This window comes from Geotrypetes seraphini, chromosome 12 (genome assembly GCF_902459505.1).
Source record: "Geotrypetes seraphini chromosome 12, aGeoSer1.1, whole genome shotgun sequence".
NCBI lineage: Eukaryota > Metazoa > Chordata > Amphibia > Gymnophiona > Dermophiidae > Geotrypetes > Geotrypetes seraphini.
The window spans coordinates 93062850-94213766 of NC_047095.1; the positions used below are offsets into that span (position 1 = coordinate 93062850).

The 1150917-nt window shown below is 43.8% G+C and overlaps 4 protein-coding genes across 15 annotated transcripts; 2 read left to right on the forward strand and 2 right to left on the reverse strand.

Moving 5' to 3' along the window:
* Positions 1-16528: 16528 nt before the first annotated feature.
* On the reverse strand, positions 16529-177666 carry COLGALT2 (collagen beta(1-O)galactosyltransferase 2). The gene is made up of 12 exons (XM_033917269.1): positions 177337-177666; positions 77338-77448; positions 68794-68911; positions 63182-63316; positions 60632-60836; positions 53882-54001; positions 52782-52858; positions 46304-46410; positions 39826-39958; positions 36663-36790; positions 19704-19910; positions 16529-17699 (listed from the first exon to the last, which is right to left on the reverse strand). The coding sequence occupies exons 1-12, from the start codon at positions 177558-177560 to the stop codon at positions 17423-17425; spliced, it is 1842 nt and encodes a 613-aa protein (XP_033773160.1). The 5' UTR covers positions 177561-177666; the 3' UTR covers positions 16529-17422.
* Positions 177667-190548: 12882 nt separating this feature from the next.
* TSEN15 (tRNA splicing endonuclease subunit 15) lies at positions 190549-214133 on the forward strand. Of its 3 annotated transcripts, none has more exons than XM_033915266.1 (4): positions 190549-190697; positions 195928-196009; positions 206040-206175; positions 213024-214133. In XM_033915266.1, exons 1-4 carry the CDS (start codon positions 190686-190688, stop codon positions 213226-213228), a joined length of 435 nt encoding a protein of 144 aa, XP_033771157.1. In that variant the 5' UTR covers positions 190549-190685; the 3' UTR covers positions 213229-214133. The 3 variants fall into 3 exon arrangements, with proteins under 3 accessions (XP_033771157.1, XP_033771158.1, XP_033771156.1); XM_033915267.1 differs by lacking the exon at positions 190549-190697 and adding an exon at positions 190760-190897; XM_033915265.1 differs by lacking the exon at positions 190549-190697 and adding an exon at positions 190884-191002.
* A 14514-nt stretch (positions 214134-228647) lies between these two features.
* C12H1orf21 (chromosome 12 C1orf21 homolog) lies at positions 228648-838819 on the forward strand. Of its 9 annotated transcripts, XM_033916057.1 has the most exons (8): positions 315976-316028; positions 376732-376852; positions 517472-517629; positions 575180-575215; positions 621926-622050; positions 753986-754062; positions 804468-804528; positions 835609-838819. In XM_033916057.1, the coding sequence occupies exons 3-8, from the start codon at positions 517536-517538 to the stop codon at positions 835642-835644; spliced, it is 429 nt and encodes a 142-aa protein (XP_033771948.1). In that variant the 5' UTR covers positions 315976-316028; positions 376732-376852; positions 517472-517535; the 3' UTR covers positions 835645-838819. The 9 variants fall into 9 exon arrangements, with proteins under 9 accessions (XP_033771950.1, XP_033771947.1, XP_033771948.1 ...); XM_033916059.1 differs by lacking the exons at positions 315976-316028; positions 376732-376852 and adding an exon at positions 228648-229242; XM_033916056.1 differs by lacking the exon at positions 376732-376852 and having other exon boundaries at positions 315948-316028.
* Positions 838820-889512: 50693 nt separating this feature from the next.
* EDEM3 (ER degradation enhancing alpha-mannosidase like protein 3) lies at positions 889513-1144041 on the reverse strand. 2 transcript variants are annotated; one of them, XM_033916145.1, is made up of 20 exons: positions 1143598-1144041; positions 1142014-1142059; positions 1107062-1107162; positions 1099675-1099714; positions 1091857-1091969; positions 1086090-1086243; positions 1070655-1070789; positions 1053330-1053435; positions 1048387-1048484; positions 1007569-1007694; positions 993024-993107; positions 988678-988761; positions 972146-972270; positions 952746-952908; positions 949965-950119; positions 940892-941039; positions 932506-932700; positions 932185-932350; positions 921612-921797; positions 889513-900307 (listed from the first exon to the last, which is right to left on the reverse strand). In XM_033916145.1, the coding sequence occupies exons 1-20, from the start codon at positions 1143750-1143752 to the stop codon at positions 899895-899897; spliced, it is 2793 nt and encodes a 930-aa protein (XP_033772036.1). In that variant the 5' UTR covers positions 1143753-1144041; the 3' UTR covers positions 889513-899894. The 2 variants fall into 2 exon arrangements, with proteins under 2 accessions (XP_033772036.1, XP_033772037.1); XM_033916146.1 differs by lacking the exon at positions 1142014-1142059.
* Positions 1144042-1150917: the final 6876 nt, after the last annotated feature.

Here is a 1150917-nt window from a genome sequence, read left to right on the forward strand (position 1 = left end):
AACTGGCTGAGCATCTTAATAACGCACTCTTCCTCCTATCTAAGTTTTAGAAAACTAGTAAAAACAAACTTGTTCAAACAATTTGTATCCTAATTGCTCCCTTTGCCCTATCGCTTTACTCCATCTGATTTTTACCACAATCTCTCATTTCCGCTCTGCTCTCGGTCTACTGGAATTGATGTCTGTCCAGTGCCCCACTCTCGCTGATTGTTTGCAGCAGGCTCCTGCTCTCTTATTTCTGTATCCGCTTCATGTACTTTAAAACCGTCTTTGTACCTATCTTCGCTGATTGTCCAGATCCTCTTATTGTGAACCGCCTCGAACTACTATGGCTTTGGCGGTATATAAGAATAAAATTATTATTATTATTAAAAGGCTGGCTTAGCGGCAGACTTCAAAGAGTAATGGTAAACGGTATACCCTCAAAAACGTCAAGAGTGACCAGTGGAGTGCCCAATGCTGTTTAATATCTTTGTAAGGGATCTGACTCAGGGACTTCGTGGCAAAATTACATTATTTGCCAATGACGCTAAACTGTGCAACATTGTGGGCAGGGCAAAGGAACCTGACAACGCAACCAAGTCCAACACTATGGAGCAGGACCTACTTCTGCTGGAAAAATGGTCCAGTACTTGGCAGCTAAACTTTAATGCCAAAAAATGTAAAGTAATGCATCTTGGAAACAGTAATCCATGCAGGACATACACCTTGAACGGTGAAAACTTAACAAGAACTACTGCAGAAAGGAGTACTCATCCGGGACGATATGAAAGCTGCAAATCAAGTGGAGAAAGCCTCAGCAAAAGCTAGACAAATGCTGGGTTGCATCAGAAAGAGCTTCATCAGCTGAAAGCCTGAAGTCTTACTACCATTGTACAGATCTATGGTGAGACCTCACCTGGAGTACTGTGTCTAGTTCTGGAGGCCACATTATCAAAAGGATATGAAGAGAATGGAGTCGATCCAGAGAATGGCCACTAAGATGGTCTCAAGACTTAAAGATCTCCTTTATGAGGAACATCTGGCCAGACTGCGCTTATATTCTCTCGAAGAGCGCAGAGAAAGGGGGGACATGATAGAAACATTCAAATACATCACGGGCCGCATTGAAGTGGAGGAAGAAATCTTTTTTCTCAAGGGTCCCACGGCGACAAGAGGGCATCCGCTAAAACTTAAAGGGGGGAGATTTCATGGTGACACAAGGAAATACTTCTTCACTGAAAGGGTGATTGATCGATGGAATGGTCTTCCACGCCAAGTGGTCAAGGCCAGCAACGTGCTCGACTTAAAGAGACAATGGGATAAACATATGGGGTTGCTACAGAGTTATGCTTAAAAGATGGATTCTCGTGGGAGAGGGGATTCTAGACTGGGCAGATTTGTTGAGGGAGAGTTCTTGAGTGGGCAGACTTGTTGGGCCACTGGCCCTTATCTGCTGTCATACTCTATGTTTCTATGTATAAGTGTAGGCACTTTTTATACAATCAAAATCTCAAGTGATGCTATTCTATTTTGAATCTGTTCCTTACTAAAATGGCTTTTCTCTCACTGGACTTATTGTAAAATACCTGAACATTGTGTACTTTCAATCCAATCTAGATGCCCTATGCAAAACTGGCCTTAACTCATCTAAACCGATAAGCCAAAGCCCTAAACATTTTGAAATATTTCAGTAACAGTTGTGTGGCTCAGTGGCAATGCCACATGCTGACATGCAGTAGGTCTCCAGTCCTATACCCAAGTCAGGGTCTTTATTTTATTTTAACTATTTATTACCCACAAGTTCTAAAACATAAAACATACACAATAAAAACACAAACGGCCTCTTTTACAAAGCCACATTAGCGGCTGTGCTGCGCTAACGGCTCCGAAGCCTATAGAGATTTAAAGGGCTTCGGGGCTGTTGCCGCACAGCAGCCACTAGTGTGGCTTTGTAAAAGAGGCCAAAAGTCAGCTAGGGCTGGGAATTCTGAAGAGACAGCATTCACAGATAGGGGGCGCAAGGGAAGGGAATAAGGGCTGCGGTCATCATTAAAGAGACCTAGTGGCTGGATTTAGAGCTCATAATGCCTGATTCTGGAAGCTGGGTGTATGGTTGTCATCCTCAAGAATGGGCGGAATAGGAACTGTATGTCAGATATTTTATTAAAAGAGAAAGCTCTTAGTGCCAGAATCCCAGTACTGGTTCTGGGAGAATAAGGGAACTTCCTGGGTCTTCCAAATGAGAAAAACTATTAAACTATTAAAACACAGCTACGTTTGAGGCTTCCATAGCATCTATTGCTTACAGTAGAAAAGTACATCTTTCAAAATAGCAAGAACAGTTTTAGATATGGGATTCATTTTCAAAAAAGAAAGACATCTAAAAGATGGCATAAGCCAGCACTTGGATGTTTTAATTGCCAAAACGTCCAAGTGTCGATTTTCAAAACTTCCTAGATATCTTGCTAGGCTTTTTGTCTGCAGTGTATCCAGAGTTCAAGGGGGCATGTTGAAGTTGTGTTATGGGTGGGCGGGCTTAGAGCTTGGATGTCTTGCAGCGATAATTGAACATTTACCAAGGCGTCCAGGATGCCATTTAGACGGCTACAGCTAGAGCTGTTTTAAAAGTGTTGGCCAAAAAGTACCAAAACTGACCAGATTTACCACTGGAGGGATTGCATCCTGACCCTCACACTCCCCCAGTGGTCAGTGACCCCCCTTCTACTCCCCAAAGATCTGAATGAAACAGTACATACCTATTTCTATAACAGCAGTACCTGGTATGGGAATTCCTAGTAGAGCTGCAAATAGGTGTCTGGAGTAACCTGGTGGGTGGTGTGAAACATAAGAAGGGGGGGACCCACTCTAGCCACTACATTTATGGTGGAACGTGTGAGTCCACCAAAACCCACTGAAATCCTACTGTACTGCCATATAGGTGATACCTGCAGCCATAAGTGCTATTGGGATGGTAAACAGGTCCGTATAGTAGGTTTGGGGGGCTCACCATACATTTTAAGAGTTGTATACTTGGCACCCTTTATGTGAAGTTCCCTCTAAGGTGCCCCACTGCTCTGCTGGCATGTCTTTGTGGCCAGTGTAGTATAAATGGTGGCCCCACCTATGCCCTGTGATCATGTGATCAGGCTAAGCGGTCAACACGCATCACACATCTGTCCCCAGACATTTTCTGGTCTTCCTTCTCAATCCTTAGACTCTGTTAAAACACATTTTGCTAAAACACCTGACCAAGTCCCTCCAGCTCTTCCTGGTCTCTCACTCATCACCGGATCTTCCATCACAGTAATATTTTTTATCTTTTAAGTTTCAATATGCGGCTTTCATTATAGTCCTTCAGGACCGACACTTTACTTTTATCAAACATCAGCGCTTCATTTTTCCAAAGATGCACACTTATGACACATCACGGTCTGCAATACGCATCATTGCCTGGAGACCCGAAGGCATATTTTTTATAGCTTCCTTCACCTGCAACCGCCATTTTTTCAAACACTCTAGCACAGGGTTTGAATCGCTGCGAGATTCCCCAAGGGGTGAATTTTCATACAATACCTTGACTTCTTTTAGTACATAACTTTTATTTGTATTGTATGATCGTTGCATTTTTATCTTTCAAGATATATGTTTTGCGATTGAGATTGGAAAACTGTGACAAGGTATTTTTTTTTCTTTTCAGTTCATTTCATTTTCATTCTGGTGCAGCGTTTCTAATATTGGACAGGGTTTTGTGTTTTTAGACAAATGTTCATAATCATAGTACTTTTGTTCTTTTTGATTTGATATTTTTTTTAAAGATCAATCTTATGACATTTATACGATTAATAGAAATATTTTTCACATATGTCATATAGCAAAGAACTATCATAGTACAATCTTTGTTTAAAAAAGACATGGAGGGGCATAATAAAAAAAAAAATGTCTAAGTCCCCTTTTGGCCTAAGGCCCTAAATGTTGAAATTAGAAGCAGGGAAAATGTCCATTATCAAGAAATACGTCCAAAAGGAGGTTTTTTTTAAATATAATGGCCTGCCTCTACGTTCAGCTGTTTAAATGCCCAGACCACCACTACATCGAAACTTACACCATATAATCAACCTAAAAAAAGCCTAAGTCCCAAAGGCCCAAAACAAGGGCTTTTAGGCGAAGGTGTCAAAAAGAACACCGGTTACAGAATCTCCCCCTACCCCAGCAACGATTGGGCCAGGAGGAAGCCCAAGCCCTCCTGTCCCAGCAAAAGCCAACACTTCCACCCCGACAGCGATCGGGCCAGGAGGGAGCCCAAGCCCTCCTGTCCAGGTGACCCCCACCCCACCGACTACAATCCGGGCAAGAGGGAGCCCAAGCCCTCCTGCCCGGCGACCCCCACCCCGCCGACTACGGTCTGGGCAGAAGGGAGCTCAAGCCCTCCTACCCAGGTGACCCCCCTTACCCCCCACCCCCACTAAGATATGGGCAGGAGGGATCCCAGGCCCTCCTGCCCTTGATGCACCCCCTCCCACGATTGACTCTTTTAAACCCCTGATTGTCCCCTCACCTGCTGACCCCGTGACCCCCTACTGACCCCTCAACCTCCCCCATCCCCAACTCCTCTCCCCATGCCTGTAAAAAAGTTGGACGGATGGTCGGGTCCCAAGCCCGTCCATCTGGCAGGCCTGCCATCCATTCACAGGAGAGGCCTAAGGCTACTGGGCCAATTCCGGTTGGCCCAAGTGCCTCAGTCCCACCTGTGGGTGGGGTTTGAGGCGCTTGGGCCAATCAGGCCCTAAGACCCGCCATTTGACAGATGGTGAGCCTGCTGGACAGATGGGCTTGGGACCCGTCTGTCCAGTCAACTTTTGTACAGGTACAGGGAGGGGGGTTGGGGGCGGGGGAGGTCAAGGAGTCAGCGGGTGGGGGCTGATCAGGGGTTTGGGGAGGCGATCCCAGGAGAGGGGGGTGCAATGAGCGCAGGAGGGCTTGGGCTCCTTCCTGCCCATTCTTGTTAGGGGGGTGATAGATCGCGGCAGGAGAGATTGGCTATCTCTCCTGCCATGATGGCGATCACCCCTCTACCCGAACTGTCACAAATCGCAGCAGGAGAGATTGGGCATCTCTCCTGCCGCGGGTCGCAGCAGTTCGGGTAGAGGGTTGATCGCCATTGCGGCAGGGAGATGAGACATTTCTTCTGCGTGATGGTTATGGTGGGGGGTGGGTAGGTTGCCGGGCTGCTGAGCTGAGTGCGCCAGCCGCCATCAGCTCAGCAGGCCCTTTTTCGGCACTTATACATGTTTTGTCTTGGTCTGTCAAAACGTATAAGTGCCGACTAGGCAACCTGTCAAAATCTTTGGTTATACCTGCTGTATGCCTAGGTCTAGCTCAGCTGACCTCCCTCCCTTTCCCCTCCACTAAAAACGCCTCTTTTTGTTCTATGCATTTAGAGGCAGGGGAAAGGCCTAAGCTGGTTTTAGATACGTCTAACACCAGCTTTGATTATGGGTACTTGGACGATCAGGCTTTTTGATCGTCAAAGTACCCATTTAGGCCACTTTTTAGACTTTTTTTGTTTTGATTATGAGCCCCATTGTGTTTCAAGACATTTTCCAGCACTGTGTCATATTGGATAACTTTTATGGTGTTCATTTGGGTGTAGTTCTTAAAAGCTTTGAACTGATGGTCTCTATTTTATCAGATACTTTTAATATTTCATCGAGCTATTATTTGGTTGTGGTTTTTTTTACCATATGTTGAATGAGTAATTTAATTTTGACATTGGCCATTTCAGGTAACTGTGTCTCCTCCATAGCTCATAAATCATCGACATTATAAGACTGCCATCTACTGGGTATGTTTTGTATTGCACACCTTTCTTTCAATCACCATATTTGTTAAATCACTTTATGATCTGTATCGCTTTATTTCCACATTATTTTATATATTTATATTAACTATTTAAAAAGATTCCTTTTATAGATCACATGTATATACTGTGATAGGGAAGCCCCTGTCACTGGTTTTAACCAGACCAGAAAAGAAAGCACCTGTGCCCAAGGAGAGGAATCTGCACCGTCCTAAAGAAAGGCTGGCAGGTTACACAAAGGGGGGGCACTGTAGAGCAGGGGTGTCAAAGTCCCTCCTCGAGGGCTGCAATCCAGTCGGGTTTTCAGGATTTCCCTAATGAATATGCATGAGATCTATTAGCAGACAACGAAAGCAGTGCATGCAAATAGATCTCATGCATATTCATTGGGAAAATCCTGAAAACACAATTGGATAGCGGCCCTCGAGGAGGGACTTTGACACCCCTGCTGTATAGAGAAGGCAGGAGGGTCTCTCCATTTCCCTATAATTTCTTTCAAAAAGCTAACACTAACACTCAAGCAAAAGCCCTTTGCAGGCAGAAAGACACAGCGATAGTTAAAAAAAGCTGCAGAGTGTCCCGGTAGACAGAGTAAGCCTGAAGCCTCAGCAGGATAAATTGATCTCAGCAAGAGGCAATCAGGAACCTATAGCATAGCCTCAAGGAAAGCAGGACAGGAGGGAGGAAATATGCTCCAGTCCCTGCACCTTGCAAGTACATTCAAGGCTATACCAGAGCTCTTAGGAAGTGGAACCCTGCACTGGGACAAAGGTTAGAAGGGGTTGGGATTGGAAACAGCCTTTGCCGAATTATTTTGAAACTGCTTCATGCAGAGGGGAATCCATTTGCTCAGAAGAGGAAGAATTACCCATGGAAATAGGGCAAGATTATTCTGATATGTGCAGCAACCCTGAGATGGAGTGAGATCCTGAAGCAGTGAGTGTGAATGAGGACTAGATGGGTGAATGAAAGTCTGTGGGGAAACTACTGGGAAGTTTCTAACAAACTCATGATGGTCAAAAGGGTGTGAGAAATGATAGTGCTTAAGAATGTTTCTTAAATAACTGTGGGACTGAGAGACTAGTTATAAGCCAGCCAGAAACCTTTCTACCTGGACAGTATGTTGTTTGGGGTATGGGCAAAGGCAGGTCTCTGTACCATAAAAGAAACCTCACAGGTGTCTCAGAGCCCTGAAAATTTATGCGACCTGTAGTTAGGAACCGGGGAGGAATTAAAGACCATCATCAATGGAGGGTGGATGTAGGTTCCTCATTCCCCTGCCCAGAACCCAAAGCTTGTCAAGTGGGGGAATGAATACCTTATTCAGAGAGTCAGGTACTATAATTTCATGAAGTGCCTTTAAACATGCACGCCCATGGCTGTATTGAAACCCTAAAGAAAGAGGGAGCTTGAAGCCAGTGCAGGGAGGCCACTAGGGCCTACCCTGGTGTCCAGGAATTCCTGGACTTGTGAGATTTTGGACCCCTAAGGCTGCAAGGACTGAGATACAAGGGGGGCGGCTGGAATTTGAGTGGCTGGAAGCCAGTTGTGGACCATTTGGGGGTTTTCCTTTTGTTTGTGCTTGACTTCTGAGAAGTATTTATCAGAGGACTGAATTGAGACAGGCCTAGGCAGTCACCTAGGTGGCTTATACAAATGGAACTATGCAATGTCTGCTAGTAAAAGACTGTTTTGGCCATCAACTATTTTCCTTTTATTTTTCCAATGCCAGTATTAAATGGTCTCCATAGGAATGCTCGGCTTTGTGCCTGAGACGGGAGCTGGGATGTTGGAGCGCTAGTCAGATTCCTCAGCCCCGTCACAATACACACACAGCTCTTTAATCGATTTATATTTTATTTTATTGTATTTGAAAGGATTAGTTTTTACCTAATTTTATGCACATGTTTATGTATCAACACGAGATAACGAGTATGATTTATGTTAGTTTGGATGTCAATTTTATGCATATGCTCATGTATTAACACAAGATAATGTTTATGTTAGTTTGAATGCTTATTTACACACACACACACAACCGTTTACAAAACCACGGAAGCAGATTTTAGTACTGGCTACTGCGCTGAATGCTTTGCGCTTCTCCCGACACTCATAGAGTTCCTGTGAGCAGCGGGAGCACTGCAGAGCATTCAGCACATCAGCCTGTGCTAAAAACTGCTTCTGCGGTTTTGTAAAGGGGGGGGGGGTATTGATTTATGTTGCTCTATTTATTTCAGTCAATTATGTTTGAAATATTTTTAATATTTGTGATTATATCAATATTTGTTATATGTGTTTTTTGGATACCATTTGTACCCCCTGAGGCAGGCTTCAGTGCCGAAACACGGACCATGTCAGATCTACAATACAGAATGAATTCATACATAACAGAGACTATTTTATCGGTTTTAATAAACACACATCAATTTATCTCTGGTTGACGTGTTCAGTTCCATACCCACTTTTTATTTGTTAGTTTCCCGTGGGGTTTTATTTCCTTGTTCTTGCTTTATATTTTATCTTATTTAGAAAGTTTCCAGTGTCCAGAGATAATATTAGTGGCGTGCAGTGAGTGCTTTCAGGGGATTCAGTGAATTCCCAGCTCTACAGCCCTGATTTGTTATTTTTTTGTTTACTTTTTAATTGATGCATTTTAATTTGTTGAGTAGACAGCCTGCTCAACCACTAATACTGCATCAAACAAAAAGTAAACAAACATAAAATAAAAGCAGGGCTCTTGGGCTGCGAATTCTCCGAAACCCCTGAAGGCCCTGACACTGATGATCTGAATTTGATTGGCTGAGCAGCATCTGCCTATTGCCTGCTCAACCAATCAAATTCAGAACAGTGCACTCAGGGCCTTTAGGGAGTGGGGCAAATCCCCTGAAGGCCCTGACCACACACCACTGAGAGATATCCTACTTACGAGGGGAGGTTTGTTGATAGCTCTCTATTATTATGTATAAAAAATGTTTTGACAAATGGGAGACTGCGGGAACTGCTGGTTGCATTCAGGTAGGTGGCTGTTGGGTTCTACCTTATTTTTATGTTCCTATTAGCATTGGGGTTTTTTTTTAATACTTAAAGAGCAGAATAAATGGTCCCCATGCTCCTCCTTCTTTTTCCTGTTATAGTGGCTATCAACTGCTTTAGTATGAACTGAAGAGCAGAGAAAGGGGAGGCAGAGTCAATAAATGTAGATGATGTGCTCTACACAAAACTCATGAGTGGAGATGAATAACCCACTAGTTAAAGACTCATATGCCTTTCTACTAGACAGAAGATTATCATGAAAGAACCTAATCTTCCCAAATGCAGTTTCTTCCTACTTTTTGTTCTGTGTGAAATGTATACAGTTGATCACTTTACTGGGGGGAGGAGCTGTCTTTCTTTAGCACTTCTCAGAGTAACTTTGAGGACTGGACTAGGACTGTGTCTAGAGGAGCCTTTTGTGTTACAAAGCCGTCTGAAAAGATACCTTTCTCTTCTGGTTGAAGTTCTATATTAGTCAACTTTGTTTTCTAGAATCCCTGGGAATCAAGGCTTAAAAAAGAAACCAACTGATTTTCCCAGCAAAATTCAAATATGTGTCCAATTGACTTTCCCACCAAAATTCAGATTGGTGACCAGCAGACTGCCCTGTTCCCTATTAAGTGAGTGGACCCACTACAAAGACAAACTGCAGACCTCACAGCATACCCCGAAGAAAGCCACAGCATGATGGCTGAAATGTCGGTTTCTACCTGATAAGATGCAGCGAGAGTTGGAAAACTATAACAAGCACAATGCCAGCTGCAAAAACCCGAGAGAACATGTAACCCAGCTTCAAGGAAAGAACATCTTTAAGCTCACCAGAGACTTTTCCATTCTATGGAAAAAGAGACCAACTGATTTTCCCACCAAAATTCAAATTGGTGACCAAGCCCCTAGCTCAGGGGTAGGCAATTCCGGTCCTTGAGAGCCGGAGCCAGGTCAGGTTTTCAGGATATCCACAATGGATATGTATGAGATGGATTTGCATGCACTGCCTCCTTGAGATGCAAATCTATCTCATGCATATTTATTGTGGACTAGTATTTAAGCCCGTTACATTAACGGGTGCTAGAATATATGTCTATCTGTCTGTCTTTCTTTATTTCTGTCTCTCGCCCTCCCACTGTCTGTCTTTCTGTGTCTCTCCCTGCCCCTGTGTCTTTCTTCTTTTCTTTCTGTCTCCCTCCCTCCCACTGTCTGTCTTTTCTTCTATCCCTCCCCCTCCATTTTTCTGTGCAGCAGCAGCAGCATTTCCCTCCCCCCACCCCACTTCCCTTTACAGCAGCCACAACAGCATTCCCTCCACCTCCATTTTCCTTCCCCCACACCATTTCCCTGTCCAGCAGCAGCGTTTTCCCTTAACCCCCTTTCCTTTCCTGCGGTCTGGCCAGTTCCCTTAGTTCCTTGCCGCCACCCCTTCCCTTCCCGTGGTCCTGACAAACCTGCTGACTCAAGCAGCATCCGCAGCACTCTACACACGCTGCTTCGGGGCCTTCTACTGCCCTGATTTACTCTGGCATATCCCTGATGACATCATCAGAGACGCAGCAGAGCAAATCAGGACAATAGAAGGCCCCGAAGAAGTGTGTGTAGAGTGCTGCAGACGTTGCTGGAGTTGGCAAGTTTGTCGGGACTGCGGGAAGTGAAGGGGGGCAGCAAGGGACTAAGTGAGCCGGTCAGACGACAGGAAGGGATGGGAGGGTCAACAGGGGTTCAGGTGCTTCGAGGAGAGGTGCGACGGAGGGGGGGGGGCCGATGAAGAAATTACTTACTGTGAGTGAGGTGGGAGCCGGCAAGACCGCAGGGACCGTTTTATGCGCGCATGCGCACTCCTGCCGGCCACGGATATACGGATCATGGAACATGCAGGCAGGAGTGCGCATGCGCGCTTAGCGTTTTATTATAGTAGATATACTGAAAACCTGACCTGGCTCCAGCTCTCGAGGACTGGAGTTGCCTAGCTCTGCCGTAGCTTGTTTGTTTTTTGCTGTTTTCTTAGCTACTGCTTGGAATTTAAACATGACATTTTACAGCTTTAATAGTCATTACTATTCATGTTTATGTGCCAAATTGAATGAGATTATAAGAACATAAGAAGTGCCTCTGCTGGATCAGACCAGAGGTCCATCATGCCCAGCAGTCCGATCGCGCGGCGGCCCAATAGGTCCAGGACCTGTGTAGTAGTCCTCTATCTATACCCCTCTATCCCCTTTTCCTTCAGAAAATTGTCCAATCCCTTCTTGAACCCTATTACCGTACTCTGTCCTATCACGCCCATCATTCCAAGTGTCCACCATCCGTTGGGAGAAGAAAAACTTCCTAGCATTGGTTTTGAATCTTTCCCCTTTCAGCTTTTCCGAATGCCCTCTTGTTCTTGTAGTTTTCAAAAGTTTGAAGAATCTGTCCCTCTCCACTTTCTCTATGCCCTTCATGATCTTGTAAGTCTCTATCATATCCCCTCTAATCCTCCTTTTCTCCAGGGAAAAGAGCCCCAGTTTCTCCAGTCTCTCAGTGTATGAAAGGTTTTCCATACCTTTTATCAAACGCGTCGCTCTCCTCTGAACCCTCTCGAGTATCACCATATCCTTCTTAAGGTATGGTGACCAATATTGGACGCAGTACTCCAGATGCGGACGCACCATCGCCCGATACAACGGTAGGATAACTTCTTTTGTTCTGGTTGTAATACCCTTTTTGATTATACCTAGCATTCTATTCGCTCTCTTAGCGGCCGCCGCACACTCTGCCGACAGCTTCATTGTCTTGTCCACTATTACCCCCAAGTCTCTTTCTTGGGTACTCTCAGTCAATAACATCCCTCCCATCGTATAGCTGTACCTCGGGTTTCAGCTTCTCACATGCAATACTTTACATTTCTCTACATTGAACTTCATCTGCCATCTCGTCGCCCATTCCCCTAGTTTGTTCAAGTCTCTTTGCAATTCTTCGCAGTCCTCTTTAGTCCAAGCTCCACTAAATAGTTTGGTGTTGTTCTCAAATTTTATTATCTCACACTTCATCTCTGTTTCTAGAACATTTATGAATATATTAAATAGCAGCGGCCCAAGCACTGAGCCCTGCGGGAACCCACTTGTGACCCTCCTCCAGTCCCAAGTAGTGGCCTTTTACTCCTAACCTCTGCTTCCTCCCTGCCAACCAATTTCTGATCCATCTGTGTACATCTCCTTCCACCCCATGGTTCTTCAGTTTCCGAAGTAGGCATTCATGGGGTACCTTGTCAAAGGCTTTTTGGAAATCTAAATATACGATGTCTATGGGGTCCCATTTGTCCATCCGTTTGTTAATTCCTTCGAACTACCTTTATTTGAAAATAAAAATGGGGTACCAGATGATTTTTATTGACATCACGGTGATGTAGACTTTTGTCTGGGGAACAATGTTGGAGGCCTATCGCAACCCAAAGCCACAAACAATCACTGAACTCAAGGAAGCACTGCAGATGATTTGAGATAGCCTGCCACAGGCTCCAATTGACAGAAGACCTGTGCTTTCCCCATTTGTGTTGCCCTGCTTTTACTCAAAATTTAGGCATGGCCATTAAATTTAAAACCTAGAAAGGATGGACACTTTGAGCACGCAAAGTGACTTTATAATTCTGACACATTAATTGTATTATTTGAATGACGTTATTTTAGTGTATTTTAGCTTGAGTATTTTTAATGTGCAAAAATTACTAGATGGTAATGCTAAAATGTCAGTTACATCAACATAGCTTGAGATAATTAATTCCCTCCCCACCTTTTACTAAGCTGCGAACGAGGTTTTTACCTCAGCCCGGAACGCTAAATGCTCTGATGCTCATAGGGATTCGATGTACGTATGATAACTAAATAAGTATGTAAAATTTATTGTTGAAATTCAAAGCGGTTTTCAGCGTTCTTTAAAAAAAAACTACTTGGAATTTCAACAATAAATTTTACATACTTATTTAGTTACACACCTTATACTCCTACAGACTGGAAGCCCTGAATATGTATACCCTAGAGGAAAGGAGAGTCAGGGGAGATATGATTCAGATGTTCAAATACTTGAAGGGTATTAACGTAGAACATAATCTTTTCCAGAGAAAGGAAAATGGTAAAACCAGAGGACATAATTTGAGGTTGAGGGGTGGTAGATTCAGGGGCAATGTTAGGAAATTCTACTTTACGGAGAGGGTGGTGGATGCCTGGAATGCGCTCCCGAGAGAGGTGGTGGAGAGTAAAACTGTGACTGAGTTCAAAGAAGTGTGGGATGAACACAGAAGATTTAGAATCAGAAAATAATATTAAAGATTGAACTAAGGCCAGTACTGGGCAGACTTGCACGGTCTGTGTCTGTGTCTGGCCGTGTGGTGGGGGATGGGCTGGGGAGGGCTTCAGTGGCTGGGAGGGTGTAGATGGGCTGGAGTAGGTTTTAACAGAGATTTCGGCAGTTGGAACCCAAGCACAGTACTGGGTAGAGCTTTGGATTCTTGCCCAGAAATAGCTAAGAAAAAAATTAAAAAATTTAAATTGAATCAGGTTGAGCAGACTGGATGGACCATTCGGGTCTTTATCTGCCGTCATCTACTTTGTTACTATGTTAATACTTCTCTCCTTTTTGTCTTTGGCCTCGGGGGGACCTCTCTTTCTTTTTCTTCTGGGTTTTCCTTTCCTCTCCTTTTCTAAGGTAGTCCTTCCCTTTTATTTTCTCCTTTCCCTCCCATTATTCACCTGTCCTTTTTGTCCCTATTGTACTATATAGAACGGAGAAATAATTTTATTTTGTTTATCTTTGAACTGTTGTTGAGCTTGCTCTGTTCTTATCATTGATATAATGTTTACTTTCGTATTTGTTCTTTCCTTTTTGTATATTGCCCAAAATTTTCATTAAAATTTATTAAACAAAAAAAAATCAAAAAGAAATTCAAAGCTGTTGCTGAGAAAACTGCAAAAAACTGTAAAAGGTTTCTTTTTTTGCCTCTGCCTGTATATAGAAACAGTTAGGACTTGTGGAATAAAAATACCAGTTAAATGGAGATTTCTTGTACCTTTGATGAGTCCCTAATCAGGTGTTATATAGTAACTAAGGGTAGGGTTACCAAACGTCCAGGTTTCCCCAGACCTGTCCTTCTTTTGAGGGCATGTCCGAGGGTCCAGGTTTTGAAAATTTTCCCGACATAATTGCATCAGGAAAAGACATCCGCGCATGCGTGCGTGCATGTGACATCATTGCATCGTGTCCACACATGCGTGGATGCTGTCTGGGGCGAAAAAGGATGGGAAAGAGGTAGAACTGGGCAGTCCTGGGGGTGTGGCCAAGGATCTGGATTTTCCCAAAGGTAAATCTGGTAATCCTAACTAAGGCCCTCTTTTACAAAGTGATACTGCTGTGGTAAATGCACCGAAGTCCATTCAGTTCCTATGGGCTTCGGTGCATTTACTAGGGCAGCATTGCTATCGCAGCTCTGTAAAAGAGGCCCTAAATAAATGTAACTAGCGTACTTAAGTAAAATTTTGTTACTTTACTTTAGTAATGATTTCACCAATTTTCACTACTTTTACCTAATTACATCTGATGTTTGCAGTTAAAAGTCAAAGCAAAAGCAAGATGTAAATGACGATTCCTCAGTAAACCAAATCAAACAGCAAAACCTGGAACAGGATTTTGCTATTGCAAACCTCATCATGCCAACAATGAATCATTTCCCCTTAAATTTTGCTGTTCAGCGACTCTAACCTATAAGAACAGTGGCGTTTCCTGTGTATGCTGAACTGGTTACTGGTCTCTAGCCAAACAGAATAGCGATGAGTTGGGTCACTTTGAAATGGAGATGAAACTGAAGCTAGTAGCGATTCTTGATGAATCAAATGTCTCTTCCACAACAGACTACTGGTCATCCCAAGGTAAATTTTACATTGGGGTGACTGTCTGCTGGATTAATAGTCTTTAGAGAGGAAGTCTGCTTGTCTGGCCCCACTATCAAATGCAAAATGGTTAGAACAATAGACAATGATTCCAACTTTGTGAAAGCCTCCTCTGTAATTGGCCAGCACAATGATGACAGTGCAGATGAAGATGCAAGTGACAGATAGCACTACTTCTAGTGGATCGATTTTTCACTATGTCAAAAATTACAAAGACTAGGGGACACTCGATGAAGTTACACAGAAATACTTTTTAAACCAATAGGAGGAAAAAATTTTTCACTCAGAGAATAGTTAAGCTCTGGAATGCATTGCCAGAGGATGTGGTAAGAGCGGATAGCGTAGCAGGTTTCAAGAAAGGTTTGGACAAGTTCCTGGAGGAAAAGTCCATAGTCTGTTATTGAGAAAGACACGGGAGAAGCCACCGCTTGCTCTGGATCGGTACCATAGAATATTGCTACACCTTGGGTTTTGGCCAGGTACTAGTGACCTGGATTGGCCACTGTGAGAACGGGCTACTGGGCTTGATGGTCTGACCCAGTAAGGCTATTCTTATGTTCTTATGATAATGACAATAATGATGGTAAAGTATTCTTTGCTATATGGAAGTCAACTTTTTCAGAGATTCCCTTGATCATAACCTGTAGACCCAGTCAGAAGACATCAGTAATCTGGAATGAGGTGAAGGAACTTTTCATCAAACTGAACAATCCACTTTCAAAGAAGCTTATCAAAACTCCAACTGAATCCCCAAACAAACATGGGAAAACAAAAACGCTTCTAGGAAGCGATACCCTGTCCTTTTCTTCTGTTTTACCCTCCCCTTCTTCCATTATTTTATTTATACAATGTAATTTACAAATCTTCCCCTCCCCTCTTCTTCCTTTGTAATCAAGTCTTTGTCTTGACCCTCTTCCCCCTACTTCCATAGAGATTTTATTTTCTCCTATACTTAGAGTTAACTTTTATTACAAAAAAAATTTTTTCTTTTCTATTTTTATCTTTTTACTATTGTAAACTGACCAGATACATGTGATGGTCGGTATATCCAAAATACTAATAAACTTGAACCTTTTTAGCTGTGCTGGATTAATGGCTCTCTAGCACATGTGCATGAGTGACAGTCATTTTCAAAAATTTAGTTTTACTGGAAGTACAGTGGATTGAATTCTGGAGCAATAGCGTTGCTGGGATAAAAACATTAATAATTGCATTAATTGTATTTGCAGTGCTTTTACTTTTTACTCAAGAAGTATTATATAAGGCAATAACTTTTTTACTTTTACTTAAGTACATTTTTTAATGTGCTCTTCACTGTACTTTTACTTAAGTATTAAAAAAATACATGTATTTTTCCTTTAATTAAGTACTTTGAACAACACTGGAGATAAACACTTATGAGGGGCCGCTGAAAAGTTCTCAGCCCAACCAACAAAGTTGGGGCAGTCTCCATCGAGGGCTATTCACAGAATCCAGTGATTTTTCACTTTTTTTTGTTCTGATGTTTTTTTTGTTCCGATGGGATGAAAAAAGTGGAAAATCGCTGGGCTAAGTGTATACAGCCCTCGATGGAGACTGCCCCAACTTTGTTGGTTGGGCTGAGAGCTTTTCAGTGGCCCCTTGTAAATGTACAGTTTATAAGCCTGAATAAAAGCCTTTCACATAACATTACTGGGCTGACAGAACAGTCCTTGAGGAAGTTTCGTTGTTTAAATTAGCATGAAATGAATTAAAAACATTACAGCAGCTTTCTGTCTCCAGTTCTGTTTATTATCAGACCTGCTGATAAAAGGATTTGTATTCTGGAAAGAAAAGCAAAAGAATAAAGAAACTACCAGGGCATCCCTTACTGTCCAGCAAATTATTTATCCAGTTAACTTATTATACAACTTTCGAAGAAATGAAATATTGGTAGTTCCACACGGCTTTAGCCATGTAGGGGCTGATATTCTACCTATCAGTGCTCAGTGAACTAAACACATAAAGGGTTCCTTTAACAAAGCCACCAGCTGAAATCTTTTCAGTAGGTCCGTACAGGAAAGCACTGAGCATGTCATAACAAGACAGTTTTCATAGGCTTGAACTAGACCTCCTCGGACAGGTCTCCACAATCTGTTGATTTCTAATAGATGTTGTGATCTTACATCAGTGTTTTTCAGTTATGAGCTAAGTTCTGATCTCCAGGGCAAGCAGATAGTGGCAGCATCTTTGGCATCAAGAAAGATGTTGATCTTTTCTCAAAAGCTGTAGAGAAAGCACCCTTGATGTTACACAGCAGTATGAAGTGTGAAATGAGCATGGTAGAATGTTGCACATCATAACCCAATACATTAGATTTATCATTATAAATACAGGGTCAGATTGTATACAGCAGCCAGTGCAGTTAGAATTTCAGCTAATAAATCACATTATGAGGCATATCAAAATGGATGATACTGTACATTATTCTCTTAAGAGTCACTCTCGGATGATTGGGTTTATCCCTTCTCAGGTTCAACCTACAGTCTACTTAACCTGATTTGCCACAAGATATTGTAACAGAAAAGGAAATGTTTTAAACTCCTAGAAGCTTCTGTTTTGAGCTACACTAGGGAGACCAGTTAGGCTGTAAAATGCACCTCATAGTCCTTTGGCCAGCTAATTATAGCTCATCCCTGGAAGTTGTTGGGTCAAGGGACGTCTGTGGTGGTAATGCGTCCTTATTCTGGGCATCACTGTGGATCTCATCTTGTGGACGGGATTTCCAAGACTGAGTTCTGTCCCAGTCTGTTATTACATTTTCATTGTCCCAAATTGTGGATGTTTCTGTATCGCTGATGTAACCTGGCTGTCCCGTATAATGTGTTGGATAGATAAGCAACGGCTCAGCTGAGAAAGCTTTCAAGTCTCTCGGTTCAAAATGTTCCATATAACTTGCTCTAAAACAGAGAAATTGAATTTAAGATGTTCTGGGTTGAAAATATAATGAGTCAGTAAAGTAAAGTTTCATTCAAGAAAATTACAACAGTTTGGGTCAAACCTATATTGAATCCTGCAATTTCTCAACCTTTATCTAACAATAACTACACAGTTCAACAGGAAACCCAGGCAGTCATTTTTGCAAAAGATTTACAAGTTACATGCCTGCTTAAATCACAGAGAGCTGGCTGCCGATTAACCAGCACTTAATTGGACAGTGCCACTAAACAATGGTACTAAATGGCCATCTAAAAACCACATAGGAGAGGGGCGGAGTTGGGAGAAATCAGGGAGTATGCAGATGTCATTAATATTCAGTGCCAGTGCCCATTTACGTAACTGGATAGATAGGACTGCATAAATAACAGTCCTAACTGTGCCCAGATAGTTATACAGGTGCTGGCATTGAATATTAACTACTGGGTAGCTGCCTGAAGGCAATCCCCCGCCATTCCCCCAACAACAGTCCAATTGCCCTCACAGTCCCTACCAAAAATCCAATCCACCCTCTTAGCCCCAACAACAATCTGATCCCCCCCCTCCCAGCCTTCCCACGTAATTCTCAGAGAGTTTCCCAAGCCTACCTTAGCAGGCCTTATGGTCTAGTGGTCATCAGTGCAGAAGCCAGAGGAGCAGCCATAGGGGAGCTTCAGGGGCCTGAGATCCCACTTTAGGCTCAACCTCCCTCCAAAATTACAGCACCAGATACATGGCTGCGGGGAGGTCCAAGCCCTGCTAGAGTTTCACCACCCAAATCCCCTTCCATGTTGCTTGAGCAGCAGTCAGCAGGGTGATCCAGTCCACCAATGCTGGCACTTCCGTACATATGCAGTCCATGCATTGAACTGAGCGTGTGCAGAAGTGCCGGTGTTAATGGCTGGAGCACCCTGTAGACTTTCCTTGCTGCTCAGGCAGCATGGGTGGGAGCTCCAGCAGAGAAGCTTTGGCTGGTGGGGCTTGGGCATCCCCACCAGCAAAGGTATGATGCAGTGATTTTAGGGCAGGTAGGAGAGGGGAAGAACTGAGAGGAAATGCATGGACCCTCAGATCCCTATGAGTACCCTCCCTCCCTCCCACCCAAAAAAATAAAAAATGGAGTTCTGACTAAGCCCCTGGCAGAAGCAAACCCTACTTGCTCCAGCTCCTCGCAGCTCCTGACTTAAAATGGTCACAGTGATCTCTAGTGGTAGTCTTGGAATACTGCCTCTTGGGGTTTGCCTCTACCAGTAGACTACAACTGAACTGGGAATCCCAAAATGTTAAACTCTGCATATACTGCAACACTGGATAAATAAACCCAGAAATACATTCTTTCCTTTTGTACTGAATATAGTGCCTTGATAAGGTAGGTCCAAGGTAGGGTCTGCTAGGACTTGGATTGGGCTGTTGTTGGGACCCAGGAAGGCAGAACAGAATGTTTCTTGGTGGGAGGATAAAAGGGGGAAATGTGCACTCCTCTTATGTGGGTCCTGGTTGATATTCAGCTGAGACCTGCAGTTAGTATATATCTGGCAAAAGCCAGATATTCAATGCCAGTGCTTGAACATGGCCCAGCATTAAATATCGGGGCGAAGTTAGTCGCTGGCTGAATACTGACTGGGGAAAAATATCCACAGGAAAAAAACAACTGTGCCAGCAAAAACTGACACCAAACGGGGAAGTGGGGCAGGGATGCTTTAGAAGAGAGACATTTGCATTTCATTTTCTCTAGAACCGTTGGAAAAAATCTGCGGGGAAATTGAAAAGTCCATCAATCAAGACACAGGCTGAAATTTGCCCTGTATGAATCCCATCTCTAATTATTTCTCATGTCTATCAATGCAATTTAAAAAAAAAGAAAAAAAAAGAAAAAGCTGTTCATCTCTGTACTAATAAGCTTCTCTGCCATATACTATGCACAGAACCAGCAACAAATTTCTGTTTTTAGAGGCATCAAGCAAATAGCAGAGAACAAGTCTACTCACACCGGGTGCTTGTTGTACATGACGGGAAGAAATTCGTCCACAGGCAGCATCTTACTGAACGCATCAGCCGCAATCAGTTTGTGAGCCCCTTGCAAGGAGATGGCATAGCCCAGAGTCCAATACGAGTAATCAGATTCTACAAGGTTCATGACATTTGGAACAGCCTTCTCTGGCCTTTCTACTTGCATTCTCTTCCGACCAATATAGCTATGAAAAAGTGAAAAAAGTAGCAATGAACTTAAATATATAACTTCAGTCACACATACAGAATAGAGAGCTTAAGAGAGTCCCAGCCAGAGCCACAGATAATCCCTTTGTATAATAATATAAAATAGACCACATCTAGTCAGACAAGTGATCCATCAAGTCCAGCTGCCCGTGTCCAGCAGTGGCTAATCCAGATCGCATATTCTTAGCAGGATTCCAAGAAGTAGATCCAGTGGTTTCTCCAAGACTACAAGCTCAATATTCAAAAGGCTCCTGCCTAGTAAAACCCTGCTGAGCTGGCCAGAACACTGATATTCAGTAGCATCAGGTTAGGGGTGGTCTGGGGACGGAGCCGGGATGGAGCCCTAATTTAGCCAGTTTGTGACAATATTCGATTTTAAACCGTAGGTGCTCACTTAGCCAGTCAGTGAGCAGCAAAAAGGCTCTCCTAACTTTCCCTGGCTTTTACAAAGCTTGGGTAGAGATTTCTACCATGGGCCTGAGGGGTAAATGCTCTGATGCTCATAGAATTCCTATGAGGGGGTGGAGCATTTACTTTGCCGGCCTACAGTAGAAACCTCTATTGCAGCTTTGTAAAAGGACCCCTTTATGCAGTGGCGTACCTAGGGTATGTAGCACCCGGGGCCCATCATTTTTTGACACTCCCCCCCCCCCACCCACCCTCCATGTAAAAAATATTTTTTGTAATAACCATGAAACGGTATAAATGGTCAGAATAGAAACAGGGAGTGAAAATATTCTTTTATTGAACCTCATATATGTAACCATTATTCCAAACATAACATAACATAAATTATGTCTGAATTGTCATGACATCAGAAGTACGTATGCAGTAGTTGCAGGTAATGTAATGTAATGTAATGTAATGTAATGTAATGTAATTTATTTCTTATATACCGCTACATCCGTTAGGTTCTAAGCGGTTTACAGAAAATATACATTAAGATTAGAAATAAGAAAGGTACTTGAAAAATTCCCTTACTGTCCCGAAGGTGATGCTTGGGACACTTCTGATTGTGTTAGTTCGGTTTTATGTGTTTTTTGAATAGAAGGGTTTTTATTTCTTTTTTGAAGGTTTTGTAGTCTGTGGTCGAGGTCAATAGGTTGTAGAGTTGGGGGTCGAGTGTTAGGAGGTTGTCGAACAGTTTTTTTTCTTTTGACGTTTTTGGTTGGAGGGTGTGTGAATGGTGTGCGAGTTCTCCTATGTCTGGTTGAGGTGGATTTAATTATTTAGCTGAAGAAATTAGTTAACCCCCGCCCCCCCCATTCCTCACACATTAATTCTCTTCCATTTTTGTTCCCATTATAAAAAACACTGATAAGTTCCCAGAAAAAAAATACATTAAAATAAGAAGTGAAAACAAAGGCCCCTACAGATGTTAACATAACATAAGAATAGCCTAACTGGGTCAGACCAATGGTCCATCATGCCCATGGTAGCCAATCCAGGTCACTAGTACCTGGTCAAAACCCAAAGAGTAGCAACATTCCATGCTACCAATCCAGGGCAAGCAGACACTTCCCCATGTCTTAATAACAGACTATGGACTTTTCCTCCAGGAATTTGTCCAAATCTTTCTTAAAACCAGCTAAGCTATCTGCTATTACCATAATTTCTGGCCACTTCATTTTTAAGCTTAGATCTTTCCTTCCAAACAGAGACCTTGCTAGATGTCAAATACAACACAAGGGAACTTGTGCAGGAAATGTGAATCTCCTCATACACCCACCTATAGTGCAAAAATGTGCAAAAGTCTGTTTTTTTTCTTTCGATCACTAGATAGCCTAATGCCACACAAGCAGCACTGTTACAAAAGGTCAATGCTAAGGTTAACAAAGTTTCCTTCCTTGGACCACAGGGAGATACTGACAAACCACTGGAAGAGATCCCTAAACCAGTGTTTTTCAACCTTTTTTGGGCAAAGGCACACTTGTTTCATGAAAAAAATCACGAGGCACACCACCATTAGAAAATGTTTAAAAATTTAACTCTGTGCCTATATTGACTATATATAAAGTAATTCTCTTGAATAGGAATCAAATAAACACAAAGAAAGTATTTTATAATGCTGCCACCGCCAACAACACCGTTGGTGGCGGTGGCACTCAAGTGGCTAAAGAGCCGCAGTTTGCCGGCCTAGGGACAACACTGGAGGGTGGCCAGCTGTGCACCCCCTTGGGACGTAAACCCGGGGTGGGGCAGACCGCCCCCCCCACCCCACCCTGGTATGCCACTATCTGTACCTCACTCCCTCCCTATGACCAAAAATTCTCCTTTCTTCTATTCCCCGTGTACACAACCATCTCTTTCCCTCCCTTCCTCTCTCCAAAGTCCATGCCTTCTGTGTCCAAAAACGCATTCCCTCCCCCACCTCAGCATCTCTTTCCCTCCCTTCCTCTCTCCCAAGTCCATTTCTTCTGTGTCCAAAAACGCATTCCCTCACCCACCTCAGCATCTCTTTCCCTCCCTTCCTCTCTCCCAAGTCCATTTCTTCTGTGTCCAAAAACGCATTCCCTCCCCCACCTCAGCATCTCTTTCCCTCCCTTCCTCTCTCCCAAGTCCATTTCTTCTGTGTCCAAAAACGCATTCCCTCCCCCACCTCAGCATCTCTTTCCCTCTCTTCCTCTCTCCCAAGTCCATTTCTTCTGTGTCCAAACACTCATTCCCTCCCCCACCTCAGCATCTCTTTCCCTCCCTTCCTCTCTCCCAAGTCCATTTCTTCTGTGTCCAAAAACGCATTCCCTCCCCCACCTCAGCATCTCTTTCCCTCCCTTCCTCTCTCCCAAGTCCATTTCTTCTGTGTCCAAAAACGCATTCCCTCCCCCACCTCAGCATCTCTTTCCCTCCCTTCCTCTCTCCCAAGTCCATTTCTTCTGTGTCCAAAAACGCATTCCCTCCCCCACCTCAGCATCTCTTTCCCTCCCTTCCTCTCTCCCAAGTCCATTTCTTCTGTGTCCAAAAACGCATTCCCTCCCCCACCTCAGCATCTCTTTCCCTCCCTTCCTCTCTCCAAGTTCATGCCTTGTGTCCAAAACGCACTCCCTCCCCCCTTTTGTGTTCCGTGTTTGCCTCCCAGCCCATCTTTGCAACTTTCTCAGCAAAACGAAGCTCAAGCCGCGAGGCTTGTCTTCTGCTTCCTGCCTGCCCTGCCGCGCACTAATAGCCGAACGGAAGTATTCTCCGACATCAGCGCTGACGTCGGAGGGCAGGCTTTGCTTAAGCCCTCCCTCCGACGTCAGCGCTAACATCGGGGAACGCTTGCGATCGGCTATATGTTAGCTGCAGGGCAGGCAGGAACAGAAGACGAGCCTCGCGGCTCAAGATGTATTGAACTCTGCGGGTCCCCCGTCCAGCTCTCTCCTGTCCACGTGACCGCCCCTCTCCTTAGACTGGTGGTACTGCCCTGATGGCGGCCCTGACCGTACGGCACACCAGGCAACATCTCGCGGCACACTAGTGTGCCGCGGAACAGCGGTTGAAAAACACTGCCCTAAACAACTATCTAGGCACAATACCCAAAGACCCACTCAGTGTGTGAACCAGTTGAGTGGAGTGGACTAACTGGGGGGTGGAAATGGGCCCGGAGTTTGCTCAGGAGAATTTCCCAGACCACCTCTTCCTCTCAACACATTGACACACTGCCACCACCACCACCACCACTAGGAACACCTCACTGGGTAGGCCAGCAATGCTTATAAACTTTATAAAACACATTATTATATTTTTTTATAAAGCACATATTTTAACTGAACTCTCTGACATCCTCAGACTTTCCATTCACAAAAATAGAAGGAAGAAAAGTTCCCATTTCCTGCTGTCTCATGTCCCCGGCCTATACAATATTTTTCTTCTGCAGACCCTTCAAAAGTCTGACCAAATCCTCATTTCACTTGCATTATAAAGTACTGAGGATGCCATCTCTTCCCAATCCCAGGTCCTAAAGTCTAAGACAGTAGCGCAAACTGCCCGATTCAGGAAGAAAAATTTCGATTCAGCCTATTTAATTGGTTTTTCGATTCGATTTTCCTGCCCAGTTGGGTGATTTTTTTCAAAAATCCTGGTGGGTTTTATAGCTTTTTCACCCCCTTTTGCTTCTCCTAACCACACTGGCGCTGTGGTGTAAATAAAATAAAGAAACAAAAAGGATTTTTCCTCTCTCTGTTAAATCCTAGCTCACGTTTGCGGTCTAACACCAGCTCTGGCAGGATACACATTTCAAATCTGACATATTGTAATCACAAAAAAGAAAATAAAATTAATTTTTCTACCTTTTGTTGTCTGGTTATTTTTCAAATCTTGTTGGTCCCAGGCTCTGGTTGTCTTCTGATAACTTGCTTGCCAGGGTCTCCTTCTTTCTTCATGTTAACCATCCATCTGCCATCTCTGTCCTCCCTTTCCATTTCCCTTCCCTCCCCAGGAAGTCTGGTATCTTTCCTTTTTTTCATCTCCCTCCACAGATCCACCTTTTCTTAACTACCCTTTCATCCGGCATCTCTCCCTCCTTCCCCACCACCCCAGGGCCCACCGTCTCTCCCTTTCTTTTCCCAATTACCCTCCTATCCAGTATCTCTATCCCTCTTCCAAACCATCCCTTGTGTCCAATTTCTCTCCCTTTCTGTTCCTTCCCTCCCTAAATCCCATGGTCCATCATCTCTCTCCCTCTCCTCTATTTTCACACCCATTATTTCTTCCCCCCAAAGTCTGGCATATGCACATCTCTTTAAACACCCCCTTCCCTCTGTGTACTTCTACACCAGGGTCCCCCCCCCAAAGGCCTGTCCCCCCCCCTTGAAGGCCTGTACCACCCTTGAAGGCCTGCACCCCCCCGAAGGCCTGTACCCCCCGAAGACCTGCACCCCCTTGAAAGCCTGTCCCCCCCTTGAAGGCCTGTCCCACCCCCTTGTAGGCCTGTCCCCCCCTTAAAGGCCTGCCTGCCTGGCCCCCCCTTGAAGGCCTGCCTGCCTGGCCCCCCCGAAAGCCTGTCTCCCCCCCATGAAGGCATGTCTCCCCCCCCTTTAAGGCCTGCACCCCCCTTGAAGGCTTGCACCCCCCCGAAGGCTGCACCCCCCCAGAAGGCCTGCACCCCACAAAGGCTGCACCACCCCGAAGGCCTGCACCCCCTTGAAGGCCTGTCCCACCCCCCTGTCCCCCCCTTAAAGGCCTGCCTGCCTGCTCCCCCCCTGAAAGTCTGTCTCCCCCCCATGAAGGCTTGCCCCCCTTTAAGGCCTGCATCTCCCCCTGAAGGCTTGTCCCTCCCCTTGAAGGCCTGCACCCCCCCCGAAGGCTGAACCCCCCAGAAGGTCTGCACCCCCCCTTCGAAGGCCTGCACCTCCTTGAAGGCCTGTCCCTCCCCTTGAAGGCCTGCCTGCCTGTCCCCCCCCAAAAGCCTGTCTCCCCCCATGAAGGCTTGTCCCTCACCTTTAAGGCCTGCATCTCCCCCTGAAGGCCTGCCTGCCCTCCCGAACCCGAAGGACCCGCTCGCCCCACCCTCCCACCCCCCATCCAGACGTCCGGTTCTTCCCCTCTGGCCTCCCCGCACCATTTAGAGTAGAAGCAGCCTGCAGCAAGATCGCGATGTCAGCGATCTTGAGCTGCTTGTGCTGTCCTCCGCCGCGGACCCGCCCCCCTCCTCTGACGTCAGTGGAGGGGGCGGGACCGCGTCGGAGGACAGCATGATGCAGCGCAAGATCGCTGACATCGCGATCTTGCTGCAGGCTGCTTCGGTACTCTTAATGGTGCGGGGAGGCCAGAGAGGAAGAACCAGACGTCGGGGGGGGGGTGGGGGAATGGACGCCGGAGCACCCCATCAGGGCTCGCACCCGGGGTGGACTGCCCCTCCCGCCCCCCACTTGGTACGCCACTGCCTTTATGCATTGAGTTCACCGCGCACCTATGGGCAGAATATCAGCCCCTGCATGGCTAATAACAGTTTATGGACTTTTAAAGGCAAAAAAAGGAAAAAGAGCCAGATTCTGAAGAAACACAACCAACCAGTAGCAGAATGGCTAAGGAGTGGAAAGAATCATACAAGATCAATACAGTAAATGATTGGGATATTTATTGAAAACCAATGACCTGACAGGGCCATGCAGTGGCATAGTAATGGGGGTAAGGGGTGGACCACTCTCCTCTCCACACAAACACACACACACACACACCTCTTGAAATATTTACTGGCTCGAGCAACATCATCCACCTGCTGCTCGCAACGGCCTCAGCTCCCTTCTGACATCACGTCCTGATCCTGCGACCAGAAAGTGATGTCAGAAGGGGGCCAAGGCTGGCACAAACAGCAGGTGGAAGATGCTGCTCGCACCAGTGAACATTTCAAGAGGTATGCAGGGGGCGGGGGGATAACTGAGCAGCAGGGAAGAGTTGGGGGGGGGAGTGTGCACAATGCAGCGATGCCGGGTGCCACCGCTCCAGGCGGCAACCTCCCTCGCTACGCCACTGGGTCCATGTTTCGTCTTCTTCCTTAGTCAGGGGTCCTTACATTCTGTAAAGACAAGATTCATAGGGAAGTGTTATATATATATATATAAGTATAAATATAAATATAACACAAACCCAATAAAAGTATGGATACCAAGCAAGGACTGCCGTATTCTCTTATCAGTTTCATCCTACTCAGGATATTATAAACCTCTGTTATATGTTCTCTTCTCCAAGCTGAACAGCTCTAACCTCTTTAGCTTTGCTAAATTACGAGATACTATCCACATTAATTGTGGGCTGGGATGGGGTGCGACAGTCAGAGACAACTTAAAAATATCGATGCGGCCCGTGAGATACTTGAACGTCTCGATCATGTCTATTTTGTAAATATACCCCTGTCTTGCATATCGTGTATTTGCAAGACAGGGGTATATTTACCCCTGTCTTGCCGCCGGTCTTACCCTTGTCTTGTGGCCGCCGGGATGAGCAATGAAGGAAAAGTACCGGTTGGAAAAAGATCATAGAGTTCCAGGCCCTGATGCAGCAGAGGTGAAATGCGGGGCTTGCCTACATCGGCAGTGGATGGTGGACATTATACAGCACCTTCTGAGAGCTCTACTTAAAAATTTCTTTGAAAAAAACTAAGTCATTTTGCATCCAATATATTTATAGGTTATGAAGTATATTTATTAAATATGTTTAAAGGACATTAGGAGGAAGGAGGTTTTTCAGCCGATGAGGTATTTTCCCTGTCCAGTCTGCAGGCAAAAGACTAGTTCTATTACTACTACTACTATTAATTATTTCTATAGCGCTCCCAGACGATTGCAGCGCTGTACAGAGTCACAAAGAGTAAGAAAACAGTCCCTGCTCGAAAGAGCTTACAATCTAAACAGGCAAGAAAGACAAACAGGATGTCATGGATACAGTTAAGGGGAACGCTTAATCAGTGGGCTGGGTTGGAGGGCAGAGGATAATACAGGACAATCAAGCCATTGTGACATCACTGATTAGATTGGCTCTTATTGGTGGAATGAGGCATTATGACATCACAATCTCAGCTGTGCTTCCCAAAGACAAACAGGATGCCATGGATACAGTTAAGGGGAACAGTCAATCAGCTGGCTGGGTTGGAGGGCAGAGGAGTAGAGTTAAGGATTGAAGGCTATATCAAAAAGGTGGGTTTTCAGTCTGGCTGCAAATGTGGATCTGAGGCTTTTCCTCCTATTATAGAGAAGTATTTGGATTTTTGTCAATATAAAAATGTGCTCTTAGGAGTTAAGCGTAACAGTTCCATTGAGAGTGTGAACACTTACAAGGTTCAAAGAGTACCTAAGAGAGCATTTTTTTGATTTACAGTCAAAGAGCAAAACATTTTATTAAATGTTAACTCGATAAACAAGCGTTGTCTTGAAGTACGAGCACATATCGTGCATCATGTCATGAGAACCCACAGCTGAAGTGCACACATCTTACGCCGAACGTGGCTGAACACCCAATTTACCCATAGATCAAGTGCTCACAGCATACAGTATTTTGTATTAAAGTTTTTGGGTTGTGGAACAAATCGTCTGAGTTTCCATTATTTCCTATGGGGAAATTCGCTTTGATATATGCTTTGGATTACAAGCATGCTTCTGGAACAGAAGCACAAGATCTCTACATTCCGAGGATTTCCAAAGATCGGAGAACAAAGAGTAAAAGAGAACCGGCATGGCTTACCATACAGGTGAAGGAAGCCATAAAAGAAAAGAAGGACTCTTTCAAAAAATGGAAATGCATAAAGACAACCGAAGCCTGGAACAAACATAAAGATGATCAGAAGAAATGTCACAAGGCGGTGAGGGATGCAAAACAGGAATATGAGGAAAAAATAGCCCAGGAGGCCAAAAACTTCAAGCCCTTCTTTAGATACGTGAAAGGGAAAAAACCTGCAAAAGAGGCAGTAGGACCCCTGGACGACCAGGGAAGAAAAGGGTACATCAAGGAAGATAAACAAATCGCAGACAAACTAAATTCCTTCTTTGCGACCGTCTTTACGAAGGAGGACACCTCAACAATACCTGAAGCGGAGAAAGTGTTTGCAGGAGAAATAGAAGACAGCCTCACCACAGTTGAAGTGGACTTAGACCAGATATACTATCAGATCGACAAACTTAAAAGTGACAAATCCCCTGGACCGGATGGAATTCACCCGAGAGTCTTAAAGGAATTGAAGGTTGAAATCGGAGAGTTATTGCAAAAACTTGCAAACCTGACAATCAGAACTGGACAGATACCGGACGACTGGAGGATAGCGAACGTCACCCCAATTTTCAAAAAAGGATCGAGAGGGGAACCGGGCAACTATAGACCTGTGAGTCTTACGTCTGTCCCCGGCAAGATGGTTGAAGCACTGATCAAGGATAGCATAGTCCGGCACTTGGACGCACACGACTTGATGAAACCCAGTCAACATGGATTCAGGAAAGGGAAATCGTGTTTGACGAATTTACTCCAATTTTTTGAGACCGTGAACGAGCAAATTGATAGTGGGAAGCCGGTGGACATAATATACTTGGACTTCCAGAAAGCGTTCGACAAAGTTTCACACGAAAGACTTCTCAGGAAACTACAAAGCCATGGCATAGAGGGGGATATACAAAGATGGATAGGCAAATGGCTGGAAAACCGAAAGCAGAGAGTGGGCATAAATGGGAAGTTCTCCGACTGGGAGAAAGTGACTAGTGGTGTACCCCAGGGCTCGGTACTTGGGCCGATCCTTTTTAATATTTATATCAATGACCTGGAGGAAGGAACATCCAGTGAGATCATCAAGTTTGCAGACGATACAAAACTATGCCGGGCGATCAGATCGCAGGAGGATAGAGAGAAACTCCAGAGCGACTTGTGTCGGTTAGAAACATGGGCGGAGAAATGGCAGATGAAGTTCAATGTGGAGAAATGCAAGGTAATGCATTTAGGCAATAAGAATAAGGAATACGAGTATACAATGTCAGGTGCAACTCTGGGGAAGAGTGAACAAGAAAAGGACCTAGGTGTACTGATAGATAGGACCCTGAAGCCGTCGGCACAATGCGCGGCAGCGGCAAAGAAGGCAAATAGAATGTTGGGCATGATAAAGAAAGGAATCTCGAGTAGATCGGAGAAAGTTATAATGCCGCTTTATAGGGCAATGGTCAGACCACACTTGGAATACTGCGTCCAACATTGGTCTCCCTACCTAAAGAAGGATATAAAACTGCTGGAGAGGGTGCAGAGACGAGCAACAAAACTGGTGAAGGGTATGGAGAAACTGGAATACGAGGACAGACTTATAACACTAGGATTGTTCTCCCTTGAGAAAAGGAGACTGCGTGGGGAAAGCCGACAGCTGATCTGATGTTGACGCTTCGGACAACAGTATCCAGAACAGATGCTGAACGGGCTGACTGCACGGAGGAAGTAGAGAGACCAGTGGATCTCAGGATCAGACAGCGAAGGAAACAACAGGTAAAGGGAGCTTGCTGGGTGGAGACTAAGGGGCATGGAGACACAGGGGGACTGGGTGGCAATAGGGCGAAAGCTGAGGGCATTATAGGGGCTACACAAGGCGAGGGGGATCGAACAGAGGCCGGGGCCCAGGAGGGGACAAGAAAACCCAGAGGAAAAGCGGGGAAGTGGGGTGGCGGAAATGTGGGGAAGCTGAAAGCTACGAGGGTAAAGGCTATGGGCAAAACAGAAGTACAGGGAACAGGAGAGGCGGCCCAGGTGAATGCAGAGGTGAATGCAGAGGTGGAGGAAAAACGACGGGACCTGCGGTGCTTATACGCAAATGCAAGAAGCCTCATGGCTAAGATGAGTGAACTTGAGGTCGTGGCCAAGGGGGAAGACCTGGATATAATTGGAATTACAGAAACATGGTGGACAGAGGAGAATCAATGGGATGTGGCGCTGCCGGGGTACAAGCTCTACAGGAGAGACAGGACCCACAAGAAGGGGGGAGGCATAGCACTATACATAAAGGACTCTATCTACTCGGTCGGGATGGATATAGCAACGAAGGCAGAGGGGCTGGAATCGCTATGGGTCAAATTGCCGGGAAACAATGGTGCAGGCATAAAACTGGGACTGTACTATCGCCCACCTGGCACGCCGGAAGGACTCGGACACGATCTGGAAGCTGAACTGAGACAGGAGTGCAGGACTGGAAGTGTAACAGTGATGGGAGACTTCAACTACCCAGGGATAGACTGGAGTACGGGTCACTCCAACTGCACTAGGGAAACAGGATTTGTAGAAGCTGTGAGGGACTGCTTCATGGAGCAACTGGTCAGGGAACCGACGCAGGGGTGTGCTACCCTTGACCTCATCCTGAACGGATTAGGGGGGCCTGCAAGAGGGGTAGAAGTAGGAGGACCACTAGGCAACAGTGACCACAATGCAATCAGATTCACATTAGAAAGGGGGACACCCATAGTAAGGAGAACCGCAACAACTGCGCTCAACTTCAAGAAAGGGAACTATGTTGCTATGAGGGAAACGGTGGGGAGGAAGCTCAGAAACATCTTTAGGATGGAGACTGTGGAAAGCGCCTGGACCCTATTCAGGGACACCCTGCAGGAAGCACAAAAAACGTACGTCCCCGGTTTCAGGAAAGGATGCAAGAACAAGCGGACAAAGGACCCGATTTGGATCTCAGCAGAAGTAAAGAAGGCAATAAATGACAAAAAAGTGTCCTTCCGGAGATGGAAAAAGGATCCAACTGAGGAAAATCACCAGGCGCACAGGAAATGCCAAAAAGAATGCCACCGAGAGGTTAGAAAAGCAAAAGGGAAATACGAAGAGGGGCTGGCCAGGGAAGCAAAAAACTTCAAGGCATTCTTCAGTTACGTAAAGGGGAAACGACCAGCGAGAGAGGAGGTGGGGCCGCTGGACGATGGGGAAAGGAAGGGAGTGATTAAGGAGGATAAAGAGGTAGCTGAGAGGTTGAACACGTTCTTCTCGTCAGTTTTCACGAGAGAAGACACATCTAATATACCAGACTCAGAGGAGCTCATGAGTGGGGAACAGGTTGAAAAATTGGAGCATATAGAGGTCAGTAAGGAGGATGTCCTCAAACAGATAGACAGATTAAAATGCGGCAAATCACCGGGTCCGGACGGGATCCACCCAAGGGTTCTGAAGGAACTAAGACAAGAAATAGCGGGCACAATCCAGCATGTTTGTAACCTATCCTTGAAAACTGGAGAGGTACCAGAGGACTGGAAATTGGCGAATGTCACACCTATATTCAAGAAGGGATCGAGGGGTGACCCCGGGAACTACAGGCCGGTGAGCCTGACTTCAATTATAGGGAAGATGGTGGAAGCTATGATAAAAGACGGCATTTGTGAGCACATTGAGAGAAATGGCCTACTGAGAACAAGCCAGCACGGATTCTGTAAGGGAAGGTCGTGCCTAACGAACCTTCTGTACTTCTTTGAGGGAATAAGCAGTCGGGTGGACAATGGGGAACCCATCGACATCATTTACCTCGATTTTCAAAAGGCTTTCGACAAGGTACCACATGAAAGGCTGCTTAGGAAACTGTGGAATCACGGGGTGGGAGGGGATGTGCACAGATGGATCGAGCACTGGCTGTCGGGTAGACTGCAGAGGGTCGGAGTAAAGGGCCAATATTCTGACTGGCGGGGAGTCACGAGCGGTGTGCCACAGGGATCGGTGCTGGGGCCGTTACTCTTCAACATATTTATCAATGACCTGGAAAAAGAGGCAAAGTGCGAGGTTATAAAATTTGCAGACGATACGAAACTGTGCGGCAGAGTTAACTCCAGGGAGGAGTGTGAGGACCTGCAAAGGGACCTAGACAAGCTGGAAGACTGGGCAAACAAATGGCAAATGCGCTTTAACGTGGAAAAATGCAAAGTCATGCATATAGGGAAAAAGAACCCGTTGTTCAACTACAAATTGGGGGGGGCTTTGTTGGGAGAAAGCAATCTTGAGAGAGACTTGGGTGTGCTGGTGGATGCATCACTGAAGCCATCTGCACAGTGTGCAGCGGCCTCAAAAAAAGCCAACAGGATGCTGGGCATCATAAAGAGGGGCATAACTACCAGGACGCGGGAAGTCATCATGCCACTGTATCGAGCGATGGTGCGTCCGCATCTGGAATACTGCGTTCAATATTGGTCGCCGTACCTCAAGAAAGACATGGAGGTACTTGAGAGAGTCCAAAGGAGAGCAACGAAACTGGTAAGAGGGCTGGAACACTACTCATATGCTGAGAGGTTAGATAGGCTGGGGCTCTTCTCTCTGGAAAAAAGGAGGCTCAGGGGTGATATGATAGAGACCTTCAAGATCATGAGGGGCATAGAGAGGGTGGATAGGGACAGATTCTTCAGGCTGAAGGGGACAACAGGTACGAGGGGGCACTCGGAGAAACTGAAGGGAGATAGGTTCAGAACGAATGCAAGGAAGTTTTTTTTCACCCAGAGGGTCGTGGACACTTGGAATGCGCTACCAGAGGAAGTGATCAGGCAGAGTACGGTACAGGGATTCAAACAGAGACTGGATGGATTCCTGAGGGATAAAGGGATCATGGGATACTGAGAAAGCTAACCAGAAAATAAATGTAGAAACCCAACCAGGTCGTGCAGGTGCAAGACCGGAGGGCTAGGACTTTGATGGGAAGATAGGACTCAATTAGGAAACCGAGGTGGCATGGGGGCCCCTTCTGGTGATTTAGACAGGTCGTGACCTGTTTGGGCCGCCGCGGGAGCGGACTGCTGGGCAGGATGGACCTATGGTCTGACCCGGCGGAGGCACTGCTTATGTTCTTATGTTCTTATGTTCTTATATGATCGAGACCTTCAAAATATTGAAAGGAATCGACAAAATAGAGCAGAGAAGATTATTTACATTGTCCAATTTGACACGGACTAGAGGACATGTAATGAAGCTAAGGGGGGACAGGTTCAGGACTAATGTCAGGAAGTTCTGCTTCACTCAGAGAGTGGTTGACACCTGGAATGCCCTCCCAGAGGAGATTATTGCGGAATCAACCGTCCTAGGCTTCAAGAGCAAACTAGATGCATATCTCCTTAAGAGAGGCATATAAGGATATGGTGGACTATAAATTACGCCAGGTGTACACCTGGCAGGGCCTCCGCGTGTGCGGATCGCCGGACTTGATGGACCGAAGGTCTGATCCGGAGATGGCAGTTCTTATGTTCTTATGTTCTTATGAATTATACTCACAAACCAAGATTTTGCTCTACTTAATTGATCTCTCAAGAGTCTGCACATTGTGGTTCGAAAAGCCAAAAGAGAGTATGAAGAGAGGCTAGCCAGGGAAGCAAAAAATTTCAAACCGTTCTTTAGATATGTTAAAGGGAAGCAACCGGCTAGGGAGGATGTGGGACCGCTGGACGATGGTGACAAGAAGGGAGTGGTGAAGGAGGAGAAAGAAGTGGCAGAAAGACTTAACGCGTTCTTTTCATCTGTATTTACAAACGAAGACACATCCAACATTCCGGAACCTGAACAATTCTTCAATGGAAATCAGGCAGAAAAATTAACAACCATGGAAGTGAGCCTTGAAGATGTACACAGGCAGATAGATAAATTAAAAACAGACAAATCCCCGGGTCCGGACGGAATCCATCCAAGGGTTCTGAAGGAATTAAAAGAGGAGATAGCAGAACTACTGCAGCAAATTTGCAATCTATCCCTGAAAACAGGCGTGATCCCGGAGGACTGGAAGATAGCCAATGTTACGCCCATCTTTAAAAAGGGATCAAAAGGTGACCCAGGAAATTACAGACCGGTGAGTCTGACCTCGGTACCGGGGAAAATGGCAGAAACACTGATAAAAGAAAAAATTGATGAACATTTTGAAAAAAACGAATTGCTGATGACCAGCCAACACGGGTTCTGCAAGGGAAGATCATGCCTAACTAACTTATTGCACTTCTTCGAAGGAATTAACAAACGGATGGACAACGGAGACCCCATAGACATCATATATCTTGATTTCCAAAAAGCCTTTGACAAGGTGCCCCATGAACGCCTACTCCGGAAACTGAAGAACCATGGGGTGGAAGGAGATGTACATAAATGGATCAGAAGCTGGTTGGCGGGTAGGAGACAGAGGGTGGGAGTGAAGGGCCACTACTCGGACTGGAAAAAGGTCACGAGTGGGGTCCCACAGGGCTCAGTACTAGGGCCGCTGCTATTTAATGTATTCATAAATGATCTAGAAACAGGGACGAAGTGTGAGATAATAAAATTTGCAGATGACACTAAACTATTTAGTAGAGCTCGGACTAAAGAAGACTGTGAAAAACTGCAAAGGGACTTGAACAAACTAGAGGAATGGGCAACGAGATGGCAGATGAAGTTCAATGTTGAGAAATGTAAAGTATTACATGTGGGAAACAGAAACCCGAGGTACAACTATACGATGGGAGGGATGTTTTTAAATGAGAGTACTCAAGAAAGGGACCTGGGGGTGATAGTGGACTTGACAATGAAGCCGTCGGCACAGTGCGCAGCGGCTGCTAAGAAGGCAAATAGAATGCTAGGCATCATCAAAAAGGGTATTACAACCAGAACGAAAGAAGTTATCTTGCCATTGTATCGAGCGATGGTGCGTCCGCATCTGGAGTACTGCGTCCAATATTGGTCGCCGTACCTTAGGAAGGATATGGCGATACTCGAAAGGGTTCAGAGGAGAGCGACACGTCTGATAAAAGGGATGGAAAACCTTTCATACGCTGAGAGATTGGAAAAACTGGGACTTTTTACCCTGGAGAAGAGAAGACTTAGAGGGGATATGATAGAGACTTACAAGATCATGAAGGGCATAGAGAGAGTAGAGAGGGACAGATTCTTCACACTTTCAAAAAATAAAAGAACAAGAGGGCATTCAGAAAAGTTGAAAGGGGACAGATTCAGAATGAATGCTAGGAAGTTCTTCTTTACCCAGCGTGTGGTGGACACCTGGAATGCGCTTCCAGAGGGCGTGATAGGGCAGAGTACGGTACTGGGGTTCAAGAGGGAATTGGACAACTTTCTCCTGGAAAAGGGAATAGAGGGGTATAGATAGAGGATTACTGCACAGGTCCTATACCTGTTGGGCCACCGCGTGAGCGGACTGCTGGGCACGATGGACTTCAGGTCTGACCCAGTAGAGGCATTTCTTATGTTCTTATGTTCTTATGTTCTTATGTCCATTTAGCCCCCGGCCTTCTATGGTATCCTAAACGCTAAGATGCCCATTATATTCCTATGGATGTCTTAGTGTTTAGTGCATGCAAATCATTAGTGTGCACTAACATGGTTAGCACACATTAAATTGCTTATTGTCCATAGATGAATTCCCCCCTAAATTTCAGCTGCCTGATCTTCACTCTCACAGTGGTGCTTCTGCAACTGCTCACAAGCCACTCATAGTTTAACAACTTTGAATAATTTTGTGCCATCTGTAAATGCTTTTACATTACATTACATTAGTGATTTCTATTCCGCCATTATCTTGCGGTTCAAGGCGGATTACACAAGAGTGGTCAGGTTACAAGAATTGTAACATTACATAAGAATTGTCGAGAAGTTAAGGAGATACATGTTGGGTAATTAGAAACATTTTAGATTAGATATGGGTGGAGTGTGTGGTAAGTGGAGTTTGAGAAGGAACTGTTCATGTTAGATAGGTTTTATGTATTTTTTTAGGTAGGTTTTATGATATTCCTATATGTAGGGTCAATATTCAGCTTTCGGCAGTGAGCGTTTTGCTCAGCAATGACAATGTTATTCCCGGATATTCAAAGTCGGGACCTATTATTTTTAAGCCAGCAAACACATAACTGCTTAACTCGATAATCATCACTTAAGCAGCCATGAATTATCACATTATGATAGGACAGATGATGATGCAGTCCATTTATGCACTAATCCAGGCCACTTAAGTGCTGAATATCAGCACTTAAATGGCCAAGTGCTGACTCTACCCCTGGAATGCCCCCAAGATAGCCACTTCTGTGTTTGGTGCTGTCAGGGATATTCAGTGGCACTTAGCCACTTAGTAACATAGTAACATATAGTAACATAGTAGATGACGGCAGATAAAGACCCGAATGGTCCATCCAGTCTGCCCAACCTGATTCAATTTAAATTATTATTATTTTTTTTTTTTTCTTCTTAGCTATTTCTGGGCGAGAATCCTATTAGTGACTAGCCCAACTGAGTGATTTAACTGGTCAGCAACTGTCTAAAATCATTTTGAATATCAGGTACTTTATTTTTAATTTACTCACATCAAGTCCCAGTCTAGCTGTTCCTCCTCAACATCATCCATCAGTTTCATGAGTCTTCTTTTGAACTGAGGCTCAAAGCGTGCATCATCTTCAATAAGAAGTGACTTCTCTAGCCTTCTATCAACCACCTAGAAAAAAATATTAGAAAGGAAATCTAAGAAGAATACTTGCTGAGAAATGTGGAATACAAAATCAAAATTCTTATAACCACACGTGTTAGCATCACTCATGTCTGCAGATCCAGTGTTACTTTTTTTCTCCTTCGACACCCAAGTCTTCTGTAACCATCATTGTGGGCCAAATCCCACAGGTCCACCTCAGTAGGCCAAGCTTCCTCCTTCCACAGGCCTACCTCTATGGGTTAAGCTTCCTCTTTTCATACTATCACCTCTTTCTCCTCCCACAGCCAAGTTTTTTCCTCCTACAGGTCTACCATTATGTACCATCCTTCTAAAAGCCTATCTCTGTGAGCCAAGCTTTCTCCTTCCAGAAGCCTATCACCTAGGGCCAAGCTTCCTCCTTCCACAGGTCTACTAATATGGGTAGAAATCTATGTTCTCTTTGCTCATACATTTTAGTAGTGTTGCTCACAGATTTTACATGGTCACTCACAAAAATACTTGCAAATCTGGTAAATTGTTGGTTTTTAGAACTTGTCACTCATGTGAGAAAAAATGTGCACGCATCTGACCAATCATTAGCGGGAGTATTTGTAGAAACTACTTTCTGCAGTCCTACTTCTTTCCTCCAGAGGTCTGCCTCCAAGGGCTGAGCCTCTTTCTTCTTAGCTATTGCCTCTTCAGGACAAGCTCACTCTTCCACAAGCTTACTTCTGAGGTCACTACTTATATATTAGGCTGCTGCATATTCAGAGCACACAGACACTGCACCTTTGCTCTACTCAACTCAACAGCCACAAGACTACTATTTAGAATGGGTCCAAGTACAATATAACCTCAATGTTCCTATACAAGTTAGGCACCCATTATAGAACCATGCTTAGATAGCACTAAGTATTCTAATATTTAGGTACACTATATTTATGCCATGGTTTTCTTGGCCTAAATGCTTGTGCCTAAGTTAGACATTCAATGGCTCCTAACTTAAAAACAGATGTCTAACTCAAAAGCATAAATATCCTCCAAAAAATCGTGAAACACACAAAAAAACCTAAAAAAGGCTAAATCACAAGTAGAAAGGGATTCTAATCAGAGCTCAAGGAGAGTTTTTTTGAAAGGGTCTCAAGCGCTCACGGCTAAAAGCTCGATATGTCTTACAAGCTAATAACCTTCGGGTGAGCTATCATCGATCTTTTATTCACTACTCCAATATATGCTCTGTAATATCAGAAACCCTCTATAGATAGTTTTAGTGTTCAGAAAAATTTTTTAATATAATTTATATTTGTTAAATTTAATACTTCTATGAAATTCTAAAATAGAACTGTCGGAATTTAACTTCACTTAGCTGTGATAGCAAGGTATCATAGTGACCTGTCGGAGTTTATAACTTCCATATATAGGTCTTAAATTACTTAGCTTCAATAGCAAGATGTCATAGTGGCTACGGAGATCTTCCGTAGCCACTATGACATCTTGCTATTGAAGCTAAGTAATTTAAGACCTATATATGGAAGTTATAAACTCCGACAGGTCACTATGATACCTTGCTATCACAGCTAAGTGAAGTTAAATTCCGACAGTTCTATTTTAGAATTTCATAGAAGTATTAAATTTAACAAATATAAATTATATTAAAAAATTTTTCTGAACACTAAAACTATCTATAGAGGGTTTCTGATATTACAGAGCATATATTGGAGTAGTGAATAAAAGATCGATGATAGCTCACCCGAAGGTTATTAGCTTGTAAGACATATCGAGCTTTTAGCCGTGAGCGCTTGAGACCCTTTCAAAAAAACTCTCCTTGAGCTCTGATTAGAATCCCTTTCTACTTGTGATTTAGCCTTTTTTAGGTTTTTTTGTGTGTAACTCAAAAGCATGCCAATGATCCATCCCTAATCATGCCCACTTTTAACTATGCTCTTTGCACTAGGCCAATGGTTCTTAAACCTGTCCTGGGGGACCCTCCAGCCAGTCAGGTTTTCAAGATATTTCTAATGAATATGCTTGAGGCAGATTTGCATATAATAGAGGTGACAAGCATGCAAATCTGCATCAAGCATATTCATTAGGGATATCTTGAAAACCCGACTGGCTGGGGGTCCCTCAGGATAGGTTTAAGAGCCAATGCACTGGGTGACTAACTGTTGTAGAATCACATTTACCAAATTTGGTGCCTAACTTTCAATTAACTTCATTTAGGGCCAGATTCTCATCGTGCCACTCAAAGTTAGGAGGCAGTAGGCATTCTACCGCCACCTAATTTAATTGTTTTAATGGGTGATTAATGACATGGTAAATGACCGTGTCGTTTAGAACCAATTAAAAGGTGCTGAAACATGTGAAACCCTGGCCTACATTTCTGGTGCCTAGGGTCCTGTCAAGCTGCGATTCTGAAAACGACACCTATCGGTGATTGACATGCGACAAGTGCCCATTTTCTACACGCCTGTCGTGGCTGGCGCCACTTCCAGAATCATCCCCTTAGTGCCAATTGAGTACCGATTATTAGCTCCAATTTACCCCATCATGCCATTAAGTTAGATGCCTACATTGGCTGGTTATGCCAATGTAGGCACCTAAATTTAGGTTCACTTTATAGAATTTGAGGTTTAGCGCCTAAGTGAAAACTCGCTATTTTGGGGGAATTCCGTGACCGAGTCAGCACTTAGCTGGTTAAGTTCCAATATTCAGCTAGGGTAACTGCCTTATTTAGGCACATAAAATACAGTCCAGTCTTTATGTGGTAACTTAATCAGCTATGCGTTAGCCAGTGCGATACTAACCTGATATTCAGTGCCAAAGCCCAGATATGGCCTGTCACTGAACATCCAGAAATAATGCCAACGGCAGTCAGCAAAATGTTCACTGCTGCTGGCTGAATATTTACCCCTCTCTATTCCCAGCCTTATCATAATATGTAAAAAAAACCCCAAAAACCCCACTTCATTCTGGGCAAAAACAAAGGTAATATCACATCTTAGAAAAGCATTTTTTAATTTTTTTGCTTCAAAATTTGGACAAAAGGAATTTAACATTGCCTGTTTCCAGACATGGTGATGACTCAGAAAGCATCCAATTTCTCCCCTTGTTAATTCTCTCCCAGAATAAGGATCTCTGTAACCTGGTAACATCTCAATATTCAGGGCCTTCAGCTGACTGGAGTTCAGTGCCCTGAAAAAAGAAGGTATGGTCTTAAAGCAGCAGTGCCAGGAAAGGCAGTTTTGCAGTTAATTTCATTGTCAATTACAAGAAACAAACAAAAATGAAGACTCGTTTTTTTCAATCTTGTATTGAAAGAGCTGATGCCATTAGTCTTCTTTTCTAACTAGTCAGGGATTTCTTTTCACTTATGCTATACCTCCATTTCCCAGCATACCTAATCCGATCATCCCAGTGACAGTCCTATACAAGGGCAGCTCAAGGCAATCTGCTGCTTGAGCTAAGACATGAGATGGTGCCCCTGTCCCACCATCACCAAGGTACCCAAAATAAGAGCTTCTTCAGAGCTCCAGTGAGGAAGTGAGATGGAGAAACCCCCTGTCAGAATACTGATCAGGAACTTGCCCCAAGAAAACAAGAACATACTGTAGTTTTCATGTTTCAAGTTTTATTATGGCTTGATATACCGCTTTGATTTCCAAAGCAATTTACATCTTTACAACTTAGTATTTTCTCAGGTGATGTAATTAAAAAAAAGAAAAATGCTGCAATCACTAGTTATGAGCAGCGGTACATTTAAATTATGTTGCTTAGGACTCTAATATATTAAGCGAGATATAGGGGGGCATACCCTTTTGCTTGTGATATATAGATAATAAAAAGATGAAGCTGAATAATACAGAAATGCTTTAGCATGACAATAAAAAAAGAATATTGCTTGGTTAGCATTACTGGCAAACTGTTACTCAAGTTTTTAAATAGATATTTGTGGAAACTTTTCTTTGGGTATTCACCTTCTGCTAATCATGTCTTCTATGTTCTTATCCACCCTATCATTATCGTAATTATTGTACAACCTTTGTTATGCATTATGATTTTCCTATGCTGTGAAATGTAACACATGCACATCTCTTTACAGTGCATATCCCCCAAAATACCATCAACATTTTAAGAAAGTTAAATATGATTATCCAGGATCTATCTTCGTCATCTAACTAATTTGGCTAATTTGGCATTGTCTACTGGGTTGCACACCAAGATCACCTAAAATATATGGTTTCTTTCCACACCTTCATACCCCCTCTCATGGCATCCTGGTACCTTTAAGCCTTAACCTTCTCAGAAAACTTCCTGCATTCTTTATGTACTGTTCATTCTCTCTGTGACAGGCACTGAGGTGGCATATTGGGTAACCCCACCCAGTAGTTGCTGCCCTCCCTAAGACACGAGGTTTGGACTCATAATGGGAATTATTTGGAGACAGACTATGCAGGACAGGGGACCTACTGATATAGCAGGATATGGACATTGGAGGTAAGAGAGAGGCATCATAGAATGGCAAACTGGCCATTGTTGTGTACAAAGTAGGGGCAGGAGTGAATGTTATATGGATGGGTACACAGGCTTGCTTCTATTCATTTACAACCCTCCAGAAAATAAAAATAATAAAAGAAAGTGTGTGAAATATCAGCATTAATGTGCTGGCATTTTCAGAGTGCATGCAAAGGATTCTGGGATATTATATTAAAACAATCTGACTCTTGCTGATTCTGGGAATGTTAGCGAAGATAGACTGAAGGTGACAGGAAGAACAAAACATTAAGGCAGGGAGGGGTTGAGAAAGAAGCGGGATGGTCTGAGAGAATAGAAAGTATATGGTGTGTACAGATTAGGTAGTGAAGAGGGACTACTAAGGCTGGGAGTAAGAGAATGTGGGTTGTATATATGGGCTAGGATAGATTGGAAGGCATAGCATGAGTGTCGTGAAGATGGACTTGGCAGTAGGATCGTAAACTGACATGATGAGTGAGGCTGGGGAAAGAGAGGCTGATGGGACTTGTGCTATCCTTGGCATTTCTTTTACCCACAAGTCCTCCCTGCTGGGTTCTACATTTAAGACAGTTTGGCTGGTTGTGTTCAAAACACAAAAGCAAAAATTCCACGACCAAAATATCAAATATATAACAAAACTGGAATAAAAAAGATTAATTATTAATTTATTAATTTGTCAATTCAATTGTACTGATAGATAGTTAATGAAAGAAGGTAAACCTCAGACCATACTGCTGTGTCTCATAACAGCCTATGGCTATTTGACAAATGCAATATAATGGTTTCAATCATTGGTCTGCCTCCTTCCTTTTGATATAAATACAATAAGAGCACAGGAAGCATCAAAAAGAATGTCACCTCATAGTGAGAAGAGCAAAAAGAGAATATGAAGAGAAGCTAGCCAGGGAAGCGCGAGATTTCAAATCGTTCTTCAGATATGTTAAAGGGAAGCAGCCGGCAAGGGAGGAGGTAGGACCGCTGGATGATGGAGATAGGAAAGGAGTGGTGAAGGAAGAAAAAGAAGTGGCAGATAGGCTAAACATGTTCTTTTTGTCAGTATTTACAAAAGAGGATACATCCAACGTGCCGGAACCTGAAAAAATATTCACAGGAGATCAAGCAGAAAAATTAACATCAATGGAGGTAAGCCTCGAGGAAGTATATAAGCAGATAGATAGATTAAAAAGTGACAAATCTCCGGGCCCGGACGGAATCCACCATAGGGTTTTGAAGGAACTAAAGGAGGAAATAGCAGAACTACTACAGCGGGTTTGTAACCTCTCTCTGAAAACAGGCGTGATCCCGGAGGATTGGAGGATAGCTAATGTTACGCCCATCTTTAAAAAAGGATCAAGAGGTGACCCGGGGAACTACAGATCGGTAAGTCTGACCTCGGTTCCGGGGAAAATGTCAGAAGCACTTATAAAAGAAAGCATTGATGAACATCTAGATAGAAACAAACTGATGAAAACAAGCCAGCATGGCTTCTGCAAGGGAAGATCGTGCCTAACAAACTTATTGCACTTCTTCGAAGGAATTAACAAACAAATGGACAAAGGGAACCCCATAGACATCGTATACTTGGATTTCTAAAAGGCCTTTGACAAGGTACCCAATGAACGCCTACTATGGAAACTGAAGAACCATGGGCTGGAAGGAGATGTTCATAGATGGATCAAAAATTGGTTGGCAGGTAGAAAGCAAAGGGTAGGAGTGAAGGGCCACTACTCTGATTGGAGGAGGGTCACGAGTGGTGTTCCGCTGGGGTCAGTACTCGGACCGCTGCTGTTCAATATATTTATAAACGATGTAGAAACAGGGACGAAGTGCAAAGTAACAAAATTTGCAGATGACACCAAACTATTTAGTGGAGTTGGAACTAAAAGGGACTGTGAGGATTTACAAAGGGACCTGAACAAACTAGAAGAGTGGGCGACGAGATGGCAGATGAAGTTTAATGTAGAGAAATGTAAAGTCTTGCACGTAGGGAAAAGAAACCCGAAGTACAGCTATACGATGGGAGGACTGGTAATGGGTGAAAGTACTCAAGAAAAGGACTTGGGGGTAATAGTGGACAAGACAATGAAGCCGCCAGCACAGTGCGCAGCGGCCTCTAAGAAGGCGAATAGAATGCTAGGTATTATTAAGAAAGGTATTACAACCAGAACGAAAGAGGTCATCCTGCTGTTGTATCGGATTGTGGTGCGCCCGCATCTGGAGTACTGCGTCCAAATTGGACGCCGTACCTTAAGAAGGATATGGCGATACTCGAGAGGGTTCAGAAAAGAGCAACGCGATTGATATGGAAAACCTTTCATATGATGAAAGATTAGAGAAACTGGGGCTCTTTTCCCTGGAAAAGCGGAGACTCAGAGAGGACATGATAGAGACTTACAAGATCATGAAGGGCATAGAGAAAGTGGAGAGGAACAGATTCTTCAAACTTTCAGAAACTACAAGAATGAGAGGGCATTCGAAAAAATTAAGAGGGGACAGATTCAGAACCAATGCTAGGAAGTTCTTCTTCACCCAAAGGGTGGTGGATGCCTGGAATGCGCTTCCAGAGGATGTGATAGGACAGGGTACGGTATCGGGGTTCAAGAAGGGATTGGATGAATTCCTGAAGAAAAGAGGGATAGAAGGGGATAGATAGAGATCATTATACAAGTTCTGGACCTGATGGGCCGCCGCGTGAGCGGACTGCTGGGCAGGATGGACCTCTTGTCTGACCCAGCAGAGGCACTGCTTATGTTCTTAATTTGTTAAGTGTGACAATTAATATAATACTATGAAAAAAAATTTTAAGTAGTAGTTTTTATAAATTAGTTAATATGATTGTCAAAAAATGAAATTAATGGTTAAAGCATCTGTGCAAATAGCAATTCTGTGCAAAATAACTTAGTCACATATGAGACACAGCAGTACGATCTGAGGTTTGCCTTCTTTCATTAACTATCTATCAGTACAATTGAATTGACAAATTAATAAATTAATCTTTTTATTCCACTTTTGTGTTCAAAACCCACCATGCTTTACTGTTCTTTTTATGGACTTGGCAATTTGTGCCAAGATGAGCACCCCCAATCTAGGGTTACCAGACATCCGGATTTCCCCAGACATGTCCTTCTTTTCAAGGACATGTCTGTGGGTCTGGATGGCTTTTCAAAACCCGGCACTTTGTCCAGGTTTTGAAAAGCTTCCTGGTCAAAACCTTGTTGGGAAGGGGCATCCGCGCATGCACGGCTGCAACACGGTGATATCATGTGCACGTGCGTGTGATATCACTGTGTCATGTCCGCGCATGCATGGATGCCATCTGGGGGCGGGTCTATGGGTGGAATGGGCATGATACAGGCGGAATGGGGCGGATCCCTAAACTATCATATCACAAGGCAGTCAGAGACACCTGCCTGGAAGCTGCTATAGCTCAATAAGTAAACGCCCTGTGGTCCTCTTCAGGAGATCATGGGTTCAAATCCCAGCACATATTTTAATTGTGGCATTCTACCTTGCAGGTGCACCTTGATGATCTCACAATGAGGTCACCATTGTGCAGCTACAAACCTCCATTTACAATGAAGTAGAAGCAATGCTAAGGTCTATATCTGGGGTTTTTTTCTGTTTTTAACCTTTTCCAAATGAAATAATGTATACAATCTATATATTTTTGCCATGTGCTTTCTTTGCTTTCAAGAATGAGCTGATTGGAGCACTGTTTAGTCAGAACAAAAAGGGTAGTTTTTTGCAAGAAAACTAAAGCTAAGTTTTTCATGTGCTGTGGATGGATCTTTTCCTCTAATTAGCATATAGTATTGCTGTTTGGCCACAAAAATAGAAGGTTTTGCATGCAATATATCTCTTTTGATATGCCCCGTTTATGTGGTGCCTTATTATGTATTATGACCTTAATAAAGCAAAAATAAATCCCAGAGAGCTATTCAGCAGATCACATTAAGAACGTCTAAAAACATAGTAACATAGTAACATAGTAGATGACGGCAGATAAAGACCCGAATGGTCCATCCAGTCTGCCCAACCTGATTCAATTTAAATTTTTTTTTTTTTTCTTCTTAGCTATTTCTGGGCAAGAATCCAAAGCTTTACCCAGTACTGTGCTTGGGTTCCAACTGCCGAAATCTCTGTTAAGACTTACTCCAGCCCATCTACACCCTCCCAGCCATTGAAGCCCTCCCCTGCCCATCCTCCTCCAAACCAAAGAGTGCCTAAGTTCCATCCATAGAACTCAGATCTATCTGAAGCCCAAACTAAGCTCAAAAGTAGACCTGGTTTTCATTCGTCTACAATATAGGCATCATATGGACGCCCTAGGTCATTCAGTGTTAAGTAAATGAATCAAAGGATGCCCAAATTGAATCATTGCCCAAACCATGCCCATTCTATGCCCATGCCTATTGAGTTAGGCATGAGTTTTAAACATGGGCATCCATGAAGTTGTGGTGGCGTCTACAAAGTGGTGTCTACGTCCTTTGGACACCTAAGTACCAATTATCACTTGTTAAGGGATTGGCTCATTAACCACTTAGATTGGGCGCCTAAAGCACGCCTAACTTTACGCATGATGTAGGTGCCATTTATAGAATCGGGGCCTCAGTGCTCATTATGCAATAGGATTCTACCGCCCCACCCCTTGGAGTACATAAATGGAGGCACCCAGTTATAAAATTACCCCATTATGCCTTCTCCCCTTTCTTCTTTGAAAGCTTTCATGCACTTGACATGAAAAATGTGCTGCCAGAGGCGATTACATTTGCGCTTCTGAAATATTAAAAATTGTAAAGAATGCAGAAAATCTGCTTGGATTGGCAAATAATTATTAGTAATAGCAATATTGTACAGCAAGTACTTACCATCCTGTACGTATATAGCAGCATTTCTTCTAAGGCCTCAGAACATGACTTTTTAAATAAAAGCAGTCTTCTAGCTGATAAATTATGCTCTAGTAATTATAATGCGACTTTAAAAATTTCTGATTTAAATTGTAGTCTTAAGATGATTACAACTTACTTTCCATCCACTGCATTTACTATTGTAATGGCAATTTCCATTTCATACAGACTTTGCAGCATTCGATCTCGTCTGTCCTTGCGGCGTTTCAAGTTTATCATGAAAATCTGAGCAAAAAATAAAAAATATTTGGTATATTTTCCTATCATTACTGAGGCTTTGGGGGAGTTAAATTTATAAAACTCTTTCCATGAAAAAGGACGTTTCATAAAATTGCATAAGCACACGCATGTTTTTATACAATCTGCACATGGGTATTTCCAGGGATGTCATATGGGCAGAGTCATGATATACATTTGTATTGAATATATATTAAAAAATGATTGTACATGTGTGAAATGTATACACAAATTTATACTTGTCTCAGAGCAGGTATACATTTGTACATCAGCATTTGTGCACCATTGGGGATGGTTTTGGAACTCCTTTTTTGTAAAGGTCCATAAGAACATAAGAATAGCCTTACTGGGTCAGACCAATGGTCCATCAAGCCCTGCAGCCCGTTATCACGATGGCCAATCCAGGTCACTGGTACCTGGCAGTGGTCTCCAACCTTGGACAATTTTTTTTTTAGTTCAAAAAGTTTTATTGATTTTATAAAAGATGAAATACAAAGCCAACAATTTTAACATTCATATGGACTATGTCTCAGCCCAGGTCCTCTTCCTTCTTAACTTTTTTAACAGATCTGGGCCTACAACAGTTGGTTCCCTTTCCAGCTCACCAAACAGGACATACATTGGATCAAGTAATTTCACACAGTCTCCACCAGCTCTATTTCTAGGTTTAAATCATTACCCATACCCTGGTAAGACTACTTTCTTATTTCTTTATTTTCTCCTGCCTTAAAATTCATTTTTTCAAGTGTTTTGTTTATTTTTATGAAATTTTATTTTTTGATGTAATACTTTATTTGGTGTTTATGTTTTGTTTTGTTTAATTTGTATGTTGATTTGTGATCCACCTAGAATTGCAAAGATAGTACAAAATATAAATTTTGTAAATAAATAAATACTGTTTGGACAGTTATCACAAATTGATCCTATTACATTAGGGTCTCTTGAGAGATATGAGGTCTGTTCAAAAAGTTCCAGGACAGTTTGAATTACATACCAATAGGAAGTTCTTTTGAGATGCGCTAGGCAGCACTGAGTAGCTTGAAATCTCATGAGTAACCTCCTTTTTTCCATTTATTGATATCTGTTTTCATCTCCAAGCCATAGCAGGTTTTGTGAAAGTGTGTTTTCGTGATCGGCTATTTTTCATCATGTGCGACCTCAATGAGCAGTGCTACTGTGTTCTGTTTTAAATTGGGTAAGACTACTACAGAAATTTTTGAAATGTTGAAAGTGGCTTATGGGGAACACTTGTCACGAGTCATGGAAGGTGTTTTGAAAGCGTCAAAATTTGTGAATTTTGTACAAAAATGCGAAGACAGTTCTTCTCCAGCCATTTACTCTCTTGACTTGGTCCCCGCTGACTTTTTGTTTCCTAAACTTAAATCCATGCTGAAAGGAAAGCGATTTGACACCATTGAAGACATAAAGCAAACTTCAACGCAGCAACTTTAGGTGATTCCAGAAGATGCGTTTAAGGACTATTTCCAGAAGTGGAAATGATGTTGATAAAGTGTATACATAGAGAAGGGGAGTACTTTGAAGGGGAAGCTGTAAGATTGTTTAATACATTTTTTATCAAATCAGTCCTGGAACATTTTTAAACATACCTCTTATTTCCCAGATGATTTTTTTATTTATCCTTAAATGATCAATCAATTACTTGGAATACCTCCTTTGAGATTTGTCTCACCCTCCTCTCATCAGTATAACCCATGACATCAGTATAACCCATGACATCCTTCGCTTACTAAAACAGGTTCATAGGTCCAAAAGGACTTAGCATAAACACAGAACCCTAGAATCACTAATATCTATTAAGAGTCAATGCACATTTAATCTATCTCAGTTGTGTAAAGAAAAAAGGATTATTTTTCCAGAGTTCTCCTAAAATCCTTCCAAATAGCTTTTTTCTTTCCACTCTAAACTTACCAAGAAATGTACACTCCCCCCACCCCCCATGAAGGACATGCCAACAGCAGAAGAGATGGGAAAATATTTTTAGAAAAAGGCATTATATCACAGGCTTCTTTTTTTTTTTTTACTGTATTTATTATGTGCATCAAAAATGAAAAACATTAGAGATACATATAAGCAGAGAGAAAAACACTAATGCATAGCCATAAAGTGATAAAATAGCAAACAAGTGACAAGAAAGACAGCAGAGGTAATTTGCACAAATAAAAATGGCAAGGCAAATTCAAAGTTGTTACAACACATGCGGACTATGAAAAATTGCAGGTAGACCATAGGAAATTGGAAACTGGGCATCCAAATGGCAGATGAAATTTAATGTGGACAAAGCAAAGTGCTGTACATTGGAAAGAATCCAAATCATAGTTACTTGATGCTAGTAGCCACCTTAGGAATCAGCACCCAAGAAAAAATTCTAGGTGCCATTATAGACAATACGCTGAAAACATGGCTCTTCCAAGAATCCTGGCTAGGAGCCCAGTTCAACATATATTTTGTAGTGGATGACCCTCAATATTCGCGGGGACTAGAGGCAGAGCCGACCCGTGAATACTGAAATAGCGCGGATAACTTTCAAGGCCGGCTATGACCCTCCCCTGCCTCCCTTCTGCGTCCCGAACCTTCCCCAGACCTTACCTGGTGGTCTAGCAGCGACGAGGGGCAGGATCGATCGTCCTACGTTCCTGCCCCGTGCAGAGCTGTCATCAAAATGGCTGCCGTGAGTTCACGTTGTAGTCGAACTCGCGGCAGCCATTTTGATAATGGCTTTGCACGGGGCAGGAGCGTAGGACGATCGACCACCAGGGTAGGACGGTCACCGCTAGACCACCAGGTAAGGTCTGGGGAAGGTCCAGGATGCAGCGTTTCTAAAAAAAAAAAAAAAATTGCGAATAACTGAATCTGCGGGTACTGAAACCACGAATTCGGAGGGGGTATTGTACACTAATCCACAAACTTCATTATACCAGAAACCTAAATTAGGAGCACAACTGGACTTTTGCTGCATCTGATATAATGTTTTGCAATATATTAATTGATGTGTAATCTACCTGAACCCCACCATAAAGGAGGCTGTGTTTCTGCTGTTATAATTACTGTTGTAATGTCTGTGATGCATTAATTTATGTTTGTAACCCGCCTCTAACTCCACCTCGGAGAATTTGGTGGGATATACTGTAACAAATCTTCTACCCAGTGTAAGGCAGCGACCTAAAAAGCAAATAGGATGCTAGGAATTATTAGGAAAGAGATGGTAAAAAAGACCAAGGATATTTTAATGCCTCTGTATCGCCTTTGCGAAGGGCCTTAAGAGCAAAGAAGAAACACTAAGGAAGGACACCTACACAGGCATGTACCACAAGGGCAACAGGACAGACAAGCAGTAGATAAACACAGTAGTAGCAGAGGGCAATCACAGCAGACACAGAGGACACACACAAGCAACAGGGGTAGCAGGTTAAAAATCAAGACACAGAATTCACAGTAATACCGAGGATGCTACACAGATTCCTACACAAGGAGAAGCCACTTCAGACGACAGACCGGCAAGTGGACAGCAATGGATGCAGCAGACAGAAGTAGGATGTTAAGCTACCCAGTTTTATGCACCGTTTGCCATATGTATGACTACCTCCCCTCTGGGAGGCGGTCTTATGGATGCACTCGATACGAGGAAGTGAAGGGCCTGAAGAAGCAAGTCAGACTCCTGGAGGGCAGAATACTGGAACTAGAAGTACTTTGAACAGTTGAAGAGGAGGACAGAGAGGCAGAAAACTTCATGACAAAGGAAACCGTTGAGGAAGAAGTCAGGGAGTTAGAGAAGTTCATCGAACAGACATACAGGGAGTCTGTGGAAAATCACCAACAACAGTGGAACTGCTAAGTGAGCAAGGACCAAGATACACCTACAGTGAGTGAGGACCACCTGAAGGACAACCACAAGGAAGACGAGTCCGGTGCAAGCCAACGCCAGGATGAGGGGAAAATGGAAGTGCACAGAGGACACGGACCTACGGCTGGAGAGATGGTCATACACCAGAGACACAGACCGGCGGCTCCATCATCAGACAAGTCAACAGCCACATAGTGGGAGGAAAACAGTATCAGCTGGTGACCTGCCTATCGAGAGCCAAGGTAGAAGATATAGTGAGCCGCATCGACAGGATCATTGACCGCGTTGAAGAGGAAGATACGGCGGTGGTGAGCCACATGGGGACAAACAATGTGAGCAACAGGAACTACAGCAGGGAAGGACTGAAGGACCAGTTCCAAATGCTAGGAGGGAAGCTGAAGACCAGAACGCTGAGGGTAGCATTCTCGGAGATCCTGCCAGTTCCCAGGGCCGAGAAGAATAGGCAGATGGAGCTGCAAGCAGTCAATGCATGGATGAGGCGCTGGTGTGAGGAAGAAAGATTCCACTTCGTGCGCAACTGGACGACGTTCTGGGGGAAGAGCAAGCTATTCAGGAAGGATGGACTCCACCTCAGCGGAGACGGAACGAGGCTACTTGCAAGCAACATCAAGAGAGAAATTGAGAAGTTTTTAAACTAGGAAGAAGGGGAAAGCTGACAGTCGACCAAGAGTCAATGATTCGGGAACCGGTATACCTAGAGGATACCATGCAGGAAGATAGCGGGGAAGACTCACTGGACCATAGGCAAGATAGAAATCCTGACGGATCGAAAGGGACACAAGAGGGAAGGAAATGCAAGAAAGTAACAGGCCGCAAACTCAAGTGTATGTACACGAACACAAGAAACCTAAGGAATAAGATGGGGGAATTGGAAGCTATGGCACAAAAAGATAACCTAGACATCATCGGCATCACAGAAACATGGTGGAACGAGGAAAATGGCTGGGACATCTGCTTGCTGCTCTACTAGGACTGGCCATAACATCTGAAGCAATTATATAGGCAGGTATCTACTTTTTCATTCACATCTTTGAGGGGGGTAGGGATCAGTGACCATGGGGGAATGTGCTTTCAACCCTTCAGTGGTCATCTGGTTAGTCTGGACACATTTTTGGCACTTATTCATTGTTAAAATAGTTTTAGCCTCAAACATTCAAACCGTGCCCTAGATGTTTTATAAAATGTATGATTATTGCAGAATAATATCTAAATCGTATGTCCGCCCTAGTCCCGTTCAAACTATGCCTCCAAAATGGCCCCTTCAGATTTAGACACACTGCAGACAATCACCATAGAAATCTAGCTACATAATGAGTTTCAAAAATAGCAAATTGGAAGGGTTTGGTGAGAAAAACATTCATTTGCCCCTTTATGCCACTTTTTGGACATTTTTCTTTTAGGAAAATGAGCCCCAAAGTGGAATTAGAAAAGGGAATGGAACTCCTCTCATATGAGGAAAGGCTAAAGAGGTTAGGGCTCTTCAGCTTGCAAAAGAGATAGCTGAGGGGGGGGGGGGTAGTATGATTGAGGTCTACAAAATCCTAAGTGGTGTAGAATGGGTATAGGTGAATTGATTTTTTACTCTTTCAAAAATTATAAAGACTAGGGGACATTCAATGAAGTTACATGGAAATATAGGAGTAAATATTTTTTTTCACTCAATTAATAGTTAAATTCAGGACTTGTTGCCAGAGGATATGGTAACAGCAGTTAGCATAGCTGGGTTTAAAAAAGTTTTTACAAGCTCTTGGAGGAAATGTTTTCCCCATCTTTATATTACAATGTAACTTCTAGCCCTTCTCTTTCCAAAGTGTTTCCAGTATTGTCAAATTTGTCATTAGTTTAGTCATCATTCTTTAATGTATTACTTTTTAAATTATAATTTTATTATGTACATCGCTTTGAATTAAGATAAAGCGATTAATCAAATCTGAATAAACTTGAAACTTGAAAAGTCCATAGTTTGCTATTGAGATAGAGATGGGGAAAGGCACTGCTTGCCCTGGGATCAGTAACATGGAATGTTGCTACTATTTGGGTTTTTATCAGATACTTGTGACCTGGATTGGCTACTGCAGGAAACAGGGCTACATGAACCATTGGTGTGACCCAGTATGGCTATTCTTATCTTCGCAATCCCAGCACAGCCTGTTTGAACAGCTTATGAAATTCCATGAAATGTTATCTCCATGCATAGGTCACTGCTTTACATCCAAATATGGCTTTTAAAATTGCTCTCTAAGGACCTCTTTTACGAAGTCGTACTAGCGAATGCCACGCAACAAAAGCCCCAAAGCCCTTTAAATCCCTATGGGCTTCGGGACAGTTACTGCAGCCGCCAGTTTTGTAAAAGAAGCCCTACAGATGTTTGCAGTAGACATGAAAGAGGAAATATTTTATAAATAAAGCTTTAATAAATTTGGACTTTCTCATTGTAAATAAACATTACAGTAACAGAATGCAGACAGCTTCTTACCTCATCAAATCCCATTTTGTTTGGCTGTTTTGGGGGTACGTGGACATAGCGAGAAGGTTCCAGGGCAGGACGATCAACTGAAACATGCAAGACATGGGCATAGATGTGGAAATAGCTCCATAAAGAAATAAGAAACTCTACATTCGGTAGGAATCCTAACAAAATAAAATATTCAAATAGGTTCAACTCCGGGGGCCATCGGGATCTCCTCTCTTCTTCCTGCTGTGACCTGATCCTCAAAGTGGCAGCCAAGTGGTGAACAGAGGCAGAAATGAAGAGACCAATTGCTTTCAAATAATTTTGCTGTCTCCAACTAATACATTTAAATCACCAATTTTATTTGTAACAGTCATCCTTATAAAAAGTGACCTTAGTAACTTGTTAAAGAACATTTTCTTAGCTCAGGTAAAATGTGTCTGTGCTACGAGCCAGAGACACTGCTACTTTAGAAGTAATAAATATTGAAAGTAAAATGAGGTCTCCTGAATAAAATTGTCAGATCACTCAACTATGGAGACTCTACATGCCTGAGAAGTTTTAATAGTTCAAATTAGCTCATCCCTTGTCCAAATAGCTTAAAACACTGCTCCAGCCCAGCACTGAAATGGCAGAAGTGTACAGTTCCCCAATCCCTCGGCTATTTTTCAAAGCTAAGGTTACCAGCTTTTTGTCTTCCACATCTGGGATGCCCAAGCAGAGTCAGATGGAGTTGCTCAGGGTAAATGGCCAGGGCTTTCCCACTGCCGTTTTTCACCATAAAACTATAATCTTCACCTCTCTCTCTTCCACTTTTTCAGACTAACCATTTCCACCATTCTCTCCCCTCTCTTCCACTCCAGTTATCTCCACTCCCCTCTGTCTTCTGCCCTTCCAGTAAACTATCTCCACTTCTTTCTTTCCCCCTTTCCAGTCTATCCCCACTTAGGGTTACCATATGGCTCCAGAAAAAGGAGGACGGACTGAGACATCCAGGTTTTACACTATGACACCTCTGTCCCCATTACAAAATCAGGGATAGATGGTTGCCAAACAAGAAAGAATCGGGGACAGCGGTCTGAAATTGGGAACATCTGGCAAACCCTACACAATATGCTACTTACTCATAGCCTCAGTCTGTACATGGATGAAGTTCTCCAAATCTTCCTGCAGGGTTTGGTGCGGTTTCAGGGGCACAGATAGATAACCATAGTTCTCTTTATTGCAGATATACATCTGAATGCCTGAGAAAGGAAGAAACTACTGGTAAGGAAGATTAATACACAATAGTTATTAGAAAGCTTTTGCTGAATGCTGGCTGTCCAATAACCTGTTCTTAATCCACAATTGAACATTGCCTCCTATCCCATGACTCTTTAATTTTCTCAGGAGCCTCTCAAGAGGAACTTTGACAAAAGCCTTCGGGAAATCTAGATACACTACATCAACTGTCTCGCCTTTATCCACATTTTTATTCACACCTTCAAAGAAGTCAATCAAATTGGTGAGACAAGACCTCCCTCAATTGAATCCATGCTGACTCTGTCTCATTAAATCATGTTTGTCTACATGTTCCACAAATTTATTTTATTGTTTCCACTATTTTGTTCAAAATGTTTATTTTGTTTGATTCAATTCCCTCTTTAACATATAGCGCACCCCCACCCCCCTAGTTGATCTATTCTATCATTGCGATATACTGACAGACTGAAAAAGCTGGGGCTTTTCTCCCTGGAAAAGCGACGACTCAGGGGAGACATGATAGAAACCTTCAAAATCATGAAGGGCATAGAAAAAGTGGACAGGGACAAAGTTTTCAAACTAAAGGGAACCACAAGTACAAGGGGGCACTCGGAGAAATTGAAAGGGGAAAGGTTTAGAACAAACGCCAGGAAGTTCTTTTTCACCCAGAGGGTGGTGGATATATGGAACGCGCTGCCGGAGGATGTGATAGGCAGAAGTGCGCTACAGGGCTTCAAAGAAGGTCTGGACAGGTACCTAGAGGACAAAGGGATTGAGGGGTACAGATAGGAGTAGAGGTAAGGTTATAGGGACAGGATTAGAGGTAAATTATAAAATTAGTCAGAGACTACTGTTCAGGCAGTGGGCCTGATGGGCCGCCACGGGAGCGGACCGCTGGGCAGGATGGACCTCTGGTCTGCCCCAGCGGAGGCAACTTCTTATGTTCTTAATTTGTACCCAGTTAACACAGTGTCCATTGATTGTCCTCCTTCCACCAGGTTTCTGAGATGCCTATTATATCTACCTCATTATTCAGTGCTATATACTCTTAACTCCCCTACTTTATTTTTTAGACTTCTAGCATTTGTATACAGACACTTCAAATGGTTTATTTTCTTGTATCTACAGGCTGCTGAGAAGATGACAGGGATAATTTCACATCTTTACTCTGCTTCCCTCTTAAGCACTCTTGGCTTTCTTTCACTATTTTTGAAATCTCTCTATTCGGATTCCCTAAATATTCTGATTCAATAGTATCCTTCAAGGATACTCCACACTGAACCATCTGCTCTTGGGCGACTGTCGGCTATCCCCCCTATCTTAGTTTAAAAGCTGCTCTATCTCCTTTTTAAACGTTGGCACCAGCAGCCTGGTTCCATCCCAGTTAAGGTGGAGTCCATCCTTTTGGAATAGGCTTCCCCCTTTCCCAGAAGGTAGCCCAGTTCCTAACAAATCTAAATCCCTCAACTCTGCCCCATCGTCTCAACCACACATTGAGACTTCGGAGCTCTGCCTGCCACTTGGGTCCTGCGCATTATCTTTCAAATTTTCTGTTTTATAGCTCATTATTTAATCAATCAATATTTATGTTTTAATTATTGTCTATATGGTTTTATCTACTTTTATTATTTATTGGTTGAGATTAAAGTTTTTAATTTTTATCTTAAGTTATTATCTGCCTTTGATGCAGTGCATAGGAGAAAACATGGCCAGGTTGGGCATGCATGTGTAAATGCCCAGGAGCATATGTGGTGACTAAAATCTGCAATTATAAAGAACACGGTCTGCTCTTCTTTATATTCCATGTTGGATATTGCAAACCGTCTGCCTTGTTGTTTTATCAGACAAACACTTCTTATATACAGGAATGGAAAGATCTGAGCTAGGGCCACTTCTTTTCCCTGAAATCTCCTCAGGAACTGCAGCCAACTCAGAACACCTTGGGAGGATCCTTGCCCTGGGCTGCTCCTGAAGACCTCTTTCCTTGGGATTTCCCTGATCTATTCTGCTCCAGGGCATTTAACCGTCTTCTAGCTTGAGCTCCGCCCCTCTAACATAACAGGTTAGTACCATCACTATAAGGTGGCTAAGCTGCAACCTCAGTGAGGGACTGTTCTTAGGGACACTTACCACTTATACCACTCACTTCCTGACAGTAGTGCTGAACATCTGTATTTTTTTTAAATCTCTGCAGCCAGGATTTTAAGGAAACATCGACCATGGTGACTAAATATTGACTCGAAAGAGATTTAGGGCTCCTTTTACAAAGGTGCGCTAGCGTTTTTAGTGCGCACTAGCTGAAAAACTACCATCTGCTCAAGAGGATGCGGTAGCGGCTAGTGCACGCGGCATTTTAGCGCATACTATTCCGCGCGTTAAGTCCCTAACGCACCTTTGTAAAAGGTGCCCTTAATGTCAATTAAGTGCCTCATGAGCCTTTTTCTCTTACTTTTCTCTCCTCTCCCTCCATCTCCCCCAATTTGTACCTCTACATCAGGCCCTTGCTATGCTATTAATATGACTAGGGTCATCCGTAACTAAGGTACAAAATGCAAACAGCTTTCTGTAAAACTTGTTTTGTGCATCTCTGACAGTAGACCATACTTGGGACTTTGCAAAAACATCAGGCTGAACAGATGGTAAAGAATTTCGGATATGCACTTGGAAAGGAGGACTGGACAGATGTGCTGATGTTTCTCACAATTTTGCATCTATATGAAAAAAAAAGTATGACACATCTGGACTATTAAAAAAAAATAAAACAGTATTCTTTGGAAAACTAATTCATTCCTGGACTGTTTTATTATTTTCAAGAAATAAGGAACACATGTCGGATTATGTTTTATATAGAATCAGAGATGAATTGTAAAGAATCTGCTTCTTCTTTTAAAGACACTCATAATAAAAGATTTCAAAATAAATCCTTGGCCAAAGCTGTCAGTACTCTAATCCTTACATATTGCTAATTTTCTGAACTCTGCATCTGTCCTTAACAAAGACTATAATCTAATTAATCCTTAAAATAATAACACGTTACTAGCACTTGCTTAATGAAAGTGATACAATACAACTACAGTCTCAGTACTTTTGGAATAAAATGCTTGTTCAAGAAGACTCAAAATGTTGGATCTGAACACATCATCATAATTAGAAGATCTATAATTATAAATTTTATTTGCAGTAAAAATTCAAAAGGGTTTAATGGCGTAAACGTGAGGAAAATGGTGACTGAGTTCAAAGAAACGTGGGATGAACACAGAGGATCTAGAATCAGAAAATAATATTAAATATTGAACTAAGGCCAGTACTGGGCAGACTTGCACGGTCTGTGTCTATATATGGCATTTTGGTGGAGGATGGGCTGGGGAGGGCTTCAGTGGCTGGGAGGGTTTAGATGGGATGGAGTAGGTTTTAATGGAGATTTCGGCAGCTGGAACCCAAGCACAGTACCGGGTAGAGCTTTGGATTCTTGCCCAGAAATAGCTAAAAAGAAAAAATTTTAATTGAATCAGGTTGGGCAGACTGGATGGACCATTCGAGTCTTTATCTGCCGTCATCTACTATGTTACTATGTTACAGATAGTATAAAATAGGCAGCTAGAACCAATCCCAATCCATACAGTGGAATGTCAATTCAAATTCATGTAAAAATAGATTCTCTCTTTCAAAAGCAGATTTTCTCTTGTAGTGCACCTACCTTTTATACATATATACAGTACTTTTGTGCAATTTTGTGAGAACCTTTTTCTGTGTATAAACATGCTTTACATGTGGAAAATGCTTTATTAAATTACCTGTATTAATTACATGGGTTTAATGCAATTGTTATTTGGTTAATAAACACATGGCATGACAAAGCTGATATACAAGGCAATCCTTCAAAATACATTAAATACTATATTAAACAACTAATACAAAATTTTATATTACAGGAGAGAGTTAGGTCACGTGTTCGAGTCCTAGCGACTTGATGAATTACAGTTATAAAAAGAAATTGGTTTTGTGCTAATCCAGTAAGGTCCTCCAGTGTCATCCCCATGGTTGTTTTCAATGTGTCCAGCCATCTGGCTGCAGATCGCCCTCTTCGCCTGGTTCCTTTGATCTTCCCAAACATGACTTCTCTCTTCTGATGGTGTGACCAAAATAAGACAATCATAACGTCCTCATTTCGGCTTCGAGTGACATAGCCCATTTGAGTTCTTCAAGAATCGATTTGTTAGTTCTTCTGGCAGTCCACGGCATTTCTAAATTCCTTCTCCAGCACCAAAGCTCAAACGAGTCAATCTTCTTTCTGTCTTGATTCCGTAGTGTCCAGCTTTCACATCGTAATTGACCGCTGAGAAAATGAGTGTGTGGACAATTCTGATCATCATTTGAAGTGCTATTTCCTTGCCTTTGAATACTTCATTGAGAGTCTTCATTGAAGAGCGACCAGGTGCTATTCTGCAGAGCATTTCATCCCTATTAGTTGCTTCTTTGTTTACGAAAGAGCCCAGGAGACTGACATTCTTTACAACTTCTATTCTATTACCTTCAAGCTGAAAATCTTCATCATTTTCCGTGTTTATGATCTTCGTTTTGTTTATGTTCAGTTCTAACCCCATGTTATGACTTTTGGCGTCGACTTTTCTCAGTAAATTTTGCTGCTGGTGATAAGCTTTGTATCATCTTCAGGTTTTTTTTTTTATATTTCAACCACCAACTTTGAAACCAATGCTCTGAAACCAAGGAGAGAAGGGGCTAGAAATGGGTGGGGAGAGATCACTGCAGCTAACACACTTTACCATAAAGCTGGGACACAAATATATCTTGGAAGATATATTTATCTGTATCCTGGTTATTAATATGGCTGATTTCCCTTGAATGTGGACCATTTACTCCAAACAGTACCATAGAGCGCTTTTTCAGGCAAGGCATGTTCAAAATCGCCATTAATATGCTGTAAGTGCAAAACCTCACCACTGTTTAATAAACTGAGCCCATCGTGATTTATATGGCCAAATGTGAGCTCTTCTGCAGGAAGGAGTGGGGGAATTTTTTTTGTTCTTTTTATTTTGCAACTTTCAATACTGTATCTACCAAGCACAAACCACTTATACCGAAATCTTGAGGAAACAAATTATATAATACATCAAGTTAAGGAAAGAACAATCCCAGAGTAAAATCCTAGAGTAAAGTCCATGACAATGTGGGGCAGTGTACAAGAGAAACTTTCAAAAAGGGAAATTAAAATAGCATACCACTGGCTGGGAAACCACATAAATAAAGCCAGGCAAACCTACAACACATTCCGAAAATCAATTAAAACCGTTCTACTTGACAAATTCCTTGCTTAATAAGATCACCTCGCTCATTTTTTTTTTTTTTCTCCTTATAACCCCATTGTATTATGTAACATCTTTCTTCTCTCATGTATTCTTTCACCATGTTTCTCCAATTCATGATGTAACTTCCATCTTCTTGCATTTTGTAATTTGCTGATTGTCCAGCCTTCTTTCTATGTGAACCACCTAGAAGTCAGTTTGACTATGGCGGTATAGAAAAATAAAGTTATTATTATTATTAGGAATTTGTTAAAGTATTCATGCGGTTACAACCCACAGCAAGTCATGCAAGTCCTTTTGAATAGTGACACCCTGGTAGCCATGGATTTTTTACAAGTGAAAGATTTGGATTCATTTGCTCCCTCCCTTTTATGAAGCCACGTTAGCGTTGATTTTTTTATCACCGGCCATGGTGGTAAAAGCTCCAACGCTCATAGAATTCCTAAGAACGTCAGAACTTTTACCACCGCAGCCGGCGATAAAAAACACTAACGCACTTCATAAAAGGGGAGTTGGACTGTTTGTCTTTCTTCATTTGCTGAATGCATGATCTTTCACTTACACCAACCTATAGAATGACACGGTGACAAAATTCATCATCGTTCCCGTCCCCGCGGATAACCGCGGGAAACCATCTTCCATGTCATTCTTTAAGGAGAGAGGGAAGAATCAGAGTATGAATGGCCACAACCACTGATCCACAAGCTTTGCTTTGAAGAATGCTGGTATAGAAGGTGAGTTTGAAATAGACACTAGAAAATGACATGGGATTATTTCCCGTGGTTATCCGCGGGGACGGGAACGGTGATGAATTTTGTCACCGTGTCATTCTCTACAACAAACACCACAGCAAAAGGATTTCTTAGCATCAGCACCCTACTGCATGCGTTTAAGAGGGCGTGCCACACGCCAAAGTCCTCAATTCAGAAAGCATGGGGCACCATTTGAGGCAAGCTGCATGAAACTTGAACCAAGCTAATTTTGTTTTGTTGGACATACATTTTCATCAAAACTAATAAGATACAATACTAATAAGATACATTTGTAGCTAATGAACCTGGAGATCTTTATCTGCCATTAACACCTTTGCTTCCATATTTCTAGCGATTTTGTCTTGCGATATATGTGACGATGCAATGTAGACATGGTAGCTTGGGGACAATTTAGGGGAGCAGCCCTCAAGATTGCAAAATTGACTTTGCAACAAAATGGCTGATGGGCCAGGGGCAAGTGAAACGGCTCACTATGTCTAATCTTGAAATATAAGCCAGCACACAGGACAAAGACAAGTGCAACAATATGTGATACCTGCTTGTCTGCTGGAGAATGCAAAGACGATGATGTCGTCAAAGGTCCAGGAATAGTCCGGGTGTGGAGGGTAGAAGGCAAGTTTGGCAGAGGCCTCTTTTCTCAGGTCAATGAGGAATGTGGAGTGAACCATTGGAACAGGAAAGCAACCTGTTGTTTTCCATTCCCTTATCAGAACATAATCTGATGTTCTTTTGTAATATCCCTGCAGAATTAAAGCAATACATACATACATAAGCAGTGGTTTATTACAGTCTGTACATTCCACTTGGTTGATATAGTCCTTAATGAAGCACTCTCAGACTTTCTTCATTACAGTCTTCTTACGCACTTGGACAAAACTAACTGAAGCCTTAAAATATAGCTGTCGTTCTTATGTTACTGTACTGGGCTCTATAGTGAATGCTAACAGCCTGAAAGGGAATGGGACTGTATACTGCCTTTTTGTAGTTACACATTCAAAACAGTTTATGTATATACACTAATGGCCTAAAATTAGTAAAATTTGTGAGTTTTAGAGATTAAAACATATTCATTTGTTAATTCCTACACAGGCATGCTCTGAAGAGCCTCGGACCAGCAACATTAGCAGGAGGGAGACAATATGCAGAAGGGAAGCTCACAGCTCACACAAATGTAACTGAAGCATAGTGTGAGTTTGCCAATTGCTGAAGGAGCCAAACACCTTGGAAAACTTGTTAGGACAACCCATGAGGCCACACGTGCTCAGTACATGAAACTCCTACCACAATGATGGCAAGAACTGAGAACTCAACACATGCCAGTGTCGCTACATCCAGCCGATATCCAAAAGCTAATAAAAATACTATTACTTATCATTTCTATAGAGTTACTAGCGCTATACATCAAAACATAGAAGAGGCAGTCCCTGCTCAAAAGAGCTTACAATCTAGTCAAGACAAACAACTGAACAAGAAGGTGCATCTATACATGGTGCTCAAGTGGGGGAATTACAGAGGGAATGATAAGACAGATATTGGTGTTTAGCAGGTGGGTTGGAGTTTGGAATTGAAAGCATAACAAATATAACAAAGATCTTCTAAAATGCAATTTTAAAGAGTTGAATTGATTTATACATGAATCATTACTTAAGGGGGTCAGCAGAGAACACCAGACTGAGGAGCAGATTCTCTAACACTTGCGCTAAAATCCGATGGGCCGTAAATATTTCCTTCCCAACAGTCTGCAAAATAAACACGAACCGCTTTTAAGAAACAATCCCTATTCCTGGTGTTTTATCCTCCCCCCTCTTCCCTTTAATTAATTTGTTTTTAATGATGTAATTATTAACTTTCCCCTCAAGCTCAAGTTCGTATTTGAAATTTGTCTATTTAATGTTCACATTCCCCCCCTACAAAAATTTATTTTAACCTTTCATTTTTAGCATTGTAAACCGGCCAGGTGCACGTCGATGGTTGGTATATTAAAATTAATTAAACTTGAAATTTGAAACTTGAAAAAGACGAGTCGTTCTCTACAAAACACACATGCAAATGAGGTTTGCGGAGAGTCGCAGACGGTCGCTAAGTTTGCATGGGATGAGTCAGTGGTGATAGCAATCGGCACATGTACAGAATAAACCCACAAATTTAAAGCAAAAAACAAAAAAGACCCCCCAAATTGAAGTTTGGCAGGAGGGATGCCCACTCCCTCCTGCTATCGCCCAACCCCCCAACAACTCCCTGCCCCCCCTACCTTCTTCACGAAGGCCGGCCAGGGTAGACATCCCTCCTGCCAATCTTTGATTTGGAGGTCTCTAGCGGTATATAAGAAATAAATTACATTACATTACATATATATATTTTTTTATTTGCATGGGAGGTTCTGAGCTGTCAAACCTTTCTTTCCTGTCAGTGCCTGAGCCAATCAGTACTCAGGCACTAATCAGAAACTAAGACTATGACAGCTCAGATCCTGCCAGAAAAATTTGCCCATGAATGTACTACAATGAGGTTAGGGAATCACCCAGGCGATGATAGAGAATCACTTGGAGTGCTCATTTTAATATTAATGACCTCGTTGTACTACATTTGCATGGCAGAGTCGGAGACAGCTAGGAAGCTTGGAAAAGACCACGGTGAACCGTTCTGATAATTGGCCAGTAAAATACTGCCCCGCTAATCCGGCTGGAGCAGGTTTAGCGACCGCGTTAAAGGCACATTGGGTTTTGAGAATCTTCAACAGAAGCAATGAACAATGGAGCACTGTCAGCTGCTATGAATCAAATGAAGACGAATCCCAGAGGCCTTCCACAAGTATCTTTAACAATAGGAAAGCCATGCTTTGTCTCACCAAATGAGCAGAAGCAGATCTTCAGATGATACAGTTGTAGCAGTACATAAGAAAGGTAAGATTGACATCTGGTGCGCTGGATTTTCTATACAGTACCCAGATTGGAATGGACATATTCCAAGATCTGAAGAGAGATGTTTACTATGCTCTCAAGCACAAAAACGTATGAAATGTAAAGTACTTATTATACTAGTATTTTACATACTATGAAATGACACGGACTATGACATGTCTTACCAGAGGTGTAATTCCACCCCAAAAATTGGAGTAGAGCCCTTGAGACTCCAGCATTGGTGCCACTAATGTCTTGTTTTCTGCTATCATTAGATTCAACATCTGGTGGTTGGTCAGGAAATTGTCTGCATCAACGAACTGTGAAATAAACACAGGTTAAAATGTTTTATCAGCATCAAATGCAGTAATGTGGTGGTCACGAAAGGCCATTTAAGCACAGGAATGGAGGTCATTTGAATATGGTGAGAAGCAGTGGGATGTGCTTTGATTCAGCTCCGAGGCTGCCCATTTCTAAGTTTCCCAATCAGCTGGTATCAGACCCTTTGAAAACAGAAAGATCTGGCTGCGTAGTTTCCCCGAGACTTCCCCAGTTTGTGCAGCTGAGCAAAAATCTGTGGTTTGACCTCTAAAGCAATAAAACAAAAGACAAGAAGATGAAGACCACTTAAAGGAAGTGGCGGATATGCTGAAAGCTGAAGTGAAGGAGCTAGAAGAAAGCAGATAGGTGATCACAGAAGTTGCCCAGGCAGGAATTGAAACCTTTGACATGAAATTGAAGAACCCAATGTATCAATTACACTGTTTAGAAAATGGATAGCAGAGGTTGAGCAGTAAATTTCTGATGTGGAAGATAAGCATACTGCTAAGATGGAGCTAATCCAACTCAAAGACACACTTGCTCCTAATTTATAGGTCTGTTGAAACAATACTGGATGGTGAACTTCAAAGCATTTTAGAATATGGCTCCTAGGAGAACTTAAGCTGGAAGATAGCATTGGGACATCCTAAACTGCTTGCTTGTTTATATTAAGTTCCTGTGGACCACTATAAAGCAAAGAGTTATGTAATCTTTATTTACTCTTATAAGTTGAATGATGCATTTATTCTTTCTGAACTTCATTTATATCGCACTAAATCATTATATTTCAAAGTGAGGTAAAACAAACATTGTGTGAATGACTCGGGCCACTCGACACTCATGTCACTCTGGCTCCTCCAGTCACTTCTGCTACTGGGGGTTAGGTAAAAGCCAGCATTCCTGTTCCCCTGAGGGTCACCTGAGAGATAGACCTGTTCTGCCTTCCAGGGATTTTTAACCCTGGAGTCCTAACATCAGCCTCCTAGGCTAGTTAAGGTGAGGGCCCCTCTCGGGCCAATTGTCAGTTCTCTTTTTAGTCAGAGGGAACCTCTAATGTCTAAAATGAGGTTCCCTCTCCTTCTTACCAATTCCCCTCTCCCCAAGGTCCATTTTCTTTTCAGAATACAGGCAGTCCCCATTTTATGAACGGGGGTCCTGTTCTATGTTTGGTGTTCCATTGCACCCCTCTCCCTCTCTCCCGAGTGCCAATGCGCCCCTCTCCCTCCCTTACTCCCTCCATTCTGTGCCCCAGGTATATGCCTCCCTCCGGCGGGTGTTTACCTTCTGGCTGGCTCCTTCCTCCTGCCAGGAACAGTTGTTTCTCTGCACAAAGCTGCGGGCAGCGGCTCCTATGCATGTCCCATGACTGAGCCGGAAGCCTTCCCTCTGATGTGGGAGGAGCTTCCTCTGATGTCAGAGGGAAGGCTTCCGGCTCAGCCACTGGATGCGTGTAAGAGCCGCTGTCCACGGCTTTGTGCAGAGAAACGACTGTGGCTGTAAGGAGGAGGGAGCCAGCCAGAAAGTAAACATCCACCAGAGGCAGGGACATACTTGGGGCACAGAATGGAGGGAAGGAGAGAGAGAGAGGGGCGCTTTGGGACAGGGGAGGGAGGTAGGGGGCACAAACATCAGACAAAGGATGGAAGGAAGGAGGGATGGGGCATGAACTTGAGACACAGAATGGAGGGAGGGGAGCATGAGCCATAGGATGGAAGAATGGCAGGAGTAAGGAAAAGAGATGCTGAGGTGGTGTTGGAAATAGAAAGGGAGAACTGGGTGTCTGAGTGAGAGGGAAAGAGAGATGGTGCACATGGGGAGATGAAGAAAGAGGAGAATTGTTGGGCATAGGGAGGGAGAGAAAATTATTGGACATGGTGGTAGGAGAGGAGAGGAGTAAGGTAGAGATGCATGGGGAAGAGAGATGAGAGGGAGTAATGTTGGATGTGGTGGTGGAGCGGGAACAGTGGGATGGATGGAAAGGGATGCAAGAGGGGCCTCAAGGAGGTGGAGAAGGTTGGAAGAATACTAGACTCTGAGTTACATACAAATTCAACTTAAAGACGGTTTAAAAAATGAAACCCGTATTAACCCGTGGACTGCCATTAGTCACTTTTACTGTAGGCAAATCAATTTTTATTTATTTAAAAATTTATATACCGCATAATAACTATGCAGTTTACAAAATTACATGCATACATATTTAACAAATGCTAAACAGGTTTCACCAAAAAAAAAAACACAGGAAGTCTCAATTAGTCCCACCCTGGAGTCCTAAACCCAGGCTGTTTTTTAATACTGGTTCTCCCAAAGAGACTTTCTCTCTGGTTCATTTATAACTGGTGACAGAACATATAACCCACCACACATTGATAGCATTTATAAAACAAAACCAAAAACAAAGACATACAAGTAATGCATACTGTTGAAAGCCTAATAAAACTAAAATAATTTATACTGCCACATCAGGATAGGCTAACATGAAAAATAAGCCTTCAAACATTTCCAAAACTTTAAACGTTCCAGGTCTTGGTAAAGTTCAACTGGGAGCATATTCCAAAATTGAGCACCTACTATCAAAAGAATTTTTTTTGGGCTCACTGCTAACTGTACCAGATGCATGGCTGAGGAGTCAAACCTAGTTGAATGATATGAACGCCTACTTCGGAAACTGAAGAACCATGGGGTGGAAGGAGACGTACATATATGGATCAGGAATTGGTTGGCGGGTAGGAAGCAGAGGGTAGGAGTGAAGGGCCACTACTCGGACTGGAGGAAGGTAACGAGTGGTGTCCCGCAGGAGTCGGTGCTCAGACTGCTGCTATTCAATATATTTATAAATGACATAGAAACAGGGACAAAGTGCGAAATAATAAAATTTGCAGACACCAAACTTTTTAGTGGTGCTCGGACTACAGAGGACTGCGAAGAATTACAATGGGACCTGAACAAGCTAGGGGTGTGGGCGCCGAGATGGCAGATGAAGTTCAATGTAGAGAAATGTAAAGTATTGCATGTAGGAAGCAAAAACCCGAGATACAGCTATACGATGGGAGAGATATTATTGAGTGAGAGTACCCAGGAAAGGGACTTGGGGGTAATAGTGGATAAGACAATGAAGCCGTCGGCACAGTGCGCAGCGGCCGCTATGAAAGCGAATAGAATGCTAGGTATAATCAAGAAGGGTATTACAACCAGAACGAAAGAAGTTATCCTGCCGTTGTATCGGGCGATGGTGCGTCCACATCTGGAGTACTGTGTCCAGTATTGGTCGCCGTACCTTAAGAAGGATATGGCGATACTCGAGAGGGTTCAGAGGAGAGTGACACATTTGATAAAGGGTATGGAAAACCTTTCATACACTGAGAGACTGGAGAAACTGGGGCTCTTTTCCCTGCAGAAGAGGAGAATTAGAGGGGATATGATAGAGACTTACAAGATCAGGAAGGACATAGAGAAAGTAGAGAGGGACAGGTTCTTCAAACTTTCAAAAAATACAAGAACGAGAGAGCATTCAGAAAAGTTGAAAGGGGACAGATTCAAAACCAATGCTAGGAAGTTTTTCTTCACCCAACGGGTGGTGGACACCTGGAATGCGCTTCCAGAGGGCGTGATAGGACAGGGTACGGTACTGGAGTTCAAGAAGGGATTGGACGATTTTCTGAAGGAAAAGGGGATAAAGGGGTACAGATAGAGGACTACTACACAGGTCCTGGACCTGTTGGACCGCCACACGAGCGGACTGCTGGGCACGATGGACCTCTGGTCTGACCCAGCAGAGGCACTTCTTATGTTCTTATGATATGCTTTCAACACATTTGTGAGTGTATGTCTGGATAATAATGATTGCAATTCAGTAACTACAGATGTGTGATGCTTTCCTTTCTATCTATGCTCCTTTCCCAAGTAGACAGCTCTGCTTGCCAGCCGGTGATGGCCAGCTACCCATGATCAATCAAGGCTCTACAGTGCTGGGGTATCATTCCAATTAGGGGGAATTCTGACAGAATAGTTCAATTATAATCCCACAGATAGTAGCTTCTCCCCTTGGCTCCTCAGCTAAGCACTGGATGGACCATTCAGGTCTTTATCTGCCGTCATTTACTATGCTATTATATATGTTACATACATCAAATGTCTGAACCTGCAGTTCCTCTCATACTGAACAGGCCTTTTTCTAGATGATGTGGTATAGTGCAAGACAGGGTGGAAGTATGGGATAGGAGTTAAGGGATATAAGGAGATAAGGAATGCCTTTTCTAAAGCTGCCGTCGGCAATGCTGGTAAGAGATGTTATTTATAAAGAATAAAACTTGTTTAAGTGGCTTATCATTTAAATTTCTCCAGAATTCTTTTGTTCAATGGTTCCTCCTTCTGCATCTATTCCTTTTTCTCCTCTCTTCTACCTTCCAAAGTACTTAGTTCAATACAGTCTTGTTAGAATGTTTATTTGTTTATTTTTCCTCTATCTCTACTTTTCACTTCTTTATTACTCTCTAGGTACTTTAGTTAGATTGTGAGCCTTCGGGACAGTAAGGGAATTTCTAAGTACCTTTCTTTCTTATAATTTTAATGTATATTTTCTGTAAACCGCTTAGAACTTAACGGATGTAGCGGTATATAAGAAATAAATTACATTACATTACATTACATTAAAGGCAAGGATATTAATATATTATCTCTTTGTAGGGAAGCGTCCTTGATAAAGCATTTAGCGAAACATGTTGGCTATGATTTCCCAGCATACAAAATTGCTAAGTAAGTATATTTTTGAAAAGTTATTGAAATGTTGAACATATAAAAGAAATATTGAAAGAAAAATGTAACGAGTAAAGAATCAATGATGATCAGACACATAAAGCTTAGGACAATGAAAGTCTGAGCCTCGAGTGGTGTCACTGAGGTTCTGTAGTTAGAAACAAATACACTTGGGGCTCCTTTTACTAAGGTGCGCTAGCGTTTTTAGCGCACGCAGGACATTATCACGTGCTATGCAGAAAAACGAACACCAGCTCAATGCTGGCATTAAGGTCTAACGCGTACGGCATTGTAGCGCGCGCTATTCCGCATATTAAAGCCCTAACGCAGCCTAGTAAAAGGAGCCCGTGGTATTATTTAAAGGTATTGTAACACTGAACTTATGGCACTTCAGTGCATGACTGGCGCTATTCCATAACACTGCATGCAACTTTGCCCTTAAGCCCCCCATTCCCGTCCTCTGGCCATACCCCCTTTTGAGCTGTGCTATGGGATTTAGGCACCCAGTTTTATATCACCCTGGCAGATGCGTGAGCAAAATCAAATTAGTTCCAGTTAGCTTCAATAATTGATTATTAAGGTCAATTAATTGATAATTAATGGCTAGTTAATCAGTTTGTTTGCACGCGCATCTTGGATTAGTGCTGGAAATTGGGCACCATATATGGAATCCCAGGTAAATGCCGCCCTTAAGCTGTACATGTAAAGAAAGTTATGTTACCAAGACGTAGTCTGCCCACTTCTCTCTTGCTGTTCGTAGTGCAGCTTGCCTGAGTTTCATCACATGAGTAAACCTTGAATTTGGCCAGTGCTTTGGTCCAATTTCATCGGGGTAAGACCTAGAAAAGAATTCCGTTGATATTACAGCATCCGAAAATGCCATTGCTGAAACATCCCAGCAACTTTTGCGGCCATTAAAACGGTAACAAGAGCAAAAGTTTATGTGGCCAGTCTACAGCTTAGAGCAGGGGTGTCCAATGTCGGTCCTCGAGGGCCGCAATCCAGTCGGGTTTTCAGGATTACCCCAATAACTATGCATGAGATCTATGTGCATGCACTGCTTTCAATGCATATTCATTGGGGAAATCCTGAAAACCCGATTGGACTGCGGCCCTCGAGGACCGACATTGGACACCCCTGGCTTAGAGGTTCACTGTCAGGCATATATAGGTGGTGTCTACCTAAAATTTACGTAAATAAAGAAATATATTCACTAACTATCGAGACCATTAAAGAGATACATCTTTAAGAGCCTGTAGAATCAAGACATGACACCTAGGGGCTGCTTTACTAAACCGAGTTAAGCACTTAACTCATGATTTGCCACCTGGTAACTGCTAGTGCAGAGCTGCATTAATGAGCTTTGTGGTAATTTTAAACCATGTGTTAAGTGCTTTTTGTGTCAGGGATATGGCATAGGCTTGAAAGGCATTAGATAGTTAACATGCTATAGAGGGCTAATTGCTATAGCTATAGCGTGCTAATTGACTAACAGAATTAATTTGGGACCATTTACTGCACTAGGGGCTCCTTTTACGTAGGCGCGTTAAGGCCTTAACGCACGGAATAGCGTGCGCTAGCCGCTACCGCCTCCTCTTGAGCAGGCGGTAGTTTTATGGCTATCGTGCGCTAATCCAGTGCGTGCACTAAAAATACTAGCGCACCTTCGTAAAAGGAGCCCTAAGTGTTTCTGCGTTAACTAGGAGCAGGTGCCACATGTTAATGTGAATCTTAATGCATGACCTACAATAGAAAATGTTGGAGAATCCTCCAATAGGTGCCGCATTAATTTTGCGGCTGTCATGCAGTAAAGTCCAACGTTAAATTGAAGTAAGTACAAATTTTACTGCAATTTAGTAAAAGGGCTCCCAATATAGCAGCTGAGTGATCTGGAAGTATGTTTGAGTATAGCCCCCCTTGCACGCGCTAAACACGTGCTAAATGCTAACGCATGTATGTTATCCTATGGACGCGTTAGTGGTTAGTTCACGCGCTGATTTAGCGCGCCTTTGTAAAAGAGGGCCTAGGTTTCTTTTCAACGTTATTTTTAATACTGCTCCAAAATTACAGATGTATAGTATGGAATTCCTTTGTTTTCAGACAGACTTCCTGGGTCACCAGGCCTCCCAGTGGTATAAATTATTAAATGGATTTACTAAGAAGAAATTAAAAACTGGTTTAAGAGATATTTGGAGCATTGAGATTAAGCATGAAATTACTGCATCTCAATGGCCACGAATTTGGTCTTGGAGGATGAAATGTACGGTTTCAGCATCTATGAAACAAACTTGGTTTTTTCTGTTGCATAGAACGTTATGGACCCCTGTTAGATTACAAAAACTAGATAGTTCTTTGTCTAATAGATGCTGGCATTGTCATTTAGAAGTAGGAACTTTAGATCATTTATTGTTTCACTGCCCATACATTATGAATTTTTGGAAATCAATTTGGGACCAAATTAATAATTTATTAGAAAACCCAGTGGCATTGACTTATGATACTGTAATATTTGGTATGGAAATGAGAACCAAAAGTCAGATTTCGGCAAATAACAACAAATTATTACTAATAATGACTGGAGTTGCCATTCAACAAATCACATTTAACTGGAAAGATTGGAAGAGATTAAACTACAATTTCTGGTGGAACTCTTTATGCCATATTTATAAAATGGAAAGGTTTATGGCAGTACAACGGGGCTATCTTAAAAGGTTTCAGGATATATGGAAACCATTAACGAAATATTGTAAGGATTAAAGTAAAACTGATTCCCTTATATTAATTATTATTTTAAGATGCAGGGGGGGGTATTTTAATATCACATGTTTTATATGATAATAAAATATATGGGTGGGTGGAATGGGATAGGGATGGGGTTAAGAATTTATGAGATGTATCAATGAATAATTCTAAGTTATGTATTTATTATTTATGTGAGTGAATATATTATAACACTTTATGTAATCTTGAAAATGAATAAAGAATACAAAAAAAAAACAAAAACAAAAACAGATGTATTGCCAAATAGAAATTGAACAATTCCAAATATACTTTGAGGGGCCAAGATTCAAGCCACAGGAGTTAGCCAGGCTGACTACCCTGGTCAGCAACAAACCTGGAAATTCAATGCCAGGTCATATCTGTCAACCAGCATTACATTTCTGGTCTATTTTTAGCTGCTAAAAAAAGAGCCGACTTAAGCCGATATTCATCGACTGGTGAAAGACAGATCTGCTATTTATGCAAATTAACCGGTCAGCCAATGAATTCAGGTTTCAGGTTTGTTAAGGTTTTGATATGCTGCTCATTATAAGACTAAGGGCTCCTTTTACGAAAACACGCACACTACATTGCCATGCATGCTAACCCCGCGCTACATGGAAAATACTAATGCCAGCTCTATGGAGGCATTAGCGTCTAGTGTGCGCAGCATTGTAGCCACGCTAAAAACGCTAGCGCACCTTCGTAAAAAGTGCCCTAAGTGGTTTACAATTGTTTAAAAAAGGGAGAAAAAGTAAAAAAAAATTACATAAAATTTAAGGGTTAACATAATAACAAAAAACAAAGATACAGTAGGGTAAAAAGGTAGAAGGGCCAGGGAAGAACCACAATATCTTGATAAGAAAGAAAGTAAGGGAGAGTTACAAGAGGAAGGAGGGTAAAGGAATTTTATAAATACATCTTTGATTTTACAAAGCGCGTGCTAGCCAGAAATCTACCGCATGCTCAAAAGGAGGCGGTAGCGGCTAGTGCGTGCGGCAATTTAACGCATGCTATTCCGCGCGTCAAGGCCCTAGCGCAGCTTTGTAAAAGGAGCCCTATGATACACCTTAATATGTTATTTCATAGGCATCATTAAATGAAACAGTTTTAAGATTAGACTTAAATTTAATTGAGGGTTCATGGTGGAGGTATGATGGAAGAGCATTCTAAAGAGCAGGAGCGGTGACGGAAAAAATGGTCTTACGTGTAATGTCATAAGTTATTTGCCTTGGAGATGGAATGGTTAATAGATTTTGTTGACTGGAACGAAAGTGTCCTTGTCGGAATGTATGGGATCTTGGGGAATTATTTTGTCTAACTTTAACCCCTTCTTCAACGAAACCGCGCTAGTGGTTTTTAGCGCAGAGAGCCATGCTGAATGGCTCGTGCAGCTCCCGATGCTCATTGAGTTCCTATGAGCGTTGGGAGCAGTGTGGGCCATTCAGCGCGGTTTCGTAGAAGAGGGGGTAAAATGTAAGAAGTACGATTTTAAAAGTCACTCTGTGTTCGATGGGCAACCAATGCACCTTGTATAGTAATGGAGTGGCGTGATCATATTTTTGGGCCTTAGAGAGACGTTTGACTGCAGTGTTTTGTATAATTTGTAGTCTTCACAATTCCTTTTGAGTGATTCCCTGATATAATGCATTACAATAGTCTAAATGAGAGGTAATAAATGAATGAATGAATCAAAATATTGAGCTCTAACCGGCTATATTACGCAATGTAGCCAGTGACCAGGCTAGCAGCTAAGGCCCGAATTCTTTATTGGTGGCCACCTAAAAACGACCGCCGATCACATTTCAATCATGCATCAGTGCCGTTTATAGGATCGAAGCTGTTTTTAAAACAGGCACCTTAAACATAGGCCAGATTTTTACAGGCCTACATTTAGGTTCATAGACAACAATGCGGAAGACAATTGAGCGCAAGATGGAGGTGCGCGCCGAAGAAAATTACTGTTTTTAGGGGCTCCGATGAAGGGTTTTGTTGGGGAGCACCCCCAGTTTACTTAATACAAATCGCGCCGGCGTTGTGGGGGGTTTGGGGGTTGTAACCCCCCACATTTTACTGTAAACTTAACTTTTTCCCTAAAAACAGGGAAAAAGTAAAGTTTTCATTAAAATGTGGGGGGTTACAACCCCACAAACCCCCCAAAATGCCCCCACAACGCGGCACGATCTGTATTAAGTAAAGTGGGGAGGGGTTCCCCCCCTAGCCCCCCTGTCGGAGCCCTAAAAACAGTAATTTTCTTCAGCGCGCACCTCTGCGCTGCGCACAATTGTCTGCTTGCGCCTTTGTCCCGGCGCGCTTTTGAACTGACACCCTACATTTAAGGTGCCTGTCTTGCACCTAAGGAAGTGCCTAGGGTCACCTAAGGCCACTTCTAGCATAAACCACACCTATGCTGGCCTCAGGCAACCTTAGACGTGCCTAGGCATTTCCATACGCGTGTGAATGGTGCCTTCAATGTAGGTGCCGTTCGCTGCATCAATTTTAAAAAAAACAAAAAAAAACATGCATCCCGATTGGTTAGTTAGACAACGGGACACCATTACTAGAATCCAGGCCTAAAAGTTAATATTCAGCAACCATCTTGCACTGAATATTAGCGCTTAGCCAACAAAGTGCTATTTTAACTGGGCAGGAACTGTTCCTTGCTGCTTAAATAGCGCTGAATATCGGGTAGCCACATGGCCTGTTTTATTAGTACTATTAATATCATTCATTCTATCTCTGCATTGAACTTTCTTGCTTATTAGAGCTCCACATGCACTGCCAGCACTGTATGAAAATATGGGGCAATTTCATAACAGGACACCTATGTGCAATGTCCAAAAAAGCATCAGCATCAGCACCTATATTCCTTTACAAAATAGACTTACAATGTACCCCAGTATAGCATAAAACTTACGGCTGCTCCAAAGGTGTTATATGTTTCAAGTTTATTCATGGCTTGATATATCAACCATCACATGTATCTGGACGGTTTACAAAAATTAAAAATGTGTTCAGTACGCATGCAACTCTGCCCCTGCTCTACTCAAATGATGCTTCTGGGAATGCCAACGCACAATGGGGGGAATTTTATAAGTGGCGCTCAGAAAATTCAGTGCTGGAAAAACATCAGCGTTAAGTGGGATTCTATAAAGGTTAAGCAGCCTTTATAGATTGCGCATAGCCCTAATTTCTGCACCTAACTTTTGGCGTCATACATACGCCTGCTGAAATCTGGAATGCCAGTGACCAAGTTAGGCGTTGAGAATGCCCCCGATATGCCCATGACCACACTACCTTTTCAGTTATACACTATTAGGTGCCTTGCTTTACAGAATCATGTGCAGGCAGATGCATGCACAAATGTTATGGGTCCCAATTTTATTTATTTAAAAATTTATATACCGCATACAACTATGCGGTTTCCATATCACATACATAAAATCTTGTTTCCCTCCAATTATCACATATAACATAGACATGTCAAGACAAAATCGTTAATCATCCCTGTTATAATAGGGATAGAGCACAAATTCAATCAATTCAGAAGTACAAACAAGCTTTAAATCATACATTGATGTCAGAAAAATTCTAGAAGGCGATTATCAACTGAAATATATCTTAGCATAAGGAGGCATTGGCAAATAATTGAGTTTTCAGCATTTTCTTAAAATTCATCCTCCTATACAAAACCGCAGGATACCAGGAAAGGCAGCCACAGATATCATTGATGCTCCGATCCTAGCATGCATAGTCAATTAATTAGCTGTCAGGGACCTAATTGCTGAAGTTAATTGGCTCATTAGCCAATTAATTTACACATGCATCTTGGGAGTATGCCTAAATTTTGTCACACAAATCTAGGCGGGGGGGGGGTGGAGGGAGGGATATGGCAGCGCGGTTATGGCAAAGGGAACAAGAGTGGATATATCGCTGGGCCACAGTGGCTCCATCGAAGCTGAACCGAGAAATGGAATGGCGTGCATTTCTACAGTGAGTGACATCTTGCGGTTTGAGATTAAGCTGCTGTCCGCTGGGTTACACTATATGATGGATCCTTATAAACAGTGATGTTTTTGCCAACCATTATCAGCAGACTGATACAGCGTGCTCAGACGATACGTCACCATGTGTGATGTTTAAGAAGGGAGGAGCCTATCAGGTTAGCGGCTTTTTTTTGAACTGTTGAACAAATTAAAGCTTATATGGTTTCTTTAACTGGTGCCGTGAATGAAGTTTTAAATTATGTGAAGGAAAGCATGTTTTCACCACTTATTTTCAAAGTAACTTTAAATTTTTGCACAGACAGCAAGAGCAGAGTCCTTTTGAAGACCGACAGGGTTCTCCGAAGCAGCTGTTGACGAAACGCGTCAGGACCCATTAGAGGAAGATTTAATCATCTTCTTTAAAAGCTAAGTTTATGATGGTTTACACAATTTGAGAAATTTAAAGCACTTAGTGTTGAATAACAATCCAGTAAATAAGTAACACTATGTGATTATTGGGAGAAGAGCCGTTTAACAGTGGGCTGTTTGCTCTCTTAGTGGTCTTGATATTTACACAGCTCTGAGCACAGAAGAAAATGCCTTTAATTATTTCTATGCTTCAGTAGGTCTGGTGCATGTTTTGTGGTTTCGCATAAATTAGGCGCCATATATAGAGGGAATGTGCATAAAAGTGTGCACCATCTTGACAGTGTGCACACTTGCACTCAGCTATGCAAGAGTCCTTTTCAGTGTGTGAAAATTGCTTTCCACACGGAATATGTTTTATGAAATGGCCCTGAAGAGGTTAATTTTTAAAACCATTTGGGCCTATGGTCATAGCACCAAAAGCCATTCCTGTATGAAAAACAACACAAACTACTACACACCTGTTAAACGCAAATGTAATTTACTCTAACTAAGCTGAGGCATTCCTGGCGAATGAGTTCGGGATGAGTTAGCTCCAATGCATATGTTTGTAAAAATACACGCAGATAGATATAAATGAACCCAGAAAACACGTGTGTGCTAAAGCAGTGATTCCCAACCCTGTCCTGGAGGAACACCAGGCCAATCGGGTTTTCAGGCTAGCCCTAATGAATATGCATGAGAGAGATTTGCATATGATGGAAGTGATAGGCATGCAAATTTGCTTCATGCATATTCATTAGGGCTAGCCTGAAAACCCAATTGGCCTGGTGTTCCTCCAGGACAGGGTTGGGAACCACTGTGCTAAAGAAATAAGTATAAATATATGTATATAAATTCCAAGGCATAAATTTCTTTAAGGAAATATGTACATACTTTGGATTTGAAAATCAGTCGATATCCACACAGAAGTACTATTCATATATGTGCTTGATTAAAAAATTACCATCTAAATAGCAACATTAATAACTTCCATCATGACATGGCTTAACATAATTTAGACTTGTACAGATAGTATTTATAAAACTAGATACAGTCAAACCTTGGTTTGCGAGCATAATTTGTTCCAGAAGCACGCTTGTAATCCAAAGCACTCATATATCAAAGCAAATTTCCCCATAGGAAATAATAGAAACTCAAGACGATTCATTCTACAACCCAAAAACTTTAATACAAAATACTATACGTACTTGTATTGCAAGACCTCGCTCATTTAGAACAATCACTATAGCCCTGCAGCATCAGAGAGAGAAGAACCATCGGCTCAGTTGTGATAATGTGATGCGTATATACTGTATGTACAGTGCTCCCCCGCAAATTCTCGTCGGTGGTTCGCGGCCCCGATCATTCGCTGTATTTTCCGACCGCGAATGACCAGGCAGGAGAGGGCAGCCAGAGCGCTGGTGAGTGAAGGAAATCACTCGCTGTATGCTCCGATCGCCTCTTCCTGTACTAAAGTCGGGCCTTACCAATCAGGAGCTGCGTGTCCAAGCAGCTCCTGATTGGTGAGGCCCGACTTTAGTACATGAAGAGGCGGTCGGAGCATACAGCAAGTGATTTCCTTCACTCGCCGGCACTCCGGCTGCCCTCTCCTGCCTCTCCAGCTGCCCTCTCTTGTCTCCCCTGCCTAAAAACTGTATTCGCGGTTTTTCAAAATTTGCGGGGCTTCCTGAAACGTAACCTCTGTGAATTTTGGGGGAGTACTGTACTCGTATTGCAAGACATTGCTTGTATATCAAGTTAAAATTTAATAAAATGTTTTGCTTGTCTTGCAAAACACTTGCAAACCAAGTTACTTGCAATCCAAGGTTTTACTGTACATTGAATTGTGCTGTTCAGAATGCACAGTACATTGGATCCTACTTTACTGTGGATATGGACTAGGTCTTCTAGCCTGAAAATTTCCAAAGTATGTGAACAATTATGCTCAGCAGAAATAAGCTCAATATCTTGCAAGCCAATCTAAATTACTTTTATGAAACATAAGATAAACAAACTCCAAGTCATGGAAGCTGCAGGAAAAAAAAACGGTTGTTTAGCTAATTTTTTTCTGGCCAAATAAAGAAATATATAAAAGAACTTTTTATCCTCACCGGGGCTCCTCCATAGGCCTCCACTCAACAAAGTGATACAGGTTTTTCACGTTCTTCAGCCATTCTCTCAGTAATGCTGTGGTGTTGTCGATATTATGATCTGTCGCCACCCTAGTGGATGAAGTACACGAGGCATTCATTACAGCAGTGGACCTCCATCCATCCACCTGCCCTTTCTTGACTCATTTTCTTCCTCAATCCCTCATATTTCTTGATACAATTTTATCATTACCCAAATAAATTATTTTTCTAATAGTTTTACTTTTGTTGAGATTAAGGGACTGATTCTATAAATGGCGCCTAAATCGGCCAGTGCCTAAAAGAAAAAGGCATCGGCCACATGTCAATCACACTTAGGCGCCATTTACAGAATTGTAGCTATCAGCAACTATGTAAAAACTTAGGTGCCTGAAATGTAGGTGAGGTTTTAAAGGCCTACATTTCAGCCACCTAAGTTTTTGAAGAATCGTGCTTAGCGGTGCCTAACTCATGCTCCACCCATAGAAATGCTCCCTTAGGTATTAGGCACTGCTAAGCACATTGCGATAGGTGCCTATCACATTTTTCTTTTTACTAATTATCGACGGTGTTAAAGGTATTTTGCCAATTAAGTTAGGCACCCTTTAGAGAATCAGCCCCTCAAAGTGCACACCTCTTATTTTTTACCATATGTCTCAGTTTCAAAAAAATCTCTTTCTTGGGATATGGTAATTCTGGAGTTACTTACATTACATGAATGATGAAACACCAACACAGCTCCCAATCCACATGTATGTGAAAGGTGATGCCCTGACTGTGGTATTGTGCTTTTACCAAACCATCCAGCACACGGTACATTCCCCTTCCAACATATTATCTTTCCCCATCAATACTGCTTTGCTGCTATTACTAACACTTTAACTTTTGCTCTGGAAAAAGGTAAGGACTACATTTTACTTTAATTTAGCCTTTCCTTCACTTCAAAAATTAAAAACTAGATGAGAAGCAAAACAAAAAATCCCTTAGATTTTCATTTAATTTATATTGTATAAATCTTTTTAGTCAACTTTTGCCCTGGTTACTGGGGTAGAGTGAACGAGAGTCATTTCTATTTATGTTGCCAAATCAAAGCAGCCTAAAATTAAAATCAAATCAAATGACAGAGACCAAAATAATTAATAACAAACACCACAAAACAAAAAAAAACAAAACAAAATGTACAATACAAACCAGCAATAATAAAAAGCAAAATATAAAATAAAACCACTATAATAAGAACATAAGAATTGCCGCTGCTGGGTCAGACCAGTGGTCCATCATGCCCAGAAGTCTGCTCACACGGCAGCCCTCTGGTCAAAGACCAGCGCCCTAACTGAGACTAGCCCTACCTGCATACGTTCCGGTTCAGCAGGAACTTGTCTAACTTTGTCTTGAATCCCTGGAGGGTGTTTTCCCCTATGACAGACTCCGGAAGAGCGTTCCAGTTTTCTACCACTCTCTGGGTGAAGAACTTCCTTATGTTCGTACGGAATCTATCCCCTTTCAATTTTAGAGGAAAATCACAGCACATAGCAGGAATCATGAAGGTGTTGAACAGAACCAATGATGGTTGAGAACTACAAAGAAGCACTTCATGCAAGGGACAAGTGTTCTCAATGACTTGCACTTTTTGAAAGAGATTTAGGAGGCCTTGTGCATGCTAATCCATGCATTAGGTGCATTTTCATAGGGTGCAGGAACTAGGCAAGGGTGAAGAATAGGTGTGGATAGCATACTGCAGTTAGTATAAGGCACATATCACACGCTGTCACTTATGCAGTTGGCATGGGTTCACTTAGAATTTCCACAAAGACAATTCACCCCACTTTCAGAGTGTCCAAAGATGAGAAAGAGGGCTAAAGGGTCTCAGAAACCCACTCAACACTTCATATGTAGTCTCAAAGCTTCATGGGTTAAAACGTTGATCTTTGGCCCTTGTTACCACCTCCTCCTTAATGTTATGCTTAACACTTTCTGTTGTTAATCAGTTGTATACATCACTTTTAATAAAACATCACAACAGTAAGTATTTTCACGTATCTTTAATGTGCAGAATCACTAGCCTGCCCCGACGGGACCCGTTTCGCCATATAGAGGCTTTGCCAAGGGTTCTAAAGGAGCTACTTCAAAGCTTCTTTCCTCATTTAGGGGCTAGGATATATCAACGTTTTAACCCATGAAGCTTTGAGACTACACATGAAGTGTTAAGTGGGTTTCTGAGAACCTTTAGCCTTCTTTCTTATTTTTGGACACTCTGAAGTGGGGCGAATTGTCTTTGTGGAGGTTTCCAGTTAACCTCACTTCACCATCTTCCATATCTTGTTAGCGATTCACTTAGCATTTCCTCAACAGGAAGCATTAACCCCCAAATTCTATCAATGTCACCTAAAGTTCTGCGTGCACATTGGTGCGTATAGCCAATGCACGTGCACAACTTAATTGATTAATTGGCCTAATAATTGGCAATTAACATCTCATAAGTGACGTTAATTGGTACTAATTCAAAGTTATGGGGACAACTCGGAAGGCACGATTCGGTACAAAGCACGTGCCAGTTGCGTGAATTCAAAAAGGGGCATGGCCAGGGACATTCCTGCATTGTTACAGAGTACACCCAATGTGGACATAACTTAGGCACATGCATGTAGGCCTCGTTTTAGCTGGCCAAATGCCTGCACCTAACTTTTGCGTTGCACCGTGGCGCTAAGCACGATTCTATAAAAAGTACGTGCACCTTGTAGAATTGTGCTAAGCACCATTCTAGTCAGCACTGGCTTTTTAGATTCAATATTCAGAATATGTCCTAAGTAAGTCCGTGCTAGTTGTCCCATAGTTATCAAATTCTACTGAACATTTCTGCACAGGAACTGCAGAGGACATGCTGGGCACCTGGGAAATTCATTGCAGTTTAGAAAAAGACCTCCTTTGGAGATATTTAAAACAGAAGGAAAATCAGATGGCAATTTTTCTATAAGAGGGCATCTACTTTTAGGCACCATGGATGTGCCCATTTAGAGCCTATTCTGTGGAGGAGTGTGTGGCGTGGTGGTTGAAGCTACAGCCTCAGCACCCTGGGGTTGTGGGTTCAAACCCCGCGCTGCTCCTTGTGACCCTGGGCAAGTCACTCAGTCCTCCATAGCCTCAGGTACATTTGATAGATTGTGAGTCTACCGGGACAGATAGGGAAAATGCTTGAGTACCTGATTGTAAAACCGCTTAGAAATCCTTGATAGGCGGTATATAAAAAAAATCCTAATAATAATGAAACATGGGAACCTACTTTTCTTTAACGAATACTAGCATAACTGGTAAATATGTGCCATGTTATTACACACAAACACTTACACCGGCCCTAGGACTGGTGTAAATGTTTGCACTTAGATTGGGGAGCTGCCCGCATAAATTACAGTATTCTATAATTTACGCACATAATTACAGAATAGTGCATAGCCAGTTTAGTTACTCAGTCATTCGCGGTATTTTCTGACTGCCTCTTCCAGTCAGAAAATACAGGGAATAACTGAGTCCGCAAATCAGCCTTCTGCATAGCCGATTCCTCCTCCTCTCCCCCTGTCAACCTTCTGTACAGCCAAACCTCCTGCCAGCCTAAATATTGTTTTTTTTGCACCCGTCGCCACCCCTGCAGCCCTCTCCCACCTCCAATCTGCTCCTAAACCGCATTCAAGGTTTTTCAAAATTTGTGGGTACTCTTGGAACAGAACCCCTGCGAATTTCAGGGGAGTACTGTATATAGGTTCACAAACGTGCATCAATGACTGGAATGAAGGCGAAGCCTAATAGTTAGTGCAGCAGTCTGAAAACGTGGGGAACTGAGTTGGATTCTCACTGCAGCTCCTTATGACTCTGGGCAAGTCGCTTAACCCTCCATAGCCCCAGGCAGGGCCAGCTTAACTTAACGCCCAGGGCACCAGTGTTAAAGGATGCCAAAACGCCCTGGGTCGTGATATCTCTGGCCCATAAGTTAAGCTGACCAAAGGCACAAAAAGTGGAACCAGATCTTGGACCCAGGAATAGGATATAAAAATGTTTATTGTATAAAGACACAAAATCAGATAAACAATGCAATAATCCAAGTATACAAACTGGAGCCTAGACCCTACACGGGCTGTGTTTCGGCAAGAAAGTTGCCTTCATCAGGGGTCCTTAACCTTTTCCTATCGTAATAAATTTTACGTTACGCTGGTTTCAATCGTAATTATTTTAGCAAAGTTTTGTATTATTCACCGTTATCATTTACGGCTATTGTAAACATAATGTAAATAAGTCATAAGTCTGTAAATTCAAATATTTTGTGTTCCTGGCTCTTTATTAGTCCATACAGACTGTTTATCCACGATGGCAACAACATTTTTGGAATGTCCCGTCATCCAGGACACACGACAGGAAAAGGTTAAGGAAAACAGAGTTAAAAATAAACCCAATAAAGATAAAAACTTTAAAATAAACACAAATAAAAACTAGAAACAAGGTTAAAAGAAATGATACAATAAGAATGAGACTGAAATGAAAGCCCAGGAAAAAACATAAAGAGCAAGTAGGAACATATGCTAATGATATATCGACCCTAAGTTAAGCTACCCTGCGACTACACCTCCCTTCTCCTCCTCCTCTTCTGATGCTGCTGCCCTCTCCTGGCAGGGTGTGGCTTCATATGCCAACTGCCACAAGGAGGGAGAGCCGGCTTCAGCGTCAGAGGAAGGAAGTGCAGCACTTCCCTCCTCTGATGCTACTGCTTGACACGGACGCTGGCCTATGAAGCTGTATCCTGCTGGGACCAGTCAGTAGCATCAGAGGAGGAAACTGGCTGGGGGATGGGAGATGGATTGGAACGGGGCAAGGCAAGGCATGGGCCAGGGTGACAATCTCTTGAGCTGACCCTGACTCCAGGTACAAAATAAGTACCCCTATATAATATGGAAACTGCTTTGATTGTAATCAACGAAAGGTACTTTGGTCTAGATGCACTAAACGCTCTGATCATGAACTGACGGTTGCTAAACCCGTTTGACCGGTTTAGCGACTGACTGAATTTGCCGGCCCGATGTTCAAAAAGGCTCACCGCATGGTTTTCCGTGCATTCGTACATTCTCCGACTCTGAAACACAAACGACTTCATTACTATTACAATGAGATCATTAATATTAAAACAAGCCATCGGATCGATGTCCTAACATTGTAATGAACTGTTTTACTGATAGATCTGATGTTTTTTTCTATGGGCACAGATGTGTGTTTGTAACACACACACACACACAATATCTGTGCCATTAAAAAAAAAATAAAAAAAGCCCCCAACAGCTGAGTGGCAGGAGGTTGCTTTGAGGCTTCCCCAAACCAGCTCTGCAAATAAATGCGTACCAGTTTCTAAACGAGCGATCGGAGGGATTACGATTACCCTCCACAAAACTCATTTGCATGGGAAGCCATTTGAACATTGATCGCCATTTAGAAATCGGCTGACAGCGACCCCCCCCAGTCTTAACAACCGTCGTTAGTGCATCTAGCTCTTTTCTACCTACATCTAGGGAATTCCTTATTTGGTGCTAAATATGATTATTCTTTTCTGTCCCTGCTCCTGAATGTGAAAGGTTAAATAGCACTATATCAATTCTAAAATGACAAAAGAAAGCAGATTAAACCTAAAAGCACACACAGATGCATAATGTATCTATCTGTTCAGTTGTGAGCTTTAAAAACTTTTATTCACCTCACAGCGGCAGTACCTAATTATTCTGTGTTGTTTATATCTGAGCTACCTCAGTGGTTGAGTCAAAAGAGCACAGAAAGGTATTCTGCAGGTTTTCATTCAAGTACAGGAAAGTACTGTCCACAAAGGAAGCCTGTGGGCAGTCTGTCTCCAGTTTTCTCACATCATTGTAAGAGACAGTGGAAAAGTCATACTCGGGCAGTACTTTTCCAGCTCCTTGTAATCCATCTCCCCTGCTCTGCCTTCCTCGGAGTCAGACATGACCAGGAGATCACAGTAACATGGATGACACCAGATAAAGACCTGCACAATCCATCCATTCTACCCAACAGTCACATTCATTATCAATTTGTGATTTGAACCAACAATATTATTAACATCATTTTACTTGTTAAATTCAACTTTAAGATGGCCCCCCATCAAGACACAGCACCTGCATTGTTAGTATACGATATGAACAATGGAATAGTAAAGGGGGGGGTGGCCCGCCCTGGGCACCATCTTGGTGGGGGCGCAGGCACCTCTCCACCCCCCCATGTCAAGCTCATGCCCTCCTAGTTCAACCCCGGTACCTCTTTAAATATTTGCCAGCGCCAGCAACATTTTTCAGCCTGCTGCTCGTGCTGGCCTGACTCCCCTCTGAAATCACTTCCAGGCTGCTGGGTCAGGAAGTGACATCAAAGGGAAAGCCAACGCCAGCATGAGCAGCAGGTCAGATAAGTTGGTCATGCTGGCAAAGATTTAAAGAGGTACGGGGAGGAGGGGGGAAGAGAGGGTGTGAAGAGCAGGAGGCATGGAAGGAGCAGAGGAGGGTGCTGGGGGGAGGGGGGCTACCACCATCCCAGGCACCTCCTACCCTCGCTACGTCACTGGATATGAATATGGTATGAAACACGCATACCTAATCCTGATCTGTCATTTGCCAAGACCTTAAAAATCTGTCAGGCACTGCTCTTACCTCCCAATTAATGGAGTTGATGTCTAAGCCCACTATGATCTGTCTTGCTAAATACAGGACTCAGACTGTAGAAATCTGCCTAGTATTAGCAAATACATTAATGCTACAGCTCCGCTCCCAGTGCCAAGGTGCATTTCTCTCTCAGGTCACTTAAGCATTCACTATTTGCCCTACACCAATCAGAAACTTCAAACAGATTTTGGGATCAGTTTCTAAATCAGGGCCTATATGTGTACATTTGCATTGAAAGTTACTGAAAGGTCCTGAAGCAAACGGTATATGCAGACTTTGCCCCGGAGCAGTTTCTAAATCATCTGCTCCAGGACAAAATCTGCATATACCGTTTGCTTCAGGACCCTTCAGTAACTTTCAAAGCAAATGTACACAAATAGGCCCTGATTTTGTAAAAGACGCCTAAAGGTAGGTGCCTAGATCAGCGCACATAGCTGATAAGAACATAAGAATAGCCTAACTGGGTCAGACCAATGGTCCATCAAGCCCAGTAGCCAATCCAGGTCACTAGCAGTAGCAGTATTTCATGCTACCGATACAGGGCAAGCAGTGGCTTCCCCCCAGGTCTTTCTCAATAACAGACTATGAACTTTTCCTCCAGGAACTTGTCAAAACCTTTCTTAAAACCAACTACGCTATCCGCTTTTACAATGCGTTCCAGAGTTTAACTATTCTTTGAGTTAAAAAAAAAAAAGAAGCTTAATCAGCGCCGATATCAAGCAATGATCACTTCATAATTGTCTTAAATTAAAATTAATTGGGTGGTAAGTGCCTAACTTGCTAGGCGCCTGGTCCAAGGTGACTACCAAAAAGGAGGCTCGGTTAGGGGAGGAATGTGGGCAGATCTGGGTATGTTGTGCTTATAGGCACCTAAAGCACACTTAGGTGCCAGTATTTAGGTCAAGAAAACCCTGGCATAAGTATTGTAGGCCTTCGGTTCAGGCTCCTAATGGTTCCCACTTTAGGCACAATTCTATAAACGACGCCTAACTTAAGATAAACATGCGCTATGTGCCATGTTCTGCAGCACCTATTCTTTAGGCTTCATTTGCAGAATTGGTGCCATACTGTAGCTCAGGGCTGCCCAAGTCCGGTCCTCGAGATCTACTGGCAGGCCAGGTTTTCAGGATATCCACAATGAACATGCATGAGAGAGATTTGCATACCAAGAAGGCAGTGCCGGCAAATCTCTCTCATTGTGGATTTCCTGAAAACCTGGCCTGCCAGTAGATCTCGAGGACCGGACTTGGGCAGCAGTGTAGCTCTTAGGCATCAACATTTTAAAGTGATTGGGAGTGCCAAGCAGAATAGAGATTACCCCTCCCTAGACACAAGTGAAAAAGTTTGATAGATACTGGGTGTGCCCTGCACCCAAAGAGCTATCTCCTAGGCGGTGGCTTTAAAATTTACCATAGGTACAAAGCGCCCAGAGACGATTTTCATCTGCCTAATTTACAGCTACTTTTAATGGATGTTGATTTGAAAATACAGTCAAAGCAAAGAATGTTAGCTTCCTGTAGAAACGGAAAATTTATATCAAATGAGTGCACTCAATGCTCACAAAATACTCTGCGAAAAAATATTAGAAAATATGGGACAGTTTAGCCGTCGTACAGTCATGCGAACTGTTTTTGAATTTTGCATTTTTTCTTTGCCTCGGGGAAAGGGGAAAATAAGAACTCCCCTCCCCGCTTCAACACTTCCTTCCTCAGCTATTTAGCTTTCAAAATTGGAATGTGCCAGCGCTTAAGCGCATTCAGGCGTTTCTGCTGGGAATAACCAGAGAGGGAGCAGTTCTCCCTGGGGCATCCGTCTCTGGGATGACTCCGCAATATGTGGGTAAACTGGATTCACGCACACAAAATGCAATGTTCCAAAAGCCTATTTAAGGAGCCAGAAATGTCTTTGTAAATTACCCTCCCCTGTGTAAACATCTGTCCTGTCAGCCTGAGAAATCTAAGACCCTTAATGTGTTTAGCAGATGCTGTTAATGATAAAAGTACTTTGCTGGAAACATAGGTTACTAGTGCTGCACTAGCTGTGTGGATGGACAAGTGGAACTCATAAAAATATATCAAGGTCCTCAAAGGGCTGGATCAATTTTTTTACTGTATGTCCTTCAAGTACTGAAGAAACTCAATTTTCCCATGTGGATAAATACCCTGACCCATGTTATAATTTCACATGGCGCAGAGAAAACCATGAAACTACTTTTCTGCCTCAGGGAAAATTTGATGGGCTAAACTTTTCACAAACTCCTTAACAATCTGCAAAAGCATACTAATTAAAACAGAGAGGTGTGGAATCTGCGGCTGAACGTTTAACAGCTCTGGCTGAAAAATGGAGCTTGGTGAAGGCAAGGCCTGAGGCCTGCTGCAGGGATGGCAAAGGCCAAACAATGCATCCTTTAATGGAGGCAACGCTGGAGGAGGTTTCAAGAGTATTAATAGCACTTGTGGTATTTCTTTTTAAATAAATTGCATTTTTTATTGTCAGGGCAAGAAGAATATTTGACCTCAGGTAAGTGTTTAATGCAGCTTAAGAGAGAGAATGAGGAGGAATGAAATGTGTATTTGACATCATTTAGCTTTTTTACTGACAAGCACTGAAATCTTGACATCAGTGGTTTGGGGACTTTTAAAGGGCATTCAATGCATTTGCAAACCGCCTAAAGAAACAGATGTGTGTGTAAAAAGCAGGTACGCTCAGGCAAATGACATCAGCATGTCATTTCTTCCCTACCCTCTTCCAAGAAACAGTATTAGGTAATGGTATGGAAATGTTAACAGGCGACTTTTGGTTTTGCTACACAGCAGATTCAAAGCAGTGTAAGAGGGGTACTGTCAAAGTCCAGGTAGCATGTTATGCAGCTGGACTGAGGTTTGGCAAGAGATTTCTGGGGTACTGAAAGAGGCCTTCTGTATAAGTTATATTTAAGGAGAAAGGCTTCTGGCTTTGTTTGCATCACATAAAAACATAAGAATTGCCGCTGCTGGGTCAGACCAGTGGTCCATCATGCCCAGAAGTCTGCTCACGCGGCGGCCCTCTGGTCAAAGACCAGCACCCTAACCGAGATTAGCCCTACCAGCGCACGTTCTTGTTCAACAGGAACTTGTCTAACTTTGTCTTGAATCCCTGGAGGGTGTTTTCCCCTATGACAGACTCTGGAAGAGCGTTCCAGTTTTCTACCACTCTCTGGGTGAAGAAGAACTTCCTTACATTTGTACGGAATCTATCCCCTTTCAATTTTAGAGAGTGCCCTCTTGTTCTCCCTACCTTGGAGAGAGTGAACAACCTGTCCTTATCTACTAAGTCTATCCCCTTCAGTACCTTGAATGTTTTGATCATGTCCCATCTCAATCTCCTCTGTTGGAGGGAGAAGAGGCCCAGTTTCTCTAATCTTTCGCTGTACGGCAGTTCCTCCAACCCCTTAACCTTCTTTGTCATTCTTCTCACATGTAAACATCTACAATTATTTTCTATACACTATTTTCCCTTTGCTTGTTTTCCAGTTTTCTCTCACAGGTCCTTAAAAAGAATTGGCAGATGTACTCTAATATGTTGCCCATACATTCAGTAAATAGCACCCAAATTTGGGTGCTAATAAAAATGAATGCTGATTGCTATTGTACAAATGGTGCTCCGAGTTTGGCACTGTTTACTGAATAGCACTTAGCGCCAGGATCTGTGCCCAATCTGAGAGTGAGGATTTGCATTAACTGAAACCTGGCATGGGAGAAGCCACTGCTTGCCCTGGAATGTTGCTACTCCTTGGGTTTTGGCCAGGTACTAGGGACCTGGATTGGCCACTGTGAGAACGGGCTACTGGGCTTGACGAACCATTGGTCTGACCCAGTAAGGATATTCTTATGTTCTTACCTTCCTGCCTAAATTAGGTGACGATCCTGTAGATTACATAACAATGCGTGCATTTTAAGCGAACACCCCTGACCTGCCCATGTCACTCCCATGCCATGCTGCACGCTGAAAAGTTTACACGCACATCTTTATAAAATACTGTCTAGCAAGATGAATGTTTACATTCAAATGTGTGCCGATTAGAATTAATAACTGCTTATTAGCACCCCACAATTGGCACTAATTGGCTTATTCAATTAAATTGACAAATTGGGAAGCTTTCTTTGGCTAGGGTTACCATATTTTTATGGAAAACAAGAGGACACATGGCCCCACCCTTTTCTGCCCCCAGCCCCACACATCATTTCCTCTTTTTTCTGGAGCTCAGGGTTGCATCTGGAAGGTCTCTGAGCATGTATAGGATGCACTGGGAAGGGGAAGGCCCGCCATTTTAGAGAGGCAGACCTGCAGGCAGGAAGGACTGGGCATCCCTCCTGCTATTCTCTTCTAAAAAAGGTACAGGGGAGGAGAGTCGGGTGGTCGAAGTATGAGGGAGTGGGCATCCCTCCTGCTGACAACCATTGCAGGGGGGATCGGGAATGTGTGGGTCTGGGTGGGGGGTGGGTGTCAGGAGTAGGGGGGGAGGTGGGTAGGAGTGGGCATCCCTCCTGCCTCTTTTTTGGGGGGGCAGCCATCACTAGGGGGGCCAGCCATCGTTGGGGGATGGCACAACTTTTTTTTAATGGGGTCAGGTATTATATGTGTGAAACACACACACAACACTTTTGCCCATTAGAATAAAAAAGGCTTCCTGCCCTGAACAGCTGAGCGATGGAAGGCTGCTTCATGACTTCCCCTGCTGGCTCTCTGCATGTGTCAGTCACTTTTCCAGCGACAGATGGGGTGGGATTATGGCAGACCTCCGCAAAACTCATTTGCATGGGAAGCTATTGATCGCTGTTTTGAAATCGGACAACTTGTCGTCTCCACAGCGACCCACCTGATTTTAAGGATGCTTTTAGTGCATCTGGGCCTGTGTTATTTGGGCCCTGAATATCTGAGAACTAGAATGAAGGTCTACACTCCTTTGTGACTGTTAAGATCACTACAGGATTTGCTTTTGTCTCTGCCTGCCTCAATGCTTGCTTTTTTGCTGACTGGCCTTGCTTTATAGAATTCCGCTACAAAAGAGATCAGACTTATGAAGGATCTAGTGGAGTTCTGTTAGCTATGGAAAATGTGGATTTTTTTATTCTGTATATGGACAATTGAAATGAATTACGTTTGGTACAATTTTTGGAATGCCTGTAATTGTATTTTTGGTTTTATTGATTGGTGTCTAATCAATTGAACTTACTAGTAGCAGTAATAGTAAGTATTTTCTGTTTGATTGTTTCTGTTTGTGTATTATAATATTTATTGTTCATTGTTTTAAGCTACAAGGGGGTGCTGAAAAGTTTTCAGCCCAACCAAGAAGCGAATGACATGGATATGGTTCAATCAATGATCTGAAACAATGGCAAACTGGCAAAATAATGCGCAGAATTTAGGAAGTTAGTTGGTTGGGCTGAGAACTTTTCAACACCCCTCGTATGTTATTTTGTTGCCCTGGATTTTATGGAGATCAACTGATAAAACACAATAAATCACATTTTTTTCTTATTCAATAAGGACTCCTTTTACAAAGCTGTGGTAGCAAGTCCCGCACGGCAAATTCAGTTTCTGTGGTCTTTGCTGCATTTGCAGTGTGGGACTCGCTACCACGACTTTGTAAAAGGGGCCCTAAATGTTTTGACAGGAATTGTTCTGAATTTGAGTGATTTGAGCCCAGGGTGAGATGCTGTATTTTGAGACATTCTGTTGTTCAATATTCACGTTAATTAGTATACTGCTAATAAAATTAGTATGTTATATCGCAGTGTCTCGCAAACCTTTTGACGCTGTAGCACACTATTTATTTATTTTAAAAATTTATGTACCATTTAAGCCTAAACGGTTTACATGTCTTTACATACATCTAATATAATAAAACGCTAGGTGCGCATGCGCATTCTTAGCCCGTGCTTCCCTGATCTGTCACGCTGTGTCAGCAAGAGTGCACATGCGCGCGTACTACATCACCAGGACTCGCGGAGCGTCGGCTGCCAGGAGGAGGGCTTCGAGGCAAGGCGGCTCGGGCCGTGAGAAGACGCGGATGGTGGCGGAGGGAGCGATCGCAGAGTTCTGCCATCGACAAGTTGAGGAGCGCTAAGTCGAGGGGGGCAGGTAGGGGAAACGTGAGATCCACCTCTAATACGTCGCCGGGTGTGCTGTGACCCCTTCGCGTCCGGCCTGCCGCGGCTCCTCTCTCGAACCGCACCAGCGTCGGAGAAGACTTCTGACTCAGGCGGGGATCGAGAGAGGAGTCGCGGCGTAAACATGAACTTTGACGGAAGAGCTCTCCCCAATCGGGAAAACTACAGCTTTCAAACCCCCATCTTCTGATCTGTAGAGGGAGAGTACCTTTAGCTCAACTTCTCCGTTTCTTTTCTAATCCCCACGCTCCAGATCGAGAGGGGTGCAGCTCTCCCCAGGGAAACCTTCCAGGAATTAAAGATAAACCAGCTCCGGAACACTTGCAATTCAAAGTCGCCGCTACAGCTCCTCTCTCGAACCGCACCAGCATCGGAGAAGACTTCCGACTCAGGCGGGGATCGAGAGAGGAGTCGCGGCGTCGGCTTTGCACTAAAACATGAACTTTAACGGAAGAGCTCTCCCCAATCAGGAAAGCTACAGCTTTCCAGCCCCCATCTTCTGATCTGTAGAGGGAGAGTACCTTTAGGTCAGCTCCCCCGTTTCTTTTCTACTCCCCACGCTCCAGATCGGGGAAATGTAGCTATATTAATGAAGAGCATAACTCAGTGTCTGTCTACTGCTCGCTGAATAAATCCTTTAAATTGATTAATGGTCAAATTGAAATATATAAAATATAGGGAGTAGGGAAGAGGTGCTGCTGCACAGGGAAGTGGGGTGGGGGACGGAAATGCTGCTGCACAGGGAAATGGAGGGGGAGGGTATGCTTTTGCTGCTACTGCAGAGGGATAGTGGAGTAGGGAGGGAAATGCTGCTGGTGAGGAAAGGGGGCTGGGATTGAAAGGGAAAAGAAGGGGGCTGGGTGGGTAAAAATGAGTTTGGAGCTGGGGCTGAAAATAGGGGACATGTGAGGAAAGGAGGCTTTACTAGCACCCGTTAATGTAACGGGCTAAAAAAACTAGTAATACAATAAAACAATAAAAATCAAACAAACATGATGAATAATCCTCACAAAATCCTGAGATACCCAGCAAAAGGACAATTATGAAAACCAATTTCTAAAAAAAAAAAAACCGCATTAACAAATAACTACGTTTTAAGCAGTTTTCTGACGTTACCCTTGTCGTAACATTTTCGTAACTGACTGACAAGAGAATCAGCGTATTTTGGATTAGCATTTGGTTTTAATAGAGCTGAATTCTCAGAGCGTAGAGACCTAGATGGTAGACACTAAACTCGGGGCCGCGTCTGGAGGGTGCAGACATCAACGCGATGACATCACATGCTCAGAGGCCCTCTAAATGGGGCCCTGAGCTTGCTATTACTATGCTAGGGGGGAGGGGTATAAGAGGAGGAGAGGCACAGAGAGGAGAAGTACCAGTGCAGGCTGACTTTCTACAGGACATGCCTTTCGCCGCGAGAAGCACGTCCTGTAGGCAGTAGCCAGTGCTAGTGCCTCTCCTCCTTGCCGGAATCTCACCACGGCACGCAGTTTGCCATACACTGTTATAAATCTATGTAACACGAGTGCACAAATATACATTTTATTGTGTCTCTTCACACCTTCAGTATTTAGTTGCCAATAGGCATGCCTAATTCAACAGGCAGTCAAGGGCCAAACAGGTTCTCTTTTGTTTTAGAGAAAATCTTTAGCCCATAGTAAACTGGTAGGATGCGAGAAAGGGATGTTGAAGAGTCTAGTTTACAATTCAGAAATCCACCAGCAAAATGTTTCGTTTTTACAAGGCTGCATGAGAGAGAGAGGTACTGTCTGAGCCTCTTAGTATTCTGAGCCAATGCACAAATAAACAGGCAGATTGCACGGGCCGCTTCTGACAAACAGAGCTTCTGTGTCTGAAGAGAAGAGGATGGAAGAAACACAATGAATGCTAAACAGCCCAGGGAAAATGCCAAGGATTCAAGAAGGCACCGAGAAGTATTCCCTTGGGAAGCAGCCTCAAACATTTAGCATATCTACCTTTATTTAAAATCAAATAAAGTAGAAATGATCTGGACTTTCAAGCATCAAAAAAATCATTTTTATCTGTTAAGTACCCTGCTACCCCTAGGCTTCCTGCTTTCAATTAGGTCGGCTCCTAAAATTTTCCTACAGGCATTAGCTCTCCGTTTAATGACTTCACCAGCATCTGGATTCTGAGAAGGAGAAGCAGAGGGTGTGGAAGGGATACTCTGTGAACTTCTTCAAGCCCACTTTTGTGGCCTAAACCACACTGCAGACTTTCTGCCGCTGACAACCAGCAGAGTGTGATGTGCCTGACACTCCTTGTCAAATTTTTATTTCACTACCAGTCATCCCTGACACCTACATAGTGTGTTTTTTCAAATTCTTGTAAATGAACTGTTCTGCACAGTGCACACGTGTTCTATTTTTGTTTACCATTGCTTCCCACTGGAGTTCGGCCACCTTGAAGCTTATGAGCATATTTGAAAGAGGCAGAGTGGTTGCCAAACCTTTCTCTGCCTAATTTCAAATGTTAGTTTGACAGGAGAGTACAAGGGGCCACTGAAAAGTTATTAGCCCAACCAAGAACAGAATGATGTGGAGCCATAAAACTTACAAGTTATTCCATACTTTTCTTGACACTTTATTTCAATGAGGCAAATGTATCTAGCAAATGGGCACAAGTACACTCCTCCCTCCGAATTCGTGGGGGATAGTAGCAGAGCTGGCCCGCGAATATGGAAAATTCACGAATAACTTTTGGGCTGACTCTGACCCACCCTCGCCTCCCTCCTGCCTCCTGGACCTTACCTGGTGGTCTACCGGTGACGTTGGGCAGGAGCGATCTTCCTACATTCCTGCCTCGTGCAGAGCCATCATCGAAAATGGCTGCCATGAGTTCCCGTTGTAGTCTCATGAGACCACGGGAACTCACAACAGCCATTTTTGATGATGGCTCTGCACGGGGCAGGAGTGTAGGATGATCGCTTCTGCCCCGCGTCACCGCTAGACCACCAGGTAAGGTCGATTCACTAGGGGGAAGGTCCCGGCACCAAAAATCACAAAAAGTCAAACCGTGGGAAGCCGAAAACGGAAATAAGGAGAGAGGAGTGTATAAAGAAACCAAGCCATTGTGACATCACTGATGAGGTTGGCCCTTAGGCAATGGTGGAATGAGGCATTATGACATCACAATACAAAGGGCCACTGAAAAGTTCTCAGCTCATCCAAGAAGGGAATGACGTGGAGCCATGAAACTTACAAGTTATTCCACATATTTAACCTTAAGTTCAACATGCTCCGAATGTTGGCACCCTCCTTTTAGAATTATCTTCTCCGTTACTACCTGTGACTTGTGAAAAATAAAAGTTACAGAAAAGTATTTCAGAGAGGTTTCCCTAAATATACGTGAATGTTTACAAGGTTAAAAGTAGCTGTGGTTTTGGTTCTGCAGTTATTCAGACACAGCAAATGTCAACAGCAATGCAATGAGGCAACAGAATGGACATGCTGCCGATTAGGTTGGATGCTGGGATCCATAATGCTCAGGGAATATGAAACAGCACCGCTCCTCCCTACACCACCTGGAATTCCTGGGTTACTCACTATCCCAATTAATTTATTGATGGGGAAGTTATCAATAAATAGGTTATTTCATTGTTAATCTTGATTATTAGTTATTAGATCTTAGTGCATAAAATGGAGCTTGTGCTAGAATAACCCACCTTAATAGTAGTCCATGTTGATAACTCCACCACCACCACCAATGTTGACACTGGTGTTTAAATTAATACATACTGTATATTCAAAAGCACAAAAAAAGTCACAAAGTCAGTACTGCTGCCACTAGCAGGCCTAAACTAAAGTATAAACTAGATTTAATAAATGGCGCCTAAAAAATGGTGCTGAGAAAAATCAGTTATGCACCATGTGTAGAATAACATTTAGGATCAATTTCCATGTCAAACTTTTGGCGCAAGGATTTAAACCAACTAAAACCTTTCGCTTACTATCAAGTTCGACATTATGTTCACTCTTTACCAGCATGCCATGTGGTGGAGGATTGCCGAGAGGCACTCTCTGAACTTTTTAGTCTTTTGCACAACAATTGATCCCATCGCGCTTTCATCATGTGGGATTACAGGAAGCTCAACCAGGCCCTAATTTGGAAGTTGGAGCATCTTTGTGGGCAGAGGATTTGCAGTGTTCTATGACAGCACTGCAAGTACAAACAGTGCTTAAAAACATGAGACGGATATCTGCTAATGTATAACATTGGGAACTTCAACTAAAGTTTGTTTTACGTCTTTTTATATCTCCAATGCGAGCCTATCGGATGGGTATCACTCCAGTTCACACTTGGCCCAAATGTAGTGGTGCCACTGCCTCTTTGGGGCACATGTTCTGGTCTTGTCCACATATTTTTCAGTTTTGGCTACACTTGGGTCAATATACTACATCCTTGTGGGGCAGGTGATGGACACTATATTATCACAACACCGAAACCTAAATGAATGTCAGCTTTTATAGCTAGGGTGATGCTGCTTGGTAAAAAAAAGTTATTTTGACTAACTGGTTGTCAGATGAACCTCCGACTTATGCCCAATGGAGATTGCTGATGATTGTACATGCTTCCCTGGAGCGTAGGCAATTTGGTGACTTGGATTCAAACCTAGGACGTTGTTTTTGCTCCATTTGGGAACATTTTTGGATGGACCTTATTCCTCATGCCCGTGGTAGACTTCTGAACCTATAATTTCCTCATCTCGCTATTTGTTGCTCATGACATGCAGATGATGTGTGGGTTTGTGGGATTGGAGGGTGGTGGGGGGGAGAGGCTGGGGTACAGGTGTATTTTGTGCACAATCAAGAGACCTCTGTTAATAGTTTCTGTTTTGTTTGCTGGCACATTTTTGAAAACTTTAATAAATATATTTAAACATAAACCAACTAAAACCTGGTATAATTCTTGTGTGTAATTTAGGTGCAGATCCCTGTGCACATCTTTAGTGAATCCCCCTGATCTGCCACACCCCCTTCCAGAGCCACACCCCTTTTGAATTGCACACTAAGTTTTGTGTATGGATCTTTATAGAATAGCGCTTAGCAAGATGCATGCTCAAATCCAAATTGTTGCTAATTAAGGTGCGCTAGTGTTTTTAGCACACGCACAGGATTGGCGCACACTAGCCGAAAAATTACCACCTGCTTAAAAGGAGGCGGTAGCGGCTAGCGCACGCTAAAACCACTAGCGCACCTTTGTAAAAGGAGCCCTAAGTTTCAAATTTAATAAAAAATTTGATAAAAAAGCATTATCCAAATTTCTAAGCGATGTACAACTTTTAAAGGGAAGAATGAAGAACATTTTTAGTAACCAGAGATGTAAACAAAGACATACCCAAACAAAAGGGAAGTAGGGGGAACTACAACGAATTATAGAAAAAAAAGAACATAAAAGGAAATGATATGAGGTTGGTGCGTTATTTATTTATTTTTTTTTAAGAGAGAGGCCTCATATGAAGTTTTAGGATTCAAATGTGTCTTTAAACAAAAACCTTTTAATTTTCCTTTGAATCTATCAAGGATTTTTCTTCCTCCCTTAACTGCGCTGGTAATGAGTTCCATATTTGGGGGACCGTGACTGAGAAAATGGTGTCCCGCCATGTGTAAATAAATCTTAGAGATTGAACAGAAAGCAAATTTTAGTCCTCCGATCTTAAGGCTCTTGCAGGATTGTAAGGGATAAGTAATCTTTCTAAAAATAATGGGGATTTAACCATTTTTACTTTGAAAGTTAGTAAAGAAAGAAAACGGTGTTAAAGCAATATAGTTTGTGCGTAAAAGTTTTGAATTCGTAAGCTTGAGCTATAGTAAAACCTCTTGACAAGTAAACTTAACTAACTTACAAAACGTATAAAATCTTAGCGTAGGTAATTCTTTATTTTCTACTTTACCTCCCTATTGTTCTGTCCATTTATGTCTTCTCCTATATGCTAATATAAACAATTGTAGTTCTGCCCTTCTTACCTTATGTATCTCTTAGTCTGTCAGTTAAACCCATTATATTTAAAGATTAAATTGGTATATGCTTATACCTTTTAAATTTGTAAATCGCTTAGTAATGTAAATAAGCGATTCATCAAGTCAAAATAAAATCTTGAAATCTTGAAAATCTTGAAATCTATATGTTATGGACTTTCTGTAAGAGAGGTAATTAACACCAATAATTAATTGCTAGCACCATTGGCTCTAATTGGCTAGCTTGTGTGTCTGAGGGATAATGGATGAAAATTATGGCTATATGGATAATGTTTTGGGCACCACCTTCCCTTCATCCCTCCACTGTCCCTCCAGCACACTGCCAAGCACTATTATGCTTAAATTACACAGCATGAATTTTTAAGGGTTACACACAGGGATGGAACGTAAGCAGGTCATAGGCAGGGCTCCCACTTACACATATAACTTTTAGAATACTGTAAATTATGCCACACTTTGGCTCTTTGGCTTGGGCATGTTCAGGTGGCTAAATGTTAGGCATGTTGATACCAAGAGAGAGTTAATATCAAAAGAGAGTTACACCAGTATTCTATAAGGGATAATATGTGTCTCGGGTCCTGATTCTATAAAGGGCATTGTGTATGAAACCCTGCTTGACACTGCTGCTCGGACTCAGAATAAACTTCAGGAAAACCCGGCACTCCCCCCTCCTGACTAAATTGTCTCACAACCAAATCAGCATTGAGAAAGAGTTTCTCCCAGGGATGGGGGAGTGGAGAAAAGTAGGAAACCAGGAAGTGACTCAGGGGAACTTAAAAGGCCAAGCCAGATCCAGGAGGAGGGGTGTGTACTAGAGGGAACCTAGGAGCTGGAGAAGCTGGTTGAAGGGCCTGGCACTGACTGAGTTTGCAGGAGGTAAGACTCTACTGCATTTACCAACTCTGCCTTTGTTCTAGTGCCTGCTAAGACCTGGGACATAAAGCTGCCTAACTGTTCCCTGCACATAGAATAAAGACTGTTTGGGGGGTGGCATGCCCTATGGAGAAGGGGACTTTGTTTGAGAAAGATTGGGGAAAAGCCTAACTGTTTTATTTGAAGAACACAACTTATAGGAGCCTGTGAAGAAACAGGCTCTGCACTACTGTTGAATAAAAGAGGTTTTTTTATTTAATGCCAGAGTATGGTCTGTCTGTCCGGCTATGCAACCCTTCTCCTGAGCAAGCTGCCCAACTCTATCACAGGCACCTATTGGAAGGCGCCTAGATTGGGGTGCCTAACAATTTTTTGTAACTGGTGATTTGGCACTGATAATTGCCATTAGAAAGCAATTAAAAAACAATTTTAAAAAATTAACTAGCCAGTAGTAAGCCTACCACCTTACTACGATTGCTATTACTTATCATTTCTAGCGCTACTAGAGGACATGTCTGGGCATTCGGATGGCTTTTCAAAACCTGGAACCTTGTCTGGGTTTTGAAAAGCTTTCAGCTGGGAGCGGCGTCAGTAGGGCATCTGCGCATGCGCGGATGCAGTGCGGTCATGATATGTGCATGCATGTGATGTCATCGTGTCACACCTGTACATGCGCAGATGCCCTCCCGACGCCACTCTGAACAAGTGAACAGGTTGAGGGGGCGGGGTCGGAACTGGGCAGGCCTGGGGCATGGCCATAGATCTGGATTTTACTTCCGTAAAATCTGGTAACCCTATACTAGACATATGCAGCACTATACATCAAAACATAGAAGAGAATGTCCCTGCTCAATAGAGCTTACAATTTAGTCAAGACAAACAACTGGACAAGAAGGTGCATCTATACACGGTGCTCAGATGGGGGAATTACAAAGGGAATGATAAGACAGATATTGGTGCTTAGCAGGTGGGTTGGAGTTTGGCATTGAAGGCAGCTTCAAAGAAGTGGGCTTTGAGTCTGGATTTGAATACTGCCAGAAATGGAGCTTGACGTACTGAATCAGGCAGTTTGCTACTTGCGATAGGCAGATTGAGTTAGGCACTGCTAGGGTCTATGTCAGGTGCCAATATATTAGGCCAAGAAAACCCTAGCCTAATATATTAGCATCTAACATTATGGCACCTAACTTGATTTTAGGTGCGATTCTACAAATGGCGCCTAACTTTGATTACTCTAAATAGATCTTCAGGCACCAATGAGTGAAGTATACTTAGAATAAGCTCAACTCAATATAGTCATTAGAAATGTCGTCCATTCATAGGAAAATTCAACATTAACTTGTTACAAGACTTTATTTCACTTTTAGGACAGTCAGAGGTAACACTCGCAAATGGAGTCTGTTAGAGTAAAAAAAAACCACTGTGTCTTCATTAGTCTAAGTGATTTAGGCCTCTTTTTACGAAACTGTGATAGCAGTTTCTAGCATGGGGAGCTGCGCTGAATGGCCCGAGCTGCTCCCAACGCTCATTGAGTTCCTATGAGCGTCGGGAGCAGCACGGATCATTCAGTTTCGTAAAAGAGGGGGGTTACTCGTCAAGAGAATACTTATAGCTTAATCTTTTATAATTTATGCAGTTTCCAAAGCATATTCAATTAATCAAAAGACATATCTGTATTCATGGTGGAAAAAAATTAATACAAAGCACTAATCTATCATGCAAACAAATTTGAACACGTTACTCCTCTCCTCCATAAAGCACATTGGCTGCCCATCACACATTGTCATACCTATAAAATATTACTACTTACTTTCAAAAGTAAACATTCCCACCAACCAGCTTTCATTGATAAACTTCTATTTCCGTATGCATCTTGTAGGACTCTTCCATCTAGTAATCAAAATCTACTGTCGGGGTACACACTCTATCGCCAGGACAGAAAGGAGGTGGAGTAGCCCTATACATAAAAGAAAGCATACGATCGACAAAAATGGACACAGCAGAGACGGCCAACAAGCTAGAATCGCTATGGGTTAAAATACCAGGAAAGAAAGGGCCTGAAATAAAGATAGGCCTATACTATCGTCCACCTGGACAAACCAGAGATATCGATGAAGAAATGGAAGCCGAGATGAAGCGAGAAAGCAAAAGCGGGAACACAGTTATTATGGGAGACTTCAACTACCCTGGGATAGACTGGAGTCTTGGAAGCTCAAAATGCGCTAGAGAGACAGAATTCCTGGAAGCTACACAGGATTGCTTCATGGAGCAGCTTGTTAGAGAACCAACGAGAGGAAATGCCACTCTGGATCTAATCCTAAATGGGTTAAGGGGACCTGCAAAGGAAGTAGAAATAGTGGGACCGTTGGGAAGCAGTGATCATAATATGATCAAGTTCAAGGTTGAAGTAGGAATACCGAAACTTTAAACTTCAGGAAAGGAAACTACGAGGCAATGAGGGAAATGGTAAGAAAGAAACTTAGGAACACGTCCAAAAAATGGCAAACGGTACAACAAGCCTGGTCTTTTTTCAAGGGCATGGTGAGCGAGGCGCAAAATACATATATCCCCAGGTTCAGAAAGGGGTGCACAAAGAGTCGAACAAAAGACCCGGCATGGATAACCAAAATAGTGAAGGAAGCAATAGGCAATAAGAAAAATTCATTCAGGAAGTGGAAAAAGTACAAAACTGAGGAGAATTGGAAAGAGCACAGGAAAAATCAAAAAGAATGTCACCGTGTGGTTCGAAAAGCCAAAAGAGAGTACGAAGAGAGGCTAGCTAAGGAAGCACGAAACTTCAAACCATTCTTTAAATATGTTAAAGGGAAGGAGCCGGCTAGGGAGGAGGTAGGACCGCTGGATGACGAAGACAGGAAGGGAGCTGTGAAAGAGGAGAAAGAAGTGGCGGAAAGGCTAAACATGTTTTTTTCGTCTGTATTTACAAATGAGGACACTTCAAACATACCGGAACCTGAGCAATTCTTTCATGGAAGTCAAACAGAAAAATTAACATCCGTAGAAGTGAGCCTTGAAGACGTACGCAGGCAGATAGGAAAACTAAAACCTGACAAATCCCCGGGTCCGGACGGAATACATCCAAGGGTTCTGAAAGAATTAAAGGAGGAGATAGCGGAACTACTACAGCAAATTTGCAACCTGTCCCTAAAAACAGGCGTGATCCCGGAGGATTGGAAAATAGCCAACGTTACGCCCATCTTTAAAAAGGGATCAAGAGGAGACCCTGGAAATTACAGACCAGTGAGTCTGACCTCGGTTCCGGGAAAAATGGCAGAAGCTCTGATAAAAGAAAACATCGATGAACATTTCGAAAGGAACGAACTACTGATAACCAGTCAACATGGTTTCTGCAAGGGTAGATCGTGCCTAACGAACTTACTGCACTTCTTCGAGGGAGTTAACAAACAAATGGACAGAGGAGACCCCATAGACATCATATATCTAGATTTCCAAAAAGCCTTTGACAAGGTGCCCCATGAACGTCTACTCCAGAAGCTGAAGAACCATGGGGTGGAAGGAGATGTACATAGATGGATCAGAAACTGGTTGGAAGGTAGAAAGCAAAGGGTAGGAGTGAAAGGCCACTACTCTGACTGGAGGAGGGTCACGAGTGGTGTACCGCAGGGCTCGGTGCTCGGGCCACTGCTATTTAATATATTCATAAATGATCTAGAAACAGGGACAAAGTGTGAGATAATAAAATTTGCAGACGACACCAAACTTTTTAGTGGTGCTCGGGACTATAGAAGACTGCGAAGAATTGCAAAGGGACTTGAACAAGCTAGGGGAATGGGCGACGAGGTGGCAGATGAAGTTCAACGTTGAGAAATGTAAAGTATTACATATGGGAAGCAGAAACTTGAGGTACAACTATACGATGGGAGGGATATTATTGAAGGAGAGTATACAGGAAAGGGACTTGGGGGTAATGGTGGACACAACAATGAAGCCGATGGCACAGTGTGCAGCGGCCGCTAAGAAAGCGAATAGAATGCTTGGTATAATCAAGAAGGGTATTGCGACCAGAACGAAAGAAGTTATTCTGCCGTTGTATCGGGCGATGATGCGCCCGCATCTGGAGTACTGCGTCCAATTTTGGTCACCATACCTTAAGAAGGATATGGCGTTACTCGAGAGGGTCCAGAGGAGAGCGACACGTCTGATAAAAGGTATGGAAAACCTTTCATACGCTGAGAGATTGGAGAAATTGGGTCTCTTTTCTCTGGAGAAGAGGAGACTTAGAGGGGATTTGATAGAAACTTACAAGATCATAAAGGGCATAGAGAAAGTAGAGAGAGAGACAGATTCTTCAAACTTTCAAAAAATAAAAGAACAAGAGGGCACTCGGAAAAGATAGAAGGGGACAGATTCAAAACGAATGCTAGGAAGTTCTTCTTTACCCAACGTGTGGTGGACACCTGGAATGCGCTTCCAGAGGACGTGATAGGGCAGAGTACAGTAATGGGGTTTAAGAAAGGATTAGACAATTACCTACTGGAAAAGGGGATAGAGGGGTATAGATAGAGGATTACTGCACAGGTACTGGACCTGTTGGGCCGCCGCGAGAGCGGACTGCTGGGCACGATGGACCTCTGGTCTGACCCAGCAGAGGCACTACTTATGTTCTTATGTACTCATCATCCCCTCGATAAGAGAACTCGCAAATCCATCTTCTCTGTTACAGCTCCTACCTTCCCACTGACCTTCATTTAGAAAACTCTTTAGATAAATTTAAAACCAAACTCAAAACTTTCCTTTTTAAAGACGCCTATATCTTGTAAACCCCGATTCCCACAACTATTGTTCTTCTTTTGTAGAACCTTTTTGACAATCAAAATGCTTCTTTTGAAGCAACCCCCCCACACCCAAATGTACTTCCCTTTCCATTTCGAAGTATTTAATAATTCTCCTCTCCCCATTATTTCCCTTTCGTATCATGTACGTCAAAGCGTGTTTCCTTACTTTTAGTTTAGCTATGTCCACCGTTTAGATACCTGAATGATAAACAGTATATTAAAAATAAAGAAACTTGAAACTTGAAGAAAAATTACTGCCAACACAAATCCATGTTTCGCCGTTTGGCTGTTTCAAGGCAAACTCCCCCAATTCAAGTGTATTTCATTCATTAAAAACTGTCTCTATCACCTGCAGCAGTCTGACCACAGTGGTCCATGCCATGGTGACATCACAACTGGACTACTGCAATGCTCTGTACACTGGTGAAAACAAAAATAGTTTGCACCAGTTCCAACTAGTTCAGAAAGCTGCAAGCAGCATGACCACATCCCTCTCTTCCCGCAAATATTACACTAGCTTCCAATACCATACAGGAACAGATTTAAAATTCTGTGTTTGATTTTCAAGGTCCTAAAAAAAAAAAAATGGTAACAGAAAAATATTAAACAGCATTGCAGAAGACAGTAACTTTAGGCAGTGGTGCAGTGAGGGTAGGAGGCACCCCATTCCTCTCTCCCCTTCCCTGCTCCTTTCACGCCAACCTCCTCTCTGTCCCCCCACCCCACTCCTTCCGTATCCCCATGCCACACTGGTGCCCTCTCTTCCCACCAAGTACCTCTTTAAAATCTTCATCAGTGTAAGCAGCTTCTCCAGCCTGCTGCTCATGCTGGCTTTTCCTCGCAACTCGGAAGTGATTTTATAGGGAGCTAGGCTGGCACAAGCAGCAGGCTAGAGTAGTTGCTCCACTGGCAGCCACCCCCTTGTCTACCTTACTACGCCACTGACCTTAGGGTACTTCAGTCTGACATACCATTTTTAATGCGAAATCTGAATTTTTTGAAACACAAAACTTCCTCTCTGTCAAAAATGAAGTAAACCAACCCAAAGCTAAGCTGTTAATCCCTAAAGAACTTAATTAAAAAGAATAGCATGGTCGATCATATCAAAGGCTGCACTTATATCTAGGCTTTCTAAAAAGTGACCTTTTTATCAAAGCCTTCCCTCACAGTATCAAGTAAAGAGATAAGTAAATTCTCTGTGTCATGCTGTGACCTAAAGCCAAACTGATTGGCATTCAATATATGACAACAATCTCTAGAAAGTCTACCAATTGATCGTAAATGAATTTTTCCAAGAACTTTTGCTAGGAAGGGCAAAGATGAAATCGGCCTATGGCTTGAAACTTTATTAGGATCTTTATAGGATTCCTACCCAGATTTCTCTGGAAAACAGTCTCAGTTCCCTCACCTGGAGTACTGTGTCCAGCACTCGATCGCCGTACATGAAGAAGGACACGGTACTACTTGAAAGGGTCCAGAGAAGAGCGACTAAAATGGTTAAGGGGCTGGAGGACAGTGGTACAGTGAGAGAAACTGGGCCTCTTCTCCCTTGAAAAGAGGAGACTGAGAGGGGACATGATAGAAACATTCAAGATACTGAAGGGAATAGACTTAGTAGATAAAGACAGGCTGTTCACCTTCTCCAAGGTAGGGAGAATGAGAGGGCACTCTAAAGTTAAAAGGGGTTAGATTCCGTACAAACGTAAGGAAGTTCTTCTTCACCCAGAATGGTGGAAAACTAGAACGCTCTTCTGGAGTCTGTTGTAGGGGAAAACACCCTCCAGGGATTCAAGGCAAAGTTAGACAAGTTCCTGCTGAACTGGAACGTACGCAGGTAAGGCTGGACTCATTTAGAGCACTGGTCTTTGACTCATTTAGAGCACTGGTCGCTGCGTGAACGGACTGCTGGGCACGATGGACCACTGGTCTGACCCACCAGCGGCAATTCTTATGTTCTTATGTACCTCGCCAGTCTTAATATATAGATACCAGAACATTTTAAATGGCACACAACATAATAACTACAGCCACATTTCTCAGGTTAGAATATGACTTTCTGAATTTCGACTTTGGTCAGGCGGTTTATGGAATGGTCAAGATTCAGTAAGCCTGTGTTTAAGAATCCTCAGTCTCCTCTGAATTAGGTAGTTCTGCACTGAAAGGGGGAATAGGGTATGTAGTCAGTCAGCCTTCCACATATCACAGCCAGAACCACAGAGCAAATTGCTCAGAAATGTGATAACACCGTTATATTTTACCATGAAAGCCAAACTAAAACCACCTGTTGGCCAATATCCAAAGAGTGGCATCAATGTACATCTGAACTCCACTGGAAGCTTTCATCTCTAATCCATGATTTAAAGTCCTCTAGGAGTCAATAATGAGACTCATAGATACTAAGGTCACTGCATCAACAGCATAACAAGAAAGGCTTGCACATATCTGAGAATAAAGAGCTGAATTTATTAAAAGCATACCAACATGCTTACTGATACGTGTGTTTTCATATTCCACTGTGAGATGAACACTGTGTATGGAGATATAGGAGCATCATGTCTGTGGCACATTTCAAAAACAGTAAGGAGTGAGTCTGTGCACATTTCAGAGAAAAAGATCTCTGGATTAGAGAATAACACAGGGAAAAATGTGTCCCCGTCCCAGCAGGAACTCAATTTCCCCGTCCAGTCCCTGTGAGTTTTCTTGCTGTCTCTGCCCCATTCCTGTAAGCTCTGCCTTAACCACACAAGCCTCGAACACATGATTTTGAAGTATTTGAGACTTGTGCAGATGAGGACAGAACTTGCAGGAATGGAGCAGGGGCAGGGACAGGAAAAGAACTTGCCAGGATGGGACAGGAAAATGAGTTCCCATGGGGACGGGGAAAAATTTGGCCCCTTGTCATTCTCTACTTTGAATGGCCTTAAACCGGTAGAGTGTTGGGAAAAAGAATGGAATGCTGACTTTGAGCTACTGGGTGGTTCTAGCCAGGGGAAACTGAGCAAGCAGAAAGAACATGTACAAATCCAGCCCTGAGGAACAGGGCCAACAAATAGGATTGCAGAGAATATGTTGTTCCTAGTGTTTAGAGGACCAAGCTGAGTGAACCCAGTAGTCCTGAAATAGAAAAGCAAGCATCTTTGTGCCTGTTACATTGAATAACTGGATAACATGACACGGACCTTGTAAGTGTTTGAACCTGAAATCCCTGTTTAACTCTGAAGGAAGAGCACTTATGTATGGAATCCTATACGATGGAAGCTAGGCCATATTTATATTTCTCTTAACTGCCTATCTAAATACAATCCTGTCTGAAATGGCGAGAATATTTAGTTAGTTAGTTGGAATTATAGGCCACCTTTCTAAAAACAAAGTTACACAATGCCATACAATAGTGCATTCCATACAGCAACAAACCAGTTCCTAGGCTCAATTGATGATGGAATTCAAAAAAGCTTAGGATAAACAAAAAGGATCGCTATTTAGAAACAAATCGTATAAAGAACTAAGGCCGGATAGTGTAACTGGTTTCAAGAAAAGTTTGGACAAGTTCCTGGAGGAAAACTCCATAGTCTGTTATTGAGAAAGACAAGGGGGAAGCCACTGCTTGCCCTGTATTGGTAGCATGGAATATTGCTACATCTTGTGTTTTGGCCAGGAACTAGTGACCTGGATTGGCCACCGTGAGACTTGGCTACTGGGCTTGGTGGACCATTGGTCTGACCCAGCAAGGCTATTCTTATATTCATATATGGCGATTCGGTGTAGGATGGGCTGGGGAGGGCATCAATGAGAACTCCACTAACTTGGAACATGAGGATGTTACTGGCCAGACTTTACAGTAGGTATCCTGTAAATAATGGGATGGTTGAATAGGCTGGCATGAGCTTAGATGGCAACTTCAGCAGTTGGAACCTAGGACAATACCAGGTGGACTTTAGTCTATGCTAGAGGGTGGCCAACTTGATGCCGGTTTTTTTAAAGGGTTCCAGCGGTGATCCAGAAATTATATACCGGTGAGTCTGACCTAGGTGCTGGGAAAAATGATAGAGACTATTATAAAGAACAAAATGACAGAAAATATATGTAAACATGAATTAATGAGAGAAAGTCAACATGGATTTAGTCAAAGGAAATCTTGCCTCACCAATCTACTACATTTCTTTGAAGGGGTGAATGAACATGTGGATAAAGGTAAGCCAGCTGATATTGTGTATTTGGATTTTCAAAAGGCATTTGACAAAGTCTCCATGGTCCACAAGCAAGCGCTTCTAATTCTTACTGACATTTGTGTCTTTGATTCTCAACTGTTCATTACCCATGCTCTTTTTTTCTCTTTTTCACTTGCACTTTCATGCTCTCTGTTGACCCCTTGCCTTTCTTCTAACTTCCCTATTGTATTAGTTTTTTGTAACCTCCATTTCTAATGTAGTAGTATTGTAAACCAATCCAATCCAAAGTACCTCATGAAAGACTTCTGAGAAAATTAGAAAGTCATGGGATAGGAGCAAATGTCCTATTATGGATTAAGAACTGATTGAAAGACAGAAAACAGAGAATAGGTTTAAATGGTCAATATTCTTAATGGAGAAGGGTAATTAATGGAATGCAGGGACCACTGGGTTTTTTAAAAACATATTTATCAATGATCTAGAGATGGGAATAACTTGTGAGATAATTAAATTTGCTGATAACACAAAGTTGTTAAATTGCAAGAGGATTGTAAAATTGCAAGAGTACCTTATGACACTGGGAGACTGGGCATCAAAATGATGTTTAATCAAGATGATGTTTAATGTAAGTGCAAAGTGATTTATGTGGGAAAGAGGAACCCGAACTATAGCTACATGATGCTGGATTTTGTTGCTAGGAGTCACTGCCCAGGAAAAACTAAACTAAACTTTAAGCTTATATACCACATCTTCTCTATAAGAATAAAGCTCGACACGGTTTACAGAAAAAGATTTAGGTGTCATTGTTGAGGATGCGTTGAAACCCTCAGCTCTAAGTGCAACAGTTGCTAAGAAAGCAAATAGAATGTTAGGAATTATCAGGAAAGAAATGGAAAACAAAGATGAAAATGTTATAATGCCCTTGTATCGTTCTATGGAATGACCACCTTCAAATACTGCATGCAATTCTTGTCACCATATCTCAAAAAAGATATATGAGTAGCAGAATTAGAAAAGGTATAGAGAAGGGCAATGAAAATGAGAAAAGGAATGGGATGACTTCTCTATAAGGAAAGGCTAGAGCTCTTCAGCTTTGAGAAGAGACAGCTCAGGAATGATATGATAGAGGTCTATGGACTTAAGAACATAAGCAGTGCCTCCGCCGGGTCAGACCATAGGTCCATCCTGCCCAGCAGTCCGCTCCCGCGGCGGCTCAAACAGGTCACGACCTGTCTGAATCACCAGAAGGGGCCCCTTGCCACCTTGGTTTCTCATTAAAGTCCTATCTTCCCATCAAAGTCCTAACCCTCCAGTCTTGCACATGCACGACCTGGTTGGCTTTCTATACTTATTACCTGGTTAGCTTTCTATACTTGTGTTACATCCCAGCACCTCTCTCAGTATCCCACGATCCCTTTATCCCTCAGGAATCCGTCCAATCCCTGTTTGAATCCCTGTACCGTACTCTGCCTGATCACTTCCTGATCACTTCCCTTTTAGGAATTTATCCAAGCCTTTTTTTAAACCTCGCTAAGCAAACTGATTTAACCCACCTTCTCCAGCAACGAATTCCTGAGTTTAATTACACATTGTGTGAAGAAATATTTTCTGTGGTTTGTTTTAAATCTACTACTTAGTAGCTTCATCGCATACTCCCTAGTCCTAGTATTTTTAAAAGAGTAAACAAGCAATTCGCATCTACCCTTTCCACTCTACTCTCTATTTTATAGGGTAGATGTGAATTGCTTGTTTACTCTTTTTAAAAATACTAGGACTAGGGAGTATGCGATGAAGCTACTAAGTAGTAGATTTAAAACAAACCGGAGAAAATATTTCTTCACACAACGTGTAATTAAACTCAGGAATTCGTTGCTGGAGAAGGTGGGTGAAATCAGTTAGCTTAGTGAGGTTTAAAAAAAGGCTTGGATAAATTCCTAAAAGGGAAGTCCATAGGCCACTATTGAGATGGCTTGGGGAAAATCCACTGCTTATTCTTAGGATAAGCAGCATAAAATCTGTTTTATTACTTGGAATCTAGCTAGGTACTTGGGATCTGGGTTGGGAATACTGGAATTGATGGACCTTTGGTCTATCCCAGTATGGCAATTCTTATATTCTTATCTGTCTATTTTTCAGTGCTGTAAGTTTCATCATAAGACAAATAAAGTCAAATTTCCTCAAAAGTTGAGTCATAGTGAGTGAATATGTTTTCTTCCAGTGAGATGCTAATAATAATTTTCCGGCTGTAAACAAATAACATGCTAAAAACATGTCTCTCTTTTGAAATATGAAGAGGTTTCATTTGCAATAAACAATACTTTAAGTCCTATTGATATATTTCTCCTGTCTTAGATGTGTATATTTGTATTAAATGTCTCCAGAATACAGCAACAATGGAAAAACAATATCAGGGAAATGGAGTCAACCATGCTGGTTGATTACTGTTGGTCTTTAATCAGAGAAGCTTCTGACCAAGGTGGCTAAAAATCAATGATTTTTTTTAAGTTAGATTATTTATTTATTTATTTAAATTAGATTTTTTTTTTTTTTTTTTTAATAAAATGCTTTTTTTAATGAATAACCCTTCCAAAGATAGATTTCTGCTTAAGATACATTATAGTCTAAAAGTTATTCATCATGAAATAAGGATTAATGTTTAATTATGTAGTATGTTACTGTGGATGGGCCATTTGGCCTTTATCTGCCATCATGTTTCTATGAGGTTGTATATTCATGCAATGTTTACATTTTTGGTAAATGAATTCTATTAATCCATTCATAATGTCATGGGCAATTTTTCTATCTAGTTGCATTTCTCAACACTGTGAATTTGTATAAGAACATAAGAAGTTGCCTCCGCTGAGACAGACCAGAGGTCCATCCTGCTCAGCGGTCCGCTCCCGCGGTTGCCCATCAAGCCCATTGCCTGAGCAGTGGTATATATCTATCTATACCCTTCAATCCCTTTTTCTTCTAGGAATCTATCCAAACCTTCTTTGAAACCATTTAATGTGTTCCTGTCTACCACAGCCTCTGGAAGCGCGTTCCATGTATCCACCACCCTCTGAGTGAAGAAGAACTTCCTAGCGTTTGTTCTAAACCTGTCCCCTTTCAGTTTCTCCGAGTGCCCCCTTGTACTTGTGGTGCCCCTTAATTTGAAAAATCTGTCCCTGTCTACTTTTTCTATGCCTTTCAGGATCTTGAAGGTTTCTATCATGTCTCCTCTAAGTCTCCGCTTTTCCAGGGAGAAAAGTCCTAGCTGCTTTAATCTGTCGGTATATGGGAGATTTTCCATTCCCTTTATCAGTTTAGTCGCTCTTCTCTGTACTCCCTCTAGTACCGCCATGTCCTTCTTGAGGTGCGGCGACCAGTACTGGACACAGTACTCCAGATGCGGCCGCACCATTGCACGATACAGCGGCATGATGACTTCCCTCGTCCTGGTCGTGATACCCTTCTTAATGATACCCAACATTCTGTTAGCTTTCCTTGAGGCCGTGGCGCACTGCGCTGATGCCTTCAGTGTTGCGTCTACCATCACTCCCAGGTCTCTCTCCAGGTTACTGACCTCTAGTGGTGTTCCCCCCATTTTGTAAGTGAACATCGGGTTCTTTTTCCCCACATGCATGACCTTGCATTTCCCTACGTTGAAGCTCATTTGCCATTTTTCGGCCCACTTTTCCAGCTGCGTTAGATCCTTTTGGAGATCTTCGCAGTCTTCCCTCGTTTGAGCCCTGCTGTATAGTTTGGTGTCATCTGCAAATTTTATGACCTCACACTTGGTTCCCGCTTCTAGGTCGTTTATGTAGATATTGAACAGGAGTGGTCCCAGCACCGACCCCTGTGGAACTCCGCTCGTGACCCCTTTCCAGTCCGAGTAGTGGCCCTTTACGCCAACCCTCTGTTTCCTGTTTGCCAGCCAGTTTTTGATCCATCGGTGGACCTCCCCTTGCACCCCGTGGTTCCATATCTTTTTGAGCAGTCTCTCGTGTGGTACCTTGTCGAAGGCTTTTTGGAAGTCGAGGTAAATGATATCTATAGATTCCCCTTTATCCACCTGGCTGTTCACCCCCTCAAAGAAGTACAATAAATTTGTGAGGCAAGACCTACCCTTGCAGAAGCCATGCTGACTCGGTTTTAGCTGCACATTGTTTTCGATATATTCGCAGATGCTGTCCTTAATCAGTGCCTCCATCATCTTTCCCGGGACTGAGGTCAGGCTCACCGGCCTGTAGTTTCCTGGGTCGCCCCTTGAGCCCTTCTTGAAGATGGGCGAGACATTTGCTATTTTCCAGTCCTCCGGGATCTCTCCGGTTTTTAGGGATAGGTTGCATATTTGTCGGAGTGGCTCCGCTATTTCGTTTTTTAGTTCCTTGAGTACCCTTGGGTGAATGCCGTCCGGACCTGGCGATTTGTCGCTTTTTAGTTTGTCTATCTGCTTGAGTACATCCTCTTGGCTTACCTTTAAATTGACCAGCTTATCATTTTGGTCTCCTATTACGATTTCCTCGGGTTCCGGAATGTTGGTTGTATTCTCCCTCGTGAAGACTGACGTGAAGAACTCATTTAACTTGTCAGCTATCTCTTTCTCTTCTTTTACTACTCCCTTTCTATCTCCATCATCCAATGGTCCCACTTCTTCTCTTGCCGGTTGCTTCCCCTTGACGTATCTGAAGAAAGACTTGAAGTTTGTTGCTTCCTCTGCCAGTCTCTCTTCGTATTCCCTTTTTGCTTTTCTAACCAGTCGGTGACACTCCTTCTGGTGTTCTTTGTGCACTTTTTGGTTCTCCTCTGATTGGTCTTTTTTCCATTTTCTGAATGATGCTTTTTTGTCGCTTATCGCCTTCTTCACTGCATTTTGAGAGAAAATAAAGCATGGATACATCCCTGTAAGTCCTGACATAGCAAGCCAAGTGAAGTGGGATACATCCCAGTAAGTCCTGACGTCAGCCAGGTGAAGGGGGATGGGATAAGGACAAAGATCACTTTTCTCTTTACAGAAAAAACTGCCCTCACCCTCTGCAACTGACATCTACCTTATCTATCTCTGATGATAGAAACAGTAGATTAACTATGGAAAGATATTTCACCATTAACTGAAGAGCATGCAAAGATGGAGAAATACACTGTTTTATGAGTTCAATTAACTACTGTAGAAGTAAAACTAGAGAAAAAGCAACAGGTCCTGAGGCTGTGGGCTAGCTGTGGTTTTACACCAAGGCCCACCCAGCCAGATATCATAAAGAGATAAACAGACCATGGTCAGAAGACAGAATTCTCAGAAGAAAGAATTCATAAGAAAAATCATCTAATAGAAAGTATCAGAGATGTTTAAAGTTGGGAGGGGGGCTTGTGCTCGGAAATACTAATATGGTGGGGAAACAGGCATTTCGGGGAAAAGGTAGGTTTTACGGAAAACAGAGTGGACATATAACATGACGTAGATGAGAATAGCCAATAAATGAATGTAGTTAGGCAGTAATGCATAAGTAAATAGCCAATAAGGATGTATCATGTGATATAGACCAACGTGGTGTTGGCCACTAAGAAATGTATAAAAACCAGGCCTATAGAAGGGAGAGGTCAGAACAGACATCAGAGGACCTCTAGGCCTAGAGGTCACCTTCTGTTACGCTATATACTAAATGATTTATTCCTGTAAGCTGTTATTGATTGGATAAATAAATATATACTTATTGAAACCAGTATATAGCGCTCGAGGTCTCATTACCAAGGTAGGCCTGGACAGCTGACTACATCAATTTGTTATCCACAGTGGGTTTTTTGTTCTATTTTTTTTGCACCCTTTCCTGAACTTGGGGATGTACAGGTTTTGTGCTTCGTGCACATACCCCTTGAGTAAGGTCCAGGCTTTTTCTACGGATTCCATCTTTCCTATGTTGCCTTTGAGTTTCTTTCTCACCATTTCCCTCATGGCATCATAATTTCCTTTTTTGAAGTTGAGTGCCGTCGTTGTGGTTCTTTTCCCCTTTGATGATCCAATTTCTAGCCTGCACTGGATCGTGTTGTGATCGCTGTTTCCTAGCGGGGCTAATACCGCCACCTCCTTTGCTTGCCCCCCTAGTCCGTTGAAGATTAGGTCAAGAGTGGCATCGCCCCGTGTTGGTTCCGTGGCCAGTTCCTCCATGAAACAGTCCCTCGTGACCTCTAGGAATTTGGTCTCCCTTGCGCAGTTTGAGTGTCCACTACTCCAGTCTATCCCAGGATAGTTGAAGTCCCCCATCACCACCACATTTCCGCTTCTGCATACCTGCCTCAGTTCAGCCTCCATGTACGGGTCGATTTCTTCCGGTTGTCCAGGTGGGCGGTAGTACAGACCCAATTTAATGTCTGCCCCAATTCCTCCCTGTAGCTTAACCCATAGTGATTCCAAGCCATCTGCCCGTACTGTTGTTTCCATCCTGGCTGAGGGTATGGAGTCTTTTATGTACAGCGCTATTCCTCCACCCTTTTTATGTGTCCTGTCTCTCCTGTATAGTTTGTACCCTGGTATGGCCACATCCCACTGATTGTCCTCAGTCCACCACGTTTCTGTAATTCCAATTATGTCCAGGTCCTTTTTGCTGGCAATGATTTCTAGTTCACCCATTTGTATCTGCAGAGATAACATTCCTCTTCTTCACGGCAAAAAATTTTATAACATATACAAAGTTGAGAAAAAGTTTCAAGTTTTTATTAAAATTTGATACTATCATTTATCCAACTTCTAAGCGAGATACAGTTTAAAATATAATGGGGAAAACATATTAAAAAAAAGCCAATAACGATACAATTAAAAAGGAGCAAAAAACAACATTAATCAAATGGCGCAACAAGTAAGGAGCATCAGGTACAAGACTTACATGAGACAAAAGGAAAGTGGGGAAGAAATACAATTGATATAGGATAGGAAACAGTTAAGGAAGGAACAAGAGGAAGGGGAGCCCTGATACTTGCTTCTTTTGAATGAATGACTGGGGGAAATTTGTGGAGGGCTTAAATGTTAAAAGCATCCTTAAATAAATGGCTCTTAAGTAGACCTTTGAAGCGGTTTAGATTAATCTCCTCTCTTACTGGGGCTGGAAGAGTATTCCAAAGTTGAGGGGCGGCCACTGAAAAAATGTCATGTCTTTTAGTGCCCATTATTCGCAGACCTTAGCCCCATTGTTCCTTTGCAAATTGGATGTACACAGAATCAACCCCTTAAGTGCTAAGTTTATATATCTACAAAAGGAAGCCATGCCTATTCTGGTCTTAGGCATCCGTAGGCGTGCCTAGGCGCTATTGCAGGCGCGAGTCAGACACCTGCATTTAAGGCATCGTTCGCCGCATTGATTTTTTAAAACATGTATCCTGATTAGTCTCTTAGACAGCTGCGGGACGCCTACTACCACCTACAATTGTAATGCTGTTTTGAGAATCAGGCCCTTTGTGGGTATAGCCTGAGGTTTATCACCCAGGCCCTTGGAGGAGAAACCCTATAATGGCAGCAAGCTGTAAAAGAGACCCAGTTTGGGAATATTTTAATGGTGTTCCTCTTTCATATATGTTATTGCAATAGCAGACTTTATAATAAAATACTTTAGGGCTGATTTACTAAACTTTTATATATTTTGGCCTAAATTCTCTATTACTGCGTTTAACTTAGGCGTGCTTTGGACGTCCGGTAACCGCAATTACCAATTAACGATATTTAGGCGTGAGATAGACGTCCCTACAACCTTGTCACGGTAGACGTCCCTACAACCTCGTCGCGCAAAATAGACGTGCGCAAAATAGACGCAGGTTTCTGAAACGTCTCCAATGGACCCGTGATAGACGTGAGTACGGGTTTTTTTTTTTTTTTTTAATTATACTTTATATATACTCTTTATTATCACACATTGTTAAGTATAGGATGATGAAAAACATAACTAAAACACAGTATCAGAATTGTACAGTTTACCATTAATACAAGGAAAAAAAATATGTTATGTTTCAAAGGAGAACTAGAAAATGAAACGTACCGAGTGGGTGTTGAACTTACATTATCAGTATGGAAGGTGGGAACCGGTAGATGTGTGCTACACAGAAAGCTGTACAGGAATGTCATACTCACCTCCTATTAGAAGTGGAAAGGATAGGACTTTGAACACCATATAGACTTTTTATAAACTTCGTTTAACTTCCACAAAGACTGGCAGGAAAGGTCATCCAATAAGCTTTCTCTCGATTTCACAGAGACATTATTTCAGAGAGGATAGTTTAGAAGTGATATCTTGCTCGAAAGAACACTCTCCTGGTTTTAAAACATTGCAACAATCAGCTCATTCTTCACAACAAGAAACAGAATCAAAACACAGATTAAACCTGAATGTGGCTTCCAGTTCACAGGAAGAGGAAGTAGCAAGCAGCACAATGCTGATCTCATTGTGACATCATCAAGGTGCACCTGGAATGTAGATATGCCACAAGTAAAAGACAAGCCGGGATTTGAACTCACAACCTATGGATGATTGGTACAGCGCGTTTTATTCACTGAGCTACTGAGCTACTTAACTCTAGCCCTAACCCTAACCATAAAGTAGCGTCTGACGTCATAGCTTGTACGTAAAGCCATTTCTGGAGACTCCCATTCCCAAGTCCCCAAGATAGCTCAGTGCTTAAAAGCACTGCATGTATCTTCCAAAGGTCAGGGGTTCAAGTCCTGACTAAGGTTACCAAAGACATAATATTCTTTTTTTTTCCACCCACCCAAACATGCATAGCTAAGCATGTGAACCTCACTTCCCAATCTTCACTTATTTAATTTGTCATTGTGTTTGGGGGAGGTGAAGTTCATTCTGCTGTACTTTTTTGTATAACAGCGATATCGGCGTGGTTTAGGATGTAATCAACAGTGTAGATGTAGCGCAGAGTGGCAAGCACGCCCAAGCGGCACAAAAACGTCATCGCGTTTTTTTGCGTTGTGACATCATAGAATCGCCCGTTCTTCATACGCAGTTATTTCCTCTAAAATGGCAGCCAGGAGACAGTCAAATTTCTCCACAAAGGACTCCAGGCTGCTGGCCAGGCTCTTTTTAGGGCATGAGCACCACTATTTTAGAGTGGCAGGCCATCGCAGGTCATACCTGCAGTTCAGGGACTCCTGGACCCGCCTGACCCGGCGGTTCAATCGTAGAGCCTCCTGTCCCAGGGAAGTAAGTATTCCAAGTCAGGCCCTCACAAATAATCATGTAAAATGTAATGATGGAAACCTGTCTCAATCAAATTGTTCATGTTTTTGTGGGTAAATTTTGATTCCTTTTAAAAACTACAATTGTGCATAATAAATCTTTTACATTGAATACTGAAATTAAAGCACATCCCAAAGAAGCAGTAGTAGGATTTCAAATGACAAATTCAGCTCCTAGAAGGCATCTATTCCATTCACAACATGCACACAACTAATTTTTGGGTCACAAGCTTCGCATTTGTAATAGAAACATCTTGAAATCAACTTTGCCAAAGTGCTGCTATGTCATTTCAAATACCTTCACCTTTCCTGTATCAATCTGCTGGTCTAGGGAGATAGTGGCATGATGTTTAAAGTGACAGCATCAGTACCCTGACGTCAGGGGTTTCAAGCCACGCTGCTCCTTCTGACCAAACTATTTTATTGCCCCTGCTGCATGATTGTAAGCTCACCAGGACATGCTGTAATGTGGGGCAGTGCTGATAGGCTACAGCCTCAGCACCCTGGGGTTGTGAGTTCAATCCCACACTCCTCCTTGTGATGCTGTCCATGTCACCTCACCCCCCCCCCCCCCCCCACTGTCCCAGGTACAGTAGAGAGATAGCGATGCCTCCAGCACAGAAAGGTGAAAATGCTGGAGTACGTGAATACATTCATGTAAAACATGTGGCAGAAGGGGGTGGAGGCAGACAGCAAAGCGGATAGGGGCTCTTGGAGGGCAGTGTACTCCATTTTTATGTGCTTATAGAGGTCAATACTTAAGTAAACATTTTATGCCACAGTGCTAGATGGCACTCATCATATCCCTCCCTCTCTGTTCTTTCTCTCTCTCTCTATTATCCAGGTTGAGGATCTCAGGAAAAGGGGGCGGCTGCTGAGGCGCCAGGAGCTGGCCTTCCTTGAGGGGGTGAGGGAGGAATTGCGCGCTGAAGCCGGTGAGTAATGAGTCCAGCGTGTGTTTCTTTGTGATCAGCCTACCAGAATAAATAGATGAAAATGCTTGAGTAGCTGTCAACCATTCTTAATCATAAAATCTGCAGTAAAGCTGCTATTGTGATAACATGTCACAATGGCTTTATGGTGTTCTACTTGCCTCACTTACTTACGCTACATTTTGATGTTTACAGTGGAGTAGGTGCTTTGCATCCTGTTATTAGCATTTGAAGAAAATAACGTAGTAAATAATGTCATGTTCAAAAGTGTTGTGGACATATCTGACTGGATCCTATTTCTCTCTTGTCAAGCAGCAGCGCAGGCACCCCCTCAGGAGGCCCCGCAGGTGATGGAGGGAGCCCCACCCTGGTCCTCAGCAGAGGAGGAGGAGGAAGAGGAGATGGAGGAGGAGGAGGCCTGGCAGCCCTCAGGACCGCCCACACCACCACTGCCCCCTGGACCTCCACCACTGCCACCTGGACCTCCACCACTGCCCCCTGGACTGCCTGCCCCACCACTGCCCCCTGGACCCCCACCGCCTGCCCCACCACTACCTCCTGGACCACCACCACCATCCCCTGTTGGACCTTCCCCTTCCCCCACCCATAGCCCTTCCCCTCACTCCTGCCCTTCCTGTTCCCATCCCACCCCCTTTCCTTGCTGTTCCCCCCAGGAGCAGCCCGACCAGCCTCAGGAGGGGGCGGCCAGGGAGATGGCGGCCTACTCTGCCATCTTGGAGGAGGTGCAGGTAATGAGAGGGTGTGTGGAGAGGATGGAACATGCCCTCTTGCGGCTGGTAGCCGAAAGAGGGCATGGTGCCAGCAGCCATACACCCTCTCAATGACTGCACCTCTTCCGCCACCCTCGCCTGAGGTAGCTCAAGCTGCTCTTGGGGGGCACCTACCCTCTTTCCCTGTGTTATGTGTATGTAAATAGTTATTTTAAAAAAAGTTTTAAGTTTTAAAAAGTTTTAAGTTTTAAAAAGTTTATATTTTAATAAAAAAGTTGGTTATAGTTTAAACTTTCCTGTGTGGTTTTAACCTTGTAGCATCAGCAGTTTAGTGGACAGAGTCCAAGGTAGATAGGGGTTCAGGAGGGACTGCTGAATGGGCCCTTTTCAATATACAAGAAGGTGACATATAGAAAGTTTGACAATCTTTATTGGGGTCTGTCATTCATTCTATTACCTGCTAGCCACTCTGATGTCAAATCATTGCAGAATCTAGGAAAAAAGTAAGTGAATGCAAGGGTATATGCAACTATAGGTAGATAACGACATCTCAGCTATGATGTGCAAAATAAGGCAGTCCCTGTTCCAAAGTAAATGGCTACATAAGGAAGAGAATGTAAGTCACTGTGGTAGATTTGTTGTTAAGGAATAGGGTTACTGCTACTAAGAGTTGGCTCCACACCAGGAGAATCCAAATGAGACATGTGGGTTTTTCTTCCTTTCACGGAAGGTGATGGAAGTAAAGGCCACATACCTCAATCTATCCTCCTGGTTCTTGAGCTGCACTATTTTGGTTAAGCAGGTGTGGAAACCACAAAGATGCTCACAGCTGCACTGCTCTCAGTAATACAAAACTCCATCTGACAATACTGCAGTTGCCTGTCTAAGACACCTGAAAACAGAAAAGAGGAGAAGCTGGTTTACACAAGGTTCACAAACAGGGGGTTCAACCCCCAAGGTCCATATCTATCCTCCCTTCCCTGAAGCAATGTGTTAACCTCATTTATGTTGAGCTGCTGTTTGTGTGCATATAACAGCAGGAATGCGTGCCATGGTGTTCTATGAGGCCAACATTATCAATTTACTATTGTTCCTGAAAGTCATCAAGGATACCTGTGTGAAGAGAACAATAGAAGTGTGAAACATTTATTTCACTCATCAGAAGAGTGACTCAAGTGAAGAATAGTAGAGTATCATTCTCACCTACAACTGTTTGGCTAGGTGCAAGCTGGTGTGCTGAGCTGATGAGCATAGTTAACCTGAAATGAAGAATAGAGAAACTGTTAACAAAGACCTATGTCTCCAAAATGAAACACTGAAGTTGTGGCAGAACACACACCTAGAAGTAACAGAGGTGCTAACATACCTTTAGACTCCTTATTAAAAATGGCAGCCATTAGCCACTCATTAGGAATTTTCCACCTGAACCATGTACACTGATTGGATGTCCACTGAATGGCAGTGTTTCCCCCCCCCCAACACACCCAACCTATTCTTATCAATGAGTTAGTACACAGAACCATTCCTCACCTGATTTTAACTTGCCTGTAATTTGATTCTACAAAGAATTAACTTTAGCTCTATGAGTAAACCCTCTCAGATGTATGAACACATCCATTTTACTTACATATCCATATTTCTACCAGTAAAATATCTACCAGCATGGTCTTTATCAGTCTTCTCAGTCATTTTTGTCAGCCCTGTGGAATGGAGAGTAAGAGATATCAGAAATAAAATAACTATTATAAACAATTGCACACAATGAAAGCCCATAAAGAGAAGTCAGTTTTTGCTGGTTGGTTTCTTTAGTTCTATCATAAGGACACCTAAGTAGCTTACAAAATATCATTCTCACCTGGACTTACTATCTGAGCTGCTTCTAGAAAAGATAAAACAACATATTAGAATGACATGTAGCTTGTTAATGGCTCTGTGGAATAGAGAGAAATGGGAGGCAGAGATAGGAGAAAAAAAGTAAAAGACTAAGACAGAGTAAAGTCTCAAACATCTGCATAAGGAATAGGACAGAATAGAAAAGAAACACTGCTCACCTGGACCTTCTTATACCCATGCACGCCTAATTAGCGTCTGACGTCAGTAGGACGGGAAGTTTCTCAATGCCTATTGGGCACCGTTCGGGTGCGGTTCCTTGGCCCGCTTCCTAACCACGCCCATCACACCTCATTGGCTATCCTATGGGGGTGTGTTTGAACGTGTTCTACAAGTAGCCTGAAAAGATATCTTCACCTTACAACATGGCTCCAAAACGGAAATCGAATTTCTTGCATGGAGAGTTGCAGATATGGAAAATGGAAGTGGGGCAGACCATGACATTATGAAAGCAGGGAGAGTGGTGGGTGTAGGCATCTGTGTGTAACCTGACCTGGCCCCTTCTTTTCCCTAACAATTGATTCCCCTCCACACTTAACACAAAACCTAAGTCCTCAACAATCCCTCACACCAACACCCAGAAAAATCCATAAACTAAAGAAATACAGATAATGGGGGTGGGGAGGAGTGTCAAAGGCAGAAGGGAGTATAAAGGAGAACAGGCAAGTCATAGCACAAAGTTTCATCATTGAGGAAACGGAACACCACAAACACCAACTCACATGAGGGGGTCTTACATAGGAAAAATGGCTGTGCCAAAGCTTTCTATATACTAAGCACGCCTACTTAGCGGCTGACGTCATAGGAACCGTTAGGATTCAAATCTAATTGGATGTGCATTGGATGTGGTTTTGCAATATACAGCTGTAGTGACGTTGTAGTAATTTCCTTCACATCTCTAAGCTCTATGTTCTAAACAAAGTTACCTCTATAGCTCTATGCCTTAAGGCATTGCTTTTTCATCTTCCATACATCAGGGGGTTCAAGTCTTGAGTAAGGTTAGCAAATAGGTTATATTCATTTCTCAGCCAGGACACCTGGTAACTCTTTAGCCTTGCCTTTACATATCAATATTTTGCTTCATCTTTTATTATGTGCAGCCCATTGTCTAATATTTAATGCAACCTGTTCTCTCTCATGCTGAACACCCTCCCCCCACCAAAAACAACCCCCCCTAACTGGATCATTTTTCAACACCTGTCCAAGCCCTCTGAAGTTTGATTTAACTCATAGCTGTTGCCCAATGCCTATATTGCAACAAAAGAAACACATTCCTACTAGAATGGCTTGTAGTTAGGAGTAAATGAAAGTATCTCATGCACCTGTGGCTGCAGAATGCTGAGGAGAAACAGCAAATTCCACCACTTCTGAGAACTGTTAGGATGCAAGGAAAAAAAAATGAACAACAAACAGCACTGCAATCGGCTCTCTTTTGAAAGCAAAGAAAAAACAGCACACATTATCAGCACTTAAAAAGAGAATAAACAGATACATACCTTAACATTCCAGCTTCCCTCATTGCAAAATGGAGGTCTTCAGTTGCACAAAACTGACCTCATTGTGACCTCATCAATCTGCATCTTCCAAAGTAATATGCCACAATTAAAAGATGTGCCGGGTGTAGAACCCACAACCTCTGGATGTTAGGAGCAAAGACTGGCTCCTAACCCATAGTGCTACAGCTGCTTGACTGAGCTGTCTGTGCTTCATTAGGTATCATATCAGGATGAGCTGAAATAAGTTTAAGCAAAGGAATGCCTAAAGATTTGGAACGTTTTCAAGTATAAAACAAATATCAAATATTTATTAAAGAATTGCAGCACAAATAACGCCTAAACGGAACAGATTATTTACAGTCCTATATGCATTAGTACAGTGCTTAGAATGAAGATTAGCGTGTGAGAAAAACGGAGCTCCACCTCACATGCATTCAAGCACACTTGGGAATATGGGTTTGGGGCTCAGTGAAAGCAGCGCTTTTAACCATTGAGCTACCACTTTTTTTGTTTCAGCCTACTATGACATTATAGCTAAACGCCTTTTCCCTTAGCACTTCACTAAGATATGATATGACAAGGGAGCCAGAGGCATTGGAGCTGTGGGTCAGTGAGGAAAGGCACTCTCTACCAATCTTCCGGGCTTTGAGGGTTCAAATCCCAGCCTGTATTTTACTTGTGGCATATCTGCCTTCCAGGTGCACTTTGATGATGCTTTCCACTTCTTATAGGAGTTGAATATAACATTTCTCCATTTAAACATGGCATACGTTGTTAGTTTTTATCGTGGTAAAGTATACATTTCTGAAATGGTGAAGAAACAATAATATACAACTGCAGTAAGCGGTATAAGCAAATCCAAACTGCTATAAGCACAAGAAAGCATTTGTAGCTCAACACGTTAATGCTCCTGTTCTGAGCTCTGACCTCTGAAACTCCCCAGTTTGACTCCCACCTTTGCTCATTTTAATAAGGTCCTAGTTTTTTCCTATTAGCTCTTATAACATTTCCCTTTGCAGGCAAACCTATTTTCAACTTACCATGGCTCGGACATCCTAAGCAGTGATGAGAGCACCAGGCGATCCACAAATGTCATCTTGCTGTCAGAGGAAAGGTTTCCTCTCATCACTGCTTAGGATGTCCGAGCCATGGTAAGTTGAAAATAGGTTTGCCTGCAAAGGGAAATGTTATAAGAGCTAATAGGAAAAAACTAGGACCTTATTAAAATGAGCAAAGGTGGGAGTCAAACTGGGGAGTTTCAGAGGTCAGAGCTCAGAACAGGAGCATTAACGTGTTGAGCTACAAATGCTTTCTTGTGCTTATAGCAGTTTGGATTTGCTTATACCGCTTACTGCAGTTGTATATTATTGTTTCTTCACCATTTCAGAAATGTATACTTTACCACGATAAAAACTAACAACGTATGCCATGTTTAAATGGAGAAATGTTATATTCAACTCCTATAAGAAGTGGAAAGCATCATCAAAGTGCACCTGGAAGGCAGATATGCCACAAGTAAAATACAGGCTGGGATTTGAACCCTCAAAGCCCGGAAGATTGGTAGAGAGTGCCTTTCCTCACTGACCCACAGCTCCAATGCCTCTGGCTCCCTTGTCATATCATATCTTAGTGAAGTGCTAAGGGAAAAGGCGTTTAGCTATAATGTCATAGTAGGCTGAAACAAAAAAAGTGGTAGCTCAATGGTTAAAAGCGCTGCTTTCACTGAGCCCCAAACCCATATTCCCAAGTGTGCTTGAATGCATGTGAGGTGGAGCTCCGTTTTTCTCACACGCTAATCTTCATTCTAAGCACTGTACTAATGCATATAGGACTGTAAATAATCTGTTCCGTTTAGGCGTTATTTGTGCTGCAATTCTTTAATACATATTTGATATTTGTTTTATACTTGAAAACGTTCCAAATCTTTAGGCATTCCTTTGCTTAAACTTATTTCAGCTCATCCTGATATGATACCTAATGAAGCACGGACAGCTCAGTCAAGCAGCTGTAGCACTATGGGTTAGGAACCAGCCTTTGCTCCTAACATCCAGAGGTTGTGGGTTCTACACCCGGCACATCTTTTAATTGTGGCATATTACTTTGGAAGATACAGATTGATGAGGTCAGTTTTGTGCAACTGAAAACCTCCATTTTGCAATGAGGGAAGCTGGAATGTTAAGGTGTGTATCTGTTTATTCTCTTTTTAAGTGCTGATAATGTGTGCTGGTTTTTCTTTGCTTTTAAAAGAGAGCCGATTGCAGTGCTGTTTGTTGAGACAAAAAAGGGGGTTGTAAAAGCCATGTGTAAATTATATTATGGTTTGGGCTGAAATGTGGTTTGTTATCCATGCAATATAATGTGTTCCATTGTTATGGTGTCATTATATTTATTAGGACAGAGAAAAGATGAAAATTACCTATTGAAATTCACTATTGGAATTATTGATGAAAAAACACAGCGGACGTCTGCCTCGTGTCTAACAAAGAGCCGCAATTACGATAGTTGAAACGGCATTGAAATCTAAGTTAGACCAGGGTTTCTTACGTCTACATAATTCACAATATTTAGATGCACGCGGTCGCCCAGGTAGCGCCTATCTAGCGTCCCCATTTGGCACGCCCACGGAACGCCCACGTCCAGAGCTGGAGATGGGACTATGCTTTCGATAGACGTCAGTTCGTCAAGTACTTCATACGGACGTCTATGTGTCGTTAATTACCCAATTAACATTAATTAAGACCCTTAACTCCGTAATTATTCACTTACATCGGACGTCCAAAGCACGCCTAAGTTAAACGCAGTAATAGAGAATTTAGGCCACTGTGTACAGACAGTGGTATTTCATAGATTATTAATTCCAGAAAGCAATCCTTAAGGCTATTGTCCTCCTGCTAGTAATAAATCTAACATTAAAATATAATCCAATACTTATGGTTCCTGCCAGAACTCTGAATCGTTGTTTTCCCCTTTTCTCCCTCCATACTCAAATCCCTACTCTTAACCAATTCCTTAATGTACTAAAGGCATTTTGCCTGTCATTATAACGATCAAATGTGTTCAATTCAATGCAAGTCTTTTCGTCCCTCGGTATATGTGCACTATTCTGTTCTGCGTGGCTTCTTTTGCTGTTTGTCTCTAATATTATTTCATTGGAAATTTTATCAGCTACTACCACTGTTTATCACTTTTATAGCACTGAAAGGCGCATGCAGCGCTCTACATGTTGACATTTAGGGCCTCTTTTATGAAGCCGTTTAACGCGGGCCGCTGCGGTAACGGCCTCGAAGCCCATAGAGATTTAAAGGGTTTCGGGGCTGTTGCTGTGCGGCTTTGTAAAAGAGGGGGTTAGTAGTTTCAAGTTTATTATGGCTTGATATACCGCTTTAATTTCTAAAGCGGTTTACATCATATGACATCCATGCTAAAAAATTCTATTGCCAAAACAGAAGGGAAATGGGAAAGGTTACAATACTTGAAATAAAAAGGGTAGAGGAAAAACCATCAGGGAAGTAGGGTTGTCCCTGCTCAGAAGAGTTTACAATCTTGGACAAACAGACATGACATATAGGGTTGGGGATGCAGAACCCAAGGTCACTATATTGACCTGAAATGTTTAATTACACAAAAAATTAACTGTCTTTCTCTACAGAAAGATCTGTTAAAGTACTTACAATTAAGGAATGCACAGTATGTTATCGTTCAAGATATATTTTCACTTATCAGTATGATCAATGAACATAAATTATCTTCCACATTATTATTTTATTTATTTTTTAAGACAGAAATGTAGACCACCTTCAGATGTCTGTTCCTGTCTTATATGTCCTACAGATATCCCCTCATGCCATGGAGATGTTTCATCAGTACAATATTCTGAATTATAGGCCCAAGGTCACTGAGTGGTGGCATTTACTTTGGTCCTCAAGGTCATGTTTTCAAATCTCTCTAATGAATATGTATGAAATAGTATGCATAGAAATCTCTCTCTACATCATGCAAATTTCTCATTCACATTCATTAGGGATATCTAGAAAACTCATACCATGTGCGGCACTCAAGATCCGGATATGAATACCATTCTCACTAAGAGTCTGAAAGAAGTCCTGAACTTGTTTTCTAGGACATTACCTGATGACAGCTCCATGTCTTAACAGCTCCTATTATTCTTAATTTACATTATTCTTGCTTTGGATTTAGCTTGTGCCCTTTCAATAGTTGAAGATGCGTTATATTCAGGTATCTCTCTGCCCCAGTGGGCCTAGAGTCTAAGCTTGTGCAGAGGCAATGGAGGGTTAAGTGTCTTGCCCCTGGTCATATTAGCTATTAGTGGGATCTGAACCCTGGCTTGCAACTCGCTACTCTCAGGCCTTCTGCTTAGCCATCTCACTCCCCTCCAATGAGAGGGAATAGGATGAAGTTACATAGAAACATAGAAACTGATGGAAGAAAAGGGCCACGGCCCATCCAGTCTGCCCACACTAATGACCCACCCCTACCTTCCCCTACGTACCAATCCCATTTTGTCTTAAAATCTGGTACGCTGCTGGCCTCAATTACCTGTAGTGGAAGATTATTCCAGCGATCAACCACCCTTTCAGTGAATAAATATTTTCTGGTGTCACCATAAAATTTCCCACCCCTGAGTTTCAACGGATGCCCTCTTGTTGATGTGGGACCTTTGAGAAAGAAGATGTCCTCTTCCACCTCAATACGGCCCGTGAGATATTTGAATGTCTCGATCATGTCACCCCTCTCTCTGCGTTCCTCGAGTGAGTATAGCTGCAATTTCGAGACCATCCGGGTGGCCATTAGCTGAACCGATTCAACTCTCAGCACATCTTTGCAGTAATGTGGCCTCCAGAATTGTACACAGTATTCCAGATGGGGTCTCACCATGGATCTGTACAATGGCATTATGACCTCGGGCTTACGGCTGACGAAACCTCTACGGATACAACCTATGATTTGTCTAGCCTTGGATGACGCTTTCTCCACTTGATTGGCAGTCTTCGTGTCTTCACTAATGATCACCCCCAAGTCATGTTCTGCTACAATCCGTGCTAGGGTCTCACCATTTAAGGTGTAAGTCTTGCATGGATTTTTGCTGCCAAGGTGCATGAGCTTGCATTTTTTGGCATTGAAACTTAGTTGCCAGGTCCTTGACCAATGCTCCAGCAGGAGTAGGTCATGCGTCATACTGTCGGCATTGAGCATTTGTCAGGCACTGTGCTTTTGTCTGTTAAGAGGTGATAGGCTCCGGAGTAATCTAAGGAAATACTTTTTTACAGAAAGGTTAGTAGATGCATAGAACAGTCTCCTGGAAGAGAGGGTAGAGACAGAGACTGTGTCTGAATTCAAGAGGGCCTGGGATAGGCACGTGGGATCTCTCAGAGAGAGAAAATGATAATGGTTACTGTGGATGGGCAGACTAGATGGGCCATTTGGCCATCATGTTTCTATGTTTCCATGACCCATATTCCGGGAGAGCCGCTTTACTCACGTTCCTTTGTATGTATGGGGGTCTTTTTTCAAATTGTTTTCACAAATATTTTCAAAAATAAAAATATCAAATTAAAAAGTATTCCATCAGAAATTACAGACAGTAATTAAATGGCTATAATATCATATACTCAGAAATTTGTTTGCATTGGAAAAATCTAACCACATACCATCTGGTACTGGCTTTATATATGTCTGTATCAACTCACAGCTGCATCGTAAAAGTTATGTAAGCCAGGGTAAATCAAAAGCAGAGTTCTTCAAGCTATATTGGGATCACATATTAAATCTCTTCACAACCTAGAACATGCTCATTATAAAATCTTTTTCTAATAATCCCCCTTTATACAAACACTTGCTCCAACATGCATAGGAATTCTATGAGCTTCGAAGTAGTTACCGCCACTGCCGGCACTAAAACCCGTGCTATGCGTTTGTATAAGAAGGGACATATTTTTATTTTATATTTTATTTTATGGTATTAGTGCTCAGAAAAGGCTGCCTTCTCAGTAGCAAGTGCTCATTTGTCACACAAATGTGACAAACACCCCTTCTCAATCATCGCACTAATTGCATTAACAAGCTATTTAAAAATAGTCTATTCAAAAAATGTTAAGCATTAATTCCTTCCATTTGTACTTTTTTATGCGTATTATGTTTATGTTTATTAAAATCTTTATATACTGCATATACAGCCAAAAAAGGATCAAAAACAGTTTACAATATAATTCAATCAAAGTTATGAAAAGAAACTCCATGTAAATAGAAAAGAAAAGGAAAAAGGGAAAAAATAACATTTCTAATGCAAAATATTGTATAATAATCTAAATAAATAAAATAAAATTAAAAATTAATTAATAAAAATATAAGAATATATAAATGCAGATCCGAATTTACATCCCATCGGTTTTAAAAGGCCAGTTGAAAGAAATGTGCCTTTAAATGTCTTTTAAAATTTTGTAAAGTTTTTTTCCTTTCTCAATTCTACAGGTGAACTATTCCATAAAATTGGAACTAAATTTAAAAATGCACAATTTCTAGTTGAGGCAAGATGAGCCTTTAGAATATGGGGGTACCACTACTCTGTTATTGTTCAAGGTTCTTCATAATAATCGCCTAGGTACATCGAATAAAACTAAATACCCCTTTTTTACTAAAACATGATAGCGATTTTTCACACAGGGATCCACGCTGAATGCTCCACGCTGCTCCCAACGCTCATAGAGTTCCTATGAGTGTCGGGAGCAGCGTGTAGCATTCAGCGCAGCTCCCTGTGCTAAAATTCGCTATTGTGGTTTCATAAAAAGGGGAGAGGGTAAGTTAGAAAGATATAACAGTTGTAACTCAAATAATGCTCTATGTGGCAACATCAAAATCTTAAATTTAATCCTAAATTCCATTGATAACCAGTGGAATTTCAAATACAAAAGTATCACATGATCACAAGTCTGTGCACGGCCTAACAACCGAATCACAGCATTTTGTATTGTTTGTAAGCGCTTTAATTGCCCTGTTGTTATTCCTGCATATTGTCACACACACTCCTCAGAGCGGAGTTGGGAAGTGACAAAACTAGGCTCTGGTGTGTCCCCTACTACCAGGGGTATCCTCAGGTCTTCTACTGAGCCTTAGGTAACTGCCTAGGCCTGGGAGAAAAGAGTAAGTACTGGCTTCAACCATTCAAGCAGAATTTCTCCAAGTCAATAATAGTCTTTATTCTGACCTCACGATCAAAAGGGTATGGCAAAAGCAAAACTCAATCAGCTTTTCACAAGAAAAAAAAAGTTTTCAAAATAAAGTCCAAAAGAAAACATATGTCTCTGGCAAACAATACAGAGAATGCTATGAGCTTCAAATCCAGCTCTAGTCCAGCACTACAATAGTGATTCAACAGCCTTCAACTCTTTGCATGAAGGCATAGACCTCAGTCCTGATTGCAGGGAGTTATAACCAAATGTAGTTTGAAAGAAAAAACACCACATAACATTTGTCTTGCCTGAGACCATCCACTCTGGCTCAGATATTTATAATACAGTCTGTAGTTGGCTAACTGTTTTAATCCTCGGGGAGAGTGTTTGGCCTTGAGAGAATGGAAACCTATACCAAATACTGTAAATAAACGGACATCAGTATGAGCTTTCGAAATGTAAATGAGGGATTTTGAGCTCAGGCAGAAGCTCATAGTTGACCAGCACCAGACATACGTCTAAATATGCACTGCCTCATACATCATTTAGTTCTGAATGTGCAAACCATGCAGATCAAGTGCTAAATAAATCAAGGTTAAACAGTCATACCGGGGAGAATTTAAAAAAAACAACCCAAAAACTAATCTATATAGACTCCCAAGAATCTGCCCTATTTGTTCTCAATAGCAATTGTAATATAATAAAATTGATCAAAAATTACACACTAATGTGAAGAAACTCCTCGAGATGCCCTAATAATTGTGTTATATCACATAAATTGGATATAAAGTGCATAAAAATATTTCAAAAAATTCATGAGGACCATAGAAACCCCCCAGATACTCAAATTGAAAAAAAATTCATGAAAACACATATAAATGAATATCCAAAGAACACACATTTGTTTACGCTGAAAATAGTGCTAAGAATGATATATAAAAAATAGAAAAGTAAAAAAGTCCTATAAAAAGTTCATATTTCCTCATATCTTCCGTTTCTGACGAAAACGACGAAACGGAGCTCTGTCGAGTGGCAGTACTTTTTTGGTAACAGGATTGGCTAAGTACTCCTCTGTGCATTACGGTTTCTAATGAAAGACCATAACCTACTTCACCCCTCACAATCAGGATTTCGAACCAACCACAGCACAGAAACACTACTTGTAACACTACTAGACACAGCTCAACAGCAAATTAGCAAAGGCAAAAAGATGATGCTAATCCAACTTGACCTCTCCGCAGCATTTGACTTGGTTGACCACTCCATACTGTTACAGATACTTGACGCCATTGGGATCTCAGGCAAGGTCTACAATTGGTTCCAAGGATTCCTCAAATCAAGAACCTACAGGGTAAAGTCCAATGATATCAAATCAGAACCATGGTCCAACCCATGCGGAGTTCCACAAGGATCACCTCTATCACCTACGCTCTTCAACCTCTTTATTTCCTCCCTAGGAGCCACTTTAGATAACTTAAATGTTACATCCTTCAGCTACGCAGACGACATCACCATACTCCTCCCCTTCGACCCATCAGAGCCCACCACAACAGCAAAGCTGGAAACAACCCTAGATGCAGTGGAAAAATGGATGGTAGACCACAAACTGAAACTAAACTCAGATAAAACAAAATTCTTTCTGCTCGAAAAGGCCAAAACTCCCATCATTACAGAACTGAAAATTAAAAACACCAAATACCCAATACAGCCCAAACTCAAACTCCTAGGAGTAACGATAGACAGATGCTGCACAATGCAGTCCCAAATCAATAAAACATCCCAAAAAGCTTTTTTAATTATGAGAAATCTAAGTAAAATAAGAAAATTCTTCGACCCAGCACAATTCAGGCTAATTGTCCAATCCCTAGTCTTAGGTCTACTGGACTATTGCAATTCTCTCTATCTACCTTGTCCTGCCAACATGATAAAACAACTTCAGACTATACAAAACACTGCCCTCAGACTAATCTACTCCCTGAGAAAATATGATCATATTACAACTGCCTTCCTAGACTCTCACTGGCTACCTATGCAAGCACGAATTCAATTCAAATTCTACTGTCTATTATTCAAAGCATTAAACGGCTCCATCCCCCCCCCCCTATCTAAACAACCGCCTAAGCCAGATCCTCACCTCAAGACAAAGAAGAACTCCAAACCCTTTTGCCTTCCCTGCACTCAAGGGCACTCAGCGCAAAAAGATGTTTGATAACCTTCTGGCGACGCAAGCAGCAAAACTTAACCACTCCATCTCCAACCTGTTGACAGCAACGGGCGACTTCAAAACTTTTCGAAAAGAAATCAAAACCCTACTTTTCATAAAATTTATCCAGATATCTTAACCCAACCCTTCCCCCTCCTCATAGTTAAATTATCCACCAAAACTCCCACTTAAATAATCTCTTCCTCTCCAAAACACCAACCAAGTATTAAGATCCCTGAAATGTAACGTAATCTTATTTGTACTCTAACTGTAATCTATTTGTTATATCACACAGTAACGTACAGTCAATTTAATATCCAAGTTGCAAGTTCTTCCGGAATCAATCCAGCTATCTCTCCTCTCTTGTAACAAAAAACAAACAAACAAAAAAAATCTGTTGTAACTTCACTGGAAATGTCCAGTTGGCTCTTTTGTAATCCGCCTTGAACTGCAAGGTATAGGCGGAATAGAAGTCCCTAATGTAATGTAATGTAATGTAAAATGTTCCACGAATGAAGTGACATTATATACTGTTTTGTAGAAAGATGAACTGCTAATCTCTCCATTAAATGGTTTCCACGTTTAAGCACTGAATCGGCAGCCAAGGACAGGCCTCAACGAGACGAGAGCACACAACGAGGGAGTCGTGAGGACAAGATGTCAAGAAATCAGCCAAGGGTGTATAGTTCAAAAAGTCACATTATTGATGAATATGCCACAATGGTTCAAAGACTTGACACTGGCAGTGTTTCAGCGTCTGTGTCTTTGTCAAGAGTCTAAGGGACCATGTTGGGACAAAATAAAACATAATTACAAATTGAACATATGTCTAGCGTCTCTTTTTTGGTTTCTTTACCATTTTGTATTACGCTCTCATTGTTTAGCTTTACTGATATGTTTTCGCTTTTATACATATGTGAGATATTAGAGAAACTGGGCCTCTTCTCCCTTGAAAAGAGGAGACTGAGAGGGGACATGATCGAAACATTCAAGATAATGAAGGGAATAGACTTAGTAGATAAAGACAGGTTGTTCACCCTCTCCAAGGTAGAGAACAAGAGGGCACTCGCTAAAGTTAAAAGGGGATATATTCCATACAAACGTAAGGAAGTTCTTCTTCACCCAGAAAGTGGTAGAAAACTGGAACGCTCTTCCAGAGGCTGTTATAGGGGAAAACACCCTCCAGGGATTCAAGACAAAGTTGGACAAGTTCCTGCTACACCGGAACATACACAGGTAGGGCTAGTCTTAGTTAGGGCACTGGTCTTTGACCTAGGGGCCACCACGTGAGCGGACTGCAGGGTATGATGGTCCACTGATCTGACCCAGCTGCGGCAATTCTTATGTCCTTATGTTTTAATTATGTCATATGTTTATTCACGTTATGTATTTTTATTATGCTGTTTTACATATCTTTTGATTATGCTTTTGATTATGTTCAATTTGTAATTATGTTTTATTATGTCCCAACATAGTCCCTTAGATTCTTGACAAAGGCACAGACGCCAAAACACTGCCAGTGTCGAGTCTTTGAGCCATTGTGGCATACTCATCATACTTTTTGAACTATACACCCTTGGCTGATTTCTTGACATCTTGTCCTCACGACTCACTCGTTGTGTTTCCACGTTTAATCCAGAAAGTTTTTTTTTTTTTTTTTAATATATAAACTGCCTAATTGAATTTTATACCCTACACTGAAGGCAATCCACTCCCTAGCATTAAAACTGGGCTTTGATGTCAGTGAGCCACATTACTAAGCTTCAACATGTACTGAGCAGTGAAATCCTGGCAGGAATCTTCATTTTGACGAAGAAACCAGCTGTAAACATTGCCAAGCAGACAGCAGTGAGCTCAGCGGACTGAAATGACTTGTCTGGGTGACATTTTTGTACATTAATGGACCTGTTTGTCTCATAAACATAACATAAACTCTCTCTGTCATTTTAAAACTAGTTCCACTCCTCGATTTGGTTATAATCAAATGTTATTTAGCTGGATTTTACGTCAATCAAGAGATTAGGTGGAAGAAAACTTGCAGCGTTCGTCTGTTTAAATGCATCCATGCAATTATAAACAGCAACAGAATTTTCAAAGGAAACCGCTTGATAGACCAGAAATATTATGATGTAGGGATGCGATATCACAGTTCAAGAAAGACAGGAGGACAAATTTTTCCCCGCCCTGTGGGAACTCTTTTTCCCATCCCATCCCAGCAAGTTCTTTTCCTGTCCCTGCCCCATTCCTGCAAGCTCTGTCTTCATCTGCACAATCCTCAAACACTTTAAAATCATGTGTTCGAGGCTTGTGCAGTTAAGACTGAGCTTACAGGAATGGGGCAGGGACGGGAAAATGAGTTCCCACGGGGACAAATTTGTCCCCATGTCATTCTCTAATCACAGTATCTAACAGCAGGCTGGAGCATTTAACATGTTAACAAGATCCTCATAACATTGTCTATTGTGCCAAGGGACAGAAAAATTGATGGCAAAGATGTTGAAAGAATTGAAGCTGGGTTGTAGTGACCTCAGAGGCAAAATGAACGAGCCACTGTCCTTGTGTGCTTGAGTATGTTACCACATACTCCGTGATGTCCCTCTTCACCCTCCCTACTGCTAGTAAGGAACCTCTGTTTTTCTGAATTTCAGTACTATTTGTACCCACTGTGTCCACAAGGAAACTGCTCCACAATGAAAACATGCAAAATGAAAACATTTTTACCCTGCATTTTGTTTTCTGTTTCTTTCGCAAAATAAAAACCACGGTTCGCTCAGCTGTCTAGCCCAACAGCTATGCAACAGTGAAAGGAATGCGGGTTGGCTTGCAAAAGGCGAATCAATGTAACCATGCAGCTATGTTGAACTGCGACAAATAAAAAAAACTAATCCAATAGAACTGTCACACAGTGACAGGTCTTGAAATAAATTCCCTCTATCTACTGCTCAATATTTCAAAAGTACACACAATAAGAAGCAATGTCCATACTCTAAAAACATTGAAGTCAATATAGAAAGTGATTTATTGGCTGGGAGAGGCTCCTATCTGGTTAAATTACTTGTACAAGGCTATCCACTGCTATTCAGTGGATCTTAATAGGCTGAATATTAGCACTAATGGCTAAAGCCATAGCCAGCGATGTTATGGGCAGCCCGGGGATGGAATCAGTACTTATGTGGATAAGTGCTGCTTAACCTGACAAATCAGATCACATAAAACTCAGTTCTATCATTGGCAAGTTATGTGTTGAATATCAAACTTAACTGGATATAAGATAGCCAGATACATGTCTGAATATTCAATGTGGATGCCCAGGCATGGCCTGGAATTGAATATCTAGGCATAACACCAGTAAGGGGGGGAACCCTCACTGATTACCGTCAATTAAATATTTACCCCATTACTTCCATACCATTTAGGAAATTATAGAACCATGGCGTCAGAAAAAGTCCAAATGGCTCACCAATCAGCCCATCCACAGCATCCACTTTGCTTCCACCAACTCCACCGGGAGACTATTTCATGCCCTTAGATTATTCTTGAGCCTATAACCTCTTAACTTCATCCAATCTCCTCTCATTCTGGAGTTTTCCTTCATTTGAAAAAGGCTCACCTCCTGTACATTAATGCCAGAGAGATATTTAAAAGTATCAATCTTATCTTCTCTCTCCCTTTCTTCCAGAGATTACATATTGAGGTCTCTAAGACTGTCCCCATACTCTTTATGACAGATGCCACTGATCAATTTTGTAGCATTTTGTGCAAAAAAACTCTGAGTAAGATGGTGGACATAATGGCTCTGGGGGATCCTTGATAAAGCAAATTGTTGCGAAACATGTCGGATCATGTAACCCAGTAGCATACTAAGCTACGTATATAATTTATTTGAATATGTTTAAATAGAATAATCTCAAGGAAACTTCTAAAACTTCTAAAAAGATTATGGTGGATAAAAAAGTAAAAAAGCTTAAAAAAAAAGTTTATCTAAATAACTGCAATAAAAGAATGTGGGCCAATGAGGAATAAAAACACCGGTATCCTTACCTCTATTGAAAATTACTAAGGGTGGAGGAGGTGTACCTGAGGCCACATTTTGCCAGATTTGAAATATATGAGAGCATGTGGAACAACTTGTAATTTTGTGGAGAGGAATGTTAGATATTGTTGGGTGAAATATTGGAGACTTGTGTTGTATAACTCCCAACCATTAATGAAACGGAGTTAAATAGTGCCATCTTTAGTGTGAATGCATAGTGTTTACTTCAAGCCAACAATATAAATGAATCAATCTAATGTGTGATTTCATAACACCAGCTATACTGTTCTCATAACCTGTATTCCATGTGTTACTAAACAGTTAGCCAACCTGCCCACCATCCAAAAGGAAGACTTGCTTTTCTTGACTTCCAGCTGCTTACTGCATGCAGGTAGTTGAAACAAGAGTTCTGCCCAGGTAGGATATGTCTTTATAACTGAATGTTGATCAATTGGTTGAGAGGTTGGTAGACTAAAAGGGTAGATATTGAGTATCTGGAGAAACAGATTCTAAATTATTGCAGATGAATGTTAAGCCTAAATGAGAAAAGGAAGTCTGTTTGACTGGAAGGGTGTAGGTTTCAACAAAATAAAAAAAAAAATTAAAAAAGATGTTAGGCATCAGGAAAAAGAAAGATGAGTTTCCAGAGGTTGAGAAGGAGAGAGAGAAGTTTAGATTGTAAGCTAACTCGAGCAGGGACTGAGGGAATAGCGTAACTGGTTTTAAGAAAGGTTTGGACAAGTTCCTGGAGGAAAAGTCCATAGTCTATTATTGAGAAAGACATGGGGGGAAGCCACTGTTTGCCCTGTATATGACTCTGTATAGTGCTGTCTATGTCTGGTAGTGATCTTGAAACTTGAAACTTGAAACTTGATCTATAAAGAATTAGTAGTAGTAATAGTAAGTTGATGATTACTTCCTCTAGAGCCTAAGAAGGAGAATTCTGACTTGCAGGGAGGGGAGTAAAGGATACCCAACCGGTTAGGAGGCTGAAGTCAGGACGCACAAAAGTCTGTCTTGCACATAAGTCTGTTTATAGCCAGTCTTACGTGCACAGCAGCTCAGCCTCCAATGTTCAAAAGGGTTCTCGGGGGCTTTTACCAATTGCCGAAGCAGCCACCAAGAATCCTATGTAAATGCATTACAAGGAGCTCATTAGTATTTAAATGAGCTCTCCTTGTGATGCACAAAAGAGAACATCCACTTTTGAGCAAGAAAAATTTACTGGCAGGTCTGGAGTTGCCGGTAGCTGGTTGTGTGTATGTTGTATGAGTGTATGTCCGGCACCTATGTGCGGGTCACACGTGCACAACAGCTGTGCCCCTAGCCAGCATTTTTAAAAATAAAAAGCAAGCGCAATCAGCTGAGCCGACACCAGAACCACAATCAGCTGGGCTGGCACGGGGGAGAGCAGAGCTGCGATCGACTGAACCCGTGGCTCTGCTCTCCCCCCTGCCAGCTCAGCTATCATGGCTCCAGTGCCAGCTCAGCGTAATCACAGGCAGGGGAGAGCGGTAGCAATGCCAGCAAGAAGCCAGAAGAGGTTTGGGCAGCTGGCAAGAGACAGAGGAGCCAGGGAACTACTGGGCCTGCTCAGAAGAGCTGTGCCTACCAATTTACTCTTCTGAGCAGGCACCAGGCATAGTTCCTTCCTCCTTTTTCCTGGGCTACTCCACACAAATAGCATGCATGTGATTTCCATGTGATTTGTGCTGAGCATCACTCGCTAAAGAAAAATTGCTACCAACCCAATATTTTTTTTTACCAGGTTGCTGGAACTTTGAGCATCAGGGCATGAGAAAATTAGTAATAGTGACTGGAGGAAATGGGTCCTATGCAGTAGCACAGCTTGGACTGAATGGGCCCAGGATCAGAAAAACTGAGATGAACTCCCTGTAACATCACATCTGCAGATGTGCTGAACAGAGGGGGAGGGGAGGGGAAGAGGACGATACCCTTTCCGCCTCCAGTTAACAAACCCTGCACAAAGCAATTCTGTCACAGTAATAGAAATTGGAAAACCATCCAGAGCTAAAATAGATATAGAAGAAACCTCCAAAGTACTGGGTGTTATGCTGGACTCCAAGCTCGAACAGCAAATCTCTAACCTCTGGGAAAAAAAAACAACCCTTCTTCTCCATGAGACAGCTGAAACTTATAAGACCCTACTTTCATGAACAACATTTCGCCATACTAGTAGAAATGCTAATTTTGGCACAGCTTGAATACTGCAACTTCCTCTATGAAGGCATCAACACAACATTGACCTGTAAACTACAACTAATCCAAAACACAGCGATTAGACTTATTTTCAAGCTAAAAAAAAATATGACCCAGTCTCCAAATAGTGACATTGGCTACCCTTCACTATTCAAATAAACTTCAAAATCTCCTGCAAAATCTTCCACGTTCTACATGGAAACTCAGCTTTGCCCTCATAAATCAATCCACCTTAGGGTTATTATATGGCCGGAAAAAAGAGGCCGGATTGAGATATCTGAGTTTTACTTCCATTAAAAGCAATGGAAGTAAGGAGGATGGATAGAGACATCTGGACTTTACTTCCACAATGAAAGTAAAACCCAGATGTCTCAATCCGGCCTTTTTCTGGGTCTACTGTATATACAAGAGCTTATTCATAGACCACTGAAACCAAGAGGTTTTGTGTTATAACAGCCTACAAGGTCCTGGTGTCATAACACCTTCATTTTCCACATCACAGGAACAGGAGAGCTCTACTTATTCCACTGACACTGTGGCCCACGTACAATATTTCACCACTCTGGAGGCCTTTGGGCAACCTTAATACAATCCAAGCAGCAGCCAGACTGCCCTGAAAGGTGGTAGATGAGGTGTGCTGACTGGTCTGCACACAGATACTGTGTGGATGGAAGGCACAACATCCAAAAAGGTGTTTAAGTAAACCACACCACTGTATTGAGGGGAAAGAGAAGAGAGAGTGTGGAGATGCTGGATGGAAAGAGGGAGAGAAGGCATATACTGTATAAAAGGGGGTAGATGCTGGATGGAAGAGGGGAGAAAAAAGTGTAGTTACTTACCTGTAACGTAGGTTCTCCGTGGACAGCAGGATAGTCAGCCACATTTGGGTGTTGTCCCAACATAGAAATAGACGGCAGATAAGGGCCCACGGCCCATCTAGTCTGCTCACCTTAATGTCCCTCCCCTACCTTTGCCCTGTGAATAGATCCCATGTGCCGATCCCATTTGGCCTTAAAATCAGGCACGCTGCTGGCCTCAATCACCTGTAGTGGAAGACTATTCCAGCGATCAACCACTCTTTCAGTGAAAAAGAATTTCCTGGTGTCACCTCGTAGTTTCCCGCCCCTGATTTTCAACGGATGCCCTCTTGTTGTCGTGGGACCCTTGAAAAAGAAGATATCTTCCTCCGCCTCGATGCGGCCCGTAAGATACTTGAACGTCTCGATCATGTCCCCCCTCTCTCTGCGCTCCTCGAGCGAGTATAGCTGTAATTTGTCAAGCCGTTTTTCGTATGGTAGATCCTTGAGTCCCGAGACCATCCGGGTGGCCATTCTTTGCACCGACTCCAGTCTCAGCACATCCTTGCGATAATGCGGCCTCCAGAATTGCACACAGTATTCCAGGTGGGGCCTCACCATGGATCTATACAATGGCATAATGACTTCCGCCTTACGGCTGACGAAACCCCTTCATATGCAACCCATGATTTGTCTTGCCTTGGACGAAGCCTGCTCCACTTGATTGGCAGACTTCATGTCCTCACTGACGATTACCCCCAAGTCTCGTTCTGCTACCGTTTTTGCTAGGATCTCGCCATTAAGGGTATAAGACTTGCACGGATTCCCAATTTACGGATAAGCTCTCCAATAGCTCAGAGAGATTTTTTTTTTTTTTTTTGAGCACGTGCAGTGCCCGGGCACCACTGGGCATGCCCGAGCCCTACCCATTTCCCCCCTGCTTCCCCCTAATCCCCAGGATGTTCCTAGCTGTGGCCGGGTCGGCCATATGGGGAGGCTGCTTTAACACACAGCTCCTGATTGGTGAGGCCCGACTTTAATACAGGAAGAGGCAGTCAGAGCATACCACAATTGATTTCCTTCACTTGCCGGCGCTCCAGCTGCCCTCTTCTGCCTCTCTGGCTGCCCTCTCCTGCCCAGTCATTCATGGTTGGAAAATACCGCAAATGACCGGGACTGCGAATCGCAGACCGTGAATTTGCGGGGAGCACTGTATTTAGGTTTGCCTAAATATGTTCTACGAGCATTGCAGCTAGCATAAAATGCTGCAGCATGCCTTATTGTTCACGCTTCAAAATTCGATCATATTACTCCGGATACTTCATGAGCTTCACTGGTTGCCAATTGGCATGCAGGTCGAATTTAAAGTTCTTTGTGTGATGTTTAAGGTTCTTCAACATAATTTCCCTTTAAGTGTCCACTCTCTTTTGCGGTGGTCTTGTCCTTCATGTGAATTACGGTCCTTAGACAGCACGAGTTTAGGGGTTCAAAAGTCTATGTTTTTTCATTGCCAATCTAAAATGCTCTGGTCTTTTAGAAAAGGGGTGAAAATTCTATTATTTGAGCGCTTTTTTGAAGTGAATAATGTGGCAGTGTAAGTTGTGGCTGTTCTTTTCTACTCCAAATAACAAGTAATAAGTAACTGTAAATTTCATGTTCCATGTTTTGCATTGTTGTTTTGAATTTGTTTGTTTTAGTTAATTTGAGTTTGATTTTGTTTGTATTATTTAATATGATTTTGTTCCTCGCTTAGATTTGTGGATAGGCGGGTTATAAATCATTTTAAATAAATTTTTGACCAATTGTCAGAGACCAAAATCTCCTTTCTCAGGTCAGGGCAGCTTACTGTCTTGACGTGGAGAAGGAGGGATGACTTCTGAGAACTAAATGAAAAATGTTTTAAGCCCTTTCAATAGAAAATCATCTTATTTTCTATTTTTTAAATTTCTATTTGCAATTCTTAGGCCCCCTTTTATCAAGCTGCGTTAGGGTTTTTTTATCATCAGCCATTGCAGTGAAAGCTCTGACGTTCATAGAATTCCTATGAGCATCAGAGCTTTTACCGCAGGAACCAGCAATAAAAAACCCTAACACAGCTTGATAAAAGGGGGCTTTAATTTGTAATGCACAGTGTATATAATACCATCAGGGTAACGTAACGGAAAATTTTTGCTCACTTGAACTCGGTCCTTAGCGGGAACATTGTTTGAAATTATATTTTCCTACAAAGCAGGCTCTGATTTATTGACAAACAATTAATATGTTTCCAGATGTTGCCAGAAATATCAAAAAATCCAAAATAGGGAGAAAACACGAACAATGAAAAAGAACAAATCTACCCTGACCCTGAAACAGGAGTGAGGGGAAGAGACAGCTCGAACCAAAATGCTCTCTTAAAGCTAAACTGTTTCAGGGTCAGGGGAGATTTGTTCTTTTTCATTTTCCAGATGTTGCCAGACACACTCAACTTCGTAGGAAGCAGTTCTTACAGCTTAAGGCTAAGGTCTTGGCTATGGGGCAACATTTTTCCTTAAATTTCCCTGTAAGTGCCTGGTCAATTATGGGAATAATAGATATATTTTCAGGACCCTTCTCATTTGGAATCTTTTTTGTTGAATATACCTGTTCTTCAAGGTACTAATTCTTAATTTTTCTTTCTGTTGGTTAAGTTGTATGAGTAAATTCTACTAGCCACGGCCTGTCAATAGTATATGCATTTGAGTTGGTGAATTCTACAATGTGGACTATATTTTGAAATTTTCCTTTCAATTATATATGGATTAACTGTGTATGAATATTACCTTCATTTTCCTAATTTGCTTTGTTTGCATGTAATAATAAATGAGATTAAATAATAAAAGAGCCTTATATATGTCAGTCTGATGTCTGTATGGGCTTCTGATACAGACTGGCAAGTGACTTGGCAGGAATAACTAAGCATCTCCTCCCCTACAGGATTGCCTATTTCTCTGGAACATTAAGGCCTCCCCTCTCCCCTCCCCAAGATCATGGAGGGCTTATCTGCTCAAATCCCAGTGGTCTAGTGGGGAAACGGTCAGGAGCAATGCTCACTCGCTCCTGCCCATTGTAGATGCCTCCTTAAAATGGATATTGTGACTTTTAGCAGCAACCTTGCAGTATTTTGGACAATCAATACAGAAAGTGACCTTCCATTAGTGCACATCGCAGGTTTATATTATTTCAAAAGTTTAATGAGAAGTGCATACAATAATGAGGCTTCCATTCTTTTTATTCATGTTTTTATCATAGTATACATTAGATTTTGGTACAATGTCAATAGCAAAGTGCACATCTGGTTGTCTGCCAGTCTAATAAGGTGCAGTATGCATTTCACCCAGCTGTTATTGATCTGATATAGATCTATGTTGAAAACTCTTTCCCTCCCAAACAAAAAGGCTCCTTTACTAAACTGCACTAGAGGTTTTTAGCACGGGCCGGTGAGATCAATGCTCCAATGTGCATAGAATTCCTATGAAGCGCTGGAGCATTTACCTCGCTGGACAGCACCAAAACGTCTAGCGCTGTTTAGTAAAACCCAGCACAAATTAGTGATTGCAGGGTGAAGAAACTTAGGGCCGGATTCTGCAAATCATTCTGTTATCGGTGGCTGCCTACAGAAACGATGCCATTGGCGTGTCAATCGCACTAAGGTGCAATCTGCAGACTTGCGGCCACATTATAAGTAGGCGCCCAAAATGTAGGCCCAGGCTTTACAGGCCTACATTTATGGCACCTATGTCCACTTCCAGCACAAACTACGCCTACTTTTGACATAGGCCCCAGTAGGCCCCTCTAAATATAAGACTTGGATGGCGTTCTTTTGTAGGCACCTGCAGGCACTTAACGTTTTTTAAAATTACTTTTAATTGGTTTTAAATAACATGGTCAATTACCACATTGTTTATCACCAATTAAGTTAGGTGTCAGTAGGGCGCAATTTTGAGAATCGGGCCCTTACTGCAGACATCACAGCTGACGATATTCTCAAAAGTGACACTTTTTTTTTTTTTTTTTACAGCATTGGGAGAAGGCAATAAAATGCTTCTGAGTACTAGAGACAGCCACTAGAAAATGGCTTGTTTTTCAATTTCATTTCCTTGATTAGCAACCCAGTGGAAGAGTTGCTGTCATATCCCCTGGGAGCACACATCTGTAAATGATGGTCGAGGCTAGAGTTTCCATAACCACCCTTATTTTTAAGGATATTATAAGTGGAGAAAGTCCCTCTAGGCTGAGATGTAACGCATGTATTTTCATAGGCTAGAAAACTCAAAAATATTTTTGTTTGTTCAAAGTTACAAAATGGCAAATAACCCAACTGTCTCCTCCCTGTAAAAATGTGCATTCTTTTTTAATTAGGTACAATAGGCTGTAAATCTAGATTCTGTGTACAGATTTTTTTGCTTTAGTTAAACTAAATTACACTTCACCATACCCAGACTTGCCCCCTCCCCCGAGATGTGAAACTGTCACTTACAGGAAATTTTTTTGGTCTATGTAATAATAGAAGACAAGTTCTGCAACAGTTAGAGAATAACAGGCAGAACACTTTTCACAGAGACAACAAGTTACCCAGTTCCTCGAAAGAAACTTTTTGACTGATCCAGGTTTTGCACTTGTCCCAATACAGTAACATTTGTAGCTCTTTTATGCTATCCATTGGAATCAAAACTACAGTTCCCATAACTGGACTAACAACTCTATTGAATGTCCGTGTCAAACTGTCCGTTGTAACTTCCTGGGTAACTAACCCAATCTCTTGTAATGTAATCTGACCTTGAACTGAATAGGTAAAGGCAGAATAGAAAACCTGATTAACATAGCATAATGGTTAAAATGGCTAAAGTGTTACATGAGATTTCAGAGCTCTGTTGGTCATGCCAACAGCAACCTGGGACTCTAATACAATGTTCCTCCGGTTTGCGGTCCCGGTCATTCGCGGTATTTTCCAACTGCGAACCACCGACAAGGAGAGGGCAGCGGGAGAGGCAGGAGAGAACAGCCAGAGCGCCATGAGTGCAGGAAATCACTCGCGGTACGCTCCAACCGCCTCTTCCTGCACTAAGTCGGACCTTATCCAATCAGGAGCTGCTTTGACATGCATCTTCCCAAGATTCCTAACCTGTGATTTTAGGAGGAGTTCATACTTCCCAAAAGCTATTTTGAAGTTAGGTATTTGTCCACTTGTGTAAGGTGCCCAAAGAATCTCTCTTCTGCTTGGGTTCAGGCAATGTTTGTTGGTTTTTGCACAGGATAACTGCGGTAGTTGCACCTGAGGATCTGGTTTCAGTTAGGTTTCTACTGGACAAAGGACCACTGTCCTCCATGGGGCCCAAGGATAGACAGAGTCACAGAAATTCACACCTAGGGAGCCGATTACATGCAGGCGATTATTGGACAAAGGACCTCTGTCCTCCATAGGATCCTTCCACAGTATGCAGTGACTGAGCTAGGGTCTGCTACTGGACAAAGGACCTCTGTCCTGGATGGGACCCTCCCCCTCTTAACCTTTGGCAGTTGTACATGCAGTAACTCAAAAACCACTAATTTTTATCTTTCCAACAAGTAAAAAATAATAGAGCAAGACCTCCAGCTGCTGTGTGAGCTAGTCCATTCTTTAAGTGGGGCAAATATTTTTGGTGGTATGATAGCACGTTACTACAAGTTGCCACTTGGCCTGAAAGCACTCTAGATATCCATGCAGTCAATCTAATCTTTCTACCTCCAACACACTTCCATCTCCTAATGCAATCATAAACCTCAATTTCCTCAACATACTTATTTTACCAACACCTTCATTCTCCCGTAGCAGTCATCTTATACTCAGTCTGACACACGTTTTGAATATCTCCTTTAGACACTCACTGGTCTACCTAGGGCTATCATATGGCTCCAGAAAAAGGAGGACGGATTGAGCTATCCATATTTTACTTCCATTGAAGCAATAGAAGTAGAATCCAGATGTCTCAGTTGGTCCTTCCTATTTCTATCGCTTTTAATGGAAGTAAAACCTGGATGTCTCGGTCCTTTTTTCTGGAGCCATATGGTAACCCTAGGTTCCCACCCTCCACTGCATTTAATGGCCCCGATCAATATACTCAGTAAGAGAATCCACCACCCCATCTCCCGCCTCCACTCCTTTTTCCTCATCATTCAATATATTCAACAACCTCATCAGTATGAGGACATCCCCCAATCTCCAGGTACCCACTTATCCTTATCCGTCAATGCATTCAATGGCCCCTCATCTCCCAGATACTCACTTTGTTGATAAACTCAGTAACTCTCCAATTGCTGGCGAACTCAAGGCACCATTTTTCTAACAAACTTCGATAACCTCATCCACTAACTGTACTCACAGTCTGCCCCATTAGTTTACACATATTGACTAAACTGCACACTCAAAAGCTCTTTTATAATTATTATTTTTAAATACTGCCTGAAGCCTTTTAAATCTGCTCTGTAGATCAGACACATTGGATGTTCATTCATTTGTCTTGCTAATCTCTGTGAACCACATAGAACTTAATGGTATTTGCGGTACACAAGTGAGTTTTTATGTTATGTTATAAGGATAAAGCCCAACAAAGACAGAATTAGCACTCAGAAATATGCGAGCTAATGCTAAGATCAAAACAAGGTAGTTGGAAGATATTCCAAAAGAACATTTAGACTACACACCTGCCAGGATTAGACAACTACATACACACACAAAAAAAGATCTGCAATGTACCCTGCCAAAGAGACATCTGCAGAAAAAAAAATAACTTGTGGAGCAGCCTGAACATTGCAGTCCGTATTCGTTCCATCTGTAATTTTCTGCCAGGTTGCTTTCAAGGAGGAATCTACAGAGTGTAAGGAGGAGAGAAGAATAAAGACAGGAGGGAAGTGAAGCTAAAAAGGCGGGAAAAGTGCAGAGGTCTGAGGCTTTGGGAAAACTATACAGCTGTATAGAACTAATGGCTGGGCCTCCCAAACTGAAGGATTATTTTTTAAAATAAGACATTTAGGGGAGGAATTGATTTAGGGCTAGATTGATTCACTATCAAGTTTGCATGCAAACCTACTGACTCAATCGCTCAGTGAGCGATTAAGACATGCGCAGAGCCCTGACAGTAGTGACAGGAGAAGCCCCATTGGTCCCATTAAAAAATCCGACAGTGGCGTAGCATGCTGGCCAGAGGAGCAGGAGCAGGAGGTGTTTGCGGTTCCTCCATCTCCCAACAGAAGATGTATGGACACCGGGGCAAGGAGGGGGCACTGCTGTGGCAGGAGGGAGTGGGCATCTTCTGCCATTTTTTTCAGGGAAGCGAAGTGGGCATCCCTCCTGTCAGTTTTTTGGGAAAACCAGCTGGCCAGCGAGAGTCTTCATGGCAGGAGGGACTGGGCATCCTTCCTGCCAGTTTTTTTGGGGAAGCGGGCAGGCCAGCATGAGTCTTCATAGCAGGAAGGAGTGGGCTTCCCTCCTGACATCTTTTTGGGGTTTGGAGGGGGGGAACTGTGGCTCAGTGGGGCGTATCATTGTCGGGGGTCATTGGGGGAGGGCCACTGCAAGCAGTGGGGGATTTTTTTCATTTTTTTTAAAGGGGCAGATATTTAGCGTGTGTAATACACACAAAATATCTGTGCCATGGAAAAAAAAAGACAGACCTGCCAAAAAACAGGCAGACATAGGTATACAGTAGTTGGGTTTTAGGATCGTAAAACCTGATGCAAAATAGACAAACAATGTAAGTGAATCAATCACTTGGCTATTTTGCATGGGGTTTTACTAATTTGCATGACCGTATCGGAAAATGGGCAATCGAGGGGAAAAACATGCAGTGGGCCGTTTTGTGAATCGAGTCGGTTAGCAGCAATCGTTGCTGACTTTAGTGAATCGGGGCCTTAGTGTGCATTAATCATTCGCACATGCTAAATCAGTTAAAGCCTCTCCATGAATTCCCCCCCCCCCTTAATACCACAGTCATGCACAGCCTAGCATAGTAGAAATTCCAATCATTAAAAACAGAAACATCTAGACATTAAAATGCATAAATATTAAAAACAAGGAAGACAACAGGCTTATAGTCAAAGGCAGCACTACAATGTGTCCGTATGCTTAAAAACAGCCATGTGTTTTGTCTTAATTATAACATTCATTTCATGGAATTCACTTAGAGCTATTAGAAACAGGCAGAATAGAAATTTCTAAAATAAATAATTAAAATGAATTTCAATCTTCCATGCTTTTTAAGTTAAATAGAGGTCAGTATTCATAACAATTCTTTTATCAGGCCACGCTAGAGGTTTCTAGTGTGAGCCAGTGCGGTACATGCTCTGACGCTCATAGAATTCTTATGAGCATCGGAGCATTTACCTTGCCGGTCTGCAGAACTCCAGCGCTGCATCAGAAAACACCGGTTGTTTCAGTGATTCTAAATTAACAACAGATAATCAACATTAACAGCGTGCAAATTATTTGTAAGCTGTTAAAGCTGGGCATTGGAGGTAAAAGGGGGAGAAATGTGCTTGATGCACAAGAGCTGAGTGGTAGGCTGAATCCTCTTGATATGGTAGAAAGTTTGGAAGATCTTTTTTTTTTTTTGTTCCACAATTTTTTATTTTTTTTATTCTTTATTGATTTTCTAAACTTCAAATGTGCACAAATATATATCATATAATACACAAATACATATCATATAAGTTAATAAAAGCACATTCAACTTACAAATATGCATAACCAACCATTTTCTCCCACCCAATGATTATTCAATAAAACACAGAAACATAGACTATCCCAATAACCTTACCCTATTCAGATTAAAAATATCCTCCCACCATCCTCCCACCCCAGGTGGACATACTCAAAAGTCAAATTAGGACAGAAATAGTCCCCCCCCCCCCTTTCCTGGATGTACATAAGAACATAAGCAATGCCTCCACTGGCTCACGCGGCAGCCCAACAGGTCCAGGACCTGTGCAGGAATCCTCTATCTATACCCCTCTATCCCCTTTTCCAGCAGGAAATTGTCCAATCCTTTCTTAAACCCCAGTACCATACTCTGCCCTATTACGTCCTCTGGAAGCGCATTCCAGGTGTCCACCACACGTTGGGTAAAGAAAAACTTCCTAGCATTCGTTTTGAATCTGTCCCCTTTCAACTTTTCCGAATGCTCTCTTGTTCTTTTATTTTTTGAAAGTTTGAAGAATCTGTCTCTCTATGCCCTTCATGATCTTGTAAGTCTCTATCATATCCCCTCTAAAACTATGGACTTTTCCTCCAGGAACTTGTCCAGCTACATTAATTGCTCTTACCACATCCTCTGGCAATGTATTCCAGAGCTTAACTATTCTCTGAGTGAAAAAATATTTCTTCCTATTGGTTTTAAAAGTATTACCCTGTAATTTCATCGTGTCTCCTACTCTATTTAAATCCTAATCAAAGACCTACTATAGTGAGGTAATATATGATGTCAACGGCCCCCAAACCAGCTTAAATAAATTACTGTGCCCCAAACTATCGGCATTCATTTTTTCATATCTATAGCTGGAGCACAAATTTGCCCAACAGAAAGGAAACTTTAGGCGGTCATAGTTCTTCCAATTTTGGGCTACCACCTGCATGGCTCTCCTGGTCATGACAAGAAAAAGGCGGCAACTGTTACACGCAGTTTATAGAATGAAACTGAGCTGGTGGTGGATCTTTCTGAATGGGGATGCTCCTCGAGACAGCTAGTCGCAAAACGTGAATTCCTGTCAGAGCCCCAAAGAGCATGAAAATTAAGATAAGCGTTTTGGCTATAAAATAAAGTATTAAGAATTTTGGATAGGCTGATGATGAGGCTTGCTACAGTAAACTTGAACTAAAATGAAATAATATGTTTGAGTGTAGCCGCTGAGGTCTTATTTAGATATTTATATTGAACTTTTGTAAAACGCATATGAAAGAAAACTGATACTAACAGAAGACGGAGGTGAACAACTGTTAGACGTATGACTGAATTTGGATTTATGTAATTGTTTCACTGACTTTTTAATAATAGCCATTAGAAGAGTGACTGTTACACAAAGGACACATACATGGCACATACATGGCACATATCCCACACACATGCAGATTTAAAAAATGCAAGCAGACTGCTCCACTGAGGTCGCCCTCATGCAACAACAGCTCCACATCTGTCAGAAAATTCCAAATAATAAAGGTAGGTGTTCCTCTCTGTGCATTACATAGGGCTCCTTTTACAAAGCCGCGTTAGCGGCTTTAGCGCGCATGACTTTTAATCACGCGCCAACCCCACACACTAGCCGAAAAACTACCGTCTGCTCAAAAGGAGGCGGTAGCGGCTAGCGTGGTCGGCTGTTTAGCACACGCTATTATGCGTGTTAAACCGCTAGCGTGCCTTCATAAAAGGAGCCCATAGAATGCTCATTTTAATACTAATGAGTTTGTTGAAATGCATTTACATAGGATTATTGGTAACTACTACCATAAATGATGAAAGCCACCCAGAACCCCTTTGTGCATTAACCTCCCCTTTTACAAAACTGCAAAAGCGGTTTCTAGCATAGCCTGGCGCGCTGAATACGCTCCGCTGCTCATGACGCTCATAGGGGTCCCCCTTTAATTAGAAGGGAGCCAGGGCACGAGGCAAGCCTCGGCAGCGCTTTTCTTTTCTTTTTTCCTTGCAGGAGCGAAGGGAAGGCAGGAGGAAGCAGCCGGAGCAGGCTGTTGGACCGGGGTCGAGGCGAGAGTTAGCTCCGCCCACCCCCACCTGCGTCACAGGTTGCATCGGGCCCGGGCTCCCCCTTTAATTAGAAGGGAGCCAGGGCACGAGGCAAGCCTCGGCAGCGTTTTTCTTTTCTTTTTTCCTTGCAGGAGCGAAGGGAAGGCAGGAGGAAGCAGCCGGAGCAGGCTGTTGGACCGGGGTCGAGGCGAGAGTTAGCTCCGCCCACCCCCACCTGCGTCACAGGTTGCATCGGGCCCGGGCTCCCCCTTTAATTAGAAGGGAGCCAGGGCACGAGGCAAGCCTCGGCAGCGTTTTTCTTTTCTTTTTTCCTTGCAGGAGCGAAGGGAAGGCAGGAGGAAGCAGCCGGAGCAGGCTGTTGGACCGGGGTCGAGGCGAGAGTTAGCTCCGCCCACTCCCACCCGCGTCACAGGTTGCATCGGGCCCGGGCACCCCCTTTAATTAGAAGGGAGCCAGGGCACGAGGCAAGCCTCGGCAGCGTTTTTCTTTTCTTTTTTCCTTGCAGGAGCGAAGGGAACGCAGGAGGAAGCAGCCGGAGCAGGCTGTTGGACCGGGGTCGAGGCGAGAGTTAGCTCCGCCCACCCCCACCCGCGTCACAGGTTGCATCGGGCCCGGGCACCCCCTTTAATTAGAAGGGAGCCAGGGCACGAGGCAAGCCTCGGCAGCGTTTTTCTTTTCTTTTTTCCTTGCAGGAGCGAAGGGAAGGCAGGAGGAAGCAGCCGGAGCAGGCTGTTGGACCGGGGTCGAGGCGAGAGTTAGCTCCGCCCACCCCCACCCGCGTCACAGGTTGCATCGGGCCCGGGCACCCCCTTTAATTAGAAGGGAGCCAGGGCACGAGGCAAGCCTCGGCAGCGTTTTTCTTTTCTTTTTTCCTTGCAGGAGCGAAGGGAAGGCAGGAGGAAGCAGCCGGAGCAGGCTGTTGGACCGGGGTCGAGGCGAGAGTTAGCTCCGCCCACCCCCACCTGCGTCACAGGTTGCATCGGGCCCGGGCTCCCCCTTTAATTAGAAGGGAGCCAGGGCACGAGGCAAGCCTCGGCAGCGTTTTTCTTTTCTTTTTTCCTTGCAGGAGCGAAGGGAACGCAGGAGGAAGCAGCCGGAGCAGGCTGTTGGACCGGGGTCGAGGCGAGAGTTAGCTCCGCCCACCCCCACCCGCGTCACAGGTTGCATCGGGCCCGGGCACCCCCTTTAATTAGAAGGGAGCCAGGGCACGAGGCAAGCCTCGGCAGCGTTTTTCTTTTCTTTTTTCCTTGCAGGAGCGAAGGGAAGGCAGGAGGAAGCAGCCGGAGCAGGCTGTTGGACCGGGGTCGAGGCGAGAGTTAGCTCCGCCCACCCCCACCCGCGTCACAGGTTGCATCAGGCCCGGGCTCCCCCTTTAATTAGAAGGGAGCCAATGGCGCTCAGCCGTTCGGCGCACGGCGAAGGCGAGCGGCAAAGGCGCTCGCCTTAGCGAGATCGCCTTTGCGTAGGAGCCTTGAGAGGGAGCCAGGAACGCCAAGTAACTCACTTTCTCTTCTCTCCTCTCTCTCCCTCTTACCCACAGCAGGAACATACCAGCACTTCATGAGAGCAATGGAGGACCCAGGATCCCAGAGGTACTTTCCGGTATACTGCACAGAGTGTAATATGTACGACTACCTCCCCTTGGGAAGGCGGGAGTACATATGCAGTCGGTGTCAGGAACTGGAAAGCCTGAGGATGGAGGTCGGAAGATTGAGGGTCAGGGTCCAGGAACTGGAGGGACTAGAGGGACTGCGCAACACAGAGGAGACGAGCTGGTCAACCGAAGACACAGACGGAGCAGGCCCCATTGTGGATCAGGTGAGGGACCTCGAGAGATTCATCGAGGAGGCCTATAGGAGGAAGGTGGAGGAACAGGACCAGCAGCTGCACAGACGGATGTCGGCAGACGAGACCCAGGATCTACAAGGGGACACCGGGGAAGGACCTAGTGGAGGAACCACGCAAGAGGAGGAGACCGCGACTCACCAGGACCCCGAGGAAGAGACACCACACTACACCGAGGACACGGACCTGAGACAGAGGAGGTGGCTGAGGAAAGGGAAGTCTGCTATTGTGGTGGGAGACTCGATCTTGAGAGAGGTAGACAGTCACGTAGCTGGAGGAAGGGAGGACCGGCTAGTGACTTGTCTCCCAGGGGCCAAGACACGAGACATCACTGATAGGATTGAGAGGATCCTAGACGGAGCAGAGACAGAGGAGACTGCGGTAATAATCCACGTCGGAACAAACGATGTGAGCCGGAGGAACTTCAGCATGGGCGCACTGACTGACCAGTTCAGGGTCCTGGGACGAAAGCTGAAGCGGAGCACACGGAGGATAGCATTCTCGGAGATCCTGCCTGTACCGAGAGCAGATGCAAAGAGGCAGTCAGACATCCAAGCTGTGAATGCATGGTTGAGGAGATGGTGCCAGGAGGAGGGCTTCCGCTTTGTGAGGAACTGGACGTCCTTCTGGAGAAAGAACAAGCTCTACCGGCGGGACGGCCTGCACCTGAGCACAGCGGGAACCAGACTACTGGCAGCCAATGTGAGGAAGGAGATCGAGAGGGCTTTAAACTGAGGAGAGGGGGAAAGCCGACAGCTGATCTGATGTTGACGCTTCGGAAAACAGTATCCAGAACAGATGCTGAACGAGCTGACTGCAGGGAGGAAACAGAGGGACCGGAAGATCTCAAAATCAGACAGCGAGGGAAACAACAGGTAAAGGGAGCTTGCTGGGAGAAGACTAAGGGGCACAGGGACACGGGGCTGGGTGGCATGAGGGCGAAAGCCGAGGGTAATATAGAGGTACCACAGGGCGAAGGGGATCAAACAGAGGCTCAAGGGATGATAGCCCAGGAGGGGGACGGTAGGGCTAGGAATCCCAGAGGAAAAGCGGAGACGTGGGGTGGCAGGAATGTGGGGAAGCAGGAAGCCAAGAGGGTAAAGGCTGAGGGCAAAGCAGAAACACAGAGAGCGGGAAAATTGCCAGAAATCCAAGGGCAAGTGGCCCAGGTAAATGCAAAGGTGGAAGAAAAACGACGGGACCTGCGGGGCTTATACGCAAATGCAAGAAGCCTCACGGCCAAGATGGGTGAACTAGAAGTCGTGGCCAAAGAGGAGGACCTGGATATAATTGGGATTGTAGAAACCTGGTGGACAGAGGAAAATCAATGGGATGTAGCGCTGCCGGGGTACAAGCTCTACAGGAGGGACAGGACCCACAAAAAGGGGGGAGGCATAGCACTATATATAAAGGACTCTATCCACTCGATCAGGATGGATATGGCAACAAAGGCAGAGGAGCTGGAATCGCTATGGGTCAAATTACCAGGAAACAAGGGTGCGGGCATAAAACTGGGGCTTTACTATCGACCACCTGGTACACCAGAGGGAGTCGGACACGACTTGGAAGCGGAACTGAAACAGGAGTGCAGGACTGGAAGTGTAACAGTGATGGGGGACTTCAACTACCCAGGGATAGACTGGAGTACGGGTCACTCCAACTGCACGAGGGAGACAGGATTTGTAGAAGCTGTGAAAGACTGCTTCATGGAGCAACTAGTCAAAGAACCGACGCGAGGGGGTACTACTCTTGACCTCATCCTAAACGGTTTAGGGGGGCCTGCAAGAAGGGTAGAAGTGGGAGGACCGCTAGGAAACAGTGATCACAACACGATCAGATTCACATTAGAAAGAGGGACACCCATAGTTAGGAGGACCGCAACAACTGCGCTGAACTTCAAGAAAGGGAACTATGTTGCTATGAGGGAAATGGTGGGGAGGAAGCTCAGAAACATCTTTAGGATGGAGACTGTGGGAAGCGCCTGGACCCTATTCAGGGACACCCTGCAGGAAGCGCAAAGAATGTACGTCCCCAGTTTCAGGAAAGGCTGCAAGAACAAGCGATCAAAGGACCCGGTTTGGATGTCAATAGAAGTAAAGAGGGCGATAAAAGACAAAAAAGTATCTTTCCAGAGTTGGAAAAAGGACCCAACAGAGGAAAACCGTCAGGCGCACAGGAAATGCCAAAAGGAATGCCACCGGGAGGTTAAAAAAGCAAAAGGGAAATACGAAGAGGGGCTGGCCAGGGAGGCGAAAAACTTCAAGGCATTCTTCAGTTACGTTAAGGGGAAGCGACCAGCGAGAGAGGAGGTGGGGCCGTTGGACGATGGGGACAGGAAGGGAGTGATTAAGGAGGATAAAGAGGTAGCTGAGAGGTTGAACACGTTCTTCTCGTCGGTTTTCACGAGCGAAGACACTTCTAATATACCGGACTCAGAGGACCTCATGAGTGGGGAACAGGCTGAGAAATTAGAACACATAGAGGTAAGTAAGGAGGATGTCCTCAAACAGATAGACAGGTTAAAATGCGGCAAATCACCGGGCCCGGACGGGATCCACCCAAGGGTTCTGAAGGAACTAAGACAGGAAATAGCGGGCACAATCCAACATGTTTGCAACCTATCCTTGAAAACGGGTGAGGTACCAGAGGACTGGAAATTGGCAAATGTCACACCCATCTTCAAGAAGGGATCGAGGGGTGACCCCGGGAACTACAGGCCGGTGAGCCTGACTTCAATTATAGGGAAGATGGTGGAAGCTATGATCAAGGACGGCATTTGCGAGCACATTGAGAGGAATGGCCTACTGAGAACAAGCCAGAACGGATTCTGTAAGGGGAGGTCGTGCCTAACGAACCTGCTGTACTTCTTTGAGGGAATAAGCAGTCGCATGGACAAAGGGGAGCCCATAGACATCATTTACCTCGATTTTCAGAAGGCTTTCGACAAGGTGCCACATGAAAGGCTACTTAAGAAGCTTTGGAACCACGGGGTGGGAGGGGATGTGCACAGATGGATCAAGCACTGGTTGTCGGGTAGACTGCAGAGGGTTGGAGTAAAGGGTCAATACTCTGACTGGCGGGGAGTCACGAGCGGTGTGCCACAGGGATCGGTGCTGGGGCCGTTACTCTTTAACATATTCATCAATGACCTGGAAAAGGAGGCAAAGTGTGAGGTTATAAAATTCGCAGACGATACCAAACTGTGCGGCAGAGTTAGGACCAGGGAGGAGTGTGAGGACCTACAAAGAGACCTGGACAAGCTGGAAGACTGGGCAAACAAATGGCAAATGCGCTTCAACGTGGACAAATGCAAGGTCATGCATATAGGGAAAAAGAACCCGTTGTTCAGCTACAAATTGGGGGGGGTATTGATGGGAGACAGCAGACTCGAGAGAGACTTGGGTGTGCTGGTGGATGCATCACTGAAGCCATCTGCACAGTGCGCAGCAGCCTCGAAAAAAGCCAACAGGATGCTGGGCATCATAAAAAAGGGCATAACAACCAGAACACGGGAAGTCATCATGCCATTGTATCGAGCGATGGTGCGTCCGCATCTGGAATACTGCGTTCAGTACTGGTCGCCGCACCTCAAGAAGGACATGGCGGTACTTGAGAGAGTCCAAAGGAGAGCAACGAGAATGGTAAAAGGGCTGGAACACTGCTCATACGCCGAGAGGCTGGATAGGCTGGGGCTCTTCTCTCTGGAAAAAAGGAGGCTCAGGGGAGATATGATAGAGACCTTCAAGATCATGAGGGGCATAGAGAGGGTGGATAGGGACAGATTCTTCAGACTGAAGGGGACAGCAAATACAAGGGGGCATTCTGAGAAACTGAAGGGAGATAGGTTCAGAACAAATGCAAGGAAGTTCTTTTTCACCCAGAGGGTCGTGGACACTTGGAATGCGCTACCGGAGGAAGTGATCAGGCAGGGTACGGTCCAAGGATTCAAACAGGGATTGGACGGATTCCTGAGGGATAAAGGGATCATGGGATACTGAGGGAGGAGCTGGGATGTAACAAAAGTATAGAAAGTTTGTCAGGTAATGAGTATAAACCAACCAGGTCATGCATGTGCAGGACCGGAGGGCTGGGACTTCGATGGGAAGGCAGGACCAAATTGGGAGGCCAAGGTGGCAGGGGAGCCCCTTCAGATGATTCAGACAGGTCGTGATCTGTTTGGGCCGCCGCGGGAGCGGACTGCTGGGCAGGATGGACCTATGGTCTGACCCGGCAGAGGCACTGCTAAAAAAAAAAAAAAAAAAAAAAAAAACTCTTTGAGCATCAGGAGCAGCGCAGAGTATTCAGCGTGCCAGCCTGTGCTAAAAACCGCTTTTGCAGTTTTGTAAAGGGGGGGGATAAATGATGAATAACTTACACTAGACTGGCTACAACCAGTCTAAATCAAATGTTGGTTGCACGGTAAACTTGAAGTTTTAGGGCCTGTATAACGATTTGTCCAACTTGGGGAGAGAGGCTGGGATACACCACATGTACTTAATCTAAGAGGGTTACATTCTAGGATACCTGGAAATCTCTCTCAAGCATATACAGTATATTTCACACATATTTATTTGATATGCTGCAGATAATTAATAAAAGAGTTAAGCAGTTTACAGTAGGTTAAAATACAGATATGGGCTGTGAATGGAAATGACATAGAGGAGCCTAGGTTACATCAAATAGTATAAAAGGAAAGAATAGGAGAAAGGAATTAATTATTTCTAAGATTCAAATTGGGAGATAGGGAATGACCAGCAGACAACAAGCTGCTCGGGGTCAGGGCAGGGGTATAAGTATCAAGAGCAAACCAGATTCATAAAGTAGTCGGAGTAGCAGACAGGACTGTCTTGGAGAAGTAATGAGTTTTAAGTAAATTTTTACACTTCTGAAGGGAAGGTTCCGATTATAAATCAAGTGGAAGAGAGTTCCAAAAAGTAGGGGTTATGACACTGAAATAGGAGTGTGAGAACGAATCTGAAGAGGAGAAGGGATGACAAGTAAGTGTTGCTGAGCAGAATGAAAGTATGACATGGAACATACAGAGGTTCATAATCAAAACATCCAGACGTCAAAAAAACCTACCTAAATTGACACTTGGATGTCCTAATAGCTGGGATGTCTAAGTGTCGATCATCGAAACCAACATTTTGGATGTACAGCAGGACTTCCAAGCCACTGTTCAGCCAGAGTTTAAAGGGGCGTGTTAGGAGGAATGTTCCGGGAGGCGTTTGGGTGAACTCTGGGCAGGCTTAGACTAGATGTCCTGCAGGGATAATCGACACTTTTGGCAGATGTCCTGGGCGGAACGTATACATTTTCAGTTAGATCTGTTTTAAAAGGGTAGAAGTGTTAAAAAGGTACCTAAAGTCACCAGATAACCACTGAGTCACCAGATAACCGCAGAGATAAAGGCCCCCACACACTTCCCCAGTGCTCACTGACCCCCCACCCCCACCCACAAAGATCAGAATACAAACATAGATACCTGACTCCAGAACATCAGCACCTGGTATAGGAAAGCCTAGTACAGCTGTATACAGGTGTCTTAAGTAGCCTGGTGGGGTGGGTTAGTGAGCCTTAAAGCAAGTTCCATAAGCTACTCTAACCATTACATTTATGGTGAAAAATGTGAATACACCAAAAAAAAACCAAAATCGTACTCTACTGTCATATAGGTGCCACCTGCAGCCATAAGGGCTATTGGGGTTGTAGACAGGTGGTATACAGTAGTCCCCCAAAATTTGTGGGGGTTCCATTCCAGGAATACCTGTGAATTTCAAAAAACCGCGAATGCAGTTTAGGAGTGGATCGGAGGCAGGAGAGGGCAGCTGGGGCACAGGTGGGTGCTGAAAATCGGGTGCGGGATCATTCTTAGTATTTTCCGACTGCCTTTTCTGGAAGCTAAAGTTAGGCTATACCAATCAGGAGCTGCTTTGACATGCGATCTGGATGCTAGCCTGACTTTAGTACCAGGAACAGGCGGTTGGAAAATACCGCGAAAGACTGAGTCCATGATTTGCGAACCGGGAATTCGCGGGGGTATACTGTAGTGGGTTCTGGGGGTTCACCATAACCTAAAAGGGAATTCTGGTGAGATGTTTATCTAGCACCCTTTATGTGAAGTTCACAACAGTGCTTTCTAAGGTGCTCTACTGCTCTGTTGCCATGTCTGGATGGCCAGTCCATTACAGGACTGGCCCATCCCATGTCCAAATGGTTCTTGTTTTGGGCATTTGGGACTTGGATAAAATTTTGGTCAAAAATGTGGTATAAAGATAGACATCCTGATAGTCTGGATGTCCCAAAGGCCTGGACATCCAGATAGAGGATTTTTTTCTTTTTAAAAAATTATTTCTAGACATAGAGTGGTTTGCCTTTTGAAAATAGGCATTTTCTTACTGCCGACTTTGAACGTCTAGCGTCATATGTCCAAATCGGACTTAGATGTGTGTTTTGAAAATGCCCCTCACAGTGTCAGAAAACTCTATAAAAATTATGGCAGAAACCAACGCAAAATGATCTGGGGAGCCATAGACACAATTCTGAAAGGTATACGAAAAAAATGTTCATTTATGAGAAGAGGTGAGACACTATCATATTTTGCATCACAGAAAAGCTCCACAGCAGTATTTTGTATGATTGAGGTCACCTTAAGAACATAAGAATTGCCGCCACTAGGTCAGACCAGTGGTCCATTATGCCCAGCAGTCCGCTCACGCAGCGGCCCTCCAGTCAAAGACCAACGACCTAACTGAGACTAGCTCTATCAGCGTACGTCCTTGTTCAGCAGGAACTTGTCTAACTTTGTCTTGAATCCAGTTTTCTACCACTCTCTGGGTGAAGGCGTAGTGGTCAGAGCTACAGCCTCAGCACCCTGAGGTTATGGGTTCAAACCCCGTGCTGCTCCTTGTGACCCTGGGCAAGTTACTTAATCCTCCAAGGCATAGTGGTCAGAGCTACAGCCCTAACCGAGACTAGTCCTATCAGCAAGAACTTGTCTAACTTTGTCTTGAATCCCTGGAGGGTGTTTTCCCCTATGACAGACTCCGGAAGAGCGTTCCAGTTTTCTACCACTCTCTGGGTGTGGCATAGTGGTCAGAATTACAGCCTCAGCACCCTGAGGTTATGGGTTCAAACCCCGTGCTGCTCCTTGTGAACCTGGGCAAGTCACTTAATCCTCCACAGCCTTGGGTATATTACACAGATTGTGAGTCTACCAGGATATATAGGGAAAATGAGTACTTGATTTGTAACTCATTCTGAGCTTCTTGGGAATATAGGCTAAAAAAATAAATAAATAAAACGAGTTCGTTTTTCAGTGCTGGTACAGTCTATTGGACTCGCCCAGTTGGATTATTGTAATTCTGTATATCAAGGTAAGAATTTTTTTTAAAAAAAGATTAGATTAGAGATAGCACCAAGGAGTGGATCAATAGCTAGAGACTTGGAGTATTGAAAAGTGTATGTACTGTACCAAGTTTCATAATGTGTTCAGAGAAGGTAAGATGATTGTCAAAGATAACTCCAAGAATATAAACAGAATTTGTTAGAGTAATGTGGGTGCCATGAATGTCAGGCAAGTGTGGCCATATAGAAGTATTGCGCTAGGAAAAAAGTATAGCCAGGGTAGTTTACAAAGACTTCAGTTAATACAGAATACGTCAGCTAAACTCATCTTTGGGAAGAGAAAGTATGATCATGTCTCCTCTGTTAAGAAAGCTTCATTGGTTCCCAATCCATTTGAGGATCCAGTTTAAATGCGCCTGCATCATTTTTAAGCTTCTCTATGAAACAAGCTGGAAGACTGGGCAAACAAATGGCAAATGCGCTTTAACGTGGAAAAATGCAAGGTCATGCATATAGGGAAAAAGAACCCGTTGTTCAACTACAAATTGGGGGGGGCATTGTTGGGAGACAGCAGACTTGAGAGAGACTTGGGTGTGCTGGTGGATGCATCACTGAAGCCATCTGCACAGTGCGCAGCAGCCTCGAAAAAAGCCAACAGGATGCTGGGCATCATAAAGAGGGGCATAACAACCAGAACGCGGGAAGTCATCATGCCATTGTATCGAGCGATGGTGCGTCCACATCTGGAATACTGCGTTCAGTATTGGTCGCCATACCTCAAGAAGGACATGGCGGTACTTGAGAGAGTCCAAAAGAGAGCAACGAAACTGGTAAAAGGGCTGGAACACTGCCCATACGCCGAGAGGTTGGATAGGCTGGGGCTCTTCTCTCTGGAAAAAAGGAGGCTCAGGGGAGATATGATAGAGACCTTCAAGATCATGAGGGGCATAGAGAGGGTGGATAGGGACAGATTCTTCAGACTGAAGGGGACAACAAGTACGAGGGGGCATTCGGAGAAACTGAAGGGAGATAGGTTCAAAACAAATGCAAGGAAGTTTTTTTTCACCCAAAGGGTCGTGGACACTTGGAATGCGCTACCGGAGGAAGTGATCAGGCAGAGTACGGTACAGGGATTCAAACAGGGATTGGACGGATTCCTGAGGGATAAAGGGATCGTGGGATACTGAGAGAGGTGCTGGGATGTAACACAGGTATAGAAAGCTAACCAGGTAATAAGTATAGAAACCCAACAGGTCGTGCATGTGCAAGACCGGAGGGATAGGACTACGATGGGAAGATAGGACTTCAATGAGAAACCAAGGTGGCAAGGGAGCCCCTTCTGGTGATTCAGACAGGTTGTGACCTGTTTGGGCCGCCGCGGGAGCGGACTGCCGGGCAGGATGGACCTATGGTCTGACCCGGCGGAGGCACTGCTTATGTTTATGTTCAAATATTTGGCCCTTTGGTCCCTTACTACTGGAATACCCTTAGATCTTGCCATTCAAGGAATACACAGAGATATAAATTACTATTTCCTTCCTTCAAAGGTATTAAATTGGCCGGGAAACTCAGTCAATCTTTCACTTATAAACTGGTAGAAATGTGGAATGGGCTTCATGACTCTGTCAGATTGATAGGTCAGTTACAACAATTTCGTAAAGTCCTAAAAACTTTATTATTTACACAATACTTGAACAGTTTACCTAAAGATTCAACAAATTGATTGCTCTACAACACTTATTTTCTCTTATGCTCTTGTTCATTTTTTTTTTTGCTGGTCTTTAATTACTTGTAAACCAAGTTGAGCTCCATTGGGAGATGACCCGGTATATAAATTGAAGACTAGATTAGATTAGATTAGAGATAAACTTTTCCATTTTAAAGACATAACATAGGGATTCCCACCAGAATGAATAATTTAATCTATCCCAATTTTTCCAATTCTTTACAATAAGCTGCATGGCAACCCCTGCCATTATAAACAAAAGTTTGTTATTTTTTTGCCAAAATTTGACTTTTTGCCCTCATAGATGTTCCAAATAAAATGGTATCATATGATAATGCCACTGGATTTTCTAATAAATTATTAACTTGATCCCAAATCGATCTCCAGAATTTTAGTATCAAGGGTCAATAGTATAGTATATGATTTAACATCCCAACTTCCAGATGACAATGCCAGCATCTATTAGACTTGGGACTATCTACTCTGTGCAAACGAACTGGGGTCCAAAATGCTCTATGTAATAAGAAAACCCATGTTTGTCTCATAGATGCAGACATTGCACATCTCATCTTCCAAGACCAAATTTGTGGCCATTGAGATGCAGTAATTTGATGCTTTATCTCAATGCTCCAAATGTCACGCAGACCATTTTTTGGTTTCTTATTCAAAAATACAGATATTAATTTATACCACTGAGCGGCCTGGTGACCCAGGAAGTCCACCTGAAAACATAAGGCTGGCAAGCTATTTTGAACCTCCAAATTTTTTCCATTCAGGGAACCCTTCTTGAATGGCCTGCTTCAACGGCAACCATCTATAACTTTGTGATTTATTAAGACCAAATTTGTGTTGCAATTCAGAAGGGATATTATAAAAAATTTATGGAAGTTTGGGAACCATTAACTAAATATTGTAAGGATTGATTTATTTATATAACTGAGGAAAACATGCACATCCGGGGAGGGAGTATGTTTTGGCATTGGTTAAGAAATATAGATAGGTTGTTTACAGGTATTTTTATGAGGTGTTGGTTAATTGGAAAATGGGTGGGGGAAAATAAGTCTTGTCTTTATTCTATTAAGTATATTGTGCTGTAATGATAATATTTTATGTAAATGCATCATCTTTTGTGTACAATTGAAGTTTTGAAAATGATTAAGAATTTTTTTTAAAAAAAGATTAGATTAGAGATAGCACCAAGGAGTGGATCAATAGCTAGAGACATGGAGTATTGAAAAGTGTATGTACTGTACCAAGTTTCATAATGTGTTCAGAGAAGGTAAAATGACTGTCAAAGATAACTCCAAGAATATAAACAGAATTTGTTAGAGTAATGTGGGTGCCATGAATGTCAGGCAAGAGTGGCCATATAGAAATATTGCGCTAGGAAAAAAGTATAGCCAGAGTATTCAATTTCAATCCGTTGATGCTGAGCCAATTTGGAAAGATATTTAACGTAGCGGAGATTTCAGTAACAGCCTGAACAGTGTAACAGCTGAATATGATTTTGTCAGAAGAGCTAGTGGAACTAGAAATGTTTTGGATTGAAAGGGGCCTAATATACTGAGCCCTGGGGTAATCCACAGGAAAGCCTATAGTCCTTTGAGAGTGAGCCAGACCACTGAACTTGGAATGTCCTGTCATACAGATAGGAAAGAAACCAGGATTGTTTTGAGCTGAAAATAACTAATAAGATGGCATGCTGAACTAGAACAAATGCTGCTTTCAAATCTAGTAATAAAAGAAGATCCTCGTTTCCTTTGTCCAGAGAAATGTGAATGTGATCATGCAAGGCCAGGAACATATGCTAAGTAGAAAAGTGCTCCCTAAAACCTGTCTGACATGAGTGAAGAGCATTTACCTTAACAAGAAAAGAGGCTAATTGAATGGCAAAATCTGGATAAATTCAAAGGTGCATTAAAATGCTGTAATTTTTTTTTTTAATCTTTATTGATTTTCATATATCAACAGTGCAATACAGAAGTATATAAACATATAATAAATCAAGAAAATCACATTCATCTTACAGACATACATGAGCATTTAAACCCACCCATCCAATAACAAGTCAACAAAAACAAAAACATAGATTCTTTCAATAACCTTTCCCTATTTAAAGTAGTAACGTAATCCCACCCACCTGGATGTATGTTTTCAAAGAGCTAAAATTAAGATAAAAGTATCCCTCCCCCCACCCTCCCCCTTCCCTGGATGTGTATGGAAATAAACAAAAATTAAAGACAATGCTGTATTTTAAAGACACCTTTGAACACTGGCTTTCCTTTCTCTGCTTCTAAGACAGTGGTCTCAAACTCAAACCCTTTGTAGGGCCACATTTTGGATTTGTAGGTACTTGAAGGGCCTCAGAAAAAACAGTTAATGTCAATTTTGCATGATAATTTTGCATGAGGTAAAACTCAATAGTTTATAAATCTTTCCTTTTGGCTAAGTTTTAATAATAATATTGTAATTTATAGCTAAATGTAATGTAATGTAATGTAATTTATTTCTTATATACCGCTACATCCGTTAGGTTCTAAAGAGACATATGATCAAGAAATTGTTTTATTTTACTTTTGTGATTATGATAAACATACCGAGGGCCTCAAAATAGTACCTGGTGGGCCGCATGTGGCCCCCGGGCCGCGTGTTTGAGACCACTGTTCTAAGATATCCCGTGATAAAGAAACTGTTCCCCTTTATTCCTATTGTTTTTCCAGTCATCGTTCTCTTTTCTATACCTTATTCTAGTTCACCCCTCTTACCTCTTGATTAATTGTATGTCGATTCTATGTGTCTTGAATGTATGGGCTCATTTTATCAAGGTGCGCTAACCCCCGCGGCAAGCCAAAATACTAACGCCTCGTCAATGGAGGCGTTAGTGGTTAGCGCAGCAGGCAGTTTAACACGCGGTAAACCCCTACCGCACCTTGATAAAAGGAGCCCTATATGTCCATTGTTTTAGATTTTGTCCTCCCCTTTTTAATCTTTGTAAAAAGCCTAGAATTTCGAATAGGCGTTTAATCAAATTTTAAATAATACTTGAAACTTGAACTTGAATTTCTCAGTGACTTTAGAAAGAAAAATAATATTAACAATTTATATACCGCAGAACCGTGAAGTTCTATACGGTTTACAATGATTAGAAATGTTACAGATTGAATGGAATAAACAAAGTACAGACTTAGTGATTGATAGTTCTAGCGATCGTTTGTTGAGGACTAAGATTGTATAGCTTGGTTTCCTAAGTATTTCAGGAACAGATGTGTTTTTAGGCGTTTCCTGAATTCCCCATAGGTAGTAGGCACGAGCAATTGTTCAAGGTCTTTACCCCATAATGCTGCTTGGGGAAAAGGGAGCTGAGAGATGGGGTGATAATTAAGCAACACTCCATTACAGATATCTACCCAGCCATGAATATCATTGACCTAAAGAGACAGCAGGAGCCTAACATTACCCCATACACCCAACAACTCTGTACTCTTAAATATACAACTCTGACTCTTAAATATACAGCACCATCAGAGGACAGATGGAGTGCTTGCATCTTCCTGCTTGGAAGCAGTAAGGATCATTATGGAATTTACCTCAAAACAATGGAAGCCTAAGCTCCATCCACGCAGCCAACAACAGCACATCCAATTGAGTCCTTTTCCAATGGAGTACATCAAAGGAGTACGCTCCTTTCCGCAATCCTTAATGTACAATATCCTCCTCTTTTACTAAGGTGCGCTAGCCAATTAGTGCATGCTAATCGAATTAGCACGTGCTAAATGCTAACATTACATTACATTAGGGACTTCTATGCCGCCTATACCTTGCAGTTCAAGGCGGATTACAAAAGAGCTAACTGGACGTTTACAGACTAATATGCACACGTTAGCTTTTAGTGCACACTAATCGGTTAAAGCACCTTAGTAAAAGAGGGCCTATGTTAAATGTCTGTATGCTATCCAATTTCTTTTACTTGGGTTAAAATGTACATCTAAGGAGGAACACAAGAGTTGTATCAATTCTTCAGTGCTAGCTGGGGGGGGGGGGGAATAGTGTGGGTGTTTATTTATCCCAAGCATCAAAAAAGAAAAATAATCAGACCTTACAGCAGTGAACCGGTCAAAAGAAATAGTGTTAGATAAATGGTCTCCCCAAAAAAAGGGGTCGGAAGAAGTTCAAACACCAATTTTACTGAATAAGCAATATAAAAATCTTTCAAAGTCCACTATATAGAGATATGGCTTAACACAAAGCTGCGTTTCCACACTCGTAAGCCTGCAGCGGCAGTTATGATCTTGTGATAAAAGTGAAACCGTATAATATAAAGTGAGAATGCAAACAAGTGCAGACCTTTATCACTGCAGTGTCAGTAACTGAAATCTGGGCAAGGGCCAAGGGTTCTCCCTGAGTGTTAAAAGAGGATGTATAATCATAATGAACATCTGCTCAGCAAGCCCAGGTTGGAGTACCAAGCCAGTCCATAATAAGATGGCTTTGCTTTGTAATCTATTTATTACTGAATAGTGGCATACAAAGGTGACCATCTCTTGGAAAAAGTGACTAAAGAAGCAAATCCAAAATGTTGAAAATAGCTGGTTTTCATGCCATGGGTGTATAAGCAGTCTGCAAAACTTACACGCTTGAACTTCTGTAATGCTTTTACTTTTATTTATTTCTCCACATAAAAAGATGGGGTTTGGACTATCATATTAAAAATTGTTTGCACTAACAAAATTCATTAAAAACCTCTTTTTTGTTTCTGGTGACTTTAATTTATAACATTTTATTGAAGGAATCCAATAAATATACAATAATATAATACAATAAAATAATCATTACATTTAAATTCACCTTATAAATTTTATCATATGTCTATCATTCCTTCAAAATATATTTCCATATTACCCATTACATCTCTTAATACACTCCCCCTGTTTCCTTCCCCCTTCCCATAACCCCCATACTCCTCTCCCCCTTCCCCCATTGTTTTAATAATAATTATAACATTGTAATAAATGAATTAAACAAAAATACAATTCAAGTAATTCCACACATAAAGGATCATCCCTTTAATCACTTTTTTCTAGAGGTGGTCACAAATTATTGATCAAGTAATGCTGTCTGTCTGAGCTTCACCACAAGGGGTAGGTATCAGTTCACTGCCTGAGGGTTGGAAAAAAAGAATGCTATTGTATGTATATTTAGACATAGGACAGAAACAACACAACACGATCAGATTCACATTAGAAAGAGGGACACCCATAGTTAGGAGGACCGCAACAACTGCGCTGAACTTCAAGAAAGGGAACTACGTTGCTATGAGGGAAATGGTGGGGAGGAAGCTCAGAAACATCTTTAGGATGGAGACTGTGGGAAGCGCCTGGACCCTATTCAGGGACACCCTGCAGGAAGCACAGAGAATGTACATCCCCAATTTCAGGAAAGGCTGCAAGAACAAGCGATCAAAGGACCCGGTTTGGATGTCAATAGAAGTAAAGAGGGCGATAAAGGACAAAAAAGTATCTTTCCGGAGATGGAAAAAGGACCCAACAGAGGAAAATCACCAGGAGCACAGGAAATGCCAAAAGGAATGCCACCGGGAGGTTAGAAAAGCAAAAGAGAAATACGAAGAGGGGCTGGCCAAGGAGGCGAAAAACTTCAAGGCATTCTTCAGTTACGTTAAGGGGAAGCGACCAGCGAGAGAGGAGGTAGGGCCGTTGGACGATGGGGACAAGAAGGGAGTGATTAAGGAGGATAAAGAGATATTCTGTTAATTGGGAGAAATCAGAGATCTTTCCGCTAAATGATCACATTTCCTCCTCAGATCTAGCTCAATTTCCTTTTTCATGGTCACAGGGAGCCGTAAAATATTTGGGGATTTTAATACATAAAGATCCATTACTTGCTCAGGATCTCAAGATATCTAAAATCAAAAACTTGGTTTCAAGTACTACATCTCGTTGGTCCCCGCTTTATTTGTCCTGGTGGGGTAGAATAGCCTCCATTAAAATGACCTTAGCTCCACAAATTAATTATACTTTATCTATGCTTCCCCTTCTCTGCCATAAACCGTTATTTCATTGGCTTAATATGAAAATTTCTGAATTTATCTGGAACAAGAAAAAACCTCGTATTGCTCTCGCCAAGCTGAAGGCCTCTAAGATTAAAGGTGGCTTAAATTTACCTGATTTTTATTATTACTACATCGCATACTTAGCCAAATACGGAGCTCACTGGATTGTTGACTCTTATCCACAGGATCAACCAGCATGGTTTGAAATGGAATGCTTTTTATGTGCACCATTACACATCTCCTGCTTCCTTACAGTGTCGATACCTAGACACTTGAGAAAGTATTCTTTGCTGAGCGCAACACAACATGCTTTTCAATTATTAGATGCAGTGGCTGAGATCTCTGTTGCTGAAGGCCCACTCATGTCCCTTTGGAATAATTCTAAAATTCAAAATAAGGGTAGATCCCTTTCATGGAAGAGGTGGCAGCGGGCGGGTGTGTGGTTTGTTCATCAATTGATCTCCTCCTCTTCATTTGTCCCATTTGATACTTTTTGTTCTGTAAACTCACTCCCATCCTCTGTATATCCTCAATGGCTTACGCTTACTAGAATACTATCTAATGTGCAAATGCGCCCTGACTTTATGACCTCTCATCAAACTATTCGTCACTGGTCTACCTTGGCTTTACTGAAAGGTAGGGCGATATCTCTTTTTTATAGTATCTTAAGAGATCACACCTTCACTTTTACGCCTCAATCCATGAACCACTGGGGCACTATCTTAAAGACCAAGCTTTCTGAAATAGATTGGGAACTCTTCTGGTCATCTACAAATCGTCCTCTATTATCCTCAAGAGTCTCGCAATCAATGTTCTTTGTTATGTGGAATGCAGTATGGACTCCGTTTCGAATGTGGAAAGCGAAACTGAAACAAGATCCTACCTGTTGGAACTGTTTGAAAGAGCCTGGAACTCTTGATCACATGCTTCTTCACTGTACTATGGTTCATTCCTTTTGGATTCGTATCTGGGACACCATAAAATCTATTACCAAATGTTCAGAACCTATTTCCATGGACATTATAATCCTTCGTTCTCAACACCCTTGCTTCGCACTATCAAACTGTCCTCCCAAACTCATTGACACCATGTTTGTGACAGCTCTTATGCACATTTTAAAAAATTGGAAATCATCTACATTACTAGACTACACCTTTTGATGGAACTCTTTGAGCATGTACCATAAATTCGAATCATATGCATATGAAAAAAACATGATATCTCGTTTCTCTACAAAATTGATGCGAAATAAATCACCTTGGTCGTTCTTGGATTCATATGTTCATTCTGCCTCGTAGACACTTCTACCTCTCTCTTTTTCTCCCTCTTTCTCTTTCTCCTTCTTTACCTTTCTTTTTTCTTTTACTTCATCCTCACTTTCTTTTTTCTTTTACTTCATCCTCTCTGCTTATCTACCCTTTCTATTTCTTTTCTTAGCAGTTTCAAATACTCTGAATTCTTCTTAATAATTTGTTATATGCAAATGAATGCAATTACGGTTTCTTTTGTTTCTACATCAATATTTCTTATTCAATTTTCATGTACTTGAACTGCTTTCTGTATATTATTTATAATATTCAATAAAATTATTGAACTCAAAAAAAAAAAAAAAAAAGGAGGATAAAGAGGTAGCTGAGAGGTTGAACACGTTCTTCTCGTCGGTTTTCACGAGCGAAGACACATCTAATATACCAGACTCAGAGGAGCTCATGAGTGGGGAACAGGCTGAAAAATTAGAGCACATAGAGGTAAGTAGGGAGGATGTCCTCAAACAGATAGACAGGTTAAAATGCGGCAAATCACCGGGCCCGGACAGGATCCACCCAAGGGTTCTGAAAGAACTAAGACAGGAAATAGCGGGCACAATCCAACATGTTTGCAACCTATCCTTGAAAACTGGTGAGGTGCCAGAGGACTGGAAATTGGCAAATGTCACACCGATCTTCAAGAAGGGATCGAGGGGTGACCCCGGGAACTACAGGCCGGTAAGCCTGACTTCAATAATAGGGAAGATGGTGGAAGCTATGATCAAGGACGGCATTTGCGAGCACATCGAGAGGAATGGCCTACTGAGAACAAGCCAGCACGGATTCTGTAAGGGAAGGTCATGCCTAACGAACCTTCTGTACTTCTTTGAGGGAATAAGCAGTCGGATGGACAATGGGGAGCCCATAGACATCATTTACCTCGACTTTCAAAAGGCTTTCGACAAGGTGCCACATGAAAGGCTACTTAAGAAACTGTGGAGCCACGGGGTGGGAGGGGATGTGCACAGATGGATCAAGCACTGGCTGTCGGGTAGACTGCAGAGGGTTGGAGTAAAGGGTCAATATTCTGACTGGCGGGGAGTCACGAGCGGTGTGCCACAGGGATCGGTGCTGGGGCCTTTACTCTTTAACATATTCATCAATGACCTGGAAAAGGAGGCAAAGTGTGAGGTTATAAAATTCGCAGACGATACCAAAATGTGCGGCAGAGTTAGGACCAGGGAGGAGTGTGAGGACCTACAAAGGGACCTGGACAAGCTGGAAGACTGGGCAAACAAATGGCAAATGCGCTTCAACGTGGACAAATGCAAGGTCATGCATATAGGGAAAAAGAACCCGTTCTTCAGCTACAAATTAGGGGGGGGTATTATTGGGAGACAGCAGACTCGAGAGAGACTTGGGTGTGCTGGTGGATGCATCACTGAAGCTATCTGCACAGTGCGCAGCAGCCTCGAAAAAAGCCAACAGGATGCTGGGCATCATAAAGAAGGGCATAACAACCAGAACACGGGAAGTCATCATGCCATTGTATCGAGCGATGGTGCGTCCACATCTGGAATACTGCGTTCAGTATTGGTCGCCGCACCTCAAGAAGGACATGGCGGTACTTGAGAGAGTCCAAAGGAGAGCAACAAAAATGGTAAAAGGGCTGGAACACTGCTCATACGCCGAGAGGCTGGATAGGCTGGGGCTCTTCTCTCTGGAGAAAAGGAGACTCAGGGGAGATATGATAGAGACCTTCAAGATCATGAGGGGCATAGAGAGGGTGGATAGGGACAGATTCTTCAGACTGAAGGGGACAGCAAATACGAGGGGGCATTCTGAGAAACTGAAGGGAGACAGGTTCAAAACAAATGCAAGGAAGTTTTTTTTCACCCAAAGGGTCGTGGACACTTGGAATGCGCTACCGGAGGAAGTGATCAGGCAGAGTACGGTACAGGGATTCAAGCAGGGATTGGATGGATTCCTGAGGGATAGAGGGATCGTGGGGTACTGAGTAAACCAACCTGGTCGTGCATGTGCAAGACCGGAGGGCTAGGACTTCGATAGGAGGGCAGAACTTAAATGGGAAACCAAGGTGGCAGGGGAGCCCCTTCTGATGACTCAGACAGGCCTTGACCTGTTTTTGGCCACCGCGGGAGCGGACTGCTGGGCAGGATGGACCTGTGGTCTGACCCGGCAGAGGCACTGCTTATGTTCTTATGTTCTTAAACTTCCTTGGGAATGGAGATGCTGCATTTGAGGAACGATGCTAAGCTTGTGATCAATTTGCTGATTGTCTAATGTGAATCTTAACCTTTTTTTGAGTCAATGGACCCCTTTAAGAATCTGATGAAAGCTATGGACCCCCTTCCCCAGAAATAGTGACATAAACACAACTTTGCATGCAATGAATAATAATGTACTTTATATACTGAGATTTGATTATATACAGTATCCCCCTCTTTTACTAAGGTGTGCTAGCCGATCTAGCGCGAGCTAACTGATTTAGCATGCACTAATCGATTTAGCGCGCACTAACTATTACTGTGCGCTAAATACTAACGCGCCCATTATATTCTATGGATGCGTTTGCATTTAGCGCGTACTAAATCGGCTAGCGCGCCTTAGTAAACTTTAAAGTTAAACAATCTAAAAAAAACACTCCTTTTCATGAAAAAAATAATGGCCACTCATTATAATTATGAAATACAATCCTCTTGTGCAATTTAAAACAGATCTACATTTTCTACTACCATTACTACTACAGTACTACATCTAGTCTCTCATTATCTGTGAGAAAAATCAACAGTACCGGACTGTATAGTGAAAATAAATGTTAATTTTGATCTACCATCACGGATGCCCTGAAATTCACCCATGGATCCCCTAGGAGTCAATTGACCCCCAGATCTAATGGCTTCCCCAGCTGGGTACTGCTTCTAATATTAATTTATTAGAGCTTATTACTATATTAGTTTTATCAACTCCTAATTTAGAAGTATTGGGCATCATCAAATCAAGTTTCAAGTTTATTATAAAATTTGATTAATCGCCTATTCCAAATTCTAAGCGATGAACAAATCAATAAAATTACAAAGTTAGGGGAAACAAACATAACTAACAAAAAGACTAAATCTACGAAACATAATCAAAGCCAGCTTTACAAACATAATAAAACACAAGGAAAGAATAGGAAAGAAATACAATCTGATTAATAAAAAGAAAAACATTTAAGGTCAAAAACAATAGGTAGGGGAAGGAGAAAAGCTCTCAAAAAAATAAAGATACAATGAAACTCTTAAGCAATTCATTTAGTCATTGAATGCATCTTTAAAAAGGTAGCCCTTGAGTCTGCTCTTAAATTTTTTCAAAATTTTTTTCTTCTCTTAAATAAATTGGAAGGGAATTCCATGTTTAAGGAGCCGTAACGGAAAAGATGGATTGCCGTCATGTGCTAATAATTTTAAGGGAGGGAATGACTAATAAGTGTTGGTCATTTGACCTCAGTAATCTAGATGCTGTATAAGGAATCAATACTTTATAGATAAAAGCTGGGGTTTAAAATATCTGAGATTTAAAGGTGAGCAAACTTAATTTGTACATTATACGATGTGCGACTGGAAGCCAGTGTGCTTTTTTAAGTAAAGGAGTCACATGTTACATCCCATGGGTATAAAGCAGAATTTGAGGATCATACTGTATGTTAACCTTGGGATTTCTCAGCAGGTTGGAAGATATAACCTTGATTTTATTCAAAAGGTGTAAAATTAAAGATCAATAATCTAGATGGGATTTATACTTTCAATGAATCAACCATTACCTGGTTAATTGCTTTCTCTCCAGGTTGTGTTTCGAAGCTGGGGGAATGTGCAGGATGAAAAAGAACACATCAAAAGTTAAACAGGGAAGTTTTACTTGCAAATTTGGCCTCACTGCCCGATGATTTTGCAGATTTATTTAACAAATCTCTTTCCCACATTATCTATAAAAGTCTAAGCAGGTTACAACTAACACTCAAACTTTTGGGAGTAGAAAAGTTAATTAAGCAGTGGTAGGATGACTGGATCTCTGCTATGGATGCTATTGATCCAGTAAAAGAAAAAACACTTCCCAGAAAAAAAATAGTAGATTAGTATTAGGGCAATCTGTGCCTTCCAAAACAGGCTCGGAGACACTAGAAAGGTAAAGGGAAAACTCAAAATGACTATAGTATAGAGAGCATTATGATCACTGGATGGCTTAAAGAAGAAAATAGTATGTAAGAAAAACTATGCTGAGGGCCTTATTGTAGAAATATATCATGTGTGAAAAGAAGCGTTCATGAGTGTAGATTGGTGTACATGTATAAAACTACAAACAATAAGGATTTCAATAGAATAACAATACTAACTCTACTTTACTGTCAAGAAAAGTGTAACTTGTAAGTTTCATGGCTCCACATTATTCTCTTCTTGGTTGGGCTGAGAACTTTTCAGCAGCCCCTCACCCATCTGTGTAGATTCCCCTTGTAAGATGGGGAATCCACATTGGTGTGTTTGACTGGCCCAAATCACGTGCTTTCTCCACCCCTACCACACCTCTTGGTAAGGTAAACATGGCTTTTAGACACGTACTAACTCTACTTTACTGTTGAAAAGGATTAAAACCACAGAGAGTGAATAACAATCTATCTGTAACGATAGCAGGTGGAGAAAAAAAGCCTTAGAATAAAGTGACAGTCATAAACATAGGTAGTAGAGTGCTGTCATGAAATCAGCCACTGGCATAAAAAAAACTCCAACCTGTATAAACTATACCTTGCAGCATAGTTGAAACACTCACAGATGGGTTCTGAGGCTTTTTTCTATACCTGCTGCCATTGCAGATAGATTGTTATTCTGTGGTTTTAATCCTTTTCAACAGTAAAGTAGAGTTAGTACATGTCTAAAATCCATGTTTACCTTACCAGGAGGTGTGGTAGGGGTGGAGAAAGCACGTGATTTGGGCCAGTCAAACACACCGATGTGGATTCCCCATCTTACAAGGGGAATCTACACAGATGGGTGAGGGGCCACTGAAAAGTTCTCAGCCCAACCAAGAAGAGAATAATGTGGAGCCATGAAACTTACAAGTTACACTTTTCTTGACACTTTTCATTTCAGCGATATGAAGCGAAACAAAAAGTGTCAAGAAAAATATAGAATAACTCATAATTTTCATGGCTCTACATCATTCTCTTCATGACTGGCTGAGAACATTTCAGCGGCCCCTTATAAAAATATCTAAACAGCAGCATTTTCATTTACTCTAAAACAGTGTCTCTCAAACTTTCTCGAGCTGGGACATAATAAAGGTAGTGGCCACAGCTTGAGGCACCCAGAAGTGTGCGGATGTCACCGTGATGACATCACGCATATGCATGACATCACCACGTTGACATCCACACATGTGCAGGGCCCTCAAGATGGGCCCTGAGATGCCAGTAGGGGGTGCCAGCAGGGAAGAGGGCCGGAGAGAAGGAGAGACACTGGCACCAGCTGATTGCCTACAGCAGTGTTTTTCAATCACTTGAAGCTAAGTACCCCCTAAATCTAATAAATATCAACTGAGTACCCCAACCGCAGACCTTCCTAGGCCCACCCAAGCTCTGCCCCAGATCCCATCCCCTTTACTAATTGTAATGCAATTTTTTCATTCATTTTCCATATACACTCAATATACACAGCAGATATAAATTCTCAAAACATACACATTTCAATCACTATGTAGAAAATAAAATCATTTTACCAGGTTGCTATAATTAGCTTTAAAGGTGAGACCAGGAGGCCAAGGGGGAAGTTGGAGGATGCTAAAGAGAAGGGGGAAACATGCAGGCCTTCGGCGAATCGGGCAGCACTGGCGCTTTACCGCATAGGGAAGTAAGCTGGCAGGCGCCTCTCGTCCTCCTCAATGTGCCGTGGCAGTGTGCCTCGGCAAACAGTTTGAGATACACTGCTCTAAGACATACATAAGTATCTTTGTTCAGGAGTGTGTGCCATTGCCAATGTCCGCATCCACCACCCCCACCAGACTCTGATAACTACCTCCCCCTCACTGCAAGGCATATGATTCCCCTGCATCTTCCCCCAAACACATCCAATCCTCTCCCCAGAAAGAAGACTATTCATCACTCTTCACCAGCTATGACAAATCCCTCCCGAGTACCGCCTCTCAGCAGATCCCTCCACTCCCAGATCCCCATCTCAAACCTTAAAGGATCTCTGGTGTCTAGCGGAGCAGGGGCAATCCCCATTCACTCCTGTTCTTATGGTCAAAGTTCAAAAATGACAGGTATGACCCTAGTGGTAATTTCAATATATTACCACTAGGTGTCAGTCTCTGAAGTAAGGGAAAATGCTCTTATTTAAGGGTAAAAAGGTATGGTTTGTTATACTGCCTGTCTCTGTCCCTAATGGGCTCACAATCTAAATTTTTGTACCCGAAGCGATGGAGGGTTAAGTGACTTGTCCAGAGTCACAGGGAGCTGAAATGGGAATCCCCAGAGTCTCAGCCCACGTAATAATGCAAAATTACCACTAGGTGTCATGATGGTAATTTTTTCTTTTTATGAACTCAAGGAGCAGGAGCAACTGAAGATCACTGTTGCTCACACTAGACAACAGGGATATCAGTAAGGCTGGGGGTGGAGTCAAGGGATGGGGATGCATCTTCAGGAGAGCCACTGGGTAGAGAGTTGTTGCAAGAGGTCACTAGCTGTCATGGAAGAGTAAGGGAAGTGTTCTAATGGCTTGGGAGGGATATGGGCATCAGATGTTTGGGGGGGGATTGAGGGACTGATTTCTGGTGGGGGAGGGTATCAATGGAATGATTGCTGCTAAGAGGGAATGGAGAGTACTGCTGGTTCAGGGTGTACATTTGACTTGGGAGCAGAGATTTTAAAAAGCTGCTCCTGTACACACATGAGGAATACTTGCACCGGTTTTTTCCTCATGTACACTGTATGGGTTTTTTGTTTTGTTTATAATTATTTTTTACCTAATATCATATTCTACAGGCCAAAATTCTCTCAAAACTATTTTGGCCTCTGATGGGCGATTAGTAAGAAGAATTTGGCAACTGGCATTACTGAGGGGGGAAAAAAAGCCAAATAAACAGACATTTATTATGATCTTAAAGTATTTGGAGCACCCAGGCCACTAGAAACACTTCATCTGCCACCCACAGACATACTCATGAATACATATGAACCCCAAAACATCTGTGCATTTTAGTTGCCTCATACTTACACATATTTATTTCTACTCTGGGCCAACACAAAATGGAACAGGAGTGCTGTTCTGTTATTTACAGCATAATCTCCTATTGCTTTCTGAGGGAACAATTTTGACACATTCATAAACTGGAATGAACCCTCTTCTAATACTCTATCAAATACCACAAAGAAAGACATTTTAACAACCTCTCTAGTGATATGAAAAAGTTTTTCACCTCTCCGGATTTCCCCTCTTTTGCATATATGTCACACAGAAGGGGTCCTTTTACTAAGCGACGATAGCACTAATGTGTGCTTATATCAGATTAAAATCCATTACCATGAGACGTGCTCAGGCGTCCTGAAGTAGTTTTTGGGCCTGATCGATTGAGTCGGGGAGTTTGCATGCATGTATGGTGACCAGTGCTGGACGCAGTACTCAAGGGGATGGCGCACCATGGCCCGGTACAGCGTGATCCCCTTCTTTATCATTCCTAACATTCTGTTTGCCCTTTTCGCTCCCAGAGTTTTCCACAAAAGTGCATCAATGTTCTCCCACAAATTTATATCCACTCCAAGGCAGACACAACTATAAGTGTCGACCTTTTGCATACACACGTATGTCACAGCTCTGCTCCAGTCCCACGCAAATACCAGCTCCCCAAAGAAATTTCCATGTAGGCTACTTTTTTTTTTTCTGAAGTTTCCTTAAGCACGTTTAAAGTTCCATTTAATAGACTGCAGTGAACATTAGGGTGTGCTTACCATGGGGTGAACTGAGATGTCCTGCGTTAAGTTGCGAATGGGCATGTACAAACCACTTACTAAACATTTTTTATTTTTCTCTGAGGGAGCATGTCTGGGGCCAGAAAGTGGGCGTGACAGCACAAAGCAGTTAACTCAACCACATTACTACACGCTAACTGAATGAGAGTAACCAAGAAAGGGACTTGGGGGTAATGGTGGACATGACAATGAAGCCGACGGCACAGTGCGCAGCGGCCGCCAAGAGAGCGAATAGAATGCTAGGAATACTAGGAATACAACCAGAATGAAAGAAGTTATCCTGCCGTTGTATCGGGCGATGGTGCGTCCGCAGCTGGAGTACTACATCCAATATTGGTCGCCGTACCTTAAGAAGGATATGGCGTTACTCGAGAGGGTTCAGAGGAGAGCGACACGTCTGATAAAAGGGATGGAAAACATTTCATACGCTGAGAGATTGGAGAAACTGGGTCTCTTTTCCCTGGAGAAGAGGAGACTTAGAGGGGATATGATAGAGACTTACAAGATCATGAAGAGCATAGAGAGAGTAGAGAAGGACAGATTTTTCAAACTTTCAAAAAATAAAAGAACAAGAGGGCATTCAGAAAAATTGAAAGGGGACAGATTCAAAACAAATGCTAGGAAGTTCTTCTTTACCCAACGTGTGGTGGACACCTGGAATGCGCTTCCAGAGGACATAATAGGGCAGAGTACGGTACTGGGGTTTAAGAAAGGATTGGACAATTTCCTGCTGGAAAAGGGGATAAAAGGGTATAGATAGAGGATTACTGCACAGGTCCTGGACCTGTTGGGCAGCCGTGTGAGCGGGCTGCTGGGCACGATGGACCTCAGGTCTGACCTAGCAGAGGCATTGCTTATGTTATGTTATGTTAACTGATTCGCCTGAGATTAGCACATGAGCCTTACCACCTGCAAAATGTCAACAATAGTTTGAATGTACGAGGGTGAAATAAAAAATTAAAGACGATTGTTAAATTACGCGATAACCAGAACAGAGCTAGCGAAATGCAACATAGGTACTCATACATTGCCTGTTGGATAGTTCGTCCATGCACAATGTAGCGCTCGACCATTAGTCATGTGGCAGCCTCAAGGTCAGAAACAAGATTGCACCATCGAAGAACATGCGATAGTGTGCTTTCTTTGGGCAGAGGAAGTGAAACTTGTGGAAATTTACCAGGTTTGTGAGTGGGTAAAAAGATTTAAAGTGTGAAGAACAGGTGTAAACTGACGATTGTCATTCTGGTCACCCATCAACATCGCACACACAAGAGCCCATTGACAGAGCGGATGCCTTGATTAAGAAGACCGACAGATAACGGTATCTCAGTTGGCTGCAAATGTGAATAACTCATAAGAAATTGCATTTACAGACTATGAAATCTAGTACTTTCCTATGTGCGGGACCTGAGTGGAACAGGCTGCCAGAATACATCAAGCAACAAAAAAGATATGTGAAAGCTTCATCTGTTTTGTAAGATGAAGTATGTTGGTTGATGCCTTTTATATGAATTAGCAATTTTAAAAATATTATTTTTTTTTTTTTTAAACATCTGTCCTCAATTAATGTGGACTAGAAAATGGCATTGCAATGTATTTCATGGCTGCTTTTTGATTGCTATTTATCCTTATTACAAGTTTAAACATTCTGTATAAAAAGAATGCTCCTCCTCCCTCTTCAGGAGCACAGACTGCATAAAAGAATGCATGCTCCAGTCAGGATGTGTATTTGTACCAGTTTTATAAGTGGAAAATACTTGATAAAATTACCCTTTGTAAAAGTTACTTTTGTTTTACCTTCTTGTTAAAAATGGAGAAAATGCAGCAGACCTTTGCAGTACACAAGTAGTTAAATACCTGCTGTGAGGCTCACTGCCACCTCTTCCATTTCCTTGGCTCTCAGCTGAGTTCTACTGTATCATTTAGCTCTCTGTGATCTGATACTTCAGTGGACTTGAAAGAGAACTTGAAAGCCCCGCAGCAAGGCAGAACAAATCATAAGGACCATTAAAAAAAAAAACTACAGTACTTCTTGCCATCTACATGTCGTACTGTTTTCTTGTTGTTGTTGTTTTACATCTTTATTGGTTTTTAAATTTTGATAGTGCAATACAAATGATAAGTCATACAAACTACATGAAATCACACTATTAACTATACAATTGATAGACTAAACAATCATTTCTTCCCCTTAATTAATAAAGCAATAATACATATGATATGATTTCACTATTGTAATGAAATAATTTATCTCCTTAAAATACATTTATTTCCCCCACCCTGGATGTGCAAGGACTCTAATGAAAAAAGAAAGAAGCATAACCCTAATTATAATGCAATAAAATTAGTCAATGGACTCCATACATCATTAAAGGACTTATTATTCCCCCAACGTTCCGCCATCATCCTTTCATACTAATATGTAGTACACACAGTTACCCACCAAAAAGTAAAATTAATCCTATCATGTTTTTTCCAATTATGAGTAATCAGTTGAACCCCTATTCCTGTCAATATCATGAAAAGGCGACTTTTATATTTATCTAAAGTAGGTTTACCACAACAACAAAAAATCCAACAGAGTCTGCAGTATAATGAGCACAAACAGAAAACAAAAGAAAAACTGCAGATCAAAATGTACAAGATGCAGGCTATCTTTATTGTACCAAATATTAATGCGGTTGGTAATATCATCTTATTACAAACCAAGGGACCCAACACGGTCTGTGTTTCGGAGAACACCTTCTTCAGGGGTCCATGGTTGATAAGGTATAAGTGCACTGCTGGCTTGCGATCTGATTCATTCAGGCACTTGCTTTATACCTTTATTATTGCAGTTTATCTTATACCTTATCAACCATGGACCCCTGAAGAAGGTGTTCTCTGAAACACAGACCGTGTTGGGTCCCTTGGTTTGTAATAAGATGATATTAGCAACTGCATTAATATTTGGTACAATAAACATAGCCTGCATCTTGTACAGTTTTTCTTTTGCTTTCTAAAGTAGGTTTAACATGAAGTAGTGTATCACATATTGTTCCGCCGTTTTAAAGTATAAATTTACATTTCTTCTGGCATTTTTCTTAAGCACCTAACATAAGACAGGCAGATACTGAGCTTCCTCTTCACCTATTCACTTTTAGTACCCTGTTTACAGTGACTTTGCATTGCTGGAGTGATGGCACACTCCAGCTTTCAGCCAAGGGATAGTTGCCAATTTCCATAACACATTTCAGTACCTGTACACGCTTTGTAGCTTAACTTTTGCAAGATTTAAGAAGCTGGTTTCAGAGTCCTTCCCCTGGCTGCACAGCAGTGGGATTTTGTGCAGAACATTTATGAGAGCCCCGAGCCAGGCTGCAGGAGAAAGCGTTATCCCCGAGCAGCGGTGCAATGTACGTTTATAAAGCTTTCAATCGATACGACCCCTGTGTCATCTAGAGTTATATGATTCATCTTTGCAAGTTGCATGTGCCTGATGAATGTACTAGGACTACAAGGCAGAGATCAGGGGAAACCGACCCCCTTCCTCCGGCCACCTGCACTCCCCCCCCCCCCTCTCGGGCTTACCAGATCGCCAACCGGCTCTTGGGGTAGTGCAGCTGATCGAGGCAGTGCAGAAAGTAGGGCAGCGTGTGGGCAGCGTTGCGGGCGAGGAGGGCGAGGAGGACGGTGGGTTTCTGAAAGGGAGGCTCCGGCGCCGCCGTCTGCCCGGCCGGGTCGCTGGTGGCGGCGGCGGCGGCAGCAGCGAGAAGAGTCCCGGTGTAGACGCAGAGCGCGGGCAGCACAGCCATGGCTCGGCCGGGCAGAGAATGTGGAGAGGGGCTGGGATGGCGGCGAAGGGCGGGGCGAGGGCGCAGACCCGCCCCCCAAGGCGAAGAGAGGCGGAGTCCGGCTCCCACCTGCTACCCGGAGCCCACCGAGGAAGGGGGAGGAGCTGGATTGTGAAGGAAAGGGAAGAACTGGTGCAAGGGTGAAGGGTTTTGAGCACCCCCAATGGTGTCCCGTGGGGTCATTTCCATAGGTTAGAACAGTGGTTCCCAACCAGCCAGTCAGGTTTTCAGGATAACCTTAATGAATATGCATGGAGCAGATATGCATGCCTGTCACCTCCATGTCAATCTCTCTCATGCATATTCATAAGAACATAAGAAATGTCTCCACAGAGGTCCATCGTGCCCAGCAGTCCGCCCACACGGTGGCCCAACAGGTCTAGGACCTGTGCAGTAGCCCTCTATCTATACCCCTCTATCCCTTTTTCAAGTAGGAAATTGTCCAATCCTTTCTTGAACCCCTGCACCGTACTCTGCCCTATTACGCCCTCTGGAAGCGCATTCCAGATGTCCACAACACGCTGGGTAAAGAAAAACTTCCTAGCATTCATTTTGAATCTGTCCCCTTTCAGCTTTTCCGAATGCCCTCTTGTTCTTTTATGTTCTGAAAGTTTGAAGAATCTGTCCCTCTCTACTCTCTCTATGCCCTTCATGATCTTGTAGGTTTCTATCATGTCCCCTCTAAGTCTCCGCTTTTCCAGGGAGAAGAGCCCCAGTCTCTCCAATCTTTCAGTGTATGAAAGGTTTTCCATGCCTTTAATCATTCATGTCGCTCTCCTCTGAACCCTCTCAAGTATTGCCATATCCTTCTTAAGATACGGTGACCAGTACTGGACACAGTACTCCAAGTGCGGGCGCACCATTGCCCGATACAACAGAAGGATGACTTCTTTCGTTCTGGTTGTAATACCCTTCTTGATAATACCCAACATTCTGTTTGCCTTCTTTGAGGCTGCTGCGCATTGTGCCGTTGACTTCATTGTTGTGTCCACCAGTACACCCAAGTCCCTTTCAAGGCTACTTCCCTCTAATACTAATCCCCCCATTTGGTAGCTGAACATCCGGACCAGGACAGGGTTGGGAACCACTGGGTTAGAATCCCCAATAATTTTGAAAAGTTGGCTCCTATGGTGCCGACGACCCTGCTGACCTCCTGTCCCACCAAAGGGCTGGCATTAAGGAAGGGCAAAGTACAAACACCCCAGAAATAAAGCCTACAGGTGGCTCTGGACGTCAGCATATTTAAGTCCAGCTCTGCCCCCTGACCTGACTTACTTCATTCTTTCTTTAGGGCAGGGATGTCAAAGTCCCTCCTCAAGGGCCGCAATCCAGTCAGATTTTCAGGATTTCCCTAATGAATATGCATGAGATCTATTAGCATACAATGAAAGCAGTGCATGCAAATAGATCTCATGCATATTTATTGGAGAAACCCTGGGCCCTCAAGGGACTTTGACACCCCTACTTTAGGGGTGAAGAACTTATGTGCACGACAGAAGAGCGGGTGTGATTGCATGTGGTGATCTTAAGGTGGCCAAACAGGTTGAAAAGATGTCGGCGAAAGCTGGAAGGATGCTAGGGTGCATAGGGAGGGGTATGGCCAGTAGGAAAAAGGAGGTATTGATGTTCCTGTATAAGACTGTGGTGAGACCTCATTTAGAATACTGTGTACAATTCTGGAGGCCACACCTTCAAAAACATAAAAAGGATGGAGTCAAAGGAAGGCTACTAAAATGGTGTATGGTCTTCGTCATAAGGCGTACAGGGACAAACTTAAAGATCTCACCTGTGTACTTTGGAGGAAAGGTGGGAAGGGAGATATAATAAGGACGTTTAAATACCTACATGGTGTAAATGTGCATGAGTCTAGTCTCTTTCATTTGAAAGGAAACTCTGGAATGAGAGGGCATAGGATGAAGTTAAGAGGTGATAGGCTCTGGAGTAATCTAAGGAAATACTTTTTACAGAAAGGGTGGTAGATGCCTGGAACAGTGTCCCGGTAGAGGTGGTGGAGACAGAGACTGTGTCTGATTTCAAGAAAGCCTGGATAGGCACATGGGATATTTTAGAGAGAGGAAGAGATGGTTACTGCAGATGGGCAGACTGGATGGCCATTTGGCCTTTATCTGTCATTGTGTTTCTATGTTTAAGACCAGCAGTTTAGGACACACAATGCATGATCGCAGGCTTTAGCATTTCCTGAAACAGATTTTGCAATGCACTGTCTCAGCAGCAGGAAGTGCTGGCCCTGCTATCCCATCCTTTGAACATGCTCTGGGTGCCTGACTTTAGGGAAGAGAAAGAATGGTAAAGAGCCACAACACCAATTCTCTCCTATGTTCCCTCTAAGCAGACCACGTGAGCAATCACTCATACATTTTCCATGGTGGTTATGACAGTAGCTCACAAAAATACTGACTGAGCAAAATTAAAGTATAAAAAAATGATTATTCTACTCTAAATTAATTACCATATATACAATTTTTTGTGCTATATATATATATAAAATCGGAGGTTTGTATGTGTGTATGTATGTGTGTGTGTGTGTATGTGCCGCGATCACGCAAAAACGGCTTGACCGATTTGAATGAAACTTGGTATGCAGATCCCTCACTACCTGGGGTGATATGTTCTGGGGGTCTCGCGGCCCACCTGCACACGTGGGCGGAGCTACAAACATAAAATCAGATTTCACCCATTCATGTCAATGGAAAAAATGTAAAAAGCTGCCATTCTCACAGTAATTCAAAAACGGCTTGACCGATTTGAACGAAACTTGGTATGCACTACCTGGGGTGATATGTTCTGGGGGTCTCGCGGCCCACAACTCTATGTTGCTTGCTCAGGGCTGGGTTCACCCAAGAATTTATATGTTCTTGCTCCAGGAGGTGAAATTAAAAATGTTGTTTATAATCACGTTTTGCGTTAGTTGTATTGTATTCATTTTGTCAAATATTTCACATTATAATTTGAATATTGTACTTTTTATTAAGCTGTAAAAAAATATTTTCATTCACCACTATAAAGTATCTTTATTTGAATCCATTTACAGTTTTATTGCTATAATTAAATACCCGTGCAACGCCGGGGCATCAGCTAGTACTGTATATAGAAATGCATTGATAATACTGGGATCAGAAATTGTTGGCATTTAGAACTTGTGGCTCACAGAATTTGTGTACCCCGACACTCCTTAGAGCAGGGGTGTCAAAGTCGGTCCTCGAGGGCCGCAATCCAGTTGGGTTTTCAGGATTTCCACAATAAATATGCATGAGATCTATTTACGTGCACTGCTTTCATTGTATGCTAATAGATCTCATGCATATTCATTGGGGAAATCCTGAAAACCCAACTGGATTGCGGCCCTCGAGGACCGACTTTGACACCTCTGCCTTAGAGGGAGCATTGCCCACCACCCCATTCAAACCTTCATGCAGGCTGTTTTGCTGCCCCTCAAATTCTGACATCCTAGGTGATTGCCAGGGTTCACCTAATGATAGGGGCCAGCACTACCTCATTTATATCTAAGGGACAGACTTGTGTGCCCTGTGCTACTATTCTAGAGGAATCTATGGGTATATAAACTTTATCCCTTGGAAGGTGCTACCTGGACTAGTTTTATTTCTTCCAAAAGAAAACCAACATTTAGTAGATTTTCTAGGATCAATTAAAAGTATTTTCTAATCCATAACAATTGCAGATAGAAAGGTCAATAAAATTATTACAAAAACTAATCAAGATAAGTTAGTTCAGTACAAAGATACTGTATTACCTTATATTGATTTTATTTATGACCCTTTATTGCTGCACCTCAAGGAGTGAAAAGCATGGAGGGGCATAATCGAAAAGGACGTCTAAGTCCGTTTACGTCCATCTCGCAAGTCGTCCAAAGTTAAAAAGAGCCTAAGACACATTTTCAAAAGAGACGTCCAACTTTTTTTTACTTTCGAAAATCATCTAATTATACGTCCTGCCGATCTGATCGTCCAAGCCGCTAAATCTTCCATCTTAATACCACATTTCTGTCCAAGTCCAAAACACCTAGAACAAGTCCTGTTGGACGTCGGAGGGGTCTGCAAAGTGATGGACTGAACACCCAGACATGGCACCTAAATAGTGGGGTACTTTACAGGGCACTGCTGTGAACTTCACAAAAAGGGTGCCATGGATTCTCCTCACTACAGCTCCCTTATAGGTGACGGTGAGCCCCCCCCCCCCCAAACCACCTCCAAAATCCCCTAGACCCACTTATCTACCACCCCAATAGCCCTTATGGCTGCAGGAGCCACTTATATGCCAGTCAAAAAGGGTTTTGGGGGTGTATAGGGCAGTGCACGTGTTTAAGTATCAATGCAGTGATTACAGGGGCTTATGGGCACGGGGCCTCTTCTCTATGGGTCCCTAACCCACCCCAAGATGACTTAAGATGCCTCTGGGCTGGACGACTAGGTTTTCCTATGCCAGGCGGCCAGGTGATGATGGTCTGGAGGCTGAAATTTAAAGTTGTGAATATAATTTTTATGGGGGTGGGGGGGGGTTGGTGATCACTGGGGTAGTGTGTGGGAGTCTGTGTTATGTGTTTGAGTGCTTATCTGGTGAGGTTAGATGGGTTTTTGTGACTTAGACCATGTTTTACATGGTCTAAGTCACAACGTCCAAGTTCCGTCTAGGCAGGGGGTCGGCAACCTGCGGCTCCAGAGCCGCATGCGGCTCTTTTCCACCTTTGCTGCGGCTCCGGTAGTGTGTCACGCAGGCATGCACCTTACAAGTCCAGCGTCGCGGCGGGAAATAGCCATGCTGAGCAGTGAGCTCAGCACATACACAGATGAAAGCCTTGCTTGCTGATTGGTCCGGCGGCCCCGCCCCGCCGTACCAATCAGCAAGCAAGGCTTTCATCTGTGTAGTGCTGAGCTCACTGCTCAGCATGGCTATTTCCCGCCGCGACGCTGGACTTGTAAGGTGCCTGAAAAAGAAATCATCCTGGCCGGGGTCGGTGTCATGCTCCGGAGATCTACAGCCTTCCTATCTCCCTCTCCCTTCTACCTGCTTCCGGCCACATCCCCTGCTTCGTGGCTCTCTTCGGCAACTCAGCAGCAGCGATCGACACAAGCTTCTGACGTCGGGGCCTACCCTCTGCGAGTCCCGCTTGTTTCAACTTCCTTTTTCCACAAAGGCGGGACTCGTAGAGGGAAGGCCTCGATGTCGGCAGCTTGTCTTGATCACTGCTGCTGACGAGTTGCTGAAGAGAGCCGCGGAGCAGGGGGGTGTTGCCAGGTGCAGGTAGAAGGGAGAGAGCCAGATGCAGGACTCGTGGGTGAGGGAGGAGAAGAGAGAGAGAAAGAGAGAGGGGAGGGAAACAAAAGGAAATATTTCATACTGGGCTGGGCCGGAGTGGAGGGAGGGTGGAAAGATTCTAGCTACAGGGTGCAGTAACAAAGGAAAAGGGGGGGAAAGCTGAAAATGGAGATAGTGACACAAAGAAGAGAAAGGGTAAGCAGGACCTACTGAATAAGGATAGAGATACAGAGGGGACATGAAGAGGAGGTGAAATAGAGACATAGAAGTAATGCTGAAAAAGTGGGGGGGGGGGTAGATAAAGACATTGAAAGGGCAAATGGTGAACATGGCGTAAAGATAAGGACAGAGACAAATGAAGATTCTGAAAAGTGGTGAGATAGGGATATAGGTGAGATGGACACAAAGAAGGGTGATGCTGGAAAATAGGTGGAATGGTAATTCTGACAGACACAGAAGGGAAATGCTGGATCAAGGAGAGATGGGGCTCAGGCTGGATGGAATGAGGAGAAATGCCTTGTTGGCACGGAACTTCCTCTCCTACGTCAGAATTGACGTCAGGGAGCGGAATGCTGGTCAGCGCAACACTTCTGCAGGGAAAGCTTGGGACGGCGGTGGCTTGGGGGCTGTTCCCCGATTGCGGTGGCAGCAAACCGAGTGGCTTGGGGGAGGGCACGGAGACAGAAAGAAGGGGGAACAGGGAGACAGAAAGAAAAAGTTGGGGGAGAGAATGAGGTCTGGAGGAGAGGAAACATACAGGAGGCTGAAAGAAAGGAAGAAAGATTGGATGCACAGTCAGAAGAAGAAAGTGCAACCAGAGACTCATGAAATCACCAAATAGCAAAGGTAGGAAAAATGATTTTATTTTCAATTTAGTGATCCTGTATATAGCATTAAGATAAAAAACAATATATGCAGTGTTAGATTTGTTTTATAATGGTTTTGCGGCTCCAAGTTTTTTTTTCTTTTCGAAAACGGGTCCAAGTGGCTCTTTATGTCTTAAAGGTTGCAGACCCCTGGTCTAGGCTCTGTTGTTAAACCTTTGGTTATACATGCTGTACGACTAAGTCTAAGCTGGCCCACGTCCCGCCCAACTCCCGCCCTCGACACGCCTTCTGAAATGCCCCGTTTAGCTTTGGACGTTGAGCGGCACTATGAAGGCCTAGGTCGTTTAGAAATATGTCCAAAACCCGGTTTTATTATCAGTACTTGGATGTTTTTGAGAAATGTTCGTCCATGTGCCGACTTAGGCCGTTTTTTGGACATTTTTCTCTTTCGATTATGAGCCCCATACTTCTTAAATCTAAGTCATGTCTGTGCTGTTTTGATTCAGTCTTTTTTTTTTTTTCAAGGAACAGAGGCTGTCTATTAGGTGTCTCTGTCCAGAGCCGACTACCTTTTGGGTATGTACTATACAAATCACCTTGAATACTGTGTGCAGTTCTGGTTTCCGTATCTCAAATAAGATATAGCAGAATTACAAAAGGTACAGAGAAGGACAACAAAAATGATAAAAGGGATGGAACAACTTCCCTATAAGGAAAGGCTAAAGCGGCTAGGACTCTTCAGCTTGAAGAAAATACAGCTCAGGGGTGATATGATAGAGGTCTATTAAAAACTGAGTAAAGTGGAAAGGGTAAATGTGAATCGCTCGTTCACTCTTTCCAAAAATACTAGGGGGCATGCGATGAAGCTACTAAGTAGTAGATTTAAAACAAACCAGAGAAAATATTTCTTCACACAGCATGTAATTAAATGCTGGATATTGTTGCCAGAGAATGTGGTGAAATTAGTTAGCTTAGCAGGATTTAAAAAAAGGTTTGGATAATTTCCTTGGGGAAATCCACTGCTTATTCCTAGGATAAGCAGCATACAATCTGTTTTACTACTTGGGATCTTGCTAGATACTTGGGACCTGGATTAGCCACTGTTGGCAACAGGATACTGGTGCTTGAAGGACCTTCGGTCTGTCCCAGAATGGCAATTCTTATGTTCTTAATAACATTTAATTCTTAGCCATCAATTCCTAGGAAACTGTTTTCAGTCATATATTATTTTTTTTTTGGGGGGGGAAGGGGTTCCAAATTTGGGGACATATTTAATAACTAAGGAAAGCAATTTTCTTTGTTAGCAGAGTTCTGAAACAGCACATCTTTTGCCCTTAGGCTTTCATTTCCTTTGACTTCTGGAAGAATAAAGATGTCTATGGGAAATAAATTATGCAAGCAAACTCCTCTCAGAATTCATGGTAGCACTTTTGCCCCTAAGGGTTAGGAAGATTTAAGGATCAGGAAAAAAATATCTTTTTACAGAAGAATTTGCTTCTGCATTCTTCTGTGGGAAATGTTCAAGAAATTGAAGACAATTAGAAATCTGAGCAGAAGAAATGCTATTTCAAAACTGTGCACGCAAACTGACTTACAGACCTCAGGCAACTTTTTCATTTGGTTATAATAAAATCTTACTCCTGGCTCTCTAGTAGGCACACAGAGTGAAAAGCAGGGGTACATAGGTAGTGCCACAGTGATGTCCTTTCAGTGATGAAGAAATAGTAAAAAGGGTAGAACAGTTAACAATGTAAGGGTCCTGTTTTACCTAAGATCTCTCCCACAGATGAGAGGGTGAGAGGATTTTATAACAGGTGCCTAGAAGGTGACCTCACATAAGCACCCATGTTGCACCTGTTCAATAAAAGCAACAAATGCATATATTTTTGTCAAGTTCACAACAGTGTCCTGTAAGATGCCCCACTGCTCTGTTGCTATGTCTGGGTGGCCAGTCCATCACAATGCTGGCCCCTCCCACATCCAAATAGTCATGTTCTGGACATTTGGGACTTAGATGCGTTTTTGGTCAAAAATGTGGTATAAAGATAGACAATTCTTGGGGGAAAATATATTTTGGACGTATAAAGCGGCATAATAAAAAACAAGTCTATGTCTGTTTTGGGCTTAAGGCGCTAGTCATCTAAAGTCAGCAGCGTCCAAAGTCCATTCTTGAAAGATACGTCCAAAATATTTTTTTTTGAAAATCATCTACTTCTACGTCCAGCCATTTAAATCATCTATCTTAATACCCCATTCTCATCCAAGAAATCGTCCAAGTCCAAAACAGCTAGAAAAAGACCTTTTGGACGTGAGAGGGGTCAGCAAAGTGATGGACTAGACACCCCAGGTATGGCAACAGAGTAGTGGGGCACCTGACAGGGCACTGCTGTGAACTTCACAAAAAGGGTGCACAAACATCTCACTACAACTCCCTTATAGGTCATGGTGAGACCACCAAAACACCCCCAAAACCTACTGTACCCACCTGTCTACCACCCCAATAGCCCTTATGGCTGCATGTGGCACCTATATGGCAGTACAGTAGGGTTGGTTTTTACCATGAATGAAGTGGTTAGAGTGGCTTTTGGGTCTAGGTCCTCCTCTCTATGGTTCACTACCCCAACCCCCGACTACTTAAGCCACCTCTGTGCAGCTCTACTAGGCTTTCATATGCCAGGTGCTGATGTACTTTTTTATTCCAATATTTACCAGCGGGTGGAGGGGGGTCAGTGATCACTAGAGGTGTATGTGGGGATCTGTACTTTGTCCCTGCAGTGGTTATCTGATCACTTTGGCCTTGTGGGCACTTATACATGTTTTTAGATTGCCTAAGTCACAACGCAGAAGTTCCGTCTAGGCAGTCTCGTTAAACTTTCGATTTTGCTGCAGGACAACTAAGTCTAGGTCATCCCACATCCTGCCTACCTCCCACCCTAACTACTCCTTCAAAAACATCCCTTTTCACTCTGGCCGCACAGCGGTGTGAAAAGGCCTAAAACCTAAAGCCAGTCAAAACTAGGAAGAAACATCACATTACAATATAAATAATTAAAACATTAATAACTAGCATCACTCCAAAACTATGCATATTATTACATCCAGGGCTGTGAAGTTGGTAGATAAATCAGCACTTGCACGACCTGTTTTCTTGATCGTCTAAGTACCAATTTAGGCAGATTTTTAGCCTATTTCTGTTTTGATTATGAACCTCATAGTGATTTGCATTTCAAGAATGGGCATTTTCCCACTGCCGCCTTTGGGCATTTAGCGCCATACACCCGAATTGGACTTAGACATATGTTTTGATTATGCCCCTCCACAGTTCTAGAACAGTGTTCTTCAACCTTTTTACACCTATGGACTGGCAGAAATAAAATAATTATTTTGAGTACCTGCAAACTACTAAGACTGAAATTTAAAAAAACCCATCTCTGCCCCATCCCCGCAACTCGGTCCCCGTGAACTTGGTCCCCCTTTCTATCCTGTGTACAGGGAGTGAGGAAAGAGAGAGATCCATGGTGCATCTCTCCCACTCCCTCTACTGCCATATCCAACATTTTTCCCTCTCTCATCCCCCAGATCATTGGCAACATTTTTCACTATTGCCCAACAGCCCCTTGCCCAACATTCTCCTTCTATCATCTCTCTCCAGCACCATGCCACACCTCTCCCTCCATCACTATGTCCAACATTTATTCCCCTTGCATTTCTTTCAATCTATCCCTCTGTTCCCTCTCCCCTACCATATCCAACATTTCTCCCTCTCTTCCCCATGTATCTCTACCTCACTACTCTCTCTCTCTATGCCCAACAATTTTCCTGTTTCTTCCTTTCCCCATTTGCATCATCTTTCCATCTTACTTACACACTCATCCCCAACAATTTGCTTGGCTATTTTGCATGGGGTTTTACTAAGTTGCATGAGTAGATCAGATAGGATCATAAATTAGGCAGTGGGCCGTTTAGTGAATCGGGTTGGGGAACGATCACAAAACCAGTAAAACTGGTTTTGCAATCGTCATTACAGGATCAGAAGGTTTAGTGAATCTAGTGATTCAATCACCGTTGGCCGATTCCTGGCCAATTTTAAAACAGCGATTGATTCACAGTCTTTTTTGCATGCAAATGATTTGCATGGAGGTGCAAATCATTTGCATGCAAACTCCCAACTCGTCGGGGCAGAGCCCTGATAGTATTGGCAGGAGAAGCAGCCTCCTGTCACTGCTGTAAGGACTTCTGGTGGCTTTTTTTTCTTAAAAATCGGGCAGATATTTTGCATGTATTACACTGGTGAATTCAGTCTGCCACATTACTGATGACATCATCAGTAACACAGCAGACTGAATTCACGAGCGGACAAGGCCGAAGCAGCCTGTTTAGCGTGCTGTCAGCCCGACGCTGCTTAGGGAGGAAGGCTCGCGGCGGGTTTCCGATGGGAGGGGGGAAGGATGGGGATTCGGCTGCGTGGCAGATGGGGTGCTGGGGGGGGGCGGTGCTCGCTCAAGGGTTCTGCTGCACAAGGGATGGGAGGGAGGGAAGTTAGGGAAGCTGGGTAAGGGTCCTGCTGCACAAGGGATGGGAGGGAGGGTAGGTTAGAAGCTGGGCAAGGGTCCTGCTGCACAAGGGATGGGAGGGAGGGTAGGATAGAAGCTGGGCAAGAGATGGGAGGGAGGGAGGGAGGGAATCTGGGCAAGGGTCCTGCTGCACAAGGGATGGGAAGGAGATTAGGATAGAAGCTGCACATTTGGGGGAGAGAAAGGAAAGAGGAAGAATTGGGTTGAAGGAGAGGAAGGGAGAGATGATCATATACATACCCCGAAAATAAGACCTAGTGCCTTTTTGGGCCTAAAATTAATATATGACACTATCTTATTTGAGGGAAACACAGTAAGTGTTCACCACTTTGGAATATTTTAATAAATGAAATGTGCATAAACTCTATTACAACTGAATTTATATTTTACTACAAACCAACTGGCCCAGTGCAGATTACAATAGAAAAAGCCAGTCAAAACTAGGAAGAAACATCACAATACAATATAAATAATTAAAACATTAATAACTAGCATCACTCCAAAACTATGCATATTATTACATCCAGGGCTGTGAAGTTGGTAGATAAATCCTTCGACTCCAACTCCGACTCCTCAGTTTCTGGTACCCATGACTCCGACTCCAGGTACCCAAAATTCTCTCCGACTCCTCGACTCAGACTACACAGCCCTGATTACATCAATTCTGACGTCAGAGAGGACATTCTGGGTCAGCCAATCGCTGCCTGGCTGGCCCAGAACGTCCTCTCCGACGTCAAAATTGATGTCGGAAAGAAGACTTCGTGTCGACTTTAGCAGTAGTAGCAGCAGGGCGGTAAGATAGCAGCGGACCGGGGAAAGGAAGGAGGGAGGCTTTTTTTTTTTTGCGTGGCAGGGAGGGAAGGAGGTAGGCAGCCAAGCAGGCTGGCTTTGGCCAGGGAGGTAGACAGGCAGGCAGGCTGGCTTCGGGGGTGGGACAAAATCTGGAAGGCAGTGAGAGAGCCATAGGAAGGAGGCACTGGGGGCACTAAAGACATGGGAAGGATGCACTGGAGGCACTAAAGACAGGAAGGGGCACTAAGGACATAGGAAGGAGGCACTGGGGGCATTAAAGACATGGGAAGGAGGCACTGGGGGCACTAAAGACAGGAAGGGGCACTAAGGACATGGGAAGGAGGCACTGGGGGCACTAAAGACATAGGAAGGGGTACCAAGGATTTGGGAAGGAGGCACTGGGGGCACTAAAGACAGGAAGGGGCACTAAGGACATGGGAAGGAGGCACTGGGGGCACTAAAGACAGGAAGGGGCACTAAGGACATGGGAAGGAGGCACTGGGGGCATTAAAGACATGGGAAAGAGGCACTGGGGGCACTAAAGACATGGGAAGGAGACACCGGGGGCACTAAGGACATAGGAAGTGAAGAGGGAGGGAATAGAAAGGAACAATTGTTGGGCCCGAGTGCAGAAAGAAAGAAAGGACAGAAGGAAACGCAACCAGAGACTCATGAAATCACCAGACAGCAAAGGTAGGAAAAATGATTTTATTTTCAATTTAGTGATCAAAACGTGTCAGTTTTGAGAATTTATATCTGCTGTCAATATTTTGCACTATATTTGTCTATTTTTCTATAGTTACTGAGGTGACCTAGCTCGCGGAGATGGGACGGAAGCGGGTTTTTTAAATTTTAGTCCTAGTAATTTCCCAGTCTACAAAATAGTTCTTTTATTTCTGCCGGTCCACGGGTGTAAAAAGGTTGAAAAACACTGGTCTAGAAAATAACACTCATAGAAAATGCTTTAAGAATGTAATATTAAAAGTTGTTAAAAAGGAAAATAACTCAAAATTGCAGTAACATAAAGCTACAAGGCACAGCAAGGTCTTGCAGTTACATATTCCAAGGCACTGTACGAACGTACGAACGCACAGTGCCCGCGTGCATAATCGCAGGAGCGTAGGGAACTCTTCGCAGGCTCGTGCTGGCTCCTTGAGCACGAGCCAGCACGAGCAAACTGCGGCTCCGGATGGAATGGCTCTCCATAGAGATCTCCAAGGGTTGGTCTGGCGCCTCTCCTCCAAACACCTCCCAGATAACTTCAACAAGGGGGAAGTCGAGTTAGCCCAAGGTATCAACGTCTCCTGCTGTGAGAGGTAAACGCAAACCAGGGGAAAATAAACCCCCAGATACTCAACAATCCACACAGGATCCCTCTCCCTCGCTCTGACCCCCTCCCCATCCCCGAGTCAAGCATTACTCTCCGTCTCTTGGCTCTTTCTCGAACTCCCCGCGTTTGATCTTCCAATCGCGGACGCCTCCGAGGCAGCTTTTTCCCGCCTTCGGCCCCGCCCCCTCCGACGTAACCCCACTGTTTCCGGCAGGACGTCATTCGGCGGAGGAAACCGGCGGCGCTGCTTAGGGAGCGACCTTTAAGCATGAGTTTGAAGGTAGGATTGGGGGCTTGAGGTTGAGGGAGAGGTGCAGGATTGCGGGCGGGGAGGGGATGGAGAGGAGCTCTCGTAGGTTTTGTAGTTGCTTGAGCACCGTCAATAATGAGCAAAACGCTTGAGTCCAGGGAGAGGTACTTTCCGATCATTTTGGAAAAGTCGGCTGCTATGGTGCATGATGTGAGGGCAGTCGAATGGATGTGAGTATGATCCCTCTTCATTCTCCTGAGAACCCAGCAGCTATTTTCCCCAGCCTCAAACTCCAGGGACCTGTTCGACTGCTCACTCTGCTTTTGTCTCTGGATGTGAGTTTGCCTAGGGTCTGGGAAGAAGCGGACTAGGCTAGGATATGGCAGTGGTTAAAGATGCTGACACTTTTCTGGTGACTCAGAGGCTTAGCATTTGATGCTTTTAAAAATATCCCCAACGAGTATTCACATTAAGATAAATTTGGTTTTGAACATTTTACACGTGTTGCCAAATTAACACACTTCTGGTGGATCATGCAAATCTCTCTGATGCATACAGTACCTTGTAAGGAATACAGGCAGTTCCTTTTTTTTTTTTTCTAGTTCAATAATTAAAAAAAAAAAAAAAAAAAAGGAACTGCCTGTATTCCTTACAAGGTACTGTATGCATCAGAGAGTTACAAATGCCCAACTTAAGTATGACTCGTACTTAAGAACGTAGTTGTGGCTTCATTTGATTGCATTGATTAGTATTCCCAGTGACATAGACTCCTACAGTTCTCCTGTAACAGATTTAAGAATGGAATGAAGTACGTGTATGTAAAACCGCTTTGAGTGTGGTTGTAAAACTACAGAAATGCGGTATTCAAGTCCTAATTCCTTGCCCTTACATTAAGAACAGTGTGTGGTTGTGCTTGCTGTACCTTCGAGGGAACACTGAGGGACAGCAGGGAGCAGAGATAAGCAGCAAGAATTTTAAAATCTACAAGTTCTGAATTACATACAAATCTGACTTAAAAACAGCTTTAAAAACATAACTTGTTCTTAACCTAGGGACTGCCTGTATGCAGAAACTCTGCTAACATGTCAAATCAAGGGGCTAGGCAATGAGCAGCAATTGAAATAATGCCATCTCTTCAGATGTTGATCTAATGATTCTAGGGAGGGAAAATCTATGCATGGCACCAACTTTTACCATATGTGGAGCAAAGCAACAGCTGCAAATGATGACATCAGTTTTCTGCATGGGACTTACCAGTAGACAGGGCCAGATTAAGGCATGCTGATAGAGTCCCCACAAACCCTCAAGCCTGCTAATAATACAGTGTACTAAATTTGAGGGTAATAAAGACCAGCTTGTGGTCATATACCTATTTTAAAAGGGAAAGCATGTGCATGGTTTCATTTAAAATTACCTGCAGACATTTATACCTGTTGAGGTATGTGCAGATTTGTGGTTTTATTTTACATGGTTATATGTAAAATACATACATAGATACCCAAATCCTGCCCCTAGGGATACCTTTGCTGAGAATGGCACAATGAGGTGATTGCTTCAGGTTGCAAATCGTTGGGAGCTGAAGCACATACTAGAGAATGACACTGAGACAAATTTATCCCCGTCCCTGCAGGAACTCAATTTCCCTGTTGCGTCGACTTTTCTTGCTGTCCCTGCCCCATTCTTGTAAACTCTATTTTAACTGCACAAGCCTCAAACACTTATGATTTTAAAGAGTTTGAGGCTTGTGCAGTTGAGGACGGAGCTTGCAGGAATGGGGCAGGGGACAGGAAGAGAACTCGCGGGGATGGGACGGAAAAATGAGTTCCCGCGGGGATGGGAAAATATTTGTCTCTGTGTCATTCTCTAGCACATACCCCTCCCTCACCCCAAAACACTTCTGCTCTCGTTTTGCTTTCTGGCTGGAGGAGGTTACTCTCTATTGCACTTCCTTTACCTGGGCCGATGAGCAAGATACTATTGGAAAAACCCCTCTAAAAACAACTGAGAAGCAAAAAGAGTTACATTGGAGCCTGTACATGCATCCAGCATTTACCAGTCTTGCCCTCTCTGACATAAATATGGCTGTCTAATTTTGACAGGGAGGCAGATACTGTAAGTGCATAGTCCTGGCAGCCCTTGTCTGTGTCCTGCCCATGCTTCATCTACATTGGGGATTTTTAACCAGTAGTGCCTGCACCCCAAAGGGTGAAGAAGTCAGACAGGGTGCAGAGAAGGGTCTTGAAATCCGAGGCAGTTATTGAAACTTACTGGTCAAAATGAAGGCAGTTATTAGGACAGTTTTCAGAGGAATTTGCTCAAGTAATTTAATAGCTGGGTAAGTTCTTTGGGCTGAAAATGTTGGATTTAGCATTGTTAGCAGCTAACAACCCCATGTGTAGCAGTCAATAGTTACTAGTGGTTAGGAAGAGGGTTGAAGGGTTTCATTGATCAGTTTAAAGTAGGGGTGTCAAACCTTTTGGCTTCCCTGGGCCGCATTGGCCGAAAACAATTTTTCTGGGGCCACGCAAATGCTGCAGCAAGACAGAGGAGAGAGCTGACAAGACAGTAAATACCCTGGGGCAGCAGAGGAAAACACTGCATCGCCCTTGACCAGGGCCGCACAAAATACTTCATGGGGCCGCAGGTTAGACACCCCTGGTTTAGATGGGGGACCAAGAAAGGTTTAGATCCCCTGGGCTATGTGTATGTCTCCCCATGTGTTGTAAGTTAAGCACATATTTGCAGAATAGCTCATAAGGTGCTTTGCTGGCACTTTTGTGGGTATGTGTATAAGTGCTGGTATTCTAAACATCATAAAATTGCCCTTAAAAGGCCTGATTAAGGTGTTATCCTATTCTGTATCGATGTGAAAAGACCTAAGACTTTGGCAAGTCAGACCCAGAATTGGAAACATCCTTAATACATAGAATCTTATATTAACCGTTGTATGTTAACTAGTAATTAATGTCAAATGAAAACGGTACTTAGTTCAATAAAGTTATGATACATTTCTTTAATATTTGATAACTAGGCATTATACTTTCAGTGCACTATGTAGCCCCTCCATTGTGCCTGAACTACACAATGTAATAAGCTATGTCATCCTGTTTACACCCTATAATTTTGCTTGCACTGTATAGTTTGTTTCTGTTTAAGTGCTCTTGAGGTTCACAGTAATTTACACATAAACACAATACTGTATTCATGTCAGCACTCACCCCTTCCTTTACAAAGCCGCCTATGAGCGTTCGAGCTGCCACTGCCGCAGCCAGCGCTAAAAACGCTAGCGCAGCTTTCTAAAGGAGGGGGGTAAAACAACAAAATGCATAATGCAAGTGCTATGACTATGATGAGCCTGATATAGGAATGAGGTTCATATCTGCTATAGTATGTGCAAAATTAAGACCAGAAATGCAGCAAAGAAAACGTAAAAAAAAAATTGTAGGCCCAGGATGGCTTAAGGACCTTTAAGAATATATTATAAAAAATATATACAAATTAATAATACATATGTAATATGATATCTTGATTGTTCAAAGATTTTATACATCAGCCAACTTCCTGATGTGTTTTAGCAACTACATGCATTAGAGCTACAGGCTCTAATAATGTAAACGTAGTGAGCAGCCAGGTTTTCTATGGATGGGTAAAATGAATATGACAAATGGCACATGATGTAAAAGGTTCCAAAATATTATTTTTATTAATTATTCATATTAATTCTCAAAAGGTTATTATGTCACCGGGAGATCTTTACAGATGCCAAAACGCTGGCCTTCTTGACAAAGATCTTGACTTGATAATTTGTTGCTCCTCAATATGTACCTTTTGTCCTGCATGACATCATTACTTGTCAGCCAATCCATTAACAGAGGCTGTCTAATCTAAACCTTAGAAATTTGGACAAAGAACTTCCATTTAACATGGAATAAAAGTTTCAGAAATCATATTTTTTGTTTACATTCATTTCTGAATATACATTATTACATATCCAAAGAAACTTTGAATCCAAACTGCTGAAAAGTTCTTTTCCCTATCGGCACATGAAAAAAGGAGGAGGGGCTGTTCCCCCTCCTGCTCTGTTCTTTACAAGAACTGACAGTTTCAAATTTCACACAAATTTAGAAAACCCAGATGTTGTCTCCCAGGCTTCCTTTAAGTTTCTTTAGGTTGCAAATATATAAAATATGTTTTTCAAAACCCACTCTCATATTTAGTATACCTTCACAATTCATAGACCAGCAGTTCTGTTTAGATGTAGTGGAAGATTAACAGGCAGTAAGCCACTCAGGAGTGGGTTATCACTGTTGTACCAAGGTCTGAGCTAAAGAGAACAAATCTGCCTATCCACTAAGACTGAGGGCTCCTTTACTAAGGTGCGCTAGCGTTTTTAGCGCACACAGGATATTGCCGCGCACTACGTGGCTAGAACTAAAGCCAGCTCGATGTTGGCGTTAAGGTCTAGTGCATGCGGCAATTCAGCACGCGCTATTCCGCGTGTTAATGCCCTAACGCACCTTAGTAAAAGGAGCCCTGAGTGTAAGATGGCGCCACAAAACTAATATTGGTCAAATTTAAAGCGGGGAGAGCTGTTTTTGTGTAGCATCGCCATCTCTCTCTCTCTGAGGCCAGATTCTCGGGCAGTCTGGTTTGCAATTTGAAAGTGGTGGCCTACATTTCTGGCAACTGGATTTTTGGGCTTGTACTGTAGTATACTTGAAGAAAAGACAACGTGCAGGAAGAAACATCTTTCCCTTTATCAGAAAGGAAGACTGCAGAATGTTAACACCTGCTGTTTTAAAGACTAGCAAAAACTAGTTTATAAATGGTTAAGAGAGTTGCTTCATCATGTTGCTTCTCTTTATTGTATAATGAGTTGAATATTAAATATAAGTGGAATATTTTGCAAAAGAAACACTAATACAAGCTGAATATATAATTATATAGGACCATAATTAATCTCTTTCTGTAGCTACATGTGGAGAAGCCCCCCAAAAGAAAAAGATGTCAATGGTGTGAGTAATTAGTGCAAAGTATATAGTTGAAAAAGTCTCTAAAGATGGGAAAGTAGAAATCAATGGTGTGAGTAAAGCATAAATAAACTTTCACCTTAATTTTTACTGTGGCAATCCAGAGAACATGATTGGATTGGGGTACTTCCAGGGAGGATAGGGACAGTGCTCTAATGCACACGCTTTGTATGGAAAGTGAATTTTGTTAAGCAAAGTCTCTCATAATTACTTGATAATTTGAATTTCAGTTATTGGAGATGATGGCCTTGGATGTAGCTGACGCTACTCAAGTGTATGCAGCATTCTTGGTATACCTGGATCTTTTGGAAGGTGAGTTAGAGAGCAGTAGTTGACATAAAAGGATAAGAGAAATTTTTGTGAACATGGATACCATAACTGTAAGACGTCAAGATTTTCTGATTCTGCTACATATACAGTACACAGGAGTCCATACTTTAATATTTGATTCCTACGTCCTGCAAAACTGCAGAAGGGTATCACTTTGAGATCTTGAACTCCTCCCCTTCTCAGTGGAGAATGGCTCCCTCTTCAGTTTTTCCTTCTGCAGACAAACTCAGAAAATATGTTCTGATATGCTCTGCTTCTTTTTGTTATTTTCAGTTATTTTTCTGTCTGAGTTTTGAATTTCCTTGTAGTTTCAGTGCTCAGAGGTCCCCTTCTTGGGCTTACTCTACCGGGGAAAAGACCCAGCCTTGTGTTGGTGGACTGTTGCTCCCAGGCCAATCTCATCGAGTATCTGCTTTATGTCCCTTCTGGAGTTCAGAGTCTGTCCCTGTGGGAGTGGCTCACCTGCTGATTTCATCAGAGGCTTGAGCACAGGCTGTGGGACCCCTCTGTAACAACCTGCTGGATATCAGGGAGACAGCTATGATATTTCTCCCCCCATTGCTGTGTGAGGAATCTCAAGGGTGGGAGTCCCTGGTTGTGATCTATTCAACTGGCAGCCAAAAGAATGCCTTCGACAGTTGAGGTCTGAATCTGAGGCAGAAATCCTTTCCCTGCAGACAGGCTGATTCAGGCAAACAGGTACCGGAAGTCACAGTAAGTACTCTCATTATTCCCTATATGGAGCATCAGGGGTGTCTGTAAATTTCTTTTATCCCAGGACAAGCAGGCATGATATTCTCACATGTGGGTGACGTCATCTACGGAGCCCCAGCGCGGACAGCTTTTCAAGCAAACTTGATTGAAGTTTCAAGTTTGCACACTGCACCACGCATGTGCTAGCCTTCTTGCCCACTAGAGGGCGCATCCCCACCTCGTGGTCCTCAGTTCAATTTCATCCGCGGAGCCAGAAGCCCTGTGGAAAATTGTGCTCGTGTTTGCCTTCTGTCGCCGCGGCTGTGTACTGATTTTCGACGCGGTCGCTGCGTTTTCTACTGTTTCTTTCCTTGTTTTAAAAAAAAAAATAAATAAATAAAGTGTTTCGTTTTCGATCGCTCCGGGGGCTCCCGGTAGCCGTGGCCGAGGAACCTCGTCTGTTCCCGGCCTCGTTTTGGGCCCATGTCCCGGCCCGTAACGGGATTTAAGAAGTGTGGTCGGTGTGACCGACTTTTGTCGATCACAGACCCTCACAGGTGCTGTTTAAGGTGCTTGGGGCCCCAACACCCGACAGCATCGTGTGCTAAGTGTGCCACCTTCCAGAAAAGGGCTCTTACACGCCGCAAGGCCCGCATGGCGGAACTTTTCGCCGTCGAGACCCCGACGGGGAAGGCCTCGAGTTCGGCCCCGGCCTCGACCTCGGCCTCGACCTCGGCATCGGGTCCCTCTGCTACACCTTCGCTGCCCTCGAAGCCGGTTGCCTCGCAAAAACAGGCCTCGGGTAAGTCTCCACTTCCCTCCTCAGCTCCAGGATCAACCAGGAAGCCATCCTCGGGCTCTTCGTCGGCGGGGGCGTCGGCCTCTGCCCAGCCCAAGGTATCTAAGTCGATAGCCCCGAGGGAATACTCGAGACCGAGGTCGCCCTCTGAGGAGCATCGACAGGTGTTGCCGCCGGGGCTGTCGATCCCGGCATTCCAGGACTTGCTCCGGGCGTTAATCTCCTCGGAGCTGTCCGGGGCCATTGAGCACCTGCAGCAGGCTTCGGCCTCGACTGCTTCGGTCTCGGCGGCCCCGCAGGGGGCGACCTCGGCCTCGGGTACCGGGGCTTCGGCGCCCGAGGCACCCTCGGTCTCGACCTCGGCGCTCCCCTCGGACCCGACCTCGATGGGACAGCCTGAGTGTAGAGTGCAGTCCCGGGACAAGCTGTGCCGGGTGCGGAGGATCTCGTCTACCTCGTCCTCGAGGTCCTCGCGGGGCTCCTCGCCTTCGGGCAAGCCTCGGGCGAGGCGCCGGCCGAAGAAGGCCAAGCGGTCTCGGGCCTCGCCTCGGAGGCGCGGTCGCTCGACGCCGCCCGAGGGCGAGTCCTTACGGGTTGAGGAACTCCGCCTCGATAACCCCAATCTGTTGCGGTCCCCGATCAGGGAGAGTTCCCGTGCCTCCTCGCCGGGACGGAAGGGACGGGCCTCCATACCCCGCACCCCGGGGGGTTCCCCCAGGGGTTCCTTCAGGCGGGCTCGGTCCCCGACCCCTTCGAGGTCACGGGACCGTGCCTCGTGGGGATCGGGATCCGGTAAGGAGCTGAGGTACTCTCTCCAGGCCTCTCCCTTCGGCTCGACGGGGAGATCTCGGACACCTTCTCCGCCTGCAAGAACTTCATCTTTTTCAAAGTTCGTGCATGATATGGCGAAGGCTTTGGGGGTGGACCTGTTGGCGGGTTCCCATTATACTAAAGAATTTTTGGAGGAGCAGGATCTTCCTGCTCCCCCACGGGAATCCCCTCGCCTCCCGCTGAACAAGGTCCTCCATCAGACCTTGCTTCGGAATTTGGAGGCCCCTCTTACAGTCGCGGTAGTGCCCACCAAGATGGAATCAAAATACCGGACGATTCCTCCTAAGGGGTTTGACAAGGGGCAACTCTCGCACCAATCGCTCCTGGTGGAGTAGGCGCTTAAGAGGTCACAACCTTCCAGGGTCTCTGCTGCGGTCCCCCCTGGGAGGGAAGGTCGGACCCTCGATAAATTTGGCCGTCGCCTTTATGCGAATTCTCAGATGGCGACGAGGGTCCTAAATTATGCTTTTTCCTATTCTTCATACTTAAGAACAATGGTGAAGGACCTTCCCGAATTCCAGGTGGTGATCCCGGATTCTCATAGGGACAGGTTCGCCACCTTTATGTCGAACCTTTCCCAACTGCGCCTGTATCTGTTCCATGCGGTATACGACGCATTTGAACTTGCCTCGAGGGTATCGGCCTGTGCGGTAGCTATGCGCCGGCTGGCGTGGCTGCGTACCCTCGAGATGGACCCCAACCTGCAGGAGCGATTGGCGAATCTACCCTGCGTGGGGTCGGAGTTGTTCGACGACTCCTTGGAGGCGGCGACCAAGAGGCTTTCGGACCAAGAGCGCTCTCTAGCCTCCCTGGTGCGCCCCAAGCCTAAGACCACGCCGCAAAGGGCTTTTCGGCAGCCTCCTAGGCGGTACCCCCAGAAAACGACGCCAGCTTTTTCGAGACCTCCACCCCGACGTCCACCCCAACAGGGTAGGGGAGGTCCCTCCAAGCCCGCTGCGCAGGGGGCTTCCAAGCCTGCGCCGTCCTTTTGACGGGATAGGCGGCTGGGGGCTGGCCCCCGCCGCGATGTCGCTAAACCCCCTTCCCATCGGGGGTCGGCTCACGGCCTTTGCCGGGGCTTGGTCAGAGATTACGTCAGACGCATGGGTGCTCCGGACCGTCTCAGAGGGCTATTCGCTCAATTTCTCTGTGCAGCCTCCAGACATGCCACCCGGAGTTTGCCCGCCCAATCGGAGCCAGTTGACCCTTCTCCTGGACGCAGCCAGGGCATTGTTGCGCCTCCGGGCAGTCGAATTGGTGCCTCGCGACCAGAGGGGCAGGGGGTTTTACTCCCGTTACTTTTTGGTCCCAAAGAAGACCGGGGACTTGTGCCCTATTTTGGACCTCCGGAAGCTCAACAAGTTCCTGGTCCGGGAGAAGTTCCGTATGTTATCGCTTCCGATTCTGTATCCTCTGCTGGAGGAGGGGGATTGGATGTGCTCCCTGGACTTGAAGGAAGCGTATACCCATGTTCCGGTGCATCCCGACTTTCGCAAGTTTTTAAGATTTCAAGTGGGAGAGTTACACCTCCAGTACCGGGTCCTCCCTTTCGGCCTGGCTTCGTCCCCTCGGGTGTTCACGAAGTGTATGGTGGTGGTCGCGGCTGCCCTGCGCTCCCGGGGGATGCAGGTCTTTCCCTATCTGGACGATTGGCTGATCAAGGCCCCGACCAGGGAGGGAGTTATTTCAGCGACCCAACAGACTATCTCACTTCTTCAGGGTCTAGGGTTCGAAGTGAACTTTCCCAAGTCTCACTTGTGCCCGGCTCAATCCCTCCAGTTTATAGGAGCCGTGCTGGACACGGTTCTCCTCCGAGCGTTCCTCCCCTCTCCTCGGTTGGAGGCACTGCTTCGATTGGGTCGTCAGGTCTCGCTGATGCCTGTAGTATCGGCTCAGCGCATGATGGTGCTTCTGGGTCACATGGCATCGACGGTCCAGGTGACGCCGTTCGCCCGATTGCATCTGAGGCTTCCTCAGTGGACGTTGGCCTCGCAGTGGCGTCAGGATCGCGACCCAGTATCTCGTCCAATAACGGTGACTCCTTCTTTGAGACGCTCGCTCCGTTGGTGGACCAACTCTTCCAATCTTTCCGGGGGTTTGCTCTTTCGCGTTCCTCCGCATCGCAAAGTCCTGACAACGGACTCTTCGGAGTATGCGTGGGGGGCACATCTCGACGGTCTTCGAACGCAGGGTCTATGGTCGGCCGAGGACCGTCGTTGTCACATCAATGTGTTGGAGCTTCGTGCCATTTTTCTGGCTGCTCGAGCTTTCTGTCATCTCCTGCGCGATCAAGTAGTGCTCGTCAGGACAGACAACCAGGTGGCCATGTATTATGTAAACAAGCAAGGGGGGACGGGCTCTTGGCCTCTGTGCCAGGAAGCCCTGCGCCTTTGGACATGGGCAGTCTCTCAGAACATATTCTTGCGTGCGGTTTACATTCAGGGAGAGATGAATTGTCTGGCAGACAAACTCAGTCGTCTTCTCCAGCCGCACGAGTGGTCGCTGAACTCCCGGGTTCTACGCGAGGTCTTCGACCGCTGGGGGACTCCTCAGGTGGATCTGTTTGCCTCACCCGAGACTCACAAACTACCCCTCTACTGTTCTCGGATGTACTCCCGGGACCGTCTCAAGGCCGATGCATTTCTTCTCGACTGGGAAGGGAGGTTCCTTTATGCGTTCCCTCCTTTTCCTCTGATCTTGAGAACGCTGGTGCATCTCAAATCGACTGGAGCCATTATGATTCTCATTGCGCCTCGTTGGCCCAGACAGCACTGGTTTTCCCTGCTGCTTCAACTCAGTGTCAGGGAACCTCTACTTCTGCCTGTCTTTCCCTCTCTGCTGTCTCAGAGTCGGGGTTCGCTGTTACATCCCAATCTTCAGTCTTTGCATCTGACGGCTTGGTTCCTTTCCCCTTGACTTCGGTTCCTGTTTCTCAGTCAGTACGGGAAATTTTGGAAGCCTCTCGGAAGGTCTCGACTAGGCTTTGTTATTCCCAGAAGTGGACCAGATTTTCATCCTGGTGCTTCTCGAACCACCTGGACCCGAGTTCGGTTCCCGTGTCTTCGGTGCTGGAATATCTGTTGCATCTGTCGAATTCTGGTCTGAAGACGACTTCCATTCGAGTGCATCTCAGTGCCATTGTAGCATTCCATCGACATCTCGAGGGTCGTTCCCTTTCTCTGCATCCTCTGGTTTCTCGTTTCATGAGGGGTCTTGTGAATGTCCATCCTCCTCTGAAACCTCCTCCTGTAGTGTGGGATCTTAATGTGGTCTTAGCTCAACTGATGAAGCCGCCTTTTGAGCCTATCGACAAATCTCTTCTTAAGTTTCTCACTTGGAAAGTGGTCTTTTTGATTGCGCTCACGTCCGCTCGTCGGATTAGCGAGCTGCAGGCTTTGGTTGCGGATCCTCCTTTCACTGTGTTTCATCATGACAAGGTGGTTCTTCGCACCCATCCTAAATTTTTGCCTAAGGTTGTGTCTGATTTCCACCTCAATCAGTCTATTGTTCTTCCGGTATTTTTCCCGAAGCCCCACTCTCATCCTGGTGAGGCGGCGCTTCACACGCTTGACTGTAAGAGGGCGTTGGCTTTTTATCTCCAACGTACTAAGTCTCATCGGAAGGTTCCTCAATTGTTTTTGTCCTTTGATCCTAATCGGGTGGGACATCCGGTTTCCAAGCGCACCTTGTCCAACTGGTTAGCTGCTTGTATTTCTTTTTGCTACGCTCAGGCTGGTCTCCCGCTCTCGGGTCGAGTCACGGGGCATAAGGTTGCTTCGGTTGCTTTCCTCCGATCAACTCCTATGGAAGACATATGTAAAGCTGCCACTTGGTCTTCGGTTCATACGTTCACCTCCCACTACTGTCTGGACACTTTGTCCAGAAGCGACGGCCGGTTTGGCCAGTCGGTGTTACGTAACCTGTTTTCATAAATTGCCATCCTCCCACCTACCCTTTTTGGTTGGCTTGGAGGTCACCCACATGTGAGAATATCATGCCTGCTTGTCCTGGGATAAAGCACAGTTACTTACCGTAACAGGTGTTATCCAGGGACAGCAGGCATATATTCTCACAACCCGCCCACCTCCCCGGGGATGGCTTCTTTGCTGGTTATGGAACTGAGGACCACGAGGTGGGGATGCGCCCTCTAGTGGGCAAGAAGGCTAGCACATGCGTGGTGCAGTGTGCAAACTTGAAACTTCAATCAAGTTTGCTTGAAAAGCTGTCCGCGCTGGGGCTCCGTAGATGACGTCACCCACATGTGAGAATATATGCCTGCTGTCCCTGGATAACACCTGTTACGGTAAGTAACTGTGCTTTTTAGAGGGATAAGGATTCAGTTCCCCCTCCTCCGAAAACCCTAAAATTGCTATTTTTTATTTTTTGATCTAGCTCCAAAGGCCCGTTTGTGGTGCGTTTTTCTTGATGGCGGCAATTTTGGATTTTTAGTGATCTTTTTTAAACATTATTTTTTCTGCCTCAAAATGACTTGATTTTACAAGAACTATCTCTCATGGATGCCCCAGGCTATTCTAATACCAAATCCTGTGTTTTTTGCACAGAGTTACCGGTTGAGGAGCAGCAGTGTAATACCGCTGCCCCTTACTTTCTGCTGCTTTCTCTTCTCTTCTCTTTTCCCTGCCTGACTCTCTCCTGCTTAGTCTGTCTCCTCTTCCTGCCCAACTCTCTCCTGCCTGTCTGCCCCGCCCTCAGGGCACACTGGATGACTCACCGTTGGCCCCTCACCTTTTAAGGGGGAGCTCCGGATCAGTTGTAGATGATGTCGGAGGGGTGGGCGGAGCTACTTTTCGCCACTGCCCCTCACTTTCTGCTGCTTTTTCTTCTCTCTTCTCTGCCTGACTCTCTCCTGCTTAGTCTGCTTCCTCTTTCTGCCCAACTCTCTCCTGCCTGTCTGCCCCGCCATTCATTGCTCTACGGGGTGGTGAATGGCCTTGTCCCCGTACCCACGGCAACCAGTATTTTTCCTTCCCCTTTCAGCAGGTTACCCGTGGCTACTCGTGGGTAACATTCACCATGTCATTCTGTAGTTCTTACCTCAATAATCTGGGTTCTGTTAAGATACATAGGAGTCCATACTGCCCTCCCTATATGCATACTTTTGATTGGTCTGATTTCTGCCTCAGACATTGCCAGCATCCATCTTGGGACCTCTTCTACAGTTCTTCAGAGATGTTGTTACAGGAATTCCTATTCTCTTTCCATTTGGAGGGTTCTCTAGCCCCTACTAGTTGAACTTAACAGGTTGGCTTTTAACTACTCATGCGTGATTTATTGTTCACTGTTTGCTCATTAAATGTTTATTGATCATTATTCTCTTTCCTAAGTTTCAGAGCAGAGCAGAATGTTTGTTGCCGGGGATGTTCCCCATGCCCCTCCTTCTCTTTTCTTCTGTTTCAGTGGAGTTTGATTGTTGTGGTACTAACTGAAGAGGAAGCTGTTCTCCACTGCAGAAGGGGAAGAGTTCAAGAGCTTAAAGTGGTACCCTTCTGCAGTTTCACGGGAAGTAGGAATCAACAGCTAAAGTGCGCTATGTAAGCTATGTATCATAACAGAACCCAGACAAGATAAGAACCTAATCTTTTGTTCTATTGGAATTCTTTGTATCTGTAGGTAGTACATATTAATCTTTATTTACTTAGGCTCCGATTCTGTAAACTCAATCATTTTTTATTTGTTAAAATTAGTTTTTAGTGGCATTTTCAATTACCTTGCCACTTTTAAGCCAATTAATTAATTTTTGAGTTCCATGCAGAACTATGCTAATTGAGCCTCCTAGTGGCACCTAGCACAGGTGCTATTTATAGAATTGGGTCCTTGATTTCATTTTGATCATTTCTTTTCTGAAATAGTTCATTTGGGAAGTGATTATTGCTTTGCAGAGTTTCTCTTTATAAATATTTTGTATCCTGAGTTTTCAAACTTGGTAGGAATAATAGTTTAGTTTATTGATTTATATTCTGCCTGTTACCTGAGTAGATCCCAACAAACATATATATTCATAAAAATGCAAATTAATATACAATAAAAACAAATAAAACAGAAATATTCCACAGACAGTTTCATGTAATGACCCATACTTCTTCATTTAAGACCCACTTTAATAAGCCTCAATAATTAACCCCCCCTTTTCCAAAACCATAGTGCAGTTTTTAGCGTTGGTTGTGGCAGCTTAAATGCTCATAGGAATTCTATGAGCATCGGGTGCTAAAAACTGCGCTACGGTTTTGTAAAAGTAGGGGTAAGTGTAATTCTAATGATTTTAAAAAATTTTCCAGTATCGCTCAGTATTCTAATTTATGTGGGAAACTGTTTCCACAGTAGTGAACCTGCAATTGAAAATGCTCTTTGCCTGGTTTCCTCAAAATGGATTTCCCTCAGTGCTGGGATAGTCAGATGTAATTTTCTTTATGGGGAAGCCCAATACAGAGATGTTTCAATTCCTGCTGTTCAGAAATTGCCCCCATACAGCCCACTGGTGGGAACTGTAATTATAGGATGACTAAGAAACTAGCAGAACCTGGCCTTATATTGGATCAATATACGCCATCGTCAGCTTATATTGATCCAATGAGGAAGCTGTAGCCATGTTAAGGCAAAGATAAGTATTGCTTGTTTTTGAACTATCACATATAGCATAACTAAAGGGGTTGTTTCGCCAATGATAGAATACTGGAGGGGAGTTAAAGAGCAATTTAAGCTCCCCTTCATAGCTCCAGAGCAATGTTTGCCCTGCAGCTTCTGAGGCGTTTTTCCCCTGTTCAGCTTTATTTCCTTGTAATTAAATCCAGTGTTGATAAGGGGTTAAGCCACTGAGCATTTCTGCTACCAGCGCATGATTTAACTGGCGATATATTGTTTGATTTATTTGCATAGTTTAATAAAGTACATATAGGGCTCCTTTTACTAAGCTGTGGTCGAGGCTCTGGCGCTCATAGGAATCCCATGAGCATTGGAGCATTTAATGTTCCGGGCCACAGTAGAATTCTCTACCGCGGCTTAGCAAAACCCAGTGATAGTTATGCGTCATGTATTGTTACTAGCACTGACACACACGCAATTATACCTTTCCCTTTGGGGCGAATAAGGTTACCTCAGTTTATATTCGAGTATATACAGTATATATCAACTCTGTCCTATCGAGCTTTATATATATATATATATATATATATATATATATATATATATATATGATGTACTGGATGGTAAATGGTTTAAATTAATTTTACGATTGGATCTGTTTGCCTATTTGTTTTATATATATGTTGAATGTTGGATTTTTATGGTCTGTTTCCATTTATTCTGACAAGAATTTCAAGATTGTGTGGATTATAAGTAAGTAAGGGGGTCTTTTACTTAGGCGCGCTAGCCAATTTAGCACGCACTAAATGCTAACGCATTCATAGAATATAATGGGCGCATTAGCATCTAGCACACCTTAGTAGAAGACCCCCTAAATTAATAAATTGACTGAAAAGTTGAGTAGGCCAGAAGGGAAGGCAGCTAGCGGACTAAGAGTTTGCACGCATGTTTAGAATTGTAAAGATACATGGCATCATGACTCTTGTGAGCTATATCTACATGTAAACAAGCAGGAAGAAGCGGATTCCATAATCCCCTGTCTCAAGTCGTAAAGCTTTCACTGATGCTTTGAACTGTTCTGCTCTGCAGCTAGGAATTGGTGGGAAGTGACATATCGAGGTATATCAGAACTGCAGATGATCTGCCTGTATGGTTGTGAGAGAGAAGCACAGAGCTCCCAGGTGGTAGTGCCGACCCCTGTCACAGTGTCATACAGTCAGGAGAGGTAAGTGAGCAGCAGCAGTATGCTATAAGAGAAATCAAAGTACTGCCAATTGAAACAGCGGATATGCTCAAACTAGTTTTGGGGAAAAAAAAGAAATCTAGATGCTACCTTGGCAAGTACCTATAGGCCAGTTCAGGGCAGGATTAATCCTTCAATGGGCCCTACCTAGGCACACTAGTACACTGGGTTCCCTGGCCCTGCCTTGCCCAGGTCCCTACCCCTGTCTGACTATGCTAGTGAACAATACAAAGCTGACATAGGCCCAGATTCACTAAAGATAGTGGAGTCGATCACTGTTGGCCGATTCCTGGCCAATTTTAAAACAGTGATTGATTCACTATCTTCATTGCATGCAAATCATTTGCATGCAAACGCCCGACTCAAACCGATTGTATTACACATGCAAAATAACAGCCCGATTTAAAAAAAAAATTAATTAAGCCCCCATACCCCCTCCCGACAAGTGCCCTTTCCCCCTCCCTCTCCGAACTCCAAAAGAAAAATGTGTCCCCATCCCCTCTGATCCCCAATGCCACTGCTTCTAAATTATGACAGGAGGGATTCCCACTCCCTCCTGCAATCAGTCCCACTCCCAACTTCCCCCCAAAAAAAACAAACGGAGGAGGGATGCTGACTCTTTCCTGCCACCCACCGGACGCCCCCACCCCGTTTCCAGTCCCCTCCCCACCGCCCCTCCCCATACCTGTAATGGAGCAGGAGGGGTGCTCAGTCCCTCCTGCTCCAGTGACTCCAGCAACGCGTCTGAGGCCTTAGGCCCCGCTCCGGTGCATCATGTGATCTCTTCTGCGATCTGCCCCTCCATCCCCCACAAATGCAACTTCTGACAAAGCAGAGATAAATTTTCAAGGCAGCCGATAGGAGTTGCTGCTGTGGGAGATGGATTTCATTGATTGGAGGATGAATGGGAAGGGGGGCAATGTCGGGCCACGCTGGGAAATAGGTGGGAGATGCCAGGCCAAGGGACCCCCTGGAGCAAAGCATCAGGCCTCCTCGGGCCTGAGGCACATGCCTTCTGGGCCTACCCTTTAATCCAGCCCTGGGCCTGTTTCTAAATTGCCATTTGTGATCAAATTGCTAGATTCATGAGTTACTTGTTAGGTATGTAAATTTTCTCTTAAAGAGTGTGGTTTAGTTTTCGATCAGGATTCAGCACTTGAACTTTGTTATGATCTTTATTGGATGATGCAGATATAGCAGGGAGGATCAACTTTGCTTTTTTGTTCTTGACCTGTCAGCTACTTTTGATACCATTAGTAACACAACATTAATGAGTCATTTGTTGGGTCTAAGCAGCAGATTAGATACATTATTTCCAGTTAGTTGATATCAAGTGGTTATTAGAGGGTTGGTGAAGGGGATTTGTTCATGTCTCTCTCCATTCTGCCCACCCCTAGCGATCCTCCCTGTCTTCAATTCTCTTTAATCTTTGGCAGCTATAGTTTGTACATAATCCACATAAATATAAACAGTTATGTCTCCCGTGTATGCAGGTTGTAGGATCTTTTATCTTTTTTAATGTAATCATCAAATAGGGGAACTTTGGGAATGGCAAAAAAAAAACCAGATAAAAATTTCATGGGAACAAAATGGAAATCCTTTTGGAGGGAAAATCGTCACTTCCCTCCAGATTCCCTGCAATATTATGATCAGGAAATTGTTTGAAAATTGTGGAGAAAGTGAATATTTTGTGTCTCTTCACTCTTAATCTGTCTCTTGAGACTTATCCTCCAATTTTTAGATGGTGGCGGTCAACTTTTTTTTTTTTAAATGCTTATTGTTGCCAGCTGATTTAGCCCCTGATATTCAGTGCTGGGCCATGTCCAAGCACTGGCACTGAATATTGGGGACTAAATCTGGTCGGAACAGGCAGCTGGAACTTATGCGGACCCAGCTAAATATCTGGCCACACACAAGTAAACAATCCCCAGAGACCCCTTGGGCCTATCTAAATTCCTGGTGGCCCAGTGGAGGGGTCATTGGAAATAGGAGCACAGCCCCTTTGCTCCTGCCCTTTAGCCTGGTGCCTCCAAAATGACTGCCGCAACCTTTTGCATTGGTTTACAGTACTACACAAGCTTAAACTAGTATTGTTCTGTGTATGTTTTTGACCTGACTTGCCATCGTCACTACCAGCACACTAGCACAACTTTGCTACAGGCTAGCTTTTGCGGTCTGTGACCTGTCACCATGAATAAGGGAATACTGCTATAGTGGGCCACCCCCATATCTTTCCATATAATGTGGGCCAGAGAAAGAGGGGAGTTGGGGGGGAGGGGGTAATGGTGCTGGGCAGAGAATGGAGGAAAAAGAAGGGGCCGTTTGGTAAAAGCAGAGAGCAGATAGATGTTGTGCTTGAGTCACTGCTAATAAAGGAGGGTATTGTGTCAAAGCTGGAGGAGACTATGGTGTAGTGGTTAGAGCTACAGCCTCAACCCCCAGAGGCTGTGGGTTGAAACCCTGCACTGCTCCTTGTGACTCTGGGCAAGTCACCTAATCCTCCACTGCCCCAGGTATATTAGATAGATTGTGAGCCCACCAGGACAGATAGTGAAAATGCTTGAGGTACCTATATGTAAACCACTTTGAGTGTGGTTGTAAAACTACAAGTCCCAATCCCTTTTCCCTTCTCCTTTACAAATCCCTTGTTGCCAGTGAATAAATCTTTTCTGATCCATCTGTATGAGCTCTGGCAGATACTCTCCAAATCTACCCTCAAGATTTGTGTCCATATTAAGGAGGAAGATTATTTCTTAATAGCACCTCTATCAGAACCTGTGTCATCTCTTTGAAGAAGCTCCCCTCATCTAAAATACTATTATTTAAATTGGAGAATGGCCCCAGAACTGTAAACTTCAGGATTTTATAAAACTCCAGTTTGAAACCACCTTATCCAGGTGCAGCCTCTGAATTACCACATAGATCTCCCCTACTCAAAAAAGGGCATTGAGGGCCTACTGCTGCTCCCCTATTTAGGACAAACATAGCCCCTTGCAAAAGGAAGTATGAAATCTTAATACTCATCTACCCAGGGGAATGGGAGGTCATGTGATGCAGTGAGCCAGGAGGCAGCATTTTTCCATCGAACAAAATCTGGCTTGTATTAACAGTGAATCTCTACTTCCTGTATGACTTTAAGGTGTATTGTCAAATTTGTTTATAAGATCAGATCTGATATAGCTACAAAACCTGCAGAAAAGGATAAAGAAAAATCCAAATCCAACACGACTTGTGAGGGCAAGATGGCGGAGTACCAGGAAAAAGGCCATGCATTAGATGACACATTGTTGCAATACTCATCCACCTAACATAAGAACATAAGCAATGCCTCCGCTGGGTCTGAGATGCGCTTTTCACAGTACCAGCATCTCTGAACCAACTGGTAATTTTTGGCCGTGAAAAGCTGGCAACGATAGCGAATTGCCTGGAGTGCTTGTTTAAATATTAATGAGCCCATTTTAATAGTCATGACCTCGTTGTACTACATTTGCATGGCAGAGTCAGACCCTGCTAGGAAGCTCGGAAAAGGCCACGGTGAGCCATTCAGATAATCGGCCATTAAAATACTGGCACACTAAACTGGTTGGAACCCGTTTAGTGACTATCGTTAAAGGCACGGTAAGTTTTGAGAATCCAGCCTTTGAATTGGCAAAAATTTACTTTTAGTTTTTTTTTCTCTCTCTCCTTTATGTATTATGGTAGTAGGTGTCCAAATCCAGCAAACACAATCTTAATAACAAATGGCAATTCAGTGATAATGTGCCGATTCTTTTTTTTTTTTTTTTCCTACCATACAATGATTCACTTCAGTTTTAGAACAGCTACCTGTTCGCTAGTTAATCCCTTCAGTTCCTTTGTCGAAGAGTGTTTGGATCAGCTGCTAATGAAACCTGAATTCAATGACTTTCTGACTATTTTAGCCTTCCCACTGTTCACAGTAGCAGCACAAGCGCTTAATTGTTCTCTGGACTCCTCTGGGATATGCTGCCTCAGGTTTCATACACACATTCCCTAGCATGAGTGACTGAAAGTGACCTGGGTAAGGCATTGTAGCCATTGTTCCAAATGTTTTCTTGCAGGGCTCTGTCTGGATGAAAATGACCATGGACGGGAGCTAGAGTTGCCTTTTCAGAGCCAGAACCTGGGCCACTTATATCACAGGATATTTTGTACTCTTACTCGCTAATGTCATAACTGTAACATTACTGTACAGAAATTCTACATTCATTATTCAAACTAAGCACCAATAAAAGGGAGGGTGGACTTCCTGCAATAATAAAAGAGTTGTTATGTTTAGTGATTTGCAGCATGAAGAATTTCATATGCTTTTCTCATCTAAGACTTTATGAGGATTTGTACTGTAGTTCCAGTGTTTATTTGAAAAAACCTTCAGCAGATGATCTGTAGAGAGCAGACTTTTTTTTTTTTTTTTCTTCTCAAACCTGTGTCTTTATTTCTTAGGTAGAAATTTGCTAAGGCATATAATCAAACTAGGACCTTAAGATCTACAGCTCATAACCTTCTTACCATTCCCTCATTGAAACATATCAGTACAATGAGGACCACATTTTCTCTGTTAGTGCCCCCTCTCTTTGGAACAGTATCCCGAATTACTTACGCGAAAAAAACAACTCTTGCCAATTTTAAGGTGCAGATAAAGACATTTCTTTTCCTACTTAAACTGTCCTTTTAAGGATGACTTCGATTCAAGAAAGGTTTCCACCGTCAGTTCCCCCTCCCTTTTTTATTCTTTCCCTTGAGTGTTTTCTTTCTATCAATTGTAGTTCTAACCCTTCTTCCCATTCGTCAATGTCTTTTTTTTTTTTTTTTAAGTCACATCCCCTGGTTTATTTTGGTTTAAATTGTATGTTAATTGGCGCATTGTTTTGGCGTTTTTGTACACCGCCTAGAAAGTGGCAATTTAGCACGCACTAAAACCGCTATTGCAGCTTAGTAAAAGGAGCCCTTAGTCTGAGGTCATGTATGCCTACGGCTGCTTCTTTCACATGTGATCATGTCATGTCTCTCTCTCTCATTTTTTCTATGTTACAAAAAAGTTATAGATAAAACTGAGCCTTTGATTCCATCTGTGTGTTACTAGAAAAAACAAACAAACTGGGAGTCCTAAATATAACCACACTTACATCATACAATTTTCCATATTTATTCAGTAGCCTTCTTGGAAAGCTTGGGAGAAAAATACTTCATCATATTCTTATTTATCTTTTCATTTTTTAGGTGTTTTTTTCTTTTCTTTTTTAGCAAGCTTGGTCACTTGAAGGGTTGCAGAAAACAACCAGGTCTATGTATATAGGTACTTTTGTTTCAGGTCTTTTTTTACACATCTTCATCTATGAAGACAAGCTTGTAAATATCTTTTCTATATTGCTCATTAGGTCATTTTATTGTACACAGTATCATTTTTTACACATGCATGATGAAACATTTTATTGTATAGGCTCCAATTTAGTAAGGGTTTATTATTTTAGTGTTAAATATAATATATCTGGGAGCTAACAAAAAAATCCTGAAAAGGCTAACAATAATTCAAAAATACAGCAGTTCGTCTGATTTATGGGCTGAAAAAATATGATCATATTAGCCCATATTATCAGCAGTTATACTAGTTGCCTTTCAGAGCTAGGGTGCTATTTAAATTTGCTTATATTTGCTTCAAAACATTGTTTGGCTTGGCTCCAGCTTACCTGTCTTCATAATTTGAACTATATGGGATTAAAAAGTCTGCTCGAAGAATCAATTTCTTTGCCTATCCTACACTAAAACATTGCCGTTATAAAAGATTTCTTGATAAAACGTTGCATTTTGGGTAGGCAAATTGAACAATTGGTTAAGTACAATAATTTCCCAGATTCAGTCTTATTACACCGTTCGAAAATCTATGAAAACGTATCTTTTTGAAAAATTTGTAAATTAAATGTCAATTATACTCTGTATTCTCTAAGAATGTATTGTCAGTGAACTGTTCAGTCTCTCTTGAATGTGAACTAAATGGTATGGCAGTATACAAGAATAAAGTTTTATTATTATTATTATCAAAACGTGCCAATAGATGCTTGTCTCTTTTACATGATCGAACATACTGAAGAGAATAGACTTAGTAGACAAAGACAGGTTGTTCACCCTCTCCAAGGTAGGGAGAACGAAAAGGCACTCTCTCAAGTTAAAAGGGGATAGATTCCGTACAAACGTAAAGAAGTTCTTCTTCACCCAGAGAGTGGTAGAAAACTGGAACACTCTTCCGGAGTCTGTTATAGGGGAAAACACCCTCCAGGGTTTCAAGACGAAGGTGGACAAGTTCTTGCTAAACTGGTGAGACTGAACTCATTTGGAGCACTGGTCTTGACCTAGGGGCCGCCGCGTGAGCGGACTGCTGGGCAGGATGGACCACTGGTCTGACCCAGCAGTGGCAATTCTAATGTTCTTATCCATTTTCTGCCACTTTTATTTTCGTGCAGCAAATCTGTAAGCTTTGTCTTGGTCGTTAGGCTTGCTCTATAGTTTGGAAGACACGTTGACAGTAGTCAGGTTAACCTCCTTATCTCTATAGGCAAGGTACACCACTTCTATAATGTTAGGATGAAACACTTGAACTGGTCCTGTACTACTGTTGCTTTGTCAGGACATTAGTCAATAGTGGTACTTCTAGGAGACGGAAATTCACTGGAAGGTAGCAGTAATTATTCTTAAATCTTTAAGACCATCTACATTTATTTGGCTGTCAGCCAGAAAAATCAAAAGGAGGAAGTGATGTGATATGTGTGACGGTGTCTAAGACAAGTATTAAAATGCAGATTTTTTTTCTTTTTCAGGATAAGAAAGATTATGGAAATAGCTTGCAAAACTGAGAATAAACAGAACACCCCCATGGCCGTCATTCTAGCTATTGTGGAATCGGACTCGACCATAGTTTATTATAAATTGACTGATGGCTTTGTGGTTCCGGAACCTCCTGAATGTTTGCAAGACATGGACAATAAACAATGGCGGAAAAAGAGAAGAAAATTTCTAAAATGATAACGCTACTGCAGTTGTTTGTCAGAAACAAAAGCCACAGTTTTCAGTCTGACTTGAGGAACAGCCTGGAAGCTTCAATTCCATTCTTCTACCACTACTTCAAGAGACATTTAAATGCAATATTTTGAAAGTGAAATGTTATATTTTTGTATGTTAGCTGCTATGTAACAGTTCTACTAGGGTTCCTGCTAGGTTTGTTCGGTTTTTGTCTTTGTGTTAAATTTGTCTAGTAACTTTCAGTGTGATTTGAAATGATCTATGATCATCAGTTGCTTGTGGCAAAGAAAAATACAAGCGCATTTGCTAAACATAATTAAATGTGTATTAGATGTAAATTATAATCCCATTTATTTCAAACAAGTCAGTATCCAGAATTGTGTATTCTGCTTTTCATATGTGACACATTCTTGTATGACGGAGAGCTGTAAACAGAGGACACTGTAATTCTAGAGGCGCGGGACCTTCTTCCTCATTTCCTGGCTACAGCTGTCAGATTCTGGAAGTATTCATGTACATATGTGTTTTAGGATTTATTTTTTTTTAACACTTCAATCCAAGCAGCTTTTCAGAGACTGTTCCAAAAATATTGCAAGAGTTAGGTGAAGGATTACCTCCAGACAGATATTTTCAGTGACACAGACTCAGGAAACCAGCATGGAGAGACATCGTTTCTAGGCTAGAAGCCTTAATTAGTCTTCTGTTGATGCCAAATAAAATGGCAGAAAATTAGATTGGTAACTTTGAAGGGCACAAGCCCACTTTGTTAGTAGCAGTGTACGGAAACATTGAATGACATAATAATACTCTTCATTCAGAAACATATCATATAGAATATGTACATATTCTTTATCCCAGACCATATGAACCTGTAGATTTTTTAAAATAAAGACTGGTTTGAAAAGGTACCCATAGCTCTTTGGGATTATGTCTTTATACATACATTATATAAGAAAGAACAGCAATAAATGAATTAGAGCTTCACAGAAAGATGGCAAATTTGTGGAACAGCTGCTCACTGGAAGTTATAGAGATAAAAACTATATCTGAATTCAAGAAAACTTCAGACAGGTACATAGGATCTCAGAGGGGAAGGGAGTGTAGATGGCATGGTTGTGAGACTGGATAGGTCATATGCTTTCTATCTGCCTTTATGTTGCTATGTTTCTGTGTGTTATTATTTAACAATATATACTAAGGGAGAAATTAATATTAAACTGTGATAATATCCAAATAAATACGCTTGTATCACAGTATCAAACTTATATAAATAATTTTTTGTAAAATTTTTTTTATATATACATAGTGCTCAGACCCATAACCTATTAGTGTTCAAGTGAAATGAACCAAAAATAGGCTGTCAACAGACCATCATGGCACCAGTAAAGTCTGTACCACCACAATCAAACTAATATTTATATCCAGGCTAATAACAAACAAAGCCACTTATCTTTGGAGGTGGTAGAAATCAGATGGTCGCAGTGCTAGTGCTACACCATTAAAACTGAAGCTGAGAAACACAAGTCTTCCCCCCCGACTCGAGTTTCGTGACAAGCGTGCTTCCTCAGGAGGGGAATTCTAAAACATAAAGACAATAATAATAATAATCAAAATCACCTATGTGTGTCATCACACAAACTCTCCATAATCAATCTACTATACTAACATCATTAACCTAATCTCATCTTATATAATAAAAACTTACCGGCGCATGCGCTGTTAAAACAGCGTGATCCCTGCCGCTGTGGTGTGTTCCATTTTAGAACTGGCGGTAGGGAACATTCTGGCCATTCCCCTCCTCCCGCATTCACTCACCAACCGGAAGCGCAGGCAAGCTCTCTCCCTGCCCGCGTCTTCGGCAGGGAACACACCTCCTATCCTCGCTCACCGTTGCCACCGCCACCACTGATCCTCCTCTTCAGAGCAGCCTGTGATCATGGCCGGCTTTAAAGAACCTCGCAGGCCGCTCTCCAACCTCAGTAGCACATTCCCTCTGACGCACGGGTTGGAGAGCGGCCTGCGAGGTTCGCTAAAGCCAGCCATCACGATCGCAGGCTGGGATGGAGGGAGGGTAAGAAGGGGATCAATACAGAGGGAAAGGGAAAGGGGGCTGCTTTGGGGGGAGGGGTGTGCTTGAGGGAGACAAGAGGCCATGGAGAGATAGGGAGAGGGAAAGGGGCTGCTTTGGGGGGGAGGTGTGCTGGGGACAGACAGCTTTGCTCTGGGGGGGAAGACAGAAGAGGGCCATGGAGAGACAGGGAGAGGGAAAGGGGGCTGTTTTGGGGGGAGGTGTGTGCTGGGGCAGACAGCTTTGCTCGGGAGGGGAGGGGGGGGAAGACAGAAGGACACAGAAAGCGGCCAAGGAGAGAGAGATAAAGAAACACAGACAGACAGACACATCTATTCTAGCACCTGTTAATGTAACGGGCTTAAAGACTAGTCCTTTTATAAATACCTTCTGACTACTCCATTTGTACAGATAATCCAAACTGACCAAGCTCATCAGGCAATAACTGAAAAAGCCACACCAACTCCCTCCAAAGAATTTAAACAGAAGTAAGCCAATGTCATTTCCTTGGAGCTCATAACTACACCTCTTGTTTGAAAGAGAAGAAAATATATGACATAATGCATTTTTAGGTAGCTTGTGTATGGATTGTTAACCCTTTTTCCCTGGCCACAGTGCTTGTAGTTTATAGTCTTACTGAATTGCAGCACACACCGAGTGTGTCTTGAGTTCCAGGAATTTAAAGCCACAGGTTGGATGCTACTGTGAGGAAATGACTCAGTCAGTACTAGAGCCAGCCAAGTTCAGAGAGGCAACAGCTCTACTGCAGAGTCTAATAGAGGCTCTTGGTCACTTTTCTATACCATAAATTTCACACTATATTTGGCTGAATTCCACCACATATAAATTAACTTTCTGTAAATAGTTGTGAAAAGTATACACTTTATGTGGATAAGGATAGTGTTTCTTAGAGTATGGAAATAGATTGGAATGACATTGTTAGAAATGAACCTCAGAGGTACCACCAAAGATACTCAAAACAATTTCATTGTATCTGGCTTGACATACCCATTCCTCACCGGGTCTTCTTTGATAAATTTTAAATTATATCATAACCACATTTTAAATGTATACCATAAACTTATTAAAGTACTTAGCTTGATACATTTTAGTGGTCTAGTTCTCAGGGATTATCGTGCCGACATGTTTCATCCAACGAGTTTTTTCAAGGCTAATATCCCTTAATTTAGCTATGACTAACCACTAAAAGCTAAACTAAGGGATATTAGCCTTGTAAAAACCCGTTGGGTGAAACATGTCGGCACGATAATCCTTGAGAACTAGACCACTAAAATTTATCATGTTTATGATACACATTTAAAATGTGGTTATGATAAAATTTAAGATTTATCAAAGAAGATCCAGTGAGGAATGGGTACATCAAGCCAGAAACAAATCGTTTTGAGTATCTTTGGTGGTACCTCTGAGGGTCTGATACACCGAAATTATGAATAACACAGTTGGAAGTGTGAGAACATTGGAGGAGACTGATAGTGAATATCCTACTAACTATATATATATGTATATATATATATATATATATATACAATCCATTCTCTCACACATAAGGAAATTTTCACATTTAGTAATATAGTGCTGTTTAGTAATTGTTAGAACTGAGTCAGTTAGCCTTTGCCTGTATTACTAGAAACAGATTATTATGGCTGATAAGGCCAATTTCATTCTTTTTGCAGTGCCATAGACTCCATTTGGTCTATTGACTTTCATTCATGTTTTTTTTCCTACTACCTGCTCTCTTAGCACTCATAAAATGTTCACCTAAGTTGAATAATGTACATATTTATAGCTGGATGAGCACCTATGCAGAGGTGATGAGCAGAAACGACCCACATAGACTTTGGTTCATCTATGTCCAGACTAATAAAACACCAAACTGATTGCAGCATGACATGACTAAAAGTATTGGTGCCACCTCTTTCGTTAAAAAGACTCTCAAATATTGTAAAACTTATCATATATAGACTTTAAAATGATACATACCATAAAAATATGTTTAAATACAATGGTGCTCATTGTCTCAAAAGACAAATGGATGTGTATGTATTTTGAAATATCCAAATCCTGATTTTGCAAAGGCAGAATAAGAATAGCCAACACTACAGTATATCCAAATAGCAAGGGGGTATGTTCTGGGCAGGACTAAGGAGGGCCTGAAACATCCATGTCTAAAAAGGACATCCTTGTTTCAGGCTCTGGAGGGATTAAAGTATGACACCTCCAAAATCCCACTGTAGTTGCTGTCCCTCTCTGTCTTCCTTGAAAGTGAAACGGGAAGAGGATGCCAGGCTCAGGGCTCGATGCACTAACGTCTCTTATCATCGCTAAACCAGTTTGAATGGCTTAGTGACCGATCGTATTTGCTGACCCGATGCACAAATCGGCTCACCGCATGGCTTTCTGTACGATCGCTCATTCTCCAATTCTGGCATGCAAATGAGGGTATTAAAACCAGCCATCTGACTGATGCCCTAACTTTGCATGCCAGAATCGGATTGGAAAAACTGTTACCAATAGGTCTGCCTGGGGGGGGGGGTCTTTTTTTTCTATGGGCACAGATGGGGCATCCCCAAACTGGCTCTGCACTGGTCAGCTGAGATTATGATGAACCTCTGTGCAAATCATTTGCATGAAAACTTGTTGGAACATCAATCGCTGTTCCACAGTCAGCCAAAAAATTGACTAACTTGCACGATCTTAGCGACCGTGTTTAGTGCATATACTCCTCAGTGACAGCTTCAGGTATTAAGGGCATTTTTAACAGAGCAGTAAGCAGGTCTGAGAGATTGCCTAGTGGTTAGCATAGTAGACTGTGAATACCTACTGTACCTAAATATATGACACCTGCAAGTTTGAAAGCTATTGAAATGATTAGAGTGACACGGGGATAAATTTTCCCCATCCCCGTGGGTTCTCTCTTTCCTTGGCCTGTCCCCATGAGCTCTGTCTCTGTCCCTTTCCTGCAGCCTCTGTCCTCATCTGCACATTTTAAAATCATAAGTGTTTGAGGCTTGTGCAGTTAAGGCAGAGCTTGGAGAAATGGGACAGAACTCGTGGGGATGGGACAAGGACAGGGATACTGAGATCCCGCAGAGACAGGGACAAATTTGTCCCCGTGTCGTTCTTGATGATGTACCATCCAATACATTAGGTGTTTTTCTGTTCCATTTACAAAACCAAAGTGGCATTTGAACCTGGGTCCCTTGGTTTATACCCCATTGTACTAACCACTAGGCTGCATGGAGATCTGTGTGGCCATTTTCTATGAATGCTGATATACAGATATCCATGTTCCTTGATTTTCCCTGTTAAAAATTTGGCTGTTCCAGTTGGTAAAATGGATGTTCATGCTAGACATTTCCAGCACATAAATGTTCATCTCATGTATTTTTGAACAGGCTCTAACCTTTTTGAAAACACATGGGAGACGGACTTCTGTTTAGGATTCTCTGATTTGGGACATTCTTTCAAAAAAGCCTCTCCACATCTTATATATTACTAAAAGTTATTAATACTCGAAGAAACAAAATATTTACAATTTATGCTCCGCAGCTATGGAATACTTTACCCTCTTATCTTAGAGAAGAACAAAAGCAGCTTAAAGTCTTTTTTATTTAAAGATGCTTTTCACACTTAAGTATCAAATGTATAATACAGTGGTGCCTCGCATAAAGAACGCCTCGCACAGCGAACGCTGCACACAACGAACTTCATGTCATGATTCATACAACGAACTTCGTTTCACACAACGAAGTCGCCCGAGCTTCCACGATCGCTGCCGATGTATTGCATCCTTCCGCGCAGGCACTGCAGGCAGTCGTTAGTCACTGCGCTTAACGCGTTTCACATAACGAACTTTTCGCATAACAAACTTGCTCCTGGAACGAATTAAGTTCGTTGTGTGAGGCACCACTGTACTTCTTTTTAAAGAAGTATACAGCTCAGGAGACATCAGAGATTCCCCCTGTCAACCCTTTATGTGCTTCCCTAGACTCCTATAACTATTGCAGTTCAACCTTTTCTCTGTTGTATCATGTAGGTCCTAGCATGATTTGAGATGTATTCTTATTTTATACAGTAATAATGTCCCCCTTTTTAAAGTGAACATCGCTTAGAAGCGATATAATCAAATTTTAAGTAAACCTAAACCTGAAACCTAGGGCTCCTTTTACGAAGCTGTGTTAGGGCATTAACGTGCGGAATAGCGCGCGCTACTTTGCCACGCACGCTAGACACTAACGCCAGCATTGAGTTGGTGTTAGTTCTAGCCACATAACGCGCGGTAATATCTTGTGTGCGCTAAAAACGTTAGCGCACCTTAGTAAAAGCAGCCCTTAGTAGTGACAAAAGACTGATAAACAGAGCAATAGAACTTGTGCAGTTAAGGACACTTCAATACAAGCAAGGAAAAACTGCACAAACCATGCTAATCAAGAGGTGTCGTTAAAGAGCAAGAACAATATAACAGAAGGAAAAAAATGACTCTGGGAGGCTTTCCTTTCTTATGGAAACCGTCAGGCTATCTTTGAACCTATGTGTTTGCAGTTCATGTATTCACGGTAACAGTGACTGCCAATAATTCAAAAAGAGGGATGGGTGGATTTGGGAACATAAACTTCTCACTAACCTAATAAGAATTGTGATACCATCTGCAGGGCCCTACTAGTAACCCCATTTTTAAAGGGAAGGATATGAGACCTACACAGAAAATGTGAGGGAGCCATACAGACTCATGTTCACATCTAAATCATCTTGCAATTGAAAGAGAAATTCCAGAATCTTAATTTCAGGCCATGCTAAATATGCCCCTGCCCCTACAAACGACCATTCGGTGTGTCTTCAAATCCATTACCACCACCCCAGGATCACATTAAATTGTATGATGTAAAATTTAGGTGTAGCACATGAATTTGGGACTGATACCAACTGGAAAAATCCTAAAGCTGGCATGGCCTGTACGAACTCCCTAGTGGTATTGTGCATAAAACAGTCAATATGCATATTAAAATCCCCCCCCCCCAAATTATAGGAATTACCCCCATAAAGATCTTCACAATAACAGTATAGAATGATTCCATCTTGGGGTCCTATAAACCAGATGTTGGAATGATTATACTGTACTACCTCCAACAAGATAGCTTCACAGTCCCCTCGTATAACCAATTTGAACTACTTAACACTATAGTGGGGTATCAAACACTGACAACCAAATAGCAGTCAGCAACAAAATCATATGGTTTAGAGTCATTAACAAGCTGACCCTTATTTCTAACACATCTAATTCTGGCAGGGCCAGATTAAGGCAAACAGATGCCCTAAGCACAACCCAACAAAGGTGCCTCTCAACCCTTCCATTGCTTAACTAACAAGAGATTAACAATAAATACTGTATGAAACAAAATATAAATATTTACAATAATTAGAAAAACACTGAAATTCATGTTGGATAATGGGTGTGGCAGATAGCAGTGAAAGAGTTAAGGACATGATAGTTAGGGGGAAAAACTCTGTGGTGCCCCGAGCCCATGCTTAGTTTGCTTAATGGTTAAAGCAGGGCTGAATCTTGGTCAGACATACCATATATTGGTTTTTTTAAAAATTATTATTATTGAATTATTATTTCAAAAAATGAACATACATTCTAAAGCAAAATTGAAATTCACATCATGGAAGAGAGAAGGAAAGAAATATATACATTTTCAAATAATCACAAGAAATATATACCTGATTTTCATTAAAATCATTTTTTTCACTCTTTGATTTTCACTAGTAACCTCTTTTTCTAACAGGAATCTCTCTGATCAGGTAAACATACACTTGCTGGAAATTTCAGAAAAAAAAAGTAGCTCCTAGTCAAAGGGGCTCATAATCGAAACGGAAATACAGTATGTCTAAAACCGGCCTAAATAGGCACTTGGACGATCAGTAAGACAAGTCGGGTTTTAGAGGTATTAAAAATGACTTAGGCCTTTTCAGTGCTGCTGTACTCCCAGAGCTAAAAGGGGCATTTTAGGAGGAGTCGTGAGGGCAGGACATGGGCTGACCTAGACTTAGTCGTGCTACAGGTATAACCAAAAGTTTAACGAGGCTGCCCAGACGGAACTTATACATTGCAACTTAGGCGACTGAAAACCAGGTCTAAGTGGCAAAAAGGTATCCAAAGTGACCAGATAATCACTGCAAAACGCAAAGTACAGTGCCCCACACACTCTCCCAGTGATTACTGCCTCCCAATTGCCATAACAATCGTAATAAAAACTTTACATATCTGCCTCCAGAACATCAGCACCTGGCATAGGAAAGCTTAGTAAAGCAGTACAGAGGTGGCTTAAATAGGCTGGGGCTACTGGGATTGTAGACAGGTAGTTCTAGTAGGTTTTTGGGGATGTTTTGGGGGGGCTCACCATGACCTATAAGGGAGTTGTGGTGAGATGTGTATATAGCACCCTTTATGTGAAGTTCACAGCTGTGCCCTGTAAAGGGTCCCACTATTGTGTTGCCATGTCTGAGTATCCAGTCCATCACTTTGCTGGCCCCTACCACGTCCAAAAGGTCTTGTTCTAGGTGTTTTTGACTTGGACAAATTTTTGGACAAGAATGGGATATAAAGATAGACGACTTAGCGGTATGGCCGACCAAATGGCTGGATGTATACTTAGACGATTTTCGGAAAAAAAAAAATATATATATATTTTGGACGTATTTTTCGGGAATGGATTTTAGACACTGCCGACTCTGGGTGACTAGCGACTTAGCCCCAAAACGGACTAAGATGTTTCTTTTGATTAAGCCCCTCCACGTCTATAATGAAGAAACTGTTTTCTCCTAGCCTGGATCGCCCTGGAAACATTTGTAATTTCTGGCCAAAATCTTTTTTCAGGAAATAAATTTTCAAAACCAAACTTTTTTCATCCTCAGAGGAGAAGGTGACCAGGAGGGTAGCACGTTCTGATATCTCATCTTGAGAAGTTTCTTAAAAAGTAGTCAAATTATCCAAAAGATTTCTTTGTTCCTCAAGACCATCTGACGCCATACCCTACCAATCTAACTCTTATCCTTTTTGGAAGACAGAAACATCTAGTCAATACAATAGCTTCAGCATTACTCAAAGTTAGAACCTCTTTAAAATTCTTTCTCAACAATATCTCTGCTGATAATAATGGATACACTAGAAAATTTAAAATTAGAAGATTAGAAGCTCTTACATGATTTTTCCATTAACTTGAGCTGCCTATGTAATCAAAGACTATCTTTAATCACAGAAGAGCTAGTTTGTTGTAACACCAATCTGAGATTCCGTTCTTTTTATAGTTACTTCTAAATAATTAAATTTTGCATTCATATCATCTATTTTAGACACACTCAGAAAAATTATACAATTTTTGCACTGGACCCTGTAACATTGCTTCAGTCCTCTTAACCACCTTTCATACATCTAAAAGTGAAATTTGTTGAGGTACTACCTCCAAAGAGGGTATCTCAGTAGGATATTCTACTGGTTGAGTCTTAGATTCTATTGTAGGTGGTATAAATAGAGGTTGATGCAAAGTCTTATTCTCTCCTACTGGGGAAATACCAACTTGGGAAAATCCCCTAGGAGAGAAGTGAGAGGTTAACGGTGGAACTTGGGGGACCCTCTCCCCGGAACTTATGGACACACCTGATTCATTCTCCATTTGAAGGGAGGGAGGACAAGGTTTTGTCACTGGCACTAGATGTTTCTCAATAGACCCTGAGGTAGCAGGAGCACTGGTCGGCAAAAACTTAGATTTCACTTTGCGCTTTCCCGTCATAGAGCTAACAATTCAACTAAATTTTATCCCCAAACCTCAATCAAGACTCCATCGGGGTTCCAAAGAGGCTCACAAGGGGCCTGCAATTGCCCCTTGGGGCATGCCCCTTTAGCCACACCCTGGGGCCACACCCTGCAGCCATGCCACAGGAAGCAGTTTGTTTTTATCTCCGGCTTAGGCCCGTTTCAAATGACGTCACCGGGCACTCAAAAGTTCAGGATGACACAACGCCAGAAGCCTCCAAGTGCCTCCTCTCCTTCAGGTAACTTGAACCCCTCTCTTTCCACTAGCTGTAGGAAGTGGATTGGTTTTATCTCTAGCGTTGGTCCATTTCAAATGATGTTACCGGGCACTCAAAAGTTCAAGATGACACTCACAACACCAGGAGCCACCAAATGCCTCCTCTCCTTCAGATAACCCGAACCCCTATCTCTCCCCATACCATCTTTGTATGACATGTTAGTAGCATCTGATGTGATTCATCCTTGATATTCATTATGTTTTGAAATAGAAGCAAAAAAGTAGCTGTGAACCTCAAGCTTTTTGTTGGTTCTTAAGTTAGTCCCATTCCACCTCTGCCCCCAGATTACTTCAATATCTATTTAATCTTTTAGGAAAAAAATTAAGGCTTTTTGTTTTTTATTTCCATGAACTAATATTTTAAGTAGTATTGTATATATAAATGTGTTCTGGCATTTTTTTTTCCAATCATGTTTATTAAATTTTCCAAGAAAATACAATCCAATAATACAGCACAGAAACCTAGCTGTCATATAAAATGAAATAAATCACAAAGAGAATATCACAAAAGTCAACAATTGGAAAAACTTTCCATTCCCCCCTCCCCCCTCCAACCAATGGAATGTGAGAGAAAAGATTACAGAATACAGAAGTCAGGGGCAACCAATGTTGTAGCATTTTTTAAGCCTTTTTTTTTTTTTTGTTCAAAGTGTTTTATTGATTTTATAAGTAGAGTAAAAATACAAAGCCAACAATGTGAGTGCTCCAACAAGGAGCACATTATAACAATATCATTAACAAGTGTGAAGTGCATCCACAAAGGAATAATGATCACAGATTATTAAATGCATAACAAAATAAAGATGTGATGACATTAGTTCAAGAAAGGGGTATTAAAGAAAACAAAAACAAAAACAGTAGGTGAAATGCTCAAATAATGTACCAGAAAAATCAGAAGGACATGTCCAATCTAAAATAAAAGAATATGATATATATATATATAAAATGTATTAGAACATGGTTAATTCTGATAAGTGCCTGAATTCAGAAGACTAAGGGTGAGGCAAAAACATATAATAGAGAAATGAATATTAAAGTCAAGAATCTGAGTAACAATATTCAGTATTCATGAGACTGATTTGCAATATTCAAGCAGAGGGGACCAAGTTTTTGTATAAGAGATCATGGAGTTATTGCGTTCAGCAAAATGACATTCATATTTCACAAGGAGACATATCGAGTTCCACCATATATTGACATGTAGTTTAGTGGTATCCTTCCAATTGTGCAGGATGGTGGAAAGAGCAGTGAATAAAAGTATAATTAACAGGCGTTCATGAGTGATGGATAAAGGGGAGGATAGGATCGAAGAGCCATTAAACAATAAGTCAAAGGAAAAAGTATCGGTGATATGAAAGATGCGGGCAATTGTAGACCACACATTAGACCAAAAAGATGAGACATGTGTACATGTGTAAAGCATATGGAGTAAAGAGCCATCAGGGGATTTACAGGTCCAGCAACAACCATCATAAGACCGATTTATTTTGGCTGACTTATCCGGGGTCCAAAAGGCCCTGTGGTATAAGAATATCGCTGTTTGTATGTGTGAGGCTGAACGAAGTGACTTCAGAAGTTTGGGCCACATGAGTAGCCACGAATGTTCAGTGAATGGAGTGTGTAATGAAACATTCCATTTCGCTATGGTATCATGGGGAGGTGTGGTGGTGTGAGATTGGATATATTTATACCATTTAGATGTCTGACCTTTCATGGTAGGATAGGAAAGAAATAAGTTAGGTAAGTCAGGAGGAACAGCAAGGGAGATAGGAGATGGAAAGGCAGATTTGAGACTATGATGAAGTTGTATCCAGAGAAAGTATTGAGATTGAGGAATGTGGAATTTGACCATAAGATCGGAAAAGGAAAGCCAGTGGTCATTCTGGAGGAGATGATGAACATACCAAATCCCCTGTTGTTGCCACCTCTTCCACGCCACCATCTCCTTATTGATTGTGATACGAGGATTATTCCAGACGGGAGCTAACGAAGATTCTGCCCATTTATGAGAAGAGATGGAGTCCACATAACAAATCGCTGACCATGTACTCTTGATAATGGGGTTAGCTTTAATAGAAGCAGTGAGAGACATACAAGGGGCATGCTTAAGAGAAGATGGATCCGTCAAAGTCATTTCGAGTTGCAACCAATTAGGATTGACTGAGATCGGATTAGAATCTTGCCAAAGAGAGCCCTGAGTCATCAAGAAGGCCATGTGATAACCTCTAAAGCAGGGAAAATTAACACCTCCCCATTCACGGGGAGATTTCAATTTTTTAAGCGCAATTCTAGGTTGTTTTCCCTGCCAGAGAAAGTCCACAAGGAGTTTCTCAATGCGGGCGTAAACAGCATGAGGAAGGAGTATGGGGAGCATGCTGAGAACATAATTGATTTTAGGAACGATCATCATCTTAATAGTAGAAAGACGACCAAACCATGTCAGATTGAGCGGAGACCACTTGCGAGTACAGGTGAGGGTGGTTGAAATAAGATGTTCGGTATTAAATTGTATAGTGGAGTCTAGGGAAGGACCAAAGAAGATTCCGAGATATTTTATTTTTTGGGGAGACCAAAGAAATCCCTGTCCTGTGACCACTGTCTGCACGTCAATACAGTTTAGTGGCATAATTTCAGACTTAGAAATATTTAGCTTGTAACCGGAGATAGCGGAGTAGCGGTGGATTTGGGATAGGACCGAGGGCAAAGATTCCGGCGTGACATAGAGTAGGATATCATCTGCATAAGCAGAAAGTTTAACAGAGAAAGAGTCATGATGGAATCCCTTAATAGAAGAATCATTCCGGATGGCAATAAGAAGAGGTTCAAGTACGAGATTAAAAAGGAGAGGTGAAAGTGGGCATCCCTGTCTGGTACCCCTCGAAGGCGAAAAGGAAGAAGTTAAATGTCCATTAATCAAAATTTTGGTTTGAGGGTGGGAGTATAGGGTTTTGATCATGCGAATGAATGTTTCGGGAAAGCCGAACCATGAAAGCGTGTGAAAAAGGAAGGGCCATTCAACACGGTCGAAGGCTTTTTCAGCATCTAATGCCATAATCAGAAGTCTATCTGGATTGGAGTCTGTATGGTGAAGAATATGAGAAAATAAACGAGTGTTATTAGATGAGTAGCGATTGTGTAAGAATCCGGATTGGTCCGGACTAATTAAATAGGAAAGAACAGATTGCATACGAGAGGCCAGGATTTTGGCAAAAATCTTGGCATCGACATTGATGAGGGAGATAGGACGGTAGTTCTTAATGTCCTGTGGGTCCTTTCCCGGTTTCGGGAAAACAATCAGCGTGGCTTCAGTGAAGGAGCCCGTAGCAGTCCCTTGAGCACAGAGATGGTGAAAGAAAGCAAGCATGTGGGGTAATAATGTCTGATGAAAAGCTTTATAGAATTCGGCAGTCAGTCCATCCGGTCCTGGGGATTTCTTGGGAGCTAGAGAAGTAATTGCTTCCAAGAGTTCCTGTGCTGTGAATGTTTTATCAAGAAGAGGTAAGTCAGATAAGGAGACCGTCGGATGTTGCAATGCTAGAAAAGAGTCCGTAGAGGTAGCCGAATAAGAGGAGTCAGAAGAATATAGTGTTTGGTAAAATGAGAGAAACTGAGACGATACAGCAGATGTCCCAGTAAGAAGAGCACCGGAGGGGTCTTTGATCGAAGGGATAGAAGTTTGGTTAGAAGATTTATTTAGAAGATTCGCAAGCAAATGGCCGGTCTTGTTATTTTCCGCGTGATATGTAGATGCTTGAACAAATACTGATCTAGCTGCTGCAGTACTGAGTAAGGAATTATATTCGAAACGAAGTTTTCGGAGATCCGTTAGGGCAGTGATATTAGATAAATCAGATGTATATGTAGATTCTGCAACGTGAATACGTTGTTCCAGATCTTTGATTCGTTTTTTCCTGACAGAGTGGAGATGAGAGGAATATTGGATGATGACTCCCCGTATGTAAGCCTTAAAGGTGTCCCATGTATTAGGCCAAGAGGTTTGGTCAGGTGAATTGAAGACAAAGAATTCATTTATGGCATCATTGACAGTGGTGACAAAGTCAGGTTCCATAAGTAGAGAGGAATTGAATCTCCATTGTCTGGATTTGGGCGAGAGAGAAAAATGATTGCAAGTCAAGGAGATGGCAGCGTGGTCCGAAATGGCAATATCTCCAATGGTAGAGGAGGAGAGATGGTCAACCAGGGAGGAACTAGCAAGAAAGTAGTCAATGCGAGAATAGGTGGAGTGGGGAGCAGAGAAAAAGGTATAACGGTCAGCATCAGGATGGTGGAGTCTCCACGGATCAATGAGTTGTAACTGTGAAATGATATCATGTAGAGTGAACCAGGATCGGGTCTTTTTATATGTTGCATGGGACTTCCTATCCTTATCTACATCTAGGATGAGATTAAAGTCCCCCCCTAAAATAATAGGAGTATTAGGGCTTTGAAGGATGTGGGTAGCCAAATTGGTAAAGAAATCTGGTTGGTCCGTGTTAGGAGCATATATATTAATGATGCGAACTGGTTGTTGCGAGATGGTAAGCAGAGTACTAACCCAACGACCATTCATGTCATGAGAGCTAAAATCAATGGAAATGGCTGGGTTTTGACGTATGAAAGTTATGACTCCATTTTTCCCATTGAGTGCAGGTGAGCATAATGGTGGTGAATAACCTTTCAGGGTAAGTTTGTGGGAATCAGATTCTGAAAGATGCGTTTCCTGTAAAAAAACAATGTCCGAATTAACGTCCTGTAAATAAGAAATAATTTTGCGTTTTTTAATGCAATTGTTTAGACCCTTGACATTGAGAGAAGTAAAGGTTAAAGGCATGGATAAATATGAGCTGGATTCATGACATATTCAGTCAGGCAACAATAATCAGATAGTGAGGGATGTAAGGCATTATACACTGAGAAGGTACACCTTGATAAAAGAAAAAAGGACAAAAACCAATCAGGTGAATAGTGCATTCACAGCAAACAGGTAAAATGGAGGCACTTAAAACAAATGTCAATGAGATAGGCTACAAACGCAGCCAACAAGTTGGGGTAACTAGAAAGTCAAGCCAGGCGGCCGAGGTCAGATAGCAAACACAGCAGCCTAATTCAGAACTGTTAGCAACCATCATCTGAGAACAGGAAAAAGAGTAATGAATCAAATTAGCATTATAAGAGTATGAATAAGCATATGTAAAAAAAAAAAAAAAATAAAAATTCTCAGCAGAAAAAGAGAAGGGAGAGATATTATATGGGTAGTCATAATAAAATTCCATTAGCCAAGAAAAGGACTAGAAAGAGGCAATTGGAAATAAGAATTTAAAAGAGAGAGGGCTATGAGTCATGGAGGTTAATTGATACTGAAGAGGCAATCAGTAAAGGAAACATGAGAGCCTAATTGAAGCTCGGTGGACCGTGAAGGGAGAGATAAGCTGAGTAAACACAGCAGTTAAAGGCCAGTAGCAAGGAAAGATCAGTTATATAAAGCAGTGAGTCATCTAGCAAGGAGAGGAAAGCAGCGGTAATGCGTCTGAAAGAAAAGTCAGAGGAACCGGGTAGGAAACAAGTTGTGCAGCTGGTTCCACGTGTGCAGAAAGAAAGAGGAGCACAGAAGGCAAAATGGTGGCGAGGAAGAAAGATAAAGGGGGTGGGAGAAGAGAGAGAAAGGCATTAAAGTAGAAAGACAGATCGGGTGTATCGGAGAGAACAGAAAACAGAATTATATGAGTCACAGCAAACATTTCATGCAGGCAAGCAAGTAAGCAGGAAGTACAGGCTGAAATGTCCAACGGAAGGAAAATGGAGTCCTGGGAGCCCACGAGGGACGAGCAGGCAAGGCTGGTAAGTCAGTGCATGAATGATTTAGAGCAGTCACAGTCACACTGCATCTATTGAGGTTGGAGATTTTTCTTCAATGAAAGACGCCAGTAGTTCCGGATCGGTGAAGTCGCGTGTTTGATTAAGGTATGTGACTCTCATTCTGGCAGGGTAGTAAATTCCAAAACGAGCACCCATCTTCTTTAGTTGAGGACGAAGAGCCAGAAGTTGTTGTCTTGATTTCACTGTGTTCTTGTGAAGGTCTGGCAGGAAAAGTATCTTGTGTCCCTCGAAGGTAATAGGAGCGAGTGTGCGGGCTTTTTGCATGATTTCCAGCACCTGCTGGTACCGGAGAATTTTGAGTATAATCGGTCGAGGGCGCTGATCACGCTGCTGCCGAGTTGAAGGTGTGCGGTGGGCTCTCTCGATCTCAAAGTCTTTGGTAAAATTAATGTTTAGGAGAGAAGGGATGAATGTTTCAAGGAAAGCCAGTATATTAGTGCCCTCCCGATTTTCCGGCACTCCAAGCAGCCGCACATTGTTCCGGCGCGAGCGGTTGCTCGCGTCTTCAAGTTCCCGCTCGATGAGGAGAGAGCGCTTTACATGTGTCTGCAGGGCCTTGATATTGGCATCGGCAGTGGCAGACTTGATTTCCAAATCAGCAAGCTTAGTTTTGAAGCCTGAAATATCAGAGTGTATAGTGCTGAGTTCGTCTTTCATCTCAGTTAAGGCATCTTTCGTGTCAGTCATAATATCTTGTAGTGAGCGAATTGCCTCCCATAAGTCAAGCATGGAGGGAGCCTCTGGCTTGTCAGATTTGTCCTGGGTAGATTTGGCAGGTGACAAGGGCTCAGGCTTGTGACGTTTTCCAACCTTTGCTGAAGCCATCATATAAAGAATAAATTCTGCTGAAAATAATAATTGAAAAAGCAGTAATATAGCTCAGAAGAGGAAAATAGTAGGTAGGGCTGCTGGAGCTGATCTAACCCACGACCATCCTAGTCGGGCTCCACAGCGCCCCCCTCTTTAAGCCTTAATGTAGGCTATACCAAGCCCTATTTTATAAGGATAATGTAGTATATAAGACGAAGGATTAGAATTCCCCATCCATATTTCCCAACCTCCAAATTACAGTAGCATTCAACACATGCAACATATATACCACATAAATAAAACCTTAGACAATTAGCCAAATGCACAAAGACTTGCATGAACAATCGCAGAAAGAGGCGCACCTACAGCATAGAAACATAGAAACATAGAAGATGACGGCAGAAAAGGGCCATAGCCCATCAAGTCTGCCCACCTAACAGACCCACCCACCTAGGCTTATTTTCCTAGAGATCCCACGCCTAACGACCCTACTCCTTAACTCGACCCTCTTAGGGATCCAACATGGCATCCCATTTACTCTTAAAATCCGGCACACTGTTGGCCTTTATCACCTGCAACGGAAGCCCGTTCCAATGGTCAACCACTCTTTCGGTGAAGAAACACTTCCTGGTGTTACCATGACATATACCGCCTCTGATTTTGAGCGGATGCCCTCTAGTGGTCGTGGGTCCTTCAAGACAGACAATATCTTCTTCCACTTCTATACGTCCAGTGATATATTTAAACGTCTCACCTACATCTTTAGTAGCAAGAAACTGATGATGATGATGATAGCTGAGGTCATGGAGCTCACTGCCAAATAGCTCAAAGTGCGTTATTGCAGTAAAGTGTGAATCAAGTCTGTCCACAGTAGCAATAGGCAGGTTTTAAATGAAACTACCAATCTCAAACATGCAATGTATGTAAAAGTACTAAAATATTTCTGAGAGAGAATTCTACAAGGAAAAGTGGGGGGAAATACCTTAAGCCAGAAGAGAAAGTCTCTGTTGGCTAAAGGAAATACTTGGAAGCTATTACTTCTGGCAAAGGAAGTGCTACTGACTGAAGGGTGTCCAAATGTTTGCATGTATTGTATTCACTGTTTTTCATATCTTGAATCTATAGATAAAACAGCAAATAAATAGTAACATACATAATTATAATATTATACAAACTGCAGAAAATGACTTAACTTTGAATCATGTGAAGGTTGTATCAGCTTTTGATCATATAGGGATTTACTGAAACGTATAATTTATTTACATACTGCTGTAAATTTAATTGATCAGTGCTGATGGATTAAAGTATGACTGCGGTCAGGGAACAGCCAATCCCATCTTTTCCACAGGACATTACAATGTCTAGCTTTGGCTGGCTAATTTCAAAAGTTAACCAGACAACCCCTTTGAATAGTGTGTGCTTGTGTGGCTAAAGAACTGGGCTGACAACCAGGAAAGCCCAGTTCAAATCTTGCTGTTGCTTCTTGTGATCTTGAGCAAGTCCAGTAACCTTCCATTGCCTCATGTATAAACTTGGGAGACAATTCTATAAATCTGTTTAGGCACCCCAATGTGTGCATAATATTAATTCTACTGCATAACAGTGTCTCGGCACCAAGTTGCCATTATACAATACTATCGTAAGCATGCCTTCTTATGCAATGTTAATGGCAGGTGTAAGGTGACATGCCTAGAATTTCTAGTTTTCAAAAACTATCCCCCAAATTCTATATATGGCACCTAAAAAACTGGTGCCAATCAGAACAGTGCTTGGTGCGATTCTATAAAAGGTTCCCACTATCACTAAAACTGCCTATGGCTTGGCTGCCCTGAGTAGGCCTGCTCTTACTATCAAAAGCTAAGCAGAGTCAGGCCTGGCTAGTACTTGGATGAGAAACCACCTAGGTGTGGTAGGCTAAGGGACCCTACATTGGGCAGCAGCAACATAATACAAGACGGCAATTCATCTTTTCAGTAACTGCTCCACAGATCTGGAACATCCTCCCAATCTTTCTACGAAAATTTAAAAGTACCGTAATCTAAAAACATTTCTTTTTAAAGATGCCTTTGGCATTTGATCTATTAATTTTTAAACTGTTGTTTTAAATATTAAATCCTACTGTTACATGCCTTCCCAATGTTTTTTTTCCTTTTTTTGTTCTACTTTTCTATCATGAACTGTATTTCACATCCCCTTTTTTACCTTATGTTATGAATATGTTGAACCATTTTTAACATTGTGTCATTATTTAAAGTTTGATTTGTATTGTTTCCCACTGAATGTATTTTAAATTGTACATCGCTTTGAATTATGATTAAGCGATTAATCCAAAAATCATTAAACTTGAAACTTGATAGTGGAGTCACACACTGCACAGAAGAAGGCAATGGCAAACCATTCTTGTACTGTACCATGAAGTGTCACAGGGTGGATTCCTCACTGTGCATGTTGCCATGAGTCAGTGCACGTCTCAGATTATTCTACAGATAAACTTTTTAATATTCAGATGCAACAAATTGATTCCCCCAAAAAGGATGCATGGGGAAAATGCAAATAAGTTATAGCCAAATAGTCCAATAATAACTAGGTCTAAGTCTTCCAAGGCACGCTACTGAAAAAGCTTTTCATTTTACTAAAGCACCATCAATGATTTTTAGAATATAAGAGTTGCCATACTGGGACAGACCGAAGGTCCATCAAGCCCAGTATCCTGTTTCCAACAGTGGCCAATCCAGGTCACATGTACCTGGCAAGATCCCAAAGAGTAAAACAGATTTTATGTTGCTTATCCTAGAAATAAGCAATGGATTTCCCCCCAGACTTTCATGAGGTACTTTATCCAATGCCTTTTGAAAATCCAGATACACAATATCGACCAGCTCACCTTTATCCACAGGTTTATTTGCCCCTTCAAAGAAATGTAGTAGATTGGTGTGGCAAGATTTCCCTTGACTAAATCCATATTGGCTTTGTCTCATTAATCTATGCTTATGTATATGCTCTGTAATTTTGTTCTTTATAATAATCTCTACTATTTTGCTTGGCATCAACATCAGACTCACTGGCCTATAATTTCCTAGATCACCCCTGGAACTCTTTTTAAAAATTGGCATTATGTTGGACATCCTCCAGTCTTCTGGTACCATGTTAGATTTTAAATATAAATTACTTATTACTAACAATAGCTCTGCAAGTTAATTTCTCAATTTTATCAGTACTGTGGGATGTATACCATCCAGTTCAGGCGATTTGCTATTCAATTTGTCAAATTACCCCATTACATCATCCAGTGTTACAGAGATTTGTTTCAGTTTCTCTGACTGTTCAGCATTGAATACTATTTCTGATACTGGTATTTCTCCCACATCTTCCTCAGTGAAGACTGAAGCAATCAATTCATTTAACCTCTCTGCTATGGCCTTGTCTTCCCTGAGTGCCCCTTTTACTCCTCTCTCATCTAGCAGTCCAATTGATTATTTTCCTGTCTTCTTGCATCTAATATACCTAAATTTGTTTTGCTATGTGTTTCTGCCTGCAACACAATCTTCTTTTCAGTCTTTTTCCCTTTCTTATCTGCGCCTTGCATTTGACTTGCCATTCCATATGCTGTTTCCTATTATGCTACTGGTAATTCAAATCCCAAAGTGCACAAGAATTAATATGAAAAAGTATAGGACTTTCATTAGTCACCAAAACAAATGAGTTCAAATCAAATTAAACTCTAAAATCACATCGCGTTCCTCAGTATGCCACCCGTGATTAACGAATGGTAGCTGTCCTCATAGGAACCTTATCGTGTGTGATTTTATCTTTAAATATATTTTTTACTTTTTTACTTTTTACTTTTTATATTTGTCAGTAAGTTATAAAGTTTTATAAAATGCTTGTGCCTAATAATTTTAGCAACAATAGCATATAGTAGCAATTACTTAGCTTATATTTTAAAGACTGGGTCTGGTTCATTCCCCACCGACGCGTTTCATTACTTCATCAGGGTCGGGGAAGGAGAACGCTATAAAAAAACAGATAATAAAGTCATTTATATTTAACAAACCCAGTGTCGTTAGTAAATAGAACATAGTATAAAAAATTGCTACAAAGCTTACCAGAGCCATGTTATGTATTAGCTGAAGGCTAAATCCATAGTTAATGAACCAGAAAGGAAAAAACCCCGGTTCACAGAGAGCTAATAAGTCCAAAACCCCTGATCACCTGACCCAAACCTAGCCAATAGCCACCCTGACTATAGACCTTTCACACATTTACTGCACTGCTCTTAATTACATTCATATACTCACAGTTAGCCAATCACTAGTTAAATTCAGGCCATGGGGATGCATGGTATTAAGTTTATACATCCACCGAAGTTCTTTAATGTTCAGGTTATTTTCATGATTGCCTCCCTCCCACCCGATAGGTACTGTGTCAATAATTCGCCATTTAAGATCAGAGATTTTATGATTCATTAAAGACCAATGGCGAACTAAAGGAGCAGTTTCAGTTCCAGTTTTAACTCGGGACTTGTGCTCATTGAGCCTGATATTCATGGGTCTCATCGTGCGCCCTATGTAGATTTTTGGACACGGACATATAATCATGTAAATAACATGATCAGTTTTACAGGTGGTTCTGAATTTAGCTGTAAAAATTTGACCTGTATGTGGATGACTCCATGTTTCCCCTTCTAGGGTATATTCGCACCATTGACAATGGCCACAACTGTAGTGGCCCATCACATCAGAGGTACTGTCTTGTTTGTGTTTATAATGTCCAATAAGTTCCCCCAAATTTTTTGCTCTTTTAAAGGCGAATAGTGGAGGCTCGCAGTCAGGTCCCAAGGTTAAACGAATGATGTGCCAATGAGAAAGAATAATATTCTTAATATCATAAGCCAGATGGGAGAATTGTTGTACACATACCAACAGTTTCTCTTCTTCAAGGTTCTGTTTATATTGAAGAAGTTGATGTCTATGAGCATACTTAGCTCGAGTATATGCTTGTTTTATTATGTGTCTTGGATATCCACGTTGTTTGAAACGATTTTTCAATATCCTGGCTTGAATTTTATACTCAGCTAAGGAGTAACATAGTCGCCTCAATCGTAAAAATTGGCTATGAGGTAGACTGTTTTTTAGTTGTAACGGATGGAAACTGTGGTAGCGAAGTAGGCTATTTCTGTCGGTGGCTTTGCGAAAAATAGTTGTTAACAAAGAGCCCTGAGATTTAAAGATGGTCATATCCAAAAATGATATTTCATAATGATTGACAATAGCTGAAAACTGGATATTTGGGTCTACTTGATTTAACCAAGCAAGAAAGGCATTGAATGTCTGAATGTCAGATTTCCAAATGCAGAAGATGTCGTCCAGATAACGTCTCCAAACTGTAATATTCTGAAACCAATGGGATGTGTAGATGTGTTGTTCCTCCAATTGAGCCATGTACAAGGTGGCCACGGAGGGAGCCAGGGAGGCCCCCATCGCAATACCATGAGTCTGTAAATAAAATTCCCCATTACACCAGAAATAACTCCTGGTGAGAACCAAGGTTGCCAACTCCATCAAAAAGGAGGAAGAAATCCGTTGACAGTAAGTTTGATTTTCAAAAATCTTCTGTAATAAGGTTAAAGCACCTTGTGAGGGAATCATGGTATATAACGCCTTGACATCTAACGTTATCAATAACCCATCGGTATATGATTGTGGGATCGTTGACAATATATTTATCATGTGAGTGCTATCTTTAACATGAGATTTAATTTTCAACACTTCTTTCTGTAAAAATAGGTCTAGAAATTTTGAAAGAGGTTCTAGCACTGAGTGAGCACAAGTCCCGAGTTAAAACTGGAACTGAAACTGCTCCTTTAGTTCGCCATTGGTCTTTAATGAATCATAAAATCTCTGATCTTAAATGGCGAATTATTGACACAGTACCTATCGGGTGGGAGGGAGGCAATCATGAAAATAACCTGAACATTAAAGAACTTCGGTGGATGTATAAACTTAATACCATGCATCCCCATGGCCTGAATTTAACTAGTGATTGGCTAACTGTGAGTATATGAATGTAATTAAGAGCAGTGCAGTAAATGTGTGAAAGGTCTATAGTCAGGGTGGCTATTGGCTAGGTTTGGGTCAGGTGATCAGGGGTTTTGGACTTATTAGCTCTCTGTGAACCGGGGTTTTTTCCTTTCTGGTTCATTAACTATGGATTTAGCCTTCAGCTAATACATAACATGGCTCTGGTAAGCTTTGTAGCAATTTTTTATACTATGTTCTATTTACTAACGACACTGGGTTTGTTAAATATAAATGACTTTATTATCTGTTTTTTTATAGCGTTCTCCTTCCCCGACCCTGATGAAGTAATGAAACGCGTCGGTGGGGAATGAACCAGACCCAGTCTTTAAAATATAAGCTAAGTAATTGCTACTATATGCTATTGTTGCTAAAATTATTAGGCACAAGCATTTTATAAAACTTTATAACTTATTGACAAATATAAAAAGTAAAAAGTAAAAAAGTAAAAAATATATTTAAAGATAAAATCACACACGATAAGGTTCCTATGAGGACAGCTACCATTCGTTAATCACGGGTGGCATACTGAGGAACGCGATGTGATTTTAGAGTTTAATTTGATTTGAACTCATTTGTTTTGGTGACTAATGAAAGTCCTATACTTTTTCGTTTCCTATTATGGTCAGTCAGATTCTACTTCCACTTTCTGAAGGATTTTCTTTTACCTCAATAGCTTCCGTCACCTCAGTGTTAACCACACCCACTGTCATTTAGTCTTCCTTCCTCCTTTTTATAATACATGGAATATGTTGTTCATGTATTGGGCTTCCAGGATGGCATTTTTGAATAACATTCACACCTGATGTAATTTTTTAAAAAACTTTTGCAGCTGCTCCTCTAAGTTTCTTTTTTACCATTCTCCATATGTTCTCATTATCTCCTTTTTTTAAAGTGAAATGCCATTTTTTGCATTTGCTCAGTGTTCTTACTTCAGAGATTACCGGTATATCAAATCTAATCATGTTATAGTCACTGTTATCAAGAGGCCCCAGCACCATTACTTCCTGTGCCAAATTATGTGCCCCACTATGGACTAGGTCTAGAATTGTTTTGCCTTTTGTCGGTTCCTGAACCAGCTGTTCCATAAAGCAGTCCTTGATTTCATCAAAGAATTTTATCTTCTTAGCATGCCCTGATATTGGGGTATTTGAAATTGCCCATTATTATTATTATTATTATTAAGAAAATGCTGAAAACTCAATTGTTTGCTAATACCTTCTTATGCTAAGATGTATTTCAGTTGATAATCGCCTTCTAGAATTTTCTTTTTTTTTCTGACATCGAAGTATGATTTAAAGCTTGTTTGTATTTCTGAATTGATTAAATTTGTGCTCTATCTCTATTATATTAAGGATGATTAACGATGTTGTCTCGATATGTCTATGTTATACGTGATAATTGGAGAGAAACAAGATTCTATGTATGTCATATGGAAACCATAGTTGTATGCGGTATATAAATGTTTTAATAAATAAATAATAAAAATAAATTATTGTGTTACAAAGTTTGTTAGCCCCCTAATTTCTAATAACATTTCAGCATCTATCTGTTCATCCTGGCCAGGCAGATGGTAGTACACTCTTACCACTACCCTTTTCCCCATTACACATGGAATTTCTACCCATAGGTATTCCAAAGTTTGTTTTGGTTTCTGTAGAATTTCTAGTCTATTTGATTCCATGCCCTCCTTAACACATAATGCTAAAGTCTAAACCAGTGGTCTCAAACTCAAACCCTTTGCAGGGTCACATTTTGGATTTGTAGGTACTTGGAGGGCCTCAGAAAAAAAGAGTTAATGTCTTATAAAAGAAATGACAATTTTGCATGAAGTAAAACTCTTTATAGTTTATAAATCTTTCCTTTTGGCTAAGTCTTAATAATAATACTGTAATTTATAGTTAAAGAGACAGGTGATCAAAAAACTGTTTTATTTTACTTTTGTGATTATGATAAACGTACCGAGGGCCTCAAAATAGTACCTGGCGGGCCGCATGTGGCCCCCGGGCCACGAGTTTGAGACCACTTGTCTAAACTGATGCTTCCTGTGCTTATTAGCTGTGCTCTGTGCTTATACTATAGCACCTTTAAAATAGCCCCCTTAAATGCTAGCCTATGAACTTGAACATAAGAACATAAGCGTTGCCTCTGCCGGGTCAGACCAGGGGTCCATCGTGCCCGGCAGTCCGCTCCCGCGGCGGCCCCCCAGGTCCATGACCTGAAAATGTTCCCTACCTAACCTAAAATATCCATACCCTATTCGCTCAATGTCCTGTACGGTAAACCTCTATCTGTACCCTGTTATCCCCTTCGCTTCCAGGAAGTCATCCAGTCCCTTTTTGAACCCCAGAATTGTACTCTGTCTTATTACCTCTCCGGGAAGCGCGTTCCAGGTGTCCACCATCCTCTGAGTGAAGAAGAACCTCCTTGCATTCGTTATGAATCTGTCTCCTCTCAGGTGTTAAATCAATCCCTTGCTAAGTGAGCTTAGCACTTAAAATAAATTCCTGGGCTTTCCTATTACACTTCAAGTCTACCTTTCTCCAAGTACAAGCAAGTTCCCTGGAAATTCATACCAGTGAAAATCTCTCTGTCCCTGATAGTCCTTTCACAGTACCACTTCTGGACTGAGGGGGAAAATCAGCACTGCCCTACTTATGTGCTTGTGGTTCCCTGATGATTCACGCTGCAAATAATAGATCAGTATGGCCCTTTTCAATCTTCCCCTTGAATTGAAATAGCCTTTGAAATTGTATTCACTTGTTAGAGTCATCTGGGCTCAGAACTATGTTTTATTGGAGGTTTTAAACAAGGTGGTGTAATCATAAAATCAAGAAGCTTTAATTTTTGAATCAAATGTATCAGCTACAACTGTGTTTTAACAAAACCAAGTGCATGCATCAGGAGTTTAATAACGATGAACTGAAAAATATAAGTCAAAGCAGCAAAACACAGAGCCAAAGCAGGTGTCACATGATGCAAAAGAAATCCCACATCTTATTTTGACTTTTCTTCTTTTAGATTGATTGTGCAGTCCTTGGTTCTGAGCACTTTAGACTATTGTGGCATCATTTAGCTAGGTTCTTACCAACAAATCATTAGGAGGATGTGAATCATCCAAAATATGGCTGTGCATCTAATTTTCAATCTAAAAAAAAAATCAGAACATGTAACACTATCGAAAGTTGCATTGGCTTCCAGTAGAGGCAAGAATAATTTTTAAATTGGCCTGTATGTTTTTTTTTATAGAACATTATATGGTCTTATACCAAGTTACCTTTTAGATCATTTTGAACTAGTAGAAAACAGACATTCTCCATGAAACAGAACCTTATTTTTTTCCCCACAATAAAAGGTTATGTATACACAATATTTCAGGCAGGACTTAGGAACAAATGTTTTAGTGGTTTGATCTTAAACTCTTCTTCTTACCAGGCCTTTAGATCATTAAAAACATATCTGTTTGATAAATATGTACTGTATAATCTAGAAGATTAGGTTACTAATTTCTTAATGTTATATTTTATACTAGTTTTTAAGCCCGTTACATTAACGGGTGCTAGAATAGATGTCTGTCTGTATGTCTTTCTTTCTGTCTGTCTCTCTCCTTGGCCGCTGTCTGGGGTTTTTTTTTTCTTTCTTTCTCTCTTTCCTTGGACGCTGTCTGTTTTCTTTATCTCTTTCTCCTTGGCAGCTGTCTTTCTATCTGGGGTTTGTTTTTTTCTCTCTCTCCCTGTCCTTGGATGCTGGCTGGCTGTCATTCTTTCTTTTTCTCTCTCTCCTTGGCCACTGGATGCTTTTGCCTCTCTCTCCTTGGCTGCTGGCTGTGTGTCTTTTTTCTGTCTGTCTCTCTCCCTTGCCCCTTTCTATCTTCCTTGCCCCCTGTCTTTCTTTCTGTAGGTCTCTTTGTGTTTATGAAAACCCCCACTCAAAACTCACATAGATATACAGTATATTAAAGAAATTAGGTTATGGGAAAGTCTCATTCGGTTTCCCCGGGTCCAGAGACGATGGGTACCTGCTGGCAACTCCTTTCCCTTCCCATGCCTGAGGGCGGCCGCATGGACCGAGCAGCACGGATCCCAATCATCCGCTTTCTCCCCCTCTGGAAATCACCTTCATAGGGGCGGATTTGAAGCCTCCGTTCGGGCTTACCGTCCAAAAAGGCTGATCACTAATCCTGGAACGTGCTCGCTGGGAAGGAGTTGAGGTGTTAAAAAAAAAAAAAAAACGCCGCCAAGATGGCAATCCAGGGCATACCCGCTGGCAGCTCCTTTCCCTTCCCATGCCTGACGGAGGCCGCACAGACCGAACAGCCGAGAATCTCGGCGAGAGGGAGAATTAGAAGGCCTTGAGCTCAAGGCCCGGCAGAGACAGGAAGTTCTTCAAGCGGCACCAGCACGTCCTGTGGGCTGCGTGCTGGTGCCAGACGGAGGTAAGTTTCAAGTTGTTTGGATTGGGGGTGCCAGTTCGCGTGGGGGGGGGAGCGATGCCGGTTCTCAGGGGGGGTGCTTGCAAATCGAGTCAACACTCGGTTTGCAAGACAAGTTTTGCAAGAATGTTTTGCTTGTCTTGCAAAACACTCGCAAACCGAGGTTTGACTGTATATAAATAAATTTATTAGTATTTATTATCAGTGATTCCTGAGGCAGGCATTTGTTTTTTGCCAAAACACGGCCGTGTTGAGTCGTTTCTTTGCAGCTGATATACTGTGGGCTCCTTATACTAAGCTGCAGTAGTTTTTTTAGCATGTGCTGCAGATTTTCGTGTGCTGCCCTCCGCACTACATGGAAAAACTAACGCCAGTTCACTGAAGGCGTTAGCATCTAGCACGTGCAGCATTGCAGTGCGCGCTATAACCACTAACGCAGCTTAGTAAAAGGAGCCCTGTATTTGCACCATTGACATAGCTGATGCATTTGATTCAACAATTAATGCGTCTGTATTTTAGGATTGCACCCCTTTGTTTGGAATTTTTGACTTCATTGTTTGGCTTCTATTGATCTTTGTGGAGTTTCCATTCCTGCTCCTCCTTTTTTTCTTACTGGAAGATCTGCCATTAAAAGCAAATACACTGTGAATCCATGGATTTGTTACAAAATAGGTTTATTTTAGTAGGTTGAGCTCCTTACAAGTAATATTTGAGAATTACTTTTAGATAAGTCTTCAGCTGGTTATTACTAGTTTCTTAAGGAAAAAAAAAGCCCCTTGTATGCTGTAATTGTTTCATCTCTATTGTTCTTTTCCTCTGTTTGAGATTATGGCATCTCTTTATAATGTTTCTTAAATCACTTTTGAAGAAATGCATTTCATTTTGTTAAAAATTTTCATATGCCCAGCAGAGGACACTATTATACAAAATGTTTGTCAGTAGTTGAAAAGAGTCTTGTACATCCATCTGTTCAATCTGTTGGAAAAATTATTAATACCTATAAGATCATGCCAAACAAACCTACTTCATTTCTTTGAGGGGATAAGCGAACAATTGGACAAGGGTGACCCCATAGTCATCGTATATCTGGATTTCCAAAAAGCCTTTGACAAGGTACCTCATGAGTGCCTATTAAGAAAACTGTGGAGACATGTGCCAAATTTGTGCACAGATGGATCAGAAATTGGCTGACGGACAGGAAACAGAGGGTAGGAGTAAAGGGACACTACTCGGACTGGAAAGGGGTCACAAGTGGTGTCCCACAGGGGTCAGTATTGGGACCGCTGCTGTTCAATATATTCATAAATGACCTGGAAACAGGGACGAAGTGCGAAGTTATAAAATTCGCGGACAACACAAAACTATCCAGTAGGGTCAGAACTGTTGAGGAATGCAAAGATCTGCAAAGAGACCTGAACAAACTGAGCGAGTGGGCAGAAAGATGGCAGATGAGAAATATTGAAAAATGCAAAGTCTTGTATATAGGGAAAGGAAACCTGATATACAGCTATACGATGGGAGGGAGAGTACTGGGGGAAGGCAACCTCGAAAAAGACTTGGGGGTATTGGTGGACAAAACAATGAGGCCGGCGGCGCAATGTGCAGCGGCCTCAAAGAAGGCGAACAGAATGTTGGGCATTATCAAAAAGGGTATCACTACCAGAACAAAGGAAGTTATTCTACCACTGTATCGAGCGATGGTGCGCCCGCATCTGGAGTACTGCATCCAATACTGGTCACCGTACCTTAAGAAGGATATGGCGATACTCGAGAGGGTCCAGAGAAGAGTGACTAGGATGATAAGGGGCATGGAAAACCTTTTGTATGCTGAAAGGCTGGAGAATCTGGGGCTCTTTACCCTGGAAAAGCGGAGACTTAGAGGGGACATGACAGAGACTTATAAAATCATGAAAGGCATAGGGAAGGTGGAGAGGGACAGATTCTTCAGACTAGCAAGGACAACAAAAACAAGAGGGCATTCAGAAAAGTTGAAAGGTGACAGTTTCAAAATGAATGTTAGGAAGTTCTTCACTTAGAGGGTGGTGGACACCTGGAATGCGCTCCCAGAAGAGGTGATAGGACAGAGTACAATATTGGGTTTCAAAAAGGGATTGAATGATTTCCTGAAGGTGAAGGGGATTGAAGGATACAGATAGAGGGTAACTATACAGGTCACTAAACGAATAGGGAATACATGATTTAGGTAAAGGATCACTTACAGGTCATGGACCTGGGGGGCCGCCGCGGGAGCAGAGTGCTGGGCATGATGGACCCCTGGTCTGACCCGGTTTCTCCCCTTATATAGATGCTGGGGGAGGACGGTGTTGTCGATCTCCTGGGGGGGGCAGCACTGCCGATCTTTCCCGGGGGGGGAGGGCCCAGCACTGCCGATCTTTCCCGAGGGGCCCGCATTGCCAAGGAAAAAAAAAACACCCAGTCCTCTGTTTCTTCAGCAGGACTCCTCTGACTTAGAAGGGTGGTGGAGGGAGAGAAAGGGAGCAGCGTGGTGGAAGGAGAGAAAGGGGCGGATGCTGATGGAATTGATGTGCAGGGATAGGAGAGAGATATAAGGGGAAGGATACTGGATGGAATTGGGTTGGAGGGAAAGAAAGGGGGCTGATGCTGATGGAAGTGGGGGGAAGGGGGAGGAGAGAGTGAAATTCCAGACCATGGGGGTGTGGGGGTGTGAGAGGGAAGGAAAAAAGAGGAGAGGAGAGAGATGCCAGACCATTGGAGAGGGAATGGAAGAAGATGGATTCCAGACCAATGGGAGTGAAGGGAAAGATGGAAGGGGGAGGCATACAATTTCTGGAAGTGGCACAGAAGGACAGAAGATGAAAGGAAGAGAGTGACAAGAAGATGAGGAGAGCTGAAACCAGACAAGACAAAGGTAGAAAAAAATTTTCTATTTATTTTTTTTTTTTTTGCTTTAGGGAACATACATTGCTGTTTCTGTGGTGTTGCAGAGTCCAGCATCTTGGTGGTTTTATTTAACCTTTGTCTACTTATTTATATTTTATCCCCCCTTTTACAAACTGTAGAGTATTTTTTTAGCACAGGCTGTGGCTAAAAACCATACTACAGTTTTGTAAAAGGGGGGAGAAGTTAGTTTGTGATTACTTATTTCATACTAGGCAAAGGTGTTTTCTGTGTTCTGTTTGTATGAAAGACATGGTTTTTTGTTAGCATTGACTAGCCTTGTTTGGTGAAATGTATCAGGCATGGTTCTTGGGAGCACCTTGAATTAACCTGATTTGAATCTCCTTATTTTCTGCTGATCTTCTTTTATTTCATGTTGGATTCTTTGGTGGACTGCTTGCCTTGTTGTTTTGTTAGAAGTGGAACGTACTAGTGGAGTTTCAGATTTGGTTGTTTATTCATACATATGGGTTACAGTTGGTTGACGTAGAGTGCAGTTGAGAGGTGTTGTAAACTTGGTTATTAATATAGACTTATATTTCGGATAGTATTACTGCTTTACAATATATTTGAACACTTTTATATATGTATGGAAAGGTTAAAGTCCTGGTAAGTAGTGGGAAGGGAAGGAAGAGGGATTTATTCAGAGATGTTTGGGGGTTGCATAGAAGAAAAACTGTACTGGTATACTAATCTTTGTTTGTTTTGAATTTTTTAAAAAAGAAATACAAGTGGAAATAAAGAAGTAAAGAAGAAAACAGATAAATGGGGGTGGGACATGGGCAGGGTAGGGGTGGGGTGGGGACAGGGCAGGGCAGGGCCAGGGGGGCCCAGTGTACTTGTGTGCCTAGGGGCCCTCGAAGAATTAATCCTGTCTGCCTCCTTCTCTCTCTGGATGTATGTGGCAAAAATCAATTTAGGAATTAAAGGTTGCATCAACTAATCAGTCATTTATTTATCAAAAGCCTCTACAGGACCCCATATTTCTTTAAACTTTTTATAGTTTCCCACCTGTTCCAGATTCATTCTCTCATACCTATAAAATAAACACAATGTTTCCCACCAAAAGGAAAAGTTTAACCAATCATAATTTTTCAGTTTCTCGTTATCATTTGCATAGCAACCCCCGTCATAATCAAAAGAAGTCTGCTTTTATGTGTGTCCAAATATAACCACATCGTATGTCAATGGCATAGAGACACCAAGTATCATATTAATTCTTCCCCTTATTGATTTCCAAAAATTGAGTATCAAAGGACAATAAAACAACAAATGATCTAGTGTCCCTACATCAAGATGACAGTGCCAGCATCTATTAGGGTTTGAACTAGCCAACTTTTGTAAATGAACTGGGGTCCAAAAAATTCTATATAACAAAAAAAATCAAGTTTGTCTCATAGATGCTGATGCCGTACATCTCATTTTCCAAGTCCAAATCTGTGGCCATTGAGTAGCAGAAATAGGCTGCTTTATTTCAATACTCCAAATGTCTTTTAAGCTTGTTTTAGGATTTTTAGCTACATATTCAGATATTAATTTATACCATTTGGCGGCCTGATGCCCTTGAAAATCTGTCTGGAAGCTTAGGCCCAGCAAGCTTTACTGATTTTTAAAATTGCGCCAATCAGGGAACCCTTTCGGAATGGCCTGTTTCAACTGCAACTGTTTATATCCTTGAGACTTTGATACGCCAAATGATTGTTGCAATTGTAATAAATTTACCTGCCTGCCTGCAACCAATGTTTCCAGAGGATTTTAGACTCACCAATTTGTGTCTTGGAGTTTAACCATAGGGATTGTCAAATAGATTGTTGTATTGGAGTAGGAGTTAAGGTATCAATAAATTGTAATGTATTCCAAGTGGAAAGAAGACTAATATTGTCCTTATATATTCTAGGGAGCTTGATACTCAAAAATATGGCTAAGACGTAATGGGCTACTCAACTAAAAGAAAAAATGCCACAGATACTTCAAAAGACCCAATAATGAGGCAAAATCAGTCTAAGGGTTCTGAGAGTGAAGACTGCAAGTATAAAACACCTGGGCTGGAAATACTATCAAAGGCATAACATTGGGACTCAGATATCAGCCATCCATTCACATACTACTTCACATCAAATAACTCCAGTATACCTAAAATTGTTGACATAATATTGGCCGCAGCTTTATTTATATTAACCCATTAAATTCCATAACCAATTTCAATAGCTGATAACAATTTCAGCATATATCAAATACAAACTAGTAAATTATTGGATACTCACTGTAGCCATTCTGCAACAAAACCAGCTCCAGTATACAATAAATTACTTTATAACATTTTGTGACTTACGGTGCCGTCAAGCCACCTTAACTTGCAGCGGTGTCACCCACGAGTCCATATATCAATTACTCCCATATCAAGTCTTCACTTTACCCCTTCCGCAATAACTGTTCATATCTGGGCCCCAGCCTCTAAAAAAACTGCGACCGACTTCATACCCCCCAGCCCACCCAAAACCTAATAGCAACAGCACCAGGGAGGGTGGGAGGGAAACTCCGCTCCCTGCTCCCAACCTTCCTCTTCCCCTACTCTCTCAAAAACTCCCTTCTTCCCACCCACCAAATTCTCCTAACAAACCCCCTCCCATCTTGACCTTTTTGAACCCGCCCTAAACTTTTCCTCCATCCAATCATCTAACCTTATTCCTTCCTTCTCTTCCTTCTTCTTATCCCTCCACCAATCCTAATCCGTCCTACCTCAGCTCCTTTTTTCCTACCTACCCTCTGGCTGTCCTTCACTCAATGTTATCTGCCACCCAGCCAAACCTGGGTGGCTCTCTAAATAACCAATTTTAAATTTCTATTTTTCTCTTTTTTCGTGATGTGGGCAACCTCGGTGTGGAGGGTCAGCGAAGGGAGAAATTCTCCGGTGCTTCACACAATAAGGCAAAGGCAAACAAGCCCCTGCCTGCACATCATCATCGGTTGCCTCATGTGTGCATAAATCAAAAAAAGTGATAAACCACAGTGAATAACTAATAACACACAGGTATAAATAAATCACAGAAATCACTCTAAGAACCCCCCAGCCAACTCCCCCCAAAAATAGATGAATAAAACAGCCGACTTATCTTCAAAGCATCTTCATAATTCTTACTATGACAACGCAGGGATCTAAAAAATCAAATACCCCGATGTCAGGATTTTTCATCTCCAGTCTGTGCATCCAAATGTACTTAATGACTGTATTGAGTGGAACACGATTGTGTAATTTCTGGCTTTTTCCTTCCCTTGTTATGATTGGTCTATTTTTTCCATGACGTCACTTTTGTTTGTCTTTTAAGCGGGCCTGCGCTTCTTTCTGTTAGTTCCATTCTCCTCCCAGCTGACTCGCATCTATGTCATAAGAGATATGACGCAAGGACTTAGAGGAAGGGTATCACTGTTCGCCGATGACGCCAAACTTTGCAACATAGTAGGCAAAAGCTTATTACCTGATAATATGACACACGACCTACTGTTGCTGGAACAATGGTCAACTACTTGGCAGCTAGGCTTCAATGCTAAAAAATGCAAGATAATGCACCTGGGTAAGAGAAACCCACGTAGAACTTATGTACTAAATGGTGAGACCTTGGTTAGGACCATGGCGTAACGCGATCTAGGGGTAATCATTAGTGAGGACATGAAGGTTGCCAATCAAGTGGAGAAGGCTTCCTCCAGGGCAAGACAAGTGATGGGGTGTATCCGCAGAGGTTTCATCAGCAGGAGACCTGAAGTTATGATGCCGTTGTACAGAGCCATGGTGAGGCCTCACTTGGAGTACTGTGTTCAGTTTTGGAGACCACACTACCGAAAGGACGTGCTGAGGATCGAGTCGGTTCAGCGAACGGCCACCAGGATGGTCTTGGGGCTCAAGGATCTCACGTATGAAGAAAGATTTAAAAAATTGCGGCTGTACTCACTTGAGGAAAGAAGAGAATGGGGAGATATGATTGAAACATATAAGTACATCACGGGACGCATCGAGTCAGAAGATGATATCTTCTGGCTCATGGGACCCTCGACCACCAGAGGGCATCCGCTGAAAATCAGGGGAGGGAAGTTTCATGGCGACTCCAGGAAGTACTTCTTCACCGAAAGAGTAGTGGATCATTGGAACAGACTCCCACTCCAGGTGATAAAGGCCAGCAGCGTGACGGATTTTAAGAGAAAATGGGATACTCACATGGGATCTTTAAGGGAGTAAATTCAGGGGAGGGGATACTTGGAATGGGCAGACTTGGTGGGCTATAGCCCTTTTCTGCTGCTTTTTTCTATGTTTCTATGTTTGTCATCTCATCTATGGGTTCCTGATGAAGGGACACTAGTCTCCCGAAACCGGGCTTAGTTAAGAACCTGACATCGGGGTATTGGATTTTTATCGATCCCTGCGTTGTCATAGTAAGAATTAAGAAGACGCTTTTAAGATAAGTCGGCTGTTTTATTCATCTATTTTGGGGGGGAGTTGGCTGGGGGGGTTCTCAGAGTGATTTCTGTGATTTATTTACACCAGTGTGTTATTAGTTATTCACTGTGGTTTATCACTTTTTTTGATTTATGCACACGTGAGGCAACCGATGATGGTGTGCAGGCAGGGGCTTGTTTGCCTTTGCCTTGTATGAAGCGCCGGAGAATTTCTCCCTTCACTGACCCTCCACACTGAGGTTGCCCACATCACAAAAAAAGAGAAAAAAAGAAATTTAAAATTAGTTATTTTGCCTTTGATAGTATTTCCAGCCCAGGTGTTTTTTACTTGCAGTCTTCACTCTCAGAACCCTTAGACTGATTTTGCTTCATTATTGGGTCTTAAGACGTAATGAAGCCAAAAGGTGACTTTCAATTATCAACCAATCTGGCAGATTCTCCATGAGTTCAGGAAGGATCTAATACATACCCTGACACAAAATAAAAGCTTGGTGATACCTGTCAAAATTTGGAAAATTTACCCCTCCTGCTGATTGTGTGTTTTGCAAAGATACTAAGGCTATTCTAGCAGTTTTCCCCAGCCAAAGAAATTTTGTTAGAATCCCATGGAAATACTTTTACAACAAGTAGGATGAAATATTTTTCACCTAAAAATACTTAAGCCTTGGAATTCATTGTCAGAGACTGTGAAAACAGCAGTTAGCATAGCTGGGTTTACTAAAAGTTTGGACATGTTCCAGGAGGAAAATTCCACAGTCTGGTATTGAGACAGACATGGGGGAAGCCACTGCTTTCCCTGGATCAGTAGAATGGAATGTTCCTACTTTTGGGTATCTGCCAGGTACTTGTGACCTGGAATGGCCACTATTGGAAACAGGAAACTGGACTAGATGGACCATTGGTATGTTCCAGTATGGCTTTTCTTATGTTCTTAAACACTTAATGAGCAGAAATTAGAACATTCTGGTAGCATAGATATAATGCTAATGTTTTTTCTACAATACCGTTTACTGTGTGCAAATATATAGAGTTGATTGGAATAAATAGTTTTTTGTACAGTTAAACAAGAGGAAGTTTTTTGTACAGTTAAACAAGAGGAACTGATCGAAGTTACACAGTGTGCAGCAAGCTAGTCCAGGTGTGAAGTGAGTGTAAAGTCAGTCACAACATGTATTATAGGCTTGGGAGAAGAACCAGGGTTTCACTTGCTTTCTGAAGTAGGTAGTCTTGAAATGTAGCCCCTCTGGGAGTAAGTTTCAAAGTATGGGGCTACTCCTGGGAAGGCTCACTGGTGAATATCATATTGTGCAATTTCTTTTAATGAGGGTGTAGTAATACTCCTTGAGAGGACCTTAGAGGTCTCAAAGATGTGTAAAGGGCTAACTTATTCTTTAAGTAGTATGGTCCATTTTGTCTGAAGACCTTGAAAATCAAGCACAGTTTTAAAATTAGCCCTGTAAGGTACTGGTAACCAGTGTAGTTTCTGCAGGAAGGATGTGATCACACTACGTGCAGCCTTCTATCAGTCATGCTGCAGCTTTCTGAATTAGTTGGAGCTGATACAAACTCTTTTTGGTCTGACCAGGATATGGGACATTACAGTTGTCTAGTTGTGATGTTATCATGACATGGATCACTGTTGTCAGAATTGTCTTTTCCATATATGGAGAGAGATTTTGTAGCTGCCGAAGATGTTAGATACAATTTTTTTAAGGTTGTTTGAATTTGCAGGATCAAAGTGAATGCTGAGTCTAGCAGTAACCCAAGATTCCTGACCTGCAATTTCAAAGGATGTTCATACCTCCCAAAAGGTATCCTGAAATCAGGTATTTGTTAATTTGTGTTGCTTGTTTTTCGTTTTGTCAGTTATGGTTATATGTGTTGAGCTGAGCCTCTCCAATCAGTTTGAAAAGTTGGCGCCTAGGCTAGCAGGTATAAAAGTTTTTGAAACTTTGCAACTGCTTTACAGCAACATGGAATTTCTGCCCTATCCCCATCTCTTTTCCTCAGGGTGAAAAGGATTTGTATTATGAATCAGCTTGCATATTTTTATCCCCTAAGGAGGAAAGGGATGTTAACCAGGTAACAGTCTATCTGCCCAGTCAGATTATGCAATTTGGAACTTGCACTGCTAGAGGAAAGGGAGCACTTTTTCATTCCTTTTTAAGCTGTTGCAGAAGTGAGAGCTTTTGTTCAGCTCTTTTGGAGGGACTAGAAAAAAAAAATCACATAGGTCAAAGTTCCTGCTTTAAATTCACTACTGCTATTGAGTGTGAAAAAAGGATTTGAATATAGCCTTTGTAAATGCCAGGAGAGCTATATTTGTGGTTTTGTTAATAGCACATAAATGAATTTTAATTAAATGAGTTAATGAAAATGTGCTGGACCAATGTATATGGCAGTCTCTTTTGCTGGAAGAAATGCAAATGACTAAGCTAACAGCTATAACAGAAGGTAGAAAAGCCTTGGGGAAATTCCTGGGTATCTATGGGGGGACCACAGAGAGAAATAATCTTAATAGTATGTTGCAAAACAGATGGCAGATAGTTGAATGAACATTTAGACCAAGATAGTGAGTTGTATTGAGATCAGGTGACGAGGCTGCATATCTCTATAACAGCTGTCCCATCTCAGATCTGTCGGATTTCTCTCAGATGTCAATAGGATGGATCTGCTGGGGTTGATAGAGTTTCCATCTAGGACTCTAGGTGATCCTTCTTTCCAGACTCTTCATGCTGGTGGCCACTTAATGGGATGGGTTAGTCGCCTGCGGTATGCATAGCATGCTTTCCAGGATGCCATCAATCATGTGCATGCTCCTGTCCTTGTCCCTTGTTTGTCCAACAGTTGAGGACTGCTCTCTGCAAAACTATTGGACCTGATAAAGATATAGAAATGAATAAGGTCTATTGCAGCAGTATATGCATACTTTTCATTTTCATCTGAAAATCTTTCGTGCCCATAAAATTTCTGGAATTAGAATGCAGTCAGCTTTAGGATGTGACAGGAAACAATCACAGTACTAGGCAACACAAATATCTAGGGCTAACACCCTTTGCAGGGCCACATTTTGGATTTGCAGGTACTTGGAGGGCTTCAGAAAAAATAGTTTTTTTGTTTGTTTTATTTATCGTCTGCCCTTATCCAGGGCGAGTTACATGTTAATATACAAAATAAAACGTAACATTTATCCCACTGGTCCCCAACCCTGTCCTGGAGGACCACCAAGCCAATCGGGTTTTCAGGATAGCCCTAATGAATATGCATAGAGCAGATTTGCATGCCTATCACTTCCATTATATGCAAATCTCTCTCATGCATATTCATTAGGGCTAGCCTGAAAACCCGATTGGCCTGGTGGTCCTCCAGAACAGGGTTGGGGGCCACTGATTTATCATACAAAACACATCTAGACCAACACTATAACAACTACATACATACATATAAAATCAGATTGCATAAAACATACTAACCAATCCTATCCTACATCAAAATGTAAAATACATAAGGCACACAAGATGCCTCAATGAAAAACATCTTTATGCCAAATAAGACAAACTAGACCAGTCAGGTTTTCAGGATATCCACAATAAATATGCATGAGATAGATTTGCATCTCAAGGAGGCAGTACATGCAAATCCATCTCATACATATTCATTGTGGAGATCCTGAAAACCTGACCTGGCTCTGTTTCTCAAGGACCGGAATTGCCTACCCCTGAACTAGATCATCGAAAACCTCCATGACCAGAACTCAGGCCTCAACAGTCATCACTCCTACCCCCTCAGCCAAACTCAGTGAATGGCTTATTAAAGAAATGATAATTTTGCATGAGGTAAAACTCTTTATAGTTTATAAATCTTTTCTTTTGATTAAGTCGTAATAATAATATTGTAATTTATAGCTAAAGAGACTTATGATCAAGAAACTGTTTATTTTACTTTTGTGATTATGATAAACGTACCGAGGGCCTCAAAATAGTACCTGGCGGGCCGCATGTGGCCCCCAGGCCGCAAGTTTGAGACCACTGCTCTAGGGTGTTAAAGGAGACTCCTGATCTATCTTCCAATAATCCTACCAATAAAAAGGTACCAAATTTTTAAATTGCAATTCTGGGACAGCCAGATGGAGCAAAGCAGGGCAGTACCTCCCTCAAGGCAGCTTTTCACCTTAACATTGTAATTTACTAATCCTTCAATAAACAAATAATTTATGTTTAACTTTCCTGCAGAATGTTAAGCAGAAATGTCCAGCTTGCCTTATTTTCCAATCTGCACATCCCAACAGGAGAAGCATTGGTATATTAGCACCTGTTTCAATATTTACTGTGTTGCCTTTTTAGAGGTAGATCATAGTTATAAGTACAGGTTTACTACAAATGTATTGAGGGCTTTTTGGTATTACGGTATTTCATAGAGTATCTAGTCATGGAGGGGAGTCTAAAGAAAGTAGTACATGATTCTTTGAGTATGAAACAGATAAGTCATTACTGAAAATTTAGCAGGGGTAATGTCCCAGTAATGTCAAAAGGAAATCTGTTGTGTCTAATTTGTGGGAAAGTGGAAAACCCACATTTTGCTTGGTTTCTCAGCAATAAACTTACATTTGTCTCTAAAATATAGGGGCTTTACAGAAGTCCAATATACATTATGATGGGATGTGCTTCCTAGAGTACAGATAGTCCACTTATGCTCAAAAATAGTGTTAAGTGTCTAATTTCTTTCTGCTTTTGAGGGTAATATAGAAGAGAAGGAATTTTGGATGTTGCTCACAGTTTTTCTACGGTAGTTCAAGGTGAGTTACATTCAGGTCCTGTAGGTATTTTCCTGTCCCTGGAGAGTTTACAATCCAAGAGGTCAATATTCAAAAGGGCTTAACCAGACAGTAGAGGCTCATGCCCAATTAAGCTCTGCTGAGCTAGCCAGTCTCAGATATTCAGCCACACTTAACTGAGTAGCACCACTAAGTATCCCCCTTCTAGCCAGACAATCTCTAACCAGTTAGGTTAGGGATGGTCTGGAGTCAGAGTAGCAATTTAGCTGTGATATTATTCATTAATCCAGTTAACTTCCAGGTCAGTGCATATAGCCAGATATCCAATGCCAGGAGCCACGATGCTCTAGCATTGAATATCTGGGCATATGCTCTATCCTGGAAGTTAACTAGCTACCAGCTGATATTCACAAGCTGATTATTACCCCCTAAGTTTGTACCCTGAGGCAATGAAGGGTTAAGTAACTTGCTCAAGATCACTAGGAGCAGCAGTGGAATTTGAACGTGGCAATCCTTGGTTCTCAGCGTGTGGCTCTAACCATTAGGCCAGATCTTGTTAGGGCCCAGGGTGGCCCTCAGGGCCACATAGGGGTCCCGAGACCAACCTGTCCCTCACACCTACCTCAGCCTTCTCACAATGTCCCAGGAGTGTTCTCATGCATACCAACATCTGTGCACAGACAAAAAGCCCAATACATTTTTTCACCAAAATATCTTTATTTTCAGACGCACAAAGATCTCACATACATACAAAGAAAGAAATGTTATATGGTAGCATATAAAAAATAAGAAAGAACAAACCAGGGGAAAACAAAACCACAAACACCAATACAAAGAAATAAAAATGGAATTGTCCAGATCAGAATGATGTGCACTAAAAAAGTGTCCTCCAACTCATCTGGTATTGTGAAGATCTTTATTCCTCCAATATCACAATAGGACATCCAACAACTCAATGACTCAATGACTCGACATCTACATGTTTCGGCCAACAGGCCTGCCTCAGGAGTCTTAAGAATCACGAATGATGATATTCAAAAGAAACTGCCACTCACATCGTTTTAACCAAAGTTCAAACAAAGGAAGGAATATCATCTGAATCTCGTGAATTTCAGCTGTTGCCAACTGGTGCCGTACAGCTCGACACTTTTTTTTAGCATATAAAAAATATACATAGACAAAGAAAATCCTATAACCTAATTTGTGAGTCACAGGTTGCAGAATCATCACAGATCATAGAAAGGAGACAATTGCACAAGTGAGGCACAAACATGCACAAGTGAGGGATAAAACTGGGCACAAAGAAAAAAAATATACCGTATTTTTCGCTCTATAAGACGCACCTGACCATAAGATGCACCCTCCTGTAGAGGAGAAAAAACCAAGAAAAAAATTCTGAACCAAATTGTGTACCCTGTCTCCCCTCTGGTGGTCTAGTTGTAGACCCGGACATGGTACCCCCAGTACCTTTTTTAATTCCGGCATGTAGGCAGAGCACCACCAAACACACCCCTCCCCTGATACCTTTTTTTAATTCCGGTGGTCCAGTGCTCCTGCCCTTCCCTCGCTAAATGGCTGCCTCCGAGTCCTGCTCACCTCTTGTGGCAGAGTAGCACAGAAGGCAGGCGTGATCTTTTCGCACACCTGCCTGGCCCCGCGCCACTCCCTGAATGGCTGCCGTCAGTTCTCGCAGGGATGGGCAGAACTGGGCAGGCCTGGGGCTGGGCTAGGGGGTCCAAATTTTCTGATTGGAAAATCTGGCAACCCTACCTATTGGTTACTATGGAGGATTGCAGTTTTCCCTTCCCAAACTTCTAGTGTGGCCATAAACTGGTTCCAGTTTCCTTTGAAGTGGCATTTTCCCAAGCTAAGATACATACAATGTTTGTTTCCCAGGACTACAAATACCTCTGATTAAAGGGGTCATGCACAAGATAAAACCAGGCTTTCCTGCAGGAGTGGAATATCAGGATGTCCATAATTCTGAGACCTATGGCTCATAACTTAATTTACTTCCCTCCATGGGAAAGGTTGCATCCACTAGTACTGGGTTGTGGGAGAAAGCATCTGAGGTGGTGTTTATTTGTTTACAACTAGGGAAAAGCAGCAGGTGGAGAGGAAGGCAGGGGCCTGATCAGAGGGCAACTAGCCTATACTAAGAAAGCCTTAGATGAGAAAAGACACACAGCAACTAAATAGAAGGTAGTTACAGGAAAGATCAAAGCACAAGAAAATTCAGGCTTGCTGTAAAAGATGTGAAACCAGGCAGAATGTAATGTGTAGAAGTCCAGAGAATGTTCTCCTTTCAATTTCTTTATGCTCTGATTGCAATCACTGGTTCTTCAGCTTGCCAGGTCTAGTGCATGTATCAAAAAATGTCAAAAAAGTAAAGAACATAAGAACAAGAACATAAGAACATAAGTAGTGCCTCCGCCGGGTCAGACCATAGGTCCATCCTGCCCGGCAGTCCGCTCCCGCGGCGGCCCAAACAGGTCACGACCTGTCTGAATCACCAGAAGGGGCTCCCTTGCCACCTTGGTTTCTCATTGAAGTCCTATCTTCCCATCGAAGTCCTAACCCTCCGGTCTTGCACATGCACGACCTGGTTGGGTTTCTATACTTATTACCTGGTTAGCTTTCTATACTTGTGTTACATCCCAGCTCCTCCCTCAGTATCCCATGATCCCTTTATCCCTCAGGAATCCGTCCAATCCCTGTTTGAATCCCTGTACCGTACTCTGCCTGATCACTTCCTCCGGTAGCGCATTCCTAGTGTCTACGACCCTTTGGGTGAAAAAAAACTTCCTTGCATTTGTTTTGAACCTATCTCCCTTCAGTTTCTCCGAATGCCCCCTCGTACTTGTTGTCCCCTTCAGTCTGAAGAATCTGCCCCTATCCACCCTCTCTATGCCCCTCATGATCTTGAAGGTCTCTATCATATCTCCCCTGAGCCTCCTTTTTTCCAGAGAGAAGAGCCCCAGCCTATCCAACCTCTCGGCATATGGGCAGTGTTCCAGCCCTTTTACCAGTTTCGTTGCTCTCCTTTGGACTCTCTCAAGTACTGCCATGTCCTTCTTGAGGTGCGGCGACCAATACTGAACGCAGTATTCCAGATGTGGACGCACCATCGCTCGATACAATGGCATGATGACTTCCCGCGTCCTGGTTGTTATGCCCCTCTTTATGAGGCTTTTTTTGAGGCTGCTGCGCACTGTGCAGATGGCTTCAGTGATGCATCCACCAGCACACCCAAGTCTCTCTCAAGTCTGCTGTCTCCCAACAATGCCCCCCCCCCAATTTGTAGTTGAACAACGGGTTATTTTTCCCTATATGCATGACCTTGCATTTTTCCACGTTAAAGCGCATTTGCCATTTGTTTGCCAGTCTTCCAGCTTGTCCAGGTCCCTTTGCAGGTCCTCACACTTCTCCCTGGACCTAACTCTGCCGCACAGTTTGGTATCGTCTGCAAATTTTATAACCTCGCACTTTGCCTCCTTTTCCAGGTCATTGATAAATATGTTGAAGAGTAACGGCCCCAGCACCGATCCCTGTGGCACACCGCTTGTGACTCCCCGCCAGTCAGAATATTGGCCCTTCACTCCGACCCTCTGCAGTCTACCCGACAACCAGTGCTTGATCCATCTGTGCACATCCCCTCCCACCCCGTGGTTCCACAGCTTCCTAAGCAGCCTTTCATGTGGCACCTTGTCGAAAGCCTTTTGAAAATCGAGGTAAATGCTGTCTATGGGTTCCCCATTGTCCACCCGACTGCTTATTCCCTCAAAGAAGTACAGAAGGTTCGTTAGGCACGACCTTCCCTTACAGAATCCGTGCTGGCTTGTTCTCAGTAGGCCATTCCTCTCGATGTGCTCGCAAATGCCGTCTTTGATTATAGCTTCCACCATCTTCCCTAAAATTGAAGTCAGGCTCACCGGCCTGTAGTTCCCGGGGTCACCCCTCGATCCCTTCTTGAAGATAGGTGTGACATTTGCCAATTTCCAGTCCTCTGGTACCTCACCAGTTTTCAAGGATAGGTTGCAAACATGCTGGATTGTGCCCGCTATTTCTTATCTTAGTTCCTTCAGAACCCTTGGGTGGATCCCGTCCGGTCTCGGTGATTTACTGCATTTTAACCTGGGTTGTGGCTATATTGTTATTAAGTTCCATGCACTAACAAGCTCCATGTACAGCAGGGGTGTCCAACCTGCTGCATTGGCCGAAAAAGTTTTTTTCCTGGGCCATTAACACTAGCTGATGAGCCAAAAAAGTTGAGCAGGTCCCAAATTTGCAATTACTAATATAGAAGATGTACGTATCTAATAATAAACCTTCATTAAAGGGACACTGTGGAGAGGAACCCAAAAAAACAGTACTACTTACCCTGACTGAGTGATCCTCCACGTACACCGCTGACAGTGGGAGCAGCCAAAGGCTTCTGCATCTAATGAGCAGGGATTCGCGCTCCTGGTTCACCCATTCACTTCATCAGAGCAGGGATGCTGAATCAGCTGTCAGCAGCGCACGTGGATGATCATTTAATCAGGGTAAATATTACTGCTTTTTTGGGCCTCCTCCTTTGAGCTTAGGCTCCCTCAAAAGGAATATCTCCCCTGCTGTAGCTAGTAGGGATCCCCAAGCCTCACCAACTGACGGCCACCTCCTCCCCCTCCAACTTCCCAAGTTCTGCAACTGGCAGCAATATTGCAGAGCTGCTGCCTTCCCTCCTCTTTGCCCTCCCCCCCCAACTTGGCTTTCATGCATGCATGAAAGCAGGGGCAGCTTGAGGATATTGCCATTGGCTGCAAAGCTGATCAGGAAGTGATGTAATCACGGGTGACAAGGAAGGAAGAAGTTTTCACTCAATTCCAGCTTGTTTGGCGGCTCTGTGAAGAAGCCTTGCGGCGAAACGCGTTAGAGCCCGCTGGAGTGAGACAGCTTCCTAAAGCACCCATGCAAGCTAAGTTCACATTTTTGAAAAAACGCTGAAGTTATTATTTTGTTCACATGATTGTTTTGGGACATTAACTCAATTTTTGGAAAAGTTGGTTCACTATATTCTTTCTAACACGGGAGAGGATGCAATGATAGAACACTGAAATGTCTATAGGGGCTTGACCCCATTAGCATTTATTCCACCTTGTTTTTCAAGGTTCTGAGCACCTCTCAGGTTGAAAGTTTATATATTTAAGTGAAGTTGACTATTAGTTCTTCCTTATTCCAAAGCTAACATATTCCAGTTAATAAATTCAAAATAAAACCATTTTTTCTACCTTGTTGACTGGATGTTTTGTTATTCCATCATCTTGGTCCCAGTTTCTCTTTCTGCTTTTTCTCTAACTTCAACTAATTCTCTTTCCAGTGTCTGCTGTCCATTTTTTTCTCCTCTTCTCTCATTCCATTTCCTTCTTATGCCTGTCTCCAACGTATTGATTTTTCCCTTTCAGCTTTCTTAATTTTTTCTTTTCTGCCTCTGTCCACTCAAATCTTGCCTTCTTTCTCACCCTTCTTCTTTTTAAATATTCAGCTACCTCTTAATTCTCCCTCTTCTCTCAGTCCATAGCTCTCCCATTTCCCATCTCACTCCTTTCCCACTCAAATCTTGCCTTCCTTTCTCACCCTTCTTCTTTTATAATGTTCAGCTACCTCTCAATTCTCCATCTCCTCTCAGTCTCTAGCTCTCCCATTTCCCATCTCACTTCTTTCCCAACCTCCTATTCCCTTCTATCTACTCCCCATTACCACATTTCTACCACTGTACTCACTGCTCTCTCACTCATCTTATCATCTCCCTTTTGACCTCATCCACATGGCTCACCACTTTCAGAATCCCTCTCCCCTCTGGTCAGGCTATAACTCCCTGTCCCTTTCTTTCCATCCCCTAGCATCATCTTATCCCAGCTCTCTTCCCTCCTGCCCTTCCATGGTTCCATCTCTCCTCCTCGTTCTCCATGGTCCAACATTTTGCTCCTTCTCTTTTCTGTTGCTCTTCTTTCCTCCCCCTTGATGCTGAACAATGAAATGGAAAAAAAAGAGAGATGCTGCATCTCTCTGCCTTCCATCCACAGGCCTAACATTTCTCCCTCCCTCCCATCCCCAGATCCAACTTCTCTCCCTTTCTCTTCCCAACTGTCCCCATCCCATCTCTCCCCCTGCCTACCTGCCTCCTTCCCCAGTTCCACATTTATTTCTTTCTCTTCCCAACAGTTCTCCCTTCAAGTATCTCTTTCCCTCTTCCACACTACCCCAGGTCCAACTTCTCTCCCTTCAGACCATTGCCCACCATCTCTCTCTCTGTCCTCTGTTTCTAGTCCCATAAGCTCTCCCCCCACGCCCAATCTGGCACTTCTTTTAATACCCTCCCCCCCAAAAAAAAGTCCAGGAGGCTTCCTCGGCCCAGCATGTTCTCCCCCTTCTCTCTGCACCCATGCATCTCTACCTAACTCCTCTCCCACCACCATGCCCAATAATTCTCTCTCTGTCTTCGTCCCTTCTCTCTGCCCAACAGTTCTCCTCTTTCTTTATCTCCACAATTGCACCATCTCTTTCCCTCTCTCAGACACCCAGTTCTCCCTTTCTATTATCTCCCTCGCCTCTGCATCTTTCACTCATTCCCTCCATTCTTCCATCTTATGGCTCATGCTCCCCTCTATCTTTCCCTTCATTCTGTGTCCTAAGTTCATGCCCCTCCCTCCTTTCTTCCATCATTTTTCCTAAGTTTGTGCTCCCTCCCTCTCAAGTCCTCTCAAGTCTCACGCCCTTCTCCCTCCCTCCCTTCTGTGCCCCGGGTGTTTACCTTCAGGCCGGCTCCCTCCTCACTGGTAGTCATTTTTTGCTGAAAGCCAACACGCCCTTCTCCCTCCCTTCCTTCTGTGCCAAGGGTGTTTACCGTCTTGCCTGCTCCCTCCTCCATCTTCCTGCAGTGTTCGCTCAAAGCTGCGGGCAGCGGCTTCAACGTGCTTCCTGCGGCTCATCTGGAAGCGTTTCCTTTGACGTCGCGACATCAGAAGGAACACTTCTGTGTCAGCCGCATAAGACACATAGGATCCGCTCCTGCGGCTTTCAGCAAACACTGCAGCAAGATGGAGGAGGGAGCTGGCAAGATGGTAAACACCTGGGGGCGCCCTCAAGCGCGAGCGGGGCCACACAAAATACTTCACGGGGCCGCATGTGTTGGACATCCCTGATGTACAGCGTCAGCACCTATAAGACAAACCTGGTTCTTTTTTGGACCCCAGTTCGTTTGCAAAAGTTGGACAGTTCAAATCCTAATAGATGCTGGCATTGTCATCTTGAAGTAGGGGCACTGGATCATTTGTTGTTTTATTGTCCCTTGATACTCAATTTTTGGAAATCAATATGGGGACAAATTAATAAAATATTGGAAACATCGATTCCGTTGCCCTATGATGTGATCTTTTGTGGGATGTTGTTGAACATTAAAAATCCATTAGACAGGTATAAAAGCAGACTCCTTATAATTATGACAGGGATTGCCATAAAAATTGGAAAAAACTGGGACAGGCTAAATTTTTCCATTTGGTGGGAAACTTTATGCCTATGTTATAGATATGAAAAAATGAATTGAGAAATATTGGGTCATAATAAACTATTTAAAACATGGGGTCCATTAACGAATTTTGTTAACTCTGATTAGTTGTATAATGCCTTTATTTCTTATTTGATTTGCACACACACATCCAGGTAGGGTGGGAGGGAGGGGGGGGAAATACATTTTGTATTATTTTTTTATTGAATGTAGTGCTGTTCATGATATTAATTGTATGTAAAATTTATTGCACTGTGTACTTGAATTGAAAATCAATAAATAATTTTTATTTTAAATGTTTCTTCATAGGAAAACAAACTATATTTCTTATACTCTATGTACTATTAAAGTCTGTGACAGCTTACTCACTGCTTTTCTCCTTTTACCAGTTCAGATACAATAGTCTTTGATCTAGTAGATCATGAAATATTGTTGAGTTGTGTAGACACAATAGGACTTTCAGGAAGGGTCTGGAACTGGTTTCAAGGTTTTTTGAAGAAAAGATCTTATCAAGTGATTTGTGACGGTAACTATTCTTATTCATGGAGCAACCCATTTGGTGTTCCCCCAAGGTTCTCCACTATCGCCTACCTTATTCTACATTTCCCCTTTAGGACATTTATTGCAGAGTTTAAGGGCTCCTTTTACTAAGATGCGCTAGCATTTTTAGCGCACGCAGGAAATTACCACGGACTACACCGCGCGCTACACGACTAGAACTAACACCAGCTCAATGCTGGCGTTAAGATCTAGTTCGTGCGCGACAATGTAATGCGCGCCATTCCACGCTTTAAAGCCCTAACGCAGCTTAGTAAAAGGAGCCCTAAATGTAAAATTTTATATATACGCAGATGTCATTTCTATTTTAATCCCTCTAAATAATTATACCACTGAAATTTTAAACCAAATATCTTCTATTATGACTCAGATAGAACAGTGGACAATTAATTTCAAACTGAAACTCAATACGGAAAGACCAGACTTTTCTTGGCTAGTCCCAATGACAAAATAACAAACTCATTGCTTCATCTTAATGGTCATGACTACCAGATTATTAAATCTATCAAAATTCTGGGAGTCACACTAGACCAACATTTAATACTAGCAGAACACACAAACTTAGGGCTCCTTTTACAATAGTGCGCTAGCATTTTTAGTGCATGCACCGGATTAGCGCGTGCTAGCTGAAAAACTACCGCCTGCTCAAGAGAAGGCGGTAGCGGCTAGCGTACGTGGCATTTTAGCGCGCGTTAAGGCCCTAATGCACCTTTGTAAAAGGAGCCCTTAGTGGTACAAAAATGCTTTTTTACATTGTGGAAATTAAGAACCATAAAAAAATATTTTGATCCTTTATTGTTCAGACTATTGGTGCAGGTATTAGCTTTATCTATTTTAGACTATTGTAACATCATCTATTTGGGAGCATCCCCAAAATTCTGAGGAAATTAAGGATAATTCAGAATACAGCTGTTCGATTGATTTAAAAAACAACGACCATATTAGTCTATATTATCGTTTACTTCATTGGCTGCCTTTGGAGGCAAGAGTATTATTCAAATTTTCCTGTATCTGCTTTAAGCTGATATGGGAATGTCTCCAGCTTATCGTTTTCCTCATTTAGGGCTCCTTTTATCAAGGCGCGCTACGGGGGTTAGCGCGTTGGATATTTCATCACGCGCTAACCTCCGCGGCAAGCCTAAAAACTAATGCCTCGTCAATGGAGGCGGTTAGCGACTAGCGCGGCAGGTGGTTGAACGCGCGGTATTCCGCACGTTAACCGCCTACCGCACCTTGATAAAAGGAGTCCTTTGTGTTGCATAGACCATCAAGAGAAACTAGAAACTTCTACTTATTTACTTATCCAGAAATTAATGGATGTAGATATAAGACCTTCTTAGATAGGACCCTAGCATTTCAAGCTGGTAGGCAACAATCTTGGTTAGGTAAATGTATTCAGCAAGCTATGTTATCCTATTGCTATTTTTGGAACTTAATTAAGACCACTTTGTTCGATAAATTAATTACTTAGTGAGTTTTATTATTGAAATTCTATTTTACAAATATTTGTATTTTTACTGTATTATTGTATTTCGCTGATTGTCCAGCTCTTTTTAGTGTAAACTGCCTAGAACTTTTGGTTATGGTGGAATAAAAGAATAAGTTATTATTATTATTTTAGGGAAATCACATCATTCTTGTCCGTTAAGTGAATAGGAAAAGTAATTTTTCACTGTTAACAGTGGGACTGTCTATTCATTTTTCATCACACTTGCTTAAAACTTGCTGGCAGGCATTTGTCATAGAACCAACAACACTTCAGGACTTCAAGAGAGGCATAGAAACCCCTTGGAAACAAATTGGTACCAAAAGATGGGTGCAGAAGACTAGCAATGGCATGAAGACACCAATTCGCCTCTGTTCCCTTTATGCTGTGTAGCTGCATGCCTATTTTTTTTTTTTGGACTGCAAAACATAAAGACATCATTGGGCCACAGTCTGCTAGTCTCTATGTGTGTGGCTGCCAGTCCTATCCCCTCCTATTCAGAGGAAGATTCAGCATCCGCACATACGGAGAGTGCAGCTGTGCAACTGATTTATACTGTTTTTGCCGCTAGTGCTGCCAGTGTGGAAAAGCAGCAGTAATGGCTGAGATGTCAGGGGTAATGGAGCAGAAAAAGCAGAGGGTGAACATAGAAGGGAAAAGAAAAGACACAAGATGGAGAAGGGAAGACAGAGATCAAGAGGAAGATGCTGGATGGAAGGGGTAGAGAGAGAGAGAGGAGGGACCAAAGAAAGGAGAAGATGCTGGATAGAAGGGGGAGAAAGCAAGAGGGAAGATGATAGATGGACGGATGAGAGGGGGCAGACTTTGGATGAAAAGGTGAAAGACAGGGCAGAAATTGGATTGAAGAAGGAGAAAAAAAAGAGGACAGATACTTGATGGAAGGAAGGGGAATGGGGAGATGCTGGATTGAAAGGTGAGAAATAGGAAAGATGCTGGATGGAAGAGGGAGAAAGAAAGAGAGACACTGGATGGAAGAAGGAGGAGAGAAAGACACAGTTAATGAAAGAATAGAGAAAAAGAAGGGGAATAAGAAAACTAGGGTGAGAGAAAGAGATGAAAAACCTGTAGGTAGACATATTTCACATATCAATTTTATTTCCTATACCTCAAATAAAACATGATGAATAAAAGGAAGATGAAGAAAATGAAGAAGAAAAATTAAAACTCAAACTGAGGCCTAGTTAACTTCAAATAGTAAATATAGGAGAAAAGTTCATTTAAAGGATTTTTTAGGTCTTCCAAATTATCTAGCTACTCTTTTGATTCTGTATATACTCAGGAGGACACTAGGATCACAGAGACAATCTCAACTTGTAATTCCTTCTTGAATAAGGCAATATTAAATGTGACATGATCCTGCACAGAAGTTGGCCTCGGAGGAAACAAATTTAACAGCACACTCTGGACCTTCAATTGAAGAATCTGTTTGCTTTCTTGTTCTCTACTGTTGCCATAAGGTCGAACCCTGGCCAACCTCAGCAATGAACATTGGCTTGGAAGGCTGACACAACAGCATCTGCTTGTCCAGATCTAGGGTCTGTCTGCTGAGAAAATCTGCCTGGACATTGTCCACTCCCGCTAAGTGTGCTGCTGAGAGCGTCTGAAGATGACATTCCACCCAGTTTGAATAACAAGTGGGCTTTCAGACACAGCTGAGCACTCTTGGTGCCTCCCTAGTGCTTGCACCAAGAGTGCTTTAGCATTGTCCAAGAAGACTTGCCTAGCCTTCCAAAGTCTTCTGCAGTTTCTGTACAGCTAGCCGTATGTCTCAGAGTTCCAGCCTGTTGTTGGCCAACCAGCGTCCCTGAATCAGTTGATGACTGCAATGTGTTCCCCAGCCAAAGACACTGGCATCTGTCATTACAACTACCCAGGAAGCTATGCAGACAAGCATGCCCTTGGTAAAAGACTGAGGACGAAGCCATCAGTTCATGCTGACCCGGATCTTAAGTGTCCAAGGTAGGGACTTGTACAGAGAGTCCATATGGGGAGACCAACGGGCTAGCAAAGTGTGTTGGGACTACATCTATTGTGATCCAAGCTCTTGGGAGATAGTGCCACACTGATAGAGACAGGCTGGCTAGCAAGATGGTTATTTGAGAGAACAGTTTCCATCTTCATGCCTCTGGAAGATAAACATGATCATCTGCCATGTTGAACAAGATGCCCAGGTATTTCAGGGACTGTGTCGGGGACAAATGGCTCTTTCGATAGTTCACAATCCACCCCAGGCTCTCCAGGACTTGGAGCACCTGAGCTACCGTGTGTTGCTCTTTGGTTAACAAGAGGGCCCTGATCAGCCAGTCGTCCAGGTAGGGATGCACCTGCAAGCCCATCTGTCACAGGTGGGCCGCCACCACTACTATCTCCTTGGTAAATGTGCGAGGAGCAGTCTCTAGTCCAAAGGGAAGGCCTGAGGACTGGTAATGATTTTACAGAACATGAAACCTCAGGAACCTTCTGTGGTTTGGGAAAACGGGAATGTGTAAGTAGGCCTCTGTCAGATCTAGAGAGGCTAGGAACTCTCCTGAAGCCACCGCCACTATGACAAAATGAACTGTCTCCATGCAGAAATGCGAAACCCTGAGTGCTGCATTGAAGTGAGTAAGGTCTAGAATGGGTCTCCAGTCATCTAAGCCTTTCTTTAGCATGATGAAGTATATGGAGTATCTGCCCGTGCCCAAGTCTTCGGGTGGTATGGGCTCTATGGCCTGAATGTCCAGCAATCTTTGCACAGTGTCCTCCACTCTATTTGCTTTGTCCGGGCGCCCTGCAGGGGAGTCCACAAACCAATCCATTAGAGGTCAGGTGAATTCCAGTTTGTAACTGCGCTTAAAGATTTCCAGAACCCAGGAATCTGAAGAAATCTGAGCCCCAACCCCACACAAGCCTCATCTCCTCTCCTTCTCTCCCTCCTTCTCTGGTGGCAATGGGGGGGGGGGTCACCCGCAGGTGGGAAGCTGCATCAGTCACGGTCCCACCACAGGTACTGGTGGTTCAGGGTAGGAGCTCTTGTTGCAAGCTACTGGCTGGAGGTGGCAGGAAAGGACCCAGCTCTGCCTGAGCTCAGAGCCATGTCTGGAGGGCGTCCACACATGTGCATGATGTCATCACATCCACAAATGCTCAGAAGCCCTCCAGACATGGCTCTGAGCTCAGGCAGAGCTTTGTCCTTTCCTGCTACTTCCAACCAGGAGCTCTTGTCCTGGACCACAGGTACCCATGGCAGGACCACAATTCATGCAGCTCCCACCCATGGGTGACCCCCCCACTGACCACCTGAAGATTTTAAAAATTAGACAAACTGCAGGGTTTTAGAAAACTGTCCAGACACCTGGACAGTCCTCTAAAAGAGGACATGTCCGGGTAAATCCAGACAATATCCCAAATAAGCCAAACCTACTAAGCACTTTCCCACCAAACATAAAATGGGAACAGCCTCCAACCCACCTCCCATAGCTCTGGGCTCAAAATGAGAATGTGTACTCTGCTGTCCTAAGAAGTTCTTCTAGGTCACTATTTGGGGATTTTCCATTTCTTTTTGTTTAGTATGTTTTGGTCCAGTAAAAGCTTCCAGTGCAGTTAAAGCCAGCCCTTATTGGGCATCTGGTAGATGAGGCCTCATTAACAGCTACCTGGGGTTTTCCCTGTCCTCTCCCCCTTGGCAGCAAATACTCCTAGGTAAACACCAGTACCAAAAAAAGCACCTTTTAATATTTCCTTCAACAACTGCACATTTTCCTGGCTGATGAGGCAAAGAATTTCCACTGTAATATGCAAATGTCACCCAAGAAACAGATACTTCTACTTTCTTCAAGAGGATACAAGGACGATCCATGTGTTCAGAGGGGCTGTAGATGATCCTGACTGTCAAATGTTGCGCATGACCTTATTCAGCAGCTAATTCCCAGAAATCCAGACAGCCCATGTCAAGGGGTCAAGTAAAATAATTAATCACATGCCGCCTGATGTTGTAATGAAAGAAAACGTTGCTGGATGGTGTTTCCATAACTCATGAAATGGTACATTTCAATATGCTGCTGATACACAATCACTTGAAGTGACAAAGGGAGGGAGGCAGTGAGAGAACTCTCCTGTTGTTATCAGCTCAGAAGGCTGTTTTCTTCACTTAGTGCTAGAGAAGTGAGTTTAAAAAAAATTAGATCTAGCTCACACTTTTAGGTGAGTTACAGTCAGCTATAGCAGGTATTTCCTTGTCCCTGGAGAGTTTATGATATAAGGGGTCCATTTTACTAGGATGCACTAATGGATTAAGCGCACGCAGTGGCGTACCAAGGGGGGGGGCGGGGGTAGGTCCGCCCAGGTCCAAGGCCCGAGGGGGTGTTCAGCTGGCCAACTTACCGGACAATAGGCTGCTGCTGGGGAAAGGCTGCCATTGCCGTCAACAGAGAAAGCCGGCGCCAAATTCTCCCTCCCTGCTGCTTCTCTTCCCCGAACCGAGCAACTCTAGCCGTCTCGACGTCAATTCTGACATCGGAGAGGATGTTCTGGGCCAGCCAATCGCTGTCTGGCTGGCCCGGAACATCCTCTGGAGGTCGGGGATCGTGCACTGGGCACGGAGCTTAGTGGCGGTGGCGCTGCTTCCCGTGGCCTCATAGAGCTCCTCATAGAGCTGGTAGTCCGTCGGTGAAGCGGTGTGCATGTTGTGGTAGTGCCAATGTTAGGACTGCAAGATCCGCTCGAGCATGGAGCAGGGGTAGAAGGAGGAGACGGCAGGGCAGGGCAGCTGCTGCTGCTAATGGTGCTGCTCTTGTGCGGCTCTTCCCTCCCTCTCTCGGCTCTCTCTGTGCACAGTCCACCGTGGGGTGGGGAGGGAGGGAGGGAGGAGGGTGGCCCAGCACGTCGGGAAGCCAGAGTTGGTCGGCCCGCGGGAAAAGAAGGAGGGCGAATTCGGCGCCGGGCCTGTTTCCGATGGCCAGTGTAGCCTTTCCCCGGCGGTGGTGGCAGCATGGTGGTGGTAGCGGCGGTGGCATGGGGGAGGGAAGGGAGAAAGAAAGAAAAGGGGGGGGGGATGCCAAGAAGCCAGAAAGAAAGCAAGAGGGGGACAGGGATCCAGAAAGAAAGAAAGGGGGCAGGGTGAAAGAAAGAAAAAAAATGGGGCATGGGGAAAGAGAGAGAAAGAAAGGGGGGCATGGAGAGAGAAAGAAAGAAGGGGGCAGGGTGGAAAGAAAGAAATGGGGCACGGAGAGAGAGAGAGAGAGAGAAAGACAGACATACAGAAAGAAAGGGGGCATGGAGAGAGAAAGAAAGAAGGGGACAGGATGAAACAAAGAAAAAGTTGGGGGAGGGAATGCAGTCTGGAGGAGAGGAAGCATACAGGAGGCTGAAAGAAGGGAAGAAATATTGGATGCACAGTCAGAAGAATAAAGTGCAACCAGAGACTGATGAAATTACCAACAAAGGTAGGAAAAATGATTTTATTTTCAATTTAGTGATCAAAATGTGTCCGTTTTTAGAATTTATATATGCTGTCTATATTTTGCACTAAACCGCAATAGCAGTTTTTAGCGCAGGGAGCCTATGTGCGTTGAGAGCAGCGTGGGGCATTCAGCGCAGCTTCCTGCACTAAAAAACGCTATTGCGGTTTAGTAAAAAGGGAGGGGGTATATTTGTCTATTTTTGTATAGTTGTTACTGAGGTGACATTGCATAAAGTCATCTGCCTTGACCTCTTTGAAAACCCACGGAATATAAATGATAATTAACATTTTCTCTGCATACAGTGTGCTTTGTGTTTTTAAAATTTTATTGTTGGTAGATCATTTTGACTTGGCCACGAAGGTAAGGGGGAGGGAGAGAGGGGAGCTGCTGAAAGACATCTAATAATCTTTGCTGGCTTGACTGTACAGGGAATTATTTTTATAAAATCATGTTTTGTTATGTGACTGGCATTATTTATACTTTAATTTCTATGAATGAATAGAATGAAAATGATATAAAATTACTTGCTTTTTTTTATGTGCGTGCGCTGAAGGAAAATGGAGAGAGAGTGGGCTGAGGACGCTGAAGGGAAATGGGGAAGAGAGAGTGGGGAGAAGACGCTGATTTATAAATTGACAATTGTACAGAATATTGTTTCTTTTTATACTTTAATATAATAAGTTCAATATAAAACAATTCAAGGCTTGTGTGGATGGAATCAGGTGTTTTGCGGGGATGGGGACCAAGCTTACGGGGTTTAGTCCAATAAAATGGTATTTTCTTATTTCTCATTATTTGTTTTATTTTTATTTGTTAATTTGTAAAGTGGTGATTGTTATGTATCAGTTTTTCAAATTTACATCTACTGTCTTTATATTTTGCACAGTATTAGAGGACATGTATTACTGTTTTTGTGGTGTTGCATTGTCTGGTTTCTTGGCAGTTCAGTTTAACTTTTGTCTACATATTTCTATTTTTAGTTTGTGATTATTCCATATTGGGCGAGGAGTGTATCTGTCTGTGTGTATAAAAGGGGCATGGCTTTCTGATAGCATCGACTGTACAGGATCAACTGACTGTGCAGGATCTGGTTTGTTTAGTTTTAAAATGTATGTGTTGGTGTTCTAGTGCTCACTGCAGTGTTTAAGATGCTGCCTTTTCCTAGGTACACGCTTGTTGTGCGATTATGTAGATTGTTACTAAAAATCATATTTTTCATATAGATGGGGGGGGGGTCAAAAAATGATGGGTCCCGGGTGTCACATATGCTAGGTACGCCACTGAGCGCACGCTAACATTTAGTGTGTACTAAATGCCATGCAGCCTATCAGTAGCATAGTGAGGGTGAGAGGTACTCAGGGAGGTGGCACCCCTCCCCTGCCCTCTTATGCACCTCACCCCCATCCGCTCCTTCCCTGCCCCCTCCTGCAGTGCATGCGTTCCTTCTCTTCCCCGTACCTCTTTAATGTTCCCGTCGCGAGCAACAACCCCAAGCTGCTGTTCGCACCAGCAATCGGCTCTTCCTCTGATGTCACTTCCTAGGCTCGGGTACAGGAAGTGACATCAGAGAAAGAGCTGAGCTGGCACAAGCTGCAGGTTGGGCTGTAAGGCACTTAATGCACACTAATCTGTTAGAGCACAGTTCTTCAACCGCCGGTCCGCGGACCGGTATCGGTCCGCAGGAAATTTTTGCCGGTCCGCGCAGGACCGGCAAGATTGACTCATTTGAACTTCCTGCCGGTCCGCGCAGGACCGGCAAGATCAGCATCGGAAGCGTGCGCTGGGCCGGAGAGATCTTGGGGAGCCTCCGACAGTGGCTTTCTCCCTCTCTGCAGCTCTCCTTTACTTCCCAGCGCAGCGATTCACGAAGGCAGCCTCGGGGCTTTTGCTGAGTCGCGGCTGCCTCTGATGATGCAACTTCCTCTTTCCTCAGAGGCGGCGCGACCCAACAAAGGACCCGAGGCTGCCTTCGTGAATCGCTGCGCTGGGAAGTAAGAAGAGCTGCTGGGAGGGGAGAAAGCCACTATTGGAGTCTGGGAAGCTGCTGGGCAAGGGGAAAAGGGGACAGCTACTACTATAGAGGGAGAAGGAGAGATGCTGCTGGGAGGGGAGGAGGGAAAGGAATCTGGGAAGCTGCTGGGCCAGGAAAAAAAAAGGGACAGCTGCTACTGGAGAGGGAGAAGGAGAAGGAGAGATGCATCTGGGAGGGGAGGAGGGAAAGGAATCTGGGAAGCTGCTGGGCCAGGAAAAAAAAGGACAGCTGCTACTGGAGAGGGAGAAGAAGGAGAGATGCTTCTGGGAGGGGAGGAGGGAAAGGAATCTGGGAAGCTGCTGGGCAAGATAAAAAAGGGAAAGCTGCTACTGGACAGGGAGAAGAAGAAGGAGAGATGCTTCTGGGAGGGGAGGAGGGAAAGGGATCTGGGAAGCTGCTGGGCAAGGGAAAAAAAGGACAGCTGCTACTGCAGAGGGAGAAGGAGAAGGAGAGATGCTTCTGGGAGGGGAGGAGGGAAAGGAATCTGGGAAGCTGCTGGGGCAAGGAAAAAAAAGGGACAGCTGCTACTGGAGAGGGAGAAGGAGAAGGAGAGATGCTTCTGGGAGGGGAGGAGGGAAAGGGATCTGGGAAGCTGCTGGGCAAGGGAAAAAAACGGACAGTTGCTACTGCAGAGGGAGAAGGAGAAGGAGAGATGCTTCTGGGAGGGGAGGAGGGAAGGAATCTGGGAAGCTGCTGGGCAAGGGAAAAAAAGGTACAGCTGCTACTGGAGAGGGAGAAGAAGAGATGCTTCTGGGAGGGGAGGAGGGAAAGGAATCTGGGAAGCTGCTGGGCAAGGAAAAAAAAGGGACAGCTGCTACTGGAGAGGGAGACGGAGAGATGCTGCTGGGAGGGGAGGAAGGGAAGAGAGTTACTGCTGGACAGGAGGAGGAGGGAAGGGAGAATGAAAAAAGGAAGGAAACAGCTGGCAGAGAGATTAGAGGAGGGGAAGGGGAGACACAGGCATGAGAAAGTAGAGAGATTGATGATAGGAAGGGGTCAGCAGAAAAATTGGCAGAGGGACAACGATGATAGATCTGGTGTAGGAGAGATAAAAATGAAGAGAGCAGTGAAGCTGGAATGAATCATGTAAATAGGAGAGAGGGGCACAAGCTGGATGGAAAGGGGAGAGGGACATAGAAAGAAGACAGATACCATATGGAAGGGGGAGAGGACAGATAGTGGATGGAAGGGGCAGATGCTGGATTGAAGAGACAGAGAGGGCATACGCTGGAAGGAAGAGAGTGAAAAAAAGATTGAAAGCAGAAACCAGAGACGACAAAAGGTAGAAAAAAATAATTTTATTTCTATTTTGTGATTAGAATATATCAGATTTGAAATATATATCCTGCTAGAGCTGGTGTTAGACATAACTGGGGACTGCAAAACCCAGGCAGTGCTTCTTTAGCTTCCAGCTGGCTTAGGGCGCTCTCTGACCAGGGGGCAGTTGCCCTAGTTGCACTCCCCTAAAACTATTCCTGTCATGTGTTACTTCAGTATTCTGTTAGCATGATATTTCTGTGTAGCATTCTGTAATAATTTGGCTTGTTCAGTTTTCTTGATAGTAGAGGGGATATATGTGAAGGGGAGGGGAGACAGGGGTTTTGTTGATCCTTGCTCTGAATTATTTGTATTTATAAAATGACAATTGTACAGAATATTGTTTCTTTTTATACTTAATAAAATACATTCAATATAAAATCATAACTGAGGCTTGTGTGGATGGGATCAGATGATTTGTGGGGACCGAGCTCGCGGAGATGGGGTGGAAACGGGATTTTTAAATTTTAGTCCTAGTAGTTTGCCGGTCCACAAAATAATTATTTTTTTTCTGCCGGTCCACGGGTGTAAAAAGGTTGAAGAACACTGTGTTAGAGCACCTTGGTAAAGAATCCCTAAGTTTCCCCAGCACAAAGGAGAGTTAAGAGGCTCTTTTGTTAAGCTGTGTTAGGGACATGCTCAGATATCCTGCAGTAATTGCCAAATATACATGCACTGACTATACACTGAGGGTCTGATTCTCAAAACAGCATCACAGTTGTAGCTGGCACTAGGCATGCTACAGCCATCTAACGGACCAATCAGGATGTGCATTTAAAAAAAAAATCTGATGCAACGAACGATGCCTACAATGTAGGTGTCATACTCGTGACAGAAGTGCCTAGGCACGCTTACGGACGCCTAAGGCTCACATAGTGTGGCTTATGCCAGAAGTGGCATTAGGCATCCCTAGGTGTGCCTAGGCGCTTCTGTAGGTGCAAATCAGATGCCTTAAATGTAGGCCTGTAAAACACTGACCTACATTTCAGGCATCTGTACAAAAAATAAACACAATTCTGGATGCAGCGTCTACCAGTGATTGACACAAGGTAGACGCCTACTGTGGCAAACAGAAACAGGCCCTAGCAATTTTATTTTTATATATATATTGTGAACCTGCCGGTGCCGGGTTTTGCAAATGGCCACCGACCAGGGCTCAGCAAAGACCGAACTTGTCGTGCCTTCAAAGAAAGTTGAAGGTCCTGCTGGTTCTTATGAATATAAAAAAAACAAATGTCAGGAACAATAAAGCTTTGCAAAAGAACTTAGTGTCCAACTTTATTTCTTAGGTAGCAAACGGCTACGGTTTAGGCTTTGCACACAAAACATGAACATAAAATTTGGGCTTACAAAAATACTAGCCCACACCTTTCTGACAGGTAAGAGTCCAAATGGTTCTAGTGTAGCCTTGCCCTGTCAGTTCCACAGTCAAAAGGGCAAACTATGGCTACAAGAATTACCCAGCCTTTATACTGGTCATTCACTATGGTTTGCAAACACTCTCAGAACGTGCTGCCTAGGCCTGGTCTTTAGCAGGCCTACCCAGCCAACTTCCCAGGCAGTTGGTGGGGGAGGGGAGTAGCTGAATCCACTTTTTTTTTTTTGTGTTCAATCATCTTTATTAATTTTTTTAACAAGTACAACAATTGGACAGGAATGACCACAATTTAAGTCATTGAGAACAACAATGATACAATCCGCCAGACACTGTCACCAAGTAGAACAGAACAGTAGGAACATCCTACAAAAACCAGAACAGAGAACAAGTGAATAGGTCAGATGTGGTGTAGCGGATATAATAAAATCAATACCAGAATGGGTACTCTTAACCGGTTGAACATAATATAAGCAATTATACATTAGGAGCAAAACAGCAAGGAAGGGACAGCAAATATATAAGCATGATTGCAGAAAAACAAATAAATGTTTTGTAAATTATTTGCCTTTAAGAAAAAAGAAGCCTCTAATTGGTATAAACTATTTCAATCCTCCAAAACGTCACCAGTACACCCCACACAAAATAAATGGCAGATAGATCTCCAGATTTCTCTTATGGAAGAGGATTGGAGTCGCATGTGGTCTATAATATATAAAATTACTAGCTCAGCGGCGCTGTATCAGACCTTTTTCTTCTTGATCTATCGTGCCTATTGGACACCTAATAAATTGTCAAAAATACAGAAGGATAGGGTGGGGGACCTGTGTTGGTCTTGTAACCTGGCTACAGGCTCATTGAAGCATATGATATATGATTGCTCTATACTACAACCTTACTGGCACAAGGTTTGGACCCAAATTTGCTCCATGCTAGATATCACAGAACAGCTGTCATACCCGTTTTTATTTATTAGTTTAGCTGAATCCACTTTATTTAAAGCTTGCCAAAAATTGGCCCCACAATCCCACCCTGAGGATCTTGTGTGGATTCTCCCCACTACTACCCCTTTCACACGGTCAGCACCACAAAGTCCCATCCAAACATAAAACAAAGCCAAAAGTAAAATGCACAAAACACCCTTTCTTCAATGTCCCCAAAAATTAAGGCTCCAACTCCAGCCGTGAGCGTAGCACTGCTCACACTTGTGCTTTCAGACAGCCCAAAAGAAAAACCAAAAATTTAAAGCACAAACAGTCAAGAAATTCCACTTAACTCTCATCCATGTGGATTTCTTCAGGTTCCATGGAGGTATCCATCAGCTCTATGGCATCCTGGCTGGCTGGCTGGCTGGTTTGCCTCAGGGACAGTAGTAACATCTGCCATTTCAATGTCCTGATTTGGTGGGGTTTCAGGAGCCCAGTCCTCGAGCCTCCTTCCTGGGCTGACCCAGGGTAGACTGATTTGTTTCTCCTTAGTGCAGCCTCTAAAGTCCTGAGCTGGCTACGCCCTAACCTGAAAGGGGGAGGGGCAATCTGGGGCCTCTGCTGGGCTTTTTGATTAGCCCTAATTGGGTCCAGCAGTTGTGCTTTAGCAGTGCTGTGAGCCTGCCTCTTAGACTGTTCCTTCTTTAAAGGCACCTCCTGCTGCACCGGGCTATTCCCACACTCAACTTCCCCTCCCCAGGACTTCTGCTCTTGGGCGCCCTTACCCATGACTGAGCTTTGGGATCTGCTTGTAGGAGAGCTGCTACACTGATCTGCTCTCCTAACAGACAGGGGTTTTTGTCCCTTCTCTGGCACAAACCTCACTCTGGTGTCAGGTTTGTGACAATATATATATAATTTTTATGGAGCATGGCAGTGGGTGGAGAGTGGGCATTCTTGCGTTAATCAGATATTGCAGATAACTGGTTAGCTAAGAATAGCGCATAAGCATTTAGCACTTATAAAATGGGTAGAAGCACTCATGCAGCAAATTTTTTTTTAATGGCCATGCACTAATGGCAATATTAGCACATGGCCATTAATACAAAATATACTAAAAAGTCAGTTTTATGGCTGTATAAGGTCAACCTAAGGCTTTACTGCAGCTTAGTAAATATGCCAGCTGTGTCTTGCCCAAGATTACAAGAGGTAGGAGTAGGATTTGATCCCTGGTTGTCAACCAGGCGCTCTGCTAGGCTACTGATGCACAGGATGGTGAGCTGGCTATATGGGTCAGGTGGTAAGTGCTAAGCAATGCGACATGGAAAAAAAATTTTTTGCTTTGTTTTTTTAATTTATAACCTGCAGTATTCAGTGCTCTAGGCCAGTGTTTCCCAAGTTGGTCCTGGAGTACCCCCTTGCCAGTCAGGTTTTCAAGATATCCCCAATGAATATGCATGACATTGATTTGCATACCCTGCCTCCAGTGGCATAGTGAGGGTGGGAGGCGCCCCCTCGCTCCCTCCTCTCCACCTCCCGCTCCTTTTTTGCCACACTTGTGCCCTCCCTTCCTACCCCGTACCTCTAAATCTTCACCAGCGCAAGCAGCTTCTCTGCCTGCTGCTTATGCTGGCTTTTCTTCTGATGTCACCTTCTGGTCCTGTGACCCAGAAGTGATTTCAGAGGGAGCCAGGCCTGTGCGAACAACAGGTTAGAGTAGTTGCTCGCACTGGTGAAGATTTTAAGCGGTACGGGGGCAGGGAATGAGGGCACAAGCATTGGCATGGGGGGGGAACAGAAAAGTGCTGGTGCCCCCACCAATACGGTGCCTGGGGCAGCCTGTCCCCCCTTATTACGCCACTGCCTGCCTCCATTGTATGCACTCTCTTTCATGCATATTCACTGTGGATATCCTGAAAACCTAACTGGCAAGGGGTTAGTAGGCGATCCACATTAAAAATATACATAACACTGACATATATTCACATCACAGACAAAACCAAAACATCTTAATAAACAGCAAACATTGGACCACCTGAAAAATAGCTCTCACCAGTTATAAACTGAAAAGTGTTCTTAAACAGATAGACTTTCAAATGTTTTCAAAACTAAAGGAGATTGATCATATTACAAAGTTTGTATGGAAGCGAGTTCTACAATAGGAAGCCAGCAATGTACAAAATCATTGAATGGTATTCTTTCAACCTATTGTTACAAAATAATGGAATATTCAGCAGTAGTTTATTCACTGATCGCAATGTCTGAAAGCAGTGGCATGCCAAGGGTGGGGTGGTGGGTCAACAAGCTCCAGGTGCAGCCAGCAAAGGGAAAAGTTGTGGAGCTTCGGTCTGGTGTGCTCAGCCATCAATTCCGCTAACCCCCGCTCCCACCCCCTCTGGTATCAACTTCCTGCTCTGAGGCAGAGGACTGGCAGAGCCAATAGCCATGCCCATCGTACCAAGGCCCAACAACTGCTCCATGCATACCCCCCCCCCCCCACACACACACACACATACTCTAGGGGGTGCTCCAGGATGCACAAGGATGGGAGTGCTCTCTCCTAGATGGCAACCAATGTATGTACGCCACTGCATTAAAGTGTCAATAAATTTGAAGGACAGTAGCCATTGATAAAGGAGGATTATTACTCAATGCCTGGTTCCTGATATTATGGAGGCTTTTTCCACTGTCCTGTTCCAGCTGGATCTGCTTGAGGCTCATTTTCTGGTTTTTAATTAACTGGTCATATTTTTTTGCTCCAGGAAGACCGTGACTAGATCCCTGTGTCAAGCCTTCCACTCCCCCAGACTGACTGAGGACTTGAAAGTGACAGGAGTGGCAGGAATAGGAAAAAGAAGCAACTACCCTCACTAATGGGTGATACCAGCTACCTGCAGAGCCTATGACTGTAGTATTCCAGAAAGACCCTAGCTGAGGACTGTCACTGCAATGACCAAAGTAGGTAGGTATACTGGGGGAACACAAACTAGGGGGAAAATTCATAAACCATTGCAACTCATACAGCCTGAGAAATCTAAATGAGGGGTGTTCAATAATTTATCGACCTGAGTAGGAAAGAAAAGAGTTTTCAAAAACTTTAGGTTTTATTTTTCAGTATAGTCCTCTGATAGCTCCATACACTTCATCCACTTTTCCTGCAATGACTTTAAAACCCCTTTGAAAAGAATTCTTCTGTTTGACCTTCAAACCAGATCGTCACAGCTTCCTTGATGTCTTCATCACTTGAAAAACACTGTTCATGGAGAGATTTCTTCAAAACTCGAAACAGGAAATAATCTAAGGGTGCTTTCTTTTTTATTTAACTACCAGGATGTAGGGGTGGATGGTTCAAATGCTGAAACCCACATTCTTGGATGGCAGCCTGTGATTGTCATGACGTGTGCACTGGCACATTGTTGTGAAGAAGCAGCACACCTGCTGTGAGTTTTCTTTGTCTTTTCGCCTTGATTGATTTCCACAAAGCAATCATTGTGTTGGCGTAACTCTCTCCGGTTAGTGTTGTCTTGTATGGTATGAACTCCAGAAGCAAAAGTCCTTTATTATCCCAGAAGACAGTTGCCATGACTTTGCCTGCAGATTTTTCTGTCTTGACCATTTTTAGGATGGTGGATGGGATGACGTGCTTCTACTGCATTGACTCCATTTTTGGACTCAGGATCTCTGTGATAGACCCAAGTCTTCTCTCCAGTCACCAATGAAAAAAAAATTCATTTGATCTTCATGGAGCATCTCCAAGTTTTCCTGACAGCACTGGGGCCTCATGGCCTTCTGACAAGGCATCAGCATTCTTGGAATCCATCTTACACTAACCTTGGACATGCTCAACTTTTCATGAAAGTGTTAATAAATTTTCCAAATTGTACCTGCCAAGATGCCCATTTCTTCAGCTAATTTCTGAGGAAGGAGGTTTGACACACCATGTTTTCATTCCTTTTAGTTCTATTGAGTCCCCAAGTCTGCACCTATATCAGCTCAGATAAAACACTACAGTAGCATTTTAGATGAAATTCTACTCAACATCCTGGCAAAGCAGTCAATAAACCAGAGAAGACCAAAAGCTTAAGATGCAAGAAGGAGGTAGTTGATGCTTAAATAAATTCCTGTTACCTCTGTATGAAAGCTGCAAAATGCCCCTCCAAACTGAGAGGTCCATCATCTTTCTCACCTCTGCATGGAAGAGAGTATAACCCCCCCCAAAAAAAATAAAAATAAAAAATGTGAGTTTTCAGCAAATGTGAAAGTGGAGGGAGGAGACAAGTTAAGCAGCCATACTTTTGTAGGGTTTCTCTGTGTAACACATATTTTAAAAAAAGGAAAGGAAAATGTCTATTGAATCATTCTCCTGGAATGTTTTTGTTTATTTTTAATTTGATTGAATTTCCTTTAAGTGTTCTGCAAAATGAACTTGCATTATGAGGGCTGCCAGACTCTGCCACTGTGTAAAATGCAGGGGAGGGATGTTAATTAAATGGTTCTTTTTATAACTATCCAAAAACCCTGACTGGTTTGGCACTCCTGTTTTATGAGCTGATAGAGAATAATCTTAGAAGTTTGTTGGTTTTTAAGCAGCTGAGAGTTTGGAGTATTTATGTGAGGATAGCTCTGCCCCCTCCCCCCCTTCTCTGTCTTTACTGTCTAGATAGGAGAGATTTTAGTTACCTCTGAGCATCTGGGATGGGTCAGGTGAAGGCTCTGTTATTCTAATTATAAAAAATGAATAAGAAATGGAGATTGCATGCATTTAGCTTTGGCTGGGGACTCAGGTCCCTATGCTCTAAACTTACCATGCCTTTAATGTTCGTTGCTAAACCAGTTCTAATCAGTTTAGCGTACAAACATTTTAGCTTCCAATGCACAAAATGGATCTGTAAAGTCTTTTCTGTGCCCTGTAGCAACCTTTGAGAATAGTTTGGATGTCTAGACAGTGCCGGATGATGCACAAAATGAAGCGCTGATCTTTAACACTCAAAAATTACCAGCAGGTAGCATTAAATCACGTGTATTAAAGGTGCATCTCAGCAACGTATGTTAAAGGCACATTCATTGAAACTGTATACTGGCAGGACTGGGGCTGCCGATTGCATGGTCTAAGTTTAAAAAAAAATACATTTGCTTGGTTTGCTGATAGTTCTCTTGCGCCCCCCCCTCCCCCAATGATGCTTATGATGTGTGTCTATGATGCGTTACAACAGGGGTAGGGAACTCCGGTCCTCGAGAGCCGTATTCCAGTCGGGTTTTCAGTATTTCCCCAATGAATATGCATTGAAAGCAGTTCATGCAAATAGATCTCATGCACATTCATTGGGGAAATCCTGAAAACCTGACTGGAATATGGCTCTCGAGGACTGTTGTTCCCTACCCTTGCGCTACAATAAGGCATGCCTATGATTTGCTTTTCCTGGCGCATGTGCACATTTATGTCTCTTTCTGTGAACTATTCTGTGCATGTGTCAGTCACTTTGTTCAACAACTGATTGGACCTTATTTGCATGCAAAATTTTTGGAGCATCACTCGTCTTTTAGAAATTGGAAAATTTACTGCAACTACAATGGCTCACAGGATTTTAATGGCAACTTTAGAGAATCAGGGAGCTCAGAGGGGAACAGATTGCAAGTTTCAAGTTTATTAAAAGTTTGTTGTACACACAATGTACTTCAAAGCGTATGACAATTTAAAATTAGGAGACAAAATATAAAACAATTTTATACAATGTAACGTACAAATAATTACCGATATAAAAGGATAGAGGGATAAACTACAATCGTTAAAGAAGATAAAGGTACATTTAGGGAAAAAACTTCTGGAGGGTAACCAAGAATAATTGTAAAAACATGGCTAAGCTTAAAGGAGAGGGTAAGGGAAATTGCGACCTATACAATACCTGATTAAATTAGGAATTAGAGCATAAGCATTAATGATAGATGAATTATCCTATCTATGTCTCAAATGTGTCCTTATATAAGTAACTTTTTTTATGAGCTTTTAAATTTTTCTAGTGAGGATTCACCACGTAAGTAAATTGGTAAATTGTATCAGAGCTGGGGTGCTATGACCGAAAAAGTAGTAGATCTCCTAGTACCTATTACTTTTAAAGAAAGGATAGTCAGCAAATGCTGTTCTGTTGATCTAAGGGGTCCTTTTATCAAGCCGCGCTAGCAGGGTTAGCGCGTCGGACATTTCATCATGTGTTAACCCCCGCGGCAAGCAAAAAAACTAATGCCTGGTCAATGGAGGCGTTACTGACTAGTGCGGCAGGCAGTTTAACGCGCAGTATTCCACGCGTTAAACCCCTACCGCACCTTGATGAAAGGACCCCTAAGTGTCCTAACTGGAGAATATGTATTAAAAAATGATCCAGAAATATTGGTGCTTTAGTTTGTTGGATTTTAAAGGTTAACAGTACGATTTTATATATTATTCTATGCAAAATTGGTAACCAGTGTGCTTTTTGTAGCAGAGGTGTAACATGATCATATTTTTTTGAGTTAGTAATAATTTTTATTGCTGTATTTTGTATAATTTGTAGTCTTATTTCTTTCTGGGTTATACCATGATACAATGTGTTGCAATACTCAAGCCTAGAAATGAATGAGAATGTTAAGAGCTTCTGGTTTTAAGACTTTTGATAAAGATCTGATAAGACGTAACTTATAGAAACAGTTTTTAACTACTGAGCTAATCTGACCAGAATGAAATCCCTGACGGACAAGGTCAAGCAGCCTGTTTAGAGTGCTGCCGGCCCGACACTGCTTCGCGATCAGTAGGGAGGGAAGGATGGAGGGTCAAGGAGGGGGTTCGGCTGCGCGGCGGGGGCGGTGTTGAAGAGTTGCTGGTGAATCCAGGGACTAGGGCTTATTTTGGGGACCTACCCCGAAAATGATGCTAATGCTTATTTTTGGGGTAGGTCTTATTTTCGGGGAAACATGGTAGTAACTCTGTCAGTAACATCAAGAAAGCTTAAGTAAATGTTGTTTAATAGTAATATGTAAGTTTGATGACTAAATATGTATATAAAAATCCTCATTGAATTTCAAAGTGGGGGAAGAAAGATGCTGCACATGTGGGAGAGAGAAAGGAAATAGGAAGAATTGGGGTGGAGGAGAGGAAAGGGAGAGATGATCATTGTACATGAAAAAAATAAAATCTACCTGAAAATAAGACCTAGTGCCTTTTTTGGGCCCAAAATTAATATACGACAGTGTCTTATTTTCAGGGAAACACAGTAGGCCTTCTTTAAGGCAGTATTAATCTATAATAATAAAATGCTAAGCGCGCATGCGCACTCTCGCTGCATGTTCCCTGAGATCTGATCTGTCAGGATGTGTCTGATAGGAGTGCGCATGCGGGCCAGAAAAGCCTCCCTGTTCTCCACCTTGCCCCGCTGCAAGGATTCCGAGGAAGGCGGCGATGGTGAGGGGAGCCACCGTGGCAAATTCAAAATTAAAAATAAACTTCGGCACCACACTCGCACCAGGCGGGGATCGACAGAGGAGCCGCAGCGTCTGCCGCCGCTGCACCTTTTCAAACCATCGTTGGTAAGTTTTTTAAGTCCTGAAAAGCAGGCGGCCGTGAAAATATGCAGGCGGCATACTTCACAGCCGATGGCTTTTCAAACTCCCCCAGCACCGCCGCTGCTGTACCTTTTCAAACCCTCCACCCCCCCCAGCACTGCCACCATCATTGGTAAGTTTTAAAAAAAAAACACCTGGTGGTCCAGCGGTATCCCTACCTCGTTAGAAGGCTCTCGCTGCTGCCAATGCTGGAGGGAGCTTTGTTGTTAAGGCCTGGCTTCTTCAGGCAGCAGCAGTGTTTAAAATTTGCTACTGTTGCCGGCTTCAGGCCTTCCTCTCTGGTGGGTCCTGCCTACTTCCTGTTTTCATGAAGACAGGACCCGCCAGAGAGGAAGACCTGAAGCCGGCAACAGCAATTAATTGTGAATGCTGCTGCTGATGCTGCCCGATGAAGTTCAAGGAGGAAAGGGAGCAGAGGGGGAGAGAATGGTAGGGCATGGAGGTAAGGAGGAAGGTATGCCAGACCAAGGGAAAAGGAAGGGGGAAAGGAAGGAGTACATGCCATATGCAACAGCGAGAGAGAGAGAGCGAACACTGGATAGAAAGGGAAGAGAGGGCAGTGAATGGAAGGGGCAAGATAGAGGGTGAACAGCAGATAAAAGGGGTAGAGAGAGGGAGACAGACACTGAATGTAAGTGTGGGAGAGAGGAGGGACAGCTGCTGAATGGAAGTCTGAGGGACAGGGGGAGCAGACGTTGGAAAGAAGTGGGGAGGAGAAAGAAAAAGGGGCACGTGAGGGAAGAGGATAGAGTTAGAAATAAAGATAGACAGGGGGCCAGGGAGAAACACAGACAGAAAGAATGACAGACAGCATCCAAGGAGAGAGAGACAAATAAAAAAAAACCCAGACAGACATCTACTCTAGCACCCGTTAATGTAACGGGCTAACACACACAGAAAAAAAAACAAACACACATACAGCAGGCAAAAAGATAAACACCAAAACAAACACAGACAGAGAGACCACAGGGAAGTGTGGGGGGGTGAGAAAAATGCTGCACAGGGAAGTGGGTTGGGAGGGAAATGCTGCAGCACAGGGAAATGGAGGGGGAGGGAATGCTAATGTAGCTACTGCACAGGGAAGTGGAGGGGGGAGAGAAATGCTGCTGCATAGGGGGCAGGGAGAGAGACAGATAGTGGGACGGAGGGAGACAGAAATAAAATAAGAGACAGGAGCAAGGAGAGAGACAGAAAGAAAGAAAGACAGCGGCAGAGAGAGACAGAAATAAAGAAAGACAGACAAACATATATTCTAGCACCCGTTAATGTTGTAACGGGCTTAAAGACTATTATAATTTAATTTCCTTTGTTGAAAGACCTGAAATGGAATAATAAGGATATTGGTAAAAAGACTTCTAGCACACCTCTTATTCATCCTTGTAACCCCAGTTACCTTATCCTCTCATCTCTGCTGAAAGTCTGTTCTTAAAATGAAGCATTTTCAACAATCTGGGAAAATGCATTTCCACAAAATAAAACCTCACACTGATGTCAAAACGAAATGCAAGAACAATTCTTTCATTTTCTGAAAAAAAAAAATTTTGAACAAGATTTGATAGAAAACCAAAACAACTTTTTGAATGCTCCAGTGTCAAATGAATATTACAGGTCTATTGCTGTGTAAGTACATACAGTATGGCCTTAGGGGCCATAGGCACCAACATTTCAAAATGTTTAGGAGTGCCAAACAATACGAGGGGGTACTGAAAAGTTCTCAGCCCAACCAAGAAGAGAATGATGTGGATATGGTTCAATCAATGATCTGAAACAATGTCAAAACATAGAATTTTGTTTCTGCAAATTGGCACTTAACGAAATAAGATAACAATCTTATGCTACAGTGGCAAAATAACGCTCAGAATTTAGGAAGTTGGTTGGTTGAGCTGAGACTTTTCAGCACCCCTTTGTACAAATTATCCCTCCCTGGACACAAATGCAGTAGCTTTCTCAATACTAGGGGTGCTCAAAACCCACAGAGTAGGCTCAGCTGTATTCATGGTGAACAGAAGTACTTGGAGCCACATTGTACCCCTCTAACTTCAGGATTATCCAGGTTGCCTAATTGTCTTTCTGATATTTGTTCATGAATTATCATCAGCAAGTATTGTCATTGTGACAAAATGCCAACTTGAATGTTAGGGTGGTCAAAAATAAATAAATAAATAAAGTTCATGGGACATGACCTCTACAAATCTATTTTTGTTCTCTGTCTGGCCATTTTTAATTATGCCAAATTATAGGCCTTTTGGTGAACATTTAAATGACGCTCAATGATTTTTAATTTAATACATAAAATGCAAGTACAGATGTATATTAATTTTCCATCTAAACCTGACTTGTGTGTAAATGCACATAGAAAGAAGTTAAAATGCATACTGTGTTACTTACAGCTGAAAATAGGCTTGTTGGTCTAATGATTTATTATGCATTGTACCCTTTCATCCCTTTGTATATCCCTACATGAGCAGCTTATATTGATTCACCATTTTGTTCACTGTGTCTGTCATAATTAGATTATAAGCTCTTTCAAGTAGGGACCGCCTCTTGCATGTTTAATGTACATCGCTGCATGAGTCTGGTAGCTCTGTAGAAATAATAAATAGTAATATCCAAGGGAAGCCTCAGAACTAGAAATAGAATAGACAAATAATATTCTGCTCTACTTTCCTCTGAAGTGTTGAAAATGTTCTCTTTTCAGTAAAATAAGAGAAAGAGTTTGTCCCTTTCTCTGCAAACATGGTAATTACAGCTTTAGCCTCAGGCTTCTTTTAGTTTATTTGGTACTAACGGGCAGTTTTTAATTTTTTATGTATTCTTTAAATAATTCCTACATTGTAGAGTGTTTTCCATAAAGGGACATAATTTAACCTCTTTATTGATGTCTTGTCTATTTATAGATAATAAATGTTTAATTGCATCTCCAGTGCCTAGGCCAGTGTATCTCAAAGTGTGTGCCTCCTGAGATTTCATGTGTGCCACGGCACAGTGAGGAGGAAGAGAGGCGCCTGCCAGCTGATATCCCTACGCGGTACAGCTGCCCGATTCGCCAAAAGCCTGCATGTTTCCCCTTCTCGTTAGTGTCCTCCGGCTTCCCCTTCTGGCCTCCCGGTCTTACCTTTAGAGCTAATTACAGCTAATTACAATCAGGGTAACACCCAACAGGTAGTATATGGCATTAAATGCCCTTGTGGCAAGTAGTATGTGGGCCAAACTAGAAGGAAAATTAAACTCAGAATTGCTCAGCACTTGAGTAATCTAAGGCTTGGTAAGGTTGATATGCCATTGAGTGAGTGATGTCAGGTTGGTAGTACTGATTCATGTGAATTTGAATAGGGGAGGGAATGTGACTGAGGTGTTATTACATAAAGAACATCAATGGAAAACTGTTGAACCAGCAGGATTAAACAAGGAGGTGGAGTGGCATGTGTTATGAGGACAGGTGGAGATAATTTAGGTAAATGGTTGTGAGTCTATATAAGGCAATGCTGGTAAAGGTGTAATCTGTCTTTAGTTTGGAGGAGGAGTGAGTTGCTACAGAGGTTCCTCCCTCGGTACCCTGTTAGACAAACTCAAAGTAACCTCATTCAGCTATGCAGAAGATATAACCATACTCCTCCCCTTTGACACACAAGACCCCACCACAACAGACATCCTGGAAAAAACTCTAGAAGCAGTGGAAAAATGGATGACAGAACACAAACTGAAGCTCAACCCAGATAAAACTAAATTTCTACTGCTTGAAAAGGACAAAACCCCTTTTATAACTGAACTAGAAATAAAAACCACCAAATATCCCCTACAGCCCACTCTCAAACTCCTTGGAGTAACAGTAGACAGAGGTTGCACTCTTCAGGTGCAAATCAACAAAATCACACAAAAAGCATTCTTCACCATGCGCAACCTTCGCAAAATTAGAAAATTCTTCGACAAAGAACAATTCAGACTCATAGTCCAATACCTAGTCCTAAGTCTAATGGATTATTGCAATACCTCTACCTTCCTTGTCCCACATACTTAATAAAACAACTACAGACTGTGCAGAACATTGCCCTCAGAATGATCTATTCCCTTGGAAAATTTGACCACATCACCAACGCCTTCCTAGACTCACACTGGCTTCCAATACAAGCCTGCATCCAATTCAAACTATACTGCATGTTATTTAAAACATTAAACGGAACGGCACCCACCCACCTAAACAGGAACCTCTCAACCAGACAGAGGGGAACCCAGTCCCCTTTCTCCTACCCCCCTTTTAAAGGAACTAAACGCAAAAAAGATGTATGACAACTTACTAGCAACACATGCAGCTATATTGGACCCCACCATCACCAACCTACTGACAGCTTCAACTGACCTCAAGGCTTTCCGCAAAGAAATCAAGACCCTACTATTCAAGAAATTCACCCAAATGTCCTAACCCCTTCCTTTTCCCCTCTCGCCCCCTCTTAGCATCCTCACTTCAAAATTGTTTTAGACCTTACGCCTTTAATTGTATTCCTCTTCCTGGAAAAGTCCAGCTATCTTTTTGATGTACTAGGTCCAACGTCTTTAATTGTATTCCTCTTCATGGAAATGTCCAGTTATCTCTTTGATGTAATCCGCTTAGAACTGCAAGGTACAGGCGGAATATAAGCCATTAATGTAATGTAAAGTAATGAACTGCATGCTGCTGTTATATGATAAAATGAACTATGATAAGGTAAATTTAATTAATATATTTTGAAATAGTTATGTATAAGTCAAACTGTAGAGTATTAGGATAATAAGCAAATGGAACCACACTAGTAAATTGAAATTTATTGCAGAGGTGAAATAACTCAGTGATAACCTGAAGCAGTCATGGCTCCTGAAGATGCTGATCCAGCGAAACACAACCCTGTGTTGGGCCGACTGAACAACATGATTGTAGAGTCCAGTGGCGATATCAGAAAGTCTAAACTGTAATCATTGTGGTTGAGCAACATAAGACTGTGGTAACAATTTGCAATATAGCAAGAGAGCGTGTGATAATTTATAAAATGGGAGAATGTGGTGTTGAAAGTCCAGGTTTTCTGGCCCAATGGGATATTCCTGTTGAGCTAGTTTATAAAGAAAACAGTTGTGTAGTGTGGTTTGTTCACAGAGTGTGGTTTGGTAATATGTTATTTAAATCATGACCCTACAACAGTTAACCATTTCATGACCCTACAACATCTCCTCTTTTTTGTGTGCCACAAAATAATTTGCTCCATTAGTGTGCTGGAGCTAAAAAAAAGTTTGCGAGACACTGCTTTAGAAATATGAAAAGCATTTACTGCCTAGGAAAGCAGCACTTTGTCTTTTTGGGAGACCCATGTTCACATGTTGTTCACATGTATTGGGGATGGGGTTGGGAGCACCATATACTTGGAATAGACTGCCTGTGTCATTAAGTCTGGTTCCATCTCTAGCAGTATTCAAATCCAAGCTAAAAGCCCACTTTTTCAAGACTCAAAGTTTACACTGAGCTCAATTAAGGGAGCTGACTGTTCCTACTCTTAAGCAAGCAAGGTTACTGGAGTGAGAGCATTTTCTTGTGCTGGTCCGGATGCTTGGAATCACATTCCCTTGTACATTAGAAAGCAAAAGGATGTTTTTAAAAAGCTTTTGAAGCAGCAGACGGAGCGCATGTTGGATTTTTGGAGGGCCTTACCTCTTTCTCTGATGGGGCACATTTGTATGGTTAAGATGTTTATTTTTCCCAAATGGCTGTATGTGGTACAGACGCTGCCGTTGTATTTGCCAAAGAAAGATTTGCACATCTTCTACAAAGGGGTTACTCGTTTCTGTTGGGCGACCAAAATTGCAGCTATCTCAGTTATTGGGGAATTGGCGGAGGGGGGGTTGGGTTTAGCAGATGTTCGGGTTTAGAATTATGCGTGTTTACTTTGTCATTTAGGGGATTTGGTGAATCTAACAGTTACACCCTCTACAGATGGAACGTGCGTATTTTGCTCCCTTTGATGTGATCGCATTACTTCATAGTCCCCGGAAGGACCTGCCCCTTTGTATCAAAACCAGTGTGATATTTCGTACACTGCAGGCGACATGGCGTTGGCTTGTACAGGCCCTGGGGTGGGGAGGGGGGATCCAATGGTCACAGACCTCTTGCCCATGAGGGGTAATCCAGCCTTTCCTCCGGGAAGGGAATCACTGGAGTATTTGATTTGGGCAGAGAGAGGAGTTAGCCGGCTGGAGCACCTCTTGGGGGGGGGCCGATGGGGAGCTGTTGGCCCATGCAGATTTGCAGGCAAAGGTGGGAGATACCTGGGGAGCACAGTTTGCGTGTCATCAAGTGGAGCATTAGTGGGATCCCTCGACAGAGCACAATTGAGCAAGCATATGTGGACCCGACTGTGGGAGTTTTTCACCCAGGAGGAGGGGGTATCCGTTTCTGTATCCAGCATCCATGCAAGATTTACAACCAGCTAAAGACTATCATATGGTTAGGAGTAAATGAGAGTTGGAATTGCAGATTAATTGGAGACAATGGGATGTTGGGATGGTACTTTGAGGGCGACGCCTAGGGTGACCCCCTGTGCTTGGTTGCGGGAAACGTATTACAGGGTGATCTTACGTGTTTTTTACACTCATACACAGTTGTTTTATAGTGGTAATCTACCAACACCACTGTGTAATAAATGTGAGACAGGGAGACACAGTTTGGGGCATGCCTTTTGGTTTTGCCCCATTATCCAGCGCTTCTGGCAATGTATCATCTCCTAAATGTCCAGGTTGCTTGGTAGAGCTTTGCGCTGTACCCCAGCCCATTTTGTATTGGATTTGCCTGAGGCTTATGGTCATTTGCATAGGGGGAACAGGGCTCTCTGTAGAAAGATGAGCTTGCTGGCCCGGAAATGTATTTTACAATACTGAACGGTCCCGGACCCTCCGGCATTTTGGCATTAGAGAAACCAGTTGCATCAGTTGGCTACCTGGGAGGCGAGGGATGCGGGAGGGTCTAGGAAGCGGAAGACAGTATTCTTGAATGTATGGGACTGTGTCGGGTCCCTCGGTTGGTAATAAGGTTGTATATACCATTAGAGTTTGAAATAAACAGTGCCTGCATCTTGTATATAGTCTGCAGTTGTTTTTGGTTTTTGCTTTTCGCTTGGTTTTGCTGCAGTTCCTGTTGGATTTTTCTCTTGTTTGTGGTCCCTTGAATGTATGGGAGCCATATCTGCAATCTTTACATCCAAAGAGATGCAGTGAGATTTTGCGATGTGTATCTTGAATAGGGCGCTCAGCTTGTTGGGATGCGAGAGCAATAGTGAGTAATGGTGGGGAGGGGTGGAAATTACCGATGGGGGGAGGGGGTTGGGAAGGATTCCTATGGTTCAGGCACTGGTCACAGGTCTCGGTATTGGGGATGAGTGGGAGGTAGAGTGGCACCTTCAGGGCTCATAAGAGTCCAGGGTCCCAGAGGGCCTTTCTGCCGACTCTGGCCTCGATGACCATGAATCGTTTTATGGGGGGGGGGGGGGAGAAGGGTTATTCCTGTACCCATTCCCGATATTTCCTTGAATTGTGTTGGATATGATGCATCACTGTTTGTATTCTGAATCTTTGTGTTTCGTTGTTCTGTTTGCACTATTTGCATCAATAAAAATTGTTTGAACCTAAGAAGATTTTGAAGAGACATCTCTTTTGCGAAATGAAATATGAATGCTGAGCACTTATCTTATCTGCTTATTTTATATGATACACATGGATGAAATTTATATGTGTGTGTTATAGTTGTTTTGTAATACTAACTATGGATGTATTACTGTAACCCACCTTGTAAAAGAGGGGATATAACTAAATAAACTATAAACTCCCACTCACCGTAAAATTACTTATGTCCATCCTATCAATCTCTCTGCAAGAATCTCCCCAACCACTATATGTCCTGTTTGTCCAAATAGATTATAAGCTCTTTTGAGCAGGGATCGTCTATCTATTGCATGTTAAATGTACAGCGCTGCATACGCCTTTTAGCGCTATAGAAATAAATAGTAGTAATAGGGGCAGCAGAGAGTGTTTAAAAAAAGTGTTCAAGCATGTCTACTGTAGATTTGTACTGTACAAACTTTTTCCAAGTTTGTTTTCACAGATATGCATATGACCACACTGTCCTCAGCTCTCACCTGTGTCTTTGCAATTTGCTGATTACTGTCTGCCAGAACACCCTGGAATTGTTCAACTGGACAGTAAATGACATCAACTCCAATTCATCTTGAAGGAGAATTTATTTCATATAATTATGGAACAAGAACAAAGGGCAGATATCTATCTCCCGTGCCTTTCATTATTTGAGATTAGAAGGCTAATTATTGCAATGGGGAAGGGGAGAGAGAAGGATGTCCCACAGATTGAATTAAGGGAATTATCAGACAAACCCATTTGCGGATATTCTGGATCTCTGTTAGGTGTGTTCAAATCTTGATTTTGTGAGACTAAGCTAGAACAGAAGTTCTGAACCTAGTCCTTGGGACAAACGCAGCCAATCAGGTTTTCAGAATATCCACAAATAATATTGTGGCAGGGAGAAGGCTAAGGTAGGCGACCCGCCTTGACCTCTATATAGCACCAGGCCGAGCAATCCCTGGAGTGGCTGTATTGGGATGAGAGACAACAATAAACAAACAGTCTGATCCAAAATCAAGTTTACTCTGTTTCACTTATTTATTTTAACCCTTTAGGGCATCAAAGGCAAAACAAGAGTTCACTCTGGCGCATTTGCACTGTTCCAACTCAGTTCAGAATACTTCAGCCTTATGTCCAAATTTAGTAAGTCCAAAAATCAAAACACACAAAATAAACAGCCATTCAAATACAGTTCCAAAACACTGCTGCTTATTGCAGTTCTTTAGACTATACAAATTCCTCCTTGGTTGCTTTCTCCAAGGCTGTCACAGATCAGCCCCTTGGGCTATAGGGCTTGGCTTTCCTCTGGAGTAATATGAGACTTTTGGCTCAAGTCTCTGGAGTCACATGGCCTCTTTTCAACATTAGTGAGAATTCTATACTCTATCAATATCAAAGTGTAACAGTATAATAAGTAACTCTGGTTCAACCACTTCATTTGCATAATGATGTGGTAAAGCAATTTTAAGGTTGTTTTATTTTAAAATTAAGCGAGGTCTTACAAACCAGTTAAATCCCCTCATCTGAGGTTTAAGTTACTTTCTCTGAGCACTGCTCTCTAGCATAGCAGTGTGGAAAGGAAAGGGTTACTGGCTCTCCCTCTCCCGTATTGCAGCTTCTCATGGCAGGTAACAGAAAACACTTCTTTCAGCTTGTTAGATTTTACTTCCTTCCTTTAAACTTTCATTGCACTTAGCATAGCTTTAACAAGATGCTCCTTATTCAGTATAAAACAAGAAAATCTTACAGCCACACTCAATTCAGTTCTAAAGGAAAATGTATTCCTCATAGTGTTATTTAAACAGCTCTTATGTGTCTTCCCCTGGTTCTCATAACATTTCTGTCTCATCACTATCCATACATTCTTCTACTGCTGGCACTGCCTCACTTTCTCTTGATTCAGAAATCATTTCTACATCTTGGAACTTTTGCATATGATTCCTAACCTGTGTAGGTTCCTTAGCCTCAGAGGTTTTATGGCAGTAATATCTCTTCTAGCCTTTCTCCCATGACTGGATTTTGCTAAGAGTTTTGGCCAGCTGCCCTCCTTCAGTTTCCAGCATCTAGTATAGCTACCCCTCTCTGTTTCCCCACCTGTTTAATCAGGCCCACAGGTGAAACAGGAGCTCTCAATGGTTGAGGCTCAGAGTGCTTCTCTGCTTGCCTCAGAAAATTCTGCTGTAGCTTTGTTTGAGCCGTTTTCTCCACCCCACCCTCTCTCTTCTGCCTACCTAGTGCAGGAGGTGTGCAATATGTGATCTCTCTCACCCTTGCAGGCTCCTCTCGCAAGGATTAATAAGCCTGTGGTGCAGAAATACTTTTCTGCAGCCTTTGACTTCAACTGATTAGCACTGACTTTGGGTCCCTCTCCAGTGACAGGGCAGGTCTCTTTAGTCCCTTGCTGAAACTTAGGGATTTCTCTGCTTTCAGGCTTTTCCCTTTCACAATATGCATGAGATACATTTGTATGCACTAATCCCTTAAACTGTTAGCCACTAATCTTCAACTATGTAAGTTCCACTCAATTTGTAGCATCTTTCTAATCATTGTAAACCGCATAGAACTTCATGGTCCTGCGGTATATAAACTGTTATTATTATTATTACCTCCATTATAAATAAATCTCCTACATATTCGTTGTGGGTATCCTAAAAACCTGACCTACTGGGTGGGTCCCAAGGACTGGGTTGAGAACCACTTAACTATAGGATTGCTATTCCCTCCTGAGTCATGGAATTAAGCCTAAGAAAACGCACTGAGGCCAATATTCAAAAATGCTGAGCTACTAACTTAGACCCTGTTTTAAGAACTTAGCAGCCAAAATAAAATCGTTCTGGAGATCAGTTCTATCTTATGTGGAAAGCCTCCTGGCTTGCTCTATCCTGTTTTCGGCTACAGGATTTTTGCTTGACAAATATGAGGCTTTTCATCTGCCTCGCAGTGGTCAATGTAAATTCATGAGATGGGTGGGGGCCCTGGGGAAGTAGGTGATTCTCTTCGTCTGGATTAGTGATGCCTTACCTTCTTATTGATCCTGGAGAAATCCAATATATATATATATATATGTATATATATCTAATATAATAAAATGCTAGCCGCGCATGCGCACTAAAAAAAACGTGTTCCCTGATCCGTCCTGAAAACACGAGTGCGCATGCGCACGTTTTACATCATCACCTACTCTCCACCTCGCGCCACCTATTCATCACCTGCTCTCCACCGATCACTGTTCCTCCTGCACCATGCCACGCCAGGCATGTCCGCAGCCGGCCTCGAGCTCCTGGGGGCCGGCGGCGCTGTGCTGAGGTCCCGCCTCCCGCTTCCGCACTATACGGCGCCGCCAGACCCGGCCCTACACTGAGGGGGCCATGGAAACCCCGCCGCAACCTCGCAACTAGGTAGGGGGACAACAATCGCGCTTATGTTCAAGCCGCCGCCACGACTCCCCTCTCGAACCGCACCAGGATCGAGAGAGGAGCTGCGGCGGGGGCTTGAGCATAAGCGCCATTGTTGTTCCCCTACCTAGCCGCGAGGCTGCGGCGGCCTTCCTCACCCGGCTCACATTGAATCCAAGTAAATAACTGGGGCTGCCTAAAGAAACAAAGTTTCACGGTGCTTGGCCCGTAAAACAATTCCTGCCGTTGCCAAAATTTGACCCACTGTTCCTTCCCTTCCTCCATCAGGTACAGTTTACCTCCGCCTATGTTAAAAGGAGTTGCTTTGAAATTGGAGCCCTGCCCCCACCGTAACACATTCCCTCTGCCGCGGTCCCATATGTCAGAGAAGGGGCGGGACCAAGGCAGAGTGGAACGTGCTACAGCAGTGGCAGGCCTCCGATTTCGACGCGGCTCCTTTTAACATTGGTGGATTCACTGCACCTGATGGAGGGAGGGAAGGAAAGGTGGTTGGACGCTGTTGAGCCCCTCTTTAGCCTTAGACCCTCTCCTAACTGCTCCCTCCTGTCTTAGACCACTGGAGCACCTGATGGAGGGAGGGAAGGAAAGGTGGTTGGACGCTGTTGAGCCCCTCTTTAGCCTTAGACCCTCTCCTAACTGCTCCCTCCTGTCTCAGACCACTGGAGCACCTGATGGAGGGAGGGAAGGAAAGGTGGTTGGACGCTGTTGAGCCCCTCTTTAGCCTTAGACCCTCTCCTAACTGCTCCCTCCTGTCTCAGACCACTGGAGCACCTGATGGAGGGAGGGAAGGAAAGGTGGTTGGACGCTGTTGAGCCCCTCTTTAGCCTTAGACCCTCTCCTAACTGCTCCCTCCTGTCTCAGACCACTGGAGCACCTGATGGAGGGAGGGAAGGAAAGGTGGTTGGACGCTGTTGAGCCCCTCTTTAGCCTTAGACCCTCTCCTAACTGCTCCCTCCTGTCTCAGACCACTGGAGCACCTGATGGAGGGAGGGAAGGAAAGGTGGTTGTGTGCTGTTGAGCCCCTCTTTAGCCTTATACCCTCTCCTAACTGCTCCCTCCTGTCTCAGACCACTGGAGCACCTGATGGAGGGAGGGAAGGAAAGGTGGTTGTGTGCTGTTGAGCCCCTCTTTGCCCTGAGACCCTCTCCTAACTGCTCCCTCCTGTCTCAGACCACTGGGGGGAGGTGCCTGTCTTCAGCTGCAGGGATGGAGGGAGGGAAGAAGAAAGAAGGGGCCCTGGCAAGCGAGTTATCAAAAGCCAACCATAGCCTGGGACCCCTACATGATATGAATAATGACCAGACAACAAAAGGTAAGAAAAATAATTTTATTTTCTGTTTTGTGATTACAATATGTCAGATTTGAAATGTGTCTTGAGGGAGGCTTCCGCCGCGGCTTTGGACAGAGGGGTACCATTTTCGTGGGAGCCGGCCTTCGGAGAGGCTGAAGCTTTGAAATTGCTCTCCCACCGTCACTCCCTCCCGCCCCGGCTCTGCCTCTGCCCCTGCCCAGGTTCAAAAGCAGGAGACATCTAGCACCCGTTAATCTAACGGGCTTAAACACTAGTATATATATATATATAGAAACATAGAAACATAGAAATAGACGGCAGATAAGGGCCCACGGCCCATCTAGTCTGCCCACCTTAATGTCCCTCCCCTACCTTTGCCCTGTGAAGAGATCCCATGTGCCGATCCCATTTGGCCTTAAAATCAGGCACGCTGCTGGCCTCAATCACCTGTAGTGGAAGACTATTCCAGCGATCAACCACTCTTTCAGTGAAAAAGAATTTCCTGGTGTCACCTTGTAGTTTCCCGCCCCTGATTTTCAACGGATGCCCTCTTGTTGTCGTGGGACCCTTGAAAAAGAAGATATCTTCCTCCGCCTCGATGCGGCCCGTAAGATACTTGAACGTCTCGATCATGTCCCCCCTCTCTTTGCGCTCCTCGAGCGAGTATAGCTGTAATTTGTCAAGCCGTTTTTCGTATGGTAGATCCTTGAGTCCCGAGACCATCCGGGTGGCCATTCTTTGCACCGACTCCAGTCTCAGCACATCCTTGCGATAATGCGGCCTCCAGAATTGCACACAGTATTCCAGGTTGGGCCTCACCATGGATCTATACAATGGCATAATGACTTCCGCCTTACGACTGACGAAACCCCTTCGTATGCAGCCCATGATTTGTCTTGCCTTGGACGAAGCCTGCTCCACTTGATTGGCAGACTTCATGTCCTCACTGACGATTACCCCCAAGTCTCGTTCTGCTACCGTTTTTGCTAGGATCTCGCCATTAAGGGTATAAGACTTGCATGGATTCTGGCTGCCCAGGTGCATAACTTTGCATTTTTTGGCATTGAAGTTGAGTTGCCATGTCCTAGACCATCGCTCCAGTAGGAGTAGGTCGTGCATCATGTTGTCGGGCACTGAATCTTCGTCTGTTGTGCATTTGCCCACTACATTACTCAGTTTGGCGTCATCGGCGAATAATGTTATTTTACCTCGAAGCCCTTCTGCCAAGTCTCTTATAAAGATGTTGAATAGGATTGGGCCCAAGACTGAGCCCTGTGGTACTCCACTAATCACCTCCGTCATTTCGGAGGGGGTGCCATTCACCACCACCCTTTGGAGCCTACCTCCAAGCCAGCTCCCAACCCATTTCGCCAATGTGTTACCTAATCCTATAGAACTCATCTTGCTCAGTAACCTGCGGTGTGGTACGCTATCGAATGCTTTGCTAAAGTCCAGGTACACGATGTCCAGGGACTCCCCAATATCCAGCTTCCCCGTTACCCAGTCAAAGAAGCTGATCAGGTTGGATTGGCAGGATCTCCCCTTAGTAAATCCATGTTGTCGGGGATCCCGTAGATTCTCTTCATCCAGGATCTTATCTAATTGGTGTTTGATTAGAGTTTCCATTAGTTTGCTCACTATCGATGTTAGACTCACTGGTCTGTAGTTTGCTGTCTCCATCTTTGAGCCTTTCTTGTGGAGTGTTTGAAAATTGTCTACTTAGACATCTAGACCATTAAAACGCCCAACTTTATACCCCATTTTCAACACAGAAACATCTGACTTAGAAATGTCCAAAGGCAGACCATTTAGACCTGGGAGTGGCCATCATTCTAAAGGACTGGCCGCATAGACATACCAACAAAGCACGGACACTGCTCTGACTTCACCTAAAGGATGCCAGATGTACATCTCACCAGAACCCCCTTATAATTTATGCTGAACCCTCAAGAACTCCCCTAAAACTTACTATACCCACCTGTCTACCACCCCTATAGCCCTTATGGTTACAGGTGGCACCTATATGGCACTATAGTAGGGTTTGGGCAGGCTCATACTTTCTACCATAAATGTGGTTAGAGTGGCTTATGGGCCTGGCTCCTCTCTATGTTTCAATAGCCCACATTACTAGTTACTTAAGACACCTATAACATAACATAAAAATGTATTTCTATACTGCAATACCATTAAGTTCTATGCAGTTTAGAAAATAGAATAAAAAACTGTTGAATATACAGTTAAATATAATACATTAATTTCCTAAAAATCTTGTAAACAAATATGTTTTCAATTGTCGCCTAAAATGCTATTATGAGCAAGAGGTCACTATTAGAGAATTCAAATCTTAAAATGACAGAAGATGTTGATGATATTTTTTATCTTGACAACCTTTGCCTGAAAGAAAGGTAAATATAGCATGTGTGTGTCGAGAGTGCTTTGAATTTGCAAATGTGAACAAATCCACAAGATAATTAGGTGCAAGGCTGAACAATACCTTATAGCAAATGCAACCAAATTTAAATTTCACATGAGCTTCAACCCTGGTGTGAGCAGCAGGTTTGGGTTGCTGCTCACACCTGAAATATTAAAGAAGTATTGGGGAAGGGAAGGGGTTCATGCACATGGAGCAGGAGGGGACAGGGAAGGAGAAAATGGGGTGGGTTGGATAAGAGGGCAGGGGGAGGGTTGCCTCCTGCCCACTTGCTACTCCACTAACTGTAAGGCATAGACTAACCAATTAGCACAGAGTATACCCACTCTTCATCCCCAGACCCATCTCAACACTAAAAAATACTTACATGAAACAGGAAGTTGCATCTAAGAAGGCAATTTCCTGTCCTACTTAGGTAGGATTTATCACGGAGAAGATTGAGGCCCTGAGGCAGCTCCTTTCAATTGTCACAGTGTCTCTGTCAGCAATGATTAAGGTAGGTTAGCAAGCACCATTGAACTGATGGGAGTGGGAGGAAGAGAGAGAGAGGAAAGCTGCAAGCCGCCTATGTTGGACCCTGCTGGGGAAAGGTACCGGGCCATGGGGCCCCTGGAAATGTGGAGCCCAGGGCAACTGCCCTGTTTGCTTTCCCTAACACTGGCCCTATACTTAAGTATAAGTAAACATAAATGTATATTTCCTTTGCTAGCAATTCTGATCGACTGCCTCCTACATTCTTAAGTGTCCCCTCTGTGTCTCTGTCCCTTTCCTTGCTCCAATTTCAGCATCTGCCCTCAAAGTGTCCTGATTCAGTCATTACATTCATCAGTTTTCTGTCTGTATGCTTGTCTTGACCTGTCCTGCTAGCTCACCCAAAGCTAGGTGTGCAATTTGTGGCACAGATCCGCACATAAATAAGCGCACAGTGAAAAACACATTAAAAATTTACTTATGTAAAAGTAAAAAGGTTCTTGCATAATATACCACAACTACACTTCTCACTCCGTATTCGCTGTGATAGGGGATTAACAGACCTGCGAATACAGAAAACCGCAAATAACTTTTTCATATGTTATTCGCTGTTTTCTAGTAAAAACCATCGTAAATATGGTGAAACTGCAAATAACATGGTTGGAGACCTGGCCTGTTCCTGAAGGAGAGGCAAAACGCGGTGAAGAAAGTGCTGGGAATCAGCAATTTCTCTATGCAAGCTGGTATAATTTGGGGGGAGGAGCCAGCAAGCTAAAAACCGTGAATAATCGAAACCGCGATTGCTGAAACCGCAAATACGGAGGGAGAAGTGTACAATGTCTGTTCACTAAGCATTGCTACTAGCTTCAGTTTCAGCTTCATCTCTGCTTTAAAGTGACCAAATGTATCACTGTTCTATTTGGCTGGAGACCAGGAACCAATTCAAACATAGGCAACTTAATCGTTCTTTTATGCTATATTCACTGAGCAGCAAAATTTAAGATGAGATGAGGTTTAAACAGCAAAATCCTGTCTCACTTCCGGTTCACCACACAATTGTTTCCCACGTACTCACCTTTATAGAACCCCCAGGGACCCCTGAAGAAGACTTTTTGTCAAAACGCGGACCGTGTTGGGTCCTGTATCCCTAGCGGACTAGGTCCTTTAAGGCTCTTATGTGGATGATTTACTTTTATGTGGATGGAATTATTTTATGTGTACCTTTGGAACTTTGATACTTTCAAATAAAGTCCATTTGGGAACATCGTCACTGCACAGAGTTTTTTTGGTTTTCCCTAGTTATGTTGTTTCATTTACACCCCCCCCCCCTCCCTTTTACAAAACTGTAGCATGGTTTTTAGCACCAGCCGTGGCGGTAACAGTTCCGATGCTCATAGGAATTCTATGAGCGTCGAAGCTTATACCGCTGCGGCCGGCACTAAAAATCATGCCACGGTTTTGTAAAAAGGGGGGGGGGGGTAGTTTACTCAAGAAATGACATTTACATCTCCCTTCCTTTTTTACTTTTTTTTTTTTTTCAAGCATCACATGTAACTAGGTAAAAGTAGTAAAAATTGGTGAAATTATTACTTCAGTAAAAGTAAAAAAATGTTATCCCGTACTTCTTTAAAAGTAAAATTAACAAGACTTCAACTTAAGTACAGTAACTAGTTACATTTACTTTATTACTATATAACACTGCATATTTTTATTAGCTACGAATAGAGACTATGTTAAGAGCCTTTTTTAGAAAAAGGGATCATTCATTTTTGGGACATAAAGTTTGTATTTTCTCTGTTATTTCATGTTTAGGACCAGATAAGACAAAAGTCTTTTCTCGCTTTAAAAACACAAGCGATTCAGGTTAGGGCACAGTTTTTTCTTTGTTTTCTGTGTAAATGTTTGCTTAAATATCGTGGTAATAGAAGCTCATATTGGGGGGAGGGGGGCAGGCTCTAAAACAGTGAAAATATTTTCTTGCTGAAAACGTTTTGTTGAGCCTGAAATGGCCTTCTGTTTCTATAAGCTGCATTTAAATTAGTTTGTGACTGTCACCGCAGTTGTTTATTTCTTTGAAATTAGATTCTGTGCACTTTTCTGAATCTTGTAACTCTCACTTGTGGGCTGAGACCTTTTCATTGATATGCATTTCCCTTTTTTTGTAATGTTTTATTTGTTTATTACAGAGGTGAGGAGCTACTTCTGATTGTTTTGTGGCCATGTCATTTGAAATTCATTTTAAATAATAACTTGCTATATGGCCTTATTTTCAAACCTTTTCTCTGTTTCTATTTATGGTAGTAGAGTGAAGTCTAAATCAGTTTTTAAGTGAAGAATGTACCTTCTGCAGGGACTTGTTGTCTTAGGAAAAATGATTTAGTTATATTAAGTTATTTATTTTAGTTTGTGTAAATCGGTTTAGCCTCAAGGAGCACCAAAACCTATTATTCTAATCAATTTCAGCTAAGTTACCACTTGCCCTTTCTTACAGGAAACAATTTTATCCTAAATATAGAAATTGTTTCATCTTTTATGGGTTTTTCTTCCTTCTAATTTCACATGGATGAATCACCTGAGTCTGCAGGCGGACTTGAGCATGAGCAGCCCTCTGCCACTAGACTTTTCATTACCGATACACGGTGGACAATGTGTTTTATGCTGGTTAGAGCACCTCAGTCTTAAACTGCTGGATTCTGTAAAGGTCACCCAAAGCTGGATGTGCAATTTTGGGCGCAGATCACAGATCCACACATAAATTAATTAGGCAATTACATGAAAACCTAAGAAGGGAACTTGCCTCTAATAATAGAGATTTAGATCTGAAAAGCAGGAACTCATTCCTGCACCTCTGAGTAAGTTTTTATAATAAACCTGGAAAAATCCATATCTTACAACAAAGAAATAACACCCTGTAATGTCTGCAGCATAACTTCAGAACCCACTACCAATCATACTCTAATGCATTGCTTTATTCTGCCTGCCATGCATACTGAGGAACTTACATAAGAAGCACAACTGTTGTTTCTGTTTCCGTATTTAAGGGGGGGAGGGGGTTGGGCCTGCCTGCCTGACCCTCTATGCATCCTTACAGACACTAGGGAGCTAGCTGGCAAAATCTTAAACAGGAAACTACAATTTAGATAACTGAAAATCTTAAAAGTGCACAAGCTAGACTGGAGAACCTTGGGTAGCAGATAACTAACTTGCAAAAATTCAGTCTCTTAGAAACATAGAAACATGATGGCAGATAAAGGCCAAATGGCCCATCTAGTCTGCCCATCCACAGTAACCATTATCTTTCTCTCTCTTGTAGTTAAGCATAAAACAATAACAGCTAATTCTGGAAAATTTATACAGATATCTTAATCTGTGCTTTCTAAACTTTCCAAAGCATTTTGTCACCTGCATATTCCCAGAGAAGCATTACTCCCTTTCTCTAAAGCGTACTATATTGCAGCAAAAAAAAAAAAAAAAATAGCCTAATGAAAAAGGGAATGCTTCTAGGGTAGGAGATGATTTAATGCAAGATGGTTTGGATTTTCCTCATTCATAGTACATGGGCTTGTTGTGCCACTGGGGCTTGCACACATCTGAGAAGCTGAAAGCTATGCCATCGGTAGTTTCACTACCAGCAGGGCCTCCCAAGGTGAACAGGTTTCAGTGGAGATATAAAACTAATGATGTACCACCCATCTGGGCAGCAGCAGATGGGCAGTGTTGGAAGTAGAGGATCACATTTGATGCAACAATGGTGACAAATATTAGGAGGCACTTTTCAGCTTCGAAATGGTTGCCATTTCTTTTAAAAATTAAAAATTGTCAAAAATTGTAATTACTCATACAGTATACAGTCACTTGACAAAAAAATGACACTGGGTTGTGATGGACACAGCTGACCTTTCAAATCATTTAATCAAAACGAGCTTCAGACCCACAGGCCGGACATTCCAATCCAGACTAGATACTTCAAGCCAGCAAGGCTAGAGTCTAATAATCACCAGCTCCTCTTACAGCCAAGGGGGGGGAGGGGGAGCCCAGGAAAAAACTCAGGAAAAACTGGAGAACAACCTAAGTTCCCACCTGGCTGTAGAACATACAAAAACACAGTGTCCAAACATAAAGCAGTGTGCAACACGTAGTTAAACAAAAAATTCTCAATCAAAAACCAAAAAAGCCAAGTATTTAGCTGTGAAAAAGTTGAATTGGAGTTGAATCAGGCTATCATTTGACAATGCATGTCCCAGCATTAACAGTCCAGGCACTTCCGTTTCTGCTCCCCTTCAGCTACACAAGCTGTATCCTCCGGAGCTCATAAAGAAAGTCCTGTGAATAGATCACCAGTCACACCGCAGTGTTCTCCCCAGAAATTTTATCCAGCCGGGTGGCATGAAAAAGTTGCCGGGTGAGATGGGATGGGGAAATTTGGTGGTGGGGAAAATTAAATGTGCACTATTTTTATTCATTATTTTCCAGTGCTCAATATGACTTCCTTTTTTCAGGGTTGACACTTAGGCAGTGTTCCAGTAGCATTTAAGCCAACCTTGTAAAAAAAAGTAATGCTGATCCTCTTATTCCGATTAACTACTGGCCAGTATTAAACCTTCTATTTCTTTCAAAACTGCCGTACTTGAGAGAGAGTGGTATTCATTCAGCTTCAAACTCATGTTGAATCAGTTAATGCTTTGCATCCTGTGATAGCAATTCTGTCACAGCAAATGCACTGAAGCCCATAGGAATTGAATGGACTTTGGTGCATTTACCATGGAAGAATTGCTACTGTGGCTTTGTAAAAGGGGCCCTTACTGAGTGAACTCCATAGTAACCTAGATCAGTGTTTCTCAACTTTTTCAAACCAAGTACCCCCTAAGTCTAACAAATACCAACCGAGTACCCCAGCCCAAGCTTCACCCCTTACCCTATGTACCTCCATTATAATAGTACTAATTGAAATGCAATTTCTTCCATTCATTTTTCATGTACACACAATATAATCTTATTCACAATGGCAACCACAAAAATAAAAAAAACCACAAAGCACACTGTATGCAGAGAAAATGGTAATTATTTATAGTTGTTTTATTTTTCAAAGAGGTCAAGGCAGATGACTAAAATATGCAATGTCACCTCTGTAACAACTATAGAAAAATAGACAAATATAGTGCAAAATATAGATAGCAGATTATAAATTCTCAAAACTGACACATTTTGATCACTAAATTGAAAATAAAATAATTTTTCCTACCATTGTTGTCTAGTGATTTCATGAGTCTCTGGTTGCACTTCCTTCTGACTGTGCATCCAATATTTCTTTTTCTGCTGCATGCATGCTTCCTCTCCTCTGGACCTCATTCTCTTACCCAACCAACATCTGTGTCCCTCCATGAATCCAACTTTCCTTCCTCTCTCCTCCACCCCTATTGGCAACATGTCTCCCTTTCTCTCCCTCCTCTGTTATGATCTTGCATCTCTCTGTTCTCCCCACCCCCCTCTGTCTCTTCTATCTGCACCTCCCATAGCCCAGCATCTGCCTCTTGTCATAGAAAGATGATGGCAAATAAAAACCAAATGGCCAATCCAGTCTGCCACTTTGGTCCAGGCTTCTGTCTCTCTGTTACTTACAACCCTTCACCCCCACCCCCCAAAAAAAAGTAGCCAAAAAATCAGAGAGATTTGTGAGCTTCTGTAATGAGAACTGCTGTAGTCCCATCGACTAGATTTTGAAAGGTAATTGTTGTTTCACTATTTACAAGTGCCGCTCCAGACTGTCCATTTAAAATTCACAGCCGGGCGCTCAATTAAATTAGCCGGGCAAAGCGCCCGGCTAAAAGTAGCTAGGGAGAACACTGCACCGATTACAGTGCCTCAGCTAACAACGGCACACGGACTCTCCAGCATTGTCCTCACTCCACTCGCCCAAACACATCCACTTTCCCTAACACAGGTCATTCAGGAGGCCAATGGTAAGCACAAAGCCCCTTCCTCTACAAGAGCCTTGTTTCACAGGAAAATGCATCAGGAGAAAAGGGCATAACAAACCCGCAAAGCATTCTTTTTTCAACCAGTATTTTTTGTTTATCTACGTGCACATTAGCACCTAAAGCAGCTTAGTAAAAGGGCCCCTAAATAAAAAGGATTCCTGCACACACTCTGTCACATAAGTTGGGCTTTTCCTTGAACATGAGCTACTGCAATACTGACAGAATCAAGTTAACAAGACCCGAGTACTCTTTCTGGTGGGGCTGACTTCATACTGGCTTTTCTCAAGTTGTACTCCTTCTGTGTTTAACTTCTGCAAGTTGCCTCTCTCTCTGCAGCTCTCTGTTCTAGTCTTCAATCCTCTACTACTGACTGTCAGCAGTGGCATTCCTCACAGTTCCTCCAACTACTTACACTTCCCCTCTGGTTTCTTCAGGATCAGCACGCCCTAGGGTATTGCTCACAACCAGCTGTTCTGCTCTGGGAGCATTCTCAACTCTTGACTGTGAAGCTCTACAGACAGCCATAAGATCCAGCTCTGTGGGTACCAATATTGAGCAAATTCTTGATTGCTTCCAAAGAGGGCTAATTTACCCCCATCATTTTGAAAAGCTGACTTCTGTGCAAACAGCCTACCTTTCTGCAGCTATCTTGGCTGGACTCTGTCCCACTAGAGGCCAGGATTCTTTTCTCCCTGGCTCTTTCTTTCTCACTACTGGACTCTAGTCCCTCCACGGTAACTCTCAGGGTTCCACATCCTCTCCTGCAGCCCCTGTGGTCCTCAGCTCCTTGGTGACTGCCAGTCCCAGTCTTTAGGGAGCCCCCCCTCTTATACCTTTCCCCTCTATGGGCTTTTACCTTCAACACATGGATCCTCAGTGGCAGGGGTGCTTCATATACTTGGGGGGGGGGGCTTCTTTCTGCATTTTTCTATCAAAATGTTGCTGTTAGCTCCTGTCCTGGCTGCTCTACAAATTCCCTGAGGAAAGAGTATGCAATGTTAATATTTTAGCCCCAGGGTACATTAACAAGTACATCTGTTCTGTGTCCACTGATGAAAATCTAGGCATAGGACCACAAAGAATACGCCCATCCCTTTTATCAAGCTGTGCTGCCAAGCAGCACAAGCTAAATGCAGAGCCGACCTTAGGAATAGAATGGGCAGCCTGCCATTTAGCTTGCGCTGCTTGGCAGCACAGCTTGATAAAAAGGGGAGAGAGATGGCAATGGAAGTGTGATAGACCTTGAATGATTTTCAGAAGACTGTGCTCATGAGGAGCTAGCTAAATATCAATAGACAAAAGCCAGATGGGATACTTTGAAGGATATTAAAGCAACTTAGGGAAGTTATGGCCAGCTCCATTGTCTGATCATTTCAATGCTTTATTAGGGTCAGGAGTGGCCCTGGAAGTTGGATGTGGTCCCTTTGCTCAAGAAAGGAAGTAAGGAGGAGGTTGGTTAGTCCAACCTCTGTGGTAAATTAATGGAAACATTGGTAAAACAGAGAATGATGCAGTTTCTGGAATCTAGTGGATTGTAGAATCTAAAGGCCTCTTCTATTAAACTGCACTAGCAGTTTTCTAGCGCGGGGATCTGCGCTGAATGGCCCACGCTGCTCCTGACGCTCATAGAGTTCCTATATATATATATATATATATATATAGAAGAGGAGGCAAAGCAGGACAGTTTTAATAGAGATCAAGAATTAGGAGTGCACGTGCAGTTTGTGTGGTTAGTCTTTTTTAACTAACCACAGAACTTTGGGCTTTCATATTGTTGTCATCGTTTTTTATTTTGTTGAGGTGTTTAATTTTTCTGTGGATTCAGTCTCGTTTTATTGTGGAGCAGCCAGTCAAAAATATTTCCCAGACATTCGTTCAGGTTGACAAGAGTTTTGTCAGGATCAGGGTCAAAAGGCACCAAGAACTGTATAGCATTGGCACATGAGTAATAAGCAATTTGATAGTTTCTGACAAGTTTACCCAGGGGGGCCATGTAAATATTTAGTAGGTTAGTGATAAAAGATAGATGACTGCAGCACTTCTGGATAACAAACTGCCATGAAATGTGCAAGATACACCCTGCATTGATTGAGTGTATCAGGCTCATAATGAAAATGTGGTAAACCACACTCCAGCTGAAGTATAAGGATGGACAGTTTGTCATTTCTAACATCAAGATCCAGTAAGAAACATTTCAGGGAGACTTTCTATCAACACTTAGGGCTCCTTTTACAAAGCCGCACTAGCAGTTTTAACGCACGCACTGGATTAGCCGGAAATCTACCGCCTGCTCAAAGGGAGGCAGTAGCAGCTAGCACGTGCGTCAATTTAGTGTGCGCTATTCCACGCGTTAAGGCCCTAACGCAGCTTTGTAAAAGGAGCCCTTAGTTCACTAATTACTCTTGTTGACTCCTTGGGCTATGGATTTAGCATTAATCCTAAAGATAACAATGATCCAAAGGTAACATTACTTTGACTGTTTAAGATGGCGTAAAGCTTTAAAGTTTCAAGTTTCATTTATTTCTGATATACCGCATTACACGTAATATCAACACAGTTTACATCATGTTAGCTATAATAGATGGAAAATTTGAAAAGTGGGGAGAGGGATGAAAAAAAGAGGAGGATCCATCTTAACTACATCCAACAATGAAATCAGTAAAGTCTCAGTATCATGATGTTCCTGAAAACCAAACTGGTTCTTATCCAATATGTTATGTCTCTCCATATACGAGGGGCTGCTGAAAAGTTCTCAGTAATGTACAGCGCTGTGTACGCCTTTCAGTACTATAATAATGATAAGCATTAATAGCCCAACCAAGAAGAGAATGATGAGGAGCCATGAAACTTAGAAATTATTCCACACTTTTCTTGACTCTTCATTTCATATCATTGAAACGAAAAGTGTAAAGAAAAGTGTGAAATAACTTGTAAGTTTCATGGCTCCTCATCATTCTCGTCTTGGTTGGGCTGAGAACTTTTCAGCGGCCCCTCATATGTTCCCATTTGAGTGAACACCACTCTTTCATTAACCTCAATCTTAGGAACAGAAGCGATTACAATTCTAATTCACTCCCTCGTCATTTCTCATTTAGACTACTGTAATTCTCTCTACATTGGTCTTCCACAAAAAGAAACCCGTCGTTTACAATTAATACAGAATACGGCAATAAAAATCATATATAAAATAGGCAAATATGATCACGTCACCCCATTACTGAAAGAGGCACACTGGTTACCTATTACACACCGCATAACCTATAAAATCATTCTGCTTACGTTTAAAATAAATCTTGCACATCAGCCTTTATATCTTTATAAGAAACTAATCCCCCATTACTCTCCACGTGCTCTGAGATCAGCAGACCAAAAACTTCTACAAATTCCTTCAATCAAAGAATTCTATTATACCCGAAAAACAAACTTTACAGTTGTCGCTCCAACACTATGGAATGCTTTACCACAAGAACTTAGAGAAGAACAACATCTAGATAATTTCAAGACCAATCTGAAGACATTCTTATTCCGCGATGCTTTTGTTAGTTCTTAGTTCCTCCTTTTCTTTTCATTTTTTTTTTTTTTCTTTTTCTCTTTTCTCTATCCCCTAAATTCTCTTTTTTACTTACCCCACTTTTTCAATCTTTGCCTACCTTTATCTCCTCTATTCCACTCTTTTTTCCTATCATTTTTTCCTTTTCAACTGATTCGTTTTAACTTATCTAGCCAACCGCTTTAATTAAAGCGATCCTACCCAATATGTGTTTCCATACCCCCACTATTTCCCTCTCTTCTCCAGAATATGTAACTTTCCCTCCCCTTCCCCTCATATCCTCACTTTCATGTTAGTCAATTATGTCTTTAATGTTTACTCACCACATTTTATATTTTAAATATTATCTTTGCTTTTCTTTTTATAAATTGTACTGTGAACCGGCCAGATACTTGGTGATGGTCGGTATATTAAAAAGTTAATAAACTTGAAACTTGAAACTTTCAATAATCTATGCAAAATTTGGTAAAGACAACACAGGTCCGTAATTCTCTACTTTATTATTATCACAATCTTTACAGAAAGGACTCCAGGGTAAAAATGAAAGAAGCCAAGAGAGAGATACGTCTGGCGAAAGCGCAGGCGGAAGAAATTGAAGGATGTGGCCTTTCCCCGAACAGATGAGTTAAAGAAAACTCTTTTAAAGAAGTATGGAATGGAATACCAGGAACAAACTGTAGACCAAATACCTACAGAAATTTGAGCAGCTGCAAATAAATTGTACGGAGGCAAGATTTAGCCCGAGATCAGATGAACATTAAAGGGCATTTGAAGGTATCTGAGCAGATTGAGGAGAACATGTCCTGTTTTTCCATGCCTAAAAATACCACCTTGTCTAATGTAATCTCTGATCAGATCCTTAAGAGTGATGCAACTATGTATGCTGGACAGTCTCCTCCAGTAAACAGAGCTTTAAAGCCTGCAGCCATACAGAACCAGATGGTCAAAGGGCTCCGAAGTGTAGTATTGCCAAGGGATCTGTCTCACAAGTTTCTGCTGCTGGCAGATGTAAACACAGCATAAGAAATAGAGACTTGTGGCATTCTGTGTGGAAAGCTGATGCATAATGAATTTACTATTACCCATGTAATAGTGCCAAAGCAGTCTGCTGAACCAGACTACAGTACAGTGATATGGAGAATGTGGAAGAATTATTCAGTGTTCAAGATCAACATGATCTCCTCACAGAAGAAAGACGGAGAGAAAGAGAGAGGCCTGGACCAAAGGGGAAAGACAGGAGGCAGATACTGGAGAGGGGGGAGAGAAGGGAAGGAAATAGAGATGTCAGACCATGGGGTGGAGTGGGAAGAAAGGAAGGAAGGAAAGGAGAAGAGAGAGATGCCAGAGCATAGGGGAGGGGTGGAGACAAAAAATGGAGAGGGGGTGAAGCTGAAATAAATCATGTACAAAGGAGAGAAAGGGCACAGGATATAGAGTTTATTGGAGAGACATAGAAAGAGGGAAGATACCATATGGAACAGAGAGAGGGTGGACACTGGATGGAAAAGGTAGAAAGGGTGGACATTGGATGCAAGGGGCAGAGAAAGGGTGGACAGTAGATGGAAGGGGTAGAGAGACAGAGAGAGGGCAGAGGCTGGGTGGAAGGGGCAAAGAGAGAGGACAGATTTTGCATGGAAGGGAGCAAGGCCAAATGCAGAATAGAAAGAAGAGAGCAAAGAGAAGATGACTAAAGCAGAAACGACAAAAGGTAGAAAAAAATATTTATGTTGCTTTACGTAGAATCAAGTAGTATTGTAACTGTATTGATTAAAATTTATCAATAGGAAATGGAAATAAGGCAATTTTGGGGGGACTAAACCCCTTTCCTCAGGTCAGGACCAATATTCCCTCTAAGCTGTGCGCTTGTGCACGCGCACACAACTTGCCGAACCCGCGCACGCAAATTAAAATAGCGCGCACAAAAAAATAAATTTTTGCCTAAAATGATTTTCACTGCTAAAATGAAATGTTGCAGAAAATCAGCTGTTCCGATTTCCCATTTATCACATTTATTGAAGCGCTATATTATAAATTTTAAGTCATTCACGTGATTCTGTTATCTTTGGCAGTTGAACTTGACATGTCACGTGTCCCATAGGGCCATAGTCTATGGCCCATAGGATATGAAACACTTCCGATTCTTTGACTTCCTGAAGTTCCGCCATATTGTTTATTTCATGGAATCGTAGTGTGCAGCGTGGTACTGCGGTTGTATAACTGTATTCGTTTATTAAATTGCAACCAGATATAACTCTTAAAATGTCTAAACCAAATACCGAATGGTGAAAAGTGTAAAACGCAAGACAGCTGCAACAGCTTTTAGGTCTGAATGGCTTGAAGAAATTGTTGAAACGGAGACACCGGAATCTTTGAAATACAATGCGTGTTCGACTGTGTGAAATATTTACCTATGACGAAGACGATGGAGTTGTGTGTTGTTATTGTCAAGATGCCAAAGCAACTGGAAAATTCTCTACTGGAAAAATATGGGATGATGTTTGGAAACTAGACTTTCTGAAACGCCATCTATCAAGTAAATCTCATACCGACAGTACAGTGGTACCTTGGTTTACGAGCATAATTTGTTCCAGAAGCATGCTCGTAAACCAAAATACTCGTATATCAAAGCGAGTTTCCCCATAGGAAATAATGGAAACTCGCTTTGATACAGTGGTACCTCAGTTTGGTGGGATGCTACAGTTGGAAGCATGTGATGCTACATCAATAGTAACAGCAATTAGGGAATTCTATAGGAAACATGAACTTGACCTGAATAAAATGGTTATGTTCACCTCTGATGGTGCCTCTGTTATGTTGGGAAAAATAGATGGTGTTGCAGCACAGCTGAGAAAAGACATTCCACATTTAGTGCAGCAACATTGTGTTGCACATCGGGAAGATTTGGGACTTTCTGATTTATGGAAAGAAGTAAAATTGATGAAAGAAGTAGAAACTGTAATGAGAACTGTGTACACGGTGTTCTGTCGGTCTTCTACTAAATGATGCAAATTTCAAGAAATAGCAGATGCATTTGAATGTGAATCAATTGCTTTCAGACCTCTGAATGAAGTGCGCTGGTTATCTAGACACTTTGCACTTAAAACAATTATTCAAAATTATGATCCCCTGTTAAAATATTTTGAAGAAGAAAAAGATAATGATCCTATTGCAAAGTACTGCTATAAGAAGCTGAACAGTGAATAATTTCATATTACACTTGAAGTTTTGAATGATGTCTTATCAGAACTGGCTTCCTTAACCATGGCATTTCAAAAATGTGGTTTGACACCATTGGAAGCTTATCATCTTGCACCGGGTAAATTGAACAAACTTCGAATGCAATACTTAGGCGACAAGGTTAAGTGGAATGATAAAGTCAACAGTCTTCTTGACAACAGGATGAGGTCTGGAGAAAAAGTTTCAGTGGATACTAATTCCATATTAACCTTCATTAACATCCTATGTTTGCATCTGGGTGAAAGATTTCCTGAAAATGAAGTTGAGGAATGGTCTGCTTTTGACTGTACAGCAATATCACAATGCGACTTTGACTTCGGAAATGGATATATCAGATCTCTTTGTTTAAAGTATTAACAATTTCTTCCGGAGGAAAGTGTTATTATTCAGCAATACAATGACTTTAAATTCCTTGTTGCAGAAAAAATCAAAAGCAATCTGATAAACAGCTTTCCAGATATGATGAAATTTGCATTTCAGAATGATCAATTTGCAGATTTAGCAAAATTGATGGACATTGGTGCCACATTCTTAGCATCTAGTTCAGATTGTGAGCGTGGTTTTAGTCTAATGAACAATTTGAAAACTAAACAAAGGAATCGTTTACATTTAGAGCATTTGGAAATGCTGATGCGTGTTAAGTCACCTTCAAGATGGAGGCTCAACAGATCTTGACAGAATTTATTCAGACTGGATAAATATGAAAGATCGCAGAGAAAAAATTTGAAAACTAAATTGCTGTTATTTTCTAAATTTTAAGTATAAAGTATAATGATACCTTATTTATAGGTAGCGCTCAATGAAACATTTCAATGAAACATAATTTATGTTTATTGAAATGAGACTTTATGTTACATAAAGTGTAACTAAAATTACATTGTGTTTTCGTTAATTCAGACTAAACTCAAAGACCTGCCCATAAATGCCCATAACTGAACTCCAGGCCCTCTGGCAATCATTTTTATAGCGCACACAAATTTAGTTTTTATTTAAAATGCACATGAAAAATTAGAGGGAACATTGGTCAGGACAGGATTCCATAGCAGCTGTATACTGAACTGTCTTGAAGAAAGATTTGGCCTCTGAAAGCTAATTGAAAAATGGATTAGTCCAATAAAATAGTATTTTCATATTTCTCATTATTTGTTTTATTTCTATTTGTTAATTTGTAAAGTGGTGATTGTTATGTAGTAGTTTTTTCAAATTTACATCTACTGTCTTTATATTTTGCACAGTATTAGGGGACGTGTCACTGTTTCTATGGTGTTGCATTGTATGCAGAGTCTGATTTCTTGGTTCAGTTTAACTTTTGTCTACATATTTCTATTTTTAGTTTGTGATTATTCAATATTGGGCAAGGGTGTATCTGTGTTCTGTGTGTATGAAAAGGACATGGCTTTCTGTTAGCATCGACTACAGGATCAATTGACTGTGTAGGATCTGGTTTGTTTAGTTTTACAATGCATATGTTGGTGTTCTAGTGCTCACTGCAGTGTTTAAGATGCTGCCTTTTCCTAGATGCACTCTTATTGTGTGACTCATGGATTATTACTAAAAATATCTTTTTTTATATAGAGGAGGGGGTTGTTAAAAAATGATCAGCACTGGCTGTCATATATACTAGGTACACCACTGGATTTAATGACCCTATTCTAACTTTACTGTTGACGTAGGTGTTGTCCCCCCAATACACACACACAAACACACATATTATAAAGAATTAAATTAAAGTTGTATTATCATCAAGCAGCTTTCAAATGACATTATAAGAAAATAAAAATAAAATATTTTTAATACATTGCTAATTATTACCTGCATCTTTACCTATACTGTTTTGCCCTAGCTTTTACTTTGCACTATAGCAAAATAAAAAAGATACATAAAACCCATCTAGCACGACCAGTCCCTACCCAAACACCTCGTACCCTCTATACCCTTAATACACTCTAATGTGCTTCTAACTACCCAACAAAGTCTAAAATGCTTCTAATTTACCCAACACTTCTCACCTTAAGATTTTGACTACTCTTTGGTAATTCTTATTACCCAACTTTTATCACCTTAAGATCTCGACTACTCTTTGGTACTTCTTAAGCAAATAATATGACATCGCTTATGCTATTCCTATTTGGTACTTCTTAAGTAAATATTATGACATCGCTTATGCTATTCCTGCAAACTTTTAATGTAATTCTTGATAACTTTGATGTAATCCGCCTTGAAACGCAAGGCATTGGCGGAATAGAAATCTTTAATGTAATGTAATGTAATAAAGATCAATCACACAGGTGTCCTTCAAGGCTCAGTAACACCTCTCCATAAATTATGTGGAAGAGGTCTGGAAGTGGGGACAGCATCTATTTCATATCATCAGTGAGACCTCAGGAAGAAACCTAGTGATCAAAACATTATTAGAGGTGTTGTACAGCCATTTCTTGTATGACTGGATGAGCTATATTTATCTTTTTTTTTTAGTTGCTTAAATTCATACAGAAATAAATGGCTAGATTGAACCTAATGACTTCATTAACGCATTTCCCTTTTTTAAACCTCCATACTAGTGTTTTTCAACCTTTTTACACCCGTGGACCAGCAGAAATAAAAGAATTATTTGTGGACCGGCAAACTACTAGGACTAAAATTTAAAAACCCCGTTTCCGCCCCATCTCCGCGAGCTCGGTCACCTCAGTAATTATAGAAAAATAGACAAATATAGTGCAAAATATAGACAGCAGATATAAATTCTCAAAACTGACACGTTTTGATCACTAAATTGAAAATAAAATAATTTTTCCTACCTTTGCTGTCTGGTGATTTCATGAGTCTCTGGTTGCGTTTCTTTCTGTCTGTGTATCCTTTCTTTCATTTCTTTCTTTCTGCACTCAGGACAAGAATTGTCCCTTTCTATTCCCTCCCTCTTTCCTTCCTATGTCCTTAGTGCCCCCGGTGCCTCCTTCTCATGTCTTTAGTGCCCCCAGTGCCTCCTTCCCATGTCATTAGTGCCCCTTCCTGTCTTTAGTGCCCCCAGTGCCTCCTTCCCATGTCTTTAGTGCCCCCAGTGCATCCTTCCCATGTCTTTAGTGCCCCCAGTGCCTCCTTCCTATATCTCTCTCACTGCCTTCACACTTTGTCCCACCCCCACCCCCGAAGCTAGCCTGCCTGCCTGTCTACCTCTCTCCCTCCCTCCCTGGCCAAAGCCAGCCTGCTTGCCTGCCTACCTCCTTCCCTCCCTGTTACAAAAAAAAAAGCCTCCCTCCTTCCTTTCCCCGGGTCGGATGCTATCTTACCGTGCTGCTGCTGCTACTGCTAAAGCCGACAGGAAGTCTTCTTTCCAGAAGACATTCTGGGCCAGCCAGGCAGCAATTGGCTGGCCCAGAACGTCCTCTCCAATGTCAGAATTGACGTTGAAAGGAAGACTTCCTGTCGGCTTTAGCAGCAGCAGTAGGGTGGTTAGATAGCAGCCGACCCGAGGAAAGGAAGGAAGAAGGCTTTTTTTTTTGCGCGACGGGTAGGGACAGGAAATGATCACCTGTCCCTGGACCTTAATCTTGTCGGCCCTGTGCAGACCGGCAGAAATTTCATGTGGACCGGCACCAGTCCTCAGAACGGCGGTTGAAGAACAGTGCTCTATACTAGTGCTGCCTGATTCAGGAAAAAAAAATTCAATTCAATTCAGCCTATTGAATTGGTTTTTCGATTCTATTCGATTTTCCTGCCCAATTGGGTGTTTGTTTTTTTTTTCAAACATCCTGGTGGGTTTTTTTTACAGCCTCTTCACCCCTTTTGTCTTCTGGCGCTGGCGCTGTGGTGTAAACAAAATAAACAAACAAAAAAGACTTTTCGTCTCTCTGTTAAATCCTAGCTCACGTTTGCGGTCTATCACCAGCTCTGGCAGGATACACATTTCAAATCTGACATATTGTAATCACAAAACAAAATAAAATTAGTTTTTCTACCTTTTGTTGTCTGGTCATTATTCAAATTTTGTTGGTCTTGGGCTCTGGTTGTCTTCTGATAACTTGCTTGCCAGGGTCTCCTTCTTTCTTCTTTCTCCCTGCTAACCATCCATCTTCCATCTCTGTCCTCCCCTTCCATTTCTCTTCCCTCCCCAGGAGGTCTGGCATCTTTCCTTTTTTTTGTCTCCCTCCACAGATCCATCTTTTCTTAACTACCCTTTCATCCAGCATCTCTCCTTCCTTCCCCACCACCCCAGGGTCCACCATCTCTCCCTTTCTTTTCCCAGCTACCCTCCTATCCAGTATATCTATGCCCCCCTCCACACCATCCCTTGCGCCCAACTTCTCTCCCTTTCTGTTCCTTCTCTCTCTAAATCCCATTGTCTCTCCCTCTCCTCTATTTTCTGACCCATTTCTTCCTCCCCAAAGTCCAGCATATGCACATCTATTTGAAACCCTCCCTTCCCTCCCTCCGTGTACACCAGGGCCCCCCTCCCCTGAAGGTCTGTACCCCCTTGAAGGCCTGCACCCCACCCCTAAAGGCCTGTGCCACCATCCCTGAAGGCCTGTTTCCCCCTTGAAGGCTTGTCTCCCCCCCCTTAAAGGTCTGCATCCCACTCCTGAAGGCCTGACATCAGAGGAGGGGCGGGACCGCGATGGAGGAAACAGCTCCGAAGCGGTACTAAGATCGCTAGCACCGCGATCTTGTTTGCAGGCTGTTCCTGGAAGGTAAACAATGCGGGGAGGCCAGGGGGTGGAAGCCGGAAGCCGGACGCTGGGGGGGGGGGGAAGCCGACAGCAGCACTTCCCGACTGACCCTCCCCCCTAGCCCTCTAAAGCAGGTGCGGCAGCTGCCGCTCCTGCTTTAGGGGGCGAGGGGGGAGGGTCAGGCGAAACAGGAAGCCATTTTTTTTTTCACCCGAAGTGAATTGGTGAACCGATTCAAATCGGGAATTGGGAAGCACTACTCTATACCATTTGAAAGATGGTGAATATCTAATTATTCACTTCTAGAATTTGATATTTCTTAAATTTAGTAAAAATATTCTGGCACAAGTGTCAAACCTTAAAAAAGGAAGTCATATTGAGCATTGGAAAATAATAATAATTAACTAATAAAAATAGTATACATTTAATTTTCCCCACCACCAAACTTCCCCGTCCCGTCCCGCCCCACCCGGCTACTTTTTCATGCCACCCGGCTGGAAAATATTTCTGCAGAGAACACTGATATTAGTATTAAATCTCTGGTATGTGTTGAATTAGGTAAAAACTAGTACTAAAAAAAACCTTTGTACTGTAACTATGGCAAATTGTAATCCGTTAACTGTATGTTAACCTGTAACCCTTTCTGAGCTCTTTGGGGAGAACAGGATATAAAACAAAATAAATAAGTAAATACATTTTTGTTAGGCACCTGTTTTTGATTTAGGGGCCATTGTGCGCCAACAGTAGGGTTACCAGATTTTACATGAGAAAAATCTGGACACATGTCCCTGCCCCTCAACCCCGCCCAGTTCTGCCCAAGTCATTCCCCTTTCTGCCCCAGCCCTGCCCCAAACCTCCTCTTCTTGAGCTTGGAGCTGTGTTTAGAAGGCCTCTGAGCATGCGCAGGTAACACGATGATGTCACTCGCAAGCATGTGTGCATGTGACATCACCGCGATGCATCTGCGTATGCGCAGATGATCTCCAGTCGCAACCCCGAGCTCAACGCATTTCAAAACCCAAGGTGCCGGATTTTGAAAAGCCGCCCAGCCAGTCCTCTAAAAAGAGGACCTGTCCAGGTAAATCCAGACGTCTGGTGACTCCAGCCTACAGGCATTTCAACCAAGAAAACCCTGCATTAAATATGATGCGCCTAACACCGGATAGTTGGCACTAAGCGTGATTCTATACAGTGTGCCTGAAAGGTCACTTGGACACACAAAGTCAGAGGCTTGAAGAAAGTACAAGAGGTTTATTTACAGCATGCCGGACTCTAGTGCAGTGAACAGCCTGCTTACCAGAGTGTTAAAACCAGGAAATGCATGGACTTTTATGCCCTTTTCACTAAACATATGCAAACTAATACATACAAAAACTACAATTTTCATTTGTTACTTCTATAACTTTTCTACAATTATTATTGGTCCTAAGCCAGCACTTATGATAGGTTCAGGGATACAACTTATAGTCTTATAGGGTACTAGCTCATTTCTCTGCTTATCTAAGCCTTGCAGTTCTAAATGTTACATGTTCAGGAGGGCAGGGTACATCATGGCTCAAACTCTTATCTATTTAGCTTACAATGTGGTACATTTCAAGCAGATGAGGTCAATAGATTAAACACTGTTTTCAGCTATGTAGGCCAGATCAATATTTCAAACAACAGTTAACCATTTCATGACCCTACATGCCTATCTTTTATAGAATTGTGCTTAGTGCCACGCTATTTGGTGCTAACTTTTTAGGCCCTAAATATATGCATAAGTCATAGAATACTAATACTTATCCACAAGACCTACAATTATACAAGTAAGCAGTTAACTAACTTCAGAGTGCAACTCGATTAGTGCCTCAATGTAAGGAGCATGGGCTTGGCACTGGTGCGTCTCACATTTACAGTATAACTTACAGACTACTGTAATATACACACTAATGTGCTGCATTTAGGGGTGCATATTTATGCCCAGATGCCAGTCTTTATAGAATTGCCCACACAGTGCTACAACGTTACCCCTCATACATAGAAATTTCACAGAGCAAAACGTCTTCCTAGTGACCGCATATGCACTGCTCTAAGGTCACTCCTCACAGGCTCTAATATAAAACACAAATAAAAACACACACGCCTCCTCACGCTCTTTATATACTGTAGCGGGGGCACACAAGCAGCTCCAACGAATCCCCTCCCACCCGCTCGCTCCAGGAAGCGACGCTCCTCCTTTCTTGTCTCGCTCTCCCCCTCGGCTCGCGCCCATTGCGGGAGGTGTGTAGACTGAGAATCCGAGGCGACGGAGGTCGGGAGAGGTGAGTGCAGGGACGGGTGAGTCTGGGAGCGGCGCCTGCAGACACCTTAGGGCCGGCCTGATTGTATGAATCTGCATTGCGTTCAACGCCGACGCTCCCCCCCCCCCCCCCCCCAATCGACCACCGTGATTTAATTTAAATATCGATGGCCTCCGCGCTTGCGGTCACCACTGCTTTTTGGTTTCTGAACTTATAACTGCAGCTGTTTTACGGATCATTCCCTCCCAGCACACCCCTGAACCGCCTTGGGATGTATTACTCTGGACTGATTCAGGGCTTGATCATCATCTTTTGTAAGAATTAGTTGTGGGAAAGCATGAAAAGTGCTTCAAGACTGATAATGCATCAAAGAAAAGGATAATACAGTTTAAATACATGAGTGTGCTAGAGGAAACAACTTGCATAGTAAATAATGTCAGGTGAAAGACCAGTTTGTTTTACTGAAATTTTCCAGTTCACTTTGGCTAGAAGAACATATAAATCCCAATCCTGAAACCATCCGTAGGGACATATGCCTGGTGTGGTAATAGGGGACGTGGTGCCATCCATATCCGCCTGTGTGCTCCAGATCCTTCTGCAGCTGCTAGTGAATAGTCGCATCATCTGAGGAATCCCAGCTTCCCATGCATTTAATTCTGTAACAGTCCCAGTTTTCTCCAGCTTTGGTAGATTATTCCAGGCATCTGCCAGGCTCTTAGCAAAGAGATAATTTCTCATGTTTCCTCCCTGCAACTTCAGATTCTTTGCCCTTGAACTTCCTTTCCTATGAATGGTTTTACCTTTCTGTATTTCATTGAAGGCAGCCTCTTAGACATTTGATTGTTTTTGTTATGTCTTCTCTTGGGCTTATTTTGGGGGTAGGGCTTATATTAAGACGTACCCGGAAAATCATGCTAGGTCTTATTTTCAGGGAAACACAGTGTACTAATATTTTCTATAGCGCTACTAGACATACACAGTGGTGTTCATTAAACATTCAAGAGACAATCTCTGTTCAGTGGAGCTTACAATCTAATCAAGCAGACAAACAGGACAAGTAGGGGGTTAGGGAGTCTCTCAGAGAGGGAATGATGAAAACAGGCATGGGAGCTTTACATGTGAGTGGGAGTTATGAGTTAAAAGAATCTAAAAAAATTGGGCTTTTAACCTGGATTTGAGTACTACCAGAGATGGAGTTTGACATGCAGACCAGGGCAGTCTGTTCAGGCATAAGGTGCAGCAAGAAAGAAGGGACATAGCCTGAAATTGGCAATAGAGAAGGGTACAGATAGGAGAGACTTACCTGATGAGCAGAGTTCCTGAGGAGGAGTATAGGGAGAGATATTGCAGAGCTGCAGAGTGAATGCACTTGTAAGCCAATAAGAGGAATTTGAACTGTATGCGTAAATGGATGGGGAGCCAATGAAGTGACTTGAGAATAGCGATTCGTGCAGAAATATAAGTTGTGCAGCAGAATTTGAACAGATTAGAAGGGAGAGAGATGGTTAAGTGGAAGGCCTGTGAGAAGCAAGCTGCAGTAATCTAGGTGAGAGGTAATTTATTGTCAGATAAACACTTATCAGTTGTCTTTCTTGGTGAAGTCTTTGATTTTTGCTACTGTGAAGATCTGCCCTCTTTGCTTTATTATATGGAAATAAAGGCCAACAAACAAGTGATATAATTTTTTTAATTGAACTAAATCAAATATTTTTCTGACTACCATATCTCTCCCATCACCAGACAAAATGCTATCGTCAGTCTTCTTGCCCCCCCCCCCCGCTCTCTCACACCTTTTTCTACATTACCATTATTAATTTTGGATTTAGCTCACATATTTTCAGTAGTATCTCAAGTTACATTCACTTCTATTAAGCTGAGCTAAGAACATAACACTTACCGCTGCTGGGTCAGACCAGTGGTCCATCGTGCCCTGCAGTCCACTCCCACAGCGGCCTTAGGTCAAAGACCAGTGCCCTAACTGAGTCTAGCCTTACCTACGTATGTTCTGGTTCAGCAGGAACTTGTCTAACTTTGTCTTGAATCTCTGGAGGGTGTTTTCCCTTATAACAGCCTCTGGAAGAGCGTTCCAGATTTCTACCACTCTCTGGATGAAGAACTTCCTTATGTTTGTACGGAATCTATCCCCTTTAACTTTAGAGAGTGCCCTAGAGCTAGAGGTTTTTTAGTATGGGTCGGCAAAGTAAGTGGTCTGATGCTCATAGGAATTCTATGAGCAATAGAGCACTTGCCACGCCAGCTCACGCTAAAAACCTTCTAGTTCAGCTTGATAAATGGGCCCTATGTTTGTACCTGATTCCATGAAGAGTTAAGAGACTTGGCCAATATCACAAGGAGCAGTAGCAGGATTTGAACTGAGCTTCCTTGATGGACAAGCAGGTGCTCTAATCACAGGCTGCCTCCTCCCCACCCCACTCCTATTGTAAGTAGACCTGGAACTTGCAAGTATATTCGGGCAGCACCATCCACTCATTTATTACGCTCTTCTCAATAGCATGATCTACTTCTCGCAGAACCCTCAACCGGACGCTGCTAAATCTTCCATCCACAAAAGATCGCTATAAAAGAGTTTTCCACTCCATGCTTACCTTTCTAGGACTAAAAACGTGGAATGGCCTTACAGAAAGGACCAGAACTGAATTTTGCCACATCATCTTCCGAAGAAAACTGAAAACCTATCAGTTAGATACTTAGGGCTCGTTTTACTAAGCTGCGTTAGGGCTTAACACATGGAATAGTGCGCGCTACAATGCCATGTGCGCTAGACGCTAACGCCAGCATTGGCTGGCGTTTGTTCTAGCCGCGTAGCGCGGGGTTAGCGTGCGCTAAAAATGCTAGCACACCTTAGTAAAAGGAGCCATTAATCTCCTTCACCCTCTCCTCTCTTTCCCCTTCCCTCCCACCTCCACTCTCCCCTCTTTTCTCTCCCTTCCCTCTCCTTCCTACCTATTCCACCTGCTCTCTCTCCCTCCTCTTCCTCTCCTTACAGTCGCCTTGAGCCTGTATAGGTATGAGCGACGCAGAAATAGAAGATTAGATTAGAGGTTTCAGAAGCTGCTCATAAATGGACTTAATGAGCGAGTAAAAAGCCCTCACCTATCAGTTGTTTGCTGAGCTTTCCATTCTGCCTAGGCTTGTAGAGTGCCGAGGTATAGTAAAATAGACAGAGGCATGTCTGAAATGCACCACGATTGAGGCTAACATTAGTGTTAGTGATTGCCTTCCCTGTTCATCCTTGTGTGTACTTTCCAAAATATACAAATTGCTTGTTGCATTAGAAAAGCTTGATATTAATAGATCTGAGCCATTTCAGGGGCCATTTAAAAGGGGGGAAAGTGAAGAGATGTGATAGTTATCAATAACTCATGCAGCCTCTGACATAAAGTACTTCACCTTTTGCTCCATTAGTTTATTTGATGTCACTAGTCCTGTGAAGTAGCAAGTTTATTGTTGATGGCACTAGTTTCAGACCATTATGTTTTGGGACAAAAGACATGGATTTTTTTCCAGATCTTTGTTACTCCTTTCAGGAATAGAAGGAGAGGTTTTTTTTTGTGTGTGTGTTATGCCGAGAGGCTTTGGCTGTCGATACAAGTTTTCTTTTACATTTTTCTTGTATATATGTATGAAAATGCTCAGTAAATCTTGTTTGACCCAGCTCATTTGTTTAGATTTCTTGATATCTGACCTGGTTAAGACTTGGTGGGGAGGATCTTAAGTTGTATATCCTGCATAGGTAAGGGTGATGACATACTCCTTTGATATTTCCTTTGGTTTATTAACAGTGTCTCGCAAATATTTTTCAAGCCCCCGGCAACTAAACTCAGTGCTGTGTCTTCAGGGCATCCGGGCATGCGCAGACGTTATGACATCACATGCATGTGTGATGTCATCATGTTGTTGTCTACATATGCGCTAAGGCCCTCCAGACGGAACCCTGAGCTTGCTTACCCTGAAATTACTATGCTGATGGGGGAGGGGGGTGTGGAGAGGAGGAGAAGCACCAGCTGACTGCCTATAGGATGTGCCTCTCATGGCAGACCCGAAATCTCACCGCAGCACACAGTTTGCGATACACTGGTTTATTAGTTATGTATTTGACTATTCCCAAGTCTGTATTCATGGCATCTCCACTCTAGTGGGCATGGATTGTAGTTTCAATTTGGATTGTATCCTTTCTTTTCTTCTTTACCTGCTTGTTTTCATGTCGAGGTATCATCTTGATGGTAGATGTAGTGATATTTGAGAATATTTCTTTCTTTACTGTTGTTATAGATGATATTAATGATGATATCTGATGATATTGTTCTTTTATTGATGCTAACCGTATTCTTAAAAAATAACATTTTTATATAGACATCGAAGGGAAGCCTTCCGGGTCGGCTTTGGTGGAGGGCAGGAAGGAGGCCTGTTTATAAATGGGATCCCTGGTAGTGGCGGCGAATGACAGTGGCTCCATGTTGGGGGCAAAGGTTGGGACTGTTGGACCCACGATAGGGAGGGAGGGAGGGAGGCTGCTGGGCACGTGATCTTGAGGGGTGCTGCTGACCAGGAGGGGTGGGAAGGGAGGCAACTCACGGAAGAAACTTTACTGCGGGACAAGGCAATTCACCGCTCTGTGAGGCGGTGAATAGCCTTGTCCACATACTCACGGTAACCAGTTGTTTTTTTCCCCTGTTCCTGTGGGTTACCTGCGGCTAGCCACGGGTAACAATCACTGTGTCATTCTCTACTAGCAGCCCCTGTTCTCCTTGCCAGCCCTATACCTTTTTTTTTTTTTTTTTTGTAATGGGCGCTGCTATTGTGCATGTGTTGTGTTCCTCGCACAATACAGGCACCACAACTACTGAAAATTGTGATCTTAAAAGGGGAAGGGGCGTTCCCTTTTGTGCATAGCAAGGAGAGCTCATTTTAAATACTAAGAGCTCCTTGTGATGCATTTGCATAGGGTTCTCGGTGGCTGCTATGAGGATCGGTAACAGCCCCACAGACCCTTTTAAATATCGGCAGGAAAGCTTTCTGCGGCAGTAAGACTGCTTTAACAAGTCTTACTGCCAGGGAAAGGGTTTTTTTTTTGATCGTCGGAGCCTAAATGACTTAGAGCAGGCAACATTAACAAGCCATATACTACCGAAAATACCAACTGACCTGGCTTAATCACTTTTTTGAAAATTCTTGACTGGGTAAAAGTGTGCTCAGGACTAAACGTTGCTCTTTCTGAGAGTGTGTTTAGGCTGGGAGAGGTGCGGACTACTCGCCAAACAAGCAGTGAAAGTAGACAGCCACATCTCCACATCCAATCTACCGATTTCAATACCAAACTACAGAACCTTCAGAAGGGAAATAAAAACCAGGCTGTTCAAGAAATATGTCGAGACAAACTCCTGATACAACCAATATCCTCACTCCATCACCAGACTCCAAATGTTACAGCCAATAGCTTCCCTGTAATCTTCCTTTTGTATTCCGTCTAGAACCGCAAGGCATTGGCGGAATAAAAGAAACTAATGTAATGCTATCCTGGTGAAATGGAGGCCACGTAGAGCTTGAAGGGCAGTGCTGGAGTTTCATCGTGGCGTTTATTGCATCCCCAGGAAGTAGTCACGATGTTAAAGAAGAGTCATTTTTGCACCCATCTCCCATTAGTTGCAAGTCAGTATTTGCACCAGATTTCAGCAGGCATAAGTGCGGCACCCAAAGTTAGATCTATCAGCATGGAACTTCCTATTGACTAATTATGGGTACGATTTACTGATTTCCCTCTTTAATGCATAATAAATGTCTGGACACACTCCCAAGAGTTAACTCAGAAGCTCTGCAATTATTCATTTAATTTTTTACAACTAATCTGCAGTATGAGCAGAATTTTCACACAGTTTTAGTACAAAGTAGAGAATGATAGGGGGACAAATTTGTCCCCGTAGGAACTCAATTTCCCTGCCCCCATCCCCTCGAGTTTTGTCGCTATCCCTGTCCCGTTCCTGTAAGCTCTGCCTTAACCGCACAAGTCTCGAACACTTATGATTTTAAAGTATTTGAGGCTTGTGCAGATGAGGACAGAGTTTGCAGGAATGGGGCAGGGACAGGAAAAGAACTCGTGAGAACGGGATGGGAAAATGAGTTCCTGCGGGGACAGGGAAAAATTTGTTCCCGTGTCATTCTCTAGTACAAAGGCACTTAAGTTTTATTACTTAAAATAGCAGAAAGACAAAGGTAGAAGAAACATCTGAAATGTTGGAAAATGCCTGTGACATAACATTTGTATGCAAAAGTGTAGGCAACTCTGGTGAAACTATATCTTTCAAGGAATCCCTAAGTGAATAGAAGTCAATATAACATCTACATTATGCATAGTTAAATAGACATCTTTCAGCTTTGTTAGATAGAGTTTTCAGAGTAACTTCAGAAGTATATTTTGACTTTGCATTTCTATAAAACAGAAATGTATTGCTGAGTAAGGCATATATGATCACTAAAAAAGCAATATTGGATGCCAGACACTGGACCGGCATTAACACAGCAGAGAAATAATTTCTATCATGTAATGGAAATGTAATTGCAAGCTGTTAAGTTTTATTTATCTAAAACTATTTATATTCTGTTGATCCAAAATACTTGTTCTTGGCAGATTTTAATTAAAACAAATAGTACAACATGTAAAACACAGTGCAGTCATAAACTAAAAAGACACATAATCAAAAAACATACTCATAGATTGTTAAGTAAAACAGATGTCAGAATGAGTGAAAATTGGGCAGGGTTGAAGGCCTGTAAAGAAGAAGACTAAATGGGAAATCTTTATTGATGAATGCTTTGGAAAAGGTTTAGGGGATCTTTTACTAAACAGTGTTAAGCTGCTAGAGTGGCTTTGCCTCTAAGGGCAGAGCAGAGGCATGGCCACATGGTTTGGTATAGCGTGCTAGCTGTTTAACTACTGATTGCTGGGCTACACAGCACCACCTCAAAGGGAGGTGCTAAGTATAGCTGTGCTACTGACAGTCCTCACTGAACATCACAACTCGACACTCCCCATCCATAAGCTTTTGAACCCTTATCCACAGATGATCATTGATGGTATCAAGAGTCAGAGTGTGAGAGCTGTCCTCCTCTGCTTCCATTTATTCAGCTCTGACCCAACAAAATGGCTGTTATTACCCTTAGTGGTAGTCTCATATTGCTACTACTAGGGATCAGCTTTCCATATAAAGAAGATGCCATCTTATATGGAAGGCTGACTCCTAGTGTTAGCAATGCAAGATTATCACTAAGGATCATAGAAGCCATTTTGTTGACCAAGATCCAAAAATGCGGGAGCAGAGAGGAGCCCCTCCTGCCCTTACCAACTATACTTCCAACAAATCACCTTTGGGTAACACTTTTGGGCAGGGGATGATAGGGGGCCTGAGAAGGGAGAGACAGGGAGGGCAGAGGAAGGTTTGGAAGCTATATATAGATGGGGCTTTGGGCAGAGGAGGGATGTGTTGCTTTATGATGTTCAATGGGAGGGTTTAGGCAGATCTGAAGGAACATGCAGTTGGGAGGGGGGAGAATTTGCATGGTCGGAACCTTGAGTTGGGAAAGTAAGTAAGCAATAGGATGTGAAGCGGGATTGGAAGGGTGGATGTATGTGTGATGCAATGCCGTGCCTATTCATTTAATTTGGGATCACACTGCATGGAGTGGAGTGGCTTAGAGGTTAGAGCTGCTGATTTGGTACCCTGAGATTGCAGTTTTCAATTCCAGCGCCACTTCTTGTGACTCTGGGCAAGACCCCAGGTACCATAGTTAGATTGTGAGCCTATCGGGATAGAGAGGGAAAATGTTTGACTACCTGATACTATTCAATGTGTTGTATCTGCAGTGCTAAATAGCGTGAGCTCTCTGGAACTCTATGTAACTGTCCCCTATGTGTTAAATAAAGAGAAGATGCTGGGTATGCCCCCTCATTTACCACATGTTAATTTTAGCCTTTAGCTTGCAGTAAGTGCAAATTCTTACTGCATCTTAGTAAAAGATTCCTTCAGTGATAAATCTCTAAGAACATGTCTTATTGGGTCAGACCAATGGTCCATCAGGTCCAGTAGCCCATCCTCACAGTGGCCAATCCAGGTCCCTTAGTACCTGGCCCAAACCCAAGGAGTAGCAATATTCCATGTTACCAAACCAGGGCAAGCAGTGGCTTCCCCCATGTCTTTCTCAATAACAAGACTATGGATTTTTCCACCAGGAAATTGTCCAAACCTTTCTTAAAACCAGTTACATTATCTGCTCTTACCACAACCTCGGGCAACGCGTTCCAGAGCTTAACTTCTCTCTGAGTGAAAAAATATTTCCTCCTATTGGTTTTAAAAGTATTTCCCTGTAACTTTACTGAGGGCATAGAAAAAATAGACAGGGACAGATTTTTCAAATTAAGGGGATCAATAAGTACAAGGGGGCACTCAGAGAAATTGAAAGGGGAGAGGTTTAGAACAAACGCCAGAAGTTCTTTTTCACACAGAGGGTGGTGGATACATGGAATGTAGTACAAGAGGATGTGATAAACAGGAGCACGCTACAGGGGTTCAAAGAAGCTTTGGATAGGTACTTGGAAGACAAAGGGATTGAGGGGTACAGATAAGAGTAAAGATAGATTATAGGGATGGGATTAGAGGTAAGTTACAAAATTAATCAGGGACCACTGTTCAGGCACTAGGCCTGATGGGCCGCCGCGGGAGCGGACCGCTGAGCAAGATGGACCTCTGGTCTGACTCAGTGGGGGCAACTTCTTATGTTCTAGTCTGTGTGATTTTTGACAGACTGAAAAATAGATCCACTTGTACCCGTTCTACTCCACTCAAGATTATGTAGACTTCAATCGTGTCTCCCGGGAGCACATCTAATAAGAGCCACTCTTAAATATTTAGAGGCAGTATTTTTTAATATTCTGTTTACCAGGAACACAGGGAAGCATGGCGAGGACTGACCGACAAAAGTATCCAAGGGTTGGACATGATTGAATGGATAGTAATAGTAGTAGTATACCAAGGCACAATTTTCAATCAAATTTGTCAAAGGATAAGACGCTAATTTGGCTGGGACAACATAGGAATGATGTGCTCATAGTAGAAGGGCATCCTACTCAAAGACACATGGGCTATACTTTGTAGCTGATGTACAACATGTATTAGAATTAATGGATGAATAAGAAACCAAAGACTGGTCTTCTTGACATTTGGAGCATTGAGATAAAGCAGCAGATTTCTGCGTCTCAATGGCCATGAATTTGGCTTCGAGGATGAGATGTATGGCTTCTGCATCTATGAAACAAACATGGTTTTTTTTTCGTTACATAGATCTTTTTGGACCCCTGTTCATTTACAGAAATTAGATAGTTCCAAGTCTAATAGATGCTGGCACTGTCATCGTGATGTAGGGACTTTGGATCATTTACTGTACTATTGTCCCTTGATACTTGGGTTTTGGAGATCCATTTGGGGTCAAGTGAATAAAATGTTGGAAGATCCAGTGACATTGTCATACGATACCATGCTATTTGGCACGTTAATGAGGGCTAAAAGCCAAATATCTTCCCAGAATAATAAACTTCTCTTTATTATGACAGGAGTTGTTGCCATACAACTTATTATGAGAAACTGGAAAAGTTGGGATCGGTTAAATTATACTTTCTGGTGGGAATCTATGCCACATGTTTAAAATGGAACGTGTGATTGCTTTACAGCAGGGACATTATAGAAAGTTTATGGATATTTGGGAGCCATTGACAAAATTCTGTAAGGAGTGACTGTTGATTTTGCTCTTTGATCATACATGTCCAGGGTGGGTGGGTGGGAAGATACTTTTAATTTGAGTGCAATTGCTGGATATGTAGAAAGGGGGGGATGATATTGTTTTATCTTTTTAAATTACTTACTTAAAGAGCCTTTTGAATTTTATAGTGTTCACTTCCTTTAAAGATAGATTAGCTTGTGTTATGATATAGTTAAACCTATCCTCTTGTTTTTTTCCTTTTTCTCCGAACCCACAGTGTAACTTTATGCTATTCCTTACCCCTCATGTAGGTTTTATATTAAGTGTAATGTGTAATTTGTCATTATTTGTTATATTTTAGCCTCTTGAATACTTTTATTTTGTTAATGTACATCGCCTAGAAATTTTGTAATAGGCGATTAATCAAATATCCAATAAAACTTGAAACTTGATATGTATTTGTAATAGAATATAATTTTGATTGAATTTAAGTGCCTGTTAAAGTGTAAAATGTCTGTATAATATGTTGCACTTATTTTTGGCTTTAAAATGAATAAAGATTAAAAAAAAAAGAATTAATGGATCCTCACTAGAAAAATTTAAAAGCTCTTTAAAAAGGGACGCATTTGAGACATAGATAGCATAATTCTATCATTAAAGCATATGCTCTAATACTTAATTTTAATCATACTGTACGTACAGGTCGTAATCTCCTTTACCTCTTTTCCATGTTTTCCATGTTTAGTCATGCTTTCAAGATTAATTTCTATTACCCTCCAGTTGTTTTTATCCCTAAATGTATCTCTATTTTCTTTAAAGATTGTAGTTCATCCTCCTTTCCTTTTGTACTGGTAATTATTTGTACGTATACACTGTGGGGCTCATAATCGAAAGAGAAAAATGTCCAAAACCCGGCCTAAGTTGGCACTTAGACGAACATTTCCCAAATACGTCCAAGTGCTGATACTAAAAACGGGTTTTGGACGTATTTCTAAACGACCTAGGCCTATATGGTGCCGCTGAACAACCAACGCTAAATGGGGCGTTTCTGGAGGAGTATCGAGGGCGGGAGTTGGGTGGGACATGGGCCGGCTTAGACTTAGTCGTACAGCATGTATAACCGAAAGTTATACAGCCCATGATCGACGGAACTTGGACGTTGTGACTTAGACCATGTAAAACATGGTCTAAGTCACAAAAACCCACCTAAACTCACCAGATAAGGACTGAAAACACATAAAATAGACCCACACACACTACCCCAGTTATTCCCGACCCCCCCCCACACCCCCATAAAAATATTAATCACACCTTTAAAATTCAGCCTCCAGACCATCATCACCTGGCCGCCTGGCATAGGAAAGCCTAGTCGTCCAGCACAGAGGCGGCTTAATCCATCTTGAGGGTGGTTTAGGGACTCATGCAGCGGAGGAGCCATGCCCATAAGCCCCTGTAATCACTGCATTGATACTTAAACATGTGCACTCCCCTATACACCCTCAAAACCCTTTTGTACTGGCATATAAGTGGCTCCTGCAGCCATAAGGGCTATTGGGATGGTAGATAAGTGGGTCTAGGGGATTCTGGAGGTGGTTTGGGGGCTCACCATAACCTATAAGGGAGCTATAGTGAGAAGACATGGCACCCTTTTTGTACCCCACTATTTAGGTGGCATGTCTGGGTGTTCAGTCCATCACTTTGCAGACCCCTCCCACGTCCAACAGGGCTTATTCTAGGCGTTTTGGACTTGGACGAAAAGTTAGACGAAAATGTGGTATTAAGATGGATGATTTAGTGACTTGGATGATCAGATCGGCAGGACGTATAATTAGACGATTTTCGAAATTAAAAAAATTTTGGACGTATTTTTCGAAAATGAGTCCTAAGCTATTTTTTACTTTGGACGATTTGCGCATTGAATGTAAACAGACTTAGACGTCCCTTTCGATTATGCCCATCTATATGTTTATTTGTATAAAGTTGTTTTATTGTTTGTTTCCTAATTTTAAATTGTCATACGCATTGAAGTATTTGACATTGTGTGTACAACAAATTTTTAATAAACTTGAAACTTGTAGATGTTTAAATATCTGCATGGCATAAATGCCCATGAGGCAAGTCTCATTTGAAAGGAAACTCTTGAAGGGGGGGCACAGGATGAAGGTGACAGGGGGCAGACTCAGAAGTAACCTCAGAAAATACTTTTTCATGGAAAGGGTGGTGAATGCATGGCACGGCCTCCTGATGGAGATGGTGGAGATGAAAACTGTATTTGAATTCAGGAAAGTGTGAGATAAATACGTTGGATCTCTAAGGGAGAGGAAGGGATAGTAGATGGCATGGATAGGCAGATAGATAGATCATATGGTTTTTATTTTAAAACATATACATAGTAGATGACGGCAGATAAAGACCCGAATGGTCCATCCAGTCTGCCCAACCTGATTCAATTTAAATTTTTTTTTTTTTCTTCTTCTTAGCTATTTCTGGGCGAGAATCCAAAGCTTTACCCAGTACTGTGCTTGGGTTCCAACTGCCGAAATCTCTGTTAAGACTTACTCCAGCCCATCTACACCCTCCCAGCCATTGAAGCCCTCCCCTGCCCATCCTCCTCTTTTTCTATATAGATTGCCCTAATTTGGGAGCAGATCCCAGATGCGCACGCAAGTCACTCAATCCTCCATTGCCCCAGGTACATTAGATAGTGAGCCCACCGGGACAGATAAGGAAAATGTTTGAGTACCTGATTATAAACCACATAGATAACCTTGATAAACACCTAATAAAATAAATAAAAATAAATTAGGTGCTAACAATTACTGGGGTTAATTGAAGTTAATTGGTAGTTATTAGGAGTTACATGCATATCTGCCCTATTCTATAATAAACACACTATGAAATTTAAGTGCACAATTCAGAAGAGGGTGTGGCTGTGGGAGGAACACGGGCAGGTCAGGGTGTTTCCAGAAATTAGTTGCAATGTGATAGAATACTTGGATGTGCACGCTGAACTGCAGTCGACTGGGCACGAGGATTTACACTGGGTTTCAGCAGTGTGTGTGTCGGGGGAATCTAAGCACTATTCGGTTCATAGACAAAACCGCGGAAGACAAAGGCGCGCGCCGACAACTGAGCGCAGCGCAGAGGCGCGCGCCGAAGAAAATAACTGTTTTTAGGGCTCCGACGGGGGTTTTTGTTGGGGAGCCCCCCCCACTTTACTTAATACAGATCGCGGCGGCGTTGTGGGTGGTTTGGGGGGTTATAACCCCCCTCATTATACTGTAAACTTAACTTTTCCCTGTTTTTAGGGAAAAAGTGAAGTTTTCAGTAAAATGTGGGGGGTTACAATCCCCCAAACCCCCACAACGCAGCGTGATCTGTATAAAGTAAAGTGGGGGGGTTCCCCCCCACACACCCCCGTCGGAGCCCCTAAAAACAGTTATTTTCTTCGGCGCGCGCCTCTGCGCTGCGCTCAGTTGTCGGCGCGCGCCTTTGTCTTCCGCGGTTTTGTCTATGAACCGAATAGTGCTTAGATTCCCCCGACACACACACTGCTGAAACCCAGTGTAAATCCTCGTGCCCAGTCGACTGCAGTTCAGCGCGCACATCCAAGTATTCTATCACATTGCAACTAATTTCTGGAAACACCCTGACCTGCCCGTGTTCCTCCCACAGCCACACCCTCTTCTGAATTGTGCACTTAAATTTCATAGTGTGTTTATTATAGAATAGGGCAGATATGCATGTAACTCCTAATAACTACCAATTAACTTCAATTAACCCCAGTAATTGTTAGCACCTAATTTATTTTTATTTATTTTATTAGGTGTTTATCAAGGTTATCTATGTGACACCCACTATTCTGTAAAAGTTGCTTAGCGCTAAGTGACCTTTATATAATTGTTACTTAGTCTCCCTTTTACGAAGCCGCGTTAAGCTTCTTTATCACCGGCCGCAACAGTATTGGCTCTGACACAGAATTCCTATGAGCATTGGAGTTAATACTGTTGCGGCTGGCGATTTAAAAAAAAAAAAAAAGCGCACCTAACGCAACTTCGTAAAAAGGTTGGTGGGGGGGGAGGGTTGTGTCTAACTTTGGCTGCCATTTATTATTTCTTAAACTTGATATACCACCTTTGTTGCAATGCTATTCCCTTTACAATAGAACACCATTAGTAAATAGGATAGTAACACACACACACATACCAGAAACATAAACATTCATATCCTGATGCTACAAGGCTGTGCTCTCCGATACTTCTGCTTTTTAAAGCTAATAATAAGAAAATGCTTGTCCGAAAAGGTGGGTTTTAAAAACCTGCGGAACTTAGTGAAGGATGGTTCTAAACCCAGATATGAGGGTAACGAGTTCCATGATGCTGGTGCGATGGAAAAACATGAATGGCTCGTTGTTTCCTGTTTCATTTTTGAGGGGTGAGGAATAACAAGCCTGTTATCTAATAAAGAATGAAGGGTATGTGTTGGTGAATAAGGGATAATTAGTGCAGCCAAATAATTGTGAATACCTTATAAGTGAAGGTGAGAATTTTAAAATTGTGTACGATATTGTACTGAATCTAGCCCTATATGTTAAGTTTTTTTTAAACTGTAAACCACTTAGATATCTTTTTTTATGGGCAGTATAAAAAAAGTGACCTTTGAACATAGAAACTTTTTTCTAATTCTGTAAGTAATGAGTATTCAGCAAATGAGAGGAAATTCCAATGTAGAACAATGAGATATAATCAGAATCTTAGCCTTGTTGAAATTCAGGGCCAGCTTGCATGATGATAATCCTCTGCTTGCCTTGATGCAGTTACACAGTGGGAAGAACTGAATCGAGCAAAAGCAAGGTAGGGAAAAAAGCAACTGGATGTCTTCAGAATAAATACAGTATTGTACCCCATGTGTCACAATAATTTAGCAATTGGGTTGCAAATAAATATTAAGCAACATGGAAGGAACTAACTTTACAAAGCTGCTCGGCAACAGCCCTGAAGCCCTTTAAATCTCTATTGGGCTTCGGGGCCGTTAGCGCAGTGCAGCCGCTAGCGCGGCTTTGTAAAAGAGGCCGTAAGTAGTGTCCAAGCTTGAATGTTCTACACACTCTGCAGCCTTTGATAAATTTCTGGAGACATGGAGTCCATTTACAGTTGTATTCGCACACGGAACCTGAAGTACAATATTCAATATGTAGCATTTTGAGAAACTACAGGAGGCTTAGAATGGTTGTGAGATTGTTATAGATTTGGATAATGACCTAGAATATCTTTTGGGTATAATTTTATATTTTGATTGGCACATAGTGGGGGAGGTGGAATTGAGGAAGACTGGGAGTTCTGTTTAATGTGAAGTTCTGTTATCGCTGTGCCAGAGTTGTGTTTGAATGGATTATTTTTGTACAAACTGATGATTCTTGGGAACCAGCTGGCAAATGTGTGATGAAATTAGTAAAGAACTTGAACAGTAACAACAGTACCTATAAAAATAGAAGGTGCTGATCTTAGTGGGGTTTCTCCTCCCTGGGCCTGTTTTCAAAGGGAAAGTGTGCTGGAACTTTTCATCTGAAAAGTGGTATAAAGCCCAGAGTTAAAAGTATGGATTTATTTGAAAGGTACACAAGTAGATGAATATTTGTAAAAAGATAAGTATTTTTTATTAAAAGTCAATAAAACAGTCTTTAAATCAAATATTGATTGCAGACCCGGACATGGTCCGTTGTTTCAACTTTTGAAAGCCTGCCACAGGGGATACAAAGACACCTAAGTCGTGTGCTGTTGGTGATTAGATTTAAAACAACTGGTCCAGCCGTCTATGGGGGATTGACATCGGAACTACATCTTTTAAGTTATCAGCCTTTGTGGATGATATTCTAGTACACCTATCGGATCCTCTGCCCTCCTTGACGGCTTTGTTGGCTTGATAAAAGAATATGGTGACTATGCCGGGTTCCGCTTAAATTTGGATAAATCGGAGGCGGTTCAGGCCCAATGGGGGGGAATGGGTTTCCGCTGACTTGGGCGCCGGGGCAGTTTGTGTACTTGGGGACTTTAATGACCATGCCGGTTCACCGTTTGTATCGTCTTAATGTGGATAAGCTTCAGCAACAGACGGAGCACTTGCTGGACACCTGGAGGGCATTGCCCCTTTCTCTAATGGGGCGTATTTGCTTGGTTAAGATGTTCATATTTCCCAAATGACTGTATGTATTGCAGACTCTGCCATTATGCTTGCTGAAGAAAGATTTAAGCATTCTTTATAAAGGAATTACTTGCTTCTGTTGGGTGGCCAAGAAACCGAAATTGCAGGTGTCTCAGTTGCTGGAGAATTGGCAGAGGAGGGAGGGGTTAGGATTGCCAGATGTGAGGGTCTATAATTATGCGTGTTTGCTTTGCATTTGGGGGATTGGGTGACTACGACCAGCAGTTACACCCCTCTTTTGATGGAATGTGAGTTTTTTGCTCCTTTTGATGTGTTTGCGCTACTACATAGTCCTCGGAGGGCATTGCCCCCTTCTGTCCGATCCAGTATAATATTCAGCGCATTGCAAGCGGCTTGGTGCTGGATTGTGCAAGCCCTGGGTGGGGACCCGACGGTTACTGATCTCTTGCCCTTGCGGGGTAACCTGGCCTTCCCTTCGGGATGGGAATCCAGAGGGTACCTGTCCTGGGGAGCCAAAGGAGTTTATTGTTTAGAACATATTTTGGGGGATTATGGGGAGCTGTTGACCCGTGCAGATTTGCTAGCTAAGGTGGGGGAGACCTGGGGCACGCAATTTGCGTGTCATCAAGTGGAGCACTATGTGGGATCCCTCGACAGAGCACAATTGCGCTTGCATGTGGGGGCCAGGCTGCGGGAACTGTTTGCTTGGGAGGGGGGTGTCCCTCTTGGTGTCTAGCATTCATGCTGGTTTGCAAGAGTTACAACCAGCCAAGGACTACCAAAGCATCCGGGGTAAATGTGAGGGGGAATTGCAAATTAATTTGGGACATTGGGATGTAGCCCGTACCTTAAGGGCGATGCCTGGGGTGACCCCATGTGCTTGGTTGAGGGTGACATTACGTGCCTATTACACTCATACACAGTTGTATTATAGTGGGGGGTCTCCCTACACCACTCTGTCATAAATGTGGGTTGGGGGGAACACACTGGGACATGCCTTCTGGACCTGCCCCATTATCCAGCGCTTCTGGAGGCGTATAATCTCTTACATGTTCAGGTTACTTGGGAGAGCCCTGCGCTGTACCCCTGTCCACTTTCTCTTGGATTTGCCGGAGGCTTTTGGCCATTTGCCTAGGGAACATCGGGCTCTGTGCAGGAAGATGAGTTTACTGGCCAGAAAATGTATTCTTCAATGCTGGATGGTTCCTGACCCTTCGGCGTTTTGGCATTGGCGGAACCAGTTGCATCAGTTGGCCATCTGGGAGGCGCGAGATGCTAGAGGGGCTAGGAAGCGAAAGCTGTTGTTCCTAAATATTTGGGAGCCATATCTGCAAGCCTTGCATCCAAAGGGCCGCAGTGCAGTCTTACGATGGGTATCCTAATCCAGGTGCCCAGATAGTCGGACTGGGAGCGTACTGGCGAATATTGGAGGGGTGGGGTGGAGAGTACCATTGGGGGAAGGAGGAGAGGGGTTTGGGAAGGTTCTGGAATTTTGATACGGATAGGGTAAGGGGGATTCAGTGGGGGGGGAGGGGTGGTGCGGCATTTTCGGGGCTCATAAGAGTCCAGGACCTCAGAGTGCCTTTCCGCTCTCCTTACCCTCGCTCACCCTCAGTAGAGTGGGCTGGGGGGGAGTTTGGTTGATGTATCTATTCTTTTGTCCATGCTTGTTATAATACTATATATGATGCATATTTGTTTGTACTCTGCACCTTGGGGTGCCTTGGCATTGTATTTGTTGTTTGCATGAATAAAAATTGTTTGAACCTAAAACAACTGGTCCAATGCTCGGATGCAATAGTGCAATGGTAAAAGCCCTCCTGGGACCAAACGTAAGTGCAGTAACTCCGTTTAGATAATTACACAAAAAACCCACACAAAAAGGAAAAGAACTAGATGTAGGAAAGACAGAAAAATTGTTGGTTGAGGGTAGTCTTCTGAAATCCTGCTTTTTGCCAACAGTATCATTTGTTCTTTGCTCGTAACAGTCTGTGTCAACTGACTTCTGTCCACGGCTTCTCTAGTTTTTAACACCTTTTGGGTCAGAAATTAAGTTTCTCACCTATATCCTTTTTTTTTTTTTGCAAGGTGCAAAGTATAGCACCCTCTACTGTTTCCTGGTTAGCCCCAGCCCCTATATCCTTAAAAAGCTTCTCTACAGCAAGTTTCAAGCCATGTACTGAAGTAGATGATGTGATGTAGCCTTTCTTCTCTCTTACTGTGAGCAAGTATGATGCAGGGGGTGGCCGAAATGTGGCATCAGATGGTTTGCCTTCCATAAAATTGTTTATATGCCATCCTACGACTGCTGCATGCATTTGTCATCCAGCTCTACTACCTGCATGTGTTTTTTATTTGTTGGAGATAGAGGTGTGTATTGGAACATTAATCTTGTCCTCATCTCCACTCCATCTCCTGCTTAAATGAATCTTTTGCTACCAACACCACAGATTCCTGCAGATTCCCCTTGAACACCTCTCGCTGGAGATTGTCTTTTGTTCTTCTTACTTGTAGTATGCCATGGCCTTTTCCAGGTGACTAAGCCTCTCCTCGCTCTATCCCTAATTTTGAACTTCTTCTGCACTACACTGACTTCATTTTTTGCCAGCTCATCGGTCTTCAAGACAAGTATGACATCAAATTAAAATCCTTTTTTATCATATATACTATTTCAACTTCCTTAACTTCACTGTAAGTACTACACACATATAATTTTCTCTGTCAATGATGGGGTTGGGTGGCTCTTCTCCACTGTGGTCAGAGGAGTTGGCGACTCCCTAGTCCTTTGAAGGTGGATAGACACAAGCAGGTGATTCCAACTGTACTCCAGCTCTTTTCTGCTTGATGATGTGTAGGGTTACCAGACGTCCAGGAAACTAAACTAAACAGGGCAGCAGATACGAGACTAGACAAACTGCATGCCAAGAGGAAAAATATTTCAAAGGCTAAGCCCAAGTGGTCATAGTTTAGGCCATAAATTATTTATGGAGGTTTTGGTTTTTTTTTTACACATTCTAGCCTACCTAAAAACTAGGTGATCTACAATTAACAAACATAAAATACAATAAAGCTTCACCAAAATGTAAATATATATCCCAATCAACAAATCGTCCCCAACCCAATATCACTGTTCATTCATGACAGCTTATTATGGGCCAGATTAAGAAAATGGCGCCCAAATTTGGATGGCGGGAAAAATTGACACTCAGTGCTATTCGATAAAGGGCACTCTGGGATGAGTACCCTTTTACAGAATAGCACCAATTCCTGCGACTACAATTAGGTGCCAGGATGTAGTCCTACTGAAACCAGGTGTAAATCATGGCATGCAATCTAGGCACCTCCCCTCCCCCCAACTCTGTGACACTGCAAATAACTATTATGATTGCTCGTGACCCTCCCATGACCACATGCCTTTTGGCATGCAAGAGAATTTAGACGTGGTTCTTTATAGAATCACGCATAGGCAGTTGTGCACACAACTCAAAATTAAGTGCCAATTAATGCTAATAATTATTAATTGGCTCAATTTATTTGCTTGTGAATTGCAGGATTCTATGCAATTTTCGGTGCCCAAATTTGGGTGCCATTTATAGAATCAGGTGGTACATTCCTCCTACAGTACTAGTACATGCTCTTTTTCCGTTCCCAAGACCTGCCATCCTTGACAGCTAGAGATTAGAGAGCTGAGCGGGGACAATGGGAATTTTGTGGAACCCACAGGGTTCCCTCCCAGGGTTGCGGGGATCCCGCGAGAATGGAGGCACCTCGAGGGGCTCGAATGTTACCTCAGTAGTGCACCTCCTTTTCCTGCCCTCCAGCCACACTCGATCCCTCCACAAAGCAGCATGCAGCACTCCAAGCACACCACTTACAGCTGACCCAGAAGCCTTTATTCTGACATCAGAGAGAAGGCTTCCAGGTCAGCCATGTCCAGCATGCAGGAACCATGGCCCTGTCAAGAAGTGAGTGCGGCTGGAAGGCAGGAAGGAGGCAGCTGACCTAGATGGCTCCAGTACAGTCTCTTTTGGGGGGGGGGGCACAGAAGGAGTTGGGCCATGGAAAGGATGGAGCAAGCGTGTGCATGTTAGGCCAAGGAAGGGAGAGAGAGGGTGATTGAACTTGGGATGAAGGAGGGAGCTCATTGGGGACACGAGAGGGGCATGAACTTGGGACAAAGACTGGAAGTAGGGAGGGGGCACAAACATGGGACACAAAAGGGAGGGAGGGAGCATATTTGGACACAGGAAGGGAGGGGGCTTGAACTTGGGACATAGGATGGAGGAAGAGAGAGAAAGAGATGCTGAGGTGGGGAAGGAAATAGAAGGAAGAATTGTTGGGCATGGGTGTTTGAGTGAGAGGGAAAGAAAGATGATGCACACGGGGAATGGAAGAAAGAGGAGAAGTTGGGCATAGGGAGGGAGAGGACTGAAGTACCGATGCATGTGGAAGAGAAAAATTACATTACATTAGAGATTTCTATTCCGCCATTGCCTTGCGGTTCAAGGCAGATTACAAAAAGAATTACAAAAAAACGTATTACAAGAAGAAGATATCTGGTAATTTCTACAGGAGATAAAGAGTGGATGAGGTTGCTTTGGGGAATTGGGTAGGTATTGGGAAGTGGTATTAAGTCGTTTGCAGGAATTTCTTGAAAAGTAGGGAGAGGGAGAAATGTTGGATATGGTGGTGGAGAAGGAACAGTGGGACAGATTGGGAGGGATGCAAAAGGGGGGAATGTTGGGACATGGTGGTGGAGGGAATGGGGGGTAATGGAAAAATAAATATTGGGCATGGGGCTGGTGGGCAGGGGCGAAAGATGCACATGGTCCAGGGGATGAGAGAGGGAGAAATGTTGGATGTAGCAGTAGAGGGGATGGGAGAGATGCATCCTGGATCCCCTTCTCTCTTTCCCCACTCCCTTTGCAGCAAGGGAGGGAATGAGAGATGATGGACAGTGAGGGAGGGAGAGAGAGAAGGAGACATATTGAACATGGGGGTGGAGGAGAGAGGAAGAAATGCTGTGCAGGAGTGGGGAGGGGAAAAAGAGGGAGAATGATCCAGGATAAAAGGGAGTGAGGATGTTTTACAATGGGAGGGAGGGAAGAGAGAAATGCTGGACCATGGTAGGAGGAACCAATAGACAACAGCTGTCTGAAGAAGAATTTGCAGAAGACAGTAAAGCAGAAAAAAGAGAACTGGAACAAACTTGATGTAAAAATAAATTTCCAGACAACAAAGGTAAAAAAAAAGAAATTTATTGGCTGAAATATGTTAGCTTTGGGAAATGTATATAGCAGATGTCTTTGTATTGTATTAAAAAAAAAGGAAATGCATTTCTAGTTTTATTTCTCCAGCACTGAAGTACTTGCTGACCCTTGCTGTGGCTGGTGGAGATCCCCAAGCACCGCTAGCTGAGGATCTCCTCCAAAGATGACCCAAACTTCCTTCCACCAAAAGTAACGTCATTGGCAGCATCCCTGAGCCACTGAGGTGCCAGCATCTGTGACTCTGGGATGCTACTGTTGCCTGCCAAGCTTGGCAAAAGGGACCCCCGGCCACCTTCAGAGGAAGTCCTCAGCTGACATAGCGTGAGGGTCTTCATCAGCTGGAGTATTTATATTTACATTAGAGGCTCTTCCCAATTAATATTTCCAAATTAATAAAGTGTCTTTGCTTATTTGTAAATGGGTCTTTAGCAGAGCCTTTAATTCAGTAGCATAATTAAATGAAATAACTATTTCTGAAGTTTATGGGAATGGGTGAGGACAGATTAGATTCCAGCGGGGTTTGATTTCTGTCCCCGCACAACTCTATTAGAGATCCACACCTGGATCCCTGAACTGCAGTGCTGTGGTCTGAGCCATAGCCGTTATAGCTTTACTGCAGGGCTTTTCAAAGAGAAATAGCCTTAATGCTTCTTGCTGGCTGAAATAATTTCCTCCATTAAAACTGGCACAAAGTGCTGGAGCCCATATATAGCAATTTTACAATAGTATACTTGCATAGAATGCATTAAGTAAGATAAATAATTTTTACTGCAGGAGGATAATACATTTGTCCATGTAAATTTGGTTATAAAATATACAGTTGATTTTAAATTGTATTTCAGCCAGAGGTGCATGGATCAGGTTGACATCGATGCCAGCCAGGAGCTGACTAACTCTTTGGGACAAACCACTAATTGGTCTTGATTCAGTACAGGGCTCTGTGCTTCATTTGGCACACGCTTGTTACACAAGCTACATCCTGGCCGCCTTCTAGGTTTCTTTATCTGCATATGGCAGTGCTGCGTCGGGCCACCCCTAGAGTAAAAACACAGCGGCCCTGCCAAAGACTGGCTTGTAAGTGAAACCAGTGATCTCAAAACCCATCTCTTAGCCTGCAAACACTTGCACTGCCAAAGCTTGCCAAGGAGATTGTGCTGCTTTGTTTATATCCTGAATGTAAATAGTGCTACAACGCAGGCTTGCTTGTCTATAAATAATCTCAGGCTGTAGAAAAGGGGAAAGCTGTTTCTTTAGGGACAAGAGCTACAGTTTCTGATGCTGCTGTACTGACAGGCCCAGACATATTTTCTTTAGATGTAGGAGCCAGTGCAAAAAAATCTAGCAGCCAAACAAGGACAGGTGGGATCAAAGGAGGTCAAAAACTAAGAGCCCTCCCAATCCCTCTTTTTGGCCCAGAGCAATCTCCTTCCCCTATCATTTCTTATCTCCAGAAGTTGCCTTCTTTGACCCGACCTCTCCTCATCTCCCAATCATTTTTATTCTTTTTGTTAAATGGTATTAATTTTATTGTACCTTTTTAATTTAAATTTATTTGTAAGCCGCTTAGGTACTCTATGATTTGCGGGATAGCAAGAAATAATAGAAACCTGGAAAAAACCCCAAACTTGGATAGCACTCTTTTCCCTTTCTCACTCCCTCACACTCACAGTGACTTGCATTTCGCCTTTCATTTCATCAACAGCAAGCAGCTCTTCTCCTCCATCTCGGTGATGAAGATGCATTCCTTCAGCGGGGTGGTGCTCCTGCTTGCTTCTCTTCTGTGTTTCTACAGCCTGTGTGGATTATTATGAAAAGTATGAGGGGCCTTCATTAAATGTGCAGTTAGTTGCCTTGGTGATGTGGTTAATGTGGTTTGTTGAGCCCCGTATTAAGACTTGGAACAAATGGGGGAGGGGTGGAAGGTGTAATAGTGTTCTTGGTCTTATAGTCAATCACACATTTTTGGAAACAAGTTGGATTGGATCCTGTGACCCAGGAGTAGAAGCCACATTTCCAGGTTAGCTGAAAGGAAAATTCTCATAAGCACACACATGTAGGGTTGATCACAGATCGGTAGTGCTTCTGCTAATTGGTTCCCCAGTGTGCAGAGTGATAGTGATGGGGGGTGAGAGCAGGAAGTATGGGAGGGTGTGCATCTATCCTGCAGTTCCATGCATACTGTATTTAAAAGTTAATTAGATTGGTTTTATGGCAATTATATTTGAAGCGTGACATTTTTTTCAAAATTAAAATAATTTTCCAACCCTTCTGTGCTGCTGCTTCTCATTCCACTGTCTCTCATCATTTCATTTCCCTGTCTGATTTTGGTTTTATCCTTTTTTTTTTATTATCATATATTCCAGCTCACTTCCATTTTGTTGGGGGGGCTCCTCTCTGTTGCTTTTTAAAGCGCCCAGCCTGCAATCTCTTCTCTTTTCTCTGAACTGCTAGTCTGGTGGTATTCTGGGCACATGCCCGTGTGGGTGCCTGGCTTAACTGAAATTCGGCTAAGTCTCTCTTATCTCCTCGTGGTTTATTTATTAGGAAAAGGGCTCAATAACTCAGTGCTACCATTTAGGATCCTTCCGCTCACCTTTGGCCTTCAGTGACAATAGCCAGACTGAGAATCACGTAGATATTTCAATGGAAAGTTTTGTCCAAGCAAACTCTGAACATACCATTAACGGTCTCTTTCACAAAGCCGCGCGGCAACAGCCCCGAAGCCCTTTAAATCTCTATGGGCTTCGGGGCCGTTAGCGCGGCTTTGTAAAAGAGGCCGTAAGTGTGTAATGCTTGAGAATCTACATGTCCACAGTTTTAAGGTGGAAGACAAGGTAGCATGAAAGCTTCCATAGAGAGAAAAAAAAAACCTGGTGAGTTTACCAGTGTTTGATTAATTACCCAAAGTTTGCTAGAGAAGATTTAGGAGCAATTTTCAAATCGACCAGAAGCTTCACTTGGATAACCAGAACAGAAAAAATCTGTAGATTTGTCAGTCTGGTCCTATATTAAGTTATATAAGGTTCTTCTCAGAGTTTTATTGAATATGTTATCTTTACTGCCAGATGTGGACTCCCTGCAGTTATAAATAGCCGTGAATAAAACAACAAATATTGAAAACATTTTTGTCAGTTGTCAAAACTGGAGTTAGTTTACAGGAGGACTCTGGTGGATAGCCACAGACCTGAGTGGCTCTTTGTACAAGCCTTGGCAAACCTCTGAAGGTGAAGACCACATGAAGCACATGCTTTTTAGTGGGGGTGGGATGCCCTTAAGAAATGTAAAACTTAGATATTCTGATATGCCACCTATTAAGGTGCCATTGTGATTATCATATTGCCAGATTCCCTGAGCGCATGTTCAGCCCTTGTGTTCTGTATTTTGTTAGCCATTTTACTCTCCTGCTCCAGTTTTGTGGCTTGATTATATGTGGTGGTGGTGGTGATTGGGGGGGGGGTTCCCTCTGTGAATAGGGGGAAGGATAAAGTGGAGCCTGTCAGTAGTTTGGTGTTTTATCCTACTTATTGAGTTGTTTATTCTTTATACTTTTTCGGTTAACAGTTGCCTGGGAATCTCCATTCTTTCTTCACTATTTATTTTGGGTTCGCTTTGCCTTCCTGTTTCTTGCTTCTGTTCTCATGAGGGCCCCCAGCTCCTAAATGGTAATGTGTCCTGACTTTGGTTTCTGTACCAAGAGGTTGTCATTCACCTCAAAGAGCCTGAGACTTTCAAGGTAGTGCAGAGTGGAGTTTCCTTAGCAGTATTGGTCCTGAACAGAGAGGTAGACTTTGGTACTTATGAATGACAAGAACAATGGTGGAGATGTTCAGCAATACTGGTGTGCAAACTTTATTAATATAAGACCTCTGTTTAATAAGTGCGATGGCTCGACATGCACGTGTTTCGACCTAAATGGCCTTCCTCGGGAGATTCGGTGTTAATCTCTTTTCGTTTTGTAGAGTCTCATTTTGACGATCCGCAGTTGGCTGCACCACAGTACTAGCACGGATAAAAATGAAAGTAAAAGCACCAAAGCTCCTGAGGAAGGCTATTTAGGCCGAAAAAACGTGCGTGTCGAGCCATCACACTTATTAAACAGAGGCCTAATATTAATAAAGTTTGCACACCAGTATTGCTGAACATCTCCACTGTTGTTCTTGTCGTGTTTGAAGTGTGGAGACGTTTCTCCTGTCTTGCTTGTACTTATGAATGAACCAGCATAAATATTACCCAGATGATAATGAAGTATGTATATGAACTGCAGAGACCACAAAAGTACCTCCTTTGGATGTGACTGTAAAACTCAAGAAAGGCGTGCAACCTTTCTTCTGGATGCTTAGTATGGCGAGAGGGTTCACAGGTTTCTGGGTTCCTACTTTCCATGTACACTTCTCCCTCTGTATTCGCTGTGATAAGGGATTAACAGAACTGCAAATAACTTTTTCATATGTTATTCGCTGTTTTCTATTAAAAACCATCGTGAATATGGTGAAACAGCGAATAACATGGTGGGAGACCTGGCCTGTTCCTGAAGGAGAGGCAAAACACGGTGAAGAAAGTGCTGGGAATTGGCGATTTTCTCTGTAAATGCTTGGAATCAGAGATTTCTCTTTGCAAGCTGACATAATTGGGGGGGGGGGGGAGGGGGAGGAGCCAGCAAGCTAAAAACCGTGAATGCTGAAGCCACGAATATGGAGGGAGAAGTGTACTGCTCTATGGGGAGAGCACAGGTCTTCCTTCTTTATTCTACCCAGTGGAAAGTGCAGGCATGAAGAAAGGAATAGCTCCCCTCCCCTTTACAAGAAACTAGTCTATCCCAAAAGGATGGTATAGGGCAGAAATTAACTGTAGGAGTTTTGGTTAACTCTTGAATGATTCCCTGTGTTTGAGTGCATTCAGTATTTGAACAGAAGGGCAAGTTGTCGCAAGTGGAATGCTGAATAGAGTTGGCAGATGTGTTTTGTGTACCTGTTCTTTGTGCACATCACTGCTTGTTCTTATTTTTGGCATTTGAACTCTAGGTGGTAGGGATTCAGGGAGGGGGCTGGCTAGGGTGGATTATATTAGAAAAGTATCCAGCACTCTTCTGATGCATGGGTGATGTTGTTGCTGTTCTGTAGTTTTAACTTTTGATGGATTATATGAATTATATGATTTGTCAATTATCCTTGCTTTTGGATCTAATAAAATTATTAAAAAAAAAAAAAAGAAAGAACATAAGAATATCCTTACTGGGTCAGACCAACGGTCCATCAAGCCTAGGAGCCCATTTTCACAGTGGCCAATCCTAGTCACTAGTATATGGCCAAAATCCAAAGAGTAGCAACATTCCATGCTACCGATCCAGGGCAAGCAGTGGCTTCTCCCATGTCTTTCTCAATAACAGACTATGCACTTTTCCTCCAGGAACTTGTCCAAACCTTTCTTTAAACCAGCTATGCTACCCGCTCTTACCACAACCTCTGGCAATGCGTTCCAGAATAGAGAATGACAAGGGGGAAAAATCTGTCCCCGTCACTGCACCGTCCCTGGCCCACTGTCCCCTTCACCGCCTCGTCACTGTCACTGCCGTCCCATTCACCACCCTGTCCCCGTCCCCGTCCCCGCAGCATCCATACAAGCCTCAGTACTGCAATATTTAGCTTATTCCTTCTTTGTAAATCAAAGTTCTGGCTGCTGAACTGGAAAAAGAGATGTTCAGCTGGCAGGGCTTTGTTTATACATTTTTATCAACACAACTAATATACTACTTTATCCTAAAGCAAAAAGAAAATAAATAGAATTTTCTACCTTTGTTGTCTGGTTTCTTCTTCCCTCATCTTCTCATTCAATTCCTTCCATTCACTGTCTGTCTTCTCTCTGCACCTTCCATTTGCTCTGTTACTGTGCCTCTCCCTTCCCCCCCCCCCTAATTGGTCTGGCACCCATCTTCTTCCCTCTGCTTCCCCATAGTCTGGCATCTCTGTCTTCTTCCCTTCCAGCGACTTCTCCCCACTCTCTCTTCCCCATTCCCTTCAGCATCTTCTCCCCACTCTCTCTTCCCCATTTCCCTTCAGCGTCTTCTCCCCACTCTCTCTTCCCCATTTCCCTTCAGCTTCTTCTCCCCACTCTCTCTTCCCTATTTCCCTTCAGCGTCTTCTCCCCACTCTCTCTTCCCTATTTCCCTTCAGCGTCTTCTCCCCCACTCTCTGTTCTCCATTTCCCTTCAGCGTCTTCTCCCCACTCTCTCTTCCCCATTTCCCAGCGGCTTCTCCCCACTCTCTCTTCCCCATTTCCCAGCATCTTCTCCTCTCTTTTTCTTCCCCAATTCCCTTCAGGCTGCTTCAGCATATTCTCCTCTCCTCTCCATTCCCCCACCCCCAGTACCCTTCGCGTGGTCCAGCAGCTCCCTCCCGCCAGCCAGCCTTGCATCTCCCTCCCTCCCTTTCCCTTACCTTCTTTTGTGGCGAAACTAGTGATTTCTAAAAGGCTTTGCGATGTATTACAGCCGGAGCCTTAAAGTCGCGTCGCGTTGCCTGCTGGAAAAGTCTCCTCTGATGCAACCGGAAACAGGAAGTTGCATCAGAGGAGACTTTTCCAGTAGGCAATGCGATGCGACTTCAAGGTTCTGGCTGTAATACAGCGCATAGCCTTATAGAAATCACCAGTTTCGCCACAAGAGAAGGTAAGGGAAGGGGAGGGAGGGAGATGCATGGCTGGCCGGCGGGAGGGAGCTGCTGGACCGCGAAGAGTGCGGGGGGTGGGGGGATGGAGAGGAGAAGGTACAGTTTCAGCACAAGAGAAGGTAAGGGAAAGGGAGGGAAGGATGGAGATGTACGGCTGGTGAGAGAGAGGGGGCTGCCGGACTGCAAGCTTGTTCATCGTGCATGCTCACCATTCACCGCTCCATGGGGCGGTGAATGGCCTTATCCCCGATCTTGTGGTGACTTTTTTTTTTGGTCACCATTTAGGCAGGTTACCCATGGCTAGCCACGGGTAACAACCACCGTGTCATTCTCTATTCCAGAGCTTAACTATTCTCTGAGTGAAAAAATATTGGTTTTAAAAGTACTGTATTTCCCTGTATCTCAATCAAGTGTCTCCTAGTCTTTGTACTTTTTGACAAAGTGAAAAATTGATCCTCTTATACCCGGTTCTACTCCACTCAGGTTTTTGTAGACTTCAATCAAATCTCCCCTTAGGTGTCTCTTTTCTAAGCTGAAGAGCCCTAACCTTTTTAGTCTTTCCTCACACGAGAAGAGTTCCATCCTCTTTATCATCTTGGGCACTCTTCTTTGAACCTTTTCTAGTACCACTATATCATTCTTGAGATAAGGAGACCAGAATTGAACACAATACTCTAGGTAAGGTCGCACCATGCAGCGAAACAGAGGCATTATAATATCTTTAGTCTTGTTAACCATCCCTTTTAAAATAATTCCTAGCATCTTGTTTGCTTTTTTGGCTGCCGCTGAGAAAGGCTTCATCATATCGTCTACAATGACACCCAGATCTTTTCTTGGATGCTAACCCCCAAGGTGGACCCTAGCATCCAGTAACTGTGATTTGGATTATTCTTCCCAGTATGCATCACTTTGCAAATTCCAGATTTGATTCTGTGTAATTTTGACATTTACAAAGACTTTGAATCTGCTGTCCATAAATTAATGTATTATTGTGGAGTGTAACTTATTAATTTTTTTCATTGTTTATGTCATTTGACTTATTTCAACTTCTCTTTAACTTCAGTGTCTGTAGGCAGCATTTACAGTATATAGGGTCAGTTGATATTGAGATGTACTGTATGTACTTGGTTATCTGCAGGTTTTCTGGAGTGTTTTTAAGACCTGCACTACTGTATTAGATTTTTACTCTCTTTTCACCTTTTTTATTCCCCGTTTCATCCCTTGTGGGCTATTTAATTATATAGCTGAGCCTCCACATTGATTGTTCTTGGCCCAGGGCTACAAACCACTGCTCCCTTTTGGCACCTGGAAAGTTGCAGACACCACAGTAAAAAGTACTAAGGTAGGAGTGATGTTTTGGTTTACTGATGATGCTCAGCACAATAGCTTGCTAATCATGCAGAGCAGCACCAGTAAAAGGGGTGAAACTGTGACTAGCGCTTGCTCAGAAGAGCAATCGCTAGTACAGCCCCTCCTCCTGCCTGCCCAAACTGTCAATAAAGTAGCCCCTGTTCTCCCATTAGGAAGGGGAAGGCCTGACATTTTGAAGAAACAGCAAGACGGAGCAGGCTTCCCTCCTGTCGATTTTTATCTGAAAGGAAAGGGGGGTGTCAGGAAGGGGGTGTGGGAATCCTTTCTGCTGATTTGTCAAGTATGGGGAGGGTCTCGGCCACTGGAGTTCTGGCCTGGGGGGTTCAGCTGCAAAGGAGTTTTTACGGTTTTATTTTATATGGGCTTAGCTGTTGTGTATTTGTGTGTGTGTGTGTTGTCCATGTGTTGTGCATTCACACAACAGCTATCAGCAGCTCCAGAGCTGCAGATAAATTATGGTCCCAATTCTTTGTTAAAGGGAGGGTGTTCGCTTTAGTGCATCACAAGGAGAGCTTATTAGAATACCAATGAGCTCCTTGTAATGCATTTGCTATGACCATCAGTAGCAGCCACAAAGAACCCGTTCGTGCATCTGGAGGGGAGCTTTCTGTGATAGTAAGACTGCTTTAATGAGTCGTACTGCCATGGAAAGCTTTTGTGCATCTGGCCCCTGGAGCCTAGGCTGAGGATCCTCTTCCCCCCCCCCTTTCCTCCCTGTTCCTTTGGGAAGGGTGGGGGCTGGACATGGGCAAAGCATTCAGATCTTCCACATAGCACACTGTACTGCTGCCAAGCCAGCTGAGCTGTGCTAGAATTTGCCATCATTTCTCAAGGACTCAGACTCAAAATCAAACTGGTAATATTAGAAAACAGGTTTTACCAAACTTGATGCTTCCTGTATCAATGAAGACTAAACCTCATCCTTAAATGTGAGAAAACTGACGGTCTGACGAAAACATCTGAAAACTTGGCTATTCTCAAAAATGTAATACTTCCTCCCTCTTCGATATACTAAGTCCCTCTAAACATTCTCTATACTAAGTCCTATAACCCTTCATTGGAGTTCCTTTTCTATACCAATTCCTGTAAACCGTGCCGAGCTCTACAATTGTGGAGAGGATGCGGTATACAAACTTAAGGTTTAGTTTAGTTTAGCTGACAGGATATGATCATTAACTATATTCCATCCAGAGCAGTAGGTTATGCCCTCCTGCCAGCACCAAACCAGATGTCGCCCCTGCTAGAGAGAGAGCAATACTGATTGTCTGGAGGCACACCAAATTTTGGGTTCAGTGTGGAATTTGCCCCAAATCATTTTGACTGAAATGTTTTATTTTCGGCCATGTTTTCGATTTTGACTGAAAATAATCTTGTCTTATTGGAGGAAGCCAAAACTTTGTGCTTTGTCCTATATGTTTCACCCCATGCCCCCCCCATCCCCACCCCCACCCCCACCCCCACATAGAGGAGCTGCTCTGCCTCCTGTACTCCCCGGCCGTAGGGTACTCCCTTGGGCCTATATTACAGTCCTTGGCAGTCTAGGGGTGGAGTTGGGGCAAGAGTGGTCTCTAGTCTGGCTGTGCTTTCAAAATGACTGCCACAACAAGAGCATCACTCCTGCCCTGACTATACCACTAAATCACCAGGGAGGGGGGAGACACTGACTACTCTTGTAATCTTCATTTTTTTGTGTGTGCTGCAATTACAGTACATGTAATGCTGTTATGACCTTGAACAATAGTTTATATGGTATTGCTAAATAAATGCTTTTAGCAGGAATTTCAGCCTATAAATCTGAGATGATAAGCTCCTTAGGAATTAGCCTCTTTGTGGAGTTATGATGTCAGCTGTTACTCTGTGTGTGACACAAGGTCAGCCACAATAGCTTTTAGGTTGTTTCATTAGTTGTAGTCCATATATGAGGAATCTATTTTGCTTGGAGGTAAAATATGATCTTTCATTATTTAAATTATTAGATCAGTGTCTTGCAAACTTTGCAAAGCTGCGGCACACTAAATGGGGGACCGCAACTCAAGAGCATCCGGAAATGCATGGACGTCAACTCGACATATGTGATGTCGTCATATTGACGTCTGTGCGTGCACAAAGGCCCATGCGTGGACGTCAACTCGATGTCGCGCACATGCGTGATGTCATCACGTTTATGTCTGCGCATGCGCAAAGGCCCTCCAGATGGGACCCTGAACTGCAAGTAGGGGGAGGTGAACATAAGAATTGCCGCTGTTGGGTCAGATCAGTAGTCCATCGTGCCCAGCAGTCCACTCATGCGGCAGCCCTTGGCCAAAGCCAGCGCCCTAATTGAGACTAGCCCTACCTGCGTACGTCCTTGTTCATCAGGAACTTGTCTAACTTTGTCTTGAATCCCTGGAGGGTGTTTTCCCCTATAACAGACTCCGGAAGAGTGTTCCAGTTTTCTACCATTCTCTGGGTGAAGAAGAACTTCCTTATGTTTGTACGGAATCGATTCCCTTTCAACTTTAGAGAGTGCCCTCTCATTCTCCCTACTTTGGAGATGGTGAACAACCTGCCCTTATCTACCAAGTTATTCCCTTCAGTATCTTGAATGTTTCGATCATGTCCCTCTGTTCGAGGGAGAAGAGGCCCAGCTTCTCTAATCTTTCACTGTATGGCAACTCCTCCAGCCCCTTAACTATCTTAGGCGCTCTTCTCTGGACCCTTTTGAGTAGTACTGTGTCCTTCTTCATGTAGGGCGACCAGTGCTGGAAGATAAGAGGCATGAAGATGAGGCGAGGCGCTGGGGAGGAAGAGAGGTGCTGGTATCGGCTGAATGCCTACAGGATGTGCCTTTCGCTGCAAGAAGCATGTCCTGCTGATGCCAGAGTCTCTCCTCCTCCCCAGCATCTCACAGCACATCCAAAATCTCGCCACACAGTTTGCTGTACACTCTATTAGATTCTGGCTTGGATACTCTGGGTTTAGCAGAGGGATGCAGACTGTGAGCTCCAACAACCTCTGGTGGCTCTCACTAGTTCATATCCACAGAGCCAAACTTGAGTTTTCAGTTTGGTTTTGGCGGTAGTTTGTTTTGACTGAAACTGAAAAAATTAGTTTGTCAGCCTCTAGACTGGTACCCACTGCGCCAGCAAATATAGTGAAAGTCAAGCAGTTCCCCTCTGTTTCTGCCTGCTGGAAGGCTGACATAATCCACTGGTCTGGAAGGATTCAGGGAAAACCAGTTACCAGCTATGTTTAACAGAACTTTATATGTCATTGAAAGCTTGGGACTGTGCCATAATGGTGAAGCAAATATGAATTTGATTTCCAGGAAATAAAAATGTTCTCCTTATGCAGAAGCAACATGTAGATGAACAGACAAATGTAAAGATGTTCCAGTTAGAAGATGACCAAATTTTGGGTTTGGTTATATTGCTGAAACTGGCCCCAAATCTATTTTCTGTCTGGTTTCTATTTTGTCCGAAAGACTTTATACTCAAAAAATAAAGATGTCTAGAAAATGACATAAGCCGGCACTTGGACGGCCAGGACATCCAGGTGCTGATTTTTGAAACCATCTTTCTAGACACCTTGGTGAGGTGACCTAGCTGTTGTGCATCTGAAACCCAGGGGAGCATGTTGGAAGCATGTACCAAGGGAGCTTTGGGTGTGCTTAGATTTTGATGTTTTGCAGCGATAATAGAATATATCCCAAGATGTCCGGGGCTAGACCTGTTTTAAAAGTGTGTAAGTGCCAAAAAGGTGCCCAAACTGACCAGATGTAATTTCTCCCTTCAACCATTCATACCTTATTTTGTTCTTATTTTGCTGGGTTTCTCTTACTTTTTCTATTTCTTTTCTCCTGCCTGATATAATAATTTATATTGTTCTTCTTAGATTTACTATTTTATCTTTTTTTTTTTCACTGTGCTTCACTTTCCCTGGTTCTTTACATCTCTCTGGGGCTCCTTCTTCTCATTGTCTTAGAATTTATGAATGATGTTCTTTTTCTTAGTTTAGATTGTGAGCCCTTTCAGGACTGAGTGTGAAGTCCAAAGTGCCTAATATATGTAGTTTTGTAAACCACTTAGGGCTCCTTTTACTAAGGTGCGCTAGCGGTTTTAACGCACGCTACAATGCCGTGCGCGCTAAACGCTAACGCCTCCATAGAGCTTGCGTTAGTTTTTTTCATTTAGCGCATGGTTTGCACACGCTAATCTCTTGCGTGCGCTAAAAATGCTAGCGCACCTTAGTTAAAGGAGCCCTTAATACTCACGTTCAAGCAGTATTTCAAATATTATAAATACAATACAATAATTTCACAGAGACTGTAGCTTACTACTGGGATTCCATAAACAAGATTCAGACTCTCACCTGGTTTTAAGGTTACAGTGCCATGGTTTCTGGTCAATTTTCCCATAAGTTTATACTGTGTTGTGTGGTGGTTTTTTTTTTTTTTTTGGGGGGGAGGGGGGGTTTAGAAGGGTTTTACTCCAGATGACTCTATTAGAAAAATTCAAAATGTACCGGATTTTTTTCTCTGTAAGATACACTTTTTTCACCCAAAAAATTAGTTGGAAATAAGGGTGCGTCTTATAGAGTGAATGCCCCCCCCCCCCCCCCCCCCGACTTTAATTCCTTTGGCAGTCCAGCACTGTAGGGCAGGAGCTTTCAGCTTCCTGCCCTTTTCTCCAGCTGACTCCTTCTATGTAGACACCGCTGTCTACAAGCTTATCCTCAGTGCCGCTCCATGTCTCTTCAGCTCCCTGATTTCAGCACCTCTGACGGTGCACTGCCACTGCCCTGCTTGAAACACGAGGACTCCTGAGTCCTGCCAACATCGGGACTGGGAAAGAGTCAGCGAAGTAGCAACATGCCTCTTCAGGGCCCTTCCTCCGGCTGACTCCTTCCTGTCCTTTCCTCCAGCTGACAAGGCAGGACGCAAAATGCTCGCACCTGCCTTCTGCACCACTTTGACTCTGATGACGCAGCGTCAGAGTCAAAGTGGTGCAGAAGGCAGGTGCAAGCGTTTTGCTTCCTGCCTTGTCCTTCGCCGCGGGAGTCAGCTGGAGGAAAGGGCAGGAGGGAGTCATCCCGAGGACTGAAGCTGAAGGGGGACAGGTCCAGGACAAATGTCAGGAGATTCTGTTTCACACAGCGAGTGGTGGACACCTGGAATGCTCTCCCAGAAGAGGTAATTGCGGAATCCACCGTTCTAGGATTTAAGGGTAAGCTAGATGTACATCTCCTTAAGAGTGGCATAGAGTGATATGGGTAAGGGAAACTAGATGCACATCTCCTTATGAGAAGTATAGAGTGATATAGTAACATAGTAGATGACGGCAGATAAAGACCCGAATGGTCCATCCTGTCTGCTCAATCCGACTCATTCCAAATTTTTTTTTTATTATTTTTTTCTTCTTCTTAGCCATTTCTGGGCAAGAATCCAAAGCCCTACCCGGCACTGTGGCCAGGTTCCAACCTCCGAAATCTCCGTCAAGACTTACTCCAGCCCATCTACACCCTCCCAGACATTGAAGCCCTCCCCAGCCCATCCTCTACCAAACAGCCATACACAGACACAGACCGTGCAAGTCTGCCCAGTACTGGCCTAGTTCAATATTTAATATTATTTTCTGATTCTAAATCTTCTGTGTTCATCCCATGCTTCTTTGAACTTAGTCACAGTTTTACTCTCCACCACCTCTCGGGAGCGCATTCCAGGCATCCACTACCCTCTCCGTAAAGTAGAATTTCCTAACATTGCCCCTGAATCTACCACCCTTCAACCTCAAATTATGTCCTCTGGTTTTACCATTTTCCTTTCTCTGGAAAAGATTTTGTTCTACGTTAATATGGGGACTAAAACTATGCCAGGGTACACCTGGCGGGGCCTCCGCGTGTGCGGATCGCCGGACTTGATGGACCTAAGGTCTGATTTGGAGATGGCAATTCTTATGTTCTTATGTAAAGGCCCTGCCGCTCGGGAGACAGCTTTGCTTCCTGCCTTGTCCTGCACCGTGGGAGTCAGCTGGAAGAAAGGGCAGCAGGGAGTAGCCAGAGGAAGGGCCCTGCCGCTCGGGAGTAAGCTGGAGGAAAGGGCAAGAGGCTGAAAGCTCCTGCCCTACAGCCCTGGACCGCGGGAGGAATTGAGGTAAAGAGGTTGGCCCTGCCTGCCTGTCTCGGTGTGGGGGCCCTGCCTGCCACTAGGCCTGTCTGCCTATCACCAGGCCACTAGGCCTGCCTGTCTGCTACTAAGCCTGCCTGTCCTGTCCCTGCCTTACCTGTGCCCTGCCCCTGCCCTGTGCCCTATCTTGGCTTACTCTGTGCCCTTTCTCAGTCTGCCCTGTCCTGGCCTTCCACTAGACCACCAGAGCGGGGACAGGGTACAGAGTCTGGCAGGGAGTGTGGGGGTTGGGTGCAGAGCCTGGCACGGAGAATTTGGTTCAGAATGGGTTTTTTTTCTTGTTTTCCTTCTCTAAATCTAGGGTGCATCTTATGGTCAGGTGTGTCTTATGGAGCGAAAAATATGGTAACTTCTACAAAGCTCTGTACCAAGAACAATAGAGCACATTTTTCCCCTAGGAATAAATGTCATATCAAAGAATCAGCTAGCAGCATCTTGCTTATCCTATCTCCAGGCCTTCACATCTCTGGATTTGAACATGCTACTTAGAAGAGTTTGGCTTTATGAATCCCAACATTTATCATTATTATGAAGATATTCTGATAGTATTCTTTGTTATTGAAAATTTGTAGTCTACAGTTTTCAGCGCAGATACATTGGCAGAAGCAGACCTTGATGTCAAATCCCTTGCCTCTCATTGTAGTATGTAATGCCAAGCAGCATGAAAAGACTTCTTCATACAAGTTGCTATTGAAGCTGTTACAAGGTTTATAGTTAGATTAAATTGGGTTGCTACTGTGAAAATGCTACATTTTATTGAAAGACTGAAGTTAGTGAGCGTGTACAGGAAATGGGCCTTTCTGCAAGTCTGAGTGATGTAATGTGATGTGTCTGCTTTCTGCCAGAGCATTGTGGGAATTGTAGAAGTGTGCTCGGATATTCTCATTACCTTATAATTAGAGCTTCTGTTTTTATTATTATTATATTAATTATGATACATAATTAACCAAGCATACACTTATACAGAAAAGTGACATAAGAATATAAGATTTGCCGCTGCTGGGTCAGACCAGTGGTCCATCGTGCCCAGCAGTCCACTTACATGGCGGCCCTTAGGTCAAAGACCAGTGCCCTATTTGAGTCTAGCCTTACTTGCATATGTTCTGTTCCAGTAGGAACTTATCCAACCTTTTCTTGAATCCCTGAAGGGTGCTTTCCCCTATGACAGCCTTCGGAAGAGCGTTACAGATTTCTATCACTCTTTGAGTGAAGAAGAACTTCCTTACGTTTGTACAGAATCTTTTCCCTTCTAACTTTAGCGAGTGCCCTCTCTTTCTCTTCACCTTGGAGAGAGTGAACAATCTCTTTTTCTCTATTAAGTCAATTCCCTTCATTATTTTGAATGTTTTGATCATGTCCCCTCTCAGTCTCCTCTTTTCAAGGGAGAAGAGGCCCAGTTTCTCTAGCCTCTCATTATATCGCAACTCTCCCAGTCCCTTAACCATTTTTGTCGCTCTTCTCTGGACCCTTTTGAGTAGTACTATGTCCTTTTTCATGTTGGACACAGTACTCCAGGTGGGGGCGTACCATGGCCTGGTATAACGGCATGATAAGCATGAGAAATTGTCTCTCCAAAATTATCATTAAGGCCCACTATATTGTGGGAGTAGAGACATCATTACATCAAGGAAAGATTTCTAAGGAAAGGAAAAGCAAAGCAGTTTATGTACAGATAATCCCAGGAATAATACAACACATGAACATTATATTGTAGATGGAACAACATGTTCAGATCTAATTCTATTAACAGCCCAAAAGGAAGTTAACTGTTAAGAAGAAAAAAATATATGTTTAACAGACCTGTATTAAACAATGCATTTGCAAGGGAACTTAAGAAAAACAATTCACCTAACTGAAGAACACCAGCCTTAATAATAAAAAAAATCCTTTCTGTGCTTCTGTGTATCTTTCAAAACATCCAGATGTACCCCAACTTTATTATCCATAAACAATACATATTTTTATTTTTCTTAAATTTTTATATTCAATTTTATTGTTAATCGTTTAGATATCTGTATGATAAACGGTATATCAAAAATAAAGAAACTTATGTTTAAAGAAAAGTTGAAGGACTAACCCCCTCTTTTTCTAAGGTATGCTATGCTTTTTAGCGCTTGGTAAATATTAGTTTATCAAGTTTCAAGTTTATTGGAGTTTTAATATACCGACTATCAAGCTAATATCTAGCCGGTTTACATAACATTTTAAAAAGAAAGAAAAAAAAGAGAAAAAAAAAAGAAATTTAAAGAGGTACAAGTAATATAAAATATTAAATAAATTAGAGTGTGTAGTGAACATTCAAGACTTTAACATAACAGACTAGATAGTGGGGGCAAAAGGGGAAAGGGTGGGTAAAGTTACATTGTAGAGAGAAAAAGGAGATAGAGGGGTTGGGGTTATAACATATAGGGTGGGGAAAAATGAATGTGATGTAGAGTAGTATATGAAGTATGAAATTAAAGAGAAATTTAGACTGAAGAAAATGCGTCATGAAATAGGAATGTTTTTAAGCTTTTCTTGAATTTATCGAGATTTTGTTCTTCTCGAAGTGGTTGTGGGAGAGAGTTCCACAGTGTCGGGGCAGATACCGCAAAATTTATTTTTCGTGTGTAGTAAAATTCTTTTATAGAAGGAATTAGTAGGAAATTTTGATTAAACGTTAACACCTACATATTATTCTATGGATGCATTAGTGGTTAGCGCACGTGTTGAGGGAGAATTCTGACACTGGGGTTTACATCTGCTCCAAGGCACATGTAGGTTTTAAAAGTGCTTGTTTTAGCTGGGGCTTTATAGAGGGATTAAGGGAATCATTCTTAATCCTATGCAGTTTATTTTCTTCTCTAATATGAAACCAAACTAAAATTGCTGCCTTATTGTTTAAAAGGTGGAACATACACTAGTAGGCTTGTAAAATGGAAAGCAGTGGCATAATCACGAGAGGGGTTGTGGCCTCACCTGGCAATTGAAGAGCTCCATAGCCCAAACCTCCCCCAATGTGAGGAAGCTATTGATGTGCTTTCTAGCCACCGATGCCGGCATTCTTCACGTGTGTTGCCGACTTCTTTGCACTGGGGTAGGCCGGGCCACAGAGCTCTAATGCTGGTGGAACTTCAGCATCTCTGCCAGCAAAGGTAAAATTTTGAATGGGGGGTGGAAGCAGAGAGGAGTGGGTGGTCCTCCAATCCACCCTGCCCCCTTCTCTTTCAGAATGGGCTGCTGGCTTTGCCTCTCTGTGGAAGTGGGGATTTTGCACGTGCCAGCTCCTCCATGTTTTACTACCAGGTTCACTGCGTTTGCTGGCAAAAATACACATTTCTGCAGGTATTTTGGAAAAGGCTCCATTGGAATTAATCACTTCCCAACCTGGACTTTTCAATTTGTTTTATGTAGTTTATAAAAATCAATGTTTTCATGATTTTCCCTCCCATTGGTCACTATCACACAGTTTTCCTTTCTTGGGGCTAGATCCACTAAAGCCTCCAATCGTCTAACGATTGTAAAAATGCCTTGCTGCTGACCCCCTCCGGAACCACAAACCCCCCTGTGCCAGTCAAAATTGGCAGGATGGATTCTGTCCACTCCCTCCTGCTACCACAGAACTTCCCTCCCCCTGCACCAAACGACATTGGCAGGAGGGATGCCCACTCCCTCCTGCCCACTGTAAACCCTCTTCACCCCAAACTGATCCCTATCCTCCTTCGCTCCCCTTCCTACAAAAAAAAAAAAAATCGGCAGGAAGGATGCCCAATTCCCCTGACCAGTGGCGTACCAAGGGGGGGGCGGGGGGCGGTCCGCCCCGGGTACCAAGCCCTGAGGGGGTGCTCCCGGTCCGGTCCAGTTACCCCCCCCTGCGCCGGGTGTCGCGTTTGGAAACAGCCTGCAGCAAGATCGCGATGCCAGAGATCTTTGCCTGCTTCGACTGTTTCCTCCGCCACGGTCCTGCCCCTCCTCTGATGTCAGAGGAGGGGCGGGACCGCGGCGGAGGAAACAGCCGAAGCAGGCAAAGATCTCTGGCATCGCGCGATCTTGTTGCAGGCTGTTTCCCCAGGGCAGTAGCGTACCAAGGGGGGCGAGGGGGAGGTCCATCCCGGGTGCCGCCTTAGGGGGGGTGCACAGCTGGCCCGGTCCCTATCGCGCTCCTACCCTCCCAGCGAAAGCAGCATCGGCGCCATTATCGAAAAAGGTAATGGCGCCAGGCCTTGGAGCACCAAGGCAGACCGCTTCTCCCCCCTCCCAGCCGAAACCCCGCTGACCATCCTATCTCTCTCCCCCCCCAAGTGAACCTTTCTGACCCTCCCAGCGAAAGCAGCAAACCTCCCTCCAGTAGCGTCGGCTTTATCCTCCCTCTGCCGCATCACTGATGACGTCATCAGTAACGCGGCAGAGGGAGGAGAAAGCCGCGAAGGAGGTTTGCTGCTCTCGCTGGGAAGGTCGGAAAGGTTCACGGGGGGGGGGGGAGATAGGAGGGTCAGCGGGGGTTCGGCTGGGAGGGGGGAGAAGCGGACTGCCTCGGTGCTCCATTACCTTCTTCGGGCAGCAGCAGCGTTTACAATTCGCTGCTGTTGCCGGCTTCAGGCCTTGTTCTCTGCCGGGTCCTGCCTACTTCCAGTTTTCATGAAGACAGGACCCGACAAAGAGGAAGGCCTGAAGCCGGCAACAGCAGCGAATTGTGAATGCTGCTGCCCGATGAAGTTCAGGACATCAGGACATCGGGGAAGGAGCAGGGAGAAATCGGCTGCTGGCTTGGGGGTGAGGGTAGGGAAAGAATCGTGGAAGTGGAGAAATCGGCACGATGGCTTTGTGCAGGCTAGGGGGAGAGAGAAAGAAAGGAAAAAATAAAGAGGGGGGGGGCGAGGGGGAGAGAGAAAGAAAGGCAGAAAGAAAGAGGGGGACCAAGGGGAGAGAAAGAAAGGCAGAAATAAAGAGGGGGACCAAGGGGAGAGAAAGAAAGGCAGAAATAAAGAGGGGGTCAAGGGGGAGAGAAAGAAAGGCAGAAAGAAAGAGGAGGGCCAGGGGGAGAGAGAAAGAAAGGCAGAAAGAAAGAGGGGGACCAAGGGGAGAGAAAGAAAGGCAGAAATAAAGAGGGGGGTCAAGGGGGAGAGAAAGAAAGGCAGAAAGAAAGAGGGGGGCCAGGAGGAGAGAGAAAGAAAGGCAGAAATAAAGAGGGGAGCCAGGGGGAGAGAGAAAGAAGAAGGATCAGAAGAAGGACCAGAGACTCATGAAATCACCAGACAAAAAAGTAGGAAAAATGATTTTATTTTCAACTTAGTGATCAAAATGTGTCCGTTTTGAAAATTTATATCTGCTGTCTATATTTTGCACTATGGCCCCCTTTTACTAAACCGCAATAGAGTTTTTTAGCGCAGGGAGCCTAAGAGAGTCGAGAGCAGCGTGGGGCATTCAGCGCAGCTCCCTACGCTAAAAACCGCTATCGCAGTTTAGTAAAAAGGGAGGGGGAATATTTGTCTATTTTTGTATAGTTGTTACTGAGGTGACATTGCATAAAGTCATCTGCCTTGACCTCTTTGAAAACCCGCGGAATATAAATGATAATTAACATTTTCTCTGCGTACAGCGTGCTTTGTGTTTTTAAAATTTTATTGTTGGTAGATCATTTTGACTTGGCCACAAAGGTAAGGGGGAGGGAGGGAGGGGAACTGCTGAAAGACATCTAATAATCCTTGCAGGCTTGACTGCAGGGAATTATTTTTGTAAAATCATGTTTTGTTATGTGACTGGCATTATCTAGACTTTAATTTCTATGAATGAATAGAATGAAAATGATATAAAATTACTTGCTTGTTTTTATGTGCGTGCGCTGAAGGAAAGTGGAGAGAGAGTGGGCTGAGGATGCTGAAGGGAAATGGGGAAGAGAGTGGGGAGAAGACGCTGATTTATAAATTGACAATTGTACAGAATATTGTTTCTTTTTATACTTTAATATAAACAATTCGAGGCTTGTGTGGATGGAATCAGGTGGTTTGCGGGGATGGGGACCGAGCTTACGGGGATTAGTCCAATAAAATTGTATTTTTTTATATCTCATTATTTGTTTTATTTTTATTTGTTAATTTATAAAGTGGTGATTGTTATGTATCAGTTTTTTCAAATTTACATCTACTGTCTTTATATTTTGCACTGTATTAGAGGACATGTGTTACTGTTTTTTGTGGTGTTGCATTGTATCCAGGGTCTGGTTTCTTGGCGGATCAGTTTAACTTTTGTCTACATATTTCTATTTTTAGTTTGTGATTATTCCATTTTGGGCGAGGGTGTATCTCTGTTCTGTGTGTATAAAAAAGACATAGTTTTCAGTTGGCATTGACTACAGGACCAATTGACTGTGCGGGATCTGGCTTGTTTAGTTTTACAATGTATGTGTTGGTGTTCTAGTGCTCACTGCAGTGTTTAAGATGCAGCCTTTTCCTAGGTACACTCTTGTGGTGCGATATGTAGATTGGTACTAAAAATCATATTTTTCATATAGATGGGGGGGGGTGTCAAAAAATGATGGGCCCTGGGTGCCACATACCCTAAGTACGCCACTGCCTGCAACTACTCCATATGTACTTCTAATGTCATGACAATTTAGACATAATTTATGTTTTGTTATGTTTGGAATAATGGTTACATATATGAGGTTCAATAAAAGAAAATTTTCACTGCCTGTTTCTATTCTGACCATTTATTCCATTTCATGGTTATTGCAAAAAAAAAAAAAAAAAAAAATTTTTTACATGGGGGGGGGGGGTGTCAAAAAATGATGGGCCCCGGGTGCCACATACCCTAGGTACGCCACTGCCCCTGACCCCCCCCCACACCAGCCCAAATGCCCTTCCCCCAGTACCTGTGAAATAGTTGACAGCAAGAAGGATGCACAGTGCCTCCTGTGCCTCAGACCCGCCACTGCAAAATGGTTGGCTTTCCCCTTCCTGGTGCATCCTGGGATGCACGGGGAGTGGCCTAAGGCCCTTATTGGCTCAGACGTCTAAGGCACAAGGCAGGAGGGAGTGGGCATCCCTCCTACATCCATTCTGGTTTCGGGGAGGAGAAGTCATCATGGAGGGAGGGGCGGCATGGGCATTTTTAAAAATGGGCAGATAATGCGCATGTGTAACACACAGAGGAGTCATCATTGGGGCTGCGGCATGGGCATTTTTTTTAAAAAATGGAGCAGTTAATGTGCATGTATAACACACGCACATTATCTGCCATTATCTGTGCCATTAAAAAAGAAAAAAGCCCAAACAGCTTTGTGGCAGGAGCCCAGCTCAGCTGTTCAGGCTTCCCCAAACTGTCTCTGCATATACGCAGAGACAGTTTGGGGAAGCCCGAACAGCTGAGCAACTGCCTGACGGGGGATTACGGCGAACCTCCACGCAAATCATTTGCATAGAAACTTGTTATAACATCGATCGCTGTTCCACAATTGGCCAACAGCAACTCGCACGGTCTTAGCGACCGAGTTTAGTGCATCTAGTTCTTGGTCCCCTTTCCCCAGTCTGATCTCTTCCCCACTGCCTCCCCTTCCCCTCCCCCAGCTCAAATGCTTGCCAGTGGGAATAGCTCTGAAGTGGGATGAGGAAAGCTAAGATGGTTTGTGCAGCTGAGAAAGTTCTGGTGGCAGTTGTGCTCTTTTTTTTTTAATTGGTTAAATAAATTCCAATTCATTTTATTTTCTGCATCTGAGATATTAAGCAGAGACCCTCCTTACAATAATAGTTCCAGAGCTGATTGATAGGCAGCCTGTGACCCGCTGTGATGCTGATGTGAATTACAGCAGTTCAAAGTAAGGGTTTAAAGATGTTTATGGACATGGGGTAAGTTGAAGGTGGCTAGTGTTTAGCTTAAGGTAAAGAAAAATGCTACTTTAATAGTGAATTATTATTATTATTTATTTGATATACCACTTTAGACAGGAGTAATGGTAGTTTACAGTAAAATATGCATTTCCTGGTCATAGAGATGACTAAGGGCAGCTGTACTTTATAATCTTTTATAACTGGGTTTCCTATTTACAGTAAAAGTACTTGTAATGTTTTTTTCAGCATAGATTTTATTGCTGAGCATCTTCAGTTGAATGAAGTACTTATATTTGTGTCTGGGTAGGAAAGACACAGAAACGGATTGGACCATCCAAGGTAGACAAGGAGAATGGTGAGATGTGGGGGTTTCCCAGTGTTTATCTGGTGAACTATTTGATTTTTTTTTCTTTTTTTTTTTTTGCACAGGAGGTCTTTATTGGTTAAGACTTAAAATCAAAAGCCCTACTTATAAACTCCCTGAGGATTTTTTTCTGAATTAAGAACATAATGGCCACGTATTTGGTCTTGGAGGATGAGATGTACAATATCTGCATCTATGAGACAAACATGGTTCTTCCTGTTGCATAGAGCATTCTGGACCCCTGTTCGTTTAAAAAAATTAGATAGCTCTAAGTCTGATAGATGCTGGCATTGTCATCTTGAAGCAGGGACTTTAGACCATTTATTAATCTATTGTCCATTTATTATGGAATTTTGGAAATCAATTTGGAGTCAAATAAATTGTTTATTAGAAAATCATGTGGCATTATCCTATGATACAATATTATTTGGCATGGCGATGAGGGCTAAGAGCCAAATATCCTCTAAAAATAATAAATTATTACTCATTTTGACAGGAGTTGCCATACAACAAATAACACTTAATTGGAAAAGTTGGAAGATTGAACTTTAGTTTTTGGTGGAATTCAGTATGCCATATTTATAAAATGGAAAGAACATTAGCCATTCAAAAAGGGAACTTTAATACATTTCAGGATGTGTGGAGGTCATTATCAGATTATTGTAAAGAATGAGTATATATTTTTCTTCCCTGATTAGTACAAATGGAAATTGGGCGGGGGAAGGGGGTATTTATTGGAAAATGTTTTTATGAAATATAAAAGGATGGGAAGGAAGGGGATAAATTTAATTTGATAAGATTAATTGTAGAATTTCAAGTGATATATCTATGTTAAAATGTTAATACCAATGTTGATGTAAGTTATAAGATGAATAAAGAATTATAAAAAAAAAAAAAAGAACATAAGAATTGCCACTACTGGGTCAGAGACCAGTGGTCCATTGTGCCCAGCAGTCTGCTCCTGCGGTGGCTCTTAGGTTAAAGACCAGTACCCTAACTGAGTCTAGCCTTACCTGCGTACATTCTGGATCAGCAGGAACTTATTCAACTTTGTCTTGAATCCCTGGAGGGTGTTTTCCCCTATAGTTTCTTTGCTTCATACATGTATACATGCATTCATGCACTTCCTGTCTGCTTGACTTGTAAGGAAAATGTGTCTGAGTTTAATCTTTGGAAACCACGTTGCCCTGGGAATGGAAGGATGTCTATGGTGCTATTTCTGCGCAATTGTAATGAGGGCTGAAAGTAAGATTAAGTGATGCAGGCAGCTGATTAACCCATGACATGCCTGCTGTTTTGTCTTGGCAGAACAGCAGGGTTGTGTGATGGCTGAGGGAACATTTGGGATTTTACTAGTTCCCAGCAAGGAAAGGGGCTTAAATTTAAAAATGTTGTAGAGTTGGACTTCAAGTAGGGTATGTTTGGGTTTTTTTAAACAAGAACTTTATTCTTTAGTGTGTCTAGGTAGATAGTCTTTGTACTCAGTCAGCAAATGATTTAAGGGCTGCCGAGGATTGAAGGCTTGCTTAGGTCGTTGGTTCTCAACCTCTCCTGGAGGCTCCCTAGCAAGTCTGATTTTCAGGATTACCACAATGAATATGCACAAGATAGATTTACTTGTACTAGAGTCCCGTTGTGTGCAAATTTATTTCATATATATTCATTGTGGTAATCCTGAAAACTTGACTGGCTAGGTGTTCCTCCAGGGAACATAAGAATTGGTGGGGTAGTAAGGGGAGGTGGGGGTGGTCTGCCCCGGGCGCCTTCTTGGTGAGGGTGCAGGCACTCATCCTCCTCTCCACCAACCCCTGCTCCTTCACTGCCACACATGCTCGCCGTTTCCCTTCCCCCATACCTCTGTAATGTTTCTTGTGCAAGCAGCAATCCCCAACATGCTGTCCCACCAGCGTTGGCTCTTCCTCTGATGCCACTTCCTGGACCCGCATCTAGGAAGTGATGTCAGAGGAAGAGCCGACGCTGGTGCGCCAGCAGCTTTGGAGGCTGCTGCTTGCACCAGAAATGTTACAGAGGTATAAGGGAAGCGGTGTGTGGGGAAGGAGTGTATGGGGGTGGGGTAGGGATGCCACTGCCCTGGGCCCTTCTCACCCTCATTATGATAAGAATTTCCATACTGAGACAGACCAAAGGTCCATCAAAGCCCAGTATCCTGTTTCCAACAGTGGCCAATCCAGGTCTTAGAGATATCTGGAGCATTGAGATAAAACAGTATATTTCTGTGTCTCGTTGGCCACGTATTTGGGCTTGGAGATTGAAATGCACAGCATCAGCATCTATGAAACAAACATGGTCATTTCTGTTACATAGGATTTTCTGGATCCGCAGTTCGGTTAAATAAAATAGATAGTTCTAAGTCTAATAGATGCTGGCATTGTTATATTGATATTGGGACTTTGGATCATCTGTTGTATTTTTGTCCATTTACATTTTGGAAGTTAATTTGGGGACAAATAAATCTGATTTTGGATTCAAATGTTCCACTAACATATGAGGCTATAATTTGTGGAACGATATTACATGTGAAACCCACTTTAAATAAATATAAGAGCCGTCTTTTTATGATCATGACAGGCATAGCCATGCAATTGATCACGAGTAACTAGAAAAACCATGACACTTTTTGGTGGATGAATGTATGTAATACATACAAATATGAAAGGATTAATGCAGAATGTAGGGGATTTAGTGGTGTATTTAATAAAGTTTGGAGCCCATTGACTAAATTTGTGGAATTACAATAATGTCTATTTATTTTATCTTTCCTTCTGTTCATTTACTTTTACACATCCATGGAGGGAAATAAATATTGATGGTGACAATTAGGTAACGTTATTCTTCATTTAAATTATATATTATGTTATATTATGATATTATTAAATGTAGGAAATATGAAAATCTTGAATGATATATAGGTTGCCTGTATAGACAATAGTTCACTGTATGTAATAACTACTGTCCTTTTATTTGATTGGCGCTGTTTTTAGTTTAAAAATCAATAAAGATTTACAAAAAACAACAACAAAACAACCAAGTACCTGGCAAGATCTCAAGGAGTAAAATAGATTTTATGCTGCTTATCCTAAGAATAAGCAGTGGATTTCCCCAAGTCCATCTTAATAAATGGCCTATTGACTTCTCTTTCAGGAAATTATCCAAACTTTTTTTTTTTTAAACCCTGCTAACTGATTTCACCACATTCTCCGGCAATGAATTCCAGAGTTTAATTACACGTTGAGTGAAGCAATATTTTCTCTGGTTTATTTCTACTACTTAGTAGCTTCATCACATGCCCCCCTAGTCCCACGTATTTTTTGGAAAGAAAAACCAAGCAATTCACATCTACCCTTTCCACTCCACTCAGTATTTTATAGACCTCTATCTTCCCTGAGCTGTCTCTTCTCCAGGATGAAAAGCCCTAGCCGCTTTAGCCTTTCCTCATAGGAAAGTCATCCCATCCCTTTTATCATTTTCTTTGCCCTTCTCTGTACCTTTTCTAATTCTGCAAAATCTTTTTTTTTTTTTTTTTTTTAGATAAACGGCGACCAGAACTGCACTGGCTTAGGGCCTGAATCACCCAAGATCAGGCACTGTCCAGATGGTCCCTGTTGGTTCTTAGGGTGCTTCCAGTTCCATGGCACTTATCTCGGCATTCAAAATGCCAAGCCTCCAAGAGAAACTTAGGGTTCCTTTTACAAAGGCGCGCTAGCGGGGTTAACGCGTGCGACTTTTCATCACACGCTAAGCCCTGCACTGGCAAAAACTACCGCCTACTCAAGAGGAGGTGGTAGCGGCTAGCGCGTCCGGTGGTTTAGCGCGCGCTATTACTCGCGTTAATCCTCTAGCGTGCCTTTGTAAAAGGAGCCCTTAATTGTCATCCCAGTGAAGGGAACGGGAAGAAGAGAAATGCAATAAGATACAGCACTAAAAACCCAGTGCTATTCATAGTAAATGTCGGCAGATAAAGGACCTGTACGGTCCATTCAGTCTGCCCAGCAAGGTGGCCAGATTTGTTTGTATCTGGCACTTCCACTTCTTTGTGATTAAACACTGACATCACAAACAGGGCAGCTGGCAACTTGCCTTGCCAACCTCATATTGGCAGTTCTACTATGCAGTCTTGGAACATAACACTATGCGATCTTGTTGAAAACTAGCATAATTTATTCACTAACCTCTACTTAATGATTCTACCTCTCCCCCATAGAGGTATGTAGCACCTGCTATCATTGCATATACTTTCAATATAAATGATCTAGAAACAAGGACGAAGGGTGAAGTAATAAAATTCGCAGACGACACCAAACTATTTAGTGGAGTTGGGATTAAAGAGGACTGTGAGGATTTACAAAGGGACCTGAACAAACTAGGAGAGTGGGCGACGAGATGGCAGATGAAGTTTAATGTAGAGAAATGTAAAGTTATGCATGTAGGAAACAAACCCGAAGTACAGCTATACGATGGGAGGGCTGGCAATGGGTGAAAGTACCCTAGAAAAGGACTTGGGGGTAATAGTGGACAAGACAATGAAGCCATCGGCACAGTGCGCAGCGGCCTCTAAGAAGGCGAACAGAATGCTAGGTATTATCAAGAAAGGTATTACAACCAGAACGAAAGAAGTTATCCTGCTGTTGTATCAGGCGATGGTGCGTCCGCATCTGGAGTACTGCGTCCAATATTGGTCGCCATACCTTAAGAAAGATATGGCGATTCTCGAGAGGGTTCAGAAAAGAGCAACGCAATTGATAAGAGGTATGGAAAACCTTTCATATGCTGAAAGATTAGAGAAACGGGTTCTTTTCCCTGGAAAAGAGGAGGCTTAGAGGGGACATGATAGAGACTTATAAGATCATGAAGGGCATAGAGAAAGTAGAGAGTGACAGGTTCTTCAAACTTTTGAAAAATACAAGAACGAGAGGGCATTCTGAAAAATTAAAAGGGGACAGATTCAGAACCAATGCTAGGAAGTTCTTCTTCACCTAAAGGGTAGTGGACACCTGGAATGCGCTTCCAGAGGGTGTGATAGGACAGAGTACGGTATTGGGGTTCAAGAAGGGATTAGATGATTTCCTGAAGAAAAAGGGGATAGAAGGGTATAAATAAAGGATTACTATACAGGTCCTGGACCTGATGGGCCGCCGCTTGAGCAGACTGCTGGGCATGATGAACCTCCCAGCAGAGGCACTGCTTATGTTCGTAAGTTCTTATACGATACACACGTACTTAATCTCTAACTGTCCTTGCCAACTGTACAAGTTATTGGCAGTTAGTACTATGGATAAATGAATTAAGGTGCCTAGCTTGTTATTGGCTGCTATGATCTAGGCCAGGGGTGCCCAACGCGTCGATCGCGATTGACCAGTAGCTCAGGAAGGCAATGCGAGTCGATCGCGGAGCCCATCACGGGCTCTGTGATAGACTCGTGTTGCCGTCCTGATCTACGGGCCGATCAGCCTTTCTCTCCAGTGTTCTCCCTAGGGCCTTTTAGCTGGGCAGTCCGCCCAGGTGTCATCTGCTGCTGCTGAACATTAAACCCCCCCCAAAAAAACCGGCTTGGAGATTTCAGCCCATAGCAACTTATGCTCCAGGCTCTAACGTGTGCGTGCCGGCTTCTCTTCTCTTCCCTCCGAAACCGGAAGTTATGTCCGGGGGGGGGGGAGAAGGGAAGCCGGCACGCACATGTTGAGAGCCCTGAAGCAAGCGTTCGCTACGGGCTAATGCGGGAGACAGGTTAGAGAAGCATTTGTTCTTCTTCCTGCCGGGTCCTGCCTACTTTCTGTTTCCGTGAAGGCAGGACCTGGCAGCATTTCCCCCAATAGGTTGATCACGATCTTGGGCTGATCAGCCTTCCTCTTCCCAACGGCAGAATTGACGTCGGGGAGAGGAATGCTGGTTGGCCGAAGCAGGGAGAGCTTGGGGCCTGTTATTTGTGGCGTTTGGGTCCTGGTCCCTAATGGTAATGGCAGTGGCAGTGGCAGTGGCTTGGGGGAGGGCAGGGAGAAAGAAAGAAAAAGGGCAGGCAGGGAGACAGAAGGAAAGAAGAGAAACAGAAAAAAATGAAAGGGAGGCAGAGAGAAAGAAAGGGCAGGGAAGAGGAAGGAAAAGTTGGGGGAAGGAATGAGGTCTGGAGGAGAGGAAGCATACAGGCTAAAAGAAGGGAAGAAAGATTGTATGCACAGTCAGAAGAAGAAAGTGCAACCAGAGACTCATGAAATCACCAGACAAGGTAGGAAAAATGATTTTATTTTAAATTTAGTGATCAAAATGTGTCTGAATTTATATATGCTGTCTATATTTTACACTAAGGTCCCCTTTTACTAAACCGCAATAGAGGTATTTAGCGCAGGGAGCCTATGAGTGTCGAGAGCAGTGTTGGGCATTCAGCGCAGCTCCCTGCGCTAAAAACTGCTATCGTGGTTTAGTAAAAAGGGAGGGGGGTATATTTGTCTATTTTTGTATGGTTGTTACTGAGGTGATAGTGCATAAAGTCATCTGCTTTGACCTCTTTGAAAAACCTCTTTGAATAGGAATGATGATTAACATTTTCTATGCGTACAGTGTGCTTTGTGTTTTTTTTTATTTTATTGTTGGTAGATCATTTTGACTTGGTCATTTTAAAAGTAGCTCGCAAGCCCAAAAAGTGTGGGCACCCCTGATCTAGGCTGTCACTTGTTGACTGAGAATTAAATTTCCTGTTTTGTTGTTTTTAATCTGGTACTGACTTGGAAATTTGGAAAGGGGTTTTAGTGGTTCTTCAGATGCCCTGCAATTATTATTTTTTTTATTTGGTGTTTCTATGTTCACTCGGGGCCTATAAATGCAGCCTTTCCACCATCATCAGCTCAAGCCAAAACCAGATCTTCCACACAAGTGTTCCAGTGAGTTGTCTGACAGGTTCCTTAGATTGTTTGTTTATATTCTGAGCATCCCAAGATGAATTACAGGCAAGATAAGACATAATACAAAAATTTAAATAATCAACACAAATAAAGCACAAGAAAAACATATATTAAATTTAATCCTTATTGTGGCAGCACCTGTTTTCCTGATCCAGAATACATGTGTATTGGGTTCTGGCCAGGAGAACATAAGAATAGCCTTACTGGATCAAGACCAATGGTCCATCTAGCCCAGTAGCCTGTCCTCACAATGGCCAATCCAGATCATTAATACTTGGCCAAAACCCAAAGAGTAGCAACATTCAATGCTACCGATCCAGGGCAAGCAGTGGATTCCCCCATGTCTTTCTCAATAACAGACTATGGACTTTTCCTCCAGGAAAACTTCAAGCCCTTTTATAGATATATTAAAGGAAAGAAACCAGCAAGGGAGGCAGTGGGTCCTCTAGACGACCAAGGAAAAAAAGGGTCAATTAAAGAAGACAAACAGGTTGCTGATAGGTTAAATTCATTCTTTGCCTCTGTCTTTACAAATGAGGACACTACAACAATGCCAGAAACAAAGAAGATATTCGCCGGAAGCATAGAGGAGAGGCTCGCAACAGTGGGGTTGGACATGATATACTTTCATATTGATAGACTTAAAAGTGACAAGGCCCCTGGACCGGACGGTATTCACCCAAGAGTATTAAAGGAACTTAAGATAGAAATAGGAGAACTATTACAATCCTTAGCTAACATGTCAATCAGAACCGGGCAAATACCAGATGACTGGAGGATAGCAAATGTCATCCCAATTTTCAAGAAAAGATCAAGAGGTGAACCGGGAAACTATAGACCTGCAAGTCTCACATCGGTTCCTGGGAAGATAATTGAAGCACTAATTAAAGATACCATAGTACAACACCTGGAAGAGCACAACCTAATAAGTGCTAGTCAACACGGCTTCAGGAAAGGGAAGTCATGTTTGACAAATTTAATTCAATTTTTTGACAAGGTGAACAAGCAAATCGACAGTGGAGACCCGGTGGACATAATTTACTTGGACTTCCAGAAGGCGTTTGACAAGGTCCCGCACGCAAGGCTTATGAGTAAATTACTAAGTCATGGAATAGGAGGAGAAGTGCACAGATGGATCGGCAAATGGCTAGAGAACAGAAAACAGAGGGTGATCATAAATGGGAAATTCTCGGATTGGGAGAAGGTGACTAGTGGCGTGCCCCAGGGCTCGGTTCTTGGGCCCATCTTGTTCAATATTTTTATAAATGACCTTGAGGAGGGAACGACGTGCAATATAATCAAGTTTGCAGATGATACAAAGCTATGTCGGGGGGTTGGCTCTCCAAGGGACTGCGAGGATCTTCAGAAAGATCTGAATCAGCTGGAAAAATGGGCGATAAAGTGGCAAATGAATTTCAATATAGACAAATGCAAGGTGATGCATCTGGGAAAGAAGAACAAAGAACATGAATATAGATTATTGGGAGTGACATTAACCGAATGCGAACAAGAAAGGGACTTGGGGGTCCTGATAGACAGAACCCTAAAACCATCGGCTCAATGTGCGGCGGCAGCAAAGAAAGCTAACAGGATGTTGGGCATGATTAAAAAGGGGATCACGAGTAGGTCGGAGGATGTCATAATGCCACTTTACAGAGCAATGGTCAGACCACATTTAGAATACTGTGTCCAGTACTGGTCTCCATACCTCAAGAAAGATATAACTCTGCTGGAGAGAGTGCAGAGGCGAGCCACGAAACTAGTCAAAGGTATGGAGAATTTGAGCTACCAGGAACGCCTCAGAAAACTGGGACTGTTCACCCTCGAAAAGAGAAGATTGAGAGGGGATTTGATAGAGACTTTTAAAATATTAAAAGAATTTGACATAATAGACCAGGAAGAAGCATTACTGACATTTTCAGACGTGACACGGACAAGAGGTCATAGCCTGAAACTGTGTGGCAGCAGGTTCAAGGCAAATGCCAGGAAGTTCTTTTTCACACAGCGAGTGGTGAGCGCTTGGAATGCTCTCCCAGAGGAGCTTGTGGAGGAGACTAGTGTTCAGGGTTTCAAGCGCAAGTTGGATGCACACCTTCTTGCAAATCATATCCGGGGATAGGGAAACCCGAGTCTCCAACAAGGAGCACCTAACTGGGCCTCCGCGTGTGCGGATCGCCGGACAAGATGGACCTAGGTCTGATCCAGTGAAGGCGTTTCTTATGTTCTTATGAATTTGTCCAAACCTTTCTTAAAACCAGCTACGCTATCCACTCTTATCACAACCTGTGACAATGCATTCCAGAGCTTAACTATTATCTGAGTGAAAAAAATATTTCCTCCTATTGGTTTTAAATGTATTTCCCTGCAACTTCATCGAGTATCCCCTAGTCTTTGTAATTTTTGACAGAGTGAATAATCGATCCACTTGTACCCGTTCCACACCATTCAGTGTTTTGTAGATTTCAATGTTATCTCCCCTCAACTGTCTCTTTTCCAAGCTGAAGAGTCTTAATTTCTTTAGTCTTTCCTCATAAAAAGGAGTTCTATCCCCTTTATCATGTTGGTTGCTCTTCTTTCAACCTTTTCTAGTGCCGTTATATCTTTCTTGAGATAAGGAGACCAGAACATAAGAACATAAGAAGTTGCCTCCGCTGAGTCAGACCAGAGGTCCATCTCGCCCAGCGGTCCGCTCCCGCGGCGGCCCATCAGGCCTATTGCCTGAGCAGTGGTCCCTGACTATTTCTTTAACCTACCTCTACTTCTATCTGTACCCCTCAGAACTTAATGCAATACTCCAGGTGAGGTCACATCATGGAGTGATACAAAGGCATAACATTCATTCTTAGTCTTGTTAACCATCCCTTTTTAAATAATTCCTAGCATCTTGTTTGCTTTTTTGGCTACCGCTGCACATTGGGTGGAAGGTTTCATCGTAGTGTCTACAATGACACCCAGATCTTTTTCCTGGGTGTTAACCCCCAAGGTGTACCCTAGCATCTAGTAACTGATTTGGGTTATTCTTCCCAATGTGCATCACTTTGCATTTGTTCACATTAAATTTCATCTGCCACTTGGACACCCAGTCTTCCAATTTCCTAAAGTCTGCCTGCATTTTCTGAGCTGCATTTTCCAAACTTAGGGTAGGGGTTCATAGTGTTAGGACAGGGTTCACAGGAGGTGATGAAAGTGAAGTGACCCCTAGTTATCTGTTACTGAAAGCTCTTGATGTTGTTGCCCCAGTTCCTGTTCAGCTGGTAAGCTTTAACGAGTCAACAGCAATTCCTACCTGCCAATGACTTGGAAGCCCCTCCTCTGTCACATCTTGCCCTCTGTCAGAACTTCCTGTTTCTACCTGGGTGGGATGCAACAGAGGAGAGGCTTCCGGGTTAGCGGCAGGCAGCTGTAGAAGTTGCCGTTGACCCATTAAAGCAAGAAAGAACATATTTGTGAGTGGGGTTGGGGGAGAAAGAAATATGTTGAAGGAGAGATGGTACATGGAGAGAGAGGGATAAATGGACATAAGGGTGGAGGGGAAGGAAATATGATGCATGGGGGAGAGGAAGATATGGACATAGGAGTGGAGGGGAGGGAGAGATGGTGCATGGGAGAGAGGGGGAAATGGACATAAGGGTGGAGGGGAAGGAAATATGATGCATGGGGGAGAGGAAGATATGGACATAGGAGTGGAGGGGAGGGAGAGATGGTGCATGGGAGAGAGGGGGAAATGGACATAGGGGTGGAGGGGAGGGAAAGATGGTGCATGGGGAGAGAGGAAGATATAGACATGGGGTAGAGGGGAGGGAGAGATGGTACATGGGGGAAGGAAGAGAGATCTTGGAGCTAGAGAGTAAGGGAGGGAGAGAGAGACATGTTGGACATAGGAGTGTATGAGAGAGAGAAAGAGAGCTTTAGCAGATGGAGAGGAGAGAAAGAAGTATACTTGTTGGATCCCGGATCAGAAGGGAATGATGGATAGATGCTGGATAATGGGAATGAGGAATGGGAGAGAGCAGGCGAGAAGAGAGAAGAGACAGAACAATGTTAAGTTAGGGAGGAAGAGGGAGCAGATGCTGGGCTAGAAGGGTGGAGGAAGAGAACTTTTTTACCCTCCCCTTATCAGTCACTGGCACTGTTTGTTTGTTTAAAGCTGATGCTTCACACTGCTGACGTTGATCAGCTGATCCTTATTTGCTCTGGTGCAGTGGTGGTATTGCCATGAAATGCTGGCTGTGTTGGATTAGATTCATTTGCACTGTCTGCCGTTAAGCTAAAGTTAAGCTACAAAGAAGACATCTAAAGATAAGTGCTTTCTGCTATACCAGATGGTTTTGTTTAAAGCTTTTAGAATATGAGTTTCACAATTTTTTTCTGAAAGTGGATATCAAAGAGTATGTTAAGTGTTTGCTGCCATTAAACACTGGTGTTTGACTGGAAAGTAAAATATAAAAGCAGAGAGGCTTTTCGGCCAAAGATTGATAAAGGGAGAGCTGAAACTTTTTTCTGATTCCCCCCCCAGGCTTTTCCTACCCTGCTAAAGAGATTTCAGAATATGTATATATACCCATATCACATTAAAAATCATATCTCATACCCCCTTATCTACCTATTGCGACGCTTTGTAAATCTTGGGTCAAACAGTTTAGGAGAAAATGGCTCATTGCTTTAAAAAGGTTGCTGACTCCAACCCTAGCCTTTTCCAGATGTGCTTGCCTGTCTGGTCGTAGTCTGTGGTTCCCTTGGAGACCCAGGTGCATGAGCTTTTACTCCAACTGCCAAACACTCTGTGTAGTTCTGAATGCTAGGTTGCCCTTCCTACACCAGTACACAACATCCAGCACTGATCATTTTAAAACTCTCAGCTTGCAGTTCTGAGAAATACATAGATGCACCTCCTTAATTTAATTTAATTTAATTTATGTCTTGTATACCGCTATACCGTGAGGTTTTAAGCGGTTTACAAAACAGATACAATAAATAAAATGAATAAAGATGGGTACTTGGAAGTTCCCTAACTGTCCCGAAGGCTCACAATCTAGCTAAAGTACCTGAGGAACAATTAATGAAAAGTAAAAATATAATATAAAAGACAGAAATAGAGATAGAGACGAGAATATGAACATTCTAACAAGAATTCAATAAGTATATTAAATTAGGATTAAATAGTAAAGGTAAAAATAAAAATAATACAAATAAAAATAAAGAATATAAGATAAATACAATCAGCCAATATGATCTGATGAAAATGATCAGAAAGATTACATGCCAGTCTAGACAAATGGATCAGAGTCAGAGCAATACCAAATTGCAGGCTAGTCAAATTGGGTCTGATTCAGAACACTGTCAAAAACAGGCTTGACCTTTGGATCGGAGGTACGGCAATGCCAAATGCAGATGAGTTGTAAGGATCAGGTGACCATTGAAACAGCCGGATAGCCGCCTCTATCAACTCGATGTATCCACTGCCTTAAACGACCAACGGCTGTCACCTAGGATCCCAGGGTCCCTCCAACGAATAAAGCGACTTTCCGGGCAGAACAGCTGTTTCCTTGGCTGCGCACGCTGGAGATCCCTCTGCGGCCACCCTCTCCTTGATAGCACCGCCTCCTAGCCCACTCCGATATGCCGTCCTCCTCCCCAACAGCTCTTCCACAAATGCAGTGAAACGGAAGTACGCTGCTGTCGGCACGCAGATACAAGGAGCCGAAACCAGACGTCTCTCATCCTCCATGAAAGAAGCAGGACCCAATCCAACATCACTCGACCGCCACCAAGGAACCAGTCGAGCCGCAGGTAAGATGCCCCCTCAGCTGTTGAACCGGAGCAACTGTCAAACTGTAGAATCAGTGAAATGAGCTTAAAAACAAATATAAACAAGAATAGAAGTCCCAAATGAAAGTAACAAAAACAAAAATAATACCAGTGAAAAAGAAATTCAAAAGAAAAAGAAATAAGGCAAAATAGAAACAAAAACAAAAATAGGATGAGAGAGACAGCACAGTTGATGACCTAACTGGCCGCCATCTTGTTAGATGCATACTATTCACTTCAGTGCATACTATTTGCCAAGGGCTACACATGTTTTTTGCGGTTTCACCATATTCATGATGGTTTTTAATAGAAAACAGCGAATAACATATGAAAAAGTTAATCACAGTTTTTCTGTATTCGTGGGTCTGTTAATTTCCTATCACGGCTAATAAGGAGGGAGAAGTGTATATTTACCCCTGATGCAATCTGATGGCAAAACGTGCCTGGTAACATGGTGTAACTACTAGATGTTCTTAAATTATTTTTTCAACCACCGAACCCCATTTTGTCTTTTTTGGGGCTTTTGTGCACACATTTCCCTTCAAGCACAGACTTATTTGGTTCTAAATTATGATTTGCAAAGTAATTTGTATCCATGCTGTAAGATGAAGTTGGGCGTGTAACCACAGCTCTGACACCCTTATTAGCTGTTTTGAAAGATTATAAAATGACGTTTTAAGCTCTGTATGGGAAGTGAATTTAAATTTTTGGCTTTCCTCCCCAGCCCTTACAGGTCTACTGGGACGATCTGATAATTGGTTTCTTCCATTCAGTTTGTTTGGGGAAAAGAAAATCCAAAATAAGTGGATGGAAGAAGTTGCTGTATTTTAGATGTGTGTGACTCCACTGATTGTTTTCTTAGAGGTTACATAATGCTGAAGGGTAAGGTGCCCTGTTTGCAGCTTGTGTTAATTATGTTTGTGTATCTATGCTTGATAAAATTAGTTAAATTCTAACTAGAAATCAGTCTTCAGATGATTCCAGGAGCTTCAGCCAGAAAGCTTCAGGAGAAGGATGCAGGAGTTCAGGCTTCGAATGCTGCAAACAGGCCAGATTTTTTAGAATATCCCTAATGAATAGGCATGAGAGAGATTTGCATGGATACCACCTCTATTGTATGCAGATTTCATGCCTATTCATTCGAAATATCTTGAAAACCTGGCTCGTTTGCGGCACTTGAGGCCTGCTACATAGGATGAGGCTTTCAGTTGTTTCTTTTTTTTTTTATATATTCTTTATTCATTTTGAAAACTTACAGCAAGCGTACAGGAATATATCATTAGTAACAACAATAACACTTGTAATTCTCATATAATTCTACAAACATAAAAATTATATCCTGTCCCACCCACCTTCTTTCAAATATTATAATCAATTATATCATAAATATAATATAAACACATAATATAGTGAAATTTCCAGAAAAACTCCCTCCCATCCCCCAATATGTATATATATTCATCCAAGGAAAATGATGTTTACTCCTTACAATATCGTTCCAATGGCCCCAGATCTTTATAAAATGATTATAGTTCCCTTTCTGTATTGCAATTGCTCTTTCCATCTTAAAAATATGGCATACCAAATTCCACCAAAATGTATAATTAAGATTAGTATAATTTTTCCAGTTATTTTTCCAGTTATTGCTTTCAGTTGTTTCAATGTTGAGAGCACAGAGTCGCTTTGAATTCCTTCATTTCATGTGCATCATGGTCCAATGTGGGCTGGGGTTCATTGTGGATGCAGGTTGATGGTTTCCTCATAGGGTGCGCTATTATGTTCTGTGATTGATTGCGTGCATTCATCTGGTAAATGAATTGATCCGCCTGACTGTGACACTCAGCAGCGGTCAGGAATACACAAAGCTTTTGTTGGTAGCAAGAATGTGTGATAATTTTGATATGATAGTATTAACCAGCCCTTTTTTTTCCTGTCTGGTTGTGTTTAGCTTTGGTAGTATTGAACCTATTTAGGCATAGAGTAGTGGTCTCAAACTCAAACCCTTTGCAGCGCCACATTGTGGATTTGTAGGTACTTGGAAGGCCTCAGAAATAGTTAATGTCTTATTAAAGAAATTACAGTTTTGCATGAGGTAGAACTCTTTATAGTTTATAAATCTTTCCTTTTGGCTAAGTCTTAATAATAATATTGTAATTTATAGCTAAAGAGATCAAGAAACTGTTTTATTTTACTTTTGTGATTATGATAAACATACTGAGGGCCTCAAAATAGTACCTGGCAGGCCGCGAGTTTGAGACCACTACCCTAACCCCACTCCCAAGAATAACACCTCTGCTGAATGCAGGTAGAAGTTTATGTGGTGTTACATAACATTTGTGTATTTGTCCATATACAATACAGTATCACTCAGTCAATTATTAGGAATTGCAAATGATATAATTATAGTAAGGTTTTACAATGAATATTTTATTCACATATTTAAAAACTTCTGGAAGATTTTCAGCTTCCTGTGAAACAACATATACAGATGGATGTTGAAAGCCTAGATGCTAAAATCCACAACGCAAACCCCATAGCACAACAGCAGAAAGCTATCTAACTAATGCTCAAAGCAAATGACCTTCAAGTTTGGCTATGATTACCTTATTTTTCTCAGGGAAACCCTGGACACATGACCCCGCCCAATTCCACCTCCAGCCCCGCCCCCCATAAAGCCTCCTCTCTTTTTCTGGACAAGTTCCATCCGCGTCTGGAGGGCTTGGGAGCATGCATGGGTGTGACATCTGCTGGGTTTTGGAAAGTCCATCTGGGAGCCCAGACAGACAGTCCTCTAAAAAAGAGGACATGTCTGGGTTTTCCCGGATGTCTGGTAAGCCTACATTTGGATAATTTGCACTATTAAACTGAAAGCAAAGGAAGGAACATGCCTGGCGCGTGTGCACAAATGTTTTATGGTAAGTACAGCTCTTGTGTGCATATCTAGACAAAACTGGAAGTGCAAGCACCCACTGGTACTGTTCTTCCGCTCCTTTAAATATGAGCTTTCTAAATATTTGTTTCCACTTAAATTATTGAAAGGATCATGTTTAAAAACAGGCCCCTAAGTGTGCTTTCACTTTCACTTTTGATTGGACTCTCACATGTGTTTGTTGTTCATTATCAGTTGCATGACTTTCCTTCAGTTTCCAAAATAAGACAAAACTGGCAGCTTAATGTGAGAAATTGTCAGGAATTATTCTCCCTGAACCCAACACTGCCCCTGAGCTATCGGGACGTTTTCAGTGTTGTAGACCAGTGTTCTTCAACTGTTGGTCCGTAGACTGGTGCTGGTCCACAGAAATTTTCTGCCGGTCCACAGGGCCAGCACCTCCATCGAGCCCAAGAGATTGTTCTGTAGCCACCGGTCCTCGGTACGATCAATGCGGTGTCTTCGGGCCGGCTCCTGAGTGCTGCAGTGCACAAAGCCATGGGAAGTGGCTCCTACCAGCGGTCTGCGCCTGATCCGGAAGCCTTCTCTCTCTGACGTCGCAATGTCAGAGGGAAGGCTTCCAGATGAGGCGCATGAGGAGCCGCTTCCCACAGCTTTGTGCAATGCAGCACTCAAGGAGCCGGCCCGAGGACATTGCGTTGATCGCACCGTGGAACGGCCTGAAGCTAACACCGGGGGCCAGGCCAGAAGGCAAGGCACATGGAGGGAGGGAAACAACAACGGTAGGGGAAATGCTTTTTTTTTTTTTTTAGTGATTTTACATCTGCTGTCTGTTCAGGAAGAAATGCATTTGTTTCTTTTCGTCTGGGATTGTACTGCTTGCAGAGTCTTACATCTTAGGGTTTGTTTGTGAATATTAGTACTTTTAGTTTTTGGTCCTGCATTTGCATGGGGTTATCTGTTTTCTGGTAGAAATGAATGTTGAAAAGCATAAAGTGTGCTTTGTGTATTTTAATTTTGTGGTTAGCCATTATGTGTTGTTAATACGATTATATCAGTGGTCTCAATTTTAAACTCAAACCCTTTGCAGGGCCACATTTTTGATTTGTAGGTACTTGGAGGGCCTCAGAAAAAAATAGTTAATGTCTTATTAAAGAATGAGGTAAAACTCTTTATATTTTATAAATCTTTCCTTTTGCTAAGTCTTAATAATAATATTGTAATTTATAGCTAGAGAGACATATGATAAAGAAACTGTTTTATTTTACTTTTGTGATTATGATAAACATACCGAGGGCCTCAAAATAGTACCTGGAGGGCCGCATGTGGCCCCTGGGCCACGAGTTTGAGACCACTGGGTTATATTGTATGTGTGTGTATATGAAAAATTAATGTAAAAAAAAGGTGTTACAATTAGTACTATTGTGGGGGCGGGGTCTGGGGTGGAGATTGGGTGGAGATGGGCACGATTTAGCCCAGTGTTCTTCAATTGTCAGTCTGCGGACTGGTGCCGTTCCACAAAATAATTATTTTATTTCCGCCAGTCCATAGGTGTCAAAAGGTTGAAGAACATTGTTGTAGACCATAATTTGCTCTGGGCAGTGCAGTGCTGCTGTCCAAACATTGAGAAGGAATTGAGTTACCAGACGTACAAGGAAAACCCAGGCAAGTCCTCCTCTTTTTTTTTTTTTTTTTAATTCCTCCTCAGACAGATTTTCCAAAACCCAGCATTTTGTCCAGGTTTTGGAAAGCCCAAATGAGCTCCGCCCGCATCTAGATGCCGTCACACATATCCGCGCATGCTTGAGGTCCTTCAGACATGGCCGCAGCTCGTCAGGGAGGAAGACGAGGCTTTGAAGGTGCGGAACTGGGCAGGGATGGGGGCGGGGTCATGCATCTGGGTTCTTGAGGTTCCAAATATGGTAACCCTATGAAGAAATAGTTAGCTGACCTAATTTGCATCCATTTAAATGCATTTGATACAATTTGCGGCAATGTTTAGCGCACAAGTTAATATCTGCGCTCCAGTTCTTTGAGCATTCTGTGCAATAACGTACACAAATCAAGTGCTAACTGCTTCTTAACGCCAGCATTGGTTTTGAACATCTCCCCATAGTTTGCAATTATTCTAATCCTAAAGCCCAAATGAGCTCCGCCCGCATCTAGATGCCGCCACACATATCCGCGCATGCTTGAGGTCCTTCAGACATGGCCGCAGCTCGTCAGGGAGGAAGACGAGGCTTTGAAGGTGCGGAACTGGGCAGGGATGGGGGCGGGGTCATGCATCTGGGTTCTTGAGGTTCCAAATATGGTAACCCTATGAAGGAATAGTTAGCTGACCTAATTTGCATCCATTTAAATGCATTTGATACAATTTGCGGCAATGTTTAGCGCACAAGTTAATATCTGCGCTCCAGTTCTTTGAGCATTCTGTGTGCAATAACGTACACAAATCAAGTGCTAACTGCTTCTTAACGCCAGCATTGGTTTTGAACATCTCCCCATAGTTTGCAATTATTCTAATCTTGTTTGGGACAGTTTCCAAGATGATTACAGATCATTCAAAATGCTTCAATTAAACTCATAAGGAAAGCCAAGAAATTCGACCATGTAACACCTCTCGTTAAGAAAGCGCATTGGCTCCCAGTTGCTCACCGCATAACATATAAATTAAGTCTGCTGACTTTCAAATCTCTTCTTTATTCAACTCCCGCCTTTATTCATAGATTATTGACTCCACATACTTCTCCAAGATTACTCAGGTCTACCGAGCAACATCAATTTATAGTTCCCTCACTCATAAACATTAATACATGGCGGCAATTCATCTTTTCTGTCACAGCCCCCCCAAATATGAAATTCCCTCCCTATTTACATACGGGAAGAATGCAATTTAGACAGATTCAACAGCAAGTTAAAATGCTTTCTTTTTTATGTGTAAATCTTTTTATTGAGCAATGACAACAGCAGGTATAACCATAGCAGAAAACAAGGTTTACAATAACAACCAACTACCACGGAGGACTGGACTCTGATGTCCTCCACGATCCAGATCAATATCCCAACCCCCCCCCCCCCCCCAGACAGAACCCCACCCACCCACCCCCACCAAGAAAAATATACCCCAACACCCAAACAGGGGGAGGAGAAACGTCAAATAGAGATATGCCATTACATTTGGAGTCTATTCAGGATATGGCTACGACTCGCAGGGGACAAAATGTTCAAGTATGGAGTCCAAATTTGATAACTAGAAATCTAGATTAGGAGCCTTAATTGAATCTTAGTTCCCAATTTTTTTAAAAACCCACTGCTCTCCCCCCTCCTATTGTTTTTTCCCTTACTTGTCTTATTTACTATCAATAACTTGTATTTCTTTCCCCATTTTTTTCCTTTTGTATTATATGTTTTGTCAGGTTAGTCGTATTTATTTGGTTTGTTTCTGATTCCCTCAGAAACTTTGTAATTTTACTGTTTTTGTACATCACTTAGAATTTTGAATAAGCGATTAATCAAATCCATAATAAACTTGAAACTTTGATATGAAAGGGATTGTTCAAAAGTTCTTTTGTATCTTACTTCCTTGGGTCTTAGAAAATGAAATGCAAGTTGAATTCATAAGGATCTATTATTCTGGCTCAACAGAGGTAGCAACAAGTGCACTGTATAACCTGTACTCTAGGGGGAATTCTGCTCCCCCAAAATTGTAATTGCTTTTTTTGTGTGTGCAGAAATCCTGCAACCTAAAGGCTGGTATCTTCAGGCAGGAAATAATCCACACCCCGCCCCCATTTCAGTTTCCTGTGCATTTTCCTGCAGACTTCTACCCTATTCCCATGACACACAACCCCCTCATACACTTTTTCCACATACACATTCCATACACCTTTTCCAGCCCCCAACAGCCCATCCCTCTATCTTCCAGCCCACAGGCTTGAGTCAGATTACCCTGCTTAGCACACACACAATCTTTTTCTCAGCCACCCTTCCTGCACACAGCATCCACACACTATCCATCTTTTTCTGGGTCCCTCACTCCCTGTTCACACATACAGTGGTTACCGATGGAATTTAGGATCAAAAATTTAAGATCTTGATGTTTACACGTCGAGCACTATTTCAGTTACAACCATCATATCTTTCAAAGTTATTTTATGCACCAAGGCGTTTATTATGATCTCTGAATAATAATAGGGAAGTCATTCCTCATATCTCGAAGGCTCATCTTGCCTCAACTAGAGATTGTGCATTTTTTTATTTAGTTCCACGGTTATGGAATAATCTGCCTATTGAATTGAGAAAAGAAGAGTCATACATAAATTTTAAAAGACATCTAAAATCACATTTTTTTTCAAGTGGCTTTTTTAAATTGAAGAAACGAGTATGGGACTGCAATCTGTATTTATGTAGTTATTGATTTTTTAAGAAAATTTTCAGTTTGTATTAATTTAATTAATTTGTGATATTTTTTTAATTGTCATAGGATTGTATGCATTTAAAAAAAAAAAACCTTTTCATTTTTCTTTCCTATTTTGGAATGGAGTTCTTTTTCTAATTATTTTGAAATATATATTGTAAACCGCTTGGATCCTTTTTTGGCTATTATGCAGTATATAAAGTTTTTAATAAACATACACACATTTTTTCTGGACATCCCCCACCCCCACCCTTTTGCACACTCACTGGTCCAGTGTGGTAGGAAGAGGAGGAGCTGTATATTGGCCTGCTTTCTGCTTCTCTGCTATTCTGGACCTGACTTCTCCTTGGACCCACAGGGGCCGCTTAAAGAAACATGGCTTAAAGAAACTGCCGGGGACCACGGTGGCAGAGAAGTGGAAGCAGCTCCTCTTTCTACCGCACTGGACCAGTGATTGTGTAGGAAGGGCTGGAGTCAATTTCCGGCTGTCTGTCTGTGCTGCTCTGCATGAGAAAAACTGAATCCTGTGCAAATAATGCTTTGCGCAGTAGCGCAAAATTCCCCCAGGGGTACAGCCTGGCGACTGACCTTTTTAACAATTTGAAAATCAAAATGCATAATTTAAAAGCAATCCACACATTTGTAGGGAGCCAGTATGAAATTTGAAGCAACAGAGTGTCTGTTATGTCTTCAAATTGAACATAGCACTCGCATAGCTGTATTTTGCAACATCTGTAACTTTTTCCGCCCAAAAGTGCTGAACAGTCGGAATAAATGACATTACAGGTAATCCTGTTTTAATACTGACTGACACCTGTAATAAGATTCTAAATTGATCACATTCAGAAAGGATGTTTAATTTGTCAAAATTTTCATAAAATCAAAAAAGATTCTTTACTAAGGTTATTCGCCTGTAGAATAAGAGAACATAAGAACCTCATATGACCTCATTAAAAAAAAATTTGTCTTTCGTCTATAGAGACCATATTTACCTATGCGGATGACATTTTTATCTTATTGGAAGTTAAACATGATCTCAGTGACCTGGTTACATGTATAGATAGCTGGATTTCCATTCTCCAGAGTTGGGCGAATTCCATCCAAATGAAATTGAATGCCTCAAAAACCAAATTGCTTTGGATTGGACCTAGACTAGAAATTCTCTCTGTTAATGTTGTACTGAAGTCAAGTATCACATTACAACTTGACTTTACCTCTAGAGCCTTGGGTATTATTCTGGATTCTTCTCTTACTTTTAGTGACCAGATAAATTATTTGGCAAAGAAATGTTTTTTCAGTCTGCATATGCTGAGAAAAGTTAGGTCACTATTCTATCAGGAACATTACACACTATTGGTACAGTCCACTGTGCTTTTTCAATTAGACTATTGTAACTCTGTTTATTTGGGTATTAAACAGGGTAGTTTAGATCGACTCCAGTTGATACAGAATACAGCGGCTAAACTTATTTTTGGAAAGAGAAAGTATGATCACGTATCCCCATTGTTGAGAAAACTTCATTGGCTTCCGGTTCATCACAGGATACAGTTCAAGTATGTATGTGTTGATTTTAAATTCCTATATGGAATATTTGATCCTTCAATCCCTCTTAGTTGGAATGCTATTAGATCTTGCCATTCAAAGATTACAATAATCTATAAATTATCATTTCCATCTTTAAAAGGACTTAAATGTGCTGGGTAGCTCAGAAAATCTATAGCATTTAAATTGGTAGAAATTTGGAATAGACTTCTAGATTCTTTAAGACTATTAGCTCAATTACATCAATTTTGAAAAAATTTAAAAACTTAGTTGTTCACACAATAGTTATCCAAGATTATTAGCTGACGAACAGTAATTAAGTATATTTTATTTTTAACCTTTAACGTCTATCTAATCTTAACTAATAGTATCCTTTCTATACGGTTCATAGACAACAACGCGGAAGACAAAGGCATGCGCCGACAACTGAGCGCAAGACGGAGGCGCGCGCTGAAGAAAATTACTGTTTTTAGGGGCTCCAACGGGGGTTTTTGTTGGAGAGCACCCCCAGTTTACTTAATACAAATCGTGCCAGCGTTGTGGGGGTTTGGAGGGTTGTAACATAAGAACATAAGAACATAAGTAGTCGCCTCCGCCGGGGCAGACCAGAGGTCCATCCCGCCCAGCGGTCCGCTCACGCGGCGGCCCATCAGGCATATTGCCTGAGCAGCGGTCCCTGACTAATTTTATACCTACCTCTACACTTATCTCTAAACCTTCCGCTACTCTTATCTGTACCCCTCAATCCCTTTGTCCTCCAGGAACCTATCCAGGTCTTCCTTGAAACCCTGTACTGTGCTATTTCCTATCACGGCCTCCGGAAGGGTGTTCCATGTGTCCACCACCCTCTGTGTGAAAAAGAATTTCCTTGCGTTTGTTCTAAACCTGTCCCCCTTCAATTTCATCGAGTGACCCCTTGTTCTTGTGGTTTCTTTCAAATTGAAAAATCTGTCCTTGTCAACCTTTTCGATGCCCCTCAGGATCTTGAAGGTCTCTATCATATCTCCTCTGAGTCTCCGCTTTTCCAGGGAGAACAGCCCCAGCTTCTTCAGTCTGTCAGTGTATATAAGGTTTTCCATACCCTTAATCAGTTTAGTTGCTCTTCTCTGGACTCTCTCAAGCATTGCCATGTCCTTTTTGAGGTACGGTGACCAGTACTGTACACAGTATTCCAGATACGGGCGCACCATAGCCCGGTACAGTGGCAGGATGACTTCCTTCGTTCTGGTCGAGATACCCTTCTTAATGATACCTAACATTTGGTTTGCTTTCCTCGAGGCTGTGGCGCACTGTGCCGACGCCTTCAATGTCGTGTCTACCATCACTCCCAGGTCTCTTTCCAGCTTACTGACCCCTAGCATTGATCCCCCCATTTTGTAAGTGAACATCGGGTTCCTTCTCCCTATATGCATGACCTTGCATTTCCCCACGTTGAAGCTCATTTGCCACTTTTTCGCCCATTCTTCCAGTGTCGTAAGATCCCTTTGGAGATCCTCGCAATCTGCCGTGGTTTCAACCTTGCTGAATAGTTTGGTGTCATCTGCGAATTTGATGACCTCACATTTTGTTCCTGCCTCCAGGTCGTCAATAAATATGTTAAACAGGAGCGGTCCCAGCACTGACCCTTGAGGGACCCCACTCGTGACCCTTTGCCAGTCCGAGTTGTGGCCCTTTACACCAACCCTCTGCTTCCTGTCTGCCAGCCAGTTTTTGATCCATCGGTGGACCTCCCCTCGCACCCCGTGATTCCATAGTTTCCTGAGCAACCGCTCATGTGGTACCTTATCGAAGGCTTTCTGGAAGTCTAGGTAAATTATGTCTATGGGTTCACCTTTGTCCACCTGGCTATTTACCCCCTCAAAGAAGTACAACAAGTTTGTGAGGCACGATCTACCCTTGCAGAACCCATGCTGGCTCGACCTTAGCTGTCCATTTTTTTCGATATGATCACAGATGCCGTCCTTAATCAGCGCCTCCATCATCTTTCCCGGGACCGATGTGAGGCTCACCGGCCTATAGTTTCCCGGGTCGCCCCTTGAACCCTTCTTGAATATGGGCGTGACATTAGCTATTTTCCAGTCCTCCGGGATCTCTCCAGTTTTTAGGGATAGGTTGCATATTTGCTGAAGTGTCTCTGCTATTTCATTCCTTAATTCCTTGAGCAACCTTGGGTGAATGCTGTCTGGACCTGGCGACTTGTCGCTCTTTAGCTTGTCTATCTGCCTGAGGACATCCTCCTGGCTCACCTCTAGTTGGACCAGCTTGCTATCTTGATCTCCATTTTCTGTTTCCTCTGGTTCCGGAATGTTGGATGTGTCCTCCCTCGTGAAGACCGACGTAAAGAAGTCGTTTAACTTGTCAGCTATTTCTTTTTCCTCCCTCACTACTCCCTTTCTATCCCCATCATCCAAGGGCCCCACTTCCTCCCTCGCTGGTTGTTTTCCCTTTACGTACCTGAAGAATGATTTGAAATTTTTTGCCTCTCCCGCTAGTCTCTCTTCATATTCCCTCTTTGCTCTCCTAACCACTCGGTGGCACTCCTTCTGTCTTTCCTTGTGATCCTTTTGGTTGGCCTGCGTTTGATCCTGTTTCCATTTTTTGAACGATGCTTTCTTGTCACTGATCGCCTTTTTTACAGCAGCCGTTATCCATGCTGGGTTCTTTATTCGATTTTTCTTGCACTCTTTTCTGAACCTGGGGACGTACAGGTTCTGTGCTTCGTGCACCGTACGCTTGAGCAGGGTCCAGGCGCTTTCTACGGACTCTATCTTCCTTGTGCTGCCGTTGAGTTTCTTCCCCACCATTTTCCTCATTGCATCATAATTCCCTTTTCTGAAGTTGAGCGCTGTTGTTGTGGTTCTTTTCACCCTGGATGATCCCAGTTCTAGTCTGCACTGGATCATGTTATGATCGCTGTTCCCCAGTGGGTCTAATACTGCTACTTCCTTTGCAGGTCCCCCCAGTCCACTGAAGATTAGATCAAGAGTAGCTTCTCCTCGTGTAGGTTTTGTGACCAGCTGCTCCAGGAAACAGTCCCTCGTGGCTTCCAGGAATTTGGTCTCTCTCACGCAACTTGAGTGCCCGATACTCCAGTCAATCCCAGGGTAGTTGAAGTCCCCCATCACCACCACACTTCCATTCTTGCATACCTGCCGCAGTTCAGTCTCCAGGTCCCGGTCGATTTCTTCCGATTGGCCAGGCGGACGATAGTATAGACCTAATTTGATGTCTGCTCCAGATCCTCCTGATAGCTTAACCCATATTGATTCCAAGCCGTCCGCCCTTACTGCTGTTTCCATTTTGGTTGAGGGTATGGAGTCCTTTATGTATAGCGCTATTCCTCCACCCTTTTTGTGTGTCCTCTCTCTCCTGTAAAGTTTGTACCCTGGTATGACTACATCCCATTTATTGTCATCAGCCCACCACGTTTCTGTGATTCCAATTATGTCTAGGGCTTTTTGACTGGCTATAATTTCCAACTCTCCCATTTTGGCCCTGAGGCTCCTCGCATTTGTGTAGAGGCAATATAGGTCCTGATTTGTCGCCCGCCCTGCTTTTTTTTTCCATGGCTCGGCGCTCCCACCTGGCTTGCCTTTACTCGGTCATCCACCTCCCATGGCGTGTCCGTTTTGCCCCCAGCCAGTATCCCCTTTTTTGGATGGTCCCCTGGCTCCCATTGTACTCTCTCGACCCTGCCTGTTAGATTCATTTGGTCACTGGGCCCCTGCATTGTATCTGTGGGCCCTTTTTCTGAAGATTTCCACTCAGTCCCTTTGTCCAAAGGTTCCCTCTCAGTCCCTTTGTCCAAAAGTTTCCTCTCAGTGCCTTTGTCCAAGATTTTCCTCTCAGTCCCATCTGTGGGTCCCTTTTCTGAAGGTTCCCACTCCGCCCCTTTGTCCAAAAGTTTCCTCCCAGTCCCTTTGTTCAAAAAGTCCCTCTCAGCCCCTTTGTCCAAGAGTTCCCACTCAATCCCTTTGCCCAAAAGTGTCCACTCAGTCCCTTTGTCCAAGAAGCCCCTCATAGTCCCTTTGCCCAAGAATTTCCTCTCAGTCCCTTTGTCCAAAAGATCCCACTCGGTCCCAAGCTCTCTTTTGCGATGTCCTTGTTCAGTATCATTTTTTGATACCAATGTCCGGTGTGTCGAGGCCAGATCGACTTCCGGCTTTCCCCTACTCCTCAGTTTAAAGCTAGGTCTATGGCGTTTTGGATGTTTCTTGCCAGCAGCCTCGTCCCAGCCGTGCTCAGGTGCAGTCCGTCTCTCCTGTAGAGCTTGTTCTTCCCCTAGAAGGTCGTCCAGTTTCGAACAAAGTGGAAACCCTCCTCCTCGCACCATCTCCTCAGCCATCCGTTCATTTCTTGTAGTTCGCTCTGTCTCCTTGTGTCTGCTCTCGGTACTGGCAGGATCTCTGAGAAGGCTATCCTCCTTGATCTCAGCTTTAGTTTCCACCCCAGGATCCTGAACTGCTCAGTCAGTGTAGTCCGGTTGAAATTTTTCCTGCTGACGTCGTTGGTTCCAATGTGGATTACAACTGCCGTCTCCTCCGTCTCGGCTCCCTCCAGGATTCTCTCAATTCTGCTGATGACGTCCGTTGTTCTTGCCCCCGGGAGACATGTCACTAGTCGGTCCTCCCTCCCTCCGGCAATGTGACTGTCCACTTCTCGCAGGATTGAGTCTCCCACTACAACAGCAGATTTCCCCTTCCTCAGGTGTCTCTCTGGTCTCAGGTCCGTGTCCTCCGGGCTCTGCTGGATCTCCGCTGATCCTTCCGCCAGGTCCTGTTGGGTACCATCATCTGCTTTTTCAGACCCTACGCAAGGTCCCACTCCCATGGTGTCTGGTGGATCCTGACCTCCAGCTGCCGGTTCCCGTCTGATACACTGGTGGTCCTGTGCCTCTGCCATCTGCCAGGCCTCCTCTATGAACTTCTCGAGCTCTCTGACTTGTTCTGTGATGTGGCTCTCTCTGGTAGTATCCTCCGTTTCCCCACACTGTTCCTCTATGGTGCAGAGTCCCTCCAGCTCCTGGACTCTAACCTGTAGCCTTCCGACCTCCCTCTTCAGGCTATCCAGTTCCTGGCATCGATTGCATATGTATGCCCGCCTTCCAGAGGGGAGGTAGTCATACATATGACATGCGATGCAGTATACTGGGTAGCCCTGCTGGATTCCTGCAGCCTCCATTTCTCTGTTTTCTTTCCTATGTTCTGTAAGAGAAGAGAGAGAAAGAGAATGAGAATGAATAGAGAATAAATTAGAGAAAATGTACCTCAGGAATTTCTCTACTGGGCTGCCTGTGCTCCTGGCTCCTCCCTAAGGCACCTCCGCAAAGCCGCGCGCCGAACGGCTGTGCGCCGTTTGCTCCCTGCCTTTTAAGGGGGAGCCCGGCTGAAGCCGCTGACGCGGTGTGGGTGGGCGGAGCTAACTCTCGCCCGCCCCTGGCTCACCGCGTCCCCCTCGCCTTCCTCTTCTCCTGCTCGCCGCCGCTGGAATCTGCAGCGAGCCTTGTAGATTCCTCCCTCGCCTGGTGCTGGTCTCCTGGCCGCGGCTCCCTGCCTTTTAAGGGGGAGCCCGGCTGAAGCCGCTGACGCGGTGTGGGTGGGCGGAGCTAACTCTCGCCCACCCGTGGCTCACCGCGTCCCCCTCGCCTTCCTCTTCTCCTGCTCGCCGCCGCTGGAATCGGCAGCGAGCCTTGTAGATTCCTCCCTCGCCTGGTGGGGTAACCCCCACATTTTACTGTAAACTTAACTTTTTCCCTAAAAAAAGGGAAAAAGTGAAGTTTTCAGTAAAATGTGGGGGTTACAAACCCCAAAATCCCCCACAACGCCCCCACAACGCGGCACGATCTGTATTAAGTAAAGTGGGGGGGTTCTCCCCACCACGCCCCCCCCTGTCGGAGCCCTAAAAACAGTAATTTTCTTCAGCGTGCGCCTCCTCGCTGCGCTCAATTGTCTGCTCGTGCCTTTGTCCCGGCGCGCTTTTGACCTGACACCTTTCTATATAGCCTATTAATATGTTGTTCTCCTTTTTAATGAATTGTAAACCGAATCGAGCTCTTTAGGGAAATGATCCGGTATATAAATTGAAAATTAGATTAGATAAGAATTGCCGCTACTGGGTCAGACCAGTGGTCCATCGTGCCCAGCAGTCCACTCCTGTGGCAGCCCTTAGGTCAAAGACCAGTGCCCTAACTGACTCCAGCCTTACCTGCATACATTCTGGTTCAGCAGGAACTTGAGATAATGAAGAGGGGCAGTTTTCAGATAGCTTATTTCTGTTGGACATTCCCGGTCTTTCAACTCTAGCAGCTCTGTAAAGGCTAGTGGAGGTGTGATGTGAATTGGGGAATGGCTGTCTCTGGATGCATAGGTCGGGGCTTTCCAAAACCTGGATATACTACCGGGTTTTGGAAAGTCCATCCAGGCACCCAGAAAGTCCTCTAAATAGAGAACATGTCCGGGTTTTCCCGGATGTCTGGTAATCCTAGCCATATAGTAACCCTAGTTATTATAGGACTAGACAATACAAAAACACAAAGATTACAATTATGAATCTTAATTACGGTATACTTTTTTCTCCAGGTTGTTATTTTTATGTAATGATTATATGTGAATCAGATTTGTAATTAATAATCGGAACAATTATAAGCCACTCTTAAACCATGTGTACAGAATAAAATAGAATATAATATTTTGTCCTTGTATCGTAGGCAGTGCGGTGCAAGATAAGCCATTGACAGTGTTGACAACATATGGCAGGATAGTAAGCAAAGCAGCTCCTTGTCACAGTGAGTTTAGTACCTGTGTGACATGTTGAACTAACATAATCACAACTGTGACATTTTAGACATTTTTTTTTTAGTTGCGGCTGCCCTGAAGTTGAAAACCAGCTGTTCACTGTATACACTCTGCTTCCTGTCATGGTTCTTGTCACTTTAATTTGAGAACACTTAAAAGAGAATCTTAATAGTGGTATTTAAATTTGAGTGCATGACAGATTAGTAGAATAACCCTACACCATAAAGGTTATTCAAGCAGTGCATAATTTGCACAGAATTCTACAGCAGGAATCAGGAAGCAACAGTGAACACTGTCACCCCCATCCGAGCATGCATGGTTTTTCCCTTCCTTAGCACCAATCAGCACAAGTGGAGGAGGAGGTTGCAGTATCCACACTGCGCGTTAGCCCGGAAGAAGTCTTGCCTTCTATTCACACATTTTAATTATTTTATACTACCACGTTCTCCATTTAACTCTCTATCTGTGATGCATAGGATATTTTGGACCTCTGAGGAAGGAGTGTTTCTCTGAAACACAGACCGTATTGGGTCCGTACTCCTTGTATATGAGAGGCATTTTTTTGGATTACAATTTTGTATAGACTTTTAATAAATATTCCTGTACCTTGTACATTCCACTCTGCAGTCTCTTTTTTTGCTTTTGAAGGAGGGCAGGAGAGCAGCAGTGTGCAATTCTGGTCACCGCATCTCAAAAAAAGAGATAGCGGAATTAGAAAAGGTAAACTAAACCTTAAGTTTGTATACCGCATCCTCTCCATAAAGATAGAGCTTGGCATGGTTTACAGGTAATTCAATAAATGAGGGAAAGACATAATAAGAAATTAGAGGTTATAAAGAGGATAGATAGCTTTATATTTCAAATAGATAGCTTTACATTTTGGGGAAAAGCCAGGTTTTCATATGCTTTTGGAATAATTGGAATGAGCCTAGATTCCGCAGTGGGGCAGGAAGGTTATTCCAAACTCAGTGAATTTGAAGAAAAGGGATTTCCCTAATTTACCTGTATACATGACACCTTTTAACGAGTGGAAAGATAGTTTAAGTTTGTAAGCGGATCTGGAAGTGTCAGGTCTCAAAGAATTCCAGGATAGTAGAATTAGGGGAGGAAGAATGCCATGTAGGATCTTGAATGTTAGGCAGGTACATTTTAAAGTGAATCCTAGAAATCACCGGAAGCCAGTGAAGTTTTGACAGAAATGGGAAAACATGATCAAATTTGCTTTTTGCGAAGATCAACCTAGCCGCAGTGTTCTGGATCCGCTTAAGTCTTTGAAGACTTTTCTTGGTTAGACTTAGATAGACGGAGTTACAATAGTGCAGTCTGGAAAGAATGATTGATTGTACAAGGACAGCAAAATGTTGTTGGCGGAAGTAGGATCTCAAGGTACAAAGAATGATAAAGAGGATGGGACAGCTCCCTTATGAGGAAAGGCTAAAGAGGAGAGGGCTTTTTAGCTTGGAGAATAATAATAATAACAGCTTATATACCGCAATACCGTGAAGTTCTATGCGGTTTACAAAGATTAAGCAAAGGTACAAATTGATTGACTTTAAGAGGGGAGGAAGAAAGAGGGTTAATAGGACAGGAAATCCATTTTTGAGGAGAGAGTGATCAATAGAACAAGTTAGAAGAGAGGCTTATGGGAGATATCATGAAGGTCTATAAAATACTGAGTGGAGTGAAACAGGTAGATGAGAATTGCTTGTTTACTCTTTCCAAAGGTACAAGGACTATGGGAACATTCAATGAAGTGAACTACTGTACTGTACTGTAATTCACCTTGGCTCAGATTGGGAAAGGTGGGAAATTAAATGTAAATTCCAGATCGCAAACTAGTTACCGTATTTTTTGCTCCATAAGACGCACTTTACCATAAGATGCACCCTAGATGTAGAGGAGGAAAACAAGGAAAAAAATATTCTGAACCAAATTCTCCCTGCCAGGCTCTGCACCCTGTCGTCGTCCCCCCCCCCCCCACCCACCCACCGGTGATCTAGTGGTAGGCTGGGACAGGACACAGATGTCAAGGCAGATAACTTTTAAAAATATGCAATGTCACCTCAGTAACAACTATAGAAAAATTGACAAATATAGTGCAAAATATAGACAGCAGATATAAATTCTCAAAACTGCCATTTTGATCACTAAATAGAAAATAAAATCATTTTTCCTACCTTTGTTTTCTGGTTCTTTCTTTCTTTCCTTCCTCAGGCCCAACAATTGTCCCTTCCTCCCTCCTTCCTTCCTATGTCCCCCTCAATTCCTTCCAGCCTTTGTCCTCTTCCCCCCCTTCCTCAGGCCCAACAATTATCCCTCCTATGCTCCACTCACTGCCTTCCAGCCTTTGTCCTCTTCCCACCCTTCCTCAGGCCCAACAATTGTCCCTCCCTCCCTCCTTCCTATGTTCCCCTCAATGCTTTCCAGCCTTTGTCCCCTTCTTCCCCCCGTTGTCTGATAGTTTCTTTCTTTCCTTCCTCAGGTCCAATTGTTCCCCTAACTGCCTTTCAGCCTTTGTCCTCTCTTTCCCCCCCCCCCCAACTCAGGCCCAACAATTGTCCCTTCCTCCCTCCCTCCCTCCTATGTTCCCCTCACTGTCTTCCAGCCTTTGTCCTCTTCTGCCCCCCCCCCCAGCCTGCCTGCCTGCCCGCCTGCTGGATTTAATTAACTCCCGCTGCTGCCGCTGTGAGGACATGTCGACAAAGCAGCGGGGGGGAGGGGGGACAACACTCCTGGCTCAGCAGCGGGTCGAACTCGTCAGCATGGCACTGCAAGCTGTGGCTTCGCTGCAGCCCGAGAGCGAGGGACAAATGGAATGAATTGCTGGGAAGGGCCTAGACCTTCTCTCCAACGTCAGAATTGACGTCAGGGGAAGGCTTCTGGGCCTGCGACGTGCAATCGCTGCACCCACCTGGCCTTTCTCTTCCTCTACATGCAGTGGCAGCAAGTGACCAGTAGCAGCGGCAGCGGCGGCAGGCGAGGGGAGTGAGGCGGTTTAAATAAGGTAATAGGGGGGTTGGGTATTGCTCCATAGGACGCACTCTTTTTTCCACCCAAGTTTTTTGGGGAAAAAGTGTATCATATGGAGCGAAAAAATACGGTATTGTCAGATGCCTGTGTGTGTCAAAATCTAAGAAAAGGGACCAAGTCTTAGAAATTGAGTTTTTCAGTTGGCTAAATGATCAAGAAAATGCTAATTTAAATGCAACAAACCTACATCTTTCTATCATTTCATTTGCCAGAGATATACCTTTCAATTAACAATACAATCATCAAATAAATAGAACCCAACTGGCATTGTTGCCTTGTTTCTCAAGTAAGCGTGCTCTAAGACTTGGTCCCTTTTCTTAGATTGCGACACATATAGATGGATAATACAGTCAGGCAACTTTTCTAAAACTTGTCATGGAGATCCTAATTGGTAGCTTTTTCCTGTAGGCCCTGAAGAGAAGAAAAACTGATACACTGAGGAGCTCTTGCGTCTTATTTTTATTTATAAAATTTGATAAACCATCCCACAAATACAATTTATTGTACACTGTTCCAATATATTTTATGCTGTGGTTGTGGATAATTCTTCAAGGCACAATGCTTGGCTTTAGTGAGAGGCTTCTTTCTAATCTTGCAAAGCAGAGGACTGCAAATTCCAATCCTTCAATTGTGCTGGTATTTGCAGGGCTTATTTAACCCAATTCCAGTACAGTTAGAGAGATCCAATTACTGCTTTGGGTAGCAGGGACTTGAGCAGGTTGCTTGTCATGGTAAATGTGATTTCATTCTGCTCTAGACTGGTGGCCTACCCGCACTGCACGCTTTTTAAGGCAAGGGCTTGTTCAGCCCTTTGCTTTAAGGCTGTGGTCTCCAAAGTATGGCGCCAAAGTTCTCCATGGCTGAAATCCTTTTTCAGATCCTGTAAATGTGTTCATTTCAATCTTGCCACCTTGATAAAGTAACTGCAAAATAATCTCTTAAGTGTGTTACTCAGGTGCCTATTTATTGCTACTGTTTTGAAGTGAGTTTATTGTAATATATCCTTGAAGTGCTGTAGAATCAATATTTGTATTAATTTTGATGTTTAATACCCGTTCTGAACAAGCACGTCGAGGCAGTTTATAAAATTAGTAGCGTTTTCTCATACTCACACTGCGGCCCTTTACGTGAAAGACCACTGATTGAACGCATTTGGTTGCAGATAACCAGATTCCAGTCAGAGTTGACCAATTAATGATTTTAAGCTCTTAGGAAGTTTCTTCTTATTTAATTTCTTAATTCAGTTTTTTTGTTTCATTTAAAGAATAACTTCTGTTTACCTAGGGTAATGATCCATGACAGAGAATGGATTAATAGACGAGTCATGCTCGGCATTCAGGCATTGCCAAACAATAAATCCTTAGCACATCAGAAGTGTTATTCCTTTATAAAATGTTTCAAGAATGAAGGAATTGCAAAGTATTTCCTGATAGGAAGAAAGCAAAAACAATTGTTTTGAAATAGGAAAGGACTAGGAATTAATTGACTTTTCACTGGTCATATGCAAGAGTGTTTATAGAAGCTGAGTAATATTTTCCATATGTTAATTTAGAAGAGAGATGGTTTTAATAAGTTCTGGTTAAGGCACATGACTTGTAAAGAAGCTGAAATTTGTTCCAGCTCCTGGAGCTGTTGATCTATCTAGTAGTCAGTGGCTCAATGAGGGACAATAGGACTTTCCTTTGACTCCCAGCACTTTAAAACTATTACATTTTTATGGCTGTGTTTGAGCCTTAAACCACAATGAAAGGTTTGGAATATTTTTTAAAGGAAGACTTATCTGCCTTTTCCTCCTTGATCCTTCAGTGGCCTATGCCCATCCCTTAACAGACAGTGCTGGTGATCCATTGGTCTTCCTCATTAAGAAGGTTTAAATATTTTACTGAGAACCTCTGCCAATGGCCAGTTCCAGCTTAGACAGTAGAACAGGGTAGCGGAAATTGACTTATTTGTAGTTCCCCTCTACCCCAGTGTTCTGCTATCCTCTGAGTCACAGTAACTTAGAAAATGGTAAGAGATCTCTGTGAGAAATCATATGGCGGTCGATACTGTGTTGTAACTTGGAGGGTGTGTCAAAGATGTTGAGGCATGGTCATGTGATACTGTAAAGCCAATGGCAAACCACCTTTCTTGGATTTACAGTCATCTTCTCACAATGCTATACAGACCAATCTGATGTATATGAATTGCTCTGAAGTTCAAGGTATTTGAATCAATGCTTTCAGTAATATAAAATTTAACAGTTGGGAAGGAGGCATGAACAAGTAGATGCATTCAATCATTTGACACCTGGACATGAGACTTCTTTTGAGCTTAAATGTATTTGATCTGCAAGATGCTACATTAAGTTGGGACTTCACCATAGGCCCTGCATAGAGACTCTGGACTTCTGACACTTCAGTCTTGAAATGGCACTTGCAGGGGTATAATTCTTTGAACATAGCATAGTACAGATTAAAAAAAGAGAAAATAGCTCTGGAATATTTGACTCCCCTCCCTGCACTGCTTCAACGTCGGCACTTGCATTATTGGCCATCCTAAATTGCCAGTGGCTTTTGCCGCAGGTTGCAGCTCTTTTGATGTGAACAGAGCTAATCGTGGCTTAACCTGCAGATTCAACTTATTGTCAACACTGAAGTTGGAGCTACATCATCTAATAAAACACTGTCATTTTTAAGACATTTTCTTAATTTAAAAGGTTTCAAAAACTGCTGATGCATAGTTTAACGGTGCATGTCAGACTGACTGATTTTGCTTTAGGTAGGATGATAAAGGCAGTAACAGTCTATAGGTTCTGAGAGTGGTTTTCTGGAGATAAAGACAGATGATGAAGACAAACAAAATGTTATATATATATTTAAGTTAGTTCTCAGAGTGGTTTTCTGGCTTGAGTTCACAGGTGTGAAGATTATATTTGTAATTATTTATTACACTATTTATCACTATTTGTGTTGGGCACACGTGAGATATCCGATGATGGTGTGCTGGCAGAGGTTTGTCTAGCCCATGGGTCTCCAAAGTCCATCCTCGAGGGCCGAATCCAGTCAGGTTTTTGGGATTTCCCCAATGAATATGCATGAGATCTATGTGCATGTACTGCTTTCAATGCATATTCATTGGGGAAATCCTGAAAACCTGACTGGATTCGGCCCTCGAGGAGGGACTTTGGAGACCCCTGGTCTAGCCCCTGCCTTGCTGTTCTAAGCACAGGAGGTTTCCTCCCTTCGCTGATTGTCCACACTGAGGATATCCCGTTTCTCAAAGAAATGTTCTAGCTTAAATAAATAAATATATATATAATATTTTGTTTGTCTTCATCACCTGTCTTTATCTCCAGAAAATCCTTTAACTGCGGGAGGGAGAATTAGAAGTCCTTGAGCATGTGCCGATGTATGCTCAAGGCAGGCAGGCAGAAGCCGGAGGTGTCCGGTCAAAAGCGCGCCGGGACAAAGGTGCGCTTTGTCTATAAACGAAGCCGGAAGATCTTCTAGGCACACGAGCTGTGCCTGCATGCCGGTGCCAGTGCTGGTGCTAGACGGGGAGGTGGGTAAATTTAAGTTGTACTGGCGGGGGGGCCGGTTCGCGCGGTGGGGGGGTGCCGGTTGGAGCGAGGGGGCCTTTGCGAGCGGGGGGGAAGCAATGCCGGTTATCGGGGGGGGGGGGGGGTGCTTGCAAATCGAGTCAACACTCGGTTTGCGAGTCAAAAGTTTGCTGAGTGTTTTGCTCGTCTTGCAAAACACTCGCAAACAGGGTTACTCGCAAACCGAGGTTTGACTGTACATAGTACAGTGTCTTTCAAATGTGGTGTGCCTCGGAGATTCCAGAATTTTGCTTTATTTTCAAAAATTCCCTTCATAAGTATACACTAGAATAGATGACATGTACATCACGTATGCAAGAGTCTGTCAATGTTATGAACGTCTGTGTGCGTAAGGATACAGCTGCCCACACAAGCATCATTTTTGATGAGATTGGTCCTTGAAAACTAACGGCAAGTAATTTTAGTTTAATTTTTATTTTTTATGCATTGGTTATCCTAACTTGAGTAACAAAGCAATCAAGGCTTCGTTACCATTTGAATCTTCTTATCTTTGCAAACTCAAAAAAAAGAGAATGACTACAGATGGTGGACAATGAAATGCGTATTTGTTTGTAATTTATCAGGCTGCATTTAAGTTCATTTGCACTCAGAAACAAGCACATCCATTGCATCGATTAGCAATTCTATTCTATCTAGTTTCACAGTTGTTACAATTACCCATACATACATGTAGCTTAAAGAACTTTAAATAACTCTCTAATTTAATTTTTTGTTGGTTTTGCAATTTTAGAATTTCAATTATAATGTGCCACAAAAAACATTTGCTCCATTTAGTATTCCGGAGCTAAAAAAGTTTTGAGAGACAATGAAGTAGTAGATGACACGCATAATAGACAACACCTAACGTTTGCATGTGTCTTTGCTTTCTCATTGACCCACATGATTTGCAGAGTTGGGGGTGGGTCTTAGTTAAATTCCCAGTTGGAAGTACACTTTGCCCTCCGTATTCGCGGTTTCAGCAATTGCAGTTTTGATTATTCACGGTTTTCAGCTTGCTGGCTCCTCCCCCCAAATTACATCAGCTTGCAAAGAGGAATTCGCAGATTCCCAGCACTTTCTTCACCGTGTTTTGCCTCTCCTTCAGGAACAGGCCAGGTCTCCCACCATGTTTTTCGCGGTTTTACCATATTCACTATGGTTTTTACTTGAAATCAATTTTTATTGATCAGAGAAATGAAAAAACATATCAAAGAAGGTACATGTCTTGCAAAGAATACACAACAAATCCCCCAACTCCCTCCTCCCCATCCCCCCCCCCCCCCCGCCCAAAGCCAGCAATCAAAAGTAAGGAACAACAGTATAAAAGACCAGCAAAAGGCAAAAGCTCAACCCTGCGCCATCGGGGAGGCCCAGACAGCATGGTCTAAAATATCCTGCAAATAGAGCCCTGTGAAATAAGAGGCAAGGCTTCTCCCACCCCACCCAGCACCCCCCCCCAAAAAAAAAAAAAAAGCCCCCCCCAAAAAAAGTCAACTGAAACACACTTCACGATGGTTTTTAATAGAAAACAGCAAATAACATATGAAAAAGTTATTCATGGTTTTCGCGGGTCTGTTAATCCCCTATCACAGCGAATACGGAGGGAGAAGTGTATCATTAAAAATGTGTGCTGTCCTAATTTGTCTCTAATTGACAGAATAGCCTGTATTTACACAAGTACGAAGACTGACCCTCCTCTTACATGTAGAGCTGGTGTGTCCAGAGCAAGATAAAGGGCCTGGATGGGGGTGGGAAAGGAGAGGAGGCTTGCATTGCTGCTACCTGTGCTGTACGTGTTCTATATATGAACAGAGGACTTGGGTTCCAGTGTTAACGCCATCGCTGCTCTCCCATTCTCTTTCCTTCACAGGTTTATGTGCATGTTCCAGGACCAAGGTCTTGCTCTATTTAAATAAATAAAATGTTATCATTTGTGAGCAAATGAGGCCTTATTGCAGCTCTTTCAAGAGCTGTCAGTGGCCTCCACTTTTTTTATTTTCATGATAAGCTAATCCTGTCCTGCACGCACTAACAGTTCTGCTTTTCCCTAAGAAAAAAAACAGACCCTGTCAATCAGCAGGTAAAAGTAGGCCTGGATCGGACTGGCCTGAAAAGCTAATTGAGAGCTCTGGCAGAAATACAGAGTCTCTGGTGCTGTTTCCTCCTCTCCCTCCACCACCAAGAAGTAGCAAAGGCATAGGGTTACCATGTTTGTTAAAAAAAAAAAAGAGAGAACACATGGTCCCACCCCAGGCCTGCCCCCCAAACAAACCTTGTCTTCCCTTCCTCTTCTCCCCCCGGGATGAGTACCTCTCTGGTGGCAGCAGGAGGAAGTCACCTGTGGGTAGGAGCCATATTGATTGCGGTCCTGCCAGGGGTTGGAGCTCCTGTTGTGAGCCGTTGGAGGCTTGTTTGATGCTGGCTGGAGGTGGCAGGAAAGGTTCTGGCTCTTCCTGAGCGAGGGGCCTGTGTTTGGAGGGCCTCTGAGCATGTGTGGCCTTGATATCACGCACATGTGCGGACACTCTCCAGATGCGGCCCCAGAGCTCAGACAAATCAGGGGCCTTTCCTAACACCTCCAGCCTTCAGTAGCTCACAACAGGAGCTCTTGCCTCCGGTACCTGCAGATGGGACTCCCACACCACCGCTGCCCACCCAAAGATAAAAATTTGGGTTGGACTCGGAGAGAGTCCAAAACCTGGATAAGCTGCCAGGTTATTAAAAAAACTGTCCGGACACCCGGACAGTCTCTAAAAAGAGGATATGTCTGGGTAAATCCTGACAAAGGCATGCTAGAGCAAGCTTCCTGCTTGTGACCCTGGGGTACAAGAAATACCCTATGGCACCTAAAAGCTGATTATCGCTCCCTTTTATCATCTTTCCTAGCCCTCGGGAGCTGAACACAGTTTATTTTTTGCTTTTGGCTGGTCCCCTTGCCCAGGATCCCTGACTCTTCCTCTGCAATCTGCTCTGTCATTTCAGTCATGACGCAGACTACTGCATTAAAAGGATTGGCAGCAGTTCAGCAGATTTTGTTTCCTCCTCCTCTTTGCAAATATTTTATTACATACTGATCCTGCTGAGAATTCTTCTATATATTGCCAGAAGCTCAAGCAGTTTTTTACATGGAAATTGGTATCTAATTTTTTTTTCTGTTTAGAATGAAATTATTATATATAGCATAAGCATCTGATCATATCAAATGCCTGACATTGAGTTCAGATGCTGATTTCAGGCTTTTGTCATATTTTCTCCTGTTTAGATAGAGGAGGACAGTTCTTAGAGATCCTATCTTACGCACACACATACTAAGGACTACTGTCCACACAAGGCTTTTACCATTCAGTTGCGATGAGATGAAAATATTTGGATGGAAATTCTCAGTGTGTCTTATTCCATTGACGTCTTGGGGAAAGGAGAGAGTCTGCTTTGGTAGCAGAAAGGGCATATCTGTAATGATGAGGTGGGGGAGCCCCTGGAAGACATCTGAAGCCAGCTGGTGGAGAAGCTCGAGCTTCCTGGGGAGAGACTCTACCTCTCTTTTGAGATCATTAGCAGCACCAGGCAGACTAAACAACTCTTTCATCACGCAACCGAAGGGGAATACCCCTTTGGTGACAATTGATGACCCAAGATTGCTGCCTGTATTAAGATGGGGATAAAGAAGATTAAAGCTAAATAACATGTTCCTGCTATTTTGGCTGTATAGAGAGAACCTATGGACAGACCTGTGCAGAATAAATCGGTGTCAAATAATTTACCTTCTCCTTTCCTTAGTGGATATTCTATGGTGTCTGGTCCTCTGTAGGCCTGATTGAAAGAACTTGGCTACCTCCACCTTTGGGGGTGATAGCAAACACTCAGCTTGAGCGGTCTTTTTATAGTCTGCAAACTGGTTCTCTAGAGTTAAGGTCTTGGGCTCCAAATGGGCAGGGACTGTAGGTCTCCCAAAAGATATGTTTGTTGCCTTGCTCATTGGATGAGACCTTGCACCACCTTTGAGGTGTATCATTACTAGATATTTGGAAGGTTGTCTCTCATACTGATGCCTTGCTGCAAAATTTTGTTGAGAACATTCCGGTATTTTGCTCCAGAGAAACAATAGGGAAATGAAATGAGCAGCAGTGGCATACCAAGGGGGGGGGGGGGGGGGCGGTCCACCCCGGGTGCAGCCTTAGGGGGGTGTGCACAGCCGGCCAGGTCCGTAAAATTCCTGGGCTGCAACGGCGATGACACTCAGCGGCTGAGTGCCGTCGCGGAGGTGGGGGGCGCTGATGCTGCTGAGTGCCGTCGCCGGGGGGGGGGGGAGGGCGCCGATGCCGCTGAGTGCTGTCGCCATTGCAGCCCAGGAATTTTCCGGACCTGGCCGGCTGTACACCCCCCCCCTAAGGCTGCACCCGAGCGGACCACCCCCCCGTCCCCTCCTTGGTACGCCACTGATGAGCAGGACGGTATTACTACTTTAAGGCTGCTAGTGCACTAGTGCAGTGTCTGTCAAGGGCAGCTTAGTGCTCCATCAACAGAACAAAGGGCTAGATGCACTAAATCCTCCGATTGTCACTAAACCAATTTGACTGATTTAACGACTGATCAAATTTGCTGACCCAATGCACAAAATGGCTCATCGTGTGCTTTTCCGTGTGGTCGTACATTTTTCGATTCTGACAGTCAAATTAGGTCATTAATATTAGAACCAGCAATCCAATTGATGGCCTAATATTGCATGCCAAAATTGGATTGGTACTACTGATCCAAAAAAACTTACAGACCTCTGTGTTACCGGCAGATCTGCCTGGGTTTTTTTTTTCTTTATTTTCTATGAACATACAATATCTGGCCCATAAATAATGCTGTACCGTGCCAACCCCCCGACAGAACCAAAATAGAGGCAGGAGGGATTCCCACTCCTTCCTGGCACCATGAACCCCCCCCCCCCCCCAGCATGTCAAAAAAAATTGGCAGGATGGAAGCCCACTCCCTCCTGCCACTATGACCCCACCTGCTGAATTGACACCCACCCCCTACCAGGACTCTCCTGAACCGACTCCACCCTTCCCTTTCCTAAAAAAATTTGACAAGAGGGATGCTCACTTCCTCCTACCACTGGATGCCCCTATGCCTCCCCCCCCCCCCCCACACACACCTCCTCCATACCTGGTCACAAAGTAGACAGCAGGAGGGTTGCCTGTCCCTCCTACTCGCAGGCCCGCCCCCCACTGAACTTTGTTTCTAAGGGGAGGGGAGCTTGACTGACTTAGAGCATGCTTAGATGCTGAAGGCCTTGTACTGGGCTGGCTCTGTGGTGCCTCTGGTGCAGCTGCTAGAGTCGCTATCCCATGGGAGTGAGGTAGCTAATAAAGACCTTGCATGAGAGGAAGGGTAGGAAAATTTTGGGGGTGCAATGGCACATGTGGCTCCCCCCCCCCATTCCAAGGCCTATGCTCCATGCATTCCTACCACTGCTGCTGCTTCTACTTTTCCTCTCATGCTGTTAGATGTTCCGTAGAACAGACTTTTTGGCATAGTCCCATCAACGGGCTAATTGTCGGAGCTCCTGCAGTCGAGTTAACTGTGCACATCCCATTTTGCTGAAACCGCACAGAAGAATAGTTCTCCATTGCTCAGAAGAAATGATATTCAAAATATATGTGCGCTGTAAAAATGAAAGCCAAGGGGAAGGAACATGCTTGGTGCAGAAGAGTCTCAAAGTAAGAATAACTCTTGTGCCCATGGCACAAAGCAAACCCAACTGTGCGCACACTCTTCTGCGCCCTTAAATATAAGTTTTTCAGGGGTTTTTATTTTCACTTGGAAGGCTTATAATTGAACACAGAAAACAGGTGCCAATGTGTGCTTTCACTTTTGGATTTGCCTTTGAGTCATGCACATTTATTTCTTAGTACCGGTACGGATTTTCTTCCACTTCCAAATGAAATCAAAACCAACAGATTTTAAGCTGGAAATCAAAAGAAATCCTCTCTTCAAACCTTTCACTGCCAGCTCTGAGCGGGCAATATTTTTCCAGCGGTACAAGCAGGAAATGACATAATTAGCATATGTTTGACTACATTTAAATACAATTTGCAGCTATCTCTGCTGGGCATCTTGTTTTCTGCATTATAACCCTCAAACATTCTATCCAAACTTGTATGTGTGCCATTCCCACGCTGACTGCCTTTCTATTGGCGGTAGTTACAGCCTCAGCATCCTGAGGTTGTGTGTTCAAAATCCCACCCTGTTCCTTGTGACCCTGGGCAAGTCACTTAATCCCCCATTGCCCCAGGTGCATTATTAGATAGAGTGTGAACCCACCGGGGCAGATAGGGAAAAGTGCTTGAGTACCTGAATGTAAACCACTTAGGCTAAAGGTGGTATATGAATACTAAAAATAAAATAGGTTTTGAGAATCGGCTTGCAAGTGCAGAACTGTGAGCCAGTGTGTATACTTCAGGAGTTCCTAAACCTAGGGGAACCATAACCAGTCAGATTTTCAGGATATTCACATTGAATATGAGATAGACAGATTTGTATACCAAGAAGGCAATGTATGCATATTCATTGAGGATATCCTGAAACCCCGATTGACTGGGACTCTCCCAGGACAGGTTTGGGAATCACTGATGTACTCTATGTGGGTGCTGTAAGGAGGAGAAGAAGGGGTAGGACTGTGGTAAAGGTAGTGAGTAAGTGTTGGCTTCTAGCCCTGGACTCAGTACCCACCCTGCAGGCATATTCAATGTCCCACGCTTTTTGCCAGGATGTAGGGTGACCAGGTTGCCCATTCCAGAAGGGAGACTTTTTGGCCAGTCCCGGTTTTAAAATTACATCCCAAAGCAGTGTAGTATTTGTAGTCCATGATTCTATCCACTGAAATCGGTGCTGCGGGTCCCATAATGCACCAGGATGCAGTTGACAGAAATCCAGGACTGGCCAAAAAGTCTCCCTTCTGGAATGGTTAACCTGGTCACCCTATGTAGGTGGGGTGAGTTGTGTTTCATGAGCTTGCAAGGGTTATTCTTGAGGGTCATAGTGGTCTGTATATAGGAGGCTGGTATAGAAAAAAAAAAAAGTCTAGCAGAGGCAGTTCAATATCATATTGATTTGTCTCAGGGTTTATATTCTGTTGAGTCATTTGATCTTACACAAGGCCATTGAAGTATTTTTGTACATATGTTATCTGAGAAGATCTAAGATGATCTGATTAGAAATGGAACTCGTATCTTCTGAGATTTTTTAATATACTTAGATCCATTGGTAGCCTGGTTGTTTAAAAAGGGAGTCTGCTGTTTCTTTTACTACTGTTACTCTTTTTTTTTTTGATTTAGCATTTCAGGAGAGACTATCGTATCTGGCATGGTACCAGTTTACTCTGGAAAAACCATATGCTTTTATTTTCAAGTAAATGGGTAGGGAGGGGAACCAGGGTGGAGGATGGACCCCTCCCCATGTTGGCTTTCCTTTTGTTTTTCTGCTCAGATTCCAGCCAGCACAGTCGGTCTAGTTCTTGGTGGTTTTATTGTGTTCTGCAGCCGGTTTTCCTGGGAGCCTGCCATGTCTGCTGCTGCTGCTCCCTAAGCACCTGCCTGTGACCTATGCATGCATGCAATTGGAGCCTGGGATAATGGGGTGCGGATACTGAGCAGCCTGCAAAATGAAACTGAGGGATCACAGCCTGGCTCAGCCATTACCAGGCTTCATGTTTACATCTGCCTGACATGGCATTGATCCAGGCTGGTAATTCCGGTGTCGGAGTAGAGAAATGTAAGGTTGAGAGGAGAATAATGCTGAGGGGAAGAAAGGAAGATGAGTGGAACCAAGGGGGTTTTCTTCCTGGTTCATGCTCAATTTCTAGCAAATCTCAAAAAAGAAAAGAAAAAAAAATATCAAAGGGGTAGAAGCAGCTCCCCAGAGCTGTACATTCCTAAACTTAGAAGGAAGGACTTCTGATGTGACCCTGCAGCACTACGGGGATGCATGTCTTCAGAAAAGGTTTAGTACATGAAGGGACATTGAATACGGATGTTAAGGAGGGCACAAATCCTCAAAGTTTCTCTTAAAAGCATATTTCTCCTCTTTCGGAACGCTTCCGGCTTGTAGGCTTCTTGTGTAGCTTGGAACATAAGAACATAAGAAGAACATAAGAAGTTGCCTCCACTGGGTCAGACCAGAGGTCCATCGTGCCCAGCGGTCCGCTCCCGCGGTGGCCCATCAGGTCCATGACCTATCTGTAACCCTCAATCCTCTTTTCTTTTAGGAACCTATCTAGACCCTCCTTGAACCCCTGTAGCGTGCTCTGGCCTATCACTGCCTCCGGGAGCGCGTTCCATGTTCTTTTAATTAAAACAGTAGATAGCATGGGATTGACCTTATGAATTGGGCTTGCTCAATTCGTTAACTTGGTTCTCAAAAGTCCTGATGACATCACCGGAAGTCCAACTTGGTTCTCAAAAGTCAAACCACAATCCAGTAAAATATCCAAAACCCTAGATTCCTCCTCAACTTATAAGTATCTTACCAGTACACAATGCCATTTTTTAAAATCCATAAAACCTGCCAAAACAAACCAATTTGGTCTTCTATTTATTCAATCTTAAAAAAAATTAATAGATGTTCAATTATCAGCTAATGTTCTGTATTCTGAATAAATCTAAAAGCCTTCTCCAAATTTTCTAAGGCTAAAGTGATTCCCAGTACTTTGAAAGTTTTCTCAATGTTGAAGCTGGTGCTAGTTGTCAGAATAATGGTAGATGGGGTTGGGTATGTATGTCACCAAACCATAATAGTTTGGTATTTTCAGTGTTTAGTCTGAGATGGTATCTCTCTGCCCATTCTTGCAGTTTAGTTAGCCTTCTGGACAATATGGTAGTCGTGTTTGCTTGGTTCAGACTTGCAAGGATTAGTAGAAAGGTATCATCTGCATATAAAAAGAGCCATTCTCCTGGTCTGAGGATTATCAAATTCAGTATGGTCTTAAAGGTGTTATATAGTAGTGGTGAGAGTAGTGGAGACCAATAGTCCATGAAAGCTCCATCTTATAACACTCTAGCGTGTTTTTGACAGGAAGCCTTGGAATGTATTTTTGTATGTAATTTTATAATTTATTGTGGATTTTGTATGTAAGTTTGTAACCCAGCCTGGGTAAGGGGGGGGGGGATATAAATAAATAAACCAAATCAAACTATTGGAATACCATTCCTGAAATTCCTTTTTCAGTTAGTCTATTTAACAGCAGAATGTGATTGACTTGTATTAAATGCTGCCGAGATATTGAATTGTAGTAACATTTGTTTCCCTGTGCTTAATATTGCTCTGACTCTCAATGTAAGGTCAGGTAATCATGTTTCTGTACTGTCTGTTCCTGAACCCATGTTGGGAGGGCAATAGTAGATTCCAATTTGAAATATTGAGGCCCATTTTCAAAGCACTTAGGCCAGGCCTCTTCTATCAAACTGCACTAGCAGTTTTTAGCGCAGAGAGCCGCGCTGCTCCCGACGCTCATAGGAACCCTATGAGCATCGGGAGCAGCATGGGCCATTCAGCGCAGCTCGCTACGCTACAAACTACTAGCGCAGTAACATAGTAACATAGTAGATGACGGCAGATAAAGACCCGAATGGTCCATCCAGTCTGCCCAACCTGATTCAATTTTAATTTTTTAATTTTTTCTTCTTAGCTATTTCTGGGCAAGAATCCAAAGCTTTACCCAGTACTGTGCTTGGGTTCCAACTGCCAAAATCTCCGTTAAAACCTACTTCAGCCCATCTCCACCCTCCCAGCCATTGAAGCCCTCCCCAGCCCATCCTCCACTAAACGGCCATATTCAGACACAGACCGTGCAAGTCTGCCCAGTTCAATTTTTAATATTATTTTCTGATTCTAGATCCTCTGTGTTCATCCCACGCTTCTTTGAACTCAGTCACAGTTTTACTCTCCACCACCTCTCTCGGGAGCGCATTCCAGGCATCCACTACCCTCTCCGTAAAGTAGAATTTCCTAACATTGCTCTTGAATCTACCACCCCTCAACCTCAAATTATGTCCTCTGGTTTTACCATTTTCCTTCCTCTGGAAAATATGTTCTACGTTAATACCCTTCAGGTATTTGAACGTCTGAATCATGTCTCTCCTTTCCTCTAGGGTATACATATTCAGGGCTTTCAGTTTGATAGAAGAGGCCCTTAGATACACAAAGTACCATAGAAACCTATGTGTCCAAGTGGGACTCGTGACAACTGATGGCAGCTATTCAGGGAGAGGTGCGGGGCCAGGCTGGAGCGCAAAAAGCTCGCTCCTGCCTTGTGCACCACAAGATATGATGAGACAGCCATCCAGCGAGAGAGGGATAAGAGCGTGGAAAGCTCACTCCTGCCAATACACTGCTGGACCACCAGAATTTAAAAAAGTACTGGGGGTGGTGGGTAAAAAATTGTTATAGTCGCTTCATAAGATGCACAGACATTTCCACCCACTTTTGGGGGGGGAGGGAAAGTGCGTCTTATGGAGCAAAAAATACAGTAAGTGCCATATATCAGCACCAATTAAGCCTATTAATTGATTATGGTAGGCACTGTATAGATTATGGGGGTAATTGTTTTCCTTTCCCTTTCCTTGGAGGGTGTGCAATCTAAGTTTGTACCTGAGGCAGTGACGGGTTATGTGGTTTGCCCATGATTACAAGGAGCAGAGTGGGATTTGAACCAGACTTCCCTGGTTATTAGCCCATAGCTTCTCCTCCACTCCACTAGGTAGTTCACCGAACAACATGTGACCATCTCTGGGGAAAAAAGTGACTAAAGTCACCAGAAACAAAAAATTAGTTTTTAATGAATTCTGTTAGGGCAAACAATCCAAAACCATCCTTTTATGTGGAAAATTTTTTTTAAAAATTACAGAAGTTCAAAAATGTAACTTTTTCAGACTGCTCACCATTATCAACATTTTGAATCTGCTAGTTTAGTCACATTTTCCCAGAGATGGTCACAAATTTTGGAAATAAAAGCTTAAAAACAAATTGAGATTAACACAAAATATAACAAAAAATACACATAAATTTATATCAACAGACAATAAATGTGAATTGCACAGCAACAAACAGTGAAGCAAGTCAGTTTTGCCAGGACAGATTCAGATAAAGGATTTGTATCCTGCTCTCTCCAGAGGTCAGCAACTTGGTTGAATAAGTTTGATAATTATTCTGCTTTAATCCAGCATCAAAACAGTTAAAATAATGGAAAGTTTCCACCCTGTTAGTTGGTGCCGTGCCTAGTTTAATTAAGGCAGTGTTAGTGTTAGCTTGCCATAACAGAAACTTTAAGCGATAATGCGCAGCCTCCTCTCCTCTGGAATTTTTTTTAGGGGAAAGCAGATTGTTTATAAATGTGAACTGGGATGGCTTTCAAGGAAACAGCTGCTCTTTTTCACATGTGAAAGCTTTGGGATCAAGGAGAGGGGAGAGCCTGGTTTGACACTTCACGGCTGGTGGTTGCCTACGACTTCCTAGCTGCTCTTTCGAAAACCGTGGAAGCTGCTCCAGAATGTCAGGCCCTTCGAATCTCTCCATTTTCCCTACCTGCAGGAATGTTCTATAGACTCTGCTTGAAGTTTGACTTCACTCCCCGTTCCCACCTCGTTCTATAATCTAAACTTGAACATGCTTCTGCTACATCAGCTGACTTTTAGATGGAGTCTGCCGATGCTCACAGAGAAATACAGAAGAAACTTGAAAAAGTTTGGGGTTTTTTTTTTTAACAAAAATATTTATGCCGCTTTTCTGTTTTGGTGGGTTGGGGGAATGGTGTTCTGTAGGGATGTGTGATGCCTGCTGCTGCTTCATGCCCACTGTGGGCTGACAGGGGTGTGTCGGATGTACTTGCGCTTGACAGGAAAGAGGAGGTGAGAAGTTTCCCCAGTCCTCCAGGGGATGTGCTAGGAGATTGTCCCTGAAATGCAGAGGCATGGCAGAGCTGGAGCGGATTTTTCTAGATTTGTAGTTTTCTTGCAGAGGGAATGTGTGAGAGTAGTCTCTGAGAATCGATGATTCGCAGTCCTGTGCTTCTACTTAATTGTGCGAGTGTTTGGTGACTTCAGAGAGATTTCTTATCAGTTGAAATAGATGCAAATATTTGGGGGGCAAAATGCTGAATAGCACATGTAGGATTGAGCAGCTAAGTATTTTGGTCACTTATGATGTAGTGTATGGCCCTCACCCCCCAGGAAGGGCTTTTCAGAGAATCACAGAGGCCCAGACAAAATTAGTCCTTTAATATGCTGAAAGCACATTCACCCAAAGCAACTTGACCCAGGCAAACAGAGGCTTCTTTTCTGTGTGAAGCCCAGGCTAAGTGGCCCTGCTGACCTCCCTTCTGAAGGGGCCTGCCCCCCAGGCATTATATTTTGTTCTCTTATGTCCTTGTGTGCGCTTGTGAACAATATGTGTACATCTAACTCTTTTTTTGGGTGGGGGATATTGAAATAAAGGTAGTTTTATTTTGGTTTCTAGTTTCTTCCTCACGTGAAAAGTTGGCTTGTTGTTTGCATGATTGTACTTGCTCTTCATTCATGTCTGGGTCAGTCCTCCTTCCAGTGTTACATCTACTGCCCTGCTTAGAGGAGTCAAAGACCTGAGACCTACTGTGCTGGTTTAGTTGAGTTCTAAGTTTTTTCAGCCCTCTGTAGTCTATCATCTCTGGACAGAAAAGGAACTCATTCATTTCCCAGTGATAGAGCTGCCTAATGGTAGCTCCACACTCTGTGGTACACTTCTCACTGCTTCTTTTAATATTTCTTGCAAATGTCTGCTTCAGACTGTGATAGAATTTGCTGTCGAAGGCAGATAAAGCATTGCCAATCTGTCAGGTGTCCTTATGGGCAAGTGGAGTCTTGGTGATCCTACACATGCTAAAAGTTTTTGCCTTCTGTAATCCAGGGTTCAGTGAATAAACTAGCATTCACTTGAGCCTCAGCAAGGACCTTTGGGAGCCATGAGGGACTCTTGAGTATTAGACTGAGCAGGATAAGTGGACTGCCAACTTAGGCATAGTTTTAGCACAGTGAGCTGTGGAAAAAGTACATTTTGTTGTCTACACTGTATTTTAAGGCTCAGAAATGAAAAGCTGCGTTGGCCAAGGCCTGTTTTCTGTCACTGGAATGAATGAGGAGGAGTGGGTGTTTTGACACATTAATAATGAGAGCACTGGAACAGAAGATAAGAAATTGCAACCAGCTGCTATTTTTGTTAGGTGGCATTTTGGTCGCTTTTAAAGCTTTTAGTGCACTGCTTGAATTTAGATTTTGGACTCTTTTCTCTAAGCATGGGGAAAAAAAGATTTAATTTGGACCTCGCTTCATATGAGACAACAGAGCCTCTAGCTCTAGTTCCTAACTGGGGTTTGAAACAGCAACCTATCCTGGCCCTTTTGGTTCAGATTTTGTCTGAATTACAATGGAATTTTGCTCTAAACCTAAGACTGTCAACTGGATCCAGATTCTCAAGACAGGGTTGATCTAGTCCTGGCTTTTCCTAGGGAATGCAGTGGGGAAATCAGAACTAGAAATCCCTGCATGCAATAGGGTAAACCCTGGATTGGATTAATTTTGTGAATTTGAATCCAATTGGCAGGCAGCTACAGAGATTGTGGCCATGGGTTGCTGCTTAGAGGGGCCATTATGAATCCAATGGCAAGTTGTGGTGCTTTTTTTTTTTTTTTTTTCAATGAACATTAACCGCCCCCCCCCCTTTTTTTTTTTTTACAAAGACATGTTGCCTTTTTTCATCGCTAGCCATGGCAATATTGGCTTCGACACTCATAGGAATTTTATGAGCATCGGAGGTAATACCACCATGGCCGGCATTAAAAAAGCTTAACACGGCTTTGTAAAAGGAGCCCTAAGTTTGGGATTTTGCCAGGTACTTGGACCTGGATTGGCCACAGTTGGAAACATAATACTGTACTGAGCTTGAAAAATCTGGATCTGTCCTACTATGGGAGTGCTTATATTCTTATGTTAACATTTCCCAGGCAATGTTCCCTCTTAGAATTGGCCGGGTACGTGCACATTTTTTCTCATGCGAGGGGCAAGTTCTAAAAAACCTTTTTTCATATGAGCAGCAAGTTCTAAAAACCCCAAATTTTCCAGATTTGCAGGTATTTTTGTGAGTGACCATATAAATCTGTGAACGGCGCTCCTAGAATGTATGAGCGATTGCTCATGTGCTCAGGTTACTGTAGAGGGGAACATAGCTCCCTGGATTTGAGCAAAAAATGGTCTCGAATGTTTGCAGAAGGTGAACTGACCTATGTTCATTTGGATTTTTAGTTCCCCCTTTCTTTTTTTTTGACTTGACAATTCTCTCTCGCTTCTTGGACTTCCAGCTCTGTTGGAGCTAGAACTGGGATCCTATGCTTTGAGCTACCTTCTTCTCCCACCTATGTGAGATGTCTTTAAAAAAAAAAAAAAAAAATCCCATATATCCACTGTTCCTGAATATAATTTACATTGTTCTTAGGTTATCTCCTGTCCCAGTTTCCTCCAGGAGTTAGATTCACTAACAATAGCGACTCAATCGCAGTTGGCTGATTCTCTGGCCAATTTTGCATGCAAATGATTTGCATGGAGGTGCAACATGCAAACCCACCGACTCAATCGCTCAGAGAGCAATTGACACAATGCAGAGCCCTAACAGTAGCGACAAGGAAAGCAGTCTCCAGTCACTGATGTCAGAGCGTCTGCTTTTTTTTATATTGGGACAGATGTTCTGCGCGCCATCTGTTCCATTAGAAAAGACCCCCTCCCACTAGCACTCCCGAGCCACCATCCCCCCCCCCGAACACCAAAAAGATGGCAGGAGGGATGCCCACCCCCTCTTTCCATGAAGGACCTCTTCCTCCATCCCGAAGAAAAAGGCAGGAGGGATGCCCACTCCCTCCTGCCCCAAAGGTGCTACCGCTCACTGAAAAAAATGGCATGAGGAGTGCCCACTCCCTCCTGCCCGCAAATACCTCCCCCTCTCCCCAGAGAAAACGGCAGGAGGGATGTCCCTCTCCCCGTCCCCATCCCATCCCTATACCTGGAAGTTGGGAGCAGGAGGTACTAAAAACACCTTCTGTTCAAGCTCATTCTGTGACGACACAGGCCTTAGGCCCCTCCCCGGTGCATTTTGTGATACACAGGGAGGGGCCTAAGGACCTGATGGGCTCCTTCCTAAGGAAGTCCCTGATTGGCTCCTTCCTGCCTGCAAATACCTCCCCCTCCCCCCCAAAGAAAAAGGCAGGAGGGATGCCCCCCTCCCCATCCCATCCCCATACCTGGAATTTGGGGCAGGAGGTACTAAAAACACCTGTTCCTCCCGCGATGACACTCAGGGAGGGGCCTAAGGACCTGATAGGCTCCTTTGTAAGGAAGTCCATGATTGGCTCCTTCCTTGATGACACTGGGCCTTAGGCCCCTCTCCGTGGGTGGAGCCTGAGGCGTCTGAGCCAATCAGGGTCTTCCTTAGGAAGGAACCTAAAGAAGTCCCTGATTGGCCAAGGGAGGAGCCTGAAGCGTCTGAGCCAATCAGGGCCTTAGGCATCACATGATGCACCGGGGAGGGGCCTAAGGCCCAGTGTCATCACGGGAGGAGTAGGAGGTGTTTTTAGTACTTCCTGCTCCCAACTTTCAGATATGGGGGCAAGGGGTGGGGGCATCCGATGGCAGGAGGGAGTGGGCATACCTCCTACCTTTGTCTTCAGGAGGGGGAGGTCTTTCCGGGCAGTTGGGAGTGGGTATTCCTCATGCTGGGGGTTTTTTTTGGTGGGGGGAGTCAATGGGCACCTTCATGGCAGATGGGAGTGAACATCCCTCCTGCTTTTTTTGGGGGGGAGGTTCGGGTGGGTTGCTGCAATTGTCGGGGGGGGGGCACGCAATAGTCGGGGGTCGTTGGGGAGGGCCGTTGCTGGTGGTGGGGATTTTTTTTTTCTTTTTTTTATGGGACAGACCATTGAAAAAAAAAAAGAAAAAAAAACAGACAGACTTGTTGGTAACGTCTACAGTAGTTGGGTTTTAGGATCAGTAAAACCCAATGCTAAATAGCCAAGCAATGTAAGTGAATCAATCGCTTGGCTATTTTGCATGGGACTTTACTAATTTGCATGGCTGGATCGGAAAATGGGTGATCGAGGGGAAAAACACACGGTGGGCCATTTTGTAAATTGGGTCATTTAGTAGCAATCGCTGCTAAACCTGTGAAAACAGGTTTAGCGACAATCGCTGACTTTAGTGAATCGCGGCCTAAATTTGACTACTAGGTGTTGTCATGGCAGAATGATTGTGAATCTTTCCCCATCCCTTCTTCTAGAGATAGTGAATGCTGCCAGCACAGCATCCCTGGGAAGCAAAGAGGATCTGAGCAGGAAATTGAACCCAGGTTTCTTTGCATGAACAGTGCAGCATACTGATAGACTCCTTTTGCCCTTTTTTTACATTTTTTTTTTATTGTTTTTATAGAAAAACCAATATACAAATGGTAACTGAGACATGGTACAGTCCAACTAAACTAATCATCAATAAAACACACATAAAGAGCAATAATCTAGTACCAGTACAGCCGACTTTTCCATGTCAAACACGCGTGACAAAAACCAGTACAAAAATTTTCAGCAGAGAAGACAACCCAATGAGCATCACAAATTAGATGTATCTAATCTAAGGAGATATAAATCACTGTGTATCAAAGACCATAACAGAGAGTTTACATGTCAACGATCTAAAGAACAGTAAAACTGAAAAGGACTCCATAGTTTAAGAAATGTATATTTTTTTTGGAAAGTTACATTGGTTTCTAATGTAGCCTATGGTTAAATGTTTTTTTGGGGGGAGGTTTATTTTGTTTTGTTGCTTTTCATGGAGGGGTCCAAGGTGCCTGCTGGTGGGAACTGCGGTGTTCGCAGTTTTACCGCAAGTGCCAACATCTGAAGAGGGAACATCTTTCCTAAGCCACTGGAGGCTCGTTTTAAGTCCAGGGAGCTGCAGCAGGAAAGGCCCCAGTTCTGTTGAAGTTTGGGGCTGAGTCTGGGAGTCATCCGTGCATCATGCATGGCAGATCAGAAACAGCCCAGAAAGAAGGTTTTGGGGACTCAAACATTTTATAAATAAAGGAGCTTGGGGGCAGGAGAGGTCCAGAGAATGAGGGCTTTTGGGGACCGTAGAGATGACAAAAACGGTGACGATCATACATAAAAGCCTTCAAGAGCAGGAAGCTTGTTATAAAAGAATACTTACCTGATATTGTTGGTGGTTTCCTTATCAAGAGGAGAAATGATAAGTTTTGAATTGAAACCAAGTTAATAATTCTGTCGAGATTTGGGTATTAAAGAAGTTGAAAAGAGTATTGTAAAAATTCAGTTGAATTTCCATATTGCTAAAGACTTTGGGCTCCTTTTACGAAGGTGCGCTAGCGTTTTTAGCGCATGCACCGGATTAGCATGCTGGCCGAAAAACTACTGCCTGCTCAAGAGGAGGCAGTAGTGGCTAGCGTGCGCGGTATTTTAGCACGCACTATTCCGCGCGTTAAGGCCCTAACGCACCTTCGTAAAAGGAGCGTTAGGGCCTTAACTGTTACTGTTAAAAGGATTTAATTCGTTTATTTAAATGTGTACAGTTTTAAATTAATCTTTTAAAACTTTTAACCCAATTTTAAATTTAAATTAGAATAATATTTAAATCATTCACAATATAGGCTGTATTCATTTAACATCTGTATGGACAACATTAATCAGATACCATATATGTAACATCTTTTCGTTTTGAGAGATCTCACTTTATGTTTAAATGATTTTTATTATTCCTGCAGTAAGAAGCAAATACAAACAGTAGTACCATTCAGGAAATAACATTTTCAACAATATAATCAGTTCACCTCCCATTCCCCCCCCCCAAGAATCCATGGCCAGTCCAACAGCTGAGAGTGGGAATAACATCTTAAAGATTCAAAAGTCTACTGCGAGCACGCGGTGTGAGGTCCTGCCAGAAGTGCTCCCACACCTGACAAAATTTGCGACCCGGGCCAAGAGTCAAGTCTCCCACCATGCGTCTCTCCAGTGTTGCGTGCACTATCATTAGGGATCTCCATTGTGCATATGATGGGGGATCACGGGAGAGCCAGTTGGTGAGGATGGCTTTTTTTCCCATCAAAAGGGCTCTGGGGATAAATGCTGACATTCCCCTGGGTTTGGGCGAGGCTATATTATAAAATCCAAATAACGCCCTTGGTTGCAGAAGCCATCGCCGTCCCCAAAGCGATGTGGTATATAGGCCCAGATGTCTCCAAAACTGTTGGACCGCGGGGCAAAACATGCGACCCAAAGACGCGTGAGCCCGACTGCACCCCGGGCAAGAATGTGACGCAGCAATCCCCATCCGGGCCGCACGCCCCGGCGGAATGCAAAGTCCAAGAACAATCCTCAGCTGCATCTCCCAGCGAGCAACACTGGGTGACACCTTCCAAATGCTCCCCAGGACCCGCCGCAACCGCAGAGCAGCCAACCGGCAATGCAAGTCCCCAGCCCACGCCGTCGCCAACACATCCAGGTTCGTACCTGGTTGGCAACCCCGGATCCCCCACAACACGAAACCGCAGAGGAATCCTCTGCTGTGCCGAAAGGCTGAAGAGCCCCGAAAGCGCCTCCCCGCAGACCCCAGCAAGGGCAGCCACCGGGAGGGACCGAACACAGCAACGGATCCAGCAATAGGCGAAGAGACCACCAGCCTGCAGGTCAAAAGTCCGCTGCAGCTCGGCAAACGTGACCAGGCTCCCCTCCCCCGAAAACAGGCGAAAAAGACACTGCAGACCGAGATCTCACTTTATAGTTAGTGTATATTCTTCTAATTTTCTATGAGAATATGAGAAGGCAGTAGTATAGTAAAGGGGGGTGTGAGAGGGGCGGTCCGCCCCGGGTACAGTCTTCCTTGGGGCGCTGGCACCTCTCCCACTCCTCCCCCTTCCACACGCACATGCCCCTTCCCTGTACCTTTTAAACTCTGGAGCAAGCAACGAAGAACTTGCTGCTTGCGCTGGCACTCCTCTTCCCAGCGTACCTCTTCAAATGATCATCGGCCGCGAGCAGCCCCTCTAACCTGCTGCTCACGCTGGCCTCAGTTCTCTGACATCATTTCCCTGGTCCCATGACCCTGAATGTGGCACAGCTATAATAGTATGTGAGTAAGCATTGTTAGAGCGGTGGGCCGACAGCCAGGGAAGCTGGGCCAATCATTTTCTTCCTCCATTGTATTTGCTACAGACCAGAGATGTGAAGGGTGAACCACCCCAAAGAGTGGGATTAAAGGCCAAAGAGAGAGATTTACATGCAATATATCCAAGATTTAAATTAGAGAATGACACGGGGAAAAAATCTGTCCCCGTCACCGCCCCGTCACCGGCCCACCATCCTCTGCACCGCCCCGTCACCGCCGTTCCCTTCACCGCCCCGTCACCGTCACCGCCATCCCTTTCACCGCCCCGTCACCGCCACTGCCATCCCATTCACCGCCCCGTCACCGTCCCCGCTGCATCCATATAAGCCTTAGTACTGTAATATTTAGCTTATTCCTTTCTTATAAATCAAAGTTCCTGCTGCTGAACTAGAGAAAGAGATGTTCAGCTGGCAGGGCTTTGTTTATAAATTTTTATCAACACAACTAATATACTATTTTATCCTAAAGCAAAAAATAAATAAATAAATATAATTTTTTTTTCTACCTTTGTTGTCTGGTTTCTGCTTTCCACATCTTCTCATTGAATTCCTTTCATCCACTGTGTGTCTTCTCTCTGCGTCTTCCATTTGCTGTTACTGTGCCTCTCCCTTAAACCCCCCCCCCAATTGGTCTAGCACCCATCTTCTTCCCTCCGCTCCCGCATAGTCTGGCATCTGTCTTCTTCCCACTCTGTCTTCCACATTTCCCTTCGGGGTCTGTTCCTCTCCACCCTCCTTCAATGTCTGTCCTATTCCTTTCCACCACCACCTTTCCCTCCCTCCTTTACCATCTGTTCCTTTCTACTACCCTTCAGCTCCTCTCACGTGGCTTATCTATCTATCTTCCTCCCTCTTATTTTCATGGCACGTTACAATGTAATTTGTGCAAGCCACTGGAGCCTGCGAGCTCGGTCCCTGTCCCATCCCCACAAACCATCTCGCTTCTGTGCTCCTATTTTCTCCATTTCTAATATCTCCCCTATGTATCTGTCATTGCCCCCCCTGTGTCCATATACCATCCCCATGGCATGTCCCCTTTATGTCTCTGCCCTATGCCCCATGCACATAATTTCCCCTCTTTCTGTTACCTTCCTGTGTCCAGATTTCCCCTATCTTCCTCTTCCATACCAGTGTGTCTCTTCTTTTCAACCCCATCTAGCTTTTTTCCCTCTTTCTTCCCCCCCCCCCCCTGCTTCTAGCATCTGGCTCACCTGCCAGTCCTTCCCTTTCTTTCCTGCTGTGGGTTTTTCTTTCCATCTTCATCCCCTTGGCCCAGAATCCTTTTCCCTTTCACTCCCTCCTTCCAATTTGAGCCGGGAACACTAGCGATCGCACGGTCCCCGCAGCTCACACCCGCCTGCCCAATCGATTCTAGTGTTTAGCCAGCTCTCTCCCTTCTCCTCACCTTAGTTTGTAGATTTTCTTTTTCGGCGACCCGCACGCTATCAGAGAGCCGCGCACGCGCGGCTGCTCAGTGTTCAATCTTCTGCTCTGCTGCAACTTCCTGTTTCCGGTTGCGTCAGAGCAGAAGATTGAACACTGAGCAGTCGCGCGTGCGCGGCTCTCTGATAGCGTGCGGGTCGCCGAAAAAGAAAATCTACAAACTAAGGTGAGGAGAAGGGAGAGAGCTGGCTAAACACTAGAATCGATTGGGCAGGCGGGTGTGAGCTGCGGGGACCGCGCGATCCTTCATGCCTCACTGCGGGGACAAGACCATTCACCGCCCCACGGGCGGTGAATGGCCTTGTCCCCGTCGCCGCAGCGACTGCTAGTTTTCTTCCCCGTTTTCGGCGGGTGACCCGCGGCTAAAATGCGGTGGCCGCGGGTAAACCGCCACCGTGTCATTCTCTAATTTTAAATGTCAGAAAGTCTTCACAAATGACAGAAGCTGAAAATACGTATTTAACTTTTTTTGGTGCCCCTGAAAAGAAATAGAGTGGAGGCAGCAGAATTAGCCTAGTTATCAAAGGAATGTGTCCAGCTAATTAAATGAAATTCTCTATTCTGAAAGTTTTCTTACCATTTGATATACCACCCTATCTTTAAGATGTTCAGGCCAGTGTACAGTGGCATAGTAAGGGGGCAGAGGGCGGTCCACCCCAGGTGCCGTCTTGGTGGGGGTGCTGACACCCATCATCCTCTCCGCTGCCTTCCCTTCCCCTCTACCCCCCCCCCCCCCCCCCCGCATGCATCCTTTCCCTTCCCTCTTTCCTTTTTAATTTTTTCCGGCACGAGCAGCATCACAAACTTCTTACTGCTTACATTGGTGTCAGCTCTCTCTGATGTCATTTCCAGGTCCCACACCTAGGAAATGACATCATAGGGAGAGCAGACACGAAGCGAGCAGCAAGTTCGTGGTGCTACTCGCACCAGGAAAATTAAACAGGTTCAAGGGAAGGGGGTATGTACATGGCAGGGGGGTCGGGAAGGAGCGTGGGGATACCCCCGCCCTGGACACTACTCACCCTCGCTATACCCCTGGCAGTGTACTTTTTTTTTTTATTAGGTACTCTAAAGTATTTTCACTAAGTATGCACACAGGTACATTTGTGGCAGTATACTTCTCCAGCCCAAATTGCCTAAGGGAAATTGAATATGACATTGACCTTGCCATAGAAAGACACAGAAATTGAAATGCACACTGAGGGACACACATTCACACTGTCACTCACTCCAACAGTCCCCTTCTCTCATTTCTAGCCTTCTCAGCAACCCCCCAGGTGCTAATTCCTCTGGAATGTCTAGTGACATCTAATTTGGACTTATCTTTTTTTATATTTAGAGATTCCAGCGACCATCCCTCCCCCATTCAAGATTTTGTCCTGTTCTGTTAAATTTTCAGTATAATATTTTGCCCTCACATAGACAGATATATGTTCTCAGTGTATTATGTATGTTCTCAATGTATAATTCTTTCTACATTCTGTTGGGTTGGAAAGAACTGAAAGCAGCTAATTGAGGATTGGAGAAGATATATAAATGTGAACGAGTCGAGTCTCTTTCATTTGAAAGGAAACTCTGCAATGAGAGGGCATAGGATGAAGTTAAGAAGTGATAAGCTCCAGAGTAATTGGAGGAAATACTTTTTTACGGAAAGGGTAGTAGATGCATGGAAAAATCTCCCAGAAGAGGTGGTGGAAACAGAGACTGTGTCTGAATTCAAGAGGACCTGGGATAGGCACATGGGATCTCTCAGGGAGAGAAAGAGATAATGGGCCATTTGGCCTTTATCTGCCTTTATGTTTCTATATATTTTCCCTGACTGTGGCTAAGCAGAGTTAATGAACACCCTAAAGACTGGCCATATTAGCTAACCTGGTTTATATTTCCTTTTAGATGATTTTTAAATTTCGGTTTGGCCCTCTTATTATTGAGATTGATCAATGTATTTTAACATAAGAATAGCCTTAATGGGTCAGATCAATGGTTTATCAAGCCCAGTAGCCTGTTCTCACGGTGGCCAATCTAGATCCCTAGTACCTGGTTAAAACCAAAGGAGTAGCAATATTTCATGCTACTAATCCAGGACAAGCAGTGGCTTGAGCAATGGGCATCGACAAGGCAGATGAGGTTCAACTTGGATAAGTGTAAAGTGATGCATGTAGGTAACAAAAATCTCATGCACGAATACAAGATGTCCGGGATGGTACTTGGCGAGACTTCCCAGGAACGAGACTTGGGAGTTCTGATCGACAAGTCGATGAAGCCGTCTGCGCAATGTGCGTCGGCGGCGAAAAGGGCGAACAGAATGCTAGGAATGATAAAGAAGGGGATCACGAACAGATCAGAGAAGGTTATCATGCCATTGTACCGGGCTATGGTGCGCCCTCACCTGGAGTACTGCGTCCAGCACTGGTCGCCGTACATGAAGAAGGACACGGTACTACTTGAAAGGGTCCAGAGAAGAGCGACTAAGATGGTTAAGGGACTGGAGGAGAAATTGGGCCTCTTCTCCCTCGAACAGAGGAGATTGAGAAGGGACATGATCGAAACATTCAAGGTACTGAAGGGACTAGACTTGGTAGATAAGGAAAGGTTGTTCACCCACTCCAAGGTAGGGATAACGAGAGGGCACTCTTTAAAGTTAAAAGGGGATAGATTCCGTACGAGCGTAAGGAAGTTCTTCTTCACCCAGAGAGTGGTAGAAAACTGGAACGCTCTTCCGGAGTCTGTCATAGGGGAGAACACCCTCCAGGGATTCAAGACAAAGTTGGACAGGTTCATGCTGAATCAGAACATACGCAGGTAGGGCTGGTCTCAGTTGGGGCGCTGGTCTTTGACCAGGGGGCCACCGCGTGAACAGACTTCTGGGCACGATGGACCACTGGTCTGACCCAGCAGCGGCAGTTCTTATGTTCCCCCATGTCTTTTCCTTACTATAGTAGATGTCTTTTATTTCTGTAAATTTTTTCTTCTCACTCTTTATGGAAGTGAAAATAATTTGTAAATTAATAGAAATAAAATTAAAAACAGTTACTTAATCACTCACGGAAATGCATAGTCCGAGATCATGCACTGAATAACTCATTGGAGTATTTTCCACTGTAATCCTTATTCTTAACTGAATTTTTAGAACATCACTTTGTCTCTTTATATGCATTTCGTTGGGTTCACATCTGCCCTTTTTTAGGCTTGTTTTATGAGGTTTTTGCTTTTGCCCCTATTATGCCATCGAGCCACAGGATATTCTTTGTTCTGCTTTTGCTTCTGAATGTGAAAGCCTCTCCTGGTTAATAAATCTGAGAAAAAAGAGAGGTTATCATTTATTCATGCATACTAGAATCTAATGGATCCCCCGTGTGTAAAAACAATGTGCATAATTGATACTACCTCCTAACTAATCATTTAGTTAATTGAGCCTCCAAAACTGTTTTCTGCCTTAAACCTTTTAGTTGTTGTTAATGGAGGGTCTTGCACAAGGTTTGGGAGAGTCCTGGAACTAGAAACTCCCCAGATGCTACTAAGGTTTATCTATGAAAGAAAGTCATTGATGAGCATAGCTAAAGTTCTTTTAAGTTATTTGAGTAAATTTATTACCTCCTCAACTAAAAATAAAATCAAACCACTTTTTGCTTCAGAGGAAAAGTCAATATCATTTTCTGGTCTGTCATGGAGACCACCACCATTTGGGTTCATCCTGTTTTCCTCTACTATAAATGCCCTCAATTTCTCTTCCATTGTTAGTATACTTATCTCTCAAAATCAACCCAGGAGTATACATAACATGACCATTTATTTTTTTCATCAAAACGGGACAAATATTTTCAGTCCCACCCCAATCCCTCCCTAACCTCGCCCCAGGCCCGCCCCAATTTCTTCCATTCATTTTTCATGTATATACAATATCTTATTAATTCATAATGGTAACCATAAAATTAAAATAAAAAACACAAAGCACACTGTACACAGAGAAAATGTTAATTATTTACGAGTTTCGGGTTTTTTTCAAAGATGTCAAGGCAGATGACTTTAAAATATGCAATGTCACCTCAGTAACTATAGAAAAATAGACAAATATAGTGCAAAATATAGACAGAAAATATAAATTCTCAAAACTGACACATTTTGATCACTAAATTGAAAATAAAACAATTTTTCCTACCTTTGTTGTCTGGTGATTTCATGAGTCTGGTTGAACTTCCTTCTGACTGTGCATCCAATAGTTCTTTCTTTCTTTTTTTTTCTTCTTTCTTTCTTTTTTTCCCCAGATCCTGTGTCAGTTCTCATTTGTACCTTTGTTCCAGGTCTCCCTCCCTCTCTCTGTCCTCTGTTATGATCTTGCATCTCTCTGTTCTTCCTCAAGGTCTGATGTCAGCAGCAGTTAACTTCTGATTTTGTAAAACTATTCTTGGTATCCTTCTATCAGTGTGAGGTGTTGTAACCTTTTTCCAGCCCCTTCCAGCCTTGATTTTGATGCGTCTAAAAGCACTTGCAGAGTTTCAGTATCCCAGCTGGACACTCCTTGACCAATTTTCGCTGTAATCTCTCAATAACTAACTTTCTTTTCTTAAGTTTATGGCTGTTGCTTTCTTTTTAGGCAACTAGACAAGTCTCTTCTGCAAAATTTAACATACAGTTCTGATTTTAGTGTATTTTGACAATTGATATTCATTTAATTCATTTCAAGCACAATTAATGAAAAATAGCAATTCAAATTTTGTCACATTGCACAATGGACCTCTAGACAACACCCACAAGCTGTGACAACAACATCAGAGCATCAACATGAAACACATAACCACAAAATATTACCAGTAATGTTTATAAACAATCAAAGAATGTTTATGAATATCATGATTAATTAAGTACAAGGGACATCTACCTTGGTGGGAAATGTTGTTTTATTTTTCAGTATAGTCCCCTGATAGCTCCATAAATTTCATTGGTCTTTGTTGTCCTCAGAAGCTACCATCTTAAGCAACAGCTTAATCTGCTGGATGGTTAAGCAAACCCCGAAGAAACTCTAAATGTGATGAATAGGTTACTTGCATTATAATCATAGCACTTCAGTGTCGCATGTATCCAGCTGAGTCCTGAGTTTGAGAGGTCTCAATAATATCTGATGTATTGTTTACATGCAGCAAATATGCCACAGCCTTCTTTTGAGGTATTACAAATTCCTTTAAAAAACTTTAGTGAGGATTTTAAAATGAGAATAGAAGAGCTTTCATTAGACAATGCTATATCAGTATACTGAAAGTATGAATTTTGAAGTAACTGGCCAATGAACCTCGGCAAATAATACTGTCATCGTTCCAGTTTCCTCTGCTCGCAACCTTGGAGTTATTTTCGATTCCGACCTCTCATTTTCTATACGCAACCAACAAACTGCTAAGACCTGTTGCTTCTATCTCTACAACATCATCAAAATTTGCCCCTTCCTCTCTGAGCACACTACCCATACCTTTGTCCACACTCTCGTAACCTCATGCTTAGATTACTGCAATCTACTTCTAACTAGTCGCCCACAGCACCACTTCTCCCCCTGCAATCTGTGCAAAATTCTGCTGCACGACTCATCTTCTGCCAACCTCGCTACACTCATGTCACTCCTCTCCTTAAATCACTTCACTGGCTCCCTTTCTGCCTTCGCATACAATTCAAGCTCCTATTGCTGATCTACAAGTGTGTTCATTCTGCTGCCCCTCACTATCTCTCCTCTCTTCTTTCTCATTGATTTCTCAGAGAACTCCGTTCCTCAGATAAGCTTCTCTTAGCTTTTCCCTTTTCCTGCCAATTCCAGAATTCGTTCCTTTCATCTAGTTGCCCCTGTGCCTGGAATAACTTGCCTGAGCTTGTCCGCCAAGCCCCTTCCCCTTGTTTAAAAGCAGACTGAAAACCCACCTTTTTGATATAGCCTTCAATCCATAACGCTACTCCCCACTGTCCACCAACCCAGCCAGCAGATTAACCGTTCCCCTTAACTGTATCCATGACATCCTGTTTGTCTTGTCTGTTTAGATTGTAAGCTCTTTCGAGCAGGAACTGTCTTCTCTGTGACTCTGTACAACACTGCGTACGCCTGGTAGCACTATTGAAATAATTAATAGAAGTAGTAATAGTGCTTCTAAAGAGTTCCATTTGCAATTTCATCTGTAAGGACATTAATAGAGAAGAGAAATAGTTTGAGTGGCAAAGAGGAGAAGGAAGTATATAAGTCATAAACATTGCCATGCTATGGAGGCGTAGATCCTGAAGTGCATTATAATCCTGACAGATCATGTAAAAGATTTCAAAAGGATTCAAATGCCACAGTTGAACCTGATTGATATGCTCATTGGAGGGCTGCTCAGTCAAACAGAGGAATAGAAATCACTTGTTTTGCTCTTTGAAGTTAGTGTAAGATGTTAGTGCTGCTGAGAGTGACTGGTTAGCACCTAAAGCTAAATTAGCTATTTGGGGGGCTTTCCAGGGGCAGAGATAGCCCTTGGTCATTTAAATGCCAATATTCAGCACTTAATTGGTCAAGGTCATTGCTAAATGGAATTCCATAAAAGTCAGTTCTATCTTTATGCAGTATCCCATACATAGCTGGTTAAGTGCTGAATATCACAGGTAGCCAGCTCCAGAAACCCAGAAATTCAATGCTGAAGCTCCAACAAGGCTAAGCATCACCCTATAATAGTGTAGTATATGATGGCAGATAAAGACCTAAACTGTTCCTTTAGTCTGCCCAGCAGTCTCATTTTATTTTTATTCAGGTGTTTTTTGCCCATCTGCCTAGAAGGTTTATCAGAGAGTCACTAACAAAGCAGTGGAGTTTCCTGACAACTCGGCAGGTAGCTAGAGTGCTTTGGGGAAGAGAGCTTTCTGGATTCTGTTGACAGAAGCCCAAAATTCAGGGAGCTGATGTGCAAAAACTATGTCTCAGATTTGTAATGGCTTTGCATTGGAAAACCATAGGCATTGTGCATGTCCAGCTGCTGTAACAGAATATGGCAAATCTAAGCAGAATGAGGATGGCCAAGTGCAAGAAGAGATACAACACTTTCCTGTACTTTAGTATATGCAGAGAAACTTTCTTATTTCGAATATACATGTATGCACCACTGTTCCCTTTAAGCTGAGTGAAAGTCCTCCAACTGCATTGCTGCCAGTGGGGTGAGGGGGGGGTTGCAGTGTTTTGATTTTGTGTTTTCAATACTAAGGACATACAGGTACTACTTACTGTCTTTCTCTGTTCCTCTTTTGGCTCTCTAAGTTTTGGGATCTCTGATACCTTGCCTCCCAATCCCCATACTCTGGGATTGGGTGTATGCTGTTCTTTTTCCTATTATTTGTTTCATATGATATGGCTTTCAAAGAAATCTATATTGGTCAATACAAAATCTTTTTGCGATAAGAATTAAGGGAGGTTTTGGCCAATGATTGAGGTCTGGTACACATATTTAGATGGTATTTTAATCAATTATGTCCTACTAGTGAGATCAATGAGATCTTTTCTCCCTTTATTTTATATACTAGTTTTTTAGCCCATTACATTAACGGATGCTAGAATAGATGTGTAGACTTAGGCATTTCTTTCTTTCTTTCTGTATGTCTGTCTTTCTTTCTCCCTGCCCCCTTTCTTTCTTTCTTTCTTTCTGTATGTCTGTCTTTCTTTCTCTCTCCCTGCCCCCTTTCTTTCTTTCTGTCTCTCTCCCTGGCCCCTGCCTGTCTGTCTTTTTTTCTGTCTCTCTCTCCCTGCCCCCTGCCTGTCTGTCTTTCTTTCTGTCTCTTCCCCCTGTCCAGCAGTACCGCTTCCCTGCTCCCCCCTGTCCAGCAGTAGCCCTTCTCCATTTCTCTTACCTCCCCCCTGTCCAGCAGCACCCCTTCCCTGCTCCCTCTGTTCAGCAGTAGCCCTTCTCCCTACTTTTACCCCCCCCCTGTCCGGCAGCACCCCTTCTCCCTTCCCTGCTCCCCCTCTCCAGCCTCAGTGCTTTTGCTAGGCCGGCCCGCCTCGCATTATCGAAGTGGGCCAGCCTAGCAAATACCCCGCAGCTGCTTGATGAAATCGTGGCTGCTGCCGCTGCTGGCCAAGGAGTGAGAAAAAGAGGTGTCCAGGCAGCGGCAGCGTAGTCAGAAGGCAGAAAGTCAGCCGGCGTCGGAGATTAGGGCAGGAAATCAGCTGAGGCAGGCACTGCACATGCGCGGCACGGAAGCACAGAAACACGCAGATTGAAGTGCACATGCGTGCTAAGGGTTTTATTATAGTGGATAAACATTCTACTGCTAAGCACATGTAAGAGCTACAGACAAATCAGTGTGAATTCTTGATCGGAAACACACTCTGAGCTACAAATGTGCACACTAGGCATGTCAAATGATCTCATATTAAATATATATTTATATAATATATAAATATATATTTATATAATATATATTTAATTTGAAATCATTTGACATGCCTGGTGTGCACATTTGTAGCTCAGAGTGTGTTTCCGATCAAGAATTCACACTGATTTGTCTGTAGCTCTTACATGTGCTTAGCAGTAGAATGTTTATTAATATTTATAGCTCACCTAACAAAATATGACCAAACTGAATTCCAACCAGGTACTGATAAAAATAAATCACTAAAAACTTAATATAAATGACCTTGCCAAATTAGCAGACATTCCCTCCCCCAGTATGTGTCAGAAACTTAAGAGGTGAAAATATTGAACCAGCAGGTTGGGCTCTAGCTTTACAGCTGTTTCAAATGCTCCGCAGACAGAAAGCAGTGAGCTGTTTCTGATTCACAACCTTTTAGCCTCCTGTAAAGCAATCATCCATCAGAACTTTCCATCCTGGAACCTCTTAACTCACACCTTACTGCTCACTCTGGATCTGACTCACCTTTTACTGGTACTGATCTGCCAGTGATGGCATTGTAGATAGTCAGAATAGGCAGGTCTGACTCTAGACAAGTAAAGTGGCATCCTGTGAGGGGATCTTATCAGTTGTTAGAGAAAAATCTCTCCCATCTTCTCTCTTGACTCCCTCTCTCCATCCCCAACTTGGTTTCGGAGAAAATGCCTACTGTGTCAGATAGATGGCCACTTCAGGCTCCGTTTGACCCATTCATTCTTCAGACCAGTTCTGCCTTTAGCACTATTACCCCCTAAGATGATGTAAATCTACAATCATGTCTCTTCCTATCAGTTATTCCTTACCCTTAGGCTGCAACCGGCTTACCTAGTTACCTTTAACCCCTCCCCCCTCACCTCAGTCATTACTTTCATAAGCATTCTCCTGTTCCCTCTCTCCAGTCAGCCTTACATTCCCTTCTCTAATCTTACTGACAACAAAGCTTGAATCTGAGTTCCACAAAATCTGAACCCTCATACCATTCTCAAAGCCTCGCAATAGAATGTCAGTTGAGGAGCTGTGCGATATTGAAAAGCGTCGGCTGTTTCAGGGGCTGCACTTTCAAAGTCCTCAGGCAAAATGGACCAGAGTATTTGAAGAATAAGTTAGCCCTTTACACACCTTTGAGATCTTTAAGGTCCTCTCAAGGAGCAACGCTTATCTGTACCCTCATCAAAAGAAATTACACAATGTCATACCTGGCAGTGAGCCTTCTCAGGAGTTGCCCCCACACTCCGGAACTTACTCCCAGAGGGGATATGTGTAACTCAAAACTACTTCTACTTCAGAAAGCAAGTGAAAACCTGACTGACTGTCCGCCGATGCTCTCGTATACGTGGTGACTGACAGTACACTCGCTCTGCACCTGGACTAGCTTGCTGCACGCACACTGTAACTTATTTCTTCATATCTTGTTTAACTGTACATAGATCTTGCCCTGAGTTTAGCCATCCATCTATTTGGCCCAATCGACTTAGTACTACCCATCTTGTTCTCATCTATATATCTGCATTTGGCCCGATTACTACAAAGTAAGCTGTACTATAGAAAAAGCCATTACATAGCATCATATCTCTGTTGTTTGAATTTTCTAATTCATTGGTATTGGGAATGTTCTTCCATGCTGTCTATTATAGTACTGATATTTATTATATTTCTGTTAATATAATTGTTCCATAGTGCCGCTAAATGTTTCAAGGTAGTGCTATTATTATGTTTCAATTTGTCATTTACAAATTTACCTAATTTACCCACCTTTTACTAAGCCTTGATAGAGGTTTCTACTGTGGCCCAGAGAGCTAAATGCTCCGACGTTCATAGGAATTCTATGAGTGTAGGAGCATGTAACGCTCCGGCCGCAGTAGAAACCTCTATCATATCTTAGTAAAAAGGGAGGGGGGGTTAATATATTTGTGTTTATACTTGGTCGTTTTACTATTGTTATGCTGTTGACAAAATTATAAGTTTTATATTGAACTGTATGTGATGTACATCGTCTTGGGTAGATCTCTTGATAAAGGTGGTTAATAAATCCAAATAAAAAAAAATAAACAGGAAAGAAAAAATGATAGTTAAGGCAGTGGAATAGAAGCTGACTGAATTTTGGTTTCCATTTTGGTGTTTAAACTGGCCTAAAAATCCAGATCTGAACATGATTTAATTTCAGCCAAAAATGTGCCAACCATCCCCCCTTCCCATCAAAAACGTGATTATTTTCTGCTTCTTTCCACTACCCATAGGTCCTTCCTGGTTCTACCTTAGAAGCCCTGGTGGTCCAGTGGTCATGTTGGGGCAAGAGATCTCTAGTTGCTCTTGACCATGCTGGCTCTAGTCAAAATGGCTGACTTGACTTTCTGCAGCAGCTTTGCAAGACTGCTGTGGGAGGTTGTGGCAGCCATTTTGAGACTGGAGCTGGCATGGACAGGAGTGACTGTGGATTGCTCCTGCCCATGAAAGATCCATTCTCAAAATGGCTGCCACATTCTCCCCTGCAGCCATTTTGAATGTGGAGACAGCATGGGCAGGAGCAACTGGGGATCGCTCCTGCCCTAACAAGTCCACAAAATCACCAGGGTTTCTAACATAGGTACAGGTGCTGGGAGGGCAGCCTCTTTTGCTCAGGAGAGTGGTGGTGGCAGCTTTCAGTATGTGTGTGTCTGGGGGGGGGATGTTAGGGAGGCCATGCAGCCTGCTTTTGTTCTGGGAAGGGAGCTGTGCCACCTAGTTTCAGTTTTGACTTTGTGAGGTGAATTTTGGACACTAATTTGATTTTGGCTGAAATTGAAAACTCCAGTTTTGGTTGTCCTGTATGGTGGAACATTGACTTAAGGCACAGGCTCTATGAACTTATGTCTAGCAGTGTCCCTAATTCCACGGCAGTATTACCATCCCTTAATTTTATTAAACTGTTGAAAAGTTAGAAAAAAATATCTCTTGCCTTTTCTTGTCCCTTTAGCAAACTAATATTACAGTGATTGTAAATACCCTGCAGTGAGGCCTTAATATGTTGATAGATGAAAGTCACTTCCTAAATTTGACAGTAAAAGATTCTGTTCTTACAGGCATAAAACACCATAGGGAATGCTTCAGTTAGTCAATAAAGCACTTATAGTTGAGGCATTTGGCTTCTGACCTTTTAACTTATGAATCTCTTGGGAATTAACAATGGTCACATAAAGCACTTGCACTAGTGCTAATGCTTAATTAATTAATGTGCATTATATGAGGTATTCACTGCTTACATGGACTGGTTGCTAGAACCCTGGGGAGTAGTACCATTTGTCAGTGGATGAACAAAAGTAATTCCTCCTTTAGAAGGAAGCCTCTAATTGATTTCTATACTGTGAAGAGCATCATCAAAATTCAAATATATTCTAATGAAAATTGTTCAGATCTTACCTTGTTTCTTTGACTTAACCTAGAAAAGCTCCCCCCTCCCCTCAATTTTGAACTGGTCCAGTTATGATGTATGATGTGATTATTTCAAATTAATGGTGACTTGCTAGTGTCATTCACTTGGGAGATGAATACTGATCAGCTGCTGTATGTTATCTTAGAACAAAACTTCCAAATCTTAGTAGTCATTTGATTTCCCCCCCATTCTTTGGTACATAAGCATCGGTTGGAAAGACTGATAAATTTGGTAACTTTAAATAGTCTTATCTTGTAGATATATCAACAAGATATTGAAATCTTTTCTTCTTACATACTGCTAAGATGCCATATTTTTCAAAGTTAGTAGCTTATTACAAAGATATTGTGAAATATTCAGGGCCAACACATTGGGTACAGGGGCTCACTTCCAAGAGCAAAAGCCTGAGATGGGCAAGAGAGAAGTAATTTCCATGTGTGTCTGTTCCTGTAGAGGACTGGTTAGTTGCCAGAGAAGCACTAGTATTACTACTGGTTAGTAAGCTATTATTCTTTACTTAGGAAATAAGACAAATTTGTCTTTGTTGTATGCTTACAGAGATCAATAAAGATATATGAAAAAAGAGGAGTATCCCTTCCTGGATCAGCTGCATTATTGAAGGGTGATCCCTCTCTCAACTGCCTAGAATGCCATCTAGCCCCATGACATTTTGCACTGGGAGAGTACCGCAGCCTCTAATCCAGTGCAATGGACTAGCCTTTTCTAAAGAGGCAAGGGCTTGAGGGCCAGAACAAGGACAGCCCGAGATAAAGCTTTTCTTAGTTTTGCCATAAAATCTAACTGGGTCATGGACCCCCTAATGCCTGTGCCTAGTGAAGCTCCTACAAAATGGTCAAAATTTAAACATGCCTTATAGTAAAGTAGTTAATTATGCCAAAAGAGAAAAATTTCCAGTATGACAATACTAATACACTCCAAATTCATAAGGAGGAATGAGATACGCGATCCTCAGAGGGTCAAAATACCCAAAGGTTCAAATGGGTGATAACCCATAGAACCCGATCTTCATGGGATCCAAATGTATCTTGTTTGGTATGTTTTTTTCTTTTTATCTTTTATCCAATGATGAATCATAAATAATTTTTACTTAGCTTATATTTAGTTTTTTGCAGTTATTTAGTTATTTAGTTTTGTAGTTATTTAGTAAAGTAGAACAGCCACTAGAACAAACATATCCTACATGCAAACCAGCACTCTGCAGTATCAACATTCAAAGCCTTATGTGGAGTTGCACAACATTCCAAATATTTAATAAATTAATGAAAATAATAGTAAGAAGAAAGTATAACAAAATAAGAGTCAAATAAAACTCCAAACCCAGTATAATGTTGTTATCCAGATTACCTCACTAGTCTCTCTCTCTCTCTAGCTAAATATAGAATACTCCCCCATCTAAATAATTCACCCCCCCTTTTACTAAGCCAAGGTACAAGTTTGCTCCAGAGTGCTAAAAGCATCGGAGCATTTAGCACCCTGGGCTGTGGTAGAAACCTTTAATGCAGTTTAGTAAAAGAAGGCCTCAGTACCTAATAGAACTGAGATATAACCCCTAGAAAATCATCAGCATGTTGTACTATAAAGGCATAAAAAAGACTATAAATTTTATAACAAGGCCCATACCCATCTTCTCCTGCTCTCTGACCCGTACCCACCCCCTCCTTCTTCCTTTCCCATAATGAATGTATACTTTGAGGGTTAAATATAAATAGTAATTAAAGTTGTGGTAAATTAGAAAAATTGAGATGGAGTTATCAGGCAACTTCTAATCAGATTAAACTCCCTGTAATCACCAAAGACCCTACACCTCCAAACCATACACAACCATTTTTCTCTGTGTGCCGATTCTGTACCACTTAATTCAAAATGTATCTTATCATAAAGTGGCTTCACAATTGATTCACGGTAGGGGGATGCAGGCATTTCTAGTGTCAGGCAATAGTGATTTTGGCAGCTAAGCACAGAGTATACATATTCTAAACTCCCCCTCCCCTTTTTTTTTTTTTTTACAAAGCCGTGCAGCAAAAGTCCTGAAGACTTTTAAATTTCTTTTTTTTTTAAACATATTTTTATTGAAAGCGGAAAGGGCACATCTCCTTACAAGAGGCATAGAAGTATATGGATGAGTAAAAATTACGCCAGGTGTACACCTGGCAGGGCCTCCGTGTGTGCGGTTCGCCGGAGATGGCGCTTCTTATGTTCTTATGTAAAAGTGTGAACAACACAAAGACAACCATGTACATCAAGTAGCTTCCTTATGCAGCACATCCTCCAGAGGAGACCACACAGAGGAAATCACAAAACTATTAAGAAAGAAAGGTTAAATGTATCTAATAGTTCACAGCAGATTGTTGAAAGGTCAGATGAAGATTGCAGAGAGTAAAAGTCAAGTGCCCCACCACCAGTTTCATATACCCCCAAGACCAACAGACAGCCACCGCACCACCCAACCTACACTCACATGCATACCATCCCGCACAACTAACACACCAACACACATCCATATAACCTCTCCCACCGCACCCCGAGATACCAAGAGAGTATATAAGCCCACTGCCAAAACCCAGTGTACATGTACCTGCCCTCTCAAGGAGTCACAAGATCACTCAGGCGTTCCCACAAAGCAGCATAATGCCGCTTGGCCAGTTGCTGGGACTATGTATATGATATAATCTCAAACTGGGCCAACTCCCATAATCTACTCTGCCATTGAGCCACCGGTAGAGCATCCTCTGAAATCCAATATGTCAAAATCAGTTTTTTAACAGAGCAGGGCACTATAAATAAAGCGGCATTGTGAAACATTTAGGCCCTGAGCCTGGAGAGTCTCCTGGAAACCTAACAAAAGGGTCCCATAGTCCCAGTCAATGGTACGGTTCATGGCCTGCTCCAGAAAGGGAAGCACCCCCCCTCCCCCTCCCCAAATAGACAGCTTGGAACACTCAAGAAAGGAGTGAATATAAGTACCACCCAAACATTTACACTTAACACAAAGATCACTATCCCAGAACCCCAATCACACATCCCCTCTCTGTCGGGTAATATAAGCTCTATGAAGGATCTTGAAATGGAGTTCTTGAAAGTCTGACTTAGTAAAAGCTAACTTAGTATAGGGTAGTAAAACAAACAAGAAACTGCAGCTCCGGGAGGCTCTGCCCAAGATCCCGTTCCTGCTGGGACCGGAGGGGGCCAAGCACAGACAAAGGGACAGAAGATTTCAATATTTTATACCAGTGAGACAAAGGGCTCCTTTTACTAAGCTGCGATAGCGGTTTTAGCACGCGCTTAATGCGCGGAGAATTGCCACACATGCTAGACGCTAACACCAGCATTGATCTGGCGTTAGTTCTAGCTGCGTAGCGCAGGTTTAGCGTATGCTAAAATTCTGCGCATGCTAAAAACACTTGTAGCATAGTAAAAGGAGCACAAAGTGTTAGACTGAAATGGCGTAGCCGAAAAAAGTCTATCCAGCTGCCCCTTATCCCACGCGACCTCAGACCTCCGACGCTCAACATCCCAATAATGCAGAAGTTGGAAGTAAGAAAACAAATAGTGGTTGGATACACCCCAGGTGGCATGGACCGGACTTTTAAATTTCTATGGGCTTCAGGGTAGTTACCGTAGCAGCAGCCGCTAGCGTAGCTATGTAAAAGGGGGAGTAAATTTTTACTTGCCTCTCATAAATTTTCCCTTACTCTAATGCAGGGGTGCCCACACTTTTTGAGCTTGCGAGCTACTTTTAAAATGACCAAGTCAAAATGATCTACCAACAATAAAATTTTTAAAACCACAAATCACACTGTACACAGAGAAAATGTTAATTATCATTTATATTCGGGGGGTTTTCAAAGAGGTCAAGGCAGATGACTTTATGCAATATCACCTCAGTAATAACGGTACAAAGATAGACAAATATACCCCCTCCCTTTTTACTAAACCGCGATAGCGTTTTTTAGCGCAGGGAGCTGCGCTGAATGCCCTGTGCTACTCTCGATGCTCATAGGCTCCCTGTGCTAAAAACCGCTATTGCGGTTTAATAAAAGGGGGCCATAGTGCAAAATATAGACAGCAGATATAAATTCTCAAAACGGACACATTTTGATCACTAAATTGAAAATAAAATAATTTTTCATACCTTTGTTGTCTGGTGATTTCATGAATCTCTGGTTGTACTTTCTTCTTCTGACTGTGTATCCAATATTTCTTCCCTTCTTTCAGCCTCCTGTATGCTTCCTCTCCTCCAGACCACATTTCCTCCCCCAACTTTTTTTTCCTCTCTCCCTGCCCCTCCCCTTTTTTTCTTTCTCCCTGCCCCCTTCTTTCTTTATGTCCGTCTTTTTTTCTGTCTCCCTGCCCCCTTTCTGTCTATATGTCTGTCTATCTTTCTATCTCCATACCCCCTTTCTTTCTTTATGTCTTTCTCTCTCCATGCCCCCTTTCTGTCTGTCTCCCTGTCTTTCTGTCTCCATGCCCACTTTCTGTCTGTCTCCCTGTCTTTCTCTCTCCGTACCCCCTTTCTTTCTTTGTCCCCCATTTCTTTCTGTTTCCCTTCTTTCTCTTTCTTTCTCCCTGCCCTCCCCCAAACCACCGCCGCTGCCATCGGGGAATAGGCCACCACCGCTGCTGCCATCGGAGATCAGGCCACGGCAGCGTTCTGAGCTCTCCCTGATTCCACGCCGTAAAGAGGACGTTGAAGCGCCGGGACCAGCCTTCTCCACCTGACGTCAATTCTGACGTCGGAGAGGAAGTTCCGGGCCAACCAGGCAGTGATTGGCTGGTCTGGAACTTCCTCTCCGATGTCAGAATTGACATCGGGTAAGGAAGGTTGGTCAGCCTGATGCTTCAGCGTCCTCTTTATGACCTCAGGAAGCAGGTAGAACGCGAAGGCAATGCGAATCTATCATGGAGCCCGGGATGGTTTCCGCGTTCAACTCGCATTGCCTTCGCGATCTACTGGTCGATTGCGATCGACCTTTTGGGCACCCCTGCTCTAAAGCCTAACAAGCACAATTTCAGATCTTCCATATAGTTTAACTCTATTCAATGAGCAAAATGATCCCACATCCCCAAATTCCAAGGACCCATGACCCTCACATCCTCTCCAGCATAGCCCCCTTCCCCTCCCCTGTTTTTTTGCACTCATTTCTGAAGTTCAGTATAAAAATTATCAACATTTTTACAGTATTTTATTTTCTAGAGGTGTTTTTTTTTTTTTTTTTGCCTTCATGTTCTCTTCATGCTTTGACTCCTGAAATATTGGCTCATTAACTTCTAAAATGTCTCTTAGCTGTCATTTCGTTCATTGCGCTGACATGTTTTATAGCATATCCTAGCTTTTCATTCTTTGCAACCCAGCTGAATGTTGGGGGAAAATTATACATTATTTATTTATTTTCTATCTCGTGAGCTTAGAATGGGTTACATAAGCACATCCACAGTAGATTACAATATACACATACAGTCAGTTATATTAGATATTCATGGTACATTACATAGGACAATCATGGTAGCTTAGGACATGACAGGTTGCAGAGAGATGTTCATAGCAATCACAGGAGATGTTTCTTGTTAATTAAGAAATGTTAATGATAAGGTCTTGTTAATTAAGGATATGACTGATTGTATAACAGCATTCGTCGGAAGAAGAGGTGAACTGTGTGCTGGAGGTAGTTCAGTTGAAAAGGAAGGGGTTACAAGAATGTATGTCTATCTGATGGCAAAATACCTCTCTGAAAACACTCATATGTAACAAAAATTGATTTATTTATTTTGTTCATGGCTAATAAGTGTTCTTTCTTAATTGCCTATGCCCCAAAAGTATAGAAAATGACTATCATTCCCCTCAAACTTTGCTTTTGTGACCAGGAGATTGATATTTTGAAATTTACCTATTTTACAGAACATTCCAGATTGATTCCAAGCTGAATAAACTTAGGGGCCCTTTTACTAAGGTGCAAACATCCAGCAGGTGCATTTTGCTACATATACAGCCAATTTATCAAGACCAGAGGGGAAAAGTACTCCATAGAAGCATCTGCTAATGCAATGCCTATAAGATCATATTTTGAATTGCCTGTTGGGGATCAAGTCAAACCTTGAGCACCTCACTTCACATGTGAGCACTGCCCAAAAAAAACTCTGGAAGGTAAGACAATTTTGTTTCTCATTAGGATAGCGTAATTTTCTGCTCTAAAATTTCTTAGAATGTTTAATGGGGAGGGAGGGGAAGGGAGGGAGGGGGAGTGTTTTACAATATTATTTCCTGACTATGCTATTTGTTTTATTTGTTATTTGTTGAAATAATAAAAACATTTGAACATAATTTTAAAAAATATTAAAATTTTCTCTGTTATTTGAAAATATGTCGTATATGAAATAAGTTGTGAGAGTCTCATACACATTAGTCATAGGTGAAATAAATTTGTTTTCATTACCACAGTTTCATTTTGTTCTTCTACAGGATGGTACAGAGGGGGGAAAAGAGCCAAGAAGTTTGCTATCCCAAGAATTTGGCGGGAACCCACTGACCACTCAAGCAATTGCTACTTTTGCATGATGGACCCTTTGAAACATCAAACTGGCAAGCACGCATCTGCAGTCACATATCCGGACTTTCCTTCATCCTTTACCCTGGTTCCACATTGCCCTGAGCTCCCCATACCCACTCTCACAGAGAAAGCAGTTATCTTCAGAAGAGAGCAGCGAGGGAGCAGCAAGTCAGAGAGTGAGCGAGATGATGTAGGTGGGGCAGCTGAGAGAAACCCATATTATCCTAACCAAAAAGACCTCAATGACTTGATCAGAGAATTTGGTCTCGCCAAATCCAGTGCTGAGCATTTGACATCTAGGCTCAAGCAGTGGATGAAAGTGTGCAAGTCATAAATCAGAGGAAGCATTGCCAAGCTTTATCTTCCTTCTTCACACATCTAGATGGGCTCTGCTTCTGCCACAATGTGACCAGTCTGTTTGAGGCAATTGGAATCGCCTGTATCTCAAAAGAGTGGTGTTTCTTCATTGACAGCTCATCCAGCGCTTCAAAGCTGTGCTGCTCTATAACGGGAACAAGTAACCATCTCTTCCATTGGCTCACTCAGTTCATCTCAAAGAGGATTACAACGGCATCAAGACCTCATTAGGCACTTTGAAGTATGATGAGTACAGCTGGGAGGTCATTGGAGACTTCAAAATAGTAGCATTTTTAATGAGTCCTAAAACAAAAACTGTGGATACATATGTTCTGGAGATAATTTATTAAATTCTGACATATAAAACCATGAAAATTCAATTAAAAAAGTACAATGATAAAAAATACTATGATAAAAATCTAACCGGACCCTACACAGTCTGTGTTTTGGCGAACACGCCTTCCTCAGGGGTCCAATGATTTGCAACCTCCCATATAAAGAATTGGACTGAAAACAGTCTATTGTCTTTAAACATGTAAGCAAAGAACACCGCAGACAAGCTGAAGTATTTTTTTGCTTCTTCAGCTTGTCTGCGGTGTTCTTTGCTTACATGTTTAAAGACAATAGACTGTTTTCAGTCCAATTCTTTATATGTGAGTTTGCAAACCATTGGACCCCTGAGGAAGGCGTGCTCACTGAAACACAGACCGTGTAGGGTCCGGTTGGATTTTTATCACAGTATTTTTTATCATTGTACTTTTTAAATTGAATTTTCATGGTTTTATATGTCAGTGTTTAATAAATTATCTCCAGAACATCTTTATCCACAGTTTTTGTTTTAGTTTTCATCGGTGGATTGTTTTCTTTGTTGTTCTGCATTTTTAATGAGTCTCCAAGGCGGTTTTAGCAAGTTTAGAAACATAGAAACATGATGGCAGATAAAGGCCAAATGGCCCATCTAGTCTGCCTATCTCTGCCTTTGGGACTGCAGGGACATAAAGGCACACTACCAAAGGCGGGATTAGCCACAGCAGACCGAGTTATCCCAGGACAAGCAGGCATGATATTCTCACATGTGGGTGACGTCATCTACGGAGCCCCGGCGCGGACAGCTTTTCAAGCAAACTTGATTAAAGTTTCAAGTTTGCACACTGCACCACGCATGTGCGTGCCTTCTCGCCCACTAGAGGGCGCATCCCACCTCGTGGTCCTCAGTTCAAATTTTTCCGCGGAGCAAGAAAGCCCTGTGGATCTGAGCTCCAGTGTTTTTGCCTTCTAGCTGCCGCGTTTAGTTTGTTTTCCTTCGAATTAGTTCGCGGTGCTGTTTCTTTCTTTTCGTTTCTCCTCAAAAAAAAAAAAAAAAAAAAAAAGTCTTTCGTTTTCATCGGACTCCGGGGGCTCCCGGAATCCGTGGCCGCGGGACGTCGGTACGTTCCCGGCCTTCTCCTTTTTCTTCGTGGATGTCCCGTCCTGTTACGGGATTCAAAAAGTGCAACCGGTGCGAGAGGTTGCTTTCCATCACTGACCCTCACCGGTGGTGCATCGTCTGCCTTGGGCCCGAACATCCGACAGACTCGTGTGATCGCTGTGCTACCTTCCAAAACAGGGCCCTCCGTCGCCGTAAGGCAAGAATGGCCGAATTGTTCGCCGTCGACGCGCCGCCTAAGGCCTCGACGTCGGCCTCGGCTTCGGCCCCGGCCTTGACCTCGGCCTCGGCGTCCTCGGGGGCCTCGGCCTCGCCTCGGCCCTCCTCCTCGAAGGCGTCGTCAGTGAAGCAAGCTTCGGGTAAGTCCTCTGTTCCATCCCCTTCAGCAAAGAAGCCATCCTCGAGTCAGGCCAAGGCGGGTGGGTCGACCCCGGCCCCGCATCGGACCTCGACTCCGCACACCCCGAGGGAATACTCGAGACCGAGGTCGCCCTCCAGGGAGTGTGCCCCGGACTCGGAACTCCCCACCTTCGTGGGGATTCCGGCCTTCCAGGATCTCCTCCGAGCTCTGATCTCATCGGAGCTGTCGGGAGCCCTGGAAGTGTTGCAGCGTGCTGCGGTTCCGGCGGCCTCGACCTCGGCCTGGACGCCTTCGGTCTCGGAGGCCCCGGCCTCGGCTCCCTCGGGAGCCCCGGCCTCGGCGACCTCGGTCCCGGGTACTGGGACCCCGTTCACCTCGGTCTCGGCCCCGCCCCGGACCTCGACCTCGGGGGAACCCCCTGAGCGGAGTGTAAGGCCCAAAGAAAAGTTGCGCAGAGTGCGCCGTCTTTCCTCCTCTTCCTCCGGGTCTTCCAGACACGCCTCGCCCTCGACGCGACCTCGGACGGGGCGTCGATCGAGGAAGTCTAAGCGGCCCCGAGGCTCGCCTCGGCGCGACCGTTCCTTGTCCTTCGGGGGCGAGGCGTTACAGGTGTCGGAGTTGCGCCTCAACAACCCGAGGCTCCTCCGCTCACCCCATGGGAAGTCTTCCCGGGCTGCCTCGCCGAGGAAACGGGAGAGTGTCCCACGAACCCCGGGGTCCTCACCCAAGGGTTCTGCGAGGAGGACAACTTCCCCTTCCCCCTCGAGGGCCCTCGAGAGGGGATCCTGGGATTCGGGATCGGTTAGGGATCCTCATTACTCCCATGAGGCCTCCCCCCTCTCCTCGGTGGGGCGGTCGAGAACCCCCTCTCCCCAGGCTAGGCCGTCCTCATTTTCATCTTTCGTTCAGGACATGGCCCAAGCCCTGGGGATTGACCTGATGGTAGGCTCTCGGTATTCCAAAGAATTTTTGGAGGAACAGGACCTCCCCATTCTTCCTAGGGAGGTGCCTAGACTCCCTCTCAACAGTGTCCTTCTGCAAACCTGGCTGAAGAACTTGTCAAACCCTCTTACAGTCACGTCTGTGCCTTCAAAAATGGAATCGAAGTATAGGACGATTCCCCCTAAAGGGTTCGATAAGGCGCAGCTCTCACACCAGTCTCTTCTGGTGGAGTCCGCTCTTAAGAAATCACAGCCCTCACGGGTTTCGGCGGCGGTTCCACCAGGCAGGGAGGGGCGGACCCTGGACAAGTTTGGCCGCCGCCTCTATTCAAATTCCCTGATGGCCACCAGGGTTCTAAACTACGCCTTCACCTTTTCCTCCTTTTTGCGTGGTATGGTGAAGGACCTCCCTCAATATCGGAACTCGTTACCGGACTCCCAAAGAGCAGGATTCGACAAGTTTATGTCCAACCTGTCTCAATTGCGGTTGTACCTATTCCATGCAGTGTACGACGCCTTTGAGCTGGTTTCGAGGGTGTCGGCCCTCGCGGTGGCCATGCGCCGCTTGGCCTGGCTTCGCACCCTCGACATGGACCCAAACCTGCAGGAACGCCTGGCAGACTTGCCTTGTGTGGGGTCCGAGTTATTCGACGAGTCATTGGATGCGGCGACCAAGCGCTTGTCGGAACAGGAGCGCTCTCTAGCATCCCTGGTCCGCCCCAAACCTAGGCCCCCGCCGCAGAAACCCTTTCGGCCTCCGCCGCGCCGATACCCTCAGAAGTCGACCCCGGCTTTCTCGAGACCGCCTCCGAGACGTCCGTCTCAGCGAGGCAGAGGGGGACAACCCCAAGCCCCGGCGCAGGGCCCTTCTAAGCCAGCGCCTTCCTTTTGACGGGATGAGCGGACGGGGCGGGTTCCCCTCCGCGCTTTCTCAGGAACCCCTTCCTATCGGGGGCCGTCTTCGGTTCTTCCGGGAGGCATGGACCGGGATCACCTCAGACGCTTGGGTGCTCCGGATCGTCTCCGAGGGCTACTCGCTCAACTTTGTGGCCTCGCCGCCGGACAGTCCCCCAAGTTTAGTCCCCTGCAACCGTTCGCAGCTACCGACCCTTATAACCGAAGCCAAAGCCCTCTTGAAGCTTCGGGCGGTCGAGCCGGTCCCCAAGGACCAGTGGGGTACGGGGTTTTACTCCCGCTACTTTTTGGTCCCAAAAAAGACCGGGGACCTGCGCCCCATACTGGACCTCAGGAAGCTCAACAAATTCCTGGCCCGGGAGAAGTTTCGAATGCTATCTCTCCCGGTTCTGTACCCCCTCTTGGGGGAAGGGGACTGGATGTGCTCCCTCGACCTGAAGGAAGCATACACCCATGTTCCGGTGCACCCCGCCTGTCGAAGATTCCTACGATTCCAGGTGGGGGACCTCCACCTCCAGTACAGGGTACTGCCCTTCGGCCTGGCCGCGTCCCCACGAGTATTCACGAAGTGCATGGTGGTGGTTGCGGCAGCCCTCAGGTCACGTGGACTCCATGTGTTCCCTTACCTGGACGATTGGCTCATCAAAGCCCCGACCAGGGAGGGGGTTATCTCAGCGACCCGACAATCTATTGCCTTCCTGCAAACTCTCGGGTTCGAGATAAACTTTCCAAAGTCTCAGTTGAGACCGTCGCAGTCTCTTCAATTCATAGGTGCTGTGCTGGACACGGTGAGCCTACGCTCCTACCTGCCGACCCAGCGGTTGGAAGCCTTGATACGGATGAGCCGCCAGGTCTCCCAACTATCGAGGGTGTCGGCCAAGCGCATGATGATGCTGCTGGGCCATATGGCCTCGACGGTACATGTCACGCCGTTTGCGAGGCTACACCTGAGGATCCCTCAGTGGACCCTCGCGTCCCAGTGGCGCCAGGAGTGCGACCCGGCGTCTCGCCTCATTTCGGTAACTCCGCCCTTGCGGAAATCGCTGCGTTGGTGGACAGACTCTTCAAATCTGTCCATGGGACTATTGTTTCGCACTCCGCCTTTTCGCAAGGTCCTGACCACGGACTCCTCGGAGTACGCGTGGGGAGCCCATCTCGACGGTCTTCGCACGCAGGGCCTGTGGTCGTCAGAAGACCGTCAGTGTCATATCAACGTGCTAGAGCTGCGAGCCATCTTCCTAGCACTTCGAGCCTTCGTTCACATATTGCAGGACCAGGTGGTCCTCGTCCGCACGGACAATCAGGTGGCAATGTATTACGTGAACAAGCAGGGAGGAACAGGGTCATGGCCCCTCTGCTCCGAAGCTCTTCGCCTCTGGGAGTGGGCGGCCTCCCGGAACATCTTCCTCCGGGCGGTCTACATCCAAGGAGAACGGAATTGCCTGGCGGACAAACTGAGTCGACTTCTGGCCCATCTAGTCTGCCTATCTCTGCCTTTGGGACTGCAGGGACATAAAGGCACACTACCAAAGGCGGGATTAGCCACAGCAGACCGAGTTCTCTGCTGGGAGAAACAATGCCAAATGGGAACCACTGGTGGATCCCCAGATGTTGCTGATGCCATCGCTGCACATCAAATTGGACCTAATGAAACAATTTTTCAGAGCTCTAGATAAAGAATAGGCAGCCTTCAAGTACCTTCAAGACATCTTCCCTAATCTGTTTAAGGCAAAGGTCAAAGCTGGTGGCTTTGTTGGACCACAGATAAAGAAGATCCTGGGGTGTAAGGAATTTCCCAGGAAGCTAACTAGGAAGGAGAAAGTGGCTTGGAGCAGCTTTGTTGGAGTGGTTCAGGGCTTCCTAGATAATCACAAGGCCGAAAACTATGTGGAGTTGGTTGAGAATTTGGTGAATTACAGTAAAATGGGCTGATGGATGTTTCTTAAAGTTCGCATCTTTGATGCTTATCTTGAGACATTCAAGGAGAACATGGGAGCACACTCAGAGGAGTAAGGTGAGCGCTTTCACCAGGATATACTGGACTTTGAACGCTGCTACCAAGAATAATACAGTATAATGAAAATAAGATGGGAGATTACCTCTGAGGGCTGATTTGTGAAAATGACTTAAAATATAATTGCAAATCTTAAAAAACTACTTGCTTTTAAATCTGTGGTCATCTTTGTATAACTTAAATATAAATACATGTTAATTGTGATTCATATGTTGCTTTTTATGACATTATAAAAATGAAAAGATGAAAATTTGGCGTTTTCACATTTTAAATAGGTAAATTGCAAAATTTGACTATCCTGGTCAGAAAAGCAACGTTTTATGGAAATAACAGACATTTTCTGTACTTTTTAGGCATGAGCAACTAGTGAATTAACACTTACTGCCCAGGAACAAAACTCGTGTTACATAGTGAAATTAATAGAACAGAAATAAATAAAATTTGACATGGAGGAATAGCTAGTTAAAAGTCACATCGCATTTGAAAATGGATTAGAACTCTCTAAGAACGACCCAGTGCATTCTGTGGGAGAACAAATTCCAGCAGCCGCAGCACACTAATATTGATTTACTGTAACATTGGAAACTGGATGTTTAAAACTGCTCTTCCCTTCCTTAATCTCTTTTCTCCTTTCCCAGTTACAAACACAGAGAGAACCAGCACACATTCACAGACACAAACACTCCAAAGACACATAAAGTTATGACTTTTGCTCTGCATGAATTTCTTACCCTTCCCCAGTCCTTGCTTGGCAAGCTCTATGGGGCTCTTTTAGTTAGCTATGTTATGTTCTAGCACAGGGGTTCCCAACCCTGTCCTGGAGGACCACCAGGCCAGTCGGGTTTTCAGGATAACCCTAATGGATATGCATGAGAGAGATCTGCATATAATGGAGGAGCCAGGCATGCAAATCTGCTCCATGCATATTCATTAAGGCTATCCTGAAAACCCGACTGGCCTAGTGGTCCTCCAGGACAGGGTTGGGAACCACTGTTCTAGCACACACTTGTCACATCTTAAAATGACTTATTGCAGGACACGCTCAGGTGTTCTGCAGTAAGTTTAAAATTAGCATGTGCTACCACATAACAAAAAACAGATGTTTTTATTTTTTGTTGGAGGGGGCATGTAGGTATTTCTGCACTAAACAGTTAGAGAGCATTTGCATTACTACACACTAACTGGTTAGAGTAGGATTACCATAAGAACCCTTACTGCCTACAAAATAGTTGTTGGTAAGTGTTCACATACTAAAGGGCAACACAACAAAGAAAAATGGGGAGACCCAATGATCCACAGTGAAAACAATTCACCGATGAAAACAAAAAACTGTGGATACAGATGTTCTGGAGATAATTTATTATACACTGACATATAAAAACATGAAAATTCAATTTAAAAAGTACAATGATAAAAAATATAGTGATAAAAATCCAACCGGACCCTACACGGTCCGTGTTTCAGTGAACACGCCTTCCTCAGGAGTCCAATGGTTTGCAAACTCACATATAAAGAATTGAACTGAAAACAGTCCATAGCGTTTTTTTGCTACTTCAGCTTGTCTGCGATGTTCTTTGCTCACATGTTTAATGACAATAGACTGTTTTCAGTCCAATTCTTTATATGTGAGTTTACAAACCATTGGACCCCTGAGGAAGGCGTGTTCGCCGAAACATGGACTGTGTAGGTTCCAGTTGGATCTTTATCACTGTATTTTTTATCATTGTACTTTTTTAATTGAATTTTCATGTTTTTATATGTCAGTGTATAATAAATTATCTCCAGAACATCTATATCCACAGTTTTTTGTTTTCATACACTAAAGGGCAAAAAACATAGATATCCAAAAAGCATCCTAAATCAGCACTTGGATGTCCTAATCGCTTGGACGTCCAAGTGTTGATAATCAAAACCATCATTCTGTACATTTAGCCTCTGTACGTTCAGAGCACGAGATGGGCGTGATGGAGGCGTGTTATGGGCGGGCTTTGGGCATTCTTAAGGACAGGTTAGACATGGACGTCTTTGCAGCAATAATCAAACATTTGCAAGACATCCTGGACAGAACTTATACATTTGGAACTAGACCTGTTTTAGAAGGGACTAAGGGCTAGATGCACTAAAGTCAGTGATCGTCGCTAAACTTGTTTTCACAGCTTTAGCGAAGATCGCTTTTACCGACCCAATGCATAAAACAGCCCACCGAGTGTTTTTCCCCTCGATCGCCCATTTTCCGTTCTGGCCATGCAAGTTAGCTAAAACCCCATGCAAAGCAGTCATCGATTGATGCACTAACATTGCTTGGCTATTCCAAAAAAGGGGTTTTAGCGATTGGAAAAACCGAGTGGTCTAGACCTGGCTGCTTCCCCTGTCACTGCTGTTAGGGCTTTGTGCATGTGTCAATTGGTCACTGAGCAATTGATCAGTTGCATTTGCATGTAAACTTGGTAGCGCATCGATCGCTGCTGGAGTATTGGCCAAAGAATTGGTCAACAGTGATCCAGTCAGAATCTGTAGTGCATCTAGCCCTAAGTGCCACAAAGGTGCCCAAATTGACCAGATGACCACTGCATGCATCAAGGTTGGAAACCCCCACACTCCCCCAATGCTCACTCTGACCCTCTCACATAAACAAAGATCAGAATACAAATGTACATATCTGTTTCCAGAACATCAGCACCTGGTATAGGAAAGCCTGTATAAAGCTGCACAAAGGTGTCTTAAGTAGCCTGGTCGGTGGGCTAGTGAACCATAAAGAAGTGTAGCAAGTCCCATAAGCCACTCTAACCACTATATTTATAGTGGGAAATGAGAGCCCACCAAATACTGTACTCTACTGCCATATAGGTGCCACCTGCAGCCATTAAGAACATAAGAAGTTGCATCTGCTGGGTCCATTGCGCCCAGCAGTCCGCTCCCGCGGCGGCCCATCAAGTCTATGACCTGTAAGATGATCCTTTGTCTAAAACCCTTCAATCCCCTTTATCCTTCTATCTATATCCTTTCATAATCCTATCTCTACCTCTATCTGTATCCCTCAATCCCCATATCCTTCAGGAATTTATCCAATCCTTCTTTGAAACCCCGTAATGTACTCTGTCCTATCACAACCTCCGGAAGCGCATTCCAGGTGAACCACCACCCTCTGAGTGAAAAAGAATTTCCTAGCATTAGTTCTAAACCTGTCCCCTTTCAATTTCTCCAAGTGCCCCCTTGTTCTTGTGGTCCCCAATAGGCTGAAAAATCTGTCCCTCTCCACCTTCTCTATGACCTTCATGATCTTGTAAGTCTCTATCATGTCTTCTCTGAGTCTCCGCTTATCAAGGGAGACGAGCCCCAGCCTTTCTAACCTGTCTGCGTATGAAAGGTTTTCCATACCTTTTATCATTCTTGTTGCTCTTCTCTGAACCCTCTCAAGTATTGTCATGTTCTTCTTAAGGTACGGTGACCAATATTAGACACAGTACTCTAGATGCGGGAGCAACATCGCACGATACAGCGGCATAATGATTTCCTTTGTTCTGGTTGTAATACCCTTCTTAATAATACCCAATATTCTGTTTGCTTTCTTTGAGGCTGCTGCGCATTGTGCCGTTGACTTCATTGTTGTATCCACTAGCACACCCAAGTCTTTTTCAAGGTTACTTTCCCCTAGTACTAATCCCCCCATTTTCTAGCTGAACATCGGGTTCTTTTTCCCTATATGCATGACCTTGCATTTCTCTACATTGAAGTTCATCTGCCAATTATTCGCCCACTCCTCCAGTTTGTTCAGGTCCCTTTGTAGGTCTTCACATTCCTCCGCAGTTCTAACCCTGCTACAGAGTTTAGTGTCATCTGCAAATTTTATAATTTCACACTTCGTCCCTGTTTCTAGGTCATTAATAAATACATTGAACAGCAGCGGTCCGAGTACCGACCCCTGCGGGGCTATTGGGGTTGTAGACAGGTGGGTATAGTAGGTTTGGGGGGGCTCACCATCTATAATAATAATCCTCTAAGCATGCATGCACACTTAGGAGGATGTGGGGACCTCATGTGTGCTGTGTCCGTCCGAGGCTGCAGCTTGAGGCGCATGCGCCAGTTAGGCGCATCGGGCAACACGGAGCAGCGCTGGCATCGGATGGTGGAAGGAGGGCTCATGGTCCTGCCGCTCCTGTTCACAGCACGTTGCCGACTCCCCCCTCCCGCAACAACCGCTGCCGCTCCTGTTCAAAGCGGCCTGCTGAGATTCGCGGCCGGCTGTAGCGAACCTCGCAGGCCGCTCTTCACATGGTAGCACGTTCCCTCTGACGAGATTGCGTCAGCGGGAACATGCTACTGAGGTGGACAGCAGCCTGCGAGGTTCGCTACAGCCAGCTGTGAACCTCCGCAGGCCGCTTTAAACAGGAGCGGCAGCGATGGCAGGAACCATGGATGGAGGGAGGAGAAGAATGGGAGGGGAAGAGGAAAAAGAAGGGCCATGGAGTAGGCAGGAAAGGGGGCTATTTTGGTGGGAGGGTTGTGCTGAGTGCAGACAGCAATCATGGGGGGAAAAGAAGGGGGCCACGAGCAGGTAGGCATTGCAGAACAGGGGGAGAGGGAAATGGGGCTGCTTTGGGGGGAGGGGTGTGCTGGGGGCAGACAGCAATCAAGTGGGGGAGGAACAGAAGGGGGCCACAGAGCAGGTAGGCATTGCAGAATAGGGGGAGAGGGAAAGGGGGCTTCTTTGGCAAGCAGGGGGGCCAGGGAGACAGACAGACAGAAAGAAAGACGGACAGACAGGGGACCAGGGAGAGACACAGACACAAAGAATGACAGACAGACAGCGTCCAAGGAGAGAGAAACAAATTTAAAAAACCCAGACATACAGACATCTACTCTGGGCGGCGGGAGAAAGGCAGTGCGGAGCGCTGCTGGAAGTGGCTGCCGGGAAGAGGGCTTCGAGCCGCAGAAGACTGTCCCCAAAGCCCCTGCGGAGAGTAGGGCCAACCTCTCCTTCCTCACCGACGCCGAAGAAGCTGCAGCTGGGGCAGTCAGGGCCTCCCCCACTGCGCCCAATACACCCAGGCCCCGCTCCCTCTCGTGCTCTGAGCACTCACGATTGGCTGAAGGGTGTCGTGCCGCTGCTGCAGGTACAGGGAGCTGCTTTTTTTGGAGAGGTGTGCTGGGGGGGCAGACAGCTTTGCTCGGGGGGGGAAGACAGAAGGGGGCCATGGAGAGACAGTCAGGGAGAGGGAAAGGGGGCTGCTTTGGGGAAGGGGTATGCTGGGGGCAGACAGCTTTGCTCTGGGGGGGCAGGGGAATGACACAAGGACACAGACACGAAGAATGACACACAGGGGGCCAGAGAGACAGACAGAAAGGAAGACTGACAGCCAGCGTCCAAGGAGAGACAGCCAGTGTCCAAGGAGAGAGAAACAAATAAACATAGACAGACAGACAGCGGCCAAGGGGAGAGAGAGAAAGAAAAAAAGACAGACACACACATCTATTCTAGCATCCGTTAATGTAACGGGCTTAAAGACTAGTAACCTATAAGGGAGTTCTGGTGAGATGTTTATCTGGCATCCTTTATGTGAAGTTCACAGCACTGTTCTCTAAGGTGCTCCACTGTTCTATTGCCATGACTGGTTGGCCAGTCCATTATAGGACTGGCTCCTCCCATGTCCAAATGATCGTTTTTTAGGTGTTTGGGACTTGGACAAAATTTTGTTCGAAAATTTGGTATAAAGATAGACGTCCTGGTGGTCTGGGTATCCCAATGGCCTGGATGTCCATATTTAGTTTAAATTAATTTAGTTTAAATGGTCTTTTTTCTCAGATATTTCTGGGCCAGAAACCCAGAACCCCGCCCAGTAGTGTGCTTAGGTTTCATCTACTGGAATCTCCATCAAAGCTCACTCCAGCCCATCCATCCAACTATCAAAACTCTCCCCAGCCTGTCTTCAACTGAATATCTATATACGGAACACAGGCCGTGCCAACCTGCCCAGTACTGGCCTTAGTATACCCATTATTTTCTGATTAGACATCCTCTATGTTCATCCCACGCTTGTTTGAACTCTGTCACCATTTTTTTCTCCACCTCTCTCTCTCTGTAAAGTAGAATTTCCTAATATTACTCTTGAATCTACCACCCCTCAACCTCATATTATGTCCTCTGGTTTTACCATTTTCCTTTCTCTGGACTAGATTATGTTTTATGTTAATACCTTTTAAGTATTTGAACATCTGAATCATATCTCCCCTGTCCCTTCTTTCCTCTAGGGTAGTGTTCTTCAACCACCGGTCCATAGAAATTTGCTGCTGGTCCACAGGGCCAGCATGTGCATCAGGCCCAAAACTGTGTTCTTCAACCGCCAGTTCGTGGTGCGATCGATGCTGTGTTATCTTCGGGCCGGTGTCCTCTTCCTCACTGACTCAGTGCACAAAGCCACAGGCAGTGGCTCCTACATACATCTTGCGCCTGAACTGGAAGCCTTCTCTCTGATGTCGCAAAGTCAGAGGGAAGGCTTCCAGATGAGGTGCGGGACGCGCAAAGAGCCGCTGCCTGCAGCTTTGTGCACTGCGTCAGTGAGGAAGAGGGAGCCGGCCTGAAGATAACACCAGGGGCATAATAAAACGGCCAGGCAGGAGCAGGCCAGAAGGTAAGGCATAGCATAGAGTGAGGGAGACAATAAAGATAGGGAGGGAATGATTTTATTTTTGAATTTAGTGATTGAATTGTGTCAATTTTGAGAATTTACATCTGCTGTCAGTATTTTGCACTGTTCAGGAAGAAATGCATTTGTTTCTTTTTCTCTGGGGTTGTACTGCATGCAGAGTTTTGCATCTTAGGGTTTGTTTGTACTTTTAGTTTTTGGTCCTGTATTTGCATAGGGGTTATCTGTGTTCTGGTAGAAATGAATGCTGAGAAGCATACAGTGTGCTTTGTGTAGTTTAATTTTGTGGTTAACCATTATGTGTTGTTAATAAGATTATATTGTGTGCATATATGAAAAATGAATGGAAAAAATAGTGTTACAATTAGTACTATGGGGTGGGGTTTAGGGCGGAGATTGGGTAGAGATGGGCGGGGTCTGGCCCATGACTTAGCCTAGTGTTCTTCAACCGCCGGTCTGCGGACCGATGCCAGTCCACAAACTAATTTTTTTTATTTCTGCCAGTCCATAGGTGTAAAAAGGTTGAAGAACACTGCTGTAGGGTATACACATTCAGGGCTTCCAGTCTCTCTCCTCATACGTCTTCTGGCTCAAACCTCCTAATATTTTCATCGCCTTCCTCTGGATCACTTCAAGTCTTTTTATGTCCTTCGCCAGATACGGTCTCCAAAATTGAACACAATACTCCATATAAAGGATTAAAATAAAATAATAATAATAATTTCTAGACGTATGCTTTGCCTATTGAAAATAGGCATTTTCTTATTGCCGACTTTGGAAGTCTAGCACCGAACGTCCAAATTGGACTTAGACGTATGTTTTGAAAATGCCCCTCCACTTCTTTTTAATGGTCATCTCTAATGGCATCATTAACACAGCAATTAATAGAAAAAAATAGAAAATGGTCTTAAAACTTAAGGCCACACTAAAGCCACTTTTTGCCATAGCTTAATATAAGGACCCCTTAGTGATCCAGATGTGTTTTTCATATTATTCGTTGTAAATTCTAGTGTGATATCTCGTGACTGAACTGAATAGCTCTGTTTATTATAAATATACAATGACATCTAATAAGAATGAGGCATATGAGTGAGGTGTATGAAGCCAAATACGTATATAATAAAACAATACAAATTAAAAGCAATACATAGAAATATAGAAACATAGAAAATGACGGCAGAAAAGGGCCATAGCCCATCAAGTCTGCCCACTCTAATGACCCACCTTTACACCTTTAGAGATCCCATGTGAATATCCCATTTTCTCTTAAAATCTGACACGCTGTTGGCCTCGATCACCTGCAGAGGGAATTCGTTCCAGTGATCGACCACTCTTTCGGTGAAGAAATACTTTCTGGAATCACCATGAAATTTACCTCCCCTGATTTTCAGCGGATGCCCTCTGGTGGACAAGGGGCCTATAATACGGAAAATATCATCTTCCACCTCGATACGACCCGTGATATATTTAAACGTCTCAATCATGTCTCCTATCTCTCTTCGTTCCTCAAGTGAGTACAGCTGCAATTTATTTAGCCTTTCTTCATAAGGGAGATCCTTGAGATCCGAGACCATCCTGGTGGCCATTCGCTGAACCGACTCAATTCTCAGCACATCTTTCCGATAATGTGGTCTCCAGAATTGAACACAATACTCCAAACGAGGTCTCACCATGGATCTGTACAACGGCATTATGACTTCTGGCCTCCTGCTGACAAAACCTCTACGTATACAAGCCATCATTTGTCTTGCCCTGGAGGAAGCCTTTTCCACTTGATTGGCAGTTTTCATGTCATCACTAATGATTACTCCTAAAACGTGTTCTGCCGTGGTCCTAGCTAAGGTCTCACCATTTAGTGAGTAAGTTCTGCATGGATTTTTTTTACCCAGGTGCATTGCTTTACATTTTTTAGCATTGAAGTTTAGCTGCCAAGTCGATGACCATTGTTCCAATAGTAGTAAGTCCTGCTTCATACTGTTAGGCAAAGTGCTTTTACCTACTATGTTACACAGTTTGGCGTCGTCGGTGAACAATGATATTTTTCCTCTAAGCCCTTGGGTCATTTCTCCTATGAATAAGTTGAATAGAATCGGGCCCAAGACCGAGCCTTGTGGCACTCCACTGGTCACATCCGATGTTTTGGAGGGGGTACCGTTTCCACCACCCTCTGAAGTCTACCGCTTAGCCAATCCTTGACCCATGCAGTTAGTGTTTCCCCTAGTCCCAGCGATTTCAGCTTGTTCAGTAACCTGCGGTGTGGGTCCTATCAAAAGCCTTGCTGAAGTCCAAGTACACTACGTCCAGGGACTCCCCGGCATCCAGTTGACTTGTTACCCAGTCAAAGAAGCTAATCAGATTTTATTGGCAGGACCTGCCCTTGGTAAATCCGTGTTGGTGCGGATCACGTAGATTTTCCTCGTCCAGGATTGTGTCAAGTTTATGTTTGATCAGTATGTCTATGAGTTTGCTCACTATGGATGTGAGACTCACTGGTCTGTAATTTGCCGCCTCTGTCCTGCAGCCCTTTTTGTGGAGTTAGCTGCTTTCCAGTCCGAGGGGACTCTTCCCGTGCATAGGGAAAGATTGAAGAGCTCGGATAATGGTTTCGCCAGGACTTCACTCAACTCTCTGAGCACCCTGGGGTCTAATAGTTCTAATATACAAAAAATAACTAAAGAAATTGTTTTGCTAATTAATGAAACCCAGAATGGCCTTTTTTATGGCATCAGGATTATAAAAGCCAATGTAGGAGGTTCTAACGTATATAATATGCAACATCATCAGCTTTTGTGCTTTCAGCCTTATTTCCAGCAATTGTGTTGAAAATCAAAAAGGATCACCTTTCAGGGGCAGTGTTACATCTATAGCCCACACCTTTTTTTATTTCAGGAGAGCAGCCAGAGATTTCACAGAGAATAAGGTTTAGCAAATCCTCTGGCTGCTGTCATGAAATAAATGCTTCCTTTTGATTTTCCAGATAAGGAGGTTGAGAATAGCTGAAAATTTAACAGAAGAGGACAAAATCTACCCCCTCCCCCCCTTTTAATGAAGTTGCGTTAGCGTTTTTTATCGCTGGCCGCGGCAGTAAAAGCTCCAACGCTCAAAGGAATTCTGTGAGCATCGGAGCTTTTACTCCTGAGGCCAGCAATAAAACACCCCCTAACAAGGCTTCATAAAAGGGGGAGTTAAAAAATTAGCTAGATTAAAAAATTAGCTAGATTGGACGAAGTGGTTTACAGAAGTCAAAGTATCCCCAGAAATGGTCCAATGCATTTCTATGAGAGAAACAGTTCAGCTTCTGCAGCACAGAAACATTGATATACCGAAATATAGCAGCCAGGGAATTGCTCCTTTCAAATTGACTCTGTCCTCTTCCCTACTTTCTGTTACAGACATGCAGTACATAGGATGAGAAATAATTCCATGAGGCATCTCTGAGATCCTTATTTTCTCTCAGCCAACTATACGTTTGGGTATAGCTCCATTCAGACTGGCCTTCCCCCTCTCCCCCTTTGATCTGTGAGGAGTGTGTGGCGCAGTGGTTAGATCTACAGCCTCAGCACCCTGGGGTTGTGGGTTCAAACCCCGCGCTGCTCCTTGTGACCCTGGGCAAGTCACTCAATCCTCGATAGCCCCAGGTACGTTAGATAGATTGTGAGCCCACCGGGACAGATAGGGAAAATGCTTGAGTACCTGATTGTAAAAACCGCTTAGATACCCTTGATAGGCGGTATATAAAATCCTAATAAACTATAACTATAAACTATATAATAATAAACTATCTGCAACAACACGTTACATTCATACATAGTCAACGCATATACATGCAGAGAGGTTGGAAAGAATTCCATGAGCCATGCCTTGCATGCTTTTCCCACTTGTTTCACTTTATAGCGCTTGATTCTGTCTTTTTCTTTCTTCTGTGGTTTTTCGTACCATGTGTGCGCTGATGATACACAGCTTTATCTATCTCTTCCCTCACCTCTTCTATTTTTACTTGGATTTCCAATGATAGCTGCAGTTTCAAATTGGATGTCTGCCCATCTCTAACTGCTAGAGAGCTCAAAGATCAAAATCCTTATTATCACATTCTCAGAGTGTCTCTCTCTCTCTCTCTCCTTTTCCATTATTTACCTTTTCCATTCTACCCATCACTGCTGAGAGTGTTGAAGTATTTACTGCTGCTATACTTAAGCCTCGTTGATACCATCCTTATGGTGTTTGGCATATGTGCCCTTGTTTTATGATATCCACTAAGCAGACTCTCCTTGCTCTTGCTGTCTCTAGGCTGGATTTCTGTAAGGCTTTCTCTTTCGCTCTGCCTCAGATTTCTGCTCTTCTTGTTACTAAAACTTGTTTCTCTGTTATACTGGTTCTGTTCTCTGGTTTCAATAACTTCACTGGCTTCCTGACCCTTTTTTATTTTTTTTTAAAAAAATTGTTTTTATAAATCTGCATCATCCTATCGATCTTTCTTTGATTCACTTTTCTGTTTCTTGTTTGTGCATGCTCCCTGAACGACGTGTATTTTTGGAATTTTCTTTGGTATGTAGACTGCAGAACACCTTATGTGCCCAAGCAAGTCTGTTCTTGTTTTTCAACTGCATATGTGTTAGGCACATAACATTCTTCAATAATACATACTGTAAAGCAGAGGTTCTAACCTTTTTTTGTTTCCTCACCCCATTTAACACCTCCTTCCTAAATATGTCCACTAGTGCCTACTAAGAGCTACATACATATGTTGCTTTTAGATGCTAACAGTACAAATTGCTAACATTAGTGTAAAAATTGCAGTAGTTTGCAGTTATGCTAGGAACAGCAGTCCACTGAACTAGTTAAAAACCCTTAGCACAGGTCCTTAGTGCACCTCCCACAATAGAAGAATGAAACTCAATATTTTTCACTTGGCCACAATTAGTTTGATCTGCTTGCTCTTTTAATGTACTTGTAGGAACTGGGGTTTCCTTCTCTGTAGCAATCTGGGGACCTTGTTACTTTTGTTTTAATTAATTTTAAGTTGTGTAATGCTTTTTTAAAATTCTTTGTAGAAATTTACATTATCCGAGGACAAGCAGGCAGTATATTCTCACACATGTGGATGAAGTCATCTATAGAACCTGGGCACAGTCAGAGTATACTCTCACTTTAAATCTTTAAGACTGCCTACCATAGCTCCACAAAAACTAAGAACTGATGGTGTTGCAAGCCGACGTTTGGTGGGAAGGCACCAGCTTGACATAGGCCTTCCCACCCAACATCGGCTCATGCATCAGTTCTTAGTTTTCTGTGGAGCTAAGAAGTTACTTTACAGCGTTCTCCTCAGCATGTGCCTCTATTTCCACATTTTTGTGCCTTTCCAGTATATTTTTCCTCATTTTCTCATTTTTCTCATTCCTGATAAAAAAAATTTTATTTTTCAGGCCTTTTGCCCTTCTAGGGCCTCTCACTGTGCCTGAGATTATTGACAATTTGTGGCTTCCCTTCTACTTGAGCTCCTTCACCATTGAGTCTTTTGACCCGGTATCAGCTATTTTTCCATCGATGTCAAAGACGCCTTGCAGGTTCAAAAAAGTGCACTCCATGTAATTGGACAATTTTGGCTACTGACCCACACTCTTGGTGTATTCAGTGCCTTTTTCCCTATCTGTCCTGATGGGCTCACACTCTACCTGGTGTACCTGGGGTAATGAGAGATTAAGTGGCTTGCCCAGAGTCACAACTTGGGATTTGAACCCACAACCTCAGGGTGCCAAGCTATAGCTCTAACCAACAGCATCTTCCATCTGATCAGGTTAAACACTATAATCAACTGGTTGCATCTCTTCATACCACCAGTAAATACCTTGCCAGATCAATATATGATGCTTTTGATGTGTCTACTCAAGCATCTGCCATATCTGTAGTTGTGTGTCACTTGGCTTGGCCCGGCCCAACCTAGAGCATCTGATCTCCCTACTTCAATACAAGACCGGATCACCAACTTGTCTTGTAAAGGAGATAACCTTTTTGATGCTCACATAGAGGAAGCTGTGGACAAAATAGAAAAGCACAAACATACTTGTTCTATTTCAACATCCAGGTTGCCTACCAATCATTTCATATAACAACTTTTTCAATAGTTGACATCTTCTCAATAATCTAAGCATCAGTTTTTATAATTCCTTCCTAGAGAAACCATGTTATTGGAATTAGTCCTTTCTTTTCATCAGAATGGAACCCTCATATCAATCATCCATTCAGTCTCACTCTCAATTTCAAAGATATACTCTTCTTTTCTTCCAGATTCTCATTCCATCATCTAGAAAACCCTCCTTCGACAAGCGCTCCTGAGCTTTCTCCAGCTCAGTTTCTAGAGCAGAATACTGAAAGGTTCTGTTTCATAAATACTTACTGAAGAAGAAAGTTTTCATAATTGAGGAAGGGTCCATGGACCCCCAAAGAACTAGCTGCAACCATTTTGAACTAAAAGATTAAAAAACATTTCTACTGTGTTTGCACTGAAGGTGAACTTGTGGTCAGGTGCATGCCTGAGTTGCATTGCTCAAGAAGAGGACATAGTTTTACAGAGAAATTATGTGCATATCAGTAACTGTCGGGTTAGCACCAGCAACCGTTGGATCAGCAACTGTCAGCAACTGCCAGTACATATATGGACAAAGACCTGGCCATAGGAAGGCCCTGAAGAATGATAAACAACCTATCATATAAGGAAATCCAGGAAGACCATAAAAGGATATACTATGGCAAAAAGACGAGGAAATGTATAGTATAATGATATAAGACCCTTTCGGGGCACAGGGAAGGGATGAGGATAGGCTAGTGTAGTAGCATATTTGTACCAATTGGAATAGTTTTCAGGTGACATAGGATGCATGGGCATAGACCAAATAAAACCTACATAAAAAGCTGTCCTTCCTGGTTTTCAGCATAGAGCCTCTGTACAGCCAGACTCTGCCGGCTTCTGTCTGTATAATCTCTTCAATGTATCTTCAGACTGATATTACAATCATATTACTGGTATGCTTCTGCTGCTACAATTTATATACTCGCAAATAATGTATTATCTGATTTGGAAATACACTGCACGTCTGGAGTGGCCTTTCTCTTAGAGGAAGTCAGTGAGGAGGTTAGCAGCGCCTCTTCATAATCTCTCTAGGATCCTGTTTCTTTTTACTGGACAAGAGCTACTACCTCTGCTCTCAAGCTTTTAAGAATGGTCCTCAAGATATTCTTCATATTATGAAGAGCCATCCTTTAATCTGACTGTCAACACATCAAGGTCCAAAAACTGTCATTTCAATGTTGGTATTAACTATAAGGTGTCCTTGGGCATTAAGGTTTCTAACACCTCACTGCCCAACTCGACCTCCACCTAATGTACCTTTGCCTAAATTGGTACCGGTGGTACCAACACCTCAAAGACTTATGCCCCCATTGAATAATGTTCCTTTGCCAATATTGGTAACAGCGATGCCATCCAGGAGAGAAGTTCCTACTCTGACACTAGGTAAAGCTGACTACAATAAATAGAAGCCGTAGGAATTCTCTTTTCTGGAGAGAGGGAGGGTTAACACTAAGCGGTTTGTTTTTCGCATATTTACACTTTGTGATAATTAGCATGACATTCAAAGACAAGGCAGACTTAATTCAGGTTCCTGTTATCATGCTATTTTGTTTTATCCTACCCACAATTGACTATTTTCCAGGATGCACCCATCTGCAATCTGAGAGCAGGGTGAAATTCTAAATCTTTTTGCTGATGCCCAAACCTGTTCACCTCTCAGAACCGCAATACACTCCTACGCCCTTTGCGCTTGAGCCAAAAGTCCTTATAAATACCCTCCTTCAAAGACATCAAATACCAGGGCAAGAATATTCTCGGCAATGGCCCCAATGTGGTGGAATGCCCTACCGAAGGAATTAAAGCGAGAAAAGCACACTGGAAAATTCAAGAAAGGGATAAAGACTATCCTTTCCTCAGACTATTTCAACTAAAATTATGAAATTGACAAGAGAGGGGAAACTAGAACTTTCAGGGATGCGTGTAAATAGATTATATTTAGTTAAAATAGACAACCGTCGAAGGAGATGTGTAAATATAGTGTGTTTAGCTGCAATAGTAAACTACTACAATTACATTACACTTCTCCCTCTGTATTTGCGGTGGATGTGGGCAGAACATAGCCGTGAATACGGAAAAACCACAAATAACTTTTTATTCACGGTTTTTATTCACTTTTTTTATTCACTTTTTATTCACGGTTTTTTGAAAAAAGCCACTATTATTACTATTTGTGGTGGTGGGAAGGGTAGAAAAGCTTGCAAGGCCGAGGATAATGATGATGCACCCATTCGCAAGCCCTATTTTCATATAACCTTTCCCCTTAAATGTACAAGGCAACTTGAAAATTAAACCAGAACTATATGGGAAGTTATCGGATCGAAAAAGAAAGGGGGAGCAAGAGTTTAAATCCAAATTTATGTACCCCATTAAACCAAACAATGGGAAAAAAGAAAACATAAACAAAGACAACAATTCTCAAACCTAAAGGTAGTGAATGCTGAAAGCTAGAGAGAATGGCTCTCGCTGAGTTTCTAGCTCGCTCTCTCCTAACCACCCCCCTGTGTGGTGTAGGTGGTGCATGCCAAAGCAGTTTGGCGGCTGCACGAGAAGACGAGAAACGTATGTTTTTTTCCTTTTCATGTTGGATGACAGGAAATGAGGAGGAGGGGATGGCAGGGTCCCACCGCTTGCACAAGCTATCCACAATGACTGCAGCGATTTTGAGGGTGAAAGATTTTAAGCAGCGATTTTGTGGGAGAAAGCTTGGAAGCAGCAATTTTCAGAGTGAATGTTGGTAAGCGCTAAACTTTTTTTATCTGTACAGTAAAAGAAAAAGAACTTTACTCATGATGTAATTTGGGGGGGCGGAGTCAGCATCTGAAAAATTGCAAATAAGTGAAACCGTGAGTGCAGAAACCGTAAATACGGAGGGAGAAGTGTACTTATATAGCACTGAAAGGTGTATGCAGCATTGTACATTTTAGTGAACAATACAAAGAGGGGAGTACTGCAAAATGCAAAGACAACAAGTCTCCCTGAAGAGGCCTGGTTTGGCGCATACTACGCAGAAGCGTTAGTAGGGCGTGACAGAGACCTCCCTAGTTCTGATCAGAGGGTCTTATATACATGCAAACACATTAAAAACTTTGAAAAAGTCAGGATAATTAACAAAAGACCAGGAAATCAATGTGTAGCGTAGGAAAATGGGAATTTCATATTTATGTGAATTGTTCGGTGAAGCAAGACCATAAAGGAAATCAGGATATACGTGATACATAGAAAGAGATTAAAAACTCCATCTTGATTCCCTGCTGTTCTTTGTCCTCTCTGGTTCGTTATTCAGCTTCCTGCCTTAAGCCTCGTGGGTCTAATTGATACCAGATGTGCTTGGGCTGGATAGCTTGATTTTACATTCCAATACTGGACATTTAAGAAAAGCTTTCTTGCATTAAATATGAATGAAATATATGGTATGGATATGTGGATGAAAGGGGTCCCAAATGAATGAACGAATGAATGATATATGAATGATGTGTGAAGGTATACTAAACATGAGAGTGGGTTTTGAAAAACATATTTTATATATTTGCAACCTAAAGAAACTTAAAGGGAACCTGGGAGGCAACATCTGGGGTTTCTAAATTTGTGTGAAATTTGAAACTGTCAGTTCTTGTAAAGAACAGAGCAGGAGGGGGAACAGCCCCTCCTCCTTTTTTCATGTGCTGTTAGGGACAAGAACTTTTCAGCAGTTTGGATGCAAAGTTTCTTTGGATATGTAATAATGCATATGGATATGTAATAATGTATATTCAGAAATGAATGTAAACAAAAAATATGATTTCTGAAACTTTTATTCCATGTTAAAAGGAAGTTCTTTGTCCAAATTTAAGGACAGCCTCTGTTAATGGATTGGTTGACAAGTAATGATGTCATGCAGGACAAAAGGTACATATTGAGGAGCAACGAATTCTCAGATTGAGATCTTTGTCAGAAAGGCCAGCATTTTGGCGTCTGTAAAGATTTCCCAGATGACACAAAACTAACCTTTTGAGGTCCATTATGACAATTAATAAAATTTGCGTCATGTGTTATTTTCCATGTACTTTTTGCACACCTAGAGCAAAAGCTAGCAGCTTAATTAGCAACTGCTGCTTAAAGCGTGCGCTTGTGTACCAATGCTCATCCCCTGACCCGAAAAACAATGTGGGGAGCAGAGGCAGCCGAACTAAGCCAACCTACCACAAATTATTATTGGTGAATGGGAAGTCCTCAGTCTCACAGCTTGCAGAGGGAACACGTCCCTAATGCATCAGCTTTCGCAGTCATACACCCAATGGGTATTATCTGTGAAACAACCCTGGGCTGCCCATATAATTGAACTAGTGCACAAAAGTGCTAAAAGTGAAAAAGTGAAATAAATAGTCACAAAAGTATATATACTGTGGATGGTTCAACTGTCTCTGCCCCTCATCCGAGGGTCAAGTAGCGTCCAAAATCAGCCAGGCTGGCTCAATCACGAGTAGTTCAAAGGTAATAAACAGTACTTAGCTCCTCCATAATAGTCCAGAGTGAAGAGTAACCAGCTTGAAGTGAACCCGTCCAACGGGGCTCCGTTTCGAGGGAAAACCCCCCTTCCTCAGGAACCAGCTGTGAATCGAAGTAGCTCTTAAATAACCAGGCAAGGAGTAGAAAGTCCGGAATGAAAATGGCGTTAACCAGAGAGGAACGCCTCTATGCATATAACTGCAGAGCATCTGACGTAAAAAACGTGCCTAGAACATGTGATGAAAACCCTGGGAAAATTCAAAAACAACCTAGGGTAAAAAGCATTCAAAGATGAAAACCTGGAAAAAACCTAGATGGAAAACCTTCAAATGGCACAGTGCCACTCAATGAACTCATTAAACTCAAATGGATGTAGAGATTGAAGTTCAAAGATCCAATATTGTTCCCTTCGCTGCAAGTAGATCAATTTGTCATCTTCAACATTCTCGGAGACCTGCTCTATAATGCCCCAATGTAAAGCTGCAAAAGAATGGTGATATTGGATGCAGTGGGGGACCATAGGAGAGCTCATAGATTGAGTGTTAATTCTACTCCTGTGTTCAATGAAGCGAGTTCTCATAGTCCTTTGTGTACGCCCCACATATAGAAGGTGACACAGGCAGGTTATAACATATATGACCCATGACGATTTGCAGTGGGTAATGGTCTTGAAGGTCCCACTCAGTGTATTCAATAGTATTTTTACAAATGTCACAAGTGTTGTTTCATGCTTTGTGATACCCACTATGGGTGAAACTCATGATGTCAGATGAAAATTTTGAATGGACTACATAATCTGCCACATTCTTAGTCCGAGAATAAGCTATACAGGGTTGATCCTGAAATATAGTATGGAATTGTAGTACATGCCAATGGCGTTTGACGCTCCGGGTTATGTTGGCTGCTTGGTCCGAAAACGTCAGCACACAGATGGTCCTGGTCTTGTCCACAGGAGCTGTGTTCCCACTGCAAGCTGTGAGACTGAGGGCTTCCCATTCACCAATAATAATTTGTGGTAGGTTGGTTTGGTTTGGCTGCCTTTGCTCCCCACCCTGTTTTTCAGGTCAGGGGAGACTTGTTGTCTTTGTGTTGTACATTTTGACATTTATAGACAGTCTCTGCTCAGAAGAGCTTACAATCTAACTTGGGCAGACAGACATGACCTATAGGATTGGGGTTGCAGAACCCAAAAGATGAGAAGAGTTAGGAGTCAAAAGCACTCTCAAAGAGGTGGGCTTTTAACTGAGTCTTGAATACTGCCTGAGCTTGCCAAAGGGTTTCGGGCAGCTTATCCCAAGCATATGGTGCAGCAAGGCAAAAGGGATGGAGTCGGCAGTTGAAGACAAGGGCACAGATAGGAGGGACTGAGTGGTGTTCACGAGGGGAGGGTGGGGAGGGAACATAGGGGAGGATAAGTGAAGAGAGATAGTGAGGGGCAGCTGAGTGCATTTGTAGGTCAGTAAGAGGAGTTCGAATTGAATTGTATTTAGAAACGGGTGGGAAGCCAATGAAGTGACTTTAGGAGGGGGATAATGGGAGTATAGTGGCTATCTCGGAGTATAAGTCATGCAACCGAATTCTGGACAGATTGGAGGAGAGTGAGATGGCTAAGCGGAAGGCTTGAGAGTAGTGAGTGGCAGTAGTCTAAATGCGAGGTGTTGAAGGCATGGATAAGTGTTTTGATAGTGTGCTTGGAGAGGAAGGGCAGATTTTGCTAATATTATAGAGGAAGAAGTGGCAGATTTTAGCGATATGTTGTATCTGGGAGGTGAAGGAGAGAAACGAGTTGAAGATGACACCAAGATTACGAACTGAGAGGAAGGTTAAGAGTGTTGTCCACAAAGATGAAGAACAAGGGCAGCAGAGAAGTCGGTTTAGACGGGAAGATGAGCAGCTCTGTTTTAGCCATATTTAGTTTTAAATGGTGGTGAGTCATGCAGTAGCAATGTCGGACAGGCAGGCTGAGATTCTGGTCTGGGTTTCAGTAGAGATATTTGGCGCAGAGAGGTAGATCTGGGAGTCGTCAGCATAGAGGTGATACTAGAAGCCATGGGAGGAGATCCGCGCTCCAAGTGAGCAAGTGTAGATTGAGAAAAGGAGTAGTCCCAGGACAGAGCCTTGAGGTATACCAATCAATATTGGGAAGGCTGTGAAAGAGGAAACACCATTGCATACACTGAAGGTGCGATAGGAGAGATAGGTAGAAAACCAGTAGAGGGCAGAACCCTGGAATCTCAACAAGGACAGCGCATCAAGGAGTAAACGATGATCAACAGTATCAAAGGTGGCAGACATATTGAGAAGAATGAGGATAGAGCCAAGAATAGGTAATTGGAAACTTTAGTAAGGGCAGTTTCTGTGGAATGCAGTTGGTGAAAGCCTGACTGAAGTGGATCCAGAATAGCATGGGATGAGAGGATGTCCAGGCAATGGCGGTGAACAGCACATTCAAGTAACTTGAATAAGAAGGGGAGGATTTAAGGATGTTTGGAGCCCCTTAGAGGGTTTCGTTAAGCAGCATGAGTAATGGAATGATTGCCTGCCAGACAAATAGGAGGTAGGGTGAGGGGTAGAGTGGGGATTTGGGTTAGGGAGGGTGGGAAGGGTAGATAATGATATGTTTCTGTTAAGAATTTTCTTGTGTATGTTTACATATGTTTATAATATATTTGTACATTGCATTTCTCTGTAGAATGTAAACATTTAATATAGACTAAACTAAAAAAAAAAAAAAAAAGAGGGAGATGGGCAGTAGTTGGAGGGACACATGGGGTCCAGTGAGGGTTTCTTGAGGAGGGGTGTGATTATGGTATGTTTGAAGGCATCAGGGACAGTTGCAGTAGAGAGCGATCGGTTGAGGATGACATATAGGAGGGATGACAGAGGGCGAGATAGCACCGAGTAGGTGAGTGGGAATCGGACTGGAGGAGCAGATGGTGGGTTTGGAGGATGAAAGACGATTTATGGTAAATCTATTATATGTGTATATACGTAGGACGATTGATTTGGTATAAACATGTGCATATAAGAGGGATGATTGTTTATGCCATAATCATGCCGGTATTAATAACTCTGTATTGTAACACCATTATAGAGCTCCATGTATTTCAGTACAGAGCCCATGTATTGTAACACTTCGCAGAAGCTGTTTGTAACTCTGTATGGTAACATCTCAACAGAAGCTCATGTAAACCACTCTGAATTGACTCCACAGTCATTAGTAGCAGTATAGAAGCTTTCAATAAACATAAACACATGCATAAAAAATAGGAATCCCACCCATGTCATACTCCATGTGCACCCCTCATTGACTGGATGTGATAAACACAAATTATGTTTGAAGGTTTGGCTTACATTGTGAGTGGGGAAGGGATATAAAGTTCAGAAATAATGCTACTTGATAATAATGCACTATGATGTTTGTGGGCAAAGGTAGATGTAATATTGACTTTATGGCTTTATGAAAATATTCAACATAGAGTGTTGTGAAAGAATATCCAAAAATCAGCTCCAGATGTTTGCAGTGCAAGCCTGAGCTCGCCAGCCAGTTTCTTTTGAATTTCTTCTGCCTTGCTACTTTTTGATCTTTTCAATGAGACTCTTTGGGACACCACTTCTGCATATATTGTTTCCATCTGATATGTGGAGCACATTTCATAGAGCACATTATCTAGCAATAAATGTTATTATCCAGAACCTCCTTTACTTGAAAAATGGTAAAACCAGAGGGCATAATTTGAGGTTGAGGGGTGGTAGACTCAAGAGCAATGTAAGGAAATTCTTCTTTACGGAGAGGGTGGTGGATGCCCGGAATGCGCTCCCGAGAGAGGTGGTGGAGATGAAGACTGTGTCGGAGTTCAAAAAAGCATGGGATGAACACAGAGGATCTAGAATCGGAAAATGATAGTAAATATTGAAGCACTAAGACCAGTACTGGGCAGACTTGCACAGTCTGTGTCTGTATATGGCCGTTTGGTGGAGGATGGGCTGGGGATGGCGTCAATGGCTGGGAGGGTGTAGATGGGCTGCAGTGAGCTTTGACGAAGACTGGAACCTAAGAAAAGTACATGCAGAGCTTTGTATTCTTGCCCAGAAATAGCTAAGATTTTTAAAAAAAACAACAAATTTTTAGATTAAATCAGGTTGGGCAGACTGGATGGACCATTCAGGTCTTTATCTGCCATCATCTACTATGTTACTTTGCCCACCAATGGTAATTAGATAATGAACAGGAGGGTTCAGTAGTTTTTACTGAACTATTGCCTAATCTTTACGCAGTGAATACATTTTAATCATCCAGTTAGATATGTCAATTTTGGCTTTTCATAGTCCACAAATCTTGTATGCCCCCCCCTCACCCCCCTTTCTCAAAAGACAGAATGGAAGGAGGGTTTATGGACTGCAGAGAGCCAAAATCCCTATGCAGGAACCAGTGTTGGTGCTCCAATTTTTCATTAGGCTCGTTTGTAAATAGGCATTGAAATTTATTGTGGGCATATTCTTCAACTGGCCAAGTTATCAGAGCAGTGTTACACTGGCACCTAAACCTCTGCTTAAAGGCGTCCTAAGAAATCTCAACAGTGAGAGTTTTGTGAGGTTGCCTCACAAGCACAATTTGCCTGCCAGAAATCCCAACCTAATACCAGACCCTTCATAATGTGCCAATACAGACTTTCTCTGTTTATTTTGGACCATTTGTCTTGAATATTGTTGTTTCCTTTTCCTGTACCAAGCTGTGGGATACAAGGTATCATGTGTTTTAGCTTATGAAGCAAAGGGTGGGTTCTGACAGGCTTGGAGAATACTTCCCAGTGACGATGAATACACCTTTTGATAGGAATTTTTTTTTTTTTTCTAAATGAATTTTATTGTAACTCTGCACTGCAAGACACCATTGGTGTCAAAAGTTGAAGTGTTGCATGGCATCACTGTGCCTGGCAAGGGTGCCGATGAGAACTGTCTTACACATACCTGATAGAATCAGATGGTGATGTTACGGAGTATGGCAGGGTAAAAAAACGGCTCTCTCTCACTATCAGATGTGTAGCAGAATTCATAGTCATAGGATCCATGGTGTGAATGATTCTGCCATGGCCTAGTTTGCACTGTTTCATAGATATAATTGCTCGTAAGTGCAGTACCACCACAGCATTTTTAGGGCAGCTAGCATTGTTATCTAAAAAATGGTTCATAGTCTGTCGTGCATGAGACACCAGCGCGCCGACAATCCAGCGCTGACAATTCGGCGTAAGAAAGAAGCGCGCCACGGAAAAACTTAATTTTAAAGAGCTCTGAAGCAAGGTGTAAGTGGGGAACCCCTCCCTCCCCCCCCCCCCCCACTTTACTGCATAGTGTTCGCACTGCTGTTGGGGAGTTGGAACCCTGTATTATAGAGAAAACAGAACTTTTCTGATTTTGGGGGGGAAAAGTTCCGTTTTCTCTATAATGTGGGGGGTTGCACCCCCCCCACACTCCCTTCCAATGGCAGCACAAACACGATGCAGTAAATTGGGCCCCCCCCCCCCGTCGAAGATCTTTAAAATGAAGTTTTTATGCGGCGCGCTTCCTTCTTGCACTAAATTGTCAGCGCTGGCTTATCGGCGCACTGGTGTCACCCTAAAAAATACAATAAAAATACATTGACATAGGTGTTTGTTTCACTGACTGCACAACTTATTCTTTCAACATGAAAGGAAAATAAATAAATTAAATTAAATTAATTACAGAAACATTCAAATCAAAAGCCCCCTTTTATCAAGCCACGTTAGGGTTTTTTTTTATCGCCGACTGCTGCGGTAAAAGCTCTGAATCCTATGAACATCAGAACTTTTACCGCAGCGGCCGGTGATGAAAATCCCTAATGTGGCTTAATAAAAGGGAGCCATAATTAAGAATGCACATTATAGCCTTTATGGGGGGGGTTTAAGTCTTCATAACCTTTATTATTGCAAAATCAAATTAGGTAGCATAGTTATGTATATCACTAAGATGTGTTATTTTACCACTAGTTGGTGCTATATTAGCATAGGTCCTATGTTTTGCAATGAGACCTAGGGCCTCTTTTACGAAGCCGTTTAGCATGGGATGCTGCGGTAACTACCCCGAAGCCCTTAGGGCAGTAAGATAACATGTCTTAACAATAAAGCACGTTGATAACTTCTGTACCTGCCCGCCCGCCCGCCCCCCCCCAACTTGGTTCCAAAATTTGCTTCCACAAGACTGTTTCTCTTGTTTGAAGAGAATTTGAAGCAAAGATTTAAACATACTGACCGCAGGGCAACTGAATGAACATAAGAATTTCTGCTGCTGGGTCAGACCATCGTGCCCAGCAGTCCGCTCCAGCAGCGGCCCTTAGGTCGAAGACCAGTGCCCTAACTAAGTCTAGCCTTACCTGCGTTTGTTCTGGTTCAGCAGGAAATTGTCTAACTTTGTCTTGAATCCCTGGAGGGTGTTTTCCCCTATAACAGACTCTGGAAGAGCATTCCAGTTTTCTACCACTCTCTGGGTGAAGAAGAACTTCCTTACGTTTGTACGGAATCTGTCCCCTTTTAACTTTAGAGAGTTCTCTCTACCTTGGAGAGAGGGTGAAACAACCTGTCTTTATCTACTAAGTCTATTCCCTTCATTATCATGAACTCCAGGATAAAATATTTCAAAGGTAGAGATTGGGAGGAAGGCTAAGATAAAATGTTAGTGTTTGAATAGCCCTTGGAATGCTGGCTGGTCCACCATTATAGTGCTGATAATGTCTTGACCAACTGCTGTACTATACTTTAAAAACATAAAAATCGCCACACGGTGTCTCACCAAAGGTCCATCTTAGCCCAGCATTCTGCTTCTAAGAGCAGCCAAGTCAAGTCACAAGTTCCTGGGAGAGTTCACAAAAGAGAGACAGAGAGAGCTGATTTTGATAGGATGTTAAGTCCAACTCTGGACCTTTTTCACAAGATGTCCAAAGTCGGAGGTGAAGAAACAGCCATTTTTGAAACTGACAACACCACAAGACATCCAAATTTTTTTAAAAAAAGAATCTACTTAGACATCTTGGTTATCAGGACATCTAGCCCTTAGAACGTCCAGCTTCCATTCACCATTTTCAACCACAAAACCGTCCAAGTTCAAAACATCCTAATCCAGACCACTGGCCATTGTAAGTGCATGCACCACGTAGACATACCAATAAAACAGTTGGACACCTTAGAGCAGTGGTCCCCAATCCTGTCCTGGAGAACCACTAGCCAGTCTGTTTTTTGGGATAGCCCTAATGAATATGCATGGGGCAGATCTGCACTCCTGTCTTCATTACATGCAAATCTCTTTCATGCATATTCATTAGGGCTATCCTGAAAACCTGACTGGCTGGTGGTCCTCCAGGACAGGGTTAGGAACCACTGCCTTAGAGGACACTGCTGTGAACTTCACATAAAGGGTGCCAGAAGTACATATCACTATTACCCCTTGTAATGTATGGTGAGCCCCCAAAACCTACTATACCTACGTGACTACCACCCTAATAGCTCTTAAGGCTGCAGGTGGCACCTATATAACAGTATAGTAGGGTTTTGGTGGCCTCAAACTTTCCACCATAAATGTAGTGGTTAGAGTGGCTTATAAGTCTGGGGCCTCCTCTCTATGGTTCACTAGTCCACTCTGCAATGCAAAGTATAGGGTGGAATTGTCTAAATCAGAATGATGTCCACACAACAGAATGTCCATTAACTCATCTGATGGTCCAAATAACTTTATTCATCCAATAACTCAATGACTCGACATGCATATGTTTTGGCCAAACAGGCCTGCTTCAGGAGTCTTAAAGAGTCTTTGAAATGATGTCAAATGGTGTTATGAATAAATGTGCAGTCTCATTTAAATGCTATGCAATGAGAGCTTCTGTGACAGTTGCTCAGGGCGTTCTGGAACTGTTGTGTGGACATCATTCTGAAATCTGTTGTGTGGACATCATTCAGATTTAGACAATTCCACCCTATACTTTGCGTATTTGAGTTTGTGGTTTTGTTTCCCCTGTTTTATTCTTCACTAGTCCACTCACCAGGCTACTTAAGACATCTCTGTGATGCTCTTCTAAGCTTTCCTATAACAGGTGATGCTGTTCTAGAAACAGGTATGTACTGTTTCATTCAGATCTTTGTGGGGTGGCAGGGAGTCAGTGACCACTGGGGTAGTGTGGGGAGGAGGTCCTAACTTAATCCCTCCAGTGGTCATCTGGCCAATTAGGGTACCTGTTTGGCATTTAGATGCTTTTAGAACAGGTCTTGCTCACAACATCTAAGTTCCATCCAGGATGTCTTAGAAAAGGCTCAATTATTACCGCAAGACGTCTAAGTCTAAGCCCACCCATAACAAGCCTCTAACATATAGTTCTGGATGCATAGCGGGTAGGATAACTCATAAGACGTCCAGAAAGATGGTTTCAAAAATCAGCACTTGGCTGTCCTGGCAATTAGGATGTCCACATGCCGATTTATGCTGTTTTTTTGGATATCTTACTTTTTGAAAATGCCCCTAAAAGCTTCTCAAATTCCCAGAGCTGAAAAAAATCCCTGGCAGGTAGTGAAAACCATTCCTGCTAATCTTCAAATGAACATATGTTCCATAGGCAGCGGAATGCTTTTTTGTTTGGGGGAGCCCCACAAACTCTGCCCCAGACTCTGCCCAATCTCCCCCCCAGACCCCACCCCATAATAGTACTAATTGTAATACCATTTTTTCCATTCATTTTTCATATATACACACAATATAATCTTATTAACAATACATAATGGTTAACCACAAAATTAAACTACACAAAGCACACTGTATGTATGCTTCTCAACATTCATTCCTACCAGAACACAGATAACCTCTATGCAAATACGGGACCACAAACTAAAAGTACTAAGATATATATAAACGAAACCCTAAGATTCAAGACTCTGCATGCAGTACAACACCAGAGAAATAGAAACAAATGCATGTAAATTCCCAAAATTGGCACAATAAAATTACTAAATTGAAAATAAAATAATTTCCCCTACCTTTGTTGTCTGGTGATTTTGGTTTTCAAACTATCTTTCCCAGTCTCTGGCTGCTCTTCCTTCTGTCTGTGCTCTTAACTGTGTATCCAGGGCCACTTTATTCATTTGCTATTTTTCTTTCCTTCACTTTCTGCTATACATCTATCTTTAAGGTAACCAGCGTTTTGAAATGCCTTTTTAATTGAAGTGTTTACCATATATATTTTACTAAGTAAGACTTTTGCTTATGTTGATTTAGAAGTAACATATTGTTGTTTCACATTTAGATTTAAAAGTAATAATAATAATAGCTTTATTTATATCCTGCTATACCTTATAGTTCACCTATTGCCGCCCAGTAGATTCTGATGAGTGCAGCTGGATTCTAAGCTGTTTGGTTTCCTGAAGCAGGAGCACGAAATGTGTGCACGTTGAAACCAAGAAACCCAGCTTTAAGTTAAGCAATTTTGATTTTTTTTATTTGTTTATACTGATTCAATATTAATTTGGCGCAAATTGGCACTATTTATGCTTCAAAGTATGGAAGATACTGCAATGACCGCTTTATAGAGCAATGGTCAGACCACACTTGGAATACTGTGTCCAACATTGGTCTCCCAACCTAAAGAAGGATATAAAACTGTTAGAGAGGGTGCAGAGACGAGCAACGAAGTTAATAAGAGGTATGGAGAACTTGGAATATGAGGAACGACTCAAGAAACTAGGACTGTTCTCCCTTGAGAAGAGAAGGCTGCGAGGGGACATGATCGAGACGTTCAAAATGCTGAAAGGCATCGATAAAATAGAGCAGGAAAATAAATTATTTACATTGTCCAACACGACACGGACAAGAGGACATGGTTTGAAGCTAAGGGGGGACAAGTCCAGGACAAATGTCAGGAAGTTCTGTTTTACGCAGCGAGTGGTAGACGCCTGGAATGCTCTCCCAAAGGAGGTTATCAAGGAATCCACTGTGCTGGGATTCAAAGGCAAATTAGATGCACATCTCCTTATGAGAGGCATAGAGGGATATGGGTGACTAAAACTACATCAGGTGTATACCTGACTGGGCCTCCGCGTGTGCGGATCGCCGGACTTGATGGACCATGGGTCTGATCCGGAGATGGCAGTTCTTATGTTCTTATGTTCTTATGATTGGGTGGTGAAGTGGTATAAGGGGGGTTTGCCTTCTGTAAAAGCCCCTCCATATCTCTGATCTGATTTTTACATATGTATAGCATTGTCAAATCATTATTATTGCATATCCAGGACAGTGTTTCTTTGATCACACAAGACTTTTTTCACTCCCAATTTTTTCATTTTCATAATTGAGGCATTTTTTATACCTTTTTCCCTGAATATTGTTGACTTAGTATACATCCATCTTTAGCATTAACTTTTAACATTCAACTTTCTTCCATTTTTCTGCTTTCTTCTTTTCCATGCCTTTCCATCTATCCATGGGTACCATCTCCTCCCTCTTTCTTCTCCCCTACTCCCATCTATCCATAAGAAGCATTTCTTCTTATCTCTTCCCTTACAAACCCATTGCTGTGCACTATCTCCTCCCTCGGTCTCCCCTTCCCCTCTATCCCTATGCACCATCTCATCCCTCTACCATGGTCAGATATCTCTGTCTTCCCCCCTCATATGGTCTGGCATCTTTCTCCTCTCCTTCCCATAACCTGGCATCTCTCTCTCCTTCCCTCCCTCTTCCTGAGGTCTAACATCTCTCTTCTCTCCTTTCTGCTGTCTGACATCTCTCTCTCTATCTCCTTCCCATTCCAGTAGTCTGACATCTCTCCCTTCTTTGAGTCATCTCTCCTTCCTCCCAGTGTAAAATTTATCCCTCCCTCCTCTCCACCACTATCATGTCCAACAATTCTCCCTCTTTCTTCCTTTCTCCATATACATCATCTCTCTTTCCCTCTCATGCCACACACCTATGTCCAACAATTCTCAATTCCTTTTCCCTCCCCCACTGGCAACATTTATTTCTCTCCCACCACCCCACCTGTGCAGCATCTCTCTTTTCCTCCTTTCCTACCCCCCCTCCCGACCATTAATTTGTCATTCCCAACCCTCTCCTAGTACGTGCAGTATTTGTAATTCCCAACTTTCTGAGCATCTGTTCTCTCTGCCTTCCCAACTCCCTACCCCCTGCACCCAGCCCCTCCCCTGTCAGGCTCTGCACCCAGTTCCCTCCCTGCCAGGCTCTGCATCCAGCCCTTTCCCTCCCCCCTCCCCTGCCTAGCCCTGCACCCAGCCCCCCCCCCTGTCAGGCTCTACACCCAGCCCTCCTGCCCTGTCTATGTACCTCCTCTGATCCCTGGTGGTCCAGAGGTGCAGCGGGCATGAGCTGCTGAGCAGCCCTGAATAGCAGCGTGGCTTCCTTATTGGCTCCCTCAAATTCTTGCGAATCAGGAAGCTGCTCAGCGCTGAGCAGCAGCGCTAAAGTGCGCTGCTGCTCGGGGCCGCTCAGTGGCTGAAGAGAAATCCGGCAGCCTCTGATGATCAGGTTAGCAGCAGGGCAGGAGCACTGAAAGCTTGCTCCTGCCCGCTGCACCTCTGGACCACCAGGGATCACAGAACATGGCAGGAGTACCATTTTGGGGGGAGGCCACGGCGCCTGTGGTCATCTCCCCCATTCCGACGCCTATGATATGTTCCTTCCTTAAAGAAATGTCCCCATGTTGGCAGTCTATTCCTCTTTGAAAGGGTCTACCCATCAATCCTGATGTTAACTGTGGAAATCCTGCAATGGGAGACAGACAAGGGATAATTTTACTAATGTCAAGCAGAAGAAAGTAGGGGGAAGACCAGTTTGATTCTAACTTGAAAATTTAATGCAGTATAAAATCATTGACAAAAATAAACTAGTAGATTAATAGGTCCAGACTCATGCAGAATACTACAGAAACGACTGTGTAACATAAACCTCAGTCTGTAGATCCAGACTCAACACAAATCTGTGTTTTGGCTATTAAATCCTTCAGGAGTCTGAAAATCTAGGCTAGTTGGTGCCATAATCAAGATTAAAAGCAGCTATGTATTTGTGTGTGTGTATATATATATACATATATGTGAGGGAGGAGAGAAATAATACCACAAAAAAATCATTAGACTGGATAAATCAATTGAACATGAATAACAAACCATGGATGGGTACAAAATGCTGAAAGGGGAAAGAGAAGCCCACTGTCTACCCATACTATGCCCTGGCCCCCCAAATTATCTAATAAGCGGTTTAGCACGCAGAAACATGACATATACTGCAAAACATTTTAATGTGTTTGTGCAGTAACCTTAACTGTGCATTTTGACCTGGATTCTCTAACAGTGCCAGCGTTTTAGGTTCTGGTAGGTGCCCAAGCTCAGTAAAAACTAACGCTGTTTAAATGAGTTTCAAGGCACCTACTGATGCCCAAAAAATTGGCACCAGAATAACGCCTCCGTAGGTGATTTAGGCTGCCTAACACCACTGTGGCGTTAGGTGGCTTAAAGTGCCTATGGAGGCACGATTCGCATCAAAGGTAGGTGTTGGAAATGTAGGCCTGGAAAACCCTGGCCTACATTTCTAGTGCTTACCTTTGCCAGAGGAACGATTCTTTTTTTTATTTTGTTCAATGTTTTTTATTATAATTTGAATAATACATTATCCACGATAACAGGAAAAAAAGAGAAATCTACAATCAAAGTACATAATTTCATCATACATAAATCCTTTTTAAGCCCACAAAAAAGGGGGGGGGGGCAAGATACTAATACAACAAGAAAAAATAAAAGAAAAGATAAAGGAAAGATTCTCAGCTCACCTAGAACAAGAAAAAGTAAAAGAAAAGATAAAGAAAAAAGAAAAAATTTCTCAGCTCGACCTATGCGAACCTTATAGCAATCCTTACTATTATAGGGAAACTTGTCTCCACATAATCTTAGGGATAAAAACATGAAAACATTACAGAAAAAAGAAATAATATTATTTCTGCTCACGTGCAACTAAAAATTGTTGTAGTTGAATGGGATCCCAAAAAACGTATTCCACATCATGTAACTTAACTAAACATTTACAAGGAAATTTTAAATAAAAAGATGACTCTAGAGCCAAAACTCTAAACTTTAACTTCAAAAACTCTTTCCTTCTAAATTGAGTAGCTCTAGATACATCAGGAAAAATCCTAAGTCACCACAGAATTTAGCTAACCTATTTTTAAAGCAAAGTTTCATGATTAATATTTTATCTATCTCGCTCATGCATGTTATCACCAGAGTGGATCGACTCTGGATCACATCTTGAGTATCTTCCAAAAATTCAGTTAAATTAATTTCAGTGGCGACCAGATGATCCACCTCTTGGGCAGATTCTTTTTTTTTTTGAGGCACATAGTAATAATTATTTATTGGAAAATTCTCCGCGTTGGGCAACCCCAGTATTTCTTTAAAAAATTTTTTTAACAAAATTTCAGGTGATAATAAATGAGTTACAGGGAAATTGACCAAGCGGAGGTTTCTCGCTCTATTCATATTTTCCATAGATTCTATCTTAGCATGTAAAACAGTGGAATCCTTAACAGCAGAGATTGAGACAGCTTGTAATGTATTACATTGAGCTTCCGTAACATTTAAACGTTTATCCAAGCAACTTAAATTGGAATCCACATTTTCTAATTTACAAGATACAGACTGTGAAAAATCCCCCACTTGTTTCATCGTTGACCTAAGAAACCCTTCAACTCTAGTAATACCTAACCACAAATCTTTAATATCTTGTGCTTCCGCCATAGGCGTTTGTTCCTCTACAAGACCAGAAAAATCCAAAACTTTAGGTATTTCTGAAAAAACCAAGTTATTAGTCTGAGTGGAGGTTACCACCTGTGCGGAAGATATAGCAGGGCATAAATTCCTGCTATCACCGGATACTGGATGAAGGGGAGGAGAGGGAACGATTCTATAACCAGCGTTGTAGAGTGATTGTCGGGGTGGGGGCGTTTTTAGGGGGTGTTCCAGCAGGAGAGACTGGGCATCCCTCCTGCTGTTGATCTTCGGTGGGGGGGGGGAAGTTCCAGCAGGAGGGACTGGACATTCCTCCTGCAAGTGATCTTAGGGCGATAGCAGCAGAAAGAATTAGGCACTCCTGCCGCAGACATTCAGAAGGGGGGGCTTCAGGGGTTCCGGCAGGAGGGACTAGGCATCCCTCCTGCCGGCCAACTTCACAGGGGGGACAGGTTCCCTGCTGCAGCTGCTAAACCACAATCAGTTAAGCAACTTCGCCTATCGCAGTCCTAGGGAGATGCCTAGCACCATCTAAGCTCCCCTAAAGCCACTTCCGGGCAAAACCACACCCATGCCTAGCCTTGGGTGAGCTTAGGCGGCCCTACACATCTCTCTAGGCTTGCGAAAATGCCTACAATGTAGATTGCCTGCCTTGTGGGGGCGGGGTGTTTTTTTTTTTAAACATGCATCCTGATTGGCTGGTTAGATAGTGGTAGGATGCCTACTGCCACCTTCAATCGGGATGCCGTTTATAGAATTTGCCCCTTAATACCCTTTAGTAAAAGGGCCCCTAAATGAGCAGATACATACAAATAAAAATCATATAAACTCAACAAAGGCCTGCTCTTTCAAATTTAACTAAATAAAACATATCTTATTTTAAAATTCCATGAGGAACCCAAAACCCAAACTGACAATAATGATTAAGACAAATGTTCCCCCATCCTCATTTCAAGCAGAGATCCCCAGTTATTTCTCAAGCCTGAGGTGCGTAATCCTAGAGGATCTTATTTTTGAGTTTGCATTTGTAAAGTATTTATTTTCGACACTACTTGCTGAGAAAGCTGATACATCTGGGGGGTTTTAACCACTCCAAAATAGCGATGAAATTGTCTGTCTTTTTTTTTCTGGTAATGCAAAATGTTGCCAAGCAGCCAGCTTCTTGTGTGACGGCGGAGTTGAGCTCTCTACGCAGGCTGAATTTTTAATCTATCTGAGTCAGCAGCATGTCCTCACTGCTAGCTGCTGGCTCTTCCCTGCTTGCTGTACTCATGCAGGAAGGTTCTATCAGGTTACAAGCATGGAAGGAATTTGAAGAGTTTGATGGCTAAAGAAACTCTCTATGGTCTTAAAAACTAAGGGGTCCTTTTATCAAGCTGCGCTAGCGGGATTAGCGCGTCGGACATTTCATCACGCGCTAACCCCCGCAGCCGGCTAAAAAACTAACGCCTGCTCAATGCAGGCGTTAGTGGCTAGCGCGGCAGGCGGTTTAATGCGCGGTATTACGCTCGTTAAACCCTTACCGCAGCTTGATAAAAGGACCCCTAAGATATTGGCTTGTTGCTTCGTATCTTACATGACTCATATTTGGGTTGTTTAAAGAGGGTTGGGGAGTTTAAAAATTTTAAGTTTTTAGTCACGCTTAGCCATCATATGGACACCTTCAAATCATTATGAACACTTGAAAGAAAATAGTTTGAAATGTAGGTATTTAGTCGGGTACAAGTCTGCGCTCTGCATTTTTTCCAGAATTGAGCACCTTCTAGTAGATCTGCGGGAAAGAAACACATTTTGATTAAATTTTACTTAGTTTACATGTGCTCGACCATATCACCAGTATCACCACAAAAGCCTCAACATTTTTAACAACTGCTATGGAAAAAGTCCAAAGAACCATAACCAAGCAGTAAAATTGCAAAATATTGTGATTTTTATATATTTTTTTGTATATTTTTTAGCAGTTTCTTCAGATATGCCTCCTCCAGCCTGTTATTATTTAAACACGGCTGAACAATTTCTTTCCGGCATATATAACATCATTGAATCTGCTTTTCTTTAATTATTTTTTTAGATAAAGTGCTTCTTGTGCTTCATGTGCAATATTTTTAAAAACTTCTCAATAATTGTAACTATAATTTAAATGCTAAGAAAACCATTCAATAGTTGTTGTTTTTTTTTGTTTTACTTAGCTTTATCGCCACTGCACTGTTGGCTTATAACTTCCGTTGTATTTAGGTGCAGACAAATTTTATTGATGCAAACAACAACAAATACAATGCCAAGGCACCCCAAGGTGCTCAGTACAAACATATATGCATCATATATAAGAGTAGAACAAACATAGACAAAAGAAAAGGAACCTCAACCAATCCCACTCTACTAAGGACGTGCAAGGGTAAGGAGAGTGGAAAGACACTCCGAAGTCCTGGACTCTTATGAGCCCCGAAAATGTCGCACCATCCCCTCCCCTCACTGAATTCCCCTACCCTGTCCATATCTAAGTTCCAGTACCTTACCAAACCCCTCCCCCCTCCCCAATCCTCCATACCCCCCAAACTGGAAAGAGCTTAGAAGGGCATATACTGTACTTCAATGAGGTGGAAGATTTTATTCCTACCAGGGCACCCAATGCTGAGACATTTGAAAATAAAGATTGATCTCCACAAAATGTATTTTGCTAGAATGAATAGCCAGTTCTTCACAGAGAGAAGAGCTTTTGACTATAAAGTTTTCCTTAAGGTTTGAAAAAGTAGACCTGAGAAGAGATGAACTTTACATGGATTCTGCTACCCGAGTGAAGTTGTTAACGGTGTACATAAGAACATACGAACATAATAAGAACATAAGCCGGGTCAGACCAGGGGTCCATCGTGCCCAGCAGTCCGCTCCCGCGGCGGCCCCCCAGGTCCATGACCTGTAAGTGATGTATTCCCTAGTCATAACACTCCCACCTACTGGGCACTTTCATAAGTGTAGAATAGATAGTGACAGAAACACCAGAAAGAACTTAATGCGCGGCCAAGAAACAGCAAAGGGAACTTTAAGAAGACTTAGGGCTCCTTTTACAAAGCCGCGCTAGGGCCTTAACGTGCGGAATAGCACGCGCTAGCCGCTACCGCCTCCTTTTGAGCAGGCAGTAGATTTTCGGCTAGCGTGCACTATAGCGCTCTAATCCAGTGCGTGCACTAAAATGCTTAGCGCACCTTCATAAAAGGAGCCCTTAAATTTATCCAAACATTGGATTTAAGAAGACTTCAATTTATCCAAACAGTGGTGATTTTCAGCCACTGTGAGGATAATTATAAGACATTTCCAGTGTTTTATGCTAGAACAGCCTAATTTAGAGTTGCTGGGACTATATGCGCCAAACCAGCCTGTGTGGCATAGTGGTTCGAGCTATAATCTCAGCACCCTGAGATTGTGGATTCTTTTTTTTTTATTATTATTATTTCTTTATTCAATTTTCAAAAATACAATTCAAGATTTACTTGTACAGAAAGCTGTTAAGTCAAGAAAAAAAAAATCACAATAATATTATAAATTCAAAGATACTTAATTAAACTTAATTCAGCTCAAGTCCACATAGGATCCAAAATGTTATTATGAATGGAGAGAAACAAGAAATTATTATTAAGGAAAATAATGCTAGTCAGCTAGTGAGGACATCTATTTTTCTATACTCCTTCTTTCTTTTCCTTCTCGAGCCGAGAAAGAGATAGGAAGGATGTCAGCTGGTAAGGCTCAAAGAAAACATATTTTTGAGAATTATATTGTATAACACATTTACAAGGATATCGTAGGAAAAATGTTGCTCCAAGAGCTATAATTCCCGGTTTTAACATAAGAAACTCTTTTATTCGCCTTTGTGTGTCTCTAGCTAAGTCTGGAAACATTTGTATTTTAAGTCCCATAAATTCTTTCGCTCTATTTTTAAAGAAAAGTCTCAAAATCCAATTCTTGTCCATTGTTAGAGCTAAAGTTGCCACTAATGTTGCGGGAGTAGCCATTTCTCTATCTGATAATTCCAATAATGCCGATACATCCATTGGTCCTTGGCTTTCTTCCTGTTGCTGAATTTGATTTTTCTTGGGAAGATAGTACACCTGTGTAAATGGAGGTAATGAACCCTCAGGAACATCTAATATTTCCGTCAGGTATCGTTTTAACATCTCATGCGGAGTGATGGTTGTAATTCGTGGAAAATTAATCAATCTGATATTGTTGGCTCTTGAAAAATTTTCAAATGACTCAATCTTCCTTCTCAAATTTACATTGTCCTTAATTAAAGTCTCTTGAAGCTGTTTGGAAGATTTTAATTCACTTTTGATACTATCCAAAGATATATTAGAGTCAGCAATGTCTTGTTTTATTGAGGAAATTTCTTTTTCTTGGTCTTTCATTTTCCCCTCCACTTGCACTTGTTGAATATTAGTTGTTTTTACCATATTAGCCACCAAGTCCCACAAGGCATCTAGAGTAACTTCTTGGGGCTTGACTATAATAGGAAATTGTAAATGAGTAATCAAAAGTTTTTGCTCACCAGTCGACCGCTCTCCTCCACTTCCCTCCGCCAGAGTAGGTCCAGATTCAGTTGTTACTGCAACCCCATCCGTATTCAGGCTCTCCTGCAGAGCTTGTGAGCCTGAAACGGCTTCCTCAACACTGCTCCGCGCAGCCTCCGGGGGAGAGCCCATCCCAACTTCCGGTAGGCTCTCGAACCCTGGGGAGCTGGTTGCACGGGGGTGCATAGGAGGAGGTCTTACCTCGGGACTCAACGTGGTCTCAAAACTTCGGTGAGACACCTCTGTTCCGTTCACATGAGGTGTCTCTAACCGCAAATCTCCCGACGTCGTCATGGTGCCCTGGAATCGCCGAAACAGCGCTTCAATATTTCCGGAGGTAGGTGTTCCGGAGCGCAGGGAGGCCCCACCAGTGCTCTTTCCCCTTCTTTTCGGCATGTTAAAGAACAGATTAAAGCTCAAAGAAGAGCTCAGAAATCGTCAACTTGGCGTCTGTTCGGCGACCTGCTTTAGCGACTTGCATCCGCAGCCATCTTGGATCAGCTCCCGAGATTGTGGATTCAAACCCTACGCACTCCTTGTGACCCTGGGCAAGTCACTTAATCCTCCACTGCCTCAGGTGCATTAGATAGATTGTGAGCCCACTGGGTCAGATAGGGAAAATGAGTACCTGATTTGTAACCCGTTCTGAGCAACTTTGGGAGAATAGGTTAAAAAAATTGAATAAATTATCTGATCTGGTGGAGACATTCTTGAGATGGGTTGGGATTTATGCACATAATTTACAAATCATGGGAAGAGTTAGAAGTTTAATTTAAACGTTGGCACTAGTGTTTGAATATACAGTCATGTGAAAAAATTAAGATACCCCATGAAATATTCAGTTCTTTCTTAAAAAATTATCAACTATCGATGTCAAATCTTTTTTTTTTTTTTATCTCTGGAAAAGAAAATGGTGTAATTGCAGGAAAACAACAAACACATCCTGAGTGGTGTAGAACAGGTACAAGTGGATCGTTTTTTCACTCTGTCAAAAATTACAGACTAGGGGACACTCGAAGTTACAGGGAAATACTTTTAAAACCAATAGGAGGAAATTTTTTTCACTCGGAGAATAGTTAAGCTCTGGAATGCATTGCCAGAGGATGTGGTAAGAGTGGATAGCATAGCTGGTTTTAAGAAAGGTTTGGACAAGTTCCTGGAAGAAAAGTCCATAGTCTGTTATTCAGAAAGTTTTGGGGAAGTCAGTGCTTGCCATGGATCGCTTGGGTTTTGGCCAGCTACTAGTGAGGTGGATTGGCCACCATGAGAAAGGGCTACTGGGTTTGATGGACCATTGGTCTGACCCAGTAAGGCTATTCTTATGTTTTTATGATTTACTCATGAAACAAAAGATATCCACAAAAATGTGTATTCTAACTGAGTAATAAGTTAGGACACCCTACACCCTAATATCTAGTGTTACCCCCTTTGGCTGAAATAACTGCAGTGAGATGCTTCTTGTAGCCATCTACCAGTCCCTGACGTTGGTCTGAGGAAAGTTTGACCCACTCCTCAATGCAGAATTCTTCAGCTGTGAAATGTTTGAGGGGTTTCTTACATTTACAGCCCGTTTCAAATCACCCCACAGCATCTCAATGGGATTAAGATCAGGGCTTTGACTTGGCCACTCCAGGACTCTCCATTTCTTAGTTTTCAGCTAGTCCTTGGTGGATTTACTGGTATTTATGGGTCATTCTCATGTTGCAGGGTCCAGTTCCACTTCAGCTTTAATTTTCTTAGATGGTCTCACATGTTCCTCAAGCACCCTCTGATACACGGTTGAATTCATAGTGGATTCTATGATGGTGAGCTGATCAGGTCCTGTGCAGCAAAACATCTCCAAATCATGACACTTCCACCTCCATGCTTCGCAGTTGGTATGAGGTTCTTTTCCTGGAATGCTGTATTTGGTGTATGCCAAACATGTCCTCTTTTCTGGTGTCCAGATAATTTAATTTTAGACTCATCTGTCCATAGAACACTATTCCAGAAGCCTTGGTATTTGTCTGCATTCTCTCTGGCAAACTTCTGTCTGGTCTTGATGTTTTTCAGAGAGCAAAGGTTTCCTCCTTGCACACCTCCCATGCAAGTTAAATTTGTGCAGTCTCTTTCTGATTATAGAGGCATGCACTTTCACATCAAAAGTAGCAAGAGCCTGCTGTAGGTCCCGTGATGATATTTTAGGTGTTTTGGAGACTTCTTTTAGTATCTTGCAGTCTGCTCTGAGGGTCAACCTGCTTGGATGGCCAGACCTTGGCATGTTGGCAGTTGTTTGGAAAGACCTCCACTTGTACACTATTTTCTGGACCATGGAATGGCTAATGTCAAATTTTTTTTAGATCTTTTTAAATCCCTTACCAGACTTATAAGTTGCTACAATCTTCTTTCTGAAGGCCTCAGGCAGCTCTTTTGATCTCACCATGGTGTTCACTCTCATTGCAGCAGTCATGAGTACACTAAACTAAATGTCTGAGGTTTAAGTAGGGCAAACCTTCTTCAAAATGCTGAGTAACAATGTTCTAATTATGTGCACCTGACGTGATATACCTGTGTGTGATTTGAGCCACTTTAAGTGGGAGGATATGTGGGGGTGTCCTAATTTATTCTTCGGTTAGAATATACATTTTTGGCACCTGGGCCAATCAGGCCTTAAGGCCCGCCATTCTGAGGATGGTGAGCCTGCCGGACAGACGGGCTTGGGACCTGTCCATCCATCCAACTTTTTTCAGGTACAGGGGGGTGTCGGGGGTGGGTGTGTCGCGGGGTCGGTGGGGGAGTTGGCGGGTGGATGGAGGTTTTTGACAGGCTGATAGGGGGGACGGGGAGGGGGCGGTCATGGGGGGCTGCATCGAGACAGGAGGGCCTGGGATCCCTTCTGCCTGGTTCATAGTGGGGGTGGGGGGTAGGGGGTTCGCCTGGGCATGAGGGCTTGGGCTCCCTCCTGCCCGGATCATTATTTGGTGGGGGGTGTCACCGGACAGGAAGGGTTGAGCTCCCTCCTGCCTGATCATTTAAGGGGAGGGGTTGCCTGGGCAGGAGGGCTTGGGCTCCCTCCTTCCTCATCTCTCCTGCCGCTTTAGTGATCCCAAGTGTCGCGTTTGGCGGCACTTGGTGGTATCGCTATTGCGGTAGGGGAGATGAGGCATCTCTCCTGCCACGATGGTTGTGGTGAGGGGTGGATAGGTTGCTGGGCTGATTGCGCCAGCCGCCATCAGCTCAGTGGGCCCTTTTAAGCACTTATACCTTTTCCGGTACTTATCTATTTGGTCTAAGTCAAAACATATAAGTGCTGACTAGGCAACCTGCCTAAACTTTTGATTATACCTGCTGTACACCTCTGTCGAGGTCAACCCACCTCCTGCCCTTTCCCCTCTAAAACCGTCTCTTTTCGCTCTATGCGTTTAGAGGCAGGGGAAAGGCCTAAGCTGGTTTTAGATATGTTTAAAACCAGCTTTGGTTATGGGTACTTGGACGATCATGCTTTTTGATCGTCCAAGTACCCATTTAGGCCACTTTTTAGACGTCTTTTTTTTTTTTATTATGAGCTCCTTAGGGTCTAAATTCAGTGTCTTATTTTATACCTATGAGCCACGTGTTGTCATTATTGTCGGCCTATATGGCACCATTTATAGAATCACGGCTTCATGAAAAGTAGGCGCCGGAAATGTAGGCCAGGGTTTTGAAGGTCTACATTTCTGGCACCTACCTTTCTCGTAAATCGCAGCTACGGAGGCACTGTACGATGCCTAATGTCACTTCCGGTATTAGCCATGCTTATAGTGGCATTAGGCGTTGTAAAGCACCTCCGTAGCCATGATGAAGGTGCCATATTTCTAGGCGCCTACATTGTTTTTTTAAAAAGCGATTTTAATTGTCTTTGAACGGCTTTTTCCACTTTAGATACTGGTAGGGAAGCTACCGGCACCTAACTTCAGGTGCCATTTATAAAATAAGGACCTTAGCGCCCACTAATGTCTGTTAGCATGTGCTAAGCTTTAGTGATTTTAATAAAATACAAATGTAATACAAATATAAATGTTAACAAGGCAAGATACAGACAAGTTGTACAAAGCAAAGAATCATAAAATATTATCTATACAATACATTACATTACGTTAGGGACTTCTATTCCGCCTATACCTTGCAGTTCAAGGCGGATTACAAAAGAGCTAACTGGACATTTCCAGTGAAGTTACAACAGTTTTGGTTTTGTGTTTTGTTTTGTTTTGGTTACAAGGGAGGAGAGGTAGCTGGGTTAATTCCGGAAGAACTTGCAAATTGGATATTAAATTGACTGTACGTTACTGTGTGATGTAACAAATAGATTAGGCTGAGCCCTGCCTATCTTTTAAAAATAAAAAAGTGTTGTATATCATTGGCACTATTTAGTTTGGTCCTTCATGTGTGCTAATATTTCAAAATGTAAAAGACATTGACAAAAAAATATTGACAAAAACGATAGGAGGCTTGCGCCAGAAGACGTATGAGGATAGACTGGAAGCCCTGAATATGTATACCCTAGAGCAGGAGTCTCAAAGTCCCTCCTCAAGGGCCGCAATCCAGTCGGGTTTTCAGGATTTCCTCAATGAATATGCATGAGATCTATTAGCATACAATGAAAGCAGTACATGTAAATAGATCTCATTGGGGAAATCCTGAAAACCCGACTGGATTGCGGCCCTCGAGGAGGGACTTTGACACCCTGCCCTAGAGGAAAGGAGGGACAGGGGAGATATGATTCAGACGTTCAAATACTTGAAGGGCATTAACATAGAACAAAATCTTTTCCAGAGAAAGGAAAATGGTAAAACCAGAGGACATAATTTGAGGTTGAGGGGTGGTAGATTCAAGAGCAATGTAAGGAAATTCTTCTTTACGGAGAGGGTGGTGGATGCCTGGAATGCGCTCCCGAGAGAGGTGGTGGAGAGGAAAATGGTGATGGAGTTCAAAGAAGCGTGGGATGAACACAGAAGATCTAGAATCAGAAAATAATATTAAATATTGAACTAAGGCCAGTACTGGGCAGACTTGCACGGTCTGTCTGTATATGGCCGTTTGGGGGAGGATGGGCTGGAGAGGGCTTCAATGGCTGGGAGGGTTTAGATGAGCTGGAGTAGGTTTTAACGGAGATTTCGGCAGTTGGAACCCAAGCACAGTACCGGGTAGAACTTTGGATTCTTGCCCAGAAATAGCTAAGAAGAAAAAATTTAAAAAATTTAAATTGAATCAGGTTGGGCAGACTAGATGGACCATTCGGGTCTTTATCTGCCATCATCTACTATATTACTATGTTACATGAAAATTCTCCAAGGTTTGAAGTGTACTGACTGCTTATGCAGTAATCATAAGAAAAAAAATATTGAAGAATGTTTTGAATTTGCTTGAATACAGAGGATTATCCAGTGTACAGAGGCAGGATGAAGTGTGACATTCAAGGTCAGCGTGCAGCTATTGAAAACTGAGCGATTAATTTTTTGGTGGCTTAGAGGCAATTTGTTGACCTTTGGCTGCTTTCATGATGAATGTTCTCGAGGCTTCTCTCTACTCCTGGTAGGCTCCAGAACACTCTCTGCACTCTGTATATCCCCAGCCCAAAGCTGCATTCTAAACCTAGGTACAATTGTTTAATAGATTGTATAGAAATTAAGGTTGATAGGTACAAACAACCTCTCCCCCCCTTTTATGTAGTTGTGTTAGGCTTTTTTATTGCTGGCTGCAGCGGTTTAACTCTGACGCTCATAGAATTCCTATGAGCGTCGGCGATAAATAAAAAGCCTAATGTAGCTTTATAAAAGGGAAGAAAAATATATATAAAATAGGGCTGTGCTGAATATTTGTATTCGATTCGGCCCCATATAGTCCCCTGAATACATTATTAATATTTGGTTGAATAGCAATTTAAATTCAAATACAAATAATCCGGGGCTCTATTATGCTAAATCCTACTAAAATAAACACTTGATCTCTGATTTCATGTTGCTTTTATTATTTGTGTTAAAGCACAATAACCATTATTTGTATTTGTATTCAACCGAATAGCATTTTTCATTATTTGTATTTGCCTGAATAGTAAAACATAATATTCAGTACAGCTCTAACGTGATATATTTATTGGACTACTTTAATATTAACTATCAAAAATCCATTCTCATCTGGAGAACAGGAGGTATCAGAAACTCTCAGCACAAACTAGTATACAAAACAGGTGGAGAAAAAGGCCTCAGTTAAAGCCTGAAAGGACTGGGGAATTCTACTATTCAAGTACTCTTCAGAACAAGCCAAATAGACAGTCCTATAATGGTCATAGGCCATTAATAAACTTCACCCGTTATTTTTATGTTATTGAATGGAGTACCTCCTCACCAACTCCAAGAATTGCAGAGTCTATTCAAAATAAATATAAACAGGTCTCATATACAATATAACAGCACAAAAAAGCTTCAAAAAAGTGCCACTTATCTTGTGCTGTTCCTCTTCTAGCTGCATGCAGTGTCGACCTCGCTGTGTGTATGGGACCTGTTTATATTTTGAATAGACTCTGCAATTCCTGGGTTTGGTGAGGAGGTACTCCATGTGGCGTGGAAGCCCAAACTTAGAGGGTATTTTTGAGTCTTCCCCTTCTCTTTCCCATTGTAGTTGGTGCCAATAGAGAGAGCAGCCATCCTCCTGCTCTCCTCTTCAAGTCACCATATCTTGACTCTTGCAAGTGTGGGATACTCTGTCTGGTTTTTCCTCAGAGGCCCCCTCCAAGTCATTGAAACACACAAGCCTCTCCACCACTAATTGGTAGAATCCCTTCAGAGGGAGCTGTCTAGCATTGTAAGGTGGTCAGTTGAATGGTGACAGTTGTGGTTATTGGTGGCATGTTCTGTGAATCAGTGATTTTGTCACTCATCCCATCTGCACCAAAGGGAGTTGACTCTTCCTGAATACAGGACATTATAAGGTGCTGAGTTGAATGGCGATTTCCCATCGCTCCCTCCTTCCCTAACCAGAAACCCAAAATAATTTATTTTTGACACTGAGAGCTGTCAGGTTCTCTGGTTCAGGAATGCTCTCTATTGTAGATGGAGGAACTGCTTTCCTCTCTTAATAAGTTTTCAATTTCCAGCATGCTCCCTATTGTAGAGGGAGGCACTGCTCACCAATGACCTATGTTTCGGAATGTTCTCTATTGTAGATAGAGACACGGCTCTTCCCTGTGCCAGGTTTTCAGGTTCAAGAATGTTCTCTATGGGAGCAGTTCGATCCATGTTCATGGATCACAGCATATCTAGGTCTTACACATCATGCACAAAGTTTAGCTAACTAGAAAATGGGGATGTCCATTTGTTTGAAATTACATGGGAAATAGAAATACAGAAAGTGATGACAGATAAAGACCATATGCCCTATCCAGTCTGCTTATCCATACCTTCTACTGAGATCTTGTGTGTTTGTCCCGCACAATTCCGAGACCATCTCCATCACCTCCATTATGAGATTGTTCTACACATCCACCACCCTTTCCATAAAGAAGAATTTTCTTAGATTACTCCTGAGTCCTTTTTCACCTTATCCTCATTCCAAAGCTCCCTTTCAATTGAGACTTGCCTCCCATGCATTTATGCCATGGAGGTATTTAAAAGGACATTAAGCTCTTCCTGTGTGGTTGGCACTTGCAAACAGGTTACTGCAGAAACATGTTGAAGTGTTTTGTAGTATTTTGCCTGTTTGCGTGGATCCCCTTGCCCAATCTTATCCATTTTTTAACTCAATGGATCTTTTCTCTGGTTTTTCCTCCATGCTCTGTTGGGCGCTCAATTTTGCATGTGGGCATGCACAATGTAACTGAGTTAATTGGTATTATCAAGCATTTAATTGGCAACCATTAGGAGCTAAACACAGATCTGCCCTCTGCCTTATCCTATAAGATGAGTGTAATTTTCATAGTACACAACCCCAAAGGGTGTGGGACAATGGAAGCGGCATGGGCGGGTCAGGAGCCTTCCCAGAATTTAGGTGCGGTGTTATAGAATACTGTCATTTATGCATCTAATTGCCATTAGTTGGGCACGGACATTTTCACTGGCCTTTGGCAGGCGTAGATGTTCTCGCCCCAAGTTAGGCCTGAAATGCATCCTCAGCTAAAATTCTATAAAGGTCATTCCATGTGGTATAGTCTTTATAGAACATTAGGTTAACGCAGATCATTTTGTAAGCGATCTATACAAAATTCCCTCATAGGGTATACTGTTCACAGAAGAAAAAAACCCTAACTTAAATAGAGCTAAAAAATCCTACAAAAAAAAAAACAAAAACTTTTGGCCTGCACACCCCTATTAGAAAATGCTTTGCTGTCAGATTTTTATAGCAATTTTTATTTTTTATAACGGGTCTCTTGGGGTTTGTTTTTTTTTATAAAATAGTTTTGTGTGTTTGTTGATTTGGCCAATTTTCACCTGATTTTCTAAGACAGCAGCAAGGTTTATCATTAGCAGCTTCAAGAAACACAGCGAACAGCTTGCTAATATGTCAGTTTCATATCCTTAGAGCTGTTACCTTCTGAAGAAATCCCCCTCCCTCCTTTTTTTTCCCCCTCTTGCACATGTTTTGTGTCACTTCATCACCAGGTCGAAGAAAAAATATGCCTGTTAGTTTTTCAATGAATGAACTGTTAATTGGCCGTGGAATAGTTTAATCACCTGTATATAAACAAGGGTGACTAGACACTTCATAGTGAAAGCACTGAAAGGCTGATAGAACTGTGCACTGAGATTCAGTGCAGTTTCGTAATGCACATGCTGAAAAAAGGTTTTATGAATGGTATGCAAATTACTGCCCCGTTAAAAAAAACATACTAATATACACAACAGCCTGCAGTTTTCTGCCTTTTTGTAGTTTTTTATATAACACACAAAGCAGTTTACATACAGCTACTTCAAGCATATTCCCTATCAGTCCCAATGGGCTCACAATCTATCTAATGTACCTGGAGGCAGTAGAGGATTAAGTGACTTGGCCAAGGTCACAAGGAGCAGCGCAGGGTTTGAACCAACAACCTCAAGGTGCTGAGGCTGAAGCTCTAACCACTATGTTACACTCTCCTCCTTTGGAAATTCCTTTTTTTTTTCCTTTCAATAAACTTAGGAGCCAATGCAGCTAAATGTTACTGGCTGAGCACTGCACAGAGGAGTTGAGCACAGGTATTAACTTTCTTGGAAAACACAGCTCTAAAGTGCACTGAAATGAATGTTAATAAGACCATTAAATATTCCATTCCAATCCACAAAATAAGGGGACTTAGAATGCATAGGAAAATTTTCACTAGGTCTGGGCAGCGTTGCCTGAACCGAGCCCCCTGCCCCCATTAACTTTCGAACAGTGGTTTGACTCAGGCCCTGACAGGAGAGATGACATTAAATAAAAGTCATGGCAGTCTCCATCGGTCACCTCTAACCAGTGGCGTACCTAGCATATGTAACACTCGGGGCCCATCATTTTTTGACACACCCCCATCTATATGAAAAATATGATTTTTAGTAACAATCTACATATCGCACAACAAGAGTGTACCTAGGAAAAGGCAGCATCTTAAACACTGCAGTGAGCACTAGAACACCAACACATACATTGTAAAACTAAACAAACCAGATCCTGCACAGTCAATTGATCCTGTACAGTCGATGCTATCAGAAAGCCATACACACAGACAGATACACCCTTGCCCAATATGGAATAATTACAAACTAAAAATAAAAATATGTAGACAAAAGTTAAACTGAACCGCCAAGAAACCAGACTCTGCAAACAATGCAACACCACAAAAACAGTAATACATGTCCTCTAATACTGTGCAAAATATAAAGACAGTAGATGTAAATTTGAAAAAACTGATACATAACAATCACCACTTTACAAATTAACAAATAAAAATAAAACAAATAATGAGAAATAAGAAAATACCATTTTATTGGACTAATCCCCGTAAGCTCGGTCCCCGCAAACCACCTGATTCCATCCACACAAGCCTTGAATTGTTTTATATTGAACTTATTATATTAAAGTATAAAAAGAAACAATATTCTGTACAATTGTCAATTTATAAATCAACGTCTTCTCCCCACTCTCTGTTCTCCATTTCCCTTCAGCATCCTCAGCCCACTCTCTCTCCACTTTCCTTCAGCCCACGCACATAAAAACAAGCAAGTAATTTTATATCATTTTCATTCTATTCATTCATAGAAATTAAAGTATAAATAATGCTAGTCACATAACAAAACATGATTTTACAAAAATAATTCCCTGCACAGTCAAGCCTGCAAGGATTACTAGATGTCTTTCAACAGCTCCCCTCCCTCCCTCCCCCTTACCTTCGTGGCCAAGTCAAAATGATCTACCAACAATAAAATTTTAAAAATACAAAGCACACTGTACGCAGAGAAAATGTTAATTATCATTTATATTCCATGGGTTTTCAAAGAGATCAAGGCAGATGACTTTATGCAATGTCACTTCAGTAACAACTATACAAAAATAGACAAATATACTCCCTCCCTTTTTACTAAACCGCGATAGCGTTTTTTAGCACAGGGAGCTGCGCTGAATGCCCCATGCTGCTCTCGACGCTCATAGGCTCCCTGCGCTAAAAACTGCTATTGCAGTTTAGTAAAAGGGGCCCGTAGTGCAAAATATAGACAGCATATATAAATTCTCAAAACGGACACATTTTGATCACTAAATTGAAAATAAAATCATTTTTCCTACCTTTGTTTGGTAATTTCATCAGTCTCTGGTTGCACTTTATTCTTCTGACTGTGCATCCAATATTTCTTCCCTTCTTTCAGCCTCCTGTATGCTTCCTCTCCTCCAGACCTCATTTCCTCCCCCATCTTTTTCTTTCTTTCATCCTGCCCCTTCTTTCTTTCTCTCTCCATGCCCCCTTTCTTTCTGTATGTCTGACTTTCTCTCTCTCTCTTCGTGCCCCATTTCTTTCTTTGTTTCACCCTGCCCCCTTATTTCTCTCTTCATGCCCCCTTTCTTTCTCTATGTCTGTCTTTCTCTCTCTCTCCCCATGCCCCATTTTTTTTCTTTCTTTCATCCTGCCCCCTTTCTTTCTTTCTGGATCCCTGTCCCCCCACCCCTTTCTTTCTTTCTGGCTCTCTGTCTCCCCCCCTTTCTTTCTTTCTCCCTGCCCTCCCCCATGCCACCGCCGCCACCACCACCATGCTGCCACCACCGCCGGGGAAAGGCTGCCACTGGCCATCGGAAACAGGCCGGTGCCGAAATCGCCCTGCTCGACCAACTCTGCCTGTCCGATGTCAATTCTAATGTCGGAGAGGACGTTCCGGGCCAGCCAAGCAGCAATTGGCTGGCCCAGAACGTCCTCTCCGATGTCAGAATTGACGTCGGACGGCTATAGTTGGTCGACCCACGGGAAAAGAAGCAGGGCGAATTTGGAGGGAGGGAGAACTGGCGCCGGCTTCTTTCAGATGATTGCAATGGCAGCCTTTCCCCGATGGCAGGCCAGCTGTGCACCCCCTTGGGCCCATGCACCTGGGGTGGACCGTCCCCCCCCCCCCCCAGGTATGCCACTGCCTCTAACCCATGACTTAAACACATGCCTGATGTCTAGTGCACCCACTAACCTTGACTGTAAAATCTTCCCACTTTTCACTGGTTCCTTGCACTTCTTTTCCCTGGTGCTTCAACTCCAACTTCATCTGCATTAAAAAGAAAAACCCTCTGGTGACTATTGCATGTACCCTCCCAATCACCCCAGTTCATACCCACTTGCTCCTGCATCTCGTGTTGCCATCTTGAAAAATTGTGGCATCAAAAAGGGTCAGTTTGCCATAGAAGGGAATTTTCCTCTTATTTGCTGTTATATAATAACCCTTTCCTGCATAGAATTGGGGCACCTTGTTATAGAACTGCCCCTAACTTTGGTCCTGAAGCAGAAGATATTTAAGGATGACTTAGATTTAAGAAAGATTTCTACTTACAGTTCCCCATCCTTTTGTTCTTCTCCTTAAATGTCCTCTTTCTTTCTATCAATTGTAGTTCCAACCCCCTTCTTCCCTTTCATTCCCGTTTGTCTTTGTTCTTAAAATTGTCTTTCCCCTTAGTTTGTTTTTATTATATTGCATTTTAATTGGCATATTATGACATTTTTGTACACCGCCTAGAAGGCTTGAGTGGGCGATATAATAAATTCTAAATAAACTTGAAAATAAACGGAAGTGACATACAGGATCTCAAGGCTTTCATGGTTCTCTGCCCAGTGCGCCAACCAGTAGGCCACTCCTCTCTGCAGGTGGCAGAGCACTTATGTGAGCTGCTCTGCCACAAGATCTGGACAGGAAAGGAACGGAAATCTGCTACTTCAGCCATCTCTACTTCTCCTTCAAGGATAAAGCTGAAACTGCTAGGAAAACCAGGCTAGAAAATGAAAAATCTTGATAAAACGTAGGGCCCAAGCGCACTATAGAACTGCACAGTTCATGTTTTCAGAAGGAATGATGATGCGTCCCTTCAGGTACTGGTGACCCAAATCACACCAGCCTTTAACAGCAACCCATCTATATGCCACATCAACATGTTATAATGTCATCCACTTTATAGTACAGCTGGAAAACAGACAGGGTGAACGGTAAGTTTCAAGTTTATTATAAAATTTGATTAATCGCCTATTCCAAATTCTAAGCGATGTACAAATCGATAAAAATTACAGAATTAGGGGAAACAAACACAACTAACAAAGGGACTAAATCTACTAAACATAATAAAAACCAACTTATACAAACATAATAAAACACAAGGAAAGGCAAGGAAAGAAATACAATCTGATTAATATGAGGAAAAACAATTAAGGCTAAAAACAATAGGAAAGGGAAGGTACTCGGGCTGGTGAATGAAAATACTGGTTATGCAGCAGTTTGATCATAGATTTTGCAAGAGTCAAATCAGTTAAATGTGAGAATTTAATGAGACAGTGCAGGTCAACCCATCTCCAATTCATGGTATATATTAGCAGTCTCATTATCCCTTATCAGATGTGCTAAGGATAACTATGGCAACTTGTAACCAGTAAACTCTATATTATGTATATTAATATTAGACCCTAGGTTGTATCAAGTTAGGATACAAACTAGGGTCGTAAACTTGTACTGAAATTATGTCTGTTAAACCTGTTTTGAGCTTTTTGGGGACAGTGGGATAGAAAATGAATTAAATAAGTCACTGATGACATCAGTCGCTTATTTAAGAAGACAAAGAAACTGTCTGGTCTAAGCTGACATTTGCCTTCTATGGATAATTAGCAACTCATTCATCTCTCTTGTAGAAATTATCACTGGCCAAAAACCGTAGTTGCTACCTCATGTTATGTGAAAGACTTATTTGTAGTATTTTATGCTTATTTATAAATCACCATGGGGTCCTTTTGCTAAGGTGCGCTAGCCATTTTAACGTGCGTTAAATATTAGCATACGCTAATGCGTCCAGAACTATAATGGACATGTTAGCATTCAGCACATCTTAGTACACGCTAGCATGCCTTAGTAAAAGGACCCCCTAGAGCAGGGGTGTCAAAATCCCTCCTCGAGGGCCGCAATCCAGTCGGGTTTTCAGGATTCCCCCAGTGAATATGCATGAGATCTATTTGCACGCACTGCTTTCATTGAATGCTAATAGATCTCATGCATATTCATTGGGGAAATCTTGAAAACCCGACTGGATTTCAGCCCTCAAGGAGGGACTTTGACACCCCTGCCCTAGAGTCTGAGATGGTAGGTAAATAAATCCTAATAAATATATGCTGAACCCGTGATGCCAGTTAATTCCAAGTGTGAAGGATCAAAACTGCCTGCCAATGCATCTGTTTTCACATTGCTTTATTTGTACAGTCTCTGAAACACATATTTCCTTAGCATAATGGGAATCACAAACAGATCTGAGAAGGATATCATGCTGCTGTAACAGGCCATGGTACACCCCCACCTGGAATACAGTGTCCAACAATGGTTGCCGTACACAAAAAAGGACATAGTACTACTCGAAAGGGTCCAGAGAAGAGTGACAAAAAAGGTCAAGGAACTAGAGGAGTTGCCGTACAATGAGAGGCTAAAGAAACTGAGCCTCTTCTCCCTTGAAAAGAGGGGACATGATTGAAACATTCAAGATATTGAAGGGAATTGACTTAGTAGAGAAAGAGAGATTGTTCACCCTCTCTAAGGTGAAGTGAACTAGAGGGCACTCGCTAAAGTTAAAAGTGGATAGTTTCCGTACAAACGTAAGGAAGTTCTCCTTCACCCAGAGAGTAGTAGAAATTTGGAACGCTCTTCCAGAGGCTGTTATAGGGGAAAATACCCTCCAGGGATTCAAGAAAGGGTTAGATAAGTTCCTGCTGGACCAGAACATACGCAGGTAAGGCAAGACTCAAATAGGGCACTGGTCTTTGACCTAAGGGTTGCCGCATGAGCAGACTGCTGGGCACAGTGGACCACTGGTCTGACCCAGCAGCGGCCATTCTTATGTTCTTATGAAGAAAATCCCAGCATTCTCACTTACAGGGAAAAAAAGTGCTTATTACTATCACAAAGCAAATTGCATGGAACTGCAAGGATGAACAGCCAACATGGCCTAAATTTACAAACAACACACATGTTTCCATCTACTTATTCTTTACCCTTCATTCATAGCTGTTCTCTCCATGGAGGATACTAGTCCCTTAACATGAAATGCCCAATCCCCTTAATGCTGTAATGGCCTTCATTCTTGTAGCCCTCTTCTACACAGGTCAGCAAGGTTAGTGGATTAGTGCACTAGAGTATCCCATTAGCTGATGGTAGGGTTACCAGAAGTACGGATTTACCTGAGACATGTCCTCTTTTTAGAGGACATGTCCGGATGGCTTTTCAAAACCCAGCACTTTGGGCATATTTGCCTTCTTAGAGGCCACTGCAAAAATGTTACAAAACATATAACCAATTGCTTATACTTGACTGCTGATTCGTTACTTACTGCTACAAATTGAGAAAGTGTGCAGAAATAGACAAACTCTTTTCTAAACTGTGATACCGATGATGCTGGTCTAAGATCCATAGACAGCCTGTTCCAACAAATAGGACCCTGAACAGAAAACATCAGTTTCAGGTAACTCGGAAGTTTAACTACAAACAGGGAAGGCACATCAAGAACGTAAACTCCGTGACGGCATATAAAAGTGCACCAACGACTGCAGCAACTCAGGACTACCAACGTTCAAAAGTTTAAAAATGAAGCACAGTGTCTTAAATTTTGATATGAGCACGGATTGGCAACCAATACATATTTTTCAAAACAGGCGTAATGTGCTCAAACCGTGAGACATGCGCCACCATGCGAGCAGTGGCATTTTGAGCAAGCTGCATGGCCTTAAGAACACGTTGTAGTAATCCCAGATACAAAACATTGCAATAATCCAAAACAGGATTGATCATCAGCACAACAGTAGTTTTAAAATTATCCGCAGACAGATAATCTCCTAATCTACATAAAATGCGTAGCCGATAGAATACACCTGAGACTACTGCTTTTGTGTTGTATTATCTGATCCTTCCTGTTGTCTTCTCTGATTTTGGAGTGCACACATTGTCCCCTAGATTCTGGATAGGCTGCCCAAATTTGAGTTTGTAATGCATATGCATGCATAAACTAATTAGTCAATTAGCTGCTAACAATCAATGGAATTAATTGGCACCAATTAGGAGTTATGTGCGCATCTGCCCTATACCCTATTCCAGAGCTTCCCAAACTGTAGGTCAAGCCCAAAATGGGATCACAAAACCTGCTTTTAGAATCATGACCTAGGTGTGCTCTCCATAGGTGCATCGTGATTCTGAACCTCCAGGGGCTCAAATAATTTTATTTTCCTGCAGTCATGTGGTCACAGGCAGGGCCAGTCATAGGCAGGTGCAAGAGGGGTGGCTGCAAAGAGTCTTGTGCTCCTCACTGCCCTAGTATGTCCCATTTTCTCTACCTCCCTCCCACGCACCACCAGCGCCACTGCTGCTGCTGTTTCTCCAAACCAGGAGAAGCAGTGTCTAATCAAGTTAAAACCTGTCATGGGACCAACTCTGTATTGATATGGTTGGCAGTTCTACTCCCCCCTCTGATGCCACTTCTGTGCCAAGGCAGAGCCAACAGCTGCGCCTTTGCAGAGTTGTCCCCGTGATAGCTTTCAACTTGTTTAGAGAAATGACAAGAGCAGCAGTGACAGGGTTTTTGGGGGGTGGGGTGGAGGGAGAGAAGGAGTAGATGCTAGATGACAGAAGAGAGAGAGCAGATGGTGGATGGAAGAAGGGGAAGAGAAAAGGGGCAAGTGCTGATTGGAGGAAGGGGCTGAATGGAGGAAAGGGAAGAAAGAAGGGCAGATGCTGGATGAAAATTATAGAGGGGGCAGATTCTGAATGAAAGGAGGGCTGTGAGAAAAAGGGAAGATAATAGATGAAAGAAGGGGAATAGGGGTAAACGCTGGATGGAAGAAGAGGAAGATGGAGCAAACACTTGACAAGAAGGGGAAGAGAGTGAGCAAATGGATGGAAGGGGAATAGAGAAGGGGCAGACATGGAAAAAGAGGGCAGTGAGGGGATAGATGCTAGAAGGAAGAAGGGAGAGAGAGGGGGCAAATGCTGGATGAAGGAAGGGGAAGACAGAAGAGGCAGACACTAGATGGAAGGAGGGCAGTGAGAGGGGAGATGGTGGAAGGAAGAGTGGGGAGAGAGGGGATAGATGGTGGAAAGAAGGGGCTTCATTAATGGTTGGACATGTCCAAGGTTAGTGCAAAATGAATTCCAAGAATACTGATGCCATGTCAGAAGGCCATGGGACTTCAGTGCTGTCAAGAGGACTTGGAGATGCTCCGTGAAGACCAAGTGAATTTTTTTTTTTCATCGTTTGGTGACTGGAGATGAGACTTGGGTCTATCACAGAGATCCTGAGTCTAAAATGGAGTAAATGCAGTGGAAGCACAAGTCATCCCTCATCCCAAAAAAGTTCAAGACAGAAAAATCTGCAGGCAAAGTCATGACAATTGTCTTCTGGGATGATGAAGGACTTTTGCTTCTGGAGTTCATGCCACACAAGACAACCATAACTGGGGAGAGTTACATCAACGCAATGATCGCTTTGTGGAAGTCAAGGAGAAAAGACGAGGAAAACCTACAGCAGGCGTGCTGCTTCTTCACGATAATGCGCCGGTGCACATATCATAACAATCACAATCTGCCATCCAAGAATCTGGGTTTCAGTAGCTGAACCATCTACCCTACTTTCCTGACCTGGCTCCCTCAAAGTATCTTCTGTTCCGAGTGTTGAAGAAATCTCTCTATGGACAGCAGTTTTCAATTGATAAAGACATCAAGGAAGCTGTGATGTCCTGGTTTGAAGGTCAAACAGAAGAATTCTTTTTGAAGGGCTTAAAATCATTGCAGGAAAACTGGATGAAGTGTATGGAGCTATCAGGAGACTATATTGAAAAATAAAACAAATCTTTTTTGAAAACTCTTTTCTTTCCTATTGCAGTAGATAAATTATTGAATGCACCTTGTAAATGCTCATATCCAACTGACAGGCATGCAAATCGAGTGGACTCCGGGCCGCGAGTTTGAAACCACTACTCTATATCCTATGCCACTCTTCCTCCTGCTCTTCCTACCCTTTTCTGCCACCCAACTCTCTCCCTATCGCCCTCCTTTAATTTCTTGTACTTTCTCCTGTAACTGAGGTAGGTACAGGAGGTACCACAAGGCGAGAGGGATCAAACAGAGGCTCAAGGGATGATAGCCAAGGAGGGGGCCGGTAGGGCTAGAAAACCCAGAGGAAAAGCGGGGAAGTGGGGTGGCGGGAATGTGGGGAAGCTGAAAGCTAAGAGGGTAAAGGCTGAGGGCAAAGCAGAAGCACAGGTAATGGGAGAACTGCCCGAAATCCAAGGGCAGGCGGCCCATGTAAATGCAGAGGTGGAGGAAAAACGACGGGACCAACGGGACCTGCGGTGCTTATACGCAAATGCAAGAAGCCTCATGGCCAAGATGGGTGAACTAGAAGTCGTGGCCAAGGGGGAGGACCTAGATATAATTGGAATTGCAGAAACCTGGTGGACAGAGGAAAATCAGTGGGATGTGGCGCTGCCGGGGTACAAGCTCTACAGGAGGGACAGGACCCACAAGAAGGGGGGAGGCATAGCACTTTATATAAAGGACTCTATCCACTCGGTCGGGATGGATATGGCAACGAAGGCAGAGGGGCTGGAATCGCTATGGGTCAAATTGCCGAGAAACAAGGGTGCAGGCATAAAACTGGGGCTGTACTATCGCCCACCTGGTACGCCAGAAGGAGTCGGACACGACTTGGAAGCGGAACTGAGACAGGAATGCAGGACTGGAAGTGTAACAGTGATGGGGGACTTCAACTACCCGGGAATAGACTGGAGTACGGGTCACTCCAACTGCACTAGGGAAACAAGATTTGTAGAAGCTGTGAGGGACTGCTTCATGGAGCAACTAGTCAAAGAACCGACGCGAGGGGGTGCTACTCTTGACCTCATCCTAAACGGATTAGGGGGGCCTGCAAGAGGGGTAGAAGTGGGAGGACCACTAGGCAACAGTGATCACAATGCGATCAGATTCACATTAGAAAGGGGGACACCCATAGTAAGGAGGACCGCAACAACTGCGCTCAACTTCAAGAAAGGGAACTATGTTGCTATGAGGGGAATGGTGGGGAGGAAGCTCAGAAACATCTTTAGGATGGAGACTGTGGGAAGCGCCTGGACCCTATTCAGGGACACCCTGCAGGAAGCACAAAGAATGTACGTCCCCAGTTTCAGGAAAGGCTGCAAGAACAAGCGATCAAAGGACCCGGTTTGGATGTCAACTGAAGTAAAGAGGGCAATAAATGACAAAAAAGTATCCTTCCGGAGATGGAAAAAGGACCCAACGGAGGAAAATCACCAGGCACACAGGAAATGCCAAAAGGAATGCCACCGAGAGGTTAGAAAAGCGAAAGGGGAATACGAAGAGGGGCTGGCCAGGGAGGCGAAAAACTTCAAGGCATTCTTCAGTTACGTAAAGGGGAAGCGACCAGCGAGAGAGGAGGTGGGGCCGTTGGACGATGGGGATAGGAAGGGAGTGATTAAGGAGGATAAAGAGGTAGCTGAGAGGTTGAACACGTTCTTCTCGTCGGTTTTCACGAGCGAAGACACATCTAATATACCGGACTCAGAGGAGCTCATGAGTGGGGAACAGGCCGAAAAATTGGAGCACATAGAGGTAAGTAAGGAGGATGTCCTCAAACAGATAGACAGGTTAAAATGTGGTAAATCACCGGGCCCGGACGGGATTCACCCAAGGGTTCTGAAGGAACTAAGACAAGAAATAGCGGGCACAATCCAGCATGTTTGCAACCTATCCTTGAAAACTGGTGAGGTACCAGAGGACTGGAAATTGGCGAATGTCACACCTATCTTCAAGAAGGGATCGAGGGGTGACCCCGGGAACTACAGGCCGGTGAGCCTGACTTCAATTATAGCGAAGATGGTGGAAGCTATGATCAAGGACGGCATTTGCGAGCACATCGAGAGGAATGGCCTACTGAGAACAAGCCAGCACGGATTCTTTAAGGGAAGGTCGTGCCTAACGAACCTTCTGTACTTCTTTGAGGGAATAAGCAGTCGGGTGGACAATGGGGAACCGATAGACATCATTTACCTTGATTTTCAAAAGGCTTTCGACAAGGTGCCACATGAAAGGCTGTTTAGGAAGCTGTGGAACCACGGGGTGGGAGGGGATGTGCACAGATGGATCAAGCACTGGTTGTCGGGTAGACTGCAGAGGGTCGGAGTGAAGGGCCAATATTCTGACTGGCGGGGAGTCACAAGCGGTGTGCCACAGGGATCGGTGCTGGGGCCGTTACTCTTCAACATATTTATCAATGACCTGGAAAAGGAGGCAAAGTGCGAGGTTATAAAATTTGCAGACGATACCAAACTGTGCGGCAGAGTTAGGTCCAGGGAGGAGTGTGAGGACCTGCAAAGGGACCTGGACAAGCTGGAAGACTGGGCAAACAAATGGCAAATGCGCTTTAACGTGGAAAAATGCAAGGTCATGCATATAGGGAAAAAGAACCCGTTGTTCAACTACAAATTGGGGGGGGGCATTGTTGGGAGACAGCAGACTTGAGAGAGACTTGGGTGTGCTGGTGGATGCATCACTGAAGCCATCTGCACAGTGCGCAGCAGCCTCGAAAAAAGCCAACAGGATGCTGGGCATCATAAAGAGGGGCATAACAACCAGGACGCGGGAAGTCATCATGCCATTGTATCGAGCGATGGTGCGTCCACATCTGGAATACTGCGTTCAGTATTGGTCGCCGCACCTCAAGAAGGACATGGCGGTACTTGAGAGAGTCCAAAGGAGAGCAACGAAACTGGTAAAAGGACTGGAACACTGCCCATACACCGAGAGGTTGGATAGGCTGGGGCTCTTCTCTCTGGAAAAAAGGAGGCTCAGGGGAGATATGATAGAGACCTTCAAGATCATGAGGGGCATAGAGAGGGTGGATAGGGACAGATTCTTCAGACTGAAGGGGACAACAAGTACAAGGGGGCATTCGGAGAAACTGAAGGGAGATAGGTTCAAAACAAATGCAAGGAAGTTTTTTTTCACCCAAAGGGTCGTGGACACTTGGAATGCGCTACCGGAGGAAGTGATCAGGCAGAGTACGGTACAGGGATTCAAACAGGGATTGGATGGATTCCTGAGGGATAAAGGGATCGTGGGATACTGAGGGAGGAGCTGGGATGTAACACAAGTATAGAAAGCTAACCAGGTAATAAGTATAGAAATCCAACCAGGTTGTGCATGTGCAAGACCGGAGGGTTAGGACTTCGATGGGAAGATAGGACTTCAATGAGAAACCAAGGTGGCAAGAGAGCCCCTTCTGGTGATTCAGACAGGTCGTGACCTGTTTGGTCCACCGCGGGAGCGGACTGCCGGGCAGGATGGACCTATGGTCTGACCCGGCGGAGGCACTGCTTATGTTCTTATGTACATGTTGGCATTCTGTGTGACTGTGGGCATTGAAGTTTCTCTTTCCCTCTCCCTTCACTCCTTGTCACTCTCTATTTTTTTTGCCAGTCCCTCCCCTCTCCCCAGTTTGCCATTTTACTCATCCTCCTTGCCCTGTCACTTGTACCCGTCCTCTCTTCCTTCTTGCACTCTCTCTGTACATTCCCTGTCCCCAAGAGCACTCCCCATCTAAGGTTCTCTCTCACTGAACTTCTCCTTTCCCCTCTCTGTGAATAATACATAAAAGATTTAAGTGACTTATTTATTGGTACAAATAAAATCTAAAAATAACATCAATTTAATCAACCTAACAAACCAAATATGGCCACGTTTTAGCGTTCAGCTTTCATTGAGGGTGCATACATTTTATTTCTCGGATCTCATTGTCTCTTCTTTCATCATGTTGGCATTTTTCCCTCAACTCAGTCCCTCTGCCCATGCTCCCCCTACTCACCCAATAGATCTTGCTTTCTCCATACCACCAAGGGACACTGTAATGCCTCCTACTCAGGCTCCAATGCACATAAGCTTTCCATGGCAGTAAAACTCATTAAAGCAGTCTTACTACCATGGAAAGCTCTCCTGACGCACAAAAGGGTTCTCCATGTCTGCTACTGATCCTCATAGCAGCCACTGCAAATGCATCACAAGGAGCTCATTAGTATTTAAATTAGCTCTCCATGCAATGCACAAAAAGGAACGCCCCCCCCCCCCTTCTTCTTGATTCGCATGAGGAAAGGGAAAAGGATTGGGATTTGTAATTTTACCACCATGGTCAAAGTGGTTTTACATACAGGTACTTCAAGCATTTTTCCCCATCTGTCACAATCTATCTAATGTACCTGGAGCAGTGCAGAATTAAGGTCTAGATTCTCAAAAACTCATGTTAAAAACCAACGGGCCGCTGTCGCAGCCATTATAGTAGGAATTTAAACAAAGCAAGCTATTCTCCCAAAAACGCTCATGCAAATGAGGTTGGTGGAGAGTAGCAAAGATTCCCTAAATTTGCATGTGCCCAACACTGGTGATAGCGATAGGCACATACACAGAATAAATGCAACACCCCCCCAAAAAAACAACAACAACAAAACAAATTGAGCCACCAAAGTCAAGCAACCCTCCAACCAACAGCTGGAGAGATGCCCACTCTCTTCCACTGCCAAGCAGCACACTCCCCCAGCAGCTGGAGAGATGCCCACTCCCTCCCGCCGCCAAGCAACTGCACCCCCAGGTAGCAGTAGAGATACTCTCTCCTGCTGTCACGCAACCCCCCGCCCTCTCCCCCTTACCTTACTTAGATGGCTAGCTGGAGGGATTCCTACTCCCTTTGGCCAGCAGGCCTGCCTCTTCAAAAGGATGGGCCTTCCCCTCCCATATGCATCCTGGGATGCACCAGGGAAGGGCCTGAGGTTCTGATTTGCCTGGGTTATTTAAGGCCCCTCCTATGGGTGGGGCCTCAGGCGCCTGGGCCAATCAAAGCCTTAGGTTCCTTCCTAGTGCAACCAGGGAGGGACCTAATGCTCTTGTTGACCCAGACTCTTAAGGGCTCTCCTATAGAGGGGGTGTCTGTTGTGTGGTGGCAGGAGAGAGTGGGCATGGAATCTAAGCTGTCAAATCTTACTTTCCTGTCAGGTAATCAGTGCTCAGGCACTGATCAGAAAGTAAGACAACGACAGCTCAGACCTGTTGGTAAATTTTGGCTGCAAGTGTGGCACAACGAGGTTAGAGAATCACTTGTTGATTATAGAGAATTGCTTGGAGTGATCATTTTAATATTAATGACTTCATTGTACTACATTTGCATGGCAGTATCGGAGACTGCTAGTAAACTCAGAAAAGACCGTATTGATAATCTGTTGCTAAATATTTGCATGCTAAATAGGCTGAAACCGGTTTAGCGAGCACGTTAAAGGCAGATTTTAGTTTTGAGAATCTGCCCCTAAGTGACTTGACTCTCCTGACATTCTGTCTCTTGGAATGTTAGACTCTCACTGAGCCGCAACTGTGCATGGATACCCTTGAGACATGTCACAACATACACAAACTCGTTTCAAGATGCTAGCTACTTTTTTTCATAGGTAGATAAATTATTGAACCAGCTTTTGGCATGCATAGGTGCTAATGCCCAAAGTTAGGCACAGGAAGTGTGCCAAACTGTGTGTTCTGTAAAGGGTGTTCTGCACAGAGTGCACTTTACAGAATATTGTCTTAACATGGATCATAACAGAGCCTAATTCTGGGCACCATTTACTGAATCTGGCCCTATGGTGCTGTGTTCAGTTGCATGCACAGTTGAGGTACATTCAGTTGTATATTTCTTGGAGACAATGGTTCCTGCAGGGATAGTTTTGCACATGCGCAGGGCAATTCTATAACCCAAGTGCCCCCAGATGAGAATGGTCATTATTGAGACTGGACTGAGTTAGGAGAGACAATAAAAGTGGGAACGCTTGGGTAATGTCAAACAAAGGCTTATGGCACCATAGCCCAAAAGAGGCTGGTTCTGATTGATCCAGAAGCACAAAATGAGCAGGAAATTGTTAAACAAAAATACCCCTAAACTTAACAACAAAGAATTACTATTTAAAGAATTAAAAATAAAAAAAATGATTATTAAAAAAGGTAGAGATATCTTTTCTGGCTCAGTATTCAAAGGAAGGATTCACTAGAATCACCCATCCAGCATGGTTCACCATCCAATGGATGACTCAGCCTATCATGGGCTACAGGGGAAACACGTACAGCAGACCTTACGTTGGCCAATGTTAGACCAGAATGTCTAAACCTTCACTTCCTGGTTTGGCTCTTCTGCTGAAAATTTGAGGCATTTTCTTTTTGTTTGCTGATGTTATGAGGTCGTTCATTAGGTGGCCCCCCAGCGTTGCACTATGCAATCGAATGCCCTCTGGGACAGTGACCACTCCCCCTCTGGGACAGTGACCACTCCCCCTTATTCAAGGACACGGTAAACGAGGCGCAAAACCTGTATATACCCAGATTTAGAAAAGGGTGCATAAATAATCAAGCAAAAGGCCCGGCATGGATAACCAATGAAGTTAAGAAGGTGATAGGAGACAAGAAAAATTCATTCATGAAGTGGAAAAAGGATAAAACCGAGGAAAATTGGAAAGAGCACAGGAAATATCAAAAAGAATGTCACCGTGTGGTCAGAACAGTGAGAAAAGAGTATGAAGAGAGACTTGCCAAGGAGGCACAGAATTTTAAACCATTCTTTCGATATGTGAAAGGAAAACAACCGTCAACGGAGGAGGTGGGACCCCTGGGTGAGGGAGACAGGAAAGGAGTGGTAAAGGAGGAAAAGGAGGTGGCAGACAGATTAAACACGTTCTTCTCGTCGGTCTTCACAAAAGAGGACACATCCAACGTGCCGAAACCGGAAAAAATCTTCAAGGGGGATCAAGAGGAAAAATTATTGTCAATGGAGGTGAGCCTCGAAGACGTACTCAAACAGATAGATAGATTAAAAACTGACAAATCTCCAGGACCAGACAGAATCCACCCGAGAATACTGAAAGAGCTCAGAGATGAAATAGCGGAGTTACTACAGCAGATTTGCAACCTATCCTTGAAAACAGGGGTAATCCCGGAGCTCTGGAGGATAGCGAATGTTACACCTATCTTTAAAAGGGGATCAAGAGGCGAACAAGACCCAGGGAACTACAGACCGGTGAGCTTAACCTCAGTTCCGGGGAAGATGGCCGAATCATTAATCAAAGACAGCATCAATGAGCATATAGAAAGAAATAATCTGTTGAGAACCAGCCAGCACGGTTTCTGTAAAGGAAGATCTTGCCAAATGAACCTACTGCACTTCTTTGAGGGGATAAACAAACAATTAGACAAAGGTGACCCCATAGACATCATATATCTGGACTTCCAAAAAGCCTTCGACAAGGTACCCCACGAGTGCCTACTAAGGAAACTGTGGAACCACGGGGTGGAAGGGGACGTACACAGATGGATCAGAAATTGGCTGGCGGACAGGAAATAGAGGATAGGAGTAAAGGGACACTACTCTGACTGTAAAGGAGTCACGAGTGATGTCCCACAGGGGTCAGTGCTGGGACCACTGCAGTTCAATATATTCATAAATGACCTGGAAGTAGGGACGAAGTGCGAAGTTATAAAATTCGCGGACGACACAAAACTGAGTGAATGGGCAAGTAAATGGCAAATGAGCTTCAATGTAGAGAAATGCAAAGTCTTGCACATAGGGAAAGGAAACCCGATGTACAACTACACGATGAGAGGGATGGTATTGGGGATAAGCAACCTAGAAAAGGACTTGTGGGTTTTGATGGGCAAAACAATGAAGCCGGAGGCACAATGTGCAGCGGCCTCAAAGAAGGCGAACAGAATGTTGGGCATTATCAAAAAGGGAATCACTACCAGAACCAAAGAAGTTATCCTGCCGCTATATCGGGTGATGGTGCGCCCGCATCTGGAATACTGCGTTCAGTATTGGTCGCCGTACCTTAAGAAGGATATGGCGATACTCAAGAGGGTCCAGAGAAGAGCAACAAGAATGATAAAGGGCAAGGAAAATCTTTCACATGCTGAAAGGCTTGAGAAGCTGTGGCTCTTTTCTCTGGAAAAGCGGAGACTTAGAGGGGACATGATAGAAACTTACAAGATCATGAAGGGTATAGAGAAAGTAGAGAGGGACAGATTCTTCAGACTGGTGGGGGGCAACAAGAACAAGAGGGCACTCAAAAAAAATTGAAGGGAGACAGATTCAGAACAAATGCTAGGAAGTTCTTCTTCACTCAGAGGGTGGTGGATACCTGGAATGCGCTTCCAGAGGAGGTGGTAGAGCAGAGTACGATTTTCAATTTCAAAAAGGGATTGGACGAGTTCCTGAAGGAAAAGGGAATTGGAGGGTATAATTAGAGGGGTACTATACAGGATAAAATGTCTCAATAAAAGATCACTTACAGCTCATTGACCTGGGGGGCCGCTGCGGGAGCAGACTGCTGGGCACAATGGACCTATGGTCTGACTCAGCAGAGGCAATGCTTATGTTGTTATGTCAAAGATCTTCCTGATGAGATAATCAGCTTGCACATTGTCTGCCCCTGCTGCATGCGCCACTTATATGGCTTGCAGATGGATCTCTGCCCAGCTGAACAGCAGATTGACCTCCAGGCTCAGCGGAGTACTTCTGGTGTCTCCCTGTCAATTGACATAAGCCACCACTGTGGCATTATCTGAGAACACCCTGACCACTTTACCTTCCAGGTGTTTCTCCAGAGACAGTTTATGGACCACTTCAACAATATCATCCTCGGCCTTAAAGACTGCATTGGTCATCAAAATCACGCAAGAGGAGATTTGGAGTGGCATGCCTCTTGCCAGATACTCCGGTCTCAGGCACCAATGTAAGCTCCACCGAGCCTCTACCATCTATTCCAGTGGCTTCTGAAGCGAATCCATCTGTTTGGACCAGCGGGACAACTGAGCGTGCTGGAGGGGCTGCATATGAGCTCTGCCTAAGGGACTGCTTCTATGGTCACTGTCATGGAACCTTATGATCTGGAGATGGTGCCATGCCATAGGTGCTGGCATCATCAAGAAGTCTGATCTGTTTCACAAGCTTCTGTCTGCGTGGCTTGGAAAGAAAGACTCAGCCCTCCACTGTGTTGAAGCATATTCCCAATACTCCAATTATTGGACCAGCTCTAAGTGACTCTTGTGGAAGTTGATGATCCAACCCAGGTCCTGCAACAGCTTCTCTCCTTCCAATTTGGATGGGGCCCTGATCAGCCAAGTAGGAATGCACTTGAATTTCCTTCTTTAAGAGATGGGTTGCCACCACCACTATTACCTTGGTGAAAATGCACTGCACCATAGCAAGCCCAAATGGAAGGGTGGAGAACTGGAACTGTGTCCCCAGCACATGGAATCTCAAGAATTTCCTGTGAGTTGGATAAATCTGAATATGGAAGTAGGCTTCCATCAAACCAAGGATGCCAGAAACTCCCTTGGAGCAACCGCTGCAATGACTGACCGAACAGTCTCCAAGTGGAAGTGTGGCACTTTCAAGGCTGCATTGGCTAATTTCAGGTCCAGGATCAGTCTTCATTCTTCTGAGTCTTTTTTGGGTACTATGAAGTATATAGAGTATCTGCCCAAGCCCAATTCTGCAGGCAGAATGAGTTCTATGGCACAAATGGCTAGCAGCCTGTCCACTGTTGCTCAGATTCTGACCGCTTTTTCTAATCGTCCAATTGATGAATCCACGAAATGATCTGCCAAGGGGTAGCTGAATTGAAGTTGTTATTTTGTCTTGGATTATATCCAGCACCCAGTGGTCCAAGCTGATACATGGCCATTCCTCCAAGAACTCCATTAGCTTTCTTCCTATCTGTGGGAGTTTGGCTATAGTCCTGGGATCATTGAGACTTCTTGGAGGCTGTGATAGAGTGTGGCCCAGAGGACTGAGTACTTCTAGAGTTACCCCACCTTTGGAACTATGCACTACTCTCTGGGCAGATAATTCTTCAAAGTACTGACGAAAGTGCCTGGAGCCACAAAAATTATTCTGAGTAGACCCTCGAGAATTCCGAGGTCGATTGTCTGGAATTGCCAATCAACTGTACTCAGCCTGTGCGTCTGCTCAGAAGGAGAATTTCTTGCTTCCGATACAAAAATTTTGATGATTTCAACACAACGTTCTTTTCCATATTCACTCTCTACATAAGATACATTGGTCATCCTGGACCCCTGAAGAAGGAGTGTTTCTCTGAAACACAGACTGTGTTGAGTCCGTATTCCATGTATATGAGAGCCATTTTTTTAAGGATCACAATTTCGTACCCTTTTTAAATAAAGATTTCTGCACCTTGTACATTCCATTCTGCAGTTTCTTTCATGTTTTTGGTGTTCACCTTTTACTGCAGATTTGTTGGATTTTTTTTGTTTTTAGTTCAATAAAATTTATTAGGATTATATGGAAGAAAATACAAACTGTCTGTACAGACGATGGTTAACTTGTATATTGTTTTCTGCTGTTGGATTTTTTTTGTTTTTGATCAGCATCCAAACCTTTTTCAAAAAGCATCTGCACCCTAAAGGAGGTTTTCTTAAGGTGGCTTTAGAAGCCAAATCTCCCCTTGTCTGATCCAAAGCATTTTATGGATGGAGATGAAATAAGCTAAGACTTTGCTCAAGACTCAGATAATGTCATACTGGACTAGTTGTGGGGACACCTCAACATCCATGCTTGCAGTATGACAGACTCTGGTATGACAAGCACGCGCCACAAAAGAGGCTGATGAGGCCACCTTAAATTCCAAGGCTAAGGCTTTAAACTGATGTTTGAGGACTACATCTATTCTGTGGTCCTGTGCATCCTTTAAGACTACACCCCCCTCATGAAGGAGGGTAGTCCACTTAGTAACCTGAACTGAAATTCAAGAGTCATGGGATGCAGCCTTGCATTGTCTTAGCTCCCCTTAGGGAGTAAAGAGTTGCATGGGAATGGGGCTGTTACGAATCCTATGAAGCCTACGTAGATCCTGCAGGGATCCCCTCCAGACTCCTATGGATCCCCTCGAGGAGATGGAAGGAGTTTCCTGGGGCTCCCACGGAAGCCTACCTGCCTGTGCCTTCTGAGTCCTTCTGAGCTCTCCTATCTCCTCTCCAGCACTTCAAGAGGTCACTGGCAGCGGTTCTTCCTATACGCTGCTGGCAACTGACCCGGAAGGCTTCCCTCTAACATAAAATGCATCAGAGGGAGGGCTACTCTTTTATATTTTACTTCAAAGGGAAGCCTTCCGGGTCAGTACCAGTAGCATAAGAACATAAGAAATGCCTTCACCGGATCAGACCTTAGGTCCATCTAGACCGGCGACCCGCACACGCGGAGGCTAAGCTAGGTGTTCCCTGATGAAGACCTTGTTAACCCGTATCCCTCAATGTGATTTGCAAGAAGGTGTGCATCCAATTTACCTTTGAATCCCAGAATGGTGGTCTCCGTCACAACCTCCTCCAGGAGAGCATTCCAAGCATCCACCACGCGCTGTGTGAAACAGAACTTCCTGACATTTGTCCTGGGCCTGATGCCCCTCAGTTTCAGTCCATGACCTCATGTCCGTGTCACATTTGATAATGTGAATAACGATGTTTCTTGCTCTATTATGTCGAATCCTTTTAGTATTTTAAAAGTCTCTATCATATCCCCTCGCAGTCTTCTCCTTTCGAGAGTGAACAAACCCAGTTTTCCGAGTCGTTCCTTGTAGCTCAGATTCTCCATACCTTTTACTAGTTTCGTGGCCCTCCTCTGTACCCTCTCCAGTAGGGTTATATCCTTCTTTAGATAGGGAGACCAGTGTTGGATACAGTATTCCAAGTGTGGTCTGACCATTGCTCTGTAAAGCGGCATTATGACGTCTGCTGATCTGCTCGTGATCCCCTTCTTTATCATGCCCAACATCCTGTTTGCTTTCTTTGCCGCCGCTGCGCATTGAGCCGATGGCTTCAGGGTCCTGTCTATCAGTACCCCCAGGTCTCTTTCTTGTTCGCTCTTGCCCAAAGTTACCCCTAACATTTTATATTCATGCTCCTTGTTTTTCCTGCCCAGGTGCATTACTTTGCATTTTTCTATATTAAACTTCATCTGCCACATTTCCGCCCATTTCTCCAGCTGGTTCAAATCCTTCTGCAGTTCTTCGCTGTCCTTTTATGTCCCAACTGCCCAACCTAGTTTTGTGTCATCTGCAAACTTGATAATATTGCTTGTTGTTCCCTCTTCCAGGTCATTTATGAAGATATTGAATAAGATGGGCCCGAGAACCGAGCCCTGGGGCACACCGCTTGTCACCTTCTCCCAGTCCAAGAACTTCCCATTTACACTGACCCTCTGCAATCTGTTCTCCAGCCATTTGCCTATCCATCTTAGTATGTCCCCTTCTATTCCATGGCTTTGTAGTTTCCTCAGAAGCCTTGCGTGCGGAACCTTGTCAAATGCTTTCTGGAAGTCCAAGTATATTATATCCACCGGGTCTCCGCTATCGATTTGTTTGTTCACCTTCTCTAAAAATTGAAGTAAATTCATCAAACATGACTTCCCCTTCCTGAAGCCGTGTTGACTGGCTCTCATCAGGTCGTTATTTTCCAGGTGTTGTACTATGCAGTCCTTGATTAGTGCTTCAACCATCTTCCCAGGAACTGACGTAAGACTCACAGGTCTATAGTTGTCCGGTTCTCCCCTCGATCCTTTTTTGAAGAGCAACAAATAGAGATGCTGCATGGGCTGGGGGGGGAGAACAGATGCTGCACGGGCTGGAAAGAAAGGAAAGGAAGGAAACAGATGCTGCATGGACTGGGGCTAGGGCGGGGGGGGAGGGGAAATTGATGCTGCATGGGCTGGGGAGGACAGATACTGCAAGGGCTGGAAAGGTGTAAAGGGAGGGAAACAGATGCTGCACTGGCTGGGGGGACAGACGTGGTGGTAGAGAGGAGGGAGGGAGAAATATTAGATGTGGTGGAGAGGAAAGGGTGGGACAGATGGAAAGAAATGCAAGAGGGAGGAATATTGGACATTGTGGTGAAGGGAATGAAGGGAAAGATGTAGCATGGTACTGGAGAGGGGTGATAGAAGGAGAAATGTTGGTCATGGAGCTGGTGGGCAGGGACAAAAGATGCTGCACAGGGTCCAGGGGGAAGGGGGGAGAGAGGAAGATATATTGGATGTAGCAGTAAAGGGAGTGGTAGAGATGCACCCTGGATCACTCTCTTAACTTTCCCCACTCCCTTTGCAGCAAGGGGAATCATTGAGAGAGAGATGGTAATCACAAAATAGAAAATAAAATTATTTTCCTACCTTTTGTTATCTGGTCATTTTATTATTCAAATCATGTTGGTCCTAGGCTCTGGTTTCTGTTTGTCTTCTATTAACTTGCTTGCCAGAGTCTTGTCCATTTGACGTTTTCTTCTTTCTCCATGCTCACCATCCAACGTCCATCTCTGTACCTTCCCTTCCACTGCCACATCCAACATTTCTGTCTACCATCTCTCTCTCTCTCAGCCTGCCTTGTGCCCTGGATCAAACTTCTCTATTCCCCTCCATGCAGCATCTCTCCCTTCCTCCCCTCCATTTTCATGTGCAACATTTCTTTCTCTCTCCCCATGCATCATCTCTCCCTGCCCTCCACCCTATGTCCAACATTTCTTCCTCTCTCTTCTCTATGTATGTCTCCCTCCCCTCCGCCATATGCAGGATTTCTACCCCCTCACCCTGTTCTACCTCTGTTGTATCTCTCCCTCAACTCCACCCCATGTCAAACAATTCTTCCTCTCTCTCCCCACATGTGCAGCATCTTTCCTCCTTACTATTCCCCTTTGCAGCATCTCCCGAATGAGTCCCCCCCCCCTTTTTTGGGTCTTCTAAAGTAGCAGTAGCAGTGGCGATGGCCAGCTGGCAGAGAAAGCGGCAGCGTGGTGAATAGGCTGCTCGCAGCCTGTCCTGCCAGGGCTTCTCTCTACCGCGTCATCAGTGATGTGGCAGAAGGTAGGCCCTGGCAGAGCGGGGCAGGCCAGGAGCAGCCTGTTCAAAGCGTTGCCTCTGCTGGCTGGACACCACCTTTGCTGCTGCTGCTGCTGCTGCTGCTTTAAGAGACCTGGAGGTATGTCAGGACTCCCTGAATCAGTGAGTCTGATTTTTTTTTTTTTTAATAGAAAATGAATTGATTAAATGAAGCAAATTGATTCGAATTGGCAAATTGGCATTGGCCCCCACAGTGAGATAAGGGCACCCATAATATATTACCGGTACTACCTGTTGCAGATCCAACCAGTCAGGACCTAGGATACAAATATGTTACAGTTTTTAGATACTACCAGAAGGTGGCATCATAGCGTGTGGACACTGGGGCAAAATCTACAGTCTGCCTAAAGTTAGGCACCTACATCTCTGCGCCTAGCTGATGTTGATGCCAAACTTAATTGATTAATAGGTTTATCTGCACTAATAATTGGCACTTAAAACCTCATAATTAATGTTAATTGGAACTGGCAGGTGCTTAACTTGGTTGGCACAATTCTATAAAAGGTGCCTTCTCTACATTTTTTTTAGGTACAATATATGGAATCAGTCCTTCTATGAACAGAACAGCAGTTTGTGAATGCAGAAGAATCCCTGTTTTAGAGCACAAATATCTTGAAATCCTTTTATTATCTACTTGTCTTACCTGCTATTGGGAAGTTAAAAAAGGACATGCTGTATAACAGGGATCTCAAAGTCCCTCCTTGAGGGCTGCAATCCAGTTGGGTTTTCAGGATTTCCCCAATGAATATGCATTGAAAGCAGTGCTTGCACATAGATCCCATGCATGTTCATTGGGGAAATCCTGAAAACCCGACTGGATTGCAGCCCTCAAGGAGGGACTTTGAGGACCCCTGCTGTATAATTACAGCACTTGTAAATAATTTCCTTTTGGAGAGACTTGAATATACTGTAATACAGTGAAGTATCTGCCATCATTATTGCAGATCATTAATAACCCCCATAATGCAAAAGCCTTAATTTTCCTAAAGTAATTTGGCAATACAAAGAGTGGGCACAGGCTGAACACTGGATGGGATTCCTAAGTTAGGTTAACATTAGTATGTTCATTCTCCAGGTCCTCTGAATATCCGAAAACAAAAGAAATGACCCAAGTTTCCACAGAGAAAATGGCAAACCAAACGAAAACAAAAAGTGTGAAAACCAACAATGTTCAAAAAACATTTCTTCAGAAAAAAAGTTTTTAAAAAACCCCTCTATCCACATTTGTGTTTCACGGACCCAAAACGGACCGTGTTTCAGTGAAACACATTCCTCAGGGGTCCAATAAGAGAAGATGTAATAGGGTAGCGTTGCTAGCTAAATGTGGAGAAGGATAGGTGCTGCTCCATGAATCTATCATTCAGCAGGATTCTTGCAGCATGCAGGAACATTATTGGTTTCCACACTTTTTGGTTTTCCTCTGAATATCCGCCCAGCAGCACAGGCTGTTTCGAAGAGGTTTCTATCTCCTCCTGTCTAGCAACGAGTGGCAACAATGCCCATCCTTCGAGCTTTTTCCTGCATCCCTTCATTTGATATAGTCATATATATATCCTTTCCTTTTAGCCATAAAGGACCACTTGGAGCTGCTGACAATAAATGAACATTCAGTCTCATAAATACAACCTGCAAATTGATACAGAACATAAATGCATATCCAATTCAAAGAAAAATTGTTTGGAAGCAAATTCATAATTAGTAAAATGATAACCCTAATATCCAGCTGACACTTACACTGTGCTCTCACTAGTAAAGTGAAGGAATCCAGATCCCCAGAAGCACATTAGCTCTAAGAATTTTGCACAGACTTCATCCTACTGGGGTCAGGAGAGACAATGCTCTAACCAGCAACTCATTTAGGTATGAAAACAAAATACTGCATGGGCTTTGAGATGTGGCAGTTGGAGAATTTTGTTATCTGGCCCAAAGATAGAGAGAGATCTGCATGGGTTATGCTTCTCAAAAACGATGACGTGTAGGATCTTTTGGTGAGATTCCTTTAACAGGCTGTGTAAAAATAAGTCCAGTAAATCCAGTGCACATAGATCCCCTGTCTTTCCTTGTCTTGGGATGGTAGAGAGGGACTCCACTGTTAAATAGTATAGTGTTAAGACCATAAGAATAGCCTTACTGGGTCAGACCAATGGTTCATCAATCCCAGAAGCCCGTTCTCACAGTAGCCAATTCAGGTCCCTGGTACCTGGGAAGAGGACATGAATCTATAAGGTGCTCAGCTGGCCATTGGTCTCTAGGAGGAGTGCTTCACTCTCGCCCTCTTAAGTTTATTTGAAATTTGTGCCTGGAGGTGGCCTGGCCTGTAGACAGGAGGAGGGCTAAAAAGTTCTTAGCTCACCTAACCAACTTCCTAAATGCTGAGCGTTATTTTGCCGCTGTAGCTGAAAAGAGTGTTATCTTATTTCATTAAGTGCCAATTTGCAGAAACAAATTTCTGTGCTTTGATATTGTTTCGGATCATTGATTGAACCATATCCACGTCATTCTCGTCTTGGTTGGACTGAGAACTTTTTAGCACCCTCGTTTATCTTCTGTTTGGTTTAAAGGTGACCTTTTGAGAGCAATCTCTGATTGTACAGTGCCTCTCTTCACCAGAAAAAAGGATGCACAGTATAAAATCTATTTTATAATTAGCTATGAACATAACATGCACGTGGGTTATGGTTTATTAATTTATATTCTGCCTAGAGTCTAAGCAGATCACATACTGAACATACATACTCATAAAACACAATCACATAACAAGATTAAAAACATCAGTACATAACAAACAGAACATATCATAAACTCCTTTATACACCTTACACACAGCAATTGATCCCTCAGGCCCTGATTACATGCTTTCACAAATAAGTATCCTTCACATTTTCCTAGACTTACCGGTAGATGTCTCTTTCAGAGGGAGTTGGTTCCACATTAGAAGACCCACAATCAAAATGACTTTTTTTTAGTTTCTTCCAAATGTATTTTCCTCAAAGCTGAAATAGAAAGATGCTGTGCATCTTGTCTCAAATCATGACTCAGGAGGTGCATTCACTCAGAACTGTAACTAGACATTTTAGCACCTATGAATGTGTGCCCTACTGCCTTCATCCTGACCCCGCCTCCTTCTTCCCTCTACTCTCCTCCTCTATGATCTCTCCTTTTGCAAAGCCATGGTAGAGGTTTCTACCATGGGCCAGTGAGGTAAATGCTCCAGTGTTCCTAGGAATTCTAAGAGCATCGGAGCGTTTACCTCGCCAGCCCACAGTAGAAACCTCCACCACAGCTTTGTAAAAGCCAACATAAGTTTTATTCTGTTTCTCTGCTATCCCTTCTTATACAGGAAGGCAGAAAGAGAGTTGCAGTCTTCTTGGTCTTTTTTATCCATCACTGACTCACACTTGTATTTTATTTTTCTGCCCTCCTTCTCCCCTTTCAGGGGCTTTGAGCCTTGGCCAATTGCAAATAGAGCTGGAATGAGAGCCAGATATCTGGCAGCCAGGACTCTCTCCTGCCAAGAAGAAGCCACTCAAGATGTCAGCTTTGGAGGAAATCTTCCTCATGTCCTTGAACTAGCTAAGCTGCCTATGATGAAATTGTTGGGCAGATTGGAAGAGGAAAATAGGGTCAAAATCTGAACATTTGAATATAAATAAAATGCATTCTGCATCCCAAGAATTTGTGCACATAGAATTATATCTGTTTTTTGCATGAAAATATGAGTGGGTTGAAGGAACTGAGAACCTATGGGAGAACACACACAATTTGTGTAGCACTAGAACATTTGCTCAGTGTAAGTACGTAATTTGGGGATGGAAACTATAACTTGGTTGCATTTTTGGCCTGGTCGTTCCTCTTCCTCCTTTTATTTATTTAATATTTATTTATTGATTAATATTTATTAACAGTCTTTATGAAGCTTCACCCAAGGTGGTGTAGAGCAGAGGACTTCCAGTTCAATTGGAACTGGGTTCTGTTGAGTTATAGTGCTCTGAATCTTTGCTCATAAGAACTGGGTCAGACCTGTGGTCCATCTAGCTAAGTTTCCTATTTCCAAGTGGCCAATTCAGGTCACAAGTACTTGGCAGAAACCTAAATAGTAGCAATATGCCATGCTACTAATTCCAGGGAGGTAGTGGCTTCTCCAATGTCTGTCTCAATAGCAGACTATGGACTTTTCCTCCAGGAACTTGTCCAAACTCAAACTTTTCTTAAACCTAGCTACGCTAACTGCTTTCACATCCTCTAGCAATGAGTTCCAGAGCTTAACTAGTCTTTGAGTGAAAAGAATATTTCTTCCTATATATTCTAAAAGTATTTTCATGTAATTTCATTGAGTGTCTTCTGGTTTTTGTGCTTTTTTTTGAAAGCATGAATAATCAATAAACTCTTACCCATTCTACACCACCACTCACGACTTTGTAGACTTCAATCATATCCCCCCTCAACCATCTCTTTTCCAAGCAGAAGAGCCCCCAACTTCTTTAGTCTTTTCTCATATAAGAAGACTTCCATCCCCTTTATCATTTTGGTTGCTCTTTGAACTTTTTCTAATTCTGCTATATCTTTTTTGAGATACAGCAACCAGAACTTGTGCGCGGTACTGAAGGTGAGGTTGCACCATGGAGTGATAGAGCCATTATAATATTCTTAGTCTTATTTACCCTCCTTTTCCTAGTAATTCCTTGCATTGTTTGCTTTTTTGCCACAGCCCCACCCTGGGCAGAAGATCTCAGTGTAGTATCTACAATGACAGCATAATCTTTTTTTGGGATGATGACTCCTAAGGTAGACCCTAGCATAAGATAACTATGATTTGGATTATTCTTCCCGATGTGCATCACTTTATTCAATTTCATCTGCCAGTCTTCTAAATTCGTAAGGTCTTCCTCCAAGTTTTTACAGTCCTCGTGTTTTGACAACTTTGAATAGTTTTGTGTCATCTGCAAATTTAATTACCTCACTTGTCACTCCAATATCCAGATAATTTAAAATATGTTAAATATCACTGGTCCCAGTACAGATCCCTGCAGCACTCCATTATTTGCCCTCCTCCATTGAGATAAATGATTATGTAACCCTACCCTCTGTTTTCTGTCTAGTAACCAATTCCTAATCCACACCTAAACATTGCCTCCTCTCCCATGATTTTTTATTTTCTCAGGAGTCTCTCATGAGAACCTTTGTCAAAAGCTTTATCCACATGTTTATTCACACCTTCAAAGGAATGAAGCAAATTGGTGAGGCAAGACCTCCCTTGGCTGACCCCATGCTGACTCTGCCCCATTAAATCATGTTTGTCTATGAGTTCCATGATTTTATTTTTATAATAGTTTCCACTATTTTGCCTGACACTGCTTACCGCTCTGTCATTTCCTGGATCACCCCTGGAACCCTTTTTAAAAATCAATGTAACATTGACTACCCTCGAATCTTCAGGTACTATAGACAATTTTAGCAGTATCACTAACAGCAGATCAGCAATTTCATGTTTGAGTTCTTTCAGTATCCTGGGATGTATACTAGAGAATGACACGGGGGAAAAATCTGTCCCCTGTCACTGCCCCATCACCGGACCACCATCCCCTTCACCGCCCTGTCCCCGTCGTCCCCTTCACTGCCCTGCCCCGCTGTCCCCTTCACCGTCCCGTCCCCGCAGTATCCACCCTTCCCTCTCACCAGCTCACCGCCCTTCAGCGGCCCGAGAATCTTCCTCCCTCCCCCTTACCTTCACTGTGCGTTAGTAAAGAATTGAAATTTAAGGGAAGGAAGGCACATGGTCACGCGGCCCCCTCCCTACCTACCTATGGCCAAATCTATCTTCCTCCTTTCCCCTTACCTTCATGGCACTTTCGTAAAATACTTACTGAAGCTGGCGAAGCCTGCCTGCCTGCCTGCAGTCGCGTGTGTGTGGGCGGAAGCTTCTCCTCTGATGCAACCGCACACATACATGTGACTGCAGACAGGCTTCGCCGGCTTCAGTAAGTTTTTTTACGAAAGCACCATGAAGGTAAGGGGAGGGAGGGAGGGAGGTAGATAGATTTGGCCATAGGGAGGGAGGGAGGGGGCCGCGCTTGATCGATTACCGCATGCCTTCCCTCCCTTAACTGCAGGGACAAGGCCATTCACCGCTCTATGGGGCAGTGGATGGCCTTGACCCTGTGCCCGCAATGAGCACATTCCCTCCCCCCCCCCACCGTTTCGGCGGGTTACCCACGGCTACCCGCTACCGTGTCATTCTCTAATGTATACCATCTGGTCCAAGTGACTCATCATTCTTTAACTTGCCGATTTGGCTCAGTATGTCTTCCAGGTTCACTGAGATTTCTTTCAGTTCTTCCACATTGTCACTGTTGAAAACCATTTCTGGTCAATGATCACCTGATACATCTTCCCCTCCTCTCATTTTATCTCTTGGCCACCTAATCCAATTATTGCACTAACATTCTTACATGACAGCCCCAAGCAGTGGCTCCCTTAAGAGCCCACTACATACACTCTGAAGTTAGAACATAAGAGCTGCCATACTGGGACAGACTGCAGGTCCATCAAGCCCAGTATCATGTTTCCAAAAGCAGCCAACCCAAGTCACAAGTAACTGGCAGAATCCAAAAATAAAATATATTTTATGACTGGGATGGTCTTCTAACCCTAGCAAGTCAGGGAACCATATTTCAGCTTTCAGGAGAATGTAGGGCTGGTTTGAGGGATTGTGGTGCCCTGAGCCAACTTTTTCATTGGCACCCCCCTCTCCCCCACTCCAGTTTGTGATCCAGTATCTCCCCTGCTCTTGTTTCCCCTCCTGCTGGAACAAATGAGCAACTGGTGATAAAGGGCACCAAAATCACAGTCCAGCATCTATTTCCCTTGGCATTTAAAGGTACACTGAACTTGGATTTTGGCGCCTTCTATCTCCTGCACCCTGGGCCAATGCCTCACCTGGTCCATAGGTTGAGTCAGCCCTGGAAAAATGACAGATTTTTAAAAAGCTGGAAATACTCCAGTTCAGCAGATGCCTGTTTCTTTTCTTATCAACCTGCTGCTGCTGAAATACTTGAACTAGAAGTCGGCTGAATTTTGGTTTTGGATCTTGTACCAAAACCAATCTGAATTTCGGGTTTGGGTTCCAGCCCCCACTGTCACCATCACAGCTGCAAGACTGCTTGCCATAAATCAACCTTTTCCCCCAAGAGAAAGCCCAGCTGGCCCTCCCCCTCACTGGTCCTATCTTTTAAAGGCTCTGGTGGCACCTGTTTTTGGAGGAGGGAAGCCTGGTCACATTTGCTGAGCTGCAACGGACTTTTGACCTACAGGCTAATGATCTCTTCGCCTATTACCAGATCCGTCACTATGTTCAGTCCCTCCCAGTGGCTGCCCTTACTGAAGTCTGCAGGGAGGCGCTTTCAGAACTCTTCAGCCGTTCAGCACAACAGAGGATTCCTCTACGATTTCATATTGTGGGGATTCGGGATTGACAACCAAGTACGAATCTAGATATATTAGCGACAGCGTGGGCTGAGGACTTGCATTGCCAGTTGACGGCTCAACAGTTACAACGGGTCCTGAAGAACATTCAAAAGGTGTCACCCAATAATACTCACTGGGAAATGCAATTGCAAATTGTTCTTAGACTTTACATTCCACCGGAACGTGCAGCCCGGATGGGGATTACTGTGTCACATTCTTGCCCGAAATGCAATCAGGCTCACGCATCTTTGAGTCACATGTTTTGAGCCTGCCCCACAATCCAACAGTTTTGGAGACATCTGGGCCTATATACCACATCGCTTTGGGGATGGCGATGGCTTCCGCAACTGAGGGCGCTATTTGGATTTTATAATATAGCCTCGCCCAAACCCAGGGGAATGTCAGTATTTATCTCCAGAGCCCTTTTGATGGGAAAAAAAGCCATCCTCACCAACTGGCTCTCCCGTGATCCCTCGTCATATGCACAATGGAGATCCCTAATGATAGTGCACGCAACACTGGAGAGATGCATGGTGGGAGACTTGACTCTTGGCCCAAGTCACAAATTTTGTCAGGTGTGGGAGCACTTCTGGCAGGACCTCACACCGCTTGCTCGCAGTAGACGTTTGAATCTTTAAGATTTTATTTCCACTCTCAGCTGTTGGACTGGCCATGGATTCTTGGGGAGGGGAGGGGAGGGGGGGGATGGGAGGGGAACTGATCATATTGTTGAAAATTTTATTTCCTGAATGGTACTACTGTTTGTATTTGCTTCTTACTGCTGGAATAATAAAAATCATTTAAACATAAAGGCTCTGGCGGATTAGTAGCGGCTTCTGGGCAAGAGCATCCTGTCTTGCTCCTGCCCCCAAAGGCAGCTTCGCAGCCACCATTTTGGGATGGAGAATGTCATGAGTAGGAGACTTAATCCAGATTATGGTTATTCCCATTTCCAAAATGGCAGCTGTAGGAAATTGTGGTCAACTTTTTGAATATGGAGCTACTGGGGGAAGAGTAACACAGATGATCTTGCTCTGAAGAAGCTAGTAGACCATTAGAGCCTTTGAAAGGTATGGGAAGGAAAGGTGCAACTGGTAGTCAAGCTGGGTTTTCTCTCAGGGGTGGAGAGGGGAGCAGTCTTACAATGGTGGTGGGGTGGAGCCATGTTTTCAGTTCTGGTTCTGGCCAAAACTGAGATGGGGATTCTGCCCATGGATTCAGTTTTGGTTGAACCAAAAATACTGGTTTTGCTTGGTTTCTAATCTGAACTCAGAAGTAAGGCTGGGGATAGCTGGTGCCATAGGTACTGTAGTTTTATGGATGCTGTAAGAGACCACATGTCTTTATTGTGCTTGGTAAGCATTCACTTGAGTTGAACACCCAGGGCCTGCTCATCTTATGGATCAGGTCAGACTCTGGCCTGGCCTGTAAGTGATCTTTTGTCTAACCCTTGGATTCCTACTTCCTTATATCCTGAAAACCCTCTTCTTCCCTCTTATCTTTGCCCTTTTTGCTCCTGTGTCCTCCTTTATCTGTAGCCCTCATCCCCTTATCTTTCAGGAATTTATATAGTCCCTCTTTAAAACCCCTTAATGTAGTCTGTCCTATTAAGAACATAAGCATAAGCAATGCCTCCGCTGGGTCAGACCTGTGGTCCACCGTACCCAGCAGCCCGCTCACACGGCGGCCCAACAGGTCCAGGACCTGTGCAGTAATCCTCTGTCTATACCCTTCTATCCCCTTCTCCAGCAGGAAATTGTCCAATCCTTTCTTAAACCCCAGTACTGTACTCTGCCCTATTACGTCCTCTGGAAGCGCATTCCAGGTGTCCACCACACGTTGAGTAAAGAAAAACTTCCTGGCATTTGTTTTGAATCTGTCCCCTTTCAACTTTTCCGAATGCCCTCTTGTTCTTATATTTTTTGAAAGTTTGAAGAATCTGTCCCTCTTTACTCTCTCTATGCCCTTCATGATCTTGTAGGTCTCTATCATATCCCCTCTGATTCTCCTCTTCTACTGGGTCTCTTTTCCCTGGAGAAGAGGAGACTCAGAGGGGATATGATAGAGACCTACAAGATCATGAAGGGCATAGAGAGAGTAAAGAGGGACAGATTCTTCAAACTTTCAAAAAATATAAGAACAAGAGGGCATTCGGAAAAGTTGAAAAGGGACAGATTCAAAACAAATGCCAGGAAGTTCTTCTTTACCCAACGTGTGATGGACACCTGGAATGCGCTTCCAGAGGACGTAATAGGGCAGAGTAAAGTACTGGGGTTTAAGAAAGGATTAGACAATTTCCTGCTGGAGAAGGGGATAGAAGGGTATAGACAAAGGATTACCGCACAGGGTGAGCGGGCTGCTGGGCACGATGGACCACAGGTCTGACCCAGCAGAGGCATTGCTTATGCTTATGTTCTTAATAGGACAGACTACATTAAGGGGTTTCAAAGAGGGACTAGATAAATTCCTGAAAGATAAGAGTATTGAGGGCTACAGATAAAGGAGGACACAGGAGCAAAAAGGGCAAAGATAAGAGGGAAGAAGAGGGTTTTCAGGATATAAGGAAGTAGGAATCCAAGGGTTAGACAAAAGATCACTTACAGGTCATGGACCTAATGGGCCGCCGCGGGAGCGGACCGCTGGGTTCGATGGACCTTTGGTCTGACCCAGCGGAGGCAAATTCTTATGTTCTTAACAGTAATAAAGGGTGCCAAAATTCCAGTTCGGCCTACCTTCAACTTCCTAGAGCCATAGATGCTGAACTGGGAGTTTGGTGCCCTGAGCCAATGTCTCACCTGCTCCAGTACGAGGAGGGAAGTTGAGAGAGAGGAGGGAGAGATCCCAGATCGTAAGGGAGGGAGGGGGGCACCGAAAAAGTTTAGCTCAGTGGACTACTGTCCCCTGGCTGCGCCTCGGGCCTTAGCAAGTCTCTCTGTAAATACAGGCACATCCCTCCCTCCCCTCCCCGTGTGCGCGCGCCCTTTGAGTGAAAGCTGAGCCGATTTCCCGTGTGTGCGTGTGTCTGTGGTGCATGCCCGGGCGCTCCCTCCCCCCGGTGCCGCCTCCCGCTCCCGGGCGCTCCGCAGCCTCCCTCCTCCGGTATGGGCTTCAGCAGCGGGCACATTGCTACGTGTGCGTCTCTCTCTCCCTGCAGGCGGACGGCGAAGCAGCGGTGGCGGCGGCGATGTGTTGCAGTCGGGAGCTGAGCGCCTGACGCGATGGGCTGCGCTTCGGCCAAGCAAGTGTCCACGGTACCGAGCGACGAGGAGGCGCAGCGGAGCAAGAGCTACCAGAACGGGGACGCCTTCGGCGGTGAGTCCTTGAGGGGGGGGGGAGGGGCGGGGGGGACAGAGGCGCCGATCGGGGCTCACTGGCGCCCTAAGGCAAAAGTCAGGATCCAGGGACGTGTGCGGAATACAGATCAGAAGCCAGCTGTCTATATTTCTCTGCCCTAGGCGATTTTCATTTTATACTCTGTGTATCAGATGCACTCCATGCAAAATAGCCCATTCAGCTCTCAGTACTCTTTGCAAAAAATCTCCATCCAGCTCTTTAGAATTCGTCTAATCTCAATAATCTATGCAGAATACTCCATTCAGCTGTCAGTACTTCATAGAAAATATATCATCAAGCTTTTTATGCTCCTTGCAAAATACCCCATCCAGCTCCTGTATACTCCATGTAAAGAACCCTATTCAGATCTCAATATTCCATGCCAAATACTACATCAAGCTTTTATACTCCATCAGTCTCTTTATCCTGCATACAAAATACCCCATCTAGTTATTAACCTGACATGTAAAATTCCATCCTGTAAAATACTCCATCAGGCTCTTCATACTCATTGCAGAATACCCTATCCAGTTCTCAGTACTCCATGCAAATTACCCCATCCAGCTTTCAATACTCCATGCAAAGTGCCCTGTTCAGCTCTATTCTTTGTGCAGAATGCCTCATTCAAGTCTTAATGATCAATGAAAAATATCCTGTTTAGCAAAGCACCTCATCTAGCTCTCAGTACTCCACAGTATACCATCAAAATCTCAATACTCCATGCAAAGTATTCCATCCAGATCTCTATGATCCCTGCTTTACATAGACACCATCTATTGCTACTCCATCCAGCTTTTATACTCCATGCAAAATATCCTATCTAGCTCAAAATACTCCATGCACCAAACACCATCAAGTTCTTTAAAAAAAAAAAAAAAAGTCTTTATTCATTTTTAAAAGCCAGCATAAAGTGCAACAAGTTAACAAACAATTAATACAATAAACAGCACTTTTAATAGTCTATACTATTGTACTCTGTACAGAGTGACTGAAGCTGAAATAAACTTTGGGCAGTGGGATAGGTACCAGATAAGGCCTGGCAGCAGCCTCTGTCTTCCCTTCCTCCTCCTGTAGAGCATGGAAATGAATGCAGGTTCCAAAAGATTCCTGGTTAGTGACCTGAAAGAAAAATCAGTCTTGGCTGTGGATATAATGTGGGTAGTTCCCCCACTCTCCTTCCCTTCCTAGCTAGCCCTTGAGTTGTGGATGCTGTGTCCTGCCCTATTTGGGGCAGGTTTTATCTGCAGTCTGGATTCTTTTGACAGAAGAAGAAACAAAACGTGATCCTTCTGCTAGGGGCAGATTGTGATATCATGGTAAAAGCCCTGGGAAAGATCCTTCTCTAATAGCACCCTTTTGTCACTCCTGGTCTGGAAAACCATTATCTGTTAGTAATTGGAAAGAAGAAAATGATAATTACCATACTGGGACAGACTGAAGGTCCATCAAGCCCAGTATCCTGTTTCCAACAGTGGCCAGCTAGATCCCAAGTAGTAAAACAGATTTTATGCTGCTTATCGCCAAACCATCTCAATAATGGCCTATGAACCATACACTGTTAATTGCATTACTATTTGTATCATAGAAATGCATATTTTATACTATGTTTTATTTTGGATTAAATTATATTGCATTTTTCTTGTTCACATTGTCAGCCTTATTTGCAATAAAACTCTTGGTTGTATAAAGAAATAAAACAAAAAAACAAACAAAGGAAGTAAGGTGATACCTTTTTTTATTGAGCTAACTCAATGAATTTTATGATGAGATTTCTAAGGTAACTCAAGTTTCCAAGTTTATTAAAATCTTATTATCTCGCTCCATTGACAGTCCTTCTGGGCGGCTTACAATCTAAAACTCTTCTTCAGATCAGAAGAAGAAAGATTACCTTCAAAAGTTCATTATAAAATGCATTGAGTTAGTCCAATAAAAAAAGTATCACCTTATTTCCTTTGTTTTTTGTTTTATACTACCTTAGAAAGTGGACTAACATGGACACCATACCATTTCACTCAATAAAACTTGGAAATCAGAATTGAGACATCCAAGCAGAGATATTCCAACATAGACCCTTAAACGGTCTGTGTCTGTATATGGCCGTTTGGGGGAGGATGGGCTGGGGAGGCTTCAATGCCTGGGAGGGTGTAGATCAGTGGTCTCAAACTCAAACCCTTTGCAGGGCCACATTTTGGACTTGTAGGTAATTGGAGGGCCTCAGAAAAAAATAGTTAATGTCTTATTAAAGAAATGACAATTTTGCATGAGGTAAAACTCTTTATAATTTATAAATCTTTCCTTAATAATAATAATGTAATTTATAGCTAAAGAGACATATGATCAAGAAACTGTTTTATTTCACTTTTGTGATTAGGATAAACATACCGAGGGCCTCAAAATAGTACATGGCGGGCCTCATGTGGCCCCTTGGCTGCAAGTTTGAGACCACTGGTGTAGATGGACTAGAGTGAGATTTGACGGAGACTTCAGTAGTTGGAACCTAAGAACAGTACCGGGCAGAGCTTTAGATTCTTGCCCAGAAATAGCTAAGGAGAAGAAGGGAAACCCCCCCCCCCAACAAATTTTTAGATTGAATCAGGTTGGGCAGACTAGATGGACCATGTGGGTCTATATCTGCCGTCATCTACTATGTTACTATGTAAAATAAACACAGGAATCCCCATGTATGTACCGTATGTTGCAATGGGAGCAACCATTTTACATTTGTCAATGTCCAAAACATCGGCAGCTTATAAGTGTTAGCACTGAACCCATGCAGCTTGGTGTTTCAGAACATAGATGTGTAAGTGCTTCACTGACATCTATGTCCGCTGTTTTGGAAACCTACAGGTCAGAACTAAGGCTCCTAATTAAGTATAGAGACCATAATCTTTGGGCACTTTTATTTTTGAGGGGAAAAATACAGGGAGGACAGTGCCCAAAATGACCACTTTTACAAAAACCTGTACGTAGTTTCAAGTTTCATTACATTTCATTGCAACACAGAATACATACATTTCATATACTGCCCACTGACAGAGCCATCGATCTGCAGGTTGGCAGTGCCATCGCTCCATGTCTAGTGCGAGACTTTCATGTTTGGGTCCTACTGCTCTCAGGGGTTCTTTGGTGTCTCTCTGGACGTTGTCCGCTTCATGCAGGAGGCGGGGAGGCTGCAGCCTCCTTTCAGGAAGCCTTGTCCCTTGTGGGATTTGTCTTCGGTTCAGCTTTCACTGGCTAGTCCTCCCTACGAACCCCGGATCAGATCTCTCTGAAAGATCTTTCCATCAGGACGTGTTTCTTGTAGCGGTCCCGATACAAAGCATTTCAGGTTTTTTAGGGCCGAGTTCCTTTCTCTGCATCTCAGATTCTGCGGTTTTCTGCTGGTCAGATGTCCTTTCTCCCGAAGGTGGTTTCCCTGTTCCTTGTCAGTCAAAAAGTTTGGTTGCCTGCCTTCGATCCGTTGACACAATTGGTTCACAATCTAATCAGGTACTAAATATTTTTCCCAATCTCTCCCAGCGGGCTCACAATCTTAACTACCTGGGAACAGCTGTAAATCCCAATGTTTATCTCTGCAATCACGGAAGTGCATTCTCCTGAAATGGAAAGTACATGTGTAGTTTTTAGCTCCTCCCTAGTCCCACCCAAACCCTGCACATCTGTATAAAATTGGGTTTTCAATGTTTATTCAAGATTAGGGCTACACATCAATTAATCATAATTAAAATTTTTAATTGCATAGAGCTTCCCCCCTCCCTCACATTTCCTTCTATACTGGTACAGTGGCAAATATAAACAGAAGTAAATTCTCAGAACCGACATGTTTTAATTACTAAAATGAAAATTAATCATATATTTTTCTAATCGTTTTGTTCCATCTTTAAAATCACCAGGCAACAAAGGCAAGAAATATGATTTATTTTCATTTTAGTAATTAAAACATATCGGTTCTGAGAATTTACTTCTGCTGTCTATATTTACCACTGTACGAGTATAGAAGGAAATGTGAGGGGGAGGACGCTTTATGCGATTAAAAATTTTAATTGCAATTAATCACAATTAATCGATGTGCAGCCCTATTCAAAATACACATTTAAATGCTGGTATTTACATGTGTAAATCAGGATTAGGGCTTCTAAAATAAGGGCTTGTGAGTGTGTTTTCAACTGGATATATGCAATATGGTCTTAAATTAAGTTAAATTAAGGGTAATGAAGAAGCAAGAGAGTTTGTGCTAGTACCAGAGAGTACATTTTGAAGGTGAGGAAGTTCCCCCAGGATCCCACAGGCTTGTGCTGTTTCCCGGTTGACGGCAGCATTGTATAGGGCTTAGGACTAGGTGATCTTGGGGGGGCTTCTTTAGCTAGATGTCATTTCATAAGAACATAAGCAGTGCCTCTGCTGGATCAGATCAGGGGTCCATCCTGCCCAGCAGTCCGCTCACGTGGCAGCCCATCAGGTCCAGGACCTGTATAATGATCTCTATCTATACCCTTCTATCCCTTTCTTCTTCAGGAATTCATCCAATCCCTTCTTGAACCCCGATACCGTACCCTGTCCTATCACATCCTCTGGAAGCGCATTCCAGGCATCCACTACCCTTTGGGTGAAGAAGAACTTCCTAGCATTGGTTCTGAATCTGTCCCCTCTTAATTTTTCCGAATGCCCTCTCGTTCTTGTAGTTTCTGAAAGTTTGAAGAATCTGTCCCTCTCCACTTTCTCTATGCCCTTCATGATCTTGTAAGTCTCTATCATGTCCCCTCTGAGTCTCCGCTTTTCAAGGGAAAAGAGCCCCTGTTTCTCTAATCTTTCAGCATATGAAAGGTTTTCCATCCCTCTTATCAATCGCGTCGCTCTTTTCTGAACCCTCTTGAGTATCCCCTTACTACCACCCTGCCCTCCCCCACCCAGCCACTCCGTGAATAAAAAGCAAATGACTTAGGGGCCCTTTTACTAAGCTGCGCAAAAACCGTGTCTGGCAGTATCCCCAACCATGGGTTTTTCCTGGGCGCTGAGGCCACTTTTTGTGTGGTAGTAAAATTGCCCCATTTTCCATTATTCCCATTAACGGCCACACACTCATTTTCCCATTAGCACGTGAGCGCTTACCAACACCCATTTTCTAGTCATTAAGGGCTCATTGCATGTGGCAATTTAGCTGATTAATGCAGAACACACCTACTCTCCACCCACAGACACAGCATGTGGGGAAAGCGCACGCTGGTCCCCAAACTACGGCAGAATGCGTGAGTGTGCCCCGCAGTATTGATATTTCCGTAACTTGCAGTAAGCATACAGTACTGCTTACCACTGCTTAGTAAAATGGTCCCTTTGACTGAAAGAAGTCTTTATCCCAGGACAAGCAGGCAGCATATTCTTAACGTATGGGTGACGTCACCGACGGAGCCCCGGTACGGACCTTTTTAACTAGAAAGTTCTAGTTGGCCGCACCGCGCATGCGCGGGTGCCTTCCCGCCCGACGGAGGAGTGCGTGGTCTCCAGTTTCTTCGTTTCCGCGGAGCGAAGAAGACGCATGTGCTTTTCAACGGCCGTTGAAAACTCTCAATTTGCCTTCCCGCTCGCGATTTTTGATCCAATTTTGGTTCTATTTTTGTCTTTCGACTTCATTCTTCTAAAAAAAAAAAATTCTTTTCGTGTCTTTTTCCTTATTTTTGCAGCCGGCCCCGGCGGGGCCTGTTGTAATCATCCAAGCCTCCGGGTTTGATTTCGCGGAGGCCGTGTTTCCCTTCATGCCCCCTCAACCGGGCTTCAAGAAGTGCCAGCGGTGTGCACGCCCGATCTCTTTAACTGACCCACACAACTGGTGCCTTCAGTGTTTGGGTCCAGAGCATCGGGCTGACACCTGCACCCGCTGTGCTACTCTCAAGAAACGCACTCTTAAGAACCGGCAAATACAGCAAAATATTCTTTTCGGTACCGGTTCTACCATGGATCAGGCCCCGACGTCGACGGCACCGCCTAAATCGGCACCGACCACATCGACACCGCCTGATCCTCCTTCGGGGTCGATAGCGCCAGGTAAGCCGGCTAAGAAGCCTTCCACTTCCCTTGAGCGACCTCCAGCTACAGCGGTGACCCCGGTTCTTCCGACGTCCCGCCGCTCCCGTAAACGCTCCGCTCCGATCACGGTGAGTGCCTCATCATCGGCCTCCTCATCGCCGGAGCGTCGAGCAGCACCTATGGTACCGAAGAAATCTAAAGCGGTACCGGTGCCCCCATTGGAGGACCGAATCTCGGCCATCCTCCAGGACAAGCTTCAGGAGCAGCTACAGAAGCAACTCCAACAGCTCCTTCCAACCTTACTGGCACCGCTCCTTCCGGTACCGGTCCAGCCCGAGCTTCGCACCGCTCCACCGGTATCCACCCCCTCGGTACCGTTGAACACATCCATGCCGGTCTTATCTGCTCAGCCTGCACTTCAGACTTGCTCGGCAGAGGACCCTTCCCAGGCCCCAGATCGACGCCGGTCGTCTCGGGATCGGGATCGGCACCATTCCTCCAGGGACAGAGATCGACGCCGGTCTTCATCCCCCGGCACCGTATCCATGCGATCTGGCAAGTCCCTTTCTAAAACCCGCCATACTGAACCGGCTATCAGGGACCCAGACCTATGGGAACAATCCCCACTCGGTACCGAGGAGGATGCCTCTTCTACAGATGAGGAACCCTCCATGGCTGAAACCACTTCTAAGCCCGAGCAATCCTCCTTCACGAAGTTCCTTCGGGAGATGTCAGCGGCTCTCTCCATCCCCCTTGAGTCCGACTCTAAGAAGTCCCAGGCCTTTTTAGAAGCTTTGGACTTCGACCAACCTCCCAAGGAGTTTCTTAAACTTCCTGTACATGATATCCTCCGGGAAACATTTTATAAAAATTTGGAGACTCCATTGACTGTTCCAGGTGCCCCTAAAAAACTGGACAGCTTATACCGGGTCATCCCTATTCTGGGATTTGACAAACCCCAATTGCCCCATGAGAGCCTCCTTGTAGAGTCCACTCTCAAAAAATCTCAAGGCTCCAGCGTTTATGCCTCCACCCCTCCTGGCAGAGAGGGAAAGACAATGGACACATTTGGAAAGCGCCTGTACCAGAATGCCATGCTGGCTAACAGAGCCAACAATTACACCTTTCATTTTTCATTTTATATGAAACACCTGGTCCAACAACTTTCTGCTCTAGAAAAATATATACCTGAGCGTAAGGTCCCACTCTTCCAACAGCAGATTTCCAACCTCCTTCAGCTCAGAAAGTTTATGGTGCGCTCGATTTACGACTCCTTCGAGCTTACTTCACGAGCCTCCGCACTGGCTGTGGCCATGCGACGCCTAGCCTGGCTGAGGGTGTCTGACCTTGATGTAAACCACCAGGACCGTCTCGCCAACGCGCCCTGTCTTGGTGATGAACTTTTTGGGGAGTCTCTTGATACCACAACACAAAAACTTTCGGCTCATGAGACCAGATGGGACACCCTCATTAAACCCAAAAAGAAAACTCCACCGGCACGACCATACAGGCCTCAGTCCTCTTATCAACGTCGATTCTCTGCCAGGCCGCTGAATCCTCCTCAGCAGCAATCTCGCCGTCCTCGCCAACAACAGCACACTCAGGCTCGCTCTCAGTCTCACCAGGCGACCAAGCCTCTCCCTCAGACTAAACCTCCTCAGCCCTTTTGACTCCTTTCTCCAGGGCATAGCCAGTCTCCACCCTTCGATGCCTCTTCCTCAACCTATCGGAGGCCGCCTCACCATCTTTCTCCAACGCTGGGAGGCCATCACATCAGACCTGTGGGTTCTCAACATCATCCGCCACGGATACTCACTAAGGTTCCAGACTCTTCCCATAGATCATCCTCCCGTAGAGTCTGCTTCTCACTCCTCCCAAACTCCTCTCCTCCTCAGGGAGGTTCAATCCCTCCTCCTCCTCAATGCCATCGAAGAAGTTCCTCCAGACCAAAGGGGTCAGGGATTTTACTCCCGCTACTTCCTGGTACCCAAGAAAACGGGAGATCTTCGTCCCATCTTAGACCTCAGGAACCTCAACAAGTGTTTGGTCAAAGAAAAGTTCAGAATGCTCTCCCTGGCCACGCATTATCCTCTTCTATCTCAACACGACTGGCTATGTTCCCTGGACCTCAAGGAGGCCTACACTCACATCCCAATCCATCAGGCTTCGCGTCGCTACCTCCGATTCCAGATACAAAATCACCACTATCAGTACAAGGTGCTGCCCTTTGGTCTCGCATCATCACCCAGGGTGTTCACCAAGTGCCTGATTGTGGTAGCGGCTTTTCTCAGGTCCCACAACCTACAAGTGTTCCCATACTTGGACGATTGGTTGGTGAAAGCACCTACATCTCCGCTTGTGCTGCAAGCCACTCATCAAACCATCTCTTTCCTCCATCTCTTGGGGTTCGAGATCAATTATCCCAAGTCACATCTGCTTCCTACGCAGCGCCTGCAGTTCATCGGAGCAGTTCTCGATACCAATCAGATGAGGGCGTTCCTTCCTGCCGACCGGCACCGGACGCTACTTCACCTTTGCCGGCAGGTGCTCCTTCATCCATCCATCCCTGCTCGCCAGATGATGGTCCTTCTAGGCCACATGGCCTCAACAGTCCATGTGACTCCTCTGGCACGACTCCACCTCAGGATACCTCAATGGACCCTTGCCAACCAATGGTCACAGACCACGAATCTTCTTTCTCATCCCATCTCTGTGACATCGTCTCTTCAGCAATCTCTTCAATGGTGGTTGAACTCCTCAAATCTCTCCAGGGGACTTCTCTTCCATCCGCCTCCTCATTCCATGGTCATAACCACGGATGCTTCCCCCTATGCATGGGGGGCCCACTTGGGCGATCTCCGCACCCAGGGACTTTGGACCCCTCAGGAGCGTCAACATCACATCAACTTCCTGGAGCTCAGAGCCATGTTTTATGCTCTCAAGGCTTTCCAGCATCTCCTCTACCCTCAGGTTCTTCTCCTGTGCACGGACAACCAAGTCGCCATGTACTACATCAACAAGCAAGGCGGCACCGGATCTCGTCCCCTTTGTCAGGAGGCCCTCCGAATCTGGACCTGGGCCATAGCCCACAATCTGTCCCTCAGGGCTGTCTATATCCAGGGCGAACAGAACTCCCTGGCCGACCAGCTCAGCCGCATCCTGCAACCTCACGAGTGGACCCTGGACCCTCCTACTCTCCACTCCATCTTTGCTCGCTGGGGCACCCCGCAAGTGGACCTATTTGCAGCTCCTCACAACCATCAGCTGCCCCAGTTCTGTTCCAGACTCTTCTCTCCGCATCGTCTGACCCCAGATGCATTCCTACTCGACTGGACGGATCGGTTCCTCTATGCCTTTCCTCCACTCCCTCTGATGTCGCGGACCTTGTTCAAGCTCCGCAAGGACAGGGCCACCATGATTCTCATCGCCCCCCGGTGGCCCCGACAGCACTGGTTCTCCCTCCTGCTCCAGCTCAGCTCCAGGGAGCCCATTCCTCTTCCTGTGTTTCCTACTCTGCTTACACAGCAGCATCAGTCTCTACTGCACCCCAATCTGTCTTCCCTCCACCTGACTGCTTGGTTTCTCTCGGGCTGACCTCTCCAGATACCCTGTCTCAGCCTGTCCGTCGCATTCTAGATGCCTCCAGGAAACCCTCCACGCTCCAATGTTACCATCAGAAGTGGACCCGGTTTTCCTCTTGGTGCCTCCTGCATCATCACAATCCCACCTCATTGGCGGTAGAGACCATTCTGGACTATCTGCTCTCTCTGTCCGAGGCTGGTCTCAAGTCTACCTCAATCAGAGTCCACCTCAGTGCCATCACTGCGTTTCATGAGCCTATCCTCGGAAAACCTCTCACGGCTCACCCTCTGGTTTCCCGCTTCATGAGAGGCCTCTTCAACATCAAACCACCTCTACAGCCTCCTCCTGTCGTCTGGGACCTAAATGTGGTTTTGTCAGCCCTCATGAAACCTCCTTTTGAGCCTCTTGCTACTACTTCGCTCAAACTTCTCACATGGAAGGTGCTTTTCCTCATTGCCATCACCTCTGCCAGGAGGGTCAGTGAGCTGCATGCACTGGTCGCCGATCCACCGTTCACTGTTTTTCACCATGACAAGGTGGTTCTGCGTACCCATCCTAAATTCCTTCCCAAGGTGGTTTCGGCTTTTCACCTCAACCAATCTATTGTATTGCCTGTCTTCTTCCCGAAACCCCATTCTCATCCTGGAGAACAGGCGTTACACACACTGGATTGTAAACGTGCCCTTGCATACTACCTTGACCGTACCAGGGCTCACCGATCCTCTCCTCAACTTTTTCTGACCTTCGATCCCAACCGTCTGGGTCGTCCTGTCTCTAAACGAACGCTGTCCAATTGGCTTGCTGCCTGTATTGCGTTCTGTTATGCTCGGGCCGGCCTGTCACTGGAAGGAGCTGTCACGGCCCACAGGGTCAGAGCTATGGCTGCTTCTGTGGCTTTCCTCCGTTCCACGCCTATTGAGGAAATCTGCAAGGCGGCCACTTGGTCTTCAGTTCACACGTTCACTACTCACTACTGTCTGGATACCTTCTCCAGACGGGATGGACACTTCGGCCAATCTGTGTTACAAAATTTATTTTCCTAATGGCCAACCATCCCCCCTCCCTCTCTGTTAGCTTGGAGGTCACCCATACGTTAAGAATATGCTGCCTGCTTGTCCTGGGATAAAGCACAGTTACTTACCGTAACAGGTGTTATCCAGGGACAGCAGGCAGATATTCTTACGACCCACCCACCTCCCCGGGTTGGCTTCTTAGCTGGCTTATCTTAACTGGAGACCACGCACTCCTCCGTCGGGCGGGAAGGCACCCGCGCATGCGCGGTGCGGCCAACTAGAACTTTCTAGTTAAAAAGGTCCGTACCGGGGCTCCGTCGGTGACGTCACCCATACGTTAAGAATATCTGCCTGCTGTCCCTGGATAACACCTGTTACGGTAAGTAACTGTGCTTTATTTGTATCACAAGTTCAGGGCCATCAAATCCGTCGATCCGCACACGCGGAGGTCCTGCCAGGCATACACCTGGCGTAATTTTTAGTCACCCATATCCTTCTATGCCTCTCATAAGGAGATGTGCATCTAGTTTGCTTTTGAATCCTAGGACGGTCGATTCCGCAATAACCTCCTCTGGGAGAGCTTTCCAGGTGTCAACCACTCTCTGCGTGAAGCAGAACTTCCTGATATTTGTCTTGAACTTGTCCCCCCTTAGCTTCATTCTGTGTCCTCTTGTCCATGTCAAATTGGACAATGTAAATAATTTTTTCTGCTCTATTTTGTCTGGTCACCTCTTCCCTTCCACTAGACTCACTAGTCTCCCTCGTATTTTGATAATTAAAAGCAGTCATGATAATTTCAGCACCATTCATCTTAGAACAATCCTGTAAACACAGTGGCAGCCCTCATCATAATTCTGGCTTTTTTCTGCTGTTCTCTGCCTCTTTACCCAAGCCCACAGTGGAAAGGAGGAAGTGGATGGGGAGGAAGACCTGCATGCATAAAGGACAAGGCATTTCTCGATGGACAAATAGAATGTTTTTGGAAATGCCCACCTCCTTAAGGATACTCCCAATGAAAAGTTTGAAGGCAGGCTGGCGGGGTGGATATCGTTGACACATACTAATCAGAAGTGTTGAGGCTTTCATGGGAAGATATTTGGTGGCTCCCCTTCAGTTCTAATTCAGTGAAGACCACAGCTGTAAACCATATACTTCAATATAAACTGATATTTTGGGGACCAAAAAAATGGCCCAAAATGAGGATCTTGGTTTATATTCGAATCTCTTTTCACCCACCCTTCACCAGCAGAATTTCTCCCTCCACGGATACCAGCATTGCAGTTGCTACCTCCAGCTGACACTGATAAAGAAAGTGCTGGGCTGGTGCAAGATCTTGAGCATCTGTGCATGCTCGAGGCCTTTTGGCTCCTGCCATCTCTGAGGCTCTCCCACGAGGAGGGGGGGAGGGTTGGGGAGGAAGAAATGCTCATCATCGGGAGTGAAGGGAGAAGTTACTGTACTCTTGAATATAAACCAGGGAGTGGGCAGGGGTTATATTCGAGTTAACAGTTTTCCCTCCAAAAAAAGGGGAAAACTTATCTCTGTTTATATTAGAATAGGTTTAGATTTGTACAGTAATTGAACACTATGGGGCTTATAATCAAAACTTAAACATGTCTAAAAACCCACCCAAGTCAGCACTTGGGCGTATCTGGAGGAGTGGTTAGGGCAGTATGGAGGCGGGATGGGGGGGGGGGCAGACCGACTTAGTCGCCCTGCAGCGATAATCAAATGTTTTACTAGACATCCTAGATGAAACTTAAATGTTGTGAGTTAGACGACGTAAAAACAGGTATAAGTGCCAAAAAGGTATCTAAAGTGACCAGATAACCAATGCAAAAACAAGGTAAAAACCCGCACACACTCCCCCAGGGTTCACTGACCCCTCACAAAGATCAGAATAAAAAAGTACATACCTGTCTCTAGAACATGGTATAGGAAAGCCTAGTAGAGCTGCACACAGAGGTGTCTTAAATAGCCTGGGGGTGGGCTAGTAAACCCTTAGGGTGGAGGACCCAGGCCCATATGCCACTCTAACCACTACATTTATGGTGGAACATGTACACCCACCAAACCCTACTCTACTGCCATATAGGTGCCACCTGCAGCCATAAGGACTATTGGGGTTGTAGACAGGTGGGTTTAGTGGGTTTTGGGGGGCTCACCATAACCTATAATGGAGCTCTGGTGAAATGTTTATCTGGCACCCTTTTTGTGAAATTCACAGCACTGCTCTCTAAGGTGCTCCACTGCTCTGTTGCCATGTTTGGGTGGTCAGTCCATTACAAGATTGGCCCTTCGCACGTCTACGTGGTCTTGTTCTGGACGTTTAGGACTTGGATGAAATTTTGGTCAAAAATGTGGTATAAACATCGCCATCCTGGTGGTCTGGATGAACAATAGCCTGGATATTCAGATAGATAATTTTTGGAAAAAAAAAATACTGTAGACCAGGGATCTCAAAGTCCCTTCTTGAGGGCCCCAATCCAGTCGGGTTTTTAGTATTTCCCCAATGAATATGCATGAGATCTATGTACGTGCACTGCTTTCAATGCATATTCATTGGAGAAATCCTGAAAACCCGACTGGATTGCAGCCCTTAAGGAGGGACTTTGAGATCCCTGCTGTAGACATATTTTTCAAAAATGAACATTTTCCCACTGCCGACTTTGGGCATCTAGTGCCATCCATTCAAATCGGACTTAGATGTATGTTTTGATTATGCCCCTCTATGCTTTGATTCACATGTACGCTTGTGTGTGTAATACACATTTATATACACACATGCCTGCACACAATTGGGGCAGTTCTGTCAAGACATCTACATTTAAGCACTGGGCAGCGCTTGGGTATGGCAAGGCCCACAGACATAATTACTGTAAGTTATGCATGCATTTCAAGATGAAATGGGACAATTCATCGTAGGACATTTCACTGCAGCTGTGATGAAATGGCCACAATGAATTGTCCCCTTCCGGTAGCAAACAGATCCAGAGGTACAATGAGCTGGTTAAGGGTTTCGTGTAAAGGTTGTTGAGTGCTTCTTCCAGTTTGCCTTGGGCTGGCTTGGTCCTTGTGTTGGGGTTGTCCTGGAGCTGTTCTGAAAGAAGGGTGTAGGATAGGTCCTTGGAAATATCTGGTGAGAGCTCCCGCCCTGAACTGAGAGGAAGCATCTTCATTCCCGGGTTATAGAAACCGGCTATACTGGCCGATTCTCTCTCCCCGGCCCCCCTGCCCGTGTAACGATTCTCTCTCCCGCCAGCTGTTGGCGGCCTACCCAGAAGCCATCCCTCTGACGCTAAACACAAATGCATCAGAGGGAAGGCTTCTGGGTCAGCCGCCGGTGCTGCCAGCGACCTGAAGAAAAAGTACATGGGCTGTGTTGTGTGTGTATGTGGGGTGTATTTTGGGAGGGGGGCATCACCCCCCCCTCCAATGAGGCCCTGCAGAATTTTGCCCTGGGAGTGTATGTGTGTGTGGGGGGGTATGATTCTACAATTAATTGTACCTAATTCAGCACTGAAATGGCTGCAATAAATGCTCTCAGGAAGCTAGATGCTCACATTTATACCATATGATCATAGCAAATGATCATACCTAACTACATATTTATTCTGTACAGGAAAGTGGAGGCAGCTAGGGCTCTTCAGCATGAAGAAGGGACAGCTCAGGGGAGATATGAAAGAGGTCTGTAAAATACTGAGTACAGTGGAATGAGTAGATATGACTTGGTTGTTTACTCTTTCCAAAAATATTAGGACTAGGGGCATGTCATGAAGCTACTAAGTAGCAGATTTAAAACAAACAAGACAAAATATTTCTTCACTCAATGTGTAATTAAACTCTGGAATATATTGCCAGATAATGTGGTGAAAGCAGTTAGCTTAGCAGGGTTTAAAAAAGGTTTGGATAATTTCCTAAAACAAAAGTTCAAAAGCCATTATTAAGATAAACATCTAGGATATGCAACATAAAATCTGTTTTACTCTTTTGGGATTTTGCCAAGTACTTGCAACCTGGATCGGCTACGGTTAGAAAAGGATACTAGGCTTGATGGACCTTTGGTCTGTTCCAATATGGCAATTCTTATATTCTTTAATAGAAGAGGCTCCTGTTATATGCTCTCTGTGTGCCTAAATATTGGTGCCCTTTTATAGAAATGCCCCAATGAGGATATTTCTAAAAGTCATTTTATATGGGTAAATGGATGTTTGGAATTTAGCAGAAACACACTGGGAATAACCAAAAAGTTAAAAAAAACCCCAAAAACTGAAGATCTAGGAATCTCCAAGATAAAAGCTTTTATTATAAAACACTTTACAAAGGTACGCTAGGGCCTTAATGCATTTATGGTTTGCTTATTAGACAACTGACAAAGCCTATTGTGTGGAAACACAGCCTATGCCAAGTCTGTACCACTCAACTACTGTATATCATAAGGTGTTTTACAATAAAAGTTTTTATCTTGGAGATTCCTGGATCACCATTTTCTTTATTTTTTGGTCATTCTCACAGTTTCTCTGTCAGTTTTAGTTTTCTCTGGGAAATGCATGGGTTGTTGTTGTTGTTTTTGTTTTTTTGGGGGGGTTGTGAATTTTATGTGCAAATTGGCTCTCTGAGTTAGTGTGTCTATCGGGATCAACATTTTGTGTTTGTTGCCGTCCTAGGCCATGGCCTAGTCTGCCTAATGATTAAGCCAAACTGTGAATGAAATTCCATCTCAGGCTGCTCTGGCTGTCAGGATACTTTTTCATTTTGTTCTGTCAGGGTAACTATGAACAAGGATCACCTCCATTTGTATAGTATAGCCCACAGTGCAAAGAAACTAATGAACACTTGTGAATAACTGCTCTTAAAATAATCATATTTATCAGAAGTCTTTTATAATTAACCATAACAAATGTTAAACATCATTCATATGCAGCTGCTGGAGGAGGTGTGATAATGTTTTGGTATGAACATGTCCAAGCTGGAGTAAAATGAAACAAGTTTACACGTGTGTGGCCTTCAATGAAAATGAGAAACATGTTTAATCTTCTTTCTGTGAAATATCTAATTTTTTTCTTATCCTACTATATTATCATTAGTGTTATAAAATATAATTAAAGGTATGTTAGAATTAGTTAAAGCAGGGGTAGGGAACTCCGGTCCTCGAGAGCCGTATTCCAGTCAGATTTTCAGGATTTCCCCAATGAATATGCATTGAAAGCAGTGCATGCAAATAGATCTCATGCATATTCACTGGGGAAATCTTGAAAACCCGACTGGAACACGGCTCTCGAGGACCAGAGTTCCCTACCCCTGAGTTAAAGGTATGAGACAGGGGGCTCTTTTTGTCATATCTGGTTGGGATTCTCCAGAGTAGAAGAGTTATGGAGGAGAGTAGCTGGGATTTGGGGGCCCTTGGCTGTTATGGTTGCTTCCGAAATGTAAATCCTAAAGGAAAGAATAATAGCTAAAAATGGAGGTTCTAGCAGCTGAATATGAAATTGTGGGCCTTTGGAAACAGCTGTAGGCACCCATGCTGGGGAGTTGGAAACCTAGGCTGTAGTTCATAGTGAGAATAGAAATAGTAACAGATCTAAGGAATGAGAGAGAAAATGAGGAAGCAGATGAGGTATTTTGGAGAGGATAGTAATGAGGCGTGATACTGATCCAGGGGACTGGGAAGAAGCTAGTTAGAAAGGAACTACAACAGACCACCATCACTGTTTGATGAGGGGGAGGGATACTATTGAGGGAAGAACCTGGGAGGGGAAGGAGGTCATTCTTACGGTGTTAATTGGTGATATGACATGCAGTTAAAATTGAATAAATATTTAAATAGTAATAATAAAAATTAAAAAAAATTAAAGATATTGCCATTATCTGAGAAGCACCAGTTTATTTCAGCTTCATAAAATACTTGATCGCATTCAGTGCCTGGGTATCACATTTCCTTTATGTCATACCTTATTTTTGATATTCTTAAGGGCTTTTCCCTTCACTGGTAAAGCCTGAGTGACTGCCAAAATGGGTTAGTTCAGGCTAATTTGCAGATTACAGTTCTTAAGCAGAATTGCAGTCAACTGCTTGGTTTGTTTTTAACCTTTGGTTGTTCTGTGCTGTATATCACTTAGCCATCCATCGAATATGAACACAGTTTATACAGTTTCAGTGCCTTCAGGTCATGAAACTTCCAGGTTTCTTCATGTAAAAGGAATCTCTGCAGCCACAGTCGTCAAGGTGTGGGCGTCTGCACGATTTATATATGCAGATGCTTTATTTAAGGATCCTTCTGCTTTTTGCAGATGGTTTGCCACTGAATTCGTCACTTCTTCACTTTCAAGTAAGCCATTGAGTAGACAAAGTTTGTGTTCAGCTACAGTCTATGGGCCATCCCTTGCTGCAGGGATGGATGGATGGATGATGGACAGACAGGCCAGTTGTTAACTGTAAACAGGAACTGTTGCAGATCTCCAGCCTTTTGTTGGACAGAGAACTTGAGTGAGAGGCACATAAATTATTGATTTCCTGTATTTAAAAATCTGTTTTTCAGTTCTGGCCACCTCCCACCCCCACCCCCATTAATTGACTTATTTATATCATTAGAAGGATGGGTGTGATGAATTGAAGGATGATGGACTCCCCAAGACATTATTTTATTTTGCAACATTGGGAAAAAATTGTTATCTTGGACCACTGTTTCAACTGAAAGGTCCAGGAAATTAAAGTTTGTTCTAATTGTTCGTGAAGCAAGTACAGCATGGGCAGCAGCCATGAAGCTTCCCTTATACAGGGCGCCACTGGTGCCACACCAAGGACTGTGGGAGCGAGGCAGCCACCCAGGGAACAAATTTGAGGGGCCCGAAAATAGCTTCCTGTCCGCAGTGGAGTGCCAGTGGAGAAGCGGGCAGGGCAAGGGGGCACCAGGGTTTATGTTTATGTAAAAACTTGATGTACTGGTTAGCTTGGTATGGTCCTGAGCAGGCAGCTGCAGTGTAAGCTGTTCTCACACACACTGCTCCCCCCCCCCCTCAACACAGGACAAGCGCAGGTAGCAGCAGCACTTGCTGCCCTCATAAACACATTGCCCCCACCACAGGCTAGGTGCAGCAGCAGCATGATCTATTTTTTTCCTTAAATTCTTTGCATTCCTTCAGTACATAATTAGTGTGTGCAAAACTCACACTTATAACTCTTGGGGCAGGGCTGGAGTGAGGGGGGTTGATGGGGATGCAGTTTGACTAAGGCCTGTAGGAAATTACAGAGACTGTGAGAATAGAGGGTGCCGGATGAAGCATGAGATTTTGTTTGCTTATTACTCCTGGTGGAATTCTGCGTGGTACAGAATTTGTGTAGAGTTTCCATCCGTGCAGAATTCTGCATATGTTGTACCAAATTCTGCACAAACCTTCTGTTCCTCCCCCGCGCAGGTCTGGCTTCTTTTTCTCCCACCGACCCTCCATGCCGTGAGATCTGACATACCGTGAGAGCAGCCTCCCAAAGAAGCAGCAGCGGTGGCAGCCGGCGGAGAGGCAGTGCTGTGAACAGGCAGCTCACGGCCGGCTCTGCCGGGGCCTTCCCTCTGCCTCAACTCTTCCTGTAGATGGATGACTCCGCAGAGGGAAGGCTCCAGCAGGGACAACATTGAGCTGCCTGTTCATAGTGCTGCCTCTGCCGGCTGGCTGCTGCCATTGCTGCTGCTCTGGGAGACCTGCAGGTATGTCAGATCTCATGGAGCAGGGGGTTGGTCAGTTGGAGAGAGGCCAGACCTGCACAGGGGTAGGGGAATGGATGCTAGACCACAATTTTTTCTTTTTGGGGGGTAAGGAGGGAACATGATGCTAGGCTTGTTGGAGGGGGGGAAGAAGAGGATAAGAGGGGGTTGGAGGGGGTAGTAGGGAGAGGAAGAAAGAGTGACCAAAATCAGAAACGGGGTGGGAAGGGAGGAAGAGATTCTTAGCCAGTGGAGAGAGGGGACATGGATCTTGGACTGCAAGTTAGGTGGGGGGGGGGGGGAGAGGAGGAGACATGGATCCTGGACTGCAAGTGGGGGGGACATGGATCTTGGACTGCAAATTGGGGGGAGAGAGGAGGGAACATGGATCCTGGACTGCAAGTGTTGGGAGGAGGGGACATGGATATTAAATGTGCAGGGAGAGGGGAGGAGACATGGATGATGGATCAGTTAGTAGAGGGGAAAGGGGATGAGAAGGAAACCCAGGGAAGAAAGGGGGGTGAGAAGGAAGAGATGCTTGATCAGAGAGAAGGAGAGAGCGAGAGAGATGCCAGACCATGGGGAGTGGGGAAGGGATTCAGGGTGCAAGCAAGAGAGGTGGTGAGTGGAGGTCAGGGGACTTGGATGCGGGACCCACAAGAGGGGATGGGGGGGTGGAAATTGGAAGAGGAAGAAAGAGTGACCAAGACCAGAAATGGGGTTGGAAGGGAGGAAGAGATTCTTAGCCAGTGAAGAGAGGGAGAGAGAGATGCCAGACTATGGGGGACAAGTAAGGGATTCAGGGTGCAAGTGAGAGAGGGGTGGGATTTAGAGGGAGACAGAACTGCAGTTGGAGTGAGAGAGGGAACTGAGGAGGCTGGAACCTAAGAGAGGAAAAGGCAGGAAGGAATTTCAGGCCTCAGGATAGGGAAATTCTATGCAAAACACTACAAATAAACTTCATAGAATTTTGAAATGTGCACAGAATTTTCAAAATTTTTTGTGCAGAATTCCACCAGAAGCTTATGTACTGTAAGTAGCTGGGATTCAGTGAGGAGGAAGAGAGAAACTGAAAGATGAGCAATAACATAAGTGGCCAGCTTCTGCAGTCGGCATTTGAGATGTCCACTTAACTGAGTGGACAGTAACTTGGTAGACTGGATGGACCCATTGATCTTTTTCTTATTGTGCTTTATGTTTGACATGCTATGCTAGTCCCTGCCAGCCCTTCAAAGTGACAGGTGCTACCATCTCTAGCAGTGAGGGCTTTCTGTCACAAGTCTCCAGGTGGCTTGGGAACAATATTTCTGCACAGCTGTACAACATAGTTTCCATAAAGAGAACCAAATGATCTGCCAGGGTAACAGCTTCCTCTCTTCCCACAGCCAGCCTGAGGGAGGGAGGAAGGGAAGATGTATTTTTAGCCTTGACTTTTTTCTGCCATCCTCTGCTGTGCAGTGGGCATCATAGTAGATTTTGACAAGCAGTTGATGGCATCAAACCAATAATGGTGTCACTGGGGCCCATGTGCCAGACATATTGTATCAGACACACTTAATAGGAAAAGCTGTTACAGCTAGTGACAAGGATTTTACAAGAAACTCCATCTTCCAAAACTGGGTTTTTTTTTCTTCTTTACTTTTGTGGCCTTTTTTAAGATTTTTGTCTTTGCCTTGGTGCAGACAGATTTTAAATCATAAAGCACACAGAGATAAACATAGAGGTTTCTCCCCTGTATTAAAGGGAGGAAGATATTTTTCTTAGTGACCCAAAACTGTACTGGTACCTCCCTCCTTAGAACAAAAGCAGACCCCACTGCTGCTTCACTCTGCCCCTTGCCAAACAATGCAGGTCTCATTCTGCCCCCTCCTCCAGGTCTACCTTATAAACCCTGGTGGTCTAGTGGCCTTGAGGCAGGAGCGATCTGTAGTCACTCCAACCTATGCTGGCTCCACAATCAAAATGGCTGCTGCAGGAGGTCATAACAGTCATTTTGATATCAGAGCTGGCATAGTGATCCATCAGGTTTATTAGGTAGACTCGGAGGGTGATGCCTATGGATCGGGGGGGGGGGTCTGATTTTATTCAGAGGGGATGGGAGTGGGGCCCACTTTTGATCAGGTGAGGTGGAGTGAGACCTGCTTTTGGGGGTGAGGATAAGTTTCAGTAAAAACTAAAAATGCTAAGGCAGAATTTGAATGTAGGGCTGGTTTTTGCACCAAAACTGAAATTTGGTTGGCTTCTAGTTTGCCAGGAGCATGAATTCAGTGTCAGACTCCTCCTCCCGTTTAGATTGCATAATGGGATTAAGGGGCTCACAGAGTGCAAAATGTGTATGACTGAGGCCATATCAGTTTGGGGCAAAAATCTGTCCCAGGTGCAAGGTGGTGGGCATGTGGGGTGGTTATGGATGTGAAGGAGAGATTTTGGCATGTAGGTGGTTGATAGGTCTATCTCTTGTGGTGATTACTGTTGGGGGAACACTTCAACCTCTGTTCTGTGTGCACGTCACTGGTGGGCATCTCACTTGTGAGGCAGGAAGGGAGGGGAGTATAGCAGCTTGCATTTGAAGTGTGAGGTACCTCCCATGTAAATGTCTCCTATCCAGGAAAGGAGTACTGTACATTGTACTGTATATGGGTGTCTCAACTTCAAATTCAACAATATTGCTTACTGAAAGCTTCTATACCACTACTCATAACTGGGGAGTCAATTCAGAGGAATTTACATGAGCTTCTGTAATGGTGTTACAATATATGAGCTTTTATAGTGGTGGTATAATGCATGGTAATACCATAGATCAGGGGTGCCCACACTTTTTGGGCTTGCGAGCTACTTTTAAAATGACCAAGTCAAAATGATCTACCAACAATAAAATTTAAAAAAAAACACAACGCACACTGTACGCATAAAAAATGTTAATTATCATTCCTATTCCAGGGTTTTTCAAAGAGGTCAAAGCAGATGACTCTATGCACTATCACCTCAGTAACAACCATACAAAAATACCCCCTCCCGTTTTACTAAACCACGATAGCAGTTTTTAGCGCAGGGAGCTGCGCTGAATGCCCAACGCTGCTCTCGACACTCATAGGCTCCCTGCGCTAAAAACCTCTATTTCGGTTTAGTAAAAGGGGACCTTAGTGTAAAATATAGACAGCAGATGTAAATTCAGACACATTTTGATCACTAAATTTAAAATAAAATCATTTTTCCTACCTTGTCTGGTGATTTCATGAGTCTCTGATTGCACTTTCTTCTTCTGACTGTTCATACAATCTTTCTTCCCTTCTTTTAGCCTGTATGCTTCCTCTCCTCCAAACCTCATTCCTTCCCCCAACTTTTCCTTCCTCTTCCCTGCCCTTTCTTTCTCTCTGCCTCCCTTTCTTTTTTTTCTGTTTCTCTTCTTTCCTTCTGACTCGCTGCCTGCCCTTTTTCTTTCTTTCTCCCTGCCCTCCCCCAAGCCATTGCCACTGCCATTGCCATCGGGGACCAGGACCCAAACGCCACCAATAACAGGCCCCAAGCTCTCCCTGCTTCGGCCAACCAGCATTCCTCTCCCCGACGTCAATTCTGCCGTCGGAAAGAGGAAGGCTGATCAGCCCAAGATCGTGATCAACCTATTGGGGGAAATGCTGCTGGATCCTGCCTTCGCGGAAACAGAAAGTAGGCAGGACCCGGCAGGAAAAAGAACAAATGCTTCACTAACCTGTCTCCCGCATTAGCCCGTAGCGAACGCTTGCTTCAGGGCTCTCAACATGTGCGTGCCGGCTTCCCTTCTCCCCCCACCCCCGGACATAACTTCCGGTTTCGGAGGGAAGAGAAGAGAAGCCGGCACGCACATGTTAGAGCCCGGAGCATAAGTTCGCTACGGGCTAAAATCTCCAAGCCGTTTTTTTTTTTAATGTTCAGCAGCGGCGGCAGTAGCAGATGACAGCTGGGCGGACCGCCCAGCTAAAAGGCCCTAGAGAGAACACTGGAGAGGAAGGCTGATCGGCCCGGTAGATCAGGACGGCAACACGAGTCTATCACGGAGCCCGGGATGGGCTCCACGATCGACTCGCGTTGCCTTCCTGAGCTACTGGTCGATCGCGATCGACGTGTTGGGCACCCCTGCCATAGATGGTAGTCACTGACAGTTTAGCACTTTCTTTCCGTATATATACACTGGGGAATACTATATTCACCCTGTATACACATTAATCTTACTTATTTATGCTCATTTTAAATTTGATTTGATTTGATTTCTTATATACCTCTATACCGTGAGGTTCAAAGCGGTTTACAATAAAGGTAGACTAAAGATACATTAAAATAAAATAAATAAAAATGGTACTTTGGATTTCCCTAGCTGTCCCGAAGGCTCACAATCTAGCTAAAGTACCTGAGAAAACAATAAATAAAAATAAAATAAATGAAATAAAGTAAATTAAGTAAAAGTAAATCTTACTTGTGTACTGTATTCATCCTAGATTTACAAATCTCCTAATTATTGTTGTTATCTGTACTTTATCCATCATATCCTCAATGCTCTGGGCATATTTTCTATGATTCCTGCTATTCGTGTTCCTAGTGGGAGTCGCCAGCTATTTCCTCTATGTTGCAACTCCCTCTGTCTGTTGCATCGTTAGTTAAAGTAGTCTGTGAAAAGGAAGGCCTTTATCCTTTTCTTGAACTGTCCGCTGTCCTTTTCTAGTTTTATTTCTTTCTTTCTAGTATTTATATACCTAAGTGGTTTACACTCAGGTACTTAAAGAATTTTAAAAAATTCCTTCAGAAGGGAGTTCCGCATGTTAAGTGTTATATTTATTGTTAATTTGTTTGGATATATTGTTACACTTATTGTAAATTTGAAAATGAATAAAGAATAAAAATTTATTTAAAAAAATTCCTTCAGAAGGGAGTTCCGCATGTTGGGGGGGCATCACTGAGAACATTATTATCCTGACGCTTTTGTATTTAATGTCTCTGAAGGAGGGTATTTCCAGTATTCTTGGCTCGAGCGCAGGGCACATGCTGGCTTATGGTTATGTAAACTGGCTGCTAGAAAGTACGGTTCTGAAGATGGATGATTGTCAGCAACAAGATCTCGAATGGCTTGCATTGTGCATCAGGCTTGTGGTGTGCAGGCACATATAACTCTAGTGTGTGGGTAGAGGGGTTGCGTGAGGGTATCTCGAGTGCGTAGAGTGGTATCCGTGCTGTTTTTTTGCATTGTGGGATCTTGAAAGGAGTATAGCTCCAGCACAGTAGTCACGTGACAACATTTTCCCCAGCAGAGATCTTCTAAATCAGTATTTTAGCTGGTTTGTCCAACTTCTGCTAGATAAGTTCATGCAATGACAGCTTTAGTGTTGGAATGGTGTTAAATGTTAAGCTCTTTGCATCTTGTATTTAATTAGATGATTTCTGTGTTGTGTATATATATAATGTGTGCCTGTTGCTTGGCCTGCTAGTCTCTCTGTTGTTTGGTCAATGTTGATGGTATTCCTCTCATTTTCGTCATTTCATTATATCTAGAATGGGAGAGTTTTACTGTTTTGTTTGGTGGTGTTGGGGTGCTTACTGTGTTGAAGCAGGTCTCGTATTTACGGTGCTAGGGAAGCCTCATAAGCACTCTAGGACAGTGTTTTTCAACCTTTTTTGGGCAAAGGCACACTTGTTTCATGAAAAAAATCACGAGGCACACCACCATTAGAAAATGTTAAAAAATTTAACTCTCTGCCTATCTTGACTATATATAAAGTAATTCTCTTGAATAGGAATCAAATAAACACAAAGAAAGTATTTTATAATTACTTTATTATGAAATAAAAATTATAAAAATTATAAAATACTTTATTCAGTGCGAAACCAGGGCCTGTTTGGCTGAACACAAAGCTGATATTCTGGCTGGAATCGAAGAAAGACACACACGTAGCTCTTCGTCAACAGCTCTCAGTCTCTCTCTGTATTTGGTTTTTATAGCATACAAAAATAGACAAATATACCCTCCATCCTTTTTATTAAACCACAATAGCAGTTTTTAGCGCAGGGAGCTGCGCTGAATGTCCAGCGCTGCTCTTGACGCTCATAGGCTCCCTGCGCTAAAAACCACTATTGCGGTTTAGTAAAAGGTGACCATATTGTAAAATATAGACAGCAGATATAAATTCAGAACTGTGCATAGTAAGTGAAGGGAAGTTTTCATCTCTGGGAATTTACCCAGTTAACTATTAAGTTATTTGGCCAAATTCCTTTGAAAACTGTGGTAATACTGCCTCCACTTTGCTAAATTTAAAATAAAATCATTTTTCCTACCTTGTCTGGTGATTTCTGGTTGCACTTTCTTCTTCTGACTGTGCATCCAATCTTTCTTCCCTTCTATCAGCCTGTATGCTTTCTCTCCTCCACACCTCATTCCCTCCCCCAACTTTTTCTTCCTCTCTCCCTGACCTTTCTTTCTTTTTTTCTGTTTCTCTTCTTTCCTTCTGTTTCCCTGCCTGCCCCCTTTCTTTCTTTCTCCCTGCCGTTCCCCAAGCCACTGCCACTGCCGCTGCCATCGGGGAACAGGACCCACCATTGGATAACAAGCCCCAAAGCCGACGCCGGCGCATGCTCTCCCTGACGTCAATTCTGCAATCGGAGAGGAAGTTCCGCCCAGCCAGGCAGCGATTGGCTGGCCCGAACTTCCTCTCCGACTGCAGAATTGACGTCGGGGAGAAGAAGACTTATCGGCTCGATAGATTAGATCGCCAAGACAAAGTGAGTCCTGGGTGATCGACTCACTTTGCCTTGGCGAGCTACTGGCGCCCCTGCCTCGGGCCCCCTGTCAGCTCCGGGCCCCTGAATGCAGGACTGGTAGTACTGCCCTGATGGCGGCCCTGCGGCACACCAGGCAACATCTTGCGGCACACTAGTGTGCCGCGGAACAGCGGTTGAAAAACACTGCTCTAGGAAATGAGTGTCAAACTGCAGTCCTGGAGGGCCGCAGACCAGTTAGCTTCTCAGGATATCCCTAATGAGTTTACTAAGAAAATTATGCCAGAAATGAAGTACATTTCCTCCACCTCTTGAAATGATGGCCAGGAAGTGAGGCTTGAAAAATGCACTTTAATCTAGCTGATTATTTTGATATAATGTCACATTTTAGCAGTAAACATCACTGAGAGCGTATCTTGTGTACCTTTTTATTTGTTTTTAAAGTTGAAATGCTTTCATTAAATACAAACTTTTGTCCCCACCAAAATTAATTTGTTTTTTAATTGATTGTAAATTACTATATTGGTTATAGATGGCGGTAATTCAGAAAATAGATGGAATGCAGGTTATATCCATGCATGCCTCCATCCACTGTAATTGCGACACAACTCATGTATATACGTAAGGATTCCTTGAAAACCAGACTGGTTTGTGACCCTCCAAGATTGCAGCTTGACATGGAAACGTAGAAAATTACAGCAGATAAAAACCATATGGCCTATTCAAATTGCCTATCCATAAGAATAACCTTATTGGGTCAGACATATGGTTCATCTAATGCAGTGGTCTCCAAATCAAACCCTTTGCAGGGACACATTTTGGATTTGTAGGTACTTGGAGGGCCTCAGAAAAAATAATTAATGTCTTATTAAAGAAATGACAATTTTGCATGAGGTAAAACTCTTTATAGTTTATAAATCTTTCCTTTTGGCTAAGTCTTAATAATAATATTATAATTTATAGCTAGAGATCAAGGAACTGTTTTATTTTACTTTTTGTATTATGACAAACATACCGAGGACCTCATAATAGTACCTGGCTGGCCGCATGTGGCCCCCAGGCTGCAAGTTTGAGACCACTGATCTAATGCAGTATCCCGTCTTCATGGTGGCCAGTCTAGGTCACAAGTACTTGTCAAAAACCTAAATGATATTAACATTCAATGCTGCCGATCCAGGACAATCAATGGCTTTCCCCATGTCTTTCTAAATAGCAGACTATTAACTTTTCCTCCATGAACTTGTCCAAACCTTTTTTTAACCAACTACATTAACCGCTCTTATCACATTTTCTGGCAATGCGTTCAAGAGCTTAACTACTCTCTGTGTGAAAAAATATTTTCTCCTATAGGTATTAAAAGTATCACCCTATAACTACATTGAGTGTCGCCTAGTCTTTGTAATTTTTGATGGAGTAAAAAATTGATCCACTTGTACCTGTTCTACACCACTCAGGATTTTGTAGACTTCAATTGTATCTGCTCTCAGCCATCTCTTTTCCAAGCTGAAGAGCCCAAATTTCCTTAGTCTTTCCTCATATGAGAGGAGTTCCATCTTGGTTACTCTTCTTTGAACCGCTATATCTTTTTTGAGATAAGATGACCATAATTGAATGCAATACTAAAAGTGAGGTTGCACCATGGAGCGATACAGAGGCATTATAACATTTTTAGACTTATTTACCAACTCTTTTCTAATAATTCCTAGCATTTTGTTTGCCTTTTTGGCTGCTGCCACACATTGGGCAAAAGGTTTCAGCGTATTGTCTACAATGATACCCAGATTTTTTTGTTGGGCGCTGACCGCCAAGATGGCCTCTAGCTTCTGGTAACTATGATTTGGGTTATTCTTCCACTTTTCATTTATCCACATTAAATTTCATTGACATTTGAACACCCAGTCTTCCAGTTTCCTAAGGTGTGCCTGCAATTTTTCACAATTTGCAAGCATTTTAACAACTTTGAACGGTTTAGTGTCATCTGATATTTTAATCACCTCACTCATCATTCCAGTCTCCAGTCCAGTCTCCAGACCATTTATAAATAAGTTAAATAGCACCATTCCCAGTACAGATCCCTGTGGCACTCCATTGTTTACTCTCCTCCATTGAGAAAAATGACCATTTAGCCCTACCCTTTGTTTTCTGCCAATAACCAATTCCTAATCCACTACTGAGCTTTTCCATGACTCTTATTTTCGCAGGAGCCTCTCATGAGGAACTTTGTCAAAAGCTTTCTGAAAATCTAGATACACTACATCAACTGGCTCACCTTTATCCACATGTTTATTCACATCTTCATAGAAGTCAAGCAGATTGTTGAGGCAAGACCTCCTTTGGCTGAATCCATGCTGACTCTGTCCCATTAAATCATGTTTGTCATGTGCTCCACAATTTTATTTTTTATAATTGTTTCTACCATTTTGCCCAGCACCAATCACTAACAGCAGATCAGCAATTTCATATTTGTGTTCTTTTAGTAACCTGGGATATATACTATCCAGTCCAGGTGATTTATCACTTTTTAACTTGTCGATTTGGCTTAGTACATCTTCCAGATTCACTGAGATTTCTTTCAGTTCCTCCACATCATCACCCTTGAAAAACATTTCCGGTTCAGGTAGATCTCTTATATCCTTGTCCGTAAAGACTGAAGCAAAGAATTCATTCAGTCTCTCCACTATGGCCTTATCCTCCCTGAGTGCCCCTTTTGCTCCTTGATCATCCAATGGTCCTATGGATTCCATCTCAGGTTTTCTGCTTTTGATGTACCTAAAAAAAATGTTATGAGTTTTTGCCTCTTTGGCAAATTTCTCTTCATATTCTTTCTTAGCTTTCTGTATCAATGCTTTGCATTTAACTTGCCAGTGCTTGTGTCTTTTCTTATTTTCTTCAGTCGAATCCTTTTTCCATTCTTTAAAGGATGGGGTTTTTGGGTTTGTTTGGTTTTTTTTGCTTTAATGGCCTCTTTCACTTCACCTTTTAACCATGCCGACTCTCGTTTCCCCTTCTTTCCATCTTTGTTAATAATTGGAATGCATCTGGTCTGGGCTTCCACAATGGTATTTTTAAATAATATCCATGCCTGGTTTACTGTCCTAACTTTTGCAACTGATCCTTTTAGCTTCTTTTTAACCATTTTCCTCATTTTATCATAGTCACCTTTTCGAAAATTAAATGCCTCTACAGTAGATTTCTTTTGTGATGTCACTCCAGATATCAGCTCAAATTTGATCATGTTATGATCACTGTTTCCCAGCGGACCCAAAGCAGTTAATTCCCATACTATGCCTTGCATTCCACTATGGACTAAATCTAAAATAGCTCCCCCTTTTGTTGATTTCTGGACCAGTTGCTCCAAGAAGCAGTCATTTATGACAGCTAGGAATTTTACCTCCCTAGCACTTCCTGATGTAACATTTAACCAGTCAATGTTGGGGTAATTGAATTCAAGAAAATAGCAAACTCTACTTACTTCCAAAGAGGTCAAAAAGAACTGTTGAAATAAAAAAAAGTAGAGAAAAAAAAGACCTCGGCGATAACAATGCTTAGCTGCTAACAGCATTTGCTCCAATACAGCAAGCACACCTTCAGTCATTGGTCAAAAAAACCTCCACATCTCAACACATACAATCTTGATTGCAAACAGTCTCCTTGGCCAACTTCGGGAACAGAATGTATTAGTCTCTCAATTTCGAAAAGGAAGCAGAAACTGCACTAATACTTAGCTTACTGCTGGTCCATTGCCGCATTGCCGATACATCCAAAAATGCAACCACAGTCCTGCACCTTCAATCCCAACAGGCGTACCCTGTTTCGCAGCACATCTTCAGGGGAAATCCCAATGAGAGTCCAACTTCACAGCTGTTACAAATATGGCAGCTTACATCTCCGACGCTGACTTTTAACCTCCACAGTGTCATGATGTCATCACATCTCCAACTCTAGCAGCTAATCAGCTACAGGAATGCCTTCCACTCAATTGCCGAATTTAACCCCTTCGGCGATAAAGTCTGCAAGTGATAAATACAACACTGTTTTCTCCTTCTTAATTCCTTTAGAATATCTCCTCGCCTCTCATTCGTAGATATCTGTTCCAACACAATGCATTTAAAAGTAGAAAAACTATGTTGTAAGTCGTCACAGTGTTCCACCAATGGTTCCATTAACTTTTTGATGTCCCATAATGCCTATGTTCAATCAGCCTAGTTTTTAAGCTACCATGATGTCTGTCCAATGTATATCAATTAGCAAGGACATATAAGTGCATATATAACATTCTGAGATTTACACGTAGTTTCTGTTGTCAGTTGAATTATTTTCTGAATATTCTTACATGTGAATTCAGAAGACTCCAGCATCAGGGGGGACACCGAACATTGTCCATATTTTTTGTGCATCCCTTGTGCCACACTCTGCGGTCCCTCTCTAGTCCATATTGAAGCTGGGTTCAACATGTCCTGTAAATTCTTATTTTATTCAAATGTTTCTTAATGATTTGATACTCCATCTCAGGAGTATGAGCATTAAACTTCAACACGCATGCCAACATATTAGCCTCAACTTGATGTTCTTTATCTGACAATAGATGTTCACGATGATTATACCATGCCCTCTTTGCAGATCCCTTCAACAATAACATTGGGTAACCTCTTGAACCAAATTTGTCCATTAATCCTTGTGCCTCTTTTTAAAAAACCTCCTCTGAGGAACAAATCCGTCTATGATGTAAAAATTGGGAAAAAGGAATATTCTTCCACATGTGTATAGGTGCATGCTGGTGAAGTGTAACAATGTGTTATTATTAGTAGGTTTATACACAGTCATTTTAAAATATCTACAGTGATTATGAACATGCACATCCAAAAAAGAAAGCTGTTCAGTATCATATTGAACCTCCATTCGAATTGTAGCATGGCATTGATTTAGTTCATGGACAAATAATTGCAATGTTTCAACCATATCAGTCCAGCACTTCACAAACTGAAAGTACTGAGAGGAGTATACCCACTGATCTTCAAAATTCACCATGAACAAATTGGCAATCGAGGGGGTGAATGATGCCCCAATGGATACCTCCTTTTTTTGTAGGAAAAATTTACCATCGAACAAAAAATAATTGGAAGATAAAGCCAAAGCAGTTAGGGCCACCAGAAACTCTAGTGGCACCAAATAGGGGTGCGGAGAAGCCAGAAAAACTTTGTTGATCACTGCCAATGCATCCAGCAATCATAGAAAATGTGTGCTGTCTCTTACATTTGAGGGGATTATCTTAATTGGTTGTAAAAGAAACATATCCACATATTTACAGACTTTGGCAGAAATAATTGGCCAGCCCAGAGGGCACTCCTTGTTCTTATGGATCTTGGGTAATGGGTATAAAACCGGGATTTAAAATTTTGTATACTGAAGATACTGGACCTCAGCTTTTGTGAGGAACCTTTGCTTCATCCCCTGTGTTTTTAATTATCTTAACCAGGTTCATATCCGAAAGGTCCTCATCAATCACTTCATATGTGGATTCATCAGAAAGCTGCCGATAAATCTCCCCCTTATAGTCTGTACAATCCTAAAGAACGATAGCTTTACCCTTATTCACATTCTGGATGTCCACAGAGGTATTCATGCTCAGATCTTTCAGTGCTTGTCTTTCTTCATGAGATAAATTAGACGGCTTCCATGGGACAGATCCTTCCTTCTTTTCTACCTCTTGCAATACCAAAGTCTTAAATGTCATCAAAATAGGATCCAAGTGCATGGTTCTTTTACTATAGACCAATCAATCTTATCATCAGAATTCCCCCCAAAAACAATTTCTATTGAAATTTCCTGATAAATAACTCAAAATACAATCTAATATAATAAAAGCCTAAGCTGCGCATGCGCACTCTTACCTGCGTGCTCCCGTTTTCCATGCGCTGTAGGTCCCCGCAGGTAGGAGAGAGTATGCACGCTTCCACGCATCTCTCTCTCCCAAGGCAGATGTTGGCTTCGGGTGGCGTGAAGACTGTCTGCCGCGGCGGCGGCTGTCGGCGTCTGCAGACCGCAGCGGCTGTCGGCGGAGGGCAGACACGAGATAAGGGGTGCTGCTGGACAGGGGAAGAGACGGGGGTAGAAAAAGGAAGGGAGGCCTACTGCTGGACGGGGGAGCAGGAAAGAGGTGCTAGGGGGGAAGAAAAAGGAAGGGAGGCCTACTGCTGTACGGGGGAGCAGGAAAGAGGTGCTGATGGACAGGGGAAGAGATGGGGGGGGGGAGAAAAAGGAAGGGAGGCCTACTGCTGGACAGGGAGACAGGAAAGAGGTGCTGCTGGACAGGGGAGAGATTAAAAAAAGGGAGAAGGGCTGCTACTGGATAAGGGGAGCAGTGAAGGGGTGGTGATGGACACGGAAGGTAAAAGGAAGGGAGAATGGGTGTACAGCCGAGGAAAAACAAAGACAGAAATACAGAAGGAGAGGAGAAGAAGGAGAGAGAGAGAGAAATAAATAAAGACAGACACAGACATATATTCTAGCACCCGTTAATGTAATGGGCTATAAGACTAGTCCTTTATATAACACTGACTCGTCCACATCCGTCAGCACATGCAAAGATAAATTCACCACTGCTGGTTCCGTTACTGTTGCGCCTGAGTGTTCGGTGTTGTTTCCAGCTTTCGCATTCATAACTAACTACTGAAAAAATGATAGTAACATAAGATCCAGGGAACACTGATAAGAACATAAGAAACGCCTTCACCGGATCAGACCGAGGTCCATCCAGTCCGGTGCTCCGCACACGCGGCGGCCCATTTAGGTACTCCTTTTTGGATACCTGACTTTACCGTATCCCTCAATATGATATGCAAGAAGGTGTGCATCCAACTTGCGCTTGAATCCCAGTACAGTAGTCTCTGCCACAACCTCCTCCGGGAGTGCATTCCAAGCACCCACCACTCGCTGTGTGAAACAGAACTTCCTGATTTAATATCATATTCTGTTGTGAAACAAATTCTACATATTCCTTAAACAAAGTTGGTCCACGATAAAGTCACAACCCCCAAGGAATGATTTCTTACTCTACCAAAGCTGCACTGTGTAATTCCAAATGAACAAGAGCCTGTTGATTTTCAAAAATCTTAGTCCATATCCATGCTGACATCTGTGCTGCCAAAAGTTGCCAATAATGCTGGAGCTTGTAAAATAGGATTATAAGAGTAGATATGTATATGCCTGGATGAAAAAGACATCGGAAGATCAGCAGTTGTTAAATTGCAAAAGAACTGTGAAAAATTGCAAGAGGACCTTGAGATTCTGGGAGACTGGGCATCAAAATGGCAAATGACATTTAATGTGAACAAGTGCAAAGTGATGTATGTGGGAAAGAGGAACCCGAACTATAGCTACGTGATGCTGGGTTCTAAATTAGGAGTCACAGGCCAGGAAAAGGATCTAGGTGTCATTATTAAGGATATGTTGAAACCCTCAGCTCAATGTGTGGCAGCGGCAGCTAAGAAAGCAAATAGAATGTTAGAAATTATCATGGAAGGAATGGAAAACAAAGATGAAAATGTTATAATGCCCTTGTATTGCTATGTGGTACGGCTGCACCTTGAATACTATGTGCAGTTCTGGTCGCTGTATCTCAAAAAAGATATAGCAGAATTAGAAAATGTACAGAGAAGGGCAGCAAAAATGATAAAAGGGATGGGATGACTTCCCTATGAGGAAAGGCTAAAGCGGCTAAGTCTCTTCAGCTTGGATAAGAGATGGCTCAGGGGGGATATGATAGAGGTCTATAAAATAATGAGTGGAGTGGAAAGGGTAAATGTGAATCACTTGTTCACACTTTCCAAAAATACTAGAACTAAGGGGCATGTGATAAAGCTACTAAGTAGTCGATTTAAAACTAGAGAAAATATTTCTTCACACAATGTGTAATTAAATGTTGTGAAATCAGTTAGCTTAGCAGAATTTAAAAAAGGTCTGGATAATTTCCTAAAAGAGAAGTCTATAGGCCATTATTGAGATGGCTTGAGGGAAATCTACTGCTTATTCCTAGGAAAAGCAGCATAAAATCTGTTTACTACTAGGGATCTTGCTAGGCACTTGTGACCTGGGTTGGCCACCGTTGGAAACAGGATACTGGGCTTGATGGACCTTCGGTCTGTTCCAGTATGGCAATTCTTATGTTAATTTGCAAGAACAGTGCTGGAAAAGAAATACTGTACAGTACTGTAATGCACAACCATAGTAAGCAATTATTGTGCTCATCATCCTATATAATGTACCATGATTTTCTCACCATTACGACAAAACAGTGCAGAATTAGAAAGCTACAGTTCAGACTGGGAAATGGACATATACAGTGTATAAAGATATGGTAGCATTATGAAAACATTACTTGGAAAAAAAAACAGCTTTACACACAACAGTTACATGTCAATTTCTCTCAGATCAACCACTGGAGATGAACATCCTTGCAGCTCCAGAATGACAGAAGATGAAGACATCGACTCTGGCAAGTTGACTTCTGTCACATCAGCTTCTGGCGCTTGAGTCTCATGACTCATTGACTGAAAAAAATGTGTCAGTCTTGTCTGCTTGGCGTTCCTTCTCAAGTCTTTAAGTGTCTCAGTGTAAGGGTCAAATGCAGAGCTTGAATTTATGGCTGTGCTCCAGCATGGGATCACATTCCTCCATGTCACTGAACATTTTTTCCAATGTTGATGCTCATTCTGCTGTTTTTTGCAGACATGAGGGACATGATTTTTGGAATGTCTGCTGCCTCTTCATCATCACTGTCCCTGGTGCCTTGGTGCACCATCTTGTCCAGGTCTTTTTTGCTGGGCTCTATGACACTCTTCCAAATTTTCTTCAACATCTTCAAAGCCTTCGCTGATTTTTAGAGCAAAGTGCATGATGGATTCCACACTTGTATTCATGTTTTCTGCTACACCTTCAAAGCCCTCAAAGTTTGTAATCCAGTCTGGCAAGTTTTTTTCCAAGAGTTGTTAAAAGTAGCCTGTGTGATGCCATCCCAGGCTATTCCACCATACCATACCAATGGTCCATCAAGTCCAGTAGCCCGTTCTGACGGTGGCCAATCCAGGTCACTAGTACCTGGCCAAAACCCAAAGAGTAGCAACATTCTGTGCTACTGATCCAGAGCAAGCACACATACTTTGTCCCAAAGACATGTCACATGTTTCTTTCTGGAGTTGTTGCTTGCAACTCATTCCCTGGACGCTTGGTGACCATTTTCAGAAGTGAAAGTGAAAATAAAGAAGGTCGATTTTTATATGTGCAGGTTCACAAACATAGTGGCGTCAGAGGCAAATAGCAATCACAATTAGCGCACCTACAAATACACAAACTTGCGAATATTGGATGTGTGAATAGTGAGAATGAACTGTAAATGACCACAATAGTATTCATGCGTAAATAGCAGTATGCTGGCTACGTGCTGTTCTGTACGGTGGTGCCTAAATGCTGTGGCACGTAGTTTTAGAGGCAGCCATACACATGGTGGAGTTGAGCAGAGTGTGCACAATTGCATGCCTGAAGTATAGAATGCTATAATTTACATGCATTTTTTAGCAATCTAGGCACGAAAATATATGTGTGTTTGCTCTGTTATGCTGGTATTCTATAAATGATAGTAGGCACCTTCTGAGATTGATGGTTTTTGATGAGTAACCATTGACAGATTGTTCCTTTTTGTGGATTGTATAGTACCGTAATATGTTAACTGTTTCTGAATATGACTTAGGCCAGGGGTGGCCACACTTTTTGGGCTTGCGAGCTACTTTTAAAATGACCAAGTCAAAATGATCTACCAACAATAAAAATACTAAACATATACCCTCTCTTTTACTATGGTGCGCTAGCCAATTTAACGCGCGCTAAGTGCTAACGCGTCCATTATATTCTGTGGACGCGTCAGCATTTAGTGCGCGCTAAATCGGCTAGCGCGCCTTAGTAAAAGACCCCCATATTTATTTATATATATACCAAGTGCACCTCTTCTGTCCTCCAGACCTCGTTCCATTCCCCAACCAACATCTCTCTCTGTCCCTTCAGGAGTCCAACTTTTCTTCTTCTCTCCTCCACCCCTATTGGCAACATGTTTCCCTCCTCTGTTATGATCATCTCTCTGTTCTTCCTCAGGGGCTCTCCCCCTCTGTCTGCACCTCCCATAGTCCAACATCTGCCCCCCTCTCTTCTGCCTCCCCTTTGTTTCAGGTTTCTCCCTCTCTCTATCTTCCTTCTGCTAACATTTTGAGTCCTTCCACCTTTGGTCCAGGTCTTTGTCTCTCTCACTCTCTTTGTCTTCCCCCTCCCCAGGGCCTGGTAGCTCTCCCTCCTCGGTTCAGGGTGTTTCCCTTCTCTAACCCCTGTAGTAGTCCAGGATCTGCCCTGTCTTCCCCCTCCCTTTTGGTTCAAGGCTGCTTTCCTGCCCCTCCTCAAGGTCCTTTTGTCTCCCTTCCCCCCCCCCCGATCCAGGGTCTAAGGCAACCCCCATCCCGCCGGGGCCCTCACAATGAGCACAGTCTTACCCCGACTTGTAGGGCCTTACCTCTGCTGCTTCCCTCAACTCCGCTGCTTCCCTCAGACTGGATCATCAAGCTGCTTCCCTCAGACTGGATCCCTCACCTCCGTTCTTCCCTCTGGGCCTACCACAAGTTCAAAGTAATTACGGCAACCTGCAGAGCGAATGTAGCAGGCTGCCATCGGCATCTGTAGCATGTTCCCTCTGCCGCGGTCCCACACCTCCTCTGACATCAGGGGCAGGACCGCCGCAGAGGGAAGGTGCTACAGAGGCTGATGGTAGTTTGCTACGTTTGCTCTGCCGGCTGCCATATTTACTTTAAAGGTGAGACAGTGACCATGAGGGAATATGCTAGGGAGAACACTGGCTCTGCAATTTACCAGCGTTGCCTTTGCGATCGACCGGTAGGTTGCGATCGACGTTTTGGGCACCCCTGACTTAGGCAATACTCATAGGTGTCAGAACAGGGAAGGCCACAGGGGCCATGGCCTCCCCAAAAACTGGTGCCCGCCCACCCTCCCGACTCCTGGAGTTTAACTTAAAATGATCGGGCAGCCGCTGCCACACAGCTTCAAGGAGCAGGCCTGCCCCTGGAAGTAGAATGAAGACTTCCAGAGGCAGGCCTTCTTCTTGATGCTGCGCAGCGGCTGCCCGAGCATTTAAAATTGAAGGTGCCACATGATTTTGCTGGGGCTAGGGCGGAGCGCCTTGGCTTCCCCCCAAACAAGACAGTGTTCCGCTGCCCCTGGCAATACTAGTTCATACCTCTTTGGCTGTGTGCATTGGGAAGTCATATCCAGGCTCCAATTCCAACCTACTTGTAAAGTACCCACGTCTATTTTGTCACTCACTCTGTACTCTCACTCTGTTCCTTACCCCAGTTGTCCTGTTTGTGTGTTTGATTAGATTGTAAGTTCTGTCAAGCAGGGTTTGTGTTTTCATGGTTAATGTAATGTACAGCACTGTGTGCGACTGGCCAGCACTATAAAAATGATAAGTAGTAGTAGTAGTAATTTATTTTTCTAGAATATTCCTTGAAAAGAGATTTTGAAAATGGTGTTACTACAGGGTTCACGTGTAATTTTTTTTGCAAGAAATTACATGTGAACCCTGTAGTAACACCATTTTTTATTAAATTTTAAATCAGTAACACATATAGTGTTAATTGAAATTAGAAAGAAACATAGCAATGTCTCAGGGAACAATGGAATGAAAATTACACATTATGACTTCTTTTTTTTAAGTTCAATAAGTTTTATTGTTTTTAGTTGCAAAACAATACAAACAGAAAAATAAGGATTATCAACAGGATAATTATAAAACCAACGACCATTGTCCGTATAACAGAGAGTAGAGTAAGAGACAGAATGCAGCCACAAGGTAAATTATACATCAGATAAACAATCATATAAAACAAAATGAGAAAATAACATGAAAGATTGCACATATGTAGTCCAAACAATTTAGAATATAACACAATAGTTGAAATCAATCAGTGGAATCACATAGTCAATAATAAAACAAATGAGAAAGTGTGGTTCAGTTATCTTCCAAGGATTCTCAGGAACAATATTGTAATACTGGGTCCCATATATTGTGAAAATTAGTAAGTGAGCCAACCTTCTGAGCATAAAGGGATTCATACTTAACAATGATATTCAGATGAGACCACCATTCAGCATGGGATACATCAGCTAAATTCTTCCATTTGGTAAATAAGGTCTTAAGTGCTATTAATAATAAAGCTCTTAAAGCCAGACTCCCAGGGTCAGTAGGGGAATATCGAGCAGATACAGTACCGGTAATAAGTACAGTGTAAGAAAAGTGTTCCTTAATATTAAGCATACCAGTAATATCTGCCCAAACCAATTTCCAGAAAGTTTGTATCATGGGACAGTCAAAAATCATGTGCCGTAATGTACCATCATGCAGTTTACAGGACCAGCACAATTTGGACATAGAAACATCCATTTTGGCCAATCTACAAGGAGTCCAGTATACCCTATGTAAGAGAAAGTAGGCCGACTGAAGCAAAGAAGCAGAGTGCAGTGCTTTACTTGCAGAGAGCCAGATATTTGACCATTCATCGTCCAACAGAGTAATGGAAAGGTCTGTGTGCCAGCTATTTTTAGTGGTAATAGGTGGAGAATCAATAAGTAAGCGGATCGACCTATACCATCTAGAGGCCTCTTTTCCAGAAGCTGCTATTAAAGCACAGGTCGTCATATAAGTAGGTAGATCTGGGTCATAAACTGTAAGGGAGAATAGCTTTTTGATACAGTGGGTCAATTGCAACCATCGAAAGAGCTGAGATGGCGGCAAATTATGTGTTCTGCAGATAGTTTCAAAGGAGAACCATTTTTTTCCATCATAAACGTGCGATATGCACCATAGCCCATGGGCCTGCCAGAGTTTCCAAGAAATTACTTTGTTCTGAATTTTAATAGCGGGGTTATTCCAAAGTGGTGCCGCTAAAGAAGTGGCCCATTTATGTTCAGTACGAGAGTCATAGTATCTAATTGCAGTAAGAGTAGAGTGTATCACAGGGAGATGTTCTAGTGATGTAAGACCATGCATGGCGGGGGCATACTTTAGAAACAAAGTTTCTAAGTGAACCCACAAGGGAGTATTAATTGATAAGGGCAATTCCATCCATCTCTTACTTTGTCTTAGTAGAAAGGCCAGGTGATACTCATAGATACTAGGGAAGTTAACACCGCCTTGTTGCTTGGAACATTTGAGTTTGCGGATACTAATTCTAGGGGTTTTATCATTCCACAAAAAGGAGACTAGCAAGCGTTCTAGTGTCTTGTAATTTTGTATAGGCATTAAGCATGGAAGCATGGATAATGTATAATTGATAATTGGAGTAAGCATCATCTTTATGGTTTCTAAGCGTCCCCACCAAGTAAGCTTTAGAGGTGACCAACGAGAGCTAAGTGTTTTAAGTTTGGATATTAAAAATTCCATATTAAATGCTAGGGTGTCCTCAATATTGGGTCCAAATAAGATACCCAGATATTTGAGTTTGGTAGGGGCCCAAATAAAACCATATTTGACAATGTCTGCTTTGGCGTTGGGACAATTAATCGGCATGATTTCAGTTTTGGTTCGATTTAGTTTGTATCCAGATATGGATGAGTATGAAGAGATTAGTGTGAGGATATATGGAATAGAGGAAGGAGAGGCATATAGTAAAATGTTGTCAGCATAAGCTGAGAGCTTCACATGTACCGTTGGAGTGAGAAGGCCTCTGATATTGGGAGCTATGCGAATCGCTGTCAATAAGGGTTCCAATGCAATATTGAATAGTAAGGGGGATAGCGGACAGCCCTGCCTAGTGCCCCTAGATGGATGGAAAGGAGCAGAATAGAAGTCATTTATATATAATTTAGTAGTAGGTGCAGAGTATAGAATGTGAATTAGAGAGAGGAAGTAGGGTGGATATCCATACCATTCTAAAACCTGAAAAATGTAATTCCATTCTATGCGATCGAATGCTTTTTCAGCATCCAACCCCATAAGAATAAGTGGGTCAGAGCTATCCTGAGCTGTACAAAGGACATCAGCTAATAATCTAGTATTATCACTAGAGAGGCGTCCTGGGAGAAATCCGGTTTGGTCAGGTGAAATGATATTTTGAATGCTAGGAAGGAGCTTGTTTGCAATAATTTTGGCAAAAATCTTAGCGTCTGTGTTAATCAAGGATAAAGGCCTATAATTAGCCACCGACAATGGGGATTTTTCGGGTTTGGGAAGTACTATTATGGTCGCCTCTGTAAATGATCCTGAGATTTTGCCTGATTGGATAACATAAGTAAAGAAAGAATAGATGGGAGCAATCAATTGGGGAAGAAACGTCTTGTAAAATTCTGCTGTGAGACCATCTGGTCCTGGGGTTTTGCCTTTGGACAATTGAGTGACAGCCTGTTCTATATCAGCTTGTGATATGGGAGAAGATAAATCTTGTAGATAGGAGGATGGTATTGGAGTGTGAGGTAGTGTGTCCAAGAATTGAGTTACATTGGATAAGTCGCAAGCTTCAGAAGTGTAAAGTGAGGAATAATAGGTATGAAAGTGTGAGAGTATATCTTCTGATTTAGTTACAGTGATGTTGTTAGTATCAGTGAGGGAGGTAACATAAGTTTTGGAACCTCTACCATTGAGATACATAGCTAGTTGATGTCCGCTACGGTTATTTTCAGAGTAATATGATGCATTTTTAAGTAATAATGTATGAGAAGCTGTTTTACTAAGAAGGAGATTGTACTCCACTTTTATAGCATGTAAGCGTGATAGAATGCCAAAGTCGTGTGGATTTTGAACATGGAGGGCTTCATTTGTTCTAATTTGTGTTTCTAGGTCTGCAATTAATTTCAGTTTCTTACGTCGTAGGTGTGCTGCCTTTGAAATTATAATCCCCCTGATATACGCCTTAAATGTATCCCATAAATTTATCCAATTAGTAGTGGAGGGATTATTGAAAAGAAAGAAGTCTGTTATAGCAAGGGAAACAGTTTCCAAAAAGTCAGGTTCTTGGAGCAGTGAATTATTAAATCTCCATTGTTTGCAAGTCTTAGGCCTAGCAATGTTAGTAAAGTGTAGAAGTATTGCTGCATGATCTGAAGCAGCAATCTCCCTAATATCAGCAGAAGAGAGGAAAGTAGATAAATCGGAGCTAATTAAAAAATAATCTATTCTTGAGTAAGTTGAGTGGGGTGGGGAGAAAAATGTATATTTTCGATCAGCCGGATGTAATGTTCTCCATGAATCAATTAGATTAAATTGTGAAATCAGACCCTGCAGTTTATACCAGGAGCGAGATGGTTTGAATAAAGCTTTGGACTGCCTATCACATGGGGTCCAAAATAAGATTGAAATCTCCTCCCATAATATAGTGTTCATTAGAGGAAAGCGTAAGTTGTTCAGCTATATCATCAAAAAAGGTAGGGGAGTCTACATTTGGATCGTAAATGTTAAGAAACATTAGAGGCAGGCCATGAAAATCCAAATGGGCAACTATCCATCTACCTGCAGTATCAGTAGAGTGTGATAGTAACTGTAAGTCCTGTCTACGCTTAATAATCATCATGACACCATTTTTCTTATCAACAGCTGCGGAGTACAGGGGAGGTAAGGCCCAGGAAAAATGGAATTTAGCAGAATCATTAGCATTCAAATGGGTTTCTTGTAGAAAAGCTACATCAGGCTTCAGTCTAGTAACATATTCTCGTATCTTTTGTTGTTTTACAGGATTATTAAGTCCTTTCACATTCAATGCACAAAATCTAAGTGACATAGCTATTCAGTAATAGTACCGTATTTTCACGTAGATAACGCGCACCCGTGTAAAATGCGCACACGGGTATAGCGCGCGGAAAACACAAATTTATGTACAGAAATTTTTGTATACCGCGCACACCCGTATACCGCGCATGCTGCCCGACTCTCCAGTCACCCGCCCCGACTCTCCTCTGGCCACCCTGACTCTTCTTTCGCCCGCCCCGACTCTCCTCTCCCCCTTGAAGTCCTGTCCCCACCCTGAAAGCCTGATGCCCCCCCGACGTCCGATTCATCCCCCCCCCACAGGACCGCTCGCACCCCCACCCCGAAGGACCGCTCGCACGCACCCCCACCCTGAAGGACCGCTCGCACCCCCACAGCCTCCCGACCCCCCCATCATGTAGAAGCTCCTACCGGTGTCCTGGTGCTTCCCCTCTTGTCCCGCCGACTCCCCGACACGATCGGGGCAAGAGGGAGCTCAAACCCTCTTGCCCCAGCCAACCGCGGCACCCCCGACACGATCGGGGCAAGAGGGAGCTCAAGCCCTCTTGCCCCCCTCCCCGACTCCCCGACACGATCAGGGCAAAAGGGAGCCCAAGCCCTCTTGCCCCACCGACTCCCCAACTCCCCGACAATATCGGGCCAGGAGGGAGCCCAAGTCCTCCTGGCCCTGGTGACCCCCCCTAGTTGTTCGGGCCAGGAGGGAGCCCAAATCCCCCTACCCCCACCCCGCACTACATTACGGGCAGGAGGGATCCCAGGCCCTCCTGCCCTCGATGCAAACCCCCCTCCCCCCAACGACCGCCCCCCCCAAGAACCTCCGACCGCCCCCCCAGCCGACCCGCGCCCCCCCTGGCTGACCCCCACGACACCCCCACCCCCCTTCCCCGTACCTTTCTGTAGTTGGCCGGACAGACGGGAGCCAAACCCGCCTGTCCGGCAGGCAGCCAACGACGCATTGAGGCCGGATTGGTCCATCCGTCCCAAAGCTCCGCCTACTGGTGGGGCCTAAGGCGCCTGGGCTAATCAGAATAGGCCCGGGAGCCTTAGGTCCCTCCTGGGGGCGGGGCCTTGGGCACATGGTCGGGTTGGGCCCATGTGCCTCAGGCCCCGCCCCCAGGTGGGACCTAAGGCTCATGGGCCTATTCTGATTGGCCCAGGCACCTTAGGCCCCACCAGTAGGCGGAGCTTTGGGACGGATGGGCTAATCCGGCCTCATTCCGTCGTTGGCTGCCTGCCGGACAGGCGGGTTTGGCTCCCGTCTGTCCGGCCAACTACAGAAAGGTACGGGGAAGGGGGGTGGGGGGGTCGGCCAGGGGGGTTGCGAGTCGGCTGGGGGGGGGGCGGTCGGAGGTTCTTGGGGGGGCGGTCATTGGGGGGAGGGGGTTTTGCGTCGAGGGCAGGAGGGCCTGGGATCCCTCCTGCCCGTAATGTAGAGCGGGGTGGGGTTAGGGGGTCGCCGTGGCCAGGAGGGTTTGGGCTCCCTCCTGGCCCGAAAAACTAGCGGGGGGGGGGGTCGCCAGGGCCAGGAGGACTTGGGCTCCCTCCTGGCCCGATATTGTCGGGGAGTTGGGGAATCGGCGGGGCAAGAGGGCTTGGGCTCCTTTTTGCCCCGATCGTGTCGGGGAGTCGGGGGGGCAAGAGGGCTTGAGCTCCCTCTTGCCCCGATCATGTCGGGGAGTCGGCGGTCCTTTGGGGTGGGGGTGCGGGTGCGTGCGAGCGGTCCTGCGGGGGGTGAATCGGACGTCGGGGGGGGAACTATGTAAAAAAAATTTTGTACAACGCGCTCACGCGTATACCGCACAAGGGTATGCACGGTTTGTAAAAACACGTATAACGCGCGCGTTATATGCGTGAAAATACGGTAATACCCAAAGGATGTTACTTATGACAAAGCGGTTACTAAGACCCGAAAATTCAGAGTACATATATTCCCACATGACAGTAAAAAAAAAAAAATTAAATAAAAAGACCAGTCCATCACAATAATAGCATTGTAGTATATACTGGAGAGCTTCCCTAAGATACAATTGACCACAGGGCATCTGAAGAGCAAATCCGTGTATATCCTGGATATCTGCTCCAAAATGAGGGCATGCAATATATGAGATGGTTTAGTGCAAATGAGATAGAGTAAGAAGCAGTAAAAAAAACATTAAGAAGCTAAGTGTGATATCATAGAGGTAGTAAGTCAGAAGCATATCTGTCTCAATAAAGTCAAAGTAATAAACGAACATAGGTACCTGAAAAAACACAGGTATAGTAAGGCCACATAGGCAGATAGTGGAAAGTTCAACACAGAACAGATCAGCTAAAGAAAAATCCTCGGAAGAACTGGAGGTTAATTTTGTAGTAAACTGAGCTATCTAGCAGTTAAACACAATTCAAATCAGAACATAAAGATATTCAGTCAATAACTCAACCACTATCAGAAAGCACTTAAAGTATAACAGCAACTGGAAATAGTAGAGGCACATCCATCACAGCGATATGAAAAGACAAACCAGCCCCTGGATGGCAGATGAATCAGGTGGCATCGATAGTGCTCGGTGTTTGCAGCTCCAGGAAATCAGCCAATTCATGAGGGTGCTGGAAGTTTTTGGTAGTGTTATTAAGCGTGACTCGGAGAGTGGCTGGATAGAACATTCCATATTTTGCGCCCAATTGTTTCAGTTTGGGCCTATATTCTAAAAGCTGCTTCCTGCGCTTGGCTGTATGTTTAGATAGGTCAGGCACAATAAGGATGGTGTGTCCCTCAAATTTAAGCGGGTGGAGAAGTTTAGCCTGACGCATAATTTCCATGACCTGGGAATACCTCAGCAGTCGGGCGATGATGGGCCTCAGATATTTAGCCTGTGCGTCGGCGAACGGTGCGCTCTATCAATCTCCAGCTCAAATTTGAATTCGATGTTCAGCAACTTAGGCAGCATTGACTGAAGAAAAGCAATGGAGTCCCTGCCCTCCCTCGCCTCCGGGACCCCCAACACTCGTAAGTTGTTCCTACGAGAACGATTTTGTGCGTCCTCTAGTTCTTGTTCCAAGATGGTGACTCGTTTAAATTGTCGTTGCAGCATTTTTATATTATTTTCAGAAACTTCGATTTTTTTGTTCAGCGGTATCTATTCTTGATCTGCAAACCGCCATTTCAACATTAAGGGAGGCAAGGTCCGTTTTAATTTCCTCCGTGTTCTGGTTCGTAGTAGTCAGCAGCTCTCGTATCGAGCGAAGTTCCGCCATGACACCCTGTAAGGACTCAGCTTCGTCTTTTGCTGGCGGGTTTTTCTGAGGTGATATAGGCTCCACGCTCTTGCGCTTGCCAGTCTTTGAGGCTGACATCTTTAACTAGCTGGACAGTGGTATTTCGCTAGAAAAATCTTCCGGAGGGCTAGAAAATAAATTCTGTAAAGTGATCCGAGCTGCGGAGCAATTCCACTATGCTGCCATTAACAGTGGTGCTCACTAGCGCCCCACACATTATGACTTCTAAAAGAGTCCACAAAAAAACCCAAGGGAGACACCTGAGATATCTGGAAGCAGAATTAAAGGTAAACAGAACTACAAGAAATCTATAACTGAGGGTAAATTTCTACTTGGAGTCCACTGCATCATTATCCATTCTCATTTCACAGGGATCTCAGTAGATCCAGCATCCTGCCTTAACTGTGTCTGCTCATGGAAAGTATACCGAATCTCATATGTTCTAAGAGCAACAAACATTTACAAGAAAACCAAGTCAATCTTGATGGTCCCAACCTCGGGACTTCCTGATGCATGGAAAGAAATTTATTATGCTTCTCTTGTACACGGATCTGAAAAAATCCATATATTCTGGCTCGTAAGAAAAGAAGACTTTTCCTAAAAAGCCACACTACCACATCTTGATCTTTGGGGAAGAATAAAAGAGACCACTAAAATAGCCCTCTACATCTTTTTTCTGCTTGAAGGTTCCAGAAGAGCAGACAAACCGAAACGATCAGTTGAAATTTTCCCTAAACTTTCATTTTCCAATCCATGAGTTCCCTCCGTACTTATTCCTATAGCCAAATGAAAGATCTTGCCAATGGGTGGTATTCCTCCTTCCAACATTCCTAGATACTTTTAAAACAATTCCCATGGGGAAATAAGAGGGGTGGATTAAATCTATGCATATTACATTTTTGTAAGATCTAAGAAAGTTTTCCAGATTCTCTAGTCTGAGGTGTATCTGTCTTCTGTGCTTGACTAAGGATGCCTGAACAGTTGGCAGTTGTCCAAAGTCTCCTTCCCTTTTCTTAACTTTCTCAGCCAGAGAAGATAAACCAGACACACGTAACCGCATTTTGGAATGAATGTCAAGTAAAACAAGGAGTGTCAAGTAACAAGGGGGTTTGTGGTGCAGTGGTTAGAGATACAGCCTTAGCACCCTGAGGTTGTGGGTTCAAATCCTTCACTGCTCCTTGTGACCCTGGGCAAGTCACTTAATCTCTTCATTGCCCCAGGTACATTAGATAAAATTTGAGCACGCTGGGACATATAGGGAAATATGATAAAGTACCTGAATGTAAACCACTTAGGATATAAGTGATATATAAAAAAAAAAGTTAGCGTTGGAATAGAACATTCCAGAAATGCTGTCACATTCTATGAGTAACACCAGTAGGCTTATTGAGTGGTGCTCAGTTTTTGTAGCCCCAAGATCACAACTTTGTCACATCAGATCAGTAATTGGGATCTTTCTGCTTGAATTAAATCCATAGAGCGTGCAGTGTTTGAACCAGTCCTGTCTCCCAGCTCTGTTCTTGTTTGCTCCAGCTCACACATCACTCCTTTTCTCACAGGACTTACCATTTGGCTGGCCTTCACTGTGGTGCATCCTGTCACCTGTTTGAGGTGCTACAGAACCGTCCTAAACTAAACAAAACATCTGTACCCTGCTGTTCATTGCATTCCAACCCAGCCAGCAGCAGCAGAGCCCTCCTGATAAATTTGGAACAGAGGTGGCTAGGTACTTGGTTGTAGTCACTTGTTAGCGTGGAGTATGCTGAAGGCCTGGTATCTTGGATCTTGGTCTTCTCTTTGGTTTACCCATAGAACCAAAGCAATAAAAAATAAAAATCTTGTAGGTCACCATACATGTCTCACTCTCATGAAGGATTCTTTCATTGTGTTTTTTTTTTTTTATTTCATTTTCCTAATAAGCTAGTTCCCCAAGCACCTTCACTGACTGTTAGGTATCCAGGCCTCTGTGTCATTTAATTCAGTTCCCCAGAGCCAAGTTAGTATACTGTAGATCAGTGGACTCAAAGTCAAACCCTTTGCAGGGCCGCAGAAAAAATAGTTAATGTCTTATTAAAGAAATGACAACTTTGCATGAGGTAAAACTTGAATCTTTCCTTGCTTCGGATAAATTTTAGCTATACACAGCTGAAAGCAGTGCAACATGCAGAAAGTGAAAAACTATCTAAACTTCACTTTCTGCATGTTGTACTGCTTTCAGCTGTGTATAGCTGAAATTATCAGAAGCAATTAAGGAAAGATTTATAAACTATAAAGAGTTTTACCTCATGCAAAATTGTGATTTAGATTCTAATCTAAAGTATCAACTGCAAGAGAAAAAATTTTGGTTCAGTCCTCTAGGCTTTTTGTAGAGGGGAGAATCAATATCCAACTTGTGCCTGGAAAACTTAAGTGTCCGGTGGTCGCGTGCGCAACCGCCTTCAGCTCTCACTTCCAGCACGAGATTACATACACATGCACAAGCTGCACTGCCTCCAGTGTTACCTTACGTTCTGGAACGTTGCCCGCCTCACTGCTTAACCCGACATAAGCGCTTTCCTGCATCTGTACGCGATTGTCCTCTACACTCCACCTCACAATCACGTACAGATGCAGGAAAGCGCTTACGTGAGGTTACAGCAGTGAGGCGGGCAACGTTCCAGAACAATGGTAACATACCGAGGGCCTCAAAATAGTACCTGGCGGGCCGCAAGTTTGAGACCACCAAAAGGCACCCTCATAAATATGTTACACTGAGAGAGACTTCCATGTCATGGCTTGAGATGGCAGTGCTTTCGTGTTGCCTGGAGACACTCTTCATTAGCTAAAATAGTTTCACATTGAAATAATTGCATTTAACAAGTGAGTTCTCTGAAAATATTTGTGCTCTTCAATTAAGCCTAGGTGGTAGAAGACTCTTCTGCGGGATGTTTTTAAGTGGTGTGAGTAATGGGAGCATATGCTCACTTAATGCTACTCTCCTGGCTATGGCACAGTGACTTGTACTTGAAGCTCATTATCTCTGTGCTCTCTAAGCTGGCTTTTAAATGGTAATGAGTATTAATTTGTACACGTACGCTGTTAACAGTACTCTGAGGATTATGAAGATTTCTTCCCTTTGACTTTCAACTGCTCAGCTTTGTGATTCCGTCACCTCCACCCTGCAAGGTCTCCTGAATGCATGTAATTCACCTTCCTCACTAATGTGCTTTAGGTTACAGCTTCTTGTTCAAATGGCCATGTTATGAAAAAGTAGTGTTATTAGCAGTAGTTATACCCTCTTGCTGATGCCTAGGAATCAGACATCCCGGATGCCAAAGATGGTGTTTACAGGGGCTCTGATGTCTCTCTACTTCAGACTGCCAGCTCATCGGCCACTAGAAAATAAAAATGATATTGTCAGGAGTTGTAGAACTAGCGTCATGGATCTCTAGGGTAACTCAGCTCTCGTAATGTGTTAGTCTAAATAATGTATGAGTAGCAAGCAGCATGCCGTTCTCCAGAGGCACTGTGGTGGCTTCATCTTTGTGGAAAGCTCAAGGACTTGATGTCACTAGAGCCTTTGCATTTTGTGGGTCATATTGACTTTCTTTAGTCATTTCAATTTCTGTGTTGGTCCAATTGAACAGCAGAAGGCTGCTTCTTCCTTTTGGAACATCTCTTTGCTAATGGGAATAGAACAGAATTTAAACCAAGGTTGTCTAGGGAAGTGGCTCTCCATCTAGTATCCAGAGACTTCCAGGCCATTTGAGTTTGCAGGATATTTATAATGAATATGCGTAGGAGACATGCGACAGTGCGCACAAGGCATATTGGTCCTCAAGCAAAGGGAACTTGTCGCTAATGGAAAACTGATGGGGGTTTTCAGCATATCACAGTATGATTAAAGCAGTAGGCATGCAGATTCTATTGTATATTTATTAGGGATTTCCTTGATATCTATATCTGGTTTACAGCCCTCAAGGACCCAAGGTTCCTCAACCTTGATTTAGGACAAGAGATTTCAGCACGTAGCAGTCCTTGAAAACTGCAAATTTACCCATGTTTTAATTCAAATGCATACAAAGGGAGAATGTGGGGCAGTGAGGTTGAGGGCTCAAACCCACACTGCTCCTTGTGACCCTGGACAAGTCACTTAATCTCCCCCCTCCAATGCCCCAGGTACATTAGATAGATTATGAGCCTGCCAGGACAGACAGGGAAAATTGCTTGAGTACCTGAATAAGTTCATGTAAATCATTCTGAGCTTCCCTGGGAGAATGGTATAGAAAATTGAATACATAAATAAACTATACCTAATAAATATTCATTGTGAACATCCTAAGAACTCTCATTGGTTCAATAGTAAATACTGTAAAAAAATAAAATAAAATAAATCCCTGGTGGTTGGAGTTGAGAGGAAACAGAAAATTGTGAGCAAATAAGTAATACCATCAACTCAGGAACAGGTGGGGATGGAGGAGAGTAAATGCAGAGATAAATGGGGATTGAATGAATCTTGGTAGGTATGGGCTAGATTCCATTGGGGACAGGTGGGGATGAACATAGGCCGTGCCTCTGCTGGGTCAGACCTGAAGTCCATCATGCCCAGCAGTCCGCTCACGTGGCGGCCCATCAGGTCCAGGACCTGTATAGTAGCCCTCTATCTATACCCTTCTATCCCCTTTTCCTTCAGAAAATTATCCAATCCCTTCTTGAACTCCAATACTGTACCCTGTCCTATCACTCCCTCTGGAAGCGCGTTCCAGGTGTCCACCACCCGTTGGGTGAAGAAGAACTTCCTAACATTGGTTCTGAATCTGTCTCCTTTTATTTTTTCAGAATGCCCTCTCGTTCTTGTAGTTCTCGAAAGTTTGAAGAATCTGTCCCTCTCCACTTTCTCTATGCCCTTCGTGATCTTATAAGTCTCTAAGTCTCCGCTTCTCCAGCGAAAAAAGCCCAAATCTCTCTAATCTTTCAGCATATGAAAGGTTTTCCATACCTTTTATCAAACGTGTCGCTCTCTTCTGAACCCTCTCGAGTATCGCCATATCCTTCTTTAGGTACGGCGACCAATATGCGGACCAGGTGCGGGTGCACCATCGCCCGATACAACGGCAGGATAACTTCTTTCATTCTACTTGTAATACCCTTCTTGTGAAATTCTCTGTTTCAGCCACAACCACACACAATACATCTGAGAAAAGAAAGGGAGAAGCATTTAAAGAAAAAAAATCCCCAAAACCCATCTTACTAGCCATCAAGAACAGGAATGAATTTATTATGCTTTAGGTTTGTGTGACAGGAAATATTGTGCAGATGGAAGGAAGAATAGATTCAACTATATGTCAACATATCCTAGAAGATAATGTCCTACCACTAGTGAACAAAAAAGAAAGAACCAAGCTATCATTTTCCCTTGCTGGTTGTGACGTCTCCATTTCTTCTATTTGCTGTTCTTCTACCACTAGTGAAGAAATAGGAGCTGAAAAAGAGGGTGGATATTTTCAGCAAGACAACAACCTGAAATATACCTTAAATCAACTATAAAGTGCTTACAAGAAAGAAAAGTGACTATTATTGAAAATACTTATGGAGAGATCTCAAACATGCAGTGAACGAAAGAAAATGGAGACCAAAGAATATTCCGAACTAGAAGACTTATGCAAGGAAGAGTGGTAACAATTTGAAAAGCAAGAACAGAAACACTCTTAGATGGGTATAGGAAATGCTTGGAAGCTGTAATAAAAACTGTAAATAGTAATTATGCATAAAAATGTGCAGAAGCTTGTTGTTTTAAACTTTGTATTATGTAGAGGTTGTGCCAGTTCCTGTTCCCTTAGAGAGTCATAAAAACATACAATTTGACCAAGCGTGCTTAAATTTTTGCAGGCAACTGTATGATTTATGAAGCGAAAAAGCAAAAAGAAACAATTTGTCTTAAATAGTACCAAAAATTAAAGCATCTAATAAGGAAAATGACTTGGTCTTTCTGAATCTTCGTAAAATGAACCCATTGTTGCCTATCCATCTAGTATTTCAGAAACTTGAGAAAGTCTTGAAGATTAAAGGCCAAATATCCATCAAGATGCTAGCTTGGGGCAGAAATTAGAAAGGGGCCCCAAAGCCCAGCCGATGAGGTGTATCTCATTCAACTCCAAGTAGATTTGGAGCCCCTTATGGCACGGGGGTCCAGGGCAATTGCTCAGATTGTATTCCTCTAACACCAGCCCTGTACCACTGTGCTATAGGGCTCCTTTTACAAAGGTGCGCTAGCGTTTTTAGTGCACGCACCGGATTAGTGCACGCTACCCGAAAAACTACCGCCTGCTCAAGAGGAGGCGATAGTGGCTAGCGCGTGCGGCAATTTAGCGTGCGCTATTCCGTGCGTTAAGGCCCTAACGCACCTTTGTAAAATGAGCCCATAGTCTTTTGTTTAAAATTGGCAGGTCGATAACTCTAGTCTGTCAGTGACCCTATAGTACAGGCCTTATACCCTAATAAGAGATGAGGATGAAGTTCGTTCTAAGAATTTAACTGCTTCTAAAGCAGCATCTAGATATGACTAAACTTTGATATGTCTCAATGTTATATGTATTAGAAGAGTGAGAAAATGGGGAAAATGCTTGGTGAACCCAGTTAGCCTCTTTTTGGGAGAAATGTTTGAATCTGCTTGTTTAAGCTTCATTTATATACTGAATGTTTGCTTATACCAGTATCTCTCAAACTTTTTTAGCTTTGTGATTTGACAAGAGGTGTCATTCTCGGGCATTACAGCCTTGATAGTAGAGAATGGCTTTAAGGTGCTGTTCTGGTAGAATTATACCCCTAAATTGTTGGCTAGGATGAAGGGGGGTGGGGAGAGGTTGTGCTGAAGGGGAGGTGGGTACCTACTTGCACATGTGGGAGAGTGCAAGGCTTTTAGACCCAAGTATTTGGTGAAATATCTCACATTTTGAGTACGAGGGTACTGGTTGATTGGCGTCATGCTTTATTGTCACATCATCTTCCAAAAAAAACTGTTTGACACTTAATCTCCTGCATCCTCTTCTCTTCCCCTTCCCTTTCCCCTCCCACCTACTCTCCCCCTCTTATCTCTCCCCTCCCTCTCCCCCCTATCTATTCTCCTCCCTCCCTCTCCATCCTCTCCCTTCTCTCCTCTCTTTAAAGTCACCTTGAGCCTTTATAGGTATGAGCGACACACAAATAGAAGATTAGATTAGATTATTTTGGCATGAGCTGGATCTGGAATAGGGGGAACCCTCTTTTTGTAAATTAGCACTCACGGCTGCCCGTTTGGTGTTGGCTCCCAGTGGAATCAACCGGTACCTCTCTCTTAGCAGATGGTGGTGCGGAAGTTACACCAATGGCAACTCATGTATCACCTTACTGCTATCCAGCATGGTAGACGCCATGGTTATGCACACATTTGGCAAAACTTTCGCCTGCTCACGTAATTCTGCATACTTACTGTTGCACTGTGGGGGTTGGGCTTTCTGGATGGGAGAGTTCATGTGGGTCTTGTTTCTTGGGGACCTTCATTCTGCTCTGATAATGTGGCTTTGGGATCTCTCACAGTGAGGGGGTGATCCGTTCTAGTTCTGTTTTTGTGTGCCTTTGTCTACCCTAGTAGACTGTCTTGCTTTTGGTTTGTTATCTGGCTCTTGTTCTGGGGGGACATGACTTATGTATGAGCCCTGGACGGTTGTATTTTTCTTGTTTGTATTACCTGTGTGTGCATATTTTCAATAAAAGCTTTAATTATTTTTTTAAAAAACACAACTTTTTAGCTCTGGCACACTAAACGAAGCAAATGTTTTTCATGGCACATTATAATTGAAATTATAAAATTGCAAAACCAACAGTATTATTTATTTAAAGTTCTTAGATAGAATAGAATTGCTAATTGATGCAATGGATGTGCTTGTTTTTGAGTTCAGATTAATTCAAAACACAGCTTGATGGTCAACAAGCAAAGAAGCATTTCATCATCCACCATCTGCAGTCGTTCTCTTTTTTTCGATTTAATTTCTGTCAGAGCTGAAAATCCAAGTTCCCAAACATAAGAAGATCCTAACGGTAACAAAGCCTTGATTGTTTTGTTGCTCAAGTTAGGATAACTATTGCATAAATAAAACTAAAATTACTTGCAGTTAGCTTTCAAGGACCAATCATGTCAAAGAATGATGCTTGTCTGGACGGTTGTATCCTTACGCACACAGACACTCCTAACATTGACAGACTCTGCGTACACAATGTACATGTCATCTATTCTAATGTATACTTATGAAGGGAATTTTTAAAAACAAAGTAAAATTCTGGAATCTCTCATGGCACATTGTGCTGTGGCACACAGTTTGAGAGACACTAGCTTATACAGTAGTTGGAGATAATATTGATTTCGGCCTAAAAAAATTGGAACTTTTTATTGTACAGGTTATATTACTGTAGTAAGTTGCAAAACATTTGGAATGGCACATGGTGAAGGATGAGAGAGAGAGAGCGAAAGAGATTTTGAGCAATTTGAACTTAACCTTGAGGGAGTTAGCATACCAGATAATTTAATCTGCTGCTGAAATAGATTAAATTATGTTATGTAAAAGCTTTGTGAGGTAAATAGGGCCCTGAGCTCCAAAAATAAAGCCTCTGTTGACTGCTTCACATTCTGTGGTTGGTGCACCATTTGCTGGCAGACACTTGTTGGTTTAACCTACATATATGCTATCATGATTCTAAGGAGAAAGTATGACCAGTGGTTAAAGCTACAGCCTCAGCACCCTGGGGTCAAACCTACGCTGCTCCTTGTGACCCTGGCAAATCACTTAATCCCCCCACTGCCCCAGGTACATTAGATAGATTGTGAGCCCGCTGGGACAGACAGGGAAAAATTCTTGAGTACCTGTATAAATTCATGTAAACTATTCTGAGCTCTACTGGGAGAACAGTATAGAAAACTAAAAAAATAAAGCAACTCCTTTATGGATTTCACCACAAATTTGTTAATGATGAATAATAAATAGATTCATGAATCCTTCAATCTTGCAACATTACCTGGAGACCTTACCCAGGGAAAACTCCCCATATACAGCCTCTCCATCCATAAATCACATTTCGTCCCTGCGTCAAGGAACCTCACAATGCTAACATGAAATAATTATAAAAAGAATGGACTTCGCTCTCTATGAAAGTAGTATGGGTTTCAAAAACGTACTTCAAAGGTTCCCTGACGCAGGGGCGAAACATGATTTATCACTTCGGAACCTTCTAAATGAGATAAGTGCATTACTCTTTTCAAGATAAGTGTGACAATATAGTTCTAGCACCTTTGGCATTTAAGATAAAGAATATGGTAATACAGAGAATATGCAATGATTGAATGAAGAAGCTATATATGGGGAGTTTTCCCTGAGTATAGTCTTCAGGTCTCTGAGCATATTACACTTCCCCCTCCCCATTCACGATTTCCGCACTCGCGATTTCACATAATCGCAATTTTTTTGGGGGGAGGGGGAAACCCCCCCCCCCCATATTTTTGCCTTCCCCCCGGAATCCCGGCCTTACCTGATGGTCTAGCGGGCTTTCGGGGCAGGAGCGATCTTCCTACGCTCCTGCCCTGTGTAGATCGCCAATAGGAAATGGCTGCCGTGAGCTCCCGCCGTAGTCTCGAGAGACTTTGGGAACTCACGGCAGTCATTTCCTATTGGCGATCTGCACGGGGCAGGAGCGTAGGAAGATCACTCCTGCACGGGGCAGGAGCGTAGGTAGATCGCTCCTGCCCTGAAAGCCCGCTAGACCACCAAGTAAGGCTGGGATGCCGGAGGAAGGTGGGAGGGAGCCGGGGGTGGGTCAGAGCCAGATATTCACGGTATTTCCCTATTCGCGGTCCAGCTCTGCCCCTATCCCCCGTGAATAACGAGGGAGATGTGTATGTTGCAAGTCTGAAGGACACAAAAAAACAGGAGATACTACCTTCACAAACTGTGAAAGCAGAAAACAACGAAGGTGACTAATCAGTGTTCAGTTTCCTTTATTAAATAGAATGACTCGACACGATCGTGTTTTGGTCCCAAGGGGCCTGCCTCAGGAGTTTGGATTTTCAATGAAGGATCATATATGTAGTCTTCTATTATTGGTGCTATAATGCAATCAAAAACACCCATGATTGCTGTCAGAGAGTGTATGCAGCTGTCACTGTAAAGTGAAAGTATTTCTACAAGTTTGAAGGATTCACGAATCTATTTATTATTCATCATTAACAAATTAGTGGTGAAATCCATAAAGGAGCTGCTTTATTTGATTGTGTTTGGACACTTATTTTGCACTCCTATTGCTTGAAACTGCTCAGTCCCCTCTTTTTGAATTTACCAAAGATGCACAGCATGCTAACAGAAACATATAGGAGATGGTTTTATAAAGCAGTTTCCTTGCATAAAACATGTTTTACACAGGGCTTTCATTGAGCCGGTAATGAGTACCAGCATCCTTTTTCCTGACTTCTACAAATGTCCTATCTGCCCCACTATTTTTCTCACTCAAAATCTTCCAGCTTGGTTCCCCCCTCCCCTTCCCCGGGTTATGATGTGCAGTTAAAGGAAGATAAGTAATAGGGCTTTGAGTGAGGAAATGAGAGTGGGGTGGAAAGAGGAGAATGAGGGATACAAAAATTTGGTACTTATCACAATAAATTTTCAAATTCCTGTGTTCAGAAGCCAGTTCTTGACAATTACTGGAAGTGGGAGAGAACATCAGATTTTGAAAAATCTTCCATTTTAGGATTTTGATGGTCCTGTTTAGCAAATCATTTATTCTGTCTCTTTTGTAAATTCGTAATTCTGAGCAAAATAACACGAACCTCCCTAGGATGTTCTGTATTTTAGAAAAATTTATATTCAAAACATTGTTAAACCTTAATCTAAACCCTGTTAAGAAATCTAGATTAACTGATTCAATAAATAATTCAAACAGAGTATTTTGATTATTTATTCATCCCAAAGATTAAACAATAAGCATCCTTGTGTGAAAAAGCATGTGAACTCTCCATTTAGTAAAGTGTGTGTGTGGTGGGAAGGGGGGAGGAACCTCCTAGAGCAGCAATAATTTCAACTACACATTTCCTGTAACTTTTCATCAGTATTTCTCACATTGGCCTAGAGGCATTTTGGCCAATTCTTTCATACAAACTGTTTCAGCTGTGCCGTTTGCGGACTTCCTTGCAGGAAAGCTTTCGTCAGGTCTTGCCAGATCATCTCAATAAGGTCAGGAGTCTGAGTCGGCCAGTATAACATCTCTTTTTCAGCTATTCTGTTTGAGATTTACTTGCTTGTTTAGGATCATTGTCCTGCTGCTTGACCTACTTTCAACTCGGCTTCATCTCCTAGATGAATGACTTCACATTCTCCTCTAGGATTTTTGGAAATAAAGCAGAATTCATGGTTCTATCAATAATGGCAAGTCATTGGGTACTGATGCAGCAAAACAGCCCCACATCCTGTTTGACTCTATGCTTGACAACTGGAAATTGGTTCTTACTTTGGAAACAGTGTTTGGGTTTTGCCAAAGAAAATGTTTGTTACTGTGTCTGAAAAGTTCAATTTTTGACTTATATCTCTGGAGAGCATTATACCAAGAATCTTGTGGGCGCTGTTCTCTCTAAGCTGAATGGGAGTCCTCCACGTATAGTCCTACCAGTGGGGGGTGCTGTTTCAGTATCACTTTTTCCATAGAGAAGGCTAGGCAAGTTCTGCAGGATTCCCAGGAACCTGCCTGTCTCATGCAGAGGCCAGGGTGTTGTACTGGTTAGAGCTACAACCTTAGCACCCTGAGGTTGTGGGTTCAAACCCTGCACTGTTCCTTGTGACCCTGGGCAAGTCATTTAATCCTCCACTGCCCCAGGTACATTAGATAGACTGTGAGCCTACTGAGACAGATAGGGAAAATGCTGGAATAAACCATGTAATACACCTTGTCCAAGCAGTATATCAAAGCAAAGATTGAAAGCATAATATTGAAGCAGCGCCTCCAATTGGCAGCAATGCAGTTGGAGGACTTCAGTTCATGTCAGAGGGAACCCTGCTTCTAGGTCATTCTAAGACTTGCAAGCAGGAATAATCTTTTTAGAGAGCAATGATTTCTTCCTGATCACCTTTCCCATTTAGTTTACTCCTGATGGCTGATGCATGAATCCTCACAGCTACAGCGAGAGATGTCTGCAGATCCTTAGATGTCAGTATGAGGTTCTTATAATATCATGGACGATTTTCTGGTTTGCTGTTGTACTGATCTTGTCATTCCGGGAGTAAAGTCATTGTAGTCTTAGACAGACTCATAGTCAGACCGCGAGAGATCGCTGGCTGTATATGGCCACCAGCATTGAATTTCCAGTCTGTTCTTGGCTGACAAGGACATAGCTATGCCAATTTTTATCAGCTTGCTAAGTCTCAACAGACAAAGATATACCAGCCTTTTTAAGCAGTTGTCTTAGTCTGCTAAATTTAGCTGGCCAAACCACCATCCGGGATATTCAGCAAGAGTTAACTGACTATCCCCCGCTGAAAATTAGTGGATGGCCGGCTATGTGCTATTTAGGTGGTCAGGAGCCATTTCTAGCCATCTAAATAGAATGAATATTGGGCTTACGATTTTTCCACTTGTAGATTGTTTAACAGTGAGTGGATGGTATTTCAAATATTTAGAAATGGCCTTGTAAACTTGTCCAGAGCTCTTCTGAAATTTATTTTCAATTGTAGCATGATGAGCTCTCATGTTTATGGTGAAGACCAAACTCAGAACCATTGGAACTTCATACCGGACAGGATGCCCAAACTCAGTCATGCAGATTAACTGCCAGTTGATTTTTATACCTCATTAAAAAAACACTCGTAATAAGTTAATGTTTATGTATCCTTCAGTTAAGAACTGTCATAACAAGAAATTTTTGAATAGGACATTTGCCTTTCAACTAGGCAAACTGAACTCTTGGTTAAGTCCGCTTATTTGACAAACAGATTCTTATAATGTTTTTAGAAAGTTTTTAAAAAACACATTTGTTTGATAAGTTTGTTAAATAACTATTTTTTTAAAAAAATCTTGTCATTCATTTTTATTAATTTGATGTACCTTTCACTGATTGTACAGTTCTTCTTTGTTGTTAACCGCCTGGAACTTTGTGGCTGGGCGGTATATAAGAATAAATTTATTATTATTATTATTTACTTACTGTTCAATTATTTAAGCACCTGATTCTAATTAGCCAGTTAATTGCGCTAAGAAATGAGGGGTCAGTTATTGAGTCTTTTTTTTTTTATTGGCAAACTAAGCAACTTACATACCATGAGAACAAACAGTAGAAATGATGGCTGAATTAATCTTATTGTTCCTACTTGTCTCTGAAGAAACTCAGAATTATTTAATTTATTCCCTTTTTATTGCTAGCGCAAAGACTGGCTTCAATTATACAAGGACAGCATGGTAAGAACATGTCATTCTCATTCTCATTACTATACTTGGGAGACTTTTTCTCAGCACTATAGTTTTATGAACTGTTTGGTTTTATTTATTTATTTGTAATTGCATCGGTATATTATAGCTGTCCACGTAATCTAGCACTTTTTCTCTTAGGTACTGATAGTTGTTCATGGAGTCGACCTCAGCCAGCATCTCTTGAAGGAGATGAGCAAGGCCTGGTGCTGTATGGTCTATTCTGGGAAGCATTTGAATGGCTTAGGTTATACAATGCTGGGAGCCCTTTAGTATGTTATGGAGTATGTGCCAATAATTGTGATTGTCTCTCAGAAAACATGACTAAAGCAGTCATGCTTTAAGTGAGAATACCAAGAAAACCATAAAAGGAGATCAGTGTGTTCCACAAAAGTGCAAAAGCCAAGCAAAGAAAATCCCAGTGGAACAAGGAAGCTGGATGAATCCCAAATTGAGTGTGATGTAATCAAGAAGGGTCTCAACACAGTCCGTGTTTTGGCACTTTGGGGGAAAATTCTAAAACTGGCGCCTAAACTTAAGTACCAGTAGGTGCCCTACTAGCACCTAAGTTAATTGAAGAATGATGCCATTAGAAGTGGCAAAAAATGGCAAAGTTGAAGCGCCTATCAACACCTAAATAAAAGGCCCCAGAATCATTCCTACATAGGCACTTTAGGCTGCCAAATGCTAAAGTAGGAGTGGCCAATGCTGTAAGTGGTGTTAGGCGGCCTAAAGCGCCTAGGTAGGTGTGATTCACGCAAAGATAGGTGCTGGAAATGTAGGCCTTCCAGCACCTACCTTCCTGTAGGCGCGATTCTGAAACCGGCGTCGATATGTGATTAACATGTGATCGGTGGCCACTGATATTGGCACCGGTTACAGAATCTGTGGGCTTTTGCCTTCTTCAGAGGTCCTTCTTATAAGTACCCATAAGATATATTCAATAGGGATAAAAGAACACAATCTGTTAAAAATCGGACGTCCAAATCTGTCAACTGCATAAGTCAAATAAAAGCTAGTAATCATGCTTTCCCAAGAGATGATCACAATTATTCTGGTCAATATTTAGCCAGTGGTAGTTGAATAATTAAAAAAAAAAAATACTCATTACCATCGGCTAGATTAGACCTAGATATTCAATGCTGGACCTTGTCCAGGACTACTATGGAATATCTGGAATGGAATGGAATTCCTTGTTCTATTAGAACAACAGGTTCTTTTCAACTGTTTCAGAAAACTCAGAAAACTTTATTTTCACAATATTTAAATGGTCTTCCCAGAGGACTTAGTAACCATTAAACATTGATGGGCCCATTTTGTGCTAGGCTAGGCTAAATTTCATTCACTTCTTTTTCTTTTTTATCTTTTTGTAAAATCTGGTCTTCTGACTTTTGTAAACCGAGTCGAGCTCTGCACAGAGATGACCCGGTATATAAACCAAAGATTAGATTAGATTAGAATACCTGGAAATTATGTTGTTATAGCCGATATTCAATGCTGTATCCACACAGTTAAACCGGGCAGATTGCCTAATTAGCTATTAGGACAGCAATGCTGAATATTGCGGGTGCCTGTATAATTTCCATGACCGACCCAACTCCATCCCCAGACTGCCCCCAGAAGCACTGCCTGGATAAGTACTGTTGATTATCCCAGGACAAGCAGGCATGATATTCTCACATGTGGGTGACGTCATCTACGGAGCCCCGATGCGGAAGCATTTTCAAGCAAACTTGATTGAAGATTTAAGTTTGCTCTGCTGCTCCACGCATGCGTGCCTTCCTGCTCCACTAGGGGGTGCATCCCCTCGTGGTCTCCAGTTCAAAATTTTCCGCGAGCCTAGAAGACGTGTTTTTCAGGCTCTGCCCCAACTGCCTTCTAGCACCGCGATTTTTTCTTGTTTTTTCACGATTAAGTCGCTCTGCGCGAATTCCTTACCTTTTTACTTGATTCCTGCTTCGTTTTCAACGACCCGGAGGCTTCCGGGTCCCCGTGGCCGCGTGGCTAATCGAGCCGCGGCTACTTTCGATTTAATGTCCCGGCCTTTGACCGGCTTTAAAAAGTGCACCCGGTGCGAGCGGCTTCTTTCTCTCACAGACCCGCATCGCCGGTGCATCCTTTGTCTGGGGGCGACTCATCCAACCGACTCCTGCCCCCAGTGCGCTATTTTCCAAAACCGGGCCCTCCGCCGAAGAAAAGCCCGCATGGCGGATCTCTTCACCCCGGACCAACCCCCCACTTCGGCCTCGAGGTCGGCCCTGGCCTCGGCCCCGGCCTTGACCTCGGCCCCGGAAACCTCGGCATCGCCTCGAGACTCGACCCCGAAGTCCTCGGGACAACAGAAAGCCTCGGCTCCGGGTAAGTCCCCTCTTCAGGTTCTGTAACAGCGAAGAAGCCAGCCTCGGGGACAACGGCGACGCATGGCGGAAGCCCCATGCTTACAGCCCCGTCTAAGCCCTCCAAGCCTTCGGGCCGTGCCTCCACCACACGGGAATACTCTGATACGAGGTCGCCCCCGGTGGAGCGCACAGAGACAGGGGACATGCCTTCGATGCTGTCCGTGCCCGTCTTCCAGGACCTACTCCGAGCGATGATCACGTCGGAGCTGTCCGCTGCAATAGCCCAGTTTCAATCGGCCTCGACCTCGAATGTGCCAGACCAACCTGAGCCTCACACCGAACAACCTCGAGGAAAGGTGCGCAATCCTCGCCGCATCCCATCCTCCTCGGACTCCTCGCCGAGACGCCCGAGACGTTCCCCCTCTGCGGACCGCCGAGGGGCAAAACGTCGGGCTAGAACGACAGAAACCTCGAACCGCCGTACCTCCAAGAAGGCCCGAGGTTCACCAACCCTACGAGGCCGTTCTCCCACACCTCGTACAGGACCACTAAGGGTGGCTGAGTTATCACTCTCCAACCCGCGTATCCTCCGAACTCCCCCTCGGACGCATTCTCCGAGGGAGTCCGGATCGAGGTCACCAATCCGACATCGATCGGTACCCCTAACCCCGGCATCGTCTCCGAGGGGCTCCTCGAGACGCCGAAGATCGACAACCCCTGAACACCCTGAACACTCTCACAGTGCTTCCCCAACCTCGGAGCATGGATCAGAGCATGAACCTCGATACTCGAGGGAAGCCTCCTTATCCTTCTCCACCCGGCGAAGGTCTCGTTCCCTGACCCCGCACGGGGCTCCGGGGACATCTCGCCCATCCTTCACTCGCTTTGTCCAAGACATGGGCCACGCATTGGACTTAGATCTCCAGTCCGACTCCAGATACTCTAAGGAGTACCTGGCGGAGCTGGATATGCCATCACTGCCCAGAGAGTCCCTCCGCTTACCACCTAACCCGGTACTCCAACAGGCCTTCTTCAGGAACCTGGAGACCCCCTACATGGTCACGGCCGTACCCTCCAAAATGGAGGCCAAGTACCGCACAGTACCTTATCCGGGATTCGAGCAACCACAGCTCTCCCACCAATCGCTGCTGGTGGAATCCTCCTTGAAAAAGGCTCACCCGTCCCGGGTCTCAGCAGCGGTACCCCCAGGCCGGGAAGGCCGAACCCTGGACAAGTTCGGCAGGAGACTATACCAAAACGCAATGATGGCCTCTAGGGTGCAAAGCTACACTTTCACCTTCACATCATACCTCAAACACCTCATTGGACTATTGAGAGCCTTTGAGACTGACCTACCGGCCTCCCGGCAGGAAACGTTCGGCCTGCTTTTAGAGTCCCTCTCCAACCTGCGCCTTCATCTATTCCACGCGGCCTACGATGGCTTCGAACTCTCCTCCAGAGAAGCAGCCTTCGCTATCGCCATGCGCCGACTAGCTTGGCTGCGCCTGGTCGACATGGACCCCAACTTACAGGACCGGTTAGCAAACCTCCCCTGCGTGGGAAAGGAATTGTTCGATGACACTATCGAGGCGGCGACAAAACGCCTCTCCGAACATGAACGCTCATTTGCCTCCCTTGTCCGGCAAAAGCCCAAACCGCCAGCGCCCAGGCCATACAGGGCCCCTCCGCGCCGCTACCCACAAAAGTCCACCCCTGCTTTCTCGCGGCCCCCACCCAGACGTCCGCAAGCCCATCACAGGGCCATGCCCAAGTCCCAACCGCCCGCGACCACCAAACCATCCCCGTCCTTTTGACGGGACACGCGGAAGGGGGCGGGCCCCCTCCGCCATAGTCCCAGACCGCCTTCCCATCGGAGGTCGACTCAAAGCCTTTTACCCTCGCTGGGAACAACTCACGACGGACGCATGGGTCCTTGGCGTGATCTCATCAGGGTACTCTCTCAACTTTCGGGCCATTCCCCCGGACAACCCCCCAAGGAATTGCCCTCCCAACAGGACTCAGCTACCTCTACTCCTCTCCGAAGCTCGAGACCTGCTTCGCCTGAGAGCAGTGGAGAAGGTCCCCCCCGACCAACGGGGGAAGGGCTTCTACTCCCGTTACTTTCTGGTACCGAAAAAAACGGGAGACCTACGCCCAATACTAGACTTGAGACGCCTCAACAAATTCCTGGTACGGGAAAAGTTTCGGATGCTCTCACTACCAACACTCTACCCCCTGATCGACGAGGGCGACTGGCTCTGCTCCCTCGATCTCAAGGAGGCGTACACACATGTCCCAGTGCACCCCGCTCACCGCAAGTTTTTGGGTTTCCAAGTAGGGGACTGGCACCTACAATACCGAGTCCTCCCCTTCGGACTAGCATCATCACCTCGGGTCTTCACCAAGTGCCTCGTGGTGGTAGCAGCAACCTTACGCTCCCAGGGCCTCCAGGTATTCCCCTACCTGGACGACTGGCTAATCAAAGCCCCGTCCAAAGAAGGGGCTATCTCAGCGACCCAACAGACTATTACCTATCTACAAAGTCTGGGGTTCGAAATAAACTTCCCAAAATCTCAACTACGCCCCTCACAATCCCTACAGTTCATCGGGGCCACGCTGGACACGGTTCGCCTCCGTTCCTTCCTCCCCCCTCCGCGCCTGGAGGCGTTAGTAAGTCTGAGCCGAAGGATCTCTCGGCTGACCTCAGTATCAGCCCGACAGATGATGATCCTCCTGGGCCACATGGCCTCCACCGTCCATGTCACACCCTTCGCCCGCCTCCATCTGAGAATCCCTCAATGGACCCTGGCGTCTCAATGGCGTCAAGACCGGGACCCGATCGACCACTCCGTGACAGTGACTCCTTCATTGCAACGATCGCTCCGCTGGTGGGCCGACTCTTCAAATCTTTCCAAAGGTTTGCTCTTCCTCACCCCACCCCACAGCAAGGTACTCACCACGGACTCGTCGGAGTACGCTTGGGGAGCCCATCTGGACGGCCTGCGCACCCAAGGAATGTGGTCAGCACAAGACCGCCGCTGCCACATCAACGTGATAGAACTTCGGGCCATCTACCTCGCAGCAGTAGCCTTCCAACATCTGCTCCGCGACCGAGTGGTTCTCATCCGAACCGACAATCAAGTAGCGATGTACTACGTAAACAAACAAGGGGGCACAGGATCTTGGCCCCTTTGCCGGGAAGCCCTGCGCCTCTGGAAATGGGCAATCTCCAACAACACCTTCCTTCGGGCGGTGTACATACAAGGAGAACAAAACTGCCTGGCGGACAGACTCAGCCGCCTCCTCCAGCCACACGAGTGGTCACTACACTCTCAGGCCCTACGAGGAGTGTTCGAACGGTGGGGGACGCCTCAAATAGACCTGTTCGCGTCCCCTCACAATCACAAGCTGCCTCTCTTCTGCTCCCGGATATACTCCCTGGACCGGCTCGAGGCCGACGCCTTCCTCCTCGATTGGGAGGGAAGGTTCCTGTACGCGTTCCCGCCGTTCCCTCTGATACTGCGGACGCTTGTCCACCTGAAAACAGTACAAGCCACCCTGATCCTGATTGCCCCTCGCTGGCCACGCCAGCCGTGGTTTTCCCTTCTACTTCAACTCAGTGTCAGAGATCCACTGCCTCTACCTCTGTTTCCCTCTCTACTGTCACAGGGTCAGGGTTCACTGTTACATCCCAATCTTCAATCTCTTCATCTGAATGCTTGGTTTCTCTCCCCCTGACTGCTCTCCCCGTGTCTCAATCAGTCAAGGAAATATTGGAGGCCTCTAGAAAAACCTCGACGAGAACCTGCTACTCCCAAAAGTGGACCAGATTCTCAACCTGGTGCTCCTCCCACAGCCAGGACCCGGTGTCGGTCCCCGTCCCCCTGGTCCTTGACTATCTACTTCAACTATCTCATTCCGGCCTAAAGACCAACTCCATTCGAGTACACCTCAGTGCGATTGCGGCCTTTCATCAGCCCCTGGAAGGGAAAGCCCTCTCGCTCCATCCCTTAGTCACTCGCTTCATGAAGGGCCTGCTGAACGTCCACCCCCCTCTCAAACCTCCCCCGGTGGTTTGGGACCTTAACGTGGTTCTGGCTCAACTAATGAAACCTCCATTTGAGCCCCTAGACAAATGCCATCCAAAATTCCTCACTTGGAAGGTAATTTTCCTACTTGCACTCACGTCCGCACGGCGGGTTAGTGAGCTACAAGCCCTGGTAGCGGACCCACCCTTCACGGTATTCCATCACGACAAGGTGGTACTCCGCACCCATCCAAAGTTCCTACCTAAAGTAGTGTCTGATTTCCATCTCAATCAGTCCATTGTCTTACCTGTGTTTTTTCCCAAGCCCCACTCTCACCCCGGAGAAATGGCGCTCCACACTCTTGACTGCAAAAGAGCGTTGGCCTTTTACCTCCAACGCACTCAGCCACACCGGAAAGTCCCACAACTGTTTTTGTCCTTCGACCCAAACCGGTTAGGTCACCCAGTTTCCAAACGCACCTTGTCCAACTGGTTGGCCGATTGCATCTCCTTTTGCTACGCTCAGGCTGGTCTCGCGCTGCATGGTCGAGTAACGGGACACAAAGTCCGAGCGATGGCAGCCTCCGTAGCCTTCCTCAGGTCAACACCTATTGAGGAAATCTGCAAGGCTGCCACATGGTCTTCGGTTCATACCTTCACCTCCCACTACTGTCTGGACTCCCTGTCCAGAATCGATGGCCGGTTCGGCCAATCGGTGTTGCGAAATCTATTTGCTTAAATTGCCAACTTCCCTCCATCCCTCTGCAGTAAGCTTGGAGGTCACCCACATGTGAGAATATCATGCCTGCTTGTCCTGGGATAAAGCACAGTTACTTACCGTAACAGGTGTTATCCAGGGACAGCAGGCATATATTCTCACAACCCACCCACCTCCCCGAGGTTGGCTTCTTGGCTAGTTAAGTGAACTGGAGACCACGAGGGGATGCACCCCCTAGTGGAGCAGGAAGGCACGCATGCGTGGAGCAGCAGAGCAAACTTAAATCTTCAATCAAGTTTGCTTGAAAATGCTTCCGCATCGGGGCTCCGTAGATGACGTCACCCACATGTGAGAATATATGCCTGCTGTCCCTGGATAACACCTGTTACGGTAAGTAACTGTGCTGTATCCATCCCTCCTAGCCTCCTCAGTGTTGTTTAACCAGGCAAGAGCCCCTCTCTTCTAGTTAAATCCTTTTGAATATCAGGTCCATTAACTCTTAGGACTGAATTGAGAGAGCAGTGAATTATGAATTTTGCGCAGGGCTCTGGCCGCTTCTTTGAGTCGGGGGAGGGTTCACCTGCTCAACACTAAGGCTCACAAAAAGATGAATAGATGAAAGAACCACACATCAGCTGGTTATAGTACCTCATGGACTCACAGTTCACACTGGAGCTTGGACACAGGCCAGGGTCAGATAACTCCAGTAGGCCAGTGGATAGGCAACTCTGGAATTTCACTCACCCCACTTAAACTTCTCACTCTCCCTTCTGATAAAATGACAGCTCAGTCCGAGGTACAAGTCAACCAGCCTGGAATTGTATTTGAAGTTGATTAAGGAACATTTTTTAAACTATTTACACGCAGTCAGTGAGAGGTAAACACTCTGGTTCCATCAATAGATTTCCCCGTCACTTCCAGTTCCCTCACCAATCTCTATCTGGGATCTCCCTTGGTCTCGGGCTTTGGCAGAAGAGAAGAACAACCAAAACACCTAGTTTATACTTCTCTTTTATAACTTCCCCCCTCCTTCCTGAGAAAAAGGATCTCCAGCTTCTCTCACAAAGCTTCTCTAGCCACAATCAAGGTTCAGTGACCCCCCTGAAAAATACACCACCACTACGTTTAACCTAGAGGCATTTTTCAAGGGGGGGGGAAGGTCACAAACGTACTGCGTGAAACAAAAGGTGGGAGTCTTTCACTTTGTGCACCGCCCCCTTTCCTTTCCCCTCTTCACAATACTCAAATCATTCATGTATCTTATTAAATACGTGTTGTTGGCATAAATTGAACAATAATTTGAAATGTGAATAATTCCTAAATTTGGATTTGGATAATGTCCTATAAGAGAAGTCCATAGGCCATTATTGAGATGACTCGGGGAAATCCACTGATTATTCCCAGGATAAGCAGCATAAAATCTAGGTTGGGATCTAGGTTGGCCATTGTGGAGACAGGATACTGCACTTGATGGACCTTCGGTCTGCCCCTGTATGGAAATTCTTATGTTCTTATGTGTATGACCGTCTTTTTGCTATAAAACTTGTATAATGTAAGCATATCACTCGACAGTTGCATAAAAAGGTTATTGTGCTATTAAATCCACGTGTGATCCGCTTGGCACTGCTGCTTCCCTGGGACGGAGGGATCTACAGAGTCAGGTACAGGACTGGGATTCAGGAGAAGTTCCAGGCCTTCTCTGTATGACCCTTGCAAGTTCATGCACCATCAGGACCTAGTTGTGAAGAAGGCATTTGCTTGAATTTGGTTATCCTGGTCAGCACATTTAAACAGTGCTCTTGTTAACATTCCTGATCATCAGAAAGCAGAAGTGAAGGGAAGGTGGGGCAGGTGCATGAAGGTTAGTTGTATTTTATACTGAAGAAGCACCCAGTAAATCATTATTTTTTTAGTGTAGATTGATAAGGTTCCAGGCTCTGCGTGTGCTCATTTTGAGTGATGTGAAGCATTTCTAGGGAAATACAGAACCTCTTAGTGTTTGCACTGTGCACACAGCTAAGTGTTTGACAGATGAGCCAGAAGGAGTGACCTGATAGAGTGATGGGCTGGGAACTAGAGATATCAGGGTTCAAATCACACTTTTGCTGTCAACAGCAGTCGTGACCTTGAGCAAGTCACATTATCTCCTATTGTCTTGTGTGAGCTCTTTGGGCCAGGGGTGATCATACCTGAGCATACATCACCATTGTACAGCACTACATATATCCAGTAATGGGAGTATTTTGTACATTAGAATGTGATAAATTCCATATCAAGTCAGATCAGTGATCCATTGAACCCAGTACCTTGTCTCCTACAATGGTCAGTCCAGAATACAAGACCTAGACAGATCTTAAAGGAGATACAGTGGTGCCTCGCATAAAGAACGCCTCGCACAGCGAACGCTGCACACAACGAACTTCTTGTCATGATTCATACAACGAACTTCGTTTCACACAACGAAGTCGCCCGAGCTTCCACGATCGCTGCCGATGTATTGCATCCTTCCGCGCAGGCACTGCAGGCAGTCGTTAGTCACTGCGCTTAACGCGTTTCACATAACGAACTTTTCGCATAACAAACTTGCTCCTGGAACGAATTAAGTTCGTTGTGTGAGGCACCACTGTACCTTTATCAGGTTACTCATTCCCAGACTAAGAGGTACCAGTCCCTACATCTGTCTAGCTAATAATTAATTGATCTTTCCTCCACAAACTTGGTTAAACCTTAAACTTTGGTCACATCCTTCAGCAGAAAATTCCACAACTTTTTGTGCTTTAACTGCTAAAAAAAATGTATTGCATAAAAATAGTTTTAAATCTTGAATTTGTGATGGTATAGTCTTTTTGTGTTGCTTGCTTTGGATTTGATGTTTAACCTCAGGCTTTGGGAAGGGGGAGGCGGGGGGTGGTTGGGGGCTCGGGATTTTTTTGTGCACTTTTGTAAGATTTCAGCTATGCTTTACTGTGTGTATTTCTTGCACTTCTTTAAAACTTTAATAAAAATTATTTGAACATAAAAATAGTTTTAAATCTTCCGCTTAGGCCCTCTTTTACTAAGGTGCGCTAAATCAACGCATATGCTAATCGCTAACGCGTCCATAGGATAACATGCACGCGTTTAGCTCGTGTTTAGCGCTTGCTAATATTTACCACATTCTAAAAAGTATAGCGCACCTTAGTAAACGAGGGGGTTAGTTTCATGGTGTGTCTATCCCCTACTCCTAGTTCTTTTTGAAAAGATAACCATTTGTCTTTCTACATTCATGCTTTTTATAAACCTCTATCATATCACCTCTGCCACCTCCTTTCCAAATAGTGAAAGCTGTTTTGACTCCTTTATCAGTTTTGTACCTTTTCTAGTTCTGTTATTTCTTTTTGGAGATGGCGTGATTTAAACAACACCCAGTACTCAAACTGTGGGTAACAATGTTATAATAATCCCTCTTATTTTTTCTTCCTTAATATTCGGTGCACACAGAGCTGAGGATTTCAAAGTATTGTTTCAAGTTATAATTGTTTTTAATAAATACCCATCATAAAATAGATCTGAGCGGTGTAGATAATCAGCAACATCACAGTGACTCCAAGGAAGTTGTGTAAAAATTGATATTGGTCATATGTAGAATGTAAGTTTCAGATCAGCTCAAATAGATGAATATATGATATGTGATGTAAAAAAGGCAATAACTAGGAGCAATTAAGAAAAACTACATGTAATAAATATATATATTTATTGAGCCTTATTATATATCTATTACATGCAATTTTTCTTAATTGCTCCTAGATATGATAGATATATGAAAATACTGAAAACTACTACATCTGTAATGCTCTTTAATTCGCTTTGATGCTTGCAGAACATTGCCTCTCTTTCATTTTACATCACTGTATGTTTCTGTAGGCCAGCAGATATTTATTTAAAAATTTACATACTGCATACAACTATGCGGTTTCCATATCACATACATAGAATCTTGTTTCCCTCCGATTCTCACATATAATATAGACACGTTAAGACAACATCGTTAATTGTCCCTGTTATAATAGGGATAGAGCACAAATTCAATCAATTCAGAAGTACAAAGCTTTAAATCATACATTGATGTCAGAAAAATTCTAGAAGGCGATTATCAACTGAAATACTGTACATCCAATCTCTGGAGGGTAGTGGCAGGGCACTGAGGCATTTTCCTTCTGATCTGAAGTGAATTGCTTGAGCTTTGTAAGTAATTTAGAGTGATTTATCATATGTAAATGCATAATTTCTTTGATCTATTCATTTAGTGATATTCCTGGAGTGTTTTTAGGCTCCATTTCTGGTGCCTGATAACAGTTTTGGTTCTTTCACTTCCATCCTAATCTCCATTTTTCCCCTCCACTCTGATCCATTCTCCTCTTTCCCCTCTTCTACCTCCCCCAACCTTTGTGGTAGGAGAAGAGCAGCCCCTCTTCATTGCTTTCATCTGCTGCAGTGGAGATGTTCAAAGTTCCTGGTTTACAACTTTATTTCAAAACTCTGCCTAAGAGTTTGATGGCTCAGGAGCCTTGCTGTTAACTTTCACTACTATGTAGAACAGCACAGATCATGTGAAAAAGCAATACACTTGTAATAAACTTTCACTACTATGCAGAGCAACCCATATTATTAGCAACCAATATATGAGAAACACACTTCTTGGATGAAGTTACCATGAATGCCGTCAAACAAATAAAACTTTTTTATTGTTTTACTGAGGCCGAAATGTGCGTGTCGAGCCATTGCACTTTTAGGCAGAGTTTTGAAATCTAGTTGTACACCAGGAACATTGAAAATCTCCACTGTCGGTTTGTTTATGTTTGTAGTTGTGGAGATTTTTCTCCCTGTTTTGTTTGCCATTTCGATCACTTCACCACCCCTCAAGGTTTTCTTCCCAGGCAGCTGCTTTCCTCACCCTCTCCTAGTCACAGCCCTACTCCTTCCACCTTCCTCTCATCCCTCCCCCAAAATTAATTGGACAGTTAACAAATATCATAAAACTTCTTTTTTGTATAATGCATCTCACAGATCTCTATTAATATGCAAGCAGCTCTTTGGAAATGTACATAATTACTGTAGCATTTACAAACCAGTAGAGGGAGGCTAGAGGCTCTGATTGTGATGGACTGCTGGAATTGGTAAGGTGTAGCGTGACCATTAAATCAAGATATGAACACACCAGGCAAAGTCTTTGTGTATAACTAAATCTTGTGAGTGCTTAAAGATCCTTGAGATATTGACAGTGTGAAATGTGATGGCAGTTACAATATTGACATATAACAGCTTGGACTTTGGTAGGGAGTGCCTTGTATTCAGATCTGCTGTCACATGGAGTACAGAGCGTGGGCCTGTGGTTCGCATTTGATTGGTAACCCATATCTCTTATAAACATGTTTTAATTGATTTTTCTTATAGCTGTTTTTAACATCCATAAGAATCCTGTTGATGTCTGGGATGATTTGTCACGTGCTCTAGCTCAGCTTGAGAGGAGATTGTATGTAATAAGCTCAGAAAAGTGTGTTACTTTCTTGGATTCCTGAAAACAGTGAGCTGGAGGATTTAAGCCCCGTTTGTGGCATGTGGGAGCTGCATTTTTCACAGAATGGATAAATTATCCGTACTCTCTCTGCTCATATTCAGGAGTCACAATGTTTTGGATTAGCAAATATGTCTTTTGGTTTTATTGTTTAATGTAGGTATTTAGCAAGTGATGTATTTATGGTTTGGCACTTTCCATGGCATTCTGTGCCCTCTGGAAGCAACAGATGGTGAACTACTGTATAACATTGTTTGTATTATTTAAATAGAACATTGTATGATAACCTTTCTCTATTCTTATCAATACATTTTGTGTGGCGTTTGTTTATGGTTTAAAAGAGCAAGTGTGTGAAACACTGACAGGAACTCTTATGACATCGTTTGAATGGAGGTTCGCCAGACCACCAACAGCAGTGCTGAACTCATGTAAATGAGCAAAACAAACAATGGAACTGGCTCCTCCCTGACTGTTTGGAATTAACTTTTCGCTCTTTCAGAAGTTATATACTTGTCAGATACAGGGAACTACTGGGTCAGCAGGACAGAAATCACAGGCCAAGTGTCTTCAGCACCCTTAAAAGCACCCTTAAAAGCACCTTGAATAAATCCACTGAGCACAAACTTTTTGTAGCTAACCATTTACCCATTCCCCAAGGAGATCTTTCTTGGTGAAACTCTGACTGGTGGCTGACTGATAAATCAGGAAGGGAGAGAGAAGGAAAAGCAACAGTTTGACTAAAGCAGATTAGATGTATTTGATTTCCGAATGGCTTTTTACCATGACAGAGTAGAAAAGTTGAAAGGGGTGGTGTGAAAGCCTTCATCAACTGTTAGTACAGTGTATCACAAACTGTGTGCCTCCTGAGATTTCAGGTGTGCCGCGGCACACTGGGGGGTAGAGATGCCGGCGCCAGTTGATTGCCTACGGAATGTGCCTCTCGCAATCAGCCGGCGCTAGCGCTTCTCCTTTTCTCCAGTCCTCTTCCACGCTATCACTGGCATCTTAAGGGCCTGTCTGAAGGGTCTTCGCTCGTGACGTCATCACGGCAACGCCCATGCGCTTCCAGGTGCCTCGAGCTGCAGCCACTCCCTTTAGCGTGACGTAGCGCGAGAAAATTTGCGGGACACTGCTTTCGTATAATCATACTTGTGGCATCTTTTGAAGTCACAAGGCGTATGGCACTTCTGAAATAACAATGTCAACCCTTGACATTCTTGGCCTTATCCTGCAGGGAAGGAAGGGATAGATTTTGGATTTCGCTCCTGACTTTATCACATTCCTGACCAAATGCGTGTTACGATTTACACTATAGAATCAAAATGAATCAAAATGCATATATCTTATAAATAGGTGACAATTATAAGAAAATACTTTAAAATGCAAAATAACATCCTACTCCGTATGATGATTCCTGGGAGCAAGAGGAAGCTGGTAAAAAATGCCTTAAGAAGAGACCGAGAAAGGTTGTTACCACTTCATCAGATGTTTTACTGGAAGCGATAGAAGGACTAGCGGAGCCCTCGTTACTCCTGGGAAGCGGAGTTTCGCTGACTCCCAAAGAAGAGCCACTGGTCAATCCTGCAACAAGATAAGCTGCTTTCTTGCTGGTGCAGCTTCATTTGACTTACTCTCTGCAGTCGACTTCTCTGTTCTGGAAATAGCAACTTTGATAACGTCCATGGATCGGGAAGAGTCATGAGCTGTGAGTTTGACCCATGAACTGCAGTATCTAATATCAGATGTGATCTGCACTGCTGGAGTCTCATTTGGAATCCCTGAGAAACCTCAGAAAGTTCCTCAGATTGCAGTCTTTGAACCAGTAAAACCAGTCACATTTACGCTGGAAGAAATTTGGAAAATGCTCATTGCCATGGCGGGATAATGGCTGTCTTTTTAGAGGCACTCTTAGGCTCCTCCATTTTTTTTAAAAATTGAGTTTTACAGTAAATGATCTAAAGTTCCTGCTTCTAGATGATAGTGCCAACATCTATTAGACAAAGAGCTATCTAATTTTTGTAACCTAACAGGGGTCCACAACGCTCTAGGTAATAGAAAAAACCAAGTTTGTCTCATAGATGCCGACACTGTACATTTCATCCTCCAAGACCAAATTCGTGGCCATTGAGATGCAGTAATTTTATGCTTTATCTCAATGCTCCAAATATCTCTTAAACCAGTTTTTAATTTCTTTTTAGTAAATCCACTTAAACATAGAAACATAGAAGATGACGGCAGAAAAGGGCTACAGCCCATCAAGTCTGCCCACTCTGCTTACCCACCCCCTGTCTATGCCCTAATGACCCAATTTCCTTATCTTGACCCTCGTAGGGATCCCACATGGGTATCCCATTTATTCTTAAAGTCTGGCACGCTGTCTGCCTCGATCACCTGCACTGGAAGCTTGTTCTAAATGATCAACCACTCTCTCTCTGAAGAAATACTTTCTGGTGTCACCATGAAATTTTCCACCCCTGAGTTTGAGCGGGTGCCCTCTTGTGGCCGAGGGTCCCTTGAGAAAGTCCCGTAAGGTACTTAAATGTTTCGATCATGTCTCCCCTCTCCCTACATTCCTCTAGAGTGTACAGCTGCAATTTGTTCAGTCTCTCTTCGTACGAGAGACCCTTGAGCCCCGAGATCATCCTGGTGGCCGTCCGCTGAACCTCCTGGTGGCCTCCTGGTGGCCGTCCACTTAATACTTTATACCACTGGGCGGCCTGGTGACCCAAGAAATGTTGGCACTGTCATCTAGAAGCAGGAACTTTAGATCATTTACTGTTTTATTGCCCATTCATTATGAATTTTTGGAAATCAATTTGGGACCAAATTAATAATTTATTAGATAACCCAGTTGCATTATCCTATGATACTGTATATTTGGTATGGAAATGAGAGCAAGGAGTCAGATTTCTGCAAACAACAATAAATTATTACTTATAATGACTGGGGTTGCCCTTCAGCAAATCACATATAATTGGAAGGATTGGAGGAGATTAAATTATAGCTTTTGGTGGAACTCTTTATGCCATATCTATAAAATGGAAAGATTTATTGCATTACAATGGGGATATTTTAAGAAATTTCAGGATGTGTGGAAACCATTAACAAAATATTGCGGTGCTTATACGCAAATGCAAGAAGCCTCACGGCCAAGATGGGTGAACTAGAAGTCGTGGCCAGGGAGGAGGACCTGGATATAATTGGAATTGTAGAAACCTGGTGGACAGAGGAAAACCAATGGGATGTAGCGCTGCCGGGGTACAAGCTCTATAGGAGGGACAGGACCCACAAGAAGGGGGGAGGCATAGCACTATATATAAAGGACTCTATCCACTCGATCGGGATGGATATGGCAACGAAGACAGAGGGGCTGGAATCGCTATGGGTCAAATTACCGAGAAACAAGGGTGCGGCCATAAAACTGGGGCTGTACTATCGACCACCTGGCATGCCAGAGGGAGTCGGACATGACTTGGAAGCGGAATTGAGACAGGAGTGCAGGACTGGAAGTGTAACAGTGATGGGGGACTTCAACTACCCGGGGATAGATTGGAGTACGGGTCACTCCAACTGCACTAGGGAGACAGGATTTGTAGAAGCGGTGAAAGACTGCTTCATGGAGCAACTAGTCAAAGAACCGACGCGAGGGGGTGCTACTCTAAATGGATTAGGGGGGGCCAGCGAGAGGGGTAGAAGTGGGAGGACCACTAGGCAACAGTGATCACAACATGATTAGATTCACACTAGAAAGAGGGACACCCGTGGTTAGGAGGACTGCAACAACTGCGCTGAACTTCAAGAAAGGGAACTATGCTGCTATGAGGGAAATGGTGGGGAGGAAGCTCAGAAACATCTTTAGGATGGAGACTGTGGGAAGCGCCTGGACCCTATTCAGGGACACCCTGCAGAAAGCGCAGAGAATGTACGTCCCCAATTTCAGGAAAGGCTGCAAGAACAAACGATCAAAGGACCCGGTTTGGATGTCAACAGAAGTAAAAAGGGCGATAAAGGACAAAAAAGTATCTTTCCGGAGGTGGAAAAAGGACCCAACAGAGGAAAATCACCAGACGCATAGGAAATGCCAAAAGGAATGCCACCGAGAGGTAAAAAAAGCAAAGGGGAAATACGAAGAGGGGCTGGCCAGGGAGACGAAAAACTTCAAGGCATTCTTCAGTTACGTTAAGGGAAAGCGACCAGCGAGAGAGGAGGTGGGGCCGTTGGACGATGGGGACAGGAAGGGAGTGATTAAGGAGGATAAAGAGGTAGCTGAGAGGTTGAACACGTTCTTCTCGTCGGTTTTCACGAGCGAAGACACAACTAATATACCGGACTCAGAGGAGCTCATGAGTGGGGAACAGGCTGAAAAATTAGAGCACATAGAGGTAAGTAAGGAGGATGTCCTCAAACAGATAGACAGATTAAAATGTGGCAAATCACCGGGCCCGGACGGGATCCACCCAAGGGTTCTGAAGGAACTAAGACAGGAAATAGCGGGCACAATCCAACATGTTTGCAACCTATCCTTGAAAACTGGTGAGGTACCAGAGGACTGGAAAGTGGCAAATGTCACACCTATCTTCAAGAAGGGATCGAGGGGTGACCCCGGGAACTACAGGCCGGTGAGCCTGACTTCAATTATAGGGAAGATGGTGGAAGCTATGATCAAGGACGGCATTTGCGAGCACATCGAGAGGAATGGCCTACTGAGAACAAGCCAGCACGGATTCTGCAAGGGAAGATCATGCCTAACGAACCTTCTGTACTTCTTTGAGGGAATAAGCAGTCGGGTGGACAATGGGGAGCCCATAGACATCATTTACCTCGATTTTCAAAAGGCTTTCGACAAGGTGCCACATGAAAGGCTACTTAAGAAGCTGTGGAGCCACGGGGTGGGAGGGGATGTGCACAGATGGATCAAGCACTGGTTGTCAGGTAGATTGCAGAGGGTCGGAGTAAAGGGTCAATATTCTGACTGGCGGGGAGTCATGAGCGGTGTGCCACAGGGATCGGTGCTGGGGCCGTTACTCTTTAATATATTCATCAATGACCTGGAAAGGGAGGTAAAGTGTGAGGTTATAAAATTCGCAGACGATACCAAACTGTGCGACAGAGTTAGGACCAGGGAGGAGTGTGAGGACCTGCAAAGGGACCTGGACAAGCTGGAAGACTGGGCAAACAAATGGCAAATGCGCTTCAACGTGGACAAATGCAAGGTCATGCATATAGGGAAAAAGAACCCGCTGTTCAGCTATAAATTGGGGGGGGGGGGGGGTATTGTTGGGAGACAGCAGACTCGAGAGAGACTTGGGTGTGCTGGTGGATGCATCACTGAAGCCATCTGCACAGTGCGCGGCAGCCTCGAAAAAAGCCAACAGGATGCTGGGCATCATAAAGAAGGGCATAACAACCAGAACACAGGAAGTCATCATGCCACTGTATCGAGCGATGGTGCGCCCACATCTGGAATACTGCGTTCAGTATTGGTCGCCGCACCTCAAGAAGGACATGGCGGTACTTGAAAGAGTCCAAAGGAGAGCAACGAGAATGGTAAGAGGGCTGGAACACTGCCCATACGCCGAGAGGTTGGATAGGCTGGGGCTCTTCTCTCTGGAGAAAAGGAGGCTCAGGGGAGATATGATAGAAACCTTCAAGATCATGAGGGGCATAGAGAGGGTGGATAGGGACAGATTCTTCAGACTGAAGGGGACAGCTAATACGAGGGGGCATTCTGAGAAACTGAAGGGAGATAGGTTCAAAACAAACGCAAGGAAGTTTTTTTTCACCCAGAGGGTCGTGGACACTTGGAATGCATTACCGGAGGAAGTGATCAGGCAGAGTACGGTCCAGGGATTCAAACAGGGATTGGACGGATTCCTGAGGGATAAAGGGATCATGGGATACTGAAGGAGGAGCTGGGATGTAACACAAGTATAGAAAGTTAACCAGGTAATGAGTAAAAACCAACCAGGTCGTGCATGTGAAAGACCGGAGGGCTAGGGCTTCGATAGGAAGGCAGGACTTAAATGGGAAGCCAAGGTGGCAAGGGAGCCCCTTCTGATGATTCTGACAGGTCGTGACCTGTTTGGGCCGCCGCGGGAGCGGACTGCTGGGCAGGATGGACCTGTGGTCTGACCCGGCGGAGGCACTGCTTATGTTCTTATGTTCTTATTTGTCAATTTAAGGTGTAGGGAGGGGGGAATTTTATTATTACAGGTTTTATATAATAATGGAATATATAGATGGGAGGGATGGGAAAGGGGTAGGGATAAGAATTTATGTAATGTACCAATGATTGTTTGTAAGTGATGTACTTTTTGATAATGTGAATGAATATATTTACCACTTAATGTAATTTTGAAAATGAATAAAGAATTTAAAAAAAAATAAATAAATTGAGTTTTACTTGGTTTTTAATTGGCACAGCCAATAAGTGCGCCGATTAAACCAATTAAGTTAGATGGCAGTAGGGCGCCTGCTGCTGCTTATCCTCAGGCGCCGTTTCTAGAATCGGGTCCATGGAGAATAAATGTGAGACTTTGGAGAATGTAGTTCATAGGAGGAATTTTTATTTAATAAGTTTTTCATGAATTCCAGGATTTCTATACAAGAAATGTTGAATATGCATTGAAAGCAGTGCAAGCACATAGATCTCATGCATATTCATTGGGGAAATCCTGAAAACCCGACTGGATTGCGGCCCTCAAGGAGGGACTTTGAGACTCCTGCTCTAGAGTGTTTCACTTGCCTCCATTTAAGAAAAAACCAAACAAGAAGAGGTTGACCATTTATCCCAAATATCAGCACATAGCTTAAATTTGACAGCATTGTTGAAATCATCTAAAAACGAAGCAGCAATTCTCTCTGCTGACAGCTATGGCTATAGATTATGATCTTGAATACAACCTGGATCACAGAGTTTTATATTTAAATTCAATCATTCCCTTCTTCTTAAAAATATTTCTTTAAACATCATTAATTTATTTCAATGTTGAAAGATGTGCTCAGACCCACAACCACGAAATTAATGTGAAATTACACTTTAATTTTGGCTCGATAAGAACAGCAAGCAGTAATTGTTAAAAACTGCAGGCGGACCTTAGGAAATTGGAAGACTGTGCGTCCAAGTGGCAGATGAAATTTAATGTGGACAAATGCAAAGTGATGCACATTGGGAAGAATAACCTGAATCACAGTTACCGGATGCTAGGGTCCACCTTGGGGGTTAGTGCCCAAAAAAAGGATCTGGATATCATTGTAGACAAGGGCTGCCACGTGAGCGGACTGCTGGGGTAATTCTTATATTCTTAATACGATGAAACCTTCCACCCAATGTGTGGGGGTGACCAAAAAAGCAAACAGGATGCTGGGAATTATTAAAAAAGGAATGGTTAACAAGACTAAGAATGTCATAATGTCCCTGTATCGCTCCATGGTGCAACCTCATTTGGAGTATTGCGTTCAATTCTGGTCTCCTTATCTCAAGAAAGATATAGTGGCGCTAGAAAAGGTTCAAAGAAGAGCGACCAAGATGATAAAGGGAATGGAACTCCTCTCGTATGAGGAAAGACTAAAACGGTTAGGGCTCTTCAGCTTGGAAAAGAGACGGCTGAGGGGAGATATGATTGAAGTCTACAAAATCCTGAGTGGAGTAGAACGGGTACAAGTGGATCAATTTTTCGCTCCGTCAGAAATTGCAAAGACTAGGGGACGCTCGATGAAGTTACACGGAAATACTTTTAAAACCAATAGGAGGAATTTTTTTTTCACTCAAAGAATAGTTAAGCTCTGGAACATGTTGCCAGAGGATGTGGTAAGAGCAGATAGCATAGCTGGTTTTAAGAAAGGTTTGGACAAATTCCTGGAGGAAAAGTCCATAGTCTGTTATTGAGAAAGACATGAAGGAAGCCACTGTTTGCCCTGTTGTATTGGTAGCATGGAATATTGCTACACCTTGGGTTTTGGCCAGGTACTAGTGACCTGGATTGGCCACCGTGAGAGCGGACTACTGGGCTTGATGGACCATTGGTCTGACCCAGTAAAGCTATTCTTATGTTCTTAATATATAAATTGGTTCACGGAGAAACAGCAGGAATCGCCTCACAGTATCAGCTTCAGTATCAGTGTTCTTCAACCACCGGTCCATGGACCAGTGCCAGTCCACAGAAATTTCCTGCCAGTCCACAGGGCCAGCATGTGCATCAGGCCCAAAACACTTCTTCAAACGCCAGGCCACGGTGTGATCGATGCGGCATTATCTTCGAGTCAGCTCCCTCTTCCTCACTGATTCAGTGCACAAAGCCACGGGCAGTGGCTCCTACGCGTGTCTTGTGCCTGGACCAGAAGCTTTGGCTTCCAGATGAGCGCGGGACGCGCAAGGAGTCACTGCCCACAGCTTTGTGCACTGCATCAGTGAGGAAGAGGGAGCCGGCCTGAAGATAACACCGGGGGCGGCATAAAATGGCCAGGCGGGAGCAGGCCAGAAGGTAAGGCATAGCATGGAGGGAGGGAGACAACAAAGGTAGGGGGGAATGATTTTATTTTTGAATTTAGTGATTGAATTATGTCAATTTTCAAAATTTACATCTGTTGTCAGTGTGTAATTTAATTTTGTGGTTAACCATTATGTGTTGTTAATAAGATTATATTGTGTGTATCTATGAAAATGAATGGAAAAAAATAGTGCTACAATTAGTACTATTATGGAGGCGGGGTCTGGGGTGGAGATTGGGTAGAGATGGGTGGGGTCTGGCCCACGACTTAGCCCAGTGTTCTTTAACCGCCAGTCCGCGGACCGATGCCGATCCACATAATAATTCTTTTATTTCTACCGGTCCATAGGTGTAAAAAGGTTGAAGAACACTGAGCTAAAGGATAAGTAGCACTGTTTACAATTACAGTCATTGATAAGGAATGTTAAAATGCTGAAAGTTGAGGCAGAGGGACCAGATGGTGCTATGATGGTCCCATGACAACCCGTGCTGGTGAAGTCTGTAATTCACTTTAATTTCATGGTTGTGGGTCTGAGCACATCTTGAAATAAATTAATGATGTTTAAAGAAATATTTTTAACAAGAAGGGATTGATTAAATTTAAATATAAAACTCTGTGATCAAGGTTGTATTCAAGATTTAGATTTCACAGCCATTAAGAGGATTTTTCCACATGTTTGAAAAATATAGATTATGAACATAAGAAGTGCCATCTCCGGAACAGACCCTAGGTCCATCAAGTCCGGCGATCTGCACACGCGGAGGCCCCGCTAGGTGTACCCTGGCATAATTTTAGTCCCTATATCACTAAACTTCTCGTAAAGAGAAGTGCATCTAGCTTACCCTTACCCATGTCACTCTAGGCCACTCATAAGGTGATGTACATCTAACTTATCCTTAAATCCCAGAACAGTGGATTCTGCAATTACCTCTTCTGGGAGAGCATTCCAGGTGTCCACCACTCGTTGCATGAAGCAGAACTTCCTGATATTTGTCCTAACTTGTCCCCCCTTAGCTTCAGTCCATGTCCTCTTATCCATGTCACATTGGACATTGTAAATAATGTTTTTTCCTGCTCTATTTTGTCAATTCCTTTCAGTATTTTGAAAGTCTCGATCATATCCCCTCGCAGTCTCCTTTTCTCAAGGGAGAACAACCCCAGTCTCTTAAGTCGTTCCTCATAATCCAGGTTCTCCATACCTTTCACCAGCTTTGTTGCTCGTCTCTGCACCCTCTCCAGCAGTTTTATATCCTTCTTTAGGTGTAGAGACCAATGTTGGATGCAGTATTCCAAGTGTGGTCTGACCATTGCTCTATAAAGCGGCATTATAACTTTCTCCGATCTACTCATGATTCCCTTCTTTATCATGCCTAGCATTCTATTTGCGTTCTTCGCTGCCGCCGCGCAGTGTGCAGACGGCTTCAGAGTCCTATCAATTAATACTCCCAGGTCCTTTTCCTGTTTGGTTTTTCCCAGAGTTGCACATGACAAACTATACTTGTGTTCCTTATTTTTTCTGCCTAAGTGCATCACTTTGCATTTTTCCACATTAAACTTCATCTGCCATTTATCTCCCCAATTCTCCAATTGGCTCAAGTCACTTTGGAGTTCCTCACTGTCCTTCTGCGATTTGATGGCCGGCATAGCTTTGTGTCATCTACAAACCTGATGATCTCACTGGATGTTCCATCCTCTAGGTCGTTGATGAAAATATTAAATAAGATGGGCCCAAGTACCAAGCCCTGGGGTACACTGCTAGCCACATTTTCCCAGTCTGAGAACTTCCCATTTATGCCCACTCTCTGCCTTCTGTTCTCCAGCCATTTGCCTATCCATCTTAGTATATCTCCTTCTATTCCATGGCCCTGCAGTTTCCTGAGGAGTCTTACATGTGGAACTTTGTCAAACGCTTTCTGAAAATCCACGTATATAATATCCACTGGTTCTCCATTATCAATTTGTCTGTTCACTGTCTCAAAAAATTGAAGTAGGTTCGTCAAACATGACAGCCTTTAGCTGAATCCATGTTAGCTGGCTCTCATCAGGTCGTGTGTGTCTAAGTGCCGGGTTATGCTATCCTTGATCAGCGCTTCAACCATCTTCCCAGGGACCGACGTGAGACTCACAGGTCTATAGTTGCCCGGTACTCCTCTTGATCTTTTTTTAAATATCGGCGTGACGTTCGCTATCTTCCATTCGTCTGATATCTGTCCTGTTTTGATTGACAGGTTGGCAAGTTTTTGCAATAGTTCTACGATTTTCACTTTTAGCTCTTTCAAGACTCTTGGATGAATTCTGTCTGGCCAGGAGATTTGTCACTTTTGAGTTTGTCGATCTGGTGGTAGATCTGGTCCAAGTCCACTTCTACTGTGGTAAGGCTGTCCTCTGTTACTACTTTGAATACTTTCACTGCTTCTGGAATTGTTGCAATGTCTTCCTTTGTAAAGACAGACGCAAAGAAGGAATTTAGTCTGTCTGTGATTTGTTTGTCTTCCTTGATGCACCCTTTCCTTCCCTGGTCGTCCAGTGGTTCCACCGCCTCTTTTGTGGATTTTCTCCCTTTCACGTACCTGAAGAAGGGCTTGAAGTTTTTGGCCTCCTGCGCTATTTTCTCCTCATAGCCCTTTTTGGCATCCCTCACCGCCCTGTGACACTTCTTCTGATCATCCTTGTGTTTGTTCCAAGTTTCAGTTGTTTTCATGCGTTTCCATGCTTTAAAGGAGTCCTTCTTTTCCTTTATGGCTTCCTTCACCTCTTTAGTAAGCCATGCCGGCTCTCTTTTGCCTTTGGTTTTCTTTGCTTTGGACAACCGCGGAATGTAGAGACTTTGGAGTAAATTCTCTATTACTGCGTTTAACTTAGGCGTGCTTTGGACGTCCGATGTAAGTGAATAATTACGGAGTTAAGGGTCTTAATTAATGTTAATTGGGAAATAAACGACACATAGACGTCCCTAAGAAGTAGTTGACGGACTGACGTCTACAGAAAGCATAGTCCCGTCTCCAGCTCTGGACGTGGGCGTTCCGTGGGCGTGCCAAATGGGGACGCTAGATAGGCGCTACCTGAGCGAACGCCTGCGTCTAAATATCGTGTTTTATGTAGACGTAAGAAACCCTGGTCTAACTTGGATTTCAATGCCGTTTCAACTTTCGTAATTGCGGCTCTTTGTTAGACATGAGGCAGACGTTCGCTGTGTTTTTCATCAATAATTCCAATACTGAGTTTGAATAGGTAATTTTCATCTTTTCTCTGTCCTAATAAATATAATGTCAATGGAACACATTATATTGCATGGATAACAAACCACATTTCTGCCTGAACAATAATATAATATACACATGGCTTTTACAACCCCCTTTTTTTCTCAACAAACAGCACTGCAATCGGCTCTCTTTTGAAAGCAAAGAAAAATCAGCACACATTATCAGCACTTAAAAAGAGAATAAACAGATACACACCTTAACATTCAGCTTCCCTTATTGCAAAATGGAGGTTTTCAGTTGCACAAAACTGACCTCATTGTGACCTCATCAATCTGCACCTTCAAAGTAGTATGCCACAATTAAAAGATGTGCTGGGTGTAGAACTCACAACCTCTGGATGTTAGGAGCACAGGCTGGCTCCTAACACATAGAGCTACAGCTGCTTCTACTTAGGTCCATCTCACCACCCTTTCATATCATACTTGACTGAGCTGTCTATGCTCATTAGCTATCATATCAGGATGAACTCAAATAAGTTTAAGCAAAGGAATGCCTAAAGATTTGGAAGGTTTTCAAGTAGAAAACAAATATCAGATAGGTATTAAAGAATTGCAGCACAAATGACGCTGATCGGTAAGGGCAAAAAAACACCACTTTTCCGGTATGACGCCTAAACGGAACAGATTACTTACAGTCATATATCCATTAGTACAGTGCTTAGAATGAAGATTAGCGTGTGAGAAAAATGGAGCTCCACCTCACATGCATTCAAGCACACTTGGGAATATGGGTTTGGGGCTCAGTGAAAGCAGCGCTTTTAACCATTGAGCTACCACTCTTTTGTCTCAGCCTACTATGACATTATAGCTAAACTCCTTTTCCCTTAGCACTTCACTAAGATATGATATGACAAGGGAGCCAGAGACATTGGAGCAAAAGTTGCTGTAGCTCAGTGAGGAAAGGCACTCTCTACCAATCTTCCGGGCTTTGAGGGTTCAAATCCCAGCCTGTATTTTACTTGTGGCATATCTACCTTCCAGGTGCACTTTGATGATGCTTTCCACTTCTTATAGGAGTTGCTGAGAGGAAATCTTCATTCTAAGCACTGTACTAATGGATATATGACTGTAAGTAATCTGTTCCGTTTAGGCGTCATACCGGAAAAGTGGTGTTTTTTTTGCCCTTACCGATCAGCGTCATTTGTGCTGCAATTCTTTAATACATATTTGATATTTGTTTTCTACTTGAAAGTTTCCAAGTTTCCAAGTTTATTGATTTTTAATATCCCGACCATCAAACAATTGTCTGGCCGGTTAACAATCAGCTTAAAAAAAAAAAAGAATTGATAGAAATAGGATGTGAATGGAAATATCTTAAATTAAACATAAATGACAAAGACTTGACATACTTGAATGTGAGGAAATTGTGGTGGAAGGGAAAAAAGTTACATTGTATAGAAGAAATGGAGAGAGTGGGGAGGGGATGAACATGAGGAGGGGGGAACGTTAATGTAATGAATAATGGATACTTGTCTAATGAATGAAAAAGAGCATTTTTTTTTTTTTTTTTTTAGGTTTGGTTAAACGCATCCTGAAATAAGAATGTCTTTAAATTTATTTTAAATTTAGCAAGTTGTTGTTCATCACGGAGATGTTGTGGCAGTGAGTTCCACAATGTAGGAGCGGTAACAGCGAAATTGGTTTTACGAGTATAATAAGAGTCTTTTAGGGACGGTATAAAAAGGAGCTTTTGGTCTGAAGATCTCAATGTGCGCGGGGAACTTTGGGGTATAAGAAGCTTATCAAGAAAAGTTGGTTGATGTAGAAGTTTGATTTTGAAAGTGAGAAGAATGATTTTGTAAGTAATACGGTAAGAGATGGGAAGCCAATGAGCTTCCTTTAAAAGAGGGGTGACGTGGTCATATTTGCTTTTTTTATAGATAAGTTTTATAGCGGTATTTTGTATTAGCTGGAGGCGTCGTAGTTCTTTTTGTGAGAGGCCGTTAAGAAGGGAATTGCAGTAATCTAGGTGAGAGATTACCAGAGAGTGGGTCAAGATAGTGATAGAGTCAGTGTTCAGAATGGATGTTAAAGATCTGATAATGCGGAGTTTAAAAAAACATACTTTTACTACAGAGCTGATATGCTCATGGAAGGTGAGATTGCTATCAATGATGACGCCGAGTAATTTAATTTTTGTTTCCATTTGTAATGGGGTGGATTTAATAGAAATAGTTCCGAGTAATGATTCTGATTTTTTGATGGGAAGTAGAAGTACACGAGATTTATTTATGTTGAGTGCGAGTTTGTTTGTATATAGCCAATCATGTATGGTATCCAGTTTATTATTTATGTCTTTTGTATCTGTAATATTAGTAGTATTGATAGGGTGGAGGAGTTGAATATCGTCGGCGTAGGCGAAAATGGTGAATCCGATGGATTGGGCTAGTGTAAGGAGGGGAGAGAGAAATACATTGAATAATAAAGGCGATAGTATAGAACCTTGTGGTACTCCGAAAGTTTGTGATTTGGCTGAGGAAGTTTCATTTTTTACGCAGACTATAGAGCTGCGTTCATGAAAATAAGATATGAACCAAGAGAGAGCAGAGTCAGTTATGCGGCAGTCTTTTAATCTTGAAATGAGGAGAGAATGGTCGATAGTGTCGAAGGCAGCAGAGAGGTCTAGAGAGATTAGAATAACAGATTTTTGGTGTTCATGGTAATATTGAATGGTTGAAGTGAGACCTAGTAAGGATAGTTCAGTAGAATGTGAAGAACGAAAACCTGTTTGACATGGATGTAGTGCGTGAGTTTTTTCAAGAAATTCGGTTAATTGTGAGTGGATAATTTTTTCGGTAATTTTGGAGAGTAAAGGAAGATTTGCAATGGGACGGTAGTTTTTGGGGAGAGAGGGATCTAGGTTATATTGTTTGAGTTTAGGGAATACAAGTGATGTTTTCCAAGTGGTGGGTACTAAGCTTTCTGAAATTGATTTGGAAATCATTGCCCAGATAAAAGGGCCGAAGAATGAATAGAATTTTTTGAGTAAGAACGGGGGAATGTTCTCTAGGAGGTTATTAGGAGAATTTAGAGATTGTAGTACGAGAAAAAGTTGTGCTAGAGAAGGCATTTTAAAAGTGGTACAAGAACTAAAAGACAGTTGAGTAGATATATTGGGGGTTAGAGTGGAAGGGGCGGGTATGGGCGGTCCAAGAAGGGATCTGATCTCTTTAATTTTTGATTCAAAAAACAAGGATAGTTCAACTGCGGAGGGTGAAGTTAAACTATGAGAATTTTGTTTTTTCCTGGAATATTTAGAAAGTGAGTGAGCGATAGTGAACATTGTAGAGGAATTTCGAGTAGTGGAGATAAGTTTCGAATAATATTCTTTTTTTGTCAGTTGAATAGTTGTTTTGTAATGGATAGCTTTTTCTTTGAATAGAACAAGGTGGGTGTTAAGGCGTGTTTTACGCCATTTATTTTCGGATGAACGAAGTTGTCGGCGGAGAAGAGCTAGTTTGTCATTGTACCATGGTTGTTGTTTCTTTGAGGATTGGATAGAGGTAGGTTTTTTTATTTTTTGTTCTGATTCGGGTGACAGAGAATATAATAATGATTTAGTGGATGTTTCCCATAAAGAAGTTTGTTCGTTTATGGAGAGTGAAGAAAAGTCTTCCAGATTTAAAGTAAAGGAGGTCTGGATTCCTGAAAGAGTTATGTTATCAAGATTGCGGAAGGTCTGGGAGTTTTTTGGTTGTTTTGTGTGATCAGTGTGTGCTTGAGTGTCAAGTTGCCAGGTTATGAGAGTGTGGTCTGACCAGGGAATTGGATGGTATTGGAGATTATAGAAGAGATGGTTAATAGAGGTTGGACAAAAAATCATATCGAGGATATTGCCTGCGGAGTGAGTGGGCATAGAAATGAGAGGGGATAGAGATAGATCAGATGTTAGAGTGAGGAGTTCGGATGTAATGTGATGATTAGGAGAGTTAAAATGGATATTAAAATCTCCGAGAATAATAGAATCAGAATAAGTAATAGTGAAATCTGATATAATAGTGGTTAGGGTTGATAGTGAGGCTATGGATACCGGCGGGGGAAGGTAGATGAGGAGAAAGTTAAGAGGAAAAGAGTATTTTAAAGTGAAGTGGAGAGTTTCAATCGGAGGAATAGAGAATGAGTTAGAGATATTTACTTGTAGAGGGATAGAGGAGTGATAGATAATAGCTATGCCGCCTCCTCTTTTGTTTGGGCGAGGTTGAAAAAAAGCTTTGTAGTTTAAAGGACAGGCTTGGGTAATATATGCTTCTTCTCCCTGTGTTAACCAGATTTCCGTGATACATAGGATTTGAAGATTATGTTGGGTAATGAGATCATGGACTAAATGAAATTTATTTTTTATGGAGCGTACGTTTAGTAGACCTATATTGAGTTTGAGATGAGTGTTTGGTGGATCGAGAGAAAAGTTAGACGAAGGGTATGTTGGTATAGTGATATAATGTCTAGGCCGTGTAGCATTTTGGTTGGAAGTGAATGAGTGTTTGGGAGGGCGGCGGCCCCATATGGTGGGAATGGTAGACATTGTTTTTGTATTGGTGTGTGTAGGAGGTAAAAGATTGAAAGTAGGAAAGGAAAGGATTAGAGAAGAGAAGATTGAGATGTAGAATATAAAAGGTAGGAATCTGTGTGGAGAGAGAAATTTGGAGAACGTTTTAGTGAAGAAAATATTAGAAAGAAAAGTGGTAGAGAAATGAAGTAGCTGCATGAAGGAGCGCATAAAGGAGCAGGATCTGCTCCTTAGGTGCGCTCCTTTGCGGCGTGCGCCGCAAAGCAGGGAAATATATGGGTAACGCTACCGGTGTTGACAAGTGGGCGGAGTCGTCGAGGCCGCCGCTTCGCGGCGGCGGTTCCCTACTGAAGCGAGAGGGCCGGTGTTGACAAGTGGGCGGAGTCGTCGAGGCCGCCGCTTTGCGGCGGCGGTTCCCTACTGAAGCGAGAGGGCCGGTGTTGACAAGTGGGCGGAGTCGTCGAGGCCGCCGCTTCGCGGCGGCGGTTCCCTACTGAAGCGAGAGGGCCGGTGTTGACAAGTGGGCGGAGTCGTCGAGGCCGCCGCTTCGCGGCGGCGGTTCCCTACTGAAGCGAGAGGGCCGGTGTTGACAAGTGGGCGGAGTCGTCGAGGCCGCCGCTTCGCGGCGGCGGTTCCCTACTGAAGCGAGAGGGCCGGTGTTGACAAGTGGGCGGAGTCGTCGAGGCCGCCGCTTCGCGGCGGCGGTTCCCTACTGAAGCGAGAGGGCCGGTGTTGACAAGTGGGCGGAGTCGTCGAGGCCGCCGCTTCGCGGCGGCGGTTCCCTACTGAAGCGAGAGGGCCGGTGTTGACAAGTGGGCGGAGTCGTCGAGGCCGCCGCTTCGCGGCGGCGGTTCCCTACTGAAGCGAGAGGGCCGGTGTTGACAAGTGGGCGGAGTCGTCGAGGCCGCCGCTTCGCGGCGGCGGTTCCCTACTGAAGCGAGAGGGCCTGTAAAAATCGAAAAGGACAGACATTAGAGAAAACAACAAGGACCTAACTGGCTTAACAGTGAAGGCAAGGTGAGCTTAAGGATATAACATATATAAAATGATAATTAGTGGTAAGAGAATTAAGAACGTGAAGTCTAGAGTCAACAGATAAAACAGATAATACAGCTAAAATAGATAGAATAAAACAGAGTTATACTTAACTGTTTGAAATAAGTATGACTGTAAAATTAAAATAAAACCAAACTAAATAAAACTCAGAAACAGTATAATGAATTTAAAATATAGTTAAAATAATAATAATATAGAAAGTCCCAGGTGAGTAGCCTGTGGAGGTCTTAAGAGGTGGTTCAATTAGTCAGCAGCAGCAGTAAGCAAATAGGTGGAGCAGTAAAGCGTGCGCCGCAAAGCAGGGAAATATATGGGTAACGCTACCGGTGTTGACAAGTGGGCGGAGTCGTCGAGGCCGCCGCTTCGCGGCGGCGGTTCCCTACTGAAGCGAGAGGGCCGGTGTTGACAAGTGGGCGGAGTCGTCGAGGCCGCCGCTTCGCGGCGGCGGTTCCCTACTGAAGCGAGAGGGCCGGTGTTGACAAGTGGGCGGAGTCGTCGAGGCCGCCGCTTTGCGGCGGCGGTTCCCTACTGAAGCGAGAGGGCCGGTGTTGACAAGTGGGCGGAGTCGTCGAGGCCGCCGCTTCGCGGCGGCAGTTCCCTACTGAAGCGAGAGGGCCGGTGTTGACAAGTGGGCGGAGTCGTCGAGGCCGCCGCTTCGCGGTTCCCTACTGAACCTTCCAAATCTTTAGGCATTCCTTTGCTTAAACTTATTTGAGTTCATCCTGATATGATAGCTAATGAGCATAGACAGCTCAGTCAAGTATGATATGAAAGGGTGGTGAGATGGACCTAAGTAGAAGCAGCTGTAGCTCTATGTGTTAGGAGCCAGCCTGTGCTCTTAACATCCAGAGGTTGTGAGTTCTACACCCAGCACATCTTTTAATTGTGGCATACTACTTTGAAGGTGCAGAATGATGAGGTCACAATGAGGTCAGTTTTGTGCAACTGAAGACCTCCATTTTGCAATGAGGGAAGCTTGAATGTTAAGGTGTGTATCTGTTTATTCTCTTTTTAAGTGCTGATAATGTGTGCTGTTTTTTCTTTGCTTTCAAAAGAGAGCCGATTGCAGTGCTGTTTGTTGTTCACTTTTGTTTCCTTGCATCCTAACAGTTCTCAGAAGTGGTGGAATGTGCTGTTTCTCCTCAGCATTCTGCAGCCACAGGTGCATGAGATACTTTCATTTACTCCTAACTACAAGCCATTCTAGTAGGAATGTGTTTCTTTTGATGCAATATAGGCATTGGCCAACAGCTATGAGTTAAATCAAACTTCAGAGGGCTTGGACAGGTGTTGAAGAATGATCCAGTTAGGGGGGGATGTTTTTGGTGGGGGAGGGTGTTCAGCATGAGAGAGAACAGGTTGCATTAAATATTAGACAATGGCTGCACATAATAAAAGCTGAAGCAAAATATTGATATGTAAAGGCAAGGCTAAAGAGTTACAAGGTGTCCTGGCTGAGAAATGAATATAAACTATTTGCTAACCTTACTCAAGACTTGAACCCCCTGATGTATGGAAGATGAAAAGCAATGCCTTAAGGCATAGAGCTATAGAGGTAACTTTGTTTAGAACATAGAGCTTCGTATCAAAGCTTAGAGATGTGAAGGAAATGACTACAACGTCACTACAACTGTATATGGCAAAACGACATCCAATGCACATCCAATTAGATTTGAATCCTAACGGTTCCTATGACGTCAGCCGCTAATTAGGCGTGCTTTAGTATATAGAAAGCTTTGGCACAGCCATTTTTCCTATGTAGGACCCCCTCATGTGAGTTGGTGTTTGTGGTGTTCCGTTTCCTCAATGATGAAACTTTGTGCTATGACTTGGCTGTTCTCCTTTATACTCCCTTCTGCCTTTGACACTCCTCCCCACCCCCAATATCTGTATTTCTTTAGTTTATGGATTTTTCTGGGTGTTGGTGTGAGGGATTGTTGAGGACTTAGGTTTTGTGTTAAGTGTGGAGGGGAATCAATTGTTAGGGAAAAGAAGGGGCCAGGCCAGGTTACACACAGATGCCCACACCCACCACTCTCCCTGCTTTCATAATGTCATGGTCTGCCCCACCTCCATTTTCCATATCTGCAACTCTCCATGCAAGAAATTCGATTTCCGTTTTGGAGCCATGTTGTAAGGTGAAGACATCTTTTCAGGCTACTTGTAGAACACGTTCAAACACCCCCCCATAGGACAGCCAATGAGGAGTGATGGGCATGGCTAGGAAGCGGGACAAGCAACCACGCCCGAACGGCGCCCAATAGGCATTGGGAAAGTTTTCCCACCCAACTGACGTCAGACGCTACATAGGCGTGCATGGGTATAAGAAGGTCCAGGTGAGTAGTGTTTCCTTTCTATTCTGTCCTATTGCTTATGCAGATGTTTGAGACTTTACTCTGTCTTAGTCTTTTACATTTTTTTTCCTATCTCTGCCTCCCATTTCTCTCTATTCCACAGAGCCATTAACAAGCTACATGTCATTCTAATATGTTGTTTTATCTTTTCTAGAAGCAGCTCAGATAGTAAGTCCAGGTGAGAATGATATTTTGTAAGCTACTTAGGTGTCCTTATGATAGAACTAAAGAAACCAACCAGAAAAACTGACTTCTCTTTATGGGCTTTCATTGTGTGCTATTGTTTATAATAGTTATTTTATTTCTGATATCTCCTACTCTCCATTCCACAGGGCTGACAAAAATGACTGAGAAGACTGATAAAGACCATGCTGGTAGAAATTTTGCTGGTAGAAAAATGGATATGTAAGTAAAATGGATGTGTTCATACATCTGAGAGGGTTTACTCATAGAGTTAAAGTTAATTCTTTGTAGAATCAAATTACAGGCAAGTTAAAATCAGGTGAGGAATGGTTCTGTGTACTACTCATTGATAAGAATAGGTCGGGTGTGTTGGGGGGGGGGGAAACACTGCCATTCAGTGGACATCCAATCAGTGTATATGGTTCAGGTGGAACACTCCTAATGAGTGCCTAATGGCTGCCATTTTTAATAAGGAGTCTAAAGGTATGTTAGCAGCTCTGTTACCTCTAGGTGTGTGTTCTGCCACAACTTCAGTGTTTAATTTTGGAGACATAGGTCTTTGTTAACAGTTTCTCTCTATTCTTCATTTCAGGTTAACTCTGCTCATCACCTATGTGTTTGCCAGAGAGAGACCAGACGAGCAGCTCAGCACACCAGCTTGCACCTAGCCAAACAGTTGTAGGTGAGAATGATATATGGTAACCTTTATTTGCTTACTCTACTATTCTTCACTTGAGTCACTCTTCTGATGAGTGAAATAAATGTTCACAAAGCTAACATGTTTCACACTTCTATTGTTCTCTTCACACAGGTATCCTTGATGACTTTCAGGAACAATAGTAAATTGATAATGTTGGCCTCATAGAACACCATGGCACGCATTCCTGCTGTTATATGCACACAAACTTTTTGTTTTCAGTTAGTCTATTCCCTCACATGAGTTATAAACAGTAGCAGTGGAGGATTACAGGTGATATTAACCCACACCATCAGCGAGTTAAGGCTATTGCTTTAATAACTATACCACGGTGACATCTAAGCAGCTCAACATAAATGAGGTTAACACTTTGCTTCAGGGAAGGGAGGACAGATATGGACCTTGGGGGTTGAACCCCCTGTTTGTGAACCTTGTGTAAACCAGCTTCTTCTCTTTTCTGTTTTCAGGCAACTGTAGATGTTCCTGCAGTATTGTCAGATGGGGTTTTGTATTACTGAGAGCAGTGCAGCTGTGAGCATCTTTGTGGTTTCCACACCTGCTTAACCAAAATAGTGCAGCTCAAGAACCAGGAGGATAGATTGAGGTATCTGGCCTTTACTTCCATCACCTTCCGTGAAAGGAAGAAAAACCCACATGTCTCATTTGGATTCTCCTGGTGTGGAGCCAACTCTTACTAGCAGTAACCCTATTCCTCAACAACAAATCTACCACAGTGACTTATATTCTCTTCCTTATGTAGCCATTTACTTTGGAACAGGGACTGGCTTACTTTGCACATCATAGCTGAGATGTTGTCATCTACCTACAGTTGCATATACCCTTGCATTCACTTGCTGCTTTCCTAGATTCTGCAATGATTTGACATCAGAGTGGCTAGCAGGTAATAGAATGAATGACAGACCCCAATAAAGATTGTCAAACACTCTATATGTCACCTTGTTGTTATATTGAAAAGGGCCCATTCAGCAGTCCCTCCTGAACCCCTATCTACCTTGGACTCTGTCCACTAAACTGCTGATGCTACAAGGTTAAAACCACACAGGAAAGTTTAAACTATAAAATATTTTTTAATTCAAGTATAAAACTTTTAAAAATTTAAACTTTTGAAAAATATAACTATTTACATATAACACATAACGCAGGGAAAGAGGGTGGGTGCCCCCCAAGAGCAGCTTGAGCTACCTCAGGCGAGGGGGGCGGAAGAGGTGCAGTTATTGAGAGGGTGTATGGCTGCTGGCACCATGCCCTCTTTCGGCTACCAGCCGCAAGAGGGCATGTTCCATCCTCTCAACACACCCTCTCAATACCTGCACCTCTTCCAAGAGGGCAGAGTAGGGCTCTATCTCCCTGACCGCCCCCTCCTGAGGCTGGTCGGGCTGCTCCTGAGGGGGAACAGCAAGGAAAGGGGGTGGGTTGGGAACAGGAAAGGCAGGAGAGTGAGGGGAAGGGCTATGGGTGGGGGAAGGGGAAGGTCCAACAGGGGATGGTGGTGGTGGTCCTGGAGGTAGTGGTGGGGCAGGCGGTGGGGGTCCAGGGGGCAGTGGTGGGGCAGGCAGTCCAGGGGGCAGTGGTGGGGCAGGCGGTGGAGGTCCAGGGGGCAGTGGTGGGGCAGGCGGTGTGGGTGGTCCTGAGGGCTGCCAGGCCTCCTCCTCCTCCCTCTCCTCTTCCTCCTCCTCCTCCGCAGAGGACCAGGGTGGGGCTCCCTCCATTAGTTGCGGTGCCTCCTGAGGGGGTGCCTGCGCTGCTGCTTGACAAGAGAGAAATAGGATACAGTCAGATATGTACACAACACTTTTGAACATGACATTCTTTACTACGTTATTTTCTTCAAATGCTAATAACAGGATGCAAAGCACCTACTCCACTGTAAACATCAAAATGTAGCGTAAGTAAGTGAGGCAAGTAGAACACCATAAAGCCATTGTGACATGATATCATGTATTGAGTACCTGATTGTAAAACCGCTTAGATAACCTTAATAGGCGGTATATAAAATCCTAATAATAAAAATAAAATAATAAATAATATCACAATAGCAGCTTTACTGCAGATTTTATGATTAAGAATGGTTTACAGCTACTCAAGCATTTTCATCTATTTATTCTGGTAGGCTGATCACAAAGAAACACACGCTGGACTCATTACTCACCGGCTTCAGCGCGCAATTCCTCCATCACTCCCTCAAGGAAGGCCCGCTCCTGGCGCCTCAGCAGCCGCCCCCTTTTCCTGAGATCCTCAACCTGGATAATAGAGAGAGAGAGAAAGAACAGAGAGGGAGGGATATGATGAGTGCCATCTAGCACTGTGGCATAACATGTTTACTTAAGTATTGACCTCTATAAGCACATAAAAATGGAGTATGCTGCCCTCCAAGAGCCCCTATCCGCTTTGCTGCCTGCCTCCACCCCCTTCTGCCACATGTTTTACATGAATGTATTCACATACTCCAGCATTTTCCCCTTTCTGTGCTGGAGGCATCGCTATCTCTCTACTGTACCTGGGACAGTGGAGGGGGGGGGGTTTGAGGTGACATGGCCAGCATCACAAGGAGGAGTGTGGGATTGAACTCACAACCCCAGGGTGCTGAGGCTGTAGCCTATCAGCACTGCCCCACATTACAGCATGTCCTGGTGAGCTTACAATCATGCAGCAGGGGCAATAAAATAGTTTGGTCAGAAGGAGCAGCGTGGCTTGAAACCCCTGACGTCAGGGTACTGACGCTGTCACTTTAAACGTCATGCCACTATCTCCCTAGACCAGCAGATTGATACAGGAAAGTTTAAGGTATTTGAAATGACATAGCAGCACTTTAATATATTTGTTTTCCTTTGGCAAAGTTGATTTCAAGATGTTTCTATTACAAATGCGATGTTCATGACCCAAAAATTAGTTGTGTGCATGTTGTGAATGGAATAGATGCCTTATAGGAGCTGAATTTGTCATTTAAAATCCTACTACTGCTCCTTTGGGATGTGCTTTAATTTCAGTATTCAATGTAAAAGATTTATTATGCACAATTGTAGTTTTTAAAAGGAATCAAGATTTACCCACAATAACAACATGACCAATTTGATTGAGACAGATTTCCATCATCATTACATGATTATTTGTGAGGGCCTGACTTGGAATACTTACTTCCCTGGGACATGAGGCTCTTCTGTTATACCGCCGGGTCAGGCGGGTCCAGGAGTTCCTGAACTGCAGGTATGACCTGCGATGGCCTGCCATTCTAAAATAGTGGTGCTCATGGACCAAAAAGAGCCTGGCCAGCAGCCTGGAGTCCTCAGTACTGAAGTTTGGCTGTCTCCTGGCAGCCATTTTAGGAGAAATAACTGCGTATGAAGAACGGGTGATTCTATGACGTCACAACGCAAAAAAACACGATGATGTTTTTGAGCCGCTTGGACGTGCTTGCAGCGGCCGCTCCGCACTACATCAACACTGTTGATTACATCCTAAAGCATGCCGATATCGCTGTTATACAAAAAAGTATAGCAGAACGCTTAGAAGCTTACCATGTAAACCTAATGAAACTTCACCTCCCCCAAACACAATGACAAGTTATAAATTAAATAAATGAAGATTGGGAAGTGAGGTTCACATATTTTAGCTTAGCTATGCATGTTAGGGTGGGTGGAAAATAAAAAGAATATTATGTCTTTGGTAACCTTAATCAGGACTTGAACCCCTGACCTTTGGAAGATACATGCAGTGCTTTTAAGCACTGAGCTATGTTGGGGACTTGGTAATGGGAGTCTCCAGAAATGGCTTTAGGTACAAGCTTTGACAAGGGGTAATCATTGCAAGTATCTACAGGTGTATTTGATCTGAGAACACCCAATGAACGTCCAAAACGATTTCAAAATTCTAATGGCTTCTATGACGTCAGATGCTACTTTATGGTTAGGGTTAGGGCTACAGTTAAGTAGCTCGGTAGCTCAGTGAGTAAACGTGCTGTACCAATCATCCATAGGTTGTGAGTTCAACTCCCGGCTTGTCTTTTACTTGATTATAACTTTTACTTGATTATGCTGCAGGAGTGTGTTGTTGGGATGTTGCAGGGGTGTCTAGGATGACAGAGAATAGTCACTTGCATTTTCAACAATGCTTTTGAATTTCTTAAGATGAAACCTTAGTGAGCCGGGGGAGGAAGGTCACCGCAGCCTCGCGCCTCATATGAAAAGGTTAATTTTTGAGGGACTGTGTAAGCTGATCTGGGACAGTCTTCAGCGACTCGGAGCCCTCCTCCCGGCTGGGCAGAAGGAGGAGGCTTTGGCGGTGGTGGTTTTGGTGGTGAGTGAGGGCGGGAGGGGGGAGTCGCCTGGCTGCTGCATCTGCACTCCTGCTGGCCACAGACCTACTGATCACAGAGCAGAGATCACAGAAGCACACAGGTATGTGCGCATGCGCGGCTAGGGTTTTATTATATAGGATATACACCTATCGCATCTCATTTTCATCACAAACACATTAGCGAGACTATACACAATACATTACAAAGTTGAGCTTGGGTTTGATAAAATAAACAGCATAATTTTGACTCTGTATTACATTTATTGAACCATACTTAAGAATATGGGTGTTGCATCTGTGACAACAGTGCTTTACACCATTGAGCTACCAGTCTTTTGCCTCAACTGCCTGTGATATGATAGCTAAGTAGAGTATACTTTAGCACATCACTAAGGTATGCTATGACAGGGGAACCAGAGACACAGGTGTAGGTCAGTGAGTAAAAGCACTATATCGATCATCTGTAGGTTGTGAGTTCAACTCCCGGCTTGTCTTTTACTTGTGGCATATCTACCTTCCAGGTGTACCTTGATGATGTCACAATGAGATCAGCATTGTGCTGCTTGCTACTTCCTCTTCCTGTGAACTAGAAGCCACATTCAGGTCTAATCTGTGTTTTGATTCTGTTTCTAAGTTGGGCCAGTGTAAGTTATGGGATTTACCTTTGTTCTGAAGAATGAGCTGATTGTTGCAATGTTTTAAGACCAGGAGAGTGTTCTTTCGAGCAAGATATCACTTCTAAACTATCCTCTCTGAAATAATGTCTCTGGGAAATCGAGAGAAAGCTTATTGGATGACTTAGGGTGCCTTTCCTGCCAGTCTTTGTGGAACTTAAACGAAGTTTATATGGTGTTCAAAGTCCTATCCTTTCCACTTCTAATAGGACATGACATTTCTGTACAGCTTTCTGTGTAGCATACATCTACCGGTTCCCACCTTCCATACTGATAATGTAAGTTCAACACCCACTCGGTACGTTTCATCTTCTAGTTCTCCTTTGAAACATAACATTTTTTTTCCTTGTATTAATGGTAAACTGTACAATTCTGATATCCTAGAGGAAAAAGATACAACACAGCAGTGTTCTCTGTCTGCCATTCCCTACCTCACTGATATTGCTAGATCAACTAATATATAGTTTACAAAATGGTATACCGTGTTTTAGTTATCTTTTTCATCATCCTATACTTACAATGCTGAATGAGTGATAATAAAGAGTATAAATAAAGTATAATCTTAAAAAAAAACAAAAAAACAAAACAAAAACGTACCCACGTCTATCACGGGTCCATTGGAGACGTCTTAATGATGTTTCAGAAACCTGCGTCTATTTTGCGCGAAGAGGTTGTAGGGACGTCTACCGCACGCCTAAGTACCGTTTGATTGACACTTGCGTTTGCCGGACGTCTAAAGCACGCCTATGTTAGACGTACTAATAGAGAATTTACCCCTTTGTGCTTCCGTGATAGTATTTTTCAGAAGGGACCATGCCTGTTCTACCATTTTGACTTTGCCCATTTTTTTCTTGATCCATTGTTTCACCATGGCTCTCATGCTATCATATCTTCCCCTTTTAAAGTTTAAAGTCGTGGTTGAGGTTTTGGTACTTTTCCCCTTCCCAACATCGAGTTTGAAGTTGATCATGTTGTGATTGCTCTTCCCCAGCGGGACCGTGACTTCTACTTCCTTTGCTGGCCCCGTAATGCCGTTTAGGACCAAGTCCAAGGTGACATTTCCTCTTGTTGGCTCTCCCACCAATTGTTCCAGGAAGCAGTCCCCTAGCACCTCCAGGAACATTGTCTCCTTGCCACAGTGTGAAGTTCCTAGGTTCCAGTCTATTCCTGGAAAATTGAAATCCCCCCAAGATTATGACATTACATGTCTTACATTCGTGTTTAATTTCCTCTACCATTTCCAAGTCTGTTTGTTCCACCTGTCCTGGCAGTCGGTAGTAAAGGCCAATCTTTGTGTCAGCACCGTTGTGTCTGGGAATCTTTATCCAGAGGGATTCCAGCTTCTCTTTCTCTTTTGTCATAGTCTCTCTCAGATTCTATTCCTTCACGAACATATAGGGCAATACCTCCACCTTTCTGCCCCACTCTATCTCTTCTGTACAGTTTGTATCCCTGTAGTACTGTATCCCATTTGTTTTCGTCATTCCACCAGGTTTCTGTTATGCCAATGATTTCCAGTTTGTCGTTCTTTGCTATTGCTTCTAATTCTCCCATTTTGTTTCTCAAACTTCTAGCGTTCGTATACATACATTATGATCACAATTGTTTGATGAGATTCAATTTTATTCTGCTCTATAAAAGGGAATATTTTCTCAGATGTGGTGAAGGTAACTCAAAAACATCAGTTTTAATTGATGCACCTTAGAAATTTGTCTCTACGGGCTTTATTTGTACTAAAATTCCCATACAAATATGTGGTTAAATATCAAAATGAAACAGTGGCATACCTAGGGTATGCGACACCCAGGGCCCATCATTTTTGACCTTCCCCCTCCCCCCCCCGGCCACACCACTGCTACAGTTCTTCTCTTCAATATAAGCTTCTATAAAACATAGTGGAAAATCTGGTGCTAGAAAAAGGCTAAGAAGCCGGTGGGAGTGGGGAAAGGAACGCCCTCCCAATCTAGCTTTATCCTACCCCCTTCGTGATGCCTCCAGACAGCGTTCTCAGTCATTGTTCGACCTTGCCTGGGCGCTGCGACCCCAGGCGCCAGAATGCTGGCACTGTGACCCAAAGTCTGGCGATGCACAAATAGAAGATTACATTAGATTATTAAGAACATAAGAATTGCATGCTGAGATAGATTGAAGGTCCATCAAGCCCAGTTTCCAACAGTACACAACCCAGGTCCCAAGTACCTAGCTCAGTGTATCACAAACTGTGTGCCGCACGAGATTTTAGGTGTGCCACCAGACACCAGAGTGGAAGAGATGCAGCAGCGCTGGCTGTGCTTACAGGATATGCCTCTTGTGGCGAGAGGTACATCCTATAGGCAGTCAGCTGCAGCCAGCGCCTCTCCTCCTTCCTGGTGTCTCTCCTCCTCTCTGCACTTCTTCTTTTTCTGCACCCCCCACTGGCGGCTGTGGGCCCTGTCTGAAGGGCCTCCGCGCATGCGCAGATGTAATCTGGATGGCATCACGCATGTGCGTGATGTCATCACATTGACATCTGTGCACTTCTGGGTGCCCTCAAGCCGCAGCGTTAGTGTGCCGCGGCTCACAAACTTTGCGAGACACTGACCTAGCTAGATCCCAAATAGTAAAATAGATTTTATGCTGCTTATCCTAGGAATAAGCCATGGATTTCCCCAAGCCATCTCAATAATGAGCTATTGACTTCTCTTTTAAGAAATTATCCAAACCTTTTTTAAGATCCTGCTAAGCTAACTGATTTCTCCACAATCTCAGGCAATGAATTCCAGAGTTTAATTATACATTGTGTGTACCCCCCTCCCTGCCAGCCATGCCTGGGAATTGAATCTGGGTCTTGCAACATTGCCATTCAATCACAAGGTCTGCTCAGTTGTGCTGCTTAAGTAACTACCTCCTCTGGTTGTGTGAGATAGCACTCATATAACATAAGAGGTACCTGACTTCTTATGTCGCGTTTGAATAAAGAATGGTATTGTTATTGATTCAGAAGCCTAACACAGTTGCTGAGTTAGTGTGTACAACACGCATCTGCATACCGTTGTCCTGCAGTTCTGTGACTGCTCTAATGAGCCGTAAAGATTTTCCCACTGAATGATGAATCATTTCATATGCTGATGGTCATTGCTCATATACCGGTAATAAATTCACAGAGGAATGCCCAAAGTGATTTTGCACAGTGAGCAACAATGTATTCTCTGTATTCTGTCATTCTGATTGCTCCGATACTTAACTTGCATTTTCATGTTGAATAAAACGATCATTTCCAGAAGATAAGTCACCCAGTACGTTTCTAAAGATCTTTTGTGCTATGTCCATACTATCTGGATGTGGTAAAAGCCTCTGGAGTTAGTGTTGCTTTCTGCTTTTCTGAAATGAACCCAAAATGTGTCTAGGAAGGGAGCACATCAAGTCTTGAAATTTGGGTCTGGCTGTAGATATGAAGTGAAATCTCTAATGCTTCTTAGACACACACAATATGTGCATTGCATTGCTATGACTGCAAATCAAATTACAGAACTGGGGGTGTATTCCATATTATAGTATAGAGCTGAGGGTGTATTGCAGTGTGATAACTGCACATCACATTACGGAACAGAGCTGTACTGCAGTTTGCTGACTGCACATTATATCACAGAGCTGGAGCTGTGCTGCAGTGTGTTGACTACACATTACATTACAGATCTGAGGGTGTATTGCAGGGTGATAACTACATACCATATATCCAAATATGAACCGATTCAAATATAAACCGAGGTGACCCTTCCCCCCCCCCCCCCCCAAGAAAAGGAAGAAAAAAGGTTGACTTGAATACAAACTGAGATTAGAAACTTGGGTGATCCTGTTGAGTCAGTCTACAAAGACCAGACATCCTTGCCATAAGTTTTAACACAATTTTTTTAACATTAAATATTTTTATTAGTCTAAAACCCATGAGGAAGAGGATTTTGATCTCCAAATGTTAGTAAAAAATGTATTAAAATTAGTTCAATAAAAAGATTGCCTTATTTCCATTTTCTGTTTATAAATGTTTATCAATACAGCTACAGTACTGCTTTATTCTAAAGCAACAACAACAACAAAGCTCTGGTTTCTACTTTCCACATCTTCTCTTCACTTGCCATTCCATCCAGTGTCTGCCCTCTTTCTCTGTTCCTTCCAGTTTTCTCTGTCTCTACACCCTCCCCCATGCTCTGCTATCTCTCCCTTCTCCTTTCCTTCCTTCCTTCCCACCTCAACTCACCCCATGGTCTGGCATCTGCTTCCCTTCCCCTATGTCCTGGGATCTCTCTTCTTCGTCCATCTTTCCTTCTCCCTCCATGCTCATAAGAACATAAGAATTGCCGCTGCTGGGTCAGACCAGTGGTCCATCATGCCCAGCAGTCCGCTCCCGCAGCGGCCTTCTGGTCAAAGACCAGTGCCCTGACTGAGACTATCCCTATCAGGGTCCTTGTTCAGCAGGAACTTGTCTAACTTTGTCTTGAATCCCTGGAGGGTGTTTTCATCTATGACAGACTCCGGAAGAGCGTTCCAGTTTTCCATCACTCTCTGGGTAAAGAAGAACTTCCTTTTGTTCGTACGGAATCTATCCCCTTTCAACTTTAGAGAGTGCTCTCTCGTTCTCCCCACCTTGGAGAGGGTGAACAACCGTCTTTATCTACTAAGTCTATCCTCTTCAGTACCTTGAATGGCATCTCCTTTTCCTCCCTCTCTTCCTTCTTAATGGTTTGGCATCTCAGTCTCCTTCCCTCTCCCCCCCATGCCCTGGCATATCTCCTCTCTTTCCCTTCCATCTCACCCTCTCCTCCATGCTTTGGTATCTCCTCTCTTTCCTTTCCCTCCTTTCTCCCTTCCTGATATCTCCTTCCCTTCCTTCCTTTCCCTCCATCCTTTCTTTCCCTTTGGTCTGGCATCTCTCTTTTATGTCCTCTCCCTTCCCTGATATTCCTTCTCCCTCCCTCCCTCTTTCTCTCTCCCCAATCGGGTACAGCATTTCTCTCCCTTTCCCCTCTCTCTCTTTATCACCCTCCAGTCTGCAGCGCAACCTTCACAATTTGCTGCTCTTGGCATCGGGCCTTCCTTTTTGCTGGGTTCCGTCTACTTCCTGTTTCCGCAAAGGCAGGACTTGGTACAGAGGAAGGCCTGATACCAAGAGCAGTGAATTAGGAACACTACTGCTGCTTTTGGCTGGAAGAGGCTCTTGACGCTGGCACCAGTTGTCAGAGCACCAGGAGTGAACAACCCCCCCACACACCTCCCGCTGGCACCCCGGTATGCCACTGGTCACTATCCTGCCTATGAAGGGGAGCACTGCTATCCACAATACATACACTGGAACCGCTATCCACAATACATGCCTTACCCCCTGAATTGCTGACCTCCAAATACCCATTGGTGCTGCTGCCGCTGCAGATTCGCTGACCTCCATGCACCCATAAGTTTTGCCATGGCCAATATGCTGAATGTTGAACCAGGTGGAACCTTGAGCATCTGCGCATGCTCAAGGTCTGCCGGTTCCCGCCCCCTCAGAAATTCTCAGAGAAGGCAGGAGCCAGCAGGCCTTGAGCATGTGCATATGCTCAAGGCCCCACCTGTTTCAACATACTGTACAGCAGTTTGGTGGCCGCACAATCCACGAGAGTATGGAGGTCAGTGGCTCTGTGGGGATCAGTGACTAGGGGGTGGGAGTATGTATGTGGATAGCTGCTCCGGGAACGATGCATGTATTGTGTTCAGCAGGAGGAGAACAGCTGTGCCAAGTGGTCAGGTGTTGGCTCGAATATAAACCGTGACCCCCATTTTTGGGCCATTTTTCTGACCTAAAATCTCGGTTTATTTATTTATTTTTTTTCCAATTCTTTATTCATTTTTTAAAAATTTACAATAAGTGTAACAGCATTTATAATATTTTAAACTCAAATACAACACTTAATATTCTGTTAAAATCATATCAGAATTTATCCCCCTCCCCCCTAATCAATATATTTGAGTGTATACGGTATTACATTAGAGCTGGGGCTGTACAGTATACCCTCACGAATTTGCGGTTCCAAATTTGCGGCTCAGTAATTCGCGTTTTTTATTTTTCTTAAAAACCCTCCTCCTTTCGTAATTGTTCTGTTACTAGCATTTCCTCTCTGGCATTCTCCCATCCTTCGCATTACCGCATGCAGATTCCAGGGTTGTTTGCTTTTAGTCTACCAAGCCTCTCGGGTTAATTAGAGCTAGGATAGCTGTCTCCCAGCTCATGCGTGGCACAAGGAGATGCCACCAACTAATTAGCATCCAGTGATAAAGGGATATGCCAACATTAGCTATAACCAGCTCTCTGTCACTACGGGCCTGGCTCGCTACCATATCATGCCGCTACTTTATGCTGCCTCTTACCAATTCCACACAGCCAGCCTTCCCTTCCCCAATGCGAGCTCCTCATTTCAGTATTCGCCTGGTGACTCGGAAGGGGCTGGAGCGCGCAAGGTGAGAAGCTCTGGCGCGGCCGACCAGGTAAGCAGTGCAGCTCGGGCCGGGGACGAAGGCTGGGGTTGCTGAGCTCCAGAAAACCATCAAACAATGCGGGCGGGGCCAGAGCTAGAGAGGCAGGGGAGTGCAGTTTACAGTACTCTTCCGATATTCGCAGGTTTTCAACATTTGCGGTCACTCCGTGAATGTAACCTCCATGAATATTGTGGGAGTACTGTACTGTAGTTTGCTGACTGCACATTACATTATAGAGCTGATGGTGTATTGCAGTGTGATAACTATGTATTACATTACAGAGCTGAAGGTACAGTTCTCCCCCGATATTCGCGGGGGTTCCTTTCCAGGAATACCTGTGAATCTTGAAAAACCACAAATACGGTTTTTCATGGGGGAGACTGGAGAGGGCAGCAGGAGAGAGCAGCCGGAGTGTCGGCGAGTGCAGAAAATCACTCGCTGTATGCTCCGACCGCCTCTTCCTGCACTAAGTCGGGCCTTACCAATCAGGAGCCTGCTTCCTGCTTTGTCTTAAGATTTGTAGTTTGTCCATTAGAGTTAATCCTTGCTGTTTCTGATCCTGTGTACATGCAGCTCTTCCCTACTTCTTGATTCTCTTGCTTCACAAAGTATGGGTTTTTGGCCATTGTATGTGGCATCCGCTCCTTAGGCAAAGTTTAAAATGGCCTCTCTGTCACGAATTCTGCACAGGTCTATTCTATTCTGTTTATGGTAAGCTAAGCCTTCTCCAGAGTAGGCAGTGGAGTACCAAGGGGGGGGGAATCTGCTCCTGGGGTTAGCATCATGATCTGGGAACTTCACTGTTCTGCAGGCATCGGGCCTTTCTCTTTGCCAGGTCCTGCCTTCGCGATAGCAGGAGGAAGGCCCAGCACCAGCAGAGCAGCGAGTTAAGGCTGCCGACAATGAGAGAGCTCTGAACAGTCTTCTTGTGGCCCGCCTGGGCCTTCCCTCTTCCATGTCACTGATGAAGCAGCAGAGAGAAGCCCTCATAAAGCCGTCCACAAAAAAAAAAACAGGTTGAAATGGGGGGGGGGGGGGTCAGTCAAGTCTGGAGGCACAGGGGGATGGGAGGGATGGAAAACTGCTACACAGGAGGATAGGAGGGATGAATGGAAAGCTGCTGCACATGGGGGGAGAGAGGAGAGAGGAAGAATTGTTGGACATGGGCTGGAGAAGCAGAGGGAGATGCAACAAAAAGGTAGAAAGGAGTGAGAGGGAGAAATCCTGCACATGGTGGAGGGGAGGAATATATGCATGGAGAAGAGAGGAGGAGAAATGTTGGACATAGGGTGGAGGGCAGGGCGAGATTGTGCATGGGGAGGAAGGGAGAGATGCTGCATGGAGGGGAATAGAGAGGTTTGACCCAGGGCACAAGGCAGGGTGAAAGAGCGAGATGTTAGACAATGGGAAAGAAACAGAAATGTTGGATGTGGCAGTGGAAGATGGATGGTGAGCATGGAGCAAGAAGATAATGTCAAATGGGCAAGAGACTCTGGCGAGTGAGTTAACAGAAGACAAACAGAAACCAGAGCCTGGAACCAACATGATTTGAATAATGACCAGACAACAAAAGTTACAAAAAATGTATTTTCTATTTTGTGATTACAATATGTCAGATTTGAAATGTGTATCCTGCCAGAGCTGATGTTAGACAGCAAGCGTGAGCTAGGACCTAAAAGAGAGAGGAAAAGCCTGCCTAGAAGTCGCAAGATAGCTGGCGGTATATAAAAATAAAGTTGTTATTATTATTATTATTATTTTTGTGAATTTTGTTTACACCACAGCATTGGCATGAGGTGGAGAGGTTGTAACCCTATGTAATGTTATATTGTAACACTGTGAATGTTAAACTTTAGCCCGTTCTGAGCTCTCTGGGGAGGATGGCATATAAAAATAAATAAATAAAATTACTCAAAAAAGAGTTTTTAAATGATCGGCCCCGGGTGTCACTTATCCTAGGTCCGCCACTGAGTGGGTATGTAAACTGACTCTTTCCATGGATCATTTTGGTAAATTTTTATTCTTTGTTTTGATGGACAGATGAATATAGGATTAAACCTGTGGAAGAAGTCAAATACATGAAAAATGGAGAAGAAGAGGAGAAGAAGATAGCAGCCAAGAACCAAGAAAACTTGGTAAGGATACTGCTTTCTTTCTCTTTAAAGGTACAGAACTTATTCCTCACTGTCTGTTAAAAGATGAGTTTTCATGTGTTTCAACTGTTTAGAAGTCCAGATTATGAGACCCTTTGTAAGAAATCAAAAAGTTGTGGGGTAAGAAATACGAGTGCGTTCTAATGAGGATCAGCAAGTGCTTGAAAGGTGAAAAACAAAGATTGGACTACATAATCAGTTTTCCTGGTGGAGAAGGGTAAATAGTGGTGTGACCCTGGGATCTGTGCAGTTTAACATATTAATGATCTGGAAAAAGGAATACTGGGTAACCTAATATGCAGATGAGACAAAATTATTCAAACATGAGCAGATTGTGAGGCTTTACAGAAGGGCCTGAAGAAACCAGGAGACTGCGCATCTGCGCAAAGTGACACACAAAGGTGCATGATGCTTGGATGAGGAGGTGTAAGATGAAGTCCTTGGGGTTGTTTTCTAGAATAGTTTCATCTATTTTAGACCAGAATATGGAGGGTTCGATGTGTTTGCGTGAGGTGTATGTTACTTTATTGAGTTTTGTTATAGTTTTTTTGTTGTTTTTGGTCCAGTTAATGTTGAAAGTGTAGGTGTAGTGGTCTGACCAGATGAATCTGGACCATGTTCCGTTAGATGTATGAATTTCTGTTAAGGATGGTTGGTGGGTCATGAAGGCTGCAATATCAAGTTGGTGGCCTTTTTCATGAGTTGTTTGTGGATTTAGCATTTGGAAGGATAAGGCTTTGAGAAATGAGAGAAAGTTGTCTACTTGTTTGGATGATTGATCATCATCTAGGTGTAGATTTAGGTCTCCTAGGAGTAGGTTGTAAGTTGCTATTAGTGAGTTTTGGTATATGAAGTCTTCCACTTCGGTTCTTGCTAAAGACCAGTTTCCCGGCGCTATGTAGCAGAGCATGCAGTTTAGTGTGTCTTTTAGTGTGGTGCTTGAGAGTTGGCAAGCTAAAAGGTCCATGTACGGGTTAGATGTTTTCTCAATTATATTAAGGGTTAGATCTTGTTTGATTAAGATTGCTAGACCTCCGCCTCTTTTTTTTTCTCTGCAGACCACTGTAATTTTGTATCCTTGTGGGCAGACTTCAGTTATTCTGGGGTCTGAGTCGGAGGTTAGCCAGGTTTCTGTGAGGAAAAGACAGTCCAGGTTTTCTTGTGTTATCCAGGTTTTTATAAGCTCTGTTTTTGGACCTAGCACTCTGATATTTAAGTAGGCGCATTTGAGTGTGGATATCTCTGTGTGATAGTTGTGGGTTGTGTTTGGATATATAAGTGATTTGGTGTGCCGGTGTGGTTTAGTCTTAGTGTGTGTTGGTCTTCTTCCCCATGCTGTGGTAATGGAGTGTAGAGTGTTAGATTGTAGGTTTGAGTTTCTGTCACTTGATGTTCTCCTATTTTGGAAGAGAGATTTATTTATATCTTTAGCAGGTGTAGGGAGGAGGTTATTTGCTGCTGTCTTCCCGCTGGTTAAAAGAAGGATTAACAGTATGAAGTGCTGGGCTCGTGAGGTTAGCTTCATTTTGGGGTTTTTGGTTTTATTTTTTTTTTTTGTTTGGTGGTTGGTGAAAGGTGGTAGAAGGGTCTTTGGTGGTTTGGCTGCTGTTTTTCGGTTGGCTTTACATTTGGTAGTGTGGGGGTGGATCGCTTCTTGGTCACTTCACAAAGGTGCTATGAGCGTCTTAGACAGCGTGCTGTTAGGCGCTGAATCTTTTATTGGTTCAGGGTAGTCCCTTCGGGTGGGGAGGAGGGGTGGAGAGCGCTCCCACACCGGCAAGCCTCCCTGCCTGCTCCTGGGTCCAGCGATGTCAGCCAAAGTGAGATTCAAATAAAGCAAAAAGAAAAAGAGACAAACTAAAAACGGGTGCTGGGAGACTCCCTGAGCCTTCCAACTGGCTCAGAGTAGTCTCGTTGGGTGGGGGGAGGGGCGCAGTGCGCTCCCACGCCGGCAAGCCTCCCTGCCTGCTCCTGGGTCTAGCGATGTGGCCACAGTGAGTTTCAAATGAGAAACAAGAAGTAAACAGAAACTAACAGAAACACGGGTGCTGAGAGACTTCCTGAGCCTTCCAACTGGCTCAGTGTAGCCTCGTCGGGTGGGGGAAGGGGCGGAGTGCGCTCCCACGCCGGCAAGCCTCCCTGCCTGCTCCTGGGTCAAGCGATGTCGGCCCTGTGCAGTCCCGTCGGGAGGGGGGAGGGGCAGAGTGCGCTCCCACGCCAGCAAGCCTCCCTGCCTGCTCCTGGGTCCAGCGATGTGGCCAGAGATCAGCTGAAAAACCGTATTCGTGGTTTTTAAAAATTTGCCGGGATTCCTAAAACGGAACCCCTGTGAATTTTGGGGGAGTACCGTGGTTGAAAGGGGATGTGATAGAGCTTTATGAAATCATGAGTTTGGGTGGAACAATTTTAAATGGTACTAGAACCACAGAACAGCCAATGAAATTAACTTGTAATCGATTTGGAGCAGTTTTGAGAAAGTATCTTTCCAGCCCATTTGCAATTAAGCTGTAGAAGATGTAGTCAAGGGTAACAGTATAGTTACCATACTAAGCTGTATTGTAGAAAAACATTCGCATCATGCCTATATTATTATTTGAATTTTCTAATGCATGCTTATTAGGTGTTTCAGTGGTATCATGCTGACATCATTATGGTTTTGTTTGTATAGTCAGACATCTACTATAATAAAACGCTAAGCGCGCATGCGCACTCCTACCTGCTTGTTCCGTGATCCGTATGTCCGTGGCAGGCAGGAGTGCGCATGCTCTTGGGAGGAAAAACAGCACCACACTCGCGGACCCCAAGGATGTTCTCGCCGAAGTAATTCAGCAGTAAATTATGGCTAAAGTTATTTTTAAGTTCAAAGTTGCCGCCGCCATGGCTCCTCTCATGAGCCGCACTTGCGTTAGAGAAGGCTTCCGACGCAGGTGGGGATCGGGAGAGGAACCGCGGCGGCAGCTTTAAACTTAAAAATACCTTCGGCACAGAACTAAACAGTCGGCAACAGAATGTCGGGCATTTCTTGCAATCCCGGCCGATCCTTACACCCACTAGCCCGCAAAACAGCTTCCCATGCACCCGAGCACCCTCTATGCACGGGCCTCCCTGCTCTTCAGCTCCTCCAGGCAGTGGCAGACCTATCCACAGCCAGGGAGTACTGTAAGGCCCTCTGCTGCTCTTCTGTCTGCCCTCCTCTTCTAAACAGCCAGATGCTGGACAGGGGGAGAAAGGAAGAGGTGCTGTTAGATGGGGGAGGGGGGCAGGTAACAGGCAGGGAGGCCTACTGCTGGACAGGGGGAGCAGGTAAGAGGTGCTGTTAGACAGGGGTGGGGGAAGGTAACAGGAAGGGAGGCTTACTGCTGGACAGGGGCAAGGGGGAGGTAAAAGGAAGGGAGAATGGCTACTGCTGGACAGGGGGAGCAGGCAAGGGGTGGTGGTGGACAGCCGAGGAAAGAGAGAGACAGAAAGAAAGACAGACAGAAAGAAAGAAAGCAGCCAAGGAGAGAAAAAAAGAAATATAGAGACACACATCTATTCTAGCACCCATTAATGTAACGGGCTTAAAGACTAGTTTATTATATTTTTGTTAGATGAATGTTCTATAGTGTTGTTAAATGTATATATTTTTTTATATTATTTCATTATTATTAGGTTTAATTGTGCCGTTTCTAAGTTTACTTTAGTTTGTTGTATTCATTTATTCAGTGTTCTGTATCGTTTCTCCCAAGAGAGCTCAGAAAGATTTATATGAATTTATTCAGGTACTCAAGCATTTTTCCCTGTCTGTCCCGACGGGCTCACAATCTATGTAATGTACCTGGGGCAATGGGGGGATTAAGGGGTTCTTTTACTAAGGCGCGCTAGCTGTTTTAGCATGCGCAAAACGCTAACACATCCAAAGACTCTAATGGACACGTTAACATTTAGCACGAACTAAAACGGCTAGCATGCCTTAGTAAAAGGACCCCTAAGTGACTTGCCCAGGGTCATAAGGTGCAATCTGCTTTGGTATAAGTGCTTTGGTATACGTCTCTTAAATAAGTAGTCCTGTACTAGTAATAGTAGTATACTTGATTTCACCTCTAGAGTCTTGGGTATTATTCTGGATTCTTCCCTCACTTTTAATGACCAGATAAACTCTTTGGCGAAGAAATGTTTCTTCAGTTTGATTATGCTGAGAAAAGTTAGGTCACTATTCCATCAGGAACAATATTCATTATTGGTACAGTCCACTGTGCTTGTTCAGTTAGACCAGGGGTGCCCACACTTTTTTGACTCGCGAGCTACTTTTAAAATGACCAAGTCAAAATGATCTACCAACAATAAAATTTAAAAAAAACACAACGCACACTACGCATAGAATTGTTAATTATCATTCCTATTCCGGGGTTTTTTCAAAGATGTCAAAGCAGATGACTCTATGCACTGTCACCTCAGTAACAACCATACAAAAATAGACAAATACCCACCCCCCTCCCTTTTTACTAAACCACAATAGCAGTTTTTAGCGCAGGGAGCTGCGCTGAATGCCAAGCACTGCTCTCGACGCTCATAGGCTCCCTGTGCTAAAAACCACTATTGCGGTTTAGTAAAAGGGGACCATATTGTAAAATATGGACAGCAGATATAAATTCAGACACATTTTGATCACTAAATTTAAAATAAAATCATTTTTCCTACCTTGTCTGGTGATTTCATGAGTCTCTGGTTGCACTTTCTTCTTCTGACTGTGCATCCAATCTTTCTTTCAGCCTGTATGCTTCCTCTCCTCCACACCTCATTCCCTCCCCCAACTTTTTCTTCCTCTCTCCCTGACCTTTCTTTCTTTCTCTCTTCATGCCCCCTTTCTTTTTTTCTGTTTCTCTTTTTTCCTTCTGTCTCCCTGCCTGCCCCCTTTCTTTCTTTCTCCCTGCCCTTCCCCAAGCCACTGCCATCGGGGAACAGGACCAAAACCGCCACCAATGGATAACAGGCCCCAAAGCCGACGCCAATGCCGACGACGCCCCATGCTCTCCCTGCTTTCGGACCGACCAGCATTCCTCTCCCCGACATCAATTCTGCCGTCGGAGAGGAAGTTCCGCCCAGCCAGGCAGCGATTGGCTGGCCCGAACTTCCTCTCCGACGGCAGAATTGACGTCGGGGAGAGGAAGACTGATCGGCCCGATAGATCGCCAAGGCAAAGTGAGTCCTGGGTGATCAACTCACTTTGCCTTGGCGAGCTACCCGTCGATCGCGATCGACCTATTGGGAACCCCTGAGTTAGACTATTGCAACTCTGTTTATTTGTGTATTAAACAAGGTAGTTTAGATCGACTCCAGTTGATACAGAATACAGCGGCTAAACTTATCTTTGGAAAGAGAAAGTATGATCATGTATCCCCATTGTTGAGAAAGCTTCATTGGCTTCCAGTTTATCATAGGACACAGTTCAAGTGTGCATGTGTTGTCTATAAATTCCTCTATGGAATATTTGATCCTTCAATCCCTCTATGTTGGAATGCTATTAGATCCTGCCACTCAAGGATTACAACAATTTATAAATTATCATTTCCATCCTCTAGAGGACTTAAATGTGCCGGGAAGCTCAGTAAATCTATGGCATTTAAATTGGTAGAAATTTGGAATAAACTCCCAGATTCTTTAAGACTAATAGGTCAGCTATATCAATTTCGGAAAGATTTTAAAACTTGGCTGTTTACACAATAGTTATCCAAGATTACCAGCCGAGGAACAGTAGCTAAGTATATTTTATTTTTAGCTTTTTTTAATATCTATCTAATCTCAACTAATAGTACTTTCTCTATATGCCCTGTTAGTATGTCACTTTATTTTTAATGAACTGTAAACTGAATTGAGTTCCTTTAGGAAATGATCCGGTATATAAACTGAAGATTAGATTAGATTAAATATGTAACATCAGCAATATAAATAGTGGGTATTACAAGTAATATTAATGAAGAATCTAACAGAATCGGTTGTCCAACAGCTTTACTAATATGATCTACTCTAGAGCTATAGACCAATATCCTCTATAATAAAATCCTAAGCGCGCATGCGCACTTAGGACGGTGTGTTTCCTGACAGTGTGCTGTGTCCCTCCGTGTCGAATTCCATTTTCGAACACGGAGGCAGGAAACACACTGACGACTTCCCCCTCTCGTTCTCATTCACCACCAGAGAAACCTCCATAGGTGTTGGACCGGGGGGGCACAGGCGCCCCTGCCAGCATCTACTTCTCCCGCTCGCCTGCTCACCCGCCCGCTGCATTTAACTTCAAAGAAAAGCACTGCGCCGTGCTGCTGCTGGCCTCGCCGACTTCTCTCCACTGTGGCCCGCCCTCTGACAACTTCCTGTTTCCGCTAGGGCTGGCCACAGTGGACAGAAGACGCCGAGACCAGCAACAGCGCGGTACAGCGCTTTTCTTTGAAGTTAAACACTAGGTGGGGTGGGTGGAACAGTTTTGAACTGGGTTTGCTCCTTCCTGATGAAAAGATGGGTGAAGGGGGCTGGGGGGGGGCATAAAATGGGTTTGGATCTGGGGCTGAAAATAGGAGACATGTGAGAGAAGGAGGCTTTACTAGCACCCGTTAATGTAACGGGCTTAAACACTAGTTACTGAATAAAGGGACACTCACTCCCACCACAAGTGTAAGAAGGTATCTAAAGTCTTACAGCCTTTCCAACAAAGAGGGAACATTTGGAGATCACATTAATGTATTGAGGGGTAAGAAAATTGTGTATTAATCAGAGACAAAGAAATTGTAAGGCCAAAAAACATCTACGGGCTGATTCTGTAATTGGCGCCTGCCATGGCAGGTGCCTACAAAATGGGCACCTGCTGCTTGTCATTCACTGACAGGTGCCGCTTCCAGAATCAAGGATTGACAGGACCCTAGGCACCGGAAATGTAGGCCAGGGTTTCAAAGGCCTAGGGTCCCGTCAAAATCGCAGTCAGCGGTGCATAGTGACATTGAAGTCCAGCACCATCCCTAACCATTCGGGCATTGGCATCAATATGCGCTGCTAGCTGCCAAGGACCTAGGCACTGGTCTGGAGGCCACGTAGTGGCTCTTTGTTTTTTTTTAATTACTTTTTAATTGGTTTTAAACAACATAGCCGATTATCACGTTGATTAGCAACAATTAACACTATTAAGTAAAGTGGCGGTGGGACGCCCATCACCGCCTAACTTTCTGCGTCTCAACAAGAATCCAGGCTCTAGTGATAGTTCATCCAAAAGCTGATCTGACTTTGAGGGGCATTTTCGATAGGACATCTAAGTCAAATTTGGACATTTTGGAAAAAACATCCAGAAATCCAGTACAGAAAATGTCCATTTTCAAAACAGCCAGACATCTATCTTTTATTTTTGAAAATGACCTAAGTAGTCGTTTTGGTCCTCAGGTCGTCTATCTTTTTTGGCCATTTTCAAAAATAAAAATGTCCACATGAAAAAGGCACAAAAGCAAGTTTTGCAGATGTACCCAACTACCTTGTCTGATCTTGGCAGGGGAATCCCAATCAGCTGAGCTGGTTTTGGGGAGTCCTGCCGGCTCAGCGGATGGGGTATTCCCCTGCCAGGATCAGCTGAACCGGCAAAGAGATCTGATTCCTCTCTCCCGCCCTCCTTTCCACCCATAGACATGGTCTTAGGCGCCTGGGTCAATCAAAGCCTTAGGCCCCTCCCTGATGCATCCCAGGAGGCACCCGGAAGGGGAAAGCCATTAAGAAGGCGGGCCTGCCGGTGGGAGGGAGTGGACATCCCTCCTGCCCGACTGTCATTAAAGATATGGGGTTGATGTCAGGGTGGAGTGCTGCGGTTTGGAGTGAGGTGTTGGGGTTCAGTGGGGCCCGGCGGCAGGAAGGAGTGGTCATCCCTCCTGCCGATTATGCTAAGGAAAGGTACAGGGGTGTGTGGGTGCTGTTGAGGGATGTTGGGGGAGGGTGTAGTGTATGGTGGGAGTTCCGGGATTGGTGAGTGTGAGGGAGGGAGGGAGGGAGAGAGGAATCTGATCTCCCTACTAGTTCAGCTGATCCTGGCTGGGGAATCCCCTATCAGCTGAGCCAGTAGGACTCCCCGAAACTGGCTCAGATGATTGGGATTCCCCTGCAACCAGCTGATGGGAAGCCTGTATTTTTTTCTGCTGTTTGGGTGGTGGGAGGTGGTCGTAACCACTGGGGGAGTAAGTGGGGGTGAGGTGGGGGGTCATGCCTTAAACCCTCCAGTGGTCATCTTGTCAGTTTGGTAACCTTTGGGGCACTTAAACCTGTTTTTCATTCGTCTAAGTCCCGGCATGTAAGTTCTGCCTAGGATGTCCTGGGAAAGCTTCGATTATTGCTTCAGGACATCCAGGTTTAAGTCTGCCCCATGCCTGCCCATAATACACCCCTTTGAGCTCTGGATGCCCAGCAGCTTAGAAGTGCTGCTGAACATCCAGAAAATTTGTTTTGATTATCAGCACTTGGACGTCCAGGTGCCAACTTAGGCTGGTTTTGGGATGTTTTAAAGTTTTGATTATGCCCCTCATTGTCATATAACTTAAGCAACACTTAAGAAGAGTGTGAAAATGGTTTTAGAAAAGTCGAGATATCAAATCTTTAAGAGAAAGGTAGACAAATAAAATTTCTTCAAATGATTTTAATGTACAAATGACAAGTTTGGAAATAATGATTAAAAATAGCCTCAAATTAACCAAATGTCATAAATCTTCCATTGTTCGTAACTATTTGTTATGGAGAAGTCTAGACAAAGGAAATTTAGCTAAATTTGTTAGAAGATTTAAATTTCTAATAAGTTGGGTGACAAGAAGGAGTGTAATTAGAGAAAAGTGAAATGAGGTGCTTTGTAAAGACTATATTTTCTTACAGCTATATAACAGGTAAAAAGGGGTGATTATTCAAATGAGCACACCAACTACCCTTATCAGAAAAAAGGTAAGTTAATGTATTGGGATGTGCTAAAGAATGGGACTGAGTAAAAACAGCCTTACAGCTTTCACAACCTACTTCAGAAAAGCAACTCTTTGTTTACTTTCTCAGCTTCACACAAGTTTGACACTGTTTTCCTGGACATTTGGAAGGGATAAAAACAAAGAAATGCCAGTTGCTGTCTGTTTGTGTACTGAAATGGAGGGGCTAGGGCCATGCTGTGAGGATGAAAAGCAAGACCTACTGTCTTCTAGAAGTGTCTGCGCAAACTTGTTTGATTAAAACCAAGCTTCCGTGAACAGAATACATGCCTAGAATTCCCCAGTTCTGAGCAGCCAGTTAGGGAGAACTCATTGTTCAATATGACAGGAACGTATTAGCACTAGAAAGAAGCTATCATAACTGCCTTGTTAATATTTAGAATATGAATCATGGAACTCTTGGGCGTTTGCGTATTCTGGAGTGTTTGTGGTACCTTGTCATTAAATTACACTTCTCTCACGCTGCTGTTCTTAACCAGCAATGAAATGCTCCTGCACTTTGATGATGTTTTTGTCTGAGTTTAATGTGGTATCTGGCTACAAAATCAACCAAGGATCCCGAAAGTATATTTCTAGACACAAAATAGGAACAATCTTTAGTAAATCAGTCAAATATTTAACTAAGTCAGAAATTCTTTAGATGGGTCACATATCTTATAGCCTTTCTAGTCTCATGGGATTACAAGTCGCTCTAAATAGATCATTGTGCTTAGGTATATCCAGTCTATCTCTACGTTCACCCTTGAACATTCAGGCATGATATTCTTGTCTGGATTTTTATGTTAATAAATTCTCATCATTTTATGACTCCTGCACCATAAGACTGAGGTTATTAGTCGTATTTTGCAGGACTTTTTTGCTGACTTGTATGCCTCTCTAGGCCCGGACCTTCTCGATGCGAGGGTCTATTTGGATAGCTTGAATCTGCCCTGTCTCTCTATGGAGGACTCGGCTATGTTGGAGCATGCGACCGCTGCAGAGGAAGTGGAATGAGCGATCCGGGCTAGCCCGTTGGGCAAGTCTCCGGGGCCGGACGGCTACCGCAGTGAATTTTACAAGCTACTTGTCACGGAGATCGCTCCATTGCTGTCTGAGATCTTTAATTTGAGCGTGGCTAAGGGCTTTTTGCCACGTTTTTTGAATCTAGCTCAGATCATCGTCCTTCCTAAGATGGGTAGGGATCCGGCCCAGCCGGAATCCTATAGACCTATATCCTTGTTGAATTTTGAGACGAAATTGATGGCTAAGGTGCTGGCGAATCGCTTGGCCCGGGTGCTGCCCTCCCTGGTGTCGGAACAGCAGGTGAGTTTTGTTCATGACCGGCCGGTGTCTAAGAACCTTCGCCGTATCCTGTTGGCCTTGGAGAGGGCTGGTATGGGTGGTACCCCCGCTTTACTTGTTAGTTTCGACACTGACACGGCTTTTGACCAGGTGCGGTGGGGGTTCCTCTTTGCTGTGTTGCGTGCAAATGGGATGGGTCCCTTTTTCTTCAATGCTATCCAGTATAGTGACCCTGCGGCGCGGATATCAGTGAATGGTGACCTTTCGACTCCCTTTCCGATTCATCGAGGCACTCGTCAGAGTTGCCCTCGCTCTTGTTGTTTGCGCTTTATTTGGATCCTTTGATTCGGGAGTTGCAATCTAATGTGGACATCAGCGGCCTTCAGCTGGTCTATTCTTCATTTGGCAGAGGTGCTGGCTCCCAGTAAACGTAGTGTTTTATTTCGCCCGCTATTGGAGGTGTGGCAGCGCTTGCTTCCACTTTGGCGACAGGATCCTCATGTCACTGTGTTGCTGCCGTTGACGGGTAATCTTTCCTTTTTGCCAGGGTTGCTCCCTTCGGTCTTTGGGTGCTGGCAGGCTGGGGGGCGTTGAATTTCTCTACCAGGTTCTGGGAGATGATGGGAAGCTCCTGTCCTGTGAGGAGTTGTTGCAGCATGGTCTTTCTTTTGCTGCTTGTCAATTGTGGCATTATGTGCAGTCTCTCCCTGGGGATTCCCTTTCCTTGGCTTTTGGGCTTCGTTTTCGTGCCTTCTTGGAGGGGGAGGAGAATTCTGAGCCTCGGATCTCAGTCTCCTATTTTCATGCACAGCTTGGTGCCCTTGGGCCCCCTCAGGATTTTTCCTTTGTGTTGGCGGCTTGGCAGGGGGATTTGGGGAAGGAGCTTGGAGCGGATTTTTTGCTCCGCGCTCTTCAACGTATCCCAGTTTTGGTGCATAATGCTGAGCTCCGAGAGTGCCACTTCAGGACCTTGTTGAGAGCATATGCCTCCCAGAGTCAGGCCTACCATATGGGTTGTGTTGCCATATGGGTTGTGTTACCTGTACCGCAGAGGTGAACTTTTACTATCATGGCCTTTGGAGTTGTGAAAGTATTCAGAGCTTTTGGGGGGCTTTGGCTTCCTTTCTTCAGGGTCTGTTGAGAGTTCCTGTCCCTATCTCTGTATTTCATATGTTGTTTGCTCATTTATCTGCATTTTCTGTTTATACCTATGCGGAGAAATTATTCTTAAATGTATATTGAATCACTGGTTGGCTGATGTTCCTCCCTCTTTTTGGTACTGGAGGAATAAATTACATGAACTTTTGGGGTGGGAGGCAGCCATGGCTTACTCCTCTCGCCGCAGAAGCAGAGACTTTGTCCGTATTTGGTCTCCTTATTTGAACATTTTGCCTCCCCGGAGTCGGAGTCGTATTTTGAACAGATTGCAGTTGTATCCTACCCCACTTGTCTGACCTTGGGGTTTTTTTTGGGGGGGTAGGGGGGGCTGTTTTGGGAGTAGGGGGTTGTGAGTTGGGATGCATTGTACCCTGAGAGGACATCAGAGCCCAGTCCTCTTGGGGGGGGGGATCCCTGTGCTGTATCATTTCCATTTTTGTCTGCTGTGTTGTATTCGTTTATTGTGTGATTTTTCTTGTTAATAAAAACAGATTTAAACATAAGAAAAGTACAGAGAAATGGTGAGGAGAGATTCATAAAGCTGGGAAAAGACAACAGACTAGATGCTCAAGCTATGTAAAAGATGTGTTAGAGAAAGAATTAATTCTCAAAATATAACATAGTAACATAGTAGATGACGGCAGATAAAGACCTGAATATTCCATCTAGTCTGCCCAACCTGATTCAATCTAAAAATTTGTTAGGGGGGGGGTTGTTCTTCTTCTCCTTAGCTATTTCTGGGCAAGAATTCAAAGCTCTGCCCGGTACTGTTCTTAGGTTCCAACCACTGAAGTCTCCGTCAAAGCTCACTCCAGTCCATCTTCACCCTCCCAGCCATTGAAGCCCTCCCCAGCCCATCCTCTTCCAAATGGCCATATACAAACACAGACTGTGCAAGTCTGCCCAGTACTGGCCTTAGTTCTTCAACATTTAGTATTATTTTCTGATTCTAGATCCTCTGTGTTCATCCCACACTTTTTTGAACTCAGTCACCATTTTCATTTCCACCACCTCTCTCGAGAGCGCATTCCAGGCATCCACCACCCTCTCTGTAAAGAAGAATTTCCTTACATTGCTCTTCAGTCTCCCACCCCTCAACCTCAAATTATGTCCTCTGGTTTTACCATTCTCCTTTCTCTGGGAAATATTTTGTTCTACGTTAATATAGCATCAGTCTTTTGAATACTAGTGGGATGTGTTTCTTGCATAGCTGTTCTGGCCAAGCAAGCTGGAAGGAAGTACAATAATAGTATCCAGTATTCATGGAAACAAGATGGGAGAAGTGGGTGGAATACATAATAACAGTAGATGATGGCAGAAAAAGACCAAAATGGCTCCTTCAGCCTGCTCAGAAAGAGGTTTGTTTATTTGGGGTAGATTTCTGTAAGATTCTGATAAGAAACTATGTCCTTTACCTAACCTTTGAAAGAGGGTTCATACCTATAGGAATCCTTTCTATTTGAATTCTTTTACATAGAAACATGATAATAATAATAATTTATTTTTATATACCACCATACCAAAAGGTTCAAAGCGGTTCACAACAAGCAAAGTTAATACATATAGTATAAATAAAATAGCATGAAGATAAAAACAGGTAGATAGAATGGAATACATCAATTAAAAGCATAGATAATTTAAAATGGAACACATTAGGATACCAACCTATCAAATAGATGTGTCTTTAACAGTTTTCTAAAATCAAAATAGGAAGTAGCCTCTAGCATAATTTTTCCGAGCCACATATTCAGTTTGGCGGCCTGAAATGAGAAAGTTCTCTCAAAGAACTTCTTATAATGACAAGATTTTATAGAGGGATAATTAAACAGGTTTATCCTACGTGTACTCTTACTGGAGTGACTCAAAGAGAAGTGAGGCTCCCGGCTTCCGGGAGACAACCCCCTCCCCACACACACACAAAATCACCTCAGTATGGGGAGGGAGGGAAGGGAGGGAGATGCCCTTGGATGACTCAGAGATGACTTCGGCGATCAGGAGGGAGGGAGGATCTCTGGCAATCGGTGGGGGGGGGGGGACTGCTGGACCACATGCGCTGAAGGGAAGTGGAGAGGGGGGGAGGTGAGAGGAACAGACGCTGAAGGGAAATTGGGAAGAGAGAGTGGACTGAAAACGCTGAAGGGAAATTGGGAAGAGAAGTGGAGAGTGGGGAGAAGACACTGAAGGGAAATAGGCAAGAGAGAGGGGAGAAGACACTAAAGGGAAATGGGCAAGAGAGACAGAGGGGAAGACGCTGAAGGGAAATGGGGAAGAGAAGTGGAGAGTGGGGAGAAGACGCTGAAGGGAAATGGGGAAGAAAGAGATGCCAGACAATGGGGGGAGCAGAGGGAAGAAGATGGGTGCCAGCCCAATTGGGGAGGGGAGAGAGAGATGGAAGGGAGAGAGAAGGCAGCAATGGATGGTATGAAATGAATGAGGAGAAGATGAGGAAAGCAGAAACCAGACAACAAAGGCAGAAAAAAAATTTCTATTTCTATTTCTTTCTTTTTTTTTGCTTTAGGATAAAGTAGTATATTAGTTGTGTTGATAAACATTTATAAACAAAACCCTGCCAGCTCAATATCTCTTTCTCTAGTTCAGAAGCCAAAACTTTAATTTATAAAATGACAATTATACAGAATATTGTTTTTTTTTATACTTTAATAAAATAAGTTCAGTATAAAAGTATTCGAGGCTTGTATGGATGGGACAGTGAAGGGGACCAAGCTCGCGGGCACAGGCCAGTGACGGGGACGAGTTTGCGGGGATGGTGACAGGGGACAAAGTTTTTCCCTGTGTCATTCTCTAATCCTGTAATCTACTGGATTCCAGAAACTTCACTGTTGGTTTCCATTAATTTACATACCACAAGAGTCAAACTTATGGACCTGTAGTTTCTTACTTCTTCCTTCAATTTTTGTGGCGAGGGACCACATCCGCCCTTCTCCAGTCCTCCAGTACCATTCCCAACTCTAGAGAAACATTGTAAAAGTCAGCCAGCAGAGCTGCCACAATTTCCCTAAGTTTCTGCTTATCTCCATCACTACCTACAGTGAGGCCTACCAAGCTTCTACCAACCTTTCCGTGGAAAAAAACAACTTTGAAGTTGTTCCTAAGTCTGCACCTTTAGAATTTCATATTGTCACCCCTAAATCTAGAATGTCCCTTCCACTGAATATAGTTTGCTTCTCGAGCATTATTCAGGGGCCAATATTCAAAAGGGTTTACCCGGCGGCAAGAGAGGTACCTTCCTGGTTACACACCACTGAGAAAACCCATGCCTAGTATTCAGCAGCACAACCAGTTAGTGCTTCTGAATATGTCCACTAACCACCCATTCCCTCAATGGCGTAGTAAGAGTGAGTGGCGCCCGGGGTGGTGACACCTCTCCCATGCCCACGTTGGTATCAGCTGCCCTTTAACGTTACTTCCTAGGTGCAGGTCCCAGAAGTGACGTCGGAGAGAGTGACGGTGCTGATGCCATCGCGGGCAGCAACTTCGCACCGGGGAAGTAAAACATTTACGAGAGAAGGCAAGGGGCATGCGTGCGTGGCAAGGAGAGGAGTGGGGGGGGGGGTGGAAAGGAGGAGGGATGCTGAGCCCTTAGGAAGACCACGCCCAAGGCGGACTGTCCCCCTGTTACTACACCACTGCATCCCCTAACTGGATAGTTAGGGGCAGGCTGGGAATAGAGTTAGGGTGGAACAGTAAGATCTAAATTTTAGTCTTGACAATCAGGCTAATATGAACTATTTAACTCCTAATCATATCATCCCAGTTTATTTCAAGAATTATCAGATAGGCAAACCTCCAGCTGCAATGGATAAAATATATATATATATATATATATATATATATAGGGGTCCTTTTATCAAACTGCGGTAGGGGTTTAACGCGCGTAATACCGTGCGTTAAACCGCCTGCTGCGCTAGCCGTGGGGGTTAGCATGTGATTAAATGTCCGACGGCTTGATAAATAGGATAGCGCAGCTTGATAAAAGGACCCCATAGTTTCCCTTGATATCCAACCAGACATTTTACAAGGGAAACAAAGGAAAAAAGTTGCTCCCTTTGCCAAAACTTGACTTTTCAGTGCCCCAAAATCCTAAGTTGAAGTTGGGTTACTCTAGATACATCTGGGAAAATTTGGATAGTTTTCCCACAAAACAATGTTGTTGTTCTTGAAATATGTTCTTAAAACTACTGACTTGTCCATCTCTTTTAAGAAGGTAACCATAAAGGTAGATTTTGTCATTAATGTATCAGAGGAATCCTCCAGAAAGGCTGTCAAGTTAACACTCTCTGAAGGACCTCTCTCCTCTAATACATCCTATTGGTTACCTTCTTTCACAATTCTATTAGGCACATGAAAACATTTCATTATTGAAATATTATCAGAATTAGATAGTGCCAAAACTTCTTTTAAGTACTTCCTGATCAAAATTTCTGCAGAAAGTAAATGCGAAATAAGAAAATTAAGAAATCTAAGATTCTTTCTCCTAAGGGAATTTTCTATAGCTTCCAGTTTCCTATGCATGTAGACTGCAGAGAGATTGGCCTGTTGTACTGAAGAAATTTTATTATCTATAGAGAAAGCTCTACCTTCTAATTGTTCTATTTTATTGTCCAGTTCTCGAAAACATATTCAGAGGAAAATTGATACAATTGTGGGATTACATCCCTCAACAGTGGTTCTGTCTGAGTGTAGCCCCTGGTTTCCTATGGTACACTGTGGCTAGTTATGTGCACAGGAGGCAGGCCAGAAGGACACAATCAGGTAAAAGGAGAGTAAATAATACCAATAGATATTCCCCTTTACCAATATATTCAGGGTTCTGGGACACTGATCCCCTGAACTGTATGCACAGAAATTAAGCTCTGGAACGCATTGCTGGAGGTTGTGATAAGAGCGGATAGCGTAGCTGGTTTTAAGAAAGGTTTAGACAATTTGCTGGAGGAAAAGTCCATAGTCTGTTATTGAGAAAGACATGGGGGAAGCCACTGCTTGCCCTGGATCGTTAGCATGGAATATTGCTACTCCTTGGGTTTTGGCCAGGTACTAGTGACCTGGATTGGTCACCATGAGAACAGGCTACTGGGCTTGATGGACCATTGGTCTGATCCAGTAAGGCTATTCTTATGTTCTTAAGTAGCCAACTGCTTAGAGAAATTCTCTCCCAGCTCCCACAAAACTATTAACCAGAGAGAGACAAACTGTTTCTCCCTACTCCCTTCCCCTTCTGACCAACTGTATCTCTGTGCTTTTCTCTACACTGTTTATCAGGCAGAAAAAAATCCCTCTTAACTCTTTCAAAAGAGTCAGTAGTATCTCTCTGCCCCTGGCAGTGGGAGGAGTCCACACAGGGTGCATAATAGCTTCACTGTTGCCATGACATTAGAGGCCTGCCTGCTCAATCGCTGCACTGGAATCCCCCTCCTCATATGAGAAACAACAGTTCAAATATTTTTCAAAGTTAAATGTTTATCAGAAATAGAAGATTTTGGCGAAAAATCTAGTGGAAGTTACCTCCTTAAGAATGCATTTTTGTGGTTTTAGCAGACTGTGTTTCCAAGTTCTGCTGTTCTAACACCTTTGAACTAGTTAGAATACATGGCAGGGGTGGAGGAGTTCTCGTGGTTGGGAATAATGACACACCATCTGACAAAGAACTTCCTGACTAATTCTGGTATTCCAGGAATCAAATGTCTATCCATAGATTCATTTACTTTTGAGGTTGATAACATATAAATCTCTGGTTTACCTTTCCTTTTCTTCCTCATATTCCAAACATCAAAAAAATATTTTACCAAGTCTAAAAAAACAGGATCCAATAAATAGACAGTTGTTTTTTTTCCGCCATGGTTTATTTAATTTTGCTCTTTCCTCTTGAGAGCACTGAATTTAATATGTTAATATGTTAATGAATATTTAATATGGTGCTTTAGTTATATTGTGAGCCTTTTTGGACAGATAGGGAAGTTTTAAGCACCTAGTGTTAACCGCCTTGATCTAACAATAATTGTAAGGAAAAGCGGTATATCAAATAAACTGAAAACACATACATACATACATACATACCTGTGATTCCAGATCTTCTGAAGAAGTCCGTGTTATTTTGCAGTACTCCAAGGGGCTCCCAAGGGGCACACGACCCTTTGGCCATAACCTGCGACCATGTCACAAGGCAGCTGATCTTACAGGAGACTCATCCCCAAATAGTGACGTCAGACAACACTGCCGCACACACAGCCAACCAGAAAACACACAGTCTGTGTCCACAGCCCCCACTCACTGGTGAGCCTTCTGAATCTTCTCTCCTCTCCATTGTTCTCACCAAAGGTGACTGATCTTATAAGAGCGTCAGCCCCAAATAGTGACGTCAGACGCCACCACTGCCCACATCCAACCAGGAAACACATGGGCAGTCTCCACAGCCCCCACTCACTTGTAAGCCTTCAGAATCAGCTCTCCTCTCCCTCATATTATGATTTCTGATGCAGATTTTTCTCCACTGTGTTGTCTTTCTTTGGACTGTCCCTAGCCAATTTCTGTTCTTGCTGAGATGCAGCTTTTAGAACTACACAGAATGTACTAGGTGAGGCCACACTAACAACCTTTACATCCCAGTGCCTCTTATCACACTGCTTTGCTCCCATGGCATCAGCTACTGTTGCTCTGAGGTCTCACGAGTGCAGAAACTCTTGAAGGAGTGAATAGCAAGGAGTGTATACCTTGTGTATTGTTCTTAACCTTCAGAGGGTGACTACTACAATATGGCAACTATCTCAGTCCCAGTTGACATATATTTATTGAAATTCTGTTTTTACAACCTCCTCTCCCCCATCCAAGTCATGAACATTATTTTCATGGGAGAAGGTCCTCCGTTTGCCCTCTGCTTAAAGCCTTGTTTCTTGCGGCAGCCTACAGCACATTCACCCCGTTGTAGAGCTGGTGGAAATTTGCCATTCTGTGGGGGTTTTTCCCCCTTAAATAGGAATGTAAGGAGATCTGTCAGTGCAGATGTAGAGGTTGTCTCTTTGGAGATATTTAACATCTAATAACTTGCATACATGAAAGGTCGGCACGTGATACCCTGCGCACATGAGAGACTGGAGCGCAATGTTCTTGTCCAGATTGTCTGTTTTGACAATCCCTTTTTGAGCAGGGACTATCTCTATGGGCTCCTTTTATGAAGCCGCGTTAGGGGCTTTACCGCACGCAACTTTTTAGCACATGCTGACCCCCGTGCTAGCCGAAAAACTACCGCCTGCTCAAGAGGAGGCGGTAGCTGCTAGCGCGGTTGGCAAATTATCGCACGCTATTACGTGCGTTAAACCATTAACGTGGCTTCGTAAAAGGACCCCTATGTTTTGATATACAGTGCTGTGTATGTCTAGTAGCACTTTAGAAATTATTAGTAGTAATTTAGTAGTAGAAATCCTTATGCTGTATGCTACACTTGGTTGTAGAGATGAGGCCCATTGTTAGGGCTCTGCCAGCTCATACACGAGTGCCAGTTTTGGAGTAATCTAACCAGTTCACAGAATGCTGCTCTGTTACATGGTGATCTCACTTGTGTATTGAAGGATAATTATGGGAGCATTTTAATCTTCCAAAATTGTGCTTGTGACATGAAGATCATGCATTTGGGGTCTTCATTGATGTGGTGAGCCTGGTCCCAGATGCCCCTCATAAATGTAAACCTTCTTGTTTCTCGAGCTTTCTTTAGTGTTGCTTCATTTTTATTAATGATGAGATTATTTTTTCAGAGCAAGGCAGATTCCTTCTAGAAAAGACCATAGCCATCTTTGACTCATTAATACATCTTTGAGGCAATGTTGCAGCTTGGGTGTTGTGGCTCGTTCTATTCCCCCACTTCCTACAGTTATAAGCTCTAAAAACCTTACCCAGTACTAACAATTAGCTGCAGCTCAGATCTGATACCCTTTCGAAAAACTGTATTAAATTATCAGGACACCTGCTGTTCCTTCATCTTCTAACTACACTTTCCATACTGTTGGTCTGTGTTGTGGATGCTTTAAGGAGGCCTGATTCTCTGACATTTATGCTATGCAGCACCAAACATAACCGAAATTGGGTTTTAGGAAGTGCTTTGGCTCACTGGTTGAGCTGCTGCCTCTGCACCCAGGGGTTTTGAGATCAAATCCTGATGCTGCTCCTTTTGACCCTGGAAAAGTCACTTAATCCTCCAGCTTTGTCAGCTTTGAAATGCCAAAGCAACAAAAAGGCTAATCTAAGGAAATAATTTTTTTACAGAAAGGGTGGTAGATACGTGAAACAGTCTCCCAGTAGAGGTGGTGGAGATAGAGACTGTCTGATTTCAAGAAAGCCTGGGATAGGCACGTGGGATCTCTTGGAGAAAGAAAGAGAATAGTGGTTGCTGTGGATGGACATATTGGATGGGCCATTTGGCCTTCATCTGCCATCATGTTTCTATGTTTCTACAAGTCCCCATTCCTTTTCCCTTTTAAGATTAACGCAGCCTACCAAGCGTTGTGCTCTGGAGTGGCATTTTCAGATATTCCTGGAGCCGGCAGAGTGGACCTGAAAAATTCGTACTGTCTGCTTCTTGCCTCAGAAGATTTGCTGATTTCTAAAGGAAAAGGTTGGGGAAGCCCTTTCTCCTAGTTTGTTTTTAGGGGGAGTGGGCAGCCCCTGTTTTCCCTGCTCCTCATTGCACCTAAAGAAAAGGATGTATAGGGTAGGGTTAACCTAATGAAAACATTTAAAAAAACATACCCCAGATAGTTTTCATGTCCTGTGCAGAGTGGCTTGGGTGCAAGGGATCATATCTGATTAGCCCTGCCACATATGCCCTACTTTCAAGCTTTTCAAATCAAAAATTGAATATAGAAGGCCTTGTTGTGCTATTCTATACTGCAGGATTAATTTCAAAATACAGCCTAGAATTTTTTTGCTCATGCATTTCTGTGCTGGTTCAGGTTTCACAGTTCAGCTACCCCAGACACCTTTCTGGTGCTCTCCTCATAGCAGTTCAAGCAAAACTGATGCCAGAGTAGGAATGGAGATAGAAGAGAGGGGCATGAACAGCAAGAGTTTGATCAGCCCTAGAATTAGTGAGAATTTTTTTTTGTTCAAATTAAAGTTGTTTTCTCACTGGATGGCTGGGTAATGCTTTACCTAAAAGACCAGCAACTACCAGAAATATCCAGCTGTTTACGACAGTCCTGTGAAATTACTAGGCTTTGCTCCATTGACTGGTCATCCCCAGCAGATCCTGGGGTGCCACAGATTGCAGTTTACTTGAGGATTAGCATTTTGACACAGCTGTTTAAGAACATCAATGCATTTTGCATAAGTTAAAATTCAGATTAGAAAAGCAATTCTGATTATAATAATAGGGTTTAAGAAACGGGGAGCGAGGAAGCCGAGTTAGGATGGCACCAGAGTCCAACAGGGACCACGAACTGCTTCCATGGTGTTGGGAAGAGACAGAAACTGGATGTGCCTCTGCAGCTGCTGGCAGCAGAAGGAAGTCGACACTGGTGGGGGGTCACATCAGGGTAGCCAACCCATGAAAACAGTTTTTACTAGCAGTCTATATTTTTCTGTCACTGGTTTGTGGATAGCTTTCAGTGCCAAGATCTACCCCTTTTAATGTATCAAGACAGTTTCATGACTCCTAAATAGTGCAGCCTTGTAGAACCTGAGCCCACAGCAACAGAGACAGGCCCATCTTTCCTGTTATTTTTACTGACACTAAACTGCCATTTTTATGGGCTTGTCAGTTTATTTTGTTTACTGTCCGTCTGTAAATTAACAGTTGTCAACCCTGGCTCAAATTGCCCATCAGACTCTCTCTGAATCCAGTGAGTTCTAAACTGACCCGGTATGTCAGGCTCCTTCTCTGGTGGTATTCATATCCATGCTAAAAACCCACTTTTTTTGAAGCTGCTGTTAATCTAACTCTAACCCACTTGTAAAGCATCCATATCTGTTTGTCGTTCCCTCCCTCTAGTTTTCCATTAATGAGATGGCTTGGGGAAATCTATTCCTAAGATAAGCAGCATAAAATCTGTTTTACTACTTGGGATCTAGCTAGGTACTTGGGACCTGCGTTGGCCGCTGTTGGAAACTGATGGACTTTCGGTCTTTTCCAAGAATGGCAATTCCTATGTACTCCATCTGTTTTGTTATTCCCTACCTGAGCAGCGTGAATAGATTGTCCTGTTTGTCTGTCACGATTAGAGTGTAAGCTCTCATAAGCAGGGACCTTCTCCTGTGTACAGCACTGCGTTCATCTGGCAGCGCTATGGAAATGATAAGTAGTAGTAGTAAATTGATTGCGTTTGCCTTTTTCTTGTAATGGGCCTGCTTTAAAAAGCAGGCAGGTACTGCTTTAATTAGGGTTACAAGATGTCTGGATTTCCCCGGACATGTCCTCCTTTTGAGGACATGTCCGGGGGTCCGGACGGCTTTTCAAAAAGCCCGGCACTTTGTCTGGGTTTTGAAAAGCTTTCCTCCACATCGCGTCAGGCAGGAGAGCGTCCGCGCATGTGCAGATGTCCTGCCCGATGAGAAAAGGCAAGGGGGGCGGGGAGGGAATTGGTGGAACTGGGAGGGCTTGGGGACGGGTCTAGGGGGTCCAGATTTTCCAAACGGAAAATCTGGTTAGCCTAGCTTTAATGCAATTTAGGGATTGACTGACCTGCAACCGTAGAAGCCTAATTTTATACCATTGCTCTTCTGAATATCTGCACATTGTTTTGTGAACTTCAGAAGTGGATCCACTGTGGTGCACACCTTGTCATGCTTCTGATAATGCTCTGTTCTGTGAAGTCAATTTGAAAATCATTCATGGTATAAGTCACTTCCTATGTAACATCCTCAAAAGAAGAGACATGATCAAAACATTCAAAATACTGAAGGGAATAGACTTAGTAGATAAAGACAGGTTGTTTACCCTCTCCAAGGTGGGGAGAACGAGAGGGTACTCTCTAAAGTTGAAAGGGGATAGATTCTGTTCAAACGTAAGGAAGTTCTTCTTCACCCAGAGAGTGGTGGAAAATTGGAACGCTCTTCCAGAGTCTGTGGTAGGGTAAAACACCCTCCAGGGTTTCAAGACTAAGCTGGACAAGTTCCTGCTAAACTGGAACGTACACAGGTGAGGCTGGACTCATTTTAGAACACTGGTCTTTGACCTGGGGGCTGCCGCATGAGCGGATTGCTGGGCACGATGGACCACTGGTCTGACCCAGCAGCGGCAATTCTTATGTTCTTATGAAACAGCTCAGTTCTGTTACAGAAAGTGAAAATATATAAGCAAATACATTTATATTTTTTCCTTCGCCATTCATCACTCTTCATCTTCCCATGTTGTCTATTTTTATTTTGTTCACTGATGGTATAAATTGCAAATCCAATCAGTCATGCTGACATCTATATTGGCCCTCTAAAATGATTCATTTAGATCAAACCAAAATCTTTGTCTTCCATATGTAAACATAATTTAAAAGTATGTTTAGTGTGAGAAACTGTAGGTGTATTTTCAGTTTTGTAATCTGGTCTTAAGGCAGAAAATGTGTACGTGTGTATTCGTGTATACATGCATGTGAATTTAATTCCTGAAAGCTGCATCTTGAATCAAAATCATTGTTGAGGTGGGGAGAGGGAGAGATAAAATCGCATTGCTTATTATTTTTTTATATATATAATTTCAAATTTTCTTTCTCATCTAAAGAATACTTTGGCTATCTCTGTGTTCACCTTTGAACATCAAGACATGTACTTTTCCTGTCCTGTTACTCTGGAACCTCTTGCAAGACCTTTGCATAGCAAAAGAATCTTTTTGAGCACTTCTTTAATTTTAAGGGTTTTTATGTTCATTTTGTTTTGTTGTTTGGTTTATTGCTTATTGCTTTGTATATTTTTTTTTGTATGATAAGTTCTGAATGATGGATTCATACAGTGTTCCCCTGCAAATTGGCGATTCACCAACTCAGTTATTCGCGGTATTTTTTGACTGCCTCTTCCAGTCAGAAAATACAGGGAATGAGTCCATAAATCAGCCTTCTGCACAGCCGATTCCTCCTCCTCTCTTCCCCTGGTCAGCCAATCAGCCTTCTGCACAGCCGATTCCTCTTCCTCTCCCCCCCTGGTCAGCCAATCAGTCTTCTGCATAAACGATTCTTCCTCCTCTCCCCCTCCCCCTGCTCAGCCAATCAGCCTTCTGCACAGACGATTCCTCCTCCTTTCCCCCCCCCTGGTCAGCCAATCAGCCTTCTGCACAGACGATTCCTCCTCCTCCCCCCCACGGAGCATACCGTGTATGATTTGCTGCACCCGTCGGCACCCAGCTGCCCTCTCCTGCCTTTTTACAGACTCAAAACCACATTCGCGGTTTTTAAAAATTCACGGATGTTCCTGGAACGGAACCCCTGTGAATTTCGGGGGGAGTACTGTATGTCACTTAGAGCTTTTATTGAGGTGAATTAAGATAATTTCCTTTTGTTTATTAATTTATGACCCCTTTTATCATGCTGCGCTAGAGGTTTTTCGTGCAAGCCGGTGCAGTAAATGCTCACAGGCTCGCGCTAAAAAAATCTCTAGCACATCTTGATAAAAGGGTAGTCAGCAAAGAGATGTGTCAGGCATAAGAGCCAACTTTTCAAAATTATTGGGGTGTTGAACTCTAAAGAAATTACCTCTCCTTTGACATAGTCAAGAACTTTGTTCAATGTTGAAGGGTGAATAACCCACAGCACCCTATGGTGGCAGGTTTATTTTATCTACATGAAAATATACTGTTTTGTTTTCTAGTATGCAATAAGAGTAGCAAATGTTGAGGCAAAAAAAAAAGTGGAACCTAGGATTAAGAACCAAATGAAAGAAAAAAGAGCAGAGAAATGAGTGAAGTGAAATAAATACCAGTGCTGCTTTTGTCAGACACTGTATCTGTGCCACTGTGATTTGTGCATAGATCATCGTTTTTCTTTTGCATTCTGCTTATATATATGGTATGCACATACATATAGCCATTTTTAAAATGAGGGCAGGGGACAAAACATTGGCCCTCACCAAATTAATTTCCATGCTTGCCAGCTTTCTGCTTTTAGAAGCAATGCTTGAATCTGGCAGGCACATGCTGCCGCTGACCGTATCACAGAGGGATTTGGCCTAGTCTCTCATCTTCCCATACTTCACATGCATGCCATGTAGGAGTTTACTCACAGCCTACTTCAAAGGCAAGGTCTCATGCTTAACCAGGAAGACTGTGTTTTCCCACTGGGCAAGTAAGAGTCCCAGACTTCAGAAAATACTCTTACAACTTGCTGAATTTTGTTGGCCCTGTCTGCCTCTGCCAGTAAAGCTCCTGATTGGGGGATTTGTACAATCCCCCACTTGTGCAGTCAGCATTCATTCATTCATTTATTAAAATTTTTATACCGTTCTCCTAGGGGATTTAACCTCTTCTGTCTCTCTAGAAGCACCCACATTCTTTTCATAACATCCTGCCAGGATGTTGGATGTATGAAAACAATACATTTACTTGATCTTTTGTTTGAAACTGCACTCTGTATGAGTATCAAAAGATTACCCAGCCCCTTTTCTGTTTATATATTTAGCTCACATAGGTAGCTCAAGTGGAGTTACAGTCAGGTACAGTAGGCATTTCCTTGTCTCCAGAGAGCTACAAGTTAATGGCCCAAAGTAATGCACACTATTGCCTGGTTAACACAAGGGATGGATCCAAACCACATAACAAATTGTGGTTAACTTGTCATCTTTTTTGCTAATACAGCAAAAGTCCAGCAAATGAATAAGCTTTGTTGTTTGCAAAGTTCAATATGGGGTAAAGTTTAAACCTCAAGGCTCTTGAAGGACATGGTCGAAGGGAAGCCCTCCAGTCGGCTTCGGCAGAGAGGGGGCCTGGTGCAAGGGAGAGGGGACTGCTGGACTTGCAGGCAATAGGGAAGGAGAGTGTCTGCTGGACTCTCGGGCAGCTGCGAGCGCAAGGGGAGCTGCCAGTGCTGATCCGGTTTCGGCAGAGGGGGTGCATGCCCAGCTGGACGGCCCTGAACAAGTAAAGGAGAGAAGGGATGACGTGGGACAAAGGGAGAAAAGAAGGGGGAAGGAGCGCATTGGGACGTGGGAGGGGCATGGATTTGGGACAAAGGTTGGAAGGCAGTGAGGGGGACACAAACTCGGGACACAGAAGGAAGGGAGGAGGCATGAACTTGGGACACAAGGGAGGGGATAGAAAGGGAGAATTGTTGGGGATGAGTGTGTAAGTGAGAGGGAAAGGAAGAAAGAGGAAAATTGTTGGGCATAGAGAGAGAGGAGTGAGGTAGAGATACATGGGGAAGAGAAAAATGAGAGGGAGAAATGTTGGATATGGTGATTGAGGGAACAGAGGGACAGATTGAAGGGGATGCAAGGGGGAGGAATGTTGGACATAGTGATGGAGGGAGAGGTGTGGCATGGTGCTGGAGAGGGGCGATAGAAGGAGAAATGGTGGGCATGGGGCTGGTGGGCAATAGTGAAAAATGTTGCCCATGATCTGGGGGATGAGAGAGGGAAAAATGTTGGATATGGCAGTAGAGGGAGTGGGAGAGATGCACCATGGATCTCTCTCTCTCTTTCCCCACTCCTTGTACATGGGATGGAGACAGGGACAGGGTTTTTTATTTCAGTCTTAGTAGTTTGCCGGTCCACAAAATAATTATTTTATTTCCGCTAGTCCATAAGTGTAAAAAGGTTGAAGAACACTGGTCTAGAGTACTTGAAGAATAGGCTCTCCTTCTACAGACCTCTAAAGTCAGTAACGTCTTCCCAGGGAGTATCCCTAACCACACCCTTTTAAAGGACATCGGAGGAAATGATTTTCGTAACAACACCATTTGTAAAGGAAATGGGATGGCTTAACGAACACAAACACACTTTCCATCATTGCGAACACCCTTTGCTGTCTATTAAAATGGGTTAGTCGAGATTGTACTATAGCATACTATGCCATACTTCGATTGAATATTTTTACTGCTGTTTATGTTTTTTGCTTATGTTTCACTTATTCTTGCTGTACGCCGCCTTGAGTGAACTTCAAAAAGGCGGTAAATAAATCCTAATTAATAAATAAATAAAATAATGCAGTTTTTGTTGAAGTTTGCAAATTACATTATTCCCAGAAAGTTTAATTATATCTCATAAGGGAAGGAGTTAATACATCCCTTGAGGTACTACCTCACATCCATTGAGCCAACATGTCAGAATTTTTGCTGGGATGTTGGTGAGATGCCACAATGAAAAGTAATGTCAGTAAATTGGGCCTAAGTCCCATACCCTTTTTTCCAAATTCAGAATGCCCACCTGCCCCATGTAGCACTCCTACCCTTTCTCATGCAACTACCAGGGCATCCCTAGAAATGAAACAGGGTCAGAAGTGTTCCTGGGTTGTACCACTAGGGGGTCACAGTTATGTCACAGTACTACTTAGTTATAGAGCCATGACAGGAGGTTAGGTGTCATTTTGGGAAATGGCATCTCTGGATGCCTGGCAAGTGCTTGATATGGGGCTGCATGGAGGAAGGTACTCTAGTTTTGGAAAAAAAATGGGATGCGGCTTGAGACCCTCTTTACTGACACTGCATTTGTGCTAATATAAAGCCTTTTCATCATCATTATCTTGCCAGGAATTTCAGTGACATGGGGAGGGGGGGGCTTTAAATAGTAGTGGTCTCTAACTGATGACTATTAGTTAATGTTGTAGCGGATGAGAACAGAGCAAAGCTTCCTGTAGTAGCAGCAGCAGTGGCCAGAAAATTACTATGGGATTCATAGCATATGGTACAAAGAGTAATGAATATTTTCATGTGGTAAAATAAGATGCAAACACTATTTTACTGTATCTTAGTAATAGACCCTATTTGTCCTGCAATGCAGATGATCATGTGATTTGTTCAAAGTCACGAAGAGCATCAGTGGGATGTGAATCTTTTTATCAATGGCATCAAAGATAGTTTATCAAGGATAAATGAAGGGTCACATGACCTGTTATGTACTGTGCCCAGGTACATTCCTGAATTTTCTAGAAATAAAGCACCACCTAGCAGCCTGATATCCAATCATCCTTTTCTTTTCTTGTTGAGGGTGGAGCTTCTCACTGTTGTCTTCTGCATGATGCTGGTTTTCTTTTATAGGTAAGGGTTGGCTGGGTGCTTCAGTTGTCATAAGAACATAAGAATAGCCTTACTGAGTCAGGCCAATGGTCCATCTAGCCCAGTATCCCCTCTTCGCGGAGGCCAATCCAAGTCACATGTACCTGGCTAAACCCAAATAGTAGCAGCATTCCATGCTACCATCCCATATCTGTCTCAACAGCAGACTTCCTCTAGGAACTTGTCCAAACCTTTTTTTAAACCAGCTACATTAGCTGCTCTTACCACATCCTCTGACAGAACTTAACTATTCTCCGAGTTAAAAAATATTTCCTCCTATTGGTTTTAAAAGTATTACTCTGTAACTTCATCGAGTGTCCTAGTTTTTGTAAATCTTGATGCAGTAAAAAATCAATCCACTTGTACCCGTTCTACATCACTCAGGATTTTGTAGACTTCAGTCATATCTCCCCTCAGCCATCTCTTTTCCAAGCTGAAGAGCCCTAACCTCTTAGGTCTTTCCTCATACCAGAGGAGTTAAATCCCCTTTATCATCTTGGTCGCTCTTCTTTGAACTTTTTGTAGTGCCGCTATATTTTTTTTAGATAAGGAGACCAGAACTGAATACAGTACTCAAGGTGAGGTCGCACCAATGAGCGATACAAAGGCATTATAACATTCTTAGTCTTTTTAACCATCCCTTTTCTAATAATTCCTAGCATTCTGTTTGCCTTCTTGGCCTGCCACCGCCACAGCACATTGGGAAGAAGGCTTCAGCGTATTGTCTATGATGACACCCAGATCCTTTTTATGAGGCTGATCCCCAAGGTGGTCCCTAGCATCCGACAACTATGATTTGGATTATTCTTCCCAATGTGCATCACTTTGCATTTGTCCACATTAAGTTTCATCTGCCATTTGGACACCCAGTCTTCTGGTTTCCTAAGGTCTTCCTGCAGTTTTTCACAGTCCGCACGCGTTCATGGATGTAGGTGGATTTTAAATATATTCCTATGCTCTCGCTTCATAGTTTTCCCTGGTGGTGTCTTTCTTGATGTGTTATAAGAGTGCCCTAAAAAGTCACATTCCTATTCACAAGCTCAATTTAGGGCAATTTATTGAGTCTTCTACACACAGCTCTCAGTCTCCTATAGTAGCTTAGATACAGACTGTATGACAGATCTACATAAATTTGCATATGAATATATTCAGGGAAAAGGAGCCTTGGCAGTGGCCCAGGATTGGGTGGAGTTGCTGATTTCCTGCAGTTCCAGGGGCAATGACAAATTCTCTGACGTGCTGCAAACAGGGGCCCTGTATATACATTTGTTTCTGAAAGTTTTCCATTTGCCCATTTGCAAAACATTCTAATCTTTACTAATATAAATTGTATAAAAATATTTACCTTTTGGAGAAAGGATAATTGCAGGTAAAGTTTGAATTCTGAATGTAGGGCTGTCATGCTTTCATACAACCCCACCTTCCCTGTAGGATACGTTTGGCTCTTTTGAGTTTACTTAACCTAGTTTGAGAAGAAATTGTAGGTTGCTGGGCAGAATTCTAATTCATTTTGTTATTAAATTTCAGCTTGTCTTATTCCTCTTAGACACTTTTAGCTCAAAGTCTCCTATTTCTAGTACAATTTCAGTAATTTCATTAGGTGAAAGGGTGTTAGATATCAGATTTTTGTCTTGGAAGAGCAACAGGTGGTAGGTGTTAACCATACACTATAATGCAGTGTTTCTCAACCCCAGGGGGTACGCGGCCTGGCCGCCAAATCAGTGTCCACTGCACTGCCGCTGTTGCCACCACCGCCACCCAGGATCTCATGTTCCTGCCCGCCACCACCACCGCCCAGGAACTCCTGTTCCTGCCCACCCACTTACAATGATCTATTTTTGCCGTGCCGCCCTACCCCCAAAGCGGACACACTCTCCTTCAGCCTTTGACACCGCTCTGTGCGGTGGGAGGTGCATGCAGCGATACAGGCACTGTACATAAGTGGCTGACCCAGAAGCCTTATTTCCGTCAGAGTTGACGTCGGAGGAGGCTTGTGGGTCAGGTACGTGCAATTCTATAACTGGGCACCAAAAGATTAGGTTCTTACCTTTGCTAATCTTCTTTCTTGTAAATCCACACTTTATTTCAGGACCAGTGGGTTATTTCCACCTACCCACCAGGACTTTGTAGGAAGCCTCAAACTTCAGAGGCTTAAACCCCTCCCCCTCTTACCTCATCACTGTCCCTATGAACATCAGCTAGTCTTAAAGCAGCCAGGAACATCTACAGAGGATAATAACAAGAGAGAGGGGAATGGGCAATCTCCCCAGCAATTAAGTTAATTCTGCTCATATCAACAAATGCAAAACAGTAACAATGAAAAATGAAAGAACAGGGCATGAAATATTAGAAACCTGGACGACAAAACAATGCTATAAGGAGACACAGCCTGCACTGTCAGAAGGGGGCACCTGAACTAGAGGAAGACACAGTGATTGTTAGCCACGGATAACCCTTATGCATCTCCCTTACCACAAAAGAAGAGGCCGACGCCACCTTAACACCTGCTAAATCAAACAGCAGCTGCTGAATCAAACAGACGCTTGAGGACAAAATCCACCCATCGGTCCTGAACATCCTTCAGGACAACACCCCTATCACTGGGGAGAAAAGTGCACTTGGTGACCTGTGCCACCGAGGAATCCACCTTCGGCGAAGTAAAGCACTTGTTAAAGGCATCCGCCATGGGATAAAGGTGCGCCTTTCAAGGGATCCTCAGGAGTCTCTCAGATGTTCGTAAGAATCCAAACAAGGTCAGGATGATCAGGAAAAGAGCTAGACTGTGGCCTCACTCATGAGGGAACTTTCTGCAATGACAGGCTGCAGGTTTAATTCCTGGAGAGATTCAGAGATCAAATCCAGAAGATGCACATAGTTTAAAAATCTGTGCACAGTGGGATCTTCCCCAAAATCAGGGACTACGCACCTATCCGGATCTTGGAGATCTGCCAGATCAGCAGCCGCAGCAGTGCTCCCCTGTGAAAGCAGAGACATGGAAAGCGTAACTGTTGGCACTACTGGCTTACCTGCCAACACCCCTGAGGGGAGACAGGAGAGAAGACCCTGGTCAACTGGAACAGGAGTCCCTGTTACTGGCACAGAGTCCAGCGGAAAGGAAACAGGCAGAACCTTTGTAACCATGTATGCCTGATAAAACATATTAACATAATCTGGGGAAACCACTTCCCTGCGGCAGGAGCTGACCCTTGTGAACTAGGTTTGGACTGTTGGAAGATTTGTGGGGTTTATCTATTTACGAGGTTTATCTCCTGCTTGTATTTCGCCGAAACTTTGCCTGCACACTCCCCAGGGGCTCCCGACGCCATTTTCACAGGAGTCAGGACAGAAGGCACTAGAAGACCCTACTTGAAGGTCAAAAGGCACTGAATCCGGGCAAGCCTTGCACCCCTCATGGGCCACAGCACACATTGCATAGCCATCTCCATCTCCTTCTTTCTCCCTCTCCTACTCCTCTTGGTCATCTGTTTAAATAAATCGCTGCCACCTCATTTAAAATGTTAAGTCCTGGGGGGTAGGCACCAAAGTGGTTCACACAGGGCACCACAATTGCTAAGGCACTGGCCCTGCCACCACTTGCAGAATACTGTAAACCACTTGCAGAATACTATAAACTGCAGTTAGGTGCCCACTGCTAAGCCAAGACTATTGCTGGTGTAACAGCGAGAGCCTAGATTTTAGGTGTACTAATTCTGGGTATTCTTTAACAGAATCTGGGCACCCAGATACCCTTATTGAAAATAGGTTCCCATTGAGTGGCATCAGGGCTCCTAAAAAGGGTTCATAGTCATTCGCGTGAGGAACTTCGGCGCGCCGACATTGCAGCGCAGACAAATCGGCTTAAGACCCCTGCGTGCCACCTAAAATGTTACTTTTAAAGAGCTCCGACGCGGGGTGTGAGTGGGGAACCCCCCCAGTTTACTTCATACTCTTCGCACTGCCGTTGGGGGGTTGGAACCCTCCATTATAGACTAGACTTAACTTTTTCCCCGATTTTTTAGGAAAAAGTTGTTTTCTCTATAATGTGGGGGGTTGCACCCCCCAGACACACCCACAATGGCAGCATGTATGAAGTAAACTGGAGCTCTTTAAAAGAAACTTTTTAGGTAACGCGCTGGGGTCTTGCGCTGCAATGTCGGCGCACCAAAGTCTCACGCGCTTTTGTCCCGTCACCCCTAAAAAGAGGCGCCTTTCCCACTTATATCTGCCGTCATCTACTATGTTATTATGTTATAAAATTGTCCCCACAGAGGGCATGGTTTTCTAGTAAATGGAATACATAGATCAGCCATATTCGAAAACAATGAAGTAATATTAAGGTTTGGTTAGTACTGCATCTGTCTCTATATTGTTACTTCATAAAGGTGTGTGGTCCTAAAATCACCTTGAAAAAGGGGCAGAAAGCTTAAAATGCATGTAAAAAATAAATGAGAATTAGGGTGGAGGGGGGGGGGGGGGGGGTCAGTGTTCAGAACGATTTCACCAGCCAGAAATGTCTCCTGGCTGGTTAAATAATCTGTTCAGGGCTAACCACTAATTTTCAGCAAAGATACAAATTAAAAAATGGCTAATGCCATTGAAAAGAAACATTTGCCAAACTCAAAACTGGCTATTTTGGGGGTGTTCTAAGGGCGGAGTCAACACTTAGTACAGGGGTATTGAACTCCAGTCCTCGAGAGCCGTATTCCAGTCGGGTTTTCAGGATTTCCCCAATGAATATGCATTGAAAGCAGTGCATGCACATAGATCTCATGCATATTCATTGGGGAAATCCTGAAAACCCGACTGGAATACGGCTCTCGAGGACTGGAGTTCCCTACCCCTGACTTAGTAGCTTAATAGTCGGCACTTGGTAGCTGCATGTAGGTCAGGGGTCTCAAAGTCCCTCCTTGAGGGCCACAATCCAGTCGGGTTTTCAGGATTTCCCCAATGAATATGCATTGAAAGCAGTGCATGCACATAGATCTCATGCATATTCATTGGGGAAATCCTGAAAACCCAACTTGATTGCAGCCCTCAAGGAAGGACTTTGAGACCCCTGATGTAGGTGGTGCTTGGGGTCGGAGAAGGGGTGTGTTGCTTTGATCAGTGGGGGAGAGGGGTTAGGCAGATCTGCAGGTATATGCAGTGGGGGGGGGGGGGGGGGGGGTGGATTCCGTGGTAAGGACTTGAGCTGGGAGAGTGGGTAAGAAAAAGGATGTGATGGGGGAATGGAAGGGTGGATGTGTATGGTTAGTGCCATTATATTAAGGTTCAAGGTTTATTAATATTTGATGTATCGCTGAATCTGTTTACAAAGCGATGTACACAAGTAAAAAAGGGAAAGATTATAAAGATACAAATTAAAAAATTCGTTAACATCAAATTTAAGACAAGACAGACTTGAACTGGGGAGGGAAGAAAGGCAAAAGTTACATCTGTTATATCGAGAAAAACAAATATGGAAAAACAGAAGGAAACGGGGGTAGTTAAAAAATTAAAAAATAAAAATATTAATATTGAGTATTAAAGGCATCTTTAAAAAGGTACGTTTTTAAGGATTTTTTTAAAAGAAAGAAGATCTTTTTCATTTTTAATATATTGTGGCAGAGAGTTACACCATTGTGGGCCCATAACAGAAAACATATCTGATCTTCTTGTACCTATTGTTTTCAGGGAAGGTATAGCTAGTAAGTATTGAGAGGATGATCTGAGTGAGCATATGGGATTATGAGGAATTAACATTCGTGCTATAAACTGAGGCTCGTTGTGGGCTAGGGTTTTAAATATAAGCAGCATGGCCTTAAATAGAATGTGATGGCTGATAGGAAGCCAATGATCGTCTATAAATAGTGGCGTAACATGATCATATTTCCTAGCGTTGTAGATCAATTTAATGGCGGTATTTTGAATGATTTGAAGACGTCGTTTTTCTTTTTGAGAGATGTTGAGTAATAAGGAGTTACAGAAATCTATTTTAGCTATAACTAGTGAGTGGATCAGAATGTTACGCAATTTAGGCTCAAGAAATTTGGCGATTGATCTTATTAATCGCAGTTTATAAAAGCAAGATTTGACTATATTATTAATATGATCGTGAAATATCAATTTATCGTCAATTATAACCCCTAGAATTTTTTAATTGGGGACAATTTCTATAGTGTTATTATTAAGAACGAATGGCATTTTAAGGATTAACACACCCCAGGGAGATTCACTCTGTACTACTGAGATATAGCTACTGTAAAATATGTAAAATCACAGTATGTTGATAATACTGTAATGCATTCAATTAAAATTATTATGTGAAGTGCTCAGACCCGCAACCATATAGAATAGTATAAAACTAAACTATGGTTGTTGCTAGGTTCACAGTAATTTCACACATAAGAATTGCCACTGCTCACGCGGCGGCCTTTAGGTCAAAGACCAGTGTCCTATTTGAGTCTAGCCTTACCTGCGTACGTTCTGGCTCAGCAGGAACTTGTCCAACTTTGTCTTGAATCCTGGAGGGTATTTTCCCCTATAATATCCTCCAGAAGAGCATTTCAGTTTTCTACCACTCTCTGGGTGAAGAAGAACTTCCTTACGTTTGTACAGAATCTATCTCCTTTTAATTTTAAATTCACTACTGCTGCTGCCGCTTCTACATGAGACCACCGACCGCCAGGATAACCGCAGATAATTTTTTTTGTGTGTGTGTGGGGGTTTCCTTTTATTTCCTTTTGATTTTTTATTGGTGGCCGGGACAGCGATATGCTCTAATGGTCCCAGCGTCAATCACAGTTTAGTTTTATACTATTCCATATGGTTGTGGGTCTGAGCACTTCACATCATAATTTTAATTGAATGGATTATCATCAACATACTGTGATTTCATATATTCTGTGGTTAGCGCCGCCGTGGCAATGCCCTGCCTGTTCATTTAATTTGGGCCCACACTGCATGGAGTGGAGTGGCCCAGTGATTAGGACGGCTGCCTCGGCACCTTAAGGTTACAGTTTTTGATCCCAGCGCCTCTCGACACTAGGCAAGTCACTTAACCCTCCATTGCCCCAGGTACCATAGTTAGATTGTAAGCCTGCCAGGACAGATAGGGAAAAGGTTTAGAGTACCTGATTACTATTCAGTGTATTGTAAACTGTTTTGATATCCATAACCAACCAGTCAGATTAACTGCATAATGGGTTCAACACTGGTGGCAGTCAGCAACTGAATTTAAGGCCCTAGGATAACAAGATGTATCTTTTAGATTGATTTACCGTATTTATTATTTAAAAAAATGTATATGGGAGCCTGAGACCCCCGTGTTAATGGGTGGAATGTAACATGGGGCTGATAGAGCCCTCATGTTGCCCATCGGCCGGGGTTTGTTAGGTCAGCGGGGGGGGGGGGGGGGGGAGGGAAGGGGTGGTGGACCAGTCAGTTTAGGAATTTAAATTTGATGGGTGGAAGGTCGGGAAGGGCGCAGGGGTGAGGTCATAAAGCCGGGACCCTGGAGGACTCGGCTCCTTCTAGGTTCCTCCAGGGTGGCTTTTCCTACCCGCCCGTCCGTGGGTTGTAGCAGACGTTGGTAGCTCAGGGATGCAGATCTCCCGAGCTACTTGATCATGGGGCTCATCAGGTGATGAGCGTTGGGCCAGCAGGGAGTTGTGTCAGGTGACCCGGATAAAAGGGGCATGAGGGACATGCTACCCCTCAGACCCTTGCTTTGGTGGCGGGGTCAAGGGCACTGAGACTATGTATTTTTGGGTAGCTCAGGAGGAACTTTTTTGATATGATGTTAATTGAAGTTAAGATATGTTTTATGTATTTCGGGTTAATAAACTGAGCTGTGGCTAATTTTACCATCATAAAGACTGTAGTGTGTTTGTGGTAAAAGTGGGTGGGGATGAGTATACAGACAGCAGCAGGGCCTATCCAGATCCCGCTGTTAGTACTGCTTAAAGTCTGGGCAGTTTACAAAACAAATAAAATAAATAACAATACCACATATACTCAGACTCTCCTACATCCTCCACTACAAACATACTCTTTTTGTTCAGATAAATGCAATGTCCTGTAACTAAATCTTCATGTGGAGAGGGACAGATTTTTCACACTACAAGAATGAGAGGGCATTCGGAAAAATTAAAAGGGGACAGATTCAGAACCAATGCTAGGAAGTTCTTCTTCACCCAAAGGGTGAAATGTGTTTCCAGAGGATGTGATAGGACAGAGTACAGTATTGGAGTTCAAGTAATTATTAGATAATTTCCTGAAGGAAAAGGGGATAGAAGGGTATAGATAGAGGTTTACTATACAGGTCCTGGACCTTTATGGTCCGCCGCATGAGCGGACTGCTGGGCATGATGGACCTCTGGTCTGACCCAGCAGAGGCGCTGCTTATGGGATGCTTATGTTTGATTTTACAGGCCCCTAACCCTGGCAGCATTCTTTTAAGCTTGTCAAATATAAAGTAACTAAAATGGTCATGAAAGGTGGACTGAGTATAAAAATACAACAGACCAAAGAAATCTAGCTACAGGTTCTTCCTCTGAGAATGCAGCCCATGATCCATATTCCACAAATCTTTGCTGTGTGCAGGGTAGGTACAGAGTGGTGCTTGCTTTGCTAGATCTCTATTTGTGATGGCCTGTTATCTTTTCACTTTTCTAAGTGTGACTTGCATGAAAATGTTTATTGCAGAGATAATGGATGTGTTAGCAAAACTGTAAGTCTGGTCACTGAGATGTAAAAAGAGTGGATGGGTTAGTCCAGGCTAGGACAGCAGGCTGAGAACCAAATCCCACCACACTCCTTGCGACACTGCAATGGAAGGGGGCTGATGTTAGCGTATCCTGGGGGTGGCAGTTGTTAAAAGGGGAGCTGATGATGGGGTAGTGAGTAGGAGGAGACGAACAGATATTGCAGAGGGGAGAGAAGCAAAGGCATCTTCAGGAAAAGGTGGAAGGGGGAGCAAAGGGGTGGATACTGGGGTAAGGAGGAAGAAAGACAAATATTGGAGAAGGAGGTAGGCTCAAGAAAGGGAAGAAGATGATGTGGGGTAAGATCAGGGAGAAGAATGGGCAACGGGGAAGCAACAGGATGACTGGGAGCTTGGAGAAGGAGTAAAAGGGACTGGAAGTGGAGATGGAACAAACTAGAGGGGTTGGTGAGGAGATGAGAGGCAGAGGTAGATGATGCTGGAGAGGGGGATGAGTATAGAGGATGGAAAGTAGGACTGAAAAGTAGATGAGAAATGAAGCACACAGATGAGGACTGGAAAGACAATGGAGATAAGCATAGGAAGTGGTGTCACAAACCCTCCGCAGCACCGGGCTGTCGTGTGACAAACACATGGATTCTGGCATGTCCCCTCTAACCAGGGGTACCTCCAGGACTATGAGAGACAAGGCAAGCAAAGAGTTTCCAAATATCATCAGTGAAACCAAGTTCTTCAAATAGGAATATGATGTTTATTCTGACCAGGCAGTCAAAAAGATGTAACATAAAATAAAGAACACTTTTGCATGTTTTCCAAAATAAAGTTAATTGCAAAAATAAAGCTTTAACAAAACAACAACTTCCTGTAGTTGGTTATTCCTGGAATCATGTGCTCTGACTCAGGATTGCTTTACACTGATGTTCACTCATAATTCAAACTTTCTCTCAGCATTAGTATCAGAGGCATGTAACAGCAGATTTCAGCAGCCAAATAAAGTTTGAAATAAACCTTTGCTGTAAATCCAAATTAAACAAAACTCTTTAGGCAATATAGCTACAGCACACTCTTGCAAACAGTTCAGCTTTTCCCTCAGCTCCCTCGTGCAGGCAAAACAAACATCTGATTGAGATAAGCTAATTGGAGCCAAGGCAGGATTTCCAAAGTTCAAAACACAAACTAAAATGTTCTAATTTGAGCTTCTTGTTCCCAAACTTGACTTTAAATCAATCCAATAGTTTAGGTTTCAGGTAAGTATTATTCTTAACCCCAAAAATATTCATAAAGCCCAAACATATCTCACATTCTTCAGGCTTGGTTTGCACAGAAGGAAAACATAGGCAAAAGAAAAAAAAAACCACAAACCACTAATTGTTTCCCAGTTACTCACTTCCTTCATTCAGTGTCCATACATTCTGTCTGGCTCTCTAGCATAGGGCCAGCTACTTGTACCTCCATGATTTCCACATGATCTGGAATCTGGAAGTTTGAAGTGGGAAGGATTTCTTCCAAATCCTGCATGGGCCAATCTGGCACGGTTGACTCTGCTGCTCAGCTCCACAGCTCCTCACCTGCTGTGGGAGTGACTCGCCCTGGTCACTCGCTCCTCCTCCTGCTGTTTGTCTCAGCTTGCCTTTAAACAGCTCAGAGCCAATCCCCTTCAGACTGTAGCGGGGGATGGGCTTTGGCTCTAAAGCAGCTTTTCTCTGCCTGGGTTTATCTAATGCAGCTATATTCTTTGTGGCTTCTCTAGCTGCCCTAAAGCCCGGAGGCTGCTGTTGACAGTCTGCCTGCCTCTGCTCCAGATCACTACTGCTTTGATCATAGGGGCAAGGGAGGTCAGCCTCAAGTTGAGCACCAGAATCAATCTGAACAGCTCTTCTGCACCCGATCCTATTAGGGACCGAACTAGTGCTGGTGCTGGGTTTGTCACAGTGGTAAAAGGCATATTGAGGGTAGTAGGGTCTGAGGAGGTGGGAGAGGGAAGGGAAAGGAAAGGGTGTGTGCCTGGGGAGAAAGGGAACTCAGAAGGAAGTATGCCAGGAGCAGGAGGAAAAGAGAGAGTGCTGGGGGAGGGATTGAGAGACTGCACCAAGAGAGAGGTAGGTAGGAGAGAGTATGTCAGGAGGTTGGGGGAAGGAGAGAGGCTAAATAAATGAATAAATAAATGTGTGCCAGGAAGAAGAGTGCTGGAAGAGAGAGATTGTGAAAAGAGGAGGAAGAAAAGGAGAGAGAGAGTGGGGGGCATGCTGGGGAGGGAGAAGGTAGGAGAAAGGAGAGAAATGGGGAGGAGTGGATAAAGGTAGAGAAAGGATGAGGAATCAAAGAAATGAAAGAAATTGGGAAAGAAAGAACAGCAGTGAAAAGGGGAGGGAAGGGGAGAAGAGAAACAGTGCTATGGAGGAGGGAGAAGTGAAGGGATGATAACAGATCAGAAGTTAAAACCTACTGGTACTTTCCGTTCCATCTTTGAGAGTTATTAACACACAATGAGATACAATCTTTAAAGTCATGGCTCCCCAGATCTGGAACTCACTGCCGGCACAGCTTAGGGAAGAAACAACCCTTAATAAATTTAAAGGAATGTTAAAATGCTTTCTGTATAAAGATGCATTTGATTCTTAAAACTTATATGAGGCCTCTTTTACTAGGAACAATTCATAAACCTTATGTTTTTTTCCTTTTTTTCATCCTTCATTTCTTTAATTTATTATAGTTCTCCCCACTTTCCTTTTGTGCATGTTAGTCTCTGTATTTGTCTTTTAGGCCTAGTTTCACTAAACTCACCGATCTGGCTCGTTGTTGGGTGATTCTTGGCTGAGTCCAACCGAGCGACCGATTCACCATGGAGTCCTCATACAAATTATCTGATCGGACGCACGCCCCACCGCGACCCCACGGATCGCTGCAGAGCAATCGAGACACACACGCAGACCATCCTTGTTGGCCGTAGATGCGATCTGCGCATGCACTTGCTCTCCGTACAAGCGAGGTCAAAACAAAGGGGGAGGGGTGGCTGAAGTATACTCGCTGGCCCCACGAGTGGACATTTTAAAACTGCAGCCAGAATGGAACAGAACACACTTTGCAGCCAGACTACAGAACAGAACATGGAACAGAACACGCCTTGAGCAGCCAGATTATGGAACTGAACACGCTTTTAACCCATGTGTTAAAACCATGGGATCGCACTGCGCTTTTTGCACAATACAATACTCCCCGATATTCGCGGGGTTTCCGTTCCAGAATACGGTTTTTCATGGGGGAGACGCAGGGATAGACAGCAACATAGCAGCTGCAGCCACTGCCCGGCCCGTCAGCGAGTCTGAAGAATGCTGAACAGAAAAGCATGCGATTCGGGCACCTCACACGAGGTATGCGCTCCAGTGAGGAATTTCGGACCAACTGTGTTTGCACGAGGCAAGAAATCCAGTGGGGGAAGACAGAAGAGGGCAGCCGGAGAGGCAGAAGAGAGCAGCCAGAGCGCTTGCGAGTGAAGGAAATCACTCGCGGTATGCTCCGACCGCTTCTTCCTGCACTAAAGTCGGGCCTCACCAATCAGGAGCTGCGTGTCAAAGCAGCTCCTGATTGGTAAGGCCCGACTTTAGTGCAGGAAAAGGCGGTCAGAGCATACCGCGAGTGATTTCTTTCACTCGCAGGTGCTCTGGCTGCTCTCTCCTGCCCGGTCATTCGTGGTCGCAGCCTCTCACGGTCCTGATCATTCACGGTCAGAAAATACCGTGAATGACCGGGACTGCGAATCGCCGACCATGAATGACCAGGGAATTACTGTGTATAAAAAGGGAGGAGTATGCATATGTACAGTTTTATTTTTTATTTTGATGGTTTTATTTTTTATTTTGATACTGGGATTTCAGGGCAGCAGAAAGCAGGAGAGTCGGCAAGGACAGATCGGCAAGGCCAATTGGTGAATCAATGGCTTCCTACTTATGCATGCCATTTCCCTTCATTTGCATGGGCAGATCGGATCGGGTGGGAGATTGATCGGCCAGAAGGTTAGTGAATCGGATCAGGGTCAGGAAACGATTTCAAACTGGTCGGGACACAATCAGTGAGTTTGGTGAATCTAGTGTTTTTATCTAAATTGTATATCGCTTTGAGATTTGATATTGCGATTTAATCAAATTTTTAATAAAACTTGAAGAAACTTGAACAGTGAGTGAGCAGGAAGGATAATGTGAGTAGAGGGACAGGAGTAAGGAGATTTTTGTGAAAGAACAGGAGGAAGGAGAGGAAAATGGAAAAATAAAGGTAGGAAAAAGAAACACAATGGAAAAGAAATGTCATCTTCATTTTGCTTATGTTATGGGTTCCAACAGGATGGAAAAATCTAGACATGAGGCAAGAAAATAAAACGGGTAAAAGAAGAAGAAAACATGGATATCAGAGGGGTGAAAAAGGAACATCAAATTAATAAGGAAAGGCCAGAGAAATGAAAAATTATAAAAAGGAAAATGATTAGATAAGAAATACAAAGATTTGAAAATAGTTTGTGTCACTCTGCTGCAGCTACAGCTGAGTAAATGGAAAGGTTGAGATGGTGGCAACAGCAGGCATAGCAGGGATGAGGTGGGTTGAAGAGATAGTGAGCGCTAAGGCGGAAGAGATTTTGATGTTTTTTTGTAATTCGCTGAGTATGTACAGCTTTTCTTTCTCTGTGAGCCGCATCGAACTGTAAAAGTGTTTACGGAATAGAAATAAATTTTTATATTATGTTAATAGATGCCAATCTGAGAGGAGGGGGAGATTATTCCTTAGTATTTTGTGAGATTATTCACCCCAGTTCACTCCTTATAACAATATCAGTCTAACCTCCCTAAGCTTCCTGCCTCCCCCTAAAAAAAAACAAAAAACAACTATGCCTATTACATTTACCAGGATATGCAAGACTTTCATGCTGCCATTAAATCATTCAGTCAACACCACTCTGCTAGAGAAGTACAAAATCACCCTCCCTGCCTTCTGCTACTTTTCATTCTTTGCGCACACATCAAAAATGGAAAGACAAGTAGCATCATACTTTCATCAGAATTACCCTACATGCCCACTGTGCAAACATTTAAGGGAGGAAAAAAAACTTTTCTTCCAAGTGTTGAATATTAATAGCTGTTTTTTGCCTCTTAATAGTCCCACAGTGTAGAGAAACTGGATGAAGCAGCTGTTTGATGTATCCGTGACAGACTGGAGATCTGAGGTGGTGGGAATGTGCAAGAATCCACTGTGGTTTGTGGTCTGCTTTAGGGAAGATGACAAACAAGGCTTCATTTGATGGTGAAGTAATCGGCTTGTTCTGTTTCTTCAAAGCCAGACTCTCTTTTTAATCTGAGATGATGAATGCTGTGGTTTTCTCTTGTGCAATTATAGCACAATAGGTGACAATAGAAACAGGGCAACCACCCTGTCTGCCCAGTTACCACTGACCACACTGCAATGATATTTCATAGTTTCTGCCATAGAGTGTGCCTGCTTGGAAGATATCATATCTTATCCAGGATAGTTTTTGTTGGTTTTCTCATGTGTTGCAGATGACCATAGATCACCTCCCATGTAGGTCATACCCATCATGCTTCCCTTCTTATGTCTAACCACAAGGCTCGTGATGATATACATGGATACCCATAGCAGCGTGGCTGTTGCCTGAATATCTAGATCATTTTCACTGCAGATCTGTCCACGTAAGTGTATGGCTTTTGACCATACTTGCAACCTAGTGCAGGCCTTGGCCCAACTTCTGAGTTTCCCTGCATTTTCTCTCAGACAGAACTAGCTGGTGAACACATTTCAGCTAGAACATCTAGTTATATCGTTCTTTGGTACAGCCGCAACTTGACTACGGTACTGTGTGCTGTTCTGGTTACCATATCTCAAAACAGATACACTGTAGTGGGATTAGAAAAGGTACAGAGAAGGACAATGAAAGTGATAAAAAGATTTGGGACGACTTTCCTATGAGGAGAGGCTAAAGCAGCTAGGGCTCTTCAGCTTTGAGAAGAGATGGCTCAGGAGTGGTATGATAGAGGTTTATTAAATACTGAGTGGAGTGGAAAGGGTAGATGTGAATCGCTTGTTTACTCTTTCCAAAATTACTAGGACTAGGGGGCATGCGATGAAGCTACTAAGTACCTGTAGTAGATTTAAAACAGACTGGAGAAAATATTTCTTCATGCAACATGTAATTAAACTCTGGAATTTGTTGCCAGAGAATGTGGTGAAATCAGTTAGCTTAGTAAGGTTTAAAAAAGGCTTGAATAATTTCCTAAAAGAGAAGACCATAGGTCATTATTGAGATGGCTTGGGGAAATCCACTGTTTATTCCTAGGATAAGCAGCATAAAATCTGTTTTACTACTTGGAACCTATCTAGGTACTTGGGACCTCGGTTTTCCACTGTTGGAAACAGGATACTAAGCTTGATGGATCTTCGGTCTGTCCCAGTATGGCAATTCTTATGTTCTTATTTATAAAAGACCTAGCCAAAGTAAACAGGAGCCATGCAGTAATACAGCAGTGGGCCTTCCTATTCCCTTCTTTCTTACAACATTCCCTTCCTGTGCCACATTCCAACTGTTAAGCCAAGCCATGGAATGAAGAAAGTCCCTCTGGATTACAGAAGAGCTAGAAATTTGGGGTGAACTGCGGGGATGTGTTCAACCCACTGCTCATGAGGTGTTAAAAGCATCAGAGTAGTCTACATAAGAACATAGGAGCTGCCATACAGGGACAGACTGCAGGTCCATCAAGCCCAATATCCTGTTTCCAACAGTAGCCAATCAAGATCACATGTACTTGGCAAGACCCCAAAGATCGTAGGAATAAGCAGTGGATTTCCCCATATCCATTTTAATAATGGCTTATGATTTTCTCTTTTAGGAAGTTATCCAAACCTTTTTTTAAACCTGCTAAGCTAACTGATTTCACAACATTCTCCAACAACGAATTCCAGTGTTTCATTGCATGACCCTAATCCTAGTATTTTGGAAAGAGTAAACAAGTGACTCACATCTACCCACTTCACTCTGTATTTTATAGATCTCTGTATCTTTCCTGAGCTGTCGTTCTCCAGATTGAAGAGCCCTAGCCACTTTAGCCTTTCCTCATAGGGAAGTCATCCTATCCCTTTGATCATTTTCATCTCTCTTTTCTGTACCTTTTCTAATTACACTATAAGGCTCGTTTTCAAAAGAGAAAAATGTCCAAAAAATGGCATAAACTGGCATTTGGACGTATTAATCACCTAAAACGTCCAAATGCTGATTTTCAAAACTAATTTTTTGACATCTTGCAGGGCATTCACTCTCCAATAGGCCTAAATGTTAAGGGGGGGGAGTGTTAGAACTATGATTTGGACGGGCTTTGCATTTAGACGTCTTGCAGAGATAATCAAACTGTTTTCAAGACATCCAGGATATCATTTGGATGTTTGGAGTTAGACCTGTTTTAAAGCAAATAAATGCCAAAAAGGTACCCCAACTGACCAGATGACTACTGGAGGGATTAAGTAATGACCCCCTCCCCCCCCCAGTGGTCACTCACTCCCTGCCATCCCACAAAGATCTGAATGAAACAGTACATACCTGTCTCTAGAACAGCATCACCTGTTATGGGAAAGCCTAATAGAGCATCACACAGATGTCTTAAGTAGCCTGGTGAGTGGGCTAGTGAAGCATAGAGAGGAGGCCCCAGACTTATAAGGCACTCTGACCACTACATTTATGGTGGAAAGTGTGAGGCCACCAAATCCCTACTATACTGCCATATAGATGCCACCTGCAGCCATAAGGGCTATTGGGGTGGTAGACAGGTGGGTATAGTAGGTTTTGGAGGGGGGTTTGGTGAGACGGACACCTGGCACCCTTTATGTGAAGTTCACAACAGTGCTCTCTGTTAGTAAGTCTGTGTGGCCAGTCCATTACAATTCTGGCCCCTCCCATGTCCAAATGGTCTGGATTTGGATGTTTTGAACTTAGACTTTTTTTGTGGTCAAAAATGGCCAAAAAAGTTAGAGGTCCTAAAGGCCAAGACATATACGTCCTGCCAAGACATCTAAATAGGCCATTAAAAAAAAATTGGATATCGTGGTGGTTTAAAAAATGGATGTATTCCCACCCTGACTTTTGAATGTCTTGTAGGAAACGTCCAAAGTCGAACTTAGATGCAATATTGAAACACTTTTCTACATCTTATTTGAGATGCACCGACCAGAATTGCACACAGTATTCAAGATGTGGCCACACCATGGAGTGAATCAAAGGCATTATAAAATTTTCATCTTTGTTTTCCTTTCCCAATAATTCCTAACATTGTATTTGCTTTCTTAGCCACGCCACACACTGAGCTGAGGGTTTCCTCATATCCTCAACAATGATACCTAGATCTTTTTCCTGGGCAATGACTCCTAACCTTAAAACAGTTGTTGAAGTGCAGCAGAGTATGTCAGAAACTCTTAGCTGCAAATGATTTGTGATGTCTGACAGGTTTATCTTTGTAATCCTTTATAACCTGGCCAGTTGTTCTTTATTCATTATTTGTTTGTTTATTTTGCTTTAGCTTGTTTGCATTCTTTTCTACATATGTGATGGAAGTCCTTATTATGATTTGATCGTTTACATATATATATATAAAATCTCTGAAAATACAAACAAGCTAAAGCAAAATACTTATATCAAAGTTAATATTGTTGTACCTACAGTTACCCCTGATGCAATCCTTTGTGTGAAACGTGGCCACGTTGGGCTTGTATTGTGTGAAATCTCCTTTGCTAAATTAATATTTTTGAACTCCTTTTATATGGGGGTCTGATATTTTTGATCCCCCTGTGTGCAGTTCTAAGATTACTGGTACCTCTATTGAATCCACTCCTCATAACCTGGCCAGATCTTCCTTCAGGCCACCTGTGCTTTACACCTTCTCACATCTGCTACAACCAACCACATTTGTGCTGCCTTGTATATTCCTCCCAGATAAGCATCTATCTTGCTCCAGCCCCAGTGAAACTGACCATGCTTAGCAAGTGAAGGTTGCTGTATCACTCTCCAATACTATAGGTTCTATGACGCAAGAAGCTGTAATCAAAGGAAGCCGCTGGGATCTACTAGGTACTTGAGAATCAGACAGAATGCTAGGCTCATTGGCCCTTGGATTAACAGCATATTTTTTCTTATGCTCGTATGGATATCCAGTATATGCAGAGCTTGCTATCCACAAAATCGTGGGTTCTGCAGTTTTTTGCTCTTACAGCTTACAGTGAATCATATTCAATGTAGTGCAGGGGGTTCTCAACTTTGGCCTCGGATATACCTTCAGAATATCCACAGTAAATATGCATGAGATATATTTGCATGCACTGTCATCTATCTCGTACATATTCATTGTGGATATCCTGAAATCTTGACTAGCTACGTGAGAACCCCTGAGATAGTGGGATGCATGAGTATTGTCTGGAGCAGGCATGTCTAACTTCGAACAGGTCGTGATCTACTTTTTCCGGCCAAAAGTGCCAGTGATCTACCAGCATGAAAATTAAGTTTCAAATTAATTTCAAATTAAATTTTAACCCAATAAAGTTGGAGGATCCCCCCACTTTTAATGAACCTTCTGTCATTTACAGTGGTACCTTGGTTTACAAGTATAATTTGTTCCAGAAACATGCTCGTAAACCAAAACACTTGTATATCAAAGCAACTTTTCCCATAAGAGTTAGTGTAAACTAGAACAATTTGTTCCACATCCTCAAAAACTTAATTACCATTAGCGACGCCTCCACCGCTGCCTCTGCCACAGACCTATCCACGTGGCTCTTCCAGTTCTTCTCCTCTGCTGCTGTTCGCTGCCTCACTAATGTTCACTGCCTCTCACTGCGGGTTGTGCGGGTGGTAATGGTGTGCCCCGGCTCCAGGGTGCTGGCTGTAAGCAAACTGTCAAACTGCCGCCGCCACCGAGCCCGACTAGGCACCGTTGGCCCTGCCGCTCCCAGGCGCTGCCCTCTCTCGGATGCCACTACCCCCTCTGCCGGGACTCTCAGGTGCTGGCTCACTCCTGCAGGACGCACCCCGACTCCCATGCTCCACCCGAGGCCACCGGCACTGCTATCGCCTCCTCCCCACCCATCCCTACTAGCCCTGTCCTTACCACTGCACCGCCGGTGATAGAAAGTGCCTGCCGCCGGTCTGCTGCTGAGCCTTGAGCATCTGTGCATGCTCAGGCCTTCTAGATCTTACCCTCTCCGAGATTCTCATGAGATCTCGAGTCTCATGAGAATCTCGGTGAGGGTGAGATCTAGAAGGCCTTGAGTATGCGCAGATGCTCAAGGCTCAGGAGCAGACTGGCAGCAGGTCATTTCTAACTCCGGCGGCACACAGGTAAGGAAAGGGCCGGTCAGTAGATGGGGAGGATACAATCGTGAAGGGAGGGAGCAGCGCCGGTGGCCTTGGGGGGAGCAATACTGCCGGTTCCCGCAGTCGGGTCGGGTGGGGGCTCGCAAATCGAGTCGATGCTCAGTTTGTGAGTTATAGTTTGCTCGAGTGTTTTGCTCGTCTTGCAAAACACTCAAAAACCGCATTACTCGTAAACCGAGGTTTGACTGTACTTGGATGTCATCAGCTGTTAAGCAAATTAAGCAAAAACAAAACAGAGAGAAAAAGATCCAGTAAGTACTGCGAGGGAAATGGAAAGTACATTTTTTCTTAAAGTTTTATTGAGTAATAACTTTCTTTAACTTTTATTGAGTAATTTGTGTTAAATTTAGGGTGAGTATTGATCCAGGCTGATCTTGCACAATCTTTTCACTCTTGTACATTAGTGAGACATCTGAGCCTGCTTTTTGAAGTTGGGTGAATATTGCATGAGAGCCAGTCTCAGGGAATCCTGGAGCTGTTCATCTGTCATGTTGGAACATTGTGTACTCTGTCATTTTCAGATGGGAAAACGCAGATTCACACAAATAAGTTGAACTGAAACAGGAGTGTACAGCTTCACTGCATCTTCTTAAGTTGGGAAATTTGTCTCTAGGTACTAGCTTCCAAAATGATTCTTGCTCAGCACAGGTCTTGAGAAACGTGTCATTTTTAAGGGTTAATATTTCATTTTCAAGAGATGGCTTGTTCAATAAGTAATTTTTACTGATAGCAGCTGCAGTTTCTTTAATGTCCACATCTACTTTGAATGGATATGACAAGTACTCCACAACTGTTCCAATTTTTGGAAGTCACAGAATTTATTTTTGAATTCCTGGATAACAGAACAGATTTCTGTCACATACTTCTCATTCTGAAAAACAAAATTTGGATATTGTCCCAGATGGTCCTGCATATTAGGAAAATGATCAAAAGTGTTTTTTGCAAGGTCACTCATCATTAGCTCAAAGTTGCTCTTGTAGGATGAAACTGTACTCATCATCTCGCCAATGTATAACTACTCCTCATCTTCCAACTCTGCTCGGTCATCTCCCTTCTCCTTCAAAAAAACTTCTTATTTCATTGAGCAAATCATGAAATCTTTGCAGAAATTTGTGCCTACTTAGCCACCTTACATCTGTGTGCAAAATGATTTCCGCTGCCCCTTCATCAAGAGTAAGATTGAAAAGCCATCTTTGAAATGATCTTCCACAAACTGAATTTACAATTTTGAAAGTGATGTCCATGACAGTCTTTGTATTGAGTCTCTTGTTTGCCAAAACTTGCTGGTGAATGATGCAGTGGTAAGAAAGGAAATCTGGGAAGTCGTCATGCTGTCTACAGAGGGCTATGAAACCCTTATTCTCACCTGTCATTGCTCTTGCTCCATCAGTAGTGATGGAAACAAATCTATGCAATAGAAGATTACACTTTGTCACAAAAGAATGAAAAGAACTGAATATTTCCTGGCCGGTAGTTCTCCCTTTTAAAGAAATCATTCCAAGTAGTTCTTCTTTAACACTGAAGTCTTCAAAAATCATCCGGATAAAGACTAGTAACTGGGCTATGTCTCTCATGTCTGTAGATTCATCCAGTTGGAGTAAGAAAGCAACAAATTTGAAACATCCTCCAACAATTGTTCAGTTGTGTTTCCACACATCTTTTCTATTCGCCGCAGGACGGTGTTTCTTGGCAATTGTACAACTTGAATAGCAGCTATGATATCTTTCTTATTTTTAAATCCTTCAAAAAGATTGTCAGCTGCTTCAAGAAAACAATCTTTTACAAATTCCCCTTCAGTTAAAGGTTTGCATTTCTTTGCGATCAGGTTGCTGACCTTGAAGGATGCTATGGTTGCATTGACCGAATATGACCTTGGCTTCGCCTTCAACTGTTGCTGAGTAGCCAATTTCGATTTAAGTTCTTTGAGCTTCAGTTTACAAATTTCACTTTTGGGTGGAAAATCAGCATCAAACTTATTGCTATGTAGAGCCTTATAATGACGTTCCAGATTACCCTTTTTGGGCAAGGATACTGGGGCGTCACAAATTAGACAACAACACTTGTCTTTCACCATGATGAAGCCTATGATGATTGGCCAATCAGGCCTTAGATTAAGTGGGGATGGGCGGACCCGCTATGCCTAAGGCCTGATTGGTCCAGGCTTCTAGAGCCTGGGCCAATCAGGCCTTAGGCTTCGGCGGGATGGGCCGGGAAGGGGCGGGCCCGCCTCATTTCGACGAGGCGTGCCTGCTTGCTCGACGTGCAAGACCCATCTGTAAGAACAGGTTTGGTAGAGTGGGGGTTGTTAGCGCCGGGGGGGGGTGCGTCTTCGGGCAGGAGGGATTGGGCACCCTCCTGCCAGCAACCGATATTGTCGGGGGGGGAGATCGGTAATGTCGGGGGGTGCGGTTGGTAGTGTCGGGGGTGGGGCGGGTCGGTAGTGTCGGGAGGGTGCGTCTTCGGGCAGGAGGGATTGGGCACCCTCCTCCCAGCGATCGGACAGGTCGCGGCCCGCTATACTTATAGCGGCAGAGAGATCCCTTGCCGCGATAAGTATAGCGGCTGCGTCTACTTACAATGTAGACCAGCATTTTGCTGGCCTACATTTTAAGCTTCTCATCTACTAGGGCAGTGTTTTTCAACCGCTGTTCCGCGGCACACTAGTGTGCCGCGAGATGTTGCCTGGTGTGCCGTACGGTCAGGGCCGCCATCAGGGCAGTACCACCAGTCCTGCATTCAGGGGCCCGGGCTCCCCCAGGGTCCTAGGCCACAGTCTAGGGAGAGGGGCGATCCGCCCCACGTGGACAGGAGAGAGCTGGACGGGGGACCCGCGGAGTTCAATACATCTCGAGCCGCGAGGCTCGTCTTCTGTTCCTGCCTTCCCTGCAGCTAACATATAGCCGATCGCAAAGCCTGCCCTCCGACGTCAGCGCTGACGTCGGAGAATACTTCCGTTCGGCTATTTGTGCGCGGTAGGGCAGGCAGGAAGCAGAAGACAAGCCTCGCGGCTTGAGCTTCGTTTTGCTGAGAAAGTTGCAAAGATGGGCTGGGAGGCAAACACGAAACACAAAAGGGGGGAGGGAGTGCGTTTTGGACACAAGGCATGAACTTGGGAGAGAGGAAGGGAGGGAAAGAGATGCTGAGGTGGGGGAGGGAATGAGTGTTTGGACACAGAAGGCATGGACTTTGGAGAGAGGAAGGGAGGGAAAGAGATGGTTGTGTACACGGGGAATAGAAGAAAGGAGAATTTTTGGTCATAGGGAGGGAGTGAGGTACAGATAGTGGCATACCAGGGTGGGGGGGGCGGTCTGCCCCACCCCGGGTTTACGTCCCAAGGGGGTGCACAGCTGGCCACCCTCCAGTGTTGTCCCTAGGCCGGCAAACTGCGGCTCTTTAGCCACTTGAGTGCCACCGCCGCCATCGGGAACAGGCCGGCGCCAAGTTCTCCCTGCTTTTCCCTGTGGGGCCGGCCAACTCTCGCCACTCGCGTCAATTCTGACTTCGGAGAGGACGTTCTGGGCCAGCCAATCGCTGCCTGGCTGGCCTAGAACGTCCTCTCCGACGTTAGAATTGACGACGGGTGGCGAGAGTTGGTCGGCCCCGCAGGGAAGAGAAGCAGGGAGAACTTGGCGACGGCCTGTTCCCGATGGCGGCGGTGGCACTCAAGTGAATTACTTTATATATAGTCAATATAGGCACAGAGTTAAATTTTTTAACATTTTCTAATGGTGGTGTGCCTCGTGATTTTTTTCATGAAACAAGTGTGCCTTTGCCTAAAAAAGGTTGAAAAACACTGTACTAGGGAGACGCGTAGGGCCGCCTAGGTTCAGCCTAAGGCCCGCCTAAGGCCCTTAGACGAGCTTAGGCATCTTGCGGGTCTCCCTAGGCTCCCGGAGGTGCCTTCAGGCCTGCCTGGGGAGCATTTTTTTTTTTAAAACGTGCATCCCGATTGGCTGATTAGACAGCTGTAGGACGCCTACAGCTGCCTAAAATCGGGATGCACTTTGGAGAATCAGGGCCTAAGTGCATTCTGGTAAAGCCAAGGTGAATGGATATCGCTCGGTATATAACACACTTCTAAGCCTCATTGATTTCATCTTGCTCAACAGCCTGCGATGCGGGACACTATCGAAAGCTTACATAGAAACATAGAAATTGACGGCAGATAAGGGCCACGGCCCATCCAGTCTGCCCACCCTAATGACCCTCCCCTGCCTTTACTTTGCGAATAGATCCCACGTGTCGATCCCATTTGGCCTTAAAGGGGTGTTGGGGCGGGATCAGGAATGTGTGATTCTGAGAAGCAGGAGACCAGGTATGATGCCGGACCTGTGGCGTATCGTCGCAGGCGGCGGCCCCCTTGGGTTACCCACAAACGGCATGAAAACAGCAAGTGCCTTCAATACATCCGCAGGCAAGATTCCCGCAGGCAGGGAAAAAAGACAGGCAAAGGATCAGAAGTGGCGGCAAGCCCTCAGCAAACAATCTGCTGGCACGAGCTCTCTCTGAGTGATGGGGCAAGCTGTTGGAGAGATGGAGCCAAGTGGGGATGGTGATCTACCTCTGACCCCTCCATGATCTACAGGTAGATTGCGAACTACCTGTTGGACGTGCCTGGTTTACAGTGTATTTTCTCTCACTCACCTGACTTAGGTCCCGATTCACTACAGTCAGTGATCGTCCCAAGGCGCCTAAACCAATCAGGGCCTTAGACCCCTCCTCATGCATCACATAAGGAGGAGGAGGAGGTGCAGGAGGGACTGAGCATCCCTCCTGCTCCCGACTTAAAGGTATGGGGAGGGGGATGGTGACAGCAAGGGGGGTGGAGGAGTTACTAACAGATCTACAGCAGTCAGGTTTTAGGATCATAAAACCTGATGCAAAATAGCAAGCAAATGTTAGTGAATTAATTGCTTGGCTATTTTGCATGGGGTTTTACAAATTTGCCTTTCCAGATCAGAAAATGGGCAATTGAAGGGAAAAACACACAGTGTGCTGTTTTGTGAATTGGGTCGGTTAGCTTAGCGATGATCGCTGACTTTAGTGAATCGGGGTCTTTGTTATATGATTGACCAAAGAGAAAACCCTTATTACTATACAGAGCACGTGCTTGAGTCAATGGTAATGATGTCCAATTGATAGACTTCCAGCTTCCTAGTGTCCTATCATTTCTGGATTCATGAAGAAGCTTTTTCATGTCATATCACCTTTGCAGAAGCCTCTTTTGCAATGGGACTTTAATGTCAATAGGGTCCGCTTTGCCCCAGCAAGTCACCAAGAAAACGTTTTTCCTAGTAGAGGTCACTTTGACCAGAATAAGTGACATTCAGTCATTAGTCACTTATAAACTTTACACTCAACTTTATCACAACAAAGCAGTATTTCAAACCCATCCCAAAATTTTACCCAAAGTTGTAACACCTTTCCATGTTAACAAGGAAATAAAATGGTGCCTCCTGCATTCTATCCAAAACGTGTACAAAAAAAGCCCTCAATGCACTGGACTGTAAAAGAGGGGCCATCTATCAGGAAGTCTGACTACACAGCTGTTTTTCTCCTTTGACCCCCAACAGAATTGGTATTTCAGTCGCCAAAGAACTTTAGCAAAATGGCGAGTAGAAACATGACAGCACATAAAGGCCAATTGGCCCATCCAGTCTGCCCATCTGCAGCATCTACTATTTCCTCTGCATCCAATTCCATTACAAAAAAAACGGTGCTTCCCTAAATAAACAAGTAACATTTCAACAGATCAGATCCACTGTATCTACTGTGGCTCTCCTCAAGCCTGCTTCACTGGATTCTGTCTGTAAATCAGCTACTTGATCTTTGTTTCATACCTTCACTTACGTTTATTCGGATTTGATATACTGCTGAATCTTACTCAGAGTTCTCAGCGCCAAGAGATGGCACTATTGCTTGAATCAGAGACAGTGCATTTAATAGTTTTGGTATGTGGGCTATTCCTGATAACGCACAATACATAAGGAAATGAGCAGTCACCCCTTGTATAAGCCTGACTTGCTTGTTGAAGGAAAAAGCACTATTTTTCACCAGTAACTGATGTTTCCCATTGACAGGACTAATCAGACACACAGTTCCTCCCACCTTCCCGGGAGCTGCCTACATTTTTGAGCTATTGGAATAACAGAAGATTACACTAAGTTCTCAGTTCTGGGAGAACTGTCCCAGTGCAATGACAGTATCTGCTTCTCTGTCTGATCAATCTTGCTGTCTATTACAGGTAAGCAGCAATGCTTTTTGGTCAATTAACTTTCTTAAATCTATTTTTTGTTCAGTTTTATCTAAATAATCTTTTTTGTCTTAGCATATCCAGAAAAGCCAGCTGTAAAACATCTGTCTTGCCTGTAAATATTTTAGCTTGCTGGAAACACTCTCCTTTGCATGAGAAAATGTTTACGTAGGTGACAATTCTCCACATCACACAAAAATGGTAATTAAATTCTTGTCTCTTTGCTAACACCCATAGGTTCCTCCAAGGTGATATTTGAGTATAAAGACTTGTAACTGAAGTCAGTTTTCTAGATAGGCTCAGGAGTAATCTAAGGAAATACAGTACCTTTTTACAGAAAGGGTGGTAAATGTGTGGAATAGTCTCCCAGTAGAGATGGTGGAGACAGAGAATAGAAACATGACGGCAGTTAAAGGCCAAATGGCCCATCCGCAGCATCTTTTATCTCCTCCTCTCCCTAAGAGATCCTGCATACCTCTCCCACACTTTCTTTAATTCAGACACAGTCTCTGTCTCCACTACCGACTGACTGTGTCTGAATTAAAGAAAGTGTTGGAGAGGCATGTGGGATCTTTTAGGGAGAGGAAGAGATGACTGATGCTGCGGATGGGCCATTTGGCCACCACCGCTACTGGGAGACTATTCCATACATTTACCACCTTTTCTGGACTTAGTAAGGCCTTAATCAATATGTTCTACAGAAAAGTAAGTTTGAAGATGTGAACGATGAGACTCAATTTCTCTACAGTCCTGAATTTTCCCTCATGTAGTCCAGGGATGGGTTCCAGGCTTTATTCTAATTGATATTTCCCCCTTCAGCTGCACTTGTTTTTTTGACATGTGTTTCACTGCCATGGCAATGTAGGTTTAGAACAGCAGTAGTGTTATTAATTTCAATTCAAAGGCTTCTGGCAATCTCTGCTACATTTCACAGGCAGCTCAGCAGTACCCTGAGTTATTGATAGGAGTGACTAGGTAGGAAAAACTTTCATCAGAAATACTGCTTCAGGGAAGATCTAAAAAAAAAAAAAAAAAAAAATCAGAGTAAAACAAATCTTAGTGATTTAAAATTTTTACTTACTTCCTGAAGCAAATGCTGACACAGTTGCAGTTAATGGTTTTCAGCCTCTGGTCCGTAGACCCCTTGTGGCTTGGAAGACCATCACAGGGTGTGCAGGAAAGAAAAAAAAATAACTGTCCCCACACCTGGGAGAAGGATTCAAGCTGTGCCAGGAGGCCTGTGCAGGCCGGGAGATCAGTGGCAGGGGATACAGCAGGCTGGGGAAGTTACAGACATGAAATCTGGGGCAGCAGTCCCACGAAGGGCAGGAGAGCATGTACAGGGGCAAGGGCAGCAGCAGGTTCGAGAAAGCGCAGACATAAGATCTGGAGCAGCAGTCCCACATAGGTCAGTAGAACAAGGGCATGGGCAACAGATGATTCGAGAAGGCACAGACATGAAATCTGGGACAGCAGGCCCACGCAGGTCAGATCAGGTGCAACAGCAACAGACCCGCGTAGGCCGGGAAACTAAGGGCAGCAGAGCTGTGCGGAGTGGGAAACCAGTGTCAGCCTCAACTGTAACAGGCCAACGTGGAACAGGAATTCAAGGGCAGCAACATCAGCAGCATGAGAACCGCCCGGGCCGAGAGACCAAGGGTGGCAGGGGCAGCAAAGGTGGCTCTTCACGCAAGCAGGCTGTCATGGACCAGGAAGTCAGCAGTACCAGCACTGGTAGTGGTGGCGGCAGCAGCAGCAGCAAAGACAGTAAGGTGAGGAAGCACTGGGAGGAGTGGAGGACTGATAGAGAAGGGCTGGGGAGGTCAGGAAGACTGGAATGGGGGGTGAGTGAAGAAAGTAGTAAAATGAAATATGAGGGAGATAGGCTGGAGGTCCCAAATCTTTTAGCGGTTGAAAAGAGCCACTTGCCCAAAATATTCAGGAACCCCCTCAGCCAGCAGGTGGTAGTTGTCTTGTCAGAAATGCCAAGTAAGTTAGGTGAGCAGGACTCATTACTAATGTGGCCATCCAAATTCATGTGTGTTGCAGGTCCTGTTTTATTACAGCACTTTACACTTCTCTGTGTCCCTGTGTGGATCACTATATCTTGCCCCAGAAATGTAACATCTGCCCTTGAAATGTTTATAGGGACATGTGTGCAGTGAGGGAGGGGAGGAAGAGACTCCAAGACAGCACTGTAAAAATTCCGGAGCTAATTATTTTGTAGTGTGCCTTTTCTGCTCTATAAGGTACAAAGTGCTGGCTGTATTTTTTTATTTTTAGAAAAAGGAAAACTGGCACAATAAAGGGAATTCCAGCACAGTTATTGTCTTAATACTGTAAGGTGTAACAACTCAAGGAAACCAGTTAATAAGACCCAGCGGATGGGTGTGTGCATGCTTGTATTGAAGAAAAAAATAGCTGTGGTGAATGATACTGTTCAAGAAGAGGTATTTTTTGCAGTTGTAATTCTACAGTGATTTCAGTTTTTAAGTGGCCTGCAGAAGCTACTGTGGCAGTACTCTGCTCATTTTTAAAGCAAGGCCGCTTTGAATCCAAAAGGGCTGAAAAAGAGCCAATAAATATCTTCTTATGAAAAGCCATGATACCAATCAGTGTATGCCAGTGTCATCCACCCTACCTACCTGTGTCTCTCAAACATCCCCCTTAGCTAGCCTTATGCCATCTGTGTTGCTTTCTTTTTGTCAAAACCTCTATGTCTCCTCTCCTCTTCAGATCTAGCATCTTTCCAATCCCATCCTCTCCCTCCCAAATTCAGCATCTCTCCAACCCCTTCCTACCTCCAGTTTAGCATTTCTCTAACCCCTTCCTACCCCCAGTCCCCAGTTCAGCATCTCTTGCCCAATCCCCCCTGAGGGTATGCCCAGAGGGATCAGGGGAAGTGTTGAGGGTGAGGGAAGGGGAGTGTCTGGTGAGCCTTACTGTTTTTAAAAAAAAAGCTGAATGATGACAGTGGCTGCCCTAGAGGTACCTGGGGGCCATCAATGACTCGTGGTCCTTGCATTGAAGAATACCACACTGGTTGCAAAGTGTTTTATTACCTTGGTATATCTTTGCCCTAGTTCCTTAGAATTCCTTCCTCATATAACACGGTTGAGTCCATCTTCTTGCAGATCACAAATTTTCCTTAATGGATTTTCCTCTCTATGATTGCTGCTAGGAAGATGGCATGAGCAAAACAAGCAATTCATTGTTTACTCCTGTCATAGGCTTGAGGTGAGGGATCCCTGTGAAAAAGGCAGGATTATCTTAAATCTCACTTTGGCTATAGCAAAAGAGATGGTGAGTATTTTATATACAAAAATATTCTCAATTTATTGTGCAGAACTTAAAGACTTGTACTAGGAGGAAGGCAGGAATTGAAAAGAGCAGGCTCATGCTTCATACTTGGTGAAAGATTAAAAAGTGCAGTGAATATCCGATAAAGTAAGACTGGGCAGAGAGCATTCCTCACTTTAGCTAGTTTGAAAACTTCAGGGTGATAATGGCTCTGTATTGGGGATTTTGTCCAAAGCACTTCACAGATATACACAGGGTCGTGGAGCCAGTATACCTAGGGTTACCATGTGGCTCCAGCAAAAAGAGCACAGATTGAGACATCTGTGTTTTACTTCCATCAATGGAAGTAAAACCCGGATGTTTCAATCCGTCCTCCTTTTTCTGGAGCCATGTAGTAACCCTAATTGCACCAAACCTTCATCTGTGACTCCTCTATTTTTCTACTGTCTGATTCCCATTCCAGCTCTGACTCGGACTCATACTGATATTAAGCTTTAAATTTGTCCTGGATCTAAAATTATATTTAAGTATAAAATGATAAATACAGTAGAGTCTCAGTTAACTGTGTCTCTCACCCAACCAGCAAAAAAATTGCCGTTGAGGAAAAAAAATGTCTCCCGAAGTACCAGTGGCAGCGGTCCTGAGCCACAACCCCCCCCCCCTCAAGCCCTGAAGAACTACAAGTGGTGGCAGTCCTGAGCCTCAAACCCCACCTTCCTCCCGACCCGAAGCACCAGTACAGCAGTGGTCCTAAGACACAAAACCCTCCTTCCTCCCTCAAGCCCCTTAGTGGCAGAAGAAGGCGGCGCTCCTGAGCTGCGAACTCGCTCGCTCCCTCTCCCTTTCCTTGGACGCATCACTTCCAATGCGTCAGAGGAAAGGCCCTGCCAGGGCTGGCCATAAGCAGTCTTCTCTGAGGCTGCCTCCTGCTGACCACTGCACTTTGGGTAAAGAAGAGAGAGAGGAAGCGAGGGGGTTCACGGCTCAAGACCACCACCGACTTCTGCCACTTCGAGGCTTGAGGGAGGAGGGCTATGTGGCTCAGGACCGCTGCTGCACTGGTGCTTTGGGGAAAGGAATTGAAACTGTGTTTGACAAGGTTTCTAACACACTCTCAACCAGAAAAACAATTATCTGGTATACACCAATGCCCGTGGGTGCTGGATAACTGAGATTCTACTGTAAACCATATATTATAATGTTATAAGTTTTTATTTTGAAACTGGAGTCTTAGTCAATACATTTTTACCAACTCTGACTCTACCTCCACAGCCCTGGATACACAATCCAGTTCCACTCGTACAGTGTGCCGAATGTGCTTCTGTACAAGAAGCCTGCGTTTGGGTTTCTAATACAACAGAGCCTGATACAGTGCAGAAGGGATGTGCTCATTCCCCCAAAATGCAGGCAGGGAAGGGGGGGATTACATTTTTAACTCAAACGTTTCTCAGCAATAGTTCAAAATAAGTCGGGTACCCTCGGTATTTCTTTTTCTTTCTTTTCTTTTATGTTAACAATCAAGATTTACATATATAAAAGAAATTACAGAAATCATTATTACAACCAATATACATTGGATGAATACAAAAAGAAATAAGTATTTAATACTAAACTACAGTCCTCAATTATAGGGAGGCAAGAATAGAAAAATCCTAGGGAAAAGGATTTACATTAACATTTTTTCCAAAGAAATAGAACAGGATAACTCCAATGATATTATTTTTAGGACTCAAGTTACACTGGATCTTCTTGAGTTGTCATTGATATCCCCTTACTGTCAAGAAAAACCCACAACTGAACAGGATCATAAAATATATATCTATTGTCTTGATAAGAAACAAAACATTTGAATGGAAACCTTAATTGAAAAAGGGCTCCTAAGGAAATCACTTTACTGTGGTAAAACAAAAATTCCTTCCTTCTAACTTGAGTCTATTTTGAGACATCAGGAAATATATAGATCTTTTCTCCTAAAAAGGAGACTTGTTTCAAATTATAATATAACTTTAATATCATCTCCTTATCTTGTAAAATTACAAAAGAAACCAGCAGTGTAGCACAAGCAGTAATTTCTATATCAGATGATTCCAGCAATGCTGAAACCTCCATAACTTCTCCTAGAGGCTTCAGCTTTTTCTGAGATCTTTTTAAATAATAAAGTTTCTGTAAAGGAGGGATACTATTTTCTGAAATCTTCAATTCATTGATCAGAAAATTTTTAAGCAATTTTTGCAGAGTTATATATTTAGAAACTGGAAAATTTAAAACTCTTAAGTTTAAGCTTCTATTTTGATTTTCTAAATTTTAAATCTTCCTCAGAAGCAAAGTTTTATCCAGCATTTGTTGTTTTAATACATTTTCTGTAGCATTTTGATTTTGACAATCTCAGAAGTATGTTTCTGAACCTCTGTCTCAACCTGGGCAAGTTTAATAGTTAGGTTTAAAGAAAGAGTCATGAAATTGGTACATACCAGGTAGAGGTTTTCAATGACAGACCATAAGGAGTCCACTGTAACAACCTGAGGTTTTTCGAGTGGCTTGAGTGTAGGCACAACTGCCCATTCTTCAACTGTGGCCCCAGTAAATTCTAGACCGAGGCTTCCTCTACACTCCCCACCACACGCCATCATAGGTTCTCCGCTCCCATTGAGTTACGACACCTCCACTGGAGTCGAAGCTCCCTCTTCTGGGTTTGCCGGGAGCTCAGTCCCAGTCACATTCGGAGACCTCCAAAGATCCTCTCTGATTGGTTGATGCTCCAAAGCCTCTCTGGGAGCTAGGGGTGGTTTGGGTCCTGCCAGGTTCAATGAAAAATTGTCGTCCAGGCTGAGCCTTTCCCACGGCTCAGCAGCAGAAACACCCAGAGTCATTGGAGCAACCATAAAAGATGTTATAACCGTCTGCTGCAGCTTTGAAGTAGCAGGTACAGGTGGAGGATAAACCCGCTGCTTCCCTCTTCTTTTAGGCATCATAAATTTGAATTAAAAAATTCACAGAGGGAAAAAGAATAACCTATTGTGGAGGGAGCCTTCAGCTACTCGTCCTGCTCAGTTGCCATCTTGCTCCTACACACTAGGTATTTACCTGTCCCCAGAGAGCTTATTGTCTAATTTTGTACTTGAGACAAAGGAGAGTTAAATGATTTGCCCAGGATAACAAGAAGCTGTATTGTGATTTGAACCCTGGCTTCCCTGGTGCTGAACTGCTCTAACCACTAGGCTGTGCAGAAATATATCCTGTCAGCCAATGATACTAAAAGAAAAGAAATTTGTGTCACCTAGACATTCACTCCAAAAGGAGAGAAATACCAGGAAAAGAAAAGACAAAAAAAATGGGCAGAGGGCTGGGAAGATGAGGGAGGAATGGGAGATTTTCAGAGGTGGCAGCTTCCTTCCAGACTCTAAATTCTCAAAAGCAAATGAAAGCCTTATTCCCATCAAATGTTTCTTTTATTTTACCTCATTTAGGGCTCCTTTTAGAAAACTATGGTAGAGATTTCTACCATGGGCCAGTAAGGTAAATGCTCTATGCTCATAGGAATTTTATGAGTATTCACCTCACCGGCCTGCAGTAGAAATCTCTACCACAGCTTTGTAAAAGCCAGCGTTAATTAGCCTTATATCATGGAAAATGAATATTTCTGAGGGAATGTAAAATAGTTGCAGTATTATTACACTGCACAGGGTACCTACCTAGCCGGCCTGCACTAACAGTCTGCCCACCTTAATGTCCCTCCCCTACCTTTGCCCTGTGAAGAGATCCCATGTGCCGATCCCATTTGGCCTTAAAATCAGGCACGCTGCAATATTTACCTGTGATGGTGTGAATAACATGAGGAAGGACCTAGTGAAGTTTGAAGAATGGTCTGAAATTTGGTAACTAAGATGTAATGCTAAGAAATGCAAGGTTATGCATTTGGGCTGCAAATACTTGAGGGAACGGTACAGTTTAGGGGTGAAGAACTTTTGTGCATGGAAGAGGAATGTGATTTGCTTTCAACTCTTAACTCCCACTCACTGCTATCAGATGCCGATACCCACTATAATCTCCCCAACCCTGAAAAGTTCTTCCTAAATTAGATTGTAAGGTCTTCTGAGCAGGGACTGTCTATTGTGTGTTAGAATGTGCAGCACTGCGTATGCCTTTCAGCGCAATAGAAATAATAAATAGTAGTAGTAATGATAGTATATGATAATCTAAAGGTAGCCAAACAGATTGAAAAGGTACGGCAAAAGCTAGAAGGGTACCCCAAATTGGCAGTAAGAAAATGGAGGTATTGATTCTCCTGTATAAAACTCTAGTGAGACTGCATTTGGAATATTGTATGCAATTCTGAAGACTACACCTTCAAAAAGATATAAACCTGATGGAGTCGGTCCAGAGGAAGGCTATTAAAATGGTCAGTGGTCTTCATCATAAGATGTATGGGGACAGACTTAAAGATCTCAATATGTATACTTTGGAGGAAAGGCGGGAGAGAGGAGTTATGATAGAGATGTTTAAATACCTACTGTACGTGGGATAAATATGCATGAGGCAAATCTTTCATTTGAAAGGAAGCTCCAGAATGAGAGGGCATAGAATAAAGTTAAGAGGTGGTAGTCTAAGGAAATACTTTTTTTACAGAAAGGGTGGTAGAGGTGGTGGTAACAAAGACTGTGTCTGAGATCAAGAAAGCATGGGGCGGGCACATGGAATCTCTTAGGGAGAGGAAGAGATAGTGGATGCTGTGGATGGGCCATTTGGCTTATATTTGCCTTCATGTTTTTTGTTTCTATGTTTATTTTGTGGACTCCGCAGTTGGTCAACCAGAAAAAGTGATCAAAGTGTGAGTAACAGTGAAAAGGCTAATAGATATTCAACCTGTAGAGCAGATACCAACAGAAGAATCAGGTTAAGGAGATACTCTATATACTTAATTGTGCCCAAAAGAAACTCAGACGATTGAAGGCCAATCCTGGATCTGAAGTTGGCAAATGCAGCACTAAAAGTGCCCCAATTCCACATTGAGACCATTCGGTCGGTAATTGCAATGGTGAATTTCTAATCTCTGGATTTGACAGAGGCGTATTTGCATATTCCCATCTTTCTGGACCACAGGAAATTTCTGAGCTTTAATGTACTAGGAAATCATTACCACTCTGTAGCACTACCCTTCAGTCTAGCAACAGCACCTTCACCAAGGTGTTGGTCATGGTTGCAGCACATCTATTGCAAAGCAATAATTCAGGTGCATCCGTACTTGGAGATTGACTGATCAGAGCGCTGTCCAAGACTGAGGATGAGAAAGCAGTGGCACAAGTGCTCCAGCTCCTACAAGATCTAGGCTGGATCATTCATTTCTGGAAAAGTCACCTGGAACTGACTTAGTCCCTGGAGTACTTGGGAGTTCAGTTCGACAGTGGGTCATGTGTTTCTACCAGAGCCATGAAAACTGAAACTAACCCGCCAGATTTTGATCATACAGGTGCTGGGTTCAATGGTAGCAATTGTAGAGATAGTCTCTTGGGCAGAGGCTCATCTACACCTGCTAAAAGATGTTGTTGTGTCTTTGGTCTCCGCAGAAGGATTCTTTCCAAATACCTTTGTCCTGGATGGAGGAAGCATGGCGCAGTTTGTGATGGTGGCTACAGCCGGAGTTGCTGGCCAAAGGTCTACCTCCCTACATATCCTCCTAGGCAATTCTGACAGCAGATACCAGCCTATATTGTTGGGGAGGCGATTACAAGGGTCATCTAGTCCAAGGATATTGGTCATTCTCCCAGAGGAAATGGTCTGTAAACAAATTGGAGGTGAGGGCCGTCTGTTTGGCACTGCAGACATTGTAGAGCACCTTGGAAGGCAAAGAGGTCAGGGACTTCTCAGACAGTGCCACAGGGGTGGCATATGTCATCAGACAAGGCAGCATCAAGAGTGCTCCGTTGAAATTAGAGGCCCAGTTACTTTTCTATTGGGTGAAGATCCATCTACAGGCGCTGTCAGTAGCGGGAGTAGACAATGTGCAAGCAAACTATCTCAACTGACAGACCCTGGACCCAGGGGAATGGTCACTGTCTTAGAAGGTCTTCAACAGCATTGTGAGTTGATGGGGGTGCTTGACGTTCAATCTGATGGCGTCAGCCAGCAAAAAGAAAGTCTCATGTTTCTTCAGCCAAAACTGTGAGTCCAGAAGCACTAGAATGGCCTATATCAAGACCTGGAAAATGTTCCAGTGCTGGTATGCACAGGAGCATGTGGAACCATTAAGAGCCCCAGTGACTGTAGTCCTACTGTTCTTGCGAGCAGGTCTCGAAGAGGGTCTGGCAGTTGGTTCCCTCAAAGTGCAGGTAGCATGGTTATAAGAACATAAGAATTGCCACTGCTGAGTCAGACCAGTGATCCATCATTCAGATGTAGCCAGATTCTTGAAGGGGGTGTTGCATCTACATCCCCCTCTGTGTGCCAACATTTTACAGCTTGGAACCTTAACATGGTTTTACATTGTCTAACTAAGGCCCCATACGAGCCTTTTTCAGGAGGCTTCTCTGACTGTAAAAACAATTTTTCTAGTGACTATCACCTTGGCGCGAAGTCTCAGAATTATAGACATTCTAATGCAGAGACATTCCTCAAGCTTACAGAGGCCAGGGTTATACTCTGTAGAGTTCCCTTGTTTTTGCCAAAAGTAGTGTCGGCCTTCCAGGTTAATTAGGAAGTGTGACTTCTCGTGTTCCAGGCCACAGGTTCGAAGAAAAAAGATAGGTTGTTGGAGCTGCTGGGTGTTAGGAGAGTTCTTCTCTGTTACCTAGAAGTGACAAATGAATTTCATCTTTCGGATCATCTTTTTGTTTTAACAAACACTGGCAAGCAGGGAAAGACAGCCTCTAAGGTCTCCAGATGGATTTGAATGGTGATTGCCTCAGCTTACATTGGCTGTGGTAAACAACTGCCAATATTTTTGAAAGCTCACTCCACTAGAAGGGTGGTGATTTCATGGGTGGAGGCCTGGGCGATAATGACTGAAGAGATTTGTAGAGTGGCTACATGGTTCACGTTCCACATTTTTACGAAATTTTAAAGAGTGGATATGGCAACACATATGGACATTGCTTTCAGGTTCACAGTGCTGACAGCATAAGAACATAAGATTTGCTGCTGCTGGGTCAGACCAATGGTCTATCATGCCCAGCAGTCTGCTCATGCAGCGGCCCTTAGGTCAAAGGCCAGTGCCCTATTTGAGTCTAGACTTAATTGAATATGTTCTGTTCCAGTAGGAACTTATCCAACCTTGTCTTGAATCCCTGAAGGGTGCTTTCCCCTCTAACAGCCTCTGGAAGAGCGTTCCAGATTTCTACCACTCTCTGGGTGAAGAAGAACTTCCTTACGTTTGTACGGAATCTTTTCTCTAACTTTAACAATCTCTTTCTCTACTAAGTCAATTCCCTTCAATATCTCGAATGTTTCGATCATGTCCCCTCTCAGTCTTCTCTTTTCAAGCAGACTTTCTATCCCACCTTAGACTCCAGGAACTGCTTTGGTATGTCCCACTTGTCGAGACTCCTGTACCCTTTGCACCAGAAGGGAAGATTAGGTTCTTCTCAATAATCTTCTTTCTAGTAGAAAAGTATAGGAGTCTTGACGTCCCATCCTATCAGATTTCCATTTAGCCTGCTTTCTGTCACAGAGAGCTATATATATCCAGAAGTCTGGATTTCTGCCTGTCAGAAGTTTAAAAAAAAAAAAATTATTTGAAGAGCATTGTAACTTCTTAATTGTATAGTCATAGGAGTACCTCTGGAATCTCTATCAGAAAGTGATGCACATTGGGAAGAATAATCCAAATCATAGTTATCGGATGCTAGGGACCACCTTGGGGGTCAGCGCTCAAGAAAAGGAACTGGGTATCATCACTGACAATACGCTGAAGCCTTCTGTCCAGTGTGTGGCAGCGGCGGCCAAAAAGGGAAATTGGATGCTAGGAATTATTAGAAAAGGGATGGTTAACAAGACTAAGAATGTTATAATGCATCATATCACTCAGTGGTACGACCTCACTTTGAGTATTGCATTCAGTTCTGGTCTCCTTATCTCAAAAGAGATATAGCATTACTAGAAAAGGTTCAAAGAAGAGTGACTAAGATGATAAAGGGGATGGCATGCCTCTCATATGAGGAAAGACTAAAGAGGTTATGGCTCTTCAGCTTGGAAAAGAGATAGCTGAGGGGAGATAAGATTGAAATCTACAAAATCCACATGTACAAGTGGATCGATGTACTAGGGGACACTCTATGAAGTTACAGAGTAATACTTTTAAATCCAATAGGAGGAAATATTTTTTCACTTAGAGAATAGTTCAGCTCTAGAATGCGTTGCCAGATGATGTGGTAAGAGTGGTTAATGTAGCTGGTTTTAAAAAAGGTTTGGACAAGTTCCTGGAGGAAAAATTCAAAGTCTGCTGTTGAGACAGACATGGAACAGTAGCATAGAATGCTGCTACTATTTTGGTTTTTGCCAGGCACGTGACTTGGATTGGCCTCCTCGAAGACAGGATACTGGGCTAGATGGACCATTGGTCTGACCCAGAAAGGGTCTGACCCAGAAAGGCTAATCTTATGTTCTTATGTTAGTGTTGGTTGCGCTTAGGTAGATGTTTTTAGTGCCACCTTGGTTTTTCTTTTATCTCACATGTTTTGTACCATGTTTGTTCACTGTTTCATACTGAAGTTGATTTGATACTCAACACTATTTTAAGAGCAAATCAGAACTGGCTGTGTCAGGGAGAATCCCCATATCCCTCCTATTTATTTCTCCTTTTATCGTGCTTTGGTACAAACTGAGGAGTTGCTGGAGTGCAGCCCAGAATAGGAGGTGGAGCCAGAGAAACTCCTTCTACCCAAACTTGTGGGTGGGGATACATAATCCACTTTCAAGACTCCTGTACCCTTCTATCATAAAGAAGATTATCGAGGTAAGGACCTAATCTTCCCTTCTAGTTTGGCACAGAATTTGAGCATGTTAGACTAGCACACCTGTAAATAATTTTTTTGAACAAAATTCTTTACATTTCTGCCCTCTCCTGCTTTTAAAGCATAATGATTATTCCTTGGGAAACTTTGGACATTTAAAGTGCCTTTTCTTTCTCCATGTTTACCAACTGCAGATCTAATGTGGCACATCTGCTATGAAAAAGCTGTGACTCGATGGTTGTACTGAGTGCTTAAGTGTGCAGATTTGTCATCTTTAATTGCAGGCAGTAATTAAAACCTTCCTGTTGCAAAGCTGATTTGGGATTTTTTTAAACTGTTTTTTTCCTCCTCCTTTAATGGTACAGCAGTGTTCCCATGTGCCACAGCTGGTGGCTGCGTGGGTCTCTTTGTTCCGAGAACTCTATGGGCTTGATTTCCCATTCACACACATGTCATTCGTTTCCTCACACCTAAGGTATGCAAATAGGGGCGCTCTCTGTTCTCACTCAGATTCTAAGAGACATATGCATGTTACCCCAGTACAGTTTTCATTCCAACATTTGGGGGCCCTTTTACAAAAATGTGCAAGCTTAATGCATGGGAACACTGATTTCTAGAGTAAAGGGTATAGTAAGCTTGACAAGTGGGTTTCTTTCCTTTACCCCCAAGGATTGCAGAAGACATCATCTACATTTTTCAACTCCACCTTCTCAGTTTTTCCTTCTGAAAACGCGCTGAGAAGGTGTCTTTTTTTTCTGCTCTGCATCTGTTTTATTGTTTTCAGGTTTTTATCTAACTTTTGAGGCTTCCTGGTGCTACAGAGGTTTCCAAAAATCCTGGGACAGCTCTGCTTGGGAAAAGATAAAGCCTCTGGATTCAGAGGGCTGTAGCTGGGGGGAGCAACCCTTTTACAGGGAACCTACCTAGCCAGTCTGCACTCATGTTTAAGGCAGCTTGGGGAGAGTTCCCCTGGGAGCACAGCTTGCCCTGATGTTCAGGCGGTGGAGCGCAGGATGAGTGGCCCCTTGTTTTTCCAGAGGACTGTAGCAGGTACTGGCTGTGTCCCCCCTCCCCTGAAGACATGTGAGGAGCTAGTGGGGTTGAGGGTTTCAGACACTGATTCAAGGTAGCCCGAAGAGACAAGCCTCTGGATTAATCTACAAGCTTGATTGACTGATGTGTGGCATAGGGTGACAGTAAATGGAATTTGCTCAAAAGAAAGAAGAATAGTGGAGTGCCTCAGGTACCCACCCTGGAGCTGATTCAGTACAGTATATTTGTGAATGGTACTGCAGAAGTTTTGGAAGGAAAGTATGCCTTTTTAGATGACACGAAGATTGGCAACAGAGTAGATGCTCCTGAGGGAGTAGAATAGATGAGAAATGATCTTGCTATGTGATTCATAATATCTGTGTTGCTAACCTCATTAATATTATGTACGCCGCAATGATTCCTATATTCCTATAAGAAACAATATGGTATGGTATCTACAAAAATTAGAAGCGTGGAAGTTAAGCTTTAATGTTAAGAAATGTAGGGTGCAAATGAACTGCATGCAATAGGCTGATGTTCACAAACCATCAGAAAGAAGGGGATAATGCTCCCATACAAGCAATTAATGATACCACATTTGGAGTACTGCATTCAGTTTTAAAAGCAATTACTTACCAAAGATGTAGAAAGAGGAAAGTGACCAAAATGGCATGGGGACCCACCAGAAGACATATGAAAAGAGACTTGAAGACTTGAATATATATACTACCCTGAAGGAGAGTAGTACAGGAGAGATAAGACACAGATATTTAAATCCTTGAAAGATAGAGAGGAGCAAAGCAACCTTTCCAAAATGGAGAGACAGTAGAACTAGACAACATAAAGTGAAATTGCAAGGAGGAAAACTTTAAAACATCAAAATGGGTTCAAAATGGTGACAATTCAAGAAAGGCTTGGGATAAACACAGAAGTTCCCTATATGGCATGAAGATGGAATAAAAGTACAGAGCATTTTTGCTCATAGTCAAACTAAAGTAACTGTCACACTTTAAAGAATAAATAAAAAGAGGAATAAAGGGCATCATAGATATGGATATAAATAGGTATTGACAGTATTATATAACTTATTGGGTACACACATTTGCAGCAGCTGACAAGGGCTTGGGATAGCACACCTTCTCAGCCATTGCAGAGCAACAATACCGGGCGGGCATATTCTGGATGCCTTTGGCTAGGCATTGTCACTGCAATGGCTGGCCTATATAAGAGGTTTAGAAAGTGGGGACAAGGCTCAGAATAGAGGCCAGTGAAGGCCCAGATGCATTAAAGCCAGCATTCGTCGCCAAACCTGTTTTAACAGCTTTAACAACGATCACTTTTGCCAACCTGATGCAGAAAACGGTTCGCCGCCTGGTTTTCTGCACGATCGCTCATTCCCCGATCTGACCATGCAAATAAGCTCATTAGTATTAAAATACCATGTAAACTAGTAGAGCGACTGATGCTCTAACATGGCTTCCTGATGCACTAAAAAAGTGATCACTTTTAGCGATCCAAAAAAAGCAACTGGTCAAGACCTGTCGCTTACCTATCTAAACTTTTTTTTTTTTTTTAATGGGTACAGATGCTGTGCATGTAACAATTTCTGTTCCCTTAGAAAAAAAGCATATACACAACCCCTGGCTTATGTTGCCACTCCCCGACGAACTGGCACCAGGAACCGGCCAACCCCCCCCTTAGTCAAGCCAATCAGGGCTTAGACTCCTCCCCCTTGTATCCTGGAGGGAAGGGCCTTAGGTGTCTGAGCTAATCAGGCCCTTAGGCCCCACCCTGTGCATCACATGATGCACTGGGGAGGGAAAGGCCTGCCATTTTGGATAGGCGGACCTACGAGTGGGACAGACTGAGCTTCCCTCCTGCTCCAACTTCTCTGAAAAGGTTCAGAGGGGTAGGGTTTTGTGGAACCTCCAGTGACAGGAGGGAATGGGCAACCTTTCTGTCTTTTTTGGCAGGAGGGAAAGAGGAAGGGTAGGGGATGTGTGAGAGGGGTGCCTAGCATGGGGGTGGGCCTTTGGTGGCAGGAGGGAGTGGGCATCCCTCCTGCCTTTTTTTTCAGGGAGGAAGGAGAAAGGGATATTTGGGGGGCGCCTGGCGCAGAGGTGGGCCTCGGTGGCAGGAGGGAGTGGGCATTCCTCCTGCTGTTTTCACTAGTGCTCATTCAGATGGCAGAGTCAGGGATTACGACGAACATCCACATGAATCATTTGAATGGAAACTTTTTAGTGCATCAATAACTCTTTCTGAATCGGCCAAAAAATCAGATCGGAGCAGACCCACATAGTCTTAATGCATCTAGTCCTCAGTGAGGAATAAGAGAAAAGCACCTGCACAGAAATAAATATTATAACTCTGTAAATGTTGACAAAGACCAGCTGATCTATCTGTTCTGTCCAGTTGAGATTCTACTTCTCTGGCTTCCTATCACTTTTGGTTATGGTTATCTTTATTTGATATACTGATTTTCCTCCACAGATACCAAAACGGTTTAAAATACATTGAATAGTAAGCAGGTATGTATTTTTCCATATGTCCCGACAGGCTCATAATCTAACCATGGTACCTGGGGCAAAGGATGGTTAAGTGACTTGCTCAGGCTCAAAACAGTGGTACTAGGATTGAACCCACAACCTCAGGGTACAACACCAGCATCCTTCTAATACAAGTGGACCCAAACTGTGGTTTCTAAGAGCTTCTCCCGTGAAGCCAAAGAATCATCATGAATATAAGTGTATTGGAACACAGCCTCACTGATGCTTATCACTTAGTAGATAAAGAACTCCCAAGGCCCTGGTGCAGATTCTAACACCTCCAGTAATACTGCTCTATCCAGAACTGGTTCGCTAAATGCTGTCTGAGGCTCTATTTGAGCCTCTGCACTTGGCTTACATCAAGGACCCTGCTATCAAGAAGGTATTTTTGTGGCTATCATATCTGCTTATAGGGTCTCAGAGTTGCAGGCCCTGTCATGTCGGGACCTGTATCTTTCCTTCTCAGAGAATTCAAGGTCTTTATATAAAGTTCCCTCCTTTCTGCCAAAAGTAGTGTCTCTGTTTCATATGAATCGGGAAGTCTGCTTTTCCTCCTTTGTGAAGCTGAATGTGCAGAGAATGCTTCTCTAGTACCTGAAGGAGTTGTGTCTCTCTGACCTCCTTTTTGTTCTTTTCCATGGCCCAAAGAAGGGTCAGGTGGCATCTAAGATTTCCATTCTAAGGTGGATTAAGATGGCTATTGAGTCCGCCCACATCTGCAAGAATCACCCAAGGCTGAAGGCCCACTCTATTTATATTCATGTCATTATTTACTGTCTATTTTATATATGACCCAGTTTGAATTTAAGTACTTATATATAACACTGTTTACCTTTTCACATACAGATATTTTGCATATTCTTTGTATTATCACTATATTTTTAAATTTTATTTCCTGTGTTACATGTAGCCATTTGTTTTTACTTTTGTTTTTACTTTAGTTCTTTTTAATTTTTCCTCAATTTATGTCACATACAATTATTTCATATATTTAATCTTTTATATAAGGTCAGGCTCTGTTGATTATTTATATGCATTCCATATACAAGGCATAACACCCATTCATTTTTATTGACTTCACATACACACGCCCACTCTCCTAGCTGATTGGACTTTTTGCCCTTCAATCTACCCAGTCATACATTTGTATCACATAGAAACATGCCCCCTTTTAAGTCTATTGGATGATTGTTTTACAACCCCCTTAGTTTCCTGATCGGCATTTTCTGACATTTTTACTGCGTTTTGCTTTACGATTTTTCAGGTTGCTTTACGTTCTCCATTCATTTAAAAGTTTTTGATGTCTTCGCAGAGCTTTTACTCTAGCGATTTTTACTATTCACAGTGACTCTCGGCGTGACATAACATCAGGTAAGCACTCCAACTTTCTTCCTTACTGCTGTTCTATTTTTATTCATTTTCCTTTTTTTTCATTGGTTTTCTATATTCTATTTTTAGTTTTATTTAGTTTTTTTAGTCCCTTTTCTGGTTCATTAACGCTAGCCCTGCTCGCAGCCGCGACACTCCCCTACTTTACACTCGAGTATGCCGTTTTGTTTTCTCCCTTTGATATATATACATATCACTAAAATTGTGGACTGGTTCTTTATGGGTTCTTTCCTCATGGCGTGCATGTTTAGCCTTGAACGTAATATAATCATGTAATACCATCCTGTTAGATGACGTTTCTATAAACGAGATTTCCTCCTTTTTTTACATAAGACACTTTATCCTCACAGATTACTTTCCCACTGTGTTTATAGCCCCTCTTCAGGTACATTAGTTTCAAGTTTCAAGTTTAACCTTTATTTGATGAATCGCTTATAACAATATCTAAGCGATGTACAGTTTAAAAACCATCAGAATGTGGTAATACATTTAGTTTACAAAAGTCACTTAAAAGACAGATAGAAGTGGACGAACAGGAAGGGGTGGGAAGGAAGGGGAAAAGTTACAATTTTGTTATTTGTTAGAAATTGACATCAAAGGGAAAGCACATTGAGGTAGTAATGGGTTAAGATGAGATAAGAAGAATATGGGAACCTAACATGTTATGTTTCATAAGTCAAATGCGTCTTGAAATAAATATGTTTTTAAAATTTTCTTAAACGCAGCGAGGTCTGTTTCGTTTTTAATGAAGTTTGGAAGGGAGTTCCACAGTGTAGGGGCTTTCACAGAGAATATATCATTTCGTCTTGTGCCTATGATTCTTAGCGAAGGGATTGAGAGCAATTGTGATGAAGAGGATCTTAAAGAACGAGAAGATTTGTGTGGGACAATCATTTTTGCAATATATTGGGGTTCATTGAAGGTCAATGTTTTGTAAACCAAAAATAAAATTTTAAAGGTAATTCGATGGGTTATAGGAAGCCAGTGTGATTTAATTAGTAAGGGGGTAACATGGTCAAATTTCTTTGCATTATGAATTAATTTGACTGCTGTATTTTGGATGATTTGGAGACGTCTATTTTCTTTTTGGGTTATGTTGATTAGGAGAGAATTACAGTAGTCCAGTTTAGAAATAATAAGAGAGTGAACTAAAATATTGAGTGATTTAGTATCCAAAAAAGTAGAAATTGAGCGTAAGAGCCGTAATCTGTAAAAGATGATTTAACTATTTCGCTGATATGGTCATGAAAAGATAGATCAACATCGATTATTACACCGAGGATTTTCAGCTTAGATACCGATTCTATAGGAGTGTTATCAAGTGTGAATGGTATTTTTTGAAATATGTCTCCTTTCCAAGTAAAAAGCATAGTTTTTGTTTTTTGAGTGTTTAAAGCCAGTTTGTTATTTTTTAACCAGTTTTTCATTTTTTCTAATTTGTCATTGATAATTTTTATTTCTTCTATGTTTTCTGGGTTGAAAGGGTGCATTAGCTGAATGTCATCAGCGTATGAAAAGGTTGTAAATCCTAGTGACTGTGACATGGTGATAAGTGGGGATAGGAAAATGTTGAATAGAAGAGGAGATAATATTGATCCTTGTGGAACTCCAAAAGATGAAGAGAAGTTTTCAGAATAGGATTCATTGAATTTGACTCTCGAGATCCGATCCGATAAAAAGGATGTTAACCATTGTAAGACTTGACCCTCTATCCCTAGTGATTGCAGACGATTGAGAAGAATTTCATGATCTATGGTATCGAAGGCTGCGGATAGGTCTAGAGAAAAGAGTGCTACAGATTTATGATGGTCAAGAAAGTAGTGAATATTTGTAACGAGACCGATCATAGAATATTCAGTGCTATGATATTTTCGAAAGCCTGTTTGGTTTCATTTTTTATTAATACAAACCATGTATGGTTGGATTATAGCCATCTCTTACATTCTTTTCTTTCCGGAGGAGTTTTTTGTATACACACTCCTCTTGGCTGCATGGCTTAATTGCTCTTCATCTTTTATTCTGTGATGCTTATTGCTTATTCATTACGTTTTTCTATAAGAGGCTTTAATTTAAATTGGTGATCTATTATCTTGTCTTCCAATTAAGGTACACTATTTAAGTTTTAATTTTTAGCATATACAGTGGTGCCTCACACAACGAACTTAATTGGTTCCAGGAGCAAATTTGTTATGCGAAAAGTTCGTTATGTGAAACGCGTTTTCCCATAACAATACATGTTAAAAAAAATAATTTGTTCTGTAGCATAAAATATGCTAAGATGACATAAAAAAAGATAAATTTTTTGTTATTATTTTTATTTAGATACATCTAAAAACATAATTGTTTTTTAAAACAACACACATTTTTTAAATTTAAAGACAGACTAAGTAGAGTCTAATTTTACAGTGAGAGAGGGCAGAGTCTCAGCGGCAAAATCTGGGACTTAACTGTTCATTTTTTTTTTCTAGCATCGGGGAAGCGGCGAGAGTAGCTCCGCCCCCCCAACGCATCAGCAGTAGGCGCCGGGCCCCTGCGAGCCGACGGTCCGCCACTGCACAGGGAGCCAGGCGGAGAGAGGGCAGTTAAGCGCAGTGCCTGCGTGGAAGGATGCAGCTCGGGCGACTTCGTTGTGTGAAACGAAGTTCGTTGTAGGAAGCAAGACATGAAGTTCGTTGTGCGCAGCGTTCGCTGTGCGAGGCGTTCGTTATGCGAGGCACCACTGTATTCTATTTGGCTACACAGGGCTTTGGATGCATCTACCGCTGATATATAATTATTTTTTTATATGTGATGAATTCATATATAGATTTCTGTGCTCTGATCATATATCATATTATATAATGTTTGGTATTTTGAGGGGGCTAGGTTATGATATACTATAGTTGATCCTCAGGAGGGGTTCTTTTATAAATGATGATCAAATATGATTACTTTACTATTACATTATTATTTTTTATGAATGATAAAACTTTTTTGAGTGTGGTGATTAAGTATTTTCAAATTGGGTTATTTTTATATTTATTTTTATATATTTTTATATTTTTAATATGGTTAATTTCTGATGCCCTGATTTTTAATATGATTACTTCTTATATATGTTGATATAATATGATTGTTTTATATACTTACGGGCAACATAAGAGACCTCTCTATATATATTGATGATATGTCTTTCAAATGTGATGACGCAACATATACTTGTTTGTGTTCATATAATAGTGGGTCATATGGTATCCCAAAGGGGTTATTGTAGAGGCTTTATACGTGATGGCTATTTATGCAATGATTCAATATGTTAATTATTTTCTTATATATTTTTTAATTTAGTACATGCTGTGATTGATTTTAACTCAATATATTAATTGTTTTCTTTTTTCCTTTTCACTTTCTCCCTTTCTGTTGTTTGATAGTTTGGCTTTATTATATACATTTGTTGTGACATATGTTTTTTTCCTTTTTTACCATGGTATGTATTCTTATATTTATTAATATTTTTTCCCTCTTTTCTTCCTCTTTGATTCTGTCTTTCTTCTTTTAATATTTTTCCTTATTATTTAAACTTAATGTTATCATTTTTGTATTATCATAGCACTGGTTCCCCTTTTTTCTTCTTTTTTCTCTTTTCTTTGCACTACCATAATGGTCTTATTTTGTTGCAGTTCGCTCAAATTTAACACTAGTAGTCACTTATTTTCGGATTTTGACCGTTTATTATCTTTTGTGCATGCATTTCAGTGACATTTTTTCTGAGGCCCTACAAATCCAAAATGTGGCCCTGCAAAGGGTTTGAGTTTGAGACCACTGCTCTAGTAGGTGCTCTTGTTTCCTCAGACTTGCCCCTCTTCCCCCTCACCCCCGTTTCTCTCTTGCTCTGTCCCAGGCTCATCTTCCTGATCTCTCTGCTTTTGTCTGCCCAGGTTTGATCCTCAATGTTTCCTCCTCCTTCTCAGCCTGTGCAGTATATTAATGCAGCAGCAGCCTGCCCTCTAGTCTACATAATAGACTGGTTTTCTCTTCCGGTCATGGAGCAAAACCTCCAAGCTTCCTACCTCTTTTGCTCATTCATTGTTACTTCCTGCTCAATAAGTACAGCATGCTGAACAAATTCTCCATTGTGCAGTTTTGTAAATTCTGCCAGATGTTGTCAGCCCTATCCTTAGGAATTCTTTACCATCTGAATTAAGATTAATTTCCAGTACAGAAAACTTCCCAAAAACAGCTGACAGCTCTTTTATTTAGACAAGCATTTCCCCAAACACAGTTATAATTAGTGGATCCTTTCATGTACTTTACCTAAGGTATAGAATGTGCATGTATTTTGGCAAGTAAATGTTTTCATATTTTAATATACTGTAGATACAAGTTAAGTTGTGTGTTGTGATTAATGTTATTAATGGTTTTTATCTGTAATATTGATTATGTATGTTTTACTGTGATCTGCTAAGAATTGTAGGTTGACAAGCTATACATTTTTTTACATAACGAATAAAATTTTAGGGAAAATATCCAATCAGATTTAACATATGACTTTGAATTTGTAAGGTATGGTTGGGCAAATTAAGCAATAAGAAGTTGAACCTGAAGGAATTAAGCAAAACTTTGGCGGTCTTTTGGGTAAAGGAAACAGAGAGCACTTTAATTAGAGAATACAACACTTAATTATAAAGTGCTGGTCTTGAAGAACATTGCAAGAAAAATCAATCTGCATTTCATCAATTTCCTGAAGATACCTACCAGATACCTACCATGTTGAAAGGCTTTGGACTCTGAAAATCTTTTTTAAAGTATTCTTTGAATTGTAGTTTGCAGTGTTTTTGAAAGCTTGTAGGCCTTCTGAAATTCAGCCACTGAATGATGCATCTTTTCTCTGTTTACCCACCTTTTGTTGATATTAACTTCTGCAGACTTACTTAGCCATTGTCAGACTTTGGGTAGTGGATTTTATTAACTACAGTTTTCTCCCTTTTAGGGCCTGATATTCAGTCAGCAGTCAGTTGGCATTTTGCTGACCACTGCTGGCATTAAACCTGAAAATTCAATGGCAGTCCATTTTGGAACACCAGCATTGAATTTTCAGGTTTGCATAGCCGGTTAAGTATGATATTTCAACACTTTACTAGCTTTGGAGATCCACAAAAAGATAGGACCAACTTTTATAGTCTTATTTATGAAGCACTAATTTAAGTGCCAGGACAAAAGGGGGAGGCAGAACATAGTGCCCATGTAAGAAATTAGAAGGGGGGGGCTGATGAGGCAAAATTACATAGGACAAAAAGGGCAGCATGAATTTAGCCAAACTTTTACAAAGAGTGGGCGTGGTAGCACAAAAGGACGCAGCTTTTGGGTCCTTAGTGCTTCAAGCAGGCTCATCTGCCCCTCCTTAGAGTCAGGAGACTGCTTTGATACATCCCTTCTTTCCAGTAAACAAGTGCAGTAGTCTAGATCACTGTTCTTCAACCGCCGGTCCGCGGACCGGTGCCGGTCCGCAGGAAATTTCTGCTGGTCCGCGCAGGGCAGCTAAGAGGTAAAGAAATGCTCATGGGATGCCCATCTAACAGAGATGAAGAGTGATACGATAGCTCTCTCTATCAAAAGTTTATAAGAAGAAAGAAATGTTGTTAGTGCTGGTTGTGCTGATTAATTACTTGTTTTGATTGCAGAGCAGAACAAAATTGAGTTTGTCGGGGAGTTCCTCGTGTCCTCCTTGTTGTTTCTTCTATTTAGAAGCTATCCATTGCTTTGGTACAAACTGAGGGAGACACAAAGGGGTAGAGCTGAAGAATCCATTTGATGCCTGCTGCAAGTTTCCTGTGAGTAAGAGTATAAAACAGTGGTCTCAAACTCAAATCCTTTGCAGGGCCACATTTTGGGTTTGTAGGTACTTGGAAGGCCACAGAAAAAAATAGTTCATGTCTTATTAAAGAAATGACAATTTTGCATGAGGTAAAACTCTTTATAAATCTTTCCTCTAACTGTTAAAGGAAAGATTTATCACTATATTGAAAATAAAATCATTTCCCCTACCTTTGTTGTCTGGTGACTTTATTTTTCTGTGCTTTTAACTATGTTTCCAGGGCCTTCGTGTTCATAGACTGTTTTTCTCTCTGTCTTCATGTTCTACCTTGCATCCTCTTCAAGAATTCCCTGAAACACTCTTAACATCACAAATATCTTCCTTCCTCCTGCCCCTGTTCTACTCCTTAACTTCTCTTGAATTCACCAATGATCTTCCATACCCACCATTTATAACTCTTTTGTAATCCGCCTTGAATCTCATAATGTAATGTAATGTAACTTAACATTCAATTTTTCTGCTTTCTTCTCAAAATCTACTTTTCCATGTCTTACCTTCCTTTCCTATCTAGCTCTCCTTCCCTCCCTATTTCCATGGTCTGACATCTCTTTCTTTCCCTCCTTCCCTTCCTCCTTTCTGCCCCCTGCAGTCCATCTCGCTTCTCTTTCTCCTTTCTGGTCCCCTTCCCAGTCCAACATTTCTCCCTCCTTTCCACCAGTCCAACATTTTTTTTTCTCCTCTGATCCCCCTTACCTCAACCAAACAACATCTCTCTCTCTCCCTCCATGAGTCTAACTTTTCACATTCTGCCTTCTCCCCCTTCTCCAGTGTTACATTTCTCCTTCCCTCCTTTCTATCCTCCCCATCCATCTTGCCCTCTCCATGAGTCCAACACTTTCTGCCTCCTGCATGCATTCTCTCTCTGTCCTTGCCTTTTCCCTCAGTAGCATCCCCCCTCCCACCCCCAATCCAACATGCTGTCTCCCCATTCACCATCTCATCCTCCCCTCCAGTGTGTAGCACATTTCCTTTCCCTCCCTCTCTGCCAGGTCCAGCAGCAGCTCTTCTCCCTTCCTTTTACCCCCTTCCCCTGTCCAGCAGTACCCCTTCTCCCTTCCCTGCTCCCCTTGTCCAGCAGTACCTCTTCTCCCTTTCCCGCTGTCCAGCAGTATCCCTTCCCTGCTCCCCTTGTCCAGCAGTACCTCTATTTTGCAGCCCGCAGTCTGTACATGATCTCGCACACTGGGCTGGAAGAGAGGTGCTGGTGTCAGCTGACTTGAAACTTCCTGCTGCCGTCATGTATGCCAGTACTCCTGCCTTCATCTTGTCTCCGCTCCCCCGGAACAGCAGTGGCAGGCTATAGAAAGGAGGTAATGAGTCCCTGCAGATATGCAAAGGCAGGAATCCCGGCATACGTAATGACAGCAGGAAGTTTCAAGTCAGCTGGCACCAGAGCCTCTCTTCCTGCCCAGTATGTGAGATCGCATACAGACCACGGACCACAAAATAGGACCGGGGGGGCCACAAGTTTGAGACCGCTGGTATAAAACCTATAGTCCAGACTACTGTATGTGTTCTGGAAAGAAAATTATCGAAATAAGAACCTAATCTTCCCTTATCCTAGCTCCCTCAAAATGCAGAATCTTCCCTTCTCATCCTGAAAATGTCCTAAACAAGAAATAGATGCTGTTACCATTTTCTAAAGGTTGCATAGATTTTCCCATGTGGAAACTGGTCATTTTGACATAAGGGACTAAGGGGTCCTTTTACTAAGGTGCGCTAGTGCGTCTTAGTGCGTGCTAAAAATTAGCACGCGCTAAATGCTAATGCGTGCTAATGTGTCCAAAGGATAAATTGGACGCGTCAGCACACGTTAGCTTTTGGCGCACTAAGACGCAGTAGCGCACCTTAGTAAAAGGACCTCTAAATCTAGTTACTTTTTTGGACCATTAAAGCTCTTTGTGTTTGGCCTTCATACCTATAAAAGGATTATTCTCCTCCCCTTTCTCTTCAATTGATAAAACCAAAGGATGTCCCTAATTGGTACCTTCCAAAACTCATTGTTTTCCAAGGTCATCGATTCTTTCTCCCTAGGCAAACATCGCTTGTAGCTGGGCAGCCATAAAGTACTTTTTAAAACATTCTGAGCTCTCTTGGGAGAACGGTATAAATTGAATAAATAAATAAATGGTGCCCCCACATCCCCTTGCTCCTTCTGTATATACAGCATTTTTCTTGCCACTTTTGGCATTTTCCTATTCCATATGAAATCAAAGATCCATTTCTGTCACTTCTTGAAACTGTCTCAGGAAAATAGGAGATACCAACTTCCCAAAAGCTCGGAAAGTAGTAAACAAACAGTGCCCAATTATTTTTATTATGTATGGAGACTCGACATGATCGTGTTTCGGCCCCTTAAGGAGCAAAGGAGGAGAAAGTTGTGCATAAGTGTTGCGGCCAAGCTTTGCTTAGGACCACAAGATTGGCGTTAAGAGCCATTTTTAACCCTTCACTGCATTGATCTTTAACTCCTTTAGAAGAATACCCTCAATCCGATTTCAGACTCCATTGGGGCCGAAACACGATCGTGCCAAGTCTTGATACATAATAAAAATGATTGGGCACCAGAGTCTCCTTCGCTGTTTGTTTATTTCTTGAAACTGATCTGTTGGATGTGGTCATGGAGAAATCATCATGGTGTAAATCCGCAATATCTGTCTATTGATAAGGAAGAAAGCCAGCTGATTATTCAGATTTTATTTATTTATTTTAAACATTTATATACCGTTTAAAACTAAACAGTTTACATAATTTACATACATAATATTAAAAATAAGGACAAAATAAAAACAGATACATAATAAAATACACATATATACATCCAATCCTAAAAAAGGCCTCTATGAATAGCTGCGTCTTTAATAATTTTCTGAACCTACCCTTTTCACAGCAATTTCGTATCTGACCCACCAGGGAGTTCCATAACTTAACTCCTGTGCAACAGAAAGTCCTTTTACCAGTCTCAACAAGTCTTGGGTTCACGGGCGTCTTCAGTAAGGCTAAACTCTCAGAACTCAAAGATCTTTTTGGTGTATAACTGTGAATATTACTTTTAAATAGTTCTGGGATATTTCCATATAGTAATTGATGACAGATCTTCTCCTTATGATTTGGGTAAGTCAGCTAACCCTCCATTGCCTCTGATAAAAACTTACTGTATTTTTTGCTTCATAAGACGCACCTGACCATAAGACGCACCCTAGATTTAGAGGAGGAAAACAAGAAAAGAAACATTCTGAACCAAATTCTCCCTGCCAGGCTCTGAACCAAGCCCCATTCCCTCCCTGCCCTACTAGTCTATGCAGCCAGCCCCTCTCCCTGTAAGACTCTGTACCCTGTTCCACCGCCCTTCCCTATACCCTGCCCCTCCCCCTCTGGTTGTCTAGTGGTAGGCCAGGACAGGAGTGATCTGTCCCAGCCGTCTAACAATTTTTTAAACCCCCCCAGTACCTTTTTAACCCCCCCGTACCTTTAAGTTTAAAACAATTTTTATTGATGAATGAACAATCCAACAGCAGTAGTATATATCTTACCACCTTTCAAAAACCATACAACAAACATCAAATAGAACAATTTAAAGAAGGTATCACAGAGATCAGATCATCAATTTTTTCCTTTGTTACATAAAGAAAAATACCTTAATTCCCCTCCCCCTACCATCCATCCTGTGAAACAGCAAAAGGTAGAACACAACATTCCAGGGGCCAGTGTTCTTAGGACCCCTGGAGATCAAAGAATACCCATCCCCAACAGTCAAAAATATCGAACCTCCCCCCCAATCTAAAACAAAAAAGCAGATAAAGGCACCCGACAAAACCTAAGACTTAGCCAAAGCAAAACCCCAACCCCTGTACCTTTTAAATCTCTCCCTCCCTCGCTAGACATCTCTTGTACTCAGTGGCACACAGGTCAGAAGCGCGGAGGTCAGGCGCGAGCTTTCTGTGTTCCTGCCTGGCCCCGCTCCGTTTTCTGAATTGCTTGCGTCAGTTCTCATGAGAAAGCAGAGGTGGGCCCAAGCGGGAGCGCGTAAAGCTTGCTCCTTACAACTGTGCTCCTGACCTGAATATGAGAGCCATCTAGCGAGAGAGGGATACCGCTGGACCACCAGGCTGTTTAATAAAGGTACCGACGAGCAGGCCGGTGTTTGTTTTAAACAGGTGCATTGGTAGTGCTGAGAGGCAGGGGGGGATTAGAAAAGATGCTGCGGCTGGGCTGAGAGGTGGGGGGGGTGTTTAGAAAAAGTGCGGCAGCGATGCTGAGAGGCTGGGGGCTTTAGAAAAGATGCAGCGGCAGTGCTGAGAGGCGGGTTTTTTTGAAAAGGTTCAGTGGCGGCGGGAGGGTGTTTTACAACACTATGGAGGGGGGGAGGAAATTTTTGATCTTCACTCCATAAGACACACCAAGATTTCCACCCAGTTTTGGATGGAAATAAAGTGCGTCTTATGGAACGAAAAATACGGTAAATTTTAAGCCTTCTGGGAACAGGTAAAAAATATCTAGTATGCCTGAATGTAACTCGCATTGATCTAATACTTATAAAGGTGTGAACTAAACCAATCCAAATAAGTAAAATTGGAACAGATAGCTTCTTCTGCCTTATATTTGGATATGTTTCTTTCCCTTGACACAGGCTTTTATGATTTGTTATTTTCAGCATGCCTTTTTTTTTCTGGAGCTAAATGATAAAATATGTATGTATATATGCACAGGCTGGAAAAACTGTATCTACATAGGTTTCATATTAGTCTATTCTCGTTGCTGGTTTTATTCCTGTAAATTACCTTGCGCCCTTCTGTAGCATTAGTACAGAAGAACTGACATTTCAAGATTGCTAAAAAAAAAAAATGAACTCATTTGACCGTTGCTTCCTCTTGGCTTGTATCCTAAGTCGCCTTTTCTTTTTCGATCTAATATATTTAATTTATTATATACTTGTCCTTTTGTGTGCTGGGGAGATGCGGCGAGAAGAATAAAAAGGCAAGCAGCTCTTTATTGACCATACTACCCCTTTTCAGTGCTTGTTTTTGCATCCGCTCTGATGTTCTTCTCATGCTGTGTTCCATCTTTCACGAGTGTCAGTGCGTGGGCTGGCAATGAGGATCGGTGACAGGTCAAAAACGCGATCGGTTCAGCAGCCCTGATTATTTGACTTCTTAAGGGCAGGAGCAGGAAGAACATTATCCCAGGACAAGCAGGCAGCATATTCTTAACGCATGGGTGACGTCACCGACGGAGCCCCGATACGGACCTTTTTAACTAGAAAGTTCTAGTTGGCCGCACCGCGCATGCGCGAGTGCCTTCCCGCCCGACGGAGGAGAGCATGGTCCCCAGTTTCTTCGTTTCCGCGGAGCGAAGAAAACGCATGTGTTTTCAACGGCCGTTGAAAAACTAATTTTTGACTTCCCGCTCGCGTATTTTTTCAAGTTTCAAGTTTATTTAACTCTTGATATATCGCCTATTTTAAATATTCTAAGCGATGTACATAATATAATAAAACATAGAAACATTAATATACATTTAAAAACAGCAAATTTCAATAATGACTAACAAGAAAGCAAGGAAAAGGGGGCAAAGTTACAATAAGGGCATTTTTCACTTTTTTTCCTTTTTTCTTATCGGATTTCCTTTATTTTTGTTTTCAAAAAAAAAAAAAAAAAACTCGTCGAATTTTCCTTATTTTTTCAGGCCGGCCCCGGCGGGGCCTGTTGCCACCATACAGGCCTCCGGGTTCGATTTTGCGGAGGCCTTGTTTTCCATTCATGCCCCCTCAACCGGGTTTTAAGAAGTGCCAGCGGTGTGCACGCCCGATCTCCCTCACCGACCCACACAATTGGTGCCTCCAGTGCTTGGGTCCAGAGCATCGGGCTGACACCTGCACCCGCTGTGCTACGCTTAAAAAGCGTACTTTGAAAAATCGGCAGATCCAGCAAAATATTTTGTTTGGTACCGGATCTGCCATGGAACCGGCTGCGACGTCAACGGCACCACAAAAGTCGGCACCGACGACATCAACACCACCGGATCCTTCCTCGGGGTCGTTGGGCCCAGGTAAGCCGGCTAAGAAGCCTCCCACTTCCCTTGAGCACCCTCTTGCCACGGTTGCAACACCAGCTCTCCCGGAACCGCACCAGCCCCGCAAACGCTCCGCTCCGATCTCGGTGAGTGCCTCATCATCGGCCTCCTCATCGCCGGAGCGTAGAGCGGCACCTATGGTACCGAAGAAGAAAAAAGCGGTACCGGTGCCTCCCCTGGACGACCGCATCGCGGCCATACTCCAAACACAGTTACAGGAGCAGCTGCAACAACAGCTCCAACAACTATTGCCGGCGTTGCTGGCACCGCACCTTCCGGTACGGGACTGGTCCGAGCCTCACACTGTCCCATCGGTGTCGACCCCCTCGGTACCGATTAATACTTCCATGCCGGTGCTCTTGGCAGAAACACCTACAGTACATACCCATGATGCTGCCGACCCTGTCCGGTCCCAGGAATGACATCGGTCTTCCTCATCCGGTACCGCCTCGGTGCGCTCAGGCAAATCTCTTTCAAAGACCCGGCATGCTGAGCCCTCCACACCGATGTCCAAACGTACGCACCTCGACGTTAGGGACCCAGATTTGTGGGAAGACTCCCCTCACGGTACCGAGGAGGACGCTTCGTCAACCGACGAAGAACCCTCCATGAACGACACCGTCTCCAAACCAGAGCAATCCTCTTTCTCCAAATTCCTTAGGGAGATGTCAGCAGCTCTTTCCATTCCCTTAGAGTCCGACTCTAAAAAGTCTCGATGCCCTAGACTTTGAGCAACCTCCCAAAGAATTTCTGAAGTTGCCCGTCCACGACATCTTACGGGAAACTTTCTATAAAAACTGGGAAGCTCCCCTCACGGTTCCTGGAGCCCCTCGTAAATTGGATAGCTTGTACTGGGTTATTCCAATCCCAGGGTTTGATAAACCTCAATTGCCCCATGAGTCCCTCCTGGTGGAATCTACTTTGAAAAAATCTCAGGGTTCCAGTGTATATGCCTCCACCCCTCCTGGCAGAGAGGGAAAGACCATGGATAAATTTGGTAAGCGCCTTTTCCAAAATGCCATGTTAGCCAATAGAGCCAACAACTACACCTTCCACTTCTCCTTCTACATGAAGCATCTGGTGCAACAGCTCTCCTCCTTACAGAAATACCTTCCTGAACGTAAGGTCCCTCTTTTCCAGCAACATATTTCCAGCCTCCTCCAACTCAGGAAATTCATGGTTCGCTCCATCTACAACTCATTTGAGCTGACCTCTCGCGCATCTGCCATGGCGGTGGCCATGCGACGTTTTGCATGGCGAGAGTCTCTGACCTGGACATTAACCACCAGGACCGCCTGGCTAACGCACCTTGTCTGGGTGATGAACTCTTCGGAGAGTCCCTGGACTCAACAACCCAGAAACTCTCAGCACATGAGACCAGGTGGGACACTCTGATTAAACCTAAAAAGAAGACTCCACCTGCTCGCACCTACAGACAGCAGTCTTCATACCAGCGCAGGTTCTCGGCCAGACCTCTCAACCCGCCTCAACAGCACCAATCTCAGGCTCGCTCACAGTCTCACCAACCTCCCAAGCCTCTCCCTCCGTCAAAACCATCTCAGCCCTTTTGACTTTTTCCTCCAGGGCATAGCCAGTCTCCCATCATCATTGCCTCTTCCTCAGCCTATCGGAGGTCGCCTCCAAATCTTCCTCAGCCGTTGGGAGGTCATCACATCAGACCAATGGGTCCTCAACATCATTCGCCACGGCTACTCTCTCAACTTCCAGACTCTTCCACCAGACAATCCTCCCGTAGAGTCTGCTTCTCACTCCTCCCAAACCCCCCTCCTCCTGAGGGAGGTCCAATCCCTCCTTCTTCTCAATGCCATCGAAGAGGTGCCTCCGGACCAAAGGGGTCAGGGATTCTACTCCCGCTACTTCCTGGTTCCCAAGAAGACAGGAGACCTTCGTCCCATCCTCGATCTCAGGGACCTCAACAAGTGTCTGGTCAAGGAGAAGTTCAGAATGATCTCCCTTGCCACGCTTTACCCTCTTCTCTCTCAACACGACTGGCTATGTTCCCTGGACCTCAAAGAGGCCTACACTCACATCCCAATCAATCCGACTTCACGTTGCTACCTACGGTTTCAGATACAGCACCGTCACTATCAGTACAAAGTGCTACCTTTTGGCCTCGCTTCATCGCCCAGGGTGTTCACCAAGTGCCTTATTGTGGTGGCGGCCTTCCTCAGGTCTCACAACCTCCAGGTGTTCCCCTACTTGGACGATTGGTTGGTGAAAGCACCTACGTCTCCACTTGTGCTACAAGCCACTCATCACACCATCTCTTTCCTCCATCTCCTGGGGTTCGAGATCAACTACCCCAAGTCGCATCTGCTTCCCACACAGCGACTTCAGTTCATTGGAGCAGTTCTCGACACCACACTAATGAGGGCGTTTCTCCCCTCCGACCGTCAACGGACCCTGCTCCACCTCTGTCGTCAGGTGCTCCGTCATCACTCCATTCCTGCCCGACAGATGATGGTCCTCCTGGGCCACATGGCCTCGACGGTCCATGTGCTTCCTCTGGCGCGACTCCACCTCAGGACACCTCAATGGACTCTTGCCAATCAATGGTCACAGACCACGGATCTTCTTTCTCATCCCATCTCTGTGACATCGTCTCTTCAGCAATCTCTTCAATGGTGGTTGAACTCCTCAAATCTTTCCAGGGGTCTACTCTTTCATCTACCCCCTCATTCTATGATCATAACCACGGATGCCTCCCCCTATGCGTGGGGAGCTCACCTGGGAGATCTACGCACCCAGGGACTCTGGACCCCTCAGGAGCGTCAATATCACATCAATTTCCTGGAACTCAGAGCCATGTTCTATGCTCTCAAGGCCTTCCAGCACCTTCTCTGCCCTCAGGTTCTTCTCCTGTGCACAGACAATCAAGTCGCCATGTACTACATAAACAAGCAAGGCGGCACCGGATCTCGCCTCCTTTGTCAGGAGGCTCTCAGCATCTGGACCTGGGCTACGGCTCGCAATCTCTTCCTCAAGGCTGTCTATATCCAGGGCGAACAGAACTCCCTGGCCGACAATCTCAGCCGCATCCTTCAACCTCACGAGTGGACTCTGGACCCTTCAACACTCCACTCCATCTTTGCTCGCTGGGGCACTCCGCAGGTGGACCTCTTTGCAGCGCCTCACAACCATCAGCTGCCCCAGTTCTGTTCCAGACTCTCCTCATCATCTGACCCCAGATGCATTCCTGCTCGACTGGACGGATCGGTTCCTCTATGCCTTTCCTCCACTACCTCTGATGTTGCGGACGTTATCCAAACTCCGCAGGGACAGGGCCACCATGATTCTCATCGCTCCTCGGTGACCTCGCCAACACTGGTTCTCCCTCCTGCTTCAGCTCAGCTCCAGGGAGCCCATTCCTCTTCCTGTGTTTCCTACTCTACTTACGCAGCACCGTCAGTCTCTACTGCATCCCAATCTGTCTTCGCTCCACCTGACAGCTTGGTTTCTCTCGGGCTGACCTCTCCAGAGAATCTGTCTCAGCCTGTCTGTCGCATTTTGGATGCCTCCAGGAAACCGGCCACCCTCCAATGTTACCATCAGAAGTGGACCAGGTTCTCCTCTTGGTGTCTACTGCATCATCACGATCCCACCTCATTAGCGGTGGAAACTGTACAGGACTATTTGCTCTCTCTGTCCGACGCTGGCCTCAAGTCTACCTCAATCAGAGTCCACCTCAGTGCCATCACTGCGTTTCATGAGCCTATCCTCGGAAAACCTCTCACGGCTCATCCACTGGTTTCCCGGTTCATGAGAGGCCTCTTCAATGTCAAACCACCTCTGCAGCCTCCTCCTGTCGTCTGGGACCTGAATGTGGTTTTATCAGCCCTCATGAAACCCCCTTTTGAGCCTCTTGCCACAACTTCGCTCAAACTTCTAACATGGAAGGTGCTTTTCCTCATTGCCATCACCTCTGCCAGGAGGGTTAGTGAGATGCATGCACTGGTCGCCGATCCACCTTTCACTGTTTTTCACCATGACAAGGTGGTTCTGCGTACCCATCCTAAATTCCTTCCCAACTCGTAATCGCCGACAGGAGGATGCCCAACTTCTCCTGTCGGAACCCCGGACCCCCCTCCCCCCAAACTCGTAATCGCCGACAGGAGGATGCCCAACTCCTCCTGTCGGAACCCCGGAACCCCCTCCCCCCCCCCAAACTCGTAATCGCCGACAGGAGGATGCCCAACTCCTCCTGCCGGAAAGCCCAACGACCCCCCGCCCCAACTAATCTCCCTCCCCCAACTAACCTTTCAATGTTGGCCAGCTGGACGGGTCTTGCTGCCGTCCAGCCGACGGGTCTGCCTTGTGGAAATGAGACGGCACGCCCCTTCCCGGCCCATCCCCGCTAAATCCCAAGGTGGTCTCGGCTTTTCACCTCAACCAGTCCATTGTGTTGCCTGTCTTTTTCCCTAAACCCCATTCTCATCCTGGGGAACAGGCGTTGCACACGCTGGATTGTAAGCGTGCCCTTGCATACTACCTTGACCGTACCAGGGCTCACCGCTCGTCCCCTCAGCTCTTTCTGACCTTCGATCCTAACCGTCTAGGTCGTCCTGTCTCTAAACGGACGCTTTCCAACTGGCTTGCTGCCTGTATTGCGTTCTGTTACGCTCGTGCCGGTCTCTCACTGGAAGGTGCTGTCACGGCCCACAGGGTCAGAGCTATGGCTGCTTCTGTGGCTTTCCTCCATTCCACGCCCATCGAGGAAATCTGCAAGGCTGCCACTTGGTCCTCAGTTCACACGTTCACTACTCACTACTGTCTGGATGCCTTCTCCAGACGGGATGGGCACTTCGGCCAATCTGTTACAAAATTTATTTTCCTAATGGCCAACCATCCCTCCTCCCTCTCTGTTAGCTTGGAGGTCACCCATGCGTTAAGAATATGCTGCCTGCTTGTCCTGGGATAAAGCACAGATACTTACCGTAACAGGTGTTATCCAGGGACAGCAGGCAGATATTCTTACGTCCCACCCTCCTCCCCGGGTTGGCTTCTTAGCTGGCTTATCTTAACTGGGGACCACGCTCTCCTCCGTCGGGCAGGAAGGCACTCGCGCATGCGCGGTGCGGCCAACTAGAACTTTCTAGTTAAAAAGGTCCGTACCGGGGCTCCGTCGGTGACGTCACCCATGTGTTAAGAATATCTGCCTGCTGTCCCTGGATAACACCTATTACGGTAAGTAACTGTGCTTTTTGAAGCCAAATAACTCTACAATGAGATAGAAAATGATCAGAGTGAAGGAGGCTTTAATTGGGTTTTAAATCTCAGAAGATATTGAATTGTTTTCAGACTATTACTGCTTACAGGCCTTTGAGGTAAAATAATCTGTTGACCTAGTTCTGTGTTCCAGGGCAGCGTGTGTGGTGTGTGTATGTATGTATATATATACATATATACACACACATATATATAAATCTGGTTTTATTTTTATTATTACTTATTCATTAGTAGCAGCAGAAAGTCTTACACAATATGACGACTGAATTCAAGTTTAATTCACCGTATGCAAGAGATATCGATGTACATTCCTCTTCATAATGTTCCGATCTCTGCCAGCCTGAACTATCTGCTTCCAAGATTTATATCTTTTCTAGGCAGAGGGTTTGAATAGCTTGGAAAACTATTAAATCATAATAGAAGTTGGCCGCCGAGTCAATAATGTATTAGCCATTGCAGCAAAATAATGTTCTTGAGGAGAAGCCAATAGAGGGAAATTACTGCTGGAAATGACCTGTTTTTATTAAATTATCAAGGAATTACTCAGTGAGGCATTTTTTTTTCTGCAGTCCCAGAACTTGTAAGAACAGGAAGCTATTCTGTGAACTTGAAGGCAGATTTGGCCTTGTTTACGGCTTCTAAATTCTGATGCTTGCGAAAGATGCCAAGTCAGTAGTACTTATGGAACTGGAGGCTTCCCATCTAAGCACAGAACAGGCACAGCCTGAGCGGTGATGCAAGGGCATATACTGTGCAGTCAAACCTTGGTTTGCGAGCATAATTTGTTCCAGAAGCATGATTGTAATCCAAAGCACTCGTATATCAAAGCGAATTTCCCCATAGGAAATAATGGAAACTCAGACAATTCATTCCACAACTCAAAAACTTTAATACAAAATACTATATGTATTTGTATTGCAAGACCTCGCAAGACACTCCTGCAGCGTCAGAGAGAGAAGAACCATCGGCTCAGTTGTGATGATGCTGTATGTATTTGTATTGTAAGACATTGCTTGTATATCAAGTTAAAATTTAATCAAATGTTTTGCTTGTCTTGCAAAACACTTGCAAACCAAGTTACTTGCAATCCAAAGTTTTACTGTACTTATATATTTGCTTGGATTTAGCTCACAGATTTTTATTGGTAGCTCAAGGAAATTTGCATTTGCATCGAGAATTTAAGAGTGTACCTTGCTCAAGATCACATGGAGTGAGACTTAGGCCCTCTTTTACTAAGGTGCGCTAACTGATTAGCGCTCACTAATCGAATTAGAACATAAGAACATAAGAACATAAGAAATGCCATCTCCGGATCAGACCTTCGGTCCATCAAGTCCGGCGATCCGCACACGCGGAGGCCCCGCCAGGTGTACACCTGGCGTAATTTATAGTCCACCATATCCTTACATGCCTCTCTTAAGGAGATATGCATCTAGTTTGCTCTTGAAGCCTAGGACGGTCGATTCCGCAATAATCTCATCTGGGAGGGCATTCCAGGTGTCAACCACTCTCTGAGTGAAGCAGAACTTCCTGACATTAGTCCTGAACCTGTCCCCCCTTAGCTTCATTTCATGTCCTCTAGTCCGTGTCAAATTGGACAATGTAAATAATCTTCTCTGCTCTATTTTGTCGATTCCTTTCAGTATTTTGAAGGTCTCGATCATATCCCCACGCAGTCTCCTTTTCTCAAGGGAGAACAATCCTAGTGTTATAAGTCTGTCCTCGTATTCCAGTTTCTCCATACCCTTCACCAGTTTTGTTGCTCGTCTCTGCACCCTCTCCAGCAGTTTTATATCCTTCTTTAGGTAGGGAGACCAATGTTGGACGCAGTATTCCAAGTGTGGTCTGACCATTGCCCTATAAAGCGGCATTATAACTTTCTCCGATCTACTCGAGATTCCTTTCTTTATCATGCCCAACATTCTATTTGCCTTCTTTGCCGCTGCCGCGCATTGTGCCGACGGCTTCAGGGTCCTATCTATCATTACACCCAGGTCCTTTTCTTGTTCACTCTTCCCCAGAGTTGCACCTGACATTGTATACTCGTATTCCTTATTCTTATTGCCTAAATGCATTACCTTGCATTTCTCCACATTGAACTTCATCTGCCATTTCTCCGCCCATGTTTCTAACCGACACAAGTCGCTCTGGAGTTTCTCTCTATCCTCCTGCGATCTGATCGCCCGGCATAGTTTTGTATCGTCTGCAAACTTGATGATCTCACTGGATGTTCCTTCCTCCAGGTCATTGATATAAATATTAAAAAGGATCGGCCCAAGTACCGAGCCCTGGGGTACACCACTAGTCACTTTCTCCCAGTCGGAGAACTTCCCATTTATGCCCACTCTCTGCTTTCGGTTTTCCAGCCATTTGCCTATCCATCTTTGTATATCCCCCTCTATGCCATGGCTTTGTAGTTTCCTGAGAAGTCTTTCGTGTGGAACTTTGTCGAACGCTTTCTGGAAGTCCAAGTATATTATGTCCACCGGCTTCCCACTATCAATTTGCTCGTTCACGGTCTCAAAAAATTGGAGTAAATTCGTCAAACATGATTTCCCTTTCCTGAATCCATGTTGACTGGGTTTCATCAAGTCGTGTGCGTCCAAGTGCCGGACCATGCTATCCTTGATCAGTGCTTCAACCATCTTGCCGGGGACAGACGTAAGACTCACAGGTCTATAGTTGCCCGGTTCCCCTCTCGATCCTTTTTTGAAAATTGGGGTGACGTTCGCTATCCTCCAGTCATCCGGTATCTGTCCAGTTCTGATTGTCAGGTTTGCAAGTTTTTGCAATAACTCTCCGATTTCAACCTTCAATTCCTTTAAGACTCTCGGGTGAATTCCATCCGGTCCAGGGGATTTGTCACTTTTAAGTTTGTCGATCTGATAGTATATCTGGTCTAAGTCCACTTCAACTGTGGTGAGGCTGTCTTCTATTTCTCCTGCAAACACTTTCTCCGCTTCAGGTATTGTTGAGGTGTCCTCCTTCGTAAAGACGGACGCAAAGAAAGAATTTAGTTTGTCTGCGATTTGTTTATCTTCCTTGATGTACCCTTTTCTTCCCTGGTCATCCAAGGGTCCGACTGCCTCTTTTGCAGGTTTTTTCCCTTTCACGTATCTAAAGAAGGGCTTGAAGTTTTTGGCCTCCTGGGCTATTTTTTTCCTCATATTCCTGTTTTGCATCCCTCACCGCCTTGTGACATTTCTTCTGATCATCTTTATGTTTGTTCCAGGCTTCGGTTGTCTTTATGTATTTCCATTTTTTGAAAGAGTCCTTCTTTTCTTTTATGGCTTCCTTCACCTGTTTGGTAAGCCATGCCGGTTCTCTTTTGCTCTTTGATCTCCGATCTTTGGAAATCCTCGGAATGTAGAGATCTTGTGCTTCTGTGATAGTATTTTTCAGTAGGGACCATGCCTGATCTACCGTTTCAAGTTTGTCCACCTTCTTTTCGAGTCGTTTTTCTACCATGGCTCTCATGTGATCGTATTTACCCTTTTTAAAGTTCAAGGTGGTGGTTAAGGTTTTGGCATGTTTCCCTTTCCCGATGTCAAGTTTAAAGTTAATTACATTGTGATCACTCGTTCCCAGTGGAACCATGACTTCCACTTCTGTTATCGGTCCCGTGAGGCCATTTAGGACCAAGTCCAAGGTGGCGTTGCCTCTTGTCGGCTCTTTTACCATTTGTTCCAGGAAGCAATCCCCTAGCACCTCCAGGAACTTGGCCTCCTTGCCGCAGTTGGAGGTTGCTAGTTTCCAGTCTATCCCTGGGAAATTGAAGTCTCCCAATATAATTATATTGCCTGTCTTGCATTCTTGTTTGATTTCCTCCATCATTTCTGAGTCAGTTTCCTCCGCCTGTCCTGGGGGACGATAGTAAAGGCCAATTTTCGTATCTGCGCCATATTGACCAGGAATCTTGATCCAGAGTGACTCAAGCTTCTCTTTCATTTCTGTTGTAACCATTTCAACAGACTCTATTCCCTCCTTAACATATAGAGCAATACCTCCACCTTTCTGCCCTACTCGATCTCTTCTATACAGCTTGTATCCCTGTAGTACTGTGTCCCATTTGTTTTCTTCATTCCACCATGTTTCTGTTATGCCGATGATATCCAATATGTCATGTCTTGCTATTGTCTCTAGTTCCCCCCATTTTGTTACCTAGACTTCTAGCATTCGTATACATACATCTAAGTTCCCTTCGCGTTACCTTTTTGGACCTTCTACTCTTGGCCGTCCCTGTAGTTTCAATTACGGTATCCTTTACTGCTCCTGTGTTATCACCCTTGTTTGCTGTGTGGTCGTCCCCTCCTGTGTCTGAATTGTCCCTTCCTGCTTTTTCTCCCTTATTTGCCATGAGGTCGTCTTCTCTTGTGTAGGAGTAGTTTTCCTTGGCTTCTTCGTCGGGGCATCCTGCTATCCGTGCCATCGACCGGTGGTCGACTGTCGGCTTTCCCCTATCTTTCAGTTTAAAGCCTTCTCGATTGCCTTCTTCATGTTGCCTGCCAAAACTCTTGCTCCTTCTTTGTTGAGGTGTAGTCCGTCCCTTCTGTAGTACTTGCTTTTTCCCCAGAACGCCGTCCAGTTGCGCACGAAGTCGAAGCCTTCTTCTTCGCACCATCGTCTCATCCAGGCGTTGATTACTTGCAATTCCCCTTGTCTCTTTCCATCCGCTCTTGGTACTGGGAGGATCTCAGAGAAGGCCACCTTCACCTCCCTGATCTTCAGTTTTCTTCCGAGTGAGCGGAGCTGGCCCTTCAGCTCTTCCCTGTCATACTTCCGCCCGCTCACATCATTTGTTCCCACGTGGATAAGCACTAAATGCTAGCATGTGCATGTTAGTTTATGGACGCATTAGTGTTTAGCGTGCGCTAATTCGATTAGCCCTTGCTAATCGGTTAGCGTAAAAGAGGGGATTAAACATTGAGCTACCTCAGCCTCTTGCTCTGTTAGGCTACTGAGTGGCAGGTAGAGGCGCAGATTTAATAGCATAGTTTTTCTGATTGCGCTGCCAGTATGCTCTACCATTCAGCTACTCCCCAGACCAGTGGTCCATCGTGCCCAAAAGTTCGCTCGTGCAGCGGCCTTCTGGTCAAAGACCAGCGCCCTAACTGAGACTAGCCCTACCTGCGTACGTTCTGGTTCAGCAGGAACTTGTCTAACTTTGTCTTGAATCCCTGGAGGGTGTTTTCCTCTATGACAGACTCCGGAAGAGCACCCAGAGAGTGGTAGAAAACTGGAACGCTCTTCCGGAGTCTGTCATAGAAGAAAACACCCTCCAGGAATTCAAGACAAAGTTAGACAAGTTCCTGCTGAACCAGAACGTACGCAGGTAGGGCTAGTCTCAGTTAGGGCGCTGGTCTTTGATCAGAGGGCCGCTGCATGAGCGGACTGCTGGGCATGGTGGACCACTGGTCTGACCCAGCAGCGGCAATTCTTATGTTCTTATGGAGAGACTCAATCTAGGTATTAGATCTGCTAGTCAGTTGTTGTAATATGTCTAGGTATGAGACGGCATAGAATGGAGGAGTAGCCGAATGGTTAGAGCAGCAGGTGCTGAACCAGGCATTCCCAGATCAAATCCCACTGTGGCTCTGTGTAGCATTGGCAAAGTCACTTTCCTTTACATTGCCTAAGGTTCAAACTTAGATTGTGAGCCCTCCAGAGACAAGAAATACCTAGTGTACCTCAATTAAACACTGATTGAACTGCTAGTTATTTATTTATTCATTCAATTTTTTATACCGTTTTCACAGGGGAGCTCAGAATGGTTTACATGAATTTATTCAGGTACTCAAGCATTTTTCCCTATCTGTCCCAGCGGGCTCACAATCTACATGGGGGGAGGGGGGGGAGAGTTAAGTGACTTGCCCAGGGTCACAAGGAGCAGTGTAGGGTTTGAACCCACAACCTCAGCTTTAACTACTGTGCCACACTCTCTCCCCCTTTCTGGGTATTGATTTTATTTTATTAGATTTGCTAGTCAGTTGTTGTAATATGTCAAATAGTGAGTAAATAAATCAGTAAAAATGTGTTAACATTTTGCACTTACCCCCAAATTCTATATATGACGCCTAAAATATCAGCTCCAACCAGAACGGCACATAGTGTGATTCTATAAAAGGCACTCGCCATATATAGAATCATACTTAGCACCCACATGCGTGACTAACATTTAGGCTTACCCATTGAAGCCAATGATAACCAGGCATAAATACCTGTGTCTAAGTTGTACGTGGATCGGGCATATTCTGTAACAGTGCGCCTAACTTTTAAGAATGCCCACGATCCGCCCATGTTCCTCCCCTGGCCAAGCCCTCTCGAATTTACACGCTAGAAAGTTGTTTGTCTACCGCCTTTTTGTAGTTTTAAAACCACACTCAAAGCAGTTTACATATAGGTACTTCAAACGTTTTTCCTCTCTGTCTTGGTGGGCGCACAATCTATCTAATGTACCTGGGCAGTAGAGGATTAAGTGATTTGCCGGTGTCAGGTCAAAAGCGCGCCAGGACAAAGGCGCGCGCAGACAATTGAGCGCAGCGTGGAGGCGCGCGCCGTAGAAAATTACAGTTTTTACAGCTACGACGGGGGTATATGTGGGGGGGAACTCCCACTTTATTTAATAGACATTGCGCCGCGCTGTGGGGGCGTTGTGGGGGGTTGTAACCCCCCACATTTTACTGAAAACTTCACTTTTTCCCTGTTTTTAGGGAAAAAGTTAAGTTTACAGTAAAATGTGGAGGGTTACAACCCCCTAAACCCCCCACAACGCCGGCACGATCTCTATTAAGTAAACTGGGGGGGCTCCCCAACAAAACCCCCCGTCGGAGCCCCTAAAAACTAATTTTCTGCGGCACGCGCCTCCGTCTTGCGCTCAGTTGTCAGTGCACACCTTTGTCTTTCGCGGGGTTGTCTATGAACCGATTTGCCTAGGGTCACAAGGAGCAGTGTGGGGTTTGAACCCACAACATCAGGGTGCCAAGGCGGTAGCTCTAACCCAATGTCTGTCAAACAGTTTTAGCTCTAGCACACTCAGCCAACAGACATAAGAGAAGTTCACATTTGAACTTCATTTCCCCTCCAGTTAGAGGATGTAAACTCAAAAGACACCATCAGCACCTTTTCTCACATCAGGCAGCATTATGGGGTAAAGATCTAGAACAATTGCTGACACCTACTACTTATGGGGAATTCAGGAAACGCCTAAAAACATATGTTCCTGAAGTATCTTAGCAGCTGACCCGTACAACTCTTTCTCCTCAATAACTGATCCCTTGGGGGAGATCTCCTGCATCGGAGCATTTCATCTGAGGGGATTGTGCCTCTCTCCCTGGCTTCCTGTAGCAGCGGTTCTGCTTTTTTCCACTGGTTCCTAGCAGGCATCTTCAGAGACGGACCCCTGACGTCACCGGGTCCGTCTCCAACAATTTAAAAACAGAACGCCGCAGCCGCGCGGCCGCAGGGCGTGGCCGAAGGGGCGTGCCCTAAGGGGCTCGCCAGGCCCCTTGGGAGCCCCTTGGAGCCACGAGGAGCCAGGGAGTTGGAGATTATTGATTTGCCTATTGGAATATAGGAACGAATACAGGAGATCTTCAGATCCAGGATATATGATTTGATTTGTACCAGTGACTGATCAGACGCTGAGGGCACAATTGTTTATATTTCAACAGCGATTAGACTATTTGTCAGTCGCGATGCCGAAGAGACGGGGTAAGAGCGCCGCTGCAGCCTCACGACGTCTTGAACACCCCCCTCTCGCTTCAATTGAACATTTTCTTCAGCGTCTTCAGAGGGAGTCAGTAGGTTCGGGGAATCGCCCGCTGGACTCTGCGACGTGGAGTGACGCCGGATCGGAAGTCCTTGGGTTGGATACCACGCTGAGCCCCGACCAGAGGAGTCCACCTCCCCCACCGCTGAGTGCGAGTTCCCCATGTGAAAGGAGTGGGCCAGAAGTAGCAGCACTCTCTGATCATGAGGCTGTAACATCAGGGAGCCAGCAAGGTGAAGTCTCTATGGCTTTGTTAAGTCCAGAGATGGTTCCAGCGGATAGAGCAGAAGGAGGAAAAAATCCAGACCAACAGACAGAAGGCAGTCAAGGTGAGTCTTCCCCAACTTTACATGAGACTTTCTTTAAATATGAGAAACCAGCTGAAGTGACTCTTGATTCAATTTGGGACTTAGTTTCCAAACTGGGAGACTCACTAACTAAACAAATTAAAGAAGGTGAAAAGAATATAAAAATTCAAAAACAGACAATAGAGGAAAATAAACAGGAAATTTCCAATGTCAAAGAAAAATTGGGAGGTATTGAAAATGAAGTGAAAATGATTAAACAAGTTCAATCTACAATAATAAAAGATAATCAAAGTATTAGAAAAAAATTGGAAATTATGGAAAATAACTATCGGACTAATAATCTACGACTGTTGAATTTTCCTAAAATCTTATCAGTAAACCCGAGAGAGATGATAAAAAGGTACTTCATGGAGATATTTAATATTCCTGAGGAATCATTGCCTCCTCTCACTCGAGTATATTATTTGCCTATGAACGTAAGGGGTCAACATTCGGAGGATAAGAGACAGGAAATACAAGACCTTCAACAAAATTTGACAGCAATTTTGGAAACAACAGATAAAGATTTGGTTAAACCAGCAACTCTTATACTATCTGTGGCATTGTTGCCGGATAAAGATTGGATTTTGAAAATGTTCTTTAGGAACAAGAGTAAGGAGTTTCTGGGTTTGAAAATTCAAATGTTTCCAGATGTTAGTAGAGAAACTCAGAATCGTAGACGTCAGTTTCTTTTGTTGAAAGCAGGAGTTACACAGCTGGGTGGCATTTTCTTTTTACGTTTCCCATGTAAATGTATAGTAAGATATCGAGATAATAAGTATGTGTTTTTTGAGCCATCTCAACTTACAGCTTTTCTGACACTGAAACGTCTGGAAAAAGAGGGTATAACAACAACTACCACAATAACAACTAAGTAATTGTTGGACTTGGTAATAGAATAATTCCTCAAGTCAGACACATGATACTGTTCTTTATTATATAGAATTTATAATTGATTTCCTTAAAAGTTCACTCTTATATATATCTTGGATCACATAATTATTGAGGACTTGAGATTGTCCGATTTGAATTTTGTTCTTATTATGTTAATAATTTACTTATTATTTTGTGATCGATCTGACAATCTTTCTGTACAAAATGTTTTGATTTTGTTAAAATTTTTAAAATGATAAATAAAGAATAAAAAAAAAAAAATAAAAAAATAACTGATCCCTTGAGCTGTTAATCACTAGCTTCCACCCTGTTAAGTTCAATCTATTTGTACCATCTTTTAATCTTTGTAAACCGCATAGAACTTCACGGTCCTGCGGTATATTAACTGTTATTATTATTATTATTATTATTATTAAATGGAGCAAATGTTTTCCATGGCACATTATAATTGAAATTATAAAATTGTAAAACCAACAAAAAAATTAAATTTGAGAGTTATTTAAAGTTATTTAAGCTATGTATGGGTAATTGTAACAACAGTGATGGATGAGTTTGTTTTTGAGTGCAAATTAACTCAAAACGTAGCTTGATAGTCGACAGGTAAACACACTTCATCATCCACCATCTGCAGTCATTCTCTTTTCTTTTTATTTAATTTGTGTCAGAGCAGAAAATCCAAGTTCACAAAGATAAGATCCATACGGTAACAAAGCCATGATTGCTTTGTTGCTCTAGTTAGAATAACTACTGCATAGAAAATAAAAATAAAATTACTTGCCATTAGTTTTCAGGGAAGTTGTATCCTTATGCAGGCAGATGTTCATAAGGGGGTCAACCATGGCGTCCGCCACATGCTTAATAAGATCCATGCCTCTTGGACTGCCAGTAATAGTGAGGCTCTGGGCCCCAAGGAAAGAAGGTCCCAGTCAATATTATTTCTCAAAAAAAACAACCATCTTTTTATTCTTTCCTCTCATTCCGAGGCAGTTCCTCTTAGGTAGCCCTTGGCTTTACTTTATACACAGTCCATACCAGGAACTTCCAAATAATCAAAATAAGCTTTCCACAGTTCAACTGTTCTTCGGATTCTGTACAAGGGTAGTGCTTGTTATAAAGGCTGCTTTGCATTAAACACAGTTCCAGTGAAAGGTCACTTGGATACACAAAGTCAGAGGCGTGAAGAAAGTACAAGAGTTTTTTATTCACAGCATGCCGGGACTCTAGTGCAGTTAATAGCCTGCCTACTAGAGTTTCAGAAACAGGAAATACACGGACTTTTATGCCCTTTTCGCAAACTAATATATGCAAAAACTACAATTTTCATTTGTTACTTCTATAACTTTCTACAATTATTATTGGTCCTAAGCCAGCACTTATGATAGGCTCAGGGATACAACTTATAGTCCTATAGGAAACTAGCTCATTTCTCTGCTTATCTAAATCTTACAGGTCTAAATGCTACATGTACAGAAGGGCAGGGCACATCATGGCTCAAACTCTTATCTATTCAGCTTACAATGTGGTAGGGCAAGGACATACATTTCAGGCAGATACAGTCAATAGATTATACACTGTTTTCAGCTATGTAGGCCAGAGCAATATTTTAAACAACAGTTAACTATTTCATGACCCTACATTCCCCCCTTTCAGGCTGGCGTACCTAAGGAGCCAAGCTGACAAAATAAAGTTAGGGGTCAGGAAAGTCGGGGTTCCCATTGGGTAAGGGACGATACTGGGAGAGGGCAAGGGCCAATGCAGCAGTGGAACGGTTGACAGCAGAGTCCACAGTGCGGTGAAGAAATTTCATAGCCAGTGGAACTAAACAAGGTAGACAACATAGTACCAGGGAGGACAAAGCAGTTATCAGCAGAATTGTTTTCAGGGTCGTACCAGACGGTATCCAAGAGCCCAGGGAACCAGAGAACCAGTCTGTATTGAGGCCATGCCAGGTTTGAACAGGAACATGAGCCAGCTTGGTGATACGATCCACAACTTCCTCAATTACTTTACCATCATCATCAAGTTTAAGGCAACAGTTGGAAAGGTTGAATTTACCACAGACACCCCCTTCAGCAGCTAGTAAATAGTCCAAAGCTAGACGATTCTGATAAATAGCAGTGCGCATTTTAGCATTCGCTCTGCCAATGGTACTCAAAGCTCGGGAGGTCTCATTGGTTATCAGTTCAAGTACAGCTTGTAGACGAATAATGCGGTTCAGCATGTAGATTGGGGTCCGATAGCCCCAGGTGCCATCTTCGGCCCATGTGGCAGGTCTGTAAACAGCAATGATTCGTTCTGCAGGCCAGTCATCACCCCATTCACCTATTTTAAGGGAATTGGTGGAAGTAGACCGCTTTTGGCGACCCCTGGTGTTGAATACAGGGGCTCCCAGGTGTTCACCATTGGCCAGCGGTAACAGGAAGAAGCTGGGGCGGATCATGCCGAGTACACAAGTTCCAGTCCAATTTGCTGGCAACCAGGAGTATGCAAATAAGCCGCAGAGCCAGTATCGACCATCAGGGGCTGGCCAGTGATCATAGGAGATACCCTTGAGCAGATTCTGGAGGGGACTACCTGGCAGAGTGGAGGTGAGGTTATCAGGCCAGGGAGTCCAGGTAGCTGTTGTGGCATTGAAGGACCAGAGCGAGGTACATTTGAGGTGTCCAACTTGAACATTGAAGGGACCATCAATCCGCTGCAGGCAGTGAGAGGCAATAATGGAGGTCCGCAAAGTCCATCGAGGAGGCCGAGGAGTGGAAGCAAAAGTAAGGTTCTGTGTAGATAAGCTTAACATGTCTAACTGCTTTGCCTCCCATGGCCTTTGCTCACCCATATTAGTGCCACCACAAACAAAACAATTGCTAATATTAAGGGTTTGTCCAATAGCCTCAGCAAACTGTATAAACAAGTTTCGAGTAACTGCTGGAATTTCAATGTCTACTTTCATGTTTTCATAAAACTGTGGAAATACAATGGAGTGATGTACTGATGCTCGGGGTCGGGTCACTACGTGGATGTATAGGTCTGCACCTGGGTCAGACCCTTTGCCTGAAATTCTAAACCCAATACGCCAGTTCACATACTCTAATTTCTGATTCCAATTTTGGGGTTTCATGATAGTGAAGGAAACTGGGTTGCAGGCCCCTATCGGGCAGGTTGGGCTAGGCATAGGGCCTAAACGTAGAGTAGCAGAAGCTGGGGGCAGCTGCATCCGCATCCGCCTGGGCCTTTGTAAGGGATTCTTGCAGAACCCGTTTACGTTCTTCAGTATTTAGGAGACAGAGAAGTAGTTCCTGGCAATCTGACCACGTGGGGCGGTGTGTGCGAATGATGGATGTAATTAGATCAATAGTTGCCTGTGGCCGCTCTGAGTAAGGAGGACAATGGGATTTCCAATTGTATAAATCAGTGGTGGTGAAGGGCTGATATACAAGGCTAATAGTGGGTGGTTTAGGATGCCCGGCGGCATCCGGTGGATTGGCAACAGGAACCTGGCGAAGGGGCATGGCCAAATTTGTAGCCTCCAGAGTCCCCTGTTTCATTTGTCTTCTCATGGGAACTATTTGAGGAGGATCAGGTCTCAAGCGATGGCTGATAGGAGAATCATCGGAAAGAGAAAGAGAGTCCAGAGGTGGATAAAGGACTGGGGAGGACAGAATATCATGAGCTGGGCTATCAGCCAGGGCTCGGGAAGGGGAAGCTGGAAATTGAGCAGGGAGTTGTACAGGCTGGGAAACAGAAGGCTGAGCAAGAGAGACAGAACTGGGATTGGGTATGGGCTGTGCTGTTACCGAGTAAGAAGGAGGAGCAGTAGGTATTTCAAGTATGTCAGTTGAAGGGTCAGACTCAAAAACATGAGTAGGACGATAATTCTCATTGACAGTCTTCCTGAGGGTGAGAACTTGGGACTGGAGTTTCTTGGGTACAGAAGGGAAAAGCCAAGAAGGCTTGCTACGGACTAAGTCTAACCAACTATCTATATAGGGGAATTGATCAGGATGGCCAGTCTTAGGGTGAGTTACTATAATAAAAACCTGACGGGTTATGTCCTCTTCCAGGGAGCCAGAGGGGGGCCAGCCCACACCAAACGTCGGCCATTCTAACTGGCACAGACGAATAAGGGTTGATTTTTTAAGTCTAGTCCCATAATCAGAGCCAAATCCCTTTTTAAAATTAACTAACATTGTATCAAGGGGGTCCCCCATAGGTAGACTGACATCCCCCCATTGTGCAATGGAGGACAAAAACACTTCCCTGTATTCCTGGCCCTGCCCGTCTCCGGACTAGGGAAATGCAGTACTAACAGGTCCGCACTCGCTTCGTCCTCAAGGACGTCTCAGACACTCTCGAACACACAAAACACAACAGACTTCAGTTTAGTTACCCAATCAGAAAATAACAGTTCCTATAATCCCTCCCAACGACTTCAGCGACTGATCAAGTGGCTTACTAGGCAGGAGAATAGAGACAGGATAGGAAAGATCAATTCCTACTTACCAGATAGTGGCCACTCCAAGACAGAATTAAACTGATACAGATTCTTGTACTTTAAGCTGAGACTGGATAAGTCAGTTGAAGTGGTCAAACTTCCTGAGGTCTGCCAAACCCAAAAGAAGGGATGCCGGCTAAGCAGACTAGTCAGCTGTAGGACCAGAAACAAGTGACCAATCGAGTAACCAGTGGTCAAGAGACCTTCAAGTCCCTGTTCGGAAGCCAAATGAAAGGTCACTTGGATACACAAAGTCAGAGGCATGAAGAAAGTACAAGAGTTTTTTATTCACAGCATGCCGGGACTCTAGTGCAGTTAATAGCCTGCCTACTAGAGTGTCAGAAACAGGAAATACACGGACTTTTATGCCCTTTTTGCAAACTAATATATACAAAAACTACAATTTTCATTTGTTACTTCTATAACTTTCTACAATTATTGGTCCTAAGCCAGCACTTATGATAGGCTCAGGGATACAACTTATAGTCCTATAGGAAACTAGCTCATTTCTCTGCTTATCTAAATCTTACAGGTCTAAATGCTACATGTACAGAAGGGCAGGGCACATCATGGCTCAAACTCTTATCTATTCAGCTTACAATGTGGTAGGACAAGGACATACATTTCAGGCAGATGCAGTCAATAGATTATACACTGTTTTCAGCTATGTAGGCCAGAGCAATATTTTAAACAACAGTTAACTATTTCATGACCCTACACCAGCAGCTGCCTCTTCCTTCTCCCAAGGGTGGGTTAAAGAAGACCCTAACCTCCTAGCTGGGATAAAGCTTTCCCCCTCCCTGCTCTCTACTTCTCAGGGAAAAGGGGTTTTTATTTTCCTCTCTTTTTATTCCTATTCAAGCTATAGCCTAGCTTACTGCAAGGCTTCTCTCAGCACTTTTGCCCTGCTTGGGCAATGGCACTGCTGACCTGTTTACTTATGACCAGAGTGCTGAGGACACTCCTCCCTGCATAACAGTTGGAATCATGCCCTCCGAGCTCCCTGATAAGTGCCCTAGAGCTTTGGTAATAAAGGCAGCTTTCAGCTCCATTTCCTCACCATTCTGAAACCAACTGCAGTGTTTGCTTTCATACCCCCCTGGGTTTAAAGCTGAGGCTTCATTCCAACATAGCTTCATCCAAACATACGTCCCCTTCATTTAGCCATTCCGTGCACTGCCCTGGATCACTATAAACAGATTCCATATCTTCATATTTTTTTTTTAGTTCAAATTTTTTATTGTGAGTATTGAACAATACAAAATAAAATCAAAAACATAATGATAATTGTTAAAGGGCAATATATAACTCACTAGGCTGACTATACAATGCAACATCCCTATAAGACTTCATAACCCATTAGGCAACCAGGCTCTGCATAATCCTCCCTGCCCCCTGCCTCAGGAGACAAAGGGACATTATCAGCAGTTTCAAAGGCTTCCCCTACCTCCTCCCACACCACTACCTGGGGTTTAAGAACTCTCCTTCTCTTGGTAGGGCTCTGCTGGGAATTTAAGTGTCTGGGGTATGAAGTAGCATGCAGCTTTCTGCCTACGGAGGCTGTTTGTGTCTTCCTGTTTCCTGGTGGCTCTGAGAACCTCAGCTGCAGCATCAGCTCCTGCCTCCCTGATAGACCAGCTGGGCTCAATTTACCTGCAGGTTCTCTGCCTGCTGGGAAAACTCTCTCTCTGATGGGCTGCACAGCCTGTTCCTCACTAGTCTGAGACCCACCTCCTCTGTTAACTCTTTCAGTGTCAGATCTTATTCTCTGGGGCTCCCAGATATTCTGCTCAGTCTTCCTAGCAAGAGAATAATAGGGAGTTACATTATCCTATTTGATTCTGCTAGAAATCTCCCTTCTGTTTTTATCCCTCTGCCTTGGGCTGTCTCTCCTAGCAGGAGTTGGGACAGTTATATATCTGGCAGTGCCAGAAGGGCTACCTGAGACAGGCAGTTGCCTGTCACAGTATGCGACATACATAAGAACATAAAAATAACCTCACTGGGTCAGACCAAAGGTCCATCAAGCCCAGTAGCCCGTTCTCATGGTGGCCAATCCAGGTCACTAGTACCTGGCCAAACCCAAAGAGTAGCATCATTCCATGCTACCGATCCAGGGTAAACAGTGGCTTGCCCCATGTCATCTATTCTAGTGCAGTGTTTCTGAACATACGGCCTTGGGGTACCTTGGGAGTAAGCGGCCTGGCCACCCATTGCCAAGGAAGTCTCCCGCTGGGGATCCCTGCCTGCCCCCCGCTGAATCCTTCCCTGCCTCCCTGTCTGCCCGCCCACTGCACCAACCCTACCCCCGAAGCTGACCCTATCACCAAGTCGGAGCTGACATGCTCCATCCCCCCCCCCCAGCAATTCCACACAGAGACGTGCCACGGTGCGCTGCCGGCACACAAGCCTTCCCCCAATGTCAATTCTGGCATTGGAGAGAAGTTCCAGGCCAGCCAATCACTGCCTGGCTGACCCGGAACCTTCTCTCTAATGGCAGAATTGACTTCAGGGGGAAGGCTTGTGGGCTGGCTGCATGCAGCGTGTGAGTTGCTGCACACACCTTCGTGGCCCATCCCTGTGTGGAATTACTGCTGGGGGGAATGGAGCATGTCAGCTCCGGCTCGGTGGCAGGTTTGACTTTGGGGGTGGGGGAGTGCTGCGAGCGGGCAGACAAGGAGGCATCCCCGGTGGCGCCTGCGGCTTCTGTGGACAGATCGGCTTCGGGAGAGGAGGCACAATCTCAACATAAGAGGGCACTAAATTGGGACATAGGAGGGAGGGAATAGAAAGAGAGAACTGATAGGCATGAGTGTGTGAGTGAGAGATGGTACACATGGGGAAAGGAAGAAAGGAAAATTGGGCCTAGAGAGAGATGAGTGAGGTAGAGATGCATGGGGAATAGAAGGTTGAGAGGGAGAAATGTTGGATATGATGGTGGAGAGGGCAGATTGAAGGGGATACGAGGGGGGGAATGTTGGACATGGTGATGGAGGGAGAAATGTGGCATTGTGCTGGAGAGGGGTGATAGAAGAAGAAATGGGCATGGGGCTGATGGGCAGTGGTGAAAAATGCTGCACATGATCCAGGGGAGGAGAGGGAGAAATGTTGGATGTGGCAGTGGGAGTGGGGATGGGAGAGATGCCTGGATCTCTCAAGACAGATGGACAGTGAGAGAGAGAGGGAGACATATTGCCAATAGGGGTGGAGGAGAGAGAGATGTTGGTTGGGAAAGGGAATGGGGTCCGGAGGAGAGGAAGCATGCAGGAGGCAGAAATAAATAAATATTGGAAATGCAACCAGAAACTCATGAAATTACCAGACAACAAAGTTAGGAAAAATAATATTTTCAGTTTAGTGGTCAAAATGTGTCAGTTTTGTGAATTTATATCTGCTGTCTATATTTTGCTCTATATTTGTCTATTTTTCTATAGTTGTTAATGATTGCATATTTTAAAGTCATCTGCCTTGATCTCTTTGAAAAAAAAACCCACAAATATAAATGATAATTAACATTTTCTGTGCATACAATGTGCTTTGTGTTTTTTTAATTTTGTGGTTACCATTATGTATTAATAAGTTTATTGTATGTACATGAAAAATGGATGGAAGAAATTGCGTTACAATTAGTATTGTTATCATGGGGGTGGGGTCTGGGGCGGAGTTTGGGCAGGGGTACTCGGTTAGTATTTGTTAGGCTTAAGGGGTACTTCTGGAATCTCTTTGAGGCACACCACTATGCCGTGGCACACAGTTTGAGAAACACTGCTCTAACCACTAGTGGCAATTACTTGTTAACTGCCACTTGCTCATATTATTCCCACAAACATTTGGAATACAATTAGGATATAATGGATGCGTTCGCACACATTAGCATTTAGTGTGCACGTAGTAAAAGGACCCCAAAATCTTCAACTCCAGACTTCCTCTGGTCTCTTGATTCTGTACACCTCCACCATAAGAACATAATCAATGCCTCCGCTGGGTCAGACCTGAGATCCATCGTGCCCAGTAGCCCACTCATGCGGCGGCCCAACAGGTCCAGGACCTGTGCAGTGATCCTCTATTTATACCCTTCTATCCCCCTTTCCAGCAGGAAATTGTCCAATCCTTTCTTAAACCCCAATACCATACTCTGCCCTATTACGTCCTCTGGAAGCGCATTCCAAGTGTCCACAACACGCTGGGTAAAGAAAAACTTCCTAGCATTCGTTTTGAATCTGTCCCCTTTCAGTTTTTCCGAATGTCCTCTTGTTCTTATATTTTTTGAAAGTTTGAAGAATCTGTCCCTCTCTACTCTCTCTATGCCCCTCATGATCTTATAAGTCTCTATCATACCACTTCAGTCCATCCAACAAAATTTGTTAATAGATTTCCTCTTTCAGACAAATCTAGCTGGATGCTCCCTTTTCCAGTGTCGCTGCCCTAATCCTTTGGGAAAGTTAACCTTTGATTCTCATAAATGAAACACTCTTTCAGAGATTCAAAATGAATCTGAAAACGTATTTGTTCTCCAGAGCTTTCAACTCCCAAATCTACTAACTCTGAAAGCTGAAGCTAGGAGTTTTGATCAATTCTGAATATATGACATCACATGCTATTCCGTCTCTTACCTATTTACTTTCTGTTATGAAGATTATTTTCTCTTATCTCAAACCTTCCCTATCATTTTTTTCCATTATAAACCACCCAGATGGCATACCAATGGGTGATGTAGCCAATATTAATTAGAAAAAAAAAAAAAAAGAAACTTGAAGATACCCCAAGTGTTTCAAATACTCAAGAGGTAGACATTTGTGCAAAAGAGAAGTAGTAAAATAGATATTTATAAAGAGATTTGAATGTTTTGCTCTCATCCTGTTCATTTGGCAGCAAACTTGGATATCCTCACTATGCAGGACAAGAGTTGAGTGAAAATGAATTGCTGCTTTTGACATTATTATCTAAGTAGCTAAGAATGTCCCCAGTACTAGCCAGACTATTCTGGTTGTTGTGTTAATCCACTTGAAATATGTGTCAACAATTTAAAGCGATATCTTTTTATCCCGAATACATCTGTGACTAGCTTTCGAGAGCTAGCCTTCCTTCATGAGGTCAGTAAGGAAGCAGCATAGACACACGATTTAAATAATGGAGAGTCATCCAGCTCTTAGGTTGCCTGCATTTACCATTACACCCCAGTTTTGTATGAAAGTTTTTGGGTTGTGGAACAAATCGTCTGAGTTTCCATTATTTCTTATGGGGAAATTCGCTTTGACATACAAGGGTTTTGGAACGAATTATGCTCGCGTACAAAGGTTTTACTGTATTGCAATACTTGTTTTTAATTTGTAACTCCATAATTACTCATGTAAACCGCTGTGAACTTCATGGAGGTATTGGCGGTATACAAATAAAGATTATATTGTAGTGAAGGAAAGAGGCCAGGAATGGATGCTGGGGTTTGACAGAAATGGCAGAGGCTATGAAATTTACAGTTTTAAGGACCTGTATTAGATAATGGTTGAAAAAATCGATGTAGAGCGTTTCAACATTTTACTTTTGGAAAAGTTTGAAAGCTTATTCCCCCCCCCCCGCCCCCCCCCTCCCCAGATTGGCCTTTTCAAATCTGGGCACTGTGTAATTTTAGCAGTTATCTGGCCTTATTTGTTTTAAGGAGCAGGTTTCGGGCTGTAAGTTGTATTGTGGTTTGTTGAGTTTTGTTTTAATTATGTATGCATTGCTGTCACCCGCATAGATGCTGGATATGCAGGCGTCAAGTGTTTTAAATAAATAAATGTTTTGCATTCTTGTGTGAAGTCTTTAAGGGCTGCACATCTACCGAGCTGGCATTCACTTCTTTTCTGCATTATGGGGTCCTTTTACTAAGGCATGCTAACCATTTTAGCGCGCACTAAACGCTAATGCGCCCATTATAATCTATGGACACGTTAGCGTTTAGCTCACGCTAAAACGGGTAGCGTGCCTTAGTAAAAGGACCCCTATATTATGTCTGCGAGTTTTATTCCTGTCCTAGAAATTTAACTACCGTATTTTCACGCAGATAACGCGCACCCGTGTAAAACGCGCACACGGGTATAGCGCGCAGAAACCACGATTTTATGTACAAAAACTTTTGTATACCGCGCTCACGGGTATACCGCGCATGCAGCCCGACTGTCCTTTCGCCCGCCCCGACTCTCCTCTGGCCACCCCGACTCTCCTTTCGCCCTCCCCGACTCTCCGTGCGCTGTCCCGACTCTCCTTTCGCCCGCCCTGCCCTGGAAATGGACCCGGAGTTTTCTCAGCAGAATTTCCCAGACCACCTCTTCCTCTCAACACATTGACACGCTAGTGGGTTTATTTTATAGCTTTTTCACTCCCTTCGGTCTGCCTGTCCCCCTTGCAGTCCTGTCCCCCCTTGAAGGTCTGCCTGTCCCCCTTGAAGGTCTGTCCCATCCTGAAAGCCTGATGCCCCCCCCCCCCGACGTCCGATACATCCCCCCCCCCCGGCAGGACCACTCGTACCCCCACCCCGAAGGACCGCCGACTCCCCGACAATATCGGGCCAGAAGGGAGCCCAAACCCTCCTGGCCACGGCGACCCCCTACCCCCACCCCGCACTACATTACGGGCAGGAGGGATCCCAGGCCCTCCTGCCCTCGACGCAAACCCCCCTCCCTCCAACGACCGCCCCCCCCCAAGAACCTCCGACCGCCCCCCCCAGCCGACCCGCGACCCCCCTAGCCGACCCCCACGACACCCCCACCCCCCTTCCCCGTACCTTTGGTAGTTGGCCGGACAGACGGGAGCCAAACCCGCCTGTCCGGCAGGCAGCCAACGACAGAATGAGGCCGGATTGGCCCATCCGTACCAAAGCTCCGCCTACTGGTGGGGCCTAAGGCGCGTGGGCCAATCAGAATAGGCCCTGGAGCCTTAGGTCCCACCTGGGGGCGTGGCCTGAGGCACATGGTCGGGTTGGGGGGGCTGGGGGGGCGGTCGGAGGTTCTTGGGGGGGGCGGTCGTTGGAGGGAGGGGGTTTGCGTCGAGGGCAGGAGGGCCTGGGATCCCTCCTGCCGTAATGTAGTGCGGGGTAGGGGGTCGCCGTGGCCAGGAGGGTTTGGGCTCCCTTCTGGCCCGATATTGTCGGGGAGTTGGGGAGTCGGCCGGGCAAGAGGGCTTGGGCTCCCTCTTGCTCCGATCGTGGATGCGGGTGCGGGTGGGAGCGGTCCTGCTGGGGGGGGTGAATCGGGCGTCGGGCGGGGTGGGAACTATGTAAAAAAAATTTTGTATACCGCGCTCACGCGTATAACGCGCAAGGGGTATGCGCGGTAGGTAAAAACGCGTATAACGCGCGCATTATATGCGTGAAAATACGGTAGTTTCACTGCTGTAGCATCCTTCTTCACAATGGATCATATGCAATGTATTCATAGAGAAGCATGAATGTGAACCCTTGATTTCTTGGTATCTTGCAGGGTTTTGTGTTTTCTTTTGTTTGGGTTTCGATTTAGAGCAGCGGTCTCAAACTCGCGGCCTGGGGGCCACATGCGGCCCGCCGGGTACTATTTTGAAGCTCTTGGTATGTTTATCATAATCACAAAAGTAAAATAAAACAGTTTCTTCATCATATGTCTCTTTAGCTATAAATGACAATACACTTCCCCCTCCCTAGTCGCGGTTCCGATGTTTACAGTTTCGATTATCCGCGTTTTTCCCCCAGGCCCCCCCTCCCTGAGAATTGCTCATTGTTATTGCAAAAAAAAACGGCCCTGGGACTTGGAGGGAGGCGATCAGAGGCGGCGGGGGGCGATCGGAGCATGGAACTTACCTGGTGAGCTCCCGTAGTCTCACGAGACTACAACAGGGAGTTGCTGTTGTAGTCTCGTGAGACCACGGGAACTCAGCAGCACGGCTCTGCACGGGGCAGGAGTGTAGGAAGATCGCTCCTGCCCTGCGTCACTGCTAGGCCACCAGGTAAGGTCAGGGGGTGGGTCAGAGCCGGCCAAAAGTTATTTGCAATTTTTCCCTATTCGCGGACCGGCTCTGCCCCTAACTCCCGTGAATATGGAGGGAAAAGTGTATTATTATTAAGACTTAGCCAAAAGGAAAAATTTATAAACTATAAAGAGTTTTACCTCATGCAAAATTGTCATTTCTTTAATAAGTAGTATTATAATCACAGCTATGATCTTTTATAAATAATAATAAAATTATTTTCATTAATTTATTTTAAATATTATTGTGAAGTGCTCAGACCAAGTAACCCAAAATATAGTGAAGTCACTACAATGAGGTTAACAAGGGGACCATCATCGCCTTCACCTGTCCCCTGCCCTCCCTAGATGTTCAAAAACTTAATCAGATCAACTTATCTGAGTAGGGAGGTAGTTGGTTTCGTTAATTCTCATTGATGACTGTTTGCTAATAAAGTTCATGTGCTTCAATAAAATCCTAAAAGTGTTCACTCATTCTTCTAATCCCGTCCCCCCGACTCGAGTTTCACCTCTTCATCAGGGAGGGACACTAAGGAAAAATCAAACCAAGTACAAATATCAAACTTCTTGAAACAGAATCAAATTGAGTTAATTTGTAACTATAAGTTCTGAGTACTATTAGGTAAATACCAGTGTAGTAACTAAATCATGATCTTAAAAACCCTTAAATTCGTATATTACCTGGTACAGGCTCACTGAGATCAGGTTCACTCAAAGTAAACGGGCCAACTGAATCTGTCTGGACAGCATGTGAGTTTTAAAGGGGACCAGCCGGAAATTCCTATCGAACCGACAACCGGAAGTAAACGGTAAATTCAATTGAATTCACTGAAAGAAAGGGCAATTTTTCTAAACTGCTAGCCAGTCTATATCTAAATTTAAACCCTTTGGTGCCAGGGTCTGCCAATTATATATGAAGCGTTGCTCTTTTTGTATTAAGGCTTTAGGTACATCCCCTTCATTATTATGTGTTTGGATCAATACCGTATATTTTAGATCTTCTAATGAGTGTGACTGTTCCAGCCAATGGGAAACCAGGGGGGCGGAGATTCGATTTGTCCTGATGTTACTTAAATGTTCTATGATCCGAGTTTTAATCTTTCGGATCATTTGCCCAATGTATATTTTTTTACATGGGCACTGTATATAGTAAATCACCCCCCTGGATTCGCAGTTGGTCCCTGTATTCAAAAAGAAATGACGTCCCCCTGAAAACGGTATTTCCACAAAGGTGGATTCCAATATATAACGGCAGACCCTGCAGTTACCGCAGGGTTTATGAGAAGGCTTTGACACTGACCTCTGGTTATGCAAATTATGTTTTAACTGTTCGCCCAAATTCGATGCTCGTGAAAAAGCAAATTTGGGCAAATTCTGTAGTGATGGATAATACTGTAATATTGCCCAATGTTTTAAAAGAATATGTTTTATGGCGTTACTGTTATTGGTGTACGGCATAACGCAAACAATATCCTGATCTTTTTGTTTGTTTTGATCTTTTAACATTAACCAGGGACGGTGGCAATTTTTGGCTCTTTTCCATGCCCTTCTAACGATCTTCCCAGGGTATCCTCTTTGTGTAAATTTAATATACATTTCATTAGCTTCTTTATCAAAATCAGATTCCTCCGAGCAAATTCTCCGTATACGGAGAAATTGCCCGGTAGGAATGCTGTTTCTTAGTGCTCGTGGATGGAAGCTTTGATATTGTAATAAAGTATTACGGTCTGACATTTTTTGTGGAGAGTGGTGGAGATATGTTGATTTTGTTTGAAGATCTTTATATCTAAAAAAGATATTTGGTCCTTGTCTGATTTATACGTGAATGCTATATTGGCATCCTTTTGATTAAGCTCCTCCAAAAAACTTTTTAAAGCATCTTCCCCACCACTCCACACAAAAAATATGTCATCGATGAATCACTTCCAACAGGACACAGATTGGAAATGAGGTGAATTGTAAACATGTGTTTCCTCATACTGAGTCATATATAAGCATGCCAATGTGGGGGCAACTGTGGCCCCCATGGTTACTCCCTTAGTTTGGAGGTATATCTCACTTTCAAATTTGAAATAATTATTGAAAATGACCATTTCAGCCATTTGTTTCAATAGACATCTCTTGGAGTTTGAAAAATCCAATTTCAGCAACTGGGATTCTACTAAGTTCACTGCTTCCTGTTGCGGAACATTAGTGTACAACGCAACTACGTCAGCAGTTACTAAAATTGAATCTCCAGAGAATGTCTGTTCAGAAAACTGTTCTATAAATTGCAAAAAATGAGTTGAATCCTTAATATATGACTCAGCATGAGGAACCAGATGTTTCAGTTGACTATCCAAATACTGGGAAATGGGTTCGAGCACTGACCCTATCCCAACAACAATCGGGCGACCCGGGGGTGTCCTGTCAGATTTGTGTATCTTAGGTATGAAATGAATTTTAGGTATCCTGGGAAAATCGTTAGTAAGGAATCTAATCTCTTTGGAAAATAAAATATGTTCAGTCTTAGCAGCGTGCAATAACCCATCAATTGTTTGTTTAATTTCGGTTGTTGGATCCTGTGTCAATATCGTATAATAAAAACTATCATGTAGTTGACGTAGCGCTTCTGAGGCCCTCCAAGTACCTACAAATCCAAAATGTGGCCCTGCAAAGGGTTTGAGTTAGAGACCACTGATTTAGAGCTAATGCCTCATAAGTGTTTTTTCACATTAGGTGGCAGTTAAAAGGCTAGAACCAGAGAAACAGGAAATATTCCAGCAATGGTTGAGGATCTTCTAGAATTTTTCTAGTTCTGGAATGTGTGTTATTTCGACAGCTACTCACTCTTAAGCCCCAGGATATATTGGAGGCTACCTCGGCCTCAGATTTATTCCTAATGCTTGTTTCAACATGTTCCAAAGGGATCCTCCTGCTGTAGGTCATAAGATGTAATATATAAAGATAAGATATCAAGATACACTTGGAAGTTCTGTTTAATCAGGCTGTTTAATGGCATCCAGTACTATTTCCCTATCTTTCTGCTACATATTCTTGCTCTCTGATTACATTTGTTGTTTTTTTGAGGATCATACTTTTCTCCAAATATAGTGCATAGTAATCTCTAGAGGGCAAATTCTATAAGAAGCGCCCAAAAGTTAGGCACCTAATTAGGCACTGTTCAGCGCGATTCAAGTAAAATTGAGTGCTGTTTAGTGAATCGCGCTGAGCGGCACCTATTTGGGCGCCTATTTTGGAGGCGCCCAATAAATAGGCCAACTCTAGGCACAACTAAAAGTTAGGCGCCCATGCGAGTGCATAAGCATGCTTAGGAACAGCGATTCTGTAAGAAGGTGCCTAACACATAGCCACACCCACGCCTATCATGCATAGCGCCTATTTTGTGAAGGCCGCCTAAATCTTTAGATACGCCATGTTACAGAATCGCACTTTCTTGATAGGCGCCTATTGGGAACCACAAGAACAAGGGGGCACTCGGAGAAATTGAAAGGGGACAGGTTTAGAACCAATGCTAGGAAATTCTTTTTCACTGAGGGTGATGGGCACCTGGAATGCGCTCCCGGAGGTTGTGATAGGACAGAGTACACTATGGGGTTTCAAAGAAGAACTGGATAAATTCCTGAAGGATACGAGGATTAAGGGATACAGATAGAGGTAGAGATAGGATTATGAAAGGATATAGATAGAAGGATAAAGGGGACTGAAGGGTTTTAGGCAAATGATCAACTTACAGGTCATGGACCTGATGGGCCGCCACGGGAGCGGACTGCTGGGCGCGATGGACCTCTGGTCTGACCTAGCGGAGGCAACTTCTTGTGTTCTTATGTTTCAATCAGCTTCTGATTAAAAAGCCTAATTGAGCTTGTTATTCACTTTAGATAGGCGCCTCTGAAATAGGTGCCTAACTTTAGGCGCTGGTTACAGAATTTGGGCCCTAGTTGCTGACATTTCTTTTGGCAATGTCATTTTTGTGGTTTCTTTTTCCCCCCTTTATTATGATGTCCAGTTTTCTTGCGTCCAGTATGTATTGATGGCAATGGGATTGTCCCAGCCAAGTGACCACAAACACTACTTCATTCTTGATTCTGTAAGGATCTGCTTTTCGGGCACAGTGTCAGTGGAAGAGAGGTTCTGTCATACTGTGCCTTTATGAAGATAATTTTATAAAGCTTTCTCCTGTTAATAATAATAATAATAACAGTTTCCCTAGCAACAGCAGCAGATGAATCCAGAGACCAATGGGATAGCTCACATCTACCAGCAGGCGGAGATAGAGAAACTGATTAACAGGTGGTCCTATTGGCTGCCACTCCTCCTGTTTATTCAGTATTCTCTATCTCCCAGCAGGAAAAGATCGCTATTCAACTAGCTCCTGAATTCTGGCTGTGGCTGGAACTTTATTTTCTCCTGTTGAGGTTTCTCTTCAGTGAGACTGCCATTCTGTTTCTCCTGTTGAGGTTTTCTCTTCAGTGAGACTGCCATTCTGTTTCTCCTGTTGAGGTTTTCTCTTCATGAGACTGCCATTCTGTTTCTCCTGTTGAGGTTTTCTCTTCAGTGAGACTGCCATTCTGTTTCTCCTGTTGAGGTTTCTCTTCAGTGAGTTGGCAATGCTATTTCTCCTGTTGAGATTTTCTCTTCAGTGAGACAGGGGTGTCCGGCTGAACGGTGCCGGCTTTAGAGGTTACACTTGGGCCCCCCCTTGTCCCTGCCTCACCCTCCCTCCATTGCTAGAGGGTCTGACTGGGTCTCAATTTTTTTCTTCTTTCCCTTCTCTGTAAAAAAAAAAAAAAAGAGACCACAGTTGTTACATTCTGCCATGCTTTTGCTGCAAACTGGCTTCAACTGGCCCTAACAACTAGCTTGTGAGTATGTCTGGCTTTTATGGTTGTTTGAACTTCAGGTTCTGTTTGGGAGTCTTAGTACTGTGGGTTCGGTCATCATACAATTAAGGTATGGATATTTTATTGAGGTTAAGTTTTATGACTAGAAATCCGTGGAGGGAGCCGGAACTTCTCGCCCTTTGCATGCACGCGCTTTGTTTCCTTGTTGGTTACAGCGCAGCAGTAGCGATGCGATTTCATGCTCGTACTTGTTCTCATTGTTGGGTTTCAGCGCAGCAGTAGTCCTGTTTATTCTGAGGCTCTCTTTCATCAGTGTTTGTCACGGCCATGTGCAGCTGATAGTGCAGGTGCCGGTTTATAGCAGCATGAGATGGGACATGTTTTTTCCGGCGCTGTGGGCCGTTCTTCTGTTTATTCCCTGAGTCTGATTTTATTTCTATGCAAGCCGCGGCAGGGTAAATTTTGCGGGGCTTGACTCCGACTATGTTTCTAGGAGCGTTGATGCAGCGGCCACGTGTCAGAATCAGGCGTGCGCATGGGTCTCCGGCGATGGCGGGAGAGCTGCAGCGTTCCGGTAGTTTATTTCCAGCTGACTTTGGTCAGGGTATGCTGGGGCTTCTCTCCTTTCCGGTTCAGACAAGTTGTATGTGTTTCACCAGCTTTGGGACAAGCTTGGGCAGCTTTATATGTCTATTCTGTGTTTCTGCTGTACTCCCTTGAAGGAAGCTGCTTGTTTAATCGGACTCTGGGGTTAGCACTCAAGGGGTTTACCAGAGAGACTCTGACCTGTGCTAGATCACCCAGTCTCGGTTTGTCTCCGGACTGGGGCGACATACGGCAACTCACGGCACGGTGAGATCAGCAGTAAGATACTGCCCTGTATTTCACACAGGTATCTCTGTACAAGTGCCCTGTATTTCTCATTGTCTCTCTTGGGATCCCTGCAGATTGAGCCTTTGTCTGTTGGTAACTGTCCTTATTTGGGCCTCTGTGCTGAGCTGCATGTGTCTAGTAGTGGCACAGGATATATATGCCTAAAGGTAGTGCAAACAGTTTCCAAGTTCGGGCTGTCTCTATGGGCATAATGACACTGCGCATCTTTCTGCGGCCAAGACTCTCTTTCTCTATTTCTGAGGGGGCCTGGACTTCAGATTTCCATGCTTATCACGCTGGTTTCTCCTGTCACCATTTTCTCATGGCACATGCTAGACGGGCCCCCAGACCAGACAGGAAGGGCTGTACAGCTCCTTTTAACCAGGAGCCAGTTACCTATTCTATCAAACCCGCAGAGGATCACGCGCTATATGGCTGTTAGCCTCATCCCTGAAGCTCTCATTAGCGATGTGAGCTTTGTCTGATACCTGTAAGGATGCTGTTGTTTTCCACAGGGCAGTAGATGCAACATCTTGATTGAGTCTAGTACGTATTCACTTTAAAGGACATACGTATTTCGCTCATGTTGCATGGGGTTAGTACTGTTTTCATGGTTCCGGTATATTCCTCTTTACATTGTGAAACTTGATTTTTCCTAGGAGAATCTTCTTGCAGATCCTACAGTCTCATCCTGCCATTCCCTGACCTTCTGCACTTCATTCTGAGGGATCTTGACTTCTTCCAATGATTCTTCAGGCTTTCTCATGAGGGAGAAGACGCTATAATGTCAGGTCAGGGGGCTGTGAAGATTTTTCAGGATGCTTGCATCTTTGCATCCTCCTCAGGTTTCCAGTTCGTTCTTGGAGTCTCTATGTTTTGTGTTTCCCTTTTCAGTGTTACTGGTCCTCAGGACAGTTCTTGTAGTTCTTCGGGAACTAAGGGACGTTGTTCCACTTACTGCATGGTGCCCGAGACGGGGCCATTAGGAAGGCTGGATCCTATTCTGCTGAATTAGTTTCTCGGGGTTACACATTTCTGCAGACAATCTGGGAGTATATTTACATTTTCTCTGTGGACTCCGAATCGGCACTTGGTTTGCCTGCCTCTCTTGGAGCGGCGCTTTCAGTTTTGACACATGCCATTTCGCCTACCCAAGGCTTCACGAACGTTTTAGGTGGTGTGGGCGGTGGTACCGTTTTGGCGCTACCAGGCAATTCATCTAATTTGTTCTTGACTGCCTGCTTGATTCGGACAACTTCCAGTCGGGCCATTTGACTGACACGAAAAGGGTGGTATCTTTTCCTCAGTTCTTTACACGTGCATCTTCAAATTTGCACAGCGCTCTTTTCTCCTGTACTATTTATAGGTATATCGGGGTGATGTTTTTATTCATATAGGAGAGACATGTGTTTCTTTCCGGAGACTTGGGCGTGGGGTCTCGGTCTCAGATTGGTATTCTTCTTCGCTTACCATGACCAAGAGTATGGGATTCTGTACAGTTTCTGGGATCCATATTGCTGACTCCACTGGGGACTTCAGCTTGCTTTCCCCTTCTTACGCTACAGCAGTCGCTTTTGTTCTGATGGTTCCCGGTATCTTAGGGCTCCAATTATTTGGTATGCTCCTCCTGCATCGCTCTGTATGATTTGGTGGCTCAGCGCGATTTCTCTTTTCAAGGCATGCCTCGGTCTTTGCTGGACTATCTCATGACCACCAACCATCCCGGGCTGTCGGGTTGGGGGGCTCGGTGGCTTCCATCCTCAGCTCCAGGAGTCTGGTCTTCAGAGGCGACTCAGTACTTGTTCATTCTTCTGCTCTTGAGCAGGGTCAGGCTACCTTTCTGGAGCTTCAGATCATTCTTCCGGATTGCCGCTGAGGGTCCTTTTGGTCAGTATTAGGATGGGGGTATTTTTCTACAGCTTGGGCAGTAGGTGTTGTACTCATTGGCAGGTGAAGTTGTTCTGCTTCAATGGGTGGACTCTCATCTTCGTCTTCTGTTGGCAGATCCTTTTATGGATCAGGATAAGAGTTTGGATAGACTTTCTCTCCGCGGAATCTGAGCATGGCCCATTTCTTGTATGTTACAGTGTACAGCGCTCTGGAAAGTGTGCATGTTAGTAATAGTGTGATCTTCTGCATCCTGGATATTGAGATTTGTGGCTCAGGCATTCTAGCTCTTTTTATGGACGTGAGCTCTCCTTGACCTAGTCCTCATGGCCTCGTCTCTCAATTCTAAGCTTCCTAGCTTCTTTGGCGGGCCAAGGGAGTGGGAGTTAGAGGGGGTAGCTGCATGGCTCCTTTCTCGCTTCTGCCTTCTCTTTTTCAGTGTTTTCCGCTGGCTGATGATGGCTTGGATTTGCCATCTCGAGCTCGCTTTCCGGGCACAGTATTTGTAGAATCTCTGGATTGGCAGTGCCATCCTTACTTTGCGGATTTGATGAGTCTTTCGACAGCCGGACTAAGAAGTTTCCTGGTATCTCCAGCTTTGCTTGCCTAGGGTCCGATCAACATGGATATTTGTACTACTTTAGTATTTCGACCTAGTTTTTTGAAAAATCTTGGCTGACGTGTAAGGATTATGCGAAGCAGGTTGTTTCTTCTCTTATCCAGGTGCTACGGATGTCTTCTCCTGTGGCTTCTGCTTCCTTTTGGAGGTTTTTCCTTTCTTGGGTGCTTCTTAACGTTTGAACCACTCCAGAGTTCCTTTTTGGCACAGGTGTATTGCCGAGGGCTTAGCGTTCAATTCCCTTCAGCTTCTAGTGCCATTCTTGGCTGGTTACAAGGGCTAGGTATATCGCTCTTCGCTTACTTCTCAGCTTCATGTAGTTCAGTTCCTAAACAGAGTGCGGTATATTCATGCGCCTCTTAGAAAGCCCGGTTTGGAGTACAATATTCATGTACTTCTTCTCAGTTTACCGAAGGCTTCATTTCATCCTTGTTTTTTGGGACTCTAAAGGGCTGTGCCGTTGAACATGGGGTTTGGCCATGGCTTCAGCTCTGCAGTTTTCTATGTTGCAGGCTTTGTTCAACGGGGATTCCTATTTCTGATTTCCGAAATATGGGGTATCAGTTCAGATGGTACCACTATTTCTTTATAGGGGGGTGTCATCCTTTCTTTTATGTCATGCTCGCTTTTCCTTCCTTCTTCCTGGGAGGAGAAATTGGGAGCAGTGCTTTTATTCACTGCATTTTTTGATACGTATGTAGCGTTCTCCGTGAGCTCGGTTTCTAACGACTTTTAGTTGTTTATATCTCCTTTTTGTATTCTTCAAGGGATGCCTCAAACGTATGGCGGCATCCGAAGCCTCCATTGCTCGATGGGTCCAGGAGGACATTCTTTATGCTTGCTTGCTGGCTGGCAGGGAAGCGGTTGGCGAAAGAACTTCATGACCATTCCGCTGGAGCGATGGCTACTTCTTGGGCTCAGCCCAGAGGATTTTTCCTTGGAGGAGATTTGTCTCGCTGCTAATTGGTCTTCCGAGAGTGCTTTCTCTCCACATTTCTGCTTGGATGTGGGGGCACATGCGGTAGGGGCGTTTTGTGCTTCGGTTGTTGCAGAGGCAGCGTTTGCTTCCCACCCAGATTGAGGATTGCTTTGCTACATCCCATTAGTCTCTGGATTCATCTGCTGCTGTTGCTAGGGAAGGAAAAATTATGTTCTTACCTGTTAATTTTCTTTCCCTTAAACGCAGCAGATGAATCCAGAGCCCCACCCTTTCTGGATATTGTCTCTTGGTTTTTCTTTTGCAACTTTCGCAGTTTGTTATTATGGCAGGTTGTTTTCTGTATTATTACATTTTGAGATTTGTTATGGGAAAGAAGTTTTTTTTTACATGCTATGCCTATTGATGGTTACGGATGCTTGGGCAAGGAGCTATACTGAATAAACAGGAGGAGTGCCAGCCAATAGGATCACCTGTTAATCAGTTTCTCTATCTCCGCCTGCTGGTAGATGTGAGCTATCCCATTAGTCTCTGGATTCATCTGCTGCGTCTAAGGGAAAGAAAATTAACAGGTAAGAACATAATTTTTCCTTATATACCGCAAGACCGTGAAGTTCTACTTCTATGCAGTTTACAATGGTTAAAAGATGTTACAAATTAATTGGAATTAACAAGGTTAGAAGCTAGTTATTAACAGCGCTAGAGATCAGTTTTTGTGGAGTAGGATTGTACAGGTTAGTTGCCTAAATACTTCAGGAACAGGTATGTTTTTAGGTGTTTCCTAAATTCCCCATAAGTAGTAGGCATGAGCAATTGTTCCAGATCTTTGCCCCATAATGCTGCTTGATGTGAGAGAAAATGTTGATGGTGTTTTTTAAATTTACATCCTTTAACCTGTGGGGAAACAAAATTCAAGTGTGAGCTTCTCTTATGTCTGTTGTTTGAGAAAGAGAAGCAGTCAGTTATATATTTAGGGGCTAAACCGAATAGTGCAAAAGCATCCAAACTTAAACTTCACGCGTGCCTCCATCGGTAGCCAATGTAGAAGTCGGTAGGAAGGTGTTACATGATCGAACTTCTTCAACTCAAAAATTAGCTTGACTGCTGCATTTTGCACCAATTGTGATCACCGCATATTCTTCTGGGAAATTGCCAGGAAGGCGATATTGCAATAATCTAGTTGACTCAGTATAAGGGATTGTACTAGGATTCTAAATGATGAAACATCAAAATATGCTCTAATGTACCGAAGCTTCCAGAGAGTAAAAAAAACCCTTTCTAACTAAGGAGTCCACTTGGTCTTTCATTGTTAGACTCTGGTCCAATGTTACACCCAATACCTTCATAGTGGGTTGGATGGGATAACTACGTTTATTGATGCACAGTGATGTTTAGTGTCAAGTGGGTGTGGCGAAGCTACAAAAAATTTTGTTTTTTCTGAATTAAGCTTCAGTTTGAATTCAGTCATCCATTGCTTCATCGAGTTTAGTACTTCTCTTGCCTTAGGAGTGACTTCCGAAAGAGAGGTAGCGAATGGGATAATGATCGTAAAGTTGTCTGCGTAACTAAATAATTTTATCCCCAGCTGAGTTAGTTGTGCACCTAATGACGACATGTAGACATGTTAGCTAAGCAGTATATAAAATTTTTTTTAATAAACTGTTTGCGTGTTTTTATGTTTGATATGCAGAAAAAAGGCTTTTATAAAACTGCATGACTTCATACCTGTGTAAAAAGTATGAATACAGAAAGTGTACACCTACCTTTACACAAATGGGGCAAAGGTATAATTGTGAATAGTGTATGCTTGTATAGAGTACATTCACATTCACACCAGCTTTGGAGCAGGTGTTGATATGTGCATCAGCATTCTGTCTCACCAAGACTAGGGGCTCTTTTACAAAGATGCATTAGGGCCTTAATGCACGGAATAGCGCACGCTAGCCACTACTGCCTCCTCTTGAGCAGGCGGTAGTTTTTCATCTAGTGCACGCTAATCCGGTGAGTGCGCTAAAACCGCTAGCGCACTGTTGTAAAAAGAGCCCTAGATTACCTGGTGGGCAGGTGAAAGTTTCCTTGTTGTTACATGCAAATTTTGAAGATCTTTATGGAGCCACTGTGAAATTCCTAAGCTGTATAAGAGTATGGAGATTGCAAGCTGATTGATAACTTGTATCTTAAAGCACTTTTCATTATCAGTTTCAGTCTTCTGTAATAGTTTTTGCTGATCTTTTCTCTCTGTAATTCGTACTGGGTTGTTGCACCGTCTTCTGTGCCTAGATATTTATATTAATTTTCTTGTTCATTACAATCTTCAGTCAGACATTTTCATTTCTCTTTAGTTTCTAATTAAGGAAAATTGCCTGTGTGTGTATCTAGCAGAGCTGCCCGATTGGCTAATTTGAATAGATTTGTCAGAGAAAATCGGACTCAACGATTCAGCGACCCCCCCCCCCCCACTGTGGTGAGACCTGACATACCTCCGAGGCCTTCTAAAACAGCAGCGGCAGTGGCGCTCTGGAACAGACTGCTTTGCGGACTTTCCTCTGCCGCGTCACTGATTACATCATCGGTAATGCCACAGAGGGAAGTCCTAGTGGGGCAGCCGCTGCTGCTGTTTTAGGAGGCCTCAGCGGTATGTCAGGTTTCATGGTGGGAGGATTGGGGTGCTTCTGCACAGGAGGATGGGTGGGAGAGGAGGAAAGATGCTGCACATGGGGGGAGAAAAGAGAGAGGAAGAATTGTTGGGGTGGAGGAAAAAAAGGGAGAGATGAAAAGGGGTGAGAGGAAGATATCCTTCAAATGGTGAAGGAGACATACATGGAGAAGAGAGATGGAGAAAGGGTGGAGGGCAGGGAGCGATGGTGCAAGGGGGAGAGAGAAAGAAATGTTGCACATGATAATGGAGGGGAAGAAAAGAGAGATGCTGCTTGGAGGGGAATAGAGAGGGTACAAGGCAGAGAGAGAGAGAAATAGCAGACAGCAGGAAAGAAACAAATGTTGGATATGACAGTGGAAGGTAGAAAAAAAAATTTATTTTCCATTTTGTGATTGCAATATGTTAGATTTGAAATGTGTATCCTGCCAGAGCTGGTGTTAGACAGCGAGCGTGAGCTAGGACCTAACAGAGAGAGAAAAAGTATTTTTTATTTTGTTTGCACCACAGCACTGGTATGGGATTGGAGAGGGCAAAGGGAGGGGTGGAGTGGGTGGAAGACTACAAAATAAACCTGCCGGGAAGTTTGAAAAAATCGCCCAGTTGGGCAGGAAAAATGGATCGAATCGAAAAATCTTGTGGCAATGAAATGTCAGATAAGAGGCACTTGAAAAACTTAAAACTGCATCCAAAAATTGATGTTTAGTAAACCTAGCATATGGAAATGAAAACTCCTGTTAGGCTTGATCATTAGTTACACCCTAGGGAACTATGGACCAAAATTTGTAAAATTACTATATGCACAATTTCATGAGATATATGCTCCTTTCCTTTTCCAACATGTTTACCCCCTACTTGGAAGATTATGCCCACACCCCCAAAATAGTCCAGCATCTCCCCCTCCCTCTCCTCTTCCCTTCCCTTCCCACCAGATCCAGCATCTCTTTCCCCCGACCAGGCATAGTGACTCCCCTTGTCCACCTCCTCACCGCTAGGTATGTTTTTCTCTTTTATCCTTCCCTTCACTTCTCCTCCAACCAAGTCCAGCATCATTTTTTCTCCACTTCCTGTCCAACATCTGTCCCTCTCCCTCCCTGACTTTGCCACTGAACACCCCGTTGCCCTGATCCTGACCAGAAGTCCTACCCACCTCTAAATGCAGGCATGATACTCAATCATTCCCATCTCCATAGCCACCAACTTTAAAAATGGAAGTGCTAGAGGAGGGAGCAATTGAGCATTGCTCCTACCTGTAGAGCAATGGTCTCAAACTCAAACCCTTTGCAGGGCCACATTTTGGATTTGAAGGTACTTGGAGGGCCTCAGAAAAAATAGTTAATGTCTTATTAAAAAAATGACAATTTGGTATGAGGTAAAACTCTTTATAGTTTATAAATCTTTCCTTTTGGCTAAGTCTTAATAATAATATTGTAATTTATAGCTAAAGAGACATATGATCAAGAAACTGTTTTATTTTACTTTTCTGATTATGATAAACATACTCAGTGTTCTCCCCAGAAATTTTTTTCAGCCGGGTGGGGTGGGACGGGGAAATTTGGTGGTTAGAATAGGGTCATTAAATCCAGTGGCGTACCTAATATATATGACAGCCAGTGCTAATCATTTTTAACAACCCTCTCCTCTATATAAAAAAGTTATTTTTTAGTAATAATCCATGAGTCACACAACAAGGGTACACCTAGGACAAGGCAGCATCTTAAACACTGCAGTGAGCACTAGAACACCAACATACACACTGTAAAACTAAACAAACCAGATCCTGCACAATCAATTAATCCTGTACAGTCGATGCTAACAGAAAACCATGTCCTTTTCATATACACAGAACACAGATACACGCTTGCCCAATATGGAATAATCACAAACTAAAAATAAAAATATGTAGAAAAAAATTAAACTGAACCACCAAGAAACCAGAATCTGCCACCACAGAAACAGTGACACTTGTCCCCTAATACTGTGCAAAATATAAAGACAGTAAATGTAAATTTGAAAAAACTGATACATAACAATCACCACTTTACAATAAAACATAAATTGAAGATAAGAATATACCATTTTATTGGGCTAATCAATTTTTCAATTAACTTTCAGAGGCCACAGCCTCCTTCTTCAGGTCAATATATATATTGCTGTTACATTACCTGAGAAAGGGGGTTTTGGTCTCTAAAAGTTAGTAAAAAATGTATTAAAATAAGTCCAGTAAAAAGATTACCTTATTTTCTGTTTGTAAAAGTTTTATCAATACAACTACAATATTGTTTTATTCTAAAGCAACAAAAATCTTTTTTCTATCTTTTGTCGTTTCTGCTTTAATCATCTTGTCTTCGCTCTCTTCTTTCTAGCCAGCATCTGTCCTCTCTCTGTCTTCCATGCAAAATCAGCCCTTTCCATTCACTGTCTGCCCTCTCCCTGTTCCATATGGTATCTTCCCTCTTTCTATGCTCCTTCCATAAACTGTCTATCCTGTGCCCCGTCTCTCCTTTGTACATGATTGATTTCAGCTCTGCCAGTTCTCCATTTTTCTCTCTCTGTCACCACCTCCTCTGGCATCTCTCTCTTCTCTTTTCTTTCCTTCCCACCCCACGGGCTAGCATCTCTGTCTCCTTCCCTTCCCTGATTTCCCTGGCATCTCTCTCCTTTTCTTCCATATCTCCCTCCCCCTCCATGCCCTGGCATCTCTTTTCATTCCTTCCTTTCCCACCCTCCCCCATCTTCCTTCTCCCTTTCTTTCTCCCTTCAGTTGCGTGCAGCAATTCTCTCCACCCTCTGCTCCCTTTCCTCCTTCTGTCACCCCATCCCCAGTCATGAACTTCTTCGGGCAGCAGCAGCAATTTGCTGCTGTTGCCGGCTTCGGGCCTTCTCTGTTGGATTCTACCTTCATGGAAACAGGAATTAGGCAGGACTCGGCAGAGAGGAAGGCCTGAAGCTGGCAACAGCAGCAAATTGTAAACACTGCCCAAAGAAGTTAATGACGCTAGGCCTTGGAGCAACCAGAGCAGCCCACTTCTCCCCCCCCCCCACCCCGCTGACCCTCCTATCTCTCCCTTCCATGCAAACCCCACCGTGAGATGACCGACAAACCTCCCTCCAGGAGCATTGGCAGCTGCAGCAATCTAAACAGTTATAGCTATAAGACCAAGAAAATTGCTTCATTAATAAAAAATAATAGCAAATTTTAAGAAAAATGGAGCTTTGTAATCAGTGACTTTAAGGGACCCAAGGAAGTGCTTTCAAATTTTAAAAAAAAATTATTTTCTGATCAAGTACAATCAAATTCATGGGGAAAACTTCAATTCAGTTTTTCCAACTTTAGATTTTTCTGAAAAGCAGACATGGAAGATTGGCTCAGCCTTCTGGACAGGACAATGTGATGGTGACACTTCTCACTCACCGTTTGTCCTTTTGTGGGAGGAAGGCCCAGCTGTGAAAAGGAGGAGCAGGAAAAAGGGAGTGGGGGGCTCTGAAAATGACAATGAAGAAAAAGCAAATTCTATAGTGACAATAATGGACTGTTCAGTTTGGCTCTTCTAAGCTGCCAAAAAAAAAACAACAAAAAACCCCAGCTGAAATAACTACCAAGAAAACAACAGTATTAACAAGGGGGCTTGCAAGAATTTCCATTAAGATGGCAATTCGTTAGTGCACTTTTTAAACAAATTATTTATAGCAGTACAGCCACTTTGCTCACACTTTTATTTTGAAATTCAGCTGGTTATAAGTAATAAAAACCCCATATACACCGCCAACAACCCCACGGGACCTGATACCTTCTCACTTTGGCCACTTTCTACCCCCACTCTCGCGCTTCCCGTGCACCTGCGTTGTAGAAGTGATTGAGCATGCCGGTTTCACCAAAGTAAAGTTTGTTGAAGTGCAGCAGCTCCAGGGCGGCTGTCATACTCTCTCACGTCTCCCACAGGCACTGCAACGCCACCGCTGGGCTCGCCTCATTGATTACATAAGGCCACCATCATCCTCCTGCTGCTACTGCCTGTGCCAGTAAAGTGCTGGTTGTGGTAACCACAGCCGATGGCCCCTCACTGCACCACTTCATAAAAACTAAGGAGCGATGTAGAGAAGTGTTGCCGGGTCCTGCCTTCGCGAAAACAGAAAGTAGGCAGGACCCTGCAGCAAGAGCAACAAATTGTAAGTTTCCCGCCTTAGCCCGTAGCGAACTCATACTCCAGGGCTCTGACGTGTGTGCCGGTTTCCCTTCTCTTCCCCCCTCCCCGCCCCGGACATAACTTCCGGTTTCGGAGGGAAGAGAAGGGAAGCCAAGCACGCACATGTTGAGAGCCCTGAAGCAAGCGTTCGCTACAGGCTAAGGCGGGAGACAGGTTAGTGAAGCATTTGCTCTTCTTGCTGCCGGGTCCTGCCTACTTTCTGTTTCCGCGAAGGCAGGACCCGGCAGCATTTCCCCCAATAGAGCCCCGGAGCATAAGCTCGCTACGGGCTGAAATCTCCAAGCCATTTTTTTTTTTTTTTTTTTAAATGTTCAGCAGCGGCGGCAGCAGCAGATGATAGCGGGGCGCTTGTCTAAATTAGCTGAGCGGACCTCCCAGCTAAAAGGCCCTAGGGAGAACACTGCATACTGAGGACCTCAAAATAGTACCTGGCGGGCCGCAAGTTTGAGACCACTGCTGTAGAGGTAGGTGATGAGTTGATGGGAAATTTAGAGTCAGGAGGGTTCAGAGAAGTGTCCAGGGGTAGTCAGGGGAGCTAGTGAGATATCTGGGGGAGTGGGTTCTGAGCAGAGCATTCAATTGTGAATGCCTGCTTGGAATATGTGGAAAAGTATGTGTGCACATAATCATGTAATTCCCTAGGGTGTAATTAATAACTTTAGGACTGCCAGTTAAGTCAAAACGGAATGTCTGAGAATAGTGAAACAGCCAGTCCTATCCCTTAAATCTAATGATAGAGGCACTCACTATGAGAGCAATTAAAGTGGCTTGAACATTTAATACAGTTTCTGCATTTAAGTGGGCACTTATAAAATTCCTCCAGTATTTATCCACACTTAAAAGGGGATGATCAGAAAACATAGCACCTATGTGTATACAGTATGGCAGTAATGTTATAAAACAAAATAAATATTGTAATAAAGTGGCAAATAGGAGGCACTTTACTTGAGACTTGAAGGTTAACTAAAAAAAAAAAAAACTCAAACCAGTGGAGAAAAAACCCCTCAAAATATAACCGACAGCCTTTTATACAAACACTCTTCAAATACTGTCACTCTCACATCATTGGCATAAAAAAAAAACTCCACTGAAATTAATTTTCAGGACATAAAACTGAAAATATAGCCACCAATATGCACACAATGGAACATATCTGCTGGTGGGTCGTAAACCTTTTCATGCCAGCATGGGCGCTGCTTATTTCCGTCAAACCGCTCGGTGTTCTGCCATCAACAAGCCCATGGCAAAACTACAAAAAGTGATCTGACAAGGAATCCTTGTTTCACCAATCCCTTAGCTGCTTCAGGGGTTTAAATCAGTCCAAACTTTGTGCAGCCTCAACAACTTAATGGCAGCATAGAACCATTATTTATTAAAAATATTTATAATCTGCTTTTCTCCAAAGTAGCTCAAAGTTTAACATACAGTCAAACTTGGTTTGCGAGCATAATTCGTTCCAAAAGCATGCTTGTAATCCAAAGCACTCGTTTATCAAAGCAAATTTCCCCATAAAAAATAGTGGAAACTCAGTCGATTTGTTCCACAACCCAAAAACTTTAATACAAAATACTATATGTACTTATATTGCAAGACTTTGCTCGTTTAGAACAGACACTACTCTCTTGCAGTGTCAGAGAGAGAAGAACCATTGGCTCAGTTGTGATGTGTGTATACCGTATGTATTTGTATTGTTTAATAAAATGTTTTGCTTGTCTTGCAAATCACTTGCAAACCAAGTTACTTGCAATCCAAGGTTTTAGAGTACATAGTTTTAGACTCATACATTTAAAAAAAAACCACATACAAGCAGATGAAAATTAAGGATCAAAATTACTAATCATACATTCTAACCATCTTAGAAGAAGTAAACATCATTATTTTCAGAGAGGCAAAGTGCTAACTAAGGAAGGCCTGAGCAAAAAGAGAGGTTTTGAGCAATTTTCTAAATTACAGCAAATTTCTACAAAACCTCAAAGTACCAGTCATGGCATTCCATAAAACTGGCCCAGTGGTTGAAAATCAAGATGTTTTATTTCGCACATATTGGACACTGTTTCTTTTTTCTTGTATCAAGTAACCAATGATTTTTGGATCTCAGTGATCTTGGTAAGCCGTACAACATCAAGCATTTGGCCAAATAATTTGGCAGGGTGTCATAAACACCCTATTGGACAAGTTTTAAGATCTTAAATTGAACACAAAATAATATTGGCAGCCAATATAATTTCTTTAAGATAGGAGAAATGTGTTTATAGCGAGATGCTCCCATCAACAATCGAGCAGCTGAGTTCTGTATCATTTATAATGCTTTGATACATGTTAAAGGTAAGCCTAGATAGATCCCACTACAGTAATCCACCTGCGACAACACCATCATTTGTAATACTATCTAAAGTCCCAGATACCGTGTTTCCCTGAAAATAAGACACTGTCTTATATTAATTTTGGGCCCAAAAAAGGCACTAGGTCTTATTTTCGGGGACGTCTTATTTGTTTTCATGTACAATGATCATCTCTCCTGTCCTCTCCTCCACCCCAATTCTTCCTATTTCCTTTCTCTCCCACACATGTACAGCATCTTTCCTCCCCTCTTACCCAACCCCATTGTGCATTATCTTTCTATTCCATCCCGCCCTCCCATTCCCCTGTGCAGCATCTTTCTATCCCTCCCATACCCCCCCTGCTGCTGCACACCCCCACAACCCTGCTGACCCTTTCATCTTTCCCTCCCATCCGAACTGCGAGCCGAAATACCAGGAAACAAACGGTAGCGTCAGCAGCATGTCCGGGCAGGGAAGGCGGCAGAGCCAGGGGGAGCAGAGAGGACATGTCAGGCAGGCATCTGTGGCAGGTAGCCTAGGGGTGAGGGCGCGCAAAAGCCAGAGAGAGAGAGAGACACGTCACTGAACCTGCCTGCAGCAGCGCGACTTCCCCAGTAATTGTCCCTACCTGCACGGACCCCCCCTGAGACATCGTGGTCTCCGGCTTCTCGGAGATGGGTTAAAAATCAGCCTCGACCCGGCCGCAGCCGCCTCTTTGTCTAGTTCTTTGGGCAGGCAGATCAGGGCAGGCAGATCGGGGCAGCAGGAGGCGATCGGGGTTGACAGGGCAGGCTTCAATAGAATAAAACTCTGATATCTCAATCCATAGCAGTGGCGTAGTAAGAGGGGTGCGGACAACCCTGGGCACCTCTTTGCCCCGCCCTGTCACAACATGCCACCCTCATGCCATCCCTCCCCGCCAACCCGTACCTCTGTATTATTTTCAATAGCGCAAGCAACTTCTGCCTGTTGCTCGCGCCAGTCTGGTTCCCCTCTGAATCACTTCTGGGTCACGGGGCCAGGAAGTGACATCAGAGGGAATCCAATGCTGGCATGAGGAGAATGCTTGCAGAAGCCACTCGCGCTAGTGATGATTATGAGGTACGGGGAGTGGGGGGAGAGCACAAGTGTATAATGGGTGGCGGGAAGGAGTGAGGGGTATGGAATGAGTGGGGGCACAAAGTGGGGCACCTCCTACCCTTACTACACCACTGATCTGTCCTCCTTTTTCTGGAGCCATATGGTAACTCTATTGAAGACAACGGTATATCAAAAAGGTAGGTTGAAGGCTATATCAAAAAGTTGCCAGCATGGGAACAGTTATTGTATTTGTGTGCTAACATTGCTTAATTCAGTTTAGTAAAAGGGCCCATAGGGTTGTCAAACCTCCCCACCCCCAATACTAATGGCCTAAAGTGAAGCAGCCAGCTAAAATGAGACCTTACCATTCCTGAGAGACATGAGAGCACACTTGCTGGTACTGTTGAATGAGACCATTTCATTGTTATTATAACCCTGTTAGACAGTTTGATGGTATCTTGTTGGTGAGGATTGGTGCCCTCAGGAATGGTAAGGATTTACCATTTATCTGAGGCAGTGCTGGTGTCATACATTTCTAATGGGGGAGATTTTTTGATTCAGTGTATGCATGCAATCTTTATGGTAAATAAATATGAATTACTAGGACAGTTTTTGTTGGCATTTCTGAAGGCATTGGGCAGGGGACCAATTCCCTGATTCAGATTATCCCCCTTAGGAGGTTTCTTCAACTTTAGAAATGTTGGGGGCTCTCAATCTCCATTTGAATCCCTACTGTGCTGCTGAGGTAACAGAGCAGGGATTCAAACATAGATTAGATCTTTTATCCACATGTGTCTGGAGAACTCTTGAGAGCTGGAGAAAGAGGTCCTCAACAACGTAATGTGTCGCTCATTAAGGTGGCTTTTTGGGTCAGATTTTATAAACAGCAGTGCTTGGCGCGGTTGTTCATCAACAACTAGACGCCATTTGTAGAATCGTGCTTACCAAGTTGGATGCCTACCCGAAAATTTTGTAAATTGCTTTTAATGATGCTGTTCAATTAATAGCGCCAGTTGAGCCAATCGAAAAATTAAGTTAGGCACCTAGATTAGTTAGGCGTGCCGTACCTCTGTAACATTCCTGGCGCGAGCAGCAACCCTAACCTGCTGTTGCACCAGCATCCTCTCTTCTTCTGATGTCACTTCCTAGGTGCAGGTCCAGGAAGTGAAATCAAGAGGAGGAGCTGGCATTGGCACGAAAGCAGGTTGGGGTTGCTTCTCACGCCAGGAACGTTACAGAGGTACAGGGGAGGAGAAGTGGTGTGCATGCAAGTCAGTGGGGGTGAGGAAGGGGCGGAGAGGAGGATGGGTGTCTGCATCCTCACCAAGATGATGTCCGGGGCGGTTCCCCCCCCTTTACTATGGGCTCCTTTTACAAAGGTGCGTTAGTGTTTTTAGCACACGCTATTTGAAAAATTATTGCCTGCTTAAAAGGAGGAGGTAGCGGCTAGTGCACGCGCTGAAACTGCTAGCGCACCTTTGTAAAAGGAGCCCTATGCCACTGAGGGTATCAACACTAAGGGCTCCTTTTACTAAGCAGCACATGAACATTTTACCGTGAGCCAGTGAGTACACTCATTGAATTCCTATGAGCGTCAGAGCACTTACCTCATCGGCCTGCAGTACAGTGCTCTTATGCTGCTTAGTAAAACCCGTATCGCCACAAAAGCCACAGTGTTTTTAGCAGCGGTCTCAAACATGTGGCTCTCCAGATTTTATTTGCGGCCCGCAGTCTGGACTGGATCATTATCTTCCTTTTGGAGCAGCAGCATGTCTGGCCGGCTCGTTCCGTTCAAAGCCGCGGGTTGGCGGCTCCTTGCGCTATCCATGGAAGAGCCGGCCAGACACGCTGCTGCTCCAATGGCGTACCAAGGGGGGGGCGGTCCACTGTTCTCCCTAGAGTGCGGCTTTAGAGCAGTGGTGCCCAACCTGCTTCCCTTCCCTTCTCAGGCCGGCACTGTGTTATATGATCTCCCTGCTTCTCTTCGGGGCCGACCAACTCTCACTGCCCGACGTCAATTCTGACGTCGAGAAGACGTTCTGGCTAGCCAATCGCTGCCTGGCTGCCCGGAACGTCCTTTCCGACATTAGAATTGACGTCGGGCGGCGAGAGTTGGTCGGCCCCGTGGAGAAGAGAAAGAGGGAGATCTCGGCCTGTTCCCGTGGCGGCAGCAGCAGAAGCCTATTCCCCGGCGGTGGTGGCATGGGGGAGGGCAGGAAGGAAGGAAGAAAGAAAAAGAAAGAAGGGGGGGACAGGGAGCCAGAAACAAAGCAAAAAATGGGACACGGAATCAAAGAAAGACAGACATAGAGAAAGAAAGAAAAAGCTGGGGGAGGGAATGAGGTCTGGAGGAGAGGAAGCATACAGGAGGCTGAAAGAAGAGAAGAAATATTGGATGCATAGTCAGAGACTGATGAAATTACCAAACAAAGGTAGGAAAATGATTTTATTTTCAATTTAGTGATTGAAATGTGCCAGTTTTGAGAAAGAAAAGATATTAAACTTTAAATGTGAGGGCTGCAGAAAAAATAGTTAATGTCTTATTAAAGAAATGACAATTTTGCATGAGATAAAACTCTTTATAGTTTATATATCTTTCCTTTTAACTGTTAAAGGAAAGTTCTATAAACTATAAAAAGTTTAACCTCATGCAAAATTGTCATTTCTTTAATAAGACATTAACTATTTTTTTCTGCAGCCCTCCAAGTACCTACAAATCCAAAATGTGGCCCCGCAAAGGGTTTGAGTTTGAGACCACTGTTTTTAGCAACTGCTAAAAAAAATGAAATCCAAAGCACCATAACCAAGCAGTAGAATTGTGAAATATTGTAATTCTCTATATTTTTTTAGCAGTTTCTTCAGATATGCCCCCTCCAGCCTGTTATTATTTAAACACAGCTGAACAACTCCTCTCCGGCATATACTGTATATCATCATTGAATCTGCTTTTTCTTTAATTATTTTTTTAATAATAGAGTGCTTCATGTGCAAAATAAAGTCTTAAAAACTTATTCTCAATAATTTTAACAACTATAATTTAGATGCTACAAAAACCATTCAATAGTTTTATTTTGTTTCACTTAGCTTAATCGCCGCTGCACTGTCGGCTTATAACTTCTGTTGTATTTAATCATCTGTGCTAGACTGGTCAACATGTTTCGCTCATAGCTTTGTCAAGAACAGCCCTCTCTTCATTGCTAGTGCGCACCATCCCGACTCAGTCTTTTGTTCAAATTATTGATAAGAAGTTTTTAAGACTTTATTTTGCACATGAAGCACAAGAAGCACTTTATTATTAAAAAATAATTAAAGAAAAAGCAGATTCAATGATGATATATATGCCGGAGAGAAGTTGTTCAGCCATGTATAAATAATAACAGGCTGGAGGGGGGCTTATCTGAAGAAACTGCTAAAAAATATATAGAATCACTATATTTCGCAATTCTACTGCTTGGTTATGGTGCTTTGGCTTAGTAAAACTCAGAATAAGGGCAGGTACCCACTCCTTCTCCCCCAACAGAAACCACCCTACTCCTCTTCAGAATCCTTGCTATTCTCAAGAGTTCCTGGTCTTCACTGGTAGGAGGAACATGGGGGAACATGGGAGCAGAGAAGTAGTTTTATGAATACTGTGATAAAATATGTATGTTATATTCAGTTATTTAGTATATGTATTTTTGGTTGGTTTCAGGAAAAAAGTGCCACTTCTCAATTAAAGGCGAAAACTAATAAGGGCCTCCCAGGGATGGCGCCCCAGCCAAAGTCAACGTAAGTCTTGTTACCTGCTGCACAGTCATGAAATTGACAAATGAGAAAAAAAAAATCTCTGCACCAAACACCAATGAAAACAAAAAAAGCAGAGATTACCAAGTTATGTTATTTGAGGTTTTTTATCCCACCCACTATTGTTCCAATTCGATGTATGTGTTTAGATGTTTTTTGCGGCACATTATAATTGAAATTATAAAATTGCAAAACCAACAAAAAATTATATTTGAGAGTTATTTATTTAAAGCTCTTTAAGCTATGTATTGGTAATTGTAACAGCGGTGAAACTAAAGTAGATAGAATAGAATTGCTAATCAGTGCCATGGATGTGCTTGTTTTTGAGTGCAAATTAACTCCAAACGCAGCTCAATAGTTGATAAGCATACAAGCATTTCATCATCCACCATCTACAGTCATTCTCTTTTTTCGATTTAATTTCTGTCAGAGAAGAAAATCCAAATTTGCAAAGATAAGAAGATTCAAATAGTAACAAAGCCTTGATTGCTTTGTTGCTTCAGTTAGGATAACTACTGCATAAAAAATAAAAAGAAAATTACTTGCCATTAGTTTTTAAGAACCAATCACGTCAAAGAATGATGCTTGTCTGGATGATTGTATCCTTAAGAAAACAAGAGAATTGACCCAATGATCTCCACAGACAAATCCAAGAAGAAACAAAAAACAATGTGGAGAAATAACGTTCCTGAGATGACACTCAGCTTTTCAAGCCCATGTCCTGCACACAGCTTCTATGGAACAGTTTATTTCTGACTGGCATTTTTATCCACGTATCTTTATCATAGGACTTCATAGGGACCCCTGAAGAAGACATTCTGTCGAAACACGGACCATGTTGGGTACAGGGTCCAAAGCTTTTCAGCAGATTGCATCCTAGAGGTTTTTATGTGGTTTGCCAAGTTTTAATATTATTTTAATATGAATAAAGTCCATCTCAGGAACATCATTTCTCCACATTGTTTTTCGATTGTATCCTTATGTACACAGATGCTCTTAACATTGACATATTCTTGCATACATGATGTACATGTTATCTATTCTAGTGTATACTTATGAAGGAAATTTTTAAAAATAAAGTAAAAATTCTGGAATATCTTCAGGGCACACCACTGAGCCGTGGCACACAGTTTGAGAGACACTGTGTTAACTTTGATTAAAATTTATTTGTCAGCTTGATTACTTGGCCATCTCTGCTTTTTTCATTTGTGTTTGAAAACCATCAGAGTAGAAAAGTTGTGAGGGAAGGACGCTGTCTGTTTCTCTTCAGGGTAGCACAGCAGTGAAGTGTCACACAAGCACATATAGCACAGTGAGTTTTTAAGGATGGAGAGGAAGCAAATATGAGAATACATTTCAAGTTGTAAGATTGCACTAGTGGGGGTCATTCAGAAGAAATTTCAAAAGCTTGGTCTTAGATCAGTGCTTTTCAACCCTCTCCTGGAGGCACACCCAGACAGTCAGGCTTTTAGGATCATCAAAATACACATGCATAAGATAAATTTGCACATGTTGGAGACCAATTATATGCAATTGTCTCTCAGGCATATTCATTGTGGAAATCCTGAAAGACTGTCCAGCTGGGTGTGCCTCTGGGAGAGGGCTGAGAAGCAGTGTCTTAGAAGGTGCTGGGTGTTAGCATACAAAACCCGTTTCCCTTAACTGTACGGAAGAGAGACAGAGAATATTTTGTTGGTCTGCCCAATGTGAAATATGTTAAATTCAAAAAGAGATGTTAAGTGGAACCTGTAGTAATAGTCCGAGAAGGTTGCACTTTTAAACATTCATTCCCTAGCAACAGCAGCAGATGAATCCAGAGACCAATGGGATAGCACACATCTACCAGCAGGCGGAGATAGAGAAACTGATTAACAGGTGGTCCTATTGGCTGGCACTCCTCCTGTATCTCCAGTATTCTCTATCTCCCAGCAGGAAATGGTCGCTCTTCAACTAGCTCCTGAATTCTGGCTGTGACTGGAACTTTATTTTCTCCTGTTGAGGTTTCTCTTCAGCGAGACTGCCATTCTGTTTCTCCTGTCGAGGTTTCTCTTCAGTGAGACTGCCATTCTGTTTCTCCTGTTGAGGTCTCTCTTCAGTGAGCTGGCAGTGCTATTTCTCCTGTTAAGATTTTCTCTTCAGTGAGACAGGGGTGTCCGGCTGAACAGTGCCAGCTTTAGGGATTACACCTGGGCCCCCCCAGGTCCCTGCCTCACCCTCCCTCCATTGCTAGAGGGTCTGACTGGGTCTCAATTTTTTCTTCTTTCCCTTCTCTGTTAAAAAAAAAAAAAAAGAGACCACAGTTGCTACATTCTGCCCTGTTATTGCTGCACTACTAGCTCTAACTGGCTTCAACCGACCCTAACAACAAGCTTGTGAGTATGTCTGGTTTTTACTGTTGTTTGAACTTCAGGTTCTATTTGGGAGTTTTAGTACTGTGGGTTCAGTCATCGTACATTTAAGGAATGGATATTTTATTGAGGCTAAGTTTTATGACTAGAAATTCGTTGAGGGAGCTAAGACTTTCCCGCTCTTTGCATGCACATGCTTAGTTTCCTTGTTGGTTACAGCACGGCAGTAGCGGTGTGATTTCATGCTCGCACTTGTTCTCCTTGTTGGGTTTCAGTGCAGCAGTAGTAGTCCTGTTTATTCTGAGGCTCTCTTTCGCCTGTGTTTTTCACAGCCATGTGCAGCTGATTGTGCAGGTGCCGGTTTATAGCAGCGCGCATGAGATGGGACATGTTTTTTTCTGGCGCTGTGGGCAACACCGCACCATTCTTCTGGTTATTCCCCAAGTCTGATTTTCTTTCTATGCAGGCCACGGCAGGGTAAATTTTGTGGGGCTTGAATCCGACTATGTTTCTAGGAGCGTTGATGCAGCGGCCACATGTCAGCGAGAATCAAGCGTGCGCTTGGGTCTCCGGCGATGGCAGGAGAGCTGCAGCGTTCCAGTAGTTTATTTACAGCTGACTTTGGTCAGGGTATGTCGCGACGTCTCTCTTTTCCGGTTCAGACAAGTTGTTCGTGTTTCACCAGCTTTGGGACAAGCTTAGGCAGATTTATATGTCTATGGATGTGTTCCTGCTGTATTCCCTTGAAGGAAGCTGCTAGTTTACTCGGACTCTGGGGTTAGCACTCAAGGGGATTACCAGAGAGACTCTGACCTGTGCTAGGTCACTCAGTCTCGGTTTGTCTCCGGACTGGGTCGACATACGGTACCTCACGGCACAGTGAGATCAGTAGTAAGATAGTGTCCTGTATTTCACACGGGTATCTCATTGTCTCTCTTGGGGTCCCTGCAGATTGAGCCTTTGTTAGTAACTGTCCTTCTTATTTGAGCCTCTGTGCTGCGCTGCGTGTGTCTAGTAGTAGCATAGGATATATATGCCTAAAGGTAGTACTAACAGTTTCCAAGTTCAGGCTGTCTCTATGGGCATAATGACACTTCGCATCTTCCTGCGGCCAGGACTTTCTTTCTCTATTTCTGAGAGGGCCTGGACTTCAGATTTCCATTCTTATCACGCTGGTTTCTCCTGTCGCCATCTTCTCATGGCACATACTAGATGGATCCCCCGACCAGACGGAAGGGCTGTGCAGCTCCTTCTAACCAGGAACCAGTTACCTATTCTATCAAACCCACGGAGGAGCATGCGCTATGTGGCTGTTAGCCTCATCCCTGAAGCTCTCATTAGCGATGTGAGCTTTGTCTGCATGTTGTTTTCCACGGGGCGATAGATGCAGCATACTTTAACGGATAGATGCAGCATACTTTAACGGACATACGTATTTCGCTCATTTCATTCTTGTCTTTTGATACTCTAAAGGGCTGTACCATTGAACACGGGGTTTCTTGTGGCCATGGCTTCAGCTCGGCGGTTTTCTGAGTTGCAGGCCTTGTTTGGTGGGGATTCCTATTTCTGATTTACAAAATCTGGGGTGTCAGTTCGGACGGTCCACAATTTCTTTCTAAGGAGGTGGCATCCTTTCTTTTATGTCACTCTCACTTTTCCTTCATCCTGGGAGGAGAAATGGGGAGACGTGCTTTTATTCACTGCATTTTTTTAAAGTGTGTAGCGTTCTCAGCGAGCTAGGTTTCTAATGACTTTTAGTTGTTTAGATCATCTTTTTGTATTCTTCACGAGACGCCTCAAACGTATGGCGGTATCCAAAGCCTCCATCGCTCGATGGGTCCAGGAGGACGTTCTTTACGCTTGCTTGATGGCAGGGAAGCGGTTGGCGAAAGAACTTCATGACCATGCTGCCGGCTACTTCTTGGACTCGGTCCAGAGGTTTTTTCCTTGGAGGAGTTTTGTCTCGCAGCTACTTGGTCTTCCGAGAATGCTTTCTCTCAGCATTACTGGTTGGATGTGGGGGCGCATGCAGTAGATGCGTTTAGTGCTTTGGTTGTTGCAGAGGCGGCGTTTGCTTCCCACCCAGATTGAGGATTGCATGCTACATCCCATTGGTCTCTGGATTCATCTGCTGCTGTTGCTAGGGAAGGAAAAATTATGTTCTTACCTGTTAATTTTCTTTCCCTTAGACGCAGCAGGTGAATCCAGAGCCCCACCCTTTCTGGATATTGTCTGTCGGTTTTTTCTTTCCCAACTTTCGAAGTTTGTTATTATTGAGAGTTGTATTCTGTATTATTGCATTTTGAGATTTGTTATGGGAAAGAAGTTTTTTACCTGCTATGCCTATTTATGGTTATGGTTGCTTGGGCAAGGAGCTATACTGGAGATTCAGGAGGAGTGCCAGCCAATAGGACCACCTGTTAATCAGTTTCTTTATCTCCGTCTGCTGGTAGATGTGTGCTATCCCATTGGTCTCTGGATTCATCTGCTGCGTCTAAGGGAAAGAAAATTAACAGGTAAGAACATAATTTTTCCTTACTGCACAATGAAACAGAGAAATATGATGGAAGATAAAGGCCAAATGGCCCATCTAGTCTGCTTATTCACAGCATCCACTATCTCCTCCTCTCCCTGATACCCAGATGGTTTCCTTATTGGAGAGTCTTCTATATACAGTAGTTCCAGGAAGATCCACAAGATCTTTGATGTCTCCTTTTGATAGCTCTATAAAATGGGGAGAGGAAGTGGCTTACTGGTTAGAGCAATGGGCTGTGAACTAGGGAAGCCAGGGTTCAGATTTTACCTCTGCCACAGACCACAGACTCCGCTTGTGATCTTGGGCAAGTCACATAACTTGGTGCCTATACTGCTACACCACTTAACACATGTTGGAGGGGTCAAAATTAGCATGCAGGCACTATTCTATAAGGTCATACCTAATTGCTATAGCATGTTAGCTGCAAGGGAGGTGTGTATGTGGACAGAGCATAGGCGGGTTAGGCTGTAGCTCCAACTTACATGCATAACTTATGGTTAGATACACTAAAGATACCGACTGGATCATTGTTGGCCAATTCTCTGGCTGATTCTCAAGCAGCGATCAATGTGCTATCAAGTTTGCATGCAAGATTTGCACGGAGGTGCAAATCATTTGCATGCAGACGCGACCAATCAATCGCTCAGTGAGCCTCCTGTCACTGCTGTTAGGGCTTCTGTTTTTTTAATGGCACAGATGTTTTGTGTGTGTGTGTGTTACACACACACAATCTGCACCATTAAAAAATAAGAGAAAAAGCCCCCCTCCGTGCTAAACCGCCTCCCCTGCGCCATTGACTCCCATGAATCAATTCCCTTCCCCCAAAATAGGCACGAGGGATGCCCACTCCCTCCTACCACACAGAATACCCCTGTACTATGCCCCCCCGTGCCAGGCACCCCCGAGCCACATCCCCCACACCGAACCCCCCAAAAATGGCAGGAGGGATGCCCACTTCCTTCTGTCAGATACTTTGTGTGTGTAACACACACAAAATATCTGTGCCATTGAAAAAAAACAAACTGGCAGTCTAGAGGCAGTCTGAACGCTAAAATTCCATTTTTTTGGAATAGCTAAGTGATGTTAGTGCATCAATCACTTGGATAATTTGCATGGGCTTTTAGCCAATTTGCATGGCCAGATCGTAAAATGGGCGATCGAGGAGAAAAACACGTGGTGAGCCATTTTGTGCATCGGGTTTGTAAAAGTGGTCGTCGCTAAAGCTGGGAAAACAGGTTTAGCAACAATCGCTTACTTTAGTGCATCTAGCCCTTAGAAAATACTATGCACAGTGTTCTTTGATGCACCTATTTACACCTGCCATAGAGCTGGTGTAAATGGTTGCACCTAAATCTAGACATGCCAGTTTCAGTTTATGCTAGCATTCTATTAGTCTGACAACTTAGGCATACTACTACTATTTATCATTTATATAGTGCCAAAAGACATATGCAGCACTGTACATTTTGGCATTTCATAGATGGTCCCTTCTCGGAAGAGCTTTCAATCTAACTTAGGCAGACAGACATGACAAAGAGGATTAGGGATGCAGAACCCAAGGTGAGAGGAGTTAGAAGTTGAAAGCAGTCTCGAAGAGGTGGGCTTTTAACTGGGCCTTGAGCACTGCCAGAGACGGAGCTCTCTGTAGGGATTCGGGCAGCTTGTTCCAAGCATATGTCACAGCAAGGTAGAAAAGATGGAGTCTGGAGTTGGCAGAGGAAGAGAAGGGCACAGATAGGAAGGACTTACCAGCTAAGCGGAGCTCACGGGGGGGGGGGGGTGAGGGACATAGGGTGAGATAAGTGAAGAGAGATGGTGAGGGGAAGCTGAGTGACTGTATTTGTGGGTCAGCAAAAGGAGTTTAAATTGTATTCGGAAACGGATGGGAAGCCAATGAAGTGACTTTAGGAGAGGGGTAACGTGAGTATAGCGGCTCTCATGGAATGTGAGTTGTGCAGCCAAATTCTGGACAGATTGGATGGGAGCGAGATGATTAAGTGGAAGGCCTGAGAGTAGCGAGTTGCAGTAGTCTAAGTGCAAGGTGATGAGGGTTTTGATGGATAAAGGTTTTGATAGTGTGCTAAATGTAATAGCATAATCAGTATAAGAGGTATTTAAAACTCAAAACAGCCAGTCCTTTGTATCCATGGATTCAACCAATTGCAGATCTGTGTGTAGGCATACCTTCTGTAGCCTTCTGCCATTTTACAGATCCTGTCTCTCTCAAACACTTATTGTTTGAGCATTGTTTACTTTGTGTTGCAGTTCTGTGAAAATATAGTTCCTAAAAAGCAATTAAATGGTCAAAAGAATCCCTCAAAGGCTAACAGGGAGCATAAAGTGTTATTTCTCGACAAGAAAATTAAAATCTTAGATCTTTTGAAAAGTGGCATGTCACTTGCCAAAGTGAACAGTAAGGTGGTAAGAAAGAATCGAGCATTTGCACAATAAAGCAGAAGGAAGCTGAAATTCGTGGAAGTGTTAATGCTGCCTGTACAATGGCAAAAATGGTCTCTCTGGTTTGTTATAAAGTGCTTGAAAACACTGAGAAAGTGTGTGACTAGAGGACATGTCACTGAAGCATATCCCTGTTGATGGCAGCTAATGCTGAGGTAGCATCAGTGTTGCCAGAAGAGCCCAAACTCGTAGAAGAGATAGCCTACCTTCCAGAGCAAGCCTTCAATTGTGATGAAATAGGCTTATTCTGGAAGAAGATGCCCTATCGTACCTGCATCCATAAGAGTACCAAGTGGGCCCTGGGGGTTCAAATCCTGGAAAGATCGCCTTACTCTGGTGCTGTGTGGCAACGCAGCAGGTCACATGATCAAGCCAGGTCTCATCTACCGAGCAAACAATCCCCTAGCCCTTAAGAACAAAACCAAAAATTGGCTGCCACTGTTCAGGTCTGGTTTTTAACCATCTGAAGGTCCAAGAAGAAGAAATAATAATAACTTTATTTTTTCTATACCGCTACAATCTTATGACTTCTAGGATTATTGTTATTGTAATCTTCTAGGATTATTGTAATTGTAATCTTATGACTTCTAGGATTATTGTAATTGCTATCTGTACCATTCTTTCTGTGGATATGATGGTCAATACCTTGAGTTTTTAGGATCAATGTGCTGTATTTCACCACTTGATCAAGGCATCATCAAGCGCATTAAGGCGACTTACTGTCTCACCTTCGGGAGGATTCGTGCTGCTAAACCTCACTGCAGCATCATAGATTTATGGAAGAGCTTCACAATTACAGATGCAATTGTGCATTTGCAGAGGCTGTTGATGCCTGAGATAGTCAATGCATGTTGGAAGCCATTATGGAATGAGGTAGTCAGTGATTTCAGGGGCTTCCCCACTATAGATGCAGAAGGCAAGCATATATTGAATATTGCAAGCGAAGTTGGTGGGGAAGGCTTCTCTGACATGATCAAGGATGATGTCGAGGAACACAAAGAAGCATATAAAGAAACCCTTGCCAGCAAGGAACTCAAAGATCTGCTGAAATCCTCTACAGATGATGATGCACAAGATCTAGAGACCACCAATTTAGACACTTAAAAATGTGCAGCAGTTTTTCAACAGGTACAAGTGTTAAAGGATATGATCCTCAAGTACGATATTTCAATAGAATGAAACCTCTATGTCACCTGAGAGATAACAACATGCCTAAAACCACTGCAAGATTTGTTTGAAGATGCAAAGAAAAAGAAGAAACAGCTTCCTATAGCAGTGTTTCTAACTGCAGCATCTGCAATTGTGAAGCCTTCAACCTCCTCAGATCCTGACATTAGTATTATTGAGCTTACATAAGAACATAAGAATATCCTTACTGGGTCAGATTAATGGTCCATCAAGCCCAGTAGCTCGTTCTCACGGTGGCCAATCAAAGTCCCTAGTACCTGGCCAAAACCCAAGGAGTAGCAACATTCCATGCTATCGATCCAGGGCAAGCAGTGGCTTTCCCCATGTCTTTCTCAATAACAGACTCTAGGAAATTATCCAAACCTTTCTTAAAACCAGCTACACTATCCACTCTTACCACAACCTCTGACAATGCATTCCAGAGCTTAACTATTCTCTGAATGAAAAAATATTTTCTCCTATTGGTTTTAAAAGTATTTCCCTGTAAATTCATCGAGTGTCCCCTAGTCTTTGTAATTTTTGACAGAGTGAAAAATCAATCCACTTGTACCTGTTCTACTTGTACCTGTAGACTTCAATCATATCTCCCCTCAGTTGTCTCTCTGCCATGCTGAAGAACCCTATCCTTTTTAGTCTTTCCTCATATGAGAGGAGTTCCATCCCCTTTATCATCTTGGTCGCTCTTCTTTGAACCTTTTCTAGTGCCTCTATATCTTTCTTGAGATAAGGTGACAAGAACTGAACACAATACTTAAGGTGAGGTCACACCATGGATTGATACAGAGGTATTATAACATTCTTAGTCTTGTTAACCATCCCTTTTTTAATAATTCCTAGCATCCTGTTTGCTTTTTTGGCCACCGCCACACAAGGCATCAACATCCAAAACTGGAACCTGATTATTCCTTTGTAGATGATCCTTCTGACATCCTGTCAGAAGGTTCAAGCTAGCCTGATGCCTCACCGCTTATGGGAGGATGTATGTAGGTATGGGACTTGATTATCCTGGAACCAATCCCTTGCAGATAGCGAGGACCAACTGTACACATAAAATATACCTCTAAACATAAGTATCAAAAATATTTTATGTTCATGGACCTTCTGCAGGTCCATGAAGATAAAGTCCCCGATATTCAGACTGCAGGAGAAACCTAGAAATTCAATGTTGGCACCATATTCAGCGACCGGCATTGAATTTCCGGTCTATTTTTTTCAAGCAAGCTGCCTGCCTTTTAAGGCTTTAATACTGTTGGCACTCATAACGAGTTAGGTTAGGGATTGTCCGAGGATAGAGCATCTTCTTAGCTGGTTACCCTCTAATTCTTCAGAACTAATTTTGGAATTCCCCAAGGTTCAATTCTTTCTCCCTTCTTATATATTTTTTTGCCCCTTTGATGACTCTATGCCAGTTGATAGGAGTCAGTGCATTTGCCTATGCAGATAACATTCAACTTCTTCATCCCCTCGATCCAGAAAATCCCGCAGAAATTATTTCCATTGAAGAAAAGCTTCATCAAATTCATCACTGGCTTGATATAAATAGGTTGGCACTTAACGTCAATAAAACTAATGTAATGTTCTTTCCTTGGAAAGAGGGAATCAATCTTAAAGATCCCATTACATTAGCTGGTACTTCTCTGCAAACAGTCACTTCAATTAAGATACTGGGGGGTCATTTTTGATCAGAAATTATCCTTTCATGAACACATTAGCAGTGTAGTCAAATCTACATTCTTTAGACTAAGACAAATCCTTTCGGTTTCCAAATGGTTAGAACCCAAGTCGCTCAATATCTTGATCCATTCGCTGGTCATATCCAGAATTGACTACTGCAATGCTCTGTTCATATGAATCCTCAAAAAGAGATTAGACGGTTACAGCTTATTCAAAACCCTTCCATCAAACTTATTTGGAAGGCGAAGAAATTTGACCATGTTACCCCACTTCTTGAAAAATCTCATTGGCTTCCAGTAATACACTGAATAAATTATAAAATCTGCCTATTAAATTTTAAATCAATACTTCACAAAACCCCGGCCTTTATTGAGCGTGTCTTAATACCCTATACTCCCACCAGATCACTCAGATCTAATAACCAACACTTGTTGGTTGGTCCTACTCTGAAATCTATTAATACCCAAAGGCAATATATTTTTTCGGTTGGTGCTCCACAACTATGGAATTCATTACCAATACATATAAGGGAAGATCGTCTTATCAACAGTTTCAAAAGCAAGTTAAAATGTTTTCTTTTTTAAAGATGCATTCAACTGCTAATTTCCCTCTCTTTTCTCAATCATTAGTATCTTGTTAATATCAGTTTAACTGTTAGTGTTGTCATTCCCTTCCCTATCGTTCTTTCCCTTTTTCGTCTTTCTTTCCTATTACATATTGTACTTCTTCCCCCATGTTCCCTTCTGGGTCTGTTCATCAATGTATATCAATTGCAAAATGTTTTTATATGTTTTTAAGACTTGTACATCGCTTTGCATTACGACTTAGCAATTCATCAAACTTTTAAGAAAACTTGATATGGCACTAAAAATGACGCACTTGCCCAATTTGTGTGTGCAATTTAATTGCATAACAAGTCAATTATCACCAATAATTGGGCACTAAATGGCAATTTGAATTTATATGTGTACCTTTATAGAATAGTGCATGTAAATTTTTATGTGTGGAGCCAAAAGTGGAATGTGGCTATGGGAGGGGCATGAAGGGAATTTGCACGCAGTGTTACAGAATTAGGCCGATCCATGCTTAATTTAGGCATGAGAATTTAGGCACAGATATTAGTTGGTGTAAATCCTCATTTCCAAAATTGGGCATGAATCCCGGTGTCGATTGCTGCTATGTAAACAGTGCTAATTTTTGGGGGTACTGATTTTTTTTTTTTACTGTCATATACAGAATTTACTCCTTAGTGTATAGAATTGGGACAGTCTTTTTACTGTCCTAAATTTATATGGTTACTTAGCTAATTAGAGGACTGAAAATCACCACTAGTCTGCTGAGACCCAAATACAGTATTCAATGCTGGGAGCTGCACATGGCAAGGTATTACATTACATTACATTAGTGATTTCTATTCCACCATTACCTTGCGGATCAAGGCGGATTACATAAGGAGTTATTTGGACATTTAGGAATACATGAGGAGTTATCTGGACATTTCCCGTGGCATTTTGGAGTGGAGCAGGTTGCTATTGGAGATTGAGATGATTCTTGCTGTGTTAGTTTGTCTTTAAGGATTTCTTGAATAGCAGGGTTTTTATTTCTTTTCTGAAGGTTTTGTAGTCTGGGATCGTGATCAGTAAATTGGAGAATTGGTAGTCTAGTTTTGCTGCTTGAGTGGCCAGGAGGCCATTGTACATTTTTTTTTGTTTGATGTTTCTGATTGGAGGGTGCGTGAATGGAGTGTTGGTTCTCCTATGTCTGGTTGTGGTTGTTTGCATTAGTCGGTTGTTCAAATAGGCTGGGCAGTCTCCATTTATGGTCTTAAATAGAAGACAGTAGAACAAAGGAAGAATCCAGGGATAGGCGTGGATGAAGGCACCAACTTCCCTCCTGCTCCTTTAGGATTCTACCAGAAGCCCAAAGGAGCAAGAAGAAACTGTATGAGTAGATACCTTAAAAATAATTCCAGGATAAAAGCCTGGATTCACTAACCTGCCCAATTGGGCCCGATTCGGGCAGGTCCAATGAATTCTTCAAGCCAAAATATGCAGATGAGGGCAATCGGAGGAACGCCTCCATCTGCAGGCATGGATCACAGTTAAGCGATCCCCACGCATGCACAGACCATCTGTAGATGGTCTGCGCATACCCATTCAGCCACAACTTTTTGAGGGTTTTTTGTTTTTTTTAAATCCTTTGCATGGGCTGGCTCTCCTGCTCCCCCCTTCCAGGCAATCTTGCCACCCAGACTCTCCTGCTCTCTGCCGCCTTTCGTGCAATGCGAGCCCGTGCATCCCCACTTTAAACCCACAGGCTCGCACTGCAGGGAAGGTGGCAGAGAGTAGGAGCTCAGAGCAGAAAGCAGGACTGGAAGATCGAGGCGAACAGGTTCCTTGGCTGAGCTCCATTAACTACTATTGCATGCGCTGGACCCAGGGGAAGGGTGAGAGAGTCGGGGCATGCAGGCGGCTTATACAGCAGACAGGCAGCTTACAGCTATGAGTTTCAATTCCGCCGAATAGGGAGAAAGAAGCTGCACAAATGCTGTTGAAAATAGAGCGTTTCATCCCTCTACTAACTGATTGAGTTATGGCGCTGAACCAGGGCTGACAGGGCAGAGAGCAGGGTGGCAGAAGGCAGGGCAGACGGAAAGGGCTTCAGTGACTGGTCCTCAGCAGTCGCTTGTTTGTGATCAGCCAGTCCAGTCGGTGTTGCAGGGTTTTGCTTCGTGAATCAGGTCCCTGCCTACTTTGCATGCCATTGCCCTCATTTGAATGCGCTGATCGGAGGATGGTTGGCAGAGAGGTAAGTGAATCAGGTCGGGATTGCTAAGGGCTCGCAAACCAATTGGTTTGCTTAGTGAATTTGGTCCAAAGTTTGGACATAGACACTGCTTCTCTTGTAGTCCTGGGAATGATAGCAGATCAATCCAGAGCAGAATATTGGAATAACTAATCCAGGAGTAGAAGGCTTTGTATGTTGAAACCAGGAGCATAGCTAGAAATTGATTTGGGGAGCATTTACTCTGTCATTCCTCCTCCCTGCTGTTACTATTGTCTTTGCTGTGCTCCCCAACTCGGAACATTCAAATATAAAAGCATCAGGAAAAGAATGCTCTCAGTGATGACCCCAATGTGGTGGAACTCCCTTCCAAAGGAATTAAAACGAGAAAAAAGTTCAAGAAAGGAATAAAGACGATACTCTTCACAGAACACTTGAGCAAATAAAGAAGCATTTAGGGGGAATAGCAATATGGAGGAACATGAAAGGGTGAACTCACAAACAATACAAAGAAAGACGAGTATACAAAAACAATAATTATAGTATAGTGTAAATAGGTAAGATTCACCTATATTTAGCTCATGTATCATAACACCTTTACTGAAGCTCATGCAAACTGCTCAGAATTGACTCTCCAGTCTTTAGTAGCATTATAGAAGCTTCCAATAAACAATAAACATACCTTTGCTGGCGAGGATGCTCAATCCCCACCAGTCAAAGAGTTTCCCTGTTTGAGCTCGGCCTACACTACCTGAACAGGTTGCTCTGGCCTTTGCCACCAGCACTTCTGCTCATGCTCAGTTCAAATACATGGACTGAACATGCGCAGAAATGGCATCAGCTGCCAGAACACCATGCCAAATTCATCTCCTCTTTGGCTGGCTGCCACAGTGTGGCAAGGGGCCTGAACCTGATGTGTGTATGGGGGGCGGTGTGCCACTGATTGGAACATTCATCTTACAATTCTTTTTTTCCCATTCAGAATTCCTCAAAAGTATTAGGAAAACAATTTCCAAGGATCTACTTCAAAAAGTAGCCCGAATTCAGTCAGATTTTTCCAGGTTGTATCATCACCTCTCGTGTGAAATCTGCAAGGAAGAGTTGAAAGGTGCCTGGGGCACATCTGATGCACTGGATAGAATGCCAGCCCGAAATCTGAGCAGGACCAATCGGGGAAAGAAGCATGCACCAACAGTAAATAGGAATCCCCCCAGAGGAAAGAATAAGGCAGATGCACAGCAAACTGTTCTACTGGAAGGGCAGTGCTTGGTATATAATCCTTAGAATGGTCCACATCAAACTACTGTTACCTTTTGTGATTATGGTCATCTTTCGTAGAAACACTTCCTAATAGTTTGTTTGACAGCAAAGATGTCTAATTTCTTTCAGCTTAAAGAGCTGTGAGAGTTAGGGTCTTCCTTCCTGTGTTCTCTAGCACCTTAATCCAGTCATGGGGCTTTTTCAACTTACCTCCTGATACTACTTCTCTTAGTGGCAGGAGTTCCTGAGCCTTTTTTGATTTAAAGTTTAGCCCGGTTGTTAGAAGCCTAGGGAGGTTCCCCCCCCCCCCCCCTTTTGGGTTTTCTACCCTAGTTAATTGCTTATCCGGAACAGACCAGTGATAATCCATAAGTCTCCCTTTTTTTAAGTCCTGGTACTTTAGAGAGCGATGTCCTGTGAATGTTGAGGTCCTTTTTTTTTTTTTTTTAATTCTTTATTGATTTTAATCAAAAACAGTGTCATACAAATGAAAGAACAAAAGATATTCCACATATTCCACTATTATCTATACAGGTAGCATAAATATCAATATGTTGAGGTCCACTTAATAAATATTGGATTAAGCTGTTGGCTCTGGAACCCATGACATTAAGTCGGGCATTCAATTTTGTTATTTGACTACTGGTTAGTAAGAGTGTCTTATGCTCTCAGATTGTATAGTGATGGTCCTCTGCCAAGTCATGCAGGAGAATTCCTTGTTTTGCAGGATCCCTGACATTGGTCATCCTGGGAAATGGAGGACCCTCAGTTCATCTACCCGGTCAGCTCTGAACTGGTTTGATGCTGATTAGTAGAATAGGAAAACACATAGATAATTTTTGCCACTGTCAAAAATAGTGCATTAAACAATTGAAAATATTGATATAGATTGACTGGTAATTTGTAAAAAGATATTTTTTTTAAGGTTAAAAAGCCTTCTGAACACAGTCACCTTTCTCAGCAATTCCTGTTTAACCAAACAAGATGGCCATGTCCCAAAATAACCATGAGGTCACAAACCAATTCTAAGCCATGTCTAAAAACAGAAAGGCCTCTTCACTGTGGCGTCTGCATATAATTGTGGAAAATCATTCTCAATCTGACGTTATCCCCATCATGGCACCCACTCGCTCTTTGTGCCATATAATTACCAGGCTTGCTGTCGAGATTGGAACTCCTCCATGTTGGCAGCATAAATGGAGCATTTGTGACCCAGGGACACTTAGTCACCTTCACGCCATTGGTTACACAACAAAGACAAAGCGTATTCCTTACTACTAAATATGTTTGAAACAGTCCGTCATTAAAATGGTGCTGCTTCAAATGCTTCAATAACTGTAAATATACACCTAGTCAAACCTATTTGCATAGGAAACAAAACTGTTTACTATAGTTTTGAGTAACCCAGTGTAATTGCTGTGTTAGTCCACTTAAAAGTAGAGGAAGAAAGGTTAAAAGAAATGTATAAGATGAAACCTTTTCCTGCATTAATTTAATACTTTTTTAAATTAATTTTTACGACCGATCATTCCCTTCCTTGGGTCAGGGCAAAAGATGGTAAATAACGAAAAGCATTCCAGTGATAGTTTGAACAGAAATGTGATGAAAGCAGGAGTTGATGGGAAATCAGAACATGGCAGGCAGTAGAAATTCTGATTTATAAAAAGAAGAAAAATGGGACAAACAAATCCCTTCAATGTGCAGCATTGCAAACACATATCACAGTCACTCACACAGGAAAGACATTCAACATATTGATTGATTTATTTTAAAACTTTCTATTCTGCTTATAACCTAAACAGATTACAATGTTCAAATACACAGGTCCAGAATAAAATAACAACAATACATCTTCACAAAGTACAGACAACCCAACAAAATAATACATCCTATAGACGTGGAGGGGCATAATCAAAAGAAACGTCTAAGTCCATTTGGGGCCTAAGTCGCTAGTCCCCAAAGTCGGACATGGGAAAAGGTCCATTTTCAAAAAATACGTCCAACATTTTTTTTTTCTGTACATCCAGCTGTCTGATCATCCAGACTTCTAAGTTGTCCATCTTTATACCCCATTTTCGACCAAAAATTCATCCAACTCAAAAACGCCTAGAAAAAGAACTTTTGGGCATGGGAGGGGCCAGAAAAGTGAGGGACTGGACATCCAGATATGGCTGTGAACTTCACAAAAAGGGTACCACATAAACATCTCACCACAACTTCTTTATAGGTCATGGTGAACCCCCTCCCCCCAAAAAAACACTCCCAGAATCTACTAGACCCACTTATCTACCACCCCAATAACCCTTATGGCTGCAGGTGCCACTTATATGGCAGTACAAAAGGGTTTGGGAGGGTGCATATGTTTCACCATGAATGCAGTGATTAGAGTGGCGGGGGTCCTCCTCTCCATGGTTCACTAACCCACCCCCAAGACCAAGGCTTTCCTATGCCAGGCTGCCAGGTGTTGATTTTCTGGAAGCAGATATGTAAAATTGTTATTACGATTTTTATGGGGGTGGGGATGGGGGGCAGTGTGTGGGGGTCTGTACTTTGTGTCTGCAGTGGTTATTTGGTCACTTTGGATACCTTCTGTGGACTTAGACCTGGTTTTAGATGGCCTAAGTCACAACATCCAAGTTCAGTCTAGGCAGTGTTATAAAACTTTTGGTTATACATGCAGTATGACTAAGTCTAGGATGGCTCACGTCCCGCCCAAATCCCGCTCTCACCACTCCTCCTAAAATGCCCCATTTAGCTCTGGGCATATTGCAGCACCAGCCTAAGTCATTTTTAGATACGTCTAAAACCCGGTTTGATTATCGGCACTTGGACGACTTGTCTCACTTATCGTCTAAATGCCGATTTAGGCCGGTTTTTAGACATATTTCCATTTCGATTATGAGCTCCTTAATGTAATATAAAAATAATCCCAACTACAGGTACACAGTGTTGCGTTCTGAGTCATGTCATTGCTCAAGGAAAAGATCTTGGAATCTTTGTGGACAGTAGGTTGAAATTTCCAGCCCAGTGTGCCACAGAAGCTAAATTAAAAAGACAGATCTAATGTTGGTTATTTGAAAAGAGTTGGAGTAGAACGCAGAGAACGTCATTATGACTCTGTAAAGGTCCTTGGCACATACATACCTTGAATATTGTGTAAAGTTCTGGTGACCCCCCCCCCCCCTCTCAAAAAGGATATAACATAGCTAGAAAAGATTCAGAGAAGAGTGCCAAAAATGAAAAAAGGGGCTAGAACATTTCCCTTTTGAAAAGAAGCTAAACTGGTTAGGGCTTTTTAGCTTGGAGAAATGACGACTGAACGAGGGTTATGACAGAAGCTTATAAAATCATGAGTGGATTGAAATGGTTAAATAGAGAAGAGTTGTTTAGCCTGTTAAACATCACAAAAACAAGAAGACACTGTGAAACTAATGACCAGCAGACTGAAAACAAATCATAGAAAGTGTTTTATTTTAATACTTTTCATAATTAAATGTGGGAATCTGTTGCTGGAGGATGTTGTCAAGATGACATCTAACAGGATTCCAATGATATGTGGAAATGTTCCTGAAGGAAAAGTCCACAGAAAAGTATTAGCCAGATCAAACTTGAGAGAGCCATTGCTTATCCCTGGAATACGAACTATGGAAAATAGATCTTCTTTCTTTCTTTATAAATTTTCAAATATACACAATCAAGTTTAACTTGTACAGAAAGCAAGATTCAAGAAATAAAGGAAAACCATCTAAAACAAGATATAGAAATCCAAGAAATAAATCCTATCTTAAATCTCGCTCAAGTTCTCATAAAGGATCCAAAATTGAATTAAACGGAATTGAAGCAATTAATTATTAAAAGAAGAAAAAACAGTTATAGGTTAATCTGTGCTAAGGGCAGTCATCTATCCTCCATTGAGCATTCTCCAGCCTTGACAGAGACAGGAATGTTGTCAGTTGTGAGGGCTCAAAGAAAACAAATTTATGTGACTTATAATGAATAATACATTTACAGGGGTATCAAAGAAAAAAGATAGCACCCAAGGCTGTAATAGCTGCTCTTAATAATAAAAATTCTTTCCTACGCCTCTGTGTTGTCCTTGGCCAAGTCGGGAAACATTTGAACTTTCAGTCCTAAGAACTCTTTATGTTTGTTTTCAAAATATTATTTCAATAGCCACGTTTTGTCTAAGGTAAGGGCGACTGAAAGAAGCAAGGTAGCCAGGGTGGCTACTTCCCTATCAGAAGTCTCTAATAAAGCTGATATATCCAGTGGATCTTGAATCACTTCTTGTGGATTCTTTTGGTCCTTAAGGTCTTTAACAGGAAGATAATAAACCTGTATGAGAGGTGGGATAGAGGACTCAGGAATTTCCAATATTTCCGTTAAATACCGGTTCAACATTTCCCTAGGAGTTGTAACAATCCTAGGGAAATTAATTAGTCTAAGATTATTACTTCTTGAAAAATTTTCAAGTGATTCAAGTTTTCTTCTTAAGTTCGTATTGTCTTTAATTAGTGTCTCCTGTACTAATTTAGAAGATTTAGAGGGGCATAATCAAAAAAACCGTCTAAGTCCTTAAACGTTCAAAGCAGAAGCAGGGAAAGTGTTCATAACCAAAACAAATGTCCTTGTTTTGATTATGGCCTGCCTCTACTAAACGCCCAGATCACCACTACGTCTACACTTTTTGGCCATAATGAACCAAAAAAAATGCCTAAGCCCCAAACTTCCAACAGAAGGGCTTTTAGGTGAAAGAGGAGCCAGTCCTTCACCTAAAAGCTGGATTCTGTAACCGGTGTCTGTCAAAAACAACACTGGTTACAGAATCCCCCCCCCCCCCCCACAACGATCCAGGCAGGAGGGTGCACAAGCCCTCCTGCCATGTTGAACTGCGACCCCTCCCGACAACATCGGGGCAAGAGGGAGCCCAAGCCCCCCCCCCTGACTCAATATGGCCAGGAGGGAGCCCCAGCCCTCCTGGCCCCGGCGACCCCCCCTCCGACAGGAACGGGCCAGAAGAGAGCCCAAGCTCTCCTGGCCCCGGCGACCCCCCCCCCCCCCGACTGGATTGGGCCAGGAGGGAGCCCAAGCCCTTCTGGCCCCGGCAACCTACTACCCCCCACCCCACACTACAATACGCGCAGGAGGGATTCCATGCCCTCCTGCCCTCGACACAACCCCCCTCCCCCCAACGACCGCCCCCTCAGAACCCCCAATCGCCCCCCCCGCCAACCCGCAATCCCTCCCGGCCGACCCCATGACCCCCCCTTCCCCGTACCTTTCACGTTGGTCAGACGGACAGGTGCCAAGCCCGCCCGTCTGGCAGACCAGCCAGGTCCAGAATGGGGCCGGATTGGCCCAGGCAACAGAAACCCCGCCCACAGGTGGGGCCTGAGGCGCCTGGGCCAATCAGAAAAGGCCCGGGAGCCTTAGGCCCCTCCTGTGGGCGGGGGGGGGGTCGCCGAGGCCAGGAGGGCTTGGGCTCCCTCCTGGCCATATCGAGTCGGGGGGGGGGGGCACGATCGCCGGGGCAAGAGGGCTTGGGCTCCCTCTTGCCCCGATGTGTGTGTGTGTGGGGGGGTGATGCATCGCGGCAGGAGAGATGCCTCATCTCCCCTACCACGATCCATCACTCCTTTATCCAAACTGCTGCGACCCGTGGCAGGAGAGATAGGGCATCTCTCCTGCCGCGGGTCACGGCAGTTCGAGAAGAAGAGTGATGGCATCGCGGTAGGGGAGATGAGGCATCTCTCCTGCCGCGATGCTTGCAGTGGAGGGGTAGGCAGGTTGCTGGGGCCGCTGAGCTGATCGCAGCAGCCACAATCAGCTCAGCGGCCCCTTTTTCGGCACTTAGACCTGGTTTGACTTTGTCTAAGTCAAAAAGGTCTAAGTGCCGACTAGGCAACCTGCCTACAGTTTTGGTTATACCTGTTGTACTCCTAGGTGTAGGTCGGCCCACTGCCCGCCCTTTCCCCTCCTCTAAAAATGCCTCTTTTCTCTTTGTGCGTTTAGAGGCAGGGGAAAGGCCTTAGAAGCTGTTTTTAGATATGTCTAAAAGCTAGCTTTGGTTATGGGTACTTGGACGATCAGGCTTTTTGATCGTCCAAGTAGCCATTTAGGACACTTTTTAGATTTTTTTTTTTATTTATTATGAACCCCATAATGTCTTGTTGATTTTCTACTTGTGATTTAAAATCACAAGTAATTTTCTTCAATCCAGAAATATCTTTATCATGCTCTTTAAGTCGTTCTTCCAATTGATAAAGTTGAGAGGCTATAGTTTTAGGAATAGTAGCTACCAAGTCCCACAGGGCGTCCAAAATTACTTCCTGGGGTTTGTTAAGTTGAGGAAATTGTAAATGTATAATTTTATGCTCACCCACTGGCAAGTCTTCCCACTACTGTTTTGGCTGGACCGAACCAGCCCTCATAGCTGTTGAAGCATCCAACTCCATGTTCAGGCTCCTTTGAAAAAGCTGGGAGCCCGAATCTCCACTCCCCACACCAATCTCTACTGCCTCCGGAGGAGGAAGGACTCCGGCTCCCGGAAACTACTCCTCCCTCGGGGAACTGGTTATCAAGGGATGCAGGGGCGGTGCTCACGTGTCAGGGCTGAAGGTCGTCTCAAGCCCTAAGGAGGACTGTGGCGTGCCGCTTCGCTGCAGCGTCTCCAGCGGAGGTAACTCTGACACTGTCGGCATGCCCTGCATGCGCTAGATGAGCTCCTCAATACCGCTGACCACTGGAGTCCCGGAGCGCCGCAAGGCCCCAGCGATGCTTCTCCCTCCATGCTTCAGCATCCTTAAGGTAGGAAATTGTATTAGAATGCTGAAAAAGAAACTGCCAAGAGGAGACTCTCAAGAGCAAACGCACAGCCAACCTATGCTGTCGCCATCTTCGAAAATAGATCTGCTTTCTGGGATATGCGGGGTATTTGTGACCAGGACTGGCCAGCATCAAAGTCAGGATGCTAAGTTTGATGGACTTTGGTTTGAATCAGCTTGGCTTTTCTTATGTCTTTTAAGGGGAACTTACTCATGCTCTTCCCTTAATATTGTGTATTATTCATTGCAAAAAAAAAAAGTGATGGAGAAGTAATGTTAAAGAGGCAGGGCAGAGAGGAATCAACTTACAGACAAAATAGTACACATCACAGAAAAGATTAAAGTGACATCTCCACAAGTAAGCACTTTAAGGGACCAAACATAAAGGGAACTTCAAAGGAACATACTAACGTTAACCAACAAGAAACCTGGGCTTTTTAATTCATGAATCATAACATTTATCTACCTTCTCTCCCTTGCCACACGTCTTTCATATTCTCTTTGGAATGCATTTTATAATTCACTTACATTTTCTGATAATATTTCCTTTAGTTCATTCTTTCCAACTTGAGGACAGGAATGTTGGCACCTGAAAGCTAATCCAAAAATAAAAGAGATAACATGATGGCAGAAAAGGACCATATGGCCTATCCAGTCTGCCCATATGGACATATAGGCATACTTCATTTCTCAAACACACTGCCTTGTATCCCTCTGGAGAGGCCAGGTGGAAGTAATTAGGAGATTGAAAGAAGAATGGAGGAAAGCAGACAACTGGAAAAGAAGACAGCTGGAAGAGAAGAAATGCATAAGAAACAGGCTGGGATAAAATAAGAATAGCCATATTGGTTCACACCAGAGCTCCATCTAGCCTAGTATCCTGTTTCTACAGATGTCAATCAGGTCACTAGTAGCAGCATTCTATGCTTCCAATCGCAGGAAAAGCAGTGACTTCCCCCATGTCTGTCTCTATAGCAGACTATAGACTTTTCCTTCAGAAACTTGTCAAAACTTTTTTAAACCCAGCTATGCTAACTGCTGTTACCACATCCTCTGGCATCAGGTTCTAGAGCTTAGCTATTTGTTTTAAAAGTATTTCCATGTAACTTCATTGAGTGTCCTTTAGTCTCTGTAATTTTTGAAAGAGTAAAAAATTGATACACTTTTACCTGCTCTACACCACTCAGGATTTTGTACACCTCAGTTGTCTTTTTTCCAAACTGAAGAGCTGTAACCTCTTTAGTTTGTCCTCATATGAAAGGAGTTCTATCTCCTTTATCATTTTAGTTGCTCTTCTTTTCAAATTCCACTATATCTTTTTCTGAGGTACAATGACCAGAATTGAATACAATACTCAAGGTGAGGTTGCACCATGGAGCAATACAGAGGCATTATAATATTCTTAGTCTTATTTACCATCCCTTTTTAAAAAATAATTCCTAGAATTCTGTTTACTTTTTTGGCTGCCACCGCACATTTGACAAAAGATTTCAGAGTATTTTCTACAATTATACCTACCACTAGTGTGTAAGCCCGTTACATTAACGGGTGCTAGAATATGCTAGAATATATGCCTGTCTGTCTTTCTTTCTTTATGTCTTTCTCCCTGCTCCTGTCTCTTTCTTCCTTTCTTTCTGTCTCTCTCCCTCCTGCTATTTTGCTCTCGCTCTCTCCCTGGCACCCTTAGTCTGTCTGTCTTTCTTTCTGTCTGTCTCTCTGGTTCCCTGTCTGTCTTTATTTCTGTCTGTCTCTCTCCCTGGCCTCCTTTGTCTGTCTGTATTTCTTTCTGTCTCTCCCCCCCACACACACACACACTTTCCTTTGCAGAAACATCAGCGGTATGTCCCTTCCCCTCCAGGTCCCTTCCGAAGCAGTAGCAGCATTTCCCCCCCCCATTCCCTTCCCCCCCACTTTCCTTTGCAGAAGCAGCAGCGGTATTTCCCTTCCCCTCCAGGTCCCTGCTGAAGCAGTAGCAGCATTTTCCCCCACCCCCCATTCCCGTCTCTCCCCCCCCACTTTCCTTTGCAGAAGCAGCAGTGATATTTCCCTTCCCCTCCAGATCCCTGTGAAGTAGTAGCAGCATTTTCCCCCACCCTCCCATTCCCTTCTCTCCCCCCCCCCCACACTTTCCTTTGCAGAAGCAGCAGCGGTATTTCTCTTCCCCTCCAGGTCCCTGCTGAAGCAGTAGCAGCATTTTCCCCCACCCCCCATTCCCTTCTCCCCCCCCCCCCCACTTTCCTTTGCAGAAGCAGCAGTGATATTTCCCTTCCCCTCCAGATCCCTGTGAAGTAGTAGCAGCATTTTCCCCCACCCCCCCATTCCCTTCTCTCCCCCCCCACACTTTCCTTTGCAGAAGCAACAGCGGTATTTCCCTTCCCCTCCAGGTCCCTGTTGAAGCAGTAGCAGCATTTTCCTCCACCCCCCATTCCCTTCTCTTTCCGTGAGCTGTCCTGCTCCGTTCGTCCCCTCCCCTTCCCTTCCCGCGGGCTGGCCTGCAAGTTTCAAAGTACCGGCGTCTCTTCTCACAATCCCCGTGGTGGGTGATCCTCCTGTAAAGAGCAGCCTACGATGGTGTCCGGCTTTAGCGAACCTCGCAGTCCGCTCTCCAACTCGGTAGCACGTTCCCTCTGACGCGATCCCGTGCGTCAGAGGGAACGTGCTACCGAGGGGGGAGAGCGGCCTGCGAGGTTCACTAAAGCCAGACACCATCGCAGGCTGCTCTTTAGAGGAGGATCAGCAGCAGCAGCGGCGGTGGCGGCGAGTTAGGGCGGGAGGTGTATTCCCTGCTGAGGACGGGGCAGGGAGAGAGCTTGCCTGGTTTCCATGGCGAGTGAGGACGGGAGGAGGAGAGTGGCCAAAATGTTCCCTGCTGCCTGATTGGCTGCCACGGATCAGAAATCACAACAGCAGGGATCACGAAATTTCAAGAGCACATGCACGCTCTAGGGTTTTATTATATAGGATAGATCTTTTTCTTGGGTGCCAATCTCTTAAGGTGGACCCTAGTGCCTGGTAACCGTGACTTGAACTATTCTTCCTAATGTGCATTACTTTGCATTTGTCTACATCTGCCATTTGGATACCCAGTCTTCCTGCAATTTTTCACAGTCCACCTGTGTTTTAACAACTTTAAATAGTTCCATGTCATCTGCAAATTTAATCACCTCACTTATTATAGTTTCCAGATCATTTATAAATATGTTAAATAGCACTGGTCCCAGTACAGATGCCTTCGGCACTCCACTATTTACCCTCCTCCTTTGAGAAAAGTGGCCATTTAACCCTACCCTCTGTTTTCTGTCCAAGAACCAAGTCCTAATCCACAACAGAATATTTCTTCCTATCCCATGACTTTTTAATTTTCTCAGGAGTCTCTCCTGAGAACCTTGTCAAAAGCTTTCTGAAAATCTAGATACACTACATCAGCCAGTTCACCTTTATCCACATGCTTAGTCATAACTTCAAAGAAATGAAGCAAATTGATGAGACAAGACTTCCCTTGACTGAATACATGCTGACTCTGTCCCTTTAAAACCATGTTTATCTACATGTTCCATAATTTTATTCTTTATAATAGTTTCCATTATTTTGCCAGAAACTGAAGTTGGGCTTATTGGACTGTTATTTCCCAAAACACCTTGGAACCCTTTTTAAAATTGGCATTATATCTCCAAACTTCAGGTTCTACAGACAATTTTAATGACACGTTACAGATCACTAACAGCAAATCAACAATTTCAAGTTTGAGTTCTTTCAATACCCTGGGGTGTATACTATCCGGTTCAGGTGATTTATTACCCTTTGCCTTGTCAGTTTGTCTCAGTACATCTTCCAGGTTCACTGAGATTTCTTTTAGCTCCTCTGCGTTGTTATTCTTGAAAAAAATTTCTGGTTCAGGTAGATCCTTCCATCTTCTTCCGTAAAGAAGGAAGTAAAGAGTTCATTCAGTATCTCAGCTATGGCTTTGTCCTCCCTTAGTTCCCTTTTTGCTCCTTGATGTATCTGAAAAAGATGTTAGTGTGCATTTTGAAAAAGCCCAGCTTCCAGACTTTGCCATGCCTCTAGTGGCAGGGGTTGTTTCCTTAGAAACCTGGTCAGAGTTAGGGATTCCCCTAAGCTCAGGATTTACTCTGTCACATCAGAAGCAGCCTGAGCTGGAACGCTCCCTGTACAGCACATACCCTTATGCCCCCATCCCATCGCAGCCACAATAGGTGAGTCAATGGACAGGAAGTACTTTTTTTGCCACCATGTCCTTTGTACCCTGTGCAGTCACACTGCCTGCTTAACCCTCAGGACAGCCCTGATATATATCAAGTTTCAAGTTTTATTACTTTTGATATACCAACCATCAAGTTAATATCTGGCTGGTTATATATGTAAAAAAGAGAAGCATCAACTTGGGGACATTCACTTAGAAATACTAGCATGTGGAAATAGCAATTTTGCACCCAATCTGCAGGTTCAATATCCAAATAAGATCTTCTCTTTATGTAATGTAATTTATTTCTTATATACCGCTACATCCGTTAGGTTCTAAGCGGTTTACAGAAAATCTACATTAAGATTATAAATAATAAAGGTACTTAAAAAATTCCCTTACTGTCCCGAAGTACCTGGAGGGTAATAAAGAAGTGAAATTGTAGAGATAGAGGAAAAAATAAAATAAACATTTTAACAATACAGCATTGATCTAAATACTTTGGAAGGTAGAAGAGAGGAGAGAAAGGAATAGATGCAGAAGTGGGAACCGTTGAACAATAGAACTCTGGAGAAATTTAAATGATAGAAATAAAATAAAACAAGGACAAAAGGCAAAACAGTAGATAAGATTAAAGATAATTCATAAGTTGGAAAGAAAAAATAAAAATAAAACTTGTCTTCAATCCACGGTTTCAACGTCATTGATGAAGTGGAGCAAATAAGTTCAGGAGGAGCGATGATGTTCCCAGAAAAAGGGCTTCTTCAGGGAAGAGATTTGACTGACAGTCCCAGGATGCCCATGTTTCCTCCCCTGCGATAGTCTCCTATCTATGTATTCATTTCCACGACACACTACCGGTGCCTTAACCGCCATCCTGAACTGCTGCTCCAAGGAGGTTGCCCCAGATGAGGCCCACGGTGATTGCATGATTTCCTCCTCTGCGGGAAAGCCGCCCAGTGCTGATAGTCGGTGTGTGCTGGGGTCACTGGAGCTGGGGCTGACAGGGGACCCTTGCCCTGCTGTTTCTGCGTTCACCGGCAGGAAGCTCTGTAGAGAAGCCGGGCTGATGGACGTGGCGAAAAGCACTGCACCGACCTCGGGGTGCTGAAGCCATTTCCTGTCTCAAGCAGATCGCTGAAGCCAGCGCTTCCTAGGCCCCCGCTGCCTCAGTTCGGCAGGTGACTCCCGGTGAGCTTCAGAAAGATCCCGGTTGTGGCTTGTAGATAGGCAACAGCGGCGGCGATGACAGCGTATATAAGAAATAAATTACATTACATTACATTACAATGGCCTCCATGCCGGAGAGCCCGTCTGTCATACGCGACAGCATCCCGTCAGGTCTATTCAGCCTCAGCTCACCGCTGTGTTCGGGTCTCAGCCTCAGCTCATCATGGTTCAGGCGACCGAAATCTCTCGGCTTCTGCTGTTGCTGCGGAGAACGACCTGCCGCTAAAATCCCAGTCGCTACCAACCTCCGTCCTCAACCACAGGAGAAGGCCACCCTGACCGTTGAGTGCGTGTCAAACCGTCAAAAAAAGACAGCAGGTTCCAAATTTAAAACAACAAGATCAACAAAAATTAGAAAAGAATGTTACAAGAGTATAAATGTAGATAATAAAACTAAATAAAAAACCAAATTAAATAAAAAGAAACCATAAAAACATAACATAAACAAAGAAAAACGGCAGGAGGCACCACAATAACAACCTAAATCGGCGCCATCTTAAAAAAAATTGTTCCAATTCCACCATTGTTGGTAACCCAAATTGGACCCACTGTTCTTTTATGTTGCTATCCTCAAAATAATTCATAGACTCCTCCTGATTTAATATCCCAATACATAAGTTATCAACTTTATTACAGAAATAATCAGCTAAAATATCTTCATCCAGTTTCAAAATAGGTGATCGGCAAACACTGTTTATCAATGAATCCACTAAAGTAAACAGCTTTCTTGCTGGACATCCATCTTGCTTAATTAAATCTGAATAATAATGTTTGGCCTTCAATATTTCCTGTCTATAATAGGCACAAATCATCCTACACTTGGCCTTTGCTTCTGCTGTGGCTTCTTTGCTCCACAAATGTTCTGCTCTACAAACTTCTCTTTTCAATCCAGGATGATACTATTTAGTATTCTCTCTGGACTTCTTTCCTAACTTTTTCCAAGGCACAAACTTTTCCACTTCTCCCTCCAATATTGTATTCCACAACTACACCTGCTGTTCCAAAGGGAGGTCTGCAAAATTATCTGGAAAAGCCAACGCTAATGGCAGAATATTCTTAGGGTCTACCTTATTGCGACGTTTACAATTAAGGCAAAATGCAGCGGTCAGACTAATCTTCGGGCTAAAGAAATTTGATCACGTGACACCCTACTACCGGCAGTTGCATTGGCTACCGATGGAAGCACATGTAAAGTTTAAGTTTGCCTGCCTCTGCTTTAAAGTACTATACGGACTAGCCACTAAATACATAATTGACCTTTTCTCCTTCTCAACCAACAGACACAAGAGAAGCTCACATTCGAACTTCATTTCCTCCCCAGTTAGAGGTTGTAAACTGAAAAAACACCATGAACACCTTCTCTCACATCAAGCAGCATTATGGGGTAAAGATCTAGAACAATTGCTTTCGCCCACTACTTATGAGGAATTCAGGAAGCGTCTAAAAACATACCTGTTCCTGAAGTATCTAGACAACTGACCCGTATATCTCTCTCTCCTCAATAATGGTTTTCTTGACCTATTAATCACTTTCTTCCACCTCTCTTAAGTTCAATCAATTTGTACCTTCGTTTATTCTTTTGTAAACCGCATAGAACTTCACGGTACTGCGGTATATAAACTGTTATTATTATTATTATTGTATCCTCTGCCTCATTACTGCATCTTGTTTCTCAATGACTGGTTTCTAAACACCATAATCTGTCCAAGATATCTTCCTATCAGAAAGATCTTCAATTATAAAAGGTGCATGCAATCCTGAAAAGATTAAATCTAAACAGTGTCCATGTTCATGTGTTGGACTGTAGACCTACTGTATCATATCTAATTCATATAAAAATGTATGAAAAACTTCTGCCTTAGTTGTAGTTAAATCATCCATATGGACATTAAAATCACCTCAAAAGGGTGTTTGTTAGGTTTTGCTAAAGGCAATTCTGAAATGGTTTGTAATAAATTCTGGGTTTTTCATTTTTGGGGTACAATAGAATAAAGCTATGAATATTTGAGGACCATCTTCTCTTCGTAATAACAAAGCTTTATGTGTAAATCTATCCATTGACATTTGAATACATGGCCACTTAGACTCCACCTCCTCTACATCAAATCTGGATTTTACATACCATATATACTCAAGAATTTGCGGGAGCTAGTAAGGATGCCTCTCAGTACCAAGCAGCAGCACCAAATCGTACTCCTGCTCGTGTCGCTCAGAGGCCGAAGGAACTCAGAGCAGCCGGTTAGCAGCAGGGCAGGAACTTGGAAAGTTCCCATCTGCCCGCTGCACCTCCACCGCGGATCGCCAAGATGAGGTACCATATGAGGCTAGGGCAGGGAGGGAGGCTGGGCAGAACCTGGGAGGGAGGGTGCAGAGTCTGACGGGGAAAGGAAGGAACGGTGCTGGGTGCAGAGTCCTTAAGGGGAGGGGGGAAGGAAGGAAATAAAGGGGCTGGTGCAGAGCCTGACAGGGTAGGGAAGGAAGGAAGGGGGCTGAGTGCAGAGCCTGACGGGGCAGGACACTTGAATATTAAGCCACCCGACTTATATTCAAGTCAACCATTTTTCCTCCTTTTGGGGGGGGGAAAGGGGGTATCGACTTATATTCGAGTATATACGGCATATATATATATATATATATATATATATATATATATATATATATATATATATATATATATATATATATATGTATATATATATATGTATATATATATATATAAAATGAAGATGGAATATTACAGGTCAAATAACTCTCCTCTCCAAAAAGCCAACCATGTCTCCGTTAAACATACTAAATCTGTCCGTATTTCCTGTAACAACAGATTCAAATCTGCTAGTAAGCAGCTACTTTTCATATTTATGTCCTTCAAAAATCATTTCTTCCCAAAGTCTTGTGGCAAAATTATCGATAAAATAAGTTCCCTATTCTACCTTGGCTTCTAAAACTACTTTCCACCCTCCTTTCATTCCACCTAACCGGTCTTGCACTACTGACATCATACTTTGATCGTGAATAAAAATTTTGCTCACACACACACAAAAAAAAAAAATACCAACAAACTTCATCAAACATACCTGAGGCATTGAGACTATCCATGACTTTTCCTTTCCGCCCTCGTCACTTGCCCCAAGGAGCATAACCTGCTCTTTAGGCACACACTGCTGCAGCACAAACACTGCTATGATTTCAGATTTAAAGGGAGGCTCCTTACGTCCGGTGGTCACATGACCGCTAGCTCCCCAAAGCCCCAGGCAAATTCTTCCACTCACACACAGCGATTTCAGGTGATAAAATCTATAAAAGCAGAGAAAGATTCATCAAAATAGCAAAATCTGTAGAGCAAAGTCACTAAGTAAAACAACACAAACGTTGCTATGATTTCAAATTTAAAGGGACCGCTAGCTTCCCAAAGCCCCGGGCAAATTCTTCCACTCACACGCAGCAACTTCAGGTGATAAAATCTAACTAAAGTTAAAAACTGCTTTTGCCACCAAAAGTAACTAAAGCTGATGTCCAGTATATGCTTTTCAAACAAGAAGATGTCCAGCAAGAAGCTTATAGAGTCCTGGGTTAGTTTGTAAATGGTAACATCTTTTTCCTCAGAGCAATCTCCATTGACCACTACCTTCTGTTGCCTTCCACTCAACCAGTTCCTGACCTAGTTCATCACTTTGGGGCCCATCCCAAAGGCACTCAGTTTATTCATTAGATGCCTGTGTGGAACGCTGTCAAAGGCTTAGCTAAAATCTAAATACACTATATCGAGCGCACTCCTATCCAATTTTCTGGTTACCCTGTCAAAGAAATTGATCAAATTCGTTTGACAAGACCTGCCCCTAGTGAATCCATATTGCCTGGGTCCTGTAATCCACAGAAACATCACTATTCTCAGTTTTGAAAGCATTTCCATTAATTTACTTACCACAGAAGTCAAACTTACTGGCCTGTTCCCTACTTTTTCCTTACTTCCACTTTTGTGGAGGAGGACCACAACTTCCCTTCTCAAGTCCTCCAGTATCACTCCTGACTCTAGAGAAGCATTGAAAAGGTCAGCCAGCGAAGCCCCCAGAACGTCCCTAAGTTCTTTCTTTATCCTTGGATATACACCATCCAGCCCCATTGCTTTGTTCACCTTTAATTTAGCCAGCTCCTCGAGAACACAATCCTCTGAAAATTGATCAGAAAATCTACCACACCTCCAACCCTATTTGCATCGGTCTGCTGCGGTCTCACTCCTGCCACTTCAGCTGTGAACACGACAGAAATATTTGTTAAGCAATTCAGCTTTATCTTAATTGGCTTCTATATATTCTTCCCCTTCATCTTTGAGTCTCACAGTGCCACTTTTGCACTTCTTCCTATTACATTCAAATTCTCTCCTACACACACATTTACAAACAGAGCTTCCCCATTTCTCAGATTTGTAACTACATTTTGGAAGTCTATTCTGAATACAGAGAATATCTGGAAATTGTGTGCGCTCCACAGCGCCCTCCCTTTCCAGTCTCGTAAATAGAATCCCTGCATGCACAGCTTTTACAGCAGTAGCGAGTATCCTTTCAGTTGGGGAAATTTTTCACTGGAAATAACACTTTGATGGTCTGTGGGCACTTCGCTCCTGCCACCTGTCACTAGGTGCCATTAGCTCTGCAATGAGGAGAGACCTTCAAAGCCTGCCTGTCTAGACTGAGGTGTGAGGTTGAAAAAAAAAGACTATATACTCTCATCTTATGACATTTTGTGTTTTGGCCACACAGCCCCACACAGTAGGATCCCCTTTTACCGAAAGCAGTAAAATTGTCATTTAAGTGCTGTATTGGAGTAATTCTAAGAGTACATTTACCCATTTCATATCCTATGTATGCTGTTTTACTTAGCCGGAATTTTCTACATTTGAACCACAGTAGCAGATGAGTCAGGGAGTTTCTTAGAAGTTGTTTCTGTGCTTCTTGAATGTATTTATTTTTATCCTGTAATCCCAGTTATGGTTTATCAATATATATTAAATCAGACTGGAGCTGGAGTTGTGCATATAATTACACAGGGTTTTATGACAGCTAATTTTACTATGGAAGTAAGTGGGAGTTTCCACTGACAAATATTATTGTGTGGGGCACACAAATGGCATCATCATTAACACAGACATGTCAAACTCTGGCCCGCGGTGCATTAGAAGTTGGCCCACCAGACATTTAGCTTTTATACTTTAATTTGGCCCGCCGGCACAAACCGCTGCTGCTCTTCACGAGGATCTGTATTTGCCTGGTCTCCTCTTCCTCTTCAAAGCAGCCTGTTGCGGAACGCCGGCCGGCCTAAGCAAACATCACAGGCCGCCATCAACCTCGGTACCACATTCCCTCTGACGCAATCCCGTACGTCAGAGGAGGGGCAGGACCGCGGCAGAGGGAACGTGCTACCATAGTTGAGGGCAGCCTGCGAGGTTTGCTAAAGCCGGCCTGCGATCCTCAGCAGGCTGCTTTGAAGAGGAGACCAGGAAGCCGGGATGGAGGGAGGGTAGGAACGGTGGGCCCAATCTGAAGGTGAGACCAGAAAGAAGAAGGGGGAAAACATGCAAGCCTTCGGGACAGGGGACGGGTCCTGGTGTAGAAGTACCTGTAGGGAGAGAAGGAGGGGTCCAGACATGCATATGCCGGACTGAGGGGAGAGTGGGGTGGGTGGGGAAGAAATAAAGCAGAGCAGAGGGAGAGAGATGGTGGACAATGGGATGGAGGGAGGTTAGAACAGAAAGGGAGAGAAGTTGGACACAAGGGATGGTGTGGAGGGGGGATAGAGATACTGGATAGAAAGGTAGTTGGGAAGAGAATGGGAGAGATGGTGAACCCTGGGGTGGTGGAGAAGGAGGGAGAGATGCTGGATGAAAGGGTAGTTGAGAAAAGGAGAGATGGTGGATCTGGGGATGGTGGGGGTCCATTGCTGCAGCTTCGGGAATGGAGATGAAAAAAAGGAAAGATGCCAGATCTCTGGGGGAGGGAAGGGAAACGGAAGGGGAAAACAGAGATGGAAGATGGATGACAAATGGGCAACAGACCCTGGCAAGCAAGTTATCAGAAGACAACCAGAGCATGGGACCAACGAAAGGTAGAAAAAATAATTTTATTTTCTGTTTTGTGATTACAGTATGTCAGATTTGAAATGTGTATCCTGCCAGAGCTGGTGTTAGGCAGCGAGCGTGAACTAGGACCTAACAGAGAGAGGAAAAGTCTTTTTTTATTTATTTTGTTTACACCACAGAGCCGGCATGGGGTTGAAGACGTTGTATCCCTATACTTTTACTAAGACTAAGCCTTAGTCACTTAGGGGTCCTTTTATTAAGGTGCGCATATAGCATGCGCTAAATCGGTTAGCATACCTTAATAAAAGGAGCTCTAAGTATCTTAATTAAAATTTCAACCCATGACTTGGCCTTTTTTTTCAGATTTCAGCCCCTTATGTGATTGAGTTTGACACCTTTGATCTAGCACCACCTGTCCTTGGTCCAGCTGTTTTTAACATCTTTGAGTGACATTGTGGAAGGGCTGTCTGGCAAGGTTTGCCTCTTTGTGAATGATACCAAACACTGCTTGCCCTGGATCGGTGGTATGGAATGCTGCTACTATTTGGGTTTTTACCAGCTACTTGTGATTTGAATTGGCCTCCGTGAAGACGGGATACTGGGCTGGATGGACCGTTGGTCTGACCCAGTAAGTCTATTTTTATGAGGAGGGATCTAGTGAAGCTTGAAGAATGACCTAGGAATTAACAGCTAAGATTTAACACTAAAAAAAATGCAGGGCCATGCTTTGGGGCTGCAAAAACCTGAGAGAGAGGTACAATATAGGGGGATGAAGTACTTCTGTGCACAAAAGACAAATAGGACTGAAAGGTGATTGGCAACCTTAATTAAGGGTCATCAGGTATAAACAGGTAGACAAGGCGACGGCAAAGCCATAAAGATGCTTGGGTGGATAGAGAGAAGAATGGCCAGCAAGATAAAAGAGGTGATAATGTCTCTGGTGAGGCCTCATTTAAAGTACAATGATGCCTTGGAATCCGAACTTAATCTGTTCCAGAATCCGTTCAAGTTCTAAAGCGTTCGCGTTCCAAGATAATTTTTCCCATTGAAAATAATAGAAACTGGATTAATCCGTTCCTGGGTCCCACAAACTCAAATTTTAACAGTAAATACACTGGATTTTAAGGTAAAATATTAACAAATATTCCAAAGCAGCATTCAGATTCTGGGGCAGAAACACATACATTCGGATTCCAAAGCAGAGTTCGGACTCTGGGTCAGAAACACACATATACAATGTGCAGGGCGTTCAGATTCCAAAGCAGAGTTTGGATTCTGGGGTAAAATTTACTACAAAAATAAGTTTGGATTCCAAAACGTTCGAATTCTGGGACGTTCAGATTCCAAGATACCACTGTATTCTATAAAGTTCTGGAGACCATACATTAAGAATTATATAAACAGAATGTAGTCTGTCTAGAGCAGTGTATTACAAACTGTGTGCCGCGACACACTAGTGTGCCTCTTGAGATTTCAGGTATGCCGCAGTACACTAGGGAAGAGGAGAGGTGTTGGCGCTGGATGACTGATTACAGGAGGTGCCTCTCGCGAAGAGAGGCACATCCTGTAAGCAATCTCCTGACACCCGCACCTATTCTCTCTGCCAGCCCTTCTCTCCAGCGCAGGTCCTTCTCTTAGCTCAGAGCCCATTTGAAGAGCCTTTGCACATGTGCTGATGTCGGCATGCTGATGTCACACATGCACATGATGTCATCATGCCGACGCCAGTACACTTCCAGGTGTCTCAAGCCGGGGACACTAGGTTTAGTGTGCCTCGGCTCGAAAAAGTTTGCAAGGCACTGGTCTAGAGGGTGCTACTAAAATGATCAGTTGTCTCTGTTATAAAGCATATGGGAACAGAGTCATACCTCAATGTGCCAGGGTACAAGCTCTACAGGAGGGACAGGACCCACAAGAAGGGGGGAGGCATAGCACTATATATAAAGGACTCTATCTACTCGGTCGGGATGGATATGGCAAAGAAGGCAGAGAGGCTGGAATCGCTATGGGTCAAATTGCCGGGAAACAAGGGTACAGGCATAAAACTGGGGCTGTACTATCGCCCACCTGGTACGCCGGAGGAAATCGGACACGACTTGGAAGCTGAACTGAGACAAGAATGCAGGACTGGAAGTGTAACAGTGATGGGGGACTTCAACTACCCGGGGATTGACTGGAGTACGGGTCACTCCAACTGCACTAAGGAAACAGGATTTGTAGAAGCTGTGAGGGACTGCTTCATGGAGCAACTAGTCAAGGAACCAACACGAGGGAGTGCTACTCTTGACCTCATCTTAAACGGATTAGGGGGGCCTGCAAGAGGGGTAGAAGTGGGAGGACCACTAGGCAACAGTGACCACAACGCGATCCGATTCACATTAGAAAGGGGGACACCCACAGTAAAGAGGACCGCAACAACTGCGCTCAACTTCAGGAAAGGGAACTATGTTGCTATGAGGGAAATGGTGGGGAGGAAGCTCAAAAACGTCCTTAAGATGGAGACTGTAGGAAGCGCCTGGACCCTATTCAGGGACACCCTGCAGGAAGCACAAAGAATGTACATCCCAAGTTTCAGGAAAGGCGGAAAGAACAAGCGGTCAAAGGACCCGGTTTGGATCTCAACAGAAGTAAAGAGGGCAATAAACGACAAGAAAATGTCCTTCCGGAGATGGAAAAAGGACCCAACGGAGGAAAATCACCAGGCGCATAGGAAATGCCAAAAGGAATGCCACCGAGAGGTTAGAAAAGCAAAAGGGAAATATGAAGAGGGGCTGGCCAGGGAGGCGAAAAACTTCAAGGCATTCTTCAGTTACGTAAAGGGGAAGCGACCAGCGAGAGAGGAGGTGGGGCCGTTGGACGATGGGGATAGGAAGGGAGTGATCAAGGAGGATAAAGAGGTAGCTGAGAGGTTGAACACGTTCTTCTCGTCGGTTTTCACGAGAGAAGACACATCTAATATACCAGACTCAGAGGAGCTCATGAGTGGGGAACAGGCTGAAAAATTAGAACACATAGAGGTAAGTAAGGAGGATGTCCTCAAGCAGATAGACAGGTTAAAATGCGGCAAATCGCCGGGCCCGGATGGGATCCACCCAAGGGTTCTGAAAGAACTAAGACAAGAAATAGCGGGCACAATCCAGCATGTTTGCAACCTATCCTTGAAAACTGGAGAGGTACCAGAGGACTGGAAATTGGCGAATGTCACACCTATCTTCAAGAAGGGATCGAGGGGTGACCCCGGAAACTACAGGCCGGTGAGCCTGACTTCAATTATAGGGAAGATGGTGGAAGCTATGATCAAGGATGGTATTTGCGAGCATATCGAGAGATATGGCCTACTGAGAACAAGCCAGCATGGATTCTGTAAGGGAAGGTCATGCTTAACGAACCTTCTGCACTTCTTTGAGGGAATAAGCAGTCGGGTGGACAATGGGGAACCTATAGACATCATTTACCTTGATTTTCAAAAGGCTTTCGACAAGGTGCCACATGAAAGGCTGCTTAGGAAACTGTGGAACCACGGGGTGGGAGGGGATGTGCACAGATGGATCGAGCACTGGTTGTCGGGTAGACTGCAGAGGGTCGGAGTAAAGGGACAATACTCTGACTGGCGGGGAGTCACGAGCGGTGTGCCACAGGGATCGGTGCTGGGGCCGTTACTCTTCAACATATTTATCAATGACCTGGAAAAAGAGGCAAAGTGCGAGGTTATAAAATTTGCAGACGATACCAAACTGTGCGGCAGAGTTAGGTCTAGGGAGGAGTGTGAGGACCTGCAAAGGGACCTGGACAAGCTGGAAGACTGGGCAAACAAATGGCAAATGCGCTTTAACGTGGAAAAATGCAAGGTCATGCATATAGGTAAAAAGAACCCGCTGTTCAAATACAAATTGGGGGGGGGGCATTATTGGGAGACAGCAGTCTTGAGAGAGACTTGGGTGTGCTGGTAGATGCATCACTGAAGCCATCTGCACAGTGCGCAGCAGCCTCGAAAAAAGCCAACAGAATGCTGGGCATCATAAAGAGGGGCATAACAACCAGGACGCGGGAAGTCATCATGCCATTGTATAGAGCTATGGTGCGTCCACATCTGGAATACTGCGTTCAATATTGGTCGCCATACCTCAAGAAGGACATGGCGGTGCTTGAGAGAGTCCAAAGGAGAGCAACGAAACTGGTAAGAGGGCTGGAACACTGCCCATATGCCGAGAGGTTGGATAGGCTGGGGCTCTTCTCTCTGGAAAAAAGGAGGCTCAGGGGAGATATGATAGAGACTTTCAAGATCATGAGGGGCATAGAGAGGGTGGATAGGGACAGATTCTTCAGGCTGAAGGGGTCAACAGGCACGAGGGGGCATTCGGAGAAACTGAAGGGAGATAGGTTCAGAACAAATGCAAGGAAGTTTTTCTTCACCCAAAGGGTCGTGGACACTTGGAATGCGCTACCGGAGGAAGTGATCAGGCAGAGTACGGTACAGGGATTCAAACAGGGATTGGACGGATTCCTGAGGGATAGGGGGATCGTGGGATACTGAGAGAGGTGCTGGGATGTAACACAGGTATAGAAAGCAAACCAAGTAATAAGTATAGAAATCCGACCAGGTCGTGCATGTGCAAGACCGGAGGGTTAGGACTTCGATGGGAAGATAAAACTCAATGGGAAACTAAGGTGGCAAGGGGGCCCCTTCTGGTGTCTCAGACAGGCCGTGACCTGTTCGGGCCGCCGCGGGAGCGGACTGCTGGGCAGGATGGACCTGAGGTCTGACCCAGCGGAGGCACTGCTTATGTTCTTATGTTCTTATGTTCTTTGGAAGAAACAAGAAGTAAACAGATTTTATGTTGCTTATCCTAGGATAAGCAACATAAAATCTGTTTACTACTTGGGATCTAGCTAGGTACTTGGAACCTGGGTTGGATACTTGGCTTAATTTGTAAGCACTGTGGGTAGATATCTACATGAGCCTGGAAAGAAATCCTAAACAGACTCCACATTACCATGAAGCAGAGAAGAGACTTGCTTGAGATCAACTGACTTTGCATGCTAGAATAGGTCATGGGTGGCAGAGGTTGCACCCTCCTCCTGCGCATTGGCTTCAGGTCCAGCTGCAAAGGGAAAATGTAAGGTAACTATCAGATCGGCACTAACCTCTAGAGTTTTCCAGGTCTATAACAGCTTTCTTGTGCATGTTGACACAGGTCTGAAGGAAAGACATCCTCAAGAGTTTCTTCTAGAGCACTGGAGAATAAGAAATCTCAGCACAGATGTAGTTCAAAGGCTTCTTCCGCATAATTGCCTCATGTGCTGTTAAAGAGACTCTGACTAGACAGTAGTGCTGACTAGTCTCTTCCTTTATCAAAACAGTTATTGTAACAATGTCTCAATGCAAATACACCACTGTGCAAGTCCAGCACGAATCAAGAAAAGACTGGCTCGGTGTAAGATTCTTTCCTTACTGACACTGCAAATGCCAAGCTGGTGTCATCTTGTTCCTCAGCCGAGACAGTCCCCTGTGCAACAGTTAAACCAGCTGCATAAGATGGCATCTTCAGGCATAACTACAATAGCCAGTGAATCTTTTCCTTTTGTTTTGTTGCCTCTTCCAGAGGCACCCACTACCTTTCTATGCGCTATCTTCTTAGAACAGGGGTAGGCAATTCCGGTTCTCGAGAGCCGGAGCCAGGTCAGGTTTTCAGGATATCCACAATGAATATGTATGAGATGGATTTGCATGCACTGCCTCCTTGAGATGCAAATCTATCTCATGTATATTTATTGTGGATATCCTGAAAACCTGAATTGACTCCAGCTCTCGAGGACCGGAATTGCCTACCCCGGTCTTAGAAGTTCATTCTGTGACTTGTTCTAGAGCAGGGGTAGGCAATTCTGGTCCTCAAGAGCCACAGGCAGGTCAGGTTTTCAGTATAGATTTGCATCTCAAGGAGGCAGTGCATGCAAATCCATCTCATGTATATTCATTGTGGATATCCTGAAAACCTGATCTGCCTGTGGCTCTCAAGGACCGGAATTGCCTACCCCTGCTCTAGAACAAGTCACAGAATGAACTTCTAAGACCGGGGTAGGCAATTCCGGTCCTCGAGAGCCGGAGTCAGTTCAGGTTTTCAGGATATCCACAATAAGAGGGAGGAGCCAGTGCGGCACATGCGGTGCCGAAGAGAGAAGAGGAGCAGCATACCTTAGGGTTCCCTGTTCCGGGAGGAGAAGGGCAGTGCCGGTGAAGGAAGGCATTGAAAAAAGAAGGCAGGAGAAAGCAAGGCTTGGGGAAGCGGCGAGAGTTCGCTCCACCCCCCCACCGCGTCACAGGCAGCACCGGACTCCCCCTTAAGAGGGAGGAGCCAAAGGCGCCCAGCCGTTCAGCACGCGGCAAAGGCGCTCACCTTAGCGAGAGCGCCTTTGCGAAGGGCCTCAAGAAGGGCCAAGTCACTACACCCAGGAGCACCAGGTAAAGACTGTAAGGTAAGGAAGAAGCAGGTGCAGAAGGAACGAACACATACAAGCAATAGTAACGAAGGCAGCACACACAAGAAGAAGGCAGCAAGGCAAGAAACAAGCGCAGAAGTAAGTGAGCACACAAGGAACACGTTTATCTTGAAGTAGGAACGACAATGGAAGCAGGGGGAAATCAGAAGATGAGCTTTCCAGTGTTCTGCACAGGCTGTCATTTGTATGACTACCTCCCCTCGGGGAGGCAGTCATATGTATGCGGTCGGTGTCAGGAGCTGGAAAGCTCGAAGAAGGAAGTCAAGCGACTAGAGGACAAGATACAGGAGCTAGAAGGACTTTATACCACGGAGGACCCAATCAGGACAGACTTCATGAATGAGAGACACATCGAGGAGGAAGTCAGGGAACTCGAGAAATTCATTGAGGAAGCATACAGGAGGAGGGTGGAAGAAAACGAACCTCAGATGAAAGATGAAGTTATGGAAGGGCGAACAAGTAACAGATGACCTCAAAGAAGACACCCACAGAGGAATACCACACAAGGGGGAGGAATCGGCTAGTCGATGCCCAGAAGAAGGAGCGAAGCACACGGAGGACATTGACCTGAGACCAAAGCGAAATTTGAAGAAGGGAAAGTCAGCGATCCTAGTGGGAGACTCGATCCTGAGGCATGTGGACAGCCACATAGCAGGAGAGAGAGAGGATCGACTGGTGACCTGCCTGCCAGGAGCGAGAACCAAGGACATCGTGGACAAAATTGGAAAGATCCTGGAAGGAACGGAGATGGAAGAGACTGCAGTAATGATCCACATCGGGACGAACGATGTCAGCAGAAGAGACTACAGAAGAAGCACGCTGATAGAACAGTTCAAGATGCTGGGAAGGAAGCTGAAGATGAGGACCCAGAAGATAGCGTTTTCAGAGATCCTATCAGTACCGAGGGCAGATGTGAAAAGGTAGGAGGAACTACAATCAATAAATGCGTGGATGAGGAGATGGTGTGAGGAAGAAGGGTTCTACTTTGTGAGGAACTGGACAACGTTCTGGGGCAAGAGCAAGCTCTACAGGAGAGATGGACTGCATCTGAGCACGGCGGGAAAAAGACTTATAGCAAACAACGTCAGGAGAAGAATAGAACAGGCTTTAAACTAAGAAGAAGGGGAAAGCCGACAGTCGACCAAGCGTCGACGATTCGGAAGAAGGTATCCCATGAAGATACCGAGGGGATAAAAGGCTGGGAAGAAACAATGGACAAATTACAGGAGTCGACTAACCCAGAAGAGGAGGTTAGAAGGAATATAATAAAAGAGAAGAAACTAAAGACCGAAGCACAGGGAAAGGAAATGAAGGCAACAAAATACCAGGAGCTAAATTGCACATATACTAATGCAAGGAGCCTAAGAAACAAAATGGGGGAATTAGAAGCCATGGCCAATGCGGAGGATATAGTCATCATTGGAATCTCTGAAACATGGTGGAATGAGGAAAGCATATGGGATACAGCACTGCCAGGGTACAAGCTCTATCGCCAGGACAGGTCAGGACAGAAAGGCGGTGGAATAGCACTGTACATAAAAGAAAGCATACAATCGACAAGAATGGACACAACAGAGACGACCAACAAGCTAGAATCGCAATGGGTTAAAATATCGGGAAGGAAAGGGCCCGAAATAAAGATAGGCCTATACTATCGTCCACCCGGACAAACCAGAGATATCGATGAGGAAATGGAAGCCGAGATGAAGCGAGAATGCAAAAGTGGTAACACGGTTATTATGGGGAACTTCAACTACCCCGGGATAGACTGGAGTCTTGGAAGCTCAAGATGCGCTAGGGAGACAGAATTCCTGGAGGCTATACAAGATTGCTTCATGGAGCAGCTTGTTAGGGAACCGATGAGAGGAAATGCCACTCTGGATCTAATCCTAAATGGACTAAGGGAACCTGCAAAGGAAGTGAAAGTAATGGGACCGTTGAGAAACAGCGATCATAATATGATCAAGTTCAAGGTTGAGGTAGGAATGCTGAAAGGAAAGAGAACCATAGCAACAACTTTTAACTTCAGGAAAGGAAACTACGAAGCAATGAGGGGAATGGTAAAGAAGAAACTTAGGAACACTTCCAAAAAATGGCAAACGGTAGAACATGCCTGGTCTTTTTTCAAGGACACAGTGAGCGAGGCACAAAATCTGTATATCCCCAGATTCAGAAAAGGGTGCAAAAAGAGTCGAACAAAAGACCCGGCGTGGATAACTAAAATAGTCAAGGAAGCGATAGGCAATAAGAGAAATTCATTCAGAAAATGGAAAAAAGACAAAACTGAGGAAAACTGGAAAGAGCACAGGAGGTATCAAAAAGAATGTCACCGTGTGATTCGAAAAGCCAAGAAAGAATATGAAGAGAAACTAGCCAGGGAAGCACGAAATTTCAAACCGTTCTTTAGATATATTAAAGGGAAGCAGCCGGCTAGGGAGGAGGTGGGACCGCTGGACGACGGAGACAGGAAGGGAGTGGTGAAGGAGGAAAAAGAGGTCGCAGAAAGACTTAACATGTTCTTTTTGACTGTATTTACAAGCGAGGACACAACCAACATACCGGAACCTGAGCAAATCTTCAATGGAAATCAAGCACAAAACTTAACATCCATGGAAGTGAGCCTTGAAGATGTGCGCAGGCAGATAGAAAAACTAAAAACTGATAAATCCCCGGGTCCGGACGGAATCCATCCAAGGGTTCTGAAGGAACTAAAGGAGGAAATAGCAGAACTACTACAGCAAATTTGCAATCTATCCCTAAAAACAGGTATGATCCCGGAGGATTGGAAGATAGCCTACGTTACGCCTATCTTTAAAAAGGGATCAAGAGGTGATCCGGGAAACTACAGACCGGTAAGTCTGACCTCGGTTCCAGGCAAAATGGCGGAAGAACTGATAAAAGAAAACATCGATGAACATTTTGAAAAAAACAAACTTTTGATAACCAGCCAACATGGATTCTGCAAGGGGAGATCGTGCCTGACTAACTTATTGCACTTCTTCGAGGGAATTAACAAACAGATGGACAGAGGAGACCCCATAGACTTCATATACCTAGATTTCCAAAAAGCCTTTGACAAGGTGCCTCATGAACGTCTACTCCGGAATCTGAAGAACCAAGGGGTGGACAGAGACGTGCATAGATGGATCAGAAACTGGTTAGAGGGTAGGAAACAGAGGGTAGGGGTGAAGGGCCACTACTCGGACTGGAGGAAGGTCACGAGTGGTGTTCCGCAGGGCTCGGTGCTCGGGCCGATGCTATTTAATATATTCATAAATGATCTAGAAACAGGGACGAAGTGTGAGATAATAAAATTTGCAGATGACACCAAACTATTTAATGGAGCTCGGACAAAGGAGAACTGCGAAGAATTGCAAAGGGACTTGGACAAACTAGGGGAATGGGCGACGAGATGGCAGATGAAGTTCAACGTTGAGAAGTGTAAAGTATTGCATGTAGGAAGCAGAAACCCGAGGTACAATTACACGGTGGGAGGGATGTTATTGAATGAGAGTACCCAAGAAAGGGACTTGGGGGTAATGGTGGATATGACAATGAAGCCGACAGCACTGTGCGCAGCGGCTGCTAAGAGAGCGAATAGAATGCTAGGTATAATCAAGAAGGGTATTACAACCAAGACGAAAGAAGTCATCCTGCTGTTGTATCGGGCGATGGTGCGTCCGCATCTGAAGTACTGCGTCCAATATTGGTCGCCGTACCTTAAGAAGGACGTGGCGTTACTCGAGAGAGTTCAGAGGAGAGCGACACGTCTGATTAAAGAGATGGAAAACCTTTCATACGCTGAGAGATTGGAGAAACTGGGTCTCTTTTCCCTGGAGAAGAGGAGACTTAGAGGGGATATGATAGAGACTTACAAGATCATCAAGGGCATAGAGAGAGTAGAGAGGGACAGATTCTTCAAACTTTCAAATAATAAAAGAACAAGAGGGCATTCAGAAAAATTGAAAGGGGACAGATTCAAAACGAATGCTAGGAAGTTCTTCTTTACCCAACGTGTGGTGGACACCTGGAATGCGCTTCCAGAGGATATAATAGGGCAGAGTACGGTACCGGGGTTTCCTGCTGAAAAAGGGGATAGAAGGGTATAGATAGAGGATTACTACACAGGTCCTGGACCTGTTGGGCCGCTGCGTGAGCAGGCTACTGGGCACGATGGACCCCAGGTCTGACCCAGCGGAGGCATTGCTTATGTTCTTAGTAGCATTATATAATCTATCACAAAAAAATAGAGAAAAGACCTCCATAGACAAACTTGGACCTGGAGACAAGTAGATACATCTTTAGTTAGAAAAACTCAATCTAATTTATACTTCTTCAGTGGCTAGAATTCCTAACTCTCAAATCCAGTGTATAAGTTCATTGTGATACATACTCATAATGTTGAAAGAAAAAACGTTAAACTTATCTGGAAAACAGTCTCTTGCAATGCTGGGCAGAAAAAGCAGAAAACTCACAAGATGGAGCAAATGCAAAATCTTCACGGCTTCAAAATCACCTCCAGCAAGCAGCTCTTCATTCCTCCTCAAATCTCATAATTTCCAACAGGGCCCCTGTTTCGCTGAAGCTTCATCAGGGAAATTGAGCACTAGTTATCCCGTTTCACCATCTGTTGCAAAAATATATAATTCTACATAGTCACCCTCCTTTTCAACACACTTCTTACACAGTTGCACCAACCATTCCATTGGAAAAAACATTTTTGGTTTCCCCTTCAGCCAGGAATGCACCACTTCTTTGACCTCTTCATCGCTTCCAAATCTTCGTCCTCTCAATGCATCCTTCAAGGTTCTAAACACATGATAATCAAAGGGAGCAAGATCAGGGCTCTAAGATCTGAAATCTCAATGGTGTCAAGTTGCAGGAGCCATGTGAGGGTGTGTATTACCATGAAAGAGAAGAACACCTTTGGACAAAAGTCCTCTGTGATGGCTCCATATTTTTGGATTCAGCTTCTCCTCCAACATTGCACTATTCACTGTTTCACCCTTTTCCTAACAGTGCTTTAAAATTGGTCAATTCATATCCCAGAAGAGAGTGAACAGGACCTTTCCAGTGGCAGGTTGAGATTTGAATGTCTTCTTGACTGGAGATGATGTGTGATGCCATTATGAAGACTGTCTCTTGCTTTTAGGCTTGTAGTGATGCACCAAGGTTTCGTCCCCTGAAACGATATGTGACAGGAAGCGTTCTTCATCGTTATACCACACATGAATCATCTTGTGCTCATCAGTCAGCATCCTAGGCACCTACTGTGCACATAACTTGCGATACTTGATAACCTTCATAACGGTATGTATGGATCCGATACTGACATTCAGTTCCCTGGCCAGAACTTCTAAAGAAATGCGTCTATTTTCACGAATAATGGCATCAGTACAACCCACGTTCTCATCAGTGATGGTCATCTAGAACGACCAGAGTGTTCCTCATCTGGGATTGATGTTCACCCATTTTAAAATACATCTACTCCCTTGTACACTCTTCTCTCACCAATACAGATATCTCCATACTGCTGCAGCATTCTGCTTTGAATTTCTTGAGGTTTCACACCCTTCAACTACAAAAATCTGATAACTGCTCGTTGCTTCTCTACCGTGCAAACATCTAAGGGCACCGCCATTTTGTATATGGTGCTCTACCGATTAAACATGACGTGCCATCTATTGGGGAGTGTCAACACGTCCTCTAAGAATGTTTCTTCCCTGTGCGGGAATTTGAAATGCCAGGGATGTTTGTTTCATGAAATACGGTGAAGGCCACGGTGTTACTTTTTGAAACACCCTCGTACCTTTCGCCAGAAAGACTGCACACAGAAAAAGCAGGTTAAAATTTCCTTTTTCCTTAGGCACTAATCAAAGCACAACTACCCATGTAGTGTTTTGATTGTGGGTACAGGCCTGGTGAGTACATGAGGGTGACCATCATCACCACCACTTCCTGGTGGTCTGAGTGTTGAGCACTGTCCTCTGATATACATCCTCTGCCTATTAGGTGAGGCCTGTTGGTGGTTGCCACAAGAATTGTCCCTAGGATGGTGGACTGGGGAGTGTTAACTGTAGTTTCCGGCTTCCAGTTTGGTAATAATTTTGTGCATCAACACATATTTTTGTACACAAGGCTATTTTTGTGTAGGTATGTCGGCACTTAATGTTACCCTGTCATGAGGGGGAATTGTTAGCATCTTAAAGGCTATATTCAAAAATAATTTATGTAGTTAATTTTGCAGTGAAATAATAAGCATTGTTGTTATCAATGGGGGCTACCTTTAAGATAGGTTATTTTTAGGGCTGTACATTAATCGCAATTAACTTGTTAATTATTAATCATGATTTTAAAATGTAATCACGATTAATAATTAATCATATGTAGCTCTTCTGCCTGCCTCCCTTCCCCCTTCATGGTCCAGTATCTCTCCTTCCCAGACCCAACTGCAGATCCTCACACCCCCCACACCCCCCCAGCCACCTTTGCAAATCAATCTTCAGCCCTGCAACCAAAGACAATCCCTATTGAAAGGCTGCCTGTGGCCTGCACTGGGCCTTCCCTCTGACCCGGCCTTCGCCCTTCTAATATAACTGTGTTTAGAAGAGGGTGGGCTGGGTCAGAGGGAAGACATGGTGCAGGCCACAGGCAGTCTTTCAATAGGACTGTCTTTGGTTGCAGGGCTGAAGATTGATTTGCAAAGGTGGCAAGCCGCTAAATCGTCCATCTTTATACCACATTTCTGTCCAACTTTTCATCCAAGTCAAAAACGCCTAGAACAAACCCTGTTGGACGTGGGAGGGGTCTGCAAAGTGATGGACTGAACACCCAGACATGCCACCTAAATAGTGGGGTACCTTACAGGGCACTGCTATGAACTTCACAAAAAGGGTGCCATGGCTTCTCCTCACTACAGCTCCCATATAGGTCACGGTGTGCCCCCCAAACCACCTCCAGAATCCCCTAGACCGGGGGTCGGCAACCTGCGGCTCCAGAGCCGCATGCGGCTCTTTTCCACCTTTGCTGCGGCTCCGGTAGTGTGTCACGCAGGCATGCAGCTTACAAGTCAGGCGTCGCGGCGGGAAATATCCATGCTGAGCAGTGAGCTCAGCACATACACAGATGAAAGCCTTGCTTGCTGATTGGTCCGGCGGCCCCGCCCCGCCGTGCTGCCGGACCAATCAGCAAGCAAGGCTTTCATCTGTGTAGTGCTGAGCTCACTGCTCAGCATGGCTATTTCCCGCCGCGACGCTGGACTTGTAAGGTGCACGCCTGAAAAAGAAATCATCCTGGCCGGGGTCGGTGTCATGCTCCGGAGATCTACAGCCTTCCTATCTCCCTCTCCCTTCTACCTGCTTCCGGCCACATCCCCTGCTCCGCGGCTCTCTTCGGCAACTCAGCAGCAGCGATCGACACAAGCTTCTGACGTCGGGGCCTACCCTCTGCGAGTCCCGCTTGTTTCAACTTCCTTTTTCCACAAAGGCGGGACTCGTAGAGGGAAGGCCTCGATGTCGGCAGCTTGTCTTGATCACTGCAGCTGACGAGTTGCTGAAGAGAGCCGCGGAGCAGGGGGGTGTTGCCAGGTGCAGGTAGAAGGGAGAGGGCCAGATGCAGGACTCGTGGGTGAGGGAGGAGAAGAGAGAGAGAAAGAGAGAGGGGAGGGAAACAAAAGGAAATATTTCATACTGGGCTGGGCCGGAGTGGAGGGAGGGTGGAAAGATTCTAGCTACAGGGTGCAGTAACAAAGGAAAAGGGGGGAAAGCTGAAAATGGAGATAGTGACACAAAGAAGAGAAAGGGTAAGCAGGACCTACTGAATAAGGATAGAGATACAGAGGGGACATGAAGAGGAGGTGAAATAGAGACATAGAAGTAATGCTGAAAAAGTGTGTGGGGGGAGATAAAGACATTGAAAGGGCAAATGGTGAACATGGCGTAAAGATAAGGACAGAGACAAATGAAGATTCTGAAAAAGTGGTGAGATAGGGATATAGGTGAGATGGACACAAAGAAGGGTGATGCTGGAAAATAGGTGGAATGGTAATTCTGACAGACACAGAAGGGAAATGCTGGATCAAGGAGAGATGGGGCTCAGGCTGGATGGAATGAGGAGAAATGCCTTGTTGGCCCGGAACTTCCTCTCCTACGTCAAAATTGACGGCAGGGAGCGGAATGCTGGTCAGCGCAACACTTCTGCAGGGAAAGCTTGGGACGGCGGTGGCTTGGGGGCTGTTCCCCGTTTGCGGTGGCAGCAAACCGAGTGGCTTGGGGGACGGCACGGAGACAGAAAGAAGGGGGAACAGGGAGACAGAAAGAAAAAGTTGGGGGAGAGAATGAGGTCTGGAGGAGAGGAAACATACAGGAGGCTGAAAGAAAGGAAGAAAGATTGGATGCACAGTCAGAAGAAGAAAGTGCAACCAGAGACTCATGAAATCACCAAATAGCAAAGGTAGGAAAAATGATTTTATTTTCAATTTAGTGATCCTGTATATAGCATTAAGATAAGAAACAATATATGCAGTGTTAGATTTGTTTTATAATGGTTTTGCGGCTCCAAGTTTTTTTTTCTTTTCGAAAACGGGTCCAAGTGGCTCTTTATGTCTTAAAGGTTGCAGACCCCTGCCCTAGACCCACTTATCTACCACCCTTATAGCCCTTATGACTGGAGGAGCCACTTATATGCCAATAAAAAAGGGGTCTGGGGGTGTATAGGGCAGTGCACATGTTTCAGTATCAATGCAGTGATTACAGGGGCTTATGGGCATGGGTCCTCCTCTCTATGGGTCCCTAACCCACCCCCAAGACGACTTAAGCCGCCTCTGTGCTGGACGACTAGGCTTTCCTATGCCAGGCGGCCAGGTGATGATGGTCTGGAGGCTGAATTTTAAAGGTGTGATTAATATTTTTATGGGGTGGGGGGAGGTCGGTGATTACTGGGGTAGCGTGTGGGGGTCTGTTTTATGTGTTTTCAGTACTTATCTGGTGACTTTAGGTGGGTTTTTGTGACTTAGACCATGTTTTACATGGTCTAAGTCACAACGTCCAAGTTTTGTCGATCGTGGGCTGTATAACTTTCACTTATACATGCTGTACGACTAAGTCTAAGCCGGCCCACAACCCGCCCAACTCCCGCCCTCGACACTCCTCCCGAAACGCCCTTGTCAGCATAGCTATTGCTAACAATCAGCATTTTCAGTTGACATAACTAATGTCAGCAAAGGCCTATGGGAAATTATATCAATCTGACTCTGGAATGTTGATGCAGAATTCTGTGCCCCTGCACAGAATTCACATACATTAATCATCCAGCCAGACTGGATTGTTTATCAAGAAGATAGGCTGCTTGAATGGGACAAAGAAGCCAGAGACTAATCCTATCTACCATGCCTGCAAGTATCACACCCTCCTTATCAAACAGTTTACAAATTCTAAACAGAAAAATACTGGGAAATACAATAGATTCTATATTCAGAATAAGATTCCAAGCTATGAAAGCCTCCTCTCTGTAACACAATCTCTTTCTCTGTCTATCTCTCTGTCCATCCTTTTCTTTATCTATGGAACCCGAAGCTTAGACCATCACCCCATCCCCCTTTCTCTCTCTGGCTCTCCCTAGAACTTCAGACTCTCTGTCTCTTTTCCTCTGAACTCTGTAGAGCAGGGAAACTGCTTTGCTCTCTCCTTAATTGTAATGCTTAATGGTAATGCTTCTGAATATTGCTTTTCTGTAAGACTATTTCTATAATATATCCTTTATGCAAATCATTCTGACTATGCCTCTTATTTGAGTCTACTTCCTGGTGAATCTTCTGTGAGGGAAGCGAACCCGGGACCTGGCGTTTGTAAGGGCGCCTCTCACATAACCCCTACCACCTAACATTGTGGGGGTCCCAACACTCCAATCCTTACAGCCCTGTTTAGCTTTGGTCATTTAGCAGCACTATGTAGGCCTAGGTCGTCTAGAAATACGTCCAAAACCCGGTTTTATTATTGGCATTTGGACGTATTTGGGAAATTTTCGTCCAAGTACCGACTAAGCCGGTTTTTGGATGTCTTTCTCTTTCGATTATGAGCCCCTTAGTGAATAAAATTGTTTTCAAAGACTTGCGGAAGAAATGGAATATTATTCCAAAGTTGAGAAAACTTAAAGATGAGAGATTGACCAAAGGTCTTAACTCCTTTGATCCCTTTTCTGGAAGGAAAAGATAGTTTACATTGTTGGTCACCCCTTGCAAAAGAGAATCTATAAAGATTTCAGGATAAAGGAACTAGGGGAGTGAAGATACCATAAAGAATTTTTAAAATGACATAAGCACATTTCACCTGAACTCTTAAGATTAACAGGAAACCAATGAAAATTATGAAGCAACGGTGTCACATGATCAAACTTGCGTTTTCTGAAAATCAATTTAGCGGCAGTGTTCTGGACCAGTTGTAGTCTATAGAGGCAGGTTTTTGTAATACTGAGGTAGATAACATTACAATAATCGAGGTGAGATAAGATGATTGACTGAACTAGAATGGAGAAGTGGTATTGATGGAAGTATTATTCCTATCACTCTCCCTCCCACTAGTGCTCCTTCTCTGCTTCTGCCGCTGCCATCAGCCCAGCCCAACCCAGCAACCCCCTTCCCCTGAACTGGGAGACTTTCCCCCACCGTCAGCACTCCCCCTGCAATGATTGGACATTAATTTTTTTCTTTTGTTTTTAAATAATTAATTTTAAAAATACCTTCAGCATCCCCCCCCCAGCCCCAGGCAAGAAAACAGGCACCACCAACCTCCTCCTGGACCCACAGGAAAGACCCCAGGCCTACCTTGTTTTCCTGGTGGTCTAGTGGCAAAGCTGGGGGAGGAGCGATCCTACTCGCTCCTGCCTATGCTCTGTCAGTGACAAAAATAGCTGCCGAGACTTCTAGGGGCAGTCTTGCGAGATTATGAGTTCCACTGTACAGTTAGGTCATAGTTACAAATACATGTTTAAGCATATACTGTAGCCTCATATTGGTCCTATTTAAAAATATAATGGAGCTAAAGATACAACATAGAGATAAGCCGGTAAGTCCTCCACTTATTATGCGGAGATCATGCATCTAAATATCAGCATCTTTCAACTTACAGTGAAGGTACCTCTGTCCCCCACCCAAACATTCATCCAGGTGTTCCATTAGCATAGGATATCATTACTGGGCTCTAATTCCAGGAGGAGGCATTTCTTCCACGTTTTCCTGTCTATACAAATAGTTAATACTTGCACTGCTGAACTTTCAAATGGTGCCCTGAAAATAAATATTTTGTAAAATGTTGTTTTTCAGCATTCACATCTCAGACAGCCAACAGGAATTCTTCAGAATGCTGGATGAGAAAATTGAAAAGGTAATTTATGAAAATACTGCTGATGAATGAAGTCTGTATTTTGTGTGTTACCTGGTCTCAGTGTTTTTCAATTAAGAACATAAGAATAGCCATACTGGGTCAGATTAATGGTCCATCTAGCCCAGCATCCTTTTTCCAACAGTGGCTAATCCAGGTCAAAAGTACCTGACAGAAACACAAATATGAGGGTTCTTCAAAAAGTTTCTACACATTCATATTTTCGCAGGAAATTTTGGGGGCGGGAGAAATGGTAGTAGGGTGTGCCATAGAATGTCATGGGAAAAATATATGGCAAAACAGAATGATTATGTGGAAAAATGATATAATTTGCTTTTGAGATAAATAAATGGTGTTAAAAAAATATAAGTGCGGAAACCTTTTGAAGATCCTTCATAGTAGCAACATTCAATGCTAATATTCCCAGAGCAAACAGTGGTTTCCCCCATGTTTGTCTCAATAGCAGACTATGTATTTTTCCTCCAAGAACTTGTCCAAACCTTTTTTAAACTGAGCTACACTAACTGCTGTTAGCACACCTTCTGACAATGAGTTCCAGAGTTTACCGTATATACTCGAATATAAACCAAAGTAACCTCCCACCCCAAAGGAAAAAAGGGTTGACTCGAATAAAAAACGGACAGGTGGAGCAGGGAAGGGGTGCTGCTGGACAGTGGGGAGGTAAAAAGAAGGGAGAAGGGCTACTGCTGGACAGGGGGAACAGGGAAGGGGTACTGCTGGACAGAGGGGAGGTAAAAGTAAGGGAGAAGGGCTACTGCTGGACAGGGGGCGCAGGGATGGGGTGCTGCTAGACAGGGGGGAGGTAAAAGGAAGGGAGAATGGTTACTGATGGACAGGGGGAGCAGTGAAGGGGTGCTGCTGGGCAGGGAAGAGAGACAGAAAGAAAAAAAGACAGACAGAGGGCAAGGAAAGAGACAGAAAGAAAGAAAAAGGGGGCAGGGAGAGAGAAAGAAAGACAGACATACAGAAAGAAAGAAAGAAATGCCTAAGTCTGTACATCTATTCTAGCATCCGTTAATGTAACGGGCTAAAAAACTAGTAAATATATAATATAATGACCCTTATCCAGAATACTAAGGGCTCCTTTTACAAAGCCACACTAGCGGTAAACCGCCGGCTGCGCTAGCTGCTACCGCTTCCTCTTGAGCAGGTGGTAGTTTTTGGCCAGCACGGGAGTTAACATGTAATGAAAATCGCGCGTGTTAACCCCGCTGGCACGGTTTGATAAAAGGATCCCTAAGATATTGAATGCTTATAATCAAAATAATAACATGCTCAGAGATGTGTAACCTTGCCAAGGGCCAAAGCCCCTATAGCGAGGCCCACCACCCAATCATTTTATATGTGATAATGTGCTAAGTAATACTTTCAAAATGTGACTTCGCAATTTTCAATGAAATGTTTTTTGAAAAATAATAATTTCACTTAGCTTCATATATTTTTGAGGGTCCCGATGCGGACCATGTTTTGTTGACTTTTTCAAGGAACCCACAGTAGAAATTAAATGCTTGTCTCTAAGCAAACAGGGTAATGAGCCCAGTTCAAAATTCCCACTCTGTCAATTAAATTGCTTGTGAAAGTTCATAGTTCTGCAGTCGATCTAGAAATAAAGAAAGTGCCATATAAACAAAACCATTCACAAAATAAGTTTATAATGTATCGCCCCTCCCCCCAAACATTATGCAAAATACAAACAGTTGCAAGAGGTGTGTATTAACCAAATTCAAAATATGACTCTTATTCCTGGGAGAAATGGAATTCCAAAATGCCCTCCAAGTACGCTGGAAGCATTTCCTAGGAACAGAGTTCAAGTCTCTAATTTGGGTTCGTTCCAACTTAAGCAATGTAATTATTTGCAATTGCCACTGCTGCAGTAAAGGACCATTCATATCCAGGCAGCCCAACAATATCACTTTTTTCCCCATCAGGATAGCCCATTTTTAAAAAGAGGGGTAACCCTTAGGTGTAGGCTTTTGTAAAGTTTAATGCCACAGTTTCCAAAGAGAAGATATTTTGCGCAGCAAAAGCTGCCAAAAGCGTTATATAGTGGAGCAGGACCAAAACATATGGCCCAACGAGGCAGACATAGTACCACATTTGGGACAACATGCAAAAGAAGCAAATCCACTAAGTCCCGCCCACTTCAGAGAGATATATAAACGCAAGGCAAACGTATATTGTAACTCCCAACGCACAGCATTGTCCGTCATCCCCCCATAGCATTAAACTCCTCAATCAACCCAATCAATCAACTGTAAGAGATAAAAACAATACAGCACAGCCTACTGTCACTAAGAAACCCCATAGTCAAATTAAAGAGAAGGCCATATTAAAGCCATCTAGAAAAGCTTGAGCAGCCTCCACAAATTCAAATATCTTCCACGTGCCATCCCAAGACTTTGAGAACTGCAGGATACAAGAAGAGAAGATGAATATTCTTTTCCATGAGAGTGGAGCATAATGGGTGAAATTTTTTCTGATGGGCCTACAGGGCAAGAGAATAATCCTGAAAGATCTTAATAGGACTGTCTCCATAGCATAAAGCTTCCTTTTTCCCCTGATAATTGCATAACTCAACTTTGTGGAGGTAGTTATGAACTTTTGCCTATTCTGTGTGCATGCTCCAACCACAATGGATCCATACTGGCTGGCAACAGCAGTTTCTTTTGCAGCCATTGCACCAGGAGAGATCCCAAAGTTTGATCTGAGAGATTTTCAAGCAAGCCGATGAAATGCAGATTTCCCCACCAGGGACAGTTCTCCAGGTCCTTCAACTTAACTTCTTGCTCGTCAAACCCGCATTCCAAAGCAGACAGAGCCTGAGTCGTCACATGAGAGAAGTCTTCCAGGAAAGAGATGCAACTCTTCAACTCCCCAGTTCTACGGACTGTGTCAGAAAGTAGATTCCAAGTGACTCACTTGACTGGAGAGTTTCATCAGTTGAGGTTCCAATGCTCAGAAAATAGCACTGGTGAGTTGGGTCAGTTGGCTATCCGTGAAGTCCGAAGAGGCTGGGAAGGGCGGGTTTGCCATTTTGTCTGCTAAGTCTAGGTCAGCGTCTTTGATTTTTCTGGCGGATTTCTCAGACATATCACCTCTCGATTTAGAGAGAAATTTGTCCATAAGGTAAATGAGCAATATGAAGTGTATTCCAACCCCAAAAGGCAGCGTTCAAGAGATAAGTAGGGACTGGAGCAGCATCGGGCCCAAGAGCAAAAGAGAGCACGTCCTCTCTGCTCACATCATCACATGATCTCCAGATGAAAATGTTATAATGCCCTTGTATCGCTCTATGGTACGACCACACCTCAAATACTGTGTGCAGTTCTGGTCACCATATCTCAAAAAAAGATATAGCAGAATTAGAAATTAGATTCTCGGCAAGAATTAGATTCTCGGCGAGAGGGAGAATTAGAAGGCCTTGAGCATGCGCAGATGCATGCTCAAGGCCTGGCAGAGGTAGGATGATCTTCAAGCGGCACCGGCACGTCCTGTGGGCTGAGTGCCAGTGCCAGACGGGGGGGTAAGTTTAAGTTGTTCGGGCGGGGGGTGCCGGTTTGCGCGGGGGGGCTTTTGCGAGCGGGGGGAGCAGCACTGCTGGCCTCGGGGGTGGGAACGTATCAAAGCGAGTTTCCATTATTTCCTATGGGGAAACTCACCTTGATATACGAGTATTTTGGTTTATGAGCATGCTTCTGGAACGAATTATGCTCGTAAACCAAGGTTCCACTGTAATTTGTCCAAATAATTGCCCTCAATTAGCACCACTTTACCCAGTTAACAGGTGCTGCTTTGCAGATAACTGCGGCCTTAGATTATAAGTCTGTCCACTCTGACATTTAATCTACAAATATATAAAGTTTAGTAACCCTTTCTGAGTTTTTCTGGGAAGATGGGATGTGGAAGTAAACAAATAAATATATATTTTAAAAAACGTTTCTCCATATACAAATAGCACTTGCATTTTCTTGCAAGACCACCAGATGGCACAAAAGCTCTAGCTCCAGCTGCTACTGTGGCTCAATACTGACACCTAGTGGTTGTCTTTTAAATAGCAGGAGTTAAATAATGTAAATCATATTTATTACATTTCAAATACAAACAAAATAGTAAAAAAAATCATTTCAAATACAAGAAGAAAACCAAAATTTACAGAGTTAGTATATAATAAACATTATCACTATAAGCAAACATACACAATTCCCTCCCCTTTTTTCCCCATTTTAGAACTGTAATTACATATTAAATAATATGCGACTGCGAGTGTGTGGTATTAATGTATCTAAATAAGGTTGCCAAATAGTAAAAAATTGTCTTCTCTGTCTAGTGTCCCATTCTGATAATTGCATACTTTCCATTGTTAAAATGTATAACATTCTAGAACGCCAATGACTATATGTTGGTCTTAAAGGTCCAATCCAAAGACAAAGTATGACTTTCAAACCTGATAAGATTGTTCTTTGAAGAAAGCCTTTTAGGCCTCTTGGAATAGGCTGCTTAACATCAAAAATCAAAAATATATTATATAACTATTGCAATGGCAATCAATTCCCCTCATTTGCTCAACTTTAGAAAAAACAACATTCCAAAATTGGCGTATCAAAGGACATGTCCAAAACATGTGAGATAAATTAGCTTTAGGGTGACCACATTTCAAACAAGAGCCTAATGTAGCAAAAGTCGCCCTATAAGCACATCAGGGAGCAATATATATTCTACAAATAAATTTATAACCCATTTCATAATAGGTGATATCAGAAAGAAGACCATATGAAATCTTTAAAAATCTTTGAATATGGAATCCCTGAAGGTGAATCCCCAACTCTTCATTCCAAGCATGAGCTATTTTATTGTAATCTAAATTAGGAGAAAGATTCACTAATGAATGTCTAAAATATTTAAGGGGCACAATCAACTGGGCATCTAACCAAAATAATTCTGAAAGAGCATCATATACTTTAGCATTTAGTGACAATGAAGGTAAGGAATTCACAAAATACCTCAACTGCATGTAAGAATATATATTCATTTTAGACCAATTATAAACAGTACTTAATTGTTATAATGTTAGTAAATTACCCTCATCAGTTAATATCTGGTAAAAATAGAAAATATTTCCTCGTTTATTAGATCGAAAACCTGGTAAAAAAGAGCCATTTCCACAAATAGGTAAAAGTGGTGTAGTTCTAAAAATCAAACTTCAATCGATTACATATCATTCGCCAAGTGGTTCTCAAAGGAACAATTAAAAAATAAAAATGATTTTTCAGAACAGCAGTCTTCATCTTAAAAGCATGTAAAAGATAACTATTCTGATATGGTTCTTACTGGATTACTATCTGATCACTATGAGTATTAAGAATGAAAATGGAAGCCTGGTTATTTAAAGTTGATATCCTTTTTGTGAGTTCATTGACGAACACCATTGCCACTGGGAATCTCGCTAGTATAAGAACTACTTGTTCTTGGGTAAGAGTAGTACAGTTTGATTTCTCTTATGCCTAAGGCTTAGATTTACATCAAGAATATTATTATGTTGTAAAATCTCTGCTAACCTGTAAGGTCGGTTTCCATTTTTACTGCATCTGTTGTCATTGTTGCCTTTCAGGGTGAATAGAAAGTTTTTGAACAGGGGGTGGGGGAGGTGTAGGTCTTTCATACCCATTTCATAAGAACATAAGAAGCGCCATCTCCGGATCAGACCTTCGGTCCATCAAGTCCGGCGATCCGCACACGCGGAGGCCCTGCCAGGTATACACCTGGTTTATTTTATAGCCAACCATACTTTATATGCCTCTCTCAAGGAGATATGCATCTAGTTTGCTTTTGAAGCCTAGGACTGTCGATTCTGCAATAATCTCCCCTGGGAGAGTATTCCAGATGCCAACCACTCTCTGTGTGAAGCAGAACTTTCTGATATTAGTCCTGAACTTGTCCCCCCTTAGCTTCATTTCATGTCCTCTTGTCCGTGTCAAATTGGACAATGTAAATAATCTTCTCTGCTCTATTTTGTCGATTCCTTTCAGTATTTTGAAGGTCTCGATCATATCCCCACGCAGTCTCCTTTTCTCAAGGGAGAACAATCCCAGTGTTTTAAGTCGATCCTCATATACCAGTTTCTCCATACCCTTCACTAGTTTGGTTGCTCGTCTCTGCACCCTCTCCAGCAGTTTTATATCCTTCTTTAGGTAGGGAGACCAATGTTGGACGCAGTATTCCAAGTGGGGTCTGACCATTGCCCTATAAAGCGGCATTATAACTTTCTCCGATCTACTCGAGATTCCTTTCTTTATCATGCCCAACATTCTATTTGCCTTCTTTGCCGCTGCCGCGCATTGTGCTGACGGCTTCAGGGTCCTATCTATCAGTACACCCAGATCCCTTTCTTGTACACTTTTTCCCAGACTTGCACCTGACATTCTGTACTCGTATTCCTTATTCTTACTGCCTAAATGCATTACCTTGCATTTCTCCACGTTGAACTTCATCTGCCATTTCTCCGCCCATTTTTCTAACCGACACAAATCGCTCTGGAGTTCCTCACTATCCTCCTGCGATCTGATTGCCCGGCAGACAAACTTCTAACAACCTTAGCAGTCAATTATGCACTAGAAGATTCCGTGCGTGTCACAATTTCCTTTCACTCATCTCATTCACTATTTAAGCCAGCTTTCCAGAGTGGCACGGCTCAACGCATTTAAATCTCCAGGCAGTTTCCTCTTGCCAAGTGTCTGTCAGACCTTTCATTTCTGCCGCAGTAACCTGTGAAGAGAATGCCGAATGATATTGTGTGTGGGGTGGGGAGGATGTATACACAGATGTATATTAGTGCTTATGTGTTTGCAAACACTCCTCCAAAAAAGCTTTGCTCTTCCTGGAGCTGTGCAAGCAAAATGACCCATTAGGCTGTCATGGCTTCAGTCTACTGATTCCTGTCCTTGATTATTGATGAATCAGAAGCACTGATTTCTTACCGTAGACATTAAAGCTGAGCAGCAAATTGACTTGCCTCTTTCATGACAGGAATAAAGGTCAGGGAATGAGTGCAGCAGTGTGGAGGAGACATCTTTTTAGATAATTTAGTTATGGTACAAACAGAACTATAGCTTTCAATTTTTCTTCCTGTTTTATTTCTGAGGTGCCTCTTGGCTACATCTGCTGTTCTGGATCTTTATTTATTTTTTAAAAAATTTTCTATACTGCTTAAGAACTAAACAGTTCACATGAGTTAAAACAAGCATAATAATTATGACAAACTAAAATCTTAAAATCAACAGGGAAGAACGACCTTTTCTTTTCCAAAGAACTGTTAAGTCATAAGAATGTGGTAACAAACAATTGGGTTTTTAGCTGTTTCTTTTTTTTTTTTTTTTTCCAAGCTTTATTAATTTTCAAAACTAATACAAAATGCCATGAAGTATACAACCATTAATAATCAACATAAGCACTTAAATTCCATCAATAACAATACAGAAGAAAAATATCCCACCCCTTCCTTTCAACAATTCAATCAAGAAATAAACCAAAAAGATATCTCCCCACCCACCCACGTCCTCGATATGCATAAAAATAAACAGAAAATTAAATAAAGACAATTATATTTAATTAACAAAGGATGCCAACGGGCCCCACGCCAATTTAAATACTTTGCTATGCCCCAACATATCCGCATTCATCTTTTCATATTTATAGCCTAAACATAAACTGGCCCACCAAAACAAAAAATTGAGGTGGTCATAATTTTTCCAATTGCGTTTTATCATTTGCATCGCTATCATAATAAGGAAAAGCTTGCATTTATAATGATCCATAGGAGGCTTGATATGCGCAAAGTTCCATATATAATTGCCTCATATGTCAAAGGGATTGTTGATTCCAGTATGAGGTTAATCTGTCCCCATACTGACTTCCAGAAGCTGCATATCAAAGACAATAGAACAACAGATGATCCAGTGTCCCTATGTCCAGATGACAGTGCCAGCATCTATTAGATTTAGAACTGTCTAACTTATGTAACCTAACAGGGGTCCAAAAAGATCTATGTAATAATAAAAACCATGTTTGTCTCATAGATGCGGATGCATTACATTACATCCTCCAAGTCCAAGTTCATGGCCATCGAGATGCAGAAATATACTGCTTTATCTCAATGCTCCAAATGTCTCTAAGACCATTTTTTGGTTTCTTATTCAAGAATTCAGGAATTAATTTATACCACCGGGCGGCCTGATGCCCTAGCAAATCTGTCTGGAAGCATAAGACCTGCAAACTATAATATTTTTTAAGATTTTGCCAATCAGGGAACCCCTTCTGAATGGCCTGCTTCAACTGCAACCATTTATAATTTTGAGATTTTGAAATACCAAATGATTGTTGCAGTCGTGAAAAATTAAGCAGTTTCCCATTAGATATAACATCATCCAATGTACAAATGCCTGCCTGCATCCAATGCTTCCAGAAGATCCCAGACCCGCCTATTTGAATCTTGGGTTTTTAGCTGTTTCTTGAATTGAAACCGATCAATACATTGTCGCAACCGACCCACCAAAACATTCCACATCTTAACACCAGCTATGCATTGCTCTGGTGTCTGCATAGTAATCTTGCTTCCTTGAAATTAATACATTTTTATCCCAGGACAAGCAAGCAGCATATTCTCTACATTTGGGTGACGTCATCAACGGAGCCCCGTAGCGGACGTTTTCGCAAGCAGACTTGCTCGAAGACCTTCAGGCTTGTGATTGGCCCGCGCATGCCCCTCCCGCCCTGCCTAGGGCATGCGTCTCCTCAGCGCGTCCTCAGTTCAATGTTTTCCACGTAGCCAGAAGCACTGCTCCCTTGCTGCGCAATTTCGTTGTCCCTCTTGCACCGCGGCTTCTTTATTATTTTTGTTAAGTCGCTGTGCTCGCGTCTTTATTATTTTCCTTTTTTTCAATTTGTAGATTTTTGACTGGGTTCCCCGTCCTCCCCTGGCCTCGTGGGGCCGCGGCTGTACTTTTCTTATATCCTGGCCTCGTTCCGGATTTAAAAACTGTACTCAGTGTAACCGGGTTATCTCCATCACCGATCCACATCGTTGGTGTGTTGAGTGCCTGGGTGCAGAGCACCACGCTGAGTCGTGTCCCCATTGTGCGACTCTACAACTACAGGCTCTTCGTCGAAGAGTGGCCAAGATTCTCCAACTCTTTGGCCCCATGGATCCTGCAGAGCAGGCCTTGAGCTCGGCCTCGGCACCTTCGTTGGGCGCCTTGGCCTCGAAGTCCTCGACCTCTGCTCCCTCGTTGGGTGCTTCGGCCTCGAAGGCTCCTGCCTCGGCCTCTTCTGCTACTCCGATCTCGGGTAAGTCTCCTCTTTCCTCCTCAGGTGTGCCGGCAAAGAAGCCTTCCTCTGAGTTTCATGTCAGCGCCGCCTCATCGGCATCTTCGAAACATCATTCTAAGCATGCCTCCTCACGTAGGGAATACTCTTCCTTGAGGTTGCCCCCGAAGGAGCGCACTGCTGCACCTCTGATCCACCTTCCTTTGGTCTCGGTGCCTATGTTCGAGGACATGCTTAAGGCTATTATTGCCACACAGTTTTCCTCGATGGTAAGCCAACTAGTTCCGACCTCAACGCCTGTGGCCTCGGTCTCAACCCAGTCACGGTCTGTCCAGCCTGAGCGTCCCCTTGTTTCTTGAGGCGTCGCCCGCAAGATTCATCGGGTTCCCTCGAGCGATTGTTCCTCACCTGAGGTGCCGAGGACTTTTCGTGGGTCCCGGCAGGGGCCCCGTGTTTCCCCCGCTACTGCTTCGAAGCCTGTTGGGGATTTTTCCTATACCCCATCTTCTCCAAAGCTTTCTTAGCGATTTCCTCGTACTCCGGGGTCTTCCCCGGTCCATTTGGCACGGGGCCGTTTTTCGACGCCCCATATGCGCCTTAGTCGAACCTCTTCAGTCTCCCATTGACGGGACTCTGAGGCTCCGGCTTACTATTCCAGGGAGGTTTCTCCCTCTTTCTCGGCAGTGCCCAATCTCGGAGTCTCCTCCGGAGGATGAATCTTCTTCTCGGACCTCCTCCTTTTCTCGTTTCATCTCTGACATGGGCAGAGCTCTGAACTTGGATCTTCAGTCCGACTCCCACTTTACCCAGGAATACCTGGTGGAACTGGGAGTTGACAATATGGCTCTTGAGGCACTTCACCAACCATTGCATCAGGTTCTTCGACAGACGTTTCTCTGGAACCTGGAGGTGCCATATGCTGTCAGTGCTATCCCCTCCAAGTTGGAGTCCCGTTACCGGACTACCCTGGTTAAGGAGTTTGAGGGTGCTCAGCTTTCCCACCAATCCTTGGTGGTTGAGTCTTCCTTGAAGAAGTCTAATCCCTCGAAGGTCTATGCTGCCGTCCTTGCAGGGAGGGCCATACAATGGACAAATTTGGTCACCATCTTTACCAGAACTCGATGATGGCGAACCGTGTCCTTAACTACAGTTTCTTCTTCACGTCCTATCTTCGGTTCTGTATTGATACCCTCTGCTCATTCCGGGAGGTCATGGCTGAGCCTCGGCGTCAAGAGTTTCGTCTCCTCGTGGAGACCCTCTCCCAACTCCGCCTGTATATGTTTCAGGCCTCTTACGACGCCTTTGAATTGTCCTCGAAAGTCACAGCCTTTGTGATCGCTATGCGTCGCCTCGCTTGGCTCCGGCTCGTGGATATGGACCCGAATCTACAGGATCATCTTGCCAATCTCCCGTGTGTGGGTCATGAGCTCTTTGATGAGTCCATCGAGGCAGCCACGAAGCGCCTCTCGGACCACGAGCAGTCCTTTGCATCTCTGGTGAAACTTAAGCCTAATTCCTCTCTGGCTCGCCAATACAAAATTCCTCTGCGGAGGTATCCACAGAAATCCACTCCTGCTTTCTCTAGGCCAACTTTGAAACGGCCTCCGCAGCAGCAGCAGCAAAGTCAAGCTAAGGCTCAGCCATCGGCCCCGGTGAAGACCGGGCCGTCTTTTTGATAATTCCAGTCCAGGCCATCGGGCTCCCCTCTTCATGGAGCCTTCCAGCTTCCCCATCGGGGGTCGTCTCCATCATTTCTATGCCCAGTGGGAGAATCTTACCACCGACAGTTGGATACTGTTTATCATCAAGGAGGGGTACGCCCTCCACTTCAGTCGCGTACCCCCGGACATGCCTCCAAGAGAGTTTCCTTCTGCTCATTCAGTCTCAGCTTCCTCTCCTTCTGCAGGAAGCTCAGGCCCTTCTTCGCCTTCGCCACGGAACAGTGGAACTCCGGATTTTATTCCCGGTACTTTCTGGAACCCAAGAAGACGGGGGATCTGCATCCGATCCTGGACCTCCGTGCTCTCAACAAGTTTCTGGTACGGGAGCGATTCAGAATGCTCACCTTTCCCACGTTGTATCCTCTCTTGGTCGAGGGGGACTGGCTGTGCTCACTGGACCTCAAGGAGGCGTACATGCACATTCCGATACACCCAGCCTCTCGCCGGTATTTGAGATTCCGGGTGGGGTATCTCCATCTCCAGTATCGTGTTCTTCCCTTCGGCCTGGCGGCCTCTCTGAGGGTCTTCACGAAATGTCTGGTTGTGGTAGCTGCAGCCCTGCGCCTCCGTGGCCTGCAAGTGTTTCCCTACCTCGACAACTAGTTGATCAAGGTGTCCTCTCGCAACGAAGTCCTACGAGTGACGGAGCAGACGATCTTGCTCCTTCAGAGTCTTGGGTTCGAAGTGAACTTTCCCAAGTCACACCTCTGCCCATCCCAGTCTCTCGAGTTCATTGGAGCGGTCCTGGACACGGTGCATCTCCGCTCCTTCTTGCCTCGGCCTCGTCAGGAGGCCCTTATCTGTTTGTGCCAGATGGTGACCCTTCTGCACTTGGCGCCAGCTCGGCTCATGATGGTCCTCCTAGGTCACATGGCCTCCACGGTTCACATGACTCCTTTTGCCAGACTTCACCTCCGTATTCCTCAATGGACTCTGGCATCCCAGTGGAACCAGGTTCAGGATCCTCTCTCTCGACGCATTGTCGTGACTCCTTTGTTGAGGAAGTCTCTCCGTTGGTGGATGCTTTCTTCCAATCTTTCCAGAGGTTTTCTGTTCCATGTTCCTCCTCCGCAGAAGGTCCTCACGACGGACTCGTCGACCTATGCTTGGGGGGCTCATCTGGACGGTCTGCGCATCCAGGGTCTTTGGTCCCGGGCCGACCGCCTTTGTCACATCAATCTTCTGGAGCTTCGTGCGATTTTCCTTGCTCTGAAATCTTTTTGTCTCTACTTCGCGACCGAGTGGTGCTGGTTCGCACGTATATCAACAAACAGGGGGGCACGGGGTCCAGGTCCCTGTGCCAGGAGGCGCTGCGGCTGTGGGATTGGGCCATCCGCCGCAACATTTTCATTCATGCTGTCTACATTCAGGGCCAGCGGAACTGTCTGGCAGACAAGTTGAGTCGACATCACAGGTCACATTAAAGTGGAGGAAGAAATCTTCTTTCTAAAGGGTCCCACAGCGACAAGAGGGATTCCGCTGAAACTTAAGGGAAGATTTCATGGTGACACCAGGAAATACTTCTTCACCGAACGGGTTATTGATCGATGGAATGATCTTCCACGCCAGGTGGTCGAGGCCAGTAGCGTGCTCGACTTCAAGAATCGAAGGGACAAACAGGTGGGGGCACCACAGAGCTATGCCCAAAAGATGGATACCCTAGGGAGGAGGGTTCGTATTGATTAAGTGGGCAGATTTGCGGGAGGGAGGGTTCTGGAGTGGGCAGACTTGTTGGGCCGCCAGCCCTTTTCTGCCGTCATACTCTATATTTCTATGTTTCTGCAGCCTCACGAGTGGTCTCTCCACTCCGTACCCTGCGTCAGGTGTTTGCTCGTTGGGATACTCCGGACATCGATCTGTTCGCATCCCCCCACAATCACAAGTTGCCCCGCTTCTGCTCCAGGGTTTACACCCCTCTCAGGATCGAGGCGGATGCCTTCCTTCTGGATTGGACGAATTGTATGCGTTCCCTCCATTCCCTCTGATTCTGAAGACTCTCGTCAGGCTCAAGTCTTCGCATGCCACCATGATTCTGATAGCTCCTCGGTGGCCCCGACAGCCTTGGTTCTCCCTTTTGTTGCAACTCAGTTCCAGGGAGCCTCTTTCTCTGCCTATTTTTCCTTCTCTGCTTACACAGAGTCAGGGTTCTCTGCTTCATCCTAACCTCCAGTCTCTGCACTTAACGGCTTGGTTCCTCGAGACTTAATACCCTCATTCCAGCTCTCCCAGCCTGTTCTGGATGTCCTGGAAGCATCTTGGAAGGAGTCCACTCGCCACTGTTACCATCAGAAGTGGACCCGCTTTTCTTCCTGGTGTGCTACTCGACAGCTGGAGCCTCTATCTGCCTCCTTATCTGCTGTCCTGGATTATCTGTTACACTTGTCTGGCGCTGGACTCCAGTCCTCTTCGGTTTGAGTCCACCTTAGTGCCATTGCTGCTTTTCATCAGCCAATTGACGGGAAGCCTATCTCTGTTCATCCTGTGGTTTCCCGCTTCATGAAATGATTTTTCCACGTTCATCCGCCCCTTAATCCTCCCCCGGTTGTTTGGGATCTCAACGTGGTCCTTGCACAATTGATGAAACCTCCGTTTGAGCCGCTGGCGCAGGCTCACTTGAAGCATCTTACTTGGAAGGTTCTGTTCCTTATTGCACTCACTTCTGCCCGTCGGGTCAGTGAGCTTCAAGCCTTGGTTGCGGACCCACCCCTCACTGTCTTCCATCATGATAAGGTGGTCCTCCGTACCCATCCTAAGTTCTTGCGGAAGATTGTTTCTGATTTTCACATCAACCAATCCCTTGTTCTTCCTGTGTTTTTTCCGAAACCCCATTCTCACCCCGGAGAAGCGGCTCTGCATTCTCTTGATTGTAAGCGTGCGCTGGCCTTCTACTTGAAGCGCACCGCTCCTCACCGTACTGCTCCCCAGCTGTTCATCTCTTTCGATCTCAATCGCTTGGGTCGCTCTGTTTCTAAGCGGACCATTTCTAACTGGTTGGCCGCTTGTATCTCTTTCTGTTACGCTCAGGCTGGTCTCTCCCTACCCGGTCGAGTCACAGGCCACAAGGTCAGAGCGATGGCGGCGTCTGTTGCTTTCTTTCGCTCGACTCCCATCGAGGAAATCTGTAAAGCTGCCACTTGGTCCTCGGTTCATACGTTCACCTCGCATTACTGTCTGGATGCTTTCGCCAGGCATGATGGCCACTTTGGCCAGTCTGTTTTGCAGCATCTTTTCTCCTAAATTGCCAACTTTCCCTCCATCCCATTATAGTTAGCTTGGAGGTCACCTGCCTGCTTGTCCTGGGATAAAGCACAGTTACTTACCGTAACAGGTGTTATCCAGGGACAGCAGGCAGATATTCTCGCAACCCACCCTCCTCCCCGTGGTTGGCTTGTTTGCTTGCTATCTGAACTGAGGACACGCTGAGGAGACGTATGCCCTAGGAAGGGCGGGAGGGGCATGCGCAGCTCCACGGGCCAATCGCAAGCCTGAAGTTCTTTGAGCACGACTGCTTGCGAAAACATCCGCTAGGGGGCTCCGTTGATGACGTCACCCACATGTAGAGAATATCTGCCTGCTGTCCCTGGATAATACCTGTTACGGTAAGTAACTGTGCTTTATTTTCAGATCGTAAAGATCTGCCTGGTTTATAGTTCGCAATGACTTGTTGAAAATTACCATGGTGTTTGATGATAAACAGTTTGATGGATCACAGAAATAACCTTGTATTGTACTCGAAATAAAACTGGTAACCAGTGTCATTTCTTCAAAATTGGTGTCATTTCTGACATCCTATCTATACCCAAAATTAGGCTGCAGCATTTTGTATCAATTGTAACGCTCTCCCTCTTGTCTTGGGTACCACTGGGCTGACCCTTGTCAGAAAGGCACACTAAACTGACCCTGGCACATGTAAAATACAAACAGCTGGCAAGCAGAATTAAGAAGACTGACCAAAAATATAAAATTGTGTCCCCCAAAAATATAAATTATAACTGCAGCTTTTACTGATGCTAAGGTGGGAGAGGCATTTTGAACTGACTGAGATTTGCCTCCCTCAGATGTGTGCGTTACATAGTTTATGTTTCTTCATAATTTTTTATACTGCCTTTCATGGTGTATCAAAGTGGTTTACATATGAAAAAGAGAAAATAGTTGCATTCATTAGGGCCGATCCAGAAAGTCTCACTGTATGGCCAACTGAACATGCAAAATTAAAGTGAAAAAATTCCACTGGCACACTATGAAGCTCATTTTCAAAAATGAAAAACATCCAAAAAGTGGCATAGAGGGGGAAATGGACATTTTAAGAACATAAGAATTGCCGCTGCTGGGTCAGACCAGTGGTCCATCGTGCCCAGCAGTCCGCTTCCGCGGCGGCCCTTAGTTCAAAGACCATTGCCCTGAGACTAGCCTTACCTGCGTACGTTCTGGTTCAGCAGGAACTTGTCTAACTATGTCTTGAATCCCTGGAGGATGTTTTCCTCTATAACAGCCTCCGGAAGAGCGTTCCAGCTTTCCACCACTCTCTGGATGAAGAAGAACTTCCTTATGTTTGTACGGAATCTATCCTCTTTTAACTTTAGAGGAGTGCCGTCTCGTTCTCCCTACCTTGGAGAGGGTGAACAATCTGTCTTTATCTACTAAGTCTATTCCCTTCAGTATCTTGAATGTTTCAATCATGTCCCCTCTCAGTCTCCTCTTTTCAAGGGAGAAGAGGCCCAGTTTCTCCATTCTCTCACTGTACAGCAAATCCTCCAGCCCCTTAATCATTTTAGTCGCTCTTCTCTGGACCCTTTTGAGTAGTACTATGTCCTTCTTCATGTACGGCGACCAGTGCTGGTCGCAGTATTTTTCATTCCAAACCCTTCAAGTTCACTATTTTTGAAACCTATTTTCTAGACAGATTTCTGAGGTGCTTGTCTGCAGTTAAATCTCAAAGGGGCATATTAGAGGTATGGTGTGGGTGGTACTAGGGTGAGCTTATGACTTGGATATTTTTCTAACAAACCAACACAGTGGAGAAGATGTTGGTGTGCAATTTTATTCAACAAATCATAAGATCTTGTGCGATGGCTCGACATGCACATGTTTCGGCCTATGGCCTGCCTCAGGAGCCTGCAATGTGCATATACAGAACAAAAATCAAACAAATATATAAATATACAATTTGAACATACAAAATGCCATAGAAACATGTGAAGAGGACATACATATGAAAAAAATTTAATAAATGAGCTCTACTTACAATATGGGGCTCATAATAAAAAAAAAAAGCATGATCAAAAAGACAGATCATCCAAGTACCGATAATCAAAGCTGGTTTTAGACGTCTCTAAAAGCAGCCCAGGCCTTTACCCTGCCTCAGAACGCCTAGAGCGAAAAGAGTCATTTTTGGAGGAGGGGAAAGGGCGGGAGGTGGGTAGACTTAGTTGTACAGTTTATTTATTCATTCAATTTTGTATACTGTTCTCCAAGGAGAGCTCAGAATGGTTTACATGAGTTTATTCAGGTACTCGAGCATTTTTCCTTGTCTGTCCCGGTGGGCTCACAATCTATCTAATGTACCTGGGGCAATGGTGGGATTAAGTGACTTACCCAGGGTCACAAGGAGCAGGGTGGGTTTGAACCCACAACCTCAGGGTGCTGAGGCTGTAGCTTTTAACTAGAGAATGACACGGGGAAAAAATCTGTCCCCGTCACTGCACCGTCCCCGGCCCACCATCCTCTGCACCGCCCCATCACGGCCGTTCCCTTCACTGCCCTGTCACCGCCACTGTCATCCCATTCACCGCCCCGTCACCATCCCCGCAGCATCCACATAAGCCTTAGTACTGCAATATTTAGCTTATTCCTTTCTTATAAATCAAAGTTCCTGCTGCTGAACTAGAGAAGAGATGTTCAGCTGGCAGGGCTTTGTTTATAAATTTTTAGCAACACAACTAATATACTATTTTATCCTAAAGCAAAAAATAAATAAATAAATATAATTTTTTTTCCTACCTTTGTTGTCTGGTTTCTGCTTTCCACATCTTCTCATTCAATTCCTTCCATCCACTGTGTGTCTTCTCTGCGTCTTCTATTTGCTGTTACTGTGCCTCTCCCTTCACCCCCCCCCCCCCAATTGGTCTAGCACCCATCTTCTTCCCTCCGCTCCCCCATAGTCTGGCATCTGTCTTCTTCCCTTCCAGCGTGTTCTCCCCACTCTGCCTTCCACATTTCCCTTCAGGGTCTGTTCCTCTCTACCCTCTTTCAATGTCTGTTCTATTCCTTTCCACCACCACCCTTCCCTCCCTCCTTTACTATCTGTTCCTTTCTACCACCCTTCTTTCATATCTGCTGTAATACCTCAATTAAATACAACTTAATTAAAAAGTGATGTGATCTGCATGTCAGTGTGGAAGGCCACACTTCCCTACTGCACCCTTCTCCCCCCCTCAGGTGACTGTGTTGTTCAACCTTTTTTGGGCAAAGGCACACTTGTTTCATGAAAAAAATCACGAGGCACACCACCATTAGAAAATGTTAAAAAATTTAACTCTGTGCCTATATTGACTATATATAAAGTAATTCTCTTGAATAGGAATCAAATAAACACAAAGAAAGTATTTTATAATTACTTTATTATGAAATATTAAGTAAACAGAATAGTGAAAAATTATAAAATACTTTATTCAGTGCGAAACCTGGGCCTGTTTGGCTGAACACAAAGCTGATATTCTGGCTGGAATCGAAGAAAGACACACATGTAGCTCTTCGTCAACAGCCGTTCCCTTCACCGCCCCGTCACCGTCACCGCTATCCCTTTCACCGCCCCGTCACCGTCCCCGCTGCATCCATATAAGCCTTAGTACTGTAATATTTAGCTTATTCCTTTCTTATAAATCAAAGTTCCTGCTGCTGAACTAGAGAAGAGATGTTCAGCTGGCAGGGCTTTGTTTATAAATTTTTAGCAACACAACTAATATACTATTTTATCCTAAAGCAAAAAATAAATAAATAAATATAATTTTTTTTTCTACCTTCGTTGTCTGGTTTCTGCTTTCCACATCTTCTCATTCAATTCCTTCCATCCACTGTGTGTCTTCTCTCTACGTCTCGGCAGCACTTTCAGCGTGTCACCAGCGTTTCAGATTTCCTCAGCACGTCATTTATTGGACCCCTGATGAAGATTATACGAAACACGGACCGTGTTGGGTCCCTTGCCTGGTAAAAGGTTTTTAAATGTTTTATTCGTCATAAATAAAGTCTGCCTGCATCGTGTACAAAGTCTGCAGTATTTTGTTTTGTTTGCTCTGGATTGTTTTTCACTGCAGACAGTTGGACCATTGTTTCTTTACTTCGGTTGGGCTTCTCTCTACGTCTTCCATTTGCTGTTACTGTGCCTCTCCCTTCACCCCCCCCCCCCCCCCAATTGGTCTAGCACCCATCTTTTTCCCTCCGCTCCCCCATAGTCTGGCATCTGTCTTCTTCCCACTCTGTCTTCCACATTTCCCTTCGGGGTCTGTTCCTCTCCACCCTCCTTCAATGTCTGTCCTATTCCTTTCCACCACCACCCTTCCCTCCCTCCTTTACCATCTGTTCCTTTCTACTACCCTTCAGCTCCTCTCACGTGGCTTATCTATCTACCTTCCTCCCTCTTATTTTCATAGCACGTTACAATGTAATTTGTGCAAGCCACTGGAGCCTGCGAGCTCAGTCCCTGTCCCATCCCCACAAACCATCTCGCTTCTGTGCTCCTATTTTCTCCATTTCTAATATCTCCCCTATGTATCTGTCATTGCCCCCCCACACCAGGCAACATCTCGCGGCACACTAGTGTGCCGCGGAACAGCGGTTGAAAAACACTGGTCTAGAGCAGCATCAGATCAGGGAACAGCGTGTGTAGTACTCGTATATCACCAGTAGGGGTAGCACTTCTGGGCTTTTTGCTTTTGGAGTTCAGGTTGCCTTTAACTATAAAGAATTTGTAGAACATATTTTGGTTGTGCAAAACAATCAAGTGAGACTTAAATATTTGATCAGATTGCTGTAATAAAGCCATGTTTAGGATCCTTCTGCTGATGTTGCTACTGTGATACACCTGTTTCACGTTACTTCGGTGTGATAAATGGTGAACACAATGCCTCTACTTGTACTTTTGGGTAGCATAAATCTGCCTTTTAAAGCTATCGTGTCAGTGGATTGCTCAGATCCTCTACTTAGGTTTTGTTCTTAGGTGAGGCATCAAGGATCGCGCGGTCCCTGAAGCCCCCACCCGCCCGCCCGCTCGATCGTTTAACCAGCTTCCTCTCTCCACCTCACCTTAGTTTGCAGGCTTTCTTTTTCGGCGACCCGCACATTTTCAAAGAGCGCGCGTGCGCGGCTGCTCAAAGTTAGTTCAATCTTCTGCTCTGCTGCAACTTCCTGTTTCCGGTTGCGTCAGAGCAGAAGATTGAATACTGAGCAGCCGCGTGTGCGCGGCTCTTTGAAAGTGTGCGATTCGCCATATCAAAAGTTTAATGAGATTGCTCAGTCGGAACTTATATGTTTAGACTTAGACCAAGTCAAAATGGTTCATAGACAGTAACGCGGAAGACAAAGGCACGCGCCGACAACTGAGCGCTAGATGGAGGCGCGCGCTGAAGAAAAAGACTGTTTTTAGGGGCTGCGACGGGGGTTTTTGTTGGGGAGCCCCCCCCCACTTTACTTAATACATATCGCGGCGGCGTTGGGGGCGTTTGGGGGTTTGTAACCCCCCACATTTTAGTGAAAACGTAACTTTTTCCCTAAAAACAGGGAAAAAGTTAAGTTTTCAGTAAAATGTGGGGGGTTACAACTCCCCAAACCCCCCACAACGCCCCCACAACGCGGCGCGATCTGTATTAAGTAAAGTGGGGGGGTTCCCCCCATACCCCCCCGTCGTAGCCCCTAAAAACAGTCTTTTTCTTCGGCGCGCACCTCCGCACTGCGCTCAGTTGTCTGCTCGCGCCTTTCTCCCGGCGCGCTTTTGACCTGACACCAGTCAAAATAGGTATAAATTCCAAATGTATATTCTTTACTATTTGTTGGGTTTATAAATGAAGTACAGTCCAATGAGATTGAACCGATCAAACAATGTCAACATTTGAAATCCTAAGAATTTCTATCTAAAGATTTTTTGAAAATATTTATTTTGATGCAATATCACTGATTGAACTTTAACAGAGTTTTTCTCTGACCGAGGATGTGTTTTCTATGAAACTTTGTACTTGTTATAGTAGTTTCCTGAGTTTATTCTCAGGAAACACTGAGGTTTTTTTCTCCGTATTTTTAGGAACCTGTTCTAGTTAGTCTCTGATAACGGAATTTATTATGTGAATATCTTTAGTTGGATATTTTTCTGCCATAATCAAACATTTAAGAATATGTCCAGGGCACAATTTGGACATTTGGGGCTAGACCTTTTTTATTAACAAATAAATGCCAAAAAGTGCCTAAACTGGCCACATGATCACTAGAGGGATGTAAGCATGACCCCCCCTTCCCCCCCACACACTCCCCCAGTGGTCACTGACCCGACCCCCTCTCACCCTTCAAAGATATGAATGAAACGGTGCATACTTGTCTTTATGACAGATACAAATATTATGACCAGTCCTTTTAGGGCAGCAAGCAGGTTCCTAGAATAGCCTGGTAGGCAGTACTCCGCTCTTAATCACTACACATACGATGGAATTTGTGAGCCTTCTCTACCATCCTAATCCCACTGTAGCCACATATAGGTGTTGCCTGCAGGCTGTACTGTACTGTGTGATGTACAGTTGGGTACAATGGATTTTGGAGGGCTCATCATACAATATAAGGGGTTATGGTGAGATGCATAGCTGGGACTTTTTATGTGAGGTTCACTGAAGTGCCCTCTAGAGTGCCCCACTGCTCTTCTGGGATGTCTGTGTGGCCAGTCTTCCAAGAATATTGGCCCCTCTTACATCCCAATGGCTTGTTCTGTGCATTTTTGTTTGGGGCTTTTTTTTTTTTTTTTTTTCCAAAAAATGGTTCAAAAAGAAAGATACACTGAACACAAACACATCCATTTTGGGGGAAAAAAAAAACCCAACCCAAGATAGAGATTTTTCAGTTTTGAAAATGGGCACGTTTGGTACTGGATTTTTTGTGCATGTTTCACAAAGGGCCAGATTCTACAAACGGCACCAACATCGGCAGCTGCCTAAAAGATGGCTGCTGATCACGTGTCAGTCACGCAATGGCAATGAGCAGGAGAAAAGCAGCTACAGAGAGAGGCAGAGGGAGAGCGAATCCAAAGGGGGAAAAAAGCAGATAAAAGAGCAGGAGAGAGAAGCAGAGGCAGGAAACCATGAGGGGAATCGGTGAGAGTTAGCTCCACCCACCCCCACCCCCGACGTCCACCACCGAAGCTCCGTCTTAAAAGGGGAGAGGCCAACGGAGCAGAGTTGATCTGACTCTGAGCAGGAGAAAAGCAGCTATAGGCAGAGGCAGAGAGAACAGAAAGGGGAAAAAAAGCAAATAAAAGAACAGGCGCAACCACAGCAGACCCAGAAGGTATCTACAGCAGACCGGCAAGCAGACAGCAATGGAAGCAGCAGACGGAAGCAAGATGTTGAGCTACCCAGTTATCTGCATCGTCTGCCATATATATGACTACCTCCCCTCTGGGAGGCAGTCTTACGTATGCACCCGATGCGGAGAACTGGAGAGCCTGAAGAGACAAGTCAGACTCCTGGAGGGTAGAATATTGGAACTGGAGGCACTTCAAGCAGGGGAGGAGGGAGACAGAGATGCAGAGAACGAACAGACAGAGGAAGCAGAGAGCAAGACAGAAGACACCATCGAGGAAGAAGTCCGAGAGCTGGAGAAATTCATAGAGGAGGCATACAGGGAGGCCGTGGAAAATCACCAGCAACAGTGGAACTGCTGAGACACCTACAGAGAGTGTGGACCACCCGACAGACAACCACCAGGAAGAAATGGGTGATACAGTAGCGAGAACAAAGGATACGGACCTGCGGCAGGAGAGATGGACATACACCAGGGACATGGACCTGAGGCTGGAGAATCAGGAGAAGATAGAGAGGACAGCAATCGTCGTGGGAGACTCCATCATCAGACAAGTTGACAGCCACGTAGCGGGAGGAAGACTTGATCGGCTGGTGACCTGCCTACCACGAGCCAAGGTAGAAGACATAGTGAGCCGCATCGACAGGATCCTCAACAGTTTGGAAGAAGAAGATACGGCGGTGGTGATCCATGTGGGGACGAACAACGTGAGCAATAGGAACTATAACAGGGAAGTACTGAAGGACCAGTTCTGGATGCTAGGAAGGAAGCTGAACGCAGAGGATAGCATTCTGGGAGATCCTGCCGGTACCCAGGGCAGATGAGAAGAGGCAGATGGAGCTGCAAGCAGTCAACGCGTGGATGCGGCGCTGGTGTGAGGAAGAAGGATTCCACTTCGTGCGCAACTGGACAACGTTCTGGGGGAAGAGCAAGCTCTACAGGAAGGATGGACTCCACCTCAGCAGAGACGGAACGAGGCTACTTGCAAGCAACATCAAGAGAGAAGTGGACAAATTTTTAAACTAGGAAGAAGGGGAAAGCCGACAGTCGACAGAAAGAGAGAGTCGATGGTTCGGGAACCGGTATACCCAGAGGATACCGTGCAAGAAGATAGAGGAAAAGACTCACCAGATTACAGGCAAGAGAGATCGAAAAGGACACAAGAGGGAAGGAAATGCAAGAAAGAAAAAAGCTGCAAACTCAAGTGTATGTACACAAACGCAAGGAGCCTTACAAATAAGATGGGTGAATTAGAAGCCATAGCACAAAAAGATAACATTGACATCATAGGCATCACGGAAACATGGTGGACTGAGGAAAACGTCAAGGAGGCGAAGAACTTCAAGCCGTTCTTTCGATATATTAAGGGGAAACGACCTGCAAAGGAAGTGGTGGGACCGTTGGATGACCATGGAATAAAGGGAGCGCTAAAGGAGGACAAAGCAATCGCTGACAAACCGAACACATTTTTTGCATCTGTATTTACCGAAGAAGATGTACACAGCATACTGGAACTCATCAGGCTATATGCTGAAAACGAAGACGGAAAGCTGACTGGATTGATGGTCAGTGTAGAGGAGGTATGTAGGCAGATTGATAGGCTTAAGAGCAATAAATCCCCGGGACTGGATGGCATCTATCCGAGGGTCATCAAGGAACTGAAAGGGACCATAGCTGAACTGCTTCAACTAATAGCCAATCTGTCGATCAAATCGGGAAAGATTCCGGAAGACTGGAAGGTTGCGAATGTTACACCGATCTTCGAGGGAAGGTTCGAGGGAAGATCCGGGGAACTACAGACCGGTGAGTCTGACCTCGGTACCGGGAAAGATGGTAGAGTCACTGATAAAGGACAGCATCATTGATCACCTTGACGGACATGGGCTGATGAGGACCAGTCAGCACGGTTTTAGCAAAGGCGGATCGTGTTTGATGAATTTGCTGCACTTCTTTGAGGGAGTAAACAGACAGATAGACAAGGGCAATCCGGTCGACATTGTATATCTGGATTTTCAGAAGGCATTCAACAAGTTGCTGCATGAACGACTACTTCGGAAAATTGCAAACCATGGAATTGAGGGTGAAATACTCACGTGGATTAAAAACTGGCTGGAGCATAGGAAACAAAGAGTAGGGGTAAATGGACAATACTCAGACTGGAAGAGCGTCACCAGTGGGGTGCCGCAAGGTTCGGTGCATGGACCCGTGCTCTTTAACATCTTTATAAATGATCTGGACATAGGTACGACGAGCGAGGTGATTAAATTTGTGGATGATACAAAGTTATTCAGAGTAGTAAAGACACAGGGGGATTGCGAAGATCTGCAACGTGACATAATCAAGCTCGAGGAATGGACATCGACATGGCAGATGAGGTTCAACGTGGATAAGTGTAAAGTGATGCATGTCGGTAACAAAAATCTCATGCACGAATACAGGATGTCCGGGGCGGTACTTGGAGAGACCTCCCAGGAAAGGGACTTGGGAGTTCTGATCGACAAGTTGATGAAGCCGTCCGCACAATGTGCGGCGGCAGCAAAAAAGGCAAACAGAATGCTAGGAATGATAAAGAAGGGGATCACGAACAGATCAGAGAAGGTTATCATGCCGCTATACTGGGCCATGGTACGCCCTCACCTGGAGTACTGCGTCCAGCACTGGTCGCCGTACATGAAGAAGGACATGGTACTACTTGAAAGGGTCCAGAGAAGAGCGACTAAGATGGTTAAGGGGCTGGGAGGAGCTGCCGTACAGCGAAAGATTAGAGAAACTGGGCCTCTTCTCCCTCAAACAGAGGAGATTGAGAGGGGACATGATCGAAACATTCAAAGTACTGAAGGGGATAGACTTAGTAGATAAGGACAGGTTGTTCACCCTCTCCAAGGTAGGGAGAACAAGAGGGCACTCTAAAATTGAAAGGGGATAGATTCCGTACAAACGTACCCAGAGAGTGGTAGAAAGCTGGAATGCTCTTCAAGAGGCTATTATAGGGGAAAACACCCTCCAAGGATTCAAGACAAAGTTAGACAAGTTTCTGCTGAACAAGAACGTGCGCTGGTAGGGCTAGTCTCAGTTAGGGTGCTGGTCTTAGACCAGAGGGCCGCCGCGTGAGCGGACTGCTGGGCATGATGGACCACTGGTCTGACTCAGCAGTGGCAATTCTTATGTTAATGTGTGGAATTGCAGCTACCTCAAACATAGGCACCGGAAATGTAGGCCAGGTTTTCAAGGTCTACATTTCTGGCGCCTATGCTTTAACATGAATTGTGTCTATGGTGCTGCCTTAGGATGCCTAAGGCCATTTCTGGCGTTAACCATGCCTCCTTCAACCTTAGGCATCTTTAGGTGCCACCATAAATGCAATTTAGGTGCCTTCATTTTTTGATTTAAACTATTTGAACCTTTATTTGGCATTGTTGCTCAGAAGCAACATGTGTCTTCTTTGGCTCTTATGGGAGATCTGCATTTCCAAATGCCTGTTACTTGGCACTGTTGCTATTCTTCAACACCAAGTTACGTAAAGCACTCATTTTCACCATCTGCCAATTAAAGGGTTAAGGAAGATTTTAAACGGCTTTGTCACTTAAGTTAGTCACCAATAGGGCACTGTTTATATAATGTATAAATATAATGTGTAAACGTCATATTGAAAATACTCCATATGGAATGAGCATGCAAAATAGCTCATTGCAAAAATGTTATTCTTCCTGTACATACTTGAGCAGTGATTGGCTTACAGGAAGGGTGACATTAAAAAAAAGGCCCCTGGCCCCCTCCCCAACTCAACCAGCATCTAACCCCTGGTCCTCCAACATTAAAACATGACAGAACCTGATAGTCTATGGCCCACACACATACACATCTCAGTATTAAATCACAAAAATCCCTAGTGGTCTAATCGGGTCCCCTTCCTTCTTCTGACCTGCCCTCCCCTGGCTGTAAAAAAAAAACAAAACCCAAAACCATAAATTCCCTAGTGTCTCATTGGCAGCCCCTTCCCAAACCTCAAATTTTAAAAAACAAACAACCCACCAGCGAAGTCTCAGACATCCTGCATTAAAGCCAACAGCACAGAAAAATGACTCTCCAGTGCTCAAAGGAAATGATATTCAAATTATATGCGCACTGTAAAAACAAAAGCAAGGCAGAGGACTGTGCTTAATACATATGCAGAGGAGTTTCATAGTAAATGCACCTCTTGTGCACATGCACCAGATCCTCTTGTTCCGGGATTTACCCCTGATTTCTTTAGTCTTATATTTGAAGCATATAGGGGCTAAAGGGGCTCATCTATCCCCTCTAGAGTTCTGCTGACAGTCTTGCATGGGGGGTTTCCCTCACAGAGTGTGACTAACCCCCTGGTTGCTCAGCCCCTCAAGTCAGAGGTCCAGTCAGAGGGAGACTGGGGGTCAGATTGGATCTCCTTATTCCCTCAACAGGAATCCTCACTTTTGGAGGATCTGGGTTCCCAGAGGCTCTGATTGAAGAGTTTCTGATGCCACTGGACCAGGAAAGGACCTTTTTAAGCTGAAGGCTTTGCTGGAGGTCATCACTGAGTTCTTTCAGATCTTGAAGCCGGAGTCCCTGCAGACCTCCATTGCTCACCATTCTGATAAGAGCAATTCCAAGCTTCAGACCAATTTCTTTCCTCACCCAGACATCACTATGGGAGTCTCCAAAAGGACCCCTGCAGGTTGCCAGGACCATAAAAAAGTTATATCCACTGAGTGGCTCTGGATTTTCATGAGCTGTTTGTCCTGCCGAAGGTGGATTCCTTGGTTGTGTGAGTTACCAACCGCAAAGTTTCTGCTTTCTCTATTTCTGCCTGTTGGATGCTCTAGATTCAACAGTGAGATGGAGATTCTGCATCTAATGCGACTTTGAGCAGGCTACCTTTTAAATATCACAGGCTCTTTAGTAAAAGGCTGGACGATCTCATGGATAGTGTAGTGGATTATTAACCTAAGTCTTTACCAGACAACAGACCTCGGGCCCCTGATAGGGCAGGGCATGGTTCCTATTTCAGGGCTTGGTGTTTCCGTCAGAACCCCGCTATCCCTTACAGAGGTCACGTCAAGCCTCTCGGCAACAGCTTAGGGGCACCAGTCTTTCCCGAGTATCAGCTCTGTGTCTACCAGCAGCCTCCAGATAGGGTGGGCAGCTTTTGGCTCACTGGAAGGCCTGGGCAGAGATTTGCTTGGACCAGTGTTTGCTGGATATTGTCTGGGAGGGCTAAAAGCTGAAATTCTACTGCCCTTTGCTGAATCTCCTTGTAGATTCCCCTGCCATATGGCCAATACAACAGTACAGCAGCTCTTGGATTTGAAGGCCATAGAACTGGTTACGAAAGAAGAATCAGACTTGGACAGATATTCTATATATTTCATCTTGCTCAAGAAAGACTCAGACTACTGGAGGCCAATAGTGGACCTCAAGTCTGTCAACGTGGCTCTAAAGGTCTCGTGATTCTTCATGGAGACAATGCAATTGGTTATCGCTTCCGTGCACAGGCAGGATTCCTGGTCTCTTTGGATCTCACTATCAAATCAGTGTTTCTTGTAGCAACTGCCATGGCAAAGAAGATTTTTGGAGCTTCAGGCTCTTTCGTTCAGAGAACCTTTTCTCTGGTTCACAGAAGCTGGGGTCTCTCTTTGTGCACGGTACCTTCTTTTCTGCTAAAGGTTTTCTTGGCTTTCCACGTGAATCAGGAAGTCCATCTACCTGCATTCCATTCCACAGGATTCAAGAGAAAAGACAAAGCGTTGGCTATGTTGGATGTTAGAAGAGCCCTTCTCTGTTACCTTGAGGTGATGAATGATTTTTATTTGTCAGATCATCTCTTTGTGTTAACCAATCCTAGCCATTTAGGGAAGCCAGCCTCTTAAGGCTTTCATTTCAAGATGGATTTGTCAGGCTATTTCTTCAGTGTACATCGAGTGCAGTAACAACCCCTGATTTCTTTGACAGTACACTATACTAGGATTTTGGCTTCTTCGTGGGTAAGAGTCCCGGATGGTGCCAATTGAATAGATTTGTAGGGTGGCCACTTGGTCCACCCTCCATACTTTCACTAAGTTCTACAGGATGGGAATGGCGGCATGAGCGGATGTCACCTTTGAGTCATCTGTGCTAGCAGCAAGCTCATCTGCCCCACCCCATACTGGAGGGACTGCTTTGGTATATCCAACTGGTCAAGCCTCATATGCCTTTTGCACTAGAAGAGATTAGGTACTTAGTCTCGATAATCTTCTTTCTAGTAGAAAGGCATATGAGTCTTGACATCTTGCCCTGTCAGGTTTACATTTTGCCTGCTTACTGCCTGAGACGTGTGTATTCTTGGCTTATGCTTGATCTGACCCAGGGTCTGAAGTGTGTTAGATATCCTGGAGGTCTCAGCATTGGCCAAGAAAGAGCCTCCTCAGGAAGAAGCATCATGCAGATACCTCTTCCATTAAAAACAAAATGGGAGTGCAACAGAGTCACAGCAGCATTAGTGTTGGTTGCACTCAGGTAGGTGGCTTGTTAGGTTTCACATATGATTTGTTTTTGTTTAACAAGTTATCTATTTGTTTCATTTGATGTCAGAGCAGACTCGGAGTGAGCGGGGAGCTCTCCCTGCCCCTCCTCTTTTTTTCGTTTTCTGTCTCAACTGCATTCATACGAACTGAGGAGCACAGAACAGTGTCAGAGAAGGCGGAGCTGAAAAATGTAGGTGATGCCTTCTACACAAACTTGCGAGTAGGGGTACACAACCCACTAGTCACAACTCGTATGTCTTTTTACTAGAAAGAAGATTATCGAAGTAAGTACCTAATCTTCTCATACAGTAAGTATTTTTTTCTGATGAAGCTTTTGAGGGGAGTTTTAAGCAGTGATTATAGTGTATAGAATTACCGTATTTTCACATAGATAACGCGCACCCGTGTAAAACGCGCACACGGGTATAGCGCGCGGGAAACCGAAATATATGTTAAAAAATTTTTGTATACCGCACCCACCCGTATACCGCGCATGCTGCCCGACTCTCCTGTCGCTGCCTGACTCTCCTTTCGTCTGCCCCGACTCTCCTCTGGCCACCCCGACTCTCCTTTCGCCCGCCCCGACTCTCCTCTCCCCCTTGAAGTCCTGTCCCCACCCTGAAAGCCTGCTGCCCCCCCGACGTCCGATTCCCCCCCCCCCCCCCCGCATGACCGCTCGCACCCCCACCCCGAAGGACCGCTCGCATGCACCCGCACCCCCCAGCCTCCCGACCCCCCCCCCAAGATTTAGAAGCTCCTACCGGTTTCCTGCTGCTTCCTCTTGGCGGTCCCGCCCTTTCTCTGACGTCAAGCCCTCTTGCCCCGCCGACTCCCCGACACGATCGGGGCAAGAGGGAGCTCAAGCCCTCTTGCCCCAGCCAACCGCGGCACCCCCGACACGATCGGGGCAAGAGGGAGCGCAAGCCCTCTTGCCCCCCCGACTCCCCGACACGATCGGGGCAAAAGGGAGCCCAAGCCCTCTTGCCCCGCCGACTCCCCAACTCCCCGACAATATCGGGCCAGGAGGAAGCCCAAGTCCTCCTGGCCCTGGTGACCTCCCCCCCCCCCGCTAGTTGTTCGGGCCAGGAGGGAGCCCAAACCCTCCTGGCCACGGCGACCCCCTACCCTCATCCTGCACTACATTACCGGCAACAGGGATCCCAGGCCCTCCTGCCCTCGAGAACCTCCGACCGCCCCCCCAGCCGACCCGCGACCCCCCTGGCCGACCCCCACGACACCCCCACCCCCCTTCCCCGTACCTTTGGACGGACAGACAGGAGCCAAACCCGCCTGTCCGGCAGGCAGCCAACGACAGAATGAGGCCGGATTGGCCCATCCATCCCAAATCTCTGCCTACTGGTGGGGCCTAAGGCACCTGGGCCAATCAGAATAGGCCCGGGAGCCTTAGGTCCCTCCTGGGGGCGAGGCCTTGGGCCGATCGTGTCGGGGGTGCCGCTGTTGGCTGGGGCAAGAGGGCTTGAGCTCCCTCTTGCCCCAATCGTGTCGGGGAGTCGGCGGGGCAAGAGGGCTTGACGTCAGAGAAAGGGCAGGACCGCCGGAAGAGGAAGCAGCGCAGGCGCAGGGCTCACAGAAGGGCCGGGACCGCCAAGAGGAAGCAGCAGGACACCGGTAGGAGCTTCTACATGATGTGGGGGGGTCGGGAGGCTGTGGGGGTGCGAGCGGTCCTTCAGGCTGGGGGTGCGGGTGGGAGTGCGTGCGAGCGGTCCTTCGGGGTGGGGGTGCGGGTGCGTGCAAGCGGTCCTTCGGGGTGGGGGTGCGAGCGGTCCTGCGGGGGGGTGAATCGGATGTCGGGGGGGGGAACTATGTAAAAAAAAAATTTGTACAACGTGTATAACGCGCAAGGTTATTCATTTTTTGTAAAATACGGTACTTACACATGAATCTGCAGTACCTTGGCTGCCTTTGATCTGCGTTTCTCCTTATCCTATCACTGGTGGAACTGATCTTTTTGTCTTCTACTTGTAAGCTTTTTAACTGTACAAGTCAGATGTTTGAATTCCATCCTCTAGGCAGCAGTAGAGATTGGACTGTGCACTTTAGCATCTATGTCTGAGGAGCAGCACAGTTGAAGAGATGGAAAAACAATGGACTCAATATTCAGCCACTGGCGATGAGCCTTTTGCTCACCGCCAACAGTGTTATTGCTGGATATTCAAAGCTGAGGTGTGTCTGGGCTTCGCCTTTGACTGTCCAGCTATTTTTAAGCTGGCTAGCACATAACCACATAAGTCGACACTCAACAGTTAAGCAGTCCTGGGGTAGCATATAGAGCTAAGACAGACTTATCTATGGTCCCATTTATGCATTAATAATAATAATAACTTTATTCTTTTATACCGCCATAACCAAAAGTTCTAGGCGGTTTACAGTAAAAAGAGCTGGACAATCAGCCAAATACAATAATACAGTAAAAAATACAAATATTTGTAAAATAGAATTTAAATAATAAAACTCACTAAGTAATAAACTTATCGAACAAAGTGGTCTTAATTAATTTCTGAAAACTGCAATAGGATAACATAGCTTGCTGAATACATTTACCTCACCAAGATTGTTGCCTACCAGCTTGAAATGCTAGGGTCCTATCTAAGACCATTAACCCTGGTCCTTAAATGCTGAATTTCAGTTCTTAAGCAGCCAAGTTCTGACTCCACCTCTGGAATGCCCCCAAGATAGCCAGCTCTGTGTTCATTGTTGATCGCAATATTCAGCAGCACTTAGCTGGTTAAGTGCCGCTGTATATTAGCAGCTAACCCTGACCAAGCAATTTAACTGTTCGAAATCCAGCTAAATCATTTTGAATATTGGTTAGAATATTCCTAGAATTTACGCAGCTGGCACTGTTTGATGATTTCCACGTTTACTAAAATCTTATTATCCCGCTCTACTGACAGTCATTCTCTGTACTTAATTTTGTCTCCTTTTTTCAGGGTCATGATTACTATTCAGAGGAAGATATTACATAGTGCCACCGATTCTGCAAGACGTTACTGTGTAAATAACAACCCGGTCAAGAGCTTTTGGAGGTCTTCGGCGACTAGACACTACATCACCTTCCTGTGTTTCTTACTGAGCTGGCAGAAGCATTGTTAATGATCTTTCTGGACCTGTGCACTACGACTGTGTCAGCGTTGTTGCTACGTTTCACTACTACTTTGTCCGGATATGCAGCCAATGTTTAACTCTCATTTGTGGGGCACTGCTGATTTTACTAAAGGCTGGTAACTTCTTTTCTATTTAATAAGATAGCGTTACCAAGGATCCAGACTTCTTCCATAGGACTTTCTGACTTATGTGATACCTGGTAAAGCTATTGGTCAGAGGACAAGATTCCCAACTCTTAGTGGCGTCTTCAGGCCTTGGCAATGGAATATGTTTTGTGGGACATGCTTTGGACTGTTCTCTAGCAAAGTGAGGATGGTTTCTTGTTGGCATGCTGCCACATCAGTGCAGCACAGGAGCACAGCAGTTGAAATTTGTTTAAAGAAAAAGTTTACTCTAAGTCTTACTCAAGAACTGAGCTTGCAGTATTCACTTTGCTAAACGCAAATGGAAATGTGATCACAATCATTTTGAATCCTTTTTTTTTTTTTTTCTAAAAAATAAAAATAAACATTAAATATTATCCTTTTTATGTATCCTTGTCTTTTGCCAATGGGAGGGCATGAGGAAAGATAGAACAAAATTGGGCAATGGTCTGATTTGGTTGGTAAGGATTTTTTGCCCTAATTTACAAAGAGGATTATGACTACTTCAAAGGCAGATGATATGTCAAAAATATTTTGTGTTGCTATCAAAGGGAAAACTTTTGTATTTATTTTTTTGTTTAGTGAGTTGATCAATTTGAATAAATTCAAAGACATTACCCAACGATAAACTCTCTAGAAAACACCTCACCACACATCCATTGAGTCTATTTGTAGAGTTTCTCGGCCTGGTTCTTTGACTCATCCAGATAGGGCCTCATTATCATTGGCACATTCTATACAATATATGGAATTTATGAGATTAAAACAGTATATGTGTATGCTCCCATTACTTACCCCAATCCTTGACTCCAGTCTGTGAAAGTCCAGACATTTCTTTCATTACAGCCTTTATATAGTAGAGTCTCAGGTGTACAACACTGTTTCCTTTGATTTCTTCAGACTCTTTAATCACAATTGTTTCCCTTTAGCGTAGAGACATTACTGAATCTCATATAAAAGGAAATCCCAGAGAACATCCATACTGTTGCACAAAATGGAGTGTATATCCAAATATTAAACATGTATAATCCCAGCTTCCTTCTAACCACAGTTGCTTAGAAAACTATTTTAAGGCAGGGTTTCAAGTGGCTTATATACCTGTAAGCCAGCTGTTAAAGGGAAAATTTCCCTGTGTGTTTCCCTTTCAAAAACAGCAGCAGGTCATGGGAAATTTTTGCCCAGTATATTTTGCACACAAGGATTTCAAAATGAAATCTGTTTGTAATTTTACAGGACTACCCCTGAGGTTGTTCCTCTCCCCCATGTGAAGGGAAAGGGACAATTTCCAAAGAGGATTTTGTTTAAACCCCTGTTTACCTGTGTAAATATCTTGTAGAAATGTCTCCCTTTTATTTGGCATTGTTTTTGACAGGGTGCAGAACCAGCTATTAAAGTCAAAGTGCCAGGAAGAATGTAAAATTTACTTGCTTGATTCATCCATGGTTTTCCATTCACAATGAATGATAAGATGCCTCAGTGATTTCTGCCCTCTAAGGGTATTCTAGTCCTCATCAAGATTAATAAGCCTTTATTATTGTGCGACACTCAGAATCCATTGTTTAAATGAGAATAGTAGTGAATGTACATTTCTTTTATTGTTCTGCAGTTTTTAAAATGTTTATTATCCAAGAGGTATAAGCTTCTCATAGGCTGGAAGAAAGAATTGTTGATTTCAGATGCATATAACTCTGATATTATGTTTTATTTGTATTCAGTTGTTGCCTTTTCAGCTCAAAACATGTTATATTGTAATCTAAATGTTGTACCTGAGGCAATGGAAGGTGAAATAACTTGCCCAAAACTGCAAGATTTGAGCCCTGGATTCCCTCATTCTCAACCTGCTGCTTTACTTGCCAGATTTGTGAAGCCAAAGTAAACCATCTGTGACTGGTACTTTTCCAATGACTGTGGATGATGCATCACTCTTTCAGATTTAAATATTTGTGAATCAAGTAGTAGCTTTTCATCTTCTCCATATTCAGAATTAAAATATTGAGGGGTGGGGGAGCTTTTATAGTTTTGTAAATTTTTTTCCTTTACTTTGTATTTTTAGATTTCTGTGTATTAAATTTCAAGAATGCTTAAAATAGGAAAGAAAGTAAATATGCAAAAATGTAATCTTACATTGAGAAATAAGTGGAAAAGGAAAAAGAAAGAACATGGATTATTTTTTCCTAATAGCTCATGAAAGAGGAAAGGGAGAATCCAAACTGAAATTATGAGCTTAGCAGCAAGAAATAGCAATAATTATCAACACATTTTGTACCTTAGCATGCACATTAAAAATGCATGCGTAGGGCTCCTTTTATCAAGCCGCGCTAGCGGTTTAACGCGCGTAATAGCGTGCGCTAAACCGCCGGCCGCGCTAGCCGCTACCGCTTCCTCTTGAGCAGGCGGTAGTTTTTGGCCAGCGCAGGGGTTAGCGCGTGATGAAAAGGCGCACGCGTTAACCCCACTAGCGTGGCTTGATAAAAGGAGCCCATAATTCTGTTAGCAACAAAGATCCAAGCAATAGCCCAGAAGTCTAATTATTAACAGTCACCAAGTTAGAAGGAAAGTTCTCAGATGTTCAGAAAAAAAGTAATAATCACAATCGTATTTAATTAAACATTTGTATGGATATTGAACAAAATATTTTTTGCCAGTATTTTAAGGATCTTGGCCCAATATTTCAAGGATCTTGACAAAGTGAGAACTTGCAATATTAAAATTCTGATTTATTAGGGGAGTAATAGGCATATAACAAAGTTGTATTTGGTGTTGAAGCTGAAAGAATTAGATGTATGTATTGATAAAACGATGCTTGTCTTAATATATGTTCTGGCCTTTTCATCAGATTGAAATAAGTTTGTTATACAAGTTCTATTTAGTTCTAAGTAAAGTTTCCAAAGTATCAGCTGTATTGTATATTATTTTCCAAAGCACAATCTTTCTTTAAAGCTGATAAAATAGACTCATCCAATGGCACTTATTAATGCACAAGTCTGTACCTGCCCTGACGGTATAAAAATGTGTTTTTAAAAGTATATTACAGTACTGCCATTGCTCTGCCCCTGGAAATATCTATCCAAGGTTTATGTCAGTGTTTATCAACTCAATCCTGGAATACCCCCTTGGCAGTCAGGTTTTCAGGATATCCACAATGAATATGCACAAACCTGATTTGCATACACTGCCTCCATTATATGAAAACCTGACTGGCAAGGGGGTACGCCAGGACAGAATTGAGAAACACTGGTCTATGTAAAAGTTATAGAGCCTTTTTACATGCAGTAACTGCTTGCGTACAACTGTGTTAATGAATTTTGTGGCTTTTTAACAGTGCTTTGTGTGTTAGAGGGCAAGGTATTAGCAGAGAACTAGAGAGCTGCACGAGAACAGGGTTGTTAGGGATCCCACGGGAATCCCTTTCAGACTTATGGGGATCTTGCAAGGATGGAAGTAGTTCCTTCAGGGCTCCCGTGGGAGTTTACCTTCTGACTCCCTTGTCCAATGCAGCCATATTTGCTCTCTTCACAGGCCACCGGTAGTGATTCCTACATGCTGCTGTGGCTGACCAAGAAGCCTTCCCTCTGATGCATTTGCATTTTGCATCAGAGGGAAAGCTTTCGGGTCAGCTGCTGGCAGCATGTAGAAGCCAGTGAACTGTTGAAGAGAAATGTGAGAAGAAATGCTGCACAGAGTGGGGATGGGGGAGAAGGGAGGAAAAGAGATTCTTTATGGGCTGGGGGTGGGAAGGGAGGCAAAGAAAGATGCTGCATGGGCTGGGGGGAGTGAAGGACAGAAAGAGATGCCCTGGTGTGGGAAAGAACAGAAAGGGAGAATAATTGGACAGGGGTGATTGGAGCAGGAGGGAAAGAGAGATGGTGCACATGGGGAAAGGAAGAAAGAGGGAGAATTGTACATGGTAGTGGAGAGGGAAGGGTGAGACATGGAAAGGGATGCAAGAGGGAGGAATGTTGGACATGGTGGTGAAGGGAAGGGAGGGAGAGATGTGACGTGATGCTGGAGAGGGGTGACAGAAGGAGAAATCTTGGGCTGGTGGGAAGGGGCAAAAGATTTTGCACCGGAGCCAGGGAATGAGAGGGAAAAATGTTGGATGTGGCGGGGACTGGGAGAGATGCGCCTGAATCCATCTCTCTCCCCACTCCCTTTGCAGCAAAGGAGGGAGAAAGGGGTGGAGGGGAGAAAGGAAGAAATTCTGTGCAAGAGTGGGAAGGGGAAAAGAGGGAGATGGATCCAGGGGCAGAAGGGAATGAGGATGCTGTACAATGGAAAGGAAGGAGAAATGCTGGACCTTGGTAGGAGGGACAGAAGAAAGAAAGGGACAAGAGGATGCTAGTTGAGAGGTAGAGTGGAAGGGACAGGGAGATTTCAGGCTTCAAGAGTGAGGAAGGGAAAACGAGGGAGAAGATGCTGGGCAGGGAGGGAGAAGCTAGGAATGGTGGCACCATGTGGAAGAGGCAGCGAGGAGGAGGGGTTGGCAGGGAAATGAATGAGCAGAGGATAGTGATTACAGTGGATAAAAATATAATGGTGAGTAGAGTAAAGATGAAAGGGAACAGAAGAGAAGGGGTGGGAGAAGAAGATGGAAATTTGATAGCTAAAAAGTAAAGAGGAGAAGGGAGAAAGGGTGAAATTTGAGTGGATAGATACAAAAGAAAAAAGGGAGGAAGGAGCTAAATGGAAAAGTTAATATGTTAGAGGCAGTTATGAGAGAATGGATCAAGACAGGAGAGAAAAGAAAAAAAACAATGGACAGTAACTATTTGAAGAAGAATTTGCAGAAGACAGCAAAGCAGAAAAAAGAGAAACTGGAACCAACTTGATGGAAAAATAAACCTCCAGACAACAAAGGTAAAAAAAAAAAAAAAAGGCATTTTATTTTAAATTTATTGACTGAAATATGTTAGCTTTAGGAAAGGTGTATTACAGATATCTTTGTATTGTGTTTAACTGAAAAGGAAATGCATTTCTGGTTTTATTTCTCCAGTGTTGAAGTACTTGCTAAGTTTAATTTTGGGGGGTTCCCAGTTCAATTTTTGTCTACTTATTTTAGTTTCTAATTTCTGACCCCTTGTCCTGTATTTGGTGAGGGTTAGTCAATGTGATAGTAATGGCAGTTGGGGAGCTTAGGGGAGTGGGGATCAGGGAAGGGGCCTTTACTTCTGCACCTTTACTTCGGCAGCCTTTTCTCCTGCCCAGATCTCCTCCTGACCGCAGGCCCAGCACAGAAAAGGAGAGGAGCGTTGGAGCACTGCTCCGCCCCTCCCCTTCACCGACGAGAGTCTTCGGGAGGCTTTTTAAAGAACTCCCCAATGCGTGCAGCCTTTCTGCTGCACCTTTACTTCGGCAGCCTTTTCTGCTGCCCAGATCTCCTCCTGACCGCGGGCCCAGCCCAGAAAAGGAGAGGAGCGTGGGAGCACTGCTCCGCCCCTCCCCTTCACCGACGAGAGTCTTCGGGAGCCTTTTTAAAGAACTCCCCAACACGTGCAGCCTTTTCTGCTGCCCATATCTCCTCCTGACCGCGGGCCCAGCACAGAAAAGGAGAGGAACGTGGGAGCACTGCTCCGCCCCTCCCCTTCACCGACGAGAGTCTTCGGGAGCCTTTTTAAAGAACTCCCCAATGGCGTGCAGCCGTTCGGCATGCCGACGAAGGCGCACGGCTAAGGCGCGTGCGCCTTTGTGAGCGCCGGAACGTGAAGCGTCCACAACTTCTGATCCCAAGACAGAACTAACTGAACCTCTAAACGATAAGTGACCATCTTGGTCAGACTGCCTATCATTTCCAATGTGTCTCTAGCCATCATCCCCCCTTCGGCTAGACTGTTTCTTGTCACCCCAACCCTACGTCGGCTGGACGGTGTTCCTCTCTTCCCAACTTCCTACATAAAATCTGTATCATGGCCCACTCCAACTTCCAACTGTGGCTACCACTATTCCTACTCTATCTGATCTGGTTCAGAATTTGCCTAATCAACTCTCTTACCCTAACCCCTATCCCTATCCTTAACCCCACATTCCGTGCGGTTAAAACTAGCACCCTTACAGTCTCTCACCGCACCTTATATGACTACTCTGATGCAGGCCCCTTCCCAATACCAGTTCTACCACCCCTACGCAGACCGACCGAACCATACATAAAAAAACAACGATCACTAAAAAAACTAACTTACTCACACATCTATCCAATTGATCAGGCCAACTACCAGAACCTACATGGCTTTTACCTAAATATAAGATCTATGAGAAACAAGGCCTTACTTATTAAGGACTGGCTGAAAGAAACCAACCCTGACTTCGCTCTATTTACAGAAACATGGCTACTATCCGATTACGATATTATTATCCAAGATTGCCTTCCCCCAGGCTTCAAAATTTTATCGCTGGCTAGAACTTGGGGCAGGGAGGGAGGCCTAGCCATGATCTTCAAAGACAACCTACACTGCTCTATTCTAAACTCAAAATCCACTCCCAACCTAGAAATTCTTTCACTCTCACTATCGTCCAAATCCCTAGCGGCTGTGCTAACAATAACTCTGTTTTACATTCCACCAAAAAAATGGAACCTTGCCAAGGATGACTTCTCCGAATTTTTAATAACTAATTCTCTATCTAGCCCTTACAACCTACTTTGTGGAGATATCAATATCCACCTGGAAAAAATAGACCAATCTGAAACCATAGAACTCTGGTCACTCATCTCTTCACTAGGGTACCTCAAACCTCCCCCAATTAAAACCCACCAAAGAGGCCATCAGTTAGATTTAGTCACTTTCTCCTCAAGAGAGCTACCTAACCCCAAAATATTCTGGAAACAAGAACACTGGACCGACTCTCTATGGTCAGATCACAGCCTCTGCAATTTTGAACTCGATTGCCAACTAAAAACCACAAGCCCAACAAATAATAATAACCCAAAAACGAGAAATAAAAAATTCCATACTAGCAGAGGTAAAATAAATCCCGTAGAATTCTGGTCTCACTATGAGATCATATCAGAACAAAACAAACAAACTGATCAATTCATGAACTCCTGGATTAATGATAGCACCAATATCCTAAATAAAATGGCTCCCATTAAAACCCGCAGAAAGAGACTTAAAAACCTAGAGGGCTGGTTTGACACAGAACTGCTAATGCTAAAGAGAGACCTAAGAAAATCGGAAAGACTTTGGCTAAAATCAGGGTCACAAGAGCACAGAATCGCTTGGAGACAAAAATTAAAAATCTACAAAAATCGGACCAAAGAAAAACGTAAAAACTTCTATGCCCTCAAAATCGGCGACATCTCAACCAACAGTAGCAACCTTTTTAAGCTGGTAAATGATCTATACAATATAGAAACATTTATCGACACACCTGAAGAGCCCACTCTAACTGCAAGCATGGCGGATTTCTTCATCTCCAAAATACAAAAACTAAGATCCTCCCTCACTGACCCAACAAAACCCCACTGGTGTTACCCCATTCTTCTAGATTCAGACGACTCTAGAGCCGACCTATTCTGGAACACATTCTCACCCATAGACTGGCAAACTTTCAGTAAACACTACAATAAGTATGCCAGTTCCTACTGCAGACTAGATGCCTGCCCCCCTAATGTCATGAAATCGGCCCCAGTCATTTTTAAGGCCAAAATGCTAACTTGGATCAACTCTCTACTAACGTCTGGGAAGTTCCCAGTTGAACAAGGGCACATTATGATTTCACCAATTAAGAAAAATACTAAAGAGCCATCTAACAATGCATCCAACTTTAGACCAATCGCCAATATCCCCCTGGTCACCAAAATAGCAGAAGGGATAGTAAACACCAAATTCACCACATACTTAGAAAAACACAATATCTTACATAACAGTCAATCCGGTTTCCGGTCAGGTCACAGTACTGAAACAATTTTAGCTTGATTACCTTCATCAAGTATTCAGCCAAGGCTCAAGCGCTCTAATATTGCAACTCGATCTGAGTAGCGCATTTGACTTGGTTGACCACGCCACTCTACTAGACTGTCTAACATCTATTGGAATCTCAGGTCATGTTCTCAACTGGTTCCACGAATTCCTGACAACAAGAACCTACAAGGTGTTCAAGGACGACACTACCTCTTACAGCTGGGTCAACCCTTGTGGGGTCCCACAAGGCTCCCCCTTGTCCCCCACCCTATTTAACATCTACCTTGCCTCCCTAGGAAACCTCCTGCAGAGTTTGAAACTCAAATTCTTCATCTATGCAGACGACATCACCATAATCATTCCGCTCTCCTACCTTACCTCAGAGCTTCTAAACTCGCTATCTCTCACCCTAAATCAGATCGAACTTTGGATGACAGCGTTTAGGCTAAAGCTAAACCCAGAAAAAGCTAAATTCTTCTTAGTATCCCCAAACGACAAAATCAAGGAAACTGCGATACATATCAATGGCCTAGACTACTGTATTGAGCAATCCTTAAAAATACTAGGAGTCACCTTAGACAAACATCTCACACTAGAGAAACACACTGACCTAGTGTTTAAAAAAATGTATCTCGATACTCTGGAAACTCCGCACCATTAAAAAATACTTTAACGAAATCTCCTTTCGTCTGCTGGTCCAAGCTTCTATTCTTAGCGTCCTGGACTACTGTAACATCATTTATCTAGGCGCCTTCAAGAAAGTCACCAAGAAGCTGAAATTGGTCCAAAACACCGCCATCCGCCTTATCTTCGGCCTGAAGAAATGGGAACACATATCCCCCTTCTACCACAAGTTGCACTGGCTGCCATTCGAATCCAGGGTCCTATTTAAGTTCTCTTGCATCTGCTACAAAACCGTATCGGATATGTCACCTGACTATCTTTACCCCCACTTCAACCTGAACTATAATAATAAGAGCTCCCGCAGAATAACTATGTTCGCTTTCCCCTCACTGAAAGCATGTCATCTTATAAAAGATTCCTTGAACGAACCTTCTCTTTTCAAGCGGCCAAACTAAACTCATGGCTCGCCCAAATTATACTTGATGCCTCTTCATACCTCCACTTTAGAAAAAAGCTCAAAACTCTACTTTTCAATGAACCAAATCCTTAATGCTCCCCTCTTCCGCCTTAACGCTCCCCCTCTCCACATTAGAAAACAGATCAAACACTCTTCTTTGCATCAGACCAAATCCTTAACTCTCCCCTCCCCCCCTCAACACGGCCCACCTTTCTTTACTTTTTCCCCCTCCTCCCCCCTCCCTCTCATACAATATGCTTTGTTTCCCCCTCTCATAAATTCAATTGTACTCTCTTACAGTACATACCGTATGTGCTCTGTATTAGCCCTTCCTTCACTCAAATTGTCACTGTAAACTAGTTTGACCCTTCGATTGACTTGTTATGTTCTTCTTTTTTCAACTGCACTGTATGTAACTCATCTATTTGTTGTGAACCGCCTAGAACTCTCTGGGTATGGCGGTATACAAAAATAAAATTATTATTATTTATTTTCTGTGCTGGGCACCAGCATGTCTAATACTGGCCCTGACCCTTGCTATTGCTGGTGGGGATCCTCAAGCACTGCCAGCTGAGGACCTCTTCCAAAGGTGGCTGGAATTCCCTTCTACTAAGTGGCAGTTGCTGGAAACATCCTTGAGCCTCTGAAGTGCTAGGATCTGTGGCATAGGGATGTTGCTGGCTGTCAAACTTGGTAAAAGGAAGTTTTGGCCACCTTTGGAGGAAGTCCAGCTGGAGTATTCATATTTTATATTTACATTAGAGGCTTTGGCAGAGAGTATGTATTCTTCCCAGTTAATATTTCCAAATTAATAAAGTGTTTTTGCTTATTTGTAAATTGGTCTCTACCAGAGCATCTAACATATTTCAGTAGCATAATTAAATGAAATAACTACTTCTGAAGTTTATGGGGACAGGTGGGTCAGATAGGGATGGATTTGATTCCAGCGGGGACAGGTTTGATTTCTGTCCCCGTGCAACTCTACAGAGAATCGACAGGCATGAATCGCAAAAATATTAGGAATAGAGGGCATGCATTGAAGCATAGTAAATTGGAAAAAAAACAGAAAATATTTCTTCACTCAACGTGTAATTAAACTCTGGAATTTGCTGCCAGAGAAAGTGGTAAAAGCAGTTAGCAGGACTTAAAAATTGTTTGGATAATTTCCCAAAAGCCATAAGATGGACCTGGGAAAATCCACTGCTTGCTTCTAGAATAAAAAGCATAAAATCTGTTTTGCTCCTTTGGGATCTTGCCAAGTTATTGCGACCATTGAGACAGATATACCCTGCCAGGGACTGCTTGCCCTGGGATTGGTAGCATGGAATCTTGCTACTACTATATGGGTTTCTGCCAGTTATTTGTGACCTGGCTTGGCCACTGTAGAAACAAGATACTAGGCTAGATGGTCTGACCCAGAATGGTCTGTAATATATACACAGGCGTACATAATTAGGTGATATGTTCGTGAACTACTTGAAGAAGGGTGTCAATCACATCTTTCTGCTCGTCCTTCAAAAGTGGAGCATAGCTCCCGCTTCGTTTTTTTCCCTTCTGCAAGTAAACCGAGAAGAAGTGTTCTGATCTGTTTGGTTTTTATTATGTTTGGGTCTTTTTACTCCATTTTCAGGAGACTTTGGTGTCAAAGGAACCCATAGATGGGGGCTACTCTGCCTGGGAGAGAACACGGACTCCATGAGGGTGTCCTGCATGTTGCACGTACCTGATGAGCCAGCCTGCTTTGTATTACTTTGAGGCTTGGGGTCCATTCTCCTGAGAGCCTGTTTGCCATCTGATTTATTAGAAGTTTGAGCGCAGGCTGTGGGGCTGCATTTCATTCACCCTCTGCCGCGCCATGAGGATTTGTGGGGGTTGAACCTTCAATCAGTTCTGGTCCCGAAGATTACCAGGTCTGGACTGTTCCATAAGGATTCGAGGCAGAAGGTTCTCTCCACTTCAGTCAGGCTGAATTAAAGCTTACACAGGCAACAGCAGTAGCACTACAAGTACAGCTCATTCCCTATGGGGAAAATGCTAGGGGGGGGGGAAGAGGTTTGGAAAAGTTGAATTTAAGGATTTCTGAGACCAGAGATAGGGTTCCTCAAATCCCTTTGATTTGATTCAAAATCAACTGGGATGAACTTAGGCTTTTCTATCCCTGTATCATGTCAGTTCTGTGCTGGAAGGTCAGCCGAGGAGCGATCCTGTACTTTGTGCCATGGTGCATACAAGGGAGGGGTAGGAGCCTTGGGTGTAGCCTCCTCTGAGTCCTCTTGGGCTGGGAAACCACAGGGAGGATGAGTGGTAGGGAGAAAATCCCTCCTGGAGTCCTCAAATAGTGAAGGCGCGGAGCCCAAGAGAAACCAGTCTAAGGTCCTGCAGGGGTTCTTGGGGCTTCCTATCCAAGGATTTACTCCAGAATTTGTGAATATTCTGTGGAGAGCTTATTTGACGGATCCAGGGAGAGATGCCTCTTTGGGAGGTCTCTCTGCCATGCAGGAGGCCAGTTCCCAGCCTGTGTAACTAAGCGGAGCAGGGCTGGGAGAATTGGAGATCAGACTCCATGCCTTTATTGTTCCAGGGCTCTGTTTCCTTTCTGGAGGATTCCGGTTTCCTATCAGGGACTTGAAGTCAAGTAGCGATCATTTCTCTCGATCTGTTGGTGGGTGACTGTTCAAGTTATCCCACATGTCATTATGGATGCGCTCAGGAAGTTGAAGTTGGAACCTCAGCAGCCATCCACCTCACAATATATGGTCATGAGTGGCATAAATGCTCATACCACCCTTTTTCTCTTGCATCCGGACATCACCTTGCTGGTCACTGAACAATGGGAGACTACCTCCAGGTAGCCAAAACTATGTCCAAACTTTACCCTATGGCTCTGGAATTTCAGCAGCTGTTTAGTCAGCTGAAGGTGGATTCCATTGTGGCTCAAGTAACTAAACATACCTCCCTCCCTAGTGAGGGAGGAGTGATGTTAAAGGATACATAAGATCGCAAGGTGGACATGGTTATTAAGAAGCAATTTAAAATGCTAGCTTTAAGGATTAAAGCAGCAGTGGCAGCCTCATTTGTGGCATGTTCTTGCCACTCCAAGTTACGGAAAATTCTGGCTGAGGAGGAAGACATCTGTCTTTGACAGGCACTCTATATTGACATCATTAGAGTCATGAACAAGGTGTCGGCATATACAGTCTCTGCCAACCGCATGGGCCCAGACAATGGGGGGTGATAGCCTCCAAATCCACCATAAGCAGACTGCCCTTTAAAGGGCAGATGTTATTTGGTAAAGCCCTCGGCAACCTTATGGCCAGCATAGCAGATCACGGCCCCAAATCTCTGCCTGATAGCAGACCTCGCCGACCTGCTGGAGGAGGCAGAAGCAATTTTCTTCCCTAACAATGTTCCCAGCAATTCTGTGCAGGCTCCTCCACTCAGATTTCATCAGGGGGCCAGACAGTAGTTTGGCAACTCTATACACCAGCAACCCTCAGGATCTCGCGTCAGCACAACCTCCAAGAAATCACAATGATGCCAGGTCAGTTGTCGTACTCCCACACATTGGCAGGAGACTCGATATTCTGGAGGGAGTGAGAATGAATTTCCTCAGACCACTGGGTTCTAGATCTTATTTGAGAGGTCACAAGATTGAGTTTTATCGCCCTCTTTCAGATCTGTTTATCGACTCCAGCTGAATGGACGGAAAAAGAGACCAGGGTTCAAGCAATGGCGCAAAAGCTATTGGACATTCAAGCTATAGAACCAGTTCCTGAAGAAGAATCGGGCTCTGGCAGGTACTCCAAATACTTCTTAGTGCCCAAGAAAGGCACTAAAGATTGGAGTCTGATCCTGGATCTAAAGTCCATAAATGCGGCACTGAGAGTACTGCATTTCCACATGGAGACAGTTTGGTCCATCATTGCGGGGGAATTCCTAGCCTCCCTAGATCTGAAGGAAGCAAACCTTCATATTCCCATTTTCCTGAACCACAGGAAATACTTGAGATTTCATGTCCTTCATCAACATTTTCAGTTTGCAGTCATACCTTTTGGTCTGGCAACATCCCTATTCACCTTCACCAAGTTCATGGTTGCCACTCACCTCCACTTGATGGGAATACAGGTGCACCCATACTTGGACGATTGACTGATTGAAATTGCCATCAAGACCAGAGGGCAAGCAGGCAGTGCAACAAGTTGTGGATCTCCTACAGGATCTGGGCTGGATTATCAATTTCAAGAAGTCATCTGGAGCCGACCCAATGCCTGGAGTATCTATGGGTCTTCTTCAACACAGCAAAAAGCCACATCTTTCTTCCCAAGCCACACAAATAGAAGCTCAGGAAGCAGATATTGGCTCTCTTAGCAATGCAGAATCCCACAGCCTGGCATTACCTTCATTTGCTGGGCTCAAAGGTGGCCACCCTGGAGGTAGTTCCCTGGGCAAGAGCACATATACGCCCTTGCCAGGATGTTCTGCTCTCCAGGTGATCCCTGCAGAGACTTTCCTTACAGCAACAGTTTCCCTGGACAGGAAAAGCAAGGAACAGCTTGCGTTGGCCTTATCAAAGGGCTTACTCCTCCGAATATCCTCATGGGTGATCCTATCAACTGATGCCAGCCTGTTCAGCTGGAGAGCCCATTGTGGCATTCATCCGGTACAGAGTCAATGGACCCTCCCAAAGAGGAAGTGGTCTATAAATTGCCTGGAACTCCAAGCTAGACACCTAGCACTTAGAGCGTTAGAATAGTATCTGGAAGGAAAGGCAGTCCGAGTGTTCTCCAACAATGCCACCACGGTAGCTTACGTGATCAGACAGGAGGCACCAGATGTGCTCCCTTATGTCTGGAGGCTCAGATGTTCCAGTGGGCTGAAGCCCATCCTAAGGCACTCAGCAATCCATGAAGCAGGACTGAAAAATGTACAGGCTGACTTTCTCAGCCAGCAGACTCTAGACCCAGGGGAGTGGTCCCTGTCCCAAACAGCATTCACCCTCATGTGCAATGCTGGGAATGGCTAGAGATGGACCCTGATGGCATCAGTCAAGAATGCAAAGGCAAAATGTTTTTACAGCCAAAGAGGGGATGCACAAGGTTTGGAAGAGAGGCTTCTATATGTGTGTTTCTCTCATGGCCAGTGGTGGGCCGAGTCTTGTGATCTTGGTGATCAGACTGGCCTTGGTATGCAGATCTTGTATGTCTCCAAGACAGATGCCTCAAGCTACTGATGCATGCAGATCTTATCAGTTAGGGTCTAATTCCCAGATCGCTTTGGTCTTCTGGCATGGCTATTGAGTGCAAGGGCTTGACCCGCAAGGGCTATTCTGAAGTAATCATTGCTATTCTCCTTTGAGCAAGGAAGCAATCCACGTTTGCGGCCTATGCTGAGGCCTGGAAGGCTTTCCTGCTCTGGTACACCAAAATCAGTTTGAGCCTTTCACTGCATCGATTCCTGTGATCCTGGCATTTCTTAAAGCCAGATTAGAAAAAGTCCTAACAGTGACATGTCTCAAGGTCCAGGTGGCGGGCCTCTCTTGCTTCCAGGCTTGAGGGGGAAAGCAATCTCTGGCATCTCACCCTAATTTTGACCTGGTTCTTGAAGGTAGTACTGAGGTTGTGACTTCCCGTAAGCTGGTCTTTTCTGTCCTTAATATTATTCTGAAGGTCCAGTCCAAGCATCCATACCAGTATCTCCATGAGGCTTCTCTTCTTGACCTCACTGTGAGGACAGTATTCCTAGTGGCAATAGGCTGCATGAGACAGATATCAGAATTGCAGGCTCTTTCTTGCTGAGAGCCCTTCCTAAGGATCTCAGAGGCTGGGATTTCTCTGCGGACAGTACCTTCTTTCCTACCAAAGGTTATGTCAGTTTTTGATGTCAGCCAAGAGGTTTGTTTAATTGCTTTTTGTCCTACAGGTTCAAACAAGCAAGATAAGATATTGTAGAGGTTAGATGTGCTATGAGTTACCTTTCTGATCATCTTTTTGTGCTAACTAGTCAGTCCCAAACTAGATATGTAGAGCAGCTACTTGGTCCACTCTTCATAACTTCACAAGGTTCTACAGAGTGGATATGGCAGTTTGAGAAGATACCACTTGTTCTTTTTCATGAGTTACAGAGTACAACAGAAGTGTATGTTAGTTCTGGGGAATTTCCCTTCCCCCCCCCTTTCTCTTTTTTCTTGTTACAGTGGAACTCAATTGCTTTGGTACAAACTGAAGAGGGACCTATGCTCCTCTGGTGAAAGAGGAGGAACTGAAAGATGTAATTGACACCCTTCTACAAGTGATTCACAAGCATGGATTGATCACCTAATGTATGAACTCCTGTGTAAATTAACAGAAATAAGATTATCCAAGTAAGAGCCTACTTTCCTTCCTTACATCATTAGGGTTCTTCAAACCATCCCCGACTAAAACCCACCAGAAAGGTCACCACTTAGACCTGATCACATTCCTTTCTAATGCTCTAACGACCCCCAGTATAAGTCTCAAAGGTGAAACCTGGTCAAACACTCTCTGGTCGGACCATCTCTTATGCAACTTTGAACTATGCTGGATTAAAAGACAGCTTAAAACAAAACCAAGGAACAACTTCAAAGAGAAAACTATTTGCACAAGAGGACAGCTGAACCCGCTAGAATTTTGGACACACTATAGCTTAATCTCCAACCCAGCTTTTGACCCTAACTTCATTTTAGGATGGAAAAACTTTAGTGATCAGGTCTTAAACGACATAGCCCCTCTTAAAAAACGTAAAAAAAGACGTTTCTCAGACAACTGGTACGATACTGACTTAATGGTCTTAAAGCGAGAATTATGCAAATTGGAAAGACTATGGTGCAAAACAGGGAAAGATGAGGATAGACTTACTTGGCGACTAAAGGTTAAAGAATACAAAATAATGATCAAAGAAAAGCGTAGCAAACATTACTCCCAAAAAATTAATTCTCCCACTTTAAATAGTCATGAACTCTTCAAAATAGTCAATTCTTTATTTGATATTGAATTCCAAAAGCGCTCCAATACAGACTCTCCACCCCCTGCGGCGATCTTAGCTGATTTTTTTGCTACAAAAATCCACAAATTGAGATTGTCTCTTGCAGGTTCCTGCATAGATTTACCTATCATGTTTCCTGCCTTAGACAAAGAAGGTAGAGCTGTTGATATGATCTGGAATCACTTTGAAAACCCATACTGGAGCCACTTCCTCAAGCTATTGGAGCTATTGGACAACTGCCCACCGACTATTATGAAAACAGCTCCTATCTCCTTCAAGGCTGAACTTTTTAACTGTGTTTCATCATGCATGCGTACCGGTAAATTCCTGGAGGAACTTGGTCATATCCTCGTGACTCCTATTATCAAAAACCCAAAGGAGTCCATTTCATTGACAGCCAACTACAGACCCATTGCCAATATACCATTCTTAAACTAATGGAAGGTCTGGTTAACATCGACTTCACGGAATATTTAGAGATGTTTAACATTCTACACGATTCTCAGTCTGGCTTCTGAACAAATTACAGCATTGAAACAGTTTTGGCCTCCATGATTGACCATCTTTTCTATTTGTTTTCCTGGGAAAAAAGTGCACTGGTACTGCAGTTCGACCTGAGCAGTGCCTTCGACCTTGTTGATCATGACCTCCTGCTTAGGTGCCTTGATTCCATCGGCATTTCCGGACAGGTACTAAATTGGTTCACAGGTTTCCTTAAAAAACGTACATACCAGGTCTACAGCGAAGGAACCTATTCTCAAGCTTGGTCCAATCCCTGCGGAGTGCCACAGGGCTCCCCACTCTCCCCCTCACTTTTCAATATCTACATGGCGTCACTGGGAAATATGCTATCCAATTTAAAACTGAAATCATACATATACACGGATGATATAACAATTATTATTCCCATAACCTCATTGACCCAATTGACAGAATAATTCATCTCATCCGTCCTTACCAAGGTAGAACATTGGACTATGCACTCCAAACTAAAACTGAATCCCGAAAAAACCAAGATCTTCTTGGCAAGTCCCAATAACAAGATCGTGAACACCTCCTTAAGACTAAATGGATCAAGTTATCCAATTAATCCCACAACCAAAATCCTTGGCGTCACCCTGGACCCGAAGCCTAACGTTTGAAGATCACACTAATGCTCAAGTCAAAAAATGCTTTCTCACTATGGAAACTTCGCACCATTAAACAATACTTTGATTTATTTTCCTTTTGACTGCTGGTTCAAGCCCTGATCTTAAGTACCTTAGACTACTGCAATATTATATACTTGGGATCTCTCAAGAAAACCATCAAACGACTGAGAGTCATCCAAAATGCTGCAGTCTGTCTCATTTATGGCCTCAAGAAATCAGACCATGTAAGCCCATATTACAAAAAAACAACACTGGCTGCCTGTGGAAGCAAGGGTCATTTTTAAGTTTGCTTGCCTTTGCTTCAAAACCATGATATCCCCATCCTATCTGTCTCACCAATTCAAATTCTCAGGCACCTATTTGTTCGCTTTTCCATCCCTAAAGGGCTGAAGCTACAAGAGATACCTCGATAGAACACTATCATTCCAAGCAGGCAAATGGAGCAAATGTTTAACCAACTTCATCTCAAATGCATTTTCGTACCAAACGTTTAGAAAATCAATAAAAACTTATCTCTTTGACAAATTTCTCTGACCCCACTTCAACCTGATGTACTATCAAAACACTTCCAGATAAACCTGTCTAAACTTAGCATGCCAATGTAATTTCAAAAGCTCTCTGTAAAGTTGTTGTCTGTATACAGTCTCTTCCCTTGTAAACCGCTTAGAACTGTGTGTGGTATGGCGGTATATAAAAATAAAGTTATTATTATTTCAGTCTTAGGATACTGATCTTGATGGACTTCCAGTCTGTCTCAGTATGGCAACGCTTATGCTCTTATGAGAATGAGTTCCCAGCATTTTGCAGGTAGTGTACAGCACATACCACACCCTAACCAGTAGTTACGCTGTTAACACTACCTGGTTTTTTTAACATGGGCTCTGTAAAACAAAATTCAGGGAACACCCACAATAATTGCTACATTAGATTTGCAGCTACCTCACAGTAAATTTTGCATTAAACTATGGTAACTGCAAATCTAATACACTTTAATAAGACTGTTCCCATGTACACTCTTGTTGGCATCTGTACGTTATGAATGTATTCTCTGTGCAATTTTGTAAGAGCTATTTTCTGTTTTTAGAACATACTTTACCAAATTTTCATGGTTCTCAATGTGTCTCCAGATTGAGTCAGTTGTGAGAGTGAGCTTTGTGTGTCACTTTTTTGGGCAAGATTGTGTCAGTGGTTTGGGAAATTAAATTGTTCTTGTTTTTTTCTCTTTCTATAAATTTACATTTTCTATCAAAGAATACTTTTAAGACATTTTCCCTACCATCCCTATAACCATCAGTGAGAGAACTGCTAAATATGTAGCTACTCCAGTTCAATGATTTTTTTTTTAAGATCTATTCAGCCAGCAAATGAAGAAATAGACTCTGTCTAGAAAAAACTCTTAGTGAAAGTAAAATTGATCAGCAATATTTGGGGAGGAGGAATGGCACACTGAATAGGAGCCTGTTTATACTAATTGTAATTATTAAAACATATTTATCTCTTGGTTACTGATACAAATGTACATTTAAAAAACATCTGTGTATTCTTATATTTTTTATTTATACAGGGTGCCCACAAAAACACTCCTTGATTTTAAATGGTTACAAAATCAAAACTTTTTGGAATATGTTTATAAATAAGATGACTTTGGAAAAAAAGCACCCAACTTATTTGAATATTAGATAAAGAGGATATAGTCTGTAAACTATATATCTTCACACCCTATTCACTCCAGTATTTTTAGAAACTCTTCGATCCTCAGCAAGGCCACCTTCCCACTCAGTATTCTTTCACAGTGGGCATTTTATACCTCGAATAGTCATTGGATCATTTGTACTGCATAATTTCATTTTTTGTTAAATTTCCGTTTTCATTTTATTCTTATCTTAAATAGTCTTAACTTATAAATAATAACCAAAAGTGGTTCACTTAGCTTTGTTTAATTCAACTTCTGGTCTCAGTTCACAGAAAGGGGGAGATAACCGACATGTTTTACCCATGTGTTACCAGCGGTTTTCTCAAGGTTATCACTCCCTGCAATAATAAAACGGAATATATTACTCTTATATATCCCATTTAAAAAACAAACACTTATCCCTATTTTATTTAGAAGTTTCTTATTTCCTTACCTCATAACTCACACTCCATTCTGAACAGACCAATTCACTCTCCAGAAATGGAGGAAGCACTTCCGACTTCCTGTTTATAAAGACCAGTCCCAACCCAGGCGTCTAACGTGATCCAAATCTAAGCCATGTGAACGTCTGACGTCAGGATGATCTCTCACTGCTTAGTACTACCTATTCATTCATAATTTTAAATATAATTTAACTCATAAGTCATTTAAGGATGACATATTACAGACGCGTCCCCTCACTAGACAAGAGTGGCCCATTCTACATAATTTAATCTTTCTTCCCAATTCCCTTCTCTCTCTGTTTCTACCATATCAATCACCCTCCATTGTAATTGGTCAACACTATGTTATTTTTCAATACAATGGGGCACAATAGGGACTTGCATATTCATTGTGTTTATCCTAGATTTGTGCTCATTGAGCCGTAATTGTATTGCTTGCTTCGTCTGTCCCACGTACACTAAATTGCACGGGCATACTATTATATATACAATCCCAAAGGATTTACAAGTGATATGTGTTCAGGCTTTAATTATATACCCGGTTTGGGGGTCCCTCCATTCATGTTCTTCAATGGTGGTATCACACCATTGACAACATTGGCATTTAACATGCTCTCCCTTAGCCTCTCGATTTTTATCTAACCATTCTGAAGATCTCAATACTTGGCCAATAGTTTTGCCCCTTAAGAACGCAAATAACGGGAGCTCCTCAAACCCTACATGGAAGGATAAAATATACCAGTGTTTTTTTAATCAAGGATATCATAACCTTAGTTACCTCAGAATAAGGTAATACACAAACTATCCTACTGTCCCCAGTTGGTTCCGTTTTTTCTTTTTTTTGTAACAATAGCTCCTTATGGGCATATCTAGCTCGTAGGTATGCCATATGTATGGATTTCTTAGGGTATCCTCTTTGTTCAAACCTATCCTCTAAATCCTTCGCCACTATCTTAAAATCTTCCACTGTAGAACACACTCTCCGGGCTCTTAAAAATTGGTAATAGGGAGCCTATACTTTAGACGATAGGGATGAAAACTATCAAAATGTAATAGGGCATTACGTGCTATGGGTTTCCTATATAGGGTGGTCCTAACTTGGAGATGTTCTTTTATAATTAGAATGTACAAAAACTCTATCTTTTCTCTACTATAAGAAGCTGTAAATTTCAAATTCAGGTTTTGAACATTTATCCATTGTATAAACTCTAGCAATTCACTCTCAGAACCCTCCCATAGAAAAAAATATCATCTAAGAATCTCTTCCACAGTGGGATTTTTTCTTTATATTCAGAAGGGTAAATAACTTGCTCCTCAAATTTGCCTATATATAGGGTGGTTATCGAGGGGGCCAAAGTGGCTTCCATAGCCACCCCTTGAATCTGTTGATAGAATACTCCCCCATATTCAAAGAAGCTAGATTTTATAACCCATTTGGCTAATTGCATCAGAAAGCCAATACCTATTCTATGGTCACTCCTAGAGTCTAGTATATCTTTTATGACTTCTAGAGCTCCTTCCTGTGGAATCTTGGTGTATAATGAAACCACATCAAGTGTAACTAGCCAGGTTTGTTCTTGTAACTGTCTTTCTTCTAACAATAATCGCAACAGATTTGAAGAATCTTTCAAGAATGATGTTGCCTTCATAGCTTCCATTCTCAAAAATACATTGAGACACTTAGAAAGGGGCTCCAGCAGACTGTCTGGTATTCACAATAGGTCTCCGGGTGTGTGGGGGGGGGGGCTTCTAAAGTCTTATGGTTTTTGGGCACAAACCTAGTCTGAAGGGGTCAAAGGATACTTTTCTAGCAAGAATTGATATACTTTAAGGGTTATACTGCCAGTTTGGTAAGATAAAGTGATATATCCTTCATAAGGGTCTCCACTGGGTTGTTGGACAGTCTCAAATATGCCTCGCTATCACTCAATTGACGTGCAGCCTCTATCCGGTATAATTCCTTACTTGAACAACAGTCACTCCTCCTTTATCAGCTTTCGTTATTACTATCTCTTCCATATCTCGTAACTGATATAGTGCTTGATGTTGCTCATATGTCAAGTTACTTCAAAATTTTAATTTTTCTACTGACTTTTCATATTTCATTATAAAATAGGGATAAGTGTTTGACTGGTTTTTAAATGGGATAAATAAGAGTAATATATTCTGTTTTATTATTGCAGGGAGTGATAGCTTTGAGAAAATCGCTGGTAACATATGGGTGAAACATGTTGGTTATCTCCCCCTTTCTGTGAACTGAGGCCAAAAGTTGAATTAAACGAAGCTAAGTGGACCACTTTTGGTTATTGTTTATAAGTTAAGACTATTTAAGATAAGAATAAAATGAAAACGGAAATTTAACAGAAAATGAAATTATACAGTACAAATGATCAATGACGATTCGAGGTATAAAATGCCCACTGTGAATGAATACTGAGTGGGAAGGTGGCCTTGCTGAGGATCAAAGAGTTTCTAAAAATACTGGAGTGAATGAGGTGTGAAGATATATAATTTACAGACTATATATATTGGGGTTTATAAATAAGATGACAGCACAGTTAGCAAGATTGTACACAATCGCTTGCACTTTCACCCTTATAAGCTACAATTGGTGCAGAAGTTACAATCTTCAGACAATACAACACGACAAAATGACCAGGTGTTCCTCAAGTGGCCCCAGAGATCACCGGCCATTACTGTTTGTGATTTTTTCCTTTGGGGATACATGAAAGACAGAGTGTGCATACCTCCACTTCCCGCAACTATGGATGATCTGCAGGAACAAATCACTGAAGCTATAAACGTGATCACGCCGGATATGCTTCGGAGAGTCTGGTCCGAGCTCAATTATCGCATCGATGTTTGCCAAGTAACAGGTGGGGTGCACATTGAGTGTATGTAATCAACAGATACCATTTGAAACTTTACGAGTTGATGAAACTATAGCCTCAAAAGTGAAAGAATATTCCAATAAATTTTTGTTTTGTAACCATTTAAAATCAAGGAGTGTTTTTGTGGGCACCCTGTATTGAAATTATGCATTAGTTAATTGTGAAATTATTCTTTCAAAACATTTAGTAGTAGAGCAGAGGCTAAGATATATATATATTCTTTATTCATTTTTAAAACTTTCAATAAGTGCAACATAAAATACAATCACTTTACACTTTAACATTACTTAATATTCCATCAAAGTCTAATTCACATCAAATATTCCTCCCTACATACCCAACAATTATTCTTAAACATAAGAAAACATAAAATATCCCCCTCCCCCCTCTCCACCCTGGACATGTATGAACAAAGGGAAAAAATAATACTCATTCTGTACAATATTTTGTTAATAGCTCCCAAACATTCCTAAATTTCTTAAAATGCCCCTGCTGTATGGCTATTACCTGCGCCATTTTAAAGATGTGGCATAACGAATTCCACCAAAAATTATAATTCAGCCGATCCCAATTTTTCCAATTTTTCATAATTTGTTGTATGGTAACCCCTGTCATAATGAGCAAAAGTTTATTTTTAGCAGAAATTTGGCTCTTAACTCTCATTGATGTACCAAATAATACCCTATCATATGATAATGCCACCGGATTCTCCGGTAAATTATTAATTTGACCCCCAAATGGAGTTCCAAAAGCGAAGTATCAGTGGACAATAGAATAGTAAATGATCTAATGTCCAAGCTTCGAGATGACAGTGCCAGCATCTATTAGACTTAGAGCTATCTAATTTCTGTAACCGAAATGGGGTCCAAAGAGAGGCTAAGATCTGATGGTATAGCACTGATATGCAAATCAGGAAACATTCTGGGACAGTAGCATAAAACCGATCTCTCTGCATTACTTTAGCAAGTTCATGTATTTCCCTGTGACACAGCCTGCCCATGGCCTTGCCTGGTAATATAATTTTCCCTTCTTCACTATCTATGGCAGCTCTTGTTTAAGACTGCTAAAAAGGTGTAGAGTGTGGCACAGTGATCTAGTTATCCCTAGAACAGTTAGTATATGTTTTCAGTGGATTGTAGTCCTTTGCCTGTAAGTCCTGCCCTAGATGAACATGGCTCCTAGCTCATTTATTTGGTGATCATCAGTATAGAAGGCAGCAGCAACATCTTTCGGGTTGCTGCTGTCAGTCACTACCTTGGGACAACTGAGAAAGTGATTCAGGTCTCTGACCCTGCCAGACATGCCAAATTCCCAGCTTGCTTTCTGCAGTGTTCAATTGTCAAGATTTTAGGTACGTGGAGTTATCTTTAAAAGAGTTTTACTTTTATAGTCTGTCTTTCCAAATGACAAATGTGGAAAAAAATAATCTTTCAACAAACAGATATACAGGATAACTCTAGTAGACCTCTGCAAATTGTTTAGAGAGACAGGACCATATGTATATACTTCTCTGTTCAGCCCCAGCACTTGTCTTCCCTCGCCTCCAAGTCTAACCATTTTGCCACATCCTACGCATTGAGTTAGATGTATCCCTAAGTTTCAACCCTTCTGCTGCTTTTTCTTTGCTACAGAGCTTAGAGTTAGGGGGCGTGATGTGCAACTAGTTCATTGAGAAATCTAGGGCCTGATATTCAAAGTGATCTAATTTGCTCACCCAAGGCTATGCAGAGATATTCATAAGAATAGCCATAGAAGAACGGTCCCTCAATAAACATGATATTACAAAAAAATAAGAATGGTCCATCTAGCCTAGTAGCCCATCATCAAGGTGACCAATCCAGGTCAGTAGTATCTGGCAAAGACCCCAAAAGTAGCAACATTCCATGCTACCAATCTAGGGCAAGTAGCGGCTTCCCCCATTCAGCAGCGCTTAACAAGCCATCCCCTAACCAGCTAGGTTGGAGACAGGCTGGGGGCAGAGCATGGGTAGAGTGCAAATTTAGCTGGTTAGTGGCAATTTTCAGCCCCATAAACTGGCTAAGTAACCACATAAAGTTAGGACAGCAGAAAAGGCCATCTTGATGCAATGAAGTTAACCAGATGCTGCTCTGAATATCGTCCGGCGTTAACTTCTGGGTGATCACTGAATACCAGATATTCAATGCAGGGAGTTGCACACACCCAAGCATTGAGGGGCAAATTCTGAAAAGGACATCTGAAAGTTAGGTGTGTAGACATCCAGCGAGAAAATGCTGAGTGCGATTCTATAATGCATAGACGTACTATAGAGAATTGCACTCAGCGAGTCTAGATGCGTCTAAATAGACGTCTTTTACAGAATTGCTTTTTAGACGTTTTCATAAGGTCTATTACATTGCATTTTAGTGTTATAATGTCATTAGACTGGCGGTTTTATGCTGTTTTCCATTAAAATTGTATGCAGTGAAATACTGGCACCACTATTATATTTTATTTACTGTATTTTTCACTCCATAAGACACACTTTTTTCCCCACCCAATAATGGGTGGAAATGTCAGATCCAACCCCTTCTCAAGGTCCTTTGGAAACCTCCTCTCACTCTCCCCCGGTGGCCAGATCCAGCATCCTGCTGGGGCCCTCGCAACAGGCGGGGCCTTATCACCAAGCTGCTTCCTAACCCAGCGAGAGAGGTCATCTTCCACGCTGTGACCGCCATTGACCTAATTAGGGCATCCTTCAGAGCGAACTTAGCAGGCTGCCATTGGCCTCCAAAGCATATTGCCTCTGCCACGGTCCCGCCCCTCCTCTGATGTCAATCATTATTTCCTATGGGAAATTTGCTGTGATATACAAGTGCTTTAGATTATAAGCATGCTTCTGGAACGAATTATGCTTAAAAACCAAGGTTTTATTGTACTGTAAACTAGTTAAAATGCCACAAGCATAAATATCTTCTTTCCTTGTGAAACACTGGTCTGTAAATCTCTTCTGCTTCAGATTGTGTCTTCTTCGGTGAATGCTTCCTAGAAGGCAGTATTTTTTCTTACCCTGAATGGTAATTGAAACTCAATCAAATTGTGCTTAATTTCCAAGCTGTCGACACCAAGGGAGGTTTGCAAATGGAAAGTAGATATGGTTAGGGCAGTGTCTCTCAAACTTTCTTGAGCCGGGGCACACTAAAGGTAGTGGCCACGGCTTGAGACACCCAGAAGTGCATGTACATTGCAGTGATGACATCACGCATATGCATGACATCATCACGTCGATGTCCACACATGTGCAAAGGCTCTCCAGATGGGCCCTGAGACACCAGTAGGGGGTGCCAGCAGGGAAGAGGGCTGGAGAGGCACTGGTGCCAGCTGATTGCCTACAGAATATGTAGGCAATCAGTGTTTCTCAAGTACAAACTAAGTACCCCCTAAGTCTAACAAATATCAACTGAGTACCCCAACCACAGACCAGACAGAGTTCTTTGTGGTTTCTCCAGCCTATTTTTCATCAAAATCGGCACCAGCCAATTGGATTTTTCCCAATTTGATTTTAAAGTTATTTTTTATACTTGCAAACTACATTTTGTAAAGAAAACCACATATATGCCCCCCTCAGCCTGATTTGCTGAAAAAATCGGACTCAATTCAGCAACCCCCACTCCTGCTGCTTTAGGAGATCTTGGAGCAGAGGTAAGTCAGTCTCACGGTGGGAGGGTCGGTGGGGTTCTGCTGTACAGGGGGATGGGAGGGAGGGATAGAAAGATGCTGCACAAAGAGATGGATGAGAGGGGAGGAAAGATGCTGCACATGGGGGGGGTTGAAAGGAAAGAGGAAGAATTGGGGTGGAATAGAAGTGAGAGATGATTGTTGTACATGAAAAAAAATAAGACATCTCCGAAAGTAAGCCCTAGTGTGTTTTTTGGACCCAAAATTAATATGACACTGTCTTATTTTCAGGGAAACACGATATGTATGTTTAACCTGTAACCTGTTCTGAGCTTTTGGGGTACAATGGGATAGAAAATGAATTAAATAAATATATATTGTATGGCTTGGCTTGTATAATGTACTTTTTTGTACATGAAGAGTGGAAGCTGGAACTGTGGAAAGACTTAAATATTCAGAAGGTTCTCTGAACCAATAGAGTGAGCTAACAAGAGCTGAATACAGGATATGGAGACAACAGGGAGCAAAGGCTTGAAAGTTAAATACATCTCTGGGGTTTATAGCAGGAAAGTTTTACATACGGCCACGCTTCAAGAACACAAACTGTGAACTCATTAAATTGTCAGGAGGGAGGGACTCAGCATCAGCCAAGTTACTGTCCAAGCAAAGTTTCTTTCAAGTTTCAAGTTTTATTTTGATTTGATGAATCGCTTATTCTGAATTTACTAAGCAAATTACAGTAGAATAAAAATAAACATACCTTTCGACATACTATTTAAAATTTAAATATAATGGGTCAGTGGCGTACCTAGGGTATGTGGCACCCGGGGCCCATCATTTTTTGACACCCCCCCCATGTAAAAAAATATTTTTTGTAATGACCATGAAATGGAATAAATGGTCAGAATAGAAACAGGCAGTGAAAATTTTCTTATATTCCAAACATAACATAACATAAATTATGTCTGAATTGTCATGACATCAGAAGTACATATGGAGTAGTTGCAGGTGATGCTTGGGACAGTTCTGATTGTGTTAGTTCGGTTTTATGTGTTTTTTGAATAGAAGGGTTTTTATTTCTTTTTGAAGGTTTTGCAGCCTGTGGTCGATGTCAATTGGTTGTAGAGTTGGGGGTCGAGTGTTGCAGCTCGAATGGCTAGGAGGTTGTCGAACAGTTTTTTTATTTTGACGTTTTTGGTTGGAGGGTGTGTGAATGGTGCGTGAGTTCTCCTATGTCTGTTTGAAGTGAATTGAATTATTTAGCTGAAGAAATTAGTTACCCCCTCATCCCACACACATTAATTCTCTTCCATTTTTGTTCCCATTATAAAAAACACTGATAAGTTCCCAGAAAAAAAATACATTAAAATAAGAAGTGAAAACAAAGGCCCCTACAGATGAGAACATAACATAAGAATAGCCTAACTGGGTCAGACCAATGGTCCATCATGCCCAGTAGCCCATTCTCATGGTAGCCAATCCAGGACACTAATACCTGGTCAAAACCCAAAGAGTAGCAACATTCCATGCTACCGATCCAGGGCAAGCAGACACTTTCCCCATGTCTTAATAACAGATTATGGACTTTTCCTCCAGGAATTTGTCCAAATCTTTCTTAAAACCAGCTACACTATCTGCTTTTACCATAACTTCTGGCCACTTCATTTTTAAGTTTAGATCTTTCCTTTCAAACAGAGACCTTGCTAGATGTCAAATACAGCACAAGGTAACTTCACATGGACTTAGCTGTGCAGGAAATGTGAATCTCCTCATACACCCACCATATAGTGCAAAAATGTGCAAAGGTCTGTTTTTTTCTTTCGATCACTACATAGCCTAATGCCACACAAGCAGCGCTGTTACAAACATATTCTGTAGGTCAATGCTAAGGATAACAAAGTTTCCTTCCTTGGACCAGAAGGAGATACTGATAAACCACTGGAAGAGATCCCAAAACAACACCCAAAGACCCACTCAGTGTGTGAACCAGTTGAGTGGAGTGGACTAACTGGGGGGTGGAAATGGGCCCGGAGTTTGCTCAGCAGAATTTCCCAGACCACCTCTTCCTCTCAACACATTGACACGCTGCTGCCACCACCACCACTAGGAACACCTCACTGGGTAGGCCAGCTATGCTATAAACTTTATAAAACACGTTATTATATTTTCTTATGAAGCACATATTTTAACTGAACTCTCTGACATCCTCAGCCTTTCCATTCACAAAAATAGAAGGAAGAAAAGTTCCCATTTCCTGCTGTCTCATGTCCCCGGCCTATACAATATTTTTTTTCTGCAGACCCTTCAAAAATCTCACCAAATCCTCGTTTCACTTGCATTATCTCTACCCAATCCCAGGTCCTAAAGTCTAAGACAGTAGCGCAAACTAATGCTGCCAGATTCAGGAAAAAAAATTTTGATTCGATTCAGCCTATTGAATTGGTTTTTCAATTCGATTTTCCTGCCCAGTTGGGTGATTTTTTTCAAAACTCCTGGTGGGTTTTATAGCTTTTTCACCCCCTTTGGCTTCTCCTAACCACACTGGCGCTGTGGTGTAAATAAAATAAAGAAACAAAAAGGACTTTTCCTCTCTCTGTTAAATCCTAGCTCATGTTTGCAGTCCAACACCAGCTCTGGCAGGATACACATTTCAAATCTGACATATTGTAATCACAAAACAGAAAATAAAATTAATTTTTCTACCTTTTGTTGTCTGGTTATATTTCAAATCTTGTTGGTCCAAGGCTCTGGTTTTCTTCTGATAACTTGCTTGCCAGGGTCTCCTTCTTTCTTCTTTCTGCATGCTAACCATCCATCTGCCAACTCTGTCCTCCCTTTCCATTTCCCTTCCCTCCCCAGGAAGTCTGGTATCTTTCCTTTTTTTCATCTCCCTCCACAGATCCACCTTTTCTTAACTACCCTTTCATCCGGCATCTCTCCCTCCTTCCCCACCACCCCAGAGTCCACCATCTCTCCCTTTCTTTTCACAATTACCCTCCTATCCAGTATCTCTATCACTCCTCCACACCATCCCTTGTGTCCAATTTCCCTCCCTTTCTGTTCCTTTCCTCCCTAAATCCCATGGTCCATCATCTCTCTCCCTCTTCTCTATTTTCAGACCCATTATTTCTTCCTCCCCCCCCCCAAAGTTTGGCATATGCACATCTCTTTGAACACCCCCTTCCCTCCGTGTACTTCTAAACCAGGGTCCCCCCCAAAGGCCTGTCCCCCCTTAAAGGCCTGCACCCCCCTTGAAGGCCTGTCCCACCCCCTTGTAGGCCTGTCCCCCCCCTTGAAGGCCTGCCTGCCTGTCTCCCCCTTGTAGGCCTGTCCCCCCTTGTAGGCCTGCCTGCCTGTCCCCCCTTGAAGGTCTGCATCCCCCCAAGTCCTGCACCCCTCCGAAGGCCTGCACCCCCCCTGAAGGCCTGCACCCCCCGAAGGCCTGTCCCCCCTTTGAAGGCTGCACCCCCTTGAAGGTCTGCACCCCCCTTGAAGGCCTGTTCCACCCCCTTGTAGGCTTGTCCTCCCCTTGTAGGCCTGTCCCCCCCTTGAAGACCTGCCTGCCTGTCCCCCCTTGAAGGCCTGTCCCCCCCCCTTGAAGGCCTGCACTCTCTTGAAGGTCTGCACCCCCCGAAGTCCTGCACCCCCCTTGAAGGCCTGTCCCACCCCCTTGTAGGCCTGTCCCACCCCCTTGTAGACCTGTCCCCCCTTGAAGGCTGCCTGCCCCCCCTTGAAGGCCTGTCCCTCCCCCTTGAAGGTCTGCACACCCCCCCCGAAGGCCTGTCCCCCCCCCTTGAAGGCCTGCCTTCCTGCCTGTCACCCCCCTCCCCCTTGAAAGCCTGCCTGCCTGCCCGCCCCACCCCGAAGGACCCCTCGCCCCCCTGGCCTCCCCGCACCACCTATGAAGCAGCACTACCTATGCTCCCAGCCTTGCCGTTCAGTCCCCCCCCACCACCCCCGAAGGACCGTTCGCCCCACTGACCTTCCTGCACCACCTATGAAGCAGCCGCAGCAGGATCGCAACGCGATCCCTGCGCTGCTTAGGTGCTTCTTCCGGTGCCGCGGTCCCGCCCCTCCTCTGATGTCAGAGGAGAGGCAGGACCGCGGCACAGGAAGCAGCGCCCAAGCAGTTCAAGGATCGCTGACGCTGCGGGCTGCTTCACAGGTGGTGCAGGAAGGTCAGTGGGGCGAACGGTCCTTCGGGGGTGGGGGGGGGACTGAACGGCAAGGCCGGGAGCACCCCCTCAGGGCTGGCACCCGGGGCGGACCGCCCCTCCCACCCCCCCCTTGGTACGCCACTGTAATGGGTTAGACCGACAGACTCAAAAAGGCAAAGTGGAATTGTCCCAATAAGAATGGTGAGCACTAAAAAAAGTGTCCTTCAACTCATCTGATGAATACAAATATCTTTTTTGGTTCAATATCTTGTACATATATCCAAAGACTCAACGACCCGACATGTACATGTTTCGGCCCAACCAGCCTGCCTCAGGAGTCTGCTTGTATGATAGCTTCAGATGATAAGCCAGTCCTAGTGCAGCAGCAAGCAGGTTCCTGGAGTAGACTGTATCCACAGTAGTAAAGCCCTCAGTGATGCCAAGGTTTGTTTGAAGGGGATTTGTATGTCTCTCCCATCTAATAGTGGGACAATTCCACTTTGCCTTTTTGCGTTTGAGTTTGTGGTTTTGTTTCCCCTGTTTTATTTGTTAGACCGACAGACTTACAGACATAATGGATACACAAGGAAAGAAGGAATTAAAGTTACAAAAATTGGTGCTTTAGAGAAGCAGAAAAACATACCACTAAACCTAGTATTTATCATCACCAGTAAGGACTCAAACTCTTAATCCACTTATTAATACAGTCAAAGGCAAACTCTTACTCTGAAAATGTACTGGAATAGAGTCTACTCTTTATCCGGTCCCACAAACAGGCAAGAGGGACTGGGGAAGTCAACCACAGGCTGTCTGGTGATGTTGCAAAGACCATTATGTGGTAAAAACACCATGAAATCACAGGGGGCTTACGGTTACAAGCAACAGGATCACAATGTGAGCTTGGAGTACTGTCTTTTCTCAACATGCTCCTTTTCTCACAGACTCAGACATGATGGGAGGGGGAAGAAACTCCTTACCCAGTATGCTTGGGAACAAGCCAAGCCAAAAAGGAGTGTACTTCCCCACATCCATCTTAATAATGGGTTATGGACATCTCTTTTAGGAAGTGATCCAAACCTTTTTTTAAACCCTGCTGAGCTAATTGCTTTTGCCATATTCTCTGGCAACAAATTCCAGAGTTTATATTGAAATATTTTCTCTGGTTTGTTTAAAATCTACTATTTTGTAGCTTCATCGCATATTTCCTTGTACTAGTATTTTTGGAAAGAGTAAATAAGTGATTCATTTACAACCCCTTTACTAACCTACTAATCTTGATAATTGCATTAATACAAACTCTAATTTTAAGTGATACTGTAATTTATTATAAAGCCCTTGTGATCTGATTCACCATACAGCTTAGACTTTGAATGGTCAAAACTCAAATATCTGGAAAGATTTTCCAACGGCAACTTTAGTAAAACAGGATGCAGGCAAATTTTTGACATCTGCTCAGAGTGAGTAGAAGGTGGAGCCACCACCTGCTCCTTTAACATCCATTGCTTCATCCATGCAGCAGCATTCGAGGTTATTCACCTGCATACTTAACTGAATTTTGTTTGCTTTCTAGAGCCAAGAAATGCATTTTTTTTCTCTAATGGGAACTAGAATACATATCTTCAAGCAAACCAGGTAAGGCTAATCAGTGTGCAGTATTGGACATGGAGTTTCTTGGGAAGATTACAAGGAATGGTTCTGGCAGAGTCTCTCCAATGTAGAAGATGGCCAGAGAGGCAATGACAAGCACCACTGCTAGGGGAGCTATGGCCAATTGAGACCTACTACTCCAGACAGATATAGTCCAGTAAATCTGAGCAGATTGCAGCTTGAGGCTAGATTAGAGTGACAGGATACAACTCTATTTAATTCTTTATTCATTTTCAAATTTACAATAAGTGTAACAATATATCCAAACAAATTAACAATAAATATAACACTTAATAATCATCAATGGTACAAATAATATGCTCTTATCTCCCACCCTTTCTTATCATATAATCAATATCTTATACAATATGTAACAATAAATTTACCCTCCCCCCTCCCCCCTCAAAATCAAACTTGTAAATTTAAGGGAAAAAAATAAATAAAATAAAATGTCATCTAATCGGTACAATACTTTGTAAATGGCTCCCACACATCCTGAAATTTCCTGAAAAAAACGCGCTGTATTGCAATAAATCTTTCCATTTTATAAACACGACATAAGGAATTCCACCAGAAATTATAATTTAATCTACTCCAAGTTTTCCAATTATATGTAATTTGTTGAATGGCAACCCCAGTCATTATAAGTAATAATTTGTTATTATTTGTAGAAATCTGACTTTTTGCTCTCATTGCTATACCAAATAGCACAGTATCATATGATAATGCCACTGGGATATCTAATAAACAATTAATTTGGTCCCAAATTGATTTCCAGAAATTCATAATAAATGGACAATAGAATAATAAATGATCTAAAGTCCCTGCTTCGAGATGACAGTGCCAACATTTATTAGACTTAGAGCTATCTAATTTTTGTAACCGAACAGGGGTCCATAATGCTCTATGTAACAGAAAAAACCAAGTTTGTCTCATAGATGCCGACACTGAACATCTCATCCTCCAAGTCCAAATTAACAGGATACAACTCTAAAGAGCATTGAGGTTTATGGCAACCTGAGTGTAAATAGCCTAAAGCAGTGTTCTTCAACCTTTTTACACCCGTGGAACGGCAGAAATAAAAGAATTATTTTGTGGACCGGCAAATTACTAGGACTAAAATTTAAAAACCCCGTTTACGCCCCATCTCCGCGAGCTCGGTCCCCGCAAACCATCTGATCCCATCTGCACAAGCCGCAATTATGATTTTATATTGAACGTATTTTATTAAAGTATAAAAAGAAACAATATTCTGAACAATTGTGATTTTATAAATACAAATATACAGAGCACGGACCAACAAAACCCCTGTCTCCCCTCCCCTTCACATATATCCACTCTACTATCAAGAAAACTGAACAAGCCAAGTTATTATAGAATGCTACATAGAAATATCATGCTAAAAGAATACTGCAGTCCCCAGTTATGTCTCTAGCAGGATATATAATTCAAATCTGATATATTCTAATGACAAAATAGAAATAAAATTATTTTTTTCTACCTTTTGTTATCTCTGGTTTCTGCTTTCATCTTCTTTTCACTCTTTTCCTTCCAGCATCTGCCCGTTCCATCCAATGTCTTCCCTCTCCCCCTTCCATATGTATCTGACTTCTTTCTATGCCTCTCTTCCTTGTCCATCCTTCTCTCTCCTTTTTACATCATTCATTCCAGCTTCACTGCCTTCTTCGTTTTTATCTCTCTTACATCAGATCTAGCATCTTTATCCCTCTTATTTCTCTGCTGACCCCCTTTCCAGCATCAATGTCTCTCTACTGTCTCATTTCTCTCTCACCCCTTTCTCTCATCTGATCTCTCCATTCCACCCTGACCCCCTTCCCCTCCTGTAATCTCCCTGCCAGCTGTTTCCTTCCTTTTTTCTTTCTCCCTACCCTCCTTCCTTTTTTTCCTTATCCCTTCCCTCCTCCCTCTATCCAACATTAACTCTCTTCCCTTCCCTTTCCCTCCTCCCCTCCCAGCAGCATCTCTCCTTCTTCTCCCTTCCTCCTCCCTCTATCCAACATTAACTCTCTTCCCATCCCTTTCCCTCCTCCCCTCCCAGCAGCATCTCTCCTTCTTCTCCCTTCCCTCCTCCCTCTATCCAACATTAACTCTCTTCCCATCCCTTTCCCTCCTCCCCTCCCAGCAGCATCTCTCCTTCTAACTCCCTTCAAGTCCAGTAACAGCTCTCCCTTTTCCAGACCTTCCCAGCCTCCTAAAGTGGCTTCCTCCCCTTCCAGCAGCTCTCGGTACCTGCCTGCAGGAAGTTGCCAGTAAATTGGAGAGCTGGTGGGAGGGGAGACAGCCACAGTGAAGGCTCCCCAGGATTTTGTTTGCACACGCTGACCATCTCCCTCCACCTGCACCTGAATCTGCAGCTCTCTCCAGTCTAATCGCAACTTCCCTGCGGCCCTCTTCAGCAACTCGGCAGGGGCGGCGATCAAAACACGCTGCCGACGTCGGGACCTTCACTCTCTGAGTCCCGCCTATTTTGTTTCAACTTCCTGTTTCCGAACAGGCGAGACTCACAGAGGGAAGGCCCCGACATTGGCAGCCTATCTTGATCGCCTGAGGCTGGGAGGAACATTAATCAGCAGGAACCGCAGTCGGGAGGAACCGCAGTCAGCAGGAAATTTAACTGCCGACTTGATCTCACTGGCCCTGCGCAGACCGGCAGAAATTTTCTGCGGACCGGCACCGGTCCGCAGACCGGCGGTTGAAGAACTGTGGCCTAAAGTACATTCGAGGAAGGGTACTGTGTAGTTATGTGTGAAGTAACAGACAAACATGTGTGCAAAATACAAGAGGCTACTTAGTTTGTTTGGGCTATGGACTCTAAATCTAAACATGACTGATAGTAGAAGATTTCTTTTTCTCAATATCCAAGTTCAAATTTGATATACCTGCCCTTTAGTTGAGCTATCAAGGTTTACATAATAAACAACAAATGGAATATAGTAGGTAGCAGGAAAATAGGTAAAAGTAAAGACTGGAAGAGGTATTAGAATTCAATAGAAAAGGGAAACTAAGTTGTTTTCATTGATATAGTACAAAAGTGTTACTAGGATCATATGTAAGGGAAGGCACCTTCTACTGATTTATAATTCAAAAGTAGAGTCCTAACAGGAAAGGGTAATAGCTACATAGCAGGGGTATTTAAAAACATTTCAAGATGTTTGGGAGCCTTTAACAAATTATTGTAATGAGTAAATACCTTTTTTTCTCTTTAATTATGTATGTCCAAGGATGGGGGAGGGGTAGATTTTGGTCTTTGTATAATTATAAGGAATGTTAAGAAGAAATTTATTATATGCTTTTATGTGATTTAAAAAGTGTTATGGAATGGGAGGGAGGGGGGAGATAAGTTTTAAGATGGATTATTGGAGAATATTAAGTGTTGTATTTAAGTTAAAATGTTATTATTTGTTGTCACACTTATAAGTTTTAAAAATGAATAAAGATTTTTTTTTTTTAAAGTAGAGTCCTGAACGTGGCTTGAAGATAGTGTTCCGTAAAGAAATGAAGCAGTAAGCTAAACTGGACCGTGTGTGTGTTTTGTTTTGACAAACACAATTTAAAACAGATCTTTAGATAAAGTTTGACATGAAAAGCAAAGCAAAGAGCAGTTTGATTGCTTCAGGCATTATCTTCAGATGACTTCTTTCCACCTGAATATTTCTGACACCATAATATTCAACATGCTAATAATACAACTTGTTCAGTGCTGGTATGAAGGGGCAGTATCACCCAAGTAGGATGGCATGGTTAGTACTGAAAATTAACCCCCTCCTTACAAAGCCACGTTATATCGCCGGCCATAATGGTATTAGCTCCAGTGCTCATAGGATTCCTATGAGTGTCGGAGCTAATACTGTCGCAGCTGGCAATAAACCAAATATGGCTTTGTAAAAAAAAAAAAAAAAAAGGGGGGGGGTAAGTGCAGAAGGTAATTTAGGGTTTATTGTCAAGCAGATTAAAAAAACCCAAGGTGAACACTTGTGATGTTTTTCCTTCAACAAATTCTAATAAGCCAATTCTATAAAAGGGTGACTTTAGCTCCGATTCTATAAAGCAGGGGTAGGGAACTCCGGTCCTCAAGAGCTGTATTCCAGTCGAGTTTCCAGGATTTCCCCAATGAATATGCATTGAAAGCAGTGCATGCAAATAGATCTCATGCATATTCATTGGGGAAATCCTGAAAACCCGACTGGAATACGGCTCTCGAGGACCGAAGTTCCCTACCCCTGCTATAAAGGCTTAAGGGCACACCTGAGCTGCTATAGAATACTAGTGCAAAGCCAAATCAGTGTGACAAGGATGGACATGCCCATTTACAACAGGTCAATGGATGGCATAAGTGGGCACACCAAAGTGCGCAGTGCAATGCAACATGCACAACTGATGGCAGTCGGTTTTTGGGATAACCCTAATGAATATGCATGAGAGAGATTTGCATATAATGGTGATGACAGACATGCAAATCTGCCCCATGCATAGTCATTAGGGCTATCCCAAAAATCCGACTGGCTGGTGGTCCTCCAGGACAGGGTTGGGAACCACTGCTCTAGGGCACACCATAGAGGACATTAAGTTTTTTGTACTTAAAGTTATTAACAGCAGTAGCAGAGGAGGTGATTTGAATAATATACTTTCCAAAGAGGAACAAAAATTTATTTTTCAATTTGATACAGTCAGTAGCGTACTAAGGGGGGGGGGGGCGGTCCGCCCCGGGTGCCAGCCCTGAGGGGGTGCTCCCGGCCTTGCCGTTCAGTCCCCCCCAACCCCGAAGGACCGCTCGCCCCACTGACCTTCCTGCACAACCTATGAAGCAGCCCGCAGCAGGATCGCAATGTCAGTGATCCCTGAGCTGCTTGGGTGCTGCTTCCTGCGCTGCGGTCCCGCCCCTCCTCTAATGTCAGAGGAGGTCAGCGCAGGGATCGCTGACATCGCGATCCTGCTGCGGGCTGCTTCATAGGTGGTGTGGGGAGGCCAGGGGGGCGAGCGGTCCTTCGGGGTGGGTCGGGATATCAGGCCTTCAGGGTGGGGCGGGTGGGCAGGCAGGCAGGCTTTCAAGGGGGAGGGGGGTGACAGGCAGGCAGGCAGGCCTTCAAGGGGGGAGACAGGCAGGCCTTCAAGGGGGGAGGCAGGCCTTCAAGGGGGGGGGGACAGGCCTTCAGGGTGTGTGCAGGCCTTCAAGGGGGGGCAGGCAGGCCTTCAAGGGGGGGGACAGGCCTACAAAGGGGTGGGACAGGCCTACAAGGGGGTGGGACAGGCCTACAAGGGGGTGGGACAGGCCTTCGGGGGGGACAGGCCTACAAGGGGGAGACAGGCCTTCAAGGGGGGGACAGGCCTTCAAGGGGGTGGGACAGGCCTTCAAGGGGAGTGCAGGCCTTCAAGGGGTGACAGGCCTTTGGGGGGGACCCTGGTTTAGAAGTACACAGAGGGAAGGGGGTGTTCAAAGAGATGTGCATATGCCAAACTTTGGGGGGGGGAAGAAATAATGGGTCTGAAAATAGAGGAGAGGGAGAGAAATGATGGACTATGGGATTTAGGGAGGGAAGGAAAAGAAAGGGAGAGAAATTGGACACAAGGGATGGTGTGGAGGAGGGATAGAGATACTGGATAGGAGGGTAATTGGGAAAAGAAAGGGAGAGATGGTGGACTCTGGGGTGGTGGGGAAGGAGGAAGAGATGCCGGATGAAAGGGTAGTTAAGAAAAGGTGGATCTGTGGAGGGAGATGAAAAAAAGGAAAGATACCAGACTTCCTGGGGAGGGAAGGGAAATGGAAAGGGAGGACAGAGTTGGCAGATGGATGGTTAGCATGCAGAAAGAAGAAAGAAGGAGACCCTGGCAAGCAAGTTATCAGAAGAAAACCAGAGCCTTGGACCAACAAGATTTGAAATATAACCAGACAACAAAAGGTAGAAAAATTAATTTTATTTTCTGTTTTGTGATTACAATATGTCAGATTTGAAATGTGTATCCTGCCAGAGCTGGTGTTGGACTGCAAACGTGAGCTAGGATTTAACAGAGAGAGGAAAAGTCCTTTTTGTATCTTTATTTTATTTACACCACAGTGCCAGTGTGGTTAGGAGAAGCCAAAGGGGGTGAAAAAGCTATAAAACCCACCAGGAGTTTTGAAAAAAATCACCCAACTGGGCAGGAAAATCGAATTGAAAAACCAATTCAATAGGCTGAATCGAATCAAAATTTTTTTTACTGAATCTGGCAACATTAGTTTGCGCTACTGTCTTAGACTTTAGGACCTGGGATTGGGGAGAGATGGCATCCTCAGTACTTTATAATGCAAGTGAAACGAGGATTTGGTCAGACTTTTGAAGGGTCTGCAGAAAAAAAATATTGTATAGGCCGGGGACATGAGACAGCAGGAAATGGGAACTTTCCTTCCTTCTATTTTTGTGAATGGAAAGGCCGAGGATGTCAGAGAGTTCAGTTAAAATATGTGCTTTATAAGAAAATATAATAATGTGTTTTATAAAGTTTATAGCATTGCTGGCCTACCCGGTGAGGTGTTCCTAGTGGTGGTGGTGGCAGCGTGTCAATGTGTTGAGAGGAAGAGGTGGTCTGGGAAATTCTGCTGAGCAAACTCCGGGCCCATTTCCACCCCCCAGTTAGTCCACTCCACTCAACTGGTTCACACACTGAGTGGGTCTTTGGGTGTTGTTTTGGGATCTCTTCCAGTGGTTTATCAGTATCTCCTTCTGGTCCAAGGAAGGAAACTTTGTTATCCTTAGCATTGACCTACAGAATATGTTTGTAACAGCGCTGCTTGTGTGGCATTAGGCTATGTAGTGATCGAAAGAAAAAAATAGACCTTTGCACATTTTTGCACTATATGGTGGGTGTATGAGGAGATTCACATTTCCTGCACAGCTAAGTCCATGTGAAGTTACCTTGTGCTGTATTTGACATCTAGCAAGGTCTCTGTTTGAAAGGAAAGATCTAAACTTAAAAATGAAGTGGCCAGAAGTTATGGTAAAAGCAGATAGCATTGCTGATTTTAAGAAAGGTTTGGACAAATTCCTGGAGGAAAAGTCCATAATCTGTTATTAAGACATGGGTGAAGTGTCTGCTTGCCCTGGATCGGTAGCATGGAATGTTGCTACTCTTTGGGTTTTGACCAGGTATTAGTGTGCTGAATTGGCTACCATGAGAATGGGCATGATGGACCATTGGTTTGACCCAGTTAGGCTATTCTTATGTTATGTTCTCATCTGTAGGGGCCTTTGTTTTCACTTCTTATTTTAATGTATTTTTTTTCTGGGAACTTATCAGTCTTTTTTTATAATGGGAACAAAAATGGAAGAGAATTAATGTGTGTGGGATGAGGGGGTAACTAATTTCTTCAGCTAAATAATTCAATCCACCTCAAACAGACATAGGAGAACTCACGCACCATTCACACACCCTCCAACCAAAAACATCAAAAGAAAAAAACTGTTCGACAACCTCCTAGCCATTCGAGCTGCAACACTCGACCCCCAACTCTACAACCTATTGACCTCGACCACAGACTACAAAACCTTCAAAAAGAAATAAAAACCCTTCTATTCAAAAAACACATAAAACCAAACTAACACAATCAGAACTGTCCCAAGCATCACCTGCAACTACTCCATATGTACTTCTGATGTCATGACAATTCAGACATAATTTATGTTATGTTATGTTTGGAATATAAGAAAATTTTCACTGCCTGTTTCTGTTCTGACCATTTATTCCGTTTCATGGTCATTACAAAAAATATTTTTTTACATGGGGGGTGTCAAAAAATGATGGGCCCCGGGTGCCACATACCCTAGGTACGCCACTGGATACAGTAATCCCTCATTGACTTAATTTAGAACTTGATTTTCATCCGTTTCTTTAAGGCTTCCCCCCTTTTTCTTTTTCTCTTCCTTTTTTTCTCTCTAGCTTTTCCTTTTCTTTTGTTTTCATCCCCCTTTTTCCCATTGTTCATATCATGTTTGTTCAGTATGTTCTATGAGGTTTTTTTTTACTTTCCTGTTCTTCAAACTTTTGAATAATAAAAGAACAAGAGGGCATTCAGAAAAGTTGAAAGGGGACAGATTCAAAACGAATGCTAGGAAGTTCTTCTTTACCCAACGTGTGGTGGACACCTGGAATGCGCTTCCAGAAGGTGTAATATGGCAGAATACGGTACTGGGGTTCAAGAAAGGATTGGACAATTTCCTGCTGGAAAAGGGGATAGAGGGGTATAGATAGTGGATTACTGCACAGGTCCTGGACCTGTTGGGCCGCTGCATGAGCGGACTGCTGGGCACGATGGACCTCAGGTCTGACCCAGCAGAGGCATTTCTTATGTTTGGTTTGCTTTTCCCTTTTTTTCCATTAACAAGCTTTATGTGCACTATGTCTAGAGACTCTCCCGAGTCTGACAGGAAGCTAGACTTGGGAGAGACTCTAGACATAGTGTACTTGGATTTCAGTAAAGCTTTTGACAGTGTCCCACACCGTAGACTATTAAACAAGATGAAATCGATGGGGTTAGGTGAGAAACTAACTGCATGGGTCAATGATTGGCTGAATGAAAGACTTCAGAGGGTGGTGGTCAACGGCACCCTCTCTGAGACATCGGAGGTGACAAGGGAAGTGCCGCAGGGATCAGTCCTGGGACCATCCCTTTTCAACATATTCATAAGGGACTTGACCCGGGGGCTTCAGGGTAAAGTAGCACTGTTCGCCAAACTGTGTAATATAGTAAGTGAAAGTAATTTCAAGGATAATATGACGCAGGATCTGATCACGTTGGAAAACTGGTCCTCGACATGGCAGCTGGGCTTCAATGCTAAGAAGTGTAAGGTCATGCATCTCGGCAGCAGAAATCCATGCAGAACATACACCTTAAATGGAGAAGCACTTGCTAGGACTTCAGAAGAACGAGACTTGGGAGTAATCATCAGTGCAGACATGAAGGCTGCCAAACAAGTAGAGAAGGCCTCATCCAAGGCAAGGCAAATGATGGGATGTATCAAGAGAAGCTTCGTCAGCCGCAAACCTGAAGTCATAATGCCACTTTACAGAACCATGGTGAGACCTCATCTGGAATACTGTGTGCATTTCTGGAGGCCACATTTCCGTAAAGATGTGCTTTGAGCCGAGTCGGTCCAGCGGATGGCCACTAGAATGGTCTTCAGACTCAAGGGTCTCTCATACGAAGAAAGACTGGGCAAATTGCAGCTCTATACTCTAGAGGAGCGCAGGGAAAGGGGTGACATGATTGAGACATTTAAATACGTCACAGGTCGTGTCGAGGTGGAAAACGACATATTCGTTCCCAAGGGACTCTCGGTCACAAGGGGGCATCCGCTTAAACTCAGTGGAGGGAAATTTAGTGGTGACACCAGGAAGTACTTATTCACAGAAAGGGTGGTGGATCATTGGAACAAACTTCCGGTGCAGGTGATCAAGGCCACCAGCGTGCTCGACTTTAAGAATAGATGGGACATCCACGTGGGATCCCTACGAGGGTCAAGCTAAGGAACTAAGTCATCAGCACTCAGACTTAATGGGGTGGGTCAGTAGAGTGGGCAGACTTGATGGGCTGTAGCCCTTTTCTGCCGTCATCTTTCTATGTTTCTGTTTCTACTTGTTCTTCATGTGGACCTAGTAGTCCCGCCTTCCGTCAATCAGTTCTTATACATTATATGTTATCAGTTCTCAACTAAGTTTAATTTATAACTTATATAATTGTTTTTGTTATCTTTAGCATATTTTATTTTATTTCAGAAGTGTTTCTTCCTTTTTTTTGGTGGTTTTAGTTATTTTTCTGTTTTATGGATGTGGTTTCCTCTGGGTATTTAAATGCTTTTAGCAATGGTGGCTTCCTTTTTGAAAATGCTTCCATAGCTTTTCAGTGATTTTGGTTACTCTGGCATGTTAGTTGGACCGAGGTAAATGGACATGTTTCATGGTTTATTTTATTTTACGCAATTTCTGTGCTTTTTCAATATGGCTTGAGGTGCATTTCTTTCTTTATACATTTGTTCAGCATTTCTTACCCCTGTTTCTGACACTGCTACTTGTAGGTTTTTCTGCCACACAGTTGTATCAGTATCCTTATACACTTTTAATTGTGCAGTATGGCAGTCTCTTTCATATAGTTCTACATATGAACATACACACCACAGGTTTGGTTCCATTTTTAGGTATTTGCATAAACATTATCATATGTTTTGTTTGTCACTTATATATATCTTTGATATATGTATCATTCGTTATATTTATATATATTTATTTACTTGATTCTCCTCTGGTATTCATTTACTTGTATGGCTTAGAAAAAATTTTTTTTATTTCTATATGATGTGTTTTCATATGTTGTGTTATGTTTTTATGTTTAGTGGCCCCCTGATGCAGGCGTTTCTCAGACGCCGAAACACAGTGCTGTGTCGGGTCCACAGCTTCTGCTTGTGTCCTTTTATGAAATAAACAGGTTGGTTTTACATCAGTGATCGTCAGTGGAGTGTTCATTGTCCGTTCCCACTTCCTTTTGTACTGTTTTATACCCGTGGGTTCTCTGTCCTGTTGGACTTTTTGGTGTTTACTTATTCCAAACACTCAAGCATTCAGTATCTTCTTGAGATAGGATAAACCTGTGATGTTCAACGCCTTGCAACAATGCCTCATGCTGCACTGGGTCTATGGTGATGCCAGTGGCAAAGTCAGGTGGTCTGAAGATCCAAACTAGAGAATGACACAGGGACAAATTTTTCCCTGTCCCCACGGGAACTAATTTTCCCATCCCATCCCGGTGAGTTCTTTACCTGTCCCTGGCCCCATTCCTGCAAGCTCCGTCCTCATCTGCATAAGCCTCAAATCACAAGTGTTCAAGGCTTGTGCAGATAAGGCAGAGGTTACAAGAATGGGGCAGGGGCAGCAACAAAACTCGAGGGACAGGGAAATTGAGTTCCTGCAGGGACGGGGACAAATTTGTCCCTGTGTCATTCTCTAATCCAAACTTCCATACTGCTGAACAGTGAAGGTGGTTAGTGACACAACCGAGCAAGGTGTTAAACTGATAACTGACTTGTTTCAAGGGCTGGACTCAGGGCACTGGTCTTTGACCTAAGGACCGCCGCGGGAGTGGACTGCTAGGCATGATGGACCACTGGTCTGACCCAGCAGCGGCAATTCTTATATTCTTATTGTAGGTTTTATCTATCTCAAGAAGACTTTGGACTCCTTTTACAAAGGCGCATTAGGGCCTTAACATGCAGAATGGCACGCGCTAAAATGCCACACGCACTAGCCGCTACCGCCTCCTCTTAAGCAGGCGGTAGTTTTTTGGCTAGCGTGCGCTAAAAACACTAACGGACCTTCGTAAAAGGAGCCCTTTGAATGTTTGTTTGGAACACCATTGGCAAATGACTACACCAAAGTGTACATGTTTAGATATTAGCAAATTATGTTAAATTTCTGTTATTTTCCACAATAAAGTGCAGATACTGAAAGCTCATTTAATTAAATACTGCTAGATGTTTTACATAAAATGTATTTTTATCAATGTATCATTGCCAAGTGTGGAAACATAAAAGTTATAGCTATAAATACCAAGGAAATTTGCTCCATTATGCAAATATAATAATAACTTTATTTTTCTATACCGCCATAATCAAACGACTTCTAGGCGGTTCACATTGAAATCAGCAATTGGACAATCAGCGAATTACAGAATGCATGAAGAGAAAATGTTACATAAGAAATTGGCGTTACATAGGGAAGGAATATATGAGAGATTGGAGTTACCTGAGAGATTTCATCAGGGATTGCAGCGGGGAAATAACATAGTGAGAGACGGTCATCTGTTTAGGCAATAAATTTGTCGAATAACAAATTTTAAGAAAATAAAGCTTTATGTAAACAGTGGCTTTGAGGACACCAGAATGGGCTTTAAATTTTGTTTTAAATTATTTTCTGAACAAGCACAATCAAATTCATGGGAAAAACTTAAATTCACAGTTTTTCCAACTTTAGGTTTACCTGGACAACCCTAGTGCACTATTTATAGAATAGTGCACCCAGCACTTATGTGCATTACTGCCAGTTACTAGCACTTTATTGGAAGATTAGGTTTATACCTTCGATAATCTTCTTTCTGTTAGTCCCTGGAGGATTCCATATACTAGGTGTTCAATCCCAACCCAAAGTCCAGGAGTTGCAGAAATCCACAACTTTTCTGAGCCCACGCTCCACCCCTTAAAACTGTATATGTTTCCTATCTCTCAGGCTAAGTCCCAAAGCCAAGCAACTTACCTGAACACATCCATGACAAGGGGGTATGGGGGAGAATCCCCATCAATATAGGTAATTCATGAATTGGTTTGCTCTGCACAATATTAACAAATGATAAACAGGCACAAAGGCAACTCAGAAAACCATTGAGGAACAATGTAGAACCAACCTGAAGTATGCGAGCACCCAAGGCCTTCGGTAATGTGCATACTCACAGAAATTCCATACATGATCTGGCTACTGGCTGGAAAATCTTCAAGCCTGTAATGAGAGTAACCGAAGCAGAAAGGAGCAGGCTACTCCAAACAACTGAGTGGGCAGAGAGGGTGGGTCATATGGCTAGGGACTAACAGAAAGAAGATTATTAAAGGTATAAACCTAATCTTTCATTCTGTTACATCCCTTCTGGATTCCATACACTAGGTGACGTACCAAAGTTCTGTTAGCTAAGGAGGGACAGAAGAGCCTGCTTGCAAATCCGAGGTCCCAAAAACGGCATCAGAATGCGCTGCCACAACCACTCAGTAAAACTGAGTAAAAGTATGAAGAGAGGTCCAAGTAGATGCCCTGAAAATTCAATCAGGATGAATCATGCGAGATTCTGCCACACTTCTCACGAATGCTACATAGCCACACTTCTCGTCGAATGTGCTTTAAAGTGAGATCGACTGCTTGCTGTGAATGATGTAAGTTGCGAAAATGACCATTCAAATCCATTGAGTAATTGAGGACTTGGACGCTGGCCTACCATGGTGAGGCGCAACAGTTAGAACAAAAAAGTGATCAGACAGCCTGAATTCAATAGACTTTCCAAATAATGGAGCAAAGACCCTCTGGATATCCAATTTGCTTAAGATCTGATCTTCGCGCTCCAAACCTGTTGGATGAAATGCAGACAACCTAACTTCCTAGTTAACATGGAAAGCCGAGACCACCTTTATCAAGAAGGAAGGTTACAGTATGAAGGAAAACACCCACATCTGCAATAGGGAGAGAGAGTTCCCTGCACGAGAGAGCATAAAGCTTGCTGAGACAAAGGCGACCAGAAAAACCATCTTGATCATTAGGTCCAGAAGAGAAGCATCCTTCAGTGGTTCAAAAGGGGCATCTCCAAGGCCCTGCAAAACAATGTTAAGATTCCACAAAGTGAAAGGAAGACATAAGGGAGGATGCAAATGAACCGTCCCCCTCATAAATCTGGCCACTTCTGGATGAGCAGTAAGTAACTATCATCTCTGCGTGCTCGAAAACACGAAAGGCCTGCAATTTGAACTTTCAGGGAGGCCAGTGCCAGACCTTTATCTAAACCTTCCTGAAGGAAAGACAGGACTACTGAAGTGGGAGCTTTCTCAGGCTCCACCTGTTCCCTAGCACACCACTGAGGGAAAGCCTTCCAGGCTTTGGCATAAGAAGCCATAGTATAGGGTTTCATCGAGCACAAAGGATGAGATAAATACCTCCAAATAACCGCGCTTCATCAAGACTGAGTGCTCAAGAGCCATGCTGCAAGACCAAAATACTGTGGGTTCACCATGGCCACCAGTCCCTGACTGAGAAGATATTGAAGAGGAGGGAACCAGAGTTTCTCATCCCACCGAAAACATTCAAGATCTGCATACCACGGGCAGCGAGGCCAATCTGGAGCACTAGAAACATCAGGCCTGGATGCGTCGCTATCTGGCATATGACCCAACCAACCAGAGACCACAGAGGGATCATCATTCAGAAACTCTTGAGCCAGCTAGGGACAAATCAAGGCATCTTGCCCTAGCTTCCTTGCTGTACAATGACCGAAAAAGTGTCCGGCCTTCGAGATCTCTGCTGAAGCCAACAAAACCCTCTGGGGCTAATCCCAGCTCTTGTAAGATCAGACAGAATACCTCCTGTGAGAGGAATAATTCTCCTGAGTCCAGGAATAATCAGTCAAGAAAGTCTGCTGGAACAGTATTGACTCCGACTCCATGGGCCGCAGCGAAAGACAGAAGATGAGCTTCTGCCCAGTGGAACACAGACGATCCTTCTGGCCTGGGAGAGAGCACTAAAGCTCCCTTGTGACGTACATACACCACCACTGTGGCATCGAATAAACTTGCACTGCTGGTTCTTTCTGAAGGGACTGGAGAGTGAGGTACCAGCTGAATTTCCTGAAGCTCCAGACAATTGGTTAACAAATGTTGCAAAGACCACAGCCCCCATTCGTGTTCTGGAACATGTTCCAGCATCCCAATGACTAAGAGGCTCTGTTACAGTCGACTTACCAAAGGCCAAGCCAGAGTCCAAAGACCAAGCCAGAGGCGTGCAAAGGAGGACTAACAAGTGTCTGTTGAAAATCGAGTCCACTCCTGGCAAAACTGAGAAGACAGCCATTGATATGAGGAAGCCATGCCCGACCCCTGGCATCATCGGCGCTCTTTTTTTTCTGAGGTGCAGCCACTGCACAGGAACAGGATGGCTGGAATTGAAACCATTGTAATGCAGGCGTAGCCCTGGTAATGTCTCTGGGAGGAAAAACCTGTGTATTCCCGACACCTGCGGGAAGAATGAAGAGAACTATGAACCCCCAACTGATGTACAGTGAAACTTATTCACAGGGAGAAATTTAGGACAGAGTTCAGCAACACCTGAGTAAAGGTCAGCCAGACCTATACCAACAAGAATCTGGCCTTTGAAAAGACGTCTGTTGAAGATGATCCTTGAGGCAGTGTCCTCATCCACAGAAGGTACACAATCGCTGATTTAGCACCAATCTGGCACAATCAATGTCCACATTCAATAGTTCAGGGGCAGGGAAGTCCATCCTAACAAAAAAAAAAAAAAAAAGGGGTTTTTGAGGCAGAAATAAAAGTTGGAAAAAAAGATCGATTTTAAAATCCAAGATGGCTACAGTCACGAATTTGCACCAAAAACGGCAAAAATAAAAGCTGAAAATAAAAAATAGTGATTTGGGGTTTGAGGCGGTGTAGGACCTGAACCCTACCCTCAGAAACTTTAAAAAAAACAAGGAGGTAGGGGACCTGAACCATACCCTCAGAAACTGTGAAAAATGATTTTAAAATTGTTTTACAAGTCACCCCCGAAGTTCCCATAGGAAATAATGGAGGGTTACTCACAACATGCAGTACCAGACTGTCAGCAGCTTTAAACAGCATTTGAATGGAGGAAAAGGACTTTCTGCCTCAGAAACAGCTCCAATTGGATCAAGACTTTAAATCTTTGGACTGCCAGCTGCCCAGAGACTGACTACGACCTCCACCCCCACGGCTCCTCCTCCATGCACCTGCGCCTTGAAATCTGAGTGAGTTTTGCTCCAGATGCATACAGCCTACGCTTGAAACCAGTGACAAGGGCACCGGCAAGCAGACTCCCAGGGGAAGGGGCCCCGAGTTTATTAATGGTGGCACATAGCAAGCTGGCTTCAAAGATCCACTAGAGCAGCGGTCTCAAACACGCGGCCCGCATGTAGCTCTCCAGGTTTTATTTGCGGCCCGCGGTCTGAACTGGATCATTCTCTTCCTTTTGGAGCAGCAACGTGTCTGGCCGGCTCGTTCCGTTCAAAGCCACGGGTTGGCGGCTCCTTGCGCTATCCACTCCTGCATCGAAAGCCTCTCTGACATCACAACATCAGAGAGGCTTCAGACGCAGGCGCGGATCTCGCAAGGAGCCGCCACCCATGGCTTTGAACGGAACGAGCCGGCCAGACACACTGCTGCTCCAGTGGCGTACCAAGGGGGGGGGGGCAGTCCGCACAGCTGGCCACCCTCCACTGTTCTCCCTAGAGTGCGGCTCGTCTAGAGCAGTGGTGCCCAACCTGCTTCCCTTCCCTTCTCACTGCTGCCATCGGGGAACAGGCCGGCACCGTGCTCTTTGATCTCCCTGCTTCTCTCGCGCCCGAAGTCAATTCTGACGTCGAGAGGACGTTCTGGCTAGCCAATCGCTGCCTGGCTGCCCGGAACGTCCTTTCCGAGGTTAGAATTGACGTCGGGCGGTCGGCCCCGTGGAGAAGAGAAGCATGGAGATCTTAGCCTGTTCCTGATGGTGGCAGCAGCAGCCTATTCCCTGGCGGCAGTGGCATGAGGGAGGGCAGGAAGGAAGAAAGAAAGAAGGGGGGGGGGACAGGGAGCCAGAAACAAAGCAAAAAATGGGACACAGAATCAGAGAAAGACAGACAGAGAAAGAAAGAAAAAGTTGGGGGAGGGAATGAGGTCTGGAGGAAAGGAAGCATACAGGAGGCTGAAAGAAGGGAAAAAATATTGGATGCACAGTCAGAAGAATAAAGTGCAACCAGAGACTCATGAAATTACCAAACAAAGGTAGGAAAATGATTTTATTTTCAATTTAGTAATTGAAATGTGCCAGTTTTGAGAAAGAAAAGATATTAAACTTTAAATGTGAGTGCTGCAGAAAAAATAGAGTACTTGGAGGGCCGCAGAAAAAATAGTTAATGTCTTATTAAAGAAATGACAATTTTGCATAAGGTAAAACTCTTTATAGTTTATATATCTTTCCTTTTAACTGTTAAAGGAAAGTTTTATAAACTATAAAGAGTTTAACCTCATGCAAAATTGTCATTTCTTTAATAAGACATTAACTATTTTTTTCTGCGGCCCTCTAAGTACCTACAAATCCAAAATGTGGCCCCGCAAAGGATTTGAGTTTGAGACCACTGCACTAGAGGTTCTCTATGAAGCTGAAGTTCGGCTCTGCAGGACTGCGTCCTTTCCTCTGACTGGGGAAGGGTCTCAAGGCACTGAAGCCACCAAGAAATGAACTTTAAGTAAAAAAAATAAGAAATAGAAACAGAGCATCTGCAAAAGACTTCTGCACAGACTGCTTGCAGAAATTGTAACTGGATATGTTTCCTAGCTCTCAGGCTAAGGTGGGGTGAAACACAGGCTCAGAAAAGTTGTAGATTTCTGCAACTCCCGGACTGTGGGTTGGGATATGGTATCCAGAAGGGATGTAATAGAAATGGTATTTAGGCCCCTCCCAGTGCATCTTAGGATGCACCAGGCAGGGCTGCCATTTTGAAGAGGTTGGCCCTGAGGCAGTAGGCATCCCTCCTACTGGTCTTCAAAATAAGGTATTGGGGGGGTATAGGGGGCCTGGCTCACTAGACCACCAGGGTTTTTTTTTGGGTGGATGGTGAATCGGAGCATCCAGTGGCGGTAGGGGTTTGAATTTTCTGGGACATGCACACAAGTGGTGTTTCTACTGCACAGCTCTTGTGAATATTCCCCACGAAATTGATTCTTTAATGACAAATTCACAAGACCAACAGTGCAATTTGCATGCTGTTAGTGTTGAGCATCTGTCACTAAAATTAGATCGCTTTGAGCATCTGCCCCTCAATAGCATTCCTTTCTCCTCTCCTTTACACCCCCTCCCTATCTTCCAATGTGGAAACCCTCAGAAGACTGCTTGCCATACCATAATCTGCATGCTATGAAGCAGCAGGAAAAAGGAAACAAAACTGTATGCCCCGTGACTTCATAGAGTAGCAAATGTGGGAGCAGAAACAGGAATTTGTAGATGCAGAAGGAATAAGGAGGAAGCACATGATATGGTGAGGAAATATTGCTCAAGTAGGTGGTAGCAGAGTAATTAGAGAGGCAGAAAGCCTTGTGAAAGTGACTGGAAAGGGAATTAGAGGAAGTAAGAAGGTTGGGATGGGGACAGGTATTTTGGCCAGTGTTTGAGATTCCACAGCAAGGCATCCAAAATATAGCTCAATTCTAGAGGCCAGAGGCCCTAATAAATGACTGAAGTAATTAAACCAAGCAGATCAGTAAATCCATTTCAACTTAAAAAAAAAATCAAGTGATATATTTTAAATTTCCTTTTCTTTAATAAATTCAATTGGAGCAACTTGACCAGAATATGTACATATTATTATAATCAAATACACAATTATATACAAGAATTATATACAAATTTAGCCCAGGCATTTACATCACAGTATTCAACAACAATAGTGTTACAGCACCTGATATTACAGACACATATTTCAGACTTTTACATTATAAGAAAATATACGGCTGTAAATTAGGCTGGTAAAAAGATCTTTATAAAATCTGAACATACAATATCTCATTCACAGAATGTTTTTTGTTATGCTCAGAAGCCATGTGCACAAAGGCGTTTGCCTGAAGGGGACACTTTCCCACTACTGTTACACTCATGGCAGTAATTTGAGTACCATTTTGAGGGGAGGATAGTAAGCATACCAAATGAACAGGATATGTACACCTTTAGCTCCTAAATAGTAAGCTGATTATTTTTTATTTTGTTTTTAACTAAAATGAAAACTTAAGAAAACCGTGCCAGCCATATTGTCCAGCTAGATGTCAACACTTGCCTTCATTTAATCTGCTTCTAAACATGTTCCCATTATCTGCCTTCAAACCTCTACAAAGTACACAAAGAGTTACATGAGGGAGAATCTGTTGAGATAGTAGCAACAAAAGATGAGCATTGAACTTGGGCTTACCGTTTAAAATATGGCATCAGAAATTTCTAATCTGAACTGATTCCTCTCCTGCCTCATCCATGTTAGATGACGAGTTGAAGGTTAGCATTCAGAGCTCACTATTAACAAATGGATTTGCTATAACACACTGGAGCATGGTTTACAGGCAGAACAACAAAAACATTTTGCGAGGGAAAAACAACCCCAACCCATGTTTACAAGGAGGTGCTGAAAAGTTCTCAGCCCAACTCAACCAACTTCCTAAATTCTGAGCATTATTTTGCCACTGTAGCTGAAAAGAGTGGTATCTTATTTCATTAAGTGCTAATTTGCAGAAAGGAAATTCTCTGTTTTGATATTGTTTCAGAACATTCCACGTCATTCTCTTCCTGGTTGGGCTGAGAACTTTTCAGCACCCCCTTGTACATATTATTAAATATTATGATTGGGTTAAGATTCTAAATTATTTTTTTAGAAATAAGATATTGGATCCTTTCTGAAAGCATGCTTAATGACAAACAGCCATTCAGTAAATTTAGTAAGGCATGCTGCTTCTGCATCATTTCTAATATAAAAGTATAATCTCTTAACAAAACTCAAGACTGAGCTGGGCCTCTTGTTCATTCTACACAGATAGCCTCTTATCTTCCCTGGTACTTCAGAGAGAAAGTGGCTGTCACTACAACCATTAGAGAACATAACGAGTAGGAATCTGAATTTCATGTTCTAAACCTCCCCCCTCCCAGGCCAAGGGTCACCGTACAACAGAAAAAAACTTATAATAGTGATGGGTTTCAGAGCTTTGCACCTTCCATGGTTTCTGCTTTCTGGCTGCCATCATTAGAAGTCATGGGTAACTTCATCTCAACTCCCTGTGGCAAGGTTAAATCACAATTGACTTTTATAATTATTTGAAACTACTCGTCATTCCAATGTTATGCTGATGACATCTGAAGACAAGTCTGCCAGAAAATATAGGACTGGGTGTCATTCACTCTGAACTGTAAAGAAAGTTTAAAGTAGAAAAAGCACTTCTTTGAGTGGTAGATAATTAGTCAATTGCAGCTTTGTGGATTACTGATTCCAGATGAGAACTTTGCCCTAAAGCACCACCGAGAACTGTGTCCTCATTATTACTAGTCAGCGGAATTGATACTGTAATAGAGCGCTTTAAGGGCTGTTTTGACAAGCAAAAAACCCCCACTAATTTTGGCCAGATTATTTTGCATATTTAAACACACAGAGAAAGTTTGGAGTTTTTACAGCACTGTCAAAAAAATTTCAATCTAATATTATCAAAGAGCCACAGGAATGGGTGAAATACTATAATCTAACAGAAAATTAAAGCCCTAAAAAGTTTAAACCATTTAAAAAAAGGGAATATGCTCTGTTCATGACCATATGGGTGCAAAGCTCAGATACTAAAACCAGTATTTGCCACCAAGGTAAAACAGCAATGAACAAGGTCAACAGAGCTAAAAACTTTCCCAATTTAATCTCCGTCACTAAAAAGGTCCTCTGCAATCCCTGAATTCAAATTAATAGAAAAGCAAACAGTGCCTGTACAGCTACAATGGTTGTTACATAAATGATTGCTTCAAATGTATTTCCTCCTATTTTGAGGCAGACATCCTACATTATCAACAGATGAACATGTTATAAGTGCTAAGCTGATGAAAACCTGGCAGACCTGAAAACAGGTACTACCTTCACAAATGTGAAAACAGAAAACAAACAATGAAGGTGACCGATGGATGTTCAATTTCCTTTATTACAATGACTCGACACGATCGTGTTTCGGCCCCAACCCCTCAGGAGGGGTTGATTCAACAGTAAACAAAAAGTGGTCAAAGTCCTCAATCCAGATACTTCAAGGACATTTTCTAACATCCGATTCTGGAGTAAAAAATGTGTGCCGCTGTCTCTGAGATTGAAGACGTTGACCACTTTTTGTTTACTGTTGAATCATCAACATACAGACTCCTGAGGCAGGCCCATTGGGGTTGAAACACGATCGTGTCGAGTCATTGTAATAAAGGAAATTGAACATACATCAGTCACCTTTGTTGTTTGTTTTCTGAAGACCTGAAAACTGCAACATTCCGGTGTGAAAAAAAGTGTACCGGAATAAATATCTGTGGACCGAGATGAACATTTCCCACATGGCACTAAGTGTCCTTTCCTGCAGAATGTAAGAAATGTCATTACTTAAGGGAGGTGGAGTGAAGGATGCTTAAAAGGCCGTCAGCAGGTAAAGATACTTTTCAAGAGAGTGAGCAATGACATCACCTTTACATTAAAAAGACTTTTTTAAAATAACATAAAACAAGGTCTTTGTACTGTATATGGTGTATGGTTTATTATGCTTTATATGTTGCTTCTTGCAAGTAACAGCAAAGTGGTCTACAATTTAAAATATGCCAAAATGAAGACCTGAAACCATAATGTGGAGCAAAATCAAATGCTTAATCTTGCCTGTGATAAAGGTGATCCATTTACTGGTTTGCCTTCCGACAACAGCCCAAATATCTCCAGAAATTCAGCCATTTCTACAGCTCTATGCAATGGAGGCCAGAGTTTTTTTCTATGCAGGTCTCCTGCTTCCATGGTATTTATGCAGTATATCATACAGTCAAAAGTGAGACATTGGTGAAACATTCACATTAATATACACCCTTCAATGTCCATTAGCCTCTTTAACTCCTTATTTTATTCTTTTAGGGCTTCAGATATGCCATTGGTTACCAGACATTTTCTATGGTTACCAAATATATTTATGGCTATGGCTTCCTCATTAGCCCCATTATACTCTTTTTTTTCATGTTTTTACTTTAGTACCAAACTTTTAAAGTGCTCCGTGCAAAATTTAATAAGTTAATCCTTATATAAATTTAAAACTTATCTTAGTTAAGTCTTTTTTCATCGGGAAGGGACCTGTCATTTCGACAGGTTTCGCTCTTAGGCTGCTTCAAGAAAGTATCTCAAGAAATACTATGTGGATCGGGATGGTACTTTAAAAGGGGGGGACTTTTCTTGAAGCAGCCTAAGGGCGAAACATGTCGAAATGACAGGTCCCTTCCCAATGAAAAAAGACTTAACTAAGATAAGTTTTAAATTTATATAAGGATTAACGTATTAAATTTTGCACGGAGCACTTTAAAAGTTTGGTAATAAAGTAAAAACATGAAAAAAAGAGTATAATGGGGCTAATGAGGAAGCCATAGCCATAAATATATTTGGTAACCATAGAAAATGTCTGGTAACCAATGGCATATCTGAAGCCCTAAAAGAATAAAATAAGGAGTTAAAGAGGCTAATGGACATTGAAGGGTATATATTAATATCCATGGTATTTATGTCATAGGCATTGCTGTACTGTTCAGCATTAAGCTATTCCAGGAAACAAAGTCAGAACTAGCAATTTTCAACATTTATATTTCATTTTCAGAGATTGGCTGGGAAAATAAAGATGACTCCAACTTCCTATGTCTCATCCCATGCTATTCATGTGATAGCAGCAGAGTGACATCCCAAGAAACCTGCATGTGCATGAAACCTCAGTGCAACACTACTCAGCAATTTGGAGATGGACTGAAGGATGAGCAGTCACTTCACTTTGAAAAGGTGTGGATTTTTCCTAACTCATTTTTTTCTTACTAGCTAAAATACATAAAAGATTAAAAACAGAAGACTCAATTCAGTTTGTACCTATTCAAACAAAAAGCAGAGTCCCCTTTTACTTTTTTGCTGAATGTTAAGTAAATAAAACAAGTTGGTAAACTATAGAGTAAACATTATATGCTCAGCAGTGAATTATTTAAGAAATTTAACAGAGAAAATATTTTTATTCCCCCCTGAGTTGGTAAACATGTTAAACAGTCTGGTAACACTAAAATCATTTCAGCTTTCTAAAATGCACAGTTCCACCTAGTGGCCACAGAATATAACATAATAAAATTCACCCAGCACAAGTTACTGTAATAGCAAACTATCAACAATTTCGACTGTATTTGTGCAAGCCACAATTTTTAATAGTGCTGTGTCTTCCCAGAAATGACAAAACTTAGGTTTAAAGCTCTCTCCAAGGTTCAGCAGTAAACACTAAGCAGCAAATTCATGTGCTTTTCAAAGTACTTAATGGATAGTTCTTAGGCTAAGGAAAAATGCCCTGGTTATGTATTAGAACCAAGACTTATTATTTGTTTTGTCAACAGCAGCAGAGTATTTCTGAAGATCAGTGTGTCCTTCACATCCAAGAACAGAGTTGAACAAACTGACATCTTTATTCTGCTGCTGAAGCATAAAATGGATCTCCAAGCAGGACATGAGACTTTGCTGAAGATATATCTTCATGTTTTGCTTTCTTCAGTCAAGTGAGGCCTCTCCCAAACTGGACAACAAGATATTTTTGAAAATTCAAACTTAGGAATGGAATTTTAAAGCAAATGGCTTTGTAACACTGTAATATAAAACAAATCCACGAATGGATCTCCTGACAGACTACGCTTTGGATTTTAAGAGACACTCAGGTCTTAGTCTGAAGGCTGTGCTCAGTATAAGTGAGTTCTTCATTAGCTGAGACCTTTGAAATAAAGGTTTTTTTTTTTTTTTTAAATCTTCACCCTCATCTTCCCAGAATGATTACACTGAATGTTCAAGGGTCAAAGCCAAGGAGAAATTAGGTTCTTACCTGCTAATTTACTTTCTTTTAGCCTCTCCAGACCGGCATAGGCATCTTACAAGCGGGTTATATCTCATCATGACCAGTAGGTAGAGACTGAGACAAAACTTTGGAATGGTACGTAATAGGTTACTCCCCCTAATTCCTCAGTCTGCCGAATAGCCAAGCAGAACTAAGAACTGTAAACAGAAATAAACAAGCCTCTGAACAGGAGTAACAATAATATAACTAAATGCTGTTGGAAAATGCAAAGGAGAGATCCCAGCAAGAAAATGTCCCCACAGCTCGCCAGCTGAGCCACAGCCGCTGTTCTTCAATTCTCCCCGGCCCTAGAAAAATACTAGAATCTGCAGAAAAAGCAAAATCTGCATGCGCAACACCCAAAAGAACAACACGACAATAGACAGGGTGGGGTCCTATGCTGGTCTGGAGAGGCTAAAAGAAAGAAAATTAGCAGGTAAGAACTTAATTTCTCCTTCTTTAGCAACTCTCCAGACTGGCATAGGCATCTTACAAGCAGGATGTACCAAAGCAGTCCCCATCATGGGTAGGACCTCCAAAGGGACGACACCAGAACACACTCACTGAACACTGTGTCCCGATGCACCTGAACGTCCACACAGAAGTGTCTGACAAAGGAATGCAAGGAAAACCAAACAACAGCCTTACAAATATCCACTGGAGGCACTAGCGAAGACCCAGCCCAAGAAGCCACCTGACCCCTAGTGGATGGAGCTTTGAGAAAGTCTGGAACAGGCTTCTTCTGAAGAAAGTATACGGAAGCAATAGTCTCCTTGATCCAGCGCACAATGGTAGCCTTGGAAGCGCCATCCCCCATACGAGGACCCGCTAAAAGGACAAAGAGACGATCTGATTTTCTGAACTCCTGGGTCCTTTGGACATAAGAGCGAAGAACCTGAGAAACATCCAACTTGCACAACTGATTCTGCTCTGCAGATCCATCCTGAGAACCCAACATTGGGAGGACCACTGACTGACATGAAAAAGAGAAACTACCTTAGACAGAAAAGAAGGAACAGTCCGCAAAATAACCTGCTCCCTACAAAACTCCAGGAACTGAGGCCTACAAGAGAAAGTCTGCAACTCAGAAACATGTCTAGTAGAAGTAATTGCTACCAAAAAGACTGCTTTAAGAGTAAGGTCCTTCAATGTGCAGGCCTCCAAAGGCTCGATGGGTGGGCGCACCAGCACAGACAAGACCAGATTAAGATCCCAGGAAGGAACAGACGGTCTAATGGGAGGCTTGAGCAACTTGGCCGCCCACAAAAAGCGAACAACATCAGAAATGGCTGTTAGACGCTGACCCTGTAACAACCCCTGAAAGGCTGACAAAGCCGCAAGCTGAACCCAAAGAGAAGACCAAGCCAGGACATCCTGCAAGAACTCTAAGATGTTAGGCAGGGAAGCATGGAAAGACACCACTCTTCAAATGTACACCAAACCCGCACATAAGCTCGAGACGTGGAAAGTCTCTGGGGCCCCAACAGGGTAGAGATGACTATCTAAATACCCCTTCTTACCTAGGTGCTCCCTTTCAAAATCCAAGCCGTAAGACAAAAGGGACCCGGATCGAACATGGGAATAGGACCCTAAGTCAGAAGGTTGGGCAAGAGAGGCAGAAGCAGAGGATCCGCTACCAGATGCCTCACCAGGTCCGTATACCACGGATGTCTGGGCTAATCCTGGGCCACCAGAATCAGAAGGCCCGGATGACGCACAATGCGAAGAAGAACTCTGCCCACTAATGGCCACGGAGGGAACATACACCAGACCCTCCGTTGGCCATGGTTGGACCAGAGCATTCAAACCCTCAGCCTGACAGTCTCTGCAGCGACTGAAGAAGCAGGGTGTTTTGGCATTGACACTTGTGGCCATCAGGTCCATGAGGGGAGACCCCCAAGCTTGCACTATCAACTGAAAAGCCACGTGACTTAGACACTACTCTCTGGGATCTAATACGTGACGGCTTAGAAAGTCTGCTTGAACATTCTCCACTCTAAGCGATGTGGGAGGCCTATATGTCCTGTAGATGAGACTCTGCCCAGACCATGAGCAGAGCTGCCTCTTGCACCACCAGAGTGCTCTTGGTGCCCACCTGACGACTGATATAGGCTACTGCTGTGGCATTGTCTGAAAGAACCCTAACTGACTTGCCTGTCAAGAAGGATCGGAAGGCTAACAGTGCCAGGCGGATGGCTCTGCTTTCCAGAACACTGATTGACCAGGATGCCTCCTCCATAGACCAGGTGCCCTGAGCTAAGTGACAGAGACCCTGAGCTGAGTGACAGAGACCCTGAGCTCCCCAACCTAGGAGACTGGCATCTGTGAGCATCACTGTCCACTGTGGCTGATCCAGACTCACCCCTTGGACTAGATGAGAGGTCTGGAGCCACCAACGAAGACTGCAGCGATCCAAGCTCCTTAGAGGAACAGGAAGATCCAGACTGTGCCTCTGCGGCGACCACCTCCAAAGAGGAGCATACTGAAGCAGACGGGTGTGGGCATTAGCCCACCTCACCATGTCGAGGGAAGTCGCCATCAACCCCAAGACTTGGATAAAATCCTGCACCCAAGGACAGAACTGAAAGTGCTGACCCAAGATCTCAAAGCGAAGGAAACGCTGATAGGCAGCCCTGATTGGAACATGCAAGTAAGCCTCCATCAAATTGAGAGAGGTCAGAAATTCCCCCTGGCTGAGTTGCAAGAATCACCAACCTCAGTGTCTCCATGCGAAAAGAAGGAACTCTGAGAACCCTATTGACTCCCTTCAAATCTAAGATGGGTCTATACGTCCCCTCTTTTTTGGGCACCATAAAGTAAATCGAGTACCTGTCAGAGAAACATTCCTGAGGAGGTACTGGAACTACTGCTTTGAGATCTAACAATTTTTGAAGGGTCTGGCGAAAAGCCTGCTTCTTCCATGGTGCCTGACAAGGCAAAGCTAGAAAAAGATCTTGCAGGGAGTGAGCAAACTCCAAGGCATAACCATCCTGAATCACCTCCAAGACCCACTGATCGGATGTGATTTCTGTCCATTTTGGATAAAAATCACACATCCTGGTACCCACCGGAATCAGAGGAGGCACCAGCAAGGAGTCATTGGGCAGGACAGGGTGCAAGGGGCAGCGGCGGAGGGATTCCCAGCTCCTCGACATATCTCCAGAAAGGACTGCATGCGCTGAAAGAAATGACCCCTGGAAAACCCAGAAGAAAAGAAGGGAGCAGCCCCACACCCAGGGCAATATCTGTGGAGCTCCCACAAATGTCCCCAAGCAGTGCCACCCCTAACAGCCGGGCGAGCATGGTCTTCAGGCAGGCAGGGCACTTTAGAGTCCATCAGAGTCTGAACTAACTTATCCAAATCCTCTCCAAACAAAAATTTAGTGAGTTTAATCTTGGATGCCGCATCCGCCAACCAAGCGCGAAGCCACAAGGTGCGACGAGCGGTCACCGCAGAAGCCAGAGATTTAGCGGACGTCCACCCAAGTCATAGAGAGCGTCTGAGAAAAAAAGAGGCTGCCATCTCAATCTTTATCACCTCCTGATCCATGAAGGACCAGTCATCAGATTCATGGTCAAGGACAAGCCCGAGCTACGAGATCCCCACGGCAGAGACATTAAAATTCTGCTTAAGAATGGTCTCCAACTTACGCTCCTCAGAGTCCCGTAAAGCAGAACTGCCCTCCACGGGCATAGTGTGCCACTTAGCAATAGCTGTGACCATCGTGCCCACCACTGGCGTCTTCAAGGTAGCCCTATCCCCCTCCGGGATGAGATACAAACAAGTCATGGAGCACGTAAACTGAAACAACACCTCTGGTGTATTCCACTGCGCCTGGATAACTTCCCGAATATCCTGATGCATAGGAAAAGAGTGGGACGCAGAGCGGATCCCTTTAAGAGGACCCTCCACACTCGGGGTCTCAGCTGGCGCATCCTCAAAGCGCAGCACCGAGAAGACCTGCTGAATCAGAACTGGGAGCTTCTCTCTCTGAAAAAGGAGCATGACGGATGCCTCCTTGCTGGTAGACGGAAAAACCGAATCCTCGGTACCAGTGGCCATCCCCTCAAGAGGATCCTGGAGGTCTCCCCAAGGTTCCAGGTCCTTACTAAAGTCAACATGTTCCTCAGACCACAAGTCTTCATCTCAAGCAACCCGCGGGCGCTTGGACGAGGGCGGTAAAGAAGTAGAGGGGGGCAGAGACGCAGGGGGTGCGGAGGACCCCCCCCCTGAGACCAACGCAGAACCACCGGCCTCCTGAAAATAAGCTCTGCATAAAAGGAAAAAATTAATCTGGGGGAAACCCCCTGGCAGCCCCATGGGATCCCTGCCACAGAAGGGGACCAGCTAAAACCTGCCCCTGTTTTTGCAAGACAGGGGGAAGGTCACCTGAGGCTGCAGAGCAACTGGAGGGTCTTCCCACCAAAAATGGCAAAGTTGCAGCTGAAAATAACCCCTCCAGGGCCTGTAGCCGCTGGGAAGCCTGAACTGTCCCAGCTGCTAAAGCAGGCAAGCCAGCATCAGCTGTGAGAGAAACAGCTGTGAGGGAATCCCCAGCTGCTTCAGCAGTAAGGGAATCCTTTTTACCCTCACCGTTGGCAGCTGAGAAAATCCTTCCGCAGACGGCAGGGAAAGGCCGTGTCTTCCCGCAATCAGCTGCCGACTTGCGATGCACTTTTGGCGGAAAGCCCTGGCTGCCGGCCCTCGCTGCCGATGAGGCTCCTCCACCACTCCGGCCCGTGCAGCGCTTACACAGGCCGGCCACAAGTGCCTCGTGTTTGGAGCAAAATGAGCACTTCTTCCCCTGTGAAGTGCTCATTGCTCCATATGCGAACTAACTAAAGAAAAGTGCCGGTTAGTTGAAAAATACAGTAAAAATTTAAAGGGAGAAGGACCCTTCAGTCCGGCACTGCCTCAGGATTTTTTTTTCACACAGAGCTCACTGGCTCACAAAGCAGTATGCCTTGCTTAAATTAGGGTCAAGGATTACTGCTGAGGCACCTCTAAAAAATGTTGGGGAAGTGGAGGAAGGGGTGGAAGGGACCCAGCACGAGACACGCCGGGTTTGACACCACAAACAGGGCCCACCCAAGCTCAGTCCAGCACAAAATCAGGGACTAGGATTCCTGAACAAAATCCAACAGCTCTACAGATGGGAGATGGGTACAACTCACTCACACCTGCTGGAGACTGAGAGAAGACTGAGGTAATTAGGGGGAGTAACCTATTAAATACCATTCCAAAGTTTTATCTCAGTCTCCACCTGCTGGTCATGATGAGATATAACCTGCTTGTAAGATGCCTATGCCGGTCTGGAAGAATTGCTAAAGAACAACTATTGCTCATCTTCTGGAAATAATTCTAGATGTATTAATTTATGACTGAACTTAACTTCACTGCAAGAGTGAGATGAAATAACTGATCTGTGTTCTGAAAGGAGACTTATGCGTGATGGCATTTTGAAAGTAAATGGCATATATCACATAACAAAACTATATGCCTACACAATTTGTCTGGGACCTATTGTGACTTTACTGAACAAACATTCCATGAATATACATGTTTATATAACTACAAAATAGTATGGCTGTTCTGATCAATAGGCACAGATCGACTTAAATTATTTGAAATGTACCTTATGGTTGTGCTGTGAAAGACATTTTGCCTTAGAAAACAAAAATTAAAGTGCGATATTATTGATGCAACAGTAAATAGTGTGTATGTATGTAAACTGAAGCGAGTCTAATACAGCCATGGGAATGGAGGATAGTTCATGTGAATGAACCCCCCTCCCCCATTGACATACATTTAAGATGTGAAGTTCACATGTTTTGGCTGTATAAGCAATTCTGTTCTGGATCATGTCTGGGTTAGAGCAGAAATGACAACTAAAAAGAACAAAACATATAATGTCACCTTTTCTTTCATTTGATACTACCATATTATTAAAAGAAAATGTCAGATGGGAAAATTTGAGCAGATTATGTTAATTTCAATTTAGCTAAAATTATGTTTGCTTCCCCGCTAATGCCTTCATTTATATTTGATTGATATCTTGCAGTTCAAAATATATCATATAATAGAAGGTATTTATCAAACCAATGTTAAAAGATGAACCCCTTCAGTCATCTCTTAAGTACCTTCTATTAAATATTACTCTTCAGGCCCTCAGAAATGCCACCAGACATTCAACAACGTTTCATAACACCTGGCTTTATGCATTCAATCTTCACCGGGTCACTTATAACAATAATTTTCTTAACTTAAGTTGGATAGAATAAATTTAACTTTCATACCCACTACATTAGTACTTAACTTAGGTGGCGATGGTAAGGGGTAAGTACGCCAACATGTTTCACCCTTAGGGGGTTTCCTCAGGGCCACAATCCCTCAACTAAAGTCTTTTCCATGCGACACGACCACCCAATATGAAATGTTGTTGAACATCTGGTGGCATTTCTGAGGGTCTGAAGAGTAATATTTAATAGAAGGTACTTAAGAGATGACTGAAGGGGTTCATCTTTTAACATTGGTTTCATTTATATTTAGCCATACTCTTCTCTCCCAACCAAGAGCTAGATGCACTAATCAGGATCAGTAAGACTGCGTGGGTCCACTCCAATCCGATTTTTGGCTGATTCTAAAAGAGCTATCGATGCACTAACAATTTGCATGCAAATGATTTGCGCAGAGGTTTGTCATAATCCCTGTTTTTCCTGTCCAATTGATCACTGTGAGAATAACTCTCATGCATTTGCAGAGAAAGCCCAAACAGCTGAGAGGTAGGGGAAGCCTCCTGCCACTCAGCTGTTTGGGACAGGAAACCTTTTTTTTTTTTAAGGACAGATGTTGTGGGTGTGTTCCAATATCTGTCTCATTAAAAAAGAAGAAAAAAGCCCCCCTCCCCCACTGACGGTTCTTCCTGACATCCCCCAATGAACTGGTACTGGGGAGTGAACCCCTCTTGCCAATGGAGAACCCTTTCCTCAAACCATCCACACACCCCTCCCAAAACGCAGGAGGAATGCCCACTCTCCCCTGCCACTGGAAGCTCCCCCAGTATCTTTGTCTGAAGGAAGCAGGAGGGAGGCTCAGTCTCTCCAGCTTCAAGGCCCGCTGATTCAAAATGGCAGGCCTTTCCCTCCTCAGTGCATTTTGAGATGCACTGTGAGGGGGCCTAAGGCCCTGATTGGCTTAGATGCCTAAGGCCCCTCCCCTGGTTTAGTGACAATCGTTAGACAATCACTGACCTTAGTGCATCTAGCTCCAAATTGTCTAACATGTACTGCTGCCAGAATTAGATTAAGCAATCTAAATGTATATGCTAATAGTACTGAGCTGAATAGGGCTTCTTTTTCTGCTTGGAAAAAGTTACCCTAGGTTGCACATTCCATTGGTCAACTTGTGCTCCTGTCATGTAACGTCTTTCCAAGCAGCTCAGGAAGCGTTCTGAATCAGCTCCCAAGAAATTCAAACATCCACTAAGAAAAAGACCAATGCTCAATCATGATTATTATCAATTAAGATTCCACTAAATAAAATTATCTAAAAGCAAAAAGATTTTTTTTTCCAGAATTTGCTATTTGGTATTTAAAATGTGCTGGGAAGCAATTAAGATGGATCTATCCCCATTCATTCCAGTCATGTTTCTGATTTGTTTACTGATCTATACAAATTATAAAGTCAGTCCCCAGGTATTACAGTGGTCCTTCTAGGAACAAGCACAGGCTCAGAGCAGACACAACTGCTGGTTCTAAATGGTAATAGCCAAAGGAGGCAATTACTTTAGAGACATATTGTTCTTCATTGGTGGTTTCCAACCCTGTCCTGGACGACCACCAGCCAGTCAGGTTTTCAGGATAGCCCTAATGAATATGCATGGGGCAGATTTGCATGCCTGTCAACTCCATTATATGCAAATCTCTCTCATGTATATTCATTAGGGCTTTCCCAAAAAGCCAACTGGCTGGTGGTCCTCCAGGACAAGGCTGGGAATAACTGTTCTACATGAACCCAGGAGAAAGTTGCTCATTATTTTAAACAATCCTCTACCAAAACCAGGCTTTATGCCAATGTAGCACACTTAGAAGTCACACACAAAAGTGTGCCATCAAAACATTGCCCTTTCAATAATTTAAGAGCCACACTAAAATGCATACTGACCTCACATCTGTTTTGTGCATTAAAAGTTCATTAGTGCTTACATTTTTGGTTCTACGATAGTTACTCAATATCATTCAGTAGCCTGGTAGCTTTCAATGCTGAAGGTCCAACAAGACAGAGCTCCTGATAGGTACTATTAAAACTTTACGGGAAACTATTCACTTTGGTTTATACAGTATCTCTTGTATAGGTCATGGAATAAAGCATTCTTGTCTTTTTTTATAAAGACTGGAAGCACCCCTGAGTAGCACTTTTCTGTTGCTAGGGCTATAAGTCTGGACAGCACATCTCTGAAGCCATCAGCTTTTTATTTGTCTCTTTATAGGAAATACTATTTCCTATCCTTTATTAACGTAGCATTTGGAAGCCAAAAGTCATGTGAATCACTTCATCACGTGAATTGAGCCACGCAACTTTCAAGTCTCCAGATGTTCAGCCAGTTACTGTACTTCACGGAGCACCAAGACCTCGAACAGCCAGTCTCCCGGGAGTCAGAGTCTGTCTCTGAATCAGCCCCCTGAGCTACACAGTACTGCACTGTCACTGTACGTTACACATCAGGCAGTTTCATGTTCTAAATTATTAAACTGGGAACAAGGGAAACTAGACAAATGATAACATGCTCTGGATGTCTAGGATGCTCAGAACCCAGCGGCAACCTACAGCAGTTGCTCATCACAATATTTAAGAGCTCTGAATATATTCTAGATAGTTGGAGACAGATTTGTTTTACCTTCTATAACCACCAATGACAATTCTCTGTCAAGTCATAGCTCATCCTCTTCCATAATTTCAAATACTTCTATATCTTCCTTCCAATCTGATACTATATAATCCAAAGGTTGAGCCTTTATATTCCTAGTATTGCTATGGTTTGGATCGGTCTCTGATTCTGATTGTCCCTGAGGCAGGGCATTGGCTGTTTTTGAGGGCTCAGGATCTTTTTTTCCAATTTCAGTCACTTTTTCTATTAAGGAGTCCTGATCTGAAAGGGACTCCTTAACTTGGTCTATAGGAGAAGGAAGGGATGTGTCCAGGGAAGTATCCAAACAGTTTTCCTCTACAAGATCTTCCAGCCTGTTCAGGCTCAGGCTCTGGGATATAGAGGCGACATCCTCTGACTTCTGGTTCTGTGATTCATTTTCAGATGACCTCTGCTCCAGGTTTTCCATTTCTAAATCTTTGGTACAGAGAAGAGAATATTTTATATTAGCAATTCATGAAAAAAGGGATGAAAAAACAGACAAAGACATTTTTCAACTTTGTCTCTTTAGATCTCACTTTTCCTGGGATTTTAAAACAGGTTTCTTTTTATACCACTTAAGATTTATAATTTAAGTTAATCATGGCAGGAGGGAATGAAATGAGGTAGCTATTACACACTGCACAACTGCTACTACAACCACCTTTTCTGAGGAAACACTATTTTCAAGCTCTAAATTGCTCTAGATTGCATATTACATTACATTAGTGATTTTTATTCTGCCATTACCTTGCGGTTCAATTTCATGTCTCTTTTCATTTCTTAAGCACTTGGGCCAATATTTTATAAACAATGCCTTAACGTAGGTGCTGGTAGGTGCCCTAACGGCACCTAAGAGAAAAATGCCATTTAAAAGACCTATTAAAATGAATTTCAAGGTGAAAATGGTGCCAAAATCAGAGCTACAGAGGTGCTATATGGTGCCTAATACCACTGTAGGCGTGGATAGCACTGGAAGTGGCGTTAGACCCCATAAAGCGCCTCTGTAGGCGTGATTCATGTCAAAGGTAGGCCTTGAAAATTCTGGCCTACATTTCTGAAACCGACCTTTGCCAACAGCGTGATTCTATAAATGGCACCGTCACATGATTGATATATGATCAGTGGTCACTTTTGGATTAATGGCGCTTTTTATAGGATCCAGGACTTAATTAGCAAGAAATACTTTCCTACCTGCCCTCATTGCTTAAACAGCAATGGAAGGTGATATGCAGTACAATAACAAATTTGTGTAGCAATAAGAAGCGGATCCCAATAGTAATAAGATGCTTTTTGAAAATTTCTGCATAAAACCCCCCATGTGGGTGGGCCATGTTTCACTCAAAACAGGACTGCATTAGGGGCAAAATTCTCAAGGAAGAGTGTTCAAAGTACACACACTTAACCAAGTGTACTATGACTTAGCAATCTTTGAGCACTGTTCCTTGTGGAATTTTGCCTCTGATGGAACCCTGTTTTAGGTGAAAAGTTGCCTACGTTGGGTGTTCGTGATTTGCGAGAACTGATGGCAGCCAATCACGGAACGGTGTGGGACCAGGCAGGCCACTCTGCAGCAAGAAAGGCTGCCATCCAGCAGGAGACCGCACTGGACCACAGCCAGTTAAAAAAAGGTACCACAGGGCGGGGAAGGTGTATTTGCTCAATAAGACGCATCCACTTTCCCACCCCCTTTTTGGGGGTGGAAAAAGTGCATCTTATGGAGCAAAAAATACGGTATATGGAGTATCTGTTGGAGCCCGATTCTTCTTTGGGCACTGGTTCTATGGCTTGAATATCCAAGAGTCTTTGAACTGTCGCTTGGACTCTGGCCTATTTTTCCAGCCATCTAGCTGGAGAATCTAGGACATCTGCAGGAGAAAAACATCCAGCACCCAGTGGTTCAAAGAAATTTTTTTTTCATTTCCTTCAAAATGCCGACAGCCACTTCCAATGTGCAAAGGCGCAGCAGTCAACCTAGCATTATTGGGACTTCTTGGAGGATGGGTTGATGTGAGAACCTGACGTCTGGGATTGCCAAATCATTGTCTGTATCCCTGGAAAGATTACTAAGTGGAGGAACTCGCGTTACACTGGTGAGAATGGCAAGAGAAATAAAAATTACCCCCCCCCCTTTTTCAATCTCTTCATCTTCTCCTTCTTACAAACAGGGCAGCTGTACATCAACCCCTCAACTCACCCTGCGGAACAGATTCCAGATTCTTCAGGAAGGAACTGCCGATGAGGAACAGGAACAGGAGCAGGCCCAACACATAGCTCCATCTCCAGGGACAACTGACCGGCTCCCCCCAAAGAAGCGCAGAGTAATAGTCATCGGGGATTCCATGCTGAGGGGCACCGAGGGACCAATTTGCAGACCGGATATGCAATCTAGGGAGGTCTGCTGTCTGCCTGGAGCCAGGATACGAGATGTCACCTGTCTGGATAGACTACTCACGCCCCGAGACCACTTTCCTATGCTTCTTGTCCACATAGGAACCAACGACACTGCCAGGAACACACCGGAGACCATCATCAGAGACTTTGGAGCACTGGGTGAGAGACTGAAGCAGACAGGAGCGCAGGTGGTTTTCTCATCGATCCTCCCAGTTAGAGGAAAGGGAAGAGCCAGAGATGAACGTATCCTGAGGACAAACGAGTGGCTACAGGGATGGTGCCGGGATATGAACTTCGGATTCCTAAACCATGGGGAAGCGCTACAAGGACTTCAGGGACCAGACAGACTCCATCTGACCAGTAGGGGTAAGAACGTCTTCGGACACCGACTAGCCCGCTTGCTTCACAGGGCTTTAAACTAGGTAAGTCGGGGGAGGGTACCCATTCACATATTAGTGCAGAAAGGAATTATCCTGATGAGGTGAGTCGAAACTCCGCTTCCATGTCCAAGGTAAGTACCCACATTGCAAACAGTTCTTTAGGAGTCACACCGACTTGGGTAGGATACGCCTCACAGGGACTTAGCAAACACAAGATATGGAGGGCCATGTATGTCAATGCACACAGTTTAGGTAACAAAATTCTAGAATTGGAGGCTGAAATAAGGAATGCCGACCTAGATGTGGTGGCAATATCTGAAACTTGGTTCACGGACTCACATGGGTGGGATATGGCTATACCGGGCTACAATCTACTTCTTCAGGACAGAGAGGGCAGGTTAGGAGGGGGGGTAGCTCTATAAATTAAAGAGGACATCAAAACCACCAGGATCACAGATGTCAAGTACACCGGGGAGTCCCTCTGGGTAAACCTGGCAAGAGACAGAGAAAAATGCCTGTATCTAGGTGTGGTATACAGACCCCCAAGACAACTGGAAGACATGGACGCAGAATTAATTGAAGACATAGAGAATATCACTCTACGAGGAGAAGCTGTACTGCTAGGGGACTTCAATATGCCTGATGCAGACTGGAACTCATTTTCAGCGACAACCAGCGGTAGCAGGAGGCTCTGAACCTCCATAAAGGGAGCACGTCTCAAACAAATGGTAACGGAGCCCACTAGGGCCCAGGCGATCCTCGACCTGGTACTCACCAACGGGGAAAGCGTCTCAGAGGTCTCAGTAGGAGATACGCTAGCCTCCAGCGACCACAACATAGTATGGTTCAACCTTAGGAAAGGCTTCCCTAGATCAAACACAAAAACAAAGGTACTCAATTTCCGGGGCACAGACTTCGCACGCATGGGAGATTTCGTCCATCGGACGCTGCAGGACCAAGCGGAGACCGATGATGTAGCAGCTAAGTGGTTAACACTGAAATCAACCATACATGAAGCAACTAGCCGCTTCATAAAATCAGTAAATAAACGACAAAGAAACAATAAACCCCAATGGTTCACCGCGGAGATCTCGCACCTCATTAAGGAGAAGAAAAAAGCGTTTCTCTCCTACAAGCGCACGGAGAAAAGAGAGGCAAAGGTAGAATATAGGACCAGGTCTACAGCGGTCAAAATGGCAGTTAGGGAGGCAAAACTTCGAGTGGAAGAAATTCTGGCAAAAAACATTAAAAAGGGGGACAAATCCTTCTTCAGGTATATTAGTGACAGAAAAAGGAACACAGGCGGGATAGTACGCCTTAGAAGACGGGACGGAAGTTACGTGGAAGCAGATTCCGATAAAGCCGAACTACTGAATGAATACTTCTGCTCAGTCTTCACCTGTGAGGCACCGGGACACGGTCCGCAGTTGAAGGCAACACAAAGCACAGAAGACCCGTTTCAGAATTTTGAGTTCACACCAGGTGAAGTTTACAGTGAACTGGCAAGACTCAAGGTGAACAAAGCCATGGGACCAGACAATTTGCACCCAAGAGTGCTCAGAGAATTGAGCGATGTCCTGGCGAAACCGTTGGCTGAGCTATTCAATCTCTCCCCAAGGGGAAAGTTCCCCTGGACTGTAAATTAGCTAATGTCGTTCCTCTGCATAAAAAGGGTTGCAGGGCAGAGGCTGCGAATTATAGACCGGTGAGTCTCACATCAATAGTGTGCAAACTCATGGAAACACTAATTAAAAGCAAATTGGACATGATCTTGAATGAAGGGAATCTTCGGGATCCCAGTCAGCATGGATTCACCAAGGGTAGGTCCTGCCAATCCAATCTCATCAGCTTCTTTGACTGGGTAACAAGAAAGTTGGACTTGGGAGAGTCTTTGGACGTCGTGTACCTGGACTTCAGTAAAGCTTTTGACAGTGTCCCACACCGCAGGCTGCTAAGCAAGATGGAATTGTAGGGTTAGGAGAGACACTAACTGCATGGGTCAATGATTGGCTGAGTGGCAGACTTCAGAGGGTGGTGGTTAATGGTACCCTCTCTAAAACATCGGACGTGACCAGTGGAGTGCCGCAGGGCTCGGTCCTGGGTCCACTCCTTTTCAACATATTCATAGGGGATCTGACTCAAGGGCTTCAAGGTAAAATAACACTATTCGCCGATGACGCCAAACTATGTAATATAGTAAGTGAATGCAGTTTACAGAATTATATGGCACAGGACCTGCTTACATTGGAAAGTTGGTCCTCAACCTGGCAGCTAGGCTTCAATGCTAAGAAATGTAAGGTCATGCACCTCGGAAGCGGAAATCCATGCAGGACGTACTTCTTGAACGGAGAAACTTTAACTAGGACTTCAGCAGAACGAGATTTAGGAGTAATCATCAGTGCAGACATGAAAACTGGCAATCAAGTGGAGAAGGCTTCATCTAAGGCAAGGCAGATATTGGGTTGTATCAATAGAAGTTTCGTCAGCCGAAAGCCTGAAGTCATAATGCCGTTGTACAGGGCCATGGTGAGAACTCATCTGGAGTACTGTGTGCGATTCTGGAGGCCACATTACAGTAAAGATGTGCGCAGAATTGAATCGGTTCAGCGGACGGCCACCAGGATGATCTCGGGGCTCAAGGGTCTCTCGTATGAAGAGAGACTGAACAAATTGCAGCTCTACACTCTCGAGGAACGTAGGGAGAGGGGAGACATGATCGAAACATTCAAGTACCTCACAGGACGTGTCGAAGAGGAAGATGATATTTTCTTTCTCAAGGGACCCTTGGCCACAAGAGGGCACCCGTTCAAACTCAGGGGCGGAAAATTTCATGGCGACACCAGAAAGTATTTCTTCACAGAGAGAGTGGTTGATCATTGAACAAGCTTCCAGTGCAGGTGATCGAGGCAGACAGCGTGCCAGACTTTAAGAATAAATGGGAAACCCATGTGGGATCCCTACGAGGGTCAAGATAAGAAAATTGGGTCATTAGGGCATAGACAGGGGGTGGGTAAGCAGAGTGGGCAGACTTGATGGGCTGTAGCCCTTTTCTGCCGTCATCTTCTATGTTTCTACTTACAGTTTTGTAAAGGTGCTTGCCTGTCAGCTTTCCTTGCAGCTTGAAGTAATGGAAAGGACTTTCTGCCTCAAAACTTCATAAAAACAACTCCAAACGAGTAAATCTTCAGGCTGCTAGTAAGACTGACCCTGACTAAGACTACCATCCTCACAGAATCTCGAAGTGCGACAGGGGGATAATATGCAGTCAGCTCCCTGATACTTCAAGGGTTCTTACTCAGGGCGCCCACAGCCTGTGCTTGTCTCTGAAAAAATTTCATAAGGTGAGCTGACTCCCAGGGGAATGCACGCCAAACCCTTTAGTGACACACAGCAGGCTAGCTCCACAGGTCCATCCGAAGGTTTGCTCTGTGAGCTGCTTTCAAATGGCCGCGGAACCTGCGTCCTTTCCCAGGCAGAGAATCCTCAAATATGGGGTCTCAGGGCAGCAAAGCCTCAGAAAAAATGAACTTATAATCGAAAATAAGAAAAACTAAATAGAGATCAGAAACACCTCTGTAGAGTTTGCTTGCAGAAGGAAAAACTGAAGGCAGCATTTACACTCCACTATGAATGAGGAAGGTGCTAAAAGCTGTGATTGACACATTTCTGCAATGCCGGTTCATGGTAATGGATTGATCGCCTAACATACGGACTCCTGTGTAGATGTAACAGAATGAGGTTCATTACTATTGGGGGTATGCACAAAACTATCCCACTTGGAGATACTGCCCCTCCCAAAATAAAAGATACATTATTTTTCTCCTGTAATGAATGCCATGTATAACTTGTTTGAATCTCTCCTGCTTGGTTCATATTTACTTCTGCCATTAACCACACCCACAGTAGCGTTAGGTACCAGTAGGCATCTCCAGGGGCATGATTCCAGCACCTTTTCTTTAGGCATCAGTAAGCACTTTAAATTTAATGTTATTTGCCATTTCAAATGGCATTTGCTAATTAACTTAGGCACCAGTTGGAGAATTTCCCTCAGTGTGTATACTACCATCAGGGTAATGTAATGGAAAATTTTTGCTCACATTAACTCAGTCTTTTGCTCATGAAGGAAAGATTAGGTTCTTACCTTGGTAATCTTCTCTCTTTTAAATCCACACTCTATTCCTGAAGTGAGTTGTCAATCCCATATTGCGAGATCTCTTGTAGGAAGCCTCATTAGCACAACTTTTTGCTCCTCCTCTCTTACCTCTAGACTGCCTTCCAACTTCCAGTGTGTGACAAAACTAAACTAAACTAAAGCTTAACTTTATATACCGAGTCATCTATCTAAGGAAGCTCGACAAACAGTTATTCCTGTAGTGGACACAAAAGAGAGAGGGATATGAGAAAACTCCCCAAGAACAAGTTAATTCTGCTCATTTTAATACTAATAAACATTAGCACAATCAAAAAGATAAAGATAATAAATGCTAAAACCTGGAAAACAAGGAGACTCTAACAGTGTGGGGCACAATAGCAAAAGACCTACCGGAAGGCTGGTCAAAGAATCAGAAGTCCAACTTACAGGTACTTATTGAGGTATACAAATCAGCGAATCAGTAACTCCCAGGGCAGGCTTCAGAAATAGTGTGTGGTTTTACAAGAAAGATTACCAAGATAAGAACCTAATCTTTTGTTCTTGTACAATCCCATTCTGCTCCTGAACAAGTGGGATGTAACAGAGCAGTCCCTGAAATTTAGGGTGGGACAGATGAACCTGCTGCCAAAATCGAACATCCAAATACAGAATCCTCCTTGGCTGCCACATCTTATTCTGTAAAACTTCAGAAAGATATGCAAAGAAGACCAAGTGGCAGCTCTACAAATCTCTTCTGGGGAAATCACTGAAGATTCCACCCACAAGGAAACGAGTGGAGTGTGCCTTCACTGAAATCAGAGGTCATTTCCCAGTTTGGTATAGAAGGTTGAAATTGTCATCCTGATTCACCTGGAAATAGTGGCTTTTAATGCCAGTCGACCCTTATGGACAGTTTCCGCCAGCACAAATAAATGATCTGACAAGCGAAATTCATTTCTGACTTCCAGATATTTCAGCAACAGCCTGTGTATATCCAGAGATTTTAACACTCTGTCCTTCTCATCAGAACCCGAAGGTGCATAGGCTGGCAAACGTACCTCTTGATTGATGTGAAAGCTAGAAACTACTTTTGGTAGGAAAGATGCAACTGTGTGCAGGGTCACGCTTGAGGATCTCTACAGGACAATGCCTGAAGTTTGGACATTCTCCATGTGGAAGTAATAGCCATCAAAAAATCGTCTTAATGATGAAATCCCTCAGAGAAATTTGGTCCAGAGGCTCATAGGGTGAACTCACTAACACCTGAAGAACCAGATTAAGCTGTCAGGTAAGAAACAGCTAACATAGTGGAGGGTGGAGTTGTAACACATCCTTCAAGAATCGTACCACATAGAGATGAGCTAAAAGACAGGTGTCATGATATTTAGGAACAAAATGAGAGAGACCGGCTATCTAAACTCTCAGAGATCTGACCGCTAGACCCTTCCTCTAGGCCTTCCTGGAGAAAGGTAAGCACCACTGGAATCGAAACAGAGTCTGGATCTTTGCCCTTCTGAACGCACCAGTACTGGAAACACGACCAGGCCTTCACGTATACTGCAATGGGAACAACAATACCCACCGAACAGCCTCGGGACAGTAGTGCTGCACGCTCATGAGCTATGCCACAAGACCAAAGCATTCTGGATCCTGCAGAGCTACCAGTTCTTGTCTAAGGAGCCAATGACAGGGAAGTCTGAGACCCTGATCTAGCTGAAAATGAACCAGATCGGAATACCAGGTGCACCATGGTCAATCGGGTGCTATGAGAACACTCACCCGCAGTGGACCCGAATCCTTTATAGTAGGCACCCAATCCTGGGCCACAGAGGAAAGACAAAGGAGATCTTCCTTTGGCCATGGCTGGACCATGGCGTCTAGACCTTGGTGACAAGAAACAGGAAGCAAACTGAAGAACTGAAGAGCCTTCATGTTGCTACCTATCACCATGAGGTCAAACGTCAGATAACCCCATTTGTGCACTAGGCACTGGAATGCTCTGGATGACAGGGACCACTCGCCAAGATCCAGAGTTTGACGGCTGAGATAATCCACTAGTACGTTGTCTACTCCCACCACGTGTGCTGCTGAGAGGGCATGCAAGCTTCCAATCTGAGAAGAATACTCCCCCTGGCGACTGACATATATTACTGCTTTGGCATTGTCTGAGAAGACTAACCACCTTGCCCTGTAGTGCACTCTCGAAGTGCAGTAGAGCACAATATCAATGGTCGCAACCATCAATCCCAGACTGTTGGAGTGGGCGTGTTCTGGAAGGCCCATATCAACTGGATCAGTTTTGTCTTTTGTGTCTCCTGTGGCAAAGTGTACTCCCAGATATTCTAAGTCTTGTGTTAGAATGAGGTGAGACTTCTGAAAACTGACCACCCATCTGAGTATCTGGAGAAATTGGACAACTGGCGAACTGCTTGGTGTCCTTTGGACTGTGCTCTGATCAGCCAATCATCGAAAAATGAGTGGACTTGGATGCCCAACCTGCACAGGTGAGCAGCCACTACTACTATCACTTTTGTGAAGATCTGAGGTGCCATGGCCAGCCCAAAGGGCAAGGCCACAAACTAAAAGTGCTGTTGCAAGACATGGAATCTCTGGAAATATAGGAATATGTAGATAGGCCTCCATCAAATCCAGAGACACTAAAAACTTCCCTGGAGCTACTAATGCAATCACTGACCTCACAGTTTCCATATGGAAATGTGGGATTTTGAGGGCCGCACTGATGACCTTAAGATCCAGAATTGGTATCCAATTGGAGCCTCTCTTTGCACGATGAAGTATATTGAGTATGTGCCACAGCCTGAGTCTGACTCAGGGATGGGTTCTATGATCTTTGCCTCCTCTTCTGCTTTCCCCACTGGGGAGTTCAGAAAAAGATCTGGGAGAGGACAATAAAACTCAAGTTTGTAACCCCCTTGCAGAAGGTTCAACACCCAGTGATCTTTGCCCACTCCTCTACATATGCCGAGAGCCTCCCTCCAATGTGTGTGTATGTGTGTGTGTGTGGGGGGGGGGGGGCCTCGGGCATTGGCCTGGCGTCATAAATGTTTCTTTGAAGCTGAAACAGAGTAGCTATAAGAATGAGGGCTCCTGGCCCCTCTAAAGTGCTGTTTTGAGGACTGAAATGGTCTTTGGCCTGCCATAACTCCCAAATATTGCTTATATCGTCTGAACAAAAGGAACTGCACCCAGATCCATTGAAAGCAGTTCACGCAAATAGATCTCATGCATATTCATTGGGGAAATCCTGAAAACCCGACTGGAATACGGCTCTCGAGGTCCGGAGTTCCCTACCCCTGCTTTACAGGATCGAGGCCTGCAGTCTGGCAGGGACTTAGGTTTACAGTCATGTACACTGGTTAAAGATCATCTAGGCCTTTACCAAAAAGGAGCTGCTCCTTAAATGGCAACCTATTAAGAGTGGCTTTTGAGGAAGAATTCCCTGACCACTGTCTAGTCCAGAGCATTCTCTGCATAGAGACAGAGTTAAGTCAAAAGTTTGCTCACAATCCAGAACAGATTACTGTACACAGGGCATCAGCTACATAATTCACTCTGGTGATCAAAAAGGAGAGATCTTTATCCACAATGGTGGATTGTGACACAGCTTGAAGTGACAGGCCCTTGCAACAAAGGAAGCTGCTGCGGCTGCCTTCAAACTCGATGCCACGGAGTCAAAAAGGCGTTTGAGCATAAAATCCATTCTGTGGTCTTGGGCATCCTTTAACACCACACCACCCTCACTGAGGAGAGAAATAGGTGCTTGATAACCTGTGCCACCAGCGAATCCACCTTTGGTGGAGCAAAGCACTGATGAAAAGTATCAGTCATTGGACAGCCTTGGTCACCAGCAGAGGACTTTCTGGCACATTCCAGTGATCCATAAGCATTTGGGTGACGTCTGGATGATCCAGAAAAACAGGAAGACTGTGGAGTCACCCTACTCATAAGGGAGCACAGCACAGCCCAAGGTCAGAAGTGTATCAAATTTTAATTCCTTCAGGGATTTGAAAATCATTCCTATTAGTGCAGAGAATTTAAATAGTCTGTACACAAAGGGATCTTTTCCAAGATCCTGAGCATCCTCCAGATCTGGGTCCTGCAGCCCTAAGGCTGTGGCATCATCACCCACAATAGAAGTTTCTGACAGTAAAGTAAATCTTGGTAATCTGAGTAATCCGTGAGCAGAACATCCCCCACTTTTGCATGGCTCTTTTGATTAGGACCTGCACTTGTGGGCTGAGAAGATCCCGGCATCAACAAGGTCGCAACCCTCATAGGATTTATGGGACCTTTATTAAGCAAATAAGCCTGAAACAGCATACTAATAAATTCAGGCAGAAATCCTTGCCCCTGAGGGTCAGAGAGTCCTGTGGGCTCTGCTTCATGGAACTGAATGACTTCTGCATCGAATCACGGCTGTGATTCACAGGAGATGCGTTGGTACTGCTTACTGGCTCTAATTTTGACATTTTCAGATGTTCCTGTTGGTCTGTAAATACATCGACCCCCCTACCATAAGCAGACACCATAATCCAAGACTACAATCCCAAAGACTTCATCCCAAAATGGAACCATCTACGTACAACAACCCTGGATGAACTAGCCCCAGAACAACCCAAAACCAGAATCCATAGAAAATCAGACAAATGGTTCGACAACAAACTCTTACTCAAAAGGCAATGCTGACAACTAGAAAGAAAGTGGAGAAAAAGTAGCCAATAATCCACTAAAAAAGCTTGGAGAACACTGAACCAAAAATACAAACAAAAACTGAAAGAAAAAAGAAAGACATACTACACAAAGCAAATAGGAGAAGGATCCCAAGACACAAAAAAGCTGTTCCAAATACTAAAAGAACTCACAGACACCACACCCTATCTGACAAATAACAACTCCCCTCTCCCTCAGCTACCCTCCTAGCCACATTCTTCAAAAACAAGATTGCAACTATCAGAGCCACTTTCAATGGAACACCTACGCATCTAGAAGATATATCACCCCCACCCCCGAGAAAGAAGCAGTCGCAGCTGACAGAACCTAGTCTCACTTCTCACCTCTACAATGGTCAGACTTCAACAAACTGTATAATAAATACAGCCACGCAGCCTGTGACCTTAACCACTGCCCCCCCCCCGTATCTATTGAAAACCTCCAGTACATTATTCTGCACCCTACTCCTACAATGGATACAAACTTTACTCACAGATGGCCTTTTCCCACAAGACCTCAGCAAAATCATCACGACTCTGATCCTAAAAGACCCCAAAGAAACTACAGACCCATAGCCTCAATCCCACTTTATGTCAAGCTTATGGAAGGCCTTGTAGCTAAAGTCTTAACCTTATACCTAGAAAACCACAACTTACTCCACCCCACATTGTCTGGTTTCAGATCCAACTACAGCACAGAAACCCTACTAGGAACACTCATGGACACTTCTAGACAACACCTCAGTACAGGAAAGAAAATGATGATCATACAACTAGACCTCTCAGCAGTCTTCAACCTGGTAGACCACGACATCCTTCTACAAACACTAGACGCTATAGAAATCTCAGGCAAGATACTATCATGGTTCAAAGGCTTCCTATAATCCAGAACATACAGAGTTAAAACAAAGAAAAAATCAGACCCATGGTCCAACCCCTGCGGAGTACCTCAAAGATTATCTCTATCTCCCACACTCTTCAACCTATACATTGCTTCCTTCTGCTCATACCTAGACAAACATGGCCTAACCTCCTACAGCTATGCAGATGACATCACCATTCTCCTTCCCTTCGACCAACTGGAGCCCACCATGATAGGCACAATACACAAAACACTTGAAACAGTAGCAACATGGATGACAGAGCACAAACTAAAACTTAACCCGGACAAAACAAACTTCATCCTCCTAGAAAACAGCAAAACCCTAACCTTAACAAACATAGTAATAAACTCAAATCTCATACCCCATTCATCCCTCGCTAAAACTCCTTGGAATACAGATTGACAGAGGCTGTACCATGGAACCACAAATCAACAAAATAATAAAAACATCATTCATAACTATGAGAAACCTAAGACAAGTCTGAAAATTCTTCGACAGAAAACAATTCCAACTTTTGGTACAATCTCTAATCCTAGGCTTAATAGACTACTGCAACATACTATATCTCCCCTGTCCAGCAACCATGATAAAACAATTACAAACAATACGAAACACAGCCCTAAGACTCATCTACTCGCTAAAAAAAATATGACCACATCAAGAAGCTTACCATGACACACTGGCTCCCAATACAAGCAAGAGTACACTTCAAATTCCTTTGGTTACTATTTAAAGCTATAAACGGAGAAAGCCCAACCTATTGGAACAACCGACTAACTCAATCTACCTCAACCAGACACAGCAGAACCCACACACTATTCACACACCCACCTACCAAAAATGTCAAACGAAGAAAAATGTACAATCTACTAGCCACCAGAGCAGCAAAGCTGGTCAGACAACTCACAAATCTGCTATCCTCGACCACAGACTACAAAACCTCCAAAAAAGAAACAAAAATCCTACTCTTCAAAAAATACATTAAACCTTTATAACAGAACCAGACCCGCCCCAAGCTTCACCCACAACACTATCTACATAGCAAATCAAAAAATATTCAAACCACTCATTAGGCATTTACTAGTATCATGACAATTCTCATGTAATCTACTAAATGTATTTCGTAGCATCATGACAATTCTTGTGTAATCCGCCTTGAACAGTAAGATAATGGCGGAATAGAAATCACTAATGTAATGTCTGTGATGCGGAAGCCACCGAGGGAGACAGATGGGGCTAAATGAAATGAATTGCCACTGCCCCCCCCCCAATGCGCTGCATGGCACATAGAACATGGATGATCCTCAGATTGCCATCTGCTGCAAATACGGCATTAATCCAAAGAATCTAGCTTCGGGAAGTCAATCTCACCTGCTTTCTTGGCAAAATGAGGTGTTTTAAGGCAGATAAAAGCTTTTAAATTAAAATCAGGAAATCCAAGATGGCTACCGTGGCAGAGATTTTAGTGCCAAAAATGACACAGGGAAGTAATACAGAAAATTAAAAATTTGTGATTTGAGGATTTTTGAGGTGGGGGGGACCCAGCACTAACCCTAAAAGCCCTCAAAAATCAAATTTACAGAACCCCCCTCCCTCCAAATTGATCGCTCTGGCTGTCAGCCTGCTACTCACTGTGCTATGCTGTTCTGGGAGATGCAAAAAGAAGATGAAACAGCTTACAGGGAGATCTCTGCCTCAAGAAGTCTGGAAGATAGAATTGTCTGTTTCTTCCGACTGCCTCTTGGGCCCATGTCCCGGCCAGAGACCTTGACCCCCCACTGGAGCCTACGCGGACAATATAGGGGGGGACGCACCACCATGGAGCCGCACAGCCTGTGCTCCAACCCACTAGAGGATGAACCTGCTTCTACTGTCTCACTTGTAGGAAGACAACTGATAATACAGGCTGTCCAAGTGCATGCACTGCAAAGCAGTAACCCCTTGGAAGAAACTGTCCCCCAATTGGATCCTCTGCAGCATGAAAATAGATCATGCAAATTAGAGGAAAAATAGGAGATTAAAGAAAAATAAACATGAGCAGAAAAGACTGGAAGTTGGAGGGCAGTCTAGAGGTAAGAGAGGAGCAAAAAGTTATGCTAATGAGGTTTCATACAAGAGACCTTGCGAGATGGGATTGACTACCCACTTGTTCTAGAGTGGGATAGTACAAGAAAAAAAAGGTTTTGCTCACATGAACTTGGTTCTTGGAACATTGAGTGGGGAGCTAGGACCTGAAATTAACTGAGGGGGGCACATGGCTATAGATGAGGAGGGTGGCTTCTACAATCTGTAAATCTGTCAGTGCCAACCAGATTAAAAAAGCATGGTGTGTTCCTGGTCCTTTTTAAGAGGACAGTAAGAAAAGTATGTTAGATAGACTGTGAGCCCGCCGGGACAGATAGGGAAAATGCTTGAGTACCTGATTGTAAAACCGCTTAGATAACCTTGATAGGCGGTATATAAAACACCTAATAAACTTGAAGTAGTGAGAATTGCCCTACAGAGGTACTACCGTGTTTTCACATAGATAACGCGCACCCGTGTAAAGCGCGCACACGGGTATAGCGCGCGAAAACCACAAATTTATGTACAGAAATTTTTATATACCGCGCACACCCATATACCGCGCATGCCGCCCCGACTCTCCCGTCACCACCCGACTCTCCTTTCGCCCGCCCCGACTCTCCTCTGGCCACCCCGACTCTCCTCTCCCCTTGAAGTCCTGTCCCCACCCTGAAAGCCTGATGCCCCCCCGACGTCCGATTCCCCCCCCCCCCCGCAGGTCCGCTCGCACCCCCACCCCGAAGGACCGCTCACACGCACCCGCACCCCCACCCTGAAGGACCGCTCGCACCCCCACAGCCTCCCGACCCCCCCCCATCATGTAGAAGCTCCTACCGGTGTCCTGCTGCTTCCTCTTGGCGGTCCCGCCCTTTCTATGACGTCAAGCCCTCTTGCCCCGCCGACTCCCCGACACGATTGGGGCAAGAGGGAGCTCAAGCCCTCTTGCCCAAGCCAACCGCGGCACCCCCGACACGATCGGGGCAAGAGAGAGCTCAAGCCCTCTTGCCCTCCCGACTCCCCGACACAATTGGGGCAAAAGGGAGCCCAAGCCCTCATGCCCCGCCGACTTCCCAACTCCCCGACAATATCGGGCCAGGGGGAAGCCCAAGCCCTCCTGGCTCAGGTGCCCCCCCCCCCGCTAGTTGTTCGGGCCAGGAGGGAGCCCAAGTCCTCCTGGCCCTGGTGACCCCCCCCCCGCTAGTTGTTCGGGCCAGGAGGGAGCCCAAACCCTCCTGGCCACGGCGACCCCTTATCCCCACCCCGCACTACATTACGGGCAGGAGGGAACCCAGGCAGTGTTCCCTCTAAGCTGCGCTGGCGTGCGCTGGCGCACAAAATATTGCATCGCAGCGCACAAGTTTACGTCACAGCGCACGGCGTACGGAGATGGTAGGGCGGCGAGACTGGAGAATCGGGCGAGTTGGCGCTGGCGCCCGATATTTGTAGCGCACAGCGAAAAAAAAATTGCCCACAACACCCGCCCGCTTAGAGGGAGCACTGATCCCAGGCCCTCCTGCCCTCGACGCAAACACCCCTCCCCCCAACGAACGCCCCTCCAAGAACCTCCGACCGCCCCCCCAGCCGACCCGCGACCCCCCTGGCCGACCCCCACGACACCCCCACCCCCCCTTCCCCGTACCTTTGTGTAGTTGGCCAGACAGCGGGAGCCAAACCCGCCTGTCCAGCAGGCAGCCAACGACGGAATGAGGCCAGATTGGCCCATCCGTCCCAAAGCTCCGCCTACAGGTGGGGCCTAAGGCGCCTGGGCCAATCAGAATAGGCCCGGGAGCCTTAGGTCCCTCCTGGGGGCGGGGCCTGAGGCACATGGGCCCAACCCGACCATGTGTCCAAGGCCCCGCCCCCAGGAGGGACCTAAGTCTCCCGGGCCTATTCTGATTGGCCCAGGCGCCTTAGGCCCCACCAGTAGGCGGAGCTTTGGGACGGATGGGCCAATCCGGCCTCATTCCGTCGTTGGCTGCCTGCCGGACAGGCGGGTTTGTCTCCCGTCTGTCCGGCCAACTACACAAAGGTACGGGGAAGGGGGGTGGGGGTGTCGTGGGGGTCGCGGGTCGGCTGGGGGGGGGCGGTCAGAGGTTCTTGGGGGGGTGGTCGTTGGGGGGAGGGGGGGTTTGCGTCGAGGGCAGGAGGGCCTGGGATCCCTCCTGCCCGTAATGTAGTGCGGGGTGGGGGTAGGGGATCGCCGTGGCTAGGAGGGTTTGGGCTCCCTCCTGGCCCGAACAACTAAGGGGGGGTCGCCAGAGCCAGGAGGGCTTGGGCTCCCTCCTGGCCCGATATTGTCGGGGAGTTGGGGAGTCGGCGGGGCAAGAGGGCTTGGGCTCCCTTTTGCCCCGAACGTGTCGGGGAGTCGGGGGGGGCAAGAGGGCTTGAGCTCCCTCTTGCCCCGATCGTGTCGGGGGTGCCGCGGTTGGCTGGGGCAAGAGGGCTTGAGCTCCCTCTTGCCCCGATCATGTCGGGGAGTTGGCGGGGCAAGAGGGCTTGACGTCAGAGAAAGGGCGGGACCGTCGGAAGAAGCAGCACAGGCGCAGGGCTCACAGAAGGGCCGGGACCGCCAAGAGGAAGCAGCAGGACACCAGTAGGAGCTTCTACATGATGGGGGGGGGGAGTCCGGAGGCTGTGGGGGTGGGAGCGGTCCTTCAGGCTGGGGGTGCGGGTGGGAGTGCGTGCAAGCGGCCCTTCGGGGTGCGGGAGCGTGCGAGCGGTTCTTCGGGGTGGGGGTGCGAGCGGTCCTGCGGGGGGGGGGTGAATCGGACGTCGGGGGGGGAACTATGTAAAAAAAAATTTTGTACAACGCGCTCACGCGTATAACGCGCAAGGGTATGCACGGTATGTAAAAACCACGTATAATGCGCGCGTTAAATGCGAGAAAATACGGTAATACACAGAAACATGTACATGGCTTGAAGAAGGCTGTAAGAGATGTCAAAGAACAATGACAAGTGGAGGTTCCTTGTTTTTGAAACAGCCCTGGCTTCTAATAAGATACATACAGTAATGAAGATTATTATGCTGAGGTGAGGGAACCATAACATAGGCAAGGGCCTACAATTATATTAACAAAAGAGCAGAGAGGAGAGCACTGATGGTAGCTCTTACTTAATTTGCTTTCATAAGTAAGAACACCATAATCCAAACTACATGGCAGTTTTGTAACTTTTTATGGTGCAAAGCGCAATTTTTTTTCTTTAATTCACTAATGGTCCAATACCAGGCTTGCCCATTCTAAGGGCTGCAAGCACCCCAGAATTTCAGGATATTCCTAATAAATATGTATAAGAGAGATTTGCATACAATGGATGCAGTGGGCATGCAAACCTTTTTCATGCATATTCTTCAAGGATATCCAGAAAATTTGATCTGTTTACAGCCCTTGAGGGCTGAACTTGGAGAGCCTGCCCTATACTATTTTGCCTTATGCAAGCTAGATACTAACACTTTCAAAGACAAAAGTAGAACGTGGCAATGCTGGATTTTTAAAAACTATTGCCCATTTTAGGCAAAGGCATAACAGTTACAAATTAAAGATACTTACTGCTATCAAAAATGTAGTTTGGAATTGTTTTACCTTTAAATATAGTTGCTGCAAGTCCAATTGTAGCACAAGAGAGAAAAGGCAAGAAAATGGATTAACAAAAGCAAGAAGACCCCAATGTTCCTCAGAAAAAGGAGCAATCCAGAAAGAAACAAATTGTGAAGAAGCACAATGTTCTTGACTTTCCTTTATTTCTTCAAAATATCTTCAAACAGTGATAAGAGTATGTCCACAAACATATTAGAAATTAACAGACCTGACACGGGCCGTGTTTCGGCTAGTAAGCCTTTCTCAAAGGTCCAGTCATTAATAATAGGTTGATATTGTGGGGCTGATTTCCCAATCACGAAGATCCGATGTGAAAAGCAAAATAAGAGCTGAACACTAGTGCACAGTCAGGTTGATGTATACTTGTATATAGCAATCTAACTGTGCACTAGCGTTCAGAAGAGATTTTGGGGATTTTTGTTTGTGTGATATGAAATTGGAATGAGCTCTTCGGTTGGGTACAGGGCAGGGATGTATGTCTCGATTATATCAGGCTTTATTGGCTCATATCCTCCCCCCCCCCCCCACCCCCGGCTGATCTGTACAAAACTTAATGGGAGGTTGACTTAGGGGTGACTCTTCCCCAATCCTCTTGGCAATATCTGTATAAATTTTTATTTGCTACTTCTGTGTCATATGCTTTCATTGAGAATCGATATAAAATATATTACCGTTGATATTATTCCCCTGTGAAATTATATCAGATTTATAAATCTGGTTCTGCACTTTGTTGGCGTGGATGTGGGCAGAGGGGTGATTTTGGTCATGTGTGGTGGTGTTGTCCTGCTGTTATACTCTACTGGCAAGAGGGAGGTAAGCTGTTGGTCACTATAGTGCTAAACACTGTCCCTTATTTATAGCCTGTTGCTTGTTAAATGCCCCAATTCCGGGCTTCACTAAATCGGAACATAGATTTGCTTTACACTTGTTCTCGGCAGCACATCTTGAGATTGCTGCTTGTTGGAAACATAAGGGCTTACCAGATATGTGAAGAGTTTGCGCTCGCTTGGATTATTTACATCTTATGTCCAAGTTGACGGCAATTCGTCATCATACAATGCCCCTTTATCATAAGGTATGGGATTCTTACCTGACCTGGAAGATGCCTGGCTAAAGGCTACATGTAGCAGATTACTGTTGGAAGCGGCTTTATAAATGAAGTTGTTTTCTTTTCCTCCTTTCTTCTTTTTGTTCTCTGTATTGCCTGAGCGCCTATGTTTATATTTTGGAATTTATGCTATTTTCTGAGGGGAGGGGTAGGGGAGGGTTTCAGTGGGAGGGGTTTGTGGATTCACAATGTGAAGATATTTGTTAATTAGCTGTATTGTTAGCTATATTGTGAATTTGGTGTTTTTTGTGTTATTGTATGGGACAAATTAATAAACAAAACTAATAAAATAATAAAAAAATTAATCACAAACAAATTACATTAGTGCAATAAAACAGTATCACCTACAACTTATTTGTTGACCTTTATTTCTGTGCATTAGATAACACTAACAAGGTAATCACATTACTTCTTATATGATGCACCAGTGACCCGACTAATACAAGTGGAGACCTGTATGGTATGTCAGTACAGAAGGTGGATATATAAAACTCATAAATAGACAACTATCAATATAAATTAGAGTGTTAACATTTTCAAACAGTCCTAGTTATGTTTTAGATTAGAGAATAGAGAAGGTGACCTGTGGTGCTCAATGTCTTTATCTACAATCAAGATTAGATTAGAGAAGGACACAGGGACAAATTTTTCCCTGTCCCCGTGGGGACCTATTTTCCCATTCTGTCCCGCTGAGTTCTTTCCTGTCCCTGTCCCATCCTGCAAACTCTATTCTCGTCTGCACAAGCCTCAAACACTTTAAAATCTTAAGTGTTCGTTGGTTTGTGCGGTTAAGGCAGAGCTTACAAGAATGGGGCAGGGACAAAACTCATGGGGACTGGATGGGGAAATTGAGTTCTTGTGGGGACAGGGAAAAAACTTTTCCCTGTGTCATTCTCTACTTTAGATATCTAATATTAGATAGCAGAGTGAGTGGTCTATATGAGTGACTCTCCCTTACTCAACCAAATCTAATTAGCAAAATTGTGCACATTTAAAAGATGACACTATTTATGTGTTTAATTCTGCATGGTGAACTGCAGTGTCCAAGACAAACAAGTGATTCAACTAGAAGCATTTCTATCAATTTCACCTCAAGCAACAGTTTACGTTCACTTTTGAAAACAACATGCTGTACATACTTTTCTTTTTTTAATGTATAGGTTTTCAAGTGTTATGTGAATTCCTCAGCTCTTACTTCCTGTTCAGCCTCTGTAACAATTTACTAGAGTCCTTAATTCATTTGTAGTACTTTTGGCGCCCTGTCACTTAATTCAGACTACAGAACATCCATTTGTTAAAAATTATTTCTTGATGGTGAGAGAGGCACATAATGCTGTCCAAGGAGGCTACAAATCCTTATTTATTAAAGGTGCTTTTTATCTATCAGCTGTTTCCATAGAATGCACACTTTTATTTTACATTTATGCCTACTACTACTACTATTAATTATTTCCATAGCGCTACCAGACGCAAGCAGTGCTATACAGAGTCACAGAGAGTAGGAAAACAGTCCCTGCTTGAATATATAGTGTAATTATTTTTAACAGTGGATGTAAATTTGGATTGGCCATCTGAGATCTGAGAAATTTTATTTAATTAAACTTCAGAATGAATTAAATTCCTTTATGCTGAATTACGTAAATGTTTCATAGAGGCTCCTTTAAAATGAGAGTAAGATTTAATTTAAAAAATCTATAACCCTCCTTTTCAAAAAAAGTTTGGATACAAGGCACAGAATGATGTTTGGAATTGCTGCCAGAGACGGAACAAAATTTTGTGAGCTTTGAAAATATCGCAAAGGGAAGTGTACCTGGCTGCAGCTACAAGTGTCAATGTAGTGAAGTCATGATTACATTGTATATCTGTTTGATTGACATGAGGTAATATCAGATACAGGAAGCATTCCACCTGTGAGTGCTGGAGTAGCCTAATGGTTAGTGCAACTCTTTGATTGTACCCACAGAAAGATGGTACATCAAATCTATTACCCTTACATGACCTGATACAAGATATGTTGGGTTCTTTGAATAAATATTGCTTCTTCTTTTAAAGAATCTTGGTACATTAATGTCTCCTTCATCCCACCTGTTGCCAACATTTCCCTTTGCAATTTTCTGTTGCCGATTCCACTCTGCCTTGCTCACTTATGAAAATGTATGCCACTTATTATGGGTCTAATATTCGGCTACAGGACTGTGGATTTAAAATCTCTATACCCTACTAAAATTTAGCAATAACATTTATTATTCACAATCATGGGGCAGGATGGACTATGAAGGTACAGGTGTGCTACAAGTAATATACATTGCAAAAAATTTTTTAGATTGGCACCTACAAAGGTCCCAGTTTACATGTACTTGGTTGGAGCCCTTGATCTTGTGGTCAGGTTATCAAGCAATACTTCCCGAAATTATTTCTGCCCTCTACTAGAATATAGGAATCTTGCTCTTACCTCGGTCTTTTGCTTTATCAGATAGAAGAACTTCTACCTCCTTAAACTCCTTGATGGCATCCAATAAGATTTTTCCTTCTTTGTTGAACAGGAACAACATGGGAATTGTAACATCATCTGTATTCTTTCCATCACCGGCCATTTGAAAAAGAGGAGCTGTATCACTACTACTTCCTTCATTGTCATCTGTCCATTAGAAATGTTAACAGTGAGACAATGTAGCCATCACTCCTACAAAGACAGCTGTAAGCTCCATACTAAGTGGTATGCAGATCACTAAAGGAAACCAGTGTATTCTATAGTATTAATCCCACTTTCTTAAAATTTCACATCATACATACCATGATGATTTTAGCAAACTACTAAAAGGTTAGTTAGTAAGGGTTTTGGGGTATTTTGGAAAATGAAGTAGCTGTATCTTATTATTCAACATGAAAATTAGGTGAAACATCTGCTTACAGCTATGCATTCCTTACTTTTACAAACTTAGTCTTATTTATTTTAAAAATTGTTTATTAATTTTATATAGCAAAATATAGCTGATACACATTGTAAGAAAATTTACATAAATTAGCAATATGTTCAAACAACCCCAAGAAACTATACACTTCTCCCTCCTAATCTGCGGTTTCAGTATTTTTTTTTTTTTTAAAAAAAGCTAATTCCGGACCTTCCCCGCCTCCCTCCCGGCATCTCAGACCTTACCTGGTAGTCTAGTGGGCTTTTGGGGCAGGAGTGATCTTCCTACGCTCCTGCCCCGTGCAGACCACTCATAGAAAATGGCTGCCGTGAGTTCCCGTCGTAGTCTTGAGAGACTACGGGAAATCACGGCAGCTCAAAACAGCAACTCAAAACAACGAAGAGAACAAATTTTCAAAACAATTTCCTAGTGATTTTATAAAGACAAATGCCATGGGATGTTCTCTTTGACAAATCAGTTTGTACATACTACATTGAAAGCTGTCCTTTATGAATAACCATTTGTACTGATGACGCAACAATAAAGAACAAATGAATACAACTCTGGTCATGATCTTTAGTTTACATTAATCTATCTGCACCACTTCCCAGTCCAAATTTCATGTGTAAGCTGTGTGAACATAAACCAAGTGCACAAGGAATACAACTTCATAACCTGTATTGTATTTGGTACTAAAGATAACCATTCCATTCCATTCCCTCAAAAGTTTTATTAATAAAAGCACTACCAGAAGCATGCAGCACTGCAGAGTCACAAAGAGTAAGAAACAGTCCCTGCTCAAAAAAGCTTACAATCTAAACAGCCAAGACAGACAAACAGGATGTCATGGATACAGTTAAGGGGAACAGTTAATCAGCAGAGGGGAGTACAGGACAATCAAGCTATTGTAGCAAGAGATCACATAAGATCATAACCTGCAGGTCATTTAGAATGAATCCGATGGAGGATCAAGATTACAGGCTTTCTGTGCCACCATGGAAAGGTTCTGAGTTTTCTCATGAGGAATAAAGAAAACTGAAAACAAGAATGAGTCCTACAAAGAGACATGACTGTAGTATGTTAGTAGGAACAAAAATACTATCAGTAAGAGAGGTAATAAGGAGGTGACCTAGAAGTAGTTTAGAGGTCACAACATGTAAACCTTGTTAGATGAGAACCTAGCATAGAGAAGAAGTGCAACAGGTACAGAAGTAACGCACTGAATGAAGATCGATATAAAACCCAAGGACCTGTGACAAAGGTACGGCTTGGTTTCAGTACTGGAACGATACCCAATGGTACTTTGTAATGATATAAAAACTTGCATACACAATTGCGCCCGAGTATATCCATTTTTTCCACCTAGACTAGAGAATGAAAATGAAACTGAAAGATAGGAATGTGACCTGTATAGAATGCAGAGCAGAACAGGTGAAGAATTATAATCATAATTTATTAGAATTTGGGTAGTGCACACTGATGTTTGAATGTACAACCTTCTGACTTCAGACTGTGAAACTTCGGTCAAGAGACTCCATTCAATATAAAATGGAGTAATGGAATAAAATAAAAAAATCCTACAAAGGATGTAGTGGCCTCCTCCTCCCCCCCTTACAGCCAATCCCAAACCTCCGGTTTCCTTTAGAATAAAAAAAGGAGATGGAGTAAAGAGTGTTGTGGATATGTAGGAAAAGATACTCAAGGAAATTTAATGAACATCCTGAAAAGTATGAACATTGATAACATAAGAACATAAGCAGTGCCTCCGCCGGGTCAGACCATAGGTCCATCCTGCCCGGCAGTCCGCTCCCGCGGCGGCCCAAACAGGTCACGACCTGTCTGCATCACCAGAAGGGGCTCCCTTGCCACCTTGGTTTCTCATTTAAGTCCTATCTTCCCATCGTAGTCCTAACCCTCCGGTCTTGCACATGCATGACCTGTTGGGTTTCTATACTTATTTATTACCTGGTTAGCTTTCTATACCTGTGTTACATCCCAGCACCTCTCTCAGTATCCCACGATCCCTTTATCCCTCAGGAATCCGTCCAATCCCTGTTTGAATCCCTGTACCGTACTCTGCCTGATCACTTCCTCCGGTAGCGCATTCCAAGTGTCCACGACCCTTTGGGTGAAAAAAAACTTCCTTGCATTTGTTTTGAACCTATCTCCCTTCAGTTTCTCCGAATGCCCCCTCGTACTTGTTGTCCCCTTCAGTCTGAAGAATCTGTCCCTATCCACCCTCTCTATGCCCCTCATGATCTTGAAGGTCTCTATCATATCTCCCCTGAGCCTCCTTTTTTCCAGAGAGAAGAGCCCCAGCCTATCCAATCTCTCGGCGTATGGGCAGTGTTCCAGCCCCTTTACCAATTTTGTTGCTCTCCTTTGGACTCTCTCAAGTACCGCCATGTCCTTCTTGAGGTGCGGCGACCAATACTGAACGCAGTATTCCAGATGTGGACGCACCATCGCTCGATACAATGGCATGATGACTTCCCGCGTCCTGGTTGTTATGCCCCTCGTTATGATGCCCAGCATCCTGTTGGCTTTTTTCGAGGCTGCTGCACACTGTGCAGATGGCTTCAGTGATGCATCCACCAGCACACCCAAGTCTCTCTCAAGTCTGCTGTCTCCCAACAATGCCCCCCCCAATTTGTAGTTGAACACTGGGAGGCGTACTTTAGTAAAAAAAAAACCACAACCTGATTACCATAATCCTGCTTAGAGGGTAAAGCAGTGAACCATTCATAGAATGTTCCAATTTTCTGCTTCATTGGTTAATATGGAGAAAGGAAAGTTCCAGAAAGAAAGTAATCCATTTAAGAATGTAGAAGCACAAAAGCAAACACTCCTCCCTCTTCTTACCTTTTTTTTTTTTTTTTTAACATGGAAGTGAATCTAACTTAACAGGCTCTACACCCATGTTAGATTTCCCCACTAGTCCTTATAATGTAGAAAAGATCCATGTTTTTCATATTCTCAAGCATCCAGACTACAGGAAAAACCACCTTACAAGCTCTATATCCATGATGGATTCCCGAAGTAGTATGGAAAGGCAGATGCAATGTGGACTGATGCCTTGATAGAAACTGGATTCGGTACCTTGTAGCCCCAAAATGCTATGCTTAGGTAGGCCCGGTACTGAAAAAAACAGCCTCTAGAAGTAAGTGAAAAAGACTGAGCTGGTTTCTGAGATGTAGATGAAGCCTCACGGAATCCCGATGAAAAACTATCAATTTCAATGCAGAAGCTCGATCAAATTCCCTTCTTATGCGAGTCCATAGGAAAATAAAGTTCAAAGACTGTTGAAAATTAAGAAACAAGAGCTAGAATGATGGCCATGGCTAAAACAAGTTCAATGTAAGCTGTATTTTTGATTAAAAGCTTTTGGTGCCCTGATGAAGACCTACGATACCTCGATACAGAGCCTCGATGTGAAGAAGATCATCAGTGTTTCACTGGTGATCGATGCTCCAATGAAGAGGATCATCAATGGCACTGAAACCTTATAAAAGAAGAAGGACTCTCTGAGGCGAGCGTCATCGTCAACTTAAGGAAAGTCGATGTGAAGCAGAGCAACATGTATAAACAGGCCGAAGTGGAACCAATGAATGTAAAAGGGAAAATGATGATACTTCCCAATGTCTTCAGTACCGCTCCGATGAAAAGGAACATTCCCTCAAACTGCAGCTGTCAAAAGTAAGTCATAGTCGATGTCAGCAGGAGAGACTACAAAAGAAGCACGCTGTTAGAACAATTCAAGATTCTGGGAAGGAAGCTGAAGATGAGAACCCAGAAGATAGTGTTCTCTGAGATCCTACCAGTACCGAGGGCAGATGTGAAAAGGCAGGAGGAACTACAATCAATAAATACGTGGATGAGGAGATGGTGTGAGGAAGAAGGATTCCACTTCGTGAGGAACTGGACGGCGTTCTGGGGCAAGAGCAAGCTATACAGGAAAGATGGACTGCACCTGAGCGCAGCAGGAACTAGACTCCTAGCAAACAACGTCAAGAGAGGAATAGAACAGGCTTTAAACTAAGAAGAAGGGGAAAGCCGACAGTTGACAAAGGGTCGACGATTCGGAAGACGGTATCCTGTGAAGATACCGAGGGGAAAAATGGCTGGGAAGGAACAAGGGACAAACTACAGGAGTCGACTAACCCAGAAGAAGTGGTTACAATGTCTGCAGCAAAAGAGAAGAAAATATGGACCGAAGCACAGGGAAAGGAAAGGAGGACAGCAAAATACCAGGATCTAAAGTGCATATATGCTAATGCAAGGAGCCTAAGAAACAAAATGGGGGAACTAGAAGCCTTGGCCAACGCAGAAGACATCGACATCATTGGAATCTCTGAAACATGGTGGAATGAGGAAAGCAAATGGGATACAGCACTACCGGGATACAAGCTCTATCGCCAGGACAGAACAGGACAAAAAGGAGGTGGAATAGCCCTATACATAAAAGAAGGCATACAATCCACACAAATGGACACAGCAGAGACGGCCAGCAAGCCGGAATCTCTATGGGTTAAAATACCGGGAAGGAAAGGGCCTGAAATAAAGATGGGCCTGTTTTATCGCCCACCGGGGCAAACCAGAGATATCGATGAGGAAATGGAAGCCGAGATGAAGCGTGAATGCAAAAGCGGCAACACGGTTATTATGGGAGACTTCAACTACCCTGGGATAGACTGGAGGCTTGGAAGCTCGAAATGCGCTAGGGAAACAAAATTCCTGGAAGCTACACAGGATTGTTTCATGGAACAGCTTGTTAGAGAACCGACGAGAGGAAATGCCACTCTGGATCTAATCCTAAATGGGTTAAGGGGACCTGCAAAGGAAGTAGAAGTAGTGGGACCATTGGGAAACAGCGATCATAATATGATCAAGTTCAAGGTTGAGGTAGGAGTGTCAAAAGGCAAGAGATCCATTGCGACAACGTTTAACTTCAGGAAAGGAAACTACGAAGCAATGAGGGAATTGGTAAGGAAGAAACTTAGGAACACTTCCAAAACATGGCTAACGGTAAATCATGCCTGGTCCTTCTTCAGGGACATGGTGAGCGAGGCGCAAAATCTGTATATCCCCAGATTCAGGAAGGGGTGTAAAAAGAATCGAACAAAAGACCCGGCGTGGATAACCAAAACAGTGAAGGAAGCGATAGGCAATAAGAAAAAATCATTCAAGAAATGGAAAAAGGACAAAACTGAGGGGAGCTGGAAAGAGCACAAGAAGCATCAAAAAGAATGTCACCGTGAGGTTCGGAAAGCCAAAAGAGAGTATGAAGAGAGGCTAGCCAGGGAAGCAAGAAATTTCAAACCATTCTTCAGATATGTTAAAGGGAAGCAGCCGGCTAGAGAGGAAGTGGGACCGCTGGACGACGGAGACAGGAAGGGAGTGGTGAAGGAGGAGAAGGTAGTGGCAGAAAGACTTAACACGAGTTCTTCTCGTCTGTATTTACAAACGAAAACACGTCCAACATACCGGAACCTGAGCAATTCCTCAACGGAAGTCAGGCAGAAAAATTAACATCCATAGAAGTGAGCCTTGAGGACTTCGTAAGCAGAGTAGAAAAACTAAAAACTGACAAATCCCCGGTCCGGATGGCATACATTCCAAGGTTCCTGAAGGAATTAAAGGAGGAGATAGCGGAACTACTGCAGCAAATTTGCAACTTATCCCTGAAAGACAGGGCGAGAATCCCGGAAGATTGGAAGATAGCCAACGTTACGCCCATCTTTAAAAAGGGATCAAGAGGTTGACCCGGGAGAACTACAGGCCGGTGAGCCTGACTTCGGTTTCCAGGGAAAATGGCAGAAGCACTGATAAAAGAAACATCGATCAACATTTTGAAAAAAATGAACTTCTGATAACCAGCCAGCATGGTTTTCTGCAAGGGAAGATCGTGCCTAACGAATTTATTGCACTTCTTCGAAGGGATCAACAAACGGCATGGACAAAGGAGACCCCATAGACATCATATATCTAGATTTCCAAAAAGCCTTTGACAAGGTGCCCCATGAACGTCTACTCCGGAAACTGAAGAACCATGGGTGGAAGGAGACGTACATAGATTGGATCAGAAACTGGTTGGAGGGTAGAAAAACAAAGGGTAGGAGTGAAGGGTCACTACTCCGACTGGAGGAGGGTCACGAGTGGTTGTCCCGCAGGGCTCGGTGCTCGGGCCGCTGCTATTTAATATCTTCATAAATGATCTAGAAACAGGACGAAGTGCGAGATAATAAAATTTGCGGACGACACCAAACTATTTAATGGAGCTCGGGCTACAGAGGACTGCGAAAAGTTGCAAAGGACTTGAACAAATTAGAAGAATGGGCGCGAAATGGCAGATGAAGTTCAACATTGAAAAATTGTAAAGTATTACAATGTGGGGAGCAGAAACTCGAGGTACAACTATACAATGGGAGGGATGTTATTGAATAAGAGTACCCAGGAAAGGGACTTGGGGTAATGGTGGACATGACAATGAAGCCGTCGGTACAGTGTGCAGCGGCTGCTAAGAGAGCGAATAGAATGCTTGGTATAATCAAAAAGGGGTATTACAGCCAGAACGAAAGAAGTTATCCTGCCGTTGTATCGGGCGATGGTGCGCCCGCATTTGGAGTACTGCGTCCAATATTGGTCGCCGTATCTTAAGAAGGATATGGCATTAGTTGAGAGGGTTCAAAGGAGAGCAACACCGTCTGATAATAGGTATGGAAAACCTGTCATATTCTGAGAGATTGGAGAAGCTGGGTCTCTTTTCCCTGGAGAAGAGGAGACTTAGAGGGGATATGATAGAGACTTATAAGATCATGAAGGGCATAGGAGAGAGTAGAGAGGGACAGATTCTTCGAACTTTCGAAAATAAGAGAACAAGAGGGCATTCGGAAAAGTTGAAAGGGGACAGATTCAAAACAAATGCTAGGAAGTTCTTCTTTACCCAACGTGTGGTGGACACCTGGAATGCGCTTCCAGAGGACGTTATAAGGCAGAGTACGGTACTGGGGTTCAAGAAAGGATTGGACAAATTTCTACTGGAAAATGGGGATAGAGGGGTATAGATAGAAGATTACTGCACAGGTCCTGGACCTGTTGGGCCGCCGCGTGAGCGGACTGCTGGGCACGATGGACCTCGGGTCTGACCCAGCAGAGGCATTTCTTATGTTCTTATGTTCTTATATGTAAACGAAGCAATGTGAATAAAGTCATCAATCTTGGAACAAATATCCTGCACCGGTACTCAAGACTGAGCAGGTATCAATGGTGCCGCAGGGTGGGAGACCTTAAAAAGGATGCACCCCCAGTAAGAGACACAACCTGTACAGAAGGAGGATGCTAGTGTCAATGTAGAGTTATTCCTCAATGATGTACACCTATATCCCTGGACTGCATTAAGGCTCGGTAATCATCAATGCTACAATGCAAGTAGAACCTGGAGGAGAAAGTACCGTTGTTGGATATGCTACATCTAGCTTGGATCGGTACCGATGCAGATAGATGCATGAAACAGAGGCACCAAAAGCAGAGGCATCAATAGCGTGGAAGCCTGAGAAGGCGATGCACTGCAAAATGACAATCTGTATCAATGTTCATCGATGAAAAGGAGGCACCATAATTATGTAACATCAAGTGGTATCGAAGGTGCCACAGGCATTGAAATGTGAGTGCCTGAAAAGGCGATATGCATCAGAAATAACAAACTGTATTGCCCAAAAAGCCATGCATCAAATGAACTCGATGCTTAATTGGAAGGGCACTGTCCACTGCGATGCATCCTCGTCAAATGGTTGGTTGAAACATCAGTTACAGAAAGGCATGCATCAATAGACGCGATACTAATATGCCAATGATGCAAGTAAATGGAGGTATTGAATGTCTACTGGTACTGGCAAATCCCAGTCGCTGGAAGTCCAATTCCAGACATTATAATGTTGAAATTTAGAAAAAGAAACATAAGAAGAAAAACTTTGACATTAATCAATAGTGTTTATCTTCTTCTAATCTATAGCCCTTGAGTCAGATACAGTTAGAGAGGGCGAGCCAAGGTACAGTAGAAACAAGGCCCCAAATCCATTCAAGTTTCAAGTTTAATAGTTTCTTTGATTTGTTCGCATAATCCAATTTCAATGCGATTTACATCAGTTAGAAATCAAATAAAATAATAAAATCCACATACATGACATACACTGCTAATTGACAATAGAACATTAGGAGGGGAGGTAGTTTAATTACAATAATAAAAAAATAAAACCAGAAATAAAATCGGGTATAGGTTTAGGACACATGGGCTGGGAAACAAATATCCACATATTTCTATGACCTCTCATCCTAACCTAAAGTATAGTAAGACTGGTCTATTAAAAAGCGTCTTTAAATAGCCAACTCTTTAGGAGACTTTAAAATTTGTTCAATAGTTTTTCTTCTCTTAGGTTAAGTGGGAGTAAATTCCAGATTTGGGGAGCTGAAACAGAAAAAATCATGTCTCTCCTAGAGTATATAACTTTTAAAGAAGGGACTGTTAGTAGGGCTTTGTCTTTTGATCTTAAAGATTTTAAGGGGGTGTATGGTAGGAGGTAAGGATGGAAATTTGCATGAAGGCCGCAGAACATCAAAAGAAGTTTGAAGAAAGTCCAAAATTTCCTTTTCTTTCTACTTTTCTTCTTTGCTTGTTTTTCAAAAGGAAATACTTGAAAAGTTTATTAAAAAATATAAATGGGAAGGCAACTTGACGGAGAAACAAGAGATATGTCTTTATGCTGCGGAAAACGAAAAAGTGACGACCTCGTGAGCTGGCGTCAGGCAGGAAGACACTTGCACATGTGCAGTGTGAGTAGTCTAAAAGCTTGTTAAAGCTTAAAGTGATTCTACATTTTGTCCGTACCGGGGATCCGTGGATGACATCACCCACATGTGAGAATATGCTGCCTGCTTGTCTAAGGATAACATGAATATTACAAGTCATGTAAAAAAGTTTTCATATTTTTATGAAACCTTAAGTAATTGGTATCCGTCCTAATGTAAACAGGTAGATTATTCCAAATTGTAATGGCAGCGCAATCAAAAGAGAAGTTGAACTATGCAAGCTAATTTAAACTTTTGCCTCTCAACTGATAACCAATGAAAATTTTTATACACTAATGCAACACTTTCATATCTTTTCAGACCAAGACCAAAAATTAATCAAACTACAGTATTCTGAAATAGCTGTAGTTTTTTGATCAGTTTTGATGTTAAGTGATCAGCAATGGGTAATAGTCAGTAGGATTGATGGCAACTTTCTGTAATGACACCAGGCGAACATCCTGGGACATCATGTCTAGTCAACATATAGACACTTCTGTATCACTCCCTTTAAAGGGAATCCCCAACCATCACTACCCTTCACCGGTTCCTACAGACCCCACACTGGCATTCATCTGGCATGACTGAGTTATAGGCTTCACAACAATTCTATCTCCAAAGACAACACTCACCAGGGAAAACTGGGTCCATCTATTCTATTACCTGCACTGCTTCCCGCTGCCTTGCTGGAGTCCTGTGAGGCTTGGTTTTAGGATTTTTTTTTGTTTATTCCTCCCCAGTAAATCAGAATGCTCAATTCTCTCTTCCATTTTTTTCTTTTTATTTGAAGGAGCAAGGACACTAGACTGGAGGGGAGAAGAGACCCTCACACCTCTGCTAGCAGAAGTCTTGTAGGGACTTATGCCAGCATCCCACACCAAGCATGGGCTTATGGGCTTTGGCTGTAGGCGAGAACTAGACCACTCCTGGCTGAACCAGGGTAAGGCCCATGTTCCAAACCCTAGGAGCATCACTGACTCAGGGAGTCAACCTCACAGGACGCAGCTCTTGGACTCTGCCCTCAGGAATCAAGCCAGTATCAACCTACTGCACCAGTTCAACCTACATCATCTGCTGGAGGTAAAGAAGTACTGGAGATTTCCAGAGTGTACTAACCCTTACACCAGTGATGTTACTGGAAGACTTCAGCATCTCTACCTCCATATACTTGGTCTGAACTGGTCTAGTAAGAAGATAAGAAAAACTCAATTAAGTTTAGGCTTATACATGAGAAGAGAAGAAAATATGAAAGAAAGAAGAAATACTTACCAATAACAATCCCCCCAACTGCTCCGGCTTTTTGGATGTTTCGTGCTTTTTCAGCAAACATGCACTGGCCTCTTTGTATCAAGGCAATCCTTCCCTTTATTACATCAGAATTTGTGATCTCTAAGCATCCATTGTATGGCTCACCAGCTGCTACAAATCCTCTTGCCTGTTTAAAATACAACATTCCAATGACTGAATATGCCTCAGATGAACACAACTAAAGGTGTACGTTTCTCAAACCTCCTTCCACGCCACACTTTTTCCAAACACTTCATATTACATACAGACTTAATTTTGTACCAGATTTAAGATAGTACATACCCCTATTAAATATTTGGACAGGTCCATTCCAAACTGTGCTGGACCAGCAGTCAATACAACTCTGCCAAAATATGGGTGAGAAACTATTTGGACAGCACGAGGAGGCAGCTGCTGCTCTTTTTGTTGTTGACTGGACAACTCAATCATTTCTTGCATGAATCGCAAACCATCTTCTGCATCCATGGAACTAGCTGCCTAAAAAAAATAGTTAGAACAGGTTCTGTAGTAATATTCTCTTTTGGATTTTTTCCTCTTGTTATTCATGGTTTTAAATGGAAGATTCAGTTCTTACCTTGTTAATTTTCTTTCTGTTATAAGACTTAGGATTCTATACTGAAGCCGTTCCTTCCCCTTAGTCACGAACTTTGCAGAAGAGCGTCACTCAAAACTTCCAATTCCTCCCCTTTAGCAATGGAGAACAGCTCCCTCTACAGTTAGTACCAAAGCAATTAATTTCCATTGAAATAGAAGAAAAGAGAAAGAGTGGCAAGGGAAAAATTCCTTGGCGACAAATCATGTTCTGTTTCTGCTCCATAATTCATGACAAAGAACAATGATTAACAATGAACAATTCATCAATTCAATCAAGCAAAGCAACATGAGTAGCTAGGAACCAACCTGCTAAATGCAACTAGAAGAACCCATAAACCCCAAAGGATAAAAAGGAATAGGTGCCTTCAAACTCCTTTAGTTTGTCACTTCTGAATCTTAAGGACAGAAGTCATCCTATGATGGACACTGGCAATGTCCCAAGGCAGAAATCAGATTGAATCAAAATGCCATTGCACAGGGTGGGGGTGTACAGAATCCTATGTCTCATAACAGAAAGATTAACAAGGTAAGAACCTAATCTTCCATTCTGTTGTAAAGAGATAGGATTCTATACTGAAGCTGATGTATCAAAGCAGTGCCAGACATCTAGGGAGGATCAGATGAGCCTGCCTGCAGTACCGAGACCCCAAAAGTGGTATCCTCTCAAGAAGCTACATTTACTCTAAAGAACATTGTAAAAGTTTAGAGAGTAGACCAGGTAGCTGCTCTACAGATTTCATCAGGTGAGACATCCTGGGACCAATGTTCCCTCTAAGCTGTGCGCTTGTGCGTGCGCACACAACTTGCCAAACCCGCACACACAAATTAAAATAGCGCGCACAAAAAAATAATTTTTTGCCTAAAATGATTTTCACTGCTAAAATGAAATGTTGCAGAAGACCAGCTGTTCCGATTTCCCATTTATCACATTTATTGAAGCGCTATAATATAAATTTTAAGTCATTCATGTGATTCCGTTATCTTTGGCAGTTGAACTTGACACATCACGTGCCCCATAGGGCCATAGCCTATGGCCCATAGGATATGAAATACTTCCGATTCTTTGACTTCCTGAAGTTCCTACATATTGTTTATTTCATGGAATCGTAGTGTGCAGCGTGGTACTGCGGTTGTATAACTGTATTCGTTTATTAAATTGCAACCAGATATAACTCTTAAAATGTCTAAACTGCGAATGGTGAAAAGTGTAAAACACAAGAGAGCTGCAACAGCTTTTAGGTCTGAATAGCTTGAAGAAATTGTTGAAACGGAGACACCGGAATCTCGAAATACAATGCATGTTCAACTGTGTGAAATATTTATCTATGACGAAGACGGAGTTGTGTGTTGTTATTGTCAAGATGCCAAAGCAACTGGAAAATTCTTTACTGGAAAAATATGGGATGATGTTTGGAAACTGGACTTTCTGAAACGCCATTTATCAAGTAAATCTCATACCGACAGTATTATGAAACTCAGAAGTAAAAATCCGAATTTAAGAGGGGGGACTGATTAACATTTTGCTTGAAAGCCCAACCAAAAAAGAAAACAGGCAAATTAGTAATGAACGGAAGCGTTCCAGTCCTGATGAATTAAGGTTCTTGTCGACAGTGTGGTGCTGGCCATTAAGATATTACATTACATTACATTAGGGATTTCTATTCCGCCATTACCTTGCGGTTCAAGGCGGCTTACAAAAGATTTATAAACAGGGTTACAATGAGATAACAATAGAATTGCTAGAGTGGTAGAGAGTAGCGACCCCAATTGGAATACAAATTTCTTCAGAGTGCTCAAAAAGCCAGAATAGTGCTCTGAGTAGGCTCTTTCCCGATACTGTACTCACTAGATTTGTGCACCAGCACTGGTCGCCGTACATGAAGAAGGACACGGTACTACTCAAAAGGGTCTAGAGAAGAGCGACTAAGATGGTTAAGGGGCTAGAGGAGCTGCCGTACAGCGAAAGATTAGAGAAACTGGGCCTCTTCTCCCTCGAACAGAGGAGATTGAGAGGGGACATGATCGAAACATTCAAGGTACTGAAGGGGATATACTTAGTAGATAAAGACAGGTTGTTCACCCTCTCCAAGGTAGGGAGAACAAGAGGGCACTCTCTAAAGTTGAAAGGGGATAGATTCTGTATAAACATAAGGAATTTCTTCTTCACCCAGAGTGGTAGAAAGCTGGAACGCTCTTCCAGAGGCTGTTATAGGGGAAAACACCCTTCAAGGATTCAAGACAAAGTTAGACAAGTTTCTGCTGAACAAGAACCTGCGCTGGTAGGGCTAGTCTCAGTTAGGGTGCTGGTCTTAGACCAGAGGGCCGCCGCGTGAGCGGACTGCTGGGCATGATGGACCACTGGTCTGACTCAGCAGTGGCAATTCTTATGTTTTTATGTTCTTATGTTAAAGTGATAAGATATGCTGAGGGAGCAGAGCATATGGCTTAGCAGCCATTCGAGTCAGTGATGTCACTTCCCTCTGTACAACTTGCTTTTAAATGGGGAATACTGTAACTCAGAATGCAATTTATCAGGTATATTCCCACCTACACCCTGCCTCCTTTTTCTAAGATATCTAGCCAAACCCAGAGGAAATTCATTTGATTGGCAACAGCTGGCTATGATGCTCCTGAAAGGACTGTTAGGCAACAGCTAGCTATGATGCTCCTGAAAGGACTGTTAGGCACTAAGCTTTGAAAGAGTTGTCTGTTTCCCAGTGGCGTACCTAGCATATGTGACACCCGAGGCCCATCATTTTTTGACACCCTCCCATCTATATAAAAATATGATTTTTAGTAACAATCCACATATCGCACAACAAGAGTGTACCTACGAAAAGGCAGCATCTTAAACACTGCAGTGAGCACTAGAATACCAACACATACATTGTAAAATAAGCCAGATCCCACCCAGTCAATTGATCCTGTACAGTCGATGCTATCAGAAAGCCATGCCCCTTTCATACACACAGACAGATACACCCTCGCCCAATATGGAATAATCACAAACTAAAAATAGAAATATGTAGACAAAAGTTAAACTGAACCGCCAAGAAACCAGACTCTGCATACAATGCAACACTATAACACCACAAAAACAGTAATACATGTCCTCTAATACTGTGCAAAATATAAAAACAGTAGATGTAAATTTGAAAAAAACTGATACATAACAATCACCACTTTACAAATTAACAAATACAAAATAAAACAAATAATGAGAAATAAGAAAATACCATTTTATTGGACTAATCCCTGTAAGCTCGGTCCCCATCCCCGCAAACCACCTGTTTCCATCCACACAAGCCTTGAATTGTTTTATATTGAACTTATTATATTAAAGTATAAAAAGAAACAATATTCTGTACAATTATCAATTTATAAAATCAGCATCTTCTCCCCACTCCCCATTTCCCTTCAGCGTCCTCAGCCCACTCTTTCTCTACTTTCCTTCAGCGCAAGCACATAAAAACAAGCAAGTAATTTTATATCATTTTCATTCTATTCATTCATAGAAATTAAAGTCTAAATAATGCCAGTCACATGGTGGAACGAGGAAAATGAATGGGACACAGTACTGCAGGGCTACAAACTATACAGAAGAGATAGAATAGGACAAAAAGGGGGAGGTATTGCCCTCTATGTTCATGAAGGAGTAGAGTCTATCAGAGAAGGGAAGAAAAAGAAAAACTGGAATCCCTCTGGATTAAGATTCCCAGACAATATGAAGCAGACACAAAAATTGGACTCTTTTACTGACCCCCAGGACAGACGGAGGAAACAGATGCTGAAATGATGGAGGAAATCAACCATAGATGTAAAATGGGTAACGTAACGATCATGGGAGACTTCAACTGGAACCCTGGAACCTCAAACTGCGGCAAGGAAACAAAATTCCTGGAAATAATAGGGGACTGCTTCCTGGAACAAATGGTAGAAGAACCGACATGAGGAACCGCAACTTTGGACTTGGTCCTGAATGGCATAACTGGAAGGACATCAGAAGTAGAAGTCACGGTCCCGCTGGGGACGAGCAATCACAGCATGATCAACTTTAAAATCGGCATCGGGAAGGGGAAACGAACCAAGACCCAAACCACAAACCACAACCTTTAACTTCAGAAAAGGGAAATATGACATCATGAGAGCCATGGTAAAAAAACAGCTCAAAAAAAGGGATAAACTCAAAACGGTCGAACAAGCATGGTCCCTACTAAAAAATACCATCACTGAAGCACAGAATCTCTTCATCCCGCAGATATCCAAAGGAAGGAAAAATAAGAACAAAGGAGAACCAGCTTGGCTAACTAAGGAGGTGAAGGATGCGATATGGGAAAAGAGGAACTCGTTTAAAAAATGGAAACATGAACAAGGTCTCAAGATTGACCTGGAACAGTCACAAGGTTGACCAGAAGAAATGTCTGTCACAAGACGGTAAGAGAGGCCAAAAAGGTCTATGAGGAAAAGATTGCGCAAGAAGCCAAAAACTTCAAGCCCTTTTTTAGATACATAAAAGGAAAAAAACCAGCACAAGAGGCAGTGGGCCCTCTCGACGACCAAGGAAGGAAAGGGTACATCAAGGAAGACAAACAGATTGCAGATAGGCTAAATTCATTCTTTGCATCTGTCTTTACCAAGGAGAACACTGCAACAATACCTGAAACAGGGAGAGTATTCAAGGGAGAAATTGAGGAAAGCCTCACCACAGTGAATGTGGATTTGGACATGATATACTATCAGATCGACAAACTAAAAAGAGATAAATCCCCTGGACTGGATGGAATTCACCCGAGAGTGCTAAAGGAGCTTAAGGTAGAAATCGGAGAACTGTTACAATCCCTAGCTAACTTGTTAATTAGAACCGGACAAATACCAGACGACTGGAGGATAGCAAATGTCATCCCAATCTTCAAAAAGGGATCAAGGGGAGAACCAGGAAATTACAGACCTGTGAGTCTTACGTCGGTTCCTGGGAAGATGATTGAAGCACTAATTAAGGATAGCATAGTGCAGCACCTAGATAATCATGACCTGATGAGAGCTAGTCAACACGGTTTCAGGAAGGGGAAGCCATGTTTGACAAATTTGCTTCAATTTTTTGAGAAGGTGAACCAACAAATTGATAGTGAAGAACCGGTGGATATCGTATACTTGGACTTCCAGAAAGCATTCGACAAGGTACCACATGCAAGGCTCATGAGGAAACTACAAAGCCATGGAATAGAAGGAGATATACTAAGATGGATAGGCAAATGGCTGGAGAACAGATTGCAGAGGGTGGGCATAAATGGGAAGTTCTCGGACTGGGAGAAGGTGACGAGCGGCGTGCCCCAGGGCTCGGTTCTTGGGCCCATCTTATTCAATATCTTCATAAATGACCTAGAAGAGGAAACAACAAGTAACATAATCAAGTTTGCAGATGACACAAAACTATGTTGGGCAGTTGGGTCGCAAATGGACAGAGATGCACTTCAAAGAGATTTGAACCAACTGGGGAAATGGGCGGATGAAATTTAATATAGAAAAATGCAAAGTGATGCACTTGGGCAGGCAAAACAAAGAACAAGAATATAAAATGTTTGGTGTAACATTGGGCAAAAGCGAACAAGAAAGGGACCTGGGAGTACTGATAGACAGGACCCTGAAGCCGTCGGCTCAATGCGCAGCGGCGGCAAAGAAAGCAAACAGGATGTTGGGCATGATAAAGAAAGGCATCACGAGTAGATCGGCGGACGTCATAATGCCGCTTTATAGAGCAATGGTCAGACCACACTTGGAATACTGTGTCCAACACTGGTCTCCCTACCTAAAGAAGGATATAACCCTGCTGGAGAGGGTGCAGAGACGAGCCACGAAACGAATAAAAGGTATGGAGAATTTGAGCTACAAAGAACACCTCGAAAAACTGGGATTGTTCACCCTCCAGAAGAGAAGGCTGCGAGGGGATATGATAGACTTTTAAAATACTAAAAGGTTTCGACAAAATAGAGCAAGAAACTTCGTTATTCACATTGTCAAAAGTGACTCGAACAAGAGGTCAAGGACTAAAACTGAGGGGCGGCAGACTCAGGACTAATGTCCGGAAGTTCTGCTTCACACAGCGAGTGGTGTACGCTTGGAATGCTCTCCCGGAGGAGGTTGTGGCAGAGACCACCATTCTGGGATTCAAGGGCAAGTTGGATGCATACCTTCTTGCAAATCATATTGAGGGATACGGGTCCATTAGGGAACACCTAGCTTGGCCTCCGTGTGTGCGGGTCACCGGACAAGATGGACCTAGGGTCTGATCCGGTGAAGGCATTTCTTATGTTCTTATGTTCCTGTATGCTTCCTCTCCTCCAGAATTCATTCACTCCCCAAACTTTTTCTTTGTTTCATCCTGCCCCCTTCTTTCTTTCTCTCTCCATGCCCTCTGTCTGTCTTACTCTCTCTCTCTCCGTGCCCCATTTTTTTCTTTTTCTTTGTTTCACCCTGCCCCCTTTCTTTCAGGCTCCCTGTCCCCCCCCATTTCTTTCTTTCTCCCTCCCCTCCCCTATGCCACGCCATTGGGAAAATGCTGCCACCGCTGCTAGGGAATAGGCTGCCACTGCCGCCATCGGGAACAGGCCGGCTCCGAGTTCGCCCTGCTTCTCTTCCCCGCAGTGCCAACCAACTCTTGCTGCCCGACGTCAATTCTAACGTTGGAAAGGACGTTCCGGGCCAGCCAGGCAGCGATTGGCTGGCCCAGAATATCCTCTCCGACGTCAGAATTGACGTTGGGCGGCCCTGCAGGGAAGAAAAGAAGGGCTTGGTCTTGGGCCCGATCCTTTTCAACATATTCGTAGGAGACCTAACTCAGGGGCTTCAAGGTAAAATCACATTATTCGCTGATGACGCCAAACTATGCAACATAGTAAGTAAAGGCACCGTGCCCGACAGTATGACGCAGGACCTACTTCGATTGGAACATTGGTCCTCGACTTGGCAGCTAAGCTTCAATGCTAAAAAATGTAACGTCATGCACCTTGGCAGCAAAAATCCGTGCAGAACTTACACACTAAATGGTGAAACCTTAGCTAGAACTAGGGCAGAACGTGACTTGGGGGTGATCATTAGTGAAGACATGAAAACAGCCAATCAAGTGGAGAAGGCTTCATCAAAGGCAAGACAAATGATGGGTTGTATCCGTAGGAGTTTCATCAGCCGGAAGTCCGAAGTCATAATGCCGTTGTAAAGATCCATGGTGAGACCTCATCTGGAATATTGTGTACAATTCTGGAGACCACATTACCAAAAAGATGTACTGAGAGTTGAGTCAGTTCAACGGATGGCCACTAGGATGGTCTCAAAGATCTCCCTTATGAAGAATGGCTGAAAAGATTACAGCTATACTCACTCGAGGAACGTAGAGAGAGAGGAGACATGATTGAAATATATCACGGGCCGTATCGAGGTAGAAGAGGATATCTTCTTTCTTAAAGGTCCCTCGGCCACAAGAGGGCATCCGCTGAAAATCAGGGGTGGGAAATTTCATGGCGACACCAGGAAGTATTTCTTCACTGAAAGGGTGGTTGATCATTGGAATGAACTTCTACTTCAGGTGATTGAGGCCAGTAGCGTGCCAGACTTTAAAAGGAAATGGGATATACATGTGGGAACTCTAGGGGGGTAATGTCATGGGGGGTGGGTCATTAGAGTGGGCAGACTTGATGGGCCATGGCCCCTTTCTGCCATCATCTTCTATGTTTCTATGTTTCTAACTCGGCCGGCTTGTTCCCGATGACGGCAGTGGAAGCCTTTCCCCGGCGGCAGCCTATTCCCCGGTGCGTGGCCAGCTGTGCACCCCCTTGGGGTGTGCACCCGGGGCGGACCTCCCCCCCCCCACTGCTGTTTCCAAGGATAATGAAGTAACCACTCATACCCAAAACTAAAGAGTTATCCTCACAAATGTAAGCAACACAGCATATTTATTAACACAATATATATAAAAGTTTTAGCATCTTTTTAGCTTGAGATTCAAACTATATATGGCTGAATTTTTCTTGAACTTATCCAAAGTAAAGATAAAACAGTCAAAGGAAATAAAGACACTTACTTGGTTTGCATGCTGTACTAACTGTACTCTTCCATCTTTGAGGTGAATCAAGCTAACTCCCATCTTTTTCAGCAGATTTAAATGCTCAGGATTGCTGGCCATGAAATCTCGTGCTCTCAATGGAGGCTTGAGTCCAGAACTCTCTTCTCTGTCATGTCAAAAGCAGAAAACAAAGCTGTCAATAAAAATGTTACTGCAAAGGACTTTCAGGCAGTACTCTATAGCAGAGGTTCCAGGCCAGTCGGGTTTGTGGGATAGCCCTAATGAATATGCATGGGGCAAATTTGCATGCCTGTCACCTCCACTGTATGCAAATCTCTCTCATGCATATTCATTAGGGCTATCCCAAAAACCCGACTGGCCTGGTGGTCCTCCATGACAGGGTTAGGAACCACTGCTCTATAGCAGTTATAGAGAAATTGAAATAAATTTTACATTTTGATAAACACAGCCTTTTATAAGCTGTTCTTTGCAAATGAGACTACTCTCTAGTTTCGATGAGTAAGTGTCAAGAGAAGCTATCATTTTCCAAAGAAGTTTTTTTTATTACAGTATTTTTATCTTAGTTGAGACACATTTACTCTGATATCTGACCCTCCCCCCATCTGTTGACAAAAGAACTCTGTGACTGAGGCAACTATAATGAAATTTTCCATTTCTCTGCAGCCACATGGATACTTTGTACAAATGTGTATGCAAATTTGCAAGGACATTTTCAACTGAAAATTTCCTTAGGAAATTCCCCTTTAAAGTTTGGGAAAACACAAGGAATATGAGTACTTGTAATTTACAGGTGAAAAGTATGTGGAGTAAAACGTGTAGGAATCAAAAAATGAAATTCATGATGTACACACTTTATGATACTTGCACCCTTTCTGGTGCAAGTGAAACTTCTATGTGCACTATCATACAAGGTGTATACTTTTACCTGCATTTATATCAGATATGTAAATGAGCAGAGAACTTATACTGCTATCCCCTCCTGATTGTGTAGGTGATACTAAATATGTTGTTACATGAAAGAACAATGAAATCTCCATAATAAGTTATTCAGGTATGGTGATAAACCAGGAATGTTATGATTAGAAAAGGTAGGGGCTCCAAACATGTGTGAGGGGCTATAAATAGGAAAGGAAGGATTCAGGATGAACATGGAAAAACTGAGGAGGTATTTTAGGGCTATCATGAAGCCTTCTATAAAACAGGAGCTAGGGAATGATGCTCTAGCTCAGCGGTCTCAAACACGCGGCCCACGGGCCGCATGTGGCTCTCCAGGTTTTATTTTCAGCCCGCGGTCTGGAGGCATCATTCTCTTCCTTTTGGAGCAGCAGCCGGCTCGTTCGTTCAAAGCCGCGGGTTGGCGGCTCCTTGCACTATCCACTCCTGCATCGGAAGCCTCTCTGATGTCACAACGTCAGAGAGGATCTCGCAAGGAGCCGCCACCCGCGGCTTTGAACGAATGAGCCGGCCAGACATGCTGCTGCTCCAGTGGCGTACCAAGGGGGGGGCGGCGGTCCACTGTTCTCCCTAGAGTGCGGCTCGTGGCTCTTCTAGAGTAGTGGTGCCGAACCTGCTTCCCTTCCCTTCTCACTGCTGCCATCGGGGATCAGGCCGTCACCGTGTTCTTTGATCTCCCTGCTTCTCTTCCCTGCGGGGCCGACCAACTCTCGTGGCCCAACGTCAATTCTGATGTCGAGAGGACATTCTGGCTAGCCAATCGCTGCCTGGCTGCCCGGAACATCCTTTCCGACGATAGAATTGACGTTGGGCGGCAAGAGTTGGTCGGCCCGGTGCAGAAGAGAAGCAGGGAGATCTCTGCCTGTTCCCGATAGCGGCAGCAGCAGCAGCCTATTCCACGGCGGTGGTGGCATGGGGGAGGGCAGGAAGGAAGGAAGAAAGAAAGAAAGAAGGTGGGGTGGGGACAGGGAGCCAGAAAAAAAAAGCAAAAAATGGGGTACAGAGGAAGGAAGAAAGAAGGAGGGGGGACAGGGAACCAGAAACAAAGCAAAAAATGTGGCATGGAATCAGAGAAAGACAGACAGAGAAAGAAAGAAAGAAAAAGTTGGGGGAGGGAATGAGGTCTGGAGGAGAGGAAGCATACAGGAGGCTGAAAGAAGGGAAGAAGTATTGGATGCACAGTCAGAAGAATAAAGTGCAACCAGAGACTGATGAAATTACCAAACAAAGGTAGGAAAATGATTTTATTTTCAATTTAGTGATTGAAATGTGCCAGTTTTGAGAAAGAAAAGATATTGAACTTTAAATGTGAGTGCTGCAGAAAAAAATAGAGTACTTGGAGGGCCGCAGAAAAAATAGTTAATGTTTTATTAAAGAAATGACAATTTTGCATGAGGTAAAACTCTTTATAGTTTATATATCTTTCCTTTTAACTGTTAAAGGAAAGTTTTATAAACTATAAAGAGTTTTACCTCATGCAAAATTGTCATTTCTTTAATAAGACATTAACTATTTTTTTCTGCGGCCCTCTAAGTACCTACAAATCCAAAATGTGGCCCCGCAAAGGGTTTGAGTTTGAGACCACTGCTCTAGCTTCAAGATATTTAAGTGAATATAAGCTTTCCCAGTTAACAGAAGAGCAGATGAATGTACCTCTATCTTCCCAGGAAATGCAAAGGGCAACATAAAATGCAAAATCATTCAATGCCCTGGGTCTTGATGAATTCTGTACCGAATAAGATTAGTGGAACAGTTTTCAAACTACAGGTCACTTTATAGAGCAATGGTCAGACCGCAATTGGAATACTGTGTCCAACACTGGTCTCCATACCTCAAGAAAGATATAACTCTGCTGGAGAGGGTACAGAGGCGAGCCACGAAACTTGTCAAGGGATTGGAGAATTTGAGCTACAAAGAACGCCTTAGGAAACTGTGACTGTTTACCCTCGAGCAGAGAAGACTGAGAGAGGATTTAATAGAGACTTTTAAAATAATAAAAGGATTTGATAAAATAGACCAAGAAGCAGCATTACTAACATTTTCGGATGTGACACGGACAAGAGGTCATAGACTGAAACTGAGTGGCAGCAGGTTCAGGACGAATATCAGGAAGTTCTTTTTCACACAGCGCGTTGTGGGAATTTGGAATGCTCTCCTGGAGGATGTTGTGGCGGAGATTACTGTTCTGGGATTCAAGTGCAAGTTGGATGCACACCTTCTTGCAAATCATATTGAGGGCTACGGTATATCTGGATCTCCAATCAGGAGTATCTAAATGGGCCGCCGCGTGTGCGGATCACCGGACTGGATGGACCTCGGTCTGATCCGGTGAAGACTGTTCTTATGTTCTTATATCCAATTTCACATACGGGAAAAGATTGCCTGATAAGAGATTTTATCTTGAAAAAAAACCCCAAACTAGAATATCAGCAGAGGGAGATGAGGATTGGTCAGATTTGGAATCAGAGTTAGTCAAAGAACACCAAAGTTTAAAAAGGATACCACTGTGGTTATCAGACTTAGCTATTTTACAACCATAATAAGTTTTCCTCGCTTTTCTAAGTTCAAAATTATATTTTCTAATTGCACATCTCCAGTTTAATTTGTCCAGATCTAAATAAGATTTTTTCCATTTCTTTTCTAACTTTGTACAATTTTGTTTTAGGGCTCTATGAAAAGGTAAAAACCACAGTGCATTCCGAGCATAAGAAATGGTTTTAATAATTACTGGCGCCAAAGAATGATAAACAAGTTCTGTGGAGGATTTCCACTTATGCCAAATCACATCAATAGGATATTCTCTAGAAGAACAAAGGAGGGAAGCTAAAACTTGGGACCAGAAGGATTCTGAACAAATTTTCTTTCTAAAAGTGACATTTTTTTTCCTGCAAAAATTGTGTCGGAATATGGGACATAAAAATAGGGAGTGAAAACTCACCAAGATAATGATTGGTCCAAGGGACTTGCTGCCAGCGAACAGCATCAATGAAAGTTTGTTGAGTGATATGATCAAAAAAGCTAACAATATCCAGTGAATGACCTTTTCATGAGTTGAGGTAAAGGGTGAAGATGAAAAACCCAGTGACTGAAGGAAAAGGATGAAATCAGACACATCCCTATTATTAGTATCTTCAAGATACAAATTTAAGTCGCCTAACACTAGAAATCTATGAAATTTGATTGAAGCATCAGCGATTGTATCCAAAACAGAAGTAGAAGATCTATTCCAAGGAGTTGGGGGTCGATATAAAAGGAGAATGCCCAAGGGGTGTGAGGAAAATTAATCTTTAACAGATGCCAGCAAATACTCTAACTCTGGGCTACTAGCCTTTTCAAGTAGTTGAACATTAAAAAACGATTTAAATAATAGAGCTAGTCCACCACCCTTTTTATTGTTTCTAAAGGACAATAGAATCCTAAAGCTGAGTGGAGAAAAAGACTTCTCTGCCTCAGAAACAGCTCCAAATGCACAGGAATGAAGATCTTCAGACTGCCAGCTGGCCAGAGATCGACTACAATCTCCATCCTCATGGATCCTTTGCCACACGGTGAGTGGTGGGAAAGGCAGCCGGTGCCTTGAAACCCGGGTGAGTTTCTGTCCAGATGCACACAGCCTGCTCTAGAAACCTGTGACAGAGTCACCAACCAGCAGACATCCATGGGAAAGAACCCCGGGTACTTGAAGAGGGTGGCACACAGCAGGCTAGCTCCACAGATCCACCAGAGTTTCTCTGTAAAGCTGCAGTTCGGCTCTGCAGGACTGCATCCTTTTCTCTGACAGCGGATCACCAGGGAGGAGTCTCAAGGCACTGAAGCCACCAAAAAAATGAACTTTAAGCGAAAGAAAAAAAAGAAACAGAAGCAAAGCAACAGCAAGAGACTTTTGCTCAGACTGCTTGCAGAAATTGAAACTAAGGTTGTTTGCTGACTCACAGGCTAAGGGAGTGGAGCATGTGTTCAGAAAAGATGTAAATTTCTGCAATACCCAGATAGCAGGTTTTGGATTGAACACCTAGCATATGGAATCTGGAAGGGACGTAACAGAATAACCACTGGCATAGGCTCCACCCTAGATCCCACCCCAGACTTAGCCAAGCTCCTCTCCAGACCTCATCCCCATAATAATAGTAATATTTAGCTTATTCCTGTCTTATAAATCAAAGTTTCTGCTGCTGAACTAGAGAAAGAGATGTTCAGCTGGCAGGGCTTTGTTTATAAATTTTTATCAACACAACTAATATACTACTTTATCCTAAAGCAAAAAATAAATAAATAAATAGAATTTTTTTTTCTACTTTTGTTGTCTGGTTTCTGCTTTCCACATCTTCTCATTCAATTCCTTCCATCCACTGTGTGTCTTCTCTCTACGTCTTCAATTTGCTGTTACTGTGCCTCTCCCTTCACCCCCCCCCCAATTGGTCTAGCACCCATCTTCTTCCCTCCATTCCCTCATAGTCTGGCATCTGTCTTCTTCCCTTCCAGCGTCTTCTCCCCTCTCTGTCTTCCACATTTCCCTTCAGGGTCTGTTCCTCTCTACCCTCTTTCAATGTCAGAGAGAGGGGTGACATGATTGAGACATTCAAGTATTTCACGGGCCGCATCGAGGTGGAAGATATCTTCTTTTTCAAGGGTCCCGTGGCAACAAGGGGGCATCCGTGGAAAATCAGGGGCGGGAAACTGCACGGGGACACAAGGAAGTTCTTTTTCACTGAAAGGGTGGTTGATCGCTGGAATAGTCTTCCACTAGAGGTTATTGAGGCCAGCAGCGTGCCTGATTTAAGGCCAAACGGTATAGACACGTGGGATCTATTCACAGAGAAAGGTAGAGGGTGGGTCATTGAGGTGGGCAGACTAGATGGGACGTGGCCCTTATCTGCCGTCTGTTTCTGTTTCTATATATTCCTTTCCACCACTACCCTTCCCTCCCTCCTTTACCATCTGTTCCTTTCTACCACCCTTCTCCTCTCGCTTGGCCTATCTACCTCCCTCCCTCTTATTTTCGTGGCACGTTACAATGTAATTTGTGCAAGCCGCTGGAGCCTGCAAACTCGGTCCTTGTCCCATCCCCACAAACCATCTCGCTTCTGTGTTCCTATTTTACCCATTTCTAATATCTCCCCTATGTATCTGGCATTGCCCCCCCCCCGTGTCCATATACCATCCCCATGGCATGTCCCTGTCCCTATGCCCCATGCACATAATTTCCCCTCTTTCTGTTACCTTCCTGTGTCCAGATTTCCACTATCTTCCTCTTCCATACCAGTGTCTCTCTTCTTTTCAACCCCATCTAGCTTCTTTCTCTCTTTCTTCCCCCCCTCCTGCTTCCAGCATCTGGTTCACCTGCCTGTCTTCCCCTTTCTTTCCTGTTATGGGTTTCTTTCTTTCCCTCTTCATCCCCTTGGCCCAGAATCTTTTTCCCTTTCACTCCCTCCTTTAGTTTGAGCCGGGAACACGCGGTCCAGCAGCCCCCACCTGTCCGATCGCAGCGTTTAGCCAGCTCCCTCCCTCCACCTCACCTTAGTTTGCAGGCTTTTTTTTTCGGCGACCCGCATGCACGGCTGCTCAGTGTTCAATCTTCTGCTCTGACGCAACCGGAAAAAGGAAGTTTCAGCAGAGAAGATTGAACAACTCCAGCAGCCGCGCATGCGCGGCTCTTTGAAAGTGTGCGACTCGCCGAAAAAGAAAGCCTGCAAACTAAGGTGAGGTGGAGGGAGCTGGCTAAATGCTGCGATCGGGCGGGTGGGGGCTGCGGGGACCGCGCGATCCTTGATGCCTCACTGCGGAGACAAGACCATTCACCGCTCCACGGGGCGGTGAATGGCCTTGTCCCCGTCCCCGCAGTGACTACTATTTTTTTTCCCCGTTTCGGTGGGTTACCCGAGGCTACTCGCGGCTAGCTGCGGGTAACAACCACAGTGTCATTCTCTATGCAACATCTTCCTTTCTCTCTCTCATTCCCTCCCTTGCTGCAAAGGAAGTGAGGAAAGAGACAGATGGATCCAGGGCACCTCTCCCACCCCCATCTACTGCCACATCCAATATTTCTTCCTCTCTTATCCCCCGGACTGTGTGCAGCATCTTTCACCCCTGCCCACTAGCCCCATGTCTAACATTTCTGCTTCTATCACCCCTCTCCAGCTCCATGCCACATCTCTTCCTCCACTCCCTCCACCACCAGTCCAACATTCCTCCCTCTTGCATCCATTTCCATCTGTCCCACTGTTTCCTCCCCATCACCACATCCAACATTTCTCCCTCTTATCTCTCTACCTCGCTCCTCTCCCATCACCATGTCCAATAATTCTCCTCTTTCTTCCTTTCCCCATGTACATCATCTCTTTCCCTCTCACTCACACCCATGCTTAACAATTCTCCCTTTTCCCTCCACCACCTCAGCATCTCTTTCCCCCATCCTTCCATTCTATGTCCCAAGTTCATGCCCCCTTCCTCCCTTCTGTGTCCTAAGTTAGTGCTCCCTCCCTCCTTTCCAGCCTGTCCCAAGTTTGTGCCCCCTCTCTCGCTTCTGTTTCCTAACCTGTCCCCTCTCTCCATTCTGTGTCCCAGATTCATGCCCCCTCCCTTTGTCCCAAGTTCAAGCTCCCTTCCTTCATTGTCTCAATGTGTCCCTCCCTCCTGTGTCCCAACATGCCCCTCTCCCTCCCTCCCTCCCTCCTGTGACCCAATGTGCCTCTCTTCCTCCCTCCCTTATGTGTGCCATGTTCATGCCCCCTCCCAAGAGTATGTTCTGGCTGGCTCTAAAACATCCAAGTAGGTCTTCTCCTCCTTCTTTCCAGCTGCACTTCTTTTTTTCATAAAGCCACAGGTAGCAGCAGCAGAGTGTGGCCAGAGCTCCTGGTGTGCTCCCAAGTATGACATCTCTCACATTTCACAGTCCCCAGTCCATATTGCCTCCGCCTTTTCCTAGCCATGTCTTCTCTTCCTTCTCTGCTTTCCCCGAGTTAGCCATCTCTCCCTCCCGCTTCTGTCCCCTCCCCAAATCTATCTCCCTCTCCCCATCTTGCCCCCTCCACATCCATTTCTCCCTTCCCCACTGCCTTCCCTCATGTCATCTCTCCCTCTCTTACTTCCTCTGTCCATATTTCTCCCTTCCCCAGTCCCACAAGCTCCTCCCTTCTACACCTAGCTGTTGGCACTCTGTAATGCACCCCTGCTGGCATATACTCATCCGCCTCCCCGCCACATTTAACTTTTTAGAAAAGCGCTGCACCGCCCTGCCACTAGCCTTGGCGTCTACTCTCCACAGCGCCCCCCCCCCCCTCTCTGACAACTTCCTGTTTCCGCTAGGGCTGGCCGCTGTGGAGAGAAGATTCCGAGGCCTGAGGCATAGCGGTGCAGCGCTTTTCTAATAAGTTAAACACGGCGGGCAGGTGAGCAGGCGGGAGGGAGGAGTATATGCTGGCAGGGGCACTTTAGAGAGGCACGCTGGCCGGTAGAAAAGTTCCCAGCCTCGCAAGAAGGGGATCACCTACAGAAAGGGAAATTTTTGGGGAGGCCTTGGCCCCTGTGGCCCCCCCCCCCGTTCTAACGTCTATTTCCACTGACATTATACTAACATAAAAATTAGGCAAATGAATGAGCCTTGTAGTTCTTACCTGCTGTTATATTTTGTTTCTGCAAAAACTATGTTGAAAAATATTTCCAGAAAAAAGAGTAGGAAAGAAAAAGCAGCTAAGCTGATAGTGCTAAACATGAGTCAGTGAGGCCAATACTTTAAATTTACACATAGGGTTGCAAGGTATCAATCAAACAAACTAAAAATCTGTAACGGCTCAAAGGAAACAAAAAAGTTTTGATGTTTAATACAACAAAAGGATGAAAACAGTCTCTAAAAAAGTCCAATAGATTAAAATGCTGTGGATACAGTCCAGCATGAGGCAATTCTTCAAAACAAGGTGTTTTTTTTTAAAAAAGTAAGAACACCTAAGAATTAGAGGAACTGGTAGCACACAGTTAAATCATGTATAAGAGCTCTGTGCGAATATGAGATGTTTATGTGACCCATTTGTAAGGGCTTGTTGCATCTGCTGGTCAACAGAGAAAAAAAAAAGAAAACAAAATAGTTACAATAATATATGTTAGGAAATATATATCTTACACTCTGATAGCATTCTTAGGACAGTTCTTATCCACAACATTTTTCAAGGGTTCACGGATGCTCTGAGCATACATAGGATCATTCGGGAAGAGAAGCTGGGCATTTGGACATGACCAGTCAAAATTATTGTCATCGAGTTCCATATATTCTGTTGTCTGAAAAGTTTAAATCACAAATTAATACACCACAAACGCTAATGAATCCCATTAATAAGCCAATATTCTGAACAAAATAGGTCAACAATATTGATTCAAATTTTTAATTCTATAATTAATCGCATTGTGTCCCCTCACATTTCCACCTGTACAGTGCAAAATATAGACAGCGGATGTAAATTCTCGGAACTCACATATTTCAGTTACTATATAGAAAATAAAATCATTTTTCTTACCTGTCTTGTGCAGTGATTTTATCTTCTTAATCATGTTCTTCCCTGCCTCTGTTCTCTGAACTCTATTTCAAGGCATCCTTTCAACTCATTATTTATTTTCTTTCCTCCTCTATTCTTCACTTTCTGCCGCCTTATATACATCTTTCACATTCAACTATCTTCCATTTTTCCTTCAACCTCATATCTGTCTTGTTTCCATCTCTTTCTTTCCTCTTCATCCATGGGCACCCTCTCCTCCAGTCTCCTCTCCTATACCCTTCTCCTCCATGGGCACCATCTATTCTCGCTTCCATTCCTCTCTCTTCCCTCTAAGAGCACCATCTCCTCCCTTCCCTTTCTTTTCCCTCCCCTCTATGGGGACCATCTCCATCTCTTCCCCTCTCTTCTATGGGCATAATCCCTTTCCCTCCATGAGCACCATGCTTGGTCCGAGTCTCTTTCCCCCGATCGGCATATTTTTCTCTGTGCTGGGCCCCCCAAACTGGCTTATTTTTTCTCCTACTGCTGGTCCCCTCCTTGGATGCTCCTGCAGCTTTTCCCCTGCCTCCTCCCCCTCCACCTCAGCCTATTCTCTCCTTCCACCTGACGTTCTCCGGTATATAATTTCCACTCCCCATGGAGGACCTCTGAACTTGTCTGTACACATGCTGTTCCTCTCTAACCAAAGTTTCAAGTTTATTTAAAAATTTGATTTGATCGCAATATCATAATCCAATGCGATTTACAAATAGTAATAAAATCAGGGTACGAAAAGAAAAAATAACAAAAATAAAAACCACACAATTGTTAAAACTATGACACTACAGGACACAAGAGGACGATAGGTTTAATTACAATTCATAAACAAATAAAATGAACATTGGGGTTAAAACAATAGGATGGGAAATAGTTACTCTCTCTAATGTCCTGACTCCTCTGATAAAATTTCCTGTTTCCTGAGAGAGAGGACGATTCCGGATGGAGAGGAGCAGTATGTATACAGGCAAGTTCAGATGTATGCCAGGAGGAGAAGGAAAGAGATACCAGAGAATACAGGGTTTACATAGAGGAGTGGATGCAGGAGGAGAAGGAATGAGATACCAGACAATACAGGGTTTACATAGAGGAGAGGAAAAGATACAGGAGCGGGTGGGTGGGAGCAAGGGAAAAAGCTGAAGGAGAGTTTAGGGCAGCAGTAGGAGAGAAAAATATGCCAGGGAGAGCAGCTTGATGTGACTAATGTGTTAAAATGTGCAGCCCTACTTAAAACAAATAAATGTAATAAATAAATAAAATGGAGTTAGTAGAAGGGAGGGCTGATTTTGGATCTATTTGTATGGCAATACTCAACTAACAGAACTAACAGGACATTTAGAATTTAAAAAAAAAAAACTCATTAAAATGGTATTAAAGCATTTCTGTGTTACTTGCTTGCTAGAGAAGAATTCAACTTTATTGACTCAGGGTGAAAAAGCTAAACAAAATGCTATGCGCTTGTCAACAGGGAAAACAACTTCTAGCCTAAAAATTATTTTCTTTGTAGACTGATTTCAAATGCTGCCATCAAGAACCACAATATGCTTCTTGGCTTCTAAATGCTACACTTTTTTGCACACGATTTCTTCCTCCCACCATTAGTCCCTATATAGGATATATCAGAGAGCATTCAGAGAACTATTTCACAGAAAAATGCAGCTAAAATAAACCACCATCTTTATGTACAAACTTATAAGTATATAACTTAATTTGCTAACCATTATTGTTTTAATATGAGTTTAAATATTAGTACATGTATTTATATACTGCTCTTTGTTACAATATCAGTGCAGTGTACAACAATTTAGAAGGAAAAGAACGCCAATATTTATAGGACAGATAATAGAGAGAAAAATAAATTAATAGTCTATTAGTCACAGTGTGGTCTGTTGCTAGGGATCAAAAAAATCATATAAAAATTTAAAATCACTAAACTTAAGAAGAAAATGCCAATCCGAATTAAGTTTTAAAAGGAGGCTCTAAATTTTGAGTATGTAGGCTCGCAACTTAGGGCTTCTTTTACGAAGGAGCCCTAGCGGTTTTAGCATGCGCTACAATGCCGCGTGCGCTAGACGCTAATGCCTTCATAGAGCTTGCGTTAGTATTTTTCATTTAGCACAGGGTTTGCCCGCGCTAATCTTCAGTGCGCGGTAAAAATGCTAGCGCACCTTAGTAAAAGGAGCCCTTAATTCATTTGGCAGGTAATTTCATAAATATGGAACTGATGCAAAAAAGGCAGAATTATGAGTGTGCATAGTTATTAAATAATATCTGAACTTGTATTAAATAACATGTTAGCTTACATTAACACAGGTTGGAAAATGAGGTTATGAATTTAAAACTTCAAGGGTGAGGAAAATGCAATTCTTACATACCACATTTTTCTTAGCAGGATGGTTTGCAGTAGAAAGCCAAAGTGGCAAAAGATGAGCCTCAGTGGTAAAAATATAATCTTCAATATCGAAAATGAGGTTATCCTTCTCAGAAAACAGCAGATAAAGATATTTGAACATCTCAGCCAGGAAGAAAGAGTCCATTCTAAAATGTAAGTAAAAGTCCCAGAAAGGAAACTTAATGAGAATGTAAAAAAAAAATAAAAAACAAAACAACACATATATAAAAAGTCATTTTAAAAAGGTTTTTCTGCAGGTTAAAAAACTTTTAAGTGCAGAAAATTGACTTTTACAAATAAAAATTGCAGGTCTGATATGCAGGTAAACTTATGTATATACAGCTTGTATGCACATAAGTTTATCTGGACTGGGCACATATTTATTCCTGGGGTAAAATGCATGCTTTTTTTTTAAAAAAAACCCAAAACAAAACCCCAATTAAGCTGGGAACTTTGTGCCCACCAAAGGGCAAGTGTAAAAATATATATACAGGATAGACTTCTATGGTCTGTGTCCCACAAATGGCATGAGACTAAAACAAAATTAACCAATTTTAGCATGGGGAAGCCAAGGCTGATGCCAGACAGACTTTTAAGGTCCGTGTCCTGCAAATGGCAAGACAGGTGAATTTCGATAACGCCAGTGATGCTGAGAATAGAGCAGTGTGAACGAGCTGGCAAATGGATATCACACCCTGAAGCAGCTATAGTGAAACTTTGGCCTTAGTTGGTGGGATTTATGGTGCACCACTAGCAATAGCACTTTTAAGTTGTCAAATTTTGTTGAGTTACCAGTATCAATATATGCAGTCTTGATAAACAAATATGGGGAGGTTTTTTATGCCAGCGACATGAACTCACCCATTAATTCCTATCACTATAATGCAGGGGTAGGCAATTCCGGTCCTCGAGAGCCGGAGCCAGGTCAGGTTTTCAGGATCTCCACAATAAATATGTATGAGATGGATTTGCATGCACTGCCTCCTTGAGATGTAAATCTATCTCATGCATATTTATTGTGGATATCCTGAAAACCTGACCTGGCTCCGGCTCTCGAGGACCAGAATTGCCTACCCCTGCTATAATGTAAGTGAAGGTTGGGTTCTGAGACTTTTTCCTCCCTTTCTGTCAAGTTTCAAGTTTAATAAAAATTTGATGTACTGCCTATAAAAACATAATAAAAACAGACAAATAGGGGAAATGTACATTATAACATACAAGACTTAATGTAACAATGGGTTTGGAGGGAAGAAATACATTTCCAATGGGCAGGGGATCCCATCTAAGACTAGAGTAATGTTTCATAAGATTGGTGAGCTAAAGGTTGAACGCATCTTTAAAGAGGAACGTTTTTAGTTTTCCCTTGAATCGGTCTAATATAGTTTCGATCCGTAGTTCAGGGGCAATAAGTTCCAGAGCATCCACCTGATACGGAAAAGTTTGTTGCCGTGTAGAACTAATAATACGGAGAGATGGAACTATTAGAATACTCAGATCACAGTCACAAAATCTTTTAACAGAAATATAGGGAATTAAAATATTGTTTAGAAATTCAAGTTGACTGTTATGGAGTGTTTTAAAGGTTAGAAGTATGATTTTATAGGTTATTCTGTGTGGTATAGGGAGCCAATGAGCTTTTATCAAAAGAGACGTGACATGGTTGAATTTTTTTGCCTTTTCAATAAGTTTTATTGCCAGATTTTGTAATACTTGTAGGCTTCTGATTTCTTTCTGTGTGATGCCCTTATAGAGTGAGTTACAGTAATCTAAACATGATATCACCAGGGAATGTATTAGAATATGCAATGCAGAAGACTCAAGGACTTTAGAGAGGGAATGTATTAGTCGAAGACTATGGAAGCATTTTTGAATGACTGTACTGATTTGCTGAAGGAATGTTAATTTTACTGTCCAAGTTAATACCTAGAAGCTTCATAGATGACACTATGGGCTCCTTTTACTAAGCTGTGCTAGCGGTTTTAGCACACGTAGCGTGCGCTAAATTGCCACGCGCGCTAGACGCTAACACCTCCCTTGAGTTGGCGTTAGTTACCTCGTGTAGCGCGCGCTAATCTGCAGCTTGCACTAAAACCGCTACCGCAGCTTAGTAAATGCAACAGTTTGGAGTTTAGGTTTATGGGCGATTGTAATTGCAATCTTTCCTTGCATGGGAATAAAATTGTTGATGATTTTGAGATATTGGGTTCTAACATGTTAGCTTGAAGCCAATGACTTATTTTTTCCAATTTTTGATTGATGAGCATAATTTCTCTTAGGTTGTTTGTTTGTAATGGGTGAAGTAACTGGAGATCATCAGTGTACACAAAGGGGGTAAAGCCTATAGATTGACATAGTGTAAGTAGAGGGGCTAAAAAGATATTGAAAAATAAGGGGGACAGGATAGAACTCTCTGGTATGCTGTGTGTAGTAGAGAGCTGCACGGGAACGGGGATGACGGGAATCCCACGGGACCCGCGGGGATCCCGCGGGTTCCCCCTTTGGGTCACGGGGATCCCGTGGGGACGCCCCCTAGGGTCGCGGGGATCCCGTGGGGATGCCTCCGAGGGTCGCGGGGTTCCTGCGGGGTTGGATCGCAGCGGGGTTGGTCGAGCCGCGAGGGTAGTCTCCTTCTCCTTACCTGCCCTGTCGCAGCACACAGCCGAACGGAAATCTTCCCGATGTCAGCGCTGACGTCGGAGGGAGGGCTTAAGCAAAGCCCTCCCTTCCTCCGACGTCAGCGCTGACATCAGGAAGACTTCCGGTCGGCTGTGTGCGGCAGGGCAGGTAGGGAGAAGGCAATGGCGAACGAAAGAGGGGGGAGGGGGCGGTCCGCCCCGAAGAATGTGCACAGCCGGTCAGGTCCCCCGATCGACCGACAACAGGCCCGGCCGACAAATCTCCCTGCCCTGTAGCCGCAAATCTAAATTACCTCTTACAGCAGCTTCACTACTCCAGCTGCTGTAAGAAGGTAATTTAGATTCGCGGCTACAGGACAGGGAGATTTGTCCGACCGGGCCTGTTCTGTTGTCGGTCGGGTGCAAAAGCGCCACAAAGGTGGAGGCAGGGAGGGAGGAAAGGTGGAGTGGAGAAGAAAAGACGCTTAAGGGGGGGAGAAGGCCGCTGAAAGCACTGGAGAAGACAAAGGGGTGGAAAAGAACGCTGAAAGGACATGGGGTAAACGGGAGATGAGGGGGGGAAGGACCCTGAAAGCACTGGGGAAGACAAAGGGGTGGAGAATGCCACTGAAAGGACATGGGGAAAACAGGGGTGGAGAAGGCCGCTGAAAGGACATGGGGTAAACGGGAGGAAGGGGGGGGAAGGACCCTGAAAGCACTGGGGAAGACAAAGGGGTAGAGAATGCCACTGAAAGGACATGGGGACGACAGAGGGGGGAGAAGGCCGCTGAAAGGACATGGGGAAGGCAGAGAGGGGAGAAGGATGCTGCCTGACAGGACATGGGGAAGATGGTGGGGGAGAAGGACACTGAAAGGAAATGGGGAAGAGGGAATGGGAAGAAGACAGAGGTGCCAGACTATGGGGGCAGCGGAGGGAAAAAGATGGGTGCCAGACCAATTTGGGAGGGGGGAGAAAGGGAGAGGCACAGTAACAGAGCAAATGGAAGACACAGAGAGAAGAGAGGCAGTGGATGGAAGGAATTGAATGAGAACATGAAGAAAGCAGAAACCAGGCAATAAAGGTAGGAAAAAAATTATTATTATTATTTTTTTTTGCTTAAGGATAAAGTAGTATATTAGTTGTGTTGATAAAATTTTATAAACATTAGAGGCTCTGGTAGAAACCCGTTTACAAAGTATGTATTCTTCCCAATTAATATTTCCAAATTAATAAAGTCTTTTTGCTTATTTTTAAATGGGTTTCTACCAGAGCCTTTAATTCAGTAGCATAATTAAATGAAATAACTATTTCTGTAGTTTATAGGGACAGGTGGGGATGTAGGGGATTCCTCGTGGGGACAGGCGGGGACGGAGGGGATTCCTCGCGGGGACGGGTGGGGACGGAGGGATTCCTCGCGGGGACGGGTGGGGACGGGTGGGAGTCCTCACGGGGACTTTGGCGGGGACGGGTGGGGACGGGTGGGATTTCTGTCCCCGCGCAACTCTCTAGTGTGTAGCTTGATCTTAATTGATTGTTAAACTTTATCAAATATTTGAATGTCAGCAATACCTACTGTTAGTTAGTGATAGCAATCCTAGGTTATCTTTTTATTGCCATTACTAGATCATTTTATTGTCGCTTATTGTGAATGGAGGTGCTGTGCAGCTTAGGGGTAGGAGAAAGTATCTGATCAGGTAACAGAATATTGTCCGCAATATTTGGATTCTTGGTTATAATCACATATAATCCTGTTTGTCTGCCTATGTGGTTGGCAAGGTGGTGACTTCACAACCAGCACTTGAATATGGGTGACTGCGGGTTTTGTAGAGCAGACTGAATGGACCAAAGTCTTTTTCTGTCATCATTTAATATGTTACTATAATAAATTTCCTAGGGTAATTTTCAAAGAGAAAGTCTGCACACACTTTCACTCTGAAAATTCATGAACACCCACAAGGGAAAAATACAAGTATATTTTCTATGCAGCAATACAATTATAAAATAACCTCCAAAATTCTCAAAGAATACTACATTTTTAGCTTAATACAAACACTTTGCATAACCTTTTATTATTATGAAAATGAATGGATCAGTCGATATCCTTAAAATATTTGAGGAATACAAGTGCTATGCTGGGTGAAAAAAGAGGCAATAGTGCCTCTATATACATCTCTGGTGAGATCTCATTATGGAGCACTTTGTACAATTCCAGTTATTGCACCTTCAGAAAGATACAAATAGGATTAAGGGCTAGATGCACTAAAGATACCGACTCAATCGCTATTGGCAGATTCTTTGGCTGATTCTCCAGCAGCGATTGATGCACTATCAAATTTGCATGCAAACAGGACGGATCAATCGCTCAGTGAGCGATTGACACATGTGTTAGGGCTTTTTTTTAAATGGCACAGATGTGTGTTACACACACACAATCTGTCCCACTACAGAAAAAAAGCCCTACCCCATGTCATTGACCTCCCCGAGCATCCGTCCCTCCCCCGAACCCCCAAAAACGGCAGGCAGGATGCCTACTCCCTTCTGCCATAAAGGACCTCCCGCGCCAATTGCTCAGTCAAGCCAATCAGGGCCTTAAGCTCCTCCCCCCCCTTGTATTCGGGATACAGAGGACGGAGCCTAAGAAAGTCCATGATTGGCTCAGATGCCTAAGACCCCTCCCAAGGGGAGGGACCTGAGGTATCTGAGCCAATCAGGGCTTTAGGCCTCTCCCCGTGGTGGCCTTGGAGAAGCTGGGACTGAGTACCTCTCCTGTTTCCAACTTAAAAGGTATGGGGGGGGGTTTGAGGGGGGCCTCCAGTGGCAGAAGGGAGTGAACATCCCTCCTGACTTTTATGAGGGGGGAGGGCGATTGGTGCGCGGGCCTAAGTGGCAGGAGGAAGTGGGCATCCCTCTTGCCTTTTTGAGGGGGCGATTGGCGTGGGGAGGCCTTCTTGGCAAGAGAGGGTGAGCATCCATCCTGCCATTCGTTTTAGGTTTGGAGGTGGGGAAGATAGTGCGGGGGCAATTGGCGTGGGGGGCCTTTATGGCCATTTGTTTTGGGTTCAGAGATCAGTGGCTTAGGGATGCCTGGCTTAGGGGGAGGGGGCGCATTTTTCGGGGGTCGTTGGGGAGTGCTGTCATCGGTGGCAGGGGATTTTTTTTTTAATGGGACAGATATTTTGTGTGTACAACACATGCAAAATATCTGTGCCATTGAAAAAAAACCTCACAGATTTGTCAGTAAGAGTTACCGACAGATCTAGCCCAATTGGTTTTTACGATTGCTAAAACCCCTTTTGAAATAGCTAAGCGATATTAGTGCTTCAATCGCTTGGCTATTTTGCATGGGGTTTTAGCTAATTTGCATGGTCAGATCAGAAAATGGGTGATCGCGGGGAGAAATATGCAGTGGGTCGTTTTGTGCATCGGGTTGTTAACAGCAATCATTGCTAAAGCTGTGAAAACAGGTTTAGCGACAATCACTGACTATAGTATATCTAGCCCTAAGTTAGTCCAGAAGGAATCTACTAAAATAATCAGTGCTCTTCATTATAAAGTGTATCAGGATAAATGTAATAAAAAATTAGGTTCTTGACTAGATAATCTTTCTGTTAATATAACAAGAGTCTGTATGTTAGGTGATCCATGCTTGCGAACTGTTGCAGAAGGATACCAATCACATCTTTCAGCTCCTCCTCCTTAATCAGTGGACTATAGTGCCCTCTTCAGTTTGTACCAAAGCAATCAATCTCCACTGGAACAAAAGAAAAGAGAAGGAGGCTTTCCCTGGAGATAGCGTACATTTCTGTTCTGCTCTATAACTCATGAAAAAGCACAAGAATTAACATGAACTTGCAACATAGATGTATCAATAAACTAGCACTAACATAAAAAGCTCCCAAATTCATTACTTTATTAGTAATTTATTCATGCATGTTCATCCAACTGTCAGGAGAAGAACTCCAATTCTGGACTATAGACTATTTTCTGGAACAGAACACTGGAAGTTTGCGATTGTGAGGAAAAGCAAAGAGATCTATCTCTGGAGTTCCCCAACTGGACAATATCTGATGTAATATAGTTGAGTTGAGAGACCATTCATGAGGTTGTAGGAATCTGCTCAGCCTGTCTGCTAGAGTTTTGCTTTCCTGCTAAGTAAACAGCTGAGGAATATGTTGCAAGGAATTGCCCAGGACTAGATCTGCATCACTTCTTGACAAAGGGGGCGAGATTACATTACATTACATTAGGGACTTCTATTCCGCCTATACCTTGCAGTTCAAGGCAGATTACAAAAGAGCTAACTGGACATTTCTAGTGAAGTTACAACAGTTTTGGGGTTTTGGGGGTTTTTTTTGGTTACAAGGGAGGAGAGATACCTGGATTAATTCTGGAAGAACTTGCAAATTGGATATTAAATTGGCTGTACGTTACTGTGCGATATAACAAATAGATTACAGTTAGAGTACAAATAAGATTACATTACATTTCAGGGATCTGAATACTTGGTTGTTGTTTTGGGGAGGAAGAGATTATTTAAGTGGAGGTTTTGGGGGAGAATTTATCTAGGAGGAGGGGGAAGGGTTGGGTTAAGATATCTGGATAAATTTTTTGAAAAGTAGGGTTTTGATTTCTTTTCAAAAAGTTTTGAAGTCGCCCGTTGCCGTCAACAGGTTGGAGATGGAGTGGTTAAGTTTTGCTGCTTGCGTCGCCAGAAGGTTATCAAAAATCTTTTTGCGCTGAGTGCCCTTGAGTGGAGGAAAGGCAAAAGGGTTCGGAGTTCTTCTTTGTCTTGAGGTGAGGATCTGGTTTAGGCGGTTGTTTAGATAGGGGGGGCGGAGCCCTGCAGCTCCGGACTTCCCCACACCTGCTCCTCCCCCAGATCGCTATTATTTTAAATGTTATGGCAGCCACGGCGCTGTATGCATCAGAGACTTCTAACCTCAACCTGCCCCGGAACTCTTACTGCAACAGTGACTTCCTGTTCCCGCCTAGATGGGCGGCTGCTGCAGTAAGAGTTCTGGGGCAGGCCGAGGTTAGAAGTTTCCTCTGATACATACAGCGGCGTGGCTGCCATAACATTTAAAATAATAGCGATCCGGGGGAGGAGCAGGTGTGGGGAAGGCCGGAGCTGCAGGGCCGGCGTTAGAGGGAGTAAGAGTTGATGGTGCTGCAGGGTCCCGCGGGGGGGGGGGGGAGGGAGGAAGGAAGAAGAGAAACCGAAGTATGGCAATTTGGGGGGAGCAGGTGTGGGGAAGTCCAGAGCTGCAGGGGAGAGTGTTGCTGTACCCAGCTTGAGGGAGAAGGAAAATGAGGGAGGGAATGAAAGGAGATGCTAGGGCTTGGAGGGAAGGAGGAAGGTATGCCAGACTAAGGGAAAAGGAAGGGGGAGATGTCAGAGCATGGAGGAGGAGGGAAAGATGGAAGAAAAGGAAAGGAGAGAGATGCCAGAGAATCAGGGAAGGGAAAATACCAGATTGTGGGGTGCGAAGGAAAGAAAGAAGAGAGAGATGCCAGAGCACAGGGGATGGGGTGGTGACAGAGAGAAAATGGAGAAGTGGCAGAGTTGAAATCAATCATGTACAAAGGAGAGAAGGGGCACAGGATACATAGTTATGAAAGGAGCATAGAAAGAAGGAAGATGTTGTATGGAAGAGAGAAAAGGCAGACATTGGATGGAAAGGGCAGAGAGGGCAGTGACTGGAAGGGGCGAGACAGAAGGTGAACGGTAGATGGAAGGGGTAGAGAGAGGGACAAACACTGAATGGAAGTGTGGGGGAGAGGAGGGACAGCCACTGAATGGAAGTGTGGGGGAGAGGAGGGACAGCCACTGAATGGAAGTGTGAGGGAGAGGGGGAGCAGACGCTGGAAGGAAGTGGGGAGGAAAAAGAAAAAAGGGCATATGCTGGATTGAGGGACGAGGATAGAGTTAGATACTGGAAGGGGTGAGGGAAAGAAGTGTCAAGCTATAAGTAGACACAGTGAAAGAGGGAAATTGAGGACTGAATAATAAAAAAGAATTTAGACAGAAAATAAATTGAGAAGAAAGACCAGGGAAGAACGGGAGGAAGGTAACGGAGAGAGAGAGATGCCAGAGCAGGGGAAAGGGGAGGAGACAGATACCAGACCTAGGATGAGGAAAAGAGGAAGGAAACTGATACTGGATCTGAGGGGAAAAAAGGAGGAGATATGCTAAAATCTGCTGGGAGGGAGGAAGGAAAGAAGGAGAGAAAGAGGCAGAGAAAGGGGTTGGGGTGTTGTAAGCAGATTAGAAAGACTACAGAGAGAAAGGCTTGGACGAAAGGGGAAAGACAGGAGGAAGATGCAGGACTATGGGAGGTTCAGACAGAGAGGGAGACCTGGAACAACAGTACAAAGGAGAACTGGATCTGGGGAGGGTAATAGAGGGAAAAGAGAGAGAGACCTGGACCCAAAGGGGATGGGGCTGGATTGTGAAAGAAATGTTGGATGCAAAAGAAAGATTGGATGCAGAGTCAGAAGGAAGTGCAACCAAGAGACTCATGAAATCACCAGACAACAAAGGTAGGAAAAATGATTTTATTTTCAATTTAGTGATCAAAATGTGTCTGTTTTGAGAATTTATATCTGCTGTCTATATTTTGCACTATATTTGTCTATTTTTCTACAGTTACTGAGGTGACATTGCATATTTTAAAGTAATCTGTTTGACATCTTTGAAAAAATCCCTGAAACTTGTAAATGATAATTAACATTTTCGCTGTGTACCGTGTGCTTTGTGTTTTTTAATATATTTTATGTTTACCATTATGAATTAAGATATTCCATTCATGAAAATGAATGGAAGAAATTGGGGGCGGGGCTGGGGGGTGGGGCTAGGGCAGTACTGAATATTAATAGATGTCCCGTTTTGATAAATGGTCACATTAGTCTTACCTCCCTGCTGCTGCTGCTAATTGCTGACAAGTCTTCTTTCTGACGTCAATTCTGACGTCGGAGAGGACATTCTGGGCCAGCCAATCACTGCCTGGCTGGCCCGGAACGTCCTCTCCGACGTCAGAATTGACGTAGGAAAGAAGACTTCTTGTCAGTGATTAGCAGCAGCAGCGGAGAGGTAAGACTGCAGCGGTGCGGACCGGGGGAAAGAAAGGAGAGAGGCTTTTTTTTTCCGTGGAAGGGAGGGAAGGATGTAGGCAGGCAAGCTGGCTGGCTTTAGCGCGGCAGGGAGGGAGGGAGATAGGCAGGCAGGCAGGCTGGCTGGCTTTGGGGATGGACAAAATCTGGAAGGCAGTGGGGGACATAAGGAGGCACTGGGGACACTACGGACAAGGGAAGGAGGCACTGGGGGCACTATGGACACAGGACGGAGACACTGGGGGGACTATGGACACAGGACGGAGGCACTGGGGGCACTATGGATATGGGAAGGAGGCACTGGGGGCACTATGGATATGGGAAGGAGGCACAGGGGGCACTATGGACACAGGATGGAGGCACTGGGGGCACTAAGGACACGGGAAGGAGGCACTGGGGGCACTAAGGACATGGGAAGAAAGGAGGGAGGGAGGGAGGGAATAGAAAGGGATAATTGTTGGGCCTGGAGTGCAGAAAGAAAGAAATGAAAGAAAGGATACACAGTCAATTAATAGATGTCTCCTTTTGATGAAAAAAATAAACAGTCACGTTACCTCTGACTTACTTTCTCTGCAGCAGAGTTGGCAGCTGCGCTGAGGTGCAGGAAGGTCCTGTGATGACTCGTCTGCTGGCTCTGCTCCGGAAGAAGTAAGTTACATTGGAGGGGGTGGACCCGGCAGACGCAGTCATTGCGGGAGTTTGCCACAACTCCCTGCGTCTGCCGGGTCCACCACCTCCAACGTAACTTACTTCTTCCAGTGCAGAGCCAGCAGACGAGTCATCGTGGGACCTTCCAGCATGCGGCTGCCGAGTCCGCTCCAGAGCAAGTACGTCGGAGTGGGGTGGACTGGCAGCTGGCAGCTACAGTCATCATGGGACCTTTCTGCATGAAGGGAGAGAAAGGAGTAGGACTGCTGGAATGGAAGAGTGGTGGAGGAAAAGAAAGGGGGCAGGGTGGTATGGAAGGGTGGTGCTGATGGAATTGATGTACAGAGAAAGGGGAGAGACATAAGGGTGAAGGATATTGGAGGGAAAGAGATTGAAGAGGGGTGGATGGAGAGAGAAAGGGCAGACATTGGATGGTAGTGGGGAGCCTATGCTGGATGGAAGTGCAGATGGGAGAGATAAGGGAGCAAATGCCGGAAGGAAATGGGTGGAGAGAAAGAGGGGAGCAGATGCTGGATGGAAGTGGACAGAGAGAGGAGAAGGTACTAGATGGAAGGGTTGGAGAAAGAGGGTACATGATGGAAGGAGGGGATAAATAAAAGGAGGGCACATGATGGGGAGAAAAGGATTGAGTTAGGGAAACAATGGAGGGGTGAGGGAAAGAGGTGGCAAGCTTTAGGTAGACAGTAAAAAAGGACATTGATGAGAGGGTAGTAAGAACATAATCTAGACAGATGCAGAAAATAAATTGAAAAGAAAAATGAGGGGAGAAAGAGAAAGGGATTGCAGAGGAGAGGTGTGGGAGAGGGAAGGAGAGGAGAGAGATGCCAGACCAATGGGGGTGAAAGGAGAGATGGAAGGGGGAGGCATACAGTTTCTGGAAGGGGCATAGAAGGAGAGAAGATGCCATATAGGGGAAGAGAGACGGCAGACAGTGGATGGAAGGAAGAGAGTTACAAGAAGATGAGGAAAGCAGAAACCACAGAAGACAAAGGTAGAAAAAAATTTTCTATTTATTTATTGCTTTAGGAGACATGTGTCACTGTTTCTGTGGAGCATTGTATGCAGAGTCCAGCTGTATACTTTGAGGGAGAGGGGAGATATGATAGAGATGTTTAAATATCTATGTGGCATAAATACACAAGGCAAGCCTTTTTCAATTGAAAGGAAACTCTGAAATGAGGGGGCATAGAATGAAGATGAACATAAGAATTGCCGCTGCTGGGTCAGACTAGTGGTCCATCGTGCCCAGAAGTCTGCTCATGCAGCGGCCCTTAGGTCAAAGACCAGTGCTCTAACTGAGAAAGGGGATAGATTCAGAAGTAACATGGTATTTGGCATCACTAAGAGTTCTGAAATTTGCTTCCTGAGTTCCTGCTTGAGTGACTCAGGAAGAGAGATGCAGTCCTTTACCATACTGAAACAGACTCCCAAATACTCCAAACACTGGCTCTAGATGACTGTTCTTGAAGCTGACTATCCATCCCAGATCCAGAAGGAGATCTGTCATACTACATGCTCACCCTCCGGCTTTGATTGTGCTCTGATCAGTCAAGGTATGGGTGCATGGGGCCATTGGCAACCTAAAAATGGAAATGCCTTTGAAGGACATGGAATCTCAAAAATTTGCTGTGATCCCGGAAAATGGGAATATGAAGATATACCTTCATAAATTCTAACAGAGGAGGTTAGAAACAGTAAAACAATGAATGAAAAACCACAAACTAAAACTAAACCCAGACAAAACAAAGTTCCTACTTCTCGAAAACGACAGTCCTTACCATAACGAACCTTGAAATAAACTCCATTGCATACCCCAAACAACCCAACCTAAAACTACTAGGAGTGACGATAGACAGAGGCTGTACCATGCAACTACATATCAACAAAACAGTCCAGAAAACCTTTGCAGTCATGCGTAACCTAAGACAAATCCGAAAATTCTTTGACAGAACACAATTCAGACTCCTGGTCCAGGCACTAATACTAGGCCTACTGGACTACTGCAATATCATATACCTACCCTGCCCCGTCACCATGAGGAGTGTGTGGCACAGTGGTTGGAGCTTCAGCCTCAGCACCCTGGAGTTGTGGGTTCAAATCCTGCTCTGCTCCTTGTGACCCTGGGCAAGTCACTCAGTCCTCCGTAGCCCCAGGTACGTTAGATAGATTGTGAGCCCACCGGGACAAACAGGGAAAATGCTTGAATACCCGATTGTAAAACTGCTTAGATAACCTTGATAGGCGGTATATAAACACCTAATAAAAACTTGAAAAACTTGAAATGAGATTAAACAACTACAAACAGTGCAAAACACAGCCCTCACTGATCTACTTACTCACTGAAGAAGTTTGACCACATCACCACTGGCTACCTGTACAAGCACAAATACTTTTTAAATTCTATTGCATGCTCTTCAAAACCCTACATGGCAATGGACCATCCTACTTGAACACTCGCCTAACTCAGAACAACTCTTCCAGACCAAGGAGAACTCAAGACACCCTTAACCCACTCCCCAATCAAAGGCATTCAGCATTAAGAAAAAATACATGGCGGACTACTCACCACACAAGCAGCGAAACTAGATAGCCACATCTCCAATTTATTAATCTCAGCACCAAACTACAAAATCTTCAAGAAGGAAATAAAAATCAGGTTATTCAAGAAATATATCAAGACAAACTCCTGATACGAACAATTATCTTATCACAACCAATAACTTTACTCCATCAACAGACTATAAATGTTCAAACCAAGAGTTTCCCTGTAATCTTCTGGATATGAACAGAATCTCATCCTTTTGTAATCTGTCTAGAACCGCAAGGTATTGGTGGAATAAAAGAAACTAATATAATATAATTCTGGAGTCACTGCCGCAATGATGGACCAAACCATCTCCATGTGGAAATACAGTATTCTCAGCACCACATTTATGGATTTTAGAGCCTTTCGTGGGCATTATGAAGTATATATGGAGTACCTGCCAGAGTCTGATTCTTCTTCAGGAACTGGTTTTATGGCTTTAATGTCCAATAGCCTTTGTACCGTTGCTCAGAACCTAGTCTTTTTTTTCCAGCTGACTAGCTAGGGAGTCAATGGACAGATCTGAAGGAGGGAGATAGAACTCAATCTTGTGATCCTCTTGAATAAAGATATAGGACCCAACGATCCAAGGTAATTTTCTCCCACTCCCTCCAAAATTATGACAGCTTCCTACCAATGTATGGGGGCACGGCTGCTGACCTGGTGTCATTATGATTTCTTGGAGGTTGTGCTGACATGAGACCCCAAGGGTTGCTGGCATCTGCAGTTGCCAAATCTCTATCTGGATACCTGATAAGATCTCTGAGCTGAGGAACCTGAGCAGTACATGTAGTAGTACTTAAATGCTTTTTCATCTTATGGAAGTTGTGGACCATCAGAAAATATTTTGACTCTACATCTTTTAGATTGTTAGTCCAAGAGACAATTTTGTCCATTCTTGATTACTGTAACATAATCTATTTGGGATCAGAGATAGATGACAGGAGCCTATGGGAGACTTTTACAGGTTGTGAGACCTATTCCTGCATTTTGCTGGAGTTGCTGAAGTCGCGGGCTTGTACAAACTGGTTCAGTTCAGATGCTGAAATGCCAATGTGTGGCATGTGAGTTATAGATTTCTTGCTGTGAAGAGTTTCTCAAGGACACCAAACAGTGCTGTAAAGACAATGAGCTATTTAACAGTGCTGAAAGAAAATGTAAGTCAGCAGGACACTCCATCCGGGAACCTAAGAACTGATAAAGAGATGCCACTGAGACACTAATACCGATGTACCAGTGTAAAGAATGGAAACTTTAAGAAAAAGAAAGTTCCAGAAGCTATGCCCCTCAGGGAAGAATGGAGGCATGGACTAGGAGTGGGTTAGATAGGCAGCATATCTGTTCCAATAGGGTGATACATAATCACAGCTAGGGGATGGTCTAAGACAAAGAAACTTTCTGTATAAAACCCCCATGCTTTGGCAGAGTTTCTTTAGAGAAGCTGCGCCATACTTACAGAAGTATGTTGGCATGTTTGTATGAGTTTTTTCTTCTCTCTGATGTGTATGTCCAAACTGATTTATTTCTGATTTGCCAAATGCTGCTATAAAATTTATTACTATATATTATAGAATCCTACAAGAAAATATTAAGACGACTGAGGTTAGTTCAAAATACAGCTGTACGATTAATTTTTGTCTGAAAACGCATGACCATGTTAGCCCTTTTTATCAGCAACTACACTGGCTACCGGTTGAGGCAAGAGTTCTGTTCAAATTTGCTTGTATCTGCTTTAAAGTAGTATTCGGATTGGCTCCAATTTACCTTTCCTCTCATTTTGAGCTGTATAGGTTTACCGAGGCTACCCAAAGTTTTCATCTATTTGCCTACCCAAACCTAAAAACTTGACGATACAAGACATTCTTGGAAAGGACACTTGCATTTCAGGCAGGCAGGCAAACTGGGTTAGGTGAAATTATCTCTCAAGCCTTACCTTACTGTTCTTTCAGGACATTAGTCAAGACCTATTTGATAAATTTTTAACTTGATTTGACTGGTTTTAATGCAGCATTATTTTGTATTTCCTATCCAATTGTATTTTCTTACATAACTGTATTTTTCACTGATTGTACAGTTCTATTTTATGTGAACCACCTAGAACTGCTAGTGTTGGCGGTATCTAATATAATAAAGAGCTAGCCGCGCATGCGCACTCCTATTTGTGTGTTCCGTGCGTGTAGGTCTGTGGCCGAAGGAGTGCGCATGCGCGCTAATACGTCACCAGTCGATCGCCTCCACAAGCCGGACCGCAGTCAGACGACGATCTCCGTTCCTCCAGCCGCCGCCAATCTCTGTTCCTCCTTTGCCGCCCACCCCCTTCTCTTCCCGTGGACCCGAATGGCGATTCCAGCAGCGTGTGCATCAATCTCTACACGCTGCTTCGGGCCCTTCTACTGCCCTGATTTGCTCTGCCGCGTCTCTGATGATGTCAGGGCAGTAGAAGGACCCGAAGCAGCAAGTGGAGACTGATGCAAGCGCTGCTGGAATCACCACCTTTGTAGTCCGGACCGCGGGAAGGGAAAGGGGGGGGGTAGAGGAAACGCTAATGCTGCTGCACAGGGAACTGGTGGGGGGGGAGGGAAATGGAGGGGGAGGGAATGCTGCTTTGCACAGACAGACAGAGAGAGGAAGGGAAACACAAAGAAAATAAGAAAAACACAGGGGCAGGTGCACAGGGAACTGGTGTGGGGGGAGGGAAATGGAGGGGGATGGAATGCTGCTTTGGACAGACAGACAGAGGGAGGAAGGGAGACAGAAAGAAAAGAAGAAAGACACAGGGGCAGGGAGATACACAGAAAGACAGACAGGCAAAGGGGGCCAGGGACAGACAGAAAGGACAGCGGGAGCCGCGTTAGGAGGGGTGCGGGATGCGGCAGTGGGAACTTTTCCAATGGGAGCAACTGGGCGGCTGTCGGGAACCTCTAATCAGGGGCAGAGCAAGGTAAGAGTATCATAGGGATAAGAAGGAGGAGGGGGGATAAAAAAGGAAGGGATGCCTACTGCTGGACAGGGGGAGAAGGAAAGAGATGCTGATGGACGGGGGGGTGAAGAAAAAGGAACGGAGGACTAATGTTGGACAGGGGGAGAAGGAAAGAAGTGCTGCTGGACAAGGGGGAGGTAAAACAAAGGGAGAAGGGCTGCTGCTGCATAAGGAGAGCAGTGAAGGGGTGGTGGTGGACACAGGGGAGGTAAAAGGAAGGGAAAATGGACAGGGGGAGCAGGCAAGGGGTGGTGATGGACAGCCAAGGAAAAAGAAAGACAGAAAGAAAGAAAGCAGCTAAGGAGAGAGAGAGAAAGAAAGAAAGACAGACACACACACATATGTTCTAGCACCCGTTAATGTAACGGGCTTAAAGACTAGTACAAGAATAAAGTTATTATTATTATTATTATTGTGGGAATGTCGTGAGGAACAAAAATATCTTCTGCATTCCCAGAGGGTTGGCGAGGTCTGCTATCTGGCACAGATCTAGTGCGGCGATCTTCCATGCTGGCTTTAAGGTTGTCTAAGTCCTTATCACAGGGGTGTCCAATGTCGGTCCTCAAGGGCCGCAATCCAGTCGGGTTTTCAGGATTTCCCCAATGAATATGTATGAGATCTATTAGCATACAATGAAAGCAGTGCATGCAAATAGATCTCATGCATATTCATTGGGGAAATCCTGAAAACCCGACTGGATTGCGGCCCTCGAGGACCGACATTGGACACCCCTGCCTTATCATATAGCATCTGCCCTTTGAAGAGCAGTCTGCTTAAATTGGCTTTGGAGGCTGAATCACCTGCCAACTGCCTGATCCAGAGCATCCTGTGGGCAGAAATGATACACCGACATCTTGCTCATGACTTTAATGATGTCATATAAATCTAATATTCTAATCTATAAACTATATGCCATATAAGCCACTCCTTCCAGCATCAGTTGGGGCATTCATCCTTCTCTCCAGCAGGACTCCATCTTAACCTAGTGTGGCAGGCATGTGCCATAAATATGGCTGACATTGTAGCTTTGATCCCCAAAACTAGCACTTCAAATTATCTCTTAAGAACCACGTCCACCTTGCAATCTTGCACATCCTTTAAAATCACTCCTCCCTTACTAGGGAGGGAGATATGTTTAATTACTTGAGGCACCATGGAATCCACCTTCGGCTGACAACAGCTGCTGAAATTCTGGAGCCACAGGGTAAAGTCTGGCTATAGTTTTTGCCACCTATAGGGAGCCTTCTGGAGTCTCTCAATGCTGAATGACCAGATGTGTGGGAAAAAAGATGGTCTGAGCATTTGTGCCACTCATAACTGTGCACTGTGAAGTGGATGGTTGCTGGGGTTCCAACTTCAACTCACTAAGCACATCCGTAGTAACATGTGGGACGGTAGCTGACTTGAAAAAAGGTTGCATCAATGGATCTTCTCCTTGGTCGAGTGCAATTAATCGCTTCTTGACTCCCAGTTCCTGACAGGAAAGCGGAATCCTACAGGAAAGCAGCTGAGCCTGGGACAAAAAAAAGGCATGGAGTCCGACCTCCAATCCTCCCAGTCCTGTTCCAGTTGGTCACTTAGTCTGGGAGTCGGCTTTCTCCATGGCAGTAACACCTCTGGAAGAGAGAACTCACCCTGGCTCAATGCCAACACGCTCCTAGGCTGTGCACCCCAGAGATGTCAAATAATAATAATAATAATAACTTTATTCTTTTATACCGCCATAACCAAAAGTTCTAGGTGGTTTACACTATAAAGAGCTCGACAATCAGCTAAATACAATAATACAGTAAAAAATATAAATATTTGTAAAATAGAATTTCAGTAATAAAACTCACTAAGTAATAAACTTATCGAACAAAGTGGTCTTAATTAATTTTCTGAAAACTGCAATAAGATCACATAACTTGCTGAATACATTTACCTAATCAAGATTGTTGCTTACCAGCTTGAAATGCTAGGGTCCTATCTAAGAAGGTCTTATATCTACACCCATTAATTTTTGGATAAGCAAATAAGTAGAACTTTCTAGTTTCACAAACTCTGGAGTAAATCCTTGAACAGGTGCCCCCATAAACCCCTACAGAATCTCAGACTGACTTCTCTTGGGCTCCACAAGCATCCACACACTTGTGTTTTGCACCTTCGCTGTTTGTGGTCTTCCTACCACTAGGACCCCCTGCAGCTCCCCAGCCCTAGAGGACTCAGAGGAGGCCGAGCCCAAGGCTCCTACCCTCTTTCGCATGCCCCACGGCACGTGGTACATGGATGTTTCTTAGCCAACCATTCAGTGCTGATATAGAGGCAGAATAGCCTGAGTCCATCCCAGTCGATTTTGAGGCAGCTAGAGGCTTTAGGGGGGGAAAAAAAAAAAGTTTAAAATCCAAGATGGTCGCCGCCAACAAATGCACATCAGAAACAGCCTGTAGGGGCTCCCCCGAAGTTAAAAAAAATTCAGGGAAAGGGGTTTTGGAGGACCCTAGCTCTGGCCAAAGAAACCCTTAAAAATAACTTTTTCTGAACACCCCCCTTCCCATTTTCCCCATAGGGAATAATAGGTTGTACTCACAGTGCTGTGCTGGTGCTTGCCTGTGTCAGCTTTGCTTCAGCTTGACTGAGTGGAGAAGACTTTCTGCCTCAAATCCTTGTTGAAATCAGTCCACAACTGGAGATCTTTAAGCTGCCAATCTGACACTGACTGAAGACTCCACCCCCACAAATCCTCACAGCGCAACAGGTGGAGATTAAAAAGTAGCCGGCTCTTTGAAACCCAGCAGGGATTCATTCAGAGGCCCCACAGCCTTTGCTCAAGCCTCTATCATCAGAAGGCAAGCTGGCTCCCAGGGAAATGGACCCCGAGCCTCAAAGAAGCACAACACAGACTGGCTCAACAGGTACACCTGGGAGTTGCCTTGTGAGCTGCAGTCTGCCCTTGCAGAGTCTATGTCATCTCCCAGGTATAGCAGCCCCAAATGTGGGGGTCCTCTTGACACCAAAGCCTCACAAAACAGAAGAAAAATACCTGAAAATAAAAAACCAAACAGAGAAAATCAGAACACACCTTCTCAGTTCGCTTGCTCAAGGAAAAACTGAAGGCGGCACTATACTCCACTGGTGAAGGAGGAGGAACTGAAAGATATGACTGATATCCTTCTGCAACAGTTTGTGAGCACAGATTGATCACCTATCATACAGATTCCTGTGTTTATATAACAGAAAGATCTCAAAACAGAACATAGAAACTTGATGGCAGATATATTATAAACTGCTCATAAGGTGAATCCTTTGGGTAGTATATCAAAATTTAAATAAACTTGAAACTATCCCCCTTACAGTGATAGGTTAATGCACCAATATAGTGTTTTTATTCTGTTACTGTATATATGCTGTTTAGTTTTATTAAAGAAAGAAAGAAAATTGCTACCTGTCTTCGTGGCTTCCTGTACGGACGTCTTTAACAGCAGCAAAACCACAGGGTACCCGAGCATATTTATTTAGATTGTCAATGAGAGTTTTTCCTACTTCTAGGTAGTATGGATCTCCTGTAGCCTGTTAAGCATGAATATATTGCTATAAAAACATTATCGTGTTGTGAAACATCACTGCCCTAAACCAATCCCATCTCCTGGAGCTCTTTAAATGCTATTTAAATTCTACACTGATTCTCCATCTCCCATTTAGTTTCTATGTTTATATAAAAACAGTGAAGAGGCTATAAATCATTGAAAGTGTTGTCTGTCCTGTCAAAAGTTACTACTAAAGCCATATTTCATTTTAACTCTTCCACAAGCCAGCCAACTCTTCAGCAAAATACTCTCCAAAGTTTTACACTCTCTTAGGTTTCCGTGGCTTATGTCATGATTGTTGCAGTTGTCTGGGTCTCACCACGTCTGAGTTGGTAGAACCAACATTTCAGCCATCATGCTGTGGCTTTCTTCAGGGTATGCTGCAAGGACTGCAAGGTCTACAAGGGGAAATTAGGTTCTTATCTGCTAATTTTATTTATTTTAGTCCTTCCAGACCAGCACAGAACAGATGGGTTTACGCTCCTCTGTAGTAGAAGTGAGCTGTGCAGTCCCATCTACAATCAGTCTGATGAATAGCCAGGCAGGAAATGACTAAGCACAAAAAAACAGAACAACTACATGCCCCAAAGGCCAGAGAATAAATATCTGCTAAAATGACATAATCACACAGTTGGATAATGATCAGGGAAAACCTTCAACATTCCCACAGTTCGCCAGCTAAACCAGCTGAACCAATGCCGCTGCTCTTATACAGTTAATTATTTAGCAATTTATATTTAACATGTTCCCCAAAAACTAGACCAAAAAAACCCACAAAAAAAACCCCCGTACTCTTCGTGAAAAACTTCAACAAGAACGACAGTGGGGTCTGTGCCAGTCTGGAGGGTAAGAACCTAATTGCTCCTTCTTTAGCGTCCCTCCAGATCAGCACAGAACAGATGGGACGTACCATAGCAGTACTCATTATGGGTGGGGTCCCCAAAAGGCCACCACAGAAACACGCTCACCAAACACCGCGTCCTGACAAGCCTGACCATCCACACGGTAGAGGCGAACAAAGGAATGGAGAGAAGACCAAATCATCATTTTACAAATATCCACCGGAGGCCCAAGAGAAGACTCAGCCCAAAAAGGTGCCTGACCCCGAGTGGAATGAGCTTTGGGGAAATCCGGAACGGTTTTCTTCTGAAGAAGGTACACTGAAGCGATAAGCCTCCTTGATCCAGATTGCAATGGTAGCCTTAGAAGTGCCGCCCCCTTATGAAGGCCCGCAATAAAAACAAAAAAATGATCCAATTTACGGAACTCCTGGGTACGCTGAACATAAGCACGAAGGACCCTATGGAAATCCAACTTGCGCAAATGCCTCTGCTCCACCGAGTCCTCTCGACTATCCAAGACCGGAAGGGCAACAGACTGGTTTATATGAAAGGGAGAGATGACCTTAGGAAGAATGGAGGGAACAGGGTGCAGCACGACCGCTCCCTAGAGAACTCCAGGAAGGGAGTATCTGGGTGTCGTTGTAGACAATACAATGAAACCTTCTGCCTAATGTGCGGCAGCAACCAAAAAAGCAAACAGGATGCTAGGAATTATTAAAAAAGGGATGGTTAACAAGACTAAGAATGTTATAATGCCCCTGTATCGTTCCATGGTGTGACCTCATCTGGTCTCCTTATCTCAAGAAAAATATAGTGGCGCTAGAACAGGTTCAAATAAGAGTGACCAAGATGATAAAGAGGATGTAACTCCTCTAGTATGAGGAAAGACTAAAAAGGTTAGAGTTCTTCAGCTTGGAAAAGAGACGGCTGAGGGGAGATACGAGTCTATAAAATCCTGAGTGGAGTAGAACGGGTAAAAGTGAATCGATTATTCACTTTGTCAAAAATTACAAAAACTAGGGGACACTTGATGAAGTTACAGGGAAATACTTTTAAAACCGATAGGAGGACATTTTTTTTCACTCAGAGAATAGCTAAGCTTTGGAACACATTGGCAGAGGTTGTGGTAACAGTGTAGCTGGTTTTAAGAAAGATTGGGACAATTTCCTGGAGAAAAAGTCCATAGTCTGTTATTGAAAAAGACATGGGGGAAGCCACTGCTTACCCTGGATATTGCTACTCTTTGGATTTTGGCCAGGATAACTAGGTATCTGGATTGGCCACTGTAAGAACAGGCTACTGGGCTTGATGGACCACTGGTCTGACCCAGTAATAATAATAATAACAGTTTATATACTGCAGGACCATGAAGTTCTATGCGGTTTACAACAATTAAAAGATGGTACAAATTGAGTGGACTTAACTGAATTAAAAGCTAGTGATTTAACAGCTCTAGGGATCAGTTATTGTGGAGTAAGAAATGTACGGGTCAGCTGCCTAGATACTTCAGGAACAGACATATTTTTAGGCGTTTCCTAAATTCCCCATGAGTAGTAGGCGTAAGCAATTGTTCTAGATCTTTACCCCATAATGCTGCCTGATGTGAGAAAAGGTGTTGATGATGTCTTTTAAGTTTACATCTTCTAAAATTTAAATGTGAGCTTCTCTTATGTCTGTTAGCTGAGAAAGAGAAAAGGTCAGTTACATATTTAGGGACTAGACCAAATAGTACCTTAAAGCAAAAACAATCAAACTTAAACTTCACACGTGCCTCCATCGGCAGCCAATGCAGCAGTCGGTAGTAAGGTGTTACATGATCGAACTTCTTCAGCCCGAAAATCAGTTTGACTGCTGCATTTTGCACCAGTTGTAATCATCACATATTCTTTTGGGAAATTGGCAAATATTACAGTAATCAAGTTGACTCAGTACGAGGGATTGCACCAGAATTCTAAATGCTGAAATATCAAAATATGCTCTAATGGACTGAAGCTTCCAGAGAGTGAAAAAACCCTTTCTGATTAAGGAGTCTACCTGGTCTTTCATGGTTATGCTCTGGTCTAGTGTTATACCCAATACCTTAATAGTAGATTGAATAGGATAACTAAGTTTATTGATGCATAGTGATGTTTTGGTGTCACGCGGGTGTAGCGAAGCTATGAAAAATTTTGTTTTTTCTGAATTAAGTTTCAGTCTGAATTCAGTCATCCATTGCTCCATCAAATTTAGTACTTCTGTTGCCTTGGGAGTAACTTCCTAGAGAGAGTTAGCAAATGGGATGATGATCATAAAGTCATCTGCGTAACAAAATAGTTTTATCCCCAGTTGGGTCAATTGCGCACCTAATGAGGACATGTAGACATTGAAAAGCAATGAGGATAGTGGTAACCCCTGCGATACGCCAGATGGATTGCTCCAGGTATCAGAGAGATCGTAATTGAAATGTACTTGATAGGTACGGGACATAAGGAAACCTCGAAACCAGTCTAACACCTCTTCCCTGATGCCAATTGTAGCAGTTTCCCATGGTCCACTAAGTCAAAGGCAGAGCTCATATCGAATTGCATGATCAGGGCATTAAGGCCCCTACTGAACAAGAGATGCAGATTATCCAAGATAGCCGCAATTACTGTCTCAGTGCTGAACAAAGGTCTAAAACCAGATTGAGGTTACTAGTGCTGATGATTCTTTACTATTTTTTTTGAATTGGGGTTATTATTATGTGACCATTATTAGTGAGGAATTTTCCATTTTTTAGGTTATCGGTTAAGTAATTCAGCAAAGATAGTTTAAAGTCTAATGGAGCTGCTTTCATAATTTCTGTGGGACGTGAGTCAAAAACACAGTATGATTTAGAGTATTTGTTATATAATTTGATATAATTATTCCATTCTAAATCTTGAAAGGAACTCCAGATCATATCCACTGGTATTTCATTTCCTTGTATGTTAGCTATTTGATGTTCATTAATGTCATTTGTCAAACAGTTGTTTCTTAGGTTTTTAATTTTTGAATCGAAATGCTGTGCTAAATCATTTGCTGAATGTAGTTTAATATTGTGCACGAGTTGAGTGTAGCGTGTGGTGTCAAATAGATTTGTAACCGACTTCCGGTGACGTCATCACCCTGAATGGCGGGTTAGAGCCGGAGCTCTGATCCTCGAGCTAACGTTCCCCCGATCAGGAGCAGGCACGCCGCGGTAGCGAGCTGGGCACCCGGTGAGCAGAGCGAGTGCAGCTGAGCGGATTCGTAATATGCCGTCTAAAAAGAAACCCGACGAAGGGAGACCGCACGAGAAGGCGCCAGAAAAGAGCGGCCTGCGCCAGTTGCGCGGAGCCTCGTGCGCGTCCCAGCATGAGTCCGGGGAGAGCGGGTCCGATGAAGAGTCGGAGAGGGGGGCTTCTCCGAGACTGCGGAGAATGGATTCCTCTTCCGCAGCTGTGACTAAAGCAGACCTCCAGCAATGGGTTTGTGACATTAAGCAGGAGGTTGCTGGTGTCAAAGAGAAAATCCGGGACGCAGTGAAGGAAATCAAGAGGGAAATAGCCGACCTCATGGGGAGAGTGGAGGAGACTGAAAGGAGAATGGGGGAGCAGGAGGAGGTGGTACAAAATCTGAGTGGGGCATTTGAGGCAGCCCAAAAGGACTGGCAGGACTGTTACCACCGGGTGGAGGATTTGGAAAACCGGTCCCGCCGGAATAATGTCCGCATCCGCGGTGTACCTGAATCGGTGAATTATGCAGATGCGGTGAAGGTGGTGCAGGAGATATATCAATCTCTCTTCTCCTTGGCTGACGACGGCGGAGAACCCAGTGGGGTCTTGAAAGTGGACCGGGCTCATCGCACACTGGGACCCAAGCGAGATGACTATCCAAGGGACATTATTGCATGTCTCCACAATTTTGCCGACAAGGAGTGGATGGTGCGCAAGGCCCGTGATCTGGGGTCGTTTGAGTGGAAGACCCATAAAGTGGAGGTGTTTCAGGACCTTTCTGCTATTACTTTGCAACGCAGGAGAGAGTTTCGCCCGATCGTGATGATCCTGAAGCAGAACAACCTCAGATATAGATGGCTGTTCCCCTTTGGGCTCCTTCTCACTATTAACGGTGCCCATAAGAAAGTGACCACTGTAGCGGAGGCTGGCAAACTGTTGCGGAAGGAGGGGATCCTTACTGGAGAGGTTCTGATGTCGGACCGGCAAGGGACCCAGCAGTCAGAGAAATTTCGCTGGAGAGAGCGTGTGACCAGGTCACGAAAGCCGGGTGCTGGTGGTCGAGAGGTGGAGGAACCATATGGAAGACGCGGAGCTGGACCTTCCAATGGCACTGGCGAGTGAGCAATGACGAGTGAGCAATGGCGGATCCTGCTTGGCTGCACTTGGACAATTGGGACTTTCAATGCCGTGACTGGGTAGATGTGTGGCTGGGACTGTGTGGGGGGTTGGATGTGAGGGGTTTTCTTCATGGGGGTGAGTATGAGAGGGTGCCTATGGGAGTGTGACTGAGGATGATTGCTTGTTGGGGGGCTGGGGAGGGGAGGGGGAATGGATGAGGGGTTCATGAGCTGGGGTCACCCGGAGTCATGGGAGGGCTGAGGAGCAGGTGGATATGGGTAGGGTTGGGAGGGGGGTGGGGTTGGTGGGGGGTGGGGATAGGGGGCAGGGTAGGTGACAGCATGGGCTTTTGGATCTGGAGTGGGGGGAAGGGGAAGAGGGGTGCAGGGTGTGGGGTAGGATTCTTGGGTTATGGGACCTGATTCTTTGAGATTGGGCAGTTTTAACGTTAAGGGCCTCAATATGCCACGTAAACGCCAGCTCTTGTTGAAGGAGTTGAAAAGGCTGCGTATTGATATCAGCTTCATTCAGGAAACTCATTTTGTGCGCCCTGGGGAGAAGCTGGTACAATATAGAGAATATCCGGGGAGGGTCTGGGCCTCCAATAGGAAAGAAAGGAAAAAGGCAGGGGTGGGCATTTTGTTTGCTAAACGTCTTAAGATCGTGCATGAACGGGAATGGAGGGATGAGAGGGGGCGATGGGTGATTTGGGTGGGGCAGATAAATGGGGAGGTAGTCACCCTGGTGAATTTATATGCCCCGAATTCTAAACAGGGTTCTTTCTTCGATGAGGTATTGGCCAAGGTACTGCAGGTTAAGAAGGGGTCGGTGATTGTGGGAGGGGATTTTAATTTAGTTATGGATCCCAGGTGGGACTCTACGGGGGTTGGAGGGGACCGGCTTAAGTCCGATAGGAAACGCCTTAAACACTTGGTTGACGTACTCAATATTGTAGATGGGTGGAGATCTCAGCATTGCATGGATAAAGATTATACGTACTACTCCCCTGTTCATGGGGTCTATACTAGAATTGACATGCTGTATCTGGATAAGGGATGGGGGGGTAGACTAATGGGGTCCTCCATTGGGGACATTGGCTGGTCAGATCATGCTCCCATTTGGATGGATGTGCGATGGGGTGCTTCGAGAGTAGGGGATCACTACTGGAGATTGAATGATAGTTTATTGAAAGATCCGCAGCTGGTCCGCAAGGTGGAGCAGGTTATTGAGGACTTTTTGGAGAATAATAATGTTGATTCCTACTCTCCGGTAACAATATGGGAAAGTTTGAAGGCCGTACTGCGGGGGGAGCTTATTTCTATGGCCGCTCATAAAAAGAGGCTTCAATTGCAGAAGGAACGGAGTCTGAGAGAGACTTTACGTCAACTGGTAGATCAACATAAGAGGGGCCAGGGGGGAGCTCCCCTTGGGCTTCGGATAAGGGAAGTTCGGGCAGAATTGGGGAAGATGGAGGATGAGGAGATTCAATTCAATCTTGAACGTCTTCGTTTAAGGTTCTTTGAATCTGGTAATAGAGCGGGGAAATTGCTGGCTCATCGTCTGCGCCTGCAGCAGACGCAGTCTAATATTATGGCTATTAAGGATGGCTCGGGACAAACATTGACAGCTGAGGGGGCTATTCATGCACGATTTCGTGAATTCTATCAGCAGCTTTATACGCCAGAGAGTCAGGGGTCGGGGGAAGAAATTGGGAAGTATCTTCAGGATTTGGGCTTGGCATCCCTTACGGCCTGTGAAGCGCAGGGGCTGGATGAGGACATTACGTTGGAGGAAGTACATAATGTGATTAGACAATTGAGACCGGGGAAATCACCGGGCTTAGATGGGTTCACGGGGTTGTTTTATAAGAAGATGTCTACATTGGTGGCTCCATTGTTGGTGCGTTTATATAATAATCTGAGAGAGGGAGCCCAATTGCCCTTTTATATGCGGCTGGCTGGGATCACGATTTTACCAAAGCCTGGGAAGGATGCCACTCAGTGTGGGAGCTACAGGCCTATCTCACTGTTGGGTATTGATACCAAAATTTTGGCTCGAGTGCTGGCTGATCGTTTATCCCCTCACATGCCGACACTTATTCACCCAGATCAGGTGGGATTCATAGGGGGAAGGCAGGCGGCAGATGGAATCCGCAAAGTCTTGAACTTGATTTGGCAGGCCCGACGTAGTGGAGGTCCTTGGGTAGCAGTGGCGGTGGATGCCGAGAAGGCCTTTGACCGCGTGGATTGGCGTTTTATGGAGGCAGTTCTTCGCCATGTAGGTCTGGGGGCCAGATATGTGTCTTGGATTCTGTCTTTGTATAACGGACCTCTGGCGTGTGTGAAAATTAATGGGGTATACTCTGCTCCTTTTGAGCTCAGGCGGGGAACGAGACAGGGTTGTCCGCTCTCACCTTTGCTTTTTGCTTTGGTGATTGAGCCTCTTGCGCAAAAGATCCGACTAGCCACTGGGGTGAAGGGCGTACGGGTTCAAGGGGGTGAGCATAAATTGTCCTTATTTGCTGACGATATTTTAGCAATTGTGGAGGGCTCGGCGGAGTCCCTTAGATCCCTTCAGGATCTTATGACAGACTATGGGGCTTTATCAGGCTTTAAAGCCAATATGACAAAAACGGAGATACTTAATATATCGGTCCCGGTAGTGGATATTCCGTGTATTCAGAGGGTGGTCCCCTTTCGGTGGGTTAAGGGCCCTATACGATATCTGGGTATTCAGTTGGGGGTGGATTGGACATCCCTATTTCAGCTTAACTATATTCCTTTGGTAGCATCCCTAGCTAGGGATATGGATCGGTGGGCCTCATTATATGTGTCTTGGATGGGGCGCATGGAGGTTATTAGGATGTTGGTACTGCCGAAGTTCTTATATTTTTTTCAGGTTTTGCCTATTGAGGTCCCTAGACAGTATCTTCTCCGATGGCAGCGGAATCTTTTACGATTCGTGTGGGGAGGTAGACGACCCAGGGTGGCTCAATGGGCCATGTTCAAGTTTAAAGCAGAAGGGGGTCTGGGACTCCCCCATTTGGAGCATTACTACCGCGCGGCTCAACTCCGAGCGGGAGTGGAGTGGCATGCGCCATCTTTGAAGTTGTGGGTGCAGGTAGAGCAGGGAGTTTTGAGTGGCTCGGGGGGGGGCTCGTACCCTAGGGTCGCTTATGTGGGGGGACTTGGGGGCACAGGAGTTGGGAAGCATTTCTAACCCGTTTACTAATTGGACAATGAGGGTGTGGAAGGGAGAGGCTGGCAAACTCTTGGGTCGTAGTAAGGGGTTGCATCATTTGCCATTGTGCACTGCCTCTGATTTCGTACCGGGCAGAGATGGGGGGATATTTGTGCGGTGGGCAAGGAAAGGGTTGCAGTACTTTGGCCAATTTATAGAGGGAGAGTCCATTTGTGCTTTTCCAGAGATCCAAAAGCTTTACCAGCTTGATTCTAAGGACCTCTTCCCGTATCTACAAGTGAAAAGTTATTTGCAGAAGGCTAAAAGGGCAGATGTTGCAGCTTATAGCTGTTCCGACTTTGAGCAGCTTTTGGGGTACCCAGTGCGTAGAGGTTGCATTTCGCTGCTGTATAAATGGGTGCATCAGGATAAGGACCGGAAGCCTCCGTATTTACTGGCTTGGGAAGGGGACTTGGGGCAGGTGTTTGAGGCATCTCTGTGGGAAACTATTTCGTCTAGGATACACCATTTAGCTGTGGCCCCTATGTTGGTGGAGAATGCGCTTAAAATGCTGGTGCGCTGGTATCTCACCCCAGTGACTCTGAGCAAGATGTCCGCTACGGGCACAGACTTCTGTTGGAGGGGATGTGGGCAGCGGGGAACATTCTTTCATATGTGGTGGAGTTGCCCCTCCATTCAAGACTTCTGGAGCCAGGTGTTTAAGTATGTGGGGGCTCTCCTTCAAGTGCCTCTCACGAAAAGAGCTGAGGTGGCCTTGTTGGGGTTTCCCTCTGGAGGGGTAGATGACACCCAGGATAGATTGGAGCGCTTGGCTTTTACAGCGGCTAGGCTGACTGTGGCTCAACATTGGCGCAGTACTGCTTCCCCTACTTTGGCTCTGGTGCGAGAGAAATTGGGTTGGGTGTGTGAGAAATATCGGCTCTCGGCCCTGTTGACTAGAAAATGGCAGCAATATCACGATATTTGGGGGAGATACTTGGCAATGGAGGGTCTGGGGAGGAATAGTTCTGTTGTCAGCTGAGGTATTGGCTCCGGCCGGATGGGTTTTGTGGGGGTTTGTCTTCTTGGGGTTCCTATTGGGGGTCTGTGACCTTTGGTCCACTTCTTTTCTGATTTTTCCACTTTTCCTCACGTTGGGGTGTCATTGTGCCTATTGGTGGTGTTCTTGGGTTTATGGGGGGAGCAGGGTGCTGTCACTAGGGGGGTAGGGGGGGGGGGGGGGGGCGGGGGTGGGGGTGAGGGGGTGACATCAGGAGGTTTGTTGTTCTGCAGATTGCCTGCCTGTATTGTTGTTGGATCTTCCTGATGTTTTGCTGTGCTGTTTTTCTCTTGTCATAAATAAACAGTTACAAAAAAAAAAAAAAAAAATAGATTTGTAACCAAGTTGAACAGCTCTTTTGTATTGATTCCTTTTGAGCTAGTGTTAGATAAGTCGATTTTGGAAGAGTAAAATGCTTTATGTTTGTCTTTTATCAGTTGTTTGTAGATTTTTATGTTGGATCTCCAGTTGTTCCGGTCTGACAATTTTCCTGTTTTTTCCAAATTCTTTCTAGTCATCTTACTAGTCGTTTCATTTTTAGAAGTTCGGTGTCAAACCATTTGTTATATTTATTTGCGCAGCTTTTGCTATTTCGTTTAGGGGCAATTTTATCTAAGGCTATTCTTATGTTCTTATAGCCTACCCAAAAAGGCTTACAGTTCGGAAACACGTCTCGCAGAAGTAATGACCACCAGAACACAGCCTTAAGAGTAATGTCATTCAACGTGCAGGAGCGAGAGGCTCAAAAGAAAGATGAACCAATACTGAAAGCACCAGATTGAGATCCCAGGCTGGAACTGAAGGATGAACTGGAAGATGGATCAATTTCACAGCTCTCAAGAAATGGACCACATCTTGAGAAAAGGCCAAGCACCAACCATGCAACAGATCGTGAAAGACGACAAGGCTGCCACCTGAACCCACAGAGAGGACCCGGCAAGGCCCCGCTCCAGGCCATTCTGTAAGAACTCCAAAATGTGAGGCAAAGATGCTCGAAAGGGCACCACTCTGCAAGCCAAACACCACTCCTCAAAAAGACGCCAAATGCGCACATAGGCTTGAGAGGTATAAAGTCTCAGAGAACCTAAAAGAGTAGAAATCACCTTATCAGAATATCCTTTCTTACTTAGGCGATCCCATTCAAAAGCCGAGCCATAAGACAAAAGGGACCTGGATCGAACATGGGTATAAAACCCCGAGTCAGAAGGTCAGGCAATAGGGACAGAGGAAGAAGATCTGCCACTAGAAGCTGCTTCAGATCTGTGTACTACGGGTGCATGGGGTAGTCTGGAGCCACCAGAATCACGTGGTCTGCATGTCGAGCAATGCAAAGGACTCTACCCACCAGAGGCCATGAAGGAAATAATTTTTGATAATACATCTTCTAAAAAGGAAATCATGTTTTTTCCCCTCAGCTCCTTTAATCCAATTATTCTTAAATTCTGTCTTCTAGATCTGTTTTCCAGATCTATCATTTTTTTATTCATTTCCTTTAATATGTTATGATCTTCTTTGTAGTTTTGTTGTATATGTTCAATTTTTTTCCATTCTGTTTTCCATCTTGTCCATTCTGTTATTTAATATATCAAACTTGCAGTTCATAAGATTCATCTCTTTCTTCATTTCAATTAAATTGAAATTAATGTTCCTTAATTCTTCCATTACTTCTATTATCTCTAAGGCATCCATAGGCAAAGGAATCCCGCTGGGAGTCTGTGAATCTTCTTTTAGTCTTTCCTGCAGATTTAGCAGGAGTTTCTTGTAACTTCTGTTTAGTTGATGTCATTTCCAAGGATTTCAAATTAAATATGATAAAAATTGTTGCTTTAAATTCTAATAAATGATGCTCAGAAGAGGGAGCTCAACTGCTAGCCAGTCATCCGCCAAGCCTCCAAGTTCCGGAATCAAGGCTAGAAACTTTGAGATAGCAGGAGAAGTCATTTGTCCTCGGCATTAGTCTTTTTTGCACAATTTCATTTGGATGAACACCTGTCAATATTTATGGAGAACTCTCCATTGTTATTGGGTATTTTGCTATCTCTATTGCCTCTTTGAGTCTTCTTGGCCATCAATAGTCTTCTTTCTCTAGGACTTTTGTGTTCTCAAATCTAATTGTATGACCAGTTTCCTTGGAGGGCTACAGCTGATTTTTCTGTGTTGCACAGCTTATGGTGTCTCTTGTGCTCTTTCAGCCTTTCCTCTATGGTGCATCCAGTTTCACCAATGTAGGATTGGCCACAACTGTATGAGATTTTGTACACTCCAGGGGTTTGGAACAGGGGTAACCAGTCTTTTACATGTGTGTGTGTTAATGTAAGGCTCTGCGGTGCACTGTAGGCTGTTTTGATGTTATTTTTCTTTAGCATGACCAACGTATTTTCCTGCCTCAATTACCTCAAATCCCATCAGGTTAGAGAACCCAGTATATATAAAGATAGATTGCAGACCTCACAGCATACCTTGAAGATAGCTACAGCATGATGGCTGAAATGCCGGTTCTACCTACCCAGATGCAGCGAGACCTTGACAACTGCAACAATCTCCAGTTTATTTTACTGCCTTATGTCTTATCATACTACTCGTACAATTTAACACTACATTCCCAAGGACAAGGGGGACATTTTAATACAGCTGAACTGAAGTGCAGCTTAAGTGCAATACAGCCTTTTAGCCACCTATCACCCAATATAAACACTTTTAATGCTGCGAGTGAACATGCCCACACTCTTCCCTGTGTACTTTTTATAACTTCTACACATAACATTTATATGTCTTTTATACACAAAGATTATCTTCATATTTATTACATCTCTATCACCTGTGAAATAAAGTGCTATTCCACAGAAAAATACTAAACAGCTTTCAATAAAATACAGATAAATAGTAAAAGGTAGATTATTTTTATTAGTATTAGGAGTAGAGAATGATATAGGGAAAAAATTTGTCCCCGTCCCATCCACACGAGCTCGACCATGTCCCTGTCCCATCCACACGAGCTCGGTCCCCATCCTTGCAAACCATCTGATCCCATCCGCATAGCTTTATATTGAACTTATTTTATTAAAGTATAAAAAGAAACAATATTCTGTACAATTGTCATTTTATAAATCACAAATAAAACAGAGCAAGGATCAACAAAACCCTTGTTTCCCCCTCACAGATATCCCCTCCACTATTGAGAAAACTGAAGTCAAATTACTACAGAATGCTACATAGAAAAATCAAGTTAACAGAATACTTCAGTCACACATGGCAGGAATAGTGCAACTAGGGCAACTACCCCCTGGTCAGAGAGAGCCCTAAGCCAGCTGGAAGCTAAAGAAGCACAGCCTAGGCTTTGCAGTCCCCTGTTATGTCTAACAACAGCTACATAAGAACATAAGAACATAAGAAGTTGCCTCCGCTGAGGCAGACCATAGGTCCATCCTGCTCAGCGGTCCGCTCCCGCGGCGGCCCATCAGGCCCATTGTCTGAGCAATGGTCTATACCTATCTATACCCCCCAATCCCTTTTTCTTCTAGGAATCTATCCAGACCTTCTTTGAAACCATTTAATGTTTTCTTGTCTACAACAGCCTCTGGAAGCGCGTTCCATGTGTCCACTACCCTCTGAGTGAAAAAGAACTTCCTAGCGTTTGTTCTAAACCTGTCCCCTTTCAATTTCTCCAAGTGCCCCCTTGTACTTGTGGTGACCCTTAATTTAAAAAATCTGTCCCTGTCTACTTTTTCTATGCCCTTCAGGATCTTGAAGGTTTCTATCATGTCTCCTCTAAGTCTTCGCTTTTCCAGGGAGAAAAGTCCCAACTGCTTCAATCTGTCAGAATATGGGAGATTTTACATTCCCTTTATCAGTTTGGTTGCTCTTCTTTGTACTCCCTCAAGTACCGCCATGTCTTTCTTGAGGTACGGCGACCAGTACTGGACACAGTACTCCAGATGCGGCCGTACCATTGCACGATACAGCGGCATGATGACTTCCTTCGTCCTGGTCGTAATACCCTTCTTAATGATACCCAGCATTCTGTTTGCTTTCCTAGAGGCTGTGGCGCATTGCGCCGATGCCTTCAGTGTTGCGTCTACCATCACTCCCAGGTCTCTCTCCAGGTTACTAACCCCTAGTGGTGTTCCCCCCATTTTGTATGTGAACATCGGGTTCTTTTTCCCCACGTGCATGACCTTGCATTTCCCCACGTTGAAGCTCATCTGCCACTTTTCGGCCCACTTTTCCAGCTGCGTTAGATCCTTTTGGAGATCCTCGCAGTCTTCCTTGGTTTGAGCCCTGCTGTATAGTTTGGTGTCATCTGCAAATTTAATGACTTCACACTTAGTTCCCGCCTCTAGGTCATTTATGTAGATATTGAACAAGAGTGGTCCCAGCACCGACCCCTGCGGAACTCCGCTCGTGACCCCTTTCCAGTCTGAGTAGTGGCCCTTTACGCCAACCCTCTGCTTCCTGTTTGCCAGCCAGTTTTTGATCCATCGGTGGACCTCCCCTTGTACCCCGTGGTTCCATATCTTTTTAAGCAGTCTCTCGTGTGGCACCTTGTCGAAGGCTTTTTGGAAGTCAAGGTAAATGATGTCTATAGATTCCCCTTTATCCACCTGGCTGTTCACTCCCTCAAAGAAGTACAATAAGTTTGTGAGGCATGACCTACCCTTACAGAAGCCATGTTGACTCGGTTTTAGCTGCCCATTTTTTTCGATGTGCTCATAGATGCTGTCTTTAATCAGTGCCTCCATCATCTTTCCCGGGACTGAGGTCAGGCTCACCGGCCTGTAGTTTCCCGGGTCCCCCCTTGCGCTCTTCTTGAAGATGGGCGTGACATTTGCTATTTTCCAATCCTCCGGGATCTCTCCGGTTTTTAAGGATAGGTTGCATATCTGTCGAAGTGGCTCCGCTATTACGTCTTTTAGTTCCTTGAGTACCCTTGGGTGAATGCCATCTGGACCCGGCGATTTGTCGCTCTTTAGTCTGTCGATCTGCTTGAGTACATCCTCTTGGCTTACCTCTAAATCGACCAGCTTATCGTCTTGGTCTCCTATTACGATCTCCTCGGGTTCCGGAATGGTGGTTATATTCTCCATCGTGAAGACTGACGTGAAGAACTCATTTAACCTGTCAGCTATCTCTTTCTCTTCTTTTACAACTCCCTTTCTGTCTCCATCGTCCAATGGTCCCACTTCTTCTCTCGCCGGTTGCTTCCCCTTGACGTATCTGAAGAACGACTTGAAGTTTGTTGCTTCCTTTGCCAGTCTCTCTTCGTATTCTCTTTTTGCTTTTCTAACCACTCGGTGACACTCTTTCTGGTGTTCTTTGCGCCCTTTTTGGTTCTCCTCTATATTCTAATCACAAAATAGAAAATAAGATTTTTTTTTCTACCTTTTTATGTCTGGTCATTTTATTCTTCACATCACATTGGTCTCAGGCTCTGGTTTCTGTTTCCGTCTGTCTACTCTTAACTCACTTGCCAGGATCTCTTAACCATTTGACATGTCTTCTTTCTCCATGCTCACCATTCATCTTCCATCTCTGTGTATGTATTTTCCCTCATGTTCAACAAGCATCTCCCTTCTCTATCTCCTATACTTCCCTTTCTAGTATTTCCCCTGTGCCCATCTCCCTGCCTTCATCATCTCACCATTCTATGATCCCTTTCTATGTACAGTATCACTCCTCTATATCCCTATGCCCCTCTGACAAACATCTTTCTTCTGTGTTCTTATTCTCCCCCATGTATAGCCATTTTCTCTCTGTGTCTATATACCCTCCCATGCCTAGCATTATCCTTCTGTGTCCATATAACACCCCAATGCAGATACAGCATTCCCCTTTTTCATTCCCTGTTCCTATGCGCCCACCATCTCCCCTCTTTTTGTATATTTTCCTGTGTCCAGCTTCTCCCCCCTCTTACTCTCTTAAACCAATGTGTCTCTCACTCTTTCCTCCCTCCGCTATGTTTACTATTTCACTCACTCTTCCTTCATCTCCTTGGTTCAGCTTATCTCTTTCCCTTTCCTTCTCTCTCTTCCTCCCTGCAGGCCTTGCACCTCTCTCCCTTCCCTCTAGCCCCCTCCCCATGGGTCCAACACCTCTTTCCCCTCCCTTCAGTGCTCAGGTGTGGGTCTGGCACTTCTCCCTTCCCTCCAGCTCCACTCCACATACCACATGGGCCCAGCACATTTCCTTCCCCCCAATCCCCAGACCAGATCCAGCAACCGTCTCCCTTCCCTTCAGCTCCAGCCGGTCCAACAGCCCAAGCAACTTCCTCCCCCCTTTGCGGGTGCAGCAGCAGCCTCCCTCCCTCTCTCCCTCCAGCAGGTCCATCAGTCCCCCACCCTCGCACCCTCCCTCCCAATGGTGGGCAACAAAAAAAACAACCAAGCAAAACCTGCGACTCTCCTGGGTCGGCCTCTTCGCACCTCCCAGGGCGGGCTTACCAGCCTGTTAGAAGCTTCCTGCATGCAGGGCTGCTCTGACTGGAACATTCTTGCCACTGAGTCCCAGTCTCTTTCCGGCTGGATGTTACATCAGAAGGAGAGACTCTGTGGCAAAAAGATTCCAGTCAGAGCAGCCCTGCATGCAGAAAGCTTCCAACAGGCTGGTAGGCCTGCCCCAGGAGGTGCAAAGAGGCCGACTCAGAAGAGTTGCAGGTTTGTCGGTTTTGTTTGTTTTTTTGGCCACCCATCAGGAAGGAGGAGGGGACGGGGGCTGCTGCTGCTGCTGGCCGGAAGGGGTGGGAAGGGAGGCAACTCGCAGCAGATACTTTATTGCAGGGACAATGCCATTCACCGCTCCATGGGGCGGAGAATGGCCTTGTCCCCATACTCGTGACATCTAGTCTCCCCCACCCCACTTTCGTGTGGGTTACCCATGGGCAACAGTCACAGTGTCATTCTCTAATTAAGAACCTTAACTGTTCTTCAGAACTAGGGTGTTCTAGGTAAATCCATTGATTATTATGAAAACACTCTTACTTTATATAAGAAATAGGTACTTTCTGCAAACTCTGGACGTAAGGGATGCTGAGCCCAATGAACCCTGAAGTCTGTAGTAAAAGCCTAAAGAAAGGAAGGAAAGCACCATAATTATTATATTAAATCATTAGTATTAGTTTTGAAAAGTACAAACCATTTTAAAAGGCCAAATAGACTTAGGTATCAAAATGTAGCCAATCTTTGGCATACAGGCTAAGATTTTTTTTTTTAATTTATTTATTTATACTTTTTTAAATTATATTTATCAAGCATCCACTTGTACAGAAAGCCTTTTTAAGCCATAAATGTAAGACAATATAAAGATACCAAATGCAACAAAAATTAATATTAATAAAAGGTTAAATTATCATACAAGAAGGAAAGAAAAAAAGAATAATACGCTTAAATTCAGCTCAAGTCCTCAACTGGGATCCAAGGTATACTAAAGCGAGTTACAAAGAAACAAAGTAATAAGATAAAGGAATTGATTAGCTGAGTTATGAGTATCTAATCATTCTAAGATAGAGGTGTCAAAGTCCCTTCTTGAGGGCCACAATCCAGTCGGGCTTTCAGGATTTCCCCAATGAATATGCATAAGATCTACTAGCACACAATGAAAGCTGTGCATGCAAATAGATCTCATGCATAATCATTGGGGAAATCCTGAAAACCCGACTGGATTGCGGCCCTCGACACCTCTGTTCTAACAGCACTCAAGTTTTTCTTGATTCCAGGTGCGATACTGACAAGAAAGTTGTCAGTTGGGAAGGATCAAAAAAGAAACTTTTGCATATGATAGTGTATTACACATTTACATGGGTGGCGAAGACAGAACGTTACCCCTAAAGCAGACATGGCAACTCCGGTCATCGAGGGCCGGAATCCAATCGGGTTTTCAGGATTTCCCCAATGAATATGCATTGACAGCAGTGCATGCAAATAGATCTCATGCATATTTATTGGGGAAATCCTGAAAACCCAATGGATTCCGGCCCTCAAGGACCGGAGTTGCCCATGTCTGCCCTAGAGCTATAATTCCATGTTTTTGAAGCAAAAATTAATGTCTACGCCTCTGAGTATCCCGTGCTAAATCTGGAAACATTTGTATCTTAAGGCCAAGAAATTCTTTTTGTTTATTTTTAAAGAAACACCTGAGCAACTAGTTTTTATCTGGCGCAAATGCTACAGTTAGAAGCAACATTGCCGCTGTTGCAACTTCCCTATCAGAAATTCCAACAAAGTTAAGATATTTAATGATTGTTGATTAGTCTCTTGTGGTAATTCTTACTTCTTAGTAGGTAGGTAATAAACTTGAGTAAACGGTGGTAAGGAATCTTCAGACACCTCCAAAATCTCCATCATATAACGTTTCGACATTTCCCTAGGAGTTACCGTAGTAACCCTAGGGAAATTAATTAGTCTGAGATTATTATTCCAGGAAAAGTTCTCTAAAGACTCCAGCTTTCTTCTCAGGCTAGTATTGTCCTTGACTAATGTCTCAGTAACTTATTTGAAAACATTTAATTCTTGATTAACATTTTCTATTGAAGCCTTAGAATCACCAATTTCGAACTTTAAGTTCTTAATATCATTTTCCTGAACTTTAAGTTTATCTTCCAGATGTACAAGCTGAGGATTTCTAGATTTAGCCAGTCTTGCTACGAGATCCCATAAGGAATCTAAAGATACCTCTTGGGGCTTATTGATCAAAGGAAAAGATTTACCCATGTCAGTTTTCTCACCAACTGAAAGGCTAAAATTATTGCCAACAAATCCAAATTAGAAGCTTTGGATTCCAAGTATTAAGCAGTGAGAAGCCTGGCACATTTTAATTGTGAAAAACATACAAAAGAATTCATACAAAAATTCAAAGCAGCTTTACTTCAAGTTCTATCAACACACAACTCTAGATTTTAGATCCTACTGTCCGGCCAGGTAAGAACTGAATTTTGAGCACAAGTATTCCCCTTTAAAACAACTCCCAATATTTTTCTGTTTTAGACCGTTTAAAGAAATACAGTGAATAATTGGGCCAGTTTCATTATTGTCTATGGTCTCTCACACACAACAGGGCCCTTTGGGCTATGGATTCATTGTGTGTTGTATGGATGTACATAAATGCCAAAATATATAAATACTTCTAAATTCTACCAATATTCAATTTATTTATCAGAAGGATTTTGGAAAGGTAAAAAGGCTGCACTTTAATTTTATTTCAAGAAACAACATTCAAAAATGTTATCAGAATGGATAAAAAAATGAGCATGCACAAGAAAACATACAGTAAGAACTGAAGTCTGCTATAATGGAGAAAGAATGCATTAGAAAGAGAAAAGCCTTCCATCGTGGACAGCAATTCTTGATAGAAATCTGAGAAAAAGTAGTGAGACTCAAAATGTGTAGAAAAAAGTGCAGAGGAGGAGATAGAATTAACCTGCATTCTCATTCACAGATTTGGCAACTTTACAACATAGGAGAGGGAAAAGCGATGTAAAAATGAAATTCTGCACAAGCTATTCTCTTTTTCCATAGCATGACACTGATTTAGTACTCACTGAATAATAAAGAATCATATTTCAATCTACTAGTAATTTTGAGACAGATTCTACAAACGGCGCTGTAAGTTAGGTAGTGGTAGGTACCTAACAATTGTTTTAATTGGCGCATTGACTGCACCAATTAAAAATAAATGAAAATCTCATTTTTAAAAACCATGTAGGCACCAGCAAGTGTCTACAAAAAGGGCGCCGAAACTGCCTCTACAGAGGCGCCTAAGATCATAGTAGGCATGGTTTAGACCAGAAATGGCCTTAGGCGCTGTGAGGCATGATTCTCTGTGAAAGGTAGGCGTCAGTAATGCAGGCCTTTAAAACTTGGCCTACATTACTGGTGCCTACCTTTAATGGGAGCTGCGATACTGTAAACGGTGCCATAGCGTGATTGACATGCAAACAGCACCGTTTTTATAGGTAGCCACTGATTATTGTGATATGCAAGATATGCCTGCTAGGGCTGTTCCTAATGTAAAGCCCATTTCTAGAGCAGATAGTGCCCAAGCTGCTCTGCTTAATCCCCAAGGTAACCTTTTGCCTGCCATTACTCCTGGGTCCAGCAGAGGAAGTGCTAGTGCCAAACTGCAGGTTTCCCTTCCCCCACGTAGTCAGGGAAGAAGAAACAGGATATCCTGCACACCTGAGCGTTTGGGGGTGGTTCTCAGCTCCTAAATCAGAGGTCTGCCCTGCTGGAAGAGGAGAAGGAAACAGGGAGTGAAGCCAGGCAGTCGCAAAGCTCAGGGCTGGGAGCTCTGCAAAGCTGTTCAGTTCCTGAACAGATGGAACTGGTAGAGGCTGGAGCAGAGTCCTCTGAAGGTCCTTTTGAAGAGTTCCAGGACATGGAGCTGGATTTGGAGCCGGAGTCTCTCCCTGAGTTGCCTGCCAGCGTGCAGCCTATGGAAGTCTGCTAAATGAAGGCAAGTGTCCATTACTGCGAACAGTGGATTACAATTATCCAGGCTGCCTGGAGGTACTATTTTTGAGCAGGTCAGACTGTTTGTTTCCAAGGTGGTGGGGTTAGCCCCAAGTTACATGTGGAGGGATAGCGGGCCATTGTTTGGCGAAATTCCATCACGTGGAGCACACCACCTTGTCCAGCACTGCTGAGGCTGGAGGAATCAGTGCCGTAGCGCTGGTTCAGGCTCAAGTCTGGTTGGGAGAAAATAAGGACTTGTGCTGTACCGATATCTTAGCCGTAAAAAAAGAATCTTTATTGTGTGGAACTCTGTCTTACAGAAAAGAATCCCCTTTTGAGGTGAAGAGTTAGAGTCAGATTTTGAGTTTTGTTTTTTTTCTTTTCTGTTTTGCTGTTTTGAAACTCTCTAGTTGGAGAGATAGTGCACTGCCATAGGACTAATAAGTTTGCCTAATCTGAAGGTGCAGAGACTTTCCTATTGACAGTCATCGCCTGACAAAGTTTATGTTCGGATTTCTTAGTTTTGTGGATTGTTTTGGAAGCTGAAGTTTGAAGCAACTATTTTGTTTTGTGTGCTACAAATTAAATCCAGTCCAGATTTTGATTTTTACTTTCCTGATTCCAGTGTGTTTTCTTTTGCTAATCTTGACTTATCATTCTTGTGTCACTCGTGGCAGCACACAAGAGCCAATTTCCGTGTCCCAGCGGCTCGGGACCCATTGCCCTGACCCTGCTGGTGACATTATGGAGCCATTCGAAGAATCTGCCCCTTTGTGCCGGTTTGGTATAAATTAGTTGGTACCACTAGTACTAGTGTTCTCTTAAAATTTCATTCATACAAATTAATTTTTGATATCTGGCGACTTCCCTTGCCTCACCTCTGGAAGGAAATTATGCTTCTTTATGACCTGATACAACATCTCATGTGTTTCTATAGCAGGTCTAATATCACCTTTCAACACCTAGAAAATAAAGAAAATAAATTAAGTACAAATGCAGACTTATTTAAGAATGGAGAAGTTAGGTCTTCCTGCTAGTTTTCTTTCCTTCAGTTTTACCAGATGAGGTTTGTGCCCATCTACTAGCTCTTAAATGTCCTCCATACTCTTGCATAAGATTGTGAATCAGATCATTTCCTAGCATGAAGGAGGGTAATAATAATAACTTCCTGTGAGTAGTATTTACACCTCAGTTTTGCCCTCTCAATACTAAGGCAAGCAAATCAGAGGAGAAATACAGAAGGTCAGAGAGCAATAACAGTGAAGAAAGCTGCAGATGGAGCAACAAGGTGGAGCCAAATTTGCAGGGAAGCAACTTTAGAGAAAGCCCCGACATGGCCCATGTTTCGGTGAGTGCCTGCATCATGTGTCTGTATACATGTAGGTAAAACAACTAAAAAGATCAAAATTAAGATGTTGGAACATAAGTTGTAAATTAAATACACAAATACTTACAGCAGCATTAGTAAGCCATTGCCTGTCTCTCACAAAACCAATTTCTTTTTAGATCTAAAATTCATCAAATTGCTAGGACTTGAACATGAGTTAATGATATCTAACTAACTAACCATCTCTCAACCATAGTTTTGGTTAATTAAGGTTCACAGTTATTGATCATATTACCCCATTTATGATTTCTTTGCATTGGTTGTCTGTGGAGGCCAGGTTTAAAACATGTATGCTAATATTTAAAATTTATCAAGTATTGTCTCACCATATTTGATAGATCTGGTACATCCTTCTTGTAGAAGTAACGAGTTTTGCCTCAGGAATCAGATAAACAGTTACCCAACTGTTCATGATCTTAAATCTGTTAAAATGTTCACCTTGTCCTTTTCCTATCAGACAGCTATTACCTAGAATAAGCTCCCTTTCTCTGGTGAGGAGAACTACAGATTACCTTATTTTTAGGAACTCTCTTCCGGAGGCTGTTATAGGGGGAAACATCCTCCAGGGATTCAAGACAAAGTTAGACAAATTCCTGCTGAACCAAAACGTATGCAGGTAAGGCTAGTCTCAGTTAGGGCACTGGTCTTTGACCTAAGGGCCGCTGCGTGGACCGCTGGTCAGACCCAGCAGCAGCAATTCTTATGTTCTTATGTTAAATTGGTTTTCTTCAAGGACTATTATGATGTTAAAAGTTAAGGTCTGAGATTTTTATGTAGCTGTCCTTTTTTATTTCTAGTTTCTGTTGATCTTGTTACTTGCACTGAGCTGAGGAAGTATGATGCGACTTAGAAGAATTATGTTGTATTGTAAAATGCTGTGCAGCTCTTGGAAAAGAGGCAACAAACAATAAGCTACTACAGGAAGAATGTATGATTTTTGATCTGGATATTTTAATACCCAATGATTTAAATAACAATATTGATTACACTATTTTTATGAAAAAACATTGTTTCATTTTTTGTAATATGCACTATACAACTCAATTTACACTTCAATAATCATTGTTGACAATATAATAGTTGTAATTTTGAGTCATTTTGCAGCATACGTAATTTTATTTTGAAAATATGTAAAACTTATAGGATTAGTCACGATATTTTAAGATGACCACATTGTTACCATTTTAAATAATTTTTGTTAATTTTTCTTGGTACAATCTGATATTGTGAAGCTACAGTTCTACAGCTGTTTTTACTATGTTGTAAGGAACTAAGGGCTCCTTTTACAAAGGAGCGCTAGCATTCTTAATGCACGCACCGGATTAGCGCGCGCTAACTGAAAATCTACCGCCTGCTCAAAAGGAGGCAGTAGTGGCTACCGCACGTGGCAATTTAGTGTGTGCTATTCCACACGTTAAGGCCCTAGCACGCCTTTGTAAAAGGAGCCCTAAGTATTTTTTTTTTCTTTATGAATTGGTATAACAAGGTTAGTGGAAGAAAACGGGAAACTTGTCTCCCTCTGGAAATGACTGACAGGCCTGAGTTGCTTAATTCAGTTGTTTTTCAAATCAGTAAAAGACCTTTGGCTTGCTATCTGATGATTGGCAATGACCATATGTAGAGAATAACATGGGGAAAGAAAAATTTGTCCCCATCCCAGCCAGTCCCATCCCCACAAACCTCGAATAGTTATGATTTTATACTGAACTTGTTTTATTAAAGTATAAAAAGAAACAATATTCTGTACAATTGTCATTTTATAAACAAATAATACAGAACAAGGAACAACTAAACTACTGTCTCCCCCTCCTCTTCACAAATATACCCTCCACTATTGAGAAAACTGAATAAGCCAAATTATTACAAAATGCTACACAGAAAAATCATGCTAACAAAATACTTCATTCACACATGACAGGAATAGTGTTAGGGGAATGCAACTAGGGCAACTGCCCCCTGGTCAGAGAAAGCCCTAAGTTAAAGAAGCATGGCCTGAGCTTTGTGGTCCCTAGTTATGTGTAACACTATCTCTAGCAGGATACATATTTCAAATCTGATATATTCTAATCACAAAGTAGAAAATAAAATTATTTTTCTACCTTTTATTATCTCGTCATTTTATTTTTCAAATCATGTTGGTCTCAGGCGCTGGTCTCTGTTTTCTTTTGTCTTCTCTTAACTCACTTGCCAGGGTCTCCTGACCATTCTTCTTTCTCCATGATCACCATCTATCTTCAATCTCTGTGTGTGTATTGTTCCCAATGTTCATCATCTCCCTTCTCTATGTCCCCTATAAGTCCCTTTCTAGTATTTCCCCTGTGCCCATCTCCCTGCCTTCATCATCCCAACATTCTATGATCCCCTCCCTGTGTACAGTATCACTCCTCTATATCCCTATGCCCCCCTATCTAGCATCTTCCTTCTGCATTCTTATTCTCCCCCCATGTCTAGCCATCTTCTCTGTGTCCATATACCCTTCATTTCTTCATTAGCCCTCTGTGTCCATATACCACTCCCATGCAGCATTCCCTTTTCTCCCTGTTCCTATGCTCCCATCCATATCTCCTCTTTTTGTATATCTCCCTGTGTCCAGCTTCTCCCCTCTCTTACTCCCTTACACCAATGTGTCTTTCAGACTCTCTCTTTCCTCCCTCCACTATGTTCAAAGTTTCACTCACTCTTCCTTCATCACCTTGGTTCAGCTTTTCTCTTTCCTTTTCTTTCTCTCTCTCTCTTCCTCCCTGTAGGTTCTGCACCTCTCTTCCTTCACTCTAGCCCCCTTCCAATGGGTACAACACCTCTATCCCCCTCCCTTCAGCGCCCAGATGTTTGTCTGGCACCTCTCCCTTCCCTCCAGCTCTACTCCATCCACCACATGGACTCAGAACCTGTTTCCCTTCTCCCCCCCCAGTCCCCAGACCAGATCCAGCAATTCCAGCCAGTCCAGCAGCACAAGCAACCCCCCTCTCCCCTACAAAGGTGCTGCAGCAGCCCCCCCTCATGAGTCCAGAAGCCCCACCTTTCTTCCCTCCCTATTGCAGGTCCAACAGCCCCAAACCTATGATTTCCCTGTCGGCCCCTTTGCACTTCCCAGGGCAGGCCTACCAGTTAAATTGAAAGGAGGGACTCGGTGGGAAGAAGGTTCAGTGAACTTCAGCACTGCGTATGACAATGTTGCCTCTTTGTCCTACAAATGCTTCTAAGAAACTGGTAGGCCCACCCCAAGAGGCACAAAGGGGCCAAAGGGGGAGTTGCAGGGTTTGGGTTTTTTTTTGCCAGTAGCCACAATTGTGAGCGAGGGTGCAAGGAAGGGGAGCTATTGGACCCATGATAGGGAGGGAGGGGGGCTGCTGACCAGGAGGGGTGGGGAGGCCATTCATCGCTCCACGGAGTGAAAAGCTTTGTCCCTGTACCTGAAGCAACCAGTCGATTTTTTCCCCTGCGAGTTACCTGCGGCTACCCATGGGATACAGTCACATTCTCTAACCATATGTATAAGTTAGACCAAAATATGGATGATCAAGCAAAGGAAAAACAGGGCTGAAGGACACACTTATCAGTGACATGACATGCCTAGATGTGAGCAGTAAGGTGACCTAGGCCTGCAAGAGGTTCTGGGAAAAGAAGATTGGCATGTATCCACCAATTATATGCTAAGGAGGATTACAGAATAAACTAGCCAATGAAGAGTGGCTGGTATTGTGCATTTTTGCACCTCCTAAGAGAAGTTGTGCAAGGACATGTGCCCTGAGCCACATATGCATGAAGTTTTGGGACTTTCCATATGGTCACATGGTGTAAATTTTAAGGATAAAATCTATTCTGGGAGGGATTGGGGATTCTGTTTGGTTCCCTTCCTCTACATGGGCTTTTCCAGAAAGAGAGATACTTTGGGGTAATATATATATTGGGGTAATATATATATATATATATATATATATATTTTTTTTTTTTTTAATCCAATTTAAAAGACTATAGTTATAATTATTGGAGAAACTAGTTTATCTCTTGGTGAAGAGAACAGAATAAGAGCTAGCTACCTTTGAAGGGGTTTAAAATGTGATCAGACTTTGAAATTCATCTGTTTGTCTCCAGTTTATATATTAACCAGCTGCACTAGTTCAATTCTTTCTTGTAATTATTAACTTAATTATTTCAATAAACTAATTTGATTATTTAAGTTCATTTCTGATTTCCGTTGTTATATTTGGAGAACATTGCTAGTAAAGGGAGATATGAGAATCTGGGATCAGTTTCCTGACAATAGTTTAAATGAATACTGACCTATGGGTGAAAACCATAGTGAGAGAGAGAAAGTTAACACATGGGTAAAAAATTATTCCAGGCAGTTTTTTTTTTTTTTTAATAATTTTGAATACTTTACAATATCCAACAAATTCAAAAGAAAAGGAAAATCACATAAAACAATACATAATCAAATCATACGTACAAAGCTCCTTTCAAGCCCACATTAATTTATTTCTAATAAAATAAAGTTCAAGAAATATAAAGGATAATGATTCTTGGTTCATAATTAACGAACCCTGAGTCATTCCTTAAACTGGGATACCATTATATTAATTCTCCTCATATTCCTCAGTAAGGTGAAACAAATCTCATTTCTATTTCTTTTCTCTTGCAATTAAGAATTGTTGTAGTTGTATTGGATCCCAAAAAGAATTTTCGATATCTTGTAATTTAATCATACATTTACAGGGAAATTTCAGATAGAAGGATGCATCCAGTGCCAACACTCTTTCCTTCAATTTCAAAAATTCTTTCCTCCTCAACTGTGTGGTTCTGGATACATCCGGAAAAATCCTAACCAAATCCCCACAAAATTTCATTAACCTGTTTTTGAAATAAAGTCGCATTATCAACATTTTATCCATCTCGCTCATGCATGTTATTAACAGGGTGGACCGAGTCTGAATCACATCCTGAGTATCTTCTAGGAATTCAGTCAAATTTACCTCTGGTGTGGTCAGATGGTCCACCTCCTGGGCAGATTCAAGTTTTTTGGAGGAATGTAATAATAATTATTTATTGGAAAATTCTCAGCATTGGTCATTCCCAGTACTTCTTTAAAGAATTTCCTTAATAAAATCTCAGGTGACAATAAATGAGTATAAACAACTGGGTGAACTCAAAAAACGAAATTGTTCCTAAATGTCCATGACAAAAAACAACCTGATAAAGGAACAATACTACTTCAAAAAACCTTTGAACCTTAGGTGGTGCTCAGATTCCAAGATGGAAAACAAGAGACCTCAATGTGGGGACTTAACCCCTATAGAGACTCTGTGGTATCTATCATTGCACCGTAAAAGTTTATGTGAAGTACTTGTTGATGATGGACTGTTTAGTCTCTATCTTTGTACACTTCAAAGTGAAATAAGCTTTAAACTGAGTAAACTTGAAAAAATGAACTTAGCTGTAAAAATACAGGAAGCGTTGGTACTACAGGGTCCTGTAACAATAAATGAGTTACTGGAAAGTTGACCAAGCGTAGATTTTTCACTCTATTCATGTTCTCGATAGATTCAATTTTAGAGTGTATTACTGTTGAATCTTTAACAGCTGATACAGAGACAGCTTGTAAATTATTACATTGATTTTCCACCACATTTAGTCGTTTATCCAAATAACTTAAGTTAGCATCCACATTTTCAAATTTAGAAGAAACTGACTGAGAATAATCTCCCATTTGCTTCATCGTTGTCCTGAGAAACCCTTCAACTCTGGATATACCTAACCATAAGTCTTTTAATGTAATATCCTGTGTTTCCTCTGTTTGTGTGTTTTCTTCCACTCCACCAGTAAATATCAATGGTTTAGGTACTTCAGCATATACTAATTTACTTAAGTGGGTAGATGAAACCAGTTGAGCTTCGGATGTAGTGGGTGTTATATTCCCACTATCACTGGGTACCGGATGAAGGGGAGGGGTACGATTGAGTGGACTTATTGAGGCTCCTGACAAGGAGGAATCTACATTTGGTAGTGCCACTGGTGGGTTATCAGAAAATAATGATAAATGTCTATCCATTGGACCCGATACCACTGGTGTAGAACTTTTAGGTTTTATCTTTCTTTTTCCCATATTTAAACAGTTATATGAAAGTTAAATGAAGACTTTTATATTACCAAACCGGCTTCCAGCTCCCGGGCTCCTCGTGGCTCCAAGGGGCATGCCCTAAGGGTTGCGGCCGCAACCGCGGCGGTGGCTCGGTTTTAAAACGTTGGAGACGGACCCGGTGATGTCAGGGGTCCGTCTCTGTGAGTGCCTGTCAGCGAGGGAAAAATAGGCCCAAACCGCTGTTGTAGGAGGCCAGGAACCAGCTCCAAATCCCCTCCGGTGGTATCCTCCAAGTGCAAGAGGCTCCCGAATCAGCCGCGGCGGCGGCTCGGTTTTAAAACGTTGGAGACGGACCCGGTGACGTCAGGGGGTCCGTCTCTATGAGTGCCTGTCAGCGAGGGAAAAATAGGCCCAAACCGCTGCTGCAGGAGGCCAGGAACCAGCTCCAAATCCCCTCCGGTGGTATCCTCCAAGTGCAAGAGGCTCCCCTTGTTTTTTGTTTTTTAAACTATAACAATATATCCCTAAAATAAGATCTGTATGTATGTGTGTGTGTGTATGTATATAATTGGGAAATAATTTCAGAATTCAATCAAAAGGCACTTTTTAGTAGAATTATGACAGCCCATATGCAATTTATTTTTAACACATCATATATACTTTTTTGTGTTAGACCATCAGAGCCAATATAATTATATCCAGTACAGTATTTTTTCCCACTTTTACATTGCTTTCTTTGAAGATCTCTCTGCTGTTTGCTCATTCTGAATTCAGCCTGACATATTTAAAACAAGCTGTGATGTCAAACAGTGATTTTAATATTAAGCTTTTCTTTTTTTCCATTTAGTGTGTGACACAGGAAGCTAGACTCTAGTAAGTCACTTTTTTCTAGTTGCCTTTTTGAGGAGTTTCTTTATACTTTGATTGTAAAGATATGCATTTCTACTATTGCATTTCTGTATGAAATTTCCAAGCAATCATTTGTACCTGTTTTTTAATGTAATTAAGAGATGATTTTATATAACAGTATTTGTGAAAATACTGCCAGTAAGTTTTCTGTAGGAGTGGTTACATAATGCCAAATACAATAAGCTTTGCTATTAGCCATACTGTATTTTACCCCACATCATACTGTGATGTCATATACTGACATGTGTGCTAGTTTTTCCCCCTTTATTCAACATGCAACATAAGTAGTTACATTCAGGTGAGCTGCTTTTATGAGAAGTTCTTACAATGTTGTAACAATTTATTATATTAGGATCTTATTTTAAAAATTATTTTCTAGTAATCAACTGAATCGACCTTGTGATATCTTTTTTATGCAGTTTGCACTTGGCTTTGAAGAGTTTTTAATTACTAGTGGATTTTAGGAACACTAATAGCTTTTCTTGTTTATATTTAGGGAAAAATTCATCAAGAGACACTAACCACATTAGCACGCGCCAAATTGTTGGCTGGAAAAAAAAAATGTGCAGCTTTGGCATTCTTCCTGATCACCATGAGCCTGAACTGTTGACTGAGATAATTCCCACTCTACTAGATCTACAGAATGTCTGCTGAGAAAGTCAGCTTGTACAATTAAGAGTCCTTGCTATTGTATGCTGCTGAGAAACTGCAAATGATTTTCCACTCAATGGAAGGGAAGATGTGCTTCGATCACTAGTTGGGAACTCTAAGTTCCTTTCTCTATGTTGATATGTGCCACCGAGGTTGCATGTCTGACAGAATCTTGACCAATTTCTCTGAGAGATGTCCTGCAAATGCTAGAAGGGCTTTTTGTATTGTTCTAATCTAATCTAATCCTTAGGTTTGTATACCGCATCATCTCCACGTTTGTAGAGCTCGAATTTAGAGGACTTGGGATGCCAAGATATAAGAGTTTCCTTGATTCCTAAGTTGGAGGGAGACTTACATTTTTTGAGAAAAGCCAGGTTTTCAGATGTTTGCGGAAAACTTGGAGAGAGCTCAAGTTCCGAAGAGGGGAGGTAAGGTTGTTCCAGAGCTCAGTGATTTTTAAGTGAAGGGAGGTCCCTAGCTTTCCTGTGTGGGAAATGCCTTTTAGCGAGGGGAAGGATAGTTTTCATTTGTGGGAGGATCTGGTGGTATTAGGGTTTGAGGAATTCCAAATGACAGATCAATCAAGACGTTTCTGCTGGAGTCTACTTGCTTTGGGCCATCCAGCTCAAAATGCATAACCCAACCAGAAAGATTGACATCCAACAGTCTCTTGTTATATGGCTGAAGAAACAGAAAACAATGCTAGAGAAGGGATTGTAGAAGAGATTGCATTAGATACCTTATCCATAGAAGCACCTCTAAGGTCACAGCCATGAATTCCAAAACTTGCATGTAATCTCAGCATTGAGAAACTCTCCCAGATCCAAGATTGAAGTCTTTGCGCTCTGTGATAAGGGAGGAAAACTCACCCCTTCATGCTAAATTGGGCCCCAAATATTCCATAGTTTGGGTGGGAGTCAAAGTGCTTTGTCAAAGCTGATAATCAGCCTAGACTCTGAAGCAGATGAACAACTCTGAGAGTATAATGATACTGTCTTAGAGAAGATACTCTGATGAGCCAATCATCTAAATATGGATAAACTCAAACCTTCTCGATGAAGGAAGGCTGCTACCATTACCATTATCTTTGAAAAGGTCCTGGGAGCAGTCATCAACCCAGAGGACATTACTCGGAAATTAAAATGTTGATCTATGACTAAATCTGAGAACCTTTGATGAGGAGGCCAGATAGGGATGTGAAAATAAGTCTCCAAGATCTAGACTTGTGAGAAATTCCCCCAGTTGAACTGAGGTCAGGATGGAGTGTAGTGTCTATCCTGAAATGAGTAACTCAAAGAGAACAATTCATCCTTTTTAGACTTAAATTAGGCCTAAAGGTCCCTTCCTAAGTAGATACAGTACTCCCCCCATATTCGCGGGGGTTCCGTTCCAGGAACCCCCGCGCACAAATTCGGTTTTTAGCAGGGGAGACAGGAGAAGGCAGCCGGAGCACCGGCGAGCAAAGGAAATCACTCGGTATGCTCCGACCGCCTCTTCCTGTACTAAAGTCGGGCCTCACCAATCAGGAGCTGCTTTGACATGCAGATTCTGATTGGTGAGGCCCGACTTTAGTACAGGAAGAGGCTGTTGGAGCATACCGCGAATGATTTCCTTCACTCACCAGTGCTCTGGCTGCCCTCTCCTGCCCGGTCATTCGCGGTTGGAAAATACCGTGAATGACCAGGACTGCGAATTGCGAATTCACGGGGAAGCACTGTATATCAAATATTTATTTAGACTCTTTTGGATATTAAGAACCAGGACCATTATTCTTAGATCCCTGAGAGTGAGCAAGGTAGAAACATAGAAACATAGAAGATGACGGCAGAAAAGGGCTACAGCCCATCAAGTCTGCCCACTCTGCTTACCCACCCCCTGTCTATGCCCTAATGACCCAATTTCCTTATCTTGACCCTCGTAGGGATCCCACATGGGTATCCCATTTATTCTTAAAGTCTGGCACGCTGTCTGCCTCGATCACCTGCACTGGAAGCTTGTTCCAATGATCAACCACTCTCTCTGTGAAGAAATACTTTCTGGTGTCGCCATGAAATTTTCCGCCCCTAAGTTTGAGCGGGTGCCCTCTTGTGGCCGAGGGTCCCTTGAGAAAGAAAATATCATCTTCCACTTCGACACGTCCCGTGAGGTACTTAAATGTTTCGATCATGTCTCCCCTCTCCCTACGTTCCTCAAGAGTGTAGAGCTGCAATTTGTTCAGTCTCTCTTCGTACGAGAGACCCTTGAGCCCCGAGATCATCCTGGTGGCCGTCCGTTGAACCGATTCAATTCTGCGCACATCTTTACTGTAATGTGGCCTCCAGAATCGCACACAGTACTCCAGATGAGGTCTCACCATGGCCCTGTACAACGGCATTATGACTTCAGGCTTTCGGCTGACGAAACTTCTATTGATACAACCCAATATCTGCCTTGCCTTAGATGAAGTCTTCTCCACTTGATTGGCAGTTTTCATGTCTGCACTGATGATTACTCCTAAATCTCGTTCTGCTGAAGTCCTAGTTAAAGTTTCTCCGTTCAAGAGTGAACCACTTGCACCTTTACCAAATTTTTGCAAAATATTCTAGAAAAAAAATCTGCAACAGGATGAGAAATTCCAGTTTATAACCTTCTTTGATTATTTTCACTACTCACTGGCCTGATGTTATCAGGGTCCATGCCTGAAAAAATGCAGTTAGAAAACCTCCTATCATCACCTCAAGGAGCAGATCTGGACTTCATCATTAAGTAGCTCTTGCTGCATTATTTGCACAAGAATCTTGTGATCCTAATCTTTAGTCCATAAGACAGGAAGACTACCTAGCTTGAAAATAGATATCTGGCCATAACTAGAATGGCCAAGCCCATAATGCCTGAATTCTTGAAATATCTGTTTCAATGGAAAAATCTTAGAAGATAATTATGCTTGTCTTCAATCTCTCTCTGAGTTCAGGAAGAGTCCCCTTGGACTGAAAAACAGCTAACGTCGTTCCTCTACACAAAAAGGGTTGCAGGGGAGAGGCTGCGAATTACAGACCGGTGAGTCTCACATCGATAGTGAGCAAACTCATGGAAACACTAATCAAACGAAAATTAGACACGATCCTGGATGAGGAGAATCTACGCGATCCCCACCATCATGGATTCACCAAGGGTAGGTGCTGCTAATCCAATCTTATCAGCTTCTTTGACTGGGTAACAAGAAAGCTGGAATTGGGAGAGTTCCTAGACGTCGTGTACTTGGACTTCAGTAAAGCCTTTGATAGCGTCCCCCACTGCAGGTTGTTAAGCAAGATGAAATCAATGGGATTAGGCGTAACACTAATCGCATGGGTCAAGGACTGGCTAAGTGGTAGACTTCAGAGGGTGTTGGTTAACAGTACCCTCTCTAAAACGTCGGAGGTGACCAGTGGAGTGCCGCAGGGCTCGGTTCTGGGTCCGATCCTTTTCAACATATTCGTAGGGGACCTGACCCAAGGGCTTCAGGGTAAAATAACATTATTCGCCAACGATGCCAAACTATGTAACACTGTAAGTAAAAGCAACTTGTCTGATAGATAGGACCCTGAAGCCGTCGGCACAATGTGCGGCAGCGGCAAAGAAAGCAAACAGAATGTTGGGCATGATAAAGAAAGGAATCACGAGTAGATCGGAGAAAGTCATAATGCCGCTTTATAGAGCAATGGTCAGACCACACTTGGAATACTGTGTACAACATTGGTCTCCCAACCTAAAGAAGGATATAAAACTGCTGGAGAGGGTGCAGAGACGAGCAACGAAACTAATAAGAGGTATGGAGAAATTGGAATACGAGGAACGACTCAAGAAACTAGGATTGTTCTCCCTTGAGAAGAGGAGGCTGCGAGGGGACATGATAGAGACGTTCAAAATACTGAAAGACATCGATAAAATAGAGCAGAAAAACAAATTATTTACATTGTCCAATGTGACACGGACAAGAGGACATGGTTTGAAGCTAAGGGGTGACAAGTCCAGGACAAATGTCAGGAAGTTCTGCTTTACGCAGCGAGTGGTGGACGCATGGAATGCTCTTCCACAGGAGGTTATTAAGGAATCCACTGTGCTAGGATTCAAAGGCAAATTAGATGCACATCTCCTTATGAGAGGCATAGAGGGATATGGGTGATTAGAACAATCAGGTGTATACCTGACTGGGCCTCCGCGTGTGCGGATCGCCGGACTCGATGGACCATGGGTCTGATCCGGAGATGGCAATTCTTATGTTCTTATGTTCTTATGCTAGAACATTGGTCCTCGACCTGGCAGCTAGGCTTCAACGTGAAAAAATGCAAGGTCATGCACCTTAGCAACAATAATCCATGTAAAACGTATACACTGAATGGTGAGACCTTGGCTAGGACTACAGCAGAACGAGATTTAGGGGTGATCATTAGCGAAGACATGAAAACTGCCAATCAAGTGGAGATGGCTTCATCCAAGGCTAGATAAATGCTGGGTTGTATCCGCAGAAATTTGATTAGCCAGAAGCCGGAGGTCATAATGCCATTGTACAGAGCCATGGTGAGACCTCATCTGGAGTACTATGTACAATTCTGGAGGCCATATTACCGTAAGGATGTGCTGAGGATTGAGTTGGTTCAACGAATGGCCGCCAGGATGATCTTGGGGCTCAAGGATCTCCCGTACGAGGAAAAGCTGAACAAATTGCGGCTCTACTCACTCGAAGAACGTAGGGAGAGGGGAGACATGATTGAGACATTTAAGTACATCACTGGTCGTATTGAGGTGGAGGATGATATTTTCTTTCTCAAAGGTCCATCGACCACAAGAGGACATACGCTTAAAATCAGGGGCAGGAAATTTCATAGCAACACCAGGAAGTATTTATTCACTGAACGAGTGGTTGACTATTGGAATAGGCTCCCAGTGCCAGTGATCGAGGCCAGCAGCGTGCAAGATTTCAAGAAAAAGTGGGATGCCCAAGTCGGATCTCTGCGAGGGTAGTGTAAAGGGATGCCATCAGAGTGTGACCCCTAGGAGGGTGGTTAGGGGGAGGGTTAATAGAGTGGGCAGACTTGATGGGCTATAGCCCTTCTCTGCCGTCATTTTCTATGTTTCTATGTTGAGGTAGCCTATGAAGCTTAGTTTCTCCCAAGCTTTTTAACAATCTTAATAATAATAACTCTAAATGATGAAACATCAAAATACGCTCTAATGGACCGAAGCTTCCAAAGAGTAAAGAAACCCTTTCTGACCAAAGAATCCACCTGATTCTTCATAGTCAAGTCCTAGTCCTGTATTATTCCCAAAACCTTAATGGTAGATTGAATAGGATAGCTGAATTTATTTATATGCAATGATGTTTTAGTATCAAACGGGTGTGGTGAAGCTACAAAAAAAAACTTTGTTTTTTCTGAGTTAAGCTTCAGTCTAAATTCAGTCATCCATTGCTCCATTAGACCTAATACTTCTGTTGCTTTAGGAATAACTTCAGAAAGAGAAATAGCAAATGGAATAATGATCGTAAACTAAAAAAAAAAAAAGACACAAAACCATGAATAACCTGGCCTGTTCCAGTGAAGAAAGTGCAGTTGGGAGCAGCGATTTTTTCTGTGCTTCGCCAGGCAGCGATTTTCTCTGTGCAACACTGGGAGCAGCAATTTCCTGTGATGTAAATTGTGGGGCCTTCCATCGAAAACCAAAACCGCGGACCGCGAATATGGAGGGGTAAGTGTAATGGCAGAAAGCATAGGTTTGCAATTACTTTCCGTGGTGCATAATACAGAACAGTTCAGATAGCACACACAGATTAAGAACCAAAAGTTTTCATTGAACTAAGAGTTGGCCAGTATTATTTTTATTACTGAGTTGTGTTGAACCATACAGTATTACAGTAGAAAGAATTTGCTCTGAAGTTCAGCAGTGCTTAAACCTACCCACAGCATATCATGCTAAACACAAACAGCATCACCATCAGGTAACCAGATGGGTAAGATGTTTTCCTTGTGGTTGAATTTGGCACCTAAATGATCAGCTATGTCTAATATGTGAACAAGTTTTTGCCTTTCCATTAGTGTATGAATATATACAATATTACTGTGGAGCTGGACTTTACTTACAGGAGAGGCAAATACAAGCCCAGTCTAGAAAGGTGAGTAAAGTTGCAGATTTTGTCATCAGTGATCTGATAAAAACAGTTAGTGTAGTTTGTAACAGGAAGACTTGGGGAAGCCACTGCTTATCTCTGGGCATAAACAGCAGTGCATCTAGGTGCTCTAACTTCTGTGAGGTACTGTGATTTAAACTGGCTCATCTTTGGTCTAACCTAATATGGAAGTTTTTATGTTTTCTCATTTTCAGTATATACAACAATTTTATTATTTATAACCTTTTAATTGCATATTCTTACACTTTTTACCTGAAGGCCAGGAAAAAAAGCTAGCAAAGAGTCCATCCAAGTTCGAGCAGTCAGCATTGGTTTGTGAATATGCACATCAAGCAGAAGAGGTGGCTGGCTGATATATCTCATTATGGCATCATAATGCTAAAGAAACAAAAATAAAAAATGTCATACCAATGCAACAGGTTCCAATAAGATAACACATCTTGCATACAAATAAGAATCAGAAAGTGTTTGTCTGCAAGCAGGGAAATTCAGGCACACTTGATTTCACCCAAGAGCAAGAATACCCAGAACCCTCCTCCAGTAAAGAGGCTTCAAGGGGATTTCCATACCTTCTGCCTTAGCAAATCAGCTTTCAGTCTATTTTATCTGTGGACTTGAGAGCAGAGATTTCTTTCATCTCTCTCAGAGACAGAATTCCAATACATATGACATGGTAGTGGTCCAACATTCCTTTTTATTTTAAAAAAAAAAAAAAAATTGAATGTGATAGCAGATATTCTCTGTCACTTTAGTGCTATTACTCCTCTGGGCCCAGCTCAGGCTCTAACAGGGGAACCTGTACACAGTGGCGTACCAAGGGGGGGGGTGAGGGGGGGGGCAGTGCGCCCCAGGTGCCAGCCCTAAGGGGGTGCTCCCGGCCTTGCCGTTCAGTCCCCCCCACCCCTGAAGGACCGCTCGCCCCACTGACCTTCCTGCACCACCTGTGAAGCAGCCCGCAGCAGGATCGCGAAGTCAGCGTCAGCGATCCCTGCGCTGCTTCCTGCGCCGTGATCCCGCCCCTCCTCTGATGTCAGAGGAGGGGCGGGACCGTGGCGCAGAAAGCAGGGCAGGGATCGCTGACGCTGACTTCGCGATCCTGCTGCGGGCTGCTTCATAGGTGGTGCGGGGAGGCCAGTGGGGCGAGCGGTCCTTCGGGGTGGGTCGGGGCATCAGGCCTTCAGGGTGGGGCGGGCGGGCAGGCAGGCAGGCAGGCTTTCAAGGGGGAGGGGGTGACAGGCAGGCAGGCCTTCAAGGGGGGGGGTGCAGACCTTCAAGGGGTGCAGGCCTTCAAGGGGGGGCAGGCAGGCCTTCAGGGGGGGTGCAGGCCTTTGGGGAGGTGCAGGCCTTCAAGGGGGTGCAGGCCTTCAAGGTGGGGGGACAGGCCTTCAAGGGGGGAAAGGCAGTCAGGCCTTCAAGGGGGGGACAGGCCTACAAGGGGGTGGGACAGGCCTTCAAGGGGGGGGACAGGCCTTCGGGGGGGTGCAGACCTTCAAGGGAGTGCAGGCCTTCAAGGGGGGGTGCAGGCCTTCAAGGGGGGGTGCAGGCCTTCAAGGGGGAGACAGGCCTTCAAGGGGGGGGAAAGGCAGGCAGGCAGGCCTTCAAGGGGGGACAGGCCTACAAGGGGGTGGGACAGGCCTTCAAGGGGGGACAGGCCTTCGGGGGGGTGCAGATCTTCAAGGGAGTGCAGGCCTTCAGGGGGGGTGCAGGCCTTCAAGGGGGGACAGGCCTTCAAGGGGGGGGAGAAGCTACAAGGGGGTGGGACAGGCCTTCGGGGGGTGCAGGCCTTCGGGGGGTGCAGACCTTCAAGGGGGGACAGGCAGGCAGGCCTTCAAGGGGGGGGGACAGGCCTACAAGGGGATGGGACAGGCCTTTGGGGGGGACCATGATTTAGAAGTACACGGAGGGAAGGGGGTGTTTAAAGAGACGTGCATATGCCAAACTTTGGGGGGGGAAGAAATAATGGGTCTGAAAATAGAGGAGAGGGAGAGAGATGATGGACCATGGGATTTAGGGAGGGAAGGAACAGAAAGGGAGAGAAACTGGACACAAGGGATGGTGTGGAGGAGGGATAGAGATACTGGATAGGAGGGTAATTAGGAAAAGAAAGGGAGAGATGGTGGACTCTGGGGTGGTGGGGAAGGAGGGAGAGATGCCGGAAAGGGTATTTAAGAAAAGGTGGATCTGTGGAGGGAGATGAAAAGAAGGAAAGATACCAGACTTCTTGGGAAGGGAAGGGAAATGGAAAGGGAGGACAGAGTTGGCAGATGGATGGTTAGCATGAGGAAAGAAGAAAGAAGGAGACCCTGGCAAGCAAGTTATCAGAAGAAAACCAGAGCCTTGGACCAACAAGATTTGAAATATAACCAGACAACAAAAGGTAGAAAAATTAATTTTATTTTCTGTTTTGTGATTATAATATGTCAGATTTGAAATGTGTATCCTGCCAGAGCTGGTGTTGGACTGCAAACGTGAGCTAGGATTTAACAGAGAGAGGAAAAGTCCTTTTTGTTTCTTTATTTTATTTACACCACAGCGCCAGTGTGGTTAGGAGAAGCCAAAGGGGGTGAAAAAGCTATAAAACCCACCAGGAGTTTTGAAAAAAATCACCCAACTGGGCAGGAAAATCGAATTGAAAAACCAATTCAATAGGGCTGAATCGAATCAAAAATTTTTTTCCTGTAATCTGGCAGCATTAGTTTGCGCTACTGTCTTAGACTTTAGGACCTGGGATTGGGGAGAGATGGCATCCTCAGTACTTTATAATGCAAGTGAAACGAGGATTTGGTCAGACTTTTGAAGGGTCTGCAGAAAAAAAATATTGTATAGGCCGGGGACATGAGACAGCAGGAAATGGGAACTTTTCTTCCTTCTATTTTTGTGAATGGAAAGGCTGAGGATGTCAGAGAGTTCAGTTAAAATATGTGCTTTATAAGAAAATATAATAATGTGTTTTATAAAGTTTATAGCATAGCTGGCCTACCCAGTGAGGTGTTCCTAGTGGTGATGGTGGCAGCGTGTCAATGTGTTGAGAGGAAGAGGTGGTCTGGGAAATTCTGCTGAGCAAACTCCGGGCCCATTTCCACCCTCCAGTTAGTCCACTCCACTCAACTGGTTCACACACTGAGTGGGTCTTTGGGTGTTGTTTTGGGATCTCTTCCAGTGGTTTATCAGTATCTCCTTCTGGTCCAAGGAAGGAAACTTTGTTATCCTTAGCATTGACCTACAGAATATGTTTGTAACAGCGCTGCTTGTGTGGCATTAGGCTATGTAGTGATCGAAAGAAAAAAACAGACCTTTGCACATTTTTGCACTATATGGTGGGTGTATGAGGAGATTCACATTTCCTGCACAGCTAAGTCCATGTGAAGTTACCTTGTGCTGTATTTGACATCTAGCAAGGTCTCTGTTTGAAAGGAAAGATCTAAACTTAAAAATGAAGTGGCCAGAAGTTATGGTAAAAGCAAATAGTGTAGTTGGTTTTAAGAAAGATTTGGACAAATTCCTGGAGGAAAAGTCCATAATCTGTTATTAAGACATGGGGGAAGTGTCTGCTTGCCCTGGATCGGTAGCATGGAATGTTGCTACTCTTTGGGTTTTGACCAGGTATTAGTGTCCTGGATTGGCTACCATGAGAATGGGCTACTGGGCATGATGGACCATTGGTCTGACCCAGTTAGGCTATTCTTATGTTATGTTCTCATCTGTAGGGGCCTTTGTTTTCACTTCTTATTTTAATGTATTTTTTTTTCTGGGAACTTATCAGTGTTTTTTATAATGGGAACAAAAATGGAAGAGAATTAATGTGTGTGGGATGAGGGGGTAACTAATTTCTTCAGCTAAATAATTCAATCCACTTCAAACAGACATAGGAGAACTCACGCACCATTCACACACCCTCCAATCAAAAACGTCAAAAGAAAAAACTGTTCGACAACCTCCTAGCCATTCGAGCTGCAACACTCGACCCCCAACTCTACAACCAATTGACATCGACCACAGACTGCAAAACCTTCAAAAAGAAATTAAAACCTTTCTATTCAAAAAACATATAAAACCGAACTAACACAATCAGAACTGTCCCAAGCATCACCTGCAACTACTCCATATGTACTTCTGATGTCATGACAATTCAGACATAATTTATGTTATGTTATGTTTGGAATATAAGAAAATTTTCACTGCCTGTTTCTATTCTGACCATTTATTCTGTTTCATGGTCATTACAAAAAATATTTTTTTACATTAGGGGGGGTGTCAAAAAATGATGGGCCCCGGGTGCCACATACCCTAGGTACGCCACTGCCTGTACAGTCAATGATTTCAGCCATGATATTGGAAACAGTCTCCCTTCCAAAGTGATAGGGTATCAGAAAGTACATGGCTTCCAGCACTGGGACCACTGATCTACCTTGCTCCCCTAACCTTAATGCTAAGATCTCCTGCACTTCCCTCCACAGACAGATAAAGGATAAACATTAAACAGCTTTCCACAAAGCTGCCCTGGTAGATTATCTACAAATACAACAGAATTCACAAAGGCTGCTAAAGATACTTGAAAGTCACAAAAAGAGCAGCTGTAGCCAATAGATAGGGATGTAGCGTTACACACCCACACAAATATAATGCACAATTGATAAATAATGAAATAAAATATTTTATAAAGTGCAGGGTACCCTCAGTGTGAGATGGTAAGCTTATAGGGCTAGCAACAAAGATCGTCGCCCCAGTGCTTAACTGCAATGGCTCATTTATTGTGAGCATAAGCTCACTCCACCGCTGCACACCATCATCGGGTACACTGGTGGGCAAATTGAATGTGAAAACACACTCAACAAAAATGTTTTTTATATAAATTCATTGTGATGATGCTCAGCTCCGGCACTTGGGCTCACGCTGGCGCTGTCTATCTAGAGTCCAATCTCTGCTCACTTTATCTCCAGGCTCTGAAGGTATCTGGATCAACCCGAATAACCTATGCAAATGGAAACATTTTAAATCAAAACCGTGCAGGTCACATGATGTCGAGCCGCTGAGCAGATGTCTGAGTGAGCTCGCTCGCTATTTTTTTTTTTTTACTAAATCTGCAGATTGCTGATACCCCGCCCTACCAGTTACATCGGTAGCCGTTGAAGACCTTGCAGGCCAAGTGGGAAGCCGCTGCTGAGCTCCATGACCTCGAAATTACCGCGTAGAGAACGAGATCAGGACCGGACTGGGGACTCTAAGATGGTGGAGGGTGAGTCCTCCTCTTCTATGGCAGTAAACTCGGTCTGGGTGGCTGAAGTTGTAAAGGACGTTAAATCGCTTCTGGAGGATTCGCTAACAGCCAAGTTGCAGCCGATTGTTGATAAATTAGATATGGTGGACACGTGGCTGGAATCGTTGCAGGGGGAATTTGCTATCTACCAGCACTGTCTTGCCGTCGTTGAAGATCAGGTGCAACAACATGATGGGGAACATCAGTGTCTTCGGTCTCGGGTTTCGGCACTTGATGATAAGCTCAAGGACCTGGAGAACCGGTCCAAGCAGGGTAATCTCCGTCTGGTCGGTGTTCCGGAGGCGATCAAGGATGGTAAGCTCCATTCATTTTTGGAATCCTGGCTTCCCCGCATGCTGAATCTTCCACCTACTCATGGTCCATTGTGAATTGAACGGGCCCATCGGCTGGGCCCTCTGGGAGCGCCTGGATCACAACCCCGCACAGTAATCTTGAAGTTGTTGAATTCAGCCCATAAGCAGGACATTCTTCAGGCCATCAGAATATTGGGCCCGCTGGTTCATTAAAATGTGAAAATCCTTTGCTTTCAGGATTATTCCCCTGCACTACAGAAGAAATGCAAGGAGTTTGTGCCAGTTTGCACTATGCTTTTTTGGAAGCGGGTTCAATTTGCCCTCCTGTATCTGACAAGACTTCGGATCAGACATGGTGGTCGCATGCATTTTTTTTACAGCGGCTCCGGAAGCACTATGATTTACACAGGAGCTACCAGCCAGAGAGGAGGATCTACCACAGCAATAGGGGCCCCTCTGAAGATGATGCTCTGGATGGACATTGTCCTATGTTATTGAGTTTCCAGAGGCTCCTTTGTGGGGGCCAGTGAAATTTTTTCTGGGAGGGTTACTGTGGTCCCTGTTTTGTTTTCGAGGGCCTCGTGGGGTTTGCCATTGGATGTAGACCTTGGCTATCAGCTTGGGTGCTGTCTCGGTGAGAATGGTTTTCAGTTGCCTTACAGTTGTTATTGATGCTTTTTTGAGCAGCTAGGGGCTTCTTTTCTCAGCCCATTAATGGGTCAGCTCTGGAGCGGCCCCTCCCGGGTCTGTCGCTCCCTTGACTGCCAAAATTATAGCAGTGGCCTTTCAGAGCTCTGGGAGGGCTCAGGAATTGCAGGTGGGGTGTTGGGGTCCTAGTGGATTCTTGATGCCCAGGTATCAGACTCTTTGGACTTGGGCCCTCCTGGATATGGATTGTTGCCTGTAACTATTGGAGGTCGGATTGGTTACTTTGGGGCCCGGCTGGAGGTAGGTCAAGATGTGGGGTTTATTTTTTTTTTTTGGGGGGGGGGGGTTTGGGGAGAGATCTCTACTCCATCAGGTTCTATTTTTTGGGCGGAGGTTCAGTACTAATGTTTTATATTTTGAGGGGTGGCAGGAGGAACTCCTCCAGACCTCAGGGAGGTCGTTTTTGATGTGGGTAAGGGGTACTGAGGGGGAAGGTTGGGAGGGTTCTGTGGGACTGTTTTGAGATTATTTGGAGGTTTAGATTTTGTTTCTCACGTGCTCTCGTTCGGCCCGCCTGCCTCTGGGCACACCTCTTGAAGGATTTCTTGCTTTTATAGTGTCTATGAGCTGCCCATCACATAGCACCTCAATGTTATATATCCTGGAATGTTAATGGGGCATCTCGGAAGACTAGCAGAGTTCGTAGTTTTCAGAGCTTTTGCTAAGGTAACGCGTTGGGTGGGTTGGGGGTGGGGGTATTATAGTTTGGTACATTGATATGTTGGTTTCTTTTTCATGTTGGAATTGCTGTTGCAGTGCACTATTGTGTCTCTTGATTTGTCTGACATTGGGGTTTTATCCAGTGGGATGTGGTCCACTTTCTTGATGTTGTCATTGTATTATTGTACTCCATTCTGGAGGATGTTCCCTGCTTCGGGTGGGGGTTGGGAGTATAAGCTTTACTCTTGCTTGTTGGTCCGGTTCTGTATGAGACTTGTTTTGGTCTGGGGCTATGCCCTGAGTGCTTGTTTGCAGTTTATTTTGAAACCCAATAAAATTTGTTGTACTATAAGTTAATTGTGATATAAAGGTGAGAACGCTCTCCCCTAATGAAAGCCTCCTCAAAGCTGAGAGTTACAAAAAAGTCACTTAGCTCATTTCTCCACATTAAAACTTCAAAAGTTTAGCAAAGCAGAGACAGAAGCCATATGAATTGGTAGTAAACCTTGTCTGGATGGTTTGATCAAGTTTGGTTTCAGGGACCAACCTCGCCCCTTCTTCAGGAACCTGACGCTAAACATAACAAAAAGATGCTTTTTCGAAAGTGGCTACTCAGCTATGGGAGAGACTTTAGGCGTCTGGGCCAATCAGAGCCTTAGGCCTCTCCCCAGTGTTAAGGTTCTAGGAAGGGAAAAGGGAATGAAACAGAGAATGCAACTGCAGAGCCCCTTTAATGAACCGGGTGACATCTGGGTAAGAGGCCATGGGACCTCTCTCCCCTAGAGCTTGGAAACAGGAAAGACCCTGCTACCTGCACTTTCAGAGAACATACCGACAGCCCTTTCTGAAGTCCCTCCTGAAAAAAGTCCAGGACTACCAAAATCGGAGCTCGCCAGGGCTCTACATCCTTCACCACACACTAGCGGTGAAAGGACTTCCAGGCTATAGCATAGACTCTGAGCAATGTGATAATGACCACATCCAGATAACTCTTGCTTGTCAGGGCCACCCATTCAAGAGCCATGCCATAAGCCCAAAGTGATCTGGATTCTCGATAGGAGCCGGTCCTTGAGTGAGTAGATCCATTTGGACAAGAAATCTGAGGCCTTCGTCTCTCCAGAGAGGAACAGTCCACATATCATGGACTGTGAGGCCAATTGTGAACCACAAGGACTACCAAACTGGGATGGACTGCAATCCTGCAAATGACTCGACCGAGCTCAGATCATTGGTTGTAAAAGCAAAGCATTTTGGAGTTCATTGCCGAGGCCATAAGATCCATTTGTGGAGGCCTCCATTGACAAACTATTGCATCGAATGCCTGTGGAGACAGGAGACCATTTCCCCAGGTCGAGGGTCTGCAGACTGAGAAAGTCGGCCTGTGTATTTTCCACTCCTGCCATGTGTGCTGCCGAGAGAGCCTGCAAGCTAGACTACGCCTACCAGAAGAGACGTTGAGTTTCTAGATGCAAATGAGCACTTCTGGTGGCTCTTGCCTGTTGACATAGCCTACCGCTGTTGCATTGTCCAAGAAGACTCTGACTGCCTTGCCCTTTAGAGACTTCTCCAGTGCCTGAAACACTAAACAAATGGTCCTGAGATCCAGGCAATTTATGGACCACTTCTGCTGAGCCTGGAGTCCAATAACCATGGACTGGCCGTCCATCGCAATGACCCTCCCACCCTCAAAAAAATATAAAGGTTCTATCGTCCAGAAGAAGATGCGAAGAGGCATGCCACTGGAAAGGGCAGCTGGACTCAGCCACCACCACAGGCTTCTCTTCGCTGTAGGTAGCCAGGAGAGCATCTGTTAAAGTGAGTCCGACTGAGGGGACCAGCGAGAGATAAGAGAAGCTTAGAGAGGTCTCATGTGCGCTCTGGCCTAAGGAACTACCTCAATGGTCATCGCCATCGACCCCCAGGACCTAAAGATAATAACATGTCATGGGGGAAGGTCTCTGGAGTAGCTCTGAAATCTGCTTCTGGAGCTTAAGTCTGAATGGCTCTGGAAGAAAGACTTGGCCCAAGGCCGTGTCGAACAAGACTCCCAGGTACTGAGTCTGTTCCTGCTGATTCTTCTTGAAGCTGACTATCCAGCCCAAGCTCTGGAGGAGTTGCACCACTCTCAAAACTGCAAGCTAGCCTTCCTCCTTGGAAGGAGCTCTGATAAGCCAATCATCCAAACATGGGTGCACCTGAATCCCAGATTGTGGAGGTGCACTGCTACCCATCACCATCACCTTGGTAAAGGTGTGAGGTGCCATGGCCAGGCCGAAGGGGAGCGTGGAAAACTGAAATGCTGCTCCAGCACATGAAATCACAAGTACTGCCTGTGGGCTGGAAAAATGGGAATGTGAACATAGGCTTCCATCAGATTGATGGTGGCAATAAATTTCCCCCCCCCCCCTTTCCAGAGCCACTGCCGCTATGACCAACCGGTCTCCACACAGAAGTACAGTATCTGCAGAGCCACATTGACTGAACTGAGGTCTAGAATCGGCCTGCGGTATTAGCCTTTCTTTGGCACGATGAAGTACATGGAGTATCTGCCTGAGACCAAGTCTATGAAGAGCCAGTAGCCTGAACTTTGAGGACTCTTTTCAACCAGCTGGCTGGAGGCGTTATAAAGTGGTCTGGCAGGTGGGCACAGAACTTGATTTTGTACCTCTCCTGGATGAGGTCTAGAACCCAGCGGTCTGCACCAATCTGAGACCAGACCTTCCAAAAGGTTGACAGCCTGCCCCCTCAAAAGTTGATCACTAGCCCAGGTTCTGAAGAAGCTGAACTACTTGCTGGACTGCCATCCTTCCTTCAGATTCGGATGGGGCTCTTATCAGCCAATCATCCAGATACAGATGCACCTCTATCCCTGCTTTGCGGAGCTGTTCTGCTGCTGCTACCACCACCACCTTGGTGAAGGTGCATGGCACTGTTGCCAGTCCAGAGAACTGGAAGTGCTGCTTCAGAACATGGAACTGTAGGAACCTCCTATGCTCTGGAAAAATAGGAATATGCAGACAGGCTTATGTAAAATCCTGAGAGGCGAAAAATTATCCTGGCACCACCGAAACAATGACCGACCGCACTGTCTCCATAAGGAAATGGGGTATCTTGAGGGCTACATTGACACTTGATTCAGAAGCGGCCTCCAGTCTTCTGAGTTTCTTTTGGGCACTATAAAGTATATGATTCTTCATCTGGCACGGCTTCCATGGCTGCTAGATCCACAAAATGATCCAAGAGGGAACCAGAACGAACGCAGGTAGGGCTGGTCTCGGTTAGGGCACTGGTCTTTAGCCTGGGGGCCGCCGCGTGAGCAGACTGTTGGGCACGATGGACCACTGGTCTGACCCAGCAACGGCAATTCTTATGTTCTTAAAAATCTCAAGTTTGTATCCCGCCCGGATAATCTCCTTATTGGCCTAAAGTGATTCTTGCCCATGACCCCCTAATAGGCTGTGAATATCCCAATGATCCTTGGAGGTCCAGCTGTTGCCTTAGAATCATAACTGCTTCTTGGGGGCGGGCATGGAGTGGGATCCTGTCAATTGGGGTTAAATGGCACCCTTAAATCTCTGCCTCATGCCCTGAAATGATTTCTGGAATGATGATCCTCTCGAGTACTGGCGAAAACCCCTAGGGTTGTGAAAATTACCTTGACTTGACCCCCCTAAGAGTTCTTGGTCTGCTGTCTGATAAGACATTGGTTTGCAATCCTGCACACTGGCCTTGAGGTCATCCAGACCTTTCCCAAAGAGCAGTTGTCCTTTAAATGGTAATTTGCTCAGTGTCACCTTGGAGGACACTTGCCCACTCTCTGATCCACAGCATTCTTCAGGCGGAAATGGCATAAGCAAAAACTTGGTTCAATACCCTGAATAGATCATACAGAATATCAGCCATTTAATCTACTTCCAACATGATAAAACGAGGATCACTTCCAGCCTCTGCCTCAATCACAGCACAACTAGGAGCGGCAAGTGTATGCTACATTAAGATGCTACTGCCTTTAATCCCGTGGCTGTGGCCTCAAATTGGTTCTTGAGACCAAAATCTAGCATGTGTTGGATATCCCCCAACACCACTTCGCCTTCACTAGGAAGGGAGGTACACTTGGCTACCTGCACCACAAAGGAATACACCTTTCATGGGATAAATAGCTGGTTAAATTCAGCATCCATTGGATAAAGCTTCACCATGGATTTGGTCACACAAAGAAACCCCTCCAGACCTCCCAATGGTTTGTTATCATTTTAGTAATATCTTGCTGTGAGGGAATCCCTTAAACTGGTTGAAAATACTCAAATAGCCATTTTTGCCCCCATAGAAGTACCTACTTGAACAAAATACTTGTTGTTGAAAAGAAATTATAAAAATTATTTTTTATTCGACAAGAAGCATGAAGCAGTGTTAAGGCAAATAAATTTACCAAAATGGGTTCAGGAAAAATGCAAAGGAGTTGAGTCTGATTGCAATTCGTATAGGGCTGTGATCTCAAACTCAAACCCTTTGCAGGGCCACATTTTGGATTTGTAGGTACTTGAGAGAGCCACAGAAAAAACAGTTATGTCTTATTAAAAAAATTATAACTTTGCATGAGGTAAGTACCTACAAATCCAAAATGTGGATTATCTGAAATTATCAGAAGCAATTAAGGAAATATTTATAAACTATAGTTTATAAATCTTTCATTAATTGCTTCTGATAATTTCAGCTATACACAGCTGAAAGCAGTGCAACATGCAGAAAGTGAAAAACTATCAAAGTATCAACTACAAGAGACAATATTTTGGACCAGCTATTTTGAGTCCCTCAGTATTATAAAGAATGATTCTTTATGGAAAATTTGTTTCTTAAATGTCCGGTGGTTGCACCCACAACTGCCTTCAGCTCTCACCTCCTCCAGCACCGGACATACGCACAAGCTGCACAACCTCCAATGGTTACCATACATTCTTGCCCGCCTCATTGCTGTAACTTCACGCAAGCACTTTCCTGCGTCTGTATGTGATTGTGAGGTGGAGTGGAGAGAACAATCGCATACAGACGCAGGAAAGTGTTTGCGAGAGGTTACAGCAGTGAGGTGGGCAATGTTCCAGAAAGCGACCGCTGGACATGACCACACGACACTTAAGGCACAAGTTTTTCATAAAGAATCATTCTTTATAATACCGAGGGCCTCAAAATAATACCTGGAAGGCCACGAGTTTGAGACCACTGGTGTAGGACGATATACATCATACAGAGTAAATGTCCTCTGTTGTATATAGGACATACAACTAAAAGTATTAAAACACATATTGGTGAACATCTGAGCAGTTGTTATCCAGGGACAGCAGGCAGCTACTCTCACTAGTGGGTGACGTCATCCGACGGAGCCCCGATGCGGACGTCTCACAAACATACTTGCTTATAGAAACTTTAGAAGTTTCGAGTCGCCTGCACTGCGCATGCGCGAGTGCCTTCCCGCCCAGTGCACCGGGCGCGTCTCCTCAGTTCAGATAGCTAGCAGAGAAGCCAACCCAGGGGAGGTGGGTGGGACGTGAGAATAGCTGCCTGCTGTCCCTGGAAAACAACTGTTACGGTAAGTAACATTGCTTTATCCCAGGACAAGCAGGCAGGTATTCTCACTAGTGGGTGACCTCCAAGCTAACCACAATGGGATAGAGGGAGAGTTGGCAACTTAGGAGAATAAATTCTGTAATACAGTTTGGCCAAATTGTCCATCCCGTCTGGAAAAAGTATCCAGACAATAATGAGAAGTGAAGGTATGAACCGAGGACCAAGTGGCAGCTTTACAAATCTCCTCAATCAGTGTCGATCTGAGGAAAGCAACAGATGCTGCCATTGCTCTGACCTTATGGGCTGTGACTTTACTGGGAAGGGGTAATCCAGCCTGGGCATAGCAGAAAGAGATACAAGCTGCCATCCAGTTGGAGGTGGTACGCTTAGAGATAGGACATCCCAACTTGTTCGGATCAAAGGAGATGAAAAGTTGAGGAGCAGTTCTGTGAGGCTTGGTGCGTTCCAGATAGAAAGCCAAAGCACGCTTACACTCCAGAGTATGAAGAGCTGATTCTTCAGGATGAGAATGAGGCTTTGGAAAAAACACTGGAAGAACAATGGATTGATTGAGATGAAACTCCGAGACAACTTTAGGCAGGAATTTCGGATGAGTGTGAAGAACCACCTTGTCATAATGGAACACTGTAAAAGGTGGATCCGCAACCAATGCTTGAAGCTCACTAACTCAACGAGCAGAAGTAAGGCCAATGAGAAACACCACTTTCCAAGTGAGATACTTCAGATGAGCCTTGTCAATAGGTTCAAATGGAGGTTTCATAAGCTGAGAAAGAACAATATTGAGGTCCCAAACCACTGGAGGCGGTTTGAGAGGAGGATTGACATGGAAAAGTCCTTTCATGAATCTGGAAACCACAGGATGAGCAGAGAGAGGTTTCCCTTGAAGCGGCTGATGGAAAGCAGCAATTGCACTAAGATGGACTCGGATTGATGTAAACTTGAGGCCAGAATGAGATAGGTGCAAAAGATAGTCTAAAACAGAGGATAAGGAGGCATGTTGAGGCTCCTTATGATGAGAAAAACACCAAGTAGAAAATCTAGTCCATTTTTGGGAATAGCATTGTCGAGTAGCAGGCTTCCGTGAAGCTTCCAAAACATCCCACACAGCTTGTGAAAACTCGAGGAAACAAGCTGTCAAGTGTAGAGACTGTAGGTTGGGATGAAGCAGAGATCCCTGATACTGTGTAAGCAGTGATGGAAACACTGGTAGAAGGAAGGGCTCCGTGCTGCTGAGTTGAAGCAGAAGAGAGTACCACGGTTGTCTGGGCCACCGAGGAGCAATCAGAATCATGGTGGCATGGTCGGACCTCAGCTTGACTAGAGTCTTTTGAATGAGAGGAAATGGAGGAAATGCATACAGAAAGAGATTCCTCCAGTCCAGAAGAAAAGCATCTGCCTTGAGGTGATGAGGAGTGCAGATCCTGGAGCAGAACTGAGGCAGTTTGAAGTTGTGGGGGGCTGCAAAGAGGTCTATCTGAGAGAAAATGTGATGAAGAGGAGTGGAATGGAGAGTCCATTCGTGAGGCTGGAGAAGACGACTCAAGTTGTCCGCCAAGGCATTGTCCGCCCCCTGAATGTAGACAGCTTTGAGGAAGGTGTTGTGGCGAATAGCCCAATCCCAAACTTTCAGAGCTTCCAGACAGAGGGAGGCCGAACCCGTGCCTCCCTGCTTGTTAACATAATACATGGCGACTTGATTGTCCATGCGAATGAGGACTACCTTGTCGTGAAGCAGATGCTGAAAAGCATTTAGAGCATTGAAAATCGCCCTAAGTTCCAGGAGATTAATGTGGCACAGGCGGTCTGCACTCGTCCAATAGCCTTGAGTGCATAGACCATCCAGATGAGCCCCCCAAGCATAGGTCGAGGAGTCGGTCGTGAGAACCTTCTGATGGGGAGGTGTGTGAAACAGCAAACCTCTGGAGAGATTAGAAGAGAGCATCCACCAGCGAAGAGACTGTGCCAGAGCAGGAGTGACCTAAATGTGTCGAGTCAGAGGGTCGGAGACCTGTGTCCATTGAGATGCCAGGGTCCACTGAGGAATTCTAAGGTGAAGTCTGGCAAAAGGAGTCACGTAGAGGCCATGTGACCCAGAAGAACCATCATGTGTATCGCCGAGATGGACGGGCGAGAGGACACTGGCTGACAAAGACGAAGAAGAGCATCCAGGCGATGTGAAGGAAGGAACGCTCCGAGTTGAATAGTATCCAGAACAGCTCCGATAAAGGGAAGAGTCTGGGAAGGTTGCAGATGGGATTTTGGAAAGTTGATCTCGAACCTCAGACTCTGCAGGAACCAGATTGTCCTCTGGGTCGCCTGGACGACTCCTGAGACGTGAAATCCTGGATGAGCCAGTCATCGAGGTAGGGAAACACCTGAAGACCATGGTTCCTGAGTGCTGCAGCCACCACAACCAGGCACTTGGTGAAGACTCTGGGTGACGAAGCCAGGCCAAAAGGGAGCACTCGGTATTGAAGATGAAGATGTTCTACCCGGAATCTGAGGTATTGACGGGAGGCCAGATGAATGGGAATGTGAGTGTAGGCCTCCTTAAGATCCAGAGAGCATAACCAGTCATTCTGCTCAAGGAGGGGATAGAGAGAAGCCAGGGTCAACATGCAAAACTTTTCTTTGACCAGAAACTTGTTGAGAACCCTGAGATCCAAAATAGGATGCAGATCACCCGTCTTCTTTGGAACAAGGAAGTACCAGGAGTAAAAACCCTTGTTCCGTTGAGCCAAAGGGACTGGCTCGACAGCTCGGAGCTAGAGCAAAGCTTCAGCTTCCTGAAGAAGAAGGGCGGTCTGGGTCAAGTGGGAAGGATACTCTCTTGGAGGATGTTCCGGAGGAACTCGATGGAACTGAAGAGAGTATCCCTCCCTTACGATGAAAAGGACCCAGTGGTCGGTGGTAATAGCCATCCATCGGTGATAAAAATGATGGAGGCGAACTCCGATGGGGGGAAAAACAGGGAAGGGCAGACGACTGACATTATGCTCTCCATGAGACAGTCAAAAAGGCTGAGGAGCCTTGGGGACAGCAGACGCTTGAGGTTTTTGTGGCTGCTTCTGCGGATGCTGCTTCTTAACAGGCTGACGGATAGGAGGGGCCTCTTTCGGTGGGTAACGCCGCTGGTAGATCAAAGGCGGGCGTGATGGACGCGGAGGAGCAGGCTTGGGCTTCGGGCGGAGAATCGATTGGAAGGATTTCTCATGGTCCGACAGCTTTTTGGTCGCCGCCTCAATGGACTCATCGAAGAGGTCGGCTCCAGCACACGGGACGTTAGCCAGCCTGTCCTGAAGATTGGGGTCCATATCGATGGTTCTAAGCCACGCCAGGTGTCGCATGGCCACCGAACAAGCAGCAGCCCTTGCAGAGAGTTCAAAGGCGTCGTAGGAGGACTGCATCATCTGCAACCGGAGTTGGGACAACAAAGTCAGAACCTCCTGGTACTCAAACTGCGCCTAAAAGTCCAAATAGGGCAGGAACTTGCGCAGGACCGAAAGGAAAAACTCAAAATAGGTTGTAAAATGAAAATTATAATTAAGGACTTGAGAGGCCATCATTGAATTCTGGTAGATGCGCCTGCCGAATCTGTCCATGGTCTTGCCCTCCTGGCCAGGTGGAACGGTGGCATAGACCTGGGAGTGGTGAGACCGCTTCAACAAGGACTCCACCAAGAGGGACTGATGGGAGAGCTGGGCACCATCGAATCCTTTATGGTGCACCATGCGGTACCTGGCATCCAATTTCCCGGGATCAGCGGGGATGGAGTAAGGTGTCTCAAAACAGCGCATGAAGGTCTGGTCCAGCAGCTTATGCAGAGGAAGCCGGAAGGACTCAGCAGGCGGCTGAGGGAGATGCATCGTCTCCAGATACTCTTTAGAAAATTTGGCCCCCATGTCCAGGTTAATGTCCATATCCACCGCCATCTGCCGAAGAAAAGAAGAGAAAGACAGCTGGTCAGCCAGAGAAGGACCCCAAGAAGGACTCGAGGACGTCGAGGCCTCTGGATCCAACGAGGCCGGGGATCGACAGGGGGAAAAAGATCCCATGGTGTCCTCGAGCTCTGGCATAGGAGGAGGCGAAGTGGCCTGTGGCGAATATTCGAGGAAAGGCTGCTTCCAACGAGGCGAGGCATGCCTGGATGAATGCCTCGAGCGATGACCAGAACTGTGTCTGGAAGTAGGCCTCGAACATCGAGGCGAGCGAGGCGTCATTGAGGCGTCCAGCGAGTGGATGGGGCTGGAGGCAGTGGATCGCAGCAGAGGTGGCTGGGTAGAAGCACCTCGAGGCACCCGCCAAGCCTCAAGGCTCGGCATCGAGGGTATCGGTTCCAATGGAGGCACTCGCAAAGACTCTGCTCCTTGCATCGAGTGAATCGGTTCCAATGGAGGCATTGGCAAAGACTCTGCTCCTTGCGATACATGCATCGATGCCAGACCAGACACTCGCAGACTCGGCTTCCTGCAGAGAGTGCGTGCGTCGCTGAGGCACTGGAGGCGGCTCGACCTTGCAGGAGGCTTCCGCGTGCCCAGGATGGATTTGGGACAGAAGCTTCGGCCCCATAGTGGTAAAGAGCTCGATGAATTGCTTCTCAAGCAAGATCTGGAACGAAGCTGGCAAGGAGGGATCCGCATCTGCAATGGGACCTCCTGCACGGGCTTTGCGCTCCCTGGAGCCCGGGTGCATGGACTTAGAAGCCTTGGGCACCTTTAGCACCACGGGAGGTATGGGCTGCTGCGCTACCTGACCTGAAGAGGAAGGCATTGTTGCAGGCGTCGGAGCCGGCAGAAACGAAGCAGGCTTGAGCAGACTCGGAGCCGTAGAGGTGGAAGGCTGAAGAGTCGAGGAGGAAGTCGAGGGTGGAACACTCTTCGATGAAGACAGCTCCGTCGAAGCCTCCATGCTGAACAGCAACTTCCACAAGAAGCAGCAACACTTGAACGCACGTGCTGTAAGTGTGGAGCAAGGCTGGCATGATTTCGGAAGGTGTTGAGGCCCGAGACACCGAAGACAGCGTCAATGAGGGTCCGTCAGCGAAATCGCGTGCTGGCATTTGACACATTTTTTAAAACCGGTGATAGACCGGGACATAGGCCGAAAAAGCTCTGCCGCAAGATCGAAGCCGCGGGGCTGCAGCCACGTGGCCTGCCCAGTCAAACGGTTGGAAGAAATTTTTTTTTTTTTAAAACAAGAAACATGACGAAAATTGACGATTATGAGTAAAAAGAACCCAAACCCGCGGACTCAGAAGGCACAAGTGAAGTTACTTCGCACAGAGAGTCAAAGACGGACTTCTCGGCTCCGCGGAAAAGTAAAAACTGAGGAGACGCGCCCGATGCACTGGGCGGAAAGGCACTCGCACATGCACAATGCGGGCGACTCAAAACTTCTAAAGTTTCTACAAGCAAGTATGCTTGTGAGACGTCCGCATCGGGGCTCTGTCAGATGACGTCACCCACTAGTGAGAATACCTGCCTGCTTGTCCTGGGATAACCCGGGTTATGAAAGCCCTATTGGTACAACATTGGGTGAAGGAACAACACATAGTAGATGACTTACATTTCTCCATTTTGGAAGTACCAAAATTTGCCTGTGGGAGGGAACATGGCTGAACTATTGTGGAGTAAAGAGAAAAGCTGGATATACAGACTAAATACATTTGAGCCGCATGGCCTCAACAATGAGATTGAGTGGCGGGCATTTTTAGTATAGGCTGAGTTTAAAAGACCTAATGGGATTTTCAGTCGGTAGTTTCTTGACAGCAACTACGTCATTGTATTTTTCATAGTGAATTTAAGAACTGACAATTTCAGTGTTTTCGGCGGTTAACTTTTCTCTGGGAACTTCTATTGTGAACAGCATTCAACTATCGGGTACTCTCTCTTGATTGGTAAAAGGGTTTTATTTTACTTATTTGCATTTTAATTTTGGTACAATAAATTTTTGCCTGCATCTTGTACATAGTCTGCAGTTTTGTTTGTTTCTCCTGCTTGGTTTTTTCTGCAAAGTTGGACTTTCTCCTTTGTTTTGTGACTCTCCCAGTTTAGTCATATAGCATAAATGTAGGGATATTTGTAGTTTTATATACATAATATCCATATGAAATTTATGAGTTTTTTTTTTTACCTTCACAAAAACCTACATATGCAAGTATTTCAAGTTTGAATTTGGGTTCCCTGAAGCAGTAATGAAACGAGATCATGTCAGGACCCAGAAATCACTTTAAGATAAGTCTTTCACACATTGATTTGAATATAGAAGTTTGTTGAACTCCATTCTAGAATATAAAGCGCTGAATGATTGGCAAATGCGATGATTGGAAGTTGAGGCTCAAAACCGGCGTAGTATTTCCAACTAGCCTCTAGGTCTCTGAGCATATATTGTTCTACAATTCAGAAGTAATTTATGACTTGAGAATTAATGAGTTTCTTGAATTGAAAGGTGGGGGTAGGTACAGCAAATTTTTATGCTGGACAATTTATTTATACCAATAAATAGTATGTAGCTGAAGGTCATTTTTAACCCAGTCATTTTTAACAAAGTTTTCCAACGAAAAGTACAAAATCAAGCTTAAAGCACATTTACTAACCTGTATATGTTTAAATGTATCTTAAAGCAACTAATGCACTTAGGACCTGATTCTATACATTGCGCCTAAAAAAATTGGTGCTGACTAGAATGGCGCTTAGGACAATTCTACAAGGTGCACACATCTTTTAAAGAATTGTGCTGTCTATGCATCACACAACTTTTAAGTGCACCCACTTAGGCCACCTAAAACCAGACCTAAATGCCTGCACCTAAGTTATGCATAGATCGGCCATATTCTGGAAACTATGCATAACTTATAGGAATGCCCATGATCCGTCCATGCCCCTTCCCTGACCTCACCCCTTTCCAAGTTTATGCACTAGAACTGGCACATATGTTTTATAAAATCACGCTAAGTTGTGTGTGTAACTTTTAATTAGTGCCAATTATGTGTTAATTGCTAGTTGGCACTGATTAGGCCAATCAATCAATTAAGTTGTGCATGCAAATCAACTGTGCATACCAATTTTCACGTGTAACTTAAAGCACCATATACAGAATTTGGGGGTTAATAAGTAGACCCCATTGAGAATAGAAGCTTGCCTTATGGAATTTGCATTAACAGGACATTATCTACAGTTGAGTCTTGGTATATGGAAAAAAAAAAGTCAGTGCATCCACCGTGCATGTGCTTGTACCTTCCTGCCTGATATCGGCTCACAAAACCTTCAGTTCAGTAGCAAAGCTAAAAAGCCAATTGGGGAAGTGGGCAGGTTGAAAGAATATATGCCTGCTGTCCTTGGAGAACATCTACTCCAGGTAAGTATCTTTCCTTTCTCTGAGGACAAGCAGACATTATATTCTCACATGTGGAACATGAAACATGATCCTGTCGAAACCCAAAAAGAGTTGGCAGGAAAGTTGGCGCACAGAAGTAAACAGATTCTGCAGAACTGCTTGCTCAAAACGAAGGTCTCTTCTTGAGTTTTGCTCTAAACAGTAGTGTGAAGTGAAGATGTGAATAGAGGACCAAGTAGCTGCTTTGAAAATGTTCTCAACTGATGTAGAGAGGAAATGAGTTACTGAAGTGATGGCCCTGACAGACACTATGTGAATATTGGGCCCCCCTAAAAAACATATGAAAGATTAGAAGATACTGATCTACAGAACTGAGCTATGAAATTGAAATCATTTGGTACTTTTAATGACTGAATTCCTTCCTTGCTTTAAGGAGGACAGTTTTGCCCTCTGCCCTAATGAAAGCCTGAAAGTCTGTTTACCAGTGAAATTCATGTCCTGAACATCTGCAGGAAAAATCACATGGGGTGAACGGCTAATGCAAGGAGGTGTTAAGCAAGGTGTGTAAGAACAGAGGAACTGAGACTTGAGACAGGACACAAACATTATGACAATGTACTATTAATTTGTTTTGCAACACCAATAAACTTTTTTTTCCCAAATTCTTTATTTATTTTTAAATCTTTCAATAAGTGCAATATAAAATACAATCACTTGACATTTAAACATCACTTAATATTCCATCAAAAATTAATACAAATAAAATATCCCCTCCCCATATACCCTCAGTAGTATTTTAAACCTAAGAAAACATAACTTAACATATCCCACCCCCCCTCCCCACCCTGGACGTGTATTAATAAAGGGAAAAAACAATATTCATTCTATACAGTAATTTTTTAATGGCCCCCAAACATCCTCGAATTTCCTAAAATGCCCCTGCTGTATAGCTATTACTCGTTCCATTTTAAAGATGTAGCACAATGAACTCCACCAAAAACTATAACTCAACCTATCCCAGTTTATCCAATTTTTCGTAATTTGTTGTATGGCAACCCCTGTCATAATAAGTAAAAGTTTATTATTAGAAGAAGAGATTTGACTTCTAGCTCTCATTGATGTCCCGTTAAATATTCATTGTTAAAAAGGTTTATTTGATTCATTCGCTTTTATGTGGAAGGAAGAGGGCATTAAATATTTGGGAATTTGGATTCATAAAACATTGGAGGAGAAAATGAAGGTAAATGAAAAATCTTTATTGATAAAGGTCACAAAGATGTGTGAGCAATGGAATCCATTACATCTTTCTTGGTGGGGGAGAGTTCAAATGGTTAAAATGATGATTTTGCCTGTGGCTTGCTACCAAATGGGAATGTTACCAGTTCTTTTTCCAGGGTCCTTTTATAAGAAATTAAGCATAGTAACATAGTAGATGACGGCAGATAAAGATCTGAATGGTCCATCCAGTCTGCCCAACCTGATTCAATTTAATTTTTTTTTTAATTTTTAGCTATTTCTGGGCAAGAATCCAAAGCTCTACCTAGTACTGGGCCATGGAATAGAAGGAGATATACTAAGATGGATAGGCAAATGGCTGGAGAACAGAAGGCAGAGAGTGGGCATAAATGGGAAGTTCTCGGACTGGGAAAATGTGACTAGCAGTGTGCCCCAGGGCTCGGTACTTGGGCCCATCTTATTTAATATCTTCATCAATGACCTAGAGGATGGAACATCCAGTGAGATCATCAAGTTTGCAGATGACACAAAGCTATGCCGGGCCATCAAATCGCAGAAGGACAGTGAAGAACTCCAGAGTGACTTGAGCCGATTGGAGAATTGGGCAGATAAATGGCAGATGAAGTTTAATGTAGAAAAATGCAAAGTGATGCACTTAGGCAGAAAAAATAAGGAACACAAGTATAGTATGTCAGGTGCAACTCTGGGAAAATCTGAACAGGAAAAGGACCTGGGAGTATTAATCGATAGGACACTGAAGCCGTCGGTGCAATGTGCGGCGGCAGCGAAGAACGCGAATAGAATGCTAGGCATGATAAAGAAGGGAATCACGAGTAGATCGGAGAAAGTCATAATGCCGCTTTATAGAGCGATGGTCAGACCACACTTGGAATACTGCGTCCAGCATTGGTCTCCATACCTAAAAAAGGATATCACACTGCTAGAGAGGGTGCAAAGACGAGCAACAAAGCTGGTGAAAGGTATGGAGAACCTGGATTACGAGGAAAGACTTAAGAGACTGGGGTTGTTCTCCCTTGAGAAAAGGAGACTATGAGGGGATATGATCGAGACATTCAAAATACTGAAAGGAATCGACAAAATAGAGCAGAAAAAAACGTTATTTACAATGTCCAATGTGGCACGGACAAGAGGACATGGGCTGAAGCTAAGGGGGGACAAGTTCAAGACAAATATCAGGAAGTTCTGCTTCAAACAACGAGTGGTGGACACCTGGAATGCTCTCCCAGAAGAGGTAATTGCGGAATCCACCATTCTAGGACTTAAGGGTAAGTTAGATGTACATCTCCTTATGAGTGGCATGAAGTGACATGGGTAGGGGTAGGCTAGATGCACTTTAGAGAATGACACGGTGGCGGTTTACCTGCGGCCACCGCATTTTAGCCGCGGGTCACCCACCGAAAACAGGGAAGAAAACTAGCAGTCGCTGCGGCGACGGGGACAAGGCCATTCACCGCCCGCGGGGCGGTGAATGGTCTTGTCCCCGCAGTGAGGCATGAAGGATCGCGCGGTCCCCGCAGCTCACACCCGCCTGCCCAATCGATTCTAGTGTTTAGCCAGCTCTCTCCCTTCTCCTCACCTTAGTTTGTAGATTTTCTTTTTCGGCGACCCGCACGCGCGGCTGCTCAGTGTTCAATCTTCTGCTCTGACGCAACCGGAAACAGGAAGTTGCAGCAGAGCAGAAGATTGAACACTGAGCAGCCGCGCGTGCGCGGCTCTCCGATAGCGTGCGGGTCACCGAAAAAGAAAACCTATAAACTAAGGTGAGGAGAAGGGAGAGAGCTGGCTAAACACTAGGATCGATTGGGCAGGCAGGTAGTGGCTGCGGGGACCATGCGATCGCTAGTGTTCCCAGCTCAAATTGGAAGGAGGGAGTGAAAGGGAAAAGGATTCTGGGCCAAGGGGATGAAAACGGAAGAAAAATCCACAGCAGGAAAGAAAGGGAAGGACAGGCAGGTGAGCCAGATGCTAGAAGCAAGGGGGGGGGGGGAAGAAAGAGGGAAAAAAGCTAGATGGGGTTGAAAAGAAGAGACACACTGGTATGGAAGAGGAAGATAGGGGAAATCTGGACACAGGAAGGTAACAGAAAGAGGGGAAATTATGTGCATGGGGCATAGGGACAGAGACATAAAGGGGACATGCCATGGGGATGGTATATGGACACAGGGGGGGGGGCAATGGCAGATACATAGGGGAGATATTAGAAATGGGGAAAATAGGAGAACAGAAGCGAGATGGTTTGTGGGGATGGGACAGGGACCGAGCTCGCAGGCTCCAGTGGCTTGCACAAATTACATTGTAACGTGCCATGAAAATAAGAGGGAGGAAGGTAGATAGATAGGCCACGCGAGAGGAGCTGAAGGGTGGTAGAAAGGAACAGATGGTAAAGGAGGGAGGGAAGGGTGGTGGTGGAAAGGAATAGGACAGACATTGAAGGAGGGTGGAGAGGAACAGACCCTGAAGGGAAATGTGGAAGACAGAATGGGAAGAAGACAGATGCCAGACTATGGGGGAGCGGAGGGAAGAAGATGGGTGCTAGACCAATTGGGGGGGGGGGAGTGAAGGGAGAGGCACAGTAACAGCAAATGGAAGACGCAGAGAGAAGACACACAGTGGATGGAAGGAATTGAATGAGAAGATGTGGAAAGCAGAAACCAGACAAGAAAGGTAGAAAAAAAAATTCTATTTATTTTTTGCTTTAGTTGTGTTGATAAAAATTTATAAACAAAGCCCTGCCAGCTGAACATCTCTTTCTCTAGTTCAGCAGCAGGAACTTTGATTTATAAGAAAGGAATAAGCTAAATATTACAGTACTAAGGCTTATATGGATGCAGCGGGGACGGTGACGGGGCGGTGAATGGGATGGCAGTGGCGGTGACGGGGCGGTGAAAGGGATGGCGGTGACGGTGACGGGGCGGTGAAGGGAACGGCGGTGACGGGGCGGTGCAGAGGATGGTGGGCCGGTGACGGGGACAGATTTTTTCCCCGTGTCATTCTCTAATGCACTTCTCTTTACGAGAAGCTTGGAGCGATATGGGGACCAAAACTATGCCAGGGTACACCTGGCACCCGGGGCCTCCGCGTGTGCGGATCGCCGGACTTGATGGACCTAGGGTCTGTTCCGGAGATGGCGCTTCTTATGTTCTTATGTACTGTGCTTGGGTTCCAACTGCCAAAAATCTCCGTTAAAACCTACTCCAGCCCATCTACACTCTCCCAGCCATTGAAGCCCTCCCCAGCCCATCCTCCACCAAACGGCCATATACAGACACAGACCGTGCAAGTCTGCCCAGAACTGGTCTTAGTTCAATTTTTAATATTGTTTTCTGATTCTAGATCCTCTGTGTTCATCCCACACTTCTTTGAACTCAGTCACAATTTTACTCTCCTCCACCTCTATAGGGAGCGCATTCCAGGCATCCACCACCCTCTCCGTAAAGTAGAATTTCCTAACATTGCCTATGAATCTACCACCCTTCAACCTCAAATTAAGAACATAAGAAGTTGCCTCCGCTGAGGCAGACCATAGGTCCATCCTGCTCAGCGGTCCGCTCCCGCGGCGGCCCATCAGGCCCATTGCCTGAGCAATGGTCTATACCTATCTGTACCCCCCAATCCCTTTTTCTTCTAGGAATCTATCCAAACCTTCTTTGAATCCATTTAGTGTTTTCTTGTCCACAACAGCCTCTGGAAGCGCGTTCCATGTATCTACCACCCTCTGAGTGAAAAAGTACTTCCTAGCGTTTGTTCTAAACCTGTCCCCTTTCAATTTCCCCCAATGCCCCCTTGTACTTCTGGTGCCCCTTAATTTGAAAAATCTGTCTCTGTCTACTTTTTCTATGCCCTTCAGGATCTTGAAGGTTTCTATCATGTCTCCTCTAAGTCTTCGCTTCTCCAGGGAGAAAAGTCCCAACTGCTTCAATCTGTCGGTATATGGGAGATTTTCCATTCCCTTTATCAGTTTGGTTGCTCTTCTTTGTACTCCCTCAAGTACCGCCATGTCCTTCTTGAGGTACGGCGACCAGTACTGGACACAGTACTCCAGATGCGGCCGTACCATTGCACGATACAGCGGCATGATAACTTCCTTCGTCCTGGTCGTAATACCCCTCTTAATGATACCCAGCATTCTGTTTGCTTTCCTAGAGGCTGTGGCGCATTGCGCCGATGCCTTCAGTGTTGCGTCTACCATCACTCCCAGGTCTCTCTCCAGGTTACTAACCCCTAGTGGTGTTCCCCCCATTTTGTATGTGAACATCGGGTTCTTTTTCCCCACGTGCATGACCTTGCATTTTCCCACGTTGAAGCTCATCTGCCATTTTTCGGCCCACTTTTCCAGCTGCGTTAGATCTTTTTGGAGCTCCTCGCAGTCTTCCTTGGTTTGAGCCCTGCTGTATAGTTTGGTGTCATCTGCAAATTTAATGACTTCACACTTTGTTCCCGCCTCTAGGTCATTTATGTAGATATTGAACAAGAGCGGTCCCAGCACTGACCCCTGCGGAACTCCGCTCGTGACCCCTTTCCAGTCTGAGTAGTGGCCCTTTACGCCAACCCTCTGCTTCCTGTTTGCCAGCCAGTTTTTGATCCATCGGTGGACCTCCCCTTGTACCCCATGGTTCCATATCTTTTTAAGCAGCCTCTCGTGTGGCACCTTGTCGAAGGCTTTTTGGAAGTCAAGGTAAATGATGTCTATAGATTCCCCTTTATCCACCTGGCTGTTCACTCCCTCAAAGAAGTACAATAAGTTTGTGAGGCATGACCTACCCTTACAGAAGCCATGTTGACTTGGTTTTAGCTGCCCATTTTTTTCGATGTGCTCACAGATGCCGTCTTTAATCAGTGCCTCCATCATCTTTCCCGGAACTGAAGTCAGGCTCACCGGCCTGTAGTTTCCCGGGTCCCCCCTTGCGCCCTTCTTGAAGATGGGCGTGACATTTGCTATTTTCCAATCCTCCGGGATCTCTCCGGTTTTTAAGGATAGGTTGCATATCTGTCGAAGTGGCTCCGCTATTACGTCTTTTAGTTCCTTGAGTACCCTTGGGTGAATGCCATCTGGACCCGGCGATTTGTCGCTCTTTAGTCTGTCAATCTGCTTGAGTACATCCTCTTGGCTTACCTCTAAGTTGACCAGCTTATCGTCTTGGTCTCCTATTACGATCTCCTCGGGTTCCGGAATGTTGGTTATATTCTCCATCGTGAAGACTGACGTGAAGAACTCATTTAACCTGTCAGCTATCTCTTTCTCTTCTTTTACAACTCCCTTTCGGTCTCCATCGTCCAATGGTCCCACTTCTTCTCTCACCGGTTGCTTCCCCTTGACGTATCTGAAGAACGACTTGAAGTTTGTTGCTTCCTTTGCTAGTCTCTCTTCGTATTCTCTTTTTACTTTTCTAACCACTCGGTGACACTCTTTCTGGCGTTCTTTGTGCCCTTTTTGGTTCTCCTCTGTTTGGTCCTTTTTCCATTTTCTGAACGATGCTTTCTTGTCGCTTATCGCCTTCTTCACTGCACTTGTTATCCACACTGGGTTTTTTGTTCTATTTTTTTTGCACCCTTTTCTGAACTTGGGGATGCAAATTATGTCCTCTGGTTTTACCATTTTCCTTTCTCTGGAAAAGATTTTGTTCTATGTTAATACCCTTCAAGTATTTGAACGTCGGAATCATATCTCCCCTGTCTCTCCTTTCCTTTCTTTCTGGAAATAGTATTCTGACAAAATTTATTTGGCTGGGGAAAGTAGCAAGAACACCAATAAACTGATGTTTTAAACTCCTGAAAGTCCAGGACCTGGTTCCACTTTTTTCTTTCTTGAAACAAACAAAATAGCCATGTGTTATATGATATACCCAGTGTTAACTTTTGTGCACCTTCTCAGGACAGAACAAAGACCTAAGCTTTTCCTGCAATGTAATGGATTTTGCTAACATGATAAAAGCAATGTGATCTATGACATATGTAATCAATGATTTGTTGATTGACAGCTGTTTCTGTAACCATATTCTGAATCTCAACAAAAGGAACAGGGTTGCACACTACTCTTAGGTTGGCCTACAGAGTATCTCTCAGAAGCTTATGTGTTTATTGCATTGATCCTTTTGTATGCCTATGTGAAGTTCTTTTCTCTCCCTTGGCAATCCAGCTCAGGTACTAAAAGGACCTAGTGGGTGTTGCTTGTGTTCCTGTGACCTCAGCACAAACAGAAGCAACAATAGCTCTTACATGGTGAGCTATCACACAGCCTGGTAGCATCAGCTCAGCCCGAATATAAGCGAACAACATATAGTCAGCTAGTCAAGTGGAGATGGTTCTCTTGGTAACAGAACTCCAGGTCTGTTAGAGTCAAAAGTCACAAAGAGCTGGAAAAAGCTTCTATGAGGCTTAGGTCCAATCCAGGCAGTATGCTAGAGCACCTTTCCAGTCTAAAGTGTGGAGAACTGCTTCACCTGGATGGGAATGTGGTTTGGTTTTTTTTTTTTTTTTGGGGGGGAAGGAAGCACTATGGACTGGTAGAGGTAGAATTCCAAGATGACTTTAGGCAGGAACATCCGTAGGAACCCTCTGTCATGGTAAAATCTTATAAAGGTAAATCTTATAATATAAGTGCTTGAAGTTCACTCGCCCAACATGCAGATGTTAGGGCTATTAGATAAACCAACTTCCAAATGAGACGTGTTAGTGAGCAAGTCATTAGTGGTTCAAAGGAAGATTTCAAGGGAGCAGATAGTATCACATTTAGATCCCAGATTACAAGTGGGGGCTTGATAGGTAGATTAGTGTGGTGAAGATCCTTAATGAATCTGGATATTAAGGGATGAACAGAAAGTAGCATCTGATCTAAAGGAGGGTGAAATGCACTGAAGGTGCCGAAATGTCTTTAGGCCTGAATTAGAGAAGTGCAGAAGGTAGTCCAGAATGGATGAGAGTAGACATGTGACAGGTTATAGGTCACACCAGGCAGAGAATCTGGTCCATTTAAAGCAGTAACTTCACTGAGTGGAAGGTTTTCTGGATGCTTCAATGTGTCCAACACTGGTCTCCCTACCTAAAGAAGGATATAACCCTACTGGAGAGGGTGCAAAGGCGAGCCACGAAGCTAGTTAAAGGTATCGAGAATTTGAGCTACAAAGAACGCCTCGGAAAACTGGGATTGTTCACCCTCGAGAAGAGAAGACTGCGAGGAGACATGATAGAGACTTTTAAAATACTAAAAGGATTTGACAAAATAGAGCAAGAAACATCGTTATTCACATTGTCAAATGTGACCCGGACAAGAGGTCATGGGCTGAAACTGAGGGGCACAAGGCCCAGGACAAATATTAGGAAGTTCTGTTTCGCACAACGAGTGGTGGACGCTTGGAACGCTCTCCCTGAGGAGGACGTGATGAGACCAACATTCTGGGATTCAAGAGCAAGTTGGATGCACACCTTCTTGCAAATCACATTGGGGGATACGAGTAAACAAGGTTTCTCAGCAGAGAACACCTAGCTTGGCCTCCGCGGGTGCGGGTCGCCAGACTGGATGAACCTAGAGTCTGATCCGGCGAAGCCATTTCTTATGTTCTTATGACAGCCAAGATTGCAACAGAGTGTGTGTAGGTATTTATCTGCTTGCTGAAAGATACCTTGCTGTGAGTGCTAGTGAGCAAGGGTTGGGATGGAGGAGAGAGCAGTCATTCTGTGTTAGCAGCACTTGAAATGGCTATAGTTTGTAAGGTTCCCAGGTTGAGAGCTCTAGAAGGAGTGGGAACCAAGGTTGCTGCAGCCAGCGAGATGCAATGAAAATCGTGATGCCCCAATCCTGGCAAAATTTGAGTAGAGTTTTCCCAATAAGAGGTACTGGAGGGAATGTGTAGAGGAACCCATTCCCCCAGTCAATGAGAAAGTCATCTAATTCTAGGTGATTGGGGTATAAGGTCTGGAGCAGAAAAGTGGAAGTTGGTTGCTGTGGGGGAAAGCACAAAGATCTATATCCAGAGTCACCCATTTAGAGAAAATCTGACACAAGACGGACATGCCAAGACCGCACTTGTGTGGCTGAAGGAGTCTGCTGAGTTTGTCCTCCAATACATTTTGCTTCCCTGTCAGATAGCTTGCACTGAGAAGGATGCTATGAGTAGTTGCCCAAATCCAAATCTGGATGGTTTTCATGCAAAGATAGTGAGATTCCATGGCCCTTTGTTTGCCGAGATAGAACATGGCACTTGGTTATCAGACTGGATGAGAACAACTTGCTGGAGGACACTGTCCTGGAATGTTCTGAGAGCATTGCCTATTGCTCATAGTTCAAGAAGATTGATATGGAGAGTTTTCCCATGAAAAGACCAGATTCCCCGACTGTGGAGGCTGTCCAGATGAGATCCCAGCCTAACATTAAAGCATTTGTGGTGAGGAGTTCTTGATGGGGAAGAGGCTGAAAGGGCAGACCTCAGGAAAGGTTGGATAGAAGCATCTATCACTTAACAGAGTGAAGGAAGTTTGATGTAACTTGGATCGAAGCAGACAGAGATCCTTTGACCTGAGACCATTGGGTCAACAGAGTCCATTGTGGGATTTTAATGAGAAGATGTGCTATAACAATGACTATGGAGGCCATGTGGCCTAGAACAGTGGTCCCCAACCCTGTCCTGGAGGACCACCAGGTCAATCGGGTTTTCAGGCTAGCCCTAATGAATATGCATGAGAGAGATTTGCATATAATGGAAATGACAAGCATGCAAATCCGCTCCATGTATATTCATTAGGGCTATCCTGAAAACCCGATTGGCCTGGTGGTCCTCCAGGACAGGGTTGGGGACTACTGGCCTAGAAGGCAAAGCATTTGACGTGCTGTTATTCACAGTAATGAAGTAACTGTCTGGCACAGCTGAAGTAGATTGTTGACTTTACTGAGGTAGAAAAGCTTGACCCTGAGTAGTGTCCAAGAGAGCTCCTATAAACTCCAGTGTCTGGGTTGGAGGTAGATGTGATTTTTGGTAGTTCACGGCAAACCCTAGCAGTTCCAGCAGACAACTGTTCAGTTGATGGCATGCTGAGTTAGTAGTAATGATGAAGCTTTGATCAACCAGTTGTCTAAATAGGGAAATACGAGGAGTGTTCAATAATTAACTACCTGAGTATGAAAGAAAGCAGCAAGCAGTTTAAATGGGGTAGAGAGTCCATTGAAGATGACCCTCACACTGGACGGCCTGTGGAAGCAACTTCCACAGAAATTTGCAAGAAAGTCGAGGATTAATTTTGTCAGACAGTCAAATTAAGGTTCTTGAATAGCTGAAGAATGGGCATCTCGGCAGATACAGTTTGGAAAATAATTCATGAAAAGTTGGGCATGTCTAAGGTTAGTGCAAGATAGAAATATGATGGCAGATAAAGGCCAAATGGCCCATCCAGTCTTCCTATCCGCAGTAACCATTATCTCTTCCTCTCTCTAAGATATCCCACGTGCCTATCCCAGGCTTTCTTGAAATCCAAGAATGCTGACGCCATGTCAGAAGGCCACGAGGCTCCAATGCTGTCAGAACTTGGAGATGCTCCGTGAAGACCAAGTGAATTTTTTTCATCGTTTGGTGACTGGAGATGAGACTTGGCTCTATCACAGAAATCCTGAGTTTAAAATGCAGTCAATGCAGTGGAAGCATAAGTCATCCTCCACCCCAAAAAAGTTCAAGACAGAAAAATCTGCGGGCAAAGTCATGGCAACTGTCTTCTGGGATAATGACGGACTTTTGCTTCTGGAGTTTATGCTACACAAGACAGCCATAACTGGGGAGAGTTATGCCAACACAGTGATCACTTTTTGGCAGTCAATCATGGGGAAAAGATGAGGAAACTCACAGCAAATGTGCTGCTTCTTCACAACAATTCACCAGTGCACATGTCATGAAAATTGCAGGCTGCCATCCGCAAACGTGGGTTTCAGCAGCTGAATCATCTACCCTACAGTCCTAACCTGGCTCCCTCAGATTATTTCTTGTTCCGAGTTTTGAAGAAATATTTCCATGTACAGTGGTTTTCAAGGGATGAAGACATCAAGGAAGCTGTGACTTCTTGGTCTGAATGTTAAACAGAAGAATCTTTTCAAAGGGGATAAAGTCACTGCAGGAAAAATGGATGAAATGTATGGAGCTATCAGGCTACTATATTGAAAATTATTTTCTTTCCTTCTAAGGTAGATAAATTATTTAACATCCTTCATACATGAAACCCCTACGAGCAAAGGGCTGCCACACTACCACAAGTATTTTGTGAAAATTCGTGGAGCTAGTGCCAAACCAAAGGGTAGGACTTTCTACTAAAGTGTTGAGATCCAACCGCGAAAGCAAAGATACTTCCTGTGAGCAGATAGGTTGGAGATAGGAGTTTAAGCTTCCTTGAGATTCAGAGAGCAAAACCAGTTATCTTTTCTCCAATAGGGGCAAAAGTGTTCCCAAAGAGACCATGCAAAACTTCTTCTACAAGTATTTATTGAGTCCCAGAGGTCTAGAACTGGACAAAGGCCTCTGGTCTTTTTCAGTATCAGGAAATATTTAGAATAGAATCCCTGGCCCCTTTCCTGCAGAGGAATAGGTTCTATTGAGTTCTATTGAGGAGGGTCTTCTGGAGGGACTCTTTTGATGGGTGGTTTGGAGTTCTTCTTAGTAAGCATGGGACATAACCCTGAGCTACTACTCAGCATACCCATTTATCTGACATGATGAGAGTCCAGCATTGGAGAAAGTAAAATTGTCTAACACCTATGGGAAAATTTGGAGGAAGTGGGAAATGCTGGCAATGCTCTATAGAAGAGAGTCAAAAGAGCTCAAGCGGAATGAACTGCATTCTTTTGGAGGCATAAGTCGGTGTGAATCAGTTATCAAAAGTTACCGTATTTTTCGCTCCATAAGACACACTTTTTCCACCCCCAAAAAGGGTGTGGAAATGTAAGTGCGTCTTATGCAGCGAAAGTACAAATTTGTTAAGCCCGCTGCTGCAGCCGCATCTTTTTAACCCCCCCCGCCGCCGCATATTTTAACCCCCCTCCCCGCCTATATTTTTTTTTTAAAAACAAAACAAAAAACCGCCACTGCTGCATCTTTAAAACCCACCCGCCTACCCGCTGCTGTCGTACCTGATAGTCCAGCGTATTTCCTGGCCAAAGGCACCACAGGCCAGAAGCACAGAGATCAGGGGAAAGCCCTCTGCGCTCTCGCCTGGGCCCTCACCAATCTCCAAATGGCTGCAGTCAGTTCTCGTAAGATTCGCGAGAAATGACTGCAGCTATTTGGAGATCGGTGTGGGCCAGGCGGGAGCGCAGAGGGCTTGCTCCTGATCTCTGCGCTTCTGGCCTGTGCGCCGCTGGCTGAGAAAGATGAGAGCCGTCTAAGGACGGAGGAATTAAAAAAGGTACTGAGGGGGTATGATTAAAGGTACGGGGGTATGATTAAAGGTACGGGGGATGATTAAAAAAGGTACTGGGGGTACGTGGGGGCATTTGGTTGTATGGAGGGATGATTTAAGGTACTGGAGGGCACGTGGGGGGATAATTTAAGGTACTGGGAGGCACGTGGGGGTGTGGGGGAATGATTTAAAGTACTGGGGGGCACGTGGTTGTATGGGGGATGATTTAAGATATTGAGGGGCATATGGTTGTATGGAGAGATGATTTAAGATACTGGGAGGGCACGTAGTAGCATGGAGGGATGATTTAAGGTACATGAGGGGTACAGCGGATGATTTAGGATATACGAGGGTACAGGGGGAAGATTTAATATACTTTGGGTACGTGAGTGGTATGGGGCCTGCCTGACTGCCACTAGGCCTGCCTGTCACTAGGCCTGCCTGTCTTGCTTGTCGCTAGGCCACTAAGCCTGCCTGCCTGTCGCTAGGCCACTAGGCCTGCCTGTCGCTAGGCCACTAGGCCTGCCTGCCACTATGCCTGCCTGTTCTATGCCCTGTCCCAGCTTAGCACTAGAGCACCGGGGGGGGACACAGGGTACAGAGCCTGGCAGGGAGGGGGAACAGGGTGCAGAGCCTGGCAGGAAGAATTTGGTTCAGAATTTTTTTTTCTTGTTTTCCTCCTCTAAATCTAGGGTGCGTCATATGGTCAGATGCATCTTACGGAGCGAAAAATATGGCAATCTTACAAAATGGAACGGAGGGCTCAGCTTACCTAATTTACGAGCATATAATGTGGCGGCACGTCTGTGCTTTATACATGAGAGGGTGACATGCTCGACTATCTCCGAAGGGGTGGCTGCCAGGATGGTGTGCCCCCTATACCTTTTTGAATTTATTACATTCTCCCCGAAGCTCGGGTGGGGCTTTAACTTCTAAGCTTCGGTTTTTTGCACTCTTTTTGTGCGGTGTGGAAGTGGTGGCGAGAGGCACAAGGGGAAACCCCTTTGGCATCCCTTTTCCTGTAGCTACGAGCTAACCCTGAATTTTTACCGGGTTTCTGCTCCCATCCGTTTGTGGACAGGGCAACGCGGGGAGGGCAAATACACTTTCTGATGTGGTGGACGCAGATTTCTCTTATTTAAAAAAAAATGATGGGAGATAATTGTTTCAGTAAAGATTTTAAATAGACATGTAAAACTGGCAGTCCATTTTTCTGTTAAGAAGCACTGAAGACTGGAATATACGTTTGCCAGAAAGCACAGTTACTTACCGTAACAGGTGTTATCCAGGGACAGCAGGCAGATATTCTTAACGCATGGGTGACGTCACCGACGGAGCCCCGGTACGGACATTTTAACTAGAAAGTTCTAGTTGGCCACACCGCGCATGCGCGAGTGCCTTCCCGCCCGACGGAGGAGTGCGTGGTCCCCAGTTAAGATAAGCCAGCTAAGAAGCCAACCCGGGGAGGAGGGTGGGACGTAAGAATATCTGCCTGCTGTCCCTGGATAACACCTGTTACGGTAAGTAACTGTGCTTTATCCCAGGACAAGCAGGCAGCATATTCTTAACGCATGGGTGACCTCCAAGCTAACAGAGAGGGAGGGGGGATGGTTGGCCATTAGGAAAATAAATTGTGTAACACAGATTGGCCGAAGTGTCCATCCCGTCTGGAGAAGGTATCCAGACAGTAGTGAGTAGTGAACGTGTGAACTGAGGACCTAGTGGCAGCCTTGCAGATTTCCTCGATGGGCGTGGAACGGAGGAAAGCCACAGAAGCAGCCATAGCTCTGACCCTGTGGGCCGTGACAGCACCTTCCAGTGAGAGACCGGCCCGAGCATAACAGAACGCAATGCAGGCAGCAAGCCAGTTGGAAAGCGTCCGTTTAGAGACATGACGACCTAGGCGTTTAGGGTCTAAGGACAAAAAGAGCTGAGGGAACGAGCGGTGGGCCCTGGTACGGTCAAGGTAGTATGCAAGGGCACGCTTACAGTCCAGCGTGTGTAACGCCTGTTCCCCAGGATGAGAATGGGGCTTAGAGAAAAAGACAGGCAACACAATGGACTGGTTGAGGTGAAATTCCGAGACCACCTTGGGAAGGAATTTAGGATGGGTACGCAGAACCACCTTGTCATGGTGAAAAACAGTGAAAGGTGGGTCGGCAACCAGTGCATGCAGCTCACTAACCCTCCTGGCAGAGGTGATGGCAATGAGGAAAAGCACCTTCCAGGTAAGAAATTTGAGCGAAGTTGTGGCAAGAGGCTCAAAAGGAGGTTTCATGAGGGCAGATAAAACCACATTCAGGTCCCAGACGACTGGAGGAGGCTTCAGAGGTGGTTTGACATTGAAGAGGCCTCTCATGAATCGGGAAACCAGGGGATGAGCCGTGAGAGGTTTTACGAGGATAGGCTCATGAAACGCAGTGATGGCACTAAGGTGGACTCTGATTGAGGTAGATTTGAGGCCAGCGTCGGACAGAGAGAGCAAATAGTCCAGCAGAGTTTCCACCGCCAATGAGGCGGGATCGTGGTGATGTAGGAGACACCAAGAGGTCCACTTTTGATGGTAACTTTGGAGGGTGGCCGGTTTCCTGGAGGCATTCAAAATACGACGGACAGGCTGAGACAGATTGTCTGGAGAGGTCAGCCAGAGAGAAACCAAGCTGTCAGGTGGAGCGAGGACAGATTGGGATGCAGTAGAGACTGATGCTGCTGTGTAAGTAGAGTAGGAAACACAGGAAGAGGAATGGGTTCTCGGGAGCTGAGCTGGAGCAGGAGGGAGAACCAGTGTTGGTGAGGCCACCGAGGGGCGATGAGAATCATGGTGGCTCTGTCCCTGCGGAGTTTGAATAACGTCCGCAACATCAGAGGCAGTGGAGGAAAGGCATAGAGGAACCGATCCGTCCAGTTGAGCAGGAATGCATCCGGGGCCAGACGATGAGGAGAGAAGAGTCTGGAACAGAACTGGGGCAGCTGATGGTTGTGAGGAGCTGCAAAGAGGTCCACCTGAGGCGTGCCACACCGAGCGAAGATGGAGCGGAGTGTGTGAGGATCCAGAGACCACTCGTGAGGTTGAAGGATGCGGCTGAGATTGTCAGCCAGGGAGTTCTGTTCGCCATGGATGTAGACAGCCTTGAGGAAGAGACTGTGGGCCGTGGCCCAGATCCAGATGCGGATGGCCTCCTGACAAAGGAGGGGAGATCTGGTGCCGCCTTGTTTGTTTATGTAGTACATGGCGACTTGGTTGTCCGTGCACAGGAGAAGAACCTGCGGGTAGAGAAGGTGCTGGAAGGCCCTGAGAGCATAGAAGATGGCCCTGAGTTCCAGGAAATTAATGTGATGTTGACGCTCTTGAGGGGTCCAGAGTCCCTGGGTGTGAAGATCTCCCAGGTGAGCTCCCCACTCATAGGGGGAGGCATCTGTGGTTATGATCATGGAGTGAGGGGGTAGATGAAAGAGTAGACCCCTGGAAAGATTGGAGGAGTTCAACCACCATTGAAGAGATTGCTGAAGAGACGATGTTACAGAGATGGGATGAGAAAGAGGATCCGTGGTCTGTGACCATTGGTTGGCTAGAGTCCATTGAGGTGTCCTGAGGTGGAGTCGCGCCAGAGGAAGCACATGGACCGTCGAGGCCATGTGGCCCAGGAGGACCATCATCTGCTGAGCTGGGACGGAGTGATGAAGGAGCACCTGACGACAGAGGTGGAGTAGGGTCCGTTGTCAGTCGGAGGGGAGAAACGCCCTCATCAGAGTGGTGTCGAGAACCGCACCATGAAATGAAGTCGCTGTGTGGGAAGCATGTGTGACTTGGGGTAGTTGATCTCGAACCCCAGGAGATGGAGGAAAGAGATGGTGTGTTGAGTAGCTTGTAGCACAAGCGGAGACGTAGGTGCTTTCACCAACCAATCGTCCAAGTAGGGGAACACCTGGAGGTTGTGAGACCTGAGGAAGGCCTCCACCACAATAAGGCACTTGGTGAACACCCTGGGCGATGATGCGAGGCCAAAGGGTAGCACTTTGTACTGATAGTGATGGTGCTGTATCTGAAACCGTAGGTAGCGACGTGAAGTCGGATTGATTGGAATGTGAGTGTAGTCCTCTTTGATGTCTAGGGAACATAGCCAGTCGTGTTGAGAGAGAAGAGGGTAAAGCGTGGCAAGGGAGAGCATTCTGAATTTTTTCCTTGACCAGACACTTGTTGAGGTCCCGGAGATCGAGGATGGGACGGAGGTCTCCTGTCTTCTTGGGGACCAGGAAGTAGCGGGAGTAGAATCCCTGGCCCCTTTGGTCTGAGGGTACCTCTTCGATGGCATTGAGAAGAAGGAGGGATTGGACCTCCCTCAGGAGGAGGAGGGATTGGGAGGAGTGAGAAGCAGACTCTATGGGAGGATTGTCTGGTGGAAGAGTCTGGAAGTTGAGAGAGTAGCCGTGGCGAATGATGTTGAGGACCCATTGGTCGGATGTGATGACCTCCCAACGGCTGAGGAAGAGTTGGAGGCGTCCTCCGAAAGGCTGAGGAAGAGGCAATGATGATGGGAGACTGGCTATGCCCTGGAGAAAGGAGTCAAAAGGGTTGAGATGGTTTTGACGGAGGGAGAGGCTTGGCAGGCTGATGAGACTGGGAACGAGCCTGAGGTTGATGCTGGTGACGAGGACGGCGAGGTTGCTGCTGAGGCGGGTTGAGAGGTCTGGCCGAGAACCTGCGTTGGTAGGAGGACTGCTGTCTGTAGGGGCGAGCAGGCGGAGTCTTCTTTTTGGGTTTGACCAGAGTGTCCCACCTAGTCTCGTGCACTGAGAGTTTCTGGGTGGTTGAGTCCAGGGATTCCCCGAAGAGTTCGTCACCAAGACAAGGTGCGTTAGCCAGGCGGTCTTGGTGGTTAATGTCGAGGTCAGAAACTCTCAGCCAGGCTAGACGCCGCATGGCAACAGCCATGGCAGATGCTCTAGAGGTCAGCTCAAATGAGTCATAAATGGAGCGTACCATGAATTTCCGAAGTTGGAGCAGACTGGAAATTTGCTGTTGGAAAAGAGGGACCTTACGTTCAGGAATGTATTTTTCTAAGGAGGAGAGTTGTTGTACCAGATGCTTCATATAGAAGGAGAAGTGAAAGGTGTAATTATTTGCCCTGTTGGCCAGCATTGCATTCTGGAAAAGGCGCTTGCCAAATTTATCCATAGTTTTGCCCTCTCTGCCAGGAGGGGTGGAGGCATAGACACTGGAGCCCTGAGTTTTCTTTAAGGTGGACTCCACCAGGAGAGATTCATGGGGTAATTGAGGCTTGTCAAACCCCGGGATTGGAATGACCCGGTACAAGCTATCCAGTTTGCGAGGGGCCCCGGGAACAGTAAGGGGGTTCTCCCAATTTTTGTAAAAAGTTTCCCCTAGGATGTCATGGACGGGTAACTTAAGGAATTCCTTGGGAGGTTGCTCAAAGTCTAGGGCATCGAGAAAAGCCTGGGACTTTTTAGAGTCGGACTCTAAAGGAATGGAAAGAGCAGCCGACATCTCCCTGAGGAACTTGGTAAAAGAGGACTGTTCGGGCTTTGAACCGGTGTCAATCGTTGAGGGTTCCTCGTCCGTCGAGGAAGCGTCTTCCTCGGTACCGTGCGGGGATTCTTCCCATAAGTCAGGGTCCCTGATGTCGGGGTGTGCACGGCGGGTCATCGGTGTGGAGGGCCCGGCATGGCGGGTCTTGGAGAGAGACTTGCTGGAGCGGACCGAGGTGGTACCGGGAGAGGAAGACTGGTGCCGTTCCTGGTACCGGGAAGGGTCGGCATCAGAACGGGCCTGTACCGCATGGAGGTGTTAAGCGGTACCGAGGGGGTCGACACCAATGGGATCGTGCGAGGCTCGGACCGGTCCTGCACCGGAAGATGTGAGGCCAGCAGTGCCGGCAACAGTTGTTGGAGTTGTTGCTGCAGCTGCTCCTGTAATTGGGTCTGGAGTATGGCCGCGATGCGGTCGTCCAGGGGAGGCACCGGTACCGCTTTTTTCTTTTTCGGTACCATAGGTGCCGCTCTACGCTCCGGCGATGAGGAGGCCGATGATGAGGCACTCACCGATATCGGAGCGGAGCGTTTGCGGGGTTGGTGCGGTGCCGGAAGGACCGGCGTCGCAACCGTGGCAGGAGGGCGCTCAAGGGAAGTGGAAGGCTTCTTAGCCAGCTTACCTGGGGCCAGCGACCCCAAAGAAGGATCTGGCGTCGTCAAAGTAGTCGGTGCCGACTTTTGAGATGCCGTCGACGTCGCGGCAGGTTCCATGGCAGATCCGGTGCCGAAGAGAATATTTTGCAGGATCTGCCTATTTTTTCAATGTGCGCTTTTTAAGAGTCGCACAGCGGGTGCAGGTGTCAGTCCGATGCTCCAGACCCAAGCACTGCAGGCACCAATTGTGCGGGTCGGTGAGAGAGATCGGGCGTGCACACCGCTGGCACTTCTTAAAGCCCGGTTGAGGGGGCATGAAGGGAAACAGGGCCTCTGCAAAATCGAAGCCGGAGGCCTGTATGGTGGCAACAGGCCCCGCCGGGGCCGGGCCAAAAAAATAAGAAAACTGGACAAGTTTTTTTTTTTTTTTTTAAATAAAAGCAAAGGAATCCGAAAGGAAAAAAATCAAAGAACAAGAAAAAATACGTGAGCGGGAAGGCAGAAACTAGTTTTTCAATGGCCGTTGAAAACACATGCGTCTTCTTCGCTCCGCGGATACGAAGAAACTGGGGACCACGCACTCCTCTGTCGGGCGGGAAGGCACTCGCGCATGCGCGGTGCGGCCAACTAGAACTTTCTAGTTAAAATGTCCATACCGGGGCTCCGTCGGTGACATCACCCATGCGTTAAGAATATGCTGCCTGCTTGTCCTGGGATAAAGAATCTAATGTTCTAGCCTCTCATCCAGGAGGAACAAAAGCATAAGATCATGAGTTGCATGAATGCTTGAGGGCAGATTCCATGACTAGTGAATGGTGTTGGGAGTTGTGCTCTTTCGAATCCTGGACATGCTTATATTCTATACCTATTGTCTATACTTCTAGGAGACACTTGTCTCTCAGTTTTTAAATAAAGTGTCCTTCATGACTTTGAGGAAAGCTACTTTAATGCATTCATTTGATGGTGCTTCAAAGTCAAGGAGGTCAAAGAGTTCAAAATAAGGTTCCTCCATGGTTTCCATCTTGATGAGCAATGTTACCCTATCTGTTGTATGAAGCCAGTGAAAGAAAGGCTTAAACAGAAATGTGTAGCATGGAAGAGACACTGAAAGACTTTTCTGCTGAGAATTCTGGTAAATCGTCATTCGAGTGGATGGAATATTTAAGACAGACTCCTCAAAGTACTCCCTTCTAGGTGTATCAGGGAGTGTGCATCAAGGACTTTTCACTGAGATGTTTTGAGGTGAAACAGAAGACACTTCCTCTATCAATGATTATGCATGCGTTGTGTCGGCCCGTGTTGACGCTGATGCTTCATGTTGAGCAGGTGTGTGTGCGAATGTATCCTTGACTGACACTTCAATGCATCCTTTAGCTGGGCTGAGGCAGTAGCACCGAAAGCTCTTGTCCAAGCATAACCTGGATCATCTCCTGGAGAGTCAGTGCCAATACCAAAAGAGACAATGGCATAAGAGCAGTCTGCTGTCTTGTTGGTGTGGTATGGGAGACCTTGATGTCAAGACACGTCTGTGCGGAAACACCAGCAAGATGGATGCAGAATGATCATCCGCACTTCAATGCGTCAAAATTGATTCTTGGGAGGATGTAGTGGTATGCCAGGAAGAGGAAGAATGTTTGTGCTTCGTAGCTTTTTTATATGCTATGTCTGTCAACACTCAAGGCATTGATGTAGAAGCAGTGTCCCAGTGCTGCATTGAGCCTGATGCGCAACACTCGATGCAGTGTCGATGCAGTTGTGCTGATGTCACAGGAAACTGAGCACTGGTTTCTGAATTACCAGCCATGCTCGATGTCAATGCCAACTGCAGTACCATAAGTTTCTGAAATTGAGGTTTGTGGGCTTTCAGTAACCTTTTTCGCATTTGGAAACAGGAGGTCACAGGCAGTGTCCCAATGTATCAAAAGCATCTCTTAAAAGCTGCTAGGTGTCATTTAGATATTTGGGGGGGGAACAGCCACTATGAAGTCAAAAGGCTCAATGGCCTGGGGAGCTCATGTAAAAAGCAATCTGAAACAATTGATAGTCCCAGGCAGCAAAAAGGCTCAAAGTGGCCCAAAGGCAAAAAATGAAAGTTGCCAAAATTAAGCCAAAGTCGGTAGTTGTAGAGAAACTTAATAAAAGAATGACAAAAAATAGGAAAAATAATAACGGGAAGGTACCAAAAATTGAAAAGGTTTGATGCGCTGAGATCACTGAAGAGACAGTTTTTCAGTTCTGCAGAAAATGAAGAACTGCAGGTTCTGTGAGCTGACATTGGATGGGAAGGCACTGGAACATGTGCAGTACAAGCACTGCCTTAAAATTTTAAGTGACAGTTCCCCTGGTACTGTCTGTACTGGTTTCCATGGATGATATAACCTATATGTGAGAATATACTGCCTGCTTGTCCTCAGAGAATAAATAGTACAAAACCAAACTTACCGTGTTAAATCTTTCTAGAAAACTGTCATCGCCAAGCAACACATATGCTTTCAATAAATATTCATAATAAGAATCTATTCCTGCTCCAACTCCACTGTCTGTACAAAGCAAAAAATATTAAAGGAGAAATATATTTAAAACACAGAAACAGAATTTTTTTAATTAAAAAATATTGTACAAATATCAGCTTATTTTTCAGTAGCAGTCAAAATATCAAGGAGAAAAAATGAATCACTATTTGTGATTGAGGATGTACCAAACTGGTTGAATATCAAGAATAAAGGTCACTCCTCTAAAAAGATTAACCACTTTGTGCACATAAGCATTAGGCTTCTCATATATATAATTCAAAGGCTGAATATGCTCAGAGACAAGAGGCATAAACAAGGGGTATTTACCCCAAGAATATCGTCTTACCGCCCCAATTATTGCATATGCTTAAAGTGCCTTCAAACATCTTTGAGTGCTGTATATCAATCTAATTGTTTTCAAAAAAATGTTCAATAAGAATGACAAGACACTTAGCTCTGTTAGACGTTTTTCTGACAAAGCTAAGGGCTAGATTCACTAAGGGTGATCGGAATCACACCCCTAACTGCCTGCCTGGCAGAGAATTTTTAAAAAAAACTTTTTGGGAGCCTGTGGTTTTAACCCGTTTTAAACTCGCGGGTTAAAACCATGGGCTCAAAGTGCAGGGAAGGGCAGGAGAGATTCGGGGCGAGAGCAGGGCGGCAGGGGAGATTCAGGGCAGCCAGGCAGAAGAACGGAGATTCGGGGCAGGCAGGAGAGAGCAGGAGATCGAGGTTGAGAACAGAGAAGCAGGGGGGGCAGAAGGCAGGGCAGTCGGAAAGGGCCTCATCGACTGGTCCTCAGCAGTCGCTTGTTTGTGATCGGCTTGTTTGTGATCAGTGTTGCAGGGTTTTGATTAGTGAAATCGTGTCCCTGCCTACTTTGCATTGCCGTTCCCCTCATTTGCGTGTGCGGATTGGAGGATGGTCGGCAGAGAGGTAAGTGAGTCGGGCCGGAGTAAAATAGGGTCATAACTGATCGGTACACGATCGGTTAGCTTTGTGAATCTAGCCCTAAGTGTCTTTGTCATTCTAATTGAACATTTTTTGAAAACAATTAGACTGTGATATACAGCACTCAAAGGTGTTTGAAGGCACTTTAAGCATATGTGATGATTGGGTGGTGAAGCGATATTCTTGGGGTAAATACCCCTTATTTTTGCCTCTATGTCTCTAAGCATATTCAACCTTTGAATTATATATATATAAAAAGTCTATGCTTATGTGTACAAGGTTTGTTAATCTTTTTAGAGGAGTGAACTTTATTCTTGATATTTTTCAGTACCATGCAGATATAATATTCAAGGAAGTCTTGGTGTGCAAAATATAGTATAGCAATAGTATAGCAAATTAATGTATAATGTAACTAATCAGGTGGGTTGATCCACTGGGAATGGCGATTTCAACCTTCATGGTTTGATCTAGGTGGTCATAGGGGCAATGTTAACCAGCTAACACTGATTTTCAGCACAAGTTGACCCTTTATTCCCCCCATCCCCTATTTTATTGTAGTTATTTTTCTTTCATTTTATATATTTGATAATTGTAAATTGCCTTAATAGGTTCCTACAAAGTGGTGTATTGAGTTTGTAATAAACTTGATAATTTGGAAGTTAACCACCTAACCTTGGTTGTCACAAGAACCAATTTAAACGGTGTCAGGTCAAAAGCGCGCCGGGAGAAAGGCGCGAGCAGACAATTGAGCGCAGCGCGGAGGTGCGCGCCGAAGAAAAAGACTGTTTTTAGGGGCTATGGACAGGGGGTGTGGGGGGGGAACCCTCCCACTTTACTTTATACAGATCGCGCCACGTTGTGGGGGGTTTGGGGGGGTTGTAACCCCCACATTTTAGTGAAAACTTAACTTTTTCCCTGTTTTTAGGGAAAAAGTTACGTTTTCACTAAAATGTGGGGGGGTTACAACCCCCCACAACGCCGTGATCTGTATTAAGTAAGTGGGGGGGCGCCCCAACAAAAACCCCCGTCGCAGCCCCTAAAAACAGTCTTTTTCTTCGGCGCGCACCTCCATCTTGCGCTCAGTTGTCGGCGCGCGCCTTTGTCTTCCGCGTTACTGTCTATGAACCATTTAAACCAGTCAACAAAGATTTCTCTGACTAGATTTAAGTCTATATTTAGATACAAACTAATTGGCTAGGGCAGGGGTAGGCAATTCCGGTCCTCGAGAGCCGCAGCCAGGTCAGGTTTTCTGGCTATACACAATGAATATGTATGAGATGGATTTGCATGCACTGCCTCCTTGAGATGCAAATCTATTTCATGCATATTTATTGTGGATATCCTGAAAACCTGACCTGGCTGCGGCTCTCGAGGACCGGAATTGCCTACCCCTGGTCTAGGGTACAGTTCAAAATGAGCTTAAGTCAGACACAAGTGCAGGCTGAATATCAGTCACGATATATAACAGAAAAAGGCAGCTCTCTTTATGTCCTTACCACAAGTCAGGTTATAAGGTGTGCAGCAAAAATCACAGGAATCCCATAGGAGCTGCCACGTTAAAAATTCTGCTATGACCCTTGGGACTGCACAAAGAACAGCAGTGTATTTCATATAGGCCACCTGAGCTGGGATTTGAACCAGTGGCCTAGAGCCTATTTCCCTGAGCCAACAAGCAACTACCCTACAGCATTCTTAATTACCAAAGCTAAGAACAGACTTACTGGAGATAAGCAAATAGTCATACATTTAGCAAAGTCTCTTTTTTTCACTGTTTCCTCAGTAGGGTACCAAAAGACTTTAAAGTTTGTTATCTACCTACATATCCATGGATGATAGCTGTTACAATTATAACGCCTGCAACTGGGATTTGTGTCAGAAACCCTTCTGAAAATTGATAGGAATGACCACCTATTATCAACAAGATACTCAACAAAGAACTAATGCAGACTAATGTTATGGAACTTGCACGCACATACATGAATTAAATGAAAAAACAAAACAAAACCCTTTCAGGATCCCCTAACATGTACTGAAAATGCAAGCATGGTTAGGGCGCTAAACAGAAGTTTTTAAATGAATAGGACATAACAAATTAGCTTATATACCACAGTAACCTCTCAGTTCAACGCGGTTAACAACAATCAAGAGACTCTATAAGCACAGTGTATTGTAATCACATTCAGAACAATTTGTCAAATAAGAAGGTCTTTAGCATTTTTCTAAAGGAAAGATAGAAGTTGGAGTTTGATATCAGGACAGAAAAGATAAAAATTCTACGGAAAAATCTTTTGTACATGAAACCTTTTACAGTAGGAAATGTAAATAATCTAAAATGCCAAGAGAAAAAGTTTTCTGTCAATAAATTTTAAAAAATGATCACTAATATAATCAGGTATAAGGCCAAACAATGTCTTGTAACAGGTATAACCAAACTTGAATAATATTCTTGCCTCAACTGGGAGCCAATGTAGCTTCCAATAGAATTTACCCCCTCTTCTACAAAGCAGTGCGGTAACGGCCCCAAAGCCCAGAGAGATTTAAAGGGCTTCGGGGCTGTTGCCTTGCAGCAGCCACTAGCACAGCTTTGTAGAAGAGAGGGTGAGTTACATGATCAACATTTTTCAAGTTGAAAATCAACTGAACAGCTGTGTTCTGAATGATCAGCAACCTTTTGATATTCTTTTTACTTGAAATTAGATAAATGATGTTACAATAATCCACGGAACTCAAAATCAATTATTGTACCAGTAGTCAAAATGAGGATCAAAATAAGTCCTAATTGATCACAATTTCCATAGCATAAAATAAAGGTTTTCTAACTAGTGCATTAATTTGAGCATTTGAGTGATAGATTTTGGTCTAAATAAACACCTAAGATTTTTATAACTGGCATAATAAGAGTATGTAATGCTGTTCAACTTTATAGTGTTCTCTGTGATTTTATTGGAAGGTGAGGCCAGGAAGATTTTAGTTGTCTGGGTTGAATTTGAATTTAAAGTCCTTCATCCAGGAGTCCACTGTCTGGATTACAGAAGAGATAAATTGTAGAGTATCTGCTGATAAAGATTGGATTGGGACTATAATTGTTATATCGGCCACATAGCTATAGTGTATGATTTTAAAGGAAGCTAACCGGGTTCCTAAAGAAGCCAGATAAAGATTAAACAGTGTTGGAGAAAGAGGTGAGCCCTGTGGCACGCCACATGTATTTTTCCATTTAAATTAATAGTTTTCATCTAGGAAACCTTTAAACCATAGGAAAACATGTCCTGATATTCCTATAACATCCAGACACATCCAAAAACACAAAAATGGAGAACTCATTAAGATTTTTCTTTATGGAAGTGGCCTAAAATCAACTCAGACCAGTTTTCACAGTAGCCAATGCTCAATGGCCTTCAACAGTATCTGTTTTGCCTTTTTTATATACAGAAAGACAATAAAAACTAGTGAATTCCATCGTATCTGCTCAGAAAACCAAAATGAGAATAAAAAAAAGTTATATAATTCAAGCTGCCATAGAATATTTATATCCAGAACGGACACTGCAGACCCCCCCCCCCTCCCCAGTGAAACATTCAAGGAGTACGAGGGCATTGTAGCTTCACTTGTTTTTGCATACTACAAAATATGTTCTTGGGATAAGGACATGGTACTGTATCTTTTATAGCCCCCAGCAATACATACCAATATTCTATATACTTGATACATATTGCCAGGAGATGTTTTCCAATTTTCAGATTCTGTAAGTTTTAAAATTGGATGCATTCTTCATTTGCATATATATTTTGTGTTTGTGGGATTTGTTTTTTTGCAGATTACCATTGTCATGTCTATGTAGATTTCATTTTGAACCAGTTAGTGCACTCATTCATCAACTGTGTTAAAAAATATAATAAAATATATATGAAAGGCACACACCTTTGCGAACCCAATCTCCAGTATGAATGTTAATAGTAACGCCCACCAAATTACTGCTACGTTGTCGTTTCTCCCAGAGAAAATCAAGTGCCTTCCGTGCATATTCCTGCAACATTACAAAAAACAAAAGGTTTCCACAACATAAAATAAGTCTCTCACACAAAACCATGGAGATATCTATGTCGTCTCAGATACTACCTCAACAGTTAACATGTAGCACCAGGTTCAAAGTCCAGCATAGCAGATATGGCAAATCATCTTTGCTAAGCAGATAACACATTTGCAACTGATGTTCACATTATTACCATGTAACAATGGGCCCTACACAATAAATTTTAGCATGTATGTTAAGAACTCTACAATTATTCCATCTACAATTTGAAAATATACAAGGCATAGAGGTTTCTATATGATGTGGAAACAGTCTCCAAAGTACTGGTAGGATTTTTCAGAATCTTTGCTACTGATAGTCTGCCTACTGAAATAGGACCAACTTAACCCCGGTTTCTTGGCATTTTTAGATTTCTCAACCACGGTGTTTTTAGAATTCTCTGTCATAAAAAGTCACTATTAGAGCAGCAAAGAAATTTGAACAGCTGTAGTAATCAATGTCTGAATGCTGAAGGTATTCAAGACAAAGTTGGACAAGTTCCTGCTGAACCAGAATGTACGCAGGTAAGACTAGACTCAGGGCACTGTTCTTTGACCTAAGGGCCGCTGTGGGAGCAGACTGCTGGGTACGATGGACCACTGGTCTAACCCAGCAGCAGCAATTCTTATGTTCTTATCTGACAAACCAGCTGGTAGAATGACAACCAGGCCATTAACCATTTTAGGCCTTTCTAAGCTCAGCAAAGCATGGTCTATCATGTTGGTAATGTCACCTATGTAATAACCGACTTATCTGGCTCATCCACAGAGAAATATTTTAACTCAACTAGCCATCAGCACATATTTTTATCTACAGGGAAAACGAGAATTTTCAAATAGTTAATTCTCTCTCTATAACAATGTTTAAGATTTAGAACATAAGAATTGCAGCCCAGCAGTCCACTCACGCAGCAGCCCTTAGGTCAAAGACCAGTGCCCTAACTGAGACTAGCCTCACCTGCGTACATTCTGGTTCAGCAGGAACTTGTCTAACTTTGTCTTGAATCCCTGGACGGTGTTTCCCCTATAACAGCCTCCGGAAGAGCGTTCCAGTTTTCTATCACTCTCTGGGTGAAGAGGAACTTCCTTACATTTGTACGGAATCTATCCCATTTTAACTTTAGAGAGTGCCCTCTCGTTCTCTCTACTTTGGAGAGGGTGAACAACCTGTCTATCTACTAAGTTTATTACCTTCATTAACTTGAATGTTTCGATCATGTCCCCTCTCAGTCTCCTCTTTTCAAGGAGAGGAGAGGAGAAGAGGCCAGTTTATCTAATCTCTCACTGTACGGCAACTCCTCCAGCACCTTACCATTTTAGTCGCTTTTCTCTGGACCCTTCAAGTAGTACCGTGTCCTTCTTCATGTACGGTGAACAGTGCTGGACACAGTAATTTCAGGTGAGGGTGTACCATGGCCCAGTACAGTGGCATGATAACCTTCTCTGATCTGTTTGTGATCCCCTTCTTAATCATTCCTAGCATTCTGTTCATCCCAATTATTTTTTATAAGATTGGTAGCAATGGAGGTTATCATGATTGTTAAGTTTCGGAGGGTGGGGAGCATAGGGGCTTAGGAGCCTCAAAATAGTGATACTAGCCTTGCCACTGATCTCAGCAGATATTCTAAACAGCTGTGTTTTGTGGGGAGCCCCAAATTCACCTGGATAGCCATAAAATCAGGGACTTCCCCATGGAGGAAGGCTCCCCAAGAGACAAATGGGTCCCCTCTCAAATCCTTCAACCACCTTCTTATCCAATGTGAAAAAAGTTCTCACAGGGTAAGAGCAGACGGGGGAATCACAGAAGAAGCGGGAGAAAATAATTGAGAGTAGATGGAGAGAGGACACAGTCTATGGAGAATCCCTGTTACAGGTAAACAACTCTATTTTTATGGAAAGGATGGTGAATGCCTGGAATGCTTCTAAACTCCTATGAGGATGTTAATGGAGGTGGAGCATAGGCATGTCATGGGTAAGGACTATCAAAAGACACAGGCACATATTTCAGAAGCTCTATTTGTATACCATAATGTGCCCTTAAGGGACACACCAAAGGAGTATAATATTGGATGATTAGGTTTGCACCTGGATAATTTTCTTTCTGTTAATCTACAGATTCCGTACATGTAGTGATCAATCTATTCCTGCAAACTGGACTTGCAGAAGTGAGAATGCTTGCACATATGGAGGCGGAACCTAGTGCACCCTCCAGATAAGTCCCAAAGCAATCGATCTCCACTGGAACAGAAGACGAAGAAGGAGGGGAATGGGAAATCTCTTTGCATACAATAAACAATTCTATCTGCTCTGTAACTTAGAAAACAAGAATTAGAACAATTCAACATAATCAGAAAACAATCATAGAGAAACAACCTGTTGTATGCAACTGGCACTAACATCAAGGGAGCAGAGGTTGAGGAATATACTTACTCATATCAGATTTATTGGTGTTTAGATGTCTGTATGACAAGAGAAGAATTCCAGGCTTGGAACAGAAATATTCGAGAAGAAAGGCAAGCGATACAGAATATACAGAGGGCGGGCCATATGGAATCCATAGTAGATTAAAAGAAAGAAGATTACCCAGGTAAGACTTAATCTTCATTCTGTTACATCTACTCCAGATTCTGTACATATGGTGACATACCAAAGCAGTGGCTGACATCTAGGGTGGGACAGATGAACCTGCCCGCAAGACCTGAAGACTCAAAAGTGGTGTCCTCCCGAGCAGCCACATCCACTCAGGGAGTTACATGGTGCCAGAAATGGAATTCAATTCTGATGAATCGGAGAAACTCAAATCTCTTAATGCTGGAAGATGTAATAGGCCAATTTGACAAATCGAACAGTATCAAATCGCCTGGGACTGGATGATATATATCCCAGAGTGCTGATAGAATTGAAAAATTTCAAAAAATTTATCCAGATATCTAAACCCAACCCTTCCCCCTCCTCCTAGATAAATTCTCCCCCAAAACCTCCACTTAAATAATCTCTTCCTCCCTGAAACACCAACCAATTATTCAGATCCCTGAAATTAATGTAATCTTATTTGTACTCTAACTAGTAATCTATTTGTTATATCACAGCAGTAACGTACAGTCAATTTTAATATCCAATTTGCAAGTTCTTCCGGAATTAATCCAGCTACCTCTCCTCCCTTGTAACCAAAAAAACAAAACTGTTGTAACTTCACTGGAAATGTCCAGTTAGCTCTTTTGTAATCCGCCTTGAACTGCAAGGTATAGGCGGAATAGAAGTCCCTAATGTAATGTAAAATGAACTTGCAGAGCTATTGTTAGTAATTTTTTCTTTAAAAATCCTGCATTGTACCAGAAAACTAGAGGGTGGCCAAAGCAACGACAATTTTTTAAAATGGTTTCTAGAGGTGATCCAGGAAATTATAGACTCACCAGTCTGATATCAGTGCCAGGCAAATGGTAAGAGACTATTATGTAATTGTAATGTAATGTAAATTTATTTCTTATATAACCGCTAAATCCGTTAAGTTCGAAGCGGTTTACAGAGAAATATACATTAAAGGATATAATAAAAATAAGAATAAATAAAGAATAGGTACTTGGAATTCCCTTACTGTCCTGAAGGCTCACAATCTAACTAGAGTACCTAGAAGACAGTTACTGAGCAGTAGGAGTAAAAATTAAGACAGAGATAATAAACAAGATATGAAACATCTAACAATGAGTACACTGATCTCTCTAAGGCCTTAATTCTTTTTAAGTAAAGTATACAGCTCAGTAATAATTAAATGGGTAAACTAAATATAAAATAAAATTAGATTTGTTTGAATTAAAACTGAATATGGAAAAGAACAAATGACAGAACATATACGTACATAAGCATGGATTAATGAGAGAAAGCCAGCATGGATTTACCGTATTTCCCCATATATAGGCTGCGGCCTATATATGGGTTTTACAAACTCGTGTATAGGGCGTGACCTAGTTATATGCGGCAACCTATATAAAAAATTTTAATCATCCCCCCACCCCCGGTACCTTTTTTGGAGCCCCCTGGATGGCGAATCTCCAGCGGTGCAGGGCAGCAGCGATCTCTTTGGCATCCGGCCTGCTCCCACACCACTTGCTGAGTGACTGACATCAGTTCTCGCAAGTCCGGCAAGAGCTGACGTATACTGGAAGATAGTCTGAAGCAGCCCACAGTTCTTTACAACAAATCACAACATAAAAGCCATTTCTGTACTTGCTTTTAAATACACCAGTGAACACATCACCTATGTTATATGGATTAATCACACCAAAGAGAAAAGGGAAGGGAAGCCACACTTCTTTAAATATATCAGAAGCCTTACCTTATTGCAAGAGTTAACAAAGGATAAGTCTTACTAAGCACCAAATAGTTCCAGCAAGTAAGTGTCTTAACATTGAAATGTCTCCAAGTATCTGTACAAATACATAACTTATTAAGAAGCACCTGCTAGACTTTTAGAAACAATTGTCAAACAAGGCCAGATGGGTTGTAACAAGGGATTTTCAATTAGCTGGATCACATTGGTGTTTTCAGTTGCTACTACAGTACATCCAAGAGTTCTCACAGTGTCCAAATTCTTTTTACCACAAACCAATTAACCTCTGGCATGGGATGAGGAAATCCTTGTTTCTCTGTGATGAGAGATGCTGCAATAATTGATATCCAAACAATCTGCAAACCAGCATAACTGGTTTTAAGAATTTATGAAAGTTTGGAAAATTTCCCTGGAGGAAAAGTCCATAGTCTGTGTCCTGGTCGGTATCATGGAATGTTGCCACTCTTTCAGTTTTTGCCAGGTACTAGTGACCTGATTGGCAACTGTGAGCTAGATGGACCATTGGGGGTTTGCGGAAAATCTACAACATGAACATAACCAGGCTCGAGGAAATGGGCATCGACATGGCAGATGAGATTCAACGTGGGATAAGTGTAAAGTGATGCATGTCAGTAACAAAAAATCCCAGGTAAGAATACAGGATGTCCGGGGCAGTACTTTGAGAGACCGCCCAGGAAGGGACTTGGGAGTTCTGATCGACAAGTCGATGAAGCCATCTACACAACGTGCGGTGGCAGCGAAAAGAGCGAACAGAATGCTAGGAATGATAAAGAAGGGGATCACGAACAGATCGGAGAAGGTTATCATGCTGCTGTACCAGGCCATGATGCGCCCTCACCTGGAGTACTGTGTACAGCACTGGTCGCCGTACATGAAAAAAGATACGGTACTACTCTATGTTGTAACACGAAAGGGTCCAGAGAAGAGTGACTAAGATGGTTAAGGGGTTGGAGGAGCTGCCATACAGCGACAGATTAGAGAAACTGGGCCTCTTCTCCCTTGAACAGAGGAGATTGAGAGGGGACATGATTGAAACATTCAAGATACTGAAGGGGATGTCGGTAGCACGTTCCCTCTGACACGATCCCGTGCATCAGAGGGAATGTTCTATCGAAGTGGAAAGCGGCCTGCGAGGTTTGCTACAGCCGCCCGCAAACCTCAGCAGGCTGCTTTGAAGAGGAGCAGCGGCGGTGACAGCAGTTGGCGAGTGAAGGGGGGGGAAGTCGCTGGAGTGTTCCCTGCCTCCGTGTTCAAAAAATGGAATTCGGCACGGACCGAGATATACCACAGTGGCAGGGATCATGCCATCCTAAGTGCGCATGCGTGCTTAGGGTTTTATTATAGGAGGATGAGCTGTCGAGTGTGCAGTTAGTAAATTGCCAAATTACTCAACATACAGTGAAGTGGTAACCGCAAGAGAACATGCTAGGAACACCTGAATAGTTAGTACATTTATCCCATATTAATTTTTGCGTTTTAAAACTTGTGGCGAATGTTAAGCAAAACAACAACAAAAAAAAACAACACCACAAAAACAAAACAACCCCCCCCCCCAACTTACCACAATTTAGTAACAGGCCCATAGTCTATCTGTTTCTTGTTTGAGTGTCTCAGCTGTCTTGACTAGACCACATATTCCAAGGAGCATAGCCTATCTCTGAACATTATGCATATGTCTGACAAGGTTACATAAATATCAACCCTGTTTTTCCTTTGCGCTGAAGAAAGTATAACACATTAAGTATGCCAAAACAACTTGCCTGAACTATTTAAGTTTAATAAGACTGTAAACACTATAGAAGTTCTGCTACAATCAGGAGCAATCCCAAAGGACACTACCAGAAGCCAGGAGAGATGTGGAACTGGGCCAACATGGAAGACTCTCACTGACCAGATCCCTCCTGAAGAGGCAATTCCCAGGATACTAAGGGAGCTCAAGAGAGGTTCTGGCGAGTCCTATTAAAGACTTGTTCAACAAATCTCTGGAGACGGGAGTGATTCCTGGGGATTGGAGGAGAGCGGATGTGGTCCCTATCATAAAAAGTGGTCACAGGGATGAAGCAGGAAACTACAGGCCGGTGAGCCTCACTTCAGTTGTTGGAAAAATAATGGAAGTGTTGCTGAAAGAAAGGATAGTGTATTTCCTTGAATCTAATGGGTTACAGGATCCGAGGCAACATGGCTTTACAAAAAGTAAATCATGCCAAACGAACCTGATTGAATTTTTTTGATTGGGTGACCAGTAGAGCTGGATCGAGGACATATGCTAGATGTAATTTACTTGGATTTCAGCTAAGCCTTTGATACAGTTCCTCATAAGAGGGCTGTTGAACAAACTTGAAGGGCTGAAGTTAGGACCCAAAGTGGTGAACTGGGTCAGAAACTGGCTGTCGGACAGACGCCAGAGGGTGGTGGTTAATGGAAGTCGCTCGAAGGAAGGAAAGGTGACTAGTGGAGTCCCTCAGGGTTCGGTGCTGGGGCCAATCCTGTTCAATATGTATGTAAGTGACATTGCTGAAGGGTTAGAAGGAAAAAGTGTGCCTTTTTGCAGATGATACCAAGATTTGTAACAGAGTAGACACCGAAGAGGGAGTGGAAAATATGAAAAAGGATCTGCAAAAGTTAGAGGAATGGTCTAATGCCTGGCAACTAAAATTCAATGCAAAGAAATGCAGAGTAATGCTATTTGGGGATTAATAATAGGAAGGAACCGTATATGCTGGGAGGAGAGAAGCTGATATTCACGGATGGGGAGAGGGACCTTGGGGTGATAGTGATCCGAAGATCTAAAAGGCGAAAAAACAGTGTGACAAGGCAATGGCTGCTGCCAGAAGGATTCTGGGCTGTATAAAGAGAGGCGTAGTCAGTAGAAGGACGAAGGTGTTGATGTCCCTGTACAGGTCATTGGTGAGGCCCCACTTGGAGTATTGTGTTTCAGTTTTGGAGACCGTAATCTGGCGAAAGACGTAAGAAGACTTGAGGCGGTCCAGAGGAGGGCGACGAAAATGATAGGAGGCTTGCGCCAGAAGACGTATGAGGTAGAGGACTGGAAGCCCTGAATATGTATACCCTAGAGGAAAGGAGAGACAGGGGAGATATGAGTCAGACATTCAAATACTTAAAGGGTATTAACGTAGAACAAAATCTTTCCAGAGAAAGGAAAATGGTAAAACCAGAGGACATAATTTGAGGTTGAGGGGTGGTAGATTCAGGGGCAATGTTAGGAAATTCTACTTTACGGAGAGGGGTGGTGGATGCCTGGAATGCGCTCCCGAGAGAGGTGGTGGAGAGTAAAACTGTGAATGAGTTCAAAGAAGCGTGGGATGAACACAGAAGATTTAGAATCAGAAAATAATATTAAAGATTGAACTAGGCCAGTTACTGGGCAGACTTGTACGGTCTGTGTATTGCCGTTTGGAGGAGGATGGGCAGGGGAGGGCTTCAATGGCTGGGAGGGTGTAGATGGGCTGGAGTAAGTCTTAACAGAGATTTCGGCAGTTGGAACCCAAGCACAGTACCTGGGTAAAGCTTTGGATTCTCGCCCAGAAATAGCTAAGAAGAAAAAAAAAATAAAAATAATTTAAATTGAATCAGATTGGGCAGACTGGATGGACCATTCGGGTCTTTATCTGCCGTCATCTACTATGTTAACTATGTTACTATGTTAATAAACCTTTGCGCGCTAGTGCTGCATGCTCAACAGCCATGCCGTAAGACCAAAGCATTCTTGATCATGAAGGGCAATTTGGCCCTGCATGAGTAGCTGGGATGACAGGGGAAGTTTAAGACTTTGATCCTTTTGCAGCAGACCAGGTCTGCATATCACGGGCATCTTAGCCAGTCTGGCACCACTAGAATCATTCCTGGTGCAATATGATCCCGTGCAGAAGGAGAGAAGGCATATAGAAGACCTGCCTTTGGCCAGTGTTGGACCAGGGTGTCCAGACCTTCACTTCCTGGCTTCGACTGAAGAATTGATCATCCTTCTTGTCTGTAGCTGATGCCATCAGGTCGAATGTTGGTCACCCCTACCGATTCACTATGCAGGTGAAGGCTCCCAGGGACAAGGACCACTATCACCCCAAGGTCCCTCCCCCGTCCGTGCATATCAGCTTCTTTCCTCCCAGCATATACGGTTCCTTCCTATTATTAATCCCTAAAATGCATTACTCTGCATTTCTTTGCATTGCAATTTTAGTTGCCAGGCATTAGACCATTCCTCTAACTTTTGCAGATCCTTTTTCATATTTTCCACTCCCTCTTCGGTGTCTACTCTGTTACAAATCTTGGTATCATCTGCAAAAAGGCACACTTTTCCTTCTATCCCTTCAGCAATGTCACTCACAAACATATTGAACAGGACTGACCCCAGCACTGATCCCTGAGGGACTCCACTACTCACCTTCCTTCCATTCGAGCGACTTCCATTAACCACCACCCTCTGGCATCTGTCCGACAGCCCAGTTTCTGACCCAGTTCACCACTTGGGTCCTAACTTCAGCCCTTCAAGTTTGTTCAACAGCCTCCTATGAGGAACTGTATCAAAGGCTTTGCTGAAAATCCAAGTAAATTACATCTAGCATATGTCCTCGATCCAGCTCTCTGGTCACCCAAACAAAAAATTCAATCAGGTTAGTTTGGCACGATTTACCTTTTGTAAAGCCATGTTGCCTCGGATCCTGTAACCCATTAGATTCAAGGAAGTACACTATCCTTTCTTTCGATCCTGTAACCCATTAGATTCAAGGAAGTACACTATCCTTTCTTTCAACAAAACTTCCATTATTTTTCCAACAACTGAAGTGAGGCTCACCGGCCTGTAGTTTTCCTGCTTCATCCCTATGACCACTTTTTATGAATAGGGGACCCACATCCGCTCTCCTCCAATCCCCAGGAATCACTCCCGTCTCCAGAGATTGTTGAACAAGTCTTTAATAGGACTCGCCAGAACCTCTCTGAGCTCCCTTAGTATCCTGGGATGGATCCCGTCTGGTCCCATCGTTTTGTCCACCTTCAGTTTTTTCAAGTTCTTCATAAACACCCTCCTCCGTGAACGGCGCAGAATCTACTCCATTTTCTCGTGTAACTTTGCTAGACAATCTCGGTCCTTCTCCAGGATTTTCTTCTGTGAACACAGAACAGAAGTATTTGTTAGCACATTTGCTTTCTCCTCATCACTTTCCACTTATTGGTTCCCAGCATCTTTTAGCCTAGCTATTCCATTTTTCATCTTCCTCCTTTCACTAATATATCTGAACAAATTTTTGTCTCCCTTTTTTACATTTTTAGCCATTTGTTCTTCCCGCTTGTGCTTTCGCCAGACGTATCTCTCTCTTGGCTTCTTTCAGTTTCACCCCTGTAGTCCTTTCTGCTCTCCTCTTCTTGTTTTTTTTTATATTTCACGAACGTCAACTCTTTCGCCTTTATTTTCTCAGCCACTAGGTTGGAGAACCATATCGGCTTCCTTTTTCTCTTGTTTTTATTGATTTTCTTCACATAAAGGTCCGTAGCCATTTTTATCGCTCCTTTCAGCTTAGACCACTGTCTTTCCACTTCTCTTATGTCCTCCCATCCTAACAGCTCTTTCTTCAGGTACTCTCCCATAGCATTAAAGTCCGTACGTTTGAAATCTAGGACTTTAAGTATCGTGCGACCGCTCTCCACTTTAGCCGTTATATCAAACCAAACCGTTTGATGATCGCTACTTCCCAGGTGAGCACCCACTCGAACATTAGAGATACTCTCTCCATTTATGAGGACCAGATCCAATATCGCTTTTTCCCTTGTGGGTTTCCGTCACCATTTGTCTGAGCAGAGCCTCTTGAAAGGCATCCACAATCTCCCTACTTCTTTCCAATTCTGCAGACGGAACATTCCTGTCCGCATCCGGCAGGTTGAAATCTCCCAACAGCAGAACCTCCTCTTTCCTTCCAAACTTTTGGATATCCACAATCAGATCCTTATCAATTTGCTGCGATTGAGTCGGAGGTCTGTAGACTACACCCACATAGATAGAAAGTTCCATCTTCTCTTTTCAGAGCAATCCATATCGCTTCTTCCTCTCCCCAGGACCCTTGCATTTCGGTCGCTTGGATATATGATCTTTACATAGAGAGCTACTCCTCCACCTTTTTGACCATCTCTGTCCTTCCTAAAAGATTTATATCCCGGTATGTTTGCATCCCATCCATGTGATTCACTGAACCATGTCTCTGTGATAGCGACAATATCTAGATATGCCTCTAACATCAGGGCTTGCAGATCATGAACTTTGTTGCTTAGACTGCGAGCATTTGTGGTCATCGCTTTCCAGCTATTTTTCAGCGATAATCTCCTTTTTCGTATGGATTTTGTTTCGTATACTAAGAAATGAGTTGCTGATATTGCTTATGTTGCAGTCTTTACTACTATCACATCTTTCTTTTGCCGGAGGTGGTCTCTATAATTGTCCTTCGTACATACACCACCCCCACCTTCTAGTTTAAATGCCTAGAAAAATATTGTCTAAATTTCTCTGCAAGGTTTCTTTTTCCTGCTGTAGTAATATGTAGTTAAACTATAAACTCCTATACGTTTGCCAAAAGGTGCTTAAAAAGATACAAAAAAGAAGGCAAAAGATGTCAGTAAGGACTCTATGAGTGTGTCTATCAGCTAATCACTACTAACAGACCAAACCACACAAATACCAAATGTCAATTGAGGAGTAGGGACTACTCCAGTGTGAGGTTATTAGCGACGGGAGAACAAACTCCAGCGCTTCCACTACAAAGACGGAGGTGAATCACCCCGCCTGCACACCATCATCGGGCGTCCCTAGTGTGCAAAATCAACTGTGCAGAATTAATAACAATAAATAAGTCACAAACAGTGAACTAGTGAGAGAGTGAATCACACTGAAAACCCACTCATAGAGTCCTCCCCAGCCTAATCCCCAAGATACAAAATGAAACCACAGCCAACTTAGCTTTTAAAGCGAGCCAAATGAAGTCAATGAGAATTGCAGGAGACTAGAATAGTCATTGGATCAACCGGTTTCGGGTGAAACCCTTCATCAGGATCTTAAGGCTGGAGCAGAACCAGCTGGGAGGGAAACAGGAGAGCCCACAGAGGCAACTGACCGGGCTTAAAAGCAGATCCAAAATGACATCAGACACTTTCAACCAATCAGAAACAAAAAAAGAAGAAAAAACAAGGAGGAGTCACCAAAAGATCAAACAATAGTATTCCACTCCACACATTCATTGAGGCCCCCCGGAATGACCGTGCCAAGCTTAAAAATCCAATGTTGTTCTCTCAATTGAAGTTGTGTCATTCTGTCTCCTCTGTAGGTATCAGGAATCTGTTCCAGCACCATCCATGTTAAGTGTTGGAACTCATGGCCCAATTGTAAACAATGGGAGACCATAGGATCCGACTCGACAGCCTGGTGGAGGTCGCACATGCAGAATGATCAAAACCAGGTTGACGGAATACAAGAGTAGACTTCACTAGGCTGTCGAGTCGGCTCCTATGGTCTCCCATTGTTTACAATTGGGCCATGAGTTCCAACACTTAACATGGATGGTGCTGGAACAGATACCTGATACCTACAGAGGAGACAGAATGACACAACTTCAATTGAGAGAACAACATTGGATTTTTAAGCTTGGCACAGTCATTCCGGGGGGCCTCAATGAATGTGTGGAGTGGAATACTATTGTTTGATCTTTTGGTGACTCCTCCTTGTTTTTTCTTCTTTTTTGTTTCTGATTGGTTGAAAGTGTCTGATGTCATTTTGGATCTGCTTTTAAGCCCGGTCAGTTGCCTCTGCGGGCTCTCCTGCTTCCCTCCCAGCCGGTTCTGCTCCAGCCTTAAGATCCTGATGAAGGGGTTCACCCGAAACCGGTTGATCCAATGACTATTCTGGTCTCCTGCAATTCTCATTGACTTCATTTGGCTCGCTTTAAAAGCTAAGTTGGCTGTGGTTTCATTTTGTATCTTGGGGATTAGGCTGGGGAGGACTCTATGAGTGGGTTTTCAGTGTGATTCACTCTCTCACTAGTTCACTGTTTGTGACTTATTTATTGTTATTAATTCTGCACAGTTGATTTTGCAAACTAGGGACACCCGATGATGGTGTGCAGGCGGGGTGATTCACCTCCGTCTTTGTAGTGGAAGCGCTGGAGTTTGTTCTCCCGTCGCTAATAACCTCACACTGAGAGCGTCCCTACTCCTCAATTGACATTTGGTATTTGTGTGGTTTGGTCTGTTAGTAGTGATTAGCTGATAGACACACTCATAGAGTCCTTACTGACATCTTTTGCCTTCTTTTTTGTATCGTAGTAATATGTAGCCCATCAGTGCAATATAGCTTCTTGTCCTTCCATGTATTTCCCCATCCTCCTATGTACCTGAAGCCTTCTTGATGGCACCAGACTTTGAGCCATCTATTAAAGTTTTCTGTGTTTTTCACTCTTTGCTCTCCCTTTCCATATGCAGGCAGTATTTCAGAAAAAGCTAAAGTGTTTACAAAAGGTTTCACACCCTCACCAAGCTCCCGAAAAGCTTTCTGTGCTGCAAGTATGGAGTTGTTGGCCAGGTCATTTGTTCCCAGATGGATGACAACATCAGTGTTAAAATCCTTAGTTTCTTCCTTAATTATAGTCTGTATTTGCCTGGAATTCCTGGTAGCTGAGGATCCTGGAAGACATTTCACTATTTTGGTCTCCTCGCCTTGTGTTCAAGGTTAATGCCTCTGATGATGGAATCCCCCATCAGTAATAGTTTTCTGTTTTTGGCCTTTTTATTTGTGCTTAGGGTGTGCTTGCTCTCTTGAGTTACCTTCATTGGTTCCAATCCCACCTCCCTTCTGTTTTCTTTAGTATCGCAGTGCACTAGTGGAGCGAAGGAATTCTGTAGAGGTAATATTTGTGAAGGTGGATGTTTCTGTGTTACATGTCGCAGTCTTCCTGAGCCTACTGTGACCCATTTATTCCTGGGCTGTTTTATTCTTTGAGGTAGAGGTGGTAAGTTGGTATGATTTTGTGGAGTGATGAAAGCTGCTTTAATTGTATTCAATTCCTGTTTAAGTTTGCAGAGCTCCTCCTTAATACTAGCAAGTTGAAGACAGATGGGGCAAGCCTTAAGCCTCCAAATAGTATGTCTTGGAATTAAAGCGCCACAGTGATTGCATAGAATAAAGGTCATCTTGATTGGTTGTGAAGTGACTTGATTTGAGTAGTCCTGATTATTTGGGCCTCTATATATGGTGGGACTATAAGTCTTACCCTTATTCCTATGAAGAGGAAGAGGAAATAAGATTTAACAGAGGAAAGAGAAGGGTTTATTTTTTTGTGCTTTTTTGTTGTTTTTTTTTAAGTAAGAAACAGGGAGGAGAAGAGAAATTAAGCAGATATAATGCTGAAAACCAGTGAAAAGAGCAGAATATGAAATGTTGAGCAACTTATCTTATTGAAGTTCACAGGTCAGCCTTGTTCACAGCAATGTCCCAAAGATAATGCAGTTAACCTTAGAAGTAAAACAGAGCCCCTCCCTTCTCCACCTAATCAGCAGACACAATGGCTAAAAACTAGTAAGTCAGAAATATAGGCTCTATACCACCTAAAACACAGTATTTTAAACAGAAATGCAGGTTCTATAACAAATCAGTGGCTACCCTAAAACACAGGATTTATAACAGGATTTTCCCTACTTTAGTCACCCTAAGCCATAGGCACCAGGATTTAATTAGAGTTAATAAAGTCTTACCCTTATTCCTATGAAGAGGAAGAGGAAATAAAATTTAACAGAGGAAAGAGAAGGGTTTATTTTTTTGTGCTTTTTTGTTGTTTTTTTTAAGTAAGAAACAGGGAGGAGAAGAGAAATTAAGCAGATATAATGCTGAAAACCAGTGAAAAGAGCAGAATATGAAATGTTGAGCAACTTATCTTATTGAAGTTCACAGGTCAGCCTTGTTCACAGCAATGTCCCAAAGATAATGCAGTTAACCTTAGAAGTAAAACAGAGCCCCTCCCTTCTCCACCTAATCAGCAGACACAATGGCTAAAAACTAGTAAGTCAGAAATATAGGCTTTATACCACCTAAAACACAGTATTTTAAACAGAAATGCAGGTTCTATAACAAATCAGTGGCTACCCTAAAACACAGGATTTATAACAGGATTTTCCCTACTTTAGTCACCCTGAGCCATAGGCACCAGGATTTAATTAGAGTTAATAAAGTCTTACCCTTATTCCTATGAAGAGGAAGAGGAAATAAGATTTAACAGAGGAAAGAGAAGTTTATTTTTTGTGCTTTTTTGTTTTTTTTTAAGTAAGAAACAGGGAGGAGAAGAGAAATTAAGCAGATATAATGCTGAAAACCAGTGAAAAGAGCAGAATATGAAATGTTGAGCAACTTATCTTATTGAAGTTCACAGGGCAGCCTTGTTCACAGCAATGTCCCAAAGATAATGCAATTAACCTTAGAAGTAAAACAGAGTCCCTCCCTTCTCCACCTAATCAGACACAATGGCTAAAAACTAGTAAGGCAGAAATATAGGCCCTATACCACCTAAAACACAGTATTTTAAACAGAAATGCAGGTTCTATAACAAATCAGTGGTTACCCTAAAACACAGGATTTATAACAGGATTTTCCCTACTTTAGTCATCCTGAGCCACAGGCACCAGGATTTAATTAGAGTTAATAAAGTCTTACCCTTATTCCTATGAAGAGGAAGAGGAAATAAGATTTAACAGAGGAAAGATAAGGGTTTATTTTTTTGTGCTTTTTTTGTTTTTTTAAGTAGCACGGAGAACGAAGAAAGAAGGCAACCAGAGCCGGGAACCAACAAGATTTGAATAATGACCAGACAACAAAAGGTAGAAAAAAATAATTTTATTTTCTGTTTTGTGATTACAACATGTCGGATTTGAAATGTGTATCTTGCCAGAGCCAGTGTTAGACCGCAAACGTGAGCTAGGATTTAACAAAGAGAGGAAAAGTCTTTTTTGTTTGTTTATTTTGTTTACACCACAGCACCAGTGTGGTTAGGAGAAGGCAAAGGGGGTGAAGAGGCCATAAAATAAACCCACCAGGATGTTTGAAAAAAACACCCAATTGGGCAGGAAAATCTAATCGAAAAATTAATTCAATAGGTTGAATTGAATACATTTTTTTTTTCCTGAGTCGGGCAGCACTACTGAATATCATTATCATAGATCACACCTTCCCTAGAAAGTTCTCCAGAAACTGTCTAAAAGGAGAGGCCAGATGAACCAAAATATCTGTTCACTGGTCTCAAACTGAAATCCCAGTTCTTAGATTATGTAGGTCTCAACAATGGAAGAAGATGCCTCACAAAATGGAAGATGCCTCACAAACTTCCTAATGTACATAACAACTGACCTAACATAGCTATGTCAGAGGAAAAGAAAGAATAAAGGAAAAACCTCCAAATGAATGAGAGCTCTGCCCCAGCATTTAACAATTTTTTGTTCATTTTGCCTAGTGCTCCATTTGACCATATTATGGCACTTCTAGGAGGACCTGTGTTTCCCGCACACACAAAGGTCATTAACTACTATATACAACTACGGTAGTCAATTTCTGCACCTTTCAAATGAATTAACATATATATATGAAAACAGTTGTAGCTGTTAGCATGAGCAGAGGCTATTTTGTGAGAACAGACACATTTGTTGGGCAGTCTAAATGGATTGTGCAGGTCTTTATCTGCTGACAATTACTATGTTTTCTTACTTAGCCAGTGCCTGTCCAAATATTGCACACTAATACCATTCTATCTGATAAATGCTTCAAAAGACAACATATTTGACTCTTGGAGGTGATTTTGAAGGATGCTATAAAAATATTAAATACAGCCTACAAGTAGAAGACATGACCTTGTTGTAAACCGCCTAGAACCATTTTTTGATTAGGCGGTATATAAAAATAAAATTATTATTATTAAACTCAGAGATGCAATTAAATATTTGTCTTATACAAATACATGGTAAAAATTCCAATATTTTTAATATTAAAATGCCTAACAAGCAATAGTGGATCTCCCCAAAAAAGAATCCAGTTATATAACACAAAAGAGAATTTAAGTTTCAATGTATGCTCAGTTTAATGGAAAGCTAGTTTGTACGGAACAGATTACTGCCAAATTATCTTTTTGATCGTTTCAAATTTGTAAATAGGAAACATCTACGTATAGTACGCCTTTTTTACTTTCCATCAGTAAAGGGTTGTGGCTACAAACGATTCCTTGGTAAAATGTTGGCATATCGGGTGGCTTTGTGGGAAAAACAAATTAGTACTTGTATATCATTTTTTACCTCCTATTCAGCTTTCAGAAAAATGTTGTAAACATATCATAATTAAATCGCTATGATTTACTATACTCTTAGGGCTCCTTTTATCAAGCCGCACTAGCGGGGTAAACGTGCGCGATGTTTCATCACGCGCTAACCCCCGCGCTGGCCAAAACTACTGCCTGCTCAAGAGGAGGTGGTAGCGGCTAGCGCGGCCAGCAGTTTAACGCGCGCTATTATGCGCGTTAAATCGCTAGTGCGGCTTGATAAAAGGAGCCCTTAGTATTTCTTGATTTGTAGTTTGTTGCGGTATATAAGAAGCTGTTATGTTAGAAGTTTATTCTCCCTTTTCAAGACGAGCAACAACTCTCAAGCATGGTTAGTGTTGAGGTTTTTTTGTATATGTCACAGTACTTTTGTATGAAAAGAGATACACAAAGTGATAAGAAGAGGAAGACTACACTAATGAAAGCAATTATATCAAATCCTGGAAAATCAGTTAGAGATAAAGATATTCTGAGCCAAACCTCAAAGATGGTCGTTCCAGTGAACCGACTCAGAGCAGCAAACTCTAAGATCAGAGTGCCGGCACAGGCTGTGCAGGTGTCAGTTTCTGTTCCTGTTCGAGCTTCAGGACTCTGAATGCCAAATTTCAAATTAATCTAAACGAAAAGAAAAGAAAAATGTAAAAAATCCACTAAAACCATCAACTTACAAAGTTACAAATTATAAAACAAGGAAAGTTTATTTGGTTAATTGATATATATATTTATTTATTTATTTATTTTTTTAAATAAACCCACTATGGATCCTGTAGGGCATGACTTGTGCTCTGCAATTATATACAGTACAGGCTCGATTATTCAATGTAAATGGTACTGACCCATTGTTAGATAAGTGAAAAGTCAGATAATATGAAAATCAATGGTAACCCCTCAACAATGCATAAACAAAGGCAGTAAAAGAAGGGTCTTGGGTCTCAACAGTGCTGCTTTGCAATAAAAGCAGGACAATGGGTTGAAAACAAATTGTCTCAGGTGCGAACTTCCCTCTGTCTATACCAGAAAATGCAAAGGGAAGCCGCGCTTCTTAACAGCGATGGGATGATGTTACCAGTGAGAGGCTCTGTCAGATATGCCAGATGATAAGACTGGATATTCAACACTGTACTACAGGGGCAAAACCCTGCAAATACAAAGCTTATCAAAATCCTGCATTGATTCAACAGCCTGTGCGTCACGGCAAAGTGAACTCTAGCCTGCATTTGTTCCTTAGAAAAGCCTCCATGTGGCTCACTTAACTAATGCAATTCCTGACTGTTACTGTGTCATGAACCTCTTGCATGGGAATATAATGAGGGCAAAATAATCTCTAGCTACTAAAGAGTATGCCTCGAGCAGCTGCCCAACTCAAAATATCGATTGCTTCCATGCAAAGAGAATAAGATTCCTTTTTCCCTTGTTTGCTCAGATAGAACATGGCGACTTGATTGTATAGACAAAGACTACCTGTTGGAGGAGTCCTGGAATGTTTTGAGAGCATTGCCTATTGCTTTCAGCACAAGAAGATTGATATGTAGGGTTTGCTCATGGCAAGATCATGTTCCTTGAGTATGGAGGCCGTCCAGATAAGCAACCCATCCTCACATTGAAGCATCTCTGGTTAGAAGTTTTCGATGGTGGGGGAGATGGAAGGGAAGACTGAGTAAAATTGTGAGGAATCTTCCGCCATTGGACAGAGAATGTCGGAGGTCTGTGGCGACTTGGATTGGAGCAGACAGTGGCTTGAGATCACTGAGTTGACAGGGTCCATTGTGAAACTCTCAGGTGAGTAACATGTACATTCGATGCCATATGACCAAGAAAGTGTAACATCTGATGTGCAGATGTGTGTTGAAGGGTGGAAACTGTTTTGACACAGGTGAATGAAATTATCTACTCTCTGCTTTGACAGAAAAGCTCCTATGAACTCCAGTGTCTGAGAAGGATGCAAATGTGAACTTTGGTAGTTACCAGCAAACCCAAGCAGCTCCAGGAGATGAATTGCTGAGTTGATGGCATGCGATCATGAAGCCTTGATCAACCAGTAATCTAAGTACAGAAATATGTGAAACTCCCATGTGCAAAGTGTTGTCACTAGGCATTTCGTGAACACAAGAGGGGCTGAAGCCAGTATTGGAAATGTCGAGATCCAATGCAAAAGTGAAGATATTTCCTATGAACAGGTAGAATGGATATGCGACTATAGGCTTCTGAGATCTACAGAGCAAAGCCAATCACCTTTTTCTAGTAGAGGTAGAAAGGTTCCCAGATATATCACACAAAACCTCTTCTTCAACAAGTATTTGTTGAGGCTTCAGACATCTAGAATTGGTTGAAAACCTCCAGTCTTTTTTAGCATCAAGAAAAATTTTGAGTACAAAACGTCTGTCACTAAGTCAAAGCACTCAATGGTCCAGAGAGATGGAGTAAGTAGAATGCCGATAACATTTGACGTGCCCAGAAGCAAAAAAGGGCTTGGAGTGGCCCGAAGGTCAAAAATGAAAAACTGACAAAAATGGAACACAATAAAAACAAGAATATATGAGGAAAATAATGAAAATAAATATGGGAAGGCACATAAAATGAAGGCAAAAGATCATCAAGCTGAAGACACAGCTTCTCAGCTCCACACAAAACGAAGAACTGATGATCCAGTGAGCCAACGCCGAGTGGGAATGCACCAGTACGTGCACAGTATGGGCACTCTTAAAGATTTAAAGTGACAGTGCACTTGGTAGTGTCCATAACAGGTTCTGTGGATGATGTCACTCACATGTGAGGATATTATGTCTGCTTGTCCTTGGAGAATGTGGATATTCTTGGAGAGACCATCCTATCTTCAAAAGGTAAGCCTTCTGCCTGAGGGGTATAAAGGAAGAATTTCTAGAGAGCACAGGGGTCAGGTCTATCTGTCTGATCCCAGAGGTCTAACCTGAGCTGCGAAAAGTTCTACTGTTCCTGCCTGCAGCTCATACACACCTCTTAGCTCCCTTGACCTGACTGCACTGCAGCACCTTCAGAGTTCCTCTGAAGCCCGACTCCTCTGAAAGACCCTTCCTTACTGACAGGTTGTATACAGCTCTGTTATACTTAGTGGGGAATCTAGGAGGCACAATTTATGGCCTTTAGGGTAACCTTGAATCTCATGTACTGACATAATGTATCTTTATTGTAACCCACTTGCACCCCATGTACTGACAAAACGTATCTTTATTGTAACCCATGTACTGACTAAATGTATCTTTACCTGTATGTATCACCTGATCCCATACACTGACAAAATGCACCTTGATAGTAAACCACTTGTATTGTAACCCACTTGCATCCCATGTACTGACAAAATATATCTTTACTGTAACCCACCTGCATCCCATACACTGACAAAATGCACCTTGATAGTAAACCACTTGTATTGTAACCCACTTGCATCCCATGTACTGACAAAATATATCTTTACTGTAACCCACTTGTATCCCATGTACTGACAAAATGAATCTTTAATGTAAACCACTTGCATCCCATGTATTGACTAAACGTATCTTTATTGTAAACCATTTCTATCCCATGTACTGTCAAATGTATATTTATTGTAAACCGTTTAGAACTTCACGGTATAGCGGTATATAAGAAATAAATTATTATTAAATTATTACTATATTTTTCCTGAGCATCCTGGTTTGTTCAGTGCATAAGTCTCATATTTTCATTATACAGTTACTTACATATTTATTATACAGTTACTTATACAGTTATACTTGATGCTATCACTTACTTTAAAATAAATAATATTTTTTTTTAGTATTTGGCCTGATTCATTGCTCATCAGTATTGTTTGAGAGCTATGAACTCAGATCCAGTTACAGGGGAACATAAATATACAAACATCCCATTACATAGTTTTGTTTCCCCTTTGCACTATTCTTATAGGAGCTTCTGTGGGTACTTCTTAACACTCATTTACCCTTTATGCCCCACAGTACAGCACAGTTACTTACCGTAACAGGTGTTATCCAGGGACAGCAGGCAGATATTCTTAACTGATGGGTGACGGCACCGACGGAGCCCCGGTATGGACAATTTTAGAGTGATTGCACTCTAAGAATTTAGAAAGTTCTAGTTAGGCCGCACCGCGCATGCGCGAGTGCCTTCCCGCCCGACGGAGGCGCGCGGTCCCCAGTTAAGATAAGCCAGCTAAGAAGCCAACCCGGGGAGGTGGGTGGGATGTAAGAATATCTGCCTGCTGCCCTGGATAACACCTGTTACGGTAAGTAACTGTGCTTTATCCCAGGACAAGCAGGCAGCATATTCTTAACTGATGGGTGAACTCCAAGCTAACAAAAAGAGGGATGGAGGGAAGGTTGGCCATTAGGAAAATAAATTTTGTAAAACAGATTGGCCGAAGTGTCCATCCCGTCTGTAGAATGCATCCAGACAATAATGAGATGTGAAAGTATGGACTGAGGACCAAGTAGCAGCCTTGCAGATTTCCTCAATAGGAGTAGATCTGAGGAAAGCCACAGATGCTGCCATAGCTCGAACCTTATGGACCGTGACAGAACCTTCCAGTGTCAGTCCGGTCTGAGCATAACAGAACGAGATGCAGGCAGCAAGCCAATTGGAAATCGTTCGTTTAGAAACAACCTATTTGGATCAAAAGACAGAAAAAGTTGGGGAGATGATCTGTGAGGCTTAGTACGCTCTAAATAGTAAGCCAAAGCATGTTTACAGTCCAAAGTATGCAAAGCCTGTTCCCCTGGATGAGAATAAGGTTTTGGAAAGAAAACAGGTAAGACAATGGACTGGTTAAGGTGAAAGTCAGATACAACCTTAGGAAGAAACTTTGGATGTGTATGCAGAACCACCTTGTCATGATGAAAAACAGTGAAAGGGGGATCTGCAACTAGTGCATGTAACTCACTGACCCTCCTGGCAGAGGTGAGAGCAATAAGGAAGACCACTTTCCAAGTGAGAAATTTTAAAAGAGCTGTGGCCAACGGTTCATAGGGAGGATTCATTAAAGCGGAAAGAACCACATTAATATCCCAGACAATAGGAGGAGGCTTGAGAGGTGGTTTCACATTGAAAAGCCCCCGCATAAATCTAGAAACCAAAGGATGAGCAGTAAGAGGTTTTCCGTGAACAGGTTCATGAAAAGCAGTAATGGCACTGAGGTGGACTCTGATAGAGGTAGACTTGAGACCTGAGTTAGACAAAGAAAGAAGATAATCCAACACTAGTTCTACTGCTAGTGAGGTAGAATCATGTTGATGCAGTTAAGGCACCAGGAAGAAACCGAGTCCACTTCTGTTGATAACACTGAAGAGTGGACGGCTTCCTGGAAGCATCAAGAATAGAACGGACAGGCTGAGAAAGAAGTGAGTGGGTTGAGCTCAGCCCGAGAGATACCAAGCTGTCAGGTGTAGAGACTGCAGGTTGGGATGTAGAAGGGACTGCTGATGCTCAGTAAGCAGAGTAGGAAATACTGGAAGAAGAATGGGCTCCCTGGAACTGAGTTGAAGAAGAAGGGAGAACCAATGTTGTCTGGACCACCGTGGAGCAATGAGAATCATGGTGAATGGATCCCTTTGGAGTTTGAACAAGGTCCGCAACATGAGAGGTAGAGGAGGAAAGGCATAAAGGAACCGACTGGTCCAATCCAGAAGAAACGCATCTGGTGCCAGACGATGAGGGGAGTAGAGTCTGGAGCAAAAGAGAGGCAGTTGATGATTGTGAGGAGCTGCAAAGAGGTCCACTTGCGGAGTGCCCCATTGAGCGAAAATGGATTGGAGAGTCATGGGGTCGAGAGTCCATTCGTGAGGTTGGAGAATTCTGCTGAGATTGTTGGCCAAGGAATTCTGCTCTCCCTGGATGTAGACAGCTTTCAGGAATAAATGACAAGCTGTCGCCCAAGACCAAATCTTTTGGGCCTCCTGACACAACAGGCAAGAGCTCGTCCCACCCTGTTTGTTGATGTAGTACATTGCAACTTGATTGTCTGTGCAAAGCAGTAGGACTTGAGGAAAGAGGAGATGCTGAAAAGCCTTGAGGGCGTAAAACATCGCTCTGAGTTCCAGGAAATTGATGTGATGTCTCTTTTCCTGGGCAGTCCAAAGACCTTGAGTCTGGAGATCGTTCAAGTGAGCTCCCCAGGCATACGGGGATGCGTCTGTGGTGATGACGAGATGATGAGGAGGCAGATGGAATAGAAGACCTCTGGAGAGATTTGAAGATTTCAACCACCATTGCAGAGACTATCGAAGAGACGATGTCACAGATATGTGTCGTGAACAAGGATCCGTTGCCTGGGACCATTGGGTAGCTAGGGTCCATTGAGGAGTGCGCAGGTGAAGATGTGCGAAGGGTGTGACATGAACTGTCGACGCCATGTGACCCAAGAGTACCATCATTTGTTTGGCAGAGATGGAAAGCTGAGGGAGCACCTGCTGACAGAGATGAAGAAGGGTCTGAAGGCGGTTGGATGGAAGAAACGCCCTCATTAGAACAATGTCCCAATATCGCTCCAATAAATTGAAGTCGCTGAGTTGGAATGAGACGCGACTTGGGTAGGTTGATCTCGAAACCCAGAATTTGGAGAAATCGGATGGTCTGGTTGGTGGCAAGAAGCACTGCCTGAGGTGAAGGAGCCTTGATCAGCCAATCGTCCAGGTAAGGGAAGACTTTGAAATTGTGAGAGCGTAGAAAGGCAGCCACCATAATGAGACATTTGGTGAAAACCCTGGGAGAGGAAGCCAGACCGAAGGGTAACACCTTGTACTGGTAATGAGAACGATTGATGAGAAATCGGAGGTACTGTCTGGACGTCAGATGGACAGGGATATGCGTGTAGGCTTCTTTGAGATCCAGGGAGCATAGCCAGTCGCCCTGAGTGAGAAGAGGGTAAAGTGTGGCAAGAGAGAGCATTTTGAACTTCTCCTTGATCAAACATTTGTTGAGATTCCTGAGATCTAATATGGGTCTGAGGTCTCCGGTCTTTTTGGGGACTAGAAAGTACCGGGAGTAAAATCCCTGTCCTCTCTGAACTTCTTCGATGACATTGAGGAGAAGGAGGGATTGAACTTCCTGACCTAGGAGGGACTGAGACCTGTTGGAAGCAGACTCTTTTGGAGGACTTGGTGGCAGAAGAGCCTGAAAGATGAGGGAATATCCATGACGGATGATGGAGAGAACCCAATGATCTGCAGTGATTACTTCCCAACGGCTCAGAAAAAATTGGAGACGTCCCCCGATGGGTTGAAGTAGAGGAGATGAAGAGGGAAGACTGGCTATGTCCTGGAGGAGGAAGTCAAAAGGGCTGAGTGGGCTTAGGCTGAGCAACAGGTTTCACTGGTTGTTGCTGCTGTTGACGAGCCTGCTGGTGCTGGTGCTGTTGCTGTTGCTGTCGTTGCCTCCGAGGCTGGGAAGGATGAGGATGAAGAGGCCGAGCTGAGAAATGGCGCTGGTAAGACGTCTGCTGTCTAAAAGGACGAGCAGGTGAGGGTTTCTATTTGGTTTTTAATAAGGTATCCCATCTAGTCTCATGAGCAGAAAGTTTCTGGGTGGTGGTATCCAGAGATTCTCTAAACAGCTCATCACCTAGGCAGGGAGCGTTGGCGAGGCGGTCCTGGTGGTTTACATCAAGCTCTGAGACGCGGAGCCAAGCCAAACGTCTCATAGCGACAGCCATTGCTGTAGCCCTGGATGTGAGCTCAAAAGTGTCGTAGATGGAACGGACCATAAACTTTCTGAGCTGGAAAAGACGGGAAGTACATTGTTGGAAGGCAGGTATCTTGCATTCCGGAAGGTACTTTTGAAAAGTGGCAAGCTGCTGAATTAGATGTTTCAAGTAGAAAGAAAAATGGAATGCATAGTTACTTGAACGATTGGCCAACATAGCGTTCTGATATAACCACTTGCCAAATTTATCCATGGCCTTACCCTCTCTGCCAGAAGCAGACACACTAGAGCCTGGAGTTTTCTTCAGGGTCGATTCTACAAGCAAAGACTCATGTGGGAGCTGAGGCTTGTCAAACCCTGGAATGGGGATAACCTTATAAAGAGAATCCAGCTTTCTAGGGGCTCCTGGAATGGTTAAAGGAGTCTCAAGATTTTTATAAAAGATTTCCCTCAAGATGTCATGTAAGGGTAATTTGAGGAATTCCCTTGGAGGTTGATCAAAGTCCAAAGCATCAAGGAATGCTTTGGACTTTTTGGAATCAGACTCCAATGGAATAGAAAGGGTGTCTGACATTTCTTTAAGAAATTTAGTTAAGGAAATCTGCTCTGGCTTACTATCAGGATCCTGAACAGATGGATCAGCCTCATCAGATGAAAGCTCGTCATCAGTATTAAGAGGTTCATCAGAATCATCACATAAGTCAGGGTCATGCACTGAAGGGAGTTGGCCCTGGGAGACAGGAGTAGATATGACCCCATGTCGGGTTTTGCGTACCGATTTGCCTGAGCGCATCGATACCGTACCTGAGGAAGTATGGAAAGCGGTATGGAGGGTTGGGTCAGAGAGCGGTACCGGCTCAGAGACCGAGTGAACCGCCCGACGTAAGGTTTTCGGTTCTGCCAATAGAATAGGCATGGATACCGAAGAGGCAGAATGCAGCGGTGCCGATAAGGTCGATGCCGACAAAATAGGCTGGTTGACAACTGGCACCGGAGGCTCAGAGGGTACCAACACTTGAAGGTTCGGTGTCAAAAGAGCTGGGAGGAGTTGTTGCAACTGCTCTTTAAGTTGGACCTGGAGAATGGATGCTACGCAGTCATCCAATGAGGGTCCCGATGGCACCGGTACAGCTTTACTCTTTTTCGGTACCTGTGGTGCAGCTCTACGCTCAGGAGAAGTAGATACCAATGACGAGGTAGTGACTTCAATAGGAGCGGAGCGTTTACAGGGCCGGCGCACAGTCTACAGGACTTGGCTCACTGCTTGGTCGACTGGCGGGCCCAGGACCGTAGGGGATGGCTTCTTAGCCGGCTTACCTGAGGGGTGCGATACCGAAGGCACATCTTGCGGTGTCGAAAGGGCCGGTGCCGATTTCGATGACACAGCCGATGTCGGTGGACCCTCCACAGCGGTACCGAAAAGAAATTGTTGTTGAATTTAGCAATTCTTTAAAGTTCGCTTTTGAAGAGAAGCGCAACGGGTGCAAGTCGAAGCCCTATGATCCAGACCCAAGCACTGAAGATACCAATTGTGTGGGTCAGACAAGGAAATAGGGCGTGCACACCGCTGACACTTCTTAAAGCCCGGTGAAGGGGGCATGAAGGGAAAAACGGCAGTCGCAAAATCGAAGGTCGAGGCTTCGATGTTGCCAACAGGCCCCGCCGGGGCTGACCGAAATTGAAAGAAAAAAATAGATTTTTTTTTTTTTTAGATTTTTTTGAAAAACAATAAAAGGGAGAAAAAACGTGAAACAATTTCACGAAAAAATACACGAGCGGGAAGGCAGAGGAAAACTTTTCAACAGCCGTTGAAAAGAACGCGTCTTCTTAGCTCCACGGAAACTAAGAAACTGGGGACCGCGCGCCTCCGTCGGGCGGGAAGGCACTCGCGCATGCGCGGTGCGGCCTAACTAGAACTTTCTAAGTTCTTAGAGTGCAATCACTCTAAAATTGTCCGTACCGGGGCTCCGTCGGTGCCGTCACCCATCAGTTATGAATATGCTGCCTGCTTGTCCTGGGATAATGTACTTACTAGTATCTTTTTTCCCTGAAGAGGGTGTTGAAGCCAGAGAGATAAAAAATAACTATAGGATACTTGACAACCAAGCTGCATCTCATTCTCAGTATTGGGATGTATCCAAGCAGGGTGGAGAGGAATAATTGGGGAGACTGGACCAGTGAATTCTTTTTATGCCATATTCAGGGGTGCCCAACACATCGATCGCAATCTACCTGTCGATCGCAAAGGCAACGCCACTCAATCGCGGAGAGACTGTGCAACGTAAAAACACTGCTACTCGGGATCTCTCCCCATTGCCACTCGACAGCTCCTTCAGTCATCCCCTGCCACAGCAACTCCAGGCAAGGATGGGCCAGGCGCATGCAGAAATTGCACACTGCTGGACCACAAGTTTCCCCCCCCCTCCCCTCAGACATCAATTCTGACATCGGAGAGAAGGTTCTGGGCCAACCAATCACTGCTTGGCTGGCCTGGACCTTCTCTCTGACGTCAGAATTGACATCAGGGGGAAAGCTTGTGGGCCAATGGAGTGCAATCGCTGTACATGCCTGGCCCTTCTTTGCCCGGAGTTGCGGCAGTGGGGGATAATTGAATGGAGCTGTTGGGTCGCGACGGCAGCAGGCAGGCTTCGGTGTGGGTCCGCTTCGGGAGGTGGGGGAGGGAGGGACAAAATGCGGGAAGGTAGTGAGAGGGAGGAGACATGAACTCGGGACACAGAAGGAAGGGAAGGGGCATGAACGTGGGACACAAGGGAGGGAGGAAGGAGGCACTAACTTGGGACATAGAAAGGTGGGAGGAAATAGAAAGGGGCAATTGTTGGGCCTGAGTGTGTGAGTGAAAGGGAAAGAGATAGTGTACATGGGAAGAGGAAAATTGAGCATAGAGAGAGGAGTGAGGTAGAGATGCATGGGAAATAGAAGGATGAAAGGGAGAAATGTTGGATATGGTGTTGGAGAGGGAACAGAGGGATAGACTGAAGGGGATGCAAGGGGGAGGAATGTTGGGTATAGTGATGGATGGAGGGAGAGATGTGGCATAGTGTTGGAGAGGGGTGATAGGAGAAGTGGGTATAAGGCTGGTGGGCAGTGGTAAAAAATGCTGCACTTGATCTGGGGGTTGAAAGAGCAAGACAAGTTGGACTCATGGAGGGATAGAGAGAGATTTTGGTTGGGGAATGGAATGAGGTCGGGAGGAGATGAAACATGCAGGATGCAGAAAGAAAGAAATATTGGATGCACAGTCAGAAGGAAGTGAAACCAGAGACTCATGAAATCACCAAACAAACATAGAAACATAACATAGAAGATGACGGCAGAAAAGGGCTACAGCCCATCAAGTCTGCCCACTCTGCTTACCCACCCCCTGTCTATGCCCTAATGACCCAATTTCCTTATCTTGACCCTCGTAGGGAACCCACATGGGTATCCCATTTATTCTTATTCAATTTAGTGACCAAAATGTGTTAGTTTTGAGAATTTATATCTGCCAAACGAACCTGATTGAATTTTTTGATTGGGTGACCAGAGAGCTGGATCGAGGACATATGCTAGATGTAATTTACTTGGATTTCAGCAAAGCCTTTGATACAGTTCCTCATAGGAGGCTTTTGAACAAACTTGAAGGGCTGAAGTTAGGACCCAAAGTGGTGAACTGGGTCAGAAACTGGCTGTCGGACAGACGCCAGAGGGTGGTGGTTAATGGAAGTCGCTCGAAGGAAGGAAAGGTGACTAGTGGAGTCCCTCAGGGTTCGGTGCTGGGGCCAATCCTGTTCAATATGTTTGTGAGTGACATTGCTGAAGGGTTAGAAGGAAAAGTGTGCCTTTTTGCAGATGATACCAAGATTTGTAACAGAGTAGACACCGAAGAGGGAGTGGAAAATATGAAAAAGGATCTGCAAAAGTTAGAGGAATGGTCTAATGCCTGGCAACTAAAATTCAATGCAAAGAAATGCAGAGTAATGCATTTGGGGATTAATAATAGGAAGGAACCATGTATGCTGGGAAGAGAGAAGCTGATATGCACGGACGAGGAGAGGGACCTTGGGGTTATAGTGTCAGAAGATCTAAAGGCGAAAAAACAGTGTGACAAGGCAGTGGCTGCTGCCAGAAGGATGCTGGGCTGTATAAAAAGAGGCGTAGCCAGTAGAAGGAAGAAGGTGTTGATGCCCCTGTACAGGTCATTGGTAAGGCACCACTTGGAGTATTGTGTTCAGTTTTGGAGACCGTATCTGGCGAAAGACGTAAGAAGACTTGAGGCGGTCCAGAGAAGGGCGACGAAAATGATAGGAGGCTTGCGCCAGAAGACGTATGAGGAGAGACTGGAAGCCCTGAATATGTATACCCTAGAGGAAAGGAGAGACAGGGGAGATATGATTCAGACGTTCAAATACTTTAAGGGTATTAACGTAGAACAAAATCTTTTCCAGAGAAAGGAAAATGGTAAAACTAGAGGACATAATTTGAGGTTGAGGGATGGTAGATTCAGGGGCAATGTTAGGAAATTCTACTTTATGGAGAGGGTAGTGGATGCCTGGAATGCGCTCCCGAGAGAGGTTGTGGAGAGTAAAACTGTGACTGAGTTCAAAGAAGTGTGGGATGAACACAGAAGATTTAGAATCAGAAAATAATATTAAATATTGAACTAGGCCAGTACTGGGCAGACTTGCACGGTCTGTATCTGTGTATGGCCGTTTGGTGGAGGATGGGCTGGGGAGGGCTTCAATGGCTGGGAGGGTGTAAGTCTTAACAGAGATTTCGGCAGTTGGAACCCAAGCACAGTACCGGGTAAAGCTTTGGATTCTTGCCCAGAAATAGCTAAGAAGAAAAAATAAAAAATTTAAATTGAATCAGGTTGGGCAGACTGGATGGACCATTCGGGTCTTTATCTGCCATCATCTCTATGTTACTATTTGTCTATTTTTCTATAGCTGTTACTAAAGTGACATTGCATATTTGAAAGTCATCTGCCTTGACCTCTTTGAAACCCCCCTCACCCCCCGAATATAAATGATAATTAACATTTTCTCTGTGATCAATGCTTTGTGGTTTTTTAAATTTTTATTGTTGGTAGATCATTTTGATTTGGTCATTATAAAAGTAGCTCGCAAGCCAAAAAAATGTGTGCACCCCTGCCATATATGTTTATGTTTTCTACACTGCCTTATACTACAATGGAGGTCAAGGCAGTTTACATAGAAATTAAAAATAAAATAAAATTGGAAAGGAATTCCATCAAAAAAGGAAAGAACAATCATACAAAGGAACAACCACACAAACTAACAAAATTTAAAATATGGTTAAAAGCAAAAGTTCAGTATCCACTGGCCTTAAAGAAAAACAGAATCAATCTGTAAATGCCAAAGAACACAAATATGTTTTTCAAGAGCACCTTACATTTTTTTAATGACATCTCTTTGCACAATTGCGGTAGTAAAGCATTCCACAAAAGAGATGACTGAAAAAAAGCCTGTATTTTGTGTTGTTTCTAAATGAATTCTGGTATGGGGTGGCACAAATAAATGCTGCTCATAAATAGAATGAATAGAAAACTAGATGATGATGTACTTATAAAATCTGCCAAATACTTTGGAGATTGCTCAAAGACAGCTCGGTGTGTTAAAATATCTATAGTACTACACATCTTTAGGAAGGAAAAAAAAAGAATTATAAACTTTTTCCTCCAGTGCTATACAATACATCCAGCAGGGTAGCAATATTATACTGGAGTTGGCAGAAATTAAGACTATCTGAATTCAAAAGAAAGCTTGGGATAAGTACATAGAATTTCTAAGGGAGAGGAAGAGATAGTAGATGGGCAAGGATGAGAAGACTGGATAGGCCATATTGGTCTTTATTTGCATTTTCATCAGTTTCAATATAAACAGAACTTATTACAGAGCACAAACAATGTCCTTTTGGGGGATAATTCTATAAAGAGCTGCCTAGATTTAGGTGACAAGAATTCACTTATGTGAATTTATTTACTTAAGTAGACATATACATCCAGCAAAGGGCTAATTGTAGATGTGTGTCAGTCTTTGATGATGCATACTTTACAGCATACTTTACAGCAGAATGTTCACATGAACAGAATTTGGGCAGAGTTCAAAATTATGCACATACACACTAGCAATCTAGGTACAAGCTGGTACAAATGCTTGTGCTTAAAATATAAAAAGTGTATACTGGATAAGAATCTTAACCTTGCAGACTCATGAGTGGATAAACTCTACTTTTCAAAAACTTTATCCAGATATCTTAACCCAACCCTTCCCCCTCCTCTTAGATAAATTCTCCCCCAAAACCTCCACTTAAATAATCTCTTCCTCCCCAAAACACCAACCAAGTATTCAGATCCCTGAAATGTAACGTAATCTTATTTGTACTCTAACTGTAATCTATTTGTTATATCACACAGTAACGTACAGTCAATTTAATATTCAATTTGCAAGTTCTTCCGGAATTAATCCAGCTACCTCTCCTCCCTTGTAACCAAAAAAAACAAACCAAAAAACTGTTGTAACTTCACTGGAAATGTCCAGTTAGCTCTTTTGTAATCCGCCTTGAACTGCAAGGTATAGGCGGAATAGAAGTCCCTAATGTAATGTAATAAATGAAAAAGCCTCAGCCCCACCACTCCACCGCTGTAATATCTTGTTACTGCGGGAAGAAATTACGTGATGCAATCATCACTGGCTATTTCATTCATTTATAAGTGCTTTTTGTTTAAATAGTATGTTTAAATAAATAATTTATTAGGTAATAGTAAGAAATACTGAGGTTCAGTGTACTTATCTTATGCCAGCTAAACCCTGGGAACATGACCCGACATGTTTCGCATCGTCTGTGCTGTATCAAGGGTCCCCCCGGGTTGCCTACATCTTGCTCTTTTACAAACATAGAGAGAGTCGGATGACATAGGCAACCCGGGGGACCCTTGATACAGCACAGACGGTGCGAAACATGTCGGGTCATGTTCCCAAGGTTTAGCTGGCATAAGATAAGTACACTGAACCTCAGTATTTCTTACTATTACCTAATAAATTATTTATTTAAACAAAAAGCACTTATAAATGAATGAAATAGCCAGTGATGATTGCACCATGTAATTTCTTCTCGCAGTAACAAGATATTACAGCAGTGGAGTGGTGGGGCTGAGGCTTTTTCATTTATCCATTCATGAGTCTGCAAGGTTAAAATTCTAATCCAGTATACACTTTTTATAATAGTTCTGGACTTATACTGGAATAAGGACTACTGAAACTAGTGCCATAGTTCTAGTGTGCTTGAATATATAGGCACATATTTGACCTATTGCACTAGAATTCTATAAAGAAAATAGGTTTACTTTTCTTTATAGAAGAGACTCCAAATAGATGTTTTTGGTGCCTAAAAACTCTTGGTTCCCTTTATAAAACCTTCTTACTGCCTACAAATCTTTCTGTGTTTTGGACTAAGCATTTTTAGCTCTGACAAACATTAAGACCTTTTAAGAGAATTTTATTTATGTATTTATTTATTCATTCAATTTTCTATACAGTTCTCCAAGGGGAGCTCAGAAAGGTTTATGTGAATTTATTCAGGCACTCAAGCATTTTTCCCTGTCTGTCCCAGTAGGCTCACAATCTATCTAATGCATCAGGGGCAATGGGGGGATTAAGCGACTTGCAAAAAACAAACAACAAACAAACAACAAAAAACAAAAGGAATTGACCCCAAAATATCCACAAAGAAGAAAATCCAGAGAAAACCAAAAAAACTCTGTGGAGTGACGATGTTCCCAAATGGACTTTATTTGAAAGTATCAAAGTTCCAAAGGTACACTAAAATCATCCACATAAAATAATTCCATCCACATAAAAGTAAATCATCCACATAAGAGCCTTAAAGGACCTAGTCCGCTAGGGATACAGGACCCAACACGGTCCGCGTTTCAACATAAAGTCTTCTTCAGGGGTCCCTGGAGGTCCTATAAAGGTGAGTACGTGGGAAACAATTGTGTGGTGAACCGGAAGTGAGACACTGCTTGCATTTGCAATGGGGGGATTAAGCGACTTGCCCAGGTCACAAAGAGCAGTGCGAGTTTGAACCCACAACCTTAGGGTGCTAAAGCTGTAGATTTAACCACTGCACCGTACTCTCCCCCAGTTCTTTTTTCAATTTGTCACAGCTCTCTAAAAGTTTTGATTAAATGCCATGAATAATTAACCTGCTAAGTAGATCACTTACTCTTGGGTAGGGAAGGCCACTGGTTGTGTTAAATGCAGGTAAAAGCTTGTAGCCCAGCTCCTTTGCCATTTTAAGAAGTTCATCATTGTACCACTGCATAAATTCACCTTTTTCTTTCAGCATGATTGCCACAGAGTGACCCCCTAAAAGGCCCCTAAGACACAGGAAATACAATATATATATTTGAAAAAAAAAAACACACACACACAAAAAAAATTCCAACAAGTTTTAGTATAGATCAGGGATGTCCAACCTTTTGCCTTCCCTGGGCTGCATTGGCCCAAAAAAATTTTCTGGGGGTCGCACAAATGAGCAAACGCTGCAGCAAGACAGAGGAGGGAGCCAGCAAGACGGTAAACACATGGGAGCAGCAGAGGAAAACACTACATTGCCCTCGACCGGGGCTGCACAAAATACTTCACGGGGCCACAGGTTGGACACCCCCGGTATAGATTTTAAATAATATCATTATACTTTCCACAGATAAAAACTGCTAATTTTGTAAGTGTTATTCATGTTTTAAATAGGTATATATGTTTATTTTTCCTGAAGCTGTCACAGAGCTCAGTATTCCTTGACAGTTTGGCTTTCAGAGAGGGGAAGAGGAGGAGACATCAAGCAGGGGGGGAGGGGGAGATTAAAGGGGTGACCTCTAATTATCTGCAGTGGAGCACTGTTCAATAAGAGCACTGTTCTTAAACCTAGATAGCCCTAGATAGCAGGTGTAAATCTCAACGTCAATCTGTTAGGACAGACATTTATTTTTCATTTGAGAAGGAAAATGAACATTAATTTTTTTAGGCCTATCCTAAATACATCCCACAAGTCATGCCCCTTTGCCATTTGCACATTCAGTTTTAGACATGTATAACCCAGATTTGTAAAATTGGAACTTAAGAATTTTGTAGCAAATTCTAAAATGGTACCCCGATTTTAGGCGGCCTACTACTGCCTAAAAAAACCAAACCAAACTTCCAAGATAGGCTGCCAACATTGTAGGTGCATTCGGGAACCTAGTGAGGCGCGAAGGGCCGCCTAACCTTGCCTAAGGCTAGATGTGGTTTCGCCCGGAAGTGGCCTTAGGTGAGCTTAGGTGGCCCTTGGTGCCTCCTTAGGCCAGTGGAAGGTGCCAGAAATGTAAGCCCGCATTTTGCTGGCCTACATTTTCATGTGCCTTCAAGTAAATGTGCCATCTATTTACTATATCCTCATTATATATTATCAAGGAGTTTCTTTAACATCAATGATCTTCCAAAGTCTTCTGATATATTATGATTTACTTGAAAATTATATTGTTAATCCTTTCAAATATCACTTTTCATTTCTCTTCATATAGTCTTATATTCTGGTTATGGTATATGACCTCAGTGGCTACTTCTGTACAGAATAAATCTGTTGAAAGTACAGAATTTCAGTGTAGCTAGCCTCTTCATTGGTTTTATCCCCCTGCCTACCACTCAAATCTATTTCTTTATCATTTGAAGTGCTTAATAAATAACTTAATATATAACTTAGCTAAGTGCTTGCAGTATTAAAACGGGACTCCAACATGGACCCACGTTTCGCTAGGCTGTTTCAAGGAGACTGGCTGCGAGTCTGTTTGAGGGGTATCTCCTTGAAACAGCCTAGCGAAACGTGGGTCCATGTTGGAGTCCCGTTTTAATACTGCAAGCACTTAGCTAAGTTATATATTAAGTTATTTATTAAGCACTTCAAATGATAAAGAAATAGATTTGAGTGGTAGGCAGGGGGATAAGACCAATGAGGAGGCTAGCTACACTGAAATTCTGTACTTTCAACAGATTTAGTCTGTACAGAAGTAGCCACTGAGGTCATATCCCATAACCAGAATATAAGACTGTATGAAGAGAAATGAAAAGTGATATTTGAAAGGATTAACAATATAATTTTCAAGTAAATCATAAATATATCAGAAGACTTTGGAAGATCGTTGATGTTAAAGAAACTCCTTGATAGTATATAATGAGGATATAGTAAATAGATGGTGAATTATTTAGTTCCTCATATAAATAGAGAAAGATATTTGCCAAATATTGGATGTGTGATTTTGAAGTAAATGTGGGCACTGAACTGATCAGCAAGGGAACCTCCCTGCTGCGATCAATTTAGCAGCTGCGGCAGGGAGCCATCTCCCCCCCCCCCACACACACACACATGAAGACTACCAGCAGGAGGGATGCCCAGTCCCTCCTGCCAAGACCCCTAAAGATGGCCCCCTACCCCCAAATGCCTGAAGCAGGAGGAGTGCCCAAGTCCTCCTGCCACCACCCAGCTGACACAACCTCCGGCAGGAAGGATGTTCAGTCCCTCCTGCTGGACACCCCCCACGACTGCACCCAGGAGGGACCCCCATTCCACCTCCGCAAAGGTAGGCCACCAACCCCCCATCAGGAATCCCCTCCCCGTCTAGCCTAGATGGACCAAACCCCCCCCCCCCGAGCCCCTCTTACCTTTACCAAGTTTATTAAGTTTCTGCTACCCCGCGCCTTGGTGAAAACCTTCAGGGCAGCTTACAGTCTATAGTGTAGTAGGATACATACAATGGTTGCCAAAGTGATAGTTAAATGTGACAAGATACATATGGGGAGGTCAAGGATGAATTACATAGTATAAAAGGGAGGAGGGGAGGGAGAGAACATATGGAAAGTTCCATGTTACTTTATGCCCTTTGCGCTAGAGAATGACACGGTGACGGTTTACCCGCGGCCACCACATTTAAGCCGCGGGTCACCGCCGAAAACGGGGAAGAAAACTAGCAGTCGCTGCGGTGACGGGGACAAGGCCATTCACCGACCGCGGAAACGGTGAACAGGTTTGTCCCCGCGGGCCAATGTACCCCCTTCTAGGAACCGCTATTTACCTGTGTTTCACCGTGCTCCTCATTTGTCAGATCAACCCTTCCTGCCAATCGCAGCAGAAGGGTACCCAACCCCTCCTGCCGGTCCTCCCAATGGCCTCCCCTAAGATCGCCGGCAGGAGGGTACCCAACCCCTCCTGCTGGACCCCCCCCCCCAACGAACCCTCCCACCCCGGAACCCCCTTAGTCTTACTTTCCAAGTTGGACCGGACGGCTCCTCACACGTATGGCCAGCAGGCTTGCCTCCGTCCAAATGAGGCGGGCCCGCCCCTACCCTGCCCAACCCACAGGATCCTAGGGCCTGATTGGTCTAGGCACCTAAAGCCACTCCCGCTATAGGAGGGGCCTTAGGTGCTTGGGCCAATCACGGCAGGAGGGCACCCAACCCCTCCTGTAGACCCCCCCCAACGGCCCTCCCGACAATCGCAGCAGAAGGGTACCCAACCCCTCCTGCCGGTCCTCCCAATGGCCTCCCCTAAGATCGCCGGCAGGAGGGTACCCAACCCCTCCTGCTGGACCCCCCCCCCCCAACGAACCCTCCCACCCCGGAACCCCCTTAGTCTTACTTTCCAAGTTGGACCGGACAGCTCCTCGCTCGTCTGGCCAGCAGGCCTGCCTCCGTCCAAATGAGGCAGGCCCGCCCCTACCCTGCCCAACCCACAGGATCCTAGGGCCTGATTGGCCCAAGCACCTAAGGCCCCTCCTATAGCGGGAGTGGCTTTAGGTGCCTAGACCAATCAGGCCCTAGGATCCTGTGGGTTGGGCAGGGTAGGGGCGGGCCCGCCTCATTTGGACGGAGGCAAGCCTGCTGGCCATACGTGTGAGGAGCCGTCCGGTCCAACTTGGAAAGTAAGACTAAGGGGGTTCCAGGGTGGGAGGGTTCGTTGGGGGGGGTGTCCAGCAGGAGGGGTTGGGTACCCTCCTGCCGGCGATCTTAGGGGAGGCCATTGGGAGGACCGGCAGGAGGGGTTGGGTACCCTTCTGCTGCGATTGTCGGGAGGGCCGTTGGGGGGGTCTACAGGAGGGGTTGGGTGCCCTCCTGCCGTGATCGCTGGGGGGAGGGGAGACTTGCAGCACTGCTTATACAGCGACTCTGGCTGTGAGGAACTACAGTAAGGCCAGTGTTGAACAGACTTCTATGGTCTTTGTTCCATGTGTGGTAAGACAGATTAGGATGTGTTAGATAGGGCTTCAACAGCAATTTCAGTAGTTGGAACATTAGAACAAAGTCAGGCAGATTTCTACAGTGTGTGTCTCATGTATGGCAAGACAGATTAGAATATGCTTCAATGGCAACTCCAGTAGTTGAGACTTAAAGAGAACACCAAGCAGACTTCTACGCTCTGTGTCCCTTCATGGGTTCTAATTTTGGCCATTGGGGTTCCTTGGAATAATTGTACCTAAAGGGAGGCCCTACATTCTTTGGGCTAAAGTACTTTCGGAAACCCTTTTGGCCCAAATGAGGTGTATGGGATGGGAGCTTGGGGGTTTGAAGGAGCTCAGTAAGATCTCTAGTAAAGAGGTGGGACTTTGTAAACATTTAAAGTACATGTCGTGTTTGTTTTTGCATTGCTAGCCCTAGGGGTGGTGGAAGATTAGTGATTGAAAAACTGTATGAAAAATAACTATTTTAAATTTAGTGATCAAAATGTGTCAGTTTTGAGAATTTATATTAATTAATTTTTTCTCTGCGTGTTTTGTTTTTGTATAGTTATTAACTAATATTTAACTAAGTTTTAAAGTTTTAAAGAATGTTTCCTTTATACGTAAATAAAGAAAAGTGAATGGGATTGCAGTGGCGGTGACGGGGCGGTGAATGGGGTGGCAGTGGCGGTGACGGGGCGGTGAAGAGGATGGTGAGTCGGGGACGGGGCGGTGACGGGGATGGTGAGACGGGGACGGGGCGGTGATCAATTTTTTCACCGTGTCATTCTCTACTTTGCGCTATGTATTGATGGAGGGCTTAATATGCATCAGCAAAGAGGAATGTTTTTAGGTTTGCCTTGAATTTATTGGTAGAGCTTAGTGATTGCAACGATAGTGGTAGGAGTTCCACATTTTGGGGGCCTTGATTGCAAAGATGGTGTCCATAACATCTTCGTGGACTATTTCCCTGTGGGATGGGACAGTAAGAAGTTGTTTTTCCGCTGATCTTAGGTTCCTGGACAGTGTGTATGGGGTCAACTGATGTGCAAGGTATAATGGTTCTTCTGCAGTTAGGACCTTGAAGGTTATTAGTAGTTTGTATGTGATCCGGTGTTTGATTGGGAGCCAGTGGGCTTCCCTCAGGAAAGGTGTGATGTGGTCAAATTTGTGGAAGTTGTGGATCAGTCTGATGACTGTGTTCTGTATGATCTGGAGTCTGTGTGTATCCTTGTGGCCTAGGCTTCTGAGAACGGGCACCCTATACTTTATGTACTAACCAGGGTACTTCTAAAATGGCTAAGATAAACATTTATAAGCCTGTATATTACTGCTTCACAACAAACATTTATGTGCCTTTTGACCCAATGATACTTTAGATGTTTAATTTTTCTAAAATGGATATTCAGGCAACACATATCCAATACATAAACAATCTATTTCTCCATGTATTTTAGTAAAGACTATGTTGGCAGATCTTGTTCTAGCTGAACTTGAGATGTACCAACATGTATGTCTCAAATCAAATTTTGATGTCTTCTAAAATCCCACTCAAAACCTCAAACATATGTAATGTAATCCATGTCCAATCTGATTTTCAGTTCTGAAAAACTATTGAGGTTACATAGGATATTATTTAATTATTGATCTTTAGGAACCATGAGATTTATTTACAACACACTCTAAGATTTCCATTTTAATAATCTTTTGAGAAAATAATTGAAGTAAATTCTAAATATTACTTACCCAAGCACTCTAATATTTGTTTCAAAAACTGATACAACTATATCATTATCCAACTGAACATCATTTATCACTTTTATTGCAGCATCTTCAAACTCTTTAGTTTTATTTAACAGCTAGAAAAAAACCAGAAACAATTATGGTTCTAACATTTTACACATTTACGGTACTTTGAAACCAGCTTAACTTAAATTTGCTGCTGCAAGTACCAAAGCCCGATGGGTATTCACAAAACAATTGTTTAAATTCTGAATACTGCATTTCTGTAGTACAACTAAGTGGTTTACTTATTACATACAGGTACTTTTGATACACATTGCAAAGGCCGTCATATTGAGAAAACTTCTGGAAAGGCCAAACCTTTTTGGACTACATCCATTCTATACTTACTGTGCTAAGAAAGGACTGAAACATTACATATGATCAGTTCTCTCTTTTCATCAAGTAAAGCTATTTTATATAGCAACAACTTGAGTGAAAATGCATACTGAAAAGTAAAATACATTTTGTTTTAAAAGCATTAAATCATGTTTGCATTTTAGCCTTTCAAATTGGTGCTAGTATTAGAGAAGATGTCTGCAGTTTTTTTCCCCCCTAAATATAATACATTTGTTATTCCGTAGCATTCAAAAACATCTTTTGAAGCTTCTGGCCTGGATAATTTCAGATAGCAAATAATTCAAAAATACCAAAAGAAGAAATTATGATTACCGGTAGTAATAGTAGTAGTGGTGTAGTAGTAACAGTAGTAGTAGTAGTAGTAGTAGTGAGTCCCATTAGTAAAGGAGAAATATACCCGAGTAGCTACAGATCTAACTCTATAGATCATCAAAGCAAAAGAAAAAAAAAAAGTATGCAAATCTCGAGATCAGTTGACATGGTGATGATTTTTTTTTTTTTTTTAAGTATTTTGATGATCTGAAATTTCTTCATTGAAGATTATCAGAAAAAAAAAAACCAAGAAAAAAAAAAAAAAATACTGACTCTGCATATAACACCATGAATACCATCCCCCCCCATCATTTAAGAAAGCACAGTTACTTACCGTAACAGGTGTTATCCAGGGACAGCAGGCAGATATTCTTAACGCATGGGTGACGTCACCGACGGAGCCCTGGTACGGACACTTTTAACTAGAAAGTTCTAGTTGGCCGCATCACGCATGCGCGGGTGCCTTCCCGCTCGACGGAGGAGAGCGTGGTCCCCAGTTAAGATAAGCCAGCTAAGAAGCCAACCCGGGGAGGAGGGTGGGTCATAAGAATATCTGCCAGCTGTCCCTGGATAACACCTGTTACGGTAAGTAACTGTGCTTTATCCCAGGACAAGCAGGCAGCATATTCTTAACGCATGGGTGACCTCCAAGCTAACAGAGAGGGAGGAGGGATGGTTGGCCATTAGGAAAACAAATTTTGTAACACAGATTGGCCGAAGTGCCCATCCCGTCTGGAGAAGGCATCCAGACAGTAGTGAGAAGTGAATGTGTGAACTGAGGACCAAATGGCAGCTTTGCAGATCTCCTCGATGGGCGTGGAGCAGAGGAAAGCCACAGAAGCAGCCATAGCTCTGACCCTGTGGGCCGTGACAGCACCTTCCAGTGAGAGACCGGCCCGAGCATAACAGAACGCAATGCAGGCAGCAAGCCAGTTAGAAAGCGTCCGTTTAGAGACAGGGCGACCTAGACGGTTAGGGTCGAAGGACAAAAAGAGCTGAGGGGACGAGCGGTGAGCCCTGGTACGGTCAAGATAGTATGCAAGGGCACGCTTACAGTCCAGCGTGTGTAATGCCTGTTCCCCAGGATGAGAATGGGGCTTAGGGAAAAAGACAGGTAACACAATGGATTGGTTGAGGTGGAAGTCCGAGACCACCTTGGGAAGAAATTTAGGATGGGTACGCAGAACTACCTTGTCATGGTGAAAAACCATGAAAGGTGGGTCAGCGACCAGTGCATGTAGCTCACTAACCCTCCTGGCAGAGGTGATGGCAATGAGGAAAAACACCTTCCATGTCAGAAATTTGAGTGAAGTTGTGGCAAGAGGCTAAAATGGAGGTTTCATGAGGGCTGAGAGAACCACGTTCAGGTCCCAGACGACTGGAGGAGGCTTCAGCAGTGGTTTGACATTGAAGAGGCCTCTCATGAACCGGGAAACCAGGGGATGAGCTGTGAGAGGTTTTCCGAGGATAGGCTCATGAAACGCAGTGATGGCACTGAGGTGGACTCTGATTGAGGTAGATTTGAGGCCAGCGTCGGAGAGAGAAAGCAAATAGTCCAGTATAGTTTCTACCGCCAATGAGGCGGGATCGTGATGATGAAGTAGACTCCAAGAGGAGAACCGGGTCCATTTCTGATGGTAACATTGGAGGGTGGCCGGTTTCCTAGAGGCATCCAAAATACGACGGACAGGCTGAGACAGGTTCTCTGGAGAGGTCAGCCCGAGAGAAACCAAGCTGTCAGGTGGAGCGAGGACAGATTGGGATGAGACTGATGCTGCTGTGTAAGTAGAGTAGGAAACACAGGAAGAGGAATGGGCTCCCTGGAGCTGAGCTGGAGCAGGAGGGAGAACCAGTGTTGGCGAGGCCACCGAGAAGCGATGAGAATCATGGTGGCTCTGTCCCTGCGGAGTTTGAACAATGTCCGCAACATCAGAGGTAGTGGAGGAAAGGCATAGAGGAACCGATCCGTCCAGTCGAGCAGTAATGCATCTGGGGCCAGACGGTGAGGAGAGAATTGTCTGGAACAGAACTGGGGCAGCTGATGGTTGTGAGGAGCTGCAAAGAGGTCCACTTGCGGAGTGCCCTAGCGCGCAAAGATGGAGCGGAGTGTGGGAGGATCCAGAGTCCACTCGTGAGGTTGAAGGATGCGGCTGAGATTGTCGGCCAGGGAGTTCTGTTCGCCCTGGATATATACAGCCTTGAGGAAGAGACTGTGGGCCATGGCCCAGGACCAGATGCGGATGGCCTCCTGACAGAGGAGGGGAGATCCGGTGCCGCCTTGCTTGTTTATGTAGTACATGGCGACCTGGTTGTCTGTGCACAGAAGAAGGACCTGAGGGAAGAGAAGGTGCTGGAAGGCTTTGAGAGCATAGAACATGGCTCTGAGTTCCAGGAAATTGATGTGATGTAGACGCTCCTGAGGGGTCCAGAGACCCTGAGTGCGAAGATCTCCCAGGTGAGCTCCCCACGCATAGGGGGAGGCATCCGTGGTGATGGTCATGGAGTGAGGGGGCAGATGAAAGAGTAGACCCCTGGAAAGATTTGAGGAGTTCAACCACCATTGAAGAGATTGCTGAAGAGACGATGTCACAGAGATGGGATGAGAAAGAGGATCCAAGGTCTGTGACCATTGGTTGGCTAGAGTCCACTGAGGTGTCCTGAGGTGGAGTCGTGCCAGAGGAAGTACATGGACCGTCGAGGCCATGTGGCCTAGGAGGACCATCATCTGCCGAGCTGGGATGGAGTGATGAAGGAGCACCTGACGATAGAGATGGAGCAGGGTCCGTTGTCGGTCGGCGGGAAGAAACGCCCTCATCAGAGTGGTGTCCAGAACTGCTCCAATGAATTGAAGTCGCTGTGTGGGAAGCAGATGCGACTTGGGGTAGTTGATCTCGAACCCCAGGAGATGGAGGAAAGAGATGGTGTGTTGTGTGGCTTGCAGCACAAGCGGAGACGTAGGAGACCAACCAATCGTCCAAGTACGGGAACACCTGGAGGTTGTGAGACCTGAGGAAGGCCGCCACCACAATAAGGCACTTGGTGAACACCCTGGGTGATGATGGAAGGCCAAAGGGTAGCACTTTGTACTGATAGTGGCGGTGCTGTACCTGAAATCGGAGGTAGCGACGTGAAGTCAGATGGATTGGAATGTGAGTGTAGGCCTCTTTGAGATCTAGGGAACATAGCCAGTCGTGTTGAGAGAGAAGCGGGTAAAGCGTGGCAAGGGAGAGAATTCTGAACTTTTCCTTGACCAGACACTTGTTGAGGTTCCGGAGATCGAGGATGGGACGGAGGTCTCCTGTCTTCTTGGGAACCAGGAAGTAGCGGCAGTAGAATCCCCGACCCCTTTGGTCTGGGGGTACCTCTTCGATGGCATTGAGAAGAAGGAGGGATTGGACCTCCCTCAGGAGGAGGGGGGATTGAGAGGAGTGAGAAACAGACTCTATAGGAGGATTGTCCGGTGGAAGAGTCTGGAAATTGAGAGAGTAGCCGTGGCGAATGATGTTGAGGACCCACAGGTCTGATGTGATGATCTCCCAACGGTTGAGGAAGAGTTGAAGACGTCCTCCTATCGGCTGAGGAAGAGGCAAGGATGGTGGGAGACTGGCTATGCTCTGGAGAAAAGAGTCAAAAGGGCTGAGATGGTTTTGACTGCGGGAGAGGCTTGGTCGGTGGGTGATACTGTGAACGTGCCTGAGTCTGGTGCTGCTGACGAGGCCGGCGAGACTGTTGTTGTTGAGGCGGGTTGAGAGGTCTGGCCGAGAACCTGCGTTGATAGGAAGACTGCTGTTTGTAGGGGCGAGCAGGAGGAGTTTTCTTCTTAGGTTTGATCAGAGTATCCCACCTGGTCTCGTGTGCCGAGAGTTTCTGGGTAGTTGAGTCCAGGGACTCCCCAAAGAGTTCATCACCAAGACAAGGTGCGTTGGCTAGGCGGTCTTGGTGATTAATATCGAGGTCAGAAACTCTCAGCCAGGCCAAGCGCATCATGGCAACAGCCATGGCAGATGCTCGAGAGGTCAGCTCAAAAGAGTCATAAATGGAGCGCACCATAAATTTCCTGAGTTGGAGCAAACTGGAAAGTTGTTGTTGAAAAACCGGGACCTTGCGTTCAGGGATGTACTTTTGGAAGGAGGAGAGTTGTTCCACCAAATGCTTCATATAGAAGGAGAAGTGGAAGGTGTAATTATTAGCTCTGTTGGCAAGCATGGAATTCTGATAAAGGCGCTTGCCAAATTTATCCATCGTTCTGCCCTCTCTGCCAGGAGGAGTAGAGACATAAACACTGGAGCCCTGGGTTTTCTTTAAAGTGGACTCCACTAGAAGGGATTCATGGGGTAGTTGAGGTTTGTCGAACCCCGGGATAGGAATGACCCTATATAAACTATCCAGTTTTCGAGGTGCACCCGGTACCATGAGAGGGTTTTCCCAATTTTTGTAAAAAGTTTCCCGTAAGATGTCGTGGACGGGTAACTTTAAAAATTCTTTGGGGGGTTGTTCGAAGTCCAGGGCGTCAAGGAAAGCCTGGGACTTCTTAGAGTCGGACTCCAAAGGGATAGACAGAGCTGCCGACATTTCTCGTAGAAATTTTGTGAATGAGGACTGTTCAGGTTTGGAACTGGTATCGACCATCGATGGTTCCTCGTCCGTTGATGAAGCCTCATCCTCGGTACCGGGTGGGGATTCTTCCCATAAGTCCGGGTCCCTGACGTCGGTATGCGCGGGACGGGACGGTGGTGCGGATGGCTCAGTATGGCGAGTCTTAGAGAGGGATTTGTCAGAGCGCATCGAGACGGTACCGGGGGAGGAAGATCGGTGCCGGTCCTGGTCTCGGGGGGACTGGTGTCGGTCTCGATGTCGGGGAGGGTCGGCATCAGAGCGTGGTTGCACCGGAGGATGAAGTGGTTCAGCCGCGAGTACCGGCATGGAGGTGTTCAACGGTACCGATGGTGTCGACACCGGTGGTGTGGTGCGAGGCTCGGGCCGGTCCGGCACCGAAAGGAGTGGGGCCAACAGTGTGGGCAACAAGTGCTGGAGTTGTTGTTGTAGTTGCTCCTCAGTTGGGTTTGGAGTATGGCCGCAATGCGGTCGTCCAGAGGGGGCACCGGTACCGCTTTTTTCTTTTTCGGTACCATAAGTGCCGCTCCATGCCCCGGCGATGAGGAGGCCGATGACGAGGCACTCACCGAAATCGGGGCAGAGCGTTTGCGGGGTCGGCGTGATGCCGGGAGGACCGGCGTCGCCGGTGTGGCAGGTGGGCGCTCAAGGGAAGTGGAAGGCTTCTTAGCCGGCTTACCTTGTGCCAGCGACCCCGAGGAAGGATCAGGCGGTGTCGAAGTAGTTGGTGCCGACTTTTGCGATGCCGCTGATTCCATGGCAGATCCGGTGCCGAAAAGAATATTTTGTTGGATCTGTCTATTTTTTAATGTACGTTTTTTAAGAGTAGCACAGCGGGTGCAGGTGTCAGCCCGATGCTCTGGACCCAGGCACTGTAGGCACCAATTGTGCGGGTCAGTGAGAGATATCGGGCGTGCACACCGCTGGCACTTCTTAAAGCCCGGCTGAGGGGGCATGAAGGGAAACACGGCCTCCGCAAAATCAAAACCGGAGGCCTGTATGGTGACAACAGGCCCCGCCGGGGCCGGTTCGAAAAATAAAGAGAAAACAAAGTTTTGGTTTTTTTTGGGGGGGGAATTTAAAACGAAAAAGAAACCCGAAGAAAAAGGAAGACAAAAACGCGAGCGGGAAGGCAAAATCCGATATTTCAACGGCCGTTGAAAAATACATGCGTCTTCTTCGCTCCGTGGAAACGAAGAAACTGGGGACCACGCTCTCCTCCGTCGAGCGGGAAGGCACCCGCACATGCGCGGTGCAGCCAACTAGAACTTTCTAGTTAAAAGTGTCCGTACCGGGGCTCCGTCGGTGACGTCACCCATGCGTTAAGAATATGCTGCCTGCTTGTCCTGGGATAAGATACTTTTGTCCACATCTTCCTGCATATGGGAAGCTTTCTTGAAAGCTCTCCAGGTGTTGCTCTTATTGGAGAACTGCAGCTAAGCATCCTCAGGCAGGTGTACACATATCTGGGTCCAAGGGTTGCCAGGATATGAAAAGACATGCATGTCTCTAGAGGCAGGCTTGTGCCCACAGAAGAGGGCATAAACATATCACTCACTTTGGCTCCTTCTCCTGCACTCTCTAAATACTGTTTTCATGTCGAGACAAATACCTCCTTTATGACAGTTATTATTTGTTTCACAGAAGCCAAACAAATTTGGGGTGAACACAGCCTTTAGAATTTTCAATGCACTGACCAGTTCCAGGGTCCTCACATTTGTTCACGATAAGAGAAAAAGTTTCCAGATGTTTAATTCCTTACTGGGTGAGTTGTCTCTGAAGCAATTCAGCCAAGAACCTTCCCTATTTACTTCTTTGTTACAGGTTATAAGCAAACAAGCAATTTATCTTAAATATAATGCAAACCTGGTGACAAGATGTTTAAAATATACAGTCAAACCTCGGTTTGCGAGTGTTTTGCAAAGCGAGCAAAACACTCCAGCAAATTTTAACTCGCAAAACGAGCGGTCTCAATAAACGAGCACGTCACGCACGTGTCACGCACAACATAAGCGCAGTGCATGCGCGAACAAGTCGACCAGGACAGTGATCTTTTAAGGGAGATGATAGGTGACAGGAAGCAATTTCTTTTAGCAATAAGAAAAGAAGTCCCTATTGTATATTGTATTTTTTTTTTTTTTTTGCATCATAAAGGTTTTACAGAGGTATTTTGGTTTATCTAAAGTCAATGAAGTCGAGTGCAAGATAGACCTGTTTTTTGAATGTGGAATGAATCGTCACTTTTTCCATTACTTCCTATGTGGAAATTCGCTTTGATATACGAGTGCTTTGGATTATGAACATGCTTCTGGAACGAATTATGCTCGCAAACCAAGGTACCACTGTATTCTAAAAATGTGTCTATACAGCACTTAAAAAAATACTATATGCATTCTTTACACAAAATGATTTAATTATAATATGGTATGAAATGGTAAATTGTAAAGCTGATGGACAAACAAAATATATTAAAAAAAAGTAAAACAAAGAACTTACCACAAGAGTATCCAAAGTATCAACCAGGGTTAGTGAAAACCTAATAAAAATGAAAATCACAGTTAAGACTATTGTAGACAAAGGAGCAAACTAACTATCAAAGCTTGCATGTGAATGTTTGTTACCCATTAAAATGAGCTAGGTTCAGAGAAGGATTAAGGCACAAGCAATGAGGCAAATGCCTAGGATCCAAATGTTCACAAAACTAATTGCCCTGCTACAGATTGCAACTCCCAGCAAGTTGTATATATCATTCAATGCCCTTGCAATCTGCATTATGTAGGGAGCACTATTTGGAGCATAAAAACCAGAATAGGGGAACACATTAGTAGAATTAGATCAGAAGTGAAGGAGGCCCCTTTAGTCTCATTGGCTTGAGAAACAACATGATTCGACAGATCTAAAATATTCCATCTTAGACACAGTTGTACTGACCAGAGGAGGCAACCCAGCAAAAATGCTATGGAAGAAAGAACAAAAGTAGATCTATCTTCTCAACACGTTGCATGGTCTCAATAATGAAATAGAATGGGCATCATTTTTGTGACTATGTGTTAGTTTTCAATTAGCACATTGTATATTATTTTTAAGAGCAGCATGCACTAAGTTTATTGTTACAGAGCAGTTCCTTCATAGCCTTTACGCATTATGTCATCATGTTCATGTGTGCACGCAATCTCCTCCCTCTGCTCTTTTAAAAGACTCGTGCTCTTCGCTAGCGTCTTGCTGGGGATAGAATCTTTAGAATGTACATCAAGATCCAGCAGCGGTATGTTAAGTTTGTGATGTGTTTTCTAGTCCATGTCTTGCCGCATGAATGATTGCTACATAGTAGTTAACGTGTGAGTATGTGTTTTCACTCACATGTAACTAGATAATAATTTTTTATGTTTATAGATGTAATTTCATCACGAAGAATTGAAAATACTGTGCATAATTTACAACATCAAGTTTATTGAACATCCACATCTGGGTCCCCTGAAGCAGGGATCGAAATGGGGCGTCGGGACCCCTTGAATTTAATTTGAAAGCTAAGTGAACTTTAATATACTTTACCAATGCAGTGATGGCGCGTTTGTGATAAACAGATGAGAAGATATTATTTTCCCATATTTGAAGGACTTTGAAGGATTTTATTTAAAAAAATTATATAAATATATTCCAGTGCCTTGGAGCGTGATCATAGGTTTATCAATCTGCAATGACTAGAAGGCGAACTCTTTCATAGGGAGGTCTAACAACCTTCCTTCCAGAGTTTTAGATCTCTGAGCGAGTTATATACCTCAATGACCACTCTCCATAGGCAGTTTCTTATTGGAGTCAGCTTTTCGTTATATTCAATTTCTTTCCGACTTCATTTTTTTGATAACTATTATCTGAAGTTCACATAAGGAAACGGATTTGCATCCATCTTTGGCATTAACTTAACATTCAATTTTTCCGCTTTTTTCTCAATATCTACATTTCCATGTCTTACTTTCCCATCTCTCTCTCTCCTTCCCTCCCTATTTCCTTGGTCTGACATATCTCTTTTTCCCTCCTTCACCCCCCAAGTGTAGCATTTCTATTTCCCTTCCTCTTCCTCCTTTCTGCTCCCTGCAGTCCATCTTCCTTCCCTTCCTCCTTTCTGGCCCCCCTCTCAGGCCAACATTTCTCCCTGCTTTCCACCAGTCCAACATTTTTTTCTCTCTTCCTCCTGCATGCTTCTCCTCCGGTCCTCCTTCCCTCAACCAAATCTCTCTCTCTCTCTCTCCCCATCCATAAGTCCAACTTTTCACTCTCTGCCCTCTCCCCCTTCCCCAGTGTAACATTTCTCCTTCCCTCCTTTCTGACCTCTCCATCCATCTTGCCCTCTCCATGAATCCAACACTTTCTGCCTCCTGCATGTTTTCTCTCTCTGTCCTTGCCTCTTCCCTCAGTGGCATCCCTCCTCCCACTCCCAACATGCTCTCTCCCCATGCACCATCTCACCCTCCCCTCCAATGTGTAGCACCTTTCCTTTCCCTCCTTTTCTGCAAAGTCCAGCAGCTCTTCTCACTTCCTTTTACCTCCCTCCTTGTCCAGCAGTACCCCTTCTCCCTTCCATGCACTCCCTGTCCAGCAGTACCCCTTCTATATTCTCTGCTCCCCCTGTCCAGCAGTACTCCTTCTCCCTTCCCTGCTCCCCTTGTCCAGCAGTACCTGTATTTTGCAGTTGCAATCTTATATGCAATCTCGGACACTGGGCAGATTTCTTCAACCACACAAGTAGGCTCTCAGTTCCAAGACCTTGCACCACATTTTCTCCCTTTGGGGGACTCCTCAGATCTATATGCGCCCCCAGCAATCACAAGTTACTTCAATTCTGCTCAAGACAGTACTCCTGTCATCGTCTGGAGGTAGACATTTTTCTTCTGGATTTGTTTCAAGTTCTTGCATGCATTTCCATCAATCCCTCTTGTGGCAAAGACATAGTTCAAGCTCAATCAAAAACCAACCACCATGATTCTCATAGCTCCTTGGTGTCCCAGACATCAATGGGTTCTCTATTCTACTTCAATTGAGTGTCAAAGATCCTGTTCCATTACAGATCTTTCCATCTCTACTGACTCAAAACAAATGTTCCCTTCTTCATCCCACTCTGCAGTCTCTACATCTAACAGCCTGGTACCTCTCAACATGTATATAGAGAAATTTAATTTCTCTGCAAAAGTTGAGGCTGCTTCCAAGAAACCCTCCACTGAACAATATTACCACTTTAAGTAGACACACTTTACCACATGGTGTAAAACTTCCTCAATTTCTTAAGTGTTATACTACCTTCTGCACCTCTCCAACTCTGAGCTTAAAAGCATTTCTGTAAGAGTTCACCTCAGTGCTATTAGTGTCTACCATGTTCCTTCTAATAATAAACCTCTGGCTACTAATTTCCAGGTTTATGAAAGGACTAAAACTCAAAACCTCCAATCAAACCTCCTCCATTTGTTTGGGACCTTAATGCAGGTCTCACTATTCTCATGAAGCCTCCATATGAACCTTTTGCAACTACTCTTCTTAAGTACCTCACGTGGAAAGTAGTTTTCTTAATCTGTTATCAATTCAGCTTGACAAGTTAGTGAACTCCAAGCACTAGTCTGAGATCCGCCGAACAGTTTTTCACCATAACAAAGTGGTTCTTCGAACCCATCCCAAGTTTTTCATCTCTATCAATCCATTGTACTACCTGTTTTCTGACCAAAATCCAATTCTCACCCTGGTGAAACTGCGCTTCACACTCTGGACTGCAAACGTACCTTGGCTTACTATATGGAACGGACTAAGCCGCACAGGACTTCTCCTCAACTCTTCATCTCCTTCAACCCTAATAGATTGGGAGTACCTGTGACCAAATGGACTAATTCCTCATGGTTAGTAGCCTGCATCCCTTTTTGCTGGTCGAGGGACATGTTACAGCACACAAAGTCAGAGCCATGGCGGCATCAGTAACCTTTTTGCTTTCTACTCCCATTGAGGATATTTATAAGATAGCTACTTGGTCCTCAAGAGGACATGGACTGAAGCTAAGGGGGGACAAGTCCAGGACAAATATCAGGAAGATCTGCTTCACGCAATGAGTGGTGGACACCTGGAATGCTCTCCCAGAGGAGGTTATTGCGGAATCCACCGTTCCAGGATTTAAAAGCAAACTAGATGCACATCTCCTTACGAGAGGCATAGAGGGATATGAGTGACTAAAATTACGCCAGGTGTACACCTGGCTGGGCCTCCGCGTGTGTGGATCGCCAGACTTGATAAACCAACAGACTGATCCGGAGATGGCAGTTCTTATGTTCTTAATTCACACATTTACATCCCACTACTGTCTGGAGACTTATTCCAGACGAGATGGTTGGTTCAACCAGGCAGTTCTACAGAATTTATTTTCTACTTAAAGGCCAACTCTCCCTCCATCCCTTTCTGGTTAAGCTAAGGAGTCCCACACGTGAGAATATACTGCCTGCTTGTCCTAGGATAAAGCACAATTATTTCTTTAACAGATGTTATCCGGGGACAGCAGGCAGATATTCTCACATCCCTCTCACCTCCCCTGGTTGGATTCTTAATTTGCTTTAGGAACAAAGGTCAATGTCAGGTGGGAAAGCACTCGTGCATGCACTGTGCAGGCAGTATACTTTTAGCACTATCTGTACCAGGCTCCGTGGATATCACCCACAAGTGAGAATATATGCCTGCTGTTACGATAAGTAACTATGCTGTTCTACGGTATCATTGAAATTCATTATGGGAGAAATTAACAGTTCCATTTTAGGAAAACGGCCAGGACTCATCCCTGTATCTGGAGTCACACCTAGCTAGTCAAGATTTTCAGGATAACTACAACAAATACACATGAGATTTATACAAAGTTATCTCTAATACATTTATTTACATGTAATTTACCTAATGCCAATTCATTGTGGTAATCCTGAAAACATGAGTAGCTAGGTGTACAGGCTTAAGAAGCACTGCTCTAGTATGACAGCTTTGTCAACCTACAGGTCATTTAGATAAGCTTTGAAAAACTTGCTATTTAGAAACTCTTTCTATCTTTCTTAGGTATTAGATACATATTTCTAGAAGATTAAATCCAGATTATGATATGCTAATAAAAGTTCTGTAATTGGCTTTGTTTTGGATATTGCCTGTCAAATGTAATTTATAATCCACTTTGAACTCTTTCTGATAAACACATTTCAGAATAGCACAGTGTGTGATAATTTCATTGATTTCAGTTAAACTCTGCATTTGTCAGCATTCAAAAAGAGAGAAGTGTGTGTGTTCACTTATAACATGACAAATCAGTGGCACATCATTCTTAGACTCTTGATGCAGAACATATAGGCCAACACACATACGTGTAGAGTCATTTTTTGAATGAATAAACCAACTATGTGTTTTTGATGGAAGCCAAAAATTTGTGCTACTGTCTATTCCATCCTTCATGCAGTTGTTTCTGGACATTTACAGTGATTCTAGTTTCTCTGTAATGGCGCCAACACTATGGAACTCTTCCGTTATATTTGCATTCTGAAACATCTCTCAAAGCATTTAAATCCCAACTGAAAAATTATTATTTCATAATAGCATTTGAATCTTCCTCCTAGTAGTCCAATATTCTACATCTTTATCCCAAATCTGTGATCAGGAAATAAATTTCTTTGTTCATTTCTTTTCTCTTTATTTCTTTTTCCATTCCTCTTCCACTCTTCCTTTTTTTTTTTTACCTACCCTCCTTTTGTTCTTATCCCATTTGTAATCTCTCCTGCCCTCATTTGCCCATTGTATCCAGTTTTGTTAATTTATGTTTCTCCATTTTCATTGTTGGTTTTTATTGATTTTAGACAGTTCCCATTATCTTGTCCTTGTAAACCGCTTTGACTTTTGTTAAAAATGGCAGTATATCAAATAAAATAACTAACTGTAACTGGAGGAAGACAAACATGAGTTGCCTTCCCCCTTCTCACCCAAGGGTGACCCCTCAGGCTTATCTTATAATCTATGGCAGTCTAGGGGTGTAATAAGGGCAGGAGTGATTATCAGTCACTCCTGCCCATGCTGACTCTGCTCTCAAAATGGCTGCCATGACCTCTAGTGGCAATCATGCGAGACTGCCTCAAAAAATCATGGTAGCCATTTTGAGAATAGAGCTGTCATGTAACATCAACCTGCTATATTATGGATTGTGCATCAGGTTGGTATAATGTCCATAGTGTAGACCAGTGTCTGGACTCCTTTATCCTATTTTAGTAAGAATTTTTATCAGCTTGTTCTTTAACTGAATTCAAAATGGGAAATAGCTCAATGTTACTTTCTCTTGTTATTTGTGCAGTTTGGGTATAAAAAGCCAGTAATCACAATTTTTTTTTTTTGCATGTTCTCACAAAATTCCTCTCTCAGAGGATATTTATCTATATCTGCATTGACTTGGGAACCTAAACATGCCAGACTTGTTAAGAAGTCCTTGTTAAAATAGCTCTCCCAGTTCCTGGTAATCTCCTGCAAGTTCAGCAGAGGGCTGCAGCCTGCAAGCTCTGACAATCCCCAGTTGGCCTCACTGGTTTGTATTCATACAACCAAACTTTAGTTTTTTGTTTCGGCTGAAACTAGGTGATAAGTTTCAGCTGCAAGTTTCAATTTTGACCAAAAGTGGTTAAATGGCTCTGATGGCAGTTTCAGATGAAACTGAAAAAAAAAAAAAAGCAGTTTCAGTCAGTTTCTAGTGGCAGGTGTATAAAAGTTTTAAAATATCGTCATCTTATGAGTTACTGGGCAGTTTTATCTGATCAACTACGCCAGACTTATTTCCAGCAGTTACAGCTCTTCTGTGCTTTTATTATTCTGACATATTACAATGCTGTTAAAATAATCATTAACTATATCATATCAACTTGCTTTAAAGAGAACCAGCAAACTGTATTTCAATACAAGTTAGACTTAACTACATTTCCTCAATGAGTATCACAAGAGTTTTCCACAGATACGTTTAAATACATTCAATAAAAATCAGCGTTATCTATTGATTTTTTGGGATATAAATCAGCGTTATCTATTGATTTTTGGGGATATATTCAGGTAAAATACTCATATTTATTTTGATTGTCCACCTCAGCAATTCTATCTTACGACTTCACAATCAAAGCAGACTTCAATCTTCCTCACATCTTATGTTTAAGGACACATAAAACATTTGGACTTGTACACAATGTCTCAGGAACCAGCCAGCTTAGCGATCTAAAAAATATCTCAACCAAAGCCAGTAAGGGTGATTATTTCTTTCAGTGCCTAGTTTCAATAATTATTTTGTTTAAATCACTGCACCAGTTTAAACATTTCTGGCATATAACTCTTGCATATAGTGGATTTATTGGCCCATTCAAGCAGGTACAGCTCCTCAGTACAAGAAACAAAGGCCTGGAAAATTGAGTCAGCCATAAGGTTTGTGCTACAATAAAAAAAATTTAAATATTTTGTTTAAATGAATGCTTCCCATTATGTCCATGCCTCTAGACAGAAAATCCTGTGTATGTTTATGTATGTGTGTGATGTCACATGACCAAAACAGAATAGAAAATGAACAATCATTAAAAAGGTTTCTACTCTAGGATTGCCCTTGGAAAAGCCTGATAAATTATAGTCTAGATGCAGTCCAATATCTCCAAACTACTTTAATATATTACATATTGGTGAAAATCACCAATGATGTGGTATAATGCTGAAACATGTTACATACGCTTTGGAAAAATACTCAAAAGAAACTACAAGGAGTGATGAACAAATCAATCAATTTCTAAAATGTTTTGTTAATTTATAAAAAGAATGAATGAATTAGGTTACAATATTTGTAAGCTCATACGAAACAAATACTAACTTTCCTAAAGCGTCATCCACATCCCCTCGGCTTGGCTCCTGCCCCCGAACCCGTCCACGGCAAGTTAGAGGCATAAGCTCATCAGCTGGGTAGGCATGATCCTGAAAAAAAATAAGGAAAACAAGAAATAGAAAAAGATGTTCAACATATGGCCAAATGCCAAGAAATAACTACATTGACTATGAGAAGAAGAAAGCTGAATTGTGCATCATTATAAGCTAAAGTAAAAACTAAGTAACCCTATCCGATCAGCTCTCTCAGTCAGCAGTGCCTGCTTATTAAAAAGAATAGTTTAACACAAGATATGTCGTACTGAGTCACACAAAAGTCCACAGAGCCTAGTGGCCCATCTCCAACTGTAACCAATCTAGGCCACAAATACCCAGCAAATCCTAAAAATGTAAGCAAAATAAGTGTTTAACCTTCCCTCCACACACACAAAAAAAACCACACAAAACAGGGTGAATTCTTTAGTTCACCTAATACTAAAACACAAAAATGTAAGACAGTAAAGACAAATGTACAATTCTGAAGGCATTTTTCTAAGTACAGAGAAAATAGGAATGTTTTACCTATGGGATTTACACCAATTCTTAAAATCTAAGTTATGTATATACTCTCACTTGGAAATTTGCCATAAATAGAAAATATGCATGGTGACTTTCACCAGCTTTTTTGTGTGGGGAAAAGGGGAGAGAAGTTTGCTGGAATACACAAATGTGTAGACTTGTGTTCAACTCAATAGCAAAGACTGAATAGGTGTCTCTGTCAAAACATGTTGGGCTAAGGGAAGATTGGGTAACCACCTCAATATTCTTCTTTCAATAGAAAGGCATATGAGTCTTGAACCAGTGGGTTATTCTCCTTCAATCACGAGTTGAGTAGAAGGCATCCCTGGGCTCCACCTCCTGCATCCCTGGACTGTGCTGTAGCTCCTCAGTTTGTACCAAAGCAGTTGAAAACCACTATAAGCGGAGCAATAAAAATAGGAAGGATAGGAGGACTTCCCCAACAAAGGCAAATCTGTTCTGCTCTGTAACAATTACAATAAACAGATAGAATTCAATAGAAAAATAGCTTAATACAAGGTGGAAACAAACAAGCCACCTGCCTGAATGCAACTAACACTTATGCACAAGGGGACTTCAATAATTTATCTACCTCAGTAGAAAAAGCACAGTTACTTACCGTAACAGGTGTTATCCAGGGACAGCAGGCAGATATTCTCACATGTGGGTGACGTCATCTACGGAGCCCCAGCGCGGACAGCTTTTCAAGCAAACTTGATTGAAGTTTCAAGTTTGCTACACTGCACCACGCATGTGCATGCCTTCTTGCCCACTAGAGGGCGCATCCCACCTCGTGGTCCTCAGTTCCATAACTAGCAAAGAAGCCATCCTCGGGGAGGCGGGCGGGTTGTGAGAATATCTGCCTGCTGTCCCTGGATAACACCTGTTACGGTAAGTAACTGTGCTTTATCCCAGGACAAGCAGTCAGCATATTCTCACATGTGGGTGACCTCCAAGCCAACCAAAAAAGAGCAGGTGGGAGGATGGCAATTTATGAAAACAGATTACGTAATACCGACTGGCCAAACCGGCCGTCGTTTCTGGACAAAGTGTCCAGACAATAGTGGAAGGTGAACGTATGAACCGAAGACCAAGTGGCAGCTTTACATATGTCCTCCATAGGAGTAGATCGGAGGAAAGCAACCGAAGCTGCCATCGCCCGGACCTTATGCCCCGTGACTCGACCCGGGGGCGTAAGACCAGCCTGAGCGTAGCAAAAAGAAATACAAGCAGCCAACCAGTTGGACAAGGTGCGCTTGGAAACAGGGTGTCCTAAACGATTAGGATCAAAGGACAAAAACAATTGAGGAACCTTCCGATGAGACTTGGTACGTTGGAGATAAAATGCCAACGCCCTCTTACAGTCAAGCGTGTAGAGCGCCGTCTCGCCAGGATGGGAGTGGGGCTTAGGAAAGAACACAGGAAGGACAATGGACTGATTGAGGTGGAAATCAGACACAACTTTAGGTAAAAATTTAGGATGGGTGCGGAGAACCACCTTGTCATGATGGAACACAGTGAAAGGCGGGTCCGCAACCAAAGCTTGCAACTCACTAATCCGTCGAGCAGATGTGAGGGCAATCAGAAATACCACCTTCCAAGTAAGGAATTTCAGGAGAGACTTGTCGATAGGCTCAAAGGGAGGTTTCATCAGTTGAGCCAAGACAACATTCAAATCCCAAACGACAGGAGGGGGCTTCAGAGGGGGACAAACATTGATTAGACCCTTTATAAAACGCTTCACCAGAGGATGAAGCGAAAGAGAACGTCCATCCAAGTGCCGATGGAAAGCCGAAATGGCACTGAGATGTACCCGGACAGATGTCGTCTTCAGGCCGGAATTAGACAAATGTAACAAATAGTCCAGAACCGAAGACACCGGGACCGAATCCGGATCCAGATGACGCGAGGAACACCAGGAGGAAAACCTGGTCCACTTCTGGGAATAACAAAGTCTGGTCGAGACCTTGTGAGAGGCTTCCAAAACTTCCCGCACCGACTGAGAAACCGGAACCGAAGTCAAGGGGAAAGGAACCAAGCGGTCAGGTGTAACGACTGAAGATTGGGATGCAACAGCGAACCCCGACTCTGAGATAGCAGAGAGGGAAACACAGGCAGAAGCAGAGGCTCCCTGACACTGAGTTGAAGAAGCAGGGAGAACCAGTGTTGACGAGGCCACCGAGGCGCAATGAGAATCATAGTGGCTCTGGATGACTTGAGACAAACCAACGTCCTCAAGATCAGCGGAAAGGGAGGAAACGCATAAAGGAACCTCCCTCCCCAGTCGAGAAGAAAGGCGTCCGCTTCCAGACGGTCCGGGGAGTACATCCGAGAACAATACAGGGGTAGTTTGCGAGTCTCCGGGGAGGCAAACAAATCCACTTGTGGAGTCCCCCAGCGGTCGAAGACCTCGCGCAGGACTCTGGAGTTGAGGGACCACTCGTGCGGCTGGAGAAGCCGACTGAGTTTGTCTGCCAAGCAGTTCTGTTCCCCCTGGATATAGACCGCCTGTAGGAAGATGTTCTGGGAGATCGCCCATTCCCAAAGGCGCAGAGCTTCCCGGCAAAGGGACCAAGAGCCTGTCCCACCTTGCTTGTTCACATAATACATGGCCACCTGGTTGTCCGTTCGAACGAGGACTACCTGATCGCGGAGTAGGTGGCAAAAAGCTCGAGCAGCCAGAAAGATGGCGCGAAGCTCCAACACATTGATGTGACAGCGTCGGTCCTCCACCGACCACAGACCCTGGGTCCGCAGACCGTCGAGATGGGCCCCCCACGCGTACTCCGAGGAGTCCGTGGTCAGAACCTTGCAATGCGGAGGGACGAGAAAGAGCAAACCCCCGGAAAGATTCGAAGAGACGGTCCACCAACGGAGCGAGCGTCTCAAAGAAGGAGTCACCGTTATGCGAGAAGAGACAAGATCGCACTCCTGGCGCCACTGAGAGGCCAGAGTCCACTGAGGAATTCTCATGTGCAGTCTGGCGAACGGCGTGACGTGGACCGTAGAAGCCATGTGGCCCAGAAGCATCATCATGCGCTGAGCCGACACCATCGGCAGCTGAAGGATCAGACGACCCAACCGAACCAAAGCCTCCAACCGCGGAGGAGGTAGGAATGAACGGAGGCGAACAGTGTCCAGCACTGCGCCTATAAACTGAAGCGATTGGGTCGGGCATAATTGGGACTTGGGAAAGTTCACTTCGAACCCTAGTCGTTGAAGGAAGGCGATAGACTGTAGGGTCGCTGAGATAACCCCTTCCCTGGTCGGGGCCTTGATCAGCCAATCGTCCAGGTAAGGGAAAACCTGAAACCCCCGAGACCTCAGTGCTGCAGCGACTACCACCATACACTTCGTGAAGACTCGAGGGGACGAGGCCAGGCCGAAGGGGAGGACTCTGTACTGCAGGTGCAGCTCGCCCACCTGGAACCGTAAGAATTTGCGGAAAGCGGGATGCACCGGAACATGGGTGTACGCTTCCTTCAGGTCCAGGGAGCACATCCAGTTCCCTTCCTCCAAGAGAGGATATAACACCGGAAGTGACAACATCCGGAACTTCTCCCGGACCAGGAACTTGTTGAGCTTGTTGAGCTTTTTGGGACCAAAAAGTAACGGGAGTAAAACCCCCGCCCCCGCTGGTCGGAGGGTACAGGTTCCACCGCCCGCAGCCTCAACAAGGCCCTGGCCTCGGCCATGAGGACGGGGAGCTGGGTCCGGTTGTACGGGCAAGCCCCCGGTGAATGTTCCGGCGGCGCAGAGCAAAAGTTGAGAGAGTAGCCCTCGGAGACGGTCCGGAGCACCCAAGCGTCGGATGTTATCTCGGTCCAGGCCGCGTAAAAGGAGCAGAGTCGACCCCCTATGGGAAGGGGGTCCGGCGCCATCCGCCTATCCCGTCAAAAGGACGGCGCCGGCTTGGCAGGACCCTGCGCTGGAGTTTTGGTTTGTCCCCCTCTGCCCTGTCGAGGGGGGCGCCGAGGCGGTGGCCTTGAAAAAGCCGGGGTCGACTTCTGGGGGTATCTCCTCGGGGGAGGCCGGAAAGGTTTCTGCGGCGTGGCTCGAGGTTTGGGACGGACCAAGGAGGCTAACGAGCGCTCCTGTTCAGAGAGCCGTTTGGTCGCCGCCTCCAGGGATTCATCGAATAACTCGGACCCCACGCAAGGCAAGTCCGCAAGGCGTTCCTGCAGGTTTGGGTCCATATCGAGGGTGCGTAGCCACGCCAACCGGCGCATAGCTACCGCAAAAGCCGACACCCTCGATACCAGCTCAAACGTGTCGTACACCGCATGGAAAAGGTACAATCGCAATTGAGACAGGTTGGACACAAACCTGTCGAACCCTTCCTTGCGGGAGTCCGGCAAGGCCTCACGATATTGGGGCAGATCCTTTACCATACCACGTAGATAGGAGGAAAAGGTAAAGGCATAATTTAACGCCCTGGTTGCCATGAAGGAATTGGCATAGAGGCGACGACCAAACTTGTCAAGGGTCCGACCCTCCCTGCCGGGCGGAACCGCCGCAGAAACCCGGGAGGGTTGAGTCTTTTTGAGCGCAGACTCGACCAGTAGAGACTGGTGGGAGAGTTGAGCCTTCTCAAACCCCTTGGGTGGTATCGTCCTGTACTTGGACTCCATCTTAGACGGCACCGCTGCGACTGTAAGAGGTGAAGTCAGGTTCTTAAGCAAGGTCTGATGAAGGACCTTGTTCAGGGGCAGCCGAGGGGATTCCCTTGGGGGAGCCGGAAGGTCCTGCTCCTCGAGGAACTCCTTAGTATATTGCGACCCAGCCATGAGGTCCAGGCCCAAGGCACGCGCCATGTCCTGCACAAAACTAGAGAAGGAGGACTGCCTGGCCGGTGGGGAGGGAGTTCTCGACCTCTCCGCCGAACAAAAGGGGGAGGGCTCGTGAGAATAACGGGGCTCCCTACCGGAACCCGAGCCCCATGAGGCCAGATCTAATGGTCTCGAGGGGGTCGGGGAACGTCTCCGCCTCGAAGAACCCCTGGGAGATGTCCCAGGCGTCCGAGGGACCGAGGTACGCCCCCTTTTCCTCGGCGAGGAGTCCCGAGAACCCCCTCTCGCAGGGGAATGGAGAAGCCTCGGGTTGTCGAGATGAAGCTCCGAAACCCGCAAGGCCTCGCCCCCGAGCAGCGAGGAGCGACCACGTCGCCGAGGAGAGCCTCGCGAACGCTTCGGCTTCCTCGGGCGACGCCTCACCCGAGGCCGGCCCGAGGGCGAGGAACCCCGGGAGGACCTCGAGGAGGAGGAGGAGGAAATCCGTCTCACTCTGCACACCTTGTCCCGGGGCCGAACGCTGCTCGCAGGCGGGGCCCCCGAGGGCAAGGTCGAGGCCGAGGTCGGTGGTGCCCCGGTAGCCGAGACCGAGGGAATCGAGACCGAGGTCGCCGAGGTCGGTGCCCCCGAGGCCGAAGCAGTCGAGGTCGCAGCCCGCTGCAGTTGTTCGAGGGCGCCAGACAGCTCTGAGGAAATCAATGCTCGGAGCAGGTCCTGGAACGCCGGGATCCCAACCATGGTAGGCAGGTCCGAGGCCGGGAGATGCTCCCTGGAGGGCGACCTCGGTCTCGAGTATTCCCTCGGGGCATTAGTGGCCGGAGTCCTGGGCGGGGCCGAGGACGACCCACCCGCCGCAGAGGAACTCGAGGATGGCTTCTTCGATGACCCTGGAGTCGGGGATGGAAAAGAGGACTTACCCGAGGCAGGTTTGGTCGCAGGCGTCGGCTTCGAAGTCGAGGTCGAGGCACGCGGCGACGCCGAAGGCGCCGAGGTCAAGGCCGGGGCCGAAGCCGACGTCGAGGCCTTCCTGGGCGCGGAGTCAACTGTAAAAAGCTCCGCCATCCTGGCGCGGCGTCGACAGAGCGCTCTAGCCTGAAGAGTGGAACACCGATCGCAGGAATTAGTCGGATGCTCGGGTCCAAGGCAGAGCAAGCACCACCGGTGGGGGTCAGTGATGGATAGTAACCGCTCACACCGGGTGCATTTCTTAAAGCCCGTCGAGGGACGGGACATGAAAGAGAAAGGGGCCGGGAACGAACGAAGTCCCGCGGCCGCGGCTCCCGGGAGCCCCCGGAGCCGAACGGAGGAAACAAATTTTTTTTTTTTTTTTTTTTCGACGAAAAACGACGGACTATGTAGAAAAAACAATAAATAAAGCACAGCGACCGAGCTAAACAACCCAGACGCGGTGTCAGAAGGCCGAAAAATAGGAGCTCAATTTCCACAGGGCTTCTGGCTCCGCGGAAAAAACTGAACTGAGGACCACGAGGTGGGATGCGCCCTCTAGTGGGCAAGAAGGCATGCACATGCGTGGTGCAGTGTAGCAAACTTGAAACTTCAATCAAGTTTGCTTGAAAAGCTGTCCGCGCTGGGGCTCCGTAGATGACGTCACCCACATGTGAGAATATGCTGCCTGCTTGTCCTGGGATAAGAAGTTTTCTTTTTTTCCCCATATCTTTATTCATTTTAAAAACCAACATCAAGTGCAACATATTGTCAAACAATTTTACAAAATAAACAGCACTTAATTCCATCAAAGGAAATAATAAATACATATCCCCCCACCCACTCTTTCATATAGTATAAAGATAAGCAAAAGTAATACAAATGATGTGGAGGCCATAAGGAGAATGGAGGAGGTGAGAAAAACTGCTTCAGATGTTCAGACATTGGTAATTAAAACAGACTCCTTTACTACAAGCATTGTAAAAGTGAAACAGGAATGTTTAGAGAAGGTAGACTCAGACTATTCCTTTGAAAAATTCCATTACTACTATAATTAGAGACCAAACCACTATTTCACACAAGATAGAAATGATTGAAAATTATAACCATCAACTGAACTGTCCTAAAATCCTTTCTATGTTGCCGATTGATGTCTTTAAAAAATTTCTGGTGGAGAATTTGTCTTTTCTACCAGAACAATTACCGTCTATAAATAAGGCCTATTACGTTCCAACATCAAAAAGAAATAATGGCTCAGAAGATTTACTTGTTTGTGAAAATTTACCAGTTTCTGAAAATGTGCCAGCTGATATTGACTTTCAAAATGTAACAGCAGCTTTGCAAAATGCTCTTCCAATTTATCTATGAAATGAGCATGATCTGGAAAAATTTAAAAGTATTTTAAAAACATTTCTTTTTAAAGATGCTTTTGATGTTTAATCTATTATTCAGTGACTATTGATTTTGTTGGTTTGTTTCATTACTCATTTCCCTCATGTGTTTTCCCTTTTTTGTTCTGCTTTTCTATCATGAATTGTATTTCATTCCCCTTCATTACCTATTGTTATGCATATATTGGACTATTTTAATTTAATGTTATTATTTAAAGTTTGTAATGTTTGTTTCCCTTTGAATGTATTTTAAATTGTACATCGCTTAAAATCACGATTAAGCAATTTAATCAAATGAACTATTAAACTTGAAACTTTTATGGATGTAAAGAACAGAGCTACATTAATTGTAAATTTTATATTTGAGCAAGATTTTAACTCAATTAGGTTATTCTTTAAGAAAATAGGTATACCTTTCTGTGGTCAACATATATGGTTGCACCATGATGTCACAAAATCAACGCAAGAAAGGCGTAAGCTATTTTTAGCAATGCGAGAAGATACAAAGAAGCTGGGAGCTACTTTTACTTTAGCTTATCCTTGTAAGTGCATAGTCAAGTATATAATAATAAACTTTATTCTTTTATACCGCCATAACCAAAAGTTCTAGGCGGTTTACACTAAAAAGAGCTGGGTACGAAATACAATAATAATGTAAAAAATACAAATATTTGTAAAATAGAATTTCAATAATAAAACTCAATAAATAATAAACTTATTGAACAAAGTGGTCTTAATTAATTTCTGAAAACTGCAATAGCTTGCTGAATACATTTACCTAACCAAGATTGTTGCCTACCAGCTTGAAATGCTAGGGTCCTATCTAAGAAGGTCTTATATCTACACCCATTAATTTTTGGATAAGCAAATAAGTAGAAGTTTCTAGTTTCTCTTGATGGTCTATGCAACACAAAATGAGGAAAAAGGTAAGCTGGAGACAATCCCGATATCAGCTTAAAGCAGATACAGGAAAATCTGAATAATACTCTTGCCTCCAAAGGCAGCCAATGAAGTAAACGATAATACAGACTAATATGGTCTTTTCCATATTGAGTTTCAGTTTGAAATTAATTGTCCACTGTTTTCTATCTGAGTCATAATAGAAGATATCTGGTTTAAAATTTCAGAGGTAAAATGGGTTTAAAATATGTTTTTTATGCACCTGATCATCTAAGATCCTTTTTGGACCTTAAGGGGTTAATCAGAGGTGGAGAGTGTAGTTCTAAAAATTAAAATCCGGGAGGCTGACATATTAAGCCTTTTTTATATATTTCTCAATTTTACTTTGATTATATCGCTCTGTAATTTAGATCATTCTTCCAAATTGAGGTCTAAGAAAGAATTATTTCCATTAAGATTTTGTTTTGCTCCTGATTAGTATTGTGATTATTTTTTATATGATGGACTATGACTCTGTATTACTTTAACAAGTTGTATGGATAAAGAATAAATTTTTTTTTTTTTTAAAGTTGCTTCCACAGGCCATCCAGTGTGAGGGTCATTTTCACTGGACTCTCTACCCCACTTAAACTGCTTGCTCTAAAATGTTACTTTTTAGGATGATGGGGCAGACTCACCATAAACTGCAATCATGGGTTCATGGATCTCATTTGGCTTTTTCCCTTCTTCTGTAAGAAATTGTATAACTGAATGATGCTCCAAATCTAGTAGTTTCTTACTTGATTTGCATGAGGAAAGAGAAAGGAACTGAGATTTGTATACCGCCTTTTTGTAGTTTTACAACCACACTCAAAGCAGTTTTACATACAGGTACTTCAAGCATTTTCTCCCCCATCTGTCCAGGTGAGCTCATAATCTATCTTATGTATCTGGAGCAGTGGAGGGTTAAATGACTTGATTCTCCTGACATTTTATCTCTTGGAATGTTAGACTCGCACTGAGCCACAACTGTGCACAAGTAATCTTGAGACATGTCATAACAGCGAGGGGGATCAAGATGGCCGCTGAATGTCTAAGCTGAGCGTCACGCGTTGGTGAGCTCTTTACTTACTTTTGGATTCCTTGGTGAATTTACCACAGGATGCCCAAGCAGAGGGGTCGGAGCACAGCTGGGGCCTCGCGGAGCTCCGTCATACCCGGGTTGGGTAATATTGTGGAGCTGTTCCGTCGCATGCAGGGCTCCCTACAGTAGGAGGCGGTCCCGCTAGAGACGCCCCAAACGGGCAGAACGGAAGCGATCTCTCTGGGACTTGAGACCACGCTAAGCCCCGACACAAGGGCTCCGCCCCCACGCCCTCATGTTACCAGCTCCCCGCGGGTGGGGGAACTCTCCAAAGAGGGAGTATGTTCTGCCCTGTAGGCCGTTGCGAATCATGGAGGGAGCAGGGATCCAGACTCTCTACATTTTCAAGAGAGTCTGTATGAAGAAACTGAGGAGTCGACAGCAGAAGAGAGCGGACAGATCCAGGAGAGTGCTCAACAGGCAGTTTCACCAGTGGGAGAAGAGTCTACAGCCTACTCTTTTCATCTTCAGAGACCCCATGAGGTAACACTTGAAACTATCTGGGACCTGGTTTCCAATATTCCTAATTTGTTAAAACCTCAATTAAATCAAATAGAAGAAAAAATAAAACATCATGATAAAGATATATAAGATGTAAAAAAGGAAACAATAGAGCTTAGAAAAGAGTTTGTCAGCATTAACCAGGAGTCATTTAAGTCCAAACAAATTTATGAAACATTAATTAAGGATAACACCAATCTTAGAAGAAAGTTAGAGTCCTTGGAAAACTTTTCCCGTGGAAATAATCTAAGATTGGTAAATTTTCCTAAGGTCTTAATGATTACACCTCGGGAGATGCTGAAAAGATACATGATGGAAATTTTGGGTTTGTCTGAAAATATGATACCACCATTTACACAAGTTTACTATCTTCCTATTAATCGACGGAAACAACAGCAAGAGGTTGAACAGGAAAATTTGGATGTGTCCACCATATTGGAATCCTCGAATACTGAAAAGGCAGTCCCAGCAACCAGAGAGGTATCTCATCATTCTTCAGACCTGTTTGATAGTAGAAAAACATCTAGAAAATACAAACTTGTCCAAGACAGTAATCTGACAGGGCGGCCCTTCAAGACTCATATGCCTTTCTACTAGAAAGAAGACTTGTGGTAAGAACCTAATCTTCCCTACTAGTGCAAAGGGCATATGAATCTTGAACCAGTGGGACATACCAAAAGCAGTCCCCCGAGTCTAGGGCGGGGTAGATGAGCCTGCTGCTAGCAGAGAGGGCCCAAAAGTGGTGTCAAGTTGTGCTGTCACATTTACCCTGTAAAATTTTTAGAAAGTCTGGAAGGTGGACCATGTAGCCATCCTACAAATCGCCTCGGGCGGAAGTGTCTGGGACTCTGCCTATGAAAAGGACAGGGGATAGGACTTTTATATCGCCTTTTTGTGATTACACATTCAAAGCAGATAAACAGATACTTATTTTGTACCAGGAGCAATGGAAGATTAAAGTGACTTGACCAGGGTCACAAGGAGCAGAGCTGGGATTCATCCCACCTCAGGAAAATGAGGCAGCAACTCTACCACTAGGCCACTCCTCCCCTCCTCCTCTTAACAAAATCGGTAGCTGCTTACCACACTCAATATATGCTGAAGAAATAGCCATACGATGATGGAAGTCTTTGAAGCCGGCTTCCCCAGGTGGCTAGGACTCGTTAGCATAAAAAGATGATCTGAGACATGAAAATCATTCATCACATCAAGGTAATGAAAAACTCTCCTGATTTACATGGAAGGCTGAGACCACTTTTGGCAGAAAGGAAGGTACTGTGCAAAACGAGACCTGCCTCCTTAAACCAGATGAAAGGTTCTCTGCACGATAGTGTGTGCAGCTCCGAGACCCTTCTCAGTGAAGCGATAGCCAACAGAAAAATAATCTTAACAGTAAGATCCATCAACAACACCTCTTGCAAGGGCTTGTTAAGGGCCTTGGTGAGCATGCAACACAATGTTAAGGTTCCAAGACGGGAACAGCAGTTACACAGGATGATGCAGCCATATAACTCCCTTCAAAAATCTGACTGTCAGGATGAGAAGCCAAAAACAAAAAAACAAAACAACTTTATCGAGCCCTAAAGCACATGAGGCTGACACCTGTACTTTGAGGGAACCAACCACCAGGTCCTTTTCTAATCCGTCCTGAAGAAACACTAGGGCCACTGACAGCAGAGCCTTGAAACACTCCACATCCTGCTTAGACATCAGTGCAGAAAAGTTTTCCAAGCCTTAGCATACGCCGCCACAGATGCTGGTTTCTTAGATCTTAGGAGGGTAGCCATAACCGTCTGCGAGTAGCCCTTGCGCACTAAGGCTGTGCACTCAAGAGTCATGCCATAAGCACAAAGCGTTACAGATTTTCCAGAGAAACTGGACCCTGTGAAAGAAGAGTCGGGTGAAGGGAAAGTCTAAGACACTTGTCCCTCTGCAGATGAATGAGATCCACATACCACGGCCAATGTGGTCATTCTGGAGAAACCAGGATAACAGATCCCAGGTGGGTAGCTATTCTGCGAATATCCCGGCCTATCATGGGCCACAGGGGAAACATGTACAACAGCTCTCTCTCTGGCCATGGTTGTACTAGAGTGTCCATGCCGGCACTTCTGAGCTCGAACCTTCGGCTGAAGAAATGAGAATTTTCCTTTGGCTGCTGACGCCATCGGATCAAATGTCGGATGTTCCCATTGACGCACAATGCTGTTGAAAGCTTTCTGGGATAGTAACCACTCCCCCCAAGTCCAGTGTCTGCCAGCTGAGATAGTCAGCCTGCAAACTGTCCACTCTCACTACATGTGCTGCTGACAGTCTGTAGGTGGACTTCTGCCCAATTGAACAACTGAGCCTCTAGTCTCAGCGGAGCACTCTTGGAACGTCCCTGCCTGTTGACTTAGGCCACCACTGTGGCAGTGTCCGAGAAAACCCGACTGCTTTGCCTTCAAGAGTGTTCTCCAATGTCTGCAGTAGAGAATGACACGGGGACAAATTTGTCCCCATCGGAACTCATGAGTTTTGTTGCTGTCCTTGTTCTTGTAAGCTCTGTCTTAAGTGTTCAAGGCTTGTGTGGTTATGATTTTTAAGTGTTTGAGGCTTGTGCAGATGACGACAGAGCTTGCAGGAATGGGGCAGGGACAGGAATAGAACTCTCTGGGACAGGACAGGAATATAACTCTCTGAGACGGGACAATGAGTTCCCGCGGGGACGGGGAAAAATTTGTCCCCGTGTCATTCTCTAGTCTACAGTTCCATTCGGTTGATAGACCAGTTTCCTCTGAGAAGACTAGTGGCCCAGAATGGATGACCCTCACAATAACCTCTTCGGCTGTAAAGGCTGGAATCTGTCGTCAGGATTACAAGCAGAATGGAAAGCCTTTTGCCAGCAACTCTGTGTCCCCCAACACAAACTTGGGCATGCTTCTGACGTCCAGACCAGTGGCTTCTGAAAATAATCCATCTGTGGAGACCTACAAGACAACAGTGAGTCCTGAAGAGGGTGTACAGTATCCCTCCTCCACTTTCATCAGATATTTCCTTGCTCCTCTAGTGTACTACCTTTGGTTACATCCCTACCCTTGGATCCTGTTCAGCTGGGTAAAATGTTTCCTATTCCACTGATGTTTACCAACTTATCTAAAGTTTTTAAAGTGGGCAAGAAGTTACTCTGAAAGACTTGTAAATAGTTGTTATTCAGATGGAGAGGATTCATAGTGGATCAATTTCTCACTTGGCAGTTTCCCCCCCAGGAGACTCTAGATTAAAAACCTCATGCTGATGTTACTATTTCTTTGTTGGACAAGCATCCATCTTCACTGGAATTACAATTTCTTCTTTGCAAATTACCTCTTATCAATTATTAGATTCTATTAATCTGCATTTTAAATTAGAAACATTGAAGAATGTCTCTAGAACTTGCGAGTCCTTAATTTTCCCTGAATTTACTTATTGGCCAATGGGATTCTGTTAATAAAGAAGTATTGCTCATTTCCAATTCAGATACATTAGCTATATCAAATAATTATTATATATTGAGTAAAATATTTGATGCAATAGAACACCAGACTCTCTAGTTCCTCAAAAATTTGACTTAGTAGGTTTCTAGAAGATTCCCAGGATTCTATTTCCATTGCAATCCTCCTAGTTATATTTCTTCATGAGAAAGATAAACTAATGGTATTAAAACAAAGGTATCAAGAAGAAACAAATCTCATATTGCAGTCCCCAGGTTCTTGTTTTCCTTAAGTAACAAGAGCTATTCAACTTAGAAGGAAGGCCTCTCTAGCTTGAAATCTCAAGTGCTGGTGCTTAGTGCCACCTTTTTTTCTTTTTTAATTCTCTATGTTTAGTTTCATATCAGAATACTGATTATGTCCTTCTGGGACTCTACACAGTAGAGAAAATTTCTTTTGGACCTTCATGGTTGACTGGACTCAGCTGCTGGATTTGGGAGATTTATTGTTTTTTTGTGTAGGTACTTGGGACCCAAGTTGGCCAAAGCTGGAAAATAGGATACTGGGATTGATGGATCTTCGGTCTATCCCAATAATAGCAACTTCAAGAATTCTTAAGGCCCCTTTTATCAAGCTGCGCTAGAGGTTTCTAGTGAGACCAGCCTGGTAAATGCTCAGATGCTTATAGAATTCCTATCAGCATCGGAGCACTTATCAAGTTGTGCTAGAGGTTTTTAGTGAGATAAGAGGAGGGGGTATTTATTTTAATAATGTACTTGAACTTTTTACACAAATTTTAAATACTTTATGGTTACTTATAGCAAAAAAAGAGAACTGAAATCTCAGTAATTTAGGATCTGGTTTGTGACGAGGACATGGACAAAGCAGGTTGTCTGCCAGAGTGAGAAGAGACAAGCCACTAGCTAGCATTTTCTGAGCACAGCTAAACCTTAAATGAGCACTCCAGTTCTCATCATTCAAGTCTATCTTTTTTGGCCTTTTTCTTATTGCACATGTAGTTTTGACAGCGAGCAGGAGCAATACTTTACTGATGTTTTTAGTTGTTATAAATACCTGAGAAAGGTAAGCTGAAATACTATTTAAACATTAAAAAAAAATAAATCAAATATTGCTTTTTCACAACATACCTTTTTTATTTTAAGAACAAAAAAGTTAAATTTAGTTTTAAAACACCAATGTAATTGTTCTGTCGATAACCTTATTCTATAAGTACTGATAATCAGTATAAGGAAGTATTCTATAAGTACTGCCTAATCAGTATAAGGAAGTAAGCGTGGCACAACCATCTTCCCTAGGGCACAACTGTGCTATATGTAAGCAGGTGCAATTTGTACAACATGAAAGCGCAATATGTTGCAGACACTTAGGAACACATGTGCCTATACTCAAAGGAGGACAAAGCCTGAGATTTAAAACAAATTAAGCAGCTGTAAGGTATTATTCAAAAACGCTTCCTATACTATGCCTGAAGGAAAATGCTTTACTAAAGACCTAAAGAATCTTGTTAAATTTTTAAGTTTATAATGAAACAAAAAATAATAATAATAATGCACACAATCTTTACAGTTCAAATTATTTATTAAATTTTGCAATACAAACACAAGTAATTAAAAAAACAGAATATAAAAGCTCAGAATACCACACCTTGTACAACCTAAGGAAAACATATCCTGACAGCACATATCTATGAACAATCCAAGGCATCATCCAGTGTAAACAATATGAAAGGGAAGAAGGGAGGAATAAAGAAAAAAGGGAGGGGTGGAGAAGTGCAAACTTGAAGATAGAAAGAATGGAAAAGACTAGAAGAATCAAATATGAGACTGAGATTGCATAAAGCGGTCTAGAAAGAGTCAGGGTGAGTTATGTGTGGAAGGTGAAACAGACAATTTTGAGAGTCTAGAAATACAAAGTTTTTCAGCTGCGTAACGTTCGTGTCTGTGGTAAAGGCATAATGAGTTCCACCAGAAGGAATAGTCCAAAAGAGAGGCTGATTTCCAGTTTTTAAGGATGTGCATGAGGGCAGTTGCAAATAAAGTGTCAATCAGTTTAGGAGGGCAAGCTGAGCTGGCAAAACATGGATGTTGAGAGCGAAGTATGACCATGTCGAAGTTGAGGTCATGAGGGCAGGAAATAATATTCTTCATAGTTTCCCAGATACGAGACCAAAAGGGATGGATAACTGTGCAATGAAACAGCATATGGTCAAGAGTCCCTTCTGCAGTAAGACAATGCCAACATTTAGGATCCGATCTCAGTTTAGCCTTCCACATACGATGGGGAGTCCACACAGCTTGCCATATGAGTAAGTACAAGGATTGTGACACTCTAGCAGAGAGGAGAGGACGATTGGTTTTGGTCCAGAAGGATTTCCAATCAATATCGGTGATAGGAACAGTTAACATAGTGGATCAGCGGTGCAGGTCTTGATGAGAGACCGTGTAATTATGATTGCGCAAAATTTTAAAGAATGTAGAGACAGCTCTTCCACAGGAAATCACATTGTTACTCCAGAGGTAGAAGGTATTCTGAGAAGGGGGAGTAGCAGAATGAAGAGTAAGAGAGTTGATAGCAGAGGAAAGCAATAGCCATTGGAAATGTCATCCAGCAATTTGAAGGAATTGAGAATACAGAGCAGAAAAAGGTACAATCAAGTTGTTGTGCAGTAATTGATCCACAAACCACATGCCAGCTTTTTGCCAAGATTGCCAGAATAGAGATTTACCATTATGTTTAAGTTTGGGGTTGTTCCAAATAGACATATTAGAACAGTTATGTACTGATATTTCCGCAGCACCATCTAAGCATCGAATAGCATGTTGTGTCGCATTCAGTAGGGTGTATTTTCTCAAGGATTTGGGAATATTCATAGTGCATAAAGCCAATAAGGGGTAGGGATGACAGATATAAGTTTCCAATTCCAACCACGGAGGTAGGACCTGTTGAGGTCGAGAGAGAGCCAAATTGGCCCCATATTTCGCAAGGGAAGCTAAAACGAAATAGTAAAAATCAGGGAAGTTCATATCTCCATGTTCTTTAGAGGCATTCAATTTAGAGAGAACGATACGAGGTTTTTTATTATTCCAGATAAAACAGGAGAGTTTTCGGTTAACCCATTGAAAGAAGGATTTCTTACATTGTAAGGGCAGCATGGAGAAAATATAAGTGAGTCTGGGTGCTAGGGTCATCTTAATAGATGCTATTCTGCCCCACCAGGAGAGAAACAAAGGGGACCAGTTAGAAACAGATTGATTAACTATTTACTTAATTTTCATTAAATTTAGTTCCATAATTTAGATCCTTATGAATCATAATGCCCAGATATTTGACTGAAGTGTCTGACCAGTGAAACGGGAAATTAGATAGGTTGGAAGGTGATATAAGATCATTCAGAGGAAAAAGCTCCGATTTGTCCCATAAGAACATAAGAACATAAGAAGTTGCCTCCACTGGGTCAGACCAGAGGTCCATCCTGCCCAGCGGTCCGCTCCCGCGGCGGCCCATCAGGTCCGCGACCTGCGAAGTGGTTACTGACCAATTCAATAACCTACCTCAAGTTCTATCTGTACCCCTCTATCCCCTTATCCTCCAGGAACCTATCCAAACCTTTCTTGAACCCCTGTACAGAGTTCTGGCTTATCACCTCCTCTGGAAGCTTGTTCCATGTGTCCACCACCCTCTGGGTGAAAAAGAACTTCCTAGCATTTGTTCTAAACCTGTCCCCTTTCAATTTCTCCGAGTGACCCCTAGTGCTTGTGGCTCCCCACAGTTTGAAGAATCTGTTCTTATTCACTTTCTCTATGCCCTTTAGGATTTTGAAAGTTTCTATCATGTCCCCTCTAAGTCTCCTCTTCTCCAGGGAGAACAGCCCCAGCTTTTTTAACCTGTCAGCGTATGAGAAATTTTCCATACCTTTTATCAGTTTAGTCGCCCTCCTCTGCACTCCCTCGAGTACCGCCATATCCTTTTTGAGGTACGGCGACCAGTATTGAACACAGTACTCCAGGTGCGGGCGCACCATTGCGCGATACAGCGGCATGATGACTTCCTTTGTCCTGGTTGTGATACCTTTTTTGATGATGCCCAGCATTCTATTTGCTTTCTTTGAGGCTGTCGCACACTGTGCCGATGGTTTCAGTGATGTATCAACCATAACTCCCAGATCCCTTTCAAGGTTACTCACCCCTAGCCGTGTTCCCCCCATTTTGTAGCTGAACATCGGGTTCTTTTTCCCTACATGCATGACTTTGCATTTCTCTACGTTAAAACTCATTTGCCACTTATTTGCCCAGTCTACCAGTCTCGTTAGGTCCCTTTGCAGGTTTTCACAGTCTTCTGTGTTCCTAACCCTGCTGCAGAGTTTGGTGTCATCAGCAAATTTGATAACCTCACATTTTGTCCCGGTCTCCAGATCATCAATAAATATATTAAACAATAGAGGTCCCAGCACCGACCCCTGTGGAACTCCGCTCGTGACCCATTGCCAGTCTGAATATTGGCCCTTTATTCCAACCCTCTGTTTCCTGCCTGCCAACCAGTGTTTGATCCATCGGTAGATATCTCCTTGCACCCCGTGGTTCCACAGCTTTTTTAATAGCCGTTCGTGAGGTACCTTGTCGAAGGCTTTTTGGAAGTCAAGGTAAATGATGTCTATGGATTCCCCCTTATCTATCTGGTTGTTTATTCCCTCGAAGAAGTAAAGCAAGTTTGTGAGGCATGACCTTCCCTTGCAGAAGCCATGCTGGCTCGCCTTCAGTTGTCCATTTTTTTCTATGTGTTCGCAGATTGTGTCCTTTATCATTGCTTCCATCATCTTTCCCGGAACCGAGGTCAAGCTCACAGGCCTGTAGTTTCCCGGGTCACCCCTTGATCCCTTCTTAAAGATGGGCGTGACATTTGCTATTTTCCAGTCTTCTGGGATCTCTCCAGTTTTTAGGGAGAGGTTACATATTTGGCGGATTGTCTCTGCTATTTCGTTTTTCAGTTCTTTTAGTACCCTTGGGTGGATGCCGTCCGGGCCTGGTGATTTGTCGCTCTTCAGTCTATCTATCTGTCTGAGGACCTCCTCTTTGCTTACCTCTAGTTGTACCAGTTTTTCGTCGTGTTCCCCGTTTATAATCACCTCGGGTTCTGGGATATTGGATGTGTCCTCTCTGGTGAAGACTGACGAGAAGAATTTGTTTAACCTGTCAGCTATCTCTTTTTCCTCCTTTATCGCTCCTTTCCTGTCTCCGTCGTCCAGTGGTCCCACTTCCTCTCTGGCTGGTTGTTTCCCTTTGACATACTTGAAGAAGGGTTTGAAGTTTCTTGCTTCTCCTGCCAGTCTTTCCTCATATTCTCTCTTTGCTTTCCTGACCTCTCGATGACATTCTTTCTGGTGCCTTTTGTGCTCTTCCTGGTTCTCCTTTGTTGGTTCTTTTTTCCATTTCTTGAAGGATGATTTCTTGTTGCTTATCGCCTTATTAACTGCAGTTGTTATCCATGCTGGGTTTCTAGTTCGATTTTTTTTGCACCCTTTCCTGAACCTTGGGACGCACAGGTCCTGCGCCTCGAGCACTGTGCCTTTAAGCAGTGTCCAGGTTTCCTTTACGGTTTTCATCTTCCCTGAGCTGTAGCTGAGCTTTTTTCCTACCATTTTCCTCATGTCATTGTAGTTTCCTTTTCTGAAGTTGAGTACTGTCGTTGTGGTTCTTTTCACCTTTGATGTTCCCATGTTTAATTTGTACTGGATCATGTTGTGATCGCTGTTCCCTAACGGTGCTAGTACCACCACTTCCTTTGCGGGTCCTTCTAGCCCGTTGAGGATTAGGTCTAGAGTGGCATCCCCTCGTGTTGGTTCTGTGACCAGCTGCTCCATGAAACAGTCTCTTATCACCTCTATGAATTTAGTTTCTCTCGTGCAATTTGAGTGCCCAGTGTCCCAATCTATTCCCGGATAGTTGAAATCCCCCATAACCACCACCCTTCCACTTTTGCACATCTGCCTCAGTTCGGCCTCCAGGTCCAGGTCGTTTGCTTCTGGCTGTCCTGGTGGGCGATAGTAAAGTCCCAATTTGATGTCAGCTCCTTCCCCTCCTGTTAGCTTAACCCATAGTGACTCCAGCCTGTCTGCCCTTATTGTTGTTTCTGATCTGGATGAAGGAATGTAGTCCTTTATATACAGTGCTATTCCTCCCCCCTTCTTGTGTGCCCTGTCCCTCCTGTAGAGTTTATACCCTGGCAGGGCCACATCCCATTTGTTGTCCTCTGACCACCATGTCTCTGTGATTCCTATTATGTCTAGGTCCTTATTTCTGGCTATAACTTCTAGCTCCCCCATTTTAGTCCCTAGGCTCCTAGCGTTTGTATATAGGCAATTTAAGTCCCAGTTAGTTACCTTTTCTTTTGGGTCTACTCTTGATTTGATGCTCCTGCTGGTCTCCTCACGGGCTACCTCCTGTGGTGTGTCTATCCCGTCCTCCGCCCGCTTCTTTGATCTTTGATAGTCCTCTGGTTCCGGCTGTGTCCTCCATGTCTTGCTCTTTAGCTCTACTTGCCTCTCGGGTCCCTGTACTGTATCCTTGGGTTTATGTCCATAAAGTGTCCATTTTGCCTCTAGTCCACTATCTTCCTTTCCTGTTTCAGTATCCTTGCTCGATACTGTGGTCCGATGTGTCGAGGTCAGATCGACTCTCGGCTTTCCCCCTGTTATCAGTTTAAAGTCATGTCTATGCAGGTCTGGATGTTACGTGCCAGCATCCTTGTCCCAGCCGTGCTCAAGTGCAGTCCGTCTCTCCTGTAGAGCTTGTTTTTCCCCAGGAAGGTTGACCAGTTCCGTACAAAGAGGAAACCTTCCTCGTCACACCATCGCCTTAGCCATCCATTTGTTGCTTGCAGCTCGGTCTGCCTCCTCGCATCTGCCCTTGGCACTGGCAGGATCTCTGAAAAGGCTATCTTCCCTGTCCTCAGCTTCAGCTTCCTCCCCAGGATCTTAAACTGCTCGGTCAGTGTAGTCATGTTGAAATTTTTTCTGCTGACGTCATTTGTTCCGACGTGGATTATCACTGCTGTTTCCTCTGTCTCAGCTCCCTCCATGATTCTCTCAATCCTGTCGGAGATGTCCTTTGTCCTCGCCCCTGGGAGACATGTCACTAGGCGATCCGCTCTGCCTCCTGCTATGTGACTGTCCACCTCTCTCAGGATTGAGTCTCCCACCACGATAGCAGATTTTCCTCTCCTCAGCTTCCTCCTGGGTCTCAGGTCTGTGTCGTTGATTGGGTTCTCCAATCCTTCCTCCTCCTGGTTTGTTTCTCCGCTTGGTTCCTCTCCCTCGGCTCCTGATGGGTCCTGGTGGTTCCCGGTGGCTCCTGGCGGGTCCTGTCCTCCATCAGTTTGTTCCCTTCTGAAGAGCGGGTGTTCCTGTGTTTCTACCATCTTGCAGGCCTCCTCGATGAATCTTTCGAGCTCCCTGACCTGTTCGTTGAAGTGGTTCTCTCTGGTGGTGTCCTCAGTTAGTTCAAGCTCCCTTGGTTCCTCTATGGAGCGGAGTCCTTCTAGCTCCTGTACTTTGATCTGCAGTCTCCCGACCTCCTTCTTCAGGCTAGCCAGTTCCTGACATCGACCGCATATGTAGGCCTGCCTCCCGGAAGGAAGGTAGTCATACATGTGACAATCAATGCAGTATACTGGGAAGCTTCGCTGGCCTTCTGCTGCCTCCATTGTTCCTTCCTTGTGATATAAGTCCCTCGGTGTGCTGGAGTTTGTCTGACGTGTAACTTGTGCAGTGACACCGCACTGTTCATCAAGCTGTGAAAACGAAAGTCCCAGTTAACTGAATACCCTGAAAGCAAGGAGTATGCACACAATCTTTAGCTCAAAGATTTTGAACTGTGGATGACTATGCTTAGATACTTCTCAGCTACACAAAATACAACCAGCATTTAATTATGACCCAAATGGAGACAATTAAACATCTCTTTCTTTAATTAGATCAGGCACATCCATATCAAACAAAAAAAAAAGCCTAATTAAACAACAGCTCTGCCCAAATTCTCTATTCACTATTGCACTCTGAAGGTTGCTTAATACTCTGTAATTTTAATTGTTATTGCTACTATTTTGGAAATTATCTACCTTTTCACGTTAATGTCAATAAAGTTATCCAAATCTAAATTCTAAAGATGTGGACAGATCAAAACAATCTGCTCATTTACTCAACTAGTATAAAGTATGAACTCATTTTTAAATCCCATTCTCCTGTTCAAGCAAAATAACTGCACTAATGTTCTTACACTGAGTTATCTCGGGATGGGTCCCAAAGTGATGGGCTGGGTCAAGAACTGGTTGAGCAGCAGGCAACAGAGGGTAAAATGGAGATCACTCTGAGGAAAGAGATGTTACCAGTGGTGTGCCTCAAGGTTCTGATTTTGGGCCTTTTTTTTTTTATTGCATTTAAAACTTTACAATATCATAAAGATATCAAAAGAAAAAAGGTTATCATACAAATTTTCAATAAAACACATCAACAAAAAAGACAATCCTTTACAAGCCCACTAAAGAGGAGACATATTGCTATATATCAACACATTTTTTGAAGAAAAACAAGGGAATAGATTGAGTTTCAACGAACCCAAATCATTCCCAACTAAATTAGGACATTGGACATTCCTACCTTTATTTTCAAAGATTAATGAAAATTAGAAAAAGAAAAGAAAACTCACTTCTGTTCACGAGCTACCAAAAATTGTTGCAATTGAATGGGATCCCAGAAAACAAACTCAGTATCCTGTATTTTGACTAAACATTTACAAGGAAATTTCAAATAGAATGAAGCCTCAAGTGCCAATACTCTAGATTTTAATTTCAGAAATTATTTTCTTCTAAACTGAGTAGCTCTTGAGACATCAGGAAACATACTAACCAAATCCCCACAGAACTTGGTCAGTCTGTTTTTAAAGTAAAGTTTCATTAACAACGCTTTATCTGTTTCACTAGTACATGTTAGAAGCATTGTAGATCGAGTCTGGATAATCTTGGGAATCTTCCAAAAATTCTGTTAAGTTAACATCATCTGTTACCAGATGATCTACTTCCTGTATTGTTTCCTTTTTTTGGGGGGGAATATAATAACAATTATTAATTGGAAAACTATCTACGTTGGGTAATCCCAGTATCTCTTTAAAATATTTTCTTAGTAATATCTCTGGCGATAACAAATGAGTAACTGGAAAATTAACCAAACGAAGAATCTTTCCCCGTTGTAAATTTTCTAACATTTCTATTTTTGAGTGCAGTAATGTAGAATCTTTTATAGCAGATAGTGAAACAGCTTGCAATGCACTGCTCTGAGTTTCAATCACACCTAATCTAGTTTCCAAGCAATTTAAATTGGTATCCACGTTCTCAAACTTTTGAGCCACAGAGTGAGAAAAATCAGATGTTTGTTTCATTGACACTCTGAGAAACCCCTCAACCCTAGTTATTCCTAGCCACAAGTCTTTTAAAGTAATATCCTGTTTTTCCACAGTTAGTGGTTGCTCATCCTCCACAGTAGTAAACTCAAGTGGTTTAGGTATATCAATATAATTCAGTTTACTTATTGAAGTGGATGGTACCACAGAAACTGTGGAAGTAGTGGGGGATATATTCCCACTAACACGGGATATAGGATGAAGGGGGGGTGTCCTTATTAAGGGACTCATCGATGCTCCGGATATGGGAGAAGTCAAATCAGAAACATTTTGTAGTGGAGAGTCTAAGGAGAAAGTCAGGTGTCTATCCATTGGTCCTGTAACAACGGGTGTCGAATTTTTTGATTTAACTTTCCTTTTCCCCATATTGAAAGACTTATACGACCTGTCCTGTTGCTCAGTTCCACGAGTACTCCCCGGTGCTCCAAGGGGCTCCCAAGGGGCGTAACCTGCCCCTTAGGGCACGCCCCTTCAGCCGCGGCTGCGGCCGCCTCCGCGGCAGCGCAGGCAATTTATAGGAAACAATAAAGCACCTGAGGACAGACCCAATGACGTCAGGGGTCCGTCCACAAGGCTGCCTGTCCGAAATTGGTCGAGAAACGCCGCTGCTGGAGAGGGCTGGTCGGGGCTACAATAACTCCTCAGCGTCCTGGCAAGTATCAGCAAAGTCAGCTCCCGTTCTCTCTGCGGCAGCACAGGCAATTTATAGGAAATAAGGCACCTGAGGACAGACCCGATGACGTCAGGGGTCCGTCCACAAGGCTGCCTGTCCGAAATTGGTCGGGAAACGCCGCTGCTGGAGAGGGCTGGTCGGGGCTACAATAACTCCTCAGCGTCCTGGCAAGTATCAGCAAAGTCAGCTTCCGTTCTCTCTGCGGCAGCGCAGGCAATTTATAGGAAACAATAAGGCACCTGAGGACAGACCCGATGACGTCAGGGGTCCGTCCACAAGGCTGTCTGTCCGAAATTGGTCGAGAAACGCCGCTGCTGGAGAGGGCTGGTCGGGGCTACAATAACTCCTCAGCGTCCTGGCAAGTATCAGCAAAGTCAGCTCCCGTTCTCTCCGCGGCAGCGCAGGCAATTTATAGGAAACAATAAGGCACCTGAGGACAGACCCGATGACGTCAGGGGTCCGTCCACAAGGCTGCCTGTCCGAAATTGGTCGGGAAACGCCGCTGCTGGAGAGGGCTGGTCGGGGCTACAATAACTCCTCAGCGTCCTGGCAAGTATCAGCAAAGTCAGCTCCCCTGGGCCTGTTCTTTTTAACATTTTTATAAACGATATTGCTGAAGAGTTGTCGGGTAAGATTTGCCTCTTTGTGGACGATATGAAAATCTGCAATAGAGTAGACACGCCGGATGGTGTGAACAACATGAAGCTTGAAGAATGGTCAGACATTTGGCAGCTAAAATTTAATGCTAAGAACATAAGAAGCGCCATCTCCGGATCAGACCTTCGGTCCATCAAGTCCGGCGATCCGCACACGCGGAGGCCCTGCCAGGTATACACCTGGCTTATTTTATAGCCAACCATATCTTTATATGCCTCTCTCAAGGAGATATGCATCTAGTTTGCTTTTGAAGCCTAGGACTGTCGATTCCGCAATAATCTCCCCTGGGAGAGTATTCCAGATGTCAACCACTCTCTGTGTGAAGCAGAACTTCCTGATATTAGTCCTGAACTTGTCCCCCCTTAGCTTCATTCCATGTCCTCTTGTCCGTGTCATGCATTTGGGCTGCAAAAACCCAAGGGAATGGTACAGATTAGGGAGTGAAGAGCTTATGTGCACGACAGAAGAGTGAGACTTGGGTGTGATTGTATGTGATGATCTTAGGTGGCCAAACAGGTTGAAAAGGTGACGGCGAATGCTAGAAGGATGCTAGGTTGCATAGGGAGAGATATTGCTAGTAGGAAAAAGGAGGTATTGATGCCCCTGTATATGACTGTGGTGAGACCTCATTTAGAATATTGTGTACAATTCTAGAGGCTGCACCTTCAAAAAGATATAAAAAGGATGGAATCGGTCCAGAGGAAGGCTACTAAAATGGTATGTGATCTTCATCATAAGGCTTATAGGGACAGACTTAAAGATCTCAATCTGTATACTTTGGAGGAAAGGCGGGAGGGGGGGAGATATGATAAAGACATTTAAATCCAATCTCAAAAAATATAATGTTATTAGCCTAGTGGTGAAGATACCCACTGAAGCACATTTACTAATAGTGGAGAAAAAAACCTCAACTGCATTAAAAAATGCTTTCAGTATCAGATGGTTATAAGCCAGTCAAATTCTGTCTCATAGGCAAAAAATTCCACCAAGTACAAAATGCTGTTTTCAAAAATGGTTTAACCCACACCACTGTGCACAAGAAAACAACAGAACAAGAAAAAGAACAGGAAACATGCTTAACTTATCTTCACTAGCTGGTATTCTTGCTCACAGACCGTTGCAATCGGGCCCACAGCTGTTCATGTTGAAATCATGTTTCAACTAATAATATTGATATATTTTTTGAGATTGGATTTTTTATTATATTATTTTTCTTGAGAGACATTTAAATACCTACATAATGTAAATGCGCATGAGTCGAGTCTCTTTCATTTGAAAGGAAACTCTGCATAGGATGAAGTTAAAAGATGACAGGCTCTGGAGTAATCTAAGAAAATACTTTTTTACCGAAAGGGTGGTAGATGCATGGAACAGTCTCCTGGAAGAGGTGGTAGAGACAGAGACTGTGTCTGAATTCAAAAGGACCTGGGATAGGCATGTGGGATCTCTTGGAGAGAGAAAGAGATAATGGTTACTGCGGATGGGCAGACTAGATGGGCCATTTGGCCTTTATCTGCCATCATGTTTCTATGTTACTTCATAGAACAGAAAGAAGATGTTGCAAGCAGATAGATATATATAATCCTGCAAAAGAAAAATATATTTTAAAGGTTTTGCATTTTTATTGTAGATCTTGAAGTTGAAATATTTTGACCATTTCAAAGAAACTAGGAATACAGCTTTGGAGATGGTGGTGATCCTGGGAATGTTTTTGAAAGCGATAAAAGTAGCTGAATGAGATGGTAGAAAAAACATACAAGATATGGCAGCACTTGTAAGTAAAGTGGATTTAATCTCTCAAAATGTGGAAAAAGTATGCCAAGTGTATTTGGGTAAGATTGCTCAAGACCATACTGAGACAAATAACTTAAGAGATAGTTTCAGCAATAATAAAAAAAATCAAAACTTTATTTCAGGGAAGATTGAACAATTGAAGAACTTTAACAGACAACTGAATTTGAGAGGTTATTTTTTTTTATAACATCTTTATTGGAGCAAACAGTATAGCCAAAGCGCAACAAAAAATCTTAGGTACAGGTATGTCCCCTGTGGATGTTTCTTCTGGAAATTTTTACGTTTCCTTTAGATGCAATTCCGTCTATTAATAAGGCATATTATTTGTCGGTTGCTAAGAATAATGATGCAGTGGACTAACCCTTCATTGTAGCTCCTTTTCAACCTAACCCTGTAAACCGTGCCGAGCTCTACGCTTGTGGAGATGGCGCGGTATACAAACCTAAGGTTTAGTTTAGTTTAGAACTCGGAACCATTTACCAGATAAAGAACTGCATATTACAGCTATTCTTGAAAGTTCTCTTTCTGGTATAATGAAGCATGCAACCCTAGTTGTTAATTTTATCTCTGAACAAGATCCAAGTGTCATTATGAGGATTTATTTTAAAAATAGTGGTACTGTTTTTGTGAGCAGCAAATTTGGCTGTATCCTGATGTGCCAAAATCAATTCAGGAAAGAAGAAAAGACTTTCTTAGTTATTAGAGAAGAAACAAGGAAAGTGGGTGCTATATTTCTATCAGCATACCCTTGCAAGTGTGTTGCTACCATATTTTTCGCTCTATAAAACGCACTTTTTCCCCAAAAAAGTGGGTGGAAAAAAGGGTGCGTCCTATGGAGCAAATACCCAAACCCCCCTCCCCCGCCCGTTACCTTATTTAGACCACCACCCACCCCTCGCTCACCGCCGCTATTGCTGCTACTGATCGCTCACTGCCACCGCAAGCAGAGGAAAGGAAAGGCCAGGCAGGTACAGCGATTGCACGCCACTGGCCCAGAAGCCTTACCCCCAATGTCAATTCTGACGTCGGGGGTAAGGCTTCTGGGCTGGCAGCATGCAATTGCTGCACCCGCCTGGCCCTTCCCAGCAATTTGTTCCGTTCAGAGAGAGTGAAGCGCCACTGGCTACCTGCTCGTCCCTCACTCTCGGGCCGCAGCGAGGCCATGGCTGACAAGTTCAACCCGCTGCTGAGCCAGGATCCCCCCCTCCCCGCCGCTGCTGCTTCGTCGACATGTCCTCACAGTGGCAGCAGTGGGAGGTAATTAAATCCAGCGGGCAGGCTTGGTGGTAGGATGAAAAGGATAAAGACTAGAAGGCAGTGAGGGGAACATAGGAGGGAGGGCGGGACAATTGTTGGGCCTGAGAAAGGAAAGAAAGACAGAAAGAAAGAAAGAAATCACCAGACAACAGGGGGAGAAAGAGGACAAAGGCTGGAAGCCAGTGAGGGGAACATAGTAGGGAAGGAGGAAGGGACAATTGTTGGATCTGAGGAAGAAAAGAAAGACGGAAAGAAAGAAATCACCAGACAACGGGGGGAGGAAGAGGACAAAAGCTGGAAGGCAGTGAGGGGAACATAGAAGGGAGGGAGGGAGGCAGGGATAATTGTTGGGCCTGATGAAGGAAAGAAATCACCAGAGAACAGAGGGCAAAGAGGAAGAGGACAAAGGCTGGAAGGCATTGAGGGGGACATAGGAAGGAGGGAGGGAGGGACAATTGTTAGGAGGAAGGAAGGAAAGGAAGAAAGAAAGAAAGAAAACACCTAAGAACAAAAGTAGGAAAAATGATTTTATTTTCAATTTAGTCATCAAAATGTGTCAGTTTTGAGAATTAATATCTGCTATCTACAGTGGCGTACCTAGCATATGTGACACCCGGGGCCCATCATTTTTTTGGCAACTCCCATCCATCTGTACGAAAAACATGATTACCTTCTTACAGCAGCCGAGCATATGGCTACCGTAAAGGTCGTCTCTGATGCAACTTCCGGTTGCGTCAGAGATGACCTTTATGGCAGCCACAAGCAGCTTCAATACTCCAGCTGCTTTAAGAAGGTAATTTAGACTCGTGGCCACAGGGCAGGGAGGTTTGTCGGACCGGGCATGTTGTCGGGCGGGCGGAGGGGAAGCGCCACGAAGGTAAAGGGACCTGGCCGGCTGTGTACCCCCCCACGGCTGCACCTGGGGCGGACCACCCCCCCCCCTTGGTACACCACTGGCTGTCTATATTTTGCACTATATTTGTCTATTTTTCTATAGTTAATAATAATTTAATAATTTTATTCTTTTATACCACCATTACCAAAAGTTCTAGGGGGTTTACAACAAAAGAAACTGGACAGTCAGTGAATTACATTCATACCATAAGAATAAAATCGTACGATAAAAATAAAAAATATGGTTACAATCTTAAGAATACCCAATTAAGTAATAAATTTGTCAAACAGAGAAGACTTGACTAATTTTCGAAAAGAACAATAGGATGTGGCTTGATGAATACATTCACCAAGCCAAGATTGCAGTTTGCCTGCTTGAAACGCTAAGGTCCTGTCAAAAAAGGTCTTAAAGCGGACACCATTTGGCTTAGGAAAGGCAAATAAGTGAAAACTTCTTATATTCCTTGATGGTCTATATAAATCAAAGTGAGGGGACAGATAAACTGGAGACAATCCTGATATTAACTTAAAACAGAGGTGACATTGCATATTTTAAGTCATCTGCTTTGACATCTGTGCCCTGTCCCTGCCCACCTTGTGCCCCGTCCTGGCATACCCCTAGACTACCAGACAGGGGACAGTGCCTGGCAAGGAGTGTAGGGTTGGGTGCAGAGCTTGGCAGGGAGAATTTGATTCAGAATGTTTTTTTCTTGTTTTCTTCCTCTAAATCTAGGGTGCGTCTTATGGTCAGGTGCATCTTATGGAGCGAGAAAATTGGTAAATATTTGGGTTTGAGATATGTTTTTTTTCTTACTCAAACATTTTTATTAGATTTTAAAAAAGCTAACCAATGGAGGTGTATAAATTTTAGCAAGAAGAATATTGTCTGGGATTTAGTCTACTAAGGCCGTTTCCTTTTGTTTGCCACTAAATATCTCCTTTATTTTCTTATCTCCTCCTCCTTCTTAATAGTAGCCTGAGGAAGAGCTTGTATTCCATTATTTTTTCTTTTTTGATTTATACTTTTATTGTATTTCAGGAAAAAACAAGTTCTAGGTTTCTGTAACAAGTGATTTAACTTATAAATATCGATAAATTCATAAAAAATACAAAATAAATATTTTGACCATTTGACATTTATGACAGTATGTTAATTGTATATCATATCATATACACACACATACATATATATATTTTTACTCATTCATTTCTATTCCACCTTTACCCAAGAAATATTTTAACTATCTCTAGGCCACCTTCTCAGTTTTATATGTCTCCATAATCTCTCTTATAGAGAAAGATGAATTTTTGAAACTATGGATTTTTCTATTAGCTCTGCTGAAAAATGCCTCAGCTTTCATCCTACTTGCCCTTTCTTTAGCAGCTGCTCTCCTTGTTCATACTGCTATGTAACTATTCAAAATATTCCAGTTGCTGACATTCTTTTCTGTCTTGTCTTATGACAGAAGCTAAAGTGAATTATACAAAAAAGAAGGCCAGACACAGGTTTCAACACTGAGCACCAGGGATGATCTTGCCTCTAGGCAGACTAGAATCCATCTAGGGTGGCAGGAGCATAGCAAAAGCACATCATCTCTCTTGTTCCTTTCCCCAAGGAGGACAGGATGCAGCATTGCTTGAGCGCAGGCTTACAGGAAGGCCCCAAGCCAGCACACAGTGTTTTTGGAATATCTCTGGTAGGTGACAGTGACAGCATGGGGAAGGGAATGTTAAAGAGGGAATACAGGTCATCGTAGAAGCAGGGAATATAGGGAGTAAGACCCTCAGCCACCCAAGGAGACAGAGCTAGAGGAAAGTATGAAGACACATTGCTGAAAGATCACCTAAGGCAGGGGTGTCCAATGTCGGTCCTCGAGGGCCGCAGTCCAGTCGGGTTTTCAGGATTTCCCCAATGAATATGCATTGAAAGCAGTGCATGCAAATAGATCTCATGCATATTCATTGAGGAAATCCTGAAAACCCGACTGGACTGCGGCCCTCGAGGACCGACATTGGACACCCCTGAGTCCTAAGGTATTAAAATACCTTGGGTGGCCCTGCTGAATACTGGTAAAAAAAAAAAAAGAGGAATGAAGAGGTAGAAAGCAAAATAAAAGTTGTTTTTGACAGAAAAAAAAAAAAAAAAAAATCACATTACAATGGCCTAGGCCAGTGTCCTTCAACTGCCAGTCTGCGGAATGGTGTTGGTCTGCAAAAATTTCTGCTGGTCCGTGAAGAATTAGTTTTCCCCTGCAAGCGCATGTCCGTCTTCCTTCCGGCTTGGCTGCTCCTTATCTTCAGCACCAGTTGCACTTGTTTGCCAGGACAGTGCACAGTGGCTCTTGCACACTGCACGTGGCTGAACCGGAATCAGGTCAGCAGTATGCAAGAGCTGCTGTGCACTGTCCCAGCAAACAAGTGCAGCTGGCACTGAAGATAAGGCGCAGCCAAGCCAGAAGGAAGGACACGCGCTTGCAGGGGACACTGATCTGGCTTTAGCAGAGGGGAGCATACCCAGCTGGACAGCCCTGAACAATTAAGGGAGAAAAGGGATAACATGGGACAAATGGAGAAAAAAAGGGGGGGGGGGAAGAGCGCATTGGGACATGAGAGGGGGCATGAATTTGGAACAAAGGTTGGAAGGCAGGGAGGGGGACACGAACTCGGGACACAGAAGGGAGGAGGCATGAACTTGGGACACAAGGGAGGGGATAGAAAGGGAGAATTGTTGGGGTGAGTGTGTGAGAGGGAAAGATGGTGCACATGGGGAAAAGTAGAAAGAACATAAGAACATAAGCAGTGCCTCCGCCGGGTCAGACCATAGGTCCATCCTGCCCAGCAGTCCGCTCCCGCGGCGGCCCAGGTCACGACCTGTCTAAATCACCAGAAGGGGCCCCCATGCCACCTCGGTTTCCTAATTGAGTCCTATCTTCCCATCAACGTCCTAGCCCTCCGGTCTTGCACCTGCACGACCTGGTTGGGTTTCTACATTTATTTTCTGGTTAGCTTTCTCAGTATCCCATGATCCCTTTATCCCTCAGGAATCCATCCAGTCTCTGTTTGAATCCCTGTACCGTACTCTGCCTGATCACTTCCTCCAGTAGCGCATTCCAAGTGTCCACGACCCTCTGGGTGAAAAAAAACTTCCTTGCATTCGTTTTGAACCTATCTCCCTTCAGTTTCTCCGAGTGCCCCCTCGTACCTGTTGTCCCCTTCAGCCTGAAGAATCTGTCCCTATCTACCCTCTCTATGCCCCTCATGATCTTGAAGGTCTCTATCATATCACCCCTGAGCCTCCTTTTTTCCAGAGAGAAGAGCCCCAGCCTATCCAACCTCTTAGCATATGGGTAGTGTTCCAGCCCTCTTACCAGTTTCGTTGCTCTCCTTTGGACTCTCTCAAGTACCTCCATGTCTTTCTTGAGGTATGGCGACCAATATTGAACGCAGTATTCCAGATGCGGACGCACCATCGCTCGATACAGTGGCATGATGACTTCCCGCGTCCTGGTAGTTATGCCCCTCTTTATGATGCCCAGCATCCTGTTGGCTTTTTTTGAGGCCGCTGCGCACTGTGCAGATGGCTTCAGTGATGCATCCATCAGCACACCCAAGTCTCTCTCAAGATTGCTTTCTCCCAACAATGCCCCCCCCAATTTGTAGTTGAACAACGGGTTCTTTTTCCCTATATGCATGACCTTGCATTTTTCCACGTTAAAGCGCATTTTCCATTTGTTTGCCCAGTCTTCCAGCTTGTCTAGGTCCCTTTGCAGGTCCTCACACTCCTCCCTGGAGCTAACTCTGCCGCACAGTTTCGTATCGTCTGCAAATTTTATAACCTCGCACTTTGCCTCCTTTTCCAGGTCATTGATAAATATGTTGAAGAGTAACGGCCCCAGCACCGATCCCTGTGGCACACCGCTCGTGACTCCCCGCCAGTCAGAATATTGGCCCTTTACTCCGACCCTCTGCAGTCTACCCGACAACCAGTGCTCGATCCATCTGTGCACATCCCCTCCCACCCCGTGATTCCACAGTTTCCTAAGCAGCCTTTCATGTGGTACCTTGTCGAAAGCCTTTTGAAAATCGAGGTAAATGATGTCGATGGGTTCCCCATTGTCCACCCGACTGCTTATTCCCTCAAAGAAGTACAGAAGGTTCGTTAGGCACGACCTTCCCTTACAGAATCCGTGCTGGCTTGTTCTCAGTAGGCCATTTCTCTCAATGTGCTCGCAAATGCCGTCCTTTATCATAGCTTCCACCATCTTCCCTATAATTGAAGTCAGGCTCACCGGCCTGTAGTTCCCAGGGTCACCCCTCGATCCATTCTTGAAGATAGGTATGACATTCGCCAATTTCCAGTCCTCTGGTACCTCTCCAGTTTTCAAAGATAGGTTACAAACATGCTGGATTGTGCCCGCTATTTCTTGTCTTAGTTCCTTCAGAACCCTTGGGTGGATCCCGTCCGGACCCGGTGATTTGCCGCATTTTAACCTGTCTATCTGTTTGAGGACATCCTCCTTACTGACCTCTATATGCTCCAATTTTTCAGCCTGTTCCCCACTCATGAGCTCCTCTGAGTCCGGTATATTAGATGTGTCTTCTCTCGTGAAAACCGACGAGAAGAACGTGTTCAACCTCTCAGCTACCTCTTTATCCTCCTTAATCACTCCCTTCCTTTCTCCATCGTCCAGCGGCCCCACCTCCTCTCTCGCTGGTCGTTTCCCCTTTACGTAACTGAAGAATGCCTTGAAGTTTTTTGCCTCCCTGGCCAACCCCTCTTCGTATTTCCCTTTTGCTTTTCTAACCTCTCGGTGGCATTCTTTTTGGCATTTCCTGTGCGCCTGGTGATTTTCCTCAGTTGGATCCTTTTTCCATCTCCGGAAGGATGCTTTTTTGTCATTTATTGCCTTCTTTACTTCTGCTGAGATCCAAATCGGGTCCTTTGATCGCTTGTTCTTGCAGCCTTTCCTGAAACTGGGGACGTACGTTTTTTGTGCTTCCTGCAGGGTGTCCCTGAATAGGGTCCAGGCGCTTTCCACAGTCTCCATCCTAAAGATGTTTCTGAGCTTCCTCCCCACCATTTCCCTCATAGCAACATAGTTCCCTTTCTTGAAGTTGAGCGCAGTTGTTGCGGTTCTCCTTACTATGGGTGTCCCCCTTTCTAATGTGAATCTGATCGCATTGTGGTCACTGTTGCCTAGTGGTCCTCCCACTTCTACCCCTCTTGCAGGCCCCCCTAATCCGTTCAGGTTGAGGTCAAGGGTAGCACTCCCCCGCGTTGGTTCCCTGACCAGTTGCTCCATGAAGCAGTCCCTCACAGCTTCTACAAATCCTGTTTCCCTAGTGCAGTTGGAGTGACCCGTACTCCAGTCTATCCCTGGGTAGTTGAAGTCCCCCATCACTGTTACACTTCCAGTCCTGCACTCCTGTCTCAGTTCAGCTTCCAGGTCATGTCCGAGTCCTTCCAGCGTGCCAGGTGGGCGATAGTACAGCCCCAGTTTTATGCCTGCACCCTTGTTTCCCGTCAATTTGACCCATAGCGATTCCAGCCCCTCTGCCTTCGTTGCTATATCCATCCCGACCGAGTAGATAGAGTCCTTTATATATAGTGCTATGCCTCCCCCCTTCTTGTGGGTCCTGTCTCTCCTGTAGAGCTTGTACCCCGGCAGCGCCACATCCCATTGATTCTCCTCTGTCCACCATGTTTCTGTAATTCCAATTATATCCAGGTCTTCCCCCTTGGCCACGACCTCTAGTTCACTCATCTTGGCCATGAGGCTTCTTGCATTTGCGTATAAGCACCGCAGGTCCCGTCGTTATTCCTCCACCTCTGCATTCACCTCTGCATTCACCTGGTCCGCCTCTCCTGTTCCCTGTACTTCTGTTTTGCCCTTAGCCTTTACCCTCGTAGCTTTCAGCTTCCCCACAAAGAGGAAAATTGTTGGGCAGAGAGAGGAGTGAGGTAGAGATATATGGGGAAGAGAAGGATAAGAGGGAGAAATGTTGGATATGGTGGTGGAGAGGGAACAGAGGGACAGATTGAAGGGGATGCAAGGGAGAGGAATGTTGGACAGTGATGGAGGGAGAGGTGTGGCATGGTGCTGGAGAGGGGTGATAGAAGGAGAAATGTTGGGCATGGGGCTGGTGGGCAATAGTGAAAAATGCTGCACATGATCTTGGGATGAGAGAGGGAAAAATGTTGGATATGGCAGTAGAGGGAGTGGGAGAGATGCACCAAGGATCTCTCTCTCTTTCCCTACTCCCTGTACAAGGGATGGAGACAGGGATCGAGCAGCGGGGATGGGGCGGAGACAGGGTTTTTTTTATTTCAGTTTTAGTAGTTTGCCAATTCACAAAAAATTATTTTATTTCCGCCAGTCCATAGGTGTAAAAAGGTTGAAGAACACTGGTCTAGGCCAAAAACAGGTACGGCTTTCTAACTCCAAATGTTTTTCATATCACTAAGTATTCACAAGATAAAGAGAGAAATAAATTGTACAGTTTGAAAAGTTAAATTTCAGAAGTGTTACGCTTACCATATAATTACTATAAGCATGATCGAACATTTCCAGAACTTGATTCCTGTGAAAAATATTAAGATTGAATTGAATAGACCATCAGTAAAATGTACCTTATATATAATTTTGCATTATGCACTGTTTATTTTCCTTGAAGGAATTATCATTTATTGTTTAAAAAGAAGAGGCTCTCTCTCTCTCTATATATAGGCCTATTTTTATCCAAAGAACTGAAGATTTTCACCTCACTAAAAACCTACTATTTAGAGCGGCACTGCTTAGTTTAAAAAGTCTATTTTACCAGTAACTTGCTCTGATAAAGATACAGTACAGAAGACCAGTAACCATACTGGTATTAAAGAAGTTTCTCAACATGTGTATGAACACATTGGTATGTCCCCATAAGGTAGAAGGTATGTCTCCAAAGGGTTGGCATAGAGCAAGCCTATACTTTTCTTAACCACCTACAAACTGGGAAGGCCAAAGATCCAGAGAGCTGGATCTCCATAACTTATTCCTATTTCTACTTCTCAACTAGCCCCAAAGTTAACTGCTACGACTAGTCTCAAATGGAAATACTACAGGTCTGCTGTCCATATGCTCCGTTTGCTACAGTTTCCAAGTAGCATATTTGCAAGGATTTGTGTTACTTCACAATATCTGGCAGGATTGTGTGTTGCTATTACTATGATGATACCAGAATTTGAAAATATATTTGTTTTGTATGATAGCCTGTATAGACTCTAAAATGGATAAAAGCTTTATGATGTTGACAGTAAATTTATTGTGAAATTTCCTACTATTCAATACCATATAGAAAAACTCTGCAACATATCAAAGATTTCTGACTGATAAAGTAAATGACAATTGAACCGTCTTAAAATTTTTTTAAATAGTTTATTAAACAATGTAAATTTTGTTTAAGAATATTTTATATTTTAGTAACTTAAGAATCCTGCACTTAAAATTACAGTAAAACACTGATTTTGAGTTGCCATATGGTACTTGTATACCATTTTAATTAAACCAAAGTTCAACCCAAGGCAGTTTCAAATATAATAAAATACAAATGTATCTATCTGAGAAAAGGTTGTTCTTGTTTTGGAACATGAATGTCAAAATAATAATAAGAAAAAAAACTGGCAAATTTGACATCAATTTTACCACTAAAAGAAGTCTTTTACAAAATATGAAAAAGGGCATTAATATCTGATAATTAGCTTTCTACATCCAAGCCCTTGGCAGGTTTTCCAGTTATATATATTTATTTATTTATTTATATACATACACACATATATACCTACACACACATACATATATGTGTGCGTGTTTTGGCAGGGTCTGACTTTAGTATTACAGATGGTAAGACACTGATCACGTCAAGCTAAATTTTGGTTTAAGACAGGCACTATTTGAACAACAGCACAAACATAAGTGTCAAGCCTGATACAGGGCAACATCAAGTTACCTAACTGTGGGTTCCATTGCGGGTTTTCAGAGGAAAGGGATCTAGCCGCAGGGTGGCTGTAAAACCCTATTCGGAACCCAAAAATCCTAACTCGGAGCCAGATATCGTCCCCATTCCGACCCTTCTGAACATACCTGAGCCGCTGTTTCTCGTCTTTACTCATGAACGCTTCCCCCCGCACCAGCAGGAGAGCGGTCGTCAAACAGAATGTGAAGAGCCCGCCCGAGCCCCGAGAGGGACACATCATGCCACCAACAACACGGTTCATGTCAGCGGCCTTCCTAGGCATGCGTACACGGGGGCTAGGCCCGCGCGGAAGTCATTCTGGACCCGGTCTTCTCGCGCCAGGAGAAATAAAATCCGAGCAACGACAAAGCACAGAAGCCCGGGCCGCGGGTTCGAGCGCTCGCCCTCTCCAAACGCCTTGGCAAGCGGCGGGCAGCTCGATTTCTTTCCTCTTCCACTCGATCCCGGTAACTACGGCTAACGGGTCCCCACAGCGCACGGTCCCTCAGCTGGAGTACAACTGTCAGGATAAGGAAGAAGCGGATTCGTAGTTCCGGCTCTCAACATAGGGAATCAACAAGCCAGCAGGGCCCGACAAGTCATGTGGCATGGTTCAGCCAGTCCAAAGGCTGCAGACGCGCAAGGTGACGTGTAGGTAGGGCGCGCCGAGATTCGCCGGCCGGCTGTTGAAAGTAAGGGAAGGTGGTTTATAAGGGTTCATTCTGTGAGGGCGATTGAAGGTATTCACCGCTGTGGGGCAGCAGTTTAGAGAGCGACATGGAAGCTAATCGTATTTTGTGTAGTTTAACCTCGTAAGAAGAAGATTACTCATCTGAAGACGGAACTGTCTTTAAAAGTCTTCCGCCCCTGTTTACAATTCATTATCCTTAGTGCTTCTCAAATCTGTCCTGGGCGATCCATCAACTAGTCTACTTTGCTTATACTGTATACAGCGTAGTCACTACAACTACAGTCACAATGAACATGCATGAGATTAAAGTTACCATATTTGTGAAGCCAAAAAAGATGACACCTGGCTCCACACTAGAGAGTTCCGGCGGGGACAGAAATCCCAACCGTCCCAGCAAGGATCCTCTCCATCCCCGCCCGTCCCCATAAAAAGCAGCAATTATTTCTGACAGGATCATCAATTCCACAGTTTCTTTTTTGTTTGTGTTGCTGTTTTCCTTGTGGAATCTCTTTGGTGGAACCCTTTTTTGTTTTCTGTTCAGGTAATTAACTTATAAACCCTCTCTTTTACTAAGGCTGATGTGTCCATTATATTATACTAGTCTTTAAGCCGGTTACATTAACGGGTGCTAGAATAGATGTCTGTCTGCGTTTCTTTATCTCTCTCTCCTTGGCCGCTGTCTGTGTCCTTCTGTCTCCCCCTCCCTCCCTCCCCCCCCCCCCGAGCAAAGCTGTCTGCCCCCAGCACACCCCTCCCCCAAACGCAGCCCCTTTTCCCTCTCCCTGTCTCTCCATGGCCCCTTCTGTCTTCCTCCCCAGAGCAAAGCTGTTTCCCCAAGCACACTCCTCCCCCCAAAGCAGCCCCCTTTCCCTCTCCCTGTCTCTCCATGGCCCCTTCTGTCTTCCCTCCAGAGTAAAGCTGTCGGTCCTCAGCACACCTCCCCCCCCCCCAAAGCAGCCCCCTTTCCCTCTCCTGTCTCACCATGGCCCCTTCTGTCTCCCTCCCCCCAGAGCAAAGCTGTTTGCTCCAAGCACACCCCTCCCCCCAAGTAGCCCCCTTTCCCTCTCCCTATCTCTCCATGGCCCCTTCTGTCTCCCCCCAGCACACACCTCCCCCACTAAAGCAGCCCCCTTTCCCTCTACCTATCTTTCCATGGCCCCTTCTGTCTTCCACCAGAGCAAAGCTATTTGCCTCAAGCACACCCCTCCCCCAAAGCAGCCCCCTTTCCCTCTCCCTGTCTCTCCATGGCCCCTTCTGTCTTCCCCCCAGAGCAAAGCTATTTGCCTCAAGCACACCCCTCCCCCAAAGCAGCCCCCTTTCCCTCTCCCTGTCTCTCCATGGCCTCTTCCGTCTTCCCCCCCAGAGCAAAGCTGTTTGCCCCAAGCACACCCCTCCCCCCCAAAGCAGCCACCTTTCCCTCTCCTTGTCTCTCCATGGGCCCTTCTGTCTTCGCCCCAGAGCAAAGCTGTCTGTCCCCAGCACACCTCCCCCCCCAAAGCAGCTCCCTTTCCCTCTCCCTATCTCGCCATGGCCCCTTCTGTCTTCCCCCCCCAGAGCAAAGCTGTTTGCCCCAAGCACACCCCTCCCCCCAAAGTAGCCCCCTTTCCCTTACCCTATCTCTCCATGGCCCCTTCTGTCTCCCCCCAGCACACACCTCCCCCCCAAAGCAGCCCCCTTTCCCTCTCCCTATATCTCCATGGCCCCTTCTGTCTTCCCCCAGCACACACCTCCCCCCCCAAAGCAGCCCCCTTTCCCTCTCCCAAGGGGATCAATTCTTACCCTCCTTCCATCCCGGCGTCTTTTGGCCTGCTCCTCTTCAAAGCAGCCTGCATAAGTGGTGGCCGGCTTTAGCGAACCTTGCAGGCCGCTCTCCAACTCGGTAGCACGTTCCGTCTGAAGCGATCCCGTGCGTCAGAAGGAACGTGCTACTGAGGTTGGAGAGCGGCCTGCGAGGTTCTTTAAAGCCGGCCACGATCGCAGGCTGCTCTGAAGAGGAAGATCAGTGGCAGCAGCGGTGAGCAAGGGCGGGAGGTGTGTTCCCTGCCGAGGACACGGGCAGGGAGAGAGCTTGCCCGCACTTCCAGTTGGTGAGTGAGGGCGGGAGGAGGGGAGTGGCCAGAATGTCCCCTGCCGCCAGGTTCTAAAATGGAACATGGCCACCGATCACACACCACAGTGGCAGTGATCACGCTGTTTAAACAGCGCTTGCGCCGGTAAGCTTTTATTATATAGGATGGACGAACCTTGCTTCCAAAGCCTTCCATCCCCGTGGGAGTCCCATTGGTTAGATAGGGGTCCCCAAAGGCCAGAGGGAGGTCCCCATGGGAGTCCCGTGGATTAGGGGGGATTCCTGCAGAACCCGCAGGATTCCCGCGATCCCCGTTCCCGTGCAGACCTCTACTCCACACCTCACTTAGGCGGTTGCCTGCTGTATGGAGTCAGGGTCGTATCAAGCTCAAATTACATTCTGTGCCACTTGGCCTCCATGCCGCCCCCATCGTTTCTTGTACTGCACCCAATTTCTCTGCCCTAAATCTCTCAACATTCTTATTCACTCTTTGGTGATTTCTAAAATCGATTATTGTAACGGCCTTTTTAAGGGAATCGCTCAAAGTGAAATTAGACGATTACAAATTATACAAAATACCTCCATTAAACTTATAACAAAAACCAGGAAATTTGATCAAGTAACTCCCCTTCTTAGGAAGGCGCACTGGCTACCCGTATCTCACCGGATAACATACAAATTATGCTTACTTACTTATAAATCCCTACTATATAAAACCCCAGCATTTATTTTTAAATTATTAATTCCTTATACTTCTAACCGAACATTACGATCAAATGAACAGCACTTGTTGACGATTCCATCCCTTAACATCATTAATACAAGTCGACAATTTATTTTTTCTGTTACGGCCCCTCAAGTCTGGAACTCTCTTCCTATCTATTTGAGAGAAGAGCGCAACCTTGAAAAATTTAAGAGTAATTTAAAAACTTTTCTTTTCAAAGATGCTTTCGATAATTAATTATTTCCTTTTGATTTACTCTGTTTGTTGATTAAGATAATGGAATATTTATATCCCCTGCCTTATGTTCTTTCCTTGATTGTTCTGCTCTTTTAAACATTTTGTAGTTCACTCCCCTTTTCCCTATATTTACTTGTTTGTTAAGTTTGTTAATAGTCCTTTTTGGACTTATTTGTTAAGTATTGTATTACTCCCTTAATACTGTGATTTTATTACTATGTTTATCGCTTTGAAATATGATTAAGCGATTAATCAAAAACATTATTAAACTTGAAACTTGATATAGCAGACTTTCAGTTGTGAGTCTATATAAAAGTCTCTCTCACACTTTTTTTTTTTTTTTTTTTAGATATGGCACACTAAACAGAGCTAAATGTTTTTCCAGCACATAATTGAAATTATAAAATTGCAAAACCAACAAAAAATTAAAATTTAAGTTATATAAAATTTTAAAGTTCTTTAAGCTATGTATGGGTAATTGTAACAACTGAAACTAAAGTAGATAGAATAGAATTGCTACTCAATATGATGGATGTGCTTGTTTTTGAGTGAAAATTAACTCAAAATGGGGCTTGATAGTTGACAAGCAAACATGCATTTCATCATCTACCCTCTGCAGTCGTTCTATTTTTTTCAATTTAATTTCTGTCAGCTGAAAATCCAAGTTCGTATAGATAAGAACCACTACAAAGTAACAAAGCTTTGATTGCTTTGTTGCTCAAGTTAGAAAACTACTGCATAAAAAATAAAATTACTTGTCCTTCGTTTTCATGGACCAATCAGATTATAGAATGATGTTTGTCTAGGTGGTTGTATCTAGAGAAAGACACAAGAAAAAAATTTGTCCCAGTCCCCGCAAACCATCTGATCCCATTTGCACAAAGTGTTCCCGCTAAGCTGCGCTGGGGTGCGCTGGCGCACAAAATATTACCTCGCAGCGCACAAGTTTCTCGTCACAGCGCACACAGTGTAGAGCACAGTTCTTCAACCGCCGGTCCGCAAACAAAATCTTGCCGGTCCGCGAAGGATTCGGTCCCCGCCGCAACGAAAGGCCGGCGTCAGCTGACTTGCAACTTCCTGTTGCAGTCGCTGTGCCGGGACTCCTGCCTTCGCCGGGACTCCTGCCTTCCACCGCGTTTGCCTCCTGCCTTGTCTCCGCACCTCCAGACCAGCAGCGGCAGCTCTGTATGCTTTTAACTTCGGCACAGAGCTGCCCCTAATCAATAGTTTAGCGCGGTTTCATAAGGCAGCCTCGGGGCCTTTGCTAGGCCGGCCCACATCGCATCATCGAAGCGGGCCGGCTATCAAAGGCCCCGAGGCTGCCTCATGAAACCGCGCTAAACTATTGATTAGGGGCAGCTCTGTGCCGAAGTTAAAAGCATACAGAGCTGCCGCTGCTGGTCTGAACTCTTGGGCCGCTGAAGGAGGGCAAAAAGCAGCTGTCCTGGAGGTTTCCCTTCCTCTCGCCTTTACAGGTTCCTTTTTTCCACCTTTTTTTTTTCCCTTCAAACGGCAACGGGCCCCAGCATCGACATCAATCAAGTAAGTTCCACTGTCAATCAAGCGGTTCTGCTCGGCCAAAGCTTCCCCTGTGACATGAGCCACCCTCAGGGGAAAGAAAGTGACCCACAAAGGTGAGGAGAAGGGGGGCAGATGATGGAAGTTGGGGGGGGGGGAGAGAGAGAGAGAGAGAGAGAGAGAGAGAAGGGGCAGATGATGGAATGGAGGAGATGAGAGAGAGAGAGAAGGGGACAGATGATGGAAGTGAGAAGAAGGGAGAGAGAGCAGAAGGCAGATGGATGTCAGTTGAGAAGGGAGAGCAGATGCTGAATGGAAGTGGGGAAAGAACACATACTGGATGGAAGGAGGAGATAAATAAAGGGGGAAGAAAATAGTAAGATAATGGAGGGGTGAGGGAAAGGGGTGACAAGCTGTGTGTAGACACAGTGAAAAGAGGGAAACGGGACTAAATAGTAAGAAAGAATTTAATTTAGATGGAGGCAGAAAATAGAGAAGGAAGACCAGAGAAGAAAAGGGAAGAGAGAGCAGAGAATGATCAGATCTGAGTGGAGGAAATGAGAAGAGAGATATGCTAAAAACCACAGGGGGGAGGGAAGGATAGAGATGCCAGACCATGAGGGGAACAGAAGGAAGATGATGGATGCTAGACCAAATTGGGGGGTGGGGGGGGGGCAGGAGGAGAGATGGCAGGGAAAGACAGACAGTGAATGGAAGGGGCAGATGCTGGACTGAAGAGACAGAGAAGGTTATCATGCTGCTGTACCGGGCCATGGTACGCCCTCACCTGGAGTACTGCGTCCAGCACTGGTACTTTAAGAAGGACACGGTACTACTCGAAAGGATCCAGAGAAGAGCAACTAAAATGGTTAAGGGGCTGGAGGAGTTGCCGTACAGCGAAAGATTAGAGAAACTGGGCCTCTTCTCCCTTGAGCAGAGGAGATTGAGAGGGGACATGATAGAAACATTCAAGGTACTGAAGGGAATAGACTTAGTAGCTAAGGCAGGGAGAACGAGAGGGCACTCTCTAAAGTTGAAAGGGGATAGATTCCATACAAACGTAAGGAAGTTCTGTGGTAGAAAGCAACATATTTATTTGGCTCATAACTTGCTGGCGCCCGATATTTTTAGCTCACAGTGAAAAAAGTTTGCTCACAACACCCGCCCGCTTAGAGGGAGTCCCCTCTGTATCTGTATACTCCCTCCTGTGTCCGGCGTTGCACCCCATGTCCATATATCATCCCCATGTATCTCCCCTTTATGTCTCTGTCCCTATGCCCCCATGTACATTATTTCCCCTCTGTTTCTGTTACCTTCCTGTGTCCAGATTTCTCCTCTCCAACCCCATCTAGCTTCTTTCCCTCTATCCCCCCCTGCTTCCAGCATCTGGCTCACCTGCCTGTTCTTCTGCCCTTTCTCTTTCAAACGTCAAACCACCACCCAACCCCAACCCTCCCCCCCCAAAAAAAAAAATAAATAAATAAATAAATTCTTGAGGACCTGGCAGCCAATCCCTAGCCTTTTCTTTTTCTCTTTCCCTAGGAACAAGCAATTCGGAGGAACTTCCTGATACATCCTCCTTTTGGTTGCCCCTACTCTTCAGACAGAAAGCATTATTTTATTTTGTCCCAACTTCAGGCTAACTTAGGCAACAGAACACTGGTGCACCTGCACTGTCTGTGCAGTAAGTCTCTTCCCAGTCCCAGCTGGCTTGAATCTTTCCTCCTCTTCTTGGGCCTTGTGCAGTGCAATGGATCATAGGAGAAAGGAGGCTCTTTTTCCTTGCTGCACAGCACACACCAGAAGATAAAGGTGATAACCATCAGCACTGATGCTGCAGCATCAGGTCTGGAACTCCATCCATCACTGACATATCTAGCATATTTGACACCCGGTGCCAATTATTTTTAAACACCCTCTCCTCTATATGAAAAAAATATTTTTAGTAATAATGCATGAGTCACACCTAGGAAAAGGCAGCATCTTAACCTTTGCAGTGAGCACTAGAACATCAATATACCGATTGTAAAACTAAACAAGCCAGACAAACAATTCAGCCAAACAATTCAGCACAGTCAGTGCCAACAGAAAAGCATGTATTTTTTTTTTTTTTTGCACACATAGAACACAGATACTTATTCTATATTGGGTGAGAGTGTAACCGCAAACTAAAAATAAAGTATGTAGACAACAATGAAACAGAGGTGTGC

Coding starts and splice junctions, on each gene's coding strand:
- COLGALT2 (XM_033917269.1), bottom strand. CDS start 177,560: ATGGCTGTGCTGCCCGCGCTCTGCGTCTACACCGGGACTCTTCTCGCT. Junction 52,859..53,881: donor TGTACAGACTGAGGCTATGA/GTAAGTAGCATA, acceptor TGCATGTTTCAG/TTGATCGTCCTGCCCTGGAA. Junction 36,791..39,825: donor ATCACCATGTCTGGAAACAG/GCAATGTTAAAT, acceptor ATTTTTTTCTAG/GTGGTTGATAGAAGGCTAGA.
- TSEN15 (XM_033915265.1), top strand. CDS start 190,892: ATGGATGTGAGTATGATCCCTCTTCATTCTCCTGAGAACCCAGCAGCT. Junction 196,010..206,039: donor ATACCTGGATCTTTTGGAAG/GTGAGTTAGAGA, acceptor TCTGCTCTGCAG/CTAGGAATTGGTGGGAAGTG. Junction 206,176..213,023: donor GTGTCATACAGTCAGGAGAG/GTAAGTGAGCAG, acceptor TTTCTTTTTCAG/GATAAGAAAGATTATGGAAA.
- C12H1orf21 (XM_033916054.1), top strand. CDS start 676,444: ATGATTCGAGAAGGCACAGACATGAAATCTGGGACAGCAGGCCCACGC. Junction 754,063..804,467: donor GCGCCCCAGCCAAAGTCAAC/GTAAGTCTTGTT, acceptor GTTGTTTTTCAG/CATTCACATCTCAGACAGCC. Junction 804,529..835,608: donor TGGATGAGAAAATTGAAAAG/GTAATTTATGAA, acceptor TCCTTTTTTCAG/GGTCATGATTACTATTCAGA.
- EDEM3 (XM_033916145.1), bottom strand. CDS start 1,143,752: ATGCCTAGGAAGGCCGCTGACATGAACCGTGTTGTTGGTGGCATGATG. Junction 972,271..988,677: donor GTACCTATTTCTTATATAAA/GTAAGAGTGTTT, acceptor CATGCTTAACAG/GCTACAGGAGATCCATACTA. Junction 932,701..940,891: donor TAGTACAGCATGCAAACCAA/GTAAGTGTCTTT, acceptor TATTTTTTTTAG/GCAGCTAGTTCCATGGATGC.